This window comes from Chiloscyllium plagiosum, unplaced genomic scaffold (genome assembly GCF_037043375.1).
Source record: "Chiloscyllium plagiosum isolate Xiang-an unplaced genomic scaffold, Cpla_swu_hap1 HiC_scaffold_34, whole genome shotgun sequence".
Lineage (NCBI taxonomy): Eukaryota > Metazoa > Chordata > Chondrichthyes > Orectolobiformes > Hemiscylliidae > Chiloscyllium > Chiloscyllium plagiosum.
In genome coordinates, this window is record NW_028270172.1 from 53,240,752 (window position 1) to 54,394,184 (window position 1,153,433).

The following is a 1,153,433-nucleotide window of genomic DNA, read 5'->3' on the forward strand; positions in this document are numbered from 1 at the left end:
GTTTGGTTCACTAAATAAGGGAGATATGTTTGTTCCATTGAAACAAAGAATAAGGATTGATTCATTGAATCAATTATTGTAGTTTGTTTCATTGAATGAAAGCGTTAAGCTTGACCCACTGAATGAATGAGAAAAGCTCTACTCGTTGAATTAAGACGCGGTCTGCATCTTTGAATAAATGAGTGCAGTTTGCTCCATTGAATGAATGTGTTTTGCTCGTGGCTTTAAATGAATGGCCGGAGCTCTATTCTTTTAATAAAGACATACAGTGCATTTCACTGAATGGGTGCAGTTTGATTCACGAAGTAAATGTGTTAAGTTTGTTTGATTGAATCCATTAATACTGTTTGATTCATTAACTCAATGTTAGGGACAATGCATGAAACTTGTGCAATTGAATGAATTTTGTTTCAAATGTCGTTGGTTTCATTGGTTTCATTGAATGAAAGTGGTAAGCTCGAGACATTGAATAAACAAGAAAAGCTTTACTGATTGAATTTACACGTGCAGTCTGTTTCATTTCATGAATACATGCGGTTAGTATCATTGAATGAATGCGTGCAGTTTCTTTAATTGAATGAATGGCAAAAGCTAGTTTCATTGAAATAGGACTTGCAGTGTTACTCATTGAATGAATGTTTGCAGTTTGAATCATTAATTGCATGAATGCAGTTAAATCCACAAATGAGTGAAGTTTATACAATTAAATCAATGAATTACGTTTGTTTCTTTGAATCAATGATTGAAATATGAATCAATGAATGAATGAATGCAGGTTGTTTCATTGAAGTAAAGCGTTAAGCACGAGGCATTGAATGAACAGGTCCAGTTTATATCATGGACTAAATGTGTGCAGTTTGATTGATTCAATGCGTTAAGCTTGTGGCTTTGAACGAATGAGAGAACCTCTACTCATTGAATTATCATGTGCAGTCTGTTTCATTGAATGAATGAGTGCAGTACGATTCACTAAATAAGTGAGTTACGTTTGTTCCATTGAAACAATGAATGAGGATTGATTCATTGAATCAATGATTCAATGAATGCAGTTTGTTTCAGTGAGTGGAAGCGTTAAGCTTGACCCATAGACAGAATGAGTAGCTCTACTATTTGAATAAACAAGTGCAGCCTATTGCATTGAATGAACGTGTGCAGTTTCATTCAATAAACAAGCGTGTTAAGATTGTTTTGCTCGTGGCTTTAAATGAATGGCCGGAGCTCTATTCTTTTAATAAAGACATACAGTGCATTTCACTGAATGGGTGCAGTTTGATTCACGAAGTAAATGTGTTAAGTTTGTTTGATTGAATCCATTAATACTGTTTGATTCATTAACTCAATGTTAGGGACAATGCATGAAACTTGTGCAATTGAATGAATTTTGTTTCAAATGTCGTTGGTTTCTTTGGTTTCATTGAATGAAAGTGGTAAGCTCGAGACATTGAATAAACAAGAAAAGCTTTACTGATTGAATTTACACGTGCAGTCTGTTTCATTTCATGAATACATGCGGTTTGTATCATTGAATGAATGCGTGCAGTTTCTTTCATTGAATGAATGGCAAAAGCTAGTTTCATTGAAATAGGACTTGCAGTGTTACTCATTGAATGAATGTTTGCAGTTTGAATCATTAATTGCATGAATGCAGTTAAATCCACAAATGAGTGAAGTTTATACAATTAAATCAATGAATTACGTTTGTTTCTTTGAATCAATGATTGAAATATGAATCAATGAATGAATGAATGCAGGTTGTTTCATTGAAGTAAAGCGTTAAGCACGAGGCATTGAATGAACAGGTCCAGTTTATATCATGGACTAAATGTGTGCAGTTTGATTGACTCAATGCGTTAAGCTTGTGGCTTTGAACGAATGAGAGAACCTCTACTCATTGAATTATCATGTGCAGTCTGTTTCATTGAATGAATGAGTGCAGTACGATTCACTAAATAAGTGAGTTACGTTTGTTCCATTGAAACAATGAATGAGGATTGAATCAATGATTCAATGAATGCAGTTTGTATCAGTGAGTGGAAGCGTTAAGCTTGACCCATAGACAGAATGAGTAGCTCTACTATTTGAATAAACAAGTGCAGCCTATTGCATTGAATGAACGTGTGCAGTTTCATTCAATAAACAAGCGTGTTAAGTTTGTTTTGCTCGTGGCTGTAAATGAATGGCCGGAGCTCAATTCTTTTAATAAAGACATACAGTGCATTTCACTGAATGGGTGCAGTTTGATTCACGAAGTAAATGTGTTAAGTTTGTTTGATTGAATCCATTAATACTGTTTGATTCATTAACTCAATGATTGCAGTTTGTTTCAAATGTCGTTGGTTTCATTGAATGAAAGTGGTAAGCTCGAGACATTGAATAAACAAGAAAAGCTTTACTGATTGAATTTACACCTGCAGTGTTTCATTTCATGAATACATGCGGTTTGTATCATTGAATGAATGCGTGCAGTTTCTTTCATTGAATGAATGGCAAAAGCTAGTTTCATTGAAATGGGACTTGCAGTGTTACTCATTGAATGAATGTTTTCAGTTTGAATCATGAGTGAAGTTTATACAATTAAATCAATGAATTACGTTTGTTTCTTTGAATCAATGATTGAAATATGAATCAATGAATGAATGAATGCAGGTTGTTTCATTGAAGTAATGCGTTGAGCACGAGGCATTGAATGAACAGGTCCAGTTTATATCATGGACTAAATGGGTGCAGTTTGATTGACTCAATGCGTTAAGCTTGTGGCTTTGAACGAATGAGAGAACCTCTACTCATTGAATTATCATGTGGAGTCTGTTTCATTGAATGAATGAGTGCAGTACGATTCACTAAATAAGTGAGTTACGTTTGTTCCATTGAAACAATGAATGAGGATTGATTCATTGAATCAGTGATTCAATGAATGCAGTTTGTTTCAGTGAATGGAAGCGTTAGACAGAATGAGTAGCTCTACTCATTGAATAAACAAGTGCAGCCTATTGCATTGAATGAACGTGTGCAGTTTCATTCAATAAACAAGCGTGTTAAGTTTGTTTCATTGAAACATTAAATAACGTTTGATTCGCTGAATCAATCATTAAAGTTTAGTTCAATGAATCAAGAGTGCAGTTTGTTTCATTGAATGAAATCATTAAGCTTGAAACATTGAATGAACGAGAGAAGCTCTACTCATTGAATTAAGACGTGCAGTTTGGTTAATGGAGTGAATGTCTGCAATCTGATTGAGACAATGTGTGAAGCTTGTGACATTGATTGAATGAGTAACTGTATTCATTGAATTGACAACTGCAGTTTGCTTCAAGAATTAAAAGTGTGCAATTTGATTCAATCCAACAATGTGTTAAGCTTGTGGCATTGAACGAATGAGAGTACCTCTACTCATTAAATTATCATGTGCTGCCTGTTTGATTGAGTGTAGTAGGATTCACTAAATAAGTCAGTAAAGATTGAAACAAGGAATAAAGTTTGATTCACTGAATCAATGAGTGGAATTTATACAATGATTGAATGAATGCAGTTTGTTTTATTAAATGAAATCGGTGAGCTTGACACTTTGACTGAATGAGAAAAGCTCTACTCATTGAAATAAAACGTGCAGGTTGGTTCATGAACTGAACGTGTGCAGTTTGTTAGAGACAATGCGTGAAACTTGTGCTATTGAATGAAGGAGTAGGTGTATTCATTCAATTGAGAAATGCAGTTTGCTCATGAAATAAATATGTGCAATTTATTTGATGGAATCAATGTGTTAAGCTTGTAGCATTGAACGAATGAGAGTACTTCTACTCATTGAAATATGACGTGCAGACTGTTCATTGAATGTAGTAGGAGTCACGAAATAAGTGAGTTAGGTTTGTTCGATTGAAACAAGAAATTAGGTTTGAATCGTTGAATCAATGAGTTTGATTCAATGATTCAGTTTGTTTCATTAAATGAAAAGGGTGAGCTTGACACATTGAATGAATGAGAGAAGCTCTACTCATTGAATCAAGACGGGCAGTTTGGTTCATGTAGTGAACGTGTGCAGTTTGTTAGGGACAATGCATGAAACTTGTGCAATTGAATGAATGAGAGTAGCTCTTCTCAATGACTTGACAAGTGCAACCTCTTTCATTGAATGAACGTATGCAGTTTGGTTCACTAAATAAGGGAGATATGTTTGTTCCATTGAAACAAAGAATAAGGATTGATTCATTGAATCAATTATTGTAGTTTGTTTCATTGAATGAAAGCGTTAAGCTTGACCCACTGAATGAATGAGAAAAGCTCTACTCGTTGAATTAAGACGCGGTCTGCATCTTTGAATAAATGAGTGCAGTTTGCTCCATTGAATGAATGTGTTTTGCTCGTGGCTTTAAATGAATGGCCGGAGCTCTATTCTTTTAATAAAGACATACAGTGCATTTCACTGAATGGGTGCAGTTTGATTCACGAAGTAAATGTGTTAAGTTTGTTTGATTGAATCCATTAATACTGTTTGATTCATTAACTCAATGTTAGGGACAATGCATGAAACTTGTGCAATTGAATGAATTTTGTTTCAAATGTCGTTGGTTTCATTGGTTTCATTGAATGAAAGTGGTAAGCTCGAGACATTGAATAAACAAGAAAAGCTTTACTGATTGAATTTACACCTGCAGTCTGTTTCATTTCATGAATACATGCGGTTAGTATCATTGAATGAATGCGTGCAGTTTCTTTAATTGAATGAATGGCAAAAGCTAGTTTCATTGAAATAGGACTTGCAGTGTTACTCATTGAATGAATGTTTGCAGTTTGAATCATTAATTGCATGAATGCAGTTAAATCCACAAATGAGTGAAGTTTATACAATTAAATCAATGAATTACGTTTGTTTCTTTGAATCAATGATTGAAATATGAATCAATGAATGAATGAATGCAGGTTGTTTCATTGAAGTAAAGCGTTAAGCACGAGGCATTGAATGAACAGGTCCAGTTTATATCATGGACTAAATGTGTGCAGTTTGATTGACTCAATGCGTTAAGCTTGTGGCTTTGAACGAATGAGAGAACCTCTACTCATTGAATTATCATGTGCAGTCTGTTTCATTGAATGAATGAGTGCAGTACGATTCACTAAATAAGTGAGTTACGTTTGTTCCATTGAAACAATGAATGAGGATTGATTCATTGAATCAATGATTCAATGAATGCAGTTTGTTTCAGTGAGTGGAAGCGTTAAGCTTGACCCATAGACAGAATGAGTAGCTCTACTATTTGAATAAACAAGTGCAGCCTATTGCATTGAATGAACGTGTGCAGTTTCATTCAATAAACAAGCGTGTTAAGTTTGTTTTGCTCGTGGCTTTAAATGAATGGCCGGAGCTCTATTCTTTTAATAAAGACATACAGTGCATTTCACTGAATGGGTGCAGTTTGATTCACGAAGTAAATGTGTTAAGTTTGTTTGATTGAATCCATTAATACTGTTTGATTCATTAACTCAATGATTGCAGTTTGTTTCAAATGTCGTTGGTTTCATTGAATGAAAGTGGTAAGCTCGAGACATTGAATAAACAAGAAAAGCTTTACTGATTGAATTTACACCTGCAGTGTTTCATTTCATGAATACATGCGGTTTGTATCATTGAATGAATGCGTGCAGTTTCTTTCATTGAATGAATGGCAAAAGCTAGTTTCATTGAAATAGGACTTGCAGTGTTACTCATTGAATGAATGTTTTCAGTTTGAATCATGAGTGAAGTTTATACAATTAAATCAATGAAGTACGTTTGTTTCTTTGAATCAATGATTGAAATATGAATCAATGAATGAATGAATGCAGGTTGTTTCATTGAAGTAATGCGTTGAGCACGAGGCATTGAATGAACAGGTCCAGTTTATATCATGGACTAAATGTGTGCAGTTTGATTGACTCAATGCGTTAAGCTTGTGGCTTTGAACGAATGAGAGAACCTCTACTCATTGAATTATCATGTGGAGTCTGTTTCATTGAATGAATGAGTGCAGTACGATTCACTAAATAAGTGAGTTACGTTTGTTCCATTGAAACAATGAATGAGGATTGATTCATTGAATCAATGATTCAATGAATGCAGTTTGTTTCAGTGAATGGAAGCGTTAGACAGAATGAGTAGCTCTACTCATTGAATAAACAAGTGCAGCCTATTGCATTGAATGAACGTGTGCAGTTTCATTCAATAAACAAGCGTGTTAAGTTTGTTTCATTGAAACATTAAATAACGTTTGATTCGCTGAATCAATCATTAAAGTTTAGTTCAATGAATCAAGAGTGCAGTTTGTTTCATTGAATGAAATCATTAAGCTTGAAACATTGAATGAACGAGAGAAGCTCTACTCATTGAATTAAGACGTGCAGTTTGGTTAATGGAGTGAATGTCTGCAATCTGATTGAGACAATGTGTGAAGCTTGTGACATTGATTGAATGAGTAACTGTATTCATTGAATTGACAACTGCAGTTTGCTTCAAGAATTAAAAGTGTGCAATTTGATTCAATCCAACAATGTGTTAAGCTTGTGGCATTGAACGAATGAGAGTACCTCTACTCATTAAATTATCATGTGCTGCCTGTTTGATTGAGTGTAGTAGGATTCACTAAATAAGTCAGTAAAGATTGAAACAAGGAATAAAGTTTGATTCACTGAATCAATGAGTGGAATTTATACAATGATTGAATGAATGCAGTTTGTTTTATTAAATGAAATCGGTGAGCTTGACACTTTGAATGAATGAGAAAAGCTCTACTCATTGAAATAAAACGTGCAGGTTGGTTCATGAACTGAACGTGTGCAGTTTGTTAGAGACAATGCGTGAAACTTGTGCTATTGAATGAAGGAGTAGCTGTATTCATTCAATTGAGAAATGCAGTTTGCTCATGAAATAAATATGTGCAATTTGTTTGATGGAATCAATGTGTTAAGCTTGTAGCATTGAACGAATGAGAGTACTTCTACTCATTGAAATATGACGTGCAGACTGTTCATTGAATGTAGTAGGAGTAACGAAATAAGTGAGTTAGGTTTGTTCGATTGAAACAAGAAATTAGGTTTGAATCGTTGAATCAATGAGTTTGATTCAATGATTCAGTTTGTTTCATTAAATGAAAAGGGTGAGCTTGACACATTGAATGAATGAGAGAAGCTCTACTCATTGAATCAAGACGGGCAGTTTGGTTCATGTAGTGAACGTGTGCAGTTTGTTAGGGACAATGCATGAAACTTGTGCAATTGAATGAATGAGAGTAGCTCTTCTCAATGACTTGACAAGTGCAACCTCTTTCATTGAATGAACGTATGCAGTTTGGTTCACTAAATAAGGGAGATATGTTTGTTCCATTGAAACAAAGAATAAGGATTGATTCATTGAATCAATTATTGTAGTTTGTTTCATTGAATGAAAGCGTTAAGCTTGACCCACTGAATGAATGAGAAAAGCTCTACTCGTTGAATTAAGACGCGGTCTGCATCTTTGAATAAATGAGTGCAGTTTGCTCCATTGAATGAATGTGTTTTGCTCGTGGCTTTAAATGAATGGCCGGAGCTCTATTCTTTTAATAAAGACATACAGTGCATTTCACTGAATGGGTGCAGTTTGATTCACGAAGTAAATGTGTTAAGTTTGTTTGATTGAATCCATTAATACTGTTTGATTCATTAACTCAATGTTAGGGACAATGCATGAAACTTGTGCAATTGAATGAATTTTGTTTCAAATGTCGTTGGTTTTATTGGTTTCATTGAATGAAAGTGGTAAGCTCGAGACATTGAATAAACAAGAAAAGCTTTACTGATTGAATTTACACCTGCAGTCTGTTTCATTTCATGAATACATGCGGTTTGTATCATTGAATGAATGCGTGCAGTTTCTTTCATTGAATGAATGGCAAAAGCTAGTTTCATTGAAATAGGACTTGCAGTGTTACTCATTGAATGAATGTTTGCAGTTTGAATCATTAATTGCATGAATGCAGTTAAATCCACAAATGAGTGAAGTTTATACAATTAAATCAATGAATTACGTTTGTTTCTTTGAATCAATGATTGAAATATGAATCAATGAATGAATGAATGCAGGTTGTTTCATTGAAGTAAAGCGTTAAGCACTAGGCATTGAATGAACAGGTCCAGTTTATATCATGGACTAAATGTGTGCAGTTTGATTGACTCAATGCGTTAAGCTTGTGGCTTTGAACGAATGAGAGAACCTCTACTCATTGAATTATCATGTGCAGTCTGTTTCATTGAATGAATGAGTGCAGTACGATTCACTAAATAAGTTAGTTACGTTTGTTCCATTGAAACAATGAATGAGGATTGATTCATTGAATCAATGATTCAATGAATGCAGTTTGTTTCAGTGAGTGGAAGCGTTAAGCTTGACCCATAGACAGAATGAGTAGCTCTACTATTTGAATAAACAAGTGCAGCCTATTGCATTGAATGAACGTGTGCAGTTTCATTCAATAAACAAGCGTGTTAAGTTTGTTTTGCTCGTGGCTTTAAATGAATGGCCGGAGCTCTATTCTTTTAATAAAGACATACAGTGCATTTCACTGAATGGGTGCAGTTTGATTCACGAAGTAAATGTGTTAAGTTTGTTTGATTGAATCCATTAATACTGTTTGATTCATTAACTCAATGTTAGGGACAATGCATGAAACTTGTGCAATTGAATGAATTTTGTTTCAAATGTCGTTGGTTTCATTGGTTTCATTGAATGAAAGTGGTAAGCTCGAGACATTGAATAAACAAGAAAAGCTTTACTGATTGAATTTACACGTGCAGTCTGTTTCATTTCATGAATACATGCGGTTAGTATCATTGAATGAATGCGTGCAGTTTCTTTCATTGAATGAATGGCAAAAGCTAGTTTCATTGAAATAGGACTTGCAGTGTTACTCATTGAATGAATGTTTGCAGTTTGAATCATTAATTGCATGAATGCAGTTAAATCCACAAATGAGTGAAGTTTATACAATTAAATCAATGAATTACGTTTGTTTCTTTGAATCAATGATTGAAATATGAATCAATGAATGAATGAATGCAGGTTGTTTCATTGAAGTAAAGCGTTAAGCACGAGGCATTGAATGAACAGGTCCAGTTTATATCATGGACTAAATGTGTGCAGTTTGATTGACTCAATGCGTTAAGCTTGTGGCTTTGAACGAATGAGAGAACCTCTACTCATTGAATTATCATGTGCAGTCTGTTTCATTGAATGAATGAGTGCAGTACGATTCACTAAATAAGTGAGTTACGTTTGTTCCATTGAAACAATGAATGAGGATTGATTCATTGAATCAATGATTCAATGAATACAGTTTGTTTCAGTGAGTGGAAGCGTTAAGCTTGACCCATAGACAGAATGAGTAGCTCTACTATTTGAATAAACAAGTGCAGCCTATTGCATTGAATGAACGTGTGCAGTTTCATTCAATAAACAAGCGTGTTAAGTTTGTTTTGCTCGTGGCTTTAAATGAATGGCCGGAGCTCTATTCTTTTAATAAAGACATACAGTGCATTTCACTGAATGGGTGCAGTTTGATTCACGAAGTAAATGTGTTAAGTTTGTTTGATTGAATCCATTAATACTGTTTGATTCATTAACTCAATGTTAGGGACAATGCATGAAACTTGTGCAATTGAATGAATTTTGTTTCAAATGTCGTTGGTTTTATTGGTTTCATTGAATGAAAGTGGTAAGCTCGAGACATTGAATAAACAAGAAAAGCTTTACTGATTGAATTTACACCTGCAGTCTGTTTCATTTCATGAATACATGCGGTTTGTATCATTGAATGAATGCGTGCAGTTTCTTTCATTGAATGAATGGCAAAAGCTAGTTTCATTGAAATAGGACTTGCAGTGTTACTCATTGAATGAATGTTTGCAGTTTGAATCATTAATTGCATGAATGCAGTTAAATCCACAAATGAGTGAAGTTTATACAATTAAATCAATGAATTACGTTTGTTTCTTTGAATCAATGATTGAAATATGAATCAATGAATGAATGAATGCAGGTTGTTTCATTGAAGTAAAGCGTTAAGCACTAGGCATTGAATGAACAGGTCCAGTTTATATCATGGACTAAATGTGTGCAGTTTGATTGACTCAATGCGTTAAGCTTGTGGCTTTGAACGAATGAGAGAACCTCTACTCATTGAATTATCATGTGCAGTCTGTTTCATTGAATGAATGAGTGCAGTACGATTCACTAAATAAGTGAGTTACGTTTGTTCCATTGAAACAATGAATGAGGATTGATTCATTGAATCAATGATTCAATGAATGCAGTTTGTTTCAGTGAGTGGAAGCGTTAAGCTTGACCCATAGACAGAATGAGTAGCTCTACTATTTGAATAAACAAGTGCAGCCTATTGCATTGAATGAACGTGTGCAGTTTCATTCAATAAACAAGCGTGTTAAGTTTGTTTTGCTCGTGGCTTTAAATGAATGGCCGGAGCTCTATTCTTTTAATAAAGACATACAGTGCATTTCACTGAATGGGTGCAGTTTGATTCACGAAGTAAATGTGTTAAGTTTGTTTGATTGAATCCATTAATACTGTTTGATTCATTAACTCAATGTTAGGGACAATGCATGAAACTTGTGCAATTGAATGAATTTTGTTTCAAATGTCGTTGGTTTCATTGGTTTCATTGAATGAAAGTGGTAAGCTCGAGACATTGAATAAACAAGAAAAGCTTTACTGATTGAATTTACACCTGCAGTCTGTTTCATTTCATGAATACATGCGGTTTGTATCATTGAATGAATGCGTGCAGTTTCTTTCATTGAATGAATGGCAAAAGCTAGTTTCATTGAAATAGGACTTGCAGTGTTACTCATTGAATGAATGTTTGCAGTTTGAATCATTAATTGCATGAATGCAGTTAAATCCACAAATGAGTGAAGTTTATACAATTAAATCAATGAATTACGTTTGTTTCTTTGAATCAATGATTGAAATATGAATCAATGAATGAATGAATGCAGGTTGTTTCATTGAAGTAAAGCGTTAAGCACGAGGCATTGAATGAACAGGTCCAGTTTATATCATGGACTAAATGTGTGCAGTCTGATTGACTCAATGCGTTAAGCTTGTGGCTTTGAACGAATGAGAGAACCTCTACTCATTGAATTATCATGTGCAGTCTGTTTCATTGAATGAATGAGTGCAGTACGATTCACTAAATAAGTGAGTTACGTTTGTTCCATTGAAACAATGAATGAGGATTGATTCATTGAATCAATGATTCAATGAATGCAGTTTGTTTCAGTGAGTGGAAGCGTTAAGCTTGACCCATAGACAGAATGAGTAGCTCTACTATTTGAATAAACAAGTGCAGCCTATTGCATTGAATGAACGTGTGCAGTTTCATTCAATAAACAAGCGTGTTAAGTTTGTTTTGCTCGTGGCTTTAAATGAATGGCCGGAGCTCTATTCTTTTAATAAAGACATACAGTGCATTTCACTGAATGGGTGCAGTTTGATTCACGAAGTAAATGTGTTAAGTTTGTTTGATTGAATCCATTAATACTGTTTGATTCATTAACTCAATGTTAGGGACAATGCATGAAACTTGTGCAATTGAATGAATTTTGTTTCAAATGTCGTTGGTTTCATTGGTTTCATTGAATGAAAGTGGTAAGCTCGAGACATTGAATAAACAAGAAAAGCTTTACTGATTGAATTTACACCTGCAGTCTGTTTCATTTCATGAATACATGCGGTTTGTATCATTGAATGAATGCGTGCAGTTTCTTTCATTGAATGAATGGCAAAAGCTAGTTTCATTGAAATAGGACTTGCAGTGTTACTCATTGAATGAATGTTTGCAGTTTGAATCATTAATTGCATGAATGCAGTTAAATCCACAAATGAGTGAAGTTTATACAATTAAATCAATGAATTACGTTTGTTTCTTTGAATCAATGATTGAAATATGAATCAATGAATGAATGAATGCAGGTTGTTTCATTGAAGTAAAGCGTTAAGCACGAGGCATTGAATGAACAGGTCCAGTTTATATCATGGACTAAATGTGTGCAGTTTGATTGACTCAATGCGTTAAGCTTGTGGCTTTGAACGAATGAGAGAACCTCTACTCATTGAATTATCATGTGGAGTCTGTTTCATTGAATGAATGAGTGCAGTACGATTCACTAAATAAGTGAGTTACGTTTGTTCCATTGAAACAATGAATGAGGATTGATTCATTGAATCAATGATTCAATGAATGCAGTTTGTTTCAGTGAATGGAAGCGTTAGACAGAATGAGTAGCTCTACTCATTGAATAAACAAGTGCAGCCTATTGCATTGAATGAACGTGTGCAGTTTCATTCAATAAACAAGCGTGTTAAGTTTGTTTCATTGAAACATTAAATAACGTTTGATTCGCTGAATCAATCATTAAAGTTTAGTTCAATGAATCAAGAGTGCAGTTTGTTTCATTGAATGAAATCATTAAGCTTGAAACATTGAATGAACGAGAGAAGCTCTACTCATTGAATTAAGACGTGCAGTTTGGTTAATGGAGTGAATGTCTGCAATCTGATTGAGACAATGTGTGAAGCTTGTGACATTGATTGAATGAGTAACTGTAGTCATTGAATTGACAACTGCAGTTTGCTTCAAGAATTAAAAGTGTGCAATTTGATTCAATCCAACAATGTGTTAAGCTTGTGGCATTGAACGAATGAGAGTACCTCTACTCATTAAATTATCATGTGCTGCCTGTTTGATTGAGTGTAGTAGGATTCACTAAATAAGTCAGTAAAGATTGAAACAAGGAATAAAGTTTGATTCACTGAATCAATGAGTGGAATTTATACAATGATTGAATGAATGCAGTTTGTTTTATTAAATGAAATCGGTGAGCTTGACACTTTGAATGAATGAGAAAAGCTCTACTCATTGAAATAAAACGTGCAGGTTGGTTCATGAACTGAACGTGTGCAGTTTGTTAGAGACAATGCGTGAAACTTGTGCTATTGAATGAAGGAGTAGCTGTATTCATTCAATTGAGAAATGCAGTTTGCTCATGAAATAAATATGTGCAATTTGTTTGATGGAATCAATGCGTTAAGCTTGTAGCATTGAACGAATGAGAGTACTTCTACTCATTGAAATATGACGTGCAGACTGTTCATTGAATGTAGTAGGAGTCACGAAATAAGTGAGTTAGGTTTGTTCGATTGAAACAAGAAATTAGGTTTGAATCGTTGAATCAATGATTGGAGTTTGATTCAATGATTCAGTTTGTTTCATTAAAGGAAAAGGGTGAGCTTGACACAATGAATGAATGAGAGAAGCTCTACTCATTGAATCTAGACGGGCAGTTTGGTTCATGTAGTGAACGTGTGCAGTTTGTTAGGGACAATGCATGAAACTTGTGCAATTGAATGAATGAGAGTAGCTCTTCTCAATGACTTGACAAGTGCAACCTCTTTCATTGAATGAACGTATGCAGTTTGGTTCACTAAATAAGGGAGATATGTTTGTTCCATTGAAACAAAGAATAAGGATTGATTCATTGAATCAATTATTGTAGTTTGTTTCATTGAATGAAAGCGTTAAGCTTGACCCACTGAATGAATGAGAAAAGCTCTACTCGTTGAATTAAGACGCGGTCTGCATCTTTGAATAAATGAGTGCAGTTTGCTCCATTGAATAAAATGTTTTGCTCGTGGCTTTAAATGAATGGCCGGAGCTCTATTCTTTTAATAAAGACATACAGTGCATTTCACTGAATGGGTGCAGTTTGATTCACGAAGTAAATGTGTTAAGTTTGTTTGATTGAATCCATTAATACTGTTTGATTCATTAACTCAATGTTAGGGACAATGCATGAAACTTGTGCAATTGAATGAATTTTGTTTCAAATGTCGTTGGTTTCATTGGTTTCATTGAATGAAAGTGGTAAGCTCGAGACATTGAATAAACAAGAAAAGCTTTACTGATTGAATTTACACCTGCAGTCTGTTTCATTTCATGAATACATGCGGTTTGTATCATTGAATGAATGCGTGCAGTTTCTTTCATTGAATGAATGGCAAAAGCTAGTTTCATTGAAATAGGACTTGCAGTGTTACTCATTGAATGAATGTTTGCAGTTTGAATCATTAATTGCATGAATGCAGTTAAATCCACAAATGAGTGAAGTTTATACAATTAAATCAATGAATTACGTTTGTTTCTTTGAATCAATGATTGAAATATGAATCAATGAATGAATGAATGCAGGTTGTTTCATTGAAGTAAAGCGTTAAGCACGAGGCATTGAATGAACAGGTCCAGTTTATATCATGGACTAAATGTGTGCAGTTTGATTGACTCAATGCGTTAAGCTTGTGGCTTTGAACGAATGAGAGAACCTCTACTCATTGAATTATCATGTGCAGTCTGTTTCATTGAATGAATGAGTGCAGTACGATTCACTAAATAAGTGAGTTACGTTTGTTCCATTGAAACAATGAATGAGGATTGATTCATTGAATCAATGATTCAATGAATGCAGTTTGTATCAGTGAGTGGAAGCGTTAAGCTTGACCCATAGACAGAATGAGTAGCTCTACTATTTGAATAAACAAGTGCAGCCTATTGCATTGAATGAACGTGTGCAGTTTCATTCAATAAACAAGCGTGTTAAGTTTGTTTTGCTCGTGGCTTTAAATGAATGGCCGGAGCTCTATTCTTTTAATAAAGACATACAGTGCATTTCACTGAATGGGTGCAGTTTGATTCACGAAGTAAATGTGTTATGTTTGTTTGATTGAATCCATTAATACTGTTTGATTCATTAACTCAATGATTGCAGTTTGTTTCAAATGTCGTTGGTTTCATTGAATGAAAGTGGTAAGCTCGAGACATTGAATAAACAAGAAAAGCTTTACTGATTGAATTTACAGCTGCAGTGTTTCATTTCATGAATACATGCGGTTTGTATCATTGAATGAATGCGTGCAGTTTCTTTCATTGAATGAATGGCAAAAGCTAGTTTCATTGAAATAGGACTTGCAGTGTTACTCATTGAATGAATGTTTGCAGTTTGAATCATTAATTGCATGAATGCAGTTAAATCCACAAATGAGTGAAGTTTATACAATTAAATCAATGAATTACGTTTGTTTCTTTGAATCAATGATTGAAATATGAATCAATGAATGAATGAATGCAGGTTGTTTCATTGAAGTAATGCGTTAAGCACGAGGCATTGAATGAACAGGTCCAGTTTATATCATGGACTAAATGTGTGCAGTTTGATTGACTCAATGCGTTAAGCTTGTGGCTTTGAACGAATGAGAGAACCTCTACTCATTGAATTATCATGTGGAGTCTGTTTCATTGAATGAATGAGTGCAGTACGATTCACTAAATAAGTGAGTTACGTTTGTTCCATTGAAACAATGAATGAGGATTGATTCATTGAATCAATGATTCAATGAATGCAGTTTGTTTCAGTGAATGGAAGCGTTAGACAGAATGAGTAGCTCTACTCATTGAATAAACAAGTGCAGCCTATTGCATTGAATGAACGTGTGCAGTTTCATTCAATAAACAAGCGTGTTAAGTTTGTTTCATTGAAACATTAAATAACGTTTGATTCGCTGAATCAATCATTAAAGTTTAGTTCAATGAATCAAGAGTGCAGTTTGTTTCATTGAATGAAATCATTAAGCTTGAAACATTGAATGAACGAGAGAAGCTCTACTCATTGAATTCAGACGTGCAGTTTGGTTAATGGAGTGAATGTCTGCAATCTGATTGAGACAATGTGTGAAGCTTGTGACATTGATTGAATGAGTAACTGTATTCATTGAATTGACAACTGCAGTTTGCTTCAAGAATTAAAAGTGTGCAATTTGATTCAATCCAACAATGTGTTAAGCTTGTGGCATTGAACGAATGAGAGTACCTCTACTCATTAAATTATCATGTGCTGCCTGTTTGATTGAGTGTAGTAGGATTCACTAAATGAGTCAGTTAAGATTGAAACAAGGAATAAAGTTTGATTCACTGAATCAATGAGTGGAATTTATACAATGATTGAATGAATGCAGTTTGTTTTATTAAATGAAATCGGTGAGCTTGACACTTTGAATGAATGAGAAAAGCTCCACTCATTGAAATAAAACGTGCAGGTTGGTTCATGAACTGAACGTGTGCAGTTTGTTAGAGACAATGCGTGAAACTTGTGCTATTGAATGAAGGAGTAGGTGTATTCATTCAATTGAGAAATGCAATTTGCTCATGAAATAAATATGTGCAATTTGTTTGATGGAATCAATGTGTTAAGCTTGTAGCATTGAACGAATGAGAGTACCTCTACTCATTGAAATATGACGTGCAGTCTGTTCATTGAATGTAGTAGGACTCACTAAATAAGTGAGTTAGGTTTGTTCGATTGAAACAAGAAATTAGGTTTGAATCGTTGAATCAATGATTGGAGTTTGATTCAATGATTCAGTTTGTTTCATTAAATGAAAAGGGTGAGCTTGACACATTGAATGAATGAGAGAAGCTCTACTCATTGAATCAAGACGGGCAGTTTGGTTCATGTAGTGAACGTGTGCAGTTTGTTAGGGACAATGCATGAAACTTGTGCAATTGAATGAATGAGAGTAGCTCTTCTCAATGACTTGACAAGTGCAACCTCTTTCATTGAATGAACGTATGCAGTTTGGTTCACTAAATAAGGGAGATATGTTTGTTCCATTGAAATAAAGAATAAGGATTGATTCATTGAATCAATTATTGTAGTTTGTTTCATTGAATGAAAGCGTTAAGCTTGACCCACTGAATGAATGAGAAAAGCTCTACTCGTTGAATTAAGACGCGGTCTGCATCTTTGAATAAATGAGTGCAGTTTGCTCCATTGAATGAATGTGTTTTGCTCGTGGCTTTAAATGAATGGCCGGAGCTCTATTCTTTTAATAAAGACATACAGTGCATTTCACTGAATGGGTGCAGTTTGATTCACGAAGTAAATGTTTGTTTGATTGAATCCATTAATACTGTTTGATTCATTAACTCAATGTTAGGGACAATGCATGAAACTTGTGCAATTGAATGAATTTTGTTTCAAATGTCGTTGGTTTCATTGGTTTCATTGAATGAAAGTGGTAAGCTCGAGACATTGAATAAACAAGAAAAGCTTTACTGATTGAATTTAGACGTGCAGTCTGTTTCATTTCATGAATACATGCGGTTTGTATCATTGAATGAATGCGTGCAGTTTCTTTCATTGAATGAATGGCAAAAGCTAGTTTCATTGAAATAGGACTTGCAGTGTTACTCATTGAATGAATGTTTGCAGTTTGAATCATTAATTGCATGAATGCAGTTAAATCCACAAATGAGTGAAGTTTATACAATTAAATCAATGAATTACGTTTGTTTCTTTGAATCAATGATTGAAATATGAATCAATGAATGAATGAATGCAGGTTGTTTCATTGAAGTAAAGCGTTAAGCACGAGGCATTGAATGAACAGGTCCAGTTTATATCATGGACTAAATGTGTGCAGTTTGATTGACTCAATGCGTTAAGCTTGTGGCTTTGAACGAATGAGAGAACCTCTACTCATTGAATTATCATATGCAGTCTGTTTCATTGAATGAATAAGTGCAGTACGATTCACTAAATAAGTGAGTTACGTTTGTTCCATTGAAACAATGAATGAGGATTGATTCATTGAATCAATGATTCAATGAATGCAGTTTGTATCAGTGAGTGGAAGCGTTAAGCTTGACCCATAGACAGAATGAGTAGCTCTACTATTTGAATAAACAAGTGCAGCCTATTGCATTGAATGAACGTGTGCAGTTTCATTCAATAAACAAGCGTGTTAAGTTTGTTTTGCTCGTGGCTTTAAATGAATGGCCGGAGCTCTATTCTTTTAATAAAGACATACAGTGCATTTCACTGATTGGGTGCAGTTTGATTCACGAAGTAAATGTGTTAAGTTTGTTTGATTGAATCCATTAATACTGTTTGATTCATTAACTCAATGATTGCAGTTTGTTTCAAATGTCGTTGGTTTCATTGAATGAAAGTGGTAAGCTCGAGACATTGAATAAACAAGAAAAGCTTTACTGATTGAATTTACACCTGCAGTGTTTCATTTCATGAATACATGCGGTTTGTATCATTGAATGAATGCGTGCAGTTTCTTTCATTGAATGAATGGCAAAAGCTAGTTTCATTGAAATAGGACTTGCAGTGTTACTCATTGAATGAATGTTTGCAGTTTGAATCATTAATTGCATGAATGCAGTTAAATCCACCAATGAGTGAAGTTTATACACTTAAATCAATGAATTACGTTTGTTTCTTTGAATCAATGATTGAAATATGAATCAATGAATGAATGAATGCAGGTTGTTTCATTGAAGTAATGCGTTAAGCACGAGGCATTGAATGAACAGGTCCAGTTTATATCATGGACTAAATGTGTGCAGTTTGATTGACTCAATGCGTTAAGCTTGTGGCTTTGAACGAATGAGAGAACCTCTACTCATTGAATTATCATGTGGAGTCTGTTTCATTGAATGAATGAGTGCAGTACGATTCACTAAATAAGTGAGTTACGTTTGTTCCATTGATACAATGAATGAGTATTGATTCATTGAATCAATGATTCAATGAATGCAGTTTGTTTCAGTGAATGGAAGCGTTAGACAGAATGAGTAGCTCTACTCATTGAATAAACAAGTGCAGCCTATTGCATTGAATGAACGTGTGCAGTTTCATTCAATAAACAAGCGTGTTAAGTTTGTTTCATTGAAACATTAAATAACGTTTGATTCGCTGAATCAATCATTAAAGTTTAGTTCAATGAATCAAGATTGGAGTTTGTTTCATTGAATGAAATCATTAAGCTTGAAACATTGAATGAAGGAGAGAAGCTCTACTCATTGAATTCAGACGTGCAGTTTGGTTAATGGAGTGAATGTCTGCAATCTGATTGAGACAATGTGTGAAGCTTGTGACATTGATTGAATGAGTAACTGTATTCATTGAATTGACAACTGCAGTTTGCATCAAGAATTAAAAGTGTGCAATTTGATTCAATCCAACAATGTGTTAAGCTTGTGGCATTGAACGAATGAGAGTACCTCTACTCATTAAATTATCATGTGCTGCCTGTTTGATTGAGTGTAGTAGGATTCACTAAATAAGTCAGTTAAGATTGAAACAAGGAATAAAGTTTGATTCACTGAATCAATGAGTGGAATTTTATACAATGATTGAATGAATGCAGTTTGTTTTATTAAATGAAATCGGTGAGCTTGACACTTTGAATGAATGAGAAAAGCTCCACTCATTGAAATAAAACGTGCAGGTTGGTTCATGAACTGAACGTGTGCAGTTTGTTAGAGACAATGCGTGAAACTTGTGCTATTGAATGAAGGAGTAGGTGTATTCATTCAATTGAGAAATGCAATTTGCTCATGAAATAAATATGTGCAATTTGTTTGATGGAATCAATGTGTTAAGCTTGTAGCATTGAACGAATGAGAGTACCTCTACTCATTGAAATATGACGTGCAGTCTGTTCATTGAATGTAGTAGGAGTCACTAAATAAGTGAGTTAGGTTTGTTCGATTGAAACAAGAAATTAGGTTTGAATCGTTGAATCAATGATTGGAGTTTGATTCAATGATTCAGTTTGTTTCATTAAATGAAAAGGGTGAGCTTGACACATTGAATGAATGAGAGAAGCTCTACTCATTGAATCAAGACGGGCAGTTTGGTTCATGTAGTGAACGTGTGCAGTTTGTTAGGGACAATGCATGAAACTTGTGCAATTGAATGAATGAGAGTAGCTCTTCTCAATGACTTGACAAGTGCAACCTCTTTCATTGAATGAACGTATGCAGTTTGGTTCACTAAATAAGGGAGATATGTTTGTTCCATTGAAACAAAGAATAAGTATTGATTCATTGAATCAATTATTGTAGTTTGTTTCATTGAATGAAAGCGTTACGCTTGACCCACTGAATGAATGAGAAAAGCTCTACTCGTTGAATTAAGACGCGGTCTGCATCTTTGAATAAATGAGTGCAGTTTGCTCCATTGAATGAATGTGTTTTGCTCGTGGCTTTAAATGAATGGCCGGAGCTCTATTCTTTTAATAAAGACATACAGTGCATTTCACTGAATGGGTGCAGTTTGATTCACGAAGTAAATGTGTTACGTTTGTTTGATTGAATCCATTAATACTGTTTGATTCATTAACTCAATGTTAGGGACAATGCATGAAACTTGTGCAATTGAATGAATTTTGTTTCAAATGTCGTTGGTTTCATTGGTTTCATTGAATGAAAGTGGTAAGCTCGAGACATTGAATAAACAAGAAAAGCTTTACTGATTGAATTTACACCTGCAGTGTTTCATTTCATGAATACATGCGGTTTGTATCATTGAATGAATGCGTGCAGTTTCTTTCATTGAATGAATGGCAAAAGCTAGTTTCATTGAAATAGGACTTGCAGTGTTACTCATTGAATGAATGTTTGCAGTTTGAATCATTAATTGCATGAATGCAGTTAAATCCACAAATGAGTGAAGTTTATACAATTAAATCAATGAATTACGTTTGTTTCTTTGAATCAATGATTGAAATATGAATCAATGAATGAATGAATGCAGGTTGTTTCATTGAAGTAATGCGTTAAGCACGAGGCATTGAATGAACAGGCCCAGTTTATATCATGGACTAAATGTGTGCAGTTTGATTGACTCAATGCGTTAAGCTTGTGGCTTTGAACGAATGAGAGAACCTCTACTCATTGAATTATCATGTGGAGTCTGTTTCATTGAATGAATGAGTGCAGTACGATTAACTAAATAAGTGAGTTACGTTTGTTCCATTGAAACAATGAATGAGGATTGATTCATTGAATCAATGATTCAATGAATGCAGTTTGTTTCAGTGAATGGAAGCGTTAGACAGAATGAGTAGCTCTACTCATTGAATAAACAAGTGCAGCCTATTGCATTGAATGAACGTGTGCAGTTTCATTCAATAAACAAGCGTGTTAAGTTTGTTTCATTGAAACATTAAATAACGTTTGATTCGCTGAATCAATCATTAAAGTTTAGTTCAATGAATCAAGAGTGCAGTTTGTTTCATTGAATGAAATCATTAAGCTTGAAACATTGAATGAACGAGAGAAGCTCTACTCATTGAATTCAGACGTGCAGTTTGGTTAATGGAGTGAATGTCTGCAATCTGATTGAGACAATGTGTGAAGCTTGTGACATTGATTGAATGAGTAACTGTATTCATTGAATTGACAACTGCAGTTTGCTTCAAGAATTAAAAGTGTGCAATTTGATTCAATCCAACAATGTGTTTAGCTTGTGGCATTGAACGAATGAGAGTACCTCTACTCATTAAATTATCATGTGCTGCCTGTTTGATTGAGTGTAGTAGGATTCACTAAATAAGTCAGTTAAGATTGAAACAAGGAATAAAGTTTGATTCACTGAATCAATGAGTGGAATTTATACAATGATTGAATGAATGCAGTTTGTTTTATTAAATGAAATCTGTGAGCTTGACACTTTGAATGAATGAGAAAAGCTCCACTCATTGAAATAAAACGTGCAGGTTGGTTCATGAACTGAACGTGTGCAGTTTGTTAGAGACAATGCGTGAAACTTGTGCTATTGAATGAAGGAGTAGGTGTATTCATTCAATTGAGAAATGCATTTTGCTCATGAAATAAATATGTGCAATTTGTTTGATGGAATCAATGTGTTAAGCTTGTAGCATTGAACGAATGAGAGTACCTCTACTCATTGAAATATGACGTGCAGTCTGTTCATTGAATGTAGTAGGACTCACTAAATAAGTGAGTTAGGTTTGTTCGATTGAAACAAGAAATTAGGTTTGAATCGTTGAATCAATGATTGGAGTTTGATTCAATGATTCAGTTTGTTTCATTAAATGAAAAGGGTGAGCTTGACACATTGAATGAATGAGAGAAGCTCTACTCATTGAATCAAGACGGGCAGTTTGGTTCATGTAGTGAACGTGTGCAGTTTGTTAGGGACAATGCATGAAACTTGTGCAATTGAATGAATGAGAGTAGCTCTTCTCAATGACTTGACAAGTGCAACCTCTTTCATTGAATGAACGTATGCAGTTTGGTTCACTAAATAAGGGAGATATGTTTGTTCCATTGAAACAAAGAATAAGTATTGATTCATTGAATCAATTATTGTAGTTTGTTTCATTGAATGAAAGCGTTACGCTTGACCCACTGAATGAATGAGAAAAGCTCTACTCGTTGAATTAAGACGCGGTCTGCATCTTTGAATAAATGAGTGCAGTTTGCTCCATTGAATGAATGTGTTTTGCTCGTGGCTTTAAATGAATGGCCGGAGCTCTATTCTTTTAATAAAGACATACAGTGCATTTCACTGAATGGGTGCAGTTTGATTCACGAAGTAAATGTGTTACGTTTGTTTGATTGAATCCATTAATACTGTTTGATTCATTAACTCAATGTTAGGGACAATGCATGAAACTTGTGCAATTGAATGAATTTTGTTTCAAATGTCGTTGGTTTCATTGGTTTCATTGAATGAAAGTGGTAAGCTCGAGACATTGAATAAACAAGAAAAGCTTTACTGATTGAATTTACACCTGCAGTCTATTTCATTTCATGAATACATGCGGTTTGTATCATTGAATGAATGCGTGCAGTTTCTTTCATTGATTGAATGGCAAAAGCTAGTTTCATTGAAATAGGACTTGCAGTGTTACTCATTGAATGAATGTTTGCAGTTTGAATCATTAATTGCATGAATGCAGTTAAATCCACAAATGAGTGAAGTTTATACAATTAAATCAATGCATTACGTTTGTTTCTTTGAATCAATGATTGAAATATGAATCAATGAATGAATGAATGCAGGTTGTTTCATTGAAGTAAAGCGTTAAGCACGAGGCATTGAATGAACAGGTCCAGTTTATATCATGGACTAAATGTGTGCAGTTTGATTGACTCAATGCGTTAAGCTTGTGGCTTTGAACGAATGAGAGAACCTCTACTCATTGAATTATCATGTGCAGTCTGTTTCATTGAATGAATGAGTGCAGTACGATTCACTAAATAAGTGAGTTACGTTTGTTCCATTGAAACAATGAATGAGGATTGATTCAATGAATGCAGTTTGTTTCAGTGAATGGAAGCGTTAGACAGAATGAGTAGCTCTACTCATTGAATAAACAAGTGCAGCCTATTGCATTGAATGAACGTGTGCAGTTTCATTCAATAAACAAGCGTGTTAAGTTTGTTTCATTGAAACATTAAATAACGTTTGATTCGCTGAATCAATCATTAAAGTTTAGTTCAATGAATCAAGAGTGCAGTTTGTTTCATTGAATGAAATCATTAAGCTTGAAACATTGAATGAACGAGAGAAGCTCTACTCATTGAATTCAGACGTGCAGTTTGGTTAATGGAGTGAATGTCTGCAATCTGATTGAGACAATGTGTGAAGCTTGTGACATTGATTGAATGAGTAACTGTATTCATTGAATTGACAACTGCAGTTTGCTTCAAGAATTAAAAGTGTGCAATTTGATTCAATCCAACAATGTGTTTAGCTTGTGGCATTGAACGAATGAGAGTACCTCTACTCATTAAATTATCATGTGCTGCCTGTTTGATTGAGTGTAGTAGGATTCACTAAATAAGTCAGTTAAGATTGAAACAAGGAATAAAGTTTGATTCACTGAATCAATGAGTGGAATTTATACAATGATTGAATGAATGCAGTTTGTTTTATTAAATGAAATCTGTGAGCTTGACACTTTGAATGAATGAGAAAAGCTCCACTCATTGAAATAAAACGTGCAGGTTGGTTCATGAACTGAACGTGTGCAGTTTGTTAGAGACAATGCGTGAAACTTGTGCTATTGAATGAAGGAGTAGGTGTATTCATTCAATTGAGAAATGCATTTTGCTCATGAAATAAATATGTGCAATTTGTTTGATGGAATCAATGTGTTAAGCTTGTAGCATTGAACGAATGAGAGTACCTCTACTCATTGAAATATGACGTGCAGTCTGTTCATTGAATGTAGTAGGACTCACTAAATAAGTGAGTTAGGTTTGTTCGATTGAAACAAGAAATTAGGTTTGAATCGTTGAATCAATGATTGGAGTTTGATTCAATGATTCAGTTTGTTTCATTAAATGAAAAGGGTGAGCTTGACACATTGAATGAATGAGAGAAGCTCTACTCATTGAATCAAGACGGGCAGTTTGGTTCATGTAGTGAACGTGTGCAGTTTGTTAGGGACAATGCATGAAACTTGTGCAATTGAATGAATGAGAGTAGCTCTTCTCAATGACTTGACAAGTGCAACCTCTTTCATTGAATGAACGTATGCAGTTTGGTTCACTAAATAAGGGAGATATGTTTGTTCCATTGAAACAAAGAATAAGTATTGATTCATTGAATCAATTATTGTAGTTTGTTTCATTGAATGAAAGCGTTACGCTTGACCCACTGAATGAATGAGAAAAGCTCTACTCGTTGAATTAAGACGCGGTCTGCATCTTTGAATAAATGAGTGCAGTTTGCTCCATTGAATGAATGTGTTTTGCTCGTGGCTTTAAATGAATGGCCGGAGCTCTATTCTTTTAATAAAGACATACAGTGCATTTCACTGAATGGGTGCAGTTTGATTCACGAAGTAAATGTGTTACGTTTGTTTGATTGAATCCATTAATACTGTTTGATTCATTAACTCAATGTTAGGGACAATGCATGAAACTTGTGCAATTGAATGAATTTTGTTTCAAATGTCGTTGGTTTCATTGGTTTCATTGAATGAAAGTGGTAAGCTCGAGACATTGAATAAACAAGAAAAGCTTTACTGATTGAATTTACACCTGCAGTCTATTTCATTTCATGAATACATGCGGTTTGTATCATTGAATGAATGCGTGCAGTTTCTTTCATTGATTGAATGGCAAAAGCTAGTTTCATTGAAATAGGACTTGCAGTGTTACTCATTGAATGAATGTTTGCAGTTTGAATCATTAATTGCATGAATGCAGTTAAATCCACAAATGAGTGAAGTTTATACAATTAAATCAATGCATTACGTTTGTTTCTTTGAATCAATGATTGAAATATGAATCAATGAATGAATGAATGCAGGTTGTTTCATTGAAGTAAAGCGTTAAGCACGAGGCATTGAATGAACAGGTCCAGTTTATATCATGGACTAAATGTGTGCAGTTTGATTGACTCAATGCGTTAAGCTTGTGGCTTTGAACGAATGAGAGAACCTCTACTCATTGAATTATCATGTGCAGTCTGTTTCATTGAATGAATGAGTGCAGTACGATTCACTAAATAAGTGAGTTACGTTTGTTCCATTGAAACAATGAATGAGGATTGATTCAATGAATGCAGTTTGTTTCAGTGAATGGAAGCGTTAGACAGAATGAGTAGCTCTACTCATTGAATAAACAAGTGCAGCCTATTGCATTGAATGAACGTGTGCAGTTTCATTCAATAAACAAGCGTGTTAAGTTTGTTTCATTGAAACATTAAATAACGTTTGATTCGCTGAATCAATCATTAAAGTTTAGTTCAATGAATCAAGAGTGCAGTTTGTTTCATTGAATGAAATCATTAAGCTTGAAACATTGAACGAACGAGAGAAGCTCTACTCATTGAATTCAGACGTGCAGTTTGGTTAATGGAGTGAATGTCTGCAATCTGATTGAGACAATGTGTGAAGCTTGTGACATTGATTGAATGAGTAACTGTATTCATTGAATTGACAACTGCAGTTTGCTTCAAGAATTAAAAGTGTGCAATTTGATTCAATCCAACAATGTGTTAAGCTTGTGGCATTGAACGAATGAGAGTACCTCTACTCATTAAATTATCATGTGCTGCCTGTTTGATTGAGTGTAGTAGGATTCACTAAATAAGTCAGTTAAGATTGAAACAAGGAATAAAGTTTGATTCACTGAATCAATGAGTGGAATTTATACAATGATTGAATGAATGCAGTTTGTTTTATTAAATGAAATCGGTGAGCTTGACACTTTGAATGAATGAGAAAAGCTCCACTCATTGAAATAAAACGTGCAGGTTGGTTCATGAACTGAACGTGTGCAGTTTGTTCGAGACAATGCGTGAAACTTGTGCTATTGAATGAAGGAGTAGGTGTATTCATTCAATTGAGAAATGCAATTTGCTCATGAAATAAATATGTGCAATTTGTTTGATGGAATCAATGTGTTAAGCTTGTAGCATTGAACGAATGAGAGTACCTCTACTCATTGAAATATGACGTGCAGTCTGTTCATTGAATGTAGTAGGAGTCACTAAATAAGTGAGTTAGGTTTGTTCGATTGAAACAAGAAATTAGGTTTGAATCGTTGAATCAATGATTGGAGTTTGATTCAATGATTCAGTTTGTTTCATTAAATGAAAAGGGTGAGCTTGACACATTGAATGAATGAGAGAAGCTCTACTCATTGAATCAAGACGGGCAGTTTGGTTCATGTAGTGAACGTGTGCAGTTTGTTAGGGACAATGCATGAAACTTGTGCAATTGAATGAATGAGAGTAGCTCTTCTCAATGACTTGACAAGTGCAACCTCTTTCATTGAATGAACGTATGCAGTTTGGTTCACTAAATAAGGGAGATATGTTTGTTCCATTGAAACAAAGAATAAGGATTGATTCATTGAATCAATTATTGTAGTTTGTTTCATTGAATGAAAGCGTTACGCTTGACCCACTGAATGAAAGAGAAAAGCTCTACTCGTTGAATTAAGACGCGGTCTGCATCTTTGAATAAATGAGTGCAGTTTGCTCCATTGAATGAATGTGTTTTTCTCGTGGCTTTAAATGAATGGCCGGAGCTCTATTCTTTTAATAAAGACATACAGTGCATTTCACTGAATGGGTGCAGTTTGAATCACGAAGTAAATGTGTTAAGTTTGTTTGATTGAATCCATTAATACTGTTTGATTCATTAACTCAATGTTAGGGACAACTTGTGCGATTGAATGAATTTTGTTTCAAATGTCGTTGGTTTCATTGGTTTCATTGAATGAAAGTGGTAAGCTCGATACATTGAATAAACAAGAAAAGCTTTACTGATTGTATTTACACGTGCAGTCTGTTTCATTTCATGAATACATGCGGTTTGTATCATTGAATGAATGCGTGCAGTTTCTTTCATTGAATGAATGGCAAAAGCAGTTAAATCCACAAATGAGTGAAGTTTATACAATTAAATCAATGAATTACGTTTGTTTCTTTGAATCAATGATTGAAATATGAATCAATGAATGAATGAATGCAGGTTGTTTCATTGAAGTAAAGCGTTAAGCATTGAATGAACAGGTCCAGTTTATATGATGGACTAAATGTGTGCAGTTTGATTGACTCAATGCGTTAAGCTTGTGCCTTGAACGAATGAGAGAACCTCTACTCATTGAATTATCATGTGGAGTCTGTTTCATTGAATGAATGAGTGCAGTACGATTCACTAAATAAGTGAGTTACGTTTGTTCCATTGAAACAATGAAGGAGGATTGATTCATTGAATCAATGATTCAATGAATGCAGTTTGTTTCAGTGAGTGGAAGCGTTAAGCTTGACCCGTAGACAGAATGAGTAGCTCTACTCATTGAATAAACAAGTGCAGCCTATTGCATTGAATGAACGTGTGCAGTTTCATTCAATAAACATGCGTGTTAAGTTTGTTTCATTGAAACATTAAATAACGTTTGATTCGCTGAATCAATCATTAAAGTTTAGTTCAATGAATCAAGAGTGCAGTTTGTTTCATTGAATGAAATCATTAAGCTTGAAACATTGAATGAACGAGAGAAGCTGTACTCATTGAATTAAGACGTGCAGTTTGGTTAATGGAGTGAATGTCTGCAATCTGATTGAGACAATGTGTGAAGCTTGTGACATTGATTGAATGAGTAACTGTATTCATTGAATTGACAACTGCAGTTTGCTTCAAGAATTAAAAGTGTGCAATTTGATTCAATCCAACAATGTGTTAAGCTTGTGGCATTGAACGAATGAGAGTACCTCTACTCATTAAATTATCATGTGCTGCCTGTTTGATTGAGTGTAGTAGGATTCACTAAATAAGTCAGTTAAGATTGAAACAAGGAATAAAGTTTGATTCACTGAATCAATGAGTGGAATTTTATACAATGATTGAATGAATGCAGTTTGTTTTATTAAATGAAATCGGTGAGCTTGACACTTTGAATGAATGAGAAAAGCTCTACTCATTGAAATAAAACGTGCAGGTTGGTTCATGAACTGAACGTGTGCAGTTTGTTAGAGACAATGCGTGAAACTTGTGCTATTGAATGAAGGAGTAGCTGTATTCATTCAATTGAGAAATGCAGTTTGCTCATGAAATAAATATGTGCAATTTGTTTGATGGAATCAATGCGTTAAGCTTGTAGCATTGAACGAATGAGAGTACCTCTACTCATTGAAATATGACGTGCAGTCTGTTCATTGAATGTAGTAGGAGTCACTAAATAAGTGAGTTAGGTTTGTTCGATTGAAACAAGAAATTAGGTTTGAATCGTTGAATCAATGATTGGAGTTTGATTCAATGATTCAGTTTGTTTCATTAAATGAAAAGGGTGAGCTTGACACATTGAATGAATGAGAGAAGCTCTACTCATTGAATCAAGACGGGCAGTTTGGTTCATGTAGTGAACGTGTGCAGTTTGTTAGGGACAATGCATGAAACTTGTGCAATTGAATGAATGAGAGTAGCTCTTCTCAAGGACTTGACAAGTGCAACCTCTTTCATTGAATGAACGTATGCAGTTTGGTTCACTAAATAAGGGAGATATGTTTGTTCCATTGAAACAAAGAATAAGGATTGATTCATTGAATCAATTATTGTAGTTTGTTTCATTGAATGAAAGCGTTAAGCTTGACCCACTGAATGAATGAGAAAAGCTCTACTCGTTGAATTAAGACGCGGTCTGCATCTTTGAATAAATGAGTGCAGTTTGCTCCATTGAATGAATGTGTTTTTCTCGTGGCTTTAAATGAATGGCCGGAGCTCTATTCTTTTAATAAAGACATACAGTGCATTTCACTGAATGGGTGCAGTTTGATTCACGAAGTAAATGTGTTAAGTTTGTTTGATTGAATCCATTAATACTGTTTGATTCATTAACTCAATGTTAGGGACAACTTGTGCAATTGAATGAATTTTGTTTCAAATGTCGTTGGTTTCATTGGTTTCATTGAATGAAAGTGGTAAGCTCGATACATTGAATAAACAAGAAAAGCTTTACTGATTGTATTTACACGTGCAGTCTGTTTCATTTCATGAATACATGCGGTTTGTATCATTGAATGAATGCGTGCAGTTTCTTTCATTGAATGAATGGCAAAAGCAGTTAAATCCACAAATGAGTGAAGTTTATACAATTAAATCAATGAATTACGTTTGTTTCTTTGAATCAATGATTGAAATATGAATCAATGAATGAATGAATGCAGGTTGTTTCATTGAAGTAAAGCGTTAAGCATTGAATGAACAGGTCCAGTTTATATGATGGACTAAATGTGTGCAGTTTGATTGACTCAATGCGTTAAGCTTGTGCCTTGAACGAATGAGAGAACCTCTACTCATTGAATTATCATGTGCAGTCTGTTTCATTGAATGAATGAGTGCAGTACGATTCACTAAATAAGTGAGTTACGTTTGTTCCATTGAAACAATGAATGAGGATTGATTCATTGAATCAATGATTCAATGAAGGCAGTTTGTTTCAGTGAGTGGAAGCGTTAAGCTTGACCCGTAGACAGAATGAGTAGCTCTACTCATTGAATAAACAAGTGCAGCCTATTGCATTGAATGAACGTGTGCAGTTTCATTCAATAAACATGCGTGTTAAGTTTGTTTCATTGAAACATTAAATAACGTTTGATTCGCTGAATCAATCATTAAAGTTTAGTTCAATGAATCAAGAGTGCAGTTTGTTTCATTGAATGAAATCATTAAGCTTGAAACATTGAATGAACGAGAGAAGCTGTACTCATTGAATTAAGACGTGCAGTTTGGTTAATGGAGTGAATGTCTGCAATCTGATTGAGACAATGTGTGAAGCTTGTGACATTGATTGAATGAGTAACTGTATTCATTGAATTGACAACTGCAGTTTGCTTCAAGAATTAAAAGTGTGCAATTTGATTCAATCCAACAATGTGTTAAGCTTGTGGCATTGAACGAATGAGAGTACCTCTACTCATTAAATTATCATGTGCTGCCTGTTTGATTGAGTGTAGTAGGATTCACTAAATAAGTCAGTTAAGATTGAAACAAGGAATAAAGTTTGATTCACTGAATCAATGAGTGGAATTTTATACAATGATTGAATGAATGCAGTTTGTTTTATTAAATGAAATCGGTGAGCTTGACACTTTGAATGAATGAGAAAAGCTCTACTCATTGAAATAAAACGTGCAGGTTGGTTCATGAACTGAACGTGTGCAGTTTGTTAGAGACAATGCGTGAAACTTGTGCTATTGAATGAAGGAGTAGCTGTATTCATTCAATTGAGAAATGCAGTTTGCTCATGAAATAAATATGTGCAATTTGTTTGATGGAATCAATGCGTTAAGCTTGTAGCATTGAACGAATGAGAGTACCTCTACTCATTGAAATATGACGTGCAGTCTGTTCATTGAATGTAGTAGGAGTCACTAAATAAGTGAGTTAGGTTTGTTCGATTGAAACAAGAAATTAGGTTTGAATCGTTGAATCAATGATTGGAGTTTGATTCAATGATTCAGTTTGTTTCATTAAATGAAAAGGGTGAGCTTGACACATTGAATGAATGAGAGAAGCTCTACTCATTGAATCAAGACGGGCAGTTTGGTTCATGTAGTGAACGTGTGCAGTTTGTTAGGGACAATGCATGAAACTTGTGCAATTGAATGAATGAGAGTAGCTCTTCTCAAGGACTTGACAAGTGCAACCTCTTTCATTGAATGAACGTATGCAGTTTGGTTCACTAAATAAGGGAGATATGTTTGTTCCATTGAAACAAAGAATAAGGATTGATTCATTGAATCAATTATTGTAGTTTGTTTCATTGAATGAAAGCGTTAAGCTTGACCCACTGAATGAATGAGAAAAGCTCTACTCGTTGAATTAAGACGCGGTCTGCATCTTTGAATAAATGAGTGCAGTTTGCTCCATTGAATGAATGTGTTTTTCTCGTGGCTTTAAATGAATGGCCGGAGCTCTATTCTTTTAATAAAGACATACAGTGCATTTCACTGAATGGGTGCAGTTTGATTCACGAAGTAAATGTGTTAAGTTTGTTTGATTGAATCCATTAATACTGTTTGATTCATTAACTCAATGTTAGGGACAACTTGTGCAATTGAATGAATTTTGTTTCAAATGTCGTTGGTTTCATTGGTTTCATTGAATGAAAGTGGTAAGCTCGATACATTGAATAAACAAGAAAAGCTTTACTGATTGTATTTACACGTGCAGTCTGTTTCATTTCATGAATACATGCGGTTTGTATCATTGAATGAATGCGTGCAGTTTCTTTCATTGAATGAATGGCAAAAGCAGTTAAATCCACAAATGAGTGAAGTTTATACAATTAAATCAATGAATTACGTTTGTTTCTTTGAATCAATGATTGAAATATGAATCAATGAATGAATGAATGCAGGTTGTTTCATTGAAGTAAAGCGTTAAGCATTGAATGAACAGGTCCAGTTTATATGATGGACTAAATGTGTGCAGTTTGATTGACTCAATGCGTTAAGCTTGTGCCTTGAACGAATGAGAGAACCTCTACTCATTGAATTATCATGTGCAGTCTGTTTCATTGAATGAATGAGTGCAGTACGATTCACTAAATAAGTGAGTTACGTTTGTTCCATTGAAACAATGAATGAGGATTGATTCATTGAATCAATGATTCAATGAAGGCAGTTTGTTTCAGTGAGTGGAAGCGTTAAGCTTGACCCGTAGACAGAATGAGTAGCTCTACTCATTGAATAAACAAGTGCAGCCTATTGCATTGAATGAACGTGTGCAGTTTCATTCAATAAACATGCGTGTTAAGTTTGTTTCATTGAAACATTAAATAACGTTTGATTCGCTGAATCAATCATTAAAGTTTAGTTCAATGAATCAAGAGTGCAGTTTGTTTCATTAAATGAAATCATTAAGCTTGAAACATTGAATGAACGAGAGAAGCTCTACTCATTGAATTAAGACGTGCAGTTTGGTTAATGGAGTGAATGTCTGCAATCTGATTGAGACAATGTGTGAAGCTTGTGACATTGATTGAATGAGTAACTGTATTCATTGAATTGACAACTGCAGTTTGCTTCAAGAATTAAAAGTGTGCAATTTGATTCAATCCAACAATGTGTTAAGCTTGTGGCATTGAACGAATGAGAGTACCTCTACTCATTAAATTATCATGTGCTGCCTGTTTGATTGAGTGTAGTAGGATTCACTAAATAAGTCAGTTAAGATTGAAACACGGAATAAAGTTTGATTCACTGAATCAATGAGTGGAATTTTATACAATGATTGAATGAATGCAGTTTGTTTTATTAAATGAAATCGGTGAGCTTGACACTTTGAATGAATGAGAAAAGCTCTACTCATTGAAATAAAACGTGCAGGTTGGTTCATGAACTGAACGTGTGCAGTTTGTTAGAGACAATGCGTGAAACTTGTGCTATTGAATGAAGGAGTAGCTGTATTCATTCAATTGAGAAATGCAGTTTGCTCATGAAATAAATATGTGCAATTTGTTTGATGGAATCAATGCGTTAAGCTTGTAGCATTGAACGAATGAGAGTACCTCTACTCATTGAAATATGACGTGCAGTCTGTTCATTGAATGTAGTAGGAGTCACTAAATAAGTGAGTTAGGTTTGTTCGATTGAAACAAGAAATTAGGTTTGAATCGTTGAATCAATGATTGGAGTTTGATTCAATGATTCAGTTTGTTTCATTAAATGAAAAGGGTGAGCTTGACACATTGAATGAATGAGAGAAGCTCTACTCATTGAATCAAGACGGGCAGTTTGGTTCATGTAGTGAACGTATGCAGTTTGTTAGGGACAATGCATGAAACTTGTGCAATTGAATGAATGAGAGTAGCTCTTCTCAATGACTTGACAAGTGCAACATCTTTCATTGAATGAACGTATGCAGTTTGGTTCACTAAATAAGGGAGATATGTTTGTTCCATTGAAACAAAGAATAAGGATTGAATCATTGAATCAATTATTGTAGTTTGTTTCATTGAATGAAAGCGTTAAGCTTGACCCACTGAATGAATGAGAAAAGCTCTACTCGTTGAATTAAGACGCGGTCTGCATCTTTGAATAAATGAGTGCAGTTTGCTCCATTGAATGAATGTGTTTTGCTCGTTGCTTTAAATGAATGGCCGGAGCTCTATTCTTTTAATAAAGACATACAGTGCATTTCACTGAATGGGTGCAGTTTGAATCACGAAGTGAATGTGTTAAGTTTGTTTGATTGAATCCATTAATACTGTTTGATTCATTAACTCAATGTTAGGGACAATGCATGAAACTTGTGCAATTGAATGGATTTTGTTTCAAATGTCGTTGGTTTCATTGGTTTCATTGAGTGAAAGTGGTTAGCTCGAGACATTGAATAAACAAGAAAAGCTTTACTGATTGAATTTACACGTGCAGTCTGTTTCATTTCGTGAATACATGCGGTTTGTATCATTGAATGAATGCGTGGAGTTTCTTTCATTGAATGAATGGCAAAAGCTAGTTTCATTGAAATAGGACTTGCAGTGTTACTCATTGAATGAATGTTTGCAGTTTGAATCATTAATTGCATGAATGCAGTTAAATCCACAAATGAGTGAAGTTTATACAAATTAAATCAATGAATTACGTTTGTTTCTTTGAATCAATGATTGAAATATGAATCAATGAATGAATGCAGGTTGTTTCATTGAAGTAAAGCGTGAAGCATTGAATGAACAGGTCCAGTTTATATCATGGACTAAATGTGTGCAGTTTGATTGACTCAATGCGTTAAGCTTGTGGCTTTGAACGAATGAGAGAACCTCTACTCATTGAATTATCATTCAATGAAACCAATGAAACCAATGACATTTGAAACAAAATTCATTCAATTGCACAAGTTTCATGCATTGTCCCTAACATTGAGTTAATGAATCAAACAGTATTATTGGATTCAATCAAACAAACTTAACACATTTACTTCGTGAATCAAACTGCACCCATTCAGTGAAATGCACTGTATGTCTTTATTAAAAGAATAGAGCTCCGGTCATTCATTTAAAGCCACGAGAAAAACACATTCATTGAATGGAGCAAACTGCACTCATTTATTCAAAGATGCAGACCGCGTCTTAATTCAACGAGTAGAGCTATTCTCATTCATTCAATGGGTCAAGCTTAACGCTTTCATTCAATGACACAAACTACAATAATTGATTCAATGAATCAATCCTTATTCTTTGTTTCAATGGAACAAACATATCTCCCTTATTTAGTGAACCAAACTGCACACTTTTAATTCTTGAAGCAAACTGCAGTTGTCAATTCAATGAATACAGTTACTCATTCAATCAATGTCACAAGCTTCACACATTGTCTCAATCAGATTGCAGACATTCACTCCATTAACTGCACGTCTTAATTCAATGAGGAGAGCTTCTCTCGTTCATTCAATGTTTCAAGCTGAATGATTTCATTCAATGAAACAAACTGCACTCTTGATTCAATCAAACGTTATTTAATGTTTCAATGAAACAAACTTAACACGCTTTTTATTGAATGAAACTGCACACGTTCATTCAATGCAATAGGCTGCACTTGTTTATTCAATGAGTAGAGCTACTCATTCTGTCCAACGCTTCCATTCACTGAAACAAACTGCATTCATTGAATCATTGATTCAATGAATCAATCCTCTTTCATTGTTTCAATGGAACAAACGTAACTCACTTATTTAGTGAATCGTACTGCACTCATTCATTCAATGAAACAGACTCCACATGATAATTCAATGAGTAGAGGTTCTCTCATTCGTTCAAAGCCACAAGCTTAACGCATTGAGTCAATCAAACTGCACACATTTAGTCCATGATATAAACTGGACCTGTTCAATTCAATGCCTCGTGCTTAACGCTTTACTTCAATGAAACAACCTGCATTCATTCATTCATTGATTCATATTTCAATCATTGATTCAAAGAAACAAACGTAATTCATTGATTTAATTGTATAAACTTCACTCATTTGTGGATTTAACTGCATTCATGCAATTAATGATTCAAACTGCAAACATTCATTCAATGAGTAACGCTGCAGGTCCTATTTCTATGAAACTAGCGTGTTAAGTTTGTTTTGCTCGTGGCCTCAAATGAATGGCCCGAGCTCTATTCTTTTAATAAAGACATACAGTGCATTTCACTGAATGGGTGCAGTTTGATTCACGAAGTAAATGTGTTAAGTTTGTTTGATTGAATCCATTAATACTGTTTGATTCATTAACTCAATGATTGCAGTTTGTTTCAAATGTCGTTGGTTTCATTGAATGAAAGTGGTAAGCTCGAGACATTGAATAAACAAGAAAAGCTTTACTGATTGAATTTACACGTGCAGTCTGTTTCATTTCATGAATACATGCGGTTTGTATCATTGAATGATTGCGTGCAGTTTCTTTCATTGAATGAATGGCAAAAGCAGTTAAATCCACAAATGAGTGAAGTTTATACAATTAAATCAATGACTTACGTTTGTTTCTTTGAATCAATGATTGAAATATGAATCAAAAAATGAATGAATGCAGGTTGTTTCATTGAAGTAAAGCGTTAAGCATTGAATGAACAGGTCCAGTTTATATCATGGACTAAATGTGTGCAGTTTGATTGACTCAATGCGTTAAGCTTGTGGCTTTGAACGAATGAGAGAACGTCTACTCATTGAATTATCATGTGCAGTCTGTTTCATTGAATGAATGAGTGCAGTACGATTCACTAAATAAGTGAGTTACGTTTGTTCCATTGAAACAATGGATGAGGATTGATTCATTGAATCAATGATTCAATGAATGCAGTTTGTTTCAGTGAGTGGAAGCGTTAAGCTTGACCCGTAGACAGAATGAGTAGCTCTACTATTTGAATAAACAAGTGCAGCCTATTGCATTGAATGAACGTGTGCAGTTTCATTCAATAAACAAGCGTGTTAAGTTTGTTTCATTGAAACATTAAATAACGTTTGATTCGCTGAATCAATCATTAAAGTTTAGTTCAATGAATCAAGAGTGCAGTTTGTTTCATTAAATGAAATCATTAAGCTTGAAACATTGAATGAACGAGAGAAGCTCTACTCATTGAATTAAGACGTGCAGTTTGGTTAATGGAGTGAATGTCTGCAATCTGATTGAGACAATGTGTGAAGCTTGTGACATTGATTGAATGAGTAACTGTATTCATTGAATTGACAACTGCAGTTTGCTTCAAGAATTAAAAGTGTGCAATTTGATTCAATCCAACAATGTGTTAAGCTTGTGGCATTGAACGAATGAGAGTACCTCTACTCATTAAATTATCATGTGCTGCCTGTTTGATTGAGTGTAGTAGGATTCACTAAATAAGTCAGTTAAGATTGAAACAAGGAATAAAGTTTGATTCACTGAATCAATGAGTGGAATTTTATACAATGATTGAATGAATGCAGTTTGTTTTATTAAATGAAATCGGTGAGCTTGACACTTTGAATGAATGAGAAAAGCTCTACTCATTGAAATAAAACGTGCAGGTTGGTTCATGAACTGAACGTGTGCAGTTTGTTAGAGACAATGCGTGAAACTTGTGCTATTGAATGAAGGAGTAGCTGTATTCATTCAATTGAGAAATGCAGTTTGCTCATGAAATAAATATGTGCAATTTGTTTGATGGAATCAATGCGTTAAGCTTGTAGCATTGAACGAATGAGAGTATCTCTACTCATTGAAATATGACGTGCAGTCTGTTCATTGAATGTAGTAGGAGTCACTAAATAAGTGAGTTAGGTTTGTTCGATTGAAACAAGAAATTAGGTTTGAAAAGTTGAATCAATGATTGGAGTTTGATTCAATGATTCAGTTTGTTTCATTAAATGAAAAGGGTGAGCTTGACACATTGAATGAATGAGAGAAGCTCTACTCATTGAATCAAGACGGGCAGTTTGGTTCATGTAGTGAACGTGTGCAGTTTGTTAGGGACAATGCATGAAACTTGTGCAATTGAATGAATGAGAGTAGCTCTTCTCAATGACTTGACAAGTGCAACCTCTTTCATTGAATGAACGTATGCAGTTTGGTTCACGAAATAAGGGAGATATGTTTGTTCCATTGAAACAAAGAATAAGGATTGATTCATTGAATCAATTATTGTTGTTTGTTTCATTGAATGAAAGCGTTAAGCTTGACCCACTGAATGAATTAGAAAAGCTCTACTCGTTGAATTAAGACGCGGTCTGCATCTTTGAATAAATGAGTGCAGTTTGCTCCATTGAATGAATGTGTTTTGCTCGTGGCTTTAAATGAATGGCCGGAGCTCTATTCTTTTAATAAAGACATACAGTGCATTTCACTGAATGGGTGCAGTTTGAATCACGAAGTGAATGTGTTAAGTTTGTTTGATTGAATCCATTAATACTGTTTGATTCATTAACTCAATGTTAGGGACAATGCATGAAACTTGTGCAATTGAATGAATTTTGTTTCAAATGTCGTTGGTTTCATTGGTTTCATTGAATGAAAGTGGTAAGCTCGAGACATTGAATAAACAAGAAAAGCTTTACTGATTGAATTTACACGTGCAGTCTGTTTCATTTCGTGAATACATGCGGTTTGTATCATTGAATGAATGCGTGCAGTTTCTTTCATTGAATGAATGGCAAAAGCTAGTTTCATTGAAATAGGACTTGCAGTGTTACTCATTGAATGAATGTTTGCAGTTTGAATCATTAATTGCATGAATGCAGTTAAATCCACAAATGAGTGAAGTTTATACAATTAAATCAATGAATTACGTTTGTTTCTTTGAATCAATGATTGAAATATGAATCAATGAATGAATGAATGCAGGTTGTTTCATTGAAGTAAAGCGTTAAGCACGAGGCATTGAATGAACAGGTCCAGTTTATATCATGGACTAAATGTGTGCAGTTTGATTGACTCAATGCGTTAAGCTTGTGGCTTTGAACGAATGAGAGAACCTCTACTCATTGAATTATCATGTGGAGTCTGTTTCATTGAATGAATGAGTGCAGTACGATTCACTAAATAAGTGAGTTACGTTTGTTCCATTGAAACAATGAATGAGGATTGATTCATTGAATCAATGATTCAATGAATGCAGTTTGTTTCAGTGAGTGGAAGCGTTAAGCTTGACCCGTAGACAGAATGAGTAGCTCTACTATTTGAATAAACAAGTGCAGCCTATTGCATTGAATGAACGTGTGCAGTTTCATTCAATAAACAAGCGTGTTAAGTTTGTTTCATTGAAACATTAAATAACGTTTGATTCGCTGAATCAATCATTAAAGTTTAGTTCAATGAATCAAGAGTGCAGTTTGTTTCATTAAATGAAATCATTAAGCTTGAAACATTGAATGAACGAGAGAAGCTCTACTCATTGAATTAAGACGTGCAGTGTGGTTAATGGAGTGAATGTCTGCAATCTGATTGAGACAATGTGTGAAGCTTGTGACATTGATTGAATGAGTAACTGTATTCATTGAATTGACAACTGCAGTTTGCTTCAAGAATTAAAAGTGTGCAATTTGATTCAATCCAACAATGTGTTAAGCTTGTGGCATTGAACGAATGAGAGTACCTCTACTCATTAAATTATCATGTGCTGCCTGTTTGATTGAGTGTAGTAGGATTCACTAAATAAGTCAGTTAAGATTGAAACAAGGAATAAAGTTTGATTCACTGAATCAATGAGTGGAATTTTATACAATGATTGAATGAATGCAGTTTGTTTTATTAAATGAAATCGGTGAGCTTGACACTTTGACTGAATGAGAAAAGCTCTACTCATTGAAATAAAACGTGCAGGTTGGTTCATGAACTGAACGTGTGCAGTTTGTTAGAGACAATGCGTGAAACTTGTGCTATTGAATGAAGGAGTAGCTGTATTCATTCAATTGAGAAATGCAGTTTGCTCATGAAATAAATATGTGCAATTTGTTTGATGGAATCAATGCGTTAAGCTTGTAGCATTGAACGAATGAGAGTACCTCTACTCATTGAAATATGACGTGCAGTCTGTTCATGGAATGTAGTAGGAGTCACTAAATAAGTGAGTTAGGTTTGTTCGATTGAAACAAGAAATTAGGTTTGAAAAGTTGAATCAATGATTGGAGTTTGATTCAATGATTCAGTTTGTTTCATTAAATGAAAAGGGTGAGCTTGACACATTGAATGAATGAGAGAAGCTCTACTCATTGAATCAAGACGGGCAGTTTGGTTCATGTAGTGAACGTGTGCAGTTTGTTAGGGACAATGCATGAAACTTGTGCAATTGAATGAATGAGAGTAGCTCTTCTCAATGACTTGACAAGTGCAACCTCTTTCATTGAATGAACGTATGCAGTTTGGTTCACGAAATAAGGGAGATATGTTTGTTCCATTGAAACAAAGAATAAGAATTGATTCATTGAATCAATTATTGTAGTTTGTTTCATTGAATGAAAGCGTTAAGCTTGACCCACTGAATGAATGAGAAAAGCTCTACTCGTTGAATTAAGACGCGGTCTGCATCTTTGAATAAATGAGTGCAGTTTGCTCCATTGAATGAATGTGTTTTGCTCGTGGCTTTAAATGAATGGCCGGAGCTCTATTCTTTTAATAAAGACATACAGTGCATTTCACTGAATGGGTGCAGTTTGAATCACGAAGTGAATGTGTTAAGTTTGTTTGATTGAATCCATTAATACTGTTTGATTCATTAACTCAATGTTAGGGACAATGCATGAAACTTGTGCAATTGAATGAATTTTGTTTCAAATGTCGTCGGTTTCATTGGTTTCATTGAATGAAAGTGGTAAGCTCGAGACATTGAATAAACAAGAAAAGCTTTACTGATTGAATTTACACGTGCAGTCTGTTTCATTTCGTGAATACATGCGGTTTGTATCATTGAATGAATGCGTGCAGTTTCTTTCATTGAATGAATGGCAAAAGCTAGTTTCATTGAAATAGGACTTGCAGTGTTACTCATTGAATGAATGTTTGCAGTTTGAATCATTAATTGCATGAATGCAGTTAAATCCACAAATGAGTGAAGTTTATACATTTAAATCAATGAATTACGTTTGTTTCTTTGAATCAATGATTGAAATATGAATCAATGAATGAATGAATGCAGGTTGTTTCATTGAAGTAAAGCGTTAAGCATTGAATGAACAGGTCCAGTTTATATCATGGACTAAATGTGTGCAGTTTGATTGACTCAATGCGTTAAGCTTGTGGCTTTGAACGAATGAGAGAACCTCTACTCATTGAATTATCATGTGCAGTCTGTTTCATTGAATGAATGAGTGCAGTACGATTCACTAAATAAGTGAGTTACGTTTGTTCCATTGAAACAATGAAGGAGGATTGAATGCAGTTTGTTTCAGTGAGCGGAAGTGTTAAGCTTGACCCATAGACAGAATGAGTAGCTCTACTATTTGAATAAACAAGTGCAGCCTATTGCATTGAATGAACTTGTGCAGTTTCATTCAATAAACAAGCGTGTTAAGTTAGTTTTGCTCGTGGCCTTAAATGAATGGCCGGAGCTCTATTCTTTTAATAAAGACATACAGTGCATTTCACTGAATGGGTGCAGTTTGATTCACGAAGTAAATGTGTTATGTTTGTTTGATTGAATCCATTAATACTGTTTGATTCATTAACTCAATGATTGCAGTTTGTTTCAAATGTCGTTGGTTTCATTGAATGAAAGTGGTAAGCTCGAGACATTGAATAAACAAGAAAAGCTTTACTGATTGAATTTACACGTGCATTCTGTTTCATTTCATGAATACATGCGGTTTGTATCATTGAATGAATGCGTGCAGTTTCTTTCATTGAATGAATGGCAAAAGCTAGTTTCATTGAAATAGGACTTGCAGTGTTACTCATTGAATGAATGTTTGCAGTTTGAATCATTAATTGCATGAATGCAGTTAAATCCACAAATGAGTGAAGTTTATACAATTAAATCAATGAATTACGTTTGTTTCTTTGAATCAATGATTGAAATATGAATCAATGAATGAATGAATGCAGGTTGTTTCATTGAAGTAAAGCGTTAAGCATTGAATGAACAGGTCCAGTTTATATCATGGACTAAATGTGTGCAGTTTGATTGACTCAATGCGTTAAGCTTGTGGCTTTGAACGAATGAGAGAACCTCTACTCATTGAATTATCATGTGCAGTCTGTTTCATTGAATGAATGAGTGCAGTACGATTCACTAAATAAGTGAGTTACGTTTGTTCCATTGAAACAATGAATGAGAATTGATTCATTGAATCAATGATTCAATGAATGCAGTTTGTTTCAGTGAGTGGAAGCGTTAAGCTTGACCCGTAGACAGAATGAGTAGCTCTACTATTTGAATAAACAAGTGCAGCCTATTGCATTGAATGAACGTGTGCAGTTTCATTCAATAAACAAGCGTGTTAAGTTTGTTTCATTGAAACATTAAATAACGTTTGATTCGCTGAATCAATCATTAAAGTTTAGTTCAATGAATCAAGAGTGCAGTTTGTTTCATTGAATGAAATCATTAAGCTTGAAACATTGAATGAACGAGAGAAGCTCTACTCATTGAATTAAGACGTGCAGTTTGGTTAATGGAGTGAATGTCTGCAATCTGATTGAGACAATGTGTGAAGCTTGTGACATTGATTGAATGAGTAACTGTATTCATTGAATTGACAACTGCAGTTTGCTTCAAGAATTAAAAGTGTGCAATTTGATTCAATCCAACAATGTGTTAAGCTTGTGGCATTGAACGAATGAGAGTACCTCTACTCATTAAATTATCATGTGCTGCCTGTTTGATTGAGTGTAGTAGGATTCACTAAATAAGTCAGTTAAGATTGAAACAAGGAATAAAGTTTGATTCACTGAATCAATGAGTGGAATTTTATACAATGATTGAATGAATGCAGTTTGTTTTATTAAATGAAATCGGTGAGCTTGACACTTTGACTGAATGAGAAAAGCTCTACTCATTGAAATAAAACGTGCAGGTTGGTTCATGAACTGAACGTGTGCAGTTTGTTAGAGACAATGCGTGAAACTTGTGCTATTGAATGAAGGAGTAGCTGTATTCATTCAATTGAGAAATGCAGTTTGCTCATGAAATAAATATGTGCAATTTGTTTGATGGAATCAATGCGTTAAGCTTGCAGCATTGAACGAATGAGAGTACCTCTACTCATTGAAATATGACGTGCAGTCTGTTCATTGAATGTAGTAGGAGTCACTAAATAAGTGAGTTAGGTTTGTTCGATTGAAACAAGAAATTAGGTTTGAAAAGTTGAATCAATGATTGGAGTTTGATTCAATGATTCAGTTTGTTTCATTAAATGAAAAGGGTGAGCTTGACACATTGAATGAATGAGAGAAGCTCTACTCATTGAATCAAGACGGGCAGTTTGGTTCATGTAGTGAACGTGTGCAGTTTGTTAGGGACAATGCATGAAACTTGTGCAATTGAATGAATGAGAGTAGCTCTTCTCAATGACTTGACAAGTGCAACCTCTTTCATTGAATGAACGTATGCAGTTTGGTTCACGAAATAAGGGAGATATGTTTGTTCCATTGAAACAAAGAATAAGGATTGATTCATTGAATCAATTATTGTAGTTTGTTTCATTGAATGAAAGCGTTAAGCTTGACCCACTGAATGAATGAGAAAAGCTCTACTCGTTGAATTAAGACGCGGTCTGCATCTTTGAATAAATGAGTGCAGTTTGCTCCATTGAATGAATGTGTTTTGCTCGTGGCTTTAAATGAATGGCCGGAGCTCTATTCTTTTAATAAAGACATACAGTGCATTTCACTGAATGGGTGCAGTTTGAATCACGAAGTGAATGTGTTAAGTTTGTTTGATTGAATCCATTAATACTGTTTGATTCATTAACTCAATGTTAGGGACAATGCATGAAACTTGTGCAATTGAATGAATTTTGTTTCAAATGTCGTTGGTTTCATTGGTTTCATTGAATGAAAGTGGTAAGCTCGAGACATTGAATAAACAAGAAAAGCTTTACTGATTGAATTTACACGTGCAGTCTGTTTCATTTCGTGAATACATGCGGTTTGTATCATTGAATGAATGCGTGCAGTTTCTTTCATTGAATGAATGGCAAAAGCTAGTTTCATTGAAATAGGACTTGCAGTGTTACTCATTGAATGAATGTTTGCAGTTTGAATCATTAATTGCATGAATGCAGTTAAATCCACAAATGAGTGAAGTTTATACAATTAAATCAATGAATTACGTTTGTTTCTTTGAATCAATGATTGAAATATGAATCAATGAATGAATGAATGCAGGTTGTTTCATTGAAGTAAAGCGTTAAGCACGAGGCATTGAATGAACAGGTCCAGTTTATATCATGGACTAAATGTGTGCAGTTTGATTGACTCAATGCGTTAAGCTTGTGGCTTTGAACGAATGAGAGAACCTCTACTCATTGAATTATCATGTGCAGTCTGTTTCATTGAATGAATGAGTGCAGTACGATTCACTAAATAAGTGAGTTACGTTTGTTCCATTGAAACAATGAAGGAGGATTGAATGCAGTTTGTTTCAGTGAGCGGAAGTGTTAAGCTTGACCCATAGACAGAATGAGTAGCTCTACTATTTGAATAAACAAGTGCAGCCTATTGCATTGAATGAACGTGTGCAGTTTCATTCAATAAACAAGCGTGTTAAGTTAGTTTTGCTCGTGGCCTTAAATGAATGGCCGGAGCTCTATTCTTTTAATAAAGACATACAGTGCATTTCACTGAATGGGTGCAGTTTGATTCACGAAGTAAATGTGTTAAGTTTGTTTGATTGAATCCATTAATACTGTTTGATTCATTAACTCAATGATTGCAGTTTGTTTCAAATGTCGTTGGTTTCATTGAATGAAAGTGGTAAGCTCGAGACATTGAATAAACAAGAAAAGCTTTACTGATTGAATTTACACGTGCATTCTGTTTCATTTCATGAATACATGCGGTTTGTATCATTGAATGAATGCGTGCAGTTTCTTTCATTGAATGAATGGCAAAAGCTAGTTTCATTGAAATAGGACTTGCAGTGTTACTCATTGAATGAATGTTTGCAGTTTGAATCATTAATTGCATGAATGCAGTTAAATCCACAAATGAGTGAAGTTTATACAATTAAATCAATGAAGTACGTTTGTTTCTTTGAATCAATGATTGAAATATGAATCAATGAATGAATGAATGCAGGTTGTTTCATTGAAGTAAAGCGTTAAGCATTGAATGAACAGGTCCAGTTTATATCATGGACTAAATGTGTGCAGTTTGATTGACTCAATGCGTTAAGCTTGTGGCTTTGAACGAATGAGAGAACCTCTACTCATTGAATTATCATGTGCAGTCTGTTTCATTGAATGAATGAGTGCAGTACGATTCACTAAATAAGTGAGTTACGTTTGTTCCATTGAAACAATGAATGAGGATTGATTCATTGAATCAATGATTCAATGAATGCAGTTTGTTTCAGTGAGTGGAAGCGTTAAGCTTGACCCGTAGACAGAATGAGTAGCTCTACTATTTGAATAAACAAGTGCAGCCTATTGCATTGAATGAACGTGTGCAGTTTCATTCAATAAACAAGCGTGTTAAGTTTGTTTCATTGAAACATTAAATAACGTTTGATTCGCTGAATCAATCATTAAAGTTTAGTTCAATGAATCAAGAGTGCAGTTTGTTTCATTGAATGAAATCATTAAGCTTGAAACATTGAATGAACGAGAGAAGCTCTACTCATTGAATTAAGACGTGCAGTTTGGTTAATGGAGTGAATGTCTGCAATCTGATTGAGACAATGTGTGAAGCTTGTGACATTGATTGAATGAGTAACTGTATTCATTGAATTGACAACTGCAGTTTGCTTCAAGAATTAAAAGTGTGCAATTTGATTCAATCCAACAATGTGTTAAGCTTGTGGCATTGAACGAATGAGAGTACCTCTACTCATTAAATTATCATGTGCTGCCTGTTTGATTGAGTGTAGTAGGATTCACTAAATAAGTCAGTAAAGATTGAAACAAGGAATAAAGTTTGATTCACTGAATCAATGAGTGGAATTTATACAATGATTGAATGAATGCAGTTTGTTTTATTAAATGAAATCGGTGAGCTTGACACTTTGAATGAATGAGAAAAGCTCTACTCATTGAAATAAAACGTGCAGGTTGGTTCATGAACTGAACGTGTGCAGTTTGTTAGAGACAATGCGTGAAACTTGTGCTATTGAATGAAGGAGTAGCTGTATTCATTCAATTGAGAAATGCAGTTTGCTCATGAAATAAATATGTGCAATTTGTTTGATGGAATCAATGTGTTAAGCTTGTAGCATTGAACGAATGAGAGTACTTCTACTCATTGAAATATGACGTGCAGTCTGTTCATTGAATGTAGTAGGAGTCACTAAATAAGTGAGTTAGGTTTGTTCGATTGAAACAAGAAATTAGGTTTGAATCGTTGAATCAATGGTTGGAGTTTGATTCAATGATTCAGTTTGTTTCATTAAATGAAAAGGGTGAGCTTGACACATTGAATGAATGAGAGAAGCTCTACTCATTGAATCAAGACGGGCAGTTTGGTTCATGTAGTGAACGTGTGCAGTTTGTTAGGGACAATGCATGAAACTTGTGCAATTGAATGAATGAGAGTAGCTCTTCTCAATGACTTGACAAGTGCAACCTCTTTCATTGAATGAACGTATGCAGTTTGGTTCACGAAATAAGGGAGATATGTTTGTTCCATTGAAACAAAGAATAAGGATTGATTCATTGAATCAATTATTGTAGTTTGTTTCATTGAATGAAAGCGATAAGCTTGACCCACTGAATGAATGAGAAAAGCTCTACTCGTTGAATTAAGACGCGGTCTGCATCTTTGAATAAATGAGTGCAGTTTGCTCCATTGAATGAATGTGTTTTGCTCGTGGCTTTAAATGAATGGCCGGAGCTCTATTCTTTTAATAAAGACATACAGTGCATTTCACTGAATGGGTGCAGTTTGAATCACGAAGTGAATGTGTTAAGTTTGTTTGATTGAATCCATTAACACTGTTTGATTCATTAACTCAATGTTAGGGACAATGCATGAAACTTGTGCAATTGAATGAATTTTGTTTCAAATGTCGTTGGTTTCATTGGTTTCATTGAATGAAAGTGGTAAGCTCGAGACATTGAATAAACAAGAAAAGCTTTACTGATTGAATTTACACGTGCAGTCTGTTTCATTTCGTGAATACATGCGGTTTGTATCATTGAATGAATGCGTGCAGTTTCTTTCATTGAATGAATGGCAAAAGCTAGTTTCATTGAAATAGGACTTGCAGTGTTACTCATTGAATGAATGTTTGCAGTTTGAATCATTAATTGCATGAATGCAGTTAAATCCACAAATGAGTGAAGTTTATACAATTAAATCAATGAATTACGTTTGTTTCTTTGAATCAATGATTGAAATATGAATCAATGAATGAATGAATGCAGGTTGTTTCATTGAAGTAAAGCGTTAAGCACGAGGCATTGAATGAACAGGTCCAGTTTATATCATGGACTAAATGTGTGCAGTTTGATTGACTCAATGCGTTAAGCTTGTGGCTTTGAACGAATGAGAGAACCTCTACTCATTGAATTATCATGTGCAGTCTGTTTCATTGAATGAATGAGTGCAGTACGATTCACTAAATAAGTGAGTTACGTTTGTTCCATTGAAACAATGAAGGAGGATTGAATGCAGTTTGTTTCAGTGAGTGGAAGTGTTAAGCTTGACCCATAGACAGAATGAGTAGCTCTACTATTTGAATAAACAAGTGCAGCCTATTGCATTGAATGAACGTGTGCAGTTTCATTCAATAAACAAGCGTGTTAAGTTAGTTTTGCTCGTGGCCTTAAATGAATGGCCGGAGCTCTATTCTTTTAATAAAGACATACAGTGCATTTCACTGAATGGGTGCAGTTCGATTCACGAAGTAAATGTGTTCAGTTTGTTTGATTGAATCCATTAATACTGTTTGATTCATTAACTCAATGTTTGCAGTTTGTTTCAAATGTCGTTGGTTTCATTGAATGAAAGTGGTAAGCTCGAGACATTGAACAAACATGAAAAGCTTTACTGATTGAATTTACACGTGCAGTCTGTTTCATTTCATGAATACATGCGGTTTGTATCATTGAATGAATGCGTGCAGTTTCTTTCATTGAATGAATGGCAAAAGCTAGTTTCATTGAAATAGGACTTGCAGTGTTACTCATTGAATGAATGTTTGCAGTTTGAATCATTAATTGCATGAATGCAGTTAAATCCACAAATGAGTGAAGTTTATACAATTAAATCAATGAATTACGTTTGTTTCTTTGAATCAATGATTGAAATATGAATCAATGAATGAATGAATGCAGGTTGTTTCATTGAAATAAAGCGTTAAGCATGAGGCATTGAATGAACAGGTCCAGTTTATATCATGGACTAAATGTGTGCAGTTTGATTGACTCAATGCGTTAAGCTTGTGGCTTTGAACGAATGAGAGAACCTCTACTCATTGAATTATCATGTGCAGTCTGTTTCATTGAATGAATGAGTGCAGTACGATTCACCAAATAAGTGAGTTACGTTTGTTCCATTGAAACAATGAATGAGGATTGATTCATTGAATCAATGATTCAATGAATGCAGTTTGTTTCAGTGAGTGGAAGCGTTAAGCTTGACCCGTAGACAGAATGAGTAGCTCTACAATTTGAATAAACAAGTGCAGCCTATTGCATTGAATGAACGTGTGCAGTTTCATTCAATAAACAAGCGTGTTAAGTTTGTTTCATTGAAACATTAAATAACGTTTGATTCGCTGAATCAATCATTCAAGTTTAGTTCAATGAATCAAGAGTGCAGTTTGTTTCATTAAATGAAATCATTAAGCTTGAAACATTGAATGAACGAGAGAAGCTCTACTCATTGAATTAAGACGTGCAGTTTGGTTAATGGAGTGAATGTCTGCAATCTGATTGAAACAATGTGTGAAGCTTGTGACATTGATTGAATGAGTAACTGTATTCATTGAATTGACAACTGCAGTTTGCTTCAAGAATTAAAAGTGTGCAATTTGATTCAATCCAACAATGTGTTAAGCTTGTGTCATTGAACGAATGAGAGTACCTCTACTCATTAAATTATCATGTGCTGCCTGTTTGATTGAGTGTAGTAGGATTCACTAAATAAGTCAGTTAAGATTGAAACAAGGAATAAAGTTTGATTCACTGAATCAATGAGTGGAATTTTATACAATGATTGAATGAATGCAGTTTGTTTTATTAAATGAAATCGGTGAGCTTGACACTTTGAATGAATGAGAAAAGCTCTACTCATTGAAATAAAACGTGCAGGTTGGTTCATGAACTGAACGTGTGCAGTTTGTTAGAGACAATGCGTGAAACTTGTGCTATTGAATGAAGGAGTAGGTGTATTCATTCAATTGAGAAATGCAGTTTGCTCATGAAATAAATATGTGCAATTTGTTTGATGGAATCAATGCGTTAAGCTTGTAGCATTGAACGAATGAGAGTACCTCTACTCATTGAAATATGACGTGCAGTCTGTTCATTGAATGTAGTAGGAGTCACTAAATAAGTGAGTTAGGTTTGTTCGATTGAAACAAGAAATTAGGTTTGAAAAGTTGAATCAATGATTGGAGTTTGATTCAATGATTCAGTTTGTTTCATTAAATGAAAAGGGTGAGCTTGACACATTGAATGAATGAGAGAAGCTCTACTCATTGAATCAAGACGGGCAGTTTGGTTCATGTAGTGAACGTGTGCAGTTTGTTAGGGACAATGCATGAAACTTGTGCAATTGAATGAATGAGAGTAGCTCTTCTCAATGACTTGACAAGTGCAACCTCTTTCATTGAATGAACGTATGCAGTTTGGTTCACTAAATAAGGGAGATATGTTTGTTCCATTGAAACAAAGAATAAGGATTGATTCATTGAATCAATTATTGTAGTTTGTTTCATTGAATGAAAGCGATAAGCTTGACCCACTGAATGAATGAGAAAAGCTCTACTCGTTGAATTAAGACGCGGTCTGCATCTTTGAATAAATGAGTGCAGTTTGCTCCATTGAATGAATGTGTTTTGCTCGTGGCTTTAAATGAATGGCCGGAGCTCTATTCTTTTAATAAAGACATACAGTGCATTTCACTGAATGGGTGCAGTTTGAATCACGAAGTGAATGTGTTAAGTTTGTTTGATTGAATCCATTAACACTGTTTGATTCATTAACTCAATGTTAGGGACAATGCATGAAACTTGTGCAATTGAATGAATTTTGTTTCAAATGTCGTTGGTTTCATTGGTTTCATTGAATGAAAGTGGTAAGCTCGAGACATAGAATAAACAAGAAAAGCTTTACTGATTGAATTTACACGTGCAGTCTGTTTCATTTCGTGAATACATGCGGTTTGTATCATTGAATGAATGCGTGCAGTTTCTTTCATTGAATGAATGGCAAAAGCTAGTTTCATTGAAATAGGACTTGCAGTGTTACTCATTGAATGAATGTTTGCAGTTTGAATCATTAATTGCATGAATGCAGTTAAATCCACAAATGAGTGAAGTTTATACAATTAAATCAATGAATTACGTTTGTTTCTTTGAATCAATGATTGAAATATGAATCAATGAATGAATGAATGCAGGTTGTTTCATTGAAGTAAAGCGTTAAGCACGAGGCATTGAATGAACAGGTCCAGTTTATATCATGGACTAAATGTGTGCAGTTTGATTGACTCAATGCGTTAAGCTTGTGGCTTTGAACGAATGAGAGAACCTCTACTCATTGAATTATCATGTGCAGTCTGTTTCATTGAATGAATGAGTGCAGTACGATTCACTAAATAAGTGAGTTACGTTTGTTCCATTGAAACAATGAAGGAGGATTGAATGCAGTTTGTTTCAGTGAGTGAAAGTGTTAAGCTTGACCCATAGACAGAATGAGTAGCTCTACTATTTGAATAAACAAGTGCAGCCTATTGCATTGAATGAACGTGTGCAGTTTCATTCAATAAACAAGCGTGTTAAGTTAGTTTTGCTCGTGGCCTTAAATGAATGGCCGGAGCTCTATTCTTTTAATAAAGACATACAGTGCATTTCACTGAATGGGTGCAGTTCGATTCACGAAGTAAATGTGTTCAGTTTGTTTGATTGAATCCATTAATACTGTTTGATTCATTAACTCAATGATTGCAGTTTGTTTCAAATGTCGTTGGTTTCATTGAATGAAAGTGGTAAGCTCGAGACATTGAATAAACAAGAAAAGCTTTACTGATTGAATTTACACGTGCAGTCTGTTTCATTTCATGAATACATGCGGTTTGTATCATTGAATGAATGCGTGCAGTTTCTTTCATTGAATGAATGGCAAAAGCTAGTTTCATTGAAATAGGACTTGCAGTGTTACTCATTGAATGAATGTTTGCAGTTTGAATCATTAATTGCATGAATGCAGTTAAATCCACAAATGAGTGAAGTTTATACAATTAAATCAATGAATTACGTTTGTTTCTTTGAATCAATGATTGAAATATGAATCAATGAATGAATGAATGCAGGTTGTTTCATTGAAGTAAAGCGTTAAGCATTGAATGAACAGGTCCAGTTCATATCATGGACTAAATGTGTGCAGTTTGATTGACTCAATGCGTTAAGCTTGTGGCTTTGAACGAATGAGAGAACCTCTACTCATTGAATTATCATGTGGAGTCTGTTTCATTGAATGAATGAGTGCAGTACGATTCACTAAATAAGTGAGTTACGTTTGTTCCATTGAAATAATGAATGAGGATTGATTCATTGAATCAATGATTCAATGAATGCAGTTTGTTTCAGTGAGTGGAAGCGTTAAGCTTGACCCGTAGACAGAATGAGTAGCTCTACAATTTGAATAAACAAGTGCAGCCTATTGCATTGAATGAACGTGTGCAGTTTCATTCAATAAACAAGCGTGTTAAGTTTGTTTCATTGAAACATTAAATAACGTTTGATTCGCTGAATCAATCATTCAAGTTTAGTTCAATGAATCAAGAGTGCAGTTTGTTTCATTAAATGAAATCATTAAGCTTGAAACATTGAATGAACGAGAGAAGCTCTACTCATTGAATTAAGACGTGCAGTTTGGTTAATGGAGTGAATGTCTGCAATCTGATTGAGACAATGTGTGAAGCTTGTGACATTGATTGAATGAGTAACTGTATTCATTGAATTGACAACTGCAGTTTGCTTCAAGAATTAAAAGTGTGCAATTTGATTCAATCCAACAATGTGTTAAGCTTGTGGCATTGAACGAATGAGAGTACCTCTACTCATTAAATTATCATGTGCTGCCTGTTTGATTGAGTGTAGTAGGATTCACTAAATAAGTCAGTTAAGATTGAAACAAGGAATAAAGTTTGATTCACTGAATCAATGAGTGGAATTTTATACAATGATTGAATGAATGCAGTTTGTTTTATTAAATAAAATCGGTGAGCTTGACACTTTGAATGAATGAGAAAAGCTCTACTCATTGAAATAAAACGTGCAGGTTGGTTCATGAACTGAACGTGTGCAGTTTGTTAGAGACAATGCGTGAAACTTGTGCTATTGAATGGAGGAGTAGCTGTATTAATTCAATTGAGAAATGCAGTTTGCTCATGAAATAAATATGTGCAATTTGTTTGATGGAATCAATGCGTTAAGCTTGTAGCATTGAACGAATGAGAGTACCTCTACTCATTGAAATATGACGTGCAGTCTGTTCATTGAATGTAGTAGGAGTCACTAAATAAGTGAGTTAGGTTTGTTCGATTGAAACAAGAAATTAGGTTTGAAAAGTTGAATCAATGATTGGAGTTTGATTCAATGCTTCAGTTTGTTTCATTAAATGAAAAGGGTGAGCTTGACACATTGAATGAATGAGAGAAGCTCTACTCATTGAATCAAGACGGGCAGTTTGGTTCATGTAGTGAACGTGTGCAGTTTGTTAGGGACAATGCATGAAACTTGTGCAATTGAATGAATGAGAGTAGCTCTTCTCAATGACTTGACAAGTGCAACCTCTTTCATTGAATGAACGTATGCAGTTTGGTTCACTAAATAAGGGAGATATGTTTGTTCCATTGAAACAAAGAATAAGGATTGATTCATTGAATCAATTATTGTAGTTTGTTTCATTGAATGAAAGCGATAAGCTTGACCCACTGAATGAATGAGAAAAGCTCTACTCGTTGAATTAAGACGTCTGCATCTTTGAATAAATGAGTGCAGTTTGCTCCATTGAATGAATGTGTTTTGCTCGTGGCTTTAAATGAATGGCCGGAGCTCTATTCTTTTAATAAAGACATACAGTGCATTTCACTGAATGGGTGCAGTTTGATTCACGAAGTGAATGTGTTAAGTTTGTTTGATTGAATCCATTAACACTGTTTGATTCATTAACTCAATGTTAGGGACAATGCATGAAACTTGTGCAATTGAATGAATTTTGTTTCAAATGTCGTTGGTTTCATTGGTTTCATTGAATGAAAGTGGTAAGCTCGAGACATTGAATAAACAAGAAAAGCTTTACTGATTGAATTTACACGTGCAGTCTGTTTCATTTCGTGAATACATGCGGTTTGTATCATTGAATGAATGCGTGCAGTTTCTTTCATTGAATGAATGGCAAAAGCTAGTTTCATTGAAATAGGACTTGCAGTGTTACTCATTGAATGAATGTTTGCAGTTTGAATCATTAATTGCATGAATGCAGTTAAATCCACAAATGAGTGAAGTTTATACAATTAAATCAATGAATTACGTTTGTTTCTTTGAATCAATGATTGAAATATGAATCAATGAATGAATGAATGCAGGTTGTTTCATTGAAGTAAAGCGTTAAGCACGAGGCATTGAATGAACAGGTCCAGTTTATATCATGGACTAAATGTGTGCAGTTTGATTGACTCAATGCGTTAAGCTTGTGGCTTTGAACGAATGAGAGAACCTCTACTCATTGAATTATCATGTGCAGTCTGTTTCATTGAATGAATGAGTGCAGTACGATTCACTAAATAAGTGAGTTACGTTTGTTCCATTGAAACAATGAAGGAGGATTGAATGCAGTTTGTTTCAGTGAGCGGAAGTGTTAAGCTTGACCCATAGACAGAATGAGTAGCTCTACTATTTGAATAAACAAGTGCAGCCTATTGCATTGAATGAACGTGTGCAGTTTCATTCAATAAACAAGCGTGTTAAGTTAGTTTTGCTCGTGGCCTTAAATGAATGGCCGGAGCTCTATTCTTTTAATAAAGACATACAGTGCATTTCACTGAATGGGTGCAGTTTGATTCACGAAGTAAATGTGTTAAGTTTGTTTGATTGAATCCATTAATACTGTTTGATTCATTAACTCAATGATTGCAGTTTGTTTCAAATGTCGTTGGTTTCATTGAATGAAAGTGGTAAGCTCGAGACATTGAATAAACAAGAAAAGCTTTACTGATTGAATTTACACGTGCAGTCTGTTTCATTTCATGAATACATGCGATTTGTATCATTGAATGAATGCGTGCAGTTTCTTTCATTGAATGAATGGCAAAAGCTAGTTTCATTGAAATAGGACTTGCAGTGTTACTCATTGAATGAATGTTTGCAGTTTGAATCATTAATTGCATGAATGCAGTTAAATCCACAAATGAGTGAAGTTTATCCAATTAAATCAATGAATTACGTTTGTTTCTTTGAATCAATGATTGAAATATGAATCAATGAATGAATGAATGCAGGTTGTTTCATTGAAGTAAAGCGTTAAGCATTGAATGAACAGGTCCAGTTCATATCATGGACTAAATGTGTGCAGTTTGATTGACTCAATGCGTTAAGCTTGTGGCTTTGAACGAATGAGAGAACCTCTACTCATTGAATTATCATGTGGAGTCTGTTTCATTGAATGAATGAGTGCAGTACGATTCACTAAATAAGTGAGTTACGTTTGTTCCATTGAAATAATGAATGAGGATTGATTCATTGAATCAATGAGTGGAATTTTATACAATGATTGAATGAATGCAGTTTGTTTTATTAAATGAAATCGGTGAGCTTGACACTTGGAATGAATGAGAAAAGCTCTACTCATTGAAATAAAACGTGCAGGTTGGTTCATGAACTGAACGTGTGCAGTTTGTTAGAGACAATGCGTGAATCTTGTGCTATTGAATGAAGGAGTAGCTGTATTCATTCAATTGAGAAATGCAGTTTGCTCATGAAATAAATATGTGCAATTTGTTTGATGGAATCAATGCATTAAGCTTGTAGCATTGAACGAATGAGAGTACCTCTACTCATTGAAATATGACGTGCAGTCTGTTCATTGAATGTAGTAGGAGTCACTAAATAAGTGAGTTAGGTTTGTTCGATTGAAACAAGAAATTAGGTTTGAAAAGTTGAATCAATGATTGGAGTTTGATTCAATGATTCAGTTTGTTTCAATAAATGAAAAGGGTGAGCTTGACACATTGAATGAATGAGAGAAGCTCTACTCATTGAATCAAGACGGGCAGTTTGGTTCATGTAGTGAACGTGTGCAGTTTGTTAGGGACAATGCATGAAACTTGTGCAATTGAATGAATGAGAGTAGCTCTTCTCAATGACTTGACAAGTGCAACCTCTTTCATTGAATGAACGTATGCAGTTTGGTTCACTAAATAAGGGAGATATGTTTGTTCCATTGAAACAAAGAATAAGGATTGATTCATTGAATCAATTATTGTAGTTTGTTTCATTGAATGAAAGCGTTAAGCTTGACCCACTGAATGAATGAGACAAGCTCTACTCGTTGAATTAAGACTCGGTCTGCATCTTTGAATAAATGAGTGCAGTTTGCTCCATTGAATGAATGTGTTTTTCTCGTGGCTTTAAATGAATGGCCGGAGCTCTATTCTTTTAATAAAGACATACAGTGCATTTCACTGAATGGGTGCAGTTTGAATCACGAAGTGAATGTGTTACGTTTGTTTGATTGAATCCATTAACACTGTTTGATTCATTAACTCAATGTTAGGGACAATGCATGAAACTTGTGCAATTGAATGAATTTTGTTTCAAATGTCGTTGGTTTCATTGGTTTCATTGAATGAAAGTGGTAAGCTCGAGACATTGAATAAACAAGAAAAGCTTTACTGATTGAATTTACACGTGCAGTCTGTTTCATTTCGTGAATACATGCGGTTTGTATCATTGAATGAATGCGTGCAGTTTCTTTCATTGAATGAATGGCAAAAGCTAGTTTCATTGAAATAGGACTTGCAGTGTTACTCATTGAATGAATGTTTGCAGTTTGAATCATTAATTGCATGAAAGCAGTTAAATCCACAAATGAGTGAAGTTTATACAATTAAATCAATGAATTACGTTTGTTTCTTTGAATCAATGATTGAAATATGAATCAATGAATGAATGAATGCAGGTTGTTTCATTGAAGTAAAGCGTTAAGCACGAGGCATTGAATGAACAGGTCCAGTTTATATCATGGACTAAATGTGTGCAGTTTGATTGACTCAATGCGTTACGCTTGTGGCTTTGAACGAATGAGAGAACCTCTACTCATTGAATTATCATGTGCAGTCTGTTTCATTGAATGAATGAGTGCAGTACGATTCACTAAATAAGTGAGTTACGTTTGTTCCATTGAAACAATGAATGAGGATTGATTCATTGAATCAATGATTCAATGAATGCAGTTTGTTTCAGTGAGTGGAAGTGTTAAGCTTGACCCATAGACAGAATGAGTAGCTCTACTATTTGAATAAACAAGTGCAGCCTATTGCATTGAATGAACTTGTGCAGTTTCATTCAATAAACAAGCGTGTTGTGTTTGTTTTGCTCGTGGCTTTAAATGAATGGCCGGAGCTCTATTCTTTTATTAAAGACATACAGTGCATTTCAGTGAATGGGTGCAGTTTGATTCACGAAGTAAATGTGTTAAGTTTGTTTGATTGAATCCATTAAAACTGTTTGATTCATTAACTCAATGATTGCAGTTTGTTTCAAATGTCGTTGGTTTCATTGAATGAAAGTGGTAAGCTCGAGACATTGAATAAACAAGAAAAGCTTTACTGATTGAATTTACACGTGCAGTCTGTTTCATTTCATGAATACATGCGGTTTGTATCATTGAATGAATGCGTGCAGTTTCTTTCATTGAATGAATGGCAAAAGCTAGTTTCATAGAAATAGGACTTGCAGTGTTACTCATTGAATGAATGTTTGCAGTTTGAATCATTAATTGCATGAATGCAGTTAAATCCACAAATGAGTGAAGTTTATACAATTAAATCAATGAATTACGTTTGTTTCTTTGAATCAATGATTGAAATATGAATCAATGAATGAATGAATGCAGGTTGTTTCATTGAAGTAAAGCGTTAAGCACGAGGCATTGAATGAACAGGTCCAGTTTATATCATGGACTAAATGTGTGCTGTTTGATTGACTCAATGAGTTAAGCTTGTGGCTTTGAACGAATGAGAGAACCTCTACTCATTGAATTATCATGTGGAGTCTGTTTCATTGAATGAATGAGTGCAGTACGATTCACTAAATAAGTGAGTTACGTTTGTTCCATTGAAACAATGAATGAGGATTGATTCATTGAATCAATGATTCAATGAATGCAGTTTGTTTCAGTGAGTGGAAACGTTAAGCTTGACCCATAGACAGAATGAGCAGCTCTACTATTTGAATAAACAAGTGCAGCCTATTGCATTGAATGAACTTGTGCAGTTTCATTCAATAAACAAGCGTGTTGTGTTTGTTTTGCTCGTGGCTTTAAATGAATGGCCGGAGCTCTATTCTTTTATTAAAGACATACAGTGCATTTCACTGAATGGGTGCAGTTTGATTCACGAAGTAAATGTGTTAAGTTTGTTTGATTGAATCCATTAATACTGTTTGATTCATTAACTCAATGATTGCAGTTTGTTTCAAATGTCGTTGGTTTCATTGAATGAAAGTGGTAAGCTCGAGACATTGAATAAACAAGAAAAGCATTATTGATTGAATTTACACGTGCAGTCTGTTTCATTTCATGAATACATGCGGTTTGTATCATTGAATGAATGCGTGCAGTTTCTTTCATTGAATGAATGGCAAAAGCTAGTTTCATTGAAATAGGACTTGCAGTGTTACTCATTGACTGAATGTTTGCAGTTTGAATCATTAATTGCGTGAATGCAGTTAAATCCACAAATGAGTGAAGTTTATACAATTAAATCAATGAATTACGTTTGTTTCTTTGAATCAATGATTGAAATATGAATCAATGAATGAATGAATGCAGGTTGTTTCATTGAAGTAAAGCGTTAAGCACGAGGCATTGAATGAACAGGTCCAGTTTATATCATGGACTAAATGTGTGCAGTTTGATTGACTCAATGCGTTAAGATTGTGGCTTTGAACGAATGAGAGAACCTCTACTCATTGAATTATCATGTGGAGTCTGTTTCATTGAATGAATGAGTGCAGTACCATTCACTAAATAAGTGAGTTACGTTTGTTCCATTGAAACAATGAATGAGGATTGATTCATTGAATCAATGATTCAATGAATGCAGTTTGTTTCAGTGAATGGAAGCGTTAGACAGAATGTGTAGCACATTGAATAAACAAGTGCAGCCTATTGCATTGAATGAACGTGTGCAGTTTCATTCAATAAACAAGCGTGTTAACTTTGTTTCATTGAAACATTAAATAACGTTTGATTCGCTGAATCAATCATTCAAGTTTAGTTCAATGAATCAAGTGTGCAGTTTGTTTCATTCAATGAAATTATTAAGCTTGAAACATTGAATGAACGAGAGAAGCTCTACTCATTGAATTAGGACGTGCAGTTTGGTTAATGGAGTGAATGTCTGCAATCTGATTGAGACAATGTGTGAAGCTTGTGACATTGATTGAATGAGTAACTGTATTCATTGAATTGACAACTGCAGTTTGCTTCAAGAATTAAAAGTGTGCAATTTGATTCAATCCAACAATGTGTTAAGCTTGTGGCATTGAACGAATGAGAGTACCTCTACTCATTAAATTATCATGTGCTGCCTGTTTGATTGAGTGTAGTAGGATTCACTAAATAAGTCAGTTAAGATTGAAACACGGAATAAAGTTTGATTCACTGAATCAATGAGTGGAATTTATACAATGATTGAATGAATGCAGTTTGTTTTATTAAATGAAATCGGTGAGCTTGACACTTTGAATGAATGAGAAAAGCTCTACTCATTGAAATAAAACGTGCAGGTTGGTTCATGAACTGAACGTGTGCAGTTTGTTAGAGACAATGCGTGAAACTTGTGCTATTGAATGAAGGAGTAGCTGTATTCATTCAATTGAGAAATGCAGTTTGCTCATGAAATAAATATGTGCAATTTGTTTGATGGAATCAATGCGTGAAGCTTGTAGCATTGAACGAATGAGAGTACCTCTACTCATTGAAATATGACGTGCAGTCTGTTCATTGAATGTAGTAGGAGTCACTAAATAAGTGAGTTAGGTTTGTTCGATTGAAACAAGAAATTAGGTTTGAATCGTTGAATCAATGATTGGAGTTTGATTCAATGATTCAGTTTGTTTCATTAAATGAAAAGGGTGAGCTTGACACATTGAATGAATGAGAGAAGCTCTACTCATTGAATCAAGACGGGCAGTTTGGTTCATGTAGTGAACGTGTGCAGTTTGTTAGGGACAATGCATGAAACTTGTGCAATTGAATGAATGAGAGTAGCTCTTCTCAATGACTTGACAAGTGCAACCTCTTTCATTGAATGAACGTATGCAGTTTGGTTCACTAAATAAGGGAGATATGTTTGTTCCATTGAAACAAAGAATAAGGATTGATTCATTGAATCAATTATTGTAGTTTGTTTCATTGAATGAAAGCGTTAAGCTTGACCCACTGAATGAATGAGAAAAGCTCTCCTCGTTGAATTAAGACGCGGTCTGCATCTTTGAATAAATGAGTGCAGTTTGCTCCATTGAATGAATGTGTTTTGCTCGTGGCTTTAAATGAATGGCCGGAGCTCTATTCTTTTAATAAAGACATACAGTGCATTTCACTGAATGGGTGCAGTTTGATTCACGAAGTAAATGTGTTAAGTTTGTTTGATTGAATCCATTAATACTGTTTGATTCATTAACTCAATGTTAGGGACAATGCATGAAACTTGTGCAATTGAATGAATTTTGTTTCAAATGGTTTCATTGAATGAAAGTGGTAAGCTCGAGACATTGAATAAACAAGAAAAGCTTTACTGATTGAATTTACACGTGCAGTCTGTTTCATTTCATGAATACATGCGGTTTGTATCATTGAATGAATGCGTGCAGTTTCTTTCATTGAATGAATGGCAAAAGCTAGTTTCATTGAAATAGGACTTGCAGTGTTACTCATTGAATGAATGTTTGCAGTTTGAATCATTAATTGCATGAATGCAGTTAAATCCACAAATGAGTGAAGTTTATACAATTAAATCAATGAATTACGTTTGTTTCTTTGAATCAATGATTGAAATATGAATCAATGAATGAATGCAGGTTGTTTCATTGAAGTAAAGCGTTAAGCACGAGGCATTGAATGAACAGGTCCAGTTGATATCATGGACTAAATGTAAGCAGTTTGATTGACTCAATGCGTTAAGCTTGTGGCTTTGAACGAATGAGAGAACCTCTACTCATTGAATTATCATGTGCAGTCTGTTTCATTGAATGAATGAGTGCAGTACGATTCACTAAATAAGTGAGTTACGTTTGTTCCATTGAAACAATGAATGAGGATTGATTCATTGAATCAATGATTCAATGAATGCAGTTTGTTTCAGTGAGTGGAAGCGTTAAGCTTGACCCATAGACAGAATGAGTAGCTCTACTATTTGAATAAACAAGTGCAGCCTATTGCATTGAATGAACGTGTGCAGTTTCATTCATTTAGCAAGCGTATTAAGTTTGTTTTGCTCGTGGCTTTAAATGAATGGCCGGAGCTCTATTCTTTTAATAAAGACATACAGTGAATTTCACTGAATGGGTGCAGTTTGATTCACGAAGTAAATGTGTTAAATTTGTTTGATTGAATCCATTAATACTGTTTGATTCATTAACTCAATGATTGCAGTTTGTTTCAAATGTCGTTGGTTTCATTGAATGAAAGTGGTAAGCTCGAGACATTGAATAAACAAGAAAAGCTTTACTGATTGAATTTACACGTGCAGTCTGTTTCATTTCATGAATACATGCGGTTTGTATCATTGAATGAATGCGTGCAGTTTCTTTCATTGAATGAATGGCAAAAGCTAGTTTCATTGAAATAGGACTTGCAGTGTTACTCATTGAATGAATGTTTGCAGTTTGAATCATTAATTGCATGAATGCAGTTAAATCCACAAATGAGTGAAGTTTATACAATTAAATCAATGAATTACGTTTGTTTCTTTGAATCAATGATTGAAATATGAATCAATGAATGAATGAATGCAGGTTGTTTCATTGAAATAAAGCGGTAAGCATGAGGCATTGAATGAACAGGTCCAGTTTATATCATGGACTAAATGTGCGCAGTTTGCTGGACTCAATGCGTTAAGCTTGTGGCTTTGAACGAATGAGAGAACCTCTACTCATTGAATTATCATGTGGAGTCTGTTTCATTGAATGAATGAGTGCAGTACGATTCACTAAATAAGTGAGTTACGTTTGTTCCATTGAAACAATGAAGGAGGATTGATTCATTGAATCAATGATTCAATGAATGCAGTTTGTTTCAGTGAATGGAAGCGTTAGACAGAATGAGTAGCTCTACTCATTGAATAAACAAGTGCAGCCTATTGCATTGAATGAACGTGTGCAGTTTCATTCAATAAACAAGCGTGTTAAGTTTGTTTCATTGAAACATTAAATAACGTTTGATTCGCTGAATCAATCATTCAAGTTTAGTTCAATGAATCAAGAGTGCAGTTTGTTTCATTAAATGAAATCATTAAGCTTGAAACATTGAATGAACGAGAGAAGCTCTATTCATTGAATTAAGACGTGCAGTTTGGTTAATGGAGTGAATGTCTGCAATCTGATTGAGACAATGTGTGAAGCTTGTGACATTGATTGAATGAGTAACTGTATTCATTGAATTGACAACTGCAGTTTGCTTCAAGAATTAAAAGTGTGCAATTTGATTCAATCCAACAATGTGTTAAGCTTGTGGCATTGAACGAATGAGAGTACCTCTACTCATTAAATTATCATGTGCTGCCTGTTTGATTGAGTGTAGTAGGATTCACTAAATAAGTCAGTTAAGATTGAAACAAGGAATAAAGTTTGATTCACTGAATCAATGAGTGGAATTTTATACAATGATTGAATGAATGCAGTTTGTTTTATTAAATGAAATCGGTGAGCTTGACACTTTGAATGAATGAGAAAAGCTCTACTCATTGAAATAAAACGTGCAGGTTGGTTCATGAACTGAACGTGTGCAGTTTGTTAGAGACAATGCGTGAAACTTGTGCTATTGAATGAAGGAGTAGCTGTATTCATTCAATTGAGAAATGCAGTTTGCTCATGAAATAAATATCTGCAATTTGTTTGATGGAATCAATGCGTTAAGCTTGTAGCATTGAACGAATGAGAGTACCTCTACTCATTGAAATATGACGTGCAGTCTGTTCATTGAATGTAGTAGGAGTCACTAAATAAGTGAGTTAGGTTTGTTCGATTGAAACAAGAAATTAGGTTTGAAAAGTTGAATCAATGATTGGAGTTTGATTCAATGATTCAGTTTGTTTCAATAAATGAAAAGGGTGAGCTTGACACATTGAATGAATGAGAGAAGCTCTACTCATTGAATCAAGACGGGCAGTTTGGTTCATGTAGTGAACGTGTGCAGTTTGTTAGGGACAATGCATGAAACTTGTGCAATTGAATGAATGAGAGTAGCTCTTCTCAATGACTTGACAAGTGCAACCTCTTTCATTGAATGAACGTATGCAGTTTGGTTCACTAAATAAGGGAGATATGTTTGTTCCATTGAAACAAAGAATAAGGATTGATTCATTGAATCAATTATTGTAGTTTGTTTCATTGAATGAAAGCGTTAAGCTTGACCCACTGAATGAATGAGACAAGCTCTACTCGTTGAATTAAGACTCGGTCTGCATCTTTGAATAAATGAGTGCAGTTTGCTCCATTGAATGAATGTGTTTTTCTCGTGGCTTTAAATGAATGGCCGGAGCTCTATTCTTTTAATAAAGACATACAGTGCATTTCACTGAATGGGTGCAGTTTGAATCACGAAGTGAATGTGTTACGTTTGTTTGATTGAATCCATTAACACTGTTTGATTCATTAACTCAATGTTAGGGACAATGCATGAAACTTGTGCAATTGAATGAATTTTGTTTCAAATGTCGTTGGTTTCATTGGTTTCATTGAATGAAAGTGGTAAGCTCGAGACATTGAATAAACAAGAAAAGCTTTACTGATTGAATTTACACGTGCAGTCTGTTTCATTTCGTGAATACATGCGGTTTGTATCATTGAATGAATGCGTGCAGTTTCTTTCATTGAATGAATGGCAAAAGCTAGTTTCATTGAAATAGGACTTGCAGTGTTACTCATTGAATGAATGTTTGCAGTTTGAATCATTAATTGCATGAAAGCAGTTAAATCCACAAATGAGTGAAGTTTATACAATTAAATCAATGAATTACGTTTGTTTCTTTGAATCAATGATTGAAATATGAATCAATGAATGAATGAATGCAGGTTGTTTCATTGAAGTAAAGCGTTAAGCACGAGGCATTGAATGAACAGGTCCAGTTTATATCATGGACTAAATGTGTGCAGTTTGATTGACTCAATGCGTTACGCTTGTGGCTTTGAACGAATGAGAGAACCTCTACTCATTGAATTATCATGTGCAGTCTGTTTCATTGAATGAATGAGTGCAGTACGATTCACTAAATAAGTGAGTTACGTTTGTTCCATTGAAACAATGAATGAGGATTGATTCATTGAATCAATGATTCAATGAATGCAGTTTGTTTCAGTGAGTGGAAGTGTTAAGCTTGACCCATAGACAGAATGAGTAGCTCTACTATTTGAATAAACAAGTGCAGCCTATTGCATTGAATGAACTTGTGCAGTTTCATTCAATAAACAAGCGTGTTGTGTTTGTTTTGCTCGTGGCTTTAAATGAATGGCCGGAGCTCTATTCTTTTATTAAAGACATACAGTGCATTTCAGTGAATGGGTGCAGTTTGATTCACGAAGTAAATGTGTTAAGTTTGTTTGATTGAATCCATTAAAACTGTTTGATTCATTAACTCAATGATTGCAGTTTGTTTCAAATGTCGTTGGTTTCATTGAATGAAAGTGGTAAGCTCGAGACATTGAATAAACAAGAAAAGCTTTACTGATTGAATTTACACGTGCAGTCTGTTTCATTTCATGAATACATGCGGTTTGTATCATTGAATGAATGCGTGCAGTTTCTTTCATTGAATGAATGGCAAAAGCTAGTTTCATAGAAATAGGACTTGCAGTGTTACTCATTGAATGAATGTTTGCAGTTTGAATCATTAATTGCATGAATGCAGTTAAATCCACAAATGAGTGAAGTTTATACAATTAAATCAATGAATTACGTTTGTTTCTTTGAATCAATGATTGAAATATGAATCAATGAATGAATGAATGCAGGTTGTTTCATTGAAGTAAAGCGTTAAGCACGAGGCATTGAATGAACAGGTCCAGTTTATATCATGGACTAAATGTGTGCTGTTTGATTGACTCAATGAGTTAAGCTTGTGGCTTTGAACGAATGAGAGAACCTCTACTCATTGAATTATCATGTGGAGTCTGTTTCATTGAATGAATGAGTGCAGTATGATTCACTAAATAAGTGAGTTACGTTTGTTCCATTGAAACAATGAATGAGGATTGATTCATTGAATCAATGATTCAATGAATGCAGTTTGTTTCAGTGAGTGGAAACGTTAAGCTTGACCCATAGACAGAATGAGCAGCTCTACTATTTGAATAAACAAGTGCAGCCTATTGCATTGAATGAACTTGTGCAGTTTCATTCAATAAACAAGCGTGTTGTGTTTGTTTTGCTCGTGGCTTTAAATGAATGGCCGGAGCTCTATTCTTTTATTAAAGACATACAGTGCATTTCACTGAATGGGTGCAGTTTGATTCACGAAGTAAATGTGTTAAGTTTGTTTGATTGAATCCATTAATACTGTTTGATTCATTAACTCAATGATTGCAGTTTGTTTCAAATGTCGTTGGTTTCATTGAATGAAAGTGGTAAGCTCGAGACATTGAATAAACAAGAAAAGCTTTATTGATTGAATTTACACGTGCAGTCTGTTTCATTTCATGAATACATGCGGTTTGTATCATTGAATGAATGCGTGCAGTTTCTTTCATTGAATGAATGGCAAAAGCTAGTTTCATTGAAATAGGACTTGCAGTGTTACTCATTGACTGAATGTTTGCAGTTTGAATCATTAATTGCGTGAATGCAGTTAAATCCACAAATGAGTGAAGTTTATACAATTAAATCAATGAATTACGTTTGTTTCTTTGAATCAATGATTGAAATATGAATCAATGAATGAATGAATGCAGGTTGTTTCATTGAAGTAAAGCGTTAAGCACGAGGCATTGAATGAACAGGTCCAGTTTATATCATGGACTAAATGTGTGCAGTTTGATTGACTCAATGCGTTAAGATTGTGGCTTTGAACGAATGAGAGAACCTCTACTCATTGAATTATCATGTGGAGTCTGTTTCATTGAATGAATGAGTGCAGTACCATTCACTAAATAAGTGAGTTACGTTTGTTCCATTGAAACAATGAATGAGGATTGATTCATTGAATCAATGATTCAATGAATGCAGTTTGTTTCAGTGAATGGAAGCGTTAGACAGAATGTGTAGCACATTGAATAAACAAGTGCAGCCTATTGCATTGAATGAACGTGTGCAGTTTCATTCAATAAACAAGCGTGTTAACTTTGTTTCATTGAAACATTAAATAACGTTTGATTCGCTGAATCAATCATTCAAGTTTAGTTCAATGAATCAAGTGTGCAGTTTGTTTCATTCAATGAAATTATTAAGCTTGAAACATTGAATGAACGAGAGAAGCTCTACTCATTGAATTAGGACGTGCAGTTTGGTTAATGGAGTGAATGTCTGCAATCTGATTGAGACAATGTGTGAAGCTTGTGACATTGATTGAATGAGTAACTGTATTCATTGAATTGACAACTGCAGTTTGCTTCAAGAATTAAAAGTGTGCAATTTGATTCAATCCAACAATGTGTTAAGCTTGTGGCATTGAACGAATGAGAGTACCTCTACTCATTAAATTATCATGTGCTGCCTGTTTGATTGAGTGTAGTAGGATTCACTAAATAAGTCAGTTAAGATTGAAACACGGAATAAAGTTTGATTCACTGAATCAATGAGTGGAATTTATACAATGATTGAATGAATGCAGTTTGTTTTATTAAATGAAATCGGTGAGCTTGACACTTTGAATGAATGAGAAAAGCTCTACTCATTGAAATAAAACGTGCAGGTTGGTTCATGAACTGAACGTGTGCAGTTTGTTAGAGACAATGCGTGAAACTTGTGCTATTGAATGAAGGAGTAGCTGTATTCATTCAATTGAGAAATGCAGTTTGCTCATGAAATAAATATGTGCAATTTGTTTGATGGAATCAATGCGTGAAGCTTGTAGCATTGAACGAATGAGAGTACCTCTACTCATTGAAATATGACGTGCAGTCTGTTCATTGAATGTAGTAGGAGTCACTAAATAAGTGAGTTAGGTTTGTTCGATTGAAACAAGAAATTAGGTTTGAATCGTTGAATCAATGATTGGAGTTTGATTCAATGATTCAGTTTGTTTCATTAAATGAAAAGGGTGAGCTTGACACATTGAATGAATGAGAGAAGCTCTACTCATTGAATCAAGACGGGCAGTTTGGTTCATGTAGTGAACGTGTGCAGTTTGTTAGGGACAATGCATGAAACTTGTGCAATTGAATGAATGAGAGTAGCTCTTCTCAATGACTTGACAAGTGCAACCTCTTTCATTGAATGAACGTATGCAGTTTGGTTCACTAAATAAGGGAGATATGTTTGTTCCATTGAAACAAAGAATAAGGATTGATTCATTGAATCAATTATTGTAGTTTGTTTCATTGAATGAAAGCGTTAAGCTTGACCCACTGAATGAATGAGAAAAGCTCTCCTCGTTGAATTAAGACGCGGTCTGCATCTTTGAATAAATGAGTGCAGTTTGCTCCATTGAATGAATGTGTTTTGCTCGTGGCTTTAAATGAATGGCCGGAGCTCTATTCTTTTAATAAAGACATACAGTGCATTTCACTGAATGGGTGCAGTTTGATTCACGAAGTAAATGTGTTAAGTTTGTTTGATTGAATCCATTAATACTGTTTGATTCATTAACTCAATGTTAGGGACAATGCATGAAACTTGTGCAATTGAATGAATTTTGTTTCAAATGGTTTCATTGAATGAAAGTGGTAAGCTCGAGACATTGAATAAACAAGAAAAGCTTTACTGATTGAATTTACACGTGCAGTCTGTTTCATTTCATGAATACATGCGGTTTGTATCATTGAATGAATGCGTGCAGTTTCTTTCATTGAATGAATGGCAAAAGCTAGTTTCATTGAAATAGGACTTGCAGTGTTACTCATTGAATGAATGTTTGCAGTTTGAATCATTAATTGCATGAATGCAGTTAAATCCACAAATGAGTGAAGTTTATACAATTAAATCAATGAATTACGTTTGTTTCTTTGAATCAATGATTGAAATATGAATCAATGAATGAATGCAGGTTGTTTCATTGAAGTAAAGCGTTAAGCACGAGGCATTGAATGAACAGGTCCAGTTGATATCATGGACTAAATGTAAGCAGTTTGATTGACTCAATGCGTTAAGCTTGTGGCTTTGAACGAATGAGAGAACCTCTACTCATTGAATTATCATGTGCAGTCTGTTTCATTGAATGAATGAGTGCAGTACGATTCACTAAATAAGTGAGTTACGTTTGTTCCATTGAAACAATGAATGAGGATTGATTCATTGAATCAATGATTCAATGAATGCAGTTTGTTTCAGTGAGTGGAAGCGTTAAGCTTGACCCATAGACAGAATGAGTAGCTCTACTATTTGAATAAACAAGTGCAGCCTATTGCATTGAATGAACGTGTGCAGTTTCATTCATTTAGCAAGCGTATTAAGTTTGTTTTGCTCGTGGCTTTAAATGAATGGCCGGAGCTCTATTCTTTTAATAAAGACATACAGTGAATTTCACTGAATGGGTGCAGTTTGATTCACGAAGTAAATGTGTTAAGTTTGTTTGATTGAATCCATTAATACTGTTTGATTCATTAACTCAATGATTGCAGTTTGTTTCAAATGTCGTTGGTTTCATTGAATGAAAGTGGTAAGCTCGAGACATTGAATAAACAAGAAAAGCTTTACTGATTGAATTTACACGTGCAGTCTGTTTCATTTCATGAATACATGCGGTTTGTATCATTGAATGAATGCGTGCAGTTTCTTTCATTGAATGAATGGCAAAAGCTAGTTTCATTGAAATAGGACTTGCAGTGTTACTCATTGAATGAATGTTTGCAGTTTGAATCATTAATTGCATGAATGCAGTTAAATCCACAAATGAGTGAAGTTTATACAATTAAATCAATGAATTACGTTTGTTTCTTTGAATCAATGATTGAAATATGAATCAATGAATGAATGAATGCAGGTTGTTTCATTGAAATAAAGCGGTAAGCATGAGGCATTGAATGAACAGGTCCAGTTTATATCATGGACTAAATGTGCGCAGTTTGCTGGACTCAATGCGTTAAGCTTGTGGCTTTGAACGAATGAGAGAACCTCTACTCATTGAATTATCATGTGGAGTCTGTTTCATTGAATGAATGAGTGCAGTACGATTCACTAAATAAGTGAGTTACGTTTGTTCCATTGAAACAATGAAGGAGGATTGATTCATTGAATCAATGATTCAATGAATGCAGTTTGTTTCAGTGAATGGAAGCGTTAGACAGAATGAGTAGCTCTACTCATTGAATAAACAAGTGCAGCCTATTGCATTGAATGAACGTGTGCAGTTTCATTCAATAAACAAGCGTGTTAAGTTTGTTTCATTGAAACATTAAATAACGTTTGATTCGCTGAATCAATCATTCAAGTTTAGTTCAATGAATCAAGAGTGCAGTTTGTTTCATTAAATGAAATCATTAAGCTTGAAACATTGAATGAACGAGAGAAGCTCTATTCATTGAATTAAGACGTGCAGTTTGGTTAATGGAGTGAATGTCTGCAATCTGATTGAGACAATGTGTGAAGCTTGTGACATTGATTGAATGAGTAACTGTATTCATTGAATTGACAACTGCAGTTTGCTTCAAGAATTAAAAGTGTGCAATTTGATTCAATCCAACAATGTGTTAAGCTTGTGGCATTGAACGAATGAGAGTACCTCTACTCATTAAATTATCATGTGCTGCCTGTTTGATTGAGTGTAGTAGGATTCACTAAATAAGTCAGTTAAGATTGAAACAAGGAATAAAGTTTGATTCACTGAATCAATGAGTGGAATTTTATACAATGATTGAATGAATGCAGTTTGTTTTATTAAATGAAATCGGTGAGCTTGACACTTTGAATGAATGAGAAAAGCTCTACTCATTGAAATAAAACGTGCAGGTTGGTTCATGAACTGAACGTGTGCAGTTTGTTAGAGACAATGCGTGAAACTTGTGCTATTGAATGAAGGAGTAGCTGTATTCATTCAATTGAGAAATGCAGTTTGCTCATGAAATAAATATCTGCAATTTGTTTGATGGAATCAATGCGTTAAGCTTGTAGCATTGAACGAATGAGAGTACCTCTACTCATTGAAATATGACGTGCAGTCTGTTCATTGAATGTAGTAGGAGTCACTAAATAAGTGAGTTAGGTTTGTTCGATTGAAACAAGAAATTAGGTTTGAATCGTTGAATCAATGATTGGAGTTTGATTCAATGATTCAGTTTGTTTCATTAAATGAAAAGGGTGAGCTTGACACATTGAATGAATGAGAGAAGCTCTACTCATTGAATCAAGACGGGCAGTTTGGTTCATGTAGTGAACGTGTGCAGTTTGTTAGGGACAATGCATGAAACTTGTGCAATTGAATGAATGAGAGTAGCTCTTCTCAATGACTTGACAAGTGCAACCTCTTTCATTGAATGAACGTATGCAGTTTGGTTCACTAAATAAGGGAGATATGTTTGTTCCATTGAAACAAAGAATAAGGATTGATTCATTGAATCAATTATTGTAGTTTGTTTCATTGAATGAAAGCGTTAAGCTTGACCCACTGAATGAATGAGAAAAGCTCTCCTCGTTGAATTAAGACGCGGTCTGCATCTTTGAATAAATGAGTGCAGTTTGCTCCATTGAATGAATGTGTTTTGCTCGTGGCTTTAAATGAATGGCCGGAGCTCTATTCTTTTAATAAAGACATACAGTGCATTTCACTGAATGGGTGCAGTTTGATTCACGAAGTAAATGTGTTAAGTTTGTTTGATTGAATCCATTAATACTGTTTGATTCATTAACTCAATGTTAGGGACAATGCATGAAACTTGTGCAATTGAATGAATTTTGTTTCAAATGGTTTCATTGAATGAAAGTGGTAAGCTCGAGACATTGAATAAACAAGAAAAGCTTTACTGATTGAATTTACACGTGCAGTCTGTTTCATTTCATGAATACATGCGGTTTGTATCATTGAATGAATGCGTGCAGTTTCTTTCATTGAATGAATGGCAAAAGCTAGTTTCATTGAAATAGGACTTGCAGTGTTACTCATTGAATGAATGTTTGCAGTTTGAATCATTAATTGCATGAATGCAGTTAAATCCACAAATGAGTGAAGTTTATACAATTAAATCAATGAATTACGTTTGTTTCTTTGAATCAATGATTGAAATATGAATCAATGAATGAATGCAGGTTGTTTCATTGAAGTAAAGCGTTAAGCACGAGGCATTGAATGAACAGGTCCAGTTGATATCATGGACTAAATGTAAGCAGTTTGATTGACTCAATGCGTTAAGCTTGTGGCTTTGAACGAATGAGAGAACCTCTACTCATTGAATTATCATGTGCAGTCTGTTTCATTGAATGAATGAGTGCAGTACGATTCACTAAATAAGTGAGTTACGTTTGTTCCATTGAAACAATGAATGAGGATTGATTCATTGAATCAATGATTCAATGAATGCAGTTTGTTTCAGTGAGTGGAAGCGTTAAGCTTGACCCATAGACAGAATGAGTAGCTCTACTATTTGAATAAACAAGTGCAGCCTATTGCATTGAATGAACGTGTGCAGTTTCATTCATTTAGCAAGCGTATTAAGTTTGTTTTGCTCGTGGCTTTAAATGAATGGCCGGAGCTCTATTCTTTTAATAAAGACATACAGTGAATTTCACTGAATGGGTGCAGTTTGATTCACGAAGTAAATGTGTTAAGTTTGTTTGATTGAATCCATTAATACTGTTTGATTCATTAACTCAATGATTGCAGTTTGTTTCAAATGTCGTTGGTTTCATTGAATGAAAGTGGTAAGCTCGAGACATTGAATAAACAAGAAAAGCTTTACTGATTGAATTTACACGTGCAGTCTGTTTCATTTCATGAATACATGCGGTTTGTATCATTGAATGAATGCGTGCAGTTTCTTTCATTGAATGAATGGCAAAAGCTAGTTTCATTGAAATAGGACTTGCAGTGTTACTCATTGAATGAATGTTTGCAGTTTGAATCATTAATTGCATGAATGCAGTTAAATCCACAAATGAGTGAAGTTTATACAATTAAATCAATGAATTACGTTTGTTTCTTTGAATCAATGATTGAAATATGAATCAATGAATGAATGAATGCAGGTTGTTTCATTGAAATAAAGCGGTAAGCATGAGGCATTGAATGAACAGGTCCAGTTTATATCATGGACTAAATGTGCGCAGTTTGCTGGACTCAATGCGTTAAGCTTGTGGCTTTGAACGAATGAGAGAACCTCTACTCATTGAATTATCATGTGGAGTCTGTTTCATTGAATGAATGAGTGCAGTACGATTCACTAAATAAGTGAGTTACGTTTGTTCCATTGAAACAATGAAGGAGGATTGATTCATTGAATCAATGATTCAATGAATGCAGTTTGTTTCAGTGAATGGAAGCGTTAGACAGAATGAGTAGCTCTACTCATTGAATAAACAAGTGCAGCCTATTGCATTGAATGAACGTGTGCAGTTTCATTCAATAAACAAGCGTGTTAAGTTTGTTTCATTGAAACATTAAATAACGTTTGATTCGCTGAATCAATCATTCAAGTTTAGTTCAATGAATCAAGAGTGCAGTTTGTTTCATTAAATGAAATCATTAAGCTTGAAACATTGAATGAACGAGAGAAGCTCTATTCATTGAATTAAGACGTGCAGTTTGGTTAATGGAGTGAATGTCTGCAATCTGATTGAGACAATGTGTGAAGCTTGTGACATTGATTGAATGAGTAACTGTATTCATTGAATTGACAACTGCAGTTTGCTTCAAGAATTAAAAGTGTGCAATTTGATTCAATCCAACAATGTGTTAAGCTTGTGGCATTGAACGAATGAGAGTACCTCTACTCATTAAATTATCATGTGCTGCCTGTTTGATTGAGTGTAGTAGGATTCACTAAATAAGTCAGTTAAGATTGAAACAAGGAATAAAGTTTGATTCACTGAATCAATGAGTGGAATTTTATACAATGATTGAATGAATGCAGTTTGTTTTATTAAATGAAATCGGTGAGCTTGACACTTTGAATGAATGAGAAAAGCTCTACTCATTGAAATAAAACGTGCAGGTTGGTTCATGAACTGAACGTGTGCAGTTTGTTAGAGACAATGCGTGAAACTTGTGCTATTGAATGAAGGAGTAGCTGTATTCATTCAATTGAGAAATGCAGTTTGCTCATGAAATAAATATCTGCAATTTGTTTGATGGAATCAATGCGTTAAGCTTGTAGCATTGAACGAATGAGAGTACCTCTACTCATTGAAATATGACGTGCAGTCTGTTCATTGAATGTAGTAGGAGTCACTAAATAAGTGAGTTAGGTTTGTTCGATTGAAACAAGAAATTAGGTTTGAATCGTTGAATCAATGATTGGAGTTTGATTCAATGATTCAGTTTGTTTCATTAAATGAAAAGGGTGAGCTTGACACATTGAATGAATGAGAGAAGCTCTACTCATTGAATCAAGACGGGCAGTTTGGTTCATGTAGTGAACGTGTGCAGTTTGTTAGGGACAATGCATGAAACTTGTGCAATTGAATGAATGAGAGTAGCTCTTCTCAATGTCTTGACAAGTGCAACCTCTTTCATTGAATGAACGTATGCAGTTTGGTTCACTAAATAAGGGAGATATGTTTGTTCCATTGAAACAAAGAATAAGGATTGATTCATTGAATCAATTATTGTAGTATGTTTCATTGAATGAAAGCGTTAAGCTTGACCCACTGAATGAATGAGACAAGCTCTACTCGTTGAATTAAGACGCGGTCTGCATCTTTGAATAAATGAGTGCAGTTTGCTCCATTGAATGAATGTGTTTTGCTCGTGGCTTTAAATGAATGGCCGGAGCTCTATTCTTTTAATAAAGACATACAGTGCATTTCACTGAATGGGTGCAGTTTGATTCACGAAGTAAATGTGTTAAGTTTGTTTGATTGAATCCATTAATACTGTTTGATTCATTAACTCAATGTTAGGGACAATGCATGAAACTTGTGCAATTGAATGAATTTTGTTTCAAATGTCGTTGGTTTCATTGGTTTCATTGAATGAAAGTGGTAAGCTCGAGACATAGAATAAACAAGAAAAGCTTTACTGATTGAATTTACACGTGCAGTCTGTTTCATTTCATGAATACATGCGGTTTGTATCATTGAATGAATGCGTGCAGTTTCTTTCATTGAATGAATGGCAAAAGCTAGTTTCATTGAAATAGGACTTGCAGTGTTACTCATTGAATGAATGTTTGCAGTTTGAATCATTAATTGCATGAATGCAGTTAAATCCACAAATGAGTGAAGTTTATACAATTAAATCAATGAATTACGTTTGTTTCTTTGAATCAATGATTGAAATATGAATCAATGAATGAATGCAGGTTGTTTCATTGAAGTAAAGCGTAAAGCACGAGGCATTGAATGAACAGGTCCAGTTGATATCATGGATTAATGTATGCAGTTTGATTGACTCAATGCGTTAAGCTTGTGGCTTTGAACGAATGAGAGAACCTCTACTCATTGAATTATCATGTGCAGTCTGTTTCATTGAATGAATGAGTGCAGTACGATTCACTAAATAAGTGGGTTACGTTTGTTCCATTGAAACAATGAATGAGGATTGATTCATTGAATCAATGATTCAATGAATGCAGTTTGTTTCAGTGAGTGGAAGCGTTAAGCTTGACCCATAGACAGAATGAGTAGCTCTACTCATTGAATAAACAAGTGCAGCCTATTGCATTGAATGAACTTGTGCAGTTTCATTCAATTAACAAGCGTATTAAGTTTGTTTTGCTCGTGGCTTTAAATGAATGGCCGGAGCTCTATTCTTTTAATAAAGACATACAGTGCATTTCACTGAATGGGTGCAGTTTGATTCACGAAGTAAATGTGTTAAGTTTGTTTGATTGAATCCATTAATACTGTTTGATTCATTAACTCAATGATTGCAGTTTGTTTCAAATGTCGTTGGTTTCATTGAATGAAAGTGGTAAGCTCCAGACATTGAATAAACAAGAAAAGCTTTACTGATTGAATTTACACGTGCAGTCTGTTTCATTTCGTGAATACATGCGGTTTGTATCATTGAATGAATGCGTGCAGTTTCTTTCATTGAATGAATGGCAAAAGCTAGTTTCATTGAAATAGGACTTGCAGTGTTACTCATTGAATGAATATTTGCAGTTTGAATCATTAATTGCATGAATGCAGTTAAATCCACAAATGAGTGAAGTTTATACAATTAAATCAATGAATTACGTTTGTTTCTTTGAATCAATGATTGAAATATGAATCAATGAATGAATGAATGCAGGTTGTTTCATTGAAATAAAGCGGTAAGCATGAGGCATTGAATGAACAGGTCCAGTTTATATCATGGACTAAATGTGTGCAGTTTGATTGACTCAATGCGATAAGCTTGTGGCTTTGAACGAATGAGAGAACCTCTACTCATTGAATTATCATGTGGAGTCTGTTTCATTGAATGAATGAGTGCACTACGATTCACTAAATAAGTGAGTTACGTTTGTTCCATTGAAACAATGAATGAGGATTGATTCATTGAATCAATGATTCAATGAATGCAGTTTGTTTCAGTGAATGGAAGCGTTAGACAGAATGAGTAGCTCTACTCATTGAATAAACAAGTGCAGCCTATTGCATTGAATGAACGTGTGCAGTTTCATTCAATAAACAAGCGTGTTAAGTTTGTTTCATTGAAACATTAAATAACGTTTGATTCGCTGAATCAATCATTAAAGTTTAGTTTAATGAATCAAGAGTGCAGTTTGTTTCATTGAATGAAATCATTAAGCTTGAAACATTGAATGAACGAGAGAAGCTCTACTCATTGAATTAAGACGTGCAGTTTGGTTAATGGAGTGAATGTCTGCAATCTGATTGAGGCAATGTGTGAAGCTTGTGACATTGATTGAATGAGTAACTGTATTCATTGAATTGACAACTGCAGTTTGCTTCAAGAATTAAAAGTGTGCAATTTGATTCAATCCAACAATGTGTTAAGCTTGTGGCATTGAACGAATGAGAGTACCTCTACTCATTAAATTATCATGTGCTGCCTGTTTGATTGAGTGTAGTAGGATTCACTAAATAAGTCAGTTAAGATTGAAACAAGGAATAAAGTTTGATTCACTGAATCAATGAGTGGAATTTTATACAATGATTGAATGAATGCAGTTTGTTTTATTAAATGAAATCGGTGAGCTTGACTGTTTGAATGAATGAGAAAAGCTCTACTCATTGAAATAAAACGTGCAGGTTGGTTCATGAACTGAACGTGTGCAGTTTGTTAGAGACAATGCGTGAAACCTGTGCTATTGAATGAAGGAGTAGCTGTATTCATTCAATTGAGAAATGCAGTTTGCTCATGAAATAAATATGTGCAATTTGTTTGATGGAATCAATGCGTTAAGCTTGTAGCATTGAACGAATGAGAGTACCTCTACTCATTGAAATGTGAAGTGCAGTCTGTTCATTGAATGTAGTAGGAGTCACTAAATAAGTGAGTTAGGTTTGTTCGATTGAAACAAGAAATTAGGTTTGAATCGTTGAATCAATGATTGGAGTTTGATTCAATGATTCAGTTTGTTTCATTAAATGAAAAGGGTGAGCTTGACACATTGAATGAATGAGAGAAGCTCTACTCATTGAATCAAGACGGGCAGTTTGGTTCATGTAGTGAACGTGTGCAGTTTGTTAGGGACAATGCATGAAACTTGTGCAATTGAATGAATGAGAGTAGCTCTTCTCAAAGACTTGACAAGTGCAACCTCTTTCATTGAATGAACGTATGCAGTTTGGTTCACTAAATAAGGGAGATATGTTTGTTCCATTGAAACAAAGAATAAGGATTGATTCATTGAATCAATTATTGTAGTTTGTTTCATGGAATGAAAGCGTTAAGCTTGACCCACTGAATGAATGAGAAAAGCTCTACTCGTTGAATTAAGACGCTGTCTGCATCTTTGAATAAATGAGTGCAGTTTGCTCCATTGAATGAATGTGTTTTTCTCGTGGCTTTAAATGAATGGCCGGAGCTCTATTCTTTTAATAAAGACATACAGTGCATTTCACTGAATGGGTGCAGTTTGATTCACGAAGTAAATGTGTAAAGTTTGTTTGATTGAATCCATTAATACTGTTTGATTCATTAACTCAATGTTAGGGACAATGCATGAAACTTGTGCAATTGAATGAATTTTGTTTCAAATGTCGTTGGTTTCATTGGTTTCATTGAATGAAAGTGGTCAGCTCGAGACATTGAATAAACAAGAAAAGCTTTACTGATTGAATTTACACGTGCAGTCTGTTTCATTTAATGAATACATGCGGTTTGTATCATTGAATGAATGCGTGCAGTTTCTTTCATTGAATGAATGGCAAAAGCTAGTTTCATTGAAATAGGACTTGCAGTGTTACTCATTGAATGAATGTTTGCAGTTTGAATCATTAATTGCATGAATGCAGTTAAATCCACAAATGAGTGAAGTTTATACAATTAAATCAATGAATTACGTTTGTTTCTTTGAATCAATGATTGAAATATGAATCAATGAATGAATGCAGGTTGTTTCATTGAAGTAAAGCGTTAAGCACGAGGCATTGAATGAACAGGTCCAGTTGATATCATGGACTAAATGTATGCAGTTTGATTGACTCAATGCGTTAAGCTTGTGGCTTTGAACGAATGAGAGAACCTCTACTCATTGAATTATCATGTGCAGTCTGTTTCATTGAATGAATGAGTGCAGTCCGAGTCACTAAATAAGTGAGTTACGTTTGTTCCATTGAAACAATGAAGGAGGATTGAATGCAGTTTGTTTCAGTGAGTGGAAGTGTTAAGCTTGACCCATAGACAGAATGAGTAGCTCTACTATTTGAATAAACAAGTGCAGCGTATTGCATTGAATGAACGTGTGCAGTTTCATTCAATAAACAAGCGTGTTAAGTTTGTTTTGCTCGTGGCTTTAAATGAATGGCCGGAGCTCTATTCTTTTAATAAAGACATACAGTGCATTTCACTGAATGGGTGCAGTTTGATTCACGAAGTAAATGTGTTAAGTTTGTTTGATTGTATCCATTAATACTGTTTGATTCATTAACTCAATGATTGCAGTTTGTTTCAAATGTCGTTGGTTTCATTGAATGAAAGTGGTAAGCTCGAGACATTGAATAAACAAGAAAAGCTTTACTGATTGAATTTACACGTGCAGTCTGTTTCATTTCGTGAATACATGCGGTTTGTATCATTGAATGAATGCGTGCAGTTTCTTTCATTGAATGAATGGCAAAAGCTAGTTTCATTGAAATAGGACTTGCAGTGTTACTCATTGAATGAATGTTTGCAGTTTGAATCATTAATTGCATGAATGCAGTTAAATCCACAAATGAGTGAAGTTTATACAATTAAATCAATGAATTACGTTTGTTTCTTTGAATCAATGATTGAAATATGAATCAATGAATGAATGAATGCAGGTTGTTTCATTGAAGTAAAGCGTTAAGCACGAGGCATTGAATGAACAGGTCCAGTTTATATCATGGACTAAATGTGTGCAGTTTGATTGACTCAATGCGTTAAGCTTGTGGCTTTGAACGAATGAGAGAACCTCTACTCATTGAATTATCATGTGCAGTCTGTTTCATTGAATGAATGAGTGCAGTACGATTCACTAAATAAGTGAGTTACGTTTGTTCCATTGAAACAATGAATGAGGATTGATTCATTGAATCAATGATTCAATGAATGCAGTTTGTTTCAGTGAGTGGAAGCATTAAGCTTGACCCATAGACAGAATGAGTAGCTCTACTATTTGAATAAACAAGTGCAGCCTATTGCATTGAATGAACGCGTGCAGTTTCATTCAATAAACAAGCGTGTTAAGTTTGTTTTGCTCGTGGCTTTAAATGAATGGCCGGAGCTCTATTCTTTTAATAAAGACATACAGTGCATTTCACTGAATGGGTGCAGTTTTATTCACGAGGTAAATGTGTTAAGTTTGTTTGATTGAATCCATTAATTCTGTTTGATTCATTAACTCAATGATTGCAGTTTGTTTCAAATGTCGTTGGTTTCATTGAATGAAAGTGGTAAGCTCGAGACATTGAATAAACAAGAAAAGCTTTACTGATTGAATTTACACGTGCAGTCTGTTTCATTTCATGAGTACATGCGGTTTGTATCATTGAATGAATGCGTGCAGTTTCTTTCATTGAATGAATGGCAAAAGCTAGTTTCATTGAAATAGGACTTGCAGTGTTACTCATTGAATGAATGTTTGCAGTTTGAATCATTAATTGCATGAATGCAGTTAAATCCACAAATGAGTGAAGTTTATACAATTAAATCAATGAATTACGTTTGTTTCTTTGAATCAATGATTGAAATATGAATCAATGAATGAATGAATGCAGGTTGTTTCATTGAAATAAAGCGTTAAGCATGAGGCATTGAATGAACAGGTCCAGTTTATATCATGGACTAAATGTGTGCAGTTTGATTGACTGAATGCGTTAAGCTTGTGGCTTTGAACGAATGAGAGAACCTCTACTCATTGAATTATCATGTGCGGTCTGTTTCATTGAATGAATGAGTGCAGTACGATTCACTAAATACGTGAGTTACGTTTGTTCCATTGAAACAATGAATGAGGATTGATTCATTGAATCAATGATTCAATGAATGCAGTTTGTTTCAGTGAGTGGAAGCATTAAGCTTGACCCATAGACAGAATGAGTAGCTCTACTATTTGAATAAACAAGTGCAGCCTATTGCATTGAATGAACGTGTGCAGTTTCATTCAATAAACAAGCGTGTTAAGTTTGTTTCATTGAAACATTAAATAACGTTTGATTCGCTGAATCAATCATGAAAGTTTAGTTCAATGAATCAAGAGTGCAGTTTGTTTCATTAAATGAAATCATTAAGCTTGAAACATTGAATGAACGAGAGAAGCTCTACTCATTGAATTAAGACGTGCAGTTTGGTTAATGGAGTGAATGTCTGCAATCTGATTGAGGCAATGTGTGAAGCTTGTGACATTGATTGAATGAGTAACTGTATTCATTGAATTGACAACTGCAGTTTGCTTCAAGAATTAAAAGTGTGCAATTTGATTCAATCCAACAATGTGTTAAGCTTGTGGCATTGAACGAATGAGAGTACCTCTACTCATTAAATTATCATGTGCTGCCTGTTTGATTGAGTGTAGTAGGATTCACTAAATAAGTCAGTTAAGATTGAAACAAGGAATAAAGTTTGATTCACTGAATCAATGAGTGGAATTTTATACAATGATTGAATGAATGCAGTTTGTTTTATTAAATGAAATCGGTGAGCTTGACACTTTGAATGAATGAGAAAAGCTCTACTCATTGAAATAAAACGTGCAGGTTGGTTCATGAACTGAACGTGTGCAGTTTGTTAGAGACAATGCGTGAAACTTGTGCTATTGAATGAAGGAGTAGCTGTATTCATTCAATTGAGAAATGCAGTTTGCTCATGAAATAAATATCTGCAATTTGTTTGATGGAATCAATGCGTTAAGCTTGTAGCATTGAACGAATGAGAGTACCTCTACTCATTGAAATATGACGTGCAGTCTGTTCATTGAATGTAGTAGGACTCACTAAATAAGTGAGTTAGGTTTGTTCGATTGAAACAAGAAATTAGGTTTGAAAAGTTGAATCAATGATTGGAGTTTGATTCAATGATTCAGTTTGTTTCATTAAATGAAAAGGGTGAGCTTGACACATTGAATGAATGAGAGAAGCTCTACTCATTGAATCAAGACGGGCAGTTTGGTTCATGTAGTGAACGTATGCAGTTTGTTAGGGACAATGCATGAAACTTGTGCAATTGAATGAATGAGAGTAGCTCTTCTCAATGACTTGACAAGTGCAACCTCTTTCATTGAATGAACGTATGCAGTTTGGTTCACTAAATAAGGGAGATATGTTTGTTCCATTGAAACAAAGAATAAGGATTGATTCATTGAATCAATTATTGTAGTTTGTTTCATTGAATGAAAGCGTTAAGCTTGACCCACTGAATGAATGAGAAAAGCTCTACTCGTTGAATTAAGACGCGGTCTGCATCTTTGAATAAATGAGTGCAGTTTGCTCCATTGAATGAATGTGTTTTTCTCGTGGCTTTAAATGAATGGCCGGAGCTCTATTCTTTTAATAAAGACATACAGTGCCTTTCACTGAATGGGTGCAGTTTGAATCAGGATGTAAATGTGTTAAGTTTGTTTGATTGAATCCATTAATACTGTTTGATTCATTAACTCAATGTTAGGGACAATGCATGAAACTTGTGCAATTGAATGGATTTTGTTTTAAATGTCGTTGGTTTCATTGGTTTCATTGAATGAAAGTGGTAAGCTCGAGACATTGAATAAACAAGAAAAGCTTTACTGATTGAATTTACACGTGCAGTCTGTTTCATTTCGTGAATACATGCGGTTTGTATCATTGAATGAATGCGTGCAGTTTCTTTCATTGAATGAATGGCAAAAGCTAGTTTCATTGAAATAGGACTTGCAGTGTTACTCATTGAATGAATGTTTGCAGTTTGAATCATTAATTGCATGAATGCAGTTAAATCCACAAATGAGTGAAGTTTATACAATTAAATCAATGAATTACGTTTGTTTCTTTGAATTAATGATTGAAATATGAATCAATGAATGAATGAATGCAGGTTGTTTCATTGAAGTAAAGCGTTAAGCACGAGGCATTGGATGAACAGGTCCAGTTTATATCATGGACTAAATGTGTGCAGTTTGATTGACTCAATGCGTTAAGCTTGTGGCTTTGAACGAATGAGAGAACCTCTACTCATTGAATTATCATGTGGAGTCTGTTTCATTGAATGAATGAGTGCAGTACGATTCACTAAATAAGTGAGTTACGTTTGTTCCATTGATACAATGAATGAGGATTGATTCATTGAATCAATGATTCAATGAATGCAGTTTGTTTCAGTGAGTGGAAGCGTTAAGCTTGACCCATAGACAGAATGAGTAGCTCTACTATTTGAATAAACAAGTGCAGCCTATTGCATTGAATGAACGTGTGCAGTTTCATTCAATAAACAAGCGTGTTAAGTTTGTTTCATTGAAACATTAAATAACGTTTGATTCGCTGAATCAATCATTAAAGTTTAGTTCAATGAATCAAGAGTGCAGTTTGTTTCATTGAATGAAATCATTAAGCTTGAAACATTGAATGAACGAGAGAAGCTCTACTCATTGAATTAAGACGTGCAGTTTGGTTAATGGAGTGAATGTCTGCAATCTGATTGAGACAATGAATGAGGATTGATTCATTGAATCAATGATTCAATGAATGCAGTTTGTTTCAGTGAGTGGAAGCGTTAAGCTTGACCCATAGACAGAATGTGTAGCTCTACTATTTGAATAAACAAGTGCAGCCTATTGCATTGAATGAACGTGTGCAGTTTCATTCAATAAACAAGCGTGTTAAGTCTGTTTTGCTCGTGGCTTTAAATGAATGGCCGGAGCTCTATTCTTTTAATAAAGACATACAGTGCATTTCACTGAATGGGTGCAGTTTGATTCACGAAGTAAATGTGTTAAATTTGTTTGATTGAATCCATTAATACTGTTTGATTCATTAACTCAATGATTGCAGTTTGTTTCAAATGTCGTTGGTTTCATTGAATGAAAGTGGTAAGCTCGAGACATTGAATAAACAAGAAAAGCTTTACTGATTGAATTTACACGTGCAGTCTGTTTCATTTCGTGAATACATGCGGTTTGTATCATTGAATGAATGCGTGCAGTTTCTTTCATTGAATGAATGGCAAAAGCTAGTTTCATTGAAATAGGACTTGCAGTGTTACTCATTGAATGAATGTTTGCAGTTTGAATCATTAATTGCATGAATGCAGTTAAATCCACAAATGAGTGAAGTTTATACAATTAAATCAATGAATTACGTTTGTTTCTTTGAATCAATGATTGAAATATGAATCAATGAATGAATGAATGCAGGTTGTTTCATTGAAATAAAGCGTTAAGCACGAGGCATTGAATGAACAGATCCAGTTTATATCATGGACTAAATGTGTGCAGTTTGATTGACTCAATGCGTTAAGCTTGTGGCTTTGAACGAATGAGAGAACCTCTACTCATTGAATTATCATGTGGAGTCTGTTTCATTGAATGAATGAGTGCAGTACGATTCACTAAATAAGTGAGTTACGTTTGTTCCATTGATACAATGAATGAGGATTGATTCATTGAATCAATGATTCAATGAATGCAGTTTGTTTCAGTGAGTGGAAGCGTTAAGCTTGACCCATAGACAGAATGAGTAGCTCTACTATTTGAATAAACATGTGCAGCCTATTGCATTGAATGAACGTGTGCAGTTTCATTCAATAAACAAGCGTGTTAAGTTTGTTTCATTGAAACATTAAATAACGTTTGATTCGCTGAATCAATCATGAAAGTTTAGTTCAATGAATCAAGAGTGCAGTTTGTTTCATTGAATGAAATCATTAAGCTTGAAACATTGAATGAACGAGAGAAGCTCTACTCATTGAATTAAGACGTGCAGTTTGGTTAATGGAGTGAATGTCTGCAATCTGATTGAGACAATGAATGAGGATTGATTCATTGAATCAATGATTCAATGAATGCAGTTTGTTTCAGTGAGTGGAAGCGTTAAGCTTGACCCATAGACAGAATGAGTAGCTCTACTCATTGAATAAACAAGTGCAGCCTATTGCATTGAATGAACGTGTGCAGTTTCATTCAATAAACAAGCGTGTTAAGTCTGTTTTGCTCGTGGCTTTAAATGAATGGCCGGAGCTCTATTCTTTTAATAAAGACATACAGTGCATTTCACTGAATGTGTGCAGTTTGATTCACGAAGTAAATGTGTTAAGTTTGTTTGATTGAATCCATTAATACTGTTTGATTCATTAACTCAATGATTGCAGTTTGTTTCAAATGTCGTTGGTTTCATTGAATGAAAGTGGTAAGCTCGAGACATTGAATAAACAAGAAAAGCTTTCCTGATTGAATTTACACGTGCAGTCTGTTCCATTTCGTGAATACATGCGGTTTGTATCATTGAATGAATGCGTGCAGTTTCTTTCATTGAATGAATGGCAAAAGCTAGTTTCATTGAAATAGGACTTGCAGTGTTACTCATTGAATGAATGTTTGCAGTTTGAATCATTAATTGCATGAATGCAGTTAAATCCACAAATGAGTGAAGTTTATACAATTAAATCAATGAATTACGTTTGTTTCTTTGAATCAATGATTGAAATATGAATCAATGAATGAATGAATGCAGGTTGTTTCATTGAAGTAAAGCGTTAAGCACGAGGCATTGGATGAACAGGTCCAGTTTATATCATGGACTAAATGTGTGCAGTTTGATTGACTCAATGCGTTAAGCTTGTGGCTTTGAACGAATGAGAGAACCTCTACTCATTGAATTATCATGTGCAGTCTGTTTCTTTGAATGAATGAGTGCAGTACGATTCACTAAATAAGTGAGTTACGTTTGTTCCATTGAAACAATGAAGGAGGATTGAATGCAGTTTGTTTCAGTGAGTGGAAGTGTTAAGCTTGACCCATAGACAGAATGAGTAGCTCTACTATTTGAATAAACAAGTGCAGCCTATTGCATTGAATGAACGTGTGCAGTTTCATTCAATAAACAAGCGTGTTAAGTTTGTTTTGCTCGTGGCTTTAAATGAATGGCCGGAGCTCTATTCTTTTAATAAAGACATACAGTGCATTTCACTGAATGGGTGCAGTTTGATTCACGAAGTAAATGTGTTAAGTTTGTTTGATTGAATCCATTAATACTGTTTGATTCATTAACTCAATGATTGCAGTTTGTTTCAAATGTCGTTGGTTTCATTGAATGAAAGTGGTAAGCTCGAGACATTGAATAAACAAGAAAAGCTTTACTGATTGAATTTACACGTGCAGTCTGTTTCATTTCGTGAATACATGCGGTTTGTATCATTGAATGAATGCGTGCAGTTTCTTTCATTGAATGAATGGCAAAAGCTAGTTTCATTGAAATAGGACTTGCAGTGTTACTCATTGAATGAATGTTTGCAGTTTGAATCATTAATTGCATGAATGCAGTTAAATCCACAAATGAGTGAAGTTTATACAATTAAATCAATGAATTACGTTTGTTTCTTTGAATCAATGATTGAAATATGAATCAATGAATGAATGAATGCAGGTTGTTTCATTGAAGTAAAGCGTTAAGCACGAGGCATTGAATGAACAGGTCCAGTTTATATCATGGACTAAATGTGTGCAGTTTGATTGACTCAATGCGTTAAGCTTGTGGCTTTGAACGAATGAGAGAACCTCTACTCATTGAATTATCATGTGCGGTCTGTTTCATTGAATGAATGAGTGCAGTACGATTCACTAAATACGTGAGTTACGTTTGTTCCGTTGAAACAATGAATGAGGATTGATTCATTGAATCAATGATTCAATGAATGCAGTTTGTTTCAGTGAGTGGAAGCATTAAGCTTGACCCATAGACAGAATGAGTAGCTCTACTATTTGAATAAACAAGTGCAGCCTATTGCATTGAATGAACGTGTGCAGTTTCATTCAATAAACAAGCGTGTTAAGTTTGTTTCATTGAAACATTAAATAACGTTTGATTCGCTGAATCAATCATGAAAGTTTAGTTCAATGAATCAAGAGTGCAGTTTGTTTCATTGAATGAAATCATTAAGCTTGAAACATTGAATGAACGAGAGAAGCTCTACTCATTGAATTAAGACGTGCAGTTTGGTTAATGGAGTGAATGTCTGCAATCTGATTGAGACAATGAATGAGGATTGATTCATTGAATCAATGATTCAATGAATGCAGTTTGTTTCAGTGAGTGGAAGCGTTAAGCTTGACCCATAGACAGAATGAGTAGCTCTACTATTTGAATAAACAAGTGCAGCCTATTGCATTGAATGAACGTGTGCAGTTTCATTCAATAAACAAGCGTGTTAAGTCTGTTTTGCTCGTGGCTTTAAATGAATGGCCGGAGCTCTATTCTTTTAATAAAGACATACAGTGCATTTCACTGAATGGGTGCAGTTTGATTCACGAAGTAAATGTGTTAAGTTTGTTTGATTGAATCCATGAATACTATTTGATTCATTAACTCAATGATTGCAGTTTGTTTCAAATGTCGTTGGTTTCATTGAATGAAAGTGGTAAGCTCGAGACATTGAATAAACAAGAAAAGCTTTACTGATTGAATTTACACGTGCAGTCTGTTTCATTTCGTGAATACATGCGGTTTGTATCATTGAATGAATGCGTGCAGTTTCTTTCATTGAATGAATAGCAAAAGCTAGTTTCATTGAAATAGGACTTGCAGTGTTACTCATTGAATGAATGTTTGCAGTTTGAATCATTAATTGCATGAATGCAGTTAAATCCACAAATGAGTGAAGTTTATACAATTAAATCAATGAATTACGTTTGTTTCTTTGAATCAATGATTGAAATATGAATCAATGAATGAATGAATGCAGGTTGTTTCATTGAAGTAAAGCGTTAAGCACGAGGCATTGGATGAACAGGTCCAGTTTATATCATGGACTAAATGTGTGCAGTTTGATTGACTCAATGCGTTAAGCTTGTGGCTTTGAACGAATGAGAGAACCTCTACTCATTGAATTATCATGTGCAGTCTGTTTCTTTGAATGAATGAGTGCAGTACGATTCACTAAATAAGTGAGTTACGTTTGTTCCATTGAAACAATGAAGGAGGATTGAATGCAGTTTGTTTCAGTGAGTGGAAGTGTTAAGCTTGACCCATAGACAGAATGAGTAGCTCTACTATTTGAATAAACAAGTGCAGCCTATTGCATTGAATGAACGTGTGCAGTTTCATTCAATAAACAAGCGTGTTAAGTTTGTTTTGCTCGTGGCTTTAAATGAATGGCCGGAGCTCTATTCTTTTAATAAAGACATACAGTGCATTTCACTGAATGGGTGCAGTTTGATTCACGAAGTAAATGTGTTAAGTTTGTTTGATTGAATCCATTAATACTGTTTGATTCATTAACTCAATGATTGCAGTTTGTTTCAAATGTCGTTGGTTTCATTGAATGAAAGTGGTAAGCTCGAGACATTGAATAAACAAGAAAAGCTTTACTGATTGAATTTACACGTGCAGTCTGTTTCATTTCGTGAATACATGCGGTTTGTATCATTGAATGAATGCGTGCAGTTTCTTTCATTGAATGAATGGCAAAAGCTAGTTTCATTGAAATAGGACTTGCAGTGTTACTCATTGAATGAATGTTTGCAGTTTGAATCATTAATTGCATGAATGCAGTTAAATCCACAAATGAGTGAAGTTTATACAATTAAATCAATGAATTACGTTTGTTTGTTTGAATCAATGATTAAAATATGAATCAATGAATGAATGAATGCAGGTTGTTTCATTGAAATAAAGCGTTAAGCACGAGGCATTGAATGAACAGGTCCAGTTTATATCATGGACTAAATGTGTGCAGTTTGATTGACTCAATGCGTTAAGCTTGTGGCTTTGAACGAATGAGAGAACCTCTACTCATTGAATTATCATGTGGAGTCTGTTTCATTGAATGAATGAGTGCAGTACGATTCACTAAATAAGTGAGTTACGTTTGTTCCATTGATACAATGAATGAGGATTGATTCATTGAATCAATGATTCAATGAATGCAGTTTGTTTCAGTGAGTGGAAGCGTTAAGCTTGACCCATAGACAGAATGAGTAGCTCTACTATTTGAATAAACAAGTGCAGCCTATTGCATTGAATGAACGTGTGCAGTTTCATTCAATAAACAAGCGTGTTAAGTTTGTTTCATTGAAACATTAAATAACGTTTGATTCGCTGAATCAATCATTAAAGTTTAGTTCAATGAATCAAGAGTGCAGTTTGTTTCATTGAATGAAATCATTAAGCTTGAAACATTGAATGAACGAGAGAAGCTCTACTCATTGAATTAAGACGTGCAGTTTGGTTAATGGAGTGAATGTCTGCAATCTGATTGAGACAATGAATGAGGATTGATTCATTGAATCAATGATTCAATGAATGCAGTTTGTTTCAGTGAGTGGAAGCGTTAAGCTTGACCCATAGACAGAATGTGTAGCTCTACTATTTGAATAAACAAGTGCAGCCTATTGCATTGAATGAACGTGTGCAGTTTCATTCAATAAACAAGCGTGTTAAGTCTGTTTTGCTCGTGGCTTTAAATGAATGGCCGGAGCTCTATTCTTTTAATAAAGACATACAGTGCATTTCACTGAATGGGTGCAGTTTGATTCACGAAGTAAATGTGTTAAGTTTGTTTGATTGAATCCATTAATACTGTTTGATTCATTAACTCAATGATTGCAGTTTGTTTCAAATGTCGTTGGTTTCATTGAATGAAAGTGGTAAGCTCGAGACATTGAATAAACAAGAAAAGCTTTACTGATTGAATTTACACGTGCAGTCTGTTTCATTTCGTGAATACATGCGGTTTGTATCATTGAATGAATGCGTGCAGTTTCTTTCATTGAATGAATGGCAAAAGCTAGTTTCATTGAAATAGGACTTGCAGTGTTACTCATTGAATGAATGTTTGCAGTTTGAATCATTAATTGCATGAATGCAGTTAAATCCACAAATGAGTGAAGTTTATACAATTAAATCAATGAATTACGTTTGTTTCTTTGAATCAATGATTGAAATATGAATCAATGAATGAATGAATGCAGGTTGTTTCATTGAAATAAAGCGTTAAGCACGAGGCATTGAATGAACAGATCCAGTTTATATCATGGACTAAATGTGTGCAGTTTGATTGACTCAATGCGTTAAGCTTGTGGCTTTGAACGAATGAGAGAACCTCTACTCATTGAATTATCATGTGGAGTCTGTTTCATTGAATGAATGAGTGCAGTACGATTCACTAAATAAGTGAGTTACGTTTGTTCCATTGATACAATGAATGAGGATTGATTCATTGAATCAATGATTCAATGAATGCAGTTTGTTTCAGTGAGTGGAAGCGTTAAGCTTGACCCATAGACAGAATGAGTAGCTCTACTATTTGAATAAACATGTGCAGCCTATTGCATTGAATGAACGTGTGCAGTTTCATTCAATAAACAAGCGTGTTAAGTTTGTTTCATTGAAACATTAAATAACGTTTGATTCGCTGAATCAATCAAGAAAGTTTAGTTCAATGAATCAAGAGTGCAGTTTGTTTCATTGAATGAAATCATTAAGCTTGAAACATTGAATGAACGAGAGAAGCTCTACTCATTGAATTAAGACGTGCAGTTTGGTTAATGGAGTGAATGTCTGCAATCTGATTGAGACAATGAATGAGGATTGATTCATTGAATCAATGATTCAATGAATGCAGTTTGTTTCAGTGAGTGGAAGCGTTAAGCTTGACCCATAGACAGAATGAGTAGCTCTACTCATTGAATAAACAAGTGCAGCCTATTGCATTGAATGAACGTGTGCAGTTTCATTCAATAAACAAGCGTGTTAAGTCTGTTTTGCTCGTGGCTTTAAATGAATGGCCGGAGCTCTATTCTTTTAATAAAGACATACAGTGCATTTCACTGAATGTGTGCAGTTTGATTCACGAAGTAAATGTGTTAAGTTTGTTTGATTGAATCCATTAATACTGTTTGATTCATTAACTCAATGATTGCAGTTTGTTTCAAATGTCGTTGGTTTCATTGAATGAAAGTGGTAAGCTCGAGACATTGAATAAACAAGAAAAGCTTTCCTGATTGAATTTACACGTGCAGTCTGTTCCATTTCGTGAATACATGCGGTTTGTATCATTGAATGAATGCGTGCAGTTTCTTTCATTGAATGAATGGCAAAAGCTAGTTTCATTGAAATAGGACTTGCAGTGTTACTCATTGAATGAATGTTTGCAGTTTGAATCATTAATTGCATGAATGCAGTTAAATCCACAAATGAGTGAAGTTTATACAATTAAATCAATGAATTACGTTTGTTTCTTTGAATCAATGATTGAAATATGAATCAATGAATGAATGAATGCAGGTTGTTTCATTGAAGTAAAGCGTTAAGCACGAGGCATTGAATGAACAGGTCCAGTTTATATCATGGACTAAATGTGTGCAGTTTGATTGACTCAATGCGTTAAGCTTGTGGCTTTGAACGAATGAGAGAACCTCTACTCATTGAATTATCATGTGCAGTCTGTTTCTTTGAATGAATGAGTGCAGTACGATTCACTAAATAAGTGAGTTACGTTTGTTCCATTGAAACAATGAAGGAGGATTGAATGCAGTTTGTTTCAGTGAGTGGAAGTGTTAAGCTTGACCCATAGACAGAATGAGTAGCTCTACTATTTGAATAAACAAGTGCAGCCTATTGCATTGAATGAACGTGTGCAGTTTCATTCAATAAACAAGCGTGTTAAGTTTGTTTTGCTCGTGGCTTTAAATGAATGGCCGGAGCTCTATTCTTTTAATAAAGACATACAGTGCATTTCACTGAATGGGTGCAGTTTGATTCACGAAGTAAATGTGTTAAGTTTGTTTGATTGAATCCATTAATACTGTTTGATTCATTAACTCAATGATTGCAGTTTGTTTCAAATGTCGTTGGTTTCATTGAATGAAAGTGGTAAGCTCGAGACATTGAATAAACAAGAAAAGCTTTACTGATTGAATTTACACGTGCAGTCTGTTTCATTTCATGAATACATGCGGTTTGTATCATTGAATGAATGCGTGCAGTTTCTTTCATTGAATGAATGGCAAAAGCTAGTTTCATTGAAATAGGACTTGCAGTGTTACTCATTGAATGAATGTTTGCAGTTTGAATCATTAATTGCATGAATGCAGTTAAATCCACAAATGAGTGAAGTTTATACAATTAAATCAATGAATTACGTTTGTTTCTTTGAATCAATGATTGAAATATGAATGAATGAATGAATGAATGCAGGTGGTTTCATTGAAATAAAGCGTTAAGCACGAGGCATTGAATGAACAGGTCCAGTTTATATCATGGACTAAATGTGTGCAGTTTGATTGACTCAATGCGTTAAGCTTGTGGCTTTGAACGAATGAGAGAACCTCTACTCATTGAATTATCATGTGGAGTCTGTTTCATTGAATGAATGAGTTCAGTACGATTCACTAAATAAGTGAGTTACGTTTGTTCCATTGATACAATGAATGAGGATTGATTCATTGAATCAATGATTCAATGAATGCAGTTTGTTTCAGTGAGTGGAAGCGTTAAGCTTGACCCATAGACAGAATGAGTAGCTCTACTATTTGAATAAACAAGTGCAGCCTATTGCATTGAATGAACGTGTGCAGTTTCATTCAATAAACAAGCGTGTTAAGTTTGTTTCATTGAAACATTAAATAACGTTTGATTCACTGAATCAATCATTAAAGTTTAGTTCAATGAATCAAGAGTGCAGTTTGTTTCATTGAATGAAATCATTAAGCTTGAAACATTGAATGAACGAGAGAAGCTCTACTCATTGAATTAAGACGTGCAGTTTGGTTAATGGAGTGAATGTCTGCAATCTGATTGAGACAATGAATGAGGATTGATTCATTGAATCAATGATTCAATGAATGCAGTTTGTTTCAGTGAGTGGAAGCGTTAAGCTTGACCCATAGACAGAATGAGTAGCTCTACTATTTGAATAAACAAGTGCAGCCTATTGCATTGAATGAACGTGTGCAGTTTCATGCAATAAACAAGCGTGTTAAGTCTGTTTTGCTCGTGGCTTTAAATGAATGGCCGGAGCTCTATTCTTTTAATAAAGACATACAGTGCATTTCACTGAATGGGTGCAGTTTGATTCACGAAGTAAATGTGTTAAGTTTGTTTGATTGAATCCATTAATACTGTTTGATTCATTAACTCAATGATTGCAGTTTGTTTCAAATGTCGTTGGTTTCATTGAATGAAAGTGGTAAGCTCGAGACATTGAATAAACAAGAAAAGCTTTACTGATTGAATTTACACGTGCAGTCTGTTTCATTTCGTGAATACATGCGGTTTGTATCATTGAATGAATGCGTGCAGTTTCTTTCATTGAATGAATGGCAAAAGCTAGTTTCATTGAAATAGGACATGCAGTGTTACTCATTGAATGAATGTTTGCAGTTTGAATCATTAATTGCATGAATGCAGTTAAATCCACAAATGAGTGAAGTTTATAAAATTAAATCAATGAATTACGTTTGTTTCTTTGAATCAATGATTGAAATATGAATCAATGAATGAATGAATGCAGGTTGTTTCATTGAAGTAAAGCGTTAAGCACGAGGCATTGAATGAACAGGTCCAGTTTATATCATGGACTAAATGTGTGCAGTTTGATTGACTCAATGCGTTAAGCTTGTGGCTTTGAACGAATGAGAGAACCTCTACTCATTGAATTATCATGTGCAGTCTGTTTCATTGAATGAATGAGTGCAGTACGATTCACTAACTAAGTGAGTTACGTTTGTTCCATTGAAACAATGAATGAGGATTGATTCATTGAATCAATGATTCAATGAATGCAGTTTGTTTCAGTGAGTGGAAGTGTTAAGCTTGACCCATAGACAGAATGAGTAGCTCTACTATTTGAATAAACAAGTGCAGCCTATTGCATTGAATGAACGTGTGCAGTTTCATTCAATAAACAAGCGTGTTAAGTTTGTTTTGCTCGTGGCTTTAAATGAATGGCCGGAGCTCTATTCTTTTAATAAAGACATACAGTGCATTTCACTGAATGGGTGCAGTTTGATTCACGAAGTAAATGTGTTAAGTTTGTTTGATTGAATCCATTAATTCTGTTTGATTCATTAACTCAATGATTGCAGTTTGTTTCAAATGTCGTTGGTTTCATTGAATGAAAGTGGTAAGCTCGAGACATTGAATAAACAAGAAAAGCTTTACTGATTGAATTTACACGTGCAGTCTGTTTCATTTCATGAATACATGCGGTTTGTATCATTGAATGAATGCGTGCAGTTTCTTTCATTGAATGAATGGCAAAAGCTAGTTTCATTGAAATAGGACTTGCAGTGTTACTCATTGAATGAATGTTTGCAGTTTGAATCATTAATTGCATGAATGCAGTTAAATCCACAAATGAGTGAAGTTTATACAATTAAATCAATGAATTACGTTTGTTTCTTTGAATCAATGATTGAAATATGAATGAATGAATGAATGAATGCAGGTGGTTTCATTGAAATAAAGCGTTAAGCACGAGGCATTGAATGAACAGGTCCAGTTTATATCATGGACTAAATGTGTGCAGTTTGATTGACTCAATGCGTTAAGCTTGTGGCTTTGAACGAATGAGAGAACCTCTACTCATTGAATTATCATGTGGAGTCTGTTTCATTGAATGAATGAGTTCAGTACGATTCACTAAATAAGTGAGTTACGTTTGTTCCATTGATACAATGAATGAGGATTGATTCATTGAATCAATGATTCAATGAATGCAGTTTGTTTCAGTGAGTGGAAGCGTTAAGCTTGACCCATAGACAGAATGAGTAGCTCTACTATTTGAATAAACAAGTGCAGCCTATTGCATTGAATGAACGTGTGCAGTTTCATTCAATAAACAAGCGTGTTAAGTTTGTTTCATTGAAACATTAAATAACGTTTGATTCACTGAATCAATCATTAAAGTTTAGTTCAATGAATCAAGAGTGCAGTTTGTTTCATTGAATGAAATCATTAAGCTTGAAACATTGAATGAACGAGAGAAGCTCTACTCATTGAATTAAGACGTGCAGTTTGGTTAATGGAGTGAATGTCTGCAATCTGATTGAGACAATGAATGAGGATTGATTCATTGAATCAATGATTCAATGAATGCAGTTTGTTTCAGTGAGTGGAAGCGTTAAGCTTGACCCATAGACAGAATGAGTAGCTCTACTATTTGAATAAACAAGTGCAGCCTATTGCATTGAATGAACGTGTGCAGTTTCATGCAATAAACAAGCGTGTTAAGTCTGTTTTGCTCGTGGCTTTAAATGAATGGCCGGAGCTCTATTCTTTTAATAAAGACATACAGTGCATTTCACTGAATGGGTGCAGTTTGATTCACGAAGTAAATGTGTTAAGTTTGTTTGATTGAATCCATTAATACTGTTTGATTCATTAACTCAATGATTGCAGTTTGTTTCAAATGTCGTTGGTTTCATTGAATGAAAGTGGTAAGCTCGAGACATTGAATAAACAAGAAAAGCTTTACTGATTGAATTTACACGTGCAGTCTGTTTCATTTCGTGAATACATGCGGTTTGTATCATTGAATGAATGCGTGCAGTTTCTTTCATTGAATGAATGGCAAAAGCTAGTTTCATTGAAATAGGACATGCAGTGTTACTCATTGAATGAATGTTTGCAGTTTGAATCATTAATTGCATGAATGCAGTTAAATCCACAAATGAGTGAAGTTTATAAAATTAAATCAATGAATTACGTTTGTTTCTTTGAATCAATGATTGAAATATGAATCAATGAATGAATGAATGCAGGTTGTTTCATTGAAGTAAAGCGTTAAGCACGAGGCATTGAATGAACAGGTCCAGTTTATATCATGGACTAAATGTGTGCAGTTTGATTGACTCAATGCGTTAAGCTTGTGGCTTTGAACGAATGAGAGAACCTCTACTCATTGAATTATCATGTGCAGTCTGTTTCATTGAATGAATGAGTGCAGTACGATTCACTAACTAAGTGAGTTACGTTTGTTCCATTGAAACAATGAATGAGGATTGATTCATTGAATCAATGATTCAATGAATGCAGTTTGTTTCAGTGAGTGGAAGTGTTAAGCTTGACCCATAGACAGAATGAGTAGCTCTACTATTTGAATAAACAAGTGCAGCCTATTGCATTGAATGAACGTGTGCAGTTTCATTCAATAAACAAGCGTGTTAAGTTTGTTTTGCTCGTGGCTTTAAATGAATGGCCGGAGCTCTATTCTTTTAATAAAGACATACAGTGCATTTCACTGAATGGGTGCAGTTTGATTCACGAAGTAAATGTGTTAAGTTTGTTTGATTGAATCCATTAATTCTGTTTGATTCATTAACTCAATGATTGCAGTTTGTTTCAAATGTCGTTGGTTTCATTGAATGAAAGTTGTAAGCTCGAGACATTGAATAAACAAGAAAAGCTTTACTGATTGAATTTACACGTGCAGTCTGTTTCATTTCATGAATACATGCGGTTTGTATCATTGAATGAATGCGTGCAGTTTCTTTCATTGAATGAATGGCAAAAGCTAGTTTCATTGAAATAGGACTTGCAGTGTTACTCATTGAATGAATGTTTGCAGTTTGAATCATTAATTGCATGAATGCAGTTAAATCCACAAATGAGTGAAGTTTATACAATTAAATCAATGAATTACGTTTGTTTCTTTGAATCAATGATTGAAATATGAATCAATGAATGAATGAATGCAGGTTGTTTCATTGAAGTAAAGCGTTAAGCATTGAATGAGCAGGTCCAGTTGAGATCATGGACTAAATGTGTGCAGTTTGATTGACTCAATGCGTTAAGCTTGTGGCTTTGAACGAATGAGAGAACCTCTACTCATTGAATTATCATGTGCAGTCTGTTTCATTGAATGAATGAGTGCAGTACGTTTCACTAAATAAGTGAGTTACGTTTGTTCCATTGAAACACTGAATGAGGATTGATTCATTGAATCAATGATTCAATGAATGCAGTTTGTTTCAGTGAGTGGAAGCGTTAAGCTTGACCCATAGACAGAATGAGTAGCTCTACTCATTGAATAAACAAGTGCAGCCTATTGCATTGAATGAACGTGTGCAGTTTCATTCAATAAACAAGCGTGTTAAGTTTGTTGTGCTCGTGGCTTTAAATGAATGGCCGCAGCTCTATTCTTTTAATAAAGACATACAGTGCATTTCACTGAATGGGTGCAGTTTGATTCACGAAGTAAATGTGTTAAGTTTGTTTGATTGAATCCATTAATACTGTTTGATTCATTAACTCAATGATTGCAGTTTGTTTCAAATGTCGTTGGTTTCATTGAATGAAAGTGGTAAGCTCGAGACATTGAATAAACAAGAAAAGCTTTACTGATTGAATTTACACGTGCAGTCTGTTTCATTTCATGAATACATGCGGTTTGCATCATTGAATGAATGCGTGCAGTTTCTTTCATTGAATGAATGGCAAAAGCTAGTTTCATTGAAATAGGACTTGCAGTGTTACTCATTGAATGAATGTTTGCAGTTTGAATCATTAATTGCATGAATGCAGTTAAATCCACAAATGAGTGAAGTTTATACAATTAAATCAATGAATTACGTTTGTTTCTTTGAATCAATGATTGAAATATGAATCAATGAATGAATGAATGCAGGTTGTTTCATTGAAATAAAGCGTTAAGCATGAGGCATTGAATGAACAGGTCCAGTTTATATCATGGACTAAATGTGTGCAGTTTGATTGACTCAATGCGTTAAGCTTGTGGCTTTGAACGAATGAGAGAACCTCTACTCATTGAATTATCATGTGGAGCCTGTTTCATTGAATGAATGAGTGCAGTACGATTCACTAAATAAGTGAGTTACGTTTGTTCCATTGAAACAATGAATGAGGATTGATTCATTGAATCAATGATTCAATGAATGCAGTTTGTTTCAGTGAGTGGAAGCGTTAAGCTTGACCCATAGACAGAATGAGTAGCTTCACTATTTGAATAAACAAGTGCAGCCTATTGCATTGAATGAACGTGTGCAGTTTCATTCAATAAACAAGCGTGTTAAGTTTGTTTCATTGAAACATTAAATAACGTTTGATTCGCTGAATCAATCATTAAAGTTTAGTTCAATGAATCAAGTGTGCAGTTTGTTTCATTGAATGAAATCATTAAGCTTGAAACATTGAATGAACGAGAGAAGCTCTACTCATTGAATTAAGACGTGCAGTTTGGTTAATGGAGTGAATGTCTGCAATCTGATTGAGACAATGTGTGAAGCTTGTGACATTGATTGAATGAGTAACTGTATTCATTGAATTGACAACTGCAGTTTGCTTCAAGAATTAAAAGTGTGCAATTTGATTCAATCCAACAATGTGTTAAGCTTGTGGCATTGAACGAATGAGAGTACCTCTACTCATTAAATTATCATGTGCTGCCTGTTTGATTGAGTGTAGTAGGATTCACTAAATAAGTCAGTTAAGATTGAAACAAGGAATAAAGTTTGATTCACTGAATCCATGAGTGGAATTTTATACAATGATTGAATGAATGCAGTTTGTTTTATTAAAAGAAATCGGTGAGCTTGACACTTTGAATGAATGAGAAAAGCTCTACTCATTGAAATAAAACGTGCAGGTTGGTTCATGAACTGAACGTGTGCAGTTTGTTAGAGACAATGCGTGAAACTTGTGCTATTGAATGAAGGAGTAGCTGTATTCATTCAATTGAGAAATGCAGTTTGCTCATGAAATAAATATGTGCAATTTGTTTGATGGAATCAATGCGTTAAGCTTGTAGCATTGAACGAATGAGAGTACCTCTACTCATTGAAATATGACGTGCAGTCTGTTCATTGAATGTAGTAGGAGTCACTAAATAAGTGAGTTAGGTTTGTTCGATTGAAACAAGAAATTAGGTTTGAATCGTTGAATCAATGATTGGAGTTTGATTCAATGATTCAGTTTGTTTCATTAAATGAAAAGGGTGAGCTTGACACATTGAATGAATGAGAGAAGCTCTACTCATTGAATCAAGACGGGCAGTTTGGTTCATGTAGTGAACGTGTGCAGTTTGTTAGGGACAATGCATGAAACTTGTGCAATTGAATGAATGAGAGTAGCTCTTCTCAATGACTTGACAAGTGCAACCTCTTTCATTGAATGAACGTATGCAGTTTGGTTCACTAAATAAGGGAGATATGTTTGTTCCATTGAAACAAAGAATAAGGATTGATTCATTGAATCAATTATTGTAGTTTGTTTCATTGAATGAAAGCGTTAAGCTTGACCCACTGAATGAATGAGAAAAGCTCTACTCGTTGAATTAAGACGCGGTCTGCATCTTTGAATAAATGAGTGCAGTTTGCTCCATTGAATGAATGTGTTTTGCTCGTGGCTTTAAATGAATGGCCGGAGCTCTATTCTTTTAATAAAGACATACAGTGCATTTCACTGAATGGGGGCAGTTTGAATCACGAAGTGAATGTGTTAAGTTTGTTTGATTGAATCCATTAATACTGTTTGATTCATTAACTCAATGTTAGGGACAATGCATGAAACTTGTGCAATTGAATGAATTTTGTTTCAAATATCGTTGGTTTCATTGGTTTCATTGAATGAAAGTGGTAAGCTCGAGACATTGAATAAACAAGAAAAGCTTTACTGATTGAATTTACACGTGCAGTCTGTTTCATTTCGTGAATACATGCGGTTTGTATCATTGAATGAATGCGTGCAGTTTCTTTCATTGAATGAATGGCAAAAGCTAGTTTCATTGAAATAGGACATGCAGTGTTACTCATTGAATGAATGTTTGCAGTTTGAATCATTAACTGCATGAATGCAGTTAAATCCACAAATGAGTGAAGTTTATACAATTAAATCAATGAATTACGTTTGTTTCTTTGAATCAATGATTGAAATATGAATCAATGAATGAATGAATGCAGGTTGTTTCATTGAAGTAAAGCGTTAAGCACGAGGCATTGAATGAACAAGTCCAGTTTATATCATGGACTAAATGTGTGCAGTTTGATTGACTCAATGCGTTAAGCTTGTGGCTTTGAACGAATGAGAGAACCTCTACTCATTGAATTATCATGTGCAGTCTGTTTCATTGAATGAATGAGTGCAGTACGATTCACTAAATAAGTGAGTTACGTTTGTTCCATTGAAACAATGAATGAGGATTGATTCATTGAATCAATGATTCAATGAATGCAGTTTGTTTCAGTGAGTGGAAGCGTTAAGCTTGACCCATAGACAGAATGAGTAGCTCTACTATTTGAATAAACAAGTGCAGCCTATTGCATTGAATGAACGTGTGCAGTTTCATTCAATAAACAAGCGTGTTAAGTTAGTTTTGCTCGTGGCTTTAAATGAATGGCCGGAGCTCTATTCTTTTAATAAAGACATACAGTGCATTTCACTGAATGGGTGCAGTTTGATTCACGAAGTAAATGTGTTAAGTTTGTTTGATTGAATCCATTAATTCTGTTTGATTCATTAACTCAATGATTGCAGTTTGTTTCAAATGTCGTTGGTTTCATTCAATGAAAGTGGTAAGCTCGAGACATTGAACAAACAAGAAAAGCTTTACTGATTGAATTTACACGTGCAGTCTGTTTCATTTCATGAATACATGCGGTTTGTATCATTGAATGAATGCGTGCAGTTTCTTTCATTGAATGAATGGCAAAAGCTAGTTTCATTGAAATAGGACTTGCAGTGTTACTCATTGAATGAATGTTTGCAGTTTGAATCATTAATTGCATGAATGCAGTTAAATCCACAAATGAGTGAAGTTTATACAATTAAATCAATGAATTACGTTTGTTTCTTTGAATCAATGATTGAAATATGAATCAATGAATGAATGAATGCAGGTTGTTTCATTGAAATAAAGCGTTAAGCATGAGGCATTGAATGAACAGGTCCAGTTTATATCATGGACTAAATGTGTGCAGTTTGATTGACTCAATGCGTTAAGCTTGTGGCTTTGAACGAATGAGAGAACCTCTACTCATTGAATTATCATGTGGAGCCTGTTTCATTGAATGAATGAGTGCAGTACGATTCACTAAATAAGTGAGTTACGTTTGTTCCATTGAAACAATGAATGAGGATTGATTCATTGAATCAATGATTCAATGAATGCAGTTTGTTTCAGTGAGTGGAAGCGTTAAGCTTGACCCATAGACAGAATGAGTAGCTCCATTATTTGAATAAACAAGTGCAGCCTATTGCATTGAATGAACGTGTGCAGTTTCATTCAATAAACAAGCGTGTTAAGTTTGTTTCATTGAAACATTAAATAACGTTTGATTCGCTGAATCAATCATTAAAGTTTAGTTCAATGAATCAAGAGTGCAGTTTGTTTCATTGAATGAAATCATTAAGCTTGAAACATTGAATGAACGAGAGAAGCTCTACTCATTGAATTAAGACGTGCAGTTTGGTTAATGGAGTGAATGTCTGCAATCTGATTGAGACAATGTGTGAAGCTTGTGACATTGATTGAATGAGTAACTGTATTCATTGAATTGACAACTGCAGTTTGCTTCAAGAATTAAAAGTGTGCAATTTGATTCAATCCAACAATGTGTTAAGCTTGTGGCATTGAACGAATGAGAGTACGTCTACTCATTAAATTATCATGTGCTGCCTGTTTGATTGAGTGTAGTAGGATTCACTAAATAAGTCAGTTAAGATTGAAACAAGGAATAAAGTTTGATTCACTGAATCAATGAGTGGAATTTTATACAATGATTGAATGAATGCAGTTTGTTTTATTAAATGAAATCGGTGAGCTTGACACTTTGAATGAATGAGAAAAGCTCTACTCATTGAAATAAAACGTGCAGGTTGGTTCATGAACTGAACGTGTGCAGTTTGTTAGAGACAATGCGTGAAACTTGTGCTATTGAATGAAGGAGTAGCTGTATTCATTCAATTGAGAAATGCAGTTTGCTCATGAAATAAATATGTGCAATTTGTTTGATGGAATCAATGCGTTAAGCTTGTAGCATTGAACGAATGAGAGTACCTCTACTCATTGAAATATGACGTGCAGTCTGTTCATTGAATGTAGTAGGAGTCACGAAATAAGTGAGTTAGGTTTGTTCGATTGAAACAAGAAATTAGGTTTGAATCGTTGAATCAATGATTGGAGTTTGATTCAATGATTCAGTTTGTTTCATGAAATGAAAAGGGTGAGCTTGACACATTGAATGAATGAGAGAAGCTCTACTCATTGAATCAAGACGGGCAGTTTGGTTCATGTAGTGAACGTGTGCAGTTTGTTAGGGACAATGCATGAAACATGTGCAATTGAATGAATGAGAGTAGCTCTTCTCAATGACTTGACAAGTGCAACCTCTTTCATTGAATGAACGTATTCAGTTTAGTTCACGAAATAAGGGAGATATGTTTGTTCCATTGAAACAAAGAATAAGGATTGATTCATTGAATCAATTATTGTAGTTTGTTTCATTGAACGAAAGCGTTAAGCTTGACCCACTGAATGAATGAGAAAAGCTCTACTCGTTGAATTAAGACGCGGTCTGCATCTTTGAATAAATGAGTGCAGTTTGCTCCATTGAATGAATGTGTTTTGCTCGTGGCTTTAAATGAATGGCCGGAGCTCTATTCTTTTAAGAAAGACAAACAGTGCATTTCACTGAATGGGTGCAGTTTGATTCACGAAGTAAATGTGTTAAGTTGGTTTGATTGAAACCATTAATACTGTTTGATTCATTAACTCAATGTTAGGGACAATGCATGAAACTTGTGCAATTGAATGAATTTTGTTTCAAATGTCGTTGGTTTCATTGGTTTCATTGAATGAAAGTGGTAAGCTCGAGACATTGAATAAACAAGAAAAGCTTTACTGATTGAATTTACACGTGCAGTCTGTTTCATTTCATGAATACATGCGGTTTGTATCATTGAATGAATGCGTGCAGTTTCTTTCATTGAATGAATGGCAAAAGCTAGTTTCATTGAAATAGGACTTGCAGTGTTACTCATTGAATGAATGTTTGCAGTTTGAATCATTAATTGCATGAATGCAGTTAAATCCACAAATGAGTGAAGTTTATACAATTAAATCAATGAATTACGTTTGTTTCTTTGAATCAATGATTGAAATATGAATCAATAAATGAATGAATGCAGGTTGTTTCATTGAAGTAAAGCGTTAAGCACGAGGCATTGGATGAACAGGTCCAGTTTATATCATGGTCTAAATGTGTGCAGTTTGATTGACTCAATGCGTTAAGCTTGTGGCTTTGAACGAATGAGAGAACCTCTACTCATTGAATTATCATGTGCAGTCTGTTTCATTGAATGAATGAGTGCAGTACGATTCACTAAATAAGTGAGTTACGTTTGTTCCATTGAAACAATGAATGAGGATTGATTCATTGAATCAATGATTCAATGAATGCAGTTTGTTTCAGTGAGTGGAAGCGTTAAGCTTGACCCATAGACAGAATGAGTAGCTCTACTCATTGAATAAACAAGTGCAGCCTATTGCATTGAATGAACGTGTGCAGTTTCATTCAATAAACAAGCGTGTTAAGTTTGTTTCATTGAAACATTAAATAACGTTTGATTCGCTGAATCAATCATTAAAGTTTAGTTCAATGAATCAAGAGTGCAGTTTGTTTCATTGAATGAAATCATTAAGCTTGAAACATTGAATGAACGAGAGAAGCTCTACTCATTGAATTAAGACGTGCAGTTTGGTTAATGGAGTGAATGTCTGCAATCTGATTGAGACAATGTGTGAAGCTTGTGACATTGATTGAATGAGTAACTGTATTCATTGAATTGACAACTGCAGTTTGCTTCAAGAATTAAAAGTGTGCAATTTGATTCAATCCAACAATGTGTTAAGCTTGTGGCATTGAACGAATGAGAGTACCTCTACTCATTAAATTATCATGTGCTACCTGTTTGATTGAGTGTAGTAGGATTCACTAAATAAGTCAGTTAAGATTGAAACAAGGAATAAAGTTTGATTCACTGAATCAATGAGTGGAATTTTATACAATGATTGAATGAATGCAGTTTGTTTTATTAAATGAAATCGGTGAGCTTGACACTTTGACTGAATGAGAAAAGCTCTACTCATTGAAATAAAACGTGCAGGTTGGTTCATGAACTGAACGTGTCATGAAATGATTGAAATATGAATCAATGAATGAATGAATGCAGGTTGTTTCAGTGAAGTAAAGCGTTAAGCACGAGGCATTGGATGAACAGGTCCAGTTTATATCATGGACTAAATGTGTGCAGTTTGATTGACTCAATGCGTTAAGCTTGTGGCTTTGAACGAATGAGAGAACCTCTACTCATTGAATTATCATGTGCAGTCTGTTTCATTGAATGAATGAGTGCAGTACGATTCACTAAATAAGTGAGTTACGTTTGTTCCATTGAAACAATGAATGAGGATTGATTCATTGAATCAATGATTCAATGAATGCAGTTTGTTTCAGTGAGTGGAAGCGTTAAGCTTGACCCATAGACAGAATGAGTAGCTCTATTATTTGAATAAACAAGTGCAGCCTATTGCATTGAATGAACGTGTGCAGTTTCATTCAATAAACAAGCGTGTTAAGTTTGTTTTGCTCGTGGCTTTAAATGAATGGCCGGAGCTCTATTCTTTTAATAAAGACATACAGTGCATTTCACTGAATGGGTGCAGTTTGATTCACGAAGTAAATGTGTTAAGTTTGTTTGATTGAATCCATTAATACTGTTTGATTCATTAACTCAATGATTGCAGTTTGTTTCAAATGTCGTTGGTTTCATTGAATGAAAGTGGTAAGCTCGAGACATTGAATAAACAAGAAAAGCTTTACTGATTGAATTTACACGTGCAGGCTGTTTCATTTCATGAATACACGCGGTTTGTATCATTGAATGAATGCGTGCAGTTTCTTTCATTGAATGAATGGCAAAAGCTAGTTTCATTGAAATAGGACTTGCAGTGTTACTCATTGAATGAATGTTTGCAGTTTGAATCATTAATTGCATGAATGCAGTTAAATCCACAAATGAGTGAAGTTTATACAATTAAATCAATGAATTACGTTTGTTTCTTTGAATCAATGATTGAAATATGAATCAATGAATGAATGAATGCAGGTTGTTTCATTGAAGTAAAGCGTTAAGCACGAGGCATTGAATGAACAGGTCCAGTTTATATCATGGACTAAATGTGTGCAGTTTGATTGACTCAATGCGTTAAGCTTGTGGCTTTGAACGAATGAAAGAACCTCTACTCATTGAATTATCATGTGCAGTCTGTTTCATTGAATGAATGAGTGCAGTACGATTCACTAAATAAGTGAGTTACGTTTGTTCCATTGAAACAATGAATGAGGATTGATTCGCAGAATCAATCATTAAAGTTTAGTTCAATGAATCAAGAGTGCAGTTTGTTTCATTGAATGAAAGCATTAAGCTTGAAACATTGAATGAACGAGAGAAGCTCTACTCATTGAATTAAGACGTGCAGTTTGGTTAATGGAGTGAATGTCTGCAATCTGATTGAGACAATGTGTGAAGCTTGTGACATTGATTGAATGAGTAACTGTATTCATTGAATTGACAACTGCAGTTTGCTTCAAGAATTAAAAGTGTGCAATTTGATTCAATCCAACAATGTGTTAAGCTTTTGGCATTGAACGAATGAGAGTACCTCTACTCATTAAATTATCATGTGCTGCCTGTTTGATTGAGTGTAGTAGGATTCACTAAATAAGTCAGTTAAGATTGAAACAAGGAATAAAGTTTGATTCACTGAATCAATGAGTGGAATTTTATACAATGATTGAATGAATGCAGTTTGTTTTATTAAATGAAATCGGTGAGCTTGACACTTTGAATGAATGAGAAAAGCTCTACTCATTGAAATAAAACGTGCAGGTTGGTTCATGAACTGAACGTGTGCAGTTTGTCAGAGACAATGCGTGAAACTTGTGCTATTGAATGAAGGAGTAGCTGTATTCATTCAATTGAGAAATGCAGTTTGCTCATGAAATAAATATGTGCAATTTGTTTGATGGAATCAATGCGTTAAGCTTGTAGCATTGAATGAATGGGAGTACCTCTACTCATTGAAATATGACGTGCAGTCTGTTCATAGAATGTAGTAGGAGTCACTCAATAAGTGAGTTAGGTTTGTTCGATTGAAACAAGAAATTAGGTTTGAATCGTTGAATCAATGATTGGAGTTTGATTCAATGATTCAATGAATGCAGTTTGTTTCATTAAATGAAAAGGGTGAGCTTGACACATTGAATGAATGAGAGAAGCTCTCCTCATTGAATGAAGACGGGCAGTTTGGTTCATGCAGTGAACGTGTGCAGTTTGTTAGGGACAATGCATGAAACTTGTGCAATTGAATGAAAGAGAGTAGCTCTTCTCAATGACTTGACAAGTGCAACCTCTTTCATTGAATGAACGTATGCAGTTTGGTTCACTAAATAAGGGAGATATGTTTGTTCCATTGAAACAAAGAATAAGGATTGATTCATTGAATCAATTATTGTAGTTTGTTTCATTGAATGTAAGCGTTAAGCTTGACCCACTGAATGAATGAGAAAAGCTCTACTCGTTGAATTAAGACGCGGCCTGCATCTTTGAATAAATGAGTGCAGTTTGCTCCATTGAATGAATGTGTTTTGCTCGTGGCTTTAAATGAATGGCCGGAGCTCTATTCTTTTAATAAAGACATGCAGTGCATTTCACTGAATGGGTGCAGTTTGATTCACGAAGTAAATGTGTTAAGTTTGTTTGATTGAATCCATTAATACTGTTTGATTCATTAACTCAATGTTAGGGACAATGCATGAAACTTGTGCAATTGTAGAGTAGAGTAGAGCTTCTCTCCTTCATTCAATGTGTCAAGCTTAATGTTTTCATTCGATGAAAAAAGTTGCATTCGTTTAATCATTGAATCAAACTACAATAGTTGAATTAATGAATCAAACATTTTTCCTTGTTTCAATGGAACAAACGTAACTCATTTAGGGAATCCTACTGCACTCATTCATTCAATGAAACAGACTGCACATGATAATTCAATGTGCAGTCTGCAGGTTCTCTCAGTCGTTCAAAGCCACAAACGTAACGCATTGATTCAATCAAACAAGCTGCACGCATTTAGTCCATGATATAAACTGCACCTGTTCATTCAATGAGTAGAGCTCTTCTCTTTACTTCACTGAAACAAGCTGCATTCATTCAGTCATTGATTCATATTTCAATCATTGATTCAAAGAAACAAACGTACCTCTAACTCATTAAATTAGCACGTGCTGTCTGTTTGATTGAGTGTTGTCGGATTCACTAAACAAGTTTGTTCCATTGCAACAAGGAATAAGGATTGATTCATTGAATCATTTATTGTAGTTTGATTCAACGATTCAATGAATGCAGTTTGTTTCATTGAATGAAACCTACTGATTGAATGAGAGTCGCTCTATTCATTGGATTGACAAGTGCAGCCTCTTGCATTGAATGAACTTGTGCAGTTTCATTCACTAAATAAGCTTGTTAAGTTTGTTTCATTGAAACAAGGAATAAGGTTTGATTCATTGAATCAATTATTGTAGTTTGATTCAATTATTAAATGAATGCAGTTTATTTTATTAAATGAAAACTGTGAGCTTGACCCATTGAATGAATGAGAAAAGCTCTACTCATTGAATTAAGACGGGCAGATTGGTTGATGCAGTTTCATTGAGACAATGCGTCAAACTCGTGCCATTCAATGAATGAGTAGCTGTATTCATTGAATGAGAAATACTGTTTTCTTATGAAATAAATGCGTGCAATTTGTTTGATAGAATCAATGCGTTAAGATTATGGCATTGAACGAAGGAGAGTACCTCTACGCATTGAACTATCATGTGCAGTGTGTTTGATTGAGTGTAGTAGGATTCACTAAATAAGTGAGTTAGGTTTGTTCGTTTGAAACAAAGAATAAGGTATGATTCACTGAATCAATGATTGGCGTTTAATTCAATGATTCAATGAATGCAGTTTGTTTTATTAAATGAAAACGGTGAGCTTGACACTTTGAATGTATGAGAAAAGCTCTACTCATTGAAATAAAACGTGCTGGTTGGTTCATGGACAGAACGTGTGCAGTTTGTTAGAGACAATGCGTGAAACTTGTGCTATTGAATGAAGGAGTAGCTGTATTCATTCAATTGAGAAATGCAGTTTGCTCATGAAATAAATGTGTGCAATTTGTTTGATGGAATCAACGCGTTATGCTTGTAGCATTGAACTCATTGAAATATGACGTGCAGTCTGTTTCATTGAATGTAGTAGGATTCACTAAATAAGTGAGTTAGGTTTGTTCGATTGAAACAAGAAATTAGGTTTGAATCGTTGAATCAATGATTGGAGTTTGATACAATGATTCAATGAATGCAGTTTGTTTCATTAAATGAAAACGGTGAGCTTGACTCATTGAATAAATGAGAGAAGCTCTACTCAGTGAATTAAGACGGGCAGTTTGGTTGATGAGTTTGCTTCATGAACTAAATATGTGCAATTTTTTTGATGGAATCAATGCGTTCAGCTTGTGCCATTGAATGAATGAGAGTCGCTCTTCTCAATGACTTGACAAGTGCAGCCTCTTTCATTGAATGAACGTATGCAGTTTGGTTCACTACGTAATGTTTGTTCCATTGAAACAAGGAATAAGGATTGATTCATTGAATGGGTCAAGCTTAACGCTTTCTTCAATGAGAAAAGCTCTACTCATTGAATTTAATCGGGGTCTGCATCTTTGAATAAATGAGCGCAGTTTGCTGCATTGAATCAAAACAGACTGCATGCACTGAATCATTGAATCAAAGTACAATCATTGATTCAGTGAATCAATCCTTATTCCTTGTTTCAATCGAACAAGTTAATTCACTTATTTAGTGATTTCTCCTACACTCTATCAAACAGACTGCACATGATAATTCAATGAGTAGAGGTACTTTCATTCGTTCAATTCCACAAGCTTAACACATTGATTCCATCAAACAAATTGCACACATTTATTGCATGAGCAAACTGCATTTCACAATTCAATGAATACAGCTACTCATTCATTCAATAACGCAATTTTCACGCACTGTCTCTAACAATCTGCACCCGTTCAATCCATCAACCAAAACTGCCCGTCTTAATTCAATGAGTAGAGCTTCTCTCATTCATTCAATGTGTCAACCTCACTGTTTTCGTTTAATCAACCAAACTGCATTCATTGAATCAGTGAATCAAACTGCAATCATTGATGCAATGAATCAAACCTTATTCCTTTTTCAATGGAACAAACATATCTCCCTTATTTACTGAACCAAACTGCCTACGTTCATTCAATGAAAGAGGCTGCACTTGTTAATTCGTTGAGAAGAGCTACTCTCATTCGTTCAATGCCACAAGCTGAACGCATTGATACCACCAAACAAATTGCACACATTTAGTTCATGAAGCAAACTGCAATTGTCAATTCAATGAATACAGTTACTCATTCATACAATGTCACAAGCTTAGCACGTTGTTTCAATCAGACTGCACATATTCACTCCGTGAACCAAACTGCACGTGTTAATTCAATGAGTAGAGCTTCTCTCCTTCATTCAATGTGTCAAGCTTAATGTTTTCATTCGATGAAAAAAGTTGCATTCGTTTAATCATTGAATCAAACTACAATAGTTGAATCAATGAATCAAACATTTTTCCTTGTTTCAATGGAACAAACGTAACTCATTCAGGGAATCCTACTGCACTCATTCATTCAATGAAACAGACTGCACATGATAATTCAATGTGCAGTCTGCAGGTTCTCTCAGTCGTTCAAAGCCACAAACTTAACGCATTGATTCAATCAAACAAGCTGCACGCATTTAGTCCATGATATAAACTGCACCTGTTCATTCAATGAGTAGAGCTCTTCTCTTTACTTCACTGAAACAAGCTGCATTCATTCAGTCATTGATTCATATTTCAATCATTGATTCAAAGAAACAAACGTACCTCTAACTCATTAAATTATCACGTGCTGTCTGTTTGATTGAGTGTTGTCGGATTCACTAAATAAGTTTGTTCCATTGCAACAAGGAATAAGGATTGATTCATTGAATCATTTATTGTAGTTTGATTCAACGATTCAATGAATGCAGTTTGTTTCATTGAATGAAACCTACTGATTGAATGAGAGTCGCTCTATTCATTGGATTGACAAGTGCAGCCTCTTGCATTGAATGAACTTGTGCAGTTTCATTCACTAAATAAGCTTGTTAAGTTTGTTTCATTGAAACAAGGAATAAGGTTTGATTCATTGAATCAATTATTGTAGTTTGATTCAATTATTAAATGAATGCAGTTTATTTTATGAAATGAAAACTGTGAGCTTGACCCATTGAATGAATGAGAAAAGCTCTACTCATTGAATTAAGACGGGCAGATTGGTTGATGCAGTTTCATTGAGACAATGCGTCAAACCCGTGCCATTCAATGAATGAGTAGCTGTATTCATTGAATGAGAAATACTGTTTACTTATGAAATAAATGCGTGCAATTTGTTTGATGGAATCAATGCGTTAAGATTATGGCATTGAACGAAGGAGAGTACCTCTACGCATTGAACTATCATGTGCAGTCTGTTTCATTGAGTGTAGTAGGATTCACTAAATAAGTGAGTTAGGTTTGTTCGTTTGAAACAAAGAATAAGGTATGATTCACTGAATCAATGATTGGCGTTTAATTCAATGATTCAATGAATGCAGTTTGTTTTATTAAATGAAAACGGTGAGCTTGACACTTTGAATGTATGAGAAAAGCTCTACTCATTGAAATAAAACGTGCAGGTTGGTTCATGGACAGAACGTGTGCACTTTGTTAGAGACAATGCGTGAAACTTGTGCTATTGAATGAAGGAGTAGCTGTATTCATTCAGTTGAGAAATGCAGTTTGCTCATGAAATAAATGTGTGCAATTTGTTTGATGGAATCAATGCGCTATGCTGATAGCATTGAACGAATGAGAGTACCTCTACTCATTGAAATATGACGTGCAGTCTGTTTCATTGAATGTAGTAGGATTCACTAAATAAGTGAGTTAGGTTTGTTCGATTGAAACAAGAAATTAGGTTTGAATCGTTGAATCAATGATTGGAGTTTGATTCAATGATTCAATGAATGCAGTTTGTTTCATTAAATGAAAACGGTGAGCTTGACTCATTGAATGAATGAGAGAAGCTCTACTCAGTGAATTAAGACGGGCAGTTTGGTTGATGAGTTTGCTTCATGAACTAAATATGTGCAATTTGTTTGATGGAATCAATGCGTTCAGCTTGTGCCATTGAATGAATGAGAGCAGCTCTTCTCAATGACTTGACAAGTGCAGCCTCTTTCATTGAATGAACGTATGCAGTTTGGTTCACTACGTAATGTTTGTTCCATTGAAACAAGGAATAAGGATTGATTCATTGAATGGGTCAAGCTTAACGCTTTCTTCAATGAGAAAAGCTCTACTCATTGAATTTAATCGGGGTCTGCATCTTTGAATAAATGAGTGCAGTTTGCTCCATTGAATCAAAACAGACTGCATGCACTGAATCATTGAATCAAAGTACAATCATTGATTCAGTGAATCAATCCTTATTCCTTGTTTCAATCGACCAAGTTAATTCACTTATTTAGTGATTTCACCTACACTCTATCAAACAGACTGCACATGATAATTCAATGAGTAGAGGTACTTTCATTCGTTCAATGCCACAAGCTTAACACATTGATTCCATCAAACAAATTGCACACATTTATTGCATGAGCAAACTGCATTTCACAATTCAATGAATACAGCTACTCATTCATTCAATAGCGCAATTTTCACGCACTGTCTCTAACAATCTGCACCCGTTCAATCCATCAACCAAAACTGCCCGTCTTAATTCAATGAGTAGAGCTTCTCTCATTCATTCAATGTGTCAACCTCACTGTTTTCGTTTAATCAACCAAACTGCATTCATTGAATCAGTGAATCAAACTGCAATCATTGATGCAATGAATCAAACCTTATTCCTTTTTCAATGGAACAAACATATCTCCCTTATTTACTGAACCAAACTGCCTACGTTCATTCAATGAAAGAGGCTGCACTTGTTAATTCGTTGAGAAGAGCTACTCTCATTCGTTCAATGCCACAAGCTGAACGCATTGATACCACCAAACAAATTGCACACATTTAGTTCATGAAGCAAACTGCATTTGTCAATTCAATGAATACAGTTACTCATTCATTCAATGTCACAAGCTTAGCACGTTGTTTCAACCAGACTGCACATATTCACTCCGTGAACCAAACTGCACGTGTTAATTCAATGAGTAGAGCTTCTCTCCTTCATTCAATGTGTCAAGCTTAATGTTTTCATTCGATGAAAAAAGTTGCATTCGTTTAATCATTGAATCAAACTACAATAGTTGAATCAATGAATCAAACAGTTTTCCTTGTTTCAATGGAACAAACGTAACTCATTTAGGGAATCCTTCTGCACTCATTCATTCAATGAAACAGACTGCACATGATAATTCAATGTGCAGTCTGCAGGTTCTCTCAGTCGTTCAAAGCCACAAACTTAACGCATTGATTCAATCAAACAAGCTGCACGCATTTAGTCCATGATATAAACTGCACCTGTTCATTCAATGAGTAGAGCTCTTCTCTTTCATTCAATGCCTCGTGCTAAACGCTTTACTTCACTGAAACAAGCTGCATTCATTCAGTCATTGATTCATATTTCAATCATTGATTCAAAGAAACAAACGTACCTCTAACTCATTAAATTATCACGTGCTGTCTGTTTGATTGAGTGTTGTCGGATTCACTAAATAAGTTTGTTCCATTGCAACAAGGAATAAGGATTGATTCATTGAATCATTTATTGTAGTTTGATTCAACGATTCAATGAATGCAGTTTGTTTCATTGAATGAAACCTACTGATTGAATGAGAGTCGCTCTATTCATTGAATTGACAAGTGCAGCCTTTTGCATTGAATGAACTTGTGCAGTTTCATTCACTTAATAAGCTTGTTAAGTTTGTTTCATTGAAACAAGGAATAAGGTTTGATTCATTGAATCAATTATTGTAGTTTGATTCAATTATTAAATGAATGCAGTTTATTTTATTAAATGAAAACTGAGAGCTTGACCCATTGAATGAATGAGAAAAGCTCTACTCATTGAATTAAGACGGGCAGATTGGTTGATGCAGTTTCATTGAGACAATGCGTCAAACTCGTGCCATTCAATGAATGAGTAGCTATATTCATTGAATGAGTAATACTGTTTTCTTATGAAATAAATGCGTGCAATTTGTTTGATGGAATCAATGCGTTAAGATTATGGCATTGAACGAATGAGAGTACCTCTACGCATTGAACTATCATGTGCAGTCTGTTTCATTGAGTGTAGTAGGATTCACTAAATAAGTGAGTTAGGTTTGTTCGTTTGAAACAAAGAATAAGGTATGATTCACTGAATCAATGATTGGCGTTTAATTCAATGATTCAATGAATGCAGTTTGTTTTATTAAATGAAAACGGTGAGCTTGACACTTTGAATGTATGAGAAAAGCTCTACTCATTGAAATAAAACGTGCAGGTTGGTTCATGGACAGAACGTGTGCAGTTTGTTAGAGACAATGCGTGAAACTTGTGCTATTGAATGAAGGAGTAGCTGTATTCATTCAATTGAGAAATGCAGTTTGCTCATGAAATAAATGTGTGCAATTTGTTTGATGGAATCAATGCGTTATGCTTGTAGCATTGAGCGAATGAGAGTACCTCTACTCATTGAAATATGGCGAGCAGTCTGTTTCATTGAATGTAGTCGGATTCACTAAATAAGTGAGTTAGGTTTGTTCGATTGAAACAAGAAATTAGGTTTGAATCGTTGAATCAATGATTGGAGTTTGATTCAATGATTCAATGAATGCAGTTTGTTTCATTAAATGAAAACGGTGAGCTTGACTCATTGAATGAATGAGAGAAGCTCTACTCAGTGAATTAAGACGGGCAGTTTGGTTGATGAGTTTGCTTCATGAACTAAATATGTGCAATTTGTTTGATGGAATCAATGCGTTCAGCTTGTGCCATTGAATGAATGAGAGCAGCTCTTCTCAATGACTTGACAAGTGCAGCCTCTTTCATTGAATGAACGTATGCAGTTTGGTTCACTACGTAATGTTTGTTCCATTGAAACAAGGAATAAGGATTGATTCATTGAATGGGTCAAGCTTAACGCTTTCTTCAATGAGAAAAGCTCTACTCATTGAATTTGATCGGGGTCTGCATCTTTGAATAAATGAGTGCAGTTTGCTCCATTGAATCAAAACAGACTGCATGCACTGAATCATTGAATCAAAGTACAATCATTGATTCAGTGAATCAATCCTTATTCCTTGTTTCAATCGACCAAGTTAATTCACTTATTTAGTGATTTCTCCTACACTCTATCAAACAGACTGCACATGATAATTCAATGAGTAGAGGTACTTTCATTCGTTCAATGCCACAAGCTTAACACATTGATTCCATCAAACAAATTGCACACATTTATTGCATGAGCAAACTGCATTTCACAATTCAATGAATACAGCTACTCATTCATTCAATAGCGCAATTTTCACGCACTGTCTCTAACAATCTGCACCCGTTCAATCCATCAACCAAAACTGCCCGTCTTAATTCAATGAGTAGAGCTTCTCTCATTCATTCAATGTGTCAACCTCACTGTTTTCGTTTAATCAACCAAACTGCATTCATTGAATCAGTGAATCAAACTGCAATCATTGATGCAATGAATCAAACCTTAATCCTTTTTCAATGGAACAAACATATCTCCCTTATTTACTGAACCAAACTGCCTACGTTCATTCAATGAAAGAGGCTGCACTTGTTAATTCGTTGAGAAGAGCTACTCTCATTCGTTCAATGCCACAAGCTGAACGCATTGATACCACCAAACAAATTGCACACATTTAGTTCATGAAGCAAACTGCATTTGTCAATTCAATGAATACAGTTACTCATTCATTCAATGTCACAAGCTTAGCACGTTGTTTCAACCAGACTGCACATATTCACTCCGTGAACCAAACTGCACGTGTTAATTCAATGAGTAGAGCTTCTCTCCTTCATTCAATGTGTCAAGCTTAATGTTTTCATTCGATGAAAAAAGTTGCATTCGTTTAATCATTGAATCAAACTACAATAGTTGAATCAATGAATCAAACAGTTTTCCTTGTTTCAATGGAACAAACGTAACTCATTTAGGGAATCCTTCTGCACTCATTCATTCAATGAAACAGACTGCACATGATAATTCAATGTGCAGTCTGCAGGTTCTCTCAGTCGTTCAAAGCCACAAACTTAACGCATTGATTCAATCAAACAAGCTGCACGCATTTAGTCCATGATATAAACTGCACCTGTTCATTCAATGAGTAGAGCTCTTCTCTTTCATTCAATGCCTCGTGCTAAACGCTTTACTTCACTGAAACAAGCTGCATTCATTCAGTCATTGATTCATATTTCAATCATTGATTCAAAGAAACAAACGTACCTCTAACTCATTAAATTATCACGTGCTGTCTGTTTGATTGAGTGTTGTCGGATTCACTAAATAAGTTTGTTCCATTGCAACAAGGAATAAGGATTGATTCATTGAATCATTTATTGTAGTTTGATTCAACGATTCAATGAATGCAGTTTGTTTCATTGAATGAAACCTACTGATTGAATGAGAGTCGCTCTATTCATTGAATTGACAAGTGCAGCCTTTTGCATTGAATGAACTTGTGCAGTTGCATTCACTTAATAAGCTTGTTAAGTTTGTTTCATTGAAACAAGGAATAAGGTTTGATTCATTGAATCAATTATTGTAGTTTGATTCAATTATTAAATGAATGCAGTTTATTTTATTAAATGAAAACTGAGAGCTTGACCCATTGAATGAATGAGAAAAGCTCTACTCATTGAATTAAGACGGGCAGATTGGTTGATGCAGTTTCATTGAGACAATGCGTCAAACTCGTGCCATTCAATGAATGAGTAGCTATATTCATTGAATGAGTAATACTGTTTTCTTATGAAATAAATGCGTGCAATTTGTTTGATGGAATCAATGCGTTAAGATTATGGCATTGAACGAATGAGAGTACCTCTACGCATTGAACTATCATGTGCAGTCTGTTTCATTGAGTGTAGTAGGATTCACTAAATAAGTGAGTTAGGTTTGTTCGTTTGAAACAAAGAATAAGGTATGATTCACTGAATCAATGATTGGCGTTTAATTCAATGATTCAATGAATGCAGTTTGTTTTATTAAATGAAAACGGTGAGCTTGACACTTTGAATGTATGAGAAAAGCTCTACTCATTGAAATAAAACGTGCAGGTTGGTTCATGGACAGAACGTGTGCAGTTTGTTAGAGACAATGCGTGAAACTTGTGCTATTGAATGAAGGAGTAGCTGTATTCATTCAATTGAGAAATGCAGTTTGCTCATGAAATAAATGTGTGCAATTTGTTTGATGGAATCAATGCGTTATGCTTGTAGCATTGAGCGAATGAGAGTACCTCTACTCATTGAAATATGGCGAGCAGTCTGTTTCATTGAATGTAGTCGGATTCACTAAATAAGTGAGTTAGGTTTGTTCGATTGAAACAAGAAATTAGGTTTGAATCGTTGAATCAATGATTGGAGTTTGATTCAATGATTCAATGAATGCAGTTTGTTTCATTAAATGAAAACGGTGAGCTTGACTCATTGAATGAATGAGAGAAGCTCTACTCAGTGAATTAAGACGGGCAGTTTGGTTGATGAGTTTGCTTCATGAACTAAATATGTGCAATTTGTTTGATGGAATCAATGCGTTCAGCTTGTGCCATTGAATGAATGAGAGCAGCTCTTCTCAATGACTTGACAAGTGCAACCTCTTTCATTGAATGAACGTATGCAGTTTGGTTCACTACGTAATGTTTGTTCCATTGAAACAAGGAATAAGGATTGATTCATTGAATGGGTCAAGCTTAACGCTTTCTTCAATGAGAAAAGCTCTACTCATTGAATTTGATCGGGGTCTGCATCTTTGAATAAATGAGTGCAGTTTGCTCCATTGAATCAAAACAGACTGCATGCACTGAATCATTGAATCAAAGTACAATCATTGATTCAGTGAATCAATCCTTATTCCTTGTTTCAATCGACCAAGTTAATTCACTTATTTAGTGATTTCTCCTACACTCTATCAAACAGACTGCACATGATAATTCAATGAGTAGAGGTACTTTCATTCGTTCAATACCACAAGCTTAACACATTGATTCCATCAATCAAATTGCACACATTTATTGCATGAGCAAACTGCATTTCACAATTCAATGAATACAGCTACTCATTCATTCAATAGCGCAATTTTCACGCACTGTCTCTAACAATCTGCACCCGTTCAATCCATCAACCAAAACTGCCCGTCTTAATTCAATGAGTAGAGCTTCTCTCATTCATTCAATGTGTCAACCTCACTGTTTTCGTTTAATCAACCAAACTGCATTCATTGAATCAGTGAATCAAACTACAATCATTGATGCAATGAATCAAACCTTATTCCTTTTTCAATGGAACAAACATATCTCCCTTATTTACTGAACCAAACTGCCTCCGTTCATTCAATGAAAGAGGCTGCACTTGTTAATTCGTTGAGAAGAGCTACTCTCATTCGTTCAATGCCACAAGCTGAACGCATTGATACCACCAAACAAATTGCACACATTTAGTTCATGAAGCAAACTGCAATTGTCAATTCAATGAATACAGTTACTCATTCATTTAATGTCACAAGCTTAGCACGTTGTTTCAATCAGACTGCACATATTCACTCCGTGAACCAAACTGCACGTGTTAATTCAATGAGTAGAGCTTCTCTCCTTCATTCAATGTGTCAAGCTTAATGTTTTCATTCGATGAAAAAATTTGCATTCGTTTAATCATTGAATCAAACTACAATAGTTGAATCAATGAATCAAACATTTTTCCTTGTTTCAATGGAACAAACGTAACTCATTTAGGGAATCCTACTGCACTCATTCATTCAATGAAACAGACTGCACATGATAATTCAATGTGCAGTCTGCAGGTTCTCTCAGTCGTTCAAAGCCACAAACTTAACGCATTGATTCAATCAAACAAGCTGCACGCATTTAGTCCATGATATAAACTGCACCTGTTCATTCAATGAGTAGAGCTCTTCTCTTTCATTCAATGCCTCGTGCTAAACGCTTTACTTCACTGAAACAAGCTGCATTCATTCAGTCATTGATTCATATTTCAATCATTGATTCAAAGAAACAAACGTACCTCTAACTCATTAAATTATCACGTGCTGTCTGTTTGATTGAGTGTTGTCGGATTCACTAAATAAGTTTGTTCCATTGCAACAAGGAATAAGGATTGATTCATTGAATCATTTATTGTAGTTTGATTCAAGGATTCAATGAAAGCAGTTTGTTTCATTGAATGAAACCTACTGATTGAATGAGAGTCGCTCTATTCATTGAATTGACAAGTGCAGCCTCTTGCATTGAATGAACTTGTGCAGTTTCATTCACTAAATAAGCTTGTTAAGTTTGTTTCATTGAAACAAGGAATAAGGTTTGATTCATTGAATCAATTATTGTAGTTTGATTCAATTATTAAATGAATGCAGTTTATTTTATTAAATGAAAACTGTGAGCTTGACCCATTGAATGAATGAGAAAAGCTCTACTCATTGAATTAAGACGGGCAGATTGGTTGATGCAGTTTCATTGAGACAATGCGTCAAACTCTTGCCATTCAATGAATTTCTCATTCATTGAATGAGAAATACTGTTTTCTTATGAAATAAATGCGTGCAATTTGTTTGATGGAATCAATGTGTTAAGATTATGGCATTTAACGAAGGAGAGTACCTCTACGCATTGAACTATCATGTGCAGTCTGTTTCATTGAGTGTAGTAGGATTCAGTAAATAAGTGAGTTAGGTTTGTTCGTTTGAAACAAAGAATAAGGTATGATTCACTGAATCAATGATTGGCTTTTAATTCAATGATTCAAATGAAAACGGTGAGCTTGACACTTTGAATGTATGAGAAAAGCTCTACTCATTGAAATAAAACGTGCAGGTTGGTTCATGGACAGAACGTGTGCACTTTGTTAGAGACAATGCGTGAAACTTGTGCTATTGAATGAAGGAGTAGCTGTATTCATTCAATTGAGAAATGCAGTTTGCTCATGAAATAAATGTGTGCAATTTGTTTGATGGAATCAATGCGTTATGCTTGTAGCATTGAACGAATGAGAGTACCTCTACTCATTGAAATATGACGTGCAGTCTGTTTCATTGAATGTAGTCGGATTCACTAAATAAGTGAGTTAGGTTTGTTCGATTGAAACAAGAAATTAGGTTTGAATCGTTGAATCAATGATTGGAGTTTGATTCAATGATTCAATGAATGCAGTTTGTTTCATTAAATGAAAACGGTGAGCTTGACTCATTGAATGAATGAGAGAAGCTCTACTCAGTGAATTAAGACGGGCAGTTTGGTTGATGAGTTTGCTTCATGAACTAAATATGTGCAATTTGTTTGATGGAATCAATGCGTTCAGCTTGTGCCATTGAATGAATGAGAGTAGCTCTTCTCAATGACTTGACAAGTGCAGCCTCTTTCATTGAATGAACGTATGCAATTTGGTTCACTACGTAATGTTTGTTCCATTGAAACAAGGAATCAGGATTGATTCATTGAATGGGTCAAGCTTAACGCTTTCTTCAATGAGAAAAGCTCGACTCATTGAATTTGATCGGGGTCTGCATCTTTGAATAAATGAGTGCAGTTTGCTCCATTGAATCAAAACAGACTGCATGCACTGAATCATTGAATCAAAGTACAATCATTGATTCAGTGAATCAATCCTTATTCCTTGTTTCAATCGAACAAGTTAATTCACTTATTTAGTGATTTCTCCTACACTCTATCAAACAGACTGCACATGATAATTCAATGAGCAGAGGTACTTTCATTCGTTCAATGCCACAAGCTTAACACATTGATTCCATCAAACAAATTGCACACATTTATTGCATGAGTAAACTGCATTTCACAATTCAATGAATACAGCTACTCATTCATTCAATAGCGCAATTTTCACGCACTGTCTCTAACAATCTGCACCCGTTCAATCCATCAACCAAAACTGCCCGTCTTAATTCAATGAGTAGAGCGTCTCTCATTCATTCAATGTGTCAACCTCACTGTTTTCGTTTAATCAACCAAACTGCATTCATTGAATCAGTGAATCAAACTGCAATCATTGATGCAATGAATCAAACCTTAATCCTTTTTCAATGGAACAAACATATCTCCCTTATTTACTGAACCAAACTGCCTACGTTCATTCAATGAAAGAGGCTGCACTTGTTAATTCGTTGAGAAGAGCTACTCTCATTCGTTCAATGCCACAAGCTGAACGCATTGATACCACCAAACAAATTGCACACATTTAGTTCATGAAGCAAACTGCATTTGTCAATTCAATGAATACAGTTACTCATTCATTCAATGTCACAAGCTTAGCACGTTGTTTCAACCAGACTGCACATATTCACTCCGTGAACCAAACTGCACGTGTTAATTCAATGAGTAGAGCTTCTCTCCTTCATTCAATGTGTCAAGCTTAATGTTTTCATTCGATGAAAAAAGTTGCATTCGTTTAATCATTGAATCAAACTACAATAGTTGAATCAATGAATCAAACAGTTTTCCTTGTTTCAATGGAACAAACGTAACTCATTTAGGGAATCCTTCTGCACTCATTCATTCAATGAAACAGACTGCACATGATAATTCAATGTGCAGTCTGCAGGTTCTCTCAGTCGTTCAAAGCCACAAACTTAACGCATTGATTCAATCAAACAAGCTGCACGCATTTAGTCCATGATATAAACTGCACCTGTTCATTCAATGAGTAGAGCTCTTCTCTTTCATTCAATGCCTCGTGCTAAACGCTTTACTTCACTGAAACAAGCTGCATTCATTCAGTCATTGATTCATATTTCAATCTTTGATTCAAAGAAACAAACGTACCTCTAACTCATTAAATTATCACGTGCTGTCTGTTTGATTGAGTGTTGTCGGATTCACTAAATAAGTTTGTTCCATTGCAACAAGGAATAAGGATTGATTCATTGAATCATTTATTGTAGTTTGATTCAACGATTCAATGAATGCAGTTTGTTTCATTGAATGAAACCTACTGATTGAATGAGAGTCGCTCTATTCATTGAAATGACAAGTGCAGCCTTTTGCATTGAATGAACTTGTGCAGTTGCATTCACTTAATAAGCTTGTTAAGTTTGTTTCATTGAAACAAGGAATAAGGTTTGATTCATTGAATCAATTATTGTAGTTTGATTCAATTATTAAATGAATGCAGTTTATTTTATTAAATGAAAACTGAGAGCTTGACCCATTGAATGAATGAGAAAAGCTCTACTCATTGAATTAAGACGGGCAGATTGGTTGATGCAGTTTCATTGAGACAATGCGTCAAACTCGTGCCATTCAATGAATGAGTAGCTATATTCATTGAATGAGTAATACTGTTTTCTTATGAAATAAATGCGTGCAATTTGTTTGATGGAATCAATGCGTTAAGATTATGGCATTGAACGAATGAGAGTACCTCTACGCATTGAACTATCATGTGCAGTCTGTTTCATTGAGTGTAGTAGGATTCACTAAATAAGTGAGTTAGGTTTGTTCGTTTGAAACAAAGAATAAGGTATGATTCACTGAATCAATGATTGGCGTTTAATTCAATGATTCAATGAATGCAGTTTGTTTTAGTAAATGAAAACGGTGAGCTTGACACTTTGAATGTATGAGAAAAGCTCTACTCATTGAAATAAAACGTGCAGGTTGGTTCATGGACAGAACGTGTGCAGTTTGTTAGAGACAATGCGTGAAACTTGTGCTATTGAATGAAGGAGTAGCTGTATTCATTCAATTGAGAAATGCAGTTTGCTCATGAAATAAATGTGTGCAATTTGTTTGATGGAATCAATGCGTTATGCTTGTAGCATTGAGCGAATGAGAGTACCTCTACTCATTGAAATATGGCGAGCAGTCTGTTTCATTGAATGTAGTCGGATTCACTAAATAAGTGAGTTAGGTTTGTTCGATTGAAACAAGAAATTAGGTTTGAATCGTTGAATCAATGATTGGAGTTTGATTCAATGATTCAATGAATGCAGTTTGTTTCATTAAATGAAAACGGTGAGCTTGACTCATTGAATGAATGAGAGAAGCTCTACTCAGTGAATTAAGACGGGCAGTTTGGTTGATGAGTTTGCTTCATGAACTAAATCTGTGCAATTTGTTTGATGGAATCAATGCGTTCAGCTTGTGCCATTGAATGAATGAGAGCAGCTCTTCTCAATGACTTGACAAGTGCAGCCTCTTTCATTGAATGAACGTATGCAGTTTGGTTCACTACGTAATGTTTGTTCCATTGAAACAAGGAATAAGGATTGATTCATTGAATGGGTCAAGCTTAACGCTTTCTTCAATGAGAAAAGCTCTACTCATTGAATTTGATCGGGGTCTGCATCTTTGAATAAATGAGTGCAGTTTGCTCCATTGAATCAAAACAGACTGCATGCACTGAATCATTGAATCAAAGTACAATCATTGATTCAGTGAATCAATCCTTATTCCTTGTTTCAATCGAACAAGTTAATTCACTTATTTAGTGATTTCTCCTACACTCTATCAAACAGACTGCACATGATAATTCAATGAGTAGAGGTACTTTCATTCGTTCAATACCACAAGCTTAACACATTGATTCCATCAAACAAATTGCACACATTTATTGCATGAGCAAACTGCATTTCACAATTCAATGAATACAGCTACTCATTCATTCAATAGCGCAATTTTCACGCACTGTCTCTAACAATCTGCACCCATTCAATCCATCAACCAAAACTGCCCGTCTTAATTCAATGAGTAGAGCGTCTCTCATTCATTCAATGTGTCAACCTCACTGTTTTCGTTTAATCAACCAAACTGCATTCATTGAATCAGTGAATCAAACTGCAATCATTGATGCAATGAATCAAACCTTAATCCTTTTTCAATGGAACAAACATATCTCCCTTATTTACTGAACCAAACTGCCTACGTTCATTCAATGAAAGAGGCTGCACTTGTTAATTCGTTGAGAAGAGCTACTCTCATTCGTTCAATGCCACAAGCTGAACGCATTGATACCACCAAACAAATTGCACACATTTAGTTCATGAAGCAAACTGCATTTGTCAATTCAATGAATACAGCTACTCATTCATTCAATGTCACAAGCTTAGCACGTTGTTTCAACCAGACTGCACATATTCACTCCGTGAACCAAACTGCACGTGTTAATTCAATGAGTAGAGCTTCTCTCCTTCATTCAATGTGTCAAGCTTAATGTTTTCATTCGATGAAAAAAGTTGCATTCGTTTAATCATTGAATCAAACTACAATAGTTGAATCAATGAATCAAACAGTTTTCCTTGTTTCAATGGAACAAACGTAACTCATTTAGGGAATCCTTCTGCACTCATTCATTCAATGAAACAGACTGCACATGATAATTCAATGTGCAGTCTGCAGGTTCTCTCAGTCGTTCAAAGCCACAAACTTAACGCATTGATTCAATCAAACAAGCTGCACGCATTTAGTCCATGATATAAACTGCACCTGTTCATTCAATGAGTAGAGCTCTTCTCTTTCATTCAATGCCTCGTGCTAAACGCTTTACTTCACTGAAACAAGCTGCATTCATTCAGTCATTGATTCATATTTCAATCATTGATTCAAAGAAACAAACGTACCTCTAACTCATTAAATTATCACGTGCTGTCTGTTTGATTGAGTGTTGTCGGATTCACTAAATAAGTTTGTTCCATTGCAACAAGGAATAAGGATTGATTCATTGAATCATTTATTGTAGTTTGATTCAACGATTCAATGAATGCAGTTTGTTTCATTGAATGAAACCTACTGATTGAATGAGAGTCGCTCTATTCATTGAATTGACAAGTGCAGCCTTTTGCATTGAATGAACTTGTGCAGTTGCATTCACTTAATAAGCTTGTTAAGTTTGTTTCATTGAAACAAGGAATAAGGTTTGATTCATTGAATCAATTATTGTAGTTTGATTCAATTATTAAATGAATGCAGTTTATTTTATTAAATGAAAACTGAGAGCTTGACCCATTGAATGAATGAGAAAAGCTCTACTCATTGAATTAAGACGGGCAGATTGGTAGATGCAGTTTCATTGAGACAATGCGTCAAACTCGTGCCATTCAATGAATGAGTAGCTATATTCATTGAATGAGTAATACTGTTTTCTTATGAAATAAATGCGTGCAATTTGTTTGATGGAATCAATGCGTTAAGATTATGGCATTGAACGAATGAGAGTACCTCTACGCATTGAACTATAATGTGCAGTCTGTTTCATTGAGTGTAGTAGGATTCACTAAATAAGTGAGTTAGGTTTGTTCGTTTGAAACAAAGAATAAGGTATGATTCACTGAATCAATGATTGGCGTTTAATTCAATGATTCAATGAATGCAGTTTGTTTTAGTAAATGAAAACGGTGAGCTTGACACTTTGAATGTATGAGAAAAGCTCTACTCATTGAAATAAAACGTGCAGGTTGGTTCATGGACAGAACGTGTGCAGTTTGTTAGAGACAATGCGTGAAACTTGTGCTATTGAATGAAGGAGTAGCTGTATTCATTCAATTGAGAAATGCAGTTTGCTCATGAAATAAATGTGTGCAATTTGTTTGATGGAATCAATGCGTTATGCTTGTAGCATTGAGCGAATGAGAGTACCTCTACTCATTGAAATATGGCGAGCAGTCTGTTTCATTGAATGTAGTCGGATTCACTAAATAAGTGAGTTAGGTTTGTTCGATTGAAACAAGAAATTAGGTTTGAATCGTTGAATCAATGATTGGAGTTTGATTCAATGATTCAATGAATGCAGTTTGTTTCATTAAATGAAAACGGTGAGCTTGACTCATTGAATGAATGAGAGAAGCTCTACTCAGTGAATTAAGACGGGCAGTTTGGTTGATGAGTTTGCTTCATGAACTAAATATGTGCAATTTGTTTGATGGAATCAATGCGTTCAGCTTGTGCCATTGAATGAATGAGAGCAGCTCTTCTCAATGACTTGAAAGTGCAGCCTCTTTCATTGAATGAACGTATGCAGTTTGGTTCACTACGTAATGTTTGTTCCATTGAAACAAGGAATAAGGATTGATTCATTGAATGGGTCAAGCTTAACGCTTTCTTCAATGAGAAAAGCTCTACTCATTGAATTTGATCGGGGTCTGCATCTTTGAATAAATGAGTGCAGTTTGCTCCATTGAATCAAAACAGACTGCATGCACTGAATCATTGAATCAAAGTACAATCATTGATTCAGTGAATCAATCCTTATTCCTTGTTTCAATCAAACAAGTTAATTCACTTATTTAGTGATTTCTCCTACACTCTATCAAACAGACTGCACATGATAATTCAATGAGTAGAGGTACTTTCATTCGTTCAATACCACAAGCTTAACACATTGATTCCATCAAACAAATTGCACACATTTATTGCATGAGCAAACTGCATTTCACAATTCAATGAATACAGCTACTCATTCATTCAATAGCGCAATTTTCACGCACTGTCTCTAACAATCTGCACCCGTTCAATCCATCAACCAAAACTGCCCGTCTTAATTCAATGAGTAGAGCTTCTCTCATTCATTCAATGTGTCAACCTCACTGTTTTCGTTTAATCAACCAAACTGCATTCATTGAATCAGAGAATCAAACTACAATCATTGATGCAATGAATCAAACCTTATTCCTTTTTCAATGGAACAAACATATCTCCCTTATTTACTGAACCAAACTGCCTCCGTTCATTCAATGAAAGAGGCTGCACTTGTTAATTCGTTGAGAAGAGCTACTCTCATTCGTTCAATGCCACAAGCTGAACGCATTGATACCACCAAACAAATTGCACACATTTAGTTCATGAAGCAAACTGCAATTGTCAATTCAATGAATACAGTTACTCATTCATTTAATGTCACAAGCTTAGCACGTTGTTTCAATCAGACTGCACATATTCACTCCGTGAACCAAACTGCACGTGTTAATTCAATGAGTAGAGCTTCTCTCCTTCATTCAATGTGTCAAGCTTAATGTTTTCATTCGATGAAAAAATTTGCATTCGTTTAATCATTGAATCAAACTACAATAGTTGAATCAATGAATCAAACAGTTTTCCTTGTTTCAATGGAACAAACGTAACTCATTTAGGGAATCCTACTGCACTCATTCATTCAATGAAACAGACTGCACATGATAATTCAATGTGCAGTCTGCAGGTTCTCTCAGTCGTTCAAAGCCACAAACTTAACGCATTGATTCAATCAAACAAGCTGCACGCATTTAGTCCATGATATAAACTGCACCTGTTCATTCAATGAGTAGAGCTCTTCTCTTTCATTCAATGCCTCGTGCTAAACGCTTTACTTCACTGAAACAAGCTGCATTCATTCAGTCATTGATTCATATTTCAATCATTGATTCAAAGAAACAAACGTACCTCTAACTCATTAAATTATCACGTGCTGTCTGTTTGATTGAGTGTTGTCGGATTCACTAAATAAGTTTGTTCCATTGCAACAAGGAATAAGGATTGATTCATTGAATCATTTATTGTAGTTTGATTCAACGATTCAATGAAAGCAGTTTGTTTCATTGAATGAAACCTACTGATTGAATGAGAGTCGCTCTATTCATTGAATTGACAAGTGCAGCCTCTTGCATTGAATGAACTTGTGCAGTTGCATTCACTTAATAAGCTTGTTAAGTTTGTTTCATTGAAACAAGGAATAAGGTTTGATTCATTGAATCAATTATTGTAGTTTGATTCAATTATTAAATGAATGCAGTTTATTTTATTAAATGAAAACTGTGAGCTTGACCCATTGAATGAATGAGAAAAGCTCTACTCATTGAATTAAGACGGGCAGATTGGTTGATGCAGTTTCATTGAGACAATGCGTCAAACTCTTGCCATTCAATGAATTTCTCATTCATTGAATGAGAAATACTGTTTTCTTATGAAATAAATGCGTGCAATTTGTTTGATGGAATCAATGTGTTAAGATTATGGCATTTAACGAAGGAGAGTACCTCTACGCATTGAACTATCATGTGCAGTCTGTTTCATTGAGTGTAGTAGGATTCAGTAAATAAGTGAGTTAGGTTTGTTCGTTTGAAACAAAGAATAAGGTATGATTCACTGAATCAATGATTGGCTTTTAATTCAATGATTCAAATGAAAACGGTGAGCTTGACACTTTGAATGTATGAGAAAAGCTCTACTCATTGAAATAAAACGTGCAGGTTGGTTCATGGACAGAACGTGTGCACTTTGTTAGAGACAATGCGTGAAACTTGTGCTATTGAATGAAGGAGTAGCTGTATTCATTCAATTGAGAAATGCAGTTTGCTCATGAAATAAATGTGTGCAATTTGTTTGATGGAATCAATGCGTTATGCTTGTAGCATTGAACGAATGAGAGTACCTCTACTCATTGAAATATGACGTGCAGTCTGTTTCATTGAATGTAGTCGGATTCACTAAATAAGTGAGTTAGGTTTGTTCGATTGAAACAAGAAATTAGGTTTGAATCGTTGAATCAATGATTGGAGTTTGATTCAATGATTCAATGAATGCAGTTTGTTTCATTAAATGAAAACGGTGAGCTTGACTCATTGAATGAATGAGAGAAGCTCTACTCAGTGAATTAAGACGGGCAGTTTGGTTGATGAGTTTGCTTCATGAACTAAATATGTGCAATTTGTTTGATGGAATCAATGCGTTCAGCTTGTGCCATTGAATGAATGAGAGTAGCTCTTCTCAATGACTTGACAAGTGCAGCCTCTTTCATTGAATGAACGTATGCAATTTGGTTCACTACGTAATGTTTGTTCCATTGAAACAAGGAATAAGGATTGATTCATTGAATGGGTCAAGCTTAACGCTTTCTTCAATGAGAAAAGCTCGACTCATTGAATTTGATCGGGGTCTGCATCTTTGAATAAATGAGTGCAGTTTGCTCCATTGAATCAAAACAGACTGCATGCACTGAATCATTGAATCAAAGTACAATCATTGATTCAGTGAATCAATCCTTATTCCTTGTTTCAATCGAACAAGTTAATTCACTTATTTAGTGATTTCTCCTACACTCTATCAAACAGACTGCACATGATAATTCAATGAGCAGAGGTACTTTCATTCGTTCAATGCCACAAGCTTAACACATTGATTCCATCAAACAAATTGCACACATTTATTGCATGAGTAAACTGCATTTCACAATTCAATGAATACAGCTACTCATTCATTCAATAGCGCAATTTTCACGCACTGTCTCTAACAATCTGCACCCGTTCAATCCATCAACCAAAACTGCCCGTCTTAATTCAATGAGTAGAGCGTCTCTCATTCATTCAATGTGTCAACCTCACTGTTTTCGTTTAATCAACCAAACCGCATTCATTGAATCAGTGAATCAAACTACAATCATTGATGCAATGAATCAAACCTTATTCCTTTTTCAATGGAACAAACATATCTCCCTTATTTACTGAACCAAACTGCCTACGTTCATTCAATGAAAGAGGCTGCACTTGTTAATTCGCTGAGAAGAGCTACTCTCATTCGTTCAATGCCACAAGCTGAACGCATTGATACCACCAAACAAATTGCACACATTTAGTTCATGAAGCAAACTGCAATTGTCAATTCAATGAATACAGTTACTCATTCATTTAATGTCACAAGCTTAGCACGTTGTTTCAATCAGACTGCACATATTCACTCCGTGAACCAAACTGCACGTGTTAATTCAATGAGTAGAGTTTCTCTCCTTCATTCAATGTGTCAAGCTTAATGTTTCATTCGATGAAAAAAGTTGCATTCGTTTAATCATTGAATCAAACTACAATAGTTGAATCAATGAATCAAACAGTTTTCCTTGTTTCAATGGAACAAACGTAACTCATTTAGGGAATCCTACTGCACTCATTCATTCAATGAAACAGACTGCACATGATAATTCAATGTGCAGTCTGCAGGTTCTCTCAGTCGTTCAAAGCCACAAACTTAACGCATTGATTCAATCAAACAAGCTGCACGCATTTAGTCCATGATATAAACTGCACCTGTTCATTCAATGAGTAGAGCTCTTCTCTTTCATTCAATGCCTCGTGCTAAACGCTTTACTTCACTGAAACAAGCTGCATTCATTCAGTCATTGATTCATATTTCAATCATTGATTCAAAGAAACAAACGTACCTCTAACTCATTAAATTATCACGTGCTGTCTGTTTGATTGAGTGTTGTCGGATTCACTAAATAAGTTTGTTCCATTGCAACAAGGAATAAGGACTGATTCATTGAATCATTTATTGTAGTTTGATTCAACGATTCAATGAATGCAGTTTGTTTCATTGAATGAAAGCGTTAAGCTTGACCTACTGATTGAATGAGAGTCGCTCTATTCAATGAAATGACAAGTGCAGCCTCTTGCATTGAATGAACTTGTGCAGTTTCATTCACTAAATGAAAACTGTGAGCTTGACCCATTGAATGAATGAGAAAAGCTCTACTCATTGAATTAAGACGGGCAGATTGGTTGATGCAGTTTCATTGAGACAATGCGTCAAACTCGTGCCATTCAATGAATGAGTAGCTGTATTCATTGAATGAGAAATACTGTTTTCTTATGAAATAAATGCGTGCAATTTGTTTGATGGAATCAATGCGTTAAGATTATGGCATTGAACGAATGAGAGTACCTCTACGCATTGAACTATCATGTGCAGTCTGTTTCATTGAGTGTAGTAGGATTCACTAAATAAGTGAGTTAGGTTTGTTCGTTTGAAACAAAGAATAAGGTATGATTCACTGAATCAATGATTGGCGTTTAATTCAATGATTCAATGAATGCAGTTTGTTTTATTAAATGAAAACGGTGAGCTTGACACTTTGAATGTATGAGAAAAGCTCTACTCATTGAAATAAAACGTGCAGGTTGGTTCATGGACAGAACGTGTGCAGTTTGTTCGAGACAATGCGTGAAACTTGTGCTATTGAATGAAGGAGTAGCTGTATTCATTCAATTGAGAAATGCAGTTTGCTCATGAAATAAATGTGTGCAATTTGTTTGATGGAATCAATGCGTTATGCTTGTAGCATTGAACGAATGAGAGTACCTCTACTCATTGAAATATGACGTGCAGTCTGTTTCATTGAATGTAGTAGGATTCACTAAATAAGTGAGTTAGGTTTGTTCGATTGAAACAAGAAATTAGGTTTGAATCGTTGAATCAATGATTGGAGTTTGATTCAATGATTCAATGAATGCAGTTTGTTTCATTAAATGAAAACGGTGAGCTTGACTCATTGAATGAATGAGAGAAGCTCTACTCAGTGAATTAAGACGGGCAGTTTGGTTGATGAGTTTGCTTCATGAACTAAATATGTGCAATTTGTTTGATGGAATCAATGCGTTCAGCTTGTGCCATTGAATGAATGAGAGCAGCTCTTCTCAATGACTTGACAAGTGCAGCCTCTTTCATTGAATGAACGTATGCAGTTTGGTTCACTACGTAATGTTTGTTCCATTGAAACAAGGAATAAGGATTGATTCATTGAATGGGTCAAGCTTAACGCTTTCTTCAATGAGAAAAGCTCTACTCATTGAATTTAATCGGGGTCTGCATCTTTGAATAAATGAGTGCAGTTTGCTCCATTGAATCAAAACAGACTGCATGCACAGAATCATTGAATCAAAGTACAATCATTGATTCAGTGAATCAATCCTTATTCCTTGTTTCAATCGAACAAGTTAATTCACTTATTTAGTGATTTCTCCTACAGTCTATCAAACAGACTGCACATGATAATTCAATGAGTAGAGGTACTTTCATTCGTTCAATGCCACAAGCTTAACACATTGATTCCATCAAACAAATTGCACACATTTATTGCATGAGCAAACTGCATTTCACAATTCAATGAATACAGCTACTCATTCATTCAATAGCGCAATTTTCACGCACTGTTTCTAACAATCTGCACCCGTTCAATCCATCAACCAAAACTGCCCGTCTTAATTCAATGAGTAGAGCTTCTCTCATTCATTCAATGTGTCAACCTCACTGTTTTCGTTTAATCAACCAAACTGCATTCATTGAATCAGTGAATCAAACTACAATCATTGATGCAATGAATCAAACCTTATTCCTTTTTCAATGGAACAAACCTATCTCCCTTCTTTACTGAACCAAACTGCCTACGTTCATTCAATGAAAGAGGCTGCACTTGTTAATTCGTTGAGAAGAGCTACTCTCATTCGTTCAATGCCAGAAGCTGAACGCATTGATACCACCAAACAAATTGCACACATTTAGTTCATGAAGCAAACTGCAATTGTCAATTCAATGAATACAGTTACTCATTCATTCAATGTCACAAGCTTAGCACGTTGTTTCAATCAGACTGCACATATTCACACCGTGAACCAAACTGCACGTGTTAATTCAATGAGTAGAGCTTCTCTCCTTCATTCAATGTGTCAAGCTTAATGTTTTCATTCGATGAAAAAAGTTGCATTCGTTTAATCATTGAATCAAACTACAATAGTTGAATCAATGAATCAAACATTTTTCCTTGTTTCAATGGAACAAACGTAACTCATTTAGGGAATCCTACTGCACTCATTCATTCAATGAAACAGACTGCACATGATAATTCAATGTGCAGTCTGCAGGTTCTCTCAGTCGTTCAAAGCCACAAACTTAACGCATTGATTCAATCAAACAAGCTGCACGCATTTAGTCCATGATATAAACTGCACCTGTTCATTCAATGAGTAGAGCTCTTCTCTTTCATTCAATGCCTCGTGCTAAACGCTTTACTTCACTGAAACAAGCTGCATTCATTCAGTCATTGATTCATATTTCAATCATTGATTCAAAGAAACAAACGTACCTCTAACTCATTAAATTATCACGTGCTGTCTGTTTGATTGAGTGTTGTCGGATTCACTAAATAAGTTTGTTCCATTGCAACAAGGAATAAGGATTGATTCATTGAATCATTTATTGTAGTTTGATTCAACGATTCAATGAATGCAGTTTGTTTCATTGAATAAAAGCGTTAAGCTTGACCTACTGATTGAATGAGAGTCGCTCTATTCATTGAATTGACAAGTGCAGCCTCTTGCATTGAATGAACTTGTGCAGTTTCATTCACTAAATAAGCTTGTTAAGTTTGTTTCATTGAAACAAGGAATAAGGTTTGATTCATTGAATCAATTATTGTAGTTTGATTCAATTATTAAATGAATGCAGTTTATTTTATTAAATGAAAACTGTGAGCTTGACCCATTGAATGAATGAGAAAAGCTCTACTCATTGAATTAAGACGGGCAGATTTGTTGATGCAGTTTCATTGAGACAATGCGTCAAACTCGTGCCATTCAATGAATGAGTAGCTGTATTCATTGAATGAGAAATGCTGTTTTCTTATGAAATAAATGCGTGCAATTTGTTTGATGGAATCAATGCGTTAAGCTTGTGGCATTGAACGAATGAGAGTACCTCTTCTCATTGAACTATCATGTGCAGACTGTTTCATTGAATGAACGTATGCAGTAGGATTCTCTAAATAAGTGAGTTGTTTGTTCCATTGAAACAAGGAATAAGGTTTGATTCATTGAATCAATTATTGTAGTTTGATTCAATGAATCCAGTTTGTTTCATTGAATGAAAGCGTTAAGCTCGACCCACTGAATGAATGAGAAAAGCTCTACTCGTTGAATTAAGACCCGGTCTGCATCTTTGAATAAATGAGTGCAGTTTGCTCCATTGAATGAATGTGTTTTGCTCGTGGCTTTGAATGAATGGCCGGAGCTCTACTCTTTTAATAAAGACATACAGACATTTCATTGAATGGGTGCAGTTCGATTCACGAAGTAAATGTGTTAAGTTTGTTTGATTGAATCCATTAATACTGTTTGATTCATTGACTCAATGATTGCAGTTTGTTTCAAATGTCGTTGGTTTCATTGAATGAAAGTGGTAAGCTCGAGACATTGAATAAACAAGAATAGCATTACTCATTGAATTTACACGTGCTGTCTGTTTCATTTCATGAATACATGCAGTTTGTATCATTGAATGAATGCGTGCAGTTTCTTTCATTGAATGAATGGCGAAAGCTAGTTTTATTGAAATAGGACTTGCAGTGTTACTCATTGAATGAATGTTTGCAGTTTGATTCATTAATTGCATGAATGCAGTTAAATCCAGAAATGAGTGAAGTTTATACAATTAAATCAATGAATTACGTTTGTTTCTTTGAATCAATGATTGAAATATGAATCAATGATTGAATGAATGCAGTTTGTTTCAGTCAATGAAAGCATTAAGCACGAGGCATTGAATGAACTGGTCCAGTTCATATCATGGACTAAATGTGTGCAGTTTGATTGACTCAATGCGTTAAGCTTGTGGCTTTGAACGAATGAGAGAACCTCTACTCATTGAATTATCATGTGCAGTCTGTTTCATTGAATGAATGAGTGCAGTGCGATTCACTAAATAAGTGAGTTACGTTTGTTCCATTGAATCAATGAATGAGGATTGATTCATTGAATCAATGATTCAATGAATGCAGTTTGTTTCAGTGAATGAAAGCGTTAAGCTTGACCCATAGACAGAATGAGTAGCTCTACTCATTGAATAAACAAGTGCAGCCTATTGTATTGAATGAACGTGTGCAGTTTCATTCAATAAACAAGCGTGTTAAGTTTGTTTCATTGAAACATTAAATAACGTTTGATTCGCTGAATCAATCATTAAAGTTTAGTACAATGAATCAAGAGTGCAGTTTGTTTCATTGAATGAAAGCATTAAGCTTGAAACATTGAATGAATGAGAGAAGCTCTACTCATTGAATTAAGACGTGCAGTTTGGTTAATGGAGTGAATGTGTGCAATCTGATTGAGACAATGTGTGAAGCTTGTGACATTGATTGAATGAGTAGCTGTATTCATTGAATTGACAACTGCAGTTTGCTTCATGAATTAAAAGTGTGCAATTTGATTCAATCAAACAATGTGTTAAGCTTGTAGCATTGAACGAATGAGAGTACCTCTACTCATTAAATTATCATGTGCTGCCTGTTTGATTGAGTGTAGTAGGATTCACTAAATAAGTCAGTTAAGTTTGTTCGATTGAAACAAGGAATAAAGTTTGATTCACTGAATCAATGAGTGGAATTTTATTCAATGATTCAATGAATGCAGTTTGTTTTATTAAATGAAAACGGTGAGCTTGACACTTTGAATGAATGAGAAATGCTCTACTCATTGAAATAAAACGTGCAGGTTGGTTCATGGACTGAACGTGTGCAGTTTGTTAGAGACAATGCGTGAAACTTGTGCTATTGAATGAAGGAGTAGCTGTATTCATTCAATTGAGAAATGCAGTTTGCTCATGAAATAAATGTGTGCAATTTGTTTGATGGAATCAATGCGTTAAGCTTGTAGCATTGAACGAATGAGAGTACCTCTACTCATTGAAATATGACGTGCAGTCTGTTTCATTGAATGTAGTAGGATTCACTAAATAAGTGAATTAGGTTTGTTCGATTGAAACAAGAAATTAGGTTTGAATCGTTGAATCAATGATTGGAGTTTGATTCAATGATTCAATGAATGCAGTAGAGCGTCTCTCATTCATTCAATGTATCAAGCTCACTGTTTTCCTTTAATCAAACAAACTGCATTCATTGAATCAGTGAATCAAACTACAATCATTAATGCAATGAATCAAACCTTATTCTTTGTTTCAATGGAACAAACATATCTCCCTTATTTAGTGAACCAAACTGCCTACGTTCATTCAATGAAAGAACTTGTTAATTCATTGAGAAGAGCTACTCTCATTCGTTCAATGCCATAAGCTGAACGCATTGATACCACCAAACAAATTGCACACATTTAGTTCATGAAGCAAACTGCATTTGTCAATTCAATGAATACATTACTCATTCATTCAATGTCACAAGCTTAACACTGCACACATTCACTCCATGAACCAAATTGCACATCTTAATTCAATGATTAGAGCCTCTCTCATTCATTCAATGTGTCAAGCTTAACGCTTTCATTTAAAGAAACAAACGTTATGAATCAAACGTTATTCAATGTTTCGATGAAACAAACTTAACGCTTATTTAGTGAATGGAACTTCACACGTTTATTCAATGAAAGAGGATGCACTTGTTAATTCAAAGAGTAGAGGTACTCTCTTTCGTTCAATGGCACACGCTTATGGCATTGATTCCATCAAACAAATTGCACACATTGTTTCAATCAGACTGCACACATTCACTCCATGAACCAAACTGCACGTCTTAATTCAATGAGTAGAGCTCCTCTCATTCATTCAATGTGTCAAGCTTAATGTTTTCATTCAATGAAAAAAGCTGCATTCATTCAATCATTGAATCAAACTACAATAAATGATTCAATGATTCAAACCTTCTTCCTTGTTTCAATGGAACAAACGTAACTCACGTATTTAGTGAATGTGTGCAGTTTGATTGAGATAATTTTTTAAGCTTGTGACATTGAATGAATGATGTATTCATTGAATTGACAAATGCAGTTTGCTTCATGAACTAAATGTGTGCAATTTGTTTGATGGAATCAATGCTTTAAGCTTGTGGCATTGAACGAATGAGAGTACGTCTACTCATTGAACTATCATGTGCAGTCTGTTTCATTGAGTGTAGTAGAATTCACTAAATAAGTGAGTTAGGTATGTTCGATTGAAAGAAGGAATAAGGTTTGATTCACTGAATTAATGATTATACTTTTATTCAATGATGCAGTTTGTTTTATTAAATGAAAATGGTCAGTTTGACACATTGAATGAATGAGAAGCTCCACTCATTGAATTAAGACGGGCAGTTTGGTTCATGTAGTGAACGTATGCATTTTGTTAGAGACAATGCATGAAACTTGTGCAATTGAATGAATGAGAGTAGCTCTTCTCAATGAATTGACAAGTGCAACCTCTTTCATTGAATGAACGTATGCAGTTTGGTTCACTAAATAAGGGAGATATGTTTGTTCCATTGAAACAAGGAATAAGGATTGATTCATTGAATCAATTATTGTAGTTTGATTCAATGATTAAATGAATGCAGTTTGTTTCATTGAATGAAAGCGTTAAGCTAGACACACTGAATGAATGAGAAAAGCTCTACTCATTGAATTAAGACGCGGTCTGCATCTTTGAATAAATGAGTGCAGTTTGCTCCATTGAATGAATGCGTTTTGCTCGTGGCTTTGAATGAATGGCCGGAGCTCTCCTCTTTTAATAAAGACATACAGTGAATTTCATTCACGAAGTAAATGAGCTATGTTTGTTTGATTGAATCCATTAATACTGTTTAATTCATTGACTCAATGATTGCAGTTTGATTCAATGATTGAATGAATGCAATTGGTTTCATTGTATGAAAGTGCTAAGCTCGAGACATTGAATAAACAAGAAAAGCTTTACGTATTGAATTTACACGCGCAGTCTGTTTCATTTCATGAATGCATGCAGTTTGTATCATTGAATGAATGCGTGCAGTTTCTTTCATTGAACGAATGGCAAAAGCTAGGTTCATTGGAATAGGATTTGCAGTGTTCCTCATTGAATGAATGCAGGTTGTTTCATTGAAGTAAAGCGTTAAGCACGAGACATTGAATGAAATGGAAGAGCTCTACTCATTGAATGAACAGGTGCAGTTTGTTTCATGGACTAAATGTGTGCAATTTGATTGAATGAATGCGTTAAGCTTGTGGCTTTGAACCTCTACTCATTGAATTATCATGTGCAGTCTGTTTCATTGAATGAATGAGAGCAGTACGATTCACTAAATAATTGAGTTACGTTTGTGCCATTGAAACAAGGAATAAGGTTTGATTCATTGAATCAATGATTGTAGTTTGATTCAATCATTCAATGATTGTTTGTTTCATTGAATGAAAGCGTTAAGCTCTACTGATTGAATTGACAAGTACAGCCTATTGCATTGAATGAACGTGTGCAGTTTCATTCAATAAACAAGCGTGTTAAGTTTATTTCATTGAAACATTGATTCAGTGAATCAAACGTTATTCAATCATTAAAGTTTAGTTCAATGAATCAATAGTGCAGTTTGTTTCATTGAATGAAAGCATTAAGCTTGAAACATTGAATGAATGAGAGAAGCTCTAATCATTGAATTAACACTTGCAGTTTGGTTAATGGAGTGAATGTGTGCAGTCTGATTGAGACAATGTGTGAAGACATTGAGCGAATGAGTGTAGCTGTATTCATTGAATTGACAAATGCAGTTTGTTTCATGAGTTAAATGTGTGCAATTTTTTAGATTGAATCAATGCCTGAAGATTGTGGCATTGAACGAATGAGTGTATGAACGAATGGACAAATTATCACGTGCAGTCTGTTTCATTGAATGAACGAGTGTGGTAAGATTCACTAAATAAGTGAGTTAGGTTTGTTCGATTGAAACAAAGAATAAGGCTTGATTCATTGAATCAATTATTGTAGTTTCATTGAATCTTTGAATCAATGTAGTTTGGCAGATTAGCAGATAAGGGACAATTACATCATGGTTTGTTGATGGAGCACTGTGGGCGTAGGCTAGTGTAGGTGTTGACCATTCCCTTCCCAGTGGGAGCCACACCATCAGACCCACCGAGCATGGTTTGAGTTCACCACCCAGCTCCGTGCAGTACCTGAGGTCTGAAGAAATGTCCGGCAATACAGGACAAGCATCAATAACCTTCCCCGCTCTGTCAGGATGAGTGTCACCGTATTCTCTCTGCTCCCTCAAACGCACTGTATATCTGTTATAGCACCTACCCCCCGAACAAAGCTCATTGACCCCACTCTCACTACTGCATGCAGCACCTCTCTCTCTATTTCTCTTTCTCTCTCTCTCTCTATCTGTCGCCTTTGCAATACCTCCCACACAGTTATAGAATATTCTTGAGAATGCCGATTATGGAATGTTCCAGATAATGTTCCAAATAATTCCCAGTTTCAGGAAAATGGCAGTGTCTCAGTGTGTAACACATAAGAGGAAGGAGGAGAGATGTACCTTTTTTAAATCACACACAATTCAAACCATGCTGAGGCCATTCAGCCCTTCAAAAGTGCTCTAGCATTTAATAACGTCCCGGTTGATCTGATTGTTTCCTCAGCTCCATGTTACAGGAACTTTCAGTCATTCAACCCCCTGGGTTCCTGTCACTGACCAGACCGCACTCAGGCACTTTTACCCGTGTTTTTTTTTCAACCGCCTGTTTGAGGGCATTTCCCATGGGGACGGAAACTCCTAACTATATATCTTTATACTTTCATGCAACGGTCAGCATGTATTACACAGGCCAAACAAAAATCTACACTTATTTTATGGTTAAAGATATCCAATCACACTTAGTAATTCTAGTTATTTCACTTGACTCACCTTAATGATATTAAACCAAAAACAACTTCTAAACACGTCTTGTTATAAAATATAATTTCGAGCAGAGAACGTTTTTACCCTCAGCCGTTATCTTGACCGTTATCTGAATTGTACCAATCTCCTTGTTATGAATGTTTCTCTTACCCTTTGTCTGTGACCGTTTCTGTCTGTATCAGTTACACAGTCTCCCACTCAGTTGGATGGACAGCTGGTTTGTGATGCAGAGGGAGGCCAACAGCGCAGGTTCAGTTCCTCACACTGACAGAGGTTACCATGAAAGGGACGCTCTCTCAACCTCACCCCATCACCCAAGGTGTGGTGACCCTCAGGATAAACCACCATTAGTGATATCTCTAATGAGAGTTATTTGGGACTCTATTCTATCAGTGTTAACATTTTAATTTAAAAAAAGAGATTTTTAATATTATAATAAACCAATAACAACACAACTCAAATAACAGAAAAAATTACATCCAATTTCAAATACATACAAAACAAGTTAAAACACTACACAGACAGAAGAAAAACAAAACTAAACAGTAAATAATGAATAAATAATACAGCTCAGCATAACATAACGATAGCTCTCGTTCATCAAGATCATTAACTGATACATATTTTTATGTTCATATGTCTCTGGATATTAGATTCATTAGACAATATCATCATGGCTATATAAAAGCCCTTCTAAGAGTGGCAGATAAGGCTGTATCTCAGTAATCCAAAAAGGGCTGCCATATCTTATATAAATCTCTGTTTTTTGGTGCACCATCTAGTGAGAAAGTCCAAAGGGATATTCTCCATGAAGAGCTTACGACGATCATGATTATCTAAATATCTAAATATCTTCAGCATGTCCTAATGAACCAAGCTAGTTACTTGCTGCATCAGCATGCAGACTTTATGTTTCATACACAGGAACACTCCAATCCCTTTGTACTGTTCTATTTCTGGAAGTGCTCTCCATTAAATAACAGCCTGCCTTTTGATTCTCAGTGTCATCCTCAAACTCGGATGTATATTGCACTCAGCTCCCTCCTTCAGACTATCAGTATAGAGTGTAAAAATCTTATGCCATCGGACTGATAGCTGTGGTCCTCCAGCAGATGCACCTTTATCATGAAGATTCATTTATCCTGACTCTCCGATTTCTATGTGCCAACCAATCATCATCCCATTATAATACATCCTCCATCATCCTGCGAGCGTCTGACTTGTGTAAGAACTTTTATTTTGGTAATACAATGTGGAAAAACTCTGGAAAACCTGGTGTCTACCAGATCTCCTTTATCAAGTCCGCTTGTTACATTCTCAGGCATCTCCAGAAATACTTTGCATGATTTTACAGGGCAAAGTATAATTTTCACTTTCACAAAACCACACTGAGTCTGCGTGAAACTTCTAAATTTCCATGTGAGCCAGGTTTTCCAAATTAAGCTCGTCCCACCTGCTTTCATTTGGCCCATATGCCTCGAAATGTTTCCCATTCATATGTTTGTCCAAATGAGTTTTAAGTGTGTTAGCTGTACATGCATCTACCACTCTTCCTCTGGCAGCTCATTCCATACCCACACCACCCTCTGTGTAAAAACACTGCCCCAGCGTCCCTTGTAAATTTTCTCACTTTCACCTTAAACCTATGCCTTCTACGGCTGAACTCCCCCATCCTGTGGAAAAGACGTTGGCTATTCACCCTATCCATACCGCTCATGATTTTAGAAACCTCTATAATGTCATCCCTCAACCTTCTGCACTCCATCCAATACTAACTTCAAGAACAAGCATTTAAAGATAAATACTGCAAACTTGAAACTATAGTAAACATGACAGGTAAACAATACTTCACCCAAACTTCATACTGTGATTTGTTTTTTTCTCCATTTTATAATACTAAGGCAGCATGAAACGCTTACTAGTGCCAATAAGAAGTCAAGCACATGATATCCTTTGTCTAAAGGAGGTGATGATATCGACAGTGAAAACGTATTTATGGCCAGATCTTTATAATGCCACATAGTCAACATTCTCCCTCCTGGTCTCTCTATTACCTTGTGTGATTGTGTCTTCTTTATCTTGCACTCAATAGAGAGAACCCCTTTCCCCATTCACACCTTAATTTAAACCCATTTTATATCATCTTCTCGTTCACCACTGCTAAAAGCCGGATTACCTTTGCCACGCCCTCTTTTCTCTGTCACCAATCTCCCACCTCTGGCAACGTTTCAACCTCTGAAAAGCCATGTTTCCAATGCTTTTCAGTTGTGAAGAAGTATCATACTGGGCTTGAAATGCTAACGCCGTTTCTCTGTCTCTGCAGATGCTGAAAGACCTGCTGAGTTTCTCCAGAAATGAATAGGCACAGAACACATTTTCACAAAATAAATAAATATGGATGCCGGTTCTAAAAATACCAAAATTGCTTGCGAAACTGAGAGCTTTGTAGAGGGTGTCTGGACCTGAAAGTTTAACACTGCATTCATTCCAGAAGATGCTGCAACATCTTCAGCAATTTCTGTTTTTGGACAATTTCCAAAGAAGTATGTCAAACATGCTCAAACATCCTGTCCAACATGGAGCGCCATACACTGGGAACTGAACAATAACGCATGGTGCAGAAGTTCCTTGACTCTGAAACTACGTAAGTTTGGCATCACTGACACTACAAAGCTCTTAATCATGGTCAGGGAGAAAAACAGAGGGAAACACATTCATTTCAAATACAGAAGTTGCCATTGTGGAAGAGAAACGATTTAGATCATTACTTTAACTCAATCCATTTAAAGTAACAAATTAGAGGTGTGACACCAGGGAGAGGCCCTCAGCATAATGAGAATATGAAAATGCAAGTGTTACCACATCAGAAACCAGGTTAGGTATAGGATACAGGGCTGATGGGTGAATGTGTCTCGGTGTGAACTGGGGAACAGTCAGTAGAATTGAATTGTAGATATTGCAACTCAAACTGGATTATCATTTGATGCTGTAGATCACAGCAGCAGCAGAAACAGAATTGTATTCATCGACAATCTGTAACATTTTCCCGAGGATAATTCATCAATCTACCATTACCATCAAGCTGATCCATGGTTTAGTGATGAGTGTGGGTGAACATGCCAGGGTCAGAATCACGTGGATCTAAACCTGTTGACAACCCATTAAAGCTACCACAATTAATTGGTTAAATTCCGACCAGCAGAACTAATGTCTGATGGAGAGGGGGAATGATCCCAAGACTAACAGATCAGATCTAAGCTCTGTCGTCCTGTCAAATGCAAACATAAATGTCGATGGACTATTAAACAATTTACTGGAGGAGAGTACTCCACAAATATCCTCATCCTAAATATCAGAACAGCTCTGTACGTCAGTGAAAAAAGTCAAGGGTGTGGTGTCTGCACTATCCCCAGCCAGACGTGTTGAGTGGATGATCCACCTCACACTCGTCATGATTCCCACAGAATCACAGATGCCAGTCTTCAAGCAATTTGATTTGCTGTACGGTCATGAGATAACATCTGAAGATATAACAAAGGCAATGGGCCCTGACCCCATTCCTGCAATAGGACTGAAGACTTGTGCTGCACAACAAGCCGTGTCCCTGGAGACGCTGTTTCATTCCAGCTCCAACTCTGATATCTCTCTGTCAATGGGGAAAATTACTCAACTATGTCCAGTCTCTGAATAGGAGAATAATTACAATCTGACTAATTACCACCCCCTCAGTCCCATCACGATAGTCAAATTGGTGGGAATTATTTTTGATAGAGCTGTCAAGTAGCACCGAAATAATCAGGTCAGTGTAGTTTCCAATAGGTCCCCATATGGAAATGGTGCTGTAGTGGACATATCATTGGATTACGAATCCAGACCAGGCCAATGCTCTGGCAGCTGGTGGAAGTTAAAAATGATTAATAAAATATCGAGACCTAAAACTCGGTGTCAGTAATAGTGATCTTGTGTCCAATGTTGATTGTAAACATCGATCGCCTTCACCAATGAAGTTTCAGGAAGTGAATCTTCCGTGCTTTCTTGGTCTGGCCTAAAAGTGATTCCAGACACACAGACATGGTCTCTGAATCGGCCAAGCGAGACACTCCATTGTATCAAACTACTCTGAGGTCTTAAAGGATAAAACCTGACAGAACATCTGGCATTAACCTCGTTATCAGAAAAGGGAATGGGAAACACAGTCCTGTTGACCCTGCATAGACATCTTTCTTAACATCTGAAAGCTTGTGACAATATTTACAGAGCTTTCCCACAGATTGCACAGAAACATCGAGAGAGGAGGAGGTCATTCAACACATTGAGCTTTCCCCATGCTATTTCATGGCCGAACATCTCCTCAATGCAGTTTTCGCCACACAATGTTCATACCCCAAAATATGTTTAAACATTATGAAATATAGTGCCTTCGGCCCATCAATATAAGGGAGTTCTCTGATAACGCTTGTTTATGAAGTACGATTTGACTGTAATGCGATTCATGAACCGTTGTCTATGAAGTGAACTATCATCCCTGCTTCCAATCTGTCACACCCTGTCAGAGTTTTATATATCTCACTGAGATCTCCACTCATTTTCCTTAAACACATGGAATACAGGCCTAGTCACCCCAAACTCTGCTCCCACAACTAACCTGTCACCCCGGAGAACAGTCTGGTCATTTTTCACTGCACTCCCTCAATGTCAAGTTTGCCCTTTATTAGGTAAGGACACCAAAACTGCACACAACACTGCATAATGTTCGAGATGGGGTTCCACCAAGGCCCTGTACAGTTGCAGTAAATGACCCTTACTCCTGTATTCTAAATCCTTCTGAAATGAAGGTGAATAAACCATTTATCTTCCTACCTACTTTCTGCTCCCGCAATATTGCTTTCAGTGACTGGTGATCCAGATTCTACTCAATGTTACAGCTCCCCACTTGCTGGGTCTATGTACACTGTATATAGCGTGGCAATTCCCATTATTGACTTCCGTGTTCAGAACTCACTACCCTACATGGACTCGGAAGGCTGCGCAGAAATAAACAAAAATGCAGCTTAAGTTCGTTTATAGATCAACATTTTCAACCAATCCCTTTTCAAATGATAGGATGCCATTCAATTGATCCCATCAAAGTACACAACCTCTCATCTCTGCCATTGCTCTCCATCTGTCAGGTATTTGCCCAATAACTCCACTTGTCTCAATCACCTTGGAGCCTATTTTTACATCCTCCTCATCCACTCACAAGCTGACATCGTTTAGTGCTGTCAACACTAAACCAAAGATATGATGTGTATTGGGAATAGCTTGATGCCAAATCTCGATCCTTATTATATCCTCCAAGCCTTCCATTCAAAAAACATGGTTTTGTTCCTACTCACTGTTTCCTGCCAGCTCTCCCATTCTAAAACCATGGCCATATATTAGCCCCAGTCCCATAGGATTCGAATTTGCACAATAGGCTTGGGGCTTTATGAAAAATCTTTCTGAGATTTCAATTGTATTGCGTTGATACGTTCCCCATAATTTTGCTAAAAGCCACTTTCTCAAATATGATTCCTATTTCATAAACTTCTGTTGACTTTGTCTATGCCCATTAAATTCAGTCCAATATTTTCTCTAAAACTTTTTAGTTGCTAATTTCATTCTATTCCCTTTTTCTCACCAGACTAAAGTTCCCTAGTATTGCGAGAAAATTTTATTTTTGTTTTTTTTTTCTTCTGTGAAGGCATAACTGAAGTACTTGCTCCATTAATCTGCTATTAATCTGTCCTCAATTATCTGGTATCAGACTGTAAGAAAGCTGCACCTTTTTCTCTTATTTTGCCATTGACGTATTTTCAGAAGATATTACAAGTTCACTCATATACACTTTGATTAGATATTCTACAGAAACCCATCAATTCCGATCTTAAGCTCCTGAATGATTGACTTTCCACAGCCATACAATCACAGAATCACAGACACTGTACTATGCACGGTCTACATTAGCCCCACTTTTCAACACAAAACCCGTTGCTGTGAATCTTATGGCATTTCAAGTGCACAACCATGTATTTTCTAATGATTTTGAGGTTATCATGACAATTTCCCTCTCATGAAGTGCATCCCAGACCCCAACACACTTGCTACTCTATGCTACTCAGGTGGATGCAACACTGGACCTCCCCTCAGAAACCGATGTCGGGCAAGTGACTGAATTGTCAGTCAGAGAGCACTTTGGGTCCAGTGACCACAACTGTCTTATTTTTAACATAGTTATGGAAAAAGATCAGACAGGTCCACAGATTAAGGTCTTAAACTGGAACAGGGCCACCATTGGGGCCATTCAGCAGGATCGAGCAGGGGTTGATTGGGTGAAGGTAAAAATCACACAACACCAGGTTAACATCCAGCTGTTTACACAGGAACCTTGATTATCTGAACGAGATGGGCGGGCAATAGTACATTCAGATAATTGGTTATTCGATTAATCGATTCCATGCCTTTCCTCTGGGACTCGGAGTTTTTGGTAATGTCTACTCCCCGTTGAGGTGACTCGACAGCAGCAAACCATGCGTGAGCCCTCACGCCCCGCCAACCCCCGAAAACACCCAGCTGCTCGGCCCCAAACCCTTCCAACACCAACCCACGCCAGTCCCCCGCCACAAAAACCGCCCACCGCCACCCTCCACTTGCCACCCGACCCGCCCTCAAACCCATCCATCATCACCCTATGCCCGCCTCCAACAGAGCATCCCGCGTGCCCCGAACCCATCCAACACCACCCTCTGCCCACCTCCAACAGAGCACCCCGCCCGTCCATAAAACCACCCAATATCACCCTCCGCCCGCCTCCAACAGTTCACCCCGAAACCCATCCCACGCCGCCCCGCCTCCAAAACCGTCCAGCGCCACCCTCCACTTGCCACCCCACCCACCCCCAAACCCATCCAACATCACCCTACACCCGCCACCAACAGGGCACCCCGCCCACCCCAAACCCATCCAATATCACTCTCTGCCCGCCTCCAACAGTTCACCCCCAACCCCCAAACCCATCCAACACCGACCTACGCCGCCCCGCCTCCAAAACCGTCCAACGCCACCCTCATTTGCCACACACTCCGCCTCCAAACCCATCCAACATCACCCTCCGCCCGCCACCAACAGAGCACCCCGCCCGCCCCCAAACCCATCCAATATCACCCTCCACCCACGTCCAACAGAGCATCCCGCCTGCCCCCAAACCCTCCCTGTGAAACCACCTCCAATCCCCACACCCATCCCAGTCTGGGTCATCTGTTTCAGATCAGGACATTGGTGTTTCTGTTACCTCTGGCACTCCGAGCAAATCTTCTTAATTGTGTCTATTCGTTCAGATCTCATCCTCTTCAGCCTCCTGAAACTTCTTCCTGCCATTGTAACCCTCCCTGTTTAGAACACAGCACAGTTTCTCTTGTAAACACATCTTTCTGGTGACCAAATCTTATTTATCCCTGTGTCACAAGTTATTGCTGATACTTTGACAATTCCAAAAAAAACTGTAATTGACTTTTTCCCAGAAATTGCTGTCACAGCCTAATTCACTGGTGTACAGTTTTAGTTAAACTCTGTCCCTTTCCCGTTCCCTTCTGCTTGTATTCAGTCACGTCCTTATGCTGTTCTGATGCTTCACCTTTTCTATTTGGATTTGGAAAGCTCCTTTCACCTGAACCCTGTCCCTGCATCCTCTCTGTCAGTTTAAAGCCCTGTCCGTAAACCTAGCGACATGATTGGCCAGGACACTGCTCCCTGCAGTGTTGTTTTTATTTCACTCATGGGATGTTGCTGTCTCTGGCTGGCCAGCATTTCATGCCCACCCCCGAGCTGCCCTTGAGCTGATTGGCTTGCCAGATCATTCCAGTGGGCAGTTGAGCGTCAACCTCCTTGCTCTGGGTCTGGATTCATATGTAGGCCAGACCGGCAGCACATAACAGATTTCCTTACTTAAAGGGTATGAAGCAGTCAGATGGATACCCCTGCTACTGGCATTAAATTCTGGATGAAGAGTCGAGTGAGAGTAACACTAGGCCATTGCCTAACCCACTGATAGCTCCCTCATCCCTCATTCTACTTTCTCTGGCAGCTCATTCCATACACATACCACGTTCAGTTTGAAACTTTGCCCCTAATATCCCTTTTCAATCTTTTCCCTCACGCCTGTGCTTTCTAGTTTTAGGACTCACCTAAACAGGAATAAGACCCTGGCTGTTTACCCTATTCATGCCCCTCACGATTTTATCAACCTCTCAGCATCCGATTCTCCAGTAAAAACAGTTTCAGTCTATTCAGCCTCAACCCTGGCAACATCTTTGCATCTTTTCTGAATCCTTTCAAGTTTCACAATATCATTCCAATAGCGGGGAGACCAGGACTGAAAGCAGAATTCCAGAAGTGGCTGAATGAATGTCCTGTACAGCCGCAAAATGACATCACAACTCCTGTACTCAATGCACAAACCAATAAAGGCAAGTACACCAAACACTTTCTTCACGACCCTGCCTATCAATGATTTCACTTTCAAGGAACTATGAAAGTGCACCCCAAGGTGTCTTTGTTCAGCAACACTCCCCAGGACCTTCCCATTAAGTGTATAAGTCCCACCCTGATTTGCTTTTCCAAAATGCAGAACCTTACACATATCTAAATTAAACTTCATTTGCCACTCCTCAGCCCATTTGATCGGAGTCTCATTGTACTCAGCAGGTAACTTTGCTGTCCATTGCACCTCCAATTTTGGTGTCTATTGTAAACCTCCTAACCATAGCTCCTATATTCACGTAGAAATCATTTATATAAATGGCAAAAAGCAGTGGACCGAGCACCCAGCCTGACCGCATATTGCTCATCACAGGCTTCCAGTCCAAAAAGCACTGACTGCTCAGCAAGGTTAGAGCTCGTGGCATACAGGGAGAACTAATCATTTGGATACAGAACTGGCTCAAAGGCAGAAGACAGAGGGTGGTGATGGAGGGTTGCTTTTCAGACTGGAGGCCTGTGACTAGTGGAGTGTTACAAGGATCACTGCTGGATCCACTACCTTTCGTCATTTATATCAATGACTTGGATGTGAACATAGGAGGTATAGTTAGTGAGATGACACCAAAACTGGAGGTGTAGTGGACAGTGAAAAAGATTACCTCAGAGTACAATGGGATCTTGATCAGATGGGTGAATGGCTGAGGAGTGGCATTTTGGGAAAGCAAATCTTAGCATGACTAAGGTCCTGAGGAGTGTTACTGAACAAAGATCTTGGAGTGCAGGTAGATAGGATAGTGAAGGCGGCATTTGGTATGCTTTCCTTTATCGGACAAAGTATTGAGTACAGGAGTTATGAGATCATCTTGCAGTTGCACAGGACATTGGTTAGGCCACTATTGGAACGTTGCATACAAATCTGGTCTCCCTCCTATTGAAGGATGTTGTGAAACTTGAAAGGGTTCAGAAAAGATTTACAAGAACATTGCCAGGGTTGGAGGATTTGAGGTAGGCTGGGGGTTGAATAGAGATTGAATATACTGGGGCTATTTTCCCTGCAGCGTCGGAGGCTGAGAGGTGATTTTATCTATGAATATAAAAACAGTGCATGGATAGGATAAATAGACAAAGTCTTTTCCCTGGCGTGGGGGATCCCAGCACTAGAGGGCATAGGTTTATGGTATGAGGGGAAAGACTTTAAAGAGACTTGAGAGGCAACGTTTTCACACAGAGGGTGGTACGTGTATAGAATGACGGCCAGAGGAAGTGGTGGAGGCCATTACAATTGCAACATTTAAAAGGCATCTTCATGTGTGTATGACTAGGAAGGATATGGGCCGGGTGCTGACAGGTGGGACTAGATTGCATTGGGATATCTGATCAGCATGTACTGGTTGGACCAACGGGTCTCTGTTTCTGTGCTGTCCATCTATGACTCTTTGACCTTCCAGCCAATTCCGTATCCAAACAGCTAGTTCCGCCAGAATTCTATTATATTGAACCTGCTAACCAATGTGTTATGTGAAACCTTGTGTCTTTCTCAAGTCCAAGTGAATGATTTCAATGCACAAAGCCATGCTGACTCTCCTTAATCATTTTTTGCTTTTCTAATGACATGTAAATCCTGTCCCTGAGAATCCCTTCCAACAACTTATCTGCCACTGACTTCAGGCTCACCGGTCGATAGTTCCCTGGCTTTGCCTTACCATCTTTCACAAATAATGGCACCAGTCTTCCAGCACCTCACCTGTGGCAATCGATGATACAAATATCGCAGCGAGGGGCCCAGCAAAAGCTTCCCTAATTACCCACAAAGTCCTGGGATACACCTGATCAGATTCCAGGGATTTATCCACCTTTATGCATTTTAAGACATCCAGTACCTCCTCCTCTGTAATATGTACACTTGCCAAGTTATGACTATTTATTTCTCCAACTTCTCTAACTTCAATATCCCCTTTCAGTAAAAACTTACATGAAATACTTACAGAATCTCTCCCACCTCCTGCTGTTCCATAGACAGTCTTGTTGATCTTTGAGGGTCGCTATTCTCTGCCTAGTTATTCTTTTGTCTTTAGTGTATTTGTAGAATCTCTTTGGATTCTCCTTAATCCTATTTCCCAAAGCTATCTCATGTCCCCTTTTTTGCCTCCTGGTTTCCCGCGAGTATACTCCTACTGCCCTTATAGTCCTCTAGGGATTCACACAGTGGTCTGTACCTGCCATATCCTTCCTTCATTTTCTTGACCAGAACCTCAATTTCGCAGGTCACGCAGCATTCTCGACGCCTCCCAGCCTTGGCCTTAACAGGAACATACTGTCTGTGTACTCTCATTGTCGCAGGCCTATGGAGGCAATGGCAGATGAGGACAGAAAAACAATCATTATCAGTAAAGAGGTAGTGTTGGGAAAGCTAACAACTCATCCTTATCTCTATAATTCCTCTCTAGCCTCAGAACTATCACTATCTCTGCATCAAAAACATCTCAATCTCTGCAACATCCTCCAATCTCTAATCTCCTCCAGTCTCAACACCCTCTCTATCTTTAATCTTGTCCACCCTCACAAATCTCTGTGATGTGCCTTTCTTTAATTCCAGCCTTCAGGATAACCTATTTTTATTTCAGATTCCTGCACCCAGAGCTCCACAATGTCCCGCTTAACCTCTGTCACATTTCCTCCAAAAAACATTAATCAATCACGTATCATCTATTCTAATATCACCTTGTCTGACCTGGTTTCTATTGTGGCTCGTCATATTCCTATATTACGCGTCTGTGGTCTACATGACAGAAAACGGTTTTGTGGTCCATTGGGTTTATGGTGTAAAGAAATCTCCCAGCTAGCTATTTTAATCCCATTTTCCAGCACAGAGCCCATAGACCTGTCACCTTTGGCCTTGCAAGTGTGTTCCTAAATAGATTTTAAATGCCATCGAGATTTCTGTCTCTCACTCTCTTCCAGACAGTGAAGTTTAGTGCAACTGTTGCTCTATGCTATCACCCACAGGGTTCAGAGTAGCTGGGTCTGTGTGAACCACAGATCGCCCACACATTGTGAAGGATGGCAGGGTCCCTGAGAGGGGGCACAGGAGATTTACCAGGATGGTTCAAGGAATGGGGGATTTTAGTTGCAGAATTTGTGGGGCATTTTTAACATTAATTGTTCACGTGACATGTGTGTTGCTAATACACATCAAGAACAACCATCCACAATTAATGGACTCTCCTTTTCAACCTCTCCCGTTGCCTGCGCTGTGGTAATATTCAGGTTAACCACTACCAGACATTTCTCTCTAATGAGAGAGCAGTCCTATGGTCGGGTAGGACAATGCTGACTTGATCTTTTACACAGTGATGCCACTGTGCCTCGAGGGTGCGGAGAGGGAATGGTGAAGGTGGTGGATAGGAAACCACTCAGGTACAGTGCTTTATCCTGGAGGATGTTCACTTTAATATTGTTGGGGGGGGGGGGGGGGGGGGGTGCACTGATGCAGGCAAGTGGAGAATATTCCAACACAACCCTGATGTGTACCTTATAGAGAGCAAACAGACATTGGGGAATCAGCGGTTTGGAAAAACTGAGATTGTTCTCCTTGTAGCAAAGGAAATTTGGGGAACTGTGACAAAGCGGTTTACAAAGGTTACACGTTATAAAGTAAACCTTACACCCATCAGTTCATTATACAAGGATTACATGTTGAAGATTTGGGAAGATCTATTGAGAGGATGGTTTGATTCAAAGGAGAACTTTTATTCAGCAAATGGTATTGATCTGGAACACAATACTCTCACACAATATGAATATCCAGGTCCTGATGAATGGGGTAATTCTGTCAGAGTTTGGCATTACAATGACTGAGATTATCATCTGAATATCTGCCTGTAATACAAGTTTATAAAATCCGACACTGTCAGTTCAAGTTTGAAACTCATACAATCCCCTCCTCCTGGCCCAGGATGACTGTACACATTACCCCTGGTGGAGGTTAGCAGGCACTTCAAGGGCAAATCTATGTGGGTTTCTATGAGTTTCCACTTCAAGATTCAGTGACATATGGAGAGCAGGATTTGCTTCCTTTTCTTTCCTTCCGTTCTGCCGCTGTGCCTCCTTAATAAGACATGGGATGTGAAAGGCTCATGCAGCTTGATGGGCAAGATGTCTCCATTCTGACCAATGGGTATGCAAGCTCCTTCCAGTCATGAAACAGAGTATCCCTGAAAGATAGCAACTGCGCAGTGCTCACAGTTCATGTTTCGAATAATGAGGGGGGAAATCTCCGAGAAAAGTCATAACAGGAAAGTTCCAAAAGGATTATAAACAGTTTACAGAGAGATATACACAGGAAACGTGAGCAACAAGTTGGCAAATAGAGTATAACTTGGGATAAACTGTAGAAAGCTGCACCACAAAGGGACTGGGGGAAAATGAACAGGAAACACAGAAAGCTAGCACATAGTTACAACATGGAATCAGGAAGGGGAATGGACAATTCATTTATATTCCTGAAGAAGGGCTTATGCCCGAAACATTGATTCTCCTGCTCCTCAGATGCTGCCTGGCCTGCTGTGTTTTTCCAGCTCTACATTTTTCAATTCATTTACAAAATAGCTGTGAAAGTAAGAGCAAAAATACACCCATGAGAGACTGAGGAAGCTAGATAATGAACAAGTGGAGATCAGAGAATGCAGAGGTGAACCAGAGCAGAGTTCACTTTTATGATCCCACAGTCAAAGATGTCTAGCACAGAAACAGACTTCTTCGGTCCAAACTATGCCAACCTAACCTAATCTATCTAAATTAAATCCTATCTGCCACTCCTCAGCCCATTGGCCCATCTGATCAATATCCCACTGTACTCTGAGATAACCTTCTTCATTGTCCACAATACCTCCAATTTTGGTGTCACCTGCAAACTTACTAACTATACGGCCTCTATTCACATCTAAATCATTTAAATGAATGACGAAACAAATCCAGAAAAAAAATACATTTCTCTGGGTTTGAATGTGCTCTGTGTAAATCCTGCCCGATGACTCTTTTTACCAGGGAAGGATGTACATACACCCCTCTGAACTTTGCCCCCTACAAAGTTGGCGGCCGCGCACGTGTCCAGTGATTCATTGCCCCGAATAAAGATGGTGGCGCTCACTCGGGCCTATTACTCAATGAGAATCGATGTTTCGGGCATAAGCCCTTCTTTCCTGAAGAAGGACTTATGCCCAAAACGTCGATTCTCCTGTTCCTTGGATGCTGCCTGACCTGCTGCGCTTTTCCAGCAACACATTTTCAGCTCTGATCTCCAGCCCTCACTTTCTCCCGATTACTCAACGAGGCATTTTCCCGTTTGCTGCAAAAACGGGACTGTATGTTTCAAATTTGTATTTTCCGATGTGTACCAAATGATTGCAAAACCTCTCAGACCATACCAACACCATTTCCCTCCCGCTTCCTGCTGTTTATTTCTTTCCTTGCCGACAACCCTCCGCGCCCACCGCGAGGATGATCACGTGGTATAGTCTCATTCACTAATTGCTCGGAGGACCAACTGCCCCGCCAGGCCCTCCAGCTCCTCCCCTGCCTATGCATTGGTCCGCCGCTGACATCAATCACTTCTTCGGTCCAACCTGTCGATGACAACCAAATATCCTAACCTAATCTATCTAAATTAAATCCTATCTGCCAGTCCTCAGCCCATTGGCCCATCTGATCAATATCCCATTGTTTTCTGAGATAACCTTCTTCATTGTTCACAATACCAACTGTTGGCTGGAGCTTGCGCACTACTGCTTCGTGGCTTTTGTTGCTGTTTCTCAGTTACAAGAGTGAGGGACAAAGTTAAAAATCACACAACCACCTGATGAAGGACCAGCAAAGTCGTGCTTCCAAATAAACCTGTTGGACTATAACCTGGTGTTCTGTGAATTTTAATTTTGTCCATCCTAATCCAACACCAGCACCTCCAAGTCCGCGTGAGGGAGGAATGCATAACATAAGAACAAATGATCTTGGAAAAGGAGAAGGCCGTCCTGCCCTTCGAGCCTGCTCTACCATTCAATAAGATCATGATTGATCATTTTGTGGATGCAGAACCATTTACCCACGTTCTCACCGTATTCCTTAATTAATTATTTCTTTTTTTAAAAAACTAACTTAGCTTTAAAAACGTTCATTGAACTAGCACCAACTACTTCCCTGGGCAATGCACTCCATCGAGGTCAAGATGTTGCTTCTCAATTCACTCTTACATTTGCTGCCTCTAACCTTGTGGTGATGCCCTCTTGTCCTAGCTTCACCTGCCAGTGGAAACATCCTCTCTACTTATATTTTATTCATTCCATTTATTATTTTATATCTTTCTATTCTTCTGAATTCCAATGAATATAATCCCAATCTACCCTGTCTCTGTTAAGCCAAACCCCTCACCTCCGGAATCAACATAGTTAACCTCCTCTGCACCCCCCTCTAGTGCCAGTACATTCTTGAGCACGTAAGGAGATAAAAACTGCATGCAGTACTCCAGGTGTGGCCTCACCAGCACCCACTATAGCTAGAACACAACCTTTGCTTTAAAACACAATCCCTTCAGCAATGAAGGACAAAATTCCATTTGCCTTCTGAATTGATTGTTATACCTGGTGACCAACCCTCCTGCAGAAGGATGTTCAAGTGCCTCTGCATAGCAAATAATGTAACTTTTTAAAAATTCAAGTAATAATCTTTTTATTAATGTTACTCCAATCAAAGAGTATGACTTCACATTTATGAACATAATATTCCACTTGCCAAACCATTACCCACTCACACAATGTATCTATGTTCCTCTGCAAAGTTTGCCAGTGTAGAATTCCCTCTCTTTTGTCCACCGCCTTTTCTTACAGTCCTTCCTTTTCACTGGAATATGCCTTTGCTGAGCACTTCCTAAAATGTCTTTGAAAATCTTTCACTGCTCATCAACTGTCCCACCATTAAATCTTTGTTTCCAGTCTACTTTGTCCAAGTTCTCCCTCATTCTATTTTAGTTCCCCGTGTTCAAGCACAAGACGAAGGTATTAGATTTTATCTTCACACTCTCCATATGTATTCTATCTTCAACCATACAGTGATCACTTCTTTCAAGAGGATCCCTAACTCTGAGGTCATTAATTATTCCTGTCTCATTGCACAGGGGCCAGATCTTGGATAGCTTGCTCCTTCTCGGTTACATTTCATACTGTTCAAAAAAACTATCATGGATACACTTGATGAACTCCTCAAGGCTACCCTGACTGAGCTGGTTCGACCAATCTACATATAGATTACAATCACCCATGGTAACAGACATGCCATTTTTACAGGCATTAGTTATTTCTTTGTTTATTGCCCATCCCAATGTGATATTATTTGGCCTACACACTGCGCCTATCAGTGACTTTCTTGTTAGAATTTTGAAAGCATCATTCCTATTTCTCCTAATGTACAGCAATAACAACAACTACTTGCTTTGTATGGAATCTTTCACAATGGCAAAACTCCTAAGGTGCTTCATGGATGATCAAAACATTGATTAAGGAGAATGATTTTAAAATACATCTTAAAAGAGGATAGAGAAGGTTAGGGAGGGTTTTCCACAGACTTCTGCCCTTGACAGCTCCAATTGTGGAGTGATGCAGGTGGGGTGGGTTGAAAAGGGAACGTGCAAAGGGGAAATGGAGGAGCGTAGGACAGTGCATAAGGTCTTAAGGATAGAGGAGGTTCCAGACTGAGTCTGTCTGTCATAGACAGTATGGCTGCCTCATGGAATTTGAAGCACCGCATTGGGCCCATGCATGTCATGTTAGTTAAGGATAGTATAACGGTGGCTGAGAGAACATTTGATGAGGACTTGTCTACTGAAGTAGTGTGGGCTGAGGTTAGAAATAGGAGAGGGGAGATCACACTGCTTGGATTTTTTATAGGCCACCACAGAGTTCCAGGGAGGGGGAAGAGAGGACTAGCAAAATTACTCTGGGTAGGAGTGAAAGTAACATGGTGGTCATTATGGGGGACTTTAACTTCCCCAACATTGACTGGAAATGCTATAACTCTAGTACGTTGGATGGATCAGTTTTTGTCCAATGTGTACAGGAGGGTTTCCTGACAGAGTATGTCGAAGGGCCGACAAGAGGGGAGGCCACATTGGATCTGGTGCTTGGTCATGAACCGGACTAGGTGTTTGATTTAGTTGTAGGTGAGCACTTTGGAGAGAGTGATCATAATTCAGTTATGTTTAGTTTAGCGATGAAAAGGGATAGGTACATGCCACAGGTGAAGACTTATCGATGGGGCATTGGCAATTATAATGCAATTCAGCAAGAATTCGGATGCATAGGTTGGGGTAGCAAAATGCAGTGGATGCAGACAATGGAAATGTGGAGCTGGTTTAAGGAACAGATATTGCGTGTCCTTGATAGGTATGTCCCTGTCAGGCAAGGAGGAAGTGATAAGGTAAGGGAACTGTGGTTTACCACAGAAATTGCATCTCTTGTTAAGAAGAAGTAGGAGGCTTATGTGTTGATGAGACAAATGGTACAGATGAGGCGGAGGAGACTTACAGATCAGCTAGGAAGGATTTAAAGAGAGTTAAGAAGAGCAAAGAGGACACGAGCGGTCTTTAGCGAATAGAATAAAGGAGAACTCTAAAGCTTTCTATAGGTATGTGAGGAATAAAGGATAGAGTAGGAATAGGGCCAATCTAAGACAGACGTGGGAAGTTAAGTGTGGACACTGTGCTAAACGAACATTTCTCATTGATTTTCACTCAGGAAAATTAGAATATTGTAGATAATAATGAGGTAGAAGATGTTAGACTAGAAAGGATCGAAGTTAGTTACGAACAGGTGTTATCAATTCTAGAAGGATTGAAAGTCGACAAGTCCCCTGGGCTAGATGGGATTTATCCGTAGATTGGCTGGGAAGCTATGGAGAAGATAGCAAAGACTTCAGCTTTGATATTGAGTTGTCATTGCCTACAAGTTCAGTACCAGAGGACTGGATGATTGCAAATGTTATGCCCTTGATCAAGAAGGGCAGTAGAGATGACCCAGGTAATTATCTACCAGTGAGCCTTACTTCTGTTGTAGGAAAGGTTTTGGAAAGGATTATAAGAGACACTATTTGTAATCATCTGGCAAACAACAATATGATTTCAGATCATCAATATGGTTTCGTCAAGGGCAGGTCGTGTCTCACAAACTTCATTGAGTTTTTTGAGATGATGACCAAGCATATAGATGAGGGTAGGGCAGTTGACGTGGTATACATGGACTTCAATAAAGCATTGGTAAGGTTCCACATGGTAGGCTGTTAGAGAAAATGCAGTGACATGGAATTGAGTGTGATTTAGCAGTTTGGATTAGAAACTGGCCTTCTGAAAGAAGGCAGTGAGTGGTGGATGATGGAAAATAATCAGCCTCCAGTGCGGTTATTAGTGGTGTGCCACAAGGATCTGTTTTGGGATCACTGCTGTTTGTAATTTTTATAAAAGGTCTTAGATGCAGTCATAGGTGGATGGATTAGTAAATTTGCAGACGACACGAAAGTCGGTGGAGTAGTGGACAGTGTGGAAGAATGTTAGAGGTTGCAGGGGGACTTGGATAAACTGCAGAATTGGGCTGAATGGTGGCAAATGGAGTTCAATGCAGCTAAATGTAAGGTGATGCACTTTGTGAAGAATAACAGGAAGGCAGAGTACTGGGTCAATGGAAAGATTCTTGGTAGTGTAGATGTGCAGAAGGATGTTGGAGGCCATATACATAGATGCCTGAAAGTTGCCACCCAGGTGTACAGTACTGTTAAGGCGGGCATACAATGTGTTAGGTTTCATTCGTAGATGGATTGAGTTCTGGAGCCGCAATATCATGCTGCAACTATACAAAAACCTGGTGTGGCCATATTTGGAATATTGTGTGCAGTTCTGGTACCCATATTTCTGGAAGGATGTGGAAGCATGGGAAAAGGCGCAGAGGATATTTACCATGATGTTGTGTGGTCTGGAGGGAAGGTCTTAGGAGGAAAGGTTGAGAGACTTGAACGTGTTTTCATTGGCAAGAAGAAGGCTAAGAGAGGATTTGATAGAGACATACAAGATGATCAGAGGCTTAGATAGGGTAGACAGTGAAAGTCTTTTTCCTAGGATGAAGACATTAGTGTGTATGAGGGGGCATATCTACAAATTGAGGGGTGATAGATTTAAGACAGATGTCAGAGGCAGATTCTTTACTCAGAGTGGTTAGGGCATGGAATCCACTACCTACTAATGTAGTTAACTCAGCCACATTAGTGAGATTTAAACAATCCTTCAGATAAGCACATGGGTGATTTCAGGATAGTGTGGGGGGATGAGCTGAGAATAGTTCACAGGTTGGCGCAACATCAAGGATTCAAGGGCCTGTTCTGCGCTGTATTGTTCTCTGACTATTGTGCTACAAGAGATTTTTACTGTCTTAAACAGAGTGATGGATCTTGTATTGTGGGCTTACGAAGTGTCACTGATCTCTACCAAACATGTACGAGGTAGAGAATGCTGCCTGACCTGCTGCGCTTTTCCAGCAACTCATTTTTCAGCTCTGATCTCCAGCATCGGCAGTCCTCACTTTCTCCATGTACGAGGTAGTCAGGGCAATAATAAGAGACTGCAACAGGAGGGGGACAGGTAGCTCCATACAAAACCCGACTCCTTCTCAACTGTTTTCACCACAAAAACCGAGCGCCTTCCAGAAAAGCACCTCTACATTCCACCACTTTGCCCCACAATCGTGGTATCTGGCTGTGCGCTAAGAGGAGTGCAACAGTCTGTACTGGGACCCTGAAACGCTTGGTAAAGAGTCAAATAATCTGAGCATTGAGAGCCCCACCACATTGCATGCATTTTCTCTTGTTTTCACTCTGTTCCTGACTTCCCTTGGTTTTCCTAATGAACCTGTTAAAAGTTGTTATTACACACACCGACACAAGCTGTGAATTGAACCCAGGCCTCTCGGTCCAAGATTCGGGATATTTTCACCGCGTCACAAAACATCGACTCGAACTTCCTTTGTCCCTTGCCTGCTAAGTCACGCCTGAATCAACTCTGCAATTGGGAGGAAGGGGCGGAACAGGAGGACCGAGTAGCGGCCGGTCCTCTCACCAGAGTGAATGAGGAGAGGGGCCAAAGCATTCTCGGGAGTGAACGCTTCAAGATTGGTCAGAGAGCAAACTATTTTGCAGGATTGATCATTCTCACGACATAGTGGAGCATTAAACGTCTCTCATAAGTCAATGTGAGATTTTAAAAAATACTGCAGTTGAAATGTAAATCTGATAACGTACATATTTCCAATCGATTTACACTACTCGAGTAAGAAACTCCTTTTCAAACTCCCAGAACGATTGGTAATTTACATACCTGGCCGGTATGGTTGATTTGGACCGGACAATTTGCGTGTTAGACATCTCTATGATTATAACTCGACAAAGCAATTGTTAATGACTAATAATTTACCCATCAGTCTGTGCAGATATGAATATTCTCTATAAACTCACTGATAACCTCAGACGCACGCGCAGTTTGGTTTCTATGCAGAGCATGCGCAGTGTCACATTGGTCAGGACAGAGAGAGAGAGGGAGAGACATGGAGGTGCTTTCTCTGGCAGCGGCTGCGATCGGCTTCAGAGAACGGCGCTCAGAGCCGGTGTGTGGGAGCCTCGCCGGGAGAAAGGAGCGGAGAGAATTCACAAGTCCCGGATAAACGTTAAAAAAACTCGGAAAAATCCCTCCAGGCCGGGTAAAGAGGTGGCGGTCTCTGATCAGGGAAACGGCGCCATTTGTTTGAGGGAAGAGGGAGCGCGGTCTTGAGGGCCGCCATCTTGAGAAGGTCAAGGTGCAGGAGGGCGGGCTATCGGGTCTGTAGAACAATCAGAGGAAAGGGAAGACCCATTGTTATTGATTAATTCCACGAACACAGCTTCACTGGGCGATCCTGCAGGAATATCCTCTCTCAGTTCTGCTGTGATGTTTCACCCAATCAGAACCAGCAGCTCTCCCTAGAAGAGGACTCACCAATGGCCTGTATAATCTCAATGCGACTTCCCAACTCCTATATCCAAAAGACTGAGTAATGAAAGCAAGTGTGGCAAACCCCTTTTTTTTAACTATCCTGTCTCTCCATATTGCAAACTTCAAAGAATTATGTACCTGAACCCTGAGGTCCCTCTGTTCTACAACACTACTGAAGGTCCTACCATTAATTGTATGAGCCCTGCCCGTGTTTGTTGTACCAACTGCATTACCTCGCATTCATTCAGATTGAATTCCATCTACAGTTTTTCAGCTGTTCACGGATTTCATCAGGATCCCCTTGTAATCTCAGAAAACCTTCTTCACTGTCCACAATGGCACACCCTCCAGTCTACCTGCCTATCACACATAGCTCTCTATGGTAGAAATATCTCTGCGAGGGGCCCTACAATTTCTTCACCAGCTTCCCACAATGTCCTGAGATACATTTCATCAGGTCCTGGGGATTTATCTACCTTTGTGTTTTAAAACCTCCAGCACCTCCTTTCCTATAATGTGGACTCATTTCAAGACATTGAGTCATAGAGATGTACAGCACGGAAACAGGCCCTTCGGACAAACTCCTGCATGATGTATCTAGTCACATCTGCTAGAATTTTGCCAATATCCTTCTGAAACCCCCCTCCCCCTATTCATATATCCATCCACATGCCTTTTAAATGTGTTTCTATCAGCCTTCATAATTTGCTCTGGCAGCCTATTCCATACACTCTGCGGGAGCCAGTTGTCCTTAAGATCCCTTTAAAAAGTTTCCCTCGCACTTTAAATCTATGCCCTGTCGGTTTGGAAACCCCCACCCTTGGGAAAAGATCTTGTCTATTGGCCCTATCAATGACCATCATGATTTTAGACACCTTCAGCAGGTAACTCCTCAGCTTCTCATGTTCAAGTGAAAACAGCCCCAGCCTATTCAGCTTTTCCCTGTAGCAGAAACCCTCCAAGCCTGGCAACATTCTTGGTCATTTCTTCTGAACTCTTTCATGTTCCACAACATCCTTCCGATGGCATTGAGACCAGATTGCACAGTGTTCCAAAAATAGTCAGGACAAACACTGTTTAGTTCCCTGAGTGCCCCAGGCCTTATCCACAGTAAATTACAAAGTGAAATATTTGTTTTGGATCTTGTAGTTTCACACATCGTTGGCTTCATTGATCATTAAGGATACCGGTTTTGTCCCTTGCTCTTCTTTTTCCCTTAACACACTTGTAGAATCTCTTTGGATTCTCCTTAACTTTCTTTGCCAAAGCGATCTCGTGTCCCCTTTTTGCATTCTTGATTTCCTTCCTAAGTGTTTTTCTACAGCCCCGATGCTCCTGAAGGGATTCACTTGAGTCAGCCAGTTATATCTGACATGTGCCCCCTTTTCTTTCTTGACCAGAGCCTCGAGACTTAACCAGTGTTTCCTAATTCAGTCAGCATTAAGCTGCACACTAACAGGAACACGCTGGCACTGAACGCTCCTTTTATCTCGGTTTTAAAATATTCCTACTTGCCAGACTTCCCTTTACCTGCAAATAGCCTCCCTATATCTACTTTAAAAATTCCTGTCTAATACTATCTTGCTCCCTTGAATAACTTGAACTTGTGGACCAGGCCTGTCCTTTTCTCTCGCTATTTTCAATCTAATACAATTGTGGTGTCTTTCCAAAGTGTTCCCCCACTAACACCTCGGTCCCGTTCCTTACCTTGTTTCCCAAGGGGAGGTCAGGTTTAGCCCCATTCTCCAGTTGGGCCATTTACATAATGACTGGGAGTTTTCAGAACACACTTAACAAATTCCTTCCATCCAAGTGCTTAACACAGTAGCAATCTCAGTCAAGGTTTGGAAAGGTTAAGATCCCCTACCGTGACAACCCTATTATTCTAACAAGTATCTGAGATCTCCTGACATATTTGCTCCTTCATCTCCCATTGCCTAACGCTGTAGTACGACTGCAGAAAACTGACGACCAGTTTTTATTTCTCAGTTCCACTAATATCGCGTAACTGGGCGATCCTGCATGAATACTCCTTCTAGGTACTACTGGGATGTTTCCCCCAATCAAAACCACCAGCTCTCCTCCTGTTTTGCCTCCTGTTCTATCCTTCCTGTCGCATCTGTCCCCTGGAACATTGAGCTGCTGGTCCTGTTGCTCCCTCAGCTGTGTCTCTGTAATACCTACAACTTCCCAGTCCCATGTTCCCATCCATGCTCTGGGTTCATCTGCCTTATCTGTCTGGCCCTTTGCATTGAAATAAATGCAATTTAATCCACCAGTTTTCCCTCATTGTCTGCTATGTTCTTGCCTGCCTTATCTATTTATATTGCTCTCTTGAACATTTGTACCAGCCTCAACTTTCTTTCTGGCCTTATGATTGTTTGGGGGTCCCACACCCCTGCCAGATGAGTTTAAATCGTCTCGAGCAGATCCAGCAACTCTCACCACCAGGATATGGGTCCCCCTCCTGTTCCCAATTCAGGTGCCTTTCCCACCCTGTCTACCTGTGCTGACACCTTCAGACATCCAGGGACTTGTCCACCAAGGTCCCTGTGTTCCTCAGTACTCCAGGAGGACCTACTATTCGTGATGTATATTGTTCATTTATTAAACTTCCCACAGTGCATTACCTCACAGTGATCAGAAGTAAACTCCATCTGCCATTACTCTGCTCAGTTTATCATCTGATCGATATCAGACTACAGCCTGAGACCATCCCCCTCACTGTGGGCAACGCCCTCACCTTTCATGTCATCTGTAAACCTACTAATGATTCCTTCTGCTTTCATATCCAAGTTATTAATGTACATAATAACCAGCAATGGTTCCAGCACAGATCCCTGTGGGACATCCGCTGGACAAAGGCTTTCAATCACAAAAGCAACCCTCCACCAATTGTGAATCCAATTTACAAACTTGCCTTGGATCCCATGGGCTCTTCCCTTTTGGACCAGACTTCCATATGGGACCTTGTCAAAGACCTTAATGAACTCCATGTAAACCACATCATCTGCTCTGCCCTCATGAATATCAGAGGACAGTCCTCTATGAAATCCATACAGACAATCCATAATGTATTCCTGTCCTTTCGAATGTTGATTCATCGTGTTCCTCAGAATTGTTTCCAATAATTTCCCTCCCAATGCTGTCAGACTATCTGCTCTGTAATTTCCTGGCCTATCCCTGCTGCCCTTCTTCAACAAAGGAACCACATTAGGGATCCTCCAGTCATTCGGCACTTCACCTGTGTTTGGCCAGCAAAGTATCAACTATATCCACCAGGGCCCCAGCAATCTGCTTCCTTACCTCCCATAGCAGCCTGGGACATATTTTATCGTTACTGGGAATTTCTCCACCTTTTTGCCTGTGAAAATATTTAACGCCTCCTCCTCATTAATCTTAATGTGTTCCAGAACCTCACCATCCCCGGCTACAATGTATTTCTCCTGTGTGAATACAGATGGGATGTACTCATTGAAGACCTCGCCACCTTCCTTTGGCTCCATGCACAGATTGTCCCTTTGGTTTCCAACAGGCCCCACTGCTTAGTTAGGAATCCTCTTACTCTAACTATACTTACTAAATGCTTTTTGACTTTTCCTTAACATTATCTGCTAAGGATATTTTGTGACTATTGTTTGCCTGTTCATTTTTAAGCAACCCTTCCCCCACCCCGGCACTCTCTTTACTTTAGAAGCTCCTCGGCTGTTTCTTTGTTGCACTGTATTTTCTTGATTAAACTCACAATATCTCTTGATCGGTATTCGCTAGATGTGCTGTCTGAGGCATTCACTCCTCGCAAAACACATTGGCTCTGAATTCTCACTGCATCACATTAAACATCTCCCGTGTTCCAAATAGAGACTCCAACAAGTGTAGGAGTCTAGGCTTGCCAGTCTAATGATAATGATAACATTGAGTGACAGTGATAGTATAATGATAAATAGCCTCCCAAAGTTTAGATACTTAGCTTCTGCATTATCCTTCTCTCTTTCCATAATGTCTGTGAAGCTAACAGTTATGGTCTCTGCTCAAAAAAGCTCCATAAATCCTTGTCACTATCATCCTATCCAGAACCCTACAGCCACACCCTGCTCTAACATTCTTCAGTCCTTACCAACCTCCCCATCTGTGCACCTTCCTCCAGCCTCTACAGCACATGATATCACTGTAACCTTCTCCAGTCCCCACAGCATTCATGCATTCACCTATTTACAATGGTGGGTTTTGAACATGGGCTGAGTTCATGGATAAATAACGCAGCGATAATACCACCAGGCCATCACTTTGCCTTCTTACAGGTTTCCCCATCCCTATACTCTGCTGATATCACTCAGTATCTCTCCACATGGTATCCCTCACTGTGTGGGTCTAATTGCTGCCTCTGTCAGTGTCTCTCGCTCTTGCAGCTACACCAGATCCTGAGGTAACAGAATTGTCCACTCCAGAGAGAAGAGGGCGCATAGGCCAGAGATGGAGACTGGGATTTTCCAGGTCAATATGACAATTATTACCATTCTCCATCTGTTTCCATCACCCTAATTTCAGAGTCTGTCTATTTCTCTGTCTCCTGTAGGTATTTAGGAAGTTCCTGACTCAGTAGACTTCCCAACTGCTGGGTGTCTCACCCATCACCTCATTGAAGATGGTTGGTCAGCCAGAGAGGCAAAAGGAAGGGAGATCAGGAGCCTTCAATAAATCCTGCAGTGAGATGAGATCACTCACAGTGCACAGAGCAGAGAGCAATGAGAGGGCTCCAAAGATTGGCTAAGAAGACATGACAGAGATACAGTGCTGGAGGGGGAGTACAGTACAGACACACCTTAGGCTTAATCACCACCCCACTGTAAGTTTTGTTGTACTGAGACAGTGTCGGGAAAGTCACAGTTATCAATCCAGACCTGTGCAGTCTTTGTGAGCACCCGGGCAACAGAGGGGAAAGCAGGCCTCCCAAGAGAGGGTGGGAATGCTGCCTGGGATTTCTCTGTTGTGTATTTCCCCCCAACACTGTATCTATGGCATTTCTTGTGGACCAGTGTCTTCAATAAGTTTTAACTCCTATAACAGCTCTTAGCTCTGTCGTCTCCTCCCCTGTCTACAGTCCCTTCCCATAATTGAAACGTACTGCATTCCAGACTACCATTCCTATCTCTGTAACTTGCTTCAGTCTCAACAACATGCTTTGTCTAGATTGTCTCCTCCTCCAATAACTGGAGACATAGAGTCAGGCAGCATGGAATCAGACCCTTCAGCCCAACCTGTCTATGCTAACCAGGATCCGAAACTGAACGAGTCAGGTTTGACTACGTTTGGCCCATGTCTCTTCAAACCATCTCTCTCTATGTACCTGCCCAAGTATCTTTTCCATGTTGTAATTGTACTTGTTTCTACCATTCCCTCTGGCAGTCTGTTCTGTCTCTGCACCTTCCTCTGTGGATCATGTTGTTCCTCCACTCCCTCTTTAAATCTTTGCTCTGCCACCTCCTGCTTATACCCTCCAGTTTTTGGGCTCACAAATCTTTTATAAGGTCACCTGTTGCCTCCTATTCCAAGACAAATATTGAGGGCAATATTACAAATAGCTCCAATTCATTCACTCGGTCCTTTGTCCAATGTATGGAACAAAGCGCTGGCCAATGACAGCAAGTGTGCCAAAAAAGAGTGCTTTCCCCTCCCTGTCCACCTGTGATGTCACTTCCCAGGAACAATGTAACTCTCTCTGTCCGACAACACTGCCCTACCCTGGTTTGCCGAAACAAAATCCAACACCTGAATTCAACTCCATCTTTCATTCCTTAGCCCATTGGCCCTGTTGATCACGATCCCCTTTGATAACTGTATTTACTGCACAGGAGACCACAAATTTTGGTATCCACAAACATAACAACTGTGACTCCTATATTTTCACCCAAATTGTCTATGTAGTTGATGCACAACAGTGGCCCCAGCACCAATCTTTACAGCACACTGCTGGTCAGAGGCCTCCAGTCTGAACAACAACCCTCTGCCTCCTCCTATCAAACCCATTGTGTATCCAGTTGGCTAGCTCTTGCTGATCCCATGTGATCTAACCTTACTAACCAGTGTACCCTGCTCAACCCTGTCAAAGGCCTTGCTGAAGTCAGAAACAATGTCTATTGCTCTGCCTTCATCTATGTATTTTGGTCACATATTCAACAAAATCAGTCAAGTTTGTGAGACATGTTTTCCCACGCACAAAGCCACTCTAACTGTCTGTAATCAATCCTTGTCTTTCCAAATGCATGTAAATCCTACGTCTCAGAATGATCTCCAACACCTTACCGATCCTTGATTTCTGTCTGCTCAGTCTGCAGTTCCTTGGCTTCCCCTTGCAGTCTTTCTTAAATAAGGCCACAGCATTATTTTCATCATCATGTATTCATATAGCACGGAATTTAGCTGTTCGGTTGATGCCGACCATAATCTTAAACTAACCTTGTCCCTCCTGCCTGTTCCTGGATCACATCCCTTCAAACCTTTCCTATTCCTGTACTAATATTTTAAGCATTGTAATTGTACACAATTCCTTGGAAATTTCATTCCACACACAAAACACACTCTGTAACAGTTTGCTCCTCATGTTTTCTGATTTTTAAATCTCTCCCTTCTAACCTTAAGAAATGTAGCCCCAGTCCTAAAATGACCTGCTATTTGGACAAGACAGGTCACATTAACTCTATCTATACCCCTTCTTATTTTGTAGACTTCTATACGGTCACCTCTCAGCCTCCAGGCTCAAGTGAAAAATGTCCCAGACTGTACAACCTTCCTTTATAACTGAAACCTTCTATACCTATCACCATCCCGGTAAATGTGATCTGAACCCTGTCCAGCTTAATATCCTTCCTATAACTGGGCAGAGTATTCCAGAACAGGCCTTACCAATGTCCTGTACAATCTACACATGACTTCCCAAACTCCTAAACTCGAATGACTGAGCAATGAAGGCAAGTACCATTTATAACCATCTTGTCTCTCCTTGTGGCAAACTTCAAAGAACTACGTACCTGAACCCCAAGGCGTACAACAATACTGAAGACCCTACCATTAATTGTGAAAGCTCAACCCTTGTTTGTTGTAACCTAAATGCATCACCTCGCATTGAACTCCATCTGCAGTTTTTCAGCCATTCACGCATTTCATCAAGATCCCTTTGTAATCTCAGAAAACCTCCATCACTGCCCAGAATGCCACAAATATCACTGCTCAGGCCCCTACAATTTCTTCCCCAGCTTCCCACAATGTTCTGAGATACACTTGATCAGGTCCTGGAGATTTATCTACCTCTATGTTTTAAAACTTCCAACACCGCCTCTTCTATAATGTGGACTCATTTCAAGACATGGAGTCATCGAGATATACAACACGGAAACTCACCCTTTGTTCCAACTCCACCATGACGTTTTTCATCCCATTTGCCAGAACTTTGCCAATATCCCTCTAAAATCCTCCTATTTATATACACATCCAGATGCCTGCTAAATATATTTCTGTCAGCCTCCACTATTTCTTCTGGCAGCTTATATCATACATATACCAATCTCTGCAGGAACCAGCTGTCCCTTTGGTCCCATCTAAATCTTTTCCTCTCACCTTAAAGCTATGTCTTGTAGGTTTGGACTCACCCCCCCCACTCCTCCCTCCACGACCGGAGAAAAGTCCCTTATCTATTGACCCTATCCATACTCATCATGATTTTACGAAACCTTTATAAGATAACTCCTCAGCGTCCCATGTTAAAGTGAACATAATCCCAGTCTATTCAGCTTTTCTCTGTAGCACAAACCTGCCAATCCTGGCAACATCCTTATTCATTTCTTCTGAACCTTTTCAAGTTCCACAACATCCTTCCGATGGCATTGAGACCAGAATTGCACACAATATTCCAATAGTGGTCTGGCCAAACAATGTTTAGTTCCCTGAGCACCCCAGACCTTATCCACAGTAAGCTCCAAAGTGAAATATTTGTTTAGGATCTTATAGATTCACACATCGTTGGATTTGTTGATCATAAAGAATATTGGTTTTGTCTCTAGCTCTTATTTTGCTCTTAATACACTTGTAGAATATCTTTGGATTCTCCTTAACTTTATCTGTCAAAGTTATTTCATGTCCCCTTTCTGCATTCCTGATTTCCATCCAAGGAGTATTCCTACAGCCCCTATGCTCCTCAGGGATTCACTTGATCCAGCTGGCTATACCTGACATGTGCCCCCTTTTCTTTGATCAGAGTCTCAGTAGACCGCCAGTGTTTCCGAAAGCTGCCAGCATTGAGCTGCACACTAACAGGAACATGCTGGTGCTGAACGGTCCTTTTATCTCACATTTAAAATATTCCCAATTGCCAGAATTCCCTTTACCTGCAAATAGACTCTCTAATCAACTTTTTAAAAAGGTTCATGTCTAATACTATCGAGATTTGTCTTGCCACATTTTATAACTTTAACTTTTGGACCAGGCCTGTCTTTCAGCAAAGCTATTTTCAAACTAATAGAATTGCGGTCACTTTGCCAAAGTGCTCCCTCACTAACACCTCAGTCCTATTCCCTACCTTGTTTCCCAAGAGGATGTCAGGTTTCGCTCCTTTCTCCAGTTGGGCCATTTACATATTGACTGAGACCTTGTCAAAGGCCTCACCGAACACCACGATAACCACATCATCTGCACTGCTCACATAAATATTTTTAGATAACTTTTCAACAAAAACTCAATTGAATTCATCAGACAGGGTTTTCCTTTACAAAATCTGTCCTGAATCTATTCCTTCCTTTTCAATGTTGATACATCTTGTCCCTCAGAATTGTTCCCAATTTTTACCTAATATCCCTGTGGCCAGCAAAATATTAAATAGATCCACCTATTTACCTTCCTCAAGCCTTTCCATCATATGATATCACTGCAAACTTCTCCAATCCCCACAGCACTCCTCCATCCTATCCTAAAGCACCTCACTCCCATGAACCTTCTATCATCCCTATAAACCTCCTTATCTGTATAAACCCCTCCAGCTCCCACAGTCTTTCCTGCCCATCCTCCCTTTGTGTAAATTATGAAGCCACGTGACCATTCCCCAGATCTGTAACCTTGGCCAATCTCTGCAATTTTATCTATCTCTGTGACCTCCTCCCATCACTACTAGCCTTCTTAACTCTGTAACCTCACTAAAATCATCCGTGAATGTGTACCATCCTATTGATGACTGTCACCTCTTCCAGTCCAAACAACTCTCTCTGCCGGTAACCGTGGCCAGTCTGAAGAGTCCTTGCTAACTCTGCAACCCTCAGTACTGATAACTTCATCCAGTCTCGATAACCGAGAAGAGAGGAATGAGAAGGCTCCAAACCTCTGTTAACAAGACATGACATCGATACAGATCTGGAGGGGGAATACAGTACAGGTCCACCCCACACACAATCCCCACCCCTACTTTAAGTTCTGTTGTACTAAAACTTCCTACACTCTGACACTGTCTTGTGGACCGGTGTCTTCAATAATTTTTAACTCCGATAACCGTTCTTTTCTCTGTAACCTCCTCCTATCCCAACAGTCACTCCACGTATTTGAAACGTACTGCATTCCAGATTACTATCCCTATTGCTGTAACTTGCTTCAGTGTCTACAACATGCCTTATCTCGGTTGTCTCCAGTTATTGGAGGAGGAGACTGAGTCATGCAGCACGAAAATAGTTCCTTCGATCCAACTAGTCCATGTTGACCAGAGTCCCTGACCGAGTCGCGTTTCCCTGCATTTGACCCAAATCCCTTCAAACCTTCTCCTCTCCATGTTTCTGCCCAAATCGTTTTTACACGTTGTTATTGTACTTTTCTCTACCACCTGCACCATCCTCTGTGTGAAAAATGTTCTCCTCCAATCCCTTTTAAGTCTTTCCCCTCTCACCTTATGTTTATTCCCTCTGGAACATAGAACATGGCGGCACAGTACCGGCCCTTCGGCTCTCGATGTTGTGCCAACCTGTGGAACCGATGTGAAGCCCAAGTAGCCAACACTATTCCATTCTCGTCCATGTGACTATCCAATGACCGTTTAAATGCCCTTAAGGTTAGCAGATCGACTCCGGTTGCAGGCAGTTTGTTCCATGCTCCTACCACTCTGAGTAAAGAAACTATCTCTGACATCTGTCATATATCTTTCACCCCTCAATTTAAAGCTATCCCCCCTCAGATCACCATCTGAGGAAAAAGGCTCTCACTGTCCAATCCATTTCACTTTCTGATTATCTTAATGTCTCAAATAATTCATCTCAAACGTCTTTTCTTGAACAAAAACAGCTTCAAGTTCCTCATATCACTTTCCCTCCATACCAGGTAACATCCTTGTAAATCTCCACTGAACCCTTTCCAAATCTTACAAAATCATTCCTCTAATGGGGTGACCTATCTGCTCTGTAATTTCCTGGCCTATCCCTGCTGCCCTTCTTGAACAAAGGAACCACATTTGCTATCCTCCAGTCATTTGGCATTTCATCCGTGGTCGGCAATGTATTAAATATATCCACCAATGCCCCAGCAATCTCCTCCCTTACCTCCCAAAGCAGATTGGGATACATTTCATTCAGAGGGAAGAGAGACCTGGAGCCTTCAAGAAATCCTGCAGCGAGATAGGACCACTCACAGTGAACAGAGCAGAGAGCATTTCAGCGATCGATCTTTGGTATGGAGGACATGACATAGATACAGAGTTGAAGGGTAAACACAGAGTGTGATGGTCCCAGGCTCAATCCCCACTCTTGTTTACTTTCATCTCTGCTGTATTCAGCCTTCCTATGTCAATATAGGAAGTTGACAGTTATCAATCCAGGCCTGTGCTGTCTTAGTGAGGAACAGTACAACAGAGGGGAAAGCAGGCCTCCCCCAAGGAGATGGTTTTGAATCCTGGGATCTTTCTGTTCTATATTTCCCCCTATCACGCTGACGTTTGTCATGGGTTGGAGTCATTCAGCAAGGAAACATACCTTTCGGTCCAACTCATCTGTGCCAGGGCCTTGAATGCTTGTAATTCCCAGAAAAGTTCTTATTTCTGTAACCTTAACCCTGCCCACAATCCCACTATTAATTTGATCCCTACTCCAATACTGATGATTCTTCCTATTTGTAAATTGCTCCAATCTTGATAACATGCCGAATCTCAATAATCTCATCCTGCACTCAGTACAATAATCACTATTTCTGTAGTTTTTCGCAATAACTACAGTCCACCCTGTCACTGTAAAATCCTTTTCAGACCCTTTTCCAGTCGCAACAACACTCCACATCTTTGTTTGCTCCTCCGAGCACCTCTAACGCTCTAACTTTGTGTGGCCAGTAATGTGTGTGAGTAACCCTTGGCATGTGGATGGACAATATGGTATGTGAATAATCCTGTGGCCAGAGGATGGTCAATACTGTGTGAGAATAATCCTGTGGTCTGAGGTTGGTCAGTACAGTGAATGAATGATCCTGTGGTATGAGTAATCCTTTGGACGGAGGATGGTAAATACTGTAGATGAATAATCTTGTGGCCTGTAAATTGTCAAGACACTGAGTTCATTAATCCTGTGACCTGTGAATCGTAAATACCGTGTGTGAAAACCCCTTGGCCTGAGGATGATCAATACTATGTGTGAACAATCCTGTGGCCTGAGGATGGTCTGAACTGTATGTAATTAATCCTGTTGCCTGAGGTTGTTCATTACTGGGTGTGAATAATCCTGTGCCCTGTGAATGGTCAATGGTATGTGTGCATATTGCTGTGGACTGTGAATGGTCAATACTCTGTGTGAATAATCCTATGGTTTTAGGATGGTAAATACTGTGTATGAGCAATCCTGTGGATGGAGGATGGTCAATACTGTGTGCGAATAATCCTTTGGACTGTGCATTGTCAATGCAGTGTGTGAATAATCCTGTGCACTGTGAATATTCAGTACCGTGTGTATGCTCAATACCGTGTGTGAATAATCCTGTGGACTGAGGCCAGTCAATACTGTGTGTCACTAATCCTGTGGCCTGTGAATCGTAAATACTGTGGGAATAAGTCTTTGCAGAAGGACGGGCAATACTGTGTGAGAATAATAATGTGGGCTGTGGATTGTCAATGCTGTGTGATAATAATCCTGTGAGCCGTGGATGGTCAATACTATGTGTTAATAATCCAGTGGCCTGAGGGTAGTCAAAACTGTGTGCGAATAATCATGTGGATTGAGAATGGCCAATACTGTGTTGGAATAACCCTTTGGCCTAAGAATAGTCAATACTGTGTGAGAATAATCCAGTGGACTGAGGATTGTGAATACTGTGTGTGAGTAATCCTGTGACCTGTATACTGCCAACACTGTGTGCAAATATTTCTGTGGCCAGAGTGTTGAATAATCCTCTGGCCTGATGCTGGTCAATACTGTCTGTGAATAATCCTGTGGCCTGAGAAAGGTCAATAGTGTGCGTGAATAATCCAGTGGCCTGAAGATGTTCAATACTGTGTGTGAATAATCCTGTGGCCTGAGGATGGTCAATAGAGTGTGTGAAAACTTATGTTGCCTGACGACGCTCCATACTGGGTGCTGAAAATCCTGTGGAATGTGACTGGTCAATACTGTGTATCAATAATCTGTGGCCTGTGCATGTTCAATACTATTTGTCAATAAAACTGTGGCCTGTGCATGTTCAGTACTATTTGTACTGAATAGTCAAGGCAATGTGTTTATTAATCCTGTGGCCGTATGTTCGTCAATACTGGGTGTGAATAATCCTGTGGGCTGGGAATGTTGAATATTGTGTGTGAATACTCCTGTGGCCTCTGTACTGTCAACACAGTGTGTAATTAATCCTGTGGCCTGAGGCTGGTCAATAATGTGTGTGAATAATTTTGCTACCAGAGGATTGTCAATACTGTGTGAAAATAATCCTGTGGACTGAGAATGGTCAGTACTGTGTGTGAATAATCCTGTGGCCTAAAGTTGGTCAATACTGTGTGTGAAAAATGCTGTGGACTGTGAATGGTCAATACTATGTGTGAGTAATTTTTGTGGCCTGAGGATGGTCAATATTGTGTGTGAAAATAATCCTGTGGCCTGAAGTTGGTCAATACTGTGTGTGAAAAATTCTGTGGACAGTGAATGGTCAATACTGTGTGTGAGTAATCCTGTGGCCTGAGGATGGTCAATACTGTGTGTGAATAATCCTGTGCACTGTGAATGCTCAATACAGTGTGTAAATAATCCTGTGGACTGAGGGCAGTCAATATTGCGTGTGAATAATCCTATGGCCCGTGAATCGTAAATACTGTGTGTGAATAACCCTTGGTCTAAGGATGGTCAATACTGTGCGCGAATAGCCCTTTGCCTAAGGATGGGCAATACTGTGTGTGAATAATGATGTGGCCTGTGGATGGTCAATGCTGTGTGATAATAATCATGTGGGCTGTGGATGGTCAATACTATGTGTTAAAAATCTGTGGCCTGTGCATGGTCAATATTGTTTGCAAATAATACTGTGTCCTGAAGATGGTCAATACTGTGCGTGAATAACCCTTGGCCTGGGGATGGTCAATACAGTGTGTGAACAATCGTGTTGCCTGAGGTTGTTCAATACCCTTTATTAATAATCCTGTGGCCTGAGAATGATCAATATAGTGTGAGAATAATCCTGTTGCCTAAGGATGATCAATACTGTGTAGGAAAAGTCCTGTGGCTTGAGGATTGTCAATACGTTGTGTGGATAATTCATGGCCTAAGGATGGTCAATACTGTGTGTAAATAATTCTGTGACTTCAGGAGGGTCAATACTATGAGGGAATAATCCTGTGACCTGGAAATGTTGAAGACAGAGTATTCATTAATTCTGTGGCCATGTGCTAGTCAATACTGTGTGTGAATATTGCTGTGGCCTGAGAATTGTCAATATTGTGTGGGAATAATCCTGTGACGTGTAAATGAACAAGACAGTGTGTGCATTAATCCTGTAGCCGTATGCTGGTCAATACTGTATCTGAATAATCCTGTTGGCTGAGAATATTGAACATTGTGTGTGTGAATACTCCAGTAGCTTGTGTTTAGTCAATACAGTGTGTGAATAAACCTGTGGCCTGAAGTTAGTCAATACTGTGTGTGAATAATCCTCTGGCCTGTGAATCATCAATACTGTGTTTGACTAATCCCTGGACTGAGTATGAACAATACTATGTGTGAACAATCCTGTGGACTGTGAATGGTCAGTAGTGTGTCAGAGTAATCCTGAACTTGAGGATGTTCAATACTGTGTGTGAAAAATCCTGTGCCCTGTGGATTGTCAGTACTGTGTGGGAATATACCTGTGACCTGTTAATGGGTAAAGAGAATGTGTTCATTAAACCTGTGGCCTCCGGTTGGTCAATACAGTGTGTGAATGATCTTATGTCCTTAAGATGGTCAATACTGTGTATGAATAACCCTTGACCTGAGGATGATCAATACTGTTTGTGAATAATAATGTGGCCTGAGGGCAGTCAATACTGTGTGTGAATAATGCTATGGGCTGTGAAGCGTCAGTACTGCGTGTGTATAATCCTGTGGGCTGAGAATGTTGAATATTGGGTGTGAATACTCCTGTGGCCTCTGTACTGTCAACACAGTGTGTAAATAATCCTGTGGCCTGAGGTTGGTCAATAATGTGTGTGAATAATTTTATTACCCGAGGATTGTCAATACTGTGTGTGAATAATCCTGTGGACTGTGAATGGTCAATACTGTGTGTGAGTAATCCTGTAGACGTAGAATTGTCAATACTGTTTGTGAATAATCCTGTGGCCTCAGAATGGTCAATACTGTGTGAGAATAATCCGGTGCCTGTGGATGGTCAATACTGTGTAGGAAAAATCCTGTGGCTTGAGGATTGCCAATACTGTGTGTGAATGATCCATGGCCTGAGCATGGTGATACTTTGTGTAAATTTTCCTCTTCCATGAGGATGGTCAATACTGTGTGGGAATAATCCTGTGACCTGTAAATGATCAAGACAGTGTGTTCATTAATCCTGTGGCCGTAGGCTGGTCAATACTGTGTGTGAATAATCATGTAGCCTGAGGATTGTGAATTCTATGTTGGAACAATCCTGTGACCTGCAAAAGTTGAAGACTGAGTGTTCATTAATACTGTGGCCGTATGGTGGTCAATACCATGTGTGAATAATCATGTGGACTGAGAATGGTGAATACTGTGTGGGAATAACCGTTGGGCCGAAGGATAGTCAATACTGTGTGTGTTAAATATTCTGCTGCCCAAGTATATTCAATACAGTGAGGGAATAATCCTGTGGCCTGCGAATGCTCCATACTATGTGTGAAAAATTATGTTACCTGAGGATAGCCATACTGTGTGAATAATCCTGTGGCTTTAGAATAGTCAATAATGTATGGGAATAATCCTGTGGCCTGTGACTCGTCAATACTGTGTGTGAATAATCCTTTGGCCCGAGGATGGTCAATACTGTGTGGGAATAATCCTTTCGGCAGTGAATGATGCATAATGCTCTGGCCTGTGAATTGCCAATACTGTGTGTGAACAATCCTGTAATTTGAGAATTGTCACTACTGTGAGTGAATATTCCTGTAGCCTGATGATGGTCAATACAGTGTGAAAATAATCATGTGCCTTGAGGATAGTCAATGGCGTGTGTGATTACTCCTGTGGCCTGAGAATGGGCAATACTGTGTGTGAACAATACTGCGGCCTGAGAATGGCGAATACAGTGTGTGAATGGTCCTGTGGTCTCAGGATGTTCAATACTGTGTGTGAACAATCCTGTGGTTTGAAGATAGTTAATATTGTGTGGAAGTAATTCTGTGACCATGTAAATGGTTAAGACAATGTGTTCATTAATCCTGTGCCGTGTTCCAATCAATACGGTAAAGAGAATGTGTTCATTAAACCTGTGGCCTCCGGTTGGTCAACACAGTGTGTGAATGATCTTATGTCCTTAAGATGGTCAATACTGTGTATGAATAACCCTTGACCTGAGGATGATCAATACAGTGTGTGAATAATAATGTGGCCTGAGGGCAGTCAATACTGTGTGTGAATAATGCTATGGGCTGTGAATCGTCAGTACTGTGTGTGTATAATCATGTGGGCTGAGAATGTTGAATATTGGGTGTGAATACTCCTGTGGCCTCTGTACTGTCAACACAGTGTGTAAATAATCCTGTGGCCTGAGGCTGGTCAATAATGTGTGTGAATAATTTTGCTACCCGAGGATTGTCAATACTGTGTGTGAATAATCCTGTGGAGTGTGAATGGTCAATACTGTGTGTGAGTAATCCTGTAGATGTAGAATTGTCAATACTGTGTGTGAATAATCCTGTGGCCTGAGGATGTTCAATACTGTGTGGGAATAATCCTGTGGCCTGAGAATGGTCAATACTGTGTGGGAATAATCCTGTGGCTTGAAGATAGTTAATATTGTGTGGAAGTAATTCTGTGACCATGTAAATGGTTAAGACAGTGTGTTCATTAATCCTGTGGCCGTGTTCCAATCAATACTGTGTGTGAATAATACTGTGGGCTGGGAATATTGAATATTGTGTGTGAATACTAGTGTGTCCTGAGGATGGTCAGTACTGTGTGTCAATAATCCAGTGGCCTGAGGATGTTAAATACAGTGTGTGAACAATCCTGTGGCCTGAGGATGGTCAATACTATGTGTGAGTAATCCTGTGGCCTGAGAATGTTCAATACTGTGTGCAAATTATCCTGTGGCCTGAGGATTGTGAATACAGTGTCTGAGTGATCATGTGGACTGTGAATTGTGAATACTGTGTGTGAGTAATCCTGTGGTCTGTACCATGTGTAAATAATCCAGTGGCCTGAGGATGTTAAATACAGTGTGTGAATAGTCCTGTGGCCTGAGGATTATCAATATTGTGTGAAAAATCCATGGCCTGAGGATGGTCAATACTGTGTGTGTGAACACTCCCGTGGCTTGAGGATGGTCAATACTGCGTGGGAATAATTCTGTGGCCTGAAGTTGGTCAATACTGTGTGTGAAAAATGCTGTGGACTGTGAATGCTCAATACTATGTGCGAGTAATCCTGTGGCCTGAGGATGGTCAATACTGTGTGTGAAAATAATCCTGTGCACTGTGAATGCTCAATACAGTGTGGAAATAATCCTGTGGACTGAGGGCAGTCAATACTGTGTGTGAATAATCCTGTGGCCCGTGATTCGTAAATACTGTGTGTGAATAATCCTGTGGCCTGAGAATGGTCAATACAGTGTGAGAATAATCCTGGTGCCTGTGGATGGTCAATACTATGTAGGAAAAATCCGGTGGCTTGAGGATTGTCAATACTGTGTGTGAATGATCCATGGCCTGAGCATGGTGAGACTTTGTGTAAATTTTCCTCTTCCATGAGGATGGTCAGTACTGTGTGGGAATAATCCTGTGACCTGTGAATGATCAATACAGTTTGTTCATTAATCCTGTGTCTGTATTCTAGTCAATACTGTGTGGGAATAATCCTGTCGGCTGAGAATGTTGAATATTGTGTAAAAGTACTTGTGTGGCCTGAGGATGGTCAATACTGGGTGTGAATAATTCTGTGACCTGTGAATCATCAATACTGTGTGAGATTAACCATTTGTCTAAGGATTGTCAATACTGTGTGTGAATGATAATGTGGCCTGTGGATGGTAAATGCTGTGTGTTAATAATCCAGTGGCCTGTGGATGGTCAATACTGTTTGTTGATAATCTGTGGCCTGTGGATGGTCAATCCTATATGGGAGTAATCCTGTGGCCTGAAGATGATCAATGATGTGTGTGAAAACTCGTGTGGTCTGAGGATGGTCAATACTGTGTGTGAAAAATGCTGTGGACTGTGAACGGTCAATACTGTGTGAGAGTAATCCTGTGGACAGACGATTGTCAATACTCTGTGTGAATAATCCTGTGGCCTGCATATTGTCAACACAGTGTGTGAATAACTCTTGGCCAAAGAATGGTCAATACTGTGTGTGAATAATCCTTTGAATTGTGAATGGCAAATACACTGTATGAATAATCCTGCGGCCTGAGGATGGTAAATACTGTGTCTGAATAGTCCTTTGCCGAAGGATGGGCAATACTGTGTGTGAATAATAATATGGTCTGTGGATGTTCAATGCTGTGTGATAATAAACCTGTGGGATGTGGATGGTCAATACTATGTGTTAATAATCTCTGGCCTGTGCATGGTCAATACTGATTGCAAATAATACTGTGGCCTGTGGATGGACAATACTGGGTGTGAATAATCCTGTGGTTTGAGAATGGTCAATACTGGGTGTGAATAATTCTGTGACCTGCGAATCATCAATACCGTGTATGAATAACCGTTGCCTGAGGATGGCCAATACTGTGTCTGAATAACCCTGTGGCCTGAGGATGGTCAATGCTGGGTGTGAATAATCCTGTGGCCAGAGAATGGTCAATACTGTGTGGGATTAATCCTGTGACCTGCAAATGGTCAATACAGTTTGTTCATTAATCCTGTGTCCGTATGCTAGTCAATACTGTGTGGCAATAATCCTGTCGGCTTAGAATGTTGAATATTGTGTGCGAGTACTCGTGTGGCCTGAGGATGGTCACTACTGTGTGTGAATAACCCTGTGGCCTGAGAATGTTCAATACTATGTAGGAATAATCCTGTGGCTTGAGGATTGTCAATACTGTTTCTGCATAATCCATGGCCTGAGGCTGGTCAATACTGTGTGTGAATTAACCTGTGGCCTGAGAATTGTGAATACAGTGTGGGAATAATCCTGGTGCCTGTGGATGGTCAATACTGTGTGTGAATGATCCATGGCCTGAGCATGGTGACACTTTGTGTAAATTTTCCCCTTCCATGAGGATGGTCAATACTGTGTGGGAATAATCCTGTGACCTGTAAATGATCAAGACAGTGTGTTCATTAATCCTGTGGCCGTAGGCTGGTCAATACTGTGTGTGAATAATCATGTAGCCTGAGGATTGTGAATTCTATGTTGGAACAATCCTGTGACCTGCAAAAGTTGAAGACTGAGTGTTCATTAATCCTGTGGCCGTGTGCCAGTCAATACTGTGTGTGAATAATCCTGTGCCCTGTGAATGGTCAATACTGTGTGGGAATAATCTGTGGCTTGTGCATGGTCAATACTGTTGTGAATAATCTTGTGGTCTGATGATGGTCAATACTGAATAATCCTGTGCCCTGAGGATGTTCAATATTGTGTGTGAATAAACCTGTGGCCTGTGACGGTCAATGCTGTGTGTAAATTATCCTTGGACAGTGAATGGTCAATACCACGTGTGAATAATCCTCTGACCCGTGAATGGTCAATACTGTGTGTGAATAACCCTTGGCCTGAGGATGGTCAGTACAGTGTGTGAGCAATCCTGTGACCTGAAAATGGTCAAAACTATGTGCGATTAATCCTGTTGACTAGGGTTATTCAATGCTCTGTGTGAATAATCCTGTGGTCTGTTAACAGTCTATGCTGTGTGTGAATAATGCTGTGGACTGTGAATGGTGGATACTGTGTGCGAATAACCCTGCGGCATGAGGCTGGTCAATATTATTTGTGAACAATCCTGTGGCCTGAGGATGGCCAGCACTCTGTGGGAATTATCCCATGGCCTAAGGATGGTCACCTCTGTATGGGAATAATCCTTTGGTCTGAGGAAGGTCAAAACTGTGTGTGAATAATCCTGTGTGCAGTGAATGCTGAATACTGTGTGTGAATAACCCTTGGATGGTCATTACTGTGTGTGAACACTCGTGTGACCTGACGGTAGTGAGTACTGTCTGTGAATAATCCTGCAGCCTGAGGGTGATCAATACGCTGTGTGAACAATCCTGTGGCCTGAGAATGGTCAAAACTGTGTATGAATGAAACTAAGACCTGTAAATGGTCAAGACAGTGTGTTCATTAATCCTGTGGCCTAATGGTGGTCAATACTGTGTTTGAGTATTCCTGTGACCTGAGAATGTTTAATTTTTTTTTTGAGTATCCCTGTGTACTGAGGATGGTCAATAATGTGTGTAAATAATCCTGGGAACTGTGAATGCTCAATACTGTGTGGGAATAATCTTGTGGCCTGAGAATGGTCAATGCTGTGTGTGAATAATCCTGTGGCCTGATGATGGTCAATACCTTGTGAAAATAATCCTGTGGCCTGAGGATCGTCAATACTGTATATGAATAATCCTGTGTCCTGATAATGGTCAATACAGTGTGTGAATAATCCTGGTACCTGAGGATGGTCAATAATGTGTGTCACTAATCCTGTGGCCTGTGAACCGTCAATACTGTGTGTGAATAATCCTCCGGCCTTTGAAGTGTCAATATGGTGTGTGAATAATGCTGTGGCATGAAGATTGTCATAACAGTGTGTTCATTACTCCTGGGTCTGTAGGTTGGTCAATACTGTGTGAATTACCCTTGGCCTGAGGATGGTCAATACTTTGTGTGAATAATCCTGTGACCTGTAAACTGACAAAGCAGTAGGTTCAAAAATCCTGTGGAAGTAGGCTGGTCAATACAGTGTGTGAATAATGCTGTGGCCTATGAATCATCAGTATTGTGTGTGAATAATCCTGTGGCCTGAGGATGGTCAATACTGTGTGTAATTAATCATGTTGCCTGAGATTATTCAGTACTATGTGTGAATAATCCTGTGCGCTGTGAATATTCAACACAGTGTGAATAATCCTGTGGCCTGAAGGCAGTCAATACTGTGTGTAAATAATACTATGGCCTGTGAATCGTAAATGCTGTGTGTGAATAACCATTGGCTTAAGGATGGTCAATACTGTGTGTGAATAATCCTTTGGACTGTAAATGGTCAATGCACAGTGTGAATAATCGTGCGGCCTGTGGATGGTCAATGCAGTGTGATAATAATCCTGTAGCCTGTGAATGGTCAATGGTGTGTGTGCATATTGCTGTCGACTGTGAATAGTCAATACTCTGTGTGAATAATCCTATGGTTGTAGGATGTTAAATACTGTGTATGAACAATCCTGTGGCCGGAGGATGGTCTTCACTGTGTGTGAATAATCCTATGGCCTGACGATGGTCAAAACTGTGTGTGAACAATCCCATGGCTTGAGGATGGTCAATACTGTGTGGGAATAATCCTGTGACCTGTAAATGGTCAAGACAGTGTGTTCATTAATCCTGTGGCCGGAGGCTGGTCAATACTATGTGTGAATAAAGATGTGGTCTGAGAATTGTCAATACTATGTGGGAATAATGCTGTGACCTGTAAATGGTCAAGATAGTCTGTTCATTAATCCTGTGGCTGTATGCTGGTCAATACTGTGTGGGAATAATACTGCTGGCTGAGAATATTGGATATTGTGTGTGAATACTCCTGTGGGTTGAGGTTGGTCAATACTGTGTGTGAATGATACTGTGGCCTGAGCATGATCAATACTGTGTGTGATAATCCTCTGGCCTGTGAATGGTCAATACTGTATGTGACTAATCCTTGGCATGAGCATGATCAATACTATGTGTGAACAATCCTGTGGCTGTGAATGGTCAATACTGTATCAGAATAATCCTGTGGCTTGAGGCTGTTCAATACGGTGTGGGAATTATCCTATGACCTGTTAATTGGTAAAGAGAATGTGTTCATTAATCCTGTGGCCTCGGTTTGGTCAATGCAGTGTGTGAATTATCTTATGGCCTTCGGATGATCAATACTGTGTGCGAATAATCCTCTGGCCTGTGAATCGTCAATACTGTGTGTGTGAATAACCCTTGACCCGAGGATGATCAATACTGTGTGTGAGTAATCCTGTGGACGGAGGATGGTCAATACTGTTTGGGAATAATCCTGTGGCCTGAGGATGGATAAAACTGTGTGGTAATAATCCTGTGACCTGTAAATGATCAAGACAGTGTGTGTATTAATCCTGTGGCTGTATGCTGGTCTATACTTTGTGCATAATCCTGCTGGCTGAGACTATTGAATATTGTGTGTGAATACTCCTGTGTCCTGAGGTTGGTCAATACTGTGTGTGAATAATACTCTGGCATGTGAATGGTCAATACTGTGTGTGAAAAATGCTGTGGACTGTGAACGGTCAATACTGTGTGAGAGTAATCCTGTGGACGGACGATTGTCAATACTCTGTGTGAATAATCCTGTGCCCTGCAAATTGTCAACACAGTGTGTGAATAATCCTTGGCCAAAGAATGGTCAATACTGTGTGTGAATAATCCTTTGAATTGTGAACGGCAAATACTGTGTATGAATAATCCTGCGGCCTGATGATGGTAAATACTGTGTCTGAATAGTCCTTTGCCGAAGGATGGACAATACTGTGTGTGAATAATAATATGGTCTGTGGATATTCAATGCTGTGTGATAATAAACCCGTGGGCTGTGGATGGTCAATACTATGTGTTAATAATCTCTGGCCTGTGCATGGTCAATACTGATTGCAAATAATACTGTGGCCTGTGGATGGACAATACTGTGTGTGAATTAACCTGTGGCCTGAGAATTGTGAATACAGTGTGGGAATAATCCTGTGCACTTTGAATGCTCAATACTGTGTGTGAATAATCCTATGTACTGAGGATGGTCAATACTGTGTCGGAATAATCCAATGGCCCGTGAATCGTAAATACTGTATGTGAATAACCCTTAGCCTAAGGATGGTCAATTCTGTGTTTGAATAATCCTGTGGCCTGAGAATGGTCAATAATGTATGGGAATAATTCTTTGGCCTGTGAATCGTCAATACTGTGTGTGAATAATCCTTTGGACAGTGAATGATCAATACCATGTATGCATAATGCTCTGGCCTGTGAATCGCCAATACTGTGTGTGGACAATCCTGTAATTTGAGAATTGTCACTACTGTGAGTGAATATTCCTGAAGCCTGATGATGGTCAATACAGTGTGAAAATAATCATGTGCCCTGAGGATAGTCAATAGCATGTGTGACTACTCCTGTGGCCTGAGAATGGTCAAAACTGTGTATGAATGAAACTTCCCAGGAACAATGTAACTCTCTCTGTCCGACAACACTGCCCAGGGCCCTACCCTGGTTTGCCGAAACAAACTCCAACACCTGAATTCAACTCCATCTTTCATTCCTTAGCTCGTTGGCCCTGTTGATCACGATCCCCTTTGATAACTGTATTTACTGCACAGGAGACCACAAATTTTGGTATCCACAAACATAACAACAGTGACTCCTATATTTTCACCCAAATTGTCTATGTAGTTGATGCACAACAGTGGCCCCAGCACCAATCTTTACAGCACACTGCTGGTCAGAGGCCTCCAGTCTGAACAACAACCCTCTGCCTCCTCCTATCAAACCCATTGTGTATCCAGTTGGCTAGCTCTTGCTGATCCCATCTGATCTAACCTTACTAACCAGTGTACCCTGCTCAACCCTGTCAAAGGCCTTGCTGAAGTCAGAAACAATGTCTATTGCTCTGCCTTCATCTATGTATTTTGGTCACATATTCAACAAAATCAGTCAAGTTTGTGAGACATGTTTTCCCACGCACAAAGCCACTCTAACTGTCTGTAATCAATCCTTGTCTTTCCAAATGCATGTAAATCCTACGTCTCAGAATGATCTCCAACACCTTACCGATCCTTGATTTCTGTCTGCTCAGTCTGCAGTTCCTTGGCTTCCCCTTGCAGTCTTTCTTAAATAAGGCCACAGCATTATTTTCATCATCATGTAGTCATATAGCACGGAATTTAGCTGTTCGGTTGATGCCGACCATAATCTTAAACTAACTTTGTCCCTCCTGCCTGTTCCTGGATCACATCCCTTCAAACCTTTCCTATTCCTGTACTAATATTTTAAGCATTGTAATTGTACACAATTCCTTGGAAATTTCATTCCACACACAAAACACACTCGGTAACAGTTTGCTCCTCATGTTTTCTGATTTTAAATCTCTCCCTTCTAACCTTAAGAAATGTAGCCCCTAGTCCTAAAATGACCTGCTATTTGGACAAGACAGGTCACATTAACTCTATCTATACCCCTTCTTATTTTGTAGACTTCTATACGGTCACCTCTCAGCCTCCAGGCTCAAGTGAAAAATGTCCCAGACTGTACAACCTTCCTTTATAACTGAAACCTTCTATACCTATCACCATCCCGGTAAATGTGATCTGAACCCTGTCCAGCTTAATATCCTTCCTATAACTGGGCAGAGTATTCCAGAACAGGCCTTACCAATGTCCTGTACAATCTACACATGACTTCCCAAACTCCTAAACTCGAATGACTGAGCAATGAAGGCAAGTACCATTTATAACCATTTTGTCTCTCCTTGTGGCAAACTTCAAAGAACTACGTACCTGAACCCCAAGGCGTACAACACTACTGAAGACCCTACCATTAATTGTGAAAGCTCGACCCTTGTTTGTTGTAACCTAAATGCATTACCTCGCATTTACCCGAATTGAACTCCATCTGCAGTTTTTCAGCCATTCACGCATTTCATCAAGATCCCTTTGTAATCTCAGAAAACCTCCATCACTGCCCAGAATGCCACAAATATCACTGCTCAGGCCCCTACAATTTCTTCCCCAGCTTCCCACAATGTTCTGAGATACACTTGATCAGGTCCTGGAGATTTATCTACCTCTATGTTTTAAAACTTCCAACACCGCCTCTTCTATAATGTGGACTCATTTCAAGACATGGAGTCATCGAGATGTACAACACGGAAACTCACCCTTTGTTCCAACTCCACCATGATGTTTTTCATCCCATTTGCCAGAACTTTGCCAATATCCCTCTAAAATCCTCCTATTTATATACACATCCAGATGCCTGCTAAATATATTTCTGTCAGCCTCCACTATTTCTTCTGGCAGCTTATATCATACATATACCAATCTCTGCAGGAACCAGCTGTCCCTTTGGTCCCTTCGAAATCTTTTCCTCTCACCTTAAAGCTATGTCTTGTAGGTTTGGACTCACCCCCCCACCCCTCCCTCCACGACTGGAGAAAGGTCCCTTATCTATTGACCCTATCCATACTCATCATGATTTTACGAAACCTTTATAAGATAACTGCTCGGCGTCCCATGTTAAAGTGAAAATAATCCCAGTCTATTCAGCTTTTCTCTGTAGCGCAAACCTGCCAAGGTTTGCGCGAAGATCGTATGAGGATAGACTGAGACACTTGGGGCTGTTTTCATTAGAGAAAAGAAGGTTTAGGGGTGACTTGATTGAGGTGTACAAGATGATTAGGGGGTTAGATAGGGTTGACCGTGTGAACCTTTTCCCGCGTATGGAGTCGGGTATTACAAGGGGGCATAGCTTTAAATTAAGGGGGGGTAGATATAGGACTGAAGTTAGGGGTAGGTTCTTCACTCAGCGAGTCGTAAGTTCATGGAATGCCCTGCCAGCAGCAGTGGTGGACTCTCCCTCTTTATGGGCATTTAAGCGGGCATTGGATAGGTATATGGAGGATAGTGGGTTAGTATAGGTTAGGTGGGCTTGGATCGGCGCAACATCGAGGGCCAAAGGGCCTGTACTGCGCTGTATTCTTCTATGTTCTATGTTCTATGCCAATCCTGGCAACATCCTTATTCATTTCTTCTGAACCTTTACAAGTTCCACAACATCCTTCCGATGGCATTGAGACCAGAATTGCACACAATATTCCAATAGTGGTCTGGCCAAACAATGTTTAGTTCCCTGAGCACCCCAGACCTTATCCACAGTAAGCTCCAAAGTGAAATATTTGTTTAGGATCTTATAGTTTCACACATCGTTGGATTTGTTGATCATAAAGAATATTGGTTTTGTCTCTAGCTCTTCTTTTGCTCTTTATACACTTGTAGAATATCTTTGGATTCTCCTTAACTTTATCTGTCAAAGTTATTTCATGTCCCCTTTCTGCATTCCTGATTTCCATCCAAGGAGTATTCCTACAGCCCCTATGCTCCTCAGGGATTCACTTGATCCAGCTGGCTATACCTGACATGTGCCCCCTTTTCTTTGACCAGAGTCTCAGTAGACCGCCAGTGTTTCCGAAAGCTGCCAGCATTGAGCTGCACACTAACAGGAACATGCTGGTGCTGAACGGTCCTTTTATCTCACATTTAAAATATTCCCAATTGCCAGAATTCCCTTTACCTGCAAATAGACTCTCTAATCAACTTTTTAAAAAGGTTCATGTCAAATACTATCGAGATTTGTCTTGCCACATTTTATAACTTTAACTTTTGGACCAGGCCTGTCTTTCAGCAAAGCTATTTTCAAACTAATAGAATTGCGGTCACTTTGCCAAAGTGCTCCCTCACTAACACCTCAGTCCTATTCCCTACCTTGTTTCCCAAGGGGATGTCAGGTTTCGCTCCTTTCTCCAGTTGGGCCATTTACATATTGACTGAGACCTTGTCAACGGCCTTACCGAACACCATGATAACCACATCATCTGCACTGCTCACATAAATATTTTTAGATAACTTTTCAACAAAAACTCAATTGAATTCATCAGACAGGGTTTTCCTTTACAAAATCTGTCCTGAATCTATTCCTTCCTTTTCAATGTTGATACATCTTGTCCCTCAGAATTGTTCCCAATTTTTACCTAATATCCCTGTGGCCAGCAAAGTATTAAATAGATCCACCAGGGCCCCAGCAATCTCCTCCCTTACCTCCCACTGCAGCCTGCAATACATTTCATTGGGCACTGGGGATTTCTCCCCCTTTATGCCTGTGAAAGCATTTAATACCTCCTTATTGATCTTAACATGTTCTTGAGTCTCACATCCCAACTGAATTCCCTGGCTACAGTATCTTTCTCCTGTGTGAATACAGATGGGAAGCATACATTGAAGACCTCAGCTACTTCCTCTGACTCCATGCGCAGATCGTCCCTTTGGTTTCCAACAGGCCGCACTCTTTAGCTGGGAATCTTCTTACTCTGACTCTCGTCATAAAATATCTTGTAGCTTTTCCTTACTAGTGTCTGCCAAGGAGGTTTCATGGCCATTGAGTGCCCCTCATTTTTAAGGACCCCCTTGCACTCTCTATAGTTGTTGAAGGGCTTCACCTGGTTTTATTGCACGGTATTTTCTTTACCAAACTCACAATATCACTTGATGAGTATTCGCTGAACTTGGTGCCTTTGTCATTCACTGTTGGCCCTGAATTCTCACTGTATCACTTGAAAATACTCCCTTTTTCCAATTTTAGGCTCAACTGCAAATAGTTCCTCTGAGTCTATATTTTTCAAATCCTGTCTAATGCTAGTAATAATGATCAGTGATAGTGATAATGAAATGATAAGTGGCATTCCCCAAGTTAGACACACAACTTCTGCATGATCCTTAGCTCTTTCCATCATGACTTCAAAACGTATAGAATTATGGTCATTATCCCCAAACACTACCTTATCCTTATCTCTGTCAAAATGTCCAGTACCTACAGCCCACCCTGTCTATTTAATATCCTCCAGCCCTTACAAATTGCCCCATCTGTGTACCTTCCTCAAGCCTTTCCATCATATGATATCACTGCAAACGTCTCCAATCCCCACAGCACTCCTCCATCCTATCCTAAAGCACTTCACTCCCATGAACCTTCTACCATCTCTATAAACCTCCTTATCTGTATAAACCCCTCCAGCTCCCACAGTCTTTCCTGCCCATCCTCCCTTTGTGTAAATTATGAAGCCACGTGACCGTTCCCCAGATCTGTAACCTTGGCCAATCTCTGCAATTTTATCTATCTCTGTGACCTCCTCCCATCACTACTAGCCTTCTTAACTCTGTAACCTCCTGCAGTCACTAAAATCATCCGTGAATGTGTACCATCCTATTGATGACTGTCACCTCTTCCAGTCCAAACAACTCTCTCTGCCGGTAACCGTGGCCAGTCTGAAGAGTCCTTGCTAACTCTGCAACCCTCAGTACTGATAATTTCATCCAGTCTCGATAAGCGAGAAGAGAGGAATGAGAAGGCTCCAAACCTCTGTTAACAAGACATGACATCGATACAGTTCTGGAGGGGGAATACAGTACAGGCCCACCCCACACACAATCCCCACCCCTACTTTAAGCTCTGTTGTACTAAAACTTCCTACACTCCAACACTGTCTTGTGGACCGGTGTCTTCAATAATTTTTAACTCCGATAACAGTTCGTATCTCTGTAACCTCCTCCTATCCCAACAGTCACTCCACGTATTTGAAACGTACTGCATTCCAGATTACTATCCCTATTGCTGTAACTTGCTTCAGTGTCTACAACATGCCTTATCTCGGTTGTCTCCAGTTATTGGAAGACGAGACTGAGTCATGCAGCACGAAAATAGTTCCTTTGATCCAACTAGTCCATGTTGACCAGAATCCCTGACCGAGTCTCGTTTCCCTGCATTTGACCCAAATACCTTCAAACCTTCTCCTCTCCATGTTTCTGCCCAAATCTTTTTTACACGTTGTTATTGTACTTTTCTCTACCACCTGCACCATCCTCTGTGTGAAAAATGTTCTCCTCCAATCCCTTTTAAGTCTTTCCCCTCTCACCTTATGTTTATTCCCTCTAGAATATAGAACATGGCGGCACAGTACCGGCCCTTCGGCTCGCGATGTTGTGCCAACCTGTGGAACCAATGTGAAGCCCAAGTAGCCAACACTATTCCATTCTCGTCCATGTGACTATCCAATGACCGTTTAAATGCCCTTAAGATTAGCAGATCGACTCCGGTTGCAGGCAGTTTGTTCCATGCCCCTACTACTCTGAGTAAAGAAACTATCTCTGACATCTGTCATATATCTTCCACCTCTCAATTTAAAGCTATCGCCCCTCAGATCACCATCTGAGGAAAAAGGCTCTCACTGTCCAATCCATTTCACTTTCTGATTATCTTAATGTCTCAAATAATTCATCTCAAACGTCTGCTCTCGAACAAAAACAGCTTCAAGTTCCTCATATCACATTCCCTCCATACCAGGTAACATCCTTGTAAATCTCCACTGAACCCTTTCCAAATCTTACACATCGTTCCTCTAATGGGGTGACCTATCTGCTCTGTAATTTCCTGGCCTATCCCTGCTGCCCTTCTTGAACAAAGGAACCACATTTGCTATCCTCCAGTCATTCGGCATTTCATCCGTGGTCGGCAATGTATTAAATATCGACTGAAGAAGGGCTAATGCCCGAAACGTCGATTCTCCTGTTCCCTAGATGCTGCCTGACCTGCTGCGCTTTTCCAGCAACACATTTCCATCAATGTATTAAATATATCCACCAGGGCCCCAGCAATCTCCTCCCTTACCTCCCAAAGCAGATTGGGATACATTTCATTCAGAGGGAAGAGAGACCTGGAGCCTTCAAGAAATCCTGCAGCGAGATAGGACCACTCACAGTGAACAGAGCAGAGAGCATTTCAGCGATCGATCTTTGGTATGGAGGACATGACATAGATACAGAGTTGAAGGGTGAACACAGAGTGTGATGGTCCCAGGCTCAATCCCCACTCTTGTTTACTTCATCTCTGCTGTATTCAGCCTTCCTATGTCAATATAGGAAGTTGACAGTTATCAATCCAGGCCTGTGCTGTCTTAGTGAGGAACAGTACAACAGAGGGGAAAGCAGGCCTCCCCCAAGGAGATGGTTTTGAATCCTGGGATCTTTCTGTTCTATATTTCCCCCTATCACGCTGACTTTTGTCATGGGATGGAGTCATTCAGCAAGGAACATACCTTTCGGTCCAACTCATCTGTGCCAGGGCCTTGAATGCTTGTAATTCCCAGAAAAGTTCTTATTTCTGTAACCTTAACCCCGCCCACAATCCCACTATTAATTTGATCCCTACTCCAATACTGATGATTCTTCCTATTTATAAATTGCTCCAATCTTGATAACATGCCGAATCTCAATAATCTCATCCTGCACTCAGTACAATAATCACTATTTCTGTAGTTTTTCGCAATAACTGCAGTCCACCCTGTCACTGTAAAATCCTTATCAGACCCTTTCCCAGTCGCAACAACACTCCACATCTCTGTTTGCTCCTCCGAGCACCTCTAACGCTCTCACTTTGTGTGGCCAGTACTGTGTGTGAATAACCCTTGGCATGTGGATGGACAATATGGTATGTGAATAATCCTGTGGCCAGAGGATGGTCAATACTGTGTGAGAATAATCCTGTGGTCTGCGGTTGGTCAATTCTGTGTGTGTATAATCCTGTGGCCTAAGGATAGTCAATACTGTGTGTGAACAATCCTGTGGCCTGAGGTTGGTCAGTACAGTGAATGAATGTTCCTGTGGTATGAGGATGGTCAATTCTGTGTGTGTAAAATCCTGTGACCTGGAAATGGTCAATACAGCGTGTTCATTAATGCTGTGGCCGTAGGCTGGTTAATACTGTGTGGGAATAATCCTGTTGGCTGAGAATGTTGAATACTGTGTGTGAATACTCCTGTGGCCTGAGGTTGGTCAGTACAGTGAATGAATGATCCTGTGGTATGAGGATGGTCAATTCTGTGTGTGGATAATCCTCTGCAATGTGAATGGTCAATACAGTGTGTAAAAAAAACTCTTGGCCTGAGGATGATCAATACTGTGTATGAGTAATCCTTTGGACGGAGGATGGTAAATACTGTGTATGAATAATCTTGTGGCCTGTAAATTGTCAAGACACTGAGTTCATTAATCCTGTGGCCTGTGAATCGTAAATACCGTGTGTGAAAACCCCTTGGCCTGAGGATGATCAATACTATGTGTGAACAATCCTGTGGCCTGAGGATGGTCAGAACTGTATGTAATTAATCCTGTTGCCTGAGGTTGTTCAATACTGGGTGTGAATAATCCTGTGCCCTGTGAATAGTCAATGGTATGTGTGCATATTGCTGTGGACTGTGAATGGTCAATACTCTGTGTGAATAATCCTATGGTTTTAGGATGGTAAATACTGTGTATGAGCAATCCTGTGGATGGAGGATGGTCAATACTGTGTGCGAATAATCCTTTGGACTGTGCATTGTCAATGCAGTGTGTGAATAATCCTGTGCACTGTGAATGTTCAGTACCGTGTGTACGCTCAATACCGTGTGTGAATAGTCCTGTGGACTGAGGCCAGTCAATACTGTGTGTCACTAATCCTGTGGCCTGTGAATCATAAATACTGTGGGAATAAGTCTTTGCAGAAGGATGGGCAATACTGTGTGAGAATAATAATATGGGCTGTGGATTGTCAATGCTGTGTGATAATAATCCTGTGAGCCGTGGATGGTCAATACTATGTGTTAATAATCCAGTGGCCTGAGGGTAGTCAAAACTGTGTGCGAATAATCATGTGGATTGAGAATGGCCAATACTGTGTTGGAATAACCCTTTGGCCTAAGAATAGTCAATACTGTGTGAGAATAATCCAGTGGACTGAGGATTGTGAATACTGTGTGTGAGTAATCCTGTGACCTGTGTACTGCCAACACTGTGTGTAAATAGTTCTGTGGCCAGAGGATGATCAATACTGTGTTGAATAATCCTCTGGCCTGATGCTGGTCAATACTGTCTGTGAATAATCCTGTGGCCTGAGAAAGGTCAATAGTGTGCGGGAATAATCCAGTGGCCTGAAGATGTTCAATACTGTGTGTGAATAATCCTCTGGCCTGAGGATGGTAAACACAGTGTGTGAAAAATATTGTTGCCGGAGAATGGTCAATACAGTGTGTGAATAATCCTGTGGCCTAAGGTTGGACAATACTGTGTGGGAACAATCCTGTGGCCAGAGGATGGTCTTCACTGTGTGTGAATAATCCTATGGTCTGACGATGGTCAATACTGTGTATGAACAATCCCATGGCTTGAGGATAGTCAATACTATGTGGGAATAATCATGTGCCCTGTGAATGGTCAAGACAGTGTGTTCGTTAATCCTGTGTCCTTATGCTGGTCAATACTGTGTGTGAATAATCCTGTGGCCTGAGAATCGTCAATACTGTGTGGGAATAATCCAGTGACCTGTCAATGGTCAAGATAGTGTGTTCGTTAATCCTGTGGCCGTATGCTGGTCAATACTGTGTGGGAATAATCCTGTGCTCTTTGAATGGTCAATACTGTGCGTGAATATTGCTGTGGCCTGAGACGCGTTAATCCTGCGTGGAAATAATCCTGTGACGTGTAAATGATCAAGACAGTGTGTTCATTAATGCTGTGGCCGAATGGTGGTCAATACTGTGTGTGAATAACCGTTGGGCCGAAGGATAGTCAATACTGTGTGTGTTAAATGTCCTGCTGCCCGAGGATGTTCAATTCAGTGAGTGAATAATCCTGTGGCCTGAGGATGGTCAATACAGTGTGTGAAAACTTATGTTGCCTGAGGACGCTCCATACTGTGTGCTGAAAATCCTGTGGAATGTGACTGGTCAATACTGTGTATCAATAATCTGTGGCCTGTGCATGTTCAATACTATTTGTCAATAAAACTGTAACCTGTGCATTTTCAGTACTGTTTGTACTGAATGGTCAAGGCAATGTGTTTATTAATCCTGTGGCCGTATGTTCGTCAATACTGTGTGTGAATACTCCTGTGGGCTGAGAATGTTGAATATTGTGTGTGAACACTCCTGTGGCCTCTGTACTGTCAACACAGTGTGTAATTAATCCTGTGGCCTGAGGCTGTTCAATAATGTGTATGAGTAATTTTGCTACCCGAGGATTATCAATACTGTGTGAAAATAATCCTGTGGCCTGAAGTTGGTCAATACTGTGTGTGAAAAATGCTGTGGACTGTGAATGCTCAATACAGTGTGTAAATAATCCTGTGGACTGAGGGCAGTCAGTACTGTGTGTGAATAATCCTATGGCCCGTGAATCGTAAAGACTGTGTGTGAATAACCCTTGGCCTAAGGATGGTCAATACTGTGTGCGAATAGCTCTTTGCAGAAGGATGGGCAATACTGTGTGTGAATAATGATGTGGCCTATGGATGGTCAATGCTTGTGATAATAATCATGTGGCTGTGGATGGTCAATACTATATGTTAAAAATCTGTGGACTGTGCATGGTCAATATTGTTTGCAAATAATACTGTGTCCTGAGGATGGTCAATACTGTGCATGAATAACCCTTGGCCTGAGGATGGTCAATACAGTGTGTGAACAATCGTGTTGCCTAAGGATAATCAATACTGTATAGGAAAGATCCTGTGACTTGAGGATTGTCAACACGTTGTGTGGATAATTCATTGCCTGAGGATGGTCAATACTGTGTGTAAATAATTCTGTGACTTCAGGAGGGTCAATACTATGAGGGAATAATCCTGTGACCTGGAAATGTTGAAGACAGAGTATTCATTAATTCTGTGGCCATGTGCTAGTCAATGCTGTGTGTGAATAAACCTGTGCCCTGTGAATGGTCAATACTGTGTGTGAATATTGCTGTGGCCTGAGAATCGTCAATATTGTGTGGGAATAATCCTGTGACGTGTAAATGAACTAGACAGTGTGTGCATTAATCCTGTGGCCGTATGCTGGTCAATACTGTATCTGAATAATCCTGTTGGCTGACAGTATTGAACATTGTGTGTGTGAATACTCCAGTAGCTTGTGTTTAGTCAATACAGTGTGTGAATAAACCTGTGGCCTGAAGTTAGTCAAAACTGTGTGTGAATAATCCTCTGGCCTGTGAATCATCAATACTGTGTTTGACTAATCCTTGGACTGAGTATGAACAATACTATGTGTGAACAATCCTGTGGACTGTGAATGGTCAGTAGTGTGTCAGAGTAATCCTGAACTTGAGGATGTTCAATACTGTGTGTGAATAATCCTGTGCCCTGTGGATTGTCAGTACTGTGTGGGAATATTCCTGTGACCTGTTAATTGGTAAAGAGAATGTGTTCATTAAACCTGTGGCCTCCGGTTGGTCAATACAGTGTGTGAATGATCTTATGTCCTTAAGATGGTCAATACTGTGTATGAATAACCCTTGACCTGAGGATGATCAATACTGTGTGTGAATAATAATGTGGCCTGAGGGCAGTCAATACTGTGTGTGAATAATGCTATGGGCTGTGAATCGTCAGTACTGTGCGTGTATAATCCTGTGGGCTGAGAATGTTGAATATTGTGTGTGAATACTCCTGTGGCCTCTGTACTGTCAACACAGTGTGTAAATAATCCTGTGGCCTGAGGCTGGTCAATAATGTGTGTGAATAATTTTGTTACCTGAGGATTGTCAATACTGTGTGTGAATACTCCTGTGGACTGAGAATGGTCAATACTGTGTGTGAGTAATCCTGTAGAGGTAGAATTGTCAATACTGTTTGTGAATAATCCTGTGGCCTGAGAATGGTCAATACTGTGTGAGAATAGTGGGCGGCACGGTGGCAAGTGGGCGGCACGGTGGCACAGTGGTTAGCACTGCTGCCTCGCAGCGCCAGAGACCCGGGTTCATTTCCCGACTCAGGCGACTGACTGTGTGGAGTTTGCACGTTCTCCCCGTGTCTGCGTGGGTTTCCTCTGGGTGCTCCGGTTTCCTCCCACAGTCCAAAGATGTGCAGGTTAGGTGAATTGGCCATGCTAAATTGCCCGTAGTGTTAGGTAAGGGGTAAATGTAGGGGTATGGGTGGGTTTCGCTTCGGCGGGTCGTTGTGGACTTGTTGGGCCGAAGGGCCTGTTTCCACACTGTAATCTAATCTAAAAAAAAAAAAAAAAAATAATCCGGGTGCCTGTAGATGGTCAATACTGTGTAGGAAAAATCCTGTGGCTTGAGTATTGTCAATACTGTGTGTGAATGATCCATGGCCTGAGCATGGTGATAATTTGTGTAAATTTTCCTCTTCCATGAGGATGGTCAATAATGTGTGGGAATAATCCTATGACCTCTAAATGATCAAGACAGTGTGTTCATTAATCCTGTGGCCGTGTTCCAATCAATACTGTGTGTGAATACTAGTGTGTCCTGAGGATGGTCAGTACTGTGTGTGAATAATCCAGTGGCCTGAGGATGTTCAATGCAGTGTGTGAATAATCCTGGTACCTGAGGATGGTCACTAATGTGTGTCACTAATCCTGTGGCCTGTGAATCGTCAATACTGTGGATGAATAATCCTCCGGCCTTTGAAGTGTCAATATGGTGTGTGAATAATCCTGTGGCATGAGGTCATAACAGTGTGTTCATTACTCCTGGGTCTGTAGATTGGTCAATACTGTGTGAATTACCCTTGGCCTGAGGATGGTCAATACTTTGTGTGAATAATCCTGTGACCTGTAAACTGACAAAGCAGTAGGTTCAAAAATCCTGTGGAAGTAGGCTGGTCAATACAGTGTGTGAATAATGCTGTGGCCGATGAATCATCAGTATTGTGTGTGAATAATCCTGTGGCCTGAGGATGGTCAATACTGTGTTTAATTAATCCTGTTGCCTGAGATTATTCAGTACTATGTGTGAATAATCCTGTGCACTGTGAATATTCAACACAGTGTGAATAATCCTGTGGCCTGAGGGCAGTCAATACTGGGTGTAAATAATACTATGGCCTGTGAATCGTAAATACTGTGTGTGAATACCCATTGGCCTCAGGATGGTCAATACTGTGTGTGAATAATCCTGTGCCCTGTGGATTGTCAGTACTGTGTGGGAATATTCCTGTGACCTGTTAATTGGTAAAGAGAATGTGTTCATTAAACCTGTGGCCTCCGGTTGGTCAATACAGTGTGTGAATGATCTTATGTCCTTAAGATGGTCAATACTGTGTATGAATAACCCTTGACCTGAGGATGATCAATACTGTGTGTGAATAATAATGTGGCCTGAGGGCAGTCAATACTGTGTGTGAATAATGCTATGGGCTGTGAATCGTCAGTACTGTGTGTGTATAATCCTGTGGGCTGAGAATGTTGAATATTGTGTGTGAATACTTCTGTGGCCTCTGTACTGTCAACACAGTGTGTAAATAATCCTGTGGCCTGAGGCTGGTCAATAATGTGTGTGAATAATTTTGCTACCCGAGGATTGTCAATACTGTGTGTGAATAATCCTGTGGACTGTGAATGGTCAATACTGTGTGTGAGTAATCCTGTAGACGTAGAATTATCAATACTGTGTGTGAATAATCCTGTGGCTTGAGAATGGTCAATAAAGTGTGAGAATAATCTTGGTGCCTGTGGATGGTCAATACTGTGTAGGAAAAATCCTGTGGCTTGAGGGTTGTCAATACTGTGTGTGAATGATCCATGGCCTGAGCATGGTGATACTTTGTGTAAATTTTCCTCTTCCATGAGGATGGTCAAAACTGTGTGGGAATAACCCTGTGACCTGTAAATGATCAAGACAGTGTGTTCATTAATCCTGTGGCCGTAGGCTGGTCAATACTGTGTGTGAATAATCTTGTAGCCTGAGGATTGTGAATTCTATGTTGGAACAATCCTGTGACCTGCAAAAGTTGAAGACTGAGTGTTCATTAATCCTGTGGCCATGTGCTAGTCAATACTGTGTGTGAATAATCCTGTGCCCTGTGAATGGTCAATACTGTGTGTGAGCCTTGCTGTGGCCTGAGAATCGTTCATACTGCGTGGAAATAATCATGTGATGTGTAAATGATTAAGACAGTGCGTTCATTAATACTGTGGCCGTATGGTGGTCAATACTGTGTGTGAATAATCCTGTGGACTGAGAATGGTCAATACTGTGTGGGAATAACCATTGGGCCGAAGGATAGTCAATACTGTGTGTGTTAAATATCCTGCTGCCCGAGGCTGTTCAATACAGTGAGTGAATAATCCTGTGGCCTGAGAATGGTCATACATTGTGTGAAAAATTACGTTGCCTGAGGACAGCCATACTGTGTGTGAATAATCCTGTGGCCTTCGAATACTCAATAATGTATGGGAATAATTCTGTGGCCTGAGGATGGTCAATACTGTGTGGGAATAATCCTTTGACAGTAAATGATCAATATCATGTATGCATAATGCTCTGGCCTGTGAATCGCCAATACTGTGTGTGAACAATCCTGTAATTTGAGAATTGTCACTACTGTGAGTGAATATTCCTGTAGCCTGATGATGGTCAATACAGTGTGAAAATAATCATGTGCCCTGAGGATAGTCAATAGCGTGTGTGATTACTCCTGTGGCCTGAGAATGGGCAATACTGTGTGTGAACAATCCTGTGGCCTGAGAATCATCAATACTGTGTGGGAATAATCCTGTGACCTATAAATGGTCAAGATAGTGTGTTCATTAATCCTGTGGCTGTATGCTGGTCAATACTGTGTGGGAATAATCCTGCTGGCTGAGAATATTGAATATTGTGTGTGAATACTCATGTGGGCTGAGGTTGGTCAATACAGTGTGTCAATGATACTGTGGCCTGAGCATGATCAATACTGTGTGTGATTAATCCTTGGCATGAGCATGATCAATACTATGTGTGAACAATCCTGTGGCTGTGAATGGTCAATACTGTGTCAGAATAAACCTGTGGCTTGAGGATGTTCAATACGTTGTGGGAATAATGCTGTGACCTGTTAATTGGTAAAGAGAATGTGTTCATTAATCCTGTGGCCTCGGGTTGGTCAATGCAGTGTGTGAATGATCTTATGGCCTTAGGATGATCAATACTGTGTGCGAATAATCCTCTGACCTTTGAATGGTCAATACTGTGAGTGAATAACCCTTGACCCGAGGATGATCAATACTGTGTGTGAGTAATCCTGTGGACGGAGGATGGTCAATACTGTATGGGAATAATCCTGTGGCCTGAGGATGGATAAAACTGTGTGGTAATAATCCTGTGACCTGTAAATGATCAAGACAGTGTGTGTATTAATCCTGTGGCCGTAGGCTGGTCTATACTTTGTGAATAATCCTGCTGGCTGAGACTATTGAATATTGTGTGTGAATACTCCTGTGTCCTGAGGTTGATCAATACTTTGTGTGAATAATACTCTGGCATGTGAATGGTCATTACTGTGTGTGACTATTCCTTGGCCTGAGTATGATCAATACTATGTGTGAATGATTCTGTGGCCTGAGCATGGTCAATAGAGTGTCAGAATAATCCTGTGACTTGAGGATCTTTAATACAGTGTGTGCATAATCCTCTGGGCTGAGAAAGGTCAATACTGTGTGTGAATAATCCTGTGGCCGTATGCTGGTCAATACTGTGTGTGAGTAATCCCGTGGACTGAGGATGGTCCGTAGAGTGTGTGAATAATTCTGTGCACTGTGAATGCTCAATACGTCGTGTGAATAATCCCGAGGCTTGAACATGATCACTACTGTATGTTTAATAATCCTGTGTACTGAGGGCAGTCAGTACTGTGTCGGAATAATCCAATGGCCCGTGAATCGTAAATACTGTATGTGAATAACCCTTAGCCGAAGGATGGTCAATTCTGTGTGTGAATAATCCTTTGGACTGTGAATGGTCAATACACTGTGTGCATAATCCCGCAGCCTGAGGATGGTCAATAATGTGTTTGAATAATCCTGTGGCCTGTGAATTGTCAATACTGTGTGTCAATAGCCCCTTGCCGAAGGATAGGCGATACTGTGTGAATAATACTGTGGCCTGCGGATGGTCAATGCTGTGTGATAATAATCCTGTGGGCTATGGATGGTCAATACTATGTGTTAATAATCTGTGACCTGTGCAATGTCAATATTGTTTGCAAATAATACTGTGGCCTGTGAATGGTCAAGACTGTGTGTGAACAATCTTGTGATTTAAGAATGGTCAATACTGTGTGTGAATAATCCTGCGGCCTGTGAATCATCAATATTGTGTGTGAATAACCCTTGGCTGAGAATGGTCAATACTGTGGAGGAATAATCCTGTGGCTTGAGGGTTATCAATACTGTGTATGAATAATCCATGGCCTGAGGATGGTCAATCCTGTGTGTGAATAATCCTGTGACCTGTAAATGGTCAAGACACTGTGTTCATTAATTCTATGGCTGTAAGCTGGTCAATATTGAGTGTGAATAATCATGTGGCCTGAGGATTGTCAATTCTCTGTGGGAACAATCCTGTGACCTGTAAATGGTCAAGACAAAGTGTTCATTAATCCTGTGCCGTGTGCTAGTCAATACTGTGTGTGAATAATCCTGTGCCCTGTGAATGATCAATACTGTGTGTGAATATTGCTGTGGACTGAGAATGGTCAATACTGTGTGGGAATAACCATTGGGCCAAAGGATAGTCAATACTGTGTGTGTTAAATATCCTGTTGCCCGAGGATGTTCAATACAGTGAGTGAATAGTCCTGTGACCTGAGAATGGTCCATACTCTGTGGGAATAATCCTGTAGCCTGAGGATGGTCAATACAGTGTGTGAATAATCCTGAGGCCTGAGAATGGTCATTCATGGATGGGAATAATGGTGTGGCCTGAGAATGGTCAATGCTGTGTGGGAATAATCCTGTGGCCTGAGAATGGTCAATGCTGTGTGGGAATAATCATGTGGCCTGAGGATGTTCAATACTTTGTGTGAATAATCCTGTGGCCTGAGTGTGGTCATATTCTGTGTGGGGAAAATCCTGTTGACTGAGGACGGTCAATACTGTGTGTGAATAATCGTGTGGCCTGTGAATGGTCAAGACTCTGTGGGAATCATCCTGTGGCCTGAGGTTGGTCAATACGGTGTGTGAGTTGTCCATTGGCCTGAGAATGGTCAATACTATGTGTAAAAAATGCTGTGGACTGTGAATGGTCAATACTGTATGAGAGTAATCCTGTGGCCTGAGGATGGTGAATACTGTGTGTGAAAATAATCCTGTGGCCTGAGAATGGTCAATATTGTTCGCAAATAATACTGTGTCCTGAGGATGGTCAATACTGTGCGTGAATAACCCTTGGCCTGAGGATGGTCAATATAGTGTGTGAACAATCGTGTTGCCTGAGGTTGTTCAATACCATTTATTAATAATCCTATGGCCTGAGAATGATCAAGAAAGTGTGAGAATAATCCTGTTGCCTAAGGATGGTCAATACTGTGTAGGAGAAATCCTGTGGCTTGAGGATTGTCAATACGTTGTGTGGATAATTCATGGCCTGAGGATGGTCAGTACTGTGTGTAAATAATTCTGTGACTTCAGGAGGGTCAATACTATGTGGGAATAATCCTGTGACCTGGAAATGTTGAAGACAGAGTATTCATTAATTCTGTGGCCATGTGCCAGTCAATGCTGTGTGTGAACAAACCTGTGCCCTTTGAATGGTCAATACTGTGTGTGAATATTGCTGTGGCCTGAGAATCGTCAATATTGTGTGGGAATAATCCTGTGACGTGTAAATGAACTAGACAGTGTGTGCATTAATCCTGTGGCCGTATGCTGGTCAATACTGTATCTGAATAATCCTGTTGGCTGACAGTATTGAACATTGTGTGTGTGAATACTCCAGTAGCTTGTGTTTAGTCAATACAGTGTGTGAATAAACCTGTGGCCTGAAGTTAGTCAAAACTGTGTGTGAATAATCCTCTGGCCTGTGAATCATCAATACTGTGTTTGACTAATCCCTGGACTGCGTATGAAGTGTGAACAATCCTGTGGATTGTGAACGGTCAGTCGTGTGTCAGAGTAATCCTGAATTTGAGGATGTTCAATACTGTGTACAATTCCTCTGGCCTGTGAATCATCAATACTGTGTTTGACTAATCCCTGGACTGCGTATGAAGTGTGAACAATCCTGTGGACTGTGAACGGTCAGTCGTGTGTCAGAGTAATCCTGAATTTGAGGATGTTCAATACTGTGTGTGAATAATCCTGTGCCCTGTGGATTGTCAGTACTGTGTGGGAATATTCCTGTGACCTGTTAATTGGTAAAGAGAATGTGTTCATTAAACCTGTGGCCTCCGGTTGGTCAATACAGTGTGTGAATGATCTTATGTCCTTAAGATGGTCAATACTGTGTATGAATAACCCTTGACCTGAGGATGATCAATACTGTGTGTGAATAATAATGTGGCCTGAGGGCAGTCAATACTGTGTGTGAATAATGCTATGGGCTGTGAATCGTCAGTACTGTGCGTGTATAATCCTGTGGGCTGAGAATGTTGAATATTAGGTGTGAATACTCCTGTGGCCTCTGTACTGTCAACACAGTGTGTAAATAATCCTGTGGCCTGAGACTGGTCAATAATGTGTGTGAATAATTTTGTTACCCGAGGATTGTCAATACTGTGTGTGAATAATCCTGTGGACTGTGAATGGTCAATACTGTGTGTGAGTAATCCTGTAGATGTAGAATTGTCAATACTGTGTGTGAATAATCCTGTGGCCTGAGGATGGTCAATAATGTGTGTCACTAATCCTGTGGCCTGTGAATCGTCAATACTGTGTATGAATAATCCTCCGGCCTGTGAAGTGTCAATATGGTGTGTGAATAATCCTGTGGCATGAGGATGGTCATAACAGTGTGTTCATTACTCCTGGGTCTGTAGGTTGGTCAATACTGTGTGAATTACCCTTGGCCTGAGGATGTTCAATACTTTGTGTGAATAATCCTGTGACCTGTAAACTGACAAAGCAGTAGGTTCAAAAATCCTGTGGAAGTAGGCTGGTCAATACAGTGTGTGAATAATGCTGTGGCCTATGAATCATCAGTATTGTGTGTGAATAATCCTGTGGCCTGAGGATAGTCAATACTGTGTGTAATTAATCCTGTTGCCTGAGAGTATTCAGTACTATGTGTGAATAATCCTGTGCACTGTGAATATTCAACACAGTGTGAATAATCCTGTGGCTTGAGGGCAGTCAATACTGTGTGAAAATAATACTATGGCCTGTGAATCGTAAATACTGTGTGTGAGTAACCATTGGCCTAAGGATGGTCAATACTGTGTGTGAATAATCCTTTGGACTGTAAATGGTCAATGCACAGTGTGAATAATCCTGCGGCCTGTGAATGGTCAATGCAGTGTGATAATAATCCTGTAGCCTGTGAATGGTCAATGGTGTGTGTGCATATTGCTGTCGACTGTGAATGGTCAATACTCTGTGTGAATAATCGTATGGTTTTAGGGTGGTAAGTACTGTGTATGAACAATCCTGTGGCCGGAGGATGGTCTTCACTGTGTGTGAACAATCCCGTGGCTTGAGGATAGTCAATACTGTGTGGGAATAATCATGTACCCTGTGAATGGTCAAGACAGTGTGTTTGTTAATCCTGTGTCCGTATGCTGGTCAATACTGTGTGTGAATAATCCTGTGACCTATAAATGGTCAAGATAGTGTGTTCATTAATCCTGTGGCTGTATGCTGGTCAATTTTGTGTGGGAATAATCCTGCTGGTTGAGAATATTGAATATTGTGCGTGAATACTCCTGTGGGCTGAGGTTGGTCAATACAGTGTGTGAATGATGCTGTGGCCTGAGCATGATCAATACTGTGTGTGATAATCCTCTGGCCTGTGAATGGTCAATACTGTGTGTGACTAATCCTTGGCATGAGCATGATCAATACTATGTGTGAACAATCCTGTGGCTGTGAATGGTCAATACTGTGTCAGAATAATCCTGTGGCTTGAGGATGTTCAATACGGTGTGGGAATAATCCTGTGACCTGTTAATTGGTAATGTGTTCATTAATCCTGTGGCCTCGGGTTGGTCAATGCAGTGTGTGAATGATCTTATGGCCTTAGGATGATCAATACTGTGTGCGAATAATCCTCTGACCTTTGAATGGTCAATACTGTGTGTGAATAACCCTTGACCCGAGGATGATCAATACTGTGTGTGAGTAATCCTGTGGACGGAGGATGGTCAATACTGTGTGGTAATAATCCTGTGACCTGTAAATGGTCAAGATGGTGTGTTCATTAATCCTGTGGCTGTATGCTGGTCAACATTGTGTGGGAATAATCCTGCTGGCTGAGACTATTGAATATTGTGTGTGAATACTCCTCATTAATCCTGTGGTCAATTTTGTGTGGGAATAATCCTGCTGGTTGAGAATATTGAATATTGTGCGTGAATACTCCTGTGTCCTGAGGTTGGTCAATACTGTGTGTGAATAATATTCTGGCATGTGAATGGTCATTACTGTGTGTGACTATACCTTGGCCTGAGTATGATCAATATTTTTGTGTGAATGATTCTGTGGCCTGAGCATGGTCAATAGAGTGTCAGAATAATCCTGTGTCTTGAGGACGTTTAATACAGTGAGTGCATAATCCTCTGGGCTGAGAAAGGTCAATAATGTGTGTGAATAACCCTTGACCCGAGGATGATCAATACTGTGTGTGAGTAATCCTGTGGACGGAGGATGGTCAATACTGTGTGGGAATAATCCTGTGGTCTGAGGATGGATAAAACTGTGTGGTAATAATCCTGTGACCTGTAAATGATCAAGACAGTGTGTGTATTAATCCTGTGGCCGTAGGCTGGTCTACACTTTGTGAATAATCCTGCTGGCTGAGACTATTGAATATTGTGTGTGAATACTCCTGTGTCCTGAGGTTGGTCAATACTGTGTGTGAATAATATTCTGGCATGTGAATGGTCATTACTGTGTGTGACTATACCTTGGCCTGAGTATGATCAATACTATGTGTGAATGATTCTGTGGCCTGAGCATGGTGAATAGAGTGTCGGAATAAACCTGTGTCTTGAGGATGTTCAATACAGTGTGTGCATAATCCTCTGGTCTGAGAAAGGTCAATAATGTGTGTGAATAATCCTGTAGCCGTATGCTGGTCAATACTGTGTGTGAGTAATTCCGTGGACTGAGGATGGTCAGTAGAGTGTGTGAATAATTCTGTGCACTGTGAATGCTCAATACGTCGTGTGAATAATCCCGAGTCTTGAACATGGTCACTACTGTGTGGGAATAATCCTGTGGCCTGAGGTTGGTCAATACAGTTTGTGAATGATCCTGTGGGCTAGGATGATCAATACGGTGTGTGGTTAATCCTGTGGACTGAGAATGATCAACACTGTGACTGAGTAATCCTGTGGAATGACGGTGGTCAGTATTGTGTATTCCTTTGGAATGTGAATGGTCAATACAGTGTGTGAATAATCCTGTGCACTGTGAATCATCAATATTGTGTGTGAATAACCTTTGCCTGAGGGTGGTCAATGCTGGGTGTGAATAATCCTGTGGCCAGAGAATGGTCAATACTGTGTGGGAATAATCCTGTGACCTGCAAATGATCAATACAGTTTGTTCATTAATCCTGTGTCTGTATGCTAGTCAATACTGTGTGGGAATAATCCTGTCGGCTGAGAATGTTGAATATTGTGTGCGAGTACTCGTGTGGCCTGAGGATGGTCACTACTGTGTGTGAATAACCCTGTGGCCTGAGGATGTTCAATACTGTGTAGGAATGATCTTGTGGCTTGAGGATTGTCAATACTGTGTGTGAATAATTCATGGCCTGAGGATGGTCAATACTGTGTGTGAATTAACCTGTGGCCTGAGAATTGTGAATACAGTGTGTGAATAATCCTGTGCACTTTCAATGCTCCATACTGTGTGTGAATAATCCTGTGTACTGAGAGCAGTCAGTACTGTGTCGGAATAATCCAATGGCCCGTGAATCGTAAATACTGTATGTGAATAACCCTTAGCCTAAGGATGGTGAATTCTGTGTGTGAATAATCCTTTGGACTGTGAATGGTCAATACACTGTGTGCATAATCCCGCAGCCTGAGGATGGTCAATAATGTGTTTGAATAATCCTGTGGCCTGTGAATTGTCAAAACTGTGTGTCAATAGCCCCTTGCCTAAGGATAGGCGATACTGTGTGAATAATAATGTGGCCTGTGGATGGTCAATGCTGTGTGATAACAATCCTGTGGGCTGTGTTTGGTCAATACGATGTGTTAATAATCTGTGACCTGTGCAATGTCAATATTGTTTGCAAATAATACTGTGGCCTGTGAATGGTCAAGACTGTGTGTGAACAATCTTGTGATTTGAGAATGGTCAATACTGTGTGTGAATAAACCTGTGCCCTGTGAATGGTCAATACTGTGTGTGAATATTGCTGTGGCCTGAGAATCGTCAATATTGTGTGGGAATAATCCTGTGACATGTAAATGAACAAGACAGTGTGTGCATTAATCCTGTGGCCGTATGCTGGTCAATACTGTATCTGAATAATCCTGTTGGCTGAGAATATTGAACATTGTGTGTGAATACTCCAGTAGCTTGTGTTTAATCAATACAGTGTGTGAATAAACCTGTGGCCTGAAGTTAGTCAATACTGTGTGTGAATAATCCTCTGGCCTGTGAATCATCAATACTGTGTTTGACTAATCCTTGGACTGAGTATGAACAATACTATGTGTGAACAATCCTGTGGACTGTGAATGGTCAGTAGTGTGTCAGAGTAATCCTGACCTTGAGGATGTTCAATACTGTGTGTGAATAATCCTGTGCCCTGTGGATTGTCAGTACTGTGTGGGAATATTCCTGTGACCTGTTAATTGGTAAAGAGAATGTGTTCATTAAACCTGTGGCCTCCGGTTGGTCAATACAGTGTGTGAATGATCTGATGTCCTTAAGATGGTCAATACTGTGTATGAATAACTCTTGACCTGAGGATGATCAATACTGTGTGTGAATAATAATGTGGCCTGAGGGCAGTCAATACTGTGTGTGAATAATGCTATGGGCTGTGAAGCGTCAGTACTGTGTGTGTATAATCCTGTGGGCTGAGAATGTTGAATATTGTGTGTGAATACTCCTGTGGCCTCTGTACTGTCAGCACAGTGTGTAAATAATCCTGTGGCCTGAGGCTGGTCAATAATGTGTGTGAATAATTTTGTTACCCGAGGATTGTCAACACTGTGTGTGAATAATCCTGTGGCCTGAGAATGGTCAATACAGTGTGAGAATAATCCTGCTGCCTGTGGATGGTCAATACTGTGTGTGAATGATCCATGGCCTGAGCATGGTGATACTTTGTATAAATTTTCCTCTTCCATGAGGATGGTCAATACTGTGTGGGAATAATCCTGTGACCTGTAAATGATCAAGACAGTGATCCTGTGGCCGTAGGCTGGTCAATATTTTGTGTGAATAATCATGTAGCCTGAGGATTGTGAATTGCATGTTGGAACAATCCTGTGACCTGCAAAAGTTGAAGACTGCGTGTTCATTAATCCTGTGGCCGTGTGGTGGTCAATACTGTGTGTGAATAATCCTGTGGCCTGAGGATGTTCAATATTGTGTGTGAATTATCATGTAGCCTGAGTATTGTGAATTCCATGTTGGAACAACCCTGTGACCTGCAAAAGTTGAAGACTGCGTGTTCATTAATCCTGTGGCCGTGTGGTGGTCAATACTGTGTGTGAATAATCCTGTGGCCTGAGGATGTTCAATTCTGTGTGTGAATAATCCTGCGGCCTGAGAATGGTCAATACTGTGTGGGAATAATCCTGTGGCCTGAGAATGGTCAATACAGTGTGTGAATACTCCTGTGGTCTCAGGATGTTCAATACAGTGTGTGAACAATCCTGTGGCTTGAAGATAGTCAATATTGTGTGGAAGTAATTCTGTGACCATGTAAATGGTTAAGACAGTGTGTTCATTAATCCTGTGGCCGTGTTCCAATCAATACTGTGTGTGAATAATGCTGTGGGCTGGGAATATTGAATATTTTATGTGAATACTCGTGTGTCCTGAGGATGGTCAGTACTGTGTGTAAATAATCCAGTGGCCTGAGGATGTTCAATGCAGTGTGCGAATAATCCTGACGTCTGAAGATTGTAAATACAGTGTGTGAGTAATCCTGTGGCCTGAGAATGTTCAATACTGTGTGCGAATTATCCTGTGGCCTGTGAATTGTGAATATTGTGTGTGAGTAATCCTGCGGTCTGTATACTGTCAAAACTATGTGTAAATAATGCAGTGGCCAGAGGATGTTCAATCCAGTGAGTGAATAATCCTGTGGCCTGAGGATTGTCAATATTGTGTGTGTGTGAATAATCCCGTGGCTTGAGGATGGTCAATACTGTGTGGGAATAATCCTGTGACCTGTAAATGGTCAAGACAGTGTGTTCATTAATCCTGTGGCCGGAGGCTGGTCAATACAATGTGTGAATAATGATGTGGTCTGAGAATTGTCAATACTATGTGGGAATAATCCTGTGACTTTCAAATGTTGAAGACAGAGTGTTCATTAATCCTGTGGCCATGTGCTAGTCAATACTGTGTGGGAATAATCCTGTGACGTGTAAATGACCAAGACAGTGTGTTCATTAATACTGTGACCGTATGGTGGTCAATAATGTGTGCGAATAATCCTGTGAACTGAGAATGTTCAATACAGTGTGTGAATAATCTAGAGGCTTGAGGATTGTCAATACTTTGTGTGTGAATAATTCTGTTGCCTGAGGACGGTCCATACTGTGTGTGAATAATCTTGTGGCTTTAGAATGGTTAATAATGTATGGGAATAATCCTGTTGGCCTGAAAATGGTCAATGCTGTGAGTTAATAATCATGTGGCCTGAGAGTAGTCAATAAAGTGTGGGAATAATCCAGTGGCCTAAGAATAGTCAATACTGTGTGTGAATAAGGCTGTGGTCTGTGGATGGTCAATATTGTGTGTGAATAAACCTGTGGCCTGTGACGGTCAATGCTGTGTGTGAATTATCCTTGGACAGTGAATGGTCAATACCACGTGTGAATAATCCTCTGACCCGTGAATGGTCAATACTGTGTGTGAATAACCCTTGGCCTGAGGCTGGTCAATACTGTGTGTGAGCAATCCTGTGGCCTGAGAATGGTCAAAACTATGTGCGATTAATCCTGTTGACTAGGGTTATTCAATGCTCTGTGTGAATAATCCTGTGGTCTGTTAACAGTCTATGCTGTGTGTGAATAATGCTGTGGACTGTGAATGGTGAATACTGTGTGCGAATAATCCTGTGGCACGAGGCTGGTCAATATTATTTGTGAACAATCCTGTGGCCTGAAGATGGCCAACAATCTGTGGAATTATCCCGTGGACTGAGGACGGTCAGTTCTGTATGGGAATAATCCTTTGGTCTGAGGAAGGTCAAAACTGTGTGAGAATAATCCTGTGCACGATGAATGCTGAATACTGTGTGTGAATAACCCTTGGATGGTCATTACTGTGTGTGAACAATCGTGTGACCTGAGGGTAGTGAGTACTGTCTGTGAATAATCCTGCAGCCTGAGGGTGATCAATACACTGTGTGAACAATCCTGTGGCCTGAGAATGGTCAAAACTGTGTATGAATGAAAGTGAGACCTGTAAATGGTCAAGACAGTGTGTTCATTAATCCTGTGGCCTAATGGTGGTCAATACTGTGTTTGTGTATTCCTGTGACCTGAGAATGTTTAATTTTTTTTGATTATCCCTGTGTACTGAGGATGGTCAATAATGTGTGGAAATAATCCTGGGAACTATGAATGCTCAATGCTGTGTGGGAATAATCTTGTGGCCTGAGAATGGTCAATGCTGTGTGTGAATAATCCTGTGGCCTGATGATGGTCAATACCTTGTGAAAATAATCCTGTGGCCTGAGGATCGTCAATACTGTGTGAGAATACTTCTGTGGCCTGAGGATTGTCAATACTGAGTGTGAACAATCCTGTGGCTTGAGGATGGTCAATACTGGGTGCGAATATTTCTGTGACCTGTAAATGGTCAAGACTGTGTGTTCATTAATCCTGTGGCCGTATGCTGGTCAATACTATGTGTGAATAATCCTGTGGCTTGAGGATGTTCAATAGTGTGTGGGAATAATCTTGTGGCCTGAGAATGGTCAATACAGTGTGTGAATACTCCTGTGGTCTCAGGATGTTCAACACTGTGTGTGAACAATCCTGTGGCTTGAAGATAGTTAATATTTTGTGGAAGTAATTCTGTGACCATGTAAATGGTTAAGACAGTGTGTTCATTAATCCTGTGGCCTAATGGTGGTTAATACTGTGTTTGAGTATTCCTGTGACCTGAGAATGTTTAATTTTTTTTTTGAGTATCCCTTTTTACGAGGATGGTCAATAATGTGTGTAAATAATCCTGGGAACTGTGAATGCTCAATACTGTGTGGGAATAATCTTGTGGCCTGAGAATGGTCAATGCTGTGTGTGAATAATCCTGTGGCCTGGTGATGGTCAATACCTTGTGAAAATAATCCTGTGGCCTATAAACCAGTAGAATACTGAGTGCGAATAATGCTGCGGTCTGAGGATGGAGAATACTTGTATGAATAATTCTGTGGCCTGTGGATTGTCAATACCGTGTTTATGTAATCCTGGGAACTATGAATGCTCAATACTGTTTATGAATACTTCTGTGGCCTGTGGTTGGTGAATACTGTGAGTGAATAATCTTGTGGCTGGAGGCTGGTCAATAATGTGTGAAAATAATCCTGTGGCCTGCGGACTGTCAACACTGTGTGTGAATAATCCTGTGGCAGTAGGGTGGTCTATACTGTGTGTGAATAATTCTTTGCGTGAGGATGGTCAATATTGCGTGTGAATAATCCTGTTGCCTGAGGATGTTCAATAATGTGTGCCACTAATCCGGTGACATGAGATGGTCAATACTGTGTGAGAATAATCCTTTGGACAGTGAATGGTCAGTTCCACGTGTGAATAATCCTGTGGCTTGAGGATGATCAACTCTATGTGTGATTAATCCTGTTGCCTGAGGTTGTTCAATCCTGTGTGAGAATAATCTTGTTACCTGTGAATGATCAATACTGTGAGTGAATAATCCTGTGCTCTACGAATGGTCAATACTGTGTGAGAGTAATCCTGTGGACTGAGGATGGTCGACATGATGTGTAATTATTCCTTTGTACTGTGAATGGTCAATACAGTGTGTGAATAATTCTGAGACCTGAGGATGTAGAATACTGTGTGCGAATAATCCTGCAGCCTGAGGATGGAGGATACTTGTGTGAATAATCCTGTGGACTGTGGATTGTCAATACTGTGTGTAAATAATCCTGGGAGCTATGAATGCTCGATACTGTTTATGAATACACCTGTGGCCTAAGGTTTGTCAATAATGTGTGTGAATAATCTTGTGGGCTGATGGTGGTCAATAACATGTGAAAGTAATCCTCTGGCTTGAGAATGGTCAATACCGTGTGTGAATAACCCTTGGCCTATGGATGGTCATTAATGTGTGTGAATAATCCTGTCGGCTGAGAATGTTGAATATTGTGTGCGAGGTCTCGTGTGGCCGGAGGATGGTCACTACTGTGTGTGAATAACCCCGTGACCTGAGGATGGTCAATACTGTGTAGGAATAATCCTGTGGCTTGAGGATTGTCAATACTGTGTGTGAATAATTCATGGCCTGAGGATGGTCAATACTGTGTGTGAATTATCCTTGGACAGTGAATGGTCAATACTGTGTGTGAATTACCCTTGGCCTGAAGATGGTCAATACTTTGTGTGAATAATCCTGTGACCTGTAAACTGACAAGGCAGTAGGTTCAAAAATCCTGTGGAAGTAGGCTGGTCAATACAGTGTGAATAATCCTGTGGACTGTGGATTGTCAATATTGTTTATGAATGCTCCTGTGGCCTGAGGTTGGTCAATACTTGAGTGAATAATCTTGTGGCTGGAGGCTGGTCAATAATGTGTGAAAATAATCCTGTGGCCTGCGGAATGTCAATATTGTGTGTGAATAATCCTGTGGCAGTAGGGTCGTCTATACTATATGTGAATAATTCTTTGTGTGGGGATGGTCAATATTGTGTGTGAATAATCCTGGTCCCTGAGGATGTTCAGTAATGTGTGCCACTAATCCGGTGGTTTGAGGATGTTCAATACAGTGTGTGAATAATCCTTTGGACAGTGAATGGTCAGGGCCATGTGTGATTAATCCTGTTGCCTGAGGTTGTTCAATACTGTGTGTGTGAATCATGCTGTGGCCTGGAAATGGTCAATATTGCGTGTGAATAATCCTGTGGCCTGAGGATGGTCAATACTGCATGTGAATAATCCTGTTGCCTGAGTTGATGAATACTCTGTGAACTACTCCTGTTGCCTGAGGATGGTCAATACTGTGTGAGAATAATCCTTTGGACAGTGATTGGTCAATACCATGTGTGATTAATCCTGTAGCCCGATGATTGTCAATACCATGTGAAAATAATCTTGTGGTTTGAGGATGGTGTATACCGTGTGTGAATAATTGTGTTGCGTCAAGATGGTCAGTACTGTGTGAGAATAATCCTGTTGCCTGAGGATGGTCAATAATGTGTGTCAATAAACCTGTAGAATACTGAGTGCGAATAATGCTGCGGTCTGAGGATGGAGAATACTTGTGTGAATAATTCTGTGGACTGTGGATTGTCAATACCGTGTTTATGTAATCCTGGGAACTATGAATGCTCAATACTGTTTATGAATACTCCTGTGGCCTGAGGTTGGTGAATACTGTGAGTGAATAATCTTGTGGCTGGAGGCTGGTCAATAATGTGTGAATTAACCTGTGGCCTGAGAATTGTGAATACAGTGTGGGAATAATCCTGTGCACTTTGAATGCTCAAGACAATGTGTGAATAATCCTGTGTACTGAGGGCAGTCAGTACTGTGTCGGAGTAATCCAATGGCCCATGAATCGTAAATACTGTGTGTGAATAACCCTTAGCCAAAGGATGGTTAATCCTGTGTGGGAATAATCCTTTGACCTGTAAATGGTCAAGACAGTGTTCATTAATCCTGTGCCGTGTGCTAGTCAATACTGTGTGTGAATAATCCTGTGCCCTGTGAATGATCAATACTGTGTGTGAATATTGCTGTGGACTGAGAATGGTCAATACTGTGTGGGAATAACCGTTGGGCCAAAGGATAGTCAATACTGTGTGTGTTAAATATCCTGTTGCCCGAGGATGTTCAATACAGTGAGTGAATAGTCCTGTGGCCTGAGAATGGTCCATACACTGTGGGAATAATCCTGTAGCCTGAGGATGGTCAATACAGTGTGTGAATAATCCTGTGGCCTGAGAATGGTCATTCATGGATGGGAATAATGGTGTGGCCTGAGAATGGTCAATGCTGTGTGGGAATAATCCTGTGGCCTGAGACTGGTCAATGCTGTGTGGGAATAATCCTGTAGCCTGAGGACGGTCAATACTGTGTGTGAATAATCCTGTGGCCTATGAAAGGTCAAGACTCTGTGGGAATCATCCTGTGGCCTGAGGATGGTCAATACGGCGTGTGAAAACTTATGTTGCCTGAGGTTGGTCAATACTGTGTGTGAGTAGTCCTTTGGCCTGAGAATGGTCAATACTATGTGTGAAAAATGCTGTGGACTGTGAATGGTCAATACTGTATGAGAGTAATCCTGTGGCCCGAGAATGGTCAATACTGTGTGTGAAAATAATCCTGTGGCCTGAGAATGGTCAATACTGTGTGTGAACTAACTTGTGACCTGAGAATTGTGAATACAGTATGTGAATGAATAATCCTGTGCACCGTGAATGCTCAATACATTGTGTAAATAATCCTGTGGACTGAGGGCAGACAATCCTGTGTGTGAATCGTAATTGGCCCGTGAATCGTAAATACTGTGTGTGAATAGCCCTTTGCCTAAGGATGGGCAATACTGTGTGTGAATAATGATGTGGCCTGTGGATGGTCAATGCTGTGTGATAATAATCATGTGGGCTGTGGATGGTCAATACTATGTGTTAAAAATCTGTGGCCTGTGCATGGTCAATATTGTTTGCAAATAATACTGTGTCCTGAGGATGGTCAATACTGTGCGTGAATAACCCTTGGCCTGAGGATGGTCAATACAGTGTGTGAACAATCGTGTTGCCTGAGGTTGTTCAATACCATTTATTAATAATCCTATGGCCTGAGAATGATCAATATAGTGTAGGAAAAATCCTGTGGCTTGAGGATTGTCAATATGTTGTGTGGATAATTCATGGACTGAGGATGGTCAATACTGTGCGTAAATAATTCTGTGACTTCAGGAGGGTCAATACTATGTGGGAATAATCCTGTGACCTGGAAATGTTGAAGACAGAGTATACATTAATTCTGTAGCCACAATGCTGTGTGTGAATAAACCTGTGCCCTGTGAATGGTCAATACTGTGTGTGAATATTGCTGTGGCCTGAGAATCGTCAATATTGTGTGGGAATAATCCTGTGACGTGTAAATGAACAAGACAGTGTGTGCATTAATCCTGTGGCCGTATGTTGGTCAATACTGTATCTGAATAATATTGAACATTGTGTGTGAACACTTCAATAGCTTGTGTGTCAATACAGTGTGTGAATAAACCTGTGGCCTGAAGTTAGTCAATACTGTGTGTGAATAATCCTCTGGTCTGTAAATCATCAATACTGTGTTTGACTAAACCTTGGACTGAGTCTGAACAATACTATGTGTGAACAATCCTGTGGACTGTGAATGGTCAGTAGTGTGTCAGAGTAATCCTGAACTTGAGGATGTTCAATACTGTGTGTGAATAATCCTGTGCCTTGTGGATTGTCAGTACTATTTGGGAATATTCCTGTGACCTGTTAATTGGTAAAGAGAATGTGTTCATTAAACCTGTGGCCTCCGGTTGATCAATACAGTGTGTGAATGATCTGATGTCCTTAAGATGGTCAATACTGTGTATGAATAACTCTTGACCTGAGGATGATCAATACTGTGTGTGAATAATAATGTGGCCTGAGGGCAGTCAATACTGTGTGTGAATAATGCTATGGGCTGTGAAGCGTCAGTACTGTGTGTGTATAATCCTGTGGGCTGAGAATGTTGAATATTGTGTGTGAATACTCCTGTGGCCTCTGTACTGTCAACACAGTGTGTAAATAATCCTGTGGCCTGAGGCTGGTCAATAATGTGTGTGAATACTTTTGCTACCCGAGGATTGTCAATACTGTGCGTAAATAATTCTGTGAATTCAGGAGGGTCAATACTATGTGTGAATAATCCTGTGACCTGGAAATGTTGAAGACAGAGTATACATTAATTCTGTAGCCACAATGCTGTGTGTGAATAAACCTGTTCCCTGTGAATGGTCAATACTGTGTGTGAATATTGCTGTGGCCTGAGAATCGTCAATATTGTGTGGGAATAATCCTGTGACGTGTAAATGAACAAGACAGTGTGTGCATTAATCCTGTGGCCGTATGTTGGTCAATACTGTATCTGAATAATCCTGTTGGCTGAGAATATTGAACATTGTGTGTGAACACTTCAATAGCTTGTGTGTCAATACAGTGTGTGAATAAACCTGTGGCCTGAAGTTAGTCAATACTGTGTGTGAATAATCCTCTGGTCTGTGAATCATCAATACTGTGTTTGACTAATCCTTGGAATGAGTCTGAACAATACTATGTGTGAACAATCCTGTGGACTGTGAATGTTCAGTAGTGTGTCAGAGTAATCCTGAACTTGAGGATGTTCAATACTGTGTGTGAATAATCCTGTGCCCTGTGGATTGTCAGTACTATTTGGGAATATTCCTGTGACCTGTTAATTGGTAAAGAGAATGTGTTCATTCAACCTGTGGCCTCTGGTTGGTCAATACAGTGTGTGAATGATCTGATGTCCTTAAGATGGTCAATACTGTGTATGAATAACCCTTGACCTGAGGATGATCAATACTGTGTGTGAATAATAATGTGGCCTGAGGGCAGTCAATACTGTGTGTGAATAATGCTATGGGCTGTGAATCGTTAGTACTGTGTGTGTATAATCCTGTGGGCTGAGAATGTTGAATATTAGGTGTGAATACTCCTGTGGCCTCTGTACTGTCAACACAGTGTGTAAATAATCCTGTGGCCTGAGGCTGGTCAATAATGTGTGTGAATACTTTTGCTACCCGAGGATTGTCAATACTGTGTGTGAATAATCCTGTGGCCTGAGAATGGTCAATACAGTGTGAGAATAATCTTGGTGCCTGTGGATGGTCAATACTGTGTAGGAAAAATCCTGTGGCTTGAGGATTGTCAATACTGTGTGTGAATAATCCATGGCCTGAGCATGGTGATACTTTGTTTAAATTTTCCTCTTCATTGAGGATGTTCATAACTATGTGGGAATAATCCTGTGACCTGTAAATGATCAAGACAGTGTGTTCATTAATCCTGTGGCCGTAGGCTGGTCAATACTGTGTGTGAATAATCATGTAGCCTGAGGATTGTGAATTCTATGTTGGAACAATCCTGTGACCTGCAAAAGTTGAAGACTGAGTGTTCATTAATCTTGTGGCCGTGTGCTAGTCAATACTGTGTGTCAATAATCCTGTGCCCTGTGAATGGTCAATACTGTGTGTGAATAATGCTGTGGCCTGAGAATTGTTAATACTGCGTGGAAATAATCATGTGATGTATAAATGATTAAGACAGTGCGTTCATTAATACTGTGGCCGTATGGTGGTCAATACTGTGTGTGAATAATCCTGTGGACTGAGAATGGTCAATACTTTGTGGGAATAACCGTTGGGCCGAAGGATAGTCAATACTGTGTGTGTTAAATGTCCTGCTGCCCGAGGATGTTCAATACAGTGAGTGAATAATCCTGTGGCCTTCGAATAGTCAATAATGTATTGGAATAATTCTGTGGCCTGAGGATGGTCAATACTGTGTGTGAATAATCCTTTGACAGTGAATGATCAATACCATGTATGCATAATGCTCTGGCCTGTGAATCGCCAATACTGTGTGTGAACAATCCTGTAATTTGAGAATTGTCACTACTGTGAGTGAATATTCCTGTAGCCTGATGATGGTCAATACAGTGTGAAAATAATCATGTGCCCTGAGGATAGTCAATAGCATGTGTGATTACTCCTGTGGCCTGAGAATGGGCAATACTGTGAGTGAATATTCCTGTGGCCTGAGGATGGTCAATACTGTGTGAGAATAATTCTGTGGTCTGAGGACGGGCAATGCTGAGTGTGAACAATCCTGTGGCTTGAGGATGGTCAATACTGGGTGCGAATATTTCTGTGACCTGTAAATGGTCAAGACAGTGTGTTCATTAATCCTGTGGCCGTATGCTGGTCAATACTATGTGTGAATAATCCTGTGGCCTGAGGATGTTCAATACTGTGTGGGAATAATCCTATGGCCTGAGAATGGTCAATACAGTGTGTGAATACTCCTGTGGTATCAGGATGTTCAATACTGTTTGTGAACAATCCTGTGGCTTGAAGATAGTTAATATTGCGTGGAAGTAATTCTGTGACCATGTAAATGGTTAAGACAGTGTGGCTGTGTTCCAATCAATACTGTGTGTGAATAATGCTGTGGGCTGGGAATATTGAATATTGTGTATGAATACTCGTGTGTCCTGAGGATGGTCAGTACTGTGTGTGAATAATCCAGTGGCCTGAGGATGTTCAATGTAGTGTGCGAATAATCCTGAGGTCTGAGGATTGTGAATACAGTGTGTGAGTAATCCTGTGGCCTGAGAATGTTCAATACTGTGTGCGAAATATCCTGTGGCCTCAGGATTGTGAATACAGTGTCTGAGTAATCCTGTGGCCTGTGAATTGTGAATACTGTGTGTGAGTAATCCTGTGGTCTGTTTTCTGTCAATACTATGTGTAAATAATCCAGTGGCCTGAGGATGTTAAATACAGTGTGTGAATAATCCTGTGGCCTGAGGATGATCAATACTGTGTGTGTGAACAATCCCGTGGCTAGAGGATGGTCAATACTGTGTGGGAATAATCCTGTTACCTGTAAATGGTCAAGACAGTGTGTTAATTAATCCTGTGGCCGGAGGCTGGTCAATACTATGTGTGAATAAAGATGTGGTCTGAGAATTGTCAATACTATGTGGGAATAATCCTGTGACTTGCAAATGTTGAAGACAGAGTGTTCATTACTCCTGTGGCCATGTCCTAGTCAATGCTGTGTGAGAATCATCCTGTGCCCTGTGAATGGTCAATACTGTGTGTGAATAATCTGTGGCTTGTGCATGGTCAATACTGTTGTGAATAATTATGTGGCCGGAGGCTGGTTAATACAGTGTGTGAATAATCTTGTGGTCTGATGATGGTCAATACTGAATAATCCTGTGCCCTGAGGATGTTCAATATTGTGTGTGAATAAGCCTGTGGCCTGTGACAGTCAATGCTGTGTGTGAATTATCCTTGGACAGTGAATGGTCAATACCACGTGTGAATAATCCTCTGACCCGTGAATGGTCAATACTGTGTGTGAATAACCCTTGCCCTGAGGATGGTCAGTACTGTGTGTGAGCAATGCTGTGACCTGAAAATGGTCAAAACTATGTGCGATTAATCCTGTTGACTAGGGTTATTCAATGCTCTGTGTGAATAATCCTGTGGTCTGCTTACCGTCGATGCTGTGTGTGAATAATGCCCTGGAGTGCGAATGGTGAATACTGCGTGCGAATAATCCTGCGGCACGAGGCTGGTCAATATTATTTGTGAACAATCCTGTGGCCTGAGGATGGCCAGCACTCTGTGGGAATTATCCCATGGCCTGAGGATGGTCACTTCTGTATGGGAATAATCCTTTGGTCTGAGGAAGGTCAAAACTGTGTGAATAATCCTGTGTGCAGTGAATGCTGAATACTGTGTGTGAATAACCCTTGGATGGTCATTACTGTGTGTGAACAATCGTGTGACCTGAGGGTAGTGAGTACTGTCTGTGAATAATCCTGCAGCCTGAGGGTGATCAATACACTGTGTGAACAATCCTGTGGCGTGAGAATGGTCAAAACTGTGTATGAATGAAAGTGAGACCTGTAAATGGTCAAGACAGTGTGTTCATTAATCCTGTGGCCTAATGGTGGTCAATACTGTGTTTGAGTATTCCTGTGACCTGAGAATGTTTAATTTTATTTTAGTATCCCTGTGTACTGAGGATGGTCAACAATGTGTGTAAATAATCCTGGGAACTATGAATGCTCAATACTGTGTGGGAATAATCTTGTGGCCTGAGAATGGTCAATGCTGTGTGTGAGTAATCCTGTGGCCTGATGATGGTCAATACCTTGTGAAAACAATCCTGTGGCCTGAGGAACGTCAATACTGTGTGTGAAAAATCCTGTGGCTTGAGGTAAATCAATACTGTATATGAATAATCCTGTGTCGTGATAATGGTCAATACAGTGTGTGAATAATCCTGTGGCATGAGGATGGTCATAACAGTGTGTTCATTACTCCTGGGTCTGTAGGTTGGTCAATACTGTGTGAATTACCCTTGGCCTGAGGATGGTCAATACTTTGTGTGAATAATCCTGTGACCTGTAAACTGACAAAGCAGTAGGTTCAAAAATCCTGTGGAAGTAGGCTGGTCAATACAGTGTGTGAATAATGCTGTGGCCTATGAATCATCAGTATTGTGTGTGAATAATCCTGTGGCCTGAGGATGGTCAATACTGTGTGGGAATAATCCTGTGGCCTGAGAATGGTCAATACAGTGTGTGAATACTCCTGTGGTCTCAGGATGTTCAATACTGTGTGTTAATAATCCTGTGGCCTGAGGATAGTCAATACTGTGTGTAATTAATCCTGTTGCCTGAGAGTATTCAGTACTATGTGTGAATAATCCTGTGCACTGTGAATATTCAACACAGTGAATAATCCTGTGGCCTGAGGGCAGTCAATACTGTGTGAAAATAATACTATGGCCTGTGAATCGTAAATACTGTGTGTGAATAACCATTGACTTAAGCATGGTCAATACTGTGTGTGAATCATCCTTTGGACTGTAAATGGTCAATGCACAGTGTGAATAATCCTGCGGCCTGTGAATGGTCAATGCAGTGTGATAATAATCCTGTAGCCTGTGAATGGTTAATGGTGTGTGTGCATATTGCTGTCGACTGTGAATGGTCAATACTCTGTGTGAATAATCCTATGGTTTTAGGATGGTAAATACTGTGTATGAACAATCCTGTGGCCGGAGGATGGTCAAAACTGTGTGTGAACAATCCCGTGGCTTGAGGATAGTCAATACTGTGTGGGAATAATCATGTACCCTGTGAATGGTCAAGACAGTGTGTTTGTTAATCCTGTGTCCGTATGCTAGTCAATAGTGTGTGTGAATAATCCTGTGTACTGAGAATCATTAATACTGTGTGGGAATAATCCTGTGACCTTTAAATGGTCAAGATAGTGTGTTCATTAATCCTGTGGCTGTATGCTGGTCAATATTGTGTGGGAATAATCCTGCTGGCTGAGAATATTGAATATTGTGCGTGAATACTCCTGTGGGCTGAGGTTGGTCAATACAGTGTGTGAATGATGCTGTGGCCTGAGCATGATCAACACTGTGTGTGATAATCCTCTGGCCTGTGAATGGTCAATACAGTGTGTGACGAATCCTTGGCATGAGCATGATCAATACTATGTGTGAACAATCCTGTGGCTGTGAATGGTCAATACTGTGTCAGAATAATCCTGTGGCTTGAGGATGTTCAATACGGTGTGGGAATAATCCTGTGACCTGTTAATTGGTAAAGAGAATGTGTTCATTAATCCTGTGGCCTCGGGTTGGTCAATACTGTGTGCGAATAATCCTCTGGCCTGTGAATGGTCAATACTGTGTGTGAATAACCCTTGACCCGAGGCTGATCAATACTGTGTGTGAGTAATCCTGTGGACGGAGGATGGTCAATACTGTGTGGTAATAATCCTGTGACCTGTAAATGGTCAAGATGGTGTGTTCATTAATCCTGTGGCTGTATGCTGGTCAATATTGTGTGGGAATAATCCTGCTGGCTGAGACTATTGAATATTGTGGGTGAATACTCCTGTGTTCTGAGGTTGGTCAATACTGTGTGTGAATAATATTCTGGCATGTGAATGGTCATTACTGTGTGTGACTATACCTTGGCCTGAGTATGATCAATATTTTTGTGTGAATGATTCTGTGGCCTGAGCATGGTCAATGGAGTGTCAGAATAATCCTGTGTCTTGAGGATGTTTAATACAGTGTGTGCATAATCCTCTGGTCTGAGAAAGGTCAAAAATTTGTGTGAATAACCCTTGATCCGAGGATGATCAATACTGTGTGTGAGTAATCCTGTGGACGGAGGATGGTCAATACTGTGTGGAAATAATCCTGTGGCCTGAGGATGGATAAAACTGTGTGGTAATAATCCTGTGACCTGTAAATGATCAAGTCAGTGTGTGTATTAATCCTGTGGCTGTATGCTGGTCTATACTTTGTGCATAATCCTGCTGGCTGAGACTATTGAATATTGTGTGTGAATACTCCTGTGTCCTGAGGTTGGTCAATACTGTGTGTGAATAATATTCTGGCATGTGAATGGCCATTACTGTGTGTGACTATACCTTGGCCTGAGGATGATCCATACTATGTGTGAATGATTCTGTGTCCTGAGCATGGTCAATAGAGTGTCGGAATAATCCTGAGGATGTTTAATACAGTGTGTGCATAATCCTCTGGTCTGAGAAAGGTCAATAATGTGTGTGAATAATCCTGTGGCCGTATGCTGGTCAATACTGTGTGTGAGTAATCCCGTGGACTGAGGATGGTCAGTAGAGTGTGTGAATAATTGTGTGCACTGTGAATGCTCAATACGTTGTGTGAATAATCCCGAGGCTTGAACATGGTCACTACTGTGTGGGAATAATCCTGTGGCCTGAGGTTGGTCAATACAGTTTGTGTATGATCCTGTGGGCTAGGATGATCAATACGGTGTGTGGTTAATCCTGTGGACTGAGAATGATCAACACTGTGACTGAGTAATCCTGTGGAATGACGGTGGTCAGTTTTGTGTGAGAATAATCCTTTGGAATGTGAATGGTCAATACAGTGTGTGAATAATCCTGTGCACTGTGAATCATCAATACTGTGTGTGAATAACCTTTGCCTGAGGATGGTCAATGCTGGGTGTGAATAATCCTGTGGCCAGAGAATGGTCAATACTGTCTGGGAATAATCCTGTGACCTGCAAATGATCAATCCAGTTTGTTCGTTTATCTTGTGTCTGTATGCTAGTCAATACTGTGTGGGAATAATCCTGTCGGCTGAGAATGTTGAATATTGTGTGCGAGTACTCGTGTGGCCTGAGGATGGTCACTACTGTGTGTGAATAACCCTGTGGCCTGAGGATGTTCAATACTGTGTAGGAATAATCTTGTGGCTTGAGGATTGTCAATACTGTGTGTGAATAATTCATGGCCTGAGGATGGTCAATACTGTGTGTGAATTAACCTGTGGCCTGAGAATTGTGAATACAGTGTGGGAATAATCCTGTGCACTTTGAATGATCTATCCTGTGTGTGAATAATCCTGTGTACTGAGAGCAGTCAGTACTGTGTCGGAATAATCCAATGTCCCGTGAATCGTAAGTACTCTATGTGAATAACTCTCAGCCTAAGGATGGTCAATTCTGTGTTTGAATAATCGTTTGGACTGTGAATGGTCAATACACTGTGTGCATAATCCCGCAGCCTGAGGATGGTCAATAATGTGTTTGAATAATCCTGTGGCCTGTGAATTGTCAATACTGTGTGTCAATAGCCCCTTGCCGAAGGATAGGCGATACTGTGTGAATAATAATGTGGCCTGTGGATGGTCAATCCTATGTGTTAATAATCTGTGACCTGTGCAATGTCAATATTGTTTGCAAATAATACTGTGGCCTGTGAATGGTCAAGACTGTGTGTGAACAATCTTGTGATTTGAGAATGGTCAATACTGTGTGTGAATAATCCATGGCCTGTGAATCATCAATACAGTGTGTGAATAACCCTTGGCTGAGAATGGTCAATACTGTGAAGGAATAATCCTGTGGCTTGAGGGTTATCAATACTGTGTATGAATAATCCATGGCCTGAGGATGGTCAATTCTCTGTGGGAACAATCCTGTGACCTGTAAATGGTCAAGACAAAGTGTTCATTAATCCTGTGCTGTGTGCTCGTCAATACTGTGTGTGAATAATCCTGTGCCCTGTGAATGATCAATACTGTGTGTGAATATTGCTGTGGACTGAGAATGGTCAATACTGTGTGGGAATAACCGTTGGGCCAAAGGATAGTCAATACTGTGTGTGTTAAATATCCTGTTGCCCGAGGATGTTCAATACAGTGAGTGAATAGTCCTGTGGCCTGAGAATGGTCCATACACTGTGGGAAGAATCCTGTAGCCTGAGGATGGTCAATACAGTGTGTGAATAATCCTGTGGCCTGAGAATGGTCATTCATGGATGGGAATAATGGTGTGGCCTGAGAATGGTCAATGCTGTGTGGGAATAATCATGTGGCCTGAGGATGTTCAATACTTTGTGTGAATAATCCTGTGGCCTGAGTGTGGTCATATTCTGTGTGGGGAAAATCCTGTTGACTGAGGACGGTCAATACTGTGTGTGAATAATCCTGTGGCCTGTGAATGGTCAAGACTCTGTGGGAATCATCCTGTGGCCTGAGGTTGGTCAATACGGTGTGTGAGTTGTCCATTGGCCTGAGAATGGTCAATACTATGTGTAAAAAATGCTGTGGACTGTGAATGGTCAATACTGTATGAGAGTAATCCTGTGGCCTGAGGATGGTGAATACTGTGTGTGAAAATAATCCTGTGGCCTGTGAATGGTCAATATTGTTCGCAAATAATACTGTGTCCTGAGGATGGTCAATACTGTGCGTGAATAACCCTTGGCCTGAGGATGGGCAATATAGTGTGTGAACAATCGTGTTGCCTGAGGTTGTTCAATACCATTTATTAATAATCCTATGGCCTGAGAATGATCAATATAGTGTGAGAATAATCCTGTTGCCTAAGGATGATCAATACTGTGTAGGAGAAATCCTGTGGCTTGAGGATTGTCAATACGTTGTGTGGATAATTCATGGCCCGAGGATGGTCAGTACTGTGTGCAAATAATTCTGTGACTTCAGGAGGGTCAATACGATGTGGGAATAATCCTGTGACCTGGAAATGTTGAAGACAGAGTATTCATTAATTCTGTGGCCATGTGCTATTCAATGCTGTGTGTGAACAAACCTGTGCCCTTTGAATGGTCAATACTGTGTGTGAATATTGCTGTGGCCTGAGAATCGTCAATATTGTGTGGGAATAATCCTGTGACGTGTAAATGAACTAGACAGTGTGTGCATTACTCCTGTGGCCGTATGCTGGTCAATACAGTGTGTGAATAAACCTGTGGCCTGAAGTTAGTCAATACTGTGTGTGAATAATCCTCTGGCCTGTGAATCATCAATACTGTGTTTGACTAATCCCTGGACTGCGTATGAACAATACTATGTGTGAACAATCCTGTGGACTGTGAATGGTCAGTAGTGTGTCAGAGTAATCCTGAACTTGAGGATGTTCAATACTGTGTGTGAATAATCCTGTGCCCTGTGGATTGTCAGTACTGTGTGGGAATATTCCTGTGACCTGTTAATTATAAAGAGAATGTGTTCATTAAACCTGTGGCCTCCGGTTGGTCAATACAGTGTGTGAATGATCTTATGTCCTTAAGATGGTCAATACTGTGTATGAATAACCCTTGACCTGAGGATGATCAATACTGTGTGTGAATAATAACGTGGCCTGAGGGCAGTCAATACTGTGTGTGAATAATGCTATGGGCTGTGAATCGTCAGTACTGTGCGTGTATAATCCTGTGGGCTGAGAATGTTGAATATTGTGTGTGAATACTCCTGTGGCCTCTGTACTGTCAACACAGTGTGTAAATAATCCTGTGGCCCGAGGCTGGTCAATAATGTGTGTGAATAATTTTGTTATCCGAGGATTGTCAATACTGTGTGTGAATAATCCTGTGGACTGTGAATAGTCAATACTGTGTGTGAATAATCCTGTGGCCTGAGGATGTTCAGTACTGTGTGGGAATAATCCTGTGGCCTGGGAATGGTCAATACAGTGTGTGAATACTCCTGTGGTCTCAGGATGTTCAATACTGTGTGTGAACAATCCTGTGGCTTGAAGATAGTTAATATTGTGTGGAAGTAATTCTGTGACCATGTAAATGGTTTAGACAGTGTGTTCATTAATCCTGTGGCCGTGTTCCAATCAATACTGTGTGTGAATAATGCTGTGGGCTGGGAATATTTAATATTGTGTGTGAATACTAGTGTGTCCTGAGGATGGTCAGTACTGTGTGTGAATAATCCAGTGGCCTGAGGATGTTCAATGCAGTGAGCAAATAATCCTGAGGTCTGAGGATTGTGAATACAGTGTGTGAGTAATCCCGTGGCCTGAGAATGTTCAATACTGTGTGCGAATTATCCTGTGGCCTGAGGATTGTGATTACAGTGTCTGAGTAATCCTGTGGACTGTGAATTGTGAATACTGTGTGTGAGTAATCCTGTGGTCTGTACCATGTGTAAATAATCCAGTGGCCTGAGGATGTTAAATACAGTGTGTGAATAGTCCTGTGGCCTGAGGATTATCAATATTGTGTGTGAAAAATCCATGGCCTGAGGATGGTCAATACTGTGTGTGTGAACAATCCCGTGGCTTGAGGATGGTCGATACTGTGTGGGAATAATTCTGTGGCCTGAAGTTGGTCAATACTGTGTGTGAAAAATGCTGTGGACTGTGAATGCTCAATACTATGTGCGAGTAATCCTGTGGCCTGAGGATGGTCAATACTGTGTGTGAAAATAATCCTGTGCACTGTGAATGCTCAATACAGTGTGTAAATAATCCTGTGGACTGAGGGCAGTCAATACTGTGTGTGAATAATCCTATGGCCCGTGAATCGTAAATACTGTGTGTGAATAATCCTGTGGCCTGAGAATGGTCAATACAGTGTGAGAATAATCCTGGTGCCTGTGGATGGTCAATACTATGTAGGAAAAATCCGGTGGCTTGAGGATTGTCAATACTGTGTGTGAATGATCCATGGCCTGAGCATGGTGAGACTTTGTGTAAATTTTCCTCTTCCATGAGGATGGTCAGTACTGTGTGGGAATAATCCTGTGACCTGTAAATGATCAATACAGTTTGTTTATTAATCCTGTGTCTGTATTCTAGTCAATACTGTGTGGGAATAATCCTGTCAGCTGAGAATGTTGAATATTGTCTAAAAGTACTCGTGTGGCCTGAGGATGGTCAATACTGGGTGTGAATAATTCTGTGACCTGTGAATCATCAATACTGTGTGAGATGAACCATTTGTCTAAGGATTGTCAATACTGTGTGTGAATGATAATGTGGCCTGTGGATGGTAAATGCTGTGTGTTAATAATCCAGTGGCCTGTGGATGGTCAATACTGTTTGTTGATAATCTGTGGCCTGTGGATGGTCAATTCTGCATGGGATTAATCCTGTGGCCTGAAGATGATCAATGATGTGTGTGAAAACTTGTGTGGTCTGAGGATGGTCAATACTGTGTGTGAAAAATGCTGTGGACTGTGAACGGTCAATACAGTGTGAGAGTAATCCTGTGGACAGACGATTGTCAATACTCTGTGTGAATAATCCTGTGGCCTGCATATTGTCAACACAGTGTGTGAATAACTCTTGGCCAAAGAATGGTCAATACTGTGTGTGAATAATCCTTTGAATTGTGATTAGCAAATACACTGTATGAATAATCCTGCGGCCTGAGGATGGTAAATACTGTGTCTGAATAGTCCTTTGCCGAAGGATGGGCAATTCTGTGTGTGAATAATAATATGGAAATGTGTTGCTGGAAAAGCGCAGCAGGTCAGGCAGCATCTAGGGAACAGGAGAATCGACGTTTCGGGCCTTAGCCCTTCTTCAGGAAGTGAATAATAATATGGTCTGTGGATGTTCAATGCTGTGTGATAATAAACCTGTGGGATGTGGATGGTCAATACTATGTGTTAATAATCTCTGGCCTGTGCATGGTCAATACTGATTGCAAATAATACTGTGGCCTGTGGATGGACAATACTGTGTGTGAATAATCCTGTGGTTTGAGAATAGTCAATACTGGGTGTGAATAATCCTGTGGTTTGAGAATGGTCAATACTGGGTGTGAATAATTCTGTGACCTGCGAATCATCAATACCGTGTATGAATAACCGTTGCCTGAGGATGGCCAATACTGTGTCTGAATAACCCTGTGGCCTGAGGATGGTCAATGCTGGGTGTGAATAATCCTGTGGCCAGAGAATGGTCAATACTGTCTGGGATTAATCCTGTGACCTGCAAATGGTCAATACAGTTTGTTCATTAATCCTGTGTCCGTATGCTAGTCAATACTGTGTGGGAATAATCCTGTCGGCTGAGAATGTTGAATATTGTGTGCGAGTACGCGTGTGGCCTGAGGATGGTCAATACTGTGTGTGAATTAACCTGTGGCCTGAGAATTGTGAATACAGTGTGGGAATAATCCTGGTGCCTGTGGATGGTCAATACTGTGTGTGAATGATCCATGGCCTGAGCATGGTGATACTTTGTGTAAATTTTCCCCTTCCATGAGGATGGTCAATACTGTGTGGGAATAATCCTGTGACCTGTAAATGATCAAGACAGTGTGTTCATTAATCCTGTGGCCGTAGGCTGGTCAATACTGTGTGTGAATAATCATGTAGCCTGAGGATTGTGAATTCTATGTTGGAACAATCCTGTGACCTGCAAAAGTTGAAGACTGAGTGTTCATTAATCCTGTGGCTGTGTGCCAGTCAATACTGTGTGTGAATAATCCTGTGTCCTGTGAATAGTCAATACTGTGTGGGAATAATCTGTGGCTTGTGCATGGTCAATACTGTTGTGAATAATCTTGTGGTCTGATGATGGTCAATACTGAATAATCCTGTGCCCTGAGGATGTTCAATATTGTGTGTGAATAAACCTGTGGCCTGTGACGGTCAATGCTGTGTGTGAATTATCCTTAGACAGTTAATGGTCAATACCACGTGTGAATAATCTTCTGACCCGTGAATGGTCAATACTGTGTGTGAATAACCCTTGGCCTGAGGATGGTCAGTACTGTGTGTGAGCAATCCTGTGGCCTGAGAATGGTCAAAACTATGCGATTAATCCTGTTGACTAGGGTTATTCAATGCTCTGTGTGAATAATCCTGTGGTCTGTTAACAGTCTATGCTGTGTGTGAATAATGCTGTGGATTGTGAATGGTGAATACTGTATGCGAATAATCCTGCGCCACAAGGCTGGTCAATATAATTTGTGAACAATCCTGTAGCCTGAGGATGGCCAGCACTCTGTGGGAATTGTCCTGAGGATGGTCAGTACTGTGTGTGAATAATCCAGTGGCCTGAGGATGTTCAATGCAGTGTGTGAATAATCCTGAGGTCTGAGGATTGTGAATACAGTGTGTGAGTAATCCTGTGGCCTGAGAATGTTCAATACTGTGTGTGAATTATCCTGTGGCCTGAGGATTGTGAAGACCGTGTCTGAGTAATCCTGTGGCCTGTGAATTGTGAATACTGTGTGTGAATAAGGCTGTGGCCTGAGGATGGCCAGCACTCTGTGGGAATTATCCCATGGCCTGAGGATGGTCACTTCTGTATGGGAATACTCCTTTGGTCTGAGGAAGGTCAAAACTGTGTGAATAATCCTGTGTGCAGTGAATGCTGAATACTGTGTGTGAATAACCCTTGGATGGTCATTACTGTGTGTGAACAATCGTGTGACCAGAGGGTAGTGAGTACTGTCTGTGAATAATCCTGCAGCCTGAGGGTGATCAATACACTGTGTGAACAATCCTGTGGCCTGAGAATGGTCAAAACTGTGTATGAATGAAAGTGAGACCTGTAAATGGTCAAGACAGTGTGTTCATTAATCCTGTGGCCTAATGGTGGTCAATACTGTGTTTGAGTATTCATGTGACCTGAGAATGTTTCATTTTATTTTAGTATCCCTGTGGCCTGAGGATGGTCAATACTGTGTGTAAATAATTCTGTGACTTCAGGAGGGTCAATACTATGTGGGAATAATCCTGTGACCTGGAAATGTTGAAGACAGAGTATTCATTAATTCTGTGGCCATGTGCTAGTCAATACTGTGTGTGAATAAACCTGTGCCCTGTGAATGGTCAATACTGTGTGTGAATTTTGCTGTGGCCTGAGAATTGTCAATATTGTGTGGGAATAATCCTGTGACGTGTAAATGAACAAGACAGTGTGTGCATTAATCCTGTAGCCATATGCTGGTCAATACTGTATCTGAATAATCCACTTGGCTGAGAATATTGAACATTGTGTGTGTGAATACTCCAGTAGCTTGTTTTTCGTCAATACAGTGTGTGAATAAACCTGTGGCCTGAAGTTAGTCAATACTGTGTTTGACTAATCCTTGGACTGTGGATGAACAATACTATGTGTGAACAATCCTGTGGACTGACATTAGGCAATAGACAATAGGTGCAGGAGTAGGCCATTCAGCCCTTCGAGCCTGCACCGCCATTCAATATAATCATGGCTGTGAATGGTCAGTAGTGTGTCAGAGTAATCCTGAACTTGAGGATGTTCAATACTGTGTGTGAATAATCCTGTGCCCTGTGGATTGTCAATACTGTGTGGGAATATTCCTGTGACCTGTTAATTGGTAAAGAGAATGTGTTCATTAAACCTGTGGCCTCCAGTTGGTCAATACAGTGTGTGAATGATCTTATGTCCTTAAGATGGTCAATACTGTGTATGAATAACCCATGACCTGAGGATGATCAATACTGTCTGTGAATAATAATGTGGCCTGAGGGCAGTCAATACTGTGTGTGAATAATGTTATAGGCTGTGAATCGTCAGTACTGTGTGGGAATAATCCTGTGGGCTGAGAATGTTGAATATTGTGTGCGAATACTCCTGTGGCCTCTGTACTGTCAACACAGTGTGTAAATAATCCTGTGGCCTGAGGCTGGTCAATAATGTGTGTGAATAATTTTGCTACCCGAGGATTGTCAATACTGTGTGGGAATAATCCTGTGGACTGTGAATGGTCAATACTGTGTGTGAGTAATCCTGTAGACGTAGAATTGTCAATACTGTGTGTGAATAATCCTGTGGCCTGAGGATGTTCAATACTGTGTGAGAATAATCCTGGTGCCTGTGGTTGGTCAATACTGTGTAGGAAAAATCCTGTGGCTTGAGGATTGTCAATACTGTGTGTGAATGATCCATGGCCTGAGCATGGTGATACTTTGTGTAAATTTTCCTCTTCCATGGGGATGGTCAGTACTGTGTGGGAATAATCCTGTGACCTGTAAATGATCAAGACAGTGTGTTCATTAATCCTGTGGCCGTGTGCTAGTCAATACTATGTGTGAATAATCCTATGCCCTGTGAATGGTCAATACTGTGTGTGAACATTTCTGTGGCCTGAGAATCGTTAATACTGCGTGGAAATAATCATGTGATGTGTAAATGATAAAAACAGTGCGTTTATTAATACTGTGGCCGTATGGTGGTCAATACTGTGTGTGAATAATCATGTGGACTGAGAATGGTCAATACTGTGTGTGTTAAATATTTTGCTGCCCGAGGATATTCAATACAGTGAGGGAATAATCCTGTGGCCTGAGAATAGTCATACAATGTGTGAAACATTACGTTGCCTGAGGACAGCCATACTGTGTGTGAATAATCCTGTGGCTTTGGAATAGTCAATAATGTATGGGAATAATCCTGTGGCCTGTGACTCGTCAATACTGTGTGAATAATCCTTTTGCATGAGGATGGTCACTTCTGTGTGGGAATAATCCTTTGGACAGTGAATGATCAATACTATGTATGCATAATGCTCTGGCCTGTGAATCGCCAATACTGTGTGTGAACAATCCTGTAATTTGAGAATTGTCACTACTGTGAGTGAATATTCCTGTAGCCTGATGATGGTCAATACAGTGTGAAAATAATCATGTACCCTGAGGATAGTCAACAGCGTGTATGATTACTCCTGTGGCCTGAGAATAGGCAATACTGTGTGTGAACAATCCTGTGGCCTGAGGATGGTCAATACTGTGTGAGAATAATTCTGTGGTCTGAGGACGGGCAATACTGAGTGTGAACAATCCTGTGGCTTGAGGATGGTCAATACTGGGTGCGAATATTTCTGTGACCTGTAAATGGTCTAGACAGTGTGTTCATTAATCCTGTGTCCGTATGCTGGTCAATACTATGTGTGAATAATCCTGTGGCCTGAGGATGTTCAATACAGTGTGTGAATAATCCTGCGGCCTGAGAATGGTCAATACTGTGTGGGAATAATCCAGTGACCTGAGAATGGTCATTCATGTATGGGAATAATCCTGTGGCCTGAGAATGATCAATGCTGTGTGGGAATAATCCTGTGGCCTGAGGATGTTCAATACTTTGTGTGAATAATCCTGTGGCCTGAGTGTGGTCATAATCTGTGTGGGGAAAATCCTGTTGACTGAGGTTGGTCAATACGGTGTGTGAATAGTCCTCTGGCCTGAGAAATGTCAATACTTTGTGTGAAAAATGATGTGGACTGTGACTGGTCAATACTGTGTGTGAGTAATCCTGTGGACGGAGAATGGTCAATACCATGTATGAATTAATCTGTGGCTTGAGAATTGTGAATTCAGTGTGTGAATAATCCTGTGCACTGTGAATGCTCAATAAAGTGTGTGAATAATCCTATGGCCCGTGAATCGTAAATACTGTGTGTGAATAACCATTGGCCTAAGGATGGTCAATACTATGTGTGAATAATTCTTTGGACTGTCAGTGGTCAATACACTGTGTGAATAATGCTGTGGCCTATGAATCATCAATATTGTGTGTGAATAATCCTGTGGCCTGAGGATGCTCAATACTGTGAAGGAATAATCCTGTGGTTTGAGGATTGTCAATACTGTGTGTGAATAATCATGGCCTGAGGATGGTCAATATATGTGCAAATAATCCTGTTCCTTGAGGATGGTCAATACTGTGTGGGAATAATCCTGTGACCTGTAAATGGTCAAGACAATGTGTTCATTAATTCTGTGGCCGTAGGCTGGTTAATACTGAGTGTGAATAATCCTGTGGCTTGAGGATTGTCAATACTGTGTGTGAATGATCCATGGCCTGAGCATGGTGATACTTTGTGTAAATTTTCCTCTTCCATGAGGATGGTCAGTACTGTGTGGGAATAATCCTGTGACCTGTAAATGATCAAGACAGTGTGTTCATTAATCCTGTGGCCGTGTGCTAGTCAATACTATGTGTGAATAATCCTATGCCCTGTGAATGGTCAATACTGTGTGTGAACATTTCTGTGGCCTGAGAATCGTTAATACTGCGTGGAAATAATCATGTGATGTGTAAATGATAAAAACAGTGCGTTTATTAATACTGTGGCCGTATGGTGGTCAATACTGTGTGTGAATAATCATGTGGACTGAGAATGGTCAATACTGTGTGTGTTAAATATTTTGCTGCCCGAGGATATTCAATACAGTGAGGGAATAATCCTGTGGCCTGAGAATAGTCATACAATGTGTGAAACATTACGTTGCCTGAGGACAGCCATACTGTGTGTGAATAATCCTGTGGCTTTGGAATAGTCAATAATGTATGGGAATAATCCTGTGGCCTGTGACTCGTCAATACTGTGTGAATAATCCTTTTGCATGAGGATGGTCACTTCTGTGTGGGAATAATCCTTTGGACAGTGAATGATCAATACTATGTATGCATAATGCTCTGGCCTGTGAATCGCCAATACTGTGTGTGAACAATCCTGTAATTTGAGAATTGTCACTACTGTGAGTGAATATTCCTGTAGCCTGATGATGGTCAATACAGTGTGAAAATAATCATGTACCCTGAGGATAGTCAACAGCGTGTATGATTACTCCTGTGGCCTGAGAATAGGCAATACTGTGTGTGAACAATCCTGTGGCCTGAGGATGGTCAATACTGTGTGAGAATAATTCTGTGGTCTGAGGACGGGCAATACTGAGTGTGAACAATCCTGTGGCTTGAGGATGGTCAATACTGGGTGCGAATATTTCTGTGACCTGTAAATGGTCTAGACAGTGTGTTCATTAATCCTGTGTCCGTATGCTGGTCAATACTATGTGTGAATAATCCTGTGGTTTGAGGATGTTCAATACAGTGTGTGAATAATCCTGCGGCCTGAGAATGGTCAATACTGTGTGGGAATAATCCAGTGACCTGAGAATGGTCATTCATGTATGGGAATAATCCTGTGGCCTGAGAATGATCAATGCTGTGTGGGAATAATCCTGTGGCCTGAGGATGTTCAATACTTTGTGTGAATAATCCTGTGGCCTGAGTGTGGTCATAATCTGTGTGGGGAAAATCCTGTTGACTGAGGTTGGTCAATACGGTGTGTGAATAGTCCTCTGGCCTGAGAAATGTCAATACTTTGTGTGAAAAATGATGTGGACTGTGACTGGTCAATACTGTGTGTGAGTAATCCTGTGGACGGAGAATGGTCAATACCATGTATGAATTAATCTGTGGCTTGAGAATTGTGAATTCAGTGTGTGAATAATCCTGTGCACTGTGAATGCTCAATAAAGTGTGTGAATAATCCTATGGCCCGTGAATCGTAAATACTGTGTGTGAATAACCATTGGCCTAAGGATGGTCAATACTATGTGTGAATAATTCTTTGGACTGTCAGTGGTCAATACACTGTGTGAATAATGCTGTGGCCTATGAATCATCAATATTGTGTGTGAATAATCCTGTGGCCTGAGGATGCTCAATACTGTGAAGGAATAATCCTGTGGTTTGAGGATTGTCAATACTGTGTGTGAATAATCATGGCCTGAGGATGGTCAATATATGTGCAAATAATCCTGTTCCTTGAGGATGGTCAATACTGTGTGGGAATAATCCTGTGACCTGTAAATGGTCAAGACAATGTGTTCATTAATTCTGTGGCCGTAGGCTGGTTAATACTGAGTGTGAATAATCCTGTGGCTTGAGGATTGTCAATACTGTGTGTGAATGATCCATGGCCTGAGCATGGTGATACTTTGTGTAAATTTTCCTCTTCCATGAGGATGGTCAAAACTGTGTGGGAATAATCCTGTGACCTGTAAATGATCAAGACAGTGTGTTCATTAATCCTGTGGCCGTAGGCTGGTCAATACTGTGTGTGAATAATCATGTAGCCTGAGGATTGTGAATTCTATGTTGGAACAATCCTGTGACCTGCAAAAGTTGAAGACTGAGTGTTCATTAATACTGTGGCCGTATGGTGGTCAATACTGTGTGTGAATAATCCTGTGGACTGAGAATGGTCAATACTGTGTGGGAATAACCGTTGGGCCGAAGGATCGTCAATACTGTGTGTGTTAAATATCCTGCTGCCCGAGGATGTTCAATACAGTGAGTGAATAATCCTGTGGCCTGAGAATGGTCATACATTGTGTGAAAAATTACATTGCCTGTGGACAGCCATACTGTGTGTGAATAATCCTGTGGCCTTCGAATAGTCAATAATGTATGGGAATAATTCTGTGGCCTGAGGATGGTCAATACTGTGTGTGAATAATCCTTTGACAGTGAATGATCAATACCATGTATGCATCATGCTCTGGCCTGTGAATCGCCAATAATGTGTGTGAACAATCCTGTAATTTGAGAATTGTCACTACTGTGAGTGAATATTCCTGTAGCCTGATGATGGTCAATACAGTGTGAAAATAATCATGTGCCCTGAGGATTGTCAATAGCGTGTGTGATTACTCTTGTGGCCTGAGAATGGGCAATACTGTGTGTGAACAATCCTGTGGCTTGAGGATGGTCAATACAGGGTGCAAATATTTCTGTGACCTGTAAATGGTCAGGAGAGTGTGTTCATTAATTCTGTGGCCGTATGTTGGTCAATACTATGTGTGAATAATCCTGTGGCCTGAGGATGTTCAATACTGTGTGGGAATAATCCTGTGGCCTGAGGATGTTCAATACAGTGTGTGAACAATCCTGTGGCTTGAAGATAGTTAATATTGTGTGGAAGTAATTCTGTGACCATGTAAATGGTTAAGACAGTGTGGCCGTGTTCCAATCAATACTGTGTGTGAATAATCTGTGGACTGGGAATATTGAATATTGTGTGTGAATACTAGTGTGTCCTGAGGATGGTCAGTACTGTGTGTGAATAGCTGAAAATGTGTTGCTGGAAAAGCGCAGCAGGTCAGGCAGCATCCAGGGAACAGGAGAATCGACGTTTCGGGCATAAGCCCTTCTTCCTGAAGAAGGGCTTATGCCCGAAACATCGATTCTCCTGTTCCCTGGATGCTGCCTGACCTGCTGCGCTTTACCAGCAACACATTTTCAGCTCTGATCTCCATCATCTGCAGACCTCACTTTCTCCACTGTGTGAGAATAATCCAGTGGCCTGAGGATGTTCAATGCAGTGTGCGAATAATCCTGAGGTCTGAGGATTGTGAATACAGTGTCTGAGTAATCCTGTGACCTGTGAATTGTGAATACTGTGTGTGAGTAATCCTGTGGTCTGTATACTGTCAATACTATGTGTAAATAATCCAGTGGCCTGAGGATGTTAAATACAGTGTGTGAAAAATCCATGGCCTGAGGATGGTCAATACTGTGTGTGTGAACAATCCCGTGGCTTGAGGATGATCAATACTGTGTGGGAATAATCCTGTGACCTGTAAATGGTCAAGACAGTGTGTTAATTAATCCTGTGGCCGCAGGCTGGTCAATACTATGTGTGAATAAAGATATGGTCTGAGAATTGTCAATACTATGTGGGAATAATCCTGTGACTTGCAAATGTTGAAGACAGAGTGTTGATTAATCCTGTGGCCATGTGCTAGTCAATGCTGTGTGTGAATAATCCTGTGCCCTGTGAATGGTCAATACTGTGTGGGAATAATCTGTGGCTTGTGCATGGTCAATACTGTTGTGAATAATCTTGTGGTCTAATGATGGTCAATACTGAATAATCCTGTGCCCTGAGGATGTTCCATATTGTGTGTGAATAAACCTGTGGCCTGTGACGGTCAATGCTGTGTGTGAATTATCCTTGGACAGTGAATGGTCAATACCACGTGTGAATAACCCTTGGCCTGAGGATGGTCCGTACTGTGTGTGAGCAATGCTGTGACCTGTGAATGGTCAAAACTATGTGCGATTAATCCTGTTGACTAGGGTTATTCAATGCTCTGTGTGAATAATCCTGTGGTCTGTTAACAGTCTATGCTGTGTGTGAATAATGCTGTGGACTGTGAATGGTGAAAACTGTGTGCGAATAATCCTGCGGCACGAGGCTGGTCAATATTATTTGTGAACAATCCTGTGGCCTGAGGATGGCCAGCACTCTGTGGGAATTATCCCATGGCCTAATGATGGTCACCTCTGCATGGGAATAATCCTTTGGTCTGAGGAAGGTCAAAACTGTGTGTGAATAATCCTGTGTGCAGCGAATGCTGAATACTGTGTGTGAATAACCCTTGGATGGTCATTACTGTGTGTGAACAATCGTGTGACCTGAGGGTAGTGAGTACTGTCTGTGAATAATCCTGCAGCCTGAGGGTGATCAATACACTGTGTGAACAATCCTGTGGCCTGAGAATGGTCAAAACTGTGTATGAATGAAAGTGAGACCTGTAAATGGTCAAGACAGTGTGTTCATTAATCCTGTGGCCTAATGGTGGTCAATACTGTGTTTGAGTATTCCTGTGACCTGAGAATGTTTAATTTTTTTTGAGTATCCCTGTGTACTGAGGATGGTCAATAATGTGTGTAAATAATCCTGGGAACTGTGAATGCTCAATACTGTGTGGGAATAATCTTGTGGCCTGAGAATGGTCAATGCTGTGTGTGAATAATCCTGTGGCCTGATGATGGTCAATACCTTGTGAAAATAATCCTGTGGCCTGAGGATGGTCAATACTGTGTTTGAAAAATCCTGTGGCTTGAGGTAAGTCAATACTGTATATGAATAATCCTGTGTCCTGATAATGGTCAATACAGTGTATGAATAATCCTGTGTCCGGATAATGGTCAATACAGCGTATGAATAATCCTGTGTCCTGATAATGGTCAATACAGTGTGTGAATAATCCTGGTACCTGAGGATGGTCAATAATGTGTGTCACTAATCCTGTGGCCTGTGAATCGTCAATATGGTGTGTGAATAATCCTGTGGCATGAGGATGTTCATAACAGTGTGTTCATTACTCCTGGGTCTGTAGGTTGGTCAATACTGTGTGAATTACCCTTGGCCTGAGGATGGTCAATACTTTGTGTGAATAATCCTGTGACCTGTAAACTGACAAAGCAGTAGGTTCAAAAATCCTGTGGAAGTAGGCTGGTCAATACAGTGTGTGAATAATGCTGTGGCCTATGAATCATCAGTATTGTGTGTGAATAATCCTGTGGCCTGAGGATGGTCAATACTGTGTGTAATTAATCCTGTTGCCTGAGATTATTCAGTACTATGTGTGAATAATCCTGTGCACTGTGAATATTCAACACAGTGTGAATAATCCTGTGGCCTGAAGGCAGTCGATACTGTGTGTAAATAATACTATGGCCTGTGAATCGTAAATACTGTGTGTGAATTACCATTGGTTTAAGGATGGTCAATACTGTGTGTGAATAATCCTTTGGACTGTAAATGATCAATGCACAGTGTGAATAATCCTGCGGCCTGTGGATGGTCAATGCAGTGTGATAATAATCCTGTAGCTTGTGAATGGTCAATACTCTGTGTGAATAATCCTATGGGTTTAGGATGGTAAATACTGTGTATGAACAATCCTGTGGCCGGAGGATGGTCTTCACTGTGTGTGAATAATCCTATGGCCTGACGATGGTCAAAACTGTGTATGAACAATCCCTTGGCTTGAGGATCGTCAATACTGTGTGGGAATAATCCTGTGACCTGTAAATGGTCAAGACAGTGTGTTCATTAATCCTGTGGCCGGAGGCTGGTCAATACTATGTGTAAATAAAGATGCGGTCTGAGAATTGTCAATACTATGTGGGAATAATCCTGTGACCTGTAAATGGTCCAGATAGTGTGTTCATTAATCATGTGGCTGTATGCTGGTCAATACTGTGTGGGAATAATACTGCTGGCTGAGAATATTGAATATTGTGTGTGAATACTCATGTGGGTTGAGGTTGCTCAATACAGTGTGTGAATGATACTGTGGCCTGAGCATGATTGATACTGTGTGTGATAATCCTCTGGCCTGTGAATGGTCAATACTGTGTGTGACTAATCCTTGGCATGAGCATGATCAATACTCTGTGTGAACAATCCTGTGGCTGTGAATGGTCAATACTGTATCAGAATAATCCTGTGGCTTGAGGATGTTCAATACGGTGTGGGAATAATCCTGTGACCTGTTAATTGGTAAAGAGAATGTGTTCATTAATCCTGTGGCCTCGGGTTGGTCAATGCAGTGTGTGAATGATCTTATGGCCTTAGGATGATCAATACTGTGTGCGAATAATCCTCTGGCCTGTGAATGTTCAATACTGTGTGTGAATAACCCTTGACCCGAGGATGATCAATACTGTGTGTGAGTAATCCTGTGGACGGAGGATGGTCAATACTGTGTGGGAATAATCCTGTGGCCTGAGGATGGATAAAACTGTGTGGTAATAATCCTGTGACCTGTAAATGATCAAGACAGTGTGTGTATTAATCCTGTGGCCGTAGGCTGGTCTATACTTTGTGAATAATCCTGCTGGCTGAGACTATTGAATATTGTGTGTGAATACTCCTGTGTCCTGAGGTTGGTCAATACTGAGTGTGAATAATACTCTGGCAGGTGAATGGACATTACTGTGTGTGGCTATACCTTGGCCTGAGTATGATCAATACGATGTGTAAATGATTCTGTGGCCTGAGCATGGTCAATAGGGTGTCAGAATAATCCTGTGTCTTGAGGATGTTTAATACAGTGTGTGCATAATCCTCTGGTCTGAGAAAGGTCAATAATGTGTGTGAATAATCCTGTGGCCGTATGCTGGTCAATACTGTGTGTGAGTAATCCCGTGGACTGAGGATGGTCAGTAGAGTGTGTGAATAATTCTGTGCACTGTGAATGCTCAATACGTCGTGTGAATAATCCCGAGGCTTGAACATGGTCACTACTGTGTGGGAATAATCCTGTGTACTGAGGGCAGTCAGTACTCTGTCGGAATAATCCAATGGCCCGTGAATCGTAAATACTGTATGTGAATAACCCTTAGCCGAAGGATGGTCACTTCTGTGTGTGAATAATCCTTTGGACTGTGAATGGTCAATACACTGTGTGCATAATCCCGCAGCCTGAGGATGGTCAATAATGTGTTTGAATAATCCTGTGGCCTGTGAATTGTCAATACTGTGTGTCAATAGCCCCTTGCCTAAGGATAGGAGATACTGTGTGAATAATAATGTGGCCTGTGGATGGTCAATGCTGTGTGATAATAATCCTGTGGGCTATGGATGGTCAATACTATGGGTTAATAATCTGTGACCTGTGCAATGTCAATATTGTTTGCAAATAATACTGTGGCCTGTGCATGGTCAAGACTGTGTGTGAACAATCTTGTGATTTAAGAATTGTCAATACTGTGTGTGAATAATCCTGCGGCCTGTGAATCATCAATATTGTGTGTGAATAACCCTTGGCTGAGAATGGTCAATACTGTGTAGGAATAATCCTGTGGCTTGAGTGTTATCAATACTGTGTATGAATAATCCATGGCCTGAAGATGGTCAATCCTGTGTGTGAATAATCCTGTGACCTGTAAATGGTCAAGACACTGTGTTCATTAATTCTATGGCTGCAAGCTGGTCAATATTGAGTGTGAATAATCATGTGGCCTGAGGATTGTCAATTCTCTGTGGGAACAATCCTGTGGCCGGAGGATGGTCTTCACTGTGTGTGAACAATCCCGTGGCTTGGGGATAGTCAATACTGTGTGGGAATAATCATGTACCATGTGAATGGTCAAGACAGTGTGTTCGTTAATCCTGTGTCCCTATGCTGGTCAATACTGTGTGGGAATAATCCTGTGACCTATAAATGGTCAAGATAGTGTGTTCATTAATCCTGTGGCTGTATGCTGGTCAATACTGTGTGGGAATAATCCTGCTGGCTGAGAATATTGAATATTGTGTGTGAATATTCATGTGGGCTGAGGTTGGTCAATACAGTGTGTGAATGATACAGTGGCCTGAGCATGATCAATACTGTGTGTGATAATCCTCTGGCCTGTGAATGGTCAATACTGTGTGTGACTAATCCTGAGGTTGGTCAATACAGTTTGTGTATAATCCTGTGGGCTAGGTGTGGTTAATCCTGTGGACTGAGACTGATCAACACTGTGACTGAGTAATCCTGTGGAATGACGGTGGTCAGTATTGTGTGAGAATAATCCTTTGGAATGTGAATGGTCAATACAGTGTGTGAATAATCCTGTGCACTGTGAATCATCAATATTGTGTGTGAATTACCTTTGCCTGAGGATGGTCAGTGCTGGGTGTGAATAATCCTGTGGCCAGAGAATGGTCAATACTGTCTGGGAATAATCCTGTGACCTGCAAATGGTCAATACAGTTTGTTCATTAATCCTGTGTCTGTTTGCCAGTCAATACTGTGTGGGAATAATCCTGTCGGCTGAGAATGTTGAATATTGTGTGCGAGGACTCGTGTGGCCTGAGGATGGTCACTACTGTGTGTGAATAACCCCGTGGCCTGAGGATGTTCAATACTGTGTAGGAATAATCCTGTGGCTTGAGGATTGTCAATACTGTGTGTGAATAATCCTGGTCCCTGAGGATGTTCAGTAATGTGTGCCACTAATCCGGTGGTTTGAGGATGTTCAATACAGTGTGTGAATAATCCTTTGGACAGTGAATGGTCAGGTCCATGTGTGATTAATCCTGTTGCCTGAGGTTGTTCAATACTGTGTGTGTGAATCATGCTGTGGCCTGGAAATGGTCAATACTGCGTGTGAATAATCCTGTGGCCTGAGGATGGTCAATACTGCATGTGAATAATCCTGTTGCCTGAGTTGATGAATACTCTGTGAACGACTCCTGTTGCCTGAGGATGGTCAATACTGTGTGAGAATAATCCTTTGGACAGTGATTGGTCAATACCATGTGTGATTAATCCTGTAGCCCGATGATTGTCAATACCATGTGAAAATAATCTTGTGGTTTGAGGATGGTCAATACCGTGTGTGAATAATTGTGTTGAGTCAGGATGGTCAGTACTGTGTGAGAATAATCCTGTTGCCTGAGGATGGTCAATAATGTGTGTCACTCAACCTGTAGAATACTGAGTGCGAATAATGCTGCGGTCTGAGGATGGAGAATACTTGTGTGAATAATTCTGTGGACTGTGGGTTGTCAATACCGTGTTTAAGTAATCCTGGGAACTATGAATGCTCAATACTGTTTATGAATACTCCTGTGGCCTGAGGTTGGTCAATACTGTGAGTGAATAATCTTGTGGCTGGAGGCTGGTCAATAATGTGTGAAAATAATCCTGTGGCCTGCGGACTGTCAACACTGTGTGTGAATAATCCTGTGCACTTTGAATGCTCAAGACAATGTGTGAATAATCCTGTGTACTGAGGGCAGTCAGTACTGTGTCGGAATAATCCAATGGCCCATGAATTGTAAATACTGTGTGTGAATAACCCTTAGCCTAAGGATGGTTAATCCTGTGTGGGAATAATCCTGTGACCTGTAAATGGTCAAGACAATGTGTTCATTAATCCTGTGCCGTGTGCTAGTCAATACTGTGTGTGAATAATCCTGTGCCCTGTGAATGATCAATACTGTGTGTGAATATTGCTGTGGACTGAGAATGGTCAATACTGTGTGGGAATAACTGTTGGGCCAAAGAATAGTCAATACTGTGTGTGTTAAATATCCTGTTGCCCGAGGATGTTCAATACAGTGAGTGAATAGTCCTGTGGCCTGAGAATGGTCCATACACTGTGGGAATAATCCTGTAGCCTGAGGATGGTCAATACAGTGTGTGAATAATCCTGTGGCCTGAGAATGGTCATTCATGGATGGGAATAATGGTGTGGCCTGAGAATGGTCAATGCTGTGTGGGAATAATCCTGTGGCCTATGAAAGGTCAAGACTCTGTGGGAATCATCCTGTGGCCTGAGGATGGTCAATATGGCGTGTGAAAACTTTTGTTGCCTGAGGTTGGTCAATACTGTGTGTGAGTAGTCCATTGGCCTAAGAATGTGTGTGAAAATATACTATGTGTGAAAAATGCTCTGGACTGTGAATGGTCAATACTGTATGAGAGTAATCCTGTGGCGTGAGGATGGTGAATACTGTGTGTGAAAATAATCCTGTGGCCTGAGAATGGTCAATACTGTGTGTGAACTAACTTGTGACCTGAGAATTGTGAATAAGTATGTGAATGCATAATCCTGTGCACCGTGAATGCTCAATACAGTGTAAATAATCCTGTGGACTGAGGGCAGTCAATACTGTGTGTGAATCGTAATTGGCCCATGAATCGTAAATACTGTGTGTGAATAGCCCTTTGCCCAAGGATGGGCAATACTGTGTGTGAATAATGATGTGGCCTGTGGATGGTCAATGCTGTGTGATAATAATCATGTGGGCTGTGGATGGTCAATACTATGTGTTAAAAATCTGTGGCCTGTGCATGGTCAATATTGTTTGCAAATAATACTGTGTCCTGAGGATGGTCAATACTGTGCGTGAATAACCCTTGGCCTGAGGATGGTCAATACAGTGTGTGAACAATCGTGTTGCCTGAGGTTGTTCAATACCATTTATTAATAATCCTATGGCCTGAGAATGATCAATATAGTGTAGGAAAAATCCTGTGGCTTGAGGATTGTCAATACGTTGTGTGGATAATTCATGGCCTGAGGATGGTCAATACTGTGCGTAAATAATTCTGTGACTTCAGGAGGGCAATACTATGTGGGAATAATCCTGTGACCTGGAAATGTTGAAGACAGAGTATTCATTAATTCTGTAGCCACAATGCTGTGTGTGAATAAACCTGTTCCCTGTGAATGGTCAATACTGTGTGTGAATATTGCTGTGGCCTGAGAATCGTCAATATTGTGTGGGAATAATCCTGTGACGTGTAAATGAACAAGACAGTGTGTGCATTAATCCTGTGGCCGTATGCTGGTCAATACTGTATCTGAATAATCCTGTTGGCGGAGAATATTGAACATTGTGTGTGAACACTTCAATAGCTTGTGTGTCAATACAGTGTGTGAATAAACCTGTGGCCTGAAGTTAGTCAATACTGTGTGTGAATAATCCTCTGGTCTGTGAATCATCAATACTGTGTTTGACTAATCCTTGGACTGAGTCTGAACAATACTATGTGTGAATAATCCTGTGCCCTGTGGATTGTCAGTACTATTTGTGAATATTCCTGTGACCTGTTAATTGGTAAAGAGAATGTGTTCATTAAACCTGTGGCCTCCGGTTGGTCAATACAGTGTGTGAATGATCTTATGTCCTTAAGATGGTCAATACTGTGTATGAATAACTCTTGACCTGAGGATGATCAATACTGTGTGTGAATAATAATGTGGCCTGAGGACAGTCAATACTGTGTGTGAATAATGCTATGGGCTGTGAAGCGTCAGTACTGTGTGTGTATAATCCTGTGGGCTGAGAATGTTGAATATTGTGTGTGAATACTCCTGTGGCCTCTGTACTGTCAACACAGTGTGTAAATAATCCTGTGGCCTGAGGCTGGTCAATAATGTGTGTGAATAATTTTGCTACCCGAGGATTGTCAATACTGTGTGTGAATACTCCTGTGGCCTGAGAATGGTCAATACTGTGAGTGAATATTCCTGTGGCCTGAGGATGGTCAATACTGTGTGAGAATAATTCTGTGGTCTGAGGACGGGCAATGCTGAGTGTGAACAATCCTGTGGCTTGAGGATGGTCAATACTGGGTGCGAATATTTCTGTGACCTGTAAATGGTCAAGACAGTGTGTTCATTAATCCTGTGGCCGTATGCTGGTCAATACTATGTGTGAATAATCCTGTGGCCTGAGGATGTTCAATACTGTGTGGGAATAATCCTGTGGCCTGAGAATGGTCAATACAGTGTGTGAATACTCCTGTGGTCTCAGGATGTTCAATATTGTTTGTGAACAATCCTGTGGCTTGAAGATAGTTAATATTGCGTGGAAGTAATTCTGTGACCATGTAAATGGTTAAGACAGTGTGGCTGTGTTCCAATCAATACTGTGTGTGAATAATGCTGTGGGCTGGGAATATTGAATATTGCGTATGAATACTCGTGTGTCCTGAGGATGGTCAGTACTGTGTGTGAATAATCCAGTGGCCTGAGGATGTTCAATGCAGTGTGCGAATAATCCTGTGGCCTGAGGATTGTGAATACAGTGTCTGAGTAATCCTGTGGCCTGTGAATTCTGAATACTGTGTGTGAGTAATCCTGCGGTCTGTATACTGTCAATACTATGTGTAAATAATCCCGTGGCCTGAGGATGTTAAATACAGTGTGTGAATAATCCTGTGGCGTGAAGATTGTCAATATTGCGTGTGAAAAATCCATGGCCTGAGGATGGTCAATACGGTGTGTGTGAACAATCCAGTGGCTTGAGGATGGTCAATACTGTGTGGGAATAATCTTGTGACCTGTAAATGGTCTAGACAATGTGTTCATTAATCCTGTGGCCGGACGCTGGTCAATACTATGTGTGAATTAAGATGTGGTCTGAGAATTGTCAATACTATGTGGGAATAATCCTGTGACTTGCAAATGTTGAAGACAGAGTGTTGATTAATCCTGTGGCCATGTGCTAGTCAATGCTGTGTGTGAATAATCCTGTGCCCTGTGAATGGTCAATACTGTGTGGGAATAGTCTGTGACTTGTGCATGGTCAATACTGTTGTGAATAATCTTGTGGCCGGAGGCTGGTTAATACAGTGTGTGAATAATCTTGTGGTCTGATGATGGTCAATACTGAACAATCCTGTGCCCTGAGGATGTTCAATATTGTGTGTGAATAAATCTGTGGCCTGTGACGGTCAATGCTGTGTGTGAATTATCCTTGGACAGTGAATGGTCAATACCACGTGTGAATAAACCTCTGACCCTTGAATGGTCAATACTGTGTGTGAATTACCCTTGGCCTGAGGATGGTCAATACTTTGTGTGAATAATCCTGTGGACTGTCGATTGTCAATATTGTTTATGAATACTCCTGTGGCCTGAGGTTTATGAATACTCCTGTGGCCTGAGGTTGGTCAATACTTTGAGTGAATAATCTTGTGGCTGGAGGCTGGTCAATAATGTGTGAAAATAATCCTGTGCCTGCGGAATGTCAATACTGTGCGTGAATAATCCTGTGGCAGTAGGGTGGTCTATACTATATGTGAATAATTCTTTGCGTGGGGATGGTCAATATTGTGTGTGAATAATCCTGGTCCCTGAGGATGTTCAGTAATGTGTGCCACTAATCCAGTGGTTTGAGGATGTTCAATACAGTGTGTGAATAATCCTTTGGACAGTGAATGGTCAGGTCCATGTGTGATTAATCCTGTTGCCTGAGGTTGTTCAATACTGTGTGTGTGAATCATGCTGTGGCCTGGAAATGGTCAATACTGCGTGTGTGAATAACCCTTGGCCTATGGATGGTCAATAATGTGTGTGAATAATCCTGTGGCCTGAGGATGGTCAATAATGTGTGTGAATAATCCTGTGCCTTTCAAGTGACAAGGCAATGGATTCAAAAATCCTGTGGCCGTAGACTGGTCAATACAGTGTGTGAATAATTCTGAGGCCTGAGGATGTACAATACTGTGTGCGAATAATCCTGTGGCCTGTGAACGTCAATACTGTGCGTGAATTATCCTTGGACTGTGAATGGTCAATACCATGTGTGAATAATCCACTGGCCTGTGAATCATCAATACTGTGTGCGAATAATCCTGTGGCCTGTGAACCGTCAATACTGTTTGTTAATAATAGTGTGTCCTGTGGATGGACTATACAAAGTGTTGAATAATCCTGTGCACTGTGAATGCTCAATACTGGGATACTGGGCTAATGGTCGGATACTTGGTAGTGTGGATGAGCAGAGGGATCTTGGTGTCCATGTACACAGATCTCTGAAAGTTGCCACCCAGGTAAATAGTGCGGTGAGGAAGGCATATGGCGTACTGGCTTTTATTGGTAGAGGAATTGAGTTCCGGAGTCCTGAGGTCATGATGCAGTTGTATAAGACTCTGGTACGGCCGCATCTGGAATATTGTGTGCAGTTTTGGTCGCCATACTATAGGAAGGATGTGGAGGCATTGGAACGGGTGCAGAGGAGGTTTACCAGGATGTTGCCTGGTATGGTAGGAAAATCGTATGAGGAAAGACTGAGGCACTTGGGGCTGTTTTCACTAGAGAAAAGAAGGTTTAGGGGTGACTTGATTGAGGTGTACAAGATGATTAGGGGGTTAGATAGGGTCGACAGTATGAACCTTTTCCCGCGTATTGAGTCGGGTATTACAAGGGGGCATAGCTTTAAATTAAGGGGGGGTAGATATAGGACTGATGTTAGGGGTAGGTTCTTCACTCAGCGAGTCGTTAGTTCATGGAATGCCCTGCCAGTAACAGTGGTGGACTCTCCCTCTTTATGGGCATTTAAGAGGGCATTGGATAGGTATATGGAGGATAGTGGGTTAGTGTAGTTTAGGTGGGCTTGGATCGGCGCAACATCGAGGGCCCAAGGGCCTGTACTGCGCTGTATTCTTCTATGTTCTATGTTCTACTGTGTGTGAAATATCCTGTGGCCTAAGGATAGTGAGTACTGTTTGTGAATAATCCTGTGACCTGTAAGTGGTCAAAACAGTGTGTTCATTAATCCTGTGGCCGGAGTGATCAATACTATGTGTGATTAATCCTGTGTCCTAAGAATGTTGAATATTGTTTGTGAACATTCCTGTGGCCGGAGGTTGAACAATACTGTGTGTGACTAATCCTCTGGCATGTGAATCATTAGTATTGTGTGTGAATAACGCTTGGCCTGAGGATGATCAAAACTGTGTGTGGGTAATCCTGTAGCCTATGGATGATCAATACGATGTGTGATTAATCCTGTTGCCTGAGGTTGTTCAATCCTGTGTGAGAATAATCCTGTTATCTGTGAATGGTCAATGCTAGTGTGAATAATCCTGTGGGCTGTGAATGGTCAATACTGTGAGTGAATAATCCTGTGGTCTTCGGATGGTCAGTACTGTATGTGAGTAATCCTGTGGACTGAGAATGGTCAACATGATGTGCAATTAATCCTTTGGACTGTCAATGGTTAATACAGTGTGTGAATAATTCTGTGGCCTGAGGATAGTCAATACTGTGTGTGAATAATCGTCCGGACTGATGATGGTCAGTGATCTGTGTGAAAAACCCTGTAGCCTGTGAATCGTCAACACTGTGTGAATAAACTTTTGCCTAGGGATGGTCAATACTGTGTGTGAATAATCCTGTAGCCTGAGGATAGTCCATACTGTGTGTGAATAATCGTCCAGACTAATGATGCTCAATACTGTGTGTGAATAATCCTGTAGCCTGTGAATCGTCAACACTGTGTGTGAATAAACCTTTGCCTAAGGATGGTCAATACTGAGTGTGAATAATTCTGTGTACTGTGACCGCTCAATACTCTGCGTGAATAAACATGTGGCCTGAGTGTAGTCAATACTGTGTGGGAATAATCCCGTGGCCTGAGGATAGTCAATTCTGTGCGGGAATAAGGCTGTGGCCATTGAATGGTCACTACTATGTGTTAATCTGTGGCCTGTGCATAGTCAATACAGTGTGTTAATAAAACTGCATCCTGTGAATGGTAAATGCTGTGTGTGAACTATCCTGTGTCCTGAGGGTAGTCAATACTGTGTGTGGGTAATCCTGTGACCTGTAAATGTTCAAGACTGTGTGTTCAAAACTCCAGTGGCCATAGGCTGGTCAATACAGTGTGTGAGAAATCCTGTGACCCGAGGATGGTCAATATTGTGTGTGGATAATCCTGTTGCTTGAGGATGTTCAATAATGTGTGTGACTAATCCGGTGGCCTGATGATGGTCAATGCTGTGTGGTAATAAGACTGTGCCCTGAAAATAGTCAATACTGTGTGGGAATAATCCTGTGCCTTGAGGATATTCAATACTGTGTGTGGATACTCCTGTGGCCTGAGGATAGTCAGTGCAGTGTGTGAATAATCCTGTTGCCTGAGGTTGTTCAATACTGTGTGTTAATAATCCTGCAGCCTGAGAATGGTCAATACTGTGTGTTGATAAACTTGTGGCCTGTGAATCGTCAATACTGTGTGTGAGTAATAATGTGGCCTGTGGATGGTCAATGCTGTGTGTTAATAATCTGAGGTCTCTGCATGGTCATTTCTGTTTGTTAATTATACTGTGGCCTGTGCATGGTCAATACAGAGTATGAATAATCCTGTGCGCTGTGCATGCTCAAAACTGTGTGAATAATCCTGTGACCTGAGGGTTGTCAATACTATCTGTGAATAATCCTGTGTCCTGAGGACGGTCAGTACAGTGTGTGAATTATCCTCTGGCCTGTAATTCGTAAATGCTCCTGTGGGCTGAGGATGGTCAGTACATGTGTGTGAATAATCCTATGGCCTGAGGATGGTCAATAGTGTGTATGAAAAATCCTGTGGCCACTGATGTGGGGGTTTTGGATGAGCAGCTGGTTGATTCCCTCCCTCCAATTTCCCTCCCTATCATGGCCTGTGCATGGTCAATATTGTTTGCAAATAATACTGTGTCCTGAGGATGGTCAATACTGTGCGTGAATAAGGTTGAAACTTTATTGCTGGAACAGCACAGCAGGTCAGGCAGCATCCAGGGAACAGGAGATTCGACGTTTCGGGCACAGGCCCTTCTTCAGGAATCCTGAAGAAGGGCCTGTGCCCGAAACGTCGAATCTCCTGTTCCCTGGATGCTGCCTGACCTGCTGTGCTGTTCCAGCAATAAAGTTTCAACTTTGATCCCCAGCATCTGCAGACCTCACTTTCCCCACTGTGCGTGAATAACCCTTGGCCTGAGGATGATCAATACAGTGTGTGAACAGTCGTGTTGCCTGAGGTTGTTCAATACCATTTATTAATAATCCAGTGGCCTGAGAATGGTCAATATAGTGTGAGAATAATCCTGTTGCCTAAGGATGATCAATACTGTGTAGGAAAAATCCTGTGGCTTGAGGATTGTAATACGTTGTGTGGATAATTCATGGCCTAAGGATGGTCAATAATCTGTTAATAATCTGTGGTCTCTGCATGGTCATTTCTGTTTGTTAATTATACTGTGGCCTGTGCATGGTCAAGAGAGTGTGAATAATCCTGTGCGCGATGCATGCTCAAAACTGTGAATAACCCTGTGACCTGAGGGTTGTCAATACTATCTGTGAATAATCCTGTGTCCTGAGGACGGTCAGTACAGTGTGTGAATTATCCTCTGGCCTGTAATTCGTAAATGCTTTATGTGAATGCTCCTGTGGGCTGAGGATGTTCAGTACATGTGTGTGAATAATCCTATGGTCTGAGGATGGTCAATAGTGTGTATGAAAAATCCTGTGGCCACTGATGTGGTGGTTTTGGATGAGCAGCTGGTTGATCCCCTCCCTCCAATTTATCTCCCTTTCTCTGTAAACCCCTCCAGCTGCAGCAATCCGTACTGGCTTTGTAACACCGTTCGGGTCCTGGCCACTCTCTGTAACACTCTCACCACCTCCAGCACCTTCATCTCTCTCTGTTCCTGTCATGTCATTAAACCCTGACAATGATTAACGTTCCACCTGCCCTCCTCCTGTGAGCAGAGCCTTTGCGATTCCTTTAAAACTTACTCTTAAAGCACGCTCTCACTTCTGGATTTTAAGCATGTTTTGCTGATCTTGTTTGTCTCATAATCTAACATGACCCATTTTGTCCTGAGTGAGGGACAGGAGTGAGTTTCTTGTTGAAGTTTTGTCTGTTTCGATGGAATGTACTTTTTTTGAGTGACTCACACTGTTCCTTCTAATGTTTCCACTGTTGATTTACAGATACATGTTCCAGTCTGTTTAGCCTGTTTACCTTGGTCACTTCTCCTGTCAAATTTACGCAATTGGCTATTTTTGTTTTTCATTGTAATTTGTCCTTTCTGTGATTCACTCTAAAACTTTATATTTCTTTAAACTGCACTTTATCACAATTTCCCAGAGGATCTCTCCAGGTGACATTACTCATTCACTAAGTTTCATCACACAACCATCGATCTGACATAGTTGTGTCCCTAGCCAGTTGCACAATGTGTTATTCAAAGAAACACTGAAAAAAAATAATCTGTACTCCCCTTCCACTATTACTGTTGTCAGTGTGATTGTCCCAGATTATGCGAATATTGAAGTTTCCCAAAATTATCACAATATCTTTGTTAAAAAATTCCAATTAATTCCTGTTTAATGCAGTGATGTGTAATGAAATGCTGTTCGGTGGCTAAAAATGTTCTACTTATTCTGTCCTTGGCAAGTAATAGCCAGAATTTACATTCCGACTCTACTTCACGATCTGCGGCCAAATGCTTTCTCTGTAATGCCTTTGTTATCCATTATAGTTCTCGTTGCGCATTTTGCCTGAGTTTCCGCAAGGTTGTGAGCTATTTAATACTTATGTTCACCTTTTGTTCATCCTGTAACCATGAATACAGTGTGTGAAAACTTATGTTGCCTGAGGACGCTCCATACTGTGTGCTGAAAATCCTGTGGACTGGTCAATACTGTGTATCAATAATCTGTGGCCTGTGCATGTTCAATACTATTTGTCAATAAAACTGTGGGCTGTGCATATTCAGTACTGCTTATACTGAATGGTCAAGGCAATGTGTTTATGAATCCTGTGGCCGTATGTTCGTCAGTACTGTGTGAATAATCCTGTGGGCTGAGAATGTTGAATATTGTGTGTGAATACTCCTGTGCCCTCTGTACTGTCAACACAGTGTGTAATTAATCCTGTGGCCTGAGGCTGGTCAATAATGTGTGTGAATAATTTTGCTACCAGAGGATTGTCAATACTGTGTGTGAATAATCCTGTGGACTGAGAATGGTCAGTACTGTGTGTGAATAATCCTGTGGCCTGAAGTTGGTCAATACTGTGTGTGAAAAATGCTGTGGACTGTGAATGGTCAATACTATGTGTGAGTAATCCTGTGGCCTGAGGATTGTCAATATTGTGTGTGAAAATAATCCTGTGGCCTGAAGTTGGTCAAGACTGTGTGTGAAAAATGCTGTGGACTCTGAATGGTCAATACTGTGTGTGAGTAATCCTGTGGCCTGAGGATGGTCAATACTGTGTGTGAATAATCCTGTGCATTGTGAATGCTCAATACAGTGTGTAAATAATCCTGTGGACTGAGGGCAGTCAATACTGTGTGTGAATAATCCTATGGCCCGTGAATCGTAAATACTGTGTGTGAATAACCCTTGGCCTAAGGATGGTCAATACTGTGTGCGAATAGCCCTTTGCCTAAGGATGGGCAATATTGTGTGTGAATAATGATGTGGCCTGTGGATGGTCAATGCTGTGTGATAATAATCATGTGGGCTGTGGATGGTCAATACTATGTGTTAAAAATCTGTGGCCTGTGCATGGTCATATTGTTTGCAAATAATACTGTGTCCTGAGGATGGTCAATACTGTGCGTGAATAACCCTTGGCCTGAGGATGATCAATACAGTGTGTGAACAGTCGTGTTGCCTGAGGTTGTTCAATACCATTTATTAATAATCCAGTGGCCTGAGAATGGTCAATGTAGTGTGAGAATAATCCTGTTGCCTAAGGATTATCAATACTGTGTAGGAAAAATCCTGTGGCTTGAGGATTGTCAAAACGTTGTGTGGATAATTCATGGCCTAAGGCTGGTCAATACTGTGTGTAAATAATTCTGTGACTTCAGGAGGGTCAATACTATGTGGGAATAATCCTGTGACCTGGAAATGTTGAAGACAGAGTATTCATTAATTCATGTGCTAGTCAATACTGTGTGTGAATAAACCTGTGCCCTGTGAATGATCAATACTGTGTGTGAATATTGCTGTGGCCTGAGAATTGTCAATATTGTGTGGGAATAATCCTGTGACGTGTAAATGAACAAGACAGTGTGTGCATTAATCCTGTGGCCGTATGCTGGTCAATACTGTATCTGAATAATCCTGTTGGCTGAGATTATTGAACATTGTGTGTGTGAATACTCCAGTAGCTTGTTTTTAGTCAATACAGTGTGTGAATAAACCTGTGGCCTGAAGTTAGTCAATACTGTGTTTGACTAATCCTTGGACTATGGATGAACAATACTATGTGTGAACAATCCTGTGGACTGACATTAGACAATAGACAATAGGTGCAGGAGTAGGCCATTCAGCCCTTCGAGCCTGCACCGCCATTCAATATAATCATGGCTGTGAATGGTCAGTAGTGTGTCAGAGTAATCCTGAACTTGAGGATGTTCAATACTGTGTGTGAATAATCCTGTGCCCTGTGGATTGTCAAAACTGTGTGGGAATATTCCTGTGACCTGTTAATTGGTAAAGAGAATGTGTTCATTAAACCTGTGGCCTCCGGTTGGTCAATACAGTGTGTGATTGATCTTATGTGCTTAAGATGGTCAATACTGTGTATGAATAACCCTTGACCTGAGGATGATCAATACTGTGTTTGAATAATAATGTGGCCTGAGGGCAGTCAGTACTGTGTGTGAATAATGCTATAGGCTGTGAAGCGTCAGTACTGTGTGGGAATAATCCTGTGGGCTGAGAATGTTGAATATTGTATGTGAATACTCCTGTGGCCTCTGCACTGTCAACACAGTGTGTAAATAATCCTGTGGCCTGAGGCTGGTCAATAATGTGTGTGAATAATTTTGCTACCAGAGGATTGTCAATACTGTGTGTGAATAATCCTGTGGACTGTGAATGGTCAATACTGTGTGTGAGTAATCCTGTAGACGTAGAATTGTCAATACTGTGTGTGAATAATCCTGTGGCCTGAGGATGTTCAATACTGTGTGAGAATAATCCTGGTGCCTGTGGATGGTCAATACTGTGTAGGAAAAATCCTGTGGCTTGAGGATTGTCAATACTGTGTGTGAATGATCCATGGCCTGAGCATGGTGATACTTTGTGTAAATTTTCCTCTTCCATGAAGATGGTCAGTACTGTGTGGGAATAATCCTGTGACCTGTAAATGATCAAGACAGTGTGTTCATTAATCCTGTGGCGGTAGGCTGGTCAATACTGTGTGTGAATAATCATGTAGCCTGAGGATTGGGAATTCTATGTTGGAACAATCCTGTGACCTGCAAAAGACTGAGTGTTCATTAATCCTGTGGCCGTGTGCTAGTCAATATGATGTGTGAATAATCCTATGCCCTGTGAATGGTCAATACTGTGTGTGAACATTTCTGTGGCCTGAGAATCATTAATACTGCGTGGAAATAATCATGTGATGTGTCAATGATAAAAACAGTGCGTTCATTAATACTGTGGCCGTATGGTGGTCAATACTGTGTGTGAATAATTATGTGGACTGAGAATGGTCAATACTGTGTGTGGTAAATATTTTGCTGCCCGAGGATATTCAATACAGTGAGGGAATAATCCTGTGGCCTGAGAATAGTCATACAATGTGTGAAAAATTATGTTGCCTGAGGACAGCCATACTGTGTGTGAATAATCCTGTTATTCTTTAGAATAGTCAATCATGTATGGGAATAATCCAGTGGCCTGTGACTCGTCAATACTGTGTGTGAATAATCCTTTGGCATGAGGATGGTCAATACTGTGTGGGAATAATCCTTTGGACAGTGAATGATCAATACTATGTATGCATAATGCTCTGGCCTGTGAATCGCCAATACTGTGTGTGAACAATCCTGTAATTTGAGAATTGTCACCACTGTGAGTGAATATTCCTGTAGCATGATGATAGTCAATACAGTGTGAAAATAATCATGTACCCTGAGGATAGTCAATAGCGTGTGTGATTACTCCTGTGGCCTGAGAATGGGCAATACTGTGTGCGAATATTTCTGTGACCTGTAAATGGTCAAGACAGTGTGTTCATTAATCCTGTGGCCGTATGCTGGTCAATACTATGTGTGAATAATCCTGTGCCCTGAGGATGTTCAATACTGTGTGGGAATAATCCTGTGGCCTGAGAATGGTCAATACAGTGTATGAATACTCCTGTGGTCTCAGGATGTTCAATACAGTGTGTGAACAATCCTGTGGCTTGAAGATAGTTAATATTGTGTGTGAATAATGCTGTGGGCTGGGAATATTGAATATTGTGTGTGAATACTAGTGTGTCCTGAGGATGGTCAGTACTGTGTATGAATAATCCAGTAGCCTGAGGATGTTCAATGCAGTGTGCGAATAATCCTGTGGTCTGAAGATTGTGAATACAGTGTGTGAGTAATCCTGTGGCCTGAGAATGTTCAATACTGTGTGCGAATTATCCTGTGGTCTGAGGATTGTGAATACAGTGTCTGAGTAATCCTGTCGCCTGTGAATTGTGAATACTGTGTGTGAGTAATCCTGTGGTCTGTATACTGTCAATACTATGTGTAAATAATCCAGTGGCCTGAGGATGTTAAATACAGTGTGTGAATAATCCTGTGGCCTGAGGATTGTCAATACTGTGTGTGTGAACAATCCCGTGGCTTGAGGATGGTCAATACTGTGTGGGAATAATCCTGTGACCTGTAAATAGTCAAGACAGTGTGTTCATTAATCCTGTGGCAGGAGGCTGGTCAATACCATCTGTGAATAAAGATGTGGTCTGAGACTTGTCAATACTATGTGGGAATAATCCTGTGACTTGCAAATGTTGAAGACAGAGTGTTGATTAATCCTGTGGCCATGTGCTAGTCAATGCTGTGTGTGAATAATCCTGTGCCCTGTGAATGGTCAATACTGTGTGGGAATAATCTGTGGCTTGTGCATGGTCAATACTGTTGTGAATAATCTTGTGGTCTGATGATGGTCAATACTGAATAATCCTGTGCCCTGAGGATGTTCAATATTGTGTGTGAATAAACCTGTGGCCTGTGACGGTCAATGCTGTGTGTGAATTATCCTTGGACAGTGAATGGTCAATACCACATGTGAATAATCCTCTGATCCGTGAATGGTCAATACTGTGTGTGAATAACCCTTGGCCTGAGGATGGTCAGTACTGTGTGTGAGCAATCCTGCGGCCTGAGAATGGTCAAAACTATGTGCGATTAATCCTGTTGACTAGGGTTATTCAATGCTCTGTGTGAATAATCCTGTGGTCTGTTAACAGTCTATGCTGTGTGTGAATAATGCTGTGGACTGTGAATGGTGTGTGCGAATAATCCTGCGGCACAAGGCTGGTCAATATTATTTGTGAACAATCCTGTGGCCTGAGGATGGCCAGCACTCTGTGGGAATTATCCCATGGCCTAAGGATGGTCACCTCTGTATGGGAATAATCCTTTGGTCTGAGGAAGGTCAAAACTGTGTGTGAATAATCCTGTGTGCAGTGAATGCTGAATACTGTGTGTGAATAACCCTTGGATGGTCATTACTGTGTGTGAACACTCCTGTGACCTCAGGATAGTGAGTACTGTCTGTGAATAATCCTGCAGTCTGAGGGTGATCAATACACTGTGTGAACAATCCTGTGACCTGAGAATGGTCAAAACTGTGTATGAATGAAACTGAGACCTGTAAATGGTCAAGACAGTGTGTTCATTAATCCTGTGGCCGAATGGTGGTCAATACTGTGTTTGAGTATTCCTGTGACCTGAGAATGTTTAATTTTTTTTTTGAGTATCCCTGTGTACTGAGGATGGTCAATAATGTGTGTAAATAATCCTGGGAACTGTGAATGCTCAATACTGTGTGGGAATAATCTTTAGATTAGATTAGATTACTTTACAGTGTGGAAACAGGCCCTTCGGCCCAACAAGTCCACACCGACCCGCTGAAGCGCAACCCACCCATACCCCTACATTTACCCCTTACCTAACACTACGGACAATTTAACATGGCCAATTCACCTGACCCGCACATCTTTGTGACTGTGGGAGGAAACCGGAGCACCCGGAGGAAACCCACGCAGACACGGGGAGAATGTGCAAACTCCACACAGTCAGTCGCCTGAGGCGGGAATTGAACCCGGGTCTCTGGCGCTGCGAGGCAGCAGTGCTAACCACTGTGCCACCGTGCCGCCCACCATCTTGTGGCCTGAGAATGGTCAATGCTGTGTGTGAATAATCCTGTGGCCCGATGATGGTCAATACCTTGTGAAAATAATCCTGTGGCCTGAGGACCGTCAATACTGTGTTTGAAAAATCCTGTGGCTTGAGGTAAGTCAATACTGTATATGAATAATCCTGTGTCCTGATAATGGTCAATACAGTGTGTGAATAATCCTGGTACCTGAGGATGGTCAATAATGTGTGTCACCAATCCTGTGGCCTGTGAATCGTCAATACTGTGTGTGAATAATCCTCCGGCCTTTGAAGTGTCAATATGGTGTGTGAATAATCCTGTGGCATGAGGATGGTCATAACAGTGTGTTCATTACTCCTGGGTCTGTAGGTTGGTCAATACTGTGTGAATTACCCTTGGCCTGATGATGGTCAATACTTTGTGTGAATAATCCTGTGACCTGTCAACTGACAAAGCAGTAGGTTCAAAAATCCTGTGGAAGTAGGCTGGTCAATACAGTGTGTGAATAATGCTGTGGCCTATGAATCATCAGTATTGTGTGTGAATAATCCTGTGGCCTGAGGATAGTCAATACTGTGTGTAATTAATCCTGTTGCCTGAGATTATTCAGTACTATGTGTGAATAATCCTGTGCACTGTGAATATTCAACACAGTGTGAATAATCCTGTGGCTTGAGGGCAGTCAATACTGTGTGTAAATAATACTATGGCCTGTGAATCGTAAATACTGTGTGTGAATAACCATTGGCCTAAGGATAGTCAATACAGTGTGTGAATAATCCTGTGGCCTGAGAATGGTCATTCATGTATGGGAATAATACAGTGGCCTGATAATGATCAATGCTGTGTGGGAATAATCCTGTGGCCTGAGGATGTTCAATACCTTGTGTGAATAATCCTGTGGCCTGAGTGTGGTCATATTCTGTGTGTGAAAAATGCTGTGGACTGTGAATGGTCAATACTGTGAGTGAATAATGCTGTGGACTGTGAATGGTCAATACTGTGTGTGAGTAATCCTGTGGCCTGAAGTTGGTCAATACTGTGTGTGAAAATAATCCTGTGGCCTGAAGTTGGTCAATACTGTGTGTGAAAAATGCTGTGGACTGTGAATGGTCAATACTGTGTGTGAGTAATCCTGTGGCCTGAGGATGGTCAATACTGTGTGGGAATAATCCTGTGCACTGTGAATGCTCAATACAGTGTGTAAATAATCCTGTGGACTGAGGGCATTCAATAGTGTGTGAATAATCCTATGGCCCGTGATTCGTAAATACTGTGTGTGAATAACCCTTGGCCTCAGGATGGTCAATACTGTGTGCGAATAGCCCTTTGCCTAAGGATGCGCAATACTGTGTGTGAATAATGATGTGGCCTGTGGATGGTCAATGCTGTGTGATAATAATCATGTGGGCTGTGGATGGTCAATACTATGTGTTAAAAATCTGTGGCATGTGCATGGTCAATATAGTTTGCAAATAATACTGTGTCCTGAGGATGGTCAATACTGTGCGTGAATAACCCTTGGCCTGAGGATGGTCAATACAGTGTGTGAACAATCGTGTTGCCTGAGGTTGTTCAATACCATTTATTAATAATCCAGTGGCCTGAGAATGGTCAATATAGTGTGAGAATAATCCTGTTGCCTAAGGATGATCAATACTGTGTAGGAAAAATCCTGTGGCTTGAGGATTGTCAATACGTTGTGTGGACAATTCATGGCCTGAGCATGGTCAATACTGTGTGTAAATAATCCTGTGACTTCAGGAGGGTCAATACTATGTGGGAATAATCCTGTGACTTGTAAATGTTGAAGACAGAGTATTCATTAATCCTGTGGCCATGTGCTAGTCAATGCTGTGTGTGAATAAACCTGTGCCCTGTGAATGGTCAATACTGTGTGTGAATAGTGCTGTGGCCCGAGAATCGTCAATATTGTGTGGGAATAGTCCTGTGACGTGTAAATGAACAAGACTGTGTGTGCATTAATCCTGTGGCCGTATGCTGGTCAATACTGTATCTGAATAATCCTGTTGGCTGAGAATATTGAACATTGTGTGTGAATACTCCTGTGGCTTGTGTTTAGTCAATACAGTGTGTCAATAAACCTCTGGCCTGTGAATCATCAATACTGTGTTTGACTAATCCTTGGACTGCATATGAACAATACTATGTGTGAACAATCCTGTGGACTGTGAATGGTCAATAGTGTGTCAGAGTAATCCTGAACTTGAGGATGTTCAACACTGTGTGTGCATAATCCTGTGCCCTGTGCAATGTCAGTACTGTGTGGGAATATTCCTGTGACCTGTTAATTGGTAAAGAGAATGTGAGCTGTGGCCTCCGGTTGGTCAATACAGTGTGTGAATGATCTTATGGTCTGAGGATTGACAATACTGTGTATGAATAACCCTTGACCTGAGGATGATCAATACTTTGTGAGAGTAATCCTGTGGACGGAGAATGGTGAATAATAATGGGGCCTGAGGGCAGTTAATACTGTGTGTGAATAATGCTATGGGCTGTGAATTGTCAGTACTGTGTGTGTATAACCCTTTGCCTAAGGATGGTCAACACTGTGAGTGAATAATAATGTGGGCTGTGGATGGTTAATGCTGTGTGATAGTAATCCTGTGGCCTGTGGATGGTCAATACTGGGTGTTAATAAACTTTAGCCTGTGCATGTTCAGTACTGTTTGTACTGAATGGTCAAGGCAATGTGTTTATTAATCCTGTGGCCGTATGTTCGTCAATACTGTGTGGGAATAATCCTGTGGGCTGAGAATGTTGAATATTGTATGTGAATACTCCTGTGGCCTCTGTACTGTCAACACAGTGTGTAAATAATGCTGTGGCCTGAGGCTGGTCAATAATGTGTGTGAATAATTTTGCTACCCGAGAATTGTCAATACTGTGTGTGAATAATCCTGTGGCCTGAGAATGGTCAATACTGAGTGTTAATAATCTGTGAGCTGTGCAATGTCAATATTGTATGCAAATAACACTGTGGCCTATGAATGGTCAAGACTGTGTGTGAACAATCCTGCGGCCTGTGAATCATCAATACTGTGTGTGAATAACCCTTGGCTGAGAATGGTCAATACTGTGTGAAAATAATCCTGTTGCCTGAGGATGATCAGTACTGTGTAGGAATGATCCTGTGGCTTGAGGGTTATCAATACTGTGTGTGAATAATCCATGGCCTGAGGATGTTCAATCCTGTGTGGGAATAATCCTGTGACCTGTAAATGGTCAAGACAGTGTGTTCATTAATTCTCTTGCTGTAGGCTGAGTGTGAATAATCATGCGGCCTGAAGATTGTCAATACTCTGTGGGAACAATCCTGTGGCCTGTAAATGGTCAAGACAAAGTGTTCATTGATCCTGTGCCGTGTGCTAGTCAATACTGTGTGTGAATAATCCTGTGCCCTGTGAATGATCAATACTGTGTGTGAATATTGCTGTGGACTGAGAATGGTCAATACTGTGTGGGAATAACCGTTGGGCCAAAGGATAGTCAATACTGTGTGTGTAAAATATTTTGCTGCCCGAGGATGTTCAATACAGTGAGTGAATAGTCCTGTGGCCTGAGAACGGTCCATTCTCTGTGGGAAGAATCCTGTAGCCTGAGGATGGTCAATACAGTGTGTGAATAATCCTGTGGCCTGAGAATGGTCATTCATGGATGGGAATAATGGTGTGGACTGTGAATGGTCAATACTATGTGTGAGTAATCCTGTGGCCTGAGGATGATCAATACTGTGTGTGAAAATAATCCTGTGGCCTGAAGTTGGTCAATACTGTGTGTGAAAAATGCTGTGGACTGTGAATGGTCAATACTGTGTGTGAATAATCCTGTGCACTGTGAATGCTCAATACAGTGTGTAGATCATCCTGTGGACTGAGGGCAGTCAACCCTTGGCCGAAGGATGGGCAACACTGTGTGTGAATAATGATGTGGCCTGTGGATGGTCAATGCTGTGTGATAATAATCATGTGGGCTGTGGATGGTCAATACTATGTGTTAGAAATCTGTGCATGGTCAATATTGTTTGCAAATAATGCTGTGTCCTGAGCATGGTCAATACTGTGCGTGAATAACCCTTGGCCTGAGGATGGTCAATACAGTGTGTGAACAATCGTGTTGCCTGAGGTTGTTCAATACCATTTATTAATAATCCTATGGCCTGAGAATAATCAATATAGTGTGAGAATAATCCTGTTGCCTAAGGATGATCAATACTGTGTAGGAAAAATCCTGTGGCTTGAGGATTGTCAGTACGTTGTGTGGATAATTCATGGCCTGAGGATGGTCAATACTGTGTGTAAATAATTCTGTGACTTCAGGAGGGTCAATACTATGTGGGAATAATCCTGTGACCTGGAAATATTGAAGACAGAGTATTCATTAATTCTGTGGCCATGTGCTAGTCAATGCTGTGTGTGAATAAACCTGTGCCCTGTGAATGGTAAATACTGTGTGTGAATATTGCTGTGGCCTGAGAATCGTCAATATTTTGTGGGAATAATCCTGTGACGTGTAAATGAACAAGACAGTGTGTGCATTAATTCTGTGGCCATATGCTGGTCAATACTGTATCTGAATAATCCTGTTGGCTGAGGATATTGAACATTGTGTGTGAATACTCCAGTATCTTGTGTTTAGTCAATACAGTGTGTGAATACACCTGTGGCCTGTGAATCATCAATACTGTGTTTGACTAATCCTTGGACTGAGTATGAACGATACTATGTGTGAACAATCCTGTGGACTGTGAATGGTCAGTAGTGTGTCAGAGTAATCCTGAACTTGAGGATGTTCAATACTGTGTGTGAATAATCCTGAGCCCTGTGGATTGTCAGTACTGTGTGGAATATTCCTGTGACCTGTTAATTGGTAAAGAGAATGTGTTCATTAAACCTGTGGCCTCCGGTTGGTCAATACAGTGTGTGAATGTTTCATGGCCTGAGCATGGTGATACTTTGTGTAAATTTTCCTCTTCAATGAGGATGGTCAATACTGTGTGGGAATAACCGTTGGGCCGAAGGATAGTCAATACTGTGTGTGTTAAATATTCTGCTGCCCAAGGATATTCAATACAGTGAGGGAATAATCCTGTGGCCTGAGAATGCTCCATACATTGTGTGAAAAATTACGTTGCCTGAGGACAGCCATAATGTGTGTGAATAATCCTGTGGCTTTAGAATAGTCAATAATGTATGGGTATAATCCTGTGGCCTGTGACTCGTTAATACCGTGTGTGAATAATCCTTTGGCATGAGGATGGTCAATACTGTGTGGGAATAATCCTTTGGACAGTGAATGATCAATACCATGTATGCATAATGCTCTGGCCTGTGAATCGCCAATACTGTGTGTGAACAATTCTGTAATTTGAGAATTGTCACGGCTGTGAGTGAATATTCCTGGAGCCGGATGATGGTCAATACAGTGTAAAAATAATCATGTGCCCTGAGGATAGTCAATAGCGTGTGTGATTAGTCCTGTGGCCTGAGAATGGGCAATACTGTGTGTGAACAATCCTGTGGCCTGAGGATGGTCAATACTGTGTGAGAATAATTCTGTGTCCTGAGGATTGTCAATACTGAGTGTGAACAATCCTGTGGCTTGAGGATGGTCAATACTGGGTGCGAATATTTCTGTGACCTGTAAATGGTCAAGACAGTGTGTTCATTAATCCTGTGGCCGTATGCTGGTCAATACGATGTGTGAATAATCCTGTGGCTTGAGGATGTTCAATACTGTGTGGGACTAATCCTGTGGCCTGAGAATGGTCAATACAGTGTGTGAATACTCCTGTGGTCTCAGGATGTTCAATACTGTGTGTGAACAATCCTGTGGCTTGAAGATAGTTAATATTTTGTGGAAGTAATTCTGTGACCATGTAAATGGTTAAGACAGTGTGTTCATTAATCCTGTGGCCGTGTTCCAATTAATACTGTGTGTGAATAATGCTGTGGGCTGGGATACACTGAATATTGTGTGTGAATACTAGTGTGTCCTGAGGATGGTCAGTACTGTGTGTGAATAATCCAGTGGCCTGAGAATGTTCAATGCAGTGTGCGAATAATCCTGTGGCATGTGAATTGTGAATACTGTTTGTGAGTAATCCTGCGGTCTGTATACTGTCAATACTATGTGTAAATAATCCAGTGGCCTGAGGATGTTAAATACAGTGTGTGATTAATCCTGTGGTGTGAGGATTGTCAATATTGCGTGTGAAAAATCCATGGCCTGAGGATGGTCAATACTGTGTGTGTGAACAATCCCGTGGCTTGAGGATGGTCAATACTGTGTGGGAATAATCTTGTGACCTGTAAATGGTCTAGACAATGTGTTCATTAATCCTGTGGCCGGAGGCTGGTCAATACTATGTGTGAATAAAGATGTGGTCTGAGAATTGTCAATACTATGTGGGAATAATCCTGTGACTTGCAAATGTTGAAGACAGAGTGTTCGTTAATCCTGTGGCCATGTGCTAGTCAATGCTGTGTGTGAATAATCCTGTGCCCTGTGAATGGTCAATACTGTGTGGGAATAGTCTGTGAATTGTGCATGGTCAATACTGTTGTGAATAATCTTGTGGCCGGAGGCTGGTTAATACAGTGTGTGAATAATCTTGTGGTCTGATGATGGTCAATACTGAACAATCCTGTGCCCTGAGGATGTTCAATATTGTGTGTGAATAAATCTGTGGCCTGTGACGGTCAATGCTGTGTGTGAATTATCCTTGGACAGTGAATGGTCAATACCACGTGTGAATAAACCTCTGACCCGTGAATGGTCAATACTGTGTGTGAATTATCTTTGGCCTGAGGATGGTCAATACTTTGTGTGAATAATCCTGTGGACTGTCGATTGTCAATATTGTTTATGAATACTCCTGTGGCCTGAGGTTTATGAATGCTCCTGTGGCCTGAGGTTGGTCAATACTTTGAGTGAATAATCTTGTGGCTGGAGGCTGGTCAATAATGTGTGAAAATAATCCTGTGCCTGCGGAATGTCAATACTGTGCGTGAATAATCCTGTGGCAGTAGGGTGGTCTATACTATATGTGAATACTTCTTTGCGTGGGGATGGTCAATATTGTGTGTGAATAATCCTGGTCCCTGAGGATGTTCAGTAATGTGTGCCACTAATCCAGTGGTTTGAGGATGTTCAATACAGTGTGTGAATAATCCTTTGGACCGTGAATGGTCAGGTCCATGTGTGATTAATCCTGTTGCCTGAGGTTGTTCAATACTGTGTGTGTGAATCATGCTGTGGCCTGGAAATGGTCAATACTGCGTGTGAATAATCCTGTGGCCTGAGGATGGTCAATACTGCATGTGAATAATCCTGTTGCCTGAGTTGATGAATACTCTGTGAACTACTCCTGTTGCCTGAGGATGGTCAATACTGTGTGAGAATAATCCTTTGGACAGTGATTGGTCAATACCATGTGTGATTAATCCTGTAGCCCGATGATTGTCAATACCATGTGAAAATAATTTGTGGTTTGAGGATGGTCAATACCGTGTGTGAATAATTGTGTTGCGTCAAGATGGTCAGTACTGTGTGAGAATAATCCTGTTGCCTGAGGATGGTCAATAATGTGTGTCAATAAACCTGTAGAATACTGAGTGCGAATAATGCTGCGGTCTGAGGATGGAGAATACTTGTGTGAATAATTCTGTGGACTGTGGATTGTCAATACTGTGTGTAAATAATCCTGGGAGCTATGAATGCTCGATACTGTTTATGAATACACCTGTGGCCTAAGGTTTGTCAATAATGTGTGTGAATAATCTTGTGGGCTGATGGTGGTCAATAACATGTGAAAGTAATCCTCTGGCTTGAGAATGTTCAATACCGTGTGTGAATAACCCTTGGCCTATGGATGGTCAATAATGTGTGTGAATAATTCTGTGGCCTGAGGATGGTCAATAATGTGTGTGAATAATCCTGTGCCTTTCAAGTGACAAGGCAGTGGATTCAAAAATCCTGTGGCCGTAGACTGGTCAATACAGTGTGTGAATAATTCTGAGGCCTGAGGATGTACAATACTGTGTGCGAATAATCCTGTGGCCTGTGAACGTCAATACTGTGTGTGAATTATCCTTGGACAGTGAATGGTCAATACCATGTGTGAATAATCCACTGGCCTGTGAATCATCAATACTGTGTGTGAATAACTCTTGGCCTGAGGATGGTCAATACTGTGTGCGAATAATCCTGTGGCCTGTGAACCGTCAATACTGTTTGTTAATAATAGTGTGGCCTATGGATGGACTATACAAAGTGTTGAATAATCCTGTGCACTGTGAATGCTCAATACTGTGTGTGAAATATCCTGTGGCCTAAGGATAGTGAGTACTGTTTGTGAATAATCCTGTGACCTGTAAGTGGTCAAAACAGTGTGTTCATTAATCCTGTGGCCGGAGTGATCAATACTATGTGTGATTAATCCTGTGTCCTAAGAATGTTGAATATTGTTTGTGAACATTCCTGTGGCCGGAGGTTGAACAATACTGTGTGTGACTAATCCTCTGTCATGTGAATCATTCGTACTGTGTGTGAATAACCCTTGGCCTGAGGATGATCAAAACTGTGTGTGGGTAATCCTGTAGCCTATGGATGATCAATACGATGTGTGATTAATCCTGTTGCCTGAGGTTGTTCAATCCTGTGTGAGAATAATCCTGTTATCTGTGAATGGTCAATGCTAGTGTGAATAATCCTGTGGGCTGTGAATGGTCAATACTGTGAGTGAATAATCCTGTGGTCTTCGGATGGTCAGTACTGTATGTGAGTAATCCTGTGGACTGAGAATGGTCAACATGATGTGCAATTAATCCTTTGGACTGTCAATGGTTAATACTGTGTGTGAATAAACTTTTGCCGAGGGATGGTCAATACTGTGTGTGAATAATCCTGTAGCCTGAGGATAGTCAATACTGTGTGTGAATAATCGTCCAGACTAATGATGCTCAATACTGTGTGTGAATAATCCTGTAGCCTGTGAATCGTCAACACTGTGTGTGAATCAACCTTTGCCTAAGGATGGTCAATACTGAGTGTGAATAATTCTGTGGACTGTGACCGCTCAATACTCTGCGTGAATAAACATGTGGCCTGAGTGTCGTCAATACTGTGTGGGAATAATCCCGTGGCCTGAGGATAGTCAATTCTGTGCGGGAATAAGGCTGTGGCCATTGAATGGTCACTACTATGTGTTAATAATCTGTGGCCTGTGCATAGTCAATACAGTTTGTTAATAAAACTGCATCCTGTGAATGGTCAATGCTGTGTGTGAATTATCCTGTGTCCTGAGGGTAGTCAATACTGTGTGTGGGTAATCCTGTGACCTGTAAATGTTCAAGACTGTGTGTTCAAAACTCCAGTGGCCATAGGCTGGTCAATACAGTGTGTGAGAAATCCTGTGACCCGAGGATGGTCAATATTGTGTGTGGATAATCCTGTTGCTTGAGGATGTTCAATAATGTGTGTGACTAATCCGGTGGTCTGATGATGGTCAATGCTGTGTGGTAATAAGACTGTGCCCTGAAAATAGTCAATACTGTGTGTGAGTAATAATGTGGCCTGTGGATGGTCAATGCTGTGTGTTAATAATCTGAGGTCTCTGCATGGTCATTTCTGTTTGTTAATTATACTGTGGCCTGTGCATGGTCAATACAGAGTATGAATAATCCTGTGCGCTGTGCATGCTCAAAACTGTGTGAATAATCCTGTGACCTGAGGGTTGTCAATACTATCTGTGAATAATCCTGTGTCCTGAGGACGGTCAGTACAGTGTGTGAATTATCCTCTGGCCTGTAATTCGTAAATGCTCCTGTGGGCTGAGGATGGTCAGTACATGTGTGTGAATAATCCTATGGCCTGAGGATGGTCAATAGTGTGTATGAAAAATCCTGTGGCCACTGATGTGGTGATTTTGGATGAGCAGCTGGTTGATCCCCCTCCCTCCAATTTCCCTCCCTATCTTTGTAAACCCCTCCAGCTGCAGCAATCCGTACTGGCTTTGTAACACCGTTCAGGTCCTGGCCACTCTCTGTAACACTCTCACCACCACCAGCATCTTCATCTCTCTCTGTTCCTGTCACGTCATTAAACCCTGACAATGATTCACGTTCCACCTGCCCTCCTTCTGCGAGCAGACCCTTTGCGATTCCTTTAAAACTTACTCTTAAAGCACGCTCTCACTTCTGGATTTTAAGCACGTTTTGCTGATCTTGTTTGCCTCATAATCTAATATGATCCATTTTGTCCTGAGTGAGGGACAGGAGTGTGTTTCTTGTTGAGGTTTTGTCTGTTTCGAAGGAATGTACTTTTTTTGAGTAACTCACACTGTTCCTTCTAATGTTTCCACTGTTGATTTACAGATACATGTTCCAGTCTGTTTAGCCTGTTTACCTTGGTCACTTCTCTTGTCAAATTTACGCAATTGGCTATTTTCGTTTTTCATTGTAATTTGTCCTTTCTGTGATTCACTCTAAAACTTTATACTTCTTTAAACTGCACTTTATCACAATTTCCCAGAGGATCTCTCCAGGTGAGATTACTCATTCACTAAGTTTCATCACACAACCATCGATCTGACATAGTTATGTCCCCAGCCAGTTAGTACAATGTGTTGTTCAAAGAAACACTGTAAAAAAATTATCTGTACTCCCCTTCCACTATCACTGTTGTCAGTGTGATTGTCCCAGATTATGCGAATATTGAAGTTTCCCAAAATTATCACAATATCTTTGTTAAAAAATTCCAATTCATTCCTGTTTAATGCAGTGATGTGCAATGAAATGCTGTTCGGTGGCTAAAAATGTTCTACTTATTCTGTCCTTGGCAAGTAGTAGCCAGAATTTACATTCCGACTCTACTTCATGATCTGCGGCCAAATGCTTTCTCTGTAATGCCTTTGTTATCCATTATAGTTCTCGTTGCGCATTTTGCCTGTATTTCCGCAAGGTTGTGAGCTATTTAATACTTATGTTCACCTTTTGTTCGCCCTGTAACCATGTCTCCCTGGTGTCTAAATTTCTTTTATCTCTGTGTCACAAATCCATCTACCTTATTGCAGAGACCTTGTCCATGTGAAAATAAGACATAATTTACTCTTGCCCACAATGTCCTGTCACATACCTATTCGCTGCGTACAGGCTAAGTTAAACTCTGTCCCTTTCGGTTCCTTTCTGCTTGTCTTCAGAAAAATTCCCATGCTGTTCCGATGCTTCACATTTTCTCTTTGGATTTGGAAAGCTCCTTTCACCTGAACCCTGTCCCTGCATCCACTCTGTCAGTTTAAAGCCCTGTCCATAAACCTACCGACAGGTATGGGATGTGGGTGTCTCTGGCTGACCAGCCTTTCTTGCCCAGCCCTAGCTGCCCTTGAGCTGAGTAAATGCCCTTGCTTGGCCATTTCAGAGGGTCATTGAGAGGCAAACACTTTGTTGTGGTTGTGTAGTGCAGACCACGTCAGGATATGTAGATGTCCATCTCTGAAGGACAAGTGTTTGGGTTTTTTGTACATCAGCAATGGTCTCATACTTACATGTGGATTGTTAATTACTATTTTTAAAATTATTGATTTCAAATTCTACCATTTCTGACGGTGGGATTCAAACCTTTCTCCCCTGTACATTAGCTGAGGTTTTGGATTCATGCTCGAGCAGTTACATCACTCGGCCATCACTTCACCTGCTCGATGGTTGCCCATCCCTGAACACTGACGCCAGTGCATCATGAAGCTAAACCCGTTCTTCCAACACAATTGTTTGATCTTGATAACTTGCTGCACTTTGGTGATATCACTCAGTCTCTTTCCATGTGGTATCCCTCACTGTGTGGGTATAATTGCTGCCTCTGTCAGTGTCTCTCGCTCAGGATCTCCAGATACTGAGCCAACAGAATTCCCCACTTCAGAGAGATGCAGCAGCACAGGCCAGGGATGGAAACTGAGATTTTCCAGATCTCTGTGTGATACAGTGCCATTTTCCATGTGTCACCCTCACAGCATTAGTCTAATTTTCCATTCTGTCTATCTGTCTGTCTCCTACACGTACTCAGGAAGGTCCTGACTCCATAGACTTCCCAACTGCTGGGTGTCTCGTCAATCATCACATTGAAGATGGTTGGTCAGCCAGAGAGACAAAGAGCAGGGGGATCTGGAGCCTTCAATAAATCCTGGAGTGAGGTAAGATTACTCACAGTGCACAGGGCAGAGAGCAATGAGAGGGCTCCAAACATCAGCTAACAAGACATGACATAGATACAGACATACCCCAGGCTCAATCACGGCCCATAATGTAAGGTCTGTTGTACTAAGACTAACTACACTGCAACACTGAATCTATGTCATATCTTGGTGACCAATGTCTTCAATAATTTTTTAAATCCTATAACAGTTGCTATCTTTGTAACCTCCTCCCTTCCTTATAGTCACTTCACTAATTTGAAACGTACTGCATTCCAGCCTACCATCCCTATCGCTGTAGCTTGCTTCAGTGTCTACAACATGCCTTATCTCAGTAGTCTCCTCCTCTTTAACTGGATACAGAGTCATGTAGCACGGAAACAGAACCTTCACTCCAACTCATCAATGCTGACCATGATTCTTATACTAAATGTGTCGCATATGCCTGTGTTTGGCCCTTATCTCTTCAAACCTTCTCCTCTCCATGTATCTCCCCAAATGTCTTTTCCATGTTGTAATTGTACACGTTTCTCCCATTTCCTCTGGCGGCCCGTTCCGTCTATGCACCATCCTCTGTGGCCAATGTTGCTGCTCAGCTCCCTCTTTAAATCCTTGCTCTCTCACCCCCTGTTTATACCCTCTAGCTTTGGACTCACCTACCCTTGGCTTTTCACCTTACTGAGGCCCCGCATGGTTTTATAAACCTTGAGAAGGTCAATCCGTAGCCTCCTCTGCCTAAGGCAAATATTTAGGACAATGTTACAAATGTCTCCAATTCATATCGACGCTCTGGACAATGAAGGAAAGTGCGTCAAATACTGCTTTCACTACCCTGTCCAACTGCAATGTCACTTCCAAGGAACAATGTAACTGCACCCCTTGGTCTCTCTCTGTTCGACAACACTATCCAGGACCAAACCATTAACTGTGTTAGTCTTCCCTGGTTTGTCTCAACAAAACCCAACACCATACGTCAACTGCATCTTTCATTCCTTGGTCCACTGGCCCCGTTGTTCAAGAGCCCCTTTGATAACCATATTCACTGCACGATGCTATTAATTTGATCATCTGCAAATTTACTAACAATGACTCCTATATTCTCAATCAAATCGTTTATGTAGATGACACATATCAGTGGATCCAGCCCCGATCCTTATAGCACACCGCTGGTCACAGGCCTCCAGTTTGAGCAACAATCCCCTTCCACCACCCTCTGTCTCCAACTGTCAAGCCAATTTTGTATCCAGTTGGCTAGCTCTCCCTGATCCCATGTGATCCCATCTGAACCAGTATATCATGCTAAACCCTGTCAAAGGTCTTGCTGACTTTAGTGAAGACAATGTATGGTCACCACTTCAACAAAAGCAATCAAGTTAGTGAGACCTGACTTTGTACGCACAAAGTTAGTGAGACCTGACTGTGTACTGACTAGCTTTCATCAATCCTTGCCTTTGCAAATGCATGTAACTCCTGCCTGGCAGAATCACTTCCACAACCTACCCATCACTGACATCTGGCTAATTGGTCTTTAGTTCCCTAGCATTCCATCAACGTGTTTCTCAAAAAATGGACCAAAACTATATTCTTGTCATAGTTGTACAGCATGGAAACAGACCCTACAGTTGGTAGAAAACATAATCTCAAACTAAACCCATCCCAGCTGCCTGTTGCTGGCCCATATCCCTCCAAATGTGTCCTATTCACGTACTTATCAAAATGTCTGAAAAACGTTGTTATTGTACCCACATCCACCCCTTCCTCAAGAGGTTCATTCCACACTCAATCCACCCTCTGTGTAACAATTTGACCCTCATGTCATTCTTTTGAAGATCTCTCTCCCCTAACCTTAAAAATGTGGCCCCTTCTCTTGAGACTCCCCCATCCTGGGGAAAATGCAGCGACCGTTAACTCTATCTATATCTCTCATTATCTTATAAACTTCTATAAGGTCATCTCTCAATCTCCAGGCTCCTGTGAAAAACGAGTCAGCATATCCTGCCATTTTTCACATCTCAAACCTTCCATACCCAGCAACATCCTGGTATATCACTTCTGAACCCCTTGCAGCAGAATAATATCCTCCCTATAACTGGGTGACCAGAACTGGACAAGAGTGTTTCAGAAGAGGCCTCACCAATATCGGTATAATCTCAACATGACGTCCCAAATCCTACACTCAATGGACTGAGCAATAGTCAATCATGCCAAGCACTGCCTTCTCCATCCTGTGTTGCAAACTTCAAGAATTATGTACCCAGAGGTTGCTCTGCTCTGAAACACTAACCGAGGCCCTAACATTAATTATATAAGCTCTACCCTTGATTGTTTTACCAAATTTATTAGGTTGCATTTATTCAAATTGAATTCCTTCTACAGTTTTTCAGCCCATTCACTCATCAAGATCCCTTTGTAATCTTAGAAAACCTCCTTCACTGTCAACTATTCCACCCTCCAAACTTCCAGCCCATCTCACGTGGCTGTCAATGGTACAAATACCTTTGCTCGGGGCTCCACAATTTCTTCCTTAGCATCGCCTGTCTTACAGTTAATCAGGTCCTGGGACTTTCCATACCTTTGTGTTATAAAGCTCCCATCACCACCTCTTCTATAGCATGCACTCTTTTCAAGGCATAGAGATGTACAGCATGGAAACAGACCCTTCGGTCCCACTCGTCCATGCTGACCAGAAGATCTAAACAAATCCATCTCATTTACCAGCATTTGGCCCACGTACCACTAAACCATTACAATTCATATTCCCATCCAGATATTTTTTAAATGTTGTCATAGTATCAGTATCTGTTACATTCTCTCTCAGTTCATTTCATACATGCATCACCTTATGCATGAAAAAACTGTTCCTTCGGTCCCTTTTAAATCTTTCCCCTCTAAACTTAAACTTATGCCTTCTAGGTTTGGACTACCCAATCCCTGGGAAAAGACCTTGAATGTTTACCCTATCCATACCCCTCATGTTTATATAAACGTCTGTCAGGTCACCCCTCAGTCTCCGATGCTCCAGGGAATATAACCCCAGCAACAATCCTGGCAACATCTTGTCAATCTTTTCTGAGCACTTTGCAGTTCCTCTCATCTAAGTCATTAATAAAAATTACAAACAGTAGAGGCCCAAGGACAGATCTCTGTGGAACACCACTCACCACAGACTTCCAGGCAGAATATTTTCCGTCTACGACCACTCGCTGTCTTCTGTTGGCCAGCTAATTCTGTACCCAGATAGCTAAGTTCCCCTGTATCCCATTTCTCCTGACCTTCTGAATGAGCCTACCAGGGGGAACCTTATCAAATGCCTTGCTGAAGTCCATATACACCATATCCACAGCTCGACCCTCATCAACTTTTCTAGTCACATCCTCAAAAAACTCGATAAGGTTTGTGAGACATGACCTACCCCTTACAAAGCCGTGTTGACTGCATTTAATCAAGCCATGCTCTTCCAGATGGTCATAAATCCTATCCCTCAGAATCCTTTCTAACACCTTGCAGACGACAGACGTGAGACTTACTGGTCTGTAATTGTTGTGGATTTCCCTATTTCCTTTCTTAAGAGAGGAATTACATTTGCCTCTCTCCAGTCCTCAGGTACGACTCCAGTGGAGAGCGAGGATGCAAAGATCTTCGCAAGTGGCGAAGCAATTGCATTTCTCGTTTCCCAAAGCAGTCGAGGACAAATCTGGTCCAGGCCTGGCGACTTGTCAATCTTAATGTTTGACAAAATTTTCAGCACATCAGCTTCCTGTGTTGCGTCAGGATGGTCAGTACTGTGTGAGAATAATCCTGTTGCCTGAGGATGGTCAATAATGTGTGTCAATAAACCTGTAGAATACTGAGTGCAAATAATGCTGCGGTCTGAGGATGGAGAATACTTGTGTGAATAATTCTGTGGACTGTGGATTGTCAATACCGTGTTTAAATAATCCTGAGAACTATGAATGCTCAATACTGTTTATGAATACTCCTGTGGCCTGAGGTTGGTCAATACTGTGAGTGAATAATCTTGTGGCTGGAGGCTGGTCAATAATGTGTGAAAATAATCCTGTGGCCTGCGGACTGTCAACACTGTGTGTGAATAATCCTGTGGCAGTAGGGTGGTCTATACTGTGTGTGAATAATTCTTTGCGTGAGGATGGTCAATATTGCGTGTGAATAATCCTGTTGCCTGAGGATGTTCAATAATGTGTGCCACTAATCCGGTGACTTGAGATGGTCAATACTGTGTGAGAACAATCCTTTGGACAGTGAATGGTCAGTTCCACGTGTGAATAATTCTGTGGCTTGAGGATGATCAACTCTATGTGTGATTAATCCTGTTGCCTGAGGTTGTTCAATCCTGTGTGAGAATAATCTTGTTACCTGTGAATGATCAATACTGTGAGTGAATAATCCTGTGGTCTACGGATGGTCAATACTGTGTGAGAGTAATCCTGTGGACTGAGGATGGTCAACATGATGTGTAATTATTCCTTTGTACTGTGAATGGTCAATACAGTGTGTGAAAAATTCTGAGACCTGAGGATGTACAATACTGTGTGCGAATAATCCTGCAGCCTGAGGATGGAGGATACTTGTGTGAATAATCCTGTGGACTGTGGATTGTCAATACTGTGTGTAAATAATCCTGGGAGCTATGAATGCTCGATACTGTTTATGAATACACCTGTGGTCTAAGGTTTGTCAATAATGTGTGTGAATAATCTTGTGGGCTGATGGTGGTCAATAACATATGAAAGTAATCCTCTGGCTTGAGAATGGTCAATACCGTGTGTGAATAACCCTTGGCCTATGGATGGTCAATAATGTGTGTGAATAATCCTGTGGCCTGAGGATGGTCAATAATGTGTGTGAATAATCCTGTGCCTTTCAAGTGACAAGGCAGTGGATTCAAAAATCCTGTGGCAGTAGACTGGTCAATACAGTGTGTGAATAATTCTGAGGCCTGAGGATGTACAATACTGTGTGCGAATAATCCTGTGGCCTGTGAACGTCAATACTGTGTGTGAATTATCCTTGGACAGTGAATGGTCAATACTATGTGTGAATAATCCTCTGGCCTGTGAATCATCAATACTGTGTGTGAATAACTCTTGGCCTGAGGATGGTCAATACTGTGTGCGAATAATCCTGTGGCCTGTGAACCGTCAATACTGTTTGTTAATAATAGTGTGGCCTGTGGATGGACTATACAAAGTGTTGAATAATCCTGTGCACTGTGAATGCTGAATACTGTGTGTGAAATATCCTGTGGCCTAAGGATAATGAGTACTGTTTGTGAATAATCCTGTGACCTGTAAGTGGTCAAAACAGTGTGTTCATTAATCCTGTGGCCGGAGTGATCAATACTATGTGTGATTAATCCTGTGTCCTAAGAATGTTGAATATTGTTTGTGAACATTCCTGTGGCCGGAGGTTGGACAATACTGTGTGTGACTAATCCTCTGGCATGTGAATCATTCGTACTGTGTGTGAATAACCCTTGGCCTGAGGATGATCAAAACTGTGTGTGGGTAATCCTGTAGCCTATGGATAATCAATACGATGTGTGATTAATCCTGTTGCCTGAGGTGGCCGAACCCTTGTTTCTTGATGTTGCAGCTGTACAGGACTTTGGTTAGGCCACAGTTGGAGTACTGTGTGCAGTTCTGGTCGCCTCACTTTAGGAAAGATGTGGAAGCTTTGGAGAGGGTGCAGAGAAGATTTACCAGGATGTTGCCTGGAATGGAGAGGAAGTCGTACGAGGATAGGTTGAGAGTTCTCGGCCTTTTCTCGTTGGAACGGCGAAGGATGAGGGGTGACTTGATAGAGGTTTATAAGATGATCAGAGGAATAGATAGAGTAGACAGTCAGAAACTTTTACCCCGGGTACAACAGAGTGTTACAAGGGGACATAAATTTAAGGTGAAGGGTGGAAGGTATAGGGGAGATGTCAGGGGTGGGTTCTTTACCCAGAGAGTGGTGGGGGCATGGAATGCGCTGCCCGTGGGAGTGGTAGAGTCGGAATCATTGGCGACCTTTAAGTGGCATTTGGATAGGTACATGGATGGGTACTTAATCCAGGTTAGAAGTTCGGCACAACATCGTGGGCCGAAGGGCCTGTTCTGTGCTGTATTGTTCTATGTTCTATGTTCTATGTTGTTCAATCCTGTGTGAGAATAATCCTGTTATCTGTGAATGGTCAATGCTTGTGTGAATAATTCTGTGGGCTGTGAATGGTCAATACTGTGAGTGAATAATCCTGTGGTCTTCAGATGGTCAGTACTGTATGTGAGTAATCCTGTGGACTGAGGATGGTCAACATGATGTGCAATTAATCCTTTGGACTGTCAATGGTTAATACTGTGTGTGAATAATTCTGTGGCCTGAGGATAGTCAATACTGTGTGTGAATAATCGTCCGGACTGATGATGGTCAGTGATCTGTGTGAAAAACCCTGTAGCCTGTGAATCGTCAATACTGTGTGAGAATAAACCTTTGCCTAGGTATGGTCAATAGTGTGTGTGAATAATCCTGGTCCCTGAGGATGTTCAGTAATGTGTGCCACTAATCCGGTGGTTTGTGGATGTTCAATACAGTGTGTGAATAATCCTTTGGACAGTGAATGGTCAGTTCCATGTGTGATTAATCCTGTTGCCTGAGGTTGTTCAATACTGTGTGTGTGAATCATGGTCAATGGATGGTCAATAATGTGTGTGAATAATCCTGTGGCCTGAGGATGGTCAATACTGCCTGTGAATAATACTGTTGCCTGAGTTGATGAATACTCTGTGAACTACTCCTGTTGCCTGAGGATGGTCAATACTGTGTGAGAATAATCCTTTGGACAGTGATTGGTCAATACCATGTGTGATTAATCCTGTAGCCCGATGATTGTCAATACCATGTGAAAATAATCTTGTGGTTTGAGGATGGTCAATACCGTGTGTGAATAATTGTGTTGCGTCAGGATGGTCAGTACTGTGTAAGAACAATCCTGTTGCCTGAGGATGGTCAATAATGTGTGTCACTAAACCTGTAGAATACTGAGTGCGAATAATGCTGCGGTCTGAGGATGGAGATTACTTGTGTGAATAATTCTGTGGACTGTGGATTGTCAATACCGTGTTTAAATAATCCTGGGAACTATGAATGCTCAATACTGTTTATGAATACTCCTGTGGCCTGAGGTTGGTCAATACTGTTAGTGAATAATCTTGTGGCTGGAGGCTGGTCAATAATGTGTGAAAATAATCCTGTGACCTGCGGACTGTCAACACTGTGTGTGAATAATCCTGTGGCAGTAGGGTGGTCTATACTGTGTGTGAATAATTCTTTGCGTGAGGATGGTCAATATTGCGTGTGAAGAATCCTGGTCCCTGAGGATGTTCAATAATGTGTGCCACTAATCCGGTGACTTGAGATGGTCAATTCTGTGTGAGAATAATCCTTTGGACAGTGAATGGTCAGTTCCATGTGTGAATAATCCTGTGGCTTGAGGATGATCAATTCTATGTGTGATTAATCCTGTTGCCTGAGGTTGTTCAATCCTGTGTGAGAATAATCTTGTTACCTGTCAATGGTCAATACTGTGTGAGAGTAATCCTGTGGACTGAGGATGGTCAACATGATGTGTAATTATTCCTTTGTACTGTGAATGGTCAATACAGTGTGTGAATAATTCTGAGACCTGAGGATGTACAATACTGTGTGCGAATAATCCTGCAGCCTGAGGATGGAGGATACTTGTGTGAATAATCCTGTGGACTGTGGATTGTCAATACTGTGTGTAAATAATCCTGGGAGCTATGAATGCTCGATACTGTTTATGAATACACCTGTGGCCTAAGGTTTGTCAATAATGTGTGTGAATAATCTTGTGGGCTGATGGTGGTCAATAACATGTGAAAGTAATCCTTTGGCTTGAGAATGGTCAATACCGTGTGTGAATAACCCTTGGCCTATGGATGGTCAATAATGTGTGTGAATAATACTGTGGCCTGAGGATGGTCAATAATGTGTGTGAATAATCCTGTAGCCTGAGGATGGTCAATACAGTGTGTGAATAATCCTGTGCCTTTCAAGTGACAAGGCAGTGGATTCAAAAATCCTGTGGCCGTAGACTGATCAATACAGTGTGTGAATTATCCTTGGACAGTGAATGGTCAATACCATGTGTGAATAATCCTCTGGTCTGTGAATCATCAATACTGTGTGTGAATAACTCTTGGCCTGAGGATGGTCAATACTGTGTGTGAAAAATCCTGTGAACTGAGGATGGTCATTTCTGTTTGTTAATAATACGATGGCCTGAGGATGGTCAATACTGTGTGTGAATAATCCTGTGCACTGTGACTGCTCAATACTCTGTGTAAATAAACCTGTGGCCTGAGAGTAGTCAATAAAGTGTGGGAATAATCCAGTGGCCTAAGGATAGTCAATACTGTGTGTGAATAAGGCTGTGGTCTGTGAATGGTCAATACTGTGTGTTAATAATCTGTGGCCTGTGGATGGTCAATACTGTTGTGAATAATCTTGTGGCCGGAGGCTGGTTAATACAGTGTGTGAATAATCTTGTGATCTGATGATGGTCAATACTGAATAATCCTGTGCCCTGAGGATATTCAACATTGTGTGTGAATAAACCTGTGGCCTGTGACAGTCAATGCTGTGTGTGAATTATCCTTAGACAGTGAATGGTCAATACCATGTGTGAATAATCCTCTGGCCTGTGAATCGTCAATACTGTGTGTGAATAACCCTTGGCCTGAGGGTGGTCAAAACTGTGTGCGAATAATCCTGTGGCTTGTGAACCGTCAATACTGTTTGTTAATAATAGTGTGGCCTGTGGATGGACTATACAAAGTGTTGAATAATCCTGTGCACTGTGAATGCTCAATACTGTGAGTGAAATATCCTGTGGCCTAAGGATAGTGAGTACTGTTTGTGAATAATCCTGTGACCTGTAAGTGGTCAAAACAGTGTGTTCATTAATCCTGTGGCCGGAGTGATCAATACTATGTGTGATTAATCCTGTGTCCTAAGAATGTTGAATATTGTTTGTGAACATTCCTGTGGCCGGAGGTTGGACAATACTGTGTGTGACTTATCCTCTGGCATGTGAATCATTAGTACTGTGTGTGAATAACCCTTGGCCTGAGGATGATCAAAACTGTGTGTGGGTAATCCTGTAGCCTATGGATGATCAATACGATGTGTGATTATCCTGTTGCCTGAGGTTGTTCAATCCTGCGTGAGAAAATCCTGTTATCTGTGAATGGTCAATGCTTGTATGAATAAATCTGTGGGCTGTGAATGGTCAGTACTGTGAGTGAATAATCCTGTGGTCTTTGGATGGTCAGTACTGTATGTGTGTAATCCTGTGGACTGAGGATGGTCAACATGATGTGCAATTAATCGTTTGGTCTGTCATTGGTCAAAACTGTGTGTGAATAATTGTGTGGCCTGAGGATAGTCAATACTGTGTGTGAATAATCGTCCTGACTGATAATGGTCAATGATCTGTGTGAAAAACCCTGTAGCCTGTGAATCGTCAATACTGTGTGTGAATAATCCTGTAGCCTGAGGATAGTCAATTCTCTGTGTGAAAAATCCTGTAGCCTGTGAATCGTCAACACTGTGTGTGAATAAACCTTTGCCTAAGGATGGTCAATACTGAGTGTGAATAATTCTGTGTACTGTGACCGCTCAATACTCTGCATGAATAAACATGTGGCCTGAGTGTAGTCAATACTGTGTGGAAATAATCCCGTGGCCTGAGGGTAGTCAATACTGTGTGTGGGTAATCCTGTGACCTGTAAATGTTCAAGACAGTGTGTTCAAAAATCCTGTGGCCATAGGCTGGTCAATACAGTGTGTGAGAAATTCTGTGACCCGAGGATGGTCAATATTGTGTGTGGATAATCCTGTTGCTTGAGGATGTTCAATAATGTGTGTGACTAATCCGGTGGCCTGATGATGGTCAATGCTGTGTGGTAATAAGACTGTGCCCTGAAAATACTCAATACTGTGCGGGAATAATCCTGTGCCTTGAGGATATTCAATACTGTGTGTGGATACTCCTGTGGCCTGAGGATGGTCAATGCAGTGTGTGAATAATCCTGTTGCCTGAGGTTGTTCAATACTGTGTGTTAATAATCCTGAGACCTATGAATGGGCAATACTGTGTGTTGATAAACTTGTGGCCTGTGAATCGTCAATACTGTGTGTGAGTAATAATGTGGCCTGTGGATGGTCAATAATCTGTTAATAATCTGTGGTCTCTGCATGGTCATTTCTGTTTGTTAATTATACTGTGGCCAGTGCATGGTCAATATAGAGTATGAATAATCCTGTGCGCTATGCATGCTCAAAACTGTGAATAATCCTGTGACCTGAGGGTTGTCAATACTATCTGTAAATAATCCTGTGTCCTGAGGACAGTCAGTACAGTGTGTGAATTATCCTCTGGCCTGTAATTCGTAAATGCTTTATGTAAATGCTCCTGTGGGCTGAGGATGGTCAGTACATGTGTGTGAATAATCCTATGGTCTGAGGATGGTCAATGAAAAATCCTGTGGCCACTGATGTGGTGGTTTTGGATGAGCAGCTGGTTGATTCCCTCCCTCCAATTTCCCTCCCTATCATGGCCTGTGCATGGTCAATATTGTTTGCAAATAATACTGTGTCCTGAGGATGGTCAATACTGTGCGTGAATAAGGTTGAAACTTTATTGCTGGAACAGCACAGCAGGTCAGGCAGCATCCAGGGAACAGGAGATTCGACGTTTCGGGCACAGGCCCTTCTTCAGGAATCCTGAAGAAGGGCCTGTGCCCGAAACGTCGAATCTCCTGTTCCCTGGATGCTGCCTGACCTGCTGTGCTGTTCCAGCAATAAAGTTTCAACTTTGATCTCCAGCATCTGCAGACCTCACTTTCCCCACTGTGCGTGAATAACCCTTGGCCTGAGGATGATCAATACAGTGTGTGAACAGTCGTGTTGCCTGAGGTTGTTCAATACCATTTATTAATAATCCAGTGGCCTGAGAATGGTCAATATAGTGTGAGAATAATCCTGTTGCCTAAGGATGATCAATACTGTGTAGGAAAAATCCTGTGGCTTGAGGATTGTAATACGTTGTGTGGATAATTCATGGCCTAAGGATGGTCAATACTGTGTGTAAATAATTCTGTGACTTCAGGAGGGTCAGTACTATGTGGGAATAATCCTGTGACCTGGAAATGTTGAAGACAGAGTATTCATTAATTCATGTGCTAGTCAATGCTGTGTGTGAATAAACCTGTGCCCTGTGAATGGTCAATACTGTGTGTGAATATTGCTGTGGCCTGAGAATCGTCAATATTGTGTGGGAATAATCCTGTGACGTGTAAATGAACAAGACAGTGTGTGCATTAATCCTGTAGCCGTATGCTGGTCAATACTGTATCTGAATAATCCTGTTGGCTGAGAATATTGAACATTGTGTGTGTGAATACTCCAGTAGCTTGTTTTTAGTCAATACAGTGTGTGAATAAACCTGTGGCCTGAAGTTAGTCAATACTGTGTTTGACTAATCCTTGGACTGTGGATGAACAATACTATGTGTGAACAATCCTGTGGACTGACATTAGACAATAGACAATAGGTGCAGGAGTAGGCCATTCAGCCCTTCGAGCCTGCACCGCCATTCAATATAATCATGGCTGTGAATGGTCAGTAGTGTGTCAGAGTAATCCTGAATTTGAGGATATTCAATACTGTGTGTGAATAATCCTGTGCCCTGTGGATTGTCAATACTGTGTGGGAATATTCCTGTGACCTGTTAATTGGTAAAGAGAATGTGTTCATTAAACCTGTGGCCTCCGGTTGGTCAATACAGTGTGTGAATGATCTTATGTCCTTAAGATGGTCAATACTGTGTATGAATAACCCTTGACCTGAGGATGATCAATACTGTCTGTGAATAATAATGTGGCCTGAGAGCAGTCAATACTGTGTCTGAATAATGCTATAGGCTGTGAATCGTCAGTACTGTGTGGGAATAATCCTGTGGGCTGAGAATGTGGAATATTGTGTGTGAATACTCCTGTGGCCTCTGTACTGTCAACACAGTGTGTAAATAATCCTGTGGCCTGAGGCTGGTCAATAATGTGTGTGAATAATTTTGCTACCCGAGGATTGTCAATACTGTGTGTGAATAATCCTGTGGACTGTGAATGGTCAATACTGTGTGTGAGTAATCCTGTAGACGTAGAATTGTCAATACTGTGTGTGAATAATCCTGTGGCCTGAGAATGTTCAATACTGTGTGAGAATAATCCTGGTGCCTGTGGATGGTCAATACTGTGTAGGAAAAATCCTGTGGCTTGAGGATTGTCAATACTGTGTGTGAATGATCCATGGCCTGAGCATGGTGATACTTTGTGTAAATTTTCCTCTTCCAGTGGGAATGATCCTGTGACCTGTAAATGATCAAGACAGTGTGTTCATTAATCCTGTGGCCGTGTGCTAGTCAATACTATGTGTGAATAATCCTATGCCCTGTGAATGGTCAATACTGTGTGTGAACATTTCTGTGGCCTGAGAATCGTTAATACTGCGTGGAAATAATCATGTGATGTGTCAATGATAAAAACAGTGCGTTTATTAATACTGTGGCCGTATGGTGGTCAACACTGTGTGTGAATAATCATGTGGACTGAGAATGGTCAATACTGTGTGTGTTAAATATTTTGCTGCCCGAGCATATTCAATACAGTGAGGGAATAATCCTGTGGCCTGAGAATAGTCATACAATGTGTGAAAAATTATGTTGCCTGAGGACAGCCATACTGTGTGTGAATAATCCTGCGGCTTTGGAATAGTCAATAATGTATGGGAATAATCCTGTGGCCTGTGACTCGTCAATACTGTGTGAATAATCCTTTTCGCATGAGGATGGTCAATACTGTGTGGGAATAATCCTGTGGCTTGAGGATGGTCAATACTGGGTGCGAATATTTCTGTGACCTGTAAATGGTCAACACAGTGTGTTCATTAATCCTGTGGCCGTATGCTGGTCAATACTATGTGTGAATAATCCTGTGGCCTTAGGATGTTCAATACTGTGTTTGAATACTCCTGTGGTCTCAGGATGTTCAATACAGTGTGTGAACAATCCTGTGGCTTGAAGATAGTTAATATTGTGTGGAAGTAATTCTGTGACCATGTAAATGGTTCAGACAGTGTGGCCGTGTTCCAATCAATACTGTGTGTGAATAATGCTGTGGGCTGGGAATATTGAATATTGTGTGTGAATACTAGTGTGTCCTGAGGATGGTCAGTACTGTGTGTGAATAATCCAGTGGCCTGAGGATGTTCAATGCTCTGTGCGAATAATCCTGTGGTCTGAAGATTGTGAATACAGTGTGTGAGTAATCCTGTGGCCTGAGAATGTTCAATACTGTGTGCGAATTATCCTGTGGTCTGAGGATTGTGAATATAGTGTCTGAGTAATCCTGTGGCCTGTGAATTGTGAATACTGTGTGTGAGTAATCCTGTGGTCTGTATACTGTCAATACTATGTGTAAATAATCCAGTGGCCTGAGGATGTTAAATACAGTGTGTGAATAATCCTGTGGCCTGAGGATTGTCAATACCGTGTGTGTGAACAATCCCGTGGCTTGAGGATGGTCAATACTGTGTGGGAATAATCCTGTGACCTGTAAATGGTCGAGACAGTGTGTTCATTAATCCTGTGGCAGGAGGCTGGTCAATACAATGTGTGAATAAAGATGTGGTCTGAGACTTGTCAATACTATGTGGGAATAATCCTGTGACTTGCAAATGTTGAAGACAGAGTGTTGATTAATCCTGTGGCCATGTGCTAGTCAATGCTGTGTGTGAATAATCCTGTGCCCTGTGAATGGTCAATACTGTGTGGGAATAATCTGTGGCTTGTGCATGGTCAATACTGTTGTGAATAATCTTGTGGTCTGATGATGGTCAATACTGAATAATCCTGTGCCCTGAGGATGTTCAATATTGTGTGTGAATAAACCTGTGGCCTGTGACGGTCAATGCTGTGTGTGAATTATCCTTGGACAGTGAATGGTCAATACCACATGTGAATAATCCTCTGATCCGTGAATGGTCAATACTGTGTGTGAATAACCCTTGGCCTGAGGATGGTCAGTACTGTGTGTGAGCAATCCTGTGGCCTGAGAATGGTCAAAACTATGTGCGATTAATCCTATTGACTAGGGTTATTCAATGCTCTGTGTGAATAATCCTGTGGTCTGTTAACAGTCTATGCTGTGTGTGAATAATGCTGTGGACTGTGAATGGTGGATACTGTGTGCGAATAATCCTGCGGCACGAGGCTGGTCAATATTATTTGTGAACAATCCTGTGGCCTGAGGATGGCCAGCACTCTGTGGGAATTATCCCATGGCCTAATGATGGTCACCTCTGCATGGGAATAATCCTTTGGTCTGAGGAAGGTCAAAACTGTGTGTGAATAATCCTGTGTGCAGTGAATGCTGAATACTGTGTGTGAATAACCCTTGGATGGTCATTACTGTGTGTGAACAATCATGTGACCTGAGGGGAGTGAGTACTGTCTGTGAATAATCCTGCAGCCTGAGTGAACACTGTGTGAACAATCCTGTGGCCTGAGAATGGTCAAAACTGTGTATGAATGAAAGTGAGACCTGTAAATGGTCAAGACAGTGTGTTCATTAATCCTGTGGCCTAATGGTGGTCAATACTGTGTTTGAGTATTCCTGTGACCTGAGAATGTTTAATTTTATTTTAGTATCCCTGTGTACTGAGGATGGTCAATAATGTGTGTAAATAATCCTGGGAACTATGAATGCTCAATACTGTGTGGGAATAATCTTGTGGCCTGAGAATGGTCAATGCTGTGTGTGAAAAATCCTGTGGCCTAATGATGGTCAATACCTTGTGAAAACAATCCTGTGGCCTGAGGAACGTCAATACTGTGTGTGAAAAATCCTGTGGCTTGAGGTAAATCAATACTGTATATGAATAATCCTGTGTCGTGATAATGGTCAATACAGTGTGTGAATAATCCTCCGGCCTGTGAAGTGTCAATATGGTGTGTGAATAATCCTGTGGCATGGAAATGGTCATAACAGTGTGTTCCTTACTCCTGGGTCTGTAGGTTGGTCAATACTGTGTGAATTACCCTTGGCCTGAGGATGGTCAATACTTTGTGTGAATAATCCTGTGACCTGTCAACTGACAAAGCAGTAGGTTCAAACATCCTGTGGAAGTAGGCTGGTCAATACAGTGTGTGAATAATGCTGTGGCCTATGAATCATCAGTATTGTGTGTGAATAATCCTGTGGCCTGAGGATGGTCAATACTGTGTGGGAATAATCCTGTGGCCTGAGAATGGTCAATACAGTGTGTGAATACTCCTGTGGTCTCAGGATGTTCAATACTGTGTGTGAATAATCCTGTGGCCTGAGGATAGTCAATACTGTGTGAAAATAATACTATGGCCTGTGAATCGTAAATACTGTGTGTGAATAACCATTGGCCTAAGGATGGTCAATACTGTGTGTGAATAATCCTTTGGACTCTAAATGGTCAATGCACAGTGTGAATAATCCTGCGGCCTGTGGATGGTCAATGCAGTGTGATAATAATCCTGTAGCCTGTGAATGGTCAATGGTGTGTGTGCATATTGCTGTCGACTGTGAATGGTCAATACTCTGTGTGAATAATCCTATGGTTTTAGGATGGTAAATACTGTGTATGAACAATCCTGTGGCCGGAGGATGGTCTTCACTGTGTGTGAACAATCCCGTGGCTTGAGGATAGTCAATACTCTGTGGGAATAATCATGTACCCTGTGAATGGTCAAGACAGTGTTTTTGTTAATCCTGTGTCCGTATGCTGGTCAATACTGTGTGTGAATAATCCTGTGGCCTGAGAATCATCAATACTGTGTGGGAATAATCCTGTGACCTATAAATGGTCAAGATAGTGTGTTCATTAATCCTGTGGTTGTATGCTGGTCAATATTGTGTGGGAATAATCCTGCTGGCTGAGAATATTGAATATTGTGCGTGAATACTCCTGTGGGCTGAGGTTGGTCAATACAGTGTGTGAATGATGCTGTGGCCTGAGCATGATCAATACTGTGTGTGATAATCCTCTGGCCTGTGAATGGTCATGACTGTGTGTGACTAATCCTTGGCATGAGCATGATCAATACTATGTGTGAACAATCCTGTGGCTGTGAATGGTCAATACTGTGTCAGAATAATCCTGTGGCTTGAGGATGTTCAATACGGTGTGGGAATAATCCTGTGACCTGTTAATTGGTAAAGAGAATGTGTTCATTAATCCTGTGGCCTCGGGTTGGTCAATACTGTGTGCGAATAATCCTCTGGCCTGTGAATGGTCAATACTGTGTGTGAATAACCCTTGACCCGAGGTTGATCAATACTGTGTGTGAGTAATCCTGTGGACGGAGGATGGTCAATACTGTGTGATAATAATCCTGTGACCTGTAAATGGTCAAGATGGTGTGTTCATTAATCCTGTGGCTGTATGCTGGTCAATATTGTGTGGGAATAATCCTGTGGCTTGAGGGTTATCAATACTGTGTATGAATAATCCATGGCCTGAGGATGGTCAATTCTCTGTAGGAACAATCCTGTGACCTGTAAATGGTCAAGACAAAGTGTTCATTAATCCTGTGCCGTGTGCTAGTCAATACTGTGTGTGAATAATCCTGTGCCGTGTGAATCATCAATACTGTGTGTGAATATTGCTGTGGACTGAGAATGGTCAATACTGTGTGGGAATAACCGTTGGGCCAAAGGATAGTCAATACTGTGTGTGTTAAATATCCTGTTGTCCGAGGATATTCAATACAGTGAGTGAATAGTCCTGTGGCCTGAGAATGGTCCATACTCTGTGGGAATAATCCTGTAGCCTGAGGATGGTCAATAAAGTGTGTGAATAATCCTGTGGCCTGAGAATGGTCATTCATGGATGGGAATAATGGTGTGGCCTGAGAATGGTCAATGCTGTGTGGGAATAATCCTGTGGCCTGAGACTGGTCATTGCTGTGTGGGAATAATCATGTGGCCTGAGGATGTTCAATACTTTGTGTGAATAATCCTGTGGCCTGAGTGTGGTCATATTCTGTGTGGGGAAAATCCTGTTGAGTGAGGACGGTCAATACTGTGTGTGAATAATCCTGTGGCCTGTGAATGGTCAAGACTCTGTGGGAATCATCCTGTGGCCTGAGGTTGGTCAATACGGTGTGTGAGAATTCCATTGGCCTGAGAATGGTCAATACTATGTGTAAAAAATGCTGTGGACTGTGAATGGTCAATACTGTATGAGAGTAATCCTGTGGCCTGAGGATGGTCAATATTGTTCGCAAATAATACTGTGTCCTGAGGATGGTCAATACTGTGCGTGAATAACCCTTGGCCTGAGGATGGTCAATATAGTGTGTGAACAATCGTGTTGCCTGAGGTTGTTCAGTACCATTTATTAATAATCCTATGGCCCGAGAATGATCAAGAAAGTGTGAGAATAATCCTGTTGCCTAAGGATGGTCAATACTGTGTTGGAGAAATCCTGTGGCTTGAGGATTGTCAATACGTTTTGTGGATAATTCATGGCCTGAGGATGGTCAGTACTGTGTGTAAATAATTCTGTGACCTGTAAATGATCAATACAGTTTGTTCATTAATCCTGTGTCTGTATTCTAGTCAATACTGTGTGGGAATAATCCTGTCGACTGAGAATGTTGAATATTGTGTGCGAGTACTCGTATGGCCTGAGGATGGTCAATACTGGGTGTGAATAATTCTGTGACCTGTGAATCATCAATACTGTGTGAGATTAACCATTTGTCTAAGGATTGTCAATACTGTGTGTGAATGATAATGTGGCCTGTGGATGGTAAATGCTGTGTGTTAATAATCCAGTGGCCTGTGGATGTTCAATACTGTTTGTTGATAATCTGTGGGCTGTGGATGGTCAATTCTGTATGGGATTAATCCTGTGGCCTGAAGATCATCAATGATGTGTGTGAAAACTCGTGTGGTCTGAGGATGGTCAATACTGTGTGTGAAAAATGCTGTGGACTGTGAACGGTCAATACTGTGTGAGAGTAGTCCTGTGGACAGATGATTGTCAGTACACTGTGTGAATAATCCTGTGGCCTGCATATTGTCAACACAGTGTGTGAATAACTCTTGGCCAAAGAATGGTCAATACTGTGTGTGAATAATCCTTTGAATTGTGAATGGCAAATACACTGTATGAATAATCCTGCGGCCTGAGGATGGTAAATACTGTGTCTGAATCGTCCTTTGCCGAAGGATGGGCAATACTGTGTGTGAATATTAAGATGGTCTGTGGATGTTCAATGCTGTGTGATAATAAACCTGTGGGATGTGGATGGTCAATACTATGTGTTAATAATCTCTGGCCTGTGCATGGTCAAGACTGATTGCAAATAATACTGTGGCCTGTGGATGGACAATACTGTGTGTGAATAATCCTGTGGTTTGAGAATGGTCAATACTGTGTGTGAATAATCCTGTGGTTTGAGAATGGTCAATACTGGGTGTGAATAATTCTGTGACCTGCGAATCATCAATACCGTGTATGAATAACCGTTGCCTGAGGATGGCCAATACTGTGTCTGAATAACCCTGTGGCCTGAGGATGGTCAATGCTGGGTGTGAATAATCCTATGGCCAGAGAATGGTCAATACTGTGGGATTAATCCTGTGACCTGCAAATGGTCAATACAGTTTGTTCATTAATCCTGTGTCCGTATGCTCGTCAATACTGTGTGGCAATAATCCTGTCTGCTGAGAATGTTGAATATTGTGCGCGAGTACTCGTGTGGCCTGAGGATGGTCACTACTGCGTGTGAATAACCCTGTGGCCTGAGGATGTTCAATACTGTGTAGGAATAATCCTGTGGCTTGAGGATTGTCAATACTGTGTGTGCATAATCCATGGCCTGAGGATGGTCAATACTGTGTGTGAATTAACCTGTGGCCTGTGAATTGTGAATACAGTGTGGGAATAATCCTGGTGCCTGTGGATGGTCAATACTGTGTGTGAATGATCCATGGCCTGAGCATGGTGACACTTTGTGAAAATTTTCCCCTTCCATGAGGATGGTCAATACTGTGTGGGAATAACCCTTGGCCTGAGGATGGTCAGTACTGTGTGTGAGCAATCCTGTGGCCTGAGAATGGTCAAAACTATGTGCGATTAATCCTGTTGACTAGGGTTATTCAATGCTCTGTGTGAATAATCCTGTGGTCTGTTAACAGTCTATGCTGTGTGTGAATAATGCTGTGGACTGTGAATGGTGAATAATGTATGCGAATAATCCTGCGCCACGAGGCTGGTCAATATTATTTGTGAACAATCCTGTAGCCTGAGGATGGCCAGCACTCTGTGGGAATTGTCCTGAGGATGGTCAGTACTGTGTGTGAATAATCCAGTGGCCTGAGGATGTTCAATGCAGTGTGCGAATAATCCTGAGGTCTGAGGATTGTGAATACAGTGTGTGAGTAATCCTGTGGCCTGAGAATGTTCAATATTGTGTGTGAATTATCCTGTGGCCTGAGGATTGTGAAGACCGTGTCTGAGTAATCCTGAGGCCTGTGAATTGTGAATACTGTGTGTGAATAAGGCTGTGGCCTGAGGATGGCCAGCACTCTGTGGGAATTATCCCATGGCCTGAGGATGGTCACTTCTGTATGCGAATAATTCTTTGGTCTGAGGAAGGTCAAAACTGTGTGAATAATCCTGTGTGCAGTGAATGCTGAATACTGTGTGTGAATAACCCTTGGATGGTCATTACTGTGTGTGAACAATCGTGTGACCTGAGGGTAGTGAGTACTGTCTGTGAATAATCCTGCAGCCTGAGGGTGATCAATACACTGTGTGAACAATCCTGTGGCCTGAGAATGGTCAAAACTGTGTATGAATGAAAGTGAGACCTGTAAATGGTCAAGACAGTGTGTTCATTAATCCTGTGGCCTAATGGTGGTCAATACTGTGTTTGAGTATTCCTGTGACCTGAGAATGTTTAATTTTATTTTAGTATCCCTGTGTACTGAGGATGGTCAATAATGTGTGTAAATAATCCTGGGAACTATGAATGCTCAATACCTTGTGAAAACAATCCTGTGGCCTGAGGATCGTCAATACTGTGTGTGAAAAATCCTGTGGCTTGAGGTAAATCAATACTGTATATGAATAATCCTGTATCCTGATAATGGTCAATACAGTGTGTGAAAAATCCTGGTACCTGAGGATGGTCAATAATGTGTGTCACTAATACTGTGGCCTGTGAATCGTCAATACTGTGTGTGAATAATCCTCCGGCCTGTGAAGTGTCAATATGGTGTGTGAATAATCCTGTGGCATGAGGATGGTCATAACAGTGTGTTCATTACTCCTGGGTCTGTAGGTTGGTCAATACTGTGTGAATTACCCTTGGCCTGAGGATGGTCAATACTTTGTGTGAATAATCCTGTGACCTGTAAACTGACAAAGCAGTCGGTTCAAAAATCCTGTGGAAGTAGGCTGGTCAATACAGTGTGTAAATAATGCTGTGGTCTATGAATCATCAGTATTGTGTGTGAATAATCCTGTGGCCTGAGGATAGTCAATACTGTGTGTAATTAATCCTGAGAGTATTCAGTACTATGTGTGAATAATCCTGTGCACTGTGAATATTCAACACAGTGTGAATAATCCTGTGGCTTGAGGGCAGTCAATACTGTGTGAAAATAATACTATGGCCTGTGAATCGTAAATACTGTGTGTGAATAACCATTGGCCTAAGGATGGTCAATACTGTGTGTGAATAATCCTTTGGACTCTAAATGGTCAATGCACAGTGTGAATAATCCTGCGGCCTGTGGATGGTCAATGCAGTGTGATAATAATCCTGTAGCCTGTGAATGGTCAATGGTGTGTATGCATATTGCTGTCGACTGTGAATGGTCAAAACTCTGTGTGAATAATCCTATGGTTTTAGGATGGTAAATACTGTGTATGATAAATCCTGTGGCCGGAGGATGGTCTTCACTGTGTGTGAACAATCCCGTGGCTTGAGGATAGTCAATACTCTGTGGGAATAATCACGTACCCTGTGAATGGTCAAGACAGAGTGTTTGTTAATCATGTGTCCGTATGCTGGTCAATACTGTGTGTGAATAATCCTGTGGCCTGAGAATCATCAATACCGTGTGGGAATAATCCTGTGATCTATAAATGGTCAAGATAGTATGTTCATTAATCCTGTGGCTGTATGCTGGTCAATATTGTGTGGGAATAATCCTGCTGGTTGAGAATATTGAATATTGTGCGTGAATACTCCTGTGGGCTGAGGTTGGTCAATACAGTGTGTGAATGATGCTGTGGCCTGAGCATGATCAATACTGTGTGTGATAATCCTCTGGCCTGTGAATGGTCAATACTGTGTGTGACTAATCCTTGGCATGAGCATGATCAATACTATGTGTGAACAATCCTGTGGCTGTGAATGGTCAATACTGTGTCAGAATAATCCTGTGGCTTGAGGATGTTCAATACGGTGTGGGAATAATCCTGTGACCTGTTAATTGGTAAAGAGAATGTGTTCATTAATCCTGTGGCCTCGGGTTGGTCAATGCAGTGTGTGAATGATCTTATGGCCTTAGGATGATCAATACTGTGTGCGAATAATCCTCTGACCTGTGAATGGTCAATACTGTGTGTGAATAACCCTTGACCCGAGGATGATCAATACTGTGTGTGAGTAATCCTGTGGACGGAGGATGGTCAATACTGTGTGGTAATAATCCTGTGACCTGAAAATGGTCAAGATGGTGTGTTCATTAATCCTGTGGCTGTATGCTGGTCAATATTGTGTGGGAATAATCCTGCTGGCTGAGACTATTGAATATTGTGTGTGAATACTCCTGTGTCCTGAGGTTGGTCAATACTGTGTGTGAATAATATTCTGGCATGTGAATGGTCATTACTGTGTGTGACTATACCTTGGCCTGAGTATGATCAATACTATGTGTGAATGATTCTGTGGCCTGAGCATGGTCAATAGAGTGTCGGAATAATCCTGTGTCTTGAGGATGTTTAATACAGTGTGTGCATAATCCTCTGGTCTGAGAAAGGTCAATAATGTGTGTGAATAATCCTGTGGCCGTATGCTGGTCAATACTGTATCTGAATAATCCTGTTGGCTGAGAATATTGAACATTGTGTGTGAATACTCCAGTAGCTTGTGTTTAATCAATACAGTGTGTGAATAAACCTGTGGCCTGAAGTTAGTCAATACTGTGTGTGAATAATCCTTTGGACTGTGAATGGTCAATACACTGTGTGCATAATCCCGCAGCCTGAGGATGGTCAATAATGTGTTTGAATAATCCTGTGGCCTGTGAATTGTCAATACTGTGTGTCAATCGCCCCTTGCCTAAGGATAGGCGATACTGTGTGAATAATAATGTGGCCTGTGGATGGTCAATGCTGTGTGATAACAATCCTGTGGGCTGTGTTTGGTCAATACGATGTGTTAATAATCTGTGACCTGTGCAATGTCAATATTGTTTGCAAATAATACTGTGGCCTGTGAATGGTCAAGACTGTGTGTGAACAATCTTGTGATTTGAGAATGGTCAATACTGTGTGTGAATAAACCTGTGCCCTGTGAATGGTCAATACTGTGTGTGAATATTGCTGTGGCCTGAGAATCGTCAATATTGTGTGGGAATAATCCTGTGACATGTAAATGAACAAGACAGTGTGTGCATTAATCCTGTGGCCGTATGCTGGTCAATACTGTATCTGAATAATCCTGTTGGCTGAGAATATTGAACATTGTGTGTGAATACTCCAGTAGCTTGTGTTTAATCAATACAGTGTGTGAATAAACCTGTGGCCTGAAGTTAGTCAATACTGTGTGTGAATAATCCTCTGGCCTGTGAATCATCAATACTGTGTTTGACTAATCCTTGGACTGAGTATGAACAATACTATGTGTGAACAATCCTGTGGACTGTGAATGGTCAGTAGTGTGTCAGAGTAATCCTGAACTTGAGGATGTTCAATACTGTGTGTGAATAATCCTGTGCCCTGTGGATTGTCAATACTGTGTGGGAATATTCCTGTGACCTGTTAATTGGTAAAGAGAATGTGTTCATTAAACCTGTGGCCTCCGGTTGGTCAATACAGTGTGTGAATGATCTTATGTCCTGAAGATGGTAATTACTGTGTATGAATAACTCTTGACCTGAGGATGATCAATACTGTGTGTGAATAATAATGTGGCCTGAGGGCAGTCAATACTGTGTGTGAATAATGCTATGGGCTGTGAAGCGTCAGTACTGTGTGTGTATAATCCTGTGGGCTGAGAATGTTGAATATTGTGAGTGAATACTCCTGTGGCCTCTGTACTGTCAACACAGTGTGTAAATAATCCTGTGGCCTGAGGCTGGTCAATAATGTGTGTGAATAATTTTGCTACCCAAGGATTGTCAATACTGTGTGTGAATAATCCTGTGGCCTGAGATTGGTCAATACAGTGTGAGAATAATCCTGGTGCCTGTGGATGGTCAATACTGTGTGTGAATGATCCATGGCCTGAGCATGGTGATACTTTGTGTAAATTTTCCTCTTCCATGAGGATGGTCAATACTGTGTGGGAATAATCCTGTGACCTGTAAATGATCAAGACAGTGTGTTCATTAATCCTGTGGCCGTAGGCTGGTCAATACTGTGTGTGAATAATCATGTAGCCTGAGGATTGTGAATTCTATGTTGGAACAATCCTGTGACCTGCAAAAGTTGAAGACTGAGTGTTCATTAATCCTGTGGCCGTGTGCTAGTCAATACTGTGTGTGAATAATCCTGTGCCCTGTGAATGGTCAATACTGTGTGTGAACATTGCTGTGACCTGAGAATCATTAATACTGCGTGGAAATAATCATGTGATGTGTAAATGATTAAGACAGTGCGTTCATTAATACTGTGGCCGTGTGGTGGTCAATACTGTGTGTGAATAATCATGTGGACTGAGAATGGTCAATACTGTGTGGGAATAACCGTTGGGCCGAAGGATAGTCAATACTGTGTGTGTTAAATATCCTGCTGCCCGAGGATGTTCAATACAGTGAGTGAATAATCCTGTGGCCTGAGAATGGTCATACAATGTGTGAAAAATTACGTTGCCTGAGGACAGCCATACTGTGTGTGAATAATCCTGTGGCCTTCAAATACTCAATAATGTATGGGAATAATTCTGTGGCCTGTGAATCGTCAATACTGTGTGTGAATAATCCTTTGGACAGTGAATGATCAATACCGTGTATGCATAATGCTCTGGCCTGTGAATCGCCAATACTGTGTGTGAACAATCCTGTAATTTTAGAATTGTCACTGCTGTGAGTGAATATTCCTGAAGCCTGATGATGGTCAATACAGTGAGAAAATAATCATGTGCCCTGAGGATTGTCAACAGCGTGTGTGACTACTCCTGTGGCCTGAGAATGGGCAATACTGTGTGTGAACAATCCTGTGGCCTGAGGATGGACAATACTGTGTGAGAATAATTCTGTGGTCCGAGGACGGTCAATACTGAGTATGAACTATCCTGTGGCTTGAGGATGGTCAATACTGGGTGCGAATATTTCTGTGACCTGAGAATGGTCAATACTGTGTGGAAATAATCCTGTGGCCTGAGAATGGTCAATACAGTGTGTGAATACTCCTGTGGTCTCAGGATGTTCAATACAGTGTGTGAACAATCCTGTGGCTTGAAGATAGTCAATATTGTGTGGAAGTAACTGTGTGACCATGTAAATGGTTAAGACAGTGTGTTCATTAATCCTGTGGCCGTGTTCTAATCAATACTGTGTGTGAATAATGCTGTGGGCTGGGAATATTGAATATTTTATATGAATACTAGTGTGTCCTGAGGATGGTCAGTACTGTGTGTAAATAATCTAGTGGCCTGAGGATGTTCAATGCAGTGTGCGAATAATCCTGACGTCTGAAGATTGTGAATACAGTGTGTGAGTAATCCTGTGGCCTGAGAATGTTCAAAACTGTGTGCGAATTATCCTGTGGCCTGTGAATTGTGAATACTGTGTGTGAGTAATCCTGCGGTCTGTATACTGTCAAAACTATGTGTAAATAATGCAGTGGCCAGAGGATGTTTAATACAGTGAGTGAATAATCCTGTGGCCTGAGGATTGTCAATATTGTGTGTGTGTGAATAATCCCGTGGCTTGAGGATGGTCAATACTGTGTGGGAATAATCCTGTGACCTGTAAATGTTCAAGACAGTGTGTTCATTAATCTTGTGGCCGTAGGCTGGTCAATACTGTGTGTGAATAATCATGTAGCCTGAGGATTGTGAATTCTATGTTGGAACAATCCTGTGACCTGCAAAAGACTGAGTGTTCATTAATCCTGTGGCCGTGTGCTAGTCAATACTATGTGTGAATAATCCTATGTCCTGTGAATGGTCAATACTGTGTGTGAACATTTCTGTGGCCTGAGAATCGTTAATACTGCGTGGAAATAATCATGTGATGTGTAAATGATAAAAACAGTGCGTTTATTAATACTGTGGCCGTATGGTGGTCAATACTGTGTGTGAATAATCATGTGGACTGAGAATGGTCAATACTGTGTGTGTTAAATATTTTGCTGCCCGAGCATATTCAATACAGTGAGGGAATAATCCTGTGGCCTGAGAATAGTCATGCAATGTGTGAAAAATTACGTTGCCTGAGGACAGCCATACTGTGTGTGAATAATCCTGTGGCTTTGGAATAGTCAATAATGTATGGAAATAATCCTGTGGCCTGTGACTCGTCAATACTGTGTGAATAATTCTTTTGCATGAGGATGGTCAATACTGTGTGGGAATAATCCTTTGGACAGTGAATGATCAATACTATGCATAATGCTCTGGCCTGTGAATCGCCAATACTGTGTGTGAACAATCCTGTAATTTGAGAATTGTCACTACTGTGAGTGAATATTCCTGTAGCATGATGATGGTCAATACAGTGTGAAAATAATCATGTACCCTGAGGATAGTCAATAGCGTGTGTGATTACTCCTGTGGCCTGAGAATGGGCAATACTGTGTGTGAACAATCCTGTGGCTTGAGGATGGTCAATACTGGGTGCGAATATTTCTGTGACCTGTAAATGGTCAAGACAGTGTGTTCATTAATCCTGTGGCCGTATGCTGGTCAATACTATGTGTGAATAATCCTGTGGCCTGAGGATGTTCAATACTGTGTGGGAATAATCCTGTGGCTTGAAGATAGTTAATATTGTGTGGAAGTAATTCTGTGACCATGTAAATGGTTAAGACAGTGTGTTCATTAATGCTGTGGCCGTGTTCCAATTAATACTGTGTGTGAATAATGCTGTGGGCTGGGAATGTTCAATGCAGTGTGCGAATAATCCTGTGGCCTGAGGATTGTGAATACAGTGTCGGAGTAATCCTGTGGCATGTGAATTGTGAATACTGTGTGTGAGTAATCCTGCGGTCTGTATACTGTCAATACTATGTGTAAATAATCCAGTGGCCTGAGGATGTTAAATACAGTGTGTGAATGATCCTGTGGCGTGAGGATTGTCAATATTGTCTGTGAATAATCCCGTGGCTTGAGGATGGTCAATACTGTGTGGGAATAATCTTGTGACCTGTAAATGGTCTAGACAATGTGTTCATTAATCCTGTGGCCGGAGGCTGGTCAATACTATGTGTGAATAAAGATGTGGTCTTAGAATTGTCAATACTATGTGGGAATAATCCTGTGACTTGCAAATGTTGAAGACAGAGTGTTGATTAATCCTGTGGCCATGTGCTAGTCAATGCTGTGTGTGAATAATCCTGTGCCCTGTGAATGGTCAATACTGTGTGGGAATAATCTGTGGCTTGTGCATGGTCAATACTGTTGTGAATAATCTTGTGGCCGGAGGCTGGTTAATACAGTGTGTGAATAATCTTGTGGTCTGATGATGGTCAATACTGAACAATCCTGTGCCCTGAGGATGTTCAATATTGTGTGTGAATAAATCTCTGGCCTGTGACGGTCAATGCTGTGTGTGAATTATCCTTGGACAGTGAATGGTCAATACCACGTGTGAATAATCCTCTGACCCGTGAATGGTCAATACTGTGTGTGAATAACCCTTGGCCTGAGGATGGTCAGTACTGTGTGTGAGCAATGCTGTGGCCTGAGAATGGTCAAAACTATGTGCGATAAATCCTGTTGCCTAGGGTTATTCAATGCTCTGTGTGAATAATCCTGTGGTCTGTTAACAGTCTATGCTGTGTATGAATAATGCTGTGGACTGTGAATGGTGGATACTGTGTGCGAATAATCCTGCGGCATGAGGCTGGTCAATATTATTTGTGAACAATCCTGTGGCTTGAGGATGGCCAGCACTCTGTGGGAATTATCCCATGGCCTGAGGATGGTCACCTCTGTATGGGAATAATCCTTTGGTCTGAGGAAGGTCAAAACTGTGTGTGCATAATCCTGTGTGCAGTGAATGCTGAATACTGTGTGTGAATAACCCTTGGATGGTCATTACTGTGTGTGAACAATCCTGTGACCTGAGGGTAGTGAGTACTGTCTGTGAATAATCCAGCAGCCTGAGGGTGATCAATACACTGTGTGAACAATCCTGTGGCCTGAGAATGGTCAAAACTGCGTATGAATGAAAGTGAGACCTGTAAATGGTCAAGACAGTGTGTTCATTAATCCTGTGGCCTAATGGTGGTCAATACTGTGTTTGAGTATTCCTGTGACCTGAGAATGTTTAATTTTTTTTTTGAGTATCCCTGTGTACTGAGGATAATGTGTGTAAATAATCCTGGGAATTATGAATGCTCAATACTGTGTGGGAATAATCTTGTGGCCTGAGAATGGTCAATGCTGTGTGTGAATAATCCTGTGGCTTGATGATGGTCAATACCTTGTGAAAATAATCCTGTGGCCTGAGGATCGTCAATACTGTGTTTGAAAAATCCTGTGGCTTGAGGTAAGTCAATACTGTATATGAATAATCCTGTGTCCTGATAACGGTCAATACAGTGTGTGAATAATCCTGGTACCTGAGGATGGTCAATAATGTGTGTCACTAATCCTGTGGCCTGTGAATCGTCAATACTGTGTGTGAATAATCCTGTGGCATGAGGATGGTCATAACAGTGTGTTCATTACTCCTGGGTCTGTAGGTTGGTCAATACTGTGTGAATTACCCTTGGCCTGAGGATGGTCAATACTTTGTGTGAATAATCCTGTGACCTGTAAACTGACAAAGCAGTAGGTTCAAAAATCCTGTGGAAGTAGGCTGGTCAATACAGTGTGTGAATAATGCTGTGGCCTATGAATCATCAGTATTGTGTGTGAATAATCCTGTGGCCTGAGGATGGTCAATACTGTGTGTAAGTAACCCTTGGCCTGAGGATAGTCAATACTGTGTGTAATTAGTCCTGTTGCCTGAGATTATTCAGTACTATGTGTGAATAATCCTGTGGCCTGAGGGCAGTCAATACTGTGTGTAAATAATACTATATCCTGTGAATCGTAAATACTGTGTGTGAATAACCATTGGCCTAAGGATGGTCAATACTGTGTGTGAATAATCCTTTGGACTGTAAATGGTCAATGCACAGTGTGAATAATCCTGCGGCCTGTGGATGGTCAATGCAGTGTGATAATAATCCTGTAGCCTGTGAATGGTCAATGGTGTGTGTGCATATTGCGGTCGACTGTGAATGGTCAATACTCTGTGTGAATAATCGTATGGTTTTAGGGTGGTAAATACTGTGTATGAACAATCCTGTGGCCGGAGGATGGTCAAAACTGTGTGTGAACAATCCCGTGGCTTGAGGATCGTCAATACTGTGTGGGAATAATCATGTACCCTGTGAATGGTCAAGACAGTGTGTTCGTTAATCCTGTGTCGTATGCTGGTCAATACTGTGTGTGAATAATCCTGTGGCCTGAGAATCATCAATACTGTGTGGGAATAATCCTGTGACCTATAAATGGTCAAGATAGTGTGTTCATTAAACCTGTGGTTGTATGCTGGTCAATACTGTGTGGGAATAATCCTGCTGGCTGAGAATATTGAATATTGTGTGTGAATACTCCTGTGGGCTGAGGGTGGTCAATACAGTGTGTGAATGATACTGTGGCCTGAGCATGATCAATACTGTGTGTGACTAATCCTTGACAGGAGCATGATCAATACTATGTGTGAACAATCCTGTGGCTGTGAATGGTCAATACTGTGTCAGAATAATCCTGTGGTTTGAGGATGTTCAATACGGTGTGGGAATAATCCTGTGACCTGTTAATTGGTAAAGAGAATGTGTTCATTAATCCTGTGGCCTCGGGTTGGTCAATGCAGTGTGTGAATGATCTTATTGCCTTAGGATGATCAATACTGTGTGCGAATAATCCTCTGGCCAGTGAATGGTCAATGCTGTGTGTGAATAACCCTTGACCCGAGGATGATCAATACTGTGTGTGAGTAATCCTGTGGACGGAGGATGGTCAATACTGTGTGGGAATAATCCTGTGGCCTGAGGATGGATAAAACTGTGTGGTAATAATCCTGTGACCTGTAAATGATCAAGACAGTGTGTGTATTAATCCTGTGGCCATAGGCTGGTCTATACTTTGTGAATAATCCTGCTGGCTGAGACTATTGAATATTGTGTGTGAATACTCCTGTGTCCTGAGGTTGGTCAATACTGTGTGTGAATAATATTCTGGCATGTGAATGGTCATTACTGTGTGTGACTATACCTTGGCCTGAGTATGATCAATACTATGTGTGAATGATTCTGTGGCCTGAGCATGGTCAATAGAGTGTCGGAATAATCCTGTGTCTTGAGGATGTTTAATACAGTGTGTGCATAATCCTCTGGGCTGAGAAAGGTCAATAATGTGTGTGAATAATCCTGTGGCCGTCTGCTGGTCAATACTGTGTGTGAGTAATCCCGTGGACTGAGGATGGTCAGTAGAGTGTGTGAATAATTCTGTGCACTGTGAATGCTCAATACGTCGTGTGAATAATCCCGAGGCTTGAACATGGTCACTACTGTGTGGGAACAATCCTGTGGCCTGAGGTTGGTCAATACAGTATGTGTATAATCCTGTGGGCTAGGATGATCAATACGGTGTGTGGTTAATCCTGTAGACTGAGAATGATCAACACTGTGACTGAGTAATCCTGTGGAATGACGGTGGTCAGTATTGTGTGAGAATAATCCTTTGGAATGTGAATGGTCAATACAGTGTGTGAATAATCCTGTGCACTGTGAATCATCAATACTGTGTGTAAATAACCTTTGCCTGAGGATGGTCAATGCTGGGGGTGAATAATCCTGTGGCCAGAGAATGGTCAATACTGTCTGGGAATAATCCTGTGACCTGCAAATGGTCAATACAGTTTGTTCATTAATCCTGTGTCTGAATGCTAGTCAATACTGTGTGGGAATAATCCTGTCGGCTGAGAATGTTGAATATTGTGTGCGAGTACTCCTGTGGCCTGAGGATGGTCACTACTGTGTGTGAATTAACCTGTGGCCTGAGAATTGTGAATACAGTGTGGGAATAATCCTGTGCACTTTGAGTGCTCTGTACTGTGGGTGAATAATCCTGTGTACTGAGAGCAGTCAGTACTGTGTCGGAATAATCCAGTGACCCATGAATCGTAAATACTGTATGTGAATAACCCTTAGCCTAAGGATGGTCAATTCTGTGTGTGAATAATCCTTTGGACTGTGAATGGTCAATACATTGTGTGCATAATCCCGCAGCCTGAGGATGGTCAATAATGTGTTTGAATAATCCTGTGGCCTGTGAATTGTCAATACTGTGTGTCAATAGCCCCTTGCCTAAGGATAGGCGATACTGTGTGAATAATAATGTGGCCTGTGGATGGTCAATGCTGTGTGATAATAATCCTGTGGGCTCTGGTTGGTCAATACTATGTGTTAATAATCTGTGACCTGTGCAATGTCAATATTGTTTGCAAATAATACTGTGGCCTGTGAATGGTCAAGACTGTGTGTGAATAATCCTGCGGCCTGTGAATCATCAATACTGTGTGTGAATAACCCTTGGCTGAGAATGGTCAATACTGTGTAGGAATAATCCTGTGCCTTGAGGATTATCAATACTGTGTATGAATAATCCATGGCTTGAGGATGGTCAATCCTGTGTGGGAATAATCCTGTGACCTGTAAATGTTCAAGACAGTGTTCATTAATTCTGTGGCTGTAAGCTGGTCAATATTGAGTGTGAATAATCATGCGGCCTGAGGATTGTCAATTCTCTGTGGGAACAATCCTGTGACCTGTAAATGGTCAAGACAATGTGTTCATTAATCCTGTGCCGTATGCTAGTCAATACTGTGTGTGATTATTCCTGTGCCCTGTGAATGATCAATACTGTGTGTGAATATTGCTGTGGACTGAGAATGGTCAATACTGTGTGGGAATAACTGTTGGGCCAAAGAATAGTCAATACTGTGTGTGTTAAATATCCTGCTTCCCGAGGATGTTCAATACAGTGAGTGAATAGTCCTGTGGCCTGAGAATGGTCCATTCTCTGTGGGAATAATCCTGTAGCCTGAGGTTGGTCAATACAGTGTGTGAATAATCCTGTGGCCTGAGAATGGTCATTCATGTATGGGAATACTCCTGTGGCCTGAGAATGGTCAATCATGTATGGGAATAATCCTGTGGCCTGAGAATGGTCATTAATGTATAGGAATAATCCTGTGGCCTGAGAATGGTCAATGCTGTGTGGGAATAATCCTGTGGCCTGAGAATGGTCACTGCTGTGTGTGAATAATCCTGTGGCCTGAGTGTGGTCATATTCTGTGTGGGGAAAATCCTGTTGACTGAGGACGGTCAATACTGTGTGTGAATAATCCTGTGGGCTGTGAATGGTCAAGACTCTGTGGGAATCATCCTGTGGCCTGAGGTTGGTCAATATGGTGTGTGAAAACTTTTGTTGCCTGAGGTTGGTCAATACTGTGTGTGAGTGGTCCATTGGCCTAAGAATGTGTGTGAAAATATACTATGTGTGAAAAATGCTGTGGACTGTGAATGGTCAATACTGTATGTGAGTAATCCTGTGGCGTGAGGATGGTGAATACTGTGTGTGAAAATAATCCTGTGGCCTGAGAATGGTCAATATTGTTTGCAAATAATACTGTGTCCTGAGGATGGTCAATACTATGCGTGAATAACCCTTGGCCTGAGGATGGTCAATACAGTGTGTGAACAATTGTGTTGCCTGAGGATGGTCAATACTGTGTAGGACAAATCCTGTGGCTTGAGGATTGTCAATACGTTGTGTGGATAATTCATGGCCTGAGGATGGTCAATACTGTGTGTAAATAATTCTGTGACTTCAGGAGGGTCACTACTATGTGGGAATAATCCTGTGACCTGGAAATGTTGAAGACAGAGTTTTCATTAATTCTGTGGCCATGTGCTAGTCAATGCTGTGTGTGAATAAACCTGTGCCCTGTGAATGGTCAATACTGTGTGTGAATATTGCTGTGGCCTGAGAATCGTCAATATTGTGTGGGAATAATCCTGTGACGTGTAAATGAACAAGACAGTGTGTGCATTAATCCTGTGGCCATATGCTGGTCAATACTGTATCTGAATAATCCTGTTGGCTGAGAATATTGAACATTGTGTGTGTGAATACTCCAGTAGCTTGTATTTAGTCAATACAGTGTGTGAATAAACCTGTGGCCTGAAGTTAGTCAATACTGTGTGTGAATAATCCTCTGGCCTGTGAATCATCAATACTGTGTTTGACTAATCCTTGGACTGAGTATGAACAATACTATGGTTGAACAATCCTGTGGACTGTGAATGGTCAGTAGTGTGTCAGAGTAATCCTGAACTTGAGGATGTTCAATACTGTGTGTGAATAATCCTGTGCCCTGTGGATTGTCAGTACTGTTTGGGAATATTCCTGTGACCTGTTAATTGGTAAAGAGAATGTGTTCATTAAACCTGTGGCCTCCGGTTGGTCAATACAGTGTGTGAATGATCTTATGTCCTTAAGATGGTCAATACTGTGTATGAATAACCCTTGACCTGAGGATGATCAATACTGTGTGTGAATAATAATGTGGCCTGAGGGCAGTGTATGAATAATGCTATGGGCTGTGAATCGTCAGTACTGTGTGTGTATAATCCTGTGGGCTGAGAATGTTGAATATTAGGTGTGAATACTCCTGTGGCCTCTGTACTGTCAACACAGTGTGTAAATAATCCTGTGGCCTGAGGCTGGTCAATAATGTGTGTGAATAATTTTGTTACCCGAGGATTGTAAATACTGTGTGTGAATAATCCTGTGACCGGAGGATGTTCAATACTGTGTGGGAATAATCCTGTGGCCTGAGAATGATCAATACAGTGTGTGAATACTCCTGTGATCTCAGGATGTTCAATACTGTGTGTGAACATTCCTGTGGCTTGAAGATAGTTCATATTGTGTGGAAGTAATTCTGTGACCATGTAAATGGTTAAGACAGTGTGTTTATTAATCCTGTGGCCGTGTTTCAATCAATACTGTGTGTGAATAATGCTGTGGGCTGGGAATATTGAATATTGTGTGTGAATACTAGTGTGTCCTGAGGATGGTCAGTACTGTGTGTGAATAATCCAGTGGCCTGAGGATGTTCAATGCAGTGTGCTAATAATCCTGAGGTCTGAGGATTGTGAATACAGTGTGTGAGTAATCCTGTGGCCTGAGAATGTTCAATACTGTGTGCGAATTATCCTGTGGCCTGAGGATTGTGAATATAGTGTCTGAGTAATCCTGTGGACTGTGAATTGTGAATACTGTGTGTGAGTAATCCTGCGGTCTGTATACTGTCAATACCATGTGTAAATAATCCAGTGGCCTGAGGATGTTAAATACAGTGTGTGAATAATCCTGTGGCCTGAGGATTGTCAATATTGTGTGTGAAAAATCCATGGCCTGAGGATGGTCAATACTGTTTGTGTGAACAATCCCGTGGCTTGAGGATGGTCAATACTGTGTGGGAATAATCCTGTGGCCTGAAGTTGGTCAATACTGTGTGAGAAAAATGCTGTGGACTGTGAATGGTCAATACTATGTGTGAGTAATCCTGTGGCCTGAGGATGGTCAATATTGTGTGTGAAAATAATCCTGTGGCCTGAAGTTGGTCAATACTGTGTGTGAGTAATCCTGTGGCCTGAGGATGGTCAATACTGTGTGTGAATAATCCTGTGCACTGTGAATGCTCAATACAGTGTATAAATAATCCTGTGGACTGAGGGCAGTCAATACTGTGTGTGAATAATCCTATGGCCCGTGAATCGTAAATACTGTGTGTGAATAATCCTGTGGCCTGTGGATGGTCAATACTGTGTAGGAAAAATCCTGTGGCTTGAGGATTGTCAATACTGTGTGTGAATGATCCATGGCCTGAGCATGGTGGTACTTTGTGTAAATTTTCCTCTTCCATGAGGATGGTCAGTACTGTGTGGGAATAATCCTGTGACCTGTAAATGATCAAGACAGTGTGTTCATTAATCCTGTGGCCGTGTGCTAGTCAATACTGTGTGAATAATCCTGTGCCCTGTGAATGGTCAATACTGTGTGTGAACATTTCTGTGGCCTGAGAATCGTTAATACTGCGAGGATATTCAATACAGTGAGGAAATAATCCTGTGGCCTGAGAATGCTCCATACATTGTGTGAAAAATTACGTTGCCTGAGGACAGCCATACTGTGTGTGAATAATCCTGTGGCTTTAGAATAGTCAATAATGTATGGGAATAATCCTGTGGCCTGTGACTCGTCAATACTGTGTGTGAATAATCCTTTGGCATGAGGATGGTCAATACTGTGTGGGAATAATCCTTTGGACAGTGAATGATCAATACCATGTATGCATAATGCTCTGGCCTGTGAATCGCCAATACTGTGTGTGAACAATCCTGTAATTTGAGAATTGTCACTACTGTGAGTGAATATTCCTGTAGCCGGATGATGGTCAATACAGTGTGAAAATAATCATGTGCCCTGAGGATAGTCAATAGCGTGTGTGATTAGTCCTGTGGCCTGAGAATGGGCAATACTGTGTGTGAACAATCCTGTGGCCTGAGGATGGTCAATTCTGTGTGAGAATAATTCTGTGGTCTGAGGACGGGCAATACTGAGTGTGAACAATCCTGTGGCTTGAGGATGGTCAATACTGGGTGCGAACATTTCTGTGACCTGTAAATGGTCAAGACAGTGTGTTCATTATTCCTGTGGCCGTATGCTGGTCAATACAGTGTATGAATACTCCTGTGGTCTCAGGATGTTCAATACTGTGTGTGAATAATCCTGTGGCTTGAAGATAGTTAATATTGTGTGGGTCTAATTCCTGTCTCTGTCAGCGTTTCTCACTCTTGCAGCTACTCCAGATTCTGAGCCAACAGAACTCTCCACTCTAGAGAGATGAGGCAGCACAGGCCAGGATTGGAGACTGGGATTTTCCAGATCTCTGTGGGGCTCAGTGCCATTCTACATGTATAACCTTCACAGCATCAGTCTCATTTCCCATTCTGCCTATTTCTGTGTTTTCTACAGGTACTCAGGGAGTTCCTGACTCAATAGACTTGCCAACTGCTGGTTGGGAAGATGGTTGGTCAGCCAGAGAGACAAAGGTCAGAGAGGTCAGAAGCCTTCAATAAATCCTGCCGCCAGGTAAGATCATTCACAGTGCACAGAGCAGAGAGCAATGAGAGGGCTCCAAACATCAGCTAACAAGACATGACATAGACATAGTGCTGGAGGGGGAGCATAGTTCAGACACACCCCAAGCTCAGGCACCACCTTTACTTTAAGGTTTGTTTTGTACTGAGACAGCATCGGGAATTTCCAGTTTCAATCCCGGCGTGTGCTGATTTGGTGAGCAACGGGACAACAGAGGGGAAAGCAGGTCTCCCACGAGAGGGTGGTAATGCTTCCTGGGTTCTTTCTGTTTCCTATTCCCTCTCCAATACTGTATCTGTGGCTTGTCTTGTGGACCGGTGTCTTCAATCATTCTAACTTCTATAACAGTTGCTATATCTGTCATCTCCTCCCCTCTCACCAATCACTTCACATATTTGAAAACCTCCAGTCCAGGCGACCATCCATATCGCTGTAACTTGCTTCAGTCTCGACAACATGCCTTTTCTCGATAGTCTCCTTCTCCAACAACTGGAGACATAGGGTCTGTTTCTGTGCTGCATGACTCTTCGGCCGAGGTTTCCTAAATGGAATGAGTCGGAATTGCCTGTGTTTGGCTCATATCCCTTCAAATCTTCTCCTCTCCATGTACCTGCCCGAGTGTCTTTTCCATGTTGTAATTGTACTTGTATTTACCATTTCCTTTGGCAGTCCATTCCATCTATGCACCATCCCCTGTGGAAAATGTTGCCCCTCAGCTCCCTCTTTAAATCCTGCTCTCTCACCTCACGTTTTGGACTCACCTACCCTTGGCTATTCACCTTATGTCAGCCCTTCAAACCTTTCCTTTTCCTATTCTAATCCAAATGTCTTTTAAACATTGTAATTGTCCCCATGTTCACCCCTTCCTTGGGAAGTTCATTCCACACACAATACACCGTCTGTGTAACAATGTGTCCCTCATGTCTTTTTTTTAAATGTTTCTCCTCTTACACTTAGAAATGTAGCTCCTAGTCTTGAAACTTCCCTGTCCTTGGGAAAAGACAACTCCCATTAACTCTATCTATCCCCCTCATTATTTTATAAACTTCTATGAGGTCATCTGTCAACATTCAGGTTTCAATGAAAAAATGAGCTGAAAATGTGTTGCTGGAAAAGCACAGCAGGTCAGGCAGCATCCAAGGAACAGGAGAATCGACGCTTTGGGCATGAGCCCTTCTTCAGGAATGAGCCCTTCCTGAAGAAGGGCTCATGCCTGAAACGTCGATTCTCCTGCTCCTTGGATGCTGCCTGACCTGCTGCACTTTTCCAGCAACACATTTTCAGCTCTGATCTCCAGCATCTGCAGTCCTTACTTTCTCCTTCAATGAAAAAATACCAACCTATCCAGCCTTTCTTTATAACTGAAGCCTTCCATACCCAGCCACATCCCAGTAAATCTCATCTGAACCCTCTCCAGCTTAATAATATCCTTCTGATAACTGGGCGACCAGAACTGGACACAATATTCCAGAAGAGGACTCACCAATGGCCTGTATAATCTCAATGCGACTTCTCAACTCCTGTATCCAAAAGACTGAGTCATGAAAGCAAGTGTGGCAAGCCCCTTTATTTTTTAAACCATCCTGTCTCTCCATGTTGCAAACTTCAAAGAATTATGTACCTGAACCCTGAGGTCCCTCTGTTCTACAACACTACCGAAGGTCCTACCATTAATTGTATAAGCCCTGCCCTCGCATTACCTCGCATTTATTCAGATTGAACTCCATCTACAGTTTTTCAGCTGTTCACGGATTTCATCAGAATCCCCTTGTAATCTCAGAAAACCTTCTTCACTGTCCACAATGCCACACCCTCCAGTCTACCTGCCTATCACACATAGCTCTCTATGGTAGAAATATCTCTGCGAGGGGCCCTACAATTTCTTCACCAGCTTCCCACAATGTCCTGAGATACATTTCATCAGGTCCTGGGGATTTATCTACCTTTGTGTTTTAAAACCTCCAGCACCTCCTTTCCTATAATGTGGACTCATTTCAAGACATTGAGTCATAGAGATGTACAGCACGGAGACAGGCCCTTCGGACCATCTCCTGCATGACGTATCTAGTAATATCTGCTAGAATTTTGCCAGTATCCCTCTGAAACCCCCCTCCCCCTATTCATATACCCATCCACATGCCTTTTAAATGTGTTTCTATCAGCCTTCACAATTTGCTCTGGCTGCCTATTCCATACACTCTGCAGGAGCCAGTTGTCCTTAAGATCCCTTTAAAAAGTTTCCCTCGCACTTTAAATCTATGCCCTGTCGGTTTGGAATCTCCCACCCTTGGGAAAAGATCTTGTCTATTGGCCCTATCAATGACCATCATGATTTTAGACACCTTCAGCAGGTAACTCCTCAGCTTCTCATGTTCAAGTGAAAACAGCCCCAGCCTATTCAGCTTTTCCCTGTAGCAGAAACCCTCCAAGCCTGGCAACATTCTTGGTCATTTCTTCTGAACTCTTTCATGTTCCACAACATCCTTCCGATGGCATTGAGACCAGATTGCACAGTGTTCCAAAAATAGTCAGGACAAACACTGTTTAGTTCCCTGAGTGCTGCAGGCCTCAGGGAACTTACAAAGTGAAATATTTGTTTTGGATCTTGTAGTTTCACACATCGTTGGCTTCATTGATCATTAAGGATACCGGTTTTGTCCCTTGCTCTTCTTTTTCCCTGAACACACTTGTAGAATCTCTTTGGATTCTCCTTAACTTTCTTTGCCAAAGCGATCTCGTGTCCCCTTTTTGCATTCTTGATTTCCTTTCTAAGTGTTTTTCTACAGCCCCGATGCTCCTGAAGGGATTCACTTGAGTCAGCCAGTTATATCTGACATGTGCCCCCTTTTCTTTCTTAACCAGAGCCTCGAGACTTAACCAGTGTTTCCTAATTCAGTCAGCATTAAGCTGCACACTAACAGGAACACGCTGGCACTGAACGCTCCTTTTATCTCGGTTTTAAAATATTCCTACTTGCCAGACTTCCCTTTACCTGCAAATAGCCTCCCTATATCTACTTTAAAAATTCCTGTCTAATACTATCTTGCTCCCTTGAATAACTTGAACTTGTGGACCAGGCCTGTCCTTTTCTCTCGCTATTTTCAATCTAATACAATTGTGGTGTCTTTCCAAAGTGTTCCCCCACTAACACCTCAGTCCCGTTCCTTATCTGGTTTCCCAAGGGGAGGTCAGGTTTAGCCCCATTCTCCAGTTGGGCCATTTACATAATGACTGGGAGTTTTCAGAACGCACTTAACAAATTCCTTCCATCCAAGTGCTTAACACAGTAGCAATCTCAGTCAAGGTTTGGAAAGGTTAAGATCCCCTACCGTTACAACCCTATTATTCTAACAAGTATCTGAGATCTCCTGACATATTTGCTCCTTCATCTCCCATTGCCTATCGCTGTAGTACGACTGTAGAAAACTGACGACCAGTTTTTATTTCTCAGTTCCACTAATATCGCGTAACTGGGCGATCCTGCATGAATACTCCTTCTAGGTACTACTGGGATGTTTCCCCCAATCAAAACCACCAGCTCTCCTCCTGTTTTGCCTCCTGTTCTATCCTTCCTGTCGCATCTGTCCCCTGGAATATTGAGCTGCTGGTCCTGTTGCTCCCTCAGCTGTGTCTCTGTAATACCTACAACATCCCAGTCCCATGTTCCCATCCATGCTCTGGGTTCATCTGCCTTATCTGTCTGGCCCTTTGCATTGAAATAAATGCAATTTAATCCACCAGTTTTCCCTCATTGTCTGCTATGTTCTTGCCTGCCTTGTCTATTTATATTGCTCTCTTGAACATTTGTACCAGCCTCAACTTTCTTTCTGGCCTTATGATTGTTTGGGGTCCCACACCCCTGCCAGATGAGTTTAAATCGTCTCGAGCAGATCCAGCAACTCTCACCACCAGGATATGGGTCCCCCGCCTATTCCCAATTCAGGTGCCTTTCCCACCCTGTCTACCTGTGCTGACGCCTTCAGACATCCAGGGACTTGTCCACCAAGGTCCCTGTGTTCCTCAGTAGTCCAGGAGGACCTACTATTTGTGATGTATATTGTTCATTTATTAAACTTCCCACAGTGCATTACCTCACAGTGATCAGAAGTAAACTCCATCTGCCATTACTCTGCTCAGTTTATCATCTGATCGATATCAGACTACAGCCTGAGACCATCCCCCTCACTGTGGGCAACGCCCTCACCTTTCATGTCATCTGTAAACCTACTAATGATTCCTTCTGCTTTCATATCCAAGTTATTAATGTACATAATAACCAGCAATGGTTCCAGCACAGATCCCTGTGGTACATCCGCTGGACAAAGGCTTTCAATCACAAAAGCAACCCTCCACCAATTGTGAATCCAATTTACAAACTTGCCTTGGATCCCATGGGCTCTTCCCTTTTGGACCAGACTTCCATATGGGACCTTGTCAAAGACCTTAATGAACTCCATGTAAACCACATCATCTGCTCTGCCCTCATGAATATCAGAGGACAGTCCTCTATGAAATCCATACAGACAATCCATAATGTATTCCTGTCCTTTCGAATGTTGATTCATCGTGTTCCTCAGAATTGTTTCCAATAATTTCCCTCCCAATGCTGTCAGACTATCTGCTCTGTAATTTCCTGGCCTATCCCTGCTGCCCTTCTTCAACAAAGGAACCACATTAGGGATCCTCCAGTCATTCGGCACTTCACCTGTGTTTGGCCAGCAAAGTATCAACTATATCCATCAGGGCCCCAGCAATCTGCTTCCTTACCTCCCATAGCAGCCTGGGACATATTTTATCGTTACTGGAAATTTCTCCACCTTTTTGCCTGTGAAAATATTTAACGCCTCCTCCTCATTAATCTTAATGTGTTCCAGAACCTCACCATCCCCGGCTACAATGTATTTCTCCTGTGTGAATACAGATGGGATGTACTCATTGAAGACCTCGCCACCTTCCTTTGGCTCCATGCACAGATTGTCCCTTTGGTTTCCAACAGGCCCCACTGCTTAGTTAGGAATCCTCTTACTCTAACTATACTTACTAAATGCTTTTTGACTTTTCCTTAACATTATCTGCTAAGGATATTTTGTGACTATTGTTTGCCTGTTCATTTTTAAGCAACCCTTCCCCCACCCCGGCACTCTCTTTACTTTAGAAGCTCCTCGGCTGTTTCTTTGTTGCACTGTATTTTCTTGATTAAACTCACAATATCTCTTGATCGGTATTCGCTAGATGTGCTGTCTGAGGCATTCACTCCTCGCAAAACACATTGGCTCTGAATTCTCACTGCATCACATTAAACATCTCCCGTGTTCCAAATAGAGACTCCAACAAGTGTAGGAGTCTAGGCTTGCCAGTCTAATGATAATGATAACATCGAGTGACAGTGATAGTATAATGATAAATAGCCTCCCAAAGTTTAGATACTTAGCTTCTGCATTATCCTTCTCTCTTTCCATAATGTCTGTGAAGCTAACAGTTATGGTCTCTGCTCAAAAAAGCTCCATAAATCCTTGTCACTATCATCCTATCCAGAACCCTACAGCCACACCCTGCTCTAACATTCTTCAGTCCTTACCAACCTCCCCATCTGTGCACCTTCCTCCAGCCTCTACAGCACATGATATCACTGTAACCTTCTCCAGTCCCCACAGCATTCATGCATTCACCTATTTACAATGGTGGGTTTTGAACATGGGCTGAGTTCATGGATAAATAACGCAGCGATAATACCACCAGGCATCACTTTGCCTTCTTACAGGTTTCCCCATCCCTATACTCTGCTGATATCACTCAGTATCTCTCCACATGGTATCCCTCACTGTGTGGGTCTAATTGCTGCCTCTGTCAGTGTCTCTCGCTCTTGCAGCTACACCAGATCCTGAGGTAACAGAATTGTCCACTCCAGAGAGAAGAGGGCGCATAGGCCAGAGATGGAGACTGGGATTTTCCAGGTCAATATGACAATTATTACCATTCTCCATCTGTTTCCATCACCCTAATTTCAGAGTCTGTCTATTTCTCTGTCTCCTGTAAGTATTTAGGAAGTTCCTGACTCAGTAGACTTCCCAACTGCTGGGTGTCTCACCCATCACCTCATTGAAGATGGTTGGTCAGCCAGAGAGGCAAAAGGAAGGGAGATCAGGAGCCTTCAATAAATCCTGCAGTGAAGTGAGATCACTCACAGTGCACAGAGCAGAGAGCAATGAGAGGGCTCCAAAGATTGGCTAAGAAGACATGACAGAGATACAGTGCTGGAGGGGGAGTACAGTACAGACACACCTTAGGCTTAATCACCACCCCACTGTAAGTTTTGTTGTATTGAGACAGTGTCGGGAAAGTCACAGTTATCAATCCAGACCTGTGCAGTCTTTGTGAGCACCCGGGCAACAGAGGCGAAAGCAGGCCTCCCAAGAGAGGGTGGGAATGCTGCCTGGGATTTCTCTGTTGTGTATTTCCCCCCAACACTGTATCTATGGCATTTCTTGTGGACCAGTGTCTTCAATAAGTTTTAATTCCTATAACAGCTCTTAGCTCTGTCGTCTCCTCCCTTGTCTACAGTCCCTTCCCATAATTGAAACGTACTACATTCCAGACTACCATCCCTATCTCTGTAACTTGCTTCAATCTCAACAACATGCCTTGTCTAGATTGTCTCCTCCTCCAATAACTGGAGACATAGAGTTAGGCAGCATGGAATCAGACCCTTCAGCCCAACCTGTCTATGCTAACCAGGATCCGAAACTGAACGAGTCAGGTTTGACTACGTTTGGCCCATGTCTCTTCAAACCGTCTACTCTCTATGTACCTGCCCAAGTATCTTTTCCATGTTGTAATTGCACTTGTTTCTACCATTCCCTCTGGCAGTCTGTTCTGTCTCTGCACCTTCCTCTGTGGATCATGTTGTCCCTCCACTCCCTCTTTAAATCTTTGCTCTGCCACCTCCTGCTTATACCCACCAGTTTTGGGCTCACCTACCCTTGGCTATTCACATTCCTTGTGGTCTGCATGGTTTTAAAAACCTTTTATAAGGTCACCCGTTGCCTCCTATGTCCAAGACAAATATTGAGGGCAATATTACAAATAGCTCCAATTCATTCACTCGGTCCTTTGTCCAATGTGTGGAACAAAGCGCTGGCCAATGACAGCAAGTGTGCCAAAAAAGAGTGCTTTCCCCTCCCTGTCCACCTGTGATGTCACTTCCCAGGAACAATGTAACTGCAGCCCTTGGTCTCTCTCTGTCCGACAACACTGCCCAGGGCCCTACCCTGGTTTGCCGAAACAAAATCCAACACCTGAATTCAACTCCATCTTTCATTCCTTAGCTCGTTGGCCCTGTTGATCACGATCCCCTTTGATAACTGTATTTACTGCACAGGAGACCACAAATTTTGGTATCCACAAACATAACAACAGTGACTCCTATATTTTCACCCAAATTGTCTATGTAGTTGATGCACAACAGTGGCCCCAGCACCAATCTTTACAGCACACTGCTGGTCAGAGGCCTCCAGTCTGAACAACAACCCTCTGCCTCCTCCTATCAAACCCATTGTGTATCCAGTTGGCTAGCTCTTGCTGATCCCATGTGATCTAACCTTACTAACCAGTGTACCCTGCTCAACCCTGTCAAAGACCTTGCTGAAGTCAGAAACAATGTCTATTGCTCTGCCTTCATCTATCTATTTTGGTCACATATTCAACAAAATCAGTCAAGTTTGTGAGACATGTTTTCCCACGCACAAAGCCACTCTAACTGTCTGTAATCAATCCTTGTCTTTCCAAATGCATGTAAATCCTACGTCTCAGAATGATCTCCAACACCTTACCGATCCTTGATTTCTGTCTGCTCAGTCTGCAGTTCCTTGGCTTCCCCTTGCAGTCTTTCTTAAATAAGGCCACAGCATTATTTTCATCATCATGTAGTCATATAGCACGGAATTTAGCTGTTCGGTTGATGCCGACCATAATCTTAAACTAACCTTGTCCCTCCTGCCTGTTCCTGGATCACATCCCTTCAAACCTTTCCTATTCCTGTGCTAATATTTTAAGCATTGTAATTGTACACAATTCCTTGGAAATTTCATTCCACACACAAAACACACTCTGTAACAGTTTGCTCCTCATGTTTTCTGATTTTAAATCTCTCCCTTCTAACCTTAAGAAATGTAGCCCCTAGTCCTAAAATGACCTGCTATTTGGACAAGACAGGTCACATTAACTCTATCTATACCCCTTCTTATTTTGTAGACTTCTATACGGTCACCTCTCAGCCTCCTGGCTCAAGTGAAAAATGTCCCAGACTGTACAACCTTCCTTTATAATTGAAACCTTCTATACCTATCACCATCCCGGTAAATGTGATCTGAACCCTCTCCAGCTTAATATCCTTCCTATAACTGGGCAGAGTATTCCAGAACAGGCCTTACCAATGTCCTGTACAATCTACACATGACTTCCCAAACTCCTAAACACGAATGACTGAGCAATGAAGGCAAGTACCATTTATAACCATTTTGTCTCTCCTTGTGGCAAACTTCAAAGAACTACGTACCTGAACCCCAAGGCGTACAACACTACTGAAGACCCTACCATTAATTGTGAAAGCTCGACCCTTGTTTGTTGTAACCTAAATGCATTACCTCGCATTTACCCGAATTGAACTCCATCTGCAGTTTTTCAGCCATTCACGCATTTCATCAAGATCCCTTTGTAATCTCAGAAAACCTCCATCACTGCTCAGAATGCCACAAATATCACTGCTCAGGCCCCTACAATTTCTTCCCCAGCTTCCCACAATGTTCTGAGATACACTTGATCAGGTCCTGGAGATTTATCTACCTCTATGTTTTAAAACTTCCAACACCGCCTCTTCTATAATGTGGACTCATTTCAAGACATGGAGTCATCGAGATGTACAACACGGAAACTCACCCTTTGTTCCAACTCCACCATGACGTTTTTCATCCCATTTGCCAGAACTTTGCCAATATCCCTCTAAAATCCTCCTATTTATATACACATCCAGATGCCTGCTAAATATATTTCTGTCAGCCTCCACTATTTCTTCTGGCAGCTTATATCATACATATACCAATCTCTGCAGGAACCAGCTGTCCCTTTGGTCCCTTCGAAATCTTTTCCTCTCACCTTAAAGCTATGTCTTGTAGGTTTGGACTCACCCCCCCACCCCTCCCTCCACGACCGGAGAAAAGTCCCTTATCTATTGACCCTATCCATGCTCATCATGATTTTACGAAACCTTTATAAGATAACTGCTCGGCGTCCCATGTTAAAGTGAAAATAATCCCAGTCTATTCAGCTTTTCTCTGTAGCACAAACCTGCCAATCCTGGCAACATCCTTATTCATTTCTTCTGAACCTTTACAAGTTCCACAACATCCTTCCGATGGCATTGAGACCAGAATTGCACACAATATTCCAATAGTGGTCTGGCCAAACAATGTTTAGTTCCCTGAGCGCCCCAGACCTTATCCACAGTAAGCTCCAAAGTGAAATATTTGTTTAGGATCTTATAGTTTCACACATCGTTGGATTTGTTGATCATAAAGAATATTGGTTTTGTCTCTAGCTCTTCTTTTGCTCTTTATACACTTGTAGAATATCTTTGGATTCTCCTTAACTTTATCTGTCAAAGTTATTTCATGTCCCCTTTCTGCATTCCTGATTTCCATCCAAGGAGTATTCCTACAGCCCCTATGCTCCTCAGGGATTCACTTGATCCAGCTGGCTATACCTGACATGTGCCCCCTTTTCTTTGACCAGAGTCTCAGTAGACCGCCAGTGTTTCCGAAAGCTGCCAGCATTGAGCTGCACACTAACAGGAACATGCTGGTGCTGAACGGTCCTTTTATCTCACATTTAAAATATTCCCAATTGCCAGAATTCCCTTTACCTGCAAATAGACTCTCTAATCAACTTTTTAAAAAGGTTCATGTCAAATACTATCGAGATTTGTCTTGCCACATTTTATAACTTTAACTTTTGGACCAGGCCTGTCTTTCAGCAAAGCTATTTTCAAACTAATAGAATTGCGGTCACTTTGCCAAAGTGCTCCCTCACTAACACCTCAGTCCTATTCCCTACCTTGTTTCCCAAGAGGATGTCAGGTTTCGCTCCTTTCTCCAGTTGGGCCATTTACATATTGACTGAGACCTTGTCAACGGCCTTACCGAACACCATGATAACCACATCATCTGCACTGCTCACATAAATATTTTTAGATAACTTTTCAACAAAAACTCAATTGAATTCATCAGACAGGGTTTTCCTTTACAAAATCTGTCCTGAATCTATTCCTTCCTTTTCAATGTTGATCCATCTTGTCCCTCAGAATTGTTCCCAATTTTTACCTAATATCCCTGTGGCCAGCAAAGTATTAAATAGATCCACCAGGGCCCCAGCAATCTCCTCCCTTACCTCCCACTGCAGCCTGCAATACATTTCATTGGGCACTGGGGATTTCTCCCCCTTTATGCCTGTGAAAGCATTTAATACCTCCTTATTGATCTTAACATGTTCTTGAGTCTCACATCCCAACTGAATTCCCTGGCTACAGTATCTTTCTCCTGTGTGAATACAGATGGGAAGCATACATTGAAGACCTCAGCTACTTCCTCTGACTCCATGCGCAGATCGTCCCTTTGGTTTCCAACAGGCCGCACTCTTTAGCTGGGAATCTTCTTACTCTGACTCTCGTCATAAAATATCTTGTAGCTTTTCCTCACTAGTGTCTGCCAAGGAGGTTTCATGGCCATTGAGTGCCCCTCATTTTTAAGGACCCCCTTGCACTCTCTATAGTTGTTGAAGGGCTTCACCTGGTTTTATTGCACGGTATTTTCTTTACCAAACTCACAATATCACTTGATTAGTATTCGCTGAACTTGGTGCCTTTGTCATTCACTGTTGGCCCTGAATTCTCACTGTATCACTTGAAAATACTCCCTTTTTCCAATTTTAGGCTCAACTGCAAATAGTTCCTCTGAGTCTATATTTTTCAAATCCTGTCTAATGCTAGTAATAATGATCAGTGATAGTGATAATGAAATGATAAGTGGCATTCCCCAAGTTAGACACACAACTTCTGCATGATCCTTAGCTCTTTCCATCATGACTTCAAAACGTATAGAATTATGGTCATTATCCCCAAACACTACCTTATCCTTATCTCTGTCAAAATGTCCAGTACCTACAGCCCACCCTGTCTATTTAATATCCTCCAGCCCTTACAAATTGCCCCATCTGTGTACCTTCCTCAAGCCTTTCCATCATATGATATCACTGCAAACGTCTCCAATCCCCACAGCACTCCTCCATCCTATCCTAAAGCACTTCACTCCCATGAACCTTCTACCATCTCTATAAACCTCCTTATCTGTATAAACCCCTCCAGCTCCCACAGTCTTTCCTGCCCATCCTCCCTTTGTGTAAATTATGAAGCCACGTGACCGTTTCCCAGATCTGTAACCTTGGCCAATCTCTGCAATTTTATCTATCTCTGTGACCTCCTCCCATCACTACTAGCCTTCTTAACTCTGTAACCTCCTGCAGTCACTAAAATCATCCGTGAATGTGTACCATCCTATTGATGACTGTCACCTCTTCCAGTCCGAACAACTCTCTCTGCCGGTAACCGTGGCCAGTCTGAAGAGTCCTTGCTAACTCTGCAACCCTCAGTACTGATAATTTCATCCAGTCTCGATAAGCGAGAAGAGAGGAATGAGAAGGCTCCAAACCTCTGTTAACAAGACATGACATCGATACAGTTCTGGAGGGGGAATACAGTACAGGCCCACCCCACACACAATCCCCACCCCTACTTTAAGCTCTGTTGTACTAAAACTTCCTACACTCCAACACTGTCTTGTGGACCGGTGTCTTCAATAATTTTTAACTCCGATAACAGTTCGTATCTCTGTAACCTCCTCCTATCCCAACAGTCACTCCACGTATTTGAAACGTACTGCATTCCAGATTACTATCCCTATTGCTGTAACTTGCTTCAGTGTCTACAACATGCCTTATCTCGGTTGTCTCCAGTTATTGGAAGACGAGACTGAGTCATGCAGCACGAAAATAGTTCCTTTGATCCAACTAGTCCATGTTGACCAGAATCCCTGACCGAGTCTCGTTTCCCTGCATTTGACCCAAATACCTTCAAACCTTCTCCTCTCCATGTTTCTGCCCAAATCTTTTTTACACGTTGTTATTGTACTTTTCTCTACCACCTGCACCATCCTCTGTGTGAAAAATGTTCTCCTCCAATCCCTTTTAAGTCTTTCCCCTCTCACCTTATGTTTATTCCCTCTAGAATATAGAACATGGCGGCACAGTACCGGCCCTTCGGCTCGCGATGTTGTGCCAACCTGTGGAACCAATGTGAAGCCCAAGTAGCCAACACTATTCCATTCTCGTCCATGTGACTATCCAATGACCGTTTAAATGCCCTTAAGATTAGCAGATCGACTCCGGTTGCAGGCAGTTTGTTCCATGCCCCTACTACTCTGAGTAAAGAAACTATCTCTGACATCTGTCATATATCTTCCACCTCTCAATTTAAAGCTATCGCCCCTCAGATCACCATCTGAGGAAAAAGGCTCTCACTGTCCAATCCATTTCACTTTCTGATTATCTTAATGTCTCAAATAATTCATCTCAAACGTCTGCTCTCGAACAAAAACAGCTTCAAGTTCCTCATATCACATTCCCTCCATACCAGGTAACATCCTTGTAAATCTCCACTGAACCCTTTCCAAATCTTACACATCGTTCCTCTAATGGGGTGACCTATCTGCTCTGTAATTTCCTGGCCTATCCCTGCTGCCCTTCTTGAACAAAGGAACCACATTTGCTATCCTCCAGTCATTCGGCATTTCATCCGTGGTCGGCAATGTATTAAATATCGACTGAAGAAGGGCTAATGCCCGAAACGTCGATTCTCCTGTTCCCTAGATGCTGCCTGACCTGCTGCGCTTTTCCAGCAACACATTTCCATCAATGTATTAAATATATCCACCAGGGCCCCAGCAATCTCCTCCCTTACCTCCCAAAGCAGATTGGGATACATTTCATTCAGAGGGAAGAGAGACCTGGAGCCTTCAAGAAATCCTGCAGCGAGATAGGACCACTCACAGTGAACAGAGCAGAGAGCATTTCAGCGATCGATCTTTGGTATGGAGGACATGACATAGATACAGAGTTGAAGGGTGAACACAGAGTGTGATGGTCCCAGGCTCAATCCCCACTCTTGTTTACTTCATCTCTGCTGTATTCAGCCTTCCTATGTCAATATAGGAAGTTGACAGTTATCAATCCAGGCCTGTGCTGTCTTAGTGAGGAACAGTACAACAGAGGGGAAAGCAGGCCTCCCCCAAGGAGATGGTTTTGAATCCTGGGATCTTTCTGTTCTATATTTCCCCCTATCACGCTGACTTTTGTCATGGGATGGAGTCATTCAGCAAGGAACATACCTTTCGGTCCAACTCATCTGTGCCAGGGCCTTGAATGCTTGTAATTCCCAGAAAAGTTCTTATTTCTGTAACCTTAACCCCGCCCACAATCCCACTATTAATTTGATCCCTACTCCAATACTGATGATTCTTCCTATTTATAAATTGCTCCAATCTTGATAACATGCCGAATCTCAATAATCTCATCCTGCACTCAGTACAATAATCACTATTTCTGTAGTTTTTCGCAATAACTGCAGTCCACCCTGTCACTGTAAAATCCTTATCAGACCCTTTCCCAGTCGCAACAACACTCCACATCTCTGTTTGCTCCTCCGAGCACCTCTAACGCTCTCACTTTGTGTGGCCAGTACTGTGTGTGAATAACCCTTGGCATGTGGATGGACAATATGGTATGTGAATAATCCTGTGGCCAGAGGATGGACAATACTGTGTGAGAATAATCCTGTGGTCTGCGGTTGGTCAATTCTGTGTGTGTATAATCCTGTGGCCTAAGGATAGTCAATACTGTGTGTGAACAATCCTGTGGCCTGAGGTTGGTCAGTACAGTGAATGAATGTTCCTGTGGTATGAGGATGGTCAATTCTGTGTGTGTAAAATCCTGTGACCTGTAAATGGTCAATACAGCGTGTTCATTAATGCTGTGGCCGTAGGCTGGTTAATACTGTGTGGGAATAATCCTGTTGGCTGAGAATGTTGAATACTGTGTGTGAATACTCCTGTGGCCTGAGGTTGGTCAGTACAGTGAATGAATGATCCTGTGGTATGAGGATGGTCAATTCTGTGTGTGGATAATCCTCTGCAATGTGAATGGTCAATACAGTGTGTAAAAAAAACTCTTGGCCTGAGGATGATCAATACTGTGTATGAGTAATCCTTTGGACGGAGGATGGTAAATACTGTGTATGAATAATCTTGTGGCCTGTAAATTGTCAAGACACTGAGTTCATTAATCCTGTGGCCTGTGAATCGTAAATACCGTGGGAATAAGTCTTTGCAGAAGGATGGGCAATACTGTGTGAGAATAATAATATGGGCTGTGGATTGTCAATGCTGTGTGATAATAATCCTGTGAGCCGTGGATGGTCAATACTATGTGTTAATAATCCAGTGGCCTGAGGGTAGTCAAAACTGTGTGCGAATAATCATGTGGATTGAGAATGGCCAATACTGTGTTGGAATAACCCTTTGGCCTAAGAATAGTCAATACTGTGTGAGAATAATCCAGTGGATTGAGGATTGTGAATACTGTGTGTGAGTAATCCTGTGACCTGTGTACTGCCAACACTGTGTGTAAATAGTTCTGTGGCCAGAGGATGATCAATACTGTGTTGAATAATCCTCTGGCCTGATGCTGGTCAATACTGTCTGTGAATAATCCTGTGGCCTGAGAAAGGTCAATAGTGTGCGGGAATAATCCAGTGGCCTGAAGATGTTCAATCCTGTGTGTGAATAATCCTCTGGCCTGAGGATGGTAAATACAGTGTGTGAAAAATATTGTTGCCGGAGAATGGTCAATACAGTGTGTGAATAATCCTGTGGCCTAAGGTTGGACAATACTGTGTGGGAACAATCCTGTGGCCAGAGGATGGTCTTCACTGTGTGTGAATAATCCTATGGTCTGACGATGGTCAATACTGTGTATGAACAATCCCATGGCTTGAGGATAGTCAATACTATGTGGGAATAATCATGTGCCCTGTGAATGGTCAAGACAGTGTGTTCGTTAATCCTGTGTCCTTATGCTGGTTAATACTGTGTGTGAATAATCCTGTGGCCTGAGAATCGTCAATACTGTGTGGGAATAATCCAGTGACCTGTCAATGGTCAAGATAGTGTGTTCGTTAATCCTGTGGCCGTATGCTGGTCAATACTGTGTGGGAATAATCCTGTGCTCTTTGAATGGTCAATACTGTGCGTGAATATTGCTGTGGCCTGAGACGCGTTAATCCTGCGTGGAAATAATCCTGTGACGTGTAAATGATCAAGACAGTGTGTTCATTAATGCTGTGGCCGAATGGTGGTCAATACTGTGTGTGAATAACCGTTGGGCCGAAGGATAGTCAATACTGTGTGTGTTAAATGTCCTGCTGCCCGAGGATGTTCAATTCAGTGAGTGAATAATCCTGTGGCCTGAGGATGGTCAATACAGTGTGTGAAAACTTATGTTGCCTGAGGACGCTCCATACTGTGTGCTGAAAATCCTGTGGAATGTGACTGGTAAATACTGTGTATCAATAATCTGTGGCCTGTGCATGTTCAATACTATTTGTCAATAAAACTGTAACCTGTGCATTTTCAGTACTGTTTGTACTGAATGGTCAAGGCAATGTGTTTATTAATCCTGTGGCCGTATGTTCGTCAATACTGTGTGTGAATACTCCTGTGGGCTGAGAATGTTGAATATTGTGTGTGAACACTCCTGTGGCCTCTGTACTGTCAACACAGTGTGTAATTAATCCTGTGGCCTGAGGCTGTTCAATAATGTGTATGAGTAATTTTGCTACCCGAGGATTATCAATACTGTGTGAAAATAATCCTGTGGCCTGAAGTTGGTCAATACTGTGTGTGAAAAATGCTGTGGACTGTGAATGCTCAATACAGTGTGTAAATAATCCTGTGGACTGAGGGCAGTCAGTACTGTGTGTGAATAATCCTGTGCACTGTGAATGCTCAATACAGTGTGTAAATAATCCTGTGGACTGAGGGCAGTCAGTACTGTGTGTGAATAATCCTATGGCCCGTGACTCGTAAAGACTGTGTGTGAATAACCCTTGGCCTAAGGATGGTCAATACTGTGTGCGAATAGCTCTTTGCAGAAGGATGGGCAATACTGTGTGTGAATAATGATGTGGCCTATGGATGGTCAATGCTTGTGATAATAATCATGTGGCTGTGGATGGTCAATACTATATGTTAAAAATCTGTGGACTGTGCATGGTCAATATTGTTTGCAAATAATACTGTGTCCTGAGGATGGTCAATACTGTGCATGAATAACCCTTGGCCTGAGGATGGTCAATACAGTGTGTGAACAATCGTGTTGCCTAAGGATAATCAATACTGTATAGGAAAGATCCTGTGACTTGAGGATTGTCAACACGTTGTGTGGATAATTCATTGCCTGAGGATGGTCAATACTGTGTGTAAATAATTCTGTGACTTCAGGAGGGTCAATACTATGAGGGAATAATCCTGTGACCTGGAAATGTTGAAGACAGAGTATTCATTAATTCTGTGGCCATGTGCTAGTCAATGCTGTGTGTGAATAAACCTGTGCCCTGTGAATGGTCAATACTGTGTGTGAATATTGCTGTGGTCTGAGAATCGTCAATATTGTGTGGGAATAATCCTGTGACGTGTAAATAATCCTGTGTGTGTATTAATCCTGTGGCCGTATGCCGGTCAATACTGTATCTGAATAATCCTGTTGGCTGAGAATATTGAACATTGTGTGTGAATACTCCAGTAGCTTGTGTTTAATCAATACAGTGTGTGAATAAACCTCTGGCCTGTGAATCATCAATACTGTGTTTGACTAATCCTTGGACTGAGTATGAACAATACTATGTGTGAACAATCCTGTGGACTGTGAATGGTCAGTAGTGTGTCAGAGTAATCCTGAACTTGAGGATGTTCAATACTGTGTGTGAATAATCCTGTGCCCTGTGGATTGTCAGTACTGTGTGGGAATATTCCTGTGACCTGTTAATTGGTAAAGAGAATGTGTTCATTAAACCTGTGGCCTCCGGTTGGTCAATACAGTGTGTGAATGATCTTATGTCCTTAAGATGGTCAATACTGTGTATGAATAACCCTTGACCTGAGGATGATCAATACTGTGTGTGAATAATAATGTGGCCTGAGGGCAGTCAATACTGTGTGTGAATAATGCTATGGGCTGTGAATCGTCAGTACTGTGCGTGTATAATCCTGTGGGCTGAGAATGTTGAATATTGTGTGTGAATACTCCTGTGGCCTCTGTACTGTCAACACAGTGTGTAAATAATCCTGTGGCCTGAGGCTGGTCAATAATGTGTGTGAATAATTTTGTTACCTGAGGATTGTCAATACTGTGTGTGAATACTCCTGTGGACTGAGAATGGTCAATACTGTGTGTGAGTAATCCTGTAGAGGTAGAATTGTCAATACTGTTTGTGAATAATCCTGTGGCCTGAGGATGGTCAATAATGTGTGTCACTAATCCTGTGGCCTGTGAATCGTCAATACTGTGTATGAATAATCCTCCGGCCTGTGAAGTGTCAATATGGTGTGTGAATAATCCTGTGGCATGAGGATGGTCATAACAGTGTGTTCATTACTCCTGGGTCTGTAGGTTGGTCAATACTGTGTGAATTACCCTTGGCCTGAGGATGTTCAATACTTTGTGTGAATAATCCTGTGACCTGTAAACTGACAAAGCAGTAGGTTCAAAATCCTGTGGAAGTAGGCTGGTCAATACAGTGTGTGAATAATGCTGTGGCCTATGAATCATCAGTATTGTGTGTGAATAATCCTGTGGCCTGAGGATAGTCAATACTGTGTGTAATTAATCCTGTTGCCTGAGAGTATTCAGTACTATGTGTGAATAATCCTGTGCACTGTGAATATTCAACACAGTGTGAATAATCCTGTGGCTTGAGGGCAGTCAATACTGTGTGAAAATAATACTATGGCCTGTGAATCGTAAATACTGTGTGTGAATAACCATTGGCCTAAGGATGGTCAATACTGTGTGTGAATAATCCTTTGGACTGTAAATGGTCAATGCACAGTGTGAATAATCCTGCGGCCTGTGAATGGTCAATGCAGTGTGATAATAATCCTGTAGCCTGTGAATGGTCAATGGTGTGTGTGCATATTGCTGTCGACTGTGAATGGTCAATACTCTGTGTGAATAATCGTATGGTTTTAGGGTGGTAAGTACTGTGTGTGAACAATCCTGTGGCTTGAGGATAGTCAATACTGTGTGGGAATAATCATGTACCCTGTGAATGGTCAAGACCTGAGAATGGTCATTCATGTATGGGAATAATCCTGTGGCCTGAGAATGATCAATGCTGTGTGGGAATAATCCTGTGGCCTGAGGATGTTCAATACTTTGTGTGAATAATCCTGTGGCCTGAGTGTGGTCATAATCTGTGTGGGGAAAATCCTGTTGACTGAGGTTGGTCAATACGGTGTGTGAATAGTCCTCTGGCCTGAGAAATGTCAATACTTTGTGTGAAAAATGCTGTGGACTGTGACTGGTCAATACTGTGTGTGAGTAATCCTGTGGACGGAGAATGGTCAATACCATGTATGAATTAATCTGTGGCTTGAGAATTGTGAATTCAGTGTGTGAATAATCCTGTGCACTGTGAATGCTCAATAAAGTGTGTGAATAATCCTATGGCCCGTGAATCGTAAATACTGTGTGTGAATAACCATTGGCCTAAGGATGGTCAATACTATGTGTGAATAATTCTTTGGACTGTCAGTGGTCAATACACTGTGTGAATAATGCTGTGGCCTATGAATCATCAATATTGTGTGTGAATAATCCTGTGGCCTGAGGATGCTCAATACTGTGAAGGAATAATCCTGTGGTTTGAGGATTGTCAATACTGTGTGTGAATAATCATGGCCTGAGGATGGTCAATATATGTGCAAATAATCCTGTTCCTTGAGGATGGTCAATACTGTGTGGGAATAATCCTGTGACCTGTAAATGGTCAAGACAATGTGTTCATTAATTCTGTGGCCGTAGGCTGGTTAATACTGAGTGTGAATAATCCTGTGGCTTGAGGATTGTCAATACTGTGTGTGAATGATCCATGGCCTGAGCATGGTGATACTTTGTGTAAATTTTCCTCTTCCATGAGGATGGTCAAAACTGTGTGGGAATAATCCTGTGACCTGTAAATGATCAAGACAGTGTGTTCATTAATCCTGTGGCCGTAGGCTGGTCAATACTGTGTGTGAATAATCATGTAGCCTGAGGATTGTGAATTCTATGTTGGAACAATCCTGTGACCTGCAAAAGTTGAAGACTGAGTGTTCATTAATACTGTGGCCGTATGGTGGTCAATACTGTGTGTGAATAATCCTGTGGACTGAGAATGGTCAATACTGTGTGGGAATAACCGTTGGGCCGAAGGATCGTCAATACTGTGTGTGTTAAATATCCTGCTGCCCGAGGATGTTCAATACAGTGAGTGAATAATCCTGTGGCCTGAGAATGGTCATACATTGTGTGAAAAATTACATTGCCTGTGGACAGCCATACTGTGTGTGAATAATCCTGTGGCCTTCGAATAGTCAATAATGTATGGGAATAATTCTGTGGCCTGAGGATGGTCAATACTGTGTGTGAATAATCCTTTGACAGTGAATGATCAATACCATGTATGCATCATGCTCTGGCCTGTGAATCGCCAATAATGTGTGTGAACAATCCTGTAATTTGAGAATTGTCACTACTGTGAGTGAATATTCCTGTAGCCTGATGATGGTCAATACAGTGTGAAAATAATCATGTGCCCTGAGGATTGTCAATAGCGTGTGTGATTACTCTTGTGGCCTGAGAATGGGCAATACTGTGTGTGAACAATCCTGTGGCTTGAGGATGGTCAATACAGGGTGCAAATATTTCTGTGACCTGTAAATGGTCAGGAGAGTGTGTTCATTAATTCTGTGGCCGTATGTTGGTCAATACTATGTGTGAATAATCCTGTGGCCTGAGGATGTTCAATACTGTGTGGGAATAATCCTGTGGCCTGAGGATGTTCAATACAGTGTGTGAACAATCCTGTGGCTTGAAGATAGTTAATATTGTGTGGAAGTAATTCTGTGACCATGTAAATGGTTAAGACAGTGTGTTTATTAATCCTGTGGCCGTGTTTCAATCAATACTGTGTGTGAATAATGCTGTGGGCTGGGAATATTGAATATTGTGTGTGAATACTAGTGTGTCCTGAGGATGGTCAGTACTGTGTGTGAATAATCCAGTGGCCTGAGGATGTTCAATGCAGTGTGCTAATAATCCTGAGGTCTGAGGATTGTGAATACAGTGTGTGAGTAATCCTGTGGCCTGAGAATGTTCAATACTGTGTGCGAATTATCCTGTGGCCTGAGGATTGTGAATATAGTGTCTGAGTAATCCTGTGGACTGTGAATTGTGAATACTGTGTGTGAGTAATCCTGCGGTCTGTATACTGTCAATACCATGTGTAAATAATCCAGTGGCCTGAGGATGTTAAATACAGTGTGTGAATAATCCTGTGGCCTGAGGATTGTCAATATTGTGTGTGAAAAATCCATGGCCTGAGGATGGTCAATACTGTTTGTGTGAACAATCCCGTGGCTTGAGGATGGTCAATACTGTGTGGGAATAATCCTGTGGCCTGAAGTTGGTCAATACTGTGTGAGAAAAATGCTGTGGACTGTGAATGGTCAATACTATGTGTGAGTAATCCTGTGGCCTGAGGATGGTCAATATTGTGTGTGAAAATAATCCTGTGGCCTGAAGTTGGTCGATACTGTGTGTGAGTAATCCTGTGGCCTGAGGATGGTCAATACTGTGTGTGAATAATCCTGTGCACTGTGAATGCTCAATACAGTGTATAAATAATCCTGTGGACTGAGGGCAGTCAATACTGTGTGTGAATAATCCTATGGCCCGTGAATCGTAAATACTGTGTGTGAATAATCCTGTGGCCTGTGGATGGTCAATACTGTGTAGGAAAAATCCTGTGGCTTGAGGATTGTCAATACTGTGTGTGAATGATCCATGGCCTGAGCATGGTGGTACTTTGTGTAAATTTTCCTCTTCCATGAGGATGGTCAGTACTGTGTGGGAATAATCCTGTGACCTGTAAATGATCAAGACAGTGTGTTCATTAATCCTGTGGCCGTGTGCTAGTCAATACTGTGTGAATAATCCTGTGCCCTGTGAATGGTCAATACTGTGTGTGAACATTTCTGTGGCCTGAGAATCGTTAATACTGCGAGGATATTCAATACAGTGAGGAAATAATCCTGTGGCCTGAGAATGCTCCATACATTGTGTGAAAAATTACGTTGCCTGAGGACAGCCATACTGTGTGTGAATAATCCTGTGGCTTTAGAATAGTCAATAATGTATGGGAATAATCCTGTGGCCTGTGACTCGTCAATACTGTGTGTGAATAATCCTTTGGCATGAGGATGGTCAATACTGTGTGGGAATAATCCTTTGGACAGTGAATGATCAATACCATGTATGCATAATGCTCTGGCCTGTGAATCGCCAATACTGTGTGTGAACAATCCTGTAATTTGAGAATTGTCACTACTGTGAGTGAATATTCCTGTAGCCGGATGATGGTCAATACAGTGTGAAAATAATCATGTGCCCTGAGGATAGTCAATAGCGTGTGTGATTACTCCTGTGGCCTGAGAATGGGCAATACTGTGTGTGAACAATCCTGTGGCCTGAGGATGGTCAATTCTGTGTGAGAATAATTCTGTGGTCTGAGGACGGGCAATACTGAGTGTGAACAATCCTGTGGCTTGAGGATGGTCAATACTGGGTGCGAACATTTCTGTGACCTGTAAATGGTCAAGACAGTGTGTTCATTATTCCTGTGGCCGTATGCTGGTCAATACAGTGTATGAATACTCCTGTGGTCTCAGGATGTTCAATACTGTGTGTGAATAATCCTGTGGCTTGAAGATAGTTAATATTGTGTGGGTCTAATTCCTGTCTCTGTCAGCGTTTCTCACTCTTGCAGCTACTCCAGATTCTGAGCCAACAGAACTCTCCACTCTAGAGAGATGAGGCAGCACAGGCCAGGATTGGAGACTGGGATTTTCCAGATCTCTGTGGGGCTCAGTGCCATTCTACATGTATAACCTTCACAGCATCAGTCTCATTTCCCATTCTGCCTATTTCTGTGTTTTCTACAGGTACTCAGGGAGTTCCTGACTCAATAGACTTGCCAACTGCTGGTTGGGAAGATGGTTGGTCAGCCAGAGAGACAAAGGTCAGAGAGGTCAGAAGCCTTCAATAAATCCTGCCGCCAGGTAAGATCATTCACAGTGCACAGAGCAGAGAGCAATGAGAGGGCTCCAAACATCAGCTAACAAGACATGACATAGACATAGTGCTGGAGGGGGAGCATAGTTCAGACACACCCCAAGCTCAGGCACCACCTTTACTTTAAGGTTTGTTTTGTACTGAGACAGCATCGGGAATTTCCAGTTTCAATCCCGGCGTGTGCTGATTTGGTGAGCAACGGGACAACAGAGGGGAAAGCAGGTCTCCCACGAGAGGGTGGTAATGCTTCCTGGGTTCTTTCTGTTTCCTATTCCCTCTCCAATACTGTATCTGTGGCTTGTCTTGTGGACCGGTGTCTTCAATCATTCTAACTTCTATAACAGTTGCTATATCTGTCATCTCCTCCCCTCTCACCAATCACTTCACATATTTGAAAACCTCCAGTCCAGGCGACCATCCATATCGCTGTAACTTGCTTCAGTCTCGACAACATGCCTTTTCTCGATAGTCTCCTTCTCCAACAACTGGAGACATAGGGTCTGTTTCTGTGCTGCATGACTCTTCGGCCGAGGTTTCCTAAATGGAATGAGTCGGAATTGCCTGTGTTTGGCTCATATCCCTTCAAATCTTCTCCTCTCCATGTACCTGCCCGAGTGTCTTTTCCATGTTGTAATTGTACTTGTATTTACCATTTCCTTTGGCAGTCCATTCCATCTATGCACCATCCCCTGTGGAAAATGTTGCCCCTCAGCTCCCTCTTTAAATCCTGCTCTCTCACCTCACGTTTTGGACTCACCTACCCTTGGCTATTCACCTTATGTCAGCCCTTCAAACCTTTCCTTTTCCTATTCTAATCCAAATGTCTTTTAAACATTGTAATTGTCCCCATGTTCACCCCTTCCTTGGGAAGTTCATTCCACACACAATACACCGTCTGTGTAACAATGTGTCCCTCATGTCTTTTTTTTAAATGTTTCTCCTCTTACACTTAGAAATGTAGCTCCTAGTCTTGAAACTCCCCTGTCCTTGGGAAAAGACAACTCCCATTAACTCTATCTATCCCCCTCATTATTTTATAAACTTCTATGAGGTCATCTGTCAACATTCAGGTTTCAATGAAAAAATGAGCTGAAAATGTGTTGCTGGAAAAGCACAGCAGGTCAGGCAGCATCCAAGGAACAGGAGAATCGACGCTTTGGGCATGAGCCCTTCTTCAGGAATGAGCCCTTCCTGAAGAAGGGCTCATGCCTGAAACGTCGATTCTCCTGCTCCTTGGATGCTGCCTGACCTGCTGCACTTTTCCAGCAACACATTTTCAGCTCTGATCTCCAGCATCTGCAGTCCTTACTTTCTCCTTCAATGAAAAAATACCAACCTATCCAGCCTTTCTTTATAACTGAAGCCTTCCATACCCAGCCACATCCCAGTAAATCTCATCTGAACCCTCTCCAGCTTAATAATATCCTTCTGATAACTGGGCGACCAGAACTGGACACAATATTCCAGAAGAGGACTCACCAATGGCCTGTATAATCTCAATGCGACTTCTCAACTCCTGTATCCAAAAGACTGAGTCATGAAAGCAAGTGTGGCAAGCCCCTTTATTTTTTAAACCATCCTGTCTCTCCATGTTGCAAACTTCAAAGAATTATGTACCTGAACCCTGAGGTCCCTCTGTTCTACAACACTACCGAAGGTCCTACCATTAATTGTATAAGCCCTGCCCTCGCATTACCTCGCATTTATTCAGATTGAACTCCATCTACAGTTTTTCAGCTGTTCACGGATTTCATCAGAATCCCCTTGTAATCTCAGAAAACCTTCTTCACTGTCCACAATGCCATACCCTCCAGTCTACCTGCCTATCACACATAGCTCTCTATGGTAGAAATATCTCTGCGAGGGGCCCTACAATTTCTTCACCAGCTTCCCACAATGTCCTGAGATACATTTCATCAGGTCCTGGGGATTTATCTACCTTTGTGTTTTAAAACCTCCAGCACCTCCTTTCCTATAATGTGGACTCATTTCAAGACATTGAGTCATAGAGATGTACAGCACGGAGACAGGCCCTTCGGACCAACTCCTGCATGACGTATCTAGTAATATCTGCTAGAATTTTGCCAGTATCCCTCTGAAACCCCCCTCCCCCTATTCATATACCCATCCACATGCCTTTTAAATGTGTTTCTATCAGCCTTCACAATTTGCTCTGGCTGCCTATTCCATACACTCTGCAGGAGCCAGTTGTCCTTAAGATCCCTTTAAAAAGTTTCCCTCGCACTTTAAATCTATGCCCTGTCGGTTTGGAATCTCCCACCCTTGGGAAAAGATCTTGTCTATTGGCCCTATCAATGACCATCATGATTTTAGACACCTTCAGCAGGTAACTCCTCAGCTTCTCATGTTCAAGTGAAAACAGCCCCAGCCTATTCAGCTTTTCCCTGTAGCAGAAACCCTCCAAGCCTGGCAACATTCTTGGTCATTTCTTCTGAACTCTTTCATGTTCCACAACATCCTTCCGATGGCATTGAGACCAGATTGCACAGTGTTCCAAAAATAGTCAGGACAAACACTGTTTAGTTCCCTGAGTGCTGCAGGCCTCAGGGAACTTACAAAGTGAAATATTTGTTTTGGATCTTGTAGTTTCACACATCGTTGGCTTCATTGATCATTAAGGATACCGGTTTTGTCCCTTGCTCTTCTTTTTCCCTGAACACACTTGTAGAATCTCTTTGGATTCTCCTTAACTTTCTTTGCCAAAGCGATCTCGTGTCCCCTTTTTGCATTCTTGATTTCCTTTCTAAGTGTTTTTCTACAGCCCCGATGCTCCTGAAGGGATTCACTTGAGTCAGCCAGTTATATCTGACATGTGCCCCCTTTTCTTTCTTAACCAGAGCCTTGAGACTTAACCAGTGTTTCCTAATTCAGTCAGCATTAAGCTGCACACTAACAGGAACACGCTGGCACTGAACGCTCCTTTTATCTCGGTTTTAAAATATTCCTACTTGCCAGACTTCCCTTTACCTGCAAATAGCCTCCCTATATCTACTTTAAAAATTCCTGTCTAATACTATCTTGCTCCCTTGAATAACTTGAACTTGTGGACCAGGCCTGTCCTTTTCTCTCGCTATTTTCAATCTAATACAATTGTGGTGTCTTTCCAAAGTGTTCCCCCACTAACACCTCAGTCCCGTTCCTTATCTGGTTTCCCAAGGGGAGGTCAGGTTTAGCCCCATTCTCCAGTTGGGCCATTTACATAATGACTGGGAGTTTTCAGAACGCACTTAACAAATTCCTTCCATCCAAGTGCTTAACACAGTAGCAATCTCAGTCAAGGTTTGGAAAGGTTAAGATCCCCTACCGTTACAACCCTATTATTCTAACAAGTATCTGAGATCTCCTGACATATTTGCTCCTTCATCTCCCATTGCCTATCGCTGTAGTACGACTGTAGAAAACTGACGACCAGTTTTTATTTCTCAGTTCCACTAATATCGCGTAACTGGGCGATCCTGCATGAATACTCCTTCTAGGTACTACTGGGATGTTTCCCCCAATCAAAACCACCAGCTCTCCTCCTGTTTTGCCTCCTGTTCTATCCTTCCTGTCGCATCTGTCCCCTGGAATATTGAGCTGCTGGTCCTGTTGCTCCCTCAGCTGTGTCTCTGTAATACCTACAACATCCCAGTCCCATGTTCCCATCCATGCTCTGGGTTCATCTGCCTTATCTGTCTGGCCCTTTGCATTGAAATAAATGCAATTTAATCCACCAGTTTTCCCTCATTGTCTGCTATGTTCTTGCCTGCCTTGTCTATTTATATTGCTCTCTTGAACATTTGTACCAGCCTCAACTTTCTTTCTGGCCTTATGATTGTTTGGGGTCCCACACCCCTGCCAGATGAGTTTAAATCGTCTCGAGCAGATCCAGCAACTCTCACCACCAGGATATGGGTCCCCCGCCTATTCCCAATTCAGGTGCCTTTCCCACCCTGTCTACCTGTGCTGACGCCTTCAGACATCCAGGGACTTGTCCACCAAGGTCCCTGTGTTCCTCAGTAGTCCAGGAGGACCTACTATTTGTGATGTATATTGTTCATTTATTAAACTTCCCACAGTGCATTACCTCACAGTGATCAGAAGTAAACTCCATCTGCCATTACTCTGCTCAGTTTATCATCTGATCGATATCAGACTACAGCCTGAGACCATCCCCCTCACTGTGGGCAACGCCCTCACCTTTCATGTCATCTGTAAACCTACTAATGATTCCTTCTGCTTTCATATCCAAGTTATTAATGTACATAATAACCAGCAATGGTTCCAGCACAGATCCCTGTGGTACATCCGCTGGACAAAGGCTTTCAATCACAAAAGCAACCCTCCACCAATTGTGAATCCAATTTACAAACTTGCCTTGGATCCCATGGGCTCTTCCCTTTTGGACCAGACTTCCATATGGGACCTTGTCAAAGACCTTAATGAACTCCATGTAAACCACATCATCTGCTCTGCCCTCATGAATATCAGAGGACAGTCCTCTATGAAATCCATACAGACAATCCATAATGTATTCCTGTCCTTTCGAATGTTGATTCATCGTGTTCCTCAGAATTGTTTCCAATAATTTCCCTCCCAATGCTGTCAGACTATCTGCTCTGTAATTTCCTGGCCTATCCCTGCTGCCCTTCTTCAACAAAGGAACCACATTAGGGATCCTCCAGTCATTCGGCACTTCACCTGTGTTTGGCCAGCAAAGTATCAACTATATCCATCAGGGCCCCAGCAATCTGCTTCCTTACCTCCCATAGCAGCCTGGGACATATTTTATCGTTACTGGAAATTTCTCCACCTTTTTGCCTGTGAAAATATTTAACGCCTCCTCCTCATTAATCTTAATGTGTTCCAGAACCTCACCATCCCCGGCTACAATGTATTTCTCCTGTGTGAATACAGATGGGATGTACTCATTGAAGACCTCGCCACCTTCCTTTGGCTCCATGCACAGATTGTCCCTTTGGTTTCCAACAGGCCCCACTGCTTAGTTAGGAATCCTCTTACTCTAACTATACTTACTAAATGCTTTTTGACTTTTCCTTAACATTATCTGCTAAGGATATTTTGTGACTATTGTTTGCCTGTTCATTTTTAAGCAACCCTTCCCCCACCCCGGCACTCTCTTTACTTTAGAAGCTCCTCGGCTGTTTCTTTGTTGCACTGTATTTTCTTGATTAAACTCACAATATCTCTTGATCGGTATTCGCTAGATGTGCTGTCTGAGGCATTCACTCCTCGCAAAACACATTGGCTCTGAATTCTCACTGCATCACATTAAACATCTCCCGTGTTCCAAATAGAGACTCCAACAAGTGTAGGAGTCTAGGCTTGCCAGTCTAATGATAATGATAACATCGAGTGACAGTGATAGTATAATGATAAATAGCCTCCCAAAGTTTAGATACTTAGCTTCTGCATTATCCTTCTCTCTTTCCATAATGTCTGTGAAGCTAACAGTTATGGTCTCTGCTCAAAAAAGCTCCATAAATCCTTGTCACTATCATCCTATCCAGAACCCTACAGCCACACCCTGCTCTAACATTCTTCAGTCCTTACCAACCTCCCCATCTGTGCACCTTCCTCCAGCCTCTACAGCACATGATATCACTGTAACCTTCTCCAGTCCCCACAGCATTCATGCATTCACCTATTTACAATGGTGGGTTTTGAACATGGGCTGAGTTCATGGATAAATAACGCAGCGATAATACCACCAGGCATCACTTTGCCTTCTTACAGGTTTCCCCATCCCTATACTCTGCTGATATCACTCAGTATCTCTCCACATGGTATCCCTCACTGTGTGGGTCTAATTGCTGCCTCTGTCAGTGTCTCTCGCTCTTGCAGCTACACCAGATCCTGAGGTAACAGAATTGTCCACTCCAGAGAGAAGAGGGCGCATAGGCCAGAGATGGAGACTGGGATTTTCCAGGTCAATATGACAATTATTACCATTCTCCATCTGTTTCCATCACCCTAATTTCAGAGTCTGTCTATTTCTCTGTCTCCTGTAAGTATTTAGGAAGTTCCTGACTCAGTAGACTTCCCAACTGCTGGGTGTCTCACCCATCACCTCATTGAAGATGGTTGGTCAGCCAGAGAGGCAAAAGGAAGGGAGATCAGGAGCCTTCAATAAATCCTGCAGTGAAGTGAGATCACTCACAGTGCACAGAGCAGAGAGCAATGAGAGGGCTCCAAAGATTGGCTAAGAAGACATGACAGAGATACAGTGCTGGAGGGGGAGTACAGTACAGACACACCTTAGGCTTAATCACCACCCCACTGTAAGTTTTGTTGTATTGAGACAGTGTCGGGAAAGTCACAGTTATCAATCCAGACCTGTGCAGTCTTTGTGAGCACCCGGGCAACAGAGGCGAAAGCAGGCCTCCCAAGAGAGGGTGGGAATGCTGCCTGGGATTTCTCTGTTGTGTATTTCCCCCCAACACTGTATCTATGGCATTTCTTGTGGACCAGTGTCTTCAATAAGTTTTAATTCCTATAACAGCTCTTAGCTCTGTCGTCTCCTCCCTTGTCTACAGTCCCTTCCCATAATTGAAACGTACTACATTCCAGACTACCATCCCTATCTCTGTAACTTGCTTCAATCTCAACAACATGCCTTGTCTAGATTGTCTCCTCCTCCAATAACTGGAGACATAGAGTTAGGCAGCATGGAATCAGACCCTTCAGCCCAACCTGTCTATGCTAACCAGGATCCGAAACTGAACGAGTCAGGTTTGACTACGTTTGGCCCATGTCTCTTCAAACCGTCTACTCTCTATGTACCTGCCCAAGTATCTTTTCCATGTTGTAATTGCACTTGTTTCTACCATTCCCTCTGGCAGTCTGTTCTGTCTCTGCACCTTCCTCTGTGGATCATGTTGTCCCTCCACTCCCTCTTTAAATCTTTGCTCTGCCACCTCCTGCTTATACCCACCAGTTTTGGGCTCACCTACCCTTGGCTATTCACATTCCTTGTGGTCTGCATGGTTGTAAAAACCTTTTATAAGGTCACCCGTTGCCTCCTATGTCCAAGACAAATATTGAGGGCAATATTACAAATAGCTCCAATTCATTCACTCGGTCCTTTGTCCAATGTGTGGAACAAAGCGCTGGCCAATGACAGCAAGTGTGCCAAAAAAGAGTGCTTTCCCCTCCCTGTCCACCTGTGATGTCACTTCCCAGGAACAATGTAACTGCAGCCCTTGGTCTCTCTCTGTCCGACAACACTGCCCAGGGCCCTACCCTGGTTTGCCGAAACAAAATCCAACACCTGAATTCAACTCCATCTTTCATTCCTTAGCTCGTTGGCCCTGTTGATCACGATCCCCTTTGATAACTGTATTTACTGCACAGGAGACCACAAATTTTGGTATCCACAAACATAACAACAGTGACTCCTATATTTTCACCCAAATTGTCTATGTAGTTGATGCACAACAGTGGCCCCAGCACCAATCTTTACAGCACACTGCTGGTCAGAGGCCTCCAGTCTGAACAACAACCCTCTGCCTCCTCCTATCAAACCCATTGTGTATCCAGTTGGCTAGCTCTTGCTGATCCCATGTGATCTAACCTTACTAACCAGTGTACCCTGCTCAACCCTGTCAAAGACCTTGCTGAAGTCAGAAACAATGTCTATTGCTCTGCCTTCATCTATCTATTTTGGTCACATATTCAACAAAATCAGTCAAGTTTGTGAGACATGTTTTCCCACGCACAAAGCCACTCTAACTGTCTGTAATCAATCCTTGTCTTTCCAAATGCATGTAAATCCTACGTCTCAGAATGATCTCCAACACCTTACCGATCCTTGATTTCTGTCTGCTCAGTCTGCAGTTCCTTGGCTTCCCCTTGCAGTCTTTCTTAAATAAGGCCACAGCATTATTTTCATCATCATGTAGTCATATAGCACGGAATTTAGCTGTTCGGTTGATGCCGACCATAATCTTAAACTAACCTTGTCCCTCCTGCCTGTTCCTGGATCACATCCCTTCAAACCTTTCCTATTCCTGTGCTAATATTTTAAGCATTGTAATTGTACACAATTCCTTGGAAATTTCATTCCACACACAAAACACACTCTGTAACAGTTTGCTCCTCATGTTTTCTGATTTTAAATCTCTCCCTTCTAACCTTAAGAAATGTAGCCCCTAGTCCTAAAATGACCTGCTATTTGGACAAGACAGGTCACATTAACTCTATCTATACCCCTTCTTATTTTGTAGACTTCTATACGGTCACCTCTCAGCCTCCTGGCTCAAGTGAAAAATGTCCCAGACTGTACAACCTTCCTTTATAATTGAAACCTTCTATACCTATCACCATCCCGGTAAATGTGATCTGAACCCTCTCCAGCTTAATATCCTTCCTATAACTGGGCAGAGTATTCCAGAACAGGCCTTACCAATGTCCTGTACAATCTACACATGACTTCCCAAACTCCTAAACACGAATGACTGAGCAATGAAGGCAAGTACCATTTATAACCATTTTGTCTCTCCTTGTGGCAAACTTCAAAGAACTACGTACCTGAACCCCAAGGCGTACAACACTACTGAAGACCCTACCATTAATTGTGAAAGCTCGACCCTTGTTTGTTGTAACCTAAATGCATTACCTCGCATTTACCCGAATTGAACTCCATCTGCAGTTTTTCAGCCATTCACGCATTTCATCAAGATCCCTTTGTAATCTCAGAAAACCTCCATCACTGCTCAGAATGCCACAAATATCACTGCTCAGGCCCCTACAATTTCTTCCCCAGCTTCCCACAATGTTCTGAGATACACTTGATCAGGTCCTGGAGATTTATCTACCTCTATGTTTTAAAACTTCCAACACCGCCTCTTCTATAATGTGGACTCATTTCAAGACATGGAGTCATCGAGATGTACAACACGGAAACTCACCCTTTGTTCCAACTCCACCATGACGTTTTTCATCCCATTTGCCAGAACTTTGCCAATATCCCTCTAAAATCCTCCTATTTATATACACATCCAGATGCCTGCTAAATATATTTCTGTCAGCCTCCACTATTTCTTCTGGCAGCTTATATCATACATATACCAATCTCTGCAGGAACCAGCTGTCCCTTTGGTCCCTTCGAAATCTTTTCCTCTCACCTTAAAGCTATGTCTTGTAGGTTTGGACTCACCCCCCCACCCCTCCCTCCACGACCGGAGAAAAGTCCCTTATCTATTGACCCTATCCATGCTCATCATGATTTTACGAAACCTTTATAAGATAACTGCTCGGCGTCCCATGTTAAAGTGAAAATAATCCCAGTCTATTCAGCTTTTCTCTGTAGCGCAAACCTGCCAATCCTGGCAACATCCTTATTCATTTCTTCTGAACCTTTACAAGTTCCACAACATCCTTCCGATGGCATTGAGACCAGAATTGCACACAATATTCCAATAGTGGTCTGGCCAAACAATGTTTAGTTCCCTGAGCGCCCCAGACCTTATCCACAGTAAGCTCCAAAGTGAAATATTTGTTTAGGATCTTATAGTTTCACACATCGTTGGATTTGTTGATCATAAAGAATATTGGTTTTGTCTCTAGCTCTTCTTTTGCTCTTTATACACTTGTAGAATATCTTTGGATTCTCCTTAACTTTATCTGTCAAAGTTATTTCATGTCCCCTTTCTGCATTCCTGATTTCCATCCAAGGAGTATTCCTACAGCCCCTATGCTCCTCAGGGATTCACTTGATCCAGCTGGCTATACCTGACATGTGCCCCCTTTTCTTTGACCAGAGTCTCAGTAGACCGCCAGTGTTTCCGAAAGCTGCCAGCATTGAGCTGCACACTAACAGGAACATGCTGGTGCTGAACGGTCCTTTTATCTCACATTTAAAATATTCCCAATTGCCAGAATTCCCTTTACCTGCAAATAGACTCTCTAATCAACTTTTTAAAAAGGTTCATGTCAAATACTATCGAGATTTGTCTTGCCACATTTTATAACTTTAACTTTTGGACCAGGCCTGTCTTTCAGCAAAGCTATTTTCAAACTAATAGAATTGCGGTCACTTTGCCAAAGTGCTCCCTCACTAACACCTCAGTCCTATTCCCTACCTTGTTTCCCAAGAGGATGTCAGGTTTCGCTCCTTTCTCCAGTTGGGCCATTTACATATTGACTGAGACCTTGTCAACGGCCTTACCGAACACCATGATAACCACATCATCTGCACTGCTCACATAAATATTTTTAGATAACTTTTCAACAAAAACTCAATTGAATTCATCAGACAGGGTTTTCCTTTACAAAATCTGTCCTGAATCTATTCCTTCCTTTTCAATGTTGATCCATCTTGTCCCTCAGAATTGTTCCCAATTTTTACCTAATATCCCTGTGGCCAGCAAAGTATTAAATAGATCCACCAGGGCCCCAGCAATCTCCTCCCTTACCTCCCACTGCAGCCTGCAATACATTTCATTGGGCACTGGGGATTTCTCCCCCTTTATGCCTGTGAAAGCATTTAATACCTCCTTATTGATCTTAACATGTTCTTGAGTCTCACATCCCAACTGAATTCCCTGGCTACAGTATCTTTCTCCTGTGTGAATACAGATGGGAAGCATACATTGAAGACCTCAGCTACTTCCTCTGACTCCATGCGCAGATCGTCCCTTTGGTTTCCAACAGGCCGCACTCTTTAGCTGGGAATCTTCTTACTCTGACTCTCGTCATAAAATATCTTGTAGCTTTTCCTCACTAGTGTCTGCCAAGGAGGTTTCATGGCCATTGAGTGCCCCTCATTTTTAAGGACCCCCTTGCACTCTCTATAGTTGTTGAAGGGCTTCACCTGGTTTTATTGCACGGTATTTTCTTTACCAAACTCACAATATCACTTGATTAGTATTCGCTGAACTTGGTGCCTTTGTCATTCACTGTTGGCCCTGAATTCTCACTGTATCACTTGAAAATACTCCCTTTTTCCAATTTTAGGCTCAACTGCAAATAGTTCCTCTGAGTCTATATTTTTCAAATCCTGTCTAATGCTAGTAATAATGATCAGTGATAGTGATAATGAAATGATAAGTGGCATTCCCCAAGTTAGACACACAACTTCTGCATGATCCTTAGCTCTTTCCATCATGACTTCAAAACGTATAGAATTATGGTCATTATCCCCAAACACTACCTTATCCTTATCTCTGTCAAAATGTCCAGTACCTACAGCCCACCCTGTCTATTTAATATCCTCCAGCCCTTACAAATTGCCCCATCTGTGTACCTTCCTCAAGCCTTTCCATCATATGATATCACTGCAAACGTCTCCAATCCCCACAGCACTCCTCCATCCTATCCTAAAGCACTTCACTCCCATGAACCTTCTACCATCTCTATAAACCTCCTTATCTGTATAAACCCCTCCAGCTCCCACAGTCTTTCCTGCCCATCCTCCCTTTGTGTAAATTATGAAGCCACGTGACCGTTTCCCAGATCTGTAACCTTGGCCAATCTCTGCAATTTTATCTATCTCTGTGACCTCCTCCCATCACTACTAGCCTTCTTAACTCTGTAACCTCCTGCAGTCACTAAAATCATCCGTGAATGTGTACCATCCTATTGATGACTGTCACCTCTTCCAGTCCGAACAACTCTCTCTGCCGGTAACCGTGGCCAGTCTGAAGAGTCCTTGCTAACTCTGCAACCCTCAGTACTGATAATTTCATCCAGTCTCGATAAGCGAGAAGAGAGGAATGAGAAGGCTCCAAACCTCTGTTAACAAGACATGACATCGATACAGTTCTGGAGGGGGAATACAGTACAGGCCCACCCCACACACAATCCCCACCCCTACTTTAAGCTCTGTTGTACTAAAACTTCCTACACTCCAACACTGTCTTGTGGACCGGTGTCTTCAATAATTTTTAACTCCGATAACAGTTCGTATCTCTGTAACCTCCTCCTATCCCAACAGTCACTCCACGTATTTGAAACGTACTGCATTCCAGATTACTATCCCTATTGCTGTAACTTGCTTCAGTGTCTACAACATGCCTTATCTCGGTTGTCTCCAGTTATTGGAAGACGAGACTGAGTCATGCAGCACGAAAATAGTTCCTTTGATCCAACTAGTCCATGTTGACCAGAATCCCTGACCGAGTCTCGTTTCCCTGCATTTGACCCAAATACCTTCAAACCTTCTCCTCTCCATGTTTCTGCCCAAATCTTTTTTACACGTTGTTATTGTACTTTTCTCTACCACCTGCACCATCCTCTGTGTGAAAAATGTTCTCCTCCAATCCCTTTTAAGTCTTTCCCCTCTCACCTTATGTTTATTCCCTCTAGAATATAGAACATGGCGGCACAGTACCGGCCCTTCGGCTCGCGATGTTGTGCCAACCTGTGGAACCAATGTGAAGCCCAAGTAGCCAACACTATTCCATTCTCGTCCATGTGACTATCCAATGACCGTTTAAATGCCCTTAAGATTAGCAGATCGACTCCGGTTGCAGGCAGTTTGTTCCATGCCCCTACTACTCTGAGTAAAGAAACTATCTCTGACATCTGTCATATATCTTCCACCTCTCAATTTAAAGCTATCGCCCCTCAGATCACCATCTGAGGAAAAAGGCTCTCACTGTCCAATCCATTTCACTTTCTGATTATCTTAATGTCTCAAATAATTCATCTCAAACGTCTGCTCTCGAACAAAAACAGCTTCAAGTTCCTCATATCACATTCCCTCCATACCAGGTAACATCCTTGTAAATCTCCACTGAACCCTTTCCAAATCTTACACATCGTTCCTCTAATGGGGTGACCTATCTGCTCTGTAATTTCCTGGCCTATCCCTGCTGCCCTTCTTGAACAAAGGAACCACATTTGCTATCCTCCAGTCATTCGGCATTTCATCCGTGGTCGGCAATGTATTAAATATCGACTGAAGAAGGGCTAATGCCCGAAACGTCGATTCTCCTGTTCCCTAGATGCTGCCTGACCTGCTGCGCTTTTCCAGCAACACATTTCCATCAATGTATTAAATATATCCACCAGGGCCCCAGCAATCTCCTCCCTTACCTCCCAAAGCAGATTGGGATACATTTCATTCAGAGGGAAGAGAGACCTGGAGCCTTCAAGAAATCCTGCAGCGAGATAGGACCACTCACAGTGAACAGAGCAGAGAGCATTTCAGCGATCGATCTTTGGTATGGAGGACATGACATAGATACAGAGTTGAAGGGTGAACACAGAGTGTGATGGTCCCAGGCTCAATCCCCACTCTTGTTTACTTCATCTCTGCTGTATTCAGCCTTCCTATGTCAATATAGGAAGTTGACAGTTATCAATCCAGGCCTGTGCTGTCTTAGTGAGGAACAGTACAACAGAGGGGAAAGCAGGCCTCCCCCAAGGAGATGGTTTTGAATCCTGGGATCTTTCTGTTCTATATTTCCCCCTATCACGCTGACTTTTGTCATGGGATGGAGTCATTCAGCAAGGAACATACCTTTCGGTCCAACTCATCTGTGCCAGGGCCTTGAATGCTTGTAATTCCCAGAAAAGTTCTTATTTCTGTAACCTTAACCCCGCCCACAATCCCACTATTAATTTGATCCCTACTCCAATACTGATGATTCTTCCTATTTATAAATTGCTCCAATCTTGATAACATGCCGAATCTCAATAATCTCATCCTGCACTCAGTACAATAATCACTATTTCTGTAGTTTTTCGCAATAACTGCAGTCCACCCTGTCACTGTAAAATCCTTATCAGACCCTTTCCCAGTCGCAACAACACTCCACATCTCTGTTTGCTCCTCCGAGCACCTCTAACGCTCTCACTTTGTGTGGCCAGTACTGTGTGTGAATAACCCTTGGCATGTGGATGGACAATATGGTATGTGAATAATCCTGTGGCCAGAGGATGGACAATACTGTGTGAGAATAATCCTGTGGTCTGCGGTTGGTCAATTCTGTGTGTGTATAATCCTGTGGCCTAAGGATAGTCAATACTGTGTGTGAACAATCCTGTGGCCTGAGGTTGGTCAGTACAGTGAATGAATGTTCCTGTGGTATGAGGATGGTCAATTCTGTGTGTGTAAAATCCTGTGACCTGTAAATGGTCAATACAGCGTGTTCATTAATGCTGTGGCCGTAGGCTGGTTAATACTGTGTGGGAATAATCCTGTTGGCTGAGAATGTTGAATACTGTGTGTGAATACTCCTGTGGCCTGAGGTTGGTCAGTACAGTGAATGAATGATCCTGTGGTATGAGGATGGTCAATTCTGTGTGTGGATAATCCTCTGCAATGTGAATGGTCAATACAGTGTGTAAAAAAAACTCTTGGCCTGAGGATGATCAATACTGTGTATGAGTAATCCTTTGGACGGAGGATGGTAAATACTGTGTATGAATAATCTTGTGGCCTGTAAATTGTCAAGACACTGAGTTCATTAATCCTGTGGCCTGTGAATCGTAAATACCGTGGGAATAAGTCTTTGCAGAAGGATGGGCAATACTGTGTGAGAATAATAATATGGGCTGTGGATTGTCAATGCTGTGTGATAATAATCCTGTGAGCCGTGGATGGTCAATACTATGTGTTAATAATCCAGTGGCCTGAGGGTAGTCAAAACTGTGTGCGAATAATCATGTGGATTGAGAATGGCCAATACTGTGTTGGAATAACCCTTTGGCCTAAGAATAGTCAATACTGTGTGAGAATAATCCAGTGGATTGAGGATTGTGAATACTGTGTGTGAGTAATCCTGTGACCTGTGTACTGCCAACACTGTGTGTAAATAGTTCTGTGGCCAGAGGATGATCAATACTGTGTTGAATAATCCTCTGGCCTGATGCTGGTCAATACTGTCTGTGAATAATCCTGTGGCCTGAGAAAGGTCAATAGTGTGCGGGAATAATCCAGTGGCCTGAAGATGTTCAATACTGTGTGTGAATAATCCTCTGGCCTGAGGATGGTAAATACAGTGTGTGAAAAATATTGTTGCCGGAGAATGGTCAATACAGTGTGTGAATAATCCTGTGGCCTAAGGTTGGACAATACTGTGTGGGAACAATCCTGTGGCCAGAGGATGGTCTTCACTGTGTGTGAATAATCCTATGGTCTGACGATGGTCAATACTGTGTATGAACAATCCCATGGCTTGAGGATAGTCAATACTATGTGGGAATAATCATGTGCCCTGTGAATGGTCAAGACAGTGTGTTCGTTAATCCTGTGTCCTTATGCTGGTCAATACTGTGTGTGAATAATCCTGTGGCCTGAGAATCGTCAATACTGTGTGGGAATAATCCAGTGACCTGTCAATGGTCAAGATAGTGTGTTCGTTAATCCTGTGGCCGTATGCTGGTCAATACTGTGTGGGAATAATCCTGTGCTCTTTGAATGGTCAATACTGTGCGTGAATATTGCTGTGGCCTGAGACGCGTTAATCCTGCGTGGAAATAATCCTGTGACGTGTAAATGATCAAGACAGTGTGTTCATTAATGCTGTGGCCGAATGGTGGTCAATACTGTGTGTGAATAACCGTTGGGCCGAAGGATAGTCAATACTGTGTGTGTTAAATGTCCTGCTGCCCGAGGATGTTCAATTCAGTGAGTGAATAATCCTGTGGCCTGAGGATGGTCAATACAGTGTGTGAAAACTTATGTTGCCTGAGGACGCTCCATACTGTGTGCTGAAAATCCTGTGGAATGTGACTGGTCAATACTGTGTATCAATAATCTGTGGCCTGTGCATGTTCAATACTATTTGTCAATAAAACTGTAACCTGTGCATTTTCAGTACTGTTTGTACTGAATGGTCAAGGCAATGTGTTTATTAATCCTGTGGCCGTATGTTCGTCAATACTGTGTGTGAATACTCCTGTGGGCTGAGAATGTTGAATATTGTGTGTGAACACTCCTGTGGCCTCTGTACTGTCAACACAGTGTGTAATTAATCCTGTGGCCTGAGGCTGTTCAATAATGTGTATGAGTAATTTTGCTACCCGAGGATTATCAATACTGTGTGAAAATAATCCTGTGGCCTGAAGTTGGTCAATACTGTGTGTGAAAAATGCTGTGGACTGTGAATGCTCAATACAGTGTGTAAATAATCCTGTGGACTGAGGGCAGTCAGTACTGTGTGTGAATAATCCTGTGCACTGTGAATGCTCAATACAGTGTGTAAATAATCCTGTGGACTGAGGGCAGTCAGTACTGTGTGTGAATAATCCTATGGCCCGTGACTCGTAAAGACTGTGTGTGAATAACCCTTGGCCTAAGGATGGTCAATACTGTGTGCGAATAGCTCTTTGCAGAAGGATGGGCAATACTGTGTGTGAATAATGATGTGGCCTATGGATGGTCAATGCTTGTAATAATAATCATGTGGCTGTGGATGGTCAATACTATATGTTAAAAATCTGTGGACTGTGCATGGTCAATATTGTTTGCAAATAATACTGTGTCCTGAGGATGGTCAATACTGTGCATGAATAACCCTTGGCCTGAGGATGGTCAATACAGTGTGTGAACAATCGTGTTGCCTAAGGATAATCAATACTGTATAGGAAAGATCCTGTGACTTGAGGATTGTCAACACGTTGTGTGGATAATTCATTGCCTGAGGATGGTCAATACTGTGTGTAAATAATTCTGTGACTTCAGGAGGGTCAATACTATGAGGGAATAATCCTGTGACCTGGAAATGTTGAAGACAGAGTATTCATTAATTCTGTGGCCATGTGCTAGTCAATGCTGTGTGTGAATAAACCTGTGCCCTGTGAATGGTCAATACTGTGTGTGAATATTGCTGTGGTCTGAGAATCGTCAATATTGTGTGGGAATAATCCTGTGACGTGTAAATAATCCTGTGTGTGTATTAATCCTGTGGCCGTATGCCGGTCAATACTGTATCTGAATAATCCTGTTGGCTGAGAATATTGAACATTGTGTGTGAATACTCCAGTAGCTTGTGTTTAATCAATACAGTGTGTGAATAAACCTCTGGCCTGTGAATCATCAATACTGTGTTTGACTAATCCTTGGACTGAGTATGAACAATACTATGTGTGAACAATCCTGTGGACTGTGAATGGTCAGTAGTGTGTCAGAGTAATCCTGAACTTGAGGATGTTCAATACTGTGTGTGAATAATCCTGTGCCCTGTGGATTGTCAGTACTGTGTGGGAATATTCCTGTGACCTGTTAATTGGTAAAGAGAATGTGTTCATTAAACCTGTGGCCTCCGGTTGGTCAATACAGTGTGTGAATGATCTTATGTCCTTAAGATGGTCAATACTGTGTATGAATAACCCTTGACCTGAGGATGATCAATACTGTGTGTGAATAATAATGTGGCCTGAGGGCAGTCAATACTGTGTGTGAATAATGCTATGGGCTGTGAATCGTCAGTACTGTGCGTGTATAATCCTGTGGGCTGAGAATGTTGAATATTGTGTGTGAATACTCCTGTGGCCTCTGTACTGTCAACACAGTGTGTAAATAATCCTGTGGCCTGAGGCTGGTCAATAATGTGTGTGAATAATTTTGTTACCTGAGGATTGTCAATACTGTGTGTGAATACTCCTGTGGACTGAGAATGGTCAATACTGTGTGTGAGTAATCCTGTAGAGGTAGAATTGTCAATACTGTTTGTGAATAATCCTGTGGCCTGAGAATGGTCAATACTGTGTGAGAATAATCCGGGTGCCTGTAGATGGTCAATACTGTGTAGGAAAAATCCTGTGGCTTGAGTATTGTCAATACTGTGTGTGAATGATCCATGGCCTGAGCATGGTGATAATTTGTGTAAATTTTCCTCTTCCATGAGGATGGTCAATAATGTGTGGGAATAATCCTATGACCTCTAAATGATCAAGACAGTGTGTTCATTAATCCTGTGGCCGTGTTCCAATCAATACTGTGTGTGAATACTAGTGTGTCCTGAGGATGGTCAGTACTGTGTGTGAATAATCCAGTGGCCTGAGGATGTTCAATGCAGTGTGTGAATAATCCTGGTACCTGAGGATGGTCACTAATGTGTGTCACTAATCCTGTGGCCTGTGAATCGTCAATACTGTGGATGAATAATCCTCCGGCCTTTGAAGTGTCAATATGGTGTGTGAATAATCCTGTGGCATGAGGTCATAACAGTGTGTTCATTACTCCTGGGTCTGTAGATTGGTCAATACTGTGTGAATTACCCTTGGCCTGAGGATGGTCAATACTTTGTGTGAATAATCCTGTGACCTGTAAACTGACAAAGCAGTAGGTTCAAAAATCCTGTGGAAGTAGGCTGGTCAATACAGTGTGTGAATAATGCTGTGGCCGATGAATCATCAGTATTGTGTGTGAATAATCCTGTGGCCTGAGGATGGTCAATACTGTGTTTAATTAATCCTGTTGCCTGAGATTATTCAGTACTATGTGTGAATAATCCTGTGCACTGTGAATATTCAACACAGTGTGAATAATCCTGTGGCCTGAGGGCAGTCAATACTGGGTGTAAATAATCGTAAATACTGTGTGTGAATACCCATTGGCCTCAGGATGGTCAATACTGTGTGTGAATAATCCTGTGCCCTGTGGATTGTCAGTACTGTGTGGGAATATTCCTGTGACCTGTTAATTGGTAAAGAGAATGTGTTCATTAAACCTGTGGCCTCCGGTTGGTCAATACAGTGTGTGAATGATCTTATGTCCTTAAGATGGTCAATACTGTGTATGAATAACCCTTGACCTGAGGATGATCAATACTGTGTGTGAATAATAATGTGGCCTGAGGGCAGTCAATACTGTGTGTGAATAATGCTATGGGCTGTGAATCGTCAGTACTGTGTGTGTATAATCCTGTGGGCTGAGAATGTTGAATATTGTGTGTGAATACTTCTGTGGCCTCTGTACTGTCAACACAGTGTGTAAATAATCCTGTGGCCTGAGGCTGGTCAATAATGTGTGTGAATAATTTTGCTACCCGAGGATTGTCAATACTGTGTGTGAATAATCCTGTGGACTGTGAATGGTCAATACTGTGTGTGAGTAATCCTGTAGACGTAGAATTATCAATACCGTGTGTGAATAATCCTGTGGCCTGAGGATGGTCAATACTGTGTGGGAATAATCCTTTGGACAGTGAATGATCAATACCATGTATGCATAATGCTCTGGCCTGTGAATCGCCAATACTGTGTGTGAGCAATTCTGTAATTTGAGAATTGTCACGGCTGTGAGTGAATATTCCTGTAGCCTGATGATGGTCAATACAGTGTGAAAATAATCATGTGCCCTGAGGATAGTCAATAGCGTGTGTGATTACTCCTGTGGCCTGAGAATGGGCAATACTGTGTGTGAACAATCCTGTGGCCTGAGAATCATCAATACTGTGTGAGAATAATCCTGTGACCTATAAATGGTCAAGATAGTGTGTTCATTAATCCTGTGGCTGTATGCTGGTCAATACTGTGTGGGAATAATCCTGCTGGCTGAGAATATTGAATATTGTGTGTGAATACTCATGTGGGCTGAGGTTGGTCAATACAGTGTGTCAATGATACTGTGGCCTGAGCATGATCAATACTGTGTGTGATTAATCCTTGGCATGAGCATGATCAATACTATGTGTGAACAATCCTGTGGCTGTGAATGGTCAATACTGTGTCAGAATAAACCTGTGGCTTGAGGATGTTCAATACGTTGTGGGAATAATCCTGTGACCTGTTAATTGGTAAAGAGAATGTGTTCATTAATCCTGTGGCCTCGGGTTGGTCAATGCAGTGTGTGAATGATCTTATGGCCTTAGGATGATCAATACTGTGTGCGAGTAATCCTCTGACCTTTGAATGGTCAATACTGTGAGTGAATAACCCTTGACCCGAGGATGATCAATACTGTGTGTGAGTAATCCTGTGGGCGGAGGATGGTCAATACTGTATGGGAATAATCCTGTGGCCTGAGGATGGATAAAACTGTGTGGTAATAATCCTGTGACCTGTAAATGATCAAGACAGTGTGTGTATTAATCCTGTGGCCGTAGGCTGGTCTATACTTTGTGAATAATCCTGCTGGCTGAGACTATTGAATATTGTGTGTGAATACTCCTGTGTCCTGAGGTTGATCAATACTTTGTGTGAATAATACTCTGGCATGTGAATGGTCATTACTGTGTGTGACTATTCCTTGGCCTGAGTATGATCAATACTATGTGTGAATGATTCTGTGGCCTGAGCATGGTCAATAGAGTGTCAGAATAATCCTGTGACTTGAGGATCTTAAAGACAGTGTGTGCATAATCCTCTGGGCTGAGAAAGGTCAATACTGTGTGTGAATAATCCTGTGGCCGTATGCTGGTCAATACTGTGTGTGAGTAATCCCGTGGACTGAGGATGGTCCGTAGAGTGTGTGAATAATTCTGTGCACTGTGAATGCTCAATACGTCGTGTGAATAATCCCGAGGCTTGAACATGATCATGACTGTATGTTTAATAATCCTGTGTACTGAGGGCAGTCAGTACTGTGTCGGAATAATCCAATGGCCCGTGAATCGTAAATACTGTATGTGAATAACCCTTAGCCGAAGGATGGTCAATTCTGTGTGTGAATAATCCTTTGGACTGTGAATGGTCAATACACTGTGTGCATAATCCCGCAGCCTGAGGATGGTCAATAATGTGTTTGAATAATCCTGTGGCCTGTGAATTGTCAATACTGTGTGTCAATAGCCCCTTGCCGAAGGATAGGCGATACTGTGTGAATAATACTGTGGCCTGCGGATGGTCAATGCTGTGTGATAATAATCCTGTGGGCTATGGATGGTCAATACTATGTGTTAATAATCTGTGACCTGTGCAATGTCAATATTGTTTGCAAATAATACTGTGGCCTGTGAATGGTCAAGACTGTGTGTGAACAATCTTGTGATTTAAGAATGGTCAATACTGTGTGTGAATAATCCTGCGGCCTGTGAATCATCAATATTGTGTGTGAATAACCCTTGGCTGAGAATGGTCAATACTGTGTAGGAATAATCCTGTGGCTTGAGTGTTATCAATACTGTGTATGAATAATCCATGGCCTGAGGATGGTCAATCCTGTGTGTGAATAATCCTGTGACCTGTAAATGGTCAAGACACTGTGTTCATTAATTCTATGGCTGTAAGCTGGTCAATATTGAGTGTGAATAATCATGTGGCCTGAGGATTGTCAATTCTCTGTGGGAACAATCCTGTGACCTGTAAATGGTCAAGACAAAGTGTTCATTAATCCTGTGCCGTGTGCTAGTCAATGCTGTGTGTGAACAAACCTGTGCCCTTTGAATGGTCAATACTGTGTGTGAATATTGCTGTGGCCTGAGAATCGTCAATATTGTGTGGGAATAACCATTGGGCCAAAGGATAGTCAATACTGTGTGTGTTAAATATCCTGTTGCCCGAGGATGTTCAATACAGTGAGTGAATAGTCCTGTGGCCTGAGAATGGTCCATACTCTGTGGGAATAATCCTGTAGCCTGAGGATGGTCAATACAGTGTGTGAATAATCCTGAGGCCTGAGAATGGTCATTCATGGATGGGAATAATGGTGTGGCCTGAGAATGGTCAATGCTGTGTGGGAATAATCCTGTGGCCTGAGAATGGTCAATGCTGTGTGGGAATAATCATGTGGCCTGAGGATGTTCAATACTTTGTGTGAATAATCCTGTGGCCTGAGTGTGGTCATATTCTGTGTGGGGAATATCCTGTTGACTGAGGACGGTCAATACTGTGTGTGAATAATCCTGTGGCCTGTGAATGGTCAAGACTCTGTGGGAATCATCCTGTGGCCTGAGGTTGGTCAATACGGTGTGTGAGTTGTCCATTGGCCAGAGAATGGTCAATACTATGTGTAAAAAATGCTGTGGACTGTGAATGGTCAATACTGTATGAGAGTAATCCTGTGGCCTGAGGATGGTGAATACTGTGTGTGAAAATAATCCTGTGGCCTGAGAATGGTCAATATTGTTCGCAAATAATACTGTGTCCTGAGGATGGTCAATACTGTGCGTGAATAACCCTTGGCCTGAGGATGGTCAATATAGTGTGTGAACAATCGTGTTGCCTGAGGTTGTTCAGTACCATTTATTAATAATCCTATGGCCTGAGAATGATCAAGAAAGTGTGAGAATAATCCTGTTGCCTAAGGATGGTCAATACTGTGTAGGAGAAATCCTGTGGCTTGAGGATTGTCAATACGTTGTGTGGATAATTCATGGCCTGAGGATGGTCAGTACTGTGTGTAAATAATTCTGTGACTTCAGGAGGGTCAATACTATGTGGGAATAATCCTGTGACCTGGAAATGTTGAAGACAGAGTATTCATTAATTCTGTGGCCATGTGCCAGTCAATGCTGTGTGTGAACAAACCTGTGCCCTTTGAATGGTCAATACTGTGTGTGAATATTGCTGTGGCCTGAGAATCGTCAATATTGTGTGGGAATAATCCTGTGACGTGTAAATGAACTAGACAGTGTGTGCATTAATCCTGTGGCCGTATGCTGGTCAATACTGTATCTGAATAATCCTGTTGGCTGACAGTATTGAACATTGTGTGTGTGAATACTCCAGTAGCTTGTGTTTAGTCAATACAGTGTGTGAATAAACCTGTGGCCTGAAGTTAGTCAATACTGTGTGTGAATAATCCTCTGGCCTGTGAATCATCAATACTGTGTTTGACTAATCCCTGGACTGCGTATGAAGAATACTATGTGTGAACAATCCTGTGGACTGTGAACGGTCAGTCGTGTGTCAGAGTAATCCTGAATTTGAGGATGTTCAATACTGTGTGTGAATAATCCTGTGCCCTGTGGATTGTCAGTACTGTGTGGGAATATTCCTGTGACCTGTTAATTGGTGAAGAGAATGTGTTCATTAAACCTGTGGCCTCCGGTTGGTCAATACAGTGTGTGAATGATCTGATGTCCTTAAGATGGTCAATACTGTGTATGAATAACCCTTGACCTGAGGATGATCAATACTGTGTGTGAATAATAATGTGGCCTGAGGGCAGTCAATACTGTGTGTGAATAATGCTATGGGCTGTGAATCGTCAGTACTGTGCGTGTATAATCCTGTGGGCTGAGAATGTTGAATATTAGGTGTGAATACTCCTGTGGCCTCTGTACTGTCAACACAGTGTGTAAATAATCCTGTGGCCTGAGACTGGTCAATAATGTGTGTGAATAATTTTGTTACCCGAAGATTGTCAATACTGTGTGTGAATAATCCTGTGGACTGTGAATGGTCAATACTGTGTGTGAGTAATCCTGTAGATGTAGAATTGTCAATACTGTGTGTGAATAATCCTGTGGCCTGAGGATGGTCAATAATGTGTGTCACTAATCCTGTGGCCTGTGAATCGTCAATACTGTGTATGAATAATCCTCCGGCCTGTGAAGTGTCAATATGGTGTGTGAATAATCCTGTGGCATGAGGATGGTCATAACAGTGTGTTCATTACTCCTGGGTCTGTAGGTTGGTCAATACTGTGTGAATTACCCTTGGCCTGAGGATGTTCAATACTTTGTGTGAATAATCCTGTGACCTGTAAACTGACAAAGCAGTAGGTTCAAAATCCTGTGGAAGTAGGCTGGTCAATACAGTGTGTGAATAATGCTGTGGCCTATGAATCATCAGTATTGTGTGTGAATAATCCTGTGGCCTGAGGATAGTCAATACTGTGTGTAATTAATCCTGTTGCCTGAGAGTATTCAGTACTATGTGTGAATAATCCTGTGCACTGTGAATATTCAACACAGTGTGAATAATCCTGTGGCTTGAGGGCAGTCAATACTGTGTGAAAATAATACTATGGCCTGTGAATCGTAAATACTGTGTGTGAATAACCATTGGCCTAAGGATGGTCAATACTGTGTGTGAATAATCCTTTGGACTGTAAATGGTCAATGCACAGTGTGAATAATCCTGCGGCCTGTGAATGGTCAATGCAGTGTGATAATAATCCTGTAGCCTGTGAATGGTCAATGGTGTGTGTGCATATTGCTGTCGACTGTGAATGGTCAATACTCTGTGTGAATAATCGTATGGTTTTAGGGTGGTAAGTACTGTGTGTGAACAATCCTGTGGCTTGAGGATAGTCAATACTGTGTGGGAATAATCATGTACCCTGTGAATGGTCAAGACCTGAGAATGGTCATTCATGTATGGGAATAATCCTGTGGCCTGAGAATGATCAATGCTGTGTGGGAATAATCCTGTGGCCTGAGGATGTTCAATACTTTGTGTGAATAATCCTGTGGCCTGAGTGTGGTCATAATCTGTGTGGGGAAAATCCTGTTGACTGAGGTTGGTCAATACGGTGTGTGAATAGTCCTCTGGCCTGAGAAATGTCAATACTTTGTGTGAAAAATGCTGTGGACTGTGACTGGTCAATACTGTGTGTGAGTAATCCTGTGGACGGAGAATGGTCAATACCATGTATGAATTAATCTGTGGCTTGAGAATTGTGAATTCAGTGTGTGAATAATCCTGTGCACTGTGAATGCTCAATAAAGTGTGTGAATAATCCTATGGCCCGTGAATCGTAAATACTGTGTGTGAATAACCATTGGCCTAAGGATGGTCAATACTATGTGTGAATAATTCTTTGGACTGTCAGTGGTCAATACACTGTGTGAATAATGCTGTGGCCCATGAATCATCAATATTGTGTGTGAATAATCCTGTGGCCTGAGGATGCTCAATACTGTGAAGGAATAATCCTGTGGTTTGAGGATTGTCAATACTGTGTGTGAATAATCATGGCCTGAGGATGGTCAATATATGTGCAAATAATCCTGTTCCTTGAGGATGGTCAATACTGTGTGGGAATAATCCTGTGACCTGTAAATGGTCAAGACAATGTGTTCATTAATTCTGTGGCCGTAGGCTGGTTAATACTGAGTGTGAATAATCCTGTGGCTTGAGGATTGTCAATACTGTGTGTGAATGATCCATGGCCTGAGCATGGTGATACTTTGTGTAAATTTTCCTCTTCCATGAGGATGGTCAAAACTGTGTGGGAATAATCCTGTGACCTGTAAATGATCAAGACAGTGTGTTCATTAATCCTGTGGCCGTAGGCTGGTCAATACTGTGTGTGAATAATCATGTAGCCTGAGGATTGTGAATTCTATGTTGGAACAATCCTGTGACCTGCAAAAGTTGAAGACTGAGTGTTCATTAATACTGTGGCCGTATGGTGGTCAATACTGTGTGTGAATAATCCTGTGGACTGAGAATGGTCAATACTGTGTGGGAATAACCGTTGGGCCGAAGGATCGTCAATACTGTGTGTGTTAAATATCCTGCTGCCCGAGGATGTTCAATACAGTGAGTGAATAATCCTGTGGCCTGAGAATGGTCATACATTGTGTGAAAAATTACATTGCCTGTGGACAGCCATACTGTGTGTGAATAATCCTGTGGCCTTCGAATAGTCAATAATGTATGGGAATAATTCTGTGGCCTGAGGATGGTCAATACTGTGTGTGAATAATCCTTTGACAGTGAATGATCAATACCATGTATGCATCATGCTCTGGCCTGTGAATCGCCAATAATGTGTGTGAACAATCCTGTAATTTGAGAATTGTCACTACTGTGAGTGAATATTCCTGTAGCCTGATGATGGTCAATACAGTGTGAAAATAATCATGTGCCCTGAGGATTGTCAATAGCGTGTGTGATTACTCTTGTGGCCTGAGAATGGGCAATACTGTGTGTGAACAATCCTGTGGCTTGAGGATGGTCAATACAGGGTGCAAATATTTCTGTGACCTGTAAATGGTCAGGAGAGTGTGTTCATTAATTCTGTGGCCGTATGTTGGTCAATACTATGTGTGAATAATCCTGTGGCCTGAGGATGTTCAATACTGTGTGGGAATAATCCTGTGGCCTGAGGATGTTCAATACAGTGTGTGAACAATCCTGTGGCTTGAAGATAGTTAATATTGTGTGGAAGTAATTCTGTGACCATGTAAATGGTTAAGACAGTGTGGCCGTGTTCCAATCAATACTGTGTGTGAATAATCTGTGGGCTGGGAATATTGAATATTGTGTGTGAATACTAGTGTGTCCTGAGGATGGTCAGTACTGTGTGTGAATAGCTGAAAATGTGTTGCTGGAAAAGCGCAGCAGGTCAGGCAGCATCCAGGGAACAGGAGAATCGACGTTTCGGGCATAAGCCCTTCTTCCTGAAGAAGGGCTTATGCCCGAAACATCGATTCTCCTGTTCCCTGGATGCTGCCTGACCTGCTGCGCTTTTCCAGCAACACATTTTCAGCTCTGATCTCCATCATCTGCAGACCTCACTTTCTCCACTGTGTGAGAATAATCCAGTGGCCTGAGGATGTTCAATGCAGTGTGCGAATAATCCTGAGGTCTGAGGATTGTGAATACAGTGTCTGAGTAATCCTGTGACCTGTGAATTGTGAATACTGTGTGTGAGTAATCCTGTGGTCTGTATACTGTCAATACTATGTGTAAATAATCCAGTGGCCTGAGGATGTTAAATACAGTGTGTGAAAAATCCATGGCCTGAGGATGGTCAATACTGTGTGTGTGAACAATCCCGTGGCTTGAGGATGATCAATACTGTGTGGGAATAATCCTGTGACCTGTAAATGGTCAAGTCAGTGTGTTAATTAATCCTGTGGCCGCAGGCTGGTCAATACTATGTGTGAATAAAGATATGGTCTGAGAATTGTCAATACTATGTGGGAATAATCCTGTGACTTGCAAATGTTGAAGACAGAGTGTTGATTAATCCTGTGGCCATGTGCTAGTCAATGCTGTGTGTGAATAATCCTGTGCCCTGTGAATGGTCAATACTGTGTGGGAATAATCTGTGGCTTGTGCATGGTCAATACTGTTGTGAATAATCTTGTGGTCTAATGATGGTCAATACTGAATAATCCTGTGCCCTGAGGATGTTCCATATTGTGTGTGAATAAACCTGTGGCCTGTGACGGTCAATGCTGTGTGTGAATTATCCTTGGACAGTGAATGGTCAATACCACGTGTGAATAACCCTTGGCCTGAGGATGGTCCGTACTGTGTGTGAGCAATGCTGTGACCTGTGAATGGTCAAAACTATGTGCGATTAATCCTGTTGACTAGGGTTATTCAATGCTCTGTGTGAATAATCCTGTGGTCTGTTAACAGTCTATGCTGTGTGTGACTAATGCTGTGGACTGTGAATGGTGAAAACTGTGTGCGAATAATCCTGCGGCACGAGGCTGGTCAATATTATTTGTGAACAATCCTGTGGCCTGAGGATGGCCAGCACTCTGTGGGAATTATCCCATGGCCTAATGATGGTCACCTCTGCATGGGAATAATCCTTTGGTCTGAGGAAGGTCAAAACTGTGTGTGAATAATCCTGTGTGCAGCGAATGCTGAATACTGTGTGTGAATAACCCTTGGATGGTCATTACTGTGTGTGAACAATCGTGTGACCTGAGGGTAGTGAGTACTGTCTGTGAATAATCCTGCAGCCTGAGGGTGATCAATACACTGTGTGAACAATCCTGTGGCCTGAGAATGGTCAAAACTGTGTATGAATGAAAGTGAGACCTGTAAATGGTCAAGACAGTGTGTTCATTAATCCTGTGGCCTAATGGTGGTCAATACTGTGTTTGAGTATTCCTGTGACCTGAGAATGTTTAATTTTTTTTGAGTTTCCCTGTGTACTGAGGATGGTCAATAATGTGTGTAAATAATCCTGGGAACTGTGAATGCTCAATACTGTGTGGGAATAATCTTGTGGCCTGAGAATGGTCAATACCTTGTGAAAATAATCCTGTGGCCTGAGGATGGTCAATACTGTGTTTGAAAAATCCTGTGGCTTGAGGTAAGTCAATACTGTATATGAATAATCCTGTGTCCTGATAATGGTCAATACAGTGTATGAATAATCCTGTGTCCGGATAATGGTCAATACAGCGTATGAATAATCCTGTGTCCTGATAATGGTCAATACAGTGTGTGAATAATCCTGGTACCTGAGGATGGTCAATAATGTGTGTCACTAATCCTGTGGCCTGTGAATCGTCAATATGGTGTGTGAATAATCCTGTGGCATGAGGATGTTCATAACAGTGTGTTCATTACTCCTGGGTCTGTAGGTTGGTCAATACTGTGTGAATTACCCTTGGCCTGAGGATGGTCAATACTTTGTGTGAATAATCCTGTGACCTGTAAACTGACAAAGCAGTAGGTTCAAAAATCCTGTGGAAGTAGGCTGGTCAATACAGTGTGTGAATAATGCTGTGGCCTATGAATCATCAGTATTGTGTGTGAATAATCCTGTGGCCTGAGGATGGTCAATACTGTGTGTAATTAATCCTGTTGCCTGAGATTATTCAGTACTATGTGTGAATAATCCTGTGCACTGTGAATATTCAACACAGTGTGAATAATCCTGTGGCCTGAAGGCAGTCGATACTGTGTGTAAATAATACTATGGCCTGTGAATCGTAAATACTGTGTGTGAATTACCATTGGTTTAAGGATGGTCAATACTGTGTGTGAATAATCCTTTGGACTGTAAATGATCAATGCACAGTGTGAATAATCCTGCGGCCTGTGGATGGTCAATGCAGTGTGATAATAATCCTGTAGCTTGTGAATGGTCAATACTCTGTGTGAATAATCCTATGGGTTTAGGATGGTAAATACTGTGTATGAACAATCCTGTGGCCGGAGGATGGTCTTCACTGTGTGTGAATAATCCTATGGCCTGACGATGGTCAAAACTGTGTATGAACAATCCCTTGGCTTGAGGATCGTCAATACTGTGTGGGAATAATCCTGTGACCTGTAAATGGTCAAGACAGTGTGTTCATTAATCCTGTGGCCGGAGGCTGGTCAATACTATGTGTAAATAAAGATGCGGTCTGAGAATTGTCAATACTATGTGGGAATAATCCTGTGACCTGTAAATGGTCCAGATAGTGTGTTCATTAATCATGTGGCTGTATGCTGGTCAATACTGTGTGGGAATAATACTGCTGGCTGAGAATATTGAATATTGTGTGTGAATACTCATGTGGGTTGAGGTTGCTCAATACAGTGTGTGAATGATACTGTGGCCTGAGCATGATTGATACTGTGTGTGATAATCCTCTGGCCTGTGAATGGTCAATACTGTGTGTGACTAATCCTTGGCATGAGCATGATCAATACTCTGTGTGAACAATCCTGTGGCTGTGAATGGTCAATACTGTATCAGAATAATCCTGTGGCTTGAGGATGTTCAATACGGTGTGGGAATAATCCTGTGACCTGTTAATTGGTAAAGAGAATGTGTTCATTAATCCTGTGGCCTCGGGTTGGTCAATGCAGTGTGTGAATGATCTTATGGCCTTAGGATGATCAATACTGTGTGCGAATAATCCTCTGGCCTGTGAATGTTCAATACTGTGTGTGAATAACCCTTGACCCGAGGATGATCAATACTGTGTGTGAGTAATCCTGTGGACGGAGGATGGTCAATACTGTGTGGGAATAATCCTGTGGCCTGAGGATGGATAAAACTGTGTGGTAATAATCCTGTGACCTGTAAATGATCAAGACAGTGTGTGTATTAATCCTGTGGCCGTAGGCTGGTCTATACTTTGTGAATAATCCTGCTGGCTGAGACTATTGAATATTGTGTGTGAATACTCCTGTGTCCTGAGGTTGGTCAATACTGAGTGTGAATAATACTCTGGCAGGTGAATGGACATTACTGTGTGTGGCTATACCTTGGCCTGAGTATGATCAATACGATGTGTAAATGATTCTGTGGCCTGAGCATGGTCAATAGGGTGTCAGAATAATCCTGTGTCTTGAGGATGTTTAATACAGTGTGTGCATAATCCTCTGGTCTGAGAAAGGTCAATAATGTGTGTGAATAATCCTGTGGCCGTATGCTGGTCAATACTGTGTGTGAGTAATCCCGTGGACTGAGGATGGTCAGTAGAGTGTGTGAATAATTCTGTGCACTGTGAATGCTCAATACGTCGTGTGAATAATCCCGAGGCTTGAACATGGTCACTACTGTGTGGGAATAATCCTGTGTATTGAGGGCAGTCAGTACTCTGTCGGAATAATCCAATGGCCCGTGAATCGTAAATACTGTATGTGAATAACCCTTAGCCGAAGGATGGTCACTTCTGTGTGTGAATAATCCTTTGGACTGTGAATGGTCAATACACTGTGTGCATAATCCCGCAGCCTGAGGATGGTCAATAATGTGTTTGAATAATCCTGTGGCCTGTGAATTGTCAATACTGTGTGTCAATAGCCCCTTGCCTAAGGATAGGAGATACTGTGTGAATAATAATGTGGCCTGTGGATGGTCAATGCTGTGTGATAATAATCCTGTGGGCTATGGATGGTCAATACTATGGGTTAATAATCTGTGACCTGTGCAATGTCAATATTGTTTGCAAATAATACTGTGGCCTGTGCATGGTCAAGACTGTGTGTGAACAATCTTGTGATTTAAGAATTGTCAATACTGTGTGTGAATAATCCTGCGGCCTGTGAATCATCAATATTGTGTGTGAATAACCCTTGGCTGAGAATGGTCAATACTGTGTAGGAATAATCCTGTGGCTTGAGTGTTATCAATACTGTGTATGAATAATCCATGGCCTGAAGATGGTCAATCCTGTGTGTGAATAATCCTGTGACCTGTAAATGGTCAAGACACTGTGTTCATTAATTCTATGGCTGCAAGCTGGTCAATATTGAGTGTGAATAATCATGTGGCCTGAGGATTGTCAATTCTCTGTGGGAACAATCCTGTGGCCGGAGGATGGTCTTCACTGTGTGTGAACAATCCCGTGGCTTGGGGATAGTCAATACTGTGTGGGAATAATCATGTACCATGTGAATGGTCAAGACAGTGTGTTCGTTAATCCTGTGTCCCTATGCTGGTCAATACTGTGTGGGAATAATCCTGTGACCTATAAATGGTCAAGATAGTGTGTTCATTAATCCTGTGGCTGTATGCTGGTCAATACTGTGTGGGAATAATCCTGCTGGCTGAGAATATTGAATATTGTGTGTGAATATTCATGTGGGCTGAGGTTGGTCAATACAGTGTGTGAATGATACAGTGGCCTGAGCATGATCAATACTGTGTGTGATAATCCTCTGGCCTGTGAATGGTCAATACTGTGTGTGACTAATCCTGAGGTTGGTCAATACAGTTTGTGTATAATCCTGTGGGCTAGGTGTGGTTAATCCTGTGGACTGAGACTGATCAACACTGTGACTGAGTAATCCTGTGGAATGACGGTGGTCAGTATTGTGTGAGAATAATCCTTTGGAATGTGAATGGTCAATACAGTGTGTGAATAATCCTGTGCACTGTGAATCATCAATATTGTGTGTGAATTACCTTTGCCTGAGGATGGTCAGTGCTGGGTGTGAATAATCCTGTGGCCAGAGAATGGTCAATACTGTCTGGGAATAATCCTGTGACCTGCAAATGGTCAATACAGTTTGTTCATTAATCCTGTGTCTGTTTGCCAGTCAATACTGTGTGGGAATAATCCTGTCGGCTGAGAATGTTGAATATTGTGTGCGAGGACTCGTGTGGCCTGAGGATGGTCACTACTGTGTGTGAATAACCCCGTGGCCTGAGGATGTTCAATACTGTGTAGGAATAATCCTGTGGCTTGAGGATTGTCAATACTGTGTGTGAATAATCCTGGTCCCTGAGGATGTTCAGTAATGTGTGCCACTAATCCGGTGGTTTGAGGATGTTCAATACAGTGTGTGAATAATCCTTTGGACAGTGAATGGTCAGGTCCATGTGTGATTAATCCTGTTGCCTGAGGTTGTTCAATACTGTGTGTGTGAATCATGCTGTGGCCTGGAAATGGTCAATACTGCGTGTGAATAATCCTGTGGCCTGAGGATGGTCAATACTGCATGTGAATAATCCTGTTGCCTGAGTTGATGAATACTCTGTGAACGACTCCTGTTGCCTGAGGATGGTCAATACTGTGTGAGAATAATCCTTTGGACAGTGATTGGTCAATACCATGTGTGATTAATCCTGTAGCCCGATGATTGTCAATACCATGTGAAAATAATCTTGTGGTTTGAGGATGGTCAATACCGTGTGTGAATAATTGTGTTGAGTCAGGATGGTCAGTACTGTGTGAGAATAATCCTGTTGCCTGAGGATGGTCAATAATGTGTGTCACTCAACCTGTAGAATACTGAGTGCGAATAATGCTGCGGTCTGAGGATGGAGAATACTTGTGTGAATAATTCTGTGGACTGTGGGTTGTCAATACCGTGTTTAAGTAATCCTGGGAACTATGAATGCTCAATACTGTTTATGAATACTCCTGTGGCCTGAGGTTGGTCAATACTGTGAGTGAATAATCTTGTGGCTGGAGGCTGGTCAATAATGTGTGAAAATAATCCTGTGGCCTGCGGACTGTCAACACTGTGTGTGAATAATCCTGTGCACTTTGAATGCTCAAGACAATGTGTGAATAATCCTGTGTACTGAGGGCAGTCAGTACTGTGTCGGAATAATCCAATGGCCCATGAATTGTAAATACTGTGTGTGAATAACCCTTAGCCTAAGGATGGTTAATCCTGTGTGGGAATAATCCTGTGACCTGTAAATGGTCAAGACAATGTGTTCATTAATCCTGTGCCGTGTGCTAGTCAATACTGTGTGTGAATAATCCTGTGCCCTGTGAATGATCAATACTGTGTGTGAATATTGCTGTGGACTGAGAATGGTCAATACTGTGTGGGAATAACTGTTGGGCCAAAGAATAGTCAATACTGTGTGTGTTAAATATCCTGTTGCCCGAGGATGTTCAATACAGTGAGTGAATAGTCCTGTGGCCTGAGAATGGTCCATACACTGTGGGAATAATCCTGTAGCCTGAGGATGGTCAATACAGTGTGTGAATAATCCTGTGGCCTGAGAATGGTCATTCATGGATGGGAATAATGGTGTGGCCTGAGAATGGTCAATGCTGTGTGGGAATAATCCTGTGGCCTATGAAAGGTCAAGACTCTGTGGGAATCATCCTGTGGCCTGAGGATGGTCAATACGGCGTGTGAAAACTTTTGTTGCCTGAGGTTGGTCAATACTGTGTGTGAGTAGTCCATTGGCCTAAGAATGTGTGTGAAAATATACTATGTGTGAAAAATGCTCTGGACTGTGAATGGTCAATACTGTATGAGAGTAATCCTGTGGCGTGAGGATGGTGAATACTGTGTGTGAAAATAATCCTGTGGCCTGAGAATGGTCAATACTGTGTGTGAACTAACTTGTGACCTGAGAATTGTGAATAAGTATGTGAATGCATAATCCTGTGCACCGTGAATGCTCAATACAGTGTAAATAATCCTGTGGACTGAGGGCAGTCAATACTGTGTGTGAATCGTAATTGGCCCATGAATCGTAAATACTGTGTGTGAATAGCCCTTTGCCCAAGGATGGGCAATACTGTGTGTGAATAATGATGTGGCCTGTGGATGGTCAATGCTGTGTGATAATAATCATGTGGGCTGTGGATGGTCAATACTATGTGTTAAAAATCTGTGGCCTGTGCATGGTCAATATTGTTTGCAAATAATACTGTGTCCTGAGGATGGTCAATACTGTGCGTGAATAACCCTTGGCCTGAGGATGGTCAATACAGTGTGTGAACAATCGTGTTGCCTGAGGTTGTTCAATACCATTTATTAATAATCCTATGGCCTGAGAATGATCAATATAGTGTAGGAAAAATCCTGTGGCTTGAGGATTGTCAATACGTTGTGTGGATAATTCATGGCCTGAGGATGGTCAATACTGTGCGTAAATAATTCTGTGACTTCAGGAGGGCAATACTATGTGGGAATAATCCTGTGACCTGGAAATGTTGAAGACAGAGTATTCATTAATTCTGTAGCCACAATGCTGTGTGTGAATAAACCTGTTCCCTGTGAATGGTCAATACTGTGTGTGAATATTGCTGTGGCCTGAGAATCGTCAATATTGTGTGGGAATAATCCTGTGACGTGTAAATGAACAAGACAGTGTGTGCATTAATCCTGTGGCCGTATGCTGGTCAATACTGTATCTGAATAATCCTGTTGGCTGAGAATATTGAACATTGTGTGTGAACACTTCAATAGCTTGTGTGTCAATACAGTGTGTGAATAAACCTGTGGCCTGAAGTTAGTCAATACTGTGTGTGAATAATCCTCTGGTCTGTGAATCATCAATACTGTGTTTGACTAATCCTTGGACTGAGTCTGAACAATACTATGTGTGAATAATCCTGTGCCCTGTGGATTGTCAGTACTATTTGTGAATATTCCTGTGACCTGTTAATTGGTAAAGAGAATGTGTTCATTAAACCTGTGGCCTCCGGTTGGTCAATACAGTGTGTGAATGATCTTATGTCCTTAAGATGGTCAATACTGTGTATGAATAACTCTTGACCTGAGGATGATCAATACTGTGTGTGAATAATAATGTGGCCTGAGGACAGTCAATACTGTGTGTGAATAATGCTATGGGCTGTGAAGCGTCAGTACTGTGTGTGTATAATCCTGTGGGCTGAGAATGTTGAATATTGTGTGTGAATACTCCTGTGGCCTCTGTACTGTCAACACAGTGTGTAAATAATCCTGTGGCCTGAGGCTGGTCAATAATGTGTGTGAATAATTTTGCTACCCGAGGATTGTCAATACTGTGTGTGAATACTCCTGTGGCCTGAGAATGGTCAATACTGTGAGTGAATATTCCTGTGGCCTGAGGATGGTCAATACTGTGTGAGAATAATTCTGTGGTCTGAGGACGGGCAATGCTGAGTGTGAACAATCCTGTGGCTTGAGGATGGTCAATACTGGGTGCGAATATTTCTGTGACCTGTAAATGGTCAAGACAGTGTGTTCATTAATCCTGTGGCCGTATGCTGGTCAATACTATGTGTGAATAATCCTGTGGCCTGAGGATGTTCAATACTGTGTGGGAATAATCCTGTGGCCTGAGAATGGTCAATACAGTGTGTGAATACTCCTGTGGTCTCAGGATGTTCAATACTGTTTGTGAACAATCCTGTGGCTTGAAGAAAGTTAATATTGCGTGGAAGTAATTCTGTGACCATGTAAATGGTTAAGACAGTGTGGCTGTGTTCCAATCAATACTGTGTGTGAATAATGCTGTGGGCTGGGAATATTGAATATTGCGTATGAATACTCGTGTGTCCTGAGGATGGTCAGTACTGTGTGTGAATAATCCAGTGGCCTGAGGATGTTCAATGCAGTGTGCGAATAATCCTGTGGCCTGAGGATTGTGAATACAGTGTCTGAGTAATCCTGTGGCCTGTGAATTCTGAATACTGTGTGTGAGTAATCCTGCGGTCTGTATACTGTCAATACTATGTGTAAATAATCCCGTGGCCTGAGGATGTTAAATACAGTGTGTGAATAATCCTGTGGCGTGAAGATTGTCAATATTGCGTGTGAAAAATCCATGGCCTGAGGATGGTCAATACGGTGTGTGTGAACAATCCCGTGGCTTGAGGATGGTCAATACTGTGTGGGAATAATCTTGTGACCTGTAAATGGTCTAGACAATGTGTTCATTAATCCTGTGGCCGGACGCTGGTCAATACTATGTGTGAATTAAGATGTGGTCTGAGAATTGTCAATACTATGTGGGAATAATCCTGTGACTTGCAAATGTTGAAGACAGAGTGTTCATTAATCCTGTGGCCATGTGCTAGTCAATGCTGTGTGTGAATAATCCTGTGCCCTGTGAATGGTCAATACTGTGTGGGAATAGTCTGTGACTTGTGCATGGTCAATACTGTTGTGAATAATCTTGTGGCCGGAGGCTGGTTAATACAGTGTGTGAATAATCTTGTGGTCTGATGATGGTCAATACTGAACAATCCTGTGCCCTGAGGATGTTCAATATTGTGTGTGAATAAATCTGTGGCCTGTGACGGTCAATGCTGTGTGTGAATTATCCTTGGACAGTGAATGGTCAATACCACGTGTGAATAAACCTCTGACCCTTGAATGGTCAATACTGTGTGTGAATTACCCTTGGCCTGAGGATGGTCAATACTTTGTGTGAATAATCCTGTGGACTGTCGATTGTCAATATTGTTTATGAATACTCCTGTGGCCTGAGGTTTATGAATACTCCTGTGGCCTGAGGTTGGTCAATACTTTGAGTGAATAATCTTGTGGCTGGAGGCTGGTCAATAATGTGTGAAAATAATCCTGTGCCTGCGGAATGTCAATACTGTGCGTGAATAATCCTGTGGCAGTAGGGTGGTCTATACTATATGTGAATAATTCTTTGCGTGGGGATGGTCAATATTGTGTGTGAATAATCCTGGTCCCTGAGGATGTTCAGTAATGTGTGCCACTAATCCAGTGGTTTGAGGATGTTCAATACAGTGTGTGAATAATCCTTTGGACAGTGAATGGTCAGGTCCATGTGTGATTAATCCTGTTGCCTGAGGTTGTTCAATACTGTGTGTGTGAATCATGCTGTGGCCTGGAAATGGTCAATACTGCGTGTGTGAATAACCCTTGGCCTATGGATGGTCAATAATGTGTGTGAATAATCCTGTGGCCTGAGGATGGTCAATAATGTGTGTGAATAATCCTGTGCCTTTCAAGTGACAAGGCAATGGATTCAAAAACCCTGTGGCCGTAGACTGGTCAATACAGTGTGTGAATAATTCTGAGGCCTGAGGATGTACAATACTGTGTGCGAATAATCCTGTGGCCTGTGAACGTCAATACTGTGCGTGAATTATCCTTGGACTGTGAATGGTCAATACCATGTGTGAATAATCCACTGGCCTGTGAATCATCAATACTGTGTGCGAATAATCCTGTGGCCTGTGAACCGTCAATACTGTTTGTTAATAATAGTGTGGCCTGTGGATGGACTATACAAAGTGTTGAATAATCCTGTGCACTGTGAATGCTCAATACTGGGGTACTGGGCTAATGGTCGGATACTTGGTAGTGTGGATGAGCAGAGGGATCTTGGTGTCCATGTACACAGATCTCTGAAAGTTGCCACCCAGGTAAATAGTGCGGTGAGGAAGGCATATGGCGTACTGGCTTTTATTGGTAGAGGAATTGAGTTCCGGAGTCCTGAGGTCATGATGCAGTTGTATAAGACTCTGGTACGGCCGCATCTGGAATATTGTGTGCAGTTTTGGTCGCCATACTATAGGAAGGATGTGGAGGCATTGGAACGGGTGCAGAGGAGGTTTACCAGGATGTTGCCTGGTATGGTAGGAAAATCGTATGAGGAAAGACTGAGGCACTTGGGGCTGTTTTCACTAGAGAAAAGAAGGTTTAGGGGTGACTTGATTGAGGTGTACAAGATGATTAGGGGGTTAGATAGGGTCGACAGTATGAACCTTTTCCCGCGTATTGAGTCGGGTATTACAAGGGGGCATAGCTTTAAATTAAGGGGGGGTAGATATAGGACTGATGTTAGGGGTAGGTTCTTCACTCAGCGAGTCGTTAGTTCATGGAATGCCCTGCCAGTAACAGTGGTGGACTCTCCCTCTTTATGGGCATTTAAGAGGGCATTGGATAGGTATATGGAGGATAGTGGGTTAGTGTAGTTTAGGTGGGCTTGGATCGGCGCAACATCGAGGGCCCAAGGGCCTGTACTGCGCTGTATTCTTCTATGTTCTATGTTCTACTGTGTGTGAAATATCCTGTGGCCTAAGGATAGTGAGTACTGTTTGTGAATAATCCTGTGACCTGTAAGTGGTCAAAACAGTGTGTTCATTAATCCTGTGGCCGGAGTGATCAATACTATGTGTGATTAATCCTGTGTCCTAAGAATGTTGAATATTGTTTGTGAACATTCCTGTGGCCGGAGGTTGAACAATACTGTGTGTGACTAATCCTCTGGCATGTGAATCATTAGTATTGTGTGTGAATAACGCTTGGCCTGAGGATGATCAAAACTGTGTGTGGGTAATCCTGTAGCCTATGGATGATCAATACGATGTGTGATTAATCCTGTTGCCTGAGGTTGTTCAATCCTGTGTGAGAATAATCCTGTTATCTGTGAATGGTCAATGCTAGTGTGAATAATCCTGTGGGCTGTGAATGGTCAATACTGTGAGTGAATAATCCTGTGGTCTTCGGATGGTCAGTACTGTATGTGAGTAATCCTGTGGACTGAGAATGGTCAACATGATGTGCAATTAATCCTTTGGACTGTCAATGGTTAATACAGTGTGTGAATAATTCTGTGGCCTGAGGATAGTCAATACTGTGTGTGAATAATCGTCCGGACTGATGATGGTCAGTGATCTGTGTGAAAAACCCTGTAGCCTGTGAATCGTCAACACTGTGTGTGAATAAACTTTTGCCTAGGGATGGTCAATACTGTGTGTGAATAATCCTGTAGCCTGAGGATAGTCCATACTGTGTGTGAATAATCGTCCAGACTAATGATGCTCAATACTGTGTGTGAATAATCCTGTAGCCTGTGAATCGTCAACACTGTGTGTGAATAAACCTTTGCCTAAGGATGGTCAATACTGAGTGTGAATAATTCTGTGTACTGTGACCGCTCAATACTCTGCGTGAATAAACATGTGGCCTGAGTGTAGTCAATACTGTGTGGGAATAATCCCGTGGCCTGAGGATAGTCAATTCTGTGCGGGAATAAGGCTGTGGCCATTGAATGGTCACTACTATGTGTTAATAATCTGTGGCCTGTGCATAGTCAATACAGTGTGTTAATAAAACTGCATCCTGTGAATGGTAAATGCTGTGTGTGAACTATCCTGTGTCCTGAGGGTAGTCAATACTGTGTGTGGGTAATCCTGTGACCTGTAAATGTTCAAGACTGTGTGTTCAAAACTCCAGTGGCCATAGGCTGGTCAATACAGTGTGTGAGAAATCCTGTGACCCGAGGATGGTCAATATTGTGTGTGGATAATCCTGTTGCTTGAGGATGTTCAATAATGTGTGTGACTAATCCGGTGGCCTGATGATGGTCAATGCTGTGTGGTAATAAGACTGTGCCCTGAAAATAGTCAATACTGTGTGGGAATAATCCTGTGCCTTGAGGATATTCAATACTGTGTGTGGATACTCCTGTGGCCTGAGGATAGTCAGTGCAGTGTGTGAATAATCCTGTTGCCTGAGGTTGTTCAATACTGTGTGTTAATAATCCTGCAGCCTGAGAATGGTCAATACTGTGTGTTGATAAACTTGTGGCCTGTGAATCGTCAATACTGTGTGTGAGTAATAATGTGGCCTGTGGATGGTCAATGCTGTGTGTTAATAATCTGAGGTCTCTGCATGGTCATTTCTGTTTGTTAATTATACTGTGGCCTGTGCATGGTCAATACAGAGTATGAATAATCCTGTGCGCTGTGCATGCTCAAAACTGTGTGAATAATCCTGTGACCTGAGGGTTGTCAATACTATCTGTGAATAATCCTGTGTCCTGAGGACGATCAGTACAGTGTGTGAATTATCCTCTGGCCTGTAATTCGTAAATGCTCCTGTGGGCTGAGGATGGTCAGTACATGTGTGTGAATAATCCTATGGCCTGAGGATGGTCAATAGTGTGTATGAAAAATCCTGTGGCCACTGATGTGGGGGTTTTGGATGAGCAGCTGGTTGATTCCCTCCCTCCAATTTCCCTCCCTATCATGGCCTGTGCATGGTCAATATTGTTTGCAAATAATACTGTGTCCTGAGGATGGTCAATACTGTGCGTGAATAAGGTTGAAACTTTATTGCTGGAACAGCACAGCAGGTCAGGCAGCATCCAGGGAACAGGAGGTTCGACGTTTCGGGCACAGGCCCTTCTTCAGGAATCCTGAAGAAGGGCCTGTGCCCGAAACGTCGAATCTCCTGTTCCCTGGATGCTGCCTGACCTGCTGTGCTGTTCCAGCAATAAAGTTTCAACTTTGATCCCCAGCATCTGCAGACCTCACTTTCCCCACTGTGCGTGAATAACCCTTGGCCTGAGGATGATCAATACAGTGTGTGAACAGTCGTGTTGCCTGAGGTTGTTCAATACCATTTATTAATAATCCAGTGGCCTGAGAATGGTCAATATAGTGTGAGAATAATCCTGTTGCCTAAGGATGATCAATACTGTGTAGGAAAAATCCTGTGGCTTGAGGATTGTAATACGTTGTGTGGATAATTCATGGCCTAAGGATGGTCAATAATCTGTTAATAATCTGTGGTCTCTGCATGGTCATTTCTGTTTGTTAATTATACTGTGGCCTGTGCATGGTCAAGAGAGTGTGAATAATCCTGTGCGCGATGCATGCTCAAAACTGTGAATAACCCTGTGACCTGAGGGTTGTCAATACTATCTGTGAATAATCCTGTGTCCTGAGGACGGTCAGTACAGTGTGTGAATTATCCTCTGGCCTGTAATTCGTAAATGCTTTATGTGAATGCTCCTGTGGGCTGAGGATGTTCAGTACATGTGTGTGAATAATCCTATGGTCTGAGGATGGTCAATAGTGTGTATGAAAAATCCTGTGGCCACTGATGTGGTGGTTTTGGATGAGCAGCTGGTTGATCCCCTCCCTCCAATTTATCTCCCTTTCTCTGTAAACCCCTCCAGCTGCAGCAATCCGTACTGGCTTTGTAACACCGTTCGGGTCCTGGCCACTCTCTGTAACACTCTCACCACCTCCAGCACCTTCATCTCTCTCTGTTCCTGTCATGTCATTAAACCCTGACAATGATTAACGTTCCACCTGCCCTCCTCCTGTGAGCAGAGCCTTTGCGATTCCTTTAAAACTTACTCTTAAAGCACGCTCTCACTTCTGGATTTTAAGCATGTTTTGCTGATCTTGTTTGTCTCATAATCTAACATGACCCATTTTGTCCTGAGTGAGGGACAGGAGTGAGTTTCTTGTTGAAGTTTTGTCTGTTTCGATGGAATGTACTTTTTTTGAGTGACTCACACTGTTCCTTCTAATGTTTCCACTGTTGATTTACAGATACATGTTCCAGTCTGTTTAGCCTGTTTACCTTGGTCACTTCTCCTGTCAAATTTACGCAATTGGCTATTTTTGTTTTTCATTGTAATTTGTCCTTTCTGTGATTCACTCTAAAACTTTATATTTCTTTAAACTGCACTTTATCACAATTTCCCAGAGGATCTCTCCAGGTGACATTACTCATTCACTAAGTTTCATCACACAACCATCGATCTGACATAGTTGTGTCCCTAGCCAGTTGCACAATGTGTTATTCAAAGAAACACTGAAAAAAAATAATCTGTACTCCCCTTCCACTATTACTGTTGTCAGTGTGATTGTCCCAGATTATGCGAATATTGAAGTTTCCCAAAATTATCACAATATCTTTGTTAAAAAATTCCAATTAATTCCTGTTTAATGCAGTGATGTGTAATGAAATGCTGTTCGGTGGCTAAAAATGTTCTACTTATTCTGTCCTTGGCAAGTAATAGCCAGAATTTACATTCCGACTCTACTTCACGATCTGCGGCCAAATGCTTTCTCTGTAATGCCTTTGTTATCCATTATAGTTCTCGTTGCGCATTTTGCCTGAGTTTCCGCAAGGTTGTGAGCTATTTAATACTTATGTTCACCTTTTGTTCATCCTGTAACCATGAATACAGTGTGTGAAAACTTATGTTGCCTGAGGACGTTCCATACTGTGTGCTGAAAATCCTGTGGACTGGTCAATACTGTGTATCAATAATCTGTGGCCTGTGCATGTTCAATACTATTTGTCAATAAAACTGTGGGCTGTGCATATTCAGTACTGCTTATACTGAATGGTCAAGGCAATGTGTTTATGAATCCTGTGGCCGTATGTTCGTCAGTACTGTGTGAATAATCCTGTGGGCTGAGAATGTTGAATATTGTGTGTGAATACTCCTGTGCCCTCTGTACTGTCAACACAGTGTGTAATTAATCCTGTGGCCTGAGGCTGGTCAATAATGTGTGTGAATAATTTTGCTACCAGAGGATTGTCAATACTGTGTGTGAATAATCCTGTGGACTGAGAATGGTCAGTACTGTGTGTGAATAATCCTGTGGCCTGAAGTTGGTCAATACTGTGTGTGAAAAATGCTGTGGACTGTGAATGGTCAATACTATGTGTGAGTAATCCTGTGGCCTGAGGATTGTCAATATTGTGTGTGAAAATAATCCTGTGGCCTGAAGTTGGTCAAGACTGTGTGTGAAAAATGCTGTGGACTCTGAATGGTCAATACTGTGTGTGAGTAATCCTGTGGCCTGAGGATGGTCAATACTGTGTGTGAATAATCCTGTGCATTGTGAATGCTCAATACAGTGTGTAAATAATCCTGTGGACTGAGGGCAGTCAATACTGTGTGTGAATAATCCTATGGCCCGTGAATCGTAAATACTGTGTGTGAATAACCCTTGGCCTAAGGATGGTCAATACTGTGTGCGAATAGCCCTTTGCCTAAGGATGGGCAATATTGTGTGTGAATAATGATGTGGCCTGTGGATGGTCAATGCTGTGTGATAATAATCATGTGGGCTGTGGATGGTCAATACTATGTGTTAAAAATCTGTGGCCTGTGCATGGTCATATTGTTTGCAAATAATACTGTGTCCTGAGGATGGTCAATACTGTGCGTGAATAACCCTTGGCCTGAGGATGATCAATACAGTGTGTGAACAGTCGTGTTGCCTGAGGTTGTTCAATACCATTTATTAATAATCCAGTGGCCTGAGAATGGTCAATGTAGTGTGAGAATAATCCTGTTGCCTAAGGATGATCAATACTGTGTAGGAAAAATCCTGTGGCTTGAGGATTGTCAAAACGTTGTGTGGATAATTCATGGCCTAAGGCTGGTCAATACTGTGTGTAAATAATTCTGTGACTTCAGGAGGGTCAATACTATGTGGGAATAATCCTGTGACCTGGAAATGTTGAAGACAGAGTATTCATTAATTCATGTGCTAGTCAATACTGTGTGTGAATAAACCTGTGCCCTGTGAATGATCAATACTGTGTGTGAATATTGCTGTGGCCTGAGAATTGTCAATATTGTGTGGGAATAATCCTGTGACGTGTAAATGAACAAGACAGTGTGTGCATTAATCCTGTGGCCGTATGCTGGTCAATACTGTATCTGAATAATCCTGTTGGCTGAGATTATTGAACATTGTGTGTGTGAATACTCCAGTAGCTTGTTTTTAGTCAATACAGTGTGTGAATAAACCTGTGGCCTGAAGTTAGTCAATACTGTGTTTGACTAATCCTTGGACTATGGATGAACAATACTATGTGTGAACAATCCTGTGGACTGACATTAGACAATAGACAATAGGTGCAGGAGTAGGCCATTCAGCCCTTCGAGCCTGCACCGCCATTCAATATAATCATGGCTGTGAATGGTCAGTAGTGTGTCAGAGTAATCCTGAACTTGAGGATGTTCAATACTGTGTGTGAATAATCCTGTGCCCTGTGGATTGTCAAAACTGTGTGGGAATATTCCTGTGACCTGTTAATTGGTAAAGAGAATGTGTTCATTAAACCTGTGGCCTCCGGTTGGTCAATACAGTGTGTGATTGATCTTATGTGCTTAAGATGGTCAATACTGTGTATGAATAACCCTTGACCTGAGGATGATCAATACTGTGTTTGAATAATAATGTGGCCTGAGGGCAGTCAGTACTGTGTGTGAATAATGCTATAGGCTGTGAAGCGTCAGTACTGTGTGGGAATAATCCTGTGGGCTGAGAATGTTGAATATTGTATGTGAATACTCCTGTGCCCTCTGTACTGTCAACACAGTGTGTAATTAATCCTGTGGCCTGAGGCTGGTCAATAATGTGTGTGAATAATTTTGCTACCAGAGGATTGTCAATACTGTGTGTGAATAATCCTGTGGACTGAGAATGGTCAGTACTGTGTGTGAATAATCCTGTGGCCTGAAGTTGGTCAATACTGTGTGTGAAAAATGCTGTGGACTGTGAATGGTCAATACTATGTGTGAGTAATCCTGTGGCCTGAGGATTGTCAATATTGTGTGTGAAAATAATCCTGTGGCCTGAAGTTGGTCAAGACTGTGTGTGAAAAATGCTGTGGACTCTGAATGGTCAATACTGTGTGTGAGTAATCCTGTGGCCTGAGGATGGTCAATACTGTGTGTGAATAATCCTGTGCATTGTGAATGCTCAATACAGTGTGTAAATAATCCTGTGGACTGAGGGCAGTCAATACTGTGTGTGAATAATCCTATGGCCCGTGAATCGTAAATACTGTGTGTGAATAACCCTTGGCCTAAGGATGGTCAATACTGTGTGCGAATAGCCCTTTGCCTAAGGATGGGCAATATTGTGTGTGAATAATGATGTGGCCTGTGGATGGTCAATGCTGTGTGATAATAATCATGTGGGCTGTGGATGGTCAATACTATGTGTTAAAAATCTGTGGCCTGTGCATGGTCATATTGTTTGCAAATAATACTGTGTCCTGAGGATGGTCAATACTGTGCGTGAATAACCCTTGGCCTGAGGATGATCAATACAGTGTGTGAACAGTCGTGTTGCCTGAGGTTGTTCAATACCATTTATTAATAATCCAGTGGCCTGAGAATGGTCAATGTAGTGTGAGAATAATCCTGTTGCCTAAGGATGATCAATACTGTGTAGGAAAAATCCTGTGGCTTGAGGATTGTCAAAACGTTGTGTGGATAATTCATGGCCTAAGGCTGGTCAATACTGTGTGTAAATAATTCTGTGACTTCAGGAGGGTCAATACTATGTGGGAATAATCCTGTGACCTGGAAATGTTGAAGACAGAGTATTCATTAATTCATGTGCTAGTCAATACTGTGTGTGAATAAACCTGTGCCCTGTGAATGATCAATACTGTGTGTGAATATTGCTGTGGCCTGAGAATTGTCAATATTGTGTGGGAATAATCCTGTGACGTGTAAATGAACAAGACAGTGTGTGCATTAATCCTGTGGCCGTATGCTGGTCAATACTGTATCTGAATAATCCTGTTGGCTGAGATTATTGAACATTGTGTGTGTGAATACTCCAGTAGCTTGTTTTTAGTCAATACAGTGTGTGAATAAACCTGTGGCCTGAAGTTAGTCAATACTGTGTTTGACTAATCCTTGGACTATGGATGAACAATACTATGTGTGAACAATCCTGTGGACTGACATTAGACAATAGACAATAGGTGCAGGAGTAGGCCATTCAGCCCTTCGAGCCTGCACCGCCATTCAATATAATCATGGCTGTGAATGGTCAGTAGTGTGTCAGAGTAATCCTGAACTTGAGGATGTTCAATACTGTGTGTGAATAATCCTGTGCCCTGTGGATTGTCAAAACTGTGTGGGAATATTCCTGTGACCTGTTAATTGGTAAAGAGAATGTGTTCATTAAACCTGTGGCCTCCGGTTGGTCAATACAGTGTGTGATTGATCTTATGTGCTTAAGATGGTCAATACTGTGTATGAATAACCCTTGACCTGAGGATGATCAATACTGTGTTTGAATAATAATGTGGCCTGAGGGCAGTCAGTACTGTGTGTGAATAATGCTATAGGCTGTGAAGCGTCAGTACTGTGTGGGAATAATCCTGTGGGCTGAGAATGTTGAATATTGTATGTGAATACTCCTGTGGCCTCTGCACTGTCAACACAGTGTGTAAATAATCCTGTGGCCTGAGGCTGGTCAATAATGTGTGTGAATAATTTTGCTACCAGAGGATTGTCAATACTGTGTGTGAATAATCCTGTGGCCTGAGGATGTTCAATACTGTGTGAGAATAATCCTGGTGCCTGTGGATGGTCAATACTGTGTAGGAAAAATCCTGTGGCTTGAGGATTGTCAATACTGTGTGTGAATGATCCATGGCCTGAGCATGGTGATACTTTGTGTAAATTTTCCTCTTCCATGAAGATGGTCAGTACTGTGTGGGAATAATCCTGTGACCTGTAAATGATCAAGACAGTGTGTTCATTAATCCTGTGGCGGTAGGCTGGTCAATACTGTGTGTGAATAATCATGTAGCCTGAGGATTGGGAATTCTATGTTGGAACAATCCTGTGACCTGCAAAAGACTGAGTGTTCATTAATCCTGTGGCCGTGTGCTAGTCAATATGATGTGTGAATAATCCTATGCCCTGTGAATGGTCAATACTGTGTGTGAACATTTCTGTGGCCTGAGAATCATTAATACTGCGTGGAAATAATCATGTGATGTGTCAATGATAAAAACAGTGCGTTCATTAATACTGTGGCCGTATGGTGGTCAATACTGTGTGTGAATAATCATGTGGACTGAGAATGGTCAATACTGTGTGTGGTAAATATTTTGCTGCCCGAGGATATTCAATACAGTGAGGGAATAATCCTGTGGCCTGAGAATAGTCATACAATGTGTGAAAAATTATGTTGCCTGAGGACAGCCATACTGTGTGTGAATAATCCTGTTATTCTTTAGAATAGTCAATCATGTATGGGAATAATCCAGTGGCCTGTGACTCGTCAATACTGTGTGTGAATAATCCTTTGGCATGAGGATGGTCAATACTGTGTGGGAATAATCCTTTGGACAGTGAATGATCAATACTATGTATGCATAATGCTCTGGCCTGTGAATCGCCAATACTGTGTGTGAACAATCCTGTAATTTGAGAATTGTCACCACTGTGAGTGAATATTCCTGTAGCATGATGATAGTCAATACAGTGTGAAAATAATCATGTACCCTGAGGATAGTCAATAGCGTGTGTGATTACTCCTGTGGCCTGAGAATGGGCAATACTGTGTGTGAACAATCCTGTGGCTTGAGGATGGTCAATACTGGGTGCGAATATTTCTGTGACCTGTAAATGGTCAAGACAGTGTGTTCATTAATCCTGTGGCCGTATGCTGGTCAATACTATGTGTGAATAATCCTGTGCCCTGAGGATGTTCAATACTGTGTGGGAATAATCCTGTGGCCTGAGAATGGTCAATACAGTGTATGAATACTCCTGTGGTCTCAGGATGTTCAATACAGTGTGTGAACAATCCTGTGGCTTGAAGATAGTTAATATTGTGTGGAAGTAATTCTGTGACCATGTAAATGGTTAAGACAGTGTGGCCGTGTTCCAATCAATACTGTGTGTGAATAATGCTGTGGGCTGGGAATATTGAATATTGTGTGTGAATACTAGTGTGTCCTGAGGATGGTCAGTACTGTGTATGAATAATCCAGTAGCCTGAGGATGTTCAATGCAGTGTGCGAATAATCCTGTGGTCTGAAGATTGTGAATACAGTGTGTGAGTAATCCTGTGGCCTGAGAATGTTCAATACTGTGTGCGAATTATCCTGTGGTCTGAGGATTGTGAATACAGTGTCTGAGTAATCCTGTCGCCTGTGAATTGTGAATACTGTGTGTGAGTAATCCTGTGGTCTGTATACTGTCAATACTATGTGTAAATAATCCAGTGGCCTGAGGATGTTAAATACAGTGTGTGAATAATCCTGTGGCCTGAGGATTGTCAATACTGTGTGTGTGAACAATCCCGTGGCTTGAGGATGGTCAATACTGTGTGGGAATAATCCTGTGACCTGTAAATAGTCAAGACAGTGTGTTCATTAATCCTGTGGCAGGAGGCTGGTCAATACCATCTGTGAATAAAGATGTGGTCTGAGACTTGTCAATACTATGTGGGAATAATCCTGTGACTTGCAAATGTTGAAGACAGAGTGTTGATTAATCCTGTGGCCATGTGCTAGTCAATGCTGTGTGTGAATAATCCTGTGCCCTGTGAATGGTCAATACTGTGTGGGAATAATCTGTGGCTTGTGCATGGTCAATACTGTTGTGAATAATCTTGTGGTCTGATGATGGTCAATACTGAATAATCCTGTGCCCTGAGGATGTTCAATATTGTGTGTGAATAAACCTGTGGCCTGTGACGGTCAATGCTGTGTGTGAATTATCCTTGGACAGTGAATGGTCAATACCACATGTGAATAATCCTCTGATCCGTGAATGGTCAATACTGTGTGTGAATAACCCTTGGCCTGAGGATGGTCAGTACTGTGTGTGAGCAATCCTGCGGCCTGAGAATGGTCAAAACTATGTGCGATTAATCCTGTTGACTAGGGTTATTCAATGCTCTGTGTGAATAATCCTGTGGTCTGTTCACAGTCTATGCTGTGTGTGAATAATGCTGTGGACTGTGAATGGTGTGTGCGAATAATCCTGCGGCACAAGGCTGGTCAATATTATTTGTGAACAATCCTGTGGCCTGAGGATGGCCAGCACTCTGTGGGAATTATCCCATGGCCTAAGGATGGTCACCTCTGTATGGGAATAATCCTTTGGTCTGAGGAAGGTCAAAACTGTGTGTGAATAATCCTGTGTGCAGTGAATGCTGAATACTGTGTGTGAATAACCCTTGGATGGTCATTACTGTGTGTGAACAATCCTGTGACCTCAGGATAGTGAGTACTGTCTGTGAATAATCCTGCAGTCTGAGGGTGATCAATACACTGTGTGAACAATCCTGTGACCTGAGAATGGTCAAAACTGTGTATGAATGAAACTGAGACCTGTAAATGGTCAAGACAGTGTGTTCATTAATCCTGTGGCCGAATGGTGGTCAATACTGTGTTTGAGTATTCCTGTGACCTGAGAATGTTTAATTTTTTTTTGAGTATCCCTGTGTACTGAGGATGGTCAATAATGTGTGTAAATAATCCTGGGAACTGTGAATGCTCAATACTGTGTGGGAATAATCTTTAGATTAGATTAGATTACTTTACAGTGTGGAAACAGGCCCTTCGGCCCAACAAGTCCACACCGACCCACTGAAGCGCAACCCACCCATACCCCTACATTTACCCCTTACCTAACACTACGGACAATTTAACATGGCCAATTCACCTGACCCGCACATCTTTGTGACTGTGGGAGGAAACCGGAGCACCCGGAGGAAACCCACGCAGACACGGGGAGAATGTGCAAACTCCACACAGTCAGTCGCCTGAGGCGGGAATTGAACCCGGGTCTCTGGCGCTGCGAGGCAGCAGTGCTAACCACTGTGCCACCGTGCCGCCCACCATCTTGTGGCCTGAGAATGGTCAATGCTGTGTGTGAATAATCCTGTGGCCCGATGATGGTCAATACCTTGTGAAAATAATCCTGTGGCCTGAGGACCGTCAATACTGTGTTTGAAAAATCCTGTGGCTTGAGGTAAGTCAATACTGTATATGAATAATCCTGTGTCCTGATAATGGTCAATACAGTGTGTGAATAATCCTGGTACCTGAGGATGGTCAATAATGTGTGTCACCAATCCTGTGGCCTGTGAATCGTCAATACTGTGTGTGAATAATCCTCCGGCCTTTGAAGTGTCAATATGGTGTGTGAATAATCCTGTGGCATGAGGATGGTCATAACAGTGTGTTCATTACTCCTGGGTCTGTAGGTTGGTCAATACTGTGTGAATTACCCTTGGCCTGATGATGGTCAATACTTTGTGTGAATAATCCTGTGACCTGTCAACTGACAAAGCAGTAGGTTCAAAAATCCTGTGGAAGTAGGCTGGTCAATACAGTGTGTGAATAATGCTGTGGCCTATGAATCATCAGTATTGTGTGTGAATAATCCTGTGGCCTGAGGATAGTCAATACTGTGTGTAATTAATCCTGTTGCCTGAGATTATTCAGTACTATGTGTGAATAATCCTGTGCACTGTGAATATTCAACACAGTGTGAATAATCCTGTGGCTTGAGGGCAGTCAATACTGTGTGTAAATAATACTATGGCCTGTGAATCGTAAATACTGTGTGTGAATAACCATTGGCCTAAGGATAGTCAATACAGTGTGTGAATAATCCTGTGGCCTGAGAATGGTCATTCATGTATGGGAATAATACAGTGGCCTGATAATGATCAATGCTGTGTGGGAATAATCCTGTGGCCTGAGGATGTTCAATACCTTGTGTGAATAATCCTGTGGCCTGAGTGTGGTCATATTCTGTGTGTGAAAAATGCTGTGGACTGTGAATGGTCAATACTGTGAGTGAATAATGCTGTGGACTGTGAATGGTCAATACTGTGTGTGAGTAATCCTGTGGCCTGAAGTTGGTCAATACTGTGTGTGAAAATAATCCTGTGGCCTGAAGTTGGTCAATACTGTGTGTGAAAAATGCTGTGGACTGTGAATGGTCAATACTGTGTGTGAGTAATCCTGTGGCCTGAGGATGGTCAATACTGTGTGGGAATAATCCTGTGCACTGTGAATGCTCAATACAGTGTGTAAATAATCCTGTGGACTGAGGGCATTCAATAGTGTGTGAATAATCCTATGGCCCGTGATTCGTAAATACTGTGTGATAATAATCATGTGGGCTGTGGATGGTCAATACTATGTGTTAAAAATCTGTGGCATGTGCATGGTCAATATAGTTTGCAAATAATACTGTGTCCTGAGGATGGTCAATACTGTGCGTGAATAACCCTTGGCCTGAGGATGGTCAATACAGTGTGTGAACAATCGTGTTGCCTGAGGTTGTTCAATACCATTTATTAATAATCCAGTGGCCTGAGAATGGTCAATATAGTGTGAGAATAATCCTGTTGCCTAAGGATGATCAATACTGTGTAGGAAAAATCCTGTGGCTTGAGGATTGTCAATACGTTGTGTGGACAATTCATGGCCTGAGCATGGTCAATACTGTGTGTAAATAATCCTGTGACTTCAGGAGGGTCAATACTATGTGGGAATAATCCTGTGACTTGTAAATGTTGAAGACAGAGTATTCATTAATCCTGTGGCCATGTGCTAGTCAATGCTGTGTGTGAATAAACCTGTGCCCTGTGAATGGTCAATACTGTGTGTGAATAGTGCTGTGGCCCGAGAATCGTCAATATTGTGTGGGAATAGTCCTGTGACGTGTAAATGAACAAGACTGTGTGTGCATTAATCCTGTGGCCGTATGCTGGTCAATACTGTATCTGAATAATCCTGTTGGCTGAGAATATTGAACATTGTGTGTGAATACTCCTGTGGCTTGTGTTTAGTCAATACAGTGTGTCAATAAACCTCTGGCCTGTGAATCATCAATACTGTGTTTGACTAATCCTTGGACTGCATATGAACAATACTATGTGTGAACAATCCTGTGGACTGTGAATGGTCAATAGTGTGTCAGAGTAATCCTGAACTTGAGGATGTTCAACACTGTGTGTGCATAATCCTGTGCCCTGTGCAATGTCAGTACTGTGTGGGAATATTCCTGTGACCTGTTAATTGGTAAAGAGAATGTGAGCTGTGGCCTCCGGTTGGTCAATACAGTGTGTGAATGATCTTATGGTCTGAGGATTGACAATACTGTGTATGAATAACCCTTGACCTGAGGATGATCAATACTTTGTGAGAGTAATCCTGTGGACGGAGAATGGTGAATAATAATGGGGCCTGAGGGCAGTTAATACTGTGTGTGAATAATGCTATGGGCTGTGAATTGTCAGTACTGTGTGTGTATAACCCTTTGCCTAAGGATGGTCAACACTGTGAGTGAATAATAATGTGGGCTGTGGATGGTTAATGCTGTGTGATAGTAATCCTGTGGCCTGTGGATGGTCAATACTGGGTGTTAATAAACTTTAGCCTGTGCATGTTCAGTACTGTTTGTACTGAATGGTCAAGGCAATGTGTTTATTAATCCTGTGGCCGTATGTTCGTCAATACTGTGTGGGAATAATCCTGTGGGCTGAGAATGTTGAATATTGTATGTGAATACTCCTGTGGCCTCTGTACTGTCAACACAGTGTGTAAATAATGCTGTGGCCTGAGGCTGGTCAATAATGTGTGTGAATAATTTTGCTACCCGAGAATTGTCAATACTGTGTGTGAATAATCCTGTGGCCTGAGAATGGTCAATACTGAGTGTTAATAATCTGTGAGCTGTGCAATGTCAATATTGTATGCAAATAACACTGTGGCCTATGAATGGTCAAGACTGTGTGTGAACAATCCTGCGGCCTGTGAATCATCAATACTGTGTGTGAATAACCCTTGGCTGAGAATGGTCAATACTGTGTGAAAATAATCCTGTTGCCTGAGGATGATCAGTACTGTGTAGGAATGATCCTGTGGCTTGAGGGTTATCAATACTGTGTGTGAATAATCCATGGCCTGAGGATGTTCAATCCTGTGTGGGAATAATCCTGTGACCTGTAAATGGTCAAGACAGTGTGTTCATTAATTCTCTTGCTGTAGGCTGAGTGTGAATAATCATGCGGCCTGAAGATTGTCAATACTCTGTGGGAACAATCCTGTGGCCTGTAAATGGTCAAGACAAAGTGTTCATTGATCCTGTGCCGTGTGCTAGTCAATACTGTGTGTGAATAATCCTGTGCCCTGTGAATGATCAATACTGTGTGTGAATATTGCTGTGGACTGAGAATGGTCAATACTGTGTGGGAATAACCGTTGGGCCAAAGGATAGTCAATACTGTGTGTGTAAAATATTTTGCTGCCCGAGGATGTTCAATACAGTGAGTGAATAGTCCTGTGGCCTGAGAACGGTCCATTCTCTGTGGGAAGAATCCTGTAGCCTGAGGATGGTCAATACAGTGTGTGAATAATCCTGTGGCCTGAGAATGGTCATTCATGGATGGGAATAATGGTGTGGACTGTGAATGGTCAATACTATGTGTGAGTAATCCTGTGGCCTGAGGATGATCAATACTGTGTGTGAAAATAATCCTGTGGCCTGAAGTTGGTCAATACTGTGTGTGAAAAATGCTGTGGACTGTGAATGGTCAATACTGTGTGTGAATAATCCTGTGCACTGTGAATGCTCAATACAGTGTGTAGATCATCCTGTGGACTGAGGGCAGTCAACCCTTGGCCGAAGGATGGGCAACACTGTGTGTGAATAATGATGTGGCCTGTGGATGGTCAATGCTGTGTGATAATAATCATGTGGGCTGTGGATGGTCAATACTATGTGTTAGAAATCTGTGCATGGTCAATATTGTTTGCAAATAATGCTGTGTCCTGAGCATGGTCAATACTGTGCGTGAATAACCCTTGGCCTGAGGATGGTCAATACAGTGTGTGAACAATCGTGTTGCCTGAGGTTGTTCAATACCATTTATTAATAATCCTATGGCCTGAGAATAATCAATATAGTGTGAGAATAATCCTGTTGCCTAAGGATGATCAATACTGTGTAGGAAAAATCCTGTGGCTTGAGGATTGTCAGTACGTTGTGTGGATAATTCATGGCCTGAGGATGGTCAATACTGTGTGTAAATAATTCTGTGACTTCAGGAGGGTCAATACTATGTGGGAATAATCCTGTGACCTGGAAATATTGAAGACAGAGTATTCATTAATTCTGTGGCCATGTGCTAGTCAATGCTGTGTGTGAATAAACCTGTGCCCTGTGAATGGTAAATACTGTGTGTGAATATTGCTGTGGCCTGAGAATCGTCAATATTTTGTGGGAATAATCCTGTGACGTGTAAATGAACAAGACAGTGTGTGCATTAATTCTGTGGCCATATGCTGGTCAATACTGTATCTGAATAATCCTGTTGGCTGAGGATATTGAACATTGTGTGTGAATACTCCAGTATCTTGTGTTTAGTCAATACAGTGTGTGAATACACCTGTGGCCTGTGAATCATCAATACTGTGTTTGACTAATCCTTGGACTGAGTATGAACGATACTATGTGTGAACAATCCTGTGGACTGTGAATGGTCAGTAGTGTGTCAGAGTAATCCTGAACTTGAGGATGTTCAATACTGTGTGTGAATAATCCTGAGCCCTGTGGATTGTCAGTACTGTGTGGAATATTCCTGTGACCTGTTAATTGGTAAAGAGAATGTGTTCATTAAACCTGTGGCCTCCGGTTGGTCAATACAGTGTGTGAATGTTTCATGGCCTGAGCATGGTGATACTTTGTGTAAATTTTCCTCTTCAATGAGGATGGTCAATACTGTGTGGGAATAACCGTTGGGCCGAAGGATAGTCAATACTGTGTGTGTTAAATATTCTGCTGCCCAAGGATATTCAATACAGTGAGGGAATAATCCTGTGGCCTGAGAATGCTCCATACATTGTGTGAAAAATTACGTTGCCTGAGGACAGCCATAATGTGTGTGAATAATCCTGTGGCTTTAGAATAGTCAATAATGTATGGGTATAATCCTGTGGCCTGTGACTCGTTAATACCGTGTGTGAATAATCCTTTGGCATGAGGATGGTCAATACTGTGTGGGAATAATCCTTTGGACAGTGAATGATCAATACCATGTATGCATAATGCTCTGGCCTGTGAATCGCCAATACTGTGTGTGAACAATTCTGTAATTTGAGAATTGTCACGGCTGTGAGTGAATATTCCTGGAGCCGGATGATGGTCAATACAGTGTAAAAATAATCATGTGCCCTGAGGATAGTCAATAGCGTGTGTGATTAGTCCTGTGGCCTGAGAATGGGCAATACTGTGTGTGAACAATCCTGTGGCCTGAGGATGGTCAATACTGTGTGAGAATAATTCTGTGTCCTGAGGATTGTCAATACTGAGTGTGAACAATCCTGTGGCTTGAGGATGGTCAATACTGGGTGCGAATATTTCTGTGACCTGTAAATGGTCAAGACAGTGTGTTCATTAATCCTGTGGCCGTGTTCCAATTAATACTGTGTGTGAATAATGCTGTGGGCTGGGATACACTGAATATTGTGTGTGAATACTAGTGTGTCCTGAGGATGGTCAGTACTGTGTGTGAATAATCCAGTGGCCTGAGAATGTTCAATGCAGTGTGCGAATAATCCTGTGGCATGTGAATTGTGAATACTGTTTGTGAGTAATCCTGCGGTCTGTATACTGTCAATACTATGTGTAAATAATCCAGTGGCCTGAGGATGTTAAATACAGTGTGTGATTAATCCTGTGGTGTGAGGATTGTCAATATTGCGTGTGAAAAATCCATGGCCTGAGGATGGTCAATACTGTGTGTGTGAACAATCCCGTGGCTTGAGGATGGTCAATACTGTGTGGGAATAATCTTGTGACCTGTAAATGGTCTAGACAATGTGTTCATTAATCCTGTGGCCGGAGGCTGGTCAATACTATGTGTGAATAAAGATGTGGTCTGAGAATTGTCAATACTATGTGGGAATAATCCTGTGACTTGCAAATGTTGAAGACAGAGTGTTCGTTAATCCTGTGGCCATGTGCTAGTCAATGCTGTGTGTGAATAATCCTGTGCCCTGTGAATGGTCAATACTGTGTGGGAATAGTCTGTGAATTGTGCATGGTCAATACTGTTGTGAATAATCTTGTGGCCGGAGGCTGGTTAATACAGTGTGTGAATAATCTTGTGGTCTGATGATGGTCAATACTGAACAATCCTGTGCCCTGAGGATGTTCAATATTGTGTGTGAATAAATCTGTGGCCTGTGACGGTCAATGCTGTGTGTGAATTATCCTTGGACAGTGAATGGTCAATACCACGTGTGAATAAACCTCTGACCCGTGAATGGTCAATACTGTGTGTGAATTATCTTTGGCCTGAGGATGGTCAATACTTTGTGTGAATAATCCTGTGGACTGTCGATTGTCAATATTGTTTATGAATACTCCTGTGGCCTGAGGTTTATGAATGCTCCTGTGGCCTGAGGTTGGTCAATACTTTGAGTGAATAATCTTGTGGCTGGAGGCTGGTCAATAATGTGTGAAAATAATCCTGTGCCTGCGGAATGTCAATACTGTGCATGAATAATCCTGTGGCAGTAGGGTGGTCTATACTATATGTGAATACTTCTTTGCGTGGGGATGGTCAATATTGTGTGTGAATAATCCTGGTCCCTGAGGATGTTCAGTAATGTGTGCCACTAATCCAGTGGTTTGAGGATGTTCAATACAGTGTGTGAATAATCCTTTGGACCGTGAATGGTCAGGTCCATGTGTGATTAATCCTGTTGCCTGAGGTTGTTCAATACTGTGTGTGTGAATCATGCTGTGGCCTGGAAATGGTCAATACTGCGTGTGAATAATCCTGTGGCCTGAGGATGGTCAATACTGCATGTGAATAATCCTGTTGCCTGAGTTGATGAATACTCTGTGAACTACTCCTGTTGCCTGAGGATGGTCAATACTGTGTGAGAATAATCCTTTGGACAGTGATTGGTCAATACCATGTGTGATTAATCCTGTAGCCCGATGATTGTCAATACCATGTGAAAATAATTTGTGGTTTGAGGATGGTCAATACCGTGTGTGAATAATTGTGTTGCGTCAAGATGGTCAGTACTGTGTGAGAATAATCCTGTTGCCTGAGGATGGTCAATAATGTGTGTCAATAAACCTGTAGAATACTGAGTGCGAATAATGCTGCGGTCTGAGGATGGAGAATACTTGTGTGAATAATTCTGTGGACTGTGGATTGTCAATACTGTGTGTAAATAATCCTGGGAGCTATGAATGCTCGATACTGTTTATGAATACACCTGTGGCCTAAGGTTTGTCAATAATGTGTGTGAATAATCTTGTGGGCTGATGGTGGTCAATAACATGTGAAAGTAATCCTCTGGCTTGAGAATGTTCAATACCGTGTGTGAATAACCCTTGGCCTATGGATGGTCAATAATGTGTGTGAATAATTCTGTGGCCTGAGGATGGTCAATAATGTGTGTGAATAATCCTGTGCCTTTCAAGTGACAAGGCAGTGGATTCAAAAATCCTGTGGCCGTAGACTGGTCAATACAGTGTGTGAATAATTCTGAGGCCTGAGGATGTACAATACTGTGTGCGAATAATCCTGTGGCCTGTGAACGTCAATACTGTGTGTGAATTATCCTTGGACAGTGAATGGTCAATACCATGTGTGAATAATCCACTGGCCTGTGAATCATCAATACTGTGTGTGAATAACTCTTGGCCTGAGGATGGTCAATACTGTGTGCGAATAATCCTGTGGCCTGTGAACCGTCAATACTGTTTGTTAATAATAGTGTGGCCTATGGATGGACTATACAAAGTGTTGAATAATCCTGTGCACTGTGAATGCTCAATACTGTGTGTGAAATATCCTGTGGCCTAAGGATAGTGAGTACTGTTTGTGAATAATCCTGTGACCTGTAAGTGGTCAAAACAGTGTGTTCATTAATCCTGTGGCCGGAGTGATCAATACTATGTGTGATTAATCCTGTGTCCTAAGAATGTTGAATATTGTTTGTGAACATTCCTGTGGCCGGAGGTTGAACAATACTGTGTGTGACTAATCCTCTGTCATGTGAATCATTCGTACTGTGTGTGAATAACCCTTGGCCTGAGGATGATCAAAACTGTGTGTGGGTAATCCTGTAGCCTATGGATGATCAATACGATGTGTGATTAATCCTGTTGCCTGAGGTTGTTCAATCCTGTGTGAGAATAATCCTGTTATCTGTGAATGGTCAATGCAAGTGTGAATAATCCTGTGGGCTGTGAATGGTCAATACTGTGAGTGAATAATCCTGTGGTCTTCGGATGGTCAGTACTGTATGTGAGTAATCCTGTGGACTGAGAATGGTCAACATGATGTGCAATTAATCCTTTGGACTGTCAATGGTTAATACTGTGTGTGAATAAACTTTTGCCGAGGGATGGTCAATACTGTGTGTGAATAATCCTGTAGCCTGAGGATAGTCAATACTGTGTGTGAATAATCGTCCAGACTAATGATGCTCAATACTGTGTGTGAATAATCCTGTAGCCTGTGAATCGTCAACACTGTGTGTGAATCAACCTTTGCCTAAGGATGGTCAATACTGAGTGTGAATAATTCTGTGGACTGTGACCGCTCAATACTCTGCGTGAATAAACATGTGGCCTGAGTGTCGTCAATACTGTGTGGGAATAATCCCGTGGCCTGAGGATAGTCAATTCTGTGCGGGAATAAGGCTGTGGCCATTGAATGGTCACTACTATGTGTTAATAATCTGTGGCCTGTGCATAGTCAATACAGTTTGTTAATAAAACTGCATCCTGTGAATGGTCAATGCTGTGTGTGAATTATCCTGTGTCCTGAGGGTAGTCAATACTGTGTGTGGGTAATCCTGTGACCTGTAAATGTTCAAGACTGTGTGTTCAAAACTCCTGTGGCCATAGGCTGGTCAATACAGTGTGTGAGAAATCCTGTGACCCGAGGATGGTCAATATTGTGTGTGGATAATCCTGTTGCTTGAGGATGTTCAATAATGTGTGTGACTAATCCGGTGGTCTGATGATGGTCAATGCTGTGTGGTAATAAGACTGTGCCCTGAAAATAGTCAATACTGTATGGGAATAATCCTGTGCCTTGAGGATATTCAATACTGTGTGTGGATACTCCTGTGGCCTGAGGATAGTCAGTGCAGTGTGTGAATAATCCTGTTGCCTGAGGTTGTTCAATACTGTGTGTTAATAATCCTGAGACCTATGAATGGGCAATACTGTGTGTGAATAATCCTGTTGCCTGAGGTTGTTCAATACTGTGTGTTAATAATCCTGCAGCCTGAGAATGGTCAATACTGTGTGTTGATAAACTTGTGGCCTGTGAATCGTCAATACTGTGTGTGAGTAATAATGTGGCCTGTGGATTGTCAATGCTGTGTGTTAATAATCTGAGGTCTCTGCATGGTCATTTCTGTTTGTTAATTATACTGTGGCCTGTGCATGGTCAATACAGAGTATGAATAATCCTGTGCGCTGTGCATGCTCAAAACTGTGTGAATAATCCTGTGACCTGAGGGTTGTCAATACTATCTGTGAATAATCCTGTGTCCTGAGGACGGTCAGTACAGTGTGTGAATTATCCTCTGGCCTGTAATTCGTAAATGCTCCTGTGGGCTGAGGATGGTCAGTACATGTGTGTGAATAATCCTATGGCCTGAGGATGGTCAATAGTGTGTATGAAAAATCCTGTGGCCACTGATGTGGTGGTTTTGGATGAGCAGCTGGTTGATCCCCTCCCTCCAATTTCCCTCCCTATCTTTGTAAACCCCTCCAGCTGCAGCAATCCGTACTGGCTTTGTAACACCGTTCAGGTCCTGGCCACTCTCTGTAACACTCTCACCACCACCAGCATCTTCATCTCTCTCTGTTCCTGTCACGTCATTAAACCCTGACAATGATTCACGTTCCACCTGCCCTCCTTCTGCGAGCAGACCCTTTGCGATTCCTTTAAAACTTACTCTTAAAGCACGCTCTCACTTCTGGATTTTAAGCACGTTTTGCTGATCTTGTTTGCCTCATAATCTAATATGATCCATTTTGTCCTGAGTGAGGGACAGGAGTGTGTTTCTTGTTGAGGTTTTGTCTGTTTCGAAGGAATGTACTTTTTTTGAGTAACTCACACTGTTCCTTCTAATGTTTCCACTGTTGATTTACAGATACATGTTCCAGTCTGTTTAGCCTGTTTACCTTGGTCACTTCTCTTGTCAAATTTACGCAATTGGCTATTTTCGTTTTTCATTGTAATTTGTCCTTTCTGTGATTCACTCTAAAACTTTATACTTCTTTAAACTGCACTTTATCACAATTTCCCAGAGGATCTCTCCAGGTGAGATTACTCATTCACTAAGTTTCATCACACAACCATCGATCTGACATAGTTATGTCCCCAGCCAGTTAGTACAATGTGTTGTTCAAAGAAACACTGTAAAAAAATTATCTGTACTCCCCTTCCACTATCACTGTTGTCAGTGTGATTGTCCCAGATTATGCGAATATTGAAGTTTCCCAAAATTATCACAATATCTTTGTTAAAAAATTCCAATTCATTCCTGTTTAATGCAGTGATGTGCAATGAAATGCTGTTCGGTGGCTAAAAATGTTCTACTTATTCTGTCCTTGGCAAGTAGTAGCCAGAATTTACATTCCGACTCTACTTCATGATCTGCGGCCAAATGCTTTCTCTGTAATGCCTTTGTTATCCATTATAGTTCTCGTTGCGCATTTTGCCTGTATTTCCGCAAGGTTGTGAGCTATTTAATACTTATGTTCACCTTTTGTTCGCCCTGTAACCATGTCTCCCTGGTGTCTAAATTTCTTTTATCTCTGTGTCACAAATCCATCTACCTTATTGCAGAGACCTTGTCCATGTGAAAATAAGACATAATTTACTCTTGCCCACAATGTCCTGTCACATACCTATTCGCTGCGTACAGGCTAAGTTAAACTCTGTCCCTTTCGGTTCCTTTCTGCTTGTCTTCAGAAAAATTCCCATGCTGTTCCGATGCTTCACATTTTCTCTTTGGATTTGGAAAGCTCCTTTCACCTGAACCCTGTCCCTGCATCCACTCTGTCAGTTTAAAGCCCTGTCCATAAACCTACCGACAGGTATGGGATGTGGGTGTCTCTGGCTGACCAGCCTTTCTTGCCCAGCCCTAGCTGCCCTTGAGATGAGTAAATGCCCTTGCTTGGCCATTTCAGAGGGTCATTGAGAGGCAAACACTTTGTTGTGGTTGTGTAGTGCAGACCACGTCAGGATATGTAGATGTCCATCTCTGAAGGACAAGTGTTTGGGTTTTTTGTACATCAGCAATGGTCTCATACTTACATGTGGATTGTTAATTACTATTTTTAAAATTATTGATTTCAAATTCTACCATTTCTGACGGTGGGATTCAAACCTTTCTCCCCTGTACATTAGCTGAGGTTTTGGATTCATGCTCGAGCAGTTACATCACTCGGCCATCACTTCACCTGCTCGATGGTTGCCCATCCCTGAACACTGACGCCAGTGCATCATGAAGCTAAACCCGTTCTTCCAACACAATTGTTTGATCTTGATAACTTGCTGCACTTTGGTGATATCACTCAGTCTCTTTCCATGTGGTATCCCTCACTGTGTGGGTCTAATTGCTGCCTCTGTCAGTGTCTCTCGCTCAGGATCTCCAGATACTGAGCCAACAGAATTCCCCACTTCAGAGAGACGCAGCAGCACAGGCCAGGGATGGAAACTGAGATTTTCCAGATCTCTGTGTGATACAGTGCCATTTTCCATGTGTCACCCTCACAGCATTAGTCTAATTTTCCATTCTGTCTATCTGTCTGTCTCCTACACGTACTCAGGAAGGTCCTGACTCCATAGACTTCCCAACTGCTGGGTGTCTCGTCAATCATCACATTGAAGATGGTTGGTCAGCCAGAGAGACAAAGAGCAGGGGGATCTGGAGCCTTCAATAAATCCTGGAGTGAGGTAAGATTACTCACAGTGCACAGGGCAGAGAGCAATGAGAGGGCTCCAAACATCAGCTAACAAGACATGACATAGATACAGACATACCCCAGGCTCAATCACGGCCCATAATGTAAGGTCTGTTGTACTAAGACTAACTACACTGCAACACTGAATCTATGTCATATCTTGGTGACCAATGTCTTCAATAATTTTTTAAATCCTATAACAGTTGCTATCTTTGTAACCTCCTCCCTTCCTTATAGTCACTTCACTAATTTGAAACGTACTGCATTCCAGCCTACCATCCCTATCGCTGTAGCTTGCTTCAGTGTCTACAACATGCCTTATCTCAGTAGTCTCCTCCTCTTTAACTGGATACAGAGTCATGTAGCACGGAAACAGAACCTTCACTCCAACTCATCAATGCTGACCATGATTCTTATACTAAATGTGTCGCATATGCCTGTGTTTGGCCCTTATCTCTTCAAACCTTCTCCTCTCCATGTATCTCCCCAAATGTCTTTTCCATGTTGTAATTGTACACGTTTCTCCCATTTCCTCTGGCGGCCCGTTCCGTCTATGCACCATCCTCTGTGGCCAATGTTGCTGCTCAGCTCCCTCTTTAAATCCTTGCTCTCTCACCCCCTGTTTATACCCTCTAGCTTTGGACTCACCTACCCTTGGCTTTTCACCTTACTGAGGCCCCGCATGGTTTTATAAACCTTGAGAAGGTCAATCCGTAGCCTCCTCTGCCTAAGGCAAATATTTAGGACAATGTTACAAATGTCTCCAATTCATATCGACGCTCTGGACAATGAAGGAAAGTGCGTCAAATACTGCTTTCACTACCCTGTCCAACTGCAATGTCACTTCCAAGGAACAATGTAACTGCACCCCTTGGTCTCTCTCTGTTCGACAACACTATCCAGGACCAAACCATTAACTGTGTTAGTCTTCCCTGGTTTGTCTCAACAAAACCCAACACCATACGTCAACTGCATCTTTCATTCCTTGGTCCACTGGCCCCGTTGTTCAAGAGCCCCTTTGATAACCATATTCACTGCACGATGCTATTAATTTGATCATCTGCAAATTTACTAACAATGACTCCTATATTCTCAATCAAATCGTTTATGTAGATGACACATATCAGTGGATCCAGCCCCGATCCTTATAGCACACCGCTGGTCACAGGCCTCCAGTTTGAGCAACAATCCCCTTCCACCACCCTCTGTCTCCAACTGTCAAGCCAATTTTGTATCCAGTTGGCTAGCTCTCCCTGATCCCATGTGATCCCATCTGAACCAGTATATCATGCTAAACCATGTCAAAGGTCTTGCTGACTTTAGTGAAGACAATGTATGGTCACCACTTCAACAAAAGCAATCAAGTTAGTGAGACCTGACTTTGTACGCACAAAGTTAGTGAGACCTGACTGTGTACTGACTAGCTTTCATCAATCCTTGCCTTTGCAAATGCATGTAACTCCTGCCTGGCAGAATCACTTCCACAACCTACCCATCACTGACATCTGGCTAATTGGTCTTTAGTTCCCTAGCATTCCATCAACGTGTTTCTCAAAAAATGGACCAAAACTATATTCTTGTCATAGTTGTACAGCATGGAAACAGACCCTACAGTTGGTAGAAAACATAATCTCAAACTAAACCCATCCCAGCTGCCTGTTGCTGGCCCATATCCCTCCAAATGTGTCCTATTCACGTACTTATCAAAATGTCTGAAAAACGTTGTTATTGTACCCACATCCACCCCTTCCTCAAGAGGTTCATTCCACACTCAATCCACCCTCTGTGTAACAATTTGACCCTCATGTCATTCTTTTGAAGATCTCTCTCCCCTAACCTTAAAAATGTGGCCCCTTCTCTTGAGACTCCCCCATCCTGGGGAAAATGCAGCGACCGTTAACTCTATCTATATCTCTCATTATCTTATAAACTTCTATAAGGTCATCTCTCAATCTCCAGGCTCCTGTGAAAAACGAGTCAGCATATCCTGCCATTTTTCACATCTCAAACCTTCCATACCCAGCAACATCCTGGTATATCACTTCTGAACCCCTTGCAGCAGAATAATATCCTCCCTATAACTGGGTGACCAGAACTGGACAAGAGTGTTTCAGAAGAGGCCTCACCAATATCGGTATAATCTCAACATGACGTCCCAAATCCTACACTCAATGGACTGAGCAATAGTCAATCATGCCAAGCACTGCCTTCTCCATCCTGTGTTGCAAACTTCAAGAATTATGTACCCAGAGGTTGCTCTGCTCTGAAACACTAACCGAGGCCCTAACATTAATTATATAAGCTCTACCCTTGATTGTTTTACCAAATTTATTAGGTTGCATTTATTCAAATTGAATTCCTTCTACAGTTTTTCAGCCCATTCACTCATCAAGATCCCTTTGTAATCTTAGAAAACCTCCTTCACTGTCAACTATTCCACCCTCCAAACTTCCAGCCCATCTCACGTGGCTGTCAATGGTACAAATACCTTTGCTCGGGGCTCCACAATTTCTTCCTTAGCATCGCCTGTCTTACAGTTAATCAGGTCCTGGGACTTTCCATACCTTTGTGTTATAAAGCTCCCATCACCACCTCTTCTATAGCATGCACTCTTTTCAAGGCATAGAGATGTACAGCATGGAAACAGACCCTTCGGTCCCACTCGTCCATGCTGACCAGAAGATCTAAACAAATCCATCTCATTTACCAGCATTTGGCCCACGTACCACTAAACCATTACAATTCATATTCCCATCCAGATATTTTTTAAATGTTGTCATAGTATCAGTATCTGTTACATTCTCTCTCAGTTCATTTCATACATGCATCACCTTATGCATGAAAAAACTGTTCCTTCGGTCCCTTTTAAATCTTTCCCCTCTAAACTTAAACTTATGCCTTCTAGGTTTGGACTACCCAATCCCTGGGAAAAGACCTTGAATGTTTACCCTATCCATACCCCTCATGTTTATATAAACGTCTGTCAGGTCACCCCTCAGTCTCCGATGCTCCAGGGAATATAACCCCAGCAACAATCCTGGCAACATCTTGTCAATCTTTTCTGAGCACTTTGCAGTTCCTCTCATCTAAGTCATTAATAAAAATTACAAACAGTAGAGGCCCAAGGACAGATCTCTGTGGAACACCACTCACCACAGACTTCCAGGCAGAATATTTTCCGTCTACGACCACTCGCTGTCTTCTGTTGGCCAGCTAATTCTGTACCCAGATAGCTAAGTTCCCCTGTATCCCATTTCTCCTGACCTTCTGAATGAGCCTACCAGGGGGAACCTTATCAAATGCCTTGCTGAAGTCCATATACACCATATCCACAGCTCGACCCTCATCAACTTTTCTAGTCACATCCTCAAAAAACTCGATAAGGTTTGTGAGACATGACCTACCCCTTACAAAGCCGTGTTGACTGCATTTAATCAAGCCATGCTCTTCCAGATGGTCATAAATCCTATCCCTCAGAATCCTTTCTAACACCTTGCAGACGACAGACGTGAGACTTACTGGTCTGTAATTGTTGTGGATTTCCCTATTTCCTTTCTTAAGAGAGGAATTACATTTGCCTCTCTCCAGTCCTCAGGTACGACTCCAGTGGAGAGCGAGGATGTAAAGATCTTCGCAAGTGGCGAAGCAATTGCATTTCTCGTTTCCCAAAGCAGTCGAGGACAAATCTGGTCCAGGCCTGGCGACTTGTCAATCTTAATGTTTGACAAAATTTTCAGCACATCAGCTTCCTGTGTTGCGTCAGGATGGTCAGTACTGTGTGAGAATAATCCTGTTGCCTGAGGATGGTCAATAATGTGTGTCAATAAACCTGTAGAATACTGAGTGCAAATAATGCTGCGGTCTGAGGATGGAGAATACTTGTGTGAATAATTCTGTGGACTGTGGATTGTCAATACCGTGTTTAAATAATCCTGAGAACTATGAATGCTCAATACTGTTTATGAATACTCCTGTGGCCTGAGGTTGGTCAATACTGTGAGTGAATAATCTTGTGGCTGGAGGCTGGTCAATAATGTGTGAAAATAATCCTGTGGCCTGCGGACTGTCAACACTGTGTGTGAATAATCCTGTGGCAGTAGGGTGGTCTATACTGTGTGTGAATAATTCTTTGCGTGAGGATGGTCAATATTGCGTGTGAATAATCCTGTTGCCTGAGGATGTTCAATAATGTGTGCCACTAATCCGGTGACTTGAGATGGTCAATACTGTGTGAGAACAATCCTTTGGACAGTGAATGGTCAGTTCCACGTGTGAATAATTCTGTGGCTTGAGGATGATCAACTCTATGTGTGATTAATCCTGTTGCCTGAGGTTGTTCAATCCTGTGTGAGAATAATCTTGTTACCTGTGAATGATCAATACTGTGAGTGAATAATCCTGTGGTCTACGGATGGTCAATACTGTGTGAGAGTAATCCTGTGGACTGAGGATGGTCAACATGATGTGTAATTATTCCTTTGTACTGTGAATGGTCAATACAGTGTGTGAAAAATTCTGAGACCTGAGGATGTACAATACTGTGTGCGAATAATCCTGCAGCCTGAGGATGGAGGATACTTGTGTGAATAATCCTGTGGACTGTGGATTGTCAATACTGTGTGTAAATAATCCTGGGAGCTATGAATGCTCGATACTGTTTATGAATACACCTGTGGTCTAAGGTTTGTCAATAATGTGTGTGAATAATCTTGTGGGCTGATGGTGGTCAATAACATATGAAAGTAATCCTCTGGCTTGAGAATGGTCAATACCGTGTGTGAATAACCCTTGGCCTATGGATGGTCAATAATGTGTGTGAATAATCCTGTGGCCTGAGGATGGTCAATAATGTGTGTGAATAATCCTGTGCCTTTCAAGTGACAAGGCAGTGGATTCAAAAATCCTGTGGCAGTAGACTGGTCAATACAGTGTGTGAATAATTCTGAGGCCTGAGGATGTACAATACTGTGTGCGAATAATCCTGTGGCCTGTGAACGTCAATACTGTGTGTGAATTATCCTTGGACAGTGAATGGTCAATACTATGTGTGAATAATCCTCTGGCCTGTGAATCATCAATACTGTGTGTGAATAACTCTTGGCCTGAGGATGGTCAATACTGTGTGCGAATAATCCTGTGGCCTGTGAACCGTCAATACTGTTTGTTAATAATAGTGTGGCCTGTGGATGGACTATACAAAGTGTTGAATAATCCTGTGCACTGTGAATGCTGAATACTGTGTGTGAAATATCCTGTGGCCTAAGGATAGTGAGTACTGTTTGTGAATAATCCTGTGACCTGTAAGTGGTCAAAACAGTGTGTTCATTAATCCTGTGGCCGGAGTGATCAATACTATGTGTGATTAATCCTGTGTCCTAAGAATGTTGAATATTGTTTGTGAACATTCCTGTGGCCGGAGGTTGGACAATACTGTGTGTGACTAATCCTCTGGCATGTGAATCATTCGTACTGTGTGTGAATAACCCTTGGCCTGAGGATGATCAAAACTGTGTGTGGGTAATCCTGTAGCCTATGGATAATCAATACGATGTGTGATTAATCCTGTTGCCTGAGGTGGCCGAACCCTTGTTTCTTGATGTTGCAGCTGTACAGGACTTTGGTTAGGCCACAGTTGGAGTACTGTGTGCAGTTCTGGTCGCCTCACTTTAGGAAAGATGTGGAAGCTTTGGAGAGGGTGCAGAGAAGATTTACCAGGATGTTGCCTGGAATGGAGAGGAAGTCGTACGAGGATAGGTTGAGAGTTCTCGGCCTTTTCTCGTTGGAACGGCGAAGGATGAGGGGTGACTTGATAGAGGTTTATAAGATGATCAGAGGAATAGATAGAGTAGACAGTCAGAAACTTTTACCCCGGGTACAACAGAGTGTTACAAGGGGACATAAATTTAAGGTGAAGGGTGGAAGGTATAGGGGAGATGTCAGGGGTGGGTTCTTTACCCAGAGAGTGGTGGGGGCATGGAATGCGCTGCCCGTGGGAGTGGTAGAGTCGGAATCATTGGCGACCTTTAAGTGGCATTTGGATAGGTACATGGATGGGTACTTAATCCAGGTTAGAAGTTCGGCACAACATCGTGGGCCGAAGGGCCTGTTCTGTGCTGTATTGTTCTATGTTCTATGTTCTATGTTGTTCAATCCTGTGTGAGAATAATCCTGTTATCTGTGAATGGTCAATGCTTGTGTGAATAATCCTGTGGGCTGTGAATGGTCAATACTGTGAGTGAATAATCCTGTGGTCTTCAGATGGTCAGTACTGTATGTGAGTAATCCTGTGGACTGAGGATGGTCAACATGATGTGCAATTAATCCTTTGGACTGTCAATGGTTAATACTGTGTGTGAATAATTCTGTGGCCTGAGGATAGTCAATACTGTGTGTGAATAATCGTCCGGACTGATGATGGTCAGTGATCTGTGTGAAAAACCCTGTAGCCTGTGAATCGTCAATACTGTGTGAGAATAAACCTTTGCCTAGGTATGGTCAATAGTGTGTGTGAATAATCCTGGTCCCTGAGGATGTTCAGTAATGTGTGCCACTAATCCGGTGGTTTGTGGATGTTCAATACAGTGTGTGAATAATCCTTTGGACAGTGAATGGTCAGTTCCATGTGTGATTAATCCTGTTGCCTGAGGTTGTTCAATATTGTGTGTGTGAATAATCCTGTGGCCTGAGGATGGTCAATACTGCCTGTGAATAATACTGTTGCCTGAGTTGATGAATACTCTGTGAACTACTCCTGTTGCCTGAGGATGGTCAATACTGTGTGAGAATAATCCTTTGGACAGTGATTGGTCAATACCATGTGTGATTAATCCTGTAGCCCGATGATTGTCAATACCATGTGAAAATAATCTTGTGGTTTGAGGATGGTCAATACCGTGTGTGAATAATTGTGTTGCGTCAGGATGGTCAGTACTGTGTAAGAATAATCCTGTTGCCTGAGGATGGTCAATAATGTGTGTCACTAAACCTGTAGAATACTGAGTGCGAATAATGCTGCGGTCTGAGGATGGAGATTACTTGTGTGAATAATTCTGTGGACTGTGGATTGTCAATACCGTGTTTAAATAATCCTGGGAACTATGAATGCTCAATACTGTTTATGAATACTCCTGTGGCCTGAGGTTGGTCAATACTGTTAGTGAATAATCTTGTGGCTGGAGGCTGGTCAATAATGTGTGAAAATAATCCTGTGACCTGCGGACTGTCAACACTGTGTGTGAATAATCCTGTGGCAGTAGGGTGGTCTATACTGTGTGTGAATAATTCTTTGCGTGAGGATGGTCAATATTGCGTGTGAAGAATCCTGGTCCCTGAGGATGTTCAATAATGTGTGCCACTAATCCGGTGACTTGAGATGGTCAATTCTGTGTGAGAATAATCCTTTGGACAGTGAATGGTCAGTTCCATGTGTGAATAATCCTGTGGCTTGAGGATGATCAATTCTATGTGTGATTAATCCTGTTGCCTGAGGTTGTTCAATCCTGTGTGAGAATAATCTTGTTACCTGTCAATGGTCAATACTGTGTGAGAGTAATCCTGTGGACTGAGGATGGTCAACATGATGTGTAATTATTCCTTTGTACTGTGAATGGTCAATACAGTGTGTGAATAATTCTGAGACCTGAGGATGTACAATACTGTGTGCGAATAATCCTGCAGCCTGAGGATGGAGGATACTTGTGTGAATAATCCTGTGGACTGTAGATTGTCAATACTGTGTGTAAATAATCCTGGGAGCTATGAATGCTCGATACTGTTTATGAATACACCTGTGGCCTAAGGTTTGTCAATAATGTGTGTGAATAATCTTGTGGGCTGATGGTGGTCAATAACATGTGAAAGTAATCCTTTGGCTTGAGAATGGTCAATACCGTGTGTGAATAACCCTTGGCCTATGGATGGTCAATAATGTGTGTGAATAATACTGTGGCCTGAGGATGGTCAATAATGTGTGTGAATAATCCTGTAGCCTGAGGATGGTCAATACAGTGTGTGAATAATCCTGTGCCTTTCAAGTGACAAGGCAGTGGATTCAAAAATCCTGTGGCCGTAGACTGATCAATACAGTGTGTGAATTATCCTTGGACAGTGAATGGTCAATACCATGTGTGAATAATCCTCTGGTCTGTGAATCATCAATACTGTGTGTGAATAACTCTTGGCCTGAGGATGGTCAATACTGTGTGTGAAAAATCCTGTGAACTGAGGATGGTCATTTCTGTTTGTTAATAATACGATGGCCTGAGGATGGTCAATACTGTGTGTGAATAATCCTGTGCACTGTGACTGCTCAATACTCTGTGTAAATAAACCTGTGGCCTGAGAGTAGTCAATAAAGTGTGGGAATAATCCAGTGGCCTAAGGATAGTCAATACTGTGTGTGAATAAGGCTGTGGTCTGTGAATGGTCAATACTGTGTGTTAATAATCTGTGGCCTGTGGATGGTCAATACTGTTGTGAATAATCTTGTGGCCGGAGGCTGGTTAATACAGTGTGTGAATAATCTTGTGATCTGATGATGGTCAATACTGAATAATCCTGTGCCCTGAGGATATTCAACATTGTGTGTGAATAAACCTGTGGCCTGTGACAGTCAATGCTGTGTGTGAATTATCCTTAGACAGTGAATGGTCAATACCATGTGTGAATAATCCTCTGGCCTGTGAATCGTCAATACTGTGTGTGAATAACCCTTGGCCTGAGGGTGGTCAAAACTGTGTGCGAATAATCCTGTGGCTTGTGAACCGTCAATACTGTTTGTTAATAATAGTGTGGCCTGTGGATGGACTATACAAAGTGTTGAATAATCCTGTGCACTGTGAATGCTCAATACTGTGAGTGAAATATCCTGTGGCCTAAGGATAGTGAGTACTGTTTGTGAATAATCCTGTGACCTGTAAGTGGTCAAAACAGTGTGTTCATTAATCCTGTGGCCGGAGTGATCAATACTATGTGTGATTAATCCTGTGTCCTAAGAATGTTGAATATTGTTTGTGAACATTCCTGTGGCCGGAGGTTGGACAATACTGTGTGTGACTTATCCTCTGGCATGTGAATCATTAGTACTGTGTGTGAATAACCCTTGGCCTGAGGATGATCAAAACTGTGTGTGGGTAATCCTGTAGCCTATGGATGATCAATACGATGTGTGATTATCCTGTTGCCTGAGGTTGTTCAATCCTGCGTGAGAAAATCCTGTTATCTGTGAATGGTCAATGCTTGTATGAATAAATCTGTGGGCTGTGAATGGTCAGTACTGTGAGTGAATAATCCTGTGGTCTTTGGATGGTCAGTACTGTATGTGTGTAATCCTGTGGACTGAGGATGGTCAACATGATGTGCAATTAATCGTTTGGTCTGTCATTGGTCAAAACTGTGTGTGAATAATTGTGTGGCCTGAGGATAGTCAATACTGTGTGTGAATAATCGTCCTGACTGATAATGGTCAATGATCTGTGTGAAAAACCCTGTAGCCTGTGAATCGTCAATACTGTGTGTGAATAATCCTGTAGCCTGAGGATAGTCAATTCTCTGTGTGAAAAATCCTGTAGCCTGTGAATCGTCAACACTGTGTGTGAATAAACCTTTGCCTAAGGATGGTCAATACTGAGTGTGAATAATTCTGTGTACTGTGACCGCTCAATACTCTGCATGAATAAACATGTGGCCTGAGTGTAGTCAATACTGTGTGGAAATAATCCCGTGGCCTGAGGGTAGTCAATACTGTGTGTGGGTAATCCTGTGACCTGTAAATGTTCAAGACAGTGTGTTCAAAAATCCTGTGGCCATAGGCTGGTCAATACAGTGTGTGAGAAATCCTGTGACCCGAGGATGGTCAATATTGTGTGTGGATAATCCTGTTGCTTGAGGATGTTCAATAATGTGTGTGACTAATCCGGTGGCCTGATGATGGTCAATGCTGTGTGGTAATAAGACTGTGCCCTGAAAATACTCAATACTGTGCGGGAATAATCCTGTGCCTTGAGGATATTCAATACTGTGTGTGGATACTCCTGTGGCCTGAGGATGGTCAATGCAGTGTGTGAATAATCCTGTTGCCTGAGGTTGTTCAATACTGTGTGTTAATAATCCTGAGACCTATGAATGGGCAATACTGTGTGTTGATAAACTTGTGGCCTGTGAATCGTCAATACTGTGTGTGAGTAATAATGTGGCCTGTGGATGGTCAATAATCTGTTAATAATCTGTGGTCTCTGCATGGTCATTTCTGTTTGTTAATTATACTGTGGCCAGTGCATGGTCAATATAGAGTATGAATAATCCTGTGCGCTATGCATGCTCAAAACTGTGAATAATCCTGTGACCTGAGGGTTGTCAATACTATCTGTAAATAATCCTGTGTCCTGAGGACAGTCAGTACAGTGTGTGAATTATCCTCTGGCCTGTAATTCGTAAATGCTTTATGTAAATGCTCCTGTGGGCTGAGGATGGTCAGTACATGTGTGTGAATAATCCTATGGTCTGAGGATGGTCAATGAAAAATCCTGTGGCCACTGATGTGGTGGTTTTGGATGAGCAGCTGGTTGATTCCCTCCCTCCAATTTCCCTCCCTATCATGGCCTGTGCATGGTCAATATTGTTTGCAAATAATACTGTGTCCTGAGGATGGTCAATACTGTGCGTGAATAAGGTTGAAACTTTATTGCTGGAACAGCACAGCAGGTCAGGCAGCATCCAGGGAACAGGAGATTCGACGTTTCGGGCACAGGCCCTTCTTCAGGAATCCTGAAGAAGGGCCTGTGCCCGAAACGTCGAATCTCCTGTTCCCTGGATGCTGCCTGACCTGCTGTGCTGTTCCAGCAATAAAGTTTCAACTTTGATCTCCAGCATCTGCAGACCTCACTTTCCCCACTGTGCGTGAATAACCCTTGGCCTGAGGATGATCAATACAGTGTGTGAACAGTCGTGTTGCCTGAGGTTGTTCAATACCATTTATTAATAATCCAGTGGCCTGAGAATGGTCAATATAGTGTGAGAATAATCCTGTTGCCTAAGGATGATCAATACTGTGTAGGAAAAATCCTGTGGCTTGAGGATTGTAATACGTTGTGTGGATAATTCATGGCCTAAGGATGGTCAATACTGTGTGTAAATAATTCTGTGACTTCAGGAGGGTCAGTACTATGTGGGAATAATCCTGTGACCTGGAAATGTTGAAGACAGAGTATTCATTAATTCATGTGCTAGTCAATGCTGTGTGTGAATAAACCTGTGCCCTGTGAATGGTCAATACTGTGTGTGAATATTGCTGTGGCCTGAGAATCGTCAATATTGTGTGGGAATAATGCTGTGACGTGTAAATGAACAAGACAGTGTGTGCATTAATCCTGTAGCCGTATGCTGGTCAATACTGTATCTGAATAATCCTGTTGGCTGAGAATATTGAACATTGTGTGTGTGAATACTCCAGTAGCTTGTTTTTAGTCAATACAGTGTGTGAATAAACCTGTGGCCTGAAGTTAGTCAATACTGTGTTTGACTAATCCTTGGACTGTGGATGAACAATACTATGTGTGAACAATCCTGTGGACTGACATTAGACAATAGACAATAGGTGCAGGAGTAGGCCATTCAGCCCTTCGAGCCTGCACCGCCATTCAATATAATCATGGCTGTGAATGGTCAGTAGTGTGTCAGAGTAATCCTGAATTTGAGGATATTCAATACTGTGTGTGAATAATCCTGTGCCCTGTGGATTGTCAATACTGTGTGGGAATATTCCTGTGACCTGTTAATTGGTAAAGAGAATGTGTTCATTAAACCTGTGGCCTCCGGTTGGTCAATACAGTGTGTGAATGATCTTATGTCCTTAAGATGGTCAATACTGTGTATGAATAACCCTTGACCTGAGGATGATCAATACTGTCTGTGAATAATAATGTGGCCTGAGAGCAGTCAATACTGTGTCTGAATAATGCTATAGGCTGTGAATCGTCAGTACTGTGTGGGAATAATCCTGTGGGCTGAGAATGTTGAATATTGTGTGTGAATACTCCTGTGGCCTCTGTACTGTCAACACAGTGTGTAAATAATCCTGTGGCCTGAGGCTGGTCAATAATGTGTGTGAATAATTTTGCTACCCGAGGATTGTCAATACTGTGTGTGAATAATCCTGTGGACTGTGAATGGTCAATACTGTGTGTGAGTAATCCTGTAGACGTAGAATTGTCAATACTGTGTGTGAATAATCCTGTGGCCTGAGAATGTTCAATACTGTGTGAGAATAATCCTGGTGCCTGTGGATGGTCAATACTGTGTAGGAAAAATCCTGTGGCTTGAGGATTGTCAATACTGTGTGTGAATGATCCATGGCCTGAGCATGGTGATACTTTGTGTAAATTTTCCTCTTCCAGTGGGAATGATCCTGTGACCTGTAAATGATCAAGACAGTGTGTTCATTAATCCTGTGGCCGTGTGCTAGTCAATACTATGTGTGAATAATCCTATGCCCTGTGAATGGTCAATACTGTGTGTGAACATTTCTGTGGCCTGAGAATCGTTAATACTGCGTGGAAATAATCATGTGATGTGTCAATGATAAAAACAGTGCGTTTATTAATACTGTGGCCGTATGGTGGTCAACACTGTGTGTGAATAATCATGTGGACTGAGAATGGTCAATACTGTGTGTGTTAAATATTTTGCTGCCCGAGCATATTCAATACAGTGAGGGAATAATCCTGTGGCCTGAGAATAGTCATACAATGTGTGAAAAATTATGTTGCCTGAGGACAGCCATACTGTGTGTGAATAATCCTGCGGCTTTGGAATAGTCAATAATGTATGGGAATAATCCTGTGGCCTGTGACTCGTCAATACTGTGTGAATAATCCTTTTCGCATGAGGATGGTCAATACTGTGTGGGAATAATCCTGTGGCTTGAGGATGGTCAATACTGGGTGCGAATATTTCTGTGACCTGTAAATGGTCAACACAGTGTGTTCATTAATCCTGTGGCCGTATGCTGGTCAATACTATGTGTGAATAATCCTGTGGCCTTAGGATGTTCAATACTGTGTGGGAATACTCCTGTGGTCTCAGGATGTTCAATACAGTGTGTGAACAATCCTGTGGCTTGAAGATAGTTAATATTGTGTGGAAGTAATTCTGTGACCATGTAAATGGTTCAGACAGTGTGGCCGTGTTCCAATCAATACTGTGTGTGAATAATGCTGTGGGCTGGGAATATTGAATATTGTGTGTGAATACTAGTGTGTCCTGAGGATGGTCAGTACTGTGTGTGAATAATCCAGTGGCCTGAGGATGTTCAATGCTCTGTGCGAATAATCCTGTGGTCTGAAGATTGTGAATACAGTGTGTGAGTAATCCTGTGGCCTGAGAATGTTCAATACTGTGTGCGAATTATCCTGTGGTCTGAGGATTGTGAATATAGTGTCTGAGTAATCCTGTGGCCTGTGAATTGTGAATACTGTGTGTGAGTAATCCTGTGGTCTGTATACTGTCAATACTATGTGTAAATAATCCAGTGGCCTGAGGATGTTAAATACAGTGTGTGAATAATCCTGTGGCCTGAGGATTGTCAATACCGTGTGTGTGAACAATCCCGTGGCTTGAGGATGGTCAATACTGTGTGGGAATAATCCTGTGACCTGTAAATGGTCGAGACAGTGTGTTCATTAATCCTGTGGCAGGAGGCTGGTCAATACAATGTGTGAATAAAGATGTGGTCTGAGACTTGTCAATACTATGTGGGAATAATCCTGTGACTTGCAAATGTTGAAGACAGAGTGTTGATTAATCCTGTGGCCATGTGCTAGTCAATGCTGTGTGTGAATAATCCTGTGCCCTGTGAATGGTCAATACTGTGTGGGAATAATCTGTGGCTTGTGCATGGTCAATACTGTTGTGAATAATCTTGTGGTCTGATGATGGTCAATACTGAATAATCCTGTGCCCTGAGGATGTTCAATATTGTGTGTGAATAAACCTGTGGCCTGTGACGGTCAATGCTGTGTGTGAATTATCCTTGGACAGTGAATGGTCAATACCACATGTGAATAATCCTCTGATCCGTGAATGGTCAATACTGTGTGTGAATAACCCTTGGCCTGAGGATGGTCAGTACTGTGTGTGAGCAATCCTGTGGCCTGAGAATGGTCAAAACTATGTGCGATTAATCCTGTTGACTAGGGTTATTCAATGCTCTGTGTGAATAATCCTGTGGTCTGTTAACAGTCTATGCTGTGTGTGAATAATGCTGTGGACTGTGAATGGTGGATACTGTGTGCGAATAATCCTGCGGCACGAGGCTGGTCAATATTATTTGTGAACAATCCTGTGGCCTGAGGATGGCCAGCACTCTGTGGGAATTATCCCATGGCCTAATGATGGTCACCTCTGCATGGGAATAATCCTTTGGTCTGAGGAAGGTCAAAACTGTGTGTGAATAATCCTGTGTGCAGTGAATGCTGAATACTGTGTGTGAATAACCCTTGGATGGTCATTACTGTGTGTGAACAATCATGTGACCTGAGGGGAGTGAGTACTGTCTGTGAATAATCCTGCAGCCTGAGTGAACACTGTGTGAACAATCCTGTGGCCTGAGAATGGTCAAAACTGTGTATGAATGAAAGTGAGACCTGTAAATGGTCAAGACAGTGTGTTCATTAATCCTGTGGCCTAATGGTGGTCAATACTGTGTTTGAGTATTCCTGTGACCTGAGAATGTTTAATTTTATTTTAGTATCCCTGTGTACTGAGGATGGTCAATAATGTGTGTAAATAATCCTGGGAACTATGAATGCTCAATACTGTGTGGGAATAATCTTGTGGCCTGAGAATGGTCAATGCTGTGTGTGAAAAATCCTGTGGCCTAATGATGGTCAATACCTTGTGAAAACAATCCTGTGGCCTGAGGAACGTCAATACTGTGTGTGAAAAATCCTGTGGCTTGAGGTAAATCAATACTGTATATGAATAATCCTGTGTCGTGATAATGGTCAATACAGTGTGTGAATAATCCTCCGGCCTGTGAAGTGTCAATATGGTGTGTGAATAATCCTGTGGCATGGAAATGGTCATAACAGTGTGTTCCTTACTCCTGGGTCTGTAGGTTGGTCAATACTGTGTGAATTACCCTTGGCCTGAGGATGGTCAATACTTTGTGTGAATAATCCTGTGACCTGTCAACTGACAAAGCAGTAGGTTCAAACATCCTGTGGAAGTAGGCTGGTCAATACAGTGTGTGAATAATGCTGTGGCCTATGAATCATCAGTATTGTGTGTGAATAATCCTGTGGCCTGAGGATGGTCAATACTGTGTGGGAATAATCCTGTGGCCTGAGAATGGTCAATACAGTGTGTGAATACTCCTGTGGTCTCAGGATGTTCAATACTGTGTGTGAATAATCCTGTGGCCTGAGGATAGTCAATACTGTGTGAAAATAATACTATGGCCTGTGAATCGTAAATACTGTGTGTGAATAACCATTGGCCTAAGGATGGTCAATACTGTGTGTGAATAATCCTTTGGACTCTAAATGGTCAATGCACAGTGTGAATAATCCTGCGGCCTGTGGATGGTCAATGCAGTGTGATAATAATCCTGTAGCCTGTGAATGGTCAATGGTGTGTGTGCATATTGCTGTCGACTGTGAATGGTCAATACTCTGTGTGAATAATCCTATGGTTTTAGGATGGTAAATACTGTGTATGAACAATCCTGTGGCCGGAGGATGGTCTTCACTGTGTGTGAACAATCCCGTGGCTTGAGGATAGTCAATACTCTGTGGGAATAATCATGTCCCCTGTGAATGGTCAAGACAGTGTTTTTGTTAATCCTGTGTCCGTATGCTGGTCAATACTGTGTGTGAATAATCCTGTGGCCTGAGAATCATCAATACTGTGTGGGAATAATCCTGTGACCTATAAATGGTCAAGATAGTGTGTTCATTAATCCTGTGGCTGTATGCTGGTCAATATTGTGTGGGAATAATCCTGCTGGCTGAGAATATTGAATATTGTGCGTGAATACTCCTGTGGGCTGAGGTTGGTCAATACAGTGTGTGAATGATGCTGTGGCCTGAGCATGATCAATACTGTGTGTGATAATCCTCTGGCCTGTGAATGGTCATGACTGTGTGTGACTAATCCTTGGCATGAGCATGATCAATACTATGTGTGAACAATCCTGTGGCTGTGAATGGTCAATACTGTGTCAGAATAATCCTGTGGCTTGAGGATGTTCAATACGGTGTGGGAATAATCCTGTGACCTGTTAATTGGTAAAGAGAATGTGTTCATTAATCCTGTGGCCTCGGGTTGGTCAATACTGTGTGCGAATAATCCTCTGGCCTGTGAATGGTCAATACTGTGTGTGAATAACCCTTGACCCGAGGTTGATCAATACTGTGTGTGAGTAATCCTGTGGACGGAGGATGGTCAATACTGTGTGTGAATAATCCTGTGGCCTGTGAATGGTCAAGACTCTGTGGGAATCATCCTGTGGCCTGAGGTTGGTCAATACGGTGTGTGAGAATTCCATTGGCCTGAGAATGGTCAATACTATGTGTAAAAAATGCTGTGGACTGTGAATGGTCAATACTGTATGAGAGTAATCCTGTGGCCTGAGGATGGTCAATATTGTTCGCAAATAATACTGTGTCCTGAGGATGGTCAATACTGTGCGTGAATAACCCTTGGCCTGAGGATGGTCAATATAGTGTGTGAACAATCGTGTTGCCTGAGGTTGTTCAGTACCATTTATTAATAATCCTATGGCCCGAGAATGATCAAGAAAGTGTGAGAATAATCCTGTTGCCTAAGGATGGTCAATACTGTGTTGGAGAAATCCTGTGGCTTGAGGATTGTCAATACGTTTTGTGGATAATTCATGGCCTGAGGATGGTCAGTACTGTGTGTAAATAATTCTGTGACCTGTAAATGATCAATACAGTTTGTTCATTAATCCTGTGTCTGTATTCTAGTCAATACTGTGTGGGAATAATCCTGTCGACTGAGAATGTTGAATATTGTGTGCGAGTACTCGTATGGCCTGAGGATGGTCAATACTGGGTGTGAATAATTCTGTGACCTGTGAATCATCAATACTGTGTGAGATTAACCATTTGTCTAAGGATTGTCAATACTGTGTGTGAATGATAATGTGGCCTGTGGATGGTAAATGCTGTGTGTTAATAATCCAGTGGCCTGTGGATGTTCAATACTGTTTGTTGATAATCTGTGGGCTGTGGATGGTCAATTCTGTATGGGATTAATCCTGTGGCCTGAAGATCATCAATGATGTGTGTGAAAACTCGTGTGGTCTGAGGATGGTCAATACTGTGTGTGAAAAATGCTGTGGACTGTGAACGGTCAATACTGTGTGAGAGTAGTCCTGTGGACAGATGATTGTCAGTACACTGTGTGAATAATCCTGTGGCCTGCATATTGTCAACACAGTGTGTGAATAACTCTTGGCCAAAGAATGGTCAATACTGTGTGTGAATAATCCTTTGAATTGTGAATGGCAAATACACTGTATGAATAATCCTGCGGCCTGAGGATGGTAAATACTGTGTCTGAATCGTCCTTTGCCGAAGGATGGGCAATACTGTGTGTGAATATTAAGATGGTCTGTGGATGTTCAATGCTGTGTGATAATAAACCTGTGGGATGTGGATGGTCAATACTATGTGTTAATAATCTCTGGCCTGTGCATGGTCAAGACTGATTGCAAATAATACTGTGGCCTGTGGATGGACAATACTGTGTGTGAATAATCCTGTGGTTTGAGAATGGTCAATACTGTGTGTGAATAATCCTGTGGTTTGAGAATGGTCAATACTGGGTGTGAATAATTCTGTGACCTGCGAATCATCAATACCGTGTATGAATAACCGTTGCCTGAGGATGGCCAATACTGTGTCTGAATAACCCTGTGGCCTGAGGATGGTCAATGCTGGGTGTGAATAATCCTATGGCCAGAGAATGGTCAATACTGTGGGATTAATCCTGTGACCTGCAAATGGTCAATACAGTTTGTTCATTAATCCTGTGTCCGTATGCTCGTCAATACTGTGTGGCAATAATCCTGTCTGCTGAGAATGTTGAATATTGTGCGCGAGTACTCGTGTGGCCTGAGGATGGTCACTACTGCGTGTGAATAACCCTGTGGCCTGAGGATGTTCAATACTGTGTAGGAATAATCCTGTGGCTTGAGGATTGTCAATACTGTGTGTGCATAATCCATGGCCTGAGGATGGTCAATACTGTGTGTGAATTAACCTGTGGCCTGTGAATTGTGAATACAGTGTGGGAATAATCCTGGTGCCTGTGGATGGTCAATACTGTGTGTGAATGATCCATGGCCTGAGCATGGTGACACTTTGTGAAAATTTTCCCCTTCCATGAGGATGGTCAATACTGTGTGGGAATAACCCTTGGCCTGAGGATGGTCAGTACTGTGTGTGAGCAATCCTGTGGCCTGAGAATGGTCAAAACTATGTGCGATTAATCCTGTTGACTAGGGTTATTCAATGCTCTGTGTGAATAATCCTGTGGTCTGTTAACAGTCTATGCTGTGTGTGAATAATGCTGTGGACTGTGAATGGTGAATAATGTATGCGAATAATCCTGCGCCACGAGGCTGGTCAATATTATTTGTGAACAATCCTGTAGCCTGAGGATGGCCAGCACTCTGTGGGAATTGTCCTGAGGATGGTCAGTACTGTGTGTGAATAATCCAGTGGCCTGAGGATGTTCAATGCAGTGTGCGAATAATCCTGAGGTCTGAGGATTGTGAATACAGTGTGTGAGTAATCCTGTGGCCTGAGAATGTTCAATATTGTGTGTGAATTATCCTGTGGCCTGAGGATTGTGAAGACCGTGTCTGAGTAATCCTGAGGCCTGTGAATTGTGAATACTGTGTGTGAATAAGGCTGTGGCCTGAGGATGGCCAGCACTCTGTGGGAATTATCCCATGGCCTGAGGATGGTCACTTCTGTATGCGAATAATTCTTTGGTCTGAGGAAGGTCAAAACTGTGTGAATAATCCTGTGTGCAGTGAATGCTGAATACTGTGTGTGAATAACCCTTGGATGGTCATTACTGTGTGTGAACAATCGTGTGACCTGAGGGTAGTGAGTACTGTCTGTGAATAATCCTGCAGCCTGAGGGTGATCAATACACTGTGTGAACAATCCTGTGGCCTGAGAATGGTCAAAACTGTGTATGAATGAAAGTGAGACCTGTAAATGGTCAAGACAGTGTGTTCATTAATCCTGTGGCCTAATGGTGGTCAATACTGTGTTTGAGTATTCCTGTGACCTGAGAATGTTTAATTTTATTTTAGTATCCCTGTGTACTGAGGATGGTCAATAATGTGTGTAAATAATCCTGGGAACTATGAATGCTCAATACCTTGTGAAAACAATCCTGTGGCCTGAGGATCGTCAATACTGTGTGTGAAAAATCCTGTGGCTTGAGGTAAATCAATACTGTATATGAATAATCCTGTATCCTGATAATGGTCAATACAGTGTGTGAAAAATCCTGGTACCTGAGGATGGTCAATAATGTGTGTCACTAATACTGTGGCCTGTGAATCGTCAATACTGTGTGTGAATAATCCTCCGGCCTGTGAAGTGTCAATATGGTGTGTGAATAATCCTGTGGCATGAGGATGGTCATAACAGTGTGTTCATTACTCCTGGGTCTGTAGGTTGGTCAATACTGTGTGAATTACCCTTGGCCTGAGGATGGTCAATACTTTGTGTGAATAATCCTGTGACCTGTAAACTGACAAAGCAGTCGGTTCAAAAATCCTGTGGAAGTAGGCTGGTCAATACAGTGTGTAAATAATGCTGTGGTCTATGAATCATCAGTATTGTGTGTGAATAATCCTGTGGCCTGAGGATAGTCAATACTGTGTGTAATTAATCCTGAGAGTATTCAGTACTATGTGTGAATAATCCTGTGCACTGTGAATATTCAACACAGTGTGAATAATCCTGTGGCTTGAGGGCAGTCAATACTGTGTGAAAATAATACTATGGCCTGTGAATCGTAAATACTGTGTGTGAATAACCATTGGCCTAAGGATGGTCAATACTGTGTGTGAATAATCCTTTGGACTCTAAATGGTCAATGCACAGTGTGAATAATCCTGCGGCCTGTGGATGGTCAATGCAGTGTGATAATAATCCTGTAGCCTGTGAATGGTCAATGGTGTGTATGCATATTGCTGTCGACTGTGAATGGTCAAAACTCTGTGTGAATAATCCTATGGTTTTAGGATGGTAAATACTGTGTATGATAAATCCTGTGGCCGGAGGATGGTCTTCACTGTGTGTGAACAATCCCGTGGCTTGAGGATAGTCAATACTCTGTGGGAATAATCACGTACCCTGTGAATGGTCAAGACAGAGTGTTTGTTAATCATGTGTCCGTATGCTGGTCAATACTGTGTGTGAATAATCCTGTGGCCTGAGAATCATCAATACCGTGTGGGAATAATCCTGTGATCTATAAATGGTCAAGATAGTATGTTCATTAATCCTGTGGCTGTATGCTGGTCAATATTGTGTGGGAATAATCCTGCTGGTTGAGAATATTGAATATTGTGCGTGAATACTCCTGTGGGCTGAGGTTGGTCAATACAGTGTGTGAATGATGCTGTGGCCTGAGCATGATCAATACTGTGTGTGATAATCCTCTGGCCTGTGAATGGTCAATACTGTGTGTGACTAATCCTTGGCATGAGCATGATCAATACTATGTGTGAACAATCCTGTGGCTGTGAATGGTCAATACTGTGTCAGAATAATCCTGTGGCTTGAGGATGTTCAATACGGTGTGGGAATAATCCTGTGACCTGTTAATTGGTAAAGAGAATGTGTTCATTAATCCTGTGGCCTCGGGTTGGTCAATGCAGTGTGTGAATGATCTTATGGCCTTAGGATGATCAATACTGTGTGCGAATAATCCTCTGACCTGTGAATGGTCAATACTGTGTGTGAATAACCCTTGACCCGAGGATGATCAATACTGTGTGTGAGTAATCCTGTGGACGGAGGATGGTCAATACTGTGTGGTAATAATCCTGTGACCTGAAAATGGTCAAGATGGTGTGTTCATTAATCCTGTGGCTGTATGCTGGTCAATATTGTGTGGGAATAATCCTGCTGGCTGAGACTATTGAATATTGTGTGTGAATACTCCTGTGTCCTGAGGTTGGTCAATACTGTGTGTGAATAATATTCTGGCATGTGAATGGTCATTACTGTGTGTGACTATACCTTGGCCTGAGTATGATCAATACTATGTGTGAATGATTCTGTGGCCTGAGCATGGTCAATAGAGTGTCGGAATAATCCTGTGTCTTGAGGATGTTTAATACAGTGTGTGCATAATCCTCTGGTCTGAGAAAGGTCAATAATGTGTGTGAATAATCCTGTGGCCGTATGCTGGTCAATACTGTATCTGAATAATCCTGTTGGCTGAGAATATTGAACATTGTGTGTGAATACTCCAGTAGCTTGTGTTTAATCAATACAGTGTGTGAATAAACCTGTGGCCTGAAGTTAGTCAATACTGTGTGTGAATAATCCTTTGGACTGTGAATGGTCAATACACTGTGTGCATAATCCCGCAGCCTGAGGATGGTCAATAATGTGTTTGAATAATCCTGTGGCCTGTGAATTGTCAATACTGTGTGTCAATCGCCCCTTGCCTAAGGATAGGCGATACTGTGTGAATAATAATGTGGCCTGTGGATGGTCAATGCTGTGTGATAACAATCCTGTGGGCTGTGTTTGGTCAATACGATGTGTTAATAATCTGTGACCTGTGCAATGTCAATATTGTTTGCAAATAATACTGTGGCCTGTGAATGGTCAAGACTGTGTGTGAACAATCTTGTGATTTGAGAATGGTCAATACTGTGTGTGAATAAACCTGTGCCCTGTGAATGGTCAATACTGTGTGTGAATATTGCTGTGGCCTGAGAATCGTCAATATTGTGTGGGAATAATCCTGTGACATGTAAATGAACAAGACAGTGTGTGCATTAATCCTGTGGCCGTATGCTGGTCAATACTGTATCTGAATAATCCTGTTGGCTGAGAATATTGAACATTGTGTGTGAATACTCCAGTAGCTTGTGTTTAATCAATACAGTGTGTGAATAAACCTGTGGCCTGAAGTTAGTCAATACTGTGTGTGAATAATCCTCTGGCCTGTGAATCATCAATACTGTGTTTGACTAATCCTTGGACTGAGTATGAACAATACTATGTGTGAACAATCCTGTGGACTGTGAATGGTCAGTAGTGTGTCAGAGTAATCCTGAACTTGAGGATGTTCAATACTGTGTGTGAATAATCCTGTGCCCTGTGGATTGTCAATACTGTGTGGGAATATTCCTGTGACCTGTTAATTGGTAAAGAGAATGTGTTCATTAAACCTGTGGCCTCCGGTTGGTCAATACAGTGTGTGAATGATCTTATGTCCTGAAGATGGTAATTACTGTGTATGAATAACTCTTGACCTGAGGATGATCAATACTGTGTGTGAATAATAATGTGGCTTGAGGGCAGTCAATACTGTGTGTGAATAATGCTATGGGCTGTGAAGCGTCAGTACTGTGTGTGTATAATCCTGTGGGCTGAGAATGTTGAATATTGTGAGTGAATACTCCTGTGGCCTCTGTACTGTCAACACAGTGTGTAAATAATCCTGTGGCCTGAGGCTGGTCAATAATGTGTGTGAATAATTTTGCTACCCAAGGATTGTCAATACTGTGTGTGAATAATCCTGTGGCCTGAGATTGGTCAATACAGTGTGAGAATAATCCTGGTGCCTGTGGATGGTCAATACTGTGTGTGAATGATCCATGGCCTGAGCATGGTGATACTTTGTGTAAATTTTCCTCTTCCATGAGGATGGTCAATACTGTGTGGGAATAATCCTGTGACCTGTAAATGATCAAGACAGTGTGTTCATTAATCCTGTGGCCGTAGGCTGGTCAATACTGTGTGTGAATAATCATGTAGCCTGAGGATTGTGAATTCTATGTTGGAACAATCCTGTGACCTGCAAAAGTTGAAGACTGAGTGTTCATTAATCCTGTGGCCGTGTGCTAGTCAATACTGTGTGTGAATAATCCTGTGCCCTGTGAATGGTCAATACTGTGTGTGAACATTGCTGTGACCTGAGAATCATTAATACTGCGTGGAAATAATCATGTGATGTGTAAATGATTAAGACAGTGCGTTCATTAATACTGTGGCCGTGTGGTGGTCAATACTGTGTGTGAATAATCATGTGGACTGAGAATGGTCAATACTGTGTGGGAATAACCGTTGGGCCGAAGGATAGTCAATACTGTGTGTGTTAAATATCCTGCTGCCCGAGGATGTTCAATACAGTGAGTGAATAATCCTGTGGCCTGAGAATGGTCATACAATGTGTGAAAAATTACGTTGCCTGAGGACAGCCATACTGTGTGTGAATAATCCTGTGGCCTTCAAATACTCAATAATGTATGGGAATAATTCTGTGGCCTGTGAATCGTCAATACTGTGTGTGAATAATCCTTTGGACAGTGAATGATCAATACCGTGTATGCATAATGCTCTGGCCTGTGAATCGCCAATACTGTGTGTGAACAATCCTGTAATTTTAGAATTGTCACTGCTGTGAGTGAATATTCCTGAAGCCTGATGATGGTCAATACAGTGAGAAAATAATCATGTGCCCTGAGGATTGTCAACAGCGTGTGTGACTACTCCTGTGGCCTGAGAATGGGCAATACTGTGTGTGAACAATCCTGTGGCCTGAGGATGGACAATACTGTGTGAGAATAATTCTGTGGTCCGAGGACGGTCAATACTGAGTATGAACTATCCTGTGGCTTGAGGATGGTCAATACTGGGTGCGAATATTTCTGTGACCTGAGAATGGTCAATACTGTGTGGAAATAATCCTGTGGCCTGAGAATGGTCAATACAGTGTGTGAATACTCCTGTGGTCTCAGGATGTTCAATACAGTGTGTGAACAATCCTGTGGCTTGAAGATAGTCAATATTGTGTGGAAGTAACTGTGTGACCATGTAAATGGTTAAGACAGTGTGTTCATTAATCCTGTGGCCGTGTTCTAATCAATACTGTGTGTGAATAATGCTGTGGGCTGGGAATATTGAATATTTTATATGAATACTAGTGTGTCCTGAGGATGGTCAGTACTGTGTGTAAATAATCTAGTGGCCTGAGGATGTTCAATGCAGTGTGCGAATAATCCTGACGTCTGAAGATTGTGAATACAGTGTGTGAGTAATCCTGTGGCCTGAGAATGTTCAAAACTGTGTGCGAATTATCCTGTGGCCTGTGAATTGTGAATACTGTGTGTGAGTAATCCTGCGGTCTGTATACTGTCAAAACTATGTGTAAATAATGCAGTGGCCAGAGGATGTTTAATACAGTGAGTGAATAATCCTGTGGCTGAGGATTGTCAATATTGTGTGTGTGTGAATAATCCCGTGGCTTGAGGATGGTCAATACTGTGTGGGAATAATCCTGTGACCTGTAAATGTTCAAGACAGTGTGTTCATTAATCCTGTGGCCGGAGGCTGGTCAATACAATGTGTGAATTATGATGTGGTCTGAGAATTGTCAATACTATGTGGGAGTAATCCTGTGACTTTCAAATGTTGAAGACAGAGTGTTCATTAATCCTGTGGCCATGTGCTAGTCAATACTGTGTGTGAATAATCCTGTGCCCTGTGAATGGTCAATACTGTGTGGGAATAATCCTGTGATGTGTAAATGACCAAGACAGTGTGTTCATTAATACTGTGACCGTATGGTGGTCAATAATGTGTGCGAATAATCCTGTGAACTGAGAATGTTCAATACAGTGTGTGAATAATCTAGAGGCTTGAGGATTGTCAATACTTTGTGTGAATAATCCTGTTGCCTGAGGACGGTCCATACTGTGTGTGAATAATCTTGTGGCTTTCGAATGGTTAATAATGTATGGGAATAATCCTGTTGGCCTGAAAATGGTCAATGCTGTGAGTTAATAATCATGTGGCCTGAGAGTAGTCAATAAAGTGTGGGAGTAATCCAGTGGCCTAAGAATAGTCAATACTGTGTGTGAATAAACCTGTGGCCTGTGACGGTCAATGCTGTGTGTGAATTATCCTTGGACAGTGAATGGTCAATACCACGTGTGAATAATCCTCTGACCCGTGAATGGTCAATACTGTGTGTGAATAACCCTTGGCCTGAGGCTGGTCAATACTGTGTGTGAGCAATCCTGTGGCCTGAGAATGGTCAAAACTATGTGCGATTAATCCTGTTGACTAGGGTTATTCAATGCTCTGTGTGAATAATCCTGTGGTCTGTTAACAGTCTATGCTGTGTGTGAATAATGCTGTGGACTGTGAATGGCGAATACTGTGTGCGAATAATCCTGCGGCACAAGGCTGGTCAATATTATTTGTGAACAATCCTGTGGCCTGAAGATGGCCAACAATCTGTGGAATTATCCCGTGGACTGAGGACGGTCAGTTCTGTATGGGAATAATCCTTTGGTCTGAGGAAGGTCAAAACTGTGTGAGAATAATCTTGTGCACGATGAATGCTGAATACTGTGTGTGAATAACCCTTGGATGGTCATTACTGTGTGTGAACAATCGTGTGACCTGAGGGTAGTGAGTACTGTCTGTGAATAATCCTGCAGCCTGAGGGTGATCAATACACTGTGTGAACAATCCTGTGGCCTGAGAATGGTCAAAACTGTGTATGAATGAAAGTGAGACCTGTAAATGGTCAAGACAGTGTGTTCATTAATCCTGTGGCCTAATGGTGGTCAATACTGTGTTTGTGTGTTCCTGTGACCTGAGAATGTTTAATTTTTTTTGAATATCCCCGTGTACTGAGGATGGTCAATAATGTGTGTAAATAATCCTGGGAACTGTGAATGCTCAATGCTGTGTGGGAATAATCTTGTGGCCTGAGAATGGTCATTGCTGTGTGTGAATAATCCTGTGGCCTTTGAAGTGTCAATATGGTGTGTGAATAATCCTGTGGCATGAGGATGGTCATAACAGTGTGTTCATTACTCCTGGGTCTGTAGGTTGGTCAATACTGTGTGAATTACCCTTGGCCTGAGGATGGTCAATACTTTGTGTGAATAATCCTGTGACCTGTAAACTGACAAGGCAGTCGGTTCAAAAATCCTGTGGAAGTAGGCTGGTCAATACAGTGTGTGAATAATCCTGTGGACTTTGGATTGTCAATACTGTGTTTAAATAATCCTGGGAACTATGACTGCTCAATATTGTTTATGAATACTCTTGTAGCCTGAGGTTTATGAATACTCCTGTGGCCTGAGGTTGGTCAATACTGTGTGTGAATAATCGTCCTGACTGATGATGGTCAATGATCTGTGTGAAAAACCCTGTAGCCTGTGAATCGTCAATACTGTGTGTGCATAATCCTGTGGCAGTAGGGTGGTCTATACTATATGTGAATAATTCTTTGCGTGGGGATGGTCAATATTGCGTGTGAATAATCCTGGTCCCTGAGGATGTTCAATAATGTGTGCCACTATTCCGGTGACTTGAGATGGTCAATTCTGTGTGAGAATAATCCTTTAGACAGTGAATGGTCAGTTCCACGTGTGAATAATCCTGTGGCTTGAGGATGATCAATTCTATGTGTGATTAATCCTGTTGCCTGAGGTTGTTCAATCCTGTGTGAGAATAATCTTGTTACCTGTCAATGGTCAATACTGTGTGAGAGTAATCCTGTGGACTGAGGATGGTCAATACTGTGTGAGAGTAATCCTGTGGACTGAGGATGGTCAACATGATGTGTAATTATTCCTTTGTACTGTGAATGGTCAATACAGTGTGTGAATAATTCTGAGACCTGAGGATGTAGAATACCGTGTGCGAATAATCCTGCAGCCTGAGGATGGAGGATACTTGTGTGAACAATCCTGTGGACTGTGGATTGTCAATACTGTGTGTAAATAATCCTGGGAGCTATGAATGCTCGATACTGTTTATGAATACACCTGTGGCCTAAGGTTTGTCAATAATGTGTGTGAATAATCTTGTGGGCTGATGGTGGTCAATAACATGTGAAAGTAATCCTTTGGCTTGAGAATGGTCAATACCATGTGTGAATAACGCTTGGCCTATGGATGGTCAATAATGTGTGTGAATAATACTGTGGCCTGAGGATGGTCAATAATGTGTGTGAATAATCCTGTAGCCTGAGGATGGTCAATACAGTGTGTGAATAATCCTGTGCCTTTCAAGTGACAAGGCAGTGGATTCAAAAATCCTGTGGCCGTAGACTGATCAATGCAGTGTGTGAATAATTCTGAGGCCTGAGGATGTACAATACTGTGTGCGAATAATCCTGTGGCCTGTGAACGTCAATACTGTGTGTGAATTATCCTTAGACAGTGAATGGTCAATACCATGTGTGAATAATCCTCTGGTCTGTGAATCATCAATACTGTGTGTGAATAACTCTTGGCCTGAGGATGGTCAATACTGTGTGTGAAAAATCCTGTGTACTGAGGATGGTCATTTTTTTTTGTTAATAATACTATAGCCTGAGGATGGTCAATACTGTGTGTGAATAATCCTGTGCACTGTGACTGCTCAATACTCTGTGTAAATAAACCTGTGGCCTGAAAGTAGTCAATAAAGTGTGGGAATAATCCAGTGGCCTAAGGATAGTCAATGCTGTGTGTGAATAAGGCTGTGGTCTGTGAATGGTCAATACTGTGTGTTAATAATCTGTGGCCTGTGGATGGTCAATACTGTTGTGAATAATCTTGTGGCCGGAGGCTGGTTAATACAGTGTGTGAATAATCTTGTGATCTGATGATGGTCAATACTGAATAATCCTGTGCCCTGAGGATATTCAACATTGTGTGTGAATAAACCTGTGGCCTGTGACAGTCAATGCTGTGTGTGAATTATCCTTAGACAGTGAATGGTCAATACCATGTGTGAATAATCCTCTGGCCTGTGAATCGTCAATACTGTGTGTGAATAACCCTTGGCCTGAGGGTGGTCAAAACTGTGTGCGAATAATCCTGTGGCTTGTGAACCGTCAATACTGTTTGTTAATAATAGTGTGGCCTGTGGATGGACTATACAAAGTGTTGAATAATCCTGTGCACTGTGAATGCTCAATACTGTGTGTGAAATATCCTGTGGCCTAAGGATAGTGAGTACTGTTTGTGAATAATCCTGTGACCTGTAAGTGGTCAAAACAGTGTGTTCATTAATCCTGTGGCCGGAGTGATCAATACTATGTGTGATTAATCCTGTGTCCTAAGAATGTTGAATATTGTTTGTGAACATTCCTGTGGCCGGAGGTTGGACAATACTGTGTGTGACTAATCCTCTGGCATGTGAATCATTAGTACTGTGTGTGAATAACCCTTGGCCTGAGGATCATCAAAACTGTGTGTGGGTAATCCTGTAGCCTATGGATGATCAATACGATGTGTGATTATCCTGTTGCCTGAGGTTGTTCAATCCTGCGTGAGAAAATCCTGTTATCTGTGAATGGTCAATGCTTGTGTGAATAAATCTGTGGGCTGTGAATGGTCAATACTGTGAGTGAATAATCCTGTGGTCTTTGGATGGTCAGTACTGTATGTGAGTAATCCTGTGGACTGAGGATGGTCAACATGATGTGCAATTAATCGTTTGGACTGTCAATGGTCAATACAGTGTGTGAGAAATTCTGTGACCCGAGGATGGTCAATATTGTGTGTGGATAATCCTGTTGCTTGAGGATGTTCAATAATGTGTGTGACTAATCCGGTGGCCTGATGATGGTCAATGCTGTGTGGTAATAAGACTGTGCCCTGAAAATACTCAATACTGTGCGGGAATAATCCTGTGCCTTGAGGATATTCAATACTGTGTGTGGATACTCCTGTGGCCTGAGGATGGTCAATGCAGTGTGTGAATAATCCTGTTGCCTGAGGTTGTTCAATACTGTGTGTTAATAATCCTGAGACCTATGAATGGGCAATACTGTGTGTTGATAAACTTGTGGCCTGTGAATCGTCAATACTGTGTGTGAGTAATAATGTGGCCTGTGGATGGTCAATAATCTGTTAATAATCTGTGGTCTCTGCATGGTCATTTCTGTTTGTTAATTATACTGTGGCCAGTGCATGGTCAATATAGAGTATGAATAATCTTGTGCGCTATGCATGCTCAAAACTGTGAATAATCCTGTGACCTGAGGGTTGTCAATACTATCTGTGAATAATCCTGTATCCTGAGGACGGTCAGTACAGTGTGTGATTTATCCTCTGGCCTGTAATTCGTAAATGCTTTATGTGAATGCTCCTGTGGGCTGAGGATGGTCAGTACATGTGTGTGAATAATCCTATGGTCTGAGGATGGTCAATAGTGTGTATGAAAAATCCTGTGGCCACTGATGTGGTGGTTTTGGATGAGCAGCTGGTTGATCCCCTCCCTCCAATTTCCCTCCCTTTCTCTGTAAACCCCTCCAGCTGCAGCAATCCGTACTGGCTTTGTAACACCGTTCGGGTCCTGGCCACTCTCTGTAACACTCTCACCACCTCCAGCACCTTCATCTCTCTCTGTTCCTGTCACGTCATTAAACCCTGACAATGATTAACGTTCTACCTGCCCTCCTCCTGTGAGCAGAGCCTTTGCGATTCCTTTAAAACTTACTCTTAAAGCACGCTCTCACTTCTGGATTTTAAGCATGTTTTGCTGATCTTGTTTGCCTCATAATCTAACATGACCCATTTTGTCCTGAGTGAGGGACAGGAGTGAGTTTCTTGTTGAGGTTTTGTCTGTTTCGATGGAATGTACTTTTTTTGAGTGACTCACACTGTTCCTTCTAATGTTTCCACTGTTCATTTACAGATACATGTTCCAGTCTGTTTAGCCTGTTTACCTTGGTCACTTCTCTTGTCAAATTTATGCAATTTGCTATTTTTGTTTTTCATTGTAATTTGTCCTTTCTGTGATTCACTCTAAAACTTTATATTTCTTTAAACTGCACTTTATCACAATTTCCCAGAGGATCTCTCCAGGTGACATTACTCATTCACTAAGTTTCATCACACAACCATCGATCTGACATAGTTGTGTCCCTAGCCAGTTGCACAATGTGTTATTCAAAGAAACACTGAAAAAAAATTATCTGTACTCCCCTTCCACTATTACTGTTGTCAGTGTGATTGTCCCAGATTATGCGAATATTGAAGTTTCCCAAAATTATCACAATATCTTTGTTAAAAAATTCCAATTAATTCCTGTTTAATGCAGTGATGTGTAATGAAATGCTGTTCGGTGGCTAAAAATGTTCTACTTATTCTGTCCTTGGCAAGTAGTAGCCAGAATTTACATTCCGACTCTACTTCACGATCTGCGGCCAAATGCTTTCTCTGTAATGCCTTTGTTATCCATTATAGTTCTCGTTGCGCATTTTGCCTGAGTTTCCGCAAGGTTGTGAGCTATTTAATACTTATGTTCACCTTTTGTTCATCCTGTAACCATGAATACAGTGTGTGAAAACTTATGTTGCCTGAGGACGCTCCATACTGTGTGCTGAAAATCCTGTGGACTGGTCAATACTGTGTATCAATAATCTGTGGCCTGTGCATGTTCAATACTATTTGTCAATAAAACTGTGGCCTGTGCATATTCAGTACTGTTTATACTGAATGGTCAAGGCAATGTGTTTATTAATCCTGTGGCCGTATGTTCGTCAATACTGTGTGCGAATAATCCTGTGGGCTGAGAATGTTGAATATTGTGTGTGAATACTCCTGTGGCCTCTGTACTGTCAACACAGTGTGTAATTAATCCTGTGGCCTGAGGCTGGTCAATAATCTGTGTGAATAATTTTGTTACCCGAGGATTGTCAGTACTGTGTGAAAATAATCCTGTGGACTGAGAATGGTCAGTACTGTGTGTGAATAATCCTGTGGCCTGAAGTTGGTCAATACTGTGTGTGAAAAATGCTGTGGACTGTGAATGGTCAATACTATGTGTGAGTAATCCTGTGGCCTGAGGATTGTCAATATTGTGTGTGAAAATAATCCTGTGGCCTTAAGTTGGTGAATACTGTGTGTGAAAAATGCTGTGGACTCTGAATGGTCAATACTGTGTGTGAGTAATCCTGTGGCCTGAGGATGGTCAATACTGTGTGTGAATAATCCTGTGCATTGTGAATGCTCAATGCAGTGTGTAAATAATCCTGTGGACTGAGGGCAGTCAATACTGTGTGTGAATAATCCTATGGCCCGTGAATCGTAAATACTGTGTGTGAATAACCCTTGGCCTAAGGATGGTCAATACTGTGTGCGAATAGCCCTTTGCCTAAGGATGGGCAATACTGTGTGTGAATAATGATGTGGCCTGTGGATGGTCAATACTATGTGTTAAACATCTGTGGCCTGTGCATGGTCAATATTGTTTGCAAATAATACTGTGTCCTGAGGATGGTCAATACTGTGCGTGAATAACCCTTGGCCTGAGGATGATCAATACAGTGAATAATCATGTGGACTGAGAATGGTCAATACTGTGTGTGTTAAATATTTTGCTGCCCGAGGATATTCAATACAGTGAAGGAATAATCCTGTGGCCTGAGAATAGTCATACAATGTGTGAAAAATTACTTTGCCTGAGGACAGCCATACTGTGTGTGAATAATCCTGTGGCTTTAGAATAGTCAATCATGTATGGGAATAATCCTGTGGCCTGTGACTCGTCAATACTGTGTGTGAATAATCCTTTGGCATGAGGATGGTCAATACTGTGTGGGAATAATCCTTTGGACAGTGAATGATCAATACTATGTATGCATAATGCTCTGGCCTGTGAATCGCCAATACTGTGTGTGAACAATCCTGTAATTTGAGAATTGTCACCACTGTGAGTGAATATTCCTGTAGCATGATGATGGTCAATACAGTGTGAAAATAATCATGTACCCTGAGGATAGTCAATAGCGTGTGTGATTACTCCTGTGGCCTGAGAATGTGCAATACTGTGTGTGAACAATCCTGTGGCTTGAGGATGGTCAATACTGGGTGCGAATATTTCTGTGACCTGTAAATGGTCAAGACAGTGTGTTCATTAATCCTGTGGCCGTATGCTGGTCAATACTATGTGTGAATAATCCTGTGGCCTGAGGATGTTCAATATTTTGTGGGAATAATCCTGTGGCCTGAGAATGGTCAATACAGTGTATGAATACTCCTGTGGTCTCAGGATGTTCAATACAGTGTGTGAACAATCCTGTGGCTTGAAGATAGTTAATATTGTGTGGAAGTAATTCTGTGACCATGTAAATGGTTAAGACAGTGTGGCCGTGTTCCAATCAATACTGTGTGTGAATAATGCTGTGGGCTGGGAATATTGAATATTGTGTGTGAATACTGGTGTGTCCTGAGGATGGTCAGTACTGTGTGTGAATAATCCAGTGGCCTGAGGATGTTCAATGCAGTGTGCGAATAATCCTGTGGTCTGAAGATTGTGAATACAGTGTGTGAGTAATCCTGTGGCCTGAGAATGTTCAATACTGTGTGCGAATTATGCTGTGGTCTGAGGATTGTGAATACAGTGTCTGAGTAATCCTGTCGCCTGTGAATTGTGAATACTGTGTGTGAGTAATCCTGTGGTCTGTATACTGTCAATACTATGTGTAAATAATCCAGTGGCCTGAGGATGTTAAATACAGTGTGCGAATAATCCTGTGGCCTGAGGATTGTCAATACTGTGTGTGTGAACAATCCCGTGGCTTGAGGATGGTCAATACTGTGTGGGAATAATCCTGTGACCTGTAAATAGTCAAGACAGTGTGTTCATTAATCCTGTGGCAGGAGGCTGGTCAATACCATGTGTGAATAAAGATGTGGTCTGAGACTTGTCAATACTATGTGGGAATAATCCTGTGACTTGCAAATGTTGAAGACAGAGTGTTGATTAATCCTGTGGCCATGTGCTAGTCAATGCTGTGTGTGAATAATCCTGTGCCCTGTGAATGGTCAATACAGTGTGGGAATAATCTGTGGCTTGTGCATGGTCAATACTGTTGTGAATAATCTTGTGGTCTGATGATGGTCAATACTGAATAATCCTGTGCCCTGAGGATGTTCAATATTGTGTGTGAATAAACCTGTGGCCTGTGACGGTCAATGCTGTGTGTGAATTATCCTTGGACAGTGAATGGTCAATACCACGTGTGAATAATCCTCTGACCCGTGAATGGTCAATACTGTGTGTGAATAACCCTTGGCCTGAGGATGGTCAGTACTGTGTGTGAGCAATCCTGTGGCCTGAGAATGGTCAAAACTATGTGCGATTAATCCTGTTGACTTGGGTTATTCAATGCTCTGTGTGAATAATCCTGTGGTCTGTTAACAGTCTATGCTGTGTGTGAATAATGCTGTGGATTGTGAATGGTGTGTGCGAATAATCCTGCGGCACGAGGCTGGTCAATATTATTTGTGAACAATCCTGTGGCCTGAGGATGGCCAGCACTCTGTGGGAATTATCCCATGGCCTAAGGATGGTCACCTCTGTATGGGAATAATCCTTTGGTCTGAGGAAGGTCAAAACTGTGTGTGAATAATCCTGTGTGCAGTGAATGCTGAATACTGTGTGTGAATAACCCTTGGATGGTCATTACTGTGTGTGAACAATCCTGTGACCTCAGGATAGTGAGTACTGTCTGTGAATAATCCTGCAGTCTGAGGGTGATCAATACACTGTGTGAACAATCCTGTGGCCTTAGAATGGTCAAAACTGTGTATGAATGAAACTGAGACCTGTAAATGGTCAAGACAGTGTGTTCATTAATCCTGTGGCCTTATGGTGGTCAATACTGTGTTTGAGTATTCCTGTGACCTGAGAATGTTGAATTTTTTTTTGAGTATCCCTGTGTCCTGAGGATGGTCAATAATGTGTGTAAATAATCCTGGGAACTGTGAATGCTCAATACTGTGTGGGAATAATCTTTAGATTAGATTAGATTACTTTAAAGTGTGGAAACAGGCCCTTCGGCCCAACAAGTCCACACCGACCCGCCGAAGCGCAACCCACCCATACCCCTACATTTACCCCTTACCTAACACTACGGACAATTTAACATGGCCAATTCACCTGACCCGCACATCTTTGTGACTGTGGGAGGAAACCGGAGCACCCGGAGGAATCCCACGCAGACATGGGGAGAATGTGCAAACTCCACACAGTCAGTCGCCTGAGGCGGGAATTGAACCCGGGTCTCTGGCGCTGCGAGGCAGCAGTGCTAACCACTGTGCCACCGTGCCGCCCACCATCTTGTGGCCTGAGAATGGTCAATGCTGTGTGTGAATAATCCTGTGGCCTGATGATGGTCAATACCTTGTGAAAATAATCCTGTGGCCTGAGGATCGTCAATACTGTGTGTGATAAATCCTGTGGCTTGAGGTAAGTCAATACTGTATATGAATAATCCTGTGTCCTGGTAATGGTCAATATAGTGTGTGAATAATCCTGGTACCTGAGGATGGTCAAGAATGTGTGTCACCAATCCTGTGGCCTGTGAATCGTCAATACTGTGTGTGAATAATCCTCCGGCCTTTGAAGTGTCAATATGGTGTGTGAATAATCCTGTGGCATGAGGATGGTCATAACAGTGTGTTCATTACTCCTGGGTCTGTAGGTTGGTCAATACTGTGTGAATTACCCTTGGCCTGATGATGGTCAATACTTTGTGTGAATAATCCTGTGACCTGTCAACTGACAAAGCAGTAGGTTCAAAAATCCTGTGGAAGTAGGCTGGTCAATACAGTGTGTGCATAATGCTGTGGCCTATGAATCATCAGTATTGTGTGTGAATAACCCTTGGCCTGAGGATGGTCAATACTGTGTGTAATTAATCCTGTTGCCTGAGATTATTCAGTACTATGTGTGAATAATCCTGTGCACTGTGAATATTCAACACAGTGTGAATAATCCTGTGGCCTGACGGCAGTCAATACTGTGTGTAAATAATACTATGGCCTGTGAATCGTAAATACTGTGTGTGAATAACCATTGGCCGAAGGATGGTCAATACAGTGTGTGAATAATCCTGTGGCCTGAGAATGGTCATTCATGTATGGGAATAATACAGTGGCCTGATAATGATCAATGCTGTGTGGGAATAATCCTGTGGCCTGAGGATGTTCAATACCTTGTGTGAATAATCCTGTGGCCTGAGTGTGGTCATATTCTGTGTGTGAAAAATGCTGTGGACTGTGAATGGTCAATACTGTGAGTGAATAATCCTGTGGCCTGAGGTTGGTCAATACTGTGTGTGAAAATAATCCTGTGGCCTGAAGTTGGTCAATACTGTGTGTGAAAAATGCTGTGGACTGTGAATGGTCAATACTGTGTGTGAGTAATCCTGTGGCCTGAGGATGGTCAATACTGTGTGGGAATAATCCTGTGCACTGTGAATGCTCAATACAGTGTGTAAATAATCCTGTGGACTGAGGGCATTCAATACTGTGTGTGAATAATTCTATGGGCCGTGATTCGTAAATACTGTGTGTGAATAACCCTTGGCCTCAGGATGGTCAATACTGTGTGCGAATAGCCCTTTGCCTAAGGATGCGCAATACTGTGTGTGGCCTGTGGATGGTCAATGCTGTGTTATAATAATCATGTGCGAATAGCCCTTTGCCTAAGGATGCGCAATACTGTGTGTGGCCTGTGGATGGTCAATGCTGTGTTATAATAATCATGTGGGCTGTGGATGGTCAATACTATGTGTTAAAAATCTGTGGCATGTGCATGGTCAATATAGTTTGCAAATAATACTGTGTCCTGAGGATAGTCAATACTGTGCGTGAATAACCTTTGGCCTGAGGATGGTCAATACAGTGTGTGAACAATCGTGTTGCCTGAGGTTGTTCAATACCATTTATTAATAATCCAGTGGCCTGAGAATGGTCAATATAGTTTGAGAATAATCCTGTTGCCTAAGGATGATCAATACTGTGTAGGAAAAATCCTGTGGCTTGAGGATTGTCAATACGTTGTGTGGATAATTCATGGCCTGAGCATGGTCAATACTGTGTGTAAATAATCCTGTGACTTCAGGAGGGTCAATACTATGTGGGAATAATCCTGTGACCTGTAAATGTTGAAGACAGAGTATTCATTAATCCTGTGGCCATGTGCTAGTCAATGCTGTGTGTGAATAAACCTGTGCCCTGTGAATGGTCAATACTGTGTGTGAATATTACTGTGGCCCGAGAATCGTCAATATTGTGTGGGAATAGTCCTGTGACGTGTAAATGAACAAGACTGTGTGTGCATTAATCCTGTGGCCGTATGCTGGTCAATACTGTATCTGAATAATCCTGTTGGCTGAGAATATTGAACATTGTGTGTGAATACTCCTGTGGCTTGTGTTTAGTCAATACAGTGTGTCAATAAACCTCTGGCCTGTGAATCATCAATACTGTGTTTGACTAATCCTTGGACTGCATATGAACAATACTATGTGTGAACAATCCTGTGGACTGTGAATGGTCAATAGTGTGTCAGAGTAATCCTGAACTTGAGGATGTTCAACACTGTGTGTGAATAATCCTGTGCCCTGTGCAATGTCAGTACTGTGTGGGAATATTCCTGTGACCTGTTAATTGGTAAAGAGAATGTGAGCTGTGGCCTCCGGTTGGTCAATACAGTGTGTGAATGATCTTATGGTCTGAGGATTGACAATACTGTGTATGAATAACCCTTGACCTGAGGATGATCAATACTTTGTGAGAGTAATCCTGTGGACGGAGAATGGTGAATAATAATGGGGCCTGAGGGCAGTTAATACTGTGTGTGAATAATGCTATGGGCTGTGAATTGTCAGTACTGTGTGTGTATAACCCTTTGCCTAAGGATGGTCAACACTGTGAGTGAATAATAATGTGGGCTGTGGATGGTTAATGCTGTGTGATAGTAATCCTGTGGCCTGTGGATGGTCAATACTGGGTGTTAATAAACTGTGGCCTGTGCATGTTCAGTACTGTTTGTACTGAATGGTCAAGGCAATGTGTTTATTAATCCTGTGGCCGTATGTTCGTCAATACTGTGTGGGAATAATCCTGTGGGCTGAGAATGTTGAATATTGTATGTGAATACTCCTGTGGCCTCTGTACTGTCAACACAGTGTGTAAATAATGCTGTGGCCTGAGGCTGGTCAATAATGTGTGTGAATAATTTTGCTAGCCGAGAATTGTCAATACTGTGTGTGAATAATCCTCTGGACTGTGAATGGTCAATACTGTGTGTGAGTAATCTTGTAGACGTAGAATGGTCAATACTGTGTGTGAATAATCCTGTGGCCTGAGAATGGTTAATACAATGTGAGAATAATCCTGGTGCCTGTGGATGGTCAATACTGAGTGTTAATAATCTGTGAGCTGTGCAATGTCAATATTGTATGCAAATAACACTGTGGCCTGTGAATGGTCAAGACTGTGTGTGAACAATCCTGCGGCCTGTGAATCATCAATACTGTGTGTGAATAACCCTTGGCTGAGAATGGTCAATACTGTGTGAAAATTATTCTGTTGCCTGAGGATGATCAGTACTGTGTAGGAATAATCCTGTGGCTTGAGGGTTATCAATACTGTGTGTGAATAATCCATGGCCTGAGGATGTTCAATCCTGTGTGGGAATAATCCTGTGACCTGTAAATGGTCAAGACAGTGTGTTCATTAATTCTCTTGCTGTAGGCTGGTCAATATTGAGTGTGAATAATCATGCGGCCTGAAGATTGTCAATACTCTGTGGGAACAATCCTGTGGCCTGTAAATGGTCAAGACAAAGTGTTCATTAATCCTGTGCCGTGTGATAGTCAATACTGTGTGTGAATAATCCTGTGCCCTGTGAATGATCAATACTGTGTGTGAATATTGCCTGTGGCCTGAGAATGGTCAATACTGTGTGGGAATAACCGTTGGGCCAAAGGATAGTCAATACTGTGTGTGTAAAATATTTTGCTGCCCGAGGATGTTCAATACAGTGAGTGAATAGTCCTGTGGCCTGAGAACGGTCCATTCTCTGTGGGAATAATCCTGTAGCCTGAGGATGGTCAATACAGTGTGCGAATAATGCTGTGGACTGTGAATGGTCAATACTGTGTGTGAATAATCCTGTGCACTGTGAATGCTCAATACAGTGTGTAGATAATCCTGTGGACTGAGGGCAGTCAACCCTTGGCCGAAGGATGGGCAATACTGTGTGTGAATAATGATGTGGCCTGTGGATGGTCAATGCTGTGTGATAATAATCATGTGGGCTGTGGATGGTCAATACTATGTGTTAAAAATCTGTGGCCTGTGCATGGTCAATATTGTTTGCAAATAATGCTGTGTCCTGAGCATGGTCAATACTGTGCGTGAATAACCCTTGACCTGAGGATGGTCAATACAGTGTGTGAACAATCGTGTTGCCTGAGGTTGTTCAATACCATTTATTAATAATCCTATGGCCTGAGAATAATCAATATAGTGTGAGAATAATCCTGTTGCCTAAGGATGATCAATACTGTGTAGGAAAAATCCTGTGGCTTGAGGATTGTCAATACGTTATGTGGATAATTCATGGCCTGAGGATGGTCAATACTGTGTGTAAATAATTCTGTGACTTCAGGAGGGTCAATACTATGTGGGAATAATCCTGTGACCTGGAAATATTGAAGACAGAGTATTCATTAATTCTGTGGCCATGTGCTAGTCAATGCTATGTGTGAATAAACCTGTGCCCTGTGAATGGTAAATACTGTGTGTGAATATTGCTGTGGCCTGAGAATCGTCAATATTGTGTGGGAATAATCCTGTGACGTGTAAATGAACAAGACAGTGTGTGCATTAATCCTGTGGCCATATGCTGGTCAATACTGTATCTGAATAATCCTGTTGGCTGAGAATATTGAACATTGTGTGTGAATACTCCAGTATCTTGTGTTTAGTCAATACAGTGTGTGAATACACCTGTGGCCTGTGAATCATCAATACTGTGTTTGACTAATCCTTGGACTGAGTATGAACGATACTATGTGTGAACAATCCTGTGGACTGTGAATGGTCAGTAGTGTGTCAGAGGAATCCTGAACTTGAGGATGTTCAATACTGTGTTTGAATAAACCTGAGCCCTGTGGATTGTCAGTACTGTGTGGGAATATTCCTGTGACCTGTTAATTGGTAAAGAGAATGTGTTCATTAAACCTGTGGCCTCCGGTTGGTCAATACAGTGTGTGAATGATTCATGGCCTGAGCATGGTGATACTTTGTGTAAATTTTCCTCTTCCATGAGGATGGTCAATACTGTGTGGGAATGATCCTGTGACTTGGAAATGATCAAGACAGTGTGTTCATTAATCGTGTGGCCGTAGGCTGGTCAATACTGTGTGTGAATAATCATGTAGCCTGAGGATTGTGAATTCTATGTTGGAACAATCCTGTGACCTGCAAAAGTTGAAGACTGAGTGTTCATTAATACTGTGGCCGTATGGTGGTCAATACCGTGTGTGAATAATCATGTGGACTGAGAATGGTCAATACTGTGTGGGAATAACCGTTGGGCCGAAGGATAGTCAATACTGTGTGTGTTAAATATTCTGCTGCCCGAGGATGTTCAATACAGTGAGGGAATAATCCTGTGGCCTGAGAGTGCTCCATACATTGTGTGAAAAATTACGTTGCCTGAGGACAGCCATAATGTGTGTGAATAATCCTGTGGCTTTAGAATAATCAATAATGTATGGGAATAATCCTGTGGCCTGTGACTCGTTAATACCGTGTGTGAATAATCCTTTGGCATGAGGATGGTCAATACTGTGTGGGAATAATCCTTTGGACAGTGAATGATCAATACCATGTATGCACAATGCTCTGGCCTGTGAATCGCCAATACTGTGTGTGAGCAATTCTGTAATTTGAGAATTGTCACGGCTGTGAGTGAATATTCCTGAGGCCGGATGATGGTCAATACAGTGTAAAAATAATCATGTGCCCTGAGGATAGTCAATAGCGTGTGTGATTAGTCCTGTGGCCTGAGAATGGGCAATACTGTGTGTGAACAATCCTGTGGCCTGAGGATGGTCAATACTGTGTGAGAATAATTCTGTGGCCTGAGGATTGTCAATACTGAGTGTGAACAATCCTGTGGCTTGAGGATGGTCAATACTGGGTGCGAATATTTCTGTGACCTGTAAATGGTCAAGACAGTGTGTTCATTAATCCTGTGGCCGTATGCTGGTCAATACTATGTGTGAATAATCCTGTGGCTTGAGGATGTTCAATACTGTGTGGGAATAATCCTGTGGCCTGAGAATGGTCAATACAGTGTGTGAATACTCCTGTGGTCTCAGGATGTTCAATACTGTGTGTGAACAATCCTGTGGCTTGAAGATAGTTAATATTGTGTGGAAGTAATTCTGTGACCATGTAAATGGTTCAGACAGTGTGTTCATTAATCCTGTGGCCGTGTTCCAATCAATACTGTGTGTGAATAATGCTGTGGGCTGGGAATATTGAATATTGTGTGTGAATACTAGTGTGTCCTGAGGATGGTCAGTACTGTGTGTGAATACTCCAGTGGCCTGAGAATGTTCAATGCAGTGTGCGAATAATCCTGTGGCATGTGAATTGTGAATACTGTGTGTGAGTAATCCTGCGGTCTGTATACTGTCAATACTATGTGTAAATAATCCAGTGGCCTGAGGATGTTAAATACAGTGTGTGAATAATCCTGTGGTGTGAGGATTGTCAATATTGCGTGTGAAAAATCCATGGCCTGAGGATGGTCAATACTGTGTGTGTGAACAATCCCGTGGCTTGAGGATGGTCAATACTGTGTGGGAATAATCTTGTGACCTGTAAATGGTCTAGACAATGTGTTCATTAATCCTGTGGCCGGAGGCTGGTCAATACTATGTGTGAATAAAGATGTGGTCTGAGAATTGTCAACACTATGTGGGAATAATCCTGTGACTTGCAAATGTTGAAGACAGAGTGTTCGTTAATCCTGTGGCCATGTGCTAGTCAATGCTGTGTGTGAATAATCCTGTGCCCTGTGAATGGTCAATACTGTGTGGGAATAGTCTGTGACTTGTGCATGGTCAATACTGTTGTGAATAATCTTGTGGCCGGAGGCTGGTTAATACAGTGTGTGAATAATCTTGTGGTCTGATAATGGTCAATACTGAACAATACTGTGCCCTGAGGATGTTCAATATTGTGTGTGAATAAATCTGTGGCCTGTGACGGTCAATGCTGTGTGTGAATTATCCTTGGACAGTGAATGGTCAATACCACGTGTGAATAAACCTCTGACCCGTGAATGGTCTATACTGTGTGTGAATTACCCTTGGCCTGAGGATGGTCAATACTTTGTGTGAATAATCCTGTGGACTGTCGATTGTCAATATTGTTTATGAATACTCCTGTGGCCTGAGGTTTATGAATGCTCCTGTGGCCTGAGGTTGGTCAATACTTTGAGTGAATAATCTTATGGCTGGAGGCTGGTCAATAATGTGTGAAAATAATCCTGTGCCTGCGGAATGTCAATACTGTGCGTGAATAATCCTGTGGCGGTAGGGTGATCTATACTATATGTGAATTATTCTTTGCGTGGGGATGGTCAATATTGTGTGTGAATAATCCTGGTCCCTGAGGATGTTCAGTAATGTGTGCCACTAATCCAGTGGTTTGAGGATGTTCAATACAGTGTGTGAATAATCCTTTGGACAGTGAATGGTCAGGTCCATGTGTGATTAATCCTGTTGCCTGAGGTTGTTCAATACTGTGTGTGTGAATCATGGTCAATGGATGGTCAATAATGTGTGTGAATAATCCTGTGGCCTGAGGATGGTCAATAATGTGTGTGAATAATCCTGTGCCTTTCAAGTGACAAGGCAGTGGATTCAAAAATCCTGTGGCCGTAGACTGGTCAATACAGTGTGTGAATAATTCTGAGGCCTGAGGATGTACAATACTGTGTGCGAATAATCCTGTGGCCTGTGAACGTCAATACTGTGTGTGAATTATCCTTGGACAGTGAATGGTCAATACCATGTGTGAATAATCCACTGGCCTGTGAATCATCAATACTGTGTGTGAATAACTCTTGGCCTGAGGATGGTCAGTACTGTGTGCGAATAATCCTGTGGCCTGTGAACCGTCAATACTGTTTGTTAATAATAGTGTGGCCTGTGGATGGACTATACAAAGTGTTGAATAATCCTGTGCACTGTGAATGCTGAATACTGTGTGTGAAATATCCTGTGGCCTAAGGATAGTGAGTACTGTTTGTGAATAATCCTGTGACCTGTAAGTGGTCAAAACAGTGTGTTCATTAATCCTGTGGCCGGAGTGATCAATACTATGTGTGATTAATCCTGTTTCCTGAAGAAGGGCCTGTGCCCGAAACGTCGAATCTCCTGTTCCCTGGATGCTGCCTGACCTGCTGTGCTGCTCCAGCAATAAAGTTTCAACTTTGATCTCCAGCATCTGCAGACCTCACTTTCTCCCTGATTAATCCTGTGTCCTAAGAATGTTGAATATTGTTTGTGAACATTCCTGTGGCCGGAGGTTGAACATTACTGTGTGTGACTAATCCTCTGGCATGTGAATCATTAGTACTGTGTGTGAATAACCCTTGGCCTGAGGATGATCAAAACTGTGTGTGGGTAATCCTGTAGCCGATGGATGATCAATACGATGTGTGAGAAAATCCTGTTGCCTGAGGTTGTTCAATCCTGTGTGAGAATAATCCTGTTATCTGTGAATGGTCAATGCTAGTGTGAATAATCCTGTGGGCTGTGAATGGTCAATACTGTGAGTGAATAATCCTGTGGTCTTCGGATGGTCAGTACTGTATGTGAGTAATCCTGTGGACTGAGAATGGTCAACATGATGTGCAATTAATCCTTTGGACTGTCAATGGTTAATACTGTGTGTGAATAAACTTTTGCCTAGGGATGGTCAATACTGTGTGTGAATAATCCTGTAGCCTGAGGATAGTCAATACTGTGTGTGAATAATCGTCCAGACTAATGATGCTCAATACTGTGTGTGAATAATCCTGTAGCCTGTGAATCGTCAACACTGTGTGTGAATAAACCTTTGCCTAAGGATGGTCAATACTGAGTGTGAATAATTCTGTGGACTGTGACCGCTCAATACTCTGCGTGAATAAACATGTGGCCTGAGTGTAGTCAATACTGTGTGGGAATAATCCCGTGGCCTGAGGATAGTCAATTCTGTGCGGGAATAAGGCTGTGGCCATTGAATGGTCACTACTATGTGTTAATAATCTGTGGCCTGTGCATAGTCAATACTGATTGTTAATAAAACTGCATCCTGTGAATGGTCAATGCTGTGTGTGAATTATCCTGTGCCCTGAGGGTAGTCAATACTGTGTGTGGGTAATCCTATGACCTGTAAATGTTCAAGACTGTGTGTTCAAAACTCCTGTGGCCATAGGCTGGTCAATACAGTGTGTGAGAAATTCTGTGACCCGAGGATGGTCAATATTGTGTGTGGATAATCCTGTTGCTTGAGGATGTTCAATAATGTGTGTGACTAATCCGGTGGCCTGATGATGGTCAATGCTGTGTGGTAATAAGACTGTGCCCTGAAAATAGTCAATACTGTGTGGGAATAATCCTGTGCCTTGAGGATATTCAATACTGTGTGTGGATACTCCTGTGGCCTGAGGATAGTCAGTGCAGTGTGTGAATAATCCTGTTGCCTGAGGTTGTTCAATACTGTGTGTTAATAATCCTGAGACCTATGAATGGGCAATACTGTGTGTGAATAATCCTGTTGCCTGAGGTTGTTCAATACTGTGTGTTAATAATCCTGCAGCCTGAGAAAGGTCAATACTGTGTGTTGATAAACTTGTGGCCTGTGAATCGTCAATACTGTGTGTGAGTAATAATGTGGCCTGTGGATGGTCAATACTGTGTGTTAATAATCTGAGGTCTCTGCATGGTCATTTCTGTTTGTTAATTATACTGTGGCCTGTGCATGGTCAATACAGAGTATGAATAATCCTGTGCGCTGTGCATGCTCAAAACTGTGTGAATAATCCTGTGATCTGAGGGTTGTCAATACTATCTGTGAATAATCCTGTGTCCTGAGGACGGTCAGTACAGTGTGTGAATTATCCTCTGGCCTGTAATTCGTAAATGCTCCTGTGGGCTGAGGATGGTCAGTACATGTGTGTGAATAATCCTATGGCCTGAGGATGGTCAATAGTGTGTATGAAAAATCCTGTGGCCACTGATGTGGTGGTTTTGGATGAGCAGCTGGTTGATCCCCTCCCTCCAATTTCCCTCCCTATCTCTGTAAACCCCTCCAGCTGCAGCAATCCGTACTGGCTTTGTAACACCATTCAGGTCCTGGCTACTCTCTGTAACACTCTCACCACCACCAGCATCTTCATCTCGCTCTGTTCCTGTCACGTCATTAAACCCTGACAATGATTCACGTTCCACCTGCCCTCCTTCTGCGAGCAGACCCTTTGCGATTCCTTTAAAACTTACTCTTAAAGCACGCTCTCACTTCTGGATTTTAAGCACGTTTTGCTGATCTTGTTTGCCTCATAATCTAATATGATCCATTTTGTCCTGAGTGAGGGACAGCAGTGTGATTCTTGTTGAGGTTTTGTCTGTTTCGAAGGAATGTACTTTTTTTGAGTAACTCACACTGTTCCTTCTAATGTTTCCACTGTTCATTTACAGATACATGTTCCAGTCTGTTTAGCCTGTTTACCTTGGTCACTTCTCTTGTCAAATTTACGCAATTGGCTATTTTTGTTTTTCATTGTAATTTGTCCTTTCTGTGATTCACTCTAAAACTTTATACTTCTTTAAACTGCATTTTATCACAATTTCCCAGAGGATCTCTCCAGGTGAGATTACTCATTCACTAAGTTTCATCACACAACCATCGATCTGACATAGTCATGTCCCCAGCCAGTTAGTACAATGTGTTGTTCAAAGAAACACTGTAAAAAAATTATCTGTACTCCCCTTCCACTATCACTGTTGTCAGTGTGATTGTCCCAGATTATGCGAATATTGAAGTTTCCCAAAATTATCACAATATCTTTGTTAAAAAATTCCAATTCATTCCTGTTTAATGTAGTGATGTGCAATGAAATGCTGTTCGGTGGCTAAAAATGTTCTACTTATTCTGTCCTTGGCAAGTAGTAGCCAGAATTTACATTCCGACTCTACTTCACGATCTGCGGCCAAATGCTTTCTCTGTAATGCCTTTGTTATCCATTATAGTTCTCGTTGCGCATTTTGCCTGTATTTCCGCAAGGTTGTGAGCTATTTAATACTTATGTTCACCTTTTGTTCGCCCTGTAACCATGTCTCCCTGGTGTCTAAATTTCTTTTATCTCTGTGTCACAAATCAATCTACCTTATTGCAGAAACCTTGTCCATGTGAAAATAAGACATTATTTACTCTTTCCCACAATGTCCTGTCACATACCTATTCGCTGATGTACAGGCTAAGTTAAACTCTGTTCCTTTTGGTTCCTTTCTGCTTGTCTTCAGAAAAATTCCCATGCTGTTCCGATGCTTCACATTTTCTCTTTGGATTTGGAAAGCTCCTTTCACCTGAACCCTGTCCCTGCATCCACTCTGTCAGTTTAAAGCCCTGTCCATAAACCTACCGACAGGTATGGGATGTGGGTGTCTCTGGCTGACCAGCCTTTCTTGCCCAGCCCTAGCTGCCCTTGAGCTGAGTAACTTGCTTGGCCATTTCAGAGGGTCATTGAGAGGCAAACACTTTGTTGTGGTTATGTAGTGCAGACCACATCAGGATATGTAGATGTCCATCTCTGAAGGACAAGTGTTTGGGTTTTTTGTACATCAGCAATGGTCTCATACTTACATGTGGATTGTTAATTACTATTTTTAAAATTATTGATTTCAAATTCTACCATTTCTGATGGTGGGATTCAAACCTTTCTCCCCTGTACATTAGCTGAGGTTTTGGATTCATGCTCGAGCAGTTCCATCACTCGGCCATCACTTCACCTGCTCGATGGTTGCCCATCCCTGAACACTGACGCCAGTGCATCATGAAGCTAAACCCGTTCTTCCAACACAATTGTTTGATCTTGATAACTTGCTGCACTTTGGTGACATCACTCAGTCTCTTTCCATGTGGTATCCCTCACTGTGTGGGTCTAATTGCTGCCTCTGTCAGTGTCTCTCGCTCAGGATCTCCAGATACTGAGCCAACAGAATTCCCCACTTCAGAGAGACGCAGCAGCACAGGCCAGGGATGGAAACTGAGATTTTCCAGATCTCTGTGTGATACAGTGCCATTTTCCATGTGTAACCCTCACAGCATTAGTCTAATTTTCCATTCTGTCTATCTGTCTGTCTCCTACACGTACTCAGGAAGGTCCTGACTCAACAGACTTCCCAACTGCTGGGTGTCTCGTCAATCATCACATTGAAGATGGTTGGTCAGCCAGAGAGACAAAGAGCAGGGGGATCTGGAGCCTTCAATAAATCCTGGAGTGAGGTAAGATTACTCACAGTGCACAGGGCAGAGAGCAATGAGAGGGCTCCAAACATCAGCTAACAAGACATGACAAAGATACAGTGCTGGAGGGGGAGCACAATACAGACATACCCCAGGCTCAATCACTGCCCATAATGTGAGGTCTGTTGTACTAAGACTAACTACACTGCAACACTGAATCTATGTCATATCTTGGTGACCAATGTCTTCAATAATTTTTTAAATCCTATAACAGTTGCTATCTTTGTAACCTCCTCCCTTCCTTATAGTCACTTCACTAATTTGAAACATACTGCATTCCAGCCTACCATCCCTATCGCTGTAGCTTGCTTCAGTGTCTACAACATGCCTTATCTCAGTAGTCTCCTCCTCTTTAACTGGATACAGAGTCATGTAGCACGGAAACAGAACCTTCACTCCAACTCATCAATGCTGACCATGATTCTTATACTAAACGTGTCGCATATGCCTGTGTTTGGCCCTTATCTCTTCAAACCTTCTCCTCTCCATGTATCTCCCCAAATGTCTTTTCCATGTTGTAATTGTACACGTTTCTCCCATTTCCTCTGGCGGCCCGTTCCGTCTATGCACCATCCTCTGTGGCCAATGTTGCTGCTCAGCTCCCTCTTTAAATCCTTGCTCTCTCACCCCCTGTTTATACCCTCTAGCTTTGGACTCACCTACCCTTGGCTTTTCACCTTACTGAGGCCCCGCATGGTTTTATAAACCTTGAGAAGGTCAATCCGTAGCCTCCTCTGCCTAAGGCAAATATTTAGGACAATGTTACAAATGTCTCCAATTCATATCGACGCTCTGGACAATGAAGGAAAGTGCGTCAAATACTGCTTTCACTACCCTGTCCAACTGCAATGTCACTTCCAAGGAACAATGTAACTGCACCCCTTGGTCTCTCTCTGTTTGACAACACTATCCAGGACCAAACCATTAACTGTGTTAGTCCTCCCTGGTTTGTCTCAACAAAACCCAACACCATACGTCAACTGCATCTTTCATTCCTTGGTCCACTGGCCCCGTTGTTCAAGAGCCCCTTTGATAACCATATTCACTGCACGATGCTATTAATTTGATCATCTGCAAACTTACTAACAATGACTCCTATATTCTCAATCAAATTGTTTATGTAGATGACACATATCAGTGGATCCAGCCCCGATCCTTATAGCACACCGCTGGTCACAGGCCTCCAGTTTGAGCAACAATCCCCTTCCACCACCCTCTGTCTCCAACTGTCAAGCCAATTTTGTATCCAGTTGGCTAGCTCTCCCTGATCCCATGTGATCCCATCTGAACCAGTATATCATGCTAAACCATGTCAAAGGTCTTGCTGATTTTAGTGAAGACAATGTATGGTCACCACTTCAACAAAAGCAATCAAGTTAGTGAGACCTGACTTTGTACGCACAAAGTTAGTGAGACCTGACTGTGTACTGACTAGCTTTCATCAATCCTTGCCTTTGCAAATGCATGTAACTCCTGCCTGGCAGAATCACTTCCACAACCTACCCATCACTGACATCTGGCTAATTGGTCTTTAGTTCCCTAGCATTCCATCAACGTGTTTCTCAAAAAATGGACCAAAACTATATTCTTGTCATAGTTGTACAGCATGGAAACAGACCCTACAGTTGGTAGAAAACATAATCTCAAACTAAACCCATCCCAGCTGCCTGTTGCTGGCCCATATCCCTCCAAATGTGTCCTATTCACGTACTTATCAAAATGTCTGAAAAACGTTGTTATTGTACCCACATCCACCCCTTCCTCAAGAAGTTCATTCCACACTCAATCCACCCTCTGTGTAACAATTTGACCCTCATGTCATTCTTTTGAAGATCTCTCTCCCCTAACCTTAAAAATGTGGCCCCTTCTCTTGAGACTCCCCCATCCTGGGGAAAATGCAGCGACCGTTAACTCTATCTATATCTCTCATTATCTTATAAACTTCTATAAGGTCATCTCTCAATCTCCAGGCTCCTGTGAAAAACGAGTCAGCATATCCTGCCATTTTTCACATCTCAAACCTTCCATACCCAGCAACATCCTGGTATATCACTTCTGAACCCCTTGCAGCAGAATAATATCCTCCCTATAACTGGGTGACCAGAACTGGACAAGAGTGTTTCAGAAGAGGCCTCACCAATATCGGTATAATCTCAACATGACGTCCCAAATCCTACACTCAATGGACTGAGCAATAGTCAATCATGCCAAGCACTGCCTTCTCCATCCTGTGTTGCAAACTTCAAGAATTATGTACCCAGAGGTTGCTCTGCTCTGAAACACTAACCGAGGCCCTAACATTAATTATATAAGCTCTACCCTTGATTGTTTTACCAAATTTATTAGGTTGCATTTATTCAAATTGAATTCCTTCTACAGTTTTTCAGCCCATTCACTCATCAAGATCCCTTTGTAATCTTAGAAAACCTCCTTCACTGTCAACTATTCCACCCTCCAAACTTCCAGCCCATCTCACGTGGCTGTCAATGGTACAAATACCTTTGCTCGGGGCTCCACAATTTCTTCCTTAGCATCGCCTGTCTTACAGTTAATCAGGTCCTGGGACTTTCCATACCTTTGTGTTATAAAGCTCCCATCACCACCTCTTCTATAGCATGCACTCTTTTCAAGGCATAGAGATGTACAGCATGGAAACAGACCCTTCGGTCCCACTCGTCCATGCTGACCAGAAGATCTAAACAAATCCATCTCATTTACCAGCATTTGGCCCACGTACCACTAAACCATTACAATTCATATTCCCATCCAGATATTTTTTAAATGTTGTCATAGTATCAGTATCTGTTACATTCTCTCTCAGTTCATTTCATACATGCATCACCTTATGCATGAAAAAACTGTTCCTTCGGTCCCTTTTAAATCTTTCCCCTCTAAACTTAAACTTATGCCTTCTAGGTTTGGACTACCCAATCCCTGGGAAAAGACCTTGAATGTTTACCCTATCCATACCCCTCATGTTTATATAAACGTCTGTCAGGTCACCCCTCAGTCTCCGATGCTCCAGGGAAAATAACCCCAGCAACAATCCTGGCAACATCTTGTCAATCTTTTCTGAGCACTTTGCAGTTCCTCTCATCTAAATCATTAATAAAAATTACAAACAGTAGAGGCCCAAGGACAGATCTCTGTGGAACACCACTCACCACAGACTTCCAGGCAGAATATTTTCCGTCTACGACCACTCGCTGTCTTCTGTTGGCCAGCTAATTCTGTACCCAGATAGCTAAGTTCCCCTGTATCCCATTTCTCCTGACCTTCTGAATGAGCCTACCAGGGGGAACCTTATCAAATGCCTTGCTGAAGTCCATATACACCATATCCACAGTTCGACCCTCATCAACTTTTCTAGTCACATCCTCAAAAAACTCGATAAGGTTTGTGAGACATGACCTACCCCTTACAAAGCCGTGTTGACTGCATTTAATCAAGCCATGCTCTTCCAGATGGTCATAAATCCTATCCCTCAGAATCCTTTCTAACACCTTGCAGACGACAGACGTGAGACTTACTGGTCTGTAATTGTTGTGGATTTCCCTATTTCCTTTCTTAAGAGAGGAATTACATTTGCCTCTCTCCAGTCCTCAGGTACGACTCCAGTGGAGAGCGAGGATGCAAAGATCTTCGCAAGTGGCGAAGCAATTGCATTTCTCGTTTCCCAAAGCAGTCGAGGACAAATCTGGTCCAGGCCTGGCGACTTGTCAATCTTAATGTTTGACAAAATTTTCAGCACATCAGCTTCCTGTGTTGCGTCAGGATGGTCAGTACTGTGTGAGAATAATCCTGTTGCCTGAGGATGGTCAATAATGTGTGTCAATAAACCTGTAGAATACTGAGTGCAAATAATGCTGCGGTCTGAGGATGGAGAATACTTGTGTGAATAATTCTGTGGACTGTGGATTGTCAATACCGTGTTTAAATAATCCTGAGAACTATGAATGCTCAATACTGTTTATGAATACTCCTGTGGCCTGAGGTTGGTCAATACTGTGAGTGAATAATCTTGTGGCTGGAGGCTGGTCAATAATGTGTGAAAATAATCCTGTGGCCTGCGGACTGTCAACACTGTGTGTGAATAATCCTGTGGCAGTAGGGTGGTCTATACTGTGTGTGAATAATTCTTTGCGTGAGGATGGTCAATATTGCGTGTGAATAATCCTGTTGCCTGAGGATGTTCAATAATGTGTGCCACTAATCCGGTGACTTGAGATGGTCAATACTGTGTGAGAACAATCCTTTGGACAGTGAATGGTCAGTTCCACGTGTGAATAATTCTGTGGCTTGAGGATGATCAACTCTATGTGTGATTAATCCTGTTGCCTGAGGTTGTTCAATCCTGTGTGAGAATAATCTTGTTACCTGTGAATGATCAATACTGTGAGTGAATAATCCTGTGGTCTACGGATGGTCAATACTGTGTGAGAGTAATCCTGTGGACTGAGGATGGTCAACATGATGTGTAATTATTCCTTTGTACTGTGAATGGTCAATACAGTGTGTGAAAAATTCTGAGACCTGAGGATGTACAATACTGTGTGCGAATAATCCTGCAGCCTGAGGATGGAGGATACTTGTGTGAATAATCCTGTGGACTGTGGATTGTCAATACTGTGTGTAAATAATCCTGGGAGCTATGAATGCTCGATACTGTTTATGAATACACCTGTGGTCTAAGGTTTGTCAATAATGTGTGTGAATAATCTTGTGGGCTGATGGTGGTCAATAACATGTGAAAGTAATCCTCTGGCTTGAGAATGGTCAATACCGTGTGTGAATAACCCTTGGCCTATGGATGGTCAATAATGTGTGTGAATAATCCTGTGGCCTGAGGATGGTCAATAATGTGTGTGAATAATCCTGTGCCTTTCAAGTGACAAGGCAGTGGATTCAAAAATCCTGTGGCAGTAGACTGGTCAATACAGTGTGTGAATAATTCTGAGGCCTGAGGATGTACAATACTGTGTGCGAATAATCCTGTGGCCTGTGAACGTCAATACTGTGTGTGAATTATCCTTGGACAGTGAATGGTCAATACTATGTGTGAATAATCCTCTGGCCTGTGAATCATCAATACTGTGTGTGAATAACTCTTGGCCTGAGGATGGTCAATACTGTGTGCGAATAATCCTGTGGCCTGTGAACCGTCAATACTGTTTGTTAATAATAGTGTGGCCTGTGGATGGACTATACAAAGTGTTGAATAATCCTGTGCACTGTGAATGCTGAATACTGTGTGTGAAATATCCTGTGGCCTAAGGATAGTGAGTACTGTTTGTGAATAATCCTGTGACCTGTAAGTGGTCAAAACAGTGTGTTCATTAATCCTGTGGCCGGAGTGATCAATACTATGTGTGATTAATCCTGTGTCCTAAGAATGTTGAATATTGTTTGTGAACATTCCTGTGGCCGGAGGTTGGACAATACTGTGTGTGACTAATCCTCTGGCATGTGAATCATTCGTACTGTGTGTGAATAACCCTTGGCCTGAGGATGATCAAAACTGTGTGTGGGTAATCCTGTAGCCTATGGATAATCAATACGATGTGTGATTAATCCTGTTGCCTGAGGTGGCCGAACCCTTGTTTCTTGATGTTGCAGCTGTACAGGACTTTGGTTAGGCCACAGTTGGAGTACTGTGTGCAGTTCTGGTCGCCTCACTTTAGGAAAGATGTGGAAGCTTTGGAGAGGGTGCAGAGAAGATTTACCAGGATGTTGCCTGGAATGGAGAGGAAGTCGTACGAGGATAGGTTGAGAGTTCTCGGCCTTTTCTCGTTGGAACGGCGAAGGATGAGGGGTGACTTGATAGAGGTTTATAAGATGATCAGAGGAATAGATAGAGTAGACAGTCAGAAACTTTTACCCCGGGTACAACAGAGTGTTACAAGGGGACATAAATTTAAGGTGAAGGGTGGAAGGTATAGGGGAGATGTCAGGGGTGGGTTCTTTACCCAGAGAGTGGTGGGGGCATGGAATGCGCTGCCCGTGGGAGTGGTAGAGTCGGAATCATTGGCGACCTTTAAGTGGCATTTGGATAGGTACATGGATGGGTACTTAATCCAGGTTAGAAGTTCGGCACAACATCGTGGGCCGAAGGGCCTGTTCTGTGCTGTATTGTTCTATGTTCTATGTTCTATGTTGTTCAATCCTGTGTGAGAATAATCCTGTTATCTGTGAATGGTCAATGCTTGTGTGAATAATCCTGTGGGCTGTGAATGGTCAATACTGTGAGTGAATAATCCTGTGGTCTTCAGATGGTCAGTACTGTATGTGAGTAATCCTGTGGACTGAGGATGGTCAACATGATGTGCAATTAATCCTTTGGACTGTCAATGGTTAATACTGTGTGTGAATAATTCTGTGGCCTGAGGATAGTCAATACTGTGTGTGAATAATCGTCCGGACTGATGATGGTCAGTGATCTGTGTGAAAAACCCTGTAGCCTGTGAATCGTCAATACTGTGTGAGAATAAACCTTTGCCTAGGTATGGTCAATAGTGTGTGTGAATAATCCTGGTCCCTGAGGATGTTCAGTAATGTGTGCCACTAATCCGGTGGTTTGTGGATGTTCAATACAGTGTGTGAATAATCCTTTGGACAGTGAATGGTCAGTTCCATGTGTGATTAATCCTGTTGCCTGAGGTTGTTCAATATTGTGTGTGTGAATAATCCTGTGGCCTGAGGATGGTCAATACTGCCTGTGAATAATACTGTTGCCTGAGTTGATGAATACTCTGTGAACTACTCCTGTTGCCTGAGGATGGTCAATACTGTGTGAGAATAATCCTTTGGACAGTGATTGGTCAATACCATGTGTGATTAATCCTGTAGCCCGATGATTGTCAATACCATGTGAAAATAATCTTGTGGTTTGAGGATGGTCAATACCGTGTGTGAATAATTGTGTTGCGTCAGGATGGTCAGTACTGTGTAAGAATAATCCTGTTGCCTGAGGATGGTCAATAATGTGTGTCACTAAACCTGTAGAATACTGAGTGCGAATAATGCTGCGGTCTGAGGATGGAGATTACTTGTGTGAATAATTCTGTGGACTGTGGATTGTCAATACCGTGTTTAAATAATCCTGGGAACTATGAATGCTCAATACTGTTTATGAATACTCCTGTGGCCTGAGGTTGGTCAATACTGTTAGTGAATAATCTTGTGGCTGGAGGCTGGTCAATAATGTGTGAAAATAATCCTGTGACCTGCGGACTGTCAACACTGTGTGTGAATAATCCTGTGGCAGTAGGGTGGTCTATACTGTGTGTGAATAATTCTTTGCGTGAGGATGGTCAATATTGCGTGTGAAGAATCCTGGTCCCTGAGGATGTTCAATAATGTGTGCCACTAATCCGGTGACTTGAGATGGTCAATTCTGTGTGAGAATAATCCTTTGGACAGTGAATGGTCAGTTCCATGTGTGAATAATCCTGTGGCTTGAGGATGATCAATTCTATGTGTGATTAATCCTGTTGCCTGAGGTTGTTCAATCCTGTGTGAGAATAATCTTGTTACCTGTCAATGGTCAATACTGTGTGAGAGTAATCCTGTGGACTGAGGATGGTCAACATGATGTGTAATTATTCCTTTGTACTGTGAATGGTCAATACAGTGTGTGAATAATTCTGAGACCTGAGGATGTACAATACTGTGTGCGAATAATCCTGCAGCCTGAGGATGGAGGATACTTGTGTGAATAATCCTGTGGACTGTAGATTGTCAATACTGTGTGTAAATAATCCTGGGAGCTATGAATGCTCGATACTGTTTATGAATACACCTGTGGCCTAAGGTTTGTCAATAATGTGTGTGAATAATCTTGTGGGCTGATGGTGGTCAATAACATGTGAAAGTAATCCTTTGGCTTGAGAATGGTCAATACCGTGTGTGAATAACCCTTGGCCTATGGATGGTCAATAATGTGTGTGAATAATACTGTGGCCTGAGGATGGTCAATAATGTGTGTGAATAATCCTGTAGCCTGAGGATGGTCAATACAGTGTGTGAATAATCCTGTGCCTTTCAAGTGACAAGGCAGTGGATTCAAAAATCCTGTGGCCGTAGACTGATCAATACAGTGTGTGAATTATCCTTGGACAGTGAATGGTCAATACCATGTGTGAATAATCCTCTGGTCTGTGAATCATCAATACTGTGTGTGAATAACTCTTGGCCTGAGGATGGTCAATACTGTGTGTGAAAAATCCTGTGAACTGAGGATGGTCATTTCTGTTTGTTAATAATACGATGGCCTGAGGATGGTCAATACTGTGTGTGAATAATCCTGTGCACTGTGACTGCTCAATACTCTGTGTAAATAAACCTGTGGCCTGAGAGTAGTCAATAAAGTGTGGGAATAATCCAGTGGCCTAAGGATAGTCAATACTGTGTGTGAATAAGGCTGTGGTCTGTGAATGGTCAATACTGTGTGTTAATAATCTGTGGCCTGTGGATGGTCAATACTGTTGTGAATAATCTTGTGGCCGGAGGCTGGTTAATACAGTGTGTGAATAATCTTGTGATCTGATGATGGTCAATACTGAATAATCCTGTGCCCTGAGGATATTCAACATTGTGTGTGAATAAACCTGTGGCCTGTGACAGTCAATGCTGTGTGTGAATTATCCTTAGACAGTGAATGGTCAATACCATGTGTGAATAATCCTCTGGCCTGTGAATCGTCAATACTGTGTGTGAATAACCCTTGGCCTGAGGGTGGTCAAAACTGTGTGCGAATAATCCTGTGGCTTGTGAACCGTCAATACTGTTTGTTAATAATAGTGTGGCCTGTGGATGGACTATACAAAGTGTTGAATAATCCTGTGCACTGTGAATGCTCAATACTGTGAGTGAAATATCCTGTGGCCTAAGGATAGTGAGTACTGTTTGTGAATAATCCTGTGACCTGTAAGTGGTCAAAACAGTGTGTTCATTAATCCTGTGGCCGGAGTGATCAATACTATGTGTGATTAATCCTGTGTCCTAAGAATGTTGAATATTGTTTGTGAACATTCCTGTGGCCGGAGGTTGGACAATACTGTGTGTGACTTATCCTCTGGCATGTGAATCATTAGTACTGTGTGTGAATAACCCTTGGCCTGAGGATGATCAAAACTGTGTGTGGGTAATCCTGTAGCCTATGGATGATCAATACGATGTGTGATTATCCTGTTGCCTGAGGTTGTTCAATCCTGCGTGAGAAAATCCTGTTATCTGTGAATGGTCAATGCTTGTATGAATAAATCTGTGGGCTGTGAATGGTCAGTACTGTGAGTGAATAATCCTGTGGTCTTTGGATGGTCAGTACTGTATGTGTGTAATCCTGTGGACTGAGGATGGTCAACATGATGTGCAATTAATCGTTTGGTCTGTCATTGGTCAAAACTGTGTGTGAATAATTGTGTGGCCTGAGGATAGTCAATACTGTGTGTGAATAATCGTCCTGACTGATAATGGTCAATGATCTGTGTGAAAAACCCTGTAGCCTGTGAATCGTCAATACTGTGTGTGAATAATCCTGTAGCCTGAGGATAGTCAATTCTCTGTGTGAAAAATCCTGTAGCCTGTGAATCGTCAACACTGTGTGTGAATAAACCTTTGCCTAAGGATGGTCAATACTGAGTGTGAATAATTCTGTGTACTGTGACCGCTCAATACTCTGCATGAATAAACATGTGGCCTGAGTGTAGTCAATACTGTGTGGAAATAATCCCGTGGCCTGAGGGTAGTCAATACTGTGTGTGGGTAATCCTGTGACCTGTAAATGTTCAAGACAGTGTGTTCAAAAATCCTGTGGCCATAGGCTGGTCAATACAGTGTGTGAGAAATCCTGTGACCCGAGGATGGTCAATATTGTGTGTGGATAATCCTGTTGCTTGAGGATGTTCAATAATGTGTGTGACTAATCCGGTGGCCTGATGATGGTCAATGCTGTGTGGTAATAAGACTGTGCCCTGAAAATACTCAATACTGTGCGGGAATAATCCTGTGCCTTGAGGATATTCAATACTGTGTGTGGATACTCCTGTGGCCTGAGGATGGTCAATGCAGTGTGTGAATAATCCTGTTGCCTGAGGTTGTTCAATACTGTGTGTTAATAATCCTGAGACCTATGAATGGGCAATACTGTGTGTTGATAAACTTGTGGCCTGTGAATCGTCAATACTGTGTGTGAGTAATAATGTGGCCTGTGGATGGTCAATAATCTGTTAATAATCTGTGGTCTCTGCATGGTCATTTCTGTTTGTTAATTATACTGTGGCCAGTGCATGGTCAATATAGAGTATGAATAATCCTGTGCGCTATGCATGCTCAAAACTGTGAATAATCCTGTGACCTGAGGGTTGTCAATACTATCTGTAAATAATCCTGTGTCCTGAGGACAGTCAGTACAGTGTGTGAATTATCCTCTGGCCTGTAATTCGTAAATGCTTTATGTAAATGCTCCTGTGGGCTGAGGATGGTCAGTACATGTGTGTGAATAATCCTATGGTCTGAGGATGGTCAATGAAAAATCCTGTGGCCACTGATGTGGTGGTTTTGGATGAGCAGCTGGTTGATTCCCTCCCTCCAATTTCCCTCCCTATCATGGCCTGTGCATGGTCAATATTGTTTGCAAATAATACTGTGTCCTGAGGATGGTCAATACTGTGCGTGAATAAGGTTGAAACTTTATTGCTGGAACAGCACAGCAGGTCAGGCAGCATCCAGGGAACAGGAGATTCGACGTTTCGGGCACAGGCCCTTCTTCAGGAATCCTGAAGAAGGGCCTGTGCCCGAAACGTCGAATCTCCTGTTCCCTGGATGCTGCCTGACCTGCTGTGCTGTTCCAGCAATAAAGTTTCAACTTTGATCTCCAGCATCTGCAGACCTCACTTTCCCCACTGTGCGTGAATAACCCTTGGCCTGAGGATGATCAATACAGTGTGTGAACAGTCGTGTTGCCTGAGGTTGTTCAATACCATTTATTAATAATCCAGTGGCCTGAGAATGGTCAATATAGTGTGAGAATAATCCTGTTGCCTAAGGATGATCAATACTGTGTAGGAAAAATCCTGTGGCTTGAGGATTGTAATACGTTGTGTGGATAATTCATGGCCTAAGGATGGTCAATACTGTGTGTAAATAATTCTGTGACTTCAGGAGGGTCAGTACTATGTGGGAATAATCCTGTGACCTGGAAATGTTGAAGACAGAGTATTCATTAATTCATGTGCTAGTCAATGCTGTGTGTGAATAAACCTGTGCCCTGTGAATGGTCAATACTGTGTGTGAATATTGCTGTGGCCTGAGAATCGTCAATATTGTGTGGGAATAATGCTGTGACGTGTAAATGAACAAGACAGTGTGTGCATTAATCCTGTAGCCGTATGCTGGTCAATACTGTATCTGAATAATCCTGTTGGCTGAGAATATTGAACATTGTGTGTGTGAATACTCCAGTAGCTTGTTTTTAGTCAATACAGTGTGTGAATAAACCTGTGGCCTGAAGTTAGTCAATACTGTGTTTGACTAATCCTTGGACTGTGGATGAACAATACTATGTGTGAACAATCCTGTGGACTGACATTAGACAATAGACAATAGGTGCAGGAGTAGGCCATTCAGCCCTTCGAGCCTGCACCGCCATTCAATATAATCATGGCTGTGAATGGTCAGTAGTGTGTCAGAGTAATCCTGAATTTGAGGATATTCAATACTGTGTGTGAATAATCCTGTGCCCTGTGGATTGTCAATACTGTGTGGGAATATTCCTGTGACCTGTTAATTGGTAAAGAGAATGTGTTCATTAAACCTGTGGCCTCCGGTTGGTCAATACAGTGTGTGAATGATCTTATGTCCTTAAGATGGTCAATACTGTGTATGAATAACCCTTGACCTGAGGATGATCAATACTGTCTGTGAATAATAATGTGGCCTGAGAGCAGTCAATACTGTGTCTGAATAATGCTATAGGCTGTGAATCGTCAGTACTGTGTGGGAATAATCCTGTGGGCTGAGAATGTTGAATATTGTGTGTGAATACTCCTGTGGCCTCTGTACTGTCAACACAGTGTGTAAATAATCCTGTGGCCTGAGGCTGGTCAATAATGTGTGTGAATAATTTTGCTACCCGAGGATTGTCAATACTGTGTGTGAATAATCCTGTGGACTGTGAATGGTCAATACTGTGTGTGAGTAATCCTGTAGACGTAGAATTGTCAATACTGTGTGTGAATAATCCTGTGGCCTGAGAATGTTCAATACTGTGTGAGAATAATCCTGGTGCCTGTGGATGGTCAATACTGTGTAGGAAAAATCCTGTGGCTTGAGGATTGTCAATACTGTGTGTGAATGATCCATGGCCTGAGCATGGTGATACTTTGTGTAAATTTTCCTCTTCCAGTGGGAATGATCCTGTGACCTGTAAATGATCAAGACAGTGTGTTCATTAATCCTGTGGCCGTGTGCTAGTCAATACTATGTGTGAATAATCCTATGCCCTGTGAATGGTCAATACTGTGTGTGAACATTTCTGTGGCCTGAGAATCGTTAATACTGCGTGGAAATAATCATGTGATGTGTCAATGATAAAAACAGTGCGTTTATTAATACTGTGGCCGTATGGTGGTCAACACTGTGTGTGAATAATCATGTGGACTGAGAATGGTCAATACTGTGTGTGTTAAATATTTTGCTGCCCGAGCATATTCAATACAGTGAGGGAATAATCCTGTGGCCTGAGAATAGTCATACAATGTGTGAAAAATTATGTTGCCTGAGGACAGCCATACTGTGTGTGAATAATCCTGCGGCTTTGGAATAGTCAATAATGTATGGGAATAATCCTGTGGCCTGTGACTCGTCAATACTGTGTGAATAATCCTTTTCGCATGAGGATGGTCAATACTGTGTGGGAATAATCCTGTGGCTTGAGGATGGTCAATACTGGGTGCGAATATTTCTGTGACCTGTAAATGGTCAACACAGTGTGTTCATTAATCCTGTGGCCGTATGCTGGTCAATACTATGTGTGAATAATCCTGTGGCCTTAGGATGTTCAATACTGTGTGGGAATACTCCTGTGGTCTCAGGATGTTCAATACAGTGTGTGAACAATCCTGTGGCTTGAAGATAGTTAATATTGTGTGGAAGTAATTCTGTGACCATGTAAATGGTTCAGACAGTGTGGCCGTGTTCCAATCAATACTGTGTGTGAATAATGCTGTGGGCTGGGAATATTGAATATTGTGTGTGAATACTAGTGTGTCCTGAGGATGGTCAGTACTGTGTGTGAATAATCCAGTGGCCTGAGGATGTTCAATGCTCTGTGCGAATAATCCTGTGGTCTGAAGATTGTGAATACAGTGTGTGAGTAATCCTGTGGCCTGAGAATGTTCAATACTGTGTGCGAATTATCCTGTGGTCTGAGGATTGTGAATATAGTGTCTGAGTAATCCTGTGGCCTGTGAATTGTGAATACTGTGTGTGAGTAATCCTGTGGTCTGTATACTGTCAATACTATGTGTAAATAATCCAGTGGCCTGAGGATGTTAAATACAGTGTGTGAATAATCCTGTGGCCTGAGGATTGTCAATACCGTGTGTGTGAACAATCCCGTGGCTTGAGGATGGTCAATACTGTGTGGGAATAATCCTGTGACCTGTAAATGGTCGAGACAGTGTGTTCATTAATCCTGTGGCAGGAGGCTGGTCAATACAATGTGTGAATAAAGATGTGGTCTGAGACTTGTCAATACTATGTGGGAATAATCCTGTGACTTGCAAATGTTGAAGACAGAGTGTTGATTAATCCTGTGGCCATGTGCTAGTCAATGCTGTGTGTGAATAATCCTGTGCCCTGTGAATGGTCAATACTGTGTGGGAATAATCTGTGGCTTGTGCATGGTCAATACTGTTGTGAATAATCTTGTGGTCTGATGATGGTCAATACTGAATAATCCTGTGCCCTGAGGATGTTCAATATTGTGTGTGAATAAACCTGTGGCCTGTGACGGTCAATGCTGTGTGTGAATTATCCTTGGACAGTGAATGGTCAATACCACATGTGAATAATCCTCTGATCCGTGAATGGTCAATACTGTGTGTGAATAACCCTTGGCCTGAGGATGGTCAGTACTGTGTGTGAGCAATCCTGTGGCCTGAGAATGGTCAAAACTATGTGCGATTAATCCTGTTGACTAGGGTTATTCAATGCTCTGTGTGAATAATCCTGTGGTCTGTTAACAGTCTATGCTGTGTGTGAATAATGCTGTGGACTGTGAATGGTGGATACTGTGTGCGAATAATCCTGCGGCACGAGGCTGGTCAATATTATTTGTGAACAATCCTGTGGCCTGAGGATGGCCAGCACTCTGTGGGAATTATCCCATGGCCTAATGATGGTCACCTCTGCATGGGAATAATCCTTTGGTCTGAGGAAGGTCAAAACTGTGTGTGAATAATCCTGTGTGCAGTGAATGCTGAATACTGTGTGTGAATAACCCTTGGATGGTCATTACTGTGTGTGAACAATCATGTGACCTGAGGGGAGTGAGTACTGTCTGTGAATAATCCTGCAGCCTGAGTGAACACTGTGTGAACAATCCTGTGGCCTGAGAATGGTCAAAACTGTGTATGAATGAAAGTGAGACCTGTAAATGGTCAAGACAGTGTGTTCATTAATCCTGTGGCCTAATGGTGGTCAATACTGTGTTTGAGTATTCCTGTGACCTGAGAATGTTTAATTTTATTTTAGTATCCCTGTGTACTGAGGATGGTCAATAATGTGTGTAAATAATCCTGGGAACTATGAATGCTCAATACTGTGTGGGAATAATCTTGTGGCCTGAGAATGGTCAATGCTGTGTGTGAAAAATCCTGTGGCCTAATGATGGTCAATACCTTGTGAAAACAATCCTGTGGCCTGAGGAACGTCAATACTGTGTGTGAAAAATCCTGTGGCTTGAGGTAAATCAATACTGTATATGAATAATCCTGTGTCGTGATAATGGTCAATACAGTGTGTGAATAATCCTCCGGCCTGTGAAGTGTCAATATGGTGTGTGAATAATCCTGTGGCATGGAAATGGTCATAACAGTGTGTTCCTTACTCCTGGGTCTGTAGGTTGGTCAATACTGTGTGAATTACCCTTGGCCTGAGGATGGTCAATACTTTGTGTGAATAATCCTGTGACCTGTCAACTGACAAAGCAGTAGGTTCAAACATCCTGTGGAAGTAGGCTGGTCAATACAGTGTGTGAATAATGCTGTGGCCTATGAATCATCAGTATTGTGTGTGAATAATCCTGTGGCCTGAGGATGGTCAATACTGTGTGGGAATAATCCTGTGGCCTGAGAATGGTCAATACAGTGTGTGAATACTCCTGTGGTCTCAGGATGTTCAATACTGTGTGTGAATAATCCTGTGGCCTGAGGATAGTCAATACTGTGTGAAAATAATACTATGGCCTGTGAATCGTAAATACTGTGTGTGAATAACCATTGGCCTAAGGATGGTCAATACTGTGTGTGAATAATCCTTTGGACTCTAAATGGTCAATGCACAGTGTGAATAATCCTGCGGCCTGTGGATGGTCAATGCAGTGTGATAATAATCCTGTAGCCTGTGAATGGTCAATGGTGTGTGTGCATATTGCTGTCGACTGTGAATGGTCAATACTCTGTGTGAATAATCCTATGGTTTTAGGATGGTAAATACTGTGTATGAACAATCCTGTGGCCGGAGGATGGTCTTCACTGTGTGTGAACAATCCCGTGGCTTGAGGATAGTCAATACTCTGTGGGAATAATCATGTCCCCTGTGAATGGTCAAGACAGTGTTTTTGTTAATCCTGTGTCCGTATGCTGGTCAATACTGTGTGTGAATAATCCTGTGGCCTGAGAATCATCAATACTGTGTGGGAATAATCCTGTGACCTATAAATGGTCAAGATAGTGTGTTCATTAATCCTGTGGCTGTATGCTGGTCAATATTGTGTGGGAATAATCCTGCTGGCTGAGAATATTGAATATTGTGCGTGAATACTCCTGTGGGCTGAGGTTGGTCAATACAGTGTGTGAATGATGCTGTGGCCTGAGCATGATCAATACTGTGTGTGATAATCCTCTGGCCTGTGAATGGTCATGACTGTGTGTGACTAATCCTTGGCATGAGCATGATCAATACTATGTGTGAACAATCCTGTGGCTGTGAATGGTCAATACTGTGTCAGAATAATCCTGTGGCTTGAGGATGTTCAATACGGTGTGGGAATAATCCTGTGACCTGTTAATTGGTAAAGAGAATGTGTTCATTAATCCTGTGGCCTCGGGTTGGTCAATACTGTGTGCGAATAATCCTCTGGCCTGTGAATGGTCAATACTGTGTGTGAATAACCCTTGACCCGAGGTTGATCAATACTGTGTGTGAGTAATCCTGTGGACGGAGGATGGTCAATACTGTGTGATAATAATCCTGTGACCTGTAAATGGTCAAGATGGTGTGTTCATTAATCCTGTGGCTGTATGCTGGTCAATATTGTGTGGGAATAATCCTGTGGCTTGAGGGTTATCAATACTGTGTATGAATAATCCATGGCCTGAGGATGGTCAATTCTCTGTAGGAACAATCCTGTGACCTGTAAATGGTCAAGACAAAGTGTTCATTAATCCTGTGCCGTGTGCTAGTCAATACTGTGTGTGAATAATCCTGTGCCGTGTGAATCATCAATACTGTGTGTGAATATTGCTGTGGACTGAGAATGGTCAATACTGTGTGGGAATAACCGTTGGGCCAAAGGATAGTCAATACTGTGTGTGTTAAATATCCTGTTGTCCGAGGATATTCAATACAGTGAGTGAATAGTCCTGTGGCCTGAGAATGGTCCATACTCTGTGGGAATAATCCTGTAGCCTGAGGATTGTCAATACAGTGTGTGAATAATCCTGTGGCCTGAGAATGGTCATTCATGGATGGGAATAATGGTGTGGCCTGAGAATGGTCAATGCTGTGTGGGAATAATCCTGTGGCCTGAGACTGGTCATTGCTGTGTGGGAATAATCATGTGGCCTGAGGATGTTCAATACTTTGTGTGAATAATCCTGTGGCCTGAGTGTGGTCATATTCTGTGTGGGGAAAATCCTGTTGAGTGAGGACGGTCAATACTGTGTGTGAATAATCCTGTGGCCTGTGAATGGTCAAGACTCTGTGGGAATCATCCTGTGGCCTGAGGTTGGTCAATACGGTGTGTGAGAATTCCATTGGCCTGAGAATGGTCAATACTATGTGTAAAAAATGCTGTGGACTGTGAATGGTCAATACTGTATGAGAGTAATCCTGTGGCCTGAGGATGGTCAATATTGTTCGCAAATAATACTGTGTCCTGAGGATGGTCAATACTGTGCGTGAATAACCCTTGGCCTGAGGATGGTCAATATAGTGTGTGAACAATCGTGTTGCCTGAGGTTGTTCAGTACCATTTATTAATAATCCTATGGCCCGAGAATGATCAAGAAAGTGTGAGAATAATCCTGTTGCCTAAGGATGGTCAATACTGTGTTGGAGAAATCCTGTGGCTTGAGGATTGTCAATACGTTTTGTGGATAATTCATGGCCTGAGGATGGTCAGTACTGTGTGTAAATAATTCTGTGACCTGTAAATGATCAATACAGTTTGTTCATTAATCCTGTGTCTGTATTCTAGTCAATACTGTGTGGGAATAATCCTGTCGACTGAGAATGTTGAATATTGTGTGCGAGTACTCGTATGGCCTGAGGATGGTCAATACTGGGTGTGAATAATTCTGTGACCTGTGAATCATCAATACTGTGTGAGATTAACCATTTGTCTAAGGATTGTCAATACTGTGTGTGAATGATAATGTGGCCTGTGGATGGTAAATGCTGTGTGTTAATAATCCAGTGGCCTGTGGATGTTCAATACTGTTTGTTGATAATCTGTGGGCTGTGGATGGTCAATTCTGTATGGGATTAATCCTGTGGCCTGAAGATGATCAATGATGTGTGTGAAAACTCGTGTGGTCTGAGGATGGTCAATACTGTGTGTGAAAAATGCTGTGGACTGTGAACGGTCAATACTGTGTGAGAGTAGTCCTGTGGACAGATGATTGTCAGTACACTGTGTGAATAATCCTGTGGCCTGCATATTGTCAACACAGTGTGTGAATAACTCTTGGCCAAAGAATGGTCAATACTGTGTGTGAATAATCCTTTGAATTGTGAATGGCAAATACACTGTATGAATAATCCTGCGGCCTGAGGATGGTAAATACTGTGTCTGAATCGTCCTTTGCCGAAGGATGGGCAATACTGTGTGTGAATATTAAGATGGTCTGTGGATGTTCAATGCTGTGTGATAATAAACCTGTGGGATGTGGATGGTCAATACTATGTGTTAATAATCTCTGGCCTGTGCATGGTCAAGACTGATTGCAAATAATACTGTGGCCTGTGGATGGACAATACTGTGTGTGAATAATCCTGTGGTTTGAGAATGGTCAATACTGTGTGTGAATAATCCTGTGGTTTGAGAATGGTCAATACTGGGTGTGAATAATTCTGTGACCTGCGAATCATCAATACCGTGTATGAATAACCGTTGCCTGAGGATGGCCAATACTGTGTCTGAATAACCCTGTGGCCTGAGGATGGTCAATGCTGGGTGTGAATAATCCTATGGCCAGAGAATGGTCAATACTGTGGGATTAATCCTGTGACCTGCAAATGGTCAATACAGTTTGTTCATTAATCCTGTGTCCGTATGCTCGTCAATACTGTGTGGCAATAATCCTGTCTGCTGAGAATGTTGAATATTGTGCGCGAGTACTCGTGTGGCCTGAGGATGGTCACTACTGCGTGTGAATAACCCTGTGGCCTGAGGATGTTCAATACTGTGTAGGAATAATCCTGTGGCTTGAGGATTGTCAATACTGTGTGTGCATAATCCATGGCCTGAGGATGGTCAATACTGTGTGTGAATTAACCTGTGGCCTGTGAATTGTGAATACAGTGTGGGAATAATCCTGGTGCCTGTGGATGGTCAATACTGTGTGTGAATGATCCATGGCCTGAGCATGGTGACACTTTGTGAAAATTTTCCCCTTCCATGAGGATGGTCAATACTGTGTGGGAATAACCCTTGGCCTGAGGATGGTCAGTACTGTGTGTGAGCAATCCTGTGGCCTGAGAATGGTCAAAACTATGTGCGATTAATCCTGTTGACTAGGGTTATTCAATGCTCTGTGTGAATAATCCTGTGGTCTGTTAACAGTCTATGCTGTGTGTGAATAATGCTGTGGACTGTGAATGGTGAATAATGTATGCGAATAATCCTGCGCCACGAGGCTGGTCAATATTATTTGTGAACAATCCTGTAGCCTGAGGATGGCCAGCACTCTGTGGGAATTGTCCTGAGGATGGTCAGTACTGTGTGTGAATAATCCAGTGGCCTGAGGATGTTCAATGCAGTGTGCGAATAATCCTGAGGTCTGAGGATTGTGAATACAGTGTGTGAGTAATCCTGTGGCCTGAGAATGTTCAATATTGTGTGTGAATTATCCTGTGGCCTGAGGATTGTGAAGACCGTGTCTGAGTAATCCTGAGGCCTGTGAATTGTGAATACTGTGTGTGAATAAGGCTGTGGCCTGAGGATGGCCAGCACTCTGTGGGAATTATCCCATGGCCTGAGGATGGTCACTTCTGTATGCGAATAATTCTTTGGTCTGAGGAAGGTCAAAACTGTGTGAATAATCCTGTGTGCAGTGAATGCTGAATACTGTGTGTGAATAACCCTTGGATGGTCATTACTGTGTGTGAACAATCGTGTGACCTGAGGGTAGTGAGTACTGTCTGTGAATAATCCTGCAGCCTGAGGGTGATCAATACACTGTGTGAACAATCCTGTGGCCTGAGAATGGTCAAAACTGTGTATGAATGAAAGTGAGACCTGTAAATGGTCAAGACAGTGTGTTCATTAATCCTGTGGCCTAATGGTGGTCAATACTGTGTTTGAGTATTCCTGTGACCTGAGAATGTTTAATTTTATTTTAGTATCCCTGTGTACTGAGGATGGTCAATAATGTGTGTAAATAATCCTGGGAACTATGAATGCTCAATACCTTGTGAAAACAATCCTGTGGCCTGAGGATCGTCAATACTGTGTGTGAAAAATCCTGTGGCTTGAGGTAAATCAATACTGTATATGAATAATCCTGTATCCTGATAATGGTCAATACAGTGTGTGAAAAATCCTGGTACCTGAGGATGGTCAATAATGTGTGTCACTAATACTGTGGCCTGTGAATCGTCAATACTGTGTGTGAATAATCCTCCGGCCTGTGAAGTGTCAATATGGTGTGTGAATAATCCTGTGGCATGAGGATGGTCATAACAGTGTGTTCATTACTCCTGGGTCTGTAGGTTGGTCAATACTGTGTGAATTACCCTTGGCCTGAGGATGGTCAATACTTTGTGTGAATAATCCTGTGACCTGTAAACTGACAAAGCAGTAGGTTCAAAAATCCTGTGGAAGTAGGCTGGTCAATACAGTGTGTAAATAATGCTGTGGTCTATGAATCATCAGTATTGTGTGTGAATAATCCTGTGGCCTGAGGATAGTCAATACTGTGTGTAATTAATCCTGAGAGTATTCAGTACTATGTGTGAATAATCCTGTGCACTGTGAATATTCAACACAGTGTGAATAATCCTGTGGCTTGAGGGCAGTCAATACTGTGTGAAAATAATACTATGGCCTGTGAATCGTAAATACTGTGTGTGAATAACCATTGGCCTAAGGATGGTCAATACTGTGTGTGAATAATCCTTTGGACTCTAAATGGTCAATGCACAGTGTGAATAATCCTGCGGCCTGTGGATGGTCAATGCAGTGTGATAATAATCCTGTAGCCTGTGAATGGTCAATGGTGTGTATGCATATTGCTGTCGACTGTGAATGGTCAAAACTCTGTGTGAATAATCCTATGGTTTTAGGATGGTAAATACTGTGTATGATAAATCCTGTGGCCGGAGGATGGTCTTCACTGTGTGTGAACAATCCCGTGGCTTGAGGATAGTCAATACTCTGTGGGAATAATCACGTACCCTGTGAATGGTCAAGACAGAGTGTTTGTTAATCATGTGTCCGTATGCTGGTCAATACTGTGTGTGAATAATCCTGTGGCCTGAGAATCATCAATACCGTGTGGGAATAATCCTGTGATCTATAAATGGTCAAGATAGTATGTTCATTAATCCTGTGGCTGTATGCTGGTCAATATTGTGTGGGAATAATCCTGCTGGTTGAGAATATTGAATATTGTGCGTGAATACTCCTGTGGGCTGAGGTTGGTCAATACAGTGTGTGAATGATGCTGTGGCCTGAGCATGATCAATACTGTGTGTGATAATCCTCTGGCCTGTGAATGGTCAATACTGTGTGTGACTAATCCTTGGCATGAGCATGATCAATACTATGTGTGAACAATCCTGTGGCTGTGAATGGTCAATACTGTGTCAGAATAATCCTGTGGCTTGAGGATGTTCAATACGGTGTGGGAATAATCCTGTGACCTGTTAATTGGTAAAGAGAATGTGTTCATTAATCCTGTGGCCTCGGGTTGGTCAATGCAGTGTGTGAATGATCTTATGGCCTTAGGATGATCAATACTGTGTGCGAATAATCCTCTGACCTGTGAATGGTCAATACTGTGTGTGAATAACCCTTGACCCGAGGATGATCAATACTGTGTGTGAGTAATCCTGTGGACGGAGGATGGTCAATACTGTGTGGTAATAATCCTGTGACCTGAAAATGGTCAAGATGGTGTGTTCATTAATCCTGTGGCTGTATGCTGGTCAATATTGTGTGGGAATAATCCTGCTGGCTGAGACTATTGAATATTGTGTGTGAATACTCCTGTGTCCTGAGGTTGGTCAATACTGTGTGTGAATAATATTCTGGCATGTGAATGGTCATTACTGTGTGTGACTATACCTTGGCCTGAGTATGATCAATACTATGTGTGAATGATTCTGTGGCCTGAGCATGGTCAATAGAGTGTCGGAATAATCCTGTGTCTTGAGGATGTTTAATACAGTGTGTGCATAATCCTCTGGTCTGAGAAAGGTCAATAATGTGTGTGAATAATCCTGTGGCCGTATGCTGGTCAATACTGTATCTGAATAATCCTGTTGGCTGAGAATATTGAACATTGTGTGTGAATACTCCAGTAGCTTGTGTTTAATCAATACAGTGTGTGAATAAACCTGTGGCCTGAAGTTAGTCAATACTGTGTGTGAATAATCCTTTGGACTGTGAATGGTCAATACACTGTGTGCATAATCCCGCAGCCTGAGGATGGTCAATAATGTGTTTGAATAATCCTGTGGCCTGTGAATTGTCAATACTGTGTGTCAATCGCCCCTTGCCTAAGGATAGGCGATACTGTGTGAATAATAATGTGGCCTGTGGATGGTCAATGCTGTGTGATAACAATCCTGTGGGCTGTGTTTGGTCAATACGATGTGTTAATAATCTGTGACCTGTGCAATGTCAATATTGTTTGCAAATAATACTGTGGCCTGTGAATGGTCAAGACTGTGTGTGAACAATCTTGTGATTTGAGAATGGTCAATACTGTGTGTGAATAAACCTGTGCCCTGTGAATGGTCAATACTGTGTGTGAATATTGCTGTGGCCTGAGAATCGTCAATATTGTGTGGGAATAATCCTGTGACATGTAAATGAACAAGACAGTGTGTGCATTAATCCTGTGGCCGTATGCTGGTCAATACTGTATCTGAATAATCCTGTTGGCTGAGAATATTGAACATTGTGTGTGAATACTCCAGTAGCTTGTGTTTAATCAATACAGTGTGTGAATAAACCTGTGGCCTGAAGTTAGTCAATACTGTGTGTGAATAATCCTCTGGCCTGTGAATCATCAATACTGTGTTTGACTAATCCTTGGACTGAGTATGAACAATACTATGTGTGAACAATCCTGTGGACTGTGAATGGTCAGTAGTGTGTCAGAGTAATCCTGAACTTGAGGATGTTCAATACTGTGTGTGAATAATCCTGTGCCCTGTGGATTGTCAATACTGTGTGGGAATATTCCTGTGACCTGTTAATTGGTAAAGAGAATGTGTTCATTAAACCTGTGGCCTCCGGTTGGTCAATACAGTGTGTGAATGATCTTATGTCCTGAAGATGGTAATTACTGTGTATGAATAACTCTTGACCTGAGGATGATCAATACTGTGTGTGAATAATAATGTGGCCTGAGGGCAGTCAATACTGTGTGTGAATAATGCTATGGGCTGTGAAGCGTCAGTACTGTGTGTGTATAATCCTGTGGGCTGAGAATGTTGAATATTGTGAGTGAATACTCCTGTGGCCTCTGTACTGTCAACACAGTGTGTAAATAATCCTGTGGCCTGAGGCTGGTCAATAATGTGTGTGAATAATTTTGCTACCCAAGGATTGTCAATACTGTGTGTGAATAATCCTGTGGCCTGAGATTGGTCAATACAGTGTGAGAATAATCCTGGTGCCTGTGGATGGTCAATACTGTGTGTGAATGATCCATGGCCTGAGCATGGTGATACTTTGTGTAAATTTTCCTCTTCCATGAGGATGGTCAATACTGTGTGGGAATAATCCTGTGACCTGTAAATGATCAAGACAGTGTGTTCATTAATCCTGTGGCCGTAGGCTGGTCAATACTGTGTGTGAATAATCATGTAGCCTGAGGATTGTGAATTCTATGTTGGAACAATCCTGTGACCTGCAAAAGTTGAAGACTGAGTGTTCATTAATCCTGTGGCCGTGTGCTAGTCAATACTGTGTGTGAATAATCCTGTGCCCTGTGAATGGTCAATACTGTGTGTGAACATTGCTGTGACCTGAGAATCATTAATACTGCGTGGAAATAATCATGTGATGTGTAAATGATTAAGACAGTGCGTTCATTAATACTGTGGCCGTGTGGTGGTCAATACTGTGTGTGAATAATCATGTGGACTGAGAATGGTCAATACTGTGTGGGAATAACCGTTGGGCCGAAGGATAGTCAATACTGTGTGTGTTAAATATCCTGCTGCCCGAGGATGTTCAATACAGTGAGTGAATAATCCTGTGGCCTGAGAATGGTCATACAATGTGTGAAAAATTACGTTGCCTGAGGACAGCCATACTGTGTGTGAATAATCCTGTGGCCTTCAAATACTCAATAATGTATGGGAATAATTCTGTGGCCTGTGAATCGTCAATACTGTGTGTGAATAATCCTTTGGACAGTGAATGATCAATACCGTGTATGCATAATGCTCTGGCCTGTGAATCGCCAATACTGTGTGTGAACAATCCTGTAATTTTAGAATTGTCACTGCTGTGAGTGAATATTCCTGAAGCCTGATGATGGTCAATACAGTGAGAAAATAATCATGTGCCCTGAGGATTGTCAACAGCGTGTGTGACTACTCCTGTGGCCTGAGAATGGGCAATACTGTGTGTGAACAATCCTGTGGCCTGAGGATGGACAATACTGTGTGAGAATAATTCTGTGGTCCGAGGACGGTCAATACTGAGTATGAACTATCCTGTGGCTTGAGGATGGTCAATACTGGGTGCGAATATTTCTGTGACCTGAGAATGGTCAATACTGTGTGGAAATAATCCTGTGGCCTGAGAATGGTCAATACAGTGTGTGAATACTCCTGTGGTCTCAGGATGTTCAATACAGTGTGTGAACAATCCTGTGGCTTGAAGATAGTCAATATTGTGTGGAAGTAACTGTGTGACCATGTAAATGGTTAAGACAGTGTGTTCATTAATCCTGTGGCCGTGTTCTAATCAATACTGTGTGTGAATAATGCTGTGGGCTGGGAATATTGAATATTTTATATGAATACTAGTGTGTCCTGAGGATGGTCAGTACTGTGTGTAAATAATCTAGTGGCCTGAGGATGTTCAATGCAGTGTGCGAATAATCCTGACGTCTGAAGATTGTGAATACAGTGTGTGAGTAATCCTGTGGCCTGAGAATGTTCAAAACTGTGTGCGAATTATCCTGTGGCCTGTGAATTGTGAATACTGTGTGTGAGTAATCCTGCGGTCTGTATACTGTCAAAACTATGTGTAAATAATGCAGTGGCCAGAGGATGTTTAATACAGTGAGTGAATAATCCTGTGGCCTGAGGATTGTCAATATTGTGTGTGTGTGAATAATCCCGTGGCTTGAGGATGGTCAATACTGTGTGGGAATAATCCTGTGACCTGTAAATGTTCAAGACAGTGTGTTCATTAATCTTGTGGCCGTAGGCTGGTCAATACTGTGTGTGAATAATCATGTAGCCTGAGGATTGTGAATTCTATGTTGGAACAATCCTGTGACCTGCAAAAGTTGAAGACTGAGTGTTCATTAATCCTGTGGCCATGTGCTAGTCAATACTGTGTGTGAATAATCCTGTGCCCTGTGAATGGTCAATACTGTGTGGGAATAATCCTGTGATGTGTAAATGACCAAGACAGTGTGTTCATTAATACTGTGACCGTATGGTGGTCAATAATGTGTGCGAATAATCCTGTGAACTGAGAATGTTCAATACAGTGTGTGAATAATCTAGAGGCTTGAGGATTGTCAATACTTTGTGTGAATAATCCTGTTGCCTGAGGACGGTCCATACTGTGTGTGAATAATCTTGTGGCTTTCGAATGGTTAATAATGTATGGGAATAATCCTGTTGGCCTGAAAATGGTCAATGCTGTGAGTTAATAATCATGTGGCCTGAGAGTAGTCAATAAAGTGTGGGAGTAATCCAGTGGCCTAAGAATAGTCAATAATATGTGTGAATAAACCTGTGGCCTGTGACGGTCAATGCTGTGTGTGAATTATCCTTGGACAGTGAATGGTCAATACCACGTGTGAATAATCCTCTGACCCGTGAATGGTCAATACTGTGTGTGAATAACCCTTGGCCTGAGGCTGGTCAATACTGTGTGTGAGCAATCCTGTGGCCTGAGAATGGTCAAAACTATGTGCGATTAATCCTGTTGACTAGGGTTATTCAATGCTCTGTGTGAATAATCCTGTGGTCTGTTAACAGTCTATGCTGTGTGTGAATAATGCTGTGGACTGTGAATGGCGAATACTGTGTGCGAATAATCCTGCGGCACAAGGCTGGTCAATATTATTTGTGAACAATCCTGTGGCCTGAAGATGGCCAACAATCTGTGGAATTATCCCGTGGACTGAGGACGGTCAGTTCTGTATGGGAATAATCCTTTGGTCTGAGGAAGGTCAAAACTGTGTGAGAATAATCTTGTGCACGATGAATGCTGAATACTGTGTGTGAATAACCCTTGGATGGTCATTACTGTGTGTGAACAATCGTGTGACCTGAGGGTAGTGAGTACTGTCTGTGAATAATCCTGCAGCCTGAGGGTGATCAATACACTGTGTGAACAATCCTGTGGCCTGAGAATGGTCAAAACTGTGTATGAATGAAAGTGAGACCTGTAAATGGTCAAGACAGTGTGTTCATTAATCCTGTGGCCTAATGGTGGTCAATACTGTGTTTGTGTGTTCCTGTGACCTGAGAATGTTTAATTTTTTTTGAATATCCCCGTGTACTGAGGATGGTCAATAATGTGTGTAAATAATACTGGGAACTGTGAATGCTCAATGCTGTGTGGGAATAATCTTGTGGCCTGAGAATGGTCATTGCTGTGTGTGAATAATCCTGTGGCCTTTGAAGTGTCAATATGGTGTGTGAATAATCCTGTGGCATGAGGATGGTCATAACAGTGTGTTCATTACTCCTGGGTCTGTAGGTTAGTCAATACTGTGTGAATTACCCTTGGCCTGAGGATGGTCAATACTTTGTGTGAATAATCCTGTGACCTGTAAACTGACAAGGCAGTCGGTTCAAAAATCCTGTGGAAGTAGGCTGGTCAATACAGTGTGTGAATAATCCTGTGGACTTTGGATTGTCAATACTGTGTTTAAATAATCCTGGGAACTATGACTGCTCAATATTGTTTATGAATACTCTTGTAGCCTGAGGTTTATGAATACTCCTGTGGCCTGAGGTTGGTCAATACTTTGAGTGAATAATCTTGTGGCTGGAGGCTGGTCAATAATGTGTGAAAATAATCCTGTGGCCTGCGGAATGTCAATACTGTGTGTGCATAATCCTGTGGCAGTAGGGTGGTCTATACTATATGTGAATAATTCTTTGCGTGGGGATGGTCAATATTGCGTGTGAATAATCCTGGTCCCTGAGGATGTTCAATAATGTGTGCCACTATTCCGGTGACTTAAGATGGTCAATTCTGTGTGAGAATAATCCTTTAGACAGTGAATGGTCAGTTCCACGTGTGAATAATCCTGTGGCTTGAGGATGATCAATTCTATGTGTGATTAATCCTGTTGCCTGAGGTTGTTCAATCCTGTGTGAGAATAATCTTGTTACCTGTCAATGGTCAATACTGTGTGAGAGTAATCCTGTGGACTGAGGATGGTCAATACTGTGTGAGAGTAATCCTGTGGACTGAGGATGGTCAACATGATGTGTAATTATTCCTTTGTACTGTGAATGGTCAATACAGTGTGTGAATAATTCTGAGACCTGAGGATGTAGAATACCGTGTGCGAATAATCCTGCAGCCTGAGGATGGAGGATACTTGTGTGAATAATCCTGTGGACTGTGGATTGTCAATACTGTGTGTAAATAATCCTGGGAGCTATGAATGCTCGATACTGTTTATGAATACACCTGTGGCCTAAGGTTTGTCAATAATGTGTGTGAATAATCTTGTGGGCTGATGGTGGTCAATAACATGTGAAAGTAATCCTTTGGCTTGAGAATGGTCAATACCATGTGTGAATAACGCTTGGCCTATGGATGGTCAATAATGTGTGTGAATAATACTGTGGCCTGAGGATGGTCAATAATGTGTGTGAATAATCCTGTAGCCTGAGGATGGTCAATACAGTGTGTGAATAATCCTGTGCCTTTCAAGTGACAAGGCAGTGGATTCAAAAATCCTGTGGCCGTAGACTGATCAATGCAGTGTGTGAATAATTCTGAGGCCTGAGGATGTACAATACTGTGTGCGAATAATCCTGTGGCCTGTGAACGTCAATACTGTGTGTGAATTATCCTTAGACAGTGAATGGTCAATACCATGTGTGAATAATCCTCTGGTCTGTGAATCATCAATACTGTGTGTGAATAACTCTTGGCCTGAGGATGGTCAATACTGTGTGTGAAAAATCCTGTGTACTGAGGATGGTCATTTTTTTTTGTTAATAATACTATAGCCTGAGGATGGTCAATACTGTGTGTGAATAATCCTGTGCACTGTGACTGCTCAATACTCTGTGTAAATAAACCTGTGGCCTGAAAGTAGTCAATAAAGTGTGGGAATAATCCAGTGGCCTAAGGATAGTCAATGCTGTGTGTGAATAAGGCTGTGGTCTGTGAATGGTCAATACTGTGTGTTAATAATCTGTGGCCTGTGGATGGTCAATACTGTTGTGAATAATCTTGTGGCCGGAGGCTGGTTAATACAGTGTGTGAATAATCTTGTGATCTGATGATGGTCAATACTGAATAATCCTGTGCCCTGAGGAGATTCAACATTGTGTGTGAATAAACCTGTGGCCTGTAACAGTCAATGCTGTGTGTGAATTATCCTTAGACAGTGAATGGTCAATACCATGTGTGAATAATCCTCTGGCCTGTGAATCGTCAATACTGTGTGTGAATAACCCTTGGCCTGAGGGTGGTCAAAACTGTGTGCGAATAATCCTGTGGCTTGTGAACCGTCAATACTGTTTGTTAATAATAGTGTGGCCTGTGGATGGACTATACAAAGTGTTGAATAATCCTGTGCACTGTGAATGCTCAATACTGTGTGTGAAATATCCTGTGGCCTAAGGATAGTGAGTACTGTTTGTGAATAATCCTGTGACCTGTAAGTGGTCAAAACAGTGTGTTCATTAATCCTGTGGCCGGAGTGATCAATACTATGTGTGATTAATCCTGTGTCCTAAGAATGTTGAATATTGTTTGTGAACATTCCTGTGGCCGGAGGTTGGACAATACTGTGTGTGACTAATCCTCTGGCATGTGAATCATTAGTACTGTGTGTGAATAACCCTTGGCCTGAGGATGATCAAAACTGTGTGTGGGTAATCCTGTAGCCTATGGATGATCAATACGATGTGTGATTATCCTGTTGCCTGAGGTTGTTCAATCCTGCGTGAGAAAATCCTGTTATCTGTGAATGGTCAATGCTTGTGTGAATAAATCTGTGGGCTGTGAATGGTCAATACTGTGAGTGAATAATCCTGTGGTCTTTGGATGGTCAGTACTGTATGTGAGTAATCCTGTGGACTGAGGATGGTCAACATGATGTGCAATTAATCGTTTGGACTGTCAATGGTCAAAACTGTGTGTGAATAATTGTGTGGCCTGAGGATAGTCAATACTGTGTGTGAATAATCGTCCTGACTGATGATGGTCAATGATCTGTGTGAAAAACCCTGTAGCCTGTGAATCGTCAATACTGTGTGTGCATAATCCTGTGGCAGTAGGGTGGTCTATACTACATGTGAATAATTCTTTGCGTGGGGATGGTCAATATTGCGTGTGAATAATCCTGGTCCCTGAGGATGTTCAATAATGTGTGCCACTATTCCGGTGACTTGAGATGGTCAATTCTGTGTGAGAATAATCCTTTAGACAGTGAATGGTCAGTTCCACGTGTGAATAATCCTGTGGCTTGAGGATGATCAATTCTATGTGTGATTAATCCTGTTGCCTGAGGTTGTTCAATCCTGTGTGAGAATAATCTTGTTACCTGTCAATGGTCAATACTGTGTGAGAGTAATCCTGTGGACTGAGGATGGTCAATACTGTGTGAGAGTAATCCTGTGGACTGAGGATGGTCAACATGATGTGTAATTATTCCTTTGTACTGTGAATGGTCAATACAGTGTGTGAATAATTCTGAGACCTGAGGATGTAGAATACCGTGTGCGAATAATCCTGCAGCCTGAGGATGGAGGATACTTGTGTGAATAATCCTGTGGACTGTGGATTGTCAATACTGTGTGTAAATAATCCTGGGAGCTATGAATGCTCGATACTGTTTATGAATACACCTGTGGCCTAAGGTTTGTCAATAATGTGTGTGAATAATCTTGTGGGCTGATGGTGGTCAATAACATGTGAAAGTAAACCTTTGGCTTGAGAATGGTCAATACCATGTGTGAATAACGCTTGGCCTATGGATGGTCAATAATGTGTGTGAATAATACTGTGGCCTGAGGATGGTCAATAATGTGTGTGAATAATCCTGTAGCCTGAGGATGGTCAATACAGTGTGTGAATAATCCTGTGCCTTTCAAGTGACAAGGCAGTGGATTCAAAAATCCTGTGGCCGTAGACTGATCAATGCAGTGTGTGAATAATTCTGAGGCCTGAGGATGTACAATACTGTGTGCGAATAATCCTGTGGCCTGTGAACGTCAATACTGTGTGTGAATTATCCTTAGACAGTGAATGGTCAATACCATGTGTGAATAATCCTCTGGTCTGTGAATCATCAATACTGTGTGTGAATAACTCTTGGCCTGAGGATGGTCAATACTGTGTGTGAAAAATCCTGTGTACTGAGGATGGTCATTTTTTTTTGTTAATAATACTATAGCCTGAGGATGGTCAATACTGTGTGTGAATAATCCTGTGCACTGTGACTGCTCAATACTCTGTGTAAATAAACCTGTGGCCTGAAAGTAGTCAATAAAGTGTGGGAATAATCCAGTGGCCTAAGGATAGTCAATGCTGTGTGTGAATAAGGCTGTGGTCTGTGAATGGTCAATACTGTGTGTTAATAATCTGTGGCCTGTGGATGGTCAATACTGTTGTGAATAATCTTGTGGCCGGAGGCTGGTTAATACAGTGTGTGAATAATCTTGTGATCTGATGATGGTCAATACTGAATAATCCTGTGCCCTGAGGATATTCAACATTGTGTGTGAATAAACCTGTGGCCTGTGACAGTCAATGCTGTGTGTGAATTATCCTTAGACAGTGAATGGTCAATACCATGTGTGAATAATCCTCTGGCCTGTGAATCGTCAATACTGTGTGTGAATAACCCTTGGCCTGAGGGTGGTCAAAACTGTGTGCGAATAATCCTGTGGCTTGTGAACCGTCAATACTGTTTGTTAATAATAGTGTGGCCTGTCGATGGACTATACAAAGTGTTGAATAATCCTGTGCACTGTGAATGCTCAATACTGTGTGTGAAATATCCTGTGGCCTAAGGATAGTGAGTACTGTTTGTGAATAATCCTGTGACCTGTAAGTGGTCAAAACAGTGTGTTCATTAATCCTGTGGCCGGAGTGATCAATACTATGTGTGATTAATCCTGTGTCCTAAGAATGTTGAATATTGTTTGTGAACATTCCTGTGGCCGGAGGTTGGACAATACTGTGTGTGACTAATCCTCTGGCATGTGAATCATTAGTACTGTGTGTGAATAACCCTTGGCCTGAGGATGATCAAAACTGTGTGTGGGTAATCCTGTAGCCTATGGATGATCAATACGATGTGTGATTATCCTGTTGCCTGAGGTTGTTCAATTCTGCGTGAGAAAATCCTGTTATCTGTGAATGGTCAATGCTTGTGTGAATAAATCTGTGGGCTGTGAATGGTCAATACTGTGAGTGAATAATCCTGTGGTCTTTGGATGGTCAGTACTGTATGTGAGTAATCCTGTGGACTGAGGATGGTCAACATGATGTGCAATTAATCGTTTGGACTGTCAATGGTCAAAACTGTGTGTGAATAATTGTGTGGCCTGAGGATAGTCAATACTGTGTGTGAATAATCGTCCTGACTGATGATGGTCAATGATCTGTGTGAAAAACCCTGTAGCCTGTGAATCGTCAATACTGTGTGTGAATAATCGTCCAGACTAATGATGCTCAATACTGTGTGTGAATAATCCTGTAGCCTGTGAATCGTCAACACTGTGTGTGAATAAACCTTTGCCTAAGGATGGTCAATACTGAGTGTGAATAATTCTGTGTACTGTGACCGCTCAATACTCTGCGTGAATAAACATGTGGCCTGAGTGTAGTCAATACTGTGTGGAAATAATCCCGTGGCCTGAGGATAGTCAATTCTGTGCGGGAATAAGGCTGTGGCCATTGAATGGTCACCACTGTGTGTTAATAATCTGTGGCCTGTGCGTAGTCAATACTGTTTGTTAATAAGTGTGCATCCTGTGAATGGTCAATACTGTGTGTGAATAATCCTGTGTCCTGAGGGTAGTCAATACTGTGTGTGGGTAATCCTGTGACCTGTAAATGTTCAAGACAGTGTGTTCAAAAATCCTGTGGCCATAGGCTGGTCAATACAGTGTGTGAGAAATTCTGTGACCCGAGGATGGTCAATATTGTGTGTGGATAATCCTGTTGCTTGAGGATGTTCAATAATGTGTGTGACTAATCCGGTGGCCTGATGATGGTCAATGCTGTGTGGTAATAAGACTGTGCCCTGAAAATACTCAATACTGTGCGGGAATAATCCTGTGCCTTGAGGATATTCAATACTGTGTGTGGATACTCCTGTGGCCTGAGGATGGTCAATGCAGTGTGTGAATAATCCTGTTGCCTGAGGTTGTTCAATACTGTGTGTTAATAATCCTGAGACCTATGAATGGGCAATACTGTGTGTTGATAAACTTGTGGCCTGTGAATCGTCAATACTGTGTGTGAGTAATAATGTGGCCTGTGGATGGTCAATAATCTGTTAATAATCTGTGGTCTCTGCATGGTCATTTCTGTTTGTTAATTATACTGTGGCCAGTGCATGGTCAATATAGAGTATGAATAATCTTGTGCGCTATGCATGCTCAAAACCGTGAATAATCCTGTGACCTGAGGGTTGTCAATACTATCTGTGAATAATCCTGTATCCTGAGGACGGTCAGTACAGTGTGTGAATTATCCTCTGGCCTGTAATTCGTAAATGCTTTATGTGAATGCTCCTGTGGGCTGAGGATGGTCAGTACATGTGTGTGAATAATCCTATGGTCTGAGGATGGTCAATAGTGTGTATGAAAAATCCTGTGGCCACTGATGTGGTGGTTTTGGATGAGCAGCTGGTTGATCCCCTCCCTCCAATTTCCCTCCCTTTCTCTGTAAACCCCTCCAGCTGCAGCAATCCGTACTGGCTTTGTAACACCGTTCGGGTCCTGGCCACTCTCTGTAACACTCTCACCACCTCCAGCACCTTCATCTCTCTCTGTTCCTGTCACGTCATTAAACCCTGACAATGATTAACGTTCTACCTGCCCTCCTCCTGTGAGCAGAGCCTTTGCGATTCCTTTAAAACTTACTCTTAAAGCACGCTCTCACTTCTGGATTTTAAGCATGTTTTGCTGATCTTGTTTGCCTCATAATCTAACATGACCCATTTTGTCCTGAGTGAGGGACAGGAGTGAGTTTCTTGTTGAGGTTTTGTCTGTTTCGATGGAATGTACTTTTTTTGAGTGACTCACACTGTTCCTTCTAATGTTTCCACTGTTCATTTACAGATACATGTTCCAGTCTGTTTAGCCTGTTTACCTTGGTCACTTCTCTTGTCAAATTTATGCAATTTGCTATTTTTGTTTTTCATTGTAATTTGTCCTTTCTGTGATTCACTCTAAAACTTTATATTTCTTTAAACTGCACTTTATCACAATTTCCCAGAGGATCTCTCCAGGTGACATTACTCATTCACTAAGTTTCATCACACAACCATCGATCTGACATAGTTGTGTCCCTAGCCAGTTGCACAATGTGTTATTCAAAGAAACACTGAAAAAAAATAATCTGTACTCCCCTTCCACTATTACTGTTGTCAGTGTGATTGTCCCAGATTATGCGAATATTGAAGTTTCCCAAAATTATCACAATATCTTTGTTAAAAAATTCCAATTAATTCCTGTTTAATGCAGTGATGTGTAATGAAATGCTGTTCGGTGGCTAAAAATGTTCTACTTATTCTGTCCTTGGCAAGTAGTAGCCAGAATTTACATTCCGACTCTACTTCACGATCTGCGGCCAAATGCTTTCTCTGTAATGCCTTTGTTATCCATTATAGTTCTCGTTGCGCATTTTGCCTGAGTTTCCGCAAGGTTGTGAGCTATTTAATACTTATGTTCACCTTTTGTTCATCCTGTAACCATGAATACAGTGTGTGAAAACTTATGTTGCCTGAGGACGCTCCATACTGTGTGCTGAAAATCCTGTGGACTGGTCAATACTGTGTATCAATAATCTGTGGCCTGTGCATGTTCAATACTATTTGTCAATAAAACTGTGGCCTGTGCATATTCAGTACTGTTTATACTGAATGGTCAAGGCAATGTGTTTATTAATCCTGTGGCCGTATGTTCGTCAATACTGTGTGCGAATAATCCTGTGGGCTGAGAATGTTGAATATTGTGTGTGAATATTCCTGTGGCCTCTGTACTGTCAACACAGTGTGTAATTAATCCTGTGGCCTGAGGCTGGTCAATAATCTGTGTGAATAATTTTGTTACCCGAGGATTGTCAGTACTGTGTGAAAATAATCCTGTGGACTGAGAATGGTCAGTACTGTGTGTGAATAATCCTGTGGCCTGAAGTTGGTCAATACTGTGTGTGAAAAATGCTGTGGACTGTGAATGGTCAATACTATGTGTGAGTAATCCTGTGGCCTGAGGATTGTCAATATTGTGTGTGAAAATAATCCTGTGGCCTTAAGTTGGTGAATACTGTGTGTGAAAAATGCTGTGGACTCTGAATGGTCAATACTGTGTGTGAGTAATCCTGTGGCCTGAGGATGGTCAATACTGTGTGTGAATAATCCTGTGCATTGTGAATGCTCAATGCAGTGTGTAAATAATCCTGTGGACTGAGGGCAGTCAATACTGTGTGTGAATAATCCTATGGCCCGTGAATCGTAAATACTGTGTGTGAATAACCCTTGGCCTAAGGATGGTCAATACTGTGTGCGAATAGCCCTTTGCCTAAGGATGGGCAATACTGTGTGTGAATAATGATGTGGCCTGTGGATGGTCAATACTATGTGTTAAACATCTGTGGCCTGTGCATGGTCAATATTGTTTGCAAATAATACTGTGTCCTGAGGATGGTCAATACTGTGCGTGAATAACCCTTGGCCTGAGGATGATCAATACAGTGAATAATCATGTGGACTGAGAATGGTCAATACTGTGTGTGTTAAATATTTTGCTGCCCGAGGATATTCAATACAGTGAGGGAATAATCCTGTGGCCTGAGAATAGTCATACAATGTGTGAAAAATTACGTTGCCTGAGGACAGCCATACTGTGTGTGAATAATCCTGTGGCTTTAGAATAGTCAATCATGTATGGGAATAATCCTGTGGCCTGTGACTCGTCAATACTGTGTGTGAATAATCCTTTGGCATGAGGATGGTCAATACTGTGTGGGAATAATCCTTTGGACAGTGAATGATCAATACTATGTATGCATAATGCTCTGGCCTGTGAATCGCCAATACTGTGTGTGAACAATCCTGTAATTTGAGAATTGTCACCACTGTGAGTGAATATTCCTGTAGCATGATGATGGTCAATACAGTGTGAAAATAATCATGTACCCTGAGGATAGTCAATAGCGTGTGTGATTACTCCTGTGGCCTGAGAATGTGCAATACTGTGTGTGAACAATCCTGTGGCTTGAGGATGGTCAATACTGGGTGCGAATATTTCTGTGACCTGTAAATGGTCAAGACAGTGTGTTCATTAATCCTGTGGCCGTATGCTGGTCAATACTATGTGTGAATAATCCTGTGGCCTGAGGATGTTCAATATTTTGTGGGAATAATCCTGTGGCCTGAGAATGGTCAATACAGTGTATGAATACTCCTGTGGTCTCAGGATGTTCAATACAGTGTGTGAACAATCCTGTGGCTTGAAGATAGTTAATATTGTGTGGAAGTAATTCTGTGACCATGTAAATGGTTAAGACAGTGTGGCCGTGTTCCAATCAATACTGTGTGTGAATAATGCTGTGGGCTGGGAATATTGAATATTGTGTGTGAATACTGGTGTGTCCTGAGGATGGTCAGTACTGTGTGTGAATAATCCAGTGGCCTGAGGATGTTCAATGCAGTGTGCGAATAATCCTGTGGTCTGAAGATTGTGAATACAGTGTGTGAGTAATCCTGTGGCCTGAGAATGTTCAATACTGTGTGCGAATTATGCTGTGGTCTGAGGATTGTGAATACAGTGTCTGAGTAATCCTGTCGCCTGTGAATTGTGAATACTGTGTGTGAGTAATCCTGTGGTCTGTATACTGTCAATACTATGTGTAAATAATCCAGTGGCCTGAGGATGTTAAATACAGTGTGCGAATAATCCTGTGGCCTGAGGATTGTCAATACTGTGTGTGTGAACAATCCCGTGGCTTGAGGATGGTCAATACTGTGTGGGAATAATCCTGTGACCTGTAAATAGTCAAGACAGTGTGTTCATTAATCCTGTGGCAGGAGGCTGGTCAATACCATGTGTGAATAAAGATGTGGTCTGAGACTTGTCAATACTATGTGGGAATAATCCTGTGACTTGCAAATGTTGAAGACAGAGTGTTGATTAATCCTGTGGCCATGTGCTAGTCAATGCTGTGTGTGAATAATCCTGTGCCCTGTGAATGGTCAATACAGTGTGGGAATAATCTGTGGCTTGTGCATGGTCAATACTGTTGTGAATAATCTTGTGGTCTGATGATGGTCAATACTGAATAATCCTGTGCCCTGAGGATGTTCAATATTGTGTGTGAATAAACCTGTGGCCTGTGATGGTCAATGCTGTGTGTGAATTATCCTTGGACAGTGAATGGTCAATACCACGTGTGAATAATCCTCTGACCCGTGAATGGTCAATACTGTGTGTGAATAACCCTTGGCCTGAGGATGGTCAGTACTGTGTGTGAGCAATCCTGTGGCCTGAGAATGGTCAAAACTATGTGCGATTAATCCTGTTGACTTGGGTTATTCAATGCTCTGTGTGAATAATCCTGTGGTCTGTTAACAGTCTATGCTGTGTGTGAATAATGCTGTGGATTGTGAATGGTGTGTGCGAATAATCCTGCGGCACGAGGCTGGTCAATATTATTTGTGAACAATCCTGTGGCCTGAGGATGGCCAGCACTCTGTGGGAATTATCCCATGGCCTAAGGATGGTCACCTCTGTATGGGAATAATCCTTTGGTCTGAGGAAGGTCAAAACTGTGTGTGAATAATCCTGTGTGCAGTGAATGCTGAATACTGTGTGTGAATAACCCTTGGATGGTCATTACTGTGTGTGAACAATCCTGTGACCTCAGGATAGTGAGTACTGTCTGTGAATAATCCTGCAGTCTGAGGGTGATCAATACACTGTGTGAACAATCCTGTGGCCTTAGAATGGTCAAAACTGTGTATGAATGAAACTGAGACCTGTAAATGGTCAAGACAGTGTGTTCATTAATCCTGTGGCCTTATGGTGGTCAATACTGTGTTTGAGTATTCCTGTGACCTGAGAATGTTGAATTTTTTTTTGAGTATCCCTGTGTCCTGAGGATGGTCAATAATGTGTGTAAATAATCCTGGGAACTGTGAATGCTCAATACTGTGTGGGAATAATCTTTAGATTAGATTAGATTACTTTAAAGTGTGGAAACAGGCCCTTCGGCCCAACAAGTCCACACCGACCCGCCGAAGCGCAACCCACCCATACCCCTACATTTACCCCTTACCTAACACTACGGACAATTTAACATGGCCAATTCACCTGACCCGCACATCTTTGTGACTGTGGGAGGAAACCGGAGCACCCGGAGGAATCCCACGCAGACATGGGGAGAATGTGCAAACTCCACACAGTCAGTCGCCTGAGGCGGGAATTGAACCCGGGTCTCTGGCGCTGCGAGGCAGCAGTGCTAACCACTGTGCCACCGTGCCGCCCACCATCTTGTGGCCTGAGAATGGTCAATGCTGTGTGTGAATAATCCTGTGGCCTGATGATGGTCAATACCTTGTGAAAATAATCCTGTGGCCTGAGGATCGTCAATACTGTGTGTGATAAATCCTGTGGCTTGAGGTAAGTCAATACTGTATATGAATAATCCTGTGTCCTGGTAATGGTCAATATAGTGTGTGAATAATCCTGGTACCTGAGGATGGTCAAGAATGTGTGTCACCAATCCTGTGGCCTGTGAATCGTCAATACTGTGTGTGAATAATCCTCCGGCCTTTGAAGTGTCAATATGGTGTGTGAATAATCCTGTGGCATGAGGATGGTCATAACAGTGTGTTCATTACTCCTGGGTCTGTAGGTTGGTCAATACTGTGTGAATTACCCTTGGCCTGATGATGGTCAATACTTTGTGTGAATAATCCTGTGACCTGTCAACTGACAAAGCAGTAGGTTCAAAAATCCTGTGGAAGTAGGCTGGTCAATACAGTGTGTGCATAATGCTGTGGCCTATGAATCATCAGTATTGTGTGTGAATAACCCTTGGCCTGAGGATGGTCAATACTGTGTGTAATTAATCCTGTTGCCTGAGATTATTCAGTACTATGTGTGAATAATCCTGTGCACTGTGAATATTCAACACAGTGTGAATAATCCTGTGGCCTGACGGCAGTCAATACTGTGTGTAAATAATACTATGGCCTGTGAATCGTAAATACTGTGTGTGAATAACCATTGGCCGAAGGATGGTCAATACAGTGTGTGAATAATCCTGTGGCCTGAGAATGGTCATTCATGTATGGGAATAATACAGTGGCCTGATAATGATCAATGCTGTGTGGGAATAATCCTGTGGCCTGAGGATGTTCAATACCTTGTGTGAATAATCCTGTGGCCTGAGTGTGGTCATATTCTGTGTGTGAAAAATGCTGTGGACTGTGAATGGTCAATACTGTGAGTGAATAATCCTGTGGCCTGAGGTTGGTCAATACTGTGTGTGAAAATAATCCTGTGACCTGAAGTTGGTCAATACTGTGTGTGAAAAATGCTGTGGACTGTGAATGGTCAATACTGTGTGTGAGTAATCCTGTGGCCTGAGGATGGTCAATACTGTGTGGGAATAATCCTGTGCACTGTGAATGCTCAATACAGTGTGTAAATAATCCTGTGGACTGAGGGCATTCAATACTGTGTGTGAATAATTCTATGGGCCGTGATTCGTAAATACTGTGTGTGAATAACCCTTGGCCTCAGGATGGTCAATACTGTGTGCGAATAGCCCTTTGCCTAAGGATGCGCAATACTGTGTGTGGCCTGTGGATGGTCAATGCTGTGTTATAATAATCATGTGCGAATAGCCCTTTGCCTAAGGATGCGCAATACTGTGTGTGGCCTGTGGATGGTCAATGCTGTGTTATAATAATCATGTGGGCTGTGGATGGTCAATACTATGTGTTAAAAATCTGTGGCATGTGCATGGTCAATATAGTTTGCAAATAATACTGTGTCCTGAGGATGGTCAATACTGTGCGTGAATAACCTTTGGCCTGAGGATGGTCAATACAGTGTGTGAACAATCGTGTTGCCTGAGGTTGTTCAATACCATTTATTAATAATCCAGTGGCCTGAGAATGGTCAATATAGTTTGAGAATAATCCTGTTGCCTAAGGATGATCAATACTGTGTAGGAAAAATCCTGTGGCTTGAGGATTGTCAATACGTTGTGTGGATAATTCATGGCCTGAGCATGGTCAATACTGTGTGTAAATAATCCTGTGACTTCAGGAGGGTCAATACTATGTGGGAATAATCCTGTGACCTGTAAATGTTGAAGACAGAGTATTCATTAATCCTGTGGCCATGTGCTAGTCAATGCTGTGTGTGAATAAACCTGTGCCCTGTGAATGGTCAATACTGTGTGTGAATATTACTGTGGCCCGAGAATCGTCAATATTGTGTGGGAATAGTCCTGTGACGTGTAAATGAACAAGACTGTGTGTGCATTAATCCTGTGGCCGTATGCTGGTCAATACTGTATCTGAATAATCCTGTTGGCTGAGAATATTGAACATTGTGTGTGAATACTCCTGTGGCTTGTGTTTAGTCAATACAGTGTGTCAATAAACCTCTGGCCTGTGAATCATCAATACTGTGTTTGACTAATCCTTGGACTGCATATGAACAATACTATGTGTGAACAATCCTGTGGACTGTGAATGGTCAATAGTGTGTCAGAGTAATCCTGAACTTGAGGATGTTCAACACTGTGTGTGAATAATCCTGTGCCCTGTGCAATGTCAGTACTGTGTGGGAATATTCCTGTGACCTGTTAATTGGTAAAGAGAATGTGAGCTGTGGCCTCCGGTTGGTCAATACAGTGTGTGAATGATCTTATGGTCTGAGGATTGACAATACTGTGTATGAATAACCCTTGACCTGAGGATGATCAATACTTTGTGAGAGTAATCCTGTGGACGGAGAATGGTGAATAATAATGGGGCCTGAGGGCAGTTAATACTGTGTGTGAATAATGCTATGGGCTGTGAATTGTCAGTACTGTGTGTGTATAACCCTTTGCCTAAGGATGGTCAACACTGTGAGTGAATAATAATGTGGGCTGTGGATGGTTAATGCTGTGTGATAGTAATCCTGTGGCCTGTGGATGGTCAATACTGGGTGTTAATAAACTGTGGCCTGTGCATGTTCAGTACTGTTTGTACTGAATGGTCAAGGCAATGTGTTTATTAATCCTGTGGCCGTATGTTCGTCAATACTGTGTGGGAATAATCCTGTGGGCTGAGAATGTTGAATATTGTATGTGAATACTCCTGTGGCCTCTGTACTGTCAACACAGTGTGTAAATAATGCTGTGGCCTGAGGCTGGTCAATAATGTGTGTGAATAATTTTGCTAGCCGAGAATTGTCAATACTGTGTGTGAATAATCCTCTGGACTGTGAATGGTCAATACTGTGTGTGAGTAATCTTGTAGACGTAGAATGGTCAATACTGTGTGTGAATAATCCTGTGGCCTGAGAATGGTTAATACAATGTGAGAATAATCCTGGTGCCTGTGGATGGTCAATACTGAGTGTTAATAATCTGTGAGCTGTGCAATGTCAATATTGTATGCAAATAACACTGTGGCCTGTGAATGGTCAAGACTGTGTGTGAACAATCCTGCGGCCTGTGAATCATCAATACTGTGTGTGAATAACCCTTGGCTGAGAATGGTCAATACTGTGTGAAAATTATTCTGTTGCCTGAGGATGATCAGTACTGTGTAGGAATAATCCTGTGGCTTGAGGGTTATCAATACTGTGTGTGAATAATCCATGGCCTGAGGATGTTCAATCCTGTGTGGGAATAATCCTGTGACCTGTAAATGGTCAAGACAGTGTGTTCATTAATTCTCTTGCTGTAGGCTGGTCAATATTGAGTGTGAATAATCATGCGGCCTGAAGATTGTCAATACTCTGTGGGAACAATCCTGTGGCCTGTAAATGGTCAAGACAAAGTGTTCATTAATCCTGTGCCGTGTGATAGTCAATACTGTGTGTGAATAATCCTGTGCCCTGTGAATGATCAATACTGTGTGTGAATATTGCCTGTGGCCTGAGAATGGTCAATACTGTGTGGGAATAACCGTTGGGCCAAAGGATAGTCAATACTGTGTGTGTAAAATATTTTGCTGCCCGAGGATGTTCAATACAGTGAGTGAATAGTCCTGTGGCCTGAGAACGGTCCATTCTCTGTGGGAATAATCCTGTAGCCTGAGGATGGTCAATACAGTGTGCGAATAATGCTGTGGACTGTGAATGGTCAATACTGTGTGTGAATAATCCTGTGCACTGTGAATGCTCAATACAGTGTGTAGATAATCCTGTGGACTGAGGGCAGTCAACCCTTGGCCGAAGGATGGGCAATACTGTGTGTGAATAATGATGTGGCCTGTGGATGGTCAATGCTGTGTGATAATAATCATGTGGGCTGTGGATGGTCAATACTATGTGTTAAAAATCTGTGGCCTGTGCATGGTCAATATTGTTTGCAAATAATGCTGTGTCCTGAGCATGGTCAATACTGTGCGTGAATAACCCTTGGCCTGAGGATGGTCAATACAGTGTGTGAACAATCGTGTTGCCTGAGGTTGTTCAATACCATTTATTAATAATCCTATGGCCTGAGAATAATCAATATAGTGTGAGAATAATCCTGTTGCCTAAGGATGATCAATACTGTGTAGGAAAAATCCTGTGGCTTGAGGATTGTCAATACGTTGTGTGGATAATTCATGGCCTGAGGATGGTCAATACTGTGTGTAAATAATTCTGTGACTTCAGGAGGGTCAATACTATGTGGGAATAATCCTGTGACCTGGAAATATTGAAGACAGAGTATTCATTAATTCTGTGGCCATGTGCTAGTCAATGCTATGTGTGAATAAACCTGTGCCCTGTGAATGGTCAATACTGTGTGTGAATATTGCTGTGGCCTGAGAATCGTCAATATTGTGTGGGAATAATCCTGTGACGTGTAAATGAACAAGACAGTGTGTGCATTAATCCTGTGGCCATATGCTGGTCAATACTGTATCTGAATAATCCTGTTGGCTGAGAATATTGAACATTGTGTGTGAATACTCCAGTATCTTGTGTTTAGTCAATACAGTGTGTGAATACACCTGTGGCCTGTGAATCATCAATACTGTGTTTGACTAATCCTTGGACTGAGTATGAACGATACTATGTGTGAACAATCCTGTGGACTGTGAATGGTCAGTAGTGTGTCAGAGTAATCCTGAACTTGAGGATGTTCAATACTGTGTTTGAATAAACCTGAGCCCTGTGGATTGTCAGTACTGTGTGGGAATATTCCTGTGACCTGTTAATTGGTAAAGAGAATGTGTTCATTAAACCTGTGGCCTCCGGTTGGTCAATACAGTGTGTGAATGATTCATGGCCTGAGCATGGTGATACTTTGTGTAAATTTTCCTCTTCCATGAGGATGGTCAATACTGTGTGGGAATGATCCTGTGACTTGGAAATGATCAAGACAGTGTGTTCATTAATCGTGTGGCCGTAGGCTGGTCAATACTGTGTGTGAATAATCATGTAGCCTGAGGATTGTGAATTCTATGTTGGAACAATCCTGTGACCTGCAAAAGTTGAAGACTGAGTGTTCATTAATACTGTGGCCGTATGGTGGTCAATACCGTGTGTGAATAATCATGTGGACTGAGAATGGTCAATACTGTGTGGGAATAACCGTTGGGCCGAAGGATAGTCAATACTGTGTGTGTTAAATATTCTGCTGCCCAAGGATATTCAATACAGTGAGGGAATAATCCTGTGGCCTGAGAATGCTCCATACATTGTGTGAAAAATTACGTTGCCTGAGGACAGCCATAATGTGTGTGAATAATCCTGTGGCTTTAGAATAATCAATAATGTATGGGAATAATCCTGTGGCCTGTGACTCGTTAATACCGTGTGTGAATAATCCTTTGGCATGAGGATGGTCAATACTGTGTGGGAATAATCCTTTGGACAGTGAATGATCAATACCATGTATGCACAATGCTCTGGCCTGTGAATCGCCAATACTGTGTGTGAGCAATTCTGTAATTTGAGAATTGTCACGGCTGTGAGTGAATATTCCTGAGGCCGGATGATGGTCAATACAGTGTAAAAATAATCATGTGCCCTGAGGATAGTCAATAGCGTGTGTGATTAGTCCTGTGGCCTGAGAATGGGCAATACTGTGTGTGAACAATCCTGTGGCCTGAGGATGGTCAATACTGTGTGAGAATAATTCTGTGGCCTGAGGATTGTCAATACTGAGTGTGAACAATCCTGTGGCTTGAGGATGGTCAATACTGGGTGCGAATATTTCTGTGACCTGTAAATGGTCAAGACAGTGTGTTCATTAATCCTGTGGCCGTATGCTGGTCAATACTATGTGTGAATAATCCTGTGGCTTGAGGATGTTCAATACTGTGTGGGAATAATCCTGTGGCCTGAGAATGGTCAATACAGTGTGTGAATACTCCTGTGGTCTCAGGATGTTCAATACTGTGTGTGAACAATCCTGTGGCTTGAAGATAGTTAATATTGTGTGGAAGTAATTCTGTGACCATGTAAATGGTTAAGACAGTGTGTTCATTAATCCTGTGGCCGTGTTCCAATTAATACTGTGTGTGAATAATGCTGTGGGCTGGGAATATTGAATATTGTGTGTGAATACTAGTGTGTCCTGAGGATGGTCAGTACTGTGTGTGAATACTCCAGTGGCCTGAGAATGTTCAATGCAGTGTGCGAATAATCCTGTGGCATGTGAATTGTGAATACTGTGTGTGAGTAATCCTGCGGTCTGTATACTGTCAATACTATGTGTAAATAATCCAGTGGCCTGAGGATGTTAAATACAGTGTGTGAATAATCCTGTGGTGTGAGGATTGTCAATATTGCGTGTGAAAAATCCATGGCCTGAGGATGGTCAATACTGTGTGTGTGAACAATCCCGTGGCTTGAGGATGGTCAATACTGTGTGGGAATAATCTTGTGACCTGTAAATGGTCTAGACAATGTGTTCATTAATCCTGTGGCCGGAGGCTGGTCAATACTATGTGTGAATAAAGATGTGGTCTGAGAATTGTCAATACTATGTGGGAATAATCCTGTGACTTGCAAATGTTGAAGACAGAGTGTTCGTTAATCCTGTGGCCATGTGCTAGTCAATGCTGTGTGTGAATAATCCTGTGCCCTGTGAATGGTCAATACTGTGTGGGAATAGTCTGTGACTTGTGCATGGTCAATACTGTTGTGAATAATCTTGTGGCCGGAGGCTGGTTAATACAGTGTGTGAATAATCTTGTGGTCTGATAATGGTCAATACTGAACAATACTGTGCCCTGAGGATGTTCAATATTGTGTGTGAATAAATCTGTGGCCTGTGACGGTCAATGCTGTGTGTGAATTATCCTTGGACAGTGAATGGTCAATACCACGTGTGAATAAACCTCTGACCCGTGAATGGTCTATACTGTGTGTGAATTACCCTTGGCCTGAGGATGGTCAATACTTTGTGTGAATAATCCTGTGGACTGTCGATTGTCAATATTGTTTATGAATACTCCTGTGGCCTGAGGTTTATGAATGCTCCTGTGGCCTGAGGTTGGTCAATACTTTGAGTGAATAATCTTATGGCTGGAGGCTGGTCAATAATGTGTGAAAATAATCCTGTGCCTGCGGAATGTCAATACTGTGCGTGAATAATCCTGTGGCAGGAGGGTGATCTATACTATATGTGAATTATTCTTTGCGTGGGGATGGTCAATATTGTGTGTGAATAATCCTGGTCCCTGAGGATGTTCAGTAATGTGTGCCACTAATCCAGTGGTTTGAGGATGTTCAATACAGTGTGTGAATAATCCTTTGGACAGTGAATGGTCAGGTCCATGTGTGATTAATCCTGTTGCCTGAGGTTGTTCAATACTGTGTGTGTGAATCATGGTCAATGGGTGGTCAATAATGTGTGTGAATAATCCTGTGGCCTGAGGATGGTCAATAATGTGTGTGAATAATCCTGTGCCTTTCAAGTGACAAGGCAGTGGATTCAAAAATCCTGTGGCCGTAGACTGGCCTGAGAGTAGTCAATAAAGTGTGGGAATAATCCAGTGGCCTAAGGATAGTCAATACTGTGTGTGAATAAGGCTGTGGTCTTTGAATGGTCAATACTGTGTGTTAATAATCTGTGGCCTGTGGATGGTCAATACTGTTGTGAATAATCTTGTGGCCGGAGGCTGGTTAATACAGTGTGTGAATAATCTTGTGATCTGATGATGGTCAATACTGAATAATCCTGTGCCCTGAGGATATTCAACATTGTGTGTGAATAAACCTGTGGCCTGTGACAGTCAATGCTGTGTGTGAATTATCCTTAGACAGTGAATGGTCAATACCATGTGTGAATAATCCTCTGGCCTGTGAATCGTCAATACTGTGTGTGAATAACCCTTGGCCTGAGGGTGGTCAAAACTGTGTGCGAATAATCCTGTGGCTTGTGAACCGTCAATACTGTTTGTTAATAATAGTGTGGCCTGTGGATGGACTATACAAAGTGTTGAATAATCCTGTGCACTGTGAATGCTCAATACTGTGTGTGAAATATCCTGTGGCCGAAGGATAGTGAGTACTGTTTGTGAATAATCCTGTGACCTGTCGTGGTCAAAACAGTGTGTTCATTAATCCTATGGCCGGAGTGATCAATACTATGTGTGATTAATCCTGTGTCCTAAGAATGTTGAATATTATTTGTGAACATTCCTGTGGCCGGAGGTTGGACAAGACTGTGTGTGACTAATCCTCTGGCATGTGAATCATTAGTACTGTGTGTGAATAACCCTTGGCCTGAGGATGATCAAAACTGTGTGTGGGTAATCCTGTAGCCTATGGATGATCAATACGATGTGTGATTATCCTGTTGCCTGAGGTTGTTCAATCCTGCGTGAGAAAATCCTGTTATCTGTGAATGGTCAATGCTTGTATGAATAAATCTGTGGGCTGTGAATGGTCAGTACTGTGAGTGAATAATCCTGTGGTCTTTGGATGGTCAGTACTGTATGTGAGTAATCCTGTGGACTGAGGATGGTCAACATGATGTGCAATTAATCGTTTGGACTGTCAATGGTCAAAACTGTGTGTGAGTAATTGTGTGGCCTGAGGATAGTCAATACTGTGTGTGAATAATCGTCCTGACTGATAATGGTCAATGATCTGTGTGAAAAACCCTGTAGCCTGTGAATCGTCAATACTGTGTGTGAATAATCGTCCAGACTAATGATGCTCAATACTGTGTGTGAATAATCCTGTAGCCTGTGAATCGTCAACACTGTGTGTGAATAAACCTTTGCCTAAGGATGGTCAATACTGAGTGTGAATATTTCTGTTAACTGTGACCGCTCAATACTCTGCGTGAATAAACATGTGGCCTGAGTGTAGTCAATACTGTGTGGAAATAGTCCCGTGGCCTGAGGATAGTCAATTCTGTGCGGGAATAAGGCTGTGGCCATTGAATGGTCACCACTGTGTGTAATCTGTGGCCTGTGCGTAGTCAATACTGATTGTTAATAAAACTGCATCCTGTGAATGGTCAATGCTGTGTGTGAATAATCCTGTGTCCTGAGGGTAGTCAATACTGTGTGTGGGTAATCCTGTGACCTGTAAATATTCAAGACAGTGTGTTCAAAAATCCTGTGGCCATAGGCTGGTCAATACAGTGTGTGAGAAATTCTGTGACCCGAGGATGGTCAATATTGTGTGTGGATCATCCTGTTGCTTGAGGATGTTCAATAATGTGTGTGACTAATCCGGTGGCCTGATGATGGTCAATGCTGTGTGGTAATAAGACTGTGCCCTGAAAATACTCAATACTGTGCGGGAATAATCCTGTGCCTTGAGGATATTCAATACTGTGTGTGGATACTCCTGTGGCCTGAGGATGGTCAATGCAGTGTGTGAATAATCCTGTTGCCTGAGGTTGTTCAATACTGTGTGTTAATAATCCTGAGACCTATGAATGGGCAATACTGTGTGTTGATAAACTTGTGGCCTGTGAATCGTCAATACTGTGTGTGAGTAATAATGTGGCCTGTGGATGGTCAATAATCTGTTAATAATCTGTGGTCTCTGCATGGTCATTTCTGTTTGTTAATTTCCTGTGGCCAGTGCATGGTTAATATAGAGTATGAATAATCCTGTGCGCTATGCATGCTCAAAACTATGAATAATCCTGTGACCTGAGGGTTGTCAATACTATCTGTAAATAATCCTGTGTCCTGAGGACGGTCAGTACAGTGTGTGAATTATCCTCTGGCCTGTAATTCGTAAATGCTTTATGTAAATGCTCCTGTGGGCTGAGGATGGTCAGTACATGTGTGTGAATAATCCTATGGTCTGAGGATGGTCAATGAAAAATCCTGTGGCCACTGATGTGGTGGTTTTGGATGAGCAGCTGGTTGATTCCCTCCCTCCAATTTCCCTCCCTATCATGGCCTGTGCATGGTCAATATTGTTTGCAAATAATACTGTGTCCTGAGGATGGTCAATACTGTGCGTGAATAAGGTTGAAACTTTATTGCTGGAACAGCACAGCAGGTCAGGCAGCATCCAGGGAACAGGAGATTCGACGTTTCGGGCACAGGCCCTTCTTCAGGAATCCTGAAGAAGGGCCTGTGCCCGAAACGTCGAATCTCCTGTTCCCTGGATGCTGCCTGACCTGCTGTGCTGTTCCAGCAATAAAGTTTCAACTTTGATCTCCAGCATCTGCAGACCTCACTTTCCCCACTGTGCATGAATAACCCTTGGCCTGAGGATGATCAATACAGTGTGTGAACAGTCGTGTTGCCTGAGGTTGTTCAATACCATTTATTAATAATCCAGTGGCCTGAGAATGGTCAATATAGTGTGAGAATAATCCTGTTGCCTAAGGATGATCAATACTGTGTAGGAAAAATCCTGTGGCTTGAGGATTGTAATACGTTGTGTGGATAATTCATGGCCTAAGGATGGTCAATACTGTGTGTAAATAATTCTGTGACTTCAGGAGGGTCAATACTATGTGGAATAATCCTGTGACCTGGAAATGTTGAAGACAGAGTATTCATTAATTCATGTGCTAGTCAATGCTGTGTGTGAATAAACCTGTGCCCTGTGAATGGTCAATACTGTGTGTGAATATTGCTGTGGCCTGAGAATCGTCAATATTGTGTGGGAATAATCCTGTGACGTGTAAATGAACAAGACAGTGTGTGCATTAATCCTGTAGCCGTATGTTGGTCAATACTGTATCTGAATAATCCTGTTGGCTGAGAATATTGAACATTGTGTGTGTGAATACTCCAGTAGCTTGTTTTTAGTCAATACAGTGTGTGAATAAACCTGTGGCCTGAAGTTAGTCAATACTGTGTTTGACTAATCCTTGGACTGTGGATGAACAATACTATGTGTGAACAATCCTGTGGACTGACATTAGACAATAGACAATAGGTGCAGGAGTAGGCCATTCAGCCCTTGGAGCCTGCACCGCCATTCAATATAATCATGGCTGTGAATGGTCAGTAGTGTGTCAGAGTAATCCTGAACTTGAGGATATTCAATACTGTGTGTGAATAATCCTGTGCCCTGTGGATTGTCAATACTGTGTGGGAATATTCCTGTGACCTGTTAATTGGTAAAGAGAATGTGTTCATTAAACCTGTGGCCTCCGGTTGGTCAATACAGTGTGTGAATGATCTTATGTCCTGAAGATGGTCAATACTGTGTATGAATAACCCTTGACCTGAGGATGATCAATACTGTCTGTGAATAATAATGTGGCCTGAGGGCAGTCAATACTGTGTGTGAATAATGCTATAGGCTGTGAATCGTCAGTACTGTGTGGGAATAATCCTGTGGGCTGAGAATGTTGAATATTGTGTGTGAATACTCCTGTGGCCTCTGTCCTGTCAACACAGTGTGTAAATAATCCTGTGGCCTGAGGCTGGTCAATAATGTGTGTGAATAATTTTGCTACCCGAGGATTGTCAATACTGTGTTTGAATAATCCTGTGGACTGTGAATGGTCAATAGTGTGTGTGAGTAATCCTGTAGATGTAGAATTGTCAATACTGTGTGTGAATAATCCTGTGGCCTGAGGATGTTCAATACTGTGTGAGAATAATCCTGGTGCCTGTGGATGGTCAATACTGTGTAGGAAAAATCCTGTGGCTTGAGGATTGTCAATACTGTGTGTGAATGATCCATGGCCTGAGCATGGTGATACTTTGTGTAAATTTTCCTCTTCCATGAGGAGGGTCAGTACTGTGTGGGAATAATCCTGTGACCTGTAAATGATCAAGACAGTGTGTTCATTAATCTTGTGGCCGTAGGCTGGTCAATACTGTGTGTGAATAATCATGTAGCCTGAGGATTGTGAATTCTATGTTGGAACAATCCTGTGACCTGCAAAAGACTGAGTGTTCATTAATCCTGTGGCCGTGTGCTAGTCAATACTATGTGTGAATAATCCTATGTCCTGTGAATGGTCAATACTGTGTGTGAACATTTCTGTGGCCTGAGAATCGTTAATACTGCGTGGAAATAATCATGTGATGTGTAAATGATAAAAACAGTGCGTTTATTAATACTGTGGCCGTATGGTGGTCAATACTGTGTGTGAATAATCATGTGGACTGAGAATGGTCAATACTGTGTGTGTTAAATATTTTGCTGCCCGAGCATATTCAATACAGTGAGGGAATAATCCTGTGGCCTGAGAATAGTCATGCAATGTGTGAAAAATTACGTTGCCTGAGGACAGCCATACTGTGTGTGAATAATCCTGTGGCTTTGGAATAGTCAATAATGTATGGAAATAATCCTGTGGCCTGTGACTCGTCAATACTGTGTGAATAATCCTTTTGCATGAGGATGGTCAATACTGTGTGGGAATAATCCTTTGGACAGTGAATGATCAATACTATGCATAATGCTCTGGCCTGTGAATCGCCAATACTGTGTGTGAACAATCCTGTAATTTGAGAATTGTCACTACTGTGAGTGAATATTCCTGTAGCATGATGATGGTCAATACAGTGTGAAAATAATCATGTACCCTGAGGATAGTCAATAGCGTGTGTGATTACTCCTGTGGCCTGAGAATGGGCAATACTGTGTGTGAACAATCCTGTGGCTTGAGGATGGTCAATACTGGGTGCGAATATTTCTGTGACCTGTAAATGGTCAAGACAGTGTGTTCATTAATCCTGTGGCCGTATGCTGGTCAATACTATGTGTGAATAATCCTGTGGCCTGAGGATGTTCAATACTGTGTGGGAATAATCCTGTGGCTTGAAGATAGTTAATATTGTGTGGAAGTAATTCTGTGACCATGTAAATGGTTAAGACAGTGTGTTCATTAATGCTGTGGCCGTGTTCCAATTAATACTGTGTGTGAATAATGCTGTGGGCTGGGAATGTTCAATGCAGTGTGCGAATAATCCTGTGGCCTGAGGATTGTGAATACAGTGTCGGAGTAATCCTGTGGCATGTGAATTGTGAATACTGTGTGTGAGTAATCCTGCGGTCTGTATACTGTCAATACTATGTGTAAATAATCCAGTGGCCTGAGGATGTTAAATACAGTGTGTGAATGATCCTGTGGCGTGAGGATTGTCAATATTGTCTGTGAATAATCCCGTGGCTTGAGGATGGTCAATACTGTGTGGGAATAATCTTGTGACCTGTAAATGGTCTAGACAATGTGTTCATTAATCCTGTGGCCGGAGGCTGGTCAATACTATGTGTGAATAAAGATGTGGTCTTAGAATTGTCAATACTATGTGGGAATAATCCTGTGACTTGCAAATGTTGAAGACAGAGTGTTGATTAATCCTGTGGCCATGTGCTAGTCAATGCTGTGTGTGAATAATCCTGTGCCCTGTGAATGGTCAATACTGTGTGGGAATAATCTGTGGCTTGTGCATGGTCAATACTGTTGTGAATAATCTTGTGGCCGGAGGCTGGTTAATACAGTGTGTGAATAATCTTGTGGTCTGATGATGGTCAATACTGAACAATCCTGTGCCCTGAGGATGTTCAATATTGTGTGTGAATAAATCTCTGGCCTGTGACGGTCAATGCTGTGTGTGAATTATCCTTGGACAGTGAATGGTCAATACCACGTGTGAATAATCCTCTGACCCGTGAATGGTCAATACTGTGTGTGAATAACCCTTGGCCTGAGGATGGTCAGTACTGTGTGTGAGCAATGCTGTGGCCTGAGAATGGTCAAAACTATGTGCGATAAATCCTGTTGCCTAGGGTTATTCAATGCTCTGTGTGAATAATCCTGTGGTCTGTTAACAGTCTATGCTGTGTATGAATAATGCTGTGGACTGTGAATGGTGGATACTGTGTGCGAATAATCCTGCGGCATGAGGCTGGTCAATATTATTTGTGAACAATCCTGTGGCTTGAGGATGGCCAGCACTCTGTGGGAATTATCCCATGGCCTGAGGATGGTCACCTCTGTATGGGAATAATCCTTTGGTCTGAGGAAGGTCAAAACTGTGTGTGCATAATCCTGTGTGCAGTGAATGCTGAATACTGTGTGTGAATAACCCTTGGATGGTCATTACTGTGTGTGAACAATCCTGTGACCTGAGGGTAGTGAGTACTGTCTGTGAATAATCCAGCAGCCTGAGGGTGATCAATACACTGTGTGAACAATCCTGTGGCCTGAGAATGGTCAAAACTGCGTATGAATGAAAGTGAGACCTGTAAATGGTCAAGACAGTGTGTTCATTAATCCTGTGGCCTAATGGTGGTCAATACTGTGTTTGAGTATTCCTGTGACCTGAGAATGTTTAATTTTTTTTTTGAGTATCCCTGTGTACTGAGGATAATGTGTGTAAATAATCCTGGGAATTATGAATGCTCAATACTGTGTGGGAATAATCTTGTGGCCTGAGAATGGTCAATGCTGTGTGTGAATAATCCTGTGGCTTGATGATGGTCAATACCTTGTGAAAATAATCCTGTGGCCTGAGGATCGTCAATACTGTGTTTGAAAAATCCTGTGGCTTGAGGTAAGTCAATACTGTATATGAATAATCCTGTGTCCTGATAACGGTCAATACAGTGTGTGAATAATCCTGGTACCTGAGGATGGTCAATAATGTGTGTCACTAATCCTGTGGCCTGTGAATCGTCAATACTGTGTGTGAATAATCCTGTGGCATGAGGATGGTCATAACAGTGTGTTCATTACTCCTGGGTCTGTAGGTTGGTCAATACTGTGTGAATTACCCTTGGCCTGAGGATGGTCAATACTTTGTGTGAATAATCCTGTGACCTGTAAACTGACAAAGCAGTAGGTTCAAAAATCCTGTGGAAGTAGGCTGGTCAATACAGTGTGTGAATAATGCTGTGGCCTATGAATCATCAGTATTGTGTGTGAATAATCCTGTGGCCTGAGGATGGTCAATACTGTGTGTAAGTAACCCTTGGCCTGAGGATAGTCAATACTGTGTGTAATTAGTCCTGTTGCCTGAGATTATTCAGTACTATGTGTGAATAATCCTGTGGCCTGAGGGCAGTCAATACTGTGTGTAAATAATACTATATCCTGTGAATCGTAAATACTGTGTGTGAATAACCATTGGCCTAAGGATGGTCAATACTGTGTGTGAATAATCCTTTGGACTGTAAATGGTCAATGCACAGTGTGAATAATCCTGCGGCCTGTGGATGGTCAATGCAGTGTGATAATAATCCTGTAGCCTGTGAATGGTCAATGGTGTGTGTGCATATTGCGGTCGACTGTGAATGGTCAATACTCTGTGTGAATAATCGTATGGTTTTAGGGTGGTAAATACTGTGTATGAACAATCCTGTGGCCGGAGGATGGTCAAAACTGTGTGTGAACAATCCCGTGGCTTGAGGATCGTCAATACTGTGTGGGAATAATCATGTACCCTGTGAATGGTCAAGACAGTGTGTTCGTTAATCCTGTGTCGTATGCTGGTCAATACTGTGTGTGAATAATCCTGTGGCCTGAGAATCATCAATACTGTGTGGGAATAATCCTGTGACCTATAAATGGTCAAGATAGTGTGTTCATTAAACCTGTGGTTGTATGCTGGTCAATACTGTGTGGGAATAATCCTGCTGGCTGAGAATATTGAATATTGTGTGTGAATACTCCTGTGGGCTGAGGGTGGTCAATACAGTGTGTGAATGATACTGTGGCCTGAGCATGATCAATACTGTGTGTGACTAATCCTTGACAGGAGCATGATCAATACTATGTGTGAACAATCCTGTGGCTGTGAATGGTCAATACTGTGTCAGAATAATCCTGTGGTTTGAGGATGTTCAATACGGTGTGGGAATAATCCTGTGACCTGTTAATTGGTAAAGAGAATGTGTTCATTAATCCTGTGGCCTCGGGTTGGTCAATGCAGTGTGTGAATGATCTTATTGCCTTAGGATGATCAATACTGTGTGCGAATAATCCTCTGGCCAGTGAATGGTCAATGCTGTGTGTGAATAACCCTTGACCCGAGGATGATCAATACTGTGTGTGAGTAATCCTGTGGACGGAGGATGGTCAATACTGTGTGGGAATAATCCTGTGGCCTGAGGATGGATAAAACTGTGTGGTAATAATCCTGTGACCTGTAAATGATCAAGACAGTGTGTGTATTAATCCTGTGGCCATAGGCTGGTCTATACTTTGTGAATAATCCTGCTGGCTGAGACTATTGAATATTGTGTGTGAATACTCCTGTGTCCTGAGGTTGGTCAATACTGTGTGTGAATAATATTCTGGCATGTGAATGGTCATTACTGTGTGTGACTATACCTTGGCCTGAGTATGATCAATACTATGTGTGAATGATTCTGTGGCCTGAGCATGGTCAATAGAGTGTCGGAATAATCCTGTGTCTTGAGGATGTTTAATACAGTGTGTGCATAATCCTCTGGGCTGAGAAAGGTCAATAATGTGTGTGAATAATCCTGTGGCCGTCTGCTGGTCAATACTGTGTGTGAGTAATCCCGTGGACTGAGGATGGTCAGTAGAGTGTGTGAATAATTCTGTGCACTGTGAATGCTCAATACGTCGTGTGAATAATCCCGAGGCTTGAACATGGTCACTACTGTGTGGGAACAATCCTGTGGCCTGAGGTTGGTCAATACAGTATGTGTATAATCCTGTGGGCTAGGATGATCAATACGGTGTGTGGTTAATCCTGTAGACTGAGAATGATCAACACTGTGACTGAGTAATCCTGTGGAATGACGGTGGTCAGTATTGTGTGAGAATAATCCTTTGGAATGTGAATGGTCAATACAGTGTGTGAATAATCCTGTGCACTGTGAATCATCAATACTGTGTGTAAATAACCTTTGCCTGAGGATGGTCAATGCTGGGGGTGAATAATCCTGTGGCCAGAGAATGGTCAATACTGTCTGGGAATAATCCTGTGACCTGCAAATGGTCAATACAGTTTGTTCATTAATCCTGTGTCTGAATGCTAGTCAATACTGTGTGGGAATAATCCTGTCGGCTGAGAATGTTGAATATTGTGTGCGAGTACTCCTGTGGCCTGAGGATGGTCACTACTGTGTGTGAATTAACCTGTGGCCTGAGAATTGTGAATACAGTGTGGGAATAATCCTGTGCACTTTGAGTGCTCTGTACTGTGGGTGAATAATCCTGTGTACTGAGAGCAGTCAGTACTGTGTCGGAATAATCCAGTGACCCATGAATCGTAAATACTGTATGTGAATAACCCTTAGCCTAAGGATGGTCAATTCTGTGTGTGAATAATCCTTTGGACTGTGAATGGTCAATACATTGTGTGCATAATCCCGCAGCCTGAGGATGGTCAATAATGTGTTTGAATAATCCTGTGGCCTGTGAATTGTCAATACTGTGTGTCAATAGCCCCTTGCCTAAGGATAGGCGATACTGTGTGAATAATAATGTGGCCTGTGGATGGTCAATGCTGTGTGATAATAATCCTGTGGGCTCTGGTTGGTCAATACTATGTGTTAATAATCTGTGACCTGTGCAATGTCAATATTGTTTGCAAATAATACTGTGGCCTGTGAATGGTCAAGACTGTGTGTGAATAATCCTGCGGCCTGTGAATCATCAATACTGTGTGTGAATAACCCTTGGCTGAGAATGGTCAATACTGTGTAGGAATAATCCTGTGCCTTGAGGATTATCAATACTGTGTATGAATAATCCATGGCTTGAGGATGGTCAATCCTGTGTGGGAATAATCCTGTGACCTGTAAATGTTCAAGACAGTGTTCATTAATTCTGTGGCTGTAAGCTGGTCAATATTGAGTGTGAATAATCATGCGGCCTGAGGATTGTCAATTCTCTGTGGGAACAATCCTGTGACCTGTAAATGGTCAAGACAATGTGTTCATTAATCCTGTGCCGTATGCTAGTCAATACTGTGTGTGATTATTCCTGTGCCCTGTGAATGATCAATACTGTGTGTGAATATTGCTGTGGACTGAGAATGGTCAATACTGTGTGGGAATAACTGTTGGGCCAAAGAATAGTCAATACTGTGTGTGTTAAATATCCTGCTTCCCGAGGATGTTCAATACAGTGAGTGAATAGTCCTGTGGCCTGAGAATGGTCCATTCTCTGTGGGAATAATCCTGTAGCCTGAGGTTGGTCAATACAGTGTGTGAATAATCCTGTGGCCTGAGAATGGTCATTCATGTATGGGAATACTCCTGTGGCCTGAGAATGGTCAATCATGTATGGGAATAATCCTGTGGCCTGAGAATGGTCATTAATGTATAGGAATAATCCTGTGGCCTGAGAATGGTCAATGCTGTGTGGGAATAATCCTGTGGCCTGAGAATGGTCACTGCTGTGTGTGAATAATCCTGTGGCCTGAGTGTGGTCATATTCTGTGTGGGGAAAATCCTGTTGACTGAGGACGGTCAATACTGTGTGTGAATAATCCTGTGGGCTGTGAATGGTCAAGACTCTGTGGGAATCATCCTGTGGCCTGAGGTTGGTCAATATGGTGTGTGAAAACTTTTGTTGCCTGAGGTTGGTCAATACTGTGTGTGAGTGGTCCATTGGCCTAAGAATGTGTGTGAAAATATACTATGTGTGAAAAATGCTGTGGACTGTGAATGGTCAATACTGTATGTGAGTAATCCTGTGGCGTGAGGATGGTGAATACTGTGTGTGAAAATAATCCTGTGGCCTGAGAATGGTCAATATTGTTTGCAAATAATACTGTGTCCTGAGGATGGTCAATACTATGCGTGAATAACCCTTGGCCTGAGGATGGTCAATACAGTGTGTGAACAATTGTGTTGCCTGAGGATGGTCAATACTGTGTAGGACAAATCCTGTGGCTTGAGGATTGTCAATACGTTGTGTGGATAATTCATGGCCTGAGGATGGTCAATACTGTGTGTAAATAATTCTGTGACTTCAGGAGGGTCACTACTATGTGGGAATAATCCTGTGACCTGGAAATGTTGAAGACAGAGTTTTCATTAATTCTGTGGCCATGTGCTAGTCAATGCTGTGTGTGAATAAACCTGTGCCCTGTGAATGGTCAATACTGTGTGTGAATATTGCTGTGGCCTGAGAATCGTCAATATTGTGTGGGAATAATCCTGTGACGTGTAAATGAACAAGACAGTGTGTGCATTAATCCTGTGGCCATATGCTGGTCAATACTGTATCTGAATAATCCTGTTGGCTGAGAATATTGAACATTGTGTGTGTGAATACTCCAGTAGCTTGTATTTAGTCAATACAGTGTGTGAATAAACCTGTGGCCTGAAGTTAGTCAATACTGTGTGTGAATAATCCTCTGGCCTGTGAATCATCAATACTGTGTTTGACTAATCCTTGGACTGAGTATGAACAATACTATGGTTGAACAATCCTGTGGACTGTGAATGGTCAGTAGTGTGTCAGAGTAATCCTGAACTTGAGGATGTTCAATACTGTGTGTGAATAATCCTGTGCCCTGTGGATTGTCAGTACTGTGTGGGAATATTCCTGTGACCTGTTAATTGGTGAAGAGAATGTGTTCATTAAACCTGTGGCCTCCGGTTGGTCAATACAGTGTGTGAATGATCTGATGTCCTTAAGATGGTCAATACTGTGTATGAATAACCCTTGACCTGAGGATGATCAATACTGTGTGTGAATAATAATGTGGCCTGAGGGCAGTCAATACTGTGTGTGAATAATGCTATGGGCTGTGAATCGTCAGTACTGTGCGTGTATAATCCTGTGGGCTGAGAATGTTGAATATTGTGTGTGAATACTCCTGTGGCCTCTGTACTGTCAACACAGTGTGTAAATAATCCTGTGGCCTGAGGCTGGTCAATAATGTGTGTGAATAATTTTGTTACCTGAGGATTGTCAATACTGTGTGTGAATACTCCTGTGGACTGAGAATGGTCAATACTGTGTGTGAGTAATCCTGTAGAGGTAGAATTGTCAATACTGTTTGTGAATAATCCTGTGGCCTGAGAATGGTCAATACTGTGTGAGAATAATCCGGGTGCCTGTAGATGGTCAATACTGTGTAGGAAAAATCCTGTGGCTTGAGTATTGTCAATACTGTGTGTGAATGATCCATGGCCTGAGCATGGTGATAATTTGTGTAAATTTTCCTCTTCCATGAGGATGGTCAATAATGTGTGGGAATAATCCTATGACCTCTAAATGATCAAGACAGTGTGTTCATTAATCCTGTGGCCGTGTTCCAATCAATACTGTGTGTGAATACTAGTGTGTCCTGAGGATGGTCAGTACTGTGTGTGAATAATCCAGTGGCCTGAGGATGTTCAATGCAGTGTGTGAATAATCCTGGTACCTGAGGATGGTCAATAATGTGTGTCACTAATCCTGTGGCCTGTGAATCGTCAATACTGTGGATGAATAATCCTCCGGCCTTTGAAGTGTCAATATGGTGTGTGAATAATCCTGTGGCATGAGGTCATAACAGTGTGTTCATTACTCCTGGGTCTGTAGATTGGTCAATACTGTGTGAATTACCCTTGGCCTGAGGATGGTCAATACTTTGTGTGAATAATCCTGTGACCTGTAAACTGACAAAGCAGTAGGTTCAAAAATCCTGTGGAAGTAGGCTGGTCAATACAGTGTGTGAATAATGCTGTGGCCGATGAATCATCAGTATTGTGTGTGAATAATCCTGTGGCCTGAGGATGGTCAATACTGTGTTTAATTAATCCTGTTGCCTGAGATTATTCAGTACTATGTGTGAATAATCCTGTGCACTGTGAATATTCAACACAGTGTGAATAATCCTGTGTCCTGAGGGCAGTCAATACTGGGTGTAAATAATCGTAAATACTGTGTGTGAATACCCATTGGCCTCAGGATGGTCAATACTGTGTGTGAATAATCCTGTGCCCTGTGGATTGTCAGTACTGTGTGGGAATATTCCTGTGACCTGTTAATTGGTAAAGAGAATGTGTTCATTAAACCTGTGGCCTCCGGTTGGTCAATACAGTGTGTGAATGATCTTATGTCCTTAAGATGGTCAATACTGTGTATGAATAACCCTTGACCTGAGGATGATCAATACTGTGTGTGAATAATAATGTGGCCTGAGGGCAGTCAATACTGTGTGTGAATAATGCTATGGGCTGTGAATCGTCAGTACTGTGTGTGTATAATCCTGTGGGCTGAGAATGTTGAATATTGTGTGTGAATACTTCTGTGGCCTCTGTACTGTCAACACAGTGTGTAAATAATCCTGTGGCCTGAGGCTGGTCAATAATGTGTGTGAATAATTTTGCTACCCGAGGATTGTCAATACTGTGTGTGAATAATCCTGTGGACTGTGAATGGTCAATACTGTGTGTGAGTAATCCTGTAGACGTAGAATTATCAATACCGTGTGTGAATAATCCTGTGGCCTGAGGATGGTCAATACTGTGTGGGAATAATCCTTTGGACAGTGAATGATCAATACCATGTATGCATAATGCTCTGGCCTGTGAATCGCCAATACTGTGTGTGAGCAATTCTGTAATTTGAGAATTGTCACGGCTGTGAGTGAATATTCCTGTAGCCTGATGATGGTCAATACAGTGTGAAAATAATCATGTGCCCTGAGGATAGTCAATAGCGTGTGTGATTACTCCTGTGGCCTGAGAATGGGCAATACTGTGTGTGAACAATCCTGTGGCCTGAGAATCATCAATACTGTGTGAGAATAATCCTGTGACCTATAAATGGTCAAGATAGTGTGTTCATTAATCCTGTGGCTGTATGCTGGTCAATACTGTGTGGGAATAATCCTGCTGGCTGAGAATATTGAATATTGTGTGTGAATACTCATGTGGGCTGAGGTTGGTCAATACAGTGTGTCAATGATACTGTGGCCTGAGCATGATCAATACTGTGTGTGATTAATCCTTGGCATGAGCATGATCAATACTATGTGTGAACAATCCTGTGGCTGTGAATGGTCAATACTGTGTCAGAATAAACCTGTGGCTTGAGGATGTTCAATACGTTGTGGGAATAATCCTGTGACCTGTTAATTGGTAAAGAGAATGTGTTCATTAATCCTGTGGCCTCGGGTTGGTCAATGCAGTGTGTGAATGATCTTATGGCCTTAGGATGATCAATACTGTGTGCGAATAATCCTCTGACCTTTGAATGGTCAATACTGTGAGTGAATAACCCTTGACCCGAGGATGATCAATACTGTGTGTGAGTAATCCTGTGGGCGGAGGATGGTCAATACTGTATGGGAATAATCCTGTGGCCTGAGGATGGATAAAACTGTGTGGTAATAATCCTGTGACCTGTAAATGATCAAGACAGTGTGTGTATTAATCCTGTGGCCGTAGGCTGGTCTATACTTTGTGAATAATCCTGCTGGCTGAGACTATTGAATATTGTGTGTGAATACACCTGTGTCCTGAGGTTGATCAATACTTTGTGTGAATAATACTCTGGCATGTGAATGGTCATTACTGTGTGTGACTATTCCTTGGCCTGAGTATGATCAATACTATGTGTGAATGATTCTGTGGCCTGAGCATGGTCAATAGAGTGTCAGAATAATCCTGTGACTTGAGGATCTTTAATACAGTGTGTGCATAATCCTCTGGGCTGAGAAAGGTCAATACTGTGTGTGAATAATCCTGTGGCCGTATGCTGGTCAATACTGTGTGTGAGTAATCCCGTGGACTGAGGATGGTCCGTAGAGTGTGTGAATAATTCTGTGCACTGTGAATGCTCAATACGTCGTGTGAATAATCCCGAGGCTTGAACATGATCACGACTGTATGTTTAATAATCCTGTGTAGTGAGGGCAGTCAGTACTGTGTCGGAATAATCCAATGGCCCGTGAATCGTAAATACTGTATGTGAATAACACTTAGCCGAAGGATGGTCAATTCTGTGTGTGAATAATCCTTTGGACTGTGAATGGTCAATACACTGTGTGCATAATCCCGCAGCCTGAGGATGGTCAATAATGTGTTTGAATAATCCTGTGGCCTGTGAATTGTCAATACTGTGTGTCAATAGCCCCTTGCCGAAGGATAGGCGATACTGTGTGAATAATACTGTGGCCTGCGGATGGTCAATGCTGTGTGATAATAATCCTGTGGGCTATGGATGGTCAATACTATGTGTTAATAATCTGTGACCTGTGCAATGTCAATATTGTTTGCAAATAATACTGTGGCCTGTGAATGGTCAAGACTGTGTGTGAACAATCTTGTGATTTAAGAATGGTCAATACTGTGTGTGAATAATCCTGCGGCCTGTGAATCATCAATATTGTGTGTGAATAACCCTTGGCTGAGAATGGTCAATACTGTGTAGGAATAATCCTGTGGCTTGAGGGTTATCAATACTGTGTATGAATAATCCATGGCCTGAGGATGGTCAATCCTGTGTGTGAATAATCCTGTGACCTGTAAATGGTCAAGACACTGTGTTCATTAATTCTATGGCTGTAAGCTGGTCAATATTGAGTGTGAATAATCATGTGGCCTGAGGATTGTCAATTCTCTGTGGGAACAATCCTGTGACCTGTAAATGGTCAAGACAAAGTGTTCATTAATCCTGTGCCGTGTGCTAGTCAATGCTGTGTGTGAACAAACCTGTGCCCTTTGAATGGTCAATACTGTGTGTGAATATTGCTGTGGCCTGAGAATCGTCAATATTGTGTGGGAATAACCATTGGGCCAAAGGATAGTCAATACTGTGTGTGTTAAATATCCTGTTGCCCGAGGATGTTCAATACAGTGAGTGAATAGTCCTGTGGCCTGAGAATGGTCCATACTCTGTGGGAATAATCCTGTAGCCTGAGGATGGTCAATACAGTGTGTGAATAATCCTGAGGCCTGAGAATGGTCATTCATGGATGGGAATAATGGTGTGGCCTGAGAATGGTCAATGCTGTGTGGGAATAATCCTGTGGCCTGAGAATGGTCAATGCTGTGTGGGAATAATCATGTGGCCTGAGGATGTTCAATACTTTGTGTGAATAATCCTGTGGCCTGAGTGTGGTCATATTCTGTGTGGGGAAAATCCTGTTGACTGAGGACGGTCAATACTGTGTGTGAATAATCCTGTGGCCTGTGAATGGTCAAGACTCTGTGGGAATCATCCTGTGGCCTGAGGTTGGTCAATACGGTGTGTGAGTTGTCCATTGGCCAGAGAATGGTCAATACTATGTGTAAAAAATGCTGTGGACTGTGAATGGTCAATACTGTATGAGAGTAATCCTGTGGCCTGAGGATGGTGAATACTGTGTGTGAAAATAATCCTGTGGCCTGAGAATGGTCAATATTGTTCGCAAATAATACTGTGTCCTGAGGATGGTCAATACTGTGCGTGAATAACCCTTGGCCTGAGGATGGTCAATATAGTGTGTGAACAATCGTGTTGCCTGAGGTTGTTCAGTACCATTTATTAATAATCCTATGGCCTGAGAATGATCAAGAAAGTGTGAGAATAATCCTGTTGCCTAAGGATGGTCAATACTGTGTAGGAGAAATCCTGTGGCTTGAGGATTGTCAATACGTTGTGTGGATAATTCATGGCCTGAGGATGGTCAGTACTGTGTGTAAATAATTCTGTGACTTCAGGAGGGTCAATACTATGTGGGAATAATCCTGTGACCTGGAAATGTTGAAGACAGAGTATTCATTAATTCTGTGGCCATGTGCCAGTCAATGCTGTGTGTGAACAAACCTGTGCCCTTTGAATGGTCAATACTGTGTGTGAATATTGCTGTGGCCTGAGAATCGTCAATATTGTGTGGGAATAATCCTGTGATGTGTAAATGAACTAGACAGTGTGTGCATTAATCCTGTGGCCGTATGCTGGTCAATACTGTATCTGAATAATCCTGTTGGCTGACAGTATTGAACATTGTGTGTGTGAATACTCCAGTAGCTTGTGTTTAGTCAATACAGTGTGTGAATAAACCTGTGGCCTGAAGTTAGTCAATACTGTGTGTGAATAATCCTCTGGCCTGTGAATCATCAATACTGTGTTTGACTAATCCCTGGACTGCGTATGAAGAATACTATGTGTGAACAATCCTGTGGACTGTGAACGGTCAGTCGTGTGTCAGAGTAATCCTGAATTTGAGGATGTTCAATACTGTGTGTGAATAATCCTGTGCCCTGTGGATTGTCAGTACTGTGTGGGAATATTCCTGTGACCTGTTAATTGGTGAAGAGAATGTGTTCATTAAACCTGTGGCCTCCGGTTGGTCAATACAGTGTGTGAATGATCTGATGTCCTTAAGATGGTCAATACTGTGTATGAATAACCCTTGACCTGAGGATGATCAATACTGTGTGTGAATAATAATGTGGCCTGAGGGCAGTCAATACTGTGTGTGAATAATGCTATGGGCTGTGAATCGTCAGTACTGTGCGTGTATAATCCTGTGGGCTGAGAATGTTGAATATTAGGTGTGAATACTCCTGTGGCCTCTGTACTGTCAACACAGTGTGTAAATAATCCTGTGGCCTGAGACTGGTCAATAATGTGTGTGAATAATTTTGTTACCCGAAGATTGTCAATACTGTGTGTGAATAATCCTGTGGACTGTGAATGGTCAATACTGTGTGTGAGTAATCCTGTAGATGTAGAATTGTCAATACTGTGTGTGAATAATCCTGTGGCCTGAGGATGGTCAATAATGTGTGTCACTAATCCTGTGGCCTGTGAATCGTCAATACTGTGTATGAATAATCCTCCGGCCTGTGAAGTGTCAATATGGTGTGTGAATAATCCTGTGGCATGAGGATGGTCATAACAGTGTGTTCATTACTCCTGGGTCTGTAGGTTGGTCAATACTGTGTGAATTACCCTTGGCCTGAGGATGTTCAATACTTTGTGTGAATAATCCTGTGACCTGTAAACTGACAAAGCAGTAGGTTCAAAATCCTGTGGAAGTAGGCTGGTCAATACAGTGTGTGAATAATGCTGTGGCCTATGAATCATCAGTATTGTGTGTGAATAATCCTGTGGCCTGAGGATAGTCAATACTGTGTGTAATTAATCCTGTTGCCTGAGAGTATTCAGTACTATGTGTGAATAATCCTGTGCACTGTGAATATTCAACACAGTGTGAATAATCCTGTGGCTTGAGGGCAGTCAATACTGTGTGAAAATAATACTATGGCCTGTGAATCGTAAATACTGTGTGTGAATAACCATTGGCCTAAGGATGGTCAATACTGTGTGTGAATAATCCTTTGGACTGTAAATGGTCAATGCACAGTGTGAATAATCCTGCGGCCTGTGAATGGTCAATGCAGTGTGATAATAATCCTGTAGCCTGTGAATGGTCAATGGTGTGTGTGCATATTGCTGTCGACTGTGAATGGTCAATACTCTGTGTGAATAATCGTATGGTTTTAGGGTGGTAAGTACTGTGTGTGAACAATCCTGTGGCTTGAGGATAGTCAATACTGTGTGGGAATAATCATGTACCCTGTGAATGGTCAAGACCTGAGAATGGTCATTCATGTATGGGAATAATCCTGTGGCCTGAGAATGATCAATGCTGTGTGGGAATAATCCTGTGGCCTGAGGATGTTCAATACTTTGTGTGAATAATCCTGTGGCCTGAGTGTGGTCATAATCTGTGTGGGGAAAATCCTGTTGACTGAGGTTGGTCAATACGGTGTGTGAATAGTCCTCTGGCCTGAGAAATGTCAATACTTTGTGTGAAAAATGCTGTGGACTGTGACTGGTCAATACTGTGTGTGAGTAATCCTGTGGACGGAGAATGGTCAATACCATGTATGAATTAATCTGTGGCTTGAGAATTGTGAATTCATTGTGTGAATAATCCTGTGCACTGTGAATGCTCAATAAAGTGTGTGAATAATCCTATGGCCCGTGAATCGTAAATACTGTGTGTGAATAACCATTGGCCTAAGGATGGTCAATACTATGTGTGAATAATTCTTTGGACTGTCAGTGGTCAATACACTGTGTGAATAATGCTGTGGCCTATGAATCATCAATATTGTGTGTGAATAATCCTGTGGCCTGAGGATGCTCAATACTGTGAAGGAATAATCCTGTGGTTTGAGGATTGTCAATACTGTGTGTGAATAATCATGGCCTGAGGATGGTCAATATATGTGCAAATAATCCTGTTCCTTGAGGATGGTCAATACTGTGTGGGAATAATCCTGTGACCTGTAAATGGTCAAGACAATGTGTTCATTAATTCTGTGGCCGTAGGCTGGTTAATACTGAGTGTGAATAATCCTGTGGCTTGAGGATTGTCAATACTGTGTGTGAATGATCCATGGCCTGAGCATAGTGATACTTTGTGTAAATTTTCCTCTTCCATGAGGATGGTCAAAACTGTGTGGGAATAATCCTGTGACCTGTAAATGATCAAGACAGTGTGTTCATTAATCCTGTGGCCGTAGGCTGGTCAATACTGTGTGTGAATAATCATGTAGCCTGAGGATTGTGAATTCTATGTTGGAACAATCCTGTGACCTGCAAAAGTTGAAGACTGAGTGTTCATTAATACTGTGGCCGTATGGTGGTCAATACTGTGTGTGAATAATCCTGTGGACTGAGAATGGTCAATACTGTGTGGGAATAACCGTTGGGCCGAAGGATCGTCAATACTGTGTGTGTTAAATATCCTGCTGCCCGAGGATGTTCAATACAGTGAGTGAATAATCCTGTGGCCTGAGAATGGTCATACATTGTGTGAAAAATTACATTGCCTGTGGACAGCCATACTGTGTGTGAATAATCCTGTGGCCTTCGAATAGTCAATAATGTATGGGAATAATTCTGTGGCCTGAGGATGGTCAATACTGTGTGTGAATAATCCTTTGACAGTGAATGATCAATACCATGTATGCATCATGCTCTGGCCTGTGAATCGCCAATAATGTGTGTGAACAATCCTGTAATTTGAGAATTGTCACTACTGTGAGTGAATATTCCTGTAGCCTGATGATGGTCAATACAGTGTGAAAATAATCATGTGCCCTGAGGATTGTCAATAGCGTGTGTGATTACTCTTGTGGCCTGAGAATGGGCAATACTGTGTGTGAACAATCCTGTGGCTTGAGGATGGTCAATACAGGGTGCAAATATTTCTGTGACCTGTAAATGGTCAGGAGAGTGTGTTCATTAATTCTGTGGCCGTATGTTGGTCAATACTATGTGTGAATAATCCTGTGGCCTGAGGATGTTCAATACTGTGTGGGAATAATCCTGTGGCCTGAGGATGTTCAATACAGTGTGTGAACAATCCTGTGGCTTGAAGATAGTTAATATTGTGTGGAAGTAATTCTGTGACCATGTAAATGGTTAAGACAGTGTGGCCGTGTTCCAATCAATACTGTGTGTGAATAATCTGTGGGCTGGGAATATTGAATATTGTGTGTGAATACTAGTGTGTCCTGAGGATGGTCAGTACTGTGTGTGAATAGCTGAAAATGTGTTGCTGGAAAAGCGCAGCAGGTCAGGCAGCATCCAGGGAACAGGAGAATCGACGTTTCGGGCATAAACCCTTCTTCCTGAAGAAGGGCTTATGCCCGAAACATCGATTCTCCTGTTCCCTGGATGCTGCCTGACCTGCTGCGCTTTTCCAGCAACACATTTTCAGCTCTGATCTCCATCATCTGCAGACCTCACTTTCTCCACTGTGTGAGAATAATCCAGTGGCCTGAGGATGTTCAATGCAGTGTGCGAATAATCCTGAGGTCTGAGGATTGTGAATACAGTGTCTGAGTAATCCTGTGACCTGTGAATTGTGAATACTGTGTGTGAGTAATCCTGTGGTCTGTATACTGTCAATACTATGTGTAAATAATCCAGTGGCCTGAGGATGTTAAATACAGTGTGTGAAAAATCCATGGCCTGAGGATGGTCAATACTGTGTGTGTGAACAATCCCGTGGCTTGAGGATGATCAATACTGTGTGGGAATAATCCTGTGACCTGTAAATGGTCAAGACAGTGTGTTAATTAATCCTGTGGCCGCAGGCTGGTCAATACTATGTGTGAATAAAGATATGGTCTGAGAATTGTCAATACTATGTGGGAATAATCCTGTGACTTGCAAATGTTGAAGACAGAGTGTTGATTAATCCTGTGGCCATGTGCTAGTCAATGCTGTGTGTGAATAATCCTGTGCCCTGTGAATGGTCAATACTGTGTGGGAATAATCTGTGGCTTGTGCATGGTCAATACTGTTGTGAATAATCTTGTGGTCTAATGATGGTCAATACTGAATAATCCTGTGCCCTGAGGATGTTCCATATTGTGTGTGAATAAACCTGTGGCCTGTGACGGTCAATGCTGTGTGTGAATTATCCTTGGACAGTGAATGGTCAATACCACGTGTGAATAACCCTTGGCCTGAGGATGGTCCGTACTGTGTGTGAGCAATGCTGTGACCTGTGAATGGTCAAAACTATGTGCGATTAATCCTGTTGACTAGGGTTATTCAATGCTCTGTGTGAATAATCCTGTGGTCTGTTAACAGTCTATGCTGTGTGTGAATAATGCTGTGGACTGTGAATGGTGAAAACTGTGTGCGAATAATCCTGCGGCACGAGGCTGGTCAATATTATTTGTGAACAATCCTGTGGCCTGAGGATGGCCAGCACTCTGTGGGAATTACCCCATGGCCTAATGATGGTCACCTCTGCATGGGAATAATCCTTTGGTCTGAGGAAGGTCAAAACTGTGTGTGAATAATCCTGTGTGCAGCGAATGCTGAATACTGTGTGTGAATAACCCTTGGATGGTCATTACTGTGTGTGAACAATCGTGTGACCTGAGGGTAGTGAGTACTGTCTGTGAATAATCCTGCAGCCTGAGGGTGATCAATACACTGTGTGAACAATCCTGTGGCCTGAGAATGGTCAAAACTGTGTATGAATGAAAGTGAGACCTGTAAATGGTCAAGACAGTGTGTTCATTAATCCTGTGGCCTAATGGTGGTCAATACTGTGTTTGAGTATTCCTGTGACCTGAGAATGTTTAATTTTTTTTGAGTATCCCTGTGTACTGAGGATGGTCAATAATGTGTGTAAATAATCCTGGGAACTGTGAATGCTCAATACTGTGTGGGAATAATCTTGTGGCCTGAGAATGGTCAATGCTGTGTGTGAATAATCCTGTGGCCTGATGATGGTCAATACCTTGTGAAAATAATCCTGTGGCCTGAGGATGGTCAATACTGTGTTTGAAAAATCCTGTGGCTTGAGGTAAGTCAATACTGTATATGAATAATCCTGTGTCCTGATAATGGTCAATACAGTGTATGAATAATCCTGTGTCCGGATAATGGTCAATACAGCGTATGAATAATCCTGTGTCCTGATAATGGTCAATACAGTGTGTGAATAATCCTGGTACCTGAGGATGGTCAATAATGTGTGTCACTAATCCTGTGGCCTGTGAATCGTCAATATGGTGTGTGAATAATCCTGTGGCATGAGGATGTTCATAACAGTGTGTTCATTACTCCTGGGTCTGTAGGTTGGTCAATACTGTGTGAATTACCCTTGGCCTGAGGATGGTCAATACTTTGTGTGAATAATCCTGTGACCTGTAAACTGACAAAGCAGTAGGTTCAAAAATCCTGTGGAAGTAGGCTGGTCAATACAGTGTGTGAATAATGCTGTGGCCTATGAATCATCAGTATTGTGTGTGAATAATCCTGTGGCCTGAGGATGGTCAATACTGTGTGTAATTAATCCTGTTGCCTGAGATTATTCAGTACTATGTGTGAATAATCCTGTGCACTGTGAATATTCAACACAGTGTGAATAATCCTGTGGCCTGAAGGCAGTCGATACTGTGTGTAAATAATACTATGGCCTGTGAATCGTAAATACTGTGTGTGAATTACCATTGGTTTAAGGATGGTCAATACTGTGTGTGAATAATCCTTTGGACTGTAAATGATCAATGCACAGTGTGAATAATCCTGCGGCCTGTGGATGGTCAATGCAGTGTGATAATAATCCTGTAGCTTGTGAATGGTCAATACTCTGTGTGAATAATCCTATGGGTTTAGGATGGTAAATACTGTGTATGAACAATCCTGTGGCCGGAGGATGGTCTTCACTGTGTGTGAATAATCCTATGGCCTGACGATGGTCAAAACTGTGTATGAACAATCCCTTGGCTTGAGGATCGTCAATACTGTGTGGGAATAATCCTGTGACCTGTAAATGGTCAAGACAGTGTGTTCATTAATCCTGTGGCCGGAGGCTGGTCAATACTATGTGTAAATAAAGATGCGGTCTGAGAATTGTCAATACTATGTGGGAATAATCCTGTGACCTGTAAATGGTCCAGATAGTGTGTTCATTAATCATGTGGCTGTATGCTGGTCAATACTGTGTGGGAATAATACTGCTGGCTGAGAATATTGAATATTGTGTGTGAATACTCATGTGGGTTGAGGTTGCTCAATACAGTGTGTGAATGATACTGTGGCCTGAGCATGATTGATACTGTGTGTGATAATCCTCTGGCCTGTGAATGGTCAATACTGTGTGTGACTAATCCTTGGCATGAGCATGATCAATACTCTGTGTGAACAATCCTGTGGCTGTGAATGGTCAATACTGTATCAGAATAATCCTGTGGCTTGAGGATGTTCAATACGGTGTGGGAATAATCCTGTGACCTGTTAATTGGTAAAGAGAATGTGTTCATTAATCCTGTGGCCTCGGGTTGGTCAATGCAGTGTGTGAATGATCTTATGGCCTTAGGATGATCAATACTGTGTGCGAATAATCCTCTGGCCTGTGAATGTTCAATACTGTGTGTGAATAACCCTTGACCCGAGGATGATCAATACTGTGTGTGAGTAATCCTGTGGACGGAGGATGGTCAATACTGTGTGGGAATAATCCTGTGGCCTGAGGATGGATAAAACTGTGTGGTAATAATCCTGTGACCTGTAAATGATCAAGACAGTGTGTGTATTAATCCTGTGGCCGTAGGCTGGTCTATACTTTGTGAATAATCCTGCTGGCTGAGACTATTGAATATTGTGTGTGAATACTCCTGTGTCCTGAGGTTGGTCAATACTGAGTGTGAATAATACTCTGGCAGGTGAATGGACATTACTGTGTGTGGCTATACCTTGGCCTGAGTATGATCAATACGATGTGTAAATGATTCTGTGGCCTGAGCATGGTCAATAGGGTGTCAGAATAATCCTGTGTCTTGAGGATGTTTAATACAGTGTGTGCATAATCCTCTGGTCTGAGAAAGGTCAATAATGTGTGTGAATAATCCTGTGGCCGTATGCTGGTCAATACTGTGTGTGAGTAATCCCGTGGACTGAGGATGGTCAGTAGAGTGTGTGAATAATTCTGTGCACTGTGAATGCTCAATACGTCGTGTGAATAATCCCGAGGCTTGAACATGGTCACTACTGTGTGGGAATAATCCTGTGTACTGAGGGCAGTCAGTACTCTGTCGGAATAATCCAATGGCCCGTGAATCGTAAATACTGTATGTGAATAACCCTTAGCCGAAGGATGGTCACTTCTGTGTGTGAATAATCCTTTGGACTGTGAATGGTCAATACACTGTGTGCATAATCCCGCAGCCTGAGGATGGTCAATAATGTGTTTGAATAATCCTGTGGCCTGTGAATTGTCAATACTGTGTGTCAATAGCCCCTTGCCTAAGGATAGGAGATACTGTGTGAATAATAATGTGGCCTGTGGATGGTCAATGCTGTGTGATAATAATCCTGTGGGCTATGGATGGTCAATACTATGGGTTAATAATCTGTGACCTGTGCAATGTCAATATTGTTTGCAAATAATACTGTGGCCTGTGCATGGTCAAGACTGTGTGTGAACAATCTTGTGATTTAAGAATTGTCAATACTGTGTGTGAATAATCCTGCGGCCTGTGAATCATCAATATTGTGTGTGAATAACCCTTGGCTGAGAATGGTCAATACTGTGTAGGAATAATCCTGTGGCTTGAGTGTTATCAATACTGTGTATGAATAATCCATGGCCTGAAGATGGTCAATCCTGTGTGTGAATAATCCTGTGACCTGTAAATGGTCAAGACACTGTGTTCATTAATTCTATGGCTGCAAGCTGGTCAATATTGAGTGTGAATAATCATGTGGCCTGAGGATTGTCAATTCTCTGTGGGAACAATCCTGTGGCCGGAGGATGGTCTTCACTGTGTGTGAACAATCCCGTGGCTTGGGGATAGTCAATACTGTGTGGGAATAATCATGTACCATGTGAATGGTCAAGACAGTGTGTTCGTTAATCCTGTGTCCCTATGCTGGTCAATACTGTGTGGGAATAATCCTGTGACCTATAAATGGTCAAGATAGTGTGTTCATTAATCCTGTGGCTGTATGCTGGTCAATACTGTGTGGGAATAATCCTGCTGGCTGAGAATATTGAATATTGTGTGTGAATATTCATGTGGGCTGAGGTTGGTCAATACAGTGTGTGAATGATACAGTGGCCTGAGCATGATCAATACTGTGTGTGATAATCCTCTGGCCTGTGAATGGTCAATACTGTGTGTGACTAATCCTGAGGTTGGTCAATACAGTTTGTGTATAATCCTGTGGGCTAGGTGTGGTTAATCCTGTGGACTGAGACTGATCAACACTGTGACTGAGTAATCCTGTGGAATGACGGTGGTCAGTATTGTGTGAGAATAATCCTTTGGAATGTGAATGGTCAATACAGTGTGTGAATAATCCTGTGCACTGTGAATCATCAATATTGTGTGTGAATTACCTTTGCCTGAGGATGGTCAGTGCTGGGTGTGAATAATCCTGTGGCCAGAGAATGGTCAATACTGTCTGGGAATAATCCTGTGACCTGCAAATGGTCAATACAGTTTGTTCATTAATCCTGTGTCTGTTTGCCAGTCAATACTGTGTGGGAATAATCCTGTCGGCTGAGAATGTTGAATATTGTGTGCGAGGACTCGTGTGGCCTGAGGATGGTCACTACTGTGTGTGAATAACCCCGTGGCCTGAGGATGTTCAATACTGTGTAGGAATAATCCTGTGGCTTGAGGATTGTCAATACTGTGTGTGAATAATCCTGGTCCCTGAGGATGTTCAGTAATGTGTGCCACTAATCCGGTGGTTTGAGGATGTTCAATACAGTGTGTGAATAATCCTTTGGACAGTGAATGGTCAGGTCCATGTGTGATTAATCCTGTTGCCTGAGGTTGTTCAATACTGTGTGTGTGAATCATGCTGTGGCCTGGAAATGGTCAATACTGCGTGTGAATAATCCTGTGGCCTGAGGATGGTCAATACTGCATGTGAATAATCCTGTTGCCTGAGTTGATGAATACTCTGTGAACGACTCCTGTTGCCTGAGGATGGTCAATACTGTGTGAGAATAATCCTTTGGACAGTGATTGGTCAATACCATGTGTGATTAATCCTGTAGCCCGATGATTGTCAATACCATGTGAAAATAATCTTGTGGTTTGAGGATGGTCAATACCGTGTGTGAATAATTGTGTTGAGTCAGGATGGTCAGTACTGTGTGAGAATAATCCTGTTGCCTGAGGATGGTCAATAATGTGTGTCACTCAACCTGTAGAATACTGAGTGCGAATAATGCTGCGGTCTGAGGATGGAGAATACTTGTGTGAATAATTCTGTGGACTGTGGGTTGTCAATACCGTGTTTAAGTAATCCTGGGAACTATGAATGCTCAATACTGTTTATGAATACTCCTGTGGCCTGAGGTTGGTCAATACTGTGAGTGAATAATCTTGTGGCTGGAGGCTGGTCAATAATGTGTGAAAATAATCCTGTGGCCTGCGGACTGTCAACACTGTGTGTGAATAATCCTGTGCACTTTGAATGCTCAAGACAATGTGTGAATAATCCTGTGTACTGAGGGCAGTCAGTACTGTGTCGGAATAATCCAATGGCCCATGAATTGTAAATACTGTGTGTGAATAACCCTTAGCCTAAGGATGGTTAATCCTGTGTGGGAATAATCCTGTGACCTGTAAATGGTCAAGACAATGTGTTCATTAATCCTGTGCCGTGTGCTAGTCAATACTGTGTGTGAATAATCCTGTGCCCTGTGAATGATCAATACTGTGTGTGAATATTGCTGTGGACTGAGAATGGTCAATACTGTGTGGGAATAACTGTTGGGCCAAAGAATAGTCAATACTGTGTGTGTTAAATATCCTGTTGCCCGAGGATGTTCAATACAGTGAGTGAATAGTCCTGTGGCCTGAGAATGGTCCATACACTGTGGGAATAATCCTGTAGCCTGAGGATGGTCAATACAGTGTGTGAATAATCCTGTGGCCTGAGAATGGTCATTCATGGATGGGAATAATGGTGTGGCCTGAGAATGGTCAATGCTGTGTGGGAATAATCCTGTGGCCTATGAAAGGTCAAGACTCTGTGGGAATCATCCTGTGGCCTGAGGATGGTCAATACGGCGTGTGAAAACTTTTGTTGCCTGAGGTTGGTCAATACTGTGTGTGAGTAGTCCATTGGCCTAAGAATGTGTGTGAAAATATACTATGTGTGAAAAATGCTCTGGACTGTGAATGGTCAATACTGTATGAGAGTAATCCTGTGGCGTGAGGATGGTGAATACTGTGTGTGAAAATAATCCTGTGGCCTGAGAATGGTCAATACTGTGTGTGAACTAACTTGTGACCTGAGAATTGTGAATAAGTATGTGAATGCATAATCCTGTGCACCGTGAATGCTCAATACAGTGTAAATAATCCTGTGGACTGAGGGCAGTCAATACTGTGTGTGAATCGTAATTGGCCCATGAATCGTAAATACTGTGTGTGAATAGCCCTTTGCCCAAGGATGGGCAATACTGTGTGTGAATAATGATGTGGCCTGTGGATGGTCAATGCTGTGTGATAATAATCATGTGGGCTGTGGATGGTCAATACTATGTGTTAAAAATCTGTGGCCTGTGCATGGTCAATATTGTTTGCAAATAATACTGTGTCCTGAGGATGGTCAATGCTGTGCGTGAATAACCCTTGGCCTGAGGATGGTCAATACAGTGTGTGAACAATCGTGTTGCCTGAGGTTGTTCAATACCATTTATTAATAATCCTATGGCCTGAGAATGATCAATATAGTGTAGGAAAAATCCTGTGGCTTGAGGATTGTCAATACGTTGTGTGGATAATTCATGGCCTGAGGATGGTCAATACTGTGCGTAAATAATTCTGTGACTTCAGGAGGGCAATACTATGTGGGAATAATCCTGTGACCTGGAAATGTTGAAGACAGAGTATTCATTAATTCTGTAGCCACAATGCTGTGTGTGAATAAACCTGTTCCCTGTGAATGGTCAATACTGTGTGTGAATATTGCTGTGGCCTGAGAATCGTCAATATTGTGTGGGAATAATCCTGTGACGTGTAAATGAACAAGACAGTGTGTGCATTAATCCTGTGGCCGTATGCTGGTCAATACTGTATCTGAATAATCCTGTTGGCTGAGAATATTGAACATTGTGTGTGAACACTTCAATAGCTTGTGTGTCAATACAGTGTGTGAATAAACCTGTGGCCTGAAGTTAGTCAATACTGTGTGTGAATAATCCTCTGGTCTGTGAATCATCAATACTGTGTTTGACTAATCCTTGGACTGAGTCTGAACAATACTATGTGTGAATAATCCTGTGCCCTGTGGATTGTCAGTACTATTTGTGAATATTCCTGTGACCTGTTAATTGGTAAAGAGAATGTGTTCATTAAACCTGTGGCCTCCGGTTGGTCAATACAGTGTGTGAATGATCTTATGTCCTTAAGATGGTCAATACTGTGTATGAATAACTCTTGACCTGAGGATGATCAATACTGTGTGTGAATAATAATGTGGCCTGAGGACAGTCAATACTGTGTGTGAATAATGCTATGGGCTGTGAAGCGTCAGTACTGTGTGTGTATAATCCTGTGGGCTGAGAATGTTGAATATTGTGTGTGAATACTCCTGTGGCCTCTGTACTGTCAACACAGTGTGTAAATAATCCTGTGGCCTGAGGCTGGTCAATAATGTGTGTGAATAATTTTGCTACCCGAGGATTGTCAATACTGTGTGTGAATACTCCTGTGGCCTGAGAATGGTCAATACTGTGAGTGAATATTCCTGTGGCCTGAGGATGGTCAATACTGTGTGAGAATAATTCTGTGGTCTGAGGACGGGCAATGCTGAGTGTGAACAATCCTGTGGCTTGAGGATGGTCAATACTGGGTGCGAATATTTCTGTGACCTGTAAATGGTCAAGACAGTGTGTTCATTAATCCTGTGGCCGTATGCTGGTCAATACTATGTGTGAATAATCCTGTGGCCTGAGGATGTTCAATACTGTGTGGGAATAATCCTGTGGCCTGAGAATGGTCAATACAGTGTGTGAATACTCCTGTGGTCTCAGGATGTTCAATACTGTTTGTGAACAATCCTGTGGCTTGAAGATAGTTAATATTGCGTGGAAGTAATTCTGTGACCATGTAAATGGTTAAGACAGTGTGGCTGTGTTCCAATCAATACTGTGTGTGAATAATGCTGTGGGCTGGGAATATTGAATATTGCGTATGAATACTCGTGTGTCCTGAGGATGGTCAGTACTGTGTGTGAATAATCCAGTGGCCTGAGGATGTTCAATGCAGTGTGCGAATAATCCTGTGGCCTGAGGATTGTGAATACAGTGTCTGAGTAATCCTGTGGCCTGTGAATTCTGAATACTGTGTGTGAGTAATCCTGCGGTCTGTATACTGTCAATACTATGTGTAAATAATCCCGTGGCCTGAGGATGTTAAATACAGTGTGTGAATAATCCTGTGGCGTGAAGATTGTCAATATTGCGTGTGAAAAATCCATGGCCTGAGGATGGTCAATACGGTGTGTGTGAACAATCCCGTGGCTTGAGGATGGTCAATACTGTGTGGGAATAATCTTGTGACCTGTAAATGGTCTAGACAATGTGTTCATTAATCCTGTGGCCGGACGCTGGTCAATACTATGTGTGAATTAAGATGTGGTCTGAGAATTGTCAATACTATGTGGGAATAATCCTGTGACTTGCAAATGTTGAAGACAGAGTGTTGATTAATCCTGTGGCCATGTGCTAGTCAATGCTGTGTGTGAATAATCCTGTGCCCTGTGAATGGTCAATACTGTGTGGGAATAGTCTGTGACTTGTGCATGGTCAATACTGTTGTGAATAATCTTGTGGCCGGAGGCTGGTTAATACAGTGTGTGAATAATCTTGTGGTCTGATGATGGTCAATACTGAACAATCCTGTGCCCTGAGGATGTTCAATATTGTGTGTGAATAAATCTGTGGCCTGTGACGGTCAATGCTGTGTGTGAATTATCCTTGGACAGTGAATGGTCAATACCACGTGTGAATAAACCTCTGACCCTTGAATGGTCAATACTGTGTGTGAATTACCCTTGGCCTGAGGATGGTCAATACTTTGTGTGAATAATCCTGTGGACTGTCGATTGTCAATATTGTTTATGAATACTCCTGTGGCCTGAGGTTTATGAATACTCCTGTGGCCTGAGGTTGGTCAATACTTTGAGTGAATAATCTTGTGGCTGGAGGCTGGTCAATAATGTGTGAAAATAATCCTGTGCCTGCGGAATGTCAATACTGTGCGTGAATAATCCTGTGGCAGTAGGGTGGTCTATACTATATGTGAATAATTCTTTGCGTGGGGATGGTCAATATTGTGTGTGAATAATCCTGGTCCCTGAGGATGTTCAGTAATGTGTGCCACTAATCCAGTGGTTTGAGGATGTTCAATACAGTGTGTGAATAATCCTTTGGACAGTGAATGGTCAGGTCCATGTGTGATTAATCCTGTTGCCTGAGGTTGTTCAATACTGTGTGTGTGAATCATGCTGTGGCCTGGAAATGGTCAATACTGCGTGTGTGAATAACCCTTGGCCTATGGATGGTCAATAATGTGTGTGAATAATCCTGTGGCCTGAGGATGGTCAATAATGTGTGTGAATAATCCTGTGCCTTTCAAGTGACAAGGCAATGGATTCAAAAATCCTGTGGCCGTAGACTGGTCAATACAGTGTGTGAATAATTCTGAGGCCTGAGGATGTACAATACTGTGTGCGAATAATCCTGTGGCCTGTGAACGTCAATACTGTGCGTGAATTATCCTTGGACTGTGAATGGTCAATACCATGTGTGAATAATCCACTGGCCTGTGAATCATCAATACTGTGTGCGAATAATCCTGTGGCCTGTGAACCGTCAATACTGTTTGTTAATAATAGTGTGGCCTGTGGATGGACTATACAAAGTGTTGAATAATCCTGTGCACTGTGAATGCTCAATACTGGGGTACTGGGCTAATGGTCGGATACTTGGTAGTGTGGATGAGCAGAGGGATCTTGGTGTCCATGTACACAGATCTCTGAAAGTTGCCACCCAGGTAAATAGTGCGGTGAGGAAGGCATATGGCGTACTGGCTTTTATTGGTAGAGGAATTGAGTTCCGGAGTCCTGAGGTCATGATGCAGTTGTATAAGACTCTGGTACGGCCGCATCTGGAATATTGTGTGCAGTTTTGGTCGCCATACTATAGGAAGGATGTGGAGGCATTGGAACGGGTGCAGAGGAGGTTTACCAGGATGTTGCCTGGTATGGTAGGAAAATCGTATGAGGAAAGACTGAGGCACTTGGGGCTGTTTTCACTAGAGAAAAGAAGGTTTAGGGGTGACTTGATTGAGGTGTACAAGATGATTAGGGGGTTAGATAGGGTCGACAGTATGAACCTTTTCCCGCGTATTGAGTCGGGTATTACAAGGGGGCATAGCTTTAAATTAAGGGGGGGTAGATATAGGACTGATGTTAGGGGTAGGTTCTTCACTCAGCGAGTCGTTAGTTCATGGAATGCCCTGCCAGTAACAGTGGTGGACTCTCCCTCTTTATGGGCATTTAAGAGGGCATTGGATAGGTATATGGAGGATAGTGGGTTAGTGTAGTTTAGGTGGGCTTGGATCGGCGCAACATCGAGGGCCCAAGGGCCTGTACTGCGCTGTATTCTTCTATGTTCTATGTTCTACTGTGTGTGAAATATCCTGTGGCCTAAGGATAGTGAGTACTGTTTGTGAATAATCCTGTGACCTGTAAGTGGTCAAAACAGTGTGTTCATTAATCCTGTGGCCGGAGTGATCAATACTATGTGTGATTAATCCTGTGTCCTAAGAATGTTGAATATTGTTTGTGAACATTCCTGTGGCCGGAGGTTGAACAATACTGTGTGTGACTAATCCTCTGGCATGTGAATCATTAGTATTGTGTGTGAATAACGCTTGGCCTGAGGATGATCAAAACTGTGTGTGGGTAATCCTGTAGCCTATGGATGATCAATACGATGTGTGATTAATCCTGTTGCCTGAGGTTGTTCAATCCTGTGTGAGAATAATCCTGTTATCTGTGAATGGTCAATGCTAGTGTGAATAATCCTGTGGGCTGTGAATGGTCAATACTGTGAGTGAATAATCCTGTGGTCTTCGGATGGTCAGTACTGTATGTGAGTAATCCTGTGGACTGAGAATGGTCAACATGATGTGCAATTAATCCTTTGGACTGTCAATGGTTAATACAGTGTGTGAATAATTCTGTGGCCTGAGGATAGTCAATACTGTGTGTGAATAATCGTCCGGACTGATGATGGTCAGTGATCTGTGTGAAAAACCCTGTAGCCTGTGAATCGTCAACACTGTGTGTGAATAAACTTTTGCCTAGGGATGGTCAATACTGTGTGTGAATAATCCTGTAGCCTGAGGATAGTCCATACTGTGTGTGAATAATCGTCCAGACTAATGATGCTCAATACTGTGTGTGAATAATCCTGTAGCCTGTGAATCGTCAACACTGTGTGTGAATAAACCTTTGCCTAAGGATGGTCAATACTGAGTGTGAATAATTCTGTGTACTGTGACCGCTCAATACTCTGCGTGAATAAACATGTGGCCTGAGTGTAGTCAATACTGTGTGGGAATAATCCCGTGGCCTGAGGATAGTCAATTCTGTGCGGGAATAAGGCTGTGGCCATTGAATGGTCACTACTATGTGTTAATAATCTGTGGCCTGTGCATAGTCAATACAGTGTGTTAATAAAACTGCATCCTGTGAATGGTAAATGCTGTGTGTGAACTATCCTGTGTCCTGAGGGTAGTCAATACTGTGTGTGGGTAATCCTGTGACCTGTAAATGTTCAAGACTGTGTGTTCAAAACTCCAGTGGCCATAGGCTGGTCAATACAGTGTGTGAGAAATCCTGTGACCCGAGGATGGTCAATATTGTGTGTGGATAATCCTGTTGCTTGAGGATGTTCAATAATGTGTGTGACTAATCCGGTGGCCTGATGATGGTCAATGCTGTGTGGTAATAAGACTGTGCCCTGAAAATAGTCAATACTGTGTGGGAATAATCCTGTGCCTTGAGGATATTCAATACTGTGTGTGGATACTCCTGTGGCCTGAGGATAGTCAGTGCAGTGTGTGAATAATCCTGTTGCCTGAGGTTGTTCAATACTGTGTGTTAATAATCCTGCAGCCTGAGAATGGTCAATACTGTGTGTTGATAAACTTGTGGCCTGTGAATCGTCAATACTGTGTGTGAGTAATAATGTGGCCTGTGGATGGTCAATGCTGTGTGTTAATAATCTGAGGTCTCTGCATGGTCATTTCTGTTTGTTAATTATACTGTGGCCTGTGCATGGTCAATACAGAGTATGAATAATCCTGTGCGCTGTGCATGCTCAAAACTGTGTGAATAATCCTGTGACCTGAGGGTTGTCAATACTATCTGTGAATAATCCTGTGTCCTGAGGACGGTCAGTACAGTGTGTGAATTATCCTCTGGCCTGTAATTCGTAAATGCTCCTGTGGGCTGAGGATGGTCAGTACATGTGTGTGAATAATCCTATGGCCTGAGGATGGTCAATAGTGTGTATGAAAAATCCTGTGGCCACTGATGTGGGGGTTTTGGATGAGCAGCTGGTTGATTCCCTCCCTCCAATTTCCCTCCCTATCATGGCCTGTGCATGGTCAATATTGTTTGCAAATAATACTGTGTCCTGAGGATGGTCAATACTGTGCGTGAATAAGGTTGAAACTTTATTGCTGGAACAGCACAGCAGGTCAGGCAGCATCCAGGGAACAGGAGATTCGACGTTTCGGGCACAGGCCCTTCTTCAGGAATCCTGAAGAAGGGCCTGTGCCCGAAACGTCGAATCTCCTGTTCCCTGGATGCTGCCTGACCTGCTGTGCTGTTCCAGCAATAAAGTTTCAACTTTGATCCCCAGCATCTGCAGACCTCACTTTCCCCACTGTGCGTGAATAACCCTTGGCCTGAGGATGATCAATACAGTGTGTGAACAGTCGTGTTGCCTGAGGTTGTTCAATACCATTTATTAATAATCCAGTGGCCTGAGAATGGTCAATATAGTGTGAGAATAATCCTGTTGCCTAAGGATGATCAATACTGTGTAGGAAAAATCCTGTGGCTTGAGGATTGTAATACGTTGTGTGGATAATTCATGGCCTAAGGATGGTCAATAATCTGTTAATAATCTGTGGTCTCTGCATGGTCATTTCTGTTTGTTAATTATACTGTGGCCTGTGCATGGTCAAGAGAGTGTGAATAATCCTGTGCGCGATGCATGCTCAAAACTGTGAATAACCCTGTGACCTGAGGGTTGTCAATACTATCTGTGAATAATCCTGTGTCCTGAGGACGGTCAGTACAGTGTGTGAATTATCCTCTGGCCTGTAATTCGTAAATGCTTTATGTGAATGCTCCTGTGGGCTGAGGATGTTCAGTACATGTGTGTGAATAATCCTATGGTCTGAGGATGGTCAATAGTGTGTATGAAAAATCCTGTGGCCACTGATGTGGTGGTTTTGGATGAGCAGCTGGTTGATCCCCTCCCTCCAATTTATCTCCCTTTCTCTGTAAACCCCTCCAGCTGCAGCAATCCGTACTGGCTTTGTAACACCGTTCGGGTCCTGGCCACTCTCTGTAACACTCTCACCACCTCCAGCACCTTCATCTCTCTCTGTTCCTGTCATGTCATTAAACCCTGACAATGATTAACGTTCCACCTGCCCTCCTCCTGTGAGCAGAGCCTTTGCGATTCCTTTAAAACTTACTCTTAAAGCACGCTCTCACTTCTGGATTTTAAGCATGTTTTGCTGATCTTGTTTGTCTCATAATCTAACATGACCCATTTTGTCCTGAGTGAGGGACAGGAGTGAGTTTCTTGTTGAAGTTTTGTCTGTTTCGATGGAATGTACTTTTTTTGAGTGACTCACACTGTTCCTTCTAATGTTTCCACTGTTGATTTACAGATACATGTTCCAGTCTGTTTAGCCTGTTTACCTTGGTCACTTCTCCTGTCAAATTTACGCAATTGGCTATTTTTGTTTTTCATTGTAATTTGTCCTTTCTGTGATTCACTCTAAAACTTTATATTTCTTTAAACTGCACTTTATCACAATTTCCCAGAGGATCTCTCCAGGTGACATTACTCATTCACTAAGTTTCATCACACAACCATCGATCTGACATAGTTGTGTCCCTAGCCAGTTGCACAATGTGTTATTCAAAGAAACACTGAAAAAAAATAATCTGTACTCCCCTTCCACTATTACTGTTGTCAGTGTGATTGTCCCAGATTATGCGAATATTGAAGTTTCCCAAAATTATCACAATATCTTTGTTAAAAAATTCCAATTAATTCCTGTTTAATGCAGTGATGTGTAATGAAATGCTGTTCGGTGGCTAAAAATGTTCTACTTATTCTGTCCTTGGCAAGTAATAGCCAGAATTTACATTCCGACTCTACTTCACGATCTGCGGCCAAATGCTTTCTCTGTAATGCCTTTGTTATCCATTATAGTTCTCGTTGCGCATTTTGCCTGAGTTTCCGCAAGGTTGTGAGCTATTTAATACTTATGTTCACCTTTTGTTCATCCTGTAACCATGAATACAGTGTGTGAAAACTTATGTTGCCTGAGGACGCTCCATACTGTGTGCTGAAAATCCTGTGGACTGGTCAATACTGTGTATCAATAATCTGTGGCCTGTGCATGTTCAATACTATTTGTCAATAAAACTGTGGGCTGTGCATATTCAGTACTGCTTATACTGAATGGTCAAGGCAATGTGTTTATGAATCCTGTGGCCGTATGTTCGTCAGTACTGTGTGAATAATCCTGTGGGCTGAGAATGTTGAATATTGTGTGTGAATACTCCTGTGCCCTCTGTACTGTCAACACAGTGTGTAATTAATCCTGTGGCCTGAGGCTGGTCAATAATGTGTGTGAATAATTTTGCTACCAGAGGATTGTCAATACTGTGTGTGAATAATCCTGTGGACTGAGAATGGTCAGTACTGTGTGTGAATAATCCTGTGGCCTGAAGTTGGTCAATACTGTGTGTGAAAAATGCTGTGGACTGTGAATGGTCAATACTATGTGTGAGTAATCCTGTGGCCTGAGGATTGTCAATATTGTGTGTGAAAATAATCCTGTGGCCTGAAGTTGGTCAAGACTGTGTGTGAAAAATGCTGTGGACTCTGAATGGTCAATACTGTGTGTGAGTAATCCTGTGGCCTGAGGATGGTCAATACTGTGTGTGAATAATCCTGTGCATTGTGAATGCTCAATACAGTGTGTAAATAATCCTGTGGACTGAGGGCAGTCAATACTGTGTGTGAATAATCCTATGGCCCGTGAATCGTAAATACTGTGTGTGAATAACCCTTGGCCTAAGGATGGTCAATACTGTGTGCGAATAGCCCTTTGCCTAAGGATGGGCAATATTGTGTGTGAATAATGATGTGGCCTGTGGATGGTCAATGCTGTGTGATAATAATCATGTGGGCTGTGGATGGTCAATACTATGTGTTAAAAATCTGTGGCCTGTGCATGGTCATATTGTTTGCAAATAATACTGTGTCCTGAGGATGGTCAATACTGTGCGTGAATAACCCTTGGCCTGAGGATGATCAATACAGTGTGTGAACAGTCGTGTTGCCTGAGGTTGTTCAATACCATTTATTAATAATCCAGTGGCCTGAGAATGGTCAATGTAGTGTGAGAATAATCCTGTTGCCTAAGGATGATCAATACTGTGTAGGAAAAATCCTGTGGCTTGAGGATTGTCAAAACGTTGTGTGGATAATTCATGGCCTAAGGCTGGTCAATACTGTGTGTAAATAATTCTGTGACTTCAGGAGGGTCAATACTATGTGGGAATAATCCTGTGACCTGGAAATGTTGAAGACAGAGTATTCATTAATTCATGTGCTAGTCAATACTGTGTGTGAATAAACCTGTGCCCTGTGAATGATCAATACTGTGTGTGAATATTGCTGTGGCCTGAGAATTGTCAATATTGTGTGGGAATAATCCTGTGACGTGTAAATGAACAAGACAGTGTGTGCATTAATCCTGTGGCCGTATGCTGGTCAATACTGTATCTGAATAATCCTGTTGGCTGAGATTATTGAACATTGTGTGTGTGAATACTCCAGTAGCTTGTTTTTAGTCAATACAGTGTGTGAATAAACCTGTGGCCTGAAGTTAGTCAATACTGTGTTTGACTAATCCTTGGACTATGGATGAACAATACTATGTGTGAACAATCCTGTGGACTGACATTAGACAATAGACAATAGGTGCAGGAGTAGGCCATTCAGCCCTTCGAGCCTGCACCGCCATTCAATATAATCATGGCTGTGAATGGTCAGTAGTGTGTCAGAGTAATCCTGAACTTGAGGATGTTCAATACTGTGTGTGAATAATCCTGTGCCCTGTGGATTGTCAAAACTGTGTGGGAATATTCCTGTGACCTGTTAATTGGTAAAGAGAATGTGTTCATTAAACCTGTGGCCTCCGGTTGGTCAATACAGTGTGTGATTGATCTTATGTGCTTAAGATGGTCAATACTGTGTATGAATAACCCTTGACCTGAGGATGATCAATACTGTGTTTGAATAATAATGTGGCCTGAGGGCAGTCAGTACTGTGTGTGAATAATGCTATAGGCTGTGAAGCGTCAGTACTGTGTGGGAATAATCCTGTGGGCTGAGAATGTTGAATATTGTATGTGAATACTCCTGTGGCCTCTGCACTGTCAACACAGTGTGTAAATAATCCTGTGGCCTGAGGCTGGTCAATAATGTGTGTGAATAATTTTGCTACCAGAGGATTGTCAATACTGTGTGTGAATAATCCTGTGGACTGTGAATGGTCAATACTGTGTGTGAGTAATCCTGTAGACGTAGAATTGTCAATACTGTGTGTGAATAATCCTGTGGCCTGAGGATGTTCAATACTGTGTGAGAATAATCCTGGTGCCTGTGGATGGTCAATACTGTGTAGGAAAAATCCTGTGGCTTGAGGATTGTCAATACTGTGTGTGAATGATCCATGGCCTGAGCATGGTGATACTTTGTGTAAATTTTCCTCTTCCATGAAGATGGTCAGTACTGTGTGGGAATAATCCTGTGACCTGTAAATGATCAAGACAGTGTGTTCATTAATCCTGTGGCGGTAGGCTGGTCAATACTGTGTGTGAATAATCATGTAGCCTGAGGATTGGGAATTCTATGTTGGAACAATCCTGTGACCTGCAAAAGACTGAGTGTTCATTAATCCTGTGGCCGTGTGCTAGTCAATATGATGTGTGAATAATCCTATGCCCTGTGAATGGTCAATACTGTGTGTGAACATTTCTGTGGCCTGAGAATCATTAATACTGCGTGGAAATAATCATGTGATGTGTCAATGATAAAAACAGTGCGTTCATTAATACTGTGGCCGTATGGTGGTCAATACTGTGTGTGAATAATCATGTGGACTGAGAATGGTCAATACTGTGTGTGGTAAATATTTTGCTGCCCGAGGATATTCAATACAGTGAGGGAATAATCCTGTGGCCTGAGAATAGTCATACAATGTGTGAAAAATTATGTTGCCTGAGGACAGCCATACTGTGTGTGAATAATCCTGTTATTCTTTAGAATAGTCAATCATGTATGGGAATAATCCAGTGGCCTGTGACTCGTCAATACTGTGTGTGAATAATCCTTTGGCATGAGGATGGTCAATACTGTGTGGGAATAATCCTTTGGACAGTGAATGATCAATACTATGTATGCATAATGCTCTGGCCTGTGAATCGCCAATACTGTGTGTGAACAATCCTGTAATTTGAGAATTGTCACCACTGTGAGTGAATATTCCTGTAGCATGATGATAGTCAATACAGTGTGAAAATAATCATGTACCCTGAGGATAGTCAATAGCGTGTGTGATTACTCCTGTGGCCTGAGAATGGGCAATACTGTGTGCGAATATTTCTGTGACCTGTAAATGGTCAAGACAGTGTGTTCATTAATCCTGTGGCCGTATGCTGGTCAATACTATGTGTGAATAATCCTGTGCCCTGAGGATGTTCAATACTGTGTGGGAATAATCCTGTGGCCTGAGAATGGTCAATACAGTGTATGAATACTCCTGTGGTCTCAGGATGTTCAATACAGTGTGTGAACAATCCTGTGGCTTGAAGATAGTTAATATTGTGTGGAAGTAATTCTGTGACCATGTAAATGGTTAAGACAGTGTGGCCGTGTTCCAATCAATACTGTGTGTGAATAATGCTGTGGGCTGGGAATATTGAATATTGTGTGTGAATACTAGTGTGTCCTGAGGATGGTCAGTACTGTGTATGAATAATCCAGTAGCCTGAGGATGTTCAATGCAGTGTGCGAATAATCCTGTGGTCTGAAGATTGTGAATACAGTGTGTGAGTAATCCTGTGGCCTGAGAATGTTCAATACTGTGTGCGAATTATCCTGTGGTCTGAGGATTGTGAATACAGTGTCTGAGTAATCCTGTCGCCTGTGAATTGTGAATACTGTGTGTGAGTAATCCTGTGGTCTGTATACTGTCAATACTATGTGTAAATAATCCAGTGGCCTGAGGATGTTAAATACAGTGTGTGAATAATCCTGTGGCCTGAGGATTGTCAATACTGTGTGTGTGAACAATCCCGTGGCTTGAGGATGGTCAATACTGTGTGGGAATAATCCTGTGACCTGTAAATAGTCAAGACAGTGTGTTCATTAATCCTGTGGCAGGAGGCTGGTCAATACCATCTGTGAATAAAGATGTGGTCTGAGACTTGTCAATACTATGTGGGAATAATCCTGTGACTTGCAAATGTTGAAGACAGAGTGTTGATTAATCCTGTGGCCATGTGCTAGTCAATGCTGTGTGTGAATAATCCTGTGCCCTGTGAATGGTCAATACTGTGTGGGAATAATCTGTGGCTTGTGCATGGTCAATACTGTTGTGAATAATCTTGTGGTCTGATGATGGTCAATACTGAATAATCCTGTGCCCTGAGGATGTTCAATATTGTGTGTGAATAAACCTGTGGCCTGTGACGGTCAATGCTGTGTGTGAATTATCCTTGGACAGTGAATGGTCAATACCACATGTGAATAATCCTCTGATCCGTGAATGGTCAATACTGTGTGTGAATAACCCTTGGCCTGAGGATGGTCAGTACTGTGTGTGAGCAATCCTGCGGCCTGAGAATGGTCAAAACTATGTGCGATTAATCCTGTTGACTAGGGTTATTCAATGCTCTGTGTGAATAATCCTGTGGTCTGTTAACAGTCTATGCTGTGTGTGAATAATGCTGTGGACTGTGAATGGTGTGTGCGAATAATCCTGCGGCACAAGGCTGGTCAATATTATTTGTGAACAATCCTGTGGCCTGAGGATGGCCAGCACTCTGTGGGAATTATCCCATGGCCTAAGGATGGTCACCTCTGTATGGGAATAATCCTTTGGTCTGAGGAAGGTCAAAACTGTGTGTGAATAATCCTGTGTGCAGTGAATGCTGAATACTGTGTGTGAATAACCCTTGGATGGTCATTACTGTGTGTGAACAATCCTGTGACCTCAGGATAGTGAGTACTGTCTGTGAATAATCCTGCAGTCTGAGGGTGATCAATACACTGTGTGAACAATCCTGTGACCTGAGAATGGTCAAAACTGTGTATGAATGAAACTGAGACCTGTAAATGGTCAAGACAGTGTGTTCATTAATCCTGTGGCCGAATGGTGGTCAATACTGTGTTTGAGTATTCCTGTGACCTGAGAATGTTTAATTTTTTTTTGAGTATCCCTGTGTACTGAGGATGGTCAATAATGTGTGTAAATAATCCTGGGAACTGTGAATGCTCAATACTGTGTGGGAATAATTTTTAGATTAGATTAGATTACTTTACAGTGTGGAAACAGGCCCTTCGGCCCAACAAGTCCACACCGACCCGCTGAAGCGCAACCCACCCATACCCCTACATTTACCCCTTACCTAACACTACGGACAATTTAACATGGCCAATTCACCTGACCCGCACATCTTTGTGACTGTGGGAGGAAACCGGAGCACCCGGAGGAAACCCACGCAGACACGGGGAGAATGTGCAAACTCCACACAGTCAGTCGCCTGAGGCGGGAATTGAACCCGGGTCTCTGGCGCTGCGAGGCAGCAGTGCTAACCACTGTGCCACCGTGCCGCCCACCATCTTGTGGCCTGAGAATGGTCAATGCTGTGTGTGAATAATCCTGTGGCCCGATGATGGTCAATACCTTGTGAAAATAATCCTGTGGCCTGAGGACCGTCAATACTGTGTTTGAAAAATCCTGTGGCTTGAGGTAAGTCAATACTGTATATGAATAATCCTGTGTCCTGATAATGGTCAATACAGTGTGTGAATAATCCTGGTACCTGAGGATGGTCAATAATGTGTGTCACCAATCCTGTGGCCTGTGAATCGTCAATACTGTGTGTGAATAATCCTCCGGCCTTTGAAGTGTCAATATGGTGTGTGAATAATCCTGTGGCATGAGGATGGTCATAACAGTGTGTTCATTACTCCTGGGTCTGTAGGTTGGTCAATACTGTGTGAATTACCCTTGGCCTGATGATGGTCAATACTTTGTGTGAATAATCCTGTGACCTGTCAACTGACAAAGCAGTAGGTTCAAAAATCCTGTGGAAGTAGGCTGGTCAATACAGTGTGTGAATAATGCTGTGGCCTATGAATCATCAGTATTGTGTGTGAATAATCCTGTGGCCTGAGGATAGTCAATACTGTGTGTAATTAATCCTGTTGCCTGAGATTATTCAGTACTATGTGTGAATAATCCTGTGCACTGTGAATATTCAACACAGTGTGAATAATCCTGTGGCTTGAGGGCAGTCAATACTGTGTGTAAATAATACTATGGCCTGTGAATCGTAAATACTGTGTGTGAATAACCATTGGCCTAAGGATAGTCAATACAGTGTGTGAATAATCCTGTGGCCTGAGAATGGTCATTCATGTATGGGAATAATACAGTGGCCTGATAATGATCAATGCTGTGTGGGAATAATCCTGTGGCCTGAGGATGTTCAATACCTTGTGTGAATAATCCTGTGGCCTGAGTGTGGTCATATTCTGTGTGTGAAAAATGCTGTGGACTGTGAATGGTCAATACTGTGAGTGAATAATGCTGTGGACTGTGAATGGTCAATACTGTGTGTGAGTAATCCTGTGGCCTGAAGTTGGTCAATACTGTGTGTGAAAATAATCCTGTGGCCTGAAGTTGGTCAATACTGTGTGTGAAAAATGCTGTGGACTGTGAATGGTCAATACTGTGTGTGAGTAATCCTGTGGCCTGAGGATGGTCAATACTGTGTGGGAATAATCCTGTGCACTGTGAATGCTCAATACAGTGTGTAAATAATCCTGTGGACTGAGGGCATTCAATAGTGTGTGAATAATCCTATGGCCCGTGATTCGTAAATACTGTGTGTGAATAACCCTTGGCCTCAGGATGGTCAATACTGTGTGCGAATAGCCCTTTGCCTAAGGATGCGCAATACTGTGTGTGAATAATGATGTGGCCTGTGGATGGTCAATGCTGTGTGATAATAATCATGTGGGCTGTGGATGGTCAATACTATGTGTTAAAAATCTGTGGCATGTGCATGGTCAATATAGTTTGCAAATAATACTGTGTCCTGAGGATGGTCAATACTGTGCGTGAATAACCCTTGGCCTGAGGATGGTCAATACAGTGTGTGAACAATCGTGTTGCCTGAGGTTGTTCAATACCATTTATTAATAATCCAGTGGCCTGAGAATGGTCAATATAGTGTGAGAATAATCCTGTTGCCTAAGGATGATCAATACTGTGTAGGAAAAATCCTGTGGCTTGAGGATTGTCAATACGTTGTGTGGACAATTCATGGCCTGAGCATGGTCAATACTGTGTGTAAATAATCCTGTGACTTCAGGAGGGTCAATACTATGTGGGAATAATCCTGTGACTTGTAAATGTTGAAGACAGAGTATTCATTAATCCTGTGGCCATGTGCTAGTCAATGCTGTGTGTGAATAAACCTGTGCCCTGTGAATGGTCAATACTGTGTGTGAATAGTGCTGTGGCCCGAGAATCGTCAATATTGTGTGGGAATAGTCCTGTGACGTGTAAATGAACAAGACTGTGTGTGCATTAATCCTGTGGCCGTATGCTGGTCAATACTGTATCTGAATAATCCTGTTGGCTGAGAATATTGAACATTGTGTGTGAATACTCCTGTGGCTTGTGTTTAGTCAATACAGTGTGTCAATAAACCTCTGGCCTGTGAATCATCAATACTGTGTTTGACTAATCCTTGGACTGCATATGAACAATACTATGTGTGAACAATCCTGTGGACTGTGAATGGTCAATAGTGTGTCAGAGTAATCCTGAACTTGAGGATGTTCAACACTGTGTGTGCATAATCCTGTGCCCTGTGCAATGTCAGTACTGTGTGGGAATATTCCTGTGACCTGTTAATTGGTAAAGAGAATGTGAGCTGTGGCCTCCGGTTGGTCAATACAGTGTGAGAATGATCTTATGGTCTGAGGATTGACAATACTGTGTATGAATAACCCTTGACCTGAGGATGATCAATACTTTGTGAGAGTAATCCTGTGGACGGAGAATGGTGAATAATAATGGGGCCTGAGGGCAGTTAATACTGTGTGTGAATAATGCTATGGGCTGTGAATTGTCAGTACTGTGTGTGTATAACCCTTTGCCTAAGGATGGTCAACACTGTGAGTGAATAATAATGTGGGCTGTGGATGGTTAATGCTGTGTGATAGTAATCCTGTGGCCTGTGGATGGTCAATACTGGGTGTTAATAAACTTTAGCCTGTGCATGTTCAGTACTGTTTGTACTGAATGGTCAAGGCAATGTGTTTATTAATCCTGTGGCCGTATGTTCGTCAATACTGTGTGGGAATAATCCTGTGGGCTGAGAATGTTGAATATTGTATGTGAATACTCCTGTGGCCTCTGTACTGTCAACACAGTGTGTAAATAATGCTGTGGCCTGAGGCTGGTCAATAATGTGTGTGAATAATTTTGCTAGCCGAGAATTGTCAATACTGTGTGTGAATAATCCTGTGGCCTGAGAATGGTCAATACTGAGTGTTAATAATCTGTGAGCTGTGCAATGTCAATATTGTATGCAAATAACACTGTGGCCTATGAATGGTCAAGACTGTGTGTGAACAATCCTGCGGCCTGTGAATCATCAATACTGTGTGTGAATAACCCTTGGCTGAGAATGGTCAATACTGTGTGAAAATAATCCTGTTGCCTGAGGATGATCAGTACTGTGTAGGAATGATCCTGTGGCTTGAGGGTTATCAATACTGTGTGTGAATAATCCATGGCCTGAGGATGTTCAATCCTGTGTGGGAATAATCCTGTGACCTGTAAATGGTCAAGACAGTGTGTTCATTAATTCTCTTGCTGTCGGCTGAGTGTGAATAATCATGCGGCCTGAAGATTGTCAATACTCTGTGGGAACAATCCTGTGGCCTGTAAATGGTCAAGACAAAGTGTTCATTGATCCTGTGCCGTGTGCTAGTCAATACTGTGTGTGAATAATCCTGTGCCCTGTGAATGATCAATACTGTGTGTGAATATTGCTGTGGACTGAGAATGGTCAATACTGTGTGGGAATAACCGTTGGGCCAAAGGATAGTCAATACTGTGTGTGTAAAATATTTTGCTGCCCGAGGATGTTCAATACAGTGAGTGAATAGTCCTGTGGCCTGAGAACGGTCCATTCTCTGTGGGAAGAATCCTGTAGCCTGAGGATGGTCAATACAGTGTGTGAATAATCCTGTGGCCTGAGAATGGTCATTCATGGATGGGAATAATGGTGTGGACTGTGAATGGTCAATACTATGTGTGAGTAATCCTGTGGCCTGAGGATGATCAATACTGTGTGTGAAAATAATCCTGTGGCCTGAAGTTGGTCAATACTGTGTGTGAAAAATGCTGTGGACTGTGAATGGTCAATACTGTGTGTGAATAATCCTGTGCACTGTGAATGCTCAATACAGTGTGTAGATCATCCTGTGGACTGAGGGCAGTCAACCCTTGGCCGAAGGATGGGCAACACTGTGTGTGAATAATGATGTGGCCTGTGGATGGTCAATGCTGTGTGATAATAATCATGTGGGCTGTGGATGGTCAATACCATGTGTTAGAAATCTGTGCATGGTCAATATTGTTTGCAAATAATGCTGTGTCCTGAGCATGGTCAATACTGTGCGTGAATAACCCTTGGCCTGAGGATGGTCAATACAGTGTGTGAACAATCGTGTTGCCTGAGGTTGTTCAATACCATTTATTAATAATCCTATGGCCTGAGAATAATCAATATAGTGTGAGAATAATCCTGTTGCCTAAGGATGATCAATACTGTGTAGGAAAAATCCTGTGGCTTGAGGATTGTCAGTACGTTGTGTGGATAATTCATGGCCTGAGGATGGTCAATACTGTGTGTAAATAATTCTGTGACTTCAGGAGGGTCAATACTATGTGGGAATAATCCTGTGACCTGGAAATATTGAAGACAGAGTATTCATTAATTCTGTGGCCATGTGCTAGTCAATGCTGTGTGTGAATAAACCTGTGCCCTGTGAATGGTAAATACTGTGTGTGAATATTGCTGTGGCCTGAGAATCGTCAATATTTTGTGGGAATAATCCTGTGACGTGTAAATGAACAAGACAGTGTGTGCATTAATTCTGTGGCCATATGCTGGTCAATACTGTATCTGAATAATCCTGTTGGCTGAGGATATTGAACATTGTGTGTGAATACTCCAGTATCTTGTGTTTAGTCAATACAGTGTGTGAATACACCTGTGGCCTGTGAATCATCAATACTGTGTTTGACTAATCCTTGGACTGAGTATGAACGATACTATGTGTGAACAATCCTGTGGACTGTGAATGGTCAGTAGTGTGTCAGAGTAATCCTGAACTTGAGGATGTTCAATACTGTGTGTGAATAATCCTGAGCCCTGTGGATTGTCAGTACTGTGTGGAATATTCCTGTGACCTGTTAATTGGTAAAGAGAATGTGTTCATTAAACCTGTGGCCTCCGGTTGGTCAATACAGTGTGTGAATGTTTCATGGCCTGAGCATGGTGATACTTTGTGTAAATTTTCCTCTTCAATGAGGATGGTCAATACTGTGTGGGAATAACCGTTGGGCCGAAGGATAGTCAATACTGTGTGTGTTAAATATTCTGCTGCCCAAGGATATTCAATACAGTGAGGGAATAATCCTGTGGCCTGAGAATGCTCCATACATTGTGTGAAAAATTACGTTGCCTGAGGACAGCCATAATGTGTGTGAATAATCCTGTGGCTTTAGAATAGTCAATAATGTATGGCTATAATCCTGTGGCCTGTGACTCGTTAATACCGTGTGTGAATAATCCTTTGGCATGAGGATGGTCAATACTGTGTGGGAATAATCCTTTGGACAGTGAATGATCAATACCATGTATGCATAATGCTCTGGCCTGTGAATCGCCAATACTGTGTGTGAACAATTCTGTAATTTGAGAATTGTCACGGCTGTGAGTGAATATTCCTGGAGCCGGATGATGGTCAATACAGTGTAAAAATAATCATGTGCCCTGAGGATAGTCAATAGCGTGTGTGATTAGTCCTGTGGCCTGAGAATGGGCAATACTGTGTGTGAACAATCCTGTGGCCTGAGGATGGTCAATACTGTGTGAGAATAATTCTGTGTCCTGAGGATTGTCAATACTGAGTGTGAACAATCCTGTGGCTTGAGGATGGTCAATACTGGGTGCGAATATTTCTGTGACCTGTAAATGGTCAAGACAGTGTGTTCATTAATCCTGTGGCCGTATGCTGGTCAATACGATGTGTGAATAATCCTGTGGCTTGAGGATGTTCAATACTGTGTGGGACTAATCCTGTGGCCTGAGAATGGTCAATACAGTGTGTGAATACTCCTGTGGTCTCAGGATGTTCAATACTGTGTGTGAACAATCCTGTGGCTTGAAGATAGTTAATATTTTGTGGAAGTAATTCTGTGACCATGTAAATGGTTAAGACAGTGTGTTCATTAATCCTGTGGCCGTGTTCCAATTAATACTGTGTGTGAATAATGCTGTGGGCTGGGATACACTGAATATTGTGTGTGAATACTAGTGTGTCCTGAGGATGGTCAGTACTGTGTGTGAATAATCCAGTGGCCTGAGAATGTTCAATGCAGTGTGCGAATAATCCTGTGGCATGTGAATTGTGAATACTGTTTGTGAGTAATCCTGCGGTCTGTATACTGTCAATACTATGTGTAAATAATCCAGTGGCCTGAGGATGTTAAATACAGTGTGTGATTAATCCTGTGGTGTGAGGATTGTCAATATTGCGTGTGAAAAATCCATGGCCTGAGGATGGTCAATACTGTGTGTGTGAACAATCCCGTGGCTTGAGGATGGTCAATACTGTGTGGGAATAATCTTGTGACCTGTAAATGGTCTAGACAATGTGTTCATTAATCCTGTGGCCGGAGGCTGGTCAATACTATGTGTGAATAAAGATGTGGTCTGAGAATTGTCAATACTATGTGGGAATAATCCTGTGACTTGCAAATGTTGAAGACAGAGTGTTCGTTAATCCTGTGGCCATGTGCTAGTCAATGCTGTGTGTGAATAATCCTGTGCCCTGTGAATGGTCAATACTGTGTGGGAATAGTCTGTGAATTGTGCATGGTCAATACTGTTGTGAATAATCTTGTGGCCGGAGGCTGGTTAATACAGTGTGTGAATAATCTTGTGGTCTGATGATGGTCAATACTGAACAATCCTGTGCCCTGAGGATGTTCAATATTGTGTGTGAATAAATCTGTGGCCTGTGACGGTCAATGCTGTGTGTGAATTATCCTTGGACAGTGAATGGTCAATACCACGTGTGAATAAACCTCTGACCCGTGAATGGTCAATACTGTGTGTGAATTATCTTTGGCCTGAGGATGGTCAATACTTTGTGTGAATAATCCTGTGGACTGTCGATTGTCAATATTGTTTATGAATACTCCTGTGGCCTGAGGTTTATGAATGCTCCTGTGGCCTGAGGTTGGTCAATACTTTGAGTGAATAATCTTGTGGCTGGAGGCTGGTCAATAATGTGTGAAAATAATCCTGTGCCTGCGGAATGTCAATACTGTGCGTGAATAATCCTGTGGCAGTAGGGTGGTCTATACTATATGTGAATACTTCTTTGCGTGGGGATGGTCAATATTGTGTGTGAATAATCCTGGTCCCTGAGGATGTTCAGTAATGTGTGCCACTAATCCAGTGGTTTGAGGATGTTCAATACAGTGTGTGAATAATCCTTTGGACCGTGAATGGTCAGGTCCATGTGTGATTAATCCTGTTGCCTGAGGTTGTTCAATACTGTGTGTGTGAATCATGCTGTGGCCTGGAAATGGTCAATACTGCGTGTGAATAATCCTGTGGCCTGAGGATGGTCAATACTGCATGTGAATAATCCTGTGGCCTGAGTTGATGAATACTCTGTGAACTACTCCTGTTGCCTGAGGATGGTCAATACTGTGTGAGAATAATCCTTTGGACAGTGATTGGTCAATACCATGTGTGATTAATCCTGTAGCCCGATGATTGTCAATACCATGTGAAAATAATTTGTGGTTTGAGGATGGTCAATACCGTGTGTGAATAATTGTGTTGCGTCAAGATGGTCAGTACTGTGTGAGAATAATCCTGTTGCCTGAGGATGGTCAATAATGTGTGTCAATAAACCTGTAGAATACTGAGTGCGAATAATGCTGCGGTCTGAGGATGGAGAATACTTGTGTGAATAATTCTGTGGACTGTGGATTGTCAATACTGTGTGTAAATAATCCTGGGAGCTATGAATGCTCGATACTGTTTATGAATACACCTGTGGCCTAAGGTTTGTCAATAATGTGTGTGAATAATCTTGTGGGCTGATGGTGGTCAATAACATGTGAAAGTAATCCTCTGGCTTGAGAATGTTCAATACCGTGTGTGAATAACCCTTGGCCTATGGATGGTCAATAATGTGTGTGAATAATTCTGTGGCCTGAGGATGGTCAATAATGTGTGTGAATAATCCTGTGCCTTTCAAGTGACAAGGCAGTGGATTCAAAAATCCTGTGGCCGTAGACTGGTCAATACAGTGTGTGAATAATTCTGAGGCCTGAGGATGTACAATACTGTGTGCGAATAATCCTGTGGCCTGTGAACGTCAATACTGTGTGTGAATTATCCTTGGACAGTGAATGGTCAATACCATGTGTGAATAATCCACTGGCCTGTGAATCATCAATACTGTGTGTGAATAACTCTTGGCCTGAGGATGGTCAATACTGTGTGCGAATAATCCTGTGGCCTGTGAACCGTCAATACTGTTTGTTAATAATAGTGTGGCCTATGGATGGACTATACAAAGTGTTGAATAATCCTGTGCACTGTGAATGCTCAATACTGTGTGTGAAATATCCTGTGGCCTAAGGATAGTGAGTACTGTTTGTGAATAATCCTGTGACCTGTAAGTGGTCAAAACAGTGTGTTCATTAATCCTGTGGCCGGAGTGATCAATACTATGTGTGATTAATCCTGTGTCCTAAGAATGTTGAATATTGTTTGTGAACATTCCTGTGGCCGGAGGTTGAACAATACTGTGTGTGACTAATCCTCTGTCATGTGAATCATTCGTACTGTGTGTGAATAACCCTTGGCCTGAGGATGATCAAAACTGTGTGTGGGTAATCCTGTAGCCTATGGATGATCAATACGATGTGTGATTAATCCTGTTGCCTGAGGTTGTTCAATCCTGTGTGAGAATAATCCTGTTATCTGTGAATGGTCAATGCTAGTGTGAATAATCCTGTGGGCTGTGAATGGTCAATACTGTGAGTGAATAATCCTGTGGTCTTCGGATGGTCAGTACTGTATGTGAGTAATCCTGTGGACTGAGAATGGTCAACATGATGTGCAATTAATCCTTTGGACTGTCAATGGTTAATACTGTGTGTGAATAAACTTTTGCCGAGGGATGGTCAATACTGTGTGTGAATAATCCTGTAGCCTGAGGATAGTCAATACTGTGTGTGAATAATCGTCCAGACTAATGATGCTCAATACTGTGTGTGAATAATCCTGTAGCCTGTGAATCGTCAACACTGTGTGTGAATCAACCTTTGCCTAAGGATGGTCAATACTGAGTGTGAATAATTCTGTGGACTGTGACCGCTCAATACTCTGCGTGAATAAACATGTGGCCTGAGTGTCGTCAATACTGTGTGGGAATAATCCCGTGGCCTGAGGATAGTCAATTCTGTGCGGGAATAAGGCTGTGGCCATTGAATGGTCACTACTATGTGTTAATAATCTGTGGCCTGTGCATAGTCAATACAGTTTGTTAATAAAACTGCATCCTGTGAATGGTCAATGCTGTGTGTGAATTATCCTGTGTCCTGAGGGTAGTCAATACTGTGTGTGGGTAATCCTGTGACCTGTAAATGTTCAAGACTGTGTGTTCAAAACTCCTGTGGCCATAGGCTGGTCAATACAGTGTGTGAGAAATCCTGTGACCCGAGGATGGTCAATATTGTGTGTGGATAATCCTGTTGCTTGAGGATGTTCAATAATGTGTGTGACTAATCCGGTGGTCTGATGATGGTCAATGCTGTGTGGTAATAAGACTGTGCCCTGAAAATAGTCAATACTGTGTGTGAGTAATAATGTGGCCTGTGGATGGTCAATGCTGTGTGTTAATAATCTGAGGTCTCTGCATGGTCATTTCTGTTTGTTAATTATACTGTGGCCTGTGCATGGTCAATACAGAGTATGAATAATCCTGTGCGCTGTGCATGCTCAAAACTGTGTGAATAATCCTGTGACCTGAGGGTTGTCAATACTATCTGTGAATAATCCTGTGTCCTGAGGACGGTCAGTACAGTGTGTGAATTATCCTCTGGCCTGTAATTCGTAAATGCTCCTGTGGGCTGAGGATGGTCAGTACATGTGTGTGAATAATCCTATGGCCTGAGGATGGTCAATAGTGTGTATGAAAAATCCTGTGGCCACTGATTTGGTGATTTTGGATGAGCAGCTGGTTGATCCCCTCCCTCCAATTTCCCTCCCTATCTTTGTAAACCCCTCCAGCTGCAGCAATCCGTACTGGCTTTGTAACACCGTTCAGGTCCTGGCCACTCTCTGTAACACTCTCACCACCACCAGCATCTTCATCTCTCTCTGTTCCTGTCACGTCATTAAACCCTGACAATGATTCACGTTCCACCTGCCCTCCTTCTGCGAGCAGACCCTTTGCGATTCCTTTAAAACTTACTCTTAAAGCACGCTCTCACTTCTGGATTTTAAGCACGTTTTGCTGATCTTGTTTGCCTCATAATCTAATATGATCCATTTTGTCCTGAGTGAGGGACAGGAGTGTGTTTCTTGTTGAGGTTTTGTCTGTTTCGAAGGAATGTACTTTTTTTGAGTAACTCACACTGTTCCTTCTAATGTTTCCACTGTTGATTTACAGATACATGTTCCAGTCTGTTTAGCCTGTTTACCTTGGTCACTTCTCTTGTCAAATTTACGCAATTGGCTATTTTCGTTTTTCATTGTAATTTGTCCTTTCTGTGATTCACTCTAAAACTTTATACTTCTTTAAACTGCACTTTATCACAATTTCCCAGAGGATCTCTCCAGGTGAGATTACTCATTCACTAAGTTTCATCACACAACCATCGATCTGACATAGTTATGTCCCCAGCCAGTTAGTACAATGTGTTGTTCAAAGAAACACTGTAAAAAAATTATCTGTACTCCCCTTCCACTATCACTGTTGTCAGTGTGATTGTCCCAGATTATGCGAATATTGAAGTTTCCCAAAATTATCACAATATCTTTGTTAAAAAATTCCAATTCATTCCTGTTTAATGCAGTGATGTGCAATGAAATGCTGTTCGGTGGCTAAAAATGTTCTACTTATTCTGTCCTTGGCAAGTAGTAGCCAGAATTTACATTCCGACTCTACTTCATGATCTGCGGCCAAATGCTTTCTCTGTAATGCCTTTGTTATCCATTATAGTTCTCGTTGCGCATTTTGCCTGTATTTCCGCAAGGTTGTGAGCTATTTAATACTTATGTTCACCTTTTGTTCGCCCTGTAACCATGTCTCCCTGGTGTCTAAATTTCTTTTATCTCTGTGTCACAAATCCATCTACCTTATTGCAGAGACCTTGTCCATGTGAAAATAAGACATAATTTACTCTTGCCCACAATGTCCTGTCACATACCTATTCGCTGCGTACAGGCTAAGTTAAACTCTGTCCCTTTCGGTTCCTTTCTGCTTGTCTTCAGAAAAATTCCCATGCTGTTCCGATGCTTCACATTTTCTCTTTGGATTTGGAAAGCTCCTTTCACCTGAACCCTGTCCCTGCATCCACTCTGTCAGTTTAAAGCCCTGTCCATAAACCTACCGACAGGTATGGGATGTGGGTGTCTCTGGCTGACCAGCCTTTCTTGCCCAGCCCTAGCTGCCCTTGAGCTGAGTAAATGCCCTTGCTTGGCCATTTCAGAGGGTCATTGAGAGGCAAACACTTTGTTGTGGTTGTGTAGTGCAGACCACGTCAGGATATGTAGATGTCCATCTCTGAAGGACAAGTGTTTGGGTTTTTTGTACATCAGCAATGGTCTCATACTTACATGTGGATTGTTAATTACTATTTTTAAAATTATTGATTTCAAATTCTACCATTTCTGACGGTGGGATTCAAACCTTTCTCCCCTGTACATTAGCTGAGGTTTTGGATTCATGCTCGAGCAGTTACATCACTCGGCCATCACTTCACCTGCTCGATGGTTGCCCATCCCTGAACACTGACGCCAGTGCATCATGAAGCTAAACCCGTTCTTCCAACACAATTGTTTGATCTTGATAACTTGCTGCACTTTGGTGATATCACTCAGTCTCTTTCCATGTGGTATCCCTCACTGTGTGGGTATAATTGCTGCCTCTGTCAGTGTCTCTCGCTCAGGATCTCCAGATACTGAGCCAACAGAATTCCCCACTTCAGAGAGATGCAGCAGCACAGGCCAGGGATGGAAACTGAGATTTTCCAGATCTCTGTGTGATACAGTGCCATTTTCCATGTGTCACCCTCACAGCATTAGTCTAATTTTCCATTCTGTCTATCTGTCTGTCTCCTACACGTACTCAGGAAGGTCCTGACTCCATAGACTTCCCAACTGCTGGGTGTCTCGTCAATCATCACATTGAAGATGGTTGGTCAGCCAGAGAGACAAAGAGCAGGGGGATCTGGAGCCTTCAATAAATCCTGGAGTGAGGTAAGATTACTCACAGTGCACAGGGCAGAGAGCAATGAGAGGGCTCCAAACATCAGCTAACAAGACATGACATAGATACAGACATACCCCAGGCTCAATCACGGCCCATAATGTAAGGTCTGTTGTACTAAGACTAACTACACTGCAACACTGAATCTATGTCATATCTTGGTGACCAATGTCTTCAATAATTTTTTAAATCCTATAACAGTTGCTATCTTTGTAACCTCCTCCCTTCCTTATAGTCACTTCACTAATTTGAAACGTACTGCATTCCAGCCTACCATCCCTATCGCTGTAGCTTGCTTCAGTGTCTACAACATGCCTTATCTCAGTAGTCTCCTCCTCTTTAACTGGATACAGAGTCATGTAGCACGGAAACAGAACCTTCACTCCAACTCATCAATGCTGACCATGATTCTTATACTAAATGTGTCGCATATGCCTGTGTTTGGCCCTTATCTCTTCAAACCTTCTCCTCTCCATGTATCTCCCCAAATGTCTTTTCCATGTTGTAATTGTACACGTTTCTCCCATTTCCTCTGGCGGCCCGTTCCGTCTATGCACCATCCTCTGTGGCCAATGTTGCTGCTCAGCTCCCTCTTTAAATCCTTGCTCTCTCACCCCCTGTTTATACCCTCTAGCTTTGGACTCACCTACCCTTGGCTTTTCACCTTACTGAGGCCCCGCATGGTTTTATAAACCTTGAGAAGGTCAATCCGTAGCCTCCTCTGCCTAAGGCAAATATTTAGGACAATGTTACAAATGTCTCCAATTCATATCGACGCTCTGGACAATGAAGGAAAGTGCGTCAAATACTGCTTTCACTACCCTGTCCAACTGCAATGTCACTTCCAAGGAACAATGTAACTGCACCCCTTGGTCTCTCTCTGTTCGACAACACTATCCAGGACCAAACCATTAACTGTGTTAGTCTTCCCTGGTTTGTCTCAACAAAACCCAACACCATACGTCAACTGCATCTTTCATTCCTTGGTCCACTGGCCCCGTTGTTCAAGAGCCCCTTTGATAACCATATTCACTGCACGATGCTATTAATTTGATCATCTGCAAATTTACTAACAATGACTCCTATATTCTCAATCAAATCGTTTATGTAGATGACACATATCAGTGGATCCAGCCCCGATCCTTATAGCACACCGCTGGTCACAGGCCTCCAGTTTGAGCAACAATCCCCTTCCACCACCCTCTGTCTCCAACTGTCAAGCCAATTTTGTATCCAGTTGGCTAGCTCTCCCTGATCCCATGTGATCCCATCTGAACCAGTATATCATGCTAAACCCTGTCAAAGGTCTTGCTGACTTTAGTGAAGACAATGTATGGTCACCACTTCAACAAAAGCAATCAAGTTAGTGAGACCTGACTTTGTACGCACAAAGTTAGTGAGACCTGACTGTGTACTGACTAGCTTTCATCAATCCTTGCCTTTGCAAATGCATGTAACTCCTGCCTGGCAGAATCACTTCCACAACCTACCCATCACTGACATCTGGCTAATTGGTCTTTAGTTCCCTAGCATTCCATCAACGTGTTTCTCAAAAAATGGACCAAAACTATATTCTTGTCATAGTTGTACAGCATGGAAACAGACCCTACAGTTGGTAGAAAACATAATCTCAAACTAAACCCATCCCAGCTGCCTGTTGCTGGCCCATATCCCTCCAAATGTGTCCTATTCACGTACTTATCAAAATGTCTGAAAAACGTTGTTATTGTACCCACATCCACCCCTTCCTCAAGAGGTTCATTCCACACTCAATCCACCCTCTGTGTAACAATTTGACCCTCATGTCATTCTTTTGAAGATCTCTCTCCCCTAACCTTAAAAATGTGGCCCCTTCTCTTGAGACTCCCACATCCTGGGGAAAATGCAGCGACCGTTAACTCTATCTATATCTCTCATTATCTTATAAACTTCTATAAGGTCATCTCTCAATCTCCAGGCTCCTGTGAAAAACGAGTCAGCATATCCTGCCATTTTTCACATCTCAAACCTTCCATACCCAGCAACATCCTGGTATATCACTTCTGAACCCCTTGCAGCAGAATAATATCCTCCCTATAACTGGGTGACCAGAACTGGACAAGAGTGTTTCAGAAGAGGCCTCACCAATATCGGTATAATCTCAACATGACGTCCCAAATCCTACACTCAATGGACTGAGCAATAGTCAATCATGCCAAGCACTGCCTTCTCCATCCTGTGTTGCAAACTTCAAGAATTATGTACCCAGAGGTTGCTCTGCTCTGAAACACTAACCGAGGCCCTAACATTAATTATATAAGCTCTACCCTTGATTGTTTTACCAAATTTATTAGGTTGCATTTATTCAAATTGAATTCCTTCTACAGTTTTTCAGCCCATTCACTCATCAAGATCCCTTTGTAATCTTAGAAAACCTCCTTCACTGTCAACTATTCCACCCTCCAAACTTCCAGCCCATCTCACGTGGCTGTCAATGGTACAAATACCTTTGCTCGGGGCTCCACAATTTCTTCCTTAGCATCGCCTGTCTTACAGTTAATCAGGTCCTGGGACTTTCCATACCTTTGTGTTATAAAGCTCCCATCACCACCTCTTCTATAGCATGCACTCTTTTCAAGGCATAGAGATGTACAGCATGGAAACAGACCCTTCGGTCCCACTCGTCCATGCTGACCAGAAGATCTAAACAAATCCATCTCATTTACCAGCATTTGGCCCACGTACCACTAAACCATTACAATTCATATTCCCATCCAGATATTTTTTAAATGTTGTCATAGTATCAGTATCTGTTACATTCTCTCTCAGTTCATTTCATACATGCATCACCTTATGCATGAAAAAACTGTTCCTTCGGTCCCTTTTAAATCTTTCCCCTCTAAACTTAAACTTATGCCTTCTAGGTTTGGACTACCCAATCCCTGGGAAAAGACCTTGAATGTTTACCCTATCCATACCCCTCATGTTTATATAAACGTCTGTCAGGTCACCCCTCAGTCTCCGATGCTCCAGGGAATATAACCCCAGCAACAATCCTGGCAACATCTTGTCAATCTTTTCTGAGCACTTTGCAGTTCCTCTCATCTAAGTCATTAATAAAAATTACAAACAGTAGAGGCCCAAGGACAGATCTCTGTGGAACACCACTCACCACAGACTTCCAGGCAGAATATTTTCCGTCTACGACCACTCGCTGTCTTCTGTTGGCCAGCTAATTCTGTACCCAGATAGCTAAGTTCCCCTGTATCCCATTTCTCCTGACCTTCTGAATGAGCCTACCAGGGGGAACCTTATCAAATGCCTTGCTGAAGTCCATATACACCATATCCACAGCTCGACCCTCATCAACTTTTCTAGTCACATCCTCAAAAAACTCGATAAGGTTTGTGAGACATGACCTACCCCTTACAAAGCCGTGTTGACTGCATTTAATCAAGCCATGCTCTTCCAGATGGTCATAAATCCTATCCCTCAGAATCCTTTCTAACACCTTGCAGACGACAGACGTGAGACTTACTGGTCTGTAATTGTTGTGGATTTCCCTATTTCCTTTCTTAAGAGAGGAATTACATTTGCCTCTCTCCAGTCCTCAGGTACGACTCCAGTGGAGAGCGAGGATGCAAAGATCTTCGCAAGTGGCGAAGCAATTGCATTTCTCGTTTCCCAAAGCAGTCGAGGACAAATCTGGTCCAGGCCTGGCGACTTGTCAATCTTAATGTTTGACAAAATTTTCAGCACATCAGCTTCCTGTGTTGCGTCAGGATGGTCAGTACTGTGTGAGAATAATCCTGTTGCCTGAGGATGGTCAATAATGTGTGTCAATAAACCTGTAGAATACTGAGTGCAAATAATGCTGCGGTCTGAGGATGGAGAATACTTGTGTGAATAATTCTGTGGACTGTGGATTGTCAATACCGTGTTTAAATAATCCTGAGAACTATGAATGCTCAATACTGTTTATGAATACTCCTGTGGCCTGAGGTTGGTCAATACTGTGAGTGAATAATCTTGTGGCTGGAGGCTGGTCAATAATGTGTGAAAATAATCCTGTGGCCTGCGGACTGTCAACACTGTGTGTGAATAATCCTGTGGCAGTAGGGTGGTCTATACTGTGTGTGAATAATTCTTTGCGTGAGGATGGTCAATATTGCGTGTGAATAATCCTGTTGCCTGAGGATGTTCAATAATGTGTGCCACTAATCCGGTGACTTGAGATGGTCAATACTGTGTGAGAACAATCCTTTGGACAGTGAATGGTCAGTTCCACGTGTGAATAATTCTGTGGCTTGAGGATGATCAACTCTATGTGTGATTAATCCTGTTGCCTGAGGTTGTTCAATCCTGTGTGAGAATAATCTTGTTACCTGTGAATGATCAATACTGTGAGTGAATAATCCTGTGGTCTACGGATGGTCAATACTGTGTGAGAGTAATCCTGTGGACTGAGGATGGTCAACATGATGTGTAATTATTCCTTTGTACTGTGAATGGTCAATACAGTGTGTGAAAAATTCTGAGACCTGAGGATGTACAATACTGTGTGCGAATAATCCTGCAGCCTGAGGATGGAGGATACTTGTGTGAATAATCCTGTGGACTGTGGATTGTCAATACTGTGTGTAAATAATCCTGGGAGCTATGAATGCTCGATACTGTTTATGAATACACCTGTGGTCTAAGGTTTGTCAATAATGTGTGTGAATAATCTTGTGGGCTGATGGTGGTCAATAACATATGAAAGTAATCCTCTGGCTTGAGAATGGTCAATACCGTGTGTGAATAACCCTTGGCCTATGGATGGTCAATAATGTGTGTGAATAATCCTGTGGCCTGAGGATGGTCAATAATGTGTGTGAATAATCCTGTGCCTTTCAAGTGACAAGGCAGTGGATTCAAAAATCCTGTGGCAGTAGACTGGTCAATACAGTGTGTGAATAATTCTGAGGCCTGAGGATGTACAATACTGTGTGCGAATAATCCTGTGGCCTGTGAACGTCAATACTGTGTGTGAATTATCCTTGGACAGTGAATGGTCAATACTATGTGTGAATAATCCTCTGGCCTGTGAATCATCAATACTGTGTGTGAATAACTCTTGGCCTGAGGATGGTCAATACTGTGTGCGAATAATCCTGTGGCCTGTGAACCGTCAATACTGTTTGTTAATAATAGTGTGGCCTGTGGATGGACTATACAAAGTGTTGAATAATCCTGTGCACTGTGAATGCTGAATACTGTGTGTGAAATATCCTGTGGCCTAAGGATAGTGAGTACTGTTTGTGAATAATCCTGTGACCTGTAAGTGGTCAAAACAGTGTGTTCATTAATCCTGTGGCCGGAGTGATCAATACTATGTGTGATTAATCCTGTGTCCTAAGAATGTTGAATATTGTTTGTGAACATTCCTGTGGCCGGAGGTTGGACAATACTGTGTGTGACTAATCCTCTGGCATGTGAATCATTCGTACTGTGTGTGAATAACCCTTGGCCTGAGGATGATCAAAACTGTGTGTGGGTAATCCTGTAGCCTATGGATAATCAATACGATGTGTGATTAATCCTGTTGCCTGAGGTGGCCGAACCCTTGTTTCTTGATGTTGCAGCTGTACAGGACTTTGGTTAGGCCACAGTTGGAGTACTGTGTGCAGTTCTGGTCGCCTCACTTTAGGAAAGATGTGGAAGCTTTGGAGAGGGTGCAGAGAAGATTTACCAGGATGTTGCCTGGAATGGAGAGGAAGTCGTACGAGGATAGGTTGAGAGTTCTCGGCCTTTTCTCGTTGGAACGGCGAAGGATGAGGGGTGACTTGATAGAGGTTTATAAGATGATCAGAGGAATAGATAGAGTAGACAGTCAGAAACTTTTACCCCGGGTACAACAGAGTGTTACAAGGGGACATAAATTTAAGGTGAAGGGTGGAAGGTATAGGGGAGATGTCAGGGGTGGGTTCTTTACCCAGAGAGTGGTGGGGGCATGGAATGCGCTGCCCGTGGGAGTGGTAGAGTCGGAATCATTGGCGACCTTTAAGTGGCATTTGGATAGGTACATGGATGGGTACTTAATCCAGGTTAGAAGTTCGGCACAACATCGTGGGCCGAAGGGCCTGTTCTGTGCTGTATTGTTCTATGTTCTATGTTCTATGTTGTTCAATCCTGTGTGAGAATAATCCTGTTATCTGTGAATGGTCAATGCTTGTGTGAATAATCCTGTGGGCTGTGAATGGTCAATACTGTGAGTGAATAATCCTGTGGTCTTCAGATGGTCAGTACTGTATGTGAGTAATCCTGTGGACTGAGGATGGTCAACATGATGTGCAATTAATCCTTTGGACTGTCAATGGTTAATACTGTGTGTGAATAATTCTGTGGCCTGAGGATAGTCAATACTGTGTGTGAATAATCGTCCGGACTGATGATGGTCAGTGATCTGTGTGAAAAACCCTGTAGCCTGTGAATCGTCAATACTGTGTGAGAATAAACCTTTGCCTAGGTATGGTCAATAGTGTGTGTGAATAATCCTGGTCCCTGAGGATGTTCAGTAATGTGTGCCACTAATCCGGTGGTTTGTGGATGTTCAATACAGTGTGTGAATAATCCTTTGGACAGTGAATGGTCAGTTCCATGTGTGATTAATCCTGTTGCCTGAGGTTGTTCAATATTGTGTGTGTGAATAATCCTGTGGCCTGAGGATGGTCAATACTGCCTGTGAATAATACTGTTGCCTGAGTTGATGAATACTCTGTGAACTACTCCTGTTGCCTGAGGATGGTCAATACTGTGTGAGAATAATCCTTTGGACAGTGATTGGTCAATACCATGTGTGATTAATCCTGTAGCCCGATGATTGTCAATACCATGTGAAAATAATCTTGTGGTTTGAGGATGGTCAATACCGTGTGTGAATAATTGTGTTGCGTCAGGATGGTCAGTACTGTGTAAGAACAATCCTGTTGCCTGAGGATGGTCAATAATGTGTGTCACTAAACCTGTAGAATACTGAGTGCGAATAATGCTGCGGTCTGAGGATGGAGATTACTTGTGTGAATAATTCTGTGGACTGTGGATTGTCAATACCGTGTTTAAATAATCCTGGGAACTATGAATGCTCAATACTGTTTATGAATACTCCTGTGGCCTGAGGTTGGTCAATACTGTTAGTGAATAATCTTGTGGCTGGAGGCTGGTCAATAATGTGTGAAAATAATCCTGTGACCTGCGGACTGTCAACACTGTGTGTGAATAATCCTGTGGCAGTAGGGTGGTCTATACTGTGTGTGAATAATTCTTTGCGTGAGGATGGTCAATATTGCGTGTGAAGAATCCTGGTCCCTGAGGATGTTCAATAATGTGTGCCACTAATCCGGTGACTTGAGATGGTCAATTCTGTGTGAGAATAATCCTTTGGACAGTGAATGGTCAGTTCCATGTGTGAATAATCCTGTGGCTTGAGGATGATCAATTCTATGTGTGATTAATCCTGTTGCCTGAGGTTGTTCAATCCTGTGTGAGAATAATCTTGTTACCTGTCAATGGTCAATACTGTGTGAGAGTAATCCTGTGGACTGAGGATGGTCAACATGATGTGTAATTATTCCTTTGTACTGTGAATGGTCAATACAGTGTGTGAATAATTCTGAGACCTGAGGATGTACAATACTGTGTGCGAATAATCCTGCAGCCTGAGGATGGAGGATACTTGTGTGAATAATCCTGTGGACTGTGGATTGTCAATACTGTGTGTAAATAATCCTGGGAGCTATGAATGCTCGATACTGTTTATGAATACACCTGTGGCCTAAGGTTTGTCAATAATGTGTGTGAATAATCTTGTGGGCTGATGGTGGTCAATAACATGTGAAAGTAATCCTTTGGCTTGAGAATGGTCAATACCGTGTGTGAATAACCCTTGGCCTATGGATGGTCAATAATGTGTGTGAATAATCCTGTGGCCTGAGGATGGTCAATAATGTGTGTGAATAATCCTGTAGCCTGAGGATGGTCAATACAGTGTGTGAATAATCCTGTGCCTTTCAAGTGACAAGGCAGTGGATTCAAAAATCCTGTGGCCGTAGACTGATCAATACAGTGTGTGAATTATCCTTGGACAGTGAATGGTCAATACCATGTGTGAATAATCCTCTGGTCTGTGAATCATCAATACTGTGTGTGAATAACTCTTGGCCTGAGGATGGTCAATACTGTGTGTGAAAAATCCTGTGAACTGAGGATGGTCATTTCTGTTTGTTAATAATACGATGGCCTGAGGATGGTCAATACTGTGTGTGAATAATCCTGTGCACTGTGACTGCTCAATACTCTGTGTAAATAAACCTGTGGCCTGAGAGTAGTCAATAAAGTGTGGGAATAATCCAGTGGCCTAAGGATAGTCAATACTGTGTGTGAATAAGGCTGTGGTCTGTGAATGGTCAATACTGTGTGTTAATAATCTGTGGCCTGTGGATGGTCAATACTGTTGTGAATAATCTTGTGGCCGGAGGCTGGTTAATACAGTGTGTGAATAATCTTGTGATCTGATGATGGTCAATACTGAATAATCCTGTGCCCTGAGGATATTCAACATTGTGTGTGAATAAACCTGTGGCCTGTGACAGTCAATGCTGTGTGTGAATTATCCTTAGACAGTGAATGGTCAATACCATGTGTGAATAATCCTCTGGCCTGTGAATCGTCAATACTGTGTGTGAATAACCCTTGGCCTGAGGGTGGTCAAAACTGTGTGCGAATAATCCTGTGGCTTGTGAACCGTCAATACTGTTTGTTAATAATAGTGTGGCCTGTGGATGGACTATACAAAGTGTTGAATAATCCTGTGCACTGTGAATGCTCAATACTGTGAGTGAAATATCCTGTGGCCTAAGGATAGTGAGTACTGTTTGTGAATAATCCTGTGACCTGTAAGTGGTCAAAACAGTGTGTTCATTAATCCTGTGGCCGGAGTGATCAATACTATGTGTGATTAATCCTGTGTCCTAAGAATGTTGAATATTGTTTGTGAACATTCCTGTGGCCGGAGGTTGGACAATACTGTGTGTGACTTATCCTCTGGCATGTGAATCATTAGTACTGTGTGTGAATAACCCTTGGCCTGAGGATGATCAAAACTGTGTGTGGGTAATCCTGTAGCCTATGGATGATCAATACGATGTGTGATTATCCTGTTGCCTGAGGTTGTTCAATCCTGCGTGAGAAAATCCTGTTATCTGTGAATGGTCAATGCTTGTATGAATAAATCTGTGGGCTGTGAATGGTCAGTACTGTGAGTGAATAATCCTGTGGTCTTTGGATGGTCAGTACTGTATGTGTGTAATCCTGTGGACTGAGGATGGTCAACATGATGTGCAATTAATCGTTTGGTCTGTCATTGGTCAAAACTGTGTGTGAATAATTGTGTGGCCTGAGGATAGTCAATACTGTGTGTGAATAATCCTGTGCACTGTGAATGCTCAATACAGTGTATAAATAATCCTGTGGACTGAGGGCAGTCAATACTGTGTGTGAATAATCCTATGGCCCGTGAATCGTAAATACTGTGTGTGAATAATCCTGTGGCCTGTGGATGGTCAATACTGTGTAGGAAAAATCCTGTGGCTTGAGGATTGTCAATACTGTGTGTGAATGATCCATGGCCTGAGCATGGTGGTACTTTGTGTAAATTTTCCTCTTCCATGAGGATGGTCAGTACTGTGTGGGAATAATCCTGTGACCTGTAAATGATCAAGACAGTGTGTTCATTAATCCTGTGGCCGTGTGCTAGTCAATACTGTGTGAATAATCCTGTGCCCTGTGAATGGTCAATACTGTGTGTGAACATTTCTGTGGCCCGAGAATCGTTAATACTGCGAGGATATTCAATACAGTGAGGAAATAATCCTGTGGCCTGAGAATGCTCCATACATTGTGTGAAAAATTACGTTGCCTGAGGACAGCCATACTGTGTGTGAATAATCCTGTGGCTTTAGAATAGTCAATAATGTATGGGAATAATCCTGTGGCCTGTGACTCGTCAATACTGTGTGTGAATAATCCTTTGGCATGAGGATGGTCAATACTGTGTGGGAATAATCCTTTGGACAGTGAATGATCAATACCATGTATGCATAATGCTCTGGCCTGTGAATCGCCAATACTGTGTGTGAACAATCCTGTAATTTGAGAATTGTCACTACTGTGAGTGAATATTCCTGTAGCCGGATGATGGTCAATACAGTGTGAAAATAATCATGTGCCCTGAGGATAGTCAATAGCGTGTGTGATTACTCCTGTGGCCTGAGAATGGGCAATACTGTGTGTGAACAATCCTGTGGCCTGAGGATGGTCAATTCTGTGTGAGAATAATTCTGTGGTCTGAGGACGGGCAATACTGAGTGTGAACAATCCTGTGGCTTGAGGATGGTCAATACTGGGTGCGAACATTTCTGTGACCTGTAAATGGTCAAGACAGTGTGTTCATTATTCCTGTGGCCGTATGCTGGTCAATACAGTGTATGAATACTCCTGTGGTCTCAGGATGTTCAATACTGTGTGTGAATAATCCTGTGGCTTGAAGATAGTTAATATTGTGTGGGTCTAATTCCTGTCTCTGTCAGCGTTTCTCACTCTTGCAGCTACTCCAGATTCTGAGCCAACAGAACTCTCCACTCTAGAGAGATGAGGCAGCACAGGCCAGGATTGGAGACTGGGATTTTCCAGATCTCTGTGGGGCTCAGTGCCATTCTACATGTATAACCTTCACAGCATCAGTCTCATTTCCCATTCTGCCTATTTCTGTGTTTTCTACAGGTACTCAGGGAGTTCCTGACTCAATAGACTTGCCAACTGCTGGTTGGGAAGATGGTTGGTCAGCCAGAGAGACAAAGGTCAGAGAGGTCAGAAGCCTTCAATAAATCCTGCCGCCAGGTAAGATCATTCACAGTGCACAGAGCAGAGAGCAATGAGAGGGCTCCAAACATCAGCTAACAAGACATGACATAGACATAGTGCTGGAGGGGGAGCATAGTTCAGACACACCCCAAGCTCAGGCACCACCTTTACTTTAAGGTTTGTTTTGTACTGAGACAGCATCGGGAATTTCCAGTTTCAATCCCGGCGTGTGCTGATTTGGTGAGCAACGGGACAACAGAGGGGAAAGCAGGTCTCCCACGAGAGGGTGGTAATGCTTCCTGGGTTCTTTCTGTTTCCTATTCCCTCTCCAATACTGTATCTGTGGCTTGTCTTGTGGACCGGTGTCTTCAATCATTCTAACTTCTATAACAGTTGCTATATCTGTCATCTCCTCCCCTCTCACCAATCACTTCACATATTTGAAAACCTCCAGTCCAGGCGACCATCCATATCGCTGTAACTTGCTTCAGTCTCGACAACATGCCTTTTCTCGATAGTCTCCTTCTCCAACAACTGGAGACATAGGGTCTGTTTCTGTGCTGCATGACTCTTCGGCCGAGGTTTCCTAAATGGAATGAGTCGGAATTGCCTGTGTTTGGCTCATATCCCTTCAAATCTTCTCCTCTCCATGTACCTGCCCGAGTGTCTTTTCCATGTTGTAATTGTACTTGTATTTACCATTTCCTTTGGCAGTCCATTCCATCTATGCACCATCCCCTGTGGAAAATGTTGCCCCTCAGCTCCCTCTTTAAATCCTGCTCTCTCACCTCACGTTTTGGACTCACCTACCCTTGGCTATTCACCTTATGTCAGCCCTTCAAACCTTTCCTTTTCCTATTCTAATCCAAATGTCTTTTAAACATTGTAATTGTCCCCATGTTCACCCCTTCCTTGGGAAGTTCATTCCACACACAATACACCGTCTGTGTAACAATGTGTCCCTCATGTCTTTTTTTTAAATGTTTCTCCTCTTACACTTAGAAATGTAGCTCCTAGTCTTGAAACTTCCCTGTCCTTGGGAAAAGACAACTCCCATTAACTCTATCTATCCCCCTCATTATTTTATAAACTTCTATGAGGTCATCTGTCAACATTCAGGTTTCAATGAAAAAATGAGCTGAAAATGTGTTGCTGGAAAAGCACAGCAGGTCAGGCAGCATCCAAGGAACAGGAGAATCGACGCTTTGGGCATGAGCCCTTCTTCAGGAATGAGCCCTTCCTGAAGAAGGGCTCATGCCTGAAACGTCGATTCTCCTGCTCCTTGGATGCTGCCTGACCTGCTGCACTTTTCCAGCAACACATTTTCAGCTCTGATCTCCAGCATCTGCAGTCCTTACTTTCTCCTTCAATGAAAAAATACCAACCTATCCAGCCTTTCTTTATAACTGAAGCCTTCCATACCCAGCCACATCCCAGTAAATCTCATCTGAACCCTCTCCAGCTTAATAATATCCTTCTGATAACTGGGCGACCAGAACTGGACACAATATTCCAGAAGAGGACTCACCAATGGCCTGTATAATCTCAATGCGACTTCTCAACTCCTGTATCCAAAAGACTGAGTCATGAAAGCAAGTGTGGCAAGCCCCTTTATTTTTTAAACCATCCTGTCTCTCCATGTTGCAAACTTCAAAGAATTATGTACCTGAACCCTGAGGTCCCTCTGTTCTACAACACTACCGAAGGTCCTACCATTAATTGTATAAGCCCTGCCCTCGCATTACCTCGCATTTATTCAGATTGAACTCCATCTACAGTTTTTCAGCTGTTCACGGATTTCATCAGAATCCCCTTGTAATCTCAGAAAACCTTCTTCACTGTCCACAATGCCACACCCTCCAGTCTACCTGCCTATCACACATAGCTCTCTATGGTAGAAATATCTCTGCGAGGGGCCCTACAATTTCTTCACCAGCTTCCCACAATGTCCTGAGATACATTTCATCAGGTCCTGGGGATTTATCTACCTTTGTGTTTTAAAACCTCCAGCACCTCCTTTCCTATAATGTGGACTCATTTCAAGACATTGAGTCATAGAGATGTACAGCACGGAGACAGGCCCTTCGGACCAACTCCTGCATGACGTATCTAGTAATATCTGCTAGAATTTTGCCAGTATCCCTCTGAAACCCCCCTCCCCCTATTCATATACCCATCCACATGCCTTTTAAATGTGTTTCTATCAGCCTTCACAATTTGCTCTGGCTGCCTATTCCATACACTCTGCAGGAGCCAGTTGTCCTTAAGATCCCTTTAAAAAGTTTCCCTCGCACTTTAAATCTATGCCCTGTCGGTTTGGAATCTCCCACCCTTGGGAAAAGATCTTGTCTATTGGCCCTATCAATGACCATCATGATTTTAGACACCTTCAGCAGGTAACTCCTCAGCTTCTCATGTTCAAGTGAAAACAGCCCCAGCCTATTCAGCTTTTCCCTGTAGCAGAAACCCTCCAAGCCTGGCAACATTCTTGGTCATTTCTTCTGAACTCTTTCATGTTCCACAACATCCTTCCGATGGCATTGAGACCAGATTGCACAGTGTTCCAAAAATAGTCAGGACAAACACTGTTTAGTTCCCTGAGTGCTGCAGGCCTCAGGGAACTTACAAAGTGAAATATTTGTTTTGGATCTTGTAGTTTCACACATCGTTGGCTTCATTGATCATTAAGGATACCGGTTTTGTCCCTTGCTCTTCTTTTTCCCTGAACACACTTGTAGAATCTCTTTGGATTCTCCTTAACTTTCTTTGCCAAAGCGATCTCGTGTCCCCTTTTTGCATTCTTGATTTCCTTTCTAAGTGTTTTTCTACAGCCCCGATGCTCCTGAAGGGATTCACTTGAGTCAGCCAGTTATATCTGACATGTGCCCCCTTTTCTTTCTTAACCAGAGCCTCGAGACTTAACCAGTGTTTCCTAATTCAGTCAGCATTAAGCTGCACACTAACAGGAACACGCTGGCACTGAACGCTCCTTTTATCTCGGTTTTAAAATATTCCTACTTGCCAGACTTCCCTTTACCTGCAAATAGCCTCCCTATATCTACTTTAAAAATTCCTGTCTAATACTATCTTGCTCCCTTGAATAACTTGAACTTGTGGACCAGGCCTGTCCTTTTCTCTCGCTATTTTCAATCTAATACAATTGTGGTGTCTTTCCAAAGTGTTCCCCCACTAACACCTCAGTCCCGTTCCTTATCTGGTTTCCCAAGGGGAGGTCAGGTTTAGCCCCATTCTCCAGTTGGGCCATTTACATAATGACTGGGAGTTTTCAGAACGCACTTAACAAATTCCTTCCATCCAAGTGCTTAACACAGTAGCAATCTCAGTCAAGGTTTGGAAAGGTTAAGATCCCCTACCGTTACAACCCTATTATTCTAACAAGTATCTGAGATCTCCTGACATATTTGCTCCTTCATCTCCCATTGCCTATCGCTGTAGTACGACTGTAGAAAACTGACGACCAGTTTTTATTTCTCAGTTCCACTAATATCGCGTAACTGGGCGATCCTGCATGAATACTCCTTCTAGGTACTACTGGGATGTTTCCCCCAATCAAAACCACCAGCTCTCCTCCTGTTTTGCCTCCTGTTCTATCCTTCCTGTCGCATCTGTCCCCTGGAATATTGAGCTGCTGGTCCTGTTGCTCCCTCAGCTGTGTCTCTGTAATACCTACAACATCCCAGTCCCATGTTCCCATCCATGCTCTGGGTTCATCTGCCTTATCTGTCTGGCCCTTTGCATTGAAATAAATGCAATTTAATCCACCAGTTTTCCCTCATTGTCTGCTATGTTCTTGCCTGCCTTGTCTATTTATATTGCTCTCTTGAACATTTGTACCAGCCTCAACTTTCTTTCTGGCCTTATGATTGTTTGGGGTCCCACACCCCTGCCAGATGAGTTTAAATCGTCTCGAGCAGATCCAGCAACTCTCACCACCAGGATATGGGTCCCCCGCCTATTCCCAATTCAGGTGCCTTTCCCACCCTGTCTACCTGTGCTGACGCCTTCAGACATCCAGGGACTTGTCCACCAAGGTCCCTGTGTTCCTCAGTAGTCCAGGAGGACCTACTATTTGTGATGTATATTGTTCATTTATTAAACTTCCCACAGTGCATTACCTCACAGTGATCAGAAGTAAACTCCATCTGCCATTACTCTGCTCAGTTTATCATCTGATCGATATCAGACTACAGCCTGAGACCATCCCCCTCACTGTGGGCAACGCCCTCACCTTTCATGTCATCTGTAAACCTACTAATGATTCCTTCTGCTTTCATATCCAAGTTATTAATGTACATAATAACCAGCAATGGTTCCAGCACAGATCCCTGTGGTACATCCGCTGGACAAAGGCTTTCAATCACAAAAGCAACCCTCCACCAATTGTGAATCCAATTTACAAACTTGCCTTGGATCCCATGGGCTCTTCCCTTTTGGACCAGACTTCCATATGGGACCTTGTCAAAGACCTTAATGAACTCCATGTAAACCACATCATCTGCTCTGCCCTCATGAATATCAGAGGACAGTCCTCTATGAAATCCATACAGACAATCCATAATGTATTCCTGTCCTTTCGAATGTTGATTCATCGTGTTCCTCAGAATTGTTTCCAATAATTTCCCTCCCAATGCTGTCAGACTATCTGCTCTGTAATTTCCTGGCCTATCCCTGCTGCCCTTCTTCAACAAAGGAACCACATTAGGGATCCTCCAGTCATTCGGCACTTCACCTGTGTTTGGCCAGCAAAGTATCAACTATATCCATCAGGGCCCCAGCAATCTGCTTCCTTACCTCCCATAGCAGCCTGGGACATATTTTATCGTTACTGGAAATTTCTCCACCTTTTTGCCTGTGAAAATATTTAACGCCTCCTCCTCATTAATCTTAATGTGTTCCAGAACCTCACCATCCCCGGCTACAATGTATTTCTCCTGTGTGAATACAGATGGGATGTACTCATTGAAGACCTCGCCACCTTCCTTTGGCTCCATGCACAGATTGTCCCTTTGGTTTCCAACAGGCCCCACTGCTTAGTTAGGAATCCTCTTACTCTAACTATACTTACTAAATGCTTTTTGACTTTTCCTTAACATTATCTGCTAAGGATATTTTGTGACTATTGTTTGCCTGTTCATTTTTAAGCAACCCTTCCCCCACCCCGGCACTCTCTTTACTTTAGAAGCTCCTCGGCTGTTTCTTTGTTGCACTGTATTTTCTTGATTAAACTCACAATATCTCTTGATCGGTATTCGCTAGATGTGCTGTCTGAGGCATTCACTCCTCGCAAAACACATTGGCTCTGAATTCTCACTGCATCACATTAAACATCTCCCGTGTTCCAAATAGAGACTCCAACAAGTGTAGGAGTCTAGGCTTGCCAGTCTAATGATAATGATAACATCGAGTGACAGTGATAGTATAATGATAAATAGCCTCCCAAAGTTTAGATACTTAGCTTCTGCATTATCCTTCTCTCTTTCCATAATGTCTGTGAAGCTAACAGTTATGGTCTCTGCTCAAAAAAGCTCCATAAATCCTTGTCACTATCATCCTATCCAGAACCCTACAGCCACACCCTGCTCTAACATTCTTCAGTCCTTACCAACCTCCCCATCTGTGCACCTTCCTCCAGCCTCTACAGCACATGATACCACTGTAACCTTCTCCAGTCCCCACAGCATTCATGCATTCACCTATTTACAATGGTGGGTTTTGAACATGGGCTGAGTTCATGGATAAATAACGCAGCGATAATACCACCAGGCATCACTTTGCCTTCTTACAGGTTTCCCCATCCCTATACTCTGCTGATATCACTCAGTATCTCTCCACATGGTATCCCTCACTGTGTGGGTCTAATTGCTGCCTCTGTCAGTGTCTCTCGCTCTTGCAGCTACACCAGATCCTGAGGTAACAGAATTGTCCACTCCAGAGAGAAGAGGGCGCATAGGCCAGAGATGGAGACTGGGATTTTCCAGGTCAATATGACAATTATTACCATTCTCCATCTGTTTCCATCACCCTAATTTCAGAGTCTGTCTATTTCTCTGTCTCCTGTAAGTATTTAGGAAGTTCCTGACTCAGTAGACTTCCCAACTGCTGGGTGTCTCACCCATCACCTCATTGAAGATGGTTGGTCAGCCAGAGAGGCAAAAGGAAGGGAGATCAGGAGCCTTCAATAAATCCTGCAGTGAAGTGAGATCACTCACAGAGCAGAGAGCAATGAGAGGGCTCCAAAGATTGGCTAAGAAGACATGACAGAGATACAGTGCTGGAGGGGGAGTACAGTACAGACACACCTTAGGCTTAATCACCACCCCACTGTAAGTTTTGTTGTATTGAGACAGTGTCGGGAAAGTCACAGTTATCAATCCAGACCTGTGCAGTCTTTGTGAGCACCCGGGCAACAGAGGCGAAAGCAGGCCTCCCAAGAGAGGGTGGGAATGCTGCCTGGGATTTCTCTGTTGTGTATTTCCCCCCAACACTGTATCTATGGCATTTCTTGTGGACCAGTGTCTTCAATAAGTTTTAATTCCTATAACAGCTCTTAGCTCTGTCGTCTCCTCCCTTGTCTACAGTCCCTTCCCATAATTGAAACGTACTACATTCCAGACTACCATCCCTATCTCTGTAACTTGCTTCAATCTCAACAACATGCCTTGTCTAGATTGTCTCCTCCTCCAATAACTGGAGACATAGAGTTAGGCAGCATGGAATCAGACCCTTCAGCCCAACCTGTCTATGCTAACCAGGATCCGAAACTGAACGAGTCAGGTTTGACTACGTTTGGCCCATGTCTCTTCAAACCGTCTACTCTCTATGTACCTGCCCAAGTATCTTTTCCATGTTGTAATTGCACTTGTTTCTACCATTCCCTCTGGCAGTCTGTTCTGTCTCTGCACCTTCCTCTGTGGATCATGTTGTCCCTCCACTCCCTCTTTAAATCTTTGCTCTGCCACCTCCTGCTTATACCCACCAGTTTTGGGCTCACCTACCCTTGGCTATTCACATTCCTTGTGGTCTGCATGGTTTTAAAAACCTTTTATAAGGTCACCCGTTGCCTCCTATGTCCAAGACAAATATTGAGGGCAATATTACAAATAGCTCCAATTCATTCACTCGGTCCTTTGTCCAATGTGTGGAACAAAGCGCTGGCCAATGACAGCAAGTGTGCCAAAAAAGAGTGCTTTCCCCTCCCTGTCCACCTGTGATGTCACTTCCCAGGAACAATGTAACTGCAGCCCTTGGTCTCTCTCTGTCCGACAACACTGCCCAGGGCCCTACCCTGGTTTGCCGAAACAAAATCCAACACCTGAATTCAACTCCATCTTTCATTCCTTAGCTCGATGGCCCTGTTGATCACGATCCCCTTTGATAACTGTATTTACTGCACAGGAGACCACAAATTTTGGTATCCACAAACATAACAACAGTGACTCCTATATTTTCACCCAAATTGTCTATGTAGTTGATGCACAACAGTGGCCCCAGCACCAATCTTTACAGCACACTGCTGGTCAGAGGCCTCCAGTCTGAACAACAACCCTCTGCCTCCTCCTATCAAACCCATTGTGTATCCAGTTGGCTAGCTCTTGCTGATCCCATGTGATCTAACCTTACTAACCAGTGTACCCTGCTCAACCCTGTCAAAGACCTTGCTGAAGTCAGAAACAATGTCTATTGCTCTGCCTTCATCTATCTATTTTGGTCACATATTCAACAAAATCAGTCAAGTTTGTGAGACATGTTTTCCCACGCACAAAGCCACTCTAACTGTCTGTAATCAATCCTTGTCTTTCCAAATGCATGTAAATCCTACGTCTCAGAATGATCTCCAACACCTTACCGATCCTTGATTTCTGTCTGCTCAGTCTGCAGTTCCTTGGCTTCCCCTTGCAGTCTTTCTTAAATAAGGCCACAGCATTATTTTCATCATCATGTAGTCATATAGCACGGAATTTAGCTGTTCGGTTGATGCCGACCATAATCTTAAACTAACCTTGTCCCTCCTGCCTGTTCCTGGATCACATCCCTTCAAACCTTTCCTATTCCTGTGCTAATATTTTAAGCATTGTAATTGTACACAATTCCTTGGAAATTTCATTCCACACACAAAACACACTCTGTAACAGTTTGCTCCTCATGTTTTCTGATTTTAAATCTCTCCCTTCTAACCTTAAGAAATGTAGCCCCTAGTCCTAAAATGACCTGCTATTTGGACAAGACAGGTCACATTAACTCTATCTATACCCCTTCTTATTTTGTAGACTTCTATACGGTCACCTCTCAGCCTCCTGGCTCAAGTGAAAAATGTCCCAGACTGTACAACCTTCCTTTATAATTGAAACCTTCTATACCTATCACCATCCCGGTAAATGTGATCTGAACCCTCTCCAGCTTAATATCCTTCCTATAACTGGGCAGAGTATTCCAGAACAGGCCTTACCAATGTCCTGTACAATCTACACATGACTTCCCAAACTCCTAAACACGAATGACTGAGCAATGAAGGCAAGTACCATTTATAACCATTTTGTCTCTCCTTGTGGCAAACTTCAAAGAACTACGTACCTGAACCCCAAGGCGTACAACACTACTGAAGACCCTACCATTAATTGTGAAAGCTCGACCCTTGTTTGTTGTAACCTAAATGCATTACCTCGCATTTACCCGAATTGAACTCCATCTGCAGTTTTTCAGCCATTCACGCATTTCATCAAGATCCCTTTGTAATCTCAGAAAACCTCCATCACTGCTCAGAATGCCACAAATATCACTGCTCAGGCCCCTACAATTTCTTCCCCAGCTTCCCACAATGTTCTGAGATACACTTGATCAGGTCCTGGAGATTTATCTACCTCTATGTTTTAAAACTTCCAACACCGCCTCTTCTATAATGTGGACTCATTTCAAGACATGGAGTCATCGAGATGTACAACACGGAAACTCACCCTTTGTTCCAACTCCACCATGACGTTTTTCATCCCATTTGCCAGAACTTTGCCAATATCCCTCTAAAATCCTCCTATTTATATACACATCCAGATGCCTGCTAAATATATTTCTGTCAGCCTCCACTATTTCTTCTGGCAGCTTATATCATACATATACCAATCTCTGCAGGAACCAGCTGTCCCTTTGGTCCCTTCGAAATCTTTTCCTCTCACCTTAAAGCTATGTCTTGTAGGTTTGGACTCACCCCCCCACCCCTCCCTCCACGACCGGAGAAAAGTCCCTTATCTATTGACCCTATCCATGCTCATCATGATTTTACGAAACCTTTATAAGATAACTGCTCGCGTCCCATGTTAAAGTGAAAATAATCCCAGTCTATTCAGCTTTTCTCTGTAGCGCAAACCTGCCAATCCTGGCAACATCCTTATTCATTTCTTCTGAACCTTTACAAGTTCCACAACATCCTTCCGATGGCATTGAGACCAGAATTGCACACAATATTCCAATAGTGGTCTGGCCAAACAATGTTTAGTTCCCTGAGCGCCCCAGACCTTATCCACAGTAAGCTCCAAAGTGAAATATTTGTTTAGGATCTTATAGTTTCACACATCGTTGGATTTGTTGATCATAAAGAATATTGGTTTTGTCTCTAGCTCTTCTTTTGCTCTTTATACACTTGTAGAATATCTTTGGATTCTCCTTAACTTTATCTGTCAAAGTTATTTCATGTCCCCTTTCTGCATTCCTGATTTCCATCCAAGGAGTATTCCTACAGCCCCTATGCTCCTCAGGGATTCACTTGATCCAGCTGGCTATACCTGACATGTGCCCCCTTTTCTTTGACCAGAGTCTCAGTAGACCGCCAGTGTTTCCGAAAGCTGCCAGCATTGAGCTGCACACTAACAGGAACATGCTGGTGCTGAACGGTCCTTTTATCTCACATTTAAAATATTCCCAATTGCCAGAATTCCCTTTACCTGCAAATAGACTCTCTAATCAACTTTTTAAAAAGGTTCATGTCAAATACTATCGAGATTTGTCTTGCCACATTTTATAACTTTAACTTTTGGACCAGGCCTGTCTTTCAGCAAAGCTATTTTCAAACTAATAGAATTGCGGTCACTTTGCCAAAGTGCTCCCTCACTAACACCTCAGTCCTATTCCCTACCTTGTTTCCCAAGAGGATGTCAGGTTTCGCTCCTTTCTCCAGTTGGGCCATTTACATATTGACTGAGACCTTGTCAACGGCCTTACCGAACACCATGATAACCACATCATCTGCACTGCTCACATAAATATTTTTAGATAACTTTTCAACAAAAACTCAATTGAATTCATCAGACAGGGTTTTCCTTTACAAAATCTGTCCTGAATCTATTCCTTCCTTTTCAATGTTGATACATCTTGTCCCTCAGAATTGTTCCCAATTTTTACCTAATATCCCTGTGGCCAGCAAAGTATTAAATAGATCCACCAGGGCCCCAGCAATCTCCTCCCTTACCTCCCACTGCAGCCTGCAATACATTTCATTGGGCACTGGGGATTTCTCCCCCTTTATGCCCGTGAAAGCATTTAATACCTCCTTATTGATCTTAACATGTTCTTGAGTCTCACATCCCAACTGAATTCCCTGGCTACAGTATCTTTCTCCTGTGTGAATACAGATGGGAAGCATACATTGAAGACCTCAGCTACTTCCTCTGACTCCATGCGCAGATCGTCCCTTTGGTTTCCAACAGGCCGCACTCTTTAGCTGGGAATCTTCTTACTCTGACTCTCGTCATAAAATATCTTGTAGCTTTTCCTCACTAGTGTCTGCCAAGGAGGTTTCATGGCCATTGAGTGCCCCTCATTTTTAAGGACCCCCTTGCACTCTCTATAGTTGTTGAAGGGCTTCACCTGGTTTTATTGCACGGTATTTTCTTTACCAAACTCACAATATCACTTGATTAGTATTCGCTGAACTTGGTGCCTTTGTCATTCACTGTTGGCCCTGAATTCTCACTGTATCACTTGAAAATACTCCCTTTTTCCAATTTTAGGCTCAACTGCAAATAGTTCCTCTGAGTCTATATTTTTCAAATCCTGTCTAATGCTAGTAATAATGATCAGTGATAGTGATAATGAAATGATAAGTGGCATTCCCCAAGTTAGACACACAACTTCTGCATGATCCTTAGCTCTTTCCATCATGACTTCAAAACGTATAGAATTATGGTCATTATCCCCAAACACTACCTTATCCTTATCTCTGTCAAAATGTCCAGTACCTACAGCCCACCCTGTCTATTTAATATCCTCCAGCCCTTACAAATTGCCCCATCTGTGTACCTTCCTCAAGCCTTTCCATCATATGATATCACTGCAAACGTCTCCAATCCCCACAGCACTCCTCCATCCTATCCTAAAGCACTTCACTCCCATGAACCTTCTACCATCTCTATAAACCTCCTTATCTGTATAAACCCCTCCAGCTCCCACAGTCTTTCCTGCCCATCCTCCCTTTGTGTAAATTATGAAGCCACGTGACCGTTTCCCAGATCTGTAACCTTGGCCAATCTCTGCAATTTTATCTATCTCTGTGACCTCCTCCCATCACTACTAGCCTTCTTAACTCTGTAACCTCCTGCAGTCACTAAAATCATCCGTGAATGTGTACCATCCTATTGATGACTGTCACCTCTTCCAGTCCGAACAACTCTCTCTGCCGGTAACCGTGGCCAGTCTGAAGAGTCCTTGCTAACTCTGCAACCCTCAGTACTGATAATTTCATCCAGTCTCGATAAGCGAGAAGAGAGGAATGAGAAGGCTCCAAACCTCTGTTAACAAGACATGACATCGATACAGTTCTGGAGGGGGAATACAGTACAGGCCCACCCCACACACAATCCCCACCCCTACTTTAAGCTCTGTTGTACTAAAACTTCCTACACTCCAACACTGTCTTGTGGACCGGTGTCTTCAATAATTTTTAACTCCGATAACAGTTCGTATCTCTGTAACCTCCTCCTATCCCAACAGTCACTCCACGTATTTGAAACGTACTGCATTCCAGATTACTATCCCTATTGCTGTAACTTGCTTCAGTGTCTACAACATGCCTTATCTCGGTTGTCTCCAGTTATTGGAAGACGAGACTGAGTCATGCAGCACGAAAATAGTTCCTTTGATCCAACTAGTCCATGTTGACCAGAATCCCTGACCGAGTCTCGTTTCCCTGCATTTGACCCAAATACCTTCAAACCTTCTCCTCTCCATGTTTCTGCCCAAATCTTTTTTACACGTTGTTATTGTACTTTTCTCTACCACCTGCACCATCCTCTGTGTGAAAAATGTTCTCCTCCAATCCCTTTTAAGTCTTTCCCCTCTCACCTTATGTTTATTCCCTCTAGAATATAGAACATGGCGGCACAGTACCGGCCCTTCGGCTCGCGATGTTGTGCCAACCTGTGGAACCAATGTGAAGCCCAAGTAGCCAACACTATTCCATTCTCGTCCATGTGACTATCCAATGACCGTTTAAATGCCCTTAAGATTAGCAGATCGACTCCGGTTGCAGGCAGTTTGTTCCATGCCCCTACTACTCTGAGTAAAGAAACTATCTCTGACATCTGTCATATATCTTCCACCTCTCAATTTAAAGCTATCGCCCCTCAGATCACCATCTGAGGAAAAAGGCTCTCACTGTCCAATCCATTTCACTTTCTGATTATCTTAATGTCTCAAATAATTCATCTCAAACGTCTGCTCTCGAACAAAAACAGCTTCAAGTTCCTCATATCACATTCCCTCCATACCAGGTAACATCCTTGTAAATCTCCACTGAACCCTTTCCAAATCTTACACATCGTTCCTCTAATGGGGTGACCTATCTGCTCTGTAATTTCCTGGCCTATCCCTGCTGCCCTTCTTGAACAAAGGAACCACATTTGCTATCCTCCAGTCATTCGGCATTTCATCCGTGGTCGGCAATGTATTAAATATCGACTGAAGAAGGGCTAATGCCCGAAACGTCGATTCTCCTGTTCCCTAGATGCTGCCTGACCTGCTGCGCTTTTCCAGCAACACATTTCCATCAATGTATTAAATATATCCACCAGGGCCCCAGCAATCTCCTCCCTTACCTCCCAAAGCAGATTGGGATACATTTCATTCAGAGGGAAGAGAGACCTGGAGCCTTCAAGAAATCCTGCAGCGAGATAGGACCACTCACAGTGAACAGAGCAGAGAGCATTTCAGCGATCGATCTTTGGTATGGAGGACATGACATAGATACAGAGTTGAAGGGTGAACACAGAGTGTGATGGTCCCAGGCTCAATCCCCACTCTTGTTTACTTCATCTCTGCTGTATTCAGCCTTCCTATGTCAATATAGGAAGTTGACAGTTATCAATCCAGGCCTGTGCTGTCTTAGTGAGGAACAGTACAACAGAGGGGAAAGCAGGCCTCCCCCAAGGAGATGGTTTTGAATCCTGGGATCTTTCTGTTCTATATTTCCCCCTATCACGCTGACTTTTGTCATGGGATGGAGTCATTCAGCAAGGAACATACCTTTCGGTCCAACTCATCTGTGCCAGGGCCTTGAATGCTTGTAATTCCCAGAAAAGTTCTTATTTCTGTAACCTTAACCCCGCCCACAATCCCACTATTAATTTGATCCCTACTCCAATACTGATGATTCTTCCTATTTATAAATTGCTCCAATCTTGATAACATGCCGAATCTCAATAATCTCATCCTGCACTCAGTACAATAATCACTATTTCTGTAGTTTTTCGCAATAACTGCAGTCCACCCTGTCACTGTAAAATCCTTATCAGACCCTTTCCCAGTCGCAACAACACTCCACATCTCTGTTTGCTCCTCCGAGCACCTCTAACGCTCTCACTTTGTGTGGCCAGTACTGTGTGTGAATAACCCTTGGCATGTGGATGGACAATATGGTATGTGAATAATCCTGTGGCCAGAGGATGGTCAATACTGTGTGTGTATAATCCTGTGGCCTAAGGATAGTCAATACTGTGTGTGAACAATCCTGTGGCCTGAGGTTGGTCAGTACAGTGAATGAATGTTCCTGTGGTATGAGGATGGTCAATTCTGTGTGTGTAAAATCCTGTGACCTGTAAATGGTCAATACAGCGTGTTCATTAATGCTGTGGCCGTAGGCTGGTTAATACTGTGTGGGAATAATCCTGTTGGCTGAGAATGTTGAATACTGTGTGTGAATACTCCTGTGGCCTGAGGTTGGTCAGTACAGTGAATGAATGATCCTGTGGTATGAGGATGGTCAATTCTGTGTGTGGATAATCCTCTGCAATGTGAATGGTCAATACAGTGTGTAAAAAAAACTCTTGGCCTGAGGATGATCAATACTGTGTATGAGTAATCCTTTGGACGGAGGATGGTAAATACTGTGTATGAATAATCTTGTGGCCTGTAAATTGTCAAGACACTGAGTTCATTAATCCTGTGGCCTGTGAATCGTAAATACCGTGGGAATAAGTCTTTGCAGAAGGATGGGCAATACTGTGTGAGAATAATAATATGGGCTGTGGATTGTCAATGCTGTGTGATAATAATCCTGTGAGCCGTGGATGGTCAATACTATGTGTTAATAATCCAGTGGCCTGAGGGTAGTCAAAACTGTGTGCGAATAATCATGTGGATTGAGAATGGCCAATACTGTGTTGGAATAACCCTTTGGCCTAAGAATAGTCAATACTGTGTGAGAATAATCCAGTGGATTGAGGATTGTGAATACTGTGTGTGAGTAATCCTGTGACCTGTGTACTGCCAACACTGTGTGTAAATAGTTCTGTGGCCAGAGGATGATCAATACTGTGTTGAATAATCCTCTGGCCTGATGCTGGTCAATACTGTCTGTGAATAATCCTGTGGCCTGAGAAAGGTCAATAGTGTGCGGGAATAATCCAGTGGCCTGAAGATGTTCAATACTGTGTGTGAATAATCCTCTGGCCTGAGGATGGTAAATACAGTGTGTGAAAAATATTGTTGCCGGAGTATGGTCAATACAGTGTGTGAATAATCCTGTGGCCTAAGGTTGGACAATACTGTGTGGGAACATTCCTGTGGCCAGAGGATGGTCTTCACTGTGTGTGAATAATCCTATGGTCTGACGATGGTCAATACTGTGTATGAACAATCCCATGGCTTGAGGATAGTCAATACTATGTGGGAATAATCATGTGCCCTGTGAATGGTCAAGACAGTGTGTTCGTTAATCCTGTGTCCTTATGCTGGTCAATACTGTGCGTGAATAATCCTGTGGCCTGAGAATCGTCAATACTGTGTGGGAATAATCCAGTGACCTGTCAATGGTCAAGATAGTGTGTTCGTTAATCCTGTGGCCGTATGCTGGTCAATACTGTGTGGGAATAATCCTGTGCTCTTTGAATGGTCAATACTGTGCGTGAATATTGCTGTGGCCTGAGACGCGTTAATCCTGCGTGGAAATAATCCTGTGACGTGTAAATGATCAAGACAGTGTGTTCATTAATGCTGTGGCCGAATGGTGGTCAATACTGTGTGTGAATAACCGTTGGGCCGAAGGATAGTCAATACTGTGTGTGTTAAATGTCCTGCTGCCCGAGGATGTTCAATTCAGTGAGTGAATAATCCTGTGGCCTGAGGATGGTCAATACAGTGTGTGAAAACTTATGTTGCCTGAGGACGCTCCATACTGTGTGCTGAAAATCCTGTGGAATGTGACTGGTAAATACTGTGTATCAATAATCTGTGGCCTGTGCATGTTCAATACTATTTGTCAATAAAACTGTAACCTGTGCATTTTCAGTACTGTTTGTACTGAATGGTCAAGGCAATGTGTTTATTAATCCTGTGGCCGTATGTTCGTCAATACTGTGTGTGAATACTCCTGTGGGCTGAGAATGTTGAATATTGTGTGTGAACACTCCTGTGGCCTCTGTACTGTCAACACAGTGTGTAATTAATCCTGTGGCCTGAGGCTGTTCAATAATGTGTATGAGTAATTTTGCTACCCGAGGATTATCAATACTGTGTGAAAATAATCCTGTGGCCTGAAGTTGGTCAATACTGTGTGTGAAAAATGCTGTGGACTGTGAATGCTCAATACAGTGTGTAAATAATCCTGTGGACTGAGGGCAGTCAGTACTGTGTGTGAATAATCCTGTGCACTGTGAATGCTCAATACAGTGTGTAAATAATCCTGTGGACTGAGGGCAGTCAGTACTGTGTGTGAATAATCCTATGGCCCGTGAATCGTAAAGACTGTGTGTGAATAACCCTTGGCCTAAGGATGGTCAATACTGTGTGCGAATAGCTCTTTGCAGAAGGATGGGCAATACTGTGTGTGAATAATGATGTGGCCTATGGATGGTCAATGCTTGTGATAATAATCATGTGGCTGTGGATGGTCAATACTATATGTTAAAAATCTGTGGACTGTGCATGGTCAATATTGTTTGCAAATAATACTGTGTCCTGAGGATGGTCAATACTGTGCATGAATAACCCTTGGCCTGAGGATGGTCAATACAGTGTGTGAACAATCGTGTTGCCTAAGGATAATCAATACTGTATAGGAAAGATCCTGTGACTTGAGGATTGTCAACACGTTGTGTGGATAATTCATTGCCTGAGGATGGTCAATACTGTGTGTAAATAATTCTGTGACTTCAGGAGGGTCAATACTATGAGGGAATAATCCTGTGACCTGGAAATGTTGAAGACAGAGTATTCATTAATTCTGTGGCCATGTGCTAGTCAATGCTGTGTGTGAATAAACCTGTGCCCTGTGAATGGTCAATACTGTGTGTGAATATTGCTGTGGTCTGAGAATCGTCAATATTGTGTGGGAATAATCCTGTGACGTGTAAATAATCCTGTGTGTGTATTAATCCTGTGGCCGTATGCCGGTCAATACTGTATCTGAATAATCCTGTTGGCTGAGAATATTGAACATTGTGTGTGAATACTCCAGTAGCTTGTGTTTAATCAATACAGTGTGTGAATAAACCTCTGGCCTGTGAATCATCAATACTGTGTTTGACTAATCCTTGGACTGAGTATGAACAATACTATGTGTGAACAATCCTGTGGACTGTGAATGGTCAGTAGTGTGTCAGAGTAATCCTGAACTTGAGGATGTTCAATACTGTGTGTGAATAATCCTGTGCCCTGTGGATTGTCAGTACTGTGTGGGAATATTCCTGTGACCTGTTAATTGGTAAAGAGAATGTGTTCATTAAACCTGTGGCCTCCGGTTGGTCAATACAGTGTGTGTTGAAACTTTATTGCTGGAACAGCACAGCAGGTCAGGCAGCATCCAGGGAACAGGAGATTCGACGTTTCGGGCACAGGCCCTTCTTCAGGAATGAGCAGAGAGTGTTCAGCAGGAGAAGATAAAAGGTAGGGAGGAGGGACTTGGAGGAGGGGAGTTGGAAATGTGATAGGTGGAAAGAGGTCAAGGTGAGGGTGATAGGTCGGAGTAGGGTGGAGGCGGAGAGGTCAAGAAGAAGACTGCAGGTCAGGAAGGCGGTGCCGGGCTGGAAGGATCCGGCTGAGACAAGGTGGGGGGAGGGGGGATGAAGAAACTGGTGAAGTCCAAGTTCATCCCCTGCGGTTGGAGGGTTCCCAGTCGGAAGATAAGACGCTCCTCCTCCGACCGTCGGGTTGTTGTGGTTTGGCGGTGGATGAGTCCAATGACCTGCATATCCTCGGTGGAGTGGGAGGGGGAGTTGAAATGCTGTGCCACAGGTTGGTTGGGTTGGTTCGTCCGGGTGGCCCAGAGGTGCTCCCTGAATCGCTCCGCAAGTAGGCGGCCTGTCTCCCCAATATAGAGGAGGCCACACCGGCTGCAGCGGATGCAGTAGATGATGTGGGTGGAGGTGCAGGTGAATCTGTGGCGGATATGGAAGTTTCCCTTGGGGCCTTGGAGAGAAGTGAGGGGGGAGGTGTGGGCGCAAGTGTTGCACCTCCTGCGGTTGCAAGGGAAGGTGCCGGGAGTGGTGGTTGGGTCGGTGGGGGGTGTGGATCTGACAAGGGAGTCGCGGAGGGAGTGGTCTCTACGGAAAGCTGATAGGGGAGGGGAGGGAAATATATCCTTGGTGCTGGGGTCTGTTTGGAGGTGGCGGAAGTGACGGCGGATGATGCGCTGTACATGGAGATTGGTGGGGTGGTAGGTGAGGACCAGTGGGGTTCTGTCCTGGTGGCGGTTGGAGGGGCGGGGCTCAAGGGCGGAGGAGCGGGAAGTGGAGGAGATGCGGTGGAGGGCACCGTCGACCACGTCGGGGGGGAAATTGCGGTCCTTGAAGAAGGAGGCCATCTGTGTTTTACGTATTTTGAACTGGTCCTCCTGGGAGCAGATGCGGCGGAGACGAAGGAATTGGGAGAATGGGATGGCGTTTTTACAGGGGGCAGGATGGGAGGAGGTGTAGTCCAGGTAGCTGTGGGAGTCGGTAGGTTTGTAGTAGATGTCCGTGTTGATTCGGTCGCCTGAGATAGAAACAGAAAGGTCTAGGAAGGGGAGGGAGGAGTCCGAGACTGTCCAGGTGAATTTGAGGTCGGGGTGGAAGGTGTTGGTGTAGTGGATGAACTGTTCAACCTCCTCGTGGGAGCACGAGGTAGCGCCGATACAGTCATCAATGTAGCGAAGAAAAAGATGGGGGGTGGGGCCAGTGTAGTTGCGGAAGATGGATTGTTCCACATACCCTACGAAGAGGCAGGCATCTTCCGCAACTACACTGGCCCCACCCCCCATCTTTTTCTTCGCTACATTGATGACTGTATCGGCGCTACCTCGTGCTCCCACGAGGAGGTTGAACAGTTCATCCACTACACCAACACCTTCCACCCCGACCTCAAATTCACCTGGACAGTCTCGGACTCCTCCCTCCCCTTCCTAGACCTTTCTGTTTCTATCTCAGGCGACCGAATCAACACGGACATCTACTACAAACCTACCGACTCCCACAGCTACCTGGACTACACCTCCTCCCATCCTGCCCCCTGTAAAAACGCCATCCCATTCTCCCAATTCCTTCGTCTCCGCCGCATCTGCTCCCAGGAGGACCAGTTCAAAATACGTAAAACACAGATGGCCTCCTTCTTCAAGGACCGCAATTTCCCCCCCGACGTGGTCGACGGTGCCCTCCACCGCATCTCCTCCACTTCCCGCTCCTCCGCCCTTGAGCCCCGCCCCTCCAACCGCCACCAGGACAGAACCCCACTGGTCCTCACCTACCACCCCACCAATCTCCATGTACAGCGCATCATCCGCCGTCACTTCCGCCACCTCCAAACAGACCCCAGCACCAAGGATATATTTCCCTCCCCTCCCCTATCAGCTTTCCGTAGAGACCACTCCCTCCGCGACTCCCTTGTCAGATCCACACCCCCCACCGACCCAACCACCACTCCCGGCACCTTCCCTTGCAACCGCAGGAGGTGCAACACTTGCGCCCACACCTCCCCCCTCACTTCTCTCCAAGGCCCCAAGGGAAACTTCCATATCCGCCACAGATTCACCTGCACCTCCACCCACATCATCTACTGCATCCGCTGCAGCCGGTGTGGCCTCCTCTATATTGGGGAGACAGGCCGCCTACTTGCGGAGCGATTCAGGGAGCACCTCTGGGCCACCCGGACGAACCAACCCAACCAACCTGTGGCACAGCATTTCAACTCCCCCTCCCACTCCACCGAGGATATGCAGGTCATTGGACTCATCCACCGCCAAACCACAACAACCCGACGGTCGGAGGAGGAGCGTCTTATCTTCCGACTGGGAACCCTCCAACCGCAGGGGATGAACTTGGACTTCACCAGTTTCTTCATCCCCCCTCCCCCCACCTTGTCTCAGCCGGATCCTTCCAGCCCGGCACCGCCTTCCTGACCTGCAGTCTTCTTCTTGACCTCTCCGCCTCCACCCTACTCCGACCTATCACCCTCACCTTGACCTCTTTCCACCTATCACATTTCCAACTCCCCTCCTCCAAGTCCCTCCTCCCTACCTTTTATCTTCTCCTGCTGAACACTCTCTGCTCATTCCTGAAGAAGGGCCTGTGCCCGAAACGTCGAATCTCCTGTTCCCTGGATGCTGCCTGACCTGCTGTGCTGTTCCAGCAATAAAGTTTCAACTTTGATCTCCAGCATCTGCAGACCTCACTTTCTCCTCAATACAGTGTGTGAATGATCTTATGTCCTTAAGATGGTCAATACTGTGTATGAATAACCCTTGACCTGAGGATGATCAATACTGTGTGTGAATAATAATGTGGCCTGAGGGCAGTCAATACTGTGTGTGAATAATGCTATGGGCTGTGAATCGTCAGTACTGTGCGTGTATAATCCTGTGGGCTGAGAATGTTGAATATTGTGTGTGAATACTCCTGTGGCCTCTGTACTGTCAACACAGTGTGTAAATAATCCTGTGGCCTGTGGCTGGTCAATAATGTGTGTGAATAATTTTGTTACCTGAGGATTGTCAATACTGTGTGTGAATACTCCTGTGGACTGAGAATGGTCAATACTGTGTGTGAGTAATCCTGTAGAGGTAGAATTGTCAATACTGTTTGTGAATAATCCTGTGGCCTGAGGATGGTCAATAATGTGTGTCACTAATCCTGTGGCCTGTGAATCGTCAATACTGTGTATGAATAATCCTCCGGCCTGTGAAGTGTCAATATGGTGTGTGAATAATCCTGTGGCATGAGGATGGTCATAACAGTGTGTTCATTACTCCTGGGTCTGTAGGTTGGTCAATACTGTGTGAATTACCCTTGGCCTGAGGATGTTCAATACTTTGTGTGAATAATCCTGTGACCTGTAAACTGACAAAGCAGTAGGTTCAAAATCCTGTGGAAGTAGGCTGGTCAATACAGTGTGTGAATAATGCTGTGGCCTATGAATCATCAGTATTGTGTGTGAATAATCCTGTGGCCTGAGGATAGTCAGTACTGTGTGTAATTAATCCTGTTGCCTGAGAGTATTCAGTACTATGTGTGAATAATCCTGTGCACTGTGAATATTCAACACAGTGTGAATAATCCTGTGGCTTGAGGGCAGTCAATACTGTGTGAAAATAATACTATGGCCTGTGAATCGTAAATACTGTGTGTGAATAACCATTGGCCTAAGGATGGTCAATACTGTGTGTGAATAATCCTTTGGACTGTAAATGGTCAATGCACAGTGTGAATAATCCTGCGGCCTGTGAATGGTCAATGCAGTGTGATAATAATCCTGTAGCCTGTGAATGGTCAATGGTGTGTGTGCATATTGCTGTCGACTGTGAATGGTCAATACTCTGTGTGAATAATCGTATGGTTTTAGGGTGGTAAGTACTGTGTGTGAACAATCCTGTGGCTTGAGGATAGTCAATACTGTGTGGGAATAATCATGTACCCTGTGAATGGTCAAGACCTGAGAATGGTCATTCATGTATGGGAATAATCCTGTGGCCTGAGAATGATCAATGCTGTGTGGGAATAATCCTGTGGCCTGAGGATGTTCAATACTTTGTGTGAATAATCCTGTGGCCTGAGTGTGGTCATAATCTGTGTGGGGAAAATCCTGTTGACTGAGGTTGGTCAATACGGTGTGTGAATAGTCCTCTGGCCTGAGAAATGTCAATACTTTGTGTGAAAAATGCTGTGGACTGTGACTGGTCAATACTGTGTGTGAGTAATCCTGTGGACGGAGAATGGTCAATACCATGTATGAATTAATCTGTGGCTTGAGAATTGTGAATTCAGTGTGTGAATAATCCTGTGCACTGTGAATGCTCAATAAAGTGTGTGAATAATCCTATGGCCCGTGAATCGTAAATACTGTGTGTGAATAACCATTGGCCTAAGGATGGTCAATACTATGTGTGAATAATTCTTTGGACTGTCAGTGGTCAATACACTGTGTGAATAATGCTGTGGCCTATGAATCATCAATATTGTGTGTGAATAATCCTGTGGCCTGAGGATGCTCAATACTGTGAAGGAATAATCCTGTGGTTTGAGGATTGTCAATACTGTGTGTGAATAATCATGGCCTGAGGATGGTCAATACTGTGTGGGAATAATCCTGTGACCTGTAAATGGTCAAGACAATGTGTTCATTAATTCTGTGGCCGTAGGCTGGTTAATACTGAGTGTGAATAATCCTGTGGCTTGAGGATTGTCAATACTGTGTGTGAATGATCCATGGCCTGAGCATGGTGATACTTTGTGTAAATTTTCCTCTTCCATGAGGATGGTCAAAACTGTGTGGGAATAATCCTGTGACCTGTAAATGATCAAGACAGTGTGTTCATTAATCCTGTGGCCGTAGGCTGGTCAATACTGTGTGTGAATAATCATGTAGCCTGAGGATTGTGAATTCTATGTTGGAACAATCCTGTGACCTGCAAAAGTTGAAGACTGAGTGTTCATTAATACTGTGGCCGTATGGTGGTCAATACTGTGTGTGAATAATCCTGTGGACTGAGAATGGTCAATACTGTGTGGGAATAACCGTTGGGCCGAAGGATCGTCAATACTGTGTGTGTTAAATATCCTGCTGCCCGAGGATGTTCAATACAGTGAGTGAATAATCCTGTGGCCTGAGAATGGTCATACATTGTGTGAAAAATTACATTGCCTGTGGACAGCCATACTGTGTGTGAATAATCCTGTGGCCTTCGAATAGTCAATAATGTATGGGAATAATTCTGTGGCCTGAGGATGGTCAATACTGTGTGTGAATAATCCTTTGACAGTGAATGATCAATACCATGTATGCATCATGCTCTGGCCTGTGAATCGCCAATAATGTGTGTGAACAATCCTGTAATTTGAGAATTGTCACTACTGTGAGTGAATATTCCTGTAGCCTGATGATGGTCAATACAGTGTGAAAATAATCATGTGCCCTGAGGATTGTCAATAGCGTGTGTGATTACTCTTGTGGCCTGAGAATGGGCAATACTGTGTGTGAACAATCCTGTGGCTTGAGGATGGTCAATACAGGGTGCAAATATTTCTGTGACCTGTAAATGGTCAGGAGAGTGTGTTCATTAATTCTGTGGCCGTATGTTGGTCAATACTATGTGTGAATAATCCTGTGGCCTGAGGATGTTCAATACTGTGTGGGAATAATCCTGTGGCCTGAGGATGTTCAATACAGTGTGTGAACAATCCTGTGGCTTGAAGATAGTTAATATTGTGTGGAAGTAATTCTGTGACCATGTAAATGGTTAAGACAGTGTGGCCGTGTTCCAATCAATACTGTGTGTGAATAATGCTGTGGGCTGGGAATATTGAATATTGTGTGTGAATACTAGTGTGTCCTGAGGATGGTCAGTACTGTGTGTGAATAGCTGAAAATGTGTTGCTGGAAAAGCGCAGCAGGTCAGGCAGCATCCAGGGAACAGGAGAATCGACGTTTCGGGCATAAGCCCTTCTTCCTGAAGAAGGGCTTATGCCCGAAACATCGATTCTCCTGTTCCCTGGATGCTGCCTGACCTGCTGCGCTTTTCCAGCAACACATTTTCAGCTCTGATCTCCAGCATCTGCAGACCTCACTTTCTCCACTGTGTGAGAATAATCCAGTGGCCTGAGGATGTTCAATGCAGTGTGCGAATAATCCTGAGGTCTGAGGATTGTGAATACAGTGTCTGAGTAATCCTGTGACCTGTGAATTGTGAATACTGTGTGTGAGTAATCCTGTGGTCTGTATACTGTCAATACTATGTGTAAATAATCCAGTGGCCTGAGGATGTTAAATACAGTGTGTGAAAAATCCATGGCCTGAGGATGGTCAATACTGTGTGTGTGAACAATCCCGTGGCTTGAGGATGATCAATACTGTGTGGGAATAATCCTGTGACCTGTAAATGGTCAAGACAGTGTGTTAATTAATCCTGTGGCCGCAGGCTGGTCAATACTATGTGTGAATAAAGATATGGTCTGAGAATTGTCAATACTATGTGGGAATAATCCTGTGACTTGCAAATGTTGAAGACAGAGTGTTGATTAATCCTGTGGCCATGTGCTAGTCAATGCTGTGTGTGAATAATCCTGTGCCCTGTGAATGGTCAATACTGTGTGGGAATAATCTGTGGCTTGTGCATGGTCAATACTGTTGTGAATAATCTTGTGGTCTAATGATGGTCAATACTGAATAATCCTGTGCCCTGAGGATGTTCCATATTGTGTGTGAATAAACCTGTGGCCTGTGACGGTCAATGCTGTGTGTGAATTATCCTTGGACAGTGAATGGTCAATACCACGTGTGAATAACCCTTGGCCTGAGGATGGTCCGTACTGTGTGTGAGCAATGCTGTGACCTGTGAATGGTCAAAACTATGTGCGATTAATCCTGTTGACTAGGGTTATTCAATGCTCTGTGTGAATAATCCTGTGGTCTGTTAACAGTCTATGCTGTGTGTGAATAATGCTGTGGACTGTGAATGGTGAAAACTGTGTGCGAATAATCCTGCGGCACGAGGCTGGTCAATATTATTTGTGAACAATCCTGTGGCCTGAGGATGGCCAGCACTCTGTGGGAATTATCCCATGGCCTAATGATGGTCACCTCTGCATGGGAATAATCCTTTGGTCTGAGGAAGGTCAAAACTGTGTGTGAATAATCCTGTGTGCAGCGAATGCTGAATACTGTGTGTGAATAACCCTTGGATGGTCATTACTGTGTGTGAACAATCGTGTGACCTGAGGGTAGTGAGTACTGTCTGTGAATAATCCTGCAGCCTGAGGGTGATCAATACACTGTGTGAACAATCCTGTGGCCTGAGAATGGTCAAAACTGTGTATGAATGAAAGTGAGACCTGTAAATGGTCAAGACAGTGTGTTCATTAATCCTGTGGCCTAATGGTGGTCAATACTGTGTTTGAGTATTCCTGTGACCTGAGAATGTTTAATTTTTTTTGAGTATCCCTGTGTACTGAGGATGGTCAATAATGTGTGTAAATAATCCTGGGAACTGTGAATGCTCAATACTGTGTGGGAATAATCTTGTGGCCTGAGAATGGTCAATGCTGTGTGTGAATAATCCTGTGGCCTGATGATGGTCAATACCTTGTGAAAATAATCCTGTGGCCTGAGGATGGTCAATACTGTGTTTGAAAAATCCTGTGGCTTGAGGTAAGTCAATACTGTATATGAATAATCCTGTGTCCTGATAATGGTCAATACAGTGTATGAATAATCCTGTGTCCGGATAATGGTCAATACAGCGTATGAATAATCCTGTGTCCTGATAATGGTCAATACAGTGTGTGAATAATCCTGGTACCTGAGGATGGTCAATAATGTGTGTCACTAATCCTGTGGCCTGTGAATCGTCAATATGGTGTGTGAATAATCCTGTGGCATGAGGATGTTCATAACAGTGTGTTCATTACTCCTGGGTCTGTAGGTTGGTCAATACTGTGTGAATTACCCTTGGCCTGAGGATGGTCAATACTTTGTGTGAATAATCCTGTGACCTGTAAACTGACAAAGCAGTAGGTTCAAAAATCCTGTGGAAGTAGGCTGGTCAATACAGTGTGTGAATAATGCTGTGGCCTATGAATCATCAGTATTGTGTGTGAATAATCCTGTGGCCTGAGGATGGTCAATACTGTGTGTAATTAATCCTGTTGCCTGAGATTATTCAGTACTATGTGTGAATAATCCTGTGCACTGTGAATATTCAACACAGTGTGAATAATCCTGTGGCCTGAAGGCAGTCGATACTGTGTGTAAATAATACTATGGCCTGTGAATCGTAAATACTGTGTGTGAATTACCATTGGTTTAAGGATGGTCAATACTGTGTGTGAATAATCCTTTGGACTGTAAATGATCAATGCACAGTGTGAATAATCCTGCGGCCTGTGGATGGTCAATGCAGTGTGATAATAATCCTGTAGCTTGTGAATGGTCAATACTCTGTGTGAATAATCCTATGGGTTTAGGATGGTAAATACTGTGTATGAACAATCCTGTGGCCGGAGGATGGTCTTCACTGTGTGTGAATAATCCTATGGCCTGACGATGGTCAAAACTGTGTATGAACAATCCCTTGGCTTGAGGATCGTCAATACTGTGTGGGAATAATCCTGTGACCTGTAAATGGTCAAGACAGTGTGTTCATTAATCCTGTGGCCGGAGGCTGGTCAATACTATGTGTAAATAAAGATGCGGTCTGAGAATTGTCAATACTATGTGGGAATAATCCTGTGACCTGTAAATGGTCCAGATAGTGTGTTCATTAATCATGTGGCTGTATGCTGGTCAATACTGTGTGGGAATAATACTGCTGGCTGAGAATATTGAATATTGTGTGTGAATACTCATGTGGGTTGAGGTTGCTCAATACAGTGTGTGAATGATACTGTGGCCTGAGCATGATTGATACTGTGTGTGATAATCCTCTGGCCTGTGAATGGTCAATACTGTGTGTGACTAATCCTTGGCATGAGCATGATCAATACTCTGTGTGAACAATCCTGTGGCTGTGAATGGTCAATACTGTATCAGAATAATCCTGTGGCTTGAGGATGTTCAATACGGTGTGGGAATAATCCTGTGACCTGTTAATTGGTAAAGAGAATGTGTTCATTAATCCTGTGGCCTCGGGTTGGTCAATGCAGTGTGTGAATGATCTTATGGCCTTAGGATGATCAATACTGTGTGCGAATAATCCTCTGGCCTGTGAATGTTCAATACTGTGTGTGAATAACCCTTGACCCGAGGATGATCAATACTGTGTGTGAGTAATCCTGTGGACGGAGGATGGTCAATACTGTGTGGGAATAATCCTGTGGCCTGAGGATGGATAAAACTGTGTGGTAATAATCCTGTGACCTGTAAATGATCAAGACAGTGTGTGTATTAATCCTGTGGCCGTAGGCTGGTCTATACTTTGTGAATAATCCTGCTGGCTGAGACTATTGAATATTGTGTGTGAATACTCCTGTGTCCTGAGGTTGGTCAATACTGAGTGTGAATAATACTCTGGCAGGTGAATGGACATTACTGTGTGTGGCTATACCTTGGCCTGAGTATGATCAATACGATGTGTAAATGATTCTGTGGCCTGAGCATGGTCAATAGGGTGTCAGAATAATCCTGTGTCTTGAGGATGTTTAATACAGTGTGTGCATAATCCTCTGGTCTGAGAAAGGTCAATAATGTGTGTGAATAATCCTGTGGCCGTATGCTGGTCAATACTGTGTGTGAGTAATCCCGTGGACTGAGGATGGTCAGTAGAGTGTGTGAATAATTCTGTGCACTGTGAATGCTCAATACGTCGTGTGAATAATCCCGAGGCTTGAACATGGTCACTACTGTGTGGGAATAATCCTGTGTACTGAGGGCAGTCAGTACTCTGTCGGAATAATCCAATGGCCCGTGAATCGTAAATACTGTATGTGAATAACCCTTAGCCGAAGGATGGTCACTTCTGTGTGTGAATAATCCTTTGGACTGTGAATGGTCAATACACTGTGTGCATAATCCCGCAGCCTGAGGATGGTCAATAATGTGTTTGAATAATCCTGTGGCCTGTGAATTGTCAATACTGTGTGTCAATAGCCCCTTGCCTAAGGATAGGAGATACTGTGTGAATAATAATGTGGCCTGTGGATGGTCAATGCTGTGTGATAATAATCCTGTGGGCTATGGATGGTCAATACTATGGGTTAATAATCTGTGACCTGTGCAATGTCAATATTGTTTGCAAATAATACTGTGGCCTGTGCATGGTCAAGACTGTGTGTGAACAATCTTGTGATTTAAGAATTGTCAATACTGTGTGTGAATAATCCTGCGGCCTGTGAATCATCAATATTGTGTGTGAATAACCCTTGGCTGAGAATGGTCAATACTGTGTAGGAATAATCCTGTGGCTTGAGTGTTATCAATACTGTGTATGAATAATCCATGGCCTGAAGATGGTCAATCCTGTGTGTGAATAATCCTGTGACCTGTAAATGGTCAAGACACTGTGTTCATTAATTCTATGGCTGCAAGCTGGTCAATATTGAGTGTGAATAATCATGTGGCCTGAGGATTGTCAATTCTCTGTGGGAACAATCCTGTGGCCGGAGGATGGTCTTCACTGTGTGTGAACAATCCCGTGGCTTGGGGATAGTCAATACTGTGTGGGAATAATCATGTACCATGTGAATGGTCAAGACAGTGTGTTCGTTAATCCTGTGTCCCTATGCTGGTCAATACTGTGTGGGAATAATCCTGTGACCTATAAATGGTCAAGATAGTGTGTTCATTAATCCTGTGGCTGTATGCTGGTCAATACTGTGTGGGAATAATCCTGCTGGCTGAGAATATTGAATATTGTGTGTGAATATTCATGTGGGCTGAGGTTGGTCAATACAGTGTGTGAATGATACAGTGGCCTGAGCATGATCAATACTGTGTGTGATAATCCTCTGGCCTGTGAATGGTCAATACTGTGTGTGACTAATCCTGAGGTTGGTCAATACAGTTTGTGTATAATCCTGTGGGCTAGGTGTGGTTAATCCTGTGGACTGAGACTGATCAACACTGTGACTGAGTAATCCTGTGGAATGACGGTGGTCAGTATTGTGTGAGAATAATCCTTTGGAATGTGAATGGTCAATACAGTGTGTGAATAATCCTGTGCACTGTGAATCATCAATATTGTGTGTGAATTACCTTTGCCTGAGGATGGTCAGTGCTGGGTGTGAATAATCCTGTGGCCAGAGAATGGTCAATACTGTCTGGGAATAATCCTGTGACCTGCAAATGGTCAATCCAGTTTGTTCATTAATCCTGTGTCTGTTTGCCAGTCAATACTGTGTGGGAATAATCCTGTCGGCTGAGAATGTTGAATATTGTGTGCGAGGACTCGTGTGGCCTGAGGATGGTCACTACTGTGTGTGAATAACCCCGTGGCCTGAGGATGTTCAATACTGTGTAGGAATAATCCTGTGGCTTGAGGATTGTCAATACTGTGTGTGAATAATCCTGGTCCCTGAGGATGTTCAGTAATGTGTGCCACTAATCCGGTGGTTTGAGGATGTTCAATACAGTGTGTGAATAATCCTTTGGACAGTGAATGGTCAGGTCCATGTGTGATTAATCCTGTTGCCTGAGGTTGTTCAATACTGTGTGTGTGAATCATGCTGTGGCCTGGAAATGGTCAATACTGCGTGTGAATAATCCTGTGGCCTGAGGATGGTCAATACTGCATGTGAATAATCCTGTTGCCTGAGTTGATGAATACTCTGTGAACGACTCCTGTTGCCTGAGGATGGTCAATACTGTGTGAGAATAATCCTTTGGACAGTGATTGGTCAATACCATGTGTGATTAATCCTGTAGCCCGATGATTGTCAATACCATGTGAAAATAATCTTGTGGTTTGAGGATGGTCAATACCGTGTGTGAATAATTGTGTTGAGTCAGGATGGTCAGTACTGTGTGAGAATAATCCTGTTGCCTGAGGATGGTCAATAATGTGTGTCACTCAACCTGTAGAATACTGAGTGCGAATAATGCTGCGGTCTGAGGATGGAGAATACTTGTGTGAATAATTCTGTGGACTGTGGGTTGTCAATACCGTGTTTAAGTAATCCTGGGAACTATGAATGCTCAATACTGTTTATGAATACTCCTGTGGCCTGAGGTTGGTCAATACTGTGAGTGAATAATCTTGTGGCTGGAGGCTGGTCAATAATGTGTGAAAATAATCCTGTGGCCTGCGGACTGTCAACACTGTGTGTGAATAATCCTGTGCACTTTGAATGCTCAAGACAATGTGTGAATAATCCTGTGTACTGAGGGCAGTCAGTACTGTGTCGGAATAATCCAATGGCCCATGAATTGTAAATACTGTGTGTGAATAACCCTTAGCCTAAGGATGGTTAATCCTGTGTGGGAATAATCCTGTGACCTGTAAATGGTCAAGACAATGTGTTCATTAATCCTGTGCCGTGTGCTAGTCAATACTGTGTGTGAATAATCCTGTGCCCTGTGAATGATCAATACTGTGTGTGAATATTGCTGTGGACTGAGAATGGTCAATACTGTGTGGGAATAACTGTTGGGCCAAAGAATAGTCAATACTGTGTGTGTTAAATATCCTGTTGCCCGAGGATGTTCAATACAGTGAGTGAATAGTCCTGTGGCCTGAGAATGGTCCATACACTGTGGGAATAATCCTGTAGCCTGAGGATGGTCAATACAGTGTGTGAATAATCCTGTGGCCTGAGAATGGTCATTCATGGATGGGAATAATGGTGTGGCCTGAGAATGGTCAATGCTGTGTGGGAATAATCCTGTGGCCTATGAAAGGTCAAGACTCTGTGGGAATCATCCTGTGGCCTGAGGATGGTCAATACGGCGTGTGAAAACTTTTGTTGCCTGAGGTTGGTCAATACTGTGTGTGAGTAGTCCATTGGCCTAAGAATGTGTGTGAAAATATACTATGTGTGAAAAATGCTCTGGACTGTGAATGGTCAATACTGTATGAGAGTAATCCTGTGGCGTGAGGATGGTGAATACTGTGTGTGAAAATAATCCTGTGGCCTGAGAATGGTCAATACTGTGTGTGAACTAACTTGTGACCTGAGAATTGTGAATAAGTATGTGAATGCATAATCCTGTGCACCGTGAATGCTCAATACAGTGTAAATAATCCTGTGGACTGAGGGCAGTCAATACTGTGTGTGAATCGTAATTGGCCCATGAATCGTAAATACTGTGTGTGAATAGCCCTTTGCCCAAGGATGGGCAATACTGTGTGTGAATAATGATGTGGCCTGTGGATGGTCAATGCTGTGTGATAATAATCATGTGGGCTGTGGATGGTCAATACTATGTGTTAAAAATCTGTGGCCTGTGCATGGTCAATATTGTTTGCAAATAATACTGTGTCCTGAGGATGGTCAATACTGTGCGTGAATAACCCTTGGCCTGAGGATGGTCAATACAGTGTGTGAACAATCGTGTTGCCTGAGGTTGTTCAATACCATTTATTAATAATCCTATGGCCTGAGAATGATCAATATAGTGTAGGAAAAATCCTGTGGCTTGAGGATTGTCAATACGTTGTGTGGATAATTCATGGCCTGAGGATGGTCAATACTGTGCGTAAATAATTCTGTGACTTCAGGAGGGCAATACTATGTGGGAATAATCCTGTGACCTGGAAATGTTGAAGACAGAGTATTCATTAATTCTGTAGCCACAATGCTGTGTGTGAATAAACCTGTTCCCTGTGAATGGTCAATACTGTGTGTGAATATTGCTGTGGCCTGAGAATCGTCAATATTGTGTGGGAATAATCCTGTGACGTGTAAATGAACAAGACAGTGTGTGCATTAATCCTGTGGCCGTATGCTGGTCAATACTGTATCTGAATAATCCTGTTGGCTGAGAATATTGAACATTGTGTGTGAACACTTCAATAGCTTGTGTGTCAATACAGTGTGTGAATAAACCTGTGGCCTGAAGTTAGTCAATACTGTGTGTGAATAATCCTCTGGTCTGTGAATCATCAATACTGTGTTTGACTAATCCTTGGACTGAGTCTGAACAATACTATGTGTGAATAATCCTGTGCCCTGTGGATTGTCAGTACTATTTGTGAATATTCCTGTGACCTGTTAATTGGTAAAGAGAATGTGTTCATTAAACCTGTGGCCTCCGGTTGGTCAATACAGTGTGTGAATGATCTTATGTCCTTAAGATGGTCAATACTGTGTATGAATAACTCTTGACCTGAGGATGATCAATACTGTGTGTGAATAATAATGTGGCCTGAGGACAGTCAATACTGTGTGTGAATAATGCTATGGGCTGTGAAGCGTCAGTACTGTGTGTGTATAATCCTGTGGGCTGAGAATGTTGAATATTGTGTGTGAATACTCCTGTGGCCTCTGTACTGTCAACACAGTGTGTAAATAATCCTGTGGCCTGAGGCTGGTCAATAATGTGTGTGAATAATTTTGCTACCCGAGGATTGTCAATACTGTGTGTGAATACTCCTGTGGCCTGAGAATGGTCAATACTGTGAGTGAATATTCCTGTGGCCTGAGGATGGTCAATACTGTGTGAGAATAATTCTGTGGTCTGAGGACGGGCAATGCTGAGTGTGAACAATCCTGTGGCTTGAGGATGGTCAATACTGGGTGCGAATATTTCTGTGACCTGTAAATGGTCAAGACAGTGTGTTCATTAATCCTGTGGCCGTATGCTGGTCAATACTATGTGTGAATAATCCTGTGGCCTGAGGATGTTCAATACTGTGTGGGAATAATCCTGTGGCCTGAGAATGGTCAATACAGTGTGTGAATACTCCTGTGGTCTCAGGATGTTCAATACTGTTTGTGAACAATCCTGTGGCTTGAAGATAGTTAATATTGCGTGGAAGTAATTCTGTGACCATGTAAATGGTTAAGACAGTGTGGCTGTGTTCCAATCAATACTGTGTGTGAATAATGCTGTGGGCTGGGAATATTGAATATTGCGTATGAATACTCGTGTGTCCTGAGGATGGTCAGTACTGTGTGTGAATAATCCAGTGGCCTGAGGATGTTCAATGCAGTGTGCGAATAATCCTGTGGCCTGAGGATTGTGAATACAGTGTCTGAGTAATCCTGTGGCCTGTGAATTCTGAATACTGTGTGTGAGTAATCCTGCGGTCTGTATACTGTCAATACTATGTGTAAATAATCCCGTGGCCTGAGGATGTTAAATACAGTGTGTGAATAATCCTGTGGCGTGAAGATTGTCAATATTGCGTGTGAAAAATCCATGGCCTGAGGATGGTCAATACGGTGTGTGTGAACAATCCCGTGGCTTGAGGATGGTCAATACTGTGTGGGAATAATCTTGTGACCTGTAAATGGTCTAGACAATGTGTTCATTAATCCTGTGGCCGGACGCTGGTCAATACTATGTGTGAATTAAGATGTGGTCTGAGAATTGTCAATACTATGTGGGAATAATCCTGTGACTTGCAAATGTTGAAGACAGAGTGTTGATTAATCCTGTGGCCATGTGCTAGTCAATGCTGTGTGTGAATAATCCTGTGCCCTGTGAATGGTCAATACTGTGTGGGAATAGTCTGTGACTTGTGCATGGTCAATACTGTTGTGAATAATCTTGTGGCCGGAGGCTGGTTAATACAGTGTGTGAATAATCTTGTGGTCTGATGATGGTCAATACTGAACAATCCTGTGCCCTGAGGATGTTCAATATTGTGTGTGAATAAATCTGTGGCCTGTGACGGTCAATGCTGTGTGTGAATTATCCTTGGACAGTGAATGGTCAATACCACGTGTGAATAAACCTCTGACCCTTGAATGGTCAATACTGTGTGTGAATTACCCTTGGCCTGAGGATGGTCAATACTTTGTGTGAATAATCCTGTGGACTGTCGATTGTCAATATTGTTTATGAATACTCCTGTGGCCTGAGGTTTATGAATACTCCTGTGGCCTGAGGTTGGTCAATACTTTGAGTGAATAATCTTGTGGCTGGAGGCTGGTCAATAATGTGTGAAAATAATCCTGTGCCTGCGGAATGTCAATACTGTGCGTGAATAATCCTGTGGCAGTAGGGTGGTCTATACTATATGTGAATAATTCTTTGCGTGGGGATGGTCAATATTGTGTGTGAATAATCCTGGTCCCTGAGGATGTTCAGTAATGTGTGCCACTAATCCAGTGGTTTGAGGATGTTCAATACAGTGTGTGAATAATCCTTTGGACAGTGAATGGTCAGGTCCATGTGTGATTAATCCTGTTGCCTGAGGTTGTTCAATACTGTGTGTGTGAATCATGCTGTGGCCTGGAAATGGTCAATACTGCGTGTGTGAATAACCCTTGGCCTATGGATGGTCAATAATGTGTGTGAATAATCCTGTGGCCTGAGGATGGTCAATAATGTGTGTGAATAATCCTGTGCCTTTCAAGTGACAAGGCAATGGATTCAAAAATCCTGTGGCCGTAGACTGGTCAATACAGTGTGTGAATAATTCTGAGGCCTGAGGATGTACAATACTGTGTGCGAATAATCCTGTGGCCTGTGAACGTCAATACTGTGCGTGAATTATCCTTGGACTGTGAATGGTCAATACCATGTGTGAATAATCCACTGGCCTGTGAATCATCAATACTGTGTGCGAATAATCCTGTGGCCTGTGAACCGTCAATACTGTTTGTTAATAATAGTGTGGCCTGTGGATGGACTATACAAAGTGTTGAATAATCCTGTGCACTGTGAATGCTCAATACTGGGGTACTGGGCTAATGGTCGGATACTTGGTAGTGTGGATGAGCAGAGGGATCTTGGTGTCCATGTACACAGATCTCTGAAAGTTGCCACCCAGGTAAATAGTGCGGTGAGGAAGGCATATGGCGTACTGGCTTTTATTGGTAGAGGAATTGAGTTCCGGAGTCCTGAGGTCATGATGCAGTTGTATAAGACTCTGGTACGGCCGCATCTGGAATATTGTGTGCAGTTTTGGTCGCCATACTATAGGAAGGATGTGGAGGCATTGGAACGGGTGCAGAGGAGGTTTACCAGGATGTTGCCTGGTATGGTAGGAAAATCGTATGAGGAAAGACTGAGGCACTTGGGGCTGTTTTCACTAGAGAAAAGAAGGTTTAGGGGTGACTTGATTGAGGTGTACAAGATGATTAGGGGGTTAGATAGGGTCGACAGTATGAACCTTTTCCCGCGTATTGAGTCGGGTATTACAAGGGGGCATAGCTTTAAATTAAGGGGGGGTAGATATAGGACTGATGTTAGGGGTAGGTTCTTCACTCAGCGAGTCGTTAGTTCATGGAATGCCCTGCCAGTAACAGTGGTGGACTCTCCCTCTTTATGGGCATTTAAGAGGGCATTGGATAGGTATATGGAGGATAGTGGGTTAGTGTAGTTTAGGTGGGCTTGGATCGGCGCAACATCGAGGGCCCAAGGGCCTGTACTGCGCTGTATTCTTCTATGTTCTATGTTCTACTGTGTGTGAAATATCCTGTGGCCTAAGGATAGTGAGTACTGTTTGTGAATAATCCTGTGACCTGTAAGTGGTCAAAACAGTGTGTTCATTAATCCTGTGGCCGGAGTGATCAATACTATGTGTGATTAATCCTGTGTCCTAAGAATGTTGAATATTGTTTGTGAACATTCCTGTGGCCGGAGGTTGAACAATACTGTGTGTGACTAATCCTCTGGCATGTGAATCATTAGTATTGTGTGTGAATAACGCTTGGCCTGAGGATGATCAAAACTGTGTGTGGGTAATCCTGTAGCCTATGGATGATCAATACGATGTGTGATTAATCCTGTTGCCTGAGGTTGTTCAATCCTGTGTGAGAATAATCCTGTTATCTGTGAATGGTCAATGCTAGTGTGAATAATCCTGTGGGCTGTGAATGGTCAATACTGTGAGTGAATAATCCTGTGGTCTTCGGATGGTCAGTACTGTATGTGAGTAATCCTGTGGACTGAGAATGGTCAACATGATGTGCAATTAATCCTTTGGACTGTCAATGGTTAATACAGTGTGTGAATAATTCTGTGGCCTGAGGATAGTCAATACTGTGTGTGAATAATCGTCCGGACTGATGATGGTCAGTGATCTGTGTGAAAAACCCTGTAGCCTGTGAATCGTCAACACTGTGTGTGAATAAACTTTTGCCTAGGGATGGTCAATACTGTGTGTGAATAATCCTGTAGCCTGAGGATAGTCCATACTGTGTGTGAATAATCGTCCAGACTAATGATGCTCAATACTGTGTGTGAATAATCCTGTAGCCTGTGAATCGTCAACACTGTGTGTGAATAAACCTTTGCCTAAGGATGGTCAATACTGAGTGTGAATAATTCTGTGTACTGTGACCGCTCAATACTCTGCGTGAATAAACATGTGGCCTGAGTGTAGTCAATACTGTGTGGGAATAATCCCGTGGCCTGAGGATAGTCAATTCTGTGCGGGAATAAGGCTGTGGCCATTGAATGGTCACTACTATGTGTTAATAATCTGTGGCCTGTGCATAGTCAATACAGTGTGTTAATAAAACTGCATCCTGTGAATGGTAAATGCTGTGTGTGAACTATCCTGTGTCCTGAGGGTAGTCAATACTGTGTGTGGGTAATCCTGTGACCTGTAAATGTTCAAGACTGTGTGTTCAAAACTCCAGTGGCCATAGGCTGGTCAATACAGTGTGTGAGAAATCCTGTGACCCGAGGATGGTCAATATTGTGTGTGGATAATCCTGTTGCTTGAGGATGTTCAATAATGTGTGTGACTAATCCGGTGGCCTGATGATGGTCAATGCTGTGTGGTAATAAGACTGTGCCCTGAAAATAGTCAATACTGTGTGGGAATAATCCTGTGCCTTGAGGATATTCAATACTGTGTGTGGATACTCCTGTGGCCTGAGGATAGTCAGTGCAGTGTGTGAATAATCCTGTTGCCTGAGGTTGTTCAATACTGTGTGTTAATAATCCTGCAGCCTGAGAATGGTCAATACTGTGTGTGAGTAATAATGTGGCCTGTGGATGGTCAATGCTGTGTGTTAATAATCTGAGGTCTCTGCATGGTCATTTCTGTTTGTTAATTATACTGTGGCCTGTGCATGGTCAATACAGAGTATGAATAATCCTGTGCGCTGTGCATGCTCAAAACTGTGTGAATAATCCTGTGACCTGAGGGTTGTCAATACTATCTGTGAATAATCCTGTGTCCTGAGGACGGTCAGTACAGTGTGTGAATTATCCTCTGGCCTGTAATTCGTAAATGCTCCTGTGGGCTGAGGATGGTCAGTACATGTGTGTGAATAATCCTATGGCCTGAGGATGGTCAATAGTGTGTATGAAAAATCCTGTGGCCACTGATGTGGGGGTTTTGGATGAGCAGCTGGTTGATTCCCTCCCTCCAATTTCCCTCCCTATCATGGCCTGTGCATGGTCAATATTGTTTGCAAATAATACTGTGTCCTGAGGATGGTCAATACTGTGCGTGAATAAGGTTGAAACTTTATTGCTGGAACAGCACAGCAGGTCAGGCAGCATCCAGGGAACAGGAGGTTCGACGTTTCGGGCACAGGCCCTTCTTCAGGAATCCTGAAGAAGGGCCTGTGCCCGAAACGTCGAATCTCCTGTTCCCTGGATGCTGCCTGACCTGCTGTGCTGTTCCAGCAATAAAGTTTCAACTTTGATCCCCAGCATCTGCAGACCTCACTTTCCCCACTGTGCGTGAATAACCCTTGGCCTGAGGATGATCAATACAGTGTGTGAACAGTCGTGTTGCCTGAGGTTGTTCAATACCATTTATTAATAATCCAGTGGCCTGAGAATGGTCAATATAGTGTGAGAATAATCCTGTTGCCTAAGGATGATCAATACTGTGTAGGAAAAATCCTGTGGCTTGAGGATTGTAATACGTTGTGTGGATAATTCATGGCCTAAGGATGGTCAATAATCTGTTAATAATCTGTGGTCTCTGCATGGTCATTTCTGTTTGTTAATTATACTGTGGCCTGTGCATGGTCAAGAGAGTGTGAATAATCCTGTGCGCGATGCATGCTCAAAACTGTGAATAACCCTGTGACCTGAGGGTTGTCAATACTATCTGTGAATAATCCTGTGTCCTGAGGACGGTCAGTACAGTGTGTGAATTATCCTCTGGCCTGTAATTCGTAAATGCTCCTGTGGGCTGAGGATGGTCAGTACATGTGTGTGAATAATCCTATGGCCTGAGGATGGTCAATAGTGTGTATGAAAAATCCTGTGGCCACTGATGTGGGGGTTTTGGATGAGCAGCTGGTTGATTCCCTCCCTCCAATTTCCCTCCCTATCATGGCCTGTGCATGGTCAATATTGTTTGCAAATAATACTGTGTCCTGAGGATGGTCAATACTGTGCGTGAATAAGGTTGAAACTTTATTGCTGGAACAGCACAGCAGGTCAGGCAGCATCCAGGGAACAGGAGGTTCGACGTTTCGGGCACAGGCCCTTCTTCAGGAATCCTGAAGAAGGGCCTGTGCCCGAAACGTCGAATCTCCTGTTCCCTGGATGCTGCCTGACCTGCTGTGCTGTTCCAGCAATAAAGTTTCAACTTTGATCCCCAGCATCTGCAGACCTCACTTTCCCCACTGTGCGTGAGTAACCCTTGGCCTGAGGATGATCAATACAGTGTGTGAACAGTCGTGTTGCCTGAGGTTGTTCAATACCATTTATTAATAATCCAGTGGCCTGAGAATGGTCAATATAGTGTGAGAATAATCCTGTTGCCTAAGGATGATCAATACTGTGTAGGAAAAATCCTGTGGCTTGAGGATTGTAATACGTTGTGTGGATAATTCATGGCCTAAGGATGGTCAATAATCTGTTAATAATCTGTGGTCTCTGCATGGTCATTTCTGTTTGTTAATTATACTGTGGCCTGTGCATGGTCAAGAGAGTGTGAATAATCCTGTGCGCGATGCATGCTCAAAACTGTGAATAACCCTGTGACCTGAGGGTTGTCAATACTATCTGTGAATAATCCTGTGTCCTGAGGACGGTCAGTACAGTGTGTGAATTATCCTCTGGCCTGTAATTCGTAAATGCTCCTGTGGGCTGAGGATGGTCAGTACATGTGTGTGAATAATCCTATGGCCTGAGGATGGTCAATAGTGTGTATGAAAAATCCTGTGGCCACTGATGTGGGGGTTTTGGATGAGCAGCTGGTTGATTCCCTCCCTCCAATTTCCCTCCCTATCATGGCCTGTGCATGGTCAATATTGTTTGCAAATAATACTGTGTCCTGAGGATGGTCAATACTGTGCGTGAATAAGGTTGAAACTTTATTGCTGGAACAGCACAGCAGGTCAGGCAGCATCCAGGGAACAGGAGGTTCGACGTTTCGGGCACAGGCCCTTCTTCAGGAATCCTGAAGAAGGGCCTGTGCCCGAAACGTCGAATCTCCTGTTCCCTGGATGCTGCCTGACCTGCTGTGCTGTTCCAGCAATAAAGTTTCAACTTTGATCCCCAGCATCTGCAGACCTCACTTTCCCCACTGTGCGTGAATAACCCTTGGCCTGAGGATGATCAATACAGTGTGTGAACAGTCGTGTTGCCTGAGGTTGTTCAATACCATTTATTAATAATCCAGTGGCCTGAGAATGGTCAATATAGTGTGAGAATAATCCTGTTGCCTAAGGATGATCAATACTGTGTAGGAAAAATCCTGTGGCTTGAGGATTGTAATACGTTGTGTGGATAATTCATGGCCTAAGGATGGTCAATAATCTGTTAATAATCTGTGGTCTCTGCATGGTCATTTCTGTTTGTTAATTATACTGTGGCCTGTGCATGGTCAAGAGAGTGTGAATAATCCTGTGCGCGATGCATGCTCAAAACTGTGAATAACCCTGTGACCTGAGGGTTGTCAATACTATCTGTGAATAATCCTGTGTCCTGAGGACGGTCAGTACAGTGTGTGAATTATCCTCTGGCCTGTAATTCGTAAATGCTTTATGTGAATGCTCCTGTGGGCTGAGGATGTTCAGTACATGTGTGTGAATAATCCTATGGTCTGAGGATGGTCAATAGTGTGTATGAAAAATCCTGTGGCCACTGATGTGGTGGTTTTGGATGAGCAGCTGGTTGATCCCCTCCCTCCAATTTATCTCCCTTTCTCTGTAAACCCCTCCAGCTGCAGCAATCCGTACTGGCTTTGTAACACCGTTCGGGTCCTGGCCACTCTCTGTAACACTCTCACCACCTCCAGCACCTTCATCTCTCTCTGTTCCTGTCATGTCATTAAACCCTGACAATGATTAACGTTCCACCTGCCCTCCTCCTGTGAGCAGAGCCTTTGCGATTCCTTTAAAACTTACTCTTAAAGCACGCTCTCACTTCTGGATTTTAAGCATGTTTTGCTGATCTTGTTTGTCTCATAATCTAACATGACCCATTTTGTCCTGAGTGAGGGACAGGAGTGAGTTTCTTGTTGAAGTTTTGTCTGTTTCGATGGAATGTACTTTTTTTGAGTGACTCACACTGTTCCTTCTAATGTTTCCACTGTTGATTTACAGATACATGTTCCAGTCTGTTTAGCCTGTTTACCTTGGTCACTTCTCCTGTCAAATTTACGCAATTGGCTATTTTTGTTTTTCATTGTAATTTGTCCTTTCTGTGATTCACTCTAAAACTTTATATTTCTTTAAACTGCACTTTATCACAATTTCCCAGAGGATCTCTCCAGGTGACATTACTCATTCACTAAGTTTCATCACACAACCATCGATCTGACATAGTTGTGTCCCTAGCCAGTTGCACAATGTGTTATTCAAAGAAACACTGAAAAAAAATAATCTGTACTCCCCTTCCACTATTACTGTTGTCAGTGTGATTGTCCCAGATTATGCGAATATTGAAGTTTCCCAAAATTATCACAATATCTTTGTTAAAAAATTCCAATTAATTCCTGTTTAATGCAGTGATGTGTAATGAAATGCTGTTCGGTGGCTAAAAATGTTCTACTTATTCTGTCCTTGGCAAGTAATAGCCAGAATTTACATTCCGACTCTACTTCACGATCTGCGGCCAAATGCTTTCTCTGTAATGCCTTTGTTATCCATTATAGTTCTCGTTGCGCATTTTGCCTGAGTTTCCGCAAGGTTGTGAGCTATTTAATACTTATGTTCACCTTTTGTTCATCCTGTAACCATGAATACAGTGTGTGAAAACTTATGTTGCCTGAGGACGCTCCATACTGTGTGCTGAAAATCCTGTGGACTGGTCAATACTGTGTATCAATAATCTGTGGCCTGTGCATGTTCAATACTATTTGTCAATAAAACTGTGGGCTGTGCATATTCAGTACTGCTTATACTGAATGGTCAAGGCAATGTGTTTATGAATCCTGTGGCCGTATGTTCGTCAGTACTGTGTGAATAATCCTGTGGGCTGAGAATGTTGAATATTGTGTGTGAATACTCCTGTGCCCTCTGTACTGTCAACACAGTGTGTAATTAATCCTGTGGCCTGAGGCTGGTCAATAATGTGTGTGAATAATTTTGCTACCAGAGGATTGTCAATACTGTGTGTGAATAATCCTGTGGACTGAGAATGGTCAGTACTGTGTGTGAATAATCCTGTGGCCTGAAGTTGGTCAATACTGTGTGTGAAAAATGCTGTGGACTGTGAATGGTCAATACTATGTGTGAGTAATCCTGTGGCCTGAGGATTGTCAATATTGTGTGTGAAAATAATCCTGTGGCCTGAAGTTGGTCAAGACTGTGTGTGAAAAATGCTGTGGACTCTGAATGGTCAATACTGTGTGTGAGTAATCCTGTGGCCTGAGGATGGTCAATACTGTGTGTGAATAATCCTGTGCATTGTGAATGCTCAATACAGTGTGTAAATAATCCTGTGGACTGAGGGCAGTCAATACTGTGTGTGAATAATCCTATGGCCCGTGAATCGTAAATACTGTGTGTGAATAACCCTTGGCCTAAGGATGGTCAATACTGTGTGCGAATAGCCCTTTGCCTAAGGATGGGCAATATTGTGTGTGAATAATGATGTGGCCTGTGGATGGTCAATGCTGTGTGATAATAATCATGTGGGCTGTGGATGGTCAATACTATGTGTTAAAAATCTGTGGCCTGTGCATGGTCATATTGTTTGCAAATAATACTGTGTCCTGAGGATGGTCAATACTGTGCGTGAATAACCCTTGGCCTGAGGATGATCAATACAGTGTGTGAACAGTCGTGTTGCCTGAGGTTGTTCAATACCATTTATTAATAATCCAGTGGCCTGAGAATGGTCAATGTAGTGTGAGAATAATCCTGTTGCCTAAGGATGATCAATACTGTGTAGGAAAAATCCTGTGGCTTGAGGATTGTCAAAACGTTGTGTGGATAATTCATGGCCTAAGGCTGGTCAATACTGTGTGTAAATAATTCTGTGACTTCAGGAGGGTCAATACTATGTGGGAATAATCCTGTGACCTGGAAATGTTGAAGACAGAGTATTCATTAATTCATGTGCTAGTCAATACTGTGTGTGAATAAACCTGTGCCCTGTGAATGATCAATACTGTGTGTGAATATTGCTGTGGCCTGAGAATTGTCAATATTGTGTGGGAATAATCCTGTGACGTGTAAATGAACAAGACAGTGTGTGCATTAATCCTGTGGCCGTATGCTGGTCAATACTGTATCTGAATAATCCTGTTGGCTGAGATTATTGAACATTGTGTGTGTGAATACTCCAGTAGCTTGTTTTTAGTCAATACAGTGTGTGAATAAACCTGTGGCCTGAAGTTAGTCAATACTGTGTTTGACTAATCCTTGGACTATGGATGAACAATACTATGTGTGAACAATCCTGTGGACTGACATTAGACAATAGACAATAGGTGCAGGAGTAGGCCATTCAGCCTTTCGAGCCTGCACCGCCATTCAATATAATCATGGCTGTGAATGGTCAGTAGTGTGTCAGAGTAATCCTGAACTTGAGGATGTTCAATACTGTGTGTGAATAATCCTGTGCCCTGTGGATTGTCAAAACTGTGTGGGAATATTCCTGTGACCTGTTAATTGGTAAAGAGAATGTGTTCATTAAACCTGTGGCCTCCGGTTGGTCAATACAGTGTGTGATTGATCTTATGTGCTTAAGATGGTCAATACTGTGTATGAATAACCCTTGACCTGAGGATGATCAATACTGTGTTTGAATAATAATGTGGCCTGAGGGCAGTCAGTACTGTGTGTGAATAATGCTATAGGCTGTGAAGCGTCAGTACTGTGTGGGAATAATCCTGTGGGCTGAGAATGTTGAATATTGTATGTGAATACTCCTGTGGCCTCTGCACTGTCAACACAGTGTGTAAATAATCCTGTGGCCTGAGGCTGGTCAATAATGTGTGTGAATAATTTTGCTACCAGAGGATTGTCAATACTGTGTGTGAATAATCCTGTGGACTGTGAATGGTCAATACTGTGTGTGAGTAATCCTGTAGACGTAGAATTGTCAATACTGTGTGTGAATAATCCTGTGGCCTGAGGATGTTCAATACTGTGTGAGAATAATCCTGGTGCCTGTGGATGGTCAATACTGTGTAGGAAAAATCCTGTGGCTTGAGGATTGTCAATACTGTGTGTGAATGATCCATGGCCTGAGCATGGTGATACTTTGTGTAAATTTTCCTCTTCCATGAAGATGGTCAGTACTGTGTGGGAATAATCCTGTGACCTGTAAATGATCAAGACAGTGTGTTCATTAATCCTGTGGCGGTAGGCTGGTCAATACTGTGTGTGAATAATCATGTAGCCTGAGGATTGGGAATTCTATGTTGGAACAATCCTGTGACCTGCAAAAGACTGAGTGTTCATTAATCCTGTGGCCGTGTGCTAGTCAATATGATGTGTGAATAATCCTATGCCCTGTGAATGGTCAATACTGTGTGTGAACATTTCTGTGGCCTGAGAATCATTAATACTGCGTGGAAATAATCATGTGATGTGTCAATGATAAAAACAGTGCGTTCATTAATACTGTGGCCGTATGGTGGTCAATACTGTGTGTGAATAATCATGTGGACTGAGAATGGTCAATACTGTGTGTGGTAAATATTTTGCTGCCCGAGGATATTCAATACAGTGAGGGAATAATCCTGTGGCCTGAGAATAGTCATACAATGTGTGAAAAATTATGTTGCCTGAGGACAGCCATACTGTGTGTGAATAATCCTGTTATTCTTTAGAATAGTCAATCATGTATGGGAATAATCCAGTGGCCTGTGACTCGTCAATACTGTGTGTGAATAATCCTTTGGCATGAGGATGGTCAATACTGTGTGGGAATAATCCTTTGGACAGTGAATGATCAATACTATGTATGCATAATGCTCTGGCCTGTGAATCGCCAATACTGTGTGTGAACAATCCTGTAATTTGAGAATTGTCACCACTGTGAGTGAATATTCCTGTAGCATGATGATAGTCAATACAGTGTGAAAATAATCATGTACCCTGAGGATAGTCAATAGCGTGTGTGATTACTCCTGTGGCCTGAGAATGGGCAATACTGTGTGTGAACAATCCTGTGGCTTGAGGATGGTCAATACTGGGTGCGAATATTTCTGTGACCTGTAAATGGTCAAGACAGTGTGTTCATTAATCCTGTGGCCGTATGCTGGTCAATACTATGTGTGAATAATCCTGTGCCCTGAGGATGTTCAATACTGTGTGGGAATAATCCTGTGGCCTGAGAATGGTCAATACAGTGTATGAATACTCCTGTGGTCTCAGGATGTTCAATACAGTGTGTGAACAATCCTGTGGCTTGAAGATAGTTAATATTGTGTGGAAGTAATTCTGTGACCATGTAAATGGTTAAGACAGTGTGGCCGTGTTCCAATCAATACTGTGTGTGAATAATGCTGTGGGCTGGGAATATTGAATATTGTGTGTGAATACTAGTGTGTCCTGAGGATGGTCAGTACTGTGTATGAATAATCCAGTAGCCTGAGGATGTTCAATGCAGTGTGCGAATAATCCTGTGGTCTGAAGATTGTGAATACAGTGTGTGAGTAATCCTGTGGCCTGAGAATGTTCAATACTGTGTGCGAATTATCCTGTGGTCTGAGGATTGTGAATACAGTGTCTGAGTAATCCTGTCGCCTGTGAATTGTGAATACTGTGTGTGAGTAATCCTGTGGTCTGTATACTGTCAATACTATGTGTAAATAATCCAGTGGCCTGAGGATGTTAAATACAGTGTGTGAATAATCCTGTGGCCTGAGGATTGTCAATACTGTGTGTGTGAACAATCCCGTGGCTTGAGGATGGTCAATACTGTGTGGGAATAATCCTGTGACCTGTAAATAGTCAAGACAGTGTGTTCATTAATCCTGTGGCAGGAGGCTGGTCAATACCATCTGTGAATAAAGATGTGGTCTGAGACTTGTCAATACTATGTGGGAATAATCCTGTGACTTGCAAATGTTGAAGACAGAGTGTTGATTAATCCTGTGGCCATGTGCTAGTCAATGCTGTGTGTGAATAATCCTGTGCCCTGTGAATGGTCAATACTGTGTGGGAATAATCTGTGGCTTGTGCATGGTCAATACTGTTGTGAATAATCTTGTGGTCTGATGATGGTCAATACTGAATAATCCTGTGCCCTGAGGATGTTCAATATTGTGTGTGAATAAACCTGTGGCCTGTGACGGTCAATGCTGTGTGTGAATTATCCTTGGACAGTGAATGGTCAATACCACATGTGAATAATCCTCTGATCCGTGAATGGTCAATACTGTGTGTGAATAACCCTTGGCCTGAGGATGGTCAGTACTGTGTGTGAGCAATCCTGCGGCCTGAGAATGGTCAAAACTATGTGCGATTAATCCTGTTGACTAGGGTTATTCAATGCTCTGTGTGAATAATCCTGTGGTCTGTTAACAGTCTATGCTGTGTGTGAATAATGCTGTGGACTGTGAATGGTGTGTGCGAATAATCCTGCGGCACAAGGCTGGTCAATATTATTTGTGAACAATCCTGTGGCCTGAGGATGGCCAGCACTCTGTGGGAATTATCCCATGGCCTAAGGATGGTCACCTCTGTATGGGAATAATCCTTTGGTCTGAGGAAGGTCAAAACTGTGTGTGAATAATCCTGTGTGCAGTGAATGCTGAATACTGTGTGTGAATAACCCTTGGATGGTCATTACTGTGTGTGAACAATCCTGTGACCTCAGGATAGTGAGTACTGTCTGTGAATAATCCTGCAGTCTGAGGGTGATCAATACACTGTGTGAACAATCCTGTGACCTGAGAATGGTCAAAACTGTGTATGAATGAAACTGAGACCTGTAAATGGTCAAGACAGTGTGTTCATTAATCCTGTGGCCGAATGGTGGTCAATACTGTGTTTGAGTATTCCTGTGACCTGAGAATGTTTAATTTTTTTTTGAGTATCCCTGTGTACTGAGGATGGTCAATAATGTGTGTAAATAATCCTGGGAACTGTGAATGCTCAATACTGTGTGGGAATAATCTTTAGATTAGATTAGATTACTTTACAGTGTGGAAACAGGCCCTTCGGCCCAACAAGTCCACACCGACCCACTGAAGCGCAACCCACCCATACCCCTACATTTACCCCTTACCTAACACTACGGACAATTTAACATGGCCAATTCACCTGACCCGCACATCTTTGTGACTGTGGGAGGAAACCGGAGCACCCGGAGGAAACCCACGCAGACACGGGGAGAATGTGCAAACTCCACACAGTCAGTCGCCTGAGGCGGGAATTGAACCCGGGTCTCTGGCGCTGCGAGGCAGCAGTGCTAACCACTGTGCCACCGTGCCGCCCACCATCTTGTGGCCTGAGAATGGTCAATGCTGTGTGTGAATAATCCTGTGGCCCGATGATGGTCAATACCTTGTGAAAATAATCCTGTGGCCTGAGGACCGTCAATACTGTGTTTGAAAAATCCTGTGGCTTGAGGTAAGTCAATACTGTATATGAATAATCCTGTGTCCTGATAATGGTCAATACAGTGTGTGAATAATCCTGGTACCTGAGGATGGTCAATAATGTGTGTCACCAATCCTGTGGCCTGTGAATCGTCAATACTGTGTGTGAATAATCCTCCGGCCTTTGAAGTGTCAATATGGTGTGTGAATAATCCTGTGGCATGAGGATGGTCATAACAGTGTGTTCATTACTCCTGGGTCTGTAGGTTGGTCAATACTGTGTGAATTACCCTTGGCCTGATGATGGTCAATACTTTGTGTGAATAATCCTGTGACCTGTCAACTGACAAAGCAGTAGGTTCAAAAATCCTGTGGAAGTAGGCTGGTCAATACAGTGTGTGAATAATGCTGTGGCCTATGAATCATCAGTATTGTGTGTGAATAATCCTGTGGCCTGAGGATAGTCAATACTGTGTGTAATTAATCCTGTTGCCTGAGATTATTCAGTACTATGTGTGAATAATCCTGTGCACTGTGAATATTCAACACAGTGTGAATAATCCTGTGGCTTGAGGGCAGTCAATACTGTGTGTAAATAATACTATGGCCTGTGAATCGTAAATACTGTGTGTGAATAACCATTGGCCTAAGGATAGTCAATACAGTGTGTGAATAATCCTGTGGCCTGAGAATGGTCATTCATGTATGGGAATAATACAGTGGCCTGATAATGATCAATGCTGTGTGGGAATAATCCTGTGGCCTGAGGATGTTCAATACCTTGTGTGAATAATCCTGTGGCCTGAGTGTGGTCATATTCTGTGTGTGAAAAATGCTGTGGACTGTGAATGGTCAATACTGTGAGTGAATAATGCTGTGGACTGTGAATGGTCAATACTGTGTGTGAGTAATCCTGTGGCCTGAAGTTGGTCAATACTGTGTGTGAAAATAATCCTGTGGCCTGAAGTTGGTCAATACTGTGTGTGAAAAATGCTGTGGACTGTGAATGGTCAATACTGTGTGTGAGTAATCCTGTGGCCTGAGGATGGTCAATACTGTGTGGGAATAATCCTGTGCACTGTGAATGCTCAATACAGTGTGTAAATAATCCTGTGGACTGAGGGCATTCAATAGTGTGTGAATAATCCTATGGCCCGTGATTCGTAAATACTGTGTGATAATAATCATGTGGGCTGTGGATGGTCAATACTATGTGTTAAAAATCTGTGGCATGTGCATGGTCAATATAGTTTGCAAATAATACTGTGTCCTGAGGATGGTCAATACTGTGCGTGAATAACCCTTGGCCTGAGGATGGTCAATACAGTGTGTGAACAATCGTGTTGCCTGAGGTTGTTCAATACCATTTATTAATAATCCAGTGGCCTGAGAATGGTCAATATAGTGTGAGAATAATCCTGTTGCCTAAGGATGATCAATACTGTGTAGGAAAAATCCTGTGGCTTGAGGATTGTCAATACGTTGTGTGGACAATTCATGGCCTGAGCATGGTCAATACTGTGTGTAAATAATCCTGTGACTTCAGGAGGGTCAATACTATGTGGGAATAATCCTGTGACTTGTAAATGTTGAAGACAGAGTATTCATTAATCCTGTGGCCATGTGCTAGTCAATGCTGTGTGTGAATAAACCTGTGCCCTGTGAATGGTCAATACTGTGTGTGAATAGTGCTGTGGCCCGAGAATCGTCAATATTGTGTGGGAATAGTCCTGTGACGTGTAAATGAACAAGACTGTGTGTGCATTAATCCTGTGGCCGTATGCTGGTCAATACTGTATCTGAATAATCCTGTTGGCTGAGAATATTGAACATTGTGTGTGAATACTCCTGTGGCTTGTGTTTAGTCAATACAGTGTGTCAATAAACCTCTGGCCTGTGAATCATCAATACTGTGTTTGACTAATCCTTGGACTGCATATGAACAATACTATGTGTGAACAATCCTGTGGACTGTGAATGGTCAATAGTGTGTCAGAGTAATCCTGAACTTGAGGATGTTCAACACTGTGTGTGCATAATCCTGTGCCCTGTGCAATGTCAGTACTGTGTGGGAATATTCCTGTGACCTGTTAATTGGTAAAGAGAATGTGAGCTGTGGCCTCCGGTTGGTCAATACAGTGTGTGAATGATCTTATGGTCTGAGGATTGACAATACTGTGTATGAATAACCCTTGACCTGAGGATGATCAATACTTTGTGAGAGTAATCCTGTGGACGGAGAATGGTGAATAATAATGGGGCCTGAGGGCAGTTAATACTGTGTGTGAATAATGCTATGGGCTGTGAATTGTCAGTACTGTGTGTGTATAACCCTTTGCCTAAGGATGGTCAACACTGTGAGTGAATAATAATGTGGGCTGTGGATGGTTAATGCTGTGTGATAGTAATCCTGTGGCCTGTGGATGGTCAATACTGGGTGTTAATAAACTTTAGCCTGTGCATGTTCAGTACTGTTTGTACTGAATGGTCAAGGCAATGTGTTTATTAATCCTGTGGCCGTATGTTCGTCAATACTGTGTGGGAATAATCCTGTGGGCTGAGAATGTTGAATATTGTATGTGAATACTCCTGTGGCCTCTGTACTGTCAACACAGTGTGTAAATAATGCTGTGGCCTGAGGCTGGTCAATAATGTGTGTGAATAATTTTGCTACCCGAGAATTGTCAATACTGTGTGTGAATAATCCTGTGGCCTGAGAATGGTCAATACTGAGTGTTAATAATCTGTGAGCTGTGCAATGTCAATATTGTATGCAAATAACACTGTGGCCTATGAATGGTCAAGACTGTGTGTGAACAATCCTGCGGCCTGTGAATCATCAATACTGTGTGTGAATAACCCTTGGCTGAGAATGGTCAATACTGTGTGAAAATAATCCTGTTGCCTGAGGATGATCAGTACTGTGTAGGAATGATCCTGTGGCTTGAGGGTTATCAATACTGTGTGTGAATAATCCATGGCCTGAGGATGTTCAATCCTGTGTGGGAATAATCCTGTGACCTGTAAATGGTCAAGACAGTGTGTTCATTAATTCTCTTGCTGTAGGCTGAGTGTGAATAATCATGCGGCCTGAAGATTGTCAATACTCTGTGGGAACAATCCTGTGGCCTGTAAATGGTCAAGACAAAGTGTTCATTGATCCTGTGCCGTGTGCTAGTCAATACTGTGTGTGAATAATCCTGTGCCCTGTGAATGATCAATACTGTGTGTGAATATTGCTGTGGACTGAGAATGGTCAATACTGTGTGGGAATAACCGTTGGGCCAAAGGATAGTCAATACTGTGTGTGTAAAATATTTTGCTGCCCGAGGATGTTCAATACAGTGAGTGAATAGTCCTGTGGCCTGAGAACGGTCCATTCTCTGTGGGAAGAATCCTGTAGCCTGAGGATGGTCAATACAGTGTGTGAATAATCCTGTGGCCTGAGAATGGTCATTCATGGATGGGAATAATGGTGTGGACTGTGAATGGTCAATACTATGTGTGAGTAATCCTGTGGCCTGAGGATGATCAATACTGTGTGTGAAAATAATCCTGTGGCCTGAAGTTGGTCAATACTGTGTGTGAAAAATGCTGTGGACTGTGAATGGTCAATACTGTGTGTGAATAATCCTGTGCACTGTGAATGCTCAATACAGTGTGTAGATCATCCTGTGGACTGAGGGCAGTCAACCCTTGGCCGAAGGATGGGCAACACTGTGTGTGAATAATGATGTGGCCTGTGGATGGTCAATGCTGTGTGATAATAATCATGTGGGCTGTGGATGGTCAATACTATGTGTTAGAAATCTGTGCATGGTCAATATTGTTTGCAAATAATGCTGTGTCCTGAGCATGGTCAATACTGTGCGTGAATAACCCTTGGCCTGAGGATGGTCAATACAGTGTGTGAACAATCGTGTTGCCTGAGGTTGTTCAATACCATTTATTAATAATCCTATGGCCTGAGAATAATCAATATAGTGTGAGAATAATCCTGTTGCCTAAGGATGATCAATACTGTGTAGGAAAAATCCTGTGGCTTGAGGATTGTCAGTACGTTGTGTGGATAATTCATGGCCTGAGGATGGTCAATACTGTGTGTAAATAATTCTGTGACTTCAGGAGGGTCAATACTATGTGGGAATAATCCTGTGACCTGGAAATATTGAAGACAGAGTATTCATTAATTCTGTGGCCATGTGCTAGTCAATGCTGTGTGTGAATAAACCTGTGCCCTGTGAATGGTAAATACTGTGTGTGAATATTGCTGTGGCCTGAGAATCGTCAATATTTTGTGGGAATAATCCTGTGACGTGTAAATGAACAAGACAGTGTGTGCATTAATTCTGTGGCCATATGCTGGTCAATACTGTATCTGAATAATCCTGTTGGCTGAGGATATTGAACATTGTGTGTGAATACTCCAGTATCTTGTGTTTAGTCAATACAGTGTGTGAATACACCTGTGGCCTGTGAATCATCAATACTGTGTTTGACTAATCCTTGGACTGAGTATGAACGATACTATGTGTGAACAATCCTGTGGACTGTGAATGGTCAGTAGTGTGTCAGAGTAATCCTGAACTTGAGGATGTTCAATACTGTGTGTGAATAATCCTGAGCCCTGTGGATTGTCAGTACTGTGTGGAATATTCCTGTGACCTGTTAATTGGTAAAGAGAATGTGTTCATTAAACCTGTGGCCTCCGGTTGGTCAATACAGTGTGTGAATGTTTCATGGCCTGAGCATGGTGATACTTTGTGTAAATTTTCCTCTTCAATGAGGATGGTCAATACTGTGTGGGAATAACCGTTGGGCCGAAGGATAGTCAATACTGTGTGTGTTAAATATTCTGCTGCCCAAGGATATTCAATACAGTGAGGGAATAATCCTGTGGCCTGAGAATGCTCCATACATTGTGTGAAAAATTACGTTGCCTGAGGACAGCCATAATGTGTGTGAATAATCCTGTGGCTTTAGAATAGTCAATAATGTATGGGTATAATCCTGTGGCCTGTGACTCGTTAATACCGTGTGTGAATAATCCTTTGGCATGAGGATGGTCAATACTGTGTGGGAATAATCCTTTGGACAGTGAATGATCAATACCATGTATGCATAATGCTCTGGCCTGTGAATCGCCAATACTGTGTGTGAACAATTCTGTAATTTGAGAATTGTCACGGCTGTGAGTGAATATTCCTGGAGCCGGATGATGGTCAATACAGTGTAAAAATAATCATGTGCCCTGAGGATAGTCAATAGCGTGTGTGATTAGTCCTGTGGCCTGAGAATGGGCAATACTGTGTGTGAACAATCCTGTGGCCTGAGGATGGTCAATACTGTGTGAGAATAATTCTGTGTCCTGAGGATTGTCAATACTGAGTGTGAACAATCCTGTGGCTTGAGGATGGTCAATACTGGGTGCGAATATTTCTGTGACCTGTAAATGGTCAAGACAGTGTGTTCATTAATCCTGTGGCCGTATGCTGGTCAATACTATGTGTGAATAATCCTGTGGCTTGAGGATGTTCAATACTGTGTGGGACTAATCCTGTGGCCTGAGAATGGTCAATACAGTGTGTGAATACTCCTGTGGTCTCAGGATGTTCAATACTGTGTGTGAACAATCCTGTGGCTTGAAGATAGTTAATATTTTGTGGAAGTAATTCTGTGACCATGTAAATGGTTAAGACAGTGTGTTCATTAATCCTGTGGCCGTGTTCCAATTAATACTGTGTGTGAATAATGCTGTGGGCTGGGATACACTGAATATTGTGTGTGAATACTAGTGTGTCCTGAGGATGGTCAGTACTGTGTGTGAATAATCCAGTGGCCTGAGAATGTTCAATGCAGTGTGCGAATAATCCTGTGGCATGTGAATTGTGAATACTGTTTGTGAGTAATCCTGCGGTCTGTATACTGTCAATACTATGTGTAAATAATCCAGTGGCCTGAGGATGTTAAATACAGTGTGTGATTAATCCTGTGGTGTGAGGATTGTCAATATTGCGTGTGAAAAATCCATGGCCTGAGGATGGTCAATACTGTGTGTGTGAACAATCCCGTGGCTTGAGGATGGTCAATACTGTGTGGGAATAATCTTGTGACCTGTAAATGGTCTAGACAATGTGTTCATTAATCCTGTGGCCGGAGGCTGGTCAATACTATGTGTGAATAAAGATGTGGTCTGAGAATTGTCAATACTATGTGGGAATAATCCTGTGACTTGCAAATGTTGAAGACAGAGTGTTCGTTAATCCTGTGGCCATGTGCTAGTCAATGCTGTGTGTGAATAATCCTGTGCCCTGTGAATGGTCAATACTGTGTGGGAATAGTCTGTGAATTGTGCATGGTCAATACTGTTGTGAATAATCTTGTGGCCGGAGGCTGGTTAATACAGTGTGTGAATAATCTTGTGGTCTGATGATGGTCAATACTGAACAATCCTGTGCCCTGAGGATGTTCAATATTGTGCGTGAATAAATCTGTGGCCTGTGACGGTCAATGCTGTGTGTGAATTATCCTTGGACAGTGAATGGTCAATACCACGTGTGAATAAACCTCTGACCCGTGAATGGTCAATACTGTGTGTGAATTATCTTTGGCCTGAGGATGGTCAATACTTTGTGTGAATAATCCTGTGGACTGTCGATTGTCAATATTGTTTATGAATACTCCTGTGGCCTGAGGTTTATGAATGCTCCTGTGGCCTGAGGTTGGTCAATACTTTGAGTGAATAATCTTGTGGCTGGAGGCTGGTCAATAATGTGTGAAAATAATCCTGTGCCTGCGGAATGTCAATACTGTGCGTGAATAATCCTGTGGCAGTAGGGTGGTCTATACTATATGTGAATACTTCTTTGCGTGGGGATGGTCAATATTGTGTGTGAATAATCCTGGTCCCTGAGGATGTTCAGTAATGTGTGCCACTAATCCAGTGGTTTGAGGATGTTCAATACAGTGTGTGAATAATCCTTTGGACCGTGAATGGTCAGGTCCATGTGTGATTAATCCTGTTGCCTGAGGTTGTTCAATACTGTGTGTGTGAATCATGCTGTGGCCTGGAAATGGTCAATACTGCGTGTGAATAATCCTGTGGCCTGAGGATGGTCAATACTGCATGTGAATAATCCTGTTGCCTGAGTTGATGAATACTCTGTGAACTACTCCTGTTGCCTGAGGATGGTCAATACTGTGTGAGAATAATCCTTTGGACAGTGATTGGTCAATACCATGTGTGATTAATCCTGTAGCCCGATGATTGTCAATACCATGTGAAAATAATTTGTGGTTTGAGGATGGTCAATACCGTGTGTGAATAATTGTGTTGCGTCAAGATGGTCAGTACTGTGTGAGAATAATCCTGTTGCCTGAGGATGGTCAATAATGTGTGTCAATAAACCTGTAGAATACTGAGTGCGAATAATGCTGCGGTCTGAGGATGGAGAATACTTGTGTGAATAATTCTGTGGACTGTGGATTGTCAATACTGTGTGTAAATAATCCTGGGAGCTATGAATGCTCGATACTGTTTATGAATACACCTGTGGCCTAAGGTTTGTCAATAATGTGTGTGAATAATCTTGTGGGCTGATGGTGGTCAATAACATGTGAAAGTAATCCTCTGGCTTGAGAATGTTCAATACCGTGTGTGAATAACCCTTGGCCTATGGATGGTCAATAATGTGTGTGAATAATTCTGTGGCCTGAGGATGGTCAATAATGTGTGTGAATAATCCTGTGCCTTTCAAGTGACAAGGCAGTGGATTCAAAAATCCTGTGGCCGTAGACTGGTCAATACAGTGTGTGAATAATTCTGAGGCCTGAGGATGTACAATACTGTGTGCGAATAATCCTGTGGCCTGTGAACGTCAATACTGTGTGTGAATTATCCTTGGACAGTGAATGGTCAATACCATGTGTGAATAATCCACTGGCCTGTGAATCATCAATACTGTGTGTGAATAACTCTTGGCCTGAGGATGGTCAATACTGTGTGCGAATAATCCTGTGGCCTGTGAACCGTCAATACTGTTTGTTAATAATAGTGTGGCCTATGGATGGACTATACAAAGTGTTGAATAATCCTGTGCACTGTGAATGCTCAATACTGTGTGTGAAATATCCTGTGGCCTAAGGATAGTGAGTACTGTTTGTGAATAATCCTGTGACCTGTAAGTGGTCAAAACAGTGTGTTCATTAATCCTGTGGCCGGAGTGATCAATACTATGTGTGATTAATCCTGTGTCCTAAGAATGTTGAATATTGTTTGTGAACATTCCTGTGGCCGGAGGTTGAACAATACTGTGTGTGACTAATCCTCTGTCATGTGAATCATTCGTACTGTGTGTGAATAACCCTTGGCCTGAGGATGATCAAAACTGTGTGTGGGTAATCCTGTAGCCTATGGATGATCAATACGATGTGTGATTAATCCTGTTGCCTGAGGTTGTTCAATCCTGTGTGAGAATAATCCTGTTATCTGTGAATGGTCAATGCAAGTGTGAATAATCCTGTGGGCTGTGAATGGTCAATACTGTGAGTGAATAATCCTGTGGTCTTCGGATGGTCAGTACTGTATGTGAGTAATCCTGTGGACTGAGAATGGTCAACATGATGTGCAATTAATCCTTTGGACTGTCAATGGTTAATACTGTGTGTGAATAAACTTTTGCCGAGGGATGGTCAATACTGTGTGTGAATAATCCTGTAGCCTGAGGATAGTCAATACTGTGTGTGAATAATCGTCCAGACTAATGATGCTCAATACTGTGTGTGAATAATCCTGTAGCCTGTGAATCGTCAACACTGTGTGTGAATCAACCTTTGCCTAAGGATGGTCAATACTGAGTGTGAATAATTCTGTGGACTGTGACCGCTCAATACTCTGCGTGAATAAACATGTGGCCTGAGTGTCGTCAATACTGTGTGGGAATAATCCCGTGGCCTGAGGATAGTCAATTCTGTGCGGGAATAAGGCTGTGGCCATTGAATGGTCACTACTATGTGTTAATAATCTGTGGCCTGTGCATAGTCAATACAGTTTGTTAATAAAACTGCATCCTGTGAATGGTCAATGCTGTGTGTGAATTATCCTGTGTCCTGAGGGTAGTCAATACTGTGTGTGGGTAATCCTGTGACCTGTAAATGTTCAAGACTGTGTGTTCAAAACTCCTGTGGCCATAGGCTGGTCAATACAGTGTGTGAGAAATCCTGTGACCCGAGGATGGTCAATATTGTGTGTGGATAATCCTGTTGCTTGAGGATGTTCAATAATGTGTGTGACTAATCCGGTGGTCTGATGATGGTCAATGCTGTGTGGTAATAAGACTGTGCCCTGAAAATAGTCAATACTGTATGGGAATAATCCTGTGCCTTGAGGATATTCAATACTGTGTGTGGATACTCCTGTGGCCTGAGGATAGTCAGTGCAGTGTGTGAATAATCCTGTTGCCTGAGGTTGTTCAATACTGTGTGTTAATAATCCTGAGACCTATGAATGGGCAATACTGTGTGTGAATAATCCTGTTGCCTGAGGTTGTTCAATACTGTGTGTTAATAATCCTGCAGCCTGAGAATGGTCAATACTGTGTGTTGATAAACTTGTGGCCTGTGAATCGTCAATACTGTGTGTGAGTAATAATGTGGCCTGTGGATTGTCAATGCTGTGTGTTAATAATCTGAGGTCTCTGCATGGTCATTTCTGTTTGTTAATTATACTGTGGCCTGTGCATGGTCAATACAGAGTATGAATAATCCTGTGCGCTGTGCATGCTCAAAACTGTGTGAATAATCCTGTGACCTGAGGGTTGTCAATACTATCTGTGAATAATCCTGTGTCCTGAGGACGGTCAGTACAGTGTGTGAATTATCCTCTGGCCTGTAATTCGTAAATGCTCCTGTGGGCTGAGGATGGTCAGTACATGTGTGTGAATAATCCTATGGCCTGAGGATGGTCAATAGTGTGTATGAAAAATCCTGTGGCCACTGATGTGGTGGTTTTGGATGAGCAGCTGGTTGATCCCCTCCCTCCAATTTCCCTCCCTATCTTTGTAAACCCCTCCAGCTGCAGCAATCCGTACTGGCTTTGTAACACCGTTCAGGTCCTGGCCACTCTCTGTAACACTCTCACCACCACCAGCATCTTCATCTCTCTCTGTTCCTGTCACGTCATTAAACCCTGACAATGATTCACGTTCCACCTGCCCTCCTTCTGCGAGCAGACCCTTTGCGATTCCTTTAAAACTTACTCTTAAAGCACGCTCTCACTTCTGGATTTTAAGCACGTTTTGCTGATCTTGTTTGCCTCATAATCTAATATGATCCATTTTGTCCTGAGTGAGGGACAGGAGTGTGTTTCTTGTTGAGGTTTTGTCTGTTTCGAAGGAATGTACTTTTTTTGAGTAACTCACACTGTTCCTTCTAATGTTTCCACTGTTGATTTACAGATACATGTTCCAGTCTGTTTAGCCTGTTTACCTTGGTCACTTCTCTTGTCAAATTTACGCAATTGGCTATTTTCGTTTTTCATTGTAATTTGTCCTTTCTGTGATTCACTCTAAAACTTTATACTTCTTTAAACTGCACTTTATCACAATTTCCCAGAGGATCTCTCCAGGTGAGATTACTCATTCACTAAGTTTCATCACACAACCATCGATCTGACATAGTTATGTCCCCAGCCAGTTAGTACAATGTGTTGTTCAAAGAAACACTGTAAAAAAATTATCTGTACTCCCCTTCCACTATCACTGTTGTCAGTGTGATTGTCCCAGATTATGCGAATATTGAAGTTTCCCAAAATTATCACAATATCTTTGTTAAAAAATTCCAATTCATTCCTGTTTAATGCAGTGATGTGCAATGAAATGCTGTTCGGTGGCTAAAAATGTTCTACTTATTCTGTCCTTGGCAAGTAGTAGCCAGAATTTACATTCCGACTCTACTTCATGATCTGCGGCCAAATGCTTTCTCTGTAATGCCTTTGTTATCCATTATAGTTCTCGTTGCGCATTTTGCCTGTATTTCCGCAAGGTTGTGAGCTATTTAATACTTATGTTCACCTTTTGTTCGCCCTGTAACCATGTCTCCCTGGTGTCTAAATTTCTTTTATCTCTGTGTCACAAATCCATCTACCTTATTGCAGAGACCTTGTCCATGTGAAAATAAGACATAATTTACTCTTGCCCACAATGTCCTGTCACATACCTATTCGCTGCGTACAGGCTAAGTTAAACTCTGTCCCTTTCGGTTCCTTTCTGCTTGTCTTCAGAAAAATTCCCATGCTGTTCCGATGCTTCACATTTTCTCTTTGGATTTGGAAAGCTCCTTTCACCTGAACCCTGTCCCTGCATCCACTCTGTCAGTTTAAAGCCCTGTCCATAAACCTACCGACAGGTATGGGATGTGGGTGTCTCTGGCTGACCAGCCTTTCTTGCCCAGCCCTAGCTGCCCTTGAGCTGAGTAAATGCCCTTGCTTGGCCATTTCAGAGGGTCATTGAGAGGCAAACACTTTGTTGTGGTTGTGTAGTGCAGACCACGTCAGGATATGTAGATGTCCATCTCTGAAGGACAAGTGTTTGGGTTTTTTGTACATCAGCAATGGTCTCATACTTACATGTGGATTGTTAATTACTATTTTTAAAATTATTGATTTCAAATTCTACCATTTCTGACGGTGGGATTCAAACCTTTCTCCCCTGTACATTAGCTGAGGTTTTGGATTCATGCTCGAGCAGTTACATCACTCGGCCATCACTTCACCTGCTCGATGGTTGCCCATCCCTGAACACTGACGCCAGTGCATCATGAAGCTAAACCCGTTCTTCCAACACAATTGTTTGATCTTGATAACTTGCTGCACTTTGGTGATATCACTCAGTCTCTTTCCATGTGGTATCCCTCACTGTGTGGGTCTAATTGCTGCCTCTGTCAGTGTCTCTCGCTCAGGATCTCCAGATACTGAGCCAACAGAATTCCCCACTTCAGAGAGACGCAGCAGCACAGGCCAGGGATGGAAACTGAGATTTTCCAGATCTCTGTGTGATACAGTGCCATTTTCCATGTGTCACCCTCACAGCATTAGTCTAATTTTCCATTCTGTCTATCTGTCTGTCTCCTACACGTACTCAGGAAGGTCCTGACTCCATAGACTTCCCAACTGCTGGGTGTCTCGTCAATCATCACATTGAAGATGGTTGGTCAGCCAGAGAGACAAAGAGCAGGGGGATCTGGAGCCTTCAATAAATCCTGGAGTGAGGTAAGATTACTCACAGTGCACAGGGCAGAGAGCAATGAGAGGGCTCCAAACATCAGCTAACAAGACATGACATAGATACAGACATACCCCAGGCTCAATCACGGCCCATAATGTAAGGTCTGTTGTACTAAGACTAACTACACTGCAACACTGAATCTATGTCATATCTTGGTGACCAATGTCTTCAATAATTTTTTAAATCCTATAACAGTTGCTATCTTTGTAACCTCCTCCCTTCCTTATAGTCACTTCACTAATTTGAAACGTACTGCATTCCAGCCTACCATCCCTATCGCTGTAGCTTGCTTCAGTGTCTACAACATGCCTTATCTCAGTAGTCTCCTCCTCTTTAACTGGATACAGAGTCATGTAGCACGGAAACAGAACCTTCACTCCAACTCATCAATGCTGACCATGATTCTTATACTAAATGTGTCGCATATGCCTGTGTTTGGCCCTTATCTCTTCAAACCTTCTCCTCTCCATGTATCTCCCCAAATGTCTTTTCCATGTTGTAATTGTACACGTTTCTCCCATTTCCTCTGGCGGCCCGTTCCGTCTATGCACCATCCTCTGTGGCCAATGTTGCTGCTCAGCTCCCTCTTTAAATCCTTGCTCTCTCACCCCCTGTTTATACCCTCTAGCTTTGGACTCACCTACCCTTGGCTTTTCACCTTACTGAGGCCCCGCATGGTTTTATAAACCTTGAGAAGGTCAATCCGTAGCCTCCTCTGCCTAAGGCAAATATTTAGGACAATGTTACAAATGTCTCCAATTCATATCGACGCTCTGGACAATGAAGGAAAGTGCGTCAAATACTGCTTTCACTACCCTGTCCAACTGCAATGTCACTTCCAAGGAACAATGTAACTGCACCCCTTGGTCTCTCTCTGTTCGACAACACTATCCAGGACCAAACCATTAACTGTGTTAGTCTTCCCTGGTTTGTCTCAACAAAACCCAACACCATACGTCAACTGCATCTTTCATTCCTTGGTCCACTGGCCCCGTTGTTCAAGAGCCCCTTTGATAACCATATTCACTGCACGATGCTATTAATTTGATCATCTGCAAATTTACTAACAATGACTCCTATATTCTCAATCAAATCGTTTATGTAGATGACACATATCAGTGGATCCAGCCCCGATCCTTATAGCACACCGCTGGTCACAGGCCTCCAGTTTGAGCAACAATCCCCTTCCACCACCCTCTGTCTCCAACTGTCAAGCCAATTTTGTATCCAGTTGGCTAGCTCTCCCTGATCCCATGTGATCCCATCTGAACCAGTATATCATGCTAAACCATGTCAAAGGTCTTGCTGACTTTAGTGAAGACAATGTATGGTCACCACTTCAACAAAAGCAATCAAGTTAGTGAGACCTGACTTTGTACGCACAAAGTTAGTGAGACCTGACTGTGTACTGACTAGCTTTCATCAATCCTTGCCTTTGCAAATGCATGTAACTCCTGCCTGGCAGAATCACTTCCACAACCTACCCATCACTGACATCTGGCTAATTGGTCTTTAGTTCCCTAGCATTCCATCAACGTGTTTCTCAAAAAATGGACCAAAACTATATTCTTGTCATAGTTGTACAGCATGGAAACAGACCCTACAGTTGGTAGAAAACATAATCTCAAACTAAACCCATCCCAGCTGCCTGTTGCTGGCCCATATCCCTCCAAATGTGTCCTATTCACGTACTTATCAAAATGTCTGAAAAACGTTGTTATTGTACCCACATCCACCCCTTCCTCAAGAGGTTCATTCCACACTCAATCCACCCTCTGTGTAACAATTTGACCCTCATGTCATTCTTTTGAAGATCTCTCTCCCCTAACCTTAAAAATGTGGCCCCTTCTCTTGAGACTCCCCCATCCTGGGGAAAATGCAGCGACCGTTAACTCTATCTATATCTCTCATTATCTTATAAACTTCTATAAGGTCATCTCTCAATCTCCAGGCTCCTGTGAAAAACGAGTCAGCATATCCTGCCATTTTTCACATCTCAAACCTTCCATACCCAGCAACATCCTGGTATATCACTTCTGAACCCCTTGCAGCAGAATAATATCCTCCCTATAACTGGGTGACCAGAACTGGACAAGAGTGTTTCAGAAGAGGCCTCACCAATATCGGTATAATCTCAACATGACGTCCCAAATCCTACACTCAATGGACTGAGCAATAGTCAATCATGCCAAGCACTGCCTTCTCCATCCTGTGTTGCAAACTTCAAGAATTATGTACCCAGAGGTTGCTCTGCTCTGAAACACTAACCGAGGCCCTAACATTAATTATATAAGCTCTACCCTTGATTGTTTTACCAAATTTATTAGGTTGCATTTATTCAAATTGAATTCCTTCTACAGTTTTTCAGCCCATTCACTCATCAAGATCCCTTTGTAATCTTAGAAAACCTCCTTCACTGTCAACTATTCCACCCTCCAAACTTCCAGCCCATCTCACGTGGCTGTCAATGGTACAAATACCTTTGCTCGGGGCTCCACAATTTCTTCCTTAGCATCGCCTGTCTTACAGTTAATCAGGTCCTGGGACTTTCCATACCTTTGTGTTATAAAGCTCCCATCACCACCTCTTCTATAGCATGCACTCTTTTCAAGGCATAGAGATGTACAGCATGGAAACAGACCCTTCGGTCCCACTCGTCCATGCTGACCAGAAGATCTAAACAAATCCATCTCATTTACCAGCATTTGGCCCACGTACCACTAAACCATTACAATTCATATTCCCATCCAGATATTTTTTAAATGTTGTCATAGTATCAGTATCTGTTACATTCTCTCTCAGTTCATTTCATACATGCATCACCTTATGCATGAAAAAACTGTTCCTTCGGTCCCTTTTAAATCTTTCCCCTCTAAACTTAAACTTATGCCTTCTAGGTTTGGACTACCCAATCCCTGGGAAAAGACCTTGAATGTTTACCCTATCCATACCCCTCATGTTTATATAAACGTCTGTCAGGTCACCCCTCAGTCTCCGATGCTCCAGGGAATATAACCCCAGCAACAATCCTGGCAACATCTTGTCAATCTTTTCTGAGCACTTTGCAGTTCCTCTCATCTAAGTCATTAATAAAAATTACAAACAGTAGAGGCCCAAGGACAGATCTCTGTGGAACACCACTCACCACAGACTTCCAGGCAGAATATTTTCCGTCTACGACCACTCGCTGTCTTCTGTTGGCCAGCTAATTCTGTACCCAGATAGCTAAGTTCCCCTGTATCCCATTTCTCCTGACCTTCTGAATGAGCCTACCAGGGGGAACCTTATCAAATGCCTTGCTGAAGTCCATATACACCATATCCACAGCTCGACCCTCATCAACTTTTCTAGTCACATCCTCAAAAAACTCGATAAGGTTTGTGAGACATGACCTACCCCTTACAAAGCCGTGTTGACTGCATTTAATCAAGCCATGCTCTTCCAGATGGTCATAAATCCTATCCCTCAGAATCCTTTCTAACACCTTGCAGACGACAGACGTGAGACTTACTGGTCTGTAATTGTTGTGGATTTCCCTATTTCCTTTCTTAAGAGAGGAATTACATTTGCCTCTCTCCAGTCCTCAGGTACGACTCCAGTGGAGAGCGAGGATGTAAAGATCTTCGCAAGTGGCGAAGCAATTGCATTTCTCGTTTCCCAAAGCAGTCGAGGACAAATCTGGTCCAGGCCTGGCGACTTGTCAATCTTAATGTTTGACAAAATTTTCAGCACATCAGCTTCCTGTGTTGCGTCAGGATGGTCAGTACTGTGTGAGAATAATCCTGTTGCCTGAGGATGGTCAATAATGTGTGTCAATAAACCTGTAGAATACTGAGTGCAAATAATGCTGCGGTCTGAGGATGGAGAATACTTGTGTGAATAATTCTGTGGACTGTGGATTGTCAATACCGTGTTTAAATAATCCTGAGAACTATGAATGCTCAATACTGTTTATGAATACTCCTGTGGCCTGAGGTTGGTCAATACTGTGAGTGAATAATCTTGTGGCTGGAGGCTGGTCAATAATGTGTGAAAATAATCCTGTGGCCTGCGGACTGTCAACACTGTGTGTGAATAATCCTGTGGCAGTCGGGTGGTCTATACTGTGTGTGAATAATTCTTTGCGTGAGGATGGTCAATATTGCGTGTGAATAATCCTGTTGCCTGAGGATGTTCAATAATGTGTGCCACTAATCCGGTGACTTGAGATGGTCAATACTGTGTGAGAACAATCCTTTGGACAGTGAATGGTCAGTTCCACGTGTGAATAATTCTGTGGCTTGAGGATGATCAACTCTATGTGTGATTAATCCTGTTGCCTGAGGTTGTTCAATCCTGTGTGAGAATAATCTTGTTACCTGTGAATGATCAATACTGTGAGTGAATAATCCTGTGGTCTACGGATGGTCAATACTGTGTGAGAGTAATCCTGTGGACTGAGGATGGTCAACATGATGTGTAATTATTCCTTTGTACTGTGAATGGTCAATACAGTGTGTGAAAAATTCTGAGACCTGAGGATGTACAATACTGTGTGCGAATAATCCTGCAGCCTGAGGATGGAGGATACTTGTGTGAATAATCCTGTGGACTGTGGATTGTCAATACTGTGTGTAAATAATCCTGGGAGCTATGAATGCTCGATACTGTTTATGAATACACCTGTGGTCTAAGGTTTGTCAATAATGTGTGTGAATAATCTTGTGGGCTGATGGTGGTCAATAACATATGAAAGTAATCCTCTGGCTTGAGAATGGTCAATACCGTGTGTGAATAACCCTTGGCCTATGGATGGTCAATAATGTGTGTGAATAATCCTGTGGCCTGAGGATGGTCAATAATGTGTGTGAATAATCCTGTGCCTTTCAAGTGACAAGGCAGTGGATTCAAAAATCCTGTGGCAGTAGACTGGTCAATACAGTGTGTGAATAATTCTGAGGCCTGAGGATGTACAATACTGTGTGCGAATAATCCTGTGGCCTGTGAACGTCAATACTGTGTGTGAATTATCCTTGGACAGTGAATGGTCAATACTATGTGTGAATAATCCTCTGGCCTGTGAATCATCAATACTGTGTGTGAATAACTCTTGGCCTGAGGATGGTCAATACTGTGTGCGAATAATCCTGTGGCCTGTGAACCGTCAATACTGTTTGTTAATAATAGTGTGGCCTGTGGATGGACTATACAAAGTGTTGAATAATCCTGTGCACTGTGAATGCTGAATACTGTGTGTGAAATATCCTGTGGCCTAAGGATAGTGAGTACTGTTTGTGAATAATCCTGTGACCTGTAAGTGGTCAAAACAGTGTGTTCATTAATCCTGTGGCCGGAGTGATCAATACTATGTGTGATTAATCCTGTGTCCTAAGAATGTTGAATATTGTTTGTGAACATTCCTGTGGCCGGAGGTTGGACAATACTGTGTGTGACTAATCCTCTGGCATGTGAATCATTCGTACTGTGTGTGAATAACCCTTGGCCTGAGGATGATCAAAACTGTGTGTGGGTAATCCTGTAGCCTATGGATAATCAATACGATGTGTGATTAATCCTGTTGCCTGAGGTGGCCGAACCCTTGTTTCTTGATGTTGCAGCTGTACAGGACTTTGGTTAGGCCACAGTTGGAGTACTGTGTGCAGTTCTGGTCGCCTCACTTTAGGAAAGATGTGGAAGCTTTGGAGAGGGTGCAGAGAAGATTTACCAGGATGTTGCCTGGAATGGAGAGGAAGTCGTACGAGGATAGGTTGAGAGTTCTCGGCCTTTTCTCGTTGGAACGGCGAAGGATGAGGGGTGACTTGATAGAGGTTTATAAGATGATCAGAGGAATAGATAGAGTAGACAGTCAGAAACTTTTACCCCGGGTACAACAGAGTGTTACAAGGGGACATAAATTTAAGGTGAAGGGTGGAAGGTATAGGGGAGATGTCAGGGGTGGGTTCTTTACCCAGAGAGTGGTGGGGGCATGGAATGCGCTGCCCGTGGGAGTGGTAGAGTCGGAATCATTGGCGACCTTTAAGTGGCATTTGGATAGGTACATGGATGGGTACTTAATCCAGGTTAGAAGTTCGGCACAACATCGTGGGCCGAAGGGCCTGTTCTGTGCTGTATTGTTCTATGTTCTATGTTCTATGTTGTTCAATCCTGTGTGAGAATAATCCTGTTATCTGTGAATGGTCAATGCTTGTGTGAATAATCCTGTGGGCTGTGAATGGTCAATACTGTGAGTGAATAATCCTGTGGTCTTCAGATGGTCAGTACTGTATGTGAGTAATCCTGTGGACTGAGGATGGTCAACATGATGTGCAATTAATCCTTTGGACTGTCAATGGTTAATACTGTGTGTGAATAATTCTGTGGCCTGAGGATAGTCAATACTGTGTGTGAATAATCGTCCGGACTGATGATGGTCAGTGATCTGTGTGAAAAACCCTGTAGCCTGTGAATCGTCAATACTGTGTGAGAATAAACCTTTGCCTAGGTATGGTCAATAGTGTGTGTGAATAATCCTGGTCCCTGAGGATGTTCAGTAATGTGTGCCACTAATCCGGTGGTTTGTGGATGTTCAATACAGTGTGTGAATAATCCTTTGGACAGTGAATGGTCAGTTCCATGTGTGATTAATCCTGTTGCCTGAGGTTGTTCAATATTGTGTGTGTGAATAATCCTGTGGCCTGAGGATGGTCAATACTGCCTGTGAATAATACTGTTGCCTGAGTTGATGAATACTCTGTGAACTACTCCTGTTGCCTGAGGATGGTCAATACTGTGTGAGAATAATCCTTTGGACAGTGATTGGTCAATACCATGTGTGATTAATCCTGTAGCCCGATGATTGTCAATACCATGTGAAAATAATCTTGTGGTTTGAGGATGGTCAATACCGTGTGTGAATAATTGTGTTGCGTCAGGATGGTCAGTACTGTGTAAGAATAATCCTGTTGCCTGAGGATGGTCAATAATGTGTGTCACTAAACCTGTAGAATACTGAGTGCGAATAATGCTGCGGTCTGAGGATGGAGATTACTTGTGTGAATAATTCTGTGGACTGTGGATTGTCAATACCGTGTTTAAATAATCCTGGGAACTATGAATGCTCAATACTGTTTATGAATACTCCTGTGGCCTGAGGTTGGTCAATACTGTTAGTGAATAATCTTGTGGCTGGAGGCTGGTCAATAATGTGTGAAAATAATCCTGTGACCTGCGGACTGTCAACACTGTGTGTGAATAATCCTGTGGCAGTAGGGTGGTCTATACTGTGTGTGAATAATTCTTTGCGTGAGGATGGTCAATATTGCGTGTGAAGAATCCTGGTCCCTGAGGATGTTCAATAATGTGTGCCACTAATCCGGTGACTTGAGATGGTCAATTCTGTGTGAGAATAATCCTTTGGACAGTGAATGGTCAGTTCCATGTGTGAATAATCCTGTGGCTTGAGGATGATCAATTCTATGTGTGATTAATCCTGTTGCCTGAGGTTGTTCAATCCTGTGTGAGAATAATCTTGTTACCTGTCAATGGTCAATACTGTGTGAGAGTAATCCTGTGGACTGAGGATGGTCAACATGATGTGTAATTATTCCTTTGTACTGTGAATGGTCAATACAGTGTGTGAATAATTCTGAGACCTGAGGATGTACAATACTGTGTGCGAATAATCCTGCAGCCTGAGGATGGAGGATACTTGTGTGAATAATCCTGTGGACTGTAGATTGTCAATACTGTGTGTAAATAATCCTGGGAGCTATGAATGCTCGATACTGTTTATGAATACACCTGTGGCCTAAGGTTTGTCAATAATGTGTGTGAATAATCTTGTGGGCTGATGGTGGTCAATAACATGTGAAAGTAATCCTTTGGCTTGAGAATGGTCAATACCGTGTGTGAATAACCCTTGGCCTATGGATGGTCAATAATGTGTGTGAATAATACTGTGGCCTGAGGATGGTCAATAATGTGTGTGAATAATCCTGTAGCCTGAGGATGGTCAATACAGTGTGTGAATAATCCTGTGCCTTTCAAGTGACAAGGCAGTGGATTCAAAAATCCTGTGGCCGTAGACTGATCAATACAGTGTGTGAATTATCCTTGGACAGTGAATGGTCAATACCATGTGTGAATAATCCTCTGGTCTGTGAATCATCAATACTGTGTGTGAATAACTCTTGGCCTGAGGATGGTCAATACTGTGTGTGAAAAATCCTGTGAACTGAGGATGGTCATTTCTGTTTGTTAATAATACGATGGCCTGAGGATGGTCAATACTGTGTGTGAATAATCCTGTGCACTGTGACTGCTCAATACTCTGTGTAAATAAACCTGTGGCCTGAGAGTAGTCAATAAAGTGTGGGAATAATCCAGTGGCCTAAGGATAGTCAATACTGTGTGTGAATAAGGCTGTGGTCTGTGAATGGTCAATACTGTGTGTTAATAATCTGTGGCCTGTGGATGGTCAATACTGTTGTGAATAATCTTGTGGCCGGAGGCTGGTTAATACAGTGTGTGAATAATCTTGTGATCTGATGATGGTCAATACTGAATAATCCTGTGCCCTGAGGATATTCAACATTGTGTGTGAATAAACCTGTGGCCTGTGACAGTCAATGCTGTGTGTGAATTATCCTTAGACAGTGAATGGTCAATACCATGTGTGAATAATCCTCTGGCCTGTGAATCGTCAATACTGTGTGTGAATAACCCTTGGCCTGAGGGTGGTCAAAACTGTGTGCGAATAATCCTGTGGCTTGTGAACCGTCAATACTGTTTGTTAATAATAGTGTGGCCTGTGGATGGACTATACAAAGTGTTGAATAATCCTGTGCACTGTGACTGCTCAATACTGTGAGTGAAATATCCTGTGGCCTAAGGATAGTGAGTACTGTTTGTGAATAATCCTGTGACCTGTAAGTGGTCAAAACAGTGTGTTCATTAATCCTGTGGCCGGAGTGATCAATACTATGTGTGATTAATCCTGTGTCCTAAGAATGTTGAATATTGTTTGTGAACATTCCTGTGGCCGGAGGTTGGACAATACTGTGTGTGACTTATCCTCTGGCATGTGAATCATTAGTACTGTGTGTGAATAACCCTTGGCCTGAGGATGATCAAAACTGTGTGTGGGTAATCCTGTAGCCTATGGATGATCAATACGATGTGTGATTATCCTGTTGCCTGAGGTTGTTCAATCCTGCGTGAGAAAATCCTGTTATCTGTGAATGGTCAATGCTTGTATGAATAAATCTGTGGGCTGTGAATGGTCAGTACTGTGAGTGAATAATCCTGTGGTCTTTGGATGGTCAGTACTGTATGTGTGTAATCCTGTGGACTGAGGATGGTCAACATGATGTGCAATTAATCGTTTGGTCTGTCATTGGTCAAAACTGTGTGTGAATAATTGTGTGGCCTGAGGATAGTCAATACTGTGTGTGAATAATCGTCCTGACTGATAATGGTCAATGATCTGTGTGAAAAACCCTGTAGCCTGTGAATCGTCAATACTGTGTGTGAATAATCCTGTAGCCTGAGGATAGTCAATTCTCTGTGTGAAAAATCCTGTAGCCTGTGAATCGTCAACACTGTGTGTGAATAAACCTTTGCCTAAGGATGGTCAATACTGAGTGTGAATAATTCTGTGTACTGTGACCGCTCAATACTCTGCATGAATAAACATGTGGCCTGAGTGTAGTCAATACTGTGTGGAAATAATCCCGTGGCCTGAGGGTAGTCAATACTGTGTGTGGGTAATCCTGTGACCTGTAAATGTTCAAGACAGTGTGTTCAAAAATCCTGTGGCCATAGGCTGGTCAATACAGTGTGTGAGAAATCCTGTGACCCGAGGATGGTCAATATTGTGTGTGGATAATCCTGTTGCTTGAGGATGTTCAATAATGTGTGTGACTAATCCGGTGGCCTGATGATGGTCAATGCTGTGTGGTAATAAGACTGTGCCCTGAAAATACTCAATACTGTGCGGGAATAATCCTGTGCCTTGAGGATATTCAATACTGTGTGTGGATACTCCTGTGGCCTGAGGATGGTCAATGCAGTGTGTGAATAATCCTGTTGCCTGAGGTTGTTCAATACTGTGTGTTAATAATCCTGAGACCTATGAATGGGCAATACTGTGTGTTGATAAACTTGTGGCCTGTGAATCGTCAATACTGTGTGTGAGTAATAATGTGGCCTGTGGATGGTCAATAATCTGTTAATAATCTGTGGTCTCTGCATGGTCATTTCTGTTTGTTAATTATACTGTGGCCAGTGCATGGTCAATATAGAGTATGAATAATCCTGTGCGCTATGCATGCTCAAAACTGTGAATAATCCTGTGACCTGAGGGTTGTCAATACTATCTGTAAATAATCCTGTGTCCTGAGGACAGTCAGTACAGTGTGTGAATTATCCTCTGGCCTGTAATTCGTAAATGCTTTATGTAAATGCTCCTGTGGGCTGAGGATGGTCAGTACATGTGTGTGAATAATCCTATGGTCTGAGGATGGTCAATGAAAAATCCTGTGGCCACTGATGTGGTGGTTTTGGATGAGCAGCTGGTTGATTCCCTCCCTCCAATTTCCCTCCCTATCATGGCCTGTGCATGGTCAATATTGTTTGCAAATAATACTGTGTCCTGAGGATGGTCAATACTGTGCGTGAATAAGGTTGAAACTTTATTGCTGGAACAGCACAGCAGGTCAGGCAGCATCCAGGGAACAGGAGATTCGACGTTTCGGGCACAGGCCCTTCTTCAGGAATCCTGAAGAAGGGCCTGTGCCCGAAACGTCGAATCTCCTGTTCCCTGGATGCTGCCTGACCTGCTGTGCTGTTCCAGCAATAAAGTTTCAACTTTGATCTCCAGCATCTGCAGACCTCACTTTCCCCACTGTGCGTGAATAACCCTTGGCCTGAGGATGATCAATACAGTGTGTGAACAGTCGTGTTGCCTGAGGTTGTTCAATACCATTTATTAATAATCCAGTGGCCTGAGAATGGTCAATATAGTGTGAGAATAATCCTGTTGCCTAAGGATGATCAATACTGTGTAGGAAAAATCCTGTGGCTTGAGGATTGTAATACGTTGTGTGGATAATTCATGGCCTAAGGATGGTCAATACTGTGTGTAAATAATTCTGTGACTTCAGGAGGGTCAGTACTATGTGGGAATAATCCTGTGACCTGGAAATGTTGAAGACAGAGTATTCATTAATTCATGTGCTAGTCAATGCTGTGTGTGAATAAACCTGTGCCCTGTGAATGGTCAATACTGTGTGTGAATATTGCTGTGGCCTGAGAATCGTCAATATTGTGTGGGAATAATGCTGTGACGTGTAAATGAACAAGACAGTGTGTGCATTAATCCTGTAGCCGTATGCTGGTCAATACTGTATCTGAATAATCCTGTTGGCTGAGAATATTGAACATTGTGTGTGTGAATACTCCAGTAGCTTGTTTTTAGTCAATACAGTGTGTGAATAAACCTGTGGCCTGAAGTTAGTCAATACTGTGTTTGACTAATCCTTGGACTGTGGATGAACAATACTATGTGTGAACAATCCTGTGGACTGACATTAGACAATAGACAATAGGTGCAGGAGTAGGCCATTCAGCCCTTCGAGCCTGCACCGCCATTCAATATAATCATGGCTGTGAATGGTCAGTAGTGTGTCAGAGTAATCCTGAATTTGAGGATATTCAATACTGTGTGTGAATAATCCTGTGCCCTGTGGATTGTCAATACTGTGTGGGAATATTCCTGTGACCTGTTAATTGGTAAAGAGAATGTGTTCATTAAACCTGTGGCCTCCGGTTGGTCAATACAGTGTGTGAATGATCTTATGTCCTTAAGATGGTCAATACTGTGTATGAATAACCCTTGACCTGAGGATGATCAATACTGTCTGTGAATAATAATGTGGCCTGAGAGCAGTCAATACTGTGTCTGAATAATGCTATAGGCTGTGAATCGTCAGTACTGTGTGGGAATAATCCTGTGGGCTGAGAATGTTGAATATTGTGTGTGAATACTCCTGTGGCCTCTGTACTGTCAACACAGTGTGTAAATAATCCTGTGGCCTGAGGCTGGTCAATAATGTGTGTGAATAATTTTGCTACCCGAGGATTGTCAATACTGTGTGTGAATAATCCTGTGGACTGTGAATGGTCAATACTGTGTGTGAGTAATCCTGTAGACGTAGAATTGTCAATACTGTGTGTGAATAATCCTGTGGCCTGAGAATGTTCAATACTGTGTGAGAATAATCCTGGTGCCTGTGGATGGTCAATACTGTGTAGGAAAAATCCTGTGGCTTGAGGATTGTCAATACTGTGTGTGAATGATCCATGGCCTGAGCATGGTGATACTTTGTGTAAATTTTCCTCTTCCAGTGGGAATGATCCTGTGACCTGTAAATGATCAAGACAGTGTGTTCATTAATCCTGTGGCCGTGTGCTAGTCAATACTATGTGTGAATAATCCTATGCCCTGTGAATGGTCAATACTGTGTGTGAACATTTCTGTGGCCTGAGAATCGTTAATACTGCGTGGAAATAATCATGTGATGTGTCAATGATAAAAACAGTGCGTTTATTAATACTGTGGCTGTATGGTGGTCAACACTGTGTGTGAATAATCATGTGGACTGAGAATGGTCAATACTGTGTGTGTTAAATATTTTGCTGCCCGAGCATATTCAATACAGTGAGGGAATAATCCTGTGGCCTGAGAATAGTCATACAATGTGTGAAAAATTATGTTGCCTGAGGACAGCCATACTGTGTGTGAATAATCCTGCGGCTTTGGAATAGTCAATAATGTATGGGAATAATCCTGTGGCCTGTGACTCGTCAATACTGTGTGAATAATCCTTTTCGCATGAGGATGGTCAATACTGTGTGGGAATAATCCTGTGGCTTGAGGATGGTCAATACTGGGTGCGAATATTTCTGTGACCTGTAAATGGTCAACACAGTGTGTTCATTAATCCTGTGGCCGTATGCTGGTCAATACTATGTGTGAATAATCCTGTGGCCTTAGGATGTTCAATACTGTGTGGGAATACTCCTGTGGTCTCAGGATGTTCAATACAGTGTGTGAACAATCCTGTGGCTTGAAGATAGTTAATATTGTGTGGAAGTAATTCTGTGACCATGTAAATGGTTCAGACAGTGTGGCCGTGTTCCAATCAATACTGTGTGTGAATAATGCTGTGGGCTGGGAATATTGAATATTGTGTGTGAATACTAGTGTGTCCTGAGGATGGTCAGTACTGTGTGTGAATAATCCAGTGGCCTGAGGATGTTCAATGCTCTGTGCGAATAATCCTGTGGTCTGAAGATTGTGAATACAGTGTGTGAGTAATCCTGTGGCCTGAGAATGTTCAATACTGTGTGCGAATTATCCTGTGGTCTGAGGATTGTGAATATAGTGTCTGAGTAATCCTGTGGCCTGTGAATTGTGAATACTGTGTGTGAGTAATCCTGTGGTCTGTATACTGTCAATACTATGTGTAAATAATCCAGTGGCCTGAGGATGTTAAATACAGTGTGTGAATAATCCTGTGGCCTGAGGATTGTCAATACCGTGTGTGTGAACAATCCCGTGGCTTGAGGATGGTCAATACTGTGTGGGAATAATCCTGTGACCTGTAAATGGTCGAGACAGTGTGTTCATTAATCCTGTGGCAGGAGGCTGGTCAATACAATGTGTGAATAAAGATGTGGTCTGAGACTTGTCAATACTATGTGGGAATAATCCTGTGACTTGCAAATGTTGAAGACAGAGTGTTGATTAATCCTGTGGCCATGTGCTAGTCAATGCTGTGTGTGAATAATCCTGTGCCCTGTGAATGGTCAATACTGTGTGGGAATAATCTGTGGCTTGTGCATGGTCAATACTGTTGTGAATAATCTTGTGGTCTGATGATGGTCAATACTGAATAATCCTGTGCCCTGAGGATGTTCAATATTGTGTGTGAATAAACCTGTGGCCTGTGACGGTCAATGCTGTGTGTGAATTATCCTTGGACAGTGAATGGTCAATACCACATGTGAATAATCCTCTGATCCGTGAATGGTCAATACTGTGTGTGAATAACCCTTGGCCTGAGGATGGTCAGTACTGTGTGTGAGCAATCCTGTGGCCTGAGAATGGTCAAAACTATGTGCGATTAATCCTGTTGACTAGGGTTATTCAATGCTCTGTGTGAATAATCCTGTGGTCTGTTAACAGTCTATGCTGTGTGTGAATAATGCTGTGGACTGTGAATGGTGGATACTGTGTGCGAATAATCCTGCGGCACGAGGCTGGTCAATATTATTTGTGAACAATCCTGTGGCCTGAGGATGGCCAGCACTCTGTGGGAATTATCCCATGGCCTAATGATGGTCACCTCTGCATGGGAATAATCCTTTGGTCTGAGGAAGGTCAAAACTGTGTGTGAATAATCCTGTGTGCAGTGAATGCTGAATACTGTGTGTGAATAACCCTTGGATGGTCATTACTGTGTGTGAACAATCATGTGACCTGAGGGGAGTGAGTACTGTCTGTGAATAATCCTGCAGCCTGAGTGAACACTGTGTGAACAATCCTGTGGCCTGAGAATGGTCAAAACTGTGTATGAATGAAAGTGAGACCTGTAAATGGTCAAGACAGTGTGTTCATTAATCCTGTGGCCTAATGGTGGTCAATACTGTGTTTGAGTATTCCTGTGACCTGAGAATGTTTAATTTTATTTTAGTATCCCTGTGTACTGAGGATGGTCAATAATGTGTGTAAATAATCCTGGGAACTATGAATGCTCAATACTGTGTGGGAATAATCTTGTGGCCTGAGAATGGTCAATGCTGTGTGTGAAAAATCCTGTGGCCTAATGATGGTCAATACCTTGTGAAAACAATCCTGTGGCCTGAGGAACGTCAATACTGTGTGTGAAAAATCCTGTGGCTTGAGGTAAATCAATACTGTATATGAATAATCCTGTGTCGTGATAATGGTCAATACAGTGTGTGAATAATCCTCCGGCCTGTGAAGTGTCAATATGGTGTGTGAATAATCCTGTGGCATGGAAATGGTCATAACAGTGTGTTCCTTACTCCTGGGTCTGTAGGTTGGTCAATACTGTGTGAATTACCCTTGGCCTGAGGATGGTCAATACTTTGTGTGAATAATCCTGTGACCTGTCAACTGACAAAGCAGTAGGTTCAAACATCCTGTGGAAGTAGGCTGGTCAATACAGTGTGTGAATAATGCTGTGGCCTATGAATCATCAGTATTGTGTGTGAATAATCCTGTGGCCTGAGGATGGTCAATACTGTGTGGGAATAATCCTGTGGCCTGAGAATGGTCAATACAGTGTGTGAATACTCCTGTGGTCTCAGGATGTTCAATACTGTGTGTGAATAATCCTGTGGCCTGAGGATAGTCAATACTGTGTGAAAATAATACTATGGCCTGTGAATCGTAAATACTGTGTGTGAATAACCATTGGCCTAAGGATGGTCAATACTGTGTGTGAATAATCCTTTGGACTCTAAATGGTCAATGCACAGTGTGAATAATCCTGCGGCCTGTGGATGGTCAATGCAGTGTGATAATAATCCTGTAGCCTGTGAATGGTCAATGGTGTGTGTGCATATTGCTGTCGACTGTGAATGGTCAATACTCTGTGTGAATAATCCTATGGTTTTAGGATGGTAAATACTGTGTATGAACAATCCTGTGGCCGGAGGATGGTCTTCACTGTGTGTGAACAATCCCGTGGCTTGAGGATAGTCAATACTCTGTGGGAATAATCATGTCCCCTGTGAATGGTCAAGACAGTGTTTTTGTTAATCCTGTGTCCGTATGCTGGTCAATACTGTGTGTGAATAATCCTGTGGCCTGAGAATCATCAATACTGTGTGGGAATAATCCTGTGACCTGTAAATGGTCCAGATAGTGTGTTCATTAATCCTGTGGCTGTATGCTGGTCAATATTGTGTGGGAATAATCCTGCTGGCTGAGAATATTGAATATTGTGCGTGAATACTCCTGTGGGCTGAGGTTGGTCAATACAGTGTGTGAATGATGCTGTGGCCTGAGCATGATCAATACTGTGTGTGATAATCCTCTGGCCTGTGAATGGTCATGACTGTGTGTGACTAATCCTTGGCATGAGCATGATCAATACTATGTGTGAACAATCCTGTGGCTGTGAATGGTCAATACTGTGTCAGAATAATCCTGTGGCTTGAGGATGTTCAATACGGTGTGGGAATAATCCTGTGACCTGTTAATTGGTAAAGAGAATGTGTTCATTAATCCTGTGGCCTCGGGTTGGTCAATACTGTGTGCGAATAATCCTCTGGCCTGTGAATGGTCAATACTGTGTGTGAATAACCCTTGACCCGAGGTTGATCAATACTGTGTGTGAGTAATCCTGTGGACGGAGGATGGTCAATACTGTGTGATAATAATCCTGTGACCTGTAAATGGTCAAGATGGTGTGTTCATTAATCCTGTGGCTGTATGCTGGTCAATATTGTGTGGGAATAATCCTGTGGCTTGAGGGTTATCAATACTGTGTATGAATAATCCATGGCCTGAGGATGGTCAATTCTCTGTAGGAACAATCCTGTGACCTGTAAATGGTCAAGACAAAGTGTTCATTAATCCTGTGCCGTGTGCTAGTCAATACTGTGTGTGAATAATCCTGTGCCGTGTGAATCATCAATACTGTGTGTGAATATTGCTGTGGACTGAGAATGGTCAATACTGTGTGGGAATAACCGTTGGGCCAAAGGATAGTCAATACTGTGTGTGTTAAATATCCTGTTGTCCGAGGATATTCAATACAGTGAGTGAATAGTCCTGTGGCCTGAGAATGGTCCATACTCTGTGGGAATAATCCTGTAGCCTGAGGATTGTCAATACAGTGTGTGAATAATCCTGTGGCCTGAGAATGGTCATTCATGGATGGGAATAATGGTGTGGCCTGAGAATGGTCAATGCTGTGTGGGAATAATCCTGTGGCCTGAGACTGGTCATTGCTGTGTGGGAATAATCATGTGGCCTGAGGATGTTCAATACTTTGTGTGAATAATCCTGTGGCCTGAGTGTGGTCATATTCTGTGTGGGGAAAATCCTGTTGAGTGAGGACGGTCAATACTGTGTGTGAATAATCCTGTGGCCTGTGAATGGTCAAGACTCTGTGGGAATCATCCTGTGGCCTGAGGTTGGTCAATACGGTGTGTGAGAATTCCATTGGCCTGAGAATGGTCAATACTATGTGTAAAAAATGCTGTGGACTGTGAATGGTCAATACTGTATGAGAGTAATCCTGTGGCCTGAGGATGGTCAATATTGTTCGCAAATAATACTGTGTCCTGAGGATGGTCAATACTGTGCGTGAATAACCCTTGGCCTGAGGATGGTCAATATAGTGTGTGAACAATCGTGTTGCCTGAGGTTGTTCAGTACCATTTATTAATAATCCTATGGCCCGAGAATGATCAAGAAAGTGTGAGAATAATCCTGTTGCCTAAGGATGGTCAATACTGTGTTGGAGAAATCCTGTGGCTTGAGGATTGTCAATACGTTTTGTGGATAATTCATGGCCTGAGGATGGTCAGTACTGTGTGTAAATAATTCTGTGACCTGTAAATGATCAATACAGTTTGTTCATTAATCCTGTGTCTGTATTCTAGTCAATACTGTGTGGGAATAATCCTGTCGACTGAGAATGTTGAATATTGTGTGCGAGTACTCGTATGGCCTGAGGATGGTCAATACTGGGTGTGAATAATTCTGTGACCTGTGAATCATCAATACTGTGTGAGATTAACCATTTGTCTAAGGATTGTCAATACTGTGTGTGAATGATAATGTGGCCTGTGGATGGTAAATGCTGTGTGTTAATAATCCAGTGGCCTGTGGATGTTCAATACTGTTTGTTGATAATCTGTGGGCTGTGGATGGTCAATTCTGTATGGGATTAATCCTGTGGCCTGAAGATGATCAATGATGTGTGTGAAAACTCGTGTGGTCTGAGGATGGTCAATACTGTGTGTGAAAAATGCTGTGGACTGTGAACGGTCAATACTGTGTGAGAGTAGTCCTGTGGACAGATGATTGTCAGTACACTGTGTGAATAATCCTGTGGCCTGCATATTGTCAACACAGTGTGTGAATAACTCTTGGCCAAAGAATGGTCAATACTGTGTGTGAATAATCCTTTGAATTGTGAATGGCAAATACACTGTATGAATAATCCTGCGGCCTGAGGATGGTAAATACTGTGTCTGAATCGTCCTTTGCCGAAGGATGGGCAATACTGTGTGTGAATATTAAGATGGTCTGTGGATGTTCAATGCTGTGTGATAATAAACCTGTGGGATGTGGATGGTCAATACTATGTGTTAATAATCTCTGGCCTGTGCATGGTCAAGACTGATTGCAAATAATACTGTGGCCTGTGGATGGACAATACTGTGTGTGAATAATCCTGTGGTTTGAGAATGGTCAATACTGTGTGTGAATAATCCTGTGGTTTGAGAATGGTCAATACTGGGTGTGAATAATTCTGTGACCTGCGAATCATCAATACCGTGTATGAATAACCGTTGCCTGAGGATGGCCAATACTGTGTCTGAATAACCCTGTGGCCTGAGGATGGTCAATGCTGGGTGTGAATAATCCTATGGCCAGAGAATGGTCAATACTGTGGGATTAATCCTGTGACCTGCAAATGGTCAATACAGTTTGTTCATTAATCCTGTGTCCGTATGCTCGTCAATACTGTGTGGCAATAATCCTGTCTGCTGAGAATGTTGAATATTGTGCGCGAGTACTCGTGTGGCCTGAGGATGGTCACTACTGCGTGTGAATAACCCTGTGGCCTGAGGATGTTCAATACTGTGTAGGAATAATCCTGTGGCTTGAGGATTGTCAATACTGTGTGTGCATAATCCATGGCCTGAGGATGGTCAATACTGTGTGTGAATTAACCTGTGGCCTGTGAATTGTGAATACAGTGTGGGAATAATCCTGGTGCCTGTGGATGGTCAATACTGTGTGTGAATGATCCATGGCCTGAGCATGGTGACACTTTGTGAAAATTTTCCCCTTCCATGAGGATGGTCAATACTGTGTGGGAATAACCCTTGGCCTGAGGATGGTCAGTACTGTGTGTGAGCAATCCTGTGGCCTGAGAATGGTCAAAACTATGTGCGATTAATCCTGTTGACTAGGGTTATTCAATGCTCTGTGTGAATAATCCTGTGGTCTGTTAACAGTCTATGCTGTGTGTGAATAATGCTGTGGACTGTGAATGGTGAATAATGTATGCGAATAATCCTGCGCCACGAGGCTGGTCAATATTATTTGTGAACAATCCTGTAGCCTGAGGATGGCCAGCACTCTGTGGGAATTGTCCTGAGGATGGTCAGTACTGTGTGTGAATAATCCAGTGGCCTGAGGATGTTCAATGCAGTGTGCGAATAATCCTGAGGTCTGAGGATTGTGAATACAGTGTGTGAGTAATCCTGTGGCCTGAGAATGTTCAATATTGTGTGTGAATTATCCTGTGGCCTGAGGATTGTGAAGACCGTGTCTGAGTAATCCTGAGGCCTGTGAATTGTGAATACTGTGTGTGAATAAGGCTGTGGCCTGAGGATGGCCAGCACTCTGTGGGAATTATCCCATGGCCTGAGGATGGTCACTTCTGTATGCGAATAATTCTTTGGTCTGAGGAAGGTCAAAACTGTGTGAATAATCCTGTGTGCAGTGAATGCTGAATACTGTGTGTGAATAACCCTTGGATGGTCATTACTGTGTGTGAACAATCGTGTGACCTGAGGGTAGTGAGTACTGTCTGTGAATAATCCTGCAGCCTGAGGGTGATCAATACACTGTGTGAACAATCCTGTGGCCTGAGAATGGTCAAAACTGTGTATGAATGAAAGTGAGACCTGTAAATGGTCAAGACAGTGTGTTCATTAATCCTGTGGCCTAATGGTGGTCAATACTGTGTTTGAGTATTCCTGTGACCTGAGAATGTTTAATTTTATTTTAGTATCCCTGTGTACTGAGGATGGTCAATAATGTGTGTAAATAATCCTGGGAACTATGAATGCTCAATACCTTGTGAAAACAATCCTGTGGCCTGAGGATCGTCAATACTGTGTGTGAAAAATCCTGTGGCTTGAGGTAAATCAATACTGTATATGAATAATCCTGTATCCTGATAATGGTCAATACAGTGTGTGAAAAATCCTGGTACCTGAGGATGGTCAATAATGTGTGTCACTAATACTGTGGCCTGTGAATCGTCAATACTGTGTGTGAATAATCCTCCGGCCTGTGAAGTGTCAATATGGTGTGTGAATAATCCTGTGGCATGAGGATGGTCATAACAGTGTGTTCATTACTCCTGGGTCTGTAGGTTGGTCAATACTGTGTGAATTACCCTTGGCCTGAGGATGGTCAATACTTTGTGTGAATAATCCTGTGACCTGTAAACTGACAAAGCAGTAGGTTCAAAAATCCTGTGGAAGTAGGCTGGTCAATACAGTGTGTAAATAATGCTGTGGTCTATGAATCATCAGTATTGTGTGTGAATAATCCTGTGGCCTGAGGATAGTCAATACTGTGTGTAATTAATCCTGAGAGTATTCAGTACTATGTGTGAATAATCCTGTGCACTGTGAATATTCAACACAGTGTGAATAATCCTGTGGCTTGAGGGCAGTCAATACTGTGTGAAAATAATACTATGGCCTGTGAATCGTAAATACTGTGTGTGAATAACCATTGGCCTAAGGATGGTCAATACTGTGTGTGAATAATCCTTTGGACTCTAAATGGTCAATGCACAGTGTGAATAATCCTGCGGCCTGTGGATGGTCAATGCAGTGTGATAATAATCCTGTAGCCTGTGAATGGTCAATGGTGTGTATGCATATTGCTGTCGACTGTGAATGGTCAAAACTCTGTGTGAATAATCCTATGGTTTTAGGATGGTAAATACTGTGTATGATAAATCCTGTGGCCGGAGGATGGTCTTCACTGTGTGTGAACAATCCCGTGGCTTGAGGATAGTCAATACTCTGTGGGAATAATCACGTACCCTGTGAATGGTCAAGACAGAGTGTTTGTTAATCATGTGTCCGTATGCTGGTCAATACTGTGTGTGAATAATCCTGTGGCCTGAGAATCATCAATACCGTGTGGGAATAATCCTGTGATCTATAAATGGTCAAGATAGTATGTTCATTAATCCTGTGGCTGTATGCTGGTCAATATTGTGTGGGAATAATCCTGCTGGTTGAGAATATTGAATATTGTGCGTGAATACTCCTGTGGGCTGAGGTTGGTCAATACAGTGTGTGAATGATGCTGTGGCCTGAGCATGATCAATACTGTGTGTGATAATCCTCTGGCCTGTGAATGGTCAATACTGTGTGTGACTAATCCTTGGCATGAGCATGATCAATACTATGTGTGAACAATCCTGTGGCTGTGAATGGTCAATACTGTGTCAGAATAATCCTGTGGCTTGAGGATGTTCAATACGGTGTGGGAATAATCCTGTGACCTGTTAATTGGTAAAGAGAATGTGTTCATTAATCCTGTGGCCTCGGGTTGGTCAATGCAGTGTGTGAATGATCTTATGGCCTTAGGATGATCAATACTGTGTGCGAATAATCCTCTGACCTGTGAATGGTCAATACTGTGTGTGAATAACCCTTGACCCGAGGATGATCAATACTGTGTGTGAGTAATCCTGTGGACGGAGGATGGTCAATACTGTGTGGTAATAATCCTGTGACCTGAAAATGGTCAAGATGGTGTGTTCATTAATCCTGTGGCTGTATGCTGGTCAATATTGTGTGGGAATAATCCTGCTGGCTGAGACTATTGAATATTGTGTGTGAATACTCCTGTGTCCTGAGGTTGGTCAATACTGTGTGTGAATAATATTCTGGCATGTGAATGGTCATTACTGTGTGTGACTATACCTTGGCCTGAGTATGATCAATACTATGTGTGAATGATTCTGTGGCCTGAGCATGGTCAATAGAGTGTCGGAATAATCCTGTGTCTTGAGGATGTTTAATACAGTGTGTGCATAATCCTCTGGTCTGAGAAAGGTCAATAATGTGTGTGAATAATCCTGTGGCCGTATGCTGGTCAATACTGTATCTGAATAATCCTGTTGGCTGAGAATATTGAACATTGTGTGTGAATACTCCAGTAGCTTGTGTTTAATCAATACAGTGTGTGAATAAACCTGTGGCCTGAAGTTAGTCAATACTGTGTGTGAATAATCCTTTGGACTGTGAATGGTCAATACACTGTGTGCATAATCCCGCAGCCTGAGGATGGTCAATAATGTGTTTGAATAATCCTGTGGCCTGTGAATTGTCAATACTGTGTGTCAATCGCCCCTTGCCTAAGGATAGGCGATACTGTGTGAATAATAATGTGGCCTGTGGATGGTCAATGCTGTGTGATAACAATCCTGTGGGCTGTGTTTGGTCAATACGATGTGTTAATAATCTGTGACCTGTGCAATGTCAATATTGTTTGCAAATAATACTGTGGCCTGTGAATGGTCAAGACTGTGTGTGAACAATCTTGTGATTTGAGAATGGTCAATACTGTGTGTGAATAAACCTGTGCCCTGTGAATGGTCAATACTGTGTGTGAATATTGCTGTGGCCTGAGAATCGTCAATATTGTGTGGGAATAATCCTGTGACATGTAAATGAACAAGACAGTGTGTGCATTAATCCTGTGGCCGTATGCTGGTCAATACTGTATCTGAATAATCCTGTTGGCTGAGAATATTGAACATTGTGTGTGAATACTCCAGTAGCTTGTGTTTAATCAATACAGTGTGTGAATAAACCTGTGGCCTGAAGTTAGTCAATACTGTGTGTGAATAATCCTCTGGCCTGTGAATCATCAATACTGTGTTTGACTAATCCTTGGACTGAGTATGAACAATACTATGTGTGAACAATCCTGTGGACTGTGAATGGTCAGTAGTGTGTCAGAGTAATCCTGAACTTGAGGATGTTCAATACTGTGTGTGAATAATCCTGTGCCCTGTGGATTGTCAATACTGTGTGGGAATATTCCTGTGACCTGTTAATTGGTAAAGAGAATGTGTTCATTAAACCTGTGGCCTCCGGTTGGTCAATACAGTGTGTGAATGATCTTATGTCCTGAAGATGGTAATTACTGTGTATGAATAACTCTTGACCTGAGGATGATCAATACTGTGTGTGAATAATAATGTGGCCTGAGGGCAGTCAATACTGTGTGTGAATAATGCTATGGGCTGTGAAGCGTCAGTACTGTGTGTGTATAATCCTGTGGGCTGAGAATGTTGAATATTGTGAGTGAATACTCCTGTGGCCTCTGTACTGTCAACACAGTGTGTAAATAATCCTGTGGCCTGAGGCTGGTCAATAATGTGTGTGAATAATTTTGCTACCCAAGGATTGTCAATACTGTGTGTGAATAATCCTGTGGCCTGAGATTGGTCAATACAGTGTGAGAATAATCCTGGTGCCTGTGGATGGTCAATACTGTGTGTGAATGATCCATGGCCTGAGCATGGTGATACTTTGTGTAAATTTTCCTCTTCCATGAGGATGGTCAATACTGTGTGGGAATAATCCTGTGACCTGTAAATGATCAAGACAGTGTGTTCATTAATCCTGTGGCCGTAGGCTGGTCAATACTGTGTGTGAATAATCATGTAGCCTGAGGATTGTGAATTCTATGTTGGAACAATCCTGTGACCTGCAAAAGTTGAAGACTGAGTGTTCATTAATCCTGTGGCCGTGTGCTAGTCAATACTGTGTGTGAATAATCCTGTGCCCTGTGAATGGTCAATACTGTGTGTGAACATTGCTGTGACCTGAGAATCATTAATACTGCGTGGAAATAATCATGTGATGTGTAAATGATTAAGACAGTGCGTTCATTAATACTGTGGCCGTGTGGTGGTCAATACTGTGTGTGAATAATCATGTGGACTGAGAATGGTCAATACTGTGTGGGAATAACCGTTGGGCCGAAGGATAGTCAATACTGTGTGTGTTAAATATCCTGCTGCCCGAGGATGTTCAATACAGTGAGTGAATAATCCTGTGGCCTGAGAATGGTCATACAATGTGTGAAAAATTACGTTGCCTGAGGACAGCCATACTGTGTGTGAATAATCCTGTGGCCTTCAAATACTCAATAATGTATGGGAATAATTCTGTGGCCTGTGAATCGTCAATACTGTGTGTGAATAATCCTTTGGACAGTGAATGATCAATACCGTGTATGCATAATGCTCTGGCCTGTGAATCGCCAATACTGTGTGTGAACAATCCTGTAATTTTAGAATTGTCACTGCTGTGAGTGAATATTCCTGAAGCCTGATGATGGTCAATACAGTGAGAAAATAATCATGTGCCCTGAGGATTGTCAACAGCGTGTGTGACTACTCCTGTGGCCTGAGAATGGGCAATACTGTGTGTGAACAATCCTGTGGCCTGAGGATGGACAATACTGTGTGAGAATAATTCTGTGGTCCGAGGACGGTCAATACTGAGTATGAACTATCCTGTGGCTTGAGGATGGTCAATACTGGGTGCGAATATTTCTGTGACCTGAGAATGGTCAATACTGTGTGGAAATAATCCTGTGGCCTGAGAATGGTCAATACAGTGTGTGAATACTCCTGTGGTCTCAGGATGTTCAATACAGTGTGTGAACAATCCTGTGGCTTGAAGATAGTCAATATTGTGTGGAAGTAACTGTGTGACCATGTAAATGGTTAAGACAGTGTGTTCATTAATCCTGTGGCCGTGTTCTAATCAATACTGTGTGTGAATAATGCTGTGGGCTGGGAATATTGAATATTTTATATGAATACTAGTGTGTCCTGAGGATGGTCAGTACTGTGTGTAAATAATCTAGTGGCCTGAGGATGTTCAATGCAGTGTGCGAATAATCCTGACGTCTGAAGATTGTGAATACAGTGTGTGAGTAATCCTGTGGCCTGAGAATGTTCAAAACTGTGTGCGAATTATCCTGTGGCCTGTGAATTGTGAATACTGTGTGTGAGTAATCCTGCGGTCTGTATACTGTCAAAACTATGTGTAAATAATGCAGTGGCCAGAGGATGTTTAATACAGTGAGTGAATAATCCTGTGGCCTGAGGATTGTCAATATTGTGTGTGTGTGAATAATCCCGTGGCTTGAGGATGGTCAATACTGTGTGGGAATAATCCTGTGACCTGTAAATGTTCAAGACAGTGTGTTCATTAATCCTGTGGCCGGAGGCTGGTCAATACAATGTGTGAATTATGATGTGGTCTGAGAATTGTCAATACTATGTGGGAGTAATCCTGTGACTTTCAAATGTTGAAGACAGAGTGTTCATTAATCCTGTGGCCATGTGCTAGTCAATACTGTGTGTGAATAATCCTGTGCCCTGTGAATGGTCAATACTGTGTGGGAATAATCCTGTGATGTGTAAATGACCAAGACAGTGTGTTCATTAATACTGTGACCGTATGGTGGTCAATAATGTGTGCGAATAATCCTGTGAACTGAGAATGTTCAATACAGTGTGTGAATAATCTAGAGGCTTGAGGATTGTCAATACTTTGTGTGAATAATCCTGTTGCCTGAGGACGGTCCATACTGTGTGTGAATAATCTTGTGGCTTTCGAATGGTTAATAATGTATGGGAATAATCCTGTTGGCCTGAAAATGGTCAATGCTGTGAGTTAATAATCATGTGGCCTGAGAGTAGTCAATAAAGTGTGGGAGTAATCCAGTGGCCTAAGAATAGTCAATACTGTGTGTGAATAAACCTGTGGCCTGTGACGGTCAATGCTGTGTGTGAATTATCCTTGGACAGTGAATGGTCAATACCACGTGTGAATAATCCTCTGACCCGTGAATGGTCAATACTGTGTGTGAATAACCCTTGGCCTGAGGCTGGTCAATACTGTGTGTGAGCAATCCTGTGGCCTGAGAATGGTCAAAACTATGTGCGATTAATCCTGTTGACTAGGGTTATTCAATGCTCTGTGTGAATAATCCTGTGGTCTGTTAACAGTCTATGCTGTGTGTGAATAATGCTGTGGACTGTGAATGGCGAATACTGTGTGCGAATAATCCTGCGGCACAAGGCTGGTCAATATTATTTGTGAACAATCCTGTGGCCTGAAGATGGCCAACAATCTGTGGAATTATCCCGTGGACTGAGGACGGTCAGTTCTGTATGGGAATAATCCTTTGGTCTGAGGAAGGTCAAAACTGTGTGAGAATAATCTTGTGCACGATGAATGCTGAATACTGTGTGTGAATAACCCTTGGATGGTCATTACTGTGTGTGAACAATCGTGTGACCTGAGGGTAGTGAGTACTGTCTGTGAATAATCCTGCAGCCTGAGGGTGATCAATACACTGTGTGAACAATCCTGTGGCCTGAGAATGGTCAAAACTGTGTATGAATGAAAGTGAGACCTGTAAATGGTCAAGACAGTGTGTTCATTAATCCTGTGGCCTAATGGTGGTCAATACTGTGTTTGTGTGTTCCTGTGACCTGAGAATGTTTAATTTTTTTTGAATATCCCCGTGTACTGAGGATGGTCAATAATGTGTGTAAATAATCCTGGGAACTGTGAATGCTCAATGCTGTGTGGGAATAATCTTGTGGCCTGAGAATGGTCATTGCTGTGTGTGAATAATCCTGTGGCCTTTGAAGTGTCAATATGGTGTGTGAATAATCCTGTGGCATGAGGATGGTCATAACAGTGTGTTCATTACTCCTGGGTCTGTAGGTTGGTCAATACTGTGTGAATTACCCTTGGCCTGAGGATGGTCAATACTTTGTGTGAATAATCCTGTGACCTGTAAACTGACAAGGCAGTCGGTTCAAAAATCCTGTGGAAGTAGGCTGGTCAATACAGTGTGTGAATAATCCTGTGGACTTTGGATTGTCAATACTGTGTTTAAATAATCCTGGGAACTATGACTGCTCAATATTGTTTATGAATACTCTTGTAGCCTGAGGTTTATGAATACTCCTGTGGCCTGAGGTTGGTCAATACTGTGTGTGAATAATCGTCCTGACTGATGATGGTCAATGATCTGTGTGAAAAACCCTGTAGCCTGTGAATCGTCAATACTGTGTGTGCATAATCCTGTGGCAGTAGGGTGGTCTATACTATATGTGAATAATTCTTTGCGTGGGGATGGTCAATATTGCGTGTGAATAATCCTGGTCCCTGAGGATGTTCAATAATGTGTGCCACTATTCCGGTGACTTGAGATGGTCAATTCTGTGTGAGAATAATCCTTTAGACAGTGAATGGTCAGTTCCACGAGTGAATAATCCTGTGGCTTGAGGATGATCAATTCTATGTGTGATTAATCCTGTTGCCTGAGGTTGTTCAATCCTGTGTGAGAATAATCTTGTTACCTGTCAATGGTCAATACTGTGTGAGAGTAATCCTGTGGACTGAGGATGGTCAATACTGTGTGAGAGTAATCCTGTGGACTGAGGATGGTCAACATGATGTGTAATTATTCCTTTGTACTGTGAATGGTCAATACAGTGTGTGAATAATTCTGAGACCTGAGGATGTAGAATACCGTGTGCGAATAATCCTGCAGCCTGAGGATGGAGGATACTTGTGTGAACAATCCTGTGGACTGTGGATTGTCAATACTGTGTGTAAATAATCCTGGGAGCTATGAATGCTCGATACTGTTTATGAATACACCTGTGGCCTAAGGTTTGTCAATAATGTGTGTGAATAATCTTGTGGGCTGATGGTGGTCAATAACATGTGAAAGTAATCCTTTGGCTTGAGAATGGTCAATACCATGTGTGAATAACGCTTGGCCTATGGATGGTCAATAATGTGTGTGAATAATACTGTGGCCTGAGGATGGTCAATAATGTGTGTGAATAATCCTGTAGCCTGAGGATGGTCAATACAGTGTGTGAATAATCCTGTGCCTTTCAAGTGACAAGGCAGTGGATTCAAAAATCCTGTGGCCGTAGACTGATCAATGCAGTGTGTGAATAATTCTGAGGCCTGAGGATGTACAATACTGTGTGCGAATAATCCTGTGGCCTGTGAACGTCAATACTGTGTGTGAATTATCCTTAGACAGTGAATGGTCAATACCATGTGTGAATAATCCTCTGGTCTGTGAATCATCAATACTGTGTGTGAATAACTCTTGGCCTGAGGATGGTCAATACTGTGTGTGAAAAATCCTGTGTACTGAGGATGGTCATTTTTTTTTGTTAATAATACTATAGCCTGAGGATGGTCAATACTGTGTGTGAATAATCCTGTGCACTGTGACTGCTCAATACTCTGTGTAAATAAACCTGTGGCCTGAAAGTAGTCAATAAAGTGTGGGAATAATCCAGTGGCCTAAGGATAGTCAATGCTGTGTGTGAATAAGGCTGTGGTCTGTGAATGGTCAATACTGTGTGTTAATAATCTGTGGCCTGTGGATGGTCAATACTGTTGTGAATAATCTTGTGGCCGGAGGCTGGTTAATACAGTGTGTGAATAATCTTGTGATCTGATGATGGTCAATACTGAATAATCCTGTGCCCTGAGGATATTCAACATTGTGTGTGAATAAACCTGTGGCCTGTGACAGTCAATGCTGTGTGTGAATTATCCTTAGACAGTGAATGGTCAATACCATGTGTGAATAATCCTCTGGCCTGTGAATCGTCAATACTGTGTGTGAATAACCCTTGGCCTGAGGGTGGTCAAAACTGTGTGCGAATAATCCTGTGGCTTGTGAACCGTCAATACTGTTTGTTAATAATAGTGTGGCCTGTGGATGGACTATACAAAGTGTTGAATAATCCTGTGCACTGTGAATGCTCAATACTGTGTGTGAAATATCCTGTGGCCTAAGGATAGTGAGTACTGTTTGTGAATAATCCTGTGACCTGTAAGTGGTCAAAACAGTGTGTTCATTAATCCTGTGGCCGGAGTGATCAATACTATGTGTGATTAATCCTGTGTCCTAAGAATGTTGAATATTGTTTGTGAACATTCCTGTGGCCGGAGGTTGGACAATACTGTGTGTGACTAATCCTCTGGCATGTGAATCATTAGTACTGTGTGTGAATAACCCTTGGCCTGAGGATCATCAAAACTGTGTGTGGGTAATCCTGTAGCCTATGGATGATCAATACGATGTGTGATTATCCTGTTGCCTGAGGTTGTTCAATCCTGCGTGAGAAAATCCTGTTATCTGTGAATGGTCAATGCTTGTGTGAATAAATCTGTGGGCTGTGAATGGTCAATACTGTGAGTGAATAATCCTGTGGTCTTTGGATGGTCAGTACTGTATGTGAGTAATCCTGTGGACTGAGGATGGTCAACATGATGTGCAATTAATCGTTTGGACTGTCAATGGTCAAAACTGTGTGTGAATAATTGTGTGGCCTGAGGATAGTCAATACTGTGTGTGAATAATCGTCCTGACTGATGATGGTCAATGATCTGTGTGAAAAACCCTGTAGCCTGTGAATCGTCAATACTGTGTGTGCATAATCCTGTGGCAGTAGGGTGGTCTATACTATATGTGAATAATTCTTTGCGTGGGGATGGTCAATATTGCGTGTGAATAATCCTGGTCCCTGAGGATGTTCAATAATGTGTGCCACTATTCCGGTGACTTGAGATGGTCAATTCTGTGTGAGAATAATCCTTTAGACAGTGAATGGTCAGTTCCACGTGTGAATAATCCTGTGGCTTGAGGATGATCAATTCTATGTGTGATTAATCCTGTTGCCTGAGGTTGTTCAATCCTGTGTGAGAATAATCTTGTTACCTGTCAATGGTCAATACTGTGTGAGAGTAATCCTGTGGACTGAGGATGGTCAATACTGTGTGAGAGTAATCCTGTGGACTGAGGATGGTCAACATGATGTGTAATTATTCCTTTGTACTGTGAATGGTCAATACAGTGTGTGAATAATTCTGAGACCTGAGGATGTAGAATACCGTGTGCGAATAATCCTGCAGCCTGAGGATGGAGGATACTTGTGTGAATAATCCTGTGGACTGTGGATTGTCAATACTGTGTGTAAATAATCCTGGGAGCTATGAATGCTCGATACTGTTTATGAATACACCTGTGGCCTAAGGTTTGTCAATAATGTGTGTGAATAATCTTGTGGGCTGATGGTGGTCAATAACATGTGAAAGTAATCCTTTGGCTTGAGAATGGTCAATACCATGTGTGAATAACGCTTGGCCTATGGATGGTCAATAATGTGTGTGAATAATACTGTGGCCTGAGGATGGTCAATAATGTGTGTGAATAATCCTGTAGCCTGAGGATGGTCAATACAGTGTGTGAATAATCCTGTGCCTTTCAAGTGACAAGGCAGTGGATTCAAAAATCCTGTGGCCGTAGACTGATCAATGCAGTGTGTGAATAATTCTGAGGCCTGAGGATGTACAATACTGTGTGCGAATAATCCTGTGGCCTGTGAACGTCAATACTGTGTGTGAATTATCCTTAGACAGTGAATGGTCAATACCATGTGTGAATAATCCTCTGGTCTGTGAATCATCAATACTGTGTGTGAATAACTCTTGGCCTGAGGATGGTCAATACTGTGTGTGAAAAATCCTGTGTACTGAGGATGGTCATTTTTTTTTGTTAATAATACTATAGCCTGAGGATGGTCAATACTGTGTGTGAATAATCCTGTGCACTGTGACTGCTCAATACTCTGTGTAAATAAACCTGTGGCCTGAAAGTAGTCAATAAAGTGTGGGAATAATCCAGTGGCCTAAGGATAGTCAATGCTGTGTGTGAATAAGGCTGTGGTCTGTGAATGGTCAATACTGTGTGTTAATAATCTGTGGCCTGTGGATGGTCAATACTGTTGTGAATAATCTTGTGGCCGGAGGCTGGTTAATACAGTGTGTGAATAATCTTGTGATCTGATGATGGTCAATACTGAATAATCCTGTGCCCTGAGGATATTCAACATTGTGTGTGAATAAACCTGTGGCCTGTGACAGTCAATGCTGTGTGTGAATTATCCTTAGACAGTGAATGGTCAATACCATGTGTGAATAATCCTCTGGCCTGTGAATCGTCAATACTGTGTGTGAATAACCCTTGGCCTGAGGGTGGTCAAAACTGTGTGCGAATAATCCTGTGGCTTGTGAACCGTCAACACTGTTTGTTAATAATAGTGTGGCCTGTGGATGGACTATACAAAGTGTTGAATAATCCTGTGCACTGTGAATGCTGAATACTGTGTGTGAAATATCCTGTGGCCTAAGGATAGTGAGTACTGTTTGTGAATAATCCTGTGACCTGTAAGTGGTCAAAACAGTGTGTTCATTAATCCTGTGGCCGGAGGGATCAATACTATGTGTGATTAATCCTGTGTCCTAAGAATGTTGAATATTGTTTGTGAACATTCCTGTGGCCGGAGGTTGGACAATACTGTGTGTGACTAATCCTCTGGCATGTGAATCATTAGTACTGTGTGTGAATAACCCTTGGCCTGAGGATGATCAAAACTGTGTGTGGGTAATCCTGTAGCCTATGGATGATCAATACGATGTGTGATTATCCTGTTGCCTGAGGTTGTTCAATCCTGCGTGAGAAAATCCCGTTATCTGTGAATGGTCAATGCTTGTATGAATAAATCTGTGGGCTGTGAATGGTCAATACTGTGAGTGAATAATCCTGTGGTCTTTGGATGGTCAGTACTGTAGGTGAGTAATCCTGTGGACTGAGGATGGTCAACATGATGTGCAATTAATCGTTTGGACTGTCAATGGTCAAAACTGTGTGTGAATAATTGTGTGACCTGAGGATAGTCAATACTGTGTGTGAATAATCGTCCTGACTGATGATGGTCAATGATCTGTGTGAAAAACCCTGTAGCCTGTGAATCGTCAATACTGTGTGTGAATAATCGTCCAGACTAATGATGCTCAATACTGTGTGTGAATAATCCTGTAGCCTGTGAATCGTCAACACTGTGTGTGAATAAACCTTTGCCTAAGGATGGTCAATACTGAGTGTGAATAATTCTGTGTACTGTGACCGCTCAATACTCTGCGTGAATAAACATGTGGCCTGAGTGTAGTCAATACTGTGTGGAAATAATCCCGTGGCCTGAGGATAGTCAATTCTGTGCGGGAATAAGGCTGTGGCCATTGAATGGTCACCACTGTGTGTTAATAATCTGTGGCCTGTGCGTAGTCAATACTGTTTGTTAATAAGTGTGCATCCTGTGAATGGTCAATACTGTGTGTGAATAATCCTGTGTCCTGAGGGTAGTCAATACTGTGTGTGGGTAATCCTGTGACCTGTAAATGTTCAAGACAGTGTGTTCAAAAATCCTGTGGCCATAGGCTGGTCAATACAGTGTGTGAGAAATTCTGTGACCCGAGGATGGTCAATATTGTGTGTGGATAATCCTGTTGCTTGAGGATGTTCAATAATGTGTGTGACTAATCCGGTGGCCTGATGATGGTCAATGCTGTGTGGTAATAAGACTGTGCCCTGAAAATACTCAATACTGTGCGGGAATAATCCTGTGCCTTGAGGATATTCAATACTGTGTGTGGATACTCCTGTGGCCTGAGGATGGTCAATGCAGTGTGTGAATAATCCTGTTGCCTGAGGTTGTTCAATACTGTGTGTTAATAATCCTGAGACCTATGAATGGGCAATACTGTGTGTTGATAAACTTGTGGCCTGTGAATCGTCAATACTGTGTGTGAGTAATAATGTGGCCTGTGGATGGTCAATAATCTGTTAATAATCTGTGGTCTCTGCATGGTCATTTCTGTTTGTTAATTATACTGTGGCCAGTGCATGGTCAATATAGAGTATGAATAATCTTGTGCGCTATGCATGCTCAAAACTGTGAATAATCCTGTGACCTGAGGGTTGTCAATACTATCTGTGAATAATCCTGTATCCTGAGGACGGTCAGTACAGTGTGTGATTTATCCTCTGGCCTGTAATTCGTAAATGCTTTATGTGAATGCTCCTGTGGGCTGAGGATGGTCAGTACATGTGTGTGAATAATCCTATGGTCTGAGGATGGTCAATAGTGTGTATGAAAAATCCTGTGGCCACTGATGTGGTGGTTTTGGATGAGCAGCTGGTTGATCCCCTCCCTCCAATTTCCCTCCCTTTCTCTGTAAACCCCTCCAGCTGCAGCAATCCGTACTGGCTTTGTAACACCGTTCGGGTCCTGGCCACTCTCTGTAACACTCTCACCACCTCCAGCACCTTCATCTCTCTCTGTTCCTGTCACGTCATTAAACCCTGACAATGATTAACGTTCTACCTGCCCTCCTCCTGTGAGCAGAGCCTTTGCGATTCCTTTAAAACTTACTCTTAAAGCACGCTCTCACTTCTGGATTTTAAGCATGTTTTGCTGATCTTGTTTGCCTCATAATCTAACATGACCCATTTTGTCCTGAGTGAGGGACAGGAGTGAGTTTCTTGTTGAGGTTTTGTCTGTTTCGATGGAATGTACTTTTTTTGAGTGACTCACACTGTTCCTTCTAATGTTTCCACTGTTCATTTACAGATACATGTTCCAGTCTGTTTAGCCTGTTTACCTTGGTCACTTCTCTTGTCAAATTTATGCAATTTGCTATTTTTGTTTTTCATTGTAATTTGTCCTTTCTGTGATTCACTCTAAAACTTTATATTTCTTTAAACTGCACTTTATCACAATTTCCCAGAGGATCTCTCCAGGTGACATTACTCATTCACTAAGTTTCATCACACAACCATCGATCTGACATAGTTGTGTCCCTAGCCAGTTGCACAATGTGTTATTCAAAGAAACACTGAAAAAAAATTATCTGTACTCCCCTTCCACTATTACTGTTGTCAGTGTGATTGTCCCAGATTATGCGAATATTGAAGTTTCCCAAAATTATCACAATATCTTTGTTAAAAAATTCCAATTAATTCCTGTTTAATGCAGTGATGTGTAATGAAATGCTGTTCGGTGGCTAAAAATGTTCTACTTATTCTGTCCTTGGCAAGTAGTAGCCAGAATTTACATTCCGACTCTACTTCACGATCTGCGGCCAAATGCTTTCTCTGTAATGCCTTTGTTATCCATTATAGTTCTCGTTGCGCATTTTGCCTGAGTTTCCGCAAGGTTGTGAGCTATTTAATACTTATGTTCACCTTTTGTTCATCCTGTAACCATGAATACAGTGTGTGAAAACTTATGTTGCCTGAGGACGCTCCATACTGTGTGCTGAAAATCCTGTGGACTGGTCAATACTGTGTATCAATAATCTGTGGCCTGTGCATGTTCAATACTATTTGTCAATAAAACTGTGGCCTGTGCATATTCAGTACTGTTTATACTGAATGGTCAAGGCAATGTGTTTATTAATCCTGTGGCCGTATGTTCGTCAATACTGTGTGCGAATAATCCTGTGGGCTGAGAATGTTGAATATTGTGTGTGAATACTCCTGTGGCCTCTGTACTGTCAACACAGTGTGTAATTAATCCTGTGGCCTGAGGCTGGTCAATAATCTGTGTGAATAATTTTGTTACCCGAGGATTGTCAGTACTGTGTGAAAATAATCCTGTGGACTGAGAATGGTCAGTACTGTGTGTGAATAATCCTGTGGCCTGAAGTTGGTCAATACTGTGTGTGAAAAATGCTGTGGACTGTGAATGGTCAATACTATGTGTGAGTAATCCTGTGGCCTGAGGATTGTCAATATTGTGTGTGAAAATAATCCTGTGGCCTTAAGTTGGTGAATACTGTGTGTGAAAAATGCTGTGGACTCTGAATGGTCAATACTGTGTGTGAGTAATCCTGTGGCCTGAGGATGGTCAATACTGTGTGTGAATAATCCTGTGCATTGTGAATGCTCAATGCAGTGTGTAAATAATCCTGTGGACTGAGGGCAGTCAATACTGTGTGTGAATAATCCTATGGCCCGTGAATCGTAAATACTGTGTGTGAATAACCCTTGGCCTAAGGATGGTCAATACTGTGTGCGAATAGCCCTTTGCCTAAGGATGGGCAATACTGTGTGTGAATAATGATGTGGCCTGTGGATGGTCAATACTATGTGTTAAAAATCTGTGGCCTGTGCATGGTCAATATTGTTTGCAAATAATACTGTGTCCTGAGGATGGTCAATACTGTGCGTGAATAACCCTTGGCCTGAGGATGATCAATACAGTGAATAATCATGTGGACTGAGAATGGTCAATACTGTGTGTGTTAAATATTTTGCTGCCCGAGGATATTCAATACAGTGAGGGAATAATCCTGTGGCCTGAGAATAGTCATACAATGTGTGAAAAATTACGTTGCCTGAGGACAGCCATACTGTGTGTGAATAATCCTGTGGCTTTAGAATAGTCAATCATGTATGGGAATAATCCTGTGGCCTGTGACTCGTCAATACTGTGTGTGAATAATCCTTTGGCATGAGGATGGTCAATACTGTGTGGGAATAATCCTTTGGACAGTGAATGATCAATACTATGTATGCATAATGCTCTGGCCTGTGAATCGCCAATACTGTGTGTGAACAATCCTGTAATTTGAGAATTGTCACCACTGTGAGTGAATATTCCTGTAGCATGATGATGGTCAATACAGTGTGAAAATAATCATGTACCCTGAGGATAGTCAATAGCGTGTGTGATTACTCCTGTGGCCTGAGAATGTGCAATACTGTGTGTGAACAATCCTGTGGCTTGAGGATGGTCAATACTGGGTGCGAATATTTCTGTGACCTGTAAATGGTCAAGACAGTGTGTTCATTAATCCTGTGGCCGTATGCTGGTCAATACTATGTGTGAATAATCCTGTGGCCTGAGGATGTTCAATATTTTGTGGGAATAATCCTGTGGCCTGAGAATGGTCAATACAGTGTATGAATACTCCTGTGGTCTCAGGATGTTCAATACAGTGTGTGAACAATCCTGTGGCTTGAAGATAGTTAATATTGTGTGGAAGTAATTCTGTGACCATGTAAATGGTTAAGACAGTGTGGCCGTGTTCCAATCAATACTGTGTGTGAATAATGCTGTGGGCTGGGAATATTGAATATTGTGTGTGAATACTGGTGTGTCCTGAGGATGGTCAGTACTGTGTGTGAATAATCCAGTGGCCTGAGGATGTTCAATGCAGTGTGCGAATAATCCTGTGGTCTGAAGATTGTGAATACAGTGTGTGAGTAATCCTGTGGCCTGAGAATGTTCAATACTGTGTGCGAATTATGCTGTGGTCTGAGGATTGTGAATACAGTGTCTGAGTAATCCTGTCGCCTGTGAATTGTGAATACTGTGTGTGAGTAATCCTGTGGTCTGTATACTGTCAATACTATGTGTAAATAATCCAGTGGCCTGAGGATGTTAAATACAGTGTGTGAATAATCCTGTGGCCTGAGGATTGTCAATACTGTGTGTGTGAACAATCCCGTGGCTTGAGGATGGTCAATACTGTGTGGGAATAATCCTGTGACCTGTAAATAGTCAAGACAGTGTGTTCATTAATCCTGTGGCAGGAGGCTGGTCAATACCATGTGTGAATAAAGATGTGGTCTGAGACTTGTCAATACTATGTGGGAATAATCCTGTGACTTGCAAATGTTGAAGACAGAGTGTTGATTAATCCTGTGGCCATGTGCTAGTCAATGCTGTGTGTGAATAATCCTGTGCCCTGTGAATGGTCAATACAGTGTGGGAATAATCTGTGGCTTGTGCATGGTCAATACTGTTGTGAATAATCTTGTGGTCTGATGATGGTCAATACTGAATAATCCTGTGCCCTGAGGATGTTCAATATTGTGTGTGAATAAACCTGTGGCCTGTGACGGTCAATGCTGTGTGTGAATTATCCTTGGACAGTGAATGGTCAATACCACGTGTGAATAATCCTCTGACCCGTGAATGGTCAATACTGTGTGTGAATAACCCTTGGCCTGAGGATGGTCAGTACTGTGTGTGAGCAATCCTGTGGCCTGAGAATGGTCAAAACTATGTGCGATTAATCCTGTTGACTTGGGTTATTCAATGCTCTGTGTGAATAATCCTGTGGTCTGTTAACAGTCTATGCTGTGTGTGAATAATGCTGTGGATTGTGAATGGTGTGTGCGAATAATCCTGCGGCACGAGGCTGGTCAATATTATTTGTGAACAATCCTGTGGCCTGAGGATGGCCAGCACTCTGTGGGAATTATCCCATGGCCTAAGGATGGTCACCTCTGTATGGGAATAATCCTTTGGTCTGAGGAAGGTCAAAACTGTGTGTGAATAATCCTGTGTGCAGTGAATGCTGAATACTGTGTGTGAATAACCCTTGGATGGTCATTACTGTGTGTGAACAATCCTGTGACCTCAGGATAGTGAGTACTGTCTGTGAATAATCCTGCAGTCTGAGGGTGATCAATACACTGTGTGAACAATCCTGTGGCCTTAGAATGGTCAAAACTGTGTATGAATGAAACTGAGACCTGTAAATGGTCAAGACAGTGTGTTCATTAATCCTGTGGCCTTATGGTGGTCAATACTGTGTTTGAGTATTCCTGTGACCTGAGAATGTTGAATTTTTTTTTGAGTATCCCTGTGTCCTGAGGATGGTCAATAATGTGTGTAAATAATCCTGGGAACTGTGAATGCTCAATACTGTGTGGGAATAATCTTTAGATTAGATTAGATTACTTTAAAGTGTGGAAACAGGCCCTTCGGCCCAACAAGTCCACACCGACCCGCCGAAGCGCAACCCACCCATACCCCTACATTTACCCCTTACCTAACACTACGGACAATTTAACATGGCCAATTCACCTGACCCGCACATCTTTGTGACTGTGGGAGGAAACCGGAGCACCCGGAGGAATCCCACGCAGACATGGGGAGAATGTGCAAACTCCACACAGTCAGTCGCCTGAGGCGGGAATTGAACCCGGGTCTCTGGCGCTGCGAGGCAGCAGTGCTAACCACTGTGCCACCGTGCCGCCCACCATCTTGTGGCCTGAGAATGGTCAATGCTGTGTGTGAATAATCCTGTGGCCTGATGATGGTCAATACCTTGTGAAAATAATCCTGTGGCCTGAGGATCGTCAATACTGTGTGTGATAAATCCTGTGGCTTGAGGTAAGTCAATACTGTATATGAATAATCCTGTGTCCTGGTAATGGTCAATATAGTGTGTGAATAATCCTGGTACCTGAGGATGGTCAAGAATGTGTGTCACCAATCCTGTGGCCTGTGAATCGTCAATACTGTGTGTGAATAATCCTCCGGCCTTTGAAGTGTCAATATGGTGTGTGAATAATCCTGTGGCATGAGGATGGTCATAACAGTGTGTTCATTACTCCTGGGTCTGTAGGTTGGTCAATACTGTGTGAATTACCCTTGGCCTGATGATGGTCAATACTTTGTGTGAATAATCCTGTGACCTGTCAACTGACAAAGCAGTAGGTTCAAAAATCCTGTGGAAGTAGGCTGGTCAATACAGTGTGTGCATAATGCTGTGGCCTATGAATCATCAGTATTGTGTGTGAATAACCCTTGGCCTGAGGATGGTCAATACTGTGTGTAATTAATCCTGTTGCCTGAGATTATTCAGTACTATGTGTGAATAATCCTGTGCACTGTGAATATTCAACACAGTGTGAATAATCCTGTGGCCTGACGGCAGTCAATACTGTGTGTAAATAATACTATGGCCTGTGAATCGTAAATACTGTGTGTGAATAACCATTGGCCGAAGGATGGTCAATACAGTGTGTGAATAATCCTGTGGCCTGAGAATGGTCATTCATGTATGGGAATAATACAGTGGCCTGATAATGATCAATGCTGTGTGGGAATAATCCTGTGGCCTGAGGATGTTCAATACCTTGTGTGAATAATCCTGTGGCCTGAGTGTGGTCATATTCTGTGTGTGAAAAATGCTGTGGACTGTGAATGGTCAATACTGTGAGTGAATAATCCTGTGGCCTGAGGTTGGTCAATACTGTGTGTGAAAATAATCCTGTGGCCTGAAGTTGGTCAATACTGTGTGTGAAAAATGCTGTGGACTGTGAATGGTCAATACTGTGTGTGAGTAATCCTGTGGCCTGAGGATGGTCAATACTGTGTGGGAATAATCCTGTGCACTGTGAATGCTCAATACAGTGTGTAAATAATCCTGTGGACTGAGGGCATTCAATACTGTGTGTGAATAATTCTATGGGCCGTGATTCGTAAATACTGTGTGTGAATAACCCTTGGCCTCAGGATGGTCAATACTGTGTGCGAATAGCCCTTTGCCTAAGGATGCGCAATACTGTGTGTGGCCTGTGGATGGTCAATGCTGTGTTATAATAATCATGTGCGAATAGCCCTTTGCCTAAGGATGCGCAATACTGTGTGTGGCCTGTGGATGGTCAATGCTGTGTTATAATAATCATGTGGGCTGTGGATGGTCAATACTATGTGTTAAAAATCTGTGGCATGTGCATGGTCAATATAGTTTGCAAATAATACTGTGTCCTGAGGATAGTCAATACTGTGCGTGAATAACCTTTGGCCTGAGGATGGTCAATACAGTGTGTGAACAATCGTGTTGCCTGAGGTTGTTCAATACCATTTATTAATAATCCAGTGGCCTGAGAATGGTCAATATAGTTTGAGAATAATCCTGTTGCCTAAGGATGATCAATACTGTGTAGGAAAAATCCTGTGGCTTGAGGATTGTCAATACGTTGTGTGGATAATTCATGGCCTGAGCATGGTCAATACTGTGTGTAAATAATCCTGTGACTTCAGGAGGGTCAATACTATGTGGGAATAATCCTGTGACCTGTAAATGTTGAAGACAGAGTATTCATTAATCCTGTGGCCATGTGCTAGTCAATGCTGTGTGTGAATAAACCTGTGCCCTGTGAATGGTCAATACTGTGTGTGAATATTACTGTGGCCCGAGAATCGTCAATATTGTGTGGGAATAGTCCTGTGACGTGTAAATGAACAAGACTGTGTGTGCATTAATCCTGTGGCCGTATGCTGGTCAATACTGTATCTGAATAATCCTGTTGGCTGAGAATATTGAACATTGTGTGTGAATACTCCTGTGGCTTGTGTTTAGTCAATACAGTGTGTCAATAAACCTCTGGCCTGTGAATCATCAATACTGTGTTTGACTAATCCTTGGACTGCATATGAACAATACTATGTGTGAACAATCCTGTGGACTGTGAATGGTCAATAGTGTGTCAGAGTAATCCTGAACTTGAGGATGTTCAACACTGTGTGTGAATAATCCTGTGCCCTGTGCAATGTCAGTACTGTGTGGGAATATTCCTGTGACCTGTTAATTGGTAAAGAGAATGTGAGCTGTGGCCTCCGGTTGGTCAATACAGTGTGTGAATGATCTTATGGTCTGAGGATTGACAATACTGTGTATGAATAACCCTTGACCTGAGGATGATCAATACTTTGTGAGAGTAATCCTGTGGACGGAGAATGGTGAATAATAATGGGGCCTGAGGGCAGTTAATACTGTGTGTGAATAATGCTATGGGCTGTGAATTGTCAGTACTGTGTGTGTATAACCCTTTGCCTAAGGATGGTCAACACTGTGAGTGAATAATAATGTGGGCTGTGGATGGTTAATGCTGTGTGATAGTAATCCTGTGGCCTGTGGATGGTCAATACTGGGTGTTAATAAACTGTGGCCTGTGCATGTTCAGTACTGTTTGTACTGAATGGTCAAGGCAATGTGTTTATTAATCCTGTGGCCGTATGTTCGTCAATACTGTGTGGGAATAATCCTGTGGGCTGAGAATGTTGAATATTGTATGTGAATACTCCTGTGGCCTCTGTACTGTCAACACAGTGTGTAAATAATGCTGTGGCCTGAGGCTGGTCAATAATGTGTGTGAATAATTTTGCTAGCCGAGAATTGTCAATACTGTGTGTGAATAATCCTCTGGACTGTGAATGGTCAATACTGTGTGTGAGTAATCTTGTAGACGTAGAATGGTCAATACTGTGTGTGAATAATCCTGTGGCCTGAGAATGGTTAATACAATGTGAGAATAATCCTGGTGCCTGTGGATGGTCAATACTGAGTGTTAATAATCTGTGAGCTGTGCAATGTCAATATTGTATGCAAATAACACTGTGGCCTGTGAATGGTCAAGACTGTGTGTGAACAATCCTGCGGCCTGTGAATCATCAATACTGTGTGTGAATAACCCTTGGCTGAGAATGGTCAATACTGTGTGAAAATTATTCTGTTGCCTGAGGATGATCAGTACTGTGTAGGAATAATCCTGTGGTTTGAGGGTTATCAATACTGTGTGTGAATAATCCATGGCCTGAGGATGTTCAATCCTGTGTGGGAATAATCCTGTGACCTGTAAATGGTCAAGACAGTGTGTTCATTAATTCTCTTGCTGTAGGCTGGTCAATATTGAGTGTGAATAATCATGCGGCCTGAAGATTGTCAATACTCTGTGGGAACAATCCTGTGGCCTGTAAATGGTCAAGACAAAGTGTTCATTAATCCTGTGCCGTGTGATAGTCAATACTGTGTGTGAATAATCCTGTGCCCTGTGAATGATCAATACTGTGTGTGAATATTGCCTGTGGCCTGAGAATGGTCAATACTGTGTGGGAATAACCGTTGGGCCAAAGGATAGTCAATACTGTGTGTGTAAAATATTTTGCTGCCCGAGGATGTTCAATACAGTGAGTGAATAGTCCTGTGGCCTGAGAACGGTCCATTCTCTGTGGGAATAATCCTGTAGCCTGAGGATGGTCAATACAGTGTGCGAATAATGCTGTGGACTGTGAATGGTCAATACTGTGTGTGAATAATCCTGTGCACTGTGAATGCTCAATACAGTGTGTAGATAATCCTGTGGACTGAGGGCAGTCAACCCTTGGCCGAAGGATGGGCAATACTGTGTGTGAATAATGATGTGGCCTGTGGATGGTCAATGCTGTGTGATAATAATCATGTGGGCTGTGGATGGTCAATACTATGTGTTAAAAATCTGTGGCCTGTGCATGGTCAATATTGTTTGCAAATAATGCTGTGTCCTGAGCATGGTCAATACTGTGCGTGAATAACCCTTGGCCTGAGGATGGTCAATACAGTGTGTGAACAATCGTGTTGCCTGAGGTTGTTCAATACCATTTATTAATAATCCTATGGCCTGAGAATAATCAATATAGTGTGAGAATAATCCTGTTGCCTAAGGATGATCAATACTGTGTAGGAAAAATCCTGTGGCTTGAGGATTGTCAATACGTTGTGTGGATAATTCATGGCCTGAGGATGGTCAATACTGTGTGTAAATAATTCTGTGACTTCAGGAGGGTCAATACTATGTGGGAATAATCCTGTGACCTGGAAATATTGAAGACAGAGTATTCATTAATTCTGTGGCCATGTGCTAGTCAATGCTATGTGTGAATAAACCTGTGCCCTGTGAATGGTAAATACTGTGTGTGAATATTGCTGTGGCCTGAGAATCGTCAATATTGTGTGGGAATAATCCTGTGACGTGTAAATGAACAAGACAGTGTGTGCATTAATCCTGTGGCCATATGCTGGTCAATACTGTATCTGAATAATCCTGTTGGCTGAGAATATTGAACATTGTGTGTGAATACTCCAGTATCTTGTGTTTAGTCAATACAGTGTGTGAATACACCTGTGGCCTGTGAATCATCAATACTGTGTTTGACTAATCCTTGGACTGAGTATGAACGATACTATGTGTGAACAATCCTGTGGACTGTGAATGGTCAGTAGTGTGTCAGAGGAATCCTGAACTTGAGGATGTTCAATACTGTGTTTGAATAAACCTGAGCCCTGTGGATTGTCAGTACTGTGTGGGAATATTCCTGTGACCTGTTAATTGGTAAAGAGAATGTGTTCATTAAACCTGTGGCCTCCGGTTGGTCAATACAGTGTGTGAATGATTCATGGCCTGAGCATGGTGATACTTTGTGTAAATTTTCCTCTTCCATGAGGATGGTCAATACTGTGTGGGAATGATCCTGTGACTTGGAAATGATCAAGACAGTGTGTTCATTAATCGTGTGGCCGTAGGCTGGTCAATACTGTGTGTGAATAATCATGTAGCCTGAGGATTGTGAATTCTATGTTGGAACAATCCTGTGACCTGCAAAAGTTGAAGACTGAGTGTTCATTAATACTGTGGCCGTATGGTGGTCAATACCGTGTGTGAATAATCATGTGGACTGAGAATGGTCAATACTGTGTGGGAATAACCGTTGGGCCGAAGGATAGTCAATACTGTGTGTGTTAAATATTCTGCTGCCCAAGGATATTCAATACAGTGAGGGAATAATCCTGTGGCCTGAGAGTGCTCCATACATTGTGTGAAAAATTACGTTGCCTGAGGACAGCCATACTGTGTGTGAATAATCCTGTGGCTTTAGAATAATCAATAATGTATGGGAATAATCCTGTGGCCTGTGACTCGTTAATACCGTGTGTGAATAATCCTTTGGCATGAGGATGGTCAATACTGTGTGGGAATAATCCTTTGGACAGTGAATGATCAATACCATGTATGCACAATGCTCTGGCCTGTGAATCGCCAATACTGTGTGTGAGCAATTCTGTAATTTGAGAATTGTCACGGCTGTGAGTGAATATTCCTGAGGCCGGATGATGGTCAATACAGTGTAAAAATAATCATGTGCCCTGAGGATAGTCAATAGCGTGTGTGATTAGTCCTGTGGCCTGAGAATGGGCAATACTGTGTGTGAACAATCCTGTGGCCTGAGGATGGTCAATACTGTGTGAGAATAATTCTGTGGCCTGAGGATTGTCAATACTGAGTGTGAACAATCCTGTGGCTTGAGGATGGTCAATACTGGGTGCGAATATTTCTGTGACCTGTAAATGGTCAAGACAGTGTGTTCATTAATCCTGTGGCCGTATGCTGGTCAATACTATGTGTGAATAATCCTGTGGCTTGAGGATGTTCAATACTGTGTGGGAATAATCCTGTGGCCTGAGAATGGTCAATACAGTGTGTGAATACTCCTGTGGTCTCAGGATGTTCAATACTGTGTGTGAACAATCCTGTGGCTTGAAGATAGTTAATATTGTGTGGAAGTAATTCTGTGACCATGTAAATGGTTAAGACAGTGTGTTCATTAATCCTGTGGCCGTGTTCCAATCAATACTGTGTGTGAATAATGCTGTGGGCTGGGAATATTGAATATTGTGTGTGAATACTAGTGTGTCCTGAGGATGGTCAGTACTGTGTGTGAATACTCCAGTGGCCTGAGAATGTTCAATGCAGTGTGCGAATAATCCTGTGGCATGTGAATTGTGAATACTGTGTGTGAGTAATCCTGCGGTCTGTATACTGTCAATACTATGTGTAAATAATCCAGTGGCCTGAGGATGTTAAATACAGTGTGTGAATAATCCTGTGGTGTGAGGATTGTCAATATTGCGTGTGAAAAATCCATGGCCTGAGGATGGTCAATACTGTGTGTGTGAACAATCCCGTGGCTTGAGGATGGTCAATACTGTGTGGGAATAATCTTGTGACCTGTAAATGGTCTAGACAATGTGTTCATTAATCCTGTGGCCGGAGGCTGGTCAATACTATGTGTGAATAAAGATGTGGTCTGAGAATTGTCAATACTATGTGGGAATAATCCTGTGACTTGCAAATGTTGAAGACAGAGTGTTCGTTAATCCTGTGGCCATGTGCTAGTCAATGCTGTGTGTGAATAATCCTGTGCCCTGTGAATGGTCAATACTGTGTGGGAATAGTCTGTGACTTGTGCATGGTCAATACTGTTGTGAATAATCTTGTGGCCGGAGGCTGGTTAATACAGTGTGTGAATAATCTTGTGGTCTGATAATGGTCAATACTGAACAATACTGTGCCCTGAGGATGTTCAATATTGTGTGTGAATAAATCTGTGGCCTGTGACGGTCAATGCTGTGTGTGAATTATCCTTGGACAGTGAATGGTCAATACCACGTGTGAATAAACCTCTGACCCGTGAATGGTCTATACTGTGTGAATTACCCTTGGCCTGAGGATGGTCAATACTTTGTGTGAATAATCCTGTGGACTGTCGATTGTCAATATTGTTTATGAATACTCCTGTGGCCTGAGGTTTATGAATGCTCCTGTGGCCTGAGGTTGGTCAATACTTTGAGTGAATAATCTTATGGCTGGAGGCTGGTCAATAATGTGTGAAAATAATCCTGTGCCTGCGGAATGTCAATACTGTGCGTGAATAATCCTGTGGCAGGAGGGTGATCTATACTATATGTGAATTATTCTTTGCGTGGGGATGGTCAATATTGTGTGTGAATAATCCTGGTCCCTGAGGATGTTCAGTAATGTGTGCCACTAATCCAGTGGTTTGAGGATGTTCAATACAGTGTGTGAATAATCCTTTGGACAGTGAATGGTCAGGTCCATGTGTGATTAATCCTGTTGCCTGAGGTTGTTCAATACTGTGTGTGTGAATCATGGTCAATGGATGGTCAATAATGTGTGTGAATAATCCTGTGGCCTGAGGATGGTCAATAATGTGTGTGAATAATCCTGTGCCTTTCAAGTGACAAGGCAGTGGATTCAAAAATCCTGTGGCCGTAGACTGGTCAATACAGTGTGTGAATAATTCTGAGGCCTGAGGATGTACAATACTGTGTGCGAATAATCCTGTGGCCTGTGAACGTCAATACTGTGTGTGAATTATCCTTGGACAGTGAATGGTCAATACCATGTGTGAATAATCCACTGGCCTGTGAATCATCAATACTGTGTGTGAATAACTCTTGGCCTGAGGATGGTCAGTACTGTGTGCGAATAATCCTGTGGCCTGTGAACCGTCAATACTGTTTGTTAATAATAGTGTGGCCTGTGGATGGACTATACAAAGTGTTGAATAATCCTGTGCACTGTGAATGCTGAATACTGTGTGTGAAATATCCTGTGGCCTAAGGATAGTGAGTACTGTTTGTGAATAATCCTGTGACCTGTAAGTGGTCAAAACAGTGTGTTCATTAATCCTGTGGCCGGAGTGATCAATACTATGTGTGATTAATCCTGTTTCCTGAAGAAGGGCCTGTGCCCGAAACGTCGAATCTCCTGTTCCCTGGATGCTGCCTGACCTGCTGTGCTGTTCCAGCAATAAAGTTTCAACTTTGATCTCCAGCATCTGCAGACCTCACTTTCTCCCTGATTAATCCTGTGTCCTAAGAATGTTGAATATTGTTTGTGAACATTCCTGTGGCCGGAGGTTGAACATTACTGTGTGTGACTAATCCTCTGGCATGTGAATCATTAGTACTGTGTGTGAATAACCCTTGGCCTGAGGATGATCAAAACTGTGTGTGGGTAATCCTGTAGCCGATGGATGATCAATACGATGTGTGAGAAAATCCTGTTGCCTGAGGTTGTTCAATCCTGTGTGAGAATAATCCTGTTATCTGTGAATGGTCAATGCTAGTGTGAATAATCCTGTGGGCTGTGAATGGTCAATACTGTGAGTGAATAATCCTGTGGTCTTCGGATGGTCAGTACTGTATGTGAGTAATCCTGTGGACTGAGAATGGTCAACATGATGTGCAATTAATCCTTTGGACTGTCAATGGTTAATACTGTGTGTGAATAAACTTTTGCCTAGGGATGGTCAATACTGTGTGTGAATAATCCTGTAGCCTGAGGATAGTCAATACTGTGTGTGAATAATCGTCCAGACTAATGATGCTCAATACTGTGTGTGAATAATCCTGTAGCCTGTGAATCGTCAACACTGTGTGTGAATAAACCTTTGCCTAAGGATGGTCAATACTGAGTGTGAATAATTCTGTGGACTGTGACCGCTCAATACTCTGCGTGAATAAACATGTGGCCTGAGTGTAGTCAATACTGTGTGGGAATAATCCCGTGGCCTGAGGATAGTCAATTCTGTGCGGGAATAAGGCTGTGGCCATTGAATGGTCACTACTATGTGTTAATAATCTGTGGCCTGTGCATAGTCAATACTGATTGTTAATAAAACTGCATCCTGTGAATGGTCAATGCTGTGTGTGAATTATCCTGTGCCCTGAGGGTAGTCAATACTGTGTGTGGGTAATCCTATGACCTGTAAATGTTCAAGACTGTGTGTTCAAAACTCCTGTGGCCATAGGCTGGTCAATACAGTGTGTGAGAAATCCTGTGACCCGAGGATGGTCAATATTGTGTGTGGATAATCCTGTTGCTTGAGGATGTTCAATAATGTGTGTGACTAATCCGGTGGCCTGATGATGGTCAATGCTGTGTGGTAATAAGACTGTGCCCTGAAAATAGTCAATACTGTGTGGGAATAATCCTGTGCCTTGAAGATATTCAATACTGTGTGTGGATACTCCTGTGGCCTGAGGATAGTCAGTGCAGTGTGTGAATAATCCTGTTGCCTGAGGTTGTTCAATACTGTGTGTTAATAATCCTGAGACCTATGAATGGGCAATACTGTGTGTGAATAATCCTGTTGCCTGAGGTTGTTCAATACTGTGTGTTAATAATCCTGCAGCCTGAGAATGGTCAATACTGTGTGTTGATAAACTTGTGGCCTGTGAATCGTCAATACTGTGTGTGAGTAATAATGTGGCCTGTGGATGGTCAATACTGTGTGTTAATAATCTGAGGTCTCTGCATGGTCATTTCTGTTTGTTAATTATACTGTGGCCTGTGCATGGTCAATACAGAGTATGAATAATCCTGTGTGCTGTGCATGCTCAAAACTGTGTGAATAATCCTGTGATCTGAGGGTTGTCAATACTATCTGTGAATAATCCTGTGTCCTGAGGACGGTCAGTACAGTGTGTGAATTATCCTCTGGCCTGTAATTCGTAAATGCTCCTGTGGGCTGAGGATGGTCAGTACATGTGTGTGAATAATCCTATGGCCTGAGGATGGTCAATAGTGTGTATGAAAAATCCTGTGGCCACTGATGTGGTGGTTTTGGATGAGCAGCTGGTTGATCCCCTCCCTCCAATTTCCCTCCCTATCTCTGTAAACCCCTCCAGCTGCAGCAATCCGTACTGGCTTTGTAACACCATTCAGGTCCTGGCTACTCTCTGTAACACTCTCACCACCACCAGCATCTTCATCTCGCTCTGTTCCTGTCACGTCATTAAACCCTGACAATGATTCACGTTCCACCTGCCCTCCTTCTGCGAGCAGACCCTTTGCGATTCCTTTAAAACTTACTCTTAAAGCACGCTCTCACTTCTGGATTTTAAGCACGTTTTGCTGATCTTGTTTGCCTCATAATCTAATATGATCCATTTTGTCCTGAGTGAGGGACAGGAGTGTGTTTCTTGTTGAGGTTTTGTCTGTTTCGAAGGAATGTACTTTTTTTGAGTAACTCACACTGTTCCTTCTAATGTTTCCACTGTTCATTTACAGATACATGTTCCAGTCTGTTTAGCCTGTTTACCTTGGTCACTTCTCTTGTCAAATTTACGCAATTGGCTATTTTTGTTTTTCATTGTAATTTGTCCTTTCTGTGATTCACTCTAAAACTTTATACTTCTTTAAACTGCATTTTATCACAATTTCCCAGAGGATCTCTCCAGGTGAGATTACTCATTCACTAAGTTTCATCACACAACCATCGATCTGACATAGTCATGTCCCCAGCCAGTTAGTACAATGTGTTGTTCAAAGAAACACTGTAAAAAAATTATCTGTACTCCCCTTCCACTATCACTGTTGTCAGTGTGATTGTCCCAGATTATGCGAATATTGAAGTTTCCCAAAATTATCACAATATCTTTGTTAAAAAATTCCAATTCATTCCTGTTTAATGTAGTGATGTGCAATGAAATGCTGTTCGGTGGCTAAAAATGTTCTACTTATTCTGTCCTTGGCAAGTAGTAGCCAGAATTTACATTCCGACTCTACTTCACGATCTGCGGCCAAATGCTTTCTCTGTAATGCCTTTGTTATCCATTATAGTTCTCGTTGCGCATTTTGCCTGTATTTCCGCAAGGTTGTGAGCTATTTAATACTTATGTTCACCTTTTGTTCGCCCTGTAACCATGTCTCCCTGGTGTCTAAATTTCTTTTATCTCTGTGTCACAAATCAATCTACCTTATTGCAGAAACCTTGTCCATGTGAAAATAAGACATTATTTACTCTTTCCCACAATGTCCTGTCACATACCTATTCGCTGATGTACAGGCTAAGTTAAACTCTGTTCCTTTTGGTTCCTTTCTGCTTGTCTTCAGAAAAATTCCCATGCTGTTCCGATGCTTCACATTTTCTCTTTGGATTTGGAAAGCTCCTTTCACCTGAACCCTGTCCCTGCATCCACTCTGTCAGTTTAAAGCCCTGTCCATAAACCTACCGACAGGTATGGGATGTGGGTGTCTCTGGCTGACCAGCCTTTCTTGCCCAGCCCTAGCTGCCCTTGAGCTGAGTAACTTGCTTGGCCATTTCAGAGGGTCATTGAGAGGCAAACACTTTGTTGTGGTTATGTAGTGCAGACCACGTCAGGATATGTAGATGTCCATCTCTGAAGGACAAGTGTTTGGGTTTTTTGTACATCAGCAATGGTCTCATACTTACATGTGGATTGTTAATTACTATTTTTAAAATTATTGATTTCAAATTCTACCATTTCTGATGGTGGGATTCAAACCTTTCTCCCCTGTACATTAGCTGAGGTTTTGGATTCATGCTCGAGCAGTTCCATCACTCGGCCATCACTTCACCTGCTCGATGGTTGCCCATCCCTGAACACTGACACCAGTGCATCATGAAGCTAAACCCGTTCTTCCAACACAATTGTTTGATCTTGATAACTTGCTGCACTTTGGTGACATCACTCAGTCTCTTTCCATGTGGTATCCCTCACTGTGTGGGTCTAATTGCTGCCTCTGTCAGTGTCTCTCGCTCAGGATCTCCAGATACTGAGCCAACAGAATTCCCCACTTCAGAGAGACGCAGCAGCACAGGCCAGGGATGGAAACTGAGATTTTCCAGATCTCTGTGTGATACAGTGCCATTTTCCATGTGTAACCCTCACAGCATTAGTCTAATTTTCCATTCTGTCTATCTGTCTGTCTCCTACACGTACTCAGGAAGGTCCTGACTCAACAGACTTCCCAACTGCTGGGTGTCTCGTCAATCATCACATTGAAGATGGTTGGTCAGCCAGAGAGACAAAGAGCAGGGGGATCTGGAGCCTTCAATAAATCCTGGAGTGAGGTAAGATTACTCACAGTGCACAGGGCAGAGAGCAATGAGAGGGCTCCAAACATCAGCTAACAAGACATGACAAAGATACAGTGCTGGAGGGGGAGCACAATACAGACATACCCCAGGCTCAATCACTGTCCATAATGTGAGGTCTGTTGTACTAAGACTAACTACACTGCAACACTGAATCTATGTCATATCTTGGTGACCAATGTCTTCAATAATTTTTTAAATCCTATAACAGTTGCTATCTTTGTAACCTCCTCCCTTCCTTATAGTCACTTCACTAATTTGAAACATACTGCATTCCAGCCTACCATCCCTATCGCTGTAGCTTGCTTCAGTGTCTACAACATGCCTTATCTCAGTAGTCTCCTCCTCTTTAACTGGATACAGAGTCATGTAGCACGGAAACAGAACCTTCACTCCAACTCATCAATGCTGACCATGATTCTTATACTAAACGTGTCGCATATGCCTGTGTTTGGCCCTTATCTCTTCAAACCTTCTCCTCTCCATGTATCTCCCCAAATGTCTTTTCCATGTTGTAATTGTACACGTTTCTCCCATTTCCTCTGGCGGCCCGTTCCGTCTATGCACCATCCTCTGTGGCCAATGTTGCTGCTCAGCTCCCTCTTTAAATCCTTGCTCTCTCACCCCCTGTTTATACCCTCTAGCTTTGGACTCACCTACCCTTGGCTTTTCACCTTACTGAGGCCCCGCATGGTTTTATAAACCTTGAGAAGGTCAATCCGTAGCCTCCTCTGCCTAAGGCAAATATTTAGGACAATGTTACAAATGTCTCCAATTCATATCGACGCTCTGGACAATGAAGGAAAGTGCGTCAAATACTGCTTTCACTACCCTGTCCAACTGCAATGTCACTTCCAAGGAACAATGTAACTGCACCCCTTGGTCTCTCTCTGTTTGACAACACTATCCAGGACCAAACCATTAACTGTGTTAGTCCTCCCTGGTTTGTCTCAACAAAACCCAACACCATACGTCAACTGCATCTTTCATTCCTTGGTCCACTGGCCCCGTTGTTCAAGAGCCCCTTTGATAACCATATTCACTGCACGATGCTATTAATTTGATCATCTGCAAACTTACTAACAATGACTCCTATATTCTCAATCAAATTGTTTATGTAGATGACACATATCAGTGGATCCAGCCCCGATCCTTATAGCACACCGCTGGTCACAGTCCTCCAGTCTGAGCAACAATCCCCTTCCACCACCCTCTGTCTCCAACTGTCAAGCCAATTTTGTATCCAGTTGGCTAGCTCTCCCTGATCCCATGTGATCCCATCTGAACCAGTATATCATGCTAAACCCTGTCAAAGGTCTTGCTGATTTTAGTGTAGACAATGTATGGTCACCACTTCAACAAAAGTAATCAAGTTAGTGAGACCTGACTTTGTACGCACAAAGTTAGTGAGACCTGACTGTGTACTGACTAGCTTTCATCAATCCTTGCCTTTGCAAATGCATGTAACTCCTGCCTGGCAGAATCACTTCCACAACCTACCCATCACTGACATCTGGCTAATTGGTCTTTAGTTCCCTAGCATTCCATCAACGCGTTTCTCAAAAAATGGACCAAAACTATATTCTTGTCATAGTTGTACAGCATGGAAACAGACCCTACAGTTGGTAGAAAACATAATCTCAAACTAAACCCATCCCAGCTGCCTGTTGCTGGCCCATATCCCTCCAAATGTGTCCTATTCACGTACTTATCAAAATGTCTGAAAAACGTTGTTATTGTACCCACATCCACCCCTTCCTCAAGAAGTTCATTCCACACTCAATCCACCCTCTGTGTAACAATTTGACCCTCATGTCATTCTTTTGAAGATCTCTCTCCCCTAACCTTAAAAATGTGGCCCCTTCTCTTGAGACTCCCCCATCCTGGGGAAAATGCAGCGACCGTTAACTCTATCTATATTTCTCATTATCTTATAAACTTCTATAAGGTCATCTCTCAATCTCCAGGCTCCTGTGAAAAACGAGTCAGCATATCCTGCCATTTTTCACATCTCAAACCTTCCATACCCAGCAACATCCTGGTATATCACTTCTGAACCCCTTGCAGCAGAATAATATCCTCCCTATAACTGGGTGACCAGAACTGGACAAGAGTGTTTCAGAAGAGGCCTCACCAATATCGGTATAATCTCAACATGACGTCCCAAATCCTACACTCAATGGACTGAGCAATAGTCAATCATGCCAAGCACTGCCTTCTCCATCCTGTGTTGCAAACTTCAAGAATTATGTACCCAGAGGTTGCTCTGCTCTGAAACACTAACCGAGGCCCTAACATTAATTATATAAGCTCTACCCTTGATTGTTTTACCAAATTTATTAGGTTGCATTTATTCAAATTGAATTCCTTCTACAGTTTTTCAGCCCATTCACTCATCAAGATCCCTTTGTAATCTTAGAAAACCTCCTTCACTGTCAACTATTCCACCCTCCAAACATCCAGCCCATCTCACGTGGCTGTCAATGGTACAAATACCTTTGCTCGGGGCTCCACAATTTCTTCCTTAGCATCGCCTGTCTTACAGTTAATCAGGTCCTGGGACTTTCCATACCTTTGTGTTATAAAGCTCCCATCACCACCTCTTCTATAGCATGCACTCTTTTCAAGGCATAGAGATGTACAGCATGGAAACAGAACCTTCGGTCCCACTCGTCCATGCTGACCAGAAGATCTAAACAAATCCATCTCATTTACCAGCATTTGGCCCATGTACCACTAAACTATTACAATTCATATTCCCATCCAGATATTTTTTAAATGTTGTCATAGTATCAGTATCTGTTACATTCTCTCTCAGTTCATTTCATACATGCATCACCTTATGCATGAAAAAACTGTTCCTTCGGTCCCTTTTAAATCTTTCCCCTCTAAACTTAAACTTATGCCTTCTAGGTTTGGACTACCCAATCCCTGGGAAAAGACCTTGAATGTTTACCCTATCCATACCCCTCATGTTTATATAAACGTCTGTCAGGTCACCCCTCAGTCTCCGATGCTCCAGGGAAAATAACCCCAGCAACAATCCTGGCAACATCTTGTCAATCTTTTCTGAGCACTTTGCAGTTCCCCTCATCTAAGTCATTAATAAAAATTACAAACAGTAGAGGCCCAAGGACAGATCTCTGTGGAACACCACTCACCACAGACTTCCAGGCAGAATATTTTCCGTCTACGACCACTCGCTGTCTTCTGTTGGTCAGCTAATTCTGTACCCAGATAGCTAAGTCCCCCTGTATCCCATTTCTCCTGACCTTCTGAATGAGCCTACCATGGGGAACCTTATCAAATGCCTTGCTGAAGTCCATATACACCATATCCACAGCTCGACCCTCATCAACTTTTCTAGTCACATCCTCAAAAAACTCGATAAGGTTTGTGAGACATGACCTACCACTTACAAAGCCGTGTTGACTACATTTAATCAAGCCATGCTCTTCCAGATGGTCATAAATCCTATCCCTCAGAATCCTTTCTAACACCTTGCAGACGACAGACGTGAGACTTACTGGTCTGTAATTGTTGTGGATTTCCCTATTTCCTTTCTTAAGAGAGGAATTACATTTGCCTCTCTCCAGTCCTCAGGTACGACTCCAGTGGAGAGCGAGGATGCAAAGATCTTCGCAAGTGGCGAAGCAATTGCATTTCTCGTTTCCCAAAGCAGTCGAGGACAAATCTGGTCCAGGCCTGGCGACTTGTAAATCTTAATGTTTGACAAAATTTTCAGCACATCAGCTTCCTGTGTTGCGTCAGGATGGTCATTACTGTGTGAGAATAATCCTGTTGCCTGAGGATGGTCAATAATGTGTGTCAATAAACCTGTAGAATACTGAGTGCGAAGAATGCTGCGGTCTGAGGATGGAGAATACTTGTGTGAATAATTCTGTGGACTGTGGATTGTCAATACCGTGTTTAAATAATCCTGAGAACTATGAATGCTCAATACTGTTTATGAATACTCCTGTGGCCTGAGGTTGGTCAATACTGTGAGTGAATAATCTTGTGGCTGGAGGCTGGTCAATAATGTGTGAAAATAATCCTGTGGCCTGCGGACTGTCAACACTGTGTGTGAATAATCCTGTGGCAGTCGGGTGGTCTATACTGTGTGTGAATAATTCTTTGCGTGAGGATGGTCAATATTGCGTGTGAATAATCCTGTTGCCTGAGGATGTTCAATAATGTGTGCCACTAATCCGGTGACTTGAGATGGTCAATACTGTGTGAGAACAATTCTTTGGACAGTGAATGGTCAGTTCCACGTGTGAATAATTCTGTGGCTTGAGGATGTTCAACTCTATGTGTGATTAATCCTGTTGCCTGAGGTTGTTCAATCCTGTGTGAGAATAATCTTGTTACCTGTGAATGATCAATACTGTGAGTGAATAATCCTGTGGTCTACGGATGGTCAATACTGTGTGAGAGTAATCCTGTGGACTGAGGATGGTCAACATGATGTGTAATTATTCCTTTGTACTGTGAATGGTCAATACAGTGTGTGAAAAATTCTGAGACCTGAGGATGTACAATACTGTGTGCGAATAATCCTGCAGCCTGAGGATGGAGGATACTTGTGTGAATAATCCTGTGGACTGTGGATTGTCAATACTGTGTGTAAATAATCCTGGGAGCTATGAATGCTCGATACTGTTTATGAATACTCCTGTGGTCTAAGGTTTGTCAATAATGTGTGTGAATAATCTTGTGGGCTGATGGTGGTCAATAACATGTGAAAGTAATCCTCTGGCTTGAGAATGGTCAATACCGTGTGTGAATAACCCTTGGCCTATGGATGGTCAATAATGTGTGTGAATAATCCTGTGGCCTGAGGATGGTCAATACAGTGTGTGAATAATTCTGAGGCCTGAGGATGTACAATACTGTGTGCGAATAATCCTGTGGCCTGTGAACGTCAATACTGTGTGTGAATTATCCTTGGACAGTGAATGGTCAATTCCATGTGTGAATAATCCTCTGGCCTGTGAAAAATGAATACTGTGTGTGAATAACTCTTGTCCTGAGGATGGTCAATACTGTGTGCGAATAATCCTGTGGCCTGTGAACCGTCAATACTGTTTGTTAATAATAGTGTGGCCTGTGGATGGACTATACAAAGTGTTGAATAATCCTGTGCACTGTGAATGCTCAATACTGTGTGTGAAATATCCTGTGGCCTAAGGATAGTGAGTACTGTTTGTGAATAATCCTGTGACCTGTAAGTGGTCAAAACAGTGTGTTCATTAATCCTGTGGCCGGAGTGATCAATACTATGTGTGATTAATCCTGTGTCCTAAGAATGTTGAATATTGTTTGTGAACATTCCTGTGGCCGGAGGTTGGACAATACTGTGTGTGACTAATCCTCTGGCATGTGAATCATTCGTACTGTGTGTGAATAACCCTTGGCCTGAGGATGATCAAAACTGTGTGTGGGTAATCCTGTAGCCTATGGATGATCAATACGATGTGTGATTAATCCTGTTGCCTGAGGTGGCCGAGCCCTTGTTTCTTGATGTTGCAGCTGTACAGGACTTTGGTTAGGCCACAGTTGGAGGACTGTGTGCAGTTCTGGTCGCCTCACTTTAGGAAAGATGTGGAAGCTTTGGAGAGGGTGCAGAGAAGATTTACCAGGATGTTGCCTGGAATGGAGAGGAAGTCGTACGAGGATAGGTTGAGAGTTCTCGGCCTTTTCTCGTTGGAACGGCGAAGGATGAGGGGTGACTTGATAGAGGTTTATAAGATGATCAGAGGAATAGATAGAGTAGACAGTCAGAAACTTTTACCCCGGGTAGAACAGAGTGTTACAAGGGGACATAAATTTAAGGTGAAGGGTGGAAGGTATAGGGGAGATGTCAGGGGTGGGTTCTTTACCCAGAGAGTGGTGGGGGCATGGAATGCGCTGCCCATGGGAGTGGTAGAGTCGGAATCATTGGCGACCTTTAAGTGGCATTTGGATAGGTACATGGATGGGTACTTAATCTAGGTTAGACGTTCGGCACAACATCGTGGGCCGAAGGGCCTGTTCTGTGCTGTATTGTTCTATGTTCTATGTTCTATGTTGTTCAATCCTGTGTGAGAATAATCCTGTTATCTGTGAATGGTCAATGCTTGTGTGAATAACCCTGTGGGCTGTGAATGGTCAATACTGTGAGTGAATAATCCTGTGGTCTTCGGATGGTCAGTACTGTATGTGAGTAATCCTGTGGACTGAGGATGGTCAACATGATGTGCAATTAATCCTTTGGACTGTCAATGGTTAATACTGTGTGTGAATAATTCTGTGGCCTGAGGATAGTCAATACTGTGTGTGAATAATCGTCCGGACTGATGATGGTCAGTGATCTGTGTGAAAAACCCTGTAGCCTGTGAATCGTCAATACTGTGTGTGAATAAACCTTTGCCTAGGTATGGTCAATACTGTGTGTGAATAATCCTGGTCCCTGAGGATGTTCAGTAATGTGTGCCACTAATCCGGTGGTTTGTGGATGTTCAATACAGTGTGTGAATAATCCTTTGGACAGTGAATGGTCAGTTCCATGTGTGATTAATCCTGTTGCCTGAGGTTGTTCAATATTGTGTGTGTGAATAATCCTGTAGCCTGAGGATGGTCAATACTGCCTGTGAATAATCCTGTTGCCTGAGTTGATGAATACTCTGTGAACTACTCCTGTTGCCTGAGGATGGTCAATAATGTGTGAGAATAATCCTTTGGACAGTGATTGGTCAATACCATGTGTGATTAATCCTGTAGCCCGATGATTGTCAATACCATGTGAAAATAATCTTGTGGTTTGAGGATGGTCAATACCGTGTGTGAATAATTGTGTTGCGTCAGGATGGTCAGTACTGTGTAAGAATAATCCTGTTGCCTAAGGATGGTCAATAATGTGTGTCACTAAACCTGTAGAATACTGAGTGCGAATAATGCTGCGGTCTGAGGATGGAGATTACTTGTGTGAATAATTCTGTGGACTGTGGATTGTCAATACCGTGTTTAAATAATCCTGGGAACTATGAATGCTCAATACTGTTTATGAATACTCCTGTGGCCTGAGGTTGGTCAATACTGTTAGTGAATAATCCTGTGGCTGGAGGCTGGTCAATAATGTGTGAAAATAATCCTGTGACCTGCGGACTGTCAACACTGTGTGTGAATAATCCTGTGGCAGTAGGGTGGTCTATACTGTGTGTGAATAATTCTTTGCGTGAGGATGGTCAATATTGCGTGTGAAGAATCTTGGTCCCTGAGTATGTTCAATAATGTGTGCCACTAATCCGGTGACTTGAGATGGTCAATTCTGTGTGAGAATAATCCTTTGGACAGTGAATGGTCAGTTCCATGTGTGAATAATCCTGTGGCTTGAGGATGATCAATTCTATGTGTGATTAATCCTGTTGCCTGAGGTTGTTCAATCCTGTGTGAGAATAATCTTGTTACCTGTCAATGGTCAATACTGGTGTGAGAGTAATCCTGTGGACTGAGGATGGTCAACATGATGTGTAATTATTCCTTTGTACTGTGAATGGTCAATACAGTGTGTGAATAATTCTGAGACCTGAGGATGTAGAATACTGTGTGCGAATAATCCTGCAGCCTGAGGATGGAGGATACTTGTGTGAATAATCCTGTGGACTGTGGATTGTCAATACTGTGTGTAAATAATCCTGGGAGCTATGAATGCTCGATACTGTTTATGAATACACCTGTGGCCTAAGGTTTGTCAATAATGTGTGTGAATAATCTTGTGGGCTGATGGTGGTCAATAACATGTGAAAGTAATCCTTTGGCTTGAGAATGGTCAATACCGTGTGTGAATAACCCTTGGCCTATGGATGGTCAATAATGTGTGTGAATAATCCTGTGGCCTGAGGATGGTCAATACAGTGTGTGAATAATCCTGTAGCCTGAGGATGGTCAATACAGTGTGTGAATAATCCTGTGCCTTTCAAGTGACAAGGCAGTGGATTCAAAAATCCTGTGGCCGTAGACTGATCAATACAGTGTGTGAATTATCCTTGGACAGTGAATGGTCAATACCATGTGTGAATAATCCTCTGGTCTGTGAATCATCAATACTGTGTGTGAATAACTCTTGGCCTGAGGATGGTCAATACTGTGTGTGAAAAATCCTGTAAACTGAGGATGGTCATTTCTGTTTGTTAATAATACGATGGCCTGAGGATGGTCAATACTGTGTGTGAATAATCCTGTGCACTGTGACTGCTCAATACTCTGTGTAAATAAACCTGTGGCCTGAGAGTAGTCAATAAAGTGTGGGAATAATCCAGTGGCCTAAGGATAGTCAATACTGTGTGTGAATAAGGCTGTGGTCTTTGAATGGTCAATACTGTGTGTTAATAATCTGTGGCCTGTGGATGGTCAATACTGTTGTGAATAATCTTGTGGCCAGAGGCTGGTTAATACAGTGTGTGAATAATCTTGTGATCTGATGATGGTCAATACTGAATAATCCTGTGCCCTGAGGATATTCAACATTGTGTGTGAATAAACCTGTGGCCTGTGACAGTCAATGCTGTGTGTGAATTATCCTTAGACAGTGAATGGTCAATACCATGTGTGAATAATCCTCTGGCCTGTGAATCGTCAATACTGTGTGTGAATAACCCTTGGCCTGAGGGTGGTCAAAACTGTGTGCGAATAATCCTGTGGCTTGTGAACCGTCAATACTGTTTGTTAATAATAGTGTGGCCTGTGGATGGACTATACAAAGTGTTGAATAATCCTGTGCACTGTGAATGCTCAATACTGTGTGTGAAATATCCTGTGGCCGAAGGATAGTGAGTACTGTTTGTGAATAATCCTGTGACCTGTAGTGGTCAAAACAGTGTGTTCATTAATCCTATGGCCGGAGTGATCAATACTATGTGTGATTAATCCTGTGTCCTAAGAATGTTGAATATTGTTTGTGAACATTCCTGTGGCCGGAGGTTGGACAAGACTGTGTGTGACTAATCCTCTGGCATGTGAATCATTAGTACTGTGTGTGAATAACCCTTGGCCTGAGGATGATCAAAACTGTGTGTGGGTAATCCTGTAGCCTATGGATGATCAATACGATGTGTGATTATCCTGTTGCCTGAGGTTGTTCAATCCTGCGTGAGAAAATCCTGTTATCTGTGAATGGTCAATGCTTGTATGAATAAATCTGTGGGCTGTGAATGGTCAGTACTGTGAGTGAATAATCCTGTGGTCTTTGGATGGTCAGTACTGTATGTGAGTAATCCTGTGGACTGAGGATGGTCAACATGATGTGCAATTAATCGTTTGGACTGTCAATGGTCAAAACTGTGTGTGAGTAATTGTGTGGCCTGAGGATAGTCAATACTGTGTGTGAATAATCGTCCTGACTGATAATGGTCAATGATCTGTGTGAAAAACCCTGTAGCCTGTGAATCGTCAATACTGTGTGTGAATAATCCTGTAGCCTGAGGATAGTCAATACTGTGTGTGAATAATCCTGTAGCCTGTGAATCGTCAACACTGTGTGTGAATAAACCTTTGCCTAAGGATGGTCAATACTGAGTGTGAATAATTCTGTGTACTGTGACCGCTCAATACTCTGCGTGAATAAACATGTGGCCTGAGTGTAGTCAATACTGTGTGGAAATAGTCCCGTGGCCTGAGGATAGTCAATTCTGTGCGGGAATAAGGCTGTGGCCATTGAATGGTCACCACTGTGTGTTAATAATCTGTGGCCTGTGCGTAGTCAATACTGATTGTTAATAAAACTGCATCCTGTGAATGGTCAATGCTGTGTGTGAATAATCCTGTGTCCTGAGGGTAGTCAATACTGTGTGTGGGTAATCCTGTGACCTGTAAATATTCAAGACAGTGTGTTCAAAAATCCTGTGGCCATAGGCTGGTCAATACAGTGTGTGAGAAATTCTGTGACCCGAGGATGGTCAATATTGTGTGTGGATCATCCTGTTGCTTGAGGATGTTCAATAATGTGTGTGACTAATCCGGTGGCCTGATGATGGTCAATGCTGTGTGGTAATAAGACTGTGCCCTGAAAATACTCAATACTGTGCGGGAATAATCCTGTGCCTTGAGGATATTCAATACTGTGTGTGGATACTCCTGTGGCCTGAGGATGGTCAATGCAGTGTGTGAATAATCCTGTTGCCTGAGGTTGTTCAATACTGTGTGTTAATAATCCTGAGACCTATGAATGGGCAATACTGTGTGTTGATAAACTTGTGGCCTGTGAATCGTCAATACTGTGTGTGAGTAATAATGTGGCCTGTGGATGGTCAATAATCTGTTAATAATCTGTGGTCTCTGCATGGTCATTTCTGTTTGTTAATTATACTGTGGCCAGTGCATGGTCAATATAGAGTATGAATAATCCTGTGCGCTATGCATGCTCAAAACTATGAATAATCCTGTGACCTGAGGGTTGTCAATACTATCTGTAAATAATCCTGTGTCCTGAGGACAGTCAGTACAGTGTGTGAATTATCCTCTGGCCTGTAATTCGTAAATGCTTTATGTAAATGCTCCTGTGGGCTGAGGATGGTCAGTACATGTGTGTGAATAATCCTATGGTCTGAGGATGGTCAATGAAAAATCCTGTGGCCACTGATGTGGTGGTTTTGGATGAGCAGCTGGTTGATTCCCTCCCTCCAATTTCCCTCCCTATCATGGCCTGTGCGTGGTCAATATTGTTTGCAAATAATACTGTGTCCTGAGGATGGTCAATACTGTGCGTGAATAAGGTTGAAACTTTATTGCTGGAACAGCACAGCAGGTCAGGCAGCATCCAGGGAACAGGAGATTCGACGTTTCGGGCACAGGCCCTTCTTCAGGAATCCTGAAGAAGGGCCTGTGCCCGAAACGTCGAATCTCCTGTTCCCTGGATGCTGCCTGACCTGCTGTGCTGTTCCAGCAATAAAGTTTCAACTTTGATCTCCAGCATCTGCAGACCTCACTTTCCCCACTGTGCATGAATAACCCTTGGCCTGAGGATGATCAATACAGTGTGTGAACAGACGTGTTGCCTGAGGTTGTTCAATACCATTTATTAATAATCCAGTGGCCTGAGAATGGTCACTATAGTGTGAGAATAATCCTGTTGCCTAAGGATGATCAATACTGTGTAGGAAAAATCCTGTGGCTTGAGGATTGTAATACGTTGTGTGGATAATTCATGGCCTAAGGATGGTCAATACTGTGTGTAAATAATTCTGTGACTTCAGGAGGGTCAATACTATGTGGGAATAATCCTGTGACCTGGAAATGTTGAAGACAGAGTATTCATTAATTCATGTGCTAGTCAATGCTGTGTGTGAATAAACCTGTGCCCTGTGAATGGTCAATACTGTGTGTGAATATTGCTGTGGCCTGAGAATCGTCAATATTGTGTGGGAATAATCCTGTGACGTGTAAATGAACAAGACAGTGTGTGCATTAATCCTGTAGCCGTATGTTGGTCAATACTGTATCTGAATAATCCTGTTGGCTGAGAATATTGAACATTGTGTGTGTGAATACTCCAGTAGCTTGTTTTTAGTCAATACAGTGTGTGAATAAACCTGTGGCCTGAAGTTAGTCAATACTGTGTTTGACTAATCCTTGGACTGTGGATGAACAATACTATGTGTGAACAATCCTGTGGACTGACATTAGACAATAGACAATAGGTGCAGGAGTAGGCCATTCAGCCCTTGGAGCCTGCACCGCCATTCAATATAATCATGGCTGTGAATGGTCAGTAGTGTGTCAGAGTAATCCTGAACTTGAGGATGTTCAATACTGTGTGTGAATAATCCTGTGCCCTGTGGATTGTCAATACTGTGTGGGAATATTCCTGTGACCTGTTAATTGGTAAAGAGAATGTGTTCATTAAACCTGTGGCCTCCGGTTGGTCAATACAGTGTGTGAATGATCTTATGTCCTGAAGATGGTCAACACTGTGTATGAATAACCCTTGACCTGAGGATGATCAATACTGTCTGTGAATAATAATGTGGCCTGAGGGCAGTCAATACTGTGTGTGAATAATGCTATAGGCTGTGAATCGTCAGTACTGTGTGGGAATAATCCTGTGGGCTGAGAATGTTGAATATTGTGTGTGAATACTCCTGTGGCCTCTGTACTGTCAGCACAGTGTGTAAATAATCCTGTGGCCTGAGGCTGGTCAATAATGTGTGTGAATAATTTTGTTACCCGAGGATTGTCAACACTGTGTGTGAATAATCCTGTGGCCTGAGAATGGTCAATACAGTGTGAGAATAATCCTGCTGCCTGTGGATGGTCAATACTGTGTGTGAATGATCCATGGCCTGAGCATGGTGATACTTTGTATAAATTTTCCTCTTCCATGAGGATGGTCAATACTGTGTGGGAATAATCCTGTGACCTGTAAATGATCAAGACAGTGATCCTGTGGCCGTAGGCTGGTCAATACTGTGTGTGAATAATCATGTAGCCTGAGGATTGTGAATTGCATGTTGGAACAATCCTGTGACCTGCAAAAGTTGAAGACTGCGTGTTCATTAATCCTGTGGCCGTGTGGTGGTCAATACTGTGTGTGAATAATCCTGTGGCCTGAGGATGTTCAATATTGTGTGTGAATTATCATGTAGCCTGAGTATTGTGAATTCCATGTTGGAACAACCCTGTGACCTGCAAAAGTTGAAGACTGCGTGTTCATTAATCCTGTGGCCGTGTGGTGGTCAATACTGTGTGTGAATAATCCTGTGGCCTGAGGATGTTCAATTCTGTGTGTGATTAATCCTGCGGCCTGAGAATGGTCAATACTGTGTGGGAATAATCCTGTGGCCTGAGAATGGTCAATACAGTGTGTGAATACTCCTGTGGTCTCAGGATGTTCAATACAGTGTGTGAACAATCCTGTGGCTTGAAGATAGTCAATATTGTGTGGAAGTAATTCTGTGACCATGTAAATGGTTAAGACAGTGTGTTCATTAATCCTGTGGCCGTGTTCCAATCAATACTGTGTGTGAATAATGCTGTGGGCTGGGAATATTGAATATTTTATGTGAATACTCGTGTGTCCTGAGGATGGTCAGTACTGTGTGTAAATAATCCAGTGGCCTGAGGATATTCAATGCAGTGTGCGAATAATCCTGACGTCTGAAGATTGTAAATACAGTGTGTGAGTAATCCTGTGGCCTGAGAATGTTCAAAACTGTGTGCGAATTATCCTGTGGCCTGTGAATTGTGAATATTGTGTGTGAGTAATCCTGCGGTCTGTATACTGTCAAAACTATGTGTAAATAATGCAGTGGCCAGAGGATGTTCAATCCAGTGAGTGAATAATCCTGTGGCTGAGGATTGTCAATATTGTGTGTGTGTGAATAATCCCGTGGCTTGAGGATGGTCAATACTGTGTGGGAATAATCCTGTGACCTGTAAATGGTCAAGACAGTGTGTTCATTAATCCTGTGGCCGGAGGCTGGTCAATACAATGTGTGAATAATGATGTGGTCTGAGAATTGTCAATACTATGTGGGAATAATCCTGTGACTTTCAAATGTTGAAGACAGAGTGTTCATTAATCCTGTGGCCATGTGCTAGTCAATACTGTGTGGGAATAATCCTGTGACGTGTAAATGACCAAGACAGTGTGTTCATTAATACTGTGACCGTATGGTGGTCAATAATGTGTGCGAATAATCCTGTGAACTGAGAATGTTCAAGACAGTGTGTGAATAATCTAGAGGCTTGAGGATTGTCAATACTTTGTGTGTGAATAATTCTGTTGCCTGAGGACGGTCCATACTGTGTGTGAATAATCTTGTGGCTTTAGAATGGTTAATAATGTATGGGAATAATCCTGTTGGCCTGAAAATGGTCAATGCTGTGAGTTAATAATCATGTGGCCTGAGAGTAGTCAATAAAGTGTGGGAATAATCCAGTGGCCTAAGAATAGTCAATACTGTGTGTGAATAAGGCTGTGGTCTGTGGATGGTCAATATTGTGTGTGAATAAACCTGTGGCCTGTGACGGTCAATGCTGTGTGTGAATTATCCTTGGACAGTGAATGGTCAATACCACGTGTGAATAATCCTCTGACCCGTGAATGGTCAATACTGTGTGTGAATAACCCTTGGCCTGAGGCTGGTCAATACTGTGTGTGAGCAATCCTGTGGCCTGAGAATGGTCAAAACTATGTGCGATTAATCCTGTTGACTAGGGTTATTCAATGCTCTGTGTGAATAATCCTGTGGTCTGTTAACAGTCTATGCTGTGTGTGAATAATGCTGTGGACTGTGAATGGTGAATACTGTGTGCGAATAATCCTGCGGCACGAGGCTGGTCAATATTATTTGTGAACAATCCTGTGGCCTGAAGATGGCCAACAATCTGTGGAATTATCCCGTGGACTGAGGACGGTCAGTTCTGTATGGGAATAATCCTTTGGTCTGAGGAAGGTCAAAACTGTGTGAGAATAATCCTGTGCATGATGAATGCTGAATACTGTGTGTGAATAACCCTTGGATGGTCATTACTGTGTGTGAACAATCGTGTGACCTGAGGGTAGTGAGTACTGTCTGTGAATAATCCTGCAGCCTGAGGGTGATCAATACACTGTGTGAACAATCCTGTGGCCTGAGAATGGTCAAAACTGTGTATGAATGAAACTGAGACCTGTAAATGGTCAAGACAGTGTGTTCATTAATCCTGTGGCCTAATGGTGGTCAATACTGTGTTTGTGTATTCCTGTGACCTGAGAATGTTTAATTTTTTTTGATTATCCCTGTGTACTGAGGATGGTCAATAATGTGTGGAAATAATCCTGGGAACTATGAATGCTCAATGCTGTGTGGGAATAATCTTGTGGCCTGAGAATGGTCAATGCTGTGTGTGAATAATCCTGTGGCCTGATGATGGTCAATACCTTGTGAAAATAATCCTGTGGCCTGAGGATCGTCAATACTGTGTGAGAATACTTCTGTGGCCTGAGGACGGGCAATGCTGAGTGTGAACAATCCTGTGGCTTGAGGATGGTCAATACTGGGTGCGAATATTTCTGTGACCTGTAAATGGTCAAGACAGTGTGTTCATTAATCCTGTGGCCGTATGCTGGTCAATACTATGTGTGAATAATCCTGTGGCTTGAGGATGTTCAATAGTGTGTGGGAATAATCTTGTGGCCTGAGAATGGTCAATACAGTGTGTGAATACTCCTGTGGTCTCAGGATGTTCAACACTGTGTGTGAACAATCCTGTGGCTTGAAGATAGTTAATATTTTGTGGAAGTAATTCTGTGACCATGTAAATGGTTAAGACAGTGTGTTCATTAATCCTGTGGCCTAATGGTGGTTAATACTGTGTTTGAGTATTCCTGTGACCTGAGAATGTTTAATTTTTTTTTTGAGTATCCCTTTTTACGAGGATGGTCAATAATGTGTGTAAATAATCCTGGGAACTGTGAATGCTCAATACTGTGTGGGAATAATCTTGTGGCCTGAGAATGGTCAATGCTGTGTGTGAATAATCCTGTGGCCTGGTGATGGTCAATACCTTGTGAAAATAATCCTGTGGCCTATAAACCAGTAGAATACTGAGTGCGAATAATGCTGCGGTCTGAGGATGGAGAATACTTGTATGAATAATTCTGTGGCCTGTGGATTGTCAATACCGTGTTTATGTAATCCTGGGAACTATGAATGCTCAATACTGTTTATGAATACTTCTGTGGCCTGTGGTTGGTGAATACTGTGAGTGAATAATCTTGTGGCTGGAGGCTGGTCAATAATGTGTGAAAATAATCCTGTGGCCTGCGGACTGTCAACACTGTGTGTGAATAATCCTGTGGCAGTAGGGTGGTCTATACTGTGTGTGAATAATTCTTTGCGTGAGGATGGTCAATATTGCGTGTGAATAATCCTGTTGCCTGAGGATGTTCAATAATGTGTGCCACTAATCCGGTGACATGAGATGGTCAATACTGTGTGAGAATAATCCTTTGGACAGTGAATGGTCAGTTCCACGTGTGAATAATCCTGTGGCTTGAGGATGATCAACTCTATGTGTGATTAATCCTGTTGCCTGAGGTTGTTCAATCCTGTGTGAGAATAATCTTGTTACCTGTGAATGATCAATACTGTGAGTGAATAATCCTGTGGTCTACGAATGGTCAATACTGTGTGAGAGTAATCCTGTGGACTGAGGATGGTCAACATGATGTGTAATTATTCCTTTGTACTGTGAATGGTCAATACAGTGTGTGAATAATTCTGAGACCTGAGGATGTAGAATACTGTGTGCGAATAATCCTGCAGCCTGAGGATGGAGGATACTTGTATGAATAATCCTGTGGACTGTGGATTGTCAATACTGTGTGTAAATAATCCTGGGAGCTATGAATGCTCGATACTGTTTATGAATACACCTGTGGTCTAAGGTTTGTCAATAATGTGTGTGAATAATCTTGTGGGCTGATGGTGGTCAATAACATGTGAAAGTAATCCTCTGGCTTGAGAATGGTCAATACCGTGTGTGAATAACCCTTGGCCTATGGATGGTCATTAATGTGTGTGAATAATCCTGTCGGCTGAGAATGTTGAATATTGTGTGCGAGGTCTCGTGTGGCCGGAGGATGGTCACTACTGTGTGTGAATAACCCCGTGACCTGAGGATGGTCAATACTGTGTAGGAATAATCCTGTGGCTTGAGGATTGTCAATACTGTGTGTGAATAATTCATGGCCTGAGGATGGTCAATACTGTGTGTGAATAATCCATGGCCTGAGGATGGTCAATACTGTGTGTGAATTACCCTTGGCCTGAGGATGGTCAATACTTTGTGTGAATAATCCTGTGACCTGTAAACTGACAAGGCAGTAGGTTCAAAAATCCTGTGGAAGTAGGCTGGTCAATACAGTGTGAATAATCCTGTGGACTGTGGATTGTCAATATTGTTTATGAATGCTCCTGTGGCCTGAGGTTGGTCAATACTTGAGTGAATAATCTTGTGGCTGGAGGCTGGTCAATAATGTGTGAAAATAATCCTGTGGCCTGCGGAATGTCAATATTGTGTGTGAATAATCCTGTGGCAGTAGGGTCGTCTATACTATATGTGAATAATTCTTTGCGTGGGGATGGTCAATATTGTGTGTGAATAATCCTGGTCCCTGAGGATGTTCAGTAATGTGTGCCACTAATCCGGTGGTTTGAGGATGTTCAATACAGTGTGTGAATAATCCTTTGGACAGTGAATGGTCAGGGCCATGTGTGATTAATCCTGTTGCCTGAGGTTGTTCAATACTGTGTGTGTGAATCATGCTGTGGCCTGGAAATGGTCAATACTGCGTGTGAATAATCCTGTGGCCTGAGGATGGTCAATACTGCATGTGAATAATCCTGTTGCCTGAGTTGATGAATACTCTGTGAACTACTCCTGTTGCCTGAGGATGGTCAATACTGTGTGAGAATAATCCTTTGGACAGTGATTGGTCAATACCATGTGTGATTAATCCTGTAGCCCGATGATTGTCAATACCATGTGAAAATAATCTTGTGGTTTGAGGATGGTGTATACCGTGTGTGAATAATTGTGTTGCGTCAAGATGGTCAGTACTGTGTGAGAATAACCCTGTTGCCTGAGGATGGTCAATAATGTGTGTCAATAAACCTGTAGAATACTGAGTGCGAATAATGCTGCGGTCTGAGGATGGAGAATACTTGTGTGAATAATTCTGTGGACTGTGGATTGTCAATACCGTGTTTATGTAATCCTGGGAACGATGAATGCTCAATACTGTTTATGAATACTCCTGTGGCCTGAGGTTGGTGAATACTGTGAGTGAATAATCTTGTGGCTGGAGGCTGGTCAATAATGTGTGAATTAACCTGTGGCCTGAGAATTGTGAATACAGTGTGGGAATAATCCTGTGCACTTTGAATGCTCAAGACAATGTGTGAATAATCCTGTGTACTGAGGGCAGTCAGTACTGTGTCGGAGTAATCCAATGGCCCATGAATCGTAAATACTGTGTGTGAATAACCCTTAGCCTAAGGATGGTTAATCCTGTGTGGGAATAATCCTTTGACCTGTAAATGGTCAAGACAGTGTTCATTAATCCTGTGCCGTGTGCTAGTCAATACTGTGTGTGAATAATCCTGTGCCCTGTGAATGATCAATACTGTGTGTGAATATTGCTGTGGACTGAGAATGGTCAATACTGTGTGGGAATAACCGTTGGGCCAAAGGATAGTCAATACTGTGTGTGTTAAATATCCTGTTGCCCGAGGATGTTCAATACAGTGAGTGAATAGTCCTGTGGCCTGAGAATGGTCCATACACTGTGGGAATAATCCTGTAGCCTGAGGATGGTCAATACAGTGTGTGAATAATCCTGTGGCCTGAGAATGGTCATTCATGGATGGGAATAATGGTGTGGCCTGAGCATGGTCAATGCTGTGTGGGAATAATCCTGTGGCCTGAGACTGGTCAATGCTGTGTGGGAATAATCATGTGACCTGAGGATGTTCAATACTTTGTGTGAATAATCCTGTGGCCTGAGTGTGGTCATATTCTGTGTGGGGAAAATCCTGTTGACTGAGGACGGTCAATACTGTGTGTGAATAATCCTGTGGCCTATGAAAGGTCAAGACTCTGTGGGAATCATCCTGTGGCCTGAGGATGGTCAATACGGCGTGTGAAAACTTATGTTGCCTGAGGTTGGTCAATACTGTGTGTGAGTAGTCCTTTGGCCTGAGAATGGTCAATACTATGTGTGAAAAATGCTATGGACTGTGAATGGTCAATACTGTATGAGAGTAATCCTGTGGCCCGAGAATGGTCAATACTGTGTGTGAAAATAATCCTGTGGCCTGAGAATGGTCAATACTGTGTGTGAACTAACTTGTGACCTGAGAATTGTGAATACAGTATGTGAATGAATAATCCTGTGCACCGTGAATGCTCAATACATTGTGTAAATAATCCTGTGGACTGAGGGCAGACAATACTGTGTGTGAATCGTAATTGGCCCGTGAATCGTAAATACTGTGTGTGAATAGCCCTTTGCCTAAGGATGGGCAATACTGTGTGTGAATAATGATGTGGCCTGTGGATGGTCAATGCTGTGTGATAATAATCATGTGGGCTGTGGATGGTCAATACTATGTGTTAAAAATCTGTGGCCTGTGCATGGTCAATATTGTTTGCAAATAATACTGTGTCCTGAGGATGGTCAATACTGTGCGTGAATAACCCTTGGCCTGAGGATGGTCAATACAGTGTGTGAACAATCGTGTTGCCTGAGGTTGTTCAATACCATTTATTAATAATCCTATGGCCTGAGAATGATCAATATAGTGTAGGAAAAATCCTGTGGCTTGAGGATTGTCAATATTTTGTGTGGATAATTCATGGACTGAGGATGGTCAATACTGTGCGTAAATAATTCTGTGACTTCAGGAGGGTCAATACTATGTGGGAATAATCCTGTGACCTGGAAATGTTGAAGACAGAGTATACATTAATTCTGTAGCCACAATGCTGTGTGTGAATAAACCTGTGCCCTGTGAATGGTCAATACTGTGTGTGAATATTGCTGTGGCCTGAGAATCGTCAATATTGTGTGGGAATAATCCTGTGACGTGTAAATGAACAAGACAGTGTGTGCATTAATCCTGTGGCCGTATGTTGGTCAATACTGTATCTGAATAATATTGAACATTGTGTGTGAACACTTCAATAGCGTGTGTGTCAATACAGTGTGTGAATAAACCTGTGGCCTGAAGTTAGTCAATACTGTGTGTGAATAATCCTCTGGTCTGTAAATCATCAATACTGTGTTTGACTAAACCTTGGACTGAGTCTGAACAATACTATGTGTGAACAATCCTGTGGACTGTGAATGGTCAGTAGTGTGTCAGAGTAATCCTGAACTTGAGGATGTTCAATACTGTGTGTGAATAATCCTGTGCCTTGTGGATTGTCAGTACTATTTGGGAATATTCCTGTGACCTGTTAATTGGTAAAGAGAATGTGTTCATTAAACCTGTGGCCTCCGGTTGGTCAATACAGTGTGTGAATGATCTGATGTCCTTAAGATGGTCAATACTGTGTATGAATAACTCTTGACCTGAGGATGATCAATACTGTCTGTGAATAATAATGTGGCCTGAGGGCAGTCAATACTGTGTGTGAATCATGCTATGGGCTGTGAAGCGTCAGTACTGTGTGTGTATAATCCTGTGGGCTGAGAATGTTGAATATTGTGTGTGAATACTCCTGTGGCCTCTGTACTGTCAACACAGTGTGTAAATAATCCTGTGGCCTGAGGCTGGTCAATAATGTGTGTGAATACTTTTGCTACCCGAGGATTGTCAATACTGTGCGTAAATAATTCTGTGACTTCAGGAGGGTCAATACTATGTGGGAATAATCCTGTGACCTGGAAATGTTGAAGACAGAGTATTCATTAATTCTGTAGCCACAATGCTGTGTGTGAATAAACCTGTGCCCTGTGAATGGTCAATACTGTGTGTGAATATTGCTGTGGCCTGAGAATCGTCAATATTGTGTGGGAATAATCCTGTGACGTGTAAATGAACAAGACAGTGTGTGCATTAATCCTGTGGCCGTATGTTGGTCAATACTGTATCTGTTGGCTGAGAATATTGAACATTGTGTGTGAACACTTCAATAGCTTGTGTGTCAATACAGTGTGTGAATAAACCTGTGGCCTGAAGTTAGTCAATACTGTGTGTGAATAATCCTCTGGTCTGTGAATCATCAATACTGTGTTTGACTAATCCTTGGAATGAGTCTGAACAATACTATGTGTGAACAATCCTGTCGACTGTGAATGTTCAGTAGTGTGTCAGAGTAATCCTGAACTTGAGGATGTTCAATACTGTGTGTGAATAATCCTGTGCCCTGTGGATTGTCAGTACTATTTGGGAATATTCCTGTGACCTGTTAATTGGTAAAGAGAATGTGTTCATTAAACCTGTGGCCTCTGGTTGGTCAATACAGTGTGTGAATGATCTGATGTCCTTAAGATGGTCAATACTGTGTATGAATAACCCTTGACCTGAGGATGATCAATACTGTGTGTGAATAATAATGTGGCCTGAGGGCAGTCAATACTGTGTGTGAATAATGCTATGGGCTGTGAATCGTCAGTACTGTGTGTGTATAATCCTGTGGGCTGAGAATGTTGAATATTGTGTGTGAATACTCCTGTGGCCTCTGTACTGTCAACACAGTGTGTAAATAATCCTGTGGCCTGAGGCTGGTCAATAATGTGTGTGAATAATTTTGCTACCCGAGGATTGTCAATACTGTGTGTGAATAATCCTGTGGCCTGAGAATGGTCAATACAGTGTGAGAATAATCTTGGTGCCTGTGGATGGTCAATACTGTGTAGGAAATATCCTGTGGCTTGAGGATTGTCAATACTGTGTGTGAATAATCCATGGCGATACTTTGTTTAAATTTTCCTCTTCATTGAGGATGTTCATAACTATGTGGGAATAATCCTGTGACCTGTAAATGATCAAGACAGTGTGTTCATTAATCGTGTGGCCGTAGGCTGGTCAATACTGTGTGTGAATAATCATGTAGCCTGAGGATTGTGAATTCTATGTTGGAACAATCCTGTGACCTGCAAAAGTTGAAGACTGAGTGTTCATTAATCTTGTGGCCGTGTGCTAGTCAATACTGTGTGTGAATAATCCTGTGCCCTGTGAATGGTCAATACTGTGTGTGAATAATGCTGTGGCCTGAGAATTGTTAATACTGCGTGGAAATAATCATGTGATGTGTAAATGATTAAGACAGTGCGTTCATTAATACTGTGGCCGTATGGTGGTCAATACTGTGTGTGAATAATCCTGTGGACTGAGAATGGTCAATACTGTGTGGGAATAACCGTTGGGCCGAAGGATAGTCAATACTGTGTGTGTTAAATGTCCTGCTGCCCGAGGATGTTCAATACAGTGAGTGAATAATCCTGTGGCCTTCGAATAGTCAATAATGTATTGGAATAATTCTGTGGCCTGAGGATGGTCAATACTGTGTGTGAATAATCCTTTGACAGTGAATGATCAATACCATGTATGCATAATGCTCTGGCCTGTGAATCGCCACTACTGTGTGTGAACAATCCTGTAATTTGAGAATTGTCACTACTGTGAGTGAATATTCCTGTAGCCTGATGATGGTCAATACAGTGTGAAAATAATCATGTGCCCTGAGGATAGTCAATAGCATGTGTGATTACTCCTGTGGCCTGAGAATGGGCAATACTGTGAGTGAATATTCCTGTGGCCTGAGGATGGTCAATACTGTGTGAGAATAATTCTGTGGTCTGAGGACGGGCAATGCTGAGTGTGAACAATCCTGTGGCTTGAGGATGGTCAATACTGGGTGCGAATATTTCTGTGACCTGTAAATGGTCAAGACAGTGTGTTCATTAATCCTGTCGCCGTATGCTGGTCAATACTATGTGTGAATAATCCTGTGGCCTGAGGATGTTCAATACTGTGTGGGAATAAACCTATGGCCTGAGAATGGTCAATACAGTGTGTGAATACTCCTGTGGTCTCAGGATGTTCAATACTGTTTGTGAACAATCCTGTGGCTTGAAGATAGTTAATATTGCGTGGAAGTAATTCTGTGACCATGTAAATGGTTAAGACAGTGTGGCTGTGTTCCAATCAATACTGTGTGTGAATAATGCTGTGGGCTGGGAATATTGAATATTGCGTATGAATACTCGTGTGTCCTGAGGATGGTCAGGACTGTGTGTGAATAATCCAGTGGCCTGAGGATGTTCAATGTAGTGTGTGAATAATCCTGAGGTCTGAGGATTGTGAATACAGTGTGTGAGTAATCCTGTGGCCTGAGAATGTTAAATACTGTGTGCGAAATATCCTGTGGCCTCAGGATTGTGAATATAGTGTCTGAGTAATCCTGTGGCCTGTGAATTGTGAATACTGTGTGTGAGTAATCCTGTGGTCTGTTTTCTGTCAATACTATGTGTAAATAATCCAGTGGCCTGAGGATGTTAAATACAGTGTGTGAATAATCCTGTGGCCTGAGGATTGTCAATATTGTGTGTGAAAAATCCATGGCCTGAGGATGGTCAATACTGTGTGTGTGAACAATCCCGTGGCTAGAGGATGGTCAATACTGTGTGGGAATAATCCTGTTACCTGTAAATGGTCAAGACAGTGTGTTAATTAATCCTGTGGCCGGAGGCTGGTCAATACTATGTGTGAATAAAGATGTGGTCTGAGAATTGTCAATACTATGTGGGAATAATCCTGTGACTTGCAAATGTTGAAGACAGAGTGTTCATTACTCCTGTGGCCATGTCCTAGTCAATGCTGTGTGAGAATCATCCTGTGCCCTGTGAATGGTCAATACTGTGTGTGAATAATCTGTGGCTTGTGCATGGTCAATACTGTTGTGAATAATTATGTGGCCGGAGGCTGGTTAATACAGTGTGTGAATAATCTTGTGGTCTGATGACGGTCAATACTGAATAGTCCTGTGCCCTGAGGATGTTCAATATTGTGTGTGAATAAGCCTGTGGCCTGTGACAGTCAATGCTGTGTGTGAATTATCCTTGGACAGTGAATGGTCAATACCACGTGTGAATAATCCTCTGACCCGTGAATGGTCAATACTGTGTGTGAATAACCCTTGGCCTGAGGATGGTCAGTACTGTGTGTGAGCAATGCTGTGACCTGAAAATGGTCAAAACTATGTGCGATTAATCCTGTTGACTTGGGTTATTCAATGCTCTGTGTGAATAATCCCGTGGTCTGCTTACCGTCTATGCTGTGTGTGAATAATGCCCTGGAGTGCGAATGGTGAATACTGCGTGCGAATAATCCTGCGGCACGAGGCTGGTCAATATTATTTGTGAACAATCCTGTGGCCTGAGGATGGCCAGCACTCTGTGGGAATTATCCCATGGCCTGAGGATGGTCACTTCTGTATGGGAATAATCCTTTGGTCTGAGGAAGGTCAAAACTGTGTGAATAATCCTGTGTGCAGTGAATGCTGAATACTGTGTGTGAATAACCCTTGGATGGTCATTACTGTGTGTGAACAATCGTGTGACCTGAGGGTAGTGAGTATTGTCTGTGAATAATCCTGCAGCCTGAGGGTGATCAATACACTGTGTGAACAATCCTGTGGCCTGAGAATGGTCAAAACTGTGTATGAATGAAAGTGAGACCTGTAAATGGTCAAGACAATGTGTTCATTAATCCAGTGGCCTAATGGTGGTCAATACTGTGTTTGAGTATTCCTGTGACCTGAGAATGTTTAATTTTATTTTAGTATCCCTGTGTACTGAGGATGGTCAACAATGTGTGTAAATAATCCTGGGAACTATGAATGCTCAATACTGTGTGGGAATAATCTTGTGGCCTGAGAATGGTCAATGCTGTGTGTGAGTAATCCTGTGGCCTGATGATGGTCAATACCTTGTGAAAACAATCCTGTGGCCTGAGGAACGTCAATACTGTGTGTGAAAAATCCTGTGGCTTGAGGTAAATCAATACTGTATATGAATAATCCTGTGTCGTGATAATGGTCAATACAGTGTGTGAATAATCCTGTGGCATGAGGATGGTCATAACAGTGTGTTCATTACTCCTGGGTCTGTAGGTTGGTCAATACTGTGTGAATTACCCTTGGCCTGAGGATGGTCAATACTTTGTGTGAATAATCCTGTTACCTGTCAACTGACAAAGCAGTAGGTTCAAAAATCCTGTGGAAGTAGGCTGGTCAATACAGTGTGTGAATAATGCTGTGGCCTATGAATCATCAGTATTGTGTGTGAATAATCCTGTGGCCTGAGGATGGTCAATACTGTGTGGGAATAATCCTGTGGCCTGAGAATGGTCAATACAGTGTGTGAATACTCCTGTGGTCTCAGGATGTTCAATACTGTGTGTGAATAATCCTGTGGCCTGAGGATAGTCAATACTGTGTGTAATTAATCCTGTTGCCTGAGAGTATTCAGTACTATGTGTGAATAATCCTGTGCACTGTGAATATTCAACACAGTGAATAATCCTGTGGCCTGAGGGCAGTCAATACTGTGTGAAAATAATACTATGGCCTGTGAATCGTAAATACTGTGTGTGAATAACCATTGACTTAAGCATGGTCAATACTGTGTGTGAATCATCCTTTGGACTGTAAATGGTCAATGCACAGTGTGAATAATCCTGCGGCCTGTGAATGGTCAATGCAGTGTGATAATAATCCTGTAGCCTGTGAATGGTTAATGGTGTGTGTGCATATTGCTGTCGACTGTGAATGGTCAATACTCTGTGTGAATAATCCTATGGTTTTGGGATGGTAAATACTGTGTATGAACAATCCTGTGGCCGGAGGATGGTCAAAACTGTGTGTGAACAATCCCGTGGCTTGAGGATAGTCAATACTGTGTGGGAATAATCATGTACCCTGTGAATGGTCAAGACAGTGTGTTTGTTAATCCTGTGTCCGTATGCTGGTCAATAGTGTGTGTGAATAATCCTGTGTACTGAGAATCATTAATACTGTGTGGGAATAATCCTGTGACCTTTAAATGGTCAAGATAGTGTGTTCATTAATCCTGTGGCTGTATGCTGGTCAATATTGTGTGGGAATAATCCTGCTGGCTGAGAATATTGAATATTGTGCGTGAATACTCCTGTGGGCTGAGGTTGGTCAATACAGTGTGTGAATGATGCTGTGGCCTGAGCATGATCAACACTGTGTGTGATAATCCTCTGGCCTGTGAATGGTCAATACTGTGTGTGACGAATCCTTGGCATGAGCATGATCAATACTATGTGTGAACAATCCTGTGGCTGTGAATGGTCAATACTGTGTCAGAATAATCCTGTGGCTTGAGGATGTTCAATACGGTGTGGGAATAATCCTGTGACCTGTTAATTGGTAAAGAGAATGTGTTCATTAATCCTGTGGCCTCGGGTTGGTCAATACTGTGTGCGAATAATCCTCTGGCCTGTGAATGGTCAATACTGTGTGTGAATAACCCTTGACCCGAGGCTGATCAATACTGTGTGTGAGTAATCCTGTGGACGGAGGATGGTCAATACTGTGTGGTAATAATCCTGTGACCTGTAAATGGTCAAGATGGTGTGTTCATTAATCCTGTGGCTGTATGCTGGTCAATATTGTGTGGGAATAATCCTGCTGGCTGAGACTATTGAATATTGTGTGTGAATACTCCTGTGTTCTGAGGTTGGTCAATACTGTGTGTGAATAATATTCTGGCATGTGAATGGTCATTACTGTGTGTGACTATACCTTGGCCTGAGTATGATCAATATTTTTGTGTGAATGATTCTGTGGCCTGAGCATGGTCGATGGAGTGTCAGAATAATCCTGTGTCTTGAGGATGTTTAATACAGTGTGTGCATAATCCTCTGGTCTGAGAAAGGTCAAAAATTTGTGTGAATAACCCTTGATCCGAGGATGATCAATACTGTGTGTGAGTAATCCTGTGGACGGAGGATGGTCAATACTGTGTGGAAATAATCCTGTGGCCTGAGGATGGATAAAACTGTGTGGTAATAATCCTGTGACCTGTAAATGATCAAGTCAGTGTGTGTATTAATCCTGTGGCTGTATGCTGGTCTATACTTTGTGCATAATCCTGCTGGCTGAGACTATTGAATATTGTGTGTGAATACTCCTGTGTCCTGAGGTTGGTCAATACTGTGTGTGAATAATATTCTGGCATGTGAATGGCCATTACTGTGTGTGACTATACCTTGGCCTGAGGATGATCCATACTATGTGTGAATGATTCTGTGTCCTGAGCATGGTCAATAGAGTGTCGGAATAATCCTGAGGATGTTTAATACAGTGTGTGCATAATCCTCTGGTCTGAGAAAGGTCAATAATGTGTGTGAATAATCCTGTGGCCGTATGCTGGTCAATACTGTGTGTGAGTAATCCCGTGGACTGAGGATGGTCAGTAGAGTGTGTGAATAATTGTGTGCACTGTGAATGCTCAATACGTTGTGTGAATAATCCCGAGGCTTGAACATGGTCACTACTGTGTGGGAATAATCCTGTGGCCTGAGGTTGGTCAATACAGTTTGTGTATGATCCTGTGGGCTAGGATGATCAATACGGTGTGTGGTTAATCCTGTGGACTGAGAATGATCAACACTGTGACTGAGTAATCCTGTGGAATGACGGTGGTCAGTTTTGTGTGAGAATAATCCTTTGGAATGTGAATGGTCAATACAGTGTGTGAATAATCCTGTGCACTGTGAATCATCAATACTGTGTGTGAATAACCTTTGCCTGAGGATGGTCAATGCTGGGTGTGAAAAATCCTGTGGCCAGAGAATGGTCAATACTGTCTGGGAATAATCCTGTGACCTGCAAATGATCAATCCAGTTTGTTCGTTTATCTTGTGTCTGTATGCTAGTCAATACTGTGTGGGAATAATCCTGTCGGCTGAGAATGTTGAATATTGTGTGCGAGTACTCGTGTGGCCTGAGGATGGTCACTACTGTGTGTGAATAACCCTGTGGCTTGAGGATGTTCAATACTGTGTAGGAATAATCTTGTGGCTTGAGGATTGTCAATACTGTGTGTGAATAATTCATGGCCTGAGGATGGTCAATACTGTGTGTGAATTAACCTGTGGCCTGAGAATTGTGAATACAGTGTGGGAATAATCCTGTGCACTTTGAATGATCTATCCTGTGTGTGAATAATCCTGTGTACTGAGAGCAGTCAGTACTGTGTCAGAATAATCCAATGTCCCGTGAATCGTAAGTACTCTATGTGAATAACTCTCAGCCTAAGGATGGTCAATTCTGTGTTTGAATAATCGTTTGGACTGTGAATGGTCAATACACTGTGTGCATAATCCCGCAGCCTGAGGATGGTCAATAATGTGTTTGAATAATCCTGTGGCCTGTGAATTGTCAACACTGTGTGTCAATAGCCCCTTGCCGAAGGATAGGCGATACTGTGTGAATAATAATGTGGCCTGTGGATGGTCAATCCTATGTGTTAATAATCTGTGACCTGTGCAATGTCAATATTGTTTGCAAATAATACTGTGGCCTGTGAATGGTCAAGACTGTGTGTGAACAATCTTGTGATTTGAGAATGGTCAATACTGTGTGTGAATAATCCATGGCCTGTGAATCATCAATACAGTGTGTGAATAACCCTTGGCTGAGAATGGTCAATACTGTGAAGGAATAATCCTGTGGCTTGAGTGTTATCAATACTGTGTATGAATAATCCATGTCCTGAGGATGGTCAATTCTCTGTGGGAACAATCCTGTGACCTGTAAATGGTCAAGACAAAGTGTTCATTAATCCTGTGCTGTGTGCTCGTCAATACTGTGTGTGAATAATCCTGTGCCCTGTGAATGATCATTACTGTGTGTGAATATTGCTGTGGACTGAGAATGGTCAATACTGTGTGGGAATAACCGTTGGGCCAAAGGATAGTCAATACTGTGTGTGTTAAATATCCTGTTGCCCGAGGATGTTCAATACAGTGAGTGAATAGTCCTGTGGCCTGAGAATGGTCCATACACTGTGGGAAGAATCCTGTAGCCTGAGGATGGTCAATACAGTGTGTGAATAATCCTGTGGCCTGAGAATGGTCATTCATGGATGGGAATAATCCTGTGGCCTGAGACTGGTCAATGCTGTGTGGGAATAATCATGTGACCTGAGGATGTTCAATACTTTGTGTGAATAATCCTGTGGCCTGAGTGTGGTCATATTCTGTGTGGGGAAAATCCTGTTGACTGAGGACGGTCAATACTGTGTGTGAATAATCCTGTGGCCTGTGAATGGTCAAGACTCTGTGGGAATCATCCTGTGGCCTGAGGTTGGTCAATACGGTGTGTGAGTTGTCCATTGGCCTGAGAATGGTCAATACTATGTGTAAAAAATGCTGTGGACTGTGAATGGTCAATACTGTATGAGAGTAATCCTGTGGCCTGAGGATGGTGAATACTGTGTGTGAAAATAATCCTGTGGCCTGAGAATGGTCAATATTGTTCGCAAATAATACTGTGTCCTGAGGATGGTCAATACTGTGCGTGAATAACCCTTGGCCTGAGGATGGGCAATATAGTGTGTGAACAATCGTGTTGCCTGAGGTTGTTCAATACCATTTATTAATAATCCTATGGCCTGAGAATGATCAATATAGTGTGAGAATAATCCTGTTGCCTAAGGATGATCAATACTGTGTAGGAGAAATCCTGTGGCTTGAGGATTGTCAATACGTTGTGTGGATAATTCATGGCCTGAGGATGGTCAGTACTGTGTGCAAATAATTCTGTGACTTCAGGAGGGTCAATACGATGTGGGAATAATCCTGTGACCTGGAAATGTTGAAGACAGAGTATTCATTAATTCTGTGGCCATGTGCTATTCAATGCTGTGTGTGAACAAACCTGTGCCCTTTGAATGGTCAATACTGTGTGTGAATATTGCTGTGGCCTGAGAATCGTCAATATTGTGTGGGAATAATCCTGTGACGTGTAAATGAACTAGACAGTGTGTGCATTAGTCCTGTGGCCGTATGCTGGTCAATACAGTGTGTGAATAAACCTGTGGCCTGAAGTTAGTCAATACTGTGTGTGAATAATCCTCTGGCCTGTGAATCATCAATACTGTGTTTGACTAATCCCTGGACTGCGTATGAACAATACTATGTGTGAACAATCCTGTGGACTGTGAATGGTCAGTAGTGTGTCAGAGTAATCCTGAACTTGAGGATGTTCAATACTGTGTGTGAATAATCCTGTGCCCTGTGGATTGTCAGTACTGTGTGGGAATATTCCTGTGACCTGTTAATTATAAAGAGAATGTGATCATTAAACCTGTGGCCTCCGGTTGGTCAATACAGTGTGTGAATGATCTTATGTCCTTAAGATGGTCAATACTGTGTATGAATAACCCTTGACCTGAGGATGATCAATACTGTGTGTGAATAATAACGTGGCCTGAGGGCAGTCAATACTGTGTGTGAATAATGCTATGGGCTGTGAATCGTCAGTACTGTGCGTGTATAATCCTGTGGGCTGAGAATGTTGAATATTGTGTGTGAATACTCCTGTGGCCTCTGTACTGTCAACACAGTGTGTAAATAATCCTGTGGCCCGAGGCTGGTCAATAATGTGTGTGAATAATTTTGTTATCCGAGGATTGTCAATACTGTGTGTGAATAATCCTGTGGACTGTGAATGGTCAATACTGTGTGTGAATAATCCTGTGGCCTGAGGATGTTCAGTACTGTGTGGGAATAATCCTGTGGCCTGAGAATGGTCAATACAGTGTGTGAATACTCCTGTGGTCTCAGGATGTTCAATACTGTGTGTGAACAATCCTGTGGCTTGAAGATTTTTAATATTGTGTGGAAGTAATTCTGTGACCATGTAAATGGTTTAGACAGTGTGTTCATTAATCCTGTGGCCGTGTTCCAATCAATACTGTGTGTGAATAATGCTGTGGGCTGGGAATATTTAATATTGTGTGTGAATACTAGTGTGTCCTGAGGATGGTCAGTACTGTGTGTGAATAATCCAGTGGCCTGAGGATGTTCAATGCAGTGAGCTAATAATCCTGAGATCTGAGGATTGTGAATACAGTGTGTGAGTAATCCCGTGGCCTGAGAATGTTCAATACTGTGTGCGAATTATCCTGTGGCCTGAGGATTGTGATTACAGTGTCTGAGTAATCCTGTGGACTGTGAATTGTGAATACTGTGTGTGAGTAATCCTGTGGTCTGTACCATGTGTAAATAATCCAGTGGCCTGAGGATGTTAAATACAGTGTGTGAATAGTCCTGTGGCCTGAGGATTATCAATATTGTGTGTGAAAAATCCATGGCCTGAGGATGGTCAATACTGTGTGTGTGAACAATCCCGTGGCTTGAGGATGGTCAATACTGTGTGGGAATAATTCTGTGGCCTGAAGTTGGTCAATACTGTGTGTGAAAAATGCTGTGGACTGTGAATGCTCAATACTATGTGCGAGTAATCCTGTGGCCTGAGGATGGTCAATACTGTGTGTGAAAATAATCCTGTGCACTGTGAATGCTCAATACAGTGTGTAAATAATCCTGTGGACTGAGGGCAGTCAATACTGTGTGTGAATAATCCTATGGCCCGTGAATCGTAAATACTGTGTGTGAATAATCCTGTGGCCTGAGAATGGTCAATACAGTGTGAGAATAATCCTGGTGTCTGTGGATGGTCAATACTATGTAGGAAAAATCCGGTGGCTTGAGGATTGTCAATACTGTGTGTGAATGATCCATGGCCTGAGCATGGTGATACTTTGTGTAAATTTTCCCCTTCCATGAGGATGGTCAATACTGTGTGGGAATAATCCTGTGACCTGTAAATGATCAAGACAGTGTGTTCATTAATCCTGTGGCCGTGTGCCAGTCAATACTGTGTGTGAATAATCCTGTGCCCTGTGAATGGTCAATACTGTGTGGGAATAATCTGTGGCTTGTGCATGGTCAACACTGTTGTGAATAATCTTGTGGTCTGATGATGGTCAATACTGAATAATCCTGTGACCTGAGGATGTTCAATATTGTGTGTGAATAAACCTGTGGCCTGTGACGGTCAATGTTGTGTGTGAATTATCCTTGGACAGTTAATGGTCAATACCACGTGTGAATAATCTTCTGACCCGTGAATGGTCAATACTGTGTGTGAATAACCCTTGGCCTGAGGATGGTCAGTACTGTGTGTGAGCAATCCTGTGGCCTGAGAATGGTCAAAACTATGCGATTAATCCTGTTGACTAGGGTTATTCAATGCTCTGTGTGAACAATCCTGTAGCCTGAGGATGGCCAGCACTCTGTGGGAATTGTCCTGAGGATGGTCAGTACTGTGTGTCAATAATCCAGTGGCCTGAGGATGTTCAATGCAGTGTGTGAATAATCCTGAGGTCTGAGGATTGTGAATACAGTGTGTGAGTAATCCTGTGGCCTGAGAATGTTCAATACTGTGTGCGAATTATCCTGTGGCCTGAGGATTGTGAATATAGTGTCTGAGTAATCCTGTGGACTGTGAATTGTGAATACTGTGTGTGAGTAATCCTGCGGTCTGTATACTGTCAATACCATGTGTAAATAATCCAGTGGCCTGAGGATGTTAAATACAGTATGTGAATAATCCTGTGGCCTGAAGATTGTCAATATTGTGTGTGAATAAGGCTGTGGCCTGAGGATGGCCAGCACTCTGTGGGAATTATCCCATAGCCTGAGGATGGTCACTTCTGTATGGGAATAATCCTTTGGTCTGAGGAAGGTCAAAACTGTGTGAATAATCCTGTGTGCAGTGAATGCTGAATACTGTGTGTGAATAACCCTTGGATGGTCATTACTATGTGTGAACAATCGTGTTACCTGAGGGTAGTGAGTACTGTCTGTGAATAATCCTGCAGCCTGAGGGTGATCAATACACTGTGTGAACAATCCTGTGGCTTGAGAATGGTCAAAACTGTGTATGAATGAAAGTGAGACCTGTAAATGGTCAAGACAGTGTGTTAATTAATCCTGTGGCCTAATGGTGGTCAATACTGTGTTTGAGTATTCATGTGACCTGAGAATGTTTAATTTTATTTTAGTATCCCTGTGTACTGAGGATGGTCAATAATGTGTGTAAATAATCCTGGGAACTATGAATGCTCAATACTGTGTGGGAATAATCTTGTGGCCTGAGAATGGTCAATGCTGTGTGTGAGTAATCCTGTGGCCTGATGATGGTCAATACCTTGTGAAAATAATCCTGTGGCCTGAGGATCGTCAATACTGTGTGTGAAAAATCCTGTGGCTTGAGGTAAATCAATACAGTATATGAATAATCCTGTGTCCTGATAATGGTCAATACAGTGTGTGAATAATCCTGGTACCTGAGGATGGTCAATAATGTGTGTCACTAATCCTGTGGCCTGTGAATCATCAATAATGGTCAATACAGTGTGTGAATAATCCTCCGGCCTGTGAAGTGTCAACATGGTGTGTGAATAATCCTGTGGCATGAGGTTGGTCATAACAGAGTGTTCATTACTCCTGGTTCTGTAGGTTGGTCAATACTGTGTGAATTACCCTTGGCCTGAGGATGGTCAATACTTTGTGTGAATAATCCTGTGACCTGTCAACTGACAAAGCAGTAGGTTCAAAAATCCTGTGGAAGTAGGCTGGTCAATACAGTGTGTGAATAATGCTGTGGCCTATGAATCATCAGTATTGTGTGTGAATAATCCTGTGGCCTGAGGATAGTCAATACTGTGTGTAATTAATCCTGTTGCCTGAGAGTATTCAGTACTATATGTGAATAATCCTGTGCACTGTGAATATACAACACAGTGTGAATAATCCTGTGGCTTGAGGGCAGTCAATACTGTGTGAAAATAATACTATGGCCTGTGAATCGTAAATACTGTGTGTGAATAACCATTGGCCTAAGGATGGTCAATACTGTGTGTGAATAATCCTTTGGACTGTAAATGTTCAATGCACAGTGTGAATAATCCTGCGGCCTGTGGATGGTCAATGCAGTGTGATAATAATCCTGTAGCCTGTGAATGGTCAATGGTGTGTGTGCATATTGCTGTCGACTGTGAATGGTCAATACTCTGTGTGAATAACCCTATGGTTTTAGGGTGGTAAATACTGTGTATGAACAATCCTGTGGCCGGAGGATGGTCAAAACTGTGTGTGAACAATCTCGTGGCTTGAGGATAGTCAATCCTGTGTGGGAATAATCATGTACCCTGTGAATGGTCAAGACAGTGTGTTTGTTCATCCTGTGTCCGTATGCTGGTCAATAGTGTGTGTGAATAATCCTGTGGCCTGAGAATCATTAATACTGTGTGGGAATAATCCTGTGACCTATAAATGGTGAAGATAGTGTGTTCATTAATCCTGTGCCTGTGTGCTTGTCAATATTGTGTGGGAATAATCCTGCTGGTTGAGAATATTGAATATTGTGCGTGAATACTCCTGTGGGCTGAGGTTGGTCAATACAGTGTGTGAATGATGCTGTGGCCTGAGCATGATCAATACTGTGTGTGATAATCCTCTGGCCTGTGAATGGTCAATACTGTGTGTGACTAATCCTTGGCATGAGCATGATCAATACTATGTGTGAACAATCCTGTGGCTGTGAATGGTCAATACTGTGTCAGAATAATCCTGTGGCTTGAGGATGTTCAATACGGTGTGGGAATAATCCTGTGACCTGTTAATTGGTAAAGAGAATGTGTTCATTAATCCTGTGGCCTCGGGTTGGTCAATGCAGTGTGTGAATGATCTTATGGCTTTAGGATGATCAATACTGTGTGCGAATAATCCTCTGACCTGTGAATGGTCAATACTGTGTGTGAATAACCCTTGACCCGAGGATGATCAATACTGTGTGTGAGTAATCCTGTGGACGGAGGATGGTCAATACTGTGTGGTAATAATCCTGTGACCTGTAAATGGTCAAGATGGTGTGTTCATTAATCCTGTGGCTGTATGCTGGTCAATATTGTGTGGGAATAATCCTGCTGGCTGAGACTATTGAATATTGTGTGTGAATACTCCTGTGTCCTGAGGTTGGTCAATACAGTGTGTGAATAATATTCTGGCATGTGAATGGTCATTACTGTGTGTGACTATACCTTGGCCTGAGTATGATCAATATTTTTGTGTGAATGATTCTGTGGCCTGAGCATGGTCAACAGAGTGTCGGAATAATCCTGTGTCTTGAGGATGTTTAATACAGTGTGTGCATAATCCTCTGGTCTGAGGAAGGTCAATAATGTGTGTGAATAATCCTGTAGCCGTATGCTGGTCTATACTGTGTGTGAGTAATCCCGTGGACTGAGGATGGTCAGTAGAGTGTGTGAATAATTCTGTGCACTGTGAATGCTCAATACGTCGTGTGAATAATCCCGAGGCTTGAACATGGTCACTACTGTGTGGGAATAATCCTGTGGCCTGAGGTTGGTCAATACAGTTTGTGTATGATCCTGTGGGCTAGGATGATCAATACGGTGTGTGGTTAATCCTGTGGACTGAGAATGATCATCACTGTGACTGAGTAATCCTGTGGAATGACGGTGGTCAGTATTGTGTGAGAATAATCCTTTGGAATGTGAATGGTCAATACAGTGTGTGAATAATCCTGTGCACTGTGAATCATCAATATTGTGTGTGAATAACCTTTGCCTGAGGATGGTCAATGCTGGGGGTGAATAATCCTGTGGCCAGAGAATGGTCAATACTGTGTGGGAATAATCCTGTGACCTGCAAATGATCAATACAGTTTGTTCATTAATCCTGTGTCTGTATGCTAGTCAATACTGTGTGGGAATAATCCTGTCGGCTGAGAATGTTGAATATTGTGTACGAGTACTCGTGTGGCCTGAGGATGGTCACTACTGTGTGTGAATAACCCTGTGGCCTGAGGATGTTCAATACTGTGTAGGAATAATCTTGTGGCTTGAGGATTGTCAATACTGTGTGTGAATAATTCATGGCCCGAGGATGGTCAATACTGTGTGTGAATTAACCTGTGGCCTGAGAATTGTGAATACAGTGTGGGAATAATCCTGTGCACTTTGAATGCTCTATACTGTGTGTGAATAATCCTGTGTACTGAGAGCAGTCAGTACTGTGTCGGAATAATCCATTGGCCCGTGAATCGTAAATACTGTATGTGAATAACCCTTAGCCTAAGGATGGTCAATTCTGTGTGTGAATAATCCTTTGGACTGTGAATGGTCAATACACTGTGTGCATAATCCCGCAGCCTGAGGATGGTCAATAATGTGTTTAAATAATACTGTGGCCTGTGAATTGTCAATACTGTGTGTCAATAGCCCCTTGCCTAAGGATAGGCGATACTGTGTGAATAATAATGTGGCCTGTGGATGGTCAATGCTGTGTGATAACAATCCTGTGGGCTGTGGATGGTCAATACGATGTGTTAATAATCTGTGACCTGTGCAATGTCAATATTGTTTGCGAATAATACTGTGGCCTGTGAATCGTCAATACTGTGTGTGAATAATCCTTTGGACAGTGAATGATCAATACCATGTGTGCATAATGCTCTGGCCTGTGAATCGCCAATACTGTGTGTGAACAATCCTTTAATTTTAGAATTTTCACTGCTGTGAGTGAATATTCCTGAAGCCTGATGATGGTCAATACAGTGTGAAAATAATCATGTGCCCTGAGGATAGTCAATAGCGTCTGTGACTACTCCTGTGGCCTGAGAACGGGCAATACTGTGTGAGAATAATTCTGTGGTCTGAGGACGGTCAATACTGAGTATGAACTATCCTGTGGCTTGAGGATGGTCAATACTGGGTGCGAATATTTCTGTAAATGGTCAAGACAGTGTGTTCATTAATCCTGTGGCCGTATGCTGGTCAATAGTGTGTGTGAATAATCCTGTGCCCTGAGAATCATTAATACTGTGTGGGAATAATCCTGTGACCTATAAATGGTGAAGGCAGTCGGTTCAAAAATCCTGTGGAAGAAGGCTGGTCAACACAGTCTGTGAATAATCCTGTGGACTTTGGATTGTCAATACTGTGTTTAAATAATCCTGGGAACTATGACTGCTCAATATTGTTTATGAATACTCTTGTAGCCTGAGGTTTATGAATAATTCCTGTGGCCTGAGGTTGGTCAATACTTTGAGTGAATAATCTTGTGGCTGGAGGCTGGTCAATAATGTGTGAAAATAATCCTGTGGCCTGCGGAATGTCAATACTGTGTGTGCATAATCCTGTGGCAGTAGGGTGGTCTATACTATATGTGAATAATTCTTTGCGTGGGGATGGTCAATATTGCGTGTGAATAATCCTGGTCCCTGAGGATGTTCAGTAATGTGTGCCACTAATCCGGTGGTTTGTGGATGTTCAATACAGTGTGTGAATAATCCTTTGGACAGTGAATGGTCAGTTCCATGTGTGATTAATCCTGTTGCCTGAGGTTGTTCAATATTGTGTGTGTGATTAATCCTGTAGCCCGATGATTGTCAATACCATGTGAAAATAATCTTGTGGTTTGAGGATGGTCAATACCGTGTGTGAATAATTGTGTTGCGTCAGGATGGTCAGTACTGTGTAAGAATAATCCTGTTGCCTGAGGATGGTCAATAATGTGTGTCACTAAACCTGTAGAATACTAAGTGCGAATAATGCTGCGGTCTGAGGATGGAGAATACTTGTGTGAATAATTCTGTGGACTGTGGATTGTCAATACCGTGTGTAAATAATCCTTGGAACTGTGAATGCTCAATACTGTTTATGAATACTCCTGTGGCCTGAGGTTGGTCAATACTGTGGGTGAATAATCTTGTGGCTGGAGGCTGGTCAATAATGTGTGAAAATAATCATGTGGCCTGCGGACTGTCAACACTGTGTGTGAATAATCCTGTGGCAGTAGGGTGGTCTATACTGTGTGTGAATAATTCTTTGCGTGAGGATGGTCAATATTGCGTGTGAATAATCCTGGTCCCTGAGGATTTTCAATAATGTGTGCCACTAATCCGGTGACTTGAGATGGTCAATTCTGTGTGAGAATAATCCTTCGGACAGTGAATGGTCAGTTCCACGTGTGAATAATCCTGTGGCTTGAGGATGATCAATTCTATGTGTGATTAATCCTGTTGCCTGAGGTTGTTCAATCCTGTGTGAGAATAATCTTGTTACCTGTGAATGGTCAATACTGTGTGAGAGTAATCCTGTGGACTGAGGATGGTCAATACTGTGTGAGAGTCATCCTGTGGACTGAGGATCGTCAACATGATGTGTAATTATTCCTTTGTACTGTGAATGGTCAATACAGTGTGTGAATAATTCTGAGACCTGAGGATGTAGAATACTGTGTGCGAATAATCCTGCAGCCTGAGGATGGAGGATACTTGTGTGAATAATCCTGTGGACTGTGGATTGCCAATACTGTGTGTAAATAATCCTGGGAGCTATGAATGCTCGATACTGTTTATGAATACACCTGTGGCCTAAGGTTTGTCAATAATGTGTGTGAATAATCTTGTGGGCTGATGGTGGTCAATAACATGTGAAAGTAATTCTTTGGCTTGAGAATGGTCAATACCGTGTGTGAATAACCCTTGGCCTATGGATGGTCAATAATGTGTGTGAATAATACTGTGGCTGAGGATGGTCAATAATGTGTGTGAATAATCCTGTAGCCTGAGGATGGTCAATACAGTGTGTGAATAATCCTGTGCCTTTCAAGTGACAAGGCAGTGGATTCAAAAATCCTGTGGCCGTAGACTGATCAATACAGTGTGTGAATAATTCTGAGGCCTGAGGATGTACAATACTGTGTGCGAATAATCCTGTGGCCTGTGAACGTCAATACTGTGTGTGAATTATCCTTGGACAGTGAATGGTCAACACCATGTGTGAATAATCCTCTGGTCTGTGAATCATCAATACTGTGTGTGAATAACTCACACACAGTATTTGGCGGCACGGTGGCACAGTGATTAGCACTGCTGCCTCGCAGCGCCAGAGACCCGGGTTCAATTCCCGACTCAGGCGACTGACTGTGTGGAGTTTGCACGTTCTCCCCGTGTCTGCGTGGGTTTCCTCCGGGGGCTCCGGTTTCCTCCCACAGTCCAAAGATGTGCAAGTCAGGTGAATTGGCCATGCTAAATTGCCCGTAGTGTTAGGTAAAGGGGTAAATGTAGGGGTATGGGTGGGTTACGCTTCGGCGGGTCGGTGTGGACTTGTTGGGCCGAAGGGCCTGTTTCCACACTGTAAGTAATCTAATCTAATCTAAAAAAAAAACTCTTGGCCTGAGGATGGTCAATAGAACATAGAAGAATACAGCGCAGTACAGGCCCTTTGGCCCTCGATGTTGCACCGATCCAAGCCCACCTAACCTATACTAACCCACTATCCTCCATATACCTATCCAATGCCCGCTTAAATGCCCATAAAGAGGGAGAGTCCACCACTGCTACTGGCAGGGCATTCCATGAACTTACGACTCGCTGAGTGAAGAACCTACCCCTAACTTCAGTCCTATATCTACCCCCCCTTAATTTAAAGCTATGCCCCCTTGTAATACCCGACTCCATACGCGGGAAAAGGTTCACACTGTCAACCCTATCTAACCCCCTAATCATCTTGTACACCTCAATCAAGTCACCCCTAAACCTTCTTTTCTCTAATGAAAACAGCCCCAAGTGTCTCAGTCTTTCCTCATACGATCTTCCTTCCATACCAGGCAACATCCTGGTAAACCTCCGCTGCACCCGTTCCAGTGCCTCCACATCCTTCCTATAGTATGGCGACCAAAACTGCACACAATATTCCAGATGCGGCCGCACCAGAGTCTTATACAACTGCATCATGACCTCAGGACTTCGGAACTTAATTCCTCTACCAATAAAAGCCAATACGCCATATGCCTTCCTCACCGCACTATTTACCTGGGTGGCAACTTTCAGAGATCTGTGTACATGGACACCAAGATCCCTCTGCTCATCCACACTACCAAGTATCCGACCATTAGCCCAGTACCCCATCTTTTTGTTATTCTTCCCAAAGTGAATCACCTCGCACTTAGCTACATTGAATTCCATTTGCCAACTTTCTGCCCAGCTCTGCAGCTTCTCTATATCCTGCTGTAACCTGCCACATCCTTCCTCACTGTCAACAACTCCTCCGACTTTCGTATCATCCGCAAACTTGCTCACCCAACCTTCTAACCCCTCTTCCAGGTCATTTATAAAAATGACAAACAGCAATGGTCCCAAAACAGATCCTTGCGGAACACCGCTAGTGACGGCACTCCATGAAGAAACTTTGCCATCAACTTCTACCCTCTTCTTCTTCCATCCAGCCAATTCCTAATCCAAACCTCCAACTCACCCTCAATACCATATCTCCGTATTTTGTGCAGTAGCCTACCATGGGGAACCTTATCAAACGCCTTACTAAAATCCATATAAACCACATCTACCGCTTTCCCCTCATCAACCTCCTTCGTCACCTTTTCAAAGAATTCAATAAGGTTTGTGAGGCACGACCTGCCATTCACAAAACCATGCTGGCTATCCTTGATCACATTATTCGTTTCCAGATGTGCATAAATCCTATCCCTTACAATTCTCTCTAAGACGTTGCCCACAACAGAAGTGAGACTCACCGGCCTATAGTTACTAGGGTTATCCCTACTCCCCTTTTTGAACAAGGGAACCACATTTGCTATCCTCCAGTCTTCTGGCACTACTCCTGTAGACAAAGAGGACATAAAAATCAAGGCCAATGGCTCTGCAATCTCCTCCCTTGCTTCCCAGAGAATCCTAGGATAAATGCCATCAGGCCCAGGGGACTTATCTATTTTCACCTTTTCCAGGATTTCCAACACCTCTTCTCTACATACCTCAAAGCCATCCATTCTACTTATTTGTGACTCAGTATTCACATCGACGACAATGCCCTGTTCCTGAGTAAATACTGAAGAAAAGTATTCATTCAGTGTCTCCCCAATCTCTTCCGCCTCCACACGCAACTTCCCACTACTATCCTTGACTGGACCTATTCCTACCCTAGTCATTCTTTTATTCCTAACATACCTATAGAAAGCCTTAGGGTTTTCCCTAATCCTACCGACTAAGGACCTTTCATGTCCCCCCTTGCTGCTCTTAGCTCTCTCTTCAGGTCCATCCTGGCTACCCTATAACTCTCAATCGCCCCAATTGAACCTTCACGTCTCATCTTGAGATAGGCCGCCCTCTTCCATTTAACAAGGGATTCCAATTCCTTATTAAACCACGGCTCCCTCGCACGACCCTTTCCTCCCTGCCTGACAGGTACATAATTATCAAGGACACTCAATAGTTGCTCCTTGAACAAGCTCCACATATCATTTACACTCTTGCCTTGGAGTCTACTTTTCCAAGCCACACATCCTAAGTCATGCCTCACCGCATCATAATTTCCCTGACCCCAGCTATAACTCTTGCCCTGTAGTACACACTTATCCCTCTCCATCACGAGAGTAAAAATCACCGAATTATGGTCACTATCCCCAAAGTGCTCACCTACCTCTAATTCTAACACCTGGCCTGGTTCGTTACCCAGAACCAAATCCAGTATGGCCTCACCTCTTGTTGGCCTGTCTACATATTGTGTCAGGAAACTCTCCTGCACACATTGAACAAACACTGACCCATCTAACGAACTTGAGCTATAGCTTTCCCATGTTGTCAATGTTGTGTGTGAAAAATCCTGTGGACTGAGGATGGTCATTTCTGTTTGTTAATAATACTATGGCCTGAGGATGGTCAATACTGTGTGTGAATAATCCTGTGCACTGTGACTGCTCAATACTCTGTGTAAATAAACCTGTGGCCTGAGAGGAGTCAATAAAGTGTGGGAATAATCCAGTGGCCTAAGGATAGTCAATACTGTGTGTGAATAAGGCTGTGGTCTGTGAATGGTCAATACTGTGTGTTAATAATCTGTGGCCTGTGGATGGTCAATACTGTTGTGAATAATCTTGTGGCCGGAGGCTGGTTAATACAGTGTGTGAATAATCTTGTGATCTGATGATGGTCAATACTGAATAATCCTGTGCCCTGAGGATATTCAACATTGTGTGTGAATAAACCTGTGGCCTGTGACAGTCAATGCTGTGTGTGAATTATCCATAGACAGTGAATGGTCAATACCATGTGTGAATAATCCTCTGGCCTGTGAATCGTCAATACTGTGTGTGAATAACCCTTGGCCTGAGGGTGGTCAAAACTGTGTGCGAATAATCCTGTGGCTTGTGAACCGTCAATACTGTTTGTTAATAATAGTGTGGCCTGTGGATGGACTATACAAAGTGTTGAATAATCCTGGGAACTGTGAATGCTCAATACTGTGTGGGAATAATCTTGTGGCCTGAGAATGGTCAATGCTGTGTGGGAATAATCCTGTGGCCTGATGATGGTCAATACCTTGTGAAAATTATCCTGTGGCCTGAGGATTGTCCATACTGTGTTTGAAAAATCCTGTGTCTTGAGGTAAATCAATACTGTATATGAATAATCCTGTGTCCTGATAACGGTCAATACAGTGTGTGAATAATCCTGGTACTTGAGGATGGTCAATAATGTGTGTCACTAATCCTGTGGCCTGTGAATTGTCAATACTGTGTGTGAATAATCCTCCGGCCTTTGAAGTGTCAATATGGTGTGTGAATAATCCTGTGGCATGAGGTTGGTCATAACAGTGTGTTCATTACTCCTGGGTCTGTAGGTTGTTCAATACTGTGTGTGAATAATCCTGTGCCCTGTGGATTGTCAGTACTGTTTGGGAATATTCCTGTGACCTGTTAATTGGTAAAGAGAATGTGTTCATTAAACCTGTGGCCTCCGGTGGTCAATACAGTGTGTGAATGATCTTATGTCCTTAAGATGGTCAATACTGTGTATGAATAACCCTTGACGTGAGGATGATCAATACTGTGTGAGAATAATAATGTGGCCTGAGGGCAGTCAATACTGTGTGTGAATAATGCTATGGGCTGTGAATCGTCAGTACTGTGTGTGTATAATCCTGTGGGCTGAGAATGTTGAATATTAGGTGTGAATACTCCTGTGGCCTCTGTACTGTCAACACAATGTGTAAATAATCCTGTGGCCTGAGGCTGGTCAATAATGTGTGCGAATAATTTTGTTACCCGAGGATTGTCAATACTGTGTGTGAATAATCCTGTGGACTGTGAATGGTCAATACTGTGTGTGAGTAATCCTGTAGACGTAGAATTATCAATACTGTGTGTGAATAATCCTGTGGCCTGAGGATGTTCAATACTGTGTGGGAATAATCCTGTGGCCTGAGAATGGTCAGTACAGTGTGTGAATAATCCTGTGGTCTCAGGATGTTCGAATTATCCTTGGACAGTGAATGGTCAATACCACGTGTGAATTATCCTCTGACCCGTGAATGGTCAATATTGTGTGTGAATAACCCTTGGCCTGAGGATGGTCAGTACTGTGTGTGAGCAATCCTGTGGCCTGAGAATGGTCAAAACTATGTTCGATTAATCCTGTTGACTAGGGTTATTCAATGCTCTGTGTGAATAATCCTGTGGTCTGTTAACAGTCTATGCTGTGTGTGAATAATGCTGTGGACTGTGAATGGTGGATACTGTGTGCGAATAATCCTGCGGCATGAGGCTGGTCAATATTATTTGTGAACAATCCTGTGGCCTGAGGATGGCCAGCCCTCTTTGGGAATTATCCCATGGCCTGAGGATGGTCACCTCTGTATGGGAATAATCCTTTGGTCTGAGGAAGGTCAAAACTGTGTGTGAATAATCCTGTGTGCAGTGAATGCTGAATACTGTGTGTGAATAACCCTTGGATGGTCATTACTGTGTGTGAACACTCGTGTGACCTGAGGGTAGTGAGTACTGTCTGTGAATAATCCTGCAGCCTGAGGGTGATCAATACACTGTGTGAACAATCCTGTGGCCTGAGAATGGTCAAAACTGCGTATGAATGAAACTGAGACCTGTAAATGGTCAAGACAGTGTGTTCATTAATCCTGTGGCCTAATGGTGGTCAATACTGTGTTTGAGTATTCCTGTGACCTGAGAATGTTTAATTTTTTTTTGAGTATCCCTGTGTACTGAGGATGGTCAATAATGTGTGTAAATAATCCTGGGAACTATGAATGCTCAATACTGTGTGGCAATAATCTTGTGGCCTGAGAATGGTCAATGCTGTGTGTGAATAATCCTGTGGCCTGATGATGGTCAATACCTTGTGAAAATAATCCTGTGGCCTGAGGATCGTCAATACTGTGTTTGAAAAATCCTGTGGCTTGAGGTAAGTCAATACTGTATATGAATAATCCTGTGTCCTGATAATGGTCAGTACAGTGTGTGAATAATCCTGGTACCTGAGGATGGTCAATAATGTGTGTCACTAATACTGTGGCCTGTGAATCGTCAATACTGTGTGTGAATAATCTTCCGGCCTTTGAAGTGTCAATATGGTGTGTGAATAATCCTGTGGCATGAGGATGGTCATAACAGTGTGTTCATTACTCCTGGGTCTGTAGGTTGGTCAATACTGTGTGAATTACCCTTGGCCTGAGGATGGTCAATACTTTGTGTGAATAATCCTGTGACCTGTAAACTGACAAAGCAGTAGGTTCAAAAATCCTGTGGAAGTAGGCTGGTCAATACTGTATGTGAATAATGCTGTGGCCTATGAATCATCAGTATTGTGTGTGAATAATCCTGTGGCCTGAGGATGATCAATACTGTGTGTAAATAACCCTTGGCCTGAGGATAGTCAATACTGTGTGTAATTAATCCTGTTGCCTGAGATTGTTCAGTACTATGTGTGAATAATCCTGTGCACTGTGAATATTCAACACAGTGTGAATAATCCTGTGGCCTGAAGGCAGTCAATACTGTGTGTAAATAATACTATGGCCTGTGAATCGTAAATACTGTGTGTGAATAACCATTGGCCTAAGGATAGTCAATACTGTGTGTGAATAATCCTTTGGACTGTAAATGTTCAATGCACAGTGTGAATAATACAGTGGTCTTGAACATGGTCACTACTGTGTGGGAATAATCCTGTGGCCTGAGGTTGGTCAATACAGTTTGTGTATGATCCTGTGGGCTAGGATGATCAATACGGTGTGTGGTTAATCCTGTGGACTGAGAATGATCAACACTGTGACTGAGTAATCCTGTGGAATGACGGTGGTCAGTATTGTGTGAGAATAATCCTTTGGAATGTGAATGGTCAATACAGTGTGTGAATAATCCCGTGCACTGTGAATCATCAATACTGTGTGTGAATAACCTTTGCCTGAGGATGGTCAATACTGTGTGTGAATAATTCATGGCCTGAGGATGGTCAATACTGTGTGTGAATTAACCTGTGGCCTGAGAATTGTGAATACAGTGTGGGAATAATCCTGTGCACTTTGAATGCTCTATCCTGTGTGTGAATAATCCTGTGTACTGAGAGCAGTCAGTACTGTGTCGGAATAATCCAATGGCCCACGAATCGTAAATACTGTATGTGAATAACCCTTAGCCTAAGGATGGTCAATTCTGTGTATGAATAATCCTTTGGACTGTGAATGGTCAATACACTGTGTGCATAATCCCGCAGCCTGAGGATGGTCAATAATGTGTTTGAATAATCCTGTGGCCTGTGAATTGTCAATACTGTGTGTCAATAGCCCCTTGCCGAAGGATAGGCGATACTGTGTGAATAATAATGTGGCCTGTGGATGGTCAATGCTGTGTGATAACAATCCTGTGGGCTGTGTTTGGTCAATACGATGTGTTAATAATCTGTGACCTGTGCAATGTCAATATTGTTTGCAAATAATACTGTGGCCTGTGAATGGTCAAGACTGTGTGTGAACAATCTTGTGATTTGAGAACGGTCAATACTGTGTGTGAATAAACCTGTGCCCTGTGAATGGTCAATACTGTGTGTGAATATTGCTGTGGCCTGAGAATCGTCAATATTGTGTGGGAATAATCCTGTGACATGTAAATGAACAAGAAAGTGTGTGCATTAATCCTGTGGCCGTATGCTGGTCAATACTGTATCTGAATAATCCTGTTGGCTGAGAATATTGAACATTGTGTGTGAACACTCCAGTAGCTTGTGTTTAGTCAATAAAGTGTGTGAATAAACCTGTGGCCTGAAGTTAGTCAATATTGTGTGTGAATAATCCTCTGGCCTGTGAATCATCAATACTGTGTTTGACTAATCCTTGGACTGAGTATGAACAATACTATGTGTGAACAATCCTGTGGACTGTGAATGGTCAGTAGTGTGTCAGAGTAATCCTGAACTTGAGGATGTTCAATACTGTGTGTGAATAATCCTGTGCCCTGTGGGTTGTCAATACTGTGTGGGAATATTCCTGTGACCTGTTAATTGGTAAAGAGAATGTGTTCATTAAACCTGTGGCCTCCGGTTGGTCAATACAGTGTGTGAATGATCTTATGTCCTTAAGATGGTAATTGCTGTGTATGAATAACTCTTGACCTGAGGATGATCAATACTGTGTGTGAATAATAATGTGGCCTGAGGGCAGTCAATACTGTGTGTGAATAATGCTATGGGCTGTGAAGCGTCAGTACTGTGTGTGTAAAATCCTGTGGGCTGAGAATGTTGAATATTAGGTGTGAATACTCCTGTGGCCTCTGTACTGTCAACACAGTGTGTAAATAATCCTGTGGCCTGAGGCTGGTCAATAATGTGTGTGAATAATTTTGCTACCCAAGGATTGTCAATACTGTGTGTGAATAATCCTGTGGCCTGAGATTGGTCAATACAGTGTGAGAATAATCCTGGTACCTGTGGATGGTCAATACTGTGTGTGAATGATCCATGGCCTGAGCATGGTGATACTTTGTGTAAATTTTCCTCTTCCATGAGGATGGTCAATACTGTGTGGGAATAATCCTGTGACCTGTAAATGATCAAGACAGTGTGTTCGTTAATCCTGTGGCCGTAGGCTGGTCAATACTGTGTGTGAATAATCATGTAGCCTGAGGATTGTGAATTCTATGTTGGAACAATCCTGTGACCTGCAAAAGTTGAAGACTGAGTGTTCATTAATCCTGTGGCCGTGTGCTAGTCAATACTGTGTATGAATAATCCTGTGCCCTGTGAATGGTCAATACTGTGTGTGAACATTGCTGTGACCTGAGAATCGTTAATACTGCGTGGAAATAATCATGTGATGTGTAAATGATTAAGACAGTGCGTTCATTAATACTGTGGCCGTGTGGTGGTCAATACTGTGTGTGAATAATCATGTGGACTGAGAATGGTCAATACTGTGTGGGAATAACCGTTGGGCCGAAGGATAGTCAATACTGTGTGTGTTAAATGTCCTGCTGCCCGAGGATGTTCAATACAGTGAGTGAATAATCCTGTGGCCTGAGAATGGTCATACAATGTGTGAAAAATTACGTTGCCTGAGGACAGCCATACTGTGTGTGAATAATCCTGTGGCCTTCGAATACTCAATAATGTATGGGAATATTTCTGTGGCCTGTGAATCGTCAATACTGTGTGTGAATAATCCTTTGGACAGTGAATGATCAATACCATGTATGCATAATGCTCTGGCCTGTGAATCGCCAATACTGTGTGTGAACAATCCTGTAATTTTAGAATTGTCACTGCTGTGAGTGAATATTCCTGAAGCCTGATGATGGTCAATACAGTGAGAAAATAATCATGTGCCCTGAGGATTGTCAACAGCGTGTGTGACTACTCCTGTGGCCTGAGAATGGGCAATACTGTGTGTGAACAATCCTGTGGCCTGAGGATGGACAATACTGTGTGAGAATAATTCTGTGGTCCGAGGACGGTCAATACTGAGTATGAACTATCCTGTGGCTTGAGGATGGTCAATACTGGGTGCGAATATTTCTGTGACCTGTAAATGGTCAAGACAGTGTGTTCATTAATCCTGTGGCCGTATGCTAGTCAATACTGTGTGTGAATAATCCTGTGGCCTGAGGATGTTCAATTCTGTGTGTGAATAATCCTGCGGCCTGAGAATGGTCAATACTGTGTGGAAATAATCCTGTGGCCTGAGAATGGTCAATACAGTGTGTGAATACTCCTGTGGTCTCAGGATGTTCAATACTGTGTGTGAACAATCCTGTGGCTTGAAGATAGTCAATATTGTGTGGAAGTAACTGTGTGACCATGTAAATGGTTAAGACAGTGTGTTCATTAATCCTGTGGCCGTGTTCTAATCAATACTGTGTGTGAATAATGCTGTGGGCTGGGAACATTGAATATTTTATGTGAATACTCGTGTGTCCTGAGGATGGTCAGTACTGTGTGTAAATAATCCAGTGGCCTGAGGATATTCAATGCAGTGTGCGAATAATCCTGACGTCTGAAGATTGTGAATACAGTGTGTGAGTAATCCTGTGGCCTGAGAATGTTCAAAACTGTGTGCGAATTATCCTGTGGCCTGTGAATTGTGAATACTGTGTGTGAGTAATCCTGCGGTCTGTATACTGTCAAAACTATGTGTAAATAATGCAGTGGCCAGAGGATGTTCAATACTGTGAGTGAATAATCCTGTGGCCTGAGGATTGTCAATATTGTGTGTGTGTGAATAATTCCGTAGCTTGAGGATGGTCAATACTGTGTGGGAATAATCCTGTGACCTGTAAATGTTCAAGACAGTGTGTTCATTAATCATGTGGCCGGAGGCTGGTCAATACAATGTGTGAATAATGATGTGGTCTGAGAATTGTCAATACTATGTGGGAATAATCCTGTGACTTTCAAATGTTGAAGACAGAGTGTTCATTAATCCTGTGGCCATGTGCTAGTCAATACTGTGTGTGAATAATCCTGTGCCCTGTGAATGATCAATACTGTGTGGGAATAATCCTGTGATGTGTAAATGACCAAGACAGTGTGTTCATTAATACTGTGACCGTATGGTGGTCAATAATGTGTGCGAATAATCCTGTGAACTGAGAATGTTCAATACAGTGTGTGAATAATCTAGAGGCTTGAGGATTGTCAATACTTTGTGTGAATAATCCTGTTGCCTGAGGACGGTCCATACTGTGTGTGAATAATCTTGTGGCTTTAGAATGGTTAATAATGAATGGGAATAATCCTGTTGGCCTGAAAATGGTCAATGCTGTGAGTTAATAATCATGTGGCCTGCGAGTAGTCAATAAAGTGTGGGAATAATCCAGTGGCCTAAGAATAGTCAATACTGTGTGTGAATAAGGCTGTGGTCTGTGGATGGTCAATATTGTGTGTGAATAAACCTGTGGCCTGTGACGGTCAATGCTGTGTGTGAATTATCCTTGGACAGTGAATGGTCAATACCACGTGTGAATAATCCTCTGACCCGTGAATGGTCAATACTGTGTGTGAATAACCCTTGGCCTGAGGCTGGTCAATATCGTGTGTGAGCAATCCTGTGGCCTGAGAATGGTCAAAACTATGTGCGATTAATCCTGTTGACTAGGGTTATTCAATGCTCTGTGTGAATAATCCTGTGGTCTGTTAACAGCCTATGCTGTGTGTGAATAATGCTGTGGACTGTGAATGGTGAATACTGTGTGCGAATAATCCTGCGGCACGAGGCTGGTTAATATTATTTGTGAACAATCCTGTGGCCTGAAGATGGCCAACAATCTGTGGAATTATCCCGTGGACTGAGGACGGTCAGTTCTGTATGGGAATAATCCTTTGGTCTGAGGAAGGTCAAAATTGTGTGAGAATAATCCTGTGCACGATGAATGCTGAATACTGTGTGTGAATAACCCTTGGATGGTCATTACTGTGTGTGAACAATCCTGTGACCTGAGGGTAGTGAGTACTGTCTGTGAATAATCCTGCAGCCTGAAGGTGATCAATACACTGTGTGAACAATCCTGTGGCCTGAGAATGGTCAAAACTGTGTATGAATGAAACTGAGACCTGTAAATGGTCAAGACAGTGTGTTCATTAATCCTGTGGCCTAATGGTGGTCAATACTGTGTTTGTGTATTCCTGTGACCTGAGAATGTTTAATTTTTTTTGAATATCCCTGTGTACTGAGGATGGTCAATAATGTGTGTAAATAATCCTGGGAACTGTGAATGCTCAATGCTGTGTGGGAATAATCTTGTGGCCTGAGAATGGTCAATGCTGTGTGTGAATAATCCTCCGGCCTTTGAAGTATCAATATGGTGTGTGAATAATCCTGTGGCATGAGGATGGTCATAACAGTGTGTTCATTACTCCTGGGTCTGTAGGTTGGTCAATACTGTGTGAATTACCCTTGGCCTGAGGATGGTCAATACTTTGTGTGAATAATCCTGTGACCTGTAAACTGACAAGGCAGTAGGTTCAAAAATCCTGTGGAAGTAGGCTGGTCAATACAGTGTGGGAATAATCCTGTGGATTTTGGATTGTCAATACTGTGTTTAAATAATCCTGGGAACTATGACTGCTCAATATTGTTTATGAATACTCTTGTAGCCTGAGGTTTATGAATACTCCTGTGGCCTGAGGTTTGTCAATACTTTGAGTGAATAATCTTGTGGCTGGAGGCTGGTCAATAATGTGTGAAAATAATCCTGTGGCCTGCGGAATGTCAATACTGTGTGTGCATAATCCTGTGGCAGTAGGGTGGTCTATACTATATGTGAATAATTCTTTGCGTGGGGATGGTCAATATTGCGTGTGAATAATCCTGGTCCCTGAGGATGTTCAGTAATGTGTGCCACTAATCCGGTGGTTTGTGGATGTTCAATACAGTGTGTGAATAATCCTTTGGACAGTGAATGGTCAGTTCCATGTGTGATTAATCCTGTTGCCTGAGGTTGTTCAATATTGTGTGTGTGAATAATCCTGTGGCCTGAGGATGGTCAATACTGCATGTGAATAATCCTGTTGCCTGAGTTGATGAATACTCTGTGAACTACTCCTGTTGCCTGAGGATGGTCAATACTGTGTGAGAATAATCCTTTGGACAGTGATTGGTCAATACCATGTGTGATTAATCCTGTAGCCCGATGATTGTCAATACCATGTGAAAATAATCTTGTGGTTTGAGGATAGTCAATACCGTGTGTGAATCATTGTGTTGCGTCAGGATGGTCAGTACTGTGTAAGAATAATCCTGTTGCCTGAGGATGGTCAATAATGTGTGTCACTAAACCTGTAGAATACTAAGTGCGAATAATGCTGCGGTCTGAGGATGGAGATTACTTGTGTGAATAATTCTGTGGACTGTGGATTGTCAATACCGTGTTTAAGTAATCCTGGGAACTATGAATGCTCAATACTGTTTATGAATACTCCTGTGGCCTGAGGTTGGTCAATACTGTGAGTGAATAATCTTGTGGCTGGAGGCTGGTCAATAATGTGTGAAAATAATCCTGTGGCCTGCGGACTGTCAACACTGTGTGTGAATAATCCTGTGGCAGTAGGGTGGTCTATACTGTGTGTGAATAATTCTTTGCGTGAGGATGGTCAATATTGCATGTGAATAATCCTGGTCCCTGAGGATGTTCAATAATGTGTGCCACTATTCCGGTGACTTGAGATGGTCAATTCTGTGTGAGAATAATCCTTTAGACAGTGAATGGTCAGTTCCACGTGTGAATAATCCTGTGGCTTGAGGATGATCAATTCTATGTGTGATTAATCCTGTTGCCTGAGGTTGTTCAATCCTGTGTGAGAATAATCTTGTTACCTGTGAATGGTCAATACTGTGTGAGAGTAATCCTGTGGACTGAGGATGGTCAATACTGTGTGAGAGTAATCCTGTGGACTGAGGATGGTCAACATGATGTGTAATTATTCCTTTGTACTGTGAATGGTCAATACAGTGTGTGAATAATTCTGAGACCTGAGGATGTAGAATGCCGTGTGCGAATAATCCTGCAGCCTGTGGATGGAGGATACTTGTGTGAATTATCCTGTGGACTGTGGATTGTCAATACTGTGTGTAAATAATCCTGGGAGCTATGAATGCTCGATACTGTTTATGAATACACCTATGGCCTAAGGTTTGTCAATAATGTGTGTGAATAATCTTGTGGGCTGATGGTGGTCAATAACATGTGAAAGTAATCCTTTGGCTTGAGAATGGTCAATACCGTGTGTGAATAACCCTTGGCCTATGGATGGTCAATAATGTGTGTGAATAATCCTGTGGCCTGAGGATGGTCAATAATGTGTGTGAATAATCCTGTGCCTTTCAAGTGACAAGGCAGTGGATTCAAAAATCCTGTGGCCGTAGACTGATCAATGCAGTGTGTGAATAATTCTGAGGCCTGAGGATGTACAATACTGTGTGCCAATAATCCTGTGGCCTGTGAACGTCAATACTGTGTGTGAATTATCCTTGGACAGTGAATGGTCAATACCATGTGTGAATAATCCTCTGGTCTGTGAATCATCAATACTGTGTGTGAATAACTCTTGGCCTGAGGATGGTCAATACTGTGTGTGAAAAATCCTGTGGACTGAGGATGGTCATTTCTGTTTGTTAATAATACTATGGCCTGAGGATGGTCAATACTGTGTGTGAATAATCCTGTGCACTGTGACTGCTCAATACTCTGTGTAAATAAACCTGTGGCCTGAGAGGAGTCAATAAAGTGTGGGAATAATCCAGTGGCCTAAGGATAGTCAATGCTGTGTGTGAGTAAGGCTGTGGTTTGTGAATGGTCACTACTGTGTGTTAATAATCTGTGGCCTGTGGATGGTCAATACTGTTGTGAATAATCTTGTGGCCGGAGGCTGGTTAATACAGTGTGTGAATAATCTTGTGATCTGATGATGGTCAATACTGAATAATCCTGTGCCCTGAGGATATTCAACATTGTGTGTGAATAAACCTGTGGCCTGTGACAGTCAATGCTGTGTGTGAATTATCCTTAGACAGTGAATGGTCAATACCATGTGTGGATAATCCTCTGGCCTGTGAATCGTCAATACTGTGTGTGAATAACCCTTGGCCTGAGGGTGGTCAAAACTGTGTGTGAATAATCCTGTGGCTTGTGAACCGTCAATACTGTTTGTTAATAATAATGTTGCCTGTGGATGGACTATACAAAGTGTTGAATAATCCTGTGCACTGTGAATGCTCAATACTGTGTGTGAAATATCCTGTGGCCGAAGGATAGTGAGTACTGTTTGTGAATAATCCTGTGACCTGTAAGTGGTCAAAACAGTGTGTTCATTAATCCTGTGGCCGGAGTGATCAATACTATGTGTGATTAATCCTGTGTCCTAAGAATGTTGAATATTGTTTGTGAACATTCCTGTGGCCGGAGGTTGGACAATACTGTGTGTGACTAATCCTCTGGCATGTGAATCATTAGTACTGTGTGTGAATAACCCTTGGCCTGAGGATGATCAAAACTGTGTGTGGGTAATCCTGTAGCCTATGGAGGATCAATACGATGTGTGATTATCCTGTTGCCTGAGGTTGTTCAATCCTGCGTGAGAAAATCCTGTTATCTGTGAATGGTCAATGCTTGTGTGAATAAATCTGTGGGCTGTGAATGGTCAATACTGTGTGTGAATAATCCTGTGGTCTTTGGATGGTCAGTACTGTATGTGAGTAATCCTGTGGACTGAGGATGGTCAACATGATGTGCAATTAATCGTTTGGACTGTCAATGGTCAAAACTGTGTGTGAATAATTGTGTGGCCTGAGGATAGTCAATACTGTGTGTGAATAATCGTCCTGACTGATGATGGTCAATGATCTGTGTGAAAAACCCTGTAGCCTGTGAATCGTCAATACTGTGTGTGAATAATCGTCCAGACTAATGATGCTCAATACTGTGTGTGAATAATCCTGTAGCCTGTGAATCGTCAACACTGTGTGTGAATAAACCTTTGCCTAAGGATGGTCAATACTGAGTGTGAATAATTCTGTGTACTGTGACCGCTCAATACTCTGCGTGAATAAACATGTGGCCTGAGTGTAGTCAATACTGTGTGGAAATAATCCCGTGGCCTGAGGATAGTCAATTCTGTGCGGGAATAAGGCTGTGGGCATTGAATGGTCACCACTGTGTGTTAATAATCTGTGGCCTGTGCGTAGTCATACTGTTTGTTAATAAATGTGCATCCTGTGAATGGTCAATACTGTGTGTGAATAATCCTGTGTCCTGAGGGTAGTCAATACTGTGTGTGGGTAATCCTGTGACCTGTAAATGTTCAAGACAGTGTGTTCAAAAATCCTGTGGCCAAAGGCTGGTCAATACAGTGTGTGAGAAATTCTGTGACCCGAGGATGGTCAATATTGTGTGTGGATAATCCTGTTGCTTGAGGATGTTCAATAATGTGTGTGACTAATCCGGTGGCCTGATGATGGTCAATGCTGTGTGTGTGGTAATAAGACTGTGCCCTGAAATTACTCAATACTGTGCGGGAATAATCCTGTGCCTTGAGGATATTCAATACTGTGTGTGGATACTCCTGTGGCCTGAGGATGGTCAATGCAGTGTGTGAATAATCCTGTTGCCTGAGGTTGTTCAATACTGTGTGTTAATAATCCTGAGACCTTTGAATGGGCAATACTGTGTGTTGATAAACTTGTGGCCTGTGAATCGTCAATACTGTGTGTGAGTAATAATGTGGCCTGTGGATGGTCAATAATCTGTTAATAATCTGTGGTCTCTGCATGGTCATTTCTGTTTGTTAATTATACTGTGGCCAGTGCATGGTCAATATAGAGTATGAATAATCCTGTGCGCGACGCATGCTCAAAACTGTGAATAATCCTGTGACCTGAGGGTTGTCAATACTATCTGTGAATAATCCTGTGTCCTGAGGACGGTCAGTACAGTGTGTGAATTATCCTCTGGCCTGTAATTCGTAAATGCTTTATGTAAATGTTCCTGTGGGCTGAGGATGTTCAGTACATGTGTGTGAATAATCCTATGGTCTGGGGATGGTCAATAGTGTGTATGAAAAATCCTGTGGCCACTGATGTGGTGGTTTTGGATGAGCAGCTGGTTGATCCCCTCCCTCCAATTTCCCTCCCTTTCTCTGTAAACCCCTCCAGCTGCAGCAATCCGTACTGGCTTTGTAACACCGTTCGGGTCCTGGCCACTCTCTGAAACACTCTCACCACCTCCAGCACCTTCATCTCTCTCTGTTCCTGTCACGTCATTAAACCCTGACAATGATTAACGTTCTACCTGCCCTCCTCCTGTGAGCAGAGCCTTTGCGATTCCTTTAAAACTTACTCTTAAAGCACGCTCTCACTTCTGGATTTTCAGCACGTTTTGCTGATCTTGTTTGCCTCATAATCTAACATGACCCATTTTGTCCTGAGTGAGGGACAGGAGTGAGTTTCTTGTTGAGGTTTTGTCTGTTTCGATGGAATGTACTTTTTTTGAGTGACTCACACTGTTCCTTCTCATGTTTCCACTGTTCATTTACAGATACATGTTCCAGTCTGTTTAGCCTGTTTACCTTGGTCACTTCTCCTGTCAAATTTACGCAATTGGCTATTTTTGTTTTTCATTGTAATTTGTCCTTTCTGTGATTCACTCTAAAACTTTATATTTCTTTAAACTGCACTTTATCACAATTTCCCAGAGGATCTCTCCAGGTGACATTACTCATTCACTAAGTTTCATCACACAACCATCGATCTGACATAGTTGTGTCCCTAGCCAGTTGCACAATGTGTTAGTCAAATAAACACTGAAAAAAAATTATCTGTACTCCCCTTCCACTATTACTGTTGTCAGTATGATTGTCCCAGATTATGCGAATATTGAAGTTTCCCAAAATTATCACAATATCTTTGTTAAAAAATTCCAATTAATTCCTGTTTAATGCAGTGATGTGTAATGAAATGCTGTTCGGTGGCTAAAAACTTATTCTGTCCTTGGCAAGTAGTAGCCAGAATTTACATTCCGACTCTACTTCACGATCTGCGGCCAAATGCTTTCTCTGTAATGCCTTTGTTATCCATTATAGTTCTCGTTGCGCATTTTGCCTGAGTTTCCGCAAGGTTGTGAGCTATTTAATACTTATGTTCACCTTTTGTTCATCCTGTAACCATGAATACAGTGTGTGAAAACTTATGTTGCCTGAGGACGCTCCATACTGTGTGCTGAAAATCCTGTGGACTGGTCAATACTGTGTATCAATAATCTGTGGCCTGTGCATGTTCAATACTATTTGTCAATAAAACTGTGGGCTGTGCATATTCAGTACTGTTTATACTGAATGGTCAAGGCAATGTGTTTATTAATCCTGTGGCCGTATGTTTGTCAATACTGTGTGTGAATAATCCTGTGGGCTGAGAATGTTGAATATTGTGTGTGAAGAAGGGCCTGTGCCCGAAACGTCGAATCTCCTGTTCCCTGGATGCTGCCTGACCTGCTGTGCTGTTCCAGCAATAAAGTTTCAACTGAGGATGATCAATACAGTGTGTGAACAGTCGTGTTGCCTGAGGTTGTTCAATACCATTTATTAATAATCCAGTGGCCTGAGAATGGTCAATATAGTGTGAGAATAATCCTGTTGCCTAAGGATGATCAATCCTGTGGCTTGAGGATTGTCAATACGTTGTGTGGATAATTCATGGCCTGAGGATGGTCAATATTGTGTGTAAATAATTCTGTGACTTCAGGAGGGTCAATACTATGTGGGAATAATCCTGTGACCTGTAAATGTTGAAGACAGAGTATTCATTAATCCTGTGGCCATGTGCTAGTCAATGCTGTGTGTGAATAAACCTGTGCCCTGTGAATGGTCAATACTGTGTGTGAATATTGCTGTGGTCCGAGAATCGTCAATATTGTGTGGGAATAGTCCTGTGACGTGTAAATGAACAAGACAGTGTGTGCATTAATCCTGTGGCCGTATGCTGGTCAATACTGTATCTGAATAATCCTGTTGGCTGAGAATATTGAACATTGTGTGTGAATACTCCTGTGGCTTGTGTTTAGTCAATACAGTGTGTCAATAAACCTCTGGCCTGTGAATCATTTGACTAATCCTTGGACTGCATATGAACAATACGATGTGTGAACAATCCTGTGGACTGTGAATGGTCAATAGTGTGTCAGAGTAATCCTGAACTTGAGAATGTTCAACACTGTGTGTGAATAATCCTGTGCCCTGTGGATTGTCAGTACTGTGTGGGAATATTCCTGTGACCTGTTAATTGGTAAAGAGAATGTGAGCTGTGGCCTCCGGTTGGTCAATACAGTGTGTGAATGATCTTATGGTCTGAGGATTGACAATACTGTGTATGAATAACCCTTGACCTGAGGATGATCAATACTTTGTGAGAGTAATCCTGTGGACGGAGAATGGTGAATAATAATGGGGCCTGAGGGCAGTTAATACTGTGTGTGAATAATCCTCTGGACTGTGAATGGTCAATACTGTGTGTGAGTAATCCTGTAGACGTAGAATTGTCAATACTGTGTGTGAATAATCCTGTGGCCTGAGAATGGTCAATACAATGTGAGAATAATCCTGGTGCCTGTGGATGGTCAATACTGAGTGTTAATAATCTGTGAGCTGTGCAATGTCAATATTGTATGCAAATAACACTGTGGCCTGTGAATGGTCAAGACTGTGTGTGAACAATCCTGCGGCCTGTGAATCATCAATACTGTGTGTGAATAACCCTTGGCTGAGAATGGTCAATACTGTGTGAAAATAATCCTGTTGCCTGAGGATGATCAGTACTGTGTAGGAATAATCCTGTGGCTTGAGGGTTATCAATACTGTGTGTGAATAATCCATGGCCTGAGGATGTTCAATCCTGTGTGGGAATAATCCTGTGACCTGTAAATGGTCAAGACAGTGTGTTCATTAATTCTCTTGCTGTAGGCTGGTCAATATTGAGTGTGAATAATCATGCGGCCTGAAGATTGTCAATACTCTGTGGGAACAATCCTGTGGCCTGTAAATGGTCAAGACAAAGTGTTCATTAATCCTGTGCCGTGTGCTAGTCAATACTGTGTGTGAATAATCCTGTGCCCTGTGAATGATCAATACTGTGTGTGAATATTGCTGTGGACTGAGAATGGTCAATACTGTGTGGGAATAACCGTTGGGCCAAAGGATAGTCAATACTGTGTGTGTAAAATATTTTGCTGCCCGAGGATGTTCAATACAGTGAGTGAATAGTCCTGTGGCCTGAGAACGGTCCATTCTCTGTGGGAAGAATCCTGTAGCCTGAGGATGGTCAATACAGTGTGTGAATAATCCTGTGGCCTGAGAATGGTCATTCATGGATGGGAATAATGGTGTGGACTGTGAATGGTCAATACTATGTGTGAGTAATCCTGTGGCCTGAGGATGTTAAATACAGTGTGTGAATAATCCTGTGGTGTGAGGATTGTCAATATTGCGTGTGAAAAATCCATGGCCTGAGGATGGTCAATACTGTGTGTGTGAACAATCCCGTGGCTTGAGGATGGTCAATACTGTGTGGGAATAATCTTGTGACCTGTAAATGGTCTAGACAATGTGTTCATTAATCCTGTGGCCGGAGGCTGGTCAATACTATGTGTGAATAAAGATGTGGTCTGAGAATTGTCACTACTCTGTGGGAATAATCCTGTGACTTGCAAATGTTGAAGACAGAGTGTTCATTAATCCTGTGGCCATGTGCTCGTCAATGCTGTGTGTGAATAATCCTGTGCCCTGTGAATGGTCAATACTGTGTGGGAATAGTCTGTGCCTTGTGCATGGTCAATACTGTTGTGAATAATCTTGTGGCCGGAGGCTGGTTAATACAGTGTGTGAATAATCTTGTGGTCTGATGATGGTCAATACTGAACAATCCTGTGCCCTTTTTTTTTTAGATTACTTACAGTGTGGAAACAGGCCCTTCGGCCCAACAAGTCCACACCGACCTGCCGAAGCGCACCCACCCAGACCCATTCCCCTACATTTACCCCTGCACCTAACACTACAGGCAATTTAGCGTGGCCAATTCACCTGACCTGCACATTTTTGGAGTGTGGGAGGAAACCGGAGCACCCGGAGGAAACCCACGCAGACACGGGGAGAATGTGCAAACTCCACACAGTCAGTCGCCTGAGGCGGGAATTGAACCCGGGTCTCTGGCGCTGTGAGGCAGCAGTGCTAACCACTGTGCCACCGTGCCCTGAGGATGTTCAATATTGTGTGTGAATAAATCTGTGGCCTGTGACGGTCAATGCTGTGTGTGAATTATCCTTGGACAGTGAATGGTCAATACCACGTGTGAATAAACCTCTGACCCGTGAATGGTCAATACTGTGTGTGAATTACCCTTGGCCTGAGGATGGTCAATACTTTGTGTGAATAATCCTGTGGACTGTCGATTGTCAATATTGTTTATGAATGCTCCTGTGGCCTGAGGTTTGTCAATACTTTGAGTGAATAATCTTGTGGCTGGAGGCTGGTCAATAATGTGTGAAAATAATCCTGTGCCTGCGGAATGTCAATACTGTGCGTGAATAATCCTGTGGCAGTAGGATGGTCTATACTATATGTGAATTATTCTTTGCGTGGGGATGGTCAATATTGTGTGTGAATAATCCTGGTCCCTGAGGATGTTCAGTAATGTGTGCCACTAATCCAGTGGTTTGAGGATGTTCAATACAGTGTGTGAATAATCCTTTGGACAGTGAATGGTCAGGTCCATGTGTGATTAATCCTGTTGCCTGAGGTTGTTCAATACTGTGTGTGTGAATCATGCTGTGGCCTGGAAATGGTCAATACTGCGTGTGAATAATCCTGTGGCCTGAGGATGGTCAATACTGTATGTGAATAATCCTGTTGCCTGAGTTGATGAATACTCTGTGAACTACTCCTGTTGCCTGAGGATGGTCAATACTGTGTGAGAATAATCCTTTGGACAGTGATTGGTCAATACCATGTGTGATTAATCCTGTAGCCCGATGATTGTCAATACCATGTGAAAATAATTTGTGGTTTGAGGATGGTCAATACCGTGTGTGAATAATTGTGTTGCGTCAAGATGGTCAGTACTGTGTGAGAATAATCCTGTTGCCTGAGGATGGTCAATAATGTGTGTCAATAAACCTGTAGAATACTGAGTGCGAATAATGCTGCGGTCTGAGGATGGAGAATACTTGTGTGAATAATTCTGTGGACTGTGGATTGTCAATACTGTGTGTAAATAATCCTGGGAGCTTATGAATGCTCGATACTGTTTATGAATACACCTGTGGCCTAACGTTTGTCAATAATGTGTGTGAATAATCTTGTGGGCTGATGGTGGTCAATAACATGTGAAACTAATCCTCTGGCTTGAGAATGGTCAATACGGTGTGTGAATAACCCTTGGCCTATGGATGGTCAATAATGTGTGTGAATAATCCTGTGGCCTGAGGATGGTCAATAATGTGTGTGAATAATCCTGTGCCTTTCAAGTGACAAGGCAGTGGATTCAAAAATCCTGTGGCCGTAGACTGGTCAATACAGTGTGTGAATAATTCTGAGGCCTGAGGATGTACAATACTGTGTGCGAATAATCCTGTGGCCTGTGAACGTAAATACTGTGTGTGAATTATCCTTGGACAGTGAATGGTCAATACCATGTGTGAATAATCCACTGGCCTGTGAATCATCAATACTGTGTGTGAATAACTCTTGGCCTGAGGATGGTCAATACTGTGTGCGAATAATCCTGTGGCCTGTGAACCGTCAATACTGTTTGTTAATGATAGTGTGGCCTGTGGATGGACTATACAAAGTGTTGAATAATCCTGTGCACTGTGAATGCTCAATACTGTGTGTGAAATATCCTGTGGCCTAAGGATAGTGAGTACTGTTTGTGAATAATCCTGTGACCTGTCAGTGGTCAAAACAGTGTGTTCATTAATCCTGTGGCCGGAGTGATCAATACTATGTGTGATTAATCCTGTGTCCTAAGAATGTTGAATATTGTTTGTGAACATTCCTGTGGCCGGAGGTTGGACAATACTGTGTGTGACTAATCCTCTGGCATGTGAATCATTAGTACTGTGTGTGAATAACCCTTGGCCTGAGGATGATCAAAACTGTGTGTGGGTAATCCTGTAGCCTATGGATGATCAATACGATGTGTGATTAATCCTGTTGCCTGAGGTTGTTCAATCCTGTGTGAGAATAATCCTGTTATCTGTGAATGGTCAATGCTTGTGTGAATAAATCTGTGGGCTGTGAATGGTCAATACTGTGAGTGAATAATCCTGTGGTCTTCGGATGGTCAGTACTGTATGTGAGTAATCCTGTGGACTGAGAATGGTCAACATGATGTGCAGTTAATCCTTTGGACTGTCAATGGTTAATACTGTGTGTGAATAATTCTGTGGCCTGAGGATAGTCAATACTGTGTGTGAATAATCGTCCGGACTGATGATGGTCAGTGATCTGTGTGAAAAACCCTGTAGCCTGTGAATCGTCAATACTGTGTGTGAATAAACCTTTGCGTCGGGATGGTCAGCTTCATGACCCAATGGTCGATCTGAGACAGTCACATCCCTGGCCATTTACACAATGTGTTGTTCAAAGAAACACTGACTAAAACATTCGGAGAGGAGTTTGGAGAATATCATTTTAGACAAAGATTGAAGTCTCCCGAAATTATCACAGTGCCTTTGCATTACACAGGAATTCATTGGAATGTGTAACAGTGTTGAGAAATGAAATAATGTTAGGCAGCCTAACAACTGTTCTTCTGCTTGTGTTATTGACATGTATTACTCATAATCTGCATTCAGGCTGATTCAGCTGCATCATCTGAAGCCAAATTCTTTCTCTGTAATGCCTTTGTTACCCATTACTGTCAGGGTTACCCATCCTGCATTCCCTGAGACCCCTCAAGGATGTGTACAATAGAATCTTTATGTTCCAACTTCTGTTTCTCCTGTAACCACATCTTTTTGGTGACCGAATATTATTTAATCCATGTCACAAGTCTAATACCTTATTGCAGATGCTTCGTCCATTCCAAAGAAAGAATATTGAAACTAACTTTTTCCCAGAATTTCCTGTCACAGCCTAATTCACTGATGTACAGTTATAGTTAAACTCTGTCCCTTGCTGTTCCTTTCTGCTTGTCTTCAGCCACATTCCCATGCTGTTCCGATGCTTCAAGTTTACTACTTGGATTTGGAAAGCTGCTTTCAACTGAACGTTGTTCCTGCATTCTCTCTATCAGTTTAAAGTCCTGTCCATAAACCGACTGACACGATTGGCCAGGACACTGCTCCCAGCACGGTTGTTTTTAATTCACTCGTGAGATGTTGCTGTCTCTTTCTGGCCAGCATTTCATGTCCACCCCCGAGCTGCACTTGAGCTGAGTTGCTTGCCAGGTCATTTCAGGGGGCAGTTGAGAGTCAACCTCGTTGCTCTGCATCTGGAGTCACATGTAGGCCAGACCTGCTGTCGATAACCGATTTCCTTCCTTAAAGGATATTAAGCAGTTATATGGGTTTAGCTGACACCGGCATTAAATTCTGGATGAACAGTCTGGTGAGAATAACCTGAGGTCATCACCTGTCCCACTCGTAGTTCACCCGTCACTGAGTACTGATCCCCGTGCACCATGAATCGAAACCCTTTCACCATGACTGTTGTTTGATCCTGACACCTTCCTGCACTCTGGTGATAGCACTCATTTTTTTCTCCATGTGGTATCTCTCACTGTGTGGGTCTATTTGCTGCCTATGTCAGCTTCTCTCACTCATGCAGCTGGTCTGAGATTCTGAGCCAAAATAATCCTCTGATAAACAATAGCACAGATCAGGGACAGAGACTAGGATTTTTGTGATCTCTGCTGGACTCAGTGCTACTCTACATGAGTCATCCTCACTACATCAGTCTAATTTTCCATTCTGTCTATTTCTCTCTCATGCAGGTAATCAGAATGTTGCTAAATCCTGTCTCATCCATCACCTCATTGAAGATGCTTGGTCAGCCAGAGAGAGATGGAGAGTGAGGTCTGGAGCCTTCAGTAAATCCTGCAGCCGGTAAGATCACTCACAGTAAACAGCACATGGAGGGGTTTGTAGCCTCCTGTATTCAGACACGGAAGACAGGACATAGATACACTGCTGGGCAAAGAACAGCAACATTCTCGGCTTCATTCCCACCATCTTGTAACGGTCCTGCTTTCACCTTTGCTGTACTGGTCCTCACTGAGACAGCACAGAAGCCCCAAGCATCAATCCTGGCCCATGTTGTAGGAGTGATCTCTGTAATATCCTCCAGTCCCGATAATCCTTCCTCTGTTTGGAAGCTTCTCTCGTCCACACAATGCCCTCTGTCTCTGTCAGGTTCTCCAATCCCTCGCACCCTAATCCCGAAACTTCTCCAGTGGATACTAAATTCCTTCATCCCTGTAAACCCCACAGTCCTGTCTGTCCCTGTAAGCCCCTCCTAACAACACTACTCTCTATGTCAATGCATTTGCCTTAAACTTCTCCATCCGTCCCTATCTGGGTAAACTTCTCCAGCTCCTACAACCCTTCCTTTTCTGTGAAAAAATCAGAACTTCCTTATCATTCTCCAAACCTTCAGTCTTAATTTATTTAAACTTCACCCTTTCCCCACAAACCCGCCTGACCACAGGAACCTCTTCCAATTTGTGCAAACCTCCCCATCTGTGTAACTGTCTCCAACCCAGTAACCTGGCATTCTCCATTGCCTTCCTATCTATGTAGCCTTCTTGAAGCCTTCTTATATCTGTGAACGTGTTCAGTCGCGACAACCTTCCATATCTCTGTTAGTACACACAATACTATTTTCCCTGAAACACCTCCTGTTTGTGCCTCTCAGTCTGCCTGCCTCTCCCTGTATCTATCCCTATCCCTATCTCCAGAAGCTAATCCAGCTCCCTCTATCGCTATAAATTCCTCCAATTACCCAAACCCCTTTGTCCCTCTGACATTCTTAACAAGATGTAACTCTGTTTAACGCTAATATCCTCGAGCCCCTGTAAGCCTTCATATCTCCTGTAATCTGTACCATTTTTTCAACCCCCCCACTGCTGAGGAATGACTTCCTGCATTCGACATAAGGCAGATGGAATGACAGTGAAAAGATATGATGGAACCGTCATTCCAGAGACGTAGCTGCAGAATGACCATCGCTGGGAAGGGAATATTGAAGGTTTGTTTAGATCGAGGCAGGCTAGGCAAAAAGGCAACAATGTGAAGAAAGGAAATTCATGAAATTGCCACGTGGAACTGAAGTCCAAAATTTGGAGGCGATTTGGTTGGAGCTGGGAATAAACAAACAGCAGCAATCATTGGGCAGAATTCTTTTATAGGGACCAACCAGGTGATAGGAATGCAAATATGGCTACAGTCAGGACACTGAATATACTTGCAGCAAGGGCAGTGCAGTATCAGTGTGTGACAGTGGTCTCCATCCGCACTAGATAACTAATGAGTATCAGTGCTAGAATCCTGGATTGTATACTAGATGGTTTTCAATAACATCATTGAACAGACAGAGAATAGAGGAATATGGACCATGTCGGGGCAGATGGCATGTGTTGAAAATATCCTTATGGTCGGCACAGCCATGGTGGGCCGAAGGGCCTATTGTTGTGCTGTACTTTCTAATTTCCTACTTTCCAGCATCTACCCGATCAAAGCTCTTCCGAATCTTGAATCTTAAATTCACTTTTTCTCTCATGTTTTCTAAACTTCAATGGGTTCAACCTCAACCTACTCTACCTCTTATTGGGAAATTCATCCATTCCCAGGATCAACCAAGGGACCCTTCTCTGACCTGCCTCCAAGAGAAGCATATCTTTTCTTTGGGCACTCACATTGTTCATAGTATTCTGGGTGTGAAAAAAGGAGGTAAAAACAATGACTGCAGATGCTGGAAACCAGATTCTGGATTAGTGGTGCTGGAAGAGCACAGCAATTCAGGCAGCATCCGAGGACAGGCAAAATCGACGTTTCGGGCAAAAGCCCTTCATCAGGAATAAAGCTTTATTCTGGGTGTGGTCTGACTCATATCTCGTATAGTTTTAGCAAGACCTTCCTATTTTTAGACTCCATTCCCTTTGTAATAAGTCGCAGCATTTTATTTGCCTTCTCTATTACCTGATAACCCTGTCAGCTACCTTTTTCAGACTGATAAACAAGAACTCCCACAACCCTTACTGCTGCCTGTCTGAAACCAAATAGTGAGGAGAAAGTGAGGTCTGCAGATGCTGGAGATCAGAGCTGGAAATGTGTTGCTGGAAAAGCGCAGCAGGTCAGGCAGCATCCAGGGAACAGGAGAATCGACGTTTCGGCCATAAGCCCTTCTTCAGGAATGAGGAAAGTTTGTCCAGCAGGCTAAGATAAAAGGTAGGGAGGAGGGACTTGGGGGAGGGGCGTTGGAAATGTGATAGGTGGAAAGAGGTCAAGGTGAGGGTGATAGGTCAGACTGGGGTGGGGGCGGAGAGGTCGGGAAGAAGATTGCAGGTTAGGAAGGCGGTGCTGAATTTGATGGATTTGACTGAGACAGGGTGGGGGGAGGGGAAATGAGGAAACTGGTGAAATCCGAGTTCATCCCTTGTGGTTGGAGGGTTCCTAGGCGGAAGATGAGGCGTTCTTCCTCCAACCGTCGTTTTGTTGTGGTCTGATGATGGAGGAGTCCAAAGACCTGCATATCCTTGGTGGAGTGGGAGGGGGAATTGAAATGTTGAGCTACAGGGTGGTTGGGTTGGTTGGTCCGGGTGTCCCAGAGGTGTTCTCTGAAACGCTCCGCAAGTAGCCGGTGTTAGCCTGACAGTAAGTCAGGAGCATGCTGAAATGAGTGAGAAAGGACATATCAATAAAAAAAAACTGAAACATTAGAAACCCATTTTATAAAGGAGAATGTGTTTTTGAGCCTGTTGGATTTTATTTGTTGGTGTGAATATGAATGGCAGAATAGATAAGGGTGTGGGGGGGTGATATGGGGGAAGTGTACTATTTGAATTTTCAGAAGCCTTGATGGACGTTTCAGTAAGGGCTAAAGAATAACTTGGAAGAAAATAGGGCTCCTTCAATATCAATAAGGTCACCTATGTGTGGAACCAGAGGAGATGGGTGAGATCTTAAACAAAAAAAATCTTATCTGAATTTACTATGTAGAAAGACATGGAAGATCGGGAGCTTGGGGAAATAAATAGTGATGTCTTGGAAAGAATCCTCAACAGAGAAGAGAGAGTGCTGGAATCTTAAAACAAATAAAGGTCAATCAATCCTCAGTAGCTTATGAGGCTTATCCTAGAATATTGTGGGAAGCTAGGGAAGAGATTGCAGTGTCGCGAACAGAAATATTTATATTATCAACAGACACAGTGAGGTGCCGGAAGACTGGAGGGTGGTTAATGCTGTTTAATCACTTAAGGGCTGCAGGGAAAAGCCAGGAAATTACAGCCCAGTGAGCCCAGTGCTCGGTAAGTTGTTGGAGGAGATTCTGAGAGATAGGAGCTACATACATTTGGAAAGGCAAGGGCTGATTAGAGATGGATGGATCAGTGGTGCTGGAAGAGCACAGCAATTCAGGCAGCATCCGAGGACAGGCAAAATCGACGTTTCGGGCAAAAGCCCTTCATCAGGAATAAAGGCAGAGAGCCTGAAGCATGGAGAGATAAGCTAGAGGAGGGTGGGGGTGGGAGAGAGTGGCATAGAGTACAATAGGTCAGTGGGGAAGGAGATGAAGGTGATAGGTCAGGGAGGAGAGGGTGGAGTGGATAGGTGGAAAAGGAGCTGGGCAGGTCGGACAAGTCCGGACAGGTCAGGGGATCGAGTTTCTGGAGGTTAGAAGCTAGGATGAGGTGGGGGAAGGGGAAATGAGGAAACTGTTAAAATCCACATTGATGCCCTGGGGTTGAAGTGTTCCAAGGCGGAAGATGAGGCGTTCTTCCTCCAGGCGTCTGGTGGTGAGGGAGCGGCGGTGGAGGAGGCCCAGCACCTCCATATCCTCGGCAGAGTGGGAGGGGGAGTTGAAATGTTGAGCCACTGGGCGATGTGGTTGATTGGTGCGGGTGTCTCGGAGATGTTCCCTAAAGCGCTCTGCTAGGAGGCGTCCAGTCTCCCCAATGTAGAGGAGACCGCATCGGGAGCAACGGATACAATAGATGATATTAGTGGATGTGCAGGTAAAACTTTGATGGATGTGGAAAGCTCCTTTGGGGCCTTGGATGGAGGTGAGGGAGGAGGTGTGGGCGCAGGTTTTACAGTTCCTGCGGTGGCAGGGGAAAGTGCCAGGATGGGAGGGTGGGTCGTAGGGGGGCGTGGACCTGACCAGGTAGTCACGGAGGGAACGGTCTTTGCGGAAGGCGGAGAGGGGTGGGGAGGGAAATATATCCCTGGTGGTGGGGTCTGTTTGGAGGTGGCGGAAATGTCGGCGGATGATTTGGTTTATGCGAAGGTTGGTAGGGTGGAAGGTGAGCACCAGGGGCGTTCTGTCCTTGTTGCGGTTGGAGGGGTTGGGTCTGAGGGCGGAGGTGCGGGATGTGGATGAGATGCGTTGGAGGGCATCTTTAACCACGTGGGAAGGGAAATTGCGGTCTCTAAAGAAGGAGGCCATCTGGTGTGTTCTATGGTGGAACCGCTCCTCCTGGGAGCAGATACGGCGGAGGCGGAGGAATTGGGAATACGGGATGGCATTTTTGCAAGAGGTAGGGTGGGAAGAGGTGTAATCCAGGTAGCTGTGGGAGTCGGTGGGTTTGTAGAAGATGTCAGTGTCAAGTCGGTCATCACTGATGGAGATGGAGAGGTCCAGGAAGGGGAGGGAGGTGTCAGAGATGGTCCAGGTAAATTTAAGGTCAGGGTGGAATGTGTTGGTGAAGTTGATGAATTGCTCAACCTCCTCGCGGGAGCACGAGGTGGCGCCAATGCAGTCATCAATGTAGCGGAGGAAGAGGTGGGGAGTGGTGCCGGTGTAATTACGGAAGATCAACTGCTCTACGTAGCCAACAAAGAGACAGGCATAGCTGGGGCCCATACGTGTGCCCATGGCTACCCCTTTGGTCTGGAGGAAGTGGGAGGATTCAAAGGAGATGGTCAGCATGGCTTTGTGAGTGGAAAACCATATTTCACAAACCGGATTGACTCTTTGAAGAGGTGGCCAAGAGATAGATGAAGGCAGAGCAGTCAATGTTGTCTACATGGACTTCAGCAAAGCATTTGATAAGGTTCCAAGGGATGTACAACATCTCGTCCAGACGAAGAGTGATGCTTCCATAAGGTTGATGACGCAAGGATCGTTAGACCTCTATAAGGTTATATGGGGGCGGCACGATGGCTCAGTGGTTAGCATGGCTGCCTTATAGCACCAGTGACCCGATTTCGATTCCAGTCCTGGGCGATTGTCTGTGTGGAGTTTACACGTTCTCCCCATGTCTGCGTGGGGTTCCTCCAGGTGCCCCAGTTTCGACCCACTGTCCAAAGATGTGTAGATGAGGTGATTCAGCCATGCTAAATTACCCATAGTGTTCAAGGAAGTGCAGGATTGACACATTAGTCAGGATAAATGGAGAGTAATAGGGTGGGGGAATGGTTTTCGGCGGGATGTTCTTCAAAGGGTCCGTATGGAGTTGTTGGGCGAAATGGCCTGTTTCCACACTCTGGAGACTCTCTGAAGGTAGCCAGGAAGGAACTGAAGAATGGACTTAGGACAGCTAGAATGGGACATGAAAAAGCTTTTTTGGGAAAGATTAAGGAAAACCGTAAGGCATTTTCCACTTATGTGAGGAACAAGAGAATGGTCAGAGTGAGGGTAGGGCTGGTCAGGGATAATGGAGGGAACATGTGCCTGGAGTGACAGGAGGTAGGGAAGATCCTTAATGCATACCGTGCTTCAGTATTCACGACTGTGAGGCACCTTGTCATTTGTGAGGACAGCGTGAAAAGGACTGATATATATGAACAGGTGGATGCTAAGAAGGAGGATGTGCTGAGAATTGTGTAAAACATAAAGATAGATAAGTCTGTTGGACCAGACGGGATATGCCCAAAGTTACTACAGGAAACGATTGCTGCGCCTTTGGTGATGACCTTTGCACCCACACTGTCCACCGGAATCGTACCAGATGATTGGAGGGTAGCAAATGTTACTCCCTTTACAAGGAACGGGACAGGGATAATCCTGGGAATTACAGACCTCACTTTCTTATGTCTGTGGTATGCAAATTATTGGAAAGGACTGAGAGAGTAGATTTATGACTCCTTAGAAAACTATAGTTTGATTAGAGATAGTCAGCATGGCTTTGTAAGGGACAGGTCTCTCCCTCACAAATCTTATTGAATCCTTTGAGAATGTGACAAAACACCTTAATGGCTCATTCAAAAAGTACAGAGGCATGGGATAAAGGGAAACCTGTCTGTCTGGATACAGAATTCCTGGCTCATAGAAGACAGAGGGTGGTGATAGATGGGAAACATTCAGTAGGAAGCTCGGTGAACAGTGGTGTTCTGTAGGGATCATTTGCAGGACGTCTGCTGTTTGTGTTTTTTATAAATGATTTGGATGTGGGTGTGGAAGAATGGGTTAGTAATTTTGTCAATGACATGGAGGTTGGTGGAGTGGTGGATAGTGTGGAGGTCTGTTGTAGGTTGCAGCAGGGTATTGACAGGATGCACAACTGGGCTGAGAATTGGCAGATGGAGTTCAATCTGGAAAAGTGTGAAATGATTCATTTTGGAAGGTCGAACTTGAATGCATAATACAGGGCTAAAGGCAGTCGTAGTGTTGTGGAACAGAGGGATCTTGGGTTCCACGTCCATCGATCCCTCAAAGTTGCCACACAAGCTGAGAGGGTTGTAATGAAGGAATATGTTGTGTTGGCTTTCAATTGCTGAGGAATTGAGTTTTATTGCAGTGAAGTTATTCTGCAACTCTATAGAGCCCGAGTTAGACCCCACTTGTGATGTTATGTTCAGTTCTCATCCCCTCATTACAGGAAGGCAGTGGAAGCTTAGGGAGGGTAAATTGGAGATTACCAGGATGCTGACTGTGCTGGAGCGCGTGTCTTATGAAGAAAGGTTGAGGGAGGTTCGGCTTTTCTCATTGGAGTGAAGAAGGGTGAGGTGCGAGTTGGTCGAGGTGAACAAGATGATGTGAGGCACAGAGAGAGTGAATAGTGAGAGACTTCTTTAAATCATGGCATACATGGTGGATGGTTAAGGAGAGATTTCAGATGCAGGTTATTTACACAAAGTGTGTGTGGGGGGTGTGGAATGCACAGCTAGCGGTGGTAGGAGAGTCCGATACATTAGGGACATTTAATACACTCATGGATAATACATTGAATACACACATGGATGGCAGTAAAATGAAGGGTATGTAGGTTAGTTTGATCTTACAGTTGGATAAAAGGTTGGCATGGCATCATGGCCGAAGGGTCTTGTGCTGCACTGTTCTCTGTTCTACGTTCCGTATGGTAAACTGGGTAATAAGCTCAGATCAGTGTAAAAGGATATGGCATTCAGGAGGAGTGAGGGAACTGGATACAAAATTGCCTTGATGGTAGGAGACAGAGGGTGGTGGGAGACATGTTGTTTTTCTGACTGGAGGCATGTGACCAGCGGTGTCGTGGTGAAAATGTGTTGCTGGAAAAGCGCAGCAGGTCAGACAGCATCCAGGGAACAGGAGAATTGACGTTTCGGGCATAAGCCCTTCTTCAGGAATGAGGAAAGTTTGTCTAGCAGGCTAAGATAAAAGGTAGGGAGGAGGGACTTGGAGGAGGGGCGTCGGAAATGCAATAGGTGGAAAGAGGTCAAGGTGAGGGTGATAGGTCAGACTGGGGTGGGGGCGGAGAGGTCAGGAAGAAGATTGCAGGTTAGGAAGGTGGTGCTGAGTTCGATGGATTTGACTGAGACAAGGTGGGCGGAGGGGAAATGAGGAAACTGGTGAAATCCGAGTTCATCCCTTGTGGTTGGAGGGTTCCTAGGCGGAAGATGAGGCGTTCTTCCTCCAACCGTCGTTTTGTTGTGGTCTGATGATGGAGGAGTCCAAAGACCTGCATATCCTTGGTGGAGTGGGAGGGGGAATTGAAATGTTGAGCTACAGGGTGGTTGAGTTGGTTGGTCCGGGTGTCCCAGAGGTGTTCTCTGAAACGCTCCGCAAGTAGCCGGTGTTAGCCTGACAGTAAGTCAGGAGCATGCTGAAATGAGTGAGAAAGGACATATCAATAAAAAAAAACTGAAACATTAGAAACCCATTTTATAAAGGAGAATGTGTTTTTGAGCCTGTTGGATTTTATTTGTTGGTGTGAATATGAATGGCAGAATAGATAAGGGTGTGGGGGGGTGATATGGGGGAAGTGTACTATTTGAATTTTCAGAAGCCTTGATGGACGTTTCAGTAAGGGCTAAAGAATAACTTGGAAGAAAATAGGGCTCCTTCAATATCAATAAGGTCACCTATGTGTGGAACCAGAGGAGATGGGTGAGATCTTAAACAAAAAAAATCTTATCTGAATTTACTATGTAGAAAGACATGGAAGATCGGGAGCTTGGGGAAATAAATAGTGATGTCTTGGAAAGAATCCTCAACAGAGAAGAGAGAGTGCTGGAATCTTAAAACAAATAAAGGTCAATCAATCCTCAGTAGCTTATGAGGCTTATCCTAGAATATTGTGGGAAGCTAGGGAAGAGATTGCAGTGTCGCGAACAGAAATATTTATATTATCAACAGACACAGTGAGGTGCCGGAAGACTGGAGGGTGGTTAATGCTGTTTAATCACTTAAGGGCTGCAGGGAAAAGCCAGGAAATTACAGCCCAGTGAGCCCAGTGCTCGGTAAGTTGTTGGAGGAGATTCTGAGAGATAGGAGCTACATACATTTGGAAAGGCAAGGGCTGATTAGAGATGGATGGATCAGTGGTGCTGGAAGAGCACAGCAATTCAGGCAGCATCCGAGGACAGGCAAAATCGACGTTTCGGGCAAAAGCCCTTCATCAGGAATAAAGGCAGAGAGCCTGAAGCATGGAGAGATAAGCTAGAGGAGGGTGGGGGTGGGAGAGAGTGGCATAGAGTACAATAGGTCAGTGGGGAAGGAGATGAAGGTGATAGGTCAGGGAGGAGAGGGTGGAGTGGATAGGTGGAAAAGGAGCTGGGCAGGTCGGACAAGTCCGGACAGGTCAGGGGATCGAGTTTCTGGAGGTTAGAAGCTAGGATGAGGTGGGGGAAGGGGAAATGAGGAAACTGTTAAAATCCACATTGATGCCCTGGGGTTGAAGTGTTCCAAGGCGGAAGATGAGGCGTTCTTCCTCCAGGCGTCTGGTGGTGAGGGAGCGGCGGTGGAGGAGGCCCAGCACCTCCATATCCTCGGCAGAGTGGGAGGGGGAGTTGAAATGTTGAGCCACTGGGCGATGTGGTTGATTGGTGCGGGTGTCTCGGAGATGTTCCCTAAAGCGCTCTGCTAGGAGGCGTCCAGTCTCCCCAATGTAGAGGAGACCGCATCGGGAGCAACGGATACAATAGATGATATTAGTGGATGTGCAGGTAAAACTTTGATGGATGTGGAAAGCTCCTTTGGGGCCTTGGATGGAGGTGAGGGAGGAGGTGTGGGCGCAGGTTTTACAGTTCCTGCGGTGGCAGGGGAAAGTGCCAGGATGGGAGGGTGGGTCGTAGGGGGGCGTGGACCTGACCAGGTAGTCACGGAGGGAACGGTCTTTGCGGAAGGCGGAGAGGGGTGGGGAGGGAAATATATCCCTGGTGGTGGGGTCTGTTTGGAGGTGGCGGAAATGTCGGCGGATGATTTGGTTTATGCGAAGGTTGGTAGGGTGGAAGGTGAGCACCAGGGGCGTTCTGTCCTTGTTGCGGTTGGAGGGGTTGGGTCTGAGGGCGGAGGTGCGGGATGTGGATGAGATGCGTTGGAGGGCATCTTTAACCACGTGGGAAGGGAAATTGCGGTCTCTAAAGAAGGAGGCCATCTGGTGTGTTCTATGGTGGAACCGCTCCTCCTGGGAGCAGATACGGCGGAGGCGGAGGAATTGGGAATACGGGATGGCATTTTTGCAAGAGGTAGGGTGGGAAGAGGTGTAATCCAGGTAGCTGTGGGAGTCGGTGGGTTTGTAGAAGATGTCAGTGTCAAGTCGGTCATCACTGATGGAGATGGAGAGGTCCAGGAAGGGGAGGGAGGTGTCAGAGATGGTCCAGGTAAATTTAAGGTCAGGGTGGAATGTGTTGGTGAAGTTGATGAATTGCTCAACCTCCTCGCGGGAGCACGAGGTGGCGCCAATGCAGTCATCAATGTAGCGGAGGAAGAGGTGGGGAGTGGTGCCGGTGTAATTACGGAAGATCAACTGCTCTACGTAGCCAACAAAGAGACAGGCATAGCTGGGGCCCATACGTGTGCCCATGGCTACCCCTTTGGTCTGGAGGAAGTGGGAGGATTCAAAGGAGATGGTCAGCATGGCTTTGTGAGTGGAAAACCATATTTCACAAACCGGATTGACTCTTTGAAGAGGTGGCCAAGAGATAGATGAAGGCAGAGCAGTCAATGTTGTCTACATGGACTTCAGCAAAGCATTTGATAAGGTTCCAAGGGATGTACAACATCTCGTCCAGACGAAGAGTGATGCTTCCATAAGGTTGATGACGCAAGGATCGTTAGACCTCTATAAGGTTATATGGGGGCGGCACGATGGCTCAGTGGTTAGCATGGCTGCCTTATAGCACCAGTGACCCGATTTCGATTCCAGTCCTGGGCGATTGTCTGTGTGGAGTTTACACGTTCTCCCCATGTCTGCGTGGGGTTCCTCCAGGTGCCCCAGTTTCGACCCACTGTCCAAAGATGTGTAGATGAGGTGATTCAGCCATGCTAAATTACCCATAGTGTTCAAGGAAGTGCAGGATTGACACATTAGTCAGGATAAATGGAGAGTAATAGGGTGGGGGAATGGTTTTCGGCGGGATGTTCTTCAAAGGGTCCGTATGGAGTTGTTGGGCGAAATGGCCTGTTTCCACACTCTGGAGACTCTCTGAAGGTAGCCAGGAAGGAACTGAAGAATGGACTTAGGACAGCTAGAATGGGACATGAAAAAGCTTTTTTGGGAAAGATTAAGGAAAACCGTAAGGCATTTTCCACTTATGTGAGGAACAAGAGAATGGTCAGAGTGAGGGTAGGGCTGGTCAGGGATAATGGAGGGAACATGTGCCTGGAGTGACAGGAGGTAGGGAAGATCCTTAATGCATACCGTGCTTCAGTATTCACGACTGTGAGGCACCTTGTCATTTGTGAGGACAGCGTGAAAAGGACTGATATATATGAACAGGTGGATGCTAAGAAGGAGGATGTGCTGAGAATTGTGTAAAACATAAAGATAGATAAGTCTGTTGGACCAGACGGGATATGCCCAAAGTTACTACAGGAAACGATTGCTGCGCCTTTGGTGATGACCTTTGCACCCACACTGTCCACCGGAATCGTACCAGATGATTGGAGGGTAGCAAATGTTACTCCCTTTACAAGGAACGGGACAGGGATAATCCTGGGAATTACAGACCTCACTTTCTTATGTCTGTGGTATGCAAATTATTGGAAAGGACTGAGAGAGCAGATTTATGACTCCTTAGAAAACTATAGTTTGATTAGAGATAGTCAGCATGGCTTTGTAAGGGACAGGTCTCTCCCTCACAAATCTTATTGAATCCTTTGAGAATGTGACAAAACACCTTAATGGCTCATTCAAAAAGTACAGAGGCATGGGATAAAGGGAAACCTGTCTGTCTGGATACAGAATTCCTGGCTCATAGAAGACAGAGGGTGGTGATAGATGGGAAACATTCAGTAGGAAGCTCGGTGAACAGTGGTGTTCTGTAGGGATCATTTGCAGGACGTCTGCTGTTTGTGTTTTTTATAAATGATTTGGATGTGGGTGTGGAAGAATGGGTTAGTAATTTTGTCAATGACATGGAGGTTGGTGGAGTGGTGGATAGTGTGGAGGTCTGTTGTAGGTTGCAGCAGGGTATTGACAGGATGCACAACTGGGCTGAGAATTGGCAGATGGAGTTCAATCTGGAAAAGTGTGAAATGATTCATTTTGGAAGGTCGAACTTGAATGCATAATACAGGGCTAAAGGCAGTCGTAGTGTTGTGGAACAGAGGGATCTTGGGTTCCACGTCCATCGATCCCTCAAAGTTGCCACACAAGCTGAGAGGGTTGTAATGAAGGAATATGTTGTGTTGGCTTTCAATTGCTGAGGAATTGAGTTTTATTGCAGTGAAGTTATTCTGCAACTCTATAGAGCCCGAGTTAGACCCCACTTGTGATGTTATGTTCAGTTCTCATCCCCTCATTACAGGAAGGCAGTGGAAGCTTAGGGAGGGTAAATTGGAGATTACCAGGATGCTGACTGTGCTGGAGCGCGTGTCTTATGAAGAAAGGTTGAGGGAGGTTCGGCTTTTCTCATTGGAGTGAAGAAGGGTGAGGTGCGAGTTGGTCGAGGTGAACAAGATGATGTGAGGCACAGAGAGAGTGAATAGTGAGAGACTTCTTTAAATCATGGCATACATGGTGGATGGTTAAGGAGAGATTTCAGATGCAGGTTATTTACACAAAGTGTGTGTGGGGGGTGTGGAATGCACAGCTAGCGGTGGTAGGAGAGTCCGATACATTAGGGACATTTAATACACTCATGGATAATACATTGAATACACACATGGATGGCAGTAAAATGAAGGGTATGTAGGTTAGTTTGATCTTACAGTTGGATAAAAGGTTGGCATGGCATCATGGCCGAAGGGTCTTGTGCTGCACTGTTCTCTGTTCTACGTTCCGTATGGTAAACTGGGTAATAAGCTCAGATCAGTGTAAAAGGATATGGCATTCAGGAGGAGTGAGGGAACTGGATACAAAATTGCCTTGATGGTAGGAGACAGAGGGTGGTGGGAGACATGTTGTTTTTCTGACTGGAGGCATGTGACCAGCGGTGTCGTGGTGAAAATGTGTTGCTGGAAAAGCGCAGCAGGTCAGACAGCATCCAGGGAACAGGAGAATTGACGTTTCGGGCATAAGCCCTTCTTCAGGAATGAGGAAAGTTTGTCTAGCAGGCTAAGATAAAAGGTAGGGAGGAGGGACTTGGAGGAGGGGCGTCGGAAATGCAATAGGTGGAAAGAGGTCAAGGTGAGGGTGATAGGTCAGACTGGGGTGGGGGCGGAGAGGTCAGGAAGAAGATTGCAGGTTAGGAAGGTGGTGCTGAGTTCGATGGATTTGACTGAGACAAGGTGGGCGGAGGGGAAATGAGGAAACTGGTGAAATCCGAGTTCATCCCTTGTGGTTGGAGGGTTCCTAGGCGGAAGATGAGGCGCGCTTCCTCCAACCGTCGTGTTGTTGTGGTCTGGCGATGGAGGAGTCCAAAGACGTGCATATCCTGGATTCCTGAAAAAGGACTTATGGCCGAAACATCGATTCTCATGTTCCCTGGATGCTGCCTGACCTGCTGCGCTTTTCCAGCAACACATTTTCAGCTCTGATCTCCAGCATCTGCAGACCTCGCTTTCTCCTCAGCGGGGTAGTGGGCCCACTGTTGTTTGTCATTTGGATAAATGGTTTGGATGGGAATATTGGTTTTGTGGTAAGTAAGTCTTTTGGGTGACGTTGAAATATGTGGTAAAGTGGACAGTGAAGAAGGTTACCTATGATACAAAAGGATGAACAGTACTTTTGGGATAGGAGGCTGAATAATAGCAGATGGAATTTAATTAGATAAATGTGAAGTGTGTCATTTTGATGAGACAAACCAGGGTGGGACTTAGACAGTAAATGTTTGGGCCCTGGGTCGTGTTGTCAATCAGTGACCCAGGGATGCAGGTACACAGTTCATGTTGTCTGAACAAGACATTGGTGAGGCCACCATAAAAGCATTGTTGATCAGTTGGAAGAACTCATTAGGTTCACTTACCTCCTTTAGTGAAGGACATCTGACATTCTAACCTGGTCTGGCCTCCACGTGAATCCAGACCCACAGCAATATAGCCGACTCTGATCTGCCCTCTGGGCAATTAGCACTGGGGGCAAAGAATACTGGTCCAATCAGTGACCCCCACATCCCATGCATGAATAAATAAAAATGCAGATGTCCCTCCCTACCTCAGCAAACACCTCCATCTGCAGCAATCCGTACTGGCTTTGTAACACCGATCAGGCTCTGAGCACTCTCTGTAACACTCTCACCACCTCCAGCACCTTCACCTCTCCCTGTTCATATCGTGTCATTAAGCCCTGACAATGATTCCCCTTCCCACTGCCTTCTTCCTGCTAGCAGACCCTTCGCAATCCCTCTAATACTTACTGGTTAAACTCTCTCTCATTTCAGGATTTGAAGTACTTTGTAGTGATCTTCTAAGCCTCATAATCTAATATGATCCATTTTGTCCTTAATGAGGGGTGGGAGGGAATTTCTTGTTGAGGTTTTGTCTGTTTCAATGGAATGTCCTTTTGTTGAATATTTTACACTGTTCCTTCAAATGTTTTCCTCTGTTCATTTACAGACACATGTTTCAGTATGTTTCGCCTGTTTACCTTGGTCAATTCTCCAATCAAACTCATGTAATTGGCAGTTTTTGTTTCTAGTTGTAGCTTGTCCGTTCTGTGATTCACTTTAAAACTATATATTTCTTTAAACTGCACTTTATCACAATTTCCCGGAGGATATCCCCAGATGACATTACTCATTCACTAAGTTTCATCACGCAACAGTCGGTCTGAGATAGTTATGTCCCTAGCCAGTTGCACAATTTGTTATTCAAAGAAACGCTGAAAAAAAATTCTACAATCTCCTCTTCGAATATAACTCTTATCAGTATGATTGTCAAGATTATATGAATATTGAAGTTTCACTGAATTATCACAATACCTTTTTTAAAAGTTCCAAAGAGTTCCTGCTTAATACAGTGATGAGCAGTGAAATGCTGTTAGGTGACGAAATCTCTTCTGCTCCTTGTGTCCTTGGCAAGTAGTAGCCAGAATTTACATTCAGACTGATTCTACTTCATGATCTGAGACCAAATGCTTTCTCTGAAATGCCTTTATTATCCATTATTGTTAGCGTTGCCCATTTTGCCTGAGTTTCTGCATGCTTGTGAAATATTGAGCATTTATTTTCCACCTTTTGTTCACACTATAACCACATATCTCTGGTGTTTAAATCTCTTTCACCTCTGTGTCACAAATCCATCCACCTTATTGAAGAGACTTTGTCCATTCAAAAAAAAACATAACTTACTCTTTCCCACAATTTCCTGTCACAAATCGATTCGCTGATGTACAGTTTTAGTTAAACTCTGTCCCATCCTGTTCCTTTCTGCTTGTCTCTGGCCACATTCCCATGCTGTTCTGATGCGTCACCTTTTCTCTTTGGATTTGGAAAGCTCCTTTCACCTGAATCCTGTCCCTGCATCTTCTCTGTCAGTTTAAAGTCCTGTCCATAAACCTACCGACATGATTGGCCACGTCACTGGCCCCAGCACAGCTCCAGTGGGACCATCGGAATGGATTTTTAAAAAAAATTAAGTATGGCTTATGGGTGTCACTGGCTGACCAAACTTTCTTGCCCAGCCGTAGCTGCCCTTGAGCTGAGTAACTTGCTCGACCATTTCAGAGAGTTATTGAGAGGCAAACACTTTGCTGTGGGTATGTCGTGCAGACCACGTGAGGATGGGCAGATGTCTTTCTTGAAAGGCGAAGTTTTTGGATTTATTGTTCATCAGTAATGGTATTGATGGATTGACAATTCCTATTTTTAAAATAATTTATTTCAAATTCCACCATTTCAGATGGTGGTGTTCAAACCTTCCTCCCCCGAACATTAGCTGAGGATTTGGATACATGCTCTAGCAATAACACCACTAGGCCATCACTTCACCTGCTCACAGGCTATTCATCCCTGAACACTGATACCAGTGCATCATAGAGACAAACCTGTTTTTCTTTCATGATTGTTTGATCCTGATACCTGAGTGATATCACTCAGTATCTCTCCATGTGGTATCCCTCACTGTGTGAGTCCAATTTCTGCCTCTGTCAGTGTCTCTCACTCCAGATCCTGAGCCAACAGAATTCTCCACTCCACAGAGACGCAACAGCACAGGCCAGAAATGGAGACTGGGATTTTCCAGATCTCTGTGGGAATTACTGCCATTCTCCATGTGTAATCCTCACTATATCAGTCTAATTTCCCATCCTGTCTATTTCTCTGTCTCCTCCAAGTCAGGAAGTTCCTGACTCAATAGACTTCCCAACTACAGGATGTCTCATTCATCACCACATTGAAGATGGTTGGTCAGCAGAGAGACAAAGGGCAGGGAAATCTGGAATCTTCAATAAATCCTGCAGTGAGGTAAGATCACTCACAGTGAACAGAGCAGAGAGCAATGAGAGGGCCCCAAACATCGGCTAACAAGACATAACTTAGATACAGTTCTGGAGGGGGAGCACAGTACAGACACACCCCAGGTCAATCACCACTCCTACTGTAAGTTTTGTTGCATTGAGACAGCATCGGGAGTGTCACAATTATCAATCCAGGCCTGTGATGTCTTAGCGAACATCAGTATAACAGAGGGGAAAGCAGGTTTCTCATGAGTGTGTGGGAATGCTGCCTGGGATCTTTCTGCTCTGTGTTCCCCAACTGTACATATACAATGTCGTGTGGACCAGTGTCTTCAATAATTTTTAACTCCTATAACAGTTCCTGTCCCTGTAACCTCCTCCCTTCCCGATCGTCCCTCCACATATTTGAAATATACTGCGTTCCAGACTACCATCTCTATCTCTGAAACTTGCTTCAGTGTCTACAACATGCCATTTCTCAGTAGTCTCCTCCTCCAATAACTGGAGAAAGAGCCATGCAGAACAGAAACGGTTCCTTCGATCCAACTAGTCCGTGCTGATCACGGTTCCTGAACGAGTCACATTTCCCTGCGTTTGGTCCCGATCCTGTCGAACCTTCTCCTCTCCATGTACCTGCCCAAATGTCTTTTCCATGATGTAATTGTACTTTTCTCTACCACTTCAGCACAACTCATTCAATATGTGCACCATTCTCTGTGTGGAAATGTGCTCCTCTGGTCGCTTTTAAGTTTTTCCTCTCCCACCTCATATTTTTGCCCTCAAGTTATGGATTCCCCTCCCCTGGGGTAGAGACCTTCACTGTTCAACCTCCATATACCTCTCATGTTTTTATAAACCTTTATAAGGTCACCCCTCAGCCACCTACACCAATGGAAATATGAAGGATAATGATGCAAATATCTCTGCCACGGTCCCCACTGCAACTTTGCCACAATGTTCTGGGATACAATTGTTCAGGACCTAGGGCTTTCTCTACCTTTGTGTGCTAAGACCTCCAGCTTCACCTCTTCTGTAATGGCGACTCTTTTCAAGATATCACTATCTATTTCCTTTTGTTTCCTAGTCTTTGTCCACAGTACGTTCTGACATGAAAAATTGATTTCGGGTCGCGCCCATTTCCTGTGGTTCCAGGCATGGATGGCCTTATTGATCTTTGAGGGGCCCTATTGTCTTTCCAGTAGCTTTTTTTGTACTTGTATGCTGTAGAATCTCTTTGGATTCTCCTTAACATTATCTGCCAAATCTATCTCATTCCACCCATGTTGCTTTCCAGCTTATCCAGCCTCTCTGTTTATGTCAAACGCTCCAGTATCAGTAACATCTTCGTCAATCTTTGCTCCATTTACAGTTTCAGAATATGCTTCCTAAAGCAGGAGGATCAGAATTCTACACAATACCCCAACTGGTGTCCCAGCAATGTCTGAAACAGCCGTATCATGATGTACGAACTCATGTACTCAGTGCTGTGACCCATGAGGGCCAGTGTGCCAAATGTTGCTTTCCCCATCCTGTCCACCTGTGACACCACTTCCAAGGAACAATGTAAATGCAGCCCTTGGTCTCTCTCTGTTAGACAACACTGTCTAGAGCTCTGCCATTAATTGTGTCAGTCGTCCCTGGTTTATCTTAACAAAATCCAATACCTGAATTCTGCTCCATCTTTCATTTCTTGACCCACTGGCTCAGTTGGTTAAGATCACCTTTGATAAGTGTTTTCACTGCCCACCATAACACTTATTTTACTATCCACAAATTTACTAACAATCTGGTCAGAGGCCCCCAGTCTGCACAACAACCCTCTCCAACTACCCTCTGTCTCCTACTGTCAAGCCCATTTTGTGTCCGTTTGTCTTGCTCTCCCTGATCCCATGTGATCTAACCTTACGAACCAGTGCACCACGCTAAACCCTGTCTAAGGCCTTGCTGAAGTCAGGATAACGTCTACTGCTCTGCCTTTATCCATCTTCTTGGTCACGTCTTCAACAAACTCTATCAAATTTGAGAGACACGACTTTGTATGCACAAAGCTATACTGACTCTCCCTAATCAATCGTTGCCTTTCCAAATGCATGCAAGTCCTGTCCTGCGGAATTGCTTCCAACAACATTTGCACCACTGACATCAAGCTAATTGGTGTTTATGTCCCTAGCTTTCCGTCACAGCCTTTCCTAAATACTGGCACAACATTAGGCAACCTCCAGGCTCCGAGCTCACCACCCGTGGCTGTCAGTGATAGAAATATCATTGGGGTAAGTTAGGGAAGAAACTTACAATGTCCTGGGATATACTTGATTGGTTCCCAGGGAGTTGTCTAATTTTAATGTGTTTGAAAACCTTCAGCACCTCCTGTTCTCCAATGTGGACTCATTTGAAAATATCACTGTTTATTTCTCAGATTCCCCACTGTGTTTTCCACAGTCAGTTCTGATGTGAAGTGTTTGTTTCGGATCTCACCCATTTCCTGTGGATTGACACATAGATGACTTTAAGGGGTCACATTCTGTCCCGAGTTAATCTTCTATTGTTAATATACTTTTAGAATCTCTCTGGATTTTCCTGAACCTTCTATGCCAACGCTCTGTCAGTTCCCCTTTAGGCTCTCATGGTTTCCCTCTTAAGAGTATTACTACACCCACAATGTTCTTCAAGGGATTGACTTAATCCAGCTGGCTATATAGGACATGTGCCCCCTACATGTTCCCCCTTTTGTCTTGACCAGAACCTCAATATCCCCAGTCATCCAGTGTATCCCACTTGTGTCAGCATTGTTCTTCACACTAACAGAAATATGCTGGGCCTGAAATATTAATTTATCTCTCTTTTGAAAGAGTCCCACTTGCCCGACATTCCTTTACTTGCAAATAGCCTCCACGAATCAATTTTTGGACAGTCTTGCCTAATACCTTCTGGACTGGGGCAAGGCCAGTTTTGATCTTTAACTTGTGGATGAGGCCTGTCCTTTTCCATCGCTATTTTTAAATTAATAGAATTGTGGTGACTTTGCAAAAGTGCTACCCCACAAACACTTCAGCCCCTTTCTCTACCTTGTTTCCCGAAGGGAGGTCAGGTTTTATCCTTTTCTCCAGTCGGGCCAGTTACATACTGATTGAGACAGTTTTCTTGAACACACTGAACAAATCCCTCCCATCCAAGCTGTGAACACACTGACTGTCCCCCAGTCTAGGTTTGGAAAGTTAAAATTCCCGACCATTCCAACCCTATCCTTCTTACAGATATCTGACATCTCCGACATATTTGCTGCTCAATTTCCTGCTGACTACTGCGGGCTTGTAGTACAGTCATATCAAACTGATTATTCATTCTTATTTCTCAGTTCCATAACAGCTTAAATGGGTGATCCCCAGGAATATCCTCTCTCAGTGCTGCAGTGATGTTTTCACTGATCAGAAACTCCACTCCCCCTCCTCCCTTGCCTTCCCTTCTATCCGGAGGAGAAAGTGAGGTCTGCAGATGCTGGAGATCAGAGCTGAAAATGTGTTGCTGGAAAAGCGCAGCAGGTCAGGCAGCATCCAGGGAACAGGAGAATCGACGTTTTGGGCATAAGCCCTTCTTCAGGAATGAGGAAAGTTTGTCCAGCAGGCTAAGATAAAAGGTAGGGAGGAGGGACTGGGGGAGGGGCGTCGGAAATGTGATAGGTGGAAAGAGGTCAAGGTGAGGGTGATAGGTCAGACTGGGATGGGGGCGGAGATTGCAGGTTAGGAAGGCGGTGCTGAATTCGATGGATTTGACTGTGACAGGGTGGGGGGAGGGGAAATGAGGAAACTGGTGAAATCCGAGTTCATGCCTTGTGGTTGGAGGGTTCCTAGGCGGAAGATGAGGCGTTCTTCCTCCAACCATCGTTTTGTTGTGGTCTGACGATGGAGGAGTCCAAAGACCTGCATATCCTTGGTGGAGTGGGAGGGGGAATTGAAATGTTGAGCCACCGGGTGGTTGGGTTGGTTGGTTCGGGTGTCCCAGAGGTGTTCTTTGAAACGCTCCGCAAGTAGCCGGCCTGTCTCCCCAATATAGATGAGGCCACATCGGGTGCAGAGGATGCAAGAGATAATGTGTGTGGAGGTGCAGGTGAATCTGTGGCGGATATGGAAGTTTCCTTTGGGGCCTTGGAGGGAGGTGAGGGGGGAGGTGTGGGCGCAAGTCTTGCACCTCCTGCGGTTGCAGGAGAAGGTGCTGGGAGTGGAGGTTGGGTTGGTGGGGGGTGTGGATCTGACGAGGGAGTCACGGAGGGAGTGGTCTTTACGGACTACTGATAGGGGAGGGGAGGGAAATGGCGGCGGATGATGCGCTGTACATGGAGATTGGTGGGGTGGTAGGTGAGGACCAGTGGGGTTCTGTCCTGGTGGCGGTTGGATGGGCAGGGTTCAAGGGCAGAGGAGTGGGAAGTGGAAGAGATGCGGTGGAGGGCATCGTCGACCACGTCGGGGGGGGGGGGGGAATTGCGCTCCTTGAAGAAGGAGGCCATCTGGGTTGTGCGTTTTTGGAACTGGTCCTCCTGGGAGCAGATGCGGCGGAGTCGAAGGAATTGGGAGAATGGGATGGCGTTTTTACAGGGGGCAGGATGGGAGGAGGTGTAGTCCAGGTAGCCGTGGGAGTCGGTCGGTTTGTAGTAGATGTCCGTGTTGAGTCGGTCGCCTGAGATAGAAATAGAAAGGCCGAGGAAGGGGAGGGAGGAATCTGAGACTGTCCAGGTGAATTTGAGTTCAGGGTGGAAGGTGTTGGTGAAGTGGATGAACTGTTCAACCTCCTCGTGGGAGCACGAGGCGGCGCCGATACAGTCATCGATGTAGCGGAGGAAAAGGTGGCGGGTGGGGCCAGTGTAGTTGCGGAAGATGGATTGTTCCACATATCCTACGAAGAGGCAGGCATAGCTGGGGCCCATGCGGGTGCCCATGGCTACTCCTTTCGTTTGGAGGAAGTGGGAGGATTGGAAAGAGAAGTTGTTCAGGGTGAGGACCAGTTCAGTCAGTCGGAGGAGGGTGTCAGTGGAAGGGTACTGGTCGGTCCCTTCTATCCTTCCTGTTGAATCTGTCCTCTGGAATAATGATCTGCGAGCCCTGTTCTCTCCCCCCCCCCCTCAGCTGTGTTTCTGTAATTCCTGTGATTTCCCAGAGCCATGTTTGCATCCATGCCGTGCGTTCATCTGCCTTTCATGTCAGGCATTTTACATCAAAGTGAATGCAATTTAATTCATCAGTTTTCCCTCATTGCCTGCTGTGCTCGAGCCTGGTTATCAATTGAAATTACTCTGTTGAAATTCTGTCCCAGCCTCAACCTTCAGATTGTAGCCTGAGACCATCCCCCTCACTGTGGACAACACCCTGACCTTTCATGTCATCTGCAAACCTAATAATGATACCTTCTGTTTTCATATCCGAGTGATTAATGCCCCTAAGGAACAGCAATGGCTCCTGCACAGATCCCTGTGGTACACTCACTTGGCAAAGGCTTTCAATCACAAAATCAACCCTCCAACAATTGTGGATCCAAATTGCCAACTTGCCTTGGATCCCATGGGCTCTTCCCTTTTGGACCAGCCTTCCATGTGGGACCTTGTCAAAGGCCTTAATGAACTCCATGGAACCCACATCATCTGCACTGCACTCATCAATATTTTCAGACACCATTTCAAAAAACTGAACTGATTTCACCAGACAAGATCTTCCTGTCTCAAATCCGCGCTGACTAACCCTAATCAATCCCTGCCTTTGCAGTTATGAATTCAAACTGTCCCTGAGAATTGTTTCCAATAATTTCCCTCCCCCTGCTGTCAGACTGTCTGCTCTGTAATTACCTGGCCTATCCCTACTGCTCTTGAACAAAGGAACCACATTAGCGATCCTCCAGTCATTCGGTACTTCACCTGTGGCCAGCAAAGTTTTAAATGTTTCCACCAGGGCCCCAGCAATCTCCTTCCTTACCTTCTATAGCAGCCTGGGGTACATTTCATTGGGCTCTGGGGATTTCTCCACCTATTTGTGCCTGTGAAAACATTTAATACCCCCTCCATATTGATCTTACCATGTTCTAGAACCTCACCATCACGACTGAAATCCCCGGCTACAATGCCTTGCTCCTGTGTAAATACAGATGGGAAGTATTCATTGAAGACCTCACCTACATCCTCTGGCTCCATGCACAGATTATCCCTTTGGTTTCTAACAGGCCTCGCTCTTTCGCTGGGAAGCCTCTTATGCTAACGATGGTGGTTTTTCCTCAGTTGTATCTGCCAAATGTACTTCATGACCATTGTTTGTCCCTCATTTTCTACAATCCCTTTGCCCTCTCTATACTTGTGAATGGCTTCTCCTGATTTTATTGAACTGGATTTTCTTTATCAAACTCACAATATCACTTGATCAGTATTCGCTGGAGTTGCTGCCTTTACTATTCACTCTTCAAGGAACACACTGGCCCCGAGTTTTCACAGCATCACTTTTAAATACTCCCACTTTCCTAATATCGACCCAACTGCAGGTAGTTCCTCCCTGTCGCTGTTTGCCAGATCCTGTCTAATGATCGCAATACTGAAAAGAGACTCAGTTGTGAGGGGGACAGACAGGAGACTGTGTGACTGCAGAAGAGACCCCTGATGGTATGCTGCCTCCAGGTTGCCAGGGTCAAGGATGTCTCTGAGCGGTTACTGAACATTCTGAAGGGGAGGGTGAACATCCAGAGGTCATTGTGCACACCGGCCCACGTGAAATAAGTACACGGAGTTATGTAAGAAGTTAAAAAACAAGATATTGAGGTTAATGATCTCCAGATTACTCCCAGTGCCACGCCAGTGAGGATAGAATTAGAAAGATCGGCCAGATGGATGTGTGGCTGAGGTGCTGGTATAGTGGGTAGGGTTTTCAGTTCTTGGGTCATTGGGATCTCTTCTGGGGTAGAGGTGACGTGCACCAGGGGGATGGTTTGCACTGGAAGCAGAGAGGCACCAGTATCACTGGGAGGAGATTTGCTAGTGTTACCCGGCAGGATTTAAACTAGTTTGGCAGGGAGTTGAGATTCTGAATAAGAGAGGGGCCATCAACTAGTCAGGGGAAAATACATGAGCCATCGAAAGCAAGTTTCCTATCCAGGATATCTGGGCACAGTACAGGGAGGAAAAAGACTTCTGGTTTAAAAGGCATTAATTTCAACGCACGAGGTCTGACTGGTAAGGCAGACAAGTTCAGACCATGGATTCACTCTGGGGACTGGGAGATTACAGCCATAACAGAAACATGGCTGAGAGAAGGGCAGGACTGGCAGTGTTCCAGGATACAGAAGCTACAAGCGTGACAGAAGAACAAGCAATTAAGTTGGGGAAGTTGTCCCTTTGATTAGGGAGGACAGAAAAACAGTGCTGAGACAATATTGTTCAGTGGTCATCAAATGAGGCCATATTTTTAAAAGTCAGAAACAAAAAGGGGGTGGTCAGTCTGCTGGGATGGTGTTCTAGTCCCCCAAATAGCCAGTGGGTACTAGAGGAGAAAATGTGTAGTCAGATTGCAGGTACCTATAAAAATAATAGAGTAGTATTGGATGGAGATTTTAACTTCCCATGGATTGACTGGGTCACCCAGAGTGTAAAAGGACCATACGGGGTGGAATTTGTCAAATATGTCTAAGAATGTTTCCCAAATCAAGATGTACAGGGCTCTATGCTACTCAGATGGATGCAACACTGGACCTCCCCTCAGAAACCGAGGTCGGGCAAGTGACTGAATTGTCAGTCAGAGAGCACTTTGGGTCCAGTGACCACAACTGTCTTATTTTTAACATAGTTATGGAAAAAGATCAGACAGGTCCACAGATTAAGGTCTTAAACTGGAACAGGGCCACCATTGGGGCCATTCAGCAGGATCGAGCAGGGGTTGATTGGGTGAAGGTAAAAATCACACAACACCAGGTTAACATCCAGCTGTTTACACAGGAACCTTGATTATCTGAACGAGATGGGCGGGCAATAGTACATTCAGATAATTGGTTATTCGATTAATCGATTCCATGCCTTTCCTCTGGGACTCGGAGTTTTTGGTAATGTCTACTCCCCGTTGAGGTGACTCGACAGCAGCAAACCATGCGTGAGCCCTCACGCCCCGCCAACCCCCGAAAACACCCAGCTGCTCGGCCCCAAACCCTTCCAACACCGCCCCCACCCACACCTCAACATCGCCTCCCACCCGTTCTCAAACCCATCCAACACCCACCCATGCCAGTCCCCTGCCACAAAAACCGCCCACCGCCACCCTCCACTTGCCACTCGACCCGCCCCCAAACCCTGCCCGCCTCCAACAGTTCACCCCAACCCCAAAGCCATCCAACACCGAGCCATGCCGCCCCCTCGCCACAAAATCCGCCCACCGCCACCCTCCACTTGCCACCCACCTCACCCCTAAACCCATCCATCATCACCCTACGCCCGCCTCCAACAGAGCACCCCGCCCGCCCCAAACCCATCCAACACCACCCTCTGCCCACCTCCAACAGAACACCCCGCCCGCCCCCAAAACCATCCGATATCACCCTCCACCCGCCTCCAACAGTTCACCCCCAAACCCATCCCACGCCGCCCCACCTCCAAAACCGTCCAGCGCCACCCTCCACTTGCACCTCACCCACCCCCAAACCCATTCAACATCACCCTCCGCCTGCCTCCAACAAGGCATCCCGCCCACTCCAAACCCATCCAATATCACCCTCCGCCTGCCTCCAACAGAGCACCCCGCCCGCCCCCAAACCCATCCAACACCGACCCACGCCACCCCGCCTCCAAAACCGTCCAACGCCACCCTCACTTGCCACACACCCCGCCCCCAAACCCATCCAAAATCACCCTCCGCCCGCCTCCAACGGAGCACACCGCCCGCCCCCAAACCCATCCAACATCACCCTCCGTCCGCCACCAACAGAGCACTCCGCCTGCCCCCAAACCCATCCAACATCACCCTCCGCCCGCCACCAACAGAGCACCCCGCCCGCCCCCAAACCCATCCAATATCACCCTCCCCCCGCGTCCAACAGAGCATCCCGCCTGCCCCCAAACCCTCCCTGTGAAACCACCTCCAATCCCCACACCCATCCCAGTCTGGGTCATCTGTTTCAGATCAGGACATTGGTGTTTCTGTTACCTCTGGCACTCCGAGCAAATCTTCCTAATTGTGTCTATTCGTTCAGATCTCATCCTCTTCAGCCTCCTGAATCTTCTTCCTACCATTGTAACCCTCCCTGTTTAGAACACAGCACAGTTTCTCTTGTACACACATCTTTCTGGTGACCAAATCTTATTTATCCCTGTGTCACAAGTTATTGCTGATACTTTGACAATTCCAAAAAAAACTGTAATTGACTTTTTCCCAGAAATTGCTGTCACAGCCTAATTCACTGGTGTACAGTTTTAGTTAAACTCTGTCCCTTTCCCGTTCCCTTCTGCTTGTATTCAGTCACGTCCTTATGCTGTTCTGATGCTTCACCTTTTCTATTTGGATTTGGAAAGCTCCTTTCACCTGAACCCTGTCCCTGCATCCTCTCTGTCAGTTTAAAGCCCTGTCCATAAACCTACCGACATGATTGGCCAGGACACTACTCCCTGCAGTGTTGTTTTTATTTCACTCATGGGATGTTGCTGTCTCTGGCTGGCCAGCATTTCATGCCTGCCCTTGAGCTGAGTGGCTTGCCAGATCATTCCAGTGGGCAGTTGAGCGTCAACCTCCTTGCTCTGGGTCTGGATTCATATGTAGGCCAGACCGGCAGCACATAACAGATTTCCTTACTTAAAGGGTATTAAGCAGTCAGATGGATATCCCTGCTACCGGCATTAAATTCTGGATGAAGAGTCGAGTGAGAGTAACACTAGGCCATTGCCTCGCCCACTGATAGCTCCCTCATCCCTTAGTACTGCTCCCAGTGCACCTTCTTCCTAACCGTGGTTTGATCCTGATTTCTTCCTGCACTCTGGTGATATCATGCAGTCTCTCTCCATGTGATACCTGTAACCGTGAGGGTCTAATTGTTGCCGGTGACCGTACCTTTTGCAGCTACTCCAGATCCTGAGGCAACAGAATTCTCCACTCCAGAGAGACCGGCAGCACAAGCCAGGGATGGAGACTGGAATATTCCAGATCTCTGTGGGCCTCGGTGCCATTCTCCATGTGTAATCCTGACTGCATCAGTCCAATTTCCCATTCTGTTCATTTCTCTGTATCCTGTAGGTACTCAGGATGCTCCTGACTCAGCAGAACTCCCAATTCCTGTTTCCTTCATCACCACATTGAAGACAGTCGGTCAGCCAGAGAGATGGAGAGAGAGAGATCTCAAGCCTTCAATAAACCCTGCAGTGAGGTAAGATCACTCAGTGAACAGAGCAGAGTGTATTTAAGGGATCGAACTTTGGTCCAGAAGACATGACATAGATACAGTGTTGAAGAACGAACACAGAGCACGATGGTCCCAGGCTCAATCCCCACCATCTTGTTAATTTTCATCTCTGCTGTACTGAGCCTTCCTCTGACAATATAGGAAGTTGACAGTTATCAATCCAGGCCTGTGCTGTCTTAGTGAGGATCAGTTCAACAGAGGGGAAAGCAGGCCTCCCTCAAGGAGATGGTTTTGAATCCTGGGATCTTTCTGTTCTATATTCCCTCTCTCACACTGTCTCTTGTCGTGTGATGCAGTTATACAGCATGGAAACATGCCTTTTGGTCCAACTTGTTGTCTTGAATGCTTGTTATTCCCAGAAATTTTCCTATTTCTGTAACCTCCACCCCTCCCATATTCCTGCTGTATATTTGAAACCTACTCCAATGCTGACAACTCTCCCTATGTGTAAATTGCTCCAGTGTCGATAGCATGCCCAATCTCACTAATCTCAGTACAATAATCCCGATTTCTGTAATCTTGCACAATACTTACAGTGCCCCCGTCACTGTAAAATCCTCCAGCCTGGACCAAAGTACCCACCTGTGTACCTTCCTTAATCCCCAAGAAAACATGATATCACTGTAACCTTCTGCAGGCCCTAAAACACTCCTGGCCTATAGCACCACACGACCTCAGTAACCTTCTCCCATCCTTACCGACCTCCTCATCCAGACCCTTTTCAAGCCGCAACAACATTCCACATCTCTGTTCGCTCCTCCACTCCCTACAGCCCTCCCAGCACCTCAAGCATTCTCTCTTTGCGTAATTCTGCAATTTGGGGGAGCACGGTGGCTCAGTGGTGAGCAATGGCGCCTCACAGCGCCAGGGAGCCCAGGTTCGATTCCAGCGTTGGGTGACTGTCTGTGTGGAGCTTGCACATTCTTCCCTTGTCTGCGTGGGTTTCCTCTGGGTGCTCCGGTTTCCTCCCACAGTCCAAAGATGTGCAGGTCAGGTGGATTGGTCATTCTAAATTGCCCGTAGTGTTAGGTGCATTGCCAGCGAGAAGTGGGTCTGGGTGGGTTACCCTTTGGAGGGTCGGTGTGGCCTTGTTGGGCCGAAGTACCTGTTCCCATGCTGTAAGGAATCTAATCTAAACTCTCCCTCTGTGTTCCATTTTACTGTCCCTAAATATATCCCTCTATCCAGAAACAGCCCCAAACCCTTCAAACCTCCAAGTCTCTGTGAACTCCCACAGCTCCAACATCCCTCCTTAACTGTGTAACCTTTTCCAGTCCTTAAACACTCTGAAAATGTGGGCATCCTACAATCCTCCCTATCTGCGTAATCCTCTCAGGTCCCTGCAACACCCCCGATCTGTGGAACCAACTCCAATGCTTGTAACTCTCCCGATCAGTTTCTACAAGACTTACTGTCTATGTAACATTCTGCCGTCGCTATCACCAGCCCTGTCAATGTAAGCTCCTCTCGTCTCTCCCATCAATCTAATCATCGCCATAACCTTCTCCAGCTCTTACACCCCTATCTGTGTAAACGTTACACTCCCCTACTACCATCCCTAAAGCAGTGAGTGCAATGCTCCCTATCTGTGTTAGTGCCTGCAGGCTCTATTGCTGTTCCTGTCTCTGTGAGCTCTGACAGATTGTCCAACTTTCCGGTCCATATAATTTCCAGACCTCAGCATCTGACATCAGCAAATGTCTTCATTAACTACAGCCTTCCATATCTCTGTTCGTTCCTCAATTCCATACAACTTCATAATCTCTGTAAATAGCAACATTCCATAAAATACTTCCTGTCTGTGTAAACTACCCCAATCCTACACTGAGAAGCCTCACTGTCCTTTTGATGACCCGTAGTCCCTTCAGATCTCCCTGTATCTTTCCTGACTCCATTGAATACTGCTCATCTCATGTTATAATTCCTCTAACTCATATGTTACTCCCCATCTCTGTGATATTCTTCAGTTACTGCATTTCTCATTCTTTATCTCCAGAGCTTCCAATCCCCCTGATCGATGTAAGGTTATTTATCCCTTGCAGCATGTTTAACACCTGTAGCAGCCTCCAACTCCTCAATAACTCCTGTTGCTGTAACCTCCTCAAATACTACAGCTCACTGTCTTTGTAATATCTTCCAGTATCTGCAACCCTGTCAATTTCTGTCACCTCCTCCAGAACAGCACTCCACATCTCTGTGTAACTGATGGGAATGCTGTAAACCTGCCTTCACAGTCCTCTCTAGCTCTCTGAACGACTGCAGCCTGAGAACCCTCAGCATCTCTGGCTCCTCCAATCCCTACACTTCTCCCTGGCTGTGTGAACTGAACCAACTCCTTCAACCCTCCCTATCTCACTCGTGCAGCTCCAACTATTGTCCATGTCAGTGTAATTCCCAGCACCAACAATCCTCTATAAACTCCTGCAGCTCCAACTACCACCCAAATCTGTGTAAACTCCAGTCCGTCCAATCCTCCCAGTCTCTATAAACCCCTGTAGCTCAACTACCACTAATATCTCTGTAATCTCCAGACCTGACAACAACCCCTCCTTCTCTGTATCTCCTGTAGCTCCAATGACCACCCCATCTGTGTAATCTCTAGTCCCTATATTCCTCCTGATCTCTGTAACTCCTTCAGAACTGATAACCCTGTAACTCTCCTTGACATTTTCAGCCCGCCAACCATCTGATCTCTAACCACCAACAGTGATCTCAAATCACCCGAACTCTGTAACATCCTCCAGTCTCTCCAACCCAGCTTTTCTCTGTTAGCTTCTCTGGTATCTGTATTCCCCCTTTATCTCCAGTTACAGATCCTTGCTCAGGAGAAAATGTCTCAGTACCTAATCTGTAAGAACACAAGAATCTTCGGTGTATCAATACTTTTGCCTCATTTTCTAAATTTTAACGACTGCATGTTCAACCTTCTCCACCTCTTCTCATCAATATCCCTCCATTTTGAAGATCAGCCTGGTGAACCCTCTCTGGGCTGCTTCCAATGCAAGGACATTTTCCCTCCAGATCGGGGACCAAACCTGTTCACAGTATTCTCAGTGTGGGCTGATTGGAGTCCTCGACAGTTATTACAAGCCTTCCCTATTTTTATTCTCCATTCCCTTTGGAATCAATGCCAGCATTCCATTTGCCTTCTCTGTGTCCTGCTCGCCCTGTATGCCACCTTTCTGAGATTTATACACAAGGATTCCCACGTTACTCCGTGGTGTAGCTTTCTGCAGTTGATCTGAAACCAAGAGGTGACAGCAATAATCAGAAAAATGTTGGAATGTATGGTAAACGATATGCCAGAAATGATAACTGGATAGTTAAAAACCTATGGAAAAAGCGCAGTCCATTTATAGGAGTAGAATTAAGTCATTCGGTCCAACGGGTCTACTCCACTAATCGATTATTGCTGAATTGTTTCTCAACCCCATTCTCTCACTTACTCCCTGGAACCATTGATCTCCTTACTCATCAAGATCCTGGCTATCTCTGAGTTAGATATGTTAAATCACTTAGCACCCACAGCCCCATGAGGTAGTGAGTTCAACAGATCCATCACCCTCTGACTGAATAAATTCCTCCACATCTCTATTCTAAAGGGTATTCCCTTCACTCTGAAGCTGTGCCCTTGGCACGTAGTCTCTCCTGCTCGTGGAAACATCTTGCCCACGTCCACACCATCCAGGCCCCTCAGTATTCTGTAAGTTTGAATGAGATTTTGCCGCTGCCTCTGAAACTTCATCAAGTGCAGACCCAGAGACTTCACCTGCTCCTCATATAACACGAATTTCATCCCTGAGATCTTTCTTGGAAACCCATTTCTCATACCCCTTCACATCCTTTGTCCAGACTCTGAATGAATAACATGTAGAGTGTAGTCCCAACACTGACCCCTGCGGAGCTCCCCTCATCACCAGTTCCCATTGTGAAAAAGACCCCTTTCTTCACACTCTGTCTTGTACAAATCGGACAAATCCTCTATCCATGTTCAGCATGTTGTTCTGAAACGGAAATTTCATTTCACACACACTGCTGGATTTATTTTTTTGTCTGGCTGTAAACAGCAGAATATCACCATTACCTTCCCATCTGTAATTCCCTGGAGAAGGTATGGTGAGCTGCCTTCCTCATCCACTGCCGTCCTTTAGGTGTTGGGACAGACACAGTGCTGGGAGGATGGAGTGTGGCTTGAAGGGCACCTTGGAAATGCTGGTGTTCCCATGCAGCTGGATCTCCTGTCCTTCCAGGGTATAGTGGTTCCGGATTTGTAAAGTGCTGTTGAAAGAGCCTGCCTGAGTGACCTCACTGCTACTTGTAGATCTTTTATTCCTTCATTCATTCACAGACATGAACTTTGATGGCTGAGTCAGCAGTTCTTGTTGATTTTGTGTCGTTCCTGAGAAGGTGGTGAGCTGCCTTCCTGAGCCACTGCACCAGCCGTTGGAAATTCTGATCACCTAAAATCTCTCCCTTTTTAAATTTGTCACCCCTTCAGCTTCTGGAACTCTCCATATAACTGTAATCAATGACAGCACAGATTCCCTTCCTAAATCTCTATAATTACAATGATAACGTGTGCTAAATTGGCACTTTTCGTCCTCTTTATCCATCTCATGACTTTCAGCCCCTACAATCCCACTATTTGGAATGCTTCCATTCTCTGCACCTTTCATGTCTTGAGGGACCTTGAACACCACCAGTGCTTGAAAGTTTATATTCCGCCCAGTTACTGCAAGTCTTCTAACTCTGTAACATCCAACAGTCTCCAGTACCATACAACACTTGCTGGCTCTCAATTTGCATTTGTTGAAGTCTACGCATCTCTGTTAGCAGCTCAGAAAAAGCCCTTTAGACTCTACAAAGCTCCATCATGAACAAGCCACAATCTTTCTATTTCCTTTGCCTTCTTCTGTGTCTTCAACTCTCACTCTATCTTCCAGTAAACCTCTTTAGTTGCTGCAGGTCTCCCTCGCTCTCCAGATAACCTGTTCCATCACATACAGCTCGCTCAATCACCCTCTCCTCTGTCTAATCCTCCTTTTTTCCACTGTCTTCCAGGCACAACAGCGATCCTGTAAGAGAGCAGTGCAGAACGGGCTGTTATAAATCTCAGCTGAGGCTTGAGGCCTGCCATAACCTGGGAGTCACAAAGGGAGAGACCCTGAGAGAGAGCAGTAGAATATTAATCAGCAGCGAGGATCAAGGCCAACTGGGACTTGGAGTTGGAGAAACAGCAGAGCAGGAAGCTCGAAATCAACAGGGAGTGACCATGTGAGGGAGCAACATGGAGCCGGAGCTTGAGGCTCACTCACGTCTAGGAGGTGAATGCACCAACATGGGACGATATAAATCAGCACTGAGGATCGAGGCCTAGTCATGCCTGGGATTCACAGAGATGGTGACCCAGTGAGGGAGCAGAGTGTAATGGGAGCTGGAGGATTACACGTCCCTGGGAGTCACAGAGACGGTGACGCTGTGAGGGAGCAGAGTGTAGTGGGAGCTGGAGGATTACACGTCCCTGGAAGTCACAGAGACGGTGACGCTGTGAGGGAGCAGAGTAGAGTGGGAGCTGGAGGATTACATGTCCCTGTGAGTCACAGAGACGGTGACCCTATGAGGGAGCAGACTGGAGGGGGAGCTGGAGGATTGCACACCCCTGGCGGTCACAGAGATGGTGACCCTGTGAGGGAGCAGAGTGGAGTGGGAGCTGGAGGATTATATGTAGCTGGGAGTCACAGAGATGGTGACCATGTGAGGGAGCAGAGTGGAGTGGGAGCTGGAGGATTACACATATCTGGGAGTCACGGAGAAAACCTTCTGCTGTTGGGACCTGCCTGCACTGAGTTTGATTGAAGTGCAAGAGCCATCGCAGAAAAGGCTGTATGTTCATTGGCTGATAAATACACCGTTATTAGTAACTGTCAGTTAATTGCTGTAAGTCAGCAAATTTATTTTTTAACTTCTGAAGTAAAGATTGATCTCAGAAATATGAGGGGGATGTGAAATTCTGAACCAGTATAATAAATTACGCTCAGTAAGCCACATTGGAATAAGGGACTGAACCATATTATGATGTCCCTGATGTTAACTTAATTCTAAGTAATTAAGTAAGTTAGTCTAGACATGTTGCATTTTAAGACATGGCAAGGCATGTTTGTCAAATGGAAAATGTGTTCTGTTACATGGGAAGTCCGAGCGCCTGCTCATGTCCTCGATGAACACTGGGTCGTAGAGCTCAGATAGTGACTAGAGACTCTGTCATGATGAGAGTTATGGGGATAGCACACACACAGAACAGACCACCCTGCAGACATGACAGCCTGGAATAAGTAAGGGATGGGGTCGAGGCAATCGAAGAGAAACAGCCAGGGAATCCAGGTTTAGCCTGACGTCTCCCTCCCAATTCAGTTTCCCATTTCGGAAGCTGATGAAGGTGCAGTCAGAGCCATGTCAGTGGCCCCACAAGCAGCCTGACTGTATAGGAGTGGAGGGAGAAGGAAGGAGGAGCAATAGTCACAGAGGAGTCAGGAAAGTGAAGAAGGTGTCAGCGTGTCTGTAATTCCAGGATAGTGGGGTTAAGAATGTTACTGTGTCTGCACGACAATTGTCTGGTGGCCAGTCAAAGGTCATGTCCACGTTGGTAGGGATGGCATGGGTAGGAAGAGTGAAGTGGTCTGGGAATCAGAATTTAGGGAGCTCGGTGGATGGTTAGCAAATGGAACTCAAATGTATCAATCCCTGGAATACTCCCAGGGCCGTGTACAAGTGAGAACAGGCCTTGGAGTTTTAGGTAGACGAGAGTGTGACTGGAACGATGGTGCAGCAGGAAGGGCTTCAGATTCCTGCGTCATTGGGACTGATTCTGGGGAAGGCAGCAACTCTACAAACTGGATGGGCTCACATGTGACAGAGCTGGGACTGAATTGAGAGTGAGAAACATGAGTTGACTGAGAGCAGCCTTCAATAAGGCAAGAATGAAGCTGGGAACTTGTCAACAAGGCCAGTGAAATTGTAGCTTTAAATAGCTAGGTCAGATGGAGCTGGGATTGTAGAGATGTGGCTGCAGTGTGACCACGACTGAGAACTGGATAATCAAAGGTTTTCCCCATTTCTAAAGGAAGGATAAATAGGCCAACACAGTGAAGTAGTATTGTGTATCAATATTATTGTGACGCTAATCAATTCACACGTTGATCCTCCCTGTCCTCATCCCTCATCTCTGCGTATTGATCCTATCAGATATTGGTAACCTTTGAAAACTTCAGCAAATAGCACAGTATAGAGGAGATGACTCTGTCCACTGTCTGCATTGGACAAGATGTAACGTTTGTTAAAGCCCTAGTTCTGTCTCCCCGGACAGTGTAGGACTTCAGGTGCAGATCACGGCACCTTTTTAAAATGGTTTGAGAATTTCTGCATCTACTCCGCTTCCATGTGTGACTCCCAGGTCCCTACCATACTCTGGGTGAAATAACAACTTTCCTCACACTTCTCTAATATTTCATCCAATTACATTAAAGATTCACCGCTGGTAATTGAGCTCTCCAACAGCAACAAGATGTTGTCTCCCTTTCTACCCATGTCCCTGACAATATGTGCACCCCAATCAAATCTCCTCTCAGCATCCTCCGTTCCAATCTTTCCTCATAACTGCACTTCCCCGTTCACAGGGTGGAGAATCTCCTCTGTACCCTCTCCAGTCCAATTCCATCCTTCCATGTGATGGAGTGACCAGAACTGTACACAGTCCCCAAGCTGTGACTGAACTCATTACTTATACAGTTCCTGCATAAGCTTCCAGCTCTGAAGTTCATTATTTTGTCTGATAGAGGAAATAACGCCATTTGCTACAATAACAAGATTATTGATGTTTCAGCCACCTTCGTTTATCTGCCCACACTGACCATATTCTCATTTTATTGTACATTCCTCTGTATTGTTGATGTCCCCAAATGCCTTGCCTTGCACTTCTCTGGGTTGTTCGCTCCATTCACCTGGACCCCATACTTTCTGTTTTTAAACAGTCTGCCTTGGGCTCTCTCGTTAAATCCAAGTAAGTCACATGCAGTTACAGGTTAGTGCCTCAAACCGACACGGTCAGATTAATTACGCACGATCTTCCTTGAATAAATCCAGACCGACTGTCCAGGAGTCCCTGGGACTTCCTCAGTGACCGTTTATCCACTGTCTCAGAATTCCAGCCTGTATACTTTCGGTCAATCCCTTGCTCCACATTAAACAAAGCTGCAGTGTAAGCCATTCTCCAGTCCTCCGGCACCATCCCTGCATCCAGTGAGGATTGGATAATGTGAGTAACTATAAGGAAGCAAATTTTCCCCGGCTTCTTTTAACAGTCTGGAACATTGTGTTACCCCATTTTAAGGATTTGAATCTCCTGTAAAATTCTCCGCTCCAAGTTTGTCGCTCCCAACATTTAACACTGCATCCCTATTTTGATTCAGACAGACAGAGGCCTGAACCATCTTGTGATTTGGTCAAGTCTCATTTTAGTCCAGTTTCATGGAGAGTTTCTCTCCACAAGGTGAAGTGCATTTTCTCATGATACAATCCGCAATCTGCCTCATTAACTCCCCTCCCTGCCTGCGTGGTTATCTTCTCAACTGACACTAACACGATGATTTTCCCCTTCGTCATAACAACTGCCCACTGCCTGGATATCCCAGAGTGCACCAGCCTCCCTGTTCTTGGTGCCATTATTAAAATGACAGTACAATCTTAGATTGGCAAGCCAAAACTGGCCTGGACATGGCAGACACGGTAAACCTGGGGCCACACTTTGTGGCCAAGCCCCTGAAGTTCTGGTGGATGACATGTTGCAGGAGAGGGACATTATCTTCCTCCAGGAGTGGCAGGGGAGGCCACAACACCAGACCCTGCCAGCTTGGTCCGAAGCTGACTCCTGGGTCAGTGAGGTGCCAGCCTTCTGGGTGAATGCCCAGCAGTGTAGGAAGGAGGTCAGTGATCTTCTCCCCTCCACCAGGGTAAGTGCAACCATCTGCACTTCGTGCCCTCTCCCTCACTCTCTGTGTTACTGCACCCACCTCCCACCAAGGTGCATGTTCTCCCACTCTCCGTAAATGCAGCATCTTCTCTTGGTCTCTCTCTAACCTCTTCTCTGTCCCTCTGCCCAACTCTGCCTGGTGTCTGTGCTGCCCACTCACTCACTCAGGACACCTCCCCACTTTTCCCTCAGCTGTCCCAGCACAAACACCAACCTTTTCCATCTCCTTTAATACCTCTTGCTAATTTTCACATTCCAGATGGAACCATCCCACAATAGAGATGGGCCAAGAGGATTAAGGGTCTCTCCAACATTCAGCTCCTCACCCCCTCACAGGAGATGTATCCTGACCCTAACAACCACGACAGGCTGACTTACCGTGTCCAAGCTCCCGGACTGGGATCTGAGACCCCCCCCACCCGACTCACTGTGCTGGGCACCGTGACTGACTGGACAATGATATCAAGCTTCCTGGTTTGTGTCTGTGCTAAACACCAAGACAATACAGCAGGCGTGTGAGCCTGGTAGCTCTGGCTGAGGGGAAACACTGCTGAGGGCAGGGTAAGGCAAGGCAATAATTCTTTGAGCATTCAAGTCAGCTCAAAGTGAATGTGTACGAACAAGAACTGAGCAGCCCATGAGCTGGGGGTGTGTCCCTGAGCACAGTGTCCTTGCAGCAGCATTGTAATGAGATTTGTCAGTGCACCATGAACTGCAGCATTGAAGTACACGTGTACTGTCAGTGGGTCGGAGATGTGCTGAGATGGCATGGTGAGGCTGGCATGTGTCAGATGCCAGCATCGGGGATGTGGCATACGTGCAGCTTCTGTTAGTGCAGTGTCCCCTGAGACGTTGGTGTCCAAGATAGAAGGCCGTAGGAGCGAGGGTCTAGATGGAGTTACCAGTTACCAGCTCGGACTTTCACGTCAAATTCTCCGTATTGAGTTTCCCAACAGTGGAAGGGAGGACATGAACCTGCAAGTTGATGAGGAGAGATCAACAATAATGTGGTTATTGATCATCAGTAATCATTCACTGAGCATCTCACCACTGCTGCACACAAATCTTGACTTAACGAACAGTCCAGCACTGGAAAAGGCCCTTCAGCCCAGCAAGCCTATACTGACACATGATGCCCTTCTAAAGTTAAAACGAAAGTTTTTGCTTCTACACGTTCTATGTAATTCTATTCGTTGCTGTCTCTACTCTGTCAAGATGCCTCTTAAACCTTGCTATTTTAGCTTCTTCCCCTTTTATCAGTGTATTCCAGTCACTTTCACATTTTATCTGGAAAAGCAAAAAAAGAACTTGCCGAGTATATCTCCTGAGCTTTCTCCTTTACCTAAACCTACGGTCCTGAGTAATTGATATTTCTACTCTGGGAATAAGTCTTTAACTGTCCTTCTCTCTATGTCTCTGATAATTTTGTAAATATCTACCACGTAGCCCCATAGCCAATGATGCCCAGCTGCACACAAATCATGTTTGTTCAATTTCTCCTTCTTGCTAATACCATCCAAACCAGACAACATCCTGGTAAAACGTTTCCATACCCTCTCCAACACTTTCACATCGTTCTGCTGGTGTGGCAACCAGTACTGTACACAATTTTCGAAATGTGCCCAAACTAAGTTTCTCGACAGCTGCAATATGACCTGCTAATTTTCATGTTGTCTGCTCTGATGCTTGTCTTCAAGTTTGCCATCAGTCTTCTTGATCACCCTATCCACCCGTGTTGTCACTTTCCGGGAACTGTGGAGCTGTACACCTCGGTCCCTTTGGATGTTGATGCAGCCAGTAGTTTTTCCATCCACTGTATACTTCTCTCCTGCATTAGACCTTCTAAAATGCATCACGTCGCAACTGTCCAGATAAAGTTACATCTGTGTTTTCTCTGTCCAAGTCTGCAGCTGACCGACATCCTGCTGCAATCTCTGGCAATCATCCTCACAAGCTGCAACTCCGCCAATCTATTTACAGATCTCCAGTCACAAAAACACTGATCCACCAATACTGTCTTCTATGACCAAGCAGTTCTCTCTCCATCTTACTGACTGACCACTGATCCCATTTCACTTCACCTTCTACATGAGCCTGCCATAAGGAACCATATCAAAGGCCTTGCTAAGGTCCAAACGGCCAACATCCAGCCCCATGCCCACATCAATCAATTGTCTCACTTCCTCAAAATAATCAAGTTTGTAAGACAGGATATTCCCCACAAAACTGTGTTGCCTGTTGCGAGTAAGTCCATGCTAGAATACTGTTGGAGCTGCACTCATTCAGACAAGTGTTTATTCCATCACATTCCTGACTTGAACCTTGGAGATTAGATTAGATTCCCTACAGTGTGGAATCAGGCCTTCAGCCCAACCAGTGCACACCAACCCTCAGAAGAGTAACCCACCCAGACCCATTCCCCTGCACGACATTGAACCCTGACTAATGCACCAAACACGATGGGCAGTTTAGAATGACCAATTCACCTGACCTGCACATCTTTGGACTGTGGGTGGAAACCGGAGATCCCGGAGGAAACCCACGCAGACACGGGGTAAATGTGAAAACTCCACACAGACAGTCACCCAAGGCCAGAATTGAACCGAGGACTTAGGTGAGGCAGCAGTGCAAAGCCGTGATGGTTACTGTACAGTGGGAATTTCAGGCCGTGATGGTGACTGTACAGTTGGAGGTATGTCGGGACGTCATGGTTACTGTACAGTGGGAGGTATGTCGGGCCGTGATGGTTAATGTACAGTGGGTGGGATGTTGGGCCGTGATGGTTATTGTACAGTGGGGGGAATGTCGGGCCGTGATGGTTCCTGTACAGAGGGAGGTATGTCGGGCCATGATGGTTACTGTACAGTGGGAGGTATGTCGGGCCATGATGGTTACTGTACAGTGGGAGGTATGTCGGGCCGTGATGGTTAATGTACAGTGGGGGGTATGTCGGGCCGTGATGGTTCCTGTACAGAGGGAGGTATGTCGGGCCGTGACGGTTACTGTACAGTGGGGGGTATGTCGGGCCATGATGGTTACTGTACAGTGGGAGGTATGTCGGGCCGTGATGGTTACTGTACAGTGGAAGGTATGTCAGGCCGTGATGGTTACTGTTCAATGGGAGGTATATCAGGCCGTGATGGTTACTGTACAGTGAGAGGTATGTCAGGCCGTGATGGATACTGTACAGTGGGGGGTATGTCGGGCCGTGATGGTTACTGTACAGTGGGAGGTATGTCGGGCCGTGATGGTTACTGTACAGTGGGAGGTATGTCAGGCCGTAATGGTTAATGTACAGTGGGAGGTATGTCGGGTCGTAATGGTTAATGTACAGTGGGTGGGATGTCGGGCCGTGATGGTTACTGTACAGTGGGAGGTATGTCGGGCTGTGACGGTTACTGTACAGTGCGAGGTATGTCGGGCAGTGATGGTTACTGTACAGTGGGGGATATGTTGTGTCGTGTTGCTTACTGTACAGTGGGTGGGATGTTGGGCCATGATGCTTACTGTACAGTGGGAGGTATTTGGGGCCATGATGGTTACTGTACAGCGGGAGGTATTTGGGGCCGTGATGGGGGAGTATGTAGGGTTGTGATGGTTACTGTACAGTGGGGGGGTATATTGAGCCGTGATGGTTACTGTACAGTGGGGGAGTATGTAGGGCCATGGTGTTAACTGTGCAATGGGAGGGATGTCGGACCGTGATAATTACTGTACAGTGGGAGGTATGTCGGGCAGTGAATGCGACTACTCAGTGGGAGGTATATGGGCCGTGAAGGGTACCATACACTGGGAGGTATTTGAGGCTGTGACGGTAACTGTACAGTGGGAGGTATGTTGTGCCGTGATGCTTACTGTACAGTGGGAGGTATGTCGAGCCGTAATGGTTAATGTACAGTGGGTGGGATGTCGGGCCGTGATCGTTACTGTACAGTGGGAGGTATGTCATGCCGTGTTGCTTACTGTACAGTGGGAGGTATGTCGGGCCGTGATCGTTACTGTACAGTGGGAGGTATGTCATGCCGTGTTGCTTACTGTGCAGTAGGAGGTATGTCGGGCCGTGATGGTTACTGTGCAGTGGGAGGTATGTCGGGCCGTGATGGTTACTGTACAGTGGGGGGTATGTCGGGCCGTGATGGTTACTGTACAGTAGGAGATATGTCGGGCCGTGACGGTTACTGTGGAGTGGGAGATATGTTGGGCCGTGATGGTTACTGTGCAGTGGGAGGTATGTTGGGCCGTGATGGTTACTGTACAGTGGGAGGTATGTCGGGCCGTGACGGTTACTGTACAGTGGGAGGTAAGTCAGGCCGTGATGGTTACTGTACAGGTTGGATATGTCGTGCTGTGATGCTTACTGTACAGTGGGAGCTATGTCGGGCCATAATGGTTAATGTACAGTGGGTGGGATGTCGGGCCATGATGGTTACTGTACAGTGGGAGGTATGTCGGGCCGTGACGGTTACTGTACAGTTGGAGGTATGTCGTGCCGTGATGGTTACTGTACAGTGGGAAGTATGTCGGGCCGTGATGGTTACTGTACAGTGGGAGGTATGTCAGGCCGTGATGGTTACTGTTCAGTGGGAGGTATGTCACGCCGTGATGGTTACTGTACAGTAGGAGGTATGTCGGGCCGTGATGGGTACTGTGCAGTGCGAGGTATGTTTGGCCGTGATGGTTACTGTGCAGTGGGAGGTATGTTTGGCCGTGATGGTTACTGTACCGTAGGAGGTATGTCAGGCCGTGATGGTTACTGTACAGAGGGAGGTATGTCGGGCCGTGATGGTTACTGTACTGTGGGAGGTATGTCGGGCCGTGATGGTTACTGTACAGTGGGAGGTATGTCGGGCCGTGATGATTACTGTACAGTAGGAGGTATGTCGGGCCGTGATGGTTACTGTACAGTGGGTGGTATGTCGGGCCGTGATGATTACTGTACAGTAGGAGGTATGTCGGGCCGTGATGGTTACTGTACAGTGGGAGGTATATCGGGCTGTGATGGTTACTGTACAGTGGGAGGTATGTCGGGCCGTGATGGTTACTGTACAGAGGGAAAAAGTGAGGTCTGCAGATGCTGGAGATCAGAGCTGAAAATGTGTTGCTGGAAAATCGCAGCAGGTCAGGCAGCATCCAAGGAACTGGAGAATCGATGTTTCGGGCAGAAGCCCTTCTTCAGGAAAGTGTGTCCGGCAGGCTAAGATAAAAGGTAGGGAGGAAAGACTTGGGGGAGGGGCGTCGGAAATGCGATAGGTGGAAAGAGGTCATGGTGAGGGTGATAGGTCAGACTGGGGTGGGGGCGGAGAGGTCAGGAAGAAGATTGCAGGTTCGGAAGGCGGTGCTGAGTTCGATGGATTTGACTGAGACAAGGTGGGCGGAGGGGAAATGAGGAAACTGGTGAAATCTGAGTTCATCCCTTGTGGTTGGAGGGTTCCGAGGCGGAAGATGAGGCAGACATTCACTGCCTTCTGAGAGAGTTCATCATTTTTCACCTCAGATTGAAATCCATGTTCCTTATTCGGTATCTACCGCCTCGAGTTCGAGACTCAGGGGAAACACCTTCTCAGCATCTACCTAGTCAAGCTCCCTCTGTATCTTGTACATTTCAATAATATCACCCTCATTCATTTCAACCACAATGAATAATCGCCTCACCATTGGAGATGCATTCAATAATTCATTCCTTTCATCCCAGGAAGCCACCTCATGAACCAACCTAGTTACCTGCTGCATCAGCATGCTGACGTTATGATTCATACACAGGAACACTCCAAACCCTTTGTACTGCTCCTTATTTGGGAGTCCTCTTCATTAAATAACATTTTGGTTCTCAGTGTCATCCACAAACTCGGATGGAAATTGCACTCAGCTCCCGCCGTCAGGCTATCAGTTATTTACAGCTGATGCCATCGGCCTGATATTTGTGGTAATCCAATAGATCCATCTTTATAATCAAGATCCATTAATCCTGACTCTCCGATTTCTATGTGTTAAACAACTATCATCCCATGCTAATATATTATTCATCATACTACGAGCCTCTGTCACGTGTCAGAACGTTTATTTTGTGATACCTTGTGAAAAATCTCTGGAAAGCCTCATGTTGATCAGTTCCCTTTATCAAATCTGATTGTCACTTTCTCAGGGATTCCTGATGAAGGGCTCCTGCCGAAACATTAATTTTCCTGCTCCTTGGATGCTGCCTGACATGCTGTGCTTTTTCAGCATGGCTCTAATCTTGACATTCTCAGGGATCTCCAAAAAATAATTTGTATGATTTTACAGGACAAAAATAGTTTCCCCTTCACAAACCATGCCAACTCTCCATTAAGTTTTTCGAAGTGACCTGCAATTCCTTCCTTAATAACAGGTTCTAGCAGATTCCCAGCAATAATGGTTAGGCTAAATTGTTCCTGCCCTCTGTCTCATTCCTTTCTTGAAGACAGGCGCCATATTGGAGGTTCTCCAGTTTCACTAGAACACTCCTGTAATCCAGAGAATTAAGGAATATTTCACACAGTGCCGCAAGTCACTCTGTGACCACTTTTAAAATTAACTATGAATTACTGCTGACCTGTCTATCTTTATTCTTATCTGTTAGTTAAAAACTTTGCTCCTTTTGTTAGAGACAGTTCAAGAACTGCCCTCTTATTACCATTTTGTTTGTACCATTGACATGCTTGCAGTGCCTTCCCCATGTGGAAATACTGTTGTAAATTATCTGCCTGTTCCCTGTGGCCAGTTCTCCAGTCACCCCCTCCAAAGGCCTCAATGTACTTTCCTCACTTCACTTCTGACTCAGCTCACACACACATCTTCAAGCTTTTCTTATGTAGACAAAAAAGCTCATGATGCTTGTTTTTATATTTCTTGCCAATTCATTACATCTTATCTTTTCGTACATTTTCCTCGCTTTCTGGATTCATAGTCATATCATGCGCAAACAGAACATTTGGTCCAACTTGTCCATGCTGATCAGATTTTCTAAATTAAATTAATTCCATCTGCTTGCACTTGGCCCATATGCCTCTTCACGTTTCCCGTTCATACGTTGGTCCAAATGTCTTTGAAATATTGTAGCTGTACTTGTTCCTCTGGCAGCTTATTCCATACAGACATCACCCTCTGTGTAAAAAAAGTTGCCCCTTTGTCCCTTTCAAGTTTCCCCCTTTTCAACTTAAAGCTGTGCATCTGTGTTTGAATTCCCCGATTCTGCAGAAAAGACCTTGGCTATTCACCCTCTCCATGCCTCCCATGATATTATAAACTTCTAGTATGCCACCCCTCAATAGCGAAGGATACTGGAACTAAAAACACAAAAAATGCTGGAGAAAGTGACAGCTTCGTAAAAGGGTCACTGTACCTGAAAAATCAACTCCGCATTCACTACAGAAGATGCTGCCAGACCTGCTTTGTTTCTTCAACAATTTCTGTTTTTAAACAAGTTCCAATGAGGTGTGTGAAAGCTGCTCAAACGCCCTGTCCAACATGAAGGGCCATACACTGGGAACTGAACGATACCGCAAAGTTCACACATTCATTGGCTCTGAAACTGCAAAAGGCTGGCATCACTGACACCACAGAGCTCTTAAATCATGGTCAGGGAGAAAACAAGAGGGAAACACACTCAATTCAAACGCAGAAGATGGCATTACGAGAAAGGAAAAGATTCAGATGAATATGTTAAAGGATTTGAGTAATGTAACAAATTAGAAGCATGACACCAAGGAGAGACCCTCAGCAGAATGAGAATATTAAAATCGAAGTATTCCTGCATCAGACAACAGGTGAGGTCACTGAGTTCACGGCTGATAGGTGAAAGGGTCTCGATGTGAATTGGGCCAGTCAGTACAAGTGAATTGCAGATATTGCAGCTCAACCTGGGCATTCATGTGATGCTGTAGACAACAGCAGCAACAGAAGCAGGATTGTCTTCAAACATAGACTGATGGAATATCCTGGGGAAAATGTTACAGATTATAAGTACCATCAAGCCAAGTGATGGTTCAGTGACGAGTGTGGGTGACCATGCCAAGGTCAGAACCATGTGTACCTAAAGCTGATGACAAACCATTAAAGCTACCGCACTTGAGTGGTTTCATTCCAAACAGCAGAACTAACATCTTATAGAGAGGACAAAATGATCCCAAGACCAACAGATCAGATCTAAGCTCTGCAGTGCTGCCACATCCAGACATAAATGTTGGTGTACTATTAAACAACTTACTGGAGGAGAGGACTCCAGAAATATCCCCATCTTTTGTAATGGAACAGCCCTGCACAACATTTACAGTGAAAAAGAGAAGGATGGAGTATCTGCGCCATCCTCAGCCAGAGGTTTTGAATGGATGATGCACCTCACCCTCGTCATGATGCCCACAGAATCACAGATGGCAGTGTTCAACCAATTTGATTCGCTGCATGTGACACAAGGAAACAGCTGAACCCAGCAGATACGACAAAGGCATTGGGCCCTGACCCCATCCCTGCAATAGGACTGAAGACTTGTGCTGCACAACAAGCTGTGTCCCTGGGGAAGCTGCTTCATTCCAGCTCCAACTCTGACAACTCCCTGGCAATGTGGAAAAGTACTCAACTATATCCCGTCCCCTAATGGATGAATAATTGCATTCTGACAATTTAACACTCCCTCAGTTCCTTCACAATAATCAAATTGGTGAGAGGTCTTTTTGGCAGGGCTGTCAAGCAGTACAGAAATAACCTGCGCAGTGTGGTTTCGGATAGGTTCCTATGTGGAGATGGTGCTGTTGTGGAAATGTCACTGGATTACGAATCCAATACAGGATAATGCTCTTGCAGCTGGTGGAAGTTATAAACAATTAATACAATATCAAGATCTAGGATCTGGTGTCAGTAACAGTGACCTTCCACCAATGTTGATTTTAAACTTCGATCTCCTACCCCAATGTACTTTCAGGAAGTGAATCTCCTGTGTTTTCCTGGTCTGGCCGAAGAGCAACTCCAGACACAGAGACATTTGATAAACTCTTCAATGGTCTCTGAAACGGTCAAGCAAGACACTCTATTGTATCAAACTGCTCTGAGATCTGAAAAGATAAAACCGGACAGAATACCCGGCCCCAGCCTTGGTACCGGAAAAGGGAACGGGAAACACAGACCTGTTGACCCTGCAGAGACCTCACATCTGAGAGCTTGTGACAACATTTACAGAGCTTTCCCACAGACTGCACAGAAACATCGGGAAAGGAGTCGGCCATTTGACACATTGAGCCTCCCCCATTCTAGTTCATGGAGAAAATCTCCTCAATGCAATTTTCCCGACCCAGTGTTTATATCCCTTAATATGTTTAAACACTGTGAAATATAAAATAAGAACTGCTGTAATCCCTTCGGTCCATCAATTTTGCTCCTCAATTCAATATACAGGCAGTTCTCTGATAGCGCGTGTTTATTAAATACAATTTCGCTACAATGCGATTCGTGAATTGCGCACCTTTTTCTATGAAGTGAACTCCCGTTCACTGTGACACGATTCCTTGCTAGGCACTAGCTGAACAATAAAACCCAGCCTCAGGATCCTCTGTCTGCAAAATGCACAATGGGTTCAGCTAAAACAGGAATGTAATCCGCTCTGCAAGCCTTGAAACTGAGCCTGAAACTGGGAATATTTGTCTATATTTAGAAAGAACTTTATTTAAAACCAGGAGAATCTTGGGGAGAACTGGGATACCGCATCAGCATCACGTGGTCAGTCAGCCCTGAATGCCTTCTGGTGAAGAGCTTGGTGAAGGGTACAGGGCTGCCGTCAGTGACTGTAGTGTGAAATTGTTACATTAAGAGCACTATTGCATTAAAATGTATGATTTAAAGGTTTACTTAGACTAACTTTTTTTTGGTTTTTACTGATATTTTGCGGTTTGCGCCTTTTCCCATTGGCCCCATTGTTAATATTGCACGATTTTCTGTAATATAGTATTGCACAGGTATACAGCTACCGTGATACCGTGATACCTGTAAAGATATCTGATTGTCTATCTTCATACCATACTCCTGCTCTCTCCATATCCCTTTCCTGTATAGAAATCCTTATTTATATTCAGTGCCTTGGTTTACACAGCCTGATCTGGGAGACGATTCCCCAGGTTCACCAGTCTCTGAGTAAAGACATTTATGCTCATCTCAATGCAGAGTGGCCTGTCTGTATCTAATATTGTAGCCCCTTGTTTTTGATGTCCCACCGAGGGAAATTATCACCCCTGCTTCCAATCTGACTCGTCCTGAAAGAATTTTATGTATTTCATAGAGATGTCCACACATTTTCCTCAACCCCTTGGAATGTAGGCCCAGCTGCACCAGACTCTTCACCCACAACAAGCCCGTCATTCCAGAGATCAGTCTGGTCTCCTTCGCTGCTCTCCCTCAATGTCAGGTTTGTCCTTTATAAGGCAAGGAGACCAAAACTACACATAATACTGCACAATGTTCGAAATGAGATCTCACCAAGGCCCTATACAGTTGCAGTAAAACACCCTTACTCCTGCATTCAAATTCCCCTGAAATGAAGGTGAATACACGATTTATCTGCCTATCAGCTTTCTGTTCCTGCAATATTGCTTTCAGTGACTGGTGTACAGGGAGATCCAGATCCTTTTCAATGTTGCAGCTCCCCACTCGTTGGGTCTGTGTCTACTGGTCAGCGTGCCAATTCCATTCCCAGTATTGACTTCCTTCATCTCCTTCCCCACTGACCTATTGTACTCTATGCCACTCTCTCCCCACCCCCACCCTCCTCTAGCTTATCTCTCCACGCTTCAGGCTCTCTGCCTTTATTCCTGATGAAGGGCTTTTGCCCGAAACGTCGATTTTGCCTGTCCTCAGATGCTGCCTGAATTGCTGTGCTCTTCCAGCACCACTGATCCAGAATCTGGTTTCCAGCATCTGCAGTCATTGTTTTTACCTCGTTGATTTTAACCCTACTGCGAATCCTCTTGCAAGGATGCCTGCCTTGAAGAAGTTTTCCTCCTCTCTCTACAAGAATCTCAGGGAGTCTCTCTCTCACTGCAACTCCCAGGTCATTTCCTCAGCCCTGAAGCTCTTCAACCATGTCCTGAAACAAACTCGCTATCACAGCCACATTTGCTTCAATGTGGATTTCAACAGTTTCCTCATTTCCCCTTCCCCCACCTCATCCTAGCTTCTAACCTCCAGAAACTCGATCCCCTGACCTGTCCGGACTTGTCCGACCTGCCCAGCTCCTTTTCCACCGATCCACTCCACCCTCTCCTCCCTGACCTATCACCTTCATCTCCTTCCCCACTGACCTATTGTACTCTATGCCACTCTCTCCCCACCCCCACCCTCCTCTAGCTTATCTCTCCACGCTTCAGGCTCTCTGCCTTTATTCCTGATGAAGGGCTTTTGCCCGAAACGTCGATTTTGCCTGTCCTCGGATGCTGCCTGATTTGCTGTGCTCTTCCAGCACCACTGATCCAGATTCTGGTTTCAGATCTCACTGCCCTGCACTGACCTCGGAGGGCTGCACAGAGGGAAACAAAAATGCAGTTTAAGTTCCTTTATAGATCAACGCTTTTCATAAAATCCCTTTTCAAATGATAGGCTCCCATTCTGTTATTCCCACAAAGGTCACAACATCACATATCCCCCGCTCCCCCCTTGCTCTTTATCTGCCACGTATTTGTCCAGACACTCCACTTGTCTCAATCACCTTGCAGTTTTTTTGACATCCTGCTCACCCACTCACAATCCGATATTGTTTAGTGCCATCAACAGACGAGGAAATATTGTATTTGATTTCCTCAACCAAATATATGATGTGTATTTGGAATAGCTGGGGCCCAAGCCCCAGTCCTGCTATATCCGCCCAGGGTACCACTCGAAACAAAACTTGTTTATCCTACTCACTGCTTCCTGTCAGCTCTCCCATTCTAAAATCATATTAGTCCCAGGCCCATATGATTTTAATTTGCATAATAGGCTTGGGACTTTATCAAAAATCTTCCTGAAAATCGAATCGTATTGTATTGATTGCTTCTCCATAATTATGCTAAAAGTCACTTTCTCAAATATGATTCCCATTTGATAAATATCTTTTGACTTTGTCTGTGCTCATTACTTTCAATTCCAATACTTCCTCTAAAACTGTTTGGTTGCTAATTTCATTCTATTCTCTTTTTTTTTCAACAGACTAATGTTTGCTAATATTGTTGGGAAGTTTTCTTTTTTGTTTTTTTTCTTCTGTGAAGACATAACTGAAGTATTTGCTCCATAGTTCTGCCTTTTCCCTGTCCTCAATTCTCTGGTATCAGACTGTAAGAAAGCTGCACCTTTTTTCCCTTCATTTTGCCATTGAAATATTTTCACAAGATATGACAAGTTCAATCTTAAAATCCTTGATGGGCTTCTGAAGGAAGCCCATCAATTCCTATCTTAAGCTACTCAATAATTGACCTTCCACAGACATGCAAACACAGAAGCATAGACTTTGTACCATCAGAAATACAGCACGGTCTACATGAGCCCCACTTTCCGACACAAGACTCGTAGCCGTAAATCTTATGGCAGTTCAACTGCACAGCCGTATATTTTCTTATGGTTGTGAAGTTACCATTACAACTCCTCTCTCAGGAGGGGCATTCCTGACCCCAACACCCTCTGGGTGAAAAACAATCCTCAATTCCTCTCCAAATCTCAAGCACATCACTTTAAAATGTGCTCCATTTGTTCTTGGTCCTTTGATTGAAAAGAACAGCTGCTGTCTATCCATGCCCCTCGGAATACTATCCTTCCGAATCACGGCCCACTCAAGCCTTTTCTCCTCCAAACTAAACAACCCGTGCTGATCCAGCCTCTCTCCATAGCTGATTTGCTCTATCCCTGGGAACATCCTGGTGAATCTCCTCTGAGCCCCCCTCCACTACAATCAGATCCTTCCCGTAGTGTGGTTCCCAGAACTACATACAGTATTCCATCTTGGCCAAACCAAAGTTCCGCATAGCTCATATAATCTATGCCCTGATGAATAAAGGTTATGTTTACGTCCCCGATGCTTTCTCAAATTGTGTATTAACCTGTTTAGTCACATTTAGGGATGTGTGGAGAAGCACCCTCTAAGCATCCTCCTGTGCTGCCATTCATTGAGTACTCCCCTGTCTGAGTACTCCCCTGTCTGGTTCCTTCTAAAGTGTATCATCTCATATTTATCAGGATTACATTCCATCTGCTATTGATCTGTCCATCTGACCATTCCATCTGTATCTTCCTGTAACATAAGGCCTTCCTCCGCACTGCCAACCACCTGGCCAATCTTTGTATCAAACACAAACTTAGTTGTCATACTCCCGCCAACCCCGTCTGTATTCAAAGCTGCACCATTTATGAGTACCACAAATAAGAAGGTTAAAGTTCACACAACACCAGGTTAAAGTCCAACAGGTTTATTCGGAGGCACTAGCTTTGAAGGGCTGCTTTTTCATCAGGTGTTATGCACTTTGAAAGCACGTGCCTCTGAATATACTTGCTGGACTATAACCTGATGTTATGTGATTTTTAGGTTTGTGCACCCCAGTCCAACACCAGCACCTCTGAATCACAAATAATAAGGGACACTGCACTGATCCCTGTGATACACCATTGGACACTGGTCTCCAGTCACACTAACAACCTTCAACCACTACCCTCTGTCTCCTTACACTAAGTTGATTTGGATGCAACTTGGCAAGTCACTAATGACTCCTACCTGTTCCCTTGTTATTCTTTCCTGCTTGACACACTTGCAGAATATCTGGGGATTCTCCCTAATCTTATCCTGCCAGCAGGTTTCTATGCTCCTGTTTTCGGCAGATGAATTTCCTCATTATTACGGTCTTAAGTGGCCAATCCCTTATCTTGCCATTATTTGCCCTGAATGTGGGTTGGACAGCCAGGGAAGCGTTCTGTTTATTTCCAAATTGTCATATGTTTTGTGAATTTTCCAAATTATACTGTGACCCACCTCTCATTCTTTGAAACGCTGGAGAACACAGGCTGAGTTTCCTCATCAGGCAACCTCGCCATCTGTGGCATTAATCTGGAGAACGTCCATTGCACTTTTTTTGTGGTCAGTATATTCTTTCTCAGATTGGGTCACCAACACTGTACACAATGGATGCAGGTTTGGAAGGTTCATTTCCAGACGTTTCATTGCCTTACATCTTCAGTGGACCTCAGGCGAAGCAATGCTGAAATTTCCTGCTTTCTATTTGCATGTTTGGGTTTCTTTGGGTTGTTGATGTCAATTCCTGTGGTGATGTTATTTCCTGTGGTGAAGTCACTTGCTGTTGCTTTTCTCAGGTGGTGGTAGATGGGGTCTAACAACCAATAGCACATCTAGTTAGACATCTGTCAGAAATACATACAAATTCTCTCCGTTGTTGCTGTTAATTTCTAAACATCCAGTATTACACGCTGTATAATAGATTCCAATAGTTTCCCTGCAGATGTGAAGTTAATTGGTCAGCAGTTCTCCAAACTTTGTCTTCTTCCCTTTATAGATGCTTTCCATGCTTGGATCCTTTCCATTAATCTATAGTGCTTGGACCACGTTTACTAACTTCTATTTATCCGCAATGAATTCCGGCCTCTGCAGAATGCCACAGGAAAATAAAACAGTCTCGACAATGCATTTAATACTTCTATTACTGATTTATGCCTGACATTTTAATATGAAGTACATCAGGCTTGTCACACTTAGCAATGCTCAATCCAGTTATACTTTCAAATATTACCTTGTTACGGATATAAATTGACTTTATGTCTTTAGTTGTCTTTAGTTGCACAAGCCCCACAATATCACTGGGTATTACTCAGTGATTTTGTGGATCTTCCTCCATGAAGACTGATGCATAGTAGCTGATTATTTTCTTGACAATTTCCCTGTTCTTCACAATAAACTCTCCTCTCCTGATTACAAATTTCCATATTTGACCTTGCTTTTATTTTGTTTCCTTTGAAATACAAGATTGTAGACTTATGCAGTGTTTTTGTTCCTGTTTGTTAGCATTCATGTTCTCTTTCTGATTTCCTGATCAGTTTCAAGGCCCTCGTTTCTGGATCGTGAATTTCTGAAAATTCTCAGGTTTCCACTCTGACTGAAATTCTTCTGAAGCCACTTCCTATGATTAATACATTTTCGAATTTGTTATGTTAAACATCATTGTGTCACTTTTCCTTTTTTTAGTGTTTGTACCTGAAATAAATAGACGTATTTTTCAGACTTTATAATTCGAGTCATCTCCTGGTCTGACCAGATATATTCAGGAACACTGCAGGAGGACAGAGAAAGAATTGCGGGAGCCCTGGCTGATAGTTTTGCATCATCTCTGATCAACAGGTGAGGTCCCAGAGCACTGGAAAGTAGTGAAAGCTGTGCCCTCTACTCAAGAAGGGTGACAAAGAAAAACTTGAGAACTATAGACCAGTAAACCTAAAATCTGTAGTAGGTATCTTACTGGAAAAGGTTCTGAGAGATAAGATATACATGCATTTGGAAAGACAGGGTGTGATTATAGTGCTCGAAAAGCATAGCAGGTCAAGGAGCACTCGAGGAACAGGAAAATCAATGTTTCAGGCAAAAGCCCATCATCAAATTCAGCACGGCTTTGTGCATGGGAGATCATGGCTCACAAATTTGTTCGAATTCTTTGATGATGTGACTAGCAACGTTGAGGGGGGACAGGGTGGTATACGTAGTCTATATGAATTCCAGTCAGGCCTTCAATCAGGTTCCACATGGTATGCTGCTCTGGAGGGTTAGATTGCATGAAATTTAGGAGGAGCTGCCAAATTAGATACAAAATTGTCTTGATGGTAGGAAGCAGAGGGTAATAGTGGAAGGATGCTTGTCAGACTGGAGGTCTGTGACTAGTGGAATGCCTCACTGGTTGGTGCTGCGACCACTGCATATTACATATATCTATAATTTAGATGAGAATATATCGGCATGATTTGTAAATTTGAAGATGACATGAAAATAAGCAGCGTCATAGAGAGTGAGGAAGGTTAGCAGAAATTTCAGAAAATACAGCAGTATCTTGATCAGCTGTAGAAGTGGCTGAGAAATGGCAAATTTTAATATTGATCAGTGTAAGTTCTTGCATTTTAGAAAGTCAAATCAGGTTTGGAGTTTCATGGCGAATGGTTGGGTTCTAAGGAGTATCGTGGAACAGAGGGACCTTTGAATTCAGGTGCATGGTTCTCTGAAAGTTGATTCAAAGGTAGACAGGGCAGTGAAGAAAGCTTTTGGCACACTGGCCTTCATCAGTGTATGTCACTAAGTATGTAAATTAGGGAGTTACGTTGCAATTATACAGGATGCTGGTGAGACCATACTGGGAGCATTATGTTCAGTTGTGTTCACTTTGCTGTGGGAAGGATGATATTAAACTGGAAAACGTGCAGAAGAAATTTACAAGGATGTTGCAAAGAACTCAACAGTCTGAGATACAGGGAGAGGTTGGTCAAGCTAGGACTTTTTACTTTAGATGTATGAGGCTGAGGGGGAATCTGATAGAAGTGTATCAGATCATGGGAGGGATGGACAAAGTGAATGCACTCATTTTTTTTCCCCCAGGGTTAGGCAATCACGAACAAGAGGGCATCAGTTTAAGGTCAGAGGGGAAACAATAAAAGCAATCAACTGCTTTTCACACAGGGGCTGGTACACATATGGAATGATGTGCCAGCGGAAGAGGTTGAGGTGGGAACATTCGCAACATTTACATGGCATTTGGACAAATACACAGACAGGAAAGGATTCGAAAAATGCAGGGTAATGGCAGGGAAATGGGGTTAGCGTGGATGGACATTTTGGTCGGAATGGACCAGTTTGAGCCGAAGGGCCTAACTCTCTGACACAACTATTGCTTGTGTCCGACTGAATGTTATATTGTACTTTCCCAATTCACTGGAGCGAACTTGACCCTCCAGGCTACCATGATGATTGACCAGAATGTTCAAGCATTCCATTTTATATGCAGACACCGTGTAAAATGTACCTTATTAATGTCACTATTCCTTAAAAGCTGTTTCAGAGCAAGGTTATTAATTCATCCTTCTGGCCTATCACCCTCACCTTAACCTCCTTCAACCTATCGCTTTCCCAACGCCCCACCCCCGTGTCCCTCCTCCCTACCTTTTATCTTAGCCTACTTGGCACACCCTCCTCATTCCTGAAGAAGGGCTTATGCCCGAAACTTCGATTCTCTTGCTCCTTGGATGCTGCCTGACCTGCTGCGTTTATCCAACAACACATTTTTCAGCTCTGATCTCCAACGTCTGCAGTCCTCAATTTCTCCTCCGATGTTCATAGATAGGAAAGCAAGACTGGAGATGTTACAGAGAGAGGAATGCTAGGCTGGATATGTTACAGAGAGGGGAAAGCAAGTCTGGAGATGTTACAGAGAAAGGAAAGCAAGGCCAAAGATGCTACAGAGATAGGAAGACAAGGCTGGAGATGTTACAGAGAGTGAATAGCAAGGCTGAGACAGGAAAGCAAGTCAGGAGATGTTACAGAGACAGGAATGCCATGCTGGAAATGTTAATGAGATAGGAAAGCAAGGCAGGAGATGTTACAGAGAGAGAGGAAAGCAAGGCTGGAGATGTTACAGAGATATGAAAGCAAGTCTGGAGATGTTACAGAGAGTGGAAAGCAAGCCTGGAGATGTTAAAAAACCTCTCCATTTCTATCTCAGGCGACCGACTCAACACTAACATTTACTATAAACCGACCAACACCCACAGCAAGTCTGGAGATGTTACAGAGATAGGAACGCAAGGCTGGAAATGTTAGAGAGATAGGAAAACAAGTCGGGAGATGTTACGGAGAAAGGAAAGCAAGGCTGAATATGTTACAGAGATAGGAAAACAATTCTGGAGATGTTACAGTGATAGGAAAGCAAGGCTGGAATTGTTACAGAGATAGGAAAGCAAGGCTGAAGTTGCTACAGAGATAGGAAAGCAAGGCTGGAGATGTTAATGAGATAGGACTGCCAGGCTGGAGATGTTACAGAGAGGGGAATACAAGTCTGGAGTTGTCACAGAGATAGAAAAGCAAGTCTGGAGATGTTACGGAGATAGGAAAGAAAGGCTGGAGATGATACAGAGAGAGGAAAGCAAGACTGGAGATGTTACAGAGAGAGGAAAAAAGTCAGGAGATGTTACAGAGGTAAGGAAAGCAAGTCTGAAGAGGTTACAGAGATAGGAATGCCAGGCTGGAGATGTTAATGAGATAGGAAGTCAAGGTAGGAGATTGTACAGAGAGAGAGAGGAAAACAAGGCTGGATATGTTGCAGAGATAGGAATGCAAGGCCGGAGACGTTACAGAGATAGGAAAGCAAGGCTGGAGATGTTACAAAGAGGAAAGCAAGAGTGGAGATGTTACAGAGAGAGGAAAGCAAGGCTGGAGATGCTACAGAGATAGGAAAGCAAGGCTGGTAATGTTGCAGAGATAGGAAAGCTAGGCTGGAGATGTTACAGAGTGAGGAAAAAAGTCAGGAGATGTTAGAGATAAGAAAGCAAGTCTGGAGAGGTTACAGAGATAGGAATGCCAGGCTGGAGATGCTACAGAGAGAGGAAAGCAAGGCTGGAGATGTTAATGAGAAAGGAAAGCAAGGCTGGAGATTAGATTAGATTAGATTACAGTGTGGAAACAGGCCCTTCGGTCCAACAAGTCCACACCGACCCGAAGCGAAACCCACCCATACCCCTACATTTACCCCTTACCTAACACTATGGGCAATTTAGTATGGCCAATTCACCTGACCCTGCACATCTTTGGACTGTGGGAGGAAACCGGAGCACCCGGAGGAAACCCACGCAGACGGGGAGAACGTGCAAACTCCACACAGTCAGTCGCCTGAGGCGGGAATTGAACCCGGGTCTCTGGCGCTGTGAGGCAGCAGTGCTAACCACTGTGCCACCGTGCCGCCCGTGTTACAGAGAGAGGAAAAAAGTCAGGAGATGTTACAGAGATAAGGAAAGCAAGTCTGGAGAGGTTACAGAGATAGGAATGTCAGGCTGGAGATGTTAATGAGATAGGAAAGCAAGGTAGGAGATGTTACGGAGAGAGATGAAAGCAAGGCCGGAGATGTTACAGAGATATGAAAGCAAGGCCGGAGATGTTACAGAGATAGGAAAGCAAGGCTGGAGATGTTACAGAGATAGGAAAGCAAGGCTGGAGATGTTAATGAGAAAGGAAAGCAAGGCTGGAGATGTTACAGAGAGAGAGGAAAGGAAGGCTGAAGATGTTATAGAGATAGAAATGCAAGGCCGGAGATGTTACAGAGATATGAAAGCAAGGCTGGAGATGCTACAGAGAGAGGAAAGCAAGGCTGGAGATGCTACAGAGGGAGGAAAGCAAGGCTGGAGATGCTACAGAGAGAGGAAAGCAAGGCTGGAGATGCTACAGAGAGAGGAAAGCAAGGCTGGAGATGTTCCGGAGAGAGAGGAAAGGAAGGCCGGAGATGTTATAGATATAGGAAAACAAGTCTGGAGGTGTTACAGAGAGTAGAAAGCAAGGCTGGAGATTTTACAGAGATAGGAAAGCAAGGCTGGAGTTATTACAGAGAGTGGAAGGCAAGGCTAGAGATATTGAGGAGAGTGAGGAAAGCAAGGCTGGAGATGTTACAGAGAGTGAATAGCAAGGCTGGAGATGTTTCAGAGATAGGAATGCAAGACTGGAGATGTTAATGAGATAGGAAAGCAGGTAGGAGATGTTACGGAGAGAGAGGTAAGCAAGGCTGGAGATGTTACAGAGAGTGGAAAGCAAGGCTGGAGATTTTACAGTGATAGGAAAGCAAGGCTGGAGATGCAACAGAGATATGAAAGCAAGGCCGGAGATGTTACAGAGATATGAAAGCAAGGCCGGAGATGTTACAGAGATAGGAAAGCAAGGCTGGAGATGTTAATGAGATAGGAAAGCAAGGCTGGAGATGTTACAGAGATAGGAAAGCAAGGCTGGAGATGTTACGGAGAAAGGAATACAAGTCTGGAGATGTCACAGAGATAGAAAAGCAAGTCTGGAGATGTTACAGAGATAGGAAAGAAAGGCTGGAGATGGTACAGAGAGAGGAAATCAAGGCTGGAGATATTACTGAGACAGGAATGCAAGGCTGGAGATGATACAGAGATAGGAAAGCAAGGCTGATAATGTTGCAGAGATAGGAAAGCAAGGCTGGAGATGTTACAGAGAGAGGAAAAAAGTCAGGAGATGTTACAGAGATAAGGAAAGCAAGTCTGGACAGGTTCCAGAGATAGGAATGCCAGGCTGGAGATGTTAATGAGATAGGAAGGCAAGGTAGGAGATTGTACAGAGAGAGGGGAAAGCAAGGCTGGATATGTTGCAGAGATAGGAATGCAAGGCCGGAGACGTTACAGAGATAGGAAAGCAAGGCTGGAGATGTTAGAGAGAGAGGAAAGCAAGGCTGGAGATGCTCCAGAGAGAGGAAAAAAGTCAGGAGATGTTCCAGAGATAAGGAAAGCAAGTCTGGAGAGGTTACAGAGATAGGAATGTCAGGCTGGAGATGTTAATGAGATAGGAAAGCAAGGTAGGAGATGTTACGGAGAGAGATGAAAGCAAGGCTGAAGATGTTATAGAGATAGGAATGCAAGGCTGGAGCTGTTACAGAGATATGAAAGCAAGGCCGGAGATGTTACAGAGATATGAAAGCAAGGCCGGAGATGTTACAGAGATATGAAAGCAAGGCGGGAGATGTTACAGAGATAGGAAAGCAAGGCCAGAGATGTTAATGAGATAGGAAAGCAAGGCTGGAGATGTTACGGAGAGTAGAAAGCAAGGCTGGAGATTTTACAGAGATAGGAAAGCAAGGCTGGAGATGTTACAGAGGGAGGAAAGCAAGGCCGAAGATGCTACAGAGATAGGAAAGCAAGGCTGGAGTTATTACAGAGAGTGGAAGGCAAGGCTGGAGATGTTGAGGAGAGAGAGAGGAAAGCAAGGCTGGAGATGTTACAGAGAGTGAATAGCAAGGCTGGAGACACACACACACTCCGCATCTCTCGCACAGACACAATATAAATCTGGGGGGCATTTGCAGATTTATATTTGGGGATAGATTGTATTTTGTTCAAAACAACATTCAATTTGTACGCAGCCAATCAGTGTGGCATTTTATAAAGTCCTGCTTTGGAAATAAAACCAGGATGACTCCCGGGTAAAACAAGTCGGACTCCACTCAAGACCTTCCATAATTTGTGCAGGGAAGGTCACATTTTAGCAAACATAATAGAATTCTTTGATGAATGACAAAGTTGACGTGGAGAAAGGACTGTAGATATCATATACATGGACTTCAGTAAGGCGTTTGATGAGATAGACTAATGAAGGTGAAGGTGAAATCACAAGGCGTCCAGGGTGTACTAGCTAGATGGATTAGATAACTGGCTGGGCAACAGGAGACAGAGAGTAGTAATGAAAGAGAGTTTCTCAAAATGGACAACTGTTCTGTGTGGTGTTTCACAGGGATCCGTGCTGGTACCACTGTTTGTTGTGATGTACTTGATCTGAAGGAAGGTATAGATGGTCTGATTAGCAAATTTGCAGATTACACTAAGATTGGTAGAGTAGCAGAAAGTTGAGGGGAATGTCAGAGAACACAACTGAATGTAGATGGATTGGAGAGTTGGGTGAAGAAAGGGTAGATGACAGGTGATGCATTTTGGAAGATCGAATTCGAGAACAAATTATACAGTAACTGGGGAATATTGATGTACAGAGAGATCTGCGTGTTCAGGTCCATTGTTCGCTGAAAGTGGCAGGTCGATAGAATGATCAAGAAGGCATACAGCATACTTTCCTTCCTGCATTCTAACAATTTAAGAAGTGGAGAACCACAGACCAGTTAACTCGTCACCCACAGAAGGAAATCTGTTGGAATCTATTGCGTACAAGAGTAGGCAGGCCATATTACAGTTGTATAGGACTTTGATTCGGCCACATTCAGAATACTATGAACAGTTCTGGTTGCCACATTACTGAAAGGATCTGGATGCTTTGGAAAGAGGGCAGAGGATTTTCACCAGGATGTTGCCTAGCATGGAGAGAACGATATATAAAGAGAGATTTGATAGATTAGGGTTATTTTCATTAAAAATACGGAGGTTGAGGGAGGACTTGATTGAGGTTTATAAAACCATGACAGGTGTAAATAGCGTGGATAGCAAGAAGTTTATTCCCAGAGTGGGGAGTCAGTTACTAGGGATCAAGAATTCATGACGAAAGGGGAAGAGTTTGGGGATATGCTCAAAAACTTCTTTGCACAGAGGGTTTTGGATGTTGGGTTGCGTTGCCAGTGGAGGTGGTAGAGGTGGGGACGAAAGCGTCAGTTAATATGTATCCAGACAGAGACGTGAATGGGCAGGGAGCAGAGAGATACAGACATTAGAAAATAGGCGACAGGTAATCTTAGAGGATCTGGATTGACACAGGCTTGGAGGACTGAAGGAGTTGTTCCTGTGCTGTGATTTTCTTTGTTATTTGTAAATACTAGCGAAAAGTGTCTGTTGATACTTGAAAGAAAAATGAAACCAAGATCAAATATGGCACAACGAATGTGTGGATATGAGAATTTATTGTAGAGAGTAGAAAAATGATAAGGAGACAAAACAGTTACATTGCGTCTGTCTTCAAAGAGGAAGATGCAGAAGATCTCCCAGAAATACCAAGTCACCACGGGACCTTTGTAACTAAAGACTAAAATCAATCATATACAGTTACGAGGTAGTATTTGGAAACAGAACTGGGATGAGGATTGATAAATCTGACAGACTGGATATAATTCAAACTGAAATTTCAGAGAAAACAGCAATACACATGTTGATTGCAAAAGGGGCCACTGTATTTTTCTGTATTCACTTCGGAAGGTTATAAATGCATTCAACTGAATTACGAAGGGAAGAAGTGGGAGAGTGGAGGACTACAGGCCAGTTAGTTGTCATCCACAGTAGAGAATCTGTTGCAACCTATTGGATACTGAGCAAGTAATAGCAAATTTCAAGAGAGTTGTTCTGCATTTATGAAAGGGAAGTTATAATTTATAATTGTTTTCTTGAAGATATCTCTCTGTAGATGTAAACAATGGTGAATCAGTGACTGTGGTACAGTCAGATATTCAGGAGGAGGTTTAATCAGCACATAGAGTAAGTTATCAGAAAACATTAAAGCAAAGTGTATTGGGAGGAACATATGCAAATGGCGAAGGTAAGCATTAGAGAAAACATTGGAGAACATAGGTGGTTGTAGAAGGCTGTTTGTGTGACTGCAGACCAGTGTACGCTGGTGTACCACAGGTGTCAGTGCTGTGCCCCTTTAAATGCCTTCATTTAAAGGGAATCCGAATATAGATGATGAAGTATCAATTAGACTCAAAGTGTCAGCTTGCTCTCTCTTTACGGATGCTGTCTGACTAACTGTGATCTCTAGCATGTGTTGGTTTCAGTACAGATTCATCTTCTGCAGTAATTTGCTCCTACTAGAAGTAAAGACATTCTGCACTAGTAACACAGAGAGTTGGGGAGACTGTATCTGGACTGGACCTGTACAATTTTGGTGTCTTGATCTAAGTAAAATATTCTGATCACATATACTGAATGGGCATTCTCCTGATTAATCTCTCAGCTGGAACAATGGTCTGCTGAGGAGACTTGGTCTGAGATCAAGGCGGGAATCTGTGTTTGAAACTGGAGAACGTTGATTGATTGTTATTTGAGAACTTCACGTCTGTTTACTTGGGAAAAGGAGGAGCCAGGTACAGAATTCAAGAAGATGGACTGGGAAGCTCTTGAACAGATTGATGTAAGATGTGAGTCGGGATTCATGGTTTTGGCTGGTATAAAATTGGACCAATCCCCAGGTCCAGATTAGTTACATCTCGGGCTGCTGTTGGAGACAAGGGATGAAAGGCGCTGATGCAAATGTTTATAGAATCTAGTCACAGGTGAGGTACCTGAGGACTGGAGAACACCCTTTATAGGAAGGGTTGTAGAGATAGAGCAGGGAACTATACACTAGTGTGTTTCAAATCGGTGTTTGAGAAAAGTTTGCAAAAAATAGGTTGTGGTAGAAGGCTGTTTGTGTGATTGGAGACCGGTGTCCCCTGATATACCACAATGATCAGTGCTGTGTCCCTTATTATTTGTGGTATTTATAAATGATGTAGGTGTGAATGTGGAGGGGGAGTGGCAGCGTGATAAGTAAGTCTGTGTTTGACACAAATATTGGCTGGGTGTTTGGCAGTGTGGAGGAAGTTCTTATGTTACAGGAAGATGCAGATGGAATGGTCAGATGGGTGGATCAATGGCAGATAGGACATAACTCTGATAAATATGAGGTGATGCACTTTGGAGGAAGGAACCACACAGGAGAGTACACAATGAATGGCAGCACACCAGGAAGCTCAGATGGTGCTTCTCCACACATCCGTGAATGTAACGGGGGAGGATCAAAGATTATGTAAGAAATCATTGGAAAAAGTAGGCATATCCTTTACTCATCGAGGCATAGATTACAAGAGCTATGTAGCACTTTGGTTAGGTCAAGATGGAATACTATTTGGGGTTCTGGGAGCAACATTACAGGCAGGATGTGATTGTTCAGGAGGGGGCACAGAGATTCACCAGGATGTTCCCAAGGATGGAGCATATGGAGAGAGGTTTCATAAGCTCCATTTGTTTACTTTGGAGCAGAGAAGGCTTTGGGGGACGTGATTCAGGATAAGATTACGAGGGTCAAGGGCACGGTGGATAGACAGCAGCTGTTCCTTTTAGTCAAAGAGCCAAGAACAGGCGAACACACTTTTAAAGGGAAGGATTTGATATTCAGAGAGGAGTCAGGGATTATTTTTCAAAAGAGGGTTATGGGGTGGGGGGTTGTTATCACGGGTCACGTCACAACCATTAAAAAGTATTTGGACGAGCACTTGAAGTGTCAAACCATTCATGGCTATGGGACTGATGTAGTAAAGTTGGAATAATATAGATCGTGCTGTAATTTTGATGCTACACAGCCTATGCTTCTGTGATTGTATGGCTGTGAAAGGTCAATCATTGAACAGCTTAAGACAGGAAGTAATAGGTTTCGGAGCAGTACATTAAACAAGCGTGAAACGTAAAAGTTTCTCAAATTGCCAACATTTCACCTTGGTATATTGTAAAGATAATTGTAGCTTCGTTACAGTCGAAAACCAGCGAATGGTGAACAGGAAAATGGCAGAGTATGAAGCAACTTCTTCCATTCTGCCTTCATGAAAGAAGAAAAATAAAAACTTCCAAGCAATTCTATGTCTACTGAGAAAAAGCAGGAAATACAATCGTATCCGTAAATAAACAGTTTTGAAGAAAATATTTGGTCTGAAATCTGATAAATCCCCATGGCCTGATAATCTTTATCTATGATTCCTGAAGGAGGTGGCCACGGTAATAATGAATACTTTGCTTGCTGTCTTCCAAATTCCTGATGACTGAATTCACAGATTTGAGAGCAGCAAATATAACCCCAGTATTTCTAAAGGAGGCAGGGAGAAAGCAGGGAATTACAGTCTGCCTAGTACCAAAGAAGCAATCAGGACAATACAAGAGTCTATTAGAAAGAATGCTTTGCCAGGGAACTTTGAGAATTAAATTAATTTGAAAGTAATGAACATGGATCAAGTCAATACCAAATTATTAAAGGTGAATCATATTTGAGAAACCGACTGGGAAATAAATTATGGCGAAGCAATAGATGCAGAAACTTTTTGATGAAGTCCCAAGTCTCGTGTTGTGAAAATGCTACCCCTTTAACAAGGTCATGTTGTCCTTGTTTTTTTTTTCAAAGATGTCTTAAAAGCAGTGAATCCGAAATATCTTGGTTTGACTGTTCTAAAATAAAAGCACGGACAATAAGGAGCAAGCTATGCTAGTGCATTGGCGTTGTTAAATTGCCCATAGTGTTCAGGGATGCGTAGGTTGAGTCCATTAGTCAGGCGTAAATGCAGGATATGGGAATGGGTCTGGTTGGTTTAGTCTTCAGAGAATCGTTTTGGAGGTTTTGGGCTGAAGAGCCTGTTTCCACACTGCAGCGGTTCTAATTCTAACATTCATATGGATCTTTTCCCTTCCAGTCGTGCCACTTTCAGTGTTTAAATTGAATGTGTTTCCCTCTATTTCTCTCCATGGTCTTCATTAAGAACTCTTGCGTCAATGATGCCAGTCTTATGTCGTTTCAGAACCAATGAATTTCTACATCTTGTATTATTGTTCACCCCCCGGTGTATGGCACTCCATGTTCGACAGGGCGTTTGAGCTGCTTGGACACGTCTTTCAAGCTGTTCAAAACCAGAAATTGCTGGAAAAAATCAGCAGATCGAGCAGCTGTGGAGACAGAGAGACAGAGACAGTGTTTCAAGTCCAGCGTGACCCTGATTTAGAACTGAAAAGAACTCCTTCATCCCTTGACAAAAGTGGACGAGGGATGATGGGAAACAGATCATGTGGAGATGCAATGCCACAAAGGAATGAGCTTTTAATTGTGATGAAAGAGAAACAGATGTAAAATGAGTGTCAATTAAAGTGTAAATGGGAGAAATGCGTTCTCTCTCTTGAGTGCAAGATAAACAAGTCACAGACAATATCATAGAGAAACCAGGAAGAAGAATGTATGAAAAATGGAGAACAGCCATAATGGGGTCAGGCTGTAGAATTGTGGAATTGAATATTAACTCCTACAGGCTGTAATATACCAAAGTGTAAAGTGAGATGTTACTCAAGATTGGGTTGTGCTTTTTTGGAACATTACAGCAACTCAGGACCGAAAAGTCAGCATGAGAACAACGTAGGTTATTGGAATGGGAAGAAATGGGAAGGTCAATATTATTCCTACAGAGAGAGTGGAACTCTTCCTTAAAACAGTCTCTGTTTAGTCTCCCAAGTAAGGGAGACTGCATTGTGAGCAGCAGGAGACAGGATTGAACGAATTCAAGTGGAATGCTGCTTCAACTGGAAGTTGTGATTGGGGCCCTGGACAGTGAGGAGTGAAGAGGTGAATAGGCAAGTGTTGCACCTTCTGCAATTGCATGCAAAGGTACCATGGGGGGAGTGGGGAAGTGTTCAGTGTGATGGGGAGTGTCATAGAAGGAATGGTCCCCATGTAATGCTGACAGTGGACGGGAGGGAAAGATGTGTTTGATGGTGTAACCCTTCTGGAGGTGGTGGAAGTGGCAGAGGATTGTAGTGGATTGTAGTGGAGTAGGAAGTGATGACAAGGGGAGATATATCATTGTTCTGGGAAGGAGGGGACTGAGTGAGGGTGACACTGTGGGCGATGGCACAGTGACAGCTGAAGGCCCTATCTACTGGAGTTCGGGGATTTCTGGTTTGAAGAAAAAGGAGGTCACGTCAGAGGCAGTTCTCTGGAATGTGCCATCATCAAACAGAAACAACAGAGATGGAGAAACTGGGAGAATAGAGTCAGCCTCTGCTGATCGTGTATTCAGCCACATGCAGAAGTTCCTCCTGAATGATTGAAAAGAACCAAACATTTAAATTGAGGATTTCTGTCTCATATCTGGTCTGAAGAGGGATGTGGAAATAGACCCAGTGGAAGGTCAGTGGACATACAGGAGCAGACATTCAAGCAGATATCCCATAAAACGCAGCAATTATTGTTTCTGTTCAAAAAGAAGGACTCGGAAGAAGATGAACCGCCCGTGGTTGACAAAATCTGTCAAGGATACTACTCAATCGCAAATTAACGAGATTTAGGGTGTATATTTCAGGGACCATGAGCAGAAGCTGGGCATGAATTACAGCTGTGCTTCCTGAATTACCCGCAGAAACCCCAGCCATTACTGCTCCATCCTCTTCCAGGTTGTCCCTCTCCAATTACAGAGTACATTCTCTCACATTATGGTTCCTATCTGAGGCTTTTTGATCAGGTCTACCTTCCCTGCACTCGCAAAAAGCTGTGTTTTGTGCTGCCACTTTGCCTCTGGTGTCAGTGTGACTCGGCCTCTCCATTCATGTTGTTTTACACCTCCCATTCACATCTCATTCCGGAAAGTTTCCTTCTTGGAGTAAACCTTATTGAAATCACCTCTCTCCCCCCCCCCCCCCCTTTGCACTGAATTGACACTGTGATCCAAATTTCAACAAGTATACTCAGCCTTCATCTCACTCTGCTAAAGGTAACTGCATGCTTACCGTGTGGTTTCAGAATTCCCTTTCTGACGTGGATTTGGCCAGAGATACGCTTTCAGTGTTGGGATCATCACCCTCTTTCGACAATGGAATTCAATTGTTTAACTTCCTAATGGCACTGGTAAGGGTTTCACGCTGTCTTAGTATTGTTACTTTGAGAAAAAACAAATCACAGTATGAAGTTTTGTCTGTGTTGTTTATCTGTCATTTTTAATATTGTTTCAAATTTGCAGTGCTTAAGATTAAATGCTTATTCTTGAAGTTGGTATTAGATGGAGTGGAGGAGGTTGCAAAGTGACGTTATAGAAGTTTATAAAATCATAAGAGGCATGGATTGGCTGGAGAGCCAAGGCATTCTCGCCCGGAGAGTGGGGTTGTTCAAACATAGAGTACATCGCTTTAAGGTGAAAGGGAGAAGATTTAAAACGGCCAATGGTGCAACTTTTTCACATGTAGGGTGATGTGTGTATGGAATGAGAAAGTACAGCTGCAACATTTAAACGACATTTGGACAAACACATAAATGGGAAATGTTTAGAGACATATGGGACACGTGAAAGCAGATGGGACTAGTTTAGTTAAGCATGGACAATTTGGACCAAAGGGTCTGTTTGTGCGTGATGTGACTGTATGAATCTAGAAAGCGAGGAAAAGGGGAACAAAAGATATGATGTAAGTAAATTGGCAAGAAATATAAAAACAAGAATCACAACATTTTCACGAACAAGGTTTTTTGACAAACAGATAAGAGTAAGGATGGACCGGTCAGCAGTAATTTATAGTTGTTTTTTTAAAAAGTGGTTAGTGAATGGTTGATGGTACTGTGTGAAAGATTCCATAACTCTCTGGATTTCAGGAGTATTCCAGCGAAACTGGAGAACCTCCAATGTGGCGCCTGCCTTCAGAAAGGAGCGAGACAGAAAGCAGGAAACATTTAGCCTAACCATAATTACTGGGAATCTGCGAGAGTCTATTATTAAGGCAAGAATTGAAGGGCATTCAGAAAAGTCAGCATGGTTTTGTGAATGGGAAACTATTTTTTGCCTGCAAAGTTATTCTGAGATCCCTGAAAATGTAACAAGCGGACTTGATAAAGGGGAACTGGTATGCATGCGGCTTACCAGAGATCTTCCACAAGGTATCACAAAATAAAGGTCCTTACACAAGACAGAAGCTCGTAGTGTTACGGACAACGTGTTAGCTTGGGATGACGGGTGGTTAGCACATAGAAATCGGAGAGTCAGGATTAATGGATCGTTATGATAAAGACATATCTACTGGGGTATCATAAATACCAGTCCGATGGCATCAGTTATTTACAGTCTATTCTGACAGTCTGACGGCGGGAGCTGAATGCAATATATATCCGAGTTTAAGGATGACACTGCAAACCAAAAGGCATGTTGTTATTTAATGAAGAAGACTCCCAACAAAGGAGCAGTAACAAGGGATTGGAGGGTTCCTGTGTATGAAACATAAAGTCAGCGCAGTGATGCAGCAATTAACTAGATTGATACAGTACGCAGGTTCCTGGGATGAAAGGGTTGAATTATTGAATACATCTAAAATGGTGAGGCGATTATTCATTGTGCTTGAAGTGAATGAGCGTGATATTACTGAAACGTAAATGATACAGAAGTTGATTGACAAGGTAGATGCTGAGAATGTGTTTCCAAACCTGGGCAAAGTCTCGAACTCAGGGACAGAATAAATCGATTTGAAACTGAGATACAAAGAAATGTCTTCTTTCGGAAGGTCATTAAGTCTGAATTTCACTAACCTAGAGAGTTGTGGAGGCTGGGTCACTGTTTTTACAGATGGGCTGGATTGCTTTTTGTCACATCAGCGAGTTGAAGAATATGAGGGGTTAGCAGGAAAGTAGAGTTGAGCCCTGGAGGTTGAGAAAACGTCACCTTCATGGTGACCTTTGTCAGTGTGGGGAATTGAACCTGCGCTATTGGCCTCCCTCTGCATCACAAACCAGCCATCCAGCCAACTGAGTGGGAGCCTATGTAATTGTTTCAGACAGAAACAATCACAGACGAAGGGCAAGAGAAACTTTCATAACAAGGAAAAAGGTACAATTCAGGTAGCGGTCAAGGTACCAGCTGAGGATAAAAATGTTCTCTGCTGGAAATTGTGGAAACAAGTGTTTAGATGCTATCTTGAGCTGAATGCAATAAGGTGACACAAGCAAAATAACCAGAATAATAATTGTGTTTAGATATCGACAACTATTAAATAACAGTATATTTTTGATTGATCTGTGTGACGCATGCTTTCTATTGCATGAAAATAGAAAGCTGATGGGACATATTGGTAGGAGAGTCCGTCCCCATGGGAAATGCCTCAGGAACACATGCTTGAAGAAACCCAGGATGAAAATGCCTGAGTGTTGTCTGGTCAGTGACAGGAAGCCAGGGGGCTGAATGACTGAAATTTCCTGTAACATGGAGCTCAGGAGACAGTTAGATCACCCCCGATCTTATTAAATGGTAGAGCACATTTCAAGGACTGAATGCTCTCATGATGGATTTCAATTTCGTGTGCATGTAATTTTAATTTAAAAAAACACACTGTTCCTTCCCCTCATGTTTTCCACACTGTGGCACTGTCATTCTCCTGAAACTGGGACACTTGGTACGTTATCTGGAACATTCCATAACCAGCATTCTCCAGAGCATTCTATAAATGTGTGGGGGTATCACAAAGGCTCGAGAGAGGAGGGGGAGGTGTTGCCTGTAGCAATGAGAATGTTGGAGCATGAGCCTTGTTCGGGGTAGGTGCTACAACAGACATACAGTGAGTGTGAGGGAGCAGAGAGAATAAGGGGACCCTTATCCTGACAGAGCGGGGAAGGTTATTGATGCCTGTCCTGTATTGCTGGACATTTCTTCAGACCACAGATACTGCACTGAGCTCAGACCATGCTTGGTGGGTCTGGTGGTGTGGATCCCTTTGAGAAGAGAATGGTCCCCCTCTCTACTACCCCATCCACCAGGAGCTCAATGACTCTGTCAACAAACCCGTAATGTAATTGCCCCTTATGGATGGATAGAGCTCTTAAAGATGGTGGAATCAAGGGTTATGGGGATTAGGCAGGAACAAGATACTGATTGTGGATGATCAGCCATGTTCATAATGAATGTTGATTCTGGCTCGAAGGGCCGAATGGCCTACTCCTGCACCTATTGTCTACTGTCTATTATCAATTGTCTTATCTGCCATGCTCGGGCTAAACTGGGCAGGGCAGCTCCGAACTGAGAAAGCTAAATTATTTGCCCATTGGCCTTTATTTTTGGCATCAGTGCCAGGGATCACGGAATATCCAGTGATTTCCGGCGATGGTGAGTACCTGCAGCCATGATGGGAGGGAGAATCTGGCTGGCATTGAATGACAGGGACACCATGCGATGGAGTAGGTCGTTAATGAGGTGAGTTCGATAACTTAGCACCAGGAAACTAGCTGAGTCTCAGACAGACAATCCCTCTGTCACTCAATTAAAATGATACTGAGACAAATTAGTGTTAGATTCAGCCCAGAGTCCAAGATTCTGCAGACCACACTCCCAGGTACAAAGCTGCAGAACAAAACTCTCCATCATCTGAACTCACACCAATATCCCATTCACCCATCATTCCTGATAATGTTGGCTTCTGTTGCCAGATGCTATCGACATGCCTACATTGAGAATTCTGAAACCTGTGAACATATCTTTCCTTGACATTGTTTCTCAAACTCCCCCTCTCTGTCTATATCCCAAACTACTTTCATTTATAGTCATACAATCCTACTGCACGGAGACAGGCCCTTCAGCCAGAACTGGTGCATTCTGACCATTATGTCAGTCCACATTCACTCCATGTTCCTGCACTTGACCCATATCCTTCTCAGCCTTTCTTATCCATCAGTTTTTCGAACAAAATGCAGTGAGATTTTGTAACATCAAGAAAGGCCCCAAGAAAAGATTCGCTGAATCTACCATTCATCTCACCAGGGTGCTCAGTTTACACAGAAACAGTTTGACTGCAGCTTAGAACCATGAAGGAGGAGGAAACACTGGTGGGAGATGTACATGGAAGTCAATACTGCAGGGAAAACTTTGTGTCATAAACAGGAAATTAGATACCCAAGAATTCGCAGGAAAACCTCAACGGTCTGGTTGCCTCTGCAGGAAGAAAGTCGAAATGTATGGCCCCTGAAGAGCACAGCAGGTCAGGCAGAATCCGAGGAGCAGGAAAGACTATGTTTCAGTCAGAAACCCTTCATCAGGAATTCACTTCAGAATTCACTGCATTTGCAGTCATTTTTTCTCAATCCTTTGTCAGAAGAGAGAAGAGTCATTTTTTTCAAATCTGGGGAGTCTTCATCAGAACAGTACTGGTTACCGATCTCCAGTGTATACAGCTCTTTGTTTTATTTTAGATCACCAATTCTCTTGAATGCTGCAATATTATTGGAACACTTGATCTGGAAAGGACGGGAAGGGGTGAGGGCAGATGTGCAGGCAATGTGTCAGTCTGAACTTAAGGCTCTGTCCATTAGAATGTGAATCCTGGGATGAAGGTAAAGGAGGGCTTGTCAGAGGCACCACGCTGGAATTCGGCATCATCTGAACAGATGTGACAGATCCAGAGAAAGTGGGAGAAATCAGCTACTCTCTCTGATGGTCATTGGGTAGCAAAGTTGCGAGCAATGCTGCCTTGCAACACCAATGACCAGGGTTCGATTCCACCCTTTGGTGACTGTGCGGTGTTTGCCATTTCTCCCCGTATTTGCGTGGGTTTCCTTTGGGAGCTTGGTTTTCCTCCCACAGTCTAAAAATGCACAGGATAGGTTCAGTGGCCTCACTAAACTGTCCCACAGAATCCAGGGATATGCAGGTTAGGTGAATTGTTTTAAGGGAATTGTAGAGTTACTGGGGTAACATATGGGTGTGTTGATCAGCATGTTATCTGGAGGATCAGTGTGGACTCAATGGGCCAAATGGCCTGTTTCCACACTGCAGGGTTTCCATAGTTTCTATTAAGCTGTCTGTGTTTGAAACACTTCCCAGGGTCCTGCCTATAAGTGCTGACCCAATTTGGCTCACAAAAATGTTACACCATCCGTTTGTCTAACATGAACTCCATCAGCCACTCCTCGGCCCTTTGGCACATCTTATCAGGGTCCCATTTTACTCTGAGTTCACCATCTTTCCTGTCCACTACCTCACAATTTTGGTGTTATCTGTAAACTCACTAACCATTCTCTACTCATATTCACATCCAAATCATTTACATAAAAGACAAAATCCAGTAGATCTTTGTGGTACATTGCTGGTCCCAGGCCTCCAGTCCAAATAAAATATGCCGCATCAGCATTACCTTCATCTCTTACCTTTGAGCGAATTATCTACAACTCTCCCTGCGATCCATGTATTCCATGTGATCTAACCATGTTTAACAGTTTACCATGCGGAACCTTTTTGAATGCCTTAATAAAGTCCATATTCTATTCCACAGTTCTATTTTTGTGCCTTTATCAATCTTATTCGTCACTTCTTCAATTAACTAAATCAAATTAATGAGCCAAGATTTCCCACCGCAAAGTCATGTTGAATATCGCTAATCGGAATTTCCAAACACAAGTAAATCCTGTCCCTCAGAATCCCCTCCAACAACTTACCCACCCACATCAGGCCCACCGGTCTATAGTTTCCTCACTTTTCCTTACCAAGTGTTCTTAAACAATGGCACAACCTAACCTGTGGCTGTCCATGATAAAAATATCTCAGCCAGATATAAAACAATGGCTTCCCTAGCTTCCCATCAGATTCTCGGGTACACCTGATCAGGTCATAGAACACAGAACAGTGCAGCACAGGACAGGCCCTTGAGCTGTTGATGTTGTGCCGGCAGTTTCTCCTACTCTAAGATCAGACTAACCTATGTGCCCTTCATTGTCCAGCTCCTCATCATCTGTAACATGGACACTTTTCAAGATACCACCATTCATTTCCCCAAGTTCTCTCCCTTCCACATCCTACTCCACAGTATATACTGTTGCAAAATATTTACGTAGTATCTCACAAATCTCCTGTAATTCCACACAAAGGTCACTTTGCTGATCTTTAAAGGGCCCTGTCCTCTCCCTCGTTACTCTTTTGACCTCAATGTATTGGTAGATTCTCTTTGGATTGTCCCTTACCTTATTTTTGAAAGATGTCTTATGCCCCCAGTTTACCTCTTGAGTATTAGCCTTCAGTATTACTCCTCGATGGATTCACTCGATCCCTACTGTCTGTACCTATCATATACTTCCGTCTTTTTCTTGCACAAAACCCCAATTCCACTCGCCATCCAGCATTCCCGACCAGCCTTGCATTGTTCATGAACCGGAACATACTTTGTGAAGGCCTCCCACTTTCCTGCCACGAGCTTCTCCCAAGCAGCTTTTGAAATTGCCAATACAAAACATTCAAAGTTGGCCTGATTCAATTTAGAACTTCACCATTTATGTCAGGACTGTTCTTCTCCATAAGTATTTTAAAACTGGTAGTTACTGAATAACAGGCTCAAGAAGCAGAATGGCCTCTTGCTGTCCATCTGGAACAGACTCAATAGGCTGAATGGCCTCCTCCTGACCTTCTGCAACAGACCCAAGAGACTGAATGGCCTCCTTCTGTCCATTTGCAACAGACACGAGAGGCTGAATGGCTTCCTCCTGTCCATTTGCAACAGACCCGAGAGGCTGAATGGTCTCCTCCTATCCCTCTGCAACAGACCCGAGAGGCTTTATCGCCTCTCACTGTCCATCTGTAACAGGGTTGAGAGGCTGAATGGTCTCCTCCTGTCCCTCTGTGACAGACACATAGGGACAGAATTACCTTCTCCTGTTTCTGAGCAGCAGTCTTATTGCTCTGAATGATGTCGCAAGGAGCAGCACTGCACAACGCCAATGGGCAATAAATAGTGTACACTGTTTTATTGTCTATGGAAGTGTCCCCACTGGTCACCCTGTGCAGCTGGTTTGTTTATTTATCTCTATCACCCTTTATAAACAGTATGGAATATGAACAGTCCTGCAGTGTTCTTGCACTACTCCCACATACACGGAAGAAAGAATAAGAAGACTGAAAGATTTATGGTCCATCCCAAAGCAATGCCCATCTATTCCAAAAGTTACATAAGTTAGGGGTCAACTGAGCCTGTTTGTTTAGTGACTGTGATTAATGCCAGTCTCCATGGATTGCAATTATCCCAGTGGAGGGGTTCCATCTTTTAATGATAAATGAGTTCCGTTGAATGTGCTATTCCAGTATGAGTGGGAGCACCACCGACAGCATTAACAGGGATCGGCAGCTCAAGAGATGCAGTGGGGAGAGATCAGAATCTGAGCACAAGTGTCTGGAATGTTCTAACAATGAGTCAGAATCTGAGAACATTAGACTGGAATGTTCCAACAATGTTTCACAATCTGAGAACAATAGGCTGGAATGTCTCAAGAATGGACAGGAGTTTATATTGGGATGTTTGGTTTCTTTCTACATATTATGATCGATTCCCATTATCGTGGCGGATCGAATATGCACTTGACATGATTCAATATTTTTATTATCCAATCCTGGCTTTCGTTGGTGTCCCTGATAAGTCTCAATGTTCAGTCATTAATTTTATAAATCATGATTAACTGTTATACTGTCATTTCATTGACTCTACTATCATTGTCTCTGTTATTGTTCCTGCTGAGACTCTAAATCGAGATGTTCACTTTACAAACCACTAACTGCAGCAATGAACTTGTTAATTCACTCTCTCCCTCATTGCTTCTGGCACTGTTACTCATGGGTCTCTCGGTTGACCTGTCCAGTTTCAACTGTGAAACATGATTTATTTTATCACTGCCCTTGCTGTTTAAATATTGAAAGCATTGCTCTGTTCTGGTTACAAATTGAATTTCGTTCCTCTGACTACATCCCATCCCCAGCCAATATGAGGCTGAAATACACTGGCATCATCTACACAGCTCCCCATGCTGGGCAGATAGTCCAGCTTACTGAGCAATACACTGGCACGGTCTGCACAGCTCCCTTTGCTGGGTAGATAGTTCAGCTTCCTGAGCAATACATTGGTACAGTCTGCACAGCTCTCCATGCTGGGCAGATAATTCATTTTATGAAGCAATACATTGGCATAGTCTGCACAGCTCCCCAGTGTGTCCCACTACCCTGTCTTTTTCCCCATATTTCACCAATATGGCCTATTTCTATCTTAATTATCTGGTTCTATCTTGAATGTGCATTTTTCTGTCCCTCAGTATCTCTCCCTGGCTTTGAGTTTTGGCTCCCTAATGTACCGTGTGCTGACATTGTGAAACTCAGAAACAATGAAATGGTGTGTGGGAGCTGTTGTTCACTTCCCCGTGTGTCCCATGTTCCATGTTATATATGCAATCCTGCAGTGCTCTTGCACGACTCCCACACACATGGAAGAAAGAAAAAAGGTTGACAGTTTAATGATCATGTTGGACAGGAGGGATTCAGCAGTTTTGACTCATGTCTTTGAAACTTAGTCTGTGCCTGTCCACTGAACGCCTGTGTTTGTCCCTCTCATCTGATCGTGTGGCCAGTAACATGAGGAAGCCCTCGAGTATTATTGTAAAGGGGTAGGCATCGAACTTGCGTTGGAGGCTGAGGGGTGACCTTATAGAGGTTTGCAAAATTATGAGTGGCATTGATATAGTAAAGAGACAAGTATTTTCCCGAGGGTTGGGGAGTCCAGAAATAGAGGGCATAGGTTTAGGGTGAGAGGGGAAAGAGACCTAAGGGGCAACTTTTTCACATAGTGTAGTACGTGTATGGAATGAGCAACCGGGGAGAGTGGTGGAGGCTGGTAAAATTGCAACATTTAAGAGGCATTTGGATGGGTATATGAATCGGAAGGGTTTGGAGCGATAATCGGCTGGGTGCTGGCAGGTAGGACTAGATTGGGTTTGGATCTCTGGTCCGCAAGGATGGGTTGGACCAAAAGGTCTGTTTCCATGCTGTACATCTCTGTGACTCTATGAAAATCTTCTGACTGACTCCTGTTATTCAAAATTGAGTGGAGGTGTTGGGGATGGTTTGCTGGAAGTTGTGCTGTGAGCTGCCCCAGACATTCAGGGAGACCTGAGGATTTTGTGACCCAACTCTGGATGGAGCATGGGGACTGTAGTTACAGTATCTGAGTCTGTAACATGATCAACAAATGGAGCAGAGGCTGCAGAGTGTAGAAACCAGGGAGTTAGTCTGTGTGGGGAAAGGCATCTGCCAAATCTGTGTGTGACTTAACGAAGACACACACACCTGCCACCCTTGCGTGCACATGTATACACACACATGCGCTCTCTCTCTCACACTTCCCCCACCCCTGTGCACGCACACACACATAAATCTGTGGGGTGAATTTGAATTTGTCGCCTTGTATGTGCAATTTTGTTTTTAAGAAAAACATGCACTTTGTAGGTAGTTAGTCAATGTGGCATTTTATAAAGTTCTGCCTTGGAAATAAAACCCGTCTGATTCCAGAGTACAACACAGACAGACTTCAAACAAGCCCTTCCCTGGTTTTGTTCCACGGAGGTCGCATCTTCGCAAACATAATAGATTTCTTTGTGGAAGTGAAAATTGATAGTGAGGAAAAGGCTGTAGAAAAGGCACGGTGGCACAGTGGTTAGCACTGCTGCCTCGCAGCGCCAGAGACCCGGGTTCAATTCCCGCCTCAGGCGACTGTGTGGAGTTTGCACATTCTCCCCGTGTCTGCTTGGGTTTCCTCCGGGTGCTCCGGTTTCCTCCCACAGTCACAAAGATGTGCGGGTTAGGTGAATTGGCCATGTTAAATTGCCCGTAGTGTTAGGTAAGGGGTAAATGTAGGGGTATGGGTGGTTTGCGCTTCGGCGGGTTGGTGTGGACTTGTTGGGCCGAAGGGCCTGTTTCCACACTGTAAAGTAATCTAATCTAATGTTATACAACGGACTTCGATAAGGTATTTGTTGAGGTCAGCTGACGGAGAAGGTGAAGTTGCAAGGGGTTCAGGGTCTACTAGTTAAATGGATGGAGAACAGGCTGGGCAGCAGACAGTGAGCAGCAGTGGAAGGGAGTTTCTCAAAATGAAGAACTGTTCTGGGTGGTGTTTCACAGGGTTTAGTGCTGGGACCACTATTGTTTATGATACACATAAATGAACGAAAGCAAGGTTAAGGTGGTCTGATTAATAAATTTGCAGATGGCACTACGATTGGTAGAGTAGCAGAAAGTGAAGGGGACTGTCAGAGAATGCAGCAGAAAATAGATAGATTGGAGAGTTGTGCAGAGAAATGGCAAATAGAGTTCAATCTGGACAAATGTGAGATGATGCCTTTTGGAAGATCCAATTCAAGAGTGAACTATAGGGTAAATGGAAAAGCCCTGGGCAAAACTGATGTGCAGAGAGATCTGGGTGTTCAGATCCATTGTTCCTTAGAGGGGCAGGTCGATAGAGTGGTCAAGAAGGCAAAGAGAAAATGAGGTCTGCAGTTGCTGGAGATCAGAGATGGAAATGTGTTGCTGGAGAAGCGCAGCAGGTCAGGCAGCATCTAGGGAACAGGAGAATCGACGTTTCGGGCATTAGCCCTTCATCAGGAATGAGGAAAGTTTGTCCAGCAGGCTAAGATAAAAGATAGGAAGGCATACAACATACTTTGCTTCCTGCATTCCACCATTTTAAGAAGGGCAGAAAAGAGAAAGTGGCGAAGTACAGACCAGTTAACTTGTCATCCACAGGAGCGAATCTATTGTGTACAAGAGATGACAGGTCACGTTACAGTTGTGTACGGCTTTGGTTCGACAATATTTCAAATAGTTCGCACAGTTCTGATCGCCACCTTACCAAAAGGATGTGGATGCTTTGGAGAGGGTGCAGAGGAGTTTCACCAGGATGTTTCCTGGTATTGGAGGCAACTGGCTATGAAGAGAGGTTTGGTAAATTAGGATTATTTTCATTAGACTGACGGAAGTTCTACAAAATCATAAGAAGTATCGACAATGTGGATAGTAAGACGCTTATTCCCAGAGTGGGGTTCTCAATTTCTAGTGGTCAGGAATTCAAGATGAGAGGGAAAAGGGTTTTGGAAGATATGTTCAGAAAGTTCATTACACAGTGTCTGGCAGATGCCTGAAACGCATTGCCAGCGGAGGTGTTCGACGTGGTCACGATAGCGACATTTAATATGTATCTAGACAGATGCATTAATGGGTAGGGAGCAGGGGGATACAGATCCTTCGAAAATAGGTGACAGGTTTAGACAGAGGATCTGGATCGGTGCAGGCTTGGAAGGCCTTAAGGGCTGTTCCTGTGCTGGATTTTTTTTTTGTTCTTGGTAAATACCGGCGCAAAGTGTCTGTCCATATTTGAAAGGACAATGGAAACAAGGCCAAATGTTGCACAGTGAATGTGTGGACAGGATAATTTTTTTAATGTAACAGACATAATGGCAATTTTCTGTTCTCTATGTCTGCCTTCACGGAAGAAGATCCAGAGCATATCCCAAAAATACCATAGAACTTTTGTAACTGAACACTAAAATCCTTCATATTAATCTTCAATCCAAGTATATAAGTCTGACAGACCAGATGTAAATCCATACTGCAATTTCAGAGAAAGCAGCAACACACAGATGGATTGTATTGTGGATGACTGTATTTATCTGTATTCAATTTGAAAGTACATAAATGCATTCCAACGATTTAGGAATGGAAGAAGAGGGAGAGTGGAAAACTACAGACCAGTTTACTTGTCATCCGCATGAAGTAATCTTTTGCAATTTATCATAACGAATGTGATATTGGACACTGAGAAAATAATAGCAAACTTCAAGAGAATTATTCTGCATTTATGAAAGGGAATTTATAATTTCCAATGTTTTGTTTGAAGATATATCTTGTAGCCCTAATCATAGAGAAGCAATACAGTCAGATATTCAGGAGGATTTTTAATCAGCACATACAGTATGTTAGCAGAAGTATTAAAGCAAAGGGTATTGGGAGAAACATATACAAACAGGGAAGGTAAAAGTTAAGTTTGCCTTCATTTAAATACAGACGATGAAGGGTCAACTCGACTCAAACTTGCTCTCTCTTTTCGGATGCTGTCTGACTCACTCTAATGTCTCGCATGTGTTAGTTTCAGTACAGATTCTAGCTTCTGCAGTAATTTGTTCAGACGAGCAAGAAAAACATTCTGCACTAGTTACACAGAGTGCTGGTGAGACTGTACCTGGAGCATTGTATACAATTTTGATGTCTTGATCTAAATAAAATATACTGATCCCATATACTGAATGGACATTCTCAGATTAATCCCTCAGATTGCAAGGTATTCTGCTGGCGAAACTTGGCCTGAGATCAAGGCGGGATTCTGTTTGTGAAGCTGGTGAACATTGATAGATTGAAATATGAGAGCTTCATGTCTGTTTTACTTGGGAGAAGGAGGATGCAGGGACAGAATTTGAGAAGATGGACTGAGAAGCTCTTGAGCAGATTTGTGTAAGATGTGTACAGGGATTGATAGTTTTGGCTGGTATAAAATATTCACATCCCGAGGTCCAGCTCAGTTACACCTCAGGCTGCTGCTGGAAACAAGGAATGAAAGGCGCTCATGAAAATGTTTAAATACAATCTGGTCACAGGTAATGTACCGAGGACTGGAGAACACCTTTTACGGGAAGGGCTGCACAGATTGACCAAGGAACTACAGACCAGTGAGTAGCAGATCAGTGATCGAGAAACTATTGCAGAAAATAGATGGTTGTCGAAGTTTGTGTGTCAGTGCTGTGTCCCTTATTATTTGTGGCATTCATAAATGATATAGATGTGAATGCGAACGGGCATGGGGTGAGTGTAATAATTAGGTTTGTGTCTGACACATAGATTACTCAGGTGGTTGGTAGTGAGGAGGAAGGTCTTACGTTACAGGAAGATACAGGTAGAATGGTCAGATAGGCAGATCAATGGCAGATGGAATGTAAAACTGATAAATATGAGGTGATGCACTTTGGAAGAAGGGAGTACTCAATAAATGGCAGCAGACTCGCAAGTTCAGAGTGTGCTTCTCCACACATTCCTGAATGTGACGAGACTGGGTAATAGTAAGAAATAATTGGGGGCAGCAGGCATAGCCTTTACTAATCGAGGCATAGATTACAAGAGTTATATAGCACTTTGGCGAGGTCAAAATGGAATACTGTGTGCAGTTCAGGGATCGACATTACATGAAAGATGTCATTTCACTGAGAGTGGCGCAGAGGAGATTCACCAGGATGTTCCCTGGAATGGAGCATATCAGCTATGGAGAGAGGCTGGATACGCTCGGGTTGGTGACTTTGGAGTAGAGAAGACTGAGGGGAACGCGATTCAGAAGGGTAAGATTACGAACGGCATGGACAGAGTGGATAGACAGCAGCGGTTCCCTTAAGTCAGAGGGTCAAGAGCAAAGGAGAACGCTTTGAAAGGGAAGGGTTTGAGGTTTAGAGAGGATTTCAGGATGGCTTTTTCACCCAGAGGATGTTGGTGTCTGGATTGCACTTTTTGAGAGGGAAGTTGTTGTGGGTCATCGCACAGCCGTTAAACGGCACGTGGACAAGCACTTGAAGTGTCATAACACTCACGTCTATGGGCCTGATGTATGAAAGTGGGACTAATGTAGATTGTACTGTATTTCTGACTGTACAGAGATTGCTTCTGTGATTGTATGGCTGTGGAAGTCCAATCACTGAGCAGCTTTAGACAGGAAATGATGGGTTTATGAAGCGTACATTAACAAGAGTGAAATGCAAAAGCTTCTCAAGGTGAAATGTAAGAGAAGATCATTGTATCTTCCTTACAGGCTGAAACCAGAGAAATTGCAGGACTATGAAGCAACCACTTTTGTTCTGCCTTCACAAAAAACATTTCAAAAAGTACTCCAAGTACTTCTCAGTCTACTGAGAAAAAGTAAATAAAATCCATCAAACCTTCCCTCACTGAAAACTGATGTGGACGTGCAATCTCCTGGAGAATCCCTGTCCTGCCTACTAATTCCTCCCTCGGCTCCATGGCTATATATGTACCTGGAAGATAGCAGCAGGAAGCGGCCATTCGGCCTTTCGATTGTGCTCCATCATTCAATGGGAAACAGCTGACCATCCAGCTCAGTCTTCTGTTCCTGCTGTGCTCCAATCCCCTTTCATGACTTGACCTCGAAGAACTATATCGAAGTCCTCCTTTGGCTTCACTGCCTTTTGTTCCAGTGACGTTGTTGTGTTACTGTGTGGGCGTAGGCAGGGGTAATGTGATGGTGCTGCCTCCTGGACGAGGCAGTCAGTGTCCCTCATCATCCTGCAGTAACATCAACCGGGTTTCAGCAACTAGAGATAGAAACCATTTGCAGGATATGGGCATCACTGGCTCAGCCAGCATTTATTCCCCATCTCTACTTACCCTTGAGAATATGGTAGTGAGCTGCTGTCTTGAACCATTCACAGTCCATTTGGCGCAGATAGACCGGCAATGCTGGGAGGGAGAGTGTTGCAGGATTTTGGCGGAGTGATTCCCCATCTTTGGTTTGTCAAATTCTGGAAAACTCAATCACGATTGGCACATGATTTTGAGATTTCAGTCTGCAAATCTTCACCATCTAGCACCCTGAATAAATGAATAGGTACAGATTAGAAATTTAGAACAGACAATTCTGGTTTCTCTGGAGTATTTTTCGCCTTTGTTCCCCCAAAGCTGTAACCCTCCAGCCCACTTACTCTCTTCCATCATTCTGACTCTGCTGCCCCTAATGTCCACCCTCCCCATACTCATGGAGTTACTGATAAACCGATCCATGCCACCACTTTCCGTCCTGGTTAGACTCTGCACCCTTTCTGGGTTAACTTCCTTTCCCTTCAGTTGCTGCAAGTCAATAATGTAACAGCAGAATGAAACAAAAAGAAACAGAAAGGGAGGTGGCAGATCCTGGACAGAAGAGGAACCTTCAGTCTGGGAGAATGGGTCAGAGGAGAAAGTGAGGTCTGCAGATGCTGGAGATCAAAGTTGAAACTTTATTGCTGGAACAGCACAGCAGGTCAGGCAGCATCCAGGGAACAGGAGATTCGACGTTTCGGGCACAGGCCCTTCTTCAGGAATGAGGAAGGGCCTGTGCCCGAAACGTCGAATCTCCTGTTCCCTGGATGCTGCCTGACCTGCTGTGCTGTTCCAGCAATAAAGTTTCAAGAATGGGTCAGATCCTTCCTTGTTTCTCATTGGTCAATTCCAGTGTTATGACGAGTTGGGGATGGAACTTGGTGCCATGTGGGTGTGCTGACACTTTGACCCTCCAACAGATCAATACTACAAGCAGATGCATCCCTTCTCCAGCCAAAGTGTGAAATGCTTTCCGCTAGTTACCCCAAAGCACATGCTTCAAAATCCGCCCACATTCTGTACATGTACAGTGCTGGGTTTCCCCACACACGTGTGGTCCCTGCCTCAGGGATTGTGGGAGTTGTAGTCCCCATGAAGCCTCTGAAAGGTGAAAACAAGTGTGGGCTGGAGGGTGTTGTGTATAGGATATCCATTCAGACACACACGACATGTGGGTTGTCACTGGGTTTTACTGAGACATCCGCTTAAACAACCCAATTTCTGACGAAAGAAATACACATTCAGCCAATTGTGTGGTGGGGAGGTTAATAAGGGGCAGCAGATTTTAAGCAGAGGTGTCTCAGTGGCTAGCACTGCTGTCTCACAGCGTCAGGGACCCGGGTTTAATTCCAGCCTTAGGCAACTGTGTGGAGTTTACACATTCACCCCATGGTTTTGTTCGGTGCTCCAGTTTCCTCCCACAGTCCAAAGATGTGCAGGTGAGGTGGATTGGTCTGGGAAACTGTTAATTCTGACCTGGTCCAGCCGACATGTGAATCCAGACCCTGAATAATGTGGTTGACTCTGAACCATCTCCTGGGCAGTCAGAATGGATGACAAATGCTGCCCCAGCAAGTGATGCCGTGATCCCATGAACAAACAAATCAAATCCAATCGCTGTGGTTACTTGTGAACTCACTGGTGTTTCATCAAGCTGGATATCTGAGTGAATTGCTTCCCACACTCAGAGCAGGTGAATGGCCTCTCCCCAGTGAGTATTCACTGGAGTACATTGAGGCTAGATGGTGCCTGTGGTGTAAAATTCCAAGCAGTGGAATGTGGTGAAACGGTTAAAAATTATGTCCCAATACATGTGTGAATCTAACCGGAATGGAGGTGTTGCTTAGTCCCGTGTGAATCTTATTACACACCTCCCCGTGTGAATCTTCTTATCTGTATGTAACCAGAATGGAATGTGTTTTTTAGCCTTGCTCTGCTGTTCACATGAATGTTTATATCTGGAAAAGAGTATATCAGCTGGAAAAGTCTCCAGTTCGGTGAGTCTGCTCCGGGGTTACGTTTAACCGCCGAGCGTGGGTTGTTGGCAACCGCTCTACGAGAACTGACGGCTCCCAGTTCCGGTAACATGTAGAGTGAGTATAAGCCAGACCCGTTGTGGCGACGCTGCGGGGAATAAAATGCCCATATTCTAGCAGACTCGCCTCTTGGTCGTTTGTTCTGTGTCAGACTACTCTCCTACGAACCTGACCTTGAGAATTTTTTAAAACAGTGCCCTGAACCCAGTCCCACTGTGAGAGCACCTGAATGGTCTCGCATTGGTCTCCTGTGACCAGGAGATATGATATTCACCATCCCGGGGGATACTGTGAAAAGATACCTCCAAGAGGGATCTAGCGAGAGTAGATCGGGAGAAACTGTTGAAATTCATGAAAGAATCAATAATGAGGAGGCACCGATGTAAAGGGATTGACAAAAGAAGCACATGTGACATGAGACAAAACGTTTTCATGCAGAGAAAGTTTATGGTCAGGAGTGGACTGCCAAAGAGTGTGGTGGAGCCAGGTACAATGAAGAGAATAGAATTGAACCGTTATTGGAAAAGGATGAAAGGGAAGGTTTATGGAGTAAAGGTTAAGATTGGCATTCGGTGAGATGATCCTTTGGAGAGCTGATGAGCCGATCAGCCTCCTTTTGTCCTTCTGTGAACATTTAATTCTGAGCTCTCTAAGGAAATATCAGAGCAGGGATTGTGAAGAGGTCAGATTGAATGAGTGTCTCGGTGAACAAAAGTGAGACACAGATACAGAAAGGCTTTGGGATGGATTGAATCAAATGTTATAAATTTGCATGGCAATCAACATTATAGCAGTTACAAACGGGAGTGATCAGGACAGTGGAATTAAATCAGCAAATAAATCTTAAACATTGATGCAGCTAAAGGGGATGCTGGGTAAAGATACCACAGTTAGCGATTATTTCATTCCAGAAACACCAGGCAGGGAGCACACTTTTGCTGTATCTACCATATTGCTCTCTTTAAGATTTTTGTTCCTTTGAAGTGTTTCATGTTCAGATAGTCTGGAGAAGACAGGTTCAGTATCCTCAATCTCTTCTGCCAGGACAATGCTGCTATTAGAATTCAATTCACTGATGCATGTTACTGGCTGCATCAAGAACTGGAACTGGCAACTGAGACTGTAAGGTTACTGTATAAAATATCTTCAATTGTATTGCCAGATAGCCAGACACATGAGGGACTTTAATAACAAGAACCTAAATGATGGGCATTGAGTGTCAGAGCGCATACTGTTGTGGGGGCATCCTGTTTAGATACAATCTATTGGTAATTGTTAGAATTGACTTGCACTGGCTCCAGAGAAGTGGTCAGAGCATTATAACGGTCATCGGAGATGGTAGCAAATTTCCCATGGATTAAAAATCGTAAATGACAGAGTGGGTACGAGTTCTGCTGGTAAAGTGCATAAAGTTATTCAAAATGGCCCTAATTTACTTTCAGAAACAAGTGAGGGAAAGATACGTTACTGAGGTCATTGCATTAGTCCAAATTTAGAAATTCAGGGGAACTGAAGGGAGAGCCGGTGTTGGGAGTTGTAGTAATGATAGGGAAAACATTGTTTTACAGAGAGAGAGAGTTTCCAAGTAGGAAACTCAGCTTTAACATCACATCAACTGCAGAGTCTTCCAATTCCGCAGGTCCTGATCCTTATCGGTAATATGGAAGGGGAAAGCAGTATTCCTAGCCCAGAGAAATCATTCCTATGTTATGCATGCAGTCAAATATTTAACTGGTCATGTGATCTGGGAAGACACCAATGTGACTGGACCAGGGTGAGGCTGTGTAAATGTGACGACTGTGGGAAGGAATTCACTTACCCCTCCCAGCGGGACACTCACTGACACAGTCACACTGGGGAGAGGTTGGTTACCTGCCCCATGTACGAGAAGGGATTTAATCGAACTTACAATCTGCTGAGGCACCAGTGGATTTAGACCCTTCACCTGCTCCATGTGTGAGAAAGGATTCATTCAAATCTCTCTCCTGCAGAGACATCAGTGCATTCCCATCGGGGAGAGGTAATTCACCTGCCCAGCGTGTGGGAAAGCATTCACTCAGTCCTCTGATCTGCTGAAACACCAGCGAGCTCACTCTGGGGAAAGGTCATTCACTTGATCCCAGTGCGGGGAGAGATTCACACAAATGCACCACTTGCTAAGTGTGTGAGAAGGGGTTCAGTGTTTCATGCTGCCCCCTGAGATCCCAGTGAGGGGTCAGGCCATTCAGGTACTCAGCGTGTGAGAGAGGGGATTCCTGCCCCCGAGACCCCAGTGAGCCCAGACAGGGGAGAGGCCATTCAGATGCTCAGTGTGTGAGAAGGGATTCAGTTATTCATCCCACCTCCTGAGACCCCAGCGTGTTCACACTGGGTAGGAGTTGTTTCCCTCTCTGTGTGACAAGGGATTTGCTGAGTCTTCAACACAACTGAGAGCCCAGTGAGTGCACACAGGGAAGTGGTCATCAACCTGCTCCATGTGGGATAGAGTTCACACATCACTGCAGGACTCTGATTCTGATGTTACTGTCCATCAGAGTCAGGACTGGACCTTGTACATGATGACACTGCTGGAGTATTGATGTTGTTGTTAACTGGGCTGGAGTTGACTGAATTTATATTGTCTCTTTCTGAACCTCAGGATGTCTCTCTGAGCAGTAAGTCTCCACAAACAGCAATGTGACAATGAGCAGGGATCATCTGTTTTGATTTAAATTGTGATTGTAGCATGGCTGCTTCACAGCATCAGGTACAAGGTTGGAATCCAGCCTTGATCAACGGCCTGTATGGAGTTCCCACATACTCCCCATGATAGTGTGGGGCCCCTCCAGGTGCTCTGGTTTCCTCCCACAGTCCAAAGATACGAAGGTCAGGTCGATCAGTTTTTGCTAAATTGTCCACAGTGTCCAGGAATGTGCAGACCAGCCATGGGAAATGCAGTGTTACAGGGATGGAGTGCTCTGGATGGGATGATCTTCAGATGGTCGGTGGGATTTGATGGGCCAATGCTCTCCTTCCACACTATCGGGTTTCTATTCTATGATTGAGGATTAGATTAGATTACTTACAGTGTGGAAACAGGCCCTTCGGCCCAACAAGTCCACACCGACCCGCCGAAGCGCAACCCACCCATACCCCTACCTTTACCCCTTTAACCTATCACTACGGGCAATTTAGCATGGCCAATTCACCTGACCCGCACATCTTTGGACTGTGGGAGGAAACCGGAGCACCCGGAGGAAACCCACGCAGACACGGGGAGAATGTGCAAACTCCACACAGTCAGTCGCCTGAGTCGGGAATTGAACCCGGGTCTACAGGCGCTGTGAGGCAGCAGTGCTAACCACTGGGCCACCGTGCCGCCCACGATAAAGGTGACACAGCAGGATGTCCTCGGAGAAGGAGCATGTAGTGTGTATCAATGCTATCGATACCTTTAGATAGAGATGGGCACCACAGGCATGGGCATCTGTAGTGCTTTATCTGTAGTGCTTTACCTGTAGTGCTTTATATCCACTGCTGCCCCCTCTCCACAACTCTACTTTGATTTAGTCCCTTCCCACTCTGTCATTTGTAATGGTTTGCTTTGCATGTAATGGGCTTTGTTTATAAATATTCAATTGGTTACATGGGTGGCTTACTGCTGGTAACAAAAAGCAAAATGATGTAATGATGATTTTGATGATGGAAAGGTTGATCAGCTGTGTGTGGTAACACTTCTGAATAGGAGAAATGGGGAAAAAAGAATGCTTCGTAGCTCACAGAACGAGAACTGAAAATCAGTTAAATCAAACCGAAGGTTCAGACAGGGAGGGAATATTTCCCTGGAGTTTGAGTAACTGGAAAGTGATGGTGTCTGGGAGTAGATTTTGTTTTACAGGGCATTCGAAATTTTAAAACTGTAATATTCAGACAGTTTAATTCTTTTCTTTAATTTTATTTGTTGTGCAATAAACTTTTACAATTTTTTAAAACCAAAATCCACAATCCTTGTGTCAAAGACAAATGTTAAATAAAATCCATCAAACCTTCCCTCACTGAAAACTGATGTGGAAGAGCAATCTCCTGGAGGATCCCTGCCTTTCCTACTTCTTCCTACCCAGGCTCCGTATATATGGCTGTATACATATCTGGGAGATAGCAGCAGGAGGAGGTCAATCGGCCTTTCAACTCTGCTCCACAATTCAATAGGAAACAGCTGGCCAGCTCAGTCTCCTGTTCCTGCTGTGTTCCAATCCCCTTTCATTACTTTACCTCGAAGGCCTATATCAAAAGTCCTCCGTTAACTTCACTGCCTTTTGTTCCAGTGGTGGTGTTGTGTTACTGTGTGGGTGTAGGCAGGGGTAATGTGATGGTTCTGCCTCCTGGAGGATGCACTCAGTGTTCCTCATCATCCTGCAGTAACATCAACCGGGTTTCAGCAACTAGAGATAGAAACCAGTTGCAGGATATGGGCATCACTGGCTCAGCCAACATTTATTCCCCATCTCTAGTTACCCTTGAGAAGATGGTAGTGAGCCATTCACAGTCCATTTGGCGCAGATAGACCGACAATGCTGGGAGGGAGTGTGTTGCAAGATTTTGGCCGAGTGATTCCCCATCTGTGGTTCTTCAAATGTTGTTTAACTTAATCACAATCCGCACCTGATTCTGAGATTTCAGTCTGCAAATCTTCACCATCTCGCATCCTGAATAAATGAATATGTACAGATTAGAAATTTAGAACAGACAATTCTCGTTTCTCTGGAATATCTTTTTCCCCCAAAGCAATAACCCTCCAGCCCACCTACTCTCTCCCACCATTCTGACTCTGCTCCCCTAATGTACACCCCCCCCCCCCATTCTCATGGAGTTACTGATAAACAGATCCATGCCACCACTTCCCGTCCTGGTTAGACTCTGCACCCTTTCTGGGTTTCACTTCCTTTCCCTTCAGTTGCTGCAAGTCAATAATGTAACAGCAGAATAAACAAAAGGAAACAGAAAGGGAGGTGGCAGATCCTGGACAGAAGAGGAACCTTCAGTCTGGGAGAATGGATCAGATCCTTCTTTGTTTCTCATTGGTCGATTCCAGTGTTATGACGAGTTGGGGATGGAACTTGGTGCCATGTGGGTGTGCTGACACTTTGACCCTCCAACAGATCAATATTACAAGCAAATATGTTCCTCCTCCAGACAATCACAGTGTGAAATACTTTCCGCTAGTTACCCCAAAGCACAAGCTCCAAAACCCACCCACATTCTGTACTTGTGCAGTGCCGGGTTTCCCCACACACGTGCGGTTCCTGTCTCGGAATTTGGGAGTTGTAATCCCCATGCAGCCACTGGAGACCTGTCTCTGAATTGTGAATGAAAAGTGTGGGTGAAGGGATGTTGTGTATTGGATCCCCATTCAGACACATGTGAGCTGTCACTGGAATTTACTGAGACATCCGCTGAGACAACCAGATTTCTGACGTAAGGAACATAGATTCAGCCAATTGGGGAATTGGGAGGTTAAGGGGCAGCAGGTTTTAAGCAGAGGTGGTTCAGTGGCTGGCACTGCTGCCTCACAGCATCAGGGAGCTTAGGCGACTGTGTGGAGTTTACACATTCGCCCCATGTTTGCATGGTTTTGTGCAGTTCTCCTGTTTCCTCACACAGTCCAAAGATGTGCAGGTTAGGTGGATTGTCCATGCTAAGTTGCTGACAGTGTCCATGCACGTGCCATTTAGACAATTGCGGCACGGTGGCACAGTGGTTAGCACTGCTGCCTCACAGCGCCAGAGACCCGGGTTCAATTCCCGCCTCAGGTGACTGACTGTGTGGAGTTTGCACATTCTCCCCGTGTCTGCGTGGGTTTCCTCCGGGTGCTCCGGATTCCTCCCACAGTCACAAAGATGTGCAGGTTAGGTGAATTGGCCATGTTAAATTGTCCGTAGTGTTAGGTAAGGGGTAAATGTAGGGGTATGGGTGGTTTGCGCTTCGGCGGGTCGGTGTGGACTTGTTGGGCCGAAGGGCCTGTTTCCACACTGTAATGTAATCTAATCTATTTAGTTCTGAGGGAGGGCCGCACTGTCAGGTATTTAGTTCTGAGGGAGGGCCGCCCTGCCAGGAGTTTAGTACTGAGGGAGTGCCACACTGTCAGGTATTTAGTTCTGAGGGAGGGCCGCACTGTCAGGTATTTAGTTCTGAGAGATGGCCGCACTGTCATGAGTTCAGTTCTTGGGGAGGGCGGCACTGTCAGGAGTTTAATACTGAGGTAGTGCCACACTGTCAGGTATTTAGTTCTGAGGGAGAGCCGCACTGTCAGGAGTTTCATACTGAGGGAGGGCCGCCCTGTCAGGAGTTTAGTACTGAGGGAGGGCCGCCCTGTAAGGAGTTCAGTTCTGAGGGAGGGCCGCACTGTCAGGAGTTTAATACTGAGGGAGGGCCGCCCTGTCAGGAGTTTAGTATTAAGGGAGGTCCGCAGTGTCAGGAGTTCAGTTCAGAGGGAGGGCTGCACTGTCAGGAGATTAGTACTGAGGGAGGGCCGCCCTGTCAGGAGTTCAGTTCTGAGGGAGGGCCGTACTGTCAGGAGTTCAGTTCTGAGGGAGGGCCGCACTGTCAGGAGTTTAGGACTGAGGGAGGGCCGCACTGTCAGGAGTTTAGTTTCTGTATCAGTGGTGCTGGAAGAGCACAGCAATTCAGGCAGCATTCGAAAAGCTTCGAAATCGACGTTTCAGGCAAAAGGCCTTCATCAGAAATAAAGGCAGAGAGCCTGAAGCGTGGAGTGATAAGCTAGAGGAGGGTGGGGGTGGGGATAGAGTAGCATAGAGTACAATCCCCACCCCCACCCTCCCCTAGCTTATCTAGAGCGCTTAAGGGAACATCTCCGAGACACCCGCACCAATCAACCAAACCGCCCCGTGGCTCAACATTTCAACTCCCCCTCCCACTCTGCCGAGGATATGGAGGTGCTGGGCCTCCTTCACCGCCGCTCCCTCACCACCAGACGCATGGAAGAAGAACGCCTCATCTTCCGCCTCGGAACACTTCAACCCCAGGGCATCAATGTGGATTTCAACAACTTCCTCATTTCCCCTTCCCCCACCTCATCCTAGTTTCTAACCTCCAGCAACATGATCCCCTTGACTTGTCCGGATATGTCCGACCTGCCCAGCTCCTTTTCCACCTATCCACTCCACCCTCTTCTCCCTGACCTATCACCTTCATCTCCTCCCCCACTGACCTATTGTACTCTATGCTACTCTATCCCCACCCCCCTCTAACTTATCTCTCGACGCTTCAGGCTCTCTGCCTTTATTCCTGACGACGGCCATTTGCCCGAAACGTCGATTTCGAAGCTTTTCGGATGCTGCCTGAATTGCTGTGCTCTTCCAGCACCACTGATCTGGTTTACAGCATCTGCAGTCATTGTTTTTACCTTGTGAGGAGTTTAGTACTGAGGGAGGGCCGCACTGTCTGGAGTTTAGTTCTGAGGCAGGGCCGTACTGTCAGGTGTTTGGTACTGAGGGAAGGCCACACTGTCAGGAGTTGAGTACTGATTGAGGGGCGCACTGTCAGGAGTTTAGTTCTGAGGCAGGGCCGTACTGTCAGGTGTTGAGTTCTGTAAAATCTATATTACTGAGGGAGGGCCGCACTGTCAGGGTGGCACGGTGTTTAGTAGATTTTACAGAAATAAACTCCTGACAGTGCGGCCCTCCCTCAGTACTAAACTCCTGACAATGCGGCCTTCCCTCAGTACCAAACACCTGACAGTGCGGCCGGCGCTCAAACCTAAATACCTGACAATGCGGCCCTCCCTCAGTACTAAACTCCTGACAGGGCGGCCCTCCCTCAGTACTAAACTCCTGACAGTGCTGCCCTCCCTCAGAAATAAACTCCTGACACTGAGGGCTCTCCCTCAGTACTAAACTCCTGACAGTGTGGCCCAACCTCAGTACTAATCTCCTGATAGTGCTGCCCTCCCGCAGAACTGAACTCCTGACAGTGCGGCCCTCCCTCAGTACTAAACTCCTGACAGGGCGACCCTCCCTCAGAAATAAACTCCTGACAGTGCGGCCCAGCCTCAGTACTAATCTCCTGATAGTACGGCCCTGCCTCAGAACTGAAATCCTGACAGTGTGGCACTCCCTCAGTACTAAACTCCTGACAGTGCGGCCCTCCCTCAATACTAAACTCCTGACAGGGCGACCCTCCCTCAGAAATAAACTCCTGACAGTGCGGCCCTCCCGCAGAACTGAACTCCTGACAGTGAGGCCATCTCTCAGAACTAAACTCCTGACAGGGCGACCCTCCCTCAGAAATAAACTCCTGACAGTGCGGCCCTCCCTCAGAACTGAACTCATGACACTGCGGACCTCCCTCAGTACTAAACTCCTGACAGGGCGACCCTCCCTCAGAAATAAACTCCTGACAGTGCGGCCCTCCCTCAGAAATAAACTCCTGACAGTGCGGCCCTCCCGCAGAACTGAATTCCTGACAGTGCGGCCCTCCCTCAGTATTAAACTCCTGACAGTGCGGCCCTCCCGCAGAACTGAATTCCTGACAGGGCGGCCATCCCTCAGTATTAAACTCCTGACAGGGCGGCCCTCCCTCATTACTAATCTCCTGATTAGTACTGAGGGAGAGCCGCACTGTCAGGATTTTAGTACGGCCCTGCCTCAGAACTAACTCCTCTGAACTGAACTCCTGACACTGCGGACCTCCCTCAATACTCAACTACTGACAGGGCGGCCCTCCCTCAGTCCTAAACTCCTGACAGTGTGCGGCCCTCCTTCAGTACTAATCTCCTGACAGTGCGGCCCTCCCTCAGAAATAAACTCCTGACAGTGCGGCCCTCCCGCAGAACTGAACTCCTGACAGTGAAGCCATCTCTCAGAACTAAATACCTGACAGTGCGGCCCTCCCTCAGAACTAAATACCTGACAGTAGTTCAATACTGAGGGAGGGCCGCACTGTCAGGTATTTAGTTCTGAGGGAGGGCCGCACTGTCAGGTATTTAGTTCTGAGAGATGGCCTCACTGTCAGGAGTTCAGTTCTGCGGGAGTGCCGCACTGTCAGGAGGTTATTACTGAAGGAGGGCCGCCCTGTCAGTAGTTTAGGACTGAGTGAGGACCGCCCTGTCAGTAGTTAAGTATTGAGGGAGGTCCGCAGTGTCAGGAGTTCAGTTCAGAGGAGTTTAGTACTGAGGGAGAGCCGCACTGTCAGGATTTTAGATCTGATGGAGGGCCGCACTGTCAGGATTTTAGTTCTGAGGCAGGGCCGTACTATCAGGAGATTAGTACTGAGGGAGGGCCGCACTGTCAGGAGTTTAGTATTAAGGGAGGTCCGCAGTGTCAGGAGTTCAGTTCAGAGGGAGGGCCGCAGTGTCAGGAGTTCAGTTCTGAGGGAGGGCTGCACTGTCTGGACATTAGTACTGAGGGAGGGCCGCCCTGTCAGGAGTTTAGGACTGAGGGAGGGCCGCACTGTCAGGAGTTCAGTTCTGCGGGAGGGCCGCACTATCAGGAGATTAGTACTGAGGTTGGGCCGCACTGTCAGGAGTTTAGTACTGAGGGAGAGCCGCACTGTCAGGATTTTAGTTCTGAGGCAGGGCCGCATTGTCAGGTATTTAGGTTTGAGCGCCAGCCGCACTGTCAGGTATTTAGTACTGAGGGAGGGCCGCCCTGTCAGGAGTTCAGTTCTGAGGGAGGTCCGCAGTGTCAGGAGTTTAGTACTGAGGGAGGGCCGCACTGTCAGGTGTTGAGTTCTGAGGGAGGGCCGCATTGTCAGGTATTTAGGTTTGAGCGCCGGCCGCACTGTCAGGTGTTTGGTACTGAGGGAGGGCCACACTGTCAGGAGTTTAGTACTGAGGGAGGGCCGCACTGTCAGGAGTTTAGTACTGAGGCAGGGCCGTACTGTCAGGAGATTAGTACTGAGGGAGGGCCGCACTGTCAGTAGTTCAATACTGAGGGAGGGCCGCACTGTCAGGTATTTAGTTGTGAGGGAGGGCCGCACTGTCAGGTATTTAGTTCTGAGAGATGGCCTCACTGTCAGGAGTTCAGTTCTGCGGGAGGGCCGCACTGTCAGGAGTTTAATACTGAGGGATGGCCGCACTGTCAGGAGTTTATTTCTGAGGGAGGGTCGCCCTGTCAGGAGTTTAGTACTGAGGGAGGGCAGCACTGTCAGGAGTTCAGTTCTGAGAGGGCTGCCCTGTCAGGAGTTTAGTACTGATGGAGGGCCGCACTGAGGGAGGGCCGCACTGTCAGGAGTTTAGGACTGAGGGAGGGCCGCACTGTCAGTACGGCCCTGCCTCAGAACTGAAATCCTATCAGGAGATTAGTACTGAGGTTGGGCCGCACTGTCAGTAGTTCAATACTGAGGGAGGGCAGCACTGTCAGGAGTTTAGTATTGAGGGAGGGCCACATTGACAGGGGTTTAGTACTGAGGGAGGACCGCACTGTCAGGAGTTCAGTTCTGAGAGGGCTGCCCTGTCAGGAGTTTATTACTGAGGGAGGGCTGCACTGTCTGGACATTAGTACTGATTGAGGGGCGCCCTGTCAGGAGTTTAGTACTGATGGAGGGCCGCACTGTCAGTACGGCCCTGCCTCAGAACTGAAATCCTATCAGGAGATTAGTACTGAGGTTGGGCCGCACTGTCAGGAGATTAGTTCTGAGGGAGAGCCGCCCTGTCAGGAGTTTAGTACTGAGGCAGGGCCGCCCTGTCAGGAGTTTAGTACTGAGGCAGGGCCGCCCTGTCAGGAGTTCAGTTCTGAGGGAGGTCCGCAGTGTCAGGAGTTCAGTTCAGAGGGAAGGCCGCACTGTGAGTGGTTTAGTACTGAGGGAGGGCCGCACTGTCAGGACTTTAGTACTGAGGGAGGGCCGCACTGCGGCCCTCCCTCAGAACTCAACACCTGACAGTGCGGCCCTCCCTCAGTACTAAACTCCTGACAGTGCGGCCCTCCCTCAGTAATAAACTCCTGACAGTGCGGCCCTCCCTCAGTAATGAACTCCTGACAGTGCGGCCCTCCCTCAGTAATGAACTCCTGACAGTGCGGCCCTCCCTCATTACTAATCTCCTGATAGTACGGCCCTGCCTCAGAACTAAAATCCTGACAGTGCGGCCCTCCATCAGATCTAAAATCCTGACAGTGTGGCCCTCCCTCAGTACCAAACACCTGACAGTGCGGCCGGCGCTCAAACCTAAATACCTGACAGTGCGGCCCTCCCTCAGTACTAAACTCCTGACAGGGCGGCCCTCCCTCAGAACTGAACTCCTGACAGGGCGGCCCTCCCTCAGTCCTAAACTCCTGACAGTTCGGCCCTGCCTCAGTACTAAACTCCTGTCAGTGCGGCCCTCCTTCAGTACTAATCTCCTGACAGTTCGGCCCTGCCTCAGTACTAAACACCTGACAGTGCGGCCCTCCCTCAGTACTAAACTTCTGTCAGGTGTTTAGTACTGAGGGAGGGCCGCACTGTCAGGAGATTAGTACTGAGGGAGGGCCGTACTGTCAGTAGTTTAGTACTGAGGCAGGGCCGTACTGTCAGGAGATTAGTACTGAAGGAGGGCCGCACACTGTCAGGAGTTTAGGACTGAGGGAGGGCCGCCCTGTCAGGAGTTCAGTTCTGCGGGAGGGCCGCACTGTCAGGAGTTTAGTTCTGAGGCAGGGCCGCACTGTCAGTAGTTTAGTACTGAGGGAGGGCCGCCCTGTCAGGAGTTTATTACTGAGGGAGGGCCGCCCTGTCAGGAGTTTATTACTGAGGGAGGGCCGCCCTGTCCGGTGTTTAGTACTGAGGGAGGGCCGCACTGTCAGGAGTTTAGGACTGAGGGAGGGCCGCCCTGTCAGGAGTTGAGTTCTGCGGGAGGGCCGCACTGTCAGGAGTTTAGTATTGAGGGAGGGCCACATTGTCAGGGGTTTAGTACTGAGGGAGGGCCGCATTGTCAGGATTTTAGATCTGATGGAGGGCCGCACTGTCAATACGGCCCTGCCTCAGAACTGAAATCCTATCAGGAGATTAGTACTGAGGCTGGGCCGCACTGTCAGGAGTTTAATACTGAGGGAGGGCCGCCCTGTCAGGAGTTTAGTATTGAGGGAGGTCCGCAGTGTCAGGAGTTCAGTTCAGAGGGAGGGCCGCACTGTGAGTGGTTTAGTATTGAGGGAGGGCCGCACTGTCAGGAGTTCATTTCTGAGGGAGGGCCGCACTGTCAGGAATTTAGTATTGATGAAGGGCCGCACTGTCAGGACTTTAGTATTTAGCGAGGGCCGCACTGTCAGGTATTTCGTTCTGAGGGAGGGCCGCACTGTCAGGAGTTTATTTCTGAGGGAGGGCCACCCTGTCAGGAGTTCAGTTCTGATGGAGGGCCGCACTGTCAGGAGTTTATTTCTGAGGGAGGGCCGCCCTGTCAGGAGTTTAGTTCTGAGGTAGGGATGTACTGTCAGGTGTTTAGTACTGAGGGAGGGACGCCCTGTCGGGAGTTTATTTCTGAGGGAGGGCCGCCCTGTTGGGAGTTTAGTACTGAGGGAGGGCCGCACTGTCAAGATTTTAGATCTGATGGAGGGCCGCACTGTCAGGAGTTTAGTTCTGAGGTAGGGATGTACTGTCAGGTGTTTAGTACTGAGGGAGGGACGCCCTGTCGGGAGTTTATTTCTGAGGGAGGGCCGCCCTGTTGGGAGTTTAGTACTGAGGGAGGGCCGCACTGTCAAGATTTTAGATCTGATGGAGGGCCGCACTGTCAGGAGTTTAGTTCTGAGGCAGGGCCGTACTGTCAGGAGATTAGTACTGAGGGAGGGCCGCACTGTCAGGAGTTTATTTCTGAGGGAGGGCCGCCCTGTCAGGAGTTTAGTTCTGAGGGAGGGATGCACTGTCAGGTGTTTAGTACTGAGGGAGGGACGCCCTGTCAGGAGTTTAGTACTGAGGGAGGGCCGCACTGTCAGGAGTTTAGTTTTGAGGGAGTGCCACACTGTCAGGAGTTTAGTACTGAGGGAGGGCCGCACTGTCAGTAGTTTAGTACTGAGGGAGGGCCGTACTGTGAGGTGTTTAGTACTGAGGGAGGACCATCCTCAGGTCACAGGATTTTTGAACACACTGTCTTGAACATTTACAGGTCACAGGATTACCCATACACTGTACTGACTACCCTCAGGCCACAGGATTATTCCCACACAGTATTGACTACCCTCAGACCACAGGATTATTAACATACAGTATTGACAATCCTCAGGCCACAGTACTATTAACAAACAGAAATGACCATGCACAGGCCACAGATTATTCGCACACGCTATTGACCATCCTCAGGCCACAGGACTATTAACACACAGTATTGACCATCCTTAGGCAAAGGTTTATTCACACACAGTATTGACGATCATCAGTCCGGAAGATTATTCACACACAGTATTGACTATCCTCAGGCCACAGGATTAATCAAATACAGTATTGACCATCCAAAGACCACAGGATTATTCACTCATAGTATTGATCATTCACAGCCCACAGGATTATTCACACAAACATTGACCATTCACAGGTAACAGGATTATTCTCACGCAGGATTGAACAACCTCAGGCAACAGGATTAATCACACATCGTATTGATCACCCTTATGCTACAGGATTACTCACACACAGTTTTGATCATCCTCAGGCCACAGGATTAATGAACACACTGTTTTGACCACTTACAGGTCACAGGATTATTCACAGACTGTACTCACTATCCTTAGGACACAGGATATTTCACACACCGTATTGATCCTCAGGCCACAGGATATTCCCGGAGAAAGTGAGGTCTGCAGATGCTGGAGATCAAAGTTGAAACTTTATTGCTGGAACAGCACAGCAGGTCAGGCAGCATCCAGGGAACAGGAGATTCGACGTTTCGGGCACAGGCCGAAGAAGGGCCTGTGGCCGAAACGTCGAATCTCCTGTTCCCTGGATGCTGCCTGACCTGCTGTGCTGTTCCAGCAATAAAGTTTCAACAGGATATTCCCACACAGTATTGACCATGTTCAGGCCACAGGACTATTCACACACTGTGTTGAATACCCTCAGGCCACAGTATTAATCACACACAGTATTGAGCATTCAGTGTTGAATAATCCTGTGCACTTTGTATAGTCCATCCACAGGTCACAGGTGACCACTTACAGGTCACAGGATTATTCACAAACAGTACTCACTATCCTTAGGCCACAGGATATTTCACACACAGTATTGAGCATTCACAGTTCCCAGGATTATTCAACACTTTGTATAGTCCATCCACAGGCCACACTATTATTAACAAACAGTATTGACGGTTCACAAGCCACAGGATTATTCGCACACAGTTTTGACCATCCTCAGGCCACAGGATTGTTCACACACACTACTGACCACACAGTACACAATACACACAGTATTGACCATCCTCAGGCCAAGAGTTATTCACACACAGTATTGACGACTCACAGGCCAGAGGATTATTCACACACAATATTGAATATCCTCAGGGCACAGGATTATTCACGGTATTGGCCATCATCAGACAAGTTTATTCCCACACTGTATTAACCAGCCTCCAGCCACAAGATTATTCACAACTGTATTGACCATCCACAGATTATTAACACACAGTATTGACCATTCAAAGGCCACAGCCTTATTCACACACAGTATTGTCTATCATTAGGCCACTGGATAATTCCCACACTTTATTGACTACTCAGGCCACAGGTTTATTCACACACAGTATTGAGCAGTCACAGTGCACAGGATTATTCACACACAGTATTGACCATCCTCAGGCCACAGTATTATTAATAAACAGAAATGACCATCCTCAGGCCACAGGATTGTTCACACACACTACTGACCACACAGTACACAATACACACAGTATTGACCATCCTCAGGCCAAGAGTTATTCACACACAGTATTGATGATTAACAGGCCAGAGGATTATTCACACGTGGTATTGACCATTCACTGTCCAAGAATAATTCACACACAGTATTGACCGTTCACAGGTCACAGGATTTTTCGCACACAGTATTGTACATCCTCAGGCCACAGGATGGTTCACACACTGTATTGACCAGTCTATGGCCACAGGATTTTTGAACCCACTGCCTTGTCACTTTAAAGGCACAGGATTATTCACACACATTATTGACCATCCATAGGTCAAAGATTATTCACACATGGTATTGACCATTCTCAAGCCAGAGGATTATTTTCACATGTTATTGACCACCATCAGCCCACAAGATTATTCACACACATTATTGACAAACCTTAGGCCACAGGTGTATTCATAAACAGCATTGAGCATTCATAGTTCCCAGGATTATTTACACACAGTATTGACAATCCACAGTCCACAGTCCACAAGCATCCTCCATCCTCAGGCTGCAGGATTATTCGCGCACAGTGTTCTACTTCCTCAGGTCTCAGAATTATTCACACACTGTATTGAACCGCCTACGGCCACAGGATTATTCACACACAGTATTGACCATTCACATTACAAAAGAATAATTACACATCGTGTTGACCATCCTCAGTCCACAGGATTACTCACACACAGTATTGACCATCCGTAGACCACAGGATTATTCACACACAGTATTGACCATTCACAGCTCACAGGATTATTCACACACAATATTGACCATCCTCACGCAAAGAATTATTCACTCACAGTATAGACCACCCGAATGCCACAGGATTATTCACACACAGTATTACAAATCCGCAGGCCACAGGATCATTTTCACACATTATCGACCAGCCTCCAGCCACAAGATTATTCACTCAAAGTATTGATCAACCTCAGGCCACAGGAGAGTTCATAACAGTATAGAGCATTCATAGTTCCCAGGATTATTTAAACACAGTATTAACAATCCACAGTCCATAGAATTATTCACACAAGTATTCTACACCCTCAGGCCTCAGGATTATTCACACACTGTATTGACCAGCCTACTTCCACAGGATTATTGAACCCACCGCCTTGTCAGTTTTCAGGTCACAGGATTATTCACACAAAGTATTGACCATCCTCAGGCCAAGGGTAATTCACACAGTATTGACCAGCCTACAGACCCAGGACTAATGAACACACTGTCATGACCATCCTCATGCCACAGGATTATTCACACACCATATTGACACTTCACAGGCTGGAGTATTATTCACACACATTATTGACCATCCTCAGATACCAGGATTATTCACACACGGTATTGACCATTATCAGGGCACAGGATTATTCATATACAGTATTGATTTACCTCAAGCCACAGGATTTTTCACACACAGTATTGACGATCCTCAGGCCACAGGGTTACTCACACACTGTACTGACCATCCTCACGCAACATAATTATTCACATAAAGTATTGACCACCCTCACGCCACAGGATTATTCGCGCACAGTATTCACCATTCACAGTCCACAGCATTATTCACACACAGCATAGACTGTTAACAGACCACAGGATTATTCACACAGAGCATTGAACAACCCCAGTCAACAGGATTAATCACACATAGTTTTGACCATTCTCAGGCCACAGGATTACTTACACGCAGTATTGACCATCCTCAGGCCAAGGGTTATTCACACACAGTATTGATGATTCACAGGCCAGAGGATTATTCACACATGGTATTGACCATTCACTGTCCAAGGATAATTCACACACAGCATTGACTGTCACAGGCCACAGGTTTATTCACACACAATGTTGAATATCCTCAGGGCACAGGATTATTCAGTATTGACCATCATCAGACCACAAGATTATTCACACACTGCATTAACCAGCCTCCGGCCACAAGATTATTCATAACAGTATTGACCATCCACAGGCCACAAATTATTAACACACAGTATTAACCATTCAAAGGCCACAGCCTTATTCACACACAGTATTGACTATCCTTAGGCCACTGGATTATTCCCACACTTTATTGACTACTCTCAGGCCACAGGTTTATTCACACACAGTATTGACGATTCACAACACAGAGGATTATTCGCACATGGTAATGACCATTCACTATCCAAAGGATTATTCAGACACAGTATTGACCATCCTCAAGCCACAGGATTATTCTCACACAGTATTGACCAGTCTATGGCCAGTTGATTTTTGAACCAACTGCCTTGACAGTTTACAGGTCACTGGATTATTCACACACAATATTGACGATTCACAGGCCACAGGACGATTCACACATGGAACTAACCATTCACTGTCCAAAGGATTATTCACACACTGTATTGACGATTCTCAAGCCACAGGATTAATGAACACACTGTCCTGACCATCCACAGGCCACTGAATTATTCACACATGGTATTGATAACTCTCAAGCCATGGGTTATTCAAACACAGAATTGACGATTCTCAGGCCAATGGATTATTCACACAGAGTATTGACCATTTTCAAGTCACAGGATTGTTCACACACAGTATTGACTACCCTTAGGTCACAGGTTTATTCACACATGGTATTGACCATTCACTGTCCAAGGATAATTCACACACAGCATTGACTGTCACAGGCCACAGGTTTATTCACACACATTACTGAATATCCTCAGGGCACAGGATTATTCACGGTATTGACCGTCATCAGACCACAAGATTATTCACACACTATATTGACCATCCTCAGGCCACAGGATTATTCATAAACAGTATTGAGCATTCATAGTTCCCAGGATTATTTAAACACAGTATTGACAATCCACAGTCCACAGGATTATTCACAAAAGTATTCTCCATCCTCGGGCCGCAACATTATTCGCACACAGTATTCTCCATCCTCAGGCCTCAGGTTTATTCACACCGTAGTGACCAGCCTACAGCCACAAAATTTTTGACCCATCTGCCTTGTCAGTTTACAGGTCACAGGATTAACACACAAGGTAATTACCATCCTCAGGCCACAGGATTATTCACGCACAGTATTGACCATCCTCAGGCCAAGGGTTATTCATACACAGTATTGATAATCCTCAAGCCACAGAATTATTCACAAATGGAACTCAGAATTCACTGTTCAAAGGATTATTCACACACTGTATTGAACAACCTCAGGACACAGGAATATTCACAAACAGTATTAAACATTCTCAGGCCACATGATTATTCACACACTGTATTGACCAGGCTACGGCCCCAAGATTAAGGAACACACTGTCCTAACCATCCTCAGTCCACAGGATTATTCACACACAGAATTGTCCACCCTCAGGCCAAGGGTTATTCACACACAGTATTGAAGATTTACAGGCCACAAGTTTAATGACACACGTTATTGACCATCCTCAGGCAACAGGATTATTCTCACACAGTACTGACCATCCTGACACAACACAATTATTCACTCACGGTATTGACCATCCTCAAGCCACAGGGTTATTTTCACATGGTATTGACAATCATCGGGCCACAGGATGAATCACCATGGTATTGACCATTCACTGTGCAAAAGATTATTCACACGCAGTATTGACCATCCTCGGGCAACAGGAGCAGTTTACAGAGTATTCATCAACTCAGGCAACAGGATTATTCACACACAGTATTGAACAACCTCAGGCAACAGGATTAATCACACATGGACCTGACCATTCACTGTCCAAAGGATTATTCACACTGTATTGACCATCCTCAAGCCACAGGATTATTCACACGCAGTAATGACCATCCTCAGGCCACGGGATTATTCACACACTGTATTGACCATCCTCAGGCCACCGGATTAGTGGCACACATTATTGAACATCCTCAGGAAATAGGATTATTCACACGCAATATTGACCATCCTCGGGCAACAGGAGCAGTTTACAGAGTATTCATCAACTCAGGCAACAGGATTATTCACACACAGTATTGAACAACCTCAGGCAACAGGATTAATCACACATGGACCTGACCATTCACTGTCCAAAGGATTATTCACACTGTATTGACCATCCTCAAGCCACAGGATTATTCACACGCAGTAATGACCATCCTCAGGCCACAGGATTATTCACACACTGTATTGACCATCCTCAGGCCACCGGATTAGTGGCACACATTATTGAACATCCTCAGGAAATAGGATTATTCACACGCAATATTGACCATCCTCACGCAAAGAATTATTCAAACACAGCATAGACCACCCTACTGCCACAGGATTATTTTCACACATTATTGACCAGCCTCCAGCCATAAGATTATTCACTCAAAGTATTGACCAACCTCAGGCCACAGGAGTCTTCATAAACAGTACTGAGCATTCATAGTTCCCAGGATTATTTAAATACAGTATTGACAATCCACAGTGCACAGAATTATTCACACCAGTATTCTCCATCCTCAGGCCTCAGGATTATTCACACACTGTATTGACCAGCCTACTTCCACAGGCGTTTTGAACCCACTGCCTTGTCAGTTTACTGGTCACAGGATTATTCACACAAAGTGTTGACCATCCTCAGGCCAAGGGTTATTCACACAAAGTATTGACCAGCCTACGGCCCCAGGACTAATGAACACACTGTCATGACCATCCTCATTACACAGGATTGTTCACACATAGTATTGTAGAACCACAGGCCAGAGGATTATTCACACACTGTATTGATGCTTCACAGGCCACAGGATTATTCACACACAGTATTGACCATCCTCAGACCACAGGAATATTCACACACAGTATTGACGATCCTCAGGTCAGGATTACTCACATTCAGCAATGACCACCCTCAGGCCACAAGATTATTTCCACACAGTATTGAGCATTCATAGTTCCAGGATTATTTACACACAGTATTGACCACCCTCAGGCCTCAGGATTATTCACAAACAGCATTGACTACTCTTAGGTCACAGCATTATTCACACACGCTATTGACCATCATCAGGCCATAGGATTATTCACACACATTATTGACCAGCCTCCGACCACAAGATTATTCACTCACAGTTTGACCAACCTCAGGCCACAGGAGTGTTCATAAACAGTATTGAACATTCATAGTTGCCAGGATTATTTAAACTCAGTATTGACAATCCACAGTCCACAGGATTATTCACACAAGTATTCTCCATCCTCAGGCTGCAGGAGTATACACATACAGTACTCTACATCGTCAGGCCTCAGGATTATTCACACACTGTCTTGACCGGCCTACAGCCACAGGAGTTTTGAACCCTCTGCCTTATCAGTTTACAGGTCACAGGATTATTCACACAAAGTATTGACCATCCTCCGGCCACAGGATTATTCAAGCACAGTATTGACCACCCTCAGCCCAAGGGTTATTCACACACAGTATTGAAGATTCACAGGCCACAGGATTAGTGACACACGTTATTGACCATCCACAGGCAAAAGGATTATTCGCACACAGTATTGACAATCCTCAGGCCATAGGATCACTCACAAACGATATTGGCCATCCACAAGCCACAGGATTATTTTCACATGGTATTGACCATTCACTGTCCAAAGGATTATTCTCACACAGTATTGACCATCCTCAGTCAACAGGAGCAGTGCACACAGTATTGATCAACTCAGGCTACATGATTATTCACACACAGTATTGACCATCTTTCGGCCACAGAATTATTCATACACAGCATTGACCATTCACAGGCCATAGCATTATTCACACAGTATTGAACAACCTCAGGCAACAGGATTAATCATACATGGAACTGACCATTCCCTCTTCAAAGGACTATTCACACACTGTATTGACCATCCTCATGCAACAGAATGATTCACACAAAGTAATGACCATCCTCAGGCCACAGGATTATTCACACACAGCATTCAACAACCTCAGGCAACAGGTTTATTCACACATTAAACTGACCATTCACTGTCCAAAGGATTATTCACACACTGTATTGACCATCCTCAAGTCACAGGATTATTCACACACTGTATTTACCATCCTACTGTAACAGCATTGATGAAAACACTGTCCTGACGACCCTTATGTCACAGGATTGTTCACACAGTATTGCCGACTCACATTCCAGAGCAGTATTCATACACAGTATTGATGATTCACAGGCCACAGGATTATTCACACATCGTACTGACCATCCTCAGGCCAAGGGTTATTCACACACAGTATTGACGATTCACAGGCCAGAGCATTATGCGTACATTGTTCATTTACTGTCCAAAGGATTATTCACACACAGTATTGACCATCCAAAAGCCACAGAATTGTTCACGCACAGTGTTGACCAACCTCAGGCCACAGGAGTGTTCACACACAGTATTGACCATTCTCAGACCAGAGGACGATTCCCACAGTCTTGACCATTCACAGGCCACAGGATTATTCACACACATTAGTGACCATCCTCAGTCAACATGATTTTTCCCACACACAATATGACCATACTCAGGCCACAGATTTATTCACACAAGGCACTGAACATCCTCAGGCCACAGGATTATTCCCATATATTATTGATCATTCTCAGGCCACAGGATTATTCTCACACAGTATGGACCGTCCTCAGGCAACATAATTTTTTACACAATGTATTGACCATCCTCAGGCCACAGGGTTATTCACTCACCTGTATTGAATATCCTCGGGCAGCAGGATATTGAACACACACAGTATTGACTATCCTTCAGCCCAACGGTTATTCCCACACAGTATTGACCATTCTCAGTCCACAGGATTATTCGCACACAGTATTGACCACTATATGGCCACAGGATTAATGAACACACTGTCTTGATCATTTACACATCACAGGATTATTCCCAGTATTGACAATTCTCAGGTCACAGCAATATTCCCACACAGTATTGACCATCCTCAGGCCATGGATTATCCACACAACGTATTGACAATCCTCAAGCCACAGGATTATTCCTATACAGTATTGATCATCCTTAGGCAACAGGATTATTCACACACTATATTGACCATTTTCAGGCCACAGGATTATTCATAAACGGTATTGAACAACCTCAGGCAACATGATTGTTCACACACAGTATTGACCATCCTCAGGCCAAGGGTTATTCACACACAGTATTGATGTTTCACAGGCCACAGGATTCTCACACAATATTTACCATTTTCAAGCCTCAGGATTATTCACACACAGTGTTGACCATCCACAGGCCACAGTATTATTTGCAAACAATATTGACCATGCACAGGCCACAGATTATTAACACATAATATTGACCATCCACAGCCCACAGGATTATCATCACACAGCATTGCCCATCCTTAGGCAAAGGGCTATTTGCACACAGTATTGACTATCCTTAGGCCAAGGGTTATTCACATACAGTATTTACAATTTTCGGGCCACAGGATTATTCGCACACAGTATTGACAGCCCTCAGTCCACAGGATTATCCACACACAGTATTGAGCATTCACAGTGCACAAGATTATTCATACATTGTATTGACAAATCTCAGGCCACAGGATTATTCACATGCAGTATTGACCATCCAAGGGTAGAAAATTATTCACAAACATTATTGACCAGCCTCAGGCCACAGGATTATTTACATACTGTATTGACAGTACAGAGGCCACAGGATTAATAAACACACTGATTTGACCATTCAGTACAAACATGCACAGACCACAGATTTATTAACAAACAGTATTGACCACCCACAGGATTCAAAGTTTGGTGAAGATTTGTAGCTCGGGTTGTTGTGGTTCTGTTCGCCGAGCTGGAAATTTTTGTTGCAAACGTTTCGTCCCCTGTCTGGGTGACATCTAGACAGGGACGAAACTACCTATAATGGTAGTGTTGTGTTATCGACCAGCTATCCTTAGTAGCCACACACGCAGACGACAAGCAACATGAATTCGACTGGGACAATACTACCCATTATAGGGCAAGCCAAACAAAGAACAGCCAGGGAATTCCTAGAAGCATGGCACTCATCCACAAACTCCATCAACAAACACATCGACCTGGACCCAATATACCGGCCATTACAGAGGACAGCTGAAACTGACAACCGGAAGCGGCAGGGACAGGCCACTATAAATGCCGGAGGAAACACCACAGAAGCGCTTCACAAGAGGCTCCCAAGCACTGAAGATGTCACCTAGACAGGGGACGAAACGTTTGCAACAAAAATTTCCAGCTCGGCGAACAGAACCACAACAACCCACAGGATTATTATAACACAGTATTGACCATCCGCAGCCCACATTATTATTCACTCACAGTATTGACCAACTTAGGGAAAGGGTTATACACACACAGTACTGACGATTCACAGGCCATAGCATTCTTCACGCACAGTATTGACTGCCCTCAGGCCACATTATTATTCACACACAGTATTGGCAATTGTCCATCCAGATGATTACTCTCACACAGTATTGATCATTCTCAGATCAAGGGTTATTCACACACAGTATTGACCATTCACAGGCCACAGGCTTATTCCCATACATTATTGAACATTCTAAGGCCACAGGATTATTCACACATAGTATGGACCATCCTCAGGTAACATAAGTTTTCACACACTGTATTGACCATCGTCAGGCCACAGGAGTATTCACTCACTGTATTGACCATTCTCAGGTCACAGGATTATTCACTCACATTATTGACCATTCTCAAGTCTCAGGATTATTCACACACCGTATTGCCCATTCTCAGGCCACAGGAGTATTCACACGGTATTGACCATCCTCAGGGTACATGATTATTTTCATACGGTATTGACCATCATCAGGTCACAGGATTATTCACACACTGTATTGACCATCCTCAGGTCACAGGATTATTCACTCACATTATTGACCATTCAAGTCACAGAATTGTTCATACACAGTATTGGCCATTCTCAGGCCAAAGGATTGTTCACATATAATATTGATCATCTTCAGGTCAAAGGATTATTCACACACTGTATTGACCATCCTCAGGTCACAGGATTATTCACTCACATTATTGACCATTCTCAAGTCACAGAATTGTTCATACACAGTATTGACCATTCTCAGGCCAAAGGATTGTTCACATATAACATTGATCATCTTCAGGTCAAAGGATTATTCACACACAGTATTGACCATCCTCAGGCCAAGGGTTATTCACACACAGTAGTGACGATTCACAGGTCAGAGCAGAATGCACACATGGTATTGATCATTCACTGTCCAAAGGATTATTCACACACAGTTTTGACCATTCAAAAGCCACAGGATTGTTCACACACAGTGATCACCAAGCTCAGGCCACAGGAGTTTTCACACACAGTATTAACCAAACTCAGGCCAGAGGACTATTCACAATAGCATTGACCATTCTCAGGTCACAGGATTATTCATACACAGTATTGACCATCCTCAGTCAACATGATTTTTCTCACTCAGAATATGACCACACTCAGGCCACAGGATTGACCATTCTCAGGCTATAGGATTATTCCCATAAATTATTGACCATTCTAAGGCCACAGGATTATTCACAGTATGGACCATCCTCAGGCAACATAAGTTTTCACACACTGTATTGACCATCCTCAGGCCACAGGATTATTCATTCACTGTGTTGAACATCCTCGAGCAGCAGGATATTTAACACACACAGTATTGACTATCCTTCGGCCCAAAGGTTATTCCCACACAGTATTGACCATTCTCAGTCCACAGGATTATTCGCACACAGTATTGACCACCATACGGCCACAGCATTAATGAACGCATTGTCTTGATCATTTACACGTCACAGAACTGACAAGTCTCAGGCCACAGCAATATTCACACACAGTACTGACCATTCAAAGGCCACAGGATTATTCACACACAGCATTGACTAGCACACGGCCACAAGATTAATGAACACTCTGTCTTCAACATTTGCAGGTCACAGGATTGTTCCCACATAGTATCGATAGTATTGACAATCCTCAGGCCACAGGATGATTCACACCCAGTATTGACTGTCGTCAGACAACAGTATTTTTCAGGCACAGTATTCATCATCCTCAGGCCACAGGATTATCCACACCCAGTATTGCACTTCCTCAGGACACAGGATTATTCCCACACAGTATTGACCATTCTCCAGCCACAGGATTACTCACACCCAGTATTGACCATCCTCAGGGTACAGGGTTATTCACACACAGTATTGACCATTCTCAAACCACAGGATTGTTCGCACACAGTGTTTACTACCCTCAGGCGACAGGATTATTCACACGGTTTTATTTGCAAATAATATTGACCATGCACAGACCACAGATTATTAACACATTGTATCGACCATCCACAGCCCACAGGATTATTTACACAGTGTATTGACAGTACAGAGGCCACAGGATTATTCCCACACAGTATTGACCAGCCTACAGCCACAGCATTAATGAACACGCTGGATTGACGATTTACAGGTCACAGGATTTTACACACTCAGTATTGACCATCCTCAATCCACAGGATTATACACACATAATATTGAACATCCTCGGGCCACAGGATTATTCACACATAATATTGAACATCCTCAGGCCACAGGATTATACACACACATTACTGACCAGCCTCAGGATTAATTGCACACAGCATTAAACAACCTCAGGCCAGAATAATATTCACACACAGTACTGACTTTCCACAGACCACAGGATTATTCCTACACAGTATTGTCCATCCTCAGGTCAAAGGATTTTTCACACACATAATTGATCATCCTCAGGCCACAGGATTATTTTTACACAATATTGACAGTACACAGGCTACAGGATTACTCACACACAGTATTGACCATTCACAGGCCAAAGGGTTATTCCCACGCAGTATTGATCATCCTCAGGCCACAGGATTATTTTCACACAGTGTTGACCATTCACAGGCCACTGTCTTATTCACACACAGTATTGTCCATCCTCAGGCCAAAGGATTATTTACAAACGTATTGATAGAACACAGGCCACAGGATTATTCACACACAGTATTGACCATTCAGAGGCCACTGTCTTATTCACACACAGCATTGGTCATCCTCATGCCAAAGGCTTATTTACAAACAATATTGACCATGCACAGGCCACAGGATTACTCACACATAGTATTGACCATTCACAGATTACAGGATTATTATCACACTGCATTGACCATCCACAGGCCACAGGAGTATTCACAGTATTACCTATCCTTAGGCAAAGAATTAGTCACACACAGTATTGACCATCCTCAGGCCGCAGGATTATTCACACTGTGCATTGACCATTTACAGTCCAAAGGATTATTCACACACAATATTGACCATCCTTAGGCCAATGATTATTCACACACAGTATTGACGTTTCACAGGCTACAGGATTATTCATACACAGTATTTACAATTCACAGGCCATAGGGTATTTTACACACAGTATTGACTGCCCTCAGGCCACAGGATTATTCACACTCTGTGTTGAGTATTCACAGTGCACAGGATTATTCACACACAGTACTGAATAACCTCAGGCAGCAGGATTAATTTCACAAAGTTTTGACCATCCTCTGGCCAATGGTTCTTCACACACAGTATTGACCATCCTCAGGCCAAGGGTACTCACACACAGTATTGACCATCCTCAGGCCAAGGGTACTCACACACAGTATTGACCATTCACAGGCCAGAGGATCATTCACACACTGTTTTGACCAATCTCAAACCACAGGGGTATTCACACACAATATTCAACATTCTGAGCCCACACGATTATGCACACACAGTATTGACAGCATGCGGCCACAGGATTATTCACACACTGTATTGACATATGTCAAGCCACAGGATTATTCTCACACAGTATGAACCATCCTCAGGCCATAGGATTATTCACACACAGAATTGATCATCCTCAGGCAACAGGATTATTCTCACACAGTATGAACGATCCTCACGCCACAGGATTATTTACACACAGAATTGACCAACCGCAGACCACAGGATTATTCTCACACAGTATTGACCATTCTCTGGCCACAGGATTATTCACATACCATATTGTCCATCCACATGCCAAGGTTATTCACACACAGTACAGGCCACACAAAGTAAGAGCATTAGTGGTGCGCGGAGGAGCAAACAAAGATGTGGAGTGTTGTTGCGACTGGAAAAGGGCCTTAAAAGGATATTACAGTGACACGGTGGACTGTAGTTATTGTGAAAAACTACAGAAATAGTGATTATTGTACTGAGTGCAGGATGAGATTATTGAGATTCGACATGTTATCAAGACTAGAGCAATTTACAAATAGGAAGAATTATCATTATTGGAGTAGGGATCAAATTAATAGTGGGATTGTGGGCGGGGTTAAGGTGACAGAAATAAGAACTTTTCTGGGAATTACAAGCATTCAAGGCCCTGGCACAGATGAGTTGGACCGAAAGGTATGTTTCCTTGCTGAATGACTCCATCCCATGACACAAGTCAGCGTGATGGGGGAAATATAGAACAGAAAGATCCCAGGATTCAAAACCATCTCCTTGGGGGAGTCCTGCATTCCCCTCTGTTGTTTTGGTCCTCACTAAGACAGCACAGGCCTGGATTGATAACTGTCAACTTCCTATATTGACATGGGAAGGCTCAGTACAGCAGAGATGAAAGTAAACAAGAGAGTGGGGATTGAGCCTGGGACCATCACACTCTGTGTTCACCCTTCAACTCTGTATCTATGTCATGTCCTCCATACCAAAGATCGATCGCTGAAATGCTCTCTGCTCTGTTCACTGTGAGTGGTTCTATCTCGCTGCAGGATTTCTTGAAGGCTCCAGGTGTCCCTACCCTTTGAATGAAATGTATCCCAATCTGCTTTGGGAGGTAAGGGAGGAGATTGCTGGGGCCCTGGTGGATATATTTAATACATTGCTGACCACGGGTGAAATGCCGAATGGCTGGAGGATAGCAAATGTGGTTCCTTTGTTCAAGAAGGGCAGCAGGGATAGGCCAGGAAATTACAGAGCAGATAGGTCACCCCATTAGATGAACGATGTGTAAGATTTGGAAAGGGTTCAGTGGAGATTTACTAGGATGTTACCTGGTATGGAGGAAGGACGTTATGAGGAACGTGAAGCTGTTTTTGTTCGAGAGAAGACGTTTGAGATGAATTAATTGAGACATATAAGATAATCAGAAAGTGAAATGGATTGGACAGTGAGAGCCTTTTCCCTCAGATGGTGATACCTAGCTTGAGGGGGGATAGCTTTAAATTGAGGGGTGAAAGATATATGACAGATGTCAGAGATAGTTTCTTTACTCAGAGTAGTAGGGGCATGGAACAAACTGCCTACAACAGGAGTCGATCTGCTAACCTTAAGGGCATTTAAACGGTCATTGGATAGTCACATGGACGAGAATGGAATAGTGTTGGCTACTTGGGCTTCACATTGGTTCCACAGGTTGGCGCAACATCGAGAGCTGAAGGGCCTGTACTGTGTCACCATGTTCTATGTTCTAGAGGGAATAAATATAAGGCGAGAGGGGAAAGACTTAAAAGGAATTGGAAGAGAACATTTTTTCACACAGAGGATGGTGCAGGTGATAGAGAAAAGTACAATAACAACATGTAAAAAAGATTTGGGTCAAATGCAGGGAAACTCGACTCGGTCAGGGACTCTGGTAACATGGACTAGTTGGATCGAAGGAACTATTTTCGTGCTGCATGACTGTCTCCAGTTATTGGAGGAGGAGACTACTGAGATAAGGCATGTTGTTGAGGCTGAAGCAAGTTACAGAGATAGGGATGGTAGTCTGGAATGCAGTACGTTTCAATTATGGGGAGGGACTGTAGAGAAGGGAGGAGGCGACAGAGCTAAGAGCTGTTACAGGAGTTAAAACTTATTGAAGGTACTGGTCCACGAGACATGCCATAGATACAGTGTTGGGGGAAAATACAAAAACAGAGAGATCCCAGGCAGCATTCCATCCCTCTCGTGGGAGGCCTGCTTTCCCTTCTGTTGTCCAGATGCTCACCAAAACAGCACAGGCCTGGATTGAAAACTGAGAACTCTCGATACTGTGTCAGTGCAACAATCCTTACAGTGGGGGTGGTGATTGAGCCTGGGGTGTGTCTGTACTGTGCTCCCCCTCCAGCACTGTATCTGTGTCATGTCCTGTTAGCTGATGTTTGAGCCCTCACATTGCTCTCTGCTCTGTGCACTGTGAGTGATCTTACCTCACTGCAGGATTTATTGAATGCTCCAGATCTCCCTTCCCTTTGTCACTCTGGCTGACCAACCTTCTTCAATAAGGTGATGGAGGAGACACCCAGCAATTGGGAAGTCTATTGAGTCAGGAACTTACTAAATACCTACAGAAGACAGCTAAATAAACAGACTCTGAAATTAGGGTAAAGGAAACACATGCAGAATGGTAATAATTGCCACACTGACCTGGAAAATCCCAGTCTCCATCCCTGGCCTGTGCTGCTTCGTCTCTCTGGAGAGGAGATTTCTGTTGGCTCAGGATCTGGAGTAGCTGCAAGAGTGAGAGACACTGACAGCGGCAGCAATAGACCCTCATAGTGAGGGATACCAAACAGAGAGATACTGAGTGATATCAGCAGAGTGCAGGAAGATTTCAGGAGCAAACCATTATGTAAGAAGAAGGGGTTTTGATTCATTTTGCTGCTGGTGTCAATGCTCAGGAATGGGAAACCTGGGAGAAGGCAAAGTGATGGCCAGGTGGTATTATCGCTGTGCTATTTATCCAGAGACTCAGCTAATGTTCAAAACCCACCATTGTAAATAGGAGAATGCCTGAGTGCCGTGGGGACTGGAGCAGGTTACAATGATATCATGTGCTCTAGAGGTTGGAGGGAGGTGCACAGATGGGGAGTTTGGTAAGGACTCGAGAATGTTCGAAACAGGGTGGGCTGTAGGTTCTGGACAAGATGATAGAGATGAGGATTTATGGAGCTTTTTTGAGCACAGAGACCATAACTGTTAGCTTCAATGACATTATGGAAAGAGATAAGGATAATGCAGAAGCTAAGTATCTAAACTTGGGGAGGACATTTATCATTAGATTACCACTGTTACTCTATGTTATCATTAGACTGGCAAGCCTCGACTGCAAGGAACTACACTTGTTGGAGTCTCTATTTGGAACACGGGAGACGTTTAATGTGATGCAGTGAGAATTCAGAGCAAATGTGTTTAGCGAGGAATGAATGGCTCAAACAGCACATCCAGCAAATACTGATCAAGCGATAGTGTGAGTTTGATAAAAAAAACTACAGTGCAATAGAAACAGACGAAGCCATTCAAAAGTCTAGAGTGTGTGGGCAGGGAGGTGGGGGGGGGGGGGGGGGGGGGTGGTGGATGCTGGGGGTGGTGGTGGTAGTGGTCCTTAAAAATGAACAGGCAAACAACGGTCACAAAATATCCTTAGCAAATAATATTAATGAAAATCCACAAGGTATTTAATAAGTACAGTTAGAGTAAGAGGATTCCCAACTAAGCAGTGGGGCCTGTTGGAAACCAAAGGGACAAACCGTGCATGGAGCCAGAGGAAGTAGGTGAGGTCTTCAATGAATACTTCCCATCTGTATTCACACAGGAGCAAGGCATTGTAGCCGGGGATGGTGAGGTTCTGGAACATACTAAGATCAATGAGGAGGAGGAGTTAAATGTTTTCACAGGCAAAAAGGTGGAGAAATACCCAGTAACAATAAAATATATCTCCGGCTGCTCTGGGAGGTAATGGAGCAGATTGCTGGGGCCCTGGCGGATATATTTAATACTTTGCTGGCCACAGATGAAGTGCTGAACGACTGGAGGATCGCTAATGTGGTTCCTTTATACAAGAGCAGCAGGGATAGGCCAGGTAATTACAGAACAGATAGTCTGACAGCAGGGGGAGGGAAATTATTGGAAACAATTCTGAGGGACAGGAGGATCAACATTCGAAAGGACAGGAATATATTAGGGATTATCTGTATGGATTTGCTTGAGGACTGTCCTCTGATATTGATGAGGGCAGTGCAGATGATGTGGGTTACATCGAGTTCATTGAGGTCTTTGACAAGGTCCCACATGGAAGGCTGGTCCAAAAGGGAAGAGCCCATGGGATCCAAGGCAAGTTGGTAAATTGGATCCACAATTGGTGGAGGGTTGTTTTTATGATTGGAAGCCTTTGGCCAGCGGATGTAACACAGGGATCTGTGCAGGAACCATTGCTGGTTATTATGTACATTAATAACTCGGATGTGAAAGCAGAAGGTTTGCAGATGACATGAAAGGTGAGGGTGTTGTCCACAGTGAGGGGGATGGTCTCAGGCTGCAGTCTGATATCGATCAGATGATAAATTGAGCAGAGTTTACTTCTGATCACTGTGAGGTAATGCACTATGGGAAGTCTAATAAGCAAACCGTATACATCATGAATGGTAGGTCCTCCTGGAGTACTGAGGAAAACAGGGACATTGGTGGGCAAGTCCCTGGATGTCTGAGGTGTCAGCACAGGTAGATAGTCATCATGTAAATGGCCCAACTGGAGAATGGGTCTATACCTGACCTCCCCGAGGGAATGTCACTGAGGTGTTAGTGGGGGAGCACTTTGGAAAGTCACCACAATTGTATTCGTTTGAAAATAGCGATGGAAAAGGACAGGCCTGGTCCACAAGTTCAAATTATAAAATGGAGGAAGATAGTTTTATGTCATGAATTTTAAAAGTAGATCTGGGGAGGCTATTTGCAGGTAAAGGGAAGTCTGGCAAGTAGGAATATTTTAAAACCGAGATAAAAAGAGCATTCAGCGACAGCATGTTCCTGTTAGTGTGCAGCTCAATGCTGACTGAATTAGGAAACTCTGGCTGAGTTTCGAGGCTGTGGTCAAGAAAACAGGGGGGCACATAACTGGTTGACTCAAGTGAATCCTTTCAGGAACATCGGGGCTGTAGAAATACACTTAGGATGGAAATCAGGAATGAAAAAAGGGGGCATGAGATAGCTTTGGAAGAGAAAGTTAAGGAAAATTGAAAGAGATTCTACAAGTGCATTAAGAGCAAAAGAAGAGCTAGGGACAAAACCGGTATCCTTAGTGATCATTGAAGCCAACGATGTGTGAAACTACAAGATCCGAAACAAATATTTCACTTTGGAACTACTGTGGATAAAGATTGGGGCGCTCGGGGGACTAAACAGTGTTTGGCCTGACTACTATTGGAATACTGTGTGCAATTCTGGTCTCAATGCCATCGGAAGGATGTTGTGGAACATGAAAGGGTTCAGAAGAAATTAACAAGGAAGCTGCCAGGGTTGGAGGGTTTGCTCTTCAGGGAAAAGCCTGAATAAGCTGGGGCTGTTTTCACTTGAACATGGGAGGCTGAGGAGTTACCTGATAAAGGTGTTTAAAATCATGATGGTCATTGAGAGTCAATAGACAAGGTCTTTCCCCAGGCTGGGGGATTCCAAACCGACAGGGCATAACTTTAAAATGCGAGGGGAACTTTTCAAAGAGGCCTGAAAGAAAACTGGCTCCCGCAGAGTGTATGGAATAAGCTGCCAGAGGAATTAGTGGAGGCTGATAGAAATACATTTAAAAGGAATGTGGATGGGTATATGAATAAGAAGGTTTGATAGAGGTGTACAAGATGATTAGGGGTTTAGATAGGGTTGACCGTGAGAACCTTTTCCACGTATGGAGTCAGCTATTACGAGGATACTTAAAAAAAAGACGTGAGCGTCACATTGTTACACAGAGGGTGGATTGTGTGTGGAATGAACTTCCCAAGGAAGGGATGAATGTGGGGACAATTACAATGTTTAAAAGACATCAGGATTAGTACAGGAATAGGAAAGGTTTGAAGCGATATGATCAAGGAACAGGCAGGTGGGATGAGATCCGTTTTAGAGTATGGTTAGCATTAACTGAACAGTGCGGTATGACTCTCTGATTATGATTATAATATTGTGTCATTAAGTAAGAAAGGCTGCAAGAGGAAGCCAGGAAACTACAGACTGATGACCAGACATCAGGGTGCGACACTTATTGGAGGTCATTCTGATTGGTAGGACTTACATGGCATTTGGAAAGACAAGGACTGATTACGGCAGCCAGCATGGCTTTGTGCGTGGTAAAATATGTCCCACAAACTTGACTTGAAGATAGATGAAGGCAGAGCAACAGACGTTGTTTCTGGCTTCAGCAACCCTTGGTCAGGGTGTAGCATGATACATTGATTAGTAAGGGTAGGTCACAAGGGATCAGGGAGAGCTTGCCAACTGGATACAAAATGGGATGACAGTGGGAGACAGAGGGTAGTGGGAGAGGGTTGTTGTTCAGACTGGAGGCCTCTGACCAACAGTGTGCTTTCAGGATTGGTGCTGGGACCACTGTTGTGCACCATTTACATCAACAATTTGAGTGAAAATATAGGAGTTCCTGTTAATATGTTTGTGGATACCAAGATTAGTGGAAGAGTGGGCAGGGAATATAGTTATCGAAGGGGATGTTAATCAACTGGGTCAGTGGGCCAAGGAATGAAAGATGGAATTTAATTCAGGTGTTGGATTTAGTTCAGACAAACCAGGGAGGACTAATGCAGTTAATGGCAGCGCCCTTATCGAATAGAGAGAGACCAAGAGATGCAGTTACATTGTTCCTTGGAAGTGACATCACAGGCGGACAGGGTGGGGAAAGCAGCATTTGGCACACTTGTCTTCATTGGTCAGAGCATTGAGTACATGAGTTGGAGATATTTGTAATATTGTCATCAATATTTTTCCTGGGCAGAGGAGGCCACGGGTTGACCAGGTTTATAAAACCATGCAGGGCCTAAGTAAGGTGAAAAGCCAAGGGTATGTGAGCCCAAAGCTAGAGGCATAAATGTGAGGTGAGAAAGTAAGGATTTAAAGAGGGAGCTGAGGGGCAACATTTTCCACAGAGGATGGTGCATAGATGGAATGGACTGCCAAAGGAAATGGTGAAAACAAGTACAGTTGCAACATGGAAAAGACACTTGTGCAGGTACATGGAGAGGAGAAGATTTGAAGGGATATGGGCCAAACACAGGCAAATGCGACTCATTCCATTTCGGAAACCTCGGCTGAAGAGTCATGCCGCACAGAAACAGACCCTATGTCTTCAGTTGTTGGAGGAGGAGACTATCAAGACAAGGCATGTTGTAGACACTGACGCAAGTTACAGCGATATGGATGGGCATCTGGACTGGAGGTTTCAAATATGTCAAGAAATTGGTGAGAGGAGAGGAGATGACAGAGATAGGAACTGTAATAGGAGTTAGAATGATTGAAGACACTGGTCCACAAGACGAGCCACAGATACAGTACTGGAGAGGGAATAGGGAACAAAAAGATCCCAGGCAGCATTACCACCCTCTCGTTGCAGGCCCGCTTTTCCCTCTGTTGTCCTAATGCTCACCAAGGCAGCAAATACTTGGATTGAAAACTGGGAACTACCGATGCTGTCTCAGTACAAAACAAAACTTAAAGTAAAGGTGGTGACTGAACCTGGGGGTGTCTGTACTGTGCTCGCTCTGCACCACTATATCTATGTCATGTCTTGTTTGGAGCCCTCTCAATGCTCTCTGCACTGGAATGATCTTACCTGGCGGCAGGATTTATTGAGGGTTGCGCCCTCCCTGACCTTTATCTCTCTGACTGACCAACCATCGTCCCAACCAGCAGTTGGCAAGTCTATTGAATCAGGAACTCCCCGAGTACCTGTAGAAGACACAGAAGTAGGCACAATGGGAAATTAGACTGATGCTGTGGGGGCTATACATGTAGAATGGCACTAAGCCCCACATAGATCTGTAAAATCCCAGTCTCCATTCCTGGCCTGTGCTGCCTCATCTCTCTGGTGTGGAGAATTCTGTTGGCTCAGGATCTGGAGTAGCTGCAAGAGTGAGAGACGCTGACAGAGGCAGCAATTAGCCCCTTCCCTGATCAGAGACCGCCACCTCCTTACCCGGGCTTTTTTTCAACCTGTATGCAGGACTTGTGAATTGTCTCCGCTCCTTTCTCCCAGAGAGGCCCCCTCACACGGGCTCTGAGCGCCGCTCTCTGAAGCCGATCGCAGTCGCTACCGGAGAAAGCAGCTCCATATGTCTCTCTCTCTCTCTCTCTCTCCCTGTGTCCTGATCAATGTGACACTGCGCATGCTCCACATGGAAACCAAACTGCGCGTGCGTCTGAGATTATTGGTGAGTTGATATATAATCTTCATACCTGCACAGGATCATGGGTGAAATATTTGTCATTAACAACTGTACTGTCGAGTTAGAGACATGGAGGTGTCCAGCATGTAAGCAGATTGTTCGGTTTATTTTAACCATACCGGCCAGGTATGTAAATTATCAATCGTTCTTGGAGTTTGAAAATAAGTTTCTTACTCTAGTTGTGTAAATCGATTGGAAATATGTACGTTATCAGATTTACATTTCAACTACTTCTTAAAATCTCGATTCGGAGTTGCCGGTGTGGGACTGGGGTGTACAAAATTAAAAATCACACAACACCAGATTATAGTCCAACAGGTTTAATTGGAAGCACACTCGCTTTCGGAGCGACTCTCCTTCATCAGGTGACACAATCACCTGATGAAGGAGCGTCGCTCCGAAAGTTAGCGTTCTTCCAATTAAACCTGTTGGACTATAACCTGGTGTTGTGTGATTTTTAACTTCTTATAATCTCACATTGATTTATGAGAGAGGTTTAATGCTCCACTATGGAGTGAAAATGATCACAATCGTGCAAAACAGTTTGCTTTCTGACCAATCATTCCCCGAGAGTGATTTGACCCCGCTCCTCACTCATTTTGTTTGGGGACCGGCCGCTGTTCGGTCCTCCAGTTCCTCCCCTTCCTCCCAATTGCAGCGTTGACTCAGGCATAACTCAGCAGGCTGAAGGACAAGGGAAGTGAGAGTCGATGCCTTGTGATGTGGTGAAAATATCCCGAATCTTGGACTGAGAGACCTGAGTTCAATTCACAGCTTGTGCAGGTGTGTGTAATAACAACTTTGAACAGGTTCATAAGGAAAAACAAGGGAAGTCAGGAACAGATTAAAACAAAAAGAAAATGCATACAATGTCGTGGGGCTCTCCATGCTCAGATGATTTTAGTCTTTACCAAGTGTTTCAGGGCCCCAGTGGGTCCCAGGACAGACTGTTCCACTCCTCGTGCACAGCCAGATACCACGATTGTGGGGCAAAGTGTTGTGGTGGGATATGGAGGTGCTTTTCTGAAAGGCCCTCAGTTTTGGAGGTGAAAATAGATGAGAAGGAGCAGGGTTTTGTATGGAGTTAACTGTTCCCCTCCTTTTGCAGCATCTTATTATTGCCCTGACTCTACCTCATACATGTTTGGTAGAGATCAGTGACGTTTCGTAAGCCCACAATACAAGATCTGTCACTCTGTTTAAGACAGCAGAAATCTCTTGTAGCACAAGAGTCATAGAACAATACAGCGCAGAACAAGCCCTTCGGTCCTTGATGTTGCGCCAGCCTGTGAACTGTTCTCAGCTCGTCCCCGTACACTATCCTAAAATCACCCATGTGCTTATCTAAGGATTGTTTAAATCTTCCTGATTTGGCTGAGTTGTCTACATTAGCAAGTAGTACATTTCACACCCTTACCACTCTCTGAGTAAAGAACATGCCTCTGACATCTGTCTTAAATCTATCACTCCTCATTTGCAGTTATGGCCCTTGTGCATACTGACATCATCATCCTAGAAAAACCCTTCCACTGTCTACCCTATCTAAGCCTCTGATCATCTTGTATGTCTCTATCAAATCCCCTCTTAGCCTCCTTCTTGCCAAAGAGAACAGGTTCAAGTCTCTCAGCCTTTCCTCATAAGACCTTCCCTCCAGACGAGGCAACATCCTGGTTAATCTCCTCTGCACCTTTTCCAATTCCACCACGTCCTTCCTGAAATATGGGCACCAGAACTGCACACAATATTCCAAATATGGCCGCACCAGCATTTTGTATATTTGCAGCATGATATTGCGGCTCTGGAACTTAATTACTCTATGAATTAAACCTAACACACCGTGGGTGGCACCTGGGTGGCAACTTTCAGGTACAAGGACTCCAACATCCCTCTGCATATCCACACTACCAAGAATCTTTCCATTGACCCACTACTCTGCCTTCCTGTTATTCTTCTCAAAGTGCATCACTTCACATTTAGCTGCATTGAACTCCGTTTGCCACCTCTCAGCCCAATTCTGCAGTTTTGCCAAATCCCCCTGTAACACTCTTCCACACTGTCCACTACTCCACAGACTTTAGTGTCGTCTGCAAATTTACTAATCCATCCACCTATGCCTGCGTCTAAGTCATTTCTAAAAATAACAAACAGCAGTGGTCCCAAAACAGATCTTTGTGGCACACCACTAGTAACTGGACTCCAGTTGAATATTTTATCAACCACCACTCGCAGCCTTCCTTTAGAAAGCCACTTTCTAATCCAAACTGCTAAATCACCCTCAATTCCATGCCTCTGCATTTTCTCCAACAGCCTACCATATGGAACCTTATCAAAGGCTTTACTGAAGTCCATGTATACCACGTCAACTGCCCTACCCTCATCTACATGCTTGGTCAACTTCTCAAAAAAACTCAGAGGTTTGCGAGACACGACCTGCCCTTGACGAAACCATGTTGATTATCTGAAATCAAATTGTTGTTTGCAAGATTATTATAAATCTGATCTCTTATAATCCTTTTCAAAACCTTTCCGACAACAGAAGTCAGGCTCACTGGTGTAGAATTACCTGGGTCATCTCTATTGCCCTTCTTAAACAAAGGCACAACATTTGGAATTCTCCAGTCCTCTCCAAACCTGGAGACAATGACGACTCAAATATCAAAGCCAAATGCTCTTCTATCTCCTCCCTAGCTTCCCAGAGATTCCTCGGATAAATCCCATCCGGCCCAGTGGACTTGTCTACTTTCACTCCTTCTAGAATTGAAAACACCTGTTTCTAACTAATCTCCATCCTTTCTAGTCTAATATCTTGTACCACATTCTTCTCCTCTACAATATTCTCCTTTTCCCGAGTGAAAACCTCTCCGATCTCCACAGGGTACACACTCAACTTCCCACTTCTGTCTTTGATTGGATCTATTCCTACCCTAATCATCATTTTATTCCTCACATACCTATAGAAAACTTTAGGGTTCTCCTTTATTCTATTTGCTGAAGACTGCTCGTGTCCTCTCTTTGCTCTTCTTAACTCTCTCTTTAAATCCTTCCTAGCTGATCTGTAACTCCCCATCTGAATCATCTTGCCTCATCAACACAAGCCTCCTTCTTCTTCGTAACAAGAGATGCAATTTCTGTAGTAAACCACGGTTCCCTTATCTTATCACTTCCTCCCTGCCTGACAGTGACATACCTATCAAGGACATGCAATACCTGTTCCTTAAACCAGCTCATTTTCATTGTCTGCATCCCCTGCATTTTGCTACCCCATTCTATGCATCCTAATTCCTGCCTAATCGCATTATAATTGCTCTTGTCCCATCGATAACTCCTGACCTGTGGCATGTATCTGTCCCTTTCCATCGCTAAACTAAAAGTATCTGAATTATGGTCACTCTCTCCAAAGTGCTCACCTAAAACTAAATCAAACACGTGGTGTGGTTCATTACCAAGCACCCGATCCAATGTGGCCTCCCCTCTTGTCGGCCCTTCAACATACTGTGTCAGGAAACCCTCCTGTACACACTGGACAAAAACTGATCCATCCAACGTACTAGAGTTATAGTATTCCCAGTCAATGTTGGGGAAGCTAAAGTTCCCCATAATGACCACCCTAGTACTTTTGCTTTTACCCAGAATAATTTTGCTAATCCTCTCTTCCACTTTCCTGGAACTCTGTGGAGGCCTATAAAAAAACTCCAAGCAGTGTGACCTCTCCTCTCCTGTTTCTAACCTCAGGCCAGACTACCTCAGTAATAGAGTCCTCATCAAAAGTACTCTCAGCAACCATTATACTATCCTTGACTAACATGACTTGCATGGACCCATCGCAGTGCTTTAAACTCCATGAGGCAGCCATACTGTCTATGCCAGACAGATTCAGTCTGGAGTTGAAACTTTATTGCTGGAACAGCACAGCAGGTCGGGCAGCATCCAGGGAACAGGAGATTCGACGTTTCGGGCACAGGCCCTTCTTCAGGAAGAAGGGCCTGTGCCCGAAACGTCGAATCTCCTGTTCCCTGGATGCTGCCTGACCTGCTGTGCTGTTCCAGCAATAAAGTTTCAACTTTGATCTCCAGCATCTGCAGACCTCACTTTCTCCTCGAAGATTCAGTCTGGAACCTCCTTTGTCCTTAAGACCTTATACACTGCCTACACTCCTCCGTTTCCCCTTTGCATGTTCCCTTTCCAACCCACCCCACCTGCATCACTCCACAATTGGAGCTGTCAAGGGCAGAAGTCTGTCAAATAGCCTCCCTAACCTTTTCTATCCTCCTTTAAGATTTTTTTTTTTAAATAATCATTCTCCTGAATCAATGTTTTGATCATCCATGAAGCACCTTAGGAGATTTGCCATTGTGAAAGATTCCATACAATACAAGTAGTTGTTATTTTTGCCGTACATTAGGAGAAACAGGAATGATGCATTCAAAACTCTAACAAGAAAGTCACTGATAGGCGCAGTGTATAGGCCACCAAATAATAACATCACATTGGGATGGGCAATAAACAAAAAAAATAACTGATGCCTGTAAAAATGGTATGGTTATTATCATGGGTGATTTTAATCTACATGTAGATTGGTCAAACCAGATCAGTCAGGGTAGCTTTGAGGAGTTCATTAGGTGTATCTGTGATATTTTACTTGAACAGTATGATCTACAAGGATCTACAAGGGAGCAAGCTATCCAAGATCTGGCCCTATGCAATGAGACAGGAATAATTAGTGATCTCAGAGTTAGGGATCCTCTCGGAAGAAGTGATCACTGTATAGTTGAATTTAATACATATGGAGAGTGTGAAGATAAAATCTAATACCTGGGTCCTGTGCTTGGACATGGAGAACTACAATAGAATGAGGGAGAACCTGGATAACGTAGAGTGGAAACAAAGATTTTATGGTGGGACAGTTGATGAGCAGTGGAAGATTTTCAAAGACATTTTACAAAGTCCTCAGCAAAGGTATATTCCAGTGAAAGGGAAGGACTGTAAGAAAAGGCGTTCTCTGCGATGGGTATCTAAGGAAAGTGATCAAATTGAAAGGCATACAAAGTGGCCAAAACCAGCATGAAACTAGAACTGGGAAAACTTTAACGGTCAACAGAAAGCCACAGAAGAGCTGCAAAGAAATGTAAGATAGAACATGAGAAAAATAAACTAGCACAGACTATAAAGACAGATAGCAAAAGTTTATATAAACAAACATAATGAGAAAAAAGTGGCTAAAGTAAATGTTGGTCCTTTGGAAAAACAGAAGGAGCATTTAGTTATGGCATATCACAGTGGAGGATACTAATATCTTGCCAGTAATTAACAAAGAGACAAATATAGGTGAGGATTTGAAAACTATCATTATTACAGAACAGCTCGTTTTGGACTGTTGGAGGTAATTGAGCTAATAATAGAAAATTCTCCTGGCGCTGACAGAATGTGTCCCAGGGTACTAAAAGAGATGCCAGGAGAAATAGCTATTGCACTGACAGTAATTTTCCAAAATTCACTGGACATTTTGGCAGTCCCAGCAGATTGGAAAGCAGCAAAAGTGACACCACTATTTTAAAAAGGAGGTGGACAAAAAATGGGGAATTATACCCCAGTTAGCTTCTTCTCTGTAGTGGGAAAGATGCTTGGGTCTATTATCAAGGACGAAATAGCAGGGATTCGATAGAAATTGTCCCATTGGACAGACACAGCATGGGTTCATGAAGTGCAGGTCATGCTCGACAAATCTTTTGGAATTCTATGAAGACATTTCAAGCAAGGTGGACAACGGGAGCCCAGTGGATACGGTGTACCTGGATTTCCAAAAGGCCTTCAACAAGGTGCTGTGCAAGAGGCTGTTGCATAATATAAGGGTGCATGGCGTTAGGGGTAGAGTATTAGCATGGATAGAAGATTGGTTGACTAACAGGAAGCAAAGTGTGGGCTTAAATGCGTATTATTCTGGCTGGCAATCAGTGACTAGTAGTGTGCCTGAGGGATCAGTGTTGGGACTGCAATTATTTAGAATTGATACAGATGATTTGGAGTTGGGGACCACTTGTAGGGTGTCAAAGTTTGCATATGACACTAAGATGAGTGGCAGGACAAAGTGTGCAGAGGGCTGTGAAACTCTGCAGAGGAACATAAATACATTGAGTGAGTCGGTCATATGTAATGTCATACTGTTTGGTTGGAGTAACATGAAAAAAGAGATTATTACTTGAATTTTAAAAAGTTGCATTATTTGATATGCAGAGGCACCTGAGTATCCTTCTGCATGAAGGTTGGACACCAGGTATAACAATCAATTCAGAAGGCAAATGCAATTTTGTCCTTCATTGCTGAAGGGATTGTGCTGAAAAGCAGAGGTTATGTTCCAGCTGTATTGGGTGCTGGTGAGGCCACACCTGTAGTTTTTATCTCCTCAGTTGAGAAAGGATGTACTTGCACTAGAGGGGGTGCAGAGGAGGTTATCTATGTTGATTCCGGAGTTGAGGGGGTTGGCTTAACAGAGACTGAGTAGATTGGGATTATATTCATTGGAATTCAGAAGAATGGAGACATATAAAATAATGAATGAAGTGGATAAAATAGAAGTAGAGAGGATGTTTCCACTGGCAGGTGAATCTAGGACAAGAGGGCATCACTTCAAAATTAGAGGCAGCAAATTTAGGACTGAATTGAGAAGGAACTTCTTAACCTCAATGGAATTCATTGCCTAGGGAAGTAGTTGATGCTAGTTCAGTAAACGTTTTTAAAGCTCAGATAGATTTTTTTTTAAAAGAAATAATTAATTAAGGAATACGGTGAGAACATGGGTAAATGGTTCTGCGTCCACGAAATGATCAGCCAAGATCTTATTGAATGGCAGAGCAAGATCAAAGGGCAGGATGGCCTTCTGTTCCCAGTTCAGATGTTATGCATTCCTCCCTCACTCGTGACTTGGAGGTGCTGGTGTTGGATTCGGATGGACAAAATTAAAATTCACAGAACACCAGGTTTATTTGGAAGCACGAGCGTTGCTGCAACTTCATCAGGTGGTTGTGTGTTTTTAACTTTGTCCCTCACTCATGTAATTTATGAACAGCAACAAAAGCCACGAAGCACTGTGCATGCTCCAGCCAACAATAGTCCCCGGATGATTGATGTCAGCGGCGGACCAATGGAAGGACAGGGGCGGAACTGGTGGGGCAGTTGGCCCTTCGATCAATCAGAGTGAACGAGGGGCAGGACGTCATCCGCGGATGTGCGGGCCGAGCCCTGTCGGTAAGGAAAGAAATAAACAGCAGCAACCGGGAGGGAAATGGTGTTGGTATGGGCTGAGAGGTTTTACAAATATTTGGTGCACATCGGAAAATACAATTTGAAACTTAGTCTCGTTTTTGCAGCAAACGCGAAAATGCCTCATCTAGCGATTGACTCGAGTACCACCATCTTTATTCGGGGCAATGATTCACTGGACACGTGCGGCCGCCAGCTTTATAGGGGGCAAGATTCAGAGGGGTGTATGTGCAGCCCTCCCTGGTAGAGAGTCATAGGGCAGGATTTACACAGAGCACATTCAAACCCAGAGAAATGGATTTTGTTTTCTGGATTTGGTTCGTCATTCATTTAAATGATTTGGATGTGAATAGAGGCGGTACAGTTAGTAAGTTTGCAGGTGACACCAAAATTGGTATTGTAGTCAGTGAGGAAGTGAGGACTGCAGATGCTGGGGATCAGAGCTTAAAAGTGTTGCTGGAAAAGCGCAGCAGGTCAGACAGCATCAAAGGAGAAGGAGAATCGACGTTTCGGGCATGCCCAACTCCGCCCCCACGCCGACCTCCGTCCCCGCCACCAGCTCCAGCCCCACACCAGGTCCTAGCTCCCTGCCCTGCCGTGTTTTCACCATCCCTCCAGAACTACCCCTCTCTGAGGATGAAAGATCAGTCCTCAGCAGAGGCCTCACCTTCATTCCCCTACGCTCTCGGATTAACGAGTTCAACACGCGGCGAGACATCGAACAATTCTTCCACCGCCTTTGCCTCCGTGCCAACTTCTTCAACCAGGATTCTCGCCCACCCTCTGACGACCCCTCCTCCAACACACCGCATCCACCTGGACACCCCGCGCTGGCCTCTTACCCGCCCTCTATCTCTTCATAGCCAACTGCCACCGCGACATTAACCGCCTCAACTTCTCCACCCCTCTCACTCACTCCAACCTCTCACCCTCGGAACGTACAGCCCTCCACTCCAACCCCAATCTCACCATCAAACCGGCAGACAAGGGAGGCGCAGTAGTAGTTTGGCACACTGACCTTTACACCGCTGAGGCTAAACGCCAGCTCGCGGATACCTCCTCCTGCTGCCCCCTTGACCATGACCCCACCTCCCACCACCAAACCATCATCTCCCAGACCATCTATAACCTCATCACCTTAGGGGATCTCCCATCCACCGCCTCCAACCTCATAGTCCCACAACCCCGCACTGCCCGTTTCTACCTCCTGCCCAAAATCCACAAACCTGACTGCCCCAGCCGACCCGTTGTCTCAGCCTGCTCCTGCCCCACCGAACTCATCTCTGCATACCTCGACACGGTCCTGTCTCCCTTCGTCCAAGAACTCCCCACCTACGGTCGGGACACCACCCACGCCCTCCACCTCCTCCATGATTTTTCGCTTCTCCGGTCCCAACGCCTTATCTTCACCATGGACATCTCGTCCTTGTACACCTCCATCCCCCATCACGAAGGACTCAAAGCCCTCCGCTTCTTCCTTTCCCGCCGTACCAACCAGTACCCTTCCACTGACACCCTCCTTCGACTGACTGAACTGGTCCTCAGCCTGAACAACTTCTCTTTCCAATCCTCCCACTTCCTCCAAATCAAAGGAGTAGCCATGGGCCCCAGCTATGCCTGCCTCTTCGTAGGATATGTGGAACAGTCCATCTTCTGCAGCTACACTGGCACCACCCCACACCTTTTCCTCCACTACATCGATGATTGTATCGGCGCTACCTCGTGCTACTGCGAGGAGGTTGAACAGTTCATCCACTTTACCAACACCTTCCACCTGGACCTTTCCATTTCTATCTCGGGCGACCGAATCAACACAGACATTTACGATAAACCGACCGACTCCCACAGCTACCGAGACTACACCTCCTCCCACCCTGCCCCCTGTAAAAACGCCATCCCATATTCACAATTCCTTCGTCTCGCCACATCTGCTCCCAGGAGGACCAGTTCCAAAACCGTACAACCCAGATGGCCTCCTTCAAAGACCGCAATTCCCCCCCAGACGTGATCGACGATGCCCTCCTCCACTTCCCGCTCCTCTGCCCTTGAGCCCCGCCCCTCCAACCGCCACCAGGACAGAACCCCACTGGTCCTCACCTACCACCCCACCAACGTATCATCCGCCGTCATTTCCACCACCTCCAAATGGACCCCACCACCAGGGATATATTTCCCTCCCCTCCCCTATTAGCATTCCGAAAAGACCACTCCCTCCGTAACTCACTCGTCAGGTCCACACCCCCCACCAACCCAACCTCCACTCCCGGCACCTTCCCCTGCAACCGCAAGAAATGCAAAACTTGCGCCCACACCTCGCCCCTTACTTCCCTCCAAGGCCCCAAGGGACACTTCCATATCTGCCACAAATTCACCTGCACCTCCACACACATCATTTATTGCATCCGCTGCACCCGATGTGGCCTCCTCGAGATTGGGGAGACAGACCGCCTACTTGCGGAATGTTTCAGAGAACACCTCTGGGACACCCGAACCAACCAACCCAACCACCCTGTGGCTCAACACTTCAACTCCCCCTCCCACTCCACCAAGGACATGCAGGTCCTTGGACTCCTCCATTGTCAGACCATAGCAACACGACGGTTGGAGGAAGAGCACCTCATCTTCCACCTAGGAACCCTCCAACCACAAGGGATGAACTCAGATTTCTCCAGTTTCCTCATTTCCCCTCCCCCCACCTTGTCTCAGTCAAATCCCTCGAACTCAGCACCGCCTCCGTAACCTGCAATCTTCTTCCTGACCTCTCCGCCCTGTTTTAAAAAATTCTCAAGGTCAGGTTCGTAGGAGAGTAGTCTGACACAGAACAAACGACCAAGAGGCGAGTCTGCTAGAATATGGGCATTTTATTCCCCGCATCGTCGCCACAACCAGGTCCAAACAACGGGTCTGGCTTATACTCACTCTACATATTACCAAAACTGGGAGCCGTCAGTTCTCGTAGAGCGGTTGCCAACAACCCACGCTCGGCGGTTAAACGTAACCCCGGAGCAGACTCACCGAACTGGAGACTTTTCCAGCTGATATACTCCCTTCCAGATATAAACATTCATGTGAACAGCAGAGCAAGGCTAAAAAACACATTCCATTCTGGTTACATACAGATAAGAAGATTCACACGGGACTAAGCAACACCTCCATTCCGGTTAGATTCACACATGTATTGGGACATAATTTTTAACCGTTTCACCACATTCCACTGCTTGGAATTTTACACCACATTCCACTGCTTGGCCCAATACATGTGTTACATTATGCTTAATTCAGTTCAATTCGTTTCAGTTAATTTCAGTTCAGTCAATTCAGTGTAATTCAATTCAGTTCCGTCCATTTCAATTCAATTTAGCTCAGTTCCATTTTGTTCCGTTCAATTTGATTCACTTCAGTTCCACTCAGTTCAGTTCAGTTCAATCCCATTCAATTCTGTTAACTCCGCTTCAGCCTTTTGGACATGCCCACATCCTCCGCTGTACCCCAGGCAAGGGGTTCTTCGGCAGGACTGGGATCCTTTCTCAAACAAACTGCCACGTACATGCCCACATCCATGCCATCCAGGGACGGTCGGGACCTCCACAGTTTGTTCTTCTGGTTTCTTAGTCGTTTTCCAAAACATTGTTCTGTATCAAAATCTCTCCTCAATTGCGATTGATCCTGCCGACTACGCCAAATGTTTTAAAAAATTCTCAAGGTCAGGTTCGTAGGAGAGTAGTCTGACACAGAACAAACGACCAAGAGGCGAGTCTGCTAGAATATGGGCATTTTATTCCCCGCATCGTCGCCACAACCAGGTCCAAACAACGGGTCTGGCTTATACTCACTCTACATATTACCAAAACTGGGAGCCGTCAGTTCTCGTAGAGCGGTTGCCAACAACCCACGCTCGGCGGTTAAACGTAACCCCGGAGCAGACTCACCGAACTGGAGACTTTTCCAGCTGATATACTCCCTTCCAGATATAAACATTCATGTGAACAGCAGAGCAAGGCTAAAAAACATATTCCATTCTGGTTACATACAGATAAGAAGATTCACACGGGACTAAGCAACACCTCCATTCCGGTTAGATTCACACATGTATTGGGACATAATTTTTAACCGTTTCACCACATTCCACTGCTTGGAATTTTACACCACACGCCCCCACCCCACTCTGGCCTATCACCCTCACCTTGATCTCCTTCCACCTATCGCATCTCCAACTCCCCTCCCCCAAGTCCCTCCTCCCTACCTTTTATCTTAGCCTGCTGGACACACTTTCCTCATTCCTGAAGAAGGACTTATGCCCGAAACGTCGATTCTCCTGTTCCTTGGATGCTGCCTGACCTGCTGCGCTTTTCCAGCAACACATTTTCAGCTCTGATCTCCAGTCCTCACTTTCTCCACTTTTGGAATGCTCAAACTGCTTTCAATTCCAGTCTCCCTGCAATAGGAAATATGTTAGGAAACTTGGAAGAGTTCAGAAAAGATTTACAAGGGTGTTGCCAGTATTAAAATATTTGAACCATAGGGAGGAGCTGAGGATATTTTCCCTGGAGCAATGGACACTATGGGATGGCATTATACAACTTCAAGGCTGCAATGTTTCCTGCATCTGTCACCATTTCAGATGCTGCCCGACCTGTTGAGGATCTCCAGCACTTTTTGGTTTTATTGCAGATTTCCACCATTTTGCTGAAGCACTTGGAGACAGAGAGCTGTACAGGTCCAGTTTTGGAGGTTAAAAACAATGACTGCAGATGCTGGAAACCAGATTCTGGATCAGTGGTGCTGGAAGAGCACAGCAATTCAGGCAGCATCCAAGGACAGGCAAAATCGACGTTTCGGGCAAAAGCCCTTCATCAGGAATGAAGGGCTTTTGCCCGAAACGTCGATTTTGCCAGGTCCAGGTTTTGTTGACTGATTGCTGGGATGGCAGGACTGATGGATGAAGAGAGACTCAATCCTCGTTTAATCCTCCTTTCCTTTGGCTTTGAGCTGCTGAATACCTCAGTAATATTCTACCTCCCACTCCCTGACCTGAATCGGACCCATCTAAGCCTACACTTTAATTCCCATCCCCCTGCTAGTTATAACCTCACCAATGGAACTGTAAAAGCCCCCACCAGGATATTTCTCCCAGCTCTGCCCAGGGGTAACCGGTCAGGCTGGTACAGGTCCCACCCAGAAATAGTCCCAGTGCCTGAAAAATCTAAACCTTTCTCTGGTACACCATTTCCCCAGTCACACCTCCAGCTGATCTGCCCTCTTATTCATGCTCTCACTCGCACATGGCACTGGGTGCAAGTCTCGCGTTATTACATTTCAGGAGCTACATTTTAATGCACCCTTGATCTCCCTATATCCAGCTTTCAGGCCCTCATCCCTTTGTTTAGCGATGTCATTGGTATCTGTGTGTTCCACCACTACTGGCTGTTAAACCTCCAGCTCCAGAATGTCCTCCAGCAGCTCCATGATCCTAGCTCCAGGAGGTAACGTACCATCCTGGATTCATGTCTGTGGCCACAGCAGTGCCCGCCCTAACCCTGACCATTGAATCCCCTGTCACTATAGCCGTGTTTCCTCTCTTTCCTCCCGCTCTGTGCAGCAGAGCTCTCTGTGGTGTCATGAAGCTGGCTGTTGCTGATTTCCTGAGAAGCCACCCCACCCATTCCCGCCCTTGCAGAATACCAAGCAGTATACAGTATCTGTTTGAGAAGAGGCTGACCACTGGGGACTCCTGCACTCCCTTCCTGAGCCTTTTACTTGATCCGATGGTCATCCATTTCCTTTCTTCCTGTGTAACCTGCACCTGCAGTGTGACAGACTTACTAAACGTGCTGTCCATAATATTCTCAGTATCGCAGAAGCTCCACAGTGAGTCCACTCTCAGCTCCAACTCTGAAAAGCAGTTTCCCAGTAACTGCAGATGGGAACCCTTCCTGCACACATAACAGGGACACTGGAAGCGTCCCATATTTCCCACATTGTGCAAGAAGAGCACACCACAGCTCTGAGGTGCCTTGTCACAACATCTCTCTACATTCATCCAGTTACTCCCATTAAGCGAATTGAAATGAGTGAGCAATCTTCCTTCACTTCAAACATGTCCATTATAATAACAAAAAAAAACTTTATTTAAGCTGATATGTCATACTTTAAAAACTTAAATACTCCCCAGGTATCACTGACAAACTGGCTATTCCCATTGGGACTGAATTTCTGAAAGGCCTGAACTAAAACTGAGTTTCAGCTTCACCTTCTCCCTGTCTCACCTCACTATTTACACCCAACTCCAAAACACTCTCATTGAGCCAAGCAGCACTCTTGGTGCAGCCCTGCCATTTTCATTGTCTGATTAGATTAGATTAGATTACATTACAGTGTAGAAACAGGCCCTTCGGCCCAACAAGTCCACACCGACCCGCCGAAGCGAAACCCACCCATACCCCTACATTTACCCCTTACCTAACACTACGGGCAATTTAGCATGGCCAATTCACCTGACCCTGCACATCTTTTGGACTGTGGGAGGAAACCGGAGCACCCGGAGGAAACCCACGCAGACACTGGGAGAACGTGCAAACTCCACACAGTCAGTCGCCTGAGGCGGGAATTGAACCCGGGTCTCAGGCGCTGTGAGGCAGCAGTGCTAACCACCGTGCCACCGTGCCGCCCACACCTACTCACACCGTGTCTGCTCACACCTACACTTCCCTCAGCCTCCTGTACTGTTCCAATGCACCTCAATGGGAGCTCAGGACCAGCATTGCATCTTTCAATTCAGCCCTTTGTAACCCCAGAGTCAAAATGGACTTCAGCAGTTTCTGAATGAACAGACAGTTGTCAGAATCTGGAATGTTCCACCTGAAATGGTGCTGGAATTTGAGTCCACAAGGAATTTCAATGAGAAATTTGCAGAGAATTGGAAGTAGGGAGTTTACAGATTAACATTATAAAATAGATGATTGAGACTAAATCTGACAGTTCCTGCAAAAGGTGTAATTTGGATAAATTTTTTTTTAGATTAGATTAGATTACTTTACAGTGTGGAAACAGGCCCTTCGGCCCAACAAGTCCACACCGACCCGCCGAAGCGCAAATCACCCATACCCCTACATTTACCCCTTACCTAACACTATGGACAATTTAGCATGGCCAATTCACCTGACCTGCACATCTTTGGAACTGTGGGAGGAAACCGGAGCACCCGGAGGAAACCCACGCAGACACGGGGAGAATGTGCAAACTCCACACAGTCGCCTGAGGCGGGAATTGAACCCGGGTCTCTGGCGCTGTGAGGGAGCAGTGCTAACCACTGTGCCACCGTGCCGCCCAAATCTGTGCTCTCTCTCAGGCCAATACCTCGTTCCACAGCTGCAGGGCCAAGAATTGAACACATACCCCAAGGGTGATCCAACCATGAACTTGAACATCTTGCTGCTTTTGGCTTGACAAAAATAGTGAAGATATTTTCCCAACAGTCAGAACAGACAAACCTTTCTCATTCCACAGTTTAATGTCAATGATATTCATATCCTGATGACTCCGCTGACTGTAGAAACTTGTTTTTTGAGATCCAAGTCTCAATTATTCTCAATTAATATCCTATAAAATGAATTCATAAAACAAAGCTCACAGTCAGTGCAAGATGAATAGTGAAGGCAAACACTTCTCTTGGTTTGTGTTTGATGTGTAAATGCTCCTCTTCAAATCTCCCCGCCCCGACCCAGGAAGAGGACACATGCTCTTTGCTGTACCTTGCCCCAAATAAAGATGGCAGCCATAACACAGGTTCTCTCACTGCCTGAGGCCCAAGCCATCTTCCTCTTTGCTGCAAACGTAGGACCAAGAGTTTCTAATTCAGACCTGCACAGAGTGTAACTAAACCCTCCCAGTCTACACTGATACATTTCATCCGGTTTCTGCTGCCACTCTCCTCTTTCCCGTTTCCTCCTCTTGCACACACCAAGGGCCATAACGGGTCCCATGACCCTTCCTCAGAATCGATGACAGCTGGGAAAATTAGAATCCCTTCAGGAAACAGGCCCTTCGGCACAACAATTCCACACCCACCCTCCAAAGTTAATCCTACCCAGACCCATTCCCTACCATATTACTCTCCATTTCCCCAGACTAATGCACATCCCTGAGCACTATGGGAAATTTAGCTGGGCTAATTCACTTGACCTACACATCTTTGGACTGCAGGAGATAGGGGTTAAAGAGTAACAAATAGGTAGGGACAGAGCCCAAAGAGAGACAGGAACATTTGGAAAGATAAATGAGTGGGAAGGTGGAAAGCTGTTAATGGAGGAGACAGGAACCTTCTAGCATATCAGTGGTGGTGGAGGAAATGGTGGCTGATGATCTACATTGTGCCGCAAAAAAGACTGAGCTTCCAGTTGCCTGCTCTTTAACACACAAGACTGTTCCCTGTCCAACATCTCTGTCTCACGTTTACTGCAGTGTTCCAGTGAAGCTTGACGCAAGCTGGAAGAACACTTCAGAACATACCAAATGGTTTCCTTTTTCAAGGACTGCAATTTTCCCTCACGTGGTCAACAATGCCCTCCAGTGTATCTCCTCCACTTCCCACACCACTGCCCTTGAACCCCACCCCTCCAAATGCAACAAGGATGGAATCCCATCATCCTCACCTTCCACCCAGATACAACGCATTATCCTCTACTATTTCCACCATCAGATCCAACCACCTGAGATATATTTCCCTCCCCACCCCTTTCAGCATTCCACAGACACCATACCTTCTGTGATTTCCACGTTAGATCACGCTCCCCACCAATCCATCCTCCACTCCACTCCACTCCAGGCACCTTCGCTTGCCACTGCAAGAGGTGGAAAGCCTGTGCCCACACCTTCCCCTCACCTCCATCCAAGGCACCACAGGATCCTCCCACATCCAGCATAGATTTCCCTGCCCACCCAAACACCTCACGTATTGTGTCTTTGCTCTCAGGACACCAGTGGAATATTTCAGGGAACATTTCTGGGACACATGCACCAACCAACCCCACCGCCCTGTGGCCGACCACTTCAGCACCCCCCCCTCCCCCCCACCGCCAAGGACATGCAACTCCTCCACCCCCAAATCCGAGCCACCTGACACCTGGAGGAAGAACACCTTGGGAACCTTCAACCACATGGCATCATCTCCCTCCCCCACCTTATCTCCGATTCAACCCTCCAACTCGGCACAACCCTCTTGAACAGTCCCACCTGTCCATCTTCCTTTCTAATTATCCATTCCACCCTCTCACCACTACCCTCCATCTACAATCACCTATTGCCTCCCTAGCTCCCTTTCCCCCAACCCCAAACACCCCTTCCCCATTTATCTCTCAACCGTATTCCACATTTCTGATGAAGTGCTGACATGCCCAATACGTCAATTCTCCTGCTCCTTAGATGCTGCCTGACCTGCTGTGCTTTTCCAGCGCCACACTTTAACACAAGCTGGAAGAACAACACCTCATCTCCCACTTGGGGACCCTGCAACCCTCTGGTTTCAACATCAAATGCAATAATTTTAGGTCCTGAACTCTTCCACGTCCTAGTGTCTTTGCCCCCTACCCCACATACCAGGCCTTGTTATTACATAGACTGCCGTTACACACTAACAGTCCCCATAAACAGCTATTCACCCTCTCCCCCGTTAGATCGTTATCCACTCCTTTGTCCAACTGCTCCTATCTCTCTCTTTGGACTCTATCCCCACCTATCATTTACTCCTTAACCCCTACCTTCTACATATAAACCAACATTTTTTTTCTCTGTAACATCAGTTTCTGAGGAAGCGTCACTGGATCGAAAATACGAACCGATTTCTCTTCATAGATGCTGCCAGATCTGCTGAGCTTTTCCAGTGCCTACTGGTTGTCGTGTGTGATTTACAGCATCTGCAGTTCTTTTGGTTCTAATTTACCCGGAGTATCTAATTCAGGTCCAGCAGACTGAAAGTGTTTATCAACCCTCCATTCCACACTAACTCTATCTCTCTCTCCCAGTATCTGCTGTCTCTCCCACTCCCTTCACATTCAGTCCCCCCTCACAGTGACACCTCACCTGCAAAGCTAATGGTCATGTATTGGCCTGCTGGACCCACCCCTCATTCACTCCCATTGACTGGAGGATCACGCCAACTCTCCTATTGGTCTGAAGCTGTGTCAATCAGCCAGGCCCTATTGTGACCTGGGTGGTGGGATCCTCCCAGGTGCATCAGAGTCTGAGGGGTGACCTCAGAGGTTTATAAAATCATGAGGGGCATGGGTAGGATAAATAGACAAGGTCGTTTCCCTGGGGTGGGGGAGTCCAGAATGAGAGGGCACAGGTTTAAGATGAGAGGGGAAAAATTTAAAATGGATCTCAGGGGCATTTTTCTTCCCCCACTGAGGTTGGTGCGTGTATGGGGAATCTTCTGTCAGGAAGTGGAGGATGTTGGTACAATTTTTATACCATTTGGCATCTGGATGGGTATATGAATAGGAAGGGTGTAGAGTGATATGTGCCAAGTGTTGGCAAATGGGTCCAGATTGGGTTGGGATATCTGGTCAGCATGGGCCAGTTTAATCAAAGGGTTTATTTTCATGCTGTACATCTCTACGGCTCTGTCCTGTGATGAGCTTCATCATTCACAGTGAATGGGTCAGTATCACAGAGCACAGGGGCTGGGATCTATTCAGCCCATTGGGGCTGTACTCTCTCCCTCTGGAGATGGTTCCAGTCAGTCCCAACTCCCCTCCCATTTGGACATAGCCCTCCAAATCCTTCCTTAAAAAAGTTAAATTTCAAATTTGTTTTGACAATAACTACTGAATCTGCATCCATCTGTCTTGCAAACTGTTCCAGATGCTCAGATGCTCAAAAGAGAAACCTATCTTAATTTTAATTTATTAGTGTCAGAGATGTACAGCACAGAAACAGACCCTTCAGTCCAACTTGTCCATGCCGACCAGATATCTAAATTAATCTCGTCCCATATGCCAGCACTTGGCCCATAGCCTTCTCAACCTTTCCCAATCACATATCCAATGAGATGCCTTTTAAATTGCCCATAGTGTTAGGTGCAGAGGTAAATGTAGGGGAATGGGTCTGGGTGGGTTGCACTTCGGTGGGTCAGTGTGGACTTGTTTCCACACTGTAAAGTAATCTAATCTAAATGTTGTAACTGTACCAGTCTCCACACTTTCTCTGGCAGCTCATTTCATACACATACCACGTTCAGCTTGAAACTTTGCCCCTAATATCCCTTTTCAATCTTTTCCCTCACCCCTGTGCTTTATAGTTTTGGACTCACCTAAACAGGAATAAGACCCTGGCTGTTTACCTTATCCATGCCCCTCACGATTTTATCGACCTCTATGGTCACCTCTCAGCATCTGATTCTCCAGTGAAAGCAGCCTCAATCTATTCAGCCTCTCCCTATAGCTCAATCCCTCAACCCTGGCAATATCTTTGCATCTTTTCTGAATCCTTTCAAGTTTCACAATATAATTCCGATAGCGTGGAGACCAGGACTGAAAGCAGAATTCCAGAAGTGGTTGAATGAATGTCCTGTACAGCCGCAAAATGACGTCACAACTCCTGTACTCAATGCACAGACCAATAAAGGCAAGTACACCAAACACTTTCTTCACTACCCTGCCTATGATTTCACTTTCAAGGAACTGTGAAACTGCACTCCAAGATCTCTTTGTTCAGCAACACTCCCCAGGACCTTCCCATTAAGTGTATAAGTCCCACCCTGATTTGCTTTTCCAAAATGAAGAACCTCACGTTTATCTAAATTAAACTTCATCTGCCACTCCTCAGCCCATTTGATTGGAGTCTCATTGTAATCTCAGGTAACTTTGCTGTCCATTGCACCAATTTTGGTGTCTATTGTAAACCTACTAACCATAGCTCTTATATTCACATGGAAATCATTTATATAAATGGCAAAAAGCAGTGGACCCAGCACCCAGCCTGACAGCATATTGCTCATCACAGGCTTCCAGTCCAAAAAGCACCCTCCAATATGACTCAGCAAGGTTAGAGCTCATGGAATACAGGGAGAACTAACCATTTGGATACAGAACTGGCTCAAAGGCAGAAGACAGAGGATGCTTTTCAGACTGGAGGCCTGTGACTAGTGGAGTGTTAGAAGGATCACTGCTGGATCCACTACCTTTCGTCATTTATATCAATGACTTGGATGTGAACATAGGAGGTATAGTTTGTGAGATGACACCAAAACTGGAGGTGTAGTGGACAGTGAAAAAGATTACCTCAGAGTACAATGGGATCTTGATCAGATGGGTGAATGGGCTGAGGAGTGGCATTTTGGGAAAGCAAATCTTAGCAGGACTTATACACTTAATGGCAAGGTCCTGAGGAGTGTTACTGAACAAAGAGACCTTGGAGTGCAGGTAGATAGGATAGTGAAGGCGGCATTTGGTATGCTTTCCTTTATCGGACAAAGCATTGAGTACAGAAGTTGTGAGGTCATGTTGTGGCTGTACAGGACATTGGTTAGGCCACTTTTGGAACGTTGCGTACAAATCTGGTCTCCCTCTTATTGGAAGGATGTTGTGAAACTTGAAAGGGTTCAGAAAAGATTTACAAGAACGTTGCCAGGGTTGGAGGATTTGAGCTAGGTTGGGGGTTAAATAGAGGTTGAATAGATTGGGGCTGTTTTCCCTGCAGCGTTGGAGGCTGAGAGGTGATCTTATCGATGTATATAAAAACATGAGGTGCATGGATAGGATAAATAGACAAAGTCTTTTCCCTGGCGTGGGGGATCCCAGCACTAGAGGGCCTAGGTTTATGGTATGAGGGAAAAGACTTTAACGAGACTTGAGGGGCAACGTTTTCACACAGAGGGTGGTACGTGTATGGAATGAGCTGCCAGAGGAAGCGGTGGTGGCCATTAAGATTGCAACATTTAAAAGGCATCTTCATGCGTGTATGACTAGGAAGGATATGGGCCGGGTGCTGACAGGTGGGACGAGATTGCATTGGGATATCTGATCAGCATGTACTGGTTGGACCGACGGGTCTCTGTTTCTGTGCTGTCCATCTATGACTCTTTGACCTTCCAGCCAATTCCGTATCCAAACAGCGAGTTCCACCAGAATTCTATGGTATTGAACCTGCTAACCAGTGTGTTACATGAAACCTTGTGTCTTTCTCAAGTCCAAGTTCATGATTTCAATGCACAAAGCCATGCTGACTCTCCCTAATCATTTCTTGCCTTTCCAATGACATGTAAATCCTGTCCCTCAGAATCCCTTCCAACAACTTCTCTGCCACTGACTTCAGGCTCACCGGTCTATAGTTCCCCGGCTTTTCCTTACTACCTTTCTCAAATCACCTGTGGTGATCGATGATACAAATATCGCAGCGAGGGGCCCAGCAAAAGCTTCCCTAATTTCCCATAAAGTTCTGGGATACACCTGATCAGATTCCAGGGATTTATCCACCTTTATGCATTTTAAGACATCCAGTACCACCTCCTCTGTAATATGTACACTTGCCAAGTTATCACTATTTATTTCTCCAACTTCTCTAACTTCCATATCCCCCCTTTCAGTAAAAACTGACATGAAATATTTACAGAATCTCTCCCACCTCCTGCTGTTCCATAGACAATCTTGCTGATCTTTGAGGGTCGCTATTCTCTGCCTAGTTATTCTTTTGTCTTTAGTGTATTTGTAGAATCTCTTTGGATTCTCCTTAAACCTATTTCCCTCTTTTTGCCTCCTGGTTTCCTATGAGTATACTCCTACTGCCCTTATAGTCCTCTCGGGATTCACTCAAACCTACTGCCATATCCTTTCTTCATTTTCTTGACCAGAGACTCAATTTCTCAGGTCATGCAGCATTCTCAACGCCTCCCAGCCTTGGCCTTAACGGGAACATACTATCTGCGTACTCTCATTGTCGCAGGCCTTTGGAGGCAATGGCAGATGAGGACAGAGAAACTATTATCAGTAAAGAGGTAGTGTTGGGAAAGCTAACAACTCATCCTTATCTCTATAATTCCTCTCTAGCCTCAGAACTATCACTATCTCTGCATCAAAAACATCTCAATCTCTGCAACATCCTCCAATCTCTAATCTCCTCCAGTCTCAACACCCTCCCTATCTCTAATCTTGTCCACCGTCACAAATCTCTGTGATGTGCCTTTCTTTAATTCCAACCTTCAGGATAACCCATTTTTATTTCAGATTTCTGAACCCTGAGCTCCGCAATGTCCTGCTTAACCTCTGTACCATTTTCCTCCAAAAAACATTAATCAATTGTATTATCATAGAACATAGAAGAATACAGCGCAGTACAGGCCCTTTGGCCCTCGATGTTGCGCCGATCCAAGCCCACCTAACCTACACTAGCCCACTATCCTCCATATGCCTATCCAATGCACGTTTAAATGCCCATAATGAAGGAGAGTCCATCACTGCTACTGGCAGGGCATTCCATGAACTCACGACTCGCTGAGTAAAGAATCTACCCCTAACATCTGTCCTATACCTACCCCCCCTTAATTTAAAGCTATGCCCTCTTGTAATAGCTGACTCCATACGTGGAAAAAGATTCTCACTGTCGACCCTATCTAAACCCCTAATCATCTTGTACACCTCTATCAAGTCACCCCTAAACCTTCTTTTCTCCAATGAAAACAGCTCCAAGTGCCTCAGCCTTTCCTCATACGATCTTCCTACCATACCAGGCAACATCCTGGTAAACCTCCTCTGCACCCGTTCCAGTGCCTTCACATCCTTCCTATAGTATGGGGACCAAAACTGCACACAATACTCCAGATGCGGCCGCACCAGAGTCTTATACAACTGCAACATTACCTCAGTACTCCGGAACTCAATTCCTCTACCAATAAAAGCCAGTACGCCATATGCCTTCTTCACCGCACTATTTACCTGGGTGGCAACTTTCAAAGATTTGTGTACATGGACACCAAGATCTTTCTGCTCATCCACACTACCAAGTATCCGACCGTTAGCCCAGTACCCCATCTTTTTATTACTCTTACCAAAATGAATCACCTCACACTTAGCTACATTGAACTCCATTTGCCACCTTTCTGCCCAGTTCTGCAGCTTATCAATATCCCGCTGTAACCTGCCACATCCTTCCTCACTGTCTACCACTCCTCCGACTTTCGTATCATCCGCAAACTTGCTCACCCAACCTTCTAACCCCTCCTCCAGGTCATTTATAAAAATGACAAACAGCAATGGTCCCAAAACAGATCCTTGCAGAACACCGCTAGTGACAGCACTCCAAGATGAACCTTTGCCATCAACTACTACCCTCTGTCTTCTTCCAGCCAGCCAACTCCTAATCCAAACCTCCAACCCACCCTCAATGCCATAGCTCCGTATTTTTTGCAGTAGTCTACCATGGGGAACCTTATCAAACGCCTTACTAAAATCCATATACACCACATCTACCGCTTTCCCCTCGTCCACCTCCTTAGTCACCTTCTCAAAGAATTCAATAAGGTTTGTGAGGCACGACCTGCCCTTCACAAAACCATGCTGACTATCCTTGATCACATTATTCCTATCCAGATGTTCATAAATCCTATCCCTTACAACTCTCTCTAAGATTTTTCCCCCAACAGAAGTGAGACTCACCGGCCTATAGTTACTCGGGTTATCCCTACTCCCCTTCTTGAACAAGGGAACCACATTTGCTAGCCTCCAATCTTCTGGCACTACCCCTGTAGACAATGAGGACATAAAAATCAAGGCCAATGGCTCTGCAATCTCCTCCCTTGCTTCCCAGAGAATCCTAGGATAAATGCCATCAGGCCCAGGGGACTTAACTATTTTCACCCTTTCCAGAATTTCCAACACCTCTTCTCTACATACCTCAAAGCCATCCATTCTACTTAATTGTGACTCAGTATTCACATCGACAACAATGTCCTGTTCCTGAGTGAATACTGATGAAAAGTATTCATTCAGTGTCTCCAATCTCTTCAGCCTCCACACCTTTCTTGATTAGACCTCCACTCCTGATAAATCTCCTCTGTACCTTCTCTAAAGCTTCCACGTCTTTCTGATAATGAGGCAACCAGAACTGAACACAATATACCAAATGTAATCTAACCAGATAGAGCTGCAGCATAACTTCATGGAACTTAAACTCAATCCCCCTGCTAATGAAAGCCAACACCTTCTGAACAAGGCAATCAACTTGAGTGATAACATTGAGGGATCTATGGACATGGACTTCAAGATTCTTCTGTTCCTCTACACTGTCAAGAATCCTGCCTTTCACCCTGTAAAGGTTGTCTGTGGAATCCTGCAATCTTAAACCCTCCCTATCTTGGTAACTTCCTCTGATCCCTACAACTCTCGCAAACAGTGAAACCTCTTCATGTCCCGACAATCCTCCTTCGCTCTGTAACTTCCTTTATTAGCATCAACCCTCAAGTCCTGAAGCCTCTTTTTTTTTAACACAGCAGTATTCCTAATATCGGCAACACCGTTCCATCCTGATATCATTCACTGTCTCTGTAACCCCCATCACCCTCCAGTCCCCTCTGGGGAACATTGCAGAGGAAGGAAGGGTTGTAGAGTCCGGGTCATGTTACAGAAGTAGGAAGGGCTGCAGAACCTGGAGGATGCTACAAATATAAGAAGGGACGTGGATCCTGCAGGAGGCTAGAGGGAGCGGGATTCATAGAACCTGCAGGATGGGACTGAGAATGGGTTGTGGAACCTGAAGGATATTACAATTTGAATGACTGACTCTTTTTGATCAGACTATTGGGCTGATCTCGCTGTCCTATTTATGCAGATATTTATCATAATGGCTGTGCACAGTTTCAGATTCCCAGGCTAGGAGATGTGAGCTCAGATGTGAATCTATTTGCCCATTCTGTCTGTGTGCCTGACACTGACCTGGTGCTGCTCAGGTAGAAAGCACTCTCCGTGTTTATCTATGTGACTGACCAGAGCTCACCACATCAAAGCCTTTGTTTGAAATGGTCTTTATTTTTTTCATTATTTTTAAGTGGCAATTCGGCGAGATGCAGTAATTGGGGAGTTTCCATTTTGAGAGAATGAAATCTTTACCATTGGGAACCCTTCCAAAATGAGATAACGGCAGTCCAGAGACAGTATACAGTATTCCTGTTAGGGTGAAAGGAAAGGCTGGTAAGGTGTAAGGAATGCTTGATGATTAGAAAATTTGAGGTTTTAGTTCAGAAAAAGAAGTAAACATATGTCAGATACAGACAGGAGATCTCCCGACATATTTTTTCCTCAGTCTGCCACAGGTTATTCACAGGTTATTCACTTGTATCAAAGTGATGTCCCATTCTTATTTCACAGTTCCACTAACACAGTAGCCAATCCCATAGGAATATCCTCTCTGAGTATAGCTGTGATGTTTCATGCACTCAAAACCCACTACCACGTGTCCTTCCTCTGTTGCCAACCCTTCTATGCTTCCTGTGGTCTCTCTATCTTGAAACAATGATTTGTTGGTCCTGTCCCTCCCTCAGCAGTGTTTCTGTAATGATTTGATTAGATTAGTTTACTTACAGCGTGGAAACAGGCTCTTTGGTCCAAAAAGTCTACACTGGCTCTCCGAAGAGCAACCCACCCAGACCCATTCCCCTACATTTACATCTTCACCTAACACTACGGGCAACTTAGCATGACCAATTCACCTAAACTGCACATCTTTGTGACTGTGGGAGGAAACCACAGTACCCGGAGGAAATCCACGCAGACACGGGGAGAATGTGCATATTCCACACAGATAGTAGCACAATGATAACTATAATCTCCCAGTCCCATATTCCCATCCATCCCTGCGTTCATCTTCCTTAGCTGTCAGGCCCCTTGCATTGAAATAAATGCAGGTTAATCATCAGTTGTTCCCTATTCCCTGCTATGTTCTTGCCTGCCTTGTCTGTTGAAATTGCTCTCTTTAACTTGTGTGCCAGGCTCAATCTTCTTTCTGTCTTTATGACCGTTTAAGGTCCAACACCCTGCCAGACTAGTTTATATACTCTCAAACCACTCCAGTAATTTGCCCCACCAGAATGTTGGTCCTCATCCCACTCCCAGGTCAGGTCCATTCCCCACCCTGTCTCCCTGTGCTGATACCTTCAGGGATCTATGGACTTGTCCACCAAGGTCCCTGTGTTCCTCAGTACTCCACAAGGACCTACTGTTCATTATGTCTGTCCGTCGCTTATCATTCCTCCCAATGTATTATCTCACTTCGATCACTACTAAACCCTGCTCAAATTATCATCTGAAAGACATTGGACTGTCGACTGAGATCATCCGCCTCACTGTGGACAAAACCTCACCTTTCATGTCATTTGCGAGCCTACTAATGGTTCATTCTGCTTTCACATCCGAGTTGTTAATGCACATCATAAACAATAATGGTTCCTGCACAAATCCCTGTGGTACACCCACTGGTGAAGGAATTTCAAACACAAAGCAGTCTGTCCATCAATTGTGGATCCAATTTACCAACTTGCCTTGGAACCCAATGGCTCTTTACTTTTGGATCAGCCTTCCATGTGTGAACTTGTCAAAGGCCTTATTCAATTCCATGTAACATCTGCACTGCCTTCATCAATACTTTTAGACACCATTTCAAAAAACTCCACTCAATTTCTCAGACAGTATCTTCCTCTCCCAAATCCGTGAGGATTGAGCCGAGATGATCCTTACCTTTGTAAGTGTTGATTCATCCTCAGAATTGTTTCCAATAATTTCCCTCCACCTGCTATCAGACTATCTGCTCTGTAATTACCTGGCCTATCCCTGCTGCCCTTCTTAAACAAAGGAACTACTTTAGCTATCCTCCAGTCATTCGGCACTTCACATGTGGCCAGAAAACTCTTAAATATATCCACCAGGGCCCCAGCAACCTCCTCCCTTACCTCCCATAACAGCCTGGGATACATTTTATTGGGCACTGGGGATTTCTTCAGCTTTATGCCTATGAAAACATTTAATACCTCCTCCGTTTTGATCTTAACATGTTCTTGAACCTCACCATCCCAACTAAAATCCCTGGCTCTTGTGAGAATACAGATGAGAATTATTCATTGAAAACCTCACCTACTTCCTATGGCTTCATGCACAGATTGTCTCTTTGGTTTCTAACAGGCCTCACTATTTCCTCAGTATTTCTCTTATTCTAAACATACTGATAAAATACCTTGTGACTTTTCCTTAATAGTATCTGACAAGGATATTTTATGGTCATTGTGTGTCCCTCATTTCTAAGGATATCCTTGCAGTCCCTGTACTTTTGAATGGCTTCACCTGGTTTTATTGCACTGTGTTTTCTTTATCAAACTCACAATGTCACTTGATCAGTATTCACTGGATTTGCTGCCTTTACTCTTCCCTCGTCAGGAACACACTGGCCCTGAATTCTCACTGTATCACTTTAACATACTCCCACTTTCCAAATATGGACAAACTGCAGATAGTCTTCCCAGTATATGTTTGCCAGATCCTCTCTAATGAAAGTGATACTGATAGGAGACTCAGTTGTGAGGGGACTGTGTGGCTGCAGAAGAGACCCCAGGGGTGGTGTGGTGCTTCCTGGGAACCAGGGTCAAGGATGTCTCTGAGCGGTTACTGAATATTCTGAAGGGGAGGGTGAATAGCCAGAGGTCGTTGTGCACATCGGCCCACATGACAGAGGTAGACAATGGGATGGGGTCCTGTGAAATGAGTGTCAGGAGTTAGGTAAGAAGTTAAAAAGCAGGAACTCAAGGGAAGTGATCTCCAGATTGCTCCCAGTGCCACCTGCCCCAGTGAGGATAGAAATAGAAAAATAGGCCAGATAAATGTGTGGCTGAGGAGCTGAGCGGGGGGCGGGGGGGGGGTGCAGTGGTGGTGGTGAGGATAAGGTTTGGATCATTGAGATCTCTTTTGAGGTAGAGGTGACCGATACAAGATGACGGGTTTGACTTGAACCAGAGGGATGCCAGTATCCCGGTGGGGAGATTTGTTAGTGTTATTCGGGGAGGGTTTAAAAAGATTTGGCAGGGACTCTCAATAAGGGAGGGCCTATCGACCAGTCAGCGGAAAAATGCATCAGCCATCGAGAACAAGTTTGCTATTCAGGATATCCAGGGGCACAGTCAAGGGAGGGAAAAGACTTTTGGTTTAACATGCATTTATTTCAATACACGAGGACTGCCTGGTAAGGAAGACGAGCTCAGAGTATGGATTTGCTCTGGGGACTGGGATATTATAACAATAACAGAAACATGGCTGAGAGAAGGGCAGGACTGGCAGCTCAGTGTTCCAGGATACAGAAGCTACAGGTGTGACAGAAGGATAAGTGAGGAGGGGGAGCTGCCCTTTTGATAAGGGAGGTCAGAGCAACAGCGCTTCGAGAGGATACTCTTTAAGAGTCATCAAATGAGGCCATGTGTTGAAACGTTAGAAACAAAAAGGGGATGGGCACTCTGTTGTGACAGTGTTCAAGATTCCCAAATAGCCAGCGGATACTAGAGGAGCAGATGTGTAGAGAGATTGCACGTACCTAATGAAATAATAATGTAATATTGGTTGTAGATTTTAACTTCCCCTGGATGGACTGAGCCACCCACAGACTAAAAGGCCCGTACAGAGTGCAATTTGTCAAATGTGTCCAAGAAATTTTCTTAAATTGAGATGTAACTCGAACAAGGCCAAACTCTACTCAGGCGGGTGCAACACTGGACCTCCCCTTAGATAACGTGGTCAGGCAAGTGACTGAATAGTCAGTCAGAGAGCACTTTGGGTCCAGTGACCACAACTGTCCTGGTTTTAACATAGTTATGAAAAAAGATCAAACAGGTCCACAGATTAAGGTGTGAAACTGGAGCAGGGCCAACTTTGGGGCTATTTGGCAGAATCAATCGAGGTTGATTGGGTGAATTAAAAATCGCACAACAGCAGGTTTAAGTCCAACAAGTTTATTTCGAAGCAGCAGCTTTCGAAGCGAAGGTGGTCATCCTAAAAGGTGAAAGGCTGAAACTAAATTTGTTTGGTATTACATTCCATGACACTGCAATCCTGTTGCTATAAATTTTGAGCCCTATGATTGTCCTCCAAAACCACCTGATGAAAACGCAGCGCTCTGAAGCCTAGTGCCTTCGAATAAACCTGCTGGACTGGAACCTGGTGTTGTGTGATTTTTAACATTGTCCACCCCAGTCCAACAACATCTCCTCCACATTATGATTACAATTGATTGGGTGAGTCTGTTTGAAGGAAAAGAAATGACTGACAAATGGGAGGCTTTTAATCTCAAGAATCCAAGGCCAGTGTGTTTGAGTGAAGGGAAAATCTGGTAGGTTCAGAGATTCCTGGCTGATGAGAGATCTTGAGCTGGAAATGTGTTGCTGGAAAAACGCAGCAGGTCAGGCAGCATCCAGGGAACAGGAGAATCGACGTTTCGAGCATAAGCCCTTCTTCATGGCTCCTGAAGAAGGGCTTATGCCCGAAACATCGATTCTCCTGTTCCCTGGATGCTGCCTGACCTGCTGCGCTTTTCCAGCAACACATTTTCAGCTCTGATCTCCAGCATCTGCAGACCTCACTTTCTCCTCAGAGAGATTTTGAGGCTCTGTTCAGGAAAAAGAAAGCAGCATACATTGACTTTAAGCTATTTGTATCTTTTGCCAGTCTGAAAGATACAATCAATCTATGGAGACCGTACAATCCTCTCAGGTCCGTGCAGTACCCCTGATCTGTAGAACTCACTCCAATCTGATTCACTTCTGAAAAGACTCTCTATATATGTGTAACATCCTCCCGTGGCTATCTCCCACCCTGTCAATGCAAGCTGTTCCAGTCTCTCCATCTGCCCACTCATCTCCATAACCTTCTCCAGCTGTTACACCCCTATCTGTGGAAACATCACCCTTCCCAATTTGACCAAACTGGAGGAGGTTAGATGGGTCAGTGTTTGTTCAATATGTGCAGGAGAGTTTCCTGACACAATATGTAGACAGGCCAACAAGAGGTGAGGCCATACTGGATTTGGTTCTGGGTAACGAACCAGGCCAGGTGTTAGAATTAGAGGTAGGTGAGCACTTTGGGGATAGTGACCATAATTCGGTGATTTTTACTCTCGTGATGGAGAGGGATAAGTGTGTACTACAGGGCAAGAGTTATAGCTGGGGTCAGGGAAATTATGATGCGGTGAGGCATGACTTAGGATGTGTGGCTTGGAAAAGTAGACTCCAAGGCAAGAGTGTAAATGATATGTGGAGCTTGTTCAAGGAGCAACTATTGAGTGTCCTTGATAATTATGTACCTGTCAGGCAGGGAGGAAAGGGTCGTGCGAGGGAGCCGTGGTTTAATAAGGAATTGGAATCCCTTGTTAAATGTAAGAGGGCGGCCTATCTTAAGATGAGACGTGAAGGTTCAATTGGGGCGATTGAGAGTTATAGGGTAGCCAGGAAGGACCTGAAGAGAGAGCTAAGAGCAGCAAGGAGGGGACATGAAAGGTCCTTAGTCGGTAGGATTAGGGAAAACCCTAAGGCTTTCTATAGGTATGTTAGGAATAAAAGAATGACTCGGGTAGGAATAGGTCCAGTCAAGGATAGTAGTGGGAAGTTGCGTGTGGAGGCGGAAGAGATTGGGGAGACACTGAATGAATACTTTTCTTCAGTATTTACTCAGGAACAGGGCATTGTCGTCGATGTGAATACTGAGTCACAAATAAGTAGAATGGATGGCTTTGAGGTATGTAGAGAAGAGGTGTTGGAAATCCTGGAAAAGGTGAAAATAGATAAGTCCCCTGGGCCTGATGGCATTTATCCTAGGATTCTCTGGGAAGCAAGGGAGGAGATTGCAGAGCCATTGGCCTTGATTTTTATGTCCTCTTTGTCTACAGGAGTAGTGCCAGAAGACTGGAGGATAGCAAATGTGGTTCCCTTGTTCAAAAAGGGGAGTAGGGATAACCCTAGTAACTATAGGCCGGTGAGTCTCACTTCTGTTGTGGGCAAAGTCTTAGAGAGAATTGTAAGGGATAGGATTTATGCACATCTGGATAGGAATAATGTGATCAAGGATAGTCAGCATGGTTTTGTGAATGGCAGGTCGTGCCTCACAAACCTTATTGAATTCTTTGAAAAGGTGACGAAGGAGGTTGATGAGGGGAAAGCGGTAGATGTGGTATATATGGATTTTAGTAAGGCGTTTGATAAGGTTCCCCATAGTAGGCTACTGCAGAAAATACGGAGATATGGCATTGAGGGTGAGTTGGAGGTTTGGATTAGGAATTGGCTGGATGGAAGAAGACAGAGGGTAGTAGTTGATGGCAAAGTTTCTTCATGGAGTGCCGTCACTAGCGGTGTTCCGCAAGGATCTGTTTTGGGACCACTGCTGTTTGTCATTTTTATAAATGACCTGGAAGAGGGGTTAGAAGGTAGGGTGAGCAAGTTTGCGGATGATACGAAAGTCGGAGGAGTTGTTGACAGTGAGGAAGGATGTGGCAGGTTACAGCAGGATATAGAGAAGCTGCAGAGCTGGGCAGAAAGGTGGCAAATGGAATTCAATGTAGCTAAGTGTGAGGTGATTCACTTTGGGAAGAATAACAAAAAGATGGGGTACTGGGCTAATGGTCGGATACTTGGTAGTGTGGATGAGCAGAGGGATCTTGGTGTCCATGTACACAGATCTCTGAAAGTTGCCACCCAGGTAGATAGTGCGGTGAGGAAGGCATATGGCGTACTGGCTTTTATTGGTAGAGGAATTGAGTTCCGGAGTCCTGAGGTCATGATGCAGTTGTATAAGACTCTGGTGCGGCCGCATCTGGAATATTGTGTGCAGTTTTGGTCGCCATACTATAGGAAGGACGTGGAGGCACTGGAACGGGTGCAGAGGAGGTTTACCAGGATGTTGCCTGGTATGGAAGGAAGATCGTATGAGGAAAGACTGAGACACTTGGGGCTGTTTTCATTAGAGAAAAGAAGGTTTAGGGGTGACTTGATTGAGGTGTACAAGATGATTAGGGGGTTAGATAGGGTTGACAGTGTGAACCTTTTCCCGCGTATGGAGTCGGGTATTACAAGGGGGCATAGCTTTAAATTAAGGGGGGGTAGATATAGGACTGAAGTTAGGGGTAGGTTCTTCACTCAGCGAGTCGTAAGTTCATGGAATGCCCTGCCAGTAGCAGTGGTGGACTCTCCCTCTTTATGGGCATTTAAGCGGGCATTGGATAGGTATATGGAGGATAGTGGGTTAGTATAGGTTAGGTGGGCTTGGATCGGCTCAACATCGAGGGCCAAAGGGCCTGTACTGCGCTGTATTCTTCTATGTTCTATGTTCTATGTTACTACTGCTCCCTTATCCGTGAAACTGTCTCTAACCAAAATTACTGTCCTTTCCTCCTGGTAAAAATGTCCGACTCCACATCCTCTACATCTAAATAACCTGCAGAACTTTATTCTTTCTTTAACTATAAACATCTTCAGTCGTGACTGCCCTCCACATAGCTGTGTGTTCTTATAATCTATAAAACCATTTTGATTTGCATAATCTGCTCCATTCACCAAAACCACTGCTGTCTGTGTGAAACGCCCCATCCTACCAACATCCTTCTACCTGTAAACTGCTCCATCCCTTCCAATCTCCCCATCTCCATGAACACCTGTAGGCCCTACAGCTATCCACATTTATATAACACCCTGTGGTTCTATGGTCCTCGTTCCTGCTGAAAACACCTCCAGTCCTCACATCCCTCCCAGTCCGGATCGTCTGCTCCAGATCAGATCATTGCTGTCAGTGTTACCCTCGGCAATCCGAGCACTCCTTCCTATTTGCGTCTCTTCATTCAGATCACATCCTTCCCAGCTTGCTGAAACCTCTTTGTGCCATTGTAACCCTCCCTATTAAGAACGTAGTACAGTACAGCACAGCGCAAGGCCCTTCGGCCCTCAATGTTGTGCTGATCTTTTATCCTACCGACCCTACATTTGCCTATCTAAGAGTTGTTTAAATGTCCCTAATGTATCGGACCCTACTACCACTGCTGGCAGTGCATTGTACGCACCTGCTACACTATGTGTGAAGAACCCACCCCTAACATCTCCTATAAACCTTCCTCTGATCACCGTCAATTTATGTCCCCTAGTTATTTCCATTTTTGCAATGGGAAAAGTATGTGGCTATCCTCTCTATCTAAGCCTCAAATCATCTCATTCACTTCCAATAAGTCATCTCTCGTCTCTTTTCATTCCAAAAAGTAAAGCCCTAATTCCCTCAACCTTTCTTCATAAGATCTCCCCTCCAGTCCAGGCAGCATCCTGATAAATCTCCTCTACACCCTCTCTACAGCTTTTACATCTTTCTGATGATGAGGCAACCAGAATTGAACACAATATACCAAGTGTTGTCTAACCAGGTCTTGATAGAGCTGCAGCATAACCTCAAGCTAACAACTTGAGTAGCAGCTTTGAGGGATCAATGGACATGGACCCCAAGATTCCTCTATTCCTCCACACTGTCAAGAATACCGCCTTTCTCCCTGTAAAGGTGGTCCTTGGAATTCTTCAATCTGAAACCCTCCCTATCTTGGGACCTTCCTTCAATCCTGACAACACTCGTACATTGCGAAACCTCTTAAAGTCCCGACAATCCTCCTTACCTCTGTAACCTCCTTTATTAGTATCTTCCCTCAAAATTACTGAAAACTCTTTTTGCCACAGCAACACTCCTGATATCTGCATAACTCTCCAGAATGGCTGTGCATGCTTCAGGTTCCCAGGACGGGAGATGTGACATCCGATGTGAATCTATTTACCCATTCTGTCTGTGTGCCTGATACTGACCTGGTCCTTATGGTAACTTCCAGATATATGTTACTGACCAGAGCTCACCTCATCGAAGCCTTTCTTTGGAAAGTTCTTTTTTTGTCATTATTTTCTAGCGGAAGTTTCGCGAGAAGCAGTAATCGGGGAGTTTACATTTTGAGGGAATGAAACCTTTATCACTGGAAATTGGGAAGACTTCCAAAATGAGGATGGCAGTCCGGGGACAGGAGACAGTTTCCTGTTATGGTGAAAGGAAAGGCCAGTAGGTGTACGGAATGCTGGATGAGTAGAGAAATTGAGGTTTAAGCTTTGAAAAAAAATAAACGTATCTCAGGAGAGAGTGTGAATCCTTAGGAGAGTATAAAGGCAGTAGGAGTATACTAAAGCAGGAGATCAGGAGGGCGAAGGGGGGCATGATATAGCTTTGGCAAATAGGGTTAAGGAGAATCCAAAGGGTTTTTATAAAAATATAAAGGACAAATGGTAACTAGGGAGAGAATAGGGCCCCTTGAAGATCATCAAGGCAGCCTGCATCTGGAGCTGCAGGAGATGGGGAGATATTAAACAAGAGTTTTACATCAGTATTTACTGTGGGGAGGACATGGAAGATACAGAATGGAGGGAAATAGATGGTGTCAACTTGCAAAATGTCCATATTACAGAGGAGGAGGTGCTGGATGTTTTGAAATGCATAAAGGTGGATAAATCCCCAGGACCTTATCGGGTCATAGAGTTATACAGATGTACAATATGAAAAAACACCCTTCGGTCCAACCCGTTACGCCGACCAGATATCCCAACCCAATCTAGTCCCACCTGCCGGCACCGGGCTCATATCCCCCCAAACCATTCCTATTCGTATATCCATCCAAATGCCTTTTAAATGTTGCAATTGTATCAGCCTCCACCACATCCTCTGGCAGGTCGTTCCATACACGTACCACCCTGTGTGAAAAAGGTGCCCCTTAGGTCTCTTTTATATCTTTTCCCCTCACCCTAAATCTCTGCCCTCTCATTTTGTACTCCCCGGCACCAGGGAAAAGACTTTGTATATTTATCCTATCCATGCCCCTCATAATTTTGTAAACCTCTATTCGGTCTCCCCTCAGCCTCCGATGCTCCAGGGAAAACAGCCACAGCCTGTTCAGCCTCTCCCATTAGCTCAAATCCTCCAACCCTGGCAACATCCTTATAAATATTTTCCGAGCCCTTTCAAATTTCACGACATCTTTCCGATAGGAAGGAGACCAGAATTGCAAGCAATATTCCAACAGTGGCCTAACCAATGTGCTGTACACCCGCAACATGACCTCCCAACTCCTGTACTCAATACGCTGAACAATAAAAGAAAGCATACCTAATGCCTTTTTCACTATCCTATCTACCTGCAACTCCACTTTCAAGGAGCTATGAACCTGTACTCCAAAGTCTCTTTGTTCAGCAACACTCCCTCGGACCTTACCAGGATCTGATCAGATGTACCCTCGGACTCTGTGGCAAGCTAGGGAAGTGATTGCTGGGCCCCTTGCTGAAATATTTGTATCATCGATAGTCCCAGGTGAGATGCCAGAAGACTAGAGGTTGTCTAAGGTGGTGCCACTATTTAAGCAAGATGGTAAGGAAAAGCCAGGGAACTACAGACCGGTTCGCCTGACGTCAGAGGTGGGCACGTTGAAGGAGGGAAACATGATTTGCATGTATTTGGAAAGGCAGTGTCTAATTAGGGATAGTCAGCATTGCTTTGTGCATGGGAAATCATGTCTCAAGAAATTGAATTGAGGTTTTTCAAGAAATAACAAAAAGGATTGATGAGAGCAGAGCAGTCAATGTGAGCGATATGGACTTCAGTAAGGTGTTCGCAAAGTTTCCACATGGGAAATTGGTGAGCAAGGTTAGATCTCATGGAATAGAGGGAAAACCAGCCATTTGGATACAGAACTGGTTTGAAGGTAGAAGACAAAGGGTGGTGGTGGAGGGTTGTTTTTCAGACTGGAGGCCTGTGACCAGTGGAGTGCCACAAGAATCGGTGCTGGATCCACTATTTTTGTTATTTATATAAATGATTTGGATGTGAACATAGGAGGTGTAGTTAGTAAGCTTGCAGATGACACCAAAATTGGAGGTGTTGTGATAGCGAAGAATGTTACCTCCGATTACAACGGGATCTGGATCGGGTGGGTCAATGGGCTGAGGTGTGGCAGATGGAGTTTAATGTAGATAAATGTGACGTGCTGCATTTTGGGGAAGCAAATCCCAGCAGGACTTACGCACTTAATGGTATGTTCCTAGGGAGTGTTGCTGAACAAAGAAACTTTGGAATACAGGTTCATAGCTCCTTGAAAGTGGAGTTGAAGGTAGATAGCAGAGTGAAGGAGGTGTTTGGTATGCTTGTGTTTACTGATCAGAGCATTGAGTAGAGGAGTTAGGAGGTCACGTTCTGGCAGTACATGACATTGGATAAGTCACTTTTGGAATATTGCGTGCAATACTTGTCTCCTTCCTATCGGAAGGATGTTATGTAAATTTAAAGGTTTCAGAAAAGACTTACATGGATGTTGCCAGGATTGGAAGATTTGAGCTACCGGGAGAGGTTAAATGGGCTGGGGTATTTGAGACTGATGGGTGACCATACAGAGATTTATAAAATCATGAGCGGCATAACAGAGAAGGGCTTTTCCCTGAGGTAGTGGAGTCCACAACCGGACAGCCTAGCTTCAGGGTGAGAGGGGAAAGATATAAAAGGCAGAGGGTGATGCATGTATGGAATGAACTGCTAGAGGAAGTGGTGGAGACTATTACAATTATTGCATTTAAAAGGCATCTGGATGGGTATACGAACAGGAAGGGTTTAGGGGGATTTGGGCCAAGTATTGGCAAATAAGACGATATTATATTAGGATATGTGGGTGGCGTGTACGAGTTGGACACCGAAGGCCCTGTTTCTGTGCTGTACATCTCTATGACTGTAAATGTTTTCCACTGTCCGTTACCAGCCATACACATCACTGTTTCCCCTGTTTACCTTGGTCAGTTCCCCTCTCAAATACATGTCAATGGCTTTGGTTGTGATTGTAGGATGTGCTTTATGGTCACTTTAAAATTCATCATCTCTTTGAATTCCACTTTACTACAATTTCCCAGACGATATCTCAGTGTGACATTATTCCTTCACTCAGCTTCATCATCCAATGGTCGATCTGAGACAGTCACATCCCTGGCCATTTACACAATGTGTTGTTCAAAGAAACACTAACTAAAACATTCGGAGAGGAGTTCGGAGAATATCATTTTAGACAAAGATTGAAGTCTCCCAAAATTATCACAGTGCCTTTGCATTACACAGGAATTCATTGGAATGTGTAACAGTGTTGAGAAATGAAATAATGTTAGGCAGCCTAACAACTGTTCTTCTGCTTGTGTTTTTGACATGTATTACTCATAATCTGCATTCAGGCTGATTCAGCTGTATCATCTGAGGCCAAAGTCTTTCTCTGTAATGCCTTTGTTACCCATTACTGTCAGGGTTACCCATCCTGCATTCCCTGAGACCCCTCAAGGATGTGTACAATAGAATCTTTATGTTCCAACTTCTGTTTCTCCTGTAACCACATCTTTTTGGTGACCGAATATTATTTAATCCATGTCACAAGTCTATTACCTTATTGCAGATGCTTCGTCCATTCCAAGGAAAGAATATTGAAACTAACTTTTTCCCAGAATTTCCTGTCACAGCCTAATTCACTGATGTACAGTTATAGTTAAACTCTGTCCCTTCCTGTTCCTTTCTGCTTGTCTTCAGCCACATTCCATGCTGTTCCGATGCTTCAAGTTTACTACTTGTATTTGGAAAGCTGCTTTCAACTGAACCTTGTCCCTGCATTCTCTCTGTCAGTTTAAAGTCCTGTCCATAAACCGACCGACATGATTGGCCAGGACACTGCTCCCAGCACGGTTGCTTTTAATTCACTCGTGAGATGTTACTGTCTTTTTCTGGCCAGCATTTCATGTCCACCCCCGAGCTGCACTTGAGCTGAGTTGCTTGCCAGGTCATTTCAGGGGGCAGTTGAGAGTCAACCTCGTTGCTCTGCGTCTGGAGTCACATGTAGGCCAGACCTGCTGTCGATCACAGATTTCCTTCCTTAAAGGATATTAAGCAGTTAGATAGGTTTAGCTGACACCGGCATTAAATTCTGGATGAACAGTCTGGTGAGAATAACCTGAGGTCATCACCTGTCCCACTCGTAGTTCACCCGTCACTGAGTACTGATCCCCGTGCACCATGAATCGAAACCCTTTCACCATGATCGTTGTTTGATCCTGACACCTTCCTGCATTCTGGTGATAGCACTCATTATCTCTCCATGTGGTATCCCTCACTGTGGGGGTCTAATTGCTGCCTTTGTCAGCTTCTCTCACTTTTGCAGCTGGTCTGAGATCCTGAGCCAAAATAATCCTCTGATCGACAATATCACAGACCAGGGACAGAGACTGGGATTTTCGTGATCTCTGTTTCATGAGTCATCCTCACTGCATCAGTCTAATTTTCCATTCTGTCTATTTCTCTCTCATGCAGGTAATCAGAATGTTGCTAAATCCTGTCTCATCCATCACCTCATTGAAGATGCTTGGCTAGCCAGAGAGAGATGGAGAGTGAATCCTGCAGCCGGTAAGATCACTCACAGTAAACAGCACATGGAGGGGTTTGTGGTCTTCTGTATTCTGTATCTATGTCCTGTCTTCAGGACATAGATACACTGCTGGGCAAGGAACAGCAACATTCTCGGCTTCATTCCCACCATCTTGTAACGGTCCTGCTTTCACTTTTGCTGTACTGGTCCTCACTGAGACAGCACAGAAGCCCCAAGCATCAATCCTGGCCCATGTTGTAGTAGTGATCTCTGTAATATCCTCCAGTCCCAATAATCCTTCCTCTGTTTGGAAGCTTCTCTCGTCCACACAATGCCCTCTGTCTCTGTCAGGTTCTCCAATCCCTCGCACCCTAATCCTGAAACTTCTCCAGTGGATACTAAATTCCTTCATCCCTGTAAACCACACAGTCCTGTCTGTCCCTGTAAGTCCCTCCTAACAACACTACTCTCTATGTCAATGCATTTGCCTTAAATCTCTCCATCCGTCCCTATCTGGGTAAACTTCTCCAGCTCCTACAATCCTTCCTTTTCTGTGAAAAACTCAGAACTTCCTTATTGTTCTCCAAACCTTCAGTCTTAATCTATTTAAACTTCACCCTTTCCCCACAAACCCGCCTGACCACAGGAACCTCTTCCAATTTGTGCAACCCTCCCCATCTGTGTAACTGTCTCCAACCCAGTAACCTGGCATTCTCCATTGCCTGAGGAGAAAGTGAGGTCTGCAGATGCTGGAGATCAGAGCTGGAAATGTGTTGCTGGAAAAGCGCAGCAGGTCAGGCAGCATCCAGGGAACAGGAGAATCGACGTTTCGGGCATAAGCCCTTCCCGAAGAAGGGCTTATGCCCGAAACGTCGATTCTCCTGTTCCCTGGATGCTGCCTGACCTGCTGCGCTTTTCCAGCAACACGTTTCCAGCTCATTCTCCATTGCCTTCCTATCTATGTAGCCTTCCTGAACCTAGAAGCCTTCTTATATCTGTGAACGTGTTTAGTCGCTGCAACCTTCCATTTCTCTGTTAGTACACACAATACTTTTTTCCCTGAAACACCTCCTGTTTGTGCCTCTCAGTCTGCCTGCCTCTCCCTGTATCCATCCCTATCCCTATCTCCAGAAGCTAATCCAGCTCCCTCTATCGCTATAAATTCCTCCAATTACCCAAACCCCTTTGTCCCTCTGACATTCTTGACAAGATGTAACTCTGTTTAACGCTAATATCCTTGAGCCCCTGTAAGCCTCCATATCTCCTGTAATCTGTACCATTTTTTCAACCCCCCCACTGCTGAGGAATGACGCCCTGCATTCGACATAAGGCAAATGGAATGACAGTGAACAGATATGATGGAACCGTCATTCCGGAGATGTAGCTGCGAATGACCATCGCTGGGAAGGGAATATTGAAGGTTTGTTGGGATCGAGGCAGGCTAGGCAAAAAGGCAACAAGGTGTGAAGAAAGGATGAGGTTAATGCATTAATGAAATTGCCACGTGGAACTGAAGTCCAAAATTTGGAGGCGATTTGGATGGAGCTGGGAATAAACAAACAGCAGCAATCATTGGGCAGAATTCTTTTATAGGGACCAACCAGTGATAGGAATGCAAATATGGCTACTGAATATACTTGCAGCAAGGGCAATACTGTATCTGTGTGTGACAGTGGTCTCCATCCGCACTAGATAACTAATGAGTATCAGTGCTCGAATCCTGGATTGTATACTAGATGGTTTTCAATAACATCATTGAACAGACAGAGAATAGAGGGATATGGACCATGTCGGTGCAGATGGCATGTGTAGAGAATATCCTTATGGTTGGCACAGCCATGGTGGGCCGAAGGGTCTATTGTTGTGCTGTACTTTCTAATTTCCTACTTTCCAGCATCTACCCGATCAAAGCTCTTCCGAGTCTTGAATCTTATATTCACTTTTTCTCTCATGTTTTCTAAACTTCAATGAGATGGAAATGTGTTGCTGGAGAAGCGCAGCAGGTCAGGCAGCATCTAGGGAACAGGAGAATCGACGTTTCGGGCATTAGCCCTTCTTCAATGAGGTTGAGGTTGAACTTCAATGAGTTCAACCTCAACCTACTCCACCTCTTATTGGGAAAATCATCCATTCCCAGGATCAACCAAGAGACCCTTCTCTGACCCTTCCGCAATCACCCTACGCCTGCCTCCAACAGAGCACCCCGCCCACCTCAAACCCATCCAACACCACCCTCCACCCGCCTCCAACAGAGCATCCCGCCTGCCCCCAAAACCATCCAATATGACCTTCCACCCGCCTCCAACAGTTCACCCCCAAACCCATCCAACACCGACCCACGCCGCCCCGCCTCCAAAGCCGTCCAGCGCCACCCTCCACTTGCCACCCCGCCCACCCCAAACCCATCCAATATCACCCTCCGCCCGACTCCAACAGAGCACTCCGCCTGCCCCCAAACCCATCCAACATCACCCTCCGCCCGCCACCAACAGAGCACCCCGCCCACCCCCAAACCCATCCAAAATTACCCTCCGCCCGCGTCCAACAGAGCATCCTGCCCGCCCCCAAACCCTCCCTGTGAAACCACCTCCAATCCCCACACCCATCCCAGTCTGGGTCATCTGTTTCAGATCAGGACATTGGTGTTTCTGTTACCTCTGGCACTCTGAGCAAATCTTCCTAATTGTGTCGATTCGTTCAGATCTCATCCTCTTCAGCCTCCTGAAACTTCTTCCTGCCATTGTAACCCTCCCTGTTTAGAACACAGCACAGTTGCTCTTGTAAACACATCTTTCTTGGGACCAAATCTTATTTATCCCTGTGTCACAAGTTATTGCTGATATTTTGACAATTCCAAAAAAAACTGTAATTGACTTTTTCCCAGAAATTGCTGTCACAGCCTAATTCACTGGTGTACAGTTTTAGTTAAACTCTGTCCCTTTCCTGTTCCCTTCTGGTTGTATTCAGTCACGTCCTTATGCTGTTCTGATGCTTCACCTTTTCTATTTGGATTTGGAAAGCTCCTTTCACCTGAACCCTGTCCCTGCATTCTCTCTGTCAGTTTAAAGCCCTGTCCATAAACCTACCAACATGATTGGCCAGGACACTGCTCCCTGCAGTGTTGTTTTTATTTCACTCGTGGGATGTTGCTCTCTCTGGCTGGCCAGCATTTCATGCCCACCCCCGAGCTGCCCTTGAGCTGAGTGGCTTGCCAGATCATTCCAGTGAGCAGTTGAGCGTCAACCTCCTTGCTCTGGGTCTGGATTCATATGTAGGCCGACTGGCAGCACATAACAGATTTCCTTATTTAAAGGGTATTAAGCAGTCAGATGGATATCCCTGCTACCGGCATTAAATTCTGGATGAAGAGTCGAGTGAGAGTAACACTAGGCCATTGCCTAGCCCACTGATAGCTCCCTCATCCCTGAGTACTGCTCCCAGTGCACCTTCTTCCTAACCGTGGTTTGATCCTGATACCTTCCTGCACTCTGGTGTTAACACTCCATATGATATCTGTCACCGTGAGGGTCTAATTGTTGCCGGTGACCGTGCCTTTTGCAGCTACTCCAGATCCTGAGGCAACAGAATTCTCCACCCCAGAGAGACCGGCAGCACAAGCCAGGGATGGAGACTGGAATATTCCAGATCTCTGTGGGACTCGGTGCCATTCTCCATGTGTAACCCTGACTGCATCAGTCTAATTTCCCATTCTGTTCATTTCTCTGTCTCCTGTAGGTACTCAGGATGCTCCTGACTCAGCAGAACTCCCAATTCCTGTTTCCTTCATCACCACATTGAAGACAGCCGGTCAGCTAGAGAGATGGAGAGAGAGATCTGGTGCCTTCAATAAACCCTGCAGTAAGATAAGATCACTCACAGTGAACAGAGCAGAGTGTATTTAAAGGATCGAACTTTGGTCCGGAAGACATGACATAGATACGGTGTTGAAGAACGAACACAGAGCACGATGGTCCCAGGCTCAATCCCCACCATTTTGTTAATTTTCATCTCTGCTGTACTGAGCCTTCCTCTGACAATATAGGAAGTTGACAGTTATCAATCCAGGCCTGTGCTGTCTTAGTGAGGGTCAGTTCAACAGAGGGGAAAGCTGGCCTCCCTCAAGGAGATGGTTTTGAATCCTGGGATCTTTCTGTTCTATATTCCCTCTCTCACACTGTCTCTTGTCATGTGATGCAGTTATACAGCATGGAAACATGCCTTTTGGTCCAACTTGTTGTCTTGAATGCTTGTTATTCCCAGAAATTTTCCTATTTCTGTAACCTCCACCCCTCCCATATTCCTGCTGTATATTTGAAACCTACTCCAATGCTGACGACTCTCCCTATGTGTAAATTGCTCCAGTGTCGATAGCATGCCCAATCTCACTAATCTCAGTACAATAATCCCGATTTCTGTAATCTTGCACAATACTTACAGTGCCCCCGTCACTGTAAAATCCTCCAGCCTGGACCAAAGTACCCACCTGTGTACCTTCCTTAATCCCCAAGAAAACATGATATCACTGTAACCTTCTGCAGGCCCTAAAACACTCCTGGCCAATAGCACCACACGACCTCAGTGAGCTTCTCCCATCCCTACCGACCTCCTTATACAGACCCTTTTCAAGCCGCAGCAACATTCCACATCTCTGTTCACTCCTCCACTCCCTACAGCCCTCCCAGCACCTCAAGCATTCTCTCTTTGCGTAATTCTGCCATTTGGGGGAGCATAGTGGCTCAGTGGTGAACAATGGTGCCTCACAGCGCCAGGGAACCCAGGTTCGATTCCAGCGTTGGGTGACTGTATGTGTGGAGTTTGCACATTCTCCCCGTGTCTGCGTGGGTTTCCTCTGGGTGCTCCGGTTTCCTCCCACAGTCCAAAGATGTGCAGGTCAGGTGGATTGGTCATTCTAAATTGCCCATAGCGTTAGGTGCATTGTCAGCGAGAAGTGGGTCTGGGTGGGTTACCCTTTGGAGGGTCAGTGTGGCCTTGTTGGGCCAAAGTACTTGTTCCCATTAGATTAAGGAATCTAATCTAAACTCTCCCTCTGCGTTCCATTTTACTGTCCCTAAATATATCCCTCTATCCAGAAACAGCCCCAAACCCTTCAAACCTCCAAGTCTCTGTGAACTCCCACAGCTCCAACACCCCTCCTTAACTGTGTAACCTTTTCCAGTCCTGAAACACTCTGAAAATGTGGGCATCCTACAATCCTCCCTATCTGCGTAATCCTCTCAGGTCCCTGCAACACCCCCAATCTGTGGAACCAACTCCAATGCTTGTGACTCTCCCGATCAGTTTCTACAAGACTTACTGTCTATGTAACATTCTGCCATCGCTATCACCAGCCCTGTCAATGTAAGCTCCTCTAGTCTCTCCATCAATCTAATCATCGCCATAACCTTCTCCAGCTCTTACACCCCTATCTGTGTAAACGTTACACTCCCCTACTACCATCCCTAAAGCAGTGAGTGCAATGCTCCCTATCTGTGTTAGTGTCTCCAGGCTCTATTGCTGTTCCTGTCTCTGTATGCTCTGACAGATTGTCCAACTTTCCGGTCCATATAATTTCCAGAACCTCAGCATCTGACATCAGCAAATGTTTTCATTAACTACAGCCTTCCATATCTCTGTTCGTTCCTCAATTCCATACAACTTCATAATCTCTGTAAATAGCAACATTCCCTAAAATACTCCCTGTCTGTGTAAACTGCCCCAATCCTACACTGAGAAGCCTTACTGTCCTTTTGAAAACCTGTGGTCCCTTCAGTTCTCCCTGTATCTTTCCTGACTCCATTGAATACAGCTCATCTCATGTTATAATTCCTCTAACTAACTCATATGTTACTCCCCATCTCTGATATTCTTCAGTTACTGCATTTCTCATTCTTTATCTCCAAAGCTTCCAATCCCCCTGATCGATGTAAGGTTATTTAACACCTGTAGCAGCCTCCAACTCCTCAATATCTCCTGTTGCTGTAACCTCCTCAAATACGACAGCTCACTGTCTTTGTAATATCTTCCAGTATCTGCAACCCTGTCCATTTCTGTCACCTCCTCCAGAACAGCACTCTACATCTCTGTGTAACTGATGGGAATGCTGTAAACCTGCCTTCACAGTCCTCTCTAGCTCTCTGAACTACTGCAGCCTGAGAACCCTCAGCATCTCTGGCTCCTCCAATCCCTACACTTCTCCCTGGCTGTGTGAACTGAACCAACTCCTTCAACCCTCCCTATCTCACTCCTGCAGCTCCAACTATTGTCCATGTCAGTGTAATTCCCAGCACCAACAATCCTCCCGGTCTCTATAAACTCCTGCAGCTCCAACTACCACCAATATCTCTGTAATCTCCAGACCTGACAACCCCCCTTCTCTGTATCTCCTGTAGCTCCAATGACCACCCCATCTGTGTAATCTCTAGTCCCTATATTCCTCCTGATCTCTGTAACTCCTTCAAAACTGATAACCCTGTAACTCTCCTTGATATCTTTCAGCCCGCCAACCATCTGATCTCTAACCACCAACAGTGTTCTCAAACTACCCGAACTCTGTAACATTCTCCAGTCTCTGCAACCCAGCTTTTCTCTGTTAGCTTCTCTGGTATCTGTATTCCCCCATTATCTCCAGTTACAGATCCTTGCTCAGGAGAAAATGTCTCAGTACCTAATCTGTAAGAACACAAAAATCTTTGATGTATCAATAAATTTGTGTCATTTTCTAAATTTTAACAACTGCAAGTTCAACCTTCTCCACCTCTTCTCATCAATATCCCTCCATTTTGAAGATCAGCCTGGTGAACCTTCTCTGGGCTGCTTCCAATGCAAGGACATTTTCCCTCCAGACCAGGGACCAAACCTGTTCACAGTATTCTCAGTGCGGGCTGACAGGAGTCCTCTATAGTTATTACAAGCCTTCCCTATTTTTATTCTCCATTCCCTTTGGAATCAATGCCAGCATTCCATTTGCCTTCTCTGTGTCCTGCTCGCCCTGTATGCCACCTTTTCTGAGATTTATACACAAGGATTCCCACGTTACTCCGCGGTGTAGCTTTCTGCAGTTGATCTGAAACCAAGAGGTGACAGCAATAATCAGAAAAGTGTTGGAATGTATGGCAAACGATATGCCAGAAATGATAACTGGACAGTTAAAAACCTATGGAAAAAGCGCAGTCCATTTATAGGAGTAGAATTAAACCATTCGGTCCAACGGGTCTTTTCCACTAATCGATTATGGCTTAATTGTTTCTCAACCCCATTCTCTCACTTACTCCCTGTAACCATTGATCTCCTTACTCATCAAGATCCTGGCTATCTCTGAGTTAGATATGTTAAATCACTTAGCACCCACAGCCCCATGAGGTAGTGAGTTCAACAGATCCATCACCCTCTGGCTGAATAAATTCCTCCACATCTCTATTCTAAAGGGTATTCCCTTCACTCTGAAGCTGTGCCCTTGGCCCGTAGTCTCTCCTGCTCCTGGAAACATCATCCACGTCCACACCATCCAGGCCCCTCAGTATTCTGTAAGTTTGAATGAGATTCTGCTGCTGCCTCTGAAACTTCATCAAGTGCAGACCAGAGACTTCACCTGCTCCTCATATAACACGAATTTCATCCCTGAGATCTTTCTTGGAAACCCATTTCTCGTACCCCTTCACATCCTTTGTCCAGACTCTGAATGAATAACATGTAGAGTGTAGTCCCAACACTGATCCTTGCGGAGCTCCCCTCATCACCAGTTACCATCGTGAAAAAGACCCCTTTCTTCACACTCTCTGTCTTGTGCCAATCAGACAAATCCTCTATCCATGTTCAGCATGTTGTTCTGAAACGGAAATTTCATTTCACACACACTGCTGGATTTATTTTTCTGTCTGGCTGTAAACAGCAGAGTATCACCATTACCTTCCCATCTGTAATTCCCTGGAGAAGGTGATGGTAAGCTGCCTTCCTCACCCACTCCTTTAGGTGTAGGGACAGACACAGTACTGGGAGGATGGCGTGTGGCTTGAAGGGCACCTTGGAAATGCTGGTGTTCCCATGCAGCTGGATCTCCTGTCCTTCCAGGGTATAGTGGTCCCGGGTTTGTAAAGTGCTGTTGAAAGAGCCTGCCTGAGTGACCTCAGTGCTACTTGTAGATCTTTTATTCCTTCATTCATTCACGGACATGAACTTTGATGGCTGAGTCAGCAGTTCTTGTTGATTTTGTGTTGTTCCTGAGAAGGTGGTGAGCTGCCTTCCTGAGCCACTGCACCAGCCGTTGGAAATTCTGATCACTTAAAATCTCTCCCTTTTTAAATTTGTCATCCCTTCAGCTTCTGTAACTCTCCATATAACTGTAATCAATGACAGCACAGATTCCCTTCCTTAATCTCTATAATTACAATGATAACGTGTGCTAAATTGGCACTTTTCGTCCTCTTTATTCATCTCATGACTTTCAGCCCCTACAATCCCACTATTTGGAATGCTTCCATTCTCTGCACCTCTGCATGTCCTGAGGGACCTTGAACACCACCAGTGCTTGAAAGTTTATATTCTGCCTAGTTACTGCAAGTCTTCTAACTCTGTAACATCCAACAGTCTCCAATACCATACAATACTTGCTGGCTCTCAATTTGCATTTGTTGAAGTCTACGCATCTCTCTAAGCAGCTCAGAAAAAGCCCTTTAGATTCTACAAAGCTCCATCATGAACAAGCCACAATCTTTCTATTTTCTTTGCCTTCTTCTGTGTCTTCAACTCTCAGTCTATCTTCCAGTAAACCTCTTTAGTTGCTGCAGGTCTCCCTAGCTCCCCAGATAACCTGTTCCATCCCATACAGCTCGCTCAATCATTGTAACACCCTCTCCTCTGTCTAATCCTCCGTTTTTCCACTGTCTTCCAGGCACAACAGCGATCCTGTAAGAGAGCAGTGCAGAACGGGCTGTTATAAATCTCAGCTGAGGCTTGAGGCCTACCATTACCTGGGAGTCACAAGGGGAGAGTCCCTGAGAGAGAGCAGTAGATCGAGGCCAACTGGGACTTGGAGTTGGAGAAACAGCAGAGCAGGAGGCTCGAAATCAACAGCGAATCACAGAGGGAGTGACCATGTGAGGGAGCAACATGGAGCCGGAGCTTGAGGCTCACTCACGTCTAGGAGGTGAATGCACCAACATGGGACGATATAAATCAGCACTGAGGATCGAGGCCTAGTCATGCCTGGGATTCACAGAGATGGTGACCCAGTGAGGGAGCAGAGTGTAGTGGGAGCTGGAGGATTACACATATCTGGGAGTCACGGAGAAAACCTTCTGCTGTTGGGACCTGCCTGCACCGAGTTTGATTGAAGTGCAAGAGCCATCGCAAAAAAGGCTGTATGTTCATTGGCTGATAAATACACCATTATTAGTGACTGTCAGTTAATTGCTGTAAGTCAGCAAATTTATTTTTTAACTTCTGAAGTAAAGATTGATCTCAGAAATATGAGGGGGATGTGAAATTCTGAGCCAGTATAATAAATTACGCTCAGTAAGCCACAGTGGAATAAGGGACTGAACCATATTATGATTAGATTACATTACAGTGTGGAAACAGGCCCTTCGGCCCAACAAGTCCACACCGCCCCGCCGAAGCGCAACCCACCCATGCCCCTACATTTACCCCTTACCTAACACTACGGGCAATTTAGCATAGCCAATTCACCTGACCTGCACATCTTTGGACTGTGGGAGGAAACCGGAGCACCCGGAGGAAACCCACGCAGACACGGGGAGAACGTGCGAACTCCATGCAGTCAGTCGCCTGAGGCGGCAGTGCTAACCACTGTGCCACCGTGCCGCCCACACGATGTCCCTGATGTTAACTTAATTCTAAATAATTAAGTAAGTTACTCTAGACATGTTGCATTTTAAGACATGGCAAGGCATGTTTGTCAAATGGAAAATGTGTTCTGTTACATTGGGAAGTCCGAGCGCCTGCTCGTGTCCTCGATGAACACTGGGTCGTAGAGCTCAGACAGTGACTAGAGACTCTGTCATGCTGAGAGTTACGGGGATAGCACACACAGAACAGACCACCCTGCAGACATGACAGCCTGAAATAAGTAAGGGATGGGGTCTAGGCAATCGAAGAGAAACAGCCAGGGAATCCAGGTTTAGCCTGACATCTCCCTCCCAATTCAGTTTCCCATTTCGGAAGCTGATGAAGGTGCAGTCAGAGCCATGTCAGTGGCCCCACAAGCAGCCTGACTGTACAGGAGTGAAGGGAGAAGGATGGAGGAGCAGTCATCACAGAGGAGTCAGGAAAGTGAAGAAGGTGTTAGCGTGTCTGTAATTCCAGGATAGTGGGGTTAAGAATGTTACTGTGTCTGCACGACAATTGTCTGGTGGCCAGTCAAAGGTCATGTCCATGTTGGTAGGGATGGCATGAGTAGGAAGAGTGAAGTGGTCTGGGGATCAGAATTTAGGGAGCTAGGTGGATGGTTAGCAAATGGGAACTCAAATGTATCAATCCCTGGAATACTCCCAGGGCCGTGTATAAGTGAGAACAGGCCTCGGAGTTTTAGGTAGATGAGAGTGTGACTGGAACGATGGTGCAGCAGGAAGGGCTTCAGATTCCTGTGTCATTGGGACTGATTCTGGGGAAGGCAGCAACTCTACAAACTGGATGGGCTAACATGTGACAGAGCTGGGACTGAATTCCTTCTGGGTGTGTGGGTGGAATTGAAAATAACTTGGCGTGTGTAAGGGATCCAAAAAGGAATAGTGGAGGAGACTACCAGGATTCTCAAAATAATGGGAGATACAGTTGGTACTAATTTACAACAACAAGTTTATCAGTGGAAGATGGAGTGAGAAAGAAAGCTTTAATTTGAGGTATTCTCCATGAACATGAATACACGGAATGTGGGGAGTTCCAGATGCAGTTTGTTGTGTGGAAATCTGATGTACTGATCACCGAGAGCTGGCTCAAGGAATAGCAGGACTGGGTGTTAAATATTGCTGGGGATAAAGGATTCCAAAATGATAGAAGGAAAGAGAAAGGATGAAGGTAGAAGTACTGGTTGAGATTAGCATTAGTTAAGGAGTCCAAGAGAAAGAGGATCCATCCAAGGACAGAATGAATTTGACTGGAGCTACAGAAAAAAAAGTAGACTGCACCTCACAGTTTAATTGTATATCAGCCAGCAACCATTGGAAAGGATGGAGAGAATAAGGATGCAGGGGCATTTGAGAGCGATGATAATACTACAGATTAGTTATACTGAGAAACTTAATTTATCCACATATTGACTGGGTTATTGGTGGTGCAGGGTCATGAGGGGCCAGTATCCCTGGATTATATGGAGGAGAGCACACTTCAGGAGTATGTGTCCAGCCCAAGAGAGCATGTACTGTTGGACCTGGTCCTTGGGAAAGAGATGGGGCAAGTGGATCCAGTGTCAGTAGGGGAACGTTTTGGGGTGCAGCGATCATTTTTTTTTGTAAAGTTCAGAATGATAGTAGAGAATGATATGCAATAATTGAGAGTGAGAAACATTAGTTGACTGAGAGCAGCCTTCAATAAGGCAAGAATGAAGCTGGGAACTTGTCATCAAGGCCAGTGAAATTGTAGCTTTAAATAGCTAGGTGAGATGGAGCTGGGATTTTGGAGATGTGGCTGCAGTGTGACCATGACTGAGAACTGGATAATCAAAGGTTTTCCCCATTTCTGCAGGAAGGATAAATAGGCCAACACAGTGAAGTAGTATTGTGTATAAAGGAGGGGATCAGTATTATTGTGACGCTAATCAATTCACACACTGCTCCTCCCTGTCCTCATCCCTCATCACTGCGTATTGATCCTATCAGATATTGGTAACTTTTGAAAACTTCAGCAAATAGCACAGTATAGAGGAGATGACTCTGTCCACTGTCTGCATCGGACAAGATGTAACGTTTGTTAAAGCCCTAGTTCTGTCTCCCCAGACAGTGTCGGACTTCAGGTGCAGATCACGTCACCTTTTTAAAATGGTTTGAGAATTTCTGCATCTACTCCGCTTCCATGTGTGACTCCCAGGTCCCTACCATACTCTGGGTGAAATAACAACTTTCCTCACCACTTCTCTAATATTTCATTCAATTACATTAAAGATTCACCGCTGGTAATTGAGCTCTCTAACAGCAACAAGATGTTGTCTCCCTTTCTACCCATGTCCCTGACAATATGTGCACCCCAATCAAATCTCCTCTCAGCATCCTCCATTCCAATCTTTCCTCATAACTGCACTTCCCCGTTCACAGGGTGGAGAATCTCCTCTGTACCCTCTCCAGTCCAATTCCATCCTTCCATGTGATGGAGTGACCAGAACTGTACACAGTCCCCAAGCTGTGACTGAACTCGTTACTTTTACAGTTCCTGCATAAGCTTCCTGCTCTGAAGTGCATTATTTTGTCTGATAGAGGAAATAATGCCATTTGCTACATTAACGAGATTATTGATGTTTCAGCTACCTTCGTTTATCTGCCCACACTGACCATATTCTCATTTTATTGTACATTCCTCTCTATTGTTGATGTCCCCAAATGCCTTGCCTTGCACTTCCCTGGGTTGTTCGCTCCATTCACCTGGACCCCATACTTTCTGTTGTAAACCGTCTGCCATGGGCTCTCTCGTTAAATCTAAGTAAGTCACATGCAATTACAGGTTAGTGCCTCAAACCGACACAGTCAAATTAATTACACACGATCTTCCTTGAATAAATCCAGACCGACTGTCCCGTTTATCCACTGTCTCAGAATTCCAGCCTCGATATTTTCAGTCAGTCCCTTGCTCCACATTAAGCAAAGCTGTGGTGTTAGCCGTTCTCCAGTCCTCAGGCACCATCCCTGCATCCAGTGAGGATTGGATAATGTGGGTAACTATAAGGAAGCAAATTTTTCCCGGTTTCTTTTAACAGTCTGGAACATTGTGTTACCCCATTTTAAGGATTTGAATCTCCTGTAAAATTCTCCGCTCCAAGTTTGTCGCTCCCAATATTTAACACTGCATCCCTATTTTGATTCAGACAGACAGAGGCCTGAGCCATCTTATGAATTGGTCAAGTCTCATTTTAGTCCAGTTTCATGGAGAGTTTCTCTCCACAAGGTGAAGTGCATTTTCTCATGATGCAATCCGCAATTAACTACCCTCCCTGCCCGCGTGGTTATCTTCTCAACTGACACTAACACGATGATTTTCCCCTTCGTCATAACAGCTGCCCACTGCCTGGATATCCCAGAATGCACCAGCCTCCCTGTTCTCAGTGCCATTATTAAAATGACAGTACACTCTTAGATTGGCAAGCCAAAACTGGCCTGGAAATGGCAGGCATAGTAAACCTGGGGCCCCACTTTGTGGCCAAGCCCCTGAGGTTCTGGTGGATGGCATGGTGCAGGAGAGGGACATTATCTTCCCCCAGGACTGGCAGGGGAGGCCACAACACCAGACCCTGCCAGCTTGGCCCGAAGCTGATCCCTGGGTCAGTGAGGTGCCAGCCTTCTGGGTGAATGCCCAGCAGTGTAGGAAGGAGGTCAGTGACCTCCTCCACCAGGGTAAGTGCAACCATCTGCACTTCATGCCCTCTCCCTCACTCTCTCTGTTACTGCACCCACTTCCCACCAAGGTGCATGTTCTCCCACTCTCCGTAAATGCAGCATTTTCTCTTGGTCTCTCTCTAACCTCTTCTCTGTCCCTCTGCCCAACTTTGCCTGGTGTCTGTGCTGCTCACTCAGGACACCTCCCCATCTTTCCCTCAGCTGTCCCAGCACTAACAGCTGTACCAACCTTTTCCATCTCCTTTAATACCTCTTGCTAATTTTCACATTCCAGATGGAACCATCCCACAATAGGAGAGAAAGAGCCAAGAGGATTAAGGCTCCAACATTCAGCTCCTCACCCCCTCATAGGGGATGTATCCTGACCCTAACAACCACGACAGGCTGACTGACTGTGTCCAAGCTCCCGGACTGGGATCTGAGACCCCCCCCCCCCCCCCCCGACTCACTGTGCTGGGCACCGTGACTGACCGTGGACAATGATATCAAGCTTTCTGGTTTGTGTCTGTGCTAAACACCAAGACAATACAGAAGGCATGTGAGCCTGGTAGCTCTAGCTGAGGGGAAACACTGCTGAGGGCAGGGTAAGGCAAGGCAATAATTCTTTGAGCATTCAAGTCAGCTCAAAGTGTCCTTGCAGCAGCATTGAGTGTGTACAAACACGGAGAGAGCAGCCCAGAAGGACAGGCCATGAGCTGGGTGTGTGTCCCTGAGCATAATATTCTTGCAGCAGCATTGAGTGTGTACAAACACGGAGAGAGCTGCTCAGAAGGATAGGCCATGAGCTGGGTGTGTCCCCCTGAGCACAGTGTCCTTGCAGCAGCATTGCAATGAGAGTTGTCAGTGCACCATGAACTGCAGCATTGAAGTACACGTGTACTGTCAGTGGGTCGGAGATGTGCTGAGATGGCAGGGTGAGGCTGGCATATGTCAGATGCCAACGTCGGGGATGTTGCATACGTGCAGCTTCTGTTAGTGCTGTGTCCCCTGAGACGTTGGTGTCCAAGATAGAAGGCCGTAGGAGCGAGGGGCTAGATGGAGTTACCAGTTTCCAGCTCGGACTTTCACGTCAAATTCTCCGTATTGAGTTTCCCGACAGTGGAAGGGAGGACATGAACCTGCAAGTTGATGAGGAGAGATCAACAATAATGTGGTTATTGATCATCAGTAATCATTCACTGAGCATCTCGCCACTGCTGCACACAAATCTTGACTTAACGAACAGTCCAGCACAGGAACAGGCCATTCAGCCCAGCAAACCTATAGTGGCACATGATGCCCTTCTAAAGTTAAAATGAAAGTTTTTGCTTCTACCCGTTCTATGTAATTCTATTCGTTGCTGTCTCTACTCTGTGTCAAGATGCCTCTTAAACCTTGCTATATTAGCTTCTTCCCCTCTTATCAGTGTATTCCAGTCACTTTCACATTCTATCTGGAAAAGCAAAAAAGAACTTGCCGAGTATATCTCCTGAGCTTTCTCCTTTACCTAAAACCTACGGTCCTGAGTAATTGATATTTCTACTCTGGGAAAAAAGTCTTCAACTGTCCTTCTCTCTATGTCTCTGATAAGTTTTGTAAATATCTATCACGTAGCCCCATAGCCAATGATGCCCAGCTGCACACAAACCATGTTTGTTCAATTTCTCCTTCTGGCTAATACCATCCAAACCAGACAACATCTTGGTAAAACATTTCCATACCCTCTCCAACACGGGTTCTCCCCGTGTCTGCGTGGGTTTCCTCCGGGTGCTCCGGTTTCCTCCCACAGTCCAAAGATGTGCAGGTCAGGTGAATTGGCCACGCTAAATTGCCCGTTGTGTTAGGTAAGGGGTAGATGTAGGGGTAGGGGTATGGGTGGGTTGCGCTTCGGCGGGGCGGTGTGGACTTGTTGGGCCGAAGGGCCTGTTTCCACACTGTATGAAATCTAATCTAATCTAATCTCTCCAATACTTCCACATCGTCATGCTGGTGTGGCAACCAGTACTGTACACAATTTTCTAAATGTGCCCGAACTAAGTTTCTCGACAGCTGCAAAATGACCTGCTAATTTTCATATTGTATGCTCTGATGCTTGTCTGCAAGTTTACCATCAGTCTTCTTGACCACCCTATCCACCCGTGTTGTCACTTTCCGGGAACTGTGGAGCTGTACAACTAGGTCCCTTTGGATGTTGATGCAGCCAGTAGTTTTTCTATCCACTCCTGCATTAGACCTTCTAAAATACATCACGTCGCAACTGTCCAGATAAAGTTACATCTGTGTTTTCTCTGTCCAAGTCTGCAGCTGACCTACATCCTCCTGTATTCTCTGGCAATCATCCTCACAAGCTGCAACTCCGCCAATCTATTTACAGATCTCCAGTCACAAAAACACTGTTCCACCAATACTGTCTTCTATGACCAAGCAGTTCTCTATCCATCTTACTAACTGACGGCGGATCCAATTTCACTTACCTTCTGCATTAGCCTGCCATAAGGAACCATATCAAAGGCCTTGCTAAAGTCCAAACGGCCAAATCCAGCCCCATGCCCTCATCAATCAATTGTCTCACTTCCTCAAAATAATCAAGTTTGTAAGACAGAATATTCCCCACAAAACTGTGTTGCCTGTTGCGAGTAAGTCCATACTAGAATACTGTTGGAGCTGCACTCATTCAGACAAGTGTTTATTCCATCACATTCCTGACTTGAACCTTGGAGATGAGATTATATTCCCTACAGTGTGGAAACAGGCTCTTCAGCCCAACCAGTTCACACCAACCCTCAGAAGAGTAACCCACCCAGACCCATTCCCCTGCACGATATTGAACCCTGACTAATGCACCAAACACTATGGGCAGTTTAGAATGGCCAATTCACCTGACCTGCACAACTTTGCACTGTGGGAGGAAACCGGAGCACCCGGAGGAAACCCACGCAGACACTGGGTAAATGTGAAAACTCCTCACAGACAGTCACCCAAGGCCAGAATTGAACCTAGGACTTAGGTGAGGCAGCAGTGCAAAGCCGTGATGGTTACTGTACAGTAGGAGGTATGTCGGGCCTTGGTGGTTACTGTGCAGTGGGAATGTCGGGCAGTGATGGTTATTGTACAGTGGGAAGGATGTCGGGCCGTGATGGTTACTGTACAGTGGGAGGTATGTTGGCCCGTGGTGGTTACTGTACGGTGGGAGGTATGTCGTGCCGTGACGGTTACTGTACAGTGGGAGGTATGTCGGGCTGTGATGGTTACTGTACAGTGGGAGGTATGTCGGTCCGTGGTGGTTACTGTACAGTGGGATGTATGTCGGGCCGTGATGGTTACTGTACAGTGAGAGGTATGTCGGGCTGTGATGGTTACTGTACAGTGGGAGGTATGTCGTGCCGTGGTGGTTATTGTACTGATGGAGGTAGGTCGAGCCGAGATCGTTACCGTTCACTAGACGGTATGTTGCGCCATGGAGTTGCAGACTGTATGAGTTGTACAGAGCACGATACTTCTGCTGCCGATGGCCCATTGCATTTCATGGATGCCTCATCATTTGTTGCTCAATCTGTTTAAAGTTTGTACCATTCATTGCCCATAGGGCTTCCTGTCATGATGAGTGTCTGCAAAATGTGCCCTTCCCATTGTGCAGTGACCATTCTTACCGATATGTGAAATGGAGAAGTGTATCTGCAGCAGGCAGATCGGTGACGATGTGGTCAATGATATGTTTCCCTTTTATTGATTTCCCCATAACCTGCCACAGAGCTGTCTAGCAGCCACAGGATCCAGCATCAATGCTGAGCACTGTATTGACTATGTACCAAGGAGCTGCCCCCTCTGCCTGGCTGTGTCTTGTCAGTGGGACAGACCCTACCAGAGGGGATGGTGATGTTGCCTGGAACATAGTCCTATTCACATAATCCTGCTCAGAGGCAATATTTAACTTTTGCTTGATTAGTCTGAGGGAAATATACAGCAGGTCACTTTTACATTTTGTGTAATGAAGAGTTAATATGTCTTTGTTTCTTACATATTTTAAAATAAACCAAACATCATTGTTTTTCCATTGAAAACAATTGAAGTGAACAATAATTAAAATACCAGAGTACACAGCTAACTATTACACCTTTCAGTGACTGTAGTAAACAGCTGATTCATGTTCAGATCAGTGAACACGCCACCTTGCAGGCAGCAAAGCTGTCAAAAATGACTTTGAGAAAAAAGCCTGAATTCAGATACAGTGTTATTGAGCCTCATCATGACCTCCAAAACACTGGCCATCTTCACAATCTGTTCAGAGAGCTTCCAAACTGGAGCTGGGCTGTTACTCACACAATGCCTATACAGACTGGTTAGAGACATACCTGAACAACGGGGAGATGTGTGTGGGGCAGACTGGTCAATGGACTAGCACATGGCGCTGGTCCAGACGCAGTCCAACATTTGTAACAATGACCTGTCAACAGTCATGTCTTGCAAAAATATCTCTTCTGTGTGCCACCTAAACTCTGTAATCCAATACCTTAGACCCGATCCTGAATGAAGGTGTTATAAAGGTAGTGGGCTCCTGCAGCACATGGCATCTTACATTGAATCCCTCATAAACCATATCCAGTGTATGTTGGCCCCACAATGTCAGTAACCAAACAGAATTGTGCAGCTCCATTGATGGACAGTATCATCCCAGCCCAACCTCCTTGTGTGTGACTCGAGCTGGAAATCTCTCTGTAAATGTTTGCAGCATTGTTCTCACGTTGAACAGTAAAGTCTCTTTGCTGAAGTTTTGATAGCCTTTATTAAGGCCAACTTTTACATTGTCCAATAAACATTATATCCCCCCCTTTATTCAGTTCACTTTTATAACAACAATATGATGAAAACAGTGCCCAACTCACAGTAAGGAACATTGAAATGATGAGTCTCATTACCACTACTAAGACCACATTATTATTAAGTACAAGGACTTTGAAAATATACAATTATTTTCCCTTATATTAATATTGTGAACGAATAGTCGACTCTCCTGCTCCTCAGATGCTGCCTGAACGGGTGTGCTTTTTCAGAACCACACTATTTGACTCTGATCTCCAGCATCTGCAGTGCTCACTTTCTCCCTGCTAATGCGCACTCATAATCATTTTAGTGGCAACAATATCACTGTGTGTTTAAACATGTTACAGTCTGATAGGAGTACATTTTGAATTGCTTCTGTCTATCTCAGAGCTCAGTAATGTGGGATATGAATGTCAATGTCTGTGTGATGTTCGGTATGTAGACCATGCATCTGAGAGATGGACAGATTGTTTCAAACATCATTTTCCTTCAGCTCTTCACGAAAAGCAAGTTACTGCCTGGACCTCACCAGCCTGAGCAGACAAAACCCAAAGCACAGTGTTCAGCATTGGGCATGACAATATTTTTCATTTTAACTTATTCGTAGAATATGATTGGGATGGTATTTATTGCCCATCCCCGTATTGCCTTTGAGAAGGTGGGGGTGAGCTACATTGACCCATTGCAGTCCATGTGCTGTAGATGTGCATTACGGAGGGACGTTGAAACAGTGACACTGAAAGAACCGCAATATGCTTCCCAATCAGGATGGTGGGTGGCTTGGAATGGAACGTGAACATGGTGATGATCCCATGTGTCTACTTCCCTTGTCCTTCTTGGTGGTCGGGGGTTCAGAGGTACGTTGTAAGGAGCCTTGGTAAATTTCTGCAGAGCACCGTGTAGATGGCAGGCATTGCTGCTACTGAGTGTCAATGGGTGAGGGTTGAAGCTGCACTCACACAGGCAAATGGGGCAATTCCATCACACACACATTCTGTGTGTGACACACATAGAATGTGTGTGTGATGGCTTTTGGAAACCACAAGGTGAGTTATTTCTGCAGGATTCCTAGCTCCTGACATATTCTTGTTGCCAATCAATTTATATGTATCAAATTGTGGCACTGGAAAAAAGCACAACAGGTCAGGCAGCATCTGTGGTACAGGAGAGTCGACGTTTGAGTATAAACCCTTCACAGGAATGGGTAATGAAATTATATGGTCAGTCCAGTTCTGGATAACGGGAATCCCCGGGATATTGCGAGGTGGGTGTTCAGTGATGGTGGTGGCATTGAATATTGGAAGGTATATATTTTCTGCACCCTCTCACGTTTAACAACATTCTACCTGTAGCAGAGTGAAATGAATTAACACAGTATTCTAAATCTGGCCTCACCAACATCCTGCCCAGTCGCAACGTGATCTCCCAGTTCACATACTCAATGTACTGATCAATAAAGGCAAGCATAGCAAACCCGACCTTCACCACCCTGTCTCCCTGTGACTCCAATTTCAAGGATCTATGATCCTGCGCCCTTTTGTTCAACAGCATTCCCCAGGACCTCATCATTAATTGTATATGTCCTACCCTATTTTACCTTACCAAATGCAATACGTCACATTTATCTAAATTTAACTCCAACTGTCACTCCTTGGTCCATTGCCTCATCTGATCAAGGTCTCATTGTACTCTGAGGTAAAACGTGCTGGCCACTGCACCTCCAATTTTAATGTCATGTGTAAACATAATAAACAGGCAAATATTCATATTCAAATCATTTACATAAATCATGAAAAGCAGAGGATTCAGCACGGCTCCTTGTGGCACATCACTGGTCATAGACCTCCAGTCTGAAAAGCAGTCCTTTGCCACCCTCTGTCTCCTACCTTCACTCTAATTTTGTCGTCAATTGCTAGCTTATCTTGGATATATTTATGACCTAACCTTACTAACTTGTCTGCCATGTGGGATCCTGTCGACTGCCTTGCTGAATCTATATGGACAGCGTCGGCCACACTGCCATCATCAATCTTCTTTGTCATCTCTTCACAAAATGCAATCAACTTTGTTAGAAATGATTTCCCATGCACAAGGCCATGTTGACTATCCTTTATCAGTTGTTGCATTTGCAAATACATGTAAATCCTGCCTCTCTCAATGCTCTCCAACAATATGGCCAAAAAAGACATCAGGCTCACTGATCTATAGTTCAGGTCACTATTCCCTTTCCTCGTCCAACGCTTCCGCCGCTCAGTGCAAATGTTAATGTTACCGGGTTGGTGATATGATCAATAATATAGGTCTCAGACTGTGTGAGGATAAGGAACGAGTCAGGCAGGATTATTTAATCTGCTAAAATTAATAAATTTATGACCGAAACAAAGTTACTCAAACTAGGATGGAAAGATGAATGACAAATACTTTGACTATTGCAAATCTGTGCGCCGATGTTTCCCTCTAAAAATACTGACACATGCACACGTTTAATGAAAAACTGAAAAATATAATCTCTGCAGAGCATTTACTTGAAAGAACTGATCCCAAATATTAATTGAACTGATGACAAAAGGAAACATTAGTGATAGTTCCAAACATCATTCTGCTTATGAAGCTATTCTGCTCTTATAAGCTACTGGTAATGGGATCACTTCCTGGAACAGGTGGATTTAGTTGAATTGCCTTTACTTCAGGCAGTGGGGTGATTCCAATCATTCCTCGACAGGAATCCTCCATGAGTGGTAAAGACGACTGAGGTGTTTTCAGAGTTTGTGAGAAGATTTGTAGCTCGGGTGCTCGTTGTTGTGGTTCTGTTCGCCGAGCTGGGAATTTGTGTTGCAGACGTTTCGCCCCCTGTCTCGGTGACATCCTCAGTGCTTGGGAGCTTCCTGTGAAGCGCTTCTGTGATATTTCCTCCGGCATTTGTAGTTGTTTGAATCTGCCGCTTCCGGTTGTCAGTTCCAGGTGTCCGCTGCAGTGGGTCCAGGTCGATGTGCTTATTGATTGAATCTGTGGATGAGTGCCATACCTCTAGGAATTCCCTGGCTGTTCTCTGTTTGGCTTGTCCTATAATAGTAGTGTTGTCCCAGTTGAATTTATGTTGCTTGTCATCTGCGTGTGTGGCTACTAAGGATAGCTGGTCGTGTCGTTTTGTGACTAGTTGGTATTCATGGATGCGGATCGTTAGCTGTCTTCCTGTTTGTCCTCTGTAGTGTTTTGTGCAGTACTTGCATGGGATTTTGTACACTACATTGGTTTTCCTCATGCCGGGTATTGGGCCCTTCGTTCTGGTGAGTTGCTGTCTGAGAGTGGCTGTTGGTTTGTGTGCTGTTAGGAGTCCTAGTGGTCCCAGTAGTCTGGCTGTCAGTTCGGAAATGCTCTTGAAATGGTTTTCAGCTCCCACACATTGCTGGGATGTGGAACACAGAGAGAGAGAGAGGGAGCAACAGGCTGTTCCTTCTGAGGAAGGATGCATTTTCTCCCTCTCTGAGTTGAATCACACAATAACGTTATCCGGACCCAAACTGGACCAAATGAAGTCTGTTTGAACAGTGTCTGAACTGTACTTCTCCAGCACATTCCCTGCTCCATGTAGGTACATCATTGTTGCCGTTGGACACCCAGCCATTTCGTTTGGAACAAATAACGCCACTAGTTTCGATGATGTGTTTCTATGTTCCTGTATACCTTTATAATACAACTTGTAATATCTTCACAATATCTGCATTTCAATGAATGCATCGTATTCTTAAATTAGCTCCCCAGTCTTATTCTCCAATGGTAGATAAAATATTCATCAGCTCAAAATCTTATGTGGTTAATAAGGACGTTTCTCATTCTCAGTCCTAAACTTTTAATCGCACATAACATAATGCTTTCATCGTAAGAACGAACAAAGAGAAACACCTTCGAAACATTTCAAAAGCAATTTGTTTTTCACTTCAGTGGAATTACAACCATGGACAGTATGTCAGATGTGGTCTCAGCAACGGCCTGTACAGATGCAGTAAAACATCCTTAAGATCAAACCCAATACTCTTTGCAAGAAAAAGTATCATTGCATTTAATTTTCAAATCACGTGCTGCCTGTACAGACTAACTTCATGTGATTTATGTACCAGGACACACGACTCCCTTTGTCCCACGGAGTTCTGCATTCTGCCTCCAGTTATATAATTTACGGTTGTTTTATGCTTCCTCCCAAACACAAACTTCTCACCACCCACATTGTACTGCTATTTTTTTTTGGCAAAGATTTACTCACTGCCCTCCCCTGTCTGTATTCCATTGCAGACGTTCTACCTCCACATGAAATCCTGAATGACTATCCTGGTGTATGAGCAAGCTGAGCTCCAATCTTCCAGCCCCTTTTTCCAAATCATTAACCTAGATTGTAAACTGTTGATGACCTCACACTGATTCCTGAGGAATTCCACTAGTCGTAGATTTCCAACCTGAAAATAAGTAATTAGCTCGACTCGGTATTTCCTGGTAGCGGACCAGGGCTCTCCTGTTCCTGTTTAACAGCCTAGAAAGGTTGCATGGCTTCTGCTTTTCAGTGTAGCCGATTGTCGATTTGTTTCTGACCTCAGCGATCCTCCACTTGGGCCATTTGTTGTCAGATGATCACGTGGAGTTCGTACCGTCAATGATCCTGATCCCTGAGATTTTAAAAGTTGAGCACAGAATATAGACTAACATTTGGGGGAATCGCTATCTTTCTGATGAAACGATAGAACCATCTGCAATGTCAGTCATGTGCTCAATTTTGACCTTCAGACACTGAGGAGGGGGCAGAGTTTCTCTTAGCCTGATGAACATTGGTCCCCTTAACACACAACCAATAATGTCCATCATTAATTTCATTTTTGGCTGTTGTGTTGAAAGATTGATGCATTCACTACACATTAAAATAAGCGATGACCCTATAACCTTATAAAATAACCTTATAGGGGTTTATAAAATCATGAGGGGCATGCATAGGGTAAATAGACAAGCTATCTTCCCTGTCGTAAGGGAGTCCAGAACTAGACAAAATAGGTTTAGGGTGAGAGGAGAAAGATATAAAAGAGACCTAACGGGCAACTTTTGCATGCAGAGAGTGGTACGTGTATGGAATGATTCACCAGAGGAAATGGTGGAGGCTGGTACAACTGCAACATTTGAAAGGCATCTGTATAGTTATATGAACAGGAGGTGTTTGGACGGATATGGCAATATGGGACTAGTTTGGGTTGGGATATATGGTCAGTATGGAGTTAGACCGAAAGGTCTATTTCCATGCTGTACATCTCTAGGACTCTATGAGTCTATGGCCCAGTCTTCACTGTTCCCTGGGGAAGAGAATACCACAGACAGTACAAATCTAAGGAGATAGGAACATCCTTACTTCAAACTTAAATGTGGAAACGTTAAAATGTAAAAGTGTATGAACCTCACAGCAAGTCAGCTTCATCTTTTTAAAAATGAGGGTACAACCAATAGGAAAGGCATAGACCATTCAGCCCCTCAAACCTATTAACATTCCCATTGGCTCCGTTCAGTAAAGTATTTTTCAAACTCAGCCTCTTCTGCTCCCTTGGTTAGACATTTTAGACAGCGTAAACCATAGACTGTATGAAATTGGTGCAGAACTAGACTGTTTGGTCCACCAAGTCTGATCTGCTATTCAATCATGGCTGACATATTACTTGACAAAATTATCCCGCCTTCTCACTGTTATCTTGATCCCCTTATCAATCAGAATATATCATTCTCTGTCTTAAAGACAGAACTGTGTCTGTGTCTCTATGTCTGTATGCATATGTGTGTTTCAGCTTATTGGCAAGAGGCAGAGGGTGGTGGAGGAAAATTGACTTTTGGACTGGAGGCCTGTGACCATGGGCGTTCCACAGGGATTGGTGCTGGATCCACTTTGTATAATTCTCATCTAAATCATTGATATCAAAGTATGGTGAGCAAGTTGATGACAACAAGATTTGTTATATAGTGGAAGGTGAAGAAGGTTACATAAGATTACATGAGATCATGTTTAATTGGGTCAATGAAATCATAGGAGAAAGTGAGGTCTGCAGATGCTGGAGATCAGAGCTGGAAATGTGTTGCTGGAAAAGCGCAGCAGGTCAGGCAGCATCCAGGGAACAGGAGAATCGACGTTTCGGGCATAAGCCCTTCTTCAGGAAGGGCTTATGCCCGAAATGTACAGCACAGTAACGGACGCTTTGGTCAAACTCATTCATGCCAACCAGATGTCGTAAGTTAACTTAGCTTCATTTTCCAGCATTGGTACCATATCCCTCCTAACCCTTCCAATTCAAGTCCCCATCCAGGTGTGTTTTAAATGTTGTAATTGTACCATCCTCCACCACTTCGTCTTGCAGCGCATTGCATATACATACCACCTTCTGTGTGAAAATGGTCCCCTTAGGTCCCTTTTATATCTTGTCCATCTCATCTTAAATCTATGTCCCCTAGTTTTGGACTTCCCTACGCTGGGGTAAAGACCCTGACTATTCACCCTATCCAAGGTCTTCATGATTTTATAAACATCTAGAATGTGCAATTTTGACCCCAATCAACACGAATGGCTGTGTTTTCAGTAAACCTGGGTCTAAGTTCTGAAATTCAACACTGACTCCTCTTCCTTCTTCATCACATCACAATTGTAAAATCATTTTAACAACATGTTCAGCCACATTATGAAACACCTCCGTGGGATTTGAATCTAAACTTTTGGGCTCAGAGGTAGACATTCTAACACCATTTGGCAATAATCCCTGAAGCTGCAACATTGTTCTCATGTGTGTTTGTTCATCATGCAGTTTTGAAATACTGTGACATACTTCCGTGACAGACAGGACTTGAATCCAGACATTCTGGTCCATGCAAGTTCAGGTATTGGAATACAACCCAGAGCTCTGGCTCAGAGGCATAGGCATTACCCCCTGTACAAGACTGAAGCCATGCCCAGATTTTGTGTCACATTTTAAATGTCAGCTTTCAGCTCGGTGTGCATTCATTAAACTTTGGTTAACTTTACTGAATAACACAGGTAAATGAATTACATTTTTATACAGGTAAAACATACTCACTTCAACTCTAGGATGTTGAGTTTATGTGCACTGCCTTCGAGATAAACTATGATGATCTTTAATTGCTGGGCTATGATTTCCACCTTAAGTGGCTATTATCTGACATCTGCAATATGAGGGGGAAATCATCCTGCAGACACACTCTGCAATATAAAGGATCTGGAATAGATATTTATTACTGAACACCAGAGACGAAGAAAGAGCATACTTTCTGGATCAAAAACACTCTTTCCCGCCTCTAACGTGCGGCTGCTCTCTTCTTAAAACCATGAAGGAATCCAAGGCAACTGATTACTGTCCAGCCTTTTTTCCCCAGTACTATCAATCACTGGGCTGAGGAGTGTCAGTTGGAGTTCAATTTCAATAAATACAATGTATCACAATTTGGGAAAACAAACAAGGAGAGGACACCTACAATTAAATGTCGGGTCATTGGTAGTATTGTAGAACTAGGGTTCTGTGTTTTTTTTTAAGTTTGCACCATGTGTTGGCAGGGTGGTTATGAAGACATTCGTGAGGTCTCTCCTGAAGTACTGTGTAGTTCTGGTCACACAGTTACATTGAGGATATTATTAAACCGGAGAGGGTTCAGAAAGGATTTGTCAGTCTGTTGCTGGGAATGTTATAAGGACAGGCTCGATGGATTGGGACCTTTGCCACTGCAGCGAAGAAGGTTGAGGCAGTATCAACCTTATAGAGATTTATAACACAATGACGGTTATAGATAATATTGAATGGAAGGTGCCCTTTCCTTCGGTTGGTGGATTTCAATACTAGGGGGTAATTTTAAGATGACAGGAGAAAGGTTTACAGAAGACAAAATGTCATAGAGCTACTCAGCTCTACCCAACTTGTCCCTGGCAAACAGATGTCCGGTTTCCTCCCACAGTCCAAAGATGTGCAGGTCAGGTGAATTGGCCATGCTAAATTGCCCATAGTGTTAGGTAAGGGGTAAATGTAGAGGTATGGGAGGGTTGCGCTTCGACGGGTGGGTGTGGACTTGTTGGGCCGAAGGGCCTGTTTCCACACTGTAATGTAATCTAATGTAATCTAATCTAATCTAATCAAACAGTAGTTCCATTTACCAGAATTTGGCCCATATACGCCGAAACACTTCCTATTCATGTGCCTGTCCAGATGCCTTTTAAATGTTGTAATTGTTCCAGCCTGCACAACTTCCTCTGGCAGCTCGTTACGTACAAAGCACCCTCTTTTTGAAAACGTTGCCCCTTAGATCCCTTTTAAGTATTGCCCCTCTGACCTTCAACATATATTCTCTAGCTTTGGAACATGCTACTCTGGGTTAAAGACCTTGGCTATTCACACTACATATTCCACTTGTAAGTATATAAACATCTATGATCACAATTCAATCACTGATGCTTCAGGGAAAATAACTCAGGCATATTCAGCCTCTCCATAAATCTCAAAACATCCAACCCTGGCAATATCTTTGTAAATCTTTTCTGAATTCTTTCACATTTCACATATCCTTCCTTGAAGAGCGAGACCATAATTACACAATGTATTCAATAGTGGCCTAAACAATGTCCTGCACAGCCGCAATATGACCTTCCAACTCCTACATTCAATGCATTGTCCAACAACGACAAGGCACCAACGACATAGGTAGGAGGAGTGCTGAGGATGTTAGACAGGCTTTCAGGGAGCTAGGTTGGAAGCTCAGAGTTAGAACGAACAGAGTTGTTGTCTCTGGTTTGTTACCCGTGCCACGTGATAGAGATTCGAGGAATAGGGAAAGAGAACACTTAAATGCGTGGCTACAGGGATGGTGCAGGAGGGAGGGATTCGGGTTTTTGGATAACTGGGGTTCTTTCTGGGGACGGTGGGACCTCTATAAACAGGATGGTCTACACCTGAACCTGAGGGGCACCAGTATCCTTGGAGGGAGCTTTGCTAGTGCTCTTGGGGGGGTTTAAACTAACTCTGCAGGGGCATGGGAACCCAGATTGTAGCTTCAGGGTGCAGGGCCTGGAGTGTAGGGAGGTTAGGAACATGGCATCAATTTCCAAGGAGGGTGTCTGTAAACAGGAAAGTGGCTTGAAGTGTGTATACTTCAATGCAAGAAGTATACGAAATAAGGTAGGTGAACTTGCAGCGTGGATTGGTACCTGGGACTTCGATGTTGTGGCTATTACGGAGACATGGCTAGAACAGGGACAGGATTTGCTGTTGCAGGTTCCAGGATTTAAATGTTTTAGTAGGGTCAGAGGTGGGGGTAAAAGAGGGGGAGGTGTGGCATTGCTTGTCAAAGATAGTATTACAGTGGTGGAAAGGATGATGGATGAGGACTTGCCATCTGAGGTAGTTTGGGCTGAGGTTAGGAATAGGAAAGGTGAGGTCACCCTGTTAGGAGTCTTTTACAGGCCTCCTAATAGTCCTAGAATCATTGAAGAAAGGATAGGGAAGGTGATTTAGGAGATGAGTGACAGTAATAGGGTGGTTATTATGGGGGACTTTAACTTTCCTGATATTGATTGGGAAAGCTATAGCTCAAGTTCGTTAGATGGGTCAGTGTTTGTTGAATGTGTGCAGGAGAGTTTCCTGACACAATATGTAGACAGGCCAACAAGAGGTGAGGCCATACTGGATTTGGTTCTGGGTAACGAACCAGGCCAGGTGTTAGAATTAGAGGTAGGTGAGCACTTTGGGGATAGTGACCATAATTCGGTGATTTTTACTCTCGTGATGGAGAGGGATAAGTGTGTACTACAGGGCAAGAGTTATAGCTGGGGTCAGGGAAATTATGATGCGGTGAGGCATGACTTAGGATGTGTGGCTTGGAAAAGTAGACTCCAAGGCAAGAGTGTAAATGATATGTGGAGCTTGTTCAAGGAGCAACTATTGAGTGTCCTTGATAATTATGTACCTGTCAGGCAGGGAGGAAAGGGTCGTGCGAGGGAGCCGTGGTTTAATAAGGAATTGGAATCCCTTGTTAAATGTAAGAGGGCGGCCTATCTTAAGATGAGACGTGAAGGTTCAATTGGGGCGATTGAGAGTTATAGGGTAGCCAGGAAGGACCTGAAGAGAGAGCTAAGAGCAGCAAGGAGGGGACATGAAAGGTCCTTAGTCGGTAGGATTAGGGAAAACCCTAAGGCTTTCTATAGGTATGTTAGGAATAAAAGAATGACTCGGGTAGGAATAGGTCCAGTCAAGGATAGTAGTGGGAGGTTGCGTGTGGAGGCGGAAGAGATTGGGGAGACACTGAATGAATACTTTTCTTCAGTATTTACTCAGGAACAGGGCATTGTCGTCGATGTGAATACTGAGTCACAAATAAGTAGAATGGATGGCTTTGAGGTATGTAGAGAAGAGGTGTTGGAAATCCTGGAAAAGGTGAAAATAGATAAGTCCCCTGGGCCTGATGGCATTTATCCTAGGATTCTCTGGGAAGCAAGGGAGGAGATTGCAGAGCCATTGGCCTTGATTTTTATGTCCTCTTTGTCTACAGGAGTAGTGCCAGAAGACGGGAGGATAGCAAATGTGGTTCCCTTGTTCAAAAAGGGGAGTAGGGATAACCCTAGTAACTATAGGCCGGTGAGTCTCACTTCTGTTGTGGGCAAAGTCTTAGAGAGAATTGTAAGGGATAGGATTTATGCACATCTGGATAGGAATAATGTGATCAAGGATAGTCAGCATGGTTTTGTGAAGGGCAGGTCGTGCCTCACAAACCTTATTGAATTCTTTGAAAAGGTGACGAAGGAGGTTGATGAGGGGAAAGCGGTAGATGTGGTATATATGGATTTTAGTAAGGCGTTTGATAAGGTTCCCCATGGTAGGCTACTGCAGAAAATACGGAGATATGGCATTGAGGGTGAGTTGGAGGTTTGGATTAGGAATTGGCTGGATGGAAGAAGACAGAGGGCAGTAGTTGATGGCAAAGTTTCTTCATGGAGTGCCGTCACTAGCGGTGTTCCGCAAGGATCTGTTTTGGGACCATTGCTGTTTGTCATTTTTATAAATGACCTGGAAGAGGGGTTAGAAGGTTGGGTGAGCAAGTTTGCGGATGATACGAAAGTCGGAGGAGTTGTTGACAGTGAGGAAGGATGTGGCAGGTTACAGCAGGATATAGAGAAGCTGCAGAGCTGGGCAGAAAGGTGGCAAATGGAATTCAATGTCGCTAAGTGTGAGGTGATTCACTTTGGGAAGAATAACAAAAAGATGGGGTACTGGGCTAATGGTCGGATACTTGGTAGTGTGGATGAGCAGAGGGATCTTGGTGTCCATGTACACAGATCTCTGAAAGTTGCCACCCAGGTAAATAGTGCAGTGAGGAAGGCATATGGCGTACTGGCTTTTATTGGTAGAGGAATTGAGTTCCGGAGTCCTGAGGTCATGATGCAGTTGTATAAGACTCTGGTGCGGCCGCATCTGGAATATTGTGTGCAGTTTTGGTCGCCATACTATAGGAAGGATGTGGAGGCACTGGAACGGGTGCAGAGGAGGTTTACCAGGATGTTGCCTGGTATGGAAGGAAGATCGTATGAGGAAAGACTGACACACTTGGGGCTGTTTTCATTAGAGAAAAGAAGGTTTAGGGGTGACTTGATTGAGGTGTACAAGATGATTAGGGGGTTAGTTAGGGTTGACAGTGTGAACCTTTTTCCGCGTATGGAGTCGGGTATTACAAGGGGGCATAGCTTTAAATTAAGGGGGGGTAGATATAGGACTGAAGTTAGGGGTAGGTTCTTCACTCAGCGAGTCGTAAGTTCATGGAATGCCCTGCCAGTAGCAGTGGTGGACTCTCCCTCTTTATGGGCATTTAAGCGGGCATTGGATAGGTATATGGAGGATAGTGGGTTAGTATAGGTTAGGTGGGCTTGGATCGGCGCAACATCGAGGGCCAAAGGGCCTGTACTGCGCTGTGTTCTTCTATGTTCTATATCAAACACCTTCTTCACTATCCTGTTTACCTGCGACTCCACTTTCAAAGTGTTATGTTCCTGCACTCCAAGCAATCTTTGTTTAGCAACACTCCTCAGGGAATTAACACTAAATGTATAAGCCTGGCCTTGATTTTCCTTTCCAAAATGCAACACTTCACATTTATCTAAATTAAACGCCATCTCTAACTCGTCAGCCCATTGGTCCATCTGCTCAAGACCCCGTTATACTCTGAGGTAATCATTTTCTCTGTCCACTGCACCTTCAATTTTCATGTCAAATATGAACTTACTAACCATCCCTCTGGTGGTCACATTCAAACCATTTATGTAAATGATGAATAGTAGTGGACCCAGCACCAATATTTGTGGCACACCACTGGTCACGGGCCTCCAGTCTGAAAAACAATCCTCCACCACCACCCTCAAAGGTCTTCTACCTTTGAGCCAGGTCTGTATCCAAATGGCTAGTTCTCCCTGTATTCCATGAGCTCTCACCGTGCTAACCAGTCTTCAATAGGGAACCTTGTTGGATGCCTTGCTGAAGTCATTATGGATCACCTCCACTGCTCTGCCTTCATCAATTCTTTTTGTTACTTTTTCAAGAAGAAAGTAATCAAGTTCGTGAGACAGGATTTCCCATGCACAAAGCCATGTTGACTTTCCCTTATCAGTTCTTGCCTTTCCAAATACATGCAAATCCTGTCGTTAGGATTCTCTCCAACAACTTGCCCAACACCAATGTCAGGCTCACTGGTCTATTGTTTCTTGGTATTTTCTTGCTAATTTGTTTAATAATGGCACCACGTTAGTCAGCCTCATGTCTTCGAGTACCTCACCTGTAGATATTGATGATAAGAACATCTCATTATGATTTCTAACCATCACTTCTCGAGCTTCCCACAGAGTTCTTGTGTATAGCTGATCAGGATCTATGAAGTGCATTGTGATTACACATCATTTGGTTCGTGTATAGTATGAACTTCCTCAGAAGTGATAGATGTGGGTAAAGTTAAAATGTTTAAAATACATTTTATTAAGTACAAGAATAAGAGAAAGATTGGAAAAATATGATCCAAGCGCAGGAACGTGGGAATAGTTTAGTTTGAGATTATCGTTAGCATTGAGTGTCTGGGATGATAGGTCTGTTTTCAAACCTCCTGTATAACTCTTTGTTTCCATGTGTCTTCGTATGTCCAAGTCTGTATCTGCATATTTCTGTCTGCACTTGTTGATTTGTGTGTGTCTATATGTGTATCTATGTTTAACTATCTCTCTGTGTGTTCCTATATTTGTGTGTATATGCGTGTTTGTATCTCTATCTCTGTATCTATGTGCAATGGGAACTGTTTTGTTTTGGGGTGAATCATTGAATGGGGTCCCTTCCTCCCTCTCCCTCTCCCTCTGTCTCTGCTTCTTTTGCTGAAAGTGATATAATGCCATGCTCTGCTGGTGTGTTTTAGGACTTTTCAATCCTTTCTTACATGTAAGATAATTTGTAAGGTTAAGTCACTAAACATTGCATTTTACAGGATGTGTGTGTATGTGTGTGTGTGTCAATGTGCGCATGCCTCTGTGTAGGTCTTTGCATTTGTATGTCTGTGTGTGTGCAGTCGTGTATATGTATGTGCATTTGTGTGTGTGCATGTCTTTGTGTGTCTCTGTGTTAGTGTGTATCCATGGTCTGTGTGTGCGCGTGCCTGTGTGTCTGTGTATATCTGTGTGCGTGCATGTGTGTGGGGAATCTGGGTGTCTGTGTATGGGTTGTTGTGATATCTGTCTGTTTGTGTGTGCGTGCCTGTGCGATGTTTTGTATGTGTGTCTTTTCTGTGTGTTGTATGTCAATGCGTGTGTGCCTGTGTGTGTATGTCTGTCTCTGTGTGTATGTGTGTGCCTGTATGTGTGTTAGCGTATGTGTTTCTCTGTGTCTATATGTATGTGTGCTTTTTGTGTGTATCTGCATCTGTGTTAGTGTGTGTCTGCTTGAGTGTATATACCTGTTTGTATGTGTCAGTGTTAGCATACAGTGCATGTGTGGGGAGTGTGGGCGTGTATGTGACTGTTTCAGCATGTCTGCTTGTGTGTGTGTGTGTGCCTGTATACAAACCACCACACAGGCACGCACAAGCACACAGAGTCATACACACACAAACAGATACAACAACCACCCATACACAGACACCCTCCATTTTGCCAGAGTGGCGAAGAGAGAAGAAGGAGTAAAGCCAAGCTGCCAGAAAGGTAAGAGCTTAATATATATTTGGGCAGTGTATAAACCCGAGATACTGCACGTGCTATATCTCTCTCCTAACCCCCTCCCCTCCTCTAACCGGAAGAAAAAGACCCTGTAAGGTAAGGCTTTTATTTCTTACCTTCCCTTTTCATTTATTTAAGTGCATTGTCTAGTTTCAGTTAGTTCATATAAAGCTAAGTTAGTAATGGCTGGGGACCTCAGACTCGTTGCATGCGCCTGTTGCTTGATGTGGGAGCTTAGGAACGTGTCTGACATTCCTGACTCTTCTACTTGCAGCAAGTGTGTCCAGCTGCAAGCTGTTGTTTGACCGCATGACAGCTCTGGAGCTGTGGATGGACTCTCTGTGGAGCATCCGCGATGCTGAGGAGGTACTGGATAGCACGTTTCGTGAACTGGTCACACTGCAGTTAGAGTTGTTGATGGAGAGAGTGAATGGGTGACCAAAAGACAGAAAAAAATTAGGAAGGCAGTGCAGGTGTCCCCTGCGGTCATCTCCCTCCAAACCGTTTTGGATACTGTTGGAGGAGATGGCTCACCGGGGAGGGCAGCAGTTGCCAGGATCATGGCACCATGGCCGGCACTGCTATTCAGAAGGGCGGGAAAAAGACTCGTTGGGCCATAGTCATAGGGGATTCTTTTGTGAGGGGAGTAGATAGGCGGTTCTGTGGCCAAAAACTGGACTCCCGGATGGTATGTTGCCTTCCAGGCGCTCGGGTCAGGCATGTCAACGATTGTCTGCAGAACATTCAAAAAGGGGAGGGTGAACAGCCAGTTGCCTTGGTGCATGTAGGCACCAACGATATAAGTAGAAAGCGAGATGAGGTCCTGAAAGAAGATTTCAGGGAACTAGGAGAGAAGTTAAAGAGGAGAACTTTGAAGCTAGTGATCTCGGGATTGCTACAATTGCCATGTGCTAGCCAGTGCAGAAATGAAAAAATAGGCAGGATGAACACTTGGCTTGAGAGATGGTGTAGGAAGGAGCGGTTCAGATTTGTTGGACATTAGGTCCAGTTCTGGGAAAGGTGGGACTAATAAAAAAGGGACGGTCTACATCTGAACCAGACTGGAACCAATGTCCTTGGGGTAGATTTTGCTCCTACTGTTGGGGAGTTTTTAAACTAATGCGGCAGGGGACTGGGAACCAGAAGAGAAAACAAGTAGGCAGCGAGGTGGAGACTGGAGACTGTAAGAATTATGAAGATAACATTAATAAATGGAAGAGTAGGTAGAGAGCAGGTGAGTGCAAAAGAATTGGTGGCCTGGAATGCATCTACTTTAATGCAAGGAGTATAGTATGTAAGACAGATGAACTTAAGGGTGCCTGGGAGTATGACATTATTACCATCACAGAGATTTGGTTGAAGGAAGGGCATGATGATTGGCGACTAAGTGTTCCAGGATATAGACGCTTCAGACAGGACAGGGAGGAAAGTAAAAGAGTAAGTAGAGTTGCATTGCTGGTCAAGGACGATACCACGGCTGTGCTAAAGGAGGACACTAAGGCGGTCTTGAGTAGTAAGGCATTATGTGTGGAGCTGAGAAATAAGAAGGGTGCAGTTACTCTGTTGGGACTGTATTACAGACCTCCCAACAGTGAGTTTGAGGTAGAAGAACAAACAGGTAAACAGATTATGAATAGATGTAGAGGCAATCGGGTAGTGGTGATGGGAGATTTTCATTTTCCCAACATTGACTGGGATACACTTAGAGTCAGCAGTCTGGATGGAGTATAATTTGTCCGAAACGTCCAGTAGACTTGTCTAGAGCAGTATTTCAATAGTCCGACGAGGGAAGGGGCCATATTGGACCTGATACTGGAATGAGCCTGTACAAGTGGTAGATTTCTTGTCTACCACTTGTAGACGGTGGGGGATTTCTTTTGGAACAGTGACCACAATTCTGTAAGTCTTAGAATACTTGTAGATAAAGAAGAGAGTGGTCCTCAGGGAAGAGTGCTAAACTGGACCAAAGCCAATTATATCAAAATTAGGCAGGAGCTGTGAAATGTGGATTGGGGGCAACTATTTGAAATGAATTCCACATTTGAGATGTGGGAGGCTTTCAAAGATAGGCTAAATATAGTGCAGGATAGGCATGTCCCGTTGAAGGCAAAGGATAGGAAGGGCAGGATTCGTGAACTGTGGATGACGGCAGAAATTGTATGACGATCCAAGAGGAAAAGCGAAGTGTACATAAGTTCTGGAAATTGAGAACAGAACGGGTCCTGGAGGAATATTGGAAGAGTAGGACAAGTCTTAAAGAAGGAATCAAGCGGCGAAAAGGGGTAATGGAGTAGCTTTAGTCAGCAGAATTATGGAAAATCCCAAAGCATTTTATTCTTATATAAGAAGCAAGTGGGTAACTAGTGAAAGGATTGGTCCACTAAAAGACAATGAAGGAAGGCTGTGAACCGAACCTGAGAATGTTCACTGAGGAGAGGAACATGATGAATCCTGAGATTAGACATAGACTATTGATTAGTCTGGATCACGTTGGCATAAATAGGGAAGATGTGTTGGGTATGCTGGAGGCTATTAAGGTGGACAAATCTCCAGGACCGGATGGGATCTGTCCCAAGTTGTTGAGGGAGGCGAGAGAGAAAATTGCTGGGGCCCAGAAAGATATCTTTGTGGCATCCTTAAATACTGGCGAGGTGCCAGAGGACGGGAGGGTAGCTTATGTTGTCCCCCTGTATAAGAAGGGTAGTGGGGAGATTCCGCATAACGACAGACCTGTGAGCCTGACGTCAGTGGTGGGGAATGTGCTGGAGAGAGAACTAAGAGATATGATCTATTTATATTTCGAAAAGAATGAGCTTATCGGTGATAGGCAACATGGTTTTGTGCGGGGGACATCGTGCCTTACCAACTTAATAGATTTCTTCGAGTAAGTAACTAAGTTGTTAGATGAAGGAAGCGCTGTTGATGTCATATACATGGACTTTAGTAAGGCGTTTGATAAAGTTCCCCATTGTAGACTAGTGGAGAAAGTGAAGTCACATGGTGTGCAGCTCGGTGGATAAAGAACTGGTTGAGCAACAGGAGATTCTCGAAATGGAGAAAGGTGACCAGCGGTGTTCCACATGGGGTCAGTGCTGGGACCCTGTTGTTTGTAATATACATAAATGATCTAGAAGAGGGCACCGTTGGTATGATCAGCAGGTTTGCAGATGACACAAAGATTGGTGGAGTAGCAGAAAGAATAAGGGATTGTCAGAGAATACAGGAGGATATAGATCGACTGGAGAGTTGGGCGGAAAAGTGGCAGATAAAGTTCAATCCAGATAAATGTGAGATGATGCATTTAGGCAAGTCTAATTCTAGAGCAAATTATACAATGAATGGAAGAGCCATGGGAAAAGTTGATGGGCAGAGAGATCTGGGAGTGCAGGTCCATTGTACCCTGAAGGTTGCTGCATAGGCAGATAGAGTGGTCAAGAAGGCATATAGTATGCTTGCCTTCATTGGACCGGATGTTGAGCTGGCAAGTCATGTTAAAATTGTACAAACTTTGGTTCGGCCGCATTTAGAATATTGTGTACAGTTCTGGTCGCCACATTACCAAAAGGATGTGGACGCTTTGGAGAGGATGCAGAGAAGGTTTACGAAGGTGCTGCCTGGTGGGAGGTGTTAGCTATGAAGAGAGTTTGAGTAGGGTAGGTTTATTTTCACTAGAAAAAAAGAGTGAGGGGGGACCTGATTGAGGTTTATAAAATCGTCAAGGGTATAGACAGGCTGGATAGAGACAAGCTTTTTATTCCAGGGTGAAGGATTCAATAAACAGAGATCATGCTTTCAAGATGAGAGGTGGAAAGTTTAAGTGGGATATACGCGGCAAGTACTTCACACAGAGGGTGGTGTGCGTTTGGAATGCATTGCCAGCAGAGGTGGTAGAGGCAGGCACGGCAGATTCAGTTAAGATGCGTCTAGACAGATGCATGATTAGGTGGGGAGCAGAGGGATACAAATGCTTAGGAATTGACCGACAGGTTTTGACAGTACATTTGGATCGGCTCGGGTTTGAAGAGCCGAAGGGACTGTTCCTGGGCTGTAAATTGTCTTTGTTCTTTGTATGTTTACGTGTGTGGGGCATGTGGGTATCTGTGTGTGTGTGTGGAGGGGGAGGGTGGATGTCTTCTTAGGTGGGAAGTCTGTGCGTTTGTGCATGTGTTGGTATGTGTGTTTGTCTTTCTGTCTGTCTATGTGTGTGTGTGTCTGTCTGTGTGTGTGTTTCTGTGTCTGTGTGTGTCTGTATTGAAAGAGTATGGTGCTGAAAATATGCAACCATTCAGGCAGAATCCAAAGAGCAGGAGAGTCGAAATATCGAGCATAATCCCTTAATTAGGAATTAGGTTTGTTGGCCAAGGGAGCTGAGGGATAAATGTGAGGGTGTGGTGCTGGGGGGAACGTAGCTGGGAAGGCGATTGTTAAATGAAGATGGGGTGAAGGTGATCGGTTGGAGCGGAGGGTGGAGTGGATAGGTGGGAAGGAAAATGGACAGGTAGTACAGTTCAAGAGGGAGGTGCCGAGTTGAAAGGTTGGATCTGGATAAGGTGGGGGGGAGGGGAAGTGAGGAAACTGGTGAAATCTGGCTGTGTGTGTTGTGTGTGCGCGCGCGCGTGTATGTGTGTCGGTCGGTATGTGTACGTCTCTGTATGTCTGTTTGTCCGTCTGTGTGTCTCTGCATCTGGGTGTGTGTGGGCGTGTCTGTGGGGGAGTTGGATTTCTGTCAGTATGTGTGTGTGGGTCTGTGTGCTGCTGTATGTGTGGATGCGTGTGTGTCTGTTTCTGTGAGTGTGTATGCATCTGTATATGTATCTGTGTTTGACTGCGTGTGTGTGTCTACATCTGTGTGTGCCTGTTTCTGAGTGTGTGTGGGTCAGTGTACGTGTGCGTGTTTGTGTGTCTCTGTGTGTGTGGGACTGTGTATCTGTGTGTGCGTGTGTGTCGGTGTGTGTGTCTGTGTCTGTGTATGTGTATGCGTGTGTCTGTCTGTCTGTGTGTGTGTTGATGGTGCTGTGAGCAGCTGCCCTCCCCCTGTCCCTTCCAAACTGGATCCTTGAGGATATTCACCCTCCATTCCCACCTGTACAGTGGTGTGGGGAGGCCAGTAGAGACTGACTGCAACAGAAAGCTCAGCAGGTATGACAGCTTCTGTGGACAGAAATGAAAGGATCTCGTTTCGGGGCTACTACGTCACTTTAAGCACCATAGAGACTGCAGACTCGCCTCACACTGATACATACAGATAGACACACTAATACCAAGACGTAGAGACACTCACTAATACACAAAATCTAATACAGACTTGGAGTGTCTGTCAGTATTTCTCTTGCTCCACGGTGACCTTGTCAATATTTCAATTATTCTGTCTGATGTGTCAATATTTAAGTCTGTCCTTAGGGAGTGTGTTAATATTGTACTTGCTCACAATAGTGAGTGAGTCAGTACTTCTGAGTGGAGTGTGACTGCATGACAATTTCAATGTTCGCAAATACCAAACCTGGAAGAATTATGAAGTGTGTGGCGGACAGCGTGGAACTCTAACAGGACAGTGACAGTTTTCAGGTTGATGGCAGATCAGGATCAATGCAAAGCAGTGTGAGATGATGCACCTTGGAAGGAATAACTCGGAAAGTCAATATAAAGTATTCTGTATCATTATAAAGGGGTGTAGGAGCAGAGGGTATATATGTGCACATCTTATTGAAGATGTCAGGACAAGTGGGGAGAGCAGTAAATATCACAGATTAGTTTCAGTATCTGAGTTGTTTACAGGGGGACGTGTAGGAGGGAGTCTCCGTGTCCCCTTCCTGGGAGGTGGTGGTGATGATGTGTTGTGAGCCCACCCTCCTGCCCACCGAGACCGTGGGGATTCCATTTGTACCAGCTCGAGACAAAAGGGAGATGACATCAGGGCCACTGTTTCTAAGTTGTGCCGGGGGGAAATGGAGCTGCCAGTGGGTTTGAAGTGAGAATTGCCCTTCACTGAACATTGTTCCTTACTCGGTCGGTGGGACGTGGATGTTTCAGAATCTCTACATGAGACGTCCCAGTCCTCTCCAGCTCGTACCAGGGTCTTCCCCACATGACGGGGGGAGGAGGGTGTTTTAAAAAATTCTCAAGGTGAGGTTCGTAGGAGAGTAGTCTGACACAGAACAAACGACCAAGAGGCGAGTCTGCTAGAATATGAGCATTTTATTCCCCGCAGCGTCGCCACAACCAGGTCTCATACTTACAACGGGTCTGGCTTATACTCACTCTACATGATACCGGAACTGGGAGCCGTCAGTTCTCGTAGAGCGGTTGCCAACAACCCACGCTCGGCGGTTAAACGTAACCCCGGAGCAGACTCACCGAACTGGAGACTTTTCCAGCTGATATACTCTTTTTCAGATATAAACATTCATGTGAACAGCAGAGCAAGGCTAAAAAACACATTCCATTCTGGTTACATACAGATAAGAAGATTCACACGGGGAGGTGTGTAATAAGATTCACACGGGACTAAGCAACACCTCCATTCCGGTTAGATTCACACATGTATTGGGACATAATTTTTAACCGTTTCACCACATTCCACTGCTTGGCCCAATACATGTGTTACATTATGATTCACACATGTATTGGGACATAATTTTACACCACATTCCACTGCTTGGCCCAATACATGTGTTACATTATGCTTAATTCAGTTCAATTCGTTTCAGTTAATTTCAGTTCAGTCAATTCAGTGTAGTTCAATTCAGCTCAGTTCAGGTCTGTTCAGTTCAATTCAATTGTGTTCAATTCAGTTCCGTCCATTTCAATTCAATTTAGCTCAGTTCCATTTTGTTCCGTTCAATTTGATTCACTTCAGTTCCACTCAGTTCAGTTCAGTTCAATCCCATTCAATTCTGTTAACTCCGCTTCAGCTTTTTGGACATGCCCACATCCTCCGCTGTACCCCAGGCAAGGGGTTCTTCGGCAGGACTGGGATCCTCTCAAGGGTGGATAGCAGCGACCCTGGGGTTCCTCCGGTCGCCCCCCACCATTTCTCAAACAAACTGCCACGTCATGCCACGGTCCATGCCATCCCGGGACGGTCGGGACCTCCACAGTTTGTTCTTCTGGTTTCTTAGTCTTTTTCCAAAACATTGTTCTGTATCAAAATCTCTCCTCAATTGCGATTGACCCTGCTCGCAGCGCCAAATTGTTCTAAAAAATTCTCAAGGTCAGGTTCGTAGGAGAGTAGTCTGACACAGAACAAACGACCAAGAGGCGAGTCTGCTAGAATATGAGCATTTTATTCCCCGCAGCGTCGCCACAACCAGGTCTCATACTTACAACGGGTCTGGCTTATACTCACTCTACATGTTACCGGAACTGGGAGCCGTCAGTTCTCGTAGAGCGGTTGCCAACAACCCACGCTCGGCGGTTAAACGTAACCCCGGAGCAGACTCACCGAACTGGAGACTTTTCCAGCGGATATACTCTTTTCCAGATATAAACATTCATGTGAACAGCAGAGCAAGGCTAAAAAACACATTCCATTCTGGTTACACACAGATAAGAAGATTCACACGGGGAGGTGTGTAATAAGATTCACACGGGACTAAGCAACACCTCTATTACGGTTAGATTCACACATGTATTGGGACATAATTTTTAACCGTTTCACCACATTCCACTGCTTGGCCCAATACATGTGTTACATTATGATTCACACATGTATTGGGACATAATTTTACACCACAGAGGGGTAGGGAACGGACATCGGGCATTCCATCACCCGGCTTGGCCCTTTCTGTCCTATTCCAGGCTGTTTCTCCTGGAATCGTAGAAAGGGAGGGAGGGAGTGGGAGTGGGTGGCCCCTCTGGTTCAGGTGGGGTGGTGTCCAGAGGGAGTCGGTCCACAGTGTTGTATGAATGCAGTGTTATTTGTGTGGGAGGTAAAGTGGAGCGAGAGAGAGAGAAAGAGAGAGAGAGAGAGACCGCATGCAGTAGTGAGAGTGGTGGAGCATGAGCCTTTTACTGGATAGGCGCTCTAACAGATATACAGTGCGTTTGCGGGAGCAGAGAGAATACGGTGAGCCTTATCCTGATTGTTGTGGTTCTGTTCGCCGAGCTGGGAATTTGTGTTGTCAGACTGCAGGTACTGCACTGAGCTGGGTGGTGAGTTCACACCAATATCCTGTTCACCTATCATTCCTGGGAACATTGGCTCATGTTGCAGGATACTGTCGAAATGTCTTCATTTCAGCATTCTGGAACCATGCACGTATCCTTCCATGACACTGTCTCTCAATCTCGCTCTCTCTGTCTATTCCCCAAACAGCTCCCATTTATTGATACTTTAACTGATTTCCCCTGCCATCTCTCTCTGGCAGTGATGTTCACACCCACAGCACCCCCTTGTCATGGCGCACTGGAGATATGGAGCTGAAAATGGATGGGACCTGCACATCCTGTCACTTCCAGCATGGGCTGAAAGTTTCCCCTTACTGGCAGTGGTCTCACAGTGTTACTGAGCAATGTACTAGGGTGATGGACACAGCTATAATGCGCACAGTGTTCCGCTCTGGACTGATTACAGGGTGGTGTTCAGCAGTACACAAGCCTGGTCTGCGCAGTGCTCCATGCTGAACTGATATCTCCTCTGGGTTTATAGTGTCTGGTCTGGTTCTGTGAGGTGGATTGAGAATGTGATATAACTGATCCTTTCAGTTGATATGGCAATGCCTTTATTTTTGTTCTCAATCATGTGATTGGACCCTCCAAATTCTGACTCCATTCTTCAGTCTAACTCCATAGTTCAGCAACGTGTTGTCCCATGAGTAATTGTCCAGTTTCAATGTGAATAACTGTTCTGTCTATTTCTCTGGCCTTTGAGGAGAAAGTGAGGTCTGCAGATGCTGGAGATCAAAGTTGAAACTTTATTGCTGGAACAGCACAGCAGGTCAGGCAGCATCCAGGGAACAGGAGATTCGACGTTTCGGGCACAGGCCCTTCTTCAGGAATGAGCAGAGAGTGTTCAGCAGGAGAAGATAAAAGGTAGGGAGGAGGGACTTGGAGGAGGGGCGTTGGAAATGTGATAAGTGGAAAGAGGTCAAGGTGAGGATGATAGGTCGGAGTAGGATGGAGGCGGAGAGGTCAAGAAGAAGACTGCAGGTCAGGAAGGCGGTGCCGGGCTGGAGGGATCCGGCTGAGACAAGGTGGGGGGAGGGGGGATGAGGGGGGACTCCCACTCCCACAGCTACCTGGACTCCACCTCCTCCCATCCTGCCCCCTGTAAAAACGCCATCCCATTCTCCCGACTCCCACAGCTACCTGGACTACACCTCCTCCCATCCTGCCCCCTGTAAAAACGCCATCCCATTCTCCCAATTCCTTCGTCTCCGCCGCATCTGCTCCCAGGAGGACCAGTTCAAAATACGTACAACACAGATGGCCTCCTTCTTCAAGGACCGCAATTTCCCCCCCGACGTGGTCGACGGTGCCCTCCACCGCATCTCCTCCACTTCCCGCTCCTCCGCCCTTGAGCCCCGCCCCTCCAACCGCCACCAGGACAGAACCCCACTGGTCCTCACCTACCATCCCACCAATCTCCATGTACAGCGCATCATCCGCCGTCACTTCCGCCACCTCCAAATCGACCCCAGCACCAAGGATATATTTCCCTCCCCTCCCCTATCAGCTTTCCATAGAGACCACTCCCTCCGCGACTCCCTTGTCAGATCCACACCCCCCACTGACCCAACCTCCACTCCCAGCACCTTCCCTTGCAACCGCAGGAGGTGCAACACTTGCGCCCACACCTCCCCCCTCACTTCTCTCCAAGGCCCCAAAGGAAACTTCCATATCCGCCACAGATTCACCTGCACCTCCACCCACATCATCTACTGCATCCGCTGCAGCCGGTGTGGCCTCCTCTATATTGGGGAGACAGGCCGCCTACTTGCGGAGCGATTCAGAGAGCACCTCTGGGCCACCCGGACGAACCAACCCAACCAACCTGTAGCACAGCATTTCAACTCCCCCTCCCACTCCACCGAGGATATGCAGGTCATTGGACTCATCCACCGCCAAACCACAACAACCCGACGGTCGGAGGAGGAGCGTCTTATCTTCCGACTGGGAACCCTCCAACCGCAGGGGATGAACTTGGACTTCACCAGTTTCTTCATCCCCCCTCCCCCCACCTTGTCTCAGCCGGATCCCTCCAGCCCGGCACCGCCTTCCTGACCTGCAGTCTTCTTCTTGACCTCTCCGCCTCCATCCTACTCCGACCTATCACCCTCACCTTGACCTCTTTCCACCTATCACATTTCCAACGCCCCTCCTCCAAGTCCCTCCTCCCGACCTTTTATCTTCTCCTGCTGAACACTCTCTGCTCATTCCTGAAGAAGGGCCTGTGCCCGAAACGTCGAATCTCCTGTTTCCTGGATGCTGCCTGACCTGCTGTGCTGTTCCAGCAATAAAGTTTCAACTCTGGCCTTTGGCCTTGCTCATCCTGGAGCATTGGGATTTACCGCAATAAACCTCAGTAAGGTCACTCCTCAGAACCAACGCTCCGGGGAATATAGCCCCAGCCCATTGATACTCTCTGTGCAGCTCAACATCACTCGCCACCACCATCCTACACAACACTGCAACACTGTCAGTATACTTGGAAATATTTTCTTCATGCTTTCAAGTTTAACAACATCTTTCCTGTAGCAGTGAGAACACAATTAAAGGCAGTATTACAGAAGTGACTAAAACTAGCGGAAGTGAGTATTAAGATGAGGGAGATTAGAGTCAAGAGTGTGAAAACGTTGAATTTTCCAGCTCCTTGGATGCTGCCTGACCCGCTGTATTTTTCCTGCACCACTCTTTGAATGCAGTGTATATCCCAGATGGCCTCCTTCTTCAAAGACAACAATTTCCCCTCCCACATGGTCGACGATGCCATCCAGTGCATCTCATCCACTTCCCACATCTCCGCCTTCGAATCCCACCCCTCCAAACTCAACAGGAAAAGAACACCCCGTTCCTTACCTTCTATCCCACCAAACCTCCAGATGCAACGCATTATCCTCCCCCATTTGCGCCACCTACAAACAGACCCCACCACCATGGATACATTTCCCTCCCCACCCCGATCTGCTTTCCATAAAGAACATTCCCAGCGTGACTCCTTTGTCAGGTCCACACCATCCACCAACCCAGCCTTCACTCCTGGCACCTTCCACTGCCACCGCACGAATTGGAAAACCAGGACCCTAACCTTTGTCCGAGACCCCAAAGGATCCTTCCACATCCTTCAGAGTTTTACCTGCACTTACACAAGTCACCTACAGTTTCCGTTGCTCCTGTTGTCTCCTCGACATTGGAGAAATAGGATGCCAACGTGTGGAACACTTCAGAGAATATCTCTGGGACACCGGCACCAACAAACCCCACCACCCCGTGGCTGAACACTTTAACTCCCCCTCCCATTCCACCATAGACATTCAGGTCCTGCGCATCCTCCACCGCCAAACCTTAACCATCCAATGCCTGGAGGAAGAAATACGGATCTTCTGCCTTGGGACCCTGCAACCACATGGGGTCAATGTGGATTTCACCAGTTTCCTCATTTCCCCTTCCCCCACCTTATCCCAGATCCAAACTACCAATTCAGCACCGCTCTATGTCCTGTCCGACCTGTACATCTTCCTTCTCCCCATCCACTCCACCTTCCTCTCCGACATATCACCTCCAAAACCAACTTCATCGACCTATCACATTCTCAGCTACATTACTCTAACACCATCCCCTTCACATTTATCTCTCAGTACCCTTGGGCCACAAACCTCATTCCTGATGAAAAGCTTACACAAGAAATATCGATGCTCCTCCGATGCTGCTTGACAGCCTGTGCTTTTCCAGCACCACATTCTCGAGTCTGATCTCCAGCTCCTGCAATCCTAAATTTGTCCCTTGAGTTAATGCATCCCGTATTTTCGCCACCAGACATCTTAGTTAGCTTGTCTGTTAATTTATCTCTGTCCCTTTCTCCATTATAAACAGAGTGGGACATATACAGCCCCGCAGTGTTCTGGCAATACTCCCACATACAATGAAAACGTTTTTATAAATTGCAAGATTCATAGGCCAATCATCAGTAACCCTCATCCATTCCATTCCGATTGGGAGCATGGTAGTCATTGACCTCTGTTATATTTACAAACTCCGTTTCCTTCCTGGGATTACATCTCATCCCTGGCCAATATTTTGTTTTTCATCCATTTCTGGGATTTGGGTTACGCTGGCTGACCAGCATTGATAGCCTCCCACTATTTGTCCTTGAGAAGGTGGTGGTGAGCTGCCTTCATGAATCGCTGCAGTCCACTTGCTGTCGGTTGACCAATAATGCTGTTAGAGAGGGAATTCCAGGATTTTTCCAACGACTATGAAGAAACAACGGTATATTTCCAATTTAGGGTAGTGAGTGCCTTGGAGGGGAACCTGCAGGTGGTATTTAAACCAGACGAATCACAACATTGGTGATCCCTTTGGCCATGAACTGATTCCTGACATCATGCCCTGACCATTATTAACTTTAACTATTCACTGTTCCATAACCCATTTGCTGTTTGAACCTTGAGCTTTGTAATACAGACTTAATGGTGACAACAATCTGCTGCTGACACTCTCGGGTTGAAATCTGCAGAAAGAAATCTGATTCGAACTCGGACCAAATTTCCATCCATCTAACATTCCTGTGCATGCTGATCTATATCGCTATTGTGTCTGGCAATGCCTTTATTTTAATATTTTCAAGCACTTTAACTCATCAGTCCATGAAACTCCCCTCAGTCTCTCTGTGTCGATTATCCAAATCCCTGCCAGTGGTTCATATTTAACCTGGTTTCCTTTAAATATAATTTGCAAATACTCCTCAGGCTGGGCAGATAATCCAGTTTACTGAGCAATGCACTAGCATAGTCTGCACAGTTCTCCATGTTGGCCTGTCATCTTGTCCCAGCGTATGTTGTTTGAAGTGTTCCGTGAAACCGATTCAGAATTTGATGAAACAATCCATTTCAGCTGATCTGAAAATATCTTTATTCAATGATCTCACTCTTGTAATTTTGCTCTCTACGTGATCAATTCTTCACTTAGTCCCACTACCCAGTCTTTTTCTCCATATTTCCACAACATGTTCTCAGTTAATTAATTGTCTGTTTCTGCCTTCAATGTGAATCTCTATATACCCCTGTATCTTTCCCCAGCCTTGGGCTTTGAGTCTCTCGTGTGTTAAGTGCTAGCATTGTGAAGCTCAGAAGCAATGAAATGGTATGCGTCAGGCTGTTGTTCACTTCTCAGTGTGTGCCATGTGGTGTTCCACGGACGGGGACGGGCGTGGGCGGGAAAGAGGTGGGCAGTGTGTGTCAGGCTGTTATTCACTTCCATGTGGTGTTCCATATTGGAACGGGTGTGTGTTTGTGTGTGTGTGTGTGTATCGGTCTGTTGTTCACTTTCCGGTGTGTCCCACGTGGTGCTCCATGTTGCATAGGGGTTACAGTAGCTTTGACTCATGTCTTTGAAAGATCATCTGTGCCTGCTCACTGAACGTCTGAAGTCTGTATTTGTCCCTTTGAGCTGATTGTGTGGTCAGTAACACGAGGAATCCCCTTGAGTATTATTGTAAAGGACCAGGTGACTAACAGCTCTGACAATGCTGTCACTTAAAAAAAAAGGTTTATTTTCTCCGTTTATAGAACATAGAACATGGAACAATACAGCACAGAACAGGCTGAAGTAATTAACTTAGGAGGCTTTTACAGTGTTTTTTTAAATAAATGGTGATAACAATGGCCAGCTCTCACAGACCAGACTTTCCAGGTTTTCTGAGCTGTAACAATCACCAGGTGCCTCGGGTGGGAGCAGGGTTTGACGCTTCAGTAAATGATCCCTAGGTGCAATTCTCTCTGAAATCTGTCTTGATGTTGTTTCCTCCTGAATTGGATGTGTATTTTTGCCAAGCGACGAGTTTATAGGATGTTAATACAGTGGAACCGTTCATTAGTGGAGCGTACTGTATCTAATATTCTGTTAAGATTTCCAATAGTTAAGATATTCGAAACTCCTCTTCTTTTTGTATGTATTTTTATTACAGTGTTTAAATAAATTGTGTTTTGCATAAAGTTGAGTGGTTTGACCAGCCGCATCACATCCGGAGCATCCATTTCACATCAACCTTTACTAAAAGGAAGTGGGGTGGCAGTGCTCAGTGGTTAGCACTGCTGCCTGAAAATACCAGGGTCCCAGATTCAATTCCCATTGATGACTGTGTGGAGTTTGCACATTCTCTCTGTATCTGCGTGGGTTCCTCTGGGTGTTGTGGTTTTCTCCCACAATCCAACGATGTGCAGATCAGGTGAATTGGCCATGCTAAATTGCACATAGTGTTAGGTGCATTCGTCCGGGGTAAATATGGGGTGGGGCTGGGTGGTTACTTCTTCGGTGGTACAGTGTAGACTTGTTGGTCCGAATGGCCTGTTTCCATACTGTTGGGAATCTAACCTAAGAAAAGGTTGGCGTCCAGGCTGCTATCTTAAAGCATTTTAAGGCAGTCTGGTCTGTTCCATAGCAAAGTGAAGACACTTGTCCAGTTGGAAATCGATAATTCCAAACTGGGTCCAGGATTAGAATCCCCACAGTGTGGAAGCAGGCCATTTGGCCCAACAAGTCCACACCACTCCTTCGAAGAGTAAATTACCCAGACGCATTCCCCTCCCCTATTACTCCATATTTACCCCTGACTAGTCAAATAACCTACACATCACTGAACAGTACGGGCAAATTAACATGGCCATTTCGCCGAAACTACATATATTTAGACTGTGGGAGGAAACTGGACCACCTGGAGAAAACCCACATAGAATGGGCACAGGGAGATTGTTGGGCTCAAAGGATTGTTGTGGGTGTTGAATTCGGTTGGTTTGTGCAATGATTTATGAAATAATGGCTATTTCTGTCTCTCAGAGTTCTCTGGGTGAAGGCAAAGTGAAGTTGGAGATTAACAAAAGGTAAGCAAGGCAAAGCTTTTAGGATTGGCAGACAAGCTGGAGTTGGGTTTGTGTTTGTCTGTGAGAAAAGGAGATAATTACAGCTGTAACTTGTCATTCAAATTTTGTTGGAAAGACCATCAGAATCTTTGGAAATGGGTAGAATTCATTTGCAGATGAGGCAGCTTGAACACAAAAAGGAATTGAGACAGTTTGAAATACGATTAAAAGTAGAATTAAAAGAAACGGAGAGGAAAAAGAAAGACAGAAAAAGAATGAAGAAAAGCAGAAAGAGAGAGAGTTTCAACTTCAAACATTAGCAATTTGAGAGGAAAGTCGACTTAGCAGGGTGGCGATGAAGGGAGACGGTTGGCTGAATGAGGAGGATAGTGAGGATGAACAACTCTATGGTAGCCAAAGGCCTGATGGGGATCTGTTTAAATATGTACAGGCATTGCCTAAAGTTGATGAAAAGGATGCAGAAGTCTTTTTAATTTCATTTGAGAAAGTGGCTAAACGAATGCACTGACCACTGACCAAGTGGGTTTGGTTCATCCAAACAAAGCTGGTCAGTATAAGGAGTAAGGTATTTGCATTCCTATCGGAAGAGGTATCTGGAGAGTATGAGGAGATGAAGAAAGACATCTGAAGTGCATATGAGCTTGTGCCAGAAGCCCACAGTCAGTGATTTAGAATATAAAATTGTGTCTCTCGTTAAACGTACATTGAGATTGAAAGGATTAACCAAAGTAATTTTGAAAGGTGAGTCAGGGTATTAAAAACAGAGCAACCTATGACACTCTTAGAAAGATTCTTACTTAGGAGGATTCAAAAACTCACTTCCTGCAGTTATGAGAACGCGTGGGGAAGAGCAGAGAGTTGAAATGGCATGATAAGAATCTGAAATGGCTGATGATCGTCAGTTGGTCCGTATATCAAAGTTTGGTTTCTGGGAGGGCTTGAGAAGAATGTGGAAGATCTTAAAATATATACCTGTGTGTAAAGTTTAGTGGCATAAGCCAGAATTAGCAGGGAAAGAGGTTACAGCATTAAGACGTACAGAAACATGTAAATCCTTTAAGATGAGGCATGAGGAGATATAGAACATAGAACATAGAACATAGAAGAATACAGCGCAGTACAGGCCCTTTGGCCTTCGATGTTGCGCCGATCCAAGCCCACCTAACCTATACTAACCCACGATCCTCCATATACCTATCCAATGCCCGCTTAAATGCCCATAAAGAGGGAGAGTCCACCACTGCTACTGGCAGGGCATTCCATGAACTTACAACTCGCTGAGTGAAGAACCTACCCCTAACTTCAGTCCTATATCTACCCCCCCTTAATTTAAAGCTATGCCACCTTGTAATACCCGACTCCATACGCGGGAAAAGGTTCACACTGTCAACCCTAACTAACCCCCTAATCATCTTGTACACCTCAATCAAGTCACCCCAAACCTTCTTTTCTTTAATGAAAACAGCCCCAAGTGTCTCAGTCTTTCCTCATACGATCTTCCTTCCATACCAGGCAACATCCTGGTAAACCTCCTCTGCACCCGTTCCAGTGCCTCCACATCCTTCCTATAGTATGGCGACCAAACCTGCACACAATATTCCAGATGCGGCCGCACCAGAGTCTTATACAACTGCATCATGACCTCAGGACTCCGGAACTCAATTCCTCTACCAATAAAAGCCAGTACGCCATATGCCTTCCTCACCGAACTATTTACCTGGGTGCAACTTTCAGAGATCTGTGTACATGGACACCAAGATCCCTCTGCTCATCCACACTACCAAGTATCCGACCATTAGCCCAGTACCCCATCTTTTTGTTATTCTTCCCAAAGTGAATCACCTCACACTTAGCGACATTGAATTCCATTTGCCACCTTTCTGCCCAGCTCTGCAGCTTCTCTATATCCTGCTGTAACCTGCCACATCCTTCCTCACTGTCAACAACTCCTCCGACTTTCGTATCATCCGCAAACTTGCTCACCCAACCTTCTAACCCCTCTTCCAGGTCATTTATAAAAATGACAAACAGCAATGGTCCCAAAACAGATCCTTGCGGAACACCGCTAGTGACGGCACTCCATGAAGAAACTTTGCCATCAACTACTGCCCTCTGTCTTCTTCCATCCAGCCAATTCCTAATCCAAACCTCCAACTCACCCTCAATGCCATATCTCCGTATTTTCTGCAGTAGCCTACCATGGGGAACCTTATCAAACGCCTTACTAAAATCCATATATACCACATCTACCGCTTTCCCCTCAACAACCTCCTTCGTCACCTTTTCAAAGAATTCAATAAGGTTTGTGAGGCACGACCTGCCCTTCACAAAACCATGCTGACTATCCTTGATCACATTATTCCTATCCAGATGTGCATAAATCCTATCCCTTACAATTCTCTCTAAGACTTTGCCCACAACAGAAGTGAGACTCACCGGCCTATAGTTACTAGGGTTATCCCTACTCCCCTTTTTGAACAAGGGAACCACATTTGCTATCCTCCCGTCTTCTGGCACTACTCCTGTAGACAAAGAGGACATAAAAATCAAGGCCAATGGCTCTGCAATCTCCTCACTTGCTTCCCAGAGAATCCTAGGATAAATGCCATCAGGCCCAGGGGACTTATCTATTTTCACCTTTTCCAGGATTTCCAACACCTCTTCTCTACATACCTCAAAGCCATCCATTCTACTTATTTGTGACTCAGTATTCACATCGACGACAATGCCCTGTTCCTGAGTAAATACTGAAGAAAAGTATTCATTCAGTGTCTCCCCAATCTCTTCCGCCTCCACACGCAACTTCCCACTACTATCCTTGACTGGACCTATTCCTACCCTAGTCATTCTTTTATTCCTAACATAACTATAGAAAGCCTTAGGGTTTTCCCTAATCCTACCGACTAAGGACCTTTCATGTCCCCTCCTTGCTGCTCTTAGCTCTCTCTTCAGGTCCTTCCTGGCTACCCTATACCTCTCAATCGCCACAAATGAACCTTCACGTCTCATCTTGAGATAGGCCGCCCTCTTCCATTTAACAAGGGATTCCAATTCCTTATTTAACCACGGCTCCCTCGCACGACCCTTTCCTCCCTGCCTGACAGGTACATAATTATCAAGGACACTCAATAGTTGCTCCTTGAACAAGCTCCACATATCATTTACACTCTTGCCTTGGAGTCTACTTTTCCAAGCCACACATCCTAAGTCATGCCTCACCGCATCATAATTTCCCTGACCCCAGCTATAACTCTTGCCCTGTAGTACACACTTATCCCTCTCCATCACGAGAGTAAAAATCACCGAATTATGGTCACTATCCCCAAAGTGCTCACCTTCCTCTAATTCTAACACCTGGCCTGGTTCATTACCCAGAACCAAATCCAGTATGGCCTCACCTCTTGTTGGCCTGTCTACATATTGTGTCAGGAAACTCTCCTGCACACATTGAACAAACACTGACCCATCTAACGAACTTGAGCTATAGCTTTCCCAATCAATATCAGGAAAGTTAAAGACCCCATAACAACCACCCTATTACTGTCACTCATCTCCTGAATCACCTTCCCTATCCTTTCTTCAATGATTCTAGGACTATTAGGAGGCCTGTAAAAGACTCCTAACAGGGTGACCTCACCTTTCCTATTCCTAACCTCAGCCCAAACTACCTCAGATGGCAAGTCCTCATCCATCGTCCTTTCCACCACTGTAATACTATCTTTGACAAGCAATGCCACACCTCCTCCTCTTTTACCCCCACCTCTGACCCTACTAAAACATTTAAATCCTGGAACCTGCAACAGCCAATCCTGTCCCTATTCTAGCCATGTCTCCGTAATAGCCACAACATCGAAGTCCCAGGTACCAACCCACGCTGCAAGTTCACCTACCTTATTTCGTATACTTCTTGCATTGAAGTATACACACTTCAAGCCACTTTCCTGTTTACAGGCACCCTCCTTGGAAATTGAGGCCATGTTCCTAACCTCCCTACACTCCAGGCCCTGCACCCTGAAGCTACAATCTGGGTTCCCATGCCCCTGCAGAGTTAGTTTAAACCCCCCCAAGAGCACTAGCAAACCTCCCCCCAAGGATACTGGTGCCCCTCAGGTTCAGGTGTAGACCATCCTGTTTATAGAGGTCCCACCGTCCCCAGAAAGAACCCCAGTTATCCAAAAACCGGAATCCCTCCATCCTGCACCATCCCTGTAGCCACGCATTTAAGTGTTCTCTTTCCCTATTCCTCGAATCTCTATCACGTGGCACGGGTAACAAACCAGAGACAACAACTCTGTTTGTTCTAACTCTGAGCTTCCAACCTAGCTCCCTGAAAGCCTGTCTAACATCCTCGGCACTCCTCCTACCTATGTCGTTGGTGCCAATATGGACCACGACTTCGGGCTGCTCCCCCTCCCCCTCCAGGACCTGGAAAACACGATCAGAGACATCACGTACCCTTGCACCTGGGAGGCAACATACCAAACGTGAGTCTCTCTCGTTCCCACAAAACCGCCTATCTGTGCCCCGAACTATCGAGTCCCCAATTACTACTGCTCTGCTCTTCTTCACCCTTCCCTTCTGAGTAACGGGGACAGGCTCCGTGCCAGAGACATGAGCCCCGTTACTTACCCCTGGTAAGTCATCCCCCCCATAAGTATCCAAAACGGTATACATGTTCTTGAGGGGAACGGCCGCAGGGGGTCCCTGCCCTGGCTGCTTCCTCCCAGTCCCCCTCACTGTCACCCATCTATCTGCCATCTTTGGAGTTACTACTTCCCTATAACTCTGATCTATGACCCCCTGTGGTGTAAAATTATGTCCCAATACATGTGTGAATCATAATGTAACACATGTATTGGGCCAAGCAGTGGAATGTGGTGAAACGGTTAAAAATTATGTCCCAATACATGTGTGAATCTAACCGGAATGGAGGTGTTGCTTAGTCCCGTGTGAATCTTATTACACACCTCCCCGTGTGAATCTTCTTATCTGTACATAACCAGAATGGAATGTGTTTTTTAGCCTTGCTCTGCTGTTCACATGAATGTTTATATCTGGAAACGAGTATATCAGCTGGAAAAGTCTCCAGTTCGGTGAGTCTGCTCCGGGGTTACGTTTAACCGCCGAGCGTGGGTTGTTGGCAACCGCTCTACGAGAACTGACGGCTCCCAGTTCCGGTAACATGTAGAGTGAGTATAAGCCAGACCCGTTGTAAGTATGAGACCTGGTTGTGGCGACGCTGCGGGGAATAAAATGCTCATATTCTAGCAGACTCGCCTCTTGGCTGTTTGTTCTGTGTCAGACTACTTTCCTGCGAGCCTGGTCCTTGACCTTGAGAATTTTTTAAAACACCCCCTCTGCCTCCCGAATGATCCGAAGTTCATCCAACTCCAGCTCCATATGTCATTGAGAAGGACTATGACAGAGATGAGAAGTGCTCCATTATGTAACGTTTGTTTGGAGTGTCCGGTGACGCCATCAATTGTAAAATATTTCACAGTTGGGAAGGAGGCCTTGAGCTTGCTGTTGTCATTATACCATTTCAGCATTTAAGTTGCCAATACCGTGTCAAGACAAGTATATATACTGATCATAACGCTTGAATGATTTTGGACAATTTTAGGGAGAAAACTTCCAGTCTGTTCAGATAGAGGTTATTATTGTTGGTATTCAATTTGGAAGTTATACAGGTGACCGGACGAGAAACCATACTTGCTGACAAGTTGTCGAGACTGAGATGAAAAAAAAAGGCGTTCTATTGCAGAAGTAAACAGACTGAATTAGAATAGAGTTGTAAATGTTAGCACACTTAGTGTCAATGTAATATATATGTATTGCAGTCTACTGGAACAATAAGAATAAAAGGTTTAAATGAGGCCATCATTGTATATTAATTATTTTTTTACTTTAAAAAGGTTATTTTCTCTTTGCTTTTTTTTGAAGAGATGTCTTTAAGGCAGAGATGCCGAACTGTCACCTGAAAACAGCTTAGGTAAATAACTGAGAAGGCATTTAGGTTTTATTAAAACGTTGGTAACAATGGAAGGGCATTGGACAGGTTTTCTCGTTTTGATTTTAGCTGCAGCGTTCAGAAGCTGCTTGGGAACCCAGAAGGGTTGGAAGTTTCAATGCATGATCCCCAGCTGCTATTCTCTCTGAAAACTCACTTAAAGTTGCAATCTGGATTGGAGAACTGCACATAAGATTCTGTGTTTGAATTTACCTTTTTGCCAAGGGGTTTGTTAATGGGATGTCCCTGCATTAGCGCAGTTAATTAGTAGAAGGCACTGTATCTAATGGTAGCATAGGTATTCCAGTAGAGAAGTGATTGCAAATTGTTCTTCTCTTTGATTGTGTCTTAATTGGAGCTTTTGAATGATTTGCATTTTGCTTTACGTTGAGTGGGTTGACCAGTTGCAACACATCTGGAAAACACAGTTAACATCTACATTTGAAATAAGGAAAAGTTAGGGTCTAGGCTGCCTGCTTAATATATGTTGACGGGGTCTGGTCAGGTCCATAACACTTGTAGCTGAGGGGCTTCTGATTGTCTCCTGCTGTTGAAAGGTTAGTGGAGGTGCGGGAGATGGTTTTCTGGAGGTTGTGCTGTGAGGTGCTTCAGACATTCAGGGAGACCGGAGGATTTGGTGACCCAACTCTGGATGGAGCCTCGGAACTGCAGTTACAGCATCTGGGTCTGTTACATGAACACCAAATGGAGCAGAGGCTGCAGAGAAGGGAAGCTCTGAAACCACGGAGTGAGGATGTCTGGGGAAAGGGATCTGCTGGATCCACCCCGGGTCTTCCAGGAACAGCTTGCCAAGCTTTTCTCATTCCCTGCTGCACCTGCATGTGAGGTTTCTGTGGTATGCACAAGGACACCCAGATGCCTGTGCACGTAAGGACTCTGAAGTTGCTCTCCATTTCCTGAACATGTTAGATTCCTCTGATCAAAATGGTTAATCCCATATTATCCACGTTAAATTTTTGCTGCCAGATGTTGGCACATTCAGCTAAACTGTTCATGTCCATTTGTAAATGTTCTACATCTTCATTACATCAACCTACTTTTTCACTTGTTTTAGTGTCAGCTGAAAATGTGGCTGTAGTGTTTTCTCTCCTCTCATCCAAATAATACAATGGATGGTAAATTGTCGGGTCAGGTGGTCTGAACTCTATGGAACCCCAAAAGTTGCCAACCACTAACGAAACAACTGTTCCATCTCTCTGTATTTTGTTGGCTCACCAGCCCTCTATCCAGGCGAATAACTTCCTCCCAAACCCATGTCCTCTTATTTTACAGCTTAATATTTTGTGCAGCGTTTAATCAATGCCTTCCCAAAGTCCAGGTACTTTATTTCTCCAGGATCCCTGCTGCCTACTTTGCATGTCACATCTTTGAAGAATTTGCGCAAACAAATGCTTTAAAAATGCTGATTCTGGTGTATTTACTTTGCAAATCCGCTGTTGTTAATTAATTAATAATGGAGTCTTCCAAATTATCTTAATTCCCAACAGTTTGCTCACAAACTGTTATTGACAAGTGAAGCTGATTATCCTAATTCCTAACTTTTCTGTATCCTCTATATTCCCTTTCCCATGTTCCTCTGAAACAGGTACAAAGCTTTAAAAGGTCTGCTCCATTCGCTGTGTAATAGGCATGAGTGTCTGAATGGGTTCACTCAGTTCCTGGTTTTTACGCTCAACGGGCTGAATGTCCCCATAGTGTTCCTACATTATAGTCTCGATGGCCGGAATGTCCTGATTTACAGATTCAAATTCTGCTTCTCTTCCTCCTGATAAAAGTCAGATTCCTGACGGATTGTGGAATTTTCGTGTTGTTGTGCAACATTTTGAGGGGCTGAAAGGTCTCTTCATATTCCTTCACAACAGGCTCGAGATACTGAACAATGACCTCCTGCATCCCTGAAATGGGATCGAAGGAGTGATTTGTCGTCTTCTGTTCCCATACAACAGACACCTGGGTGAATTACCTCCACCTTTCCGTAAGAAGTCTCAAATACTTTTATCTCCTTCTTTTATTCTCGTGCTGAATGGCCTCCTGTTATTCTAGTGTACCACTCTCTTTCAGTTCCTGTGTAGAGACATGAGGAGGCTGAATGGATTGATCCTGTTGCTGCATAACAGGATACTGGTGCCTCATGGCCTATTCTGCGTGCAGTGTTATAGACTCAAGGGGCTGTTTGGCCTCCTCCTGTAACTTATAACAGGATTCAAGGGCTGAATAACCTCGTCCAGTTCTGGTGTAACAGGGTCGAAGTCCTGAATAACCTGCTGCTTCCTGTGTTATAGGCTGGAGAAATGGACTTGGCAGTGTAATTGACTTCTGTTGCTGATTCTTTCCAGTCTTCTACGTAAAAATAAGGTCACTTTTTATTTTTGTAATTTCTAATGCGTTTTGGATCAACCTGATAATCCTCCCCTTGTCAGTTAACAGCTTCATTGCAGGAATCAGTTGAAGGAAGCATCTCTGATCTGTTACAGGGAAAAAAAGTGGGGGAGAAAATAAGAAAAAGAAAGCTCCAGCAAAGCAGCCCTTGGACCGGAAACAGTGGAATGAAAGGATCCTTTTATTGGAGATGAAGGCTGGTGGTGTATCTCAGGAATATGTCCTTGGGTACTAGCTATTCGCAAACATCTCAAACATTTGTTTGACGGAATCAGTTGCAATATATTTTAGTCTGCTGAAGGAGAAATGCAATGAGGAGATCCTCGGTGATGATGAGAATGCGGGAAGCTCACTGTGTTGAATGACCTACTCCGTTCCTGATGTTTCTGTGCAGTCTGTGGGAAAGCTCTGTCAATGTTGTCACAAGCTCTCAGATGTTAGGAAGGAGGTCTCTGCATGGTCAACAGGACTGTGATTCCCATCCCCTTTTCTGATAACGAGGCTGGTGCCAGCTGTTCTGTCGGGTTATCATTCAACACCGGGTAGCTCAGTCGGTAGAGCATTCGACTCTTAATCTGAGGGTCCAGTGTTCGAGTCCCCACTCGGGCGTCGGATTGTGGGTGGCACGGTGGCACAGTGGTTAGCACTGCTGCCTCACAGCGCCAGAGACCTGCGTTCAATTCCTGCCTCAGGCGATTGACTGTTTGGAATTAGCACATTCTCCCCGTGTCTGCGGGTTTCCTCCGAGTGCTCCGGTTTCCTCCCACAATCCAAAAGGGTTGTGAATTGGCCATGCTCAATTGCCCGTAGAGTTACGCGAAGGGGGAAATGGGTCTGGGTGGGCAGCGGTTCGGTGTGGACTTGTTGGGCCAAAGAGCCTGTTTCCACACTGTAAGTAATTTAACCTAAGACAACGGATCAGTTTGATACAATTAAATGACTTGTTTGACTGTTTCAGAGACCAGTGAAGAGTTTATCAAATGTCTCTGTGTCTGGACTCACTCTTAGGCCAGACCAGGAAAGCACGGGAGATTCACTTCCTGAAAGTGCATTGTTTGCAATCAATATTGGCTTCAAGGTCACTGTTACTGACACCAAATTTTCGGTCTCAACATTTTATTATTTGCTTTTAACTTCCAGCAGCTACCAGAGCATTATCCTGGTCTGGATTAGTAATCCAGTGACATTTCCTCAACAGCACCATCTCCACATGGGGAACTATCAGAAACCACACTGAACAGGTAAATTTTGTGCTGCTTTGGTCATACTGTAATTATTTGCCTCTTAAGGGACTTATCATAGTAATTTTCCACATTGCCAGATAGGTGTCAGAATCGGAAATGGAATGAAACAGCTTCCCCAGAAACAGGACTTGCTGTATATTGCCTCTGTCATATCTACTGTGTTCAGATGTTTCTTCACGTCACATAGAGCGAATCAAATTATTTGAAAACTGCCATCTGTGATGCTGTGGGCATTCTGACGAGGTGAGTTGAATCATAAACTCAACACTTCTGGCTGAGTATGATGTAGATACGATTCCTTGTCTATTGCACTGATATGCAGGACTGTTCCATTATTTAGGATGGGGACATGTATATGACCTTCTCCTGCAGTGAGTTGATTAATCCATTTATGACTGGGTGTGGCAGGACTGCTGAGCTTCGATCTGATCTGTTAGTCTTGGGATCATTGCGCCCTTTCTATCAGATGTTAGTTCTGCTGTTTGGAATGTAACCAGTCAAGTGTGGTAGCTTCAACGGGATGTCAACAGTTTTAGGTACACATGGTTCTGACCCTGGCATGTTTACCCTTACTCGTCACTGAAGCATAGATCAGCTTGATGGTAATGGTAGTGTGAGGGATTATAGTTTTATATAATTCTGCTGTTGCTAATTCTGCTGCTTCTGATGAATTTATATAATTCTACAGCACCACATGGAATACACGGTTTGAGCTGGAATATCTCTAATACAGTTCTGCTGCCTGTTGCCCAGTTCACACCGAGACCCATTCACCCATCAGCCATGTACTCAGTGACCTACTCAGTTTCTGATGGGGTATATGTCCAGTTTTATATTCTCATTCCACTGAGGGTCTCTCCATGGTGTCACACTTACAGTTTGTCTCATTCCACAACACGCTTTAATATATTCATCTGAATCCTTTCCCTTACAGTATGTGCTACCTTCTGTTTCTCTTCCTAAGAGTAAGAGCTCTGTAGTGTCAGTGATGCCAGCCTTACGTAGGTTCAGAACCAATGAATTTGTGCATCTTGTGTTACCTTTCACTTCCAGGTTGGACAGGGGTTTGAGCAACGTTAACACACATCTTTGAAACGTGTTGAAAAACAGAAATTGGTGGGGAAGTTAAGCAGGTCTGGCAGCATCTGTGGAGTGAAAGGAGAGTTAATCACTGGTTCCAGTCATCGTTCTTCAAGGCTCACATATTCTTTTTTTGTTCTGGTTTCAGATTTTCGGTATCAACAGTTATTTGTTTTATTGAAAATGTGTTTTGTTCATTTCTGGAGAAATACAGCAGATCTGCAGCATGTACAGAGACAGAGAAACAGAGTTAGCGTTTCAAGTCCAGTGTGACACTTCTTCATAACAGTAAAAGATTGTAAAAAGGGCTTTTTAATCCCTTGCAGAGGTAGTGGAGGGGTGACGGGAAACAGACGGTGTGGAGGTGCACTGCCACTGATGAACGGACTTTTGTTTGTGGTAAAAGAGAATCAAATGTAAAATGAGTATACATTAGATTGTAAAGGGGGGAAATTGGGTTCCTTAATTGAGACAAACGATTCACAAATAAGGCAAGTTCATTGGGAGATCAAGAGAAGGAATGTATGAAGATTTGAGAACAGCCATAATGGCGTCATGCTGTGAAGTTATGGAATTGAATACTAACTCCTACAGGCTGTAACGTACCAAAGTAAAATGTGAGGTGTTACTCGAGCCTGGGTTGTGCTTCATTGGAACATTGCAGCTGCCCAGGACTGAAATGTTAGCATGAGAGCAAGGTAGGTTATTGAAATCGGAAACAATGGTCAGGGTTATTCCTACAGACAGAGTGGGAGTGTTCCTCAATGCAGTCTCTGTTTGGTCTCCCCAATTTAAAGGAGACTGAATTGTGAGCAGCAATGACAGGAGGCTGGATTTAAAGGGTACAAGTGAAATGCTACTTCTTCTGGAAGGTGTGTGTTGGTTGGTAGCAGAACGTTTCAGAGAACACCTCTGGGAAACCCGGACCAACCAACCCAACTACCCCGTGGCTCAACACTTCAACTCCCCTTCCCACTCCACCAAGGACATGCAGGTCCTTGGACTCCTCCATCGCCAGACCATAGCAACACGACGGTTGGAGGAAGAGCGCCTCATCTTCCACCTAGGAACCCTCCAACCACAGGGGATGAACTCAGATTTCTCCAGTTTCCTCATTTCCCCTCCCCCCACCTTGTCTCAGTCAAATCCCTCGAACTCAGCACCGCCTTCCTAATCTGCAATCTTCTTCCTGACCTCTCCGCCCCCACCCCCACTCCGGCCTATCACCCTCACCTTGACCTCCTTCCACCTATCGCATTTCCAACGCCCCTCCCCCAAGTCCCTCCTCCCTAACTTTTATCTTAACCTGATGGACACACTTTCCTCATTCCTAATGAAGGGCCTCTGCCTGAAACGTCGATTCTCCTGCTCCTTTGATGCTGCCTGACCTGCTGCACTTTTCCAGCAACACATTTTCAGCCCATATCCGTCCAAACCTTTGCTATTCATGTACTTATCCAAATGTCTTTTAAATGTTGTAACGACAAGAAAGAAGTATTGATTACCCTACAAATTTCTTTAGACTCTGGAAATTCTCGTTCCTTCAGACTGGAAAGTAGTGATTGTAATCCTAAATATTTAAAACCGGCGTAGGAGGTAAAACAAAAAAAGGTACCTTGATGTTAGGTCTGAGGAAAATATTAGAACATTTTATGAGAAATTTTATAACTCGACACCTGGGAAATCATGATGTGACTTGGTGCAGTCAGCTTAGATTTAGAAACCGGAAATCATCGTTGAGAAACCTGTGCAGATTGTGTTAGTTGATGCATCCATAAAAGAGAAAGATTGGGAATGGTGTATTTGAATTTGCAGAATACATTTTTACATTGTTTCTGACAAGTGAACAATGGAAGCTAGAGTACATTGATAAGATGCAGCCGGGGTGATCTGGATATACCACATGGATTGAGAATTGGTCAGTGGAAGCAATACAGAGCTTCTTGCCCTTTTAGGGACTGAAGACAGTTACTCATGGGATATCACAAGTTTCAGTGTTTGAACCATAAAAATTTGGAAGGCACAGAAATGATTTTGATGTGAGAAATAAACAGTCTGCATCTCATTTTGCATTGATTAAATTATACAAGGTTGAGAAGTTTTGCTTTTCAAAAGGACCCGAATGTTCTTGATCATTGAAAAATAGCACATCCAAGGCCGTAAGTATTGAGCATCTTATAAAGTATGCTGTCCTTCATTGTAATATGATTCAAGTGCAAAGGAAAGCCGTCTTCCCGTATTTGTAGGGCCTTGATGAGAGAGTATTTAGGGCACTGTGAAGAAGTATGATGTCCTTTGTAAGGCAGATCTCATTAACACTGACGCAACTCAAGCAAGTATTAGCAGTCTAATCCATGAGATGATATCTCCATGAGGAGACAGTGATGGAACTGAGTAATTAATCTGTCGTGCTAGGAGACAAAGAGGGATAATTACGCTGAAATGTGAGAGTTAGCGACTATCACATATTTCTAAAAGAGACACTGTTATTGTGAGAAATAATTAATTTATTAGATTTATTGTCGCATGTGCGAAAGCTTTATTTGCGAGCAGTACAGACAGATGACAGTAAGCAAGGACACACAGATCATAGGGTGAAAAATAAACTTGGACAGAGTAAGGCGTGCAGGTTACAATACGCAGGACATGAAAAAAGATCAACATGAACAAGATCATCATTATTTTGAGTTACAGAGTCCATTCATCAGTCTAATATAGTATCCCTAATACTTTATGTGCCTGAATGATTGCTCCCTACATTAATGTGCCGTCGGCATGAGGTCCTACAAGATAAAATTAGGGATTTAGGAACGAACTTAACAAAGTAGGATATCGGAGGTAGTAATCTCAGGATTGCTACCAGTGTCAAGTGCTGGTCAGAGTAGCAAAGATAGAATAATCAGGAAGAATGTGTGGCTTGAGAGATGGTGCAGGAGGGAGGAGTTCCAATTTTTGGATATTGGGGAAGGTGGGACTATTATAAATTGGACGGTCTACATCTAGGTAGGACTGGAGCCAATATCCCATGGAGTGCATTTGCTAACGCTGTTGGGAAGGGTTTAAACTAATGTGGCAGGGGATCGGGAAACAAATCTGTTTGGTGAACAGAAAGGACGTTGTAACTAAAGCCTAAGTAACTAAATAATGAAATCAGCATGACTGAGGGGAAGAGCAGGCCGAAAGCGGAGGATGAACACAGAGGGACTTGTAGTTTTAATGCAATAAGCATAGTAGGTAAGGCAGATGAACATAGGGCTTGGAATAGTACCTGGGAATATAATGGAGTACCTGAGACTTGGTTGAGGGAATGGCGTGATTGGCAACTAAATATCCCAGGACATTAATGCTTCAGGCGGTGGAGAGAGGAAGGTAAAATGGGTGGATGACAAATATCACTGGTCAAAGAAGATATCACAGCTGTGCTGAAGGGTGCATCATGGAAGATTCCAGCAGTGAGGGTGGAGGAGGGTGCATGTGTGTTTCTGCGTATATCTATTTCATGGCAAGAGACAGTGTGGTGGTGGAATGTAGATTATCTGTGTTTCTGTGTCTATGTGCTTACTGGCAGAAACAGGGTGGTGGTGGAAGGTTTTGTATGTATGAGCATTTCTGTGAATATCTGTTTAAGGGCAGTAGGCAGGGTGTTCGTGGAAGATTGTATGTGTGTTTCTGTGTCTATCAGTTTAATGGCAGGAGTCAGGGTAGTGGTCGAGAGTTTCTGTTTGTTTCTGTGTATATCTATTTAATGACAGGAGACAGGGTGGTGGTCGAGGATTCTGTGTGCATTTCTGTTTATATCTGCTCAATGGCAGGAGACAGGGTGGTGATGGAGGGTTGTGTGTTTGTTCCTTTGCATATCTGTTTAATGACAGGATACAGGGTGGTCGTGGAAGGGTTGTGCGTGTGTGTGTTTCTGTGTATATCTGTTTAATGGCAGGAGACAGGGTGGTGGGAGTATGTGCGTGTTTCTGTGTATATCTGTTTAATTGCAGGAGACAAGTTGGTGATGGAGGTTTGGGTCCGTCTCTGTGTGTGTGTGTGTGTGTTTCAGTGCATATTAGTTTAATGACAGGGGAGAGGGCGGTGGTGGAGGATGGTGTGTGTGTGTTTCTGTGTATATCTGCTTAATCGTAGGAGACAGAGTGGTGATGGAGGGTTGTGTGTGCGTTTGTGTTCCTGTGTATATCTGTTTAATGACAGGAGACAGGGTGGTGGTGGAGGGTTGTCTGCATGTTTCTGTAAATTTCTGTTTAATAGCAGGAGACAGCGTCGTGGTGGAGGATGGTGAGTGTGTGTTTCTGTGTATAATTGTTTAATGGCTGGAGACAGGGTAGTGCTGGAGTTTTGTGTGTGTATTTCTGTATGTATCTGTTTAATTGCAGGAGACAGGGTGGTCGTGGAGGGTTGTTTTTATGTTTCTGTGCATATCTGATTAATGCAGGAAACAGGGTGGTGGTGGAGGGTTCTGCATCTGTCTGTGTTTCGGTGTATATCTGTTTAATAGAAGGAGACAGGGTGGTGATGGAGGGTTGTGTGTGTATTTCTGTGTGTACCTGTTTAATAGCAGGAAACAGGGTGTTCGTGGAGTGTTATGTGCGTGTGTTTCTGTATACATCTCTTTAAGGGCTGGAGACAGGTTGGTGGTGGAGGGTAGTGTGTGTGCATGTATCTGTGTCTAACTGTTTAATGATAGGAAACAGGGTGGTGCTGGAAATATGTGTGTATGTTTCTGTATATATCTGTGTAATTGCAGGACACAATGGTGGAGGAGGGTGTATGTGTGTGTTTCTGGGTATATCTATTTAATGGCAAGAGACAGTGTGGTATTGGAGTGTAGAGTGTCTGTGTTTCTGTGTCTATGTGCTTAGTGGCAGGAGACAGGGCGGTGGTGGAGGATTGTGTATGTATGAGCGTTTCTGTGAATATCTGTTTAAGGGCAGTAGGCAGGGTGTACGTGCAAGTTTGTATATTTGTTTCTGTGTATATCTGTTTAATGGCAGGAGTCAAGGTGGTGGTCGAGAGTTTGTGTGTGTTTGTTTCTGTGTTTATCTATTTAATGACAGGAGACAGGGTGGTGGTCGAGGATTGTGTGCGCATTTCTGTGTATATCTGTTTAATGGCAGGAAACAGGGTGGTGGTGGAGAGTTGTCTGTATGTTTCTGTAAATTTCTGTTTAATAGCAGGAGACAGCTGGTGGTGAAGAATGGTGAGTGTGTATAACCGTTTAATGGCCGGAGACAGGGTAGTGTTGGAGTTTTGTGTGTGTATTTCTGTACGTACCTGCTTAATTGCAGGAGACAGGGTGGTCGTGGAGGGTTGTGTGTGTGTTTCTGTGTATAACCGTTTAATGGCCGGAGACAGGGTAGTGTTGGAGTTTTGTGTGTGTATTTCTGTATGTACCTGCTCAATTGCAGGAGACAGGGTGGTCGTGGAAGGTTGTTTGTGCGTTTCTGTGCATACCTGTTTAATGCCAGGAGACAGAGTGTTGGTGGAGGATTATGTGTGTGTGATTTTTTTCTGTGCATGTCTGTTTAATGGTAGTTGATAGGGTAGTGGTGCAGGGTTGTGTGCGTTTTTCTGTATATATCTGCTTTATGACAGGAAACAGACTGGTGTCCGTGGAGGATTGTGTGTGTGTGTTTCTGTGTATATCTGATTAATGCAGGAAACAGGGTAGTTGAGGAGGGTTTTGCATGTGTCTGTGTTTCGGTGTGTATCTGTTTAAGGGCAGTAGACAGGGTGGAGGTCGAGGGTTGTGTGCATGTATTTCTGTTCATATCTGCTCAATGGCAGGAGAACAGGGTGGTGTTGGAGGGTTGTGTGCGCGTTTCTGTGTATAACTGTTTAATGACTTGAGACAGGATGATGCTGAAGATATGCGTGTATGTTTCTGTCTATATCTGTTTATTTGGTGGAGAAAGATGGTGTGTGTGTTTCTGTGTATATATGTTTAATTGCAGGAAACAGGGTGGTGGTGGAAGGATTTGTGTATGTGTTGCTGTGTATATCTGTTTATGGGTAGGAGACAGGGTGGTCGTGGAGGTTTGTGTGTGTATTTCTGTATGTGGAGAAAGTGAGGTCTGCAGATGCTGGAGATCAAAGTTGAAACTTTATTGCTGGAACAGCACAGCAGGTCAGGCAGCATCCAGGGAACAGGAGATTCGACATTTCGGGCACAGGCCCTTCTTCATTCCTGAAGAAGGGCCTGTGCCCGAAATGTCGAATCTCCTGTTCCCTGGATGCTGCCTATTTCTGTATGTACCTGCTTAATTGCAGGAGACAGGGTGGTCGTGGAAGCTTGTTTGTGCGTTTCTGTGCATATCTGTTTAATGCCAGGAGACAGAGTGTTGGTGGAGGATTATGTGTGTGTGATTTTTTTCTGTGCATGTCTATTTAATGGTAGTTGATAGGGTAGTGGTGCATTTCTGTGTAGATCTGTTTAAGGGCTGGAGACAGGGTGGTGATAGAGGATTGCGTGTGTGTATTTATATATATATATATATCTGCTCAATGGCAGGAGAACAAGGTGGTGTTGGAGGGTAAGGTGCGTGTGCATTTCTGTGTATATCTGCTCAATGGCAGGAGACAGGGTGGTCTTGGAGGTTTGTGTGAGTGTGTGTTTCTGTTAATATCTATTTAAGGGCTGAAGACAGGGTATATCACTGGCAAGAGACAGTGTCGTGGTGGAATGTAGAGTGTCTGTGTTTCTGTGTCTGTTGCTTACTGGCAGGAGACAGGGTGGTGTTGGAGGATTGTGTATGTATGAGCGTTTCTGTGAATATCAGTTTAAGGGCTGTAGGCAGGGTGTACGTGCACGTTTGTATATGTGTTTCTGTGTATATCTGTTTAATGGCAGGAGTCAAGGTGGTGGTCGAGAGTTTGTGTGTGTTTGTTTCTGTGTTTATCTTTTTAATGACAGGAGACAGGGTGGTGGTCGAGGATTGTGTGCGCATTTCTGTGTATATCTGCTCAATGGCAAGAGACAGGGTGGTGATGGAGGGTTGTGTATGTGTTTCTGTGTATATCTGTTTAATGGCAGGAGACTGGTTGGTCGTAGAAGGGCTGTGCATGTATGTGTTTCTGTGCATATCTATTTAAGTGCTGGGGACAAGGAGGTGGTAGAGAGATACGGGTGTGTTTCATTGCATATCTGTTTAATCACAGGAGACAGGGCGGTGGTGGAGGGAGTATGTGTGTGTTTCTGTATATATCTGTTTAATTGCAGGAGACAGGTTGGTGACGGACGGTTGGGTGTGCATGTGTTTCAGCGCATATCTGTTTAATGACAGGGACAGAGCGGTGGTGGAGGGTGGTGTGTGCGTGTTTCTATGTATATCTGTTTAATCGTAGGAGACAGCGTGCTGATGGAGGGTTGTGTGTGTTTGTGTTCCTGTGTATAACTGTTTAATGGCCGGAGACAAGGTGGTGCTGGAGTTTTGTGTGTGTATTTCTGTATGTACCTGTTTAATTGCAAGAGACAGGGTGGTCGTGGAGGGTTGTTTTTGTGTTTCTGTGTATATCTGCTTAATGACAGGATACAAATTGTGTCTCAAGGGTTGTGCGTGAGTATGTGTGCGTTCTTGTGTATACCTGTTTAATGGCAGAAAACAATGTGGTGGTGGAGGGTTGTGTGTGTGTTTCTGTGTATGTCTGTTTAATGGATGGAGACAGGGTGGTGGTGTCGAGATGTTTGTGTATTTCTGTTTATACCTGTTTAATTGCAGGAGCGTGTGTGATGGTGGACCTATGTGTGTGTGTGTTGCAGTGTATAACTGTTTAATGACCGGAGACAGGTAGTGCTGGAGTTATCTGTGTGTATTTCTGTATGTATCTATTTAATTGCAGGTGACAGGGTGGTCATGGAGGGTTGTGTGCGTGTTTCTGTGTGCATCTGCTTATTGACAGGAAACAAATTTGGTGTCAAGGTGTGGTGTAAAATTATGTCCCAATACATGTGTGAACCATAATGTAACACATGTATTGGGCCAAGCAGTGGAATGTGGTGAAACGGTTAAAAATTATGTCCCAATACATGTGTGAATCTAACCGGAATGGAGGTGTTGCTTAGTCCCGTGTGAATCTTATTACACACCTCCCCGTGTGAATCTTCTTATCTATATGTAACCAGAATGGAATGTGTTTTTTAGCCTTGCTCTGCTGTTCACATGAATGTTTATATCTGGAAAAGAGTATATCAGCTGGAAAAGTCTCCAGTTCGGTGAGTCTGCTCCGGGGTTACGTTTAACCGCCGAGCGTGGGTTGTTGGCAACCGCTCTACGAGAACTGACGGCTCCCAGTTCCGGTAACATGTAGAGTGAGTATAAGCCAGACCCGTTGTAAGTATGAGACCTGGTTGTGGCGACGCTGCGGGGAATAAAATGCTCATATTCTAGCAGACTCGCCTCTTGGTCGTTTGTTCTGTGTCAGACTACTCTCCTACGAACCTGACCTTGAGAATTTTTTAAAACATTTTGGCGCTGCGAGCAGGGTCAATCGCAATTGAGGAGAGATTTTGATACAGAACAATGTTTTGGAAAAAGACTAAGAAACCAGAAGAACAAACTGTGGAGGTCCCGACCGTCCCGGGATGGCATGGACCGTGGCATGACGTGGCAGTTTGTTTGAGAAATGGTGGGGGGCGACCGGAGGAACCCCAGGGTCGCTGCTGTCCACCCTTGAGAGGATCCCAGTCCTGCCGAAGAACCCCTTGCCTGGGGTACAGCGGAGGATGTGGGTATGTCCAAAAAGCTGAAGCGGAGTTAACAGAATTGAATGGGATTGAACTGAACTGAACTGAGTGGAACTGAAGTGAATCAAATTGAACGGAACAAAATGGAACTGAGCGAAATTGAATTGAAATGGACGGAACTGAATTGAACACAATTGAATTGAACTGAACAGACCTGAACTGAGCTGAATTGAACTACACTGAATTGACTGAACTGAAATTAACTGAAACGAATTGAACTGAATTAAGCATAATGTAACACATGTATTGGGCCAAGCAGTGGAATGTGGTGTAAAATTATGTCCCAATACATGTGTGAATCATAATGTAACACACGTATTGGGCCAAGCAGTGGAATGTGGTGTAAAATTATGTCCCAATACATGTGTGAATCATAATGTAACACATGTATTGGGCCAAGCAGTGGAATGTGGTGAAACGGTTAAAAATTATGTCCCAATACATGTGTGAATCTAACCGGAATGGAGGTGTTGCTTAGTCCCGTGTGAATCTTATTACACACCTCCCCGTGTGAATCTTCTTATCTGTATGTAACCAGAATGGAATGTGTTTTTTAGCCTTGCTCTGCTGTTCACATGAATGTTTATATCTGGAAAAGAGTATATCAGCTGGAAAAGTCTCCAGTTCGGTGAGTCTGCTCCGGGGTTACGTTTAACCGCCGAGCGTGGGTTGTTGGCAACCGCTCTACGAGAACTGACGGCTCCCAGTTCCGGTAACATGTAGAGTGAGTATAAGCCAGACCCGTTGTAAGTATGAGACCTGGTTGTGGCGACGCTGCGGGGAATAAAATGCTCATATTCTAGCAGACTCGCCTCTTGGTCGTTTGTTCTGTGTCAGACTACTCTCCTACGAACCTGACCTTGAGAATTTTTTAAAACATTTTGGCGCTGCGAGCAGGGTCAATCGCAATTGAGGAGAGATTTTGATACAGAACAATGTTTTGGAAAAAGACTAAGAAACCAGAAGAACAAACTGTGGAGGTCCCGACCGTCCCGGGATGGCATGGACCGTGGCATGACGTGGCAGTTTGTTTGAGAAATGGTGGGGGGCGACCGGAGGAACCCCAGGGTCGCTGCTGTCCACCCTTGAGAGGATCCCAGTCCTGCCGAAGAACCCCTTGCCTGGGGTACAGCGGAGGATGTGGGTATGTCCAAAAAGCTGAAGCGGAGTTAACAGAATTGAATGGGATTGAACTGAACTGAACTGAGTGGAACTGAAGTGAATCAAATTGAACGGAACAAAATGGAACTGAGCGAAATTGAATTGAAATGGACGGAACTGAATTGAACACAATTGAATTGAACTGAACAGACCTGAACTGAGCTGAATTGAACTACACTGAATTGACTGAACTGAAATTAACTGAAACGAATTGAACTGAATTAAGCATAATGTAACACATGTATTGGGCCAAGCAGTGGAATGTGGTGTAAAATTATGTCCCAATACATGTGTGAATCATAATGTAACACACGTATTGGGCCAAGCAGTGGAATGTGGTGTAAAATTATGTCCCAATACATGTGTGAATCATAATGTAACACATGTATTGGGCCAAGCAGTGGAATGTGGTGAAACGGTTAAAAATTATGTCCCAATACATGTGTGAATCTAACCGGAATGGAGGTGTTGCTTAGTCCCGTGTGAATCTTATTACACACCTCCCCGTGTGAATCTTCTTATCTGTATGTAACCAGAATGGAATGTGTTTTTTAGCCTTGCTCTGCTGTTCACATGAATGTTTATATCTGGAAAAGAGTATATCAGCTGGAAAAGTCTCCAGTTCGGTGAGTCTGCTCCGGGGTTACGTTTAACCGCCGAGCGTGGGTTGTTGGCAACCGCTCTACGAGAACTCACGGCTCCCAGTTCCGGTAACATGTAGAGTGAGTATAAGCCAGACCCGTTGTAAGTATGAGACCTGGTTGTGGCGACGCTGCGGGGAATAAAATGCTCATATTCTAGCAGACTCGCCTCTTGGTCGTTTGTTCTGTGTCAGACTACTCTCCTACGAACCTGACCTTGAGAATTTTTTAAGACACAAGGTTTGTGCGTGCGGGTGTGTGCGTTCCTGTGTATATCTGTTTAGTGGCAGGAAACAATGTGGTGGTGGAGGGTCGTGTGTGTGTTTCTGTGCATGTCTGTTTAATGGCAGGAGACGGAGGCGGTTTAGTTTTGTGTGTGTTTCTGTGTATATCTCTTTATTGAGAGGAGGTAGGGTGTTCGTGGAGGGTTGTGTTTGTGTGTGTTTCTGTGTATATCTGCTTAATAGCGGGAGACAGCGTGGTGTTGGACGGTTGTGTTGTGTGTTTCAGTGTATATCTGATTAATCGCAGGAAACAGGGTGTGGCGCAGGGTGTTGTGTGTGTGTGTTTCTGTATATATCTGTGTAATGGACGGTGACAGCGTGCTGGTGGAGGGTTGTGTGTGTGTTTCTGCATGTATTTGTTTAATGGCAGGAGACAGGGTGGTGGTGGAAGGTTGTGTGCTTGTGTTTCTGTCTGTACCTGTTTAATAACTGGAGACAGTTTTGGTGCAGGTTGGTGTGTATGTGTTTATGCATATCCCTGTTTAATGGCGGGAGGCAGGGCGACTTTGGAGGGTTGTGAGTGTGTTTCTGTGTATATCTGATTAATTGCAGAAGACAGTGTGGTCGTGTTTCTGGTTATCTGTTTAATGACAGGAAACAAATTGGGTGTCAATGGTTGTGTGTGCGTGTGTGTTTGTGTGTATATTTGTGGAATGGCAGCAGACAGGATGTTCGTGGAGGCTTGTGTGTGCGTGTTTCTGTGTATATCTGTGTAATGGCAGGAGACGGGATGGTCGTGGAGGATTTTATGTGGGTGTTTCTGTTTATATCTGTTTCATGGCAGGAGACAGTGTGGTCGTGGATGATTGTGTGTGTGTTTCTGTGTACATCTGTTTAATCACAGGAGACAATGTGATCATGGAGTGTTTTGTGTGTGTATTTCTGTTATATTTATTTCGTGGCAGGAGACAGGAAGGTGGTTTAGGGTTTTGTATGTGTTTCTGTGTATATCTGTTTATTGACCAGAGGCAGGATGTTAGTGGAGGGTGGTGTGTGTGTATAAGTGTGTGTGTGTAAGTGTGTGTGTCTGTATATCTGTTTAATGGAAGGTGACAACATGATGATGTGTGTGTGTGTTTCTGCATATATTTGTTTAATGGCAGGAAACAGGGTGGTGGTGGAGGGAATATGTGCGTGTTTCTGTGTATATCTGTTTAATTGCAGGAGACAGGTTGGTGATGGACGGTTGGGTGTGTGTGCGTTTCAGTGCATATCTGTTTAATGACAGGTGACAGGATGGTGGTGGAGCACGGTGTGTGCGTGTTTCTGTGCATATATGTTTAATCGTAGGAGACAGGGTGGTGATGGAGGCTTGTGTGTGTTTGGGTAAATTTCTGTTTAATGGCAGGAGACAGCGTGGTGATTGTGTGTTTCTGTGCATAACTGTTTAATGACCGGAGTTATGTGTGTGTATTTCTGTATGTATCTGTTTAATTGCAGGTGACAGGATGGTCCTGGAGTGTTGTGTGCGTGTTTCTGTGTGTATCTGCTTATTGACAGGAAACAAATTTGGTGTCAAGGTTTGTGCGTGCGGGTGTGTGCGTTCCTGTGTATATCTGTTTAGTGGCAGGAAACACTGTGGTGGTAAAGGTTTGTGTGTGCGTTTTTATGTGTGTCTGTTTAATGGCAGGGGACAGGGTTATGGTGTCAAGATGTGTATGTGTTTCTATTTATACCTGTTAATTGTCGGCGAGTGTGTGATGGTGGACGTGTGTGTGTGTGTTTCTGTGTATATCTGTGTAATGGCAGCTGACAGGATATTCGTGAAGGCTTGTGTGTGTGTTTCTGTATATATCTGCTTAGTGGCGGGAGACAACGTGGTGGTGGAGGGTTGTGTGTGTGTTTCAGTGTATATCTGATTAATCGCAGGAGACAGGATGGTGTGGAAGTTTATGTGCTTGTGTTTCTATCCAGATCAGTTTAATAACAGGAGACTGGTATTGGTGCAGATTGGTGTGTATGTGTTTCTGCATATCCCTGTTTAATGGCGGGAGGCAGGACGACGGTGCAGGGTTGTCTGTGTGTTTATGTGCATATCTGATTAATTTCAGGAGCCAGGGTGGTCGTGGAGGATTGTGTGTGTGTGTGTTTCTGTATATATCTGTTTAATGACAGGAAACAATGTAGTGGTGAAGGGTTGTGTGTGTGTTTCTGTGTATGTCAGTTTAATTGCAGGAAACAAATTGTGTGTCAAGAGTTGTGTGTGCGTGTGTGTTTGTGCGTGTGTGTGCCTGTGTTTCAGTGTATATTTGTTTAATCGCAGGAGACAAGGTGGTCATGGAATGTTTTGTGCGTGTGTTTCTCTTATATTTGTTTCATGGCAGGAGACAGGAAGGTGGTTTAGAGTATTGTGTGTGTTTCTGTGTATATCTGTGTATTGATCACAGGCAGGGTGTTAGTAAACGGTTGTGTGTGTTTCTGTATATATCTGCTTAATAGAGGGAGACAACGTGGTGGTGGAGGGTTGTGTTGTCTGTTTCAGTGTATATGTGATTAATGGCAGGAAACCATGGTTTGGTGGAGGGTTGTGTGTGTGTGTGGTTCCGTGTATATCTATTTAATTGAAGGAGACAGCGTGCTGATGGAGGGTTGTGTGCGTGATTTTGCATATATCTGTTTAATCGCAGGAGACAGGGTGGTGGTGGAAGGTTGTATTCTTGTGTTTTTGTCCATAACTGTTTAACAACAGGAGACAGGTATTGGTGCAGGGAGATAGGGCGGAGGTGAAGGGTTGTGTGTGCGTGATTTTGCATATATCTGTTTATGCAGGGTGGCGGTGGAAAGTTGGAACAGTACACAGAAACGCATACACACCAACCTGCATCAATACCTGTCTCCTGTCTCCTGATGCAGGCTTGTGAATGCGTTTCTGTGTATACATGTTTAATGGCTGGAGACAGGGTGGTGATGAATGGTTGTGTGCATTTGTGTTTTATTTATATGTCAGTTGAATTGCAGGAGACAGTGTGTTGTTCGAGGGTTGTGTGTGTTCATTGCTGTGTATTTCTGTTTAATGGCAGGTGACAGAATGGTAAAGGGGGATTGTGTGTGTGTTTCTGTGTATATCTGATCAATAGCAAGAAACAACTAGGTGGTGTAGGGTTGTGTGTGTGTGTTTCTGTGTACAACTGTTTACTGGCAGGAGACTACGTGATGGTGGAGGGTGGTTTGTCTGTGCTCTGTGTATACCTGTTGTGGTTCTGTTCGCCGAGCTGGGAATTTATGTTGCAGAGTTTCTTTCCCTGTCCCTGTGAAGCACTTCTGTGATGTTTCCTCCGGCATTTATAGTGGTTTGTCTCTGCCACTTCCAGCTGTCCGCCGGTATATTGGGTCCAAGTTGATGTGTTTGTTGATAGAATCTGTTGATCAGTGCCATGCCTCGAGGATTTCCCTGGCTGTTCTCTGTTTGGCTTGTCCTATAATAGTAGTGTTGTCCCAGTCGAACTCATATTGCTTGTCATCTGCGTGTGTGGCTACTAAGGATAGCTGGTCGTGTCGTTCCGTGGCTAGTTGGTGTTCATGGATGCGGATCGTTAGCTGTCTCCCTGTTTGTCCTATGTAGTATTTTGTGCAGTCTTTGCATGGACTCCATCAAGTCACATTTCAAAAATCATTTTAATCCACGTGCGCAGACATATAATGAAACATCTCTGTGGGATGTGAACCTTTAAGCTCAGAGGTCGGGGCACCACTCAAAAATAGCCCCTAAAGCTGCAACATGATTCCTGTGTGTTTGTTCATCAGCTTTCTTTGAACATGCTGTGACACACCCCCACAACAGAATCGAGATCATCTATTCCAGAGAAGGTGACACTACCACAAGTTCATGGAAGGGAATCGAATCCAGAGCTCTGACCCAGGGGCAGGGGTGCTACCCACTACACAAGACTGAAACCATGCCCAGAATTTGAGTCATATTTTAAGTGTCAGTTTTCAGCTCTATATGGATTTATTACATTCTGATTAACATTACTGAAAAATACAGACAACAGTTCTCATTGTTAAACAAATAAAAGGTCTTAGCCTCAACTATAGGATGATGTGTGCACGTGTTCTGCCATCGAGATGAACAGTGAGCTTCTTTAATTGCTTGGCTATGATTTCCAGCTTAAATGGCTATTATCTGTAATCTGCAATATTAGGGCAAGAAATCTTGCAGAAACACTCTGCACTATGAGAGATCTCGAATAGATATCAATACTGAACACCAGAGATGAGGAAAGAGCACAATTTCTGGCCAAAAAACACTGGCCACTATTTACAACCTCTCACATGTGGCTTCCCCCTTCCTGAAATTATTAAGTGATATAAGGCATCGGTTTACTTTCCAGCCTCTCCTTACCCTCTCATCTCTCTACTTGCACAAAGCAAATCAAGCTCTTGGTCTTTGGGAAACCCAGGGTCTGTGTTTGTCGGCCTTCTTGAGAGGGGAGGGTCTTTTAAAACTGAAGCAGAAGGGTGAGGGGGCAGTAATATCACTCACTGGGCTGAGGTGTGGCAGTTCGAGTTTAACTAGGATAAATGCGAGGTATTGCATTTTGGTAAAATAAAAAAGCAGGGGGTAGCTTATACAATTAATAGTAGTGCGTGGGTAGTGTTGTAGAAAAGAGGGACCCACAGGTGCAGATCGAATTCACAGAAGTTCGTGGCACTTATAGACAAGGTGTTTAAGGTTACTTCTTTGCTCAGACTTTTGTGGTTACAAGTTGAGAAGTCATGCTGAGATTGTGCAGGGCATTGATGAGGCCTCTTCTACAGTACTGTGTGCAGTTCTGATATTGGAAGGAGATTATTAAGGTTCAGAAGAGATATACCAGGATGTCGCCAGGAACACCTCATCTTCTGCCTCGGGAGCCGACAAACACACGGCATGAACATTGAACTCACTAGTTAGCAAACCTCCCCTCGACGACCCAGATCCCAGATCCGACACTGCGACTCAGATCCGCCCTCTCGTGGGAACCTAACTGTCCATTTTCCTTTCCACCAATCCGCTCCAACTTCCCACCGACCTCTCACTATCACCTTATAGCTTCACCCACCTATCACCAACCTTTCCCCCAGCCTCACCCCTACCACCCATTTATTTGTCAGCTCCTTTACTCCTTCGCAGTTCTGAAGAAGGACTCTGCCTGAAACGTTGACTCTCTTGCTCCTCGGAAGCTGCCTGACCTACTGTGCCTTCTCCACTATCATGCTTTCTCTACACTTAATTCTACAAAATCTGGAGTCCCCATTGTCTCTTAGGTACAATTCTCTGCTAACCCCACATGTCTGTTATAACCCCGCGCTGTCTTAAGTATATATTCTCTCCAGATCACGGTCTATAAAAGTTCTCTCAATCTCTTAGTGATATTGTCATGCCTCAGCAGTAGTCACAGGGTCTATGTTTCCATTTAGGTCGTACGAGGATAGGTTGAGAGTGCTAGGCCTTTTCTCGTTGGAACAGCGAAGGATGAGAGGTGACTTGATAGAAGTTTATAAGATGATCAGAGGAATAGATAGAGTAGACAGCCAGAAACATTTTCCCCGGGTACAACAGAGTGTTACAAGGGGACATAAATTTAAGGTGAAGGGTGCAAGGTATAGGGGAGATGTCAGGGGTGGGTTCTTTACCCAGAGAGTGGTGGTGGCATGGAATGCGCTGCCTGTGGGAGTGGTAGAGTCAGAATCATTGGTGACCTTTAAGCGGCAATTGGATAGGTACATGGATGGGTGCTTAAGCTAGGACAAATGGTCGGCACAACATCGTGGGCCGAAGGGCCTGTTCTGAGCTGTATTGTTCTATGTTCTATGTTCTATTTATTAGCAGAGAAGCATGTTGGTGTTCCTATAAACTTATGGCATTACTTCCATATCCAATTCAGACTGAATGGTTACACACAATTAATCTAGCAGACTCAACATTCGTTCCCTCAGTCACCCACGCATATCCAATCCAGACTGTGTTAATGTTAATCATTATTTTGAATTTTAATAAAACAGTATTGAATTGAAAGGCGTTGGCTGCAGCTGTTTGTTCAGTGACTGTGATTAATGTCAGTCTCCATGGATCGTAAATGTGTCACTGGAGGGCTTGCCTCTTTTATTAATTAAGGATTCAGTTCAATGTGTTATCCCATAGTATGAGTGGGAGCATTGACTCATGATCTAGAGCCACAGAATAACAATCTGTTAATATGAAGGAAATTGGTGGCATTGAAGTGAAACCATCATCATTAAGTATGGTGGTAACATGAGGGGTGAATGAAGATTAATCTTTAGCGCTTTGAGAGAATAAAAGATGATTGCATTCAAACTTAAGGGGAATGGACAGTCTCTCATGATGTTCTAAACAGACATTGATACGTTGATAAAATCCATGGCTTGTTTCTACTCGAGTTACAAGAGCCTCTAAGGACGTTCCCCTCACCCCACCTCCACTCCCGATATCAATGGAGAGAGAGAGAGTGAGAGAGCGAGTCAGACTTTGAATATCGTGCATTTGGTGTGTGATGTGACACTGAACATCACGTTATCCAAGCACCTGAAAGCATCCACAATACCTTCATTCTACTCAGAGATGGAAGATGCCTCTTTGAGACTTGATGCAAAACATCTGGCTTCCATCCTCACTGCCAGCAAACCACTTTAAAGTAGCAGACGTTCCACCGGCAATGGCCCACGAGGAACCTCCATTGGTTTGTCATATTGGAGCATCAGTGACACCCTCCTGTTCATGTATAACTATCCAATGGGGCTGAATGGCCTCCTCCAAATCCCATGGAACAGGTTCAAGGGTCTTATTGGGCTCAACCTGATCCTGTTTCACAGCTCAATGTACTGACCAGACCCCTTCTCTTCTTGTGGAACAAGCAAGAGTATTGAATGGGCTGTCCCTCTTCTTGTTCAGTAGTTTCGATGGGCTGAATGGTTTCCACATTTCTGTATGGAACCAGCTTAAGATGTTGAATGAGCTCCTCTTTTAACTGTGTCTGACAGCACTGTTACATGAATGTTACAGACACTTTAACAGCACAAGCTTGAATGCTGTCCGGGTCTTACTGAACACATACACAGGCTGCATCAGGAGCTGATGGGAGACAAAATATTCTGAACGTTGTGTAACCCTCAGTGACCATCCCCACCTCCGGTCTTATGATGGGGAAAGACAGTGATGAAGCAGCTGAAGATGTTTGTGCTGAGGAAGCTATCCTGAGGATCTCCTGAAGAGATGTCCTGGGACTGAGAAGATTTTCGGCCCCCACCCACAGGCATTTTCCTTTGTGCTCTGAAAGACCCCGGGAGGGGACACCTGATTCCCATTAAGCTCAAATAAGATGGCGCTTCCGATGACATTCTCAGTCAAATACTGCCTTGATATCAAGACTATTCACTCTTTGTTGAGCCCTTGCGATCCCCTCTTGTTCATTTCAATAGGTGACGGTGTCTGTGTGGGGAGTGTTTTCCTTTCACAGAGGGTAGTGAATGTCAGGATTTACCTTGTCTCGAGAGCTAAGGGACCTACCCTCATTGAAAGTATTTAAAAAGGTGGTAGACGGATTTTTGATCTGTCAGAGAGCTGAAATGGTGTGAAGAATTGGACATGAAAGATGAGTTAATACGAACAGTAGATCGCCCATGATCGTATACAATGTCTTGATTATCTGAAAGACCTGATCCTGTACTTTATGTCTATAACATGACCAACAAATGAAGCACAAGTTGCACAGAGGAGACACTCTGTAAAGAGACCAGAGTTGTCTTTCGAACCCAGCCTGGGTTTTGAAGTAACACTTTCCAACCCACACTAAACTATGTGTGACAGTGTAGGGGGTAGTGTAATTTTTAAACGGTTAGCTGCATTTTAGTCTTTTCTACCTTATAGTAAACACAAGCGCCTTATAGTAAACACAAGCAGACACTCGAAACCGGTGCCGGACCTCCCCCATGTTTTTATGAATGAAACAATTGTAACAGCTTTCCTCGATAGCTGAGAGACCGCCCTTAACCACAGTTGTACAACATCATCCATTTAAGGAAAGAACGGGGAACTCGAACACTGATTGGCCAAGTGAGTAACAAAATAATCGCAGGCACCAGAACCCAAATAAGGAAAACAGTGGGGAAGTTGAAACTTTATTGCTGGAACAGCACAGCAGGTCAGGCAGCATCCAGGGAACAGGAGATTCGACGTTTCGGGCACAGGCCCTTCTTCAGGAATGAGCAGAGAGTGTTCAGCAGGAGAAGATAAAAGGTAGGGAGGAGGGACTTGGAGGAGGGGAGTTGGGGAGGGGAGTCCCCTCCTCCAAGTCCCTCCTCCCTACCTTTTATCTTCTCCTGCTGAACACTCTCTGCTCATTCCTGAAGAAGGGCCTGTGCCCGAAACGTCGAATCTCCTGTTCCCTGGATGCTGCCTGACCTGCTGTGCTGTTCCAGCAATAAAGTTTCAACTTTGATCTCCAGCATCTGCAGACCTCACTTTCTCCTAAAACAGTGGGGAACCCTAGCACTCATTGGTCAAGACAGCAGTAGGAGACCCAGCCCACATTTACGTGTATATAATGTGTGGAGATTATTATTAATGTGTATACCCACGAGGCATTGCACCCGACTTTGCAAAGTTGAATGAAAAGTTTTGGACAGACTCCTCCGTGTCTTTGTTCCTGGGAAGGGAAATAAAAGTGCCGGAGATGGGGCTGGACAGCCGCATATCTCGCACAACAGCCTGGAGGGAATGAATGAGATCCTGTGTTACTGTGGACCAGGTATTTGGAGCAAGATGTCCCCGTCAGCACCAGTGCAGGAGGTTTGAGGGGCTGAATTGAACATAGGACATAGGACTGAGGAGCAGGAGTGGGTCATTAGATACGTTGTCACTGCTCCACAGTGACAAGATTGTAGCTGCTCTAATTGTGGTTTCAGCAGCAGTTTTCGTCTGCATAAAATTTTCCTACATGAACTTGTCTGTCTAATGTTTGAATACAGCACAACTTTGAACAAATGCAAACATCCAGGCACCATAAACGTTTGGTAAAAGGAATTCCCACTTGAACAGTCCAATAAGAATTTCTCATTCGTGTTCCGATAAATGTTACAGGGCCACTGTGTCCTTTTCCAGTCCCACTCCTCCACTGGTTACAACAAATTTTAAATGTAGCCAGTTTAGTGTTATGGCCAATTGTATAGGACTCAGACTGTGTCATTCTTGAGAAAAAATGTGAAATTCAGGAAGTTGAACTCACAACAAATGGTAAAAGATATATTGTCCCAAATGTCCTTCTGCCTTTGAAATTATTCTGCTCACACAAGCTGCTGATAATGGGATTTATTTGTGGAACAGTTGGATTTGGCTGAACTTCCTTTGCTTCCAGCAGTGGAGAGATTCCAATGAGTCCTCACTAGGAATGCTTCACAAGTGGTGATTTTATGGTCTCATCTTTTGCTATCGGGTGGACAAAGTAAGAGAGAGTGATCAATCAGCTGCTGCTTCTCAGGCAGGGAACATTTTTCTCCCTCTCTGTGTTGAACCATACAATAATGTCAACTGAACATCAAACTGGGCCATGTGTGCTCTCCTGGAGCATTCTCTGGAATGCATGATAATGGTCAATATGAAGGTGCATCATTCCTGTTGTTGTACACAGTGCCTTTCAATAGAAAAAAAAAGTCCCTGCTTTATCATCTGATGACATGTTTATATGCATCTGTGTAATTTGTAAATATCGGTTGATGTCTATATAATACATGTATTGATATAAATACATCTTATTCTTCAAACTGTTCTCTAACTTTAATCTCCTTAACAAGAGGAAACATGCATCCAGCTGAAACACTTTTCAGAAAGTCATGGATGATTCCAGAAGATTTCTCATCTCAGATCAAAACTGATAATCCCCCATAACAAAAGGCCTTCCTTCCAGGAATGTGTGAAGGGAAACATCTATGAAAATCTTCTGAAAGAATTATATCTTTTTTTTAAGTTTAGGCGATCAAAACTGCACACAGTGTATCCGATGTAGTCTCAGCAATGCCCCGTTCAGATGCAGTAAAATATTCCTCATTAAACGTGATAACCTTTGCCAGAAACAACATCATTCTACTTACCTTCCAAATCATTTGCTGCATCTGCAGACTGACTTCATATAATTCATGTCCCAGGAAAGTGGAAACGGCCTGTATCAAGTTCTGCAATCTCTCTCTATTTAAATTGTTCGCCATTGTTTTATCCTTCCTGCCACAGTAGACAATTCACCTTATGTTATTTCTCTTGAAGGTTTGCTCACTAAACTTCCTGTCTGTATCACATTGCAGACTCAGTACCTCCATTTGGCGACATCTTGAACGATCATCTTGGTGATGCGCTAATTGAGCTTCGCGCCATCCAGTTCCCTTCCTCCAGATCTTTGATTCAGATTATTTGTCATTGATGATCCCACAGTGATCTCTACAGCACTACATTAGTTACAGCTTTGCAACCTGAAAATAAACATTTACCTCTACTCTCTATTTCCTGTTAGCGATATCTTCTCCGTTCCTGTGTAGCACATATGGTGGGTTGAATGGTCTCCTCCTAGGCTGTGTAATGTACTCAACGAGCTGAATTACTTCATTCTCTATTCCTGTGTAACTCCTTCGAGGGGATGAATGGTCTTCTCCAGTCTCATTGTAATGATCCTGCCTGACTGAAAGGGGTGGTCTCCTACCTTGTAACAGCATCTAGGGGTGGATTGAGCAAAAACACATGGGATAGGTGCAGCAGTATATCTCTGTAACAGCCTCGAGGTGGATTGAGGGAACAACACATGGGATAAGGGCAGAAGTATATCTCTGTAACAGCCTCGAGGGCTGGATTGAGGGAACAGCACATGGGGTAGGGGCAGCAGTACATCTCTGTAATAGACTCAAGGGTGGATTGAGGGCACAGCGCATGGGATAGGGGCAGCAGTTGGCCATTCGTCTGCAGCATTTAGAATGCTCATGGCTGATCCGATTGTGTCTGACTATCCGCCTCCTGTCTGTTCCCAATAAACATTGACTCTCCTGTCCAGCAAAGATCAGTCAAGCTCAGCATTGAATATCTTCAATAACTGAGTCTTCACTGCTCCCTGACGATGAGGACACCACAGATAGAACAACACTAAAGTGAAAGGGACGCCCTTATTTCATTGTGGGACCTGTTATTTTAAACGGTGTTAACCTAACATCAAATCACCACTTCTTTTCAGACATAAGGACAGAATAATTAAGAATAAACATAAAGCATTCCAGACTTCAAACATTGCCGCTGACCCTTTCCAATCAAATATGCCTCTGCTGCTGTCTCAGGAAGAGAATACCTGATAGCATAACACCACAAGAACATTAAAGCAAGGTGCAGAATGAGGCCATTCGGCCCGTCGAGTCTACAATTCTGTTCAATAATTTCTTATATGTACCTCAACCTCATTCTTCTACCTTCTCCGTAGAACCCTTGATCCCCTTACACATCCAAAACATATCGATTTGCATCTTAATGACACTAGTTTCTGTTCCTGCGTGTCTGTCTATGTATGTCTGTGTGTGTGTGTGTGTATGTTTGTGTGTTTATATTTATACGTATGTGTCCATGTCCTTGTTATCTGTGTGTTTGTGTATCTATGTCAGTCTGTCTGTGTATCAGCCTGTGTTTCTTAACCGTGTTTGTGTCTATTCGTATGTGACTGTATATGCCTCTGTGTGTTTCTACCTGTGTGTATGCCTATCTCCTTGTAAGTATTGAGTGTGTTCGTATGTTGGGGTGTTTACCAATACTTCTGTGTATTTCTGTGTCTACGTCTCTGTGCAGTGAGATATCCATGTCTTTTTATTTGGATGTCGTTGGGACTGCCAGTGGGTTTAAAGAGAGAATTGTCTTTCACTGAACATTGCTCCTTAATCGGTCGTGGGACTTGGATGTTTCAGAATCTCCTCACGAGGCTTGTACCAGAGTCCTACCAGCATGGCAAGGGGATGGGGTGAGGGAGAGGATATCGAGCACTTCACCACCCGGCTTTGCCTTTCTGTCCTATTCCACGCTCTTCCTCCTGGAATGGGAGAAAGGGAGGGTGGGAGGGAGAGTGGGAATTGGTGACCCTGCTGTTAGTGCTGGTGTAGTTGGGGGGAATTGTGTCTGGAATGAGTCAGTCGACAGTTTTGAATCCATATAGTATTATTAGTGTGGGGGGCATTGCGTAGGTGACAGAGAAAGTGAGGAAGACTGAATTCAATAGTGAGAGCGATAGTGCCTGAGCCTTATCTGGAAATAGAGCGTGAACCTTGTTCGGGGGTAGGTGCTATAACAGATATACAGTGAGTGTGAGCGAGCAGAGAGTATACGGTAACTCATCCTGACAGAGCGGGGATAATATCGATGCTTATCCTGTCTTGAAGGACATTTCTTCAGATCATCTCAGCGTTGAGGTGAGGCTCCCCGAATATCTTGTCCAAATCTGTCACGAATAACAACACAGACCTTTCCCTCGGCTTCCACAGAATCAGTTTTGGTAGAGCTTACAGATAGCAAGGAGAAGCAAATATTGCTGTGTTATATATCAAAACCAAAACGCTAGCAGAAAATCTCAGCATCATATGCTCCGAAAATTGGATAGGCAAGTATTGTGGATACTGCAATCTTATTGGATGGTCTCAAGTTGTATCTAAACTGCATTAACTATGTGACTGTTCATGTTGTGAAAAATAAATTCTGTTGAAGAGTATGTTGTGAAGCAAACTAGAGAGCAGGTTATTTTGGATTTGGTATTGTGTGGTCAGAATGACGAATTAATAACATTGTACTGAAGCAGCTTTAAGGAATAATAACATTAATAAGGTGCGGCATATGCGTACGATATAGAATGCTTGAACTTTCTAGTTTAACATCATGGAAGACTGGAGGCTAAAGGGTCAAGACCGCTCCAGTAAATTGGGAAAGTACAATATAAAATTCAGCGGGAGACAAGCAATGGTTGTTCGTGTCATAGAGTCCGACAGCATGGAGACAGGCCCTTCAGTCTAAACTGTCCATTCTGACAAAAATGTCCATCCATGCTAACGACATTTCCCTGCCATTGCCCTGTATCCTTCTAATCCTTTCCTATCCGTGCATTGTCCAAATGCCTTTTAAAGGTTGTTAATGTATCCGCCTCAATCACTTCCCCTGCTAGTTCATTCCATATATGTACCAGCCCCTATGTGTACAAAGGTTGTTCCTCAGGTTCCCTTTTATTCTTTCTCCTCTGACTTTAAACTGATGCTCTCTAGTTTGTGACTGCCCAACCCTGGGAAAAAAGACTGGGTACATTCACTCTATCCATGCCTGTCATGATCTTACAGACTTCAATATGATCCTCCCTCAGTCTCAACACAAAAGTAAAAAGTCCTAGTTTGTCCAACCTCTCCCTATAACTCAGTCCATTGAAACCTTGGCAACATCCTTATAATTTTTTCTGCATTCTTTCCAGTTTAAAAACATCCTTCCTAAAGCAAAGTGAACAAAACTGAACATAACGCTATCAATATGGCCTCAGTAGCGTCCTGTATAACTGCAACATAACTCCCTAATTTCGATACTCAGTGAAATACACTGATTAAAGCCAGTGCACCAAAAGCTTTCTCCACTGCACTGTATACCTCTGAATCAACTTTCAGAGAACCATACACTTGAATTCCAAGGTCCCTCTGTTCCACGACACTCCTTAGGACCCAACCATTCGCCATGAAACTCCAAACTTGATTTGACTTTCTAAAATGCAAGAACTTACACTGATCAATATTAAAATCCGTTTGCAAATTCTCAGGCGACTTCCCCAGCTGATCAAAGTACTTCTGTAATTTCTGAAATTTATGATAACCTTCCTCAATCTCCGTGATGCCGCCTATTTTAGTGTCGTCTTCAAACTTATAAATCATGTCTGCACATTTTCGTCTAAATCACAGGTTTATGTAATATGCAGTGGTCCCAGCACCAACTCCTGAGGCATTCCACTAGTCACAGGCCTCCAGTCTGACCAGCATACTTCCAGTATTACCCTCTGCTTCCTACCATCAAGCCAATTTTGTACCTAATTTGCCAGCTTCCTCTCAATTCCATGTGATCTAACCTTCCAGAGCAGCAGAAAATGTGGAACCTTACTGAAGGCCTTACTGGAATCCATATAGACTACTGGAATCCATATATACCACCCTTCCCTCATCAACAATGCTGGTCACTTCATCAAAGAACTCCAACACATTTACGAGTCATGATCTCCCATGCACAAAGCCGTGCTGAATTTGATGAAGGGCTTTTGCCGCAACATCGATTTTCCTGCTCCTCGGATGTTGCCTGACCTGCTCTGCTTTTCCAGAACCATTCTAATCTTTCTCCGAACCACACGCTGTCTTTCCAAATGCAGGTATATTCAATCTCTGTGAATCTTTTCAAGTAACCTACCCACTTGATTTTAGGTTTACTGGTCTTCAGTTCCCAGGTGTGTATCATTGCAGCCATTCTTGAATATGGGCTCAGCATACTCTACCCTCCAGTCGTCCAGGACCTCAATTGTTGGCCAGCAATGATGGAAAAGAACCAAGCAGAGCTCCCGCAATTTCTTCTCTGTCCTTCTATCCTCCTGCAGTGTTCCAGAATGTATCTGGTCGGGACTAGGAGTTTTAGAAATACTGCAAAGTCTGAAAAATGCGTCTATTTGTTTCAGGTACAAACACAAAAGAGTGAGAAAGTGACTCAATAATAATTAACATAACAAATTAGAAAATATATTAATCATAGGAAGTGACTTCAGAAGAATTCCAGATATTCTAGAAAGCTGAGAATTCTCAGAAATGAACGATCCAGGAAAGGAAGGCCATGAAACTGATAAAGAAATCAAAAAGAGAACATACATGCTAACAAACAGGAACACAAAGACTGCATCAGTCTACGATCTATATTTCAAAGGAAACAAAATAAAAGCAAGGTCAAATGTGGAAATTTGTAATTGAGAGAGGCGAGGTCATTGTTGAGAACAGGGAAATTACCAAGAAAAGAAACAGTTACTTTGCATCTGTCTTCATGGAGGAAGATCCAGAAAATCCCCCAGTAATACCGAGTGATCATATTGGACTTCTGCAGCTAAAGACATAAAGTCAATTCATATCAGTAATAAGGTAGTACTTGAACATGTAGCTGGATTGAGCATTGCTAAGTCTGACGAAACAGATGTACTTCCAATCAAAATGCCAGAAATAAATCACCAATAGTAGGGATAATTGCATTGTCGATGACTGTGTTTTATTTTCCTGTACATTCTGTAGAGACCAGAAACTATTGTGAATAAACGTGATCCAAGCACTATCGATGAATGGAAGGGATCCAAACAGCTACAAAGGGAAACAGACATAGTGTGAGAACTGCAGATGAATTAACTTGACATCTGTAGAGAAACTGTTAGAATCCATTGCACAGGATGACGTTTTTGATATCTGGAAATTAACAGCAACAATGGAGATAATCAGCATGCATTTCTGACAGAGAAATCATACTTGATAAACTTTGGAATTGTTTGAAGTTGTTTCTTACAGAATAGATAATGAGGAGCCAGTGGAAGTGGTATATATTGGATTTTCGGAAGGGTTTCTATGCGAACTCAGTGAGTTTGTAAGTGCAATGAATGTGAAGGGTATTTGGAGGAATATCTGTAAGTGGGAAGTTAAAGTTTGGTTTGCCTTTATTTAAGAGAGTCAGGACATTGATGTAAAGACATGTTGAAGCAGTTTCACAGCGTGTTGGTGGGACTGTACCTGGAGTATTGTGTGCGGTTTTGTTGACCGAATCTCAGAAAGAATATACTGACCACAGAGAAAGTGCAATGGACATTCTTCAGATTAATCCCTCAGAGGGTGAGATTGCCTGATGAGGAAACTCGGCCTGTGTTCTCTAGAGATTCAAAGTTGGGTCACAGTGAAGTTTAGAAAATTCACAAAACATCTGACAAGTTGGAAAATAACAGAACACGTCCCTCGCTGTCTATTCCACATTCAAGGCAAATTATCACCGGATCTGGTACAGGCCAGTTAAGACTGAAATAAGAAGGAAATTCATCACTTGGAGGGGACTGACTAACACGGGGGCATGGAAAACTACTGGCAGGCAAGCTTAGGGAGAATGTCCAGATATTCTACAAGTGTCTCCAGCGGAACAGAATAATCAGGGAACAGGTAGGACTTACGAAGTTGCACCTAAATCAACTTTAGTGGTAGGAGACAGAGGGTGGTGATAGAAGGCTGTTTGTGTGATTGGAGGCTAGTGTCCAATGGTGTACCACAGGGATCAGTGCTCTGTCTCTTATTATTTCTGATTCGGAGATGTTGGTGTTGGACTGTGGTGGACAAAGCTAATAATTGCATAACACCAGGTTATAGTCGAGGTTTATTCGGCGGCACGAGCTTTCGAAGCGTTTAATCAAAGCGCACGACCCCTTGGTGAAGATGCAGCGCTTTGAAAGCTCGTGCCTCCAAATAAACCTGTTGGACTACAAGCTGATGTTTTGTGATAAATTTATCCGGATCATAAATGATGCAGCTGTGAATATGGATGAGGGGTGGGGGGTGTCACAAGACAGTTTGTGATTGATACGAAGATTGGCCAGGTGGTTGAGAGTGAAGAGGAAGATACGGATGGAATGGTCAGATGGATGGATCAATGGCAGATGGAATGTAACCCTGATAAATATGAGGTGATGCACTTTGCAAGAAGGAACCAGACTGGTGAGGACTCAATGAATGACAGCACACTAGGAAGCTCAGGGGGTACTTCTCCACACATCCCTGAATGTGACTGAACAGGTTATTGCACAATTTGGGAAAGCATAGGGGAGCGTAAACACAGCCTTTATACACTGAAGCATCGATTATAAGAGCTATGCGGAGCTTTGTTTAGGCCAACTACACTACTGTGTGTAGTTATGGGAGCCACAATACAGGAAGGATGTGATTGTACTGGAGGGGGTGCAGAGGAGATTCACCAGGAGGTACCCTGGAATGGAGTATAACAGCTATGGAGAGAGGCTGGATAAGCTCGGGTTGTTTACTTTGGAGCAGAGAAGGCTGAGGGGTCCGTGAATCAGAAGGATAAGATTACGAGGGACATGGACAGGGTGGATAGAGAGGAGCTGTTCCTTTTAGTCAAATGGTCACACTTTTAAAGTGAAGGGTTTGAGGGTGAGTGAGGATTTGAGGACTGTTTTTCATCCAGAGTGTGTTGGGGTCTGGAATGCATTTCTTGAAAGGGAGTTGTCATGGTAACCGCAAAACCTTTAGAAAATACATGCTTGTGCAGTTGAAATGCCATAAGATTCACAGCTACGGGTCTTGTGTCGGAAAATGGGCCTAATGTAGACCGTGCTGTATTTCTGATGGAACAGAGACTGTGCTTCTGTTATTGTATGGATGTGGGAGGTCAATCATCGAGTAGCTTAAGATAGGAATTGATGGGTTTCTGAAGAATACCTTATCAAAGTACATAAGTGTGAACTTGTAATATCTTCTGAAAATATGTCAATGGCAAAATTAAGAGAAAAAGTTGCAGCTTTCATACAGTGTGATACCAGATAATTGAGGACAGGGAAATAGCAGAACTATGGAATAAATACTTCAGTTATGCCTTCACAGAAGGAAAAAAAACAAAGAAAACTTCCTAGAAATACGAGAGAACTTCAGTGTGGTGAGAAAAAGGAAATAGCAACTAAATTAGCAACTAAACAGTTTTAGAGAAAAAATATTGGACTGAAATGAATGGGCATAGACAAAGTCAACAGAGATTTATGAATTGGGAATCACATTTGGGAATGTGGCTTTAGTAAAATTATGGAGAAGGTATCAATGCAATACGATTGACATCTCAGAAAGATTTTTGATAAAGCCCCAAGCCTTTTGTGCAAATTCGAATCCTGTGGGACTGGGGCTAATATATGGTCATGGTTTTTGAATGGGAGAGCTGGCAGGAAACAGTGAGGAAGAATAAAACCCTGTTTTTTTTAATGTAAGGCTTAGAGGATAGAACAAGGATCGAGATTTGACATCAAACTAGTCCCAATACACATCATATCTTTGGTTGAGGGGCATCTGTGAGTCTGTGGGCATCATGATGAGTGTGAGTTGGATCATCCATTCAACATCTCTGGCTGAGGACAGTGCAGACATCACACACTTGACTTTTTTCACTGGTGTACAGAGCTGTTCTGATATTTAGGATGAGGATATTGGTGGAGTCCTCTCCTCCAGTAAATTGTTTAATAGTCCACCGACATTTATGCTTCGATTTAGCAGGACGACAGAGCTTAGATCCGATCTGTTAGTCTTGGGATCATTTCCCCCGCTCCATCAGAAGTTAATTCTGCTGTTTGGAATGCAACTAGTCAAGTGTGGTCGCTTTAATGGGTTGTCAACAGGTTTAGGTGCACGTGATTCCGATCTTGGCATCAGCCCTATATTCAGTGACCTAACCTGGTTTCTGATGCAGTAACACATCCATTTTCATATTCTCATTCTGCTGAGGGCATCTCCCTGGTGTCACACCTCCAATTTGTTACTTTAACTCAATCCATTTAAGGTAATAATCTAAATCGTTTCTTTTCCACAATGTCAACTTCTGTATTTGAAGTGAATGTGTTTCCCTCTGGTTTTTTTTTCCCTGACCATGATTAAAAGCTCTGTAGTGTCAGTGATGCCAGTCCTTTGCAGTTTCAGTGTCAAGGAACTTGTGCACTATGCATTATTGTTCAGTTCCCAATGTATGGCACTCCATGTTGTTTGAGCATCTTTATCATCCTTCTTTGGAAATTGCCCAAAAACAGAAATTGCTGAAGAAATTACTGAAAATGTTGCAGCATCTTCTGGAGTGATTGCAGAGTTAAACTTTCAGGTCCAGTGACCCTTTACAAAGCTCCCAGTTTCTCCAGCAATTTTTGCATGTTTATTTCCAGTATCCATAGTTATTTGTTTTAGTGAAAATGTGTTCTGTGCCTATTCATTTATGGAGAAACTCAGCAGGTCTGTCAGCATCTGCAGAGACAGAGAAAAAGCGATAACATTTCAAGCCCATTGTGACACTTCTTCAGAACTGAAAAGGATTGAAAACTGGGATTTTTAATCCCTTGCCAGAGGTGGAGGATGGGTGACAGGGAAAAGTGGGTGTGGCAAAGATAAACGGGCTTTTAGCACTGGTGAACGAGTGGATGATGCAAAATGTGTTTAAATTAAGGTGTGAATGGGGGAAAGGGGTTCTCTCAATTGAGTGCAAGATAAAGAAGACACAACCAGACAAGGTCATAGGGTGGACAGGAGGGAGAATGTTGACTATGTGGCATTATATAGATCTGGCCATAGATGCGTTTTCATAGTCGAGATCATCGCCCCCTTTAGAAAAAGGAATCCAGTGCTTGACTTCTTATTGGCCCTAGTAAGCATTTCATGCTGCCTTAGTATTGTAATATGGAGAGAAACAAATCACCATATGAAGTTTGGGCTGAGTATTGTTTACCTGTTATGTTTAATATTATTTCAAATTTGCAGTACTTACCTTTAAGTGCTTGTTCTTGAAATTAGTATCAGATAGAGTGTAGGAGGTTGGGTGGTGACATTGTAAAAGTTTCTAAAATTATGAGTGAATACCCAAGATCTTTCCAACGGCATGGGAGAGTTCAACTATAGAAGACACAGGTTTAAGGTGATAGATGAAAGATTTAAAAGGAACAGAAGGTGGTGTGGGTATGGAATGAGCTGCCAGAGAAAGAGTGGTAGATGCCAGTACCGCTACAACATTTAAAATTCATTTGGACAAACATATGGATGGGAAACATTTAGAGGCATTTGGGCCAAATGAAAGCAGATGGGACAAGCTTAATTTGGAAAACCTGGCATTTAGAAAAGCTTCACGCAGGGTCAGAGTGAGTTTGTGAAATGGAAATCATACTTTGCCCTGGAAAATCATGCAAATTATTTCTGAGAATGTAACAAGCGGATTTGATAAAGGGGATCTGTTAGGCACGAGGCTTTCCAGAGATTTTCCACAAGGTATGACAAAATAAAAGTGCTTACACAAGACAGAAGTTCATAGGATGATGATAATATATTAACATGGGATGATGATTGGTGAGCTCATAGCAATCGGAGAGTCAGGATGAATGGATCTTCATGATAAAGGTGTTTCTGCTGGAGTACCACAGTTATGAGTCCGATGGCATCAAATATTTACAATCTATACTGACAGCCTGAAGAAGGGAGTTGTGTGCAATATACTTCCGAGTTTGTGGATGACACTGAGAACCAAAAGACAGGCTATTATTTAATGGAGGGGACTTCCAGAAAAGGAACAGTACAAAGGGATTCGAGTCTTCCTGTGTATGAAACATAAAGTCAGCATGCTGGTGCAACAAGTAACTCGGTTGGTTCATGAGACTGGTTCCTGGGATGAAAGGTTTGTGTTATTGAGAATCTCTAAAATGGTGAGGTGATTATTCATTGGGGTTTAAATGAATGAGGAGTGGTACTGCTGAAAAATAGAAGACACAGAGAGGGGTTGACGCGGTAAATGTTGAGAAGTTGTTACCATTCCCGGGTGGAGTCTCGAACTCGATGACATAGATATCGAATATGGAACATCGATTTCAGTCTGAGATGCAAAGTGATGTCTTCTCTCAGAAGGTAAAGAATGTCTGGAATTCCCTAACTCGGAAAGGTGTGGAGGGACAACAAATTTGGACAGTACAAACACCCAGCGGGTATATACCTAATCCACTCTCATCAAGGAGTCGGCAAGAAAGTGGAGTCGAGCCCTGGAGTAGATCAGCCATGTTCGTATTAAATGACAGGGCAAGCTTGAGAGGCGGAATAGCCTACTGTTGTTCCTATTTATTAATTTCACATGTTATGCTTTTGGAAAGTAACTGGTTATTTTCCTGGAAGTTGTGTTGTGTAATGCTACATTGAGATGAGCAGAGGATTTGTTTGAGTTTACCCTGGGTGGAGTATGGGGGCTGTATTCAAAGCGAATCTGGGTCTGGGACATGACTTACATCTGGGGCAGAAGTTACAGAGAGGGGAAGCCTGGAAACAGGGATTGGAAGTGAGGGTCACTTCCTGATACAGCCTGGATTTTCCAAGTACATTTCCAAAACTACACCTAACCATCGGAGTGGCCTCGATCTACCTGTGTGTAGCAGGACGGAAGGGCTGATTGGAACATTAGAATACAGGGCTGAGGGACACGTAGGGGCTATTCGGCCCTTTGACACTACTCCAACAATAAATGAGGTCATGGCTCATCTCATTGTAGTCCCAGCTTCACTTTTCTCTTCATGCACCATTATCCCTGATTCACTTTTCTATGGAAAATCAGACGAAGCCAGCCTCGTTATAATATAAAGATTCAGCCATCCCAAACTTCTGGAAAAGAGGATTCCCACTTGAATAAATTCCCACTTTGTGAATTTCTTCTCACTCCAGTTGTGACTGAGGATGGAGGGTGTCACCTTTTCCTTTTCTAGTCCCACTCTTCCACTGCTCACAACAAATTTTAAATGTAACCAGGTTGGTGATATGACCGATGATAAAGGTCTCAGATTGGGTCAGATTCAGTGATAAGAACAAGTCAGGCAGATTTCTTTAGTCAGCCACAAGTTACTAACAGAACTATCGGAGGAGTATGGTGGATCTGTGGGTGGCACTGCTTCCTCAAATCACCAAGGAGCTGGGTTCAACTCCAACCTCGGGCGACCCCCTAAGTGGAGTTTGAACATCCTCCCCATGCCTGTGTGGGTTTCCTCTCAGTGCTCCAGTTTCCTTCCACAGTCCAAAGATGTGCAGTTTAAAGTGGATTGTCCATAGTACCCAGGGATGTGTAGGTTAGGTGGGTTAGTTATGGGAAATACAGGGTTACATGGGCAAGGTAGGATGCTGTTTGGTGGATCAGTGTGGAATTAGTGGACGGAATGTCCTGCCTCCGCACTGTAGAGTTTCTATGACAATGACAACAAATTTGGACTATACAAACACCCAGCGGGTATATCCTTATCCACTCTCCTCAAGGTCTTATTGGCTTCATTCTCATTCCAGGAGTAACCTGTTAAAACCTTCATAATAAAGCCCTTCACCCCAGGAATACGTGAAATGAAACATCTCTGAATTGCTTTCAATGTAATTATATCCTTGCTCAGATAAGGAGACACAAAAAAAACTAATCTCACACTCAGATCATACAGTTTATATTTGTTTTCTCAAAGTGCTGAGAGTCTTTGGAACCATTGTAGGCAGAAATATTGAATATTTTTGAGGCACCGACAGAAGGTTCATGAATAACAACAGGGTCAAGGATTATGGAGGAATGGGCAGCAATTTGCAGCGTAGGGGGAAATGTAGATAGTGGTATCAAATTACACAGATTCAGAACATCCAGGAATATAATGCAAAATGAAATGATAATATCGAAAAAACATTAAGGGGGAATCCAACGGCGGTGATCCGGAAGGTCTGCTTTGCTGGACTCTGCATCACAGCACGGGCAAAGTGGCCCTCTAACCCATCCCATCCCAGCCATTTACGCAAAATTCAACATTAAAAGAGCGATAGAATCTTTACTAATCCCGTTTTATCAAGTGGAAATGACAAAACATGGGAAAGGATCGAGTAAGTCCCAACACCGGTGCACCCGTCAGAAGCATCGACCATTGCTGAGGCTGTAGCTGCAACCCACTCTGCTCGTTCGATGGACACAGTTACTCACCCGGCCTTGACCACTGAGTTCACCAAGTAATGTGAAATGATTGAAGCCATGATTGAAGAAGGGTTTAGCAGTGGATACAGCCGCTCTCAGCCGTGCTCCAAAAACATGACCAGCAACTTGACAGCCTTGGAAATAGAACAAACGATGTCAAAGGCCGAACTGCAGTGGCAGAGACCGCGATCGATTCCTTTATGTAGAGGATCCTCGCCTTTGAAAGACAGGTCCATACCTTAACTGAACATGACGACCACCTCGAGAACAGGGGTAGGATGAAGAATGTTCACATCGTCCGTTTGCTGGACCGGACGGAAGGTGGTCAGCCAGTGAGTTTATTGAGAACTGGCTGCCGCGATTCCTTCACTTCGAAGCTGAAGAGGGACGGGTGAAGAGTGAGACAGTTCATCGGGTTACAGCACGGAGGTCAGACTCAGACCAGCGCCCTCGTCCTGTCCTTGTGCAGTTACATAGTTATGGGGATAAACAAAGACTGATGGAATCTTCCAGAACCCAGGGGAAAGATCCGATGGCTTTAATTCACGAGGGCTCCAGTATTATGTTCTTTCAGGACTTTTCAACGGCGGTGATTCAGGAAAGAAAATCTTTTGATGATATCAAGAGAAGAGTAAGGGAACTCAGGATTCAGTGTTCCTTACGGTTCCCAGCGATGCTCCATTTTGATTTCAATGGATCCATACACTCTTCTGACTCTACAGAGAAAGTGAAACCTTTGTGGACATTTTAAAGTAAGATGGATGTTTAGATAATCATGTTTCTCTCTTAAAGAAATTTTCTTGGACTTTTTTGGTATTAACCAGTGTTAAATTATAGTCGGGGATGGGTAGACTACTCACTTTTAACTTCTTCATTAGTATTACTACTCTTTTTCTCTTTCCTTGCTTGTGTCTGGGGTGCGGCTCAAGCTGGAGCGGGTAACAAAGGTAGTTGTGATGACAAAATACCGACCAAAGGGCAGTTGAAGCCCGATTTTTGTTGTTAATTGCCCTGGGTGTCATATTGGTAGCGGACAGAAGATAAAGTTTTGGGATATGTAACCGTCCCCACTGGGCGGGCGTGGGGTAAATTCCCTATGGAGTGTCATTGACACTTTGGATTTTTTTTACATGTTTAGTTTTGGAAAGTTTTGAGAGCTTATTAGATGTAATAATCTTAGTTTGTGTTGTTTTTAAGCTCTATGAGTCTTTTTTCATTCATGATCAGTGATGTGTAATTCGATTTCTTCCTCTCTAGAGCTCAAATGTTGCTACAGTGTGTGATGGATAATGATGTGCTTAAATGGTGTACCTGGAACAATAAGCGGAGCCATCGTCCAGTCAAGAAGAAAAATGGACTTTCTCGTCTTTGAAAGGAGAGGGTGGATGTTGTCCTATTGCAAAAGATGCACCTTGATGACAAGGAGCATTTAACATTACAGCAAGGCGGGTTTGATCGGGTTTATTTCTCGTTTTTTAATAGTAGGAGTAGGGGAGAAGCCATACTGGATAGGAAGAATCTTCCAGTTAACTTATTAGATTATATTAGACATTAACAGGAAGACCATAATCCCCAAACCCTTGAACTATGGGAAAGAATACAGTATTTTGAATGGTTATTGCCTCCCGGCGCACCCTCTTAAAACCGTGGTAGATGCATTTTCCAAATTAAGTTATCTTGCCCCGTGGTGCATTGTGCAGATGACTTCAACTGTCTTATGAACCCCACAGTGGACAGAATGTCCAAAGGTCTCCCAATACCTCGTCATATTGTAAGCAATTAGTTGATTCTTGTGCAGAACTAGAGCTGGTGGATGTCTGGAGGCAGATCTATCTCACAAGTAGGGATTTTATTTTCTCCTTTAACCTGCAGAAATGCCATACGAAGGTTGATCTCTTCCACATCCCTGCAACAATCTTAGATTCGGTGGCATCCTGCACAATTGCGATAGTCACCATTTCTGACCATGAAGCAGTTTAACAGTTTCGAGATGCTGGCGAATGGATCCCTTTTTTCTTACAGCTAGTTAGTTCATTGAGTATTTCTGTAATGATTTCAGATCTTTCATAGCCATTAATTCAGATTCAACCAGTAACCCATCCATTCTATAGGAAACTGCTAACGCTCATGCCAAGGGAATCATTATTCCTCAGGAAACAGCAGAAGGGGGAGCAGTAATGTTTGTTTGAAACACGGCTGAGGACAGCCGAGAGGGCATACTGTGATAGACTCTCAGTGGTTAAGCTGCAGAGGATCACAACGCTTCGGTCTACAGTGAATTCCACACTCACACAGACAACCAAGAAGGAACTTACATTTGCAAAACAAAGGCTATTTGAACGTCGTGATAAGCCAGGCAAGTATTTAGCCTAACTTGCCAGGAAAACGAACGCCCCCTCAAGCCATTACCTCAATTAGGGAAGGTACGAGGATCCTTCCCTCCGATTCCAAACAGATTAATGCAGCCTGTCCGAGATTTTTCTCCCAATTATTTCTGACTGAACATTTTGAGGATAGATGGATTAAGATGGAATCATTTTTCAAGAAGCTGGATCTTCCAGGAGTAACCCCTGAATAAGTGTTGCGTCTTAATGCACCATTGTCAGCGCAGGAGGGTGGGAAACAGCTTCAGAATGTAAAGGCGCGCGGTCCTGATGGACTTCCTCGTAAATTTTATAAATAATTTATAAACATTAATTCAGGACTAATGTTTAACATGTTCTGTCACTCATCCAGTCAGGAACCCTCCCTCCATCCTTAAAAGAGGCTCATATCTCTCTGATGCTTAAGAATGAAACACCCTGGAAGATTGTGCTTCTTACACACCAATCTCACTTTTAAATGTTGGTTTCAAAATCCCGTCTGAAACCCATACGTTAAGATTAGAAACTTTGCTGCCTTCCGTTGCCAAAGAGGACGAAACAGTCTTTATAAAGGGCCGCAGATCTTCCTACAATGTTAAGTGGTTACTCAATATGATCCAAGAGTGTCAACATCAATCTGTCCAGGGATTACTGATCTCTTTAGAAGAGAGAAGGCATTTGTTTGGGTTGAGTGGTCGGATCTCTTCTGTACATTAGAACGGTTTGGTCTATGCAAAGTTTTTATCAAGTGGGTGAGGATCCTTTACCGTGATCCTCTGGCTGCGGTTCTCACTAATGGTGTGCCGATCAGTAATATTAGCATTTCTCCAGGCAGTCGACAAGGTTGACACCTTTTGCCATTGTTGTGTACGTTGGTGATTTAGACACTGGCGGAGCCATCCGTAGGGATGCCAATATATCTGCCCCAGAAGTTGGATAGAAGTCACGGAAGATTACATTGTATGCAGATGAGGGTCTTATGTTTTTGTCAAATCCCGCAATTTCGGTAGTTCATGTGATGCCATGCATTGATTCGCTTGTTGCCTTTCCGGGCGATAAGATTAATTTTACAAAGTTGGAGGTCTTAGGGAAATACCTAATTCTGTGGGCAAATCCTGGTTTCCTTTTAAATGGTCACGGGGGTGGTTTCCCTATTTCAGTATATTCATTACATCTGTCTTTGATCATTTATTTAACGCGAACTGTGTCCATTTGTTTGACAAAATTAAACAAGACCTTCAAAGATGGGAGGCATTTCCAATTTCCTGGCTCGGTCGGATAGCTAAAATGAATGTCCTTCCTCATTTCCTACACCCGTGTGAATGCTTTTTTTGATGTTTCCCAGACAGATAAGGCATGTGGGCGGCACGGTGGCACAGTGGTTAGCACTGCTGCCTCACAGCGCCAGTGACCCCGGTTCAGTTCCCACCTCAGGTGACTGACTGCGTGGAGTTTGCACATTCTCCAGGTGCTCTGGTTTCCTCCAACAATCCAAAAATGTGCAGGTTAAGTGAATGGGCCATGCTAAATTGGCCGTAGTGTTAGGTGAAAGGATAAATGTAGGGGAGTAGGTTGCGGGTCGGAGTGGACGTGTTTGGCCGAAGGGCCCGTTTCCACGCTGTAAGTAATCTAAGAGTTTGTTTTAGAATAAAAAAAGGCTGGTGTCGCTCTTTTATTTGGCACCATAAGCGATTCTTTATCAAGCTAACAAAATTGCAACTGCCCCACAGATTGTAGAGTGTCGATCTTCCCGATTAAAAGCAATCAAATAAGTTTCTTTTCATCCTATGTGAGTGCCTGGGCCGCTGAGGTCTCGGCATCAATTGAGCTGTCTCAGACAAAGTGAACCATTATTAGTCTGTTGTTCTTAGGTAAAATGAGAACGTTTATGTAGTATTGTTATAAACTGATGATGAACAATACTGTTAAAACTTGAAGGACAATGCGTCAGACTGGGGATGATGGGTTCCAGGTTTAAACTGTCGGCAGCGAGGGGGGTACCTTGCTTGGGTGATTTAGAATTCGTAGAATCCCTACAGTGTTGGAACAGGTCCTTGGGCCAGCAAGTCCACTTCGACCCTCTGAAGAGAAACCCACCCAGACCCCTTCCCCTAGCATCCTATATTTACCCTGACTAATGCCCCAACTTACAGACCCTGAGACACTATGAGCGATTTAGCAATGATCAATTCATCGAACCTGCACATCTTTGTGATTGTGGGAGGAAACCTACGCAGACACAGTTGAGAATATACTAACTCCACGCAGCCAGTCACCAAGGTTGGAACCGAACCCGTGACCCTGGTGCTGTGAGTCAGCAATGCAAACCACTGAGCCACCACGTGTTACTTGAGGGAGAAACAATGATACCATTTGGTCAAATAACTCGTACGTATGGACTCCCTCATAGAGACTTCTCTTTTTTTTCCAGATTAGAGATTTGATTTAAAAAAAAACTTTTAACAGACACTTATAGATCCGATACAGAGAAGTGGGTTCTTTTTGCTAAGAATGCACACTCTGTCAGCACCCTTTATCAATAGTTTGATAGTGTCCCCTCAGAGAAGACTGTGCAGTTTCGTGACGTCTGTGCGAGAGAGTTGGGGGTTTAGATCTGCTCGGAGACATGGGAGGATATTTGTGAAAATGCTCGAAGGATTTTGATCTGTAATAGGACCCATTCCATGCAGTTGAAAATTCTTCATAGGTTCTATCTGACCCCAAATTTTCCCTCAAAATTCAAAGTGAGATTATCTTCATTCTGTCCTAAATGCAGAATGACTACAGGCACTCTTACTTATTGCATGTGGTCCTGCTGCAGGCTTCGTATATTTTGGAGCACTGTGTCAGGTGTTGTAGAGTGGGTCTTGGGGACCGAATTGGAGATGGACCCGGTTTCTATTTTCCTGAGCCTGCCCAGAGTATCTTACGCAGATGCACATGGGAAAAGAATACTTACTTTCTGTGCAAGGAAAAATATTCTGTTGTGTTGGATGTCTGAAAACTCTTCGGGGCTGTTGGGTCTTTGTAAGCTCTGCATGGAAAATATCCCATTGGACTTTCTCACTAGCATGGTGCACCAAAAAACAGAGATTAATATAAGTAATCGAGTCATAGAAATGTAAAGCATGGAAACAGACCCTTCGGTCCAACCCATCCATAACGAACACATATCCCAAACCAATCTAGTCCCACCTGCCAGCACCCGGCCCATTACCCTCCAAACCCTTCCTATTCATTTACCCACGCAAATGCCTCTTAAATGTTGCACTTGCATCAGCCTCCCCCACTTCACCTGGCAGTTCATTCCATACACGTACCACCCTCTGTGTGAAATAGTTGCCCCGTAGGTGTATTTTATATCTTTCACCTCTCACCCTAAACCTCTGCCCTCTAGTTCTGGATCCCCAACCCCAGGGAAAAGACTTTACCCTGTCCATGCCCATTATAAGTTTGTAAACCTCTATAATGTTTGGGCCTCTGACACTCGAGGGAAATTAGCCCCGGCCTGTTCAGCTTCTCTCTATAGCTTAAATCCTCTAACCCTGGCAACATCCTTGTAAATCTTTTCTGAACTCCTTCAAGTTTCACAACATATTTCCGATAGGAAGGAGACCAGAATTGCATGCAATATTACAATAGTGGCCTAACCAATATCCTGTACAGCCGCAACATGATCTTCCAACTCCTGTACTCAATACTCGGACCAATAAAGGAAAGCATACCAACGCCTTCTTCACTATCCGAGCTACCTGCGACTCCACTTTCAAAGAGCTGTGAACCTACACTTCAAGGTCTCTTTGTTCAGCAATACTCCTTGCGATCTTACCATTAAATGTGGGCGGCACGGTGGCACAGTGGTTAGCACTGCTGCCTCGCAGCGCCAGAGATCCGGGTTCAATTCCCGACTCAGGCGACTGACTGTGTGGAGTTTGCACGTTCTCCCCGAGTCTGCGTGGGTTTCCTCCGGGGGCTCCGGTTTCCTCCCACAGTCCAAAGATGTGGAAGTCAGGTGAATTGGCCATGCTAAATTGCCCGTAGTGTTAGGTAAAGGGGTAAATGTAGGGGTATGGGTGGGTTACGCTTCGGCGGGTCGGTGTGGACTTGTTGGGCCGAAGGGCCTGTTTCCACACTGTAAGTAATCTAATCTAATCTAATCTAATCTAAGTCCTGCTAAGATTTGCATTCCCAAAATGCAGCACCTCGCATTTATCTGAATTAACATCCATCTGCCACATCTCAGCCCATTGGCCATTTGGTCAAGATCCCATTGTAATCTGAGATGACCCTCTTCGCTGTTCACTACACCTGCAATTTTGGTGTCATCTGCAAACTTACTAACTGTACCTCTTATGCTCACATCTAAATCATTTATGTCAATGACAAAAAGTAGTGAATCCAGCACCGATCCTTGCGGCACTGCACTGGTCACAGGCCTCCAGTCTGAAAAACAACCCTCCACCACCACCCTCTGTCTTCTACCTTTGAGCCAGTTCTGTATACAAATGGATAGTTCTCTCTGTATTCCATGAGATCTAACCTTGCTAATCAATCTCCTATGGGGAACCTTATCAAAAGCCTTACTGAAGTCCATATAGATCACATCTACACCTTTGCCCTCATCAGTCCTCTTTGTTACTTCCTCAAAAAACTCAATCAAATTTGTGAGACATGATTTCTCGCGCACAAAGCCATGTTGACTATCTCTAATCACTCCTTGCCTTTCCAAATACATGCACATCCTGTCCCTCAGGATTCCTTCCAACAACTTGCACACTACCAACGTCAGGCTCACTAGTCTATAGTTCCCCGGCGTGTCCTTCCCAAAAGAGCTAGTACAGAAGGGGACCTTTCTCTTCCCAGAGGGATAACACCACCAGATGCACCGAGCATGGTCTAAGCTCCTCAACCAGCTCAGTGCAGAACCTGCGGTCTCAGGAAATGTCCAGCAAAACAGGACAAGCATTAGTAACCTTCCCTGCTCTGTCAGGGTAAGGGTCACTGTATTCTCTCTGCTCCCTCACACTCACTGGATGTCCTATATATCACCGGCCCCTGAACAAGGCTCATGCTCCACCACTCTCACTACTGCATACATCACCTTCCCTTTCTTTCTCTCTTGCCTTTCTAATGCCCCCCACACAATTATAAAATATTCTGGAGAATGCCAATTATGGAATGTTCCAGATAATGTTCCAACTTATTCCCACTTACAGAAAGACGGCTGTGCCCCAGTGTGTAACACGTGAAAGGATGGAGTAGAGATGTACGTTTTTCAAATCACTCATAATTAAAATCTATCATGAGGCCATTCAGGACATCAAATATGCTCCAACATTCAATACGTTCTGTAGTGATCTGATGATTTTCTCAGCTCCATTTTACATGAACTTTCAATCATTCAACCCCAGGTTCATGTTATCGAGCAGACGATTCTCAGGCACTTTTTACCCCGGGTTTCTTCTAGCATGCATTTCCCATGGGGATGGACTCTCCTAAAATATATATTTCATCTGCTTTATAAATTCATGCAACAGTCAGCATGCTTTCCACAGACTAATCAAAAACATGCACTTATTTTATGGTTATCGATATCCAATCACAATTAGTCATCCTGGTTATTTCACTTGTCTCACCTTATTGCATTCAGCCAAAGATAGCTTCCAAAAAATTGACTCATTATAAAATACAATTTCTAGCAGAGAACATTTTTATCCTCAGCCGTTATCTCAAATATACCTTTTACCTTGTCAGGAAAATTTCTCTTGCCCTTTGTCTGTGACTGATTCTGTGTGAAACTGTTACACAGTCTCCCACTCATTTGGCTGGTTGGTTGATTTGTGATGCAGAGGGAGGAATCCAGCGCAGATTGAATTCCCCACACTGACAGAGACTACCATGAAGGGGACGCTCTCTCAACTTCAGAGCTGAAAATGTGTTGCTGGAAAAGCGCAGCAGGTCAGGCAGCATCCAAGGAACAGGAGAATCGACGTTTCGGGCATAAGGGCTGCGCTTTTCAAAGATGGCACCAGTGCCAGGGATCACAGAATATCTAGGGGCATTCCAGTGATGGTGAGTGCCTCCAGTCATGATGGGTGGGTGAATCGGGCTGGCATTGAATGAGAGGGACACCATAGGGTGGGGTGGTTAGTTAATGAGGTGAGTTTGGTAAGATAGCACCAGGAAACTAGCTCGGCCTCGTGAAGACAACTCCTCTGTCACACTCAATGAAAATGTCACTGAGACAGTTTTTTTGTTAGATTCAACCCAGTGAGGTGAAGACTCTGCTGTCCTCATTCCCAGTTGCAAAGCTGCAGAACAAATGCTCATCCAAAACGCTCCATCGCCTGAACTCACAGCACTATCCCCTTCACTCATAATTCTTCATAATACTGACCCGTGTTGCATGATACTATCGAAATGTCTTCATTTCAGCATTCTGCAACCTGTGAACATATCCTTCCATGACGTCTCCCCTCTGTCTCTAATCCAAAACACTCATTTACAGTCATATTACACGAGACTGCCAGTATGATTGACCATTTGGCCCAGCTGGTCCATGCCAATCAAAATGTCAATCCACAATCTCCCCATTTCCCTGCCCTTATTCTGTATCCCTCTAATCCTTTCCTATCTGTGTATTTGTCCAAATGCCTTTTCAATGTTATTATTGTACCCATCTCATCACTTCCACTGGCAGCTCAGTTCATATGCTTACCACCCTCTGTGTGAAAAGGTTGCCCCTCAGGTTCCTTTCTTTATATTTGTTTTCCTTTCCAAACATTAACGGATGTCCTCTTGTCCTCGATTCCCCAAATTTGGGACAAATTTTGAAGTATTCAACCCATGCACGCCTCTCATGATTTGATAAGAGTTGCACTTCTATAAGAAACCCCTCAGTTTTCTACGCTGTAAAGAAATAAGTTCAAAACTATCCAACCTCTGCCTATAACTTAGAGCCTTTCACCCAGGAAACATCTTTGTAAATTTCTTCTATTCTCTTTCTAGTTCAATAATATCCTTTCTAGAGCAAGGTGAACAAACTGAACACAATACTCCAACTGCAGCCTTACCAACATCTTGTACAACTGCAACATAACGTCCCAACTTCTATACTCAATGCCCTGATGAAGGCCAGTGTGCCAACAGCCTTCTTCACTGTCCTGTGTATCTGTGACTCAAATTTCAGATAACCGTGCACCTGATCTCCAACGTCCTTTTGTTCCATTACATTCCTGAAGGCCCTCTCATTCATCATTAAACTCCTACCTGGATTTGACTTTCCAAACTGCAAGACGTCACACTTATCTATATTAAACTCCATTTGTTATTTCTCAGCCCACTTCCCCAGCTGGTCAAGGTACTGCTTCAATTTCTGATAACGTTCCTCACTGTAAACGATACCTCCTATTTTAGTGTCATCTGCAAACTTACTAACCTTGAGTTGTGCACTCTGGTCCAAATCATTGATGTAGATAACAAACAGCAATGGGCCCAATACCGATCCCTGAGGCACTCCACTAGTCACAGGCCTACAGTCTGATAAGCATACCTCCACCATAGCCATTTGCTTCTTAACGTCAAGCCAATTGTGTCGCCAATTTGCCAGTTTACCTTGGAGTCCATGCGATCTAACGTCTTAGAGCGGCCTACCATGTGGAAACGTATCAAAGGCCTTATTGAAATCCATATAGATTATGTCCACCACCCTGCCCTCATCAAACTTCCTGGTCACTTCCTCAAAACACTCTATCAAAATTTGTAAGGCATGATCTTCCATGCACAAAGCTATGCTGACTCTTCCGAGTCAAACTCTGTCTTTCCAAATGCATGCATATCTTATATCTCCGAACCTTCTCAAGTGGTTTCTGGAAACAGGTGTGAAGCTGACTGGTCTATATTTCTCAGGCTTTTCTTTGCAGCCCTTCTGAATAAGGGCACAACATTTGCTACTGCCTAGTCTTCCGGGACCTTGGCCCCTGAACTGTCATCTCTCGCCTCTTGCAGTGCTCTTAGATATATCTGGTCAGGACCAAGAGATTTATCTAACTTTATGCATTCTAATATGTCCAACAGCACATCTACTGTGATATGGACTGTACCAAGATATGACAATTAACCTCCCAAAGGCCACAGGTCTTCATGTCTTTCTTCATGGTAAACACAGAAGGGAAATTGAGGACCTCACCCATCTCTTGAGGTTTTACACATGCATGCCTATTTTGGATTTTAAGACGTCCTATTCTCTCTCTAGTTGTTCTTTTTCTTTACTATACTGAATTTGGATTCACCCTAATCTGCTCAGCCAAGGATATCTCATACCCCACTTTCGCCCTGCTGATTTCCTTCTTCAGTAAACTCCTGTATTCCCTGTATACCTCCAGGAATTCCCTTGTTCCCAGCTGCCTGTACCTGAGTGACGTTTCCTTTCTTTGCTGGTCAGAGCCTAAATTTCTCTTGTCATCCAGGGTTCTCTCTTCCAGCCTCACTTTACCTTCACCCTCACAGGAACATATAGACCTTGAACTCAAGCTATCTCACTTTTGAAGCCCTCCCACTTGCCTGGGATCCCTTTACCTGGAAACAAACTACTCCAATCAACCCCTGCAATCCCTTGACTAATTCCAGCAAAATATGCCTTGTTCCAATTTAGAACTTGAATCTTTGGACCAATTTTGTCCCTTCCATAACTATTTTAAAATTAATACAGCTCTAGTCACTTTCCCCAAAATGTTCCCACACTTTACCTCCGTCACCTATCCTGCCCTATTTCCCAACAGTAGGTCGAGTTTGTCCCTTCACGAGTAGGACCCTCTACATGCTGCTTGTGGAAGCTTTCCTGAACACACTAAAGAAATTCCGTTGCATCTCAGTTCTTCACCCTCTGGAAGTCCCAGTCTGTGTTAGGATAATTAAAATCCCCTATTATGACAGCTCTAATGCTCCTGCAATTCTCGCCAGTCTCCCTGCATATTTGTTCCTCTAATTCCCATTGATTATTTGAAGGCTTATAGTGCAACCACTATAACATTACCACCACCCCTTCTTACTTGTTTGCACCATTCACAAAACATCATTGGATATTATCTCAGTTATTTCATATTTAAACACTAGAGGGATACTCGCCTTAATCAGAACTATTGGTATTTAAATTGTTTCCATTTACATCTCTTCCTCGCAGTGACTTTCACATTCGCAGCATCCCTTGTCAAGGCACAGTGGAGATATGGAGCTGTAAATGGATGGGAGCTGCACATCCTGTCACTTCCAGCATTGGTTACATGTTTCTCCACACTGGGCAGTGATCTAACACAGTGTTACCGAAAAATGCAACAGCCTGGGTTTATATATGAATGAACCAGTGCGGACTGCACAGCTCCCCATGCTGGACATTTAGCCCAGGATTATAGATCAAGCATTGGTGTGGGCTGCACAGAGTTCCATTCTGGATATTGCTGGGTTGCATTCAGCAGCACACTAGCCGGATCTACACAGTGCTCCATCCTGAATATGTAATGGATGGGCTGGTTAGGTGAGTTGGATTGCGAATGTGAGAGTACTAAACATCTGGCAATGCCTTTATTTTGTGTTTTAATTCTTGTGATTGGACTCTTCAAATTTTGACACATCTGGTTAGACCCATCCTTCTGGATGAGTCATGGTGACTGTTGTTACAGCATCTGGGTCTGCAACATGACCAACAAAGGAGCAGAGGCTGCAGAGAGGACAGTCTCCGTAAAATAGAATGATGGAATCACCATCAGATCAGCCGTAGTCTTAGTGAATGTTGGGGCAGTATTGAATTGACCACTAATGCAATTTTTTCATATATTTCTGCTTGTTCAAAGCAAACTTCCCCTCTCTCCTAGTGTCCCATACTGGTGGGGAGTTATTCGCCTCCTGCTGTCCTTGTGTAACAGGATCCTGGGACCTCACTAACTTCCAGAATTCCCTGTGCCCCATTTTCGAGCACTGAGTGACTCCCTCCTGTCCCTGTGTCCCAATATCAAGAAGTTGAATAACGGCCTCCTGTTCCTGTGTAGGAGAATATGAGGACTGCAGATACTGGAGAGAAGTATTGAAAATTGTGTTGCTGGAAAAGCTCAGCAGGTCAGGCGGCATCCAAGGAGCAGGAGAATCGATGTTTCGGGCCCTTCCTGAAGAAGGGCTTATGCCCGAAACGTCGATTTTCCTGCTCCTTGGATGCTGCCTGACTTGCTGCGCTTTTCCAGCAACACATTTTTCAGTCCTGTTCCTATGTCCCAATCTTGGGTAGCCGAATGACTGCCTCCTGATCCAAGGTTTGCAAAAGTAGCTGTCCTCCCCCAGCTACTGACTAACAGGCTCCAATAGCTCTGCGTTTACTTGCTGCTCTTGTGGAATGGTATTCAGGGACTGAATGGCCTCTTCACATTCCTAACAGCTTCTCTAGACTAAAAGCCTTTCTCCTGTTTCTGTAAAACAGAATCAAAATCTGAATGATGTATTTTTGTATTTTATTCTCAGCAATTGAGCAAACAAGTTTACACACGGAATTCAGAAGCTGAATAGCCTCCTCCTGTTCCTGTGTTATACACTCCAGAGGCAACAGGATGGTCTGCACCTGAACCTGAGGGGCACCAGTATCCTTGGGGGGAGGTTTGCTAGTGCTCTTGGGGGGGAGTTTAAACTAACTCTGCAGGGGCATGGGAACCCAGATTGTAGCTTCAGGGTGCAGGGCCTGGAGTGTAGGGAGGTTAGGAACATGGTATCAATTTCCAAGGAGGGTGCCTGTAAACAGGAAAGTGGCTTGAAGTGTGTATACTTCAATGCAAGAAGTATACGAAATAAGGTAGGTGAACTTGCAGCGTGGGTTGGTACCTGGGACTTCGATGTTGTGGCTATTACGGAGACATGGCTAGAACAGGGACAGGATTGGCTGTTGCAGGTTCCAGGATTTAAATGTTTTAGTAGGGTCAGAGGTGGGGGTAAAAGAGGGGGAGGTGTGGCATTGCTTGTCAAAGATAGTATTACAGTGGTGGAAAGGACGATGGATGAGGACTTGCCATCTGAGGTAGTTTGGGCTGAGGTTAGGAATAGGAAAGGTGAGGTCACCCTGTTAGGAGTCTTTTACAGGCCTCCTAATAGTCCTAGAATCATTGAAGAAAGGATAGGGAAGGTGATTCAGGAGATGAGTGACAGTAATAGGGTGGTTATTATGGGGGACTTTAACTTTCCTGATATTGATTGGGAAAGCTATAGCTCAAGTTCGTTAGATGGGTCAGTGTTTGTTCAATGTGTGCAGGAGAGTTTCCTGACACAATATGTAGACAGGCCAACAAGAGGTGAGGCCATACTGGATTTGGTTCTGGGTAACGAACCAGGCCAGGTGTTAGAATTAGAGGTAGGTGAGCACTTTGGGGATAGTGACCATAATTCGGTGATTTTTACTCTCGTGATGGAGAGGGATAAGTGTGTACTACAGGGCAAGAGTTATAGCTGGGGTCAGGGAAATTATGATGCGGTGAGGCATGACTTAGGATGTGTGGCTTGAAAAAGTAGACTCCAAGGCAAGAGTGTAAATGATATGTGGAGCTTGTTCAAGGAGCAACTATTGAGTGTCCTTGATAATTATGTACCTGTCAGGCAGGGAGGAAAGGGTCGTGCGAGGGAGCCGTGGTTTAATAAGGAATTGGAATCCCTTGTTAAATGGAAGAGGGCGGCCTATCTCAAGATGAGACGTGAAGGTTCAATTGGGGCGATTGAGAGTTTCGGGTAGCCAGGAAGGACCTGAAGAGAGAGCTAAGAGCAGCAAGGAGGGGACATGAAAGGTCCTTAGTCGGTAGGATTAGGGAAAACCCTAAGGCTTTCTATAGGTATGTTAGGAATAAAAGAATGACTAGGGTAGGAATAGGTCCAGTCAAGGATAGTAGTGGGAAGTTGCGTGTGGAGGCGGAAGAGATTGGGGAGACACTGAATGAATACTTTTCTTCAGTATTTACTCAGGAACAGGGCATTGTCGTCGATGTGAATACTGAGTCACAAATAAGTAGAATGGATGGCTTTGAGGTATGTAGAGAAGAGGTGTTGGAAATCCTGGAAAAGGTGAAAATAGATAAGTCCCCTGGGCCTGATGGCATTTATCCTAGGATTCTCTGGGAAGCAAGGGAGGAGATTGCAGAGCCATTGGCCTTGATTTTTATGTCCTCTTTGTCTACAGGAGTAGTGCCAGAAGACTGGAGGATAGCAAATGTGGTTCCCTTGTTCAAAAAGGGGAGTAGGGATAACCCTAGTAACTATAGGCCGGTGAGTCTCACTTCTGTTGTGGGCAAAGTCTTAGAGAGAATTGTAAGGGATAGGATTTATGCACATCTGGATAGGAATAATGTGATCAAGGATAGTCAGCATGGTTTTGTGAAGGGCAGGTCGTGCCTCACAAACCTTATTGAATTCTTTGAAAAGGTGACGAAGGAGGTTGATGAGGGGAAAGCGGTAGATGTGGTATATATGGATTTTAGTAAGGTGTTTGATAAGGTTCCCCATGGTAGGCTACTGCAGAAAATACGGAGATATGGCATTGAGGGTGAGTTGGAGGTTTGGATTAGGAATTGGCTGGATGGAAGAAGACAGAGGGTAGTAGTTGATGGCAAAGTTTCTTCATGGAGTGCCGTCACTAGCGGTGTTCCGCAAGGATCTGTTTTGGGACCACTGCTGTTTGTCATTTTTATAAATGACCTGGAAGAGGGGTTAGAAGGTTGGGTGAGCAAGTTTGCGGATGATACGAAAGTCGGAGGAGTTGTTGACAGTGAGGAAGGATGTGGCAGGTTACAGCAGGATATAGAGAAGCTGCAGAGCTGGGCAGAAAGGTGGCAAATGGAATTCAATGTCGCTAAGTGTGAGGTGATTCACTTTGGGAAGAATAACAAAAAGATGGGGTACTGGGCTAATGGTCGGATACTTGGTAGTGTGGATGAGCAGAGGGATCTTGGTGTCCATGTACACAGATCTCTGAAAGTTGCCACCCAGGTAAATAGTGCGGTGAGGAAGGCATATGGCGTACTGGCTTTTATTGGTAGAGGAATTGAGTTCCGGAGTCCTGAGGTCATGATGCAGTTGTATAAGACTCTGGTGCGGCCGCATCTGGAATATTGTGTGCAGTTTTGGTCGCCATACTATAGGAAGGATGTGGAGGCACTGGAACGGGTGCAGAGGAGGTTTACCAGGATGTTGCCTGGTATGGAAGGAAGATCGTATGAGGAAAGACTGAGACACTTGGGGCTGTTTTCATTAGAGAAAAGAAGGTTTAGGGGTGACTTGATTGAGGTGTACAAGATGATTAGGGGGTTAGATAGGGTTGACAGTGTGAACCTTTTCCCGCGTATGGAGTCGGGTATTACAAGGGGGCATAGCTTTAAATTAAGGGGGGGGGGTAGATATAGGACTGAAGTTAGGGGTAGGTTCTTCACTCAGCGAGTCGTAAGTTCATGGAATGCCCTGCCAGTAGCAGTGGTGGACTCTCCCTCTTTATGGGCATTTAAGCGGGCATTGGATAGGTATATGGAGGATAGTGGGTTAGTATAGGTTAGGTGGGCTTGGATCGGCGCAACATCGAGGGCCAAAGGGCCTGTACTGCGCTGTATTCTTCTATGTTCTATGTTCTATGTTCTAGAGTCTCAGAGATATAGAGCATGGAAAAACACCTTTCGATCTGATCGTCCATATCGACCAAATATTCCAAATAAATCTCTTCCCCCTTGCCAGCAGTTGGCCCATATCCCTCTAAACACTCCTCATGCATGTATTCATCCAAATGCCTTTTAAATGGTGTAACTGTACCTGCCTCCATCACCTCTTTTGGCTGTTCAATCCATACACACAGCAGTCTCTGTGTGAAAGTGTCCCTATTTAAATCTTTCCCCTCTCACCTTAAACCTTTGTCTTGTAATTTTGGACTTGCATTTCCTGGGGAAAAGACATTGACTGTTTACCTTGTCTATGCCCCTCATGTTTTTATAAACGTCTTTAAGGTCACCTCTCGGCCTCAACACATGAAAATAGTCCCAGCCTATTCAAACTCTCCTTGTAACTCTAACCCTCCAACACCTCCAACATTCTTGTAAATCTCTTCTGTACCCTTTCAAGTTTGACAACACCTTTCCGACAGCAGGGAGACCAGAATTAAAGGCAATATTACAAAAGTGGCCAAAACAATGTTCTGTATAGATGCAATATGTCATACAAATATTTAGACTCAAAGCACACACCAATATATTTGGTATTATCTACAAACTTACTGACCATACTTCATATACTCAAGTGCAAATGAGTTGTATAAGTGACAAAAGGCAGTGGACCCACTATTGAGCTTTGCGGCATGCCACTGGTCACGGGTCTCCAGGTTTAATGAACAGATGTCCACTGTCACGCCCTGTCTCCAATAGTCAAGAAAATCTTGGATCTAAATGGCGAGCTCTCCCTGGATCCCAGCAATCTAACCTTGCTAACTAGTCTACCATGTAGATCATTTTGTTTTTCTTTCTGAATTCCCTAAAGACAACAGTCACTGCCTTCATCAATCATCTTCATCACTTCCTCAAAAAATTTCATCGAGTCAGTGAGACGTGATGTCCAATGTACAAAGCCCTCTTCGGTCCTTACATTTCCAAATGCATATACATTCTTTCCTCAAAATCCCCTCCAACAATTTAGTCACCATTGACGTCAGGCTCACCGATCTATATTTACCTTTTTTTCTTACTTTCTTAAACAATGACACCACGTTAGTAGCCCTCCAATATTTTGACACCTCACCTGTGGATGTTCAATGCTGTGTGTTAATAAACCTGTGGGCTGTGGATGGTCAATACTATCTGTTAATAATCTGTGGCCTGTGTATGGTCAATATTGATTGCAAATAATACTGTGGCCTGTGGATGGACAATACTGTGTGTGAATAATCCTGTGGTTTGAGAATGGTCAATACTGTGTGGGAATAATCCAGTGGCCGGAGAATGGTAAATTCTGTGTGGGAATCATCCTCTGGCCCGTGAATGTCAATACAGTGTGCGAATAATCAAGTGGCCTGAGAATGGACAATACTGTGTGGGAATAATCCTGTGACCTGCAAATGGTCAAGACAGTGTGTTCATTAATCCTGTGTCCATATGCTAGTCAATACTGTGTGGGAATAATCCGGTCGGCTGCGAATGTTGAATATTGTGTGTGAGTACTCGTGTGGCCTGAGGATGGTCAATACTGTGTGGGAATAATCCCGTGGGCTGAGATTGGTCAATATTGTGTGAAAATAGTCGTGTGGCGTGAGGATGTTCAATACTGTGTGTGAATAATCCAGTGGTTTGAGGATAGTCAATACTGTGTGGGAATAATCCTGTGAGCTGTAAATGGTCAAGATAGTGTGTTCATTAATCCTGTGGCCGTATGCTGGTCAATACTGTGCGTGAATAATTCTGTTGGCTGAGAATATTGAATGTTGCGTGTGAATGATCCTGTGGCCAGAGGATCGTCAATGCTGTGTCTGAACAATCCTCTGACCTGTCAATGGTCAATACTGTGTCAAAGTAATCCTGTGGCTTGAGGATGTTCAATACTGTGTCTGAATAATTCCCTGGCCTGAGGCTGGTCAATACTGTGTGTGAATAATCCTGTACCTGAGGATGGTCAATATTGTGTGTGAATAATCCTGTTGCCTGAGGATAGTCAGTACTGTGTGTGTATATCCTGTGGCTTGAGAATGGTCAATACTCTGTGGGAATAATCCTGCCGTTTGAGGATGTTCAATACTGTGTGAATAATCCTGTGGCCTGAGGATGGTCAATACTATGTGTGAATACCCCTGCGGTCTGAAGATCATTAATACTGTGTGGTAATAATGCTGTGACCTGTAAATGGTCAAGACAGTGTGTGCATTAATCCTGTGGCCGTATGCTGGTCAATACAGTACGTGAATAATACTATTGGCTGGGAATATTGAATATTGTGTGTGAATGATCCTGTGGCCTGTGAATGGTCAATAATGTGTGTGATTAATTCTTGGACTGAGTATGATCAATGCTATGTGTGAACAATCCTATGGGCTGTGAATGATCAATACTCTGTCAGAATAATCCTGTAGCTTGAGGATGGTCAATACTGTGAGTGAATAATCCTGTGGTCTGAGGATTGTCAGTACTGTGTGAGAATAATCCTGTGACCTGTTAATTGGTAAAGAGAATGTGTTCATTAATCCTGTGGCCTCAGCTTGGTCAATACAGTGTGTGATTGATCTTATGGTCTTAGGATGGTCAATACTGTGTGCGAATAATCCTCTGGCCTGTGAATGGTCAATACTGTGGGTGAATAACCCTTGACCTGAGGATGATCAATACTGTGTGTGAGTAATCCTGTGGGCAGAGAATGGTTAATACTGTGTGTGAATAATCCTGCGGCTTGAGGATGGTCAGTACTCTGTGTGAATAATCCTGTGGCCTGTGAATTGTCAGTACTGTGTGCAAATAGCCCTTTGCCTAAGGATGGGCAATACTGTGTGTGAATAATAATGTGGCCTGTGGATGTTCAATGCTGTGTGTTAATAAAACTGTGGCCAATGGATGGTCATTACTATGTGTTAATAATCTGTGGCCTGTGCATAGTTAATATTGTTTGCAAATAATACTGTGGCCTGTGGATGGACAATACTGTGTGTGAATAATCCTGTGGCCTGAGAATGGTCAATACTGTGTGTGAGTAATCCTGTGGTTTGAGAATGGTCAATTCTGTGTGTGGATAATCCTGTGGCCTGAGGAAACAAAATTTTTTTTTGGGCGGCACGGTGGCCCAGTGGTTAGCACTGCAGCCTCGCAGCGCCAGAGACGCGGGTTCAATTCCCGAATCAGGCGACTGACTGTGTGGAGTTTGCACGTTCTCCCCGTGTCTGCGTGGGTTTCCTCCGGGTGCTCCGGTTTCCTCCCACAGTCCAAAGATGTGCAGGTCAGGTGAATTGGCCATACGAAATTGCCCGTAGTGTTAGGTAAAGGGTAAATGTAGGGGTATGGGTGGGTTGCACTTCGGCGGGTCGGTGTGGACTTGTTGGGCCGAAGGGCCTGTTTCCACACTGTAATGTAATGTAATCTAAATCTAAATACTGTGTGTGAATAACCCTGTGCCCTGAGGATGGTCAATACTGGGTGTGAATAATCCTGTGGCCTGAGGATGGTGAATACTGTGTGTGAAAAATCCCGTGGCTTTAGGATGGTCAATACTGTTTGGGAATAATCCTGTGACCTGAGGATCGTCAATACTGTGTGTGAAAAATTCTGTGAACTGCAAAATGGTCAAGACAGTGTGTTCATTAATCCTGTGGTCAATACTGTGTGAAAATAATCCTGTCGGCTGAGAATGCTGTATATTGTGTGTGAATACTCGCGTGGTCTGAGGATGGTCAATACTGTGTGTGAATAATCCTGTGGTCTGAGAATCGTTAATACTGTGTGGGAATAATCCTGTGACCTGTAAATGGTCAAAGCAGTGTGTTTATCAATCCTGAGGCCGTATGCTGGTCAATACTGTGTGTGAATAATCTTGTGGGCTGAGAATGTTGAATATTGTGTGTGAATACTCGTGTGACCTGAGGATGGACAATACTGTGTGCGAATAATCCTGTGGCCTGAGGATGTTCAATACTGTGTATGAATAATCCTATGTCCTGAGGATGGACAATACTGTGTGCGAATAATCCTGTGTCATGTAAGTGGTCAACACTGTGTGTGCATTAATCATGTGGCCGTATGCTGGTCAATGTTGTGTGTGAATAATCCTGTTGGCTGGGAATATTGAATATTGTGTGTGAATACTCCTGTGGCCTGAGGTTGGTAAGTACTGTGTGTGAATAATCCTGCAGTCTGTGAATGGTCAATAGTGTGGTAGTGTAATCCTGTAGTTTGAGGATGTTCAATACTGTGTGGGAATAATCCTGTGACCTGTTAATTGGTAAAGAGAATTTGTTCATTAATCCTGTGGCCTCAGGTTGGTCAATACAGTGTGTGAATGACCTTATGGTCTTAGATTGGTCAATTCTGTGTGTGAATAATCCTCTGGCCTGAGAATCGTCAATACTGTGTGAGAATAATCCTGTGAGCTGTAAATGGTGAAAGCAGTGCGTTTATTAATCCTGTGGCCGTATGTTAGTCAATACTGTGTGTGAATAATCCTGTGGGCTGAGAATCGTCAATACTGTGTGCGAATAATCCTGTGGCCTGAGGATGGTCAATACTATGTGTAAATAATCCTCTGTCCTGAGAATGGCCAATACAGTGTGTGAATAATCCTGTGCACTGTGAATGCTCAATCCTGTGTGTGAATAATCCTGTGAATTGAGGGCAGTCAATACTGTGTGTGAATAACCCTATGGCCTGTGAATCGTAAATACTGTATGTGAATTATCCTTGGCCTGAGGATGGTCAATACTGTGTGCAAATAGCCCTTTGCCTAAGGATGGACAATACTGTGCGTGAATAACCCTGCGCCTGAGAATGGTCAATACTGTGCGTGAACAATCATGTACCCTGAGGATGGTCAATAATGTGTGAGAATAACCCTGTGGACTGAGGATGGTCAATAGCGTGCGTGAATAATCCTGTGGCCTGAGGACGGTCAATACTGTGTGTGAATAATCCTGCGGTCTGAGGATGGTCAATACTGTGTGGAAATAATTCTGCCACCTGTAAATGGTCAAGACAATGTGCCCATTAATCCTGTAGCCTTATGCTGGTCAATACTGTGTGTGAACAATCCTGTGGTCTGAGGCTAAGGCATACTGTGTGTGAATAATCCTGTTGCCTCAGTTTGCTGTATATTGTGTGTGAATACTCGCGTGGTCTGAGGATGGTCAATACTGTGTGTAAATAAACCTGTGGCCTGAGAATCGCCAATACTGTGTGGGAATAATCCTGTGACCTGTAAATGGTCAAAGCAGTGTGTTTATTAATCCTATGGCCGCATGCTCGTCAATACTGTGTGTGGGTAATCTTGTGGGCTGAGAATGCTGAATATTGTGTGTGAATACTTGTGTGACCTGAGGATGGACAATACTGTGTGCGAATAATCCTGTGGCCTGAGAATGGCCAATACTGTGTGAGAATAATCCTATGTCCTGTAAGTGGTCAACACAGTGTGTGCGTTAATCCTGTGGCCGTATGCTGGTCAATAATGTATGTGAATAATCCTGTTGGCTGGGAATATTGAATATTGTGTGTGAGTACGCGTGTGACCTGAGGACGGACAATACTGTGTGCGAATAATCCTGTGGCCTGAGCATGTTGAATACTGTGTGTGAATACTCCTGTGACCTGAGGATGGACAATACTGTGTGTGAATAATCCTGTGGCCTGAGGATATTCAATATTGTGTGTGAATATTATTGTGGCCTGAAAATGGCCAATATTGTGTGGGAATAATCCTGTGTCCTGTAAGTGGTCAAGACAGTGTGTGCATTAATCCTGTGGCTGTATGCTGGTCCATAATGTATGTGAATAATCCAGTTGACTGCGAACATTGAATATTGTGTGTGAATAGTCCTGTGGCCTGAGGTTGGTCGAATACTGGGTGTGAAAAGTCCTGTGGCCTGAGGATTGTCAGTACTGTGTGTGAATAATCCATGGCCTGAGCATGATCAATACTATGTGTGAACAATCCTGTGACCTGAAAATGGTAAATACTCTGTCAGAATAATCCTGTGGCTTGAGCATGTTCAATATTGTGTGTGAACCTGTGACCTGTTAATTGGTAAAGAGAATGTGTTCATTAATCCTGTGGCCTCAGCTTAGTCAGTACAGTGTGTGAATGATGTTATGGCCTTAGGAACTTCAATATTGTGTGTGAATAATCCTCTGGCCTGTGAATCGTCAATACTGTGTGTAAATAATCCTCTGACCTGTGAATCGTCAATACTGTGTGTGAATAACCCTTGACCTGAAGGATGATCAATACTGTGTGTTCATTAATCATGTGGCTGTATGCTGGTCAATACTGTGTGTGAATAATAATGTGGCCTGAGGGCAGCCAATACTGTGTGTGTATAATGCTATGGCCTGTGAATCGTCAGTACTGTGTATGCATAACCCTTTGCCTAAGGATGGTCAATACTTTGAGTGAATAATAATGTGGGCTGTGGATGGTCAATACTGTGAATCAATAATCTGTGGCCTGTGCATGTTCAATACTGTTTTTTCATAAATCTGTAGCCTGTGGATGGTCAAAACTGGGTGTTAATAATCTGTGGCCTGTGCATGGTCAATAGTGTTTGCCAATAATACTGGGATGGTCTATACTGTATGTGAAAAATCGTGCTGACTGAGGCTTGTCAATACTGTGTGTGAATACCCCTGCGGCCTGAGGATGATTAATACTGGGTGGTAATAATGCTGTGACCTGTAAATGGTCAAGGCAGTGTGTGCATTAATCCTGTGGCCGTATGCTGGTCAATACAGTACATGAATAATACTATTGGCTGAGAATATTGAATATTGTGTGTGAATACTCCTGTGTCCGGAGGTTGGTCAATAATGTGTGTGAATGATCCTGTGGCCTTAGGATTGTCAATACTGTGTGTGAATAATCCTCTGGCCTGTGAATGATCAATACTTTGTGTGAACAATCCTGTGGGCTGTGAATGGTCAGTACTGTGTCAGAAAAATCCTGTGGCTTGAAGATGTTCAATACTGTGTGTGAAATTCCTGTGGCCTGCGGATTGTCAATACTGTGTGGGAATAATCCTGTGACCTGTTAATTAGTGAAGAGAATGTGTTCATTAATCCTGTGGCTTCAGGTTGGTCAATACAGTGTGTGAATGATCTTATGGCCTTAGGAACGTCAATACTGAGTGTGAATAATCCTCTGGCCTGTGAATAGTCAATACTGGGTGTTAATAAACTGTGACCTGTGCATGTTCAATACTGTTTGCTAGTAAAACTGTGGCCTGTGGATGGTCAATACTGTTTGCCAATAATACTCTGGCCTGTGGATGATCAATAATGTGTGAGAATAATCCAGCTGAGTGAGGATGGTCAATACTGTGGGTGAATAATCCTGTGGACGGAGAATGGTCAATACTGTGTGGGAGTAATCCTGTGGCCTGAGGATATTCAATACGGTGTGGGAATAATCCTGTGGCATGAGGATGTTCAACACTGTGTGTGAATAATCCTGTGGCCTGAGGTCATGCAATACTGGGTGTGAATAATCCTGTGACCTGAGGTTGGTCGAATACTGGGTGTGAATACCCCGTGGCCTAAGGACGATTAATACTGTGTGGTAATAATCCTGTGACCTGTAAATGGTCAAGAACTGTGTGCCTGTGGCCGTATGCTGGTCAATATTGTATCTGAATAATCCTGTTGGCTGAGAATATTGACTATTGTGTGTGTGAATACCCCTGTGGCCTGAGGTTGGTCAATACTGTGTGTGAATAATCCTCTGGCCTGTGAATCGTCAATACTGTGTGTGACTAATCCTTGGCCTGAGTATTAACAATACTATGTGTGAACAATCCTGTGGGCTGTGAATGGTCAATAGTTTGTCAGAGTTATCCTGTGGCTTGAGGATGTTCAATACTGTGTGTGAATAATCCTCTGGCCTGTGAATGGTCAATACTGTGTGTGAATAACCCTTGACCTGAGGATGGTCAATACTGTGTGTGAATATTAATGTGGCCTGAGGGCAGTCAGTACTGTGTGTGAATAATACTATGGCCTGTGAATCGTCAGTACTGTGTGTGTATAACCTTTTGCCTAAGGTTGGTCAATACTGTCAGTGAATACTAACAGTGGGCTGTGGATTGTCAATGCTGTGTGATAATAATCCTGTGGCCTGTGGATGGTCAATACTGTGAATCAATAATCTGTGACCTGTGCATATTCAATACTGTTTGCTAATAACTCTGTGGGCTGTGGATGGTCAATACTGTGTGTTAATAATCCGTGGCCTGTGCATGTTCAGTACTGTTTGTACTGAATTGTCAAGGCAGTGTGTATCACTTTTTAAGAAAGGAGTGAAAGAGAATGCAGGAAATTATAGATCAGTTAGTCTGACATCAATGGTGGGAAAGATGCTGGAGTCAATTATAAAGGAAGAAATTACGACACATCTGGATAGCAGTAACAGGATAGGACAGAGTCAGCATGGATTTATGAAGGGGAAATCATGCTTGACTAATCTTCTGGTTTTTTGAGGATGTAACTATAAGATGGACAAGGGAGATCCAGTGGATGTAGTGTACCTGGACTTTCAGAAAGCCTTTGATAAAGTCCCACATAGGAGGTTATTGAGCAAAATTAGGGCGCATAGTATTGGGGGCAAAGTACTGACTTGGATTGCAAATTGGTTGGCTGACAGGAAACAAAGAGTAGTGATAAACGGCTCCCTTTCAGAATGGCAGGCGGTGACCAGTGGGGTACTGTCGGGATCAAGGCTGGGACTGCAGCTTTTTACAATATATGTTAATGATATAGAAGATGGTATTAATAGTAACATGAGCAAATTTGCTAATGATACAAAGCTGGGTGGCAGGGTGAACTATGAGGAAAATGTTAGGAGATTACAGGGTGACCTGGACAGGTTAGGTGAGTAGACAGATGCATAACCGATGCAGTTTAGTGTGGATAAATGCATGGTTATGCACTTTGGTGGCAAGAACAGGAAGGCATTTTACTACCGGAATGGAGTCAAGTTAGGTAAAGGGGCAGTACAAAAAGATCTGGGTGTTCTTGTACACCAGTCAATGAAGGCAAGCATGCAGGTACAGCAGGTAGTGAAGAAAGCTAATAGCATGCTGGCCTTCATAACAAGAGGGATTGAATATAGAAGCAAAGAGGTTCTTCTGTACCTGGAATATTGTGTGTAGTTCTGGTCTCCAAATTTGAGGAAAGACATTCTGGTTATTGAGGGAGAGCAGCGTAGGTTCACGAGGTCAATTTTTGGAATGGCGGGCCTATCTTGTGTCGAAAGATTGGAGCGACTGGACTTGTTTCCCCTTGAATTTAGAAGATTGAGAGGGGATCTGATTGAGACGTATAAGATTATTAAAGGATTGGACACTCTGGAGGCAGGAAACATGTTTCCACTGATGGGTGATTCCCGAACCAGAGGACACAGCTTAAAAATAAGGGGTAGGCCATTTAGGACAGAGATGAGGAGAAATTTCTTCATCCAGAGACTGGTGTGTGTGTGTGGAATGCTCTGCCCCAGAAGGCAGTGGAGGCCCAGTCTCTGGATTTGTTTAAGAAAGAGTTGGATATAGCTCTCAATGATAGTGGAATCAAGGGTTATGAAGATAAGGCAGGAACAGGATACTGATTGAGGATGATCAGCCATGATCACAATGAACAGTGGTGCAGGCTCGAAGCACAGAATGGCCTCACCTGCATCTACTGTCTATTAATCCTGTGGCCATATGCTCATCAATACTGTGTGTGAATTATCCTGTGGACTGAGAATGTTGAACATTGTGTGTGAATACTCCTGTGGCCTCTGTACTGTCAATACAGTGTGTAAATAATCCTGTGGCCTGAGGCTGGTCAATAATGTTTGTGATTAATTTTGCTACCCACTGATGGTCAATACTGTGTATGAATAATCCTGTGGACTGTGAATGGTCAATACTGTGTGTGAATTAACCTGTGGCCTGAGAATTGTGAATACAATGTCTGAATAATCCTGTGCACTGTGAATGCTCAATACTTTGTGTGAATAATCCTGTGGACTGAGGGCAGTCAATACTGTGTGTGAATAATCCTATGGCCCATGAATCGTAAATACTGTATGTGAATAACCCTTGGCCTAAGGATGATTCATACTGTGTGTGTGAATAATCACTACACTGGTCACTACACTGTGTGCATAATCCCGCGACCTGCGGATGGTCAATAATGTGTTTGAGTAATCCTGTGGTCTGTGAATTATCAATATTGTGTTTGAATAGCCCTTTGCCTAAGGATGGGCAATACTGTGTGTGAATAATCCTGTGATGTATAAATGATCAAGACAGTGTGTTCATTAATCCTGTGGCCATATGCTGGTCAATACTGTGTGTGAATAATCCTGTTGCCTGAGAATGTTGAGTATGGTGTGTGAATAATCCTGTGGACTGTGGTTGGTCAATACAGTGTGTGAATGATCCTGTGGCCTGAGGATCATCAATACTGTTTGAATACAGTGTGTGAACAATCCTGTGGCCTGAGGATGGACAATACAGTGTGTGAATAATTATGTTGCGTGAGGTTGGTCGAAAGTGTGTGAATAATCCTGTGGCCTGATGATGGTCAATGCCGTGTGAAAATAATCATGTGCTCTGAGGACAGTCAATACTGTGTGTGAACAATCCTGTGGCCTGAGGATTGTCAATACTGGGTGGCAATATTTCTGTGACCTGTAAACGGTCAAGACAGTGTGTTCATTAATCTTGTGGCCGTATGCTGGTCAATACTATGTGTGAATTATCCTGTGGCCTGAGGATGTTCAATACTGTGTGCAAATAATCCTGTTGTCTGAGGATTGTCATTACGGTGCGTGAATAATCCTGTGGCCTGAGGATGGTCAATACTGTGTGTGAAAAATCCTATTGCCAGAGGACGGTCAATACTGTGTGTGAATAATCCTGTGGCCTGAGGATGGTCAATACTGTGTGTGAAAAATCCTGTTGCCAGAGGACGGTCAATACTGTGTGTGAATAATCCTGTGGCTTGAAGATGGTCAACACTGTGTGGAAGTAATTCTCTGACCTGTAAAAGGTCCAGACAGTGTGTTCATTAATCCTGCGGCCATATGCTGGTCAGTACTGAGTGTGAGGATGGTCGAATATTGGGTGTGAATACCCCTGTGGCCTGAGGATGATTAAAACTGTGTGGTAATAATCCTGTGACTCGTAAATGGACAAGACAGTGTGTGCCTTAATCCTGTGGCCCTATGCTGGTCAATACTGTATGTGAATAATCCTGTTGGCTGGGAATATTGAATATTGGGTGTGAATACTCCTGTGGCCTGAGATTGGTCAATACTGTGTGTGAAAAATGCTGTGGACTGTGAATGGTTAATACTGTGTGTGAGTAATCCTGTGGACGGAGGATTGTCAATACTGTGTGTGAATAATCCTGTGCACTGTGAATGCTCAATACTGTGTGTGAATAATCCTGTGGCATTAGGGTGGTCTATACTATGTGTGAATAATTCTTTGCGTGAGAATGGTCAATATTGCATGTGAATAATCCTGTTGCCAGAGGATGTTCAATAATGTGTGCCACTGATCCGGTGGCCTGAGGATGGTCAATACAGTGTGTGAATAATCCTTTGGACAGTGAATGGTCAGTTCAATGTGTGAATAATCCTGTGGCTTGAGGATGATCAACTCTATGTGTGATTAATCCTATTGCCTGAGGTTGTTCAATCCTGTGTGAGAATAATCCTGTGGGCTGTGAATGGTCAATACTGTGTGTGAATAATTCTGTGGCCGTAGGCTGGTCAATACAATGTGTGAATAATCCTGAGACCTGAGGATGTGGAATACTATGTGCGAATAATCCTGCAGCTTGAGGATGGAGGATACTTGTATGAATAATCCTGTGGACTGTGAATTGTCAATACTGTGTGTAAATAATCCTGGGAACTATGAATGCTCAATACCGTTTATGAATACACCTGTGGCCTAATGTTTGTCAATGATGTGTGTGAATAATCCTATGGCCTGAGGATAATCAATACAGTGTGTGAATAATCTTGTGGGCTAATGGTGGTCAATACCATGTGAAAATAATCCTCTGTCTTGAGAATGGTCAATACCGTGTGTGACTAACCCTTGGCCTGTGGATGGTCAATAATTGTGTGTGAATAATCTTGTGGCCTGAGGATGGTCAAGACAGTGTGTGAATAATCCTGTGCCTTTAAAGTGACAAGGCAGTGGGTTCAAAACTCCTGTGGCCTGAGGATAGTCAATACTGTGTGTGAATATGGCTGTGGCCTGGGGATAGTCAATCCTGTGCGGGAATAAGGCTGTGGCCATTGAATAGTCACTACTGTGTGTTAATAACCTGTGGCCTGTGCATAGTCAATACTGTTTGTTAATAATACTGCGTGCTGAGGATAGTCGAAACTGTGTGTGAATAATCTTGTGGCCTGAGGATGGTCAATGCTGTGTGTGAATAATCGTCCGGACTGATGATGGTCAATAATGTGTGTGAATAATCCTTTGACCAAGGATGATCAATACCGAGTGTGAATAATCTTGTGCACTGTGACTACTCAATACTGTGTGGGAATAATCCTGTGGCCTGTGGATGGTCAATAGCATGTGTTAATATTCTGTGGCCTGTGCATGGCCATTTCTGTTTGTTAATAATACTGTGGCCTAAGGATTGTCAATACTGTATGTGAATAATCCTGTGCACTGTGAATGCTCAATACTGCGTGGGAATAATCCTGTGGCCTGCGGATAGTCAATACTGTGTTTGAATAATCCTGTGGCCTGAGGGTAGTCAATACAGTGTGCGAGTAATCCTGTGACCTGTAAATTTTCAAGACAGTGTGTTCAAAAATCCTGTGGTCATAGGCTGGTCAATACAGTGTGTGAGAAATCCTGTGACCTGAGGATGGTGAATACTGTGTGTGGATAATCCTGTGGCCTGATAATGGTCAATACTGTGTGTGAATAATCCTGTTCCTTGAGGATGTTCAATAATGTGTATGACTAATCCGATGGCCTGAGGATGGTCAATGCTGTGTGGTAATAAGCCTGTGGCCTGAGAATAGTCAATACTGTGTGGGAATAATCCAGTGCCTTGACGATATTCAATACTGCGTGTGAATACTCCTGTGGCCTGAGGATGGTCAATACTGTGTGTGAATAATCCTATGGCCTGAGGATGGTCAATAGTGTGTATGAAAATTCCTGTGGCCACTGACGTGGTGGTTTTGGATGAGCAGATGGTTGATCCTCTCCCTCCCATGTCCCTCCCGATCTCTGCATCACCTCCAGCTGCAGCAATCCCTACTGGCTTTGTAACACGTTCAGGCCCTGACACTCTCTGTAACACTCTCACCACTTTCAGCACCTTCATCTCTCCCTGTTCCTGTTGTGTCATTAAACCCTGACAATCATTCCCGTTCCAACTGCCCTCCTCCTGCGAGCAGACCCTTTGCAATCCCTTTAAAACTTACTCTTAAAGCACACTCTCACTTCTGGATTTTAAGCACGTTTTGCTAATCTTCTCTGCCTGATAATCTAATATGATCCATTTTGTCCTGAGTGAGGGACAGGAGTGTGTTTCTTGTTGAGGTTTTGTCTGTTTCGATGGAATATACTTTTTTGAGTGATTTACACTGTTCCTTCAAATGTTTTCCACTGTTCATTTGCAGACTCATGTTCCAGTCTGTTTAGCCTGTTTACCTTGGTCATTTCTCCTGTCAAATTTATGCAATTGGCTATTTCTGTTTTTCATTGTAACTTGTCCTTTCTGTGATTCACTTTAAAACTTTATATTTCTTTAAACTGCACTTTATCACAATTTCCTGGTGGATCTCTCCAGGTGACATTACTCATTCACGAAGTTTCATCACACAACCATCGATCTGAGATAGTTATGTCCCTAGCCAGTTGCACAATGTGTTCTTCAAAGAAACACTGAAAAAAAATTATCTGTACTCCCCTTCCACTATCAATGTTGTCAGTGTGATTGTCCCGGATTATGCGAATATTGAACTTTCCCAAAATTATCACAATATCTTTGTTAAAAAAATTCCTGTTTAATGCAGTGATGTCCAATGAAATGCTGTTCGGTGGCTAAAACTGTTCTGCTGTTTCTGTCCTTGGCAAGTAGTAGCCAGAATTTACATTCCGACTCTACTTCATGATCTGTGGCCAAAACCTTTCTCTGTAATGCCTTTGTTATCCATTATAGTTCTCGTTGCGCATTTTGCTTGAGTTTCTGCAAGGTTGTGAGCTATTTAATACTTCTGTTCACCTTTTGTTCGCTCTGTAACCACGTCTCCCTGGTGTCTAAATTTCTTTTATCTCTGTGTCACAAATCCATCTACCTGATTGCAGAGACCTTGTCCATGCGAAAAAAATACATAATTTACTCTTTCCCACAATGTCCTATCACATACCTATTCGCTGATGTACAGGCTAAGTTAAACTCTGTCCCTTTCGGTTCCTTTCTGCTTGTCTTCAGCCAAATTCCCATGCTGTTCCAATGCGTCACCTTTCTTTGGATTTGGAATGTTCCTTCACCTGAACCCTGTCCCTGCATCCTATCTGTCAGTTTAAAGCCTTGTCCATAAACCTACTGACATGATTGGCCAGTAATTTTTTTTTAAATTTTTTTTTTAAAATCAGGAATGGGATGTTGGTGTCTCTGGCTGACCAGCCTTTCTTGCCCAGCCCTCGCTGCCCTTGAGCTGAGTAACTTGCTCAGCCATTTCAGAGGCAAACACTTTGCTGTGGTTATGTCGTGCAGACCATGTTAGGATGGGCAGATGTCCATCCCTGAAGGACAAGTGTTGGGTTTTTTTGTCCATCAGCAATGGTCTCATACTTACATGTGGATTGTTAATTACTATTTTTAAAATTATTGATTTCAAATTCTACCATTTCTGATTTTGGGATTCAAACCTTTCTCCCCTGTACATTAGCTGAGGTTTTGGATTCATGCTCTAGCAGTTATACCACTCGACCTTCACTTCACCTGCTCAATGATTGCCCATCCCTGAACACTGACACCAGTGCATCATGAAGCTAAACCTGTTCTTCCGACACAAATGTTTGATCTTGATAACTTGCTGCACTCTGGTGATATCACTCAGTCTCTCTCCATGTGGTATCCCTCACTGTGTGGGTCTAATTGCTGCCTCTGTCAGTGTCTCTCGCTCAGGATCTCCATATCCTGAGCCAACAGAACTCTCCACTCGAGAGAGACGCAGCAGCACAGGCCGGGGATGGAAACTGAGATTTTCCAGATCTCTGTGGGACACAGTTCTATTTTCCATGTGTAACCCTCACAGCATCAGTCTAATTTAACATTCTGTCTATCTCTCTGTCTCCTACACGTACTCAGGAAGGCCCTGACTCAATAGACTTCCCAACTGCTGAGTGTCCATCACCTCATTGAAGATGGTTGGTCAGCCAGAGAGACAAAGGGCAGGGAGATCTGGAGCCTTCAATAAATCCTGCAGTGAGGGAAGATTACTCACAGTGCACAGAGCAGAGAGCAATGAGAGGGCTCCAAACATCAGCTAACAGGACATACCCCAGACATACCCCAGGCTCAATCACTGCCCATAATGTAAGTTCTGTTTTACTAAGACTAACCACACTGCAACACTGAATCTATGTCATATCTTGGTGACCAATGTCTTCAATAGTTTTTAAATCCTATAACATTTGCTATTTTTGCAACCTCCTTATAGTGACTTCACTAATTTGAAATGTACTTCATTCCAGCCTACCATCCCTATCGCTGTAACTTGCTTCAGTGTCGACAACATGTCTTATCTCGGTAGTCTCCTCCTCTTTAACTGGATACAGAGTCATGGATACAGAACCTTCACTCCAACTCATCAATGCTGACCATGATTCTTATACTAAACGTGTCGCATTTGCCTGAGTTTGGCCCTTATCTCTTCGAACCTTCTCCACTCCATGTATCTCCCCAAATATCTTTTACATGTTGTAATTGTACACATTTCTACCATTTCCTCTGGCAGCCCGTTCCGTCTATGCACCATCCTCTGTGGCTAATGTTGCTGCTCAGCTCCCTCTTTAAATCCTTGCTCTCTCACCTCCCGTGTATACCCTCTAGTTTTGGACTCATCTACCCTTGGCTTTTCACCTTACTGAGGCCTCGCATGGTTTTATAAACCTTTCAATCCGTAGCCTCCTCTGCCTAAGGCAAATATTTAGGACAATGTTACAAATGTCTCCAATTCATATCAACGCTCTGGACAATGAAGGAAAGTGTGTCAAATGCTGCTTTCACCACCCTGTCCAACTGCAATGTCACTTCCAAGGAACAATGTAACTGCACCCCTTGGTGTCTCTCTGTTTGACAACACTGTCCAGGTCCAAGCCATTAACTGTGTTAGTCCTCCCTGGTTTGTCTCAACAAAATCCAACACCATCTTTCAGTCCTTGGTCCACTGGCCCCGTTGTTCAAGAGCCCCTTTGATAACCATAATCACTGCACACGACGCTATTAATTTGATCATCTGCAAACTTACTAACAAATTTACTTACTCCTATATTCTCAATCAAATCATTTATGTAGATGATACATATCAGTGGACAATGCCCCGATCTATATAGCACACCGCTGGTCACAGGCTTCCAGTCTGAGCAACAACCCTCTCCCACCACCCTCTGTCTCCAACTGTCAAGCCAATTTTGTATCCAGTTGGCTAACTCTCCCTGATCCCATGTGATCTAACCTTCTGAACCAGTATGTCATGCTGAAACCTGTCAAAGGCCCTGCTGAATTTATTGCAGACAATGTATGGTCACCACTTCAACAAAAGCAATCAAGTTAGTGTGACCTGACTTTGGACGCACAAAGCCGTACTGACTATCTTTAATCAATCCTTGTCTTTGCAAATGCATGTACCTCCTGCCTGGCAGAATCACTTCCACAACCTACCCATCATTGACATCACAGCGTTTCTCAAATAATGGACCAAAACTATATTCTTGTCATAGTTGTAAAGCATGGAAACTGACCCTTCGGTTGGTACCAAACATAATCTCAAACTAAACCTATCCCAGCTGCCTGTTGCTGGCCCATATCCCTCCAAACGTTTCCTATTCATATACTTATCAAATGTCTGAAAAACGTTGTAATTGTACCCACACCCACCCCTTCCTCAAGAAGTTCATTCCACACTCAAACCGCCCTCTGTGTAACAATTTGACCCTCATGTCATTATTTTGAACATCTTTCTCCTCTAAACTTAAAAATGTGGTCCCTTCTCTTGAGACTCCCCCATCCTGGGGAAAATGCAGCTACCATTAACTCTATGTAAATCTCTCATTAGCTTATAAACTTCTATAAGGTCACCTCTCAATCTCTCGGCTCGTGTGAAAAAAGACTCAGCCTATCCTGCCATTTTTCAGAACTCAAGTCTTCCATACCCAGCAACATCCTGGTAAATCCCTTCTGAACCCGCTGCAGTGGAATAAAATCCTCCCTATAACTGGGCGATCAGAACTGGGCAGAGGATTGCAGAAAAGGCCTCACCAATATCGATACAATCTCAACATGACGTCCCAAATCTTCCACTCAGTTGACTGAGCAATAGTCAAGCATGCAAAGCACTGCCTTATCCATCCTGTGATGCAAGCTTCGAGAATTATGTACCTGAACCCGTAGGTCCCTCTGCTCTAAAACGCTAACCGAGGCCCTAACATTAATTGTATAGGTTCTACCCTTGTTTGTTTTACCAAATTTATTACGCTGCATTTATTCAAATTGAATTCCCTCTACAGTTTTTCAGCCCATTCACTCATCAAGATCCCTTTATAAACTTAGAAAACCTCCTTCACTGTCCACTATTCCACCCTCCAATCTTCCAGCCCTTCTCACATGGCTGTCAATGGTACAAATACCTTTGCTCGGGGCTCCACAATTTCTTCCCTAGCATCGCCTGTCTTACAGTTAATCAGGCCCTGGGGCTTTCCATACCTTTGTGTTATAAAGCTTCCAGCACTATCTCTTCTATAACATGCACTCTTTTCAAGTCATAGAGATGTACAGCATGGAAACAGACCCTTCGGTCCCACTCGTCCATGCTGACCAGAAGATCTAAATAAATCCATCTCATTTACCAGCATTTGGCCCATATACCACTAAACCATTACATTTCATATTCCCATCCAGGTACCTTTTAAATGTTGTCATAGTATCAGTATCTGTTACATTCTCTCTCAGTTCATTTCATACATGCATCACCTTATGCATGAAAACGCTGTCCCTTTGGTCGCTTTTAAATCTTTCCCCTCTAAACTTAAACTTATGCCCGCTAGGTTTGGACTACCCAATCCCTGGGAAAAGACCTTAAATGTTTACCCTATGCATACCCCTCATGTTTATATAAACGTCTGTCAGGTCACCCCTCAGTCTCCGATACTCCAGGGAAAATAACCCCAGCTTATTCAGCAACAACCCTGGCAACATCTTGTCAATCTTTTCTGAGCACTTTCCAGTTTCACAACATCATTCCTAGAGCAGGGAGACTGGAATTGCAGAGAACTCCAATTGTGGTCTTACGTATTACTCTTGTTCCCTGTTTTAAAAAATTCTCAAGGTCAGGTTCGTAGGAGAGTAGTCTGACACAGAACAAACGACCAAGAGGCGAGTCTGCTAGAATATGAGCATTTTATTCCCCGCAGCGTCGCCACAACCAGGTCTCATACTTACAACGGGTCTGGCTTATACTCACTCTACATGTTACCGGAACTGGGAGCCGTCAGTTCTCGTAGAGCGGTTGCCAACAACCCACGCTCGGCGGTTAAACGTAACCCCGGAGCAGACTCACCGAACTGGAGACTTTTCCAGCTGATATACTCTTTTTCAGATATAAACATTCATGTGAACAGCAGAGCAAGGCTAAAAAACACATTCCATTCTGGTTACATACAGATAAGAAGATTCACACGGGGAGGTGTGTAATAAGATTCACACGGGACTAAGCAACACCTCCATTCCGGTTAGATTCACACATGTATTGGGACATAATTTTTAACCGTTTCACCACATTCCACTGCTTGGCCCAATACATGTGTTACATTATGATTCACACATGTATTGGGACATAATTTTACACCACATTCCACTGCTTGGCCCAATACATGTGTTACATTATGATTCACACATGTATTGGGACATAATTTTACACCACATTCCACTGCTTGGCCCAATACATGTGTTACATTATGCTTAATTCAGTTCAATTCGTTTCAGTTAATTTCAGTTCAGTCAATTCAGTGTAGTTCAATTCAGCTCAGTTCAGGTCTGTTCAGTTCAATTCAATTGTGTTCAATTCAGTTCCGTCCATTTCAATTCAATTTAGCTCAGTTCCATTTTGTTCCGTTCAATTTGATTCACTTCAGTTCCACTCAGTTCAGTTCAGTTCAATCCCATTCAATTCTGTTAACTCCGCTTCAGCTTTTTGGACATGCCCACATCCTCCGCTGTCCCCCAGGCAAGGGGTTCTTCGGCAGGACTGGGATCCTCTCAAGGGTGGACAGCAGCGACCCTGGGGTTCCTCCGGTCGCCCCCCACCATTTCTCAAACAAACTGCCACGTCATGCCACGGTCCATGCCATCCCGGGACGGTCGGGACCTCCACAGTTTGTTCTTCTGGTTTCTTAGTCTTTTTCCAAAACATTGTTCTGTATCAAAATCTCTCCTCAATTGCGATTGACCCTGCTCGCAGCGCCAAAATGTTTTAAAAAATTCTCAAGGTCAGGTTCGTAGGAGAGTAGTCTGACACAGAACAAACGACCAAGAGGCGAGTCTGCTAGAATATGAGCATTTTATTCCCCGCAGCGTCGCCACAACCAGGTCTCATACTTACAACGGGTCTGGCTTATACTCACTCTACATGTTACTGGAACTGGGAGCCGTCAGTTCTCGTAGAGCGGTTGCCAACAACCCTCGCTCGGCGGTTAAACGTAACCCCGGAGCAGACTCACCGAACTGGAGACTTTTCCAGCTGATATACTCTTTTCTCATATAAACATTCATGTGAACAGCAGAGCAAGGCTAAAAAACACATTCCATTCTGGTTACATACAGATAAGAAGATTCACACGGGGAGGTGTGTAATAAGATTCACACGGGACTAAGCAACACCTCCATTCCGGTTAGATTCACACATGTATTGGGACATAATTTTTAACCGTTTCACCACATTCCACTGCTTGGCCCAATACATGTGTTACATTATGATTCACACATGTATTGGGACATAATTTTACACCACATTCCCTGAGTTCCACAGTCTTTGTCCACAGTAAGTTCTGGAGTGAAAAAAATGTTTAGGGTCTTAGCAAATATCCTGCAGTTCCACACATCAATTGCCTCATTGATCTTTAAGGGCCCTTATTTTGTCTCTAGTTACTCTTTTACTCAATATATTTACACAATCACTTTTGGATTCTCCTTATCCTTCTCTGCCGAGGCTATTGCATGTACACTTTCTGCATTCCTGATTTCCACCCACAGTGTATTCGGACAGCCCTTGTGATCCTCAGGGCTTCCCTTGATCCAGCTGGCTATACCTGACATGTGCCTCCTTTTCCTTGACCAGACCCTCAATAGACAGCCAGTGTTTCCAAGTGCTGTCAGCATTGAGCTGCACACAAACAGGAACATACTGGCGCTAATCGTTCAATTTATATTTTAAAATATTCTCACTTGACAGACTTCCCTTTCCCTGTAAATAGACTCTGCAATCACCTTTTGAAAGTTCCTGGCTAATATGATCAAGATTGGTCTGGCCCCATTTTATAACTTGAACTTGTAGACCACGCTTGTCCTTTTCCATAGCTATTTTCAAACTAATAGAACTATGGTCACTTTGGCAAAATGCTTTCCCACTAATGCCTTAGTCCCTTTCCCTACCTTGTTTCCCAAAGGGAAGTCAGGTTTTGCCATTTCTCTTTTCAGCCCATTTACATATTGATTGGGAGATTTTTTGGAACACAATTACCAAATTCCTCCCTTGCAAACACAGAACACTGGCAGTCCCAGTCTAGGTTTGGAAAGTTCAAAAACCCCTACCATATTATGATTGATATTTAAGATCTCCTGATATATTTGTTCCTCAGTCTCCCACTGATTATTAGACATCAGCAGTACGGTCTTATGAAAGTGATGACCAATTCTTATTTCTCAGTTCCATTAACATAGCTTCATTGGGCGATCCCACAGGAATATCTTCTCTAAGTACTGCTAGGATGATTCATGCAATCAAAACCCACCACCACACGTCCTCTCTTGCCTCCCCTTCCTGTAGCATCTCTACCTTGAAACAGTGAGCTGCCAGCCCTGCCTCTCCTTCAGCTGTGTTTCTGTGATAACTATATCTCCCAGTCTGATGTTCATGCCCTGAGTTCATCTTCCTTAGCTGTCAGGTTCCTTAGCTGTCAGGTCCCTTGCATTGAACTACATGTAGTTTAATAACCAGTTTTCCCCCATTCCCTGCCTGTGTGGTCTTTTGAAATCACTCTCTTTTAACTTGTGTACGAGCCTCAATCATCTTTCTGGCCTTTAACCCTCGGTTACATCCTCTCGAACAGCTCTAGCAATTCACCCCACCAGGATATGGGTCAATCTCCTGCTCCCAGTTGAGGTGCCTTTCCCACCCTGTCTCCCTGTGCTGACACCTTCAGGGATCTATGGACATGTCAACCATGGTCCCTGTACTCTTCAGTACTCCGCAAGGACTTATCGTTCATTATGTCTGTCCTTCAATTGTCATACCTCCCACAAAGTATAACCTCACTTCGACCAGAGCTAAACTCTGTTTAGATTATCATCCGATGGACATCGGACTGCAGACGGAGACCATCCTCCTCACTGTGAACAACACCCTTACCTTTCATGTGATCTGCAAACCTACTCTTGATACCTTCTGCTTTCACTTCAAAGTTACTATTTGACAGAATAACCAGCAATGGTTCCTGCACAGATCCCTGTGGTACATCCACTGGTGAAAGTATTCTATCCACCAATTTTACATCCAATTTGCCAACTTGCCTTGGGACCCAGTCCTTTGGACCAGCCTTCCATGTTGGATCTTGTTAAAGGACTTATTCAAGTCCATGTAAACCACATCATCTGCACTGCCCTCATCAATATATTTAAGCACCATTTCAAAAAAACTGAACTGAATTCCTCAGACAGTATCTTCCTCTGCCAAATCCATGATGACTAAACCAAGTTGATCCTTACCTTTGCAAGTGTCGATTCATCCTCACAATTGTTTCCAATAATTTCCCTCCCCTGCTGTCAGACTATCTGCTCTGTAATTACCTAGCCTACCCCTGCTGCCCTTCTTGAACAAAGGAACCACATTAGCTATCCTCCAGTCATTCAGCACTTCACCTGTGTCCAGCAAGTATTAAATATATCCAAAATGACCCCAGCAATCTCTGTATAATAGCATGGGGTCAAAGAATGCTGGTCTAGGCAGTGACACCCACATCCCATGAAAGAATAAATAAAAATACATATATCCTTCCCTCCCTACCTCTGACACACCCCACAGCTGCAGCAATTCTTACTGGCTTTGTAACACCATTCATCTCCTGACCACTCTCTCCAACACCTTCACACCTCCCTATTCCTATTGTGTCAATAAACCCTGACAATGATTCCCCTTCCCACTGCCCTCCCCCTGCAAGCAGACCCTTTGCAATCCCTTCAAAACTTACTCCTAAAACACTCTCTCATTTCAGGATTTTTTAAGTACTTTGTAGTGATCTTCTCAGCCTGATAATCCAATATGATCCATTTTGTCCTGAGTGAGGGACGAGTGGGGATTTCTTGCTGAGGTTTTGTCTGTTTCAGGGTAGTTTTGTTGAGTTCCTTCAAATGTTTTCCACTGTTCATTTACAGACACAAGTTTCAGTCTGCTTAGCCTGTTTACCTTGGTCAGTTCTCCTCTCCAACTCATGTAATTGGCTATTTTTCTTTCTAGTTGGAGCTTGTCCTTTCTGTGATTCGCTTTAAAACTTTATATTTCTTTAAACTGCACTTTATCGCAATTTACCAGAGGATCTGTCCAGGTGACATTACTCATTCACGAAGTTTCATCACACAACTGTCGCTCTGAGACAGGTACGTCTCCAGCCAGTTGCACCATGTTTTATTCAAAGAAACACTGAAAAAAAAATTCTCCGAACTCCTCTTCCAATATCACTCTTGTCAGTGTGACTGTCCCAGATTATGCGAATATTGACGTTTCACTAAATTTTCACAGTGCCTTTATTAAAAATTCCATTGAATTCCTGCTTATTGCAGTGACGAGCAGTATTCATTAAATATTGTTTGGTGTGCTAAAACTGTTCTGCTGCTTGTATCCTTGGCAAGTAGTAGCCAGAATTTACATTCAGACTGACTCTACTTCATGATCTGCGGCCACTGCTTTCTCTGTAAGGTCTCTGTTATCCATTATTGTTAGCATTACCCATTTTGCCTGAGTTTGCACAAGGTTGTGAACCATTGAATATTTATGTTCCACCTTTTGTTCGCCCTGTAACCCCATCTCCCTGGTGTCTAAATCTCTTTTATCTCTGTGTCACAAATCCAACTACCCTGTTGCAGAGACTTTGTCCATTAAAATAAAACATAATTTCCTCTTTCCCACAATTTCCTGTCACAAATCGATTTGCTGATATACAGTTTTAGTTAAACTTTGTTCCATCCTGTTCCTTTCTGTTGTCTTCGGTAACATTCCCATGCTGCTCTGATGCTTCACCTTTCGCTTTGGATTTGGAAAGCTCCTTTCACCTGAACGCTGTCCCTGCGTCTTCTCTGTCAGTTTAAAGCCCTGTCTATAAACCTGCCGACGTGATTGGCTAGCACACTGGTCCCAGCACAGTTCCAGTGGAACAATCTGAATGGATTTTTTTTAAAAATCAGGTATGGGATGTGGATGTCTCTGGCTGACTAGCCTTTATTGCCCATCCCTTGCTGCCCTTGAGCTAAGCAGCTGGCTCAATATTCTGACTAATAAAAGAAAGCATACTAAATGCCTTCTTCACTATCCTACCTAACTCCGACTCTGCGTTCAAGGAGCTATGAACCTGCACTCCAATATCTTTATGTTCAGCAACACTTCGTCAGACCTTACTACTAAGTGTGTAAGTCCAGCAAAGATTTGCTTTTGCAAAATGCAGTACCTAGCACATATCTGAATTAATCTCCATCTGCCACTTCTCAGCCCATTTGCTCATCTGATCAAGATCCCATTGTAATCGGAAGTAAACTCTTTCACTGACCACTGCACCTCCAATTTTGTGGTCAACTGATCACTTACAAACTATACCTCTTATGCTCACATCCAAATCATTTATGTAAACAATGCAAAGTATTGGACCCAGCACCGATCCTTCTGGCAATCCACTGGTCACATGCCTCCAGTTTGAAAGCCAACTCTCCACCACCATTCTCTTTCTTCTACCTTTGAGCCAGTTCTGTACCAATTGACTAGTTCTCCCTGTATTCCGTGAGATCTAACCTTGCTAGCCAGTCTCCCATGGAGAATCTTGTTGAACGCCTTACTGAAATCCATATAGATCACATCCACCGCTCTGCCCTCATCAATCCTCTATGTTACTTCTTCAAAAATCACAATCAAGTTTGTGAGACATTATTTCCCACTCACAAAGCAATGTCGACTATCCCTAATCGGTTCTTGCCTTTCCAAATACATATACTTCCTGTCCCTTACGATTCCCTCCAACAACTTGCCCACCGATGTCAGGCTCACCAGCCTATAGTTCCTTGGCTTTTCCTTACTGTTTTCCTTAAATAGTAGCAACACGATAGCCAACCCCCAGTCTTCTGGCTCTGATGTCCTGTTTCTAGAGATCTTTACCGGAATGGGTGAGCACAGCTTCAAATTGCCAGGCTGGGAGATGTGAATTCCGATGTGGATCTATTTGCCAATTGTGTGTGTGTTCCTGATACTGACCTGGTGGTGCTCTGGTAGAAAGCACTCTCCGTGGATCTGGTAACCTCCAGGTCTATTTTACTGACCAGAGCTCACCTCATCAAAGCCTCCATTTGGAATGTTCATTATTTTAATATTTTTAAATGGCAGTTTTGTGAGATGCAGGAATTGAGGAGTTGTCATTTTTGAAAGAATGAAACTTTTGTCATTGACCCTGGCCCATGCAATGGGGATTTGTGGATTCCGTTGTTCTCTGCAGACTACCACTCAGAGGATTGTATCACCAGGGAATCTGAGTACAGATGGTCTTCGCCTGGTAGAGTGTGAATTTACCAGTTTATGTTGGCTAGGACACAGTGTTGCTGGAGAATGTATAACTGTGTAAATACTTCGCCGACTGGTTCAGGGGTGAGTGCACTGGGCCCTGAATACCAGGAACTGGGAAACCTCATGCTGTTTGTATGTGGGGCTTGGCACCAGACTGGGTGAGAGAAGCTCAAAGTTTGTGTGAAGATTTGTAGCTCGGGTGCTCGTTGTTGTGGTTCTGTTTGCCGAGCTGGAAGTTTTTGTTGCAAACGTTTCGTCCCCTGGCTAGGCGACATCATCAGTGCTTGGGAGCCTCCTGCGAAGCGCTTCTTTGATGTTTCCTCCGGTGTTTATCGTGGTCTGTCCCTGCCGCTTCCGGTTGTCAGTTTCAGCTGTCCGCTGTAGTGGTTGGTATATTGGGTCCAGGTCGATGTGTTTGTTGATGGAGTTTGTGGATGAATGCCATGCTTATAGGAATTCCCTGGCTGTTTTCTGTCTGACTTGCCCTATGATAGTAGAGTTGTCCCAGTCGAATTCATGTTGCTTGTTGTCTGCGTGTGTGGCTACTAAGGATAGCTGGCCGTGTCGTTTCGTGGCAAGATGATGTTCATGTATGCGGATTGTTAGCTGTCTTCCTGTTTGTCCTATATAGTGTTTAGTGCAGTCCTTGCATGGTATTTTGTCCACTACATTCGTCTTGCTCATGTTGGGTATACATGAACATCAACTAGCCACGAAATGACACGACCAGTTATCCTTAGTAGCCACACACGGAGACAACAAGTAACATGAATTCGACTGGGACAACACTACTATCATAGGGCAAGCCAGACAGAAAACAGCCAGGGAATTCCTATAAGCATGGCATTCATCCACAAACTCCATCAACAAACACATCGACCTGGACCCAATATACCAACCACTACAGCGGACAGCTGAAACTGACAACCGGAAGCGGCAGGGACAGACCACGATAAACACCGGAGGAAACATCAAAGAAGCGCTTCGCAGGAGGCTCCCAAGCACTGATGATGTCGCCTAGCCAGGGGACGAAACGTTTGCAACTAAAACTTCCAGCTCGGTGAGAGAAGCTCCCTGAGTAAATGACAGGTATGGAGCTTGGGATCCTCCTGCTGTGTTTGACCTTGTGCCATATTGTTATCTCCCTCTCATGAGTGAGCGCGTCATGTTCTCCAGTCCTGACAGTGTCCACTCCCTGTAAACCCTTCCAGCTGTTGAATATCTCCGTTCTCTCTCACTCCATCCAGCACATCCAAACTCGCCTTGGTCTCATATCTCCTGCAGGCCCAACCGACCTTGCTCTTTGTTATCGCATTGCATTGCTTTGAGCTGTGTGGGAACAAACCTAGAGGAGGTTTGGGCCATTGGAAGAAAAAGATCAGTGCCCATTCTTAATCTTTGTCAAACAGAGTCTCCTTGTCTGCCTCTCTCCCATAAGAGGAAGGAAGCATCCTCTCAGCATCCACCCTGTCCATTCCCCTGAGGATCTGTACATTTTAATGAGGAAGACTGTCGTCCTGATAACCCTCAATGGCACAACACCGAAGTGACCTGTTTATGTTCCTATAATTTTTGCGACCACTTCCTTTTGCTCGACCCCTCCATCATTCTGAAGCCTCCCCCAGTCTGGACAGTGCTCCAAGCCAATAATTACTGAGAATTCTCCAACCCTCTATCTCCGTAAACTCCCCACATTCCTACAATCCTCCTCTTCTGTGAGAACCCATCCAGCTTCTACAGTCCAGCCAAATTATTGCAACTCCTCCAGCCCTCACCATCTCCGTATGCTCCAGTCACTACATTTCTCCATGTATCTGTAAGCCCCTCCAGCCCCTCCAAATCTACCTATCTTTCCAAAGTCCAACAATTCCAAAAACCATCCCTCTACATGAAACTTCCACCAGAGACAACTGGCCACCATATCTCTGTAATCCCCTGCGTGTCTCTCTATCTCTGTTCCCAGCTTCAGTCCCTATAACCCTACTTCCATGTACAACATCATCAAGTCCCTGCAATCCTCCTGAACTGTGGAACCTCCAAAACACCTTACAATTCTATCTCTGTCTCTAACTGCCTGCAGTGATTTTGGCTATTAGAGTCAGAAAATCATAGCGATGTACAGCATGGAAACAAACCCTTCGGTCCAACTCGTCCATGCCAATCCAGTCGCACCAACCAGCACCTGGCCCATCTTCCTCTAAATCCTTCCTATTCATGTACCCATCCAGATGCCTTTTAACTGTTGCAATTGTACTAGCCTCCACCACTTCCTCTGGCAGCTCATTCCGTACACATACCGCCCCCTGTGTGAAAACGTAGCCCCTTAGGTCTCTTTTATATCTTTCCCCTCTCATCCTAAACCTATGCCCTATAGTTCTGGACACCCGACTCCATGGAAAAGACTTTGTCTATTTATCCTATCCATGCCCCTCATAATTTTGTAAACCTCTGTAAGATCATCCCTCAACCTCTGATGCTCCAGGGAAAACAGCCCCAGCTTGTTCAGCATCTCCCTGTAGCTCAAATCCTCCAACCCTGGCAACATCCTTGTAAATCTTTTCTGAACCCTTTCAAGTTTCATGACATCCTTCTGATAGGAAGGAGACAAGAATTGCACATGGTATTCCAAAAGTGGCCTAACCAATGTCCCGTACAGCTGCAGCATGACCTCCCAACTCTTGTACTCAATACTCTGAACAATAAAGGAATGCATACCATGTGCCTTCTTTGCTATCCTATCGACCTGTAACTCTATTTTCAAGGAACTCTGTATTTCATTTGAAAAATTGGAGAGACAGATGAAGTGGCCTGAGGTCTTGTTGGTAAAGCTAGTTCAGTCTAAGCTATTAGGCAGAGCCTGTGAGGTATTTGCAGCGCTGTCTCATGAGTGGTCAAGAGATTATGCACATGTCAAACAGGCTATTATAAGCGCTTACAGATTAGTGCCAGAAGTGTATCGACAGCGGTTCAGAAACATAAAGAAGGAACCAGGACAGACTTATGTGGAGTTCTAAAGTATTAAGCATAGTAACCTTTCTGCAACATCTCTCTGTGATGTTGAGCTGCTCCAACGCCCACAAATTTTCCTACCTGTGTACATGATCAAGTTGATACAACACTTCTGATTTCTGTCGTGTCCTGCAGACCCGTTTTTGTGAATTCTGCCGACCACTAATACTCTCCCTATCTGTGTAAATGCCCCAAGCCACTACAATCCCCTTACTTTGCAGCCCCCACCAGACCTAAAAGCCATCGCTATCTGTGAAAGCTCCTTCAGGTCTATATCCTTCAACGTGCTGAAACCTGCTCTCACCATTGCAACCTCCATTATTTCCTAACGTTGTTGAGTCTCTAAAACCATCCCTATCAGTTTAATCTATTCCACTGCATACAACACTCCCAGTCTGTGTAATCTCTTCAATTCCTTCAGTTCCAATATACCTATGTATTGGTGTGATTGCTTTGTGGCCATTGTATCCTTGTTTATATCTGCAAAGGTCTCTGCTCACTGTAGCACATCCTGTGCTCAATAAGTGGATCTGGTCTCTCACAAGCCTCTCTATGACTATCTTGTCCAGTCTCTACAAGCTTCTCTATCCCTGTCGTAACTTGCAGCATGCATACCGCTCACTCTCTATGAAGTACAGAACAGAGCAAAAAATCATCTCTCCTTTCAAGTTTATTCAGTCCTCCCGATCCGTGCAACATTCTCCAGTCTATATCATCTTCCATGTGCTTGCAACATTCTCCAGTCCATACCATCCTCCCTTTCCCTGTAATATTCTCCAGTCTATACCATCCTCCCTATCACTGTGATATTCTCCTGATCCCACAAGTGTTGTTAAATGTATCACATCTACTGTGTAGTTCTGGTCACACAGTTACATTGATGATATTATTAAACAGGAGAGGGTTCAGAAAGGATTTGTCAGTCTGTTGCTGGGAATGGAGTGATAAGTTATAAGGACAGGCTCGATGGACTGGGACCTTTGCCACTGCAGCGTAGAAGGTTGAGGCAGTATCAACCTTATTGAGATTTATAACACAATGACGGTTATAGATAATATTGAATGGAAGGTGCCCTTTCCTTTGGTTGGTGGATTTCAATACTGGGGGTAATTTTAGGATGACAGGACAAAGGTTTACAGAAGACAAAATGTCATAGAGCTACCCATCTCTACCCAACTTGCCCCTGGCAAACAGATGTCCGGTTTCCTCCCACAGTCCAAAGATGTACAGGTCAGGTGAATTGGCCATGCTAAATTGCCCGTATTGTTAGGTAAGGGGTAAATGTAGAGGTATGGGAGGGTTGCGCTTCGGATGGTGGGTGTGGACTTGTTGGGCCGAAGGGCCTGTTTCCACACTGTAATGTAATGTAATCTAATCTAATCTAATCTAATCTAATCTAATCTAATCTAATCTAATCTAATCTAATCAAACAGTAGTTCCATTTACCAGCATTTGGCCTATATATGCCGAAACACTTCCTATTCATGTGCCTGTCCAGATGCCTTTTAAATGTTGTAATTGTTCCAGCCTGCACAACTTCCTCTGGCAGCTCGTTACGTACAAAGCACCCTCTCTTTGAAAACGTTGCCCCTTAGATCCCTTTTAAGTATTGCCCCTCTGACCTTCAACATATATTCTCTAGCTTTGGAACATGCTGCTCTGGGTTAAAGACCTTGGCTATTCACACTACACATTCCACTTGTAAGTATATAAACATCTATGATCACAATTCAATCACTGGTGCTTCAGGGAAAATAACTCAGGCATATTCAGCCTCTCCATAAATCTCAAAACATCCAACCCTGGCAATATCTTTGTAAATCTTTTCTGAATTCTTTCACATTTCACACATCCTTCCTTGAAGAGCGAGACCATAATTACACAATGTATCCAATAGTGGCCTAAACAATGTCCTGCACAGCCGCAATATGTCCTTCCAACTCCTACATTCAATGCATTGTCCAACAACGACAAGGATATCAAACACCTTCTTCACTATCCTGTATACCTGCGAATCCACTTTCGAAGTGTTATGAACCTGCACTCCAAGATATCTTTGTTTAGCAACACTCCTCAGGGAATTAACATTAAATGTGTAAGCCTGGCCTTGATTTTCCTTTCCAAAATGCAGCGCTTCACATTTATCTAAATTAAACTCCATCTCTAACTCGTCAGCCCATTGGTCCATCTGCTCAAGACCCCGTTATGCTCTGAGGTAATCATTTTCTCTGTCCACTGCACCTTCAATTTTCATGTCAAATATGAACTTACTAACCATCCCTCTGGTGGTCACATTCAAATCATTTATGTAAATGATGAATAGTAGTGGACCCAGCACCAATATTTGTGGCACACCACTGGTCACGGGCCTCCAGTCTGAAAAACAATCCTCCACCACCACCCTCAAAGGTCTTCTACCTTTGAGCCAGGTCTGTATCCAAATGGCTCGTTCTCCCTGTATTCCATGAGCTCTCACCGTGCTAACCAGTCTTCCATGGGGAACCTTGTTGAATGCCTTGCTGAAGTCATTATGGATCACCTCCACTGCTCTGCCTTCATCAATTCTTTTTGTTACTTTTTCAAGAAGAAAGTAATCAAGTTCGTGAGACAGGATTTCCCATGCACAAAACCATGTTGACTTTCCCTTATCAGTCTTGCCTTTCCAAATACATGCAAATCCTGTCGTTAGGATTCTCTCCAACAACTTGCCCAACACCAATGTCAGGCTCACTGGTCTATTGTTTCTTGGTATTTTCTTGCTAATTTGTTTAATAATGGCACCACGTTAGTCAGCCTCATGTCTTCGAGTACCTCACCTGTAGATATTGATGATAAGAACATCTCATCATGATTTCTAACAATTACTTCTCGAGCTTCTCACAGAGTTCTTGTGTATAGCTGATCAGGATCTATGAAGTGCATTGTGATTACACATCATTTGGTTCGTGTATGGTATGAACGTCCTCAGAAGTGATAGATGTGGGTAAAGTTAAAATGTTTAAAATACATTTTATTAAGTACAAGAATAAGAGAAAGATCGGAAAAATATGATCCAAGCGCAGGAACGTGGGAATAGTTTAGTTTGAGATTATCGTTAGCATTGAGTGTCTGGGATGATAGGTCTGTTTTCAAAACTCCTGTATAACTCTTTGTTTCCATGTGTCTTCGTATGTCCAAGTCTGTATCTGCATATTTCTGTCTACACTTGTTCATTTGTGTGTGTCTATATGTGTATCTATGTTTAACTATCTCTCTGTGTGTTCCTATATTTGTGTGTATATGCGTGTTTGTATCTCTATCTCTGCATCTCTGTGCAATGGGAACTGTTTTGTTTTGGGGTGAATCATTGAATGGGGTCCCTTCCTCCCTCTCCCTCTCCCTCTGTCTCTGCTTCTTTAGCTGAAAGTGATATAATGCCATGCTCTGCTGGTGTGTTTTAGGACTTTTCAATCCTTTCTTACATGTAAGATTATTTGTAAGGTTCAGTCACTAAACATTGCATTTTACAGGATGTGTATGTATCAATGTGCGCATGCCTCTGTGTAGGTCTTTGCATTTGTATGTCTGTGTGTATGCAGTCGTGTATATGTATGTGCGTTTGTGTGTGTGCATGTCTTTGTGTGTCTCTGTGTTAGTGTGTATCCATGATCTGTGTGTGCGCGTGCCTGTGTGTCTGTGAATATCTGTGTGCTTGCATGTGTGTGGGGAATCTGGGTGTCTGTGTATGGGTTGTTGTGATATCTATCTGTTTGTGTGTGCGTGCCTGTGCGATGTTTTGTATGTGTGTCTTTTCTGTGTGTTGTATGTCAATGCGTGTGTGCCTCTGTCTGTGTGCCTGTGTGTGTATGTCTGTCTCTGTGTGTATGTGTGTGCCTGTATGTGTGTTAGCGTATGTGTTTCTCTGTGTCTATATGTATGTGTGCTTTTTGTGTGTATCTGCATCTGTGTTAGTGTGTGTCTGCTTGAGTGTATATACCTGTTTGTATGTGTCAGTGTTAGCATACAGTGCATGTGTGGGGAGTGTGGGCGTGTATGTGACTGTTTCAGCATGTCTGCTTGTGTGTGTGTGCCTGTATACAAACCACCACACAGGCACGCACACGCACACACACAAACAGAGACAACAACCACCCATACACAGGACACCCTCCATTTTGCCAGAGTGGCGAAGAGAGAAGAAGGAGTAAGGCCAAGCTGCCAGCAAGGTAAGAGCTTAATATATATTTGGGCAGTGTATAAACCCAAGATACTGCACGTGCTATATCTCTCTCCTAACCCCCTCCCCTCCTCTAACCGGAAGAAAAAGACCCTGTAAGGTAAGGCTTTTATTTCTTACCTTCCCTTTTCATTTATTTAAGTGCATTGTCTAGTTTCAGTTAGTTCATATAAAGCTAAGTTAGTAATGGCTGGGGACCTCAGACCCGTTGCATGTGCCTGTTGCTTGATGTGGGAGCTTAGGAACGTGTCTGACATTCCTGACTCTTCTCCTTGCGGCAAGTGTGTCCAGCTGCAGCTGTTGTTTGACCGCATGACAGCTCTGGAGCTGTATATGGACTCTCTGTGGAGCATCCGCGATGCTGAGGAGGTACTGGATAGCACGTTTCGTGAACTGGTCACACTGCAGTTAGAGTTGTTGATGGAGAGAGTGAATGGGTGACCAAAAGACAGAAAAAAATTAGGAAGGCAGTGCAGGTGTCCCCTGCGGTCATCTCCCTCCAAACCGTTTTGGATACTGTTGGAGGAGATGGCTCACCGGGGAGGGCAGCAGTTGCCAGGACCATGGCACCATGGCCGGCACTGCTATTCAGAAGAGCGGGGAAAAGACTCGTTGGGCCATAGTCATAGGGGATTCTTTTGTGAGGGGAGTAGATAAGCGGCTCTGTGGCCAAAAACTGGACTCCCGGATGGTATGTTGCCTTCCATGCGCTCGGGTCAGGCATGTCAACGATTGGCTGCAGAACATTCAAAAAGGGGAGGGTGAACAGCCAGTTGCCTTGGTGCATGTAGGCACCAACGATATAAGTAGAAAGCGAGATGAGGCCCTGAAAGAAGATTTCAGGGAACTAGGAGAGAAGTTAAAGAGGAGAACTTCGAAGCTAGTGATCTCGGGATTGCTACAATTGCCACGTGCTAGCCAGTGTAGAAATGAAAAAATAGGCAGGATGAACACGTGGCTTGAGAGATGGTGTAGGAGGGAGCGGTTCAGATTTGTTGGACATTAGGTCCAGTTCTGGGAAAGGTGGGACTAATAAAAAAGGGACGGTCTACATCTGAACCAGACTGGAACCAATGTCCTTGAGGTAGATTTTGCTCCTACTGTTGGGGAGTTTTTAAACTAATGCGGCAGGGGACTGGGAACCAGAAGAGAAAACAAGTAGGCAGCGAGGTGGAGACTGGAGACTGTAAGAATTATGAAGATAACATTAATAAATGGAAGAGTAGGTAGAGAGCAGGTGAGTGCAAAAGAATTGGTGGCCTGGAATGCATCTACTTTAATGCAAGGAGTATAGTATGTAAGACAGATGAACTTAAGGGTGCCTGGGAGTATGACATTATTACCATCACAGAGATTTGATTGAAGGAAGGGCATGATGATTGGCGACTAAGTGTTCCAGGATATAGACGCTTCAGACAGGACAGGGAGGAAAGTAAAAGAGTAAGTAGAGTTGCATTGCTGGTAAAGGATGATACCACGGCTGTGCTAAAGGAGTACACTAAGGCGGTCTTGAGTAGTAAGGCATTATGTGTGGAGCTGAGAAATAAGAAGGGTGCAGTTACTCTATTGGGACTGTATTACAGACCTCCCAACAGTGAGTTTGAGGTAGAAGAACAAACAGGTAAACAGATTATGAATAGATGTAGAGGCAATAGTGGTGATGGGAGATTTTCATTTTCCCAACATTGACTGGGATACACTTAGAGTCAGCAGTCTGGATGGAGTATAATTTGTACGAAACGTCCAGTAGACTTGTCTAGAGCAATATTTCAATAGTCTGACGAGGGAAGGGGCCATATTGGACCTGATACTGGGAACGAGCCTGGACAAGTGGTAGATTTCTTGTCTACCACTTGTAGACGGTGGGGGATTTCTTTTGGAACAGTGACCACAATTCTGTAAGTCTTAGAATACTTGTAGATAAAGAAGAGAGTGGTCCTCAGGGAAGAGTACTAAACTAGACTAAAGCCAATTATATCAAAATTAGGCAGGAGCAGTGAAATGTGGATTGGGGGCAGCTATTTGAAATGAATTCCACATTTGAGATGTGGGAGGCTTTCAAAGATAGGCTAAAGATAGTGCAGGATAGGCATGTCCTGTTGAAGGCAAAGGATAGGAAGGGCAAGATTCGTGAACTGTGGATGACAGCAGAAATTGTACAACGATCCAAGAGGAAAAGGGAAGTGTACATAAGATCTAGGAAGCTGAGAACAGAACGGGTCCTGGAGGAATATTGGAAGAGTAGGACAAGTCTTAAAGAAGGAATCAAGTGGCGAAAAGGGGTAATGGAATAGCTTTAGTCAGCAGAATTATGGAAAATCCCAAAGCATTTTATTCTTATATAAGAAGCAAGTGGGTAACTAGCGAAAGGATTGGTCCACTAAAAGACAATGAAGGAAGGCTGTGTGCCGAACCTGAGAGTGTTCACTGAGGAGAGGAAAATGATGAATCTTGAGATTAGACATAGACTATTGATTAGTCTGGATCACGTTGGCATAAATAGGGAAGATGTGTTGGGTATGCCAGAGGCTATTAAGGTGGACAAATCCCCAGGACCGGATGGGATCTGTCCCAAGTTGTTGAGGGAGGCGAGAGAGAAAATTGCTGGGGCCCAGAAAGATATCTTTGTGGCATCCTTAAATACTGGCGAGGTGCCAGAGGACGGGAGGGTAGCTTATGTTGTCTCCCTGTATAAGAAGGGTAGTGGGGAGATTCCGCGTAACTACAGACCAGTGAGCCTGACGTCAGTGGTGGGGAATGTGCTGGAGAGAGAACTAAGAGATATGATCTATTTATATTTCGAAAAGAATGAGCTTATCAGTGATAGGCAACATGGTTTTGTGCGGGGGACATCGTGCCTTACCAACTTAATAGATTTCTTCGAGTAAGTAACTAAGTTGTTAGATGAAGGAAGCGCTGTTGATGTCATATACATGGACTTTAGGAAGGCGTTTGATAAAGTTCCCCATTGTAGACTAATGGAGAAAGTGAAGTCACATGGTGTGCAGCTCGGTGGATAAAGAACTGGTTGAGCAACAGGAGATTCTCGAAATGGAGAAAGGTGACCAGCGGTGTTCCACATGGGATCAGTGCTGGGACCCTGTTGTTTGTAATATACATAAATGATCTAGAAGAGGGCACCGTTGATATGATCAGCAAGTTTGCAGATGACACAAAGATTGGTGGAGTAGCAGAAAGAATAAGGGATTGTCAGAGAATACAGGAGGATATAGATAGACTGGAGAGTTGGGCGGAAAAGTGGCAGATAAAGTTCAATCCAGATAAATGTGAGATGATGCATTTAGGCAAGTCTAATTCTAGAGCAAATTATACAATGAATGGAAGAACCATGGGAAAAGTTGATGGGCAGAGAGATCTGGGAGTGCAGGTCCATTGTACCCTGAAGGTTGCTGCATAGGCAGATAGAGTGGTCAAGAAGGCATATAGTATGCTTGCCTTCATTGGACCGGATGTTGAGCTGGCAAGTCATGTTAAAATTGTACAAACTTTGGTTCGGCCGCATTTAGAATATTGTGTACAGTTCTGGTCGCCACATTACCAAAAAGAAATGGACGCTTTGGAGAGGGTGCTGAGAAGGTTTATGAAGGTGCTGCCTGGTGGGAGGTGTTAGCTATGAAGAGAGTTTGAGGAGGGTAGGTTTATTTTCACTCGAAAAAAAGAGTGAGGGGGGACCTGATTGAGGTTTATAAAATCGTCAAGGGTATAGACAGGCTGGATAGAGACAAGCTTTTTTTCCAGGGTGAAGAATTCAATAAACAGAGATCATGCTTTCAAGATGAGAGGTGGAAAGTTTAAGTGGGATATACGCGGCAAGTACTTCACACAGAGGGTGGTGGGCGTTTGGAATGCATTGCCAGCAGAGGTGGTAGAGGCAGGCACGGCAGATTCAGTTAAGATGCGTCTAGACAGATGCATGAGTAGGTGGGGAGCAGAGGGATACAAATGCTTAGGAATTGACTGACAGGTTTGGACAGTACATTTGGATCGGCTCGGGTTTGAAGAGCCGAAGGGACTGTTCCTGGGCTGTAAATTGTCTTTGTTCTTTGTATGTTTACGAGTGTGGGGAGTGTGGGTATCTCTGTGTGTGTGTGGAGGGGGAGGGTGGATGTCTTCTTAGGTGGGAAGTATGTGCGTTTGTGCACGTGTTGGTATGTGTGTTTGTCTTTCCGTCTGTCTATGTGTGTGTGTGTCTGTCTGTGTGTGTGTTTCTGTGTCTGTGTGTCTGTATTGAAAGAGTATGGTGCTGAAAATATGCAACCATTCAGGCAGAATCCAAAGAGCAGGAGAGTCGAAATATCGAGCATAATCCCTTAATTGGGAATTAGGTTTGTTGGCCAAGGGAGCTGAGGGATAAATATGAGGGTGTGGTGCTGGGGGGAACGTAGCTGGGAAGGCGATTGTTAAATGAAGATGGGGTTGAAGCGATTGGTTGAATCGGAGGGTAGAATGGTAGGTGGGAAGGAAAATGGATAGGAGAAAGTGAGGTCTGCAGGATAGGGCTAATGCCCGAAACGTCGATTCTCCTGTTCCCTAGATGCTGCCTGACCTGCTACGCTTTTCCAGCAACACATTTCCATCTCAGGAAAATGGATAGGTAGTACAGTTCAAGAGGGAGGTGCCGAGTTGAAAGGTTGGATCTGGAATAAGGTGGGGGGGGGAGGGGAAGTGAGGAAACTGGTGAAATCTGGCTGTGTGTGTTGTGTGTGTGCGCACGCGTGTATGTGTGTCGGTCGGTATGTGTACATCTCTATATGTGTGTTTGTGCGTCTGTGTGTCTCTGCATCTGGGTGTGTGTGTGGGTGTGTCTGTGGGGAGTGGGATTTCTGTCAGTATGTGTGTGTGTGTCTGTGTGCTGCTGTATGTGTGGATGCGTGTGTGTCTGTTTCTGTGAGTGTGTATGCATCTGTATATGTATCTGTGTTTGACTGCGTGTGTGTGTCTACATCTGTGTGTGCCTGTTTCTGAGTGTGTGTGGGTCAGTGTACGTGGGTGTGTCTGTGTTTGTATGTGTGTGGCTGTTTGTGTTTGTGTGTCCGTGTGTGCGTGTTTGTGTGTCTCTGTGTGTGTGGGACTGTGTATCTGTGTGTGCGTGTGTGTCGGTGTGTGTGTCTGTGTCTGTGTATGTGTATGCGTGTGTCTGTCTGTCTGTGTGTGTGTTGATGGTGCTGTGAGCAGCTGCCCTCCCTCTGTCCCTTCCAAACTGGATCCTTGAGGATATTCACCCTCCATTCCCACCTGTACAGTGGTGTGGGGAGGCCAGTAGAGACTGACTGCAACAGAAAGCTCAGCAGGTATGACAGCTTCTGTGGACAGAAATGAAAGGATCTCGTTTCGGGGCTACAACGTCACTTTAAGCACCATAGAGACTGCAGACTCGCCTCACACTGATACACACAGATAGACACACTAATACCAAGACGTAGAGACACTCACTAATACACAAAATCTAATACAGATTTGGAGTGTATGTCAGTATTTCTCTTGCTCCACGGTGACCTTGTCAATATTTCAATTATTCTGTCTGATGTGTCAATATTTAAGTCTGTCCTTAGGGAGTGTGTTAATATTGTACTTGCTCACAATAGTGAGTGAGTCAGTACTTCTGAGTGGAGTGTGACTGCATGACAATTTCAATGTTCGCAAATACCAAACCTGGAAGAATTATGAAGTGTGTGGCGGACAGCGTGGAACTCTAACAGGACAGTGACAGTTTTCAGGTTGATGGCAGATCAGGATCAATGCAAAGCAGTGTGAGATGATGCACCTAGGAAGGAATAACTCGGAAAGTCAATTTAAGTATTCTGTATCATTATAAAGGGGTGTAGGAGCAGAGGGAATATATGTGCACATCTTATTAAAGATGTCAGGACAAGTGGGGAGAACAGTAAATATCACAGATTAGTTTCAGTATCTGAGTTGTTTACAGGGGGACGTGTAGGAGGGAGTCTCCCTGCCCCCTTCATGGGGGGTGGTGATGATGATGTGTTGTGAGCCCACCCTCCTGCCCACCGAGACCGTGGGGATTCCATTTGTACCAGCTCGAGACAAAAGGGAGATGACATCAGGGCCACTGTTTCTAAGTTGTGCCGGGCGGAAATGGAGTTGCTAGTGGGTTTGAAGTGAGAATTGCCCTTCACTGAACATTGTTCCTTACTCGGTCGGTGGGACGTGGATGTTTCAGAATCTCTACATGAGACGTCCCAGTCCTCTCCAGCTCGTACCAGGGTCTTCCCCACATGACGGGGGGAGGAGGAGTAGGGAACGGACATCTGGCATTCCATCACCCGGCTTGGCCCTTTCTGTCCTATTCCAGGCTGTTTCTCCTGGAATCGTAGAAAGGGAGGGAGGGAGTGAGGGTGGGAGTGGGTGGCCCTGCTGTTACTCTGGTTCAGGTGGGGTGGTGTCCAGAGGGAGTCGGTCCACAGTGTTGTATGAATGCAGTGTTACTTGTGTGGGAGGTAAAGTGGAGCGAGAGAGAGAGAGAAAGAAAGAGAGAGAGAGACCGCATGCAGTAGTGAGAGTGGTGGAGCACGAGCCTTGTTCGGGATAGGCGCTCTAACAGATATACAGTGCGTTTGCGGGAGCAGAGAGAATACGGTGAGCCTTATCCTGATTGTTGTGGTTCTGTTCGCCGAGCTGGGAATTTGTGTTGCTCCTGATAGAGCGGGGAAGGTTATTGACGCGTGTTCTTTATTGCTGGACACTTCTTCAGACTGCAGGTACTGCACTGAGCTGGGTGGTGAGTTCAGACCATGCTCATACCAATATCCTGTTCACCTATCATTCCTGGGAACATTGCATGTTGCAGGATACTGTAGAAATGTCTTCATTTCAGCATTCTGGAAACATGCACATATCCTTCCATGACACTGTCTCTCAATCTCGCTCTCTCTGTCTATTCCCCAAACAGCTCCCATTTATTGATACTTTAACTGATTTCCCCTGCCATCTCTCTCTGGCAGAGATGTTCACACCCACAGCACCCCCTTGTCATGGCGCACTGGAGATATGGAGCTGTAAATGGATGGGAGCTGCACATCCTGTCACTTCCAGCATGGGCTGAAAGTTTCCCCTTACTGGGCAGTGATCTCACACAGTGTTACTGAGCAATGTACTAGGGTGATGGACACAATTCCACACCCTGGTCACATAGCTTATAGTTTATAGATCCATGCACTGGTATAATGCGCACAGTGTTCCGCTCTGGACTGATTACAGGGTGGTGTTCAGCAGTACACAAGCCTGGTCTGCGCAGTGCTCCATGCTGAACTGATACCTCCTCTGGGTTTATAGTGTCTGGTCTGGTTCTGTGAGGTGGATTGACAATGTGAAATAACTGATCCTTTCAGTTGATATGGCAATGCCTTTATTTTTGTTCTCAATCATGTGATTGGACCCTCCAAATTCTGACTCCTCCGGCCAGTCCCATTCTTCAGTCTAACTCCATAGTTCAGCAACGTGTTGTCCCATGAGTAATTGTCCAGTTTCAATGTGAATAACTGTTCTGTCTATTTCTCTGGCCTTTGGCCTTGCTCATCCAGGAGCATTGGGATTTACCGCAATAAACCTCAGTAAGGTCACTCCTCAGAACCAACGCTCCGGGGAATATAGCCCCAGCCCATTGATACTCTCCGTGCAGCTCAACATCACTCGCCACCACCATCCAACACAACACTGCAACACTGTCAGTATACTTGGAAATCTTTTCTTCATGCTTTCAAGTTTAACAACATCTTTCCTGTCGCAGTGAGAACACAATTAAAGGCAGTATTACAGAAGTGACTAAAACTAGCGGAAGTGAGTATTGCAGATGAGGGAGATTAGAGTCAAGAGTGTGAAAACGCTGAATTTCCAGCTCCTTGGATGCTGCCTGACCCGCTGTGTTTTTCCTGCACCACTCTTTGAACCCAGTGTATATCCCAGATGGCCTCCTTCTTCAAAGACAACAATTTCCCCTCCCACATGGTCGACGATGCCATCCAGTGCATCTCATCCACTTCCCACATCTCCGCCTTCGAATCCCACCCCTCCAAACTCAACAGGAAAAGAACACCCCTTTCCTTACCTTTTATCCCACCAAACCTCCAGACGCAACGCATTATCCTCCCCCATTTGCGCCACCAACAAATAGACCCCACCACCATGGATATATTTCCCTCCCCACCCCGATCTGCTTTCCATAAAGAACATTCCCAGCGTGACTCCTTTGTCAGGTCCACACCATCCAAAGACCCAGCCTTCACTCCTGGCACCTTCCACTGCCACCGCACGAATTGGAAAACCAGGACCCTAACCTTTGTCCGAGACCCCAAAGGATCCTTCCACATCCTTCAGAGTTTTATCTGCACTTACACAAGTCATCTACAGTTTCCGTTGCTCCTGTTGTCTCCTTGACATTGGAGAAATAGGATGCCAACGTGTGGAACACTTCAGAGAATATCTCTGGGACACCGGCACCAACAAACCCCACTACCCCGTGGCTGAACACTTTAACTCCCCCTCCCATTCCACCATAGACATTCAGGTCCTGCGCATCCTCCACCGCCAAACCTTAACCATCCAATGCCTGGAGGAAGAAATACAGATCTTCTGCCTTGGGACCCTGCAACCACATGGGGTCAATGTGGATTTCACCAGTTTCCTCATTTCCCCTTCCCCCACCTTATCCCAGATCCAACCTACCAATTCAGCACCGCTCTATGTCCTGTCCTACCTGTACATCTTCCTTCTCCCCATCCACTCCACCTTCCTCTCCGACATATCACCTCCAAAACCAACTTCATCGACCTATCACATTCTCAGCTACATTCCCCTAACACCATCCCCTTCCCATTTATCTCTCAGTACCCTTGGGCCACAACCACAATCCTGATGAAAAGCTTACACAAGAAATATCGATGCTCCTCCGATGCTGCTTGACAGCCTGTGCTTTTCCAGCACCACATTCTCGAGTCTGATCTCCAGCCCCTGCAATCCTAAATTTGTCCCTTGAGTTAATGCATCCCGTAATTTTGCCACCAGACATCTTAGTTAGCTTGTCTGTTAATTTATCTCTGTCCCTTTCTCCATTACAAACAGAGTGGGACATATACAGCCCCGCAGTGCTCTGGCAATACACCCACATACAATGAAAACGTTTTTATAAATTGCAAGATTCATAGGCCAATCATCCATTCCATTCTGATTGGGAGCACGGTAGTCATTGACCTCCGTTATATTTACAAACTCCGTTTCCTTCCTGGGACTCCATCTCATCCCTGGCCAATATTTTGTTTTTCATCCATTTCTGGGATTTGGGTGACGCTGGCTGACCAGCATTGATAGCCTCCCACTATTTGTCCTTGAGAAGGTGGTGGTGAGCTGCCTTCATGAATCACTGCAGTCCACTTGCTGTCGGTTGACCAATAATGCTGTTAGGGAGGGAATTCCAGGATTTTTCCAACGACTGTGAAGAAACAACGGTATATTTCCAAGTTAGGGTAGTGAGTGCCTTGGAGGGGAACCTGCAGGTGGTGTTTAAACCAGACGAATCACAACATTGGTGATCCCTTTGGCCATGAACTGATTCCTGACATCATGCCCTGACCATTATTAACTTTATCTATTCACTGTTCCAGAATGTACTTCACTGGCATAACCCATTTGCTGTTTGAACCTTGAGCTTTGTAATACAGACTTAATGGTGACAACAATCTGCTGCTGACACTCTCGGGTTGAAATCTGCAGAAAGAAATCTGATTCGAACTCGGACCAAATTTCCATCCATCTAACATTCCTGTGCATGCTGATCTATATCGCTATTGTGTCTGGCAATGCCTTTATTAAAATATTCTCAAGCACATTAACTCATCAGTCCATGAAACTCCCCTCAGTCTCTCTGTGTCGATTATCCAAATCCCTGCCAGTGGTTCATATTTAACCTGGTTTCCTTTAAATATAATTTACAAATACTCCTCAGGCTGGGCAGATAATCCAGTTTACTGAGCAATGCACTAGCATAGTCTGCACAGTTCTCCATGTTGGCCTGTCATCTTGTCCCAGCGTATGTTGTTTGAAGTGTTCCGTGAAACCGATTCAGAATTTGATGAAACAATCCATTTCAGCTGATATGAAAATATCTTTATTCAATGATCTCGCTCTTGTAATTTTGTTCTCTACGTGATCAATTGTTCACTTAGTCCCACTACCCAGTCTTTTTCTCCATATTTCCACAACATGTTCTCAGTTAATTAATTGTCTGTTTCTGCCTTCAATGTGAATCGCTATATCCCCCTGTATCTTTCCCCAGCCTTGGGCTTTGAGTCTCTCGTGTGTTAAGTGCTAGCATTGTGAAGCTCAGAAGCAATGAAATGGTGTGCGTCAGGCTATTGTTCACTTCTCAGTGTGTGCCATGTGGTGTTCCGCGGACGGGGACGGGCGTGGGTGGGAAAGAGGTGGGCAGTGTGTGTCAGGCTGTTATTCACTTCCATGTGGTGTTCCATATTGGAACGGGTGTGTGTTTGTGTGTGTGTGTATCGGTCTGTTGTTCACTTTCCGGTGTGTCCCACGTGGTGCTCCATGTTGGATAGGGGTTACAGTAGCTTTGACTCATGTCTTTGAAAGATCATCTGTGCCTGCTCACTGAACGTCTGACGTCTGTATTTGTCCCTTTGAGCTGATTGTGTGGTCAGTAACACGAGGAATCCCCTTGAGTATTATTGTAAAGGACCAGGTGACTAACAGCTCTGACAATGCTGTCACTTAAAAAAAAGGTTTATTTTCTCCGTTTATAGAACATAGAACATGGAACAATACAGCACAGAACAGGCTGAAGTAAATAACTTAGGAGGTTTTTACAGTGTTTTTTTAAATAAATGGTGATAACAATGGCCAGCTCACACAGACCAGACTTTCCAGGTTTTCTGAGCTGTAACAATCACCAGGTGCCTCGGGTGGGAGCAGGGTTTGACGCTTCAGTAAATGATCCCTAGTTGCAATTCTCTCTGAACTCTGTCTTGATGTTGTTTCCTCCTGAATTGGATGTGTATTTTTTGCCAAGGGACGAGTTTATAGGATGTTAATACAGTGGAACCGTTCATTAGTGGAACGTACTGTATCTAATATTCTGTTAAGATTTCCAATAGCGATGATATTCTAAACTCCTCTTCTTTTTGTATGTATTTTTATTACAGTGTTTCAATAAATTGTGTTTTGCATAAAGTTGAGTGGTTTGACCAGCCGCATCACATCCGGAGCATCCATTTCACATCAACCTTTACTAAAAGGAAGTGGGGTGGCAGTGCTCAGTGGTTAGCACTGCTGCCTCAAAATACCAGGGTCCCAGGTTCAATTCCCACTGATGACTGTGTGGAGTTTGCACATTCTCTCTGTATCTGCGTGGGTTCCTCTGGGTGTTGTGGTTTCCTCCCACAATCCAACGATGTGCAGGTCAGGTGAATTGGCCATGCTAAATTGCCCATAGTATTAGGTGCATTCGTCAGGGGTAAATATGGGGTGGGGCTGGGTGGTTACTTCTTCGGTGGGACAGTGTGGACTTGTTGGTCCGAATGGCCTGTTTCCATACTGTTGGGAATCTAACCTAAGAAAAGGTTGGCGTCCAGGCTGCTATCTTAAAGCATTTTAAGGCAGTCTGGTCTGTTCCATAGCAAAGTGAAGACACTTGTCCAGTTGGAAATCGATAATTCCAAACTGGGTCCAGGGTTAGAATCCCCACAGTATGGAAGCAGGTCATTTGGCCCAACAAGTCCACACCACCCCTTTGAAGAGTAAATTACCCAGACGCATTCCCCTCCCCTATTACTCCATATTTACCCCTGACTAGTCAAGTAACCTACACATCACTGAACAGTACGGGCAAATTAACATGGCCATTTCGCCGAAACGACATATATTTAGACTGTGGGAGGAAACTGGACCACCTGGAGAAAACCCACATAGAATGGGCACAGGGAGATTGTTGGGCTCAAAGGCATTGTTGTGCTCAAAGGATTGTTGTGGGTGTTGAATTCGGTTGGTTTGTGCAATGATTTATGTAATAATGGCTATTTCTGTCTCTAAGAGTTCTCTGGGTGAAGACAAAGTGAAGTTGGAGAGTTTACAAAAGGTGAGCAAGGCAAAGCTTTTCGGATTGGCAGACAAGCTGGAGTTGGGTTTGTGTTTGTCTGTGAGAAATGGAGATAATTACAGCTGTAACTTGTCATTCAAATTTTGTTGGAAAGACCATCAGAATCTTTGGAAATGGGTAGAATTCATTTGCAGATGAGGCAGCTTGAACACAAAAAGGAATTGAGACAGTTTGAAATACGATTAAAAGTAGAATTAAAAGAAACGGAGAGGAAAAAGAAAGACAGAAAAAGAATGAAGAAAAGCTGAAAGAGAGAGAGTTTTAACTTCAAACATTAGCAATTTGAGAGGAAAGTCGACTTAGCAGGGTGGCGATGAAGGGAGACGGTTGGCTGGATGAGGAGGATAGTGAGAATGAACAACTCTCTGGTAGCCAAAGGCCTGATGGGGATCTGTTTAAATATGTACAGGCATTGTCTAAAGTTGATGAAAAGGATGCAGAAGTCGTTTTAATTTCATTTGAGAAAGTGGCTAAACGGATGCACTGACCACTGACCAAGTGGGTTTAGTTAATCCAAACAAAGCTGGTCGGTATAAGGAGTAAGGTATTTGCATTCCTATCAGAAGAGGTATCTGGAGATTATGAGGAGGTGAAGAAAGACATCTGAAGTGCATATGAGCTTGTGCCAGAAGCCCACAGACAGTGATTTAGAAAAAAAAAATGTGTCTCTCGTTAAACGTACATTGAGATTGAAAGGATTAACCAAAGTAATTTTGAAAGGTGAGTCAGGGTATTAAAAACAGAGCAACCTATGACACTCTTAGAAAGATTCTTACTTAGGAGGATTCAAAAACTCACTTCCTGCAGTCATGAGAACGCGTGGGGAAGAGCAGAGAGTTGAAATGGCATGATTAGAATCTGAAATGGCTGATGATCGTCAGTTGGTCCGTAAATCAAAGTTTGGTTTCTGCGAGGGCTTGAGAAGAATGTGGAAGATCTTAAAATATATACCTGTGATATATAGGTACAGAAGACGTACAGAAACATGTAAATCCTTTAAGATGAGGCATGAGGAGATATGTCATTGAGAAGGACTATGACAGAGATGAGAAGTGCTCCATTATGTAACGTTTGTTTGGAGTGTCCAGTGACGCCATCAATTGTAAAATATTTCACAGTTGGGAAGGAGGCCTTGAGCTTGCTGTTGTCATTATAACATTTCAGCATTTAAGTTGCCAATACCGTGTCAAGACAAGTATATATACTGATCATAACGCTTGAATAATTTTGGACAAATTTAGGGAGAAAACTTCCAGTCTGTTCAGATAGAGGTTATTATTGTTGGTATTCAGTTTGGAAGTTATACAGGTGACCGGACGAGAAACCGTACTTGCTGACAAGTTGTCGAGACTGAGAAGAAAAAAAAGGCGTTCTATCGCAGAAGTAAACTGACTGAAATAGAGTAGAGTTGTAAATGTTAGCACACTTAGTGTCAATGTAATATATATGTATTGCAGTCTACTGGAACAATAAGAATAAAAGGTTTAAATGAGGCCATCATTGTATATTGATTTTGTTTCACTTTAAAAAGATTATTTTCTTTTTGCTTTTTTTTTGAAGAGATGTCTTTAAGGCAGAGATGCCGAACTGTCACCTGAAAACAGCTTAGGTAAATAACTGAGAAGGTATTTAGGTTTTATTAAAACGTTGGTAACAATGGAAGGGCATTGGACAGGTTTTCTCCTTTTGATTTTAGCTGCAGCGTTCAGAAGCTGCTTGGGAACCCAGAAGGGTTGGAAGTTTCAATGCATGATCCCCAGCTGCTATTCTCTCTGAAAACTCACTTAAAGTTGCTTCCTGGATTGGAGAACTGCACATAAGATTCTGTGTTTGAATTTACCTTTTTGCCAAGGGGTTTGTTAATGGGATGTCCCTGCATTAGCGCAGTTAATTAGTAGAAGGCACTGTATCTAATGGTAGCATAGGTATTCCAGTAGAGAAGTGATTGCAAATTGTTCTTCTCTTTGATTGTGTCTTAATTGGAGCTTTTTAATGATTTGCATTTTGCTTTACGTTGAATGGGTTGACCAGTTGCAACACATCTGGAAAACACAGTTAACATCTACATTTGAAATAAGGAAAAGTTAGGGTCTAGGCTGCCTGCTTAATATATGTTGACGGGGTCTGGTCAGGTCCATAACACTTGTAGCTGAGGGGCTTCTGATTGTCTCCTGCTATTGAAAGGTTATTGGAGGTGCGGGAGATGGTTTTCTGGAGGTTGTGCTGTGAGATTCAGGGAGACCGGAGGATTTGGTGACCCAACTCTGGATGGAGGCTGGGAATTGCAGTTACAGCATCTGGGTCTGTTAGATGAACACCAAATGGAGCAGAGGCTGCAGAGAAGGGAAGCTCTGAAACCACGGAGTGAGGATATCTGGGGAAAGGGATCTGCTGGATCCACCCCGGGTTTTCCAGGAACAGCTTGCCAAGCTTTTCTCAATCCCTGCTGTATCTGCATGTGAGGTTTCTGAGGTATGCACAAGGACACCCAGATGCCTGTGCACGTAAGCACTCTGAAGTTGCTCTCCATTCCCAGAACATGTTAGATCCCTCTGATCAAAATGGTTAATCCCATATTATCCACGTTAAATTTTTGCTGCCAGATGTTGGCACATTCAGCTAAACTGTTCATGTCCATTTGTAAATGTTCTACATCTTCATTACATCAACCTACATTTTCACTTGTTTTAGTATCAGCTGAAAATGTGGCTGTAGTGTTTTCTCTCCTCTCATCCAAATAATACAATGGATGGTAAATTGTCGGGTCATGTGGTCTGAACTCTATGGAATCCCAAAAGTTGCCAACCACTAACGAAACAACTGTTCCATCTCTCTGCATTTTGTTGGCTCACCAGCCCTCTATCCAGGCGAATAACTTCCTCCCAAACCCATGTCCTCTTATTTTACAGCTTAATATTTTGTGCAGCGTTTAATCAATGCCTTTCCAAAGTCCAGGTACTTTATTTCTCCAGGATCCCTGCTGCCTACTTTGCATGTCACATCTTTGAAGAATTTGTGCAAACAAATGCTTTAAAAATGCTGATTCTGGTGTATTTACTTTGCAAATCCGCTGTTGTTAATTAATTAATAATGGAGTCTCACAAATTATCTTAATTCCCAACAGTTTGCTCACAAACTGTTATTGACAAGTGAAGCTGATTATCCTAATTCCAAATTTTTCTGTATCCTCCATATTACCTTTCCCATGTTCCTCTGAAATAGGTACAAAGCTTTAAAAGGTCTGCTCCATTCGCTGTGTAATAGGCATGAGTGTCTGAATGGGTTCACTCAGTTCCTGGTTTATACGCTCAACGGGCTGAATGTCCCCATGGTGTTCCTACATTATAGTCTCGATGGCCGGAATGTCCTGATTTACAGATTCAAATTCTGCTTCTCTTCCTCCTGATAAAAGTCAGATTCCTGACGGATTGTGGAATTTTCGTGTTGTTGTGCAACATTTTGAGGGGCTGAAAGGTCTCTTCATATTCCTTCACAGCAGGCTCGAGATACTGAACAATGACCTCCTGCATCCCTGAAATGGGATCGAAGGAGTGATTTGTCGTCTTCTGTTCCCATACAACAGACACATGGGTGAATTATCTCCACCTTTCCGTAAGAAGTCTCAAATAATTTTATCTCCTTCTTTTATTCTCGTGCTGAATGTCCTCCTGTTATTCTAGTGTACCACTCTCTTCCAGTTCCTGTGTAGAGACATGAGGAGGCTGAATGGATTGATCCTGTTGCTGCATAACAGGATACTGGTGCCTCATGGCCTATTCTGCGTGCAGTGTTATCGACTCAAGGGGCTGTTTGGCCTCCTCCTGTAACTTATAACAGGATTCAAGGGCTGAATAACCTCGTCCAGTTCTGGTGTAACAGGGTCGAAGTCCTGAATAACCTGCTGCTTCCTGTGTTATAGGCTGGAGAAATGGACTTGGCAGTGTAATTGACTTCTGTTGCTGATTCTTTCCAGTCTTCTACGTAAAAATAAGGTCACTTTTTATTTTTGTAATTTCTAATGCGTTTTGGATCAACCTGATAATCCTCCCCTTGTCAGTTAACAGCTTCATTGCAGGAATCAGTTGAAGGAAGCATCTCTGATCTGTTCCAGGGAAAAAAAGTGGGGGAGAAAATAAGAAAAAGAAAGCAGGTCAGAGTATACAAGCTCCATCAAAGCAGCCCTTGGTCCGGAAACACTGGAATGAAAGGATCCTTTTGGAGACGAAGGCTCGTGGTGTATCTCAGGAATATGTCCTTGGGTATTAGCTATTCGCAAACATCTCAAACATTTGTTTGACGGAATCAATTGCAATATATCTCAGTCTGCTGTAGGAGAAATGCAATGAGGAGATCCTCGATGATGATGAGAATGCGGGAGGCTCACTGTGTTGAATGACCTACTCCGTTCCTGATGTTTCTGTGCAGTCTGTGGGAAAGCTCTGTCAATGTTGTCACAAGCTCTCAGATGTTAGGAAGGAGGTCTCTGCAGGGTCAACAGGACTGTGATTCCCATCTCCTTTTCTGATAACGAGGCTGGTGCCAGCTGTTCTGTCGGGTTATCATTCAACACCGGGTAGCTCAGTCGTAGAGCATTCGACTCTTAATCTGAGGGTCCAGTGTTCGAGTCCCCACTCGGGCGTCGGATTGTGGGTGGCACGGTGGCACAGTGGTTAGCACTGCTGCCTCACAGCGCCAGAGACCTGCGTTCAATTCCCGCCTCAGGCGATTGACTGTTTGGAATTAGTACATTCTCCCCGTGTCTGCAGGTTTCCTCCGAGTGCTCCGGTTTCCTCCCACAATCCAAAAGGGTTGTGAATTGGCCATGCTCAATTGCCCGTAGAGTTACGCGAAGGGGGAAATGGGTCTGGGTGGGCAGCGGTTCGGTGTGGACTTGTTGGGCCAAAGAGCCTGTTTCCACACTGTAAATAATTTAACCTAAGACAACGGATCAGTTTGATACAATTAAATGACTTGTTTGACTGTTTCAGAGACCAGTGAAGAGTTTATCAAATGTCTCTGTGTCTGGAGTCACTCTTATGTCAGACCAGGAAAGCACGGGAGATTCACTTCCTGAAAGTGCATTGTTTGCAACCAACATTGGCTTCAAGGTCACTGTTACTGACACCAAATTTTCGGTCTCAACATTATATTATTTGCTTTTAATTTCCACCAGGTACCAGAGCATTATCCTGGTCTGGATTAGTAATCCAGTGACATTTCCTCAACAGCACCATCTCCACATGGGGAACTATCAGAAACCACACTGAACAGGTAAATTTTGTGCTGCTTTGGTCATACTGTAATTATTTGCCTCTTAAGGGACTTATCATAGTAATTTTCCACATTGCCAGATAGGTGTCAGAATCGGAAATGGAATGAAACAGCTTCCCCAGAAACAGGACTTGTTGTATATTGCCTATGTCATATCTACTGTGTTCAGATGTTTCTTCACGTCACATAGAGCGAATCAAATTATTTGAAAACTGCCATCTGTGATGCTGTGGGCATTCTGACGAGGTGAGTTGAATCATAAACTCAACACTTCTGGCTGAGTATGATGTAGATACGATTCCTTGTCTATTGCACTGATATGCAGGGCTGTTCCATTATTTAGGATGGGGACATGTATATGACCTTCTCCTGCAGTGAGTTGATTAATCCATTTATGACTGGGTTTGGCAGGACTGCTGAGCTTCGATCTGATCTGTTAGTCTTGGGATCATTGTGCCCTTTCTATCAGATGTTAGTTCTGCTTTTTGGAATGTAACCAGTCAAGTGTGGTAGCTTTAACAGGGTGTGGTAGCTTAAACAGGATGTCAACAGTTTTAGGTACACATGGTTCTGACCCTGGCATGTTTACCCTTACTCGTCACTGAAGCATAGATCAGCTTGATGGTAATGGTCGTGTGAGGGATTATAGTTTTATATAATTCTGCTGTTGCTGTTGCTGTGGTCTACAGCACCACATGGAATACACGGTTTGAGCTGGAATATCTTTAATACAGTTCTGCTGCCTGTTGCCCAGTTCACACTGAGACCCATTCACCCATCAGCCATGTACTCAGTGACCTACTCAGTTTCTGATAGGGTACATGTCCAGTTTTATATTCTCATTCCACTGAGGGTCTCTCCATGGTGTCACACTTACAGTTTGTCTCATTCCACAACACGCTTTAATATATTCATCTGAATCCTTTCCCTTACAGTATGTGCTACCTTCTGTGTTTCGAGTGAATACATCTCCCCTGTTTCTCTCCCTAAGAGTAAGAGCTCTGTAGTGTCAGTGATGCCAGCCTTACGTCGTTTCAGAACCAATGAATTTGTGCATCTTGTGTTATCTTTCACATCCAGGTTGGACAGGGGGTTTGAGCAACGTTGACACACATCTTTGAAACGTGTTGAAAAACAGAAATTGGTGGGGAAGTTAAGCAGGTCTGGCAGCATCTGTGGAGTGAAAGGAGAGTTAATCACTGGTTCCAGTCATCGTTCTTCAAGGCTCACATATTCTTTTTTTGTTCTGGTTTCAGATTTTCGGTATCAACAGTTATTTGTTTTATTGAAAATGTGTTTTGTTCATTTCTGGAGAAACACAGCAGATCTGCAGCATGTACAGAGACAGAGAAACAGAGTTAGCGTTTCAAGTCCAGTGTGACACTTCTTCATAACAGTAAAAGATTGTAAAAAGGGCTTTTTAATCCCTTGCAGAGGTAGTGGAGGGGTGACGGGAAACAGACGGTGTGGAGGTGCACTGCCACTGACGAACGGCCTTTTGTTTGTGGTAAAAGAGAATCAAATGTAAAATGAGTATACATTAGATTGCAACGGGGGGGAATTGGGTTCCTTAATTGAGACAAACGATTCACAAATAAGGCAAGTTCATTGGGAGACCAAGAGAAGGAATGTATGAAGATTTGAGAACAGCCATAATGGCGTCGTGCTGTGAAGTTATGGAATTGAATACTAACTCCTACAGGCTGTAACGTACCAAAGTAAAATGTGAGGTGTTTCTCGAGCCTGGGTTGTGCTTCATTGGAACATTGCAGCTGCCCAGGACTGAAATGTTAGCATGAGAGCAAGGTAGGTTATTGAAATCGGAAACAATGAGAGGGTCAGGGTTATTCCTACAGACAGAGTGGGAGTGTTCCTCAATACAGTCTCTGTTTGGTCTCCCCAATTTAAAGGAGACTGAATTGTGAGCAGCAATGACAGGAGGCTGGATTTAAAGGGTACAAGTGAAATGCTACTTCTTCTGGAAGGTGTGTGTTGGTTGGTAGCAGAACGTTTCAGAGAACACCTCTGGGACACCCGGACCAACCAACCCAACTACCCTGTGGCTCTACACTTCAACTCCCCTTCCCACTCCACCAAGGACATGCAGGTCCTTGGACTCCTCCATCGCCAGACCATAGCAACACGACGGTTGGAGGAAGAGCGCCTCATCTTCCACCTAAGAACCCTACAACCACAGGGGATGAACTCAGATTTCTCCAGTTTCCTCATTTCCCCTCCCCCCACCTTGTCTCAGTCAAATCCCTCGAACTCAGCACCGCCTTCCTAATCTGAAATCTTCTTCCTGACCTCTCCGCCCCCACCCCCACTCCGGCCTATCACCCTCACCTTGACCTCCTTCCACCTATCGCATTTCCAACGCCCCTCCCCCAAGTCCCTCCTCCCTAACTTTTATCTTAGCCTGCTGGACACACTTTCCTCATTCCTGAAGAAGGGCCTCTGCCTGAAACGTCGATTCTCCTGCTCCTTTGATGCTGCCTGACCTGCTGCGCTTTTCCAGCAACACATTTTCAGCCCATATCCGTCCAAACCTTTGCTATTCATGTACTTATCCAAATGTCTTTTAAATGTTGTAACGACAAGAAAGAAGTATTGATTACCCGACAAATTTCTTTAGACTCTGGAAATTCTCATTCCTGCAGACTGGAAAGTAGTGATTGTAATCCTAATTATTTAAAACCGGCGTAGGAGGTAAAACAAAAAAAAGGTACCTTGATGTTAGGTCTGAGGAAAATATTAGAACCTTTTATGAGAAATTTTATAACTCGACACCTGGGAAATCATGATGTGACTTGGTGCAGTCAGCTTAGATTTAGAAACCGGAAATCATCGTTGAGAAACCTGTGGAGATTGTGTTAGTTGATGCATCCACAAAAGAGAAAGATTGGGAGTGGTGTATTTGAATTTGCAGAATACATTTTTACATTGTTTCTAACAAGTGAACAAAGGAAGTTGGAGTACATTGATAAGATGCAGACGGGGTGATCTGGATATACCACATGGATTGAGAATTGGTCAGTGGAAGCAATACAGAGCTTCTTGCCCTTTTAGGGACTGAAGACAGTTACTCAAGTTTCAGTGTTTGAACCATAAAAATTTGGAAGGCACAGAAATGATTTTGATGTGAGAAATAAACAGTATGCATCTCATTTTGCATTGATTAAATTATACAAGGTTGAGAAGAGTTGCTTTTCAAAAGGACCCGAATGTTCTTGATCATGGATCACCAAAAATAGCACATCCAAGGCCGTAAGTATTGAGCATCTGAAACAATATGCTGTCCTTCATTGTAATATGATTCAAATGCAAAGGAAAGTCGTCTTCCCGTATTTGTAGGGCCTTGATGAGAGAGTATTTAGGGCACTGTGAAGAAGTATGATGTCCTTTGTAAGGCAGATCTCATTAACACTGACGCAACTCAAGCAAGTATTAGCAGTCTAATCCATGAGATGATATCTCCATGAGGAGACAGTGATGGAACTGAGTAATTAATCTGTCGTGCTAGGAGACAAAGAGGGATAATTACGCTGAAACGTGAGGGTTAACGACTATCACATATTTCTAAAAGAGACACTGTTATTGTGAGAAATAATTAATTCATTCGATTTATTGTCGCATGTGCCTAAGTCCAGTGAAAGCTTTATTTGCGAGCAGTACAGACAGATGACAGTAAGCAAGGACACACAGATCATAGGGTGAAAAATAAACTTGGACAGAGTAAGGCGTGCAGGTTACAATACGCAGGACATGAAAAAAAGATCAACATGAACAAGATCATCATTATTACAGAGTCCATTCATCAGTCTAATATAGTATCCCTAATACTTTATGTGCCTGAATGATTGCTCCCTACATTAATGTGCAGTCGTCTTGAGGTCCTACAAGAAAAAAATTAGGGATTTAGGAACGAACTTAAAGTAGGACATCGGAGGTAGTAATCTCAGGATTGCTACCAGTGTCAAGTGCTAGTCAGAGTAGCAAAGATAGAATAATCAGGAAGAATATGTGGCTTGAGAGATGGTGCAGGAGGGAGGGGTTCCAAATATTTGGGATATTGGGACCGGTTCTGGGGAAGGTGGGACTATTATAAATTGGATGGTCTACATCTGGGTAGGACTGGAGCCCATGGAGTGCATTTGCTAACGCTGTTGGGAAGGGTTTAAACTAATGTGGCAGGGGATCGGGAAACAAATCTGTTTGGTGAACAGAAAGGACGTAGTAACTAAAGCCTAAGTAACTAAATAATGAAATCAGCATGACTGAGGGGAAGAGCAGGCCGAAAGCGGAGGATGAACACAGAGGGACTTGTAGTTTTAATGCAAGAAGCATAGTAGGTAAGGCAGATGAACATAGGGCTTGGAATAGTACCTGGGAATATAATGGAGTACCTGAGACTTGGTTGAGGGAATGGCGTGATTGGCAACTAAATATCCCAGGACATTAATGCTTCAGGCGGTGGAGAGAGGAAGGTAAAATGGGTGGATGACAAATGTCACTGGTCAAAGAAGATATCACAGCTGTGCTGAAGGGTGCGTCATGGAAGATTCCAGCAGTGAGGGTGGAGGAGGGTGCATGTGTGTTTCTGCGTATATCTATTTAATGGCAAGAGACAGTGTGGTGGTGGAATGTAGAGTATCTGTGTTTCTGTGTCTATGTGCTTACTGGCAGAAACAGGGTGGTGGTGGAAGGTTTTGTATGTATGAGCATTTCTGTGAATATCTGTTTAAGGGCAGTAGGCAGGGTGTTCGTGGAAGATTGTATGTGTGTTTCTGTGTCTATCAGTTTAATGGCAGGAGTCAGGGTAGTGGTCGAGAGTTTGTTTTTGTTTCTGTGTATATCTATTTAATGACAGTAGACAGCGTGGTGGTCGAGGATTCTGTGTGCATTTCTGTTTATATCTGCTCAATGACAGGAGACAGGGTGGTGGTGGAGGATTGTCGGCATGTTTCTGTAAATTTCTGTTTAATAGCAGGAGACAGCGTCGTGGTGGAGGATGGTGAGTGTGTGTTTCTGTGTATAATTGTTTAATGGCTGGAGACTGGATAGTGCTGGAGTTTTGTGTGTGTATTTCTGTATGTATCTGTTTAATTGCAGGAGACAGGGTGGTCGTGGAGGGTTGTTTTTATGTTTCTGTGTATATCTGATTAATGCAGGACACAGGGTGGTGGTGGAGGGTTCTGCATCTGTCTGTGTTTCGGTGTATATCTGTTTAATAGAAGGAGACAGGGTGGTGATGGAGGGTTGTGTGTGTATTTCTGTGTGTACCTGTTTAATAGCAGGAAACAGGGTGTTCGTGGAGTGTTATGTGCGTGTGTTTCTGTATACATCTCTTTACGGGCTGGAGACAGGTTGGTGGTGGAGGGTAGTTTGTGTGCATGTATCTGTGTCTAACTGTTTAATGATAGGAAACAGGGTGGTGCTGGAAATGTGTGTGTATGTTTATGTATATATCTGTGTAATTGCAGGACACAATGGTGAAGGAGGGTGTATGTGTGTGTTTCTGGGTATATCTATTTAATGGCAAGAGACAGTGTGGTATTGGAGTGTAGAGTGTCTGTGTTTCTGTGTCTATGTGCTTAGTGGCAGGAGACAGGGCGGTGGTGGAGGATTGTGTATGTATGAGCGTTTCTGTGAATATCTGTTTAAGGGCAGTAGGCAGGGTGTACGTGCAAGTTTGTATATTTGTTTCTGTGTATATCTGTTTAATGGCAGGAGTCAAGGTGGTGGTCGAGAGTTTGTGTATGTTTGTTTCTGTGTATATCTATTTAATGAGGGTTGTTTTTATGTTTCTGTGTATATCTGATTAATGCAGGACACAGGGTGGTGGTGGAGGGTTCTGCATCTGTCTGTGTTTCGGTGTATATCTGTTTAATAGAAGGAGACAGGGTGGTGGTCGAGGATTGTGTGTGCATTTCTGTGTATATCTGCTCAATGGCAGGAGACCGGGTGGTGATAGAGGATTGTGTGCGCGCTTCTGTGTATATCTGTTTAATGGCAGGAAACAGGGTGGTGGTGGAGAGTTGTCTGTGTGTTTCTGTAAATTTATGTTTAATAGCAGGAGACAGCTGGTGGTGAAGGATGGTGAGTGTGTGTTTCTGTGTATAACCGTTTAATGGCCGGAGACAGGGTAGTGTTGGAGTTTTGTGTGTGTATTTCTGTATGTACCTGCTTAATTGCAGGAGACAGGGTGGTCGTGGAGGGTTGTGTGTGCGTTTCTGTGCATATCTGTTTAATGCCAGGAGACAGAGTGTTGGTGGAGAATTATGTGTGTGTGTTTTTTTTTCTGTGCATGTCTGTTTAATGGTAGTTGATAGGGTAGTGGTGCAGAGTTGTGTGCGTTTTTCTGAATATATCTGCTTAATGACAGGAAACAGACTGGTGTTCGTGGAGGATTGTGTGTGTGTGTTTCTGTGTATATCTGATTAATGCAGGAAACAGGGTAGTTGAGGAGGGTTTTGCATGTGTCTGTGTTTCGGTGTGTATCTGTTTAAGGGCAGTAGACAGGGTGGAGGTCGAGGGTTGTGTGCATGTATTTCTGTTTATATCTGCTCAATGGCAGGAGAACAGGGTGGCGTTGGAGGGTTGTGTGTGCGTTTCTGTGTATAACTGTTTAATGACTTGAGACAGGATGGTGCTGAAGATATGCGTGTATGTTTCTGTCTATATCTGTTTATTTGCAGGAGACAGGGTGGTGGAGAAAGATGGTGTTTGTGTTTCTGTGTATATATGTTTAATTGCAGGAAACAGGGTGGTGGTGGAGGGATTTGTGTATGTGTTGCTGTGTATATCTGTTTATGGGTAGGAGACAGGGTGGTCGTGGAGGTTTGTGTGTGTGTTTGTGTGTTTCTGTGTAGACCTGTTTAAGGGCTGGAGACAGGGTGGTGATAGAGGGTTGCGTGTGTGTATTTATATATATATATATATATATTTATATATATCTGCTCAATGGCAGGAGAACAAGGTGGTGTTGGAGGATTGCGTGTGTGTTTCCGTGTATATCTGTTTAATGGCAGGAGACAGGGTGGTGGTCGAGGGTAAGGTGCATGTGCATTTCTGTGTATATCTGCTCAATGGCAGGAGACAGGGTGGTCTTGGAGGTTTGTGTGAGTGTGTGTTTCTGTTAATATCTATTTAAGGGCTGAAGACAGGGTGGTGGTGGTGGAGGGTCTTGAGTGTGTATTCCTGCGTATATCTGATTAAAGGCAGGAAACACGGAGATGGTGGAGGGATGTGTGCGTGTTTTAGTGCATTTCAGTTTAATGACAGGAGACAGGGTGGTGATGTAGGGTTGTGTGTGCGTGTTTCTGTGTATATCGGTTTAATGGCATGAGACAGAGTGGTGATTGAGGATTGTGTGTGTATTTCTGTGTGTACCTGTTTAATAACAGGAGGCAGGATGTTCGTGGAGTGTTGTGTGCGTGTGTTTCTGTTTACATCTATTTAAGGGCTGGAGACAGGGTGGTGGTGGATGATAGTGTGTGTGCATGCATCTGTGTATAACTATTTAATGACAGGAGACATGGTGGTGCTGGAAATATGTGTGTATGTTTCTGTTTATATCTGTGTAATTGCAGGACACAGTGGTGGAGGAGGGAGGTACGTGTGTGTTTCTGGGTATATCTATTTAATGGCAAGAGACAGTGTCGTGGTGGAATGTAGAGTGTCTGTGTTTCTGTGTCTGTTGCTTACTGGCAGGAGACAGGGTGGTGTTGGAGGGTTGTGTATGTATGAGCGTTTCTGTGAATATCTGTTTAAGGGCAATAGGCAGGGTGTACGTGGAAGATTGTTTTTGTGTTTCTGTGTATATCTGCTTAATGACAGGATACAAATTGTGTGTCAAGGGTTGTGCGTGCGTATGTGTGCGTTCTTGTGTATACCTGTTTAATGGCAGAAAACAATGTGGTGGTGGAGGGTTGTGTGTGTGTTTCTGTGTATGTCTGTTTAATGGATGGAGACAGAGTGGTGGTGTCGAGATGTTTGTGTATTTCTGTTTATACCTGTTTAATTGCCGGAGCGTGTGTGATGGTGGATCCATGTGTGTGTGTTGCAGTGTATAACTGTTTAATGACCGGAGACAGGGTAGTGCTGGAGTTATCTGTGTGTGTGCGTGTTTCTGTGTGCATCTGCTTATTGACAGGAAACAAATTTGGTGTCAAGGTTTGTGCGTGCGGGTGTGTGCGTTCCTGTGTATATCTGTTTAGTGGCAGGAAACAATGTGGTGGTGGAGGGTCGTGTGTGTGTTTCTGTGCATGTCTGTTTAATGGCAGGAGACGGAGGTGGTTTAGTTTTGTGTGTGTTTCTGTGTATATCTCTTTATTGAGAGGAGGTAGGGTGTTCGTGGAGAGTTGTGTTTGTGCGTGTTTCTGTGTATATCTGCTTAATAGCGGGAGACAGCGTGGTGTTGGACGGTTGTGTTGTGTGTTTCAGTGTATATCTGATTAATCGCAGGAAACAGAGTGTGGCGCAGGGTGTTGTGTGGTTGTGTTTCTGTGTATATCTGTGTAATGGACGGTGACAGCGTGCTGGTGGATGGTTGTGTGTGTGTGTTTCTGCCTATATTTGTTTAATGGCAGGAGACAGGGTGGTGGTGGAAGGTTGTGTGCTTGTGTTTCTGTCTATACCTGTTTAATAACTGGAGACAGGTATTGGTGCAGGTTGGTGTGTATGTGCTTCTGCATGTCCCTGTTTAATGGCGGGAGGCAGGGCGACTTTGGAGGGTTGTGAGTGTGTTTCTGTGTATATCTGATTAATTGCAGAAGGCAGTGTGGTCGTGGAGGGTTGTGTGTGTGTGTGTTTCTGGTAATCTGTTTAATGACAGGAAACAAATTGGGTGTCAAGGGTTGTGTGTGCATGTGTGTTTGTGTGTATATTTGTGTAATGGCAGCAGACAGGATGTTCGTGGAGGCTTGTGTGTGCGTGTTTCTGTGTAGATCTGTGTAATGGCAGGAGACGGGATGGTCGTGGAGGATTTTATGTGGGTGTTTCTGTTTATATCTGTTTAATCACAGGAGACAATGTGGTCATGGAGTATTTTGTGTGTGTATTTCTGTTATATTTATTTCGTGGCAGGAGACAGGAAGGTGGTTTAGGGTTTTGTATGTGTTTCTGTGTATATCTGTTTATTGACCAGAGGCAGGATGTTAGTGGAGGGTGGTGTGTGTGTATAAGTGTGTATATCTGTTTCATGGAAGGTGACAGCATGATGGTGGAGGGTTGTGTGTGTGTGTGTTTCTGCATATATTTGTTTAATGGCAGGAAACAGGGTGGTGGTGGAGGGAATATGTGCGTGTTTCTGTGCATATCTGTTTAATTGCAGGAGACAGGATGGTGATGGACGGTTGGGTGTGTGTGCGTTTCAGTGCATATCTGTTTAATGACAGGGGACAGGGTGGTGGTGGAGCACGGTGTGTGCGTGTTTCTGTGCATATATGTTTAATCGTAGGAGACAGGGTGGTGATGGAGGGTTGTGTGTGTTTGGGTAAATTTCTGTTTAATGGCAGGAGACAGCGTGGTGATTGTGTGTTTCTGTGCATAACTATTTAATGACCGGAGACAGGGTAGTGCTGGAGTTATGTGTGTGTATTTCTGTATGTATCTGTTTAATTGCAGGTGACAGGATGGTCCTGGAGGGTTGTGTGCGTGTTTCTGTGTGTATCTGCTTATTGACAGGAAACAAATTTGGTGTCAAGGTTTGTGCGTGCGGGTGTGTGCGTTCCTGTGTATATCTGTTTAGTGGCAGGAAACACTGTGGTGGTAGAGGATTGTGTGTGCGTTTTTATGTGTGTCTGTTTAGTGGCAGGGGACAGTGTGATGGTGTCAAGATGTGTATGTGTTTCTATTTATACCTGTTAATTGTCGGAGAGTGTGTGATGGTGGACGCGTGTGTGTGTGTGTGTTTCTGTGTATATATGTGCACTGGCAGCTGACAGGATATTCGTGAAGGCTTGTGTGTGTGTTTCTGTGTATGTCTGTTTAATTGCAGGAAACAAATTGTGTGTCAAGAGTTGTGTGTGCATGTGTGTTTGTGTGAGTTTATTGAGAACTGGCTGCCGCGATTCCTTCACTTCGAAGCTGAAGAGGGACGGGTGAAGAGCGAGACAGTTCATCGGGTTACAGCACGGAGGTCAGACTCAGACCAGCGCCCTCGTCCTGTCCTTGTGCAGTTACATAGTTATGGGGATAAACAAAGACTGATGGAATCTTTCAGAACCCAGGGCAAAGATCCGATGGCTTTAATTCACGAGGGCTCCAGTATTATGTTCTTTCAGGACTTTTCAACGGCGGTGATTCAGGAAAGAAAATCTTTTGATGATATCAAGAGAAGAGTAAGGGAACTCAGGATTCAGTGTTCCTTACGGTTCCCAGCGATGCTCCATTTTGATTTCAATGGATCCATACACTCTTCTGACTCTACAGAGTAAGCGAAAACTTTGTGGACATTTTATGTAAGATGGATGTTTAGATAATCATGTTTCTCTCTTAAAGAAATTTTCTTGGACTTTTCTGGTATTGACCAGTGTTAAATTATAGTCGGGGATGGGTAGAGTACTCACTTTTAACTTCTTCATTAGTATTACTACTCTTTTTCTCTTTCCTTGCTTGTGTCTGGGGTGCGGCTCAAGCTGGAGCGGGTTACAAAGGTAGTTGTGATGACAAAATACCGACCAAAGGGCAGTTGAAGCCCGATTTTTGTTGTTAATTGCCCTGGGTGTAGCGGGCAGAAGATAAAGTTTTGGGATATGTAACCGTCCCCACTGGGCGGGCGTGGGGTAATTCCCTATGGAATGTCATTGACACTTTGGATTTTGTTTCTTTTTTTTCATGTTTAGTTTTGGAAAGTTTTGAGAGCTCGTTAGATGTAATAATCTTAGTTTGTGTTGTTTTTAAGCTCGATGAGTCTTTTTTCATTCATGATCAGTGATGTGTAATTCGATTTCTTCCTCTCTAGAGCTCAAATGTTGCTCCAGTGTGTGATGGATAATGATGTGCTTAAATGGTGTACCTGGGACAATAAGCGGAGCCATCGTCCGGTCAAGAAGAAAAATGTACTTTCTCGTCTTAGAAAGGAGAGGGTGGATGTTGTCCTATTGCAGAAGATGCACCTTGATGACAAGGAGCATTTAACATTACAGCAAGGCGGGTTTGATCGGGTTTATTTCTCGTTTTTTTAATAGTAGGAGTAGGAGAGAAGCCATACTGGATAGGAAGAATCTTCCAGTTAACTTACTAGATTATATTAGACATTAACAGGAAGATCATAATCCCCAAACCCTTGAACTATGGGAAAGAATACAGTATTTTGAATGGTTATTGCCTCCCGGCGCACCCTCTTAAAACCGTGGTAGATGCATTTTCCAAATTAAGTTATCTTGCCCCGTGGTGCATTGTGTAGATGACTTCAACTGTCTTATGAACCCCACAGTGGACAGAATGTCCAAAGGTCCCCCAATACCTCGTCATAATGTAAGCAATTAGTTGATTCTTGTGCAGAACTAGAGCTGGTGGTTGTCTGGAGGCAGATCTATCTCACAAGTAGGGATTTTATTTTCTCCTTCAACCTGCAGAAATGCCATACGAAGGTTGATCTCTTCCACATCCCTGCAACAATCTTAGATTCGGTGGCATCCTGCACAATTGCGATAATCACCATTTCTGACCATGAAGCAGTTTAACAGTTTCGAGATGCTGGCGAATGGATCGTTTTTTTCTTAAGGCTAGTTAGTTCATTGAGTATTTCTGTAATGATTTCAGATCTTTCATAGCCATTAATACTGATTCAAACAGTAACCCATGCATTCTATAGGAAACTGCTAACGCTCATGCCAAGGGAATCATTGTTCCTCAGGAAACAGCAGAAGGGGGAGCAGCAATGTTTGTTTGAAACTCGGCTGAGGACAGCCGAGAGGGCAAACTGTGATAGACTCTCAGTGGTTAAGCTGCAGAGGATCACAACGCTTCATTGTCTACAGTGAATTCCACACTCACACAGACAACCAAGAAGGAACTTACTTTTGCAAAACAAAGGCTGTTTGAACGTCGTGATAAGCCAGGCAAGTATTTAGCCTAACTTGCCAGGAAAACGAGCGCCCCCTCAAGCTATTACCTCAATTAGGGAAGGTACTAGGATCCTTCCCTCCGATTCCAAAAAGATTAATGCAGCCTGTTCGAGATTTTTCTCCGAATTATTTCAGACTGAACATTTTGAGGATAGATGGATTAAGATGGAATCATTTTTCAAGAAGCTGGATCTTCCAGGAGTAACCCCTGAATAAGTGTTGCGTCTTAATGCACCATTGTCAGCGCAGGAGGGTAGGAAACAGCTTCAGAATGTAAAGGCGCACGGTCCTGATGGACTTCCTCGTAAATTTTATAAATAATTTATAAACATATATTCAGGACTAATGTTTAACATGTTCTGTCACTCGTCCAGTCAGGAACCCTCCCTCCATCCTTAAAAGAGGCTCATATCTCTCTGATGCTTAAGAATGAAACACCCTGGAAGATTGTGCTTCTTACACACCAATCTCACTTTTAAACGTTGGTTTCAAAATCCCGTCTGAAACCCATACATTAAGGTTAGAAACTTTGCTGCCTTCCGTTGCCAAAGAGGACGAAACAGTCTTTATAAAGGGCCGCAGATCTTCCTACAATGTTAAGTGGTTACTCAAAATGATCTAAGAGTGTCAACATCAATCTGTCCAGGGATTACTGATCTCTTTAGAAGAGAGAAGGCATTTGTTTGGGTTGAGTGGTTGGATCTCTTCTGTACATTAGAACGGTTTGGTCTATGCAAAGTTTTTATCAAGTGGGTGAGGATCCTTTACCGTGATCCTCTGGCTGCGGTTCTCACTAATGGTGTGCCGATCAGTAATATTAACATTTCTCCAGGCTGTCGACAAGGTTAACACCATTTGCCATTGCTGTGTACGTTGGTGATTTAGACACTGGCGGAGGCCATCCGCAGGGATGCCAATATATCTGCCCCAGAAGTTGGATAGAAGTTACGGAAGATTACATTGTATGCAGATGAGGGTCTTATGTTTTTGTCAAATCCCGCAATTTCGGTAGTTCATGTGATGCCATGCATTGATTCGCTTGTTGCCTTTCCGGGCGATAAGATTAATTTTACAAAGTTGGAGGCCATGCCTATGGGAGGTCTTAGGGAAATACCTAATTCTTGGGCAAATCCTGGTTTCCTTTTAAATGGTCACGGGGGTGGTTTCCCTATTTCAGTATATTCATTACATCTGTCTTTGATCATTTATTTAACGTGAACTGTGTCCATTTGTTTGACAAAATTAAACAAGACCTTCAAAGATGGGAGGCATTTCCAATATCCTGGCTCGGTCGGCTAACTAAAATGAATGTCCTTCCTCATTTCCTACACCCGTGTGAATGTTTTTTTTTGATGTTTCCCAGACAGATAAGGCATGTGGGCGGCACGGTGGCACAGTGGTTAGCACTGCTGCCTCACAGCACCAGTGACCCCGGTTCAGTTCCCACCTCAGGTGACTGACTGCGTGGAGTTTGCACATTCTCCAGGTGCTCTGGTTTCCTCTAACAATCCAAAAATGTGCAGGTTAAGTGAATGGGCCATGCTAAATTGGCCGTAGTGTTAGGTGAAAGAATAAATGTAGGGGAGTAGGTTGCGGGTCGGAGTGGACGTGTTTGGCCGAAGGGCCCGTTTCCACACTGTAAGTAATCTAAGAGGTTGTTTTAGAATAAAAAAAGGCTGGTATCGCTCTTTTATTTGGCACCACAAGCGATTCTTTATCAAACTAACAAAATTGCAACTGCCCCACAGAGAGTAGATCTCCCCGATTAAAAACAATCAAATAAGTTTCTTTTCATCCTATGTGAGTGCCTAGGCCGCTGAGGTCTTGGCATCAATTGAGCTGCCTTAGACAAAGTGAACCCTTATTAGTCTGTTGTTCTTAGGTAAAATGAGAACGTTTATGTAGTATTGTTATAAACTGATGATGAACAATACTGTTAAAACTTGAAGGACAATGCGTCAGACTGGGGATGATGGGTTCCAGGTTTAAACTGTCGGGAGCGAGGGGGGTACCTTGCTTGGGTGATTTAGAATTCGTAGAATCCCTACAGTGTTGGAACAGGTCCTTGGGCCAGCAAGTCCACTTCGACCCTCTGAAGAGAAACCCACCCAGACCCCTTCCCCTAGCATCCTATATTTACCCTGACTAATGCCCCAACTTACAGACCCTGGAACACTATGATCGATTTAGCAATGATCAATTCATCTAACCTGCACATCTTTGTGACTGTGGGAGGAAACCTACGCAGACACAGTTGAGAATATACTAACTCCACGCAGCCAGTCACCCAAGGTTGGAACCGAACCCGTGACCCTGGTGCTGTGAGTCAGCAATGCAAACCACTGAGCCACCACGTGTTACTTGAGGGAGAAACAATGATACCATTTGGTCAAATAACTCGTACGTATGGACTCCCTCGTAGAGACTTCTCTTTTTTTTCCAGATTAGAGATTTGATTTAAAAAAACTTTTAACAGACACTTCTAGATCCGATACAGAGAAGTGGGTTCTTTTTGCTAAGAATGCACTCTCTGTCAGCACCCTTTATCAATAGTTTGATAGTGTCCCCTCAGAGAAGACTGTGCAGTTTCGTGACGTCTGTGCGAGAGAGTTGGGGGTTTAGATCTGCTCGGAGACATGGGAGGATATTTGTGAAAATGCTCGAAGGATTTTGATCTGTAATAGGACCCATTCCATGCAGTTGAAAATTCTTCATAGGTTCTATCTGACCCCAAATTTTCTCTCAAAATTCAAAGTGAGATTATCTTCAGCATGTCCTAAATGCAGAATGACTACAGGCACTCTTACTTATTGCATGTGGTCCTGCTGCAGGCTTCGTATATATTGGAGCACTGTGTCAGGTGTTGTAGAGTGGGTCTTGGGGACCGAATTGGAGATGGACCCGGTTTCTATTTTCCTGAGTATCTTACGCAGATGCACATGGGAAAAAAAAATCCTTACTTTCTGTGCAAGGAAAAATATTCTGTTGTGTTGGATGTCTGAAAACTCTTCGGGGCTGTTGGGTCTTTGTAAGCTCTGCATGGAAAATATCCCATTGGACTTTCCCACTAGCATGGTGCACCAAAAAACAGAGATTAATATAAGTAAGAGTCATAGAAATGTAAAGCATGGAAACAGACCCTTCGGTCCAACCCATCCATAACGAACACATATCCCAAATCAATCTAGTCCCACCTGCCATTACCCTCCAAACCCTTCCTATTCATTTACCCACGCAAATGCCTCTTAAATGTTGCACTTGTATCAGCCTCCCCCACTTCACCTGGCAGTTCATTCCATACACGTACCACCCTCTGTGTGAAATAGTTGCCCCGTAGGTGTCTTTTATATCTTTCCCCTCTCACCCTAAACCTATGCCCTCTAGTTCTGGATCCCCAACCCCAGGGAAAAGATTTTACCCTATCCATGCCCATCATAAGTTTGTAAACCTCCATAATGTTTGGGCCTCTGACGCTCGAGGGAAAAACACCCAAGCCTGTTCAGCTTCTCTCTATAGCTTAAATCCTCTCACCCTGGCAACATCCTTGCAAATCTTTTCTGAACTCCTTCAAGTTTCACAACATATTTCCGATAGGAAGGAGACCAGAATTGCATGCAATATTACAACAGTGGCCTAACCAATATCCTGTACAGCCGCAACATGATCTTCCAACTCCTGTACTCAATACTCGGACCAATAAAGGAAAGCATACCAACGCCTTCTTCACTATCCCAGCTACCTGCGACTCCACTTTCAAAGAGCTGTGAACCTACACTTCAAGGTCTCTTTGTTCAGCAATACTCCCTGCGATCTTACCATTAAATGTAGAAGTCCTGCTAAGATTTGCATTCCCAAAATGCAGCACCTCGCATTTATCTGAATTAACATCCATCTGCCACATCTCAGCCCATTGGCCATTTGGTCAAGATCCCGTTGTAATCTGAGATGACCCTCTTCGCTGTCCACTACACCTGCAATTTTGGTGTCATCTGCAAACGTACTAACTGTACCTCTTATGCTCACATCTAAATCATTTATGTCAATGACAAAAAGTAGTGAATCCAGCACCGATCCTTGTGGCACTGCACTGGTCACAACCCTCCACCACCACCCTCTGTCTTCTCCCTTTGAGCCAGTTCTGTATACAAATGGATAGTTCTCCCTGTATTCCATGAGATCTAACCTTGCTAATCAATCTCCTATGGGGAACCTTATCAAAAGCCTTACTGAAGTCCATATAGATCACATCTACACCTTTGCCCTCATCAGTCCTCTTTGTTACTTCCTCAAAAAACTCAATCAAATTTATGAGACATGATTTCTCACGCACAAAGCCATGTTGACTATCTCTAATCACTCCTTGCCTTTCCAAATACATGCACATCCTGTCCCTCAGGATTCCTTCCAACAACTTGCACACTACCAACGTCAGGCTCACTAGTCTATAGTTCCCCGGCGTGTCCTTACAAAAAGAGCTAGTACAGAAGGGGACCATTCTCTTCCCAGAGGGATAACACCACCAGATGAGCCGAGCATGGTCTAAGCTCCTCACCCAGCTCAGTGCAGAACCTGCGGTCTCAGGAAATGTCCAGTAAAACAGGACAAGCATTAGTAACCTTCCCTGCTCTGTCAGGTTAAGGGTTACTGTATTCTCTCTGCTCCCTCACACTCACTGGATGTCTGATATAGCACCGGCCCCTGAACAAGGCTCATGCTCCACCACTCTCACTACTGCATACATCACCTTCCCTCTCTTTCTCTCTTGCCTTTCTAATGCCCCCCACACAATTATAAAATATTCTGGAGAATGCTAATTATGGAATGTTCCAGATAATGTTCCAACTTATTCCCACTTACAGAAAGACGGCTGTGCCCCAGTGTGTAACACGTGAAAGGATGGAGTAGAGATGTACGTTTTTCAAATCACTCATAATTAAAATCTATCATGAGGCCATTCAGTACATCAAATATGCTCCAACATTCAATACGTTCTGTAGTGATCTGATGATTTTCTCAGCTCCATTTTACATGAACTTTCAATCATTCAACCCCAGGTTCATGTTATCGAGCAGACGATTCTCAGGCACGTTTTACCCCGGGTTTCTTCTAGCATGCATTTCCCATGGGGATGGACTCTCCTAAAATATATATTTCATCTGCTTTATAAATTCATGCAACAGTCAGCATGCTTTCCACAGACTAATCAAAAACATGCACTTATTTTATGGTTATCGATATCCAATCACAATTAGTCATCCTGGTTATTTCACTTGTCTCACCTTATTGCATTCAGCCAAAGATAGCTTCCAAAAAATTGACTCATTATAAAATACAATTTCTAGCAGAGAACATTTTTATCCTCAGCCGTTATCTCAAATATACCTTTTACCTTGTCAGGAAAATTTCTCTTGCCCTTTGTCTGTGACTGATTCTGTGTGAAACTGTTGCGCAGTCTCCCACTCATTTGGCTGGTTGGTTGATTTGTGATGCAGAGGGAGGAATCCAGCGCAGATTCAATTCCCCACACTGGCAGAGACTACCATGAAGGGGACGCTCTCTCAACTTCAGAGCTGAAAATGTGTTGCTGCAAAAGCGCAGCAGGTCAGGCAGCATCCAAGGAACAGGAGAATCGACGTTTCGGGCATAAGGGCTGCGCTTTTCAAAGATGGCACCAGTGCCAGGGATCACAGAATATCTAGGGGCATTCCAGTGATGGTGAGTGCCTCCAGTCATGATGGGTGGGTGAATCGGGCTGGCAGTGAATGAGAGGGACACCATAGGGTGGGGTGGTTAGTTAATGAGGTGAGTTTGGTAAGATAGCACCAGGAAACTAGCTCGGCCTCGTGCAGACAACTCCTCTGTCACACTCAATGAAAATGTCACTGAGACAGTATTTTTGTTAGATTCAGCCCAGTGAGGTGAAGACTCTGCTGTCCTCATTCCCAGTTGCAAAGCTGCAGAACAAATGCTCATCCAAAACGCTCCATCGCCTGAACTCACAGCACTATCCCCTTCACTCATAATTCTTCATAATACTGAACCGTGTTGCATGATACTATCGAAATGTCTTCATTTCAGCATTCTGCAACCTGTGAACATATCCTTCCATGACGTCTCCCCTCTGTCTCTAATCCAAAACACTCATTTACAGTCATATTACACGAGACTGCCAGTATGATTGACCATTTGGCCCAGCTGGTCCATGCCAATCAAAATGTCAATCCACAATCTCCCCATTTCCCTGCCCTTATTCTGTATCCCTCTAATCCTTTCCTATCTGTGTATTTGTCCAAATGCCTTTTCAATGTTGTTATTGTACCCATCTCATCACTTCCACTGGCAGCTCAGTTCATATGCTTACCACCCTCTGTTTGAAAAGGTTGCCCCTCAGGTTCCTTTCTTTAAATTTTTTTCCTTTCCAAACATTAACGGATGTCCTCTTGTCCTCGATCCTTTCACCCAGGAAACATCTTTGTAAATTTCTTCTATTCTCTTTCTAGTTCAATAATATCCTTTCTAGAGCAAGGTGAACAATCTGAACACAATACTCCAACTGCAGCCTTACCAACATCCTGTACAACTGCAACATAACTTCCCAACTTCTATACTCAATGCCCTGATGAAGGCCAGTGTGCCAACAGCCTTCTTCACTGTCCTGTGTATCTGTGACTCAAATTTCAGATAACCGTGCACCTGATCTCCAACGTCCTTTTGTTCCATTACATTCCTGAAGGCCCTCTCATTCATCATTAAACTCCTACCTGGATTTGACTTTCCAAACTGCAAGACGTCACACTTATCTATATTAAACTCCATTTGTTATTTCTCAGCCCACTTCCCCAGCTGGTCAAGGTACTGCTTCAATTTCTGATAACGTTCCTCACTGTAAACGATACCTCCTATTTTAGTGTCATCTGCAAACTTACTAACCTTGAGTTGTGCACTCTGGTCCAAATCATTGATGTAGATCACAAACAGCAATGGGCCCAATACCGACCCCTGAGGCACTCCACTAGTCACAGGCCTCCAGTCTGATAAGCATACCTCTACCATAGCCATTTGCTTCTTAACGTCAAGCCAATTGTGTCGCCAATTTGCCAGTTTACCTTGGAGTCCATGCGATCTAACGTCTTAGAGCGGCCTACCATGTGGAAACGTGTCAAAGACCTTATTGAAATCCATATAGATTATGTCCACCACCCTGCCCTCATCAAACGTCCTGGTCACTTCCTCAAAACACTCTATCAAAATTTGTAAGGCATGATCTTCCATGGACAAAGCTATGCTGACTCTTCCGAGTCAAACTCTGTCTTTCCAAATGCATGCATATCTTATATCTCCGAACCTTCTCAAGTGGTTTCTGGAAACAGGTGTGAAGCTGACTGGTCTATATTTCTCAGGCTTTTCTTTGCAGCCCTTCTGAATAAGGGCACAACATTTGCTACTGCCCAGTCTTCTGGGACCTTGGCCCCTGAACTGTCATCTCTCACCTCTTGCAGTGCTCTTAGATATATCTGGTCAGGACCAAGAGATTTATCTAACTTTATGCATTCTAATATGTCCAACAGCACATCTACTGTGATATGGACTGTACCAAGATATGACAATTAACCTCCCAAAGGCCACAGGTCTTCATGTCTTTCTTCATGGTAAACACAGAAGGGAAATTGAGGACCTCACCCATCTCTTGAGGTTTTACACATGCATGCCTATTTTGGATTTTAAGACGTCCTATTTTCTCTCTAGTTGTTCTTTTTCTTTACTATACTGAATTTGGATTCACCCTAATCTGCTCAGCCAAGGATATCTCATACCCCACTTTCGCCCTGCTGATTTCCTTCTTCAGTAAACTCCTGTATCCCCTGTGTACCTCCAGGAATTCCCTTGTTCCCAGCTGCCTGTACCTGAGTGACGTTTCCTTTCTTTGCTGGTCAGAGCCTAAATTTCTCTTGTCATCCAGGGTTCTCTCTTCCAGCCTCACTTTCCCTTCACCCTCACGGGAACATATAGACCTTGAACTCAAGCTATCTCACTTTTGAAGCCCTCCCACTTGCCTGGGATCCTTTTACCTGGAAACAAACTACTCCAATCAAGCCCTGCAATCCCTTGACTAATTCCAGCAAAATATGCCTTGTCCCAATTTAGAACTTGAATCTTTGGACCAATTTTGTCCCTTCCATAACTATTTTAAAATTAATACAGCTCTAGTCACTTTCCCCAAAATGTTCCCACACTTTACCTCCGTCACCTATCCTGCCCTATTTCCCAACAGTAGGTCGAGTTTGTCCCTTCACGAGTAGGAGAAAGTGAGGTCTGCAGATGCTGGAGATCAGAGCTGGAAATGTGTTGCTGGAAAAGCGCAGCAGGCCAGGCAGCATCCAGGGAATAGGAGAACCGACGTTTCGGGCATAAGCCCTTCTTCACGAGTAGGACCCTCTACATGCTGCTTGTGGAAGCTTTCCTGAACACACTAAACAAATTCCGTTGCATCTAAGTTCTTAACCCTCTGGAAGTCCCAGTCTGTGTTAGGATAATTAAAATCCCCTATTATGACAACCCTAATGCTCCTGCAATTCTTGCCAGTCTCCCTGCATATTTGTTCATCTAATTCCCATTGATTATTTGAAGGCTTATAGTGCAACCACTATAACATTACCACCACCCACAAAACCTCATTGGATATTATCTCAGTTATTTCATATTTAAACACTAGAGGGATACTCGCCTTAATCAGAACTATTGGTATTTAAATTGTTTCCATTTACATCTCTTCCTCGCAGTGACTTTCACATTCGCAGCATCCCTTGTCAAGGCACAGTGGAGATATGGAGCTGTAAATGGATGGGAGCTGCACATCCTGTCACTTCCAGCATTGGTTACATGTTTCTCCACACTGGGCAGTGATCTAACACAGTGTTACCGAACAATGCAACAGCCTGAGTTTTTATATGAATGAACCAGTGCGGACTGCACAGCTCCCCATGCTGGACATTTAGCCCAGGATTATAGATCAAACATTGGTGTGGGCTGCACAGAGTTCCATTCTGGATATTGCTGGGTTGCATTCAGCAGCACACTAGACGGATCTACACAGTGCTCCATCCTGAATATGTAATGGATGGGCTGGTTAGGTGAGTTGGATTGCGAATGTGAGAGTACTAAACATCTGGCAATGCCTTTATTTTGTGTTTTAATTCTTGTGATTGGACTCTTCAAATTTTGACACATCTGGTTAGACCTATCCTTCTGGATGAGTCATGGTGACTGTTGTTACAGCATCTGGGTCTGCAACATGACCAACAAAGGAGCAGAGGCTGCAGAGAGGACAGTCTCCGTAAAATAGAATGATGGAATCACCATCAGATCAGCCGTAGTCTGAGTGAATGTTGGGGCAGTATTGAATTGACCACTAATGCAATTTTTTCATATATTTCTGCTTGTTCAAAGCAAACTCCCCCTCTCTCCTAGTGTCCCATACTGGTGGGGAGTAAGTCGCCTCCTGCTGTCCTTGTGTAACAGGATCCTGGGACTCACTAACTTCCAGATTTCCCTGTGCCCCATTTTCGAGCACTGAGTGACTCCCTCCTGTCCCTGTGTCCCAATATCAAGAAGTTGAATAACGGCCTCCTGTTCCTGTGTAGGAGAATGTGAGGACTGCAGATACTGGAGAGAAGTATTGAAAATTGTGTTGCTGGAAAAGCTCCAAGGAGCAGGAGAATCGATGTTTCGGGCCCTTCCTGAAGAAGGGCTTATGCCCGAAACGTCGATTTTCCTGCTCCTTGGATGCTGCCTGACCTGCTGCGCTTTTCCAGCAACACATTTTTCAGTCCTGTTCCTATGTCCCAATCTTGGGTAGCCGAATGACTGCCTGATCCAAGGTTTGCAAAAGTAGCTGTCCTCCCCCAGCTACTGACTAACAGGCTCCAATAGCTCTGCGTTTACTTGCTGCTCCTGTGGAATGGTATTGAGGGACTGAATGGCCTCTTCACATTCCTAACAGCTTCTCTAGACTAAAAGCCTTTCTCCTGTTTCTGTAAAACAGAATCAAAATCTGAATGATGTATTTTTGTATTTTATTCTCAGCAATTGAGCAAACAAGTTGACTCACAGAATTCAGAAGCTGAATAGCCTCCTCCTGTTCCTGTGTTTTCCACTCAAGAGGCAATAGAGTCTCAGAGATATACAGCACGGAAAAACACCTTTCGATCTGATCGTCCATACCGACCAAATATTCCAAATAAATCTCTCCCCCCTTGCCAGCTGTTGGCCCATATTCCTCTAAACACTCCTCATGCATGTATTCATCCAAATGCCTTTTAAATGGTGTAACTGTACCTGCCTCCATCACCTCTTTTGGCTGTTCAATCCATACACACAGTAGTCTCTGTGTGAAAGTGTCCCTATTTAAATCTTTCCCCTCTCACCTTAAACCTTTGTCTTCTAATTTTGGACTTGCATTTCCTGGGGAAAAGACATTGACTGTTTACCTTGTCTATGCCCCTCATGTTTTTATAACGTCTTTCAGGTCACCTCTCGGCCTCAACACTTGAAAATAGTCCCAGCCTATTTAAACTCTCCTTGTAACTCTAACCCTCCAACACCTGCAACATTCTTGTAAATCTCTTCTGTACCCTTTCAAGTTTGACAACACCTTTCCGACAGCAGGGAGACCAGAATTAAAGGCAATATTACAAAAGTGGCCAAAACAATGTTCTGTATAGATGCAATATGTCATGCAAATATTTAGACTCAAAGCACACACCAATAAAGGGATGATCACCAAGTGCATTCTTCACTGCGCTGTCTACCTGTGACGGCACTTACAAGAAACGGAGAACCTGCACCACAAGGTGACACAGTCGCTCAGTGACTAGCATTGCTGCTTCAGTGCGCAGCGATCTGGGTTTAATTCCATCCTTGAATGACTGCCTGTGTGGTGTTTGCACATTCTCCCCTGTCTGTATGATTTTCTTCCGGATGTTATGTTTTCTTCCAACAGTATAAAGACATACAGATAAGGGTAGATTGGCCATGCTAAATTGCATATACTACCCAGGGATGTGTAGGCGAGCTGGATTAGCCATGGAAAATGCAGGCTCAAAGGGATGTGTAGGGGTTTGTCCAGTGGGAGACTGTTTAGAGGTTCGGTGTGGCCTCGATGGGCCGGATAGCCTGTTTCCTCACTGCAGGGATTCGATAATTTCAATGGAGTTCTCATTGATTGGCAGCTTTTGACTGGACCCTACCCACATGTCTTGCCTTGATGTGTCTTGCCAAAATACAACACCTCACATTTAACTAAAATAAACTCCATCTGCCACTCCTCGGTTCACCTAAGCAAAGTCCCATTATAGTCTGAGAGTTCATTCTTCACTGTCGACAACACCAACAAATTTGGTATTATCTACAAACTTACTAACCATACTTCATATACTCAAGTGCAAATGATTTGTATAAGTGACAAAAGGCAGTGGACCCACTATTGAGACTTGCGGCACGCCACTGGTCACAGGTCTCCAGGTTTAATGAACAAATGTCCACTGTCACACCCTGTCTCCAATATTCAAGAAAATCTTGGATCTAAATGGCGAGCTCTCCCTGGATCCCAGGCAGTCTAACCTTGCTAACCAGTCTACCATGTAGATCGTTTTGTTTTTCTTTCTGAATTCCATAAAGACAACAGTCACTGCCTTCATCAATCATCTTCATCACTTCCTCAAAAAAAATTAATCGAGTCAGTGAGACGTGATGTCCAATGTACAAAGCCCTCTTCAGTCCTTACATTTCCAAATGCATATACATTCTTTCCTCAAAATCCCCTCCAACAATTTAGTCACCATTGACGTCAGGCTCACCGATCTATATTTACCTTTTTTTCTTACTTTCTTAAATAATGACACCACGTTAGTAGCCCTCCAATATTTTGACACCTCACCTGTGGAAATCAATTATACAAATATATCAGCAAAAGGCTGAGCAATCTCTTTCCTAGATTCCCACAAACTATTGGGATACAACTGATCAGGTCCCAGGGATTTGTTCCCCTTCATGTCTTTTAAAATGTCCAACACCTCCTTGAAATATAGACACTTTCAAGGTATCACTGTACATTTCTTCATTCTCTCGCTCTTGTAACCTCCTAAACATTCAATACTGAGGAGAAAGACTTGTTTCACATCCCTCCAATCTCCTGTGGTTCCATACATAGGTAGCCTTACTGATCATTAAGGGGCCTTTTTCTCACCCTAGTTAATCTTTTGCCATTAACATATGTGTACATTTTCTTCAATGCCTCATTAACCCTATTTTTAAAGCCATCTCATGTCCACATTTTTCTGGCCCGATTTCCCCATTGACTATGCACTTGCTGCCTCTCGGGATTTACTTGATCTCAGATCTGTTTACCTGACATATGCCTCCTTCCTTACCTTGACCAGAGCATCAATATATCTATCCATCCAGCACAACCTGCACCCACCAGCCTTGCCCATCTCACTAATAGGAACACGTTGGCTCTGGACTCTCTGAAACCAAGTTATCATGGCCTTGCATTTTCCAACCATCCCTTTACCTGTGAATAGGGTATCCCAATCAGCCTTTCACAGGACTCGGCAACACTTTCAAAATTGGCCTTAGTCAAAGTTAGAACTTTAATGTTTGCAACAGGTCTTTCTTATTCCACAACTAGTTTAAAACTGATATTTGTGCGTAGAGACTTGAAAGGTAAATAGACACTTCCTCTGCAACAGGCTCGAGAGGCTGAATAGGCTCCTCCTGTCCCTCTGTAATAGGGTCGAGAGGCTGAATGGCCTCCTCCCGTCACTCTGAAATAGATTCAAGAGGTTTAATAGCTTTCTCCTTTTCCTCTGTAACACACTCCAGAGGCTTCATAGCCTCCTCCTGTCCCTGTGTAACAGACCCGAAACATCAAATGACACAGCAACCTGTGGATTACGAGCAGCGGTTAAACTGTATCTAATGAAGGATCCTCCCTTCTCAGTTAGAGAAACACAAACAACACAATGTACTCCAGGTGCTCTCTCATTAACACTTCATGCAGCTGCAGCAACACATCTCTTTGTTTTGAATGATTCTTTTGGCAAAATGTGCCAATATTCCAGCTTTCCACCTTTTCAAGTGGAATATTGGCACATTTTGCCAAAAGAATCATTCAAAACAAAGAGGTGTGTTACAGGCTAATATGGGTTGCATGGCATTCTCTTATTCCTCTGTAAGAGGTCCACAGGGACAAAATTGCTTCGGTCAGTTCCTGAGCAGCAGTCTCAATGCTCTGTCTCAAGATTGTGAAAGTACTTGACAACAGGGCATTAATACCAGGAGTAGCCTCACACTGGTCAATAAGTACCGTACTTTGTGTTCAGGTATCTAGAAACTTGTTTTATGCAACCTATCTGTTATGTTACAACTGCCTCCTTTCATAAACAGAGTGGTACATATATAGACCCCTGCAGTGTTCTGGTAATACTCTCATATACAAGGGAAAAAAAAAGATTTTAAAGATTGAAAGATTTATGGTCCATCCCTCAGCAACCATCATCCATTCCATCCAAAACCAGTAAATGAAAAGTGATGTATGGAACTGGTTAACTGAGACTATTTGTTCAGTGGTTGCAATTAATACCAATCTCCATGGACTCTAATTATCCCAGTGGAGGGTTTCCAACTTTTAATGATAAATGGGCTCCGTTCAATGTGTTAGCCCATAACATGAGCGGGAGCATCACCGACAGCACTGACAGGGATCAGCAGATCCAGAGAGAGGGGAAGGAAAGATCAGAATCTGGGAACATTAGACTGGAATATTCCAACAATGGATCAGAATCTGAGAACATTAGACTGGAATATTCCAACAATAGACAGGAGCTTATCCGATTATGTTTGGTATCTTTCTGCATTTGATTGGTTGTCATTATCATCACTGATCTATTACGATCTTCTCATTATCAATACTTTTGTTATCCCTTCCTGGCTATCGTTGGTGTTCCTGGTAAGTGTCACTGTCCAGATTTTGTTTTCTATAAACCTTTTATGACTGTATTATTGTTATTTCATATAGTCTACACTTCTTGCACTATTACTGTTCCTGTTGAAACTCTGAATCCAGATATTCACTCTCCAGACCATCAATGAACGTGTTCAATTACTGTCTCCCTCTCTGCTCTGGCAGTGTTACTTACGGGTCTCTATGATGACCGACTCAGTTTCAGCGAAGAACCACAATGCACTGTTATTTGTTATTTAAATATTAAGAGCATGGAGGTAACTGTCTACTGTTCTGGTTACAAACTCCACTTCCTTCCACTGTTTCCATCCCATCCCTGGCCAATATCTGCGGCTGAAGCAGACAGGTCACAACTGTGGGAGATCCCTTTGACTATGAGCTCATTCTTGACACCATTCCCTGACCATTTCTAACTTGAAATACTCACCACTCCAGGACATATTTCACTGGTTTATTTCATCTGCTGTTTGAATCTTGAGCTATGAAGTACAGTCTTAATGAAGCCAATAATCTGCTGCTGACGCTCCCGGCTTCAACCTGCCGAAACAAATCTGATTCAAACTCACACCAAACCCCCATCCATCTGTCATTCATGTGCACGCGGATGTATATTGCTATTGTGTTTGGCAATGCCTTTATTTTAACATTATCAAACACTTTACCTTATCTGTCCATGAAACTTATATCGTTCCCTCTGTTGATTAACAAAAAGCCTACCAATTGTTCGTATTTAAAATAGTTTCCTCCATGTGCGTTCCTTCTCAAACAATGAGTTTCACATTCAACCACACCAATCGTGCACACACACACTCACAGCCTCTGATGAGGACACACACACACACACCAAACCTGATGCGAGTATAGTCAGCACATGATAGTAAAGTTTGCAATACTCTCCAGATAGTGCCGTTTACTGATCAACACACGCATGGTCTGCACGGATCTCCATGCTGGGCTGTCATCTTGTCCCAGTTTATGTTGTTTGTGGTGTTCTGTGAAGCAGATTCAAAATTTGATGTAACAAACCATTTCAGCTGATCTGACAATGCCTTTATTCAATGTTCTCATTCTTGTCATTTTACTCTCAAAGATCTCACTTCTGCAGTTAGTCCCACTGCCCTGTCTTTTTCCCCATATTTCCACAACATATTTTCAGTTAATTAACTGCCTGCTTCTGTCTGTAATATGAATCTCTCTGTCCCTCTGTATCTTTCCCTGGTTTTGGGTTTTGGCTCCCTAGTGTATCGAGTGCTGGCATTGTGTAGCTCAGAAATAATGAAATGGTGTGTTTCAGCCTATTGCTCACTTCCCGGTATGTCCCATATGATGGTCCATGGACAGGTGTGTTTCAGAAGTTATGAAGCACATCCTTGTAACTTTGACTGTACCTGTCGTTGCCCCTCTCAGGTGTCCTTCTGATCAGTAACACGAGGACGCCCACTGAGTAAAGGACCAGGAATCTAAATTGTGTGACAATGCTGTCAATTCTTTAATAAAATGTTATTTTCTACTCTTTTTTTAGTAAGAGATCTTAAAGGCCAAACTGCCTACTGAAAATGGCACAAGTAAATGACTTATGATGCTTTAAGGTTTTAATAAATAGTAGTAACAATGGCCAGCTGGCAAAGACCAGGCTTTCTAGTGTTTTCCTTGTAGCTGTAACAGTTACCAGGGGCTTAGGGTCCCAGAAGGGTTGGAAGTTTTAGTAAATTACCCCTAGCTGCTATTGTCTCTGCAACTTCACTTGGTGCTGTTTCCTCCTGGATTGGAGAACTATATGCAAGAATGCTTGTCTGAATGTTTCTTTTTGCCAAGGGGTGTGTTAAGGTGATTCTAGTATATTGGAACAGTTCATTTATAGAAAGTACAGTATCCATTATTCGGTTAAGGTTTCCAATAGTTAAGTTATTCTAAATTCCTCTTCATTTTGTATGGATTTTCATTAGAGTGTTTAAATATATTGTGTTTTGCTTAAAGGTGAGTTGTTTGACTAGTAGCATCACATCTGGAACACCCAACTCACATCTACATTTAAAATAAGAAAAGGTTGGCATCCAAGCTACCTTCTTAACATAGTTTGAGGCAGTCTGGTTTGTCTATACCAAACTGGGGACTCTTGTCTGGTTCTAAATCGATAATACCAAATTGGGTTTAGAATTTTCAAACAGGCAATTCGACCCAACAAGTCCACACCGACCCTCCGAGGAGTAACCTACCCAGACCCATTCCTCTACCCTATTATTACACATTTACCCCGACTAAGGCAACAAACCCACACATCCCTGAAAACTATGTACAATTTAGCATGACCAATTCACCTGACATGCACATCTTTGGATTGTGGGAGGAAACCAGAGAATCCAGAATAAGCTCTTGCAGACATTGGAAAGTATGAATCGGGAGGCTATTGGGTTCAAAGGTCGCATATGGCAGTTGTTAGTGTCTTTTGTTCCGGGTACTGAATTCGGTTGGTTTAAACAGTGTTTTGTGTATAAAGACCGAAGGATTTGGTGACCCAACTTTGTATGGAGCCTGGGGACTGTAGTTACAACATCTGGGCCTGTAACATGAACAACAAATGGAGCAGACGCTGCAGAGAGGGGAAGCTCTGAAACTACGGAGTTAGTGTGTGTGTGGGGAAAGGGATCTGCTGGACCCACCCCGAGTTTTCCAGGAACAGCATCCCAAGCTCCACTTAATCCAGGAGCAGAGTCTGAGGTGATCCTGACTGAACAAGGAGCTGGTCACAGAGTGGTGTTACCTCCTTTAACATATCCTGCAGCTTCACACCAGGGGAAGGACGGTGCTTCCAGTGGCTGTTCGGGTTACAGTTTCATTCAGCTTCTATGTTCCGGAACTTTCCAAACAGGACTGGGTGACATATCCATCATCTTCCAGTATGTTACCATCAATGTAACTATTCGGTGACGGAGGATATATATGGTGGATGAGGTAAATACATTTTTTCTCCCTCAGCAGGGAGCTGCCGTGTGTATCCAGTATAGTGGGATTCCCGATTGCATCTGCGGAGTAGCCATGTCAATGGGGAGCGATAGAGGAACTAAAGGAGCTCTCTCTCTATTAATCTTGCAGCGTGCCCATCACAGGACATCATGTTGGTGAATACCCCTGTCCTGACAGCAGCCACAGCCTCTTCATTCTGAAGCAGGCTGCCATCTCCATCGTCTTCGGGTCTCCATGTAGAAAGGAATGAATGTATCTTGGATAAAGGCCGTCCCCTTGATACATGTTTGAAAACGCTATCCCCATCACCAACCAAACACTTCAAAGCATTCCATGTGTACGGAGAGCAATGGGGTCACTTGGAGTGTGGGAGAAGACGATCAGGGATAGAGAAAAACCTCCCATATCTGAACGGGTCTGAGTGAAACCCCCAGTACACAGTATCATTAAGTCCTGTAATCCCTCTCCATTTCAGTAATATACTGCCTTCCGTTATTCCTGTAAATGAAATGACAGATTATATCATGTTATATTGCACCTGCCAAATTATTATCCATTGCCTTTACCTTTCTGTATCTATCTGTCGACCCTCCACCCTCTCTTGATAATTTAATCTCTTGCTTATCACAGCGACATCACCAAACTCAGTATCTGTATATCTCTTCCATCCTCCTGATCATTGATATAGATTGTAAATAGTTGAGGACCCAGTACTGGTCACTGTGTGACTCTACTGGTGATGTTCTGTCAAACTGATTAAGACTGATTTATCCGGAGTGCCTGCTTCCTGTTTCATGTACAATCCTCCCCCATTACTGTGTAACACAGTCGAAAAGCTGAATATGAACGAGGAGAATCAGTCAGGAATCCAACCCCTCGAACCTGCTCCGCCATTGAATACAATCATGGCTGATGTCATCGTGGCTTCTGTTCCACATTCCTGCCATCTCTCCATCCTCAAAGTCTAGTCTCTTGTTGTAGATTGCAGCACATGAAAAAATATCCACTCCGCATCTACACTTTCAATTACGTTTAGCATTTTACAGAAATCAATGAGCTCTCCTTTCTTTCTTATAAACTCGAGAGTATAGGCTTGAACTGCTCAATTTCTCTTCATAAGTCAAACACTTCAAATATGGAATCAATCTAATGAAGCTCTTCTGAATTGCCTCCAATGCAAATATCTCATTCCACAGGACACCCACACTGTACTCCAGTTGCAGCCTCACTAATGCCTTGCATAGCTACAGCAACACTCCCTATCCTTTTACTAATAAACGCTGAAGTTATGCTTGCATTTCTCATTACCTGAAGACCTCAAATGCAAGTTTTCTGTGATATGCAAGCAGACACCCAGATCCCTCTGCAGATAAGCACTTTGAAGTTTCTCTCCATTTAGATAATGGTTTGCCTTTTTATTAGGCAGGCCAACTTGAATAATGCCATATATATCCACTTTAATTTTCATTGCCAAATGTTGGCCCATTCACCCAATCTATCCATATAGTTTTTAAATCTCTTGAATCATCATTCTGAAGTAATTTCCCATCAATGTTAGTGTCATCTGAAAATGTAGCTATAGTATTTTCAATCCCGTCAATCGAGTAATAAAGTCGATCATAAATTGTTGAGACATGAGAACTGAAATCTATGGCACCCCACAAATTGCATTTTCCAAAAGAAAATGACATATTTATTCAATCTGACTGCATTTTATTGGTTAACCAATCCTCCAACCAAGCTAATAAATTACTCCTAAACCGATGCTGTCTGATCTTACCACTCACTCTTTGGAGAAGCGACATACCTGAATCCTTCATGAAGACCAGATATATTCCATCTCCAGGATTCCCACTATCCACCTTTTTTGTCACATCTTTAAATAATTCAAGAAAACGCTTCCATCATGATTTATCCTTTCTAAAACTATGTTGAGTACGATGGATTGTGGTTTAAGTTTGCAAATGTCCTCAACAATAATCTACCTTAAATTACAATACTTTATTGTTACATTTTACTCCCTAATTTATTCAGTTATTATAAGTTCTTCCCTTTCGAAAACCTTTACGTTTTCTTTGAATTCCTGTTTAATGGGAAAAAGGTTTTAAGAGATCTGCTCCAATTGCTACATAAGAGTTATGTGTGGCTGAATGGACTCATTATCCTGCTGGTGTATAAAATCGATGGGATGAAGTTTTTCTGGCGTTCCCATGTTGTCATCTCCAAAGCCAGAATGACCTCCTCCTGTTGATGCGTTAGAGGGGTGATGGATTATGGAATCTTCCCGTTGCCGTGTAACATTTTGAGGGGCTGATGGGTCTTCTGATATTTCTCCATAATAGGTGGAGATACTGACCGTCTCCTCATGTATCCCAGAGATGGGACCAAAGGTGCGATTGGTCTTCTCCTGTTCCCATACAACAGTCTGAATTACCTCCTCCTTTCTCATGAAATAAGTCTTAGATAGTTTTTATCCTTATACAATTCCCTTGCAACAGGCTCGGTGGGTCTGAATGGCCTCCTGTTAACCCAGTGTAACAAATCTTCAGTCACTGTGTGACCGCTTTCAGTTCCTATGTTACGGACTTGAGGTGGCCGAATGGACTGATCCAGTTGTTGTGTAACAGGATATTGATGCTGCCGCATGGCCTACTCTGTGTCCACTGTTATAGATTCGAGGGGCTGATTGGCCTCCTCCTGTAAATATACATCAGGCTCCAGGGGCTGAACAACCTCGTCCTATTCTGGTGTAACCGGGTCCAAGGCCTGAATATCCTTCTGTTGTTCCTGTGTAACAGGCTGGAGAATGGAATGAACTCCTCCACTATCTGTATAATTCGCTTCAGTTGTTGACTCCTTCCTGTCATCTATGTTGAAAAAAGATCTTCTTTCATTTCTGTAAACTCCAATGGCTATTGGATCAACCTGATCATCCTTTCGTTATAAGCGAGCACCTTCATTGCAGGAATCAGTTGAGGGGACCATCTCAGAGCTGCTTCCAAGATAACAACATCCTTTCTTCATTGAAGAGACTAAATCTACACACACTACTCCACATGTGATCTCACTAAGATCCTGTACAGCAGCAGCAATGCTTTACTAGCCTGCTGTAAGGTTTGCACCCAGGCTAGAGCAGTCTCAGCTCTCTGGGGGAATACAGAGCATTGTTGAACGATCATTGTCCTTCTCTACTCCACTAGCATAACAGGAGATCTGGAGAAAATGTCACAATGATGCTCAAAAAGATCATAAATGATGTGGCGAGATGATTTCTACCATTAATCTCCCCAAAGCCCAGGTCGCTCAGATTCTACTGAATCTTGTAAGGTGGAAACAGCAAGGAGAAGGAAACATTGATAGGAATTATATATCAAAGTGAAAGCTGCAATACAAATGTTGGGCATGTTATAAAACAGGAAAATGAGACATACACAATTGTGGGTACTGCAGTAATAATGTCCTGTTTACATTATATCTAAACTGTGTTAACACAACTGAATGCTAATGCTGGGAAAAATGGATTTCATGAGCATGTGTTAGATGGCTTGCATTAACATCTTGATGAGCACTGAGCTAGAGATCGAGTTATTTAGGAATTGGTGTTGGATGATCAGTAGAGTTAATTGAAAACTTTGCTGTAAAGGACCTTTTGGGATTAGTCACCACAATGCATTGGTTTTCTATTATGCTATTTGAGTACACGATAGAACATAGAATAGAACATAGAACAATACAGCACACAACAGGCCCTTCGGCCCACGATGTTGTGCCGAACTTCTAACCTAGATTAAGTACCCATCCATGTACCTATCCAAATGCCGCTTAAAGGTCGCCAATGATTCCGACTCTACCACTCCCACGGGCAGCGCATTCCATGCCCCCACCACTCTCTGGGTAAAGAACCCACCCCTGACATCTCCCCTATACCTTCCACCCTTCACCTTAAATTTATGTCCCCTTGTAACACTCTGTTGTACCCGGGGAAAAAGTTTCTGACTGTCTACTCTATCTATTCCTCTGATCATCTTATAAACCTCTATCAAGTCACCCCTCATCCTTCGCCGTTCCAACGAGAAAAGGCCGAGAACTCTCAACCTATCCTCGTACGACTTCCTCTCCATTCCAGGCAACATCCTGGTAAATCTTCTCTGCACCCTCTCCAAAGCTTCCACATCTTTCCTAAAGTGAGGCGACCAGAACTGCACACAGTACTCCAACTGTGGCCTAACCAAAGTCCTGTACAGCTGCAACATTACTTCACGACTCTTGAATTCAATCCCTCTGCTTATGAACGATAATACTCCATAGGCCTTCTTACAAACTCTACCCACCTGAGTGGCAACCTTCAAAGATCTATGTACATAGACCCCAAGATCCCTCTGTTCCTCCACCTGACTAAGAACCCTACCATTAACCCTGTATTCCGCATTCTTATTTGTTCTTCCAAAATGGACAACCTCACACTTGGCAGGGTTGAACTCCATCTGCCACTCCTCAGCCCAGCTCTGCATCATATCTAAGTCCCTCTGCAGCCGACAACAGCCCTCCTCACTGTCCACAACTCCACCTATCTTCGTATCATCTGCAAATTTACTGACCCACCCTTCGACTCCCTCATCTAAGTTATTAATAAAAATTACAAACAGCAGAGGACCCAGAACTGATCCCTGCGGAACTCCACTTGTAACTGGGCTCCAGGCCGAATATTTACCATCTACCACCACTCTCTGCCTTCGACCGGTTAGCCAGTTTTCTATCCAATTGGCCAAATTTCCCTCTATCCCATGCCTCCTGACTTTCCGCATAATTTTACCATGGGGAACCTTATCAAAGATAGTTTTTGTTTTATTTGAAGTAACCGTTATAAATCTGAATCATGCAAGCCCTGAAGGTGTGAGGGGAAAGTGGGGACTGCAGATGCTGGATATCAGTGTCGAAGAGTGTGGTGCTGGAAAAGCACAGTCAGGCAGCATACCAGGAGCAGGAGAATTGACGTTTTGGGCATAAGCCCTTCATCAGGAATGAGGCTTATGTGTCAAGGGGGCTGAGAGAGAAATGAGAAGGGGGTGTGGCAGAAGGGAGGTAGCTAGGAATGCGATAGGTAGATGAAAGTGGGGTTGCAAGTGGTCGGTGATGAAGGGAGACAGAACGCCTCATCTGCTGCATCTATTAAACCCAGCGTGTTCTTCTCTGCATTGGCGAGACAGGTGGATCATTTCAGATAACACATCTGGGACAGCCACATTGACCAATTCCACCACCTTGTGGCTGAACACTTTAACTCCCCATTCCAATCTGCCAGGGACATGAGAGTCCTGGGCCTCCTCCATCGCCAAACCCTAACTACCCGAAGCATGGATAAAGAAAGGCTTCTCTTCGACCTTGGGTCCCTCCAACCACAGGGGATTAATGTAGATTTCACCAGTTTCCCCATTTCCCCTAACTCCACCTTATCCCAGTCCAATCTTCCAACTCAGCACCCTCCCCCCTTTTGAACGTTCCTATGTGTTCATTTTCCTTCCCATCAATCTGGTCCACCTGCCTCTCCGACCTATCACTTTCAGCCTCACCTTCAACTAACTATCAGATCAAAGGAAGCAGCTTAGAAAAAGTCAATTGTCGTAGTAAGCCAGTGGATTTAAAGAAATATAGGACCCAGCAACGGAAGACCAAGAAACTGAGAAGAAATTCAAAAAGAAAAAACGCATGCAAACAAAAGAAAAACATAAAGACTGCTAAAAAAAGTACATCACTGTATGAAACAAAAGTAAAAACACGGTCAAATGTGGAAAAGTGGGTGTACGGACAGGATAATTTATTGAAGAGAACAGAGAAATCACAGGGAAAGAAACAGTTTCTTTGTGTCTATCATCAAGGCAGATGATCCAGAAATTCTCCCAGAAATACCAAGTGACCATGGGACTTGTGTAAGTAAAATCTAAGATCATTCTTATCAGTGTTGACATCATCTTTGAAAAGAAAGCTGGATTGAGAAATCTGACAGACTAGATGTACTTCACACAAGAATTTCAAAAGAAGCAGAAATAGACAGAAAGATTGCATCGCTGATTTTCACGTTATTTTCCAATACATTCCCGAAAGATATTTAGACAATCCGGATAAGGCAAAGGTTATAAATATTATCCAACAGTTTCAGAAGGGATGCAGATGGAGAGTGGTGAACTACATACGAGTAACTTGTAATTCGCGGTCAGGTATCTGTTGAGATCGATTACAAAGAACGTGTTACTCGATATACAGAAGGCAATGACAAAACTGGGGAATATGATAATGCATCGATGAAACAAAAACCATAAGTGGCAAACATTTTTTGGAATGGTTTGAAGATGATTCTTGTGGACGAAGGCAATGAGGAGCTAACGGATAACGTATAGTTGGATATTCAGGAGGATCTTTTTTAAGAACTTTCACACTAATTAAGAAGAAAACTTCAGAACACAAGCAAATAGGAAACTAAAAATTAGGTTTACATTCATGTGAATGTAATTGGAATACAGAAGATGTTGTGCGCCAGCTGCATAAGCGTGTTGCTGAGACTAAAGTTAGAGTATTGTGTACCGTTTGGAGTCCCAATTTAAGATAGAATATACTGACGACAGAGGAACTGCAAAAGATATTCTCCAGATTAATCCCTAAAATGGCAAGATTGTCTGATGGCGAAATTCAGCCTGTAATCTCGAGTTTCAAAAGATGAGAGGTGATTGTAGTGCAACTTAGAAACATAGAGGGGAGAGAATAACAGAGGGGCATGGATAAGCGCAAGCAGGCGAGATCAGGAAGAATCCCACGATATTCTACATGTACAAGTGGAACAGAATAATCAGCAAACATTTAGTGTCAATTAGAAACCAATGGGGCAATCAGCATGTCAACCCGGAGAATATTGATAGATTGTTACTTGTAAACATCACAGATGTTTAATTGGGGGAAGGACGATGCAGGTACAGAATTCGAGAAGATGGACTGGAAAACTCTTGAAGGGATTGATGTAAAATACGAGCAGGGGTTTGAGGCTTTGTCTGGTATGAAATGGGACCAAACCGCAGGTCTGGATACGAGAACATAGAAAAATACAGAGCAGTACAGGCCCTTTGGCCCTCGATGTTGCGCCGATCCAAGCCCACCTAACCTACACTATCCTCTATATGCCTATCCAATGCCCGTTTAAATGCCCATAAAGAGGGAGAGTCCACCACTGCTACTGGCAGGGCATTCCATGAACTCACGACTCGCTGAGTAAACAATCTACTCCTAACATCTGTCCTATACCTACCATCCCTTAATTTAAAACTATGCCCCCTCGTAATAGCTGACTCCATACGTGGAAAATGGTCAACCCTATCTAAACCCCTAATCATCTTGTACACCTCTATCAAGTCACCCCTAAACCTTCTTTTCTCCAATGAAAACAGCCCCAAGTGCCTCAGCCTTTCCTCATACGATCTTCCTACCATACCAGGCAACATCCTGGTAAACCTCCTCTGCACCCGTTCCAGTGCCTCCAGATCCTTGTATAGTATGCCGACTAAAACTGCACACAATACTCCAGATGCAGTCGCACCAGAGTCTTATACAACTGCAACATGACCTCAGGACACCGGAACTCAATTCCTCTACAATAAAAGCCAGTACGCCATTTGCCTTCTTCACCGCACTATTTACCTGGGTGGCAACTTTCAGAGATCTGTGTACATGGACACCAAGATCCCTCTGCTCATCCACACTACCAAGTATCCGACCATTAGCCCAGTACCCCATCTTTTTGTTACTCTTACCAAAGTGAATCACCTCACACTTACCTACATTGAACTCCATTTGCCACCTTTCTGCCCAGTTCTGCAGCTTATCTATATCCTGCTGTAACCTGCCACATCCTTCCTCACTGTCAACAACTCTACCGACTTTCGTATCATCCGGAAGATTGCTCACCCAAACTTCTAGCCCCTCCTCCAGGTCATTTATAAAAATGACAAACAGCAATGGTCCCAAAACAGATCCTTGTGGAACACAGCTAGTAACTGCACTCCAAGATGAACCTTTACCATCAACTACTACCCTCTGTCTTCTTCCAGCCAGCCAATTCCTAATCCAAACCTCCAACTCACCCTCAATACCATACCTCCGTATTTTTTGCAGTAGCCAACCATGGGGAACCTTATCAAACGCCTAACTAAAATCCATATACACCACATCTACCGCTTTACCCTCGTCTACCTCCTTAGTCACCTTCTCAAAGAATTCAATAAGGTTTGTGAGGCACGACCTGCCCTTCACAAAACCATGCTAACTATCCTTGATCACATTAATCCTATCCAGATGTTCATAAATTCTATCCCTTACAATTCTCTCTAAGACTTTGCCCACAACAGAAGTAAGACTCACCAGCCTCTCGTTACTAGGGTTATCCCTACTCCCCTTCTTGAACAAGGGAACCACATTTGCTATCCTCCAGTCTTCTGACACTATTCCTGTAGACAACAAGGACATACAAATCAAGGCCAATGGCTCTGCAATCTCCTCCCTTGCTTCACAGAGAATCCTAGGATAAATGCCATCAGGCCCAGGGGACTTATCTATTTTCACCCTTTCCAGAATTTCCAACACCTCTTCCCTACATACCTCAAAGCCATCCATTCTATTTAATTGTGACTCAGTATTCACATCGGCAACAATGTCCTGTTCCTGAGTGAATACTGATGTAAAGTATTCATTCAGTGTCTCCCCAATCTCCTCAGCCTCCACATGCAACTTCCCACTACTATCCTTGACTGGACCTATTCCTACCCTAGTCATTCTTTTATTCCTGACATACCTATAGAAAGCCTTTGGGTTTTCCCTAATCCTACCAACTAAGGACTTTTCATGTCCCCTCCTTGCTGCTCTTAGCTCTCTCTTCAGATCCTTCCTGGCTACCTTATAACTCTCAATCGCCCCAATTGAACCTTCATATCTCATCTTTACATAGGCCACCCTCTTCCCTTTAACAAGAGATTCAAATTCCTTATTAAACCACGGCTCCCTCACACGACCCTTTCCTCCCTGCCTGACAGGTACATACTTATCAAGGACACTCAATAGTTGCTCCTTGAACAAGCTCCACATATGAATTGCACCCTTCCCTTCAAGCCTACTTTTCCAAGCCACTCATCCTAAGCCGTGCCTCACCGCATCATAATTTCCCTGCCCCCAGGTATAAGTCTTGCCCTGCAGTGCACACTTATCCCTCTCCATCACTATAGTAAAAGTCACCGAATTGTGGTCACTGTCCCAAAAATGCTCACCTCCCTCCCATTCTAACACCTGGCCTGGTTCGTTACCCAGAACCAAATCCAGTATGGCCTCACCTCTTGTTGGCCTCTCTACATATTGTGTCAGGAAACCCTTCTGCACACATTGGACAAACACCGACCCATCTAACGAACTCGAGCTATAGCTTTCCCAGTCAATACCTGGAAAGCTAAAGTCCCCCATAACAACCACAATACTATCGGAATCAAGGGAGGAAAGACCCTGACTGGAAATTTTAATTCGAATCCGATCATAGGGAGGGTGCCAGAGGACTGGAGAACAGCTAATATGATTCCAAATTCACAGTAAGGGTGGTAGAGATAGACCAGGTAACTATAGACGAGCGAGTATTACATCACTGTTAGGGAAACTACTAGAGAAGATAGGGAAGGAGAAAATTGAACTCAAATCAGAATGGCAAGGTTTAATCAGGGATAATCATCATGACTTTATCAGAGGGAAGTCACATCTAATGGATTTGATTGAATTAGTTTGAGGAGGTCGCTTATTTAGTTTTCAGCAAGGCCTTTGACAAAGTTCCACATGGGAAACTTAAAAAAAAGTAAAATCTCACAATATCAAGGATAACTTGACAAGTTACAATGAAAATTGTCTTAGTGTCAGTAGGCAGAGGGTGTTGGGAGAAGGCTGTTTGTGTGATTGGAGACCAGTGTCCCCTGGTGTACCATAGGGATCAGTGCTGTGTCCTTTATTATTTGTATCAATCATAAATGCTATCGATGTCAATCTGGAGGGGTGTGGGTGGAGGGGTGGGAGTTGTGATAAGTAAGTTTCTGCTTGACACAAAGATTGGCCGGGTGGTTAGCAGTGAGGAGGAAGGTCTGATTTTACAGGAAGATACAAGTGGAATGGTCAGTTGGCAGATCAATGGCAGATGGAATGTAATCCTGATAAATATGAGGTGATGTACTTTGGAAGGAGGAACCAGACATGGGGTGTACACAATGATTGGCAGCACACTAGGAATCTCAGAGGGTTTTTCTCCATACATCCCTGAATGTAACTGAACGGGGTAATGGACTAGTTAAGGATTGATCCTTGGGTGTCGCGTTTATTAATCATGGCGTAGATTATAATTGCTATAAAAGGCTTTGTTTTGTATTTCTGTTGGTACAGAGACTATGCTCCTGTGAGTGTATAATGTGGAAAATCAATTATTGAGCAGTTTAAGACAGGAACTGATGGGTTTCTGAGCATAATGTTCACAAAGGTTCTAAGAGTGAACTGCTATAGCTTGACAAATTATGTCAATGTGAGAAGTATGAAAAAACAATGCAGGTTCCTTCCAGTTTGAGACCAGAGAATGGAGAATGAGAAACAGGGAAATGGCAGAACTATGAATCCACTACTTCAGTTCTGATTTCACGGAACTTTCTGACAATACCAGGAAAACCAAGGCTGGTGTGGAAAACGAAATATTACATGGAAAATAGAAACTGTCAGTTAATTGATTGGGAGAAATTATTGGGACTGAAAGTAATGGTCATAGACAACACTAACATCGATTTATGAAGTGGGAATTATGTTTGCGAAACAAACTGGGAGACAAATGAAAGAGAAGCAAGGGATGTAAAACATGTGGATTTTCAGAAAGAATTTGGTAAAGCTCCAAGCCCAATTTGCAAAATCAAATCTTAGTGGATTGGGGCGAATATATGGCCATGTTTCTAGAATGGGACAGCTGGCAGGAAACAGTGAATAGAAATAAACAGACTCGTCAAGCAACAGCCTGACATTGTCTGTAAGGTATGATTCTGTGAGGATGACTATGTCCCAGACACCCAATCACCTTCCCTGGATATCTTCTGTTTCACCAGCAGGATATACCCAGCAGAAGTGGTGGCACAGAGGGATACACTTGGAAGGGAATTGCTCTGGGTGTCCCCAACAGTGTCTGTGTATTGCATAAAGTCTCATGGCGTTAGTTTACACACGGGAAAGGAAACCTCCTGCTGATTACCATGCACTAGCCTCTCTCATCTGATGCATCAGTACTCCTCCATGCTGACCAATACTTGGCGGAAGCATTGAGTGTGGCAAAGGCACAAAATGTACTCCGGGTGGGGGATTTCAATGTTCACAAAATGAGTGGTTTGGCAGCATCATTACTGATTGAGCTGGTTGGGTCCTAAAGGATATAACTTCTCGACTCGGGTCTGTGGCAGGTGGCGAAGGAACCAACAAGAGGGAAAAGACATATTTAACCACAGCCTTACTAATCTGCCAGTTGCAGAGATATCTGTCCATGAGAGTATCGGGTAAGAGTGACCACCGCATAGTCATTGTGGAGATAAAATCACACCTTCACATTGAGAATAAAATCCACAATTTTGGGTGGAACTATCACTGTGCTAAATAGGACAGACTTCGAACAGATCGAGCATCTCAAAACTGGTTTTCCATAACGTGCTGTGGGTCATCAATAGCAGCAGAATTTTACTCCAGCACAACCTCATGGCCTGGCATGTCCCCCTCACAACAATTAAAATCAAGCGAGAGGATCAACCATGGTTCAATGGAGTGTGCAGGAGGGCAGGAGCAACACTGGGCATACCTGAAAATGAGGTGTCAGCCTGGTGAAGCCACCAAACAGGACTGATTGTGCACCAAACAGCACAAGCAGTAAGTCATAGACAGAGCTAAGTTATCCCACAAGCAACGGATCAGATCTAAGCTCTGCAGTCCTTCTACTTCCAGCTGAGAATAGTTATGGACAATTAAACAAGTCATTGGGGGAGGAGATTCCACAAGTATCCCCATCCTTAATGATGGAAGAGCCCAGCACTTCAGTGCAAAAGATAACGTTCATGCATTCGCAATAATCTTCAGTCAGAAGTGTTGAGTGGATGATCCACCTCAGCCTCCTCCGCAATTCAGTTATCAGTCAATTTGATTCAGTCCACACGATATCCAGGTACAGATGGAGACCCCAGAGGGTACATACCCTGACAACATTTTTAAATTAGATTTAGATTACATTACAGTGTGGAAACAGAAGGAGCTTATGCCCGAAACGTCGATTTTCCTGTTCTCTGGATGCTGCCTGACCTGCTGCTCTTTTCCAGCCGTGTGGAAACAGGCACTTCGGCCCAACAAGTCCACACCGACCCGCCGAAGCGCAACCCCACTACATTTACATTTACATTTTACCCCTTACCTAACACTACAGGCAATTTAGTATGGCCAATTCACCTGACCTGCACATCTTTGTGACTGTGGGAGGAAACCGGAGCACCCGGAGGAAACCCACCCAGACATGGAGAGAACGTGCAGACTCCACACAGTCAGTCGCCTGAGCGGGAATTGAACTCGGGTCTCGAGCACTGTGAGGCAGCAGTGCTAACCACTGTGCCGCCCACTAGCACTATCCCACACCACAGTTAATTCTCTGGGAAGCAAATCCATGTTTCTTTTGTTTTCAATATCAATACAGTGGCGACCGAAACAGCATTTTAACAAGCTGCAGCGTTGGAGGTGATCAGCAGAAAAGGCAATGGTGGGATTCGAACACACGCCCCTTTCGAGACTGGAACCTGGATCAAGCACGTTAGACCGCTCGGCCACACTACCAGGCCTTCCATTACTTGACTGATGTTCGGGAGTAGACTGATGGGTTGATAATTGGTCGGATTGGATTTGTTCTGCTTTTTGTGTATTCTGGCAATAGTACGGAAAAGTTGTGCTCCAGAACTGGTCACGGCGCTCGCCAAGCTGTTCTAATACCGTTATAACAACGACATTTCCCCGATAATGTGGAAAATTACCCCAAGTATCTCCTATACACAAAAAGCAGAACAAATCCAATCCGACCAATTACCAACCCATCAGTCTACTCTCGATCATCAGTAAAGCGATGGAAGGTGTCAGTGCTTTCAAGCAGCACCTGCTCAGCAATAACCTGGTCAATGACGCCCAGTTTGGGATCCACCAGAGCTATTCAGCTCCTGATCTCATTACCGTGGTTCAAACATGGACAAAGGAGCTGAATTCCAGGGGTGGGGTGAGAGTGACAGCCCTTTAAAACAAGGTTGTCTTCGACCAAGTGTAGCCAGTACGCCATATGCCTTCCCCACCGCACTATTTACCTGGGTGGCAACTTTCAGAGATCTGTGTACATGGACACCAAGATCCCTCTGCTCATCCACACTACCAAGTATCCGACCATTAGCCCAGTACCCCATCTTTTTGTTATTCTTCCCAAAGTGAATCACCTCACACTTAGCTACATTGAATTCCATTTGCCACCTTTCTGCCCAGCTCTGCAGCTTCTCTATATCCTGCTGTAACCTGCCACATCCTTCCTCACTGTCAACAACTCCTCCGACTTTCGTATCATCCGCAAACTTGCTCACCCAACCTTCTAACCCCTCTTCCAGGTCATTTATAAAAATGACAAACAGCAGTGGTCCCAAAACAGATCCTTGCGGAACACCGCTAGTGACGGCACTCCATGAAGAAACTTTGCCATCAACTACTACCCTCTGTCTTCTTCCATCCAGCCAATTCCTAATCCAAACCTCCAACTCACCCTCAATGCCATATCTCCGTATTTTCTGCAGTAGCCTACCATGGGGAACCTTATCAAACGCCTTACTAAAATCCATATATACCACATCTACCGCTTTCCCCTCATCAACCTCCTTCGTCACCTTTTCAAAGAATTCAATAAGGTTTGTGAGGCACGACCTGCCCTTCACAAAACCATGCTGACTATCCTTGATCACATTATTCCTATCCAGATGTGCATAAATCCTATCCCTTACAATCCTGACGTTTCATTACCTGGCTAGGTAACATCATCAGTAGCGACCTCCAAGTGAAGCGAAGATGTTGTCTCCTGCTTTCTATTTCTATGTTTGTCCTGGATGGGGTTGCTGGGGGTTTGTGGTGATGTCATTTCCTGTTCGTTTTCTGAGGCGTTGAGAGAGGGTATTTATATCTGTGTATTTGTTTATGGAATTGTGGTTGGAGTGCCAGGCCTCTAGGAATTCTCTGGCTAGCCTTTGCTTACCCTGTCCAAAGAAAGATGTGTTGTCCCAGTTGAAATGGTGTTTTTTTTTCATCCGTGTGTACGGCTACGAGGGAGAGAGGCTCGTGTCTTTTTGTGACTAACTGGTGTTCGTGTATCCTGGTGGATAACTTTCTTCCTATGTGTCCTACGTAGTATTTGTGGCAGTCCTTGCATGGAATTTTGTAGGCGACGTTGGTTTTGTCCATGGGATGTACTGGGTCTTTTAAGTTTGCTAGTTTTTGTTTGAGAGTGTTGGTGGGTTTGGGTCTACTAGGATTCCGAGGGGTAGGAATCCTAGGATTCAGAGGGCTGTCATTCCTGAAATTTCTTTGATGTATGGTAAGCTGGTCAGGGTTTCTGGCTGTGTTTGGTCTGCTTGTCGTGGTTTGGAGATGTTTGAACATGAACGAAAATGAGGAAGGCTCAATGTGTTGAGTGGCCTACATTTTCCCGACGTTTCTGTGCAATCTGTGGGAAAGTTCTGCAAATGTTGTCACAAGCTCTCGGATGTTAGGAAAGTGGTCTCTGCAGGGTCAACAGGACTGTGTTTCCTGTTCCCTTTTCTGATACCGAGACTGGTGCTGGGTGTTCTGTCTAGGTTTATCTTTTAAAAACTTAAAGCAGTTTGATACAATAGATTGTCTTGCTTGGCCGATTCAGAGACCATTGAAGAGTTTATCACATGTCTGTGTGTCTGGAGTCACTTTTAGGCCAGACCAGGAAAGCACGGGAAATTCACTTCCGGAAATTACATTGGTAAAGCAAATTGGTGTTTACAATCGACATTGACTTCAAGGTCACTGTTACTGACACCAGATTTTGCATCTTAATATTTTATGAATTGCTTTTAACTTCCATCAGCTGCCGAGAATTATCCCGGTTTGGATTAGTAATTCAGTGACATTTCCACAACAGCACCATCTCCACATGGGGACCACACTGAGCTGGTTATTTCTGTGCTGCTTGACATTCTGTCAAACAGAACTCCCACCAATCTGACTATAGTGATGGGCCTGAGGGCGTGGTAATTGGTCAGATTTTAACTACTCCTCTCTTAGAGAACTGGACATAGCTGAGTAATTTTCCACATTGCCAGGGAGATGTCAGAGTTGGAGCTGGAATGAAACAGCTTCCCCAGGGACACGACTTGTTGCGCAGAACAAGGCTTCAGTTAAATTGCAGGAATGGGGTCAGGGACGATTGCCTTTGTCGTACATTCTGTGGTCAGATGTTTCTTCATGTCACGGGCAGCAAATCGAATTGGTTGAAGACTGGCATCTGTCATTCTATGGATATCATGGCGAGGGTGAAGTGGATCATCAACTCCAGACTTCTGGCTGAGAATGGTGCAGATACTACATCCTTGTGTTTTGCACTGGTGTACAGGGCAGTTCTGTTATGTAGTCCGGGGATATTTATGGTATCCTGTCCTCCAGTCATTTGCTTAATCGTCCATCACCATTTGTGACTGAATGTGGCAGGACCTCAGAGCTTCGATCAGATCTGTTGGTCAAGTGCGGTAGCTTTCATGAGTTAGCTTTAATGGTTCTGACCCTGACATGTTCACCCCACAGTCATTACTGAAACATAGATTGTGTTGATGGTAATGGCAGACTGAGGAGATTATCCCTGGCCAAAATGTTACAGGTTCTGGTTGAGTGCTGTTCTGCTTCTCCTGTTGCGTGATCTACAGCACTACATAAATACGCAGGTTTGAGCTGCAATATCTGCAATGCAATTCTGCTGTCTGTCCCTTAGTTCACATCAAGACCCATTCACCCATCACCCCTGTACTCAGTGACCTACTCTGGTTTCTAATGTCCTTACTCTCATTCTGCTGAGGGTCCCTCCCCAGGTCAACCTTCCAATCTGACACATTCTGCAAAACAAATTAACTGATTTTAATTCAATTATTTAATACATTTGAATATTTTTACCTTGTGTAATGAATCAATGAATATTCACCACATTGTATGTTTCCTCTTTTGGTTTGATGACTTATCACTCATGGCTGCCTTGTCCTCCCATAAGTACGTTTCATCTCCTTTGGGATGAATTTCTGACATCCTCCGAAATATCCATAGAAAATCCTGCCTTTGCTGCTCCATCGTCAGCCCTGCTCGGCTCCCCTTCCAATTAACTCGGGTCAGCTCCTGCCACATGCCTTTGTAATTATGTTGCTCACTTATAATCATATTAATTCGAGAAGAGAGCAATAGGTATAAACCGAAAGAAGGAGTTTTGAGAGAAGGGACGCAGAGAATAATTGGTAAATGTCTTAACCAGATGCAAAGAGAGAACGGGAGAGAGGATATAAATGAGGAAATGTGAAAAATGACAAAACTAGATTATTGAAAGAAGTAGATGTACATCCCTCAATTTTTGGCAATGCCTGTGTGCTGTGGTCCTTTGTACAGTGCATGGACAACAAAGTAATGTGTTCAAATGCTAGGTCTGATGCCAGAATTTTAATCTCAATAATATGACAGACACTAGCTTTGGAAAGAACCCAGCAGGCCAATATATTGAAGTCCCAGTAGAAAAGGGATTCACTGAAATAAGTTGGGATACCAGAAGCAAGAATTTATAACACACATCCTGATAAGAATGAGAGATTAGAATCGAAAATTCTAGAAAAGCAGGGAACATATGAGAGAAGGGGAACATATCACATTAGATGAGCATCAAATAATGTTTAATACAATTTATACGTCATGTGCATCATTTTTCGATAACTGAGTCTCCGTTGTTCATTTAGACTGTTGTGCACATATGAAAAATGTTACTTATCTGCACACACATTAATTAAACAGTGTATATAAAATAATTTTTCTGCCATTGAAATGGTCCTGTTGTCGTGTTACTCGGATACATGAACACCAACTGACCACTAAAAGACATGACCCACTATCACTATGTTCCATACATACAGACAAAGAAAGGCACCACTTTGATTGGGACAACAGACACACAGACGAAGACAAGCAAGGTCGTTCTTAGAGGAATGGCATTCTAACCAGAAGTCCATCAATAAACGCATCAATTTAGATCCTACCTTCCTTCTCTTATAAAAAAAAACTGGAAATGACATCACCCATCATAAGAAACCGAGACGATAAATAGAGAGGCAGGACAATACCACCAGCGCTTCAGCAGAGACTCTCACTAATGATGTTACCTAGTCATAGCGATGAAACTTCTGAAAACAAACCTTCAAGCTCAGCGAGCTAATTTGCATACATATAAATTGATATTTTTCATTTATTAGTGGAATTTGGAAGTTCTCTGTCACTCATTGTAACAGATTACGAGGTGAGGCGAACTTTTCTGGGTGTGTGATTTCAATTAACAGAGGGGTACGATATTGATGTCATAACAGTTTGGGGCCTTGCCGTATGGGATTTGGACAGACTTGAACAGAGTTGGGGTACAAAAGGTCCCAGAAAATTTCAACATGTGGCAATTAGTGACCTAGATCTTCAAATAAAACTGATGGGAAAATTCCTTTAATTTTGTTAGCTTGTGGCGGGTTAAATTAAAAGTGAGAGAAATGGCTTTTAACATTCCCAAATTTGCCAAGGAAGATTAAAAAGAAAGAAGGACATTGTTTTAGAATTAGCAAATAGGATGAAATTGAGTTTAACCAGGGACAAAAGGAAAGTTGAAATTTTAATGGAGTCAGTCAAGAACGTTGAAGTATCAGAGAAACAGGCAACTGCAGTAGAATTAGAAAAAAAACTTAAATTGCATACGTGGCAACTGGAGTTAGAAGATGAGAAAAGACACGGACACAGAGAGAGAAGAAAGAGAAAGGGAAAGAGAGGAAAAGGAGAGAGAGATAATTTGAAACTCAGAAATTGCAAATTAGAAAAGAAAGTTAAATTAAGTTTCATCTCACCTGGTAATCTGTTACAATGAGTGACAGAGAACTTCCAAATGAACTTCCAAATGAAAAATAATAAATAATAAATGAAAAATATCAATTTACATGTATGCAAGTTAGCTCGCTGAGCTGGAAGGTTTGTTTTCAGAAGTTTTGTCGCTATGACTAGGTAATATCATCAGGATGGAGATGAAGAGAGAAGGTAGGGACGTATACAGCAATGTTAATACATTGCTATATTTCGGTGAGAAAAATGTCAAAATCTGTTTTTATTTCATTTGAAAAAAATGGCTCGGCAGATGGTATGTCCAGTGAACTTGTGGGTAATGCTAGTTCAGACGTAGCGGATGGGCACAACTGGTGAGCTATGTGCAGCGCTGTCAGATGAATGGTCAAGAGATTATGCTGATGTCAAACTGGCTATTTTGTGTTGTTCTGCATTGGTACGAGAAGAACATAGACAGAGGTTCAGAAATATAGTGTCGAAACCAGGTCAGACTTAAATTAGTTTGAAAGAATTAACCACAGTCATTTTGATAGATGGGTGCTGGCCTTAAAACTGGATAAGACTTGTGAGGCTCGAAGGGAGATAATTCTGCTGGAGGAGTTTAAATACTCACTTCCAGAGACGGTAAGAATTCACGTGAATGAATAGAAAGTTCAAGCAGTGAGAAGTACGGCAGAAATGGCAGGTAAAAATGCATTGGTGCATGAGATGAAGTGTAGCTTCTGGGAGGATTTTCATCTGGTGAGGGATAGAAATTGGGAGAAGGTGAGATCCTACACTACAAAGTGAACAGTAGAGCACACTGACAATAGTTTAGCACAAATAAAAGAAAGAAGCCCAAGGGAGTTGAAAGGAGGTGAAAGTCCTCAGGTATTCTCACTATAAGGGAGTGGAATACCTAAAATTAGAGTGCTGAGGGTACAAAAAGGGCACTGGGAAAAAAGTGTTTTAACTGCTGTAAGCTGGGGGATACAGTGCTGGGCATTGACAGAAGACATTTTTTGAAAATATGTGGTAAAAGAGGCTAAGCCAGTGGCATTAGTGAAACTGGTAAAGGAGATCCCAAGTGGTGCCGAGGAACTGCAGGAGAGTGCACAGCCAAGGCAGGGGCTTGCTATGGAGTTAGTACCTGATCTCTGTTAAGAATTTGCCTCTGTGGATAAACTTTACTCAGAAAGGGTGAGGGGGGGGGGGTGCAGGGGAAGGGAAAGGACAATAAATTCTAATTTTGTGAGATACGAGATCTGCTCAGTCTCTAATAGTTGAGAAGTGAGGTTCCCGAAAAGCACAACAGATCAGGCAGCATCTGAAGAACAGGACAATCGACATATCTGGCATAAACCCATCATCAGGAATGTGGCTTGGGGACAAGGGGGCTGAAAGATAAATAGGAGTGTAGGAGCTGGGCTGGAAGGAGGTTCACTGGGAAGGCTATAGGAAGATGTAGGTGGGAGTGATTGTAATATGTCGGAAGGGAGGGTGGAGTGGGTAGGTGGGCAGGAAGATGGACAATTAAGACAGTTCAAGAGGGCGGTGCTAATTTGAACGGTTGGATCTGGGATGCGGTTTGGGGAGGGGAGGTTTGGAATTTGGTAAAGTTGATGTTGATGCTGTATAGTTTGAGGGATCCAGCTATCCTACCACCTATCCACTTCACCCTCCTCTCCGACCTATCATCACCACACCCCACCTGCATCGACCTATCACCTTCCATGTTACCTTCCACCCAGCTCAACCCCCACCCTCTTATTTATTTCTCAGCCCCCTTCCCCCTCCGTTACCCCCCCCCCCCCACTTTCCTGATGAAGGACTTGTGCCTGAAACGTCAACACTCCTGCCTCCCGGATCCTGCCTGACCTGCTGTGCTTTTCCAGCCCCACAGTTTTCAACTCTGATCTCCAGCATCGGCAGTCCTCACTTTCTCTCAGACCCTAATAGTAAGAGATGGAAGTAATTTCACTCGTTCTGACATGTTACTCAAGAGTGTGATAATTTGTGGAATGGGAACAGAAATTAAGGTTGGGGGACAGAAACATCAGGTTGGAGTTCCAAATCAAAATTGGGGAAGTAAAAGTGAGAGTGAGTGACAGACTGTCAGTTCCAGGAATACGCTTTATTTTTGGGAAAGGTTTAGCTGGATCCAAGGTAGGAGGGGCACCCCTTGTGGTGGAGAAGTCAAATGAAAACTAGGGAACTGAGGAGTTAAAAGAAATATACCCAGGAATTTTTCCTCACTGTGTACGAACAAGATCCCACTGTCATAAGTTACAGCAGGAAGGAAATAAAATGAAAAAGACAAAGGAGTTGATGTTCAGTTAACTGACATGACACCCTGTTTGATGCAATTGTGCAGGAAAATACCTGAACGTGGAGAGAAACGGTAGGTTAGTTCAGAAGGGAAATGGGCCGAAGTGCACTCGATCATGTTACCGGTAGCATACTGTGTTACGGGTAGCACACAAACTAACTGCAGGTGGTCACCTAGGTACACAGACTCAGGCTAAGGTACAGAAGCATTTCTAGTGGCCTGAAAAGCACAAGGATGTGGTTAATTTTTGTTGTACATGTCATACATGCCAAATAGTAGGTCAGTCACAGGCAGTAATAAAACCGCACCTTTGTTGCCAATTCCTGCATTCGAAGAACCTTTCCCGTAGGTTATGATTAATTGTGTAGCTCCCTTTCTAAAATAAAAGTGGAAACCAATATTTGCTGACCATAATGTATGTGTTTTCCAGATTTCCAGAGGCAATTCCGTTACGGAGTGTTAAGGAAAAACGGGAGGTGGAGGAGTTGGTTGCTTTCTTTTCTCGCTATTGCCTACACAGAGAGAGTCAGTCAGACGAAGGGTCTCGTTTTACCGCTCAGCTGTTTAAGGAAGTCATGGATAGCTTAGGCATACAGCACTTCAAATCAAGTGTGCCCCATCCTGAATCTCAGGGAGCCTTGGAAGGTTAGCAACAGACACTGAAGACCATGTTAACAGCGTACTATCAGAGTTGGCCAAATGATTGGGATAAAGATGTCCCATTAAATTGCTTATCATCGAAGGTGCCCCAAACAAATATACTCCGTTTACTTCCTTTCAGTTAATATTCATACATGAAGTGAGGTTTTTTGAAATTTATTAAATATAAATTTACAGGACCGAAGTCAAAGATCTCACACTTGGATTATGTATGTGAGTTGAGGGAGAGAGAAAGTGAGGACTGCAGATGCTGGAGATCAGAGCTGAAAAATGTGTTGCTGGAAAAGCGCAGCAGGTCAGGCAGCATTCAAGGAGCAGGAGAATCGAATTTTCAGGCATAAGCCTTTCTTCAGGAAAGGCTTCAGAAGTAGGGCTTATGCCCGAAACGTCGATTCTCCTGCTCCTTGGATGCTGCCTGACCTGCTGCGCTTTTCCAGCAGCACATTTTTCAGGTGAGGGAGAGATTACATTGAGTAGGTCAGTTAGCTAAACAACACCAGAAGAGGGCACAACATAGAGTAAAGCAGGTGGGGGTGACGTATTAGTATTGTCAGCAGTAGTAGGAAATCCCTTTAAAGCCAGGTTTAGTGGCCCCTTTCAAATTAAAAAAAATGTTGAGTCAATTAAACTATCTGGTAAAAATACCAGATATGACAAAAACGTTATCGAGTATGTCATGTGAACGAATAATGCTCCAGCCACATTTAAGACTCAGGAACGGAGTTGTGGCCAGATGAACAAATTGTGCAGTTTATCTGTATGATGTAGTGATTTTTAGCAAGTGATTGAAAGCTCACATGTTACAGTTGTCAGAGCATGTTGAACGATTACAAGAAGCAAACCTGGTAATAAACGAAAAGAAAGCAGAATTCGCGAAGGCAGAGGTAATGTTTTTGGGACATTACATTGGACATGGAAGGATGGATGCAATCAGAAGTTTGTCGCAAACTTCAGCAGCGTATTGGCACCACTGATTGATTTATTGAATAAGAACCCAGAACATAGAATTTTAGAGCAGATTTAATCACTGCATCAGTTTTAGCTGCACCAAATATTTTGAAATCCTTTTAAAATTTTGTTTGATACTCGGGGTATAGTGGTCGGAGATGTATTGATGCAGAAAGATGATGATGGAATTGAATGGCCAATTGGCTACTTGTCGAAAAAGCTCAATATCAACCAGAAATAAATACAACATCCCCATTATTGAAAAAGATTGATTGAGTTCCGTACTGGAACCTGGAACGAGCACCTTAGACCGCTCGGCCACACTACCAGCCGGCCCCGCACCCCCTTTCCTTGCATTTCCAATTGTACTCCTGCATTACAACTGATGCAAAGTCACATGAAAAGGGTTCAATGATCCCTCTCGGACTCGCACAGTGCTGAGCTGTGCCCGGCTACAATGTCAATTTCGCAGCAGATAATCATAGCCCATCAATCCAGACAAAAATCAATGGTAAACTGAGTCTATCTTCTCAGACTCTTTTCAGCTACAAATGTATCTGTGAGTGCGTGAGAATATATGTTCGCTTATGATTTGGTCAAATAACCATGAGCTGCTTGACATTACTGCAATTTCGATTCTTGCTTTGCTAAATGATTTCACCCATTGCTCGAAACAGGACACGGAACACGAAACACACCGGACTACAGGGAAAATGCACAAAGCTGAGCAGGTCGTCTTCCACATCATACCGTGCAGCATAGTTTCAGTCACTGTGTCTGTTTTGCAGAATAAGAGTCCCAAAGAATGTTCTCCACCCTAAAACCGGAGGTAGCATTACAATCCGAGAATGACAGATCACATTGTGAGGATGCTCTGACCTCTGGGCCAGTTCGAGATGCCACTTTCCTTGCCTTTTACCTTAACCGTGCAATTTGCTGCAGAGATGTTTACTCCTGGACATGAGCCACATGGATACCAACTGAGTTGGAAACCTGTGTGGGAATCGACGAGAAGCGACTCAATAAAGTTTGCTAAATTCCATGGTGCTTATTAGAAATGCAGTTTCTGTTCACCTCAATCTAAAAGGCAGTTTCTGAACATAGTAACAGAAGTCAAAAGGTAATTACCTCACCCCACCCCCACTCCGGAAGAGGTACTAACTGCCCTTGAGTGCTTTTTGTTCTCGATGTGAAGAGCTCTCACGCCTGAGTCACCTTCACGTCTCTTGTGGCTGACTGAATCACAAAGAAGGAGTTTCACAAGAGCTGCAACTGCCTCACTTCTCCACTCGTTCTCCCCGTTTACATTTTCCTGCTCGTCAGTGATTTAAAGAAAACCAGATGGATGCGATGTCATTCTGTAGCCTCTCTGTCGATTCCTCCGTTTCAGTTCCAACATGGCTGAGATCTCGGGACGCACCTTAATACTAGCGACGCTATGAAAGGACAAGTCCAAAGGTTCCTCTGAGAGTGTAATTTCTTTCATTGCTGTTGCTGATTGAATGAGCAACTAACGTGCGAACTGCTCCTAAACATGATTCAGGACCTCTGGTGCCAATTCTCGCACGTTGAATAACGACAGACCATTTCCAAATGAGGCCTTTCAGAGACGACTTTGGGGTACATTTGACAGACAGATAAGTTCAGGAATTCGTGGTGCGCTGTGACACCAGCGCATCAGCTTCTTCCCTGTCTTTGAACCGAGCCGCATGCGCAAGAAATGCAAATGCGGTACTGCTTTTCGTGGAAGGATCAGAACGCGGTAACGACACTCTCAAACAGAATGGCATATGATCCGAACCAGGTTGGAGAAAAACTTTACAATGCTTTGCACAGTAATTAAATGGACTTGCATTACATTTCACTTCGAGAGCAGATTTGTTCCAGCAAATTCGAGGGCAGGTTTGCAGATGGGAAAGCAAGCAAAAAGCTTGGTTCTTGTCCATGTAAAAGGCTGCAGTAGAAGAACAAAGCAGTTTCTGTCCAGTTTCGAACTGGGGACCTTTCGCGTGTGAGGCGAACGTGATGACCGCTACACTACAAAAACAAGCCGGACTCCATCCTGCTGCGGCTCAGTGGCATCCAGCACTGAAAGTTGAAGGCATTCTACGTTTCACCTTTTTGCCTCCAAGAGCTCGTTGTTGTCCAGCGTAATTGACATCTTGAAAACGTAAAAAAAAGACACGTGAAATTGATGACAAGGATGTCGTTAATGTTTGGACCGTAGGGCGAGGTGGAAGAGGCTGGGACGACTTTCACTGCAGCGTAACGGCTGCGACATTGGGTTGTAAACTGAGTATTTACGTGTTTTAACCAAGTTGGGGTGAGTGGAAAACTCGAGAGCACAGGTGTAAGGAGAGTGGGCTGAGGCACATTTCCCACACAGAAGGTTGTGCGTGTATGGAATGAGCTACCAGAGGAAGTGGAGGAGGCTCAGAAAATTGCAAAGGTAATTGGATGATTTTCTGGATAGGATGGGTTTAGAGGGATTGGGGCCAAATGCTGGGGAACAGGACTTGTTTAATTTTGGCTATGTGGTGAGCATAGACGAGATACACCAAAGTATCTGTTTCCACGCTGTGTACCCCAATAACGTCGTGTTGCTTACACCGGCTTTAAAGGATTACTTTTTAGCGGAGCTTGCCGTCGCAGTCTGTGGCACAATCATTTAGTCTGTTCCACTGCTCACGGGAAAGGTAGTATTGTGAAACACTACAGAAACGAACGAATTCCTTACTTTTGCTCCGACTGACCATACTCCATGCAATTTTCCCAGATTTTTGCTGCTGGAAGTTACCTCAGAAACCCTGTTAACTCGTAATGTATTGAGCGAATCGCAAAACAGAAAGCATTTAACACGGAACACAAACAAAACTGGCATACCTAACGCATTTTCAGACACAGCGAAGCATGAATGCTAAATGTGAGACAGTCCGAGGGAATGAGTCAGAAAGTAATCTCACAACAAACAACAGGGCAATTCCAAACTAGTCTTTCAAACATAGTGCAGCCTTAGTGCACCACCACTTGCCAGACAATGCTGAAAAGAGAGAAAGAAAGAACATAATATGAATGGGCCATAAAAAAGTGAATTTCACCAATCACAGTCTCGATAAGATTACCTTTCCCTTCCGATGTCTCCAGGATGGAAATGAAGGAAATGGGAGAAATTCAAGAACATATCACATCGAAATTCATTGGAACGATTTTCCCATTGGTCAGAAAACCAAATAACGACGAGTCGAGTCACCGCAGGACTTTGTTTCACAACAGCGATGAAATAATAGTAAACGCTCAACTTGACCGGAACAGCAGAGCGGTTTGGGATCTTCCGCGCGGGAGGCAAACACAATCATGAGAGCAGAGACACTTTGAGATATTTGGCACTATCCCACACCACAGTTAATTCCCCGGGAAGCAAATCCATTTTTCTTTTGTTTTCAACATCAATATCGTGGCGACCGAAACAGCATTTTAACAAGCTGCAGCGTTGGAGGTGGTCAGCAGAAAAGACAATGGTGGGATTCGAACGCACGCCCCTTGCGAGACTGGAACCGGGATCGAGCACCTTAGACTGCTCGGCCACACTACCAGGCTTCTCTGCACCCGCACCAATCAACCAAACCGCTCCGTGGCTCAACATTTCAACTCCCCCTCCCACTCTGCCGAGGACATGGAGGTCCTGGGCCTCCTTCACCGCCGCTCCCTCACCACCAGATGCATGGAAGAAGAACGCCTCATCTTCCGCCTCGGAACACTTCAACCCCAGGGCATCAATGTGGATTTCAATAGCTTCCTCATTTCCCCTTCCCCCACCTCATCCTAGTTTCTAACCTCCAGCAAAACTGTCCCCTTGACTTGTCCGGACTTGCCCGACCTGCCCAGCTCCTTTTCCACCTATCCAGTCCACCCTCTCCTCCCTGACCTATCACCTTCATCTCCTCCCCCACTCACCTATTGTACTCTATGCTACTCTATCCCCACCCCACCCTCCTCTAGCTTATCTCTCCACGCTTCAGGCTCTCTGCCTTTATTCCTGATGAAGGGCTTTTGCCCGAAACGTCGATTTCGAAGCTCCTCGGATGCTGCCTGAATTGCTGTGCTCTTCCAGCACCACTGATCCAGAATCTGGTTTCCAGCATCTGCACTTATTGTTTTTACCTCGTTGATTTTAACCCTACTGTGAATCCTCTTGCAAGGATGCCTGCCTTGAAGAAGTTTTCCTCCTCTCTCGACAACAATCTCAGGGAGTCTCTCTCCCACTGCAACTCCCAGGTCATTTCCTCTGCCCTGAAGCTCTTCAACCATGTCCTGAAACAAACCCGCTACTACAACCACATTTGCTTCCTCAGTGCCTGCCTCCGTAACCAACTCATCCCACGCGGACTCCGGACCACCTTTAAACCAGCAGAGTTCAGACCCGAACAGGACAAACAGTACAGACTACAGATTCAAAAACACCAGCAACAGTTCTCCTTCAATATCTTCCGCTCCACGCTTGCAGCAATGCGCCGGCACCTAACCTCTCTACAGTCTGCCCTGCCTCAGCTGAGGGCCACACTCTCTCAGAATTGCAAAGGACCCACTCTGTACTACATCCTCAGGAGAATCCATACTCTCAACAAACAATACTTCAATTCCATCTCAAACATCAAAAACTGTAAGTACAACAAACTTTTATCTACCCACCTCCATAACCAGCGCACCTCGAACATTCCAGCAGATTCCCCTGGCCTCGGAAACACCATTAGCCATGCGGCTCATGCAGCTCCTACACCCACGCTGATGATGCCGAGACACCCGCACCAATCAACCAAACCGCTCCGTGGCTCAACATTTCAACTCCCCTTCCCACTCTGCTGAGGACATGGAGGTCCTGGGCCTCCTTCACTGCCGCTCCCTCACCACCAGACGCATGGAAGAAGAACGCCTCATCTTCCGCCTCGGAACACTTCAACCCTAGGGCATCAATGTGGATTTCAACAGCTTCTTCATTTCTCCTTCCCCCACATCATCCTAGTTTCTAACCTCCAGCAAAACTGTCCCCTTGACTTGTCCGGACTTGTCCGACCTGCCCAGCTCCTTTTCCACCTATCCACTCCACCCTCTCCTCCCTGACCTATCACCTTTATCTCCTCCCCCACTCACCTATTGTACTCTATGCTACTCTAACCCCACCCCCACCCTCTTCTAGCTTATCTCTCCACGCTTCAGGCTCTCTGCCTTTATTCCTGATGAAGGGCTTTTGCCCGAAACGTCGATTTCGAAGCTCCTCGGATGCTGCCTGAATTGCTGTGCTCTTCCAGCACCACTAATCCAGCTTCCAAATGAGGCCTTTCAGAGACGACTTTGGGATACATTTGACAGACAGACAAGTTCAGGAATTCGTGGTGCGCTGTGACACCAGCGCATCAGCTTCTTCCCTGTCTTTGAACCGAGCCGCATGCGCAAGGAATGCAAATGTGGTCCTGCTTTTCGTGGAAGGATCAGAACGCGGTAACGACACTCTCAAACAGAATGGCATATGATCCAAACCAGGTTGGAGAAAAACTTTACAATGCTTTGCACAGTAATTAAATGGACTTGCATTACATTTCACTACTAGAGCAGATTTGTTCCAGCAAATTCGAGGGCAGGTTTGCAGATGGGAAAGCAAGCAAAAAGCTTGGTTCTTGTCTATGTAAAAGGCTGCAGTAGAAGAACAAAGCAGTTTCTGTCCAGTTTCGAACTGGGGACCTTTCGCGTGTGAGGCGAACGTGATGACCACTACACTACAAAAACAAGCCGGACTCCACCCGGCTGCGGCTCAGTGGCATCCAGCACTGAAAGTTGAAGGCATTCTACGTTTCACCTTTTTGCTTCCAAGAGCTCGTTGTTGTCCAGCGTAATTGACATCTTGAAAACGTAAAAAAAAAGACACGTGAAATTGATGACAAGGATGTCGTCAATGTTTGGACCGTAGGGCGAGGTGGAATAGGCTGGGAAGACTTTCACTGCAGCATAACGGCTGCGACATGATCTTATGGAAGGGTTGTAAACTGAGTATTTACGTGTTTTACCCAAGTTGGGGTAAGTGGAAAACTCGAGAGCATAGGTTTAAGTTGAGTGGGCCGAAATTGACCAAGGACCTGAGGCACATTTCCCACACAGATGGTTGTGCGTGTATGGAATGAGCTACCAGAGGAAGTGGAGGAGGCTCAGAAAATTGCAAAGGTAATCGGATGAGTTTCTGGATAGGATGGGTTTAGAGGGATTGGGGCCAAATGCTGGGGAACGGGACTTGTTTAATTTTGGCTATGTGGTGAGCATGGACGAGATACACCGAAGTGTATCGGTGTACCCCAATAACTCGTGTTGCTTACACCGGCTTTAAATGATTACTTTTTAGCGGAGCTTGCCGTCGCAGTCTGTGGCACAATCATTTAGTCTGTTCCACTGCTCACAGGAAAGGTAATATTGTGAAACACTGCAGAAACGAACTTACTTTTGCTCCGACTGACCATACTCCGTGAAATTTTCCCAGATCATCAGTTGAGGATTTTTGCTGCTGAAAGTTACCTCAGAAACCCTGTTAACTCGTAATGTATTGAGCGAATCGCAAAACAAAAAGCATTTAACACGGAACACAAACAAAACTGGCATACATAGAACATAGAACATAGAAGAATACAGCGCAGTACAGGCCCTTTGGCCCTCGATGTTGCGCCGATCCAAGACCACCTAACCGATACTAACCCACTATCCTCCATATACCTATCCAATGCCCGCTTAAATGCCCATAAAGAGGGAGAGTCCACCACTGCTACTGGCAGGGCATTCCATGAACTTACGACTCGCTGAGTGAAGAACCTACCCCTAACTTCAGTCCTATATCTACCCCCCCTTAATTTAAAGCTATGCCCCCTTGTAATACCCGACTCCATACGCGGGAAAAGGTTCACACTGTTAACCCTATCTAACCCCCTAATCATCTTGTACACCTCAATCAAGTCACCCCTAAACCTTCTTTTCTCTAATGAAAACAGCCCCAAGTGTCTCAGTCTTTCCTCATACGATCTTCCTTCCATACCAGGCAACATCCTGGTAAACCTCCTCTGCACCCGTTCCAGTGCCTCCACATCCTTCCTATAGTATGGCGACCAAAACTGCACACAATATTCCAGATGCGGCCGCACCAGAGTCTTATACAACTGCATCATGACCTCAGGACTCCGGAACTCAATTCCTCTACCAATAAAAGCCAATACGCCATATGCCTTCCTCACCGCACTATTTATTTGGGTGGCAACTTTCAGAGATCTGTGTACATGGACACCAAGATCCCTCTGCTCATCCACACTACCAAGTATCCGACCATTAGCCCAGTACCCCATCTTTTTGTTATTCTTCCCAAAGTGAATCACCTCACACTTAGCTACATTGAATTCCATTTGCCACCTTTCTGCCCAGCTCTGCAGCTTCTCTATATCCCGCTGTAACCTGCCACATCCTTCCTCACTGTCAACAACTCCTCCGACTTTCGTATCATCCGCAAACTTGCTCACCCAACCTTCTAACCCCTCTTCCAGGTCATTTATAAAAATGACAAACAGCAATGGTCCCAAAACAGATCCTTGCGGAACACCGCTAGTGACGGCACTCCATGAAGAAACTTTGCCATCAACTACTACCATCCAGCCAATTCCTAATCCAAACCTCCAACTCACCCTCAATGCCATATCTCCGTATTTTCTGCAGTAGCCTACCATGGGGAACCTTATCAAACGCCTTAGTAAAATCCATATATACCACATCTACCGCTTTCCCTCATCAACCTCCTTCGTCACCTTTTCAAAGAATTCAATAAGGTTTGTGAGGCACGACCTGCCCTTCACAAAACCATGCTGACTATCCTTGATCAATTTATTCCTATCCAGATGTGCATAAATCCTATCCCTTACAATTCTCTCTAAGACTTTGCCCACAACAGAAGTGAGACTCACCGGCCTATAGTTACTAGGGTTATCCCTACTCCCCTTTTTGAACAAGGGAACCACATTTTCTATCCTCCAGTCTTCTGGCACTACTCCTGTAGACAAAGAGGACATAAAAATCAAGGCCAATGGCTCTGCAATCTCCTCCCTTGCTTCCCAGAGAATCCTAGGATAAATGCCATCAGGCCCAGGGGACTTATCTATTTTCACCTTTTCCAGGATTTCCAACACCTCTTCTCTACATACCTCAAAGCCATCCATTCTACTTATTTGTGACTCAGTATTCACATCGACGACAAGGCCCTGTTCCTGAGTAAATACTGAAGAAAAGTATTCATTCAGTGTCTCCCCAATCTCTTCCGCCTCCACATGCAACTTCCCACTACTATCCTTGACTGGACCTATTCCTACCCTAGTCATTCTTTTATTCCTAACATACCGATAGAAAGCCTTAGGGTTTTCCCTAATCCTACCGACTAAGGACCTTTCATGTCCCCTCCTTGCTGCTCTTAGCTCTCTCTTCAGGTCCTTCCTGGCTACCCTATAACTCTCAATCGCCCCAATTGAACCTTCACGTCTCATCTTGAGATAGGCCGCCCTCTTCCATTTAACAAGGGATTCCAATTCCTTATTAAACCACGGTCCCTCGCACGACCCTTTCCTCCCTGCCTGACAGGTACATAATTATCAAGGACACTCAATAGTTGCTCCTTGAACAAGCTCCACATATCATTTACACTCTTGCCTTGGAGTCTACTTTTCCAAGCCACACATCCTAAGTCATGCCTCACCGCATCATAATTTCCCTGACCCCAGCTATAACTCTTGCCCTGTAGTACACACTTATCCCTCTCCATCACGAGAGTAAAAATCACCGAATTATGGTCACTATCCCCAAAGTGCTCACCTTCCTCTAATTCTAACACCTGGCCTGGTTCGTTACCCAGAACCAAATCCAGTATGGCCTCACCTCTTGTTGGCCTGTCTACATATTGTGTCAGGAAACTCTCCTGCACACATTGAACAAACACTGACCCATCTAACGAACTTGAGCTATAGCTTTCCCAATCAATATCAGGAAAGTTAAAGTCCCCCATAACAACCACCCTATTACTGTCACTCATCTCCTGAATCACCTTCCCTATCCTTTCTTCAATGATTCTAGGACTATTAGGAGGCCTGTAAAAGACTCCTAACAGGGTGACCTCACCTTTCCTATTCCTAACCTCAGCCCAAACTACCTCAGATGGCAAGTCCTCATCCATCGTCCTTTCCACCACTGTAATACTATCTTTGACAAGCAATGCCACACCTCCCCCTCTTTTACCCCCACCTCTGACCCTACTAAAACATTTAAATCCTGGAACCTGCAACAGCCAATCCTGTCCATGTTCTAGCCATGTCTCCGTAATAGCCACAACATCGAAGTCCCAGGTACCAACCCACGCTGCAAGTTCACCTACCTTATTTCGTATACTTCTTGCATTGATTTATACACACTTCAAGCCACTTTCCTGTTTACAGACACCCTCCTTGGAAATTGATGCCATGTTCCTAACCTCCCTACACTCCAGGCCCTGCACCCTGAAGCTACAATCTGGGTTCCCATGCCCCTGCAGAGTTAGTTTAAACCCCCCCCAAGAGCACTAGCAAACCTCCCCCCAAGGATACTGGTGCCCCTCAGGTTCAGGTGTAGACCATCCTGTTTATAGAGGTCCCACCGTCCCCAGAAAGAACCCCAGTTATCCAAAAACCGGAATCCCTCCCTCCTGCACCATCCCTGTAGCCACGCATTTAAGTGTTCTCTTTCCCTATTCCTCGAATCTCTATCACGTGGCACGGGTAACAAACCAGAGACAACAACTCTGTTCGTTCTAACTCTGAGCTTCCAACCTAGCTCCCTGAAAGCCTGTCTAACATCCTCGGCACTCCTCCTACCTATGTCGTTGGTGCCAATATGGACCACGACTTGGGGCTGCTCACCCTCCCCCTCCAGGACCCGGAAAACACGATCAGAGACATCACGTACCCTTGCACCTGGGAGGCAACATACCAAACGTGAGTCTCTCTCGTTCCCACAAAACCGCCTATCTGTGCCCCGAACTATCGAGTCCCCAATTACTACTGCTCTGCTCTTCTTCACCCTTCCCTTCTGAGTAACGGGGACAGGCTCCGTGCCAGAGACCTGAGCCCCGTTACTTACCCCTGGTAAGTCATCCCCCCCACAAGTATCCAAAACGGTATACTTGTTCTTGAGGGGAACGGCCGCAGGGGGTCCCTGCACTGGCTGCTTCCTCCCAGTCCCCCTCACTGTCACCCATCTATCTGCCATCTTTGGAGTTACTACTTCCCTATAACTCTGATCTATGACCCCCTCTACCTAACGCTTTTTCTGACACAGCGAAGCATGAATACTAAATGTGAGACAGTCCAAGGGCATGAGTCAGAAAGTAATCTCACAACTAACAACAGGGCAATTCCAAACTACTCTTTCAAACATAGTGCAGCCTTAGTGCACCACCACTTGCCAGACAATGCTGAAAAGAGAGAAAGAAAGAACATTATAAGAATGGGCCATAAAAAAATGAATTTCACCAATCACAGTCTCGATAAGATTACCTTTCCCTTCCGATGTCTCCAGGATGGAAATGATGGAAATGGGAGAAATTCAAGAACATATCACATCGAAATTCATTGGAACGATTTTCCCATTGGTCAGAAAACCAAATAACGACGAGTCGATTCACCGTAGGACTTTGTTTCACAAAAGCGATGAACCAACAGTCTCCATTCGGTTCCAGTAAAAACTCAACTTGCCTGGAACAAAATGCAACAGTCCAGCTGTTTGCGATTTTCCACGTGGGAGGCGAACACGATCATGACAGCACAGACACCTTGAACTATTCAGTACTTTCCCACACCACAGTTAATTCCACGGCAGACAAACCCATTCTCCTTTTGTTTTGAACATCAATACAGCAGGGATCGAAGCAGCAGTTTAACGAACTGGGTCGTTCGAGTTGATCAGTAAAACTAGCAGTGGTGGGATGCGAACTCACACCTCACGGCCGGAATTTGGATCCAGTGACTTAACCGCAGGGCAAACCCAAACTTTGCCTTCGCTTCTACCTCAGCCTTAGTGCGCAACCACATAGCAGAAAGTTTTGGAAAGAGCGACAGAAGGAACATAATGAGAATGTGCCATAAACAGTGAATTTCATCAATCCCAGTCTCGATTAGATTATCTTTCCCTTCTGTCTCTCGGACAGAAATGATGGATATGATGGAACACATGACATCACAAACAGTTTCCCATTCACCAAAACACCAAATAACGACGAGTCGAGTCACCACACGACTTTGTTTCACAACAGCGATGGTATAAGAGTCTGCATTCGGCTCTAGTGAAAACTCAACTTTTCTGAAACGAAACAGCAGCGGTCGAGCTGCTTGATCCCGCGATGTTTCGTATGGGAGGCGAACAGTGTTATGTCAGCACCGGCACTGACCCCTTTGCCTGAGTCTATATTCGCACCCACCACTGTCAAGACTTTGAGAAGCAAACCCCAACTTTTTAACTTTGACCCACATTTCAACATGCTGTAGCATTACAGTTGATCCACTGACATGGCAGCACAGTCATTCGAATTCACATAACCGAGATTCAAAAACCACAACGCACCTGTTTAGCTCACTGTGCCATGCGACCTTTTTGTGCACTTTCATACGTTTTCACATATGTGCCTGCAAAGTAACAGAAGTACGTTCCCAGGGAAAGGGTTCCGTCATCCCTCTCCTGCTTGTACAGCTGCTGGGAAATGCTGGCTACAATATCAATTTCGCAGCAGATAAGGATAGCCCATGAATCCAGACATAAATCAATGGTTATCTGAATCTATCTTCTGAGACGCTTTTCAGCTGCAAAAATATTATGTGGTGTGTAAGAATGTATGTTCGGTTTTGATTTCATAAAATAACCATGAGCTGCATGAGTTCGAGGTGCACGAGGTAAAGTTGGAGATCCCAGCCTGATGTTCCAATGCTCCCTGCCATGTCAATAAAAGCTGCTCTAGGTGAGTTTTGTGATCCCAGGTTGATGTCCCAATGCTCCCCGCTGATCAATGTCAATAGAACTTGCTCCAGGTGAATTTTGAGCTCCCAGCCTGATGTCCCAGTATTCCCTGCTCCATGTCAATAGAAGCTTCTCCAGGTGCGGTTGGAGCTTACCGTCTGGTGTCCCAATGCTCCCTGCTGCGCCATGTCAATAGAAACTGCTCCATGTGAGGGTGGCGGTCCAAGCCTGATGCCCCAATGCTCCCAGCGACTCCATGTACTGAGATCATGTTGCAGTTGTATAAGACTCTGGTGCGGCTGTATCTGGAGTATTGTGTGCAGTTTTGGTCGCCATACTATAGGAAGGATATGGAGGCACTGGAACGGTTGCAGAGGAGGTTTACCAGGATGTTGCCTGGTATGGTAGAAAGATCGTATGAGGAAAGGCTGAGGCACTTGGGGTTGTTTTCATTGGAGGAAAGAAGGTTTAGGGGTGACTTGATAGAGGTGTATAAGATGATTACGGGTTTAGATAGGGTTGACAGTGAGAATCTTTTTCCACGTATGGAGTCAGCTATTACAAGGGGGCATAGCTTTAAATTAAGGGGAGCTAGGTATAGGACAGATGTTAGGGGTAGGTTCTTTACTCAGCGAGTCGTGAGTTCATGGAATGCCCTGCCAGTAGCAGTGGTGGACTCTCCCTCATTATGGGCATTTAAGCGGGCATTGGATAGGCTTATGGAGGATAGTGGGCTAGTGTAGGTTAGGTGGGCTTGGATCAGCGCAACATCGAGGGCCGAAGGGCCTGTACTGCGCTGTATTCTTCTATGTTCTATGTTCTATGTCAATAGAAGGTGCTCAAGGTGCTATTTGAGCTGAAGCCCGGGCATCTCATGCGCCTCTATACGATTTTAGAAGTACCGTGCGCTCACAGATTGCATCCCCGGGGGCCACAGAATAGTTGCACTATTAAAGTTGTATCTAAATGCAGGTGTATTATCCGCACCATGAGAACCTTACCTTATTTTTAATCAACACCCAAGTATACTTTGTGAAAGACTTTCATTCCAAAGACTTGTTTAGCATGTGCCTATTGCACTCAATGCGACATAAGGTAATAGTTCTAAATGGCGGATTTTCAATAAATATTACATCATATGATTCATGCTGTGTAACTGCTATTTAGCAAGGAGAATGTATTTGAGGAAATCAGCAGTTTTATTTCCTGTGAGGGAATGAGGTTTGTATTCATTAAATTGAACATGTTAAATGCGTAAAATGATTACAATAGATCTCAATTTGAAAAATGTTCGATAATGTTGTTATCCAACATGAAATGAGGCGTTGTCTTCTATTGGCAACACCGTTGTTAGAACTAACGACCTATTAATGACAAGAGAATAAACGAAATTTAAATAATTTCACATGTTTGTTCTACATTAGTCAGCGGTTATTGATCCACAGTTTTGGTCAGTCCCTGCAGTTAATATGACGTCTGCTCCAATTGTTAATAAAGAGAGGGAGCTTGCTTCCCACTTCTTGTCTTTGTCTGCGTCTCATGTTCAGCATTCATCACTGGCAAGAGCAATGAGAAAGGGAGAGACCAACATGTAACTGTGTCCATGCCCATGCACAATACCTACATTACCAAGTTCTCTGCTGTGCATTTACAGCCAGTACTCGGTGTCCCTGAACATGTAACTGTGTCCATGCCCATGCACAATACCTACATTACCAAGTTCTCTGCTGTGCATTTACAGCCAGTACTCGGTGTCCCTGAACCCTTCCTCTGCCCCTTTCGAAATATCTCCATTATTTTCTGCTGTCTGTCTGTGCTTTTGTCACTAAGATGAATCACTTCTACCCACTCTGCTACAGGTTTCATCTGACAAAAGACTCATTAACAATACATTGGATAAACATGCGCTTGCCATCTCTCGTTATTTGCTTTTCCTGGATCTCATTCATTCGATAAAAGCTCACAATAACATGTCTTTGAAAGGAAAACCGTGTTCCTATTCACTATCCGAAGTCAGTCTGCATTTCAATACCGTTTTAGCGACAGATTCGACTAATTAATGGAGACTTTACTGCAGCATCGATGGCGATAAACTGACCAGTCGACCTCCAATTTAGCCGACACCCAAACAAAAGCAGCGCCATCAACGACTGCACTCCATAAGCGACGAGAGTGCGATTCAATCCCACGCCTGCAGAGGCCAATGAGTCAGTAGTCAATCACTTTAACCTCTCAGATACCTCGTTGCACATGCTTTGCACTTCTGACCATATGTTTAACTGAGTTGAGTAAGTTGTGCATAGAAGCGGATTCTTCTCCCTGCTGTTGGTGAAATGATAAATAGCACAGTCCTGTTCACAAAGAATGGCCTCACCTCTGCTCGATGGGGCAAACGCATTCCCAATGTGGCATTCTGCTCACATGATCTGAACTGAAATAAAGAAATGACGAAGTAACAAGATCTGTTGAATTGAATTTTATCAAGAATTGGAGCTGTTGGAATGGAAAGCCTCGTGACGGGGGCGATGTAACACTATTTCTGAAGAATTGTTTTCCCGACTCGAGGACAGTCCACAGTGCTCAGTGGCAGAACTAGCACTCCCTCTCTTCTGGACAGATATTTTTGACGATCGCGCTTATGTACAGAGCGGACAATTTCAAAATCTTAAATAAGACGAAATGAAAATTGAATTGAACAACGCAAAAAACGACTGGAGCGACACTTTACAATAAAGTTTATTTTGCTCAACCTTGCCTGTGTTCTTTTTCTGGGCCGAGTGACACCACGTCACTGTACGATCACAGAAACACAGTGAGCAAATGGCAGAGGGAAAGTATGTGTAGTACCACAGGGCAAGTTGGGAGCAGCAGCAGATACACAGGGAAGTGAATCTCCCACAACGGGAACACTTCCCAAACAGCGGAGTGAGATGGAAGAACTCAGAGTGTTATGAAATGTTCTAATTGATTCCGCAGGCCCTGTTGAGATCAGTCATTGAGTCTGTTCAAAATTAAAATTAAAATATTTCTACGGATTAAAATCAAAATAGAAAAGTCCAGGGGTTAGTGGACGTAAATATTGCAATTATGTTATTAAATAGTTAACTCATCTTAGCAATGAGCAACTCATCCATTTCCGCATAGAACGTTGGAACCACTGGTAAACGCGTTCATATAATTCCAGGTACCAGCTGTGGAAGCAGAGATACTCGTTTTCCCATCCGTTTTGATACAACCAGGAATGTGGCTGTAAGCATTAATGCGTGGATCCAGTGCAGCAGGTGGATGGTATCTCTGTGCCAATGTAGTAGGCTGTGTTGAGTAGAGGTTTTAAATTTGACCCTCACATGGAGCAGCTTCAATTTGTCATTGTGTTGAAGTTTCAGAACGGAAGGCGTTGAGCAAAGCCAAGTTGATTGGAAAGTACCTGTTTTTTGAATTGAGAAACGATCTTTTCTGGAAAATGACTCAAACATGCTGCAAATTTTTAAACCGTGACAACGTGTGGACAGAGAACAGAAAATAATTTTTCAACAAATGAATGCGTTTCCCATGCGCACTGCGATAAATTCAGAGAAAACAAAACATGTTGAGCCCATTTCGTCTTACTCAATTTGCTGTAAACTCGCAAAAGTCATTGTAATAATCAAAAAGGAATTAGATTGATCACAAGGGACAGTTCGAATATTGCATTCAGTTTTGGTCAGAGCTTCTTTCAGCTTAAAATTGCGTGCTGTAGGAAAGAACAGAGGGCTAAAAAAGGTAGAGACAACTTTGAGAATTTAATGGATGGAGATCAGAGAGCATGAAATGTATGTAACATAATGTAAATGTGGTCAAATATTTAAAGCAGGCATTATGTCTCCTAGCGACAATTCAATTCCTTCTCATTTGGAAGTAACTTTTGTTTGTAATCTTCTAGAAGATCATATCCATTTACAATGTTTCACGTTGAATAATATGCCATACCTTTCATATTCATGAACATTTTATATTCCATCTTATCCAGCTGGACGTGTTCATGAAAAGTCTTTTTTGATAAGTCAACAAAATTCGAAATTTTTACACACACTTTGACTTTCTCCCAATGGTAAATTCCCTACTTGTGTTCTAGTTCATGCGTCTTATGAAACACCCTGGACTCAGCTTCTATCATTCTTTCTGGAAATTCGTTCTGGATTTAAATAGCTCTTGAGCAGAAGAAACTCTGACCCAAGTTTTTCTGGATCATTGCCCAATGGTTTTGAATCTGAGACTTTATTTATTGATTTACTCAAAAGAGGGAATACCGTTGATTTAGTCACTTCAAACCTTGTGTTACGTGAAAGATATTTTTCGTTTACTCCCCAAACTTGCATGTTTCCGGTACAGCATTTTCAAAATCATGTGAATAAAATCCCTCATTCTGTCTATCATCCCCATAAAACCGGTTTGTATCATTTCTAATGTTTTTACGCCTCAGTAAACCTCAACCCTGAGTTTCCTCATGCCTTTCTATACAGGAAATTGTGGCTGTGCCCTCTCTAATGTCTTTACTTTTTTGTTGGAGAGTGAGGGCAAAGATTAAAAACAATGTTTGCACTGAGTTTGACCTTTAGATTTTACAGTTCCACTATGAACTCTTTGCTTTGTAATACAATTTCCCTATTCATAAATTCAAACAACATTCATTATTATCTAACCAGATCATGAACAACCTCGCCATAAAACCTTCTTTGTACTTCCAAGGAATTTGGGAAAAGGTTTGCAAGGCCAGCATCCCTAAATCCCCTTGACATGAGTGAGTCTCAGCTTTTCCTAAAGGTAACTGAGATTCAGTCACATCACAGTGGGGCTGCAGACGTTTTCTGTGCAGACTGGTTGTGGACATGAAATACCCATTGCCAAAGACCACCGTGGATCTAAAATCAAAACTTTCCAAAAATTAATTATCATCTGTTGTTTATCATCTTTCTGTGTTCTTGTCTGGTTTGTTCGTGTGTCCCTGTATTAAATCCTACCCAACGTTTAATTTGTGAATGGAGACATTCCCTTCACCGCTGATGTTTGGAAACCCCATTCGACATTGAATGATTTTACTCATTTGCTCCCAGAGGACAGTCGTCCCAGTACTGTGATGAATCCAATGAACATTCTCAACGCATCTTCAAAGCCAAGGATTCCCTTCTCCTAGTTGGGGATTGGTTCTTCATTGAACTCAATGTGTGTGCTCAATAAAAGCAAAACAATTGCAGCAAGATTTTCAGACAAAGATTTTGCAACCTGCTTGCATTAACGTTTGTCCCAACAGTTGCATTCCTTATTGTCGTTTGTTTGTGGATGATAGAATTTCCTGAATCTTCCTGTTTTTATTTCATATTGGCGGATGTTGCAGCAGTTTATAATAATAGTGATTTCTAGCGGCCACCAGAGAGCACGGTAGCTGATAATGTGAAATGAGACAGCAGTAAATATTGACCTCCGAATGAAGGTGTCGCTGATTTGCAGTGATAACAGTGTGGCTGAGTTTCGTATTTATTTTGTAGGAGGACAGGTTGGTTCTAAGACGAACGCTTAAAACCGAAGCAAGGGAAAAGGTATCAGATAACGAAGTTAGGGTAAGCTGATATGAAGTGGAAAATTGCATCAGAGGATGGGGCAGTGCAGCATCATCATGTCACTCGGACTGTAAAAGCCACGCAGAAGAAACAAAACACCTTCAGTGCAGGCACAATGACAGGTAAAGTGGGAAGGAAACAAAGCAAGACACAAAGATGGAATGCAACAATTTAATGTGAAAGGTTTCAGAATATATCCTTTGTTAAATGCTGACTGCCGTCTCCTTGGAAATTTGAATTTCTTGCAGTGTAACGGTGATATTTGCCTTGCTACAACACAGGCCAAGAGACAAGGACACATTACCTTTTGTAAAAGTGTGGCCTTCTGAAAGCACGCTCCGGCCATCTACCAGAATTCAAGACTTCAAAGATCTCCTCTGCGCTGTCCAACGTATTTGCTGCTCCTGTAGTCAGATCTCAATAGCTTTACCTTGTATCTTCCTCAACTCCCTGTTTCCCGTAAACACTTCAAATGTGAACAAATCAGCAGTATTTCCACTTTCCCTCATTGTTCGTAACTCCCTTGTTGAAAAAACGTGCAATTAACCAAGTTGCCTTCTCTGGCTCTCACTCTGGTTTAATCTGAATAGTGAAGTGCACTGTGTCTGATGGCAGGACACCCTGCAGGATTTTCAGACAGCGCCATCCTCCCTGTGACATGTACCTGCTGGGTAATATTCTGTTCTGTAGATGTGTCTTGGCTTTGCCAATATCACTGTTGTCTAGCTCCCTGCATTCTGTTGGTCGAATTGTGATTCCACTCCGAATCACAATGTGTCACAAACCACCTTAGCTGTGCTGGGTCTCCACAGAGATAAATGTGCTTCTGTTTTGGTATCATTCTCTTGCCTTCTCCCTGTAACTCTGCACACTTTTAGTTTCAACATAAACATCGAATTAGTTTTTAAATAACTTGATTGAAACTGTGTCTTTGTCAAGTCAGGCAATGTAAACAGACCCTAACTACTCCCTATGTGAAAACGTTTTTCCTCATGTACATTTTTCTTCTTTTACTAATGACTTTAAAACTCTACCGAATCGTTCTCGATACTTTCAGGCGTAGGGAACGTTCTCCTTTTATTTTCTCCTATGTCTAAACCACTCATGACTTGGAAAGTTTCAATAAAGCCAGCTTTCGGCCTTCTGCTCTCCAAGGAGAACTGTTCCAACTTTCCAAATGACCTTTATTGTTGCTATTCCTCATACACCACACCATTCCCATCAACCTGTTCAGCGCTGTTTCTAATCATTTCACGTTCCCATTTCCTAAAGGTCAACATTCAGAACTGTGCGAACATCCAGATGGTGGATTTATTCAGAGTGGGATTGTGTGTGTGAACATCCTGAAACATTTGTTTCGCTTTCACCACGTATGGTACTGTGTCATGCCCACTACAATGACACTTCTGACCCCAAAACACAAAGTTATTTCAAGGGGTGCAACTTCATAATTTGCACCTTTTTAATCTAACAGTTGATAGGGCGACCGGGCAAAAGTGAAATTAAACAACCAAGGCTCGAAGGCGACTTGAACTAAGAATTCCCACATGCCACTATTAACACAAGCTACGAAGCGAAGATAATACCACTAGACACTCTTGCATTTCCAACACTAAACCAGCTGAGAGTCACTCTGATCCAACTACATCCCACTTTGCTCTCGGATTTCGAAGCAGCAAAGAGTTTCAAGAATATCACCTACTCATTCCCTCTCCTTGTTCGCGGGATGGTGCAGTTTATTCCATATGTTTGGACCAAGCTGTGTCAATTGGCAGATTATTCATCTATTTCCATCCACCTGCAGGTAGTGTGAGGGGAGGCAAGCGCGAATACGCTCTAAAGCTCTCTCTCAACGGCACAACCACGTCCCTCAAGTGCTGGAAATCAGCAACTTGCTCCCAATATCATTTATCTGAGAGAGCGACAAAGATGTTGTGCTAGTGGGAAATATAGAAATGTACTCCCAATACTCTTCCCTCAGGTAAATTCATGTGAGGGCATTTTTGTACAGACTGTTTGGTGTTCAGAATCCATCTTCACACAGCAATCCTGTAGAGAAGTTTTTCTAATACGGACATCTGTTTCTTTGCTGCAATCGGGCAGCAGTTAGCATCTGAGCCCCAACTGTCCGAGATGAAGAGAATCCGAGTAAAACCCTCACTCACTGAGAGCCATTCCCACAGCCCTGAGCAGCAGGCTGCAGATAATCTAACGTGGAAGGAGGGTTAAAGATAAGACATTGTTTCACCCTCAGCCATTCTGTCCCAGAAACAGGAGGAGGGACAGCATCAATGCGTGGCGTCACTCACGCGCCGGCAGAAGCCGTTCAGCCCATGAGTCCACTGCGACTCTGTGTCACCTGTACATCTCTGTGGTTATTCATAATTGGTGATGTATGTCCTAATAATGCGGAACTGTACAGGTGTCGTAATGCTGTCTCCAACAAGATGATCCAATTGCTATTCACGGCTTTTCATTTCACAGGGAGGACATTGCTGTGTGAAACAGCGTGGGGAATAAATGCAGGGCGTCATGCGCACAGAGCACTCTGCAACTGATATATCTTACTTATACGAGTTCATTCCCAGCTCGGGCAAGTGATTTTGCGAATCAGATCAGAAAAGACAGATAGAGAACAGGAAAAGAGCTTCCAGACATTCACAAGTGTGTTTCCTCACCTGTGGAGAAAGTGAGGTCTGCAGATGCTGGAGATCAGAGCTGAAAATGTGTTGCTGGAAAAGCGCAGCAGGTCAGGAAGCATCCAGGGAACAGGAGAATCGACGTTTCGGGCATAAGACCTTCTTCAGGATTCCTGAAGAAGGGCTTATGCCCGAAACGTCGATTCTCCTGTTCCCTGGATGCTGCCTGACTTGCTGCGCTGTTCCAGCAACACATTTTTAGCTCTGTTTCCTCACCTGTGTAAATTTAGCGGGTGTATCAGTACGAGATATTCATTTCAGATACATTGAGAGAAAGGAAGTGGAAATTGAAACAACAGGCAATACGTTGAATGAATCTATATTATAGAGGAACACTGGCGGGGCAGTACACACACTGAAACCTGGAATTGTCAACGAGCAGAGGATGATTTCAGTCATTAATTTCTGGATTATGAGCCCAGTACGCTCCCGCTGGATCGCTCTGTTAGCGCTGACTACAGCAGTTTCCCGCGATCTTCAGTTTTTAATCTGGCATGTGGCATGTGCCTCAGAGGATGATTCCAAGTAGGACTTCACTATTATTGTGTGATACACTGTGGCGCAGATGTGTCCCGGCTGTGTCAACATAACCTGTCAGCAACTTCTCACATTCTGTTGGTTTAACTGTGATTTCACTCAGAATCACGAAATAGTGCAAAGTGAGACCATACAGCCCACCTTCGCTGTGCTGGCCCCAAACAATAAGGAAATGTCTGTGTCATTCGTTTGATTGATTATATTTGATTGATTGATTGTCACATTTACCTGAGTGCAGTGAAAACCTTTGCAATTGGTAAAGGCAGATCATTATAATCAAGGACATGCAGAACACAGCGTGAGAAAAACAAGGCATTCAGGTTACTCCGCACAGGACGTGCGCTCGGCAAGATCCACATTAACAGGATCAGCATCTTTTGAAGTTAGTAAATCCATTTCTCAGTCTAGTAACCGCCTATAAGAAGCAGCTGGTATGTGTCTTGAAGATTCAGTATCTTGATCTGACCTCGATCTCATCGAAATCATACTTTCTGAGTCAAAAATGGGACCGGAAGCAAAACTCCAGGGCTCAAGTGTCACTTGTCCCACCCGAGGCGATATCACATCCAAGACCAACGAGACAGAACCGCACCTTAAACATGATCTATAAATCAGTGAGTCTCTTTGTTTAAAAAAAAAGGCTTTTTCTTTTGTTTCGGATTGAAGGCAGCACTGAGTTTTAATAATAGCTCCTTGCCATTCTGACTCGCGTTTCCCAGAAGGTTGCGCTAGCCCTTACCCCGCTGGCAGCTGGACGAACTCAGTGTTGTGGGAGAGCAAGGTCAATGCGCTCTTCAGCTCCCTATCAAACACGGGCTTCTGCAGCGGGGGAGGGGGCTAGTGGGAGTGGGAGTTATGGAAATTCTGGAAAGCTGTACAAAAGGGAGATCTTGCATGCACAGGAACTCATATTCTTTTGGGAACCTTGTCCCAATAATTCCACCTGAGACAGATAGGAAAGTGCAGAAATGCTGGGAAAGAGAGAATCTCTGCCAGTAATCGGGAACAGTGTCTGCGTACTTCTCGAATTCACAGCGAGGGCTCTGCTGTCTGAATCAGCATGGAAAGTTACCGCAGCAAGCCCTGTCGCTCAGGCACACTGAACCTGATGTGTATAAACTTTACCACGTTACCCCCAGCTCAGAAAAGTGTTTTCACAGCTCACATCATCTCAGAGTGACAGGGAACAGAAGAAAGCGATTCAGACCAGCATCTTACCACCTGCTGGGGAGAAAAAGTATTTGGGAGAGCAGACAGTCTCTACCAGTGAATGTTTCCATCATTTACAATCTTGGTCTGTGTGACAACAAAAGTAGGAACCAGGAACTGTTTATCTTGCTTCTTAAACCAGGCGTAGAAATTTTGCAGAGCATAGATGCTGTTAGTGAAATGATGAACAGCAGAGTACAGTTCACAGAGTGTGGTCTGACCTCTGTTTTATGGGACCAGCACTCTCCAACGGTGACTCTTTGCTTACATGATTTGAACACAAACAAATAAATGACTCAGTGACAAAACTTGTTAAATCGGATTCTGTGAGGAATTGAAGGCGATGCAATGAAATCCCCTTGAATGCGGGGATGTTACATTAGCTTTGAGGGAATTATTTTCTAAACTCGAGGACAGTGCGCAGTGCTGCTTCCATGGATCAATACCAGGATAGATAGATTGAATCAGCGTCGGATGTTATTGTAGGGAGCCCTATTGCTTAGACACACTGCACCTTTTGTACAATGGAGCACAAGCACGAAACTTTTGCATCGAGGGGACAAAATCGTTACTGAGGCAAAATGCACAAATGAGCGAAACAACACAGCAACCACAGAAACTGATATTACATAACGGGGTAAACTCATCTTCTAATGTAAACCAGCAACACAGAAAGCATTCAACCCGTGCTGTATTCTGTTAAAATTCAAGAGGCAAAGAACTATGGCAAATATTAGTATTTAAAGTTAAAAATAACAATTTTATTTCTTTTTTACATTTCAGAGAATAATTAACTTACAACTACTTACAATTCCTTTCTCTAAACCTGTCTTTAACCTTCTGCTCTACAATACTGGTCTGAAAAGCCTTCCCCAACCCGACCCCATTAATATTTACAAAAATGTTCAAATTTAAAAACCAGCTTGTTGTCGAATCTTCTCTTTGTATCTTCCTCTGTAGCTTTTCTCTCCAGGTCGGTGTCGATGCTTTTTTCTATGCAATCTATTTCTCCAGATAGGCACCTCTCGGAGATCTGACTAGCATCCGATACCTGTTGGACTTTTGCCTGCTCTCTTTGCTGTTCTTTGCCAATCTGAGTAGCTGTCTGATATTTGTTCCACAAACAGTCGGATCGTTTCACTGATTTTAACATTGTTAAAATACCATATTCAAACTTGATTGGGGCATAATTTAAACTGATGAGTCGAATTCGAATTTGTTTTTTTATCCATGTAACAAAGCTGTTAGTTATTTCGACCAAATGTTATGTTGTTAGCTTGTTCTGGACTCCTTGTGCTAGCCAGAAATTTCAGCACCCTTTAAGCTACACCCACAACTTCATAACACTGATATTTGCCAAGACAGTCTATTTCGTTCAACATCGCTCGCTGTCAATCTCATGAGCCCGAGATTTGAGCAATCTCTGGTGTACGTTAATTAAAACTACCCTGGTCTCATTTACTGGGAGATAAAGCCAAGTGAAAAGTAATTAAGGGGTTTAATGGGATGGTGGGATAGATGAAGAATAAGCAGAACAAATCAGGAATGACTGAGTTGTGTCCAAATGGAGGTTTTTCAGCTTATGTGAGGTTGGTAAGGGTAAATAGGAGGGAAATTCCCTCGTTGAGGTGGGTGTATAACTAAAGGTTGGAGCTTCAAAGCCAGCGAGGAACTACAAAGAAGTTTACAGCAGGTGCTTTTTATTCTGAGAGTTATTGAAATCAGAGATGATTTTTCAGAAAGAAAAAAAATAGAAGCTGATTCCAGAATATTTGAAAAGCCACATTCAGGCACACAAGGAGCGAATTTAACAGGGACATGGATTCTGGGCTGCTTGGATGGGGATGCAAAAGTGGCACACTCACGAATTGTTTAGCGTTCATTGGAAAGAAATTGTGTAACAACTGCAACTGAAGAAGTTAAGTATAAGAAGAGCTGGTGGTGTTGAAAGGTGTCGCGGCTGGTTCTACGTGAACTACTACAAATTGTAAATATACTGATTGTTTGTTATAGCTTTGCAGTAAACGGAAGCCAGTTAGCTCACTCCTCTGGCTAACTGGTTTATGGTATAGAGTGAGACTAACAACGTGGGATAAATTGTCGCACTGTCTCAGGTTGCCATAAGGATCATCATCTCTCCTACCCACCTGATCTGTAATACAATGGTGATTCTAATGAGTAGGAATGGTGTCAAGCATCATCATCATTGCCATCTGTTGCCTTGAACATTTGGTCACAATGACCAGGAACGAACTGAGTCCATTTAATACTCACGAACCTCCGCACGAAAAACCCAGCAAAAAGACTCGTCCTTATTCCTGTTTGAACGCTCTGTTCTGCACACCGCCCCGCCGAAGCGCAACCCACCCATACCCCTTAACTAACATTACGGGCAATTTAGCATGGCCAATTCTCCTGACCTGCACATCTTTGGACAGTGGGAGGAAACCGGAGCACCCAGAGGAAACCCACCCAGACACGGGGAGAATGTGCAAACTCCACACAGTCAGTCGCCTGAGGCGGGAATTGAACGCGGGTCTCTGGCACTGTGAGGCAGCAGTGCTAACTGTGCAACCGTGCCGCCCACGGGTTGAGGAAGCACAGCAGGTCAGGCAGTATCCGAGCTGCAGGAAATATTCACGCTTTGGGCAAAAGCCCTTCATCAGAAATAAGGCTGGGAGCATCGAGAGTTGAGAGATAAATGGGAAGGGGTGGTGCTGGGGAGAATTTAGTTAAGAGTGCCATAGGTGGATGGAGGTGGGGACAAAGATGATAGATCGAGAAGAGGGTGTAACGGGTAGATGGGAAAGAAGATAGACAGGCAAGACGGGTGAGTAAGACGGTGCCAAGCTGGAAGATTGGAAATAGAGTAAGGTGGGGGGGGGGCAATGAGGAAACTGGTGAAATCCACATTGTTGCCATGGGGTTATAGGTTCCCGAGGTGTTCTTCCACCAGACGTCGCGTGGTGAGGGAGTGGTAGTGGAGGAGGCTCAGGACCTTCATACCCTCGGTAGAGCGGGGGTAGTGGAAGTATTCGGTCACGGGGCATTGCGTTTGATTGTTGCGGGTGTCCTGGAGATGTTCTCCGAAGCACTCTGCGGGAAGGTGTCCTGTAGCCCTAATGTAGCGGTGACCACATCGGGAGAAATGGATACAACAAACGACATGTGTGGTAGTGCAGTTGAAACTTTGTTGGATGTGGCAGGCTCCTTTGGGGCATTGGACAGAGGTGGAGGGGTGTGCGCGCAGGTTTTGCAATTTCTGCAGTGGCAGAGGAAGGTCCTCGGATGGGAGGGTGGGTCGTTGGAGGGCGTGGACTTGACTAGGTATTTGTGAATAGAACCGTCTTATTTCAAAGTGGATAGGGGTGGGGAGGGAAAAATATCCCAGGAGGTCAGTGTTACTGACTTTATTTACTAACCCATTGATTTTCACAGCTATCTGGATTGCACCTCCACCCACCCCACCTTCTGCAGAAATGCTACCCTGCCTTCACAATTCCTCTGCCTCCACCCCATATGCTCCCAAAGGACCAGTTCCAACACAGAACACACCAGATCCCCTTCATCTTGAAAGACAGAGCTTCCCCTCCCATGGGGTTGAAATGCCCTCCAATACATCTGATCCATGCCCCGCACTTCCGCCCACGAACAATACACCTCCAACCACAAAAAGGACAGAACCCCCTGGTCCTCAGCTACCATCCCACCAACCTCCACATAAATCACATCATCCGCTGACAAATTCGCCACATCTAAACGGACACCACCACCAGGGATATATGTCCCTCCCCATGCCTATCCACTTTCTCCAAAGACCATTCTCTCCGCAACTACCTAATCAAGACCACAACCTCCAATGATCCACCCTTTCCACGGCATCTTCCCCTGCCACCGCAGGAATTGTAAAACCTGCACCCATATGTTTCCCTCTCACCTCGTCCAAGGTGCCAATGGAGCCTTCAACGTCCATCAAAGGTTCACCTGCACTTCCACACATGTCATTTATTGCGTCCGTTGCTACCGATGTGGTCTCCTTTAAATTGGGGAGATCGGATGTCTTCTCACAGAGCACTTCAGAGAACACCTCCAGGATACCCACAAGAATCAACCCCACTGCTTCTTGTCCAAATATTTCAACTCCCTCTCCCATCACTCGACGTAATGCAGGTCCTGGGCCTCCTCCATCACCAGTGCCTCACCACCCGATGCCTGGATGAAGAAACCCTTATCCTCTGCCTTAGGACCCTTCAACCCCATGGCATCAATGTGCACATCATCAGTTTTCTCATTCCCATTCCTCCCACCTTACCTCAGTTTCAACCTTCCAGCTCAACACCGTCCTCCTGACTTGTCCCACCTGTGTATCTTCATCCCCACCTATCCGCTCCACATTCTTCTGTGACATATCACCTTCACCCCCTCCTCCATCCACTTACTGCACGCTCAGCTACCTTCTCCACAGCCCCACTCCTCCCATTTGTCTCTCCACTTCATTAGCTCCCAGTCTCATTCGTGATGATGGGCGTTTGCCTGAAACATCGATTTTTCCTCCTCCTCAGATGCTGCCGGACCCGCTGTGCTTCTCCAGGACCACTCTAATCTTGAGGGAATCAGGTGATTCAGAGGGTTTTTGGATATTTGCTGTTGTCGACCACAGGCTGTGTAGGATAGTAGAAATTTTGCAGTTTAGGGAACAGCAAAAAGACTGAGCACATGTCTGGTCACTGCATGAATCAACATTTTTTAAAATTGTCAGATAAAAGATGGAGGGTTAAGTATACAACTTCGCCCATCAAGACCGCTTCACGACTCAATTAGTTTATCACTGATACCTCTCCAAGTCAGGGTGCTATGTGCCTTAGTGGGTAACTTGCAAACGGTGGCGTTTCAATGCATCATCCTTGTAGATGTTGAGCTTTGAAGGTTCTGTCAAAAATGCCAGGATGACTTACTCCAGTGCATCTTGTAGTTCGTGCACTCTGCTGCAATTGTGCCTTTGCAGTGATGGGAATGAATATTCAAGAATTGAAGAGCGTACAATCAAGTGACTGCATTATCGTGGAGGGTGTCCAGTTCTTTAAGTGTAATTGAAGCTACACCCATCTAGGCAAATGGAGAGAGTTCTGTTCCACATCACAATTGTGCCTTGCAAACTATGCAGGCTTCACAGAGGCAAGAGTTAAGTTTGTAAACAAAAATATCGACCAACGCACAAGTTTCTGTTGTCAAAGTGATTACATAGACAGTCTCAGTCCGTTTTTTCTTAAATACTAGCACCGCGGACGATTACACGAGGGATAGGTTACAGTAAAGCCACTGAATGTCAATGGGATATGATTATATTCTCATTTGTAAGAGTTCCCATTAAGGCATTTAGTCCTTGTGTGGACCAATCCGATTCCTATCCTTATCTGATTTCAAGTTCCAATTCCTGTCTTTGCCTGAACTTTCAACTGTTGCCTCTCATAAATGTCTCCACCTGCCTTAATAATATGCAAGGATGTTGTAGTGGGCAGCAGATATTTATGAACACGTTGCCAACAATGGATAAAGTGGAGCTTTTTGGAAAGATTGGTTAGGCTGGGATTAATCTCCTTGAAGCAAAGGAGGCGGGGAGGGGGGAGGAGAGAGAGCTCTATAATCTCGTAATAACATTTATAAACGTTAAATATTCATGGGATTTTGACAGGGTAGATACGGACATGTGGTTTCCCTCTGGTGTGAGGACATAATCTCAGAATTAGATTTTGCCTACTTAATTCGGAAATGAAGAGTAATTTCTTTGCTCAGGGGCAAGCGAATCTGTGGAACTCTTTCCCGAAACCGCTGTGGAGGCTGAGTTTTTGTGTATTTTTAATCTGTGCCAGACATATATTTAATCAGAAAGACGATGAAGCTTTGTCGAGGCAATGCAGGAAAATGGAGTTGAAGCTTATCAGATCAGCCATGAGTTCATTGAATGTTGGAGCAGTCACAACGGTCTGAATGGCCGACTTCCACTACTGCATCATTTGGTCTAACACCTTCTTTTATTGATAAGTTTAGAATTCCGACGGGATAGGATGAAGTGATCGAGAAGGTTTATCAAACTGATCAAACACATCAGGAACTAGCCTCATAAGCTCATGAAGAAGAAATGTGCACCTGGCTAATTAATACGGCGATGTATAGTGCTATGGTTTTAATTGGTCTTTTTGTTGGTATTGCGATAGTGAAGTGTATTATTGCTAAAATATTAACTTCTAACGGCAATATTGGTCCACCCAGAAAATGCTTCTTCTCCACTTAGATGAAGATGAGGAAACACCATTGCCTGACCTTGGTTCCCCTTCGGAGAAAAAGGAAGTAATGCAGTCTTTTACTGCCATAATGATTTGTTCCATGCCTTTATGATGTGGCCATAGAATGACCAAAGGGGGGGGGGGGGGGGGGGGGGGATGAGGATCTAAAATTTGAATTTAGTTTATTGCTTGAAGCAATAATTATATGTGGATTTTTGCTGAACACAAATTTTTTTCAATTTAAAAGATAACGATGAAGTGGTTGAGAATAGTGATTGAACCCTGTGAACTTGTACTGATGATTTGCAGAATTAAGCTGAAATTCTAAGATAAAAGAACAACAGAGTTTGCATAAAATGAATACTGACACATTAATTGACCATTTGAAATAACCTTGAACTCTTGCCATGGCATGACAATTTATGTAAATAAGATTTTCTTTTCCAAGCAATTAACATTGGATTAACATGTTGTCAACCTTGCCTCCATATTACAGTTGGTTGGACATTTTTGTAATTAAGAACTCTTTCCCAGGAATTATCATTGGATTGACTTGCTGCAAATCATGTCATCATATTATATTTGATTAGTGTTTCTTGTAATTAAGGCTGTAGTATTTCTTTAAAAAACTGTAAATAATGCCTAATTTTCAAATATAACTGTGCAATTTCACCACGGAACACAGAAGCTCCAACCTCTGTGTTGCTGGATCGAATTGCTTCAAGGTACCTTAATTAAATAAACAAATGACGCTTGCTTTTTGAACAGACCGCTTTCGTTGATTCGTTTGACCGATCTCGAACCAAAAGGCCCCTCTTGAGGGGTCTAAGAACTTCAAGACCTGGAGGCAACAAATGACAATGGACACACCACAAATGGATATATGCAGAAGCTGTGATTGTTAAAGAAAATTGGTGAACCTTATATTGTTGGCAACATTGTGATCACGCTGGAGGATGGTTCGCGGTATGATTCACACAGCAAAAAGTTGTGGAAGAATGAAAGGTTCGTTTCATTGCAGAAGTTTTCTGCGGTTCCATTTCCAATTGACTGTTTGAAATACTGGTCAGTGAGGAGTGTTACGTTAAAACAGTAATTCACAATACCACTGGATAAATTATTGCTTCCGTTCTCTCCTTATTTGTTTCTACTTCATTCGATGTAAATTCCTAGAAAGTCAAGATGGAATGAAAGGAGGAAAGAAAAGTTGCATTCATTTTCATTATCCCAATTTAACTTACAACAGAATCGAAATGCTTTATTTCGACTTTGATGTAGTTTCAATTATTCGTGAACCTCCAATACAGTGCAAGACAAGAGCAACGTACTCCATCCCATGTTAACCAAAGAATATAAGACACAAAGGAAGACCACATCTGTGTTTAATGGAAGGAGAAATCAAGTAGGATTCGAACCCACATGTACTCAATGAATTACCAACCCACCAGTTTAAGCTCTTGGCCACTTAATGGGCTGATAAAACGGGCTGCCATGTGATACATCAAGAGTATGTATGGTGAAGGTGGGGATGAGAAATTCCCTGAGCAGAATCGAATCCACACCATTATGTTCCTGCTTTCAGCGGAATAATACCAGTAAAATTCAAACAATCAACATGGTCCTTGGAAGGAACAGCTGTCCTTAATTCATTCCGAGTGAGAACTGTCTCAGAATGAACCATCGAACAAGAAATGCCCGTCACCTTCACACGCACATTTCGCATCAACTCATAATTTATTCCGTCAGATTCTCTCGCACGAGAAGAAGCATATATGAAGAGAGAAGTGAAGGTCATGTTATAGCTCGATGGCCTTTCTCCTATGGCTGAACCTGAGCTGGGTAAAATCCCTGGAAATGCCGCTTTGTTCGTTTCATTTTATTAATTTTGCTGCAACCTCACTCTGTGCAGTGCAATGACCGGAAGTGAATTGGATATACTTCATTGGAATGTTTAAAGATGTATTAAATTTTACTTCGAATTTATTTCAGCTTAAATGAAACACTAATGAGAAAAGCAGAAGGTAAAAATGCAAAATCAAAATGCCCGTTTTGGTGCTCAGTTACATTGGCCGATATCAGTGGGTATCAAATGAACCCAACATCGTGGTTATTGTCCTCAAATCGTTAAGGCATGTGATTAAAGCAGGAAATCGATCTCCAAACGAAGGGTCACTTCCTATTCATTATGGAATGTCTTTCCTTGACAATAGATCACATCTGCCCAGTTCCAATTACAATGCTTCATGTGGGAATTAATGCAAATTCTTCAAAATCGTTGTGTTTTTTTGGCCGAATCTTATTCAGCTGCACCTGTTCACGATAGTTCTTTACATTTGAAGTCATCAAAATTAGACATTGAATTCCTCGCACTTTCCATCCTCCACACCCCACTTTGACACTTATACCCGCCACAGGCTGTGTCTCTCCTAGTGAAGTAAAAACAATGACTGCAGATGCTGGAAACCAGATTCTGGATCAGTGGTGCTGGAAGAGCACAGCAGTTCAGGCAGCATCCAACGAGCAGCGAAATCGACGTTTTGGGGCAAAAGCCCTTCATCAGGAATAAAGGCAGTGAGCCTGAAGCGTGGAGAGATAAGCTAGGGGAGGGTGAGGGTGGGGAGAGAGTAGCATAGAGTACAATGGGTGAGTGGGGGAGGGGATGAAGGTGATAGGTCAGGGAGGAGAGGGTGAAGTGGATATGTGGAAAAGGAGCTAGGCAGGTCGGACAAGGCCAGACAAGTCATGGGGACAGTGCTGAGCTGGAAGTTTGGAACTCGGGTGATGTGGGCGAAGGGGAAATGAGGAAGCTGTTGAAGTCCACATTGATGCCCTAGGGTTGAAGTGTTTCAAGGCGGAAGATGAGGCGTTCTTCCTCCAGGCGTCTGGTGGTAGGGAGCGGCGGTGAAGGAGGCCCACGACCTCCATGTCCTCGGCAGAGGGGGAGGGGGATTTGACATGTTGGGCCACGGGAAGGTGTGGTTGATTGGTGCGGGTGTCTCGGAGATGTTCCCTAAAGCGCTCTGCTAGGAGGCGCCCAGTCTCCCCAATGTAGAGGAGACCGCATCGGGAGCAATGGATACAATAAATGATATTAGTGGATGTGCAGGTAAAACTTTGATGGATGTGGATTTCCCTTTAGGACCTTGGATAGAGGTGAGGGAGGAGGTGTGGGCACAGGTTTTACAGTTCCTGCGGTGGCAGGGGAAAGTGCCAGGATGGGAGGGTGGGTTGTAGGGGGGCGTGGACCTGACCAGATAGTCACAGAGGGAACGGTCTTTGCGGAAGGTGGAAAGAGGTGGGGAGGGAAATAAATCCCTGGTGGTGGGGTCTGTTTGGAGGTGGCGGAAATGTTGGCGGATGATTTGGTTTATGCGAAGGTTTGTAGGGTGGAAGGTGAGCACCAGGGGCGTTCTGTCCTTGTTACGGTTGGAGGGGTGGGGTCTGATGTGGGATGTGGACGAGATGCGTTGGAAGGCATCTTTAACCACGTGGGAAGAGAAATTGCGGTCTCTAAAGAAGGAGGCCATTTGGTGTGTTCTATGGTGGAACTGGTCCTCCTGGGAGCAGATACGGCGGAGCCGGAGGAATTGGGAATATGGGATGGCATTTTTGCAAGAGATAGGGTGGGAAGAGGTGTAATCCAGGTAGCTGTGGGAGTCGGTGGGTTTGTAAAAAATGTCAGTGTCAAGTCGGTCGTCATTAATGGAGATGGAGAGCTCCAGGAAGGGGAGGAAGGTGTCAGAGATGGTCCAGGTAAATTTAAGGTCAGGGTGGAATGTGTTGTTGAAGTTGATGAATTGCTCAACCTCCCCGCGGGAGCATGAGGTGGCGCCAATGCAGTCATCAATGTAGCGGAGGAAGAGGTGGGGAGTGGTGCCAGTGTAATTACGGAAGATCAACTGTTCTACGTAGTCAACAAAGAGACAGGCATAGCTGGGGCCCATACGTGTGGCCATGACCATGGCTACCCCTTTGGTCTGGAGGAAGAGGGAGGATTCAAAGGAGAAATTGTTAAGGGTGAGGACCAATTCGGCCAAACGAATGAGAGTGTTGGTGGAAGGGTACTGTTGGGGACATCTGGAGAGGACAAAATGGAGGGCTTGGAGGCCCTGGTCATGGCGGATGGAGGTGTAGAGGGATTGGATATCCATGGTGAAGATGAGGCGTTGGGTGTCGGGAAAACGGAAATCTTGGAGGAGGTGGAGGGTGTGGGTGGTGTCTCGAAAGTATGTGGGGAGTTCCTAGACTAGGGGGATAGGACAGTGTCGAGGTAGGTAGAGATGAGTTCAGTGGGGCAGGAGCATGCTGAGACAATGGGTCGGCCAGGGTGGTCAGGCTTGTGGGTCTTGGGAAGAAGTTAGAACCGGGCAGTGCGGGGTTCCCGAACTCTGAGGTTGGAAGCTGTGGTGGGAGATCTCCTGAGGTGATGAGGTTTTGTATGGGCCTGCAGTTGTCCTTTGACCACGGCGCTTTAATACATTGCAGCTGATGCGACGACATTGTAGCAGTGGAATTCAAACCTCCACCACCTGCCAAATTGGAACCTGAATCCTGTGGCTTAGGCTGCTTAGCCATGACCTTCTCTGAGTAATGAAAGGATGCTGTGTCTGATCCGCAGGACACCCTGCAGGATTATCAGGCAGCGCTATCCTCCCTGTGACATGTACGTGCTGGCTAAGATTCTGTTGTGTAGATGTGTCCCGGCTTTGCCAATATCACCGTTGTTTAACTCCCTACATTCTGTTGGTCTAACTATGATTCCACTCAGAATCACAAATGTGTCACAAAACACCTTAGCTGTGCTGGTTCTCCACAGAGATAAATGTGTTTCTCTTTTGGTATCATTCTCTTGCCTTCTCCCTGTAATTCTCCACACTTTTACTTTCAACATAAACATCGAATTAGTTTTTAAGTAACTCGATTGAAACTGCGTCTTTGTCAATGTCAGGCAGAGGTTTACAGACCCTAACCACTGCCTATGTGAACACATTTCTCCTCATGTACATTTTTCTTCTTTTACTAATGACTTTAAATATCTGCCGAATCGTTCTCGATCCTTTCAGGCGTAGAGAGCATTCTCCCTTCCTTATTTCCTCTGTCTATCCCACTCATGTCTTGGAAAGGTTTAACAAGGTCAGCTTTCGGCCTTCTGCTCTCCAAGGAAAACTGTCCCAACTTTCCACATGACCTTTATTGTTGACATTCCTCATATACCAGACCATTCCCATCAACCTGTTCAGCGCTGTTTCCAATCCTTTCCCGTCCCCACTTCCTAAAGGTTCAAACCCAGAACTGTGCAAACATCCAGATGGTGGAATTATTCAGAGTGGGATTGTGGGGGTGAACATCCTGAAACACTTGTTTCAGTTTCACCGCATGTGGTACTGTGCCATGCTCACTACCATGATACTTATTACCCCTGAACTCAACGTTATTTCAAGGGGTGCAACTTCATGATTTACACCTTGGTTTTATCAAACAGTTGATAGGGCGACCGAGCAAAGTGAAATCAAGCAACCAAGACTCGATAGCGACCTGAAGTAAGAAATTCTCACATGCCAGTATTAACTCAATCTACTGAGCGACGATCATGCTCCTAGACAAGTGACATTCTTACGTTTCCAACACCAAACCAGCTCAAAGTCGCTCATATCTAACTACATTACACTTTGCTCTCGGATTTCTAAGCTCCAAAGAGTTTCAAGAATATTGCCTTCTTATTCCGTCTCCTTGTTCACGGGACAGTGCTGTTTATCTCTTCTGCTTGGACTCCATCGGCAGAGTATTCAGCTATTTCCCTCCAATGGTAGGCAGTGTGAAGGGAGGCAAGCGTGGATGTGCTCTCAAGCTTGCTCTGATCGACACAGCCAGTTCCACCAAGTGCTGGAAATCAGCAAGTTTGTTTGGGAACTTCCTGCAAATGTCATTTATCTGAGAGTTGTCTGTTAGGAAAGACAGAATGTACTCCGGATTCTCTACCCGAGGTAAATTCATGTGAGGGCATTTTTGTGCAGCCTGTTTGCTGTTCAGAATCCATCTTCACAGCAATCCTGCAGGAAGGCTTTGTAACAGTGACATCAGTTTCTATGCTGCAATCGGGCAGCAGTTAACATCTGTCCCAGATGAAGAGAATGCGAATTATACCCTCAGTCACTGAGAGTCATCCCCACGGCCCTGAGCTGCGGGGCTGCAGACAGTCTAACGCGGAAGGGAGGGTTAAAATGAAACATTGTTTCACCATCTCTGTCCCAGGGACAGGAGGAGGGGCAGCATCAACGTGTGGCGTCACTCACGCGCCGGCAGAAGCTGTTCAACCCATCGAGTCCTGGGCGACTCTCTGTAGCTTGTATATCTCTGTGGTTATTCATAATTGGCGATCTATGTCCTAATAATGCGGAACTGTGTTAGTGTCATAATGCTGTCTCCAACAAATTGATCGAATTGTCACTCACGGCTTTACATTTCATGGGGAGGACACAGCTGTTCGAACCAGCGTAGGGAATAATTGCAGGGCGTCATGCGCATAGAGCACTCTACAACTGATATCGCTCACCTTCACCAGTTTATTCCCAGCTCTGGCAAATGATTTTTGCGAATCAGATCAGAGCAGACCGACAGAGAACAGGAAAAGAGCTTCCAGACCTTCACAAGTGTGTTTCCTCACCTGTGTAAATTTGGCGGGTGTATCAATACGAAATATTCATTTCAGATACATTGAGTGAAATGAAGCGGAAAGTGAAACAACATGCAATACGTAGAATGGAGCTATGTTATATAGGAACACTAGCGGAGTCAGGACAAACACTGAAACCTGGAATTGTCAACGAGCAGAGGATGTTTTCAATCCATTAATTTCGGGGTTATGAGCCCAATACGCTCCCGCTGGGCTGCTCTGTTAGCGCTGACCACAGCAGTTTCCCGCAGTCTTCAGCTTTTCGTCTGGCGTGTGGCATGGCAATCAGTGTCGTGGGAGAGAAACGTGAACGCGCTCTTCAGCTCCATATGAAACACGGGTTTGGGGATCGGGGAGGTGGCTAGAGGGAGTGGGAGTTATGCAAATTCTGGAAAGCTGTACAAAAGGGAGATTGCACATGCACAGGAACCCATCTTCTTTTGGGAACCTTGTGCAAATAACGCCATCTGAAACAGAACATTCTGAAGCAGAACTGCAGGGAAAGAGAGAGTCTCTCCCAGTCATCGGGAACTGTGTCTGTGTCCTCCTCGAAGTTTCAGCAAGGGCTCTGCTGTCTGAATCAGCATGGGATGTTACTGCAGCATATCCTGTCGCTCAGGCGCACTGCACCTGATATGTATAAGCTTTATCACGTTACCCCAAGCTCAGAGAATAAATTTCACAGCTCACATCATCCCAGAGTGACAGGGAACAGAAGAAATCGTTTCAGACCATCATCTTTACACCCCTGGGAAGAAAACGGATGTCGGAGTGCAGACAATCTCGACTAGTGCTGTTGTTGTTGTCTGTGTGACAACAAGAGCAGGTACCAGGAAATGTTTATCTTGCTTCTTAAAACAGGCGTGAAGCTTTGCAGAGCATAGACACATCTACCTGCTGTTAGTGAAATGATGAACAGCAAAGTACAGTTCACAGAGTATGGTTAGCCCTCTGGGTTATGGCTCAGCACTCTTCAACTGTGACCCTCTGCTCACAGGATTTGAACACAAACAAATGACTCAATGACAAATTCTGTTGAAACAGATTCTGTGAGGAATTGAAAGCGATGGAATGAAAAGCCGCTTGAGAGCGGGATGTAACATTATCTGTGAAGGGATTGTTTTCCAGAATGGAGGAGACTGCACAGTGCTGTTTCCATGGGTCGATATCAGGATAGATAGATTGAAACAGCGTCGGATGTCATTGTAGGGAGCCCTGTCGCTTAGACACACTGCACCTTTTGTACAATGGTGCAAAAGCACGGACCTTTTCTGTAGAGAGGACAACTTCAAAATCGTTAATGCGGCAAAATTCACAAATATGTGAAACAACAAAGCAACCACAGAAATTGGTGTTACGTGACGGGGTAAACCCCTCTGCAAATGTAAACCGACAAAACAGAAAGAATACAGTACGGGGTGAATCCTGTTAAAATTCAAGAGGCAAAGAACTACTCCAAAAATCACTATTTAAAGTTAAAAATAACAACTTTTTTTAACATTTGACAGAGAATAATCAACTTATAACTTATTCACGAGAGAAGAAGAAAACTCCCATTCCTAGACGTGATGGTACAGAGAACACCAAACGGAGAATTCACTACAAGGGTATACAAGAAAGCCACACACACAGACCAAGTCCTAAACTATGAAAGTAACCACCCCAACACACACAAACGAAGCTGCATCAGGACACTATTCAGAAGGGCCACAACACACTGCAGTACACCAGAACTGCAAAAAGAAGAAGAGGACCACCTATACAAGGTATTCGCCAAAAACGGATACCCGCGCAACTTCATCAACAGATGCCTAAGAGAAAGACCACAGAAGAGGACATACCACAACCAAAAGGACTAGCCACACTACCATACATCAGGAGCATCTCGGAACTGACAGCCAGACTACTGCAACCCCTAGGACTCATAACGGCATACAAACCAACAGCCACGCTCAGACAACAACTCACCAGAACGAAGGACCGGTACCCAACATGAGCAAAACGAATGTAGTGTACAAAATACCATGCAAGGACTGCACAAAACACTATATAGGACAAACAGGAAGACAGCTAACAATCCGCATACATGAACATCAACTAGCCACGAAACGACACGACCAGCTATCCTTAGTAGCCACACACGCAGACAACAAGCAACATGAATTCGACTGGGACAACACTACTATCATAGGGCAAGCCAGACAGAGAACAGCCAGGGAATTCCTAGAGGCATGGCATTCATCCACAAACTCCATCAACAAACACATCGACCTGGACCCATTATACCAACCACTACAGCGGACAGCTGAAACTGACAACCGGAAGCGGCAGGGACAGACCACTATAAACATCAAAGAAGCGCTTCGCAGGAGGCTCCCAAGCACTGATGATGTCGCCTAGCCAGGGTACGAAACGTTTGCAACAAAAACTTCCAGCTCGGCGAACAGAACCACAACAACGAGCACCCGAGCTACAAATCTTCGCACAAACTTTGAAAACTTATAACTACTTATAATTCATTTCTCTAAACCTTGTGTTCTACAATACCTTCCCCAACCCCGACCCCATTAACATTTACAAAACAAAAACAATTTACAAACCAGCTTGTTGTCGAATCTTCTCTTTGTATCTTTCTCTGTAGATTTTTTCTCCAGGTCGGGGTTGATGCTTCTTTTGTATGCAATCTATTTCTGCAGATAGGCACCTCTTGGAGATTTTACTAACATCCTACATTAGTTGGTCTTTTAGCTGCTCTCTTTGCTGTTCTTTGCCGCTCGGGGAACTATTCAAAATGTCCGATATTTGTTTCACAAAACGTCGGATCGTTTCATTGGTTTTAACATTGTAAAAATACCACATTCAAACTTGATTGGGTCATAATTGAAACTGATTGGCCGAATTCGCATTTGTTTTTTGTATCCATGTAACACAGCTCTTAGTTGTTTCGACCTAATGTTATGTTGTTACCTTGTTCCGGACTCCTTGCGCTAGCCAGACATTTCAGCGCCACTAAAATTACACACACCCGGTTATGTATATCTTACAATATTAATTGATTCATCACTGTGTTACTTCAACACACGTTGAGAAGAAATAAAAATTAGAACAACAGTGTGTGACTGAGAATTGACCCAATGTTGCTGCAGCCAACCGATTCAGCTGTAAGTAAAATAGCCCACACCTTTCCTGTGCCAGTAATGAGACTGCATAGCATAGTGGTAAGTTTTAATGAGTTGAATTAGACCCATCATCATTTCTCAGGACGAACTTTACTGGGATATAAAGACATGATGAAATAGACGGGGGTTGGAGTGTGGAATATAGTTAGGAAGGATATGGCCAGAGTTCCCTTGATACAAAATCGTTAGAGATGACGGAAATGAGGTTTACTGGGATATAAAGTCACGAGAAAAGAAAAGAAGGGATTTAATTGGATGGCGGAATAGCTGAAGAATCACGCGACATAAATCAGGAATGACTGATTTGTGTCCTAATGGAGCTTTTCCAGCTGATGTGAGGTTGGAAATGATAAATAGGAGGGAAATTCCCTCGTTCAGGTGAATGTATAACTAAAGGTTAGAGTTTCAATATCAGTGAGGAACGACAAAGAAGTTTACAGCATGTACTTTTTATTCTGAGAGTTATTGAAATCGGAGATGATTTTTCAGCAAAAGAAAACATGTTAGAAGATGATTCCAGCATATTTGAAAGGCCACGTGCAGACACACAAGGAGCGAATTTAACAGGGACAGGGATTCTGAGCTGCCTGAATGGGGAGGCAAAATGGACGCACTCACAAATTGTTCAACGTTCATTGGAAAGAAATTGCTAAACACCTGCAACTGAACATGTTAAGTGTAAGAAGATTTGGTGGGGTTGAAAGGTGTAGCAGCTGGTTCGACGTGAACTACTTCAGACTGTTAATGTACTGAGCTGCTTGTTTTAGCTTTGCATTAAATGGAAGCCGGTTAGCTCAGTCCGCTGGCTAACTGGTTTATGGTACAGAGTGAGACTAACAACGTGGGATTAATTGTCGCACTGTCTCAGGTTACCATAAGGATCATCATCTCCTCTGCTCATGTGATCTGTAATACAATGTGATTCCAGTGAGTAGGAATGGACCTGTCGATGTCAAGCAGCATTATCATTGCCATCTGTTGCCCTGAACATTTGGTCACAATGACCAGGAACCGGACTGATTCCTTTTAATACTCACTCATCTCCGTCCGAAAAATCCAGCGACAAGACTCATCCTTATTCCTGTTTGAACGCTTTGTTCCACACAGCATCAAAACTATTTGTCATGACTTTACCAGATTCCGTGACAACATTCAATCTACCCAAAGAAATAAATCTAATTCCTTTCGAATGGTTGAATGAGCTGTGTGAGTTTACAGCAAACAGGATTATATGAAACGAGTTTAAGAGCCTTTTCAAGAATGTAATCCAGTGCAGTGTTAGAGATTTGAAAAAGGTAATCAAGCTAAAATATCATCTCTGTTTCTCGATCCACAGATGGATAATTACTTGGGGAATATGTGCAGTTTTATGGTTAACAATTGATAACTTTCCCAAATCAGAAACTGGAGTTTTAGAATAGATGCTGCTTTATTCGACATTATTCTTCAACTATGCTTCAGTCTGATGCTGCAATAATTCCTGATTAACGTCAGTAAAAACAGCTTTAGATAACGATTGGAATTACAGCTGCGGCGTTTTTACACGCTGTTAAGGACCAAACGCTGATCAGTTGCTCCACTGGAGCCGCCGGCAACAAGCCGATAACGTGCCCTACTCGTACTTCTGGCACCTTCGACCCGCCTGTTCTACTTTTGCTGTGGTTCTGAAATTACAGCTAAGGCAGAGGAGGAGGAACTGATATGGACCTGTGACTTTTCGAGCATCAGGTTCAGGAAATGGGACATAGAAAAACGTTGTGCAAAATAGAGTTGATTAAAAACTGGGTTTCTGTGGGTCACTGCGTTGTTTACAGACAATGTTATATTATCGCTGTCACAGGACTTCTCATTTGGTCTGCTTCAATTTGGCACAGAATTCGATTCAACGAAACGTCACTATCTTCTTTCTGCATGTTCCTACAGACAACAAGAAATATACTGCACTCATCACCAATATTCAACATGGTTACATCCAAGGACATGTTGTACAGTTTTCATGAATACTGAAGATATCAGAATGTTATGCAAGAGTAAATTGAATTTCAGTTTAAATTGTAAAGTGACAAAAATCCAGAGTAAGATCCAGAATGCCCGAAATTCATGATTATCACTGTGGCCAGAACTCTAGCCAGGCAAAGGGGAAATCTGCCCCTGAATCCCCAATATCCACACAGCCGTTCGCTCTATGTGTCCAGTTGGAAACCTGTGTGAAGGAACATGCAGTCTGACAGAGCGCGTGGGAGAATCCTCCACTGTCTGATGTAAAGCTACAACAGGAGCTGTGTATTCCAGCTGTGAGAGCAGTGGGATAAAGGGGAGTAAACCTTAGTATACCGTGTTGTCGATTCACAGGGTCCTCATCATGTTATTGTTTAAAACCCTCTGTCAGAAACAGCACAAACAGAGAGGAATAGGAGGGGGCCATTTCACGCGCAAGAGCTATCCCGCCATTTGATATCATTATGGCTGACCGAACACGTCAATGTCTTTTCCCAGCCAATCCACGTCAACCTGTCGCCGAAAAAGGAAAAAGACACTGAATAAACCGAAAAACTCTGTGCAACCGTGGGAGGGAAATGTGTTTAAAGACAGTGGGCTTCAGCAGTTGGTTTTGTGAATGAGCAGCGTATTCTGGACTGATCATGTTTCAAATGATGCGATTCCCTCAAAACTCACCACCAAGAAGGTAAGGAATCTTCTCTGGCCAATAACGGGGACGAGAACCCCAGACGATGGAAACTGATGATGAGTCAGCAGAACAATCATTGATTCAGCTGAAATCTGAACTAAACTCCGATTCTGGTGGGACTCAAACCCACAAACTTTGAATCACAATCTTAACAATGCAGGAGAAGTCCAACACGACTTTCATTGTGCCGCAGAGGTGAGCTAGCCTACATTTTACTGCACCCAACGTTACGGTGTTCAAGTCTTTCATCAAATATCTATTTATCCTCGCCCCACTTTCCAGTACCTGGTCCTTATCCGTACATGCTCTAGCTCCTCAAGTGTTCGGCTAAATATTCCTGAAGTGTTCTGAGGACTCTTAGATTTACCATACGTTCACACAGTGAGTTCCAGATAAACAACACTCTCAGGATGCAAACTTTCTCCCTAAATCTTCTCTGAACATCCTCTCTCTAGCGTTTCATCTATATCCGTGGTTATTAACCCTTCCCATTAGAATTTTATTCCTGTCACACGTATCAATTCCCTTTCTGTGCACGTTAATCAATTCCTCTCTCAGATTTCTCCGGTCTCAGATTAAGGGCCCCAATCGAGCTCATCTATCTTTGCAGTGACGAGAGTGTAGTGCTTTTAAAAAGCACAGCCGGTTAGGCAGCATCCGAGGAGCTGGAGAATCGATGTTTCGGGCATAAGCCATTCGTCAGGAATGAGACTTTTGGGTGGGGTTTGAGGGAGGGGAATGGGGTTAGTGGTCAGGTAGCTGGGAAAGAGATAGGTGGATGAAGGTGAGGGAGAAGGTGGTAGTTCAGAGGGGGATTGTTGGCCGGGTCCAGAGAGCAGTGCCTAGTTGGAGGCTTTGGACTGGGATAATGTGGGGGGGAGGTGAAATGAGTAAGCTGTTATCCCGTGTGGTTGTAGGGTCCTAAGGTAGAATATGAGACGTTCTTCCTCCAGGCATCGGCTGGTAATGGAATGGCAGTAGCTTGTGCCCTCAGATGCTGTCTGACGTGCTGTGCTCTTCCAGTACTACACTTTAGACTCTGAGCTCCAGCACCTGCACACCTCACTTTCGCTTATCTTCGCAGGGGGAATGGTCAGACACCACCTTGGTAAATCTCCTCTGATCACGTTCCCGTGCAATCACACGTTTCCTGAAGGCTGGAGATCAGAACAGAACAAAATTATCCAAAGAAAAGCAGAAATATCTGAACAAAATCAACAGGTCTAGTGGATCTGAGGAGAGATATTCGAGTCAAACGATCCGCCTTTGGAGCGAATGGTATGCGTAGGTGGAGCAGGGTCTAAAATGATTGAACTCAATGTTGGGGACTGAAGATTGCACGGTCTCTCAGTAGGAAATGACGTGCTGCTCTTCCAACTCACGCTGTGCTATGCGGGATCTCTGCAGCACACCAAACTGACATGGAGGCATGGGAACACAGTGGGATGTTGCAATGAGAGGAACCTGGAAGCTCAGGGTCTTAGTTTGCTTGCCGACAGAACGTAGGTGTACTCATGTTTGTCACCCGCTTTGTTTTTCTCTCCACAGTCTCGATGATACCACATTCTGAGCAGGAAATGCAGTTTTCTAAATTGAGTGATGGGCAGATAAATCAGTGGAACCTTACACAGTGTGGGGAGACATCATAAACGAGCAGCATTACACCTTCTGGGATTTCGTGTAATGGTGCCAAGTGGGGAAGTGCTGGGGGTCAAGGAGGATTGGACGATGGTGTACAGAGAGCAATTGTCCTGCATAGTGCCGGTATTCAGTGGTGTGGGCCAGTGGGGAAAGGGCAGTAGAATGTATATCTTTCTGAGCTACCTGCTATAAGTAAACACCTCACTACGGAGTAAAAGTATCAAATGATTTTCATTTCAACAACTGCACCAGGTGCAGCTTGAGAAGTTATGTGTTTGCACTGTCACTGTCATCCTGTCTCCCCGGGAGCAGTAGTACTCCCCCACGCTGATTCAGACAGCACAGTTCTTCCTGTGACATGTCCCTTCGAGAATGGAAGGACAGGTATCAATAATCCGTACTTGGAACGGAGTATCTGTATTGTTCAATAACAATTGCTTAACTATCCTAACTCCTTTTCAAATAATTTGACCCACATTTTTGTATGTCTTGACATCACAAAATCACATTTGAATACTTCGGAAAGTTATGTGGATTGCTGCCTCTCCGACCCTTGCATACACTGTGTTCCCCATTTCAACCACCCACTGTTTGAAAACGTTTTTCCACGCATTCACTCTAATCTTTCCGCTTCTGACCTTAAGTCGATGGCCTCCCGTGATTGAAATCTCCATCAAAGCGCAACATGTATTTCAGTCTACGCTATCCATATCCCTCAGTACTTTTGTACATCTTAATCATACCCCTCTCAATCTCCTCTTCTCTAAGAAAAACAACTCCAGTTTGTCCAATCTCTCTTCTTCAGCCAGACAATATCCTGGCAAATCTCCCCTGCATAACTACACACAATAGTCTCGCTAGAGCCGAATGAACAAGTGAAATAAATGATGCGAAAGTCGACAGAAACTGGTGTTTTTTGAATAAAGTTTATTTTCCTCAATGCTTTCCTGTGCAGTTTTCCTGAGCCTGATGTTTCAGTAATCGCTGGTCCATGTCAGTAAAAGCTGCCCCCTGTGGATTGAGCTCACAACTGCGGTATCGAAATGGATCAACTCGTTTGAACGTCCCGATGGTAAGATTTGGGCATAGTCACCCTGTAACAGTGAGCACAGCAACACAGACTGAAGGAGGTGAATGTGAAAGTGATTGTAAGGGAAATGGGACGGGGAACTTAAAGGAGGTAAGTGATTGCGGGAGGTAGGGAATTCTCCGAGAATGGTGAGTCTGGATCCTGATATATGACTCGCAGAAATGTGTGTGTGAGAGAGGGGTTTGATGGAATAAAGACATAATCTCAGAGAATGCCTTCATGTAAAATCAACTGATTCCTTTCTGTGTTTCTTCAGCATTAATCACAAGGAGTGAAATGCAGTGACTCGGATTCGAACGATCTTACTGTGGCCACAATGCAGAATATTTTAACATTCAAACCACCACTGAGTCATGCAAATACCCGCGTTTAAAAACAGCAATAATTACAATGACAGAGGATGCGTTAGGAAGAGAAGCAGATACACAGCAGGAATATTACGTGAGCGACTGCAGACATGTGTGAATTCAGAATTAGCTGAATCTTTAAATTCGATATCACCAGACGCTGTGGTGGTTCCATCGAATACTGCATATTGAAGAATGAGTTTGATAGATTTCTAGAAAAAAAAGGTTCGGGGATGGTGCGGGATATTGGTGCAATGTATGTTTCAATAACAATGTGTTATTAACAATGTGTTAATAACAGTTTCTTCACCAACTTCCCCACACAAGGAAGTACACATTGCTGCACTCAGGCACATCACTCCAGTTCCTGGAAGCAGAATCAGATAAACTTTGTGGCACAGCTGCGAATACCAAACTGGAAGTGGCGGTGGAAAAAGTGAGGACTGCAGATGCTGGAGATCAGAGCTTAAAAATGTGTTGCCGGAAAAGCGCAGCAGGTCAGGCAGCATCCAAGGAGCAGGAGAAACGACGTTTCGGGCATAAGCCCTTCTTCAGGAATGAGGAGGGTGTGCTAAGCAGGCTAAGATAAAAGGTAGTGAGGAGGGACTTGGGGAAGGGCCGTTTGGGAATGCGATAGGTGGAAGGAGGTTAAGGTGAGGGTGATAAGCCGGAGAAGGGGTGGGGGCGGCGAGGTCGGGAAGAAGATTGCAGATCAAGAAGGAGGTGCTGAGTCTGAGGGTTGGGACTGAGAAAAGATGGGGGAAGGGGAAATGAGGAAGCTAGAGGAATCTGCATTCATCCCTTTTGGTTGGAGGGTTCCTCGGCAGAAGGTGAGGCGCTCTTCCTCCAGGCATCCTGTTGCCATGGTCTGGGGATTGAGGAGGCCAAGGATCTGCATGTCCTTGGCGGAGTGTGAGGGGGAGTTAAAGTGTTCAGCCAGGGGGCAGTTGGGTTGGTTGGTGCGGGTGTCCCAGAGGTGTTCTCTGAACCGTTCTGCAAGTAGGCGGCCTGTCTCCCCAATGTATAGGAGGCCACATCGGATGCAGGTGAATTTCGGATGAATATTGAAGTATCCCTTGGGGCCTGAGGGAAATGAGGGGGAGATGTGGGCGCACGTTTTGCATTTCTTGCGGTTGCAGGGGAAGGTGCCGGGAGTGGAGGTTGGGTTGGTGGGGAGTGTGGAGCTGATGAGGGAGTCGCGGAGGGAGTGGTCTTTTTGGAACGCTGATAGTGGTGGGGGGGTCTGTTTAGAGGTGGCGGAAATGACGAAGGATGATACGATGTATCTGGAGGTTGGTGGGGTGGTAGGTGAGGACCAGTGGGGTTCTGTCCTGGTGGCGATTGGAGGGGTGGGGTTCAACGGCGGAGGAGCGGGAAGTGGAGGAGATGCGGTGGAGAGCATCGTCAATAATGTCTGAGGGGAAATTACAGTCTTTGAAGAAGGAAGCCATCTGGGTTGTTCGGTATTGGAATTGGTCCTCCTGGGAGCAGATGCGGCAAAGGCGAAGGAATTGGGAATATGGGATGGCGTTTTTATATGGGGCAGGGTGGGAGAAAGTGTAATCTAGGTAGCTGTGGGAGTCAATCGATTTATAGTAAACGTCCGTGTTGAGTCGATCGTCCAAGATAGAAATGGAGAGGTCTAGGAAGGGGAGGGAGGAGCCTGAGACGGTCCTGGTAAATTTGAGGTCGGGGTGGAAGGTGTTAGTAAAGTGGATGAACTGTTCAACCTCCTTGTGGGAGCACGAGGCAGCGCCGATACTGTCATCGATGTAGCGGAGGAAAAGGTGGGGGTGGTGCCAGTGTAGCTGCGGAAGATGGACTGTTCCACATATCCAACGAAGAGACAGGCATAGCTGGGGCCCATGCGGGTGCCCATGGCTACTCCTTTGGTTTTGAGGAACTGGGAGGATTGGAAAGAGAAGTTGTTCAGAGTGAGGACCAGTTCAGTCAGTCGAAGGAGGGTGTCAGTGGAAGGGTACTGGTTGATTCGGCGGGAAAGGAAGAAGCGGAGGGCTTTGAAACCTTCGTGATAGGGGATGGATGTGTATAGAGACTGGAAGTGGCGGTGGACATAAGCACGTGAAGCTATTCTGTGGCACCAGTGACATGATTGGTAAAGGCCCGGTCATAGAGTCATAGAGTTATAGAGATGTTCAGCATGGAAACAGACTCTTCAGTCCAACCCGTCCATGCCGACCAGATATCCCAACCCAATCTAGTCCCACCTGCCACGACCCGGTCCATATCCCTCCAAACCCTTCCTATTCGTATACCCATCCAAATGCCTTTGAAATGTTACAATTGTACTAGCCTCCACCACTTCTTTAGGCAGCTCATTCCATACATGCACCACTATATGAAAACGTAGCCCCTTAGGTATCTTTTATATCTTTCCATTTTCAACCTAAACCTATGCCCTCTAGTTCTGGACTCTCCGAGCCCAGGGAAAAGATTTTGTCTGTATATCCAAGCACGTGAAATGCTGAGGCTGTGAGTGCTTCTGTTCAAATGCAAGGGTGGAAGGCATATTGGTCTCAATTTATTACATTATTAAGATTGAGCAGCAGCATTAACCCGCACTGAGAATTGTCTCAGAGGAAGCGCGCTGGAGCCTTTAGTGAGACGTCGACGTATTAAAGGCATTCTAAGAGATTGTCCTTAACAAAGCGATATTTTGTTGCTTTGACAGTAAGAACTGCTTTTGCTCACATCGTCTCCACATCAGTCTGTTGCTCCAGTAAACACTCCAATCCAGCGTACATTGCTTCCATTCCAACACAGAAACGCGTCCTATTCTCTCTCCATCTGGGATAATCTGAATTGAGAACGTCATTCTTTGAATGGAGAAATGCAGCAGGGAGTTGTTCTTGCAGCGGCGTTCTATTGGGCGAGTAATTTTTGGAGACTGGAACGTGGCAGCAGCTGTTCGATGAATAAAATCTGGAAAACAAACCCAATCTCAGGAACAGAGACAATAACTTTAAAAACTGAAAACTCATTCGTTCATGTCCCTTCGAAAGGGGAATCTGCCGACCGTAACGAGTCCTGTCAACATGTGACTCCAGACCCACGACAATGTGGTTCCCCCATGAATGCCCTCTGACTCAGTTCAAGATGAATTAAGAATGAACAAGAAATGGTCTTCAGACCAATGATAGCCACATTCCATGGGAGAATAAGGAATAATAAAAATACATGAACAACGGGGAAAATGGGAATCGTGTCTGTGTGGACTCGAATTTAACTGATATCCAAACTAAATAGATACAAGGATACCCGCAGCGCCAAGAAGTCAGGTCTATGGGGTGACTGCAGGAAGGGATTCAATTACCCGCTGAGGTGTAAACTCACTTGCTCAGTCAGAATGCGCACAGGTCACTCACCACTCCCATATGTGAGAAGTGATCACTCAGGAGACCAACTGACAGAGTCACCAGGAAGTTTACAAATGACAGCAGGAGTTCGATTCTGCAGTTATTGAAGCTTTTAATCCCAACCAGCAATGAACCCTGTTTGGATGCCTGTTTCCAGTGGAGTGCCACTGTTTTATGATGTAGACCAATGATTTAGACTTAGTTGTAGAAGCCATGATTTGCAAGTTTGCTGATGATAATTGGTCGTGTAGTTGACATTGGTGAAGAATGCCAAGGACTGCAGGGATGCATTAGTCAGGTGGAAAAGTAAAATGCTGAATGGAATTGAATCCAGATCAATGAGTGTTAATGAATTTGGGGAGAAGAAACAATAACAATGAGTATCCTGTGTAGTGTAGACGGACAAAGAGATAATGGAGTGGACATTCACGATCGCTGAAGATCAATGGACAAGGGAATCAGTTGGAAGGAAGTGCGTACCTTAGATGCTGGAGATCAGAATCAAGATTAGAGTGGTTCTGAAGAAGCACAGCAGGTCAGGCAGCACCCGAGTTGCAAAATAAATGATTTTTCGGGCAAAAGCCCTTCATCAGGAATAAAGCTGGGAGCCTCGAGGGTGGAGAGATAAACGGGAGGGCTGGGTCTTGGAAGAATGGGTTAAAGGTGATAGGTCAGAGAAGAGGGTGGAGCGGATAGGTGGGACGGAAGATAGACAGGTGGTACACGTCAGTAGGATGGTGCCAAGCTCGAAGGCTGGAACTCTGATAAGGTGGGCATGGGGAGAGGAGTAATCTGTTGAATACCACATTGATGCCCTGGGGTTGAAGGGTCCCGAGGTGGAAGATAAGGCGTCAGGTGATGAGGTAATGGCGGTGGAGGAGGCCCAGGGCCTGCATGCCCTCGGGAGAATGGGTGGGAAGGGGTAGTTGATGTGTTTGGTCACGGGGCATTGGGTTGAATGTTGCGGGTGTCCTGGAAATGTTCTGTGAAGCGCTCTGCGAGAAGATGTCCAGTGGCCCCAATGTAGAAAAGACCGCATCGTGAGAAATGGATGCAATAAATGACATGTGTGGAAGTGCAGATGCACATTTGATAGATGTGGAAGGCTCCATTAGAGCTTTGGAAGGATGTGAGGGGGAAGATGTGGGTGCAGGTTTTGCAATTCCTGCGGTGGCAGGGGAAGGTGCCGGGAGGGGAGTGTGGGTCATTAGAGGGCATGGACTTGACTAGGTAGTCGTGGAGGAAACAGTCTTTGTGAAAATGGATAGGGGTGGGGAGGGAAATATATCCCCCGAGGTCAGTGTTACTGACACTTTTTGCAAACCCACTGATTCCCACAGCTATCTGGATTATATCTCCTCCCACCCTACCTCTTGCGTAAATGTTATCCTGTATTCCCAATTCCTCCACCTCCATTGCACCTGCTCCCAAAGGACCAGTTCCGCCACAGAACACACCAGATGTCCTCCTTCTTTAAAGACCGGAACTTCCCTTCCTTTCTGGTTGAAGATGCCCTCAAACGCATCTCATCCATGTCCCGTACCTCCGCCCACGAAGTCCACACCTCCAACCACAACAAGGTCCTCATCTTCTATCCCTCCAACCTCCACATAAATCACATCATCCGATGGCAGTTTCGCCATCTCTAAACGGACCCCACCACTATCCACCAAGACTTTTCGCTCTGTGACTACCTAGTCAAGTCCACGCCCTCCAATGATCCACCCTTTCCTCCCAGCACGTTCCCCTGTCACTGCAGGAACTGCAAAACCTGCACCCACATCTACCCCCTCACCTCCATCCAAGGCTCCAATGGAGGCTTCCACATCCATAAAAGGTTCACCTGCACTTCCACACGTGTCATTTATTGTATCTGTTGCGCCCGATGTGGTCTCCTCTAAACTGGGGAGACTGGATGTCTTCTCGCAGAGCACTTCAGAAAATATCTCCAGGACACCCGCAAGATTCAACCCCAGTGCGCCTTGGCCAAACATTTCAACTCCCCCTCCCACTCTCCCGAGGACATGCAGGTCCTGGGCCTCCTCCACCACCACTGCCTCACCACCCGATGCCTGGAGGAAGAAAGCTTCACCTTTCGCCATGCGACCCTTCAACGCCATGGCATCAATTTAGACTTCACCAGTTTCCTCATTTCCCCTCCCCTACCTTTCCCCAGTTCCCAACGTCCAGCTTAACACCGTCCTCCTGACCTGTCCCACTTATGCATCCTCATTCCCACCTATCCGTTCCACCTTCTTCTCTGACATATCACGTTCACCCCCCACCTCCATCCACTTACTGCGCTCTGAGCTACATTCTCCAAAGCCCCACCCCCTCCCATTTATCTCTCCATCCCATATGCTTCCAGTCTCATTCCTGATTAAGGGCTTTTGCCTGAAACGTTCATTTTTCCTGCTCGTCAGATGCTGCCAGACCTGTTGTGCTTCTCCAACACCACTCTATTCTTGTGGGGAATCAGTTGATTGAGAGGGTTTTCGGATATTTTCTATTGTTGACCACAGGCTGTGGATAATAGCAGAACTTTAGCAACCAGCAGTTTAGGGAACAGCTAAAGGACTGAGCACAAGACTGGTCACCGCATGAATCAACATTTGTCTAAAATTGTAAGATAAAAGATGGAAGGCTGAAATATGCAATATTCCCCATTAAGACTGTTTCACCACTCAATGAGTTTATCACTGATTACTTTCTAAGTCAGGGCGCTATGCGCCTTGGAGGGTAACTTGCAAATGGTGACGTTTCGTTGCACCTTCCAACATTGTCCTTATAGTCAGTATAGCTGTTGAGCTTTGAACGTTCTGTTAAAATGCCCAGATGACTTACTCCAGTGCATCTTGTAGTTGGTGCACTCTGATGAATTGTGCCTTAGCGGTGAAGAGAATGAATATTGCAGGTATTGAAGAGGGTACAATCAAGTGACTGCATTGTCGTAAATGGTATCCTGTTCCTTAAGTGTTATTGAAGTTACACCCATCTAAGCAAATGGAGAGAGTCGTGTTCCACGTCTCATTTGTGCGTTGCAAACGATGTAGGATTCACGGTGGCACGGGTTGAGTTTATAATCAAACACTGACTACCAAAGGACATGTTTTTGTTGTCAAAGTGTTTATATAGCCAGTTCATATCATTTTTTCCCTAAATACTAGCTCTGTGGACGATTACATGGGGTAGTTTGGTTACAGTAAAGCCATTGAATGTCAGTGGGATATGATTAGATTCTCATTTGTCAGAGTTATCATTACTGTATTCCGTCCTTGTGTGGACCAATCTGATTCCAGTCGCTGTCTGATTTCTAGTTCCATTTCCCATCTGTGCTTGAAATTTCAATCGTTCCTTCACATAAATTTCTCTACTTGCCTTAATAATATGTAAGGACGCTGCGGGGGACAGCAGAGATTTGCGAAGCTGTTGTCAACATTGGATAAACTGGACCTTCGTGGAATGATTGGTTAGGTTGGGATTATGCTACCTGATACAAAGGAGGTGGAGGGGAGCTCTATTATCATATAATAACATTTATAAACGTTCAATATTCATGGGATCTTAACAGGGTAGTTACGGGCAGGTAGTTTGACCTCTGGTATGAGGAGAGAACCAGAGGACATGAAGTCACAATTAGTTATTGCCAATTTAATTCAGAAATGAGGAGTAATTTCTTTGCTCAGGGTCCAGTGATTCTGTGGAACCCTTTCCAGAACTTTTGTTTAGGCTGAGTTATTGTGTATTTTCAAAATGTGCCAGACAGATAATTAACCAGAAAGACGATGAAGCTCTGTCGATGTAAGGCTGGAGAATAAAGTTGAGGATTATCAGATCAGCCATGAGTTCCTTGAATGGTGGAGAGACTCGATGGGCTGAATGGCCGACTTCCAATCCGACATCATTTGGCCGAACGTATTATTCTATTGATAAGTTTTGAATTCTGAGGGGATGGGATGAAGTGATAGAAAAGGTTTCTCAAACTTATCAGAAAGATCAGGAACAAGGCTGATAAACCCATGAACAAGAAATGTGCTTTGGCCTGGAGACAACAAATGGCACTGGGCACACCGCAGATGGGTATGTGCAGAAGTTGTGATTGCGAAAGAAAATTGGTGGATCTAATGCTGTTGAAACTTGGTGATCACGCTGGATGATCGATCGCAGTGTGATTCCAACAGCAATAGTTTGTGAAAGAATGTTAGGTTTGTTTCATTGGAGAAGTTTTCTGCAGTTCCAGTTCCAATTGACTGTTTGAAATACTAATCAGACTTTTGTGTGGAGTGTTACATCAAAATACTCATTCACAATCCCACTGGATAAACTATTGCTCTCGATCTCTCCTTATTTGTTTCTCTTTCATTCGATGTATATTCATATAAAGTCAAGATGGAATGAAGGGAGGAAACAAAAGTTGCACTCCTTTTCATTATCCCAATTCAACTTACAACAGAATCAAATTGGTTTGTTGCGACTTTGTTGTGGTATTAATTTATCGCAAATCTCCGGTGCAATGAAGTGCAAGAGCAAGATTCTCCATCCAATGTATACTAAACATGCGAGTCACAAAGGAAAACCACAGCTGCATTTAATAAAAGTAACAACTAGAGTAGGATTTGAACCCAAGTGTGAACCATGAATTATCAACCCGTCGCCATAACCTCTGGGCCATTTCCTCGCATAACAAAGGAGCTCACATGTGACCCTGTTAAGATTACCTATGGTGCTAATAGGGGATGAGTAATTCCTTGAGCGGAATCGAATGCACACCATTATGTTTCTGCTTTCAGCAGAATGATAATATCAGCAAAAACCAAGGAATTGACACCATCCTTGGAAGGAGTAGCTGTCCTTGATTCATTCCGAGTCGGAACTGTCTCAGAATGAACCAGCGAACACGAAATTCCCGTCACATTCACACGAATATTTAGTCTTGACTCATAATTTCTTCAGACAGTTTCTCCCTGACGTGAGGAAGGATATATGGATAGAGAAGTGAAAGTGATGGTTTAGCTGGATGGCTTTTCTCATATGGCTGAACCTGAACTGGGTAAAATTCCCGAAAATGCAGTTTTGTTCGCTTCATTTTATTAATTTTGCTGCAACCTCACTCTGCTCATTGCAATGATCGGAAGTGAATTGGATTTATATCATTGGAATGTTTAATATTGTATTCAATTTTGATCCAATTTATTTCAGCTTAAAGAAAATACTGATGAGAAAAACTGAAAGTTTAACTACAAAGAAAAAGCCAGTTTTGAGTCTCAGTTACTTTGGCAGATTTCAGTGGGTATCTAATGAACCCAACATCATAGCGATTGTCCTCCCATCTTTAAGACATGAAATTAAAGCAGAAAATCGATCTCCAAGCGACGTGTCACTTCCTATTCATTATGGAATATCTTTCCTTGACAATCTATAAAATCTGCTCAGTTCCATTTATAATGTTTAATGTGGAATATTAATGCAAATCTTTCAAAACTCTACAATTTTTGCTGACTCTTATTCGGCTGCATACGTTTCTGATTTTTTTTGCATTTCAATTCATCCAAATTAGACATTGTTTCCTCGCTCCTTCCATCCCCCACACCCCACTTTAACACTTTTACCCAGCCACAGGCTGTCTCTCTCTCCTGTTGAAACTCACTGTTTCTGTGTCTCTAAATGTGCCTTTCCAAATATTTTGGAAACGGATTCTCTGAGTGACAGAAATTCTGCTACCATCATTTCTTTGTCCTCCAGGTTTTGAAAGCCTGACGTTCAGAAATATACGAACTTGAAAGAGTGAATTTGCCATCTATTTCCTCCCTCCAAACCTCAAATATTCTGGAAAACTTCCATTCGGTTTTCCTTGGTTCAGTTCCAAATTTTCCAACACACAAATAAATAAATTGCCATCCCCACTAAACGCTGTCAGTATCGTCTCTAATGTCTTAGCAGCCCAGTAAACGCTGGCAGTGTCCTCTCTGATAGAATCACAGATTCCCTACAAGGCAGAAAGTACAATTCACCCAATCGAGTCTATAGGGTCACTCTGAAGAGCATCACAACCAGACCAAGCGTCCCACTCTCTCCCATATATTTCACCTGAAGAAAGAACAGCCCTCTGGCTTGTGATTTCAAATAAACCTACTGGAATAAAACATTACATCGTGTGACTACTGACCTTATCCCCGCATTACCCATGGCTAATTCACTTAACTTAGTGATTTCACTCCCTAGACATGGCAGGGCAATTTAACATGGTCAATCCACCTCAACTGCAGATCTAAAATCAGTGCGAGCCACTCAGCAATTATATCATAACAGTGAGCACCATCTGCATCATGTTTAATATCTTTATACACTGGTAACTCAGGCTTGTGAAAGCAAGCTGCGCCCATCAACCATAATTCAATGCATGCAAACGCGATTCTGCGCTGTACAGCCTCATTCGTGCTGCAGGAAATGTTTCTGCACTCATATCTGAATGGGTTTATCATGTTTTCTTCCTCAGGTTCCTGCTTTAAGCAAACATTTCAGTCAGAAACAAATCGATGAAATGGTTTTCATTCCAACACAGGTACAATGTGCAGGTTGCAGAAGTCACGTGTTTGCACTTTCACTGACACTCTCTCCAGGAGCTGCAGTCCTTCCCCTCGCTGATTCAGAGAGCACTGTCCTTCCTGTGACATGTCCAATCGAGAATGGAAGGCCAGGCATTAATAACCTCCACTGGGTAACAGAGCGACAGGTTTAAAACCTTTACGATGCCCCCAGCGGAGAATTGAGCCCTGTGACAGGCGGGGATACTAAACCATGATACTGTGGAGGACAACAACGTCGAAGGAGGCCCTTCAGCCTGTTGTGGCCGCACTTGTCCAACACAACTGCTTAACGACCTCAATCAAGTTTTCCATCGTTCAGCCTTATATGTCTTGGCATCACAAAGTCTCATCTGATTTTTTTTTCAGGTGAAAAGGATTTCCGCCTCTCTGAGGCTTTGCGCACATTTACTCAAACCTTTCAGCCTTTTCCCGACATCTCTTGGGAAATCGATCCCTCCATCAACAATAAACGCTTCTTTCAGTCTATCCGAGCCGTATCCCTGATTGTTTTGTACATCTCAGTCATGTCTTCCCCAATCTCCGCTGCTCGGCGACAAATAACCCCAGTCTGTCCTCATAACTGAAACTATTCAGCCAGACAATACCCCAGTGAACCTCTCCTGCACTGTTCCCAGGGCGATCATATCTATGCTATAATATGAATTGTAGAACTGCACACAATACTCGAGCTAGAGCCAAATAAGCTTCTTTTATTCTGTTACTGTATGAGGGCATAGCTGGCTCGGCAGCATATTTTGCTATCTCTAAGTACACAGCGGGCACTGAGTCTCAACTATATTGCAGTGAGTCTGGAGTCATATGGAGGTCCGACCAGATAAGAATGGCAGTTTCCTTCTTTAAAGGACGTCAGTGAAACTGATGGTTTTGTTTTTTTTCCAACAATTGACCATGGATTTATGGGAGTTATTAGATTCGTAATTCCAGATATTTACTGAATCCCAATTCTACCACCGAGCATGGTCGGAGTCAAACCCGAGTCCCTGGTGTCTGAATTAACAGTCCAGTGGTAAGAGTGCTCGGCCATTGCAGAAAACCGGTCAAACTGATCTTTTCCAATGGAGTTGCTTTTCCCCGATACTGTCCTGTGTCATTTTCCTGAGCTTGACCCTCCAATAATCTCTTGTCCGTCTCAGTAAAAGTTGCTACATGAGTATTGATCTCACAACAGTGGTAACCAAATGGATCAACTGCTCTGCAGGTCCAGATCGTGGGGTTGGGGCACGTTCACCCATCAAAAGTGACCACAGCAACACAGACTGAACGGTATCAATGTGAGAGTCAGTGTTTGATTCTGCAGTGCCACATGCCACTGCTCCACAGCCACATGATGAAAGAGCAGTGCTCCGAAAGCTCGTGCTTCAATTAAACATGTAAGACTATAACCTGGTGTTGTGTGATTATTAACTTTGTACACCATAGTCCAACACCGGCATCCCCAATTTAATGACATGGGGGTGTTGGACGGAAAGTCGGGTTAATGATCGTGGAGGGAAGAAACCTCTGAGAACGGGTGGATTTGAATGCTGACATATGAAACACCGAGTTATGAGCGAGCAGAATTTGAAGGAAAAAGATCATTGCCTTGGACAAAATTACCATGTTAAAACAACTTTTTGTGTGCTTCACAAAAACCGGGGCGAATAGAGAAATTACTGCCATGACTCGGATTCGAGCCGACGTTTCTGCGGTCACAACGCAGAATACCAACCACTGTACGGTCGCGGCATCCCATATATCAGCACGCAACCAGGGCGCTATAAGTACAGTAACATAGACAATGTTAGGCAGAGTACCTAACACACAATATCAGTGCTTAGCGAACAGTGGCAGATATGTGGGAACTCAGAATGGGCTGACCGTTTAACATTGATGCCCCCGGAGGCTGTGGTGATTCCATCATTAATATGCTGAAGGCTGAGATAAATAGATTTCTGCAAAACATCAAAGACTCCGGGGACAGTGCAGGTTTTGTTGAAATGTGTATGCTCCAATAGCAATGCAGTTTAACATCGGATAATTCACCAGTTTCCCCACACAAGGCAGTAACCCTTGCTGCCACAGAGCCCCAGTTCCCAGTCCCAGAATCAGATGAACTGAGTGGCGCAGTCACAAAGATCCAACTGGAAATCGGCATGGGAATGAGGTCGCAGAGCTATTCGATGTCTCCAGTGACACAACCGGAGAATGCACGGTACTTCTATGATGGTTTAGAGGCGTAAGCAGTTCCGTGGTTGCGAATGCTCCTGGTCAAAGGCGGGGCAGAAGGGAAATTTGTTCCCGTTTATAATGACATAGCGGTCTACAGAGCATCTTGCTGAGACAACTGAGTGCCACAACTGGAGCGTGGGCGGCTGGTTTGAAGTTTGATTTTGCTTCACTATCACCCACTTCCCTGGAATGAATTGTTTTCAACATTTTTATTTCTAATTGTTTAATATCTCCCTGTAGTCTGCGGCTTTCTTCCTCATGGTTAATTGCATGACTAACTGTTGTATGATCTGCACACTGCTGAATCACCACCACTACAAATAAATATGAATCATTTATCTATATGAGAAAACAGTGGAACACACAGCAGGCATGCTGCGTAGGTTTGCAGGCGACATCAGAATTGTAGACAGTGACGAAGATTATATAAGATTCAAAAGGATATTAATCCAATGAATCGTTGGACTGAAAAATGTAACATGGAGTTCAATCTGGATAAATGGAAGGTATTGCATTTTGGTACAACAAAAAGAGTAGGGCTTTGCGTAGTGTTGGAGAACACGGAAGCTAGGGGTGCAGGTGCATAATTCCTTGTAGTTTGCATCACCTACAGGCAAGGTGTTCAAAGGTATTTGACATACTTCCCTTCATTGTTCAGTCCTTTGTGTATAGTAGTTATGTTGAAGGTTTGCAGAACATTGATGAGGCCTCTTCTGGAATATTATGTCCAGTTCTGGTCGCCCAGTTGTAGGAATGATATTATTCAGCTGGAGCAGGTTCAGAAAAGGGAAACACGCATGTTGCCGTGTGTGGAATGTTTGAGTTATAATGAAAGGCTGGATAGGCTGAGACTATTTTCAGATTTGAGATTGGGGTGCTGGAAACCACAACAGATAAGGCAGCATGCGAGGAGCAGGGGAATCATTTTTTTCGCGCGTGTCGTTCATCAGGCTCCTCCCTGAAACGTCGATTCTCCTGCTCCTCAAATGCTGCCTGACCTGCTGTGCTTTCCCAGCACAACTCTATCGACTCTGATCTCTCATCTACAGTTCTCACTTTCTCCTAGTTGAGACTGGTTTTACTCGAGGTTAGGGGTTTGAGCGGCGACCTGACAGAAATTTATGAATTCTTGAGAGGCAAGTTAGAGTTAACGATAGCTGGCTTTTCCCAGGATGGGGATTTCAAGACGAGAGGGCATATGTTTAAGATCAAAAGAGAGAGAGTTAAAAAAAAGACATGTGAGGCTTTTTTTTAAGAGAAGGTGTTTTACGTGTGCAATTAACTTGCTGAAGAAATGATGGATGAGGGTACATTTGCAACATTTAAAGAACAATTCGATTCAAACATGAATGGGAAAGTGGGATTTTTAAAATAAATTTATTCATGCCTAGTACATCAGTTATTTCCCAGAGGACAGTTAAGAGTCAACCACAATATTATCCATCTGGAGTCTCCTGTGGGACAGAGCAGATGAATATGACAGTTTGCTTCACGAACTGGCATGAGTGAATCAGATGGGAGTTTCCACACAACTGATTCAGGTCATCACGAGACTCTTCAATTCCTGGTGCTAATTTAATTCAAACTCCACTATCTGTCATGCCAGGACCTGAACCCTTTGTCCCCAAAATATTACTTGGGTTTTTGAATCAACAACACAGAAGTAAAACTACAAGGGCATTATAACCACTCAGTGGGTACAGCAGGAGGCAGATGGGACTAGATTAGTTTGGCAGTATGTTCAGCATGGATTGGTTGCTCTGACGGGCCTGTATGACTTCATGCTGTATGAATCTATGATTGACGCTATGGAACAAATAGCTGGTTGGGATTAACAGCAGCATTGACAGCATAATCGAACACCTGATGGGATGTGTAATCCTGCTGGAGGCTTCGGAGGTTGTTTTGCTCAGTGACCCCTTCCCACACACGGGACTGGTGAACGGTCTCTCCCCAGTGTTACTGATTAAATGAGTTTCCATTTCTGTGGTTAATTGAATCTCTTTCTGCAGTTCCCACATTGCCCTGCTTTCTCTGTGGTATCGGCGTCCTTTTTTCTACCCAGGGTGAACGATCCTTTCAAATTGTGTCGACACAGATACAAATCCTGTTTTCCATGTTACTAATGTGTTTTCATTCTTTCTCATTCACCCACAGGGTGTGAGTATCACTGGTCAGGACAACATTTATTCTTCGCTCCTCGTTCGTTGCTGTCTGGCTGATCCCAGCCTCGGGTGTCTGTCTGTGGGCAGTCTGCACATTCTCTGTGTGTTTGCGTTTTTATTTCTCCCTCTGACCAAAGGTGTGCCAGTTACAGGGATCAATAATGGGAAATGCAGGCTTATGGGACAGGGAATACCGTGGGGTCTGGTGGGATGCGCTTCGGATGGACCGTCTGGACTGGAAGAGTCGACTACCCTGTTTCCCCACACGATGGGAATTCCTGAAATAAGGGTCAGCTCATGTTTTTCTGGCCGTGGAGTCTCTCGTAGGCATTACTGGGTGAAGATTCTGCATAAGGGACATGAATGAATGGGATTGCAAGAAATTAAAATTATTATCTCTGTTCCTGAGGTCAGGCTAGCATTCCAGGTTTTATTCGTCGAACTTAAACATCACGGTATCAGTGTCCTAGCCCCAAGGACAACCAGTTCAAAATATCACCGCAACACAACCTTCTCCAGGTTGAAGTCTTTACTGTGTGGAAGAAACTGATTCTGAGCTGATGCAAGCAAAAGCACGTCCATCGCCAGTGTCGGGAACACACATCAAAACAGCAACATATTCTGTTAAACCCACCACTGCAAAGTTAACGGCTCAACACGCTCCAATTTTGCCACTCAGCTGTCTTAGCAAGATGCACTGTAAATCGCTATGATAGTATAAACGGGGACAGCTATTCCCTTGATCAGAGCATACTCAACCTAGGATTTTTTTGCGCCTCTATACCATCATAGAAGGACCGCACTGTCACCTATTGCATCACTGGAACCAGAGAGTAACACTGCGCACTCTTTCCCATCCCCATTTCCGGTTGGATCTGGGAGACTGTGCCGCAGTTTCTCTGATTCCGAGGCTGTGAACTGAGATTATGTGTGATTATCTGCAACATTGGTTATTGCTTTGAGGAAGCTGGTGAAGTCGCCGATGTTAAGCTAAAATGCTACTGAAGCATACATTTCAATATTCTGTACTGTCCCCCGAGTGTTTGATATTTTGGCGAAATCTATCAATCTCAGTTTTCAACATTCTCATTCAAGGATCTCCACAGCCTCTGAAGACATCGAATTTAAAGATTCAACTCATGCTCAGTACCCACATGTCTGTCACTGTTCGCTGAGTACTGATATTGTACATTTGCTGTTCTTCCGAACATTTCCTCTGCTAGTATACTTATTGCTGCTTGCAAGCATCCTGTTCTGTGGTTACTGTGATCGTGTTTGTCGGTATTTTGCATTGTGACCACAGCAACCTCGGTTCGAAACCATACACGGCACTAAGTGTTCTCTCCGTTGTCCTTTTTGTGACACATGGTAAGAAATTAATTGTTTTACCTTCAAATTCCGCTCTCTCACATCTCTGCGTTTCATATATCAGGATTTAAACACAGCCATTGTCGGAGATTCCTCTCCTTCCCACGATCATTAAACCTCCTTTCCGTCGATCCTCCCATTTCTCTGAGGTAATGCACAATCTATCACTCTCTTTCACATTCATACTGTTCTGTCTGTGCTGCGGTCACTTTTGCTGGGTGACCTCCATCGGGACCTCCAAACAAGTCGATCCATTTGAATACCGCGGTTGTTAAATCAATCCCCATGTAGCAGCTTTTACTGACTTAGGACAGAGCCAATTGGAGCGTCAGGCTCATGGAAAAGACCCAGGCCAGTTTTGGGGAAAAGAGATTTTACTGGAAATGATCAGCTTTTGTGGCTTTCTGTGTTGCTCTTGTGGTAGTTTCATAGGACTCATAATCGAGAGACCGAGGTAATAGTCTGAGTACTCGGGCTTGAGCCCCACCATACCATATTGTAAAATTTGGATTCAGCAAAAATCTGCAATGAAGAATCTAATGATTACTATATATCCATTGACAATTGGTGAAAAAAAAAACATCTGGTTCACTGATGTCATTTCAGGAAGGAATCTGCTGTCCTTACTTGGTCTGGCCTGCATGTGACTTCAGACTCATAACAATATGGTTGAGTCTCAATTGCCCAATTCAGAATGGGTAATAAATTTTGCTTAGCCAGAATCGCCCTCATACTAATATAGAAATTTTAAAACAAATGTTCATTAGGCTCAAGCAAGTGTGTTGTGTGCAGTTTTGCAAGTCACATTATCGCATGGATGTCATCACACTGAGAAAATTGCAGGAGATATTTACCGGGATACTGTTTGGGATGAAGAGTTTCAGTTGTGAAGAAAGACAGGACAGAGTGGAGTGTTTGTCGCAGTGCAAAGGAGATGTACAGGATGCATGATTGATTAGGGTATGGACAGGGTTGACTGAACGAGTTTCCCATTGATGGAAGGATGGATTAGCAGGGGCCAGAGATTTATGGAGAAAGGCAGAATGGTTTGAGAAGATGTGCGAAAGTGCTTTATAAGCCAGTAGGTGGTTGGAATTTGGAATATACTGTCTGCATTTTTTCAGAGCCGGAGGACCCCTTAGAACCTGAACAAATATTCAGATTTGAACTTGTGATGCCAAGACACATAAGGCTGTGGGATAAACATTGTGAAATGGGATTCAGTTCATTAGGCAGTTGTTTTGACAAGTGTCGCCAAATTTGGTTGAAGGGCCTCCTTTGACACTCTTGTTCTTGGTAGTATAGTGGTTAGTGTCCCCGCCTGTCACAAGGCTCAATTCTCCACTGGGAACAGTGTAAATATTTTAAAGCTGTCGCTCCATTCCCAAGTGCGGGTATTGATACTTGTCCTTCCATTCTCGATGGAGCATGTCACAGGAAGGACAGTGCTGCCTGAATCAAGTGGTGAATAACAGCAGCTCTCAGGGAGGCAGAGTGTCAGTGAAAGTGCAAATACGTGACCTCTGTAAACTGTACCTTGTTACTGTGTTGGAATGAAAAACATTCGGCAGACTTGTTCCGAATTGAAGTGTTTATTGGAAGCAGGAAAGTGGGGAAGCAACAGCGTAAAAGCATTCAAATATGAGTGCAGAAACATTTCCCGCAGCACGAATCAGATTGTAAAGCACAGAGTAGCGTTTCGATACATTGAATTTGGGTTGATTTGCTTTGATGAGGCTGAGTTACCAGGGTATAAAGCAATTAAAAATGATTCAGGTTTTTCTCACTATGATGGAACATTGGCTCAGTAATTCGCATTGCTGTTCGGTCTGAGGGTTATGTTGATTGGCCAAGTTAAATTGCCCTCTCGTGTCCAGGGATTGAATTAAGTAAATTAAGTGAATTAGCCACGGGTAACGCGGGGACAATGTCAGAAGTCACAGGACGCCAGGTTATAGCCCAACAGCTTTATTTGACATCATAATGGGGAGGGTTGCCCCTTCTTCTGGTGAAATATAAGGGAATGGGAGGAGAGATAGGTCTTTGTGAGATGCTCTTCAGAGAGTCGAGACCGCCTTGATTGACAGAAATGCTCTTTCTGCACTGTAGGATTCTGTGATTCTCTCGGACAGGGTAATGACGGTGTTTACTGAGGTGTAAAGCCATTCGAGACAATGCTGACGGGGTGTACTGAGGATGAGATTTTATTCACTTGTTGTCTTCGAAAATTTAGAACAGTTATCCCTGAACCAAGAAAGACTTAATTGGGGGTTTTTCAGGTTATGAAATGTTTGGACAGAATAAATAGGTGGAAAATTCCCTCTTTCAAGTAAGTAAACATCGAGACGCTAGACATTCAAAACCTTTGATAAAACCTTTGAAGGACAAAGAAATGATGAGAACATAATCGCTGTCACTCCGAGAATCTGTTTTTCAAAATATTTGGAAAGGCACATTTGGTGACAGACAAGGAATACATTTCACAAAGAGGGAGACAGCGTGTGGCTCGGTAAAGGTGTAGGGGTGGGGTGTAGTCGATCGGAAGTTGCGGGGAAACAATATCTAAGTGGGTTGACTTTAAATGTAAAGAAATTTCGTGAACGTGTGCAGTTGAATAAGATTCGGTTTCAAAAACTCTGGATTTTGAAAGATTTGGCATAATATTCCACCTAAACCATTGTAAATGGAACTGAGTGGGTTTTTTCTCATTGTGAAGGGACGATATTACATAATGAATAAGAAGTGACCAGTTGCTTGGAGATCGACTTCCTGCTTTCATCACATGCGTTAAAGCTGTGAGGACAAACACCGTGATGTTATACTCGGTGAAATCTGCCAAAGCAACGAGCAACAATACTGGTGGGTTTTCTTTTGCATTTTAACACTCTGATTTTCTAAGCAATATTTTCCTTAAGCTGAAATAAAGTCGGAGCAAATTTGAATACAACATTAATCGTTACAATGAGGTTTATCTAATTCACTTCTGATTATTACAATGAACATTGTGAGGTTGCAGCAAAATTAAAATGAAACGAACAAAACAGCGTTTCTTGCGATTTAATCCAATTCAGTTTCAGCCATATCAGAAAGGCCATTGAGCCACAAGATTGCCTTTATTTCCCTCTCCATGGCTGCTTCTTCACGTGAGAGAGAAAGTGACTGAAGAAATTATGAGTCAAATGTAGGTGTGAATATGACGGAAAATTCTTGTTCTCTGTTTCCTTCTGACACAGTTCTGACTCAGAATGTATCAATGACAGCTGTTCATTCTGTCGAGCATGGCTATTTATTGGAATTTGCTGTTATTATAATTCTGGTGCAAGCAGAAACACAATGGCGTGATTTCGATTCCGCTCTGCAAATTTCTCATCCTTTACTTTCACCACATGTAACCTAATGAGGTGGCATGTCACACCTCTACAAAATGTGCTACGAAGACGGTGTTGGGTTATTATACCGCTGTGCTCCACATTCACGAGTTCGAGTCACATTCTGGTTGCTAACTTCACAAACCGCTCCAGCAGTTTTTATTGGCACCTCACACGTCTGGTATACACTGGATAGAGAATCTTGTTCTTGCCCTTCACTGCACGGGAGATTCACAAATAATCGACACCACATTAAAGTCGAAATGAAGAGCGAGAGCAGTCATTCTATTCAATTGTAGATTAAATTGTGTAATGAGAAAGAACGCATTTTTCTTTCCGCCCCACATTCCATCTTGTCTTTCCATTAATTTGCATCGAAAGAATGAGAAACAAAAAACAAGAGATCGGGGGCACAAGTTTATCCAGTGGGGTTGTTCATGAGTATCTTAACCTAACACTTCACACAATGATCTGATCAGTAATTCAAACAGTGACTCGGAATTGGAACCGCAGAAAACTTCTCCAATGAAACGAACCTTTCATTCTTTCACAAATTTCGGCTGTGTGTGAATCATACAACGATCCATCACCCAGCGTGATCACTGACTTGCCAATTGTATAAGGTCTACCAACTTTCTTCAGCATTCACAGCTTCTGTAGACAGCCACCTGTGCTGTGCCCAGTGTCATTTGTTATCCCCAGGTCACAGAACATTTCGTCTTCCTGAGTTTATGAACCTTTTTCCTGATCTGTCTGATCTGTTTAATAAACCCTTTCTATCACTTCATCCCATCCCCCCACAATTCTGAACTTATGAATAAAATAAGGCGTTAGACAAAATGTTAAACAAGTGGAAGTTTGCTATTCAGCCAATGGAGTCTGCCCCACCATTCAACGAACTCATGGTTGATCTGATAATCTTTAACTCCATTCTGCTCACTTACCTCGACAAATTTTCATCATCTTTCTGATTAACTATCTGGCACAGTTTGAAAACACCCAACAACACTGATGGCACAGATTGTTTGGCCCCTGAGCAAAGAGATGACTCCTCATTTCTGAATTAAATGGGCAATATCCAATTCCTCTGGTGCTCTCCTCACAGCATGGGGCAAACCACCTGCCCGTATCTATCCTGTCAAGATTCCACGATTAGTGAACGTTTATAATTGGTGTTATATGATTATAGAGCACCCCTCCATCTCCTTTGTTTCGAGGAGAATAATCCCAGCCTAACCAATCATTCCACGAAGGTCCATTTTATACAGAGTTGGCAACATCCTCGTAAATCTCTGCTGTCCACTGCAGCATCCTTACATATTATTAAGACAGGTGGAGAAATTTCGGTGATGAAATGGGTTGAAATTTCAGGCGCAGATGGGAATTGGGACTTGAAATCAGAAAGCGATTGGAATCGGATTGATCCACAGAAGGATCAAATACAGCAATGATAACTCTGACAAATGAGAATCTAATCATATTCGATAGATATTCAATGGCTTCATTGTAACTGAATTGCTCCGTGTAATCGTCCTGACAGATAGTATTTAGGAGAAATGGAACCTGATCACGCATAAAAGAAGTTGACGACAAAAACATGTCCAATTGTCGACTTTGTTTGATTATTAACTCAACCCTTGTCTCCGTGAAGCCTACATCGTCCGCAACGCACAAATTAGAAGTTGAACAGAACTCTCTCCATTTGCCGAGGTGGGTGCCACTGAAATACCACTGAAGGAACTGGACACCCTCCACGACAATACAGTCATTTAACTGTACATTGTTCAACGCCTGAATAGTTATTTTCTTAACTGCTGAGGCACAATTGCAGCAGAGTGCGCCACCTAGAACATTCACTGAAGTAAGTCATCCAGGCTTTGTTGACAGAACCTTCAAAGCTCAAAGACGGGCTTATGCCCGAAACGTCGATTTCGAAGCTCCTTGGATGCTGCCTGAACTGCTGTGCTCTTCCAGCACCACTAATCCAGAATCTGGTTTCCAGCATCATTGTTTTTACCGAGCTCAAAGACTGTACCGACTATAACGACAAGGTTGAAGATGCACTGAAACGTCACCATTTATGAATTACCCTCAAGGCACATACCAGCATGACTTGGAGAGGAAGCAGTGGTAAGTTCATTGAGTGGTGAAGCGGTATTGATGGGCAAAGAGTTATACTCGAGCCCTCCACATTTTATTTTACAATTTTGAAAAATGTTGATTATCGCATTGACCAGACTTGTGCTCATTCCTTCAGTTGTTTCTGAAACTGGCGTTTGCTAAAGATGGAATATCATTCTCAGACTGTGGTCAACAAAGAGCCTCTCGTATAACTGATCTCCCTGTCCAACAATCTTCAGAGATCTGTGAATATCTACTCCAAAATCTCTTTGTTCCTGTACACCACTCAGAATCCTCACTGCTATTGTTTCAACTCTCTAAATTCATTGCCACTTATTGGTTTGGATTCAATTCCATTCGCCGTTTTTCCTTTCCACCTGATTGATACATCCCTGTGATCCCTGATATTATTCATCACAGTCACCTACACGACCAATTGTTGCATCGTCTGTAAACATCTAAACATGACTCCTACAACTAAGTTTGAATTATTGATTTACATCAGGAAACAATGGTTCTCCACTGGAATCAGGCATCCAAGCATGGTTCATTACTGGATGGGATGAACACCTGCAATAACAGCAGAATCGGACCCTTGCTATCATTTGTAAACCTGATGGCAACTCTGCAGGTTGGTCTCCTGGATGATTCCTTCTCACATATGGGAGTGGTGAATGACCTGCCCACATTGCGACTGAGGGAGTGAGTTTACATTTCAGCTGGTAATTGAATCCCTTCCTATAGACCCCGCCCCCATGGACCTGACTTCATGGAGGCGTGGGTATCATTCTCTCTATTTAGTTTGGATAATCAGCTGAATTTGAGACCACGCTGATCCGATTCCCATTTTTCCCCGACATCCATGCATCTTTTTTATCCTTCCTTATTCTCCCACGGAGTGTAGCCATCATAGTCTGAACAACATTTGTTGTTCATCCTTAAATCTCCTTGAACTGAGTCAGAGGGAATTTATGGGTGAACCGTACTATTGTTGGTCTGGAGTTATATGTTGGCAAGTCTCGTTAAGGACAGCAGATTTCCCTTTTGAAGGGAGATGAATGAATGGGTTTTCAGCAAAGTAAACTTTTTGTCATTCTTCCTCTGAGCGGGTTTATATTCCAGATTTTATTCATCAAATCTAATTATCAGCAGCTGCCATGCTCCAGTCTCGAAGGGTTGCTAGCCCAAATATCGCCACAACGAAGATTGGTGGAGCAGCAGAAAGCATAGGGGACTGTCAAAGAATGAAGGAGAATATAGATAGACAGGAGAGTTGAGCGGAGAATTGGCAGATGGAGTTGAATCCAGGCAAATGTGAGGTGATGCATTTTGGGAAGTCTAATTCTAGAGCCAAGTATACGGTAAACGGAAGAGCCTTGGGTAAAATTGCTGAGCAGAGAGATGTGGGGATTCAGGTTCTTTGTAACCTGAAGGTGGCTGAATAGGTGGATCGAGTAGACAAGAAGGTATATGGCATGCTTGGTTTCATCGGACCAGGCATTGAATGTAAGAGCTGGAAGGTTATGCTAAAATTGTACAAGATTTTGGTTCAACCGCATTTAGAATACTGTGTACAGTTCTGGTTGCCAAATTACCAAAACGATGTGGACGTTTAGGAGAGGGTGCAGAGAAGGATTATGAGGATGTTGCCTGGTATGGAAGATGCTAGCTCTGAAGAGAGGTTGAGTAGGTAAGGTTTGTTTTCATTAGAAAAAATGAGATTGAGGGGGACCTGATTGACGTCTACAAAATTATGAAGGGCATAGCCAGGGTGGATAGGGATAAGCTTTTTCCCAAGGTGAGGGATTCAATAATGAGAGGTCACGCGTTCAAGGTGTAGGTTGAAAAGTTTAAGAGAGATAGTTATTGGAAGTATTTTACACCGAGGGTGATAGGTGCCTGGAACGTGTTGCCAGCAGAGGTATTAGACGCAGACACGGTAGATTCATTTCAGGTGCGCCTGGACAGATGCATGTGTAGGAAGAGTGCGGAGAGATGCTTTGGAATTGGGTGATAGGTTTAGACAATGGATTTGGATCAGCTCAGGCTTCGACGTCCAAAGGGCGTGTTCCTGGGCTGTAAATTTTCTCTGTTCTTTGTTCTTCTTTGGTCACTACTCTGTCAACTTCATGCTACATTGCTGCATCTCAGAGAATGATTTTGTCAATTCTAATTATCACAGAGGGAATGAGAATATGACATGTGGCTGTGTCGGAATGAAAGTGATGTACGCTGGTCTGGAGTGTTTACTGGGAGCAAGAGACTGATGTGATCGAAAACAGCTCTTACTGTCAAAGTAACAAAACAGCGCATTGTTAAGGAAAATTTCAGAGAATGCTTTCAATTAATCGACCTCTCGCTGAAGGCTCCAGCATGCTTCAGCTGAGCCAGTCTGTAGTGCAGGTTAATGCTGGTATTGTATCCTAATACAATAATTATGCTCTTCGTCCCCGCCTTTGACCAGGAGCACTCCCAGCTTTGGCATTTCTTGCGCCTCTGTGCCGTCATAGAAGAACCATGTGCTCACCTTCAAGCCAATCAATCCATTTCGATACCATGTTTGTGAGATCAATTCTCATGTAGCAGCTTTTACCACATGGACCAGAGATTATTAGAACATCAGGCTCTGGAAAAGGACACAGGGCAGTACTGAGGAAAAGAAAATTTATTCGAAAATACTTCTGTCTTTGTACTTCTACATCATTTATTTCACTTGTTCATTTAGCTCTGTCTTGTCTATTGTGTGCAGTTCTGCAATTCGCATGATAGCATGGATATGATAGCACTGGAAATGATGAAGGAGAGATTTACCAGGATATTGTCTGGGTAGAAGAGTTTCAGTTATGAAGAGAAAGTGAACAGACTGGAGGCGTTTTTCTTAGAGTCGAAGAGATTGAGAGGAAACATGATTGAAATGTATAAAATAATCAGGAATATGGATGGTGTACACTGAAATCAATGTTTCTCTTTGATGGTGAGATCGATCACGGGGGGAGGAGCAGGGTGGCATAGATTTAAGGATAGAAGAGGAAAGATTTGAGTGAATGTGCAGACAAATGTTTTGAAATAGCGGTTGGTTAAAATCTGGAACTCAGTGCATGCAAAGGTTGCAGAGGCAGAAATCCTCAGAACTTTTAGAAGTTTTCAGATGTGAATTTGTGATGCCAAGACATACAAGGCTATAGGCCAAGTAATTTAAAAAAGTGTTCGGATAGTTGAGCGAATGTTAATTTCCAGTATTAACAAATAGGCTTCTTTTTGCATGGAATTCCTAGGTAGTACCACCGCCTGTCACTGCGTGAGGTCGGGTTCAATTCGCTTCCAGGACAGGCGCTTGCATATTGGGAGGGCTCAGTGGGTAGAGCTGCGCCTTTCAGCGCCAGAAACCTGCCTTCAATTCATATCTTCTTTGACTGACTGTGTGGAATTTGCACACTCTCTCTCTCTCTACCGTGTGAGTTTCCTCTGGCTGCTCCGATTCCTTCCCGCAGTGCAAAGGTGTGCAATTCAGGTAAATGGCAAACAAAATCTGAGTGGACTGTAAGTGCTGTAAATAAGAGACAAAATTCAGAATTGCAGCTCGGGGAAAACAGAATGACTATTTCGGGTCAACAGACCCTTCCTCGGAACTGATTTTAATTCGCAATGTTAACCTTGATTTCTCTACACTGATGCTGCCTGATTTCGCTGAGCTTTTGGAGTAATTTCTATTTTCGTAGGTGGATCACAAATGCGGGTTTAGAAAGATAGAGTGGGGGAGTGTGAATCTCTTCCACGGCACAGTGCACATTCAACTGGCCAAATGGTTTCTGTCCGCACTGTGTGGAATTCCATTAACTCTGAATCTATAAGTTTCTGTCCTTCTTTTAGTCTTTGGTTTTCATATCTCTCCTGTCATGTGAATTGCAGAGCAGGACAATCGACGTTTCGGGCATAAGCCACCACCAAACCGTTACCACCTGACGCCTGGAAGATGAACGCCTCATGTTCTGCCTTGGAACCCTGCAACCACACGGGATAAATGTGGATTTCAGCGGCTTCCTCATTTCCCCTCCACCCACATTATCACAGTCTGAAACATCCAACTCAGCACCATCCTCCGGACCTATTCATCTCTCCCCCTCTGACTTATCACCTTCTCATCGCCTCCATCCACCATTTGCTTTCCCAGCTGCCTTGCACCAACCCTAACCCCCTCCCAATTATCTCTCAGCCCCCACCCACAAACCTCATTCCTGATGAAAGATTTATGGCAGAAACGTCGATTCTCCCGCTCCTCGGATGCTGCCTGACCTGCTATACATTTCCAACACGACACTATTGCCGTGGCAAAGATAGACGAGCTCAGCTCAGGCTCTTTATCAGGGAGCGGAGAAGGCTGAGTGAGGAAGTGATTAAGGTGCACATTAAGGGGATCGGTATGTGTGATAGGAATGAACTTCTTATGGGAAGAGTTAACAACCAGGGATCTCCGTTAAACGCAAGGGAGAGGATGTTCAGAGGAGATATAGGAAGAAAGTTTTCACTCTTAGAGTGTTGTTTATTTGGAATTCACTGTTTGAACGTGTGGTAAAGCTATGAGTCATCAAAGCATTTCAGGAGTATTTAACCGAATACTTGAGAAGCGAGAGCACATATGGATAAGGACCAGGTACGAGAAAGTGGGGTGAAGATAAACAGATATCTGATGAAAGATCCCAACACTGCACAGAAAATACAGAGCATGAAAGCATGGGAAGGGTAAAGGCATGGAAACTACTGGTGATCTGTTACAAGGGGTCTGCGGAATGCTACACTAGTCAAAAGATGACTTTGGCAGGATGGAGCTAGTGTGGCAGGATGGGATAAGAAAAGTGCAATGCTCCTACACCAATTAGCAGAGTCAGAATGTGCTGAAAGGTTACTATGGCAGGCTGAGATAATCAGGAAAACATTGTGATAGATGGGGTAGCTAAACATCTAATCATGACAGGTTACTCTGGGATGGAGGTTCATTGAGCACAGGTAGCAGTAGAATACTTCATAGTTACAGTAGAATAAAGTAGGAAAACCCATAGTGGCAGAAGGAGAACGATAATGGGAATTAGCACCATTGGTTTATTGTATAGCTGGAGTGAGGTAATTCTGACTAACACAGTTGGCATTCTGATAAGCTAAGACATGATTAAAGAAAAGGTATAATGTGATGGAGTTTAATTCAGATACATGTGAGGTGCTGAATTTTGGGAAAGCAAATCTTAGCAGGAGTTTTCCACTTAATGGAAAGACCCTAGGGAGTGTTGCTGAACAAAGAGACCTTGGAGTGGAGGTTCGTAGCTCCTTGAAAGTGGAGTCGCAGGTAGATAGGATAGTGAAGAAGGCATCTGGTATGCTTTCCTTTTTTGGTCAGAGTGTTGAGTACAGGAGTTGGGAGGTCATGTTGCGGCTGTACAGGACATTGGTTAGGCCACTGTTGCAATATTGCGTGCAATTCTGGTGTCCTTCCAATCGGAAAGATGTTGTGAAACTTGTAAGGGTTCAGAAAGATTTACAAGGATGTTTCCAGGCTTGGAGGATTTGAGCTATAAGGAGAAGCTGAACAGGCTGGGGCTGTTTTCCCTGGAGCTTCGGAAGCTGAGGTTTACAAAATTATGAGGGGCATGGAAAGGATAAATAGACAAAATATGTTCCCTGGGGTCGGGAGTCCAGAACTCGAGGGCATAGGTTTAGTGTGAGAGGGGTAAGATATGAAAGAGACCTTAGGGGCAACTTTTTCACACAGAGGGTGGTACGTGAATGGAATGAGCTGCCAGATGATGTGGTGGAGGCTCGTACAATTGCAACATTTGAGAGGCATGTGTATAGGAAGGGTTTGGAGGGATATGGGCCGGGTGATTGCAGGTGGGACGAGATTGGGTTGGGATATCTGGTCGGCATGGACAAGTTGGACAGCAGTGTCTGTTTCGATGCTGCACATCTCAATGACTCTATGACTCTATGCCATGGACCCTGAGGTTCGGGCCAGTCAAAAATTTATTTTCTGAATGTCACTGTTTTTGTTTGCAAATAAAAGATCTACTCCTTGAAAACTCTCCGCATCTCCTGGTGATAGCCGACGGTTTCTCTACGACAACCGCAACTTTGGGCGCAGTAAAATTTTGGCGAGTGCAGCTCTGTGGCGCAATGAAAAGCATGTTAGATTTCTACAAATTTGGTAACTTTGCTTACAATGTTTGTGGGTTTGAACCTCACTAGAATTGAAGTTTAGTTCAGTTTTCAGCTGAATCATTGAGTGTTGTGCTGACTCATCGCCAATTCCTGTCGTCTGGAGTTCCCATCCCTGCTACTGACCAGAGGAAATTCCTTACCTTCTTGGTTGTGAGTTTTTACGGAATAATATCATTTGAAACATGATCAGACCAGAATCAGATGCTCATCCGCAAAAACCTGCAAATTTCGTGCAGAAACCCACTGTGCAACGTGTTCTTGGATGTAGGAATGGTGAAGATTATTGATGAATGCAATATGTTTCATGAACAGAAATTTTCGATTGCTTAACTGTCTTTATCCCGTTGTACGACAGGTTGTTGTGGATGAGCTGGGCAAAGACATTGACGTGTTTGATCAGCCATGATCATATCAAACGGCGGGCAGACAGTGAGAGAATTAATCCCACGTTGTTGGTCTCACTTTTCTCACAAACCAGTTAGTCAGCGAACTGAGCTAACCGACTTCCATTCAATGCAGAGCTAAACCAAACAGATTAGTGCATTTGCATTATGTAATATTTCATGTAGAATGAGCTGCTGCACCTTCCAACTCCATTAGCTCTTCTTACACTTAACATTTCCAATTGCAGGTATTATGCAATTTCTTTCCTATGAATGTTAACCACTTCCAGAGTGTTTCTCTTTGCATCGCCATTCAGGCAGCCCAGAATCACTGTCGCTGTTTAATTTACTCCTTGTGTGCCTGCTCGCGCTTTTCGAATATTCTGGAATCAGCTTCTAAAATGTTTTTATTTCTGAAAATTCATCTCCGAATTCAATAACTCTCAGAATATAAAATGCCTAATCCAAACTTATTTATCGTGCCCCGCTGGGTTTGACGTTCTAACGTCTAGTTTCCACTCACCTAAACGAGGAAATTTCCCTCATATTTACTCTTAAGATCTTCACATCAGCTGGATAACCTCTATTCGGACACAACTGAGTCTTTCCTGATTTCTCCCGCATTATTCTTTATCTATGCCTTCATCGTATTAACTGCCTCTTTTCGTTTCTAGTGGCTTTATCTCCAACGAAACCTAATTTCCTTCGTTTCTAACGACATGGTATCATGGGCGGGTCATTCCTAACGTCTTTATAGTCCAGTAAATACTGCCCGTGTCTTTCATCATGTCTTTATATCCCTGTAAATTTCAACCTGAGAAAGGATGCTGGGTCTAATTCAATGCATGAAAACTCACCACTAAGCTATGCAATCTTATTACGGACACAGGAAAGGTGGAAGCAATTTCAATTACAGCTGAATGGATTGGTTGCAACAGAATCGGGTCAAATCCCAGTCACATACTTGACTGTTGTTCTTATAGTTATTTCTTCTCTACGTGTGCTGAAGTAACACAGTGAGGGATTAATTACTATTGCCAGACATACATAAGGGGGCGTATGAAATGCTGAAGTTGTGAGATCAGAGCAGTTTTTATTGACATAGACCATTCATTGTTCGAATATCAGTCTTAGAAATTAGACAGAGATCGATTTTGAGCGAAATTTGAGCAGGGAAGTTTACCCCATGACGTTACACCAATTTGTGTGGTTACTTTGTTGTTTACCTCATTTGTGTGTTTTGCCTCATTGAGGATTTTGAAGTTGTCCCCTCGATACAAAAGTTCCGTGCTTTTCCACCATTATACAAAAGATGCAGTACAATAACACCCAACGCTGTTTCAGTCTACTTGTACAGATGTTGACCCTTAGAAGCAATTTGCTACATTCCCGCTCATATGGCTCTTTTTATTACATCGGCTTCTGTTCTTCACGGAATCCGATTCAGCAGATCTTGTCACTGAGTCATTTCTTTGTATGTGTTCAGACCATGTGAGCAGAATATCACGGTCCATAACCCAGAAATCAGACCATACTCAGGGAACCGTACTCAGCTCTTGATCATTTCATGAACACCAGGAAGAAATATCTAAGCTTTTCAAAATTTACTCACCTGTTTTTCAGAAGCAAGATAAACAGTTCCAGGTTTCTACTTTTGTTGTCACACGGACCAAGATTGTAAATGCTGGAACCAGTTGAGACTGTCCGCTCTCCCACATCCATTTTCTCCCCAGGAAGTGTTAAGACGATGGTCTGAATCGGATTCTTCTAAAAAGAGAATGTTTTTATCCATTGACTTCTGGTGTATGGGCCCACCAGGCTCCCGCTGGGCCTCTGTGTAAGTGCTGACCACAGCGGTTTCCCGCAGTCTTCAGCTTTTTGTAGCATGCACCTTCGAGAATAACATCAAAAGATATTCACTGTTACTGTGTGATACTCTACAAATGGAGACAGGTCTACCAATGGAGACAGCTCAGTCCGCGGGGATGGGACAAACAACACCATCTCGCGAGGGGAAATTCTGCAGTGTATCCTGTGGATCAGATACAGTGAACTTTATCATTCAGATCATACCAGAGGGAGAGCGCACGAAAAGTCTAATTGGTCACTGGTAGCTGTGTCAGCTCGGGAGTTACAAAGTATTGGTTGAAGCGGAAACACTGGATTTTGGATCAGGTTTCAAGTGTTAACGTGAGGCAGGAAGCAGAAAAAGATACACTGTGAAGAGATTGGGACCTGACTACAGGAGCAGCAAATAGGTTGTACAGCACAGAGGAGAGCTTTGAAGTATTGAATTCTGGTTGATGGGACGATCATGCTTTCACTCAGCCACGCTGCTACAGAAGATATGTCAGTGTCTCTCAACATTGTGATGTCGCAGGCAAATATCGCCGTTACACTGCAGGAAATTCCTTTTTCCAATATGAGGGCAGTCTGTATGTAAAATAGCTTCAATATTGAACCCTTTTTCATAAATAATTCCACTCCATCTCAGTGTGTTGTATTGTCTCCTTTCCACTTTACCTGTCATTGTTCCTGCACTAAAATTGATTTGCTCCTTGTGTGTCTTTTACAGTCTGGGTGATGTAATGCAGTTGTACTGATCCACGTTCTGACAGAATTTTCCACTTCACTTCAGCCCGCCCTAACCTCGGTATCTGATACCATTCCCGTTGTTTAGGTGTTAAGCGCTCGTCTCAGATCCAGCCTTCCCTCACCCAAAATAAATGCAGAACTCAGTCACACTGTGATCACTGCAATCCAGGGAATCTTCACTCCAACGTCATTGATTATTCCTAGGAGAAAGTTAGGACTGAAGATGCTGGAGATCAGAGTCGGGAGTGTGGTGCTGGAAAAGCACAGCAGGTCAGTCAGCATCTGAGGAGCAGGAGACTCCACGTTTCAGGCATAAGCCCTTCACCAGGAATAAGGCTTTTGAGTCGGGACTGAGAGATAAATGTTAGGGGTGTGGGGTTTGGGGGATGAAGCTGGGAAAGCGATAGTTGGATGAAGGTGAGGGTGAAAATGATGGTTCAGAAGAAGCAGTGATGGAATGGGTCCAGAGGGCGGTGCCAAGTTTGAGGCTTGGGGCATGGGGGAAGGGAAATGAGGAAACTGTTCAAATCCACACTTATCGCGTGAGGTGACAGAGTCCCAAGGCGGAATATACGGCGTTCCTCCTCCAGGTATTTGGTGATTATGGTTTGGGGGTGAAGGAGGCCCAGGACCTGTACGTCTTTTACGGAGTGGGAGGGGAAGTTGAATTGTTCAGTCACGGGATTGTGAAGTTGGTGGGTGCGGGTATCCTAGAGATTTCTCTGAAATGATCTGCAAGAAGGCGTCCTGTCTCCCTGATGTAGAGGAGATTACACTGTGTGCAAAGGATGCAGTAGATGACATTGGAAGCGGTATAAGTGAATTTCTAACGTATGTGGAAGGATCCCTTGGGGCCTAGGACGGAGATGAGTGAAGTAGTGTGGGCGCTGGTTTTACCCTTCCTGCGGTGGCCGGGAAAGATGCCAGTAGTGGGGTGTGGGATTATTGGGGATTGTATACCTGACGAGGGATGCATAGAGGGAATGGTCTTTTCAGAATGTTGATAGAGGTGTGGAGGGAAATATATATCTGATGGTGGGGTCTGTTTGGAGATGGCAGAAGTGGTGGAGTATGATGTGTTTTATGCGGAGGTTGGTGAGGTGAAAGTTGAGGACCATGGAGTTCTGTCCTTGTTGCGGGAGGGGTGTGGTTTGAGGGCGGTGGTGAGTGAAGTGGAGGAGATGCACTGGAAGGGGGAGGGAATTTGCGATTATGGAAGAAGGAGACCAACTGGGACTTTCTGAAGTGGAATTGGTCATCCTGGGAAAAGATATGGTAGAGACGGAGGAATTGGGAACCAGGGATGGCGATTTTACACGAGGTGGGGTGGGAGGAGGTGTAGTATTGGTAGCTGTGGGAGTCTGTGGTCTTGTAGTATATGTCTGTCATGAGTCATTCGCTGGAGATGGTGATGGACAGGTCCGAGAAGGGGAGGGAATTTGCCAAGAAGATCCAGGTGAATTTGAGGTCAGGGTGAAAGGTGCTGGTAACGTTGGTGAACTGTTTAACCTCTTCGTGGGAGCACAAAGTGGTACCAATGCATCCATCAATGTAGCGGAGGAACAAGTGGAGAGAGGTGCCAGTATAACTGCGAAAGATGGACAATTCCACACATCTGACAAACAGGCAGGCACAGCTAGGTCACATGTGGGTGCCCAGGGCTGCCCATTTGGTTTGGAGGAAGTGGAATTATTGACAGAAACGTTGTTGAGGGTGAGGACCAGTTCAACCAGGTGGATGAGGGTGTCGGTGGAAGGGTACTAGTTGGGCTGGGGTGAGATGAAGAAACAGAAGGCATGGAGACTTTCGTCATGGCAGATGGATTTGTACAGGGACTAGATGTCCAACGTGAAAATGACGCGTTGTGGGCCAGGAAAACAAATGTCTTCGAGGAGGTGATGTCATGGCAGATGGACAGATAGGTGGTGTAACAAACGTAGGTGGGGATTTCCTGGACTGGGGAGACAGGAAGGTGTTGAGCTAGGAAGAGATGAGTTGGGTTGGACAGGCGCAGGATGAGACAACAGGTCTTAGGAAGGAGGTAGAATCAGGGAGTGCGCGGTTCATGGACAATGAAGTTGGAGGCTGTGGACGGGAGATTCCACAGATGGATATAGTTCAATGATCGCTGGGATGGTGATCACTGAACCATTCAAGTGGATCTAGTGCAAGGATCCAGTATGATGGCTGGGGGATCTAGTCCAATTATCATTGCGATCAAGACCAGTGAGGGGAGGGATCCAGTTTGACTGGTGCAGTGATCAAGTGGATCTAGTGCAGGGATCCAGTACAATGACTGGGGGACCTAGTTAAATGGTAAATGGGATTATGTCCAGTGAGTGAAGGGATCCAGTTTGATTGGTGCAATGATCGAGTGGATCTCGTGCAGGGATCCAGTATGATGACTGGAGGGATCTAGTCCAATGATCACTGTGATCATATCCAGCGAGGGAAGGGATCCAGTTTGTATAATGCAGTGATCAAATGAATCCAGGGCAGAGATCCAGTACAATGACTGGTGATCTAGTTCAATGATTGATGGGATCATGTCCGGTGAGTGAGGGATCCAGTTGGACCGGTGCAGTGATCAAGTGGATCAAGTGCAGGGATCCAGTACAATGACCGAGTGATCTAGTTCAAAGATCGCTGGGATAAAGTCCAGTGTGGGAAGGGATCCAGTTGGACTGGTGCAGTGATCAAGTGGATCTAGTGCAGGGATCCTGTACAATGACCGGGGGATCTAGTACAATGAGAGCTAGGATCATGTCCAGTGAGGAAAGGGATCCAGTTGATTGGTGCAGTGATCAAGTGGATCTTGCACAGAGATCCAGTACGATGACTGGAGGGATCTAGTTCAATGATCGCTGGGATCATGTTCAGTAAGGGAAGGGATCCAGTTGGACTGGTGCAGTGATCAGGTGAATCTAGTGCAGGTATCCAGTATGATGACTGAGGGATCTAGTTCAAAGATTGTTGAGATCAAGTCCAGTGAGGAAATGAAACCAG

The 1,153,433-nt window shown here is 42.6% G+C and overlaps 1 protein-coding gene and 2 long non-coding RNA genes across 8 annotated transcripts; 2 read left to right on the forward strand and 1 right to left on the reverse strand.

Annotated features, from left to right (window-relative positions):
- The first annotated feature begins 157,160 nt into the window (after positions 1-157,160).
- LOC122548293 (uncharacterized) lies at positions 157,161-764,468 on the forward strand. Of its 2 annotated transcripts, XR_015752799.1 has the most exons (5): positions 157,161-157,262; positions 713,438-713,549; positions 740,092-740,221; positions 745,319-745,581; positions 764,349-764,468. It is a non-coding gene; the product is annotated as an uncharacterized LOC122548293 (long non-coding RNA). The 2 variants fall into 2 exon arrangements; XR_015752798.1 differs by lacking the exon at positions 764,349-764,468 and having other exon boundaries at positions 745,319-745,827.
- A 33,434-nt stretch (positions 764,469-797,902) lies between these two features.
- On the reverse strand, positions 797,903-829,040 carry LOC148141168 (uncharacterized). 4 transcript variants are annotated; one of them, XR_015752908.1, is made up of 5 exons: positions 828,902-829,040; positions 828,539-828,654; positions 823,360-823,444; positions 823,143-823,277; positions 797,903-798,668 (listed from the first exon to the last, which is right to left on the reverse strand). It is a non-coding gene; the product is annotated as an uncharacterized LOC148141168 (long non-coding RNA). The 4 variants fall into 4 exon arrangements; XR_015752910.1 differs by lacking the exon at positions 828,539-828,654; XR_015752909.1 differs by lacking the exon at positions 828,902-829,040 and having other exon boundaries at positions 823,360-823,435; positions 828,539-828,553.
- Positions 829,041-829,219: 179 nt separating this feature from the next.
- On the forward strand, positions 829,220-876,328 carry LOC148141169 (uncharacterized). 2 transcript variants are annotated; one of them, XM_087978468.1, is made up of 5 exons: positions 829,220-829,277; positions 836,215-836,393; positions 866,801-866,893; positions 870,591-870,713; positions 875,743-876,328. In XM_087978468.1, the coding sequence occupies exons 2-5, from the start codon at positions 836,273-836,275 to the stop codon at positions 875,760-875,762; spliced, it is 357 nt and encodes a 118-aa protein (XP_087834594.1). In that variant the 5' UTR covers positions 829,220-829,277; positions 836,215-836,272; the 3' UTR covers positions 875,763-876,328. The 2 variants fall into 2 exon arrangements, with proteins under 2 accessions (XP_087834594.1, XP_087834593.1); XM_087978467.1 differs by lacking the exon at positions 829,220-829,277 and adding an exon at positions 829,897-829,934.
- The last annotated feature ends 277,105 nt before the right edge of the window (positions 876,329-1,153,433 follow it).

What these genes read in the sequence shown, in the direction of transcription:
- LOC148141169 (XM_087978468.1), top strand. Translation starts at nt 836,273, where the DNA reads ATGTCAGCGGCGGACCAATGGAAGGACAGGGGCGGAACTGGTGGGGCA. An exon ending in GTGCGGGCCGAGCCCTGTCG is followed by an intron (nt 836,394 to 866,800) that starts GTAAGGAAAGAA and finishes TCTCTCATGCAG; the next exon opens with GTAATCAGAATGTTGCTAAA. An exon ending in GAGAGTGAATCCTGCAGCCG is followed by an intron (nt 866,894 to 870,590) that starts GTAAGATCACTC and finishes TGTCTCCTGTAG; the next exon opens with GTACTCAGGATGCTCCTGAC.